General features: G+C 37.5%; 9 protein-coding genes across 22 annotated transcripts; 6 read left to right on the forward strand and 3 right to left on the reverse strand.

The window, feature by feature from the left end:
- The first annotated feature begins 5792 nt into the window (after positions 1–5792).
- On the forward strand, positions 5793–9487 carry LOC131430439 (protein arginine N-methyltransferase 9-like). Its single transcript, XM_058595439.1, has 2 exons — positions 5793–6372; positions 7346–9487. The coding sequence occupies exons 1-2, from the start codon at positions 6056–6058 to the stop codon at positions 9321–9323; spliced, it is 2295 nt and encodes a 764-aa protein (XP_058451422.1). The 5' UTR covers positions 5793–6055; the 3' UTR covers positions 9324–9487.
- Positions 9488–21736: 12249 nt separating this feature from the next.
- LOC131430442 (6-phosphofructo-2-kinase/fructose-2,6-bisphosphatase 1-like) lies at positions 21737–290572 on the forward strand. 4 transcript variants are annotated; one of them, XM_058595443.1, is made up of 11 exons: positions 21737–22263; positions 22352–23179; positions 101182–101202; positions 175466–175504; positions 269933–270100; positions 279610–279689; positions 279754–280137; positions 280206–280346; positions 280413–280740; positions 280811–280938; positions 289760–290572. In XM_058595443.1, exons 2-11 carry the CDS (start codon positions 23086–23088, stop codon positions 289856–289858), a joined length of 1482 nt encoding a protein of 493 aa, XP_058451426.1. In that variant the 5' UTR covers positions 21737–22263; positions 22352–23085; the 3' UTR covers positions 289859–290572. The 4 variants fall into 4 exon arrangements, with proteins under 4 accessions (XP_058451426.1, XP_058451425.1, XP_058451427.1 ...); XM_058595442.1 differs by having other exon boundaries at positions 21737–23179; XM_058595444.1 differs by lacking the exon at positions 175466–175504 and having other exon boundaries at positions 21739–23179.
- On the reverse strand, positions 43278–227346 carry LOC131430443 (alpha-N-acetylgalactosaminidase). Its single transcript, XM_058595446.1, has 7 exons — positions 226535–227346; positions 81172–81533; positions 55099–55543; positions 54872–55033; positions 54615–54812; positions 44523–44687; positions 43278–44464 (listed from the first exon to the last, which is right to left on the reverse strand). The coding sequence occupies exons 2-7, from the start codon at positions 81495–81497 to the stop codon at positions 44306–44308; spliced, it is 1455 nt and encodes a 484-aa protein (XP_058451429.1). The 5' UTR covers positions 81498–81533; positions 226535–227346; the 3' UTR covers positions 43278–44305.
- A 33674-nt stretch (positions 290573–324246) lies between the features above and the next one.
- LOC131430444 (glyceraldehyde-3-phosphate dehydrogenase 2) lies at positions 324247–334455 on the forward strand. Its single transcript, XM_058595447.1, has 2 exons — positions 324247–324400; positions 332829–334455. The coding sequence occupies exon 2, from the start codon at positions 332854–332856 to the stop codon at positions 333850–333852; it is 999 nt and encodes a 332-aa protein (XP_058451430.1). The 5' UTR covers positions 324247–324400; positions 332829–332853; the 3' UTR covers positions 333853–334455.
- Positions 334456–341252: 6797 nt separating this feature from the next.
- On the reverse strand, positions 341253–344817 carry LOC131430445 (CTP synthase). Of its 3 annotated transcripts, none has more exons than XM_058595450.1 (7): positions 344640–344817; positions 343748–344063; positions 343502–343672; positions 342683–343439; positions 342453–342609; positions 342244–342385; positions 341253–342173 (listed from the first exon to the last, which is right to left on the reverse strand). In XM_058595450.1, exons 2-7 carry the CDS (start codon positions 344019–344021, stop codon positions 341719–341721), a joined length of 1956 nt encoding a protein of 651 aa, XP_058451433.1. In that variant the 5' UTR covers positions 344022–344063; positions 344640–344817; the 3' UTR covers positions 341253–341718. The 3 variants fall into 3 exon arrangements, with proteins under 3 accessions (XP_058451433.1, XP_058451431.1, XP_058451432.1); XM_058595448.1 differs by having other exon boundaries at positions 343748–344068; XM_058595449.1 differs by lacking the exon at positions 344640–344817 and adding an exon at positions 344132–344281 and having other exon boundaries at positions 343748–344068.
- A 5730-nt stretch (positions 344818–350547) lies between these two features.
- On the forward strand, positions 350548–353032 carry LOC131430448 (outer mitochondrial transmembrane helix translocase-like). 2 transcript variants are annotated; one of them, XM_058595453.1, is made up of 3 exons: positions 350548–350907; positions 351447–351685; positions 351748–353032. In XM_058595453.1, the coding sequence occupies exons 1-3, from the start codon at positions 350741–350743 to the stop codon at positions 352479–352481; spliced, it is 1140 nt and encodes a 379-aa protein (XP_058451436.1). In that variant the 5' UTR covers positions 350548–350740; the 3' UTR covers positions 352482–353032. The 2 variants fall into 2 exon arrangements, with proteins under 2 accessions (XP_058451436.1, XP_058451437.1); XM_058595454.1 differs by lacking the exon at positions 350548–350907 and adding an exon at positions 351288–351310.
- Positions 353033–365088: 12056 nt separating this feature from the next.
- LOC131430449 (Kv channel-interacting protein 1-like) lies at positions 365089–616550 on the forward strand. Of its 6 annotated transcripts, XM_058595460.1 has the most exons (8): positions 365297–365450; positions 366204–366468; positions 426642–426771; positions 531059–531719; positions 577640–577831; positions 606324–606397; positions 606543–606755; positions 607099–616550. In XM_058595460.1, the coding sequence occupies exons 4-8, from the start codon at positions 531320–531322 to the stop codon at positions 607207–607209; spliced, it is 990 nt and encodes a 329-aa protein (XP_058451443.1). In that variant the 5' UTR covers positions 365297–365450; positions 366204–366468; positions 426642–426771; positions 531059–531319; the 3' UTR covers positions 607210–616550. The 6 variants fall into 6 exon arrangements, with proteins under 6 accessions (XP_058451439.1, XP_058451440.1, XP_058451441.1 ...); XM_058595456.1 differs by lacking the exons at positions 365297–365450; positions 426642–426771 and adding an exon at positions 365089–365206; XM_058595457.1 differs by lacking the exons at positions 365297–365450; positions 426642–426771 and adding an exon at positions 365099–365229.
- Positions 458476–463779, reverse strand: LOC131429254 (uncharacterized). Its single transcript, XM_058593305.1, has one exon. The coding sequence runs from the start codon at positions 463777–463779 to the stop codon at positions 458476–458478; it is 5304 nt and encodes a 1767-aa protein (XP_058449288.1).
- Positions 616551–623090: 6540 nt separating the features above from the next.
- Positions 623091–865388, forward strand: LOC131430452 (GATA zinc finger domain-containing protein 7). Of its 3 annotated transcripts, XM_058595464.1 has the most exons (9): positions 630071–630480; positions 690625–692572; positions 752751–752917; positions 783230–783374; positions 814089–814276; positions 814363–814606; positions 814671–814768; positions 834989–835571; positions 850121–865388. In XM_058595464.1, exons 2-9 carry the CDS (start codon positions 692467–692469, stop codon positions 851287–851289), a joined length of 2700 nt encoding a protein of 899 aa, XP_058451447.1. In that variant the 5' UTR covers positions 630071–630480; positions 690625–692466; the 3' UTR covers positions 851290–865388. The 3 variants fall into 3 exon arrangements, with proteins under 3 accessions (XP_058451446.1, XP_058451445.1, XP_058451447.1); XM_058595463.1 differs by lacking the exons at positions 630071–630480; positions 850121–865388 and adding an exon at positions 623091–623620 and having other exon boundaries at positions 834989–840074; XM_058595462.1 differs by lacking the exon at positions 850121–865388 and having other exon boundaries at positions 630069–630480; positions 834989–840074.
- Positions 865389–893114: the final 27726 nt, after the last annotated feature.

Here is an 893114-nt window from a genome sequence, read left to right on the forward strand (position 1 = left end):
GTTGAATGAAGGCCGGACGGTTATATTCGTTGGTTGTAAGCTTTTAAATCTATATCTTCAAACGACCACGACAATTCAAGTTGAACGTCGCCAGGGGACTCAGCTGACGATGGATGGCTTGCGTCGCCACGTACAGCTTTCAAGACTTCTAGTGATTTCGTTTTTACAATACCAGAATTTCTTTCTCTGCCTGTCAAAGCATATTTTTGTCTTCAAATTTTGTATTTTGTCTCATAATACCTTCAGACAAATTCTTGATTTTTGATTAAATTGAGAGCTTATGGCACAAACTTAAATCTATAGAAAAGTTTCGAAAACTTCCTGCAATGGTTTGTTTATTTATTATGAAGCTCCTTGGTAACTAGTTCATAGCAACTCAAACAGTGTTGCTGAAGAAATTTTTTTCTATATTTATCAAGGGGTCGCTATATTTTTGGTAACTGACGGTAAATCGCTCACGAATCATATTTATTCCTAGTTTTCTTCGGAGTGCCTGGTCGTGTCGTCGCTTATACATTCGAATACAAAGAACCGCAGAAAGTGCTGCGAGACTGTTCGATATCGGCCCAAATGGAATGATAAAAATTGCCATTGCCTAGAATTTATTTAGTTTGTTATTACCTCATCCCATGAAGCATTAAAGCAGACCCTGTCAGCTTGGAGCGATCTCAATCTTCAGTTCAGCAACGCCATCGCACGGCGTCTCATTCAACATGTCATGTCAATTGTATGGGTGCGCAGCCCTGCTATTTTGGCGCGTACGAATTTGACATTTCTCTCCCCTACTTCTATGTATGAGATTCGATGCGGATTCACCTGAGAGCGACATGCTCGCAAAAAAGGATGTTGCCAATTATTTGTTCGGGAAATGTGAGAGCTGGATATCTTGTTAATATGATGTCTTTGATTAAAGCAAAGACATCATATTAACAAGATATCCAGCTCCCACATTTCCTGAACAAATCATTGGCAACATCCTTTTTTGCGAACATGGTGCCCTCAGGCGAGTCCGCATCGAATCTCGTACAAAGAAGCAGGGGAGAGAAATGTCAAATTCGTGCGCGCCAAAATAGCAGAACTGCGTACCCATACAATTGACGTGATATGTTGAATGTGATGCCGTGCGATGGCGTTGTTGAACTGAAGATTGTTTTCGCTCCAAGCTGACAAGGTCTGATTAAAGTCAGTTGTGGCAAGTGGCAAATCAATATGTGCTGAATGTAAAGGTATGTTTGCTTCCTTTCTGACTTGCCTTGTTTCCATGGCATTTTGTCGGAACTAGTCGACGCTTGTTTACGAAGAGCCAATAAAATTAAATTATTACTGAGCCAACTGGTTCACGATTTTTCAATGAATCGTATGGGGCATTGTAATTTTGAGTTTATCTTTGGTATCTCAGCGCAGACTAATCAGAATTCAACAAATCAGAGTAGCATAGATAGAATAGTTTTTGTTTAATTTTTTTAATTTTGTCGTGAATACGACTTACTTTATGCCCCGTTTACACTTCTGCTGGCTGCCAGCATGCTGGTGTCAGTGTACTGCCCTCTTAGGAAAAAACGTTCAACTGTGGTCCAATGATCCAAAGTATTAGACCAACGAAGGACCACCGTTGAACGTTTTTTTCCTAAGAGGGCAGTACACTGACACCAGCATGCTGGCAACCAGCAGAAGTGTAAACGGGGCATTACTATGGGGCGCCTTTTCAAAATTTACCCTCTGAGAGAGTGATAAGTTTTTGATCGTGAATATCTCATGTTATATCTAATGAATCAACATAATTCTTGCTACATGCCATCGGAAATATGATCACAATTTTATGATAAAACTTTCAGTTGTGTGACATATTCTTAAATAGTGCACAATTAAACTTTTCTGAAATGTTTGGTATAAACGAGTATCAAAGAGGATAATTCATATGGCGCGTTTGCCTTTCTCGTATTTTGAAAGCTCATAGCTCAGTGATCTGTAGAAGGATTTATATAATCTAACTACCAATAGAATCGAAAATATTCAACTTGAACGTGTATTACAACAATATTGAAGTTTTTCAATAGTACACTATTGAAAAACCTGTTTGATTTAACCCATGACAGCACCAGCCAATCAGAACGCGAGATGTCTGTATCTATACAAGAGCATCCATATAAAAGTTGAATGGTTCACTTTTCCTACCATTTGCTGAGCAACTGTTCCCGAAACAAGACACACGAGAGCAACATCGAGGACCTGTCGTCTCACTGTTTCCCGATCTGAATGCACGAGACACCGTCAGCACAATGCCACCGAAAAAGGCAGCCAAAAAGTCCAGCAAGGCCCATTACCGAAACAAGACACACACGAGAACCATCTCAGATCTCAATATTTCCTACCAAAAGATTCATCAAGATGGGAGTTAAAATAATTTGCACCGTCACTAACACATTCAATTACGAACGGCAATGCGAAAGCGAAAGTGATGATTTTGAACACATCTTTATACTAGTTTACAAATATGCCGTGCGAAACAGAGTTGCCACAGATCAATATGTATTTTTGTCGCGAGTACTTTAGTATGCGGCCGAAAACAAAAATTGTTAGAACAAATGTTTCCACTTGATTTGCGCATTCTACTTTCCAGGCGTATCAGAACTGGCTAAACTTAAAGCAATTCTAAATATTTCTTTATCACAGTGATGTGGTCATCCTGAAAAGGACGGGGTTTTCAACGGATGGCCAGCTGCAGATGGCGAGGGATGATTTTCGTTTTCGTTGTCATGGGCAGCGTTACCGGTCAACTCCAACACTTCGGCAACCAAGTACTCCATCACTGCCGCCAGATAGACCGGTGCACCGGCACCGACACGCTCGGCGTAGTTCCCCTTCCGAGGCAAACGATGGATTCTGCCGCCAACTGGGCACTTCAGACCAGCACGGTTTGAGCGGGACTTTGCCTTGCCCTTAATTGTTCCTCCACAGCTCGACGACCCATTCAGTATTACTGGCTGCCGCTCTGCTAACTCTCTCTTTTATATCGTTTCACTGTTTCCCGTTCTGCGTATAGGAAAGGAATTCTAACAAATGGGACGTCTTACCGTGCTACCACTAGCACGTATAAAAGGAAATGTGATGTGAGAAATAGCGTCATTTAAGTTAAAGCAGCTACTCTGTACGTACGAGACACCGTCAGAACGATGGCTCCGAAGACAGGTAGAAAAGCAGATTTGTACCGTCACTAACACATTCAATTACGAACGGCAATGCGAAAGCGAAAATGATGATGTTGAACACATCTTTATACTAGTATGGGGTCGTGTGAAAATATGCCTTGCGAAACAGGGTTGCCATATATACAGATCAATCTGTATTATCATTATTATTATTATTATTATTATCATTATTATTATTATTATTATTATTATTAGAATCACTCTTGCATACCGAAGATCGTAGATACATTTCAGACCAGGCCATTGCAATTGTCTCGTACTGAAATTTCGAGAAGAATCAGATATCTTCGAACTTCATAGCTTCAATAAAAATAAACTACAAATTTGTCGTACCTAGCTTCCTATATTAGCAAATTAAAAAGGAATTGTTTCAAGTTTGGAATATATAGTTGTAGAATAGTAGCTGTTTAATGTAACTAAACTGTACTTTAATGTAGGTGTATCGCTTCAAATTCTATTAGTGAAAAAGAGGAAAGCTTGCACAATTCATACAATCAATCAACTAACTGATATTCGGAAAAGTGATGGGAGCGTGTCAGTTTTTTCGTATTCACGACATCCAGTTATGTCTCTGACATTACTCACCCGCCTTTGTTTTCGAAGTTTCAGTGGTTGTTTAAAGTCAAAGCTACGATTTTTTGCGAACAAATTCGCCATTTTATAGCTGTAAAACCTCCCTAAAGAGACAAACGAAAAGAAAAGGGTCTAGTATTTTACATGTAGAAAGCGTGTGAGAAATTTGAATTAATTGGGACAGTAGTTTTTGAACTTCCAAAACCTGCTTCAGAGAAAAATGCGTTTAAAAATTTGATGTGGAACACATCTTTATTTCTATATAAGGGTGCAATCAGAAACTCAAGGAAAAATACCCGTAGAAATGTAGTCAGGTTTTAAACACTTACAGCTTAGTCTATTTTGTATCAATTATTAATATTATTTCATCATTTGATTGGAAATATTTCTAAGATTCAATTTGAATGTATCAAGCCACGTATTTTCAATTACACATGGCTGAAATTTTGATTAGTAGCGAGCAGTGTCCTATTTTATCAGTTAAAATTCTCCGGCATACCGGATTTTCCTGCCATAGATGACGGTTTCGATAATTAGGAGGACGAGTAAGCGATATATCAAAGCGAAAGCATCGCTCTGATTTGTCAATCAATGCAAAAGCGAAGCTTTTGGAAGCACGCTATTCGATAAATAGAAGCGAAATTGAAGCTAACGTTTCAGTCCTACGCGTAGCATGCTACAGGTAGGTTGTTGCTAGACAGCAAAGATGGCATTTCACCAGAGTGATACACGCTGGAGTGAGATTCTTGTCCACACCGAGGATGCAAAAAACGAAGCACCGCACAAAGAGGAAAGCGCACTTCTTCTCAGTGTCGAATAGACAGCATTTGAGTGTGTGCTTGTGGTTAAAGCAGCTGGCGCGAGTGAAACACATTCTCTTCGCATGAATCGCTCACACGCGCTCTCGTCTAAATACACCCAAGTGACCACTGGCGCGTGATGGTGAGCGAACACTTCTGTGAACTTCAATTAATAGAGAGTAGATCTGGCCTTGCTATGAAAAAATTGCAAGGAAAACCGAAAATTTTACGATGAATTGTTTTATTTTGCTGATTTTGCGTGTCCACGCTTCTTCTACGCAAACCATACAGCAGAGTGCTCACCGGCGTGTACACCTTTGGGAAAGTATCTGCATCTACCTCAGAGAATTTATTAGCTAATGCTCTAGCACTTTGGTGCGATTCAGTGGAAGAGGTAAAAGGAAATAAACAAACGCACTCATGATGCGTGCACACATTATACAACAGTGGTGTATAAATGTGAAAGAGAAGAGCTCTCGTTGAAGTTGTCAGTGCGAGGGGAGAAATTTTGCTTGCTCTTCGTCACACAGAGGAGACAGACATCTCTGCTAGACAGCAAGACAAAAAGTGCCATAAAACGATTTGAAGCTCAGAATATTCTTGAAATGTATTAATTTTAGAAAATACACAGAACAAAATAAATGATTTTTCAAAAGTGTTAAGCGGCCCTTACACGTGACAATATTATTGTCAATCCAAAGTATTGTCAATACCGTCAATCCAATTGGTTTGGTAAATTCAGTCCGCGTTTTTCGAAAAAAATCAAGCGTTTGGAATTCTAAATATTGCAACTGAATATCGAAACATTGAGAGAAAAGGTCATTGTACATATTTAACTGTTTCCTCTCTGGAGAGAAAGTATTGTAGGATTGATGAGCAGTTTTGATTTTTTGACAATATTTTCGTCAATCCAATGAAGTTTCCACTACACGATCAAAAGTATTGTCAATACTCCTTGTATTGACAATAATATTGTCTCGTGTAAGGGCAGCTTTAGACCCTACACGCCCCTGCAAGAATCGTTAACGGCCAATACAAAATCAACTCGCTATAGCTTTAGACCCCTCGACAATTTCGCCCCAGCTTTGCATTTTCGATTGAATAGGTCAAATCCTTTGTTCTTTATTGTGCGTGTTTGTTGATTTTCGAAACCGCGATCGCGACCTTGAAAAATGTGACAGCGGTCTGGGATTCTGGAGCGAGAGAGAGATACAGAGAGGAAAAGAGTAAGCTGAGATCGGTCGAGGTCTAGAACAGCGAGATTAGGAAAATCGATTTTTCCTGCTTTCCGCAGCGAATGGGAAGAGTTTGTGGTGTCTACTGGAAAGTGTTTACAAAATAATTGATGGATCGTTAGAATTTGCACAAAACTGGCCCGGTCACGGCCCTCTGGAGCATTGGTTGCCAATAATAAGATAAATAGCTTACCAGTTTTTTCGTAAGGCGAGTAAAGTGGATCGTTATTTTCGGAAAATGAGCAGCGATGAGGAAATATTGGTTGGCGAACTGAAAGCGGTGTACGACTTTGTGACGCGTGCCAAGTTCCGTAAGGCTTTCGGTGCCCTGCAAAAGCTGCTCCAGCAGAAAACCCCCGAACTCACGGAACCTTCCAGAACCGTGGACGACAAGGATTCACTGGAGGAACTGTTTCTGTTTGTGACCAGTAAATACGCCGACCAGCTCGAGCAGGAGGAAAAATTCCAGCAGGTGTTCGAACTCATCGAAGAGGGACTGGAACTGTTTCCGGAGCATCCGGAGCTGTTGAACGAAACCGGTGTCCGACTGCAACGGTAAGTAGCTGGATGTGTTATCGATTCGTTTCACTTCATTAGTTGAAACCATGTTTTTTTAGTTTTGTACCATGCAATCGATACGGTATTTTCTAAAGAGCACTCTCACCGGAAGGGCCTGGAATGGGCACAAGATCGAGCAGCTGGCACGCCAGCTGGTTCTGGTTGCGAAGGGGATCAAAACGGGGTTCATTTGGGATATTGGCTTGTTCGGTGCCGTAGAATTGCTGAATTTAATCGATAGTTTGAAATTACAAAATTTTATCGAAGACCCGTTGGTGGTTTTTCAAATTGGAGATGATTTTGGGTTTTTCAATACCAAATACATGAGCTGTTTAGAACCGGAACAGTTTTGCTTTGTGAATGTCTCAAAACACTTGAGTCACCCGGAAGTGGTGGAAAAACTTTCCCCCGAGTACGTTTGCATTAAGGGTTTGATAGATGTGCTTCGAAAAAAGCTCGATTTCGCACCGGTTGGTCAAATTATTGATTTGGACTTCGATTCAAATGAAATTTGTCTGCCCACTGTTTTCGGAATATTGATCGGTTATCCTCTTGTTTATTGGTTCGATGCAAGCAAGTCGGATGAGAACTGTTTACCGGATGTTCCTCTACTGGTTTACCAGGCTGGGTTCAGTTCTGAAATGACAATTTCGTTTAGTTTTCCTTATATGATTTCTACTCACAAGGTTGTTCAACAAAAGATGGATGCATGGAAACAGAAAATAGTTGCTTGCGGTTTGAATTTTACTAGCTTTAGCAATAGTTTAGACACCGTTATACTTTGATTATGTTAAAAAAATATATTTCTTCTACCATTTTGACATATTGTATTTTATATCACAATCAATCATTGTTTTTTTCTCATTCATTTTGACAAATTACATAATCAACCAGCAAATAAAGTAATAGACATACTTTGATCGTTTCGTTTTTTTTTGTCTTCCCCTCTCCTCTCTAAACACCGGTTCAGTTACGGCCGTTCGCAGGAGGCGTCCATTTGCTTCGAACGGGTGCTGCTGCAGGATCCCAAGTATCTGAAGGCTTACCAGAACCTGCAGAATACCAAGTGTGAACTGGTCGAGCGATGGCATTTTCGCATGTTGAACGACACGGTCCGGAACGCTGCCTACCGGGGTGCGATCCAGAACCAGATCAAAGCCGGCCATGCGGAAGTGTTGGACATTGGCACCGGCACCGGATTGCTGTCGCTGTATGCGCTTAACTGCGAAGGCATCCGGAAGGTAGCGGCCTGTGACGGTTCGGAAATTATGGTGCAGATTGCGCGGGACGTTTTCGGTGCCAACGGGTTGAGCGATAGGATTTGTCTGTTTCAGAGTTTTTCGCAGGATTTGAAGATCGGTGATAAGTTTTCGTTGATTGTAACCGAAACGTTGGATTCGGGAGCATTCGGCGAGCGGATCTTGGAGACCTTAATTCATGCCAAGCGGAATCTGCTGCTGCCAGAGGGGAGAATCATTCCGAGCGAAGTCATTTTACACGTGACCGGATACAAGTCACGTGCTCTAACTGCAAGCAATATTCTTATCAACGAAAAATTTAGCCAGGAATTTAATCTACCGAGTAATTGTTTAATTTCGAAGGAAGGGATCAAATGTTATGACGCGGAAGACGTCAGTAGAATTAAGGAGATCGATGATTTCGTACTGGTGACGGATACGGTTTGTGCGATGACCGTCGATTTTAATGATCTGGACTGTTTGGAACGGTGCCAGGAAGGGTTGGAGGAAAGCCAGTGCGAGTTGACCTGTCGGGAAGATGATATTTTGGATGGGTTTGTAGTTTGGTTCGATCTTATACTGGACGAAGAGAACAGAATCTGCACGGATCCGTGGAGTAACAGCTGCTGGAATCAGGCAATATTTAAATTGAATCAAAGACTCCCGGTGACCAAGGACCAGAGCCTACCGTTGACTATATCGTGCAAAGACGGTGCCCTGGCAGTCTCACACAATCTTAACTCTATGGATAATCAAACTTGCATTGATGAGCACGTGCTGGAATTTTTAAATGATTCAGATTATTACAGTAAGTTGACTGCGGATATCGAAGAGTTGGATGATTTGGAAAAGGTGCTGGATTTGTCTCTTTTCCCGTATGCCGGGTTGAAGCTTCTGAAGGAGGGCAAAACGTCGGTACTGTTCTGTTCGGATCATGCGGAGGATCTGATCGAATTCATCGCCAATCAAAACGACATTCCAATGTCCGCAATCATGTTGATAAGTGCGCTTCCGGAAGCATTCCTGTTGAGTGATTACACGTTGGATCTGATCATTCTGCAACCGGTGGATGTTTTCGGTCAAATCAACAGTGAACAGTACTGTCAGTATCAATCGCTCTACCCGAAGCTGAAGCCTACCGGGTCAATTGTCCCCTCGCTGGTGGAACTGCACGGTAGCATCATTCAGTCCGATTGGATCGTGAAATGTTGTCGTGTCGAAAATCCGGAACTACGCCAGTTCCACATTGACCGATATCTGTCGACGTTGGAAACCGAAAATCATCTTGATCTCGGTCCGTTTACCTACGAAAATCTGTCGGAACCGAGTAAATTGGCAGACGTTCACTTCGATGGGAACCTTCACGAAGTGGAGAAGGAATTGCTCCTGAAAGAACCAATCGACCCCACCCGCATCCATGCCATATTGTATTATTATCAGATCGAATTTATGCCACAGCAGGGCTATCTGAGCACGCAAAGGGTGCAGAGTTTTGCCAAACGATCAGCTTTTATCATTCCGAAAGATACATTCCAGAGTGTTGCCGCCGGAGGTGGTGGCGGCAGCGGCGGCGGCGAAGGCGTTGGAGAAGAAACAGAAATGAACGAAAATGACGAGGAAGGTGGTCAGCAGAGCCACCGGATTACGGTGGACAAAGTCAATATCAACGTAGTGCAGAATCATGGTGTTATCAAGTGCAATCTACATTAATATGTATTCTCTATAGCACACATTGTAGGACGTTTACAGAACCGTACATTACGCTTGCACTACTATCAGAAACATGAGAAGAAAAAAAAAACAATGAAAAGAAAAGATTGAATACACTCACACTTTCCGAGAACCCTACCTAGAGTACCTGTAGTATTGCAAAATAGATGTTTTTTTTATTGCTGGTATAGTGAACGTATCACAAATCCCTTGATGTGCCAGTGGCTGGTGGTTTCTTGCTAATTTTAGGTAGGAATTGATATTTTTGCTTGTATGCGTCTTACAAGTAGCAAATGTTACTTATTAAAATTTCAAAATGTTCTACTACCTTACCTAACAGCTAAAGTCCTGGGGTATCCTCTGCTGTATTACGAATACGTCTCCACATAACTCGGTCCAATGCTGCTCGTCGCCAGCCACTCAAGGCACGTATGCTTCTGATATCACCCTCCACTTGATCGATCCACCTTGCTCGCTGCGCTCCTCTTCTTTTTGTATCAGTCGGATTAGATTCAAGAACCATTTTCACTGGGCTGTCGTCCGACATCCTTCTGGCATGCCCAGCCCATCGTAGACGTCCGATTTTAACTGTCCGTACGATAGGTGGTTCTCCTAGCAGCTGTTGCAATTCGTGATTCATACGCCGTCTCCACGTTCCGTTTTCCATCTGCACTCCGCCATAGATGGTTCTCAGCACCTTTCTTTCAAAAACACTGAAGGCGCGTTGGTCCTCTGCCAACATAGTCCAGGTCTCGTGGCCATAGAGAATAACCGGTCTAATGAGCGTTTTGTAGATGGTCAATTTCGTGCGGTGGCGTACTTTTCTCGATCGAAGGGTTTTTCTGAGTACGCACGATTCCCTGCCAAAATACGCCTCTAAATTTCTCTGCTGGTGTCGTTATCGGCGGTCACCAGTGAGCCCAAATACACGAACTCGTCAACCACCTCGATATCGTCATCGTCTATCAATATACCTTGCCGTAGCCCTCTCCGAGATTTGAAGGGACTCGAGAGCGGCCCTGATACTCGGACGTAGCACATCACTCTATCCATCGTTGCTGTGACCAATCGCGTCAGTTTATCTGGGAAACCGTATTCGTGCATTATCTGCCATAGCTGTTCTCGTTCGATTGTGTCGTATACCGCTTTGAAGTCACTTCTGGAGTACTTGCCTTATCGCGAATGTGTGATCCGTAGTGGCGCGGGCTCCAGTAAATCCCGCTTGGTACGGCCCTACGAAGTCCTTAGCTATTGGTGATAGACGACGGCAAAGGACTTGGGAGAGTACAATCTAGCTTATCACCCTTTTTTGTAGACGGGACATACCACTCCATCCATCCATTCCTGCGGTAGAATCTCCTTCTCCCAAATCTTAGAAATCATCCACTGCAGCGCTCTAGCCAGTGCTTCTTCTCCATGTTTGAGCAGCTCGCCTGGTAACTGGTCATTGCCCGCGGCTTTGTTGTTCCTCAGCTTGCCGATCTCCTCACTTATCTCCGTCAGATCAGGGGCTGGGAATCTGTCGTCGGCTGAGCGTGCACCCAGATTGATTCCTGTGCCGTTCTCTGTATCTTGTGCTTCGCCATTCAGATGCTCGTCATAGTACTGCTTCCACCTGTCGATCACCTCACGTTCGTTCGTGAGAAGGTTAACAATGGTATCTCTGCACATTTCGGCCTGTGGCGTGTAGCCTCTATGTGAGCGGTTCAACTTCTCATAGAACTTCCGTGTGGCATTTGCGCAGTATAGCTGTTCCATCGCTTCGCGACTTGGTCTGCCAGGTGGCGCTTTTTCTTCCGGAAAACCGTGTTCTGTCTGTTCCGCGCCTGTCTGTATCGTTCCTCGTTCGCTCTGCGGTGTTGCAGCATCCTCGCCCTTGCTGCATTCTTCTCTTTGACTAACTGCTGGCATTCGCCGTCAAACCAATCATTTCCTCGATTCGATAACCTCGTCCCTAGTACGGTTGCAGCAGTGCTACTCACGGCGGACCTTATATTCCTCCATCCGTCTTCAAGAATCGCCGCGCCAATCTGCTCTTCCGTTGGTAGCACCAGCTCCAGTTGTTACGCGTATTCCTCTGCAGTACGAACACTACGTAGCTGTACGAGATAGAGTCCCGGCGTTCCTGTGCAACGTCGATAGTTTTGAGCGCATACAAACCGCGACAAGGTAGTGGTCAGAATCAATGTTGGCACTGCGGTAAGTGCGGACATTGATGAATCGCCCGTCGATGAGAATGTGGTCGATTTGATTTTCCGTATGTTGATCAGGTGATCTCATGTCGCCGATGACGAGTTTTACATCCCGCCGTAGACAGCTGTCGTAGGTTCGTTCCAGCTGTGCGTAAAATGCTTCCTTCTCGTCATCGGGTCTCGTCTCATGTGGACAGTGCACGTTAATGATGCTGTAATTGAAGAAACGGCCCTTGATCTTCAATACGCACATCCTATCACTGATCGGCTGCCACTCAATCACGCGCTGACGCATCTTGCCCAACACTATAAATCCCGTTCCTAGGACGCTGGTTGTGCCACAGCTCTGGTACAAGGTAGCCGCTCGATGCCCACCTTTCTACACCTTCTGTCCCGTCCAACAAAGTTCCTGCAGTGCTACGATATTGAAGCCGCGGATTTGAAGCTCATCATGCAGCATTCGGTCGTATCCTGGGAAGCCAAGCGATTTGCAGTTCCATGTGCCAAGCTTCCAATTGTAGTCCTTTGTTCGTTGCGTACATCTTTGCCGATTATTCCGAGTCGTATTTCTTCCTTGATTATTCGTAACTTCCTGTCTCGCCGGAAGGCCATCGTGTCAGCACTGTTTAGAGTCCCACACTGACACAAGGACGGTAATCAGCCGCTCCTAATATGGATAACAGACGCTCGGGTAGCCTCGCTCTCTGTAAAGAGAAAGCAAGCCCTTCCCTGTCAGCATACTACCAAGGTTCCACCGGGATTGGTTACCCGTTCTTTCCTATGGTTACTCGTACCCCAGCCGGCACCGCGGGGAGGTAGGGATAGGAGTGGTAAGTGAAATGTGCGATTTTGGCAAACAAATTTTGCACTAATCAAATTATATATTTTTTGCGATTTTTTCACAACTATTGTTCAACAAAATAAACTCAAACACTTGGCATAATACAAAGCATCTTTCGAACAACATTTAGTAATTTTTTCGTGGGAAAATATTGAGAAATAAGTAGGTGAAGAGGAATTTTTGAGAGCGCTTCTTGAACATCATGATTTGCGCTGTCCACTGTATCTCAGCGCAGACTAATCAGAAGTCAACAAATCAAAGCAGTGGAGTTAGAGTAGATGTTTTTTTTAGACCCCAAGGTTTCTGTTTGATTTTTGAAAATAATTTTTGGATTTTTTGTGGTTGTTCAAAGTGAAAACTACGATTTTTCACTAAAAATCCACCATTTTGTAGCTATAAAACCTCCCCAAAGTAACAAACAACAAAAAAGAAAACGTTGGGGTCTGGTTTTTTATATGTAGAAAGTGTGTGCAAAATTAAAAAAAAATGGTGCAGTAGTTTTTGAATGACGATGGACACGGACTTTCAAAACCTGCTTACGAGAAAAACGCGCTTAAAGTTTTTTGTTTGTAGAATCAATGGAAACAACTCTAACTCAAGGGTATAACATTTTCAAAAAATCATATTTTTCTTTCATAATTTGTTATAATGAAACATTTCAAGAATGTTTTGTCAAGTTTTTAGGTCAGTCGAAGCAGAAATCTGGGACCTGTGCGCCGAGCTCTTACTTCTTCACAGTATGAGATAAGCAAAGTTAAAGGCCCATAACTTGCTGAGTTTTGTTCCAAAAGGCTTGAAAATTTTACGTAATATTCTTGAAATGTTTTTCTATAAGAAAAAATAAATGATTTTTACAAATGTGTTGGACCCTACCCGCCCCTTAATCTAAACACTGTTTTGCCTTTCTCTATAGAAAGGTATTAGAATTGCTGGAAAAACCGACTTTCGAACGGAGCCTCGGAGACCCATAGTGTTATATACCATTCGACTCAGTTCGACGAGATCGGAAAATGTCTGTGTGTATGTGTGTGTGTGTGTATGTGTGTGTGCACTTTTCGAAGATATTTTTACCGCTCAATTTTCTCAGAGATGGCTGAACCGATTTCAACAAACTTAGGCTCGTTTGAAAGCTACTGTCGGACCATTGATCAAGTTCGAAGATCAAATGGCTGTGACTTTTGGTTCCGGAGATATGATGGTATAAGTGACGTAATCGACAAACCACGTTGATTTTTACCGCTTTTATATATAAGGGTGACAAAATTTTGGAATCACCTCTATTTTCGTAAAGCTTTAGTGCTCCAAAGTTGAGGCACCTCGAAAAAAGCCTTCATGCAAAATTTGAGCTAAATCGGACATGCGTAAGGGGTGCTGCTCGGTGGTAAAGGTTTGACAATTTTCGATCTTGAAAGAGCACCATAGGGGGGAGTACATGAAATTTCCAAAATCGAAATTTTTTTTGATGCTAAACTCTTAAAACTGCATGAAACATCGAAATTTAGTGTCATCTAAAAAAAATTTTTTTTCAAAAAATCAACTTTCTGGGAATTTTGATATTCTTTCTAAGTCCCAAAAAGTCGATTTTTTCAAAAATTTTGTTTTTCGATTTCCAAAATCTCATGTACTTCCCCCTATGGTGATTTTCCAATATATATGAAAATTCCACTAAGTGGACTAAGAAGGCTTTTTTAAGATTAGCATCGCTGTTCTCATACATAGGCAACGCAAATGTCAAGCACTAGTTTGGTAAAATGATGCTGACTGTGTGACATAAACACTGAAGCATGCTTTTGTGAACTACTCGAATCAATCTGAATCAATTGGTGTCAAAATTAGTATCCAAATTTATTTAATAAAAGTATGAAACATATTTTCATGAGACTGTTATGAAAGAAGAGAAAGGCATTATCACACCACTAGGTGGATTAAGAAGGGTTTTTTATCAGGCAATTTGCTTACAATACATTAAATAAAAAACATTTATTTTGTACATGATCTTAAAACTATTTCAGGTTTGTCTGTATTAGTTCATCACTTTTTTTCACTTAACCTAGTTGTGGTCGTTCGCCGGGTCTAATGTAAGATAGCTGTCTATTTGTTGAACTCATGGAAGAGGAAGGAGTCCAACATAAATTAAACACTAAATTGAAACTCCAATGGACTTAATGTTCTTTGTTCATACAATTTTTGTACATGACTTGAAGATAACATGATGCTCATACACATTCATGCATTTCACGATGGAGAATCAAGTTGATTTTAAGACCAAAATTCAAACGAATACAATTCACTGGGTTCTAGTTTTGGTTAAACACGTTTTGTTAATTGCAATATCTCTAACGGGTATCAGTTCTGTGCATAGCACTACTTTATATCAATCGTTTCTGCTTGTAACACCAGAGCAGTAAAGATGTAGATAATTTATCATCACATTAATATTCTGACAACTAGTGTTATGATAAACAATAATTTACTATCATTCAAAAGTTACTCTTCACGAGTTTTACAAACGTATAATAAGCGAATTACGTTTGCATGAAAATGTTTCTTCTTCTTCTTCACTTCTGGTGGCGTCACCTCACTTGAGATGACGCCGATTGATGGCACAGCGATTTAGCTATATTGCCAGTTAGTTTTCGTTTATAGTCCAATGGACTTTCTTTTCACTGGACTACAAGTGAAACCCTCGCTATGTGACAACGTGGAGTCACCGAAGTACGGATGAAAATCCTTTCTTTCTCGCGAAATACTCGAATTTGCACCGCACTAACACGATACGACGTGTTCACTCGTTGAGGGTTTCACCGGAAGTCATGAAAATGTTTAAGAAACGCGTTAAGTTTTTATTGCGATTTTTGTTATGCTTTGTGCTGTTTTTGACATTACACGGAGAACCCTTCGATCATAAAATTGCGATATCGCAGTTTTTGATTTTTGCGATAGTTGATTTAACTAATTTATTTTTGATTCAACCAATATGGTTTTTGATTTGCATAAATTCAAGTAGTTCAAAAATATGTTGTTTTGAATGCTGTCAAATGCCGGAGACAGTTGAAAGTAAAACAATAATCGCAATGCAAAATCAACAACTTTTTTAGTTGAAATCTGTTCGCGTCGTTTCAAAATGTCAATGAAAACAACATCGATGGTTAAAGCGTTTGGTGAAATTGTGTTCATTCGATTTGAGATATTTATGATAACAAGTGTTTTTCTAACAGCGGTGTTGTAATTAAGTTAACCTTGTTTCAGATGAAAAAGATTTGGTGATGTTAATGAATGATCATCTCGTAATCTTTCAGGTATGAGCAAAAATTTTATGCTTCAAATTCGATCATTGATTTACTTCCAGCAGACTGTTTTACTTCCAGCTGTTTGATACCGATGATGATGTTCATGCATTAGCAATAAAACGCTTTTTGACATGAATTTAATTAATAAAAGTAACAGGAGCGAAGGGTTTCAAACACACAGAACGCGCTGCGATTGAATAGCGCGTATGAATTGCCGTCGCGAAATTCCAATTCCCAGCGGTTGATGCACCCAAGCTCATATAAATTGACTAAAATTTTCGCAAATCAATAACATTGTTCGAATTGACTCAACTATTTGCAGTATCTAAAACAAATAAAACCGATTTATTTTTCAACTAACCGAATTTTGTTTTAATAACAACACCAGTTATTTCAACTAAAATATTTGTTGAAATCGAAAGGTATGTGTCCTCACTAATTGACAGCATTTTTTCAAACAATTAAATTAGTTGTTTCAACCATCGTTTCTGCTAATCGAAAAACAAAAATGACAGTTCAGTTAAAACAACAATCGATTAGTTGTACGAAATTTTAACCAATCGAATTCAGAAAATCAACTAATATTCTGGTTGAAATGGGATCGCGGGTGGTTCCGTGTAGACAGCATTGAAAACAACATATTTTTCAACAACTTCAATATGTGAAAATCAAATAGCAAATTGTTTGAATCAACTAATTATTGGTAAAAACAACAACTACAAAAACCAAAAATTGCGAGACTGTAATTTTTTGATTGGAGGGTTTTCCGTGCACGAATGAAATCCCTACTCACATCCAGCCCCCTGAACCACGCCTTTGTCGATATTTTAGGAATAATTGAGTGCATCCAGATACTTGAACCTGTTAATATATAAATTTAGCAATGAAAAAACTGAATGCGCTTGTGATATGCGGTAGAATGCCCAATTTAATATTATCGGTCCAAGGTGAATAATGCCAAATTTATCAATATTTTTTCCAAGAAATAATCTACAATACTTATATTTGTTCAGAAAGACGAAAATGGTTAAAAGCGGGGTAAAATAAATGATATAAAAAAAAGCACGTAATACAAAAATTTCTAACACCAGGAAACTTGTTTTACACTTGATCCTTAATATTCGTTGCTTCAATTTGCAAGCCCTGCTAAATAATATTTCCAATGCTACTCTGAATTTCGTTTTCAACTTGATATAATTTTATACTTATTTTTTCTAATCATGCACGTAGAAAAAATTGAAGTCCTGTTGGATATATTGGCACAGAGAATAGACATTCAAGTTCATACGAACTTTTGTTAAAAACTTGTGGGAAAGTATGCAAGTAAAAATTAGTTTCTCACCCCTATTATATATTTCGATCGATTCGCAAAATTTAGATCGACTATGAATATTTGCATTCTGTAATTCAATCGAGCGATGCTTTTGTATGAAAAACTCGAACTCGATCGAAATGCAGAATGATTTTCCCTTGTATGCAAAGTCGAATGCAAGAGCCCATAAGCGATTGCTGGGCTGTTCAAAGCGCCTCTATAGGCGAATTGCTACTTTGTGATCGCTTTGTCAAACAATCGTTAAATTTCTTACACACATTGAGATCTCTTCTTGGATGTGTATGTTCTCAACATAAGGTTTTACAATTGTAGAACAGAGCTTACATTATAATTCACGAAAAACACTACATATTATATTATGAATACAATATTGATTGAGGTACATAAACCCACATTGCCTCGTGCCCACTATGTTTGTCGTTTGCTGCTTACAAGCAGGTATTCCAAGCTTGAAGCACGTTTTCGGACGTGATCTACTGCTGGATTCATTCGGCAGACAACAAAATTCTGTTTCTACCGTTTCAAATTTTCTTATCAAAATGCAACTAATTCAATTTTGATGGATCTATTTTTATTATTAGCCTTAATTCGGTTCAGTGGATAGAGCAATTTACGAGACAGAGAAAATTGATTTGAATGTTCACAAAATTGTGTTCAGCAGTGTCGTCAGGGTTACTTTTGGAAGGGGGTACACTTTTTTAGGCGTCGAAAATTTGGTCCTACTAGGATTTATACACCAACTGTCAGTAAATTTGTACTTCAAAGCTGATCCGGAATGATCTTTCAATTTTTTTTCAATGATTTGTAACCATCAATTTTTTCCAGTTCTCGAAGCATGCTAAATAGTCCTCTTCCGATGTGGCCTTTTTCAATTCGGCTTCCCCGAAGCGGCCTTTTGAGTTTAGAAAACAGTCAGTATTCACACGAAGCCAAATCAGGCGCATACGGTGGTTGTGGAACGATATTTGTTAGTTTTTTGTCGAAAAATTCACGTAGAACCAATGCACTGTGAGACGGTGTGGTACAAAAATCAGTCGTTATTGGTCTAAAATTCTGGCTTCTTGGCCGGGTTGCACCACTCCACGATAATCGTAGGAAACAGTTAACATAACCTTGAAAACAGTCAACATAAACTTGTAACAACAGGTATGACTTTTTTGATTTGTAATTTAACATAGATTTCTGAAAATAAAAAAAAAACACTTTTAGCCTTTCTCTTATAGAAAGGTTATGCAAACGCTGTGAAAACCGACTTTATAACCGAGACCCGGAAGGCCGAGTGTCATATACAATTCGACTCAGTTCGTCGAGATCACAAAATGTCTGGCTGTGTGTATGTGTGTGTATGTATGTATGTGTGCATGTGACAAATAATGTCACTCAATTTTCTCAGAGATAACAACCGAATTTCACAAACTCAGATTCAAATGATAGAACTTATGGTCCCATAGACTGCTATAAAATTGTCTTCCGATCCGACTTTCGGTTCCGGAATTACAAAGAAATATGTGCGAATTAAAAAAAAAATGAGCACTCAATTTTATCGGAAATTTCTTAAACGATTTTCACAAACTAAGAAGCAATTAAAAAACGTTTTGGAATTCTTTAAAAAGTCCCCGAAAAGTTTATCCAGATCCGACTTCCGGTTGTGGTATTACAGTGCAAATAATTTTCAATTTGATGAGTGTTTTTTCACAAGCGATAGCGAAACTAGGTGCAGATTTCCATCTAGTTGGCAGATCTTGTTAGCTAGTGAATATATAACACTACTTTGGGACTACCATTCCCCGGGTTCCGCTCCCGTAAGCACCGAAAATAGTGAAGAAAAGCTCCAAAAACGGAACTCACTTCGATTTCTCAGCAACGGTTGAACCGATTTTCACGATTAATGATTCAAATTAAAGCTCTCATTGTCTCTAAATATACTGTGCAATTTCATCCAGATCCGACTTCCGGTTTCGAAATTATAGGGCGATGAGTGTCAAAACATTCAAATCGTTATTCAAAATTACGATGCAAAACCGGTACACGTCGGAACGTGCTGGAACTAAAGAAGAAGAAAACACCACCGGCTTTGATCCGTTCGCAGCGTGCTTTGTTCATTGCGTGGTTGCCACATTTAAAACTATATTTTTCATTTGAAAAAATGTAAATCTTTTATTCAATTTGTACCTACCTTTTTTTTTTTATTCAAAAGATATTTTATTCAGGCCTATTTGCGTACAAGCTTTACGTGGCCGATTGAGCTGAGTTTTTAGCTAAATTTTTTTTTTGTATTGGATCTCGTTGTCACCCTTTTTCTAGGGGGGAGAGGAGCTTCCATTAACCTCTTGCGAGGATTGAGGGGCAGTTTGTTCGTGGTTCGTCTCGTCATTCATTACCGTGGTATTGTTGTTGATTTCGTTGCGAGTTGCTGTAGATGCGCCTTGTTGTACATTGTTTGCAGTTGCTGGTTGTTTGGATGGTGAACTGTTAACTGCAGCTGGTGTACTTTGTTCTATAGGGGTTACGTTGGATGGTTTCGTTGAAGGGGATATTTCACTGTTGTTGGTGACTGTCACAGGAGTACTGGGGTTGCTTGGGGTTGGTGTGAAGGAAGCACCGTTGTCCTTTGGTGTGGTTGTCTCCTTGTCCGGTTTATCACATGGCTTACTGTAATGAACAGCTTTTTGGCAATATTGACATGTGGCCATCTGTTGTCATAGGTAACAAGTGATTTGCACGGGATTCTTGTATCCTGAACGAAAGTTACATAAGAAGGTATAGGCCTTTTCAAGCGTATGCGTAACAAACGTACGCCATTTAGAATACCGGGGAAAAATTTCTTCCACTTTTTTTTTCTCGATAGAGAGAATCTCTCCGTATTGGGACATAGTTTTGCGAATATATGAATCGGTGACGCTTGAGGGAAGATCATGCACACGCACTTCTATAGCACTATCTTCCATATATACTGGAATGTTGTTCTTAATGTTCTCGTGCTCCACATAATACACATTATTATTGTCTTTTGCGAATTGAATTGCATCCAACTCTTTATAAAACTGGATGTAAACAACATTATTTGTCTTATTGCATTGAAGTAAATGCACACGTTTAACGTCAAGATGCATTTTCTCCTTAAGCAAACCTTCAAGTTATCGTATCGATGGTCGAATTTTGCACTGCCTGAAGTCAACAATAATTGTATTCTTTCGTACCGGCGGTAGCTTTTGTTCGTTTGGTTAACTCATTTTCGTGATCGTTCTATTGTTCACTACACAATACTGTACTTGGTTTCTTTCGTCCGGAACGTAAGCGGTTTTGTATTATCGACTGACTTGGATGAGATGTGAAAGCGTACTGTAATACTCTTTTGCAGAGGTTTTGCAGTATTCGGTATCGAATGCGAGCCTTCCGACAAATTTTTTTAACATTTTTTTATGCTACTTGCTTCCAGGTAGAGGTTTTAAGCACTACCAGCAACAAATTCGTAAGCCTTCTTCAAGTATAAATAAAATGAATGTTTGATCTTTAATGGCGTGTTTATAATGTTGAGAAATCATGAACTAAATTGATCGGCTAACTGATGATTCGGTTATTTATTTTTTCATTTGATTGCAGTACTGAATATTGTGGGAAAGTTTCACAGAGCAAACAGTAATTCATTGAGTATTTGACGTTTGTCAAATTTGAGGGTGCCGAGACGCTCAGTAATTTTTATTTTTGCCGAGATGATTACTGATTACGCGAATCTCGGAAATTTTTTCCCGAGGCTCAGCTAAAAAATTTAAGTGTGTAGGATTTGTTTTTCACAAAAAATTAAGAAAATTGATGTATCTTTATTGGAATCGATAGAGCGATCAATATAATTTAATGTTCTTAAAATGATTTCAAGAAAATGTTGGCCGCGTCTCCGCTTTAGATGGACCGTGCGCAAGGTCCTATTTTGGCCACTCTCTACAACATATCGACCGGTTCCCACGAGTAATGCCACCGACCCATAATCCACACCAAACAGTGACTTTTTTGGGATGCATTGATAGCTCTTGCAATGCTTCTGGCTGGTCTTCACTCCAGATGTGGCAATCCGTTCAACCAGAAATAAGCTTTGTCGCTGAGCACAATTACAACTTTACCAGCGCTTATTCATTATTGAATTATATACCAAACTGGACAAGCTTGACAATGACACAAAACACGATTCACGCGTGATCCGTCAAAAACAGTGTTGCCAAAAAAAAAACAGCAAGAAAAATCATCCTTTATAATGCGAATCGGATCATAAACTGTTTGAATCTTTTGTCGATTAATAGACCGTCGTTAAACGAATTGTGATTAAATCGAATACAATATCTTTGCGTTGGTTCTAAGAAGCAATACTCGAAGGAAATCCAATCTCAATCCAACAAAGACAGTAGAGCTCACTCTAACTCATGGTGTTCGTAAATGAGTTGACTACTGGAGCTGAAATGAATGGGGATAACGTTACCCTAATTGTAGATGAGAAATTCTGCTTAACTGGTCTTGTAATCCAAGTTTGGTCCCATTCCACTATCGAGCGTTTCGGTCTTTCCGGTTCTACTTCAGAATCCAAACTCCAAATGATTTAACAGGGCAAATTTGTACCCTCCCCACCGGCTACGACACTGACAGTGCCAACGTTCACACTATCGTTACTATTTCACTTCTTGACCGTGCGACTACCGAATGCCAGATGTGCGACGAGTCAAACCGTGATCTAGTCCACCATCACTACTCACTCACTCACATCGCTGCTGCCTGGCGGTAAGGAATTATTTTTAGTTGCCGCATCACTGTAACGTTGTGTGTCCTCACAAGACAACGGCTCCTTTTTTTACCATTTGTAGCTAGCGGTTTGTCCACACAAGGTGGCGTACGGTGATCTTATTGCTTACATGAGAAGTACCGATCGAGAAAGTTGAAGGACTCAACGGTTTCGAACTATTTGGATTCGTGTGTTATCAACAGTTGCTAAACTGGCTCAGCAGAATATTGTGCAAACTGACCAATCTGGAATACGGAATGGTAGGAGTCGTGCAATAGCTCATGGAATGACGGATGTGAAGAAGTTGATCGAGCACACCTCATCCAATCATTTCAGTGAAAACGTGACGACGAGCAGTGAGTCGAGATTTCCGTGGCATAACGTTAGTTTTATGTAAGGAGTGCTATTTTTTTTGTTAATCAGAGCAGGCCACGACCTACAGATCCAACGTTCGGCCATCATTTTTAGTACCTAGTATTATTACTACTACTACTACTCCTGCATCTCCAGATAACGGTACGTGTTGTATTGGTTTGTGACAATCTCAGTTGGCGCTTGCTGTGTTCGGCTTGTTACAATTTTTTTTTGTTTTGTTTTGATTTAGTTGTTTGAAGGACTAGCATCCGTTTGTGGCGTAGTGGAAATTTCCTGTGACAAATTACCCCTGATAGTAGGTACATCATATTCACTAATCCGCATAGTGTCTAGGATTCGATCAGGAGTGGTTCTAATACACACGATAATCAGTCGAGTCCGATTCCGGCAAACTGTCGTAGAAAGGAGAGTGCGAGTTGAACAACCCGCGTCACGGTCATCAAGTATAGGTTGGTTTGGTCAACGTCAGTGTCGCGGAGTGTTATTGTTTTGCTACGACAGCTACGCGCTCAAAGTGCAAGTGCAGTCCGAGAAGTGCACCACGCGTGCCGTTCTGGAGAATTACAAGTTCGCTATTTTTCTATCAGTTGAAGTACTACCGCTACAAGTGTTTCGATTTTCCTATTGATACAGTGAATGTAGTCGAAAAAGTGTTGGGAAATCTTTTATTCAAATCGTCTCTCTCTGGATGGTGAACGGAGTTACAAAAATCGCTTCATAACAACCGACTGTGCCTAGCATTTGTTGTCAGGATTCGGAAATCCAATAAGAATCATCAATCGAAGAAACTACGTTTTGTTCCGTGCACTTTCCATTAATTCAGTGCATTTTCCTTGGAAACTGGTTCACGGCAAAAAATCGATAAATCCCCACCAGTGGCATCAGTTTAGGTGGAGAGCAATTGTGTAACAAGTGCAGTAACAAACAGCTGACAAACGCAGTTCTGTGGAGAGGCGGTTGGTGATGGCTCCCATCGCGACTACTAACGATCCCAAGACGGCCCAGGTTGCGGCCGATCTCCTGAATCGATGCCCGGATGCTAGTTACTACAGCAGTCGTAAGTTTCGGATTTATTTTTTTGTTGTTGGTTTGCTAATTAACCTCGAAGGAAGTGGCAGGAAAAATCTAGTAGCAGCACCGAGTGCAACGAAACCCCGTAACGCGTCATCACGTGTGGCAAAATGGGATTCGCTGTAAACTTGACCTACTTTATGATTGAATGTTAGTGTGTAAATTGCTTACTGACATAGAATCGGACATGAAAGGCCAGAATGCTAAGCAGTGTAATATGGGGGAATTATAACGACGTAAACTAGCTTGGAAATTCTATGGCGAATTATAGTTTATAGTGAAGGCGTAAACTGAGTTTACAAGCTAAATCGGTTGCGGTTTTTACGTGAACTATTGTTTTCTAATGTTACGTGAGATCAAAGTAGTCCTTCGATACTCTGATACTAAGTGTTGTCAAACAACGTTGTAGGGTTGCCGCCTCAAATGCTTTTCGCTTCCGGCAGTAATTTTGTTTGGGGAAAAATCAACAATTGAAAAGAGTTGAGTTTATGATTTATTTTTCCGGAATTGTATACATATATATGTAACTCTGGAAACGTACTCGTGTACGGATGTTATTCGTACTTTGTTCGGAGTGTATGTAACTTAATATATAGGTTAACGGTACCCCGATTAATCTCAGCTCCGTTAAAGACTGTACCAGAAAGTATGGACGCAACCAAAAACCGCTGCCATTTCGCAATAGTTCAGAATCTGTCAATTTTTATGGCTGCGTCCTGTTGTTTACACTCTTCTCTAACCACTTGTGCAGTTGTTTATTCGTTTTCATTAGTTTGTTTCGAAATGCGTGTACTTTTAGCAGAACAACGTCGAAAAATTGTGTACAAATGGTGCACAGAACGCGGACTGTCACTGAGAAAGGTAGCAAAAAGGGAAGGAGGAAGTGAAAAAGCCGTGCGAAATGCAATCAGGAAGTTAAGTGAGGATAACACCTTTGAGGATAAACCGAAAACGAGTCGAGAAAAAGGTCCTGCTAACCCTCAGTTGGATAAACGTATACTGAAGGCGTTCGAGCAAAAGAAGGAGGTTTCAGTTCGGGGTGTGGCCAAAAAAGTGGGCATTTCGAAGTCAAATGTTCTTCGTGCTAAAGAACTTTTGAATAATCGAACCTATAAGAAGCAGAAACAACCAAAATGTAGTCCGAAACAAGAAGCATTGATCAGGCCGAGGGTTCGAAAGCTGTACGATTCTTGCTGATAATTTGAACTGCATAATCATGGACGATGAAACCTACGTGGAACTCGATTACAAATCCTTGCCGGGACCACAATATTATACGGTGCGAGAAGGGCAAGTGTTAAACCAGTCCGAGACATCGATTGAAGTCGAAAAATTTGGTAAGAAAGCTATGGTCTGGCAAGCAATTTGTAGCTGTGGTAAGATTTCGAAACCCTTCATCACCACTGCTTCAATGAACAGCGAAATATACATCAAATGTTTACAAAAACGACTTCTACCCATGATTTGAAACCACAAGGATCCTGTTGGCTTCTGGCGAGATCTTGCTTCTTGCCACCACTCGAAATCAACGGTAGAATGGTATACTACCAAAAATGTCACTTTCGTCCCAAAAGACATGAATCCACCAAATTGCCCACAACTTCGACCAATTGAGGAATGTTGGGCATTAACGAAGGCACATCTTAGGAAACATGTCTCGGCAGCCAAAACCATTCAACAGTTCGAAAAGGATTGGAAAAAAGTGTCAAAACTTGTCGCCAAGAAGTCTGTACGGAATTTAATGAGGAACGTTCGCAAGAAGGTGCGCCAGCTAGTCTACAATGGCTAAGCAGCAAATGTTGAGAATAATATTCTGCTGTTGTAGTCTAATATTATCAGTATAACGAATAGAATTTGAATATCTAACACTTGTGAATTATTTACAGCGAAATCAAAGTGTGTCCATACTTTCTGGGACATTCTTTAGTCATTTCATATACAGAAACCTTTTTCAATCCAGCTAGTGGTGTAATGATGCCTTCCTCATATTACTTATATTTCCAAAAATATCACTAGAAGATTCTGCCCAGAAATTTTTTTTCAATCTTGAATAAAATGAGAAACATTCTTTGGGTATGAATTAACATAACCTTTTCATTTGTAAGTTAATGAGAATTTTTCCTCATTTTGCATCGTCTCACTAAATGATTAAACACACTTTACCCTATAGATTTGGAACCGGAAGTAGAATTCTGATGAAACTATACAGCAACATATGAGACTTTTATTTGAGCCCAAGTTTGTGGAAATCGATCAAATCATCTCTGAGAAAATTGAGTGAATGTTGTTTTAGTATAGTCGAAGTCGGTTCGTTTAGTAAGTAACTAATATAACCTACAAATTGCATCAGTTTTCAGTCAACTCTAGAAGAATTTTACCCTTTTTTTGCATCGTCGCTCGTAATAATTGAAACTCTTTACCCTATAGTTCTGGAACCGGAAGTCGGACCCGGATAAAATTAAACAGCAACCTATCCCGATCAGATGCACATAACAAAATCATAACACAAGCACATCAACAGTTTATATGTATAACAATTTGTGTTATTTTGAGATATTTAACAAATGAAAACAGTTGAAAGTTAAAGCTTATGATAACAATATAATAACAAAATCAGTTATTATGTTTTATTTTCATTTGCAAGACTCATGATAAAGTTCGTTAATTGAAAAAAATAGTTTTTCCGTTGCTTTATATCGAAATACAATGATCAGAATTTCAAAAAACTAAAAGAAAAAATGAGATCACTAAATAAATTATTCATTTAATTAAAAAATCATTCAACAATTTTGAATTGAAACGATGCTGAAAGTTAGCTGTGATATAGTTTTTCTGTGTTAAATTCGCTATCTAGTTTATTACAACTATTGTTATAAATTTCTGCTTTCAGACCTCTGTAGTTATATCAAATTCAATAATAACTGTGATACAAACGTTTCAAAATCTGTAACGATTTTGTTCCCGTTAGAGTCTATTTTGTTATGAGTTTTGTTATTTTAACAGCTCACCAGCCAAAAATATTTCAAAACTATTTCTGAAATAAATTACTTCAGTTGTTATAATTCTGTTATTACCATCTGGTCGGGATGAGACTATAGGAATTTTTATTTGAACCTAAGTTTGTGGAGAAATTTGAGTGAGTCTCGTTTTAGAGATTTTGACCACTATTTCCGGTACTTCTGGAACCGGAAGCTTGGAACCAGTATAGCCGAAATCGGTTCGTTTAGTAAGTAACTAATATAGCCTACAAATTGAATCAGTTTTGAGCTAAATCTAGAAGAATTTTACCCTTTTTCGTATCGTCTAAATGACGGTGTGCAATTTTAAACACACTTTACCCTATGAAAGTATGACGAAATGCAATAGCAACATATGGGACTACGAGATTTTTTATTTTATAAGTAACATTATTTTAAACGTACTCACACACATATTTCTCAGGTCGATGAACTGTGTCGAATGATATAGGCAATGATCGGGCAAATTTTCACAAGTCAATTTTTCAAGTGATTGCATAGACTTTCTATATGAGAAAGACAATAAGTATACTTTCATAGACAAGCATTGTTATCATGATTTTGTAATAACACGAACTAGTAGGTACAAATTGAATAAAAGATTTACAAATTTACTTATTTTTCACCAGAAAAATATAGATTCAAATTCGGCAACCCTGCACGCTATAAGAAATTGAACAAAGCACGATGCGAATGGAGCAAAGCCGCACGTATCACCGCGTACCAGTTTTGCTTCGTCATTTTGAATGACGATTTTTACATTCATCGCCCTATAATTTCGGATCCGGAAGTCGGATCTGGATGAAATTGCACAGTATCTTTTAAGACAATAAGAGTTTTAATTTAAATTATGATTCGTGAAAATCGGTTCAACCTTTCGAAGTGAGTTCCGTTTTCGGAGGTTTTGTACATTATTATCGGTGCTTTCGGAAGCGGAAACCGGGGACTAGTAGTCCCCTCTATTGAGAAGTATTCCTCAATTCCTTAATACGACATACTATAGTTTTTGAACGGTTTCATATATTATTCCGAGTCACAAAAAATTTTAATATTAAGGGGGGGTGGGGGGAGGGTGTTAGGGTCTAAACGATGAAAAAAATCATGATTTTTGTGAATTTTTTTTCCAGAAAGTTAAACAAAATAAATTGCATGATAAAAAGCATCATTCAAACAACTTTTTGTAATTTTTTCATGGAAAAAAAGACTAATCAGAAGTGAACAATCGATCGCAGCATAGTTAGAGTAGAAGTTTTTCTAGACCCCAACGTTTCTGTTTGATTTTTTTTAATTTTTAAAATTTTTGGTGGTTGTTCAAAGTGAAAACTACGATTTTTCACGAAAAATCCGCCATTTTATAGCTGTTAAACCTCCCCAAAGTAATAAACAACGAAAAGGAAAACGTTGGGGTCTGGTTTTTTATATGTAGAAAGTGTTTGCAAAATTTGAAGAAAATTGGTGCAGTAGTTTTTGAATGACGATGGACACGGACTTTCAAAACCTGATTTCGAGGAAAACGCGTTTAAAGGTTCTTGTCTATAAAATCAATGGAAACAAATAATTACTCCAGGGAGCCCGTAGGGTCTAACATTTTCAAAAAATCATATTTTTTCTTTTATAATTGATCAAAACGAAACATTTCAAGTTTTGAAGTTAATCGAAGTAGAAATCTTGGGCCTGTGCACCGAGCTCTTGCTTCTTCTAAGAATGGAATAGCCATAGATAAAAGTCCATAACTTCCAGAGTTTCGTTCCAAAAGGCTTGAAAAATTCAGTAACACACATTTTTTTTTTGTCAAAATTCTTTTTTATTATTCAACATAATTGCCATCAGAGGCGATACAGCGATTATAGCGATCTTCCAACTTTTCGATACCATTTTTGTAGTACGATTTGTCCTACTACAGGAAAAAGTCACTGGGGGCCAAATCTGGAGAATACGGTGGATGAGGGAGCAATTCGAAGCCCAATTCGTTCAATTTCAGCATGGTTTTCATCGACTTGTGACACGGTGCATTGTCTTGATGAAACAAAACTTTTTTCTTCTTCAAATGAGGCCGTTTTTTTTAAATTTCGTCCTTCAAACGCTCTAATAACGCTATATAATAGTCACTGTTGATGGTTTATCCCTTTTCAACGTAGTCGATGAAAATTATACCATGCGAATCCCAAAACTCAGCGGACTGTCGATTGGACTCCGGAGTGAAGTGATGGAGCCATGTTTCGTCCATTGTTATATATATATCGACGAAAAAAATCGGAATTATTTCGATATAACAGCTCCAAACACTGCTCAGAATCATCAATTCGTTGTTGTTTTTGATCGATTGAGAGCTCACGCGGCACCCATTTTGCACAAAGGTTTCTCATATCCAAATATTCGTGAATAATATGTCCAACACGTTCGTTTGATATCTTTAGGGTGTCAGCTATCTCGATCAACTTCACTTTACGGTCATTGAAAATCATTTTGTGGATTTTTTTCACGTTTTCATCGGTAACAGCCTCTTTTGGACGTCCACTGCGTTCATCGTCTTCGGTGCTCATATGACCAGTACGGAATTTTGCAAACCATTTACGAATTGTTGCTTCGCCCGGTGCAGAGTCTGGATAACACTCATCAAGCCATTTTTTGGTATCGGCGGCACTTTTTTTCATCAAAAAGTAGTGTTTCATCAACACACGAAATTTCTTTTTTTCCATTTTTTTCACAATAACAAAAGTAGCTTCACTCAAAATGCAATATCTCACAAACTAATAATCAGACAGCTGTCAAATTTATACACGTATCTTTTGAAGGTTGGTACTAACTGAAAATGGTATGAATTTAATTCTAGTGGCGCCCTCTCATAGAAACGATACGAACTTTTCAGCCGATCTGTTAAGAAAATAGAAAGAAAATGATAAATGATTTTTCAAAAGCGTTAGACCCTAAACTCCCCAACCACCCCCCCCATGGCTTCATATGGCTTCATATAATTCTCCATGGCATCATATAATTCTCCTGATGGAAAAGGTGGATTGAAAAGAACATGGAAAAGAATTCTGTAATGGTAGAGATGGGAAGGCAAACAAAAAGAAACAAATCGTTCCGCCGTCCCCGAAAGGATGCTGAACAATCTGTATGTGTTAAAATACATATTTAATAAAATTTCCAATGATTCGCAATACTTATGAGCAGTAGCAAACTCGGTATCCCATGAGGAATGCCAAGCAGTCGGCTAAAACCTTTCAAGGTAGAAACGGAAAGGACCATTCACTCCAGGAAGAACGATGAAACCTTCTGACTATAGCTCCTTACCACATTGAGTGAGAAACGATAGAATATCTTTCAATTTTAGTTCCCCATGCAGAGCTATGACTGCACTGATGCTTGAAAAAATGCAGTAGACTTTTCGACATTTTCAGGTTTAAATCTGGTAAAAATGCTTTTGTCAGATTTGCACGCAAGTATGTTTTGGATGCAGCCCAAGAACGAATTTTGTTCTTTATCCAACTAGACAGTGGTAAAGCAACTCATCAGACCATTCATTTCCAGTAATACCACAATGGCTAGGTACTTAAAGAAGTAAACAGCATTTGAGATGCTAAGGTCTTCAATTTGAGTTCGACATGCGATCACTAGATTCGACCGTGAATCATTTCAACTGAGTGCTTTTAAAGCTGCCTGACTGTCGGAACAAAAATAAATTCGCTTACCACAGATTCTCTGCTGAGGTGCCGATTGTATTCCACACAGAATCGCGTAGATTTCTGCTTGGAACACAGTACAGTATCTACCAAGTGAATGAGACTGCTCTTGCCTCATTTCACGACAGTAGACATCAGCACGACCATCCAACAGAGAATCGTCCGTTTAACAAACTATGAGTTCATCTAGTTGTCGTTCCAAATAATCAGACTACCATTACTGACGACAAAGATGTCTCACACTGTATGTTTTGAAAGTAAAACTGCATTTGAGCGTTAGGTCTCTAAGAGCAATTAAATACTCATCCCGAATAACCATTTGAGACCACAAGCGAGTGTGGCTAGTAGCATAGTCTATACGCAGTGATTCCCAAACTGGTCCCTACAGCCCACTAGTGGGCATTAACTCATTTTCAGTGGGTAGTAAACTGAAACTTTTAACAGGGGGGCAATGAGTCGCAAATAGTGGGCTTCGATACTTAAAAAAAATTTCTGACCAAGGCCCTGAGTAAAATGTATTCATGACAAGTTTATATAGACTTGTGGGTTTATATCATTGCGAAAAACAATTCCATTCCAATCAATCAGTTGCATGTGATTAGTGCATCACTCAATCCTTGTGAGATTTGTGAGAAAGAAAACGAAAGTAAGAAGATGAAAATTTAAGTGATGTTATTTTACAAATTCAATTCATACAAAATACAGAAAAAAAATCAGGTTCTGGTTCAAAATCAAGATGTTCAGAATGATTTTCAGAATTCGAATCCAAAATCTTGTTTAGAATCCGGAGGTTAGATCCAGATTTCAGATTCATATTCGAAATTTTGGTCCAAAAATCTGCTTCTGGCTCAGAATTTAGGTTCCGATCCAAAATTTTTGTCAGGAATTTAGACGCAGAATCTAGACCTGGGATCAGAACTCATCTCCAAAACACACGGAGTTTAGGTCTATTACGCAGGTCCAAAATGCAGGCCTGGAATTCGGATCCCGATTTTCGCTCAAGAATCCAGGTCCATGTTCTGAAACTAGGTTCAAAACTCAAGTACAGAATTCAGGTGAAGAGTCAAGGTTCAGGATCTAGTTTCAGGTTCAAAAAGTCTGTCAGGAGCTGATCCGGGGTCAGAGTTCCGGCCCAGAACCAAAGTCCAAGTCCAGGTTGAAAATTAAATTCCAGGATCCAGATGCAGAATTCAGGTTCAGGTAAAAAATCTCTGTCAATAATTTTGGTTCAGAATCTGAGTTCAATTTCAGAATTCATTTCCATAGACCCAGAATTGAGGTCTAGCATCCCGTCCCAGAATTCAGATCCAGACTAAGAAATCCGGCCAGGAATCGAAGTTCCGATTTTAGATTCAGAATTCAGATTCTGCACTCAGATCGCAAATTCATGCTCAGAGGTTAGGTCAAGTTAGCCAATTCAGGTCCAGGTTCTGAGTTCCAATTATAGTACCGAATCCTGGTTTGGAATTCAGATCTTGGCTTAGAATCCATGTACAGAATCCAGGTTCAGATTCAGAATCAAACTATCAATCAATTCTGTATCAGTTTCAGAATACAGAATCAGGATCCAAGGTCAGAATGCAGGTCCAGAACTCAGATCCAGAAACCAGGTCCATAATCAAGCCTCAAAATTTTGGGACATAGTCCAAGTCCAGAGAAATGTTTCTGAATCCAGCTTCAGGTTCAGTATCCAATCTGGATCAAGTTCCAGGTTCACGATTCTGGTGCATTCCCAGTATCTCTGTCAAATTTGAGTAGAAATCAATTTTGAGTAGAAATCTTGTTCGGAGTCCTGAATCCAGCTCCAGATTTAGACCCAAAACCTCCATCGGGAGTTCAAGCCAAAAAAATCAGGTTCAGGTCTAGAATCCAAATCCATGCTCAGTATCCAAGTGTAGATTTCTGCCTCAGGTTCAGAATCTCTGTCGGAATTCTGGTTCAAAACCATGTCCAGATTCATTGTTCAGATCCAGAAACCTTGTCGGATATCCAAATCCAGGGTCATTGTTCAGAATTCTGGTCTAGGTTTCAAATCTCTGTCAACAATTTAGTTTCAAGTTTAGAATTGAGGAATCCTAGAGAACTCAGGTCCAGAATCCAATCGAGGCTCACAGTCCAAGTGCAAAATAGGTTCAAAGATTAGTTTCGGAAACTCTGTCAGAAGTTCGGCAAACAGAATACAGGCGCAGAATCCTGGTTCAGAATGTAGGTTAAGGTCTCTGTCAGTTAGGAGTTCAGATTCATAATCTAACTCCATGTCTAGAATCCAGATCCATGTTCCGAATATAAGCACTGAATTCTGCTACAAGTTCAGACTCCATATTCGGATAAAGAATCTCTTTCAAGAATCCAGTTCGATAGTTCAGTATTCGAATCCAGTGTTCAGGACCAGAATCTTGATCTAGATATCACTTAGTTATTAGTTATTAGATTTTTGGAAACGAAATAACCCAGCATAGCACGGAAATGTTTCATGGAAATGACTCAAACATGCCACATTACTTCTAACTTAGAAATTGCAAGTAAACCATGCGAAAGTAACAACTTGCTACTTGAAATTGAACAAGCATGAAATAAAATTCGACATTTATTATCATAATTTTAGTAAGTGGTTATAGAACTTTCGGTTCGTTAAAAAAAGCCCGTATCTTTCGGAAAGTATAAAAATGAGTTTATTCCAATAGTAAGAGTAAGATTTATGAAAAGATGTCAGCCAGCAAGCAGTGATACAATATGAACTTAAACCGACATATACAAAGTATCATGCACGTGTTCAGCACTATTTAATCGGGTTGCTTTCTGAAATGTGTTCTCACGTATACCATAGCCTGCTTGGTTATAGGTTCGAATCCTTTTTCTGGACGATACTTTTTCGCCAATTTTGTCACACAACCCAAAAAATAAATTATTTTATGAAGTAAAACTCAAATAACTAGTAGGTTAAGAGCTACTTCGGCCGAAAATAGGGCTTCTAATTTCATGTCATGTATTCTTTTACGTACAGAAGCAACATTTCTTTCCTAATACTTCCAACTATCATTGTCATTTTGATTTTATTAGCTTTGTGCACTTTTTGCAGTGCGAAATTTGCATCAAACGAGTGCAAAAAAATTCAGCATTTAACTGCTTCGGGTTCGATAAAAATGTTCCGAATAGTGTTTAATATAGTTGAGAATTCCACAATACGGCCTTTTTCAATGCCAGAAATAAATACCGTACAACATATTGATAGTTTCTTTAACTGAAATTTGCAATTTGGAAATGAAGTAATCGATATCAAAATTCTGTACGTCGCAAATTAATTTTTTGCTCTCATTTGTTCCGCGTTATTTATTTGTGTGGTAGAAAACGTTTGTCGCAAATAGGTCAATCTTTAGTATAAATGCACCGTTAAAATTCTGGAAGCGAGACAGTAAACCGCCTTTTTATTGGTCCAAGACCTAGTATGTTATTCGTATTACATTGTGTTGTAATACTTATTTAAAAGGTAAACATTCTGACCTATCCGGAACTCATGGGTTCTTGTTGAAAACAGTCACTTATGAACTATGGAATCACCCCCACAATCGTGAACCTAGTTTGCAAGGCAGTAACTGCCTTTGTTATTGCTTGCAAGTAACAACCAAGCCGTGAAATAAACATTTTAATTATGGGCTAGCTTCAACCTTCAATCTGTGACTGCTCTCATTGTTTATCAATTGATCAAGGTTTCGAATCAGGAGCTGTAATATTCCGGGAAAAAATTATGAGTGGATGATTCTCTTTCTCTGCAATTTTCTATTCGCCATTATTGTTCTCATTATCTGATTAGACATCTGTCTCTACATTCGAAAATTAATTAGTTCATTTGAGTAATGAATATGGCACGGGCTGAAGCTAATGACCAAAAGCTTATGGTCGAAGTAAATTTATTTTGCGTAAACATTGATAATGCTTTTGAATAAAATGATTGTCAATTGATTATCAGTACTGATTATCATCCGGAGATGGTGCCATGAAAAAAAATCTCTCGTTTGGAATATTACCAGATGTGTTGATTTCAATCTGTACGATCATCAATCGTTTGAATGTATGTTTAGTCTGTGAGTTTCTCGATTCCTAATTAATGTAAAAAGCGTGTAAAATGACACATATAGGCTGTCCCAGAAAGTATGGACGCAACCAAAAACTGCTGCCATTTCGCAATGGTTCAGAATCTGTCAATTTTTATGGCTGCGTCCTGTTGTTTACACTCTTCTCTAACCACTTGTGCAGCTGTTTATTAGTTTTCATTAGTTTGTTTCGAAATGCGTGGACTTTCAGCAGGACAACGTCGAAAAATTGTGTACAAATGGTGCACAGAACGCGGACTGTCACTGAGAAAGATAGCAAAAAGGGAAGGAGGAAGTGAAAAAGCCGTGCGAAATGCAATCAGGAAGTTCGGTGAGGATAACACCTTTGAGGATAAACCGAAAAAGGGGTGAAAAAAAGGTCCTGCTAACCCTCAGTTGGATAAACGTATACTGAAGGCGTTCGAGCGAAAGAATGAGGTTTCAGTTCGAGATGTGGCCAAAAAAGTGGGCACTTTTTAGTCAAACGTTCTTCGTGCTAAAGAACGTTTGAATCTTCGAACCTATAAGAAGCAGAAACAACCAAAACGTATTCCGAAACAAGAAGCATCGATCAAGCCGAGGGTTCGAAAGCTGTACAATACGATTCTTGTTGGAAATTTGATAATCATGAACGACGAAACCTACGTGAAACTCGATTACAAATCCTAGCCGGGACCACAATATTATACGGTGCGAGAAGGGCAAGTGTTAAACCAGTCCGAGACATCGATTGAAGTCGAAAAATTTGGTACGAAAGCTATGGTCTGGCAAGCAATTTGTAGCTGCGGTAAGATTTCGAAACCCTTCATCACCACTGCGTCAATGAACAGCGAAATATACATCAAGGAATGTTTACAAAAACGACTTCTACCCATGATTCGAAGCCACAAGGATCCTGTTGTCCTCTGGCGAGATCTTGCTTCTTGCCACTACTCGAAATCAACGGTAGAATGGTATACTACCAAAAATGTCACTTTCGTCCCAAAAGACATGAATCCACCAAATTGCCCACAACTTCGACCAATTGAGGAATTTTGGGCATTAACGAAGGCACATCTTAGGAAACATGTCTCGGCAGCCAAAACCATTCAACAGTTAGAAAGAGATTGGAAAAAAGTGTTAAAACTTGTCGCCAAGAAGTCTGTACGGAATTTAATGAGGAATGTTCGCAACAAGGTGCGCCAGCTAGTCTACAATGGCTAAGTAGCAAATGTTGAGAATAATATTCTGTTGTTGTAGTCTAATATTATCAGTATATCGAATAAAATTTGAATATCTAACACTTGTGAATTATTTACAGCGAAATCAATGTGCATCCATACTTTCTAGGACAGTCTTTATGTTGAAATGTCTATCAGAAATTTATGATAATATTTCGGATAGCATGGAGAAAGAATTATGTTGTTTCGTTCTTTTACTGGGCGAATTTTAAAAAGGCGCCCCATAGTAAAGTTAGACGTATTCACTAAAAAGAATCAGTTGAACTTTTTTGTTACTTGAAAGTACATGAAGAACTGTTCGATGAACATGATTTTAACTAAGCACGTTTCTCCAGTAATAACGCAAATATTTGAACAATTTGTCGCTAGTTAGTTACAGTGGATTTGAATTTGCTGCTCACTTTTTTTTGAGTTCTTCGATGTTAGGAAAGCATCACTTCTAAATAAGCTTGAGAAAAAGAAGGAGCTTCTCCGACTGGTTAATCAAATGGATTTTTTTATACCTTTCAAATCATAGTGCATCTGTAAGGCACTCGGGTCCTAGTTTTCAGTAAGTTTCATCATTACATCTTGCGTTCCCCAAGGAAGTCATCTCGGACCTTTTCTGTTTGTACTTTTCATCAACGACATCGTTGGTAGACAGACTTACATTTTATAAAGTCGTATATCTGGGTGATTTGAAGGTTTATCACAACACAACTCTGTTGTGCTCTACAAATGGATATCGAAAGAAGTATAACGGTATGGGCGATTGAACATTGAAAAATCTCTAATTGTCGCTGTACATCGCTGTGGTTCGTGGCATTCTCGAATAAGGAGTTACTGTTTGGGCACTGTGCTACTCTATTCACACTTAGATCGTATCAAACGAGAGCAAAAGATTTTCATCAGGTATGCTCTTCGACAACTTCCTTGGCAAAATCGTTTATAACTATCACTCTATGAACAACGCTGTCCTCTCATCAATCTACCCACGCTTCGAAATAGCCGAATATTCTTGCAGCGATTTTTAATATTTGATTTACTGTCACACCCTTTGCTGTTGACAAAATTGGCTATCAACGGTACTTTATCGAATGCAGCATGGACAAAACAATCCATCAGATATTTGTAGTCGACATTTCGATGTGTATAATCACTAGTACTGTAAATCTTCATTCTACTTGCAGTACACTTCACATTCTAATACACAACCTTCGCTGTCGCACCGAATGGGCATCATTCCGTCTTTCATCCGTTACTCTTTCTACCGAAACTCGGTTTAACCACCGTCAGTTTGTCTCCCCTTGAAGTAACACAATAACTTTTACAATTGAATGAGAGAGCGGACTTCAAGTGAGGTTCATGTAAATATTCGAATTGGTTCAAGATAATGGATGACAGGTAAACCAGTCATGATAACTGAAATATCAATTTCAAAATAAACATAATCTAGTTGTACCCTCTTTCAGTTTTCATTTTTTAAATTTCAAAACATATCTCAATACATTTCAAACAGTCGAAATTATCGATTTTAACTTGCTGGTGATTCTGAGTCTGAGAGAGTTTTATGTTATCGAGCTGATGTTTATGCCTATTCATTCGCAGTTGCTCACTACCCACAGTGAAGACAATGAAACAGGTAGGCAACTTGGCACTACAAACGGAGCAAGCATAACTTCATGTGACTAGGTATGGTTATTCAATTGACGATGAATTCTGGGAGCTTCGGCAACAAGAGTAAAATGAATGAGAAGGGATATGCTGACAGTCAACGGTCATAAATTTCATTTTCATCTAATAATGTACGATTGAAATGAAGTTTTATTGTACTGATAACCACACCGATTCTAACATTAAAGACTGTCCCTGAAAGTATGGACGCACTTTGATTTCGCTGTAAATAATTCACAAATGTTAGATATTCAAATTTTATTCGATATACTGATAATATTAGACTACAACAACAGAATATTATTCTCAACAATGGCTACTTAGCCATTGTAGACAGCTGGCGCATCTTCTTGCAAACGTTTCTCATTAAATTCCGTACAGACTTCTTGGCGACAAGTTTTGATACTTTTTTCCAATCTTTTGTCGTGAATACAGGGTCCGGCACTCGAAGTGTAACCAATTAAAAAGGCCATAAATTCAGTTTGGAAAATTACTTTTACCTAATTCAAAGAATAAAAAATATTTTGTTCAACCACTTTGATTAATTTGTTTCGTTTTTCAAAAACAGAATATTTTCATTTTAAGAGAAATTCGTCGTGCTTTTCACTGAATTTATATTGCAAAAATGACCATCGTTGCAAAAATCACACATAACGCCTGAATTTATGTTGCAAAAATTACCATCGTACCAGAAACATGCCTGAAGTTATACCAAACAACTTCAAGTGCGATATGTTAAAATTTCATAGAAATCAGTCCGAATGGATCATGATCCGAGAAATTTTAATCATGGTGAATTATCATAACATGAAAATATATTATTTTCCCCAACTCATGACTCGTTTGGCTCATTTCAAGAATCGGAATTTTGCCCGTTTAGAGATTTCCGCAATTTGGTCCTTCTAAAAGCATCTTGATAGTATCTTTCAATGAAATATGAAAATCTGAAATGAGATAATCGACGTCAAAATCGTTTAAAATTTTAGTAGCGAAAAGGGTGAAAGTTTCACAATTCACACAATCGATCAACTATCAAATCGAATTTGAAAGTGTAAAGAAATCGTGTCAGTTTTATTCGTATTCACGACATCCAGTTATGTCTCTGACATTACACACCCGTACTTTTTCGAACTGTTGAATGGTTTCGGCTGCCGAGACATGTTTCCTAAGATGTGCCTTCGTTAATGCCCAAAATTCCTCAATTGGTCGAAGTTGTGAACAATTTGGTGGATTCATGTCTTTTGGGACGAAAGTGACATTTTTGGTAGTATACCATTCTACCGTTGATTTCGAGTAGTGGCAAGAAGCAAGATCTCGCCAGAAGACAACAGGATCCTTGTGGCTTCGAATCATGGGTAGAAGTTGTTTTTGTAAACATTCCTTGATGTATATTTCGTTGTTCATTGAAGCAGTGGTGATGAAGGGTTTCGAAATCTTACCGCAGCTACAAATTGCTTGCCAGACCGTAGCTATCTTACCAAATTTTTCGACTTCAATCGATGTCTCGGACTGGTTTAATACTTGCTCTTCTCGCACCGTATAATATTGTGGCCCCGGCAAGGAGTTGTAATCGAGTTTCACGTAGGTTTCGTCGTCCATGATTATGCAGTTCAAATTTCCAGCAAGAATCGTATTGTACAGCTTTCGAACCCTCGGCCTGATCGATGCTTCTTGTTTCGGACTACGTTTTGGTTGTTTCTGCTTCTTATGGGTTCGAAGATTCAAACGTTCTTTAGCACGAAGAACATTTGACTTCGAATTGCCCACTTTTTTGGCCACATCCCGAACTGAAACCTCCTTCTTTTGCTCGAACGCCTTCAGTATACGTTTATCCAACTGAGGGTTAGCAGGACCTTTTTTCGCCCCTTTTTGGGTTTATCCTCAAAGGTGTTGTCCTCACCGAACTTCCTGATTGCATTTCACACGGCTTTTTCACTTACTCCTTCCATTTCTGCTATCTTTTTCAGTGACAGTCCACGTTCTGTGCACCATTTGTACACAATTTTTCGACGTTGTTCTGCTGAAAGTCCACGCATTTCGAAACAAACTAATGAAAACGAATAAACAACTGCACAAGTGGTTAGAGAAGAGTATAAACAACAGGACGCAGCCATAAAAATTGACATATTCTGAACCATATCGAAATGGCAGCGGTTTTTGGTTGCGTCTATACTTTCTGGAATAGCCTTTAGTAGGGAATATGTGCGATAACAATTAATAATAAACAAATCGAAACCCTGTGAGTAATTTGTTGCTAATTAGTTACGGAGGTTTTGAATTTGTAGCTAAAGTCCCGCCCGGGTTGGCAGTGTTTTTGATTTTTTTCCACTACTGCTTTGCATAATTCACATGAACTTTGCGTATCACCTTTTCTAAACAAGTTTCAAGCGATTTGAGACGCAATGAATTATTAGTTTTTAATTAGTTGCTGAGGTTCCATATTTGTTGCGTAGAAAAAACTTTCATAGTTATTGTGGCATTACTCACTAAAAAACCTAAAACGAATCGGGAGGCATTGAACAATTTGTTGCTGATAAGTAATGGTATTTTCGAAATTGTTGTTTAATTGTTTTTTTCTAAGCTAACGAAGCGTCTTTTTTAAATCAAGATTTTACCAAATCATTACGTAATAGATAATTTTTAATGCTAGTTAGTTGCTCAGTAACAACTTATTGAACTTTTTCAGTCAAATTTCGTAATTTTAGTATAATGTTTTATCGGCGTCCCTATGTTTTCTTAATATTTTTGTTGACCGTGGAAGCTTGATATTATAAAGGGTGCAATTTGTTTTCAAGGTTCAGGGTCATTTCGCCGAAAGGGTCATTTCACCGAATGACATTTCGTCAAATGGTCCACTGCCGAATACCATTTCGTCGGATCCTGCAATTGTCTAAATATCGTAATTGTAATTGATTTAAAATGAAGACAAATGAAAGATGATAGCGTTAACGTTCGCTTTGTTGCCCTACAATTGTACGTCTTGAATCAAGATTTTTTTTATATAATTTATTTTACCCCGGCTTTAACCATTTTGGTTGTTCACCGGGAGCGTTGAATAAAGATTGATTCTTGTACTCTTAAATAAATATTGATCCATACACCTCAGAACGGAGTTCCCAAAAAAACTTATTGACTTTATTAGCTACTAATCATCAAAGCATTTTCATAAGTGTATCTACCAGGCAAATGTTTGTGGTATTTTCCGTTTACTGAATGAACGGGTCGGCGGCCAACTCAGATGGTGTCGCCTCGGCGGTTTTGAGCCACCAAGCCATCGTGGCTTTGGTTATGTGGGTGCGCCACATCAATTATCCAAGAGAAACGACTTTCGGCGAAATGGCTTTCGGCGAAATGACTTCAAGCTTATTTAGGAGGGTGTCAAAACACATATTATCTAAGTGGATCCAATCTTTTGCATAATAAAGTACTATTTTTTTCAAAAGACAAACATCAAAAGAGAAATTTCGGACTCACAAATATATTATTTCGGTAAACTTTTGAATTCTCGAGAAAGTGTTTGTTTTTGTCGTCGACTTTTCATACTTTCGACTGGGGCGCCTTTTCAATATTTACCCTGTACAAGAATGGGTAGAACTTAATCGCGGATATTTCTTGTTGTTTTCAACGCAGCAACATAGTTTTTTCTACATATCATCGGAAATACGGTCAACAATTTATGATAAAATTTTCAGTAGTATGAAATAACTACAACTAACTTCAAATTAGAGTTTTCTAAAATATTTTGTATGAATTTTAAGGTGAAACTCACTACCCAAACAAGGCATGCTAAGTATCAACTGCATGGATTGAACGAATCATCGCACAAAGCGTACCGTGCAAAACCGACACAAAGAAACACGAAAAATTTTCAGTGGAGGAGTGCAGTATGCTAACTGTTTGTTTTGTTCGCTAGTAAAACAGACACTAGCTAAGTTTGGTTATAAACCATGAATATGTTAAATTGACGAATATGAGGGAGACACATTTGTGCATGTTGTTTAAGACGGTCAATTTAGCCATTTAATTTATAACCAAAATTCTCTTCTCACCCATTGCAAAATTATTAATTCTTTGTTACTGATCAAAACCTTTGACATGATGACAATACTTCAATCGGCTTATTCCAACTATGTATCATTTTATAAAAGAGCTGAATAATATTTAAAAAAAAACTTTTTATATGGAATTACAACTGGATTGCAAGATATTCACTAAAAATAACTGGCTGACACAGGTGTGCTGGGGTTGTTCGGGGTTGGTGTGAAGGAAGCACCGTTGTCCTTTGGTGTGGTTGTCTCCTTGTTCAGTATATCACATGGCTTACCGTATTACCGTAGTGAACAGCCTTTTGGCATTATTGACATGTGGCCATCTGATTGTCATAGGTAACAAGTGATTTGCACGGAATTCTTGTATCTTGACCGAAAATCGCATAAGAAGGTATAGGTCTCTTCAAGTGTATGCGTAACAAACGTACGCCATTTAGAATACCGGGGAAAAAGTTCTTCCACTTTTCTTTTTCGATAGAGAGAATCTCTCCGTATTGGGACATAGTTTTACGAATATAAGAATCGGTGACGGTTGAGGGAAGATCATGCACACGCACTTCTATAGCACTATCTTCCATATATACTGGAATGTTGTATTTAATGTTCTCGCGCTCCACATAATGCACATTATTATTGTCTTTTGCGAATTGAATTGCATCCAACTCTTTATAAAACTGGATGTAAATAACATTATTTGTCTTATTGCATTGAAGTAAATGCACACGTTTAATGTCAAGATGCATTTGCTCCTTAAGCAAACCTTTAAGTTCTCGTATCGACGGTCGAATTTTGCACTGTCTGAAGTCAACAACAATTGTATTCTTTCGTGTCGGTTTTTGTTCGTTTGGTTCACTCATTTCGAGGTCGTTCTATTGTTCACTACACAATACTGTACTTTGATTCTTCCGTCCCGAACGTAAACGGTTTTGTTATATCGACTGACTTGGATGAGATGTGAAAGCGAAATGAAGTAAGTTTTTTAAAATAATGTCATACTAATTCCCAACTTAGATTTAGATGGCTAAAAACGATTTGTTGTGGATTTTTCAATTTATGAATGAATTTGAACATTGCATTTTTTATTTAGTCGGTCCTGTCCCCTACACAACCCCGTAAATGTTTGCTCTCGTGTGTTTCTTCCTTGTAATTGTACCGTTACAAATATGCAAGTGACGTATTGAAAGTTTGCAAAACTCACCCAATCAATCAATTAGTATGTTACGTACGACCTGCGATACTTGGATGTGTAGAAAAATCTTGCCAGTTTTATTCGTATTCACGTCATCAAGTTAGGTCTCTGACATTACCCTTGGAGTGCCGAATTCATTTCCAACACACATTTTTTTGCACAATAAACAGCTTTTATTTTCGTGTGTTTTCTTCGACACATACTTTGAAAATTTTGTTTTTAAATTCTATCTTTGAATATTTCGGTAGCGGCTTTTTGTAGAAAGGTCATTCTGATTTTACCATCTTTCCTGCCGTTAATTTCTCTTCTATAGCTGTAGCAAATTCGTTGATTTTTACTATCGACTCTCGTATGCTAAATTTTTTCTTTTAACATAAAATCCTAGGCTTTCGGAGAACCAAACATCTGTCTTCAGTTTTTGTAAAGTAGATTTTTAAGTGTACGAAAGTAAGGAATATTACACAAGATTTTGCTTTTAATACTCATAGTACCATGTCTCGGTGGTCAGATTTTACCTAACCTTCCTGACCACGGCAACGTGCCACTTGAGCCAATAAGTTCTAATTTTGAGCTTCGGTAATTGTGAGAACTATTGCACCGTTGATTCCTAGACCCACCTGCGACAAAGCGACTAGGAAAATGGATTGGTTTGTCGCCATGCTATTTTGAGGATTACTCGATGTCCAATCAACGAATTGTGATAAAATCGAATACAATGTCTTCACTTGGGCTCTAAGATTCCATACCGCAGAAAAAAGATTGAGAATTGTTCGATACTGCTGTTGTAGTCACGCAACAGCAGTATCGAACAATTCTCAAACGCTTCTTCTAATGGATCGAGTTTGAGTATTTGAAATGACTACTGGAGCTAAGATGAATAGGCGTACCGTCACCCAACACCGTACAGTTTTATATGTTAAATTTGAGTCCACAGTTCCAATAACAAATTTCAAATTCAAGTTTATTTTAATTTAAGCATAGTTCGAAAAAAAATATGATCTGGCCGAAGATTTGTAGCTGCGGGCAGAAATACTGAACATTTCATTTCGAATACGTTTTTTCAGTGAGGCCGGATTTCACTCGATTCGGGATTATATGACAAGTAATCAAATGCTGCTGAGTTTGAAATTATTGAAAATATTCATCAATTTTTTTTTTGTAAATAATGATAACGAACCGTTTTTTGGAATATTTTTCTTCTCAGTTTTCTTTATTTAATTTCATATCGCTTATGTTCTAGGATAAAAATAAATTACATTATCAGGCATGAGTGCATGTGTTGCCTGTGCCGTTTGTTTATTATGTGTGGCAAACATTCTTTTTTTTCGGTAGCTATTCCGTAGTTTGTCACCAACAGTCAAACCCTGCTAGCTAAGGTGGTTTTTTGTTTTGTTTTTTTGCTGTTTAGGTTTCATCGTCAATGAACATCGAACGAGGAAAGGTTGTGCATGGTTCTGAATATTGGTTTCATTCCCAGATTCGGAATGTATGTCTTGAATTGCATTAAATTGGATTCATGGTATAAGCAATGGTTGCTTTCAAGTTTATTGTATTTGATCATTCTCATTGCGAGCACATGTTTCATGTGAAACGAATCTTCGTGCATTGTATAATAAATATCACCATCCTAATGAATTCCTTACGAGTCACTTGCCTTAGGCAATGGAAAGATTCAATCCATTCTAACTCTACTATATGTTATACGACGATTAAATACAAAATCGCTACTTTTTCTTAATATTCTTTTTTTCTGGAATCACCTACAGTGCGTGATTTTTTGGTCCATTTTGCTGAGTTGAAGGTTCATAGGGAATTCATTGCGTACTGGCGGAGCTGGCACATCTCAATTTTATTCGGTACGGGATTTCTAAGATATTCCATTTCCTGGGTAAAGTTGTAGCTGGCCCTCTAAACGAGGCCACAATCGTTTGTACAATTGCTTCAATTTAGATACAATTTGTAATTGTTTTACGACTATGTGTTATCTAACGCTGACTATCTACACAATCCTATCTGTTATGTATGTCCAATCAGTTGGTACCGTCAGTTTTGGGGGTGTTTTGCAAGTTTCTGCAAAATGCAGAATGGAATCACACGCACTTTAATCAGACTTAGATACTAGTTGTTGTTTTTTTTTGTTTGCTGGAAGAAAAAGTGGTTCACATACGTCGGGCATCGGTTGATGATGGATGGGTCGGTTCGGAGGATTAGTTGGGATAACGGTAGAAGATCGGATTATAAGGTCTCTTGGAATACCGCTCCGGTTGAACGTCGGCACGCAGAATCACCACCCCTGATGGGTTCACTTTGACCTTGATTTTGGTTTGCGGGCTCAGTATTCCGTAGTCGACTTCCTCGTACAGATCCTGAAAAATGAAAACGGTTTGTCAGTTTGCTAGAAATGTCATTTGGTTGTTGTAGTACCTCAACTCTGTAACCGGTGGGCGAGATAAGACCCAGCTCACGTAGGGTGACAGCCACATCCGATGGAGTTCCGTCCGTTCGTCGGTTCACGAATGCAACGGCATACGAGTAGAATGTCTGGTAGATGGGTGTGATTGGACGGGACCAGATTTCGATTCCCTTGTGCTGGAAGGTGAAAATTGCGATTAGCGTAGTCATATTCTTGGGACACCCGGAAACCGACTGCCGGGTCTAAATAAACGATATAAAAAAATATTCTTGGTAATAGATAAATGTAGATCGTTAAATTCCACGGAAACTCGATATAGTTGGATGATTGGTGCATTCTGAACTTTTTTAACATGCCTTAAAGCGAACACAACAATAGACTAAGGAGTGTATCGATAAGTAGTTAGCAACATTCAAACAGTTATTACTCTGAAATGGCTTAATTTTTTGCAGCGTATTTTGCGGTGTCATGTTTGTTTACATGTCAATGACAGCTGCGCAATCGATTGATTTCGGTACGGTTTATCGTTTCAATGACGAGGCGAATTGATCCGGAAACGCGAAAGAAAATTCTGCACACTTGATCCTCAGAAAGTGGTGTCACGTACAACGAAATTGCAAAACGGGTGAAAGTGCACCACACCAGTGTCAAAAATATTATCGAGAAGTTCGGTAAGACCCTTTCCATGAAGGATTTGCCCCGATCCGGTAGGAAAACGGGTCCCAGCCAGCCCGACCGGGACTTAAAAGTGGTGTAGGAAAAACCCATCGGTGTCGACGCGGGATTTGGCCCAGCAGTTCAATACCAGCATCGGGATGATTCAACGGATCAAAGTTCGGAACTCCCTGAAAACGTACAAGAAACAAAAGGTGCCGAAAAAGTTCCTGGTACAGTAAGTTCAGGCCAAAACAAGAGCGCGAAAACTGTATAACCGGATTCTACAGAATAAAGACGGATGCATCCTAATAGACGACGAAACCTACGCCAAGGGAGACTCTTGAGCGCTGCCCGGACCGCAATATTATACGAAATCGGTGTACCAGGACCTGGACGACGCTGACACCACGGTGGAGATGGAAAAGTTTGGGCAGAAGGTGTTGTTCTGGCAAGCAATTTGTACCTGTGGTTTGCGGTTTATCGATTTTCTTCACGAAGGGCACAATTGACGCCAAGGTGTACGAGGCAGAATGTTTGAAGAAGAGAATGCTGCCACTGTACAGAAAGCATAAGGCTCCTCCTCTCCTCTGGCCGGATTTGGCTTCAGCCCACTACGCCAACTCCGTTCTACAGTGGTTGTCAAAAAATAATGTACAATTCGTGGAAAATGACATCAACCCACCGAACTGCCCCGATCTTCGGCCATTTGAAAGGTATTGGCCAATTGTCAAGCGGCACTTTCGGAAGGAAGGTACAGTGTCCCAAAACATGCAGGAGTTAAAAAAAAACTGGACAAGTGCCACCAGGAAAGTCACAAAAATAACTGTGCAGAATTTAATGAAGAATGTCAAGTCCAAAGTGCGAGCGTTTCACAGAAACTAGGATTTTCTTCAATATAATCAGTGAAATGCATAAAAATGTAATTTTTCTACAATATATCGAAAACTGATGTCAAAATATGTTTTTTTCGCTTTTAATCAATAATCAATGTTGCTAACTACTTTTCGATACACTCCTTATTTGTGTTGGAAATTTTTGCAAAACGTTAATTTTGATGAAAAAAAAAACTATTTTCTATTTTGAATTGAGAAAAATATTCTTTAATTTATCCATTGAAGCGATTCAGATGGTGAGACCTGACTGATTCCTCGGTCAAGTGTTATGGTAAAGTCAACTAAAAGTTACATGGATTTAAAGTAAAGAATTCAAAATTTTGAAAGCTTGTATTGAGGAAGATGACATTGTTCCGCATTATTGAATCTTAAGTGAATTACAAATTACCACGAATTCGTTGCCAGTTAGGAGTGCAGTTTTGTTGCAAATTTTTGCATCAATGTCTTTCGTTAGGGAAAAATTAAGCTGATGACGGCTTCACGTCAGTCGATAGACTTTTCGCAGAACTTCGAAGTTAAATTACTTCAGAAATTTTAAATGATGATGAACTCAATTCGTCCACGTCCCTTGTCACAAAATTTCTTAACCCGTAAAGTATTACTGTTTTTTGGTAAATTGTATTAGAGATCTGGGAAAGGAAGGAGCAATTTAGTTTTCAAAATATATTTCCATCCGATTAATTAATTTATTTGCGTGTGATGAATGAATTGAATTACATTTGCTCTCCAGAAATAATTTATTCAAATAAAATGATCAAATATCTTTCGGTAGAATATGGGATCACCCATCATATTTTTAGAGTGCTGAAATAAAAAGTTGTAAAAGGTTTTTCGAGTATATTCACTAAATGAAAAGTTACCGCTAGGAATCAGTATTATGTATTTTTGGCAAGCAATCAATTCGCATCACTATTTTTTCTCTGCAAATCTAGAAATTATCAAATTTTTACGTCCGAAAAATATTTTATTTGACAGATCTGTATTTCTGCTGAATGTATAGTGATGGTTACTGAAATTCTTCATTATTTTCTATTAATTTTCCGAATATTGGTAGAACTTTCACTTAGTTCGTCTAAAGAAATGACATTTCAGAATTCACAGACCGTGTCAGTAAATAATAAATAACCGTAACCTTTACATAGGAGTTGAATAAATTTTACGTATCTTTCAGTAAAAATAATATTTTACAGATGGTTGCTCCAATAATTATATCCGAACACAAAAATAGAAATTTTTTGTGTATAAGAAACTGCTTCAAAGTTTGTTCTGTCGGGTGAACATTCACGTATGAGTAATTCCATAAAACGGACTGTTCAGAATAGAAATCTGTGCATTTGTTCAATTTTTGCTTAACAGAAGTATTTCATATTTTCACATTAATCTTTGGTGATGTTTCTTCTTTTGGAGCTGAAGCGAATGTGTGTCGAATTCTGTTGATTGTAGGTTAAGTAATCAGAAAAATAATGGAGAGAAACGTTGACCACTTAGTTTTTTGACAATTCTTCTGACGAGACGAAGTTAGACGGGTCAGCTAGTTTCTTATATTTTCAATAACATCTCTAGAAGATTCTTTCAAGATTTTCTCTTTCAAACTTGAATAATATCAAAAACTTTCTTTGGGTATAAACTACCAGCTGGTAAACAGTTATGTCAAGTTAATATAGATTCAAATGTGGTAATCCTGCACGCCATACAAAATTGAACAAAGCACGCTGTGTGCTAAGCGGTGGTGTTCTCTGTGTCCGTACCAGCACGTGTTTTGCATTACGTTGTATGACAGTTTGAAAGTTTTGACACACGCCCTATAAATTCGGAACCGAATCTAAATGAAATTTCACAATATCTATTAAGACACTGAGAACTTTAATTTGAATCATGATTTGTGGAAATCGGTGTAACCGTTGCTGAGGCATTGAAGTGAGTTCCGTTGTTTGAGCTTTTCTTCACTATTACCGGTGTGTTCGGAAGTGGAAACCGGGGACTAGTAGTCCCACTACCCAACAAAGTCTACCAAATAGATGAATTTACCAGCAGTGTTGGTGATTGCCGAAAATTTGACAGAAGCTGCTATATTGCTATCTCTATTGTATACAACATTTTCAATCCGGTAGATATGCTACAAGAACTCGAGTCTCTCAATGCATGAACCGCGAGAGAATTTTTCTACATTTCTTCGCTCCACTTCATACTCTGAGTATTTCACGGCCCTTAAAAAATGTACAGTCTGATAATGATCGTTGCTGTGTGGAATTTCCCAAGAGAGAATCGCAAGTTGACAATTATCGCAGAAAATCGAATCGATGATTCGACTTGATGATTCTCATACTAGGTTGCAATACTTCAAAACCCTTGTGTGGAGCATTCACAGACATTTTCATAGAACAACTTATACAAAGGTTATATGCACATAGTTAGAATAAGCGGCAATAGTAAAATGATTCTATCGCAATTATCAACTGCCTGTATGGAATCGAATCGCGAAATGTGAATAAGCGACCGTTTGTTGCTTCAGAGAGGATCCCTACGGCAGCGTGCTAACCTTTGATTCTCAGACAGGTCATCGAGAGAAATTCGCACTGGTGTCTATTCTATGTTAAATGAGCCATGGCGGTTTTTTGTTGTTGCAATGATATCCGTCTCTCTTTGGTGGCACTGATTCAATCGTGTGAAGATACGATAAAAGCCATCCTTGTTTACCAGTAAGTTTTATAAAACTTTGCACCTCGTTTCGCCATCAGTTTAAAAAAAATACTCATGAAATTGAAAAGAATAATCTTATCGTACCGAAACCGAACGTCAAATCTGGATGAACTTTTCAGGGACTTTTTGAAGGATATCAAGACTTTTTATTTGCATCTTTGTTTACAAACATCGGTTAAGAAATTTTCAAAAAAATTGAGAGCGCAATTTTCCGAAAAAAATTGAGAGCGCATAGATTTGAACATATTGTCTTGTAATTCCGTTATAATTGTACTTAGTATAAATGAGAATTATCGTTTTATTTTATTGTATCAATCATTCGGTATGGACATCAAAAGAAATATATTTTCCGAAACAGTTAATCGTGTTCCCTTAAAGATGATTCAAATACATTCTAAGTGTAGTCAGAATACAGAATAAAGTATTCTACATTTCAATGTTGCTGTGCTATTGTTTTGGTATAGGAAATATCTCAATTACTCCGCTCATGCGGGTGATAATTTTAAGTATTCTGTGTTTTTATTATTTTTACGTTTTACGTCTTTGTCCCAGGTTGGCGGTTCAATGCATAGGACGCTGGTCTTACAAGCCAGTTGTCGTATGTTCGAGCCCCGACCTGGAAGGATTCTTAGTGTCAGTAGGATCCTTAGTACTAGCCATGCAATGATTCTGTACACTAAGAATCGGCTGCGAAGTCTGTTGAAACAAAAAGGCCAAATTCCACAAAAGGAATGTAATGCCAAGACTTTGCTTTTACGTTTCGTCTTTGACTCATCAGTGTAATTTCAATTTGAACCGCTAAGCAGACGTAAAGTTTCTGCTATTTACAGAACACTTTTTGTTTTGCAGCGGAGTGCAATGTCTTTTCTGACGTGCTGAACGAAAATGTTTTCGACTATTTCCTGCCGATGCAGGTTTTGTCATAACATAACCGAAGCCAAGATGGCTCGGCGGCACAAAGCCGCCGATACGACGCCAGCTGAGTTGGCCCCCGACCCGTCGTGGAAAGCGGCGGCCTCTTGCATACAAACCTGTAATCACCTCGTTTGCCCGGTCTACTCAAAGCTGGGTTTCTTCGCTTTATTTAGGTCCTAACGAGTGAGGTCGGATACCATACGAACAAAACGATGTGGCGAAGCCGCATTATATATTTTTTCATCTGCACTCAGTTATCGGAAAATTCCGCAAACAATTGCCTGATAGCTACACTAATAAAGTCAACAAGATATTTTGGGAATTCCGTTCTGAGGATCATGAATAAACATACAAAAATTATTCAAGTCTCTGGATCATATCAGAAGTACGATTGTAGGCCAACAAAACAGGAGTAATCATAATCATTTTTTATTTGTCTTTTTTTATTAATTAGATATTAAGACTAACGAAGAATGCGGCGAAATTACCCTTTCAGCGAAATGGTTTTCGGCGAAATGACTCTTTCGACGAAATGGCATTCGGCGAAACGGCTTTCGGCGAAATGATCCTGATCCCTTTCTTCTAATCAATTTATGTGTATACATATTATTGTTCATTTGTGATACCGTGTGAACTTCAACCGGCTCGTGTACAGTATCATGCACGTGTCTCGCGCCACATAGTTGGGTTGCCTTCTTGGAATGTGTTCTCATATACACCAGAGTATCATAGTTGCTAGAGCATCGCCCAGATAAGAAGAAGTGTGTTTGTCGTTAGCAGATTCTTTGTAAATTCTCGTTTCAGGGAATAATTTGTGAAGTCCTCGTTTACGGAAAAGATCTATGAGCTACAGTTTCATTAGACCATTTTGAATTCTATACTGGTAAAAGTGTGGAAATTGAAACTTGGATATCAAAATGCTTAGGTCGATATTTCCATTACCGTATTTTGCCTTTTCCCAGGATTTCGTATATTACAATTGAGTTTTTGACCTTCTTGTAATATGTTACATTTTTGTACACTCACTTTTCGCAAAGATTGCACGGTCGATTTCAACGAATTTGTATTCAAGTGAAAGCTCTTGTGTTCTCATACAAAAATCCACAATTTTATTCGGATGTGACTTCCGCTTCCAGATTTACAGTGTATTTTGAGCAAAAAAAAAGGAGTACAGAGTGATAAGTGCCAGAAATTCAATTTTCCATAAATGAACATGCAAACAGAGGTAGAATTTTCAAAATAGCAAAATATTCCAATTCGCAGTTCTTGCACGGAGAACCCGCCGATCATAAAATTGCGATATCGCAGTTTTTGATTTTTGCGATAGTTGATTCAACTAATTTCTTTTTGATTCAACCAATATGGTTTTTGATTTGCATATATTCAAGTAGTTGAAAAATATGTTGTTTTGAATGCTGTCAAATGCCGGAGACAGCTGAAAGCAAAACAATAATCGCAATGCAAAATCAACATTTTTTTAGTTGAAATTTGTTCGCGTCGTTTCAAAATGTCAATGAAAACAACATCGATGGTTAAAGCGTTTGGGAAAATTGTGTTCATTTGATTTGAAGAAATTTATGATTCCATGACAAGTGTTTATCGAACAGCAGTGTTGCGATAAAGTTAACCTTGTTTCAGTTGAAAAAGGTTTGGTGACAAATTAGAAAACGTTTACTGATTTGGGGTTACAAAAATCGTACAAAAATCAAAATCACTTATAGATCAGATCAGTTGTGATTTCGTAACGATGATTTATTCCTTGGTTAAGATTACTTGTGATGAAATCAGTAGTGATTTTTATGTACGAGATCTTAAGATCAGCAGTGATTGGTAGTTTTTCTAGTCCTGTTAATAACTAATGATATTACTTGTCAATATAAAATACTGTTTATATTGGAACAACGATACTTATTTCAAATATCAGGTGTACAACTTTGCTTCCGCCGTTTTTTTTCTCCAAAGTTTAAAGCGTCGTTGCGAAAAAGTGCCTACAGATGTATTATTCAAAGTATTGTCCGTTGCTAGCGACAGCTTTCTCCCATCTTTCCGGCAATTTTCGGATCCCGGCTCGAAAAAAGGGGTCCTCTTTTGACGCTATCCATGAAGCAATCCATTTTTCCAACTCTTCGAAGGATTGAAAATGTTGATCTGCCAGGCCGTGTGCCATCGAACGGAATAGGTGGAAGTCAGAAGGGGCGACATCTGGGGAATACGGCGGGTGGGGCAAGACTTCCCATTTCAGCGTTTGCAGGTACTTTTTGACCACTTTTGCGACGTGAGGCCGAGCATTGTCGTGTTGAAGGATGACTTTGTCATGTCGCTCTTGATATTGTGGCCGCTTTTCTTTTAGCGCGCGACTAAGGCGCATCAGTTGCGTTCGGTAGCGATCTCCTGTGATGGTTTTATCCGGTTTTAAGAGCTCGTAGTAAATCACACCGAGCTGATCCCATCAAAATACAAATCAACACCTTAGTTTCAATTGTTAGTTGATGATCGAACGAATCGGCTTTGGTTATACCGAAATAGTATGATGTGAAGTTAAAACTCCAGAAAGAAACTTTCTTCGTTTTCTCAGAGATGGCTAAACAAACTTTCACAAACTGATGCTCAAATGAACGGGTGAATGCAAAAATCTGACCTAATGCAACCTAATTTGGAAACCCCGTTCAAACACTTTTGAAAGCAACAGCCAGTTAAAAGTCACTTAGGGGTTAGCCAAATTTTGTAACCGTTTTTATTATTTTTTACTTTTCGTCTTTGACTCATCAGTGCAGAGCAGCTCAAATTGAACTGCTTAGTGCTAAACTCGGCAGTTCAATTTGAACCGCTAAGCAGACGTAAAATTTCTGCTACTTACAGAACACTGCACTGATGAGTCAAAGACGAAACGTAAAAAATATTAAAAACGGTTATGTGCCCTAGCACAAAATTTGACTAACCCCTAAATGACAAAACCGGCATCGGCCAGAAATAGTCGAAAACACGTTTTCGTTCGGCACGTCAGAAAATAGCAGAAACTTTACGTCTGCTTAGCGGTTCAAATTGAACTGCCGAGTTCAGCACTAAGCAGTTAAATTTGAACTGCTCTTCACTGATAAATCAAAGACGAAACGTAAAAATAATAAAAACAGTCAAAAGTATTGAGGGCAAAAACCGGACACACATTATTCAATGCAAGAATCATATAAAAATATCATTTGTACAAAACCCGGACAAAACTTTGAAAGCAAAAACCGGATAAAAACTTATTCGGCTCTTCTAAAACAAGTGTTTTATCCGGTTTTGGCATTGAACGTATTTTAGCCGATTGCCGCTACCGACAAGACATGTTTGGCTTGTTTGTTACGGGCGGCCTGATTCAACTTTCAATGCACGAAACTGCTAAGATATTTGTTTCGGAAGAACCGGCCATAATTTTACCCAGTATTCACATTTTCCTTACAAAAAAAAGTTTTTAACATTGCAATATCCGGGTCCGGCTCACTCTATGTTTTTGTGCCGTTTTTGCATTCAAAAGTATTCCTATAGGTTCTCCATACTAAATAGCATTTATTCGATTTTTGCATTCAACCGTTCATAAAGACTGTCACAGAAAGTATGGACGCAACCAAAAACCGTTGCCTTTTCGCAATGGTTCAGAATCTGTCAATTTTTATGGCTGCGTCCTGTTGTTTACACTCTTCTCTAACCACTTGTACAGTTGTTTATTCGTTTCCATTAGTTTGTTTCGAAATGCGTGGACTTTCAGCAGAACAACGTCGAAAAATTGTGTACAAATGGTACACAGAACGCGGACTGTCACTGAGAAAATAGCAAAAATGGAAGAAGTAAGTGAAAAAGCCGTGCGAAATGCAATCAGGAAGTTCGGTGAGGATAACACCTTTGAGGATAAACTGAAAACGGGTCGAAAAAAAGATCCTGCTAACCCTCAGTTGGATAAACGTATACTGAAGGCGTTCGAGCAAAAGAAGGAGGTTTCAGTTTGAGATGTGGCCAAAAAAGTGGGTACTTCGAAGTCGAATGTTCTTCGTGCTAAAGAACGTTTGAATCTTCGAACCTATAAGAAGCAGAAACAACCAAAACGTAGTCCGAAACAAGAAGCATCGATCAGGTCGACGGTTCGAAAGCTGTACAATACGACTCTTGCTGGAAATTTGAACTGCATAATCATGGACGACGAAACCTACGTGAAACTCGATTACAAATCCTTGCCGGGACCACAATATTATACGACGCGAGAAGGGCAAGTGTTGAACCAGTCCGAGACAGCGATTGAAGTCGAAAAATTTGGTAAGAAAGCTATGGTCTGGCAAGCAATTTGTAGCTGCGGTAAGATTTCGATACCCTTCATCACCACTGTTTCAATGAACAGCGAAATATACATCAAGGAATGTTTACAAAAACGACTCCTACCCATGATTTGAAGCCACAAGGATCCTGTTGTCTTCTGGCCAGATCTTGCTTCTTGCCACTACTCGAAATCAACGGTAGAATGGTATACTACCAAAAATGTCACTTTCGTCCTAAAAGACATGAATCCACCAAATTGCCCACAACTTCGACCAATTAAGGAATTTTGGGCATTAACGAAGGCACATCTTAGGAAACATGTCTCGGTAGCCGAAACCATTCAACAGTTCGAAAAAGATTGGAAAAAAGTGTCAAAACTTGTTGCCTAGAAGTCTGTACGGAATTTATTGAGGAAAGTTCGCAAGAAGGTGCGCCAGCTAGTCTACAATGGCTAAGTAGCAAATGTTGAGAATAATATTCTGTTGTTGTAGTCTAATATTATCAGTATATCGAATAAAATTTGAATATCTAGCACTTGTGAATTATTTCCACAAATTTATATTACGTGATCAAGGAGTGGAGAAGGACCTTGACAGAAATCTGTCGATTGATTATGAAAGTTAAGAAGCTAAGCAATAATGAACTCACCTTATATATCCTCCTTCCCTGAATGCCGAGAGGATCCTGATCGACGGCTATGATTTTCTTGTTCTGAAGAATCGCTTTGAACTCCGGTCGAATCGTTCGTAGATCCACTGACATCATCAGTGGGGCAGCCATGATTGCCCACAAAGCCATTTGAGTTTTGGACTGTTCGTAACTGAGACCGAAGTTTCCAATGATCAACTAGAAAAACAACGACAATAGGTTAGACTATTGAAGCTGATTTTACTCGTCAAACCCACCATATCCGGGTCATTCCAGTGACCGGGACCAGCATTTGGAATGATCGCATCCTGATTGTTTCCGTAGTAGTCAATGATACTTTCCAGAGACGCCCATGAGTCCTGAATGTCGTCGTAGTTCCTCCACAGATTGCAATGTTGAATGATAGACGAGTAGTTTGGCTGCAAAGAAACAAATTTCATGGCGAGTTGAATAGTGCATCTTCGGACTTGAACCGATCACTCACATTCATTCCGGCGTAGATCTGATACACGGGCCAACTGCAGGAATACACCATCGGTCGACCGGTGGCATTGAGATTTCTTCCGAACTCGGGATAACCGTGATCCATGTCGATCGGCAACGAATAGCAACCGTCCAGCTTCACGTAGTCCACATCCCAGGCCGCGAATTGGGCCGCATCATTCTGCGAGAATCCCAGAATTCCCGGATATCCAGCGCAGGTGTAGTTACCGTAATCTTCGTAGATACCGAACTTGAGACCTTTACTGTGTACGTAATCGGACAGGGCTTTCATGCCACTCGCGAAGCGGCGCCGATCAGCAACCAGCTCACCGCGAGGTCCTCGTGACTTTTCCAGCCAACAGTCATCCACGTTGATGTACTCGTAACCGAGTGCGGCATAACCCTCCGTCACCACCAAATCGGCCATCGTGCGGAACAGATTTTCGCTGTAGGAAAACAATGAAACCAAATAGGATAGATAAGTACCTAGCAATGAATCATCACAGATTGGAATCGAATATAATGGAATCCATTGAGGAATCGAGTTGCGGGTTGTAGAAACAAAACTATCCTCCGGTCAAAGGTATTAATTTTCGCGCGCGGGAATTCACCGAATGATCGTAATTTGAACGTGCTAATCTTATGATTTAATGAAGAAAAATAAACATACACCCGTAGATGCCCCGAGCGGTTTTCGTTTTCATGTACAGGGTCGTGATTTCCTGGATGTTCGGAGAATGGGTTGCGCATTTAAGACATGATTGGTATCCGACTAATTGTAGAGTTGAGTTTCTCATTGCCAGGGACCGAATGTATTGCCAGAATGTTGAAACTGAACCAGCTCATTGCGTCAAGGTCGTGCCACCAAAACGGAGTTGACGTCTTGAAAATAAACAAAAAAAAATCAACTTTCGGCAAGACGTGCTTTGCGTCTCGGATTCAATGTCACGCGCGACGGTCCTGTTGATCTTGCAATCCTCGACGATCAAACAGCAACCGTGATGAAGCGCGAAAACCATTAATGGAAGCGCCTCGTGCTGTGCCGCACCAGGACAATCGGGCTGTTGATCTAGCGTTTCAAGCAGCGCACGCATTTTCGACACTCGCGACGTACGATCACGTTAAGTGACGTACTGTTTGTCCAGCGTTTGCAGCAAACACAATCATATCGGTGGTGTGCAGGTCTGTCAGTTTGATGACCGAGATTATGATCATCGTTAAAATGACTTATGGCGCTTCTTATTGAAAGCCTAATCTCGCGCTTGGCTGAAACGCTGTGTGTTTAAGTTCACAAAAAAGGGGTTTACTGTTTGCCGGCTGAGAAGTACCAGTTCATGATTCGGTTCCGATTATTTGCATCAATCTTTGCAGGATCTTGGGGTCCGATTCGTGATGATTCGAATCGGCAGAAAACTAGTTGGCATTCGAGTGGAGTCGAGGTGTGGCAGCGATGGTGTCGGACATAGAAATAATCTCCACCGGCGGCGTCGAAGGTTTCATCAGTTCATCACGCAGGGCGCGAGGAGTTGTTCGCCGTTTGTTTAGGCCTTGTCATTCAAATGGTATTTGGAATGATCGGTACCGGTCGGGAGGGTGGATTCGTGGATTGATCAGAACAGAATGTTTTGCCGTTGTTTTGGGTGTAATCGACAGTTGTTCATTTCCTAATTCGTTATGCTTTTATGGCGATGGCTCGGCTGTATAGCATTCCAGTTACAAACAAACCACCATAAATTGTGTAACAACTTACAGCACAGTCAGCTGGGATTTTGACGTGACTAATTTGAGTATAGGGGCACAGTTTCAAAATCTGACAGGCGACGAGCGAAAAGATTTTGATTGTTTGCTATTCTCGTTGAATTGAACAGAAAATGTATTTTTTATAAACCGGTTTGATACATCTAGTGTTCATAACAAAGAGAGTCTGAGTCGTGATTGACGTTTGTGGCGAGAAATTTTGATTCTGTTCAAACAAAAAAAAACACGTCGCACAGTGGTCCAAAACTGGAACAAGACGGTCAAAAGTCTGTACTGACTTTCTTTGATTTTTAAGAGCTAACGTGTCTTCGAAGAAGTTTTACAAGATTATATTACGCTTCTTTTGAAAGTGACACCTTAATTTTTGTTAAGGGGGTAGTACCAATTTCGAATAAAAAATATTTTTTTTTCACAAACAAATTTTTGTTTTCTATCTCATTTTGAAGAGAAAAAACATTTGAAGTATTTTTGCTGAAGATATAAATAATGTAAAAAAATTATTTTTAGAGATATATTTTAAAAACAGTTTTTTTTTTATTTTTATCAACGTAGAATCTCCCTCTATTACCTAAGTATCTACTACAAAGTGCGCGTAAACACTCAAAAACAAGCAAGCTCATGCTTCCACGCGCAACTTAAGCAACATGTAGTAATTTTTGTTTTGTTTACTTTTTGACAATTAACAATATTAGAAAAAGTCTAAGTGGAACTCGATGCAATTTTTTAGGCCTTTTCAAAGTTAGTTTTAAATATTGAAAATCCTAAAAATTATCAAAAGTTCAACACATATAAAAAAATGGAAAAATGTTTTCCAATCAAAATATAAAAACCCTACTTAATCCACCTAGTGGTGTGATAATGCCTTTCTCTTCTTTCATAACAGTCTCATGAAAATATGTTTCATACTTTTATTAAATAATTTTGGATACTAATTTTGACACCAATTGATTCAGATTGATTCGAGTAGTTCACAAAAGCATGCTTCAGTGTTTATGTCACACAGTCAGCATCATTTTTCCAAACCAGTGCTTGACATTTGCGTTGCCTATTTGTAATCAGTGATGCTAATCTAAAAAAAGCCTTCTTAGTCCACTTAGTGGAATTTTCATATATCTTGAAAAATCACCATAGGGGGAAGTACATGAAATTTTCGAAATCGAAAAAAAATTTTTGATGCCAAAAGGCTTAGAATCGCATGAAACGTCGAGATTTAGTGTCATCTCGAAAAAAAATTTTTTTGAAAAAGTCCATTTTTTGGGACTTAGAAAAAATATGAAAATTTTTCTAAGTCCCAGAAAGTTGATTTTTTCAAAAAAAAATTTTTTTGAGATGACACTAAATTTCGATGTTTCGGCATCAAAAAAAATTTCGATTTTGGAAATTTCATGTACTCCCCTCTATGGTGCTTTTTCAAGGTCGAAAATTGTCAAACCTTTACCAACGGGCAGCACCTCTTACGCATGTCCGATTTAGGTCAAATTTTGCACGAAGGCTTTTTTCGAGGTGCCTAAACTTTTGAGCACTAGAACTTAACGAAAATAGAGGTGATCCTAAAATTTTGGCACCCATATATATATATATAAAGGGTGATTTTTTAAGAGCTTGAGAACTTTTTTAAACAATAAAACGCATAAAATTTGCAAAATCTCATCGGTTCTTTATTTTAAACGTTAGATTGGTACATGACATTTACTTTTTGAAGATAATTTCATTTAAATGTTGACCGCGGCTGCGTCTTAGGTGGTCCATTCGGAAAGTCCAATTTTGGGCAACTTTTTCGAGCATTTCGGCCGGAATAGCCCGAATTTCTTCGGAAATGTTGTCTTCCAAAGCTGGAATAGTTACTGGCTTATTTCTGTAGACTTTAGACTTGACGTAGCCCCACAAAAAATAGTCTAAAGGCGTCAAATCGCATGATCTTGGTGGCCAACTTACCGGTCCATTTCTTGAGATGAATTGTTCTCCGAAGTTTTCCCTCAAAATGGCCATAGAATCGCGAGCTGTGTGGCATGTAGCGCCATCTTGTTGAAACCACATGTCTACCAAGTTCAGTTCTTCCATTTTTGGCAACAAAAAGTTTGTTAGCATCGAACGATAGCGATCGCCATTCACTGTAACGTTGCGTCCAACAGCATCTTTGATAAAATACGGTCCAATACGGTGGAATACGGTGAAAAAATACGGTCCAATGATTCCACCAGCGTACAAACCACACCAAACAGTGCATTTTTCGGGATGCATGGGCAGTTCTTGAACGGCTTCTGGTTGCTCTTCACTCCAAATGCGGCAATTTTGCTTATTTACGTAGCCATTCAACCAGAAATGAGCCTCATCGCTGAACAAAATTTGTCGATAAAAAAGCGGATTTTCCGAATGGACCACCTAAGACGCAGCCGCGGTCAACATTTAAATGAAATTATCTTCAAAAAGTAAATGTCATGTACCAATCTAACGTTTAAAATAAAGAACCGATGAGATTTTGCAAATTTTATGCGTTTTATTGTTTAAAAAAGTTCTCAAGCTCTTAAAAAATCACCCTTTATATATATATATATATATATATATATATATATATATATATATATATATATATATATATATATATATATATATATATATATATATATATATATATATATATATATAAGAGCGGTAAAAATCAATGTGTTTTGTCGGTTACGTCACTTATACCATCATATATCTGGAACCAAAAGTCACAACCATTTGATCTTCGAACTTGATCAATGGCCCGACAGTAGCTTTCAAACGAGCCCAAGTTTGTTAAAATCGGTTCAGCCATCTCTGAGAAAATTGAGCGCGTTCAAATACAACGCTTTTTGTCGGTTACGTCACTTATACAATCATATCTCCGGAACTAAAAGTCACAGCCATTTGATCTTCGAACTTGATCAATGGCCCGACAATAGCTTTCAAACGAGCCCAAGTTTGTTAAAATCGGTTCAGCCATCTCTGAGAAAATTGAGCGCGTTCAAATACAACGCTTTTTGTCGGTTACGTCACTTATACAATCATATCTCCGGAACCAAAAGTCACAGCCATTTGATCTTCGAACTTGATCAATGGCCCGACAGTAGCTTTCAAACGAGCCCAAGTTTGTTAAAATCGGTTCAGCCATCTCTGAGAAAATTGAGCGCGTTCAAATATCTTCTAAAAGTGCACACACACACATACACACAGACATTTTCCGATCTCGTCGAACTGAGTCGAATGGTATATAACACTATGGGTCTCCGAGGCTCCGTTCGAAAGTCGGTTTTTCCAGCAATTCTAATACCTTTCTATAGAGAAAGGCAAAAAGTATTGTAAAAGTACAAACCTTTTCGAAGAGATTTCATTTTTAAACGTGTAAATAAATTGAGTTATTGCAAAGCAACACGTTTTTTTTAAACGATATGTTGATTGTGCGACGCTCACTTAGAGATGTGCGAAACAGCTCATACCGGTGAACAGCTCCGAACCGATCAGCTCACTAAAGGGAATCGGTTTAATGTATCAGCTCATCAGCTCATTAAGATTGAACTGAAGGTTTATTTTGAGCGCCGTTTTTCTTTCATATGCATGATCGAAATCATTGATGCACAAAGGACAAATCTATGCGAACGAACTTGTCTGCGAATTATTATTATGTCACATTTGAGAATATCTGCAAAAGTGGCATCCCTGAATGTACCTTAGCCTACTGAGTGAGAGGTAAGATTTCTTATTGACAATGGCTCATTCAATCTGTTCAAGAAGGATAGATGCACATTTGGAAAAACGAACAAAAGCTCATGCACACATTTCTTCTCATTTATAACTCGCTCTTCAAGAGCCGAAGATCCGTTCAGCTCGTAGCTTGTTTCCAGCTTACCAGCAGGGATGCCAGGTCATTTATTCAAAAATCTGTGATCAAGCCAAAGACCTGTCTGTGTAAAATCTGTCTGTGCACGTTTCCCCGTTTCCATAATAGCTGATCGGAATCAGTTTACGGTGAACTGGTGAGCTGCGGTTCTTTTAAAAAGAGCTGTGAGCTCTTTTTAAAGATTCGATTCACTGGAATAGCTCAGGAACGAATTGTCCATCTCCACGCTCACTGCAAAAGTGAGCAGCAGAAATAGCAGACTCGTGACAAACTCCGTTTCTTAATCATGCATGGTTTCAGCACGGCCATAGTGAAAATGAGTCACACGAATAGTACTAAGGATATTCTTATTATAAAATAAATTGGATTAGGAATATAATTTCCTAAAAGTATTGTAAAAGTTTGCTGTATTAAGTTGCATATTTCGCTTCAGTACAAGGTTTCCTAGGTAAAAATAGGTAAAATGATGTATAACTTTTGCAGAAAAGAATAAAAATAAAAATATGTAAAAAAATAACTTGAAACAAGTGTTGATTAGAAAACTAGTTTTAAGGGGGTTGTCATAATTCAATAACTAAAACTAACTTTGGAATGGCCTAAAAAAATGTTCCATCGAGTTCCACTTAGAATTTTTTTTATAGTATTGGGCATATCTTTTCCTATAAATTTTGTAAAAATCAGCTGCATAAAGTTGCATATTTCGCTTCGGCGTAAGGTTTTATCATAAGTAAAAAAAGGTAAAATGTTGTATAACTTTACCAGGAAACAACAAACCTATGCACTATCTTCAGCACAAATATGAGATTTTTTTTCTTCTATTATTCCAAACAAAGTATGCATAAAAAAATAACTTGAGACAAGTTATGAATAAAAAATTGATTTTAAGGGGGTTGCCACAAAAACGCTTTGTATATCCGAAACGGTGCGACCTACACTTTTGGTATATTTGACAGAGTAAATTATTTTCAATAGTTCTAAAACTTTGTAGAAGAAAAAAAATTGCTATCTCTTCAGAAAAAAAAAGTTATGGTTATATTTTTTGTCAAAGTAGGCCATGAACAATTATGGATAGAATCAAATTACGCGGTATATAGTTATGGACAAACCCGAATAGCACTTGGCCCGTACGCACAGACCTCAGCAAAGTACGCGCCAGCAGTAAGCCGCCAGTGTATCCAACGCGTAGAGATGTCAACCACCCTGTTACCAATTATTGAACCGCTGACATCGCAGCAGACATCCGGCCACCGTGGTTGCATTAGCCAGGAACCATTAGTAATTGCATCAGCCGAAACCACCACGCCGCATCGACGATTCGACATGTTCGGACAGGATAACCGCTGAATCAATAGTTTAGGGCTAGGTAGTCAGGTCTTACGAACTATCAGGCAGGACAAGATAGTTAGTTCGATTTAAGAAGTGAACCAGTTCGGTGTTAGTCTTAACAAAGAAATCAGTGTAAAACATTTTTTAAAAACCTTCCTATGAAATAAAGAACATAAGTATATATTTGTAAATAATTTCTTTAAAGCAACTATATGCATTAAAAGAACGGTTTGGCAGCTACTGATTTATGTCCACGTTTTTATTGATTCGAACCACTGTGCGTCGGTCGAAAAGTCCCGGGCCTGACAGATGATATCACTAATCAAAAATCCCTAGAGTCGTCCTTCAGATATCATTTATTAAAATTACATGCAGCGCATTATTGTGTTAGTTATTGTGCTTTCAGTTACTTTACTTTTGGAAAATTAGAAATAATGGAGAAAACCTCTTCTTAATCCACCTAGTGGTGTAATAATGACTTTCTCTTGTCATTTAGAAAGCCTCATTAAAACGTTTGTAAGATTTTATCATTGGCCTTTAGTATTGTGAGCTTATCAAATAACCTTCCGAAACCGATTCTTTCATCTCCGAGAAATTTTGTTGCACTGAAAAACACTGGAATTTGTCGGTTACGTCACATATGACAGTACATCTCTCAAACCGGAAATGTTCGCCATAACCCTTCCAAATTTGATTAACATTGTAAACTTTCCAAAAAGGTAATCAAAATTCGTACAGTCAGCTTCGAGAAAATTCAGCCGATGAAAAATTAGTGAGGTTAGCCGGTTACGTCACATATACCATTATTCAGCAATTCCATGAAAAACTGATATACGATTTCTCAGAATTTAGTAATATTTGGAAGAATCGTTCTTCATCGAAAAATATTAGACCCGTATTTTTTTTTAATTTTGTCATTAGGGTGACCATTTCCTTGTTAGTGTGGATAAAAAAATCGATTTTTTTAGATTCTTCAAAAAATACAATTTTTTAAAACCATTACTTTTGAACCACTCCGCGATTCTGCTAATTTCTGAACATGTTGTCAATAAATGCCTATAGTTTTTAGGAAAAAAATATACGAATATTGCAAAGTTGAAGTTTTGTGTTTGAATAACTATGGGCACTATGTCATTTTATATTTATTTCGGAAATTTGAAACATTTTTATATAACATGTCCAAAAATTCGCAATTCATGTTTTTTTTTTAATTTTTGAGTTATAATTTTTTTAAAAATTCAAGCTTTCGTAGTTTTCGTGTTTTTTCGATATTCTTTAAACAAGAAGTTATTGATAAATCGATTCCGGTCATTTTTAGATATGTCATGCACAATTTGAAAAAATCCTGTGATTTCGCATTTTAGAAGATGCACATAGATGGAGCGTCGCAGTTTACTCAAATTTACGCGCAAGAACATTTAATATTGTGTGTGATTGGAAAATTCCATGACATGAAATTAATAGGAATAAAAAAACTGATAGCGAGAGCGGCGACTTGAACCGAGAATCATTAGATCACAAAGTACGTGCGTTAATCGACTGTGCCACAGAGGCACATACCTGCTTAGCTGGTAAGTGGTGCATATAAATTAATGCACTCGCACTTGCTAGCCGAATGGAAATTACATTTGGAACTAGTAAAATCTCATCCAACATGGAAATTAAATTCGAAACTAGTAAAATTCAATCTCATCTAATATTAAGTCATTACCAATGGAATTTTTCGTTATTTGACAAATTAGGTTTTAATAAATTACATCATATGTGGGATTAGGTCACCTGCAAAATTCAAATTTTTTTGGTGTGTGTAAAAATGTGTAAGCTTTGAAACAAAAATATAAAATTACATAGTGCCCATTGGTCTACCTACTATGTAAGCCATTAAAAGAGTATACAAATGACGATCTAAACAACAAAATTCCAACTTTGTAATATTCACATGTTCTTCCCAAAAACTGCAGACATTTTTTTCACAAAGTATCCACAAAATATCAGAATCGGACGAGTAGTTCAAAAGTTGTAAATTAATCAACAACATCTTTTTTAAAGAACATCGAAAAAACACGGAAACTATGAAACTTGAAATTTTCGAAAAATTGTAACTCAAAAACAAAACATAGTGCATCGCCGATTTTTGGATATGTTATGTTAAAATTTTTCAGCTTTCAGAAAAATTATAAAATGACCTAGGGCCCATTGGTCGCAAACCATGAAAACCGTTAAAAAATTATACAACTGACTTTTTCAAACTCAAAACTATAACTCTGCAATATTCGCCTAAAAACTTTGGGCATTTATTGACAACATATCCAAAAATTAGCAGAATCGGCCGAGTTGTTCAAATGAATTTGAACATTTGCTATGATATTTAAAATATGTATTTTTTGAAGAAAATCGAAAACAATCGATGAAATGGTCACCCTAATGACAAAATATATAAAAAAACGGGTTTAATATTTTTGGATGGAGAACGATGCTTCCAAATGTTACGAAAATCTGAGAGATAGTATATCAGTATATTATGGAATTGCTGTACTATTATATTTCCGGAACCGAAAGTGCCAGCCGTTTGATCCTCGAAATTGATCCATAATTCAATAGTAGCTTTCAAACGTGCCTAAGCATGTTGGAATCGGTTCAGCCATCTTCGAGACAATTAAGCGGTAAACAACAATGTGTTTTGTCGCTTACGTTACTTATACCATTAAAAATCCAGAACTGGAAGTGCCAGCTATTCGATATTCGATCTTGGTCCACAAACAATAATAGCTTTCAAACGTGCCTCGATTTATTAAAATCGGTTCATCCACCTCTGAAAAAGTTGAACGGTAAAAACAACGCGTTTGGTCGGTTACGTCACTTATACCATTATATCTCTGGAACCGAAAGTGACACGATCTTCGAACTTGATCCATAATTCAATAGTAGCTTTCAAACGTGCCTAAGCATGTTGAAATCGGTTCAGCCTTCTCTGACAAGATTGAGCAGTGAAAAACAACGCGTTTTGTCGCTTACGTTACTTATACCATTATAAATCCAGAATTGGAAGTGTCAGCTATTCGATATTCGATCTTGATCCACAAACAATAATAGCTTTCAAACGTGCCTCGATTTATTAAAATCGGTTCATCCACCTCTGAAAAAATTAAGCGGTAAAAACAACGCGTTTTGTCGGTTACGTCACTTATACCATTATATCTCCGGAACCGAAAGTGACAGCCGTTTGATTTTCGAACTTGATCCATAATTCAATAGTAGCTTTCAAACGTGCCTAAGCACGTTGGAATCGGTTCAGCCATCTTCGAGACAATTAAGCGGTAAACAACAATGTGTTTTGTCGCTTACGTTACTTATACCATTATAAATCCAGAACTGGAAGTGCCAGCTATTCGATATTCGATCTTGATTCACAAACAATAATAGCTTTCAAACGTGCCTCGATTTATTAAAATCGGCTCATCCAGCTCTGAAAAAATTAAGCGGTAAAAACAACGCGTTCTGTCGGTTACGTCACTTATACCATTATATCTCTGGAACCGAAAGTGACACGATCTTCGAACTTGATCCATAATTCAATAGTAGCTTTCAAACGTGCCTAAGCATGTTGAAATCGGTTCAGCCTTCTCTGACAAGATTGAGCAGTGAAAAACAACGCGTTTTGTCGCTTACGTTACTTATACCATTATAAATCCAGAATTGGAAGTGTCAGCTATTCGATATTCGATCTTGATCCACAAACAATAATAGCTTTCAAACGTGCCTCGATTTATTAAAATCGGCTCATCCAGCTCTGAAAAAATTAAGCGGTAAAAACAACGCGTTTTGTCGGTTTTGTCGGTTATATCTCCGGAACCGAAAGTGACACCCGTTTGATCTTCGAACTTGATCCATAATTCAATAGTAGCTTTCAAACGTGCCTAAGCTTGTTGGAATCGATATTCGATCTTGATCCACAAACAATAATAGCTTTCAAACGTGCCTCGATTTATTAAAATCGGTTCATCCAGCTCTGAAAAAATAAGGCGTAAAAACAACGCGTTCTGTCGGTTACGTCACTTATACCATTATATCTCTGGAACCGAAAGTGACAGCCGTTTGATTTTCGAACTTGATCCATAATTCAATAGTAGCTTTCAAACGTGCCTAAGCATGTTGGAATCGGTTCAGCCTTCTCTGACAAGATTGAGCAGTGAAAAACAACGCGTTTTGTCGCTTAAGTCACTTATGCCCTTCTGTTTCCGGAAGAAGTGACAGATAACATTCACACACATACACATAGACATTTTCCGATCTCGTCGAGCTGAGTTGAATGGTAGAAAACACTATGTGTCTCTGAGGCTCCATTCGAAAGTCGGTTTCTCCAGGAATTCTATTACCTTTCTATAGAGAAAAACGAAAAGAATTTCGCATGTTGAAAACACACTTCAAAAAATCGTTTTTAATCCACCTAGTGGTGTAATGATGCTTTTCTCATATTACTTATATTTTCAAAACCATAACTAGAAGATTCGGTCAAGAATTTTTTTAAAAATTTGAATAAAATTGAAATGAATTACCATAACCTTTTCAATTTGTTAACAGTTATGTCAAGTTAATATGGATTTAAATGTGGCAACCCTGCACGCTATACAAAATTGAACAAAGCACGCTGTATGCTAGGTAGGCTGAGGTGTTTTCTTCTTCCGTACCAGCACGTACCGATGCGTACCGGTTTTGCATCATTTTGTATGACAGTTTGAAAGTGTTGATACTCATTGCCCTACAATTTCGGAACCGAAAGTCGGATCTGGATGACAATTGCACAATATCTTTTGAGACACTGAGAGCTTTAATTTGAATCATGATTTGTGAAAATCGGTTTAACCGTTGCTGAGAAATTGAAGTGAGTTCCGTTTTTGCCTTTCTCTATAGAAAGGTATTAGAATTGCTGGTAAACCCGACTTTCGAACGGAGCATCGGAGACCCATAGTGTTATATACCATTCGACTCAGTTCGACGAGATCGGAAAATGTGTGTGTGTGTGTGTGCTTAGGCTTAGGCAAGTTCAAAGATCAAATGGCTGTGACTTTTCGTTCCAGAGATATGATTGTATAAGTGACGTAACCGACAAAACACGTTGATTTTTACCGCTCTTATACATATAAGGGTGTCAATATTTTGGGATCACCTCTAATTTCGTAAAGCGCTAGTGCTTAAAAGTTTAAGCCCCTCGAAAAATGTCCTCATGCAAAATTTGAGCTAAATCGGACATGCGTAAGGGGTGCTGCCCGGCGATTAGGGTTTGAAAATTTTCGATCTTGAAAAAGCACCATTGGGGGGAGTACATGAAATTTCCAAAATCGAAATTTTTTTTTGATGCCGAAACTCTTAAAACTGCATGAAACGTCGAGATTTAGTGTCATTTAAAAAAAAAAATTTTCTGAAAAACTCAACTTTGTGGGACTTAGAAAAATTTTGATATTTTTCTTAGCCCCAAAAGTCGATTTTTTCAAAAAAAAATTTTTTCTAGATGACACTTAATCTCGACGTTTCACACAATTCTAAGCCTTTGGCATCAAAATTATTTTTTCGATTTCGAAAATTTCATTTAAAGAATTTCGAGGCGTTTTTATTTGCATCTTAGTTTGTAAAAATCGATTGAGAAATTTCCGAGAAAATTGAGTGCGCATTTTCTCGTAGATTTGAACATATTACCCTGTAATTCCGGAACCGATAGTCGAATAAAGATAAAATTGAAAAGCTATGGGACCATAAGACATAAGTTTGTAAAAATCGGGTTTTCCATCTCTGAGAAAAGTGAGTGACATTTTTTTTCATTTTTTTTGTGCATATCACCCTGTAACTCCGGAACCGGAAGTCGGATCGGGATAAAATTTAATAGCAGTCTATGGGACCAATTTCATTTTTTGTCACATACACACATATACATTTTGTAATCTCGACGAGCTTTATAACACTCGACCCTCCGTTCCAAAGTCAGTTTTCACAATGATTGCATAGCCTTTCTATATGAGAAAGGCAAAATAAAAAACTGTGCAATCACACAAAATTACTTAAGCATTTTCCGGGCTCTGCTTCGAGTAAATCAACGATTATTGACTGGTATAATGAATTCAAACTTGATCGTGGCTGTTGTTCTGGAAATCGTCTTAAAAATTCAGTTCATCGTTACGGAAAATCGAAAAATAAGTTGTAGGAGAACTGCAATTTTAAAGATATCAAGAACGTGTAATCGCAATTTCATGTGTACTGGAACCAACATATTCGTCCGATTTGGCCCCCAGTGACTATTTTCTTTTCCCAGATTCAAAACAGAAGCTTGTTTGAAATTTTTTCCATCGAATCGCTGAGACTGAAGCGTTTTTCGAGACTAGAAAGAAAAGTGGTGTAGAAATGTTGGACTCCGATTGCAACGATCGCATTGCTCTTAATTGAGAAAATATTAAGGAAAAAACTGTTTTTCACCTTCGTGGTAAACTGTTCAACTTAATCAATACGATCGAGCAATGAATGAACTAAGAATAGGCATTAACACGCAGAGCTAAAGGTCTGGTAAACTTTAAAGTTCCATCGAATCATTCGTAGAACTACTCGGCAGCGTATCCGAATTTATTGATTCTAAATTATACCCTATTTTAGCATGCCGCCAAATAATAGCTGATAGTTGGGACACAACGCTATTTGATTACTCCTAAGTCTTTTTTATGTTTTATTCCCAAAGATTGTCTACTCCGGTGCTGCAACGGAAATCCGTACTAGGTTCGATTTTTTCTTCGAATTTCCTCACCGGAAAATAGTCAATTTTGCATCAACCGATGAACCGCCAATGTATCTCTAATAAATTGGCGATGGTGTTCATTAGCCGTGAATGCACCAACAGCCACAGTAAATCAGACAGACTGGCTTTTGCTCATAATGGGTTTTGTATTGAATATGTATATTTATGACATTTGATTCCCACGCGTTTCTCGCGGTGGTACGTCCATCAATCTGTCTTTGGTATTGGACTAACACAGGTTACCATCGGGTATTTTTACTACCGCCATCGCCGAACGGCTGAACGAATCTCAAATTAGATACCTGCCACTAGCTACTACCATGCAATTACCATGCACTGTTCGACTGAATCACAGGCGAAAATGTATATTTTAATCGTAGCTAATTCACGAGACACCTTTAAATGCGCGCGCTGTTAGTCAATTGATGGTGACTTTTCATTTTCGATTGTGAACAGATCATATCGATACATCAGGTCAGCGGCAGCTGCAGTCTGACCCCAACCGGAGATCCCGTTCGAATGAGTCAGCACACTTCACTTCACTGTTTTCTGTTTTCGATAAATTATGCTCCACCGAAGGTCGAGGAATCTTTCGGCGGTTTCCCTAACGAAGTCGTTCTGAGTGGGAACTTGAAGTATGAACCTCCGTTGTTGGTTTGAATATAGGATTGTGATTGTGGAAAAGGGTTCTCCGCTTTGCATGAAGGCGGCTCCGAGCGATGCGTGCGGTATTGTAGCACGTATTTATGATTCGGGTAGCGATTTTGTGACTTAGGTTCGCATAATATATTATATATATATTGCATAATCTGTACCGTGAGAATAGACGAACAAACATTGTTCCAATAGGTGTGCTACTATTTCTACAGCTAACGGCATTGAAACGTTCGAAGAAATCACAAGTTTAAATAATTTCATTAACACATTAGAGTAAACACTCCTACTGAGTGTTGAGTGTAAACAATTTTTTTGTTTGAATACCTCCCTTAACTGATTATGTTCGATTGCTATAAGGTATTTAATCTTTTGGTTCGGATCCGATATTTTCTCACGCCGGCCCATTGGGGCGATAATTATACTAATTAAAGCCCTTGTACAGTGAGATAAAATGCTGTAACTATATCAGTCTCTATATCTCAAATGGACCTCGTATAGTTAGCAGATAATAGTAACATAAGTATAATGCTCTGGGATGCTCGAATTTACTGTGTGACGTAAGTAATATTGAAACAGGTAATGATGATAATAATCAATTCAACCTGTCTCAAAATGCTCTACAATTCCGTTATATTTTGTCAACTTGAAACAAGAAGCAGATTATAGTAGATAAACGAATGAAGCGGAGAAATTAAAAGGACGGGTATAGTGTGATGGGTAAGTCGATGCATTACACGCAGCCCACCTGGGTTCGATTCCCAATTCTGCACAGTTTTTCTGGCCCAAAAAGGCGAATTACCTCAACGTTAAAACCTCTATAATCCTCAAAGTTTAGCAAAGAAAATTTCTTTCCCTGTAGAATCCTTTTCAGGGGTGGAAATAGATAATAGTCGCTGGGGGCCAGGTCTGGAGAATATGGGAGATGGTGGACCGATTCGTATCGCAAATCATTCAATTTCACCGTTGCTTTTATGCATGATTGTGCTGGTGCGTCTTTTTCCTTAGCTTCGTGAAAACTAGAACACGTATGACTGTTATTCAAACACTAGTAGATAGATTGTCATGAAATTTGGTATGCCCAATACCAAATTTCATGACAATCTATCTACTAGTGTTTGTTTGTCTAGATGGCCCACATCTAGAGGCTTGTTCTCTACAACTTTTCATTCCATGTAAACGGATCAGGGTCATGTCGCCGAAAGCCATTTCGCCGAAAGCAGTTTCGCCGAAAGTCATTTCGCCGAAAGGATCATTTCGCCAAATGTCATTTCGCCGAATGGGCCATTTCGCCGAATGTCATTTCGCCGAAAGGGTCATTTCGCCGATTCCTGCAATTGTCTTAAAATCGTAATGGGAATCGATTTAAAATAAAGACAAATTAAAGATGATAACGTTAACGCCCGTTTTGTTGACCTACAATTGTACTTCTTGAATAAAGATTGATTCATGAACCTCAGAACGGAGTTCCCAAAGAAATTTTTGACTACTAATCATCAAAGCAATTCCATAGGTATCTACCAAGCAAATGTATGTGGTATTTTCCATTAATAAAAAAATATCTAATGCGGCTTGGCCACATCGATTTGATTCGTGTGCTGTCCGACCTCGCTTCCGCTCGTTCGGACCTAACTAAAGCAAAGAAACCTAGCTTTGAGTAGACCGGGCAAACGAGGCGGTTACAGGTTCGTATGCAAGAGGCCGCCGCTTCCGACGGCGGGTCGGCGAAACGACTTTCGGCGAAATGACTTTCGGCGAAATGGCATTCGGCGAAATGGCTTTCAGCGCAATGACCCGCTCCCCATGTAAACTACCTGAAAATTTTGTTTTTCTTATTTTCTTTTATTATGGCGGCCCTGCAAACAAACTCGTCCGATTTTTTTGTGGACGTCACATTTCTCTTAGGAAACGAATCATCAGTTCCATAATCTGCATCGAATTGGTTACGGTTGGTACTAGAATGAATCATTTCCACCGAAAAACAAAATCGGTCTTTCATGATTTCCGATCCTGTTTTGCACTTTTATTTGTATATAATATTTTTAAATAACAATGGATATTCTTGATTGTAGTACCAACCATAAAGAGACATCTAACGAGTGCCATTGTGCATTTTCTAGCAATTTGTGAAAAATGTTTTTTTCGATTTTTTTAAAAATTGTTTGGATGAACCTGGACAAACCAAGTAGAAACACAGAAAAAAAATTAAGAATTTTACAGATGACATAATTCTACAAACGATACATTTCATAACTACTTAACTTTTCAAATGACGCAATATTCCACTCGTACAGAAATTTACAGGCTCCGGATGTAATTTGCACTCGGCCACCAAGTGCCGTTGTATGGATTCATATGTATCAATTACTCATTAACACTCCTAATACCAAGCCTAAAAAAGTTGGAACGGTAATTTGAGCTATCATAGCTCAGTTGTTACTTGACCAATTTCAATAAATTTTACACCCTCGAATTTTGTGAAGTTTGTAGATTATTTTAAGTATGTCATTATTGACGATCGCTCAGGAAAAACGAATGAAAATCTGATTTTTCCTGCTCCAAGTTTTTTTTCAAGCTCGAAATATGCCCTATCTGCATTCATGCGGCACCTGCATCGCGAATAGAATATTGAGAACTTCAACTTTACCGAGTCATAACTTTGTTGTTAGTCAACCGATTTTCGAAATTTGTTCACCAGTGGAAAGGTACTACTTCCAGAAATAAAATGCACAGAAAAATAGGGTTGTCTACCCAAAGTTATAATGAAAACTTTAGACATATGACCTCAGAAAAGGAGAGACTTTTTAAAATAATCGTAAATATCTCGAAATTCAAAGCAATGACCTATATATTTTTACACATCATTCGATTGCTAGTGATATCAGCTACAATTTTTGCCCTACTACCATTCTTGCACTATCAAAAGAAAACCTTAAAAAATCGATGAATTTATAAATATATGAATTTTTCATTTTTTTTTCTCATGTTTGTATATAACTCAAAAATTAAAACGATGACATGTACATTTTTCTACTCCAAAATATTGCAATCATTACCAGAAACAATTTATTGATGAACAAAATTATATATCCGTTTAAAGAATCTCAAGAAATTTGGTACAAATACAGAGAATTTTTATTATTGGGAAAATTTTGCCAAACAAAATCAAAACAAAACTTTTAAATTATATGACATATATTTTTTCATTATTTTAGTTGGAAATTTATTATGAACAAAATTTATAAAAAACTGAAACATGGATTTCACTCACAGTCTTAAAAATTCTGGTTTATATACCTAAACTCTAAAAATAATTATATTTTTGTATTACACAAAAGATCTAAACAATTTTTATGCACAACCCAAACGCAACTGATAACCACTAAAATTCTGATTTTGTTTTAGGTTTGCCGTAGAATCTCAAAAAATCGTTAGAATAATTAATTTTAATATTTCCGAGTTATATTGCATTGCACAGTGGTTCGTATCCACAATGTAGGGGGACGAAAACATTTGTGGCTTAACCTTATACTTTAGAGCTATTAGGGTGGCTCTTATTATAAAGGTGATCCAAAAATTATTTTTCGGTTGTGTTGAGATAGAGGACTGCATCCTTCGGCAAAATTGTAGATAAACTTATATCGAGCAGCTTTGCTGAAGACACCATTGTGGTATCTTCAACGGTTTTAGTGTTACTACTTAGGGTGTTCCTAAAAAAACAAACATTTTACTGTAGCATTTTTATTTTTCACTTTTCACGTATTAGGTATTTTTGAACATTGTTAAAACCATTTTTTTTATGACTGTCGCATTCAGGTAGCGTTTTCTGAACCGAAGTTGTGAGCAAAACTAGTTCAAAAATGGGTTATTTTTAAACTGCTGTATCTAATATTGAGGCAAACGAAATAAATTCCGTTTCTTGCATTTGGCAGAAAATACTTTTGAGCATGTTTCTAAAAAAGGCGGAGGAGATATTTTTTTAAAAATTTTTAAACTGTGTTCAAACATTGGGTTTTTCCACTGAAAAATGTTCTAGTAACTGTACTGTAAGGCATTTATTAGCTACATATTAAAATAAGGTATTTTTGTCTTCTAGAGTGTTAAAACTAATTCAGGTTCATATTTGGGAAGATAAAGTTCACTATTGTTTGTTGTTACTCTATTTGATAATGTTATTACAGAAATTATCTGACTTTAAAAGCAATCGTTTGAATACATCCTCCAGATTCACTAAACGATTGAATTTTCCTATACTTGTGTATTGATTAATTTCGACTTTCTTTCGCTTCCTCGCCGAACGTCGAGATCATGAGTCACCTCGAATTTTTTTTTTGAAAAAATCGACTCTTTGGGACTTTTAATTTTAAGATTTCCGAAATCGAGCGTCGAGTTCTGGTGTTATCTCGACGTTTCAGGCAATTCTAAGATATTTGACAAAAAAAATAAATTTCCGATTTCGGTGAATTCAAAAAAAATCTTATCGTTTCATCAAATTTTAAGATATTTGAAAAAAAATTGTCGATTTCGGAAATTTAATGTAAACCGGTGATTTTTTAAAATGGAAAATTATCAAACTTTCATCATTTTCTTTACGTTTCGTCTTAGACTCGTCAGTGCATAGCAGTTTATGTTGAACTGTTATGCCACCTGCAGTTCAACATAAACAGCCGAGGCTAAACCGAAACGTAAACATAATGAAATTGGTTATGTACCCTAGCACAAACAAGGTTAATTCCTAAATAACTTCCAATGCCGGCCGGCACCATTCACCCACCTACCGCTTTACGAAATTAAAGATGATTCCAAAATATTGGCACCCTACTGTTTAATTATACTACCATTGTAATTAAACAGTAGGGTGCCAATATTTTGGAATCCAATGATAAAAAGCCAATCACAAAAATTATTTTATGTTTTTGGTTAAACAGTATTACCCTATATAGTATGAATTTCATATACAAAAGTAACACAAGTGAGGGTTTCATTCTGTAAAAAGCATTCAAACGGAGAGGTTGTTTTTCGAGACGAAGACAACTGTATGCTGCAGGTAGATTGGTTGGTTGGTGCTAATCGCAAAGGCTGCTGCAAAGCCAATATTCGAGGCGATTCCAGTTTCATAAATACCTGGAATAGTGGGACTCACTTAACTGAGAAAGTTGGCCTAACCGATTTGAGAACTGTTTCATTCTGTAGGTCGGTCACGTATCCAGAGGGTGGGCCCAAGGGGCCATGGCCCCTCCCGAAATCAAAAACATAAATGAAATGTAATACAATATCAGTTCCAGTGGAAAAGTTTAAAGTGTATGTTAAAAACAGCCGTAAAAGCCGAGTAATTCTACATACATAACCCAAATAGCAATTAAAACTTGTTATAATTGGCATGTTTCACAATTGCTTCATATCGGTAATTTTTCTAGATATGTTAGACAATTAATTCAACACGTTTTTGTAAGGGATGTAAAATTCATTTATATTACTGCTTGTGAAACCAACTCAAAAACCTGAATGGATTGAGTTCCACATCCGGTTTTTCAACAAACTGAACGACAAGATCAATTGAGCAGTTTTGATTCCGGTTTCCACTAAGTGAATATTACTGTTGTGAAGCATATGAAACAAGAAACTTGTTGCACATCATTCAAGAAAAGCGCGCTTTTTTAATTCAGTACTAGAACAATGTTTGCTACTTGGGAAGCAATCTTCAGCAATATTATTTTTTAATCGTGGGGCCCGAAATGAAATCCTGGGTACGGGCCTGCTGTAGGTTACACCTGTTCATGCACTAGCTGTCATGGTTTTCAGAAATCATACAATTTTTTTAAATTGTAATTTTAAATTGTAGTTGTTTTTTTTTGTCGTGAGTTTGGTATTTAAAATTCTTATATTTTTACGTTCTATTCCTTATTGTATAAAGCCATCGAAAGTATTTAAAAATTTTGTATTATCACAAAACTTATTTTATTACATCTCTATGGAATAGATGCAAACAACACGGATGGCAATTTTAAAATTTTGAAATTTCCGATCTTCTACCGTTTTTTTTAGATTCTACGGAAAACCTAAAACAATATCAGAATTTTAGTAGTTATCAATTGCATTTGGGTTGTGCATGAAAATTGTTTAAATCTTTCGTGCAATACAAAAATATAGTTTAAGTATATTTACCAACAATTTTAAGATTGTCAGTGAAATCCAAGTTTCAGTTTTTTATAAATTTTGTTCATAATAAATTTCCAACTAAAATAATGAAAAAATATATGTCATATAATCTAAAAAAAAAAAAGATAGGGAATATTGGGCGCGTGAAAACGGGAAAAATCAGATTTTCATTGGTTTTTCTTTACCAATCGTCTGCTACAAAGTTTTTGAATCAATCTACGAACTTCACAAAATTCGAGGGTGTAAAATTTATTGAGGTTCGTTCAAAAACAGCTGAGCTATGACAGCTCGAAGTTACCGTTCCAACTTTTTTTGAGGCTTGGTATTTGGAGTGTTAAGCAGATATGTACTTCTGTGGTTCAGTCGATTAACTCACGTGCTTTGTTATTTAATGTTTCTCGGTTCAAGTCGCGCTGTAGCTATCGATATTTTGTATTTTATTCCATTTGATTTCAAACTACGTGATTTTTCAAATCACAAAGTTTTACATGTTCTTGAATATAAATTTGTGTGAAATACGACACTCCATTTATGTGCATCTTCTAAGATGTAAAATCACAAATTTTTTTCGAACTGTCAATGAATCTCGTGTGAAACAGCTGTATCATTGAGCTACCTCAAACAGCCTACTGCTGGAAGATCAGCAGCTATTGAGTTTTTTTTTCTATGGATTGAAACTAATAGTTTTGTTTTAACAACTAATTATAATTGATGTTTTGAGCCGTCTTGAACGTAGTCTTAACTACTATCTGTGTCTAATAAAAACATACTGAAAAAAAGCTGATGAGCATTGAATCTTTGTGAAAGTTGAATATTTTTTAATTGTTCATTGGAATCCATGTAATGTCCAACCCATACGATAGATTATTGTGATAAAACTTCTTATCAAAATAATAAAAGGTATGCTGGCAACCCGGTACAGTTTGCTCATATACGAGAGAATACAAGAGAAATACGATGCGCAAAGGGAATTGAGCGAGCCACGTGGTCGATTTAAAACTCAACACGCGACCCTCTGTCCTCAGACCTTAAAGTCCACTATGAAGAATTTTAACTATTTCGTTATAATACTAACGTAATAGTGACAGACAGATACTAGTATATTGAACGCTATTTGCACTCATCCTTAGTGTATCAGTTTAGAAGTCTGTTTGAAGAAAATTTACTGTGCTGTTTCTTCTATAGTAATGTAAGTAGATTAATTCACTAATTACTTTTAAATTCATTCATTACTTTTTGAGTTATACGAAGTTTAATGACAACATTTTCAGTTTTTTGACAATATTTGTCACAATTGACCTAGAAAACCAAATATGTTTTCAGACTTAGAATCCGCACGGTAACATCTATCGAATAAGACATAGATTGTTAAAATCCGATATTTTTGTGTAAGCGACTTTTCGCCTTATTCCAGCAGTAGGAGTTTTGAGCTCTGTATGACAAAGCAATGTTTGGTAGCAACGTGAAACACGATTTTTTATACTGTTACATACAATTGCTTCTAAATACTAAAACGACTGTGTAAAGCATCCTTTTTCATGACATTTTGCCTCGGACCGATTTCAGCACGGTTCGTTTTTGGCAACATAATCGTTCGAATATGACATATGTAAATCAGATGATGGCGGCATTTTCGAGTTTAAATCAGTTCCATAATTATATTGATTTAAACTACTTATAGAAATAAATACTGGAAAAACACAACAAGGTTCCTGAATTACGTTTGGATCCGATTTCTGGTTCCGGAACTACAGGATGATATGTGACACGAAATTAAAATAGTGTAACTCATTTTTCTCGTAGATGGCTGAACCGATCTAAGATTTAAATGAAGTCTGTTACAAAGTTAAATACAATTACAGGATGATTAGGTTTTAAAATTCAAACCGGTGCAGAAGATGACAATTCCAAAAAGCTTCAAAGTTGGACTCAAAACTATTGCAATTTATTCATCATATTAATTTATGACCATACGAATCGTTTTGGGTTATGCTGGTTCCTGAATACCGGCTCTGTAAGTACCGTGAATAACCATAAACTATAAAGTGGAACTTACTACGACATCTCATGGAATGTTCAATCGTTTAGATTCAAATTCGATCCGATTTGCAGTTCCGGCATTACAGGGTAATGAGTGATTAAAATCTCAAAATGCCGCTTTAAACAACGATCATCAAAATAACGTCATGAGAACTAAACACCGAAGAAGAATATGCATGCAAAAAACCCATGATTCGAAGCCACAAGGACCCTGTTGTTTTCTGGCTAGATCTTGCTTCTTGCCACTACTCGAAATAAACGGTAGAATCTTATACTACCAAAAATGTCACTTTCGTCCCAAATGACATGAATCCACCAAATTCCCCACAACTTCGACCAATTAAGGAATTTTGGGTATTAACGAAGGCACATCTTAGGAAACATGTCTCGACAGCCGAAACCATTCAACAGTTTGAAAAAGGTTGGAAAAAGTGTCAAAACTTGTCGCCAAGAAGTTTGTACAGAATTTAATGAGGAACGTTCGCAAGAAGGTGCGCCAGCTAGTCTACAATGGCTAAGTAACAAATGTTGAGAATAATATTTTGTTGTTGTAGTCTTTACCTTGACAGAATCTCGATCAACATATCGTATCTCAACTATTTCTCTTTTTGATACTTGTTAAAAAATGACTAAGTTCAGTTTTTGCAATGACTGAGCGGAAATACATATTGGAGAAGCCAAGTGAAAAAAAAACTAACAGAAAAGATGAATTTTTAGAAAAAGATACGCTCAGAGACAGGACTCGAACCTGCTTTCTTATGCATTCCGTGCATACGCGCTGCATAGGAAAGGGCAGACAATCAATACAACCTTAATAGGGGTCTGTCGCTGACGATGTCCAGCCAGCGACTGGCACCATTAAATAAGGTGACAAGCGATTATAAATACACTCTCCTACTCAATGCTTGATCGAAGAAATAGGTATGAAGCGAGAGGACTAGTGTTTGATGGACAGAGAAGATGTTTGGATGTAAGGTATCGGTCGGGTGACGGCCAGGATGTAGACCATGTTCGATGTACGTTGCTACTATGTCTGTTTCGCGTTTTAGAGTGACTAAAACAAGATCAGAGTGGCGAAATGGTAGCGCGTATGCACGGAATGCATAAGAACGCAGGTTCGAGTCCTGTCTCTGAGCGTATCTTTTTCCAAAAATTCATCTTTTCTGTTAGTTTTTCTTTCACTTGGCTTCTCCAATATATATTTCCGCTCAGTCATTGCAAAAACTGAAGTTTTTGTTATAAACTTGTTAGGGCTTGATGGTCGGGATGAGTTAGTATGGATTTTCCATATGAGTCTGATATGCTCGAGTGTCCAGAATGACACCATAAATCAACTGAAAATCTAACACATGATTCACGAATTCTGATATATTGTTAAGTGTTGGAACATGTAATTTTGTTCATATGAGTGTGTATGTTTCCCATATACTTAGGTCATTCTTGTGAAATCCAATCTTTTGATGAATTACGTTTTTATGAACTGCATCAATTGTGAATTTGCAACATCTGCAAATTAATAAAATTCTCTCAGTTTGCTTATCTATACTTCATAACAGACCAAAATTAAATTCGGATGAAAATTAATCAAAACTTTTGAAGTCATCATCTCTCATTTCAACCTTGGTTTGTGATAATCGGCTCAGTAGTTTTAATAATCTTTGAAAGGGAGACGGGTATAGCGTGATGGATAAGTCGATGCATTTCACGCAGTACGTCTGGGTTTCGATCCCCAACCCCGCACATAGAGTCAGAAAGTTATTCTGGTCCAAAGAAGTGAATGACCTTAAAAGTTAAAACCTCTATAATTATAAAACAGAGCTTATTTTTAAAAGATAGCTTGTACTTTCTATTCCTTACTTCGTCTTAGACATTTCTGTTCATAGCTGTTCAAATTGAATTGCTAGAGCAACAAAATTATTAATTACTTCATTTGAGTATCTACAAGTTTAACAATAGTACTGAAAAATAATGCTGTTTTCTCAAATTGGATACAGTTGGTCGTCAACAGACAGTTATCGTTTCATTTTACTAAATGCACATAGCTAATCGTTTTTTTGTTGCGTTTTCAACTGTGCAAATCATTTAAAGTTGAATAAAATGACTATTCGCATTTCGCACAAACCGACTAGATGTAACCAAAAACTTCTAATTGTCTAGCATATAGCCATTAGGCAAATAATTGCTCTTTCATTGTGCACGAGACCCATTCACCATTCCTGCTGCGGGTGTGCCGGTCGGACCAGAGGTAGGCTTATCTTGCCAGGTTGTCTACGGTAAACTTTTCATTCGGTAGGCAAATTGATCTTTCCTAGCCCCGAGATGACTGGCAACCTTTAGGCAAACATCGAATTAGCACAGATAATCTTCACCGTGGCTGATTCTAGAACCGTTTCTACCGCGCAACTTCTTGCGGCGTCCGATTCAATTCAAATTTCAACACCGATTCGAACCTGAATTGACCCCGTCTTCTGCTGCTTCGTCTTCGTTTCCAACAGCAGCCAAAAACCATCAGATGTGCAACAACGGAATGCTGCTTTGCCTGGGCAGGCCTCGTTGAGTTGTGCGCAATCGAATCCAACGCGTGATTTTCAGATGTGAACAAACCACTGCGAAATAAGCCTGGCATTGCGGTGTTAATTGACGACGATGTTGACTTCGTACACATGGGTAGAGTACCGGTAGCTTCGGTTCACTCGGACGCTTGTTTGGTCCGGAGGTAATGATCATTGCGAAATCGTCATAATTGTGGCATATGAAATTGCCCACAGATGCAACGCTAACCGAAACAAAAGACCCATCACGAACGAAAGAAAGACCTTTTGGATACGATGAGATTCGGGGCAATCATGACGAAAGGATTTGGAAGAAATTGGTTCGACATTTGTTTTTTTCTTTGCTCACTGAAACCATCATATTGAACCGAAATATTGTGCAGTTAGTCGTTCGGGACGTCAGAAAGAACATTTCGCTTTAACTTAACAGAAAACAATCTTCGTATCAAGTAGAACTGCTATGGTGTACTGTTAGTTTAATTTGAACTGCTAAGCACTGACGAGTCGAGATCGAAACTAAAAGATAATTCTATGTAACCATCTGGAATAGTACACGGATCAATGAATCACGAAAATAGCTTCGTTCCACCGGCAACTGATGGTCATTCTAGTGAATCAATCCTCTCCCGAACTCAATTGCAAGTTACGGACGCTTGGTTTTCCGCTCAAACTTTTTCTGTTTATCCACATTCCAGTTCGCGAGGAAGGTGTTAACGCTACACTTAACAAATTGCATACTTGAATTTAATCAAATTGCTCGGAAGGAGCGTCCAAGTTACGAGAAAACCTCAATTAAATAACCACTTACGGTCACGGCAGGCAGTCAGGCATTGCAATGAACCCGGGAACCTTCTCCTTTACCTAGAACCCTTCTTTTACCTAGAACCCTCCTTTACCTTTAGAACATTTACCTTCTCCTCCGCGTTTTCATTTTTCATTTCTTACCTGATGCAGTTTTCCGGATCGCCTTCGCAGTCCGTGTTGCAGCGGAACCGTTCCCAGGAGAGCCAACCCATCGGGGGCGTTCGGGCGAGTCCATTCTCCAGGCTGGTGACTTCGGTGGGCAGCAGGAAAATGGCAAGCACTAACGATACTATCACAGTTTGGCAAATGCAAATGGTTTGCAGGGACAACAATTGGTGGGATGATGCGTTACTGTTACTGCTGTCACTGGAACTGGCGATGGTAGCTTTGGTGTCGCTTCTTCTGTCACTTCCGCGGTTCGTCGTCGTCCGGGACTTTGTCCCACCTTTGGCTACTCGCGGCGTCATGCTGTCGGTGGGTATTTTACGCTTAATTAGTGGTATCTGAAAACAGGAGAAGGTAATATGATTAGAACATTTTCTTTGCTGACAAATGAACTGACTTTCGGCGAAATGACCCGGTTTAGTTTTGACGAAGTTAGTAATTTGTCAGGAATTTGCGGATAAGTTTACTTAGTGAAGGGAACTAAGAACCAATCTGCACAGTTCTTGAATAGATCTTGAGCTCCTCGAGACAGTAGGTTCGGGCCCTGAATTGATTTTTTTCATAATGTAATTTTTTTGACACACTGCTTAAGATTTAAGATGCCGAGCACATTTTCTAATTGTAATCTACTATTTACTCAAAGCTAGGATAATATCTTTAAATGTTCAACTGGTTAAATGTTAATCGGAAAATATCACACATATAATATTTGAATGGAAAAAATAAAGTGTGGTTATGAGTACGCAGCTTGTAATTCCTTGCCAGATTATCAATTTACAAACAATCGCACAAATATGTCAATTTTGGCCCAAATTTGGCTTTATTTGCAAAATCGATTCATGACAATTATGAGGGGCTGGGGTCCACTAGGAGATTGATAGTACCTATTAGCTCTCTCCGGACTGTACCAGCCTAGATGCCGTGTGGAATCCGGCGGAAAAAAATGAACCAAGAATAGATCCACTGGGTTCCTGCTTCCATGTCGTAAAAGGCGACAATTGCAGGAGTTTCTTTTTCCTTTCAGTTATCAGATATTTTCAATGTTTTACTTCTGATTACTCTATTTTACTAAATCATCTCTTTATTCAACCTATCAATTTCCGTCTAGCTTCGTAGAAAAGTTTTATTAGGAATGATTTCTTCTTCCATGTTATTGATTGTCTTTCAGGATTATAAAATGAATGATAAAATTCAACCATTGCGCAAATCCGTTTATATTACAAAGTTAATAACAGAGATGACATGTATCGGTATATTGAATACATAGTAAAAAACACTTGATATTAATATTTCTAACAGTAAATTAATATTTTTCTCGGTAGCCGGCTGCCCAGATCAACTAATATAACCAATTAATAATTTTAATAAATAATTAAAATAATAAAGCGGAAATAATAAAGAATCAAGACGCGTGTGAAAACTGTTGACCTTTGTTTGGTGATTTAAAATGATTTTATAATAACTGTTTAGAATATTTCAATGCAATGAATCAACTTTTTTGTCTAAATCCTATTCGCTCGTTTATTTTGTATCACGTAGTTTCATTTATAAAAACGTGCTTAATCCTCCTAGTAGTGAGATGATACCTTTTTTATCAATCCGAATGTGTTTTTTTTGCATGACTAAAAAAACGCGAAAGGTAGATGCATAAACGAGCGACTGCATACTCGACAGCCGGCTGTCCGGAGTTTTGTCAATTTCGGAGATTGACTGTATCGTGCATTATATTGCCAGCACAAAGTAACACATAAAACCATAACACTTTAAAACATTCTTGGTAGCCGGCTACCCAGAGCAATAAACACATGATAACATTATTAAAACATTTACTAACAAAGTATCCTCTCCTGTGATGCATGTGGGAATGCAGAGGATTCCTCGGTTCTTAGTAGCAACATGCATCGAACTAACAATCCTTTCCCTCCCAAGTAGATCTGCATTCGGACGTGGTCGGCGTCGGTATTGATCAGCATGCATGGTTCAATACAGTTTGCACAGTGTGAAACAATGTGTTATTCCCAAACATGTTACTTCAAAAAATCATTTTGCAATCTCAATTGGTCCAGATCAATAACGGAGTAGCAACACACGGGCGGTCTCTAATGCTAATGCTAATGCTAATGCTAGAATCGATTCATGACAATTATGTTTGAGGGCATAAAGGCCACCTTGGCTTTTCTATACGAACGCCAAAATATGAAATTTATGGCTCTATTCTCATTAAAACAAAACAAAGACCGATGATGGCACCAGTGTAAATTCCACACCAAACAGTGCTTTTTTCTGAGTGTAATGGTGTCTTGAGATCTTCGTTTGGATTCTTCTTGCTCCAAAAATGGCAATTTTGTTTGTTCGCAAACCCATTGAGCCAAAAATGTTACGTTCAGTGAACGTGAAAAACTCGCCAAAAACATCTCGCAATTTTATGTGCGTTTGACGAAATGAACTATTGTTCTCGATCTTTTTTTCACTATTTGAAGGCGTTATTATGGTGTAAACCCAACCATGCTGAATTGTCAAAGATTACTGAACAAATCAGCAGAAGTGACTTTCACAGTTGGATGACGAGAACGACAGTTATCCCTATCGGAAGATGTGACACTCTAAAAAAACACCCTTTATAAGTGGCAGTCTACTGATACTTTTGCCGTAGTCTGTCACCGAAGTTTTTGCAAAACCACAATCCAAAAGTTTGTTGTGTGTTAAAAGAAGAAATAACCTAACCGTCAGTTGATCTCTTTATGTAACAAAATATCTATTTCAATAGTGTGAGAGTGGCCTTCAAATGAGGTTCATGTTCAAACTAGATAGCTGAAATACCAATTACAGAATACACATAAATTAATAGTTTCCTCCTTCAGTTTAATTTTCAATACAGTACTTAATTTATAATTCTATTCATTCGAACTTGTTCCCTACCAACAGCGAAGACAATGAAGCAACTAGACTACTTGGCACTTGAAACTGAGCAAATAAAACTTCAAATGACTAGGTTCGATTGTTCAACAGACGATGAATTCTGGGAGCTTCACTTGAAATCGGCAGCAAAAGTCAAATGAATTTGTATCGATATACTGACGGTCAGTCAGCCATAAATTTCATTTTCATTTCTTATCATTCGATTGAAAGTGAAATTTTACGCACTGAACTGGAGTATTACTAAAATCGGAAAATGTCAAATGTTTATACAAAACTGAAGAACATAAACTAAATACGCGTCACGTGTTTGTCATTTGCAAGGTTTCGAAACTCCTTCTGTGATGTTTGAATCCATTTGATGCTAACATTGCGTTAAGGCGGGGCTTGTCTATTTGCTTTGTATACGAAATAAGTCATCGTAATTCGATTGAGTTCGCACCTCCCTGAGTTCTGGACTACAGTTACTTGCATGTGTATACAAAACATGGAAACATCTTTTTTCTGTGAACCGCTGCCAGACGGGCTTAAGATAGATTAAACATACATACACAAACCCCAACCCACATGTTTTTAGCCCTTGTGCTAAATGACCCTTAGGCTAAATACACAAACACCAATTCACGTTTATTTTGGCCCTTGGGCTGGATGGCCCTTGAGCTAGATGGCCCTTGAACTAGATGCTAGATGACCCTTGGGCAAAATGACCCTTGAGCTAGATAAGTTTTGAGCTAGATGGCCCTTGGGCTAGATGGCTCTTGACATAGATGAGTTTTGAGCTAGATGACCCATGGGCAAGATGACCCTTGATGCTAGATGACCCTTGGACTGGATGACCATAGCGCTAGATGACCCTTGGGTTAGATGGCCGTTGGGCAAAATGACCCTTGGGCTAGATGACCCTTGGGGTAGATAAGTTTTGAGCTAAATGGCCCTTGGGCTAGATGGCCTTTGGGCTAGATGGCCTTTGGGCTAGATGGCCTTCGGGTTAGATGGCCCTTGGGTTAGATGGCCTTTGGGCTAGATGGCCCTTGGGTTAGATGACCCTTGGGCAAGATGACCCTTGGGCTAGATGACCATGGGTTAGATGACCTTTGGGCTAGATGGCCCTTGGGCTAGATGGCCCTTGGGATAGATGGCCCTTGGGTTAGATGGCTTTTGGGCTAGATGGCCCTTGGGTTAGATGACCCTTGGGCAAGATGACCCTTGGGCTAGATGACCATGGGTTAGATGACCTTTGGACTAGATGGCCCTTGGGATAGATGGCCTTTGGGCTAGATGGCCCTTGGGTTAGATGACCCTTGGGCTAGATGACCATGGGTTAGATGACCTTTGGGCTAGTTGGCCCTTGGGCTAGATGGCCTTTGGGCTAGATGGCCCTTGGGCAAAATGGCCTTTTGGCTAGATGGTCCTTGGGCTAGATGGCCCTTGACTTAGATGAGTTTTGAGATAGATGGCCCATAGGGCTAAAAAGCCTTTAGGGCTAAAAAGCCCTTAGGGCTAAAAAGCCCTTAAGCTACCCTTGGGCTAAAAAGCCCTTAAGCTACATAGCCCTTAAGCTACACAGCCCTTGAGCTACATAGCACTCAAGCTACATAGCCCTTAAACTACATAGCTCTTAAGCTACATAGCCCTTAAGCTGTTGTTTTAAGAAGCTTTGTAGTGTTTTATTTTCGTGCAGAAAGAAGTATTGTCATTCACTTCGTTTTATTGTTTTGAAGGCGACAAATTATTAATAATCCTGGGCTGGGAACAGTGTTTTAGTCCGGAAAGCCTTAACTTGGGCCATAGTAGCTCAAAGAGTATAAAAATTAATTACGAAAAAGACAGTAAAAAGCTAATGATAAGTCAACTTACAGGAGTTATAAATTGAATAAACAAAGTTCTGGTACGCATCAATTTAGTCTGTAATTGTTATAATATTTTACTATCAGCAATGCTGTTGATCTGATTCGGTTTTAACTCTTATGTTTTGTTTTGTGGTCCTGCATTCTCGATTGTTTTTTTGAGCTGGTAATAAAACATTCTCTGTAGAGAATAAAATTCGTATTCGCAAAAATCCAACATTGCCTTCGGCATCTTAGGGCTAAGGCCTTTTTAAATACATGGTTAAATAGAATAAATCCAAGATAGTTTCAATCATTTGCTTATCCGTGCGTACAGTAAACAATGTATGCGATAACAGTTCGAGAAGCTCGCGCTGTAAGAAAATTTGCAAAATAATCTTCAGCTGCTAAAATTGCTCGAGAGTTGTGCCAAATTTGTGAGCCTACTGTAATGAATTATGAAAAAGTTCGACAATAGTGTTGTATTATTAGTCAAGTAGTAGGCCAATGCAAACCAATGAAATTGTTTAGATGGTGGTCCAAAAATTGTTGGTCTTATTATCGTTTCACGCAAAGTGCTCTGGCTGAAGAATTCTTCGACCTTGGACGCTCTACTGTTCACACAACTGTCACGGAAAACTTGAATACCACAGTCGCAGACTGCAAACTTCTACGCAAAGGACTTAAGGAAGTTGATGTAATGATCCGAAAAGTGCTTAGAAACGGTGATTATGTGGAAAAGTAGAGTAGATTTGTAGGGAACTATAACTATACATAAATTGTATATGACAAAACGGTTTTTACTCCCCGAATATGTCTCGTACTTGTAGGCTTCTTCAATATTTGAATCGGAATGCTTTTCACCCTGATTCAAAAAAAAAATAAAGTAATAAAAGAAATACGAAAAATTTCCCAAACATAAAAACAGTAAACCAATCTATCAGTCCACTAATAAACCCATTCCTGTGTCAAATCAACTAAAATTAAGCCATCGAAATCAAAATAAACATGTGCCGCTAAAAGTTATGCATCTTTGTTGTTTTGTTTTTTGACGGGGAACATGGTTGGATGGCGCCTAGCTAATTGAAATGCCTTGTAGGTAACAGATTTTGTATCACACACACACACATCAGGCGTTCGGACCGCGGCATCATGAATGGGAAAAAGCTACCTAAAACTGCCTACCACTTCAGTTTGCATTGTATTAAAATTATCGCCACCATCGGATCAGTTTCTTTGTCCAATGAATAACGCGGTGTTCGGTTCAGCGGAGGCTTGAGGGACCACGCGTTTTGAACCGACGTTTTATGGCAACATCATCCCGCAAGGTGTCCGTGAAATTACCTGCAACAAACTGTATATCATCCGAGAGTGGAACAAAACCCATTAATATAATTTCAGCTTAGGCTTGGAGGCGAAGAAAAACGAGTCGTTTGAATAAAAATTTGAAATCTAAGACACATTGCATAAGGAAGCGGTCAAAGTGCTGAAAATATTGTTTCAAGCACGGATCAAGTTAGCCAGGTTCGTAGTGTGTCGTTAAATTGCCCTGCACAGCCAACTTCGGTTGAATTTCAAGCGCAACAAAAGATTCATGTCGTCCGATGAATGCACTGACCTGTGCTTAAGGGGGTCCAATTGTGTTAATTAAAAAAACGCAGTTGGCCTGATTGATTTTATATGGTATTTTTAAAGTATCCAGCAAATGATTGAACAAATTTTAAAAAATACAAGGAAGAATATCCCAAATGGAAGAATCTGTTTTCCGATAGACCCCCTTAAAACCCTCCATAAGGATCGTTTGTTAGTATAACAATGCTAATTAATCTTCTAATCGTAATCATTTTGACGTGACAAGCCGACACAAGGCGGTAGATGATTTTATCTGATGAATCGGTAGCTGCTGCACAGGTGAAATGGGAGTGACAGTTGATAATAAAGCGCTATATTTATGGTTTCTTTGTTTGGTACAGCTTAAAAAAAAATCGATATAGCGCGAAAACAAGCTTTCTTAACTGTATTTGATTTATGTTTTTGCTATCCTAATTTTATTTTTCTAATACCAATAAACACGGTTTCACAAATGAGGCATTTCTTCGAGAGGTAATAACATGTTGAAATGTCAATTAATTTAATTAGGATTTATGGAAAATGTGGAAAAAACAATGGTATTCTTCAGAATAACTTTCTTCAATGCTTGGAGGAATAACCACAATCGCTTTGTTTGGCCGTCTACTGATAATAACTACCGATTGGAGCAGTTTTTATGTGGATTTAGAATTTTGTTTCAAGTTTTTTGTTTTGCCCCTTTAAGTGATGGTATAAAATTTTTAACACATTTTACCCTATAATTCCGAAACCGGAAGTTGGATCCAGATGAAGTTCAGACGTTTTGTATAGAATCATAAAAATAGTCAAAATCGGTCTCGCCATCTTTGAGAAAAATTAGTACGCTTATTTCCATTTTTTGCACATTTTACCCCATAACTCCGGAACCGGAAGTTCTATCCAAACAAAATTTTGTATGGGATCGCAAGACCTTTCATTTGAATCTAAGCTTATGAAAATCGGTTCAGCCATCTCTGAGAAAATAAAGGTGCATTTATTTTACCCTTTTTATAGCACATTTTACCCCATATCTCCGGAACCGAATGTCGGATCCATAGAATATTCAGGAATTTGGTATGGAACTACACGATCTTTCATTTGAATCTGAGTTTGTGAAAATCGGTTCATCCGCTTCTAAGAAATTGGAGTGATTTCCGGTTTTTTTTTATACTTCCGGAATCTGAAACAAAGATCCGGTATGTATAAAAACACGCCCCTGAAAATGAAATTTTTATACCTATCAGTTTGTAATTCCGGAACCGGAAGTCGTGTACGGATGAAATCTGCTAGGATTATATGGCGTTGTGAGACCTTCCATTTGAACCTACGCTTGTGAAAATTGAATGAGTGGTCTCTGAAAAAATCGATGCCACGTTTTCAGTTCATTTTGCACTTTTTACCCCGTAACTCCCGAATCGGAAGTTGGATCCAGATAAAATTTAAAAGCAACCTATGAGACCATAAGACCTTTAATTTGAATCTTTGTTCAAGAGTATCGGTTGAGAGGTATCTGAGAAAATCGAGTGCACTTTTTCTTCATTTTTTTTGAATATTTTACCCTGTTACTCCCGAACTGGAAGTCCGATCCGAGTAAAACTCAATAGCAACCTATGGGACCAAGAGACCTTTCATTTGAATCTAAGTTTGTAAAAATAGGTCCAGCCATCTCCGAGAAAATCGAATGCATCGAGTGATTTATTTAATCCTCCAGTATTCGCTAGGAGTCTTCTGCTGTACTGATACAACAAAATTATAACATTATTAATTTTAAAATTGATATAAGGAAAATCTGTGAGACTTTTTCATTGTAATTTCTTCTCCCAAGTTCTCTAAAAATGTATCCGGTTTATGCTAAGTGCACATGACTTTTTTCACTAATTGTTACATTTTGTCCTGGACTCATTAGTGCATTTGCAGTTCATGTTGAATTACTAGTGCCATCTCGCGGTTTAACATAATCCGCTAGGCATACATACATTCATTACTATTTCCAATTTGTACAAAGTGGTGCACATGACTTTTTTCACTAATTGTTACATTTTGTCTTCGAGTTATCAGTACATTAGGAGTTTGTTCTCATTCAACACATCAGTAAGAACATTGCACTTCGGTGCAAAATTCAAAAATGTGTTGCAAATAGCATTAACCCAACGTCTGCTTAGTGGTTTATGGTGAACCGCGAAGTGGCATTAGCAGATCAACACAAACTGCTCATGCACTGATAAGTCGAAAACTAACCAAAAAAAAAGTCTTGCGTGTCTTTTCCTGTATTTTCTAATATTCTCACTAATGAGAAATCTTTTTCTGTTTTTGAAACTCTGTAATTTTAGAATTCTAATAAAAATCTGCTTTGATTTGGTTAGTTTTAGTTTAGTTCTTCCGCTGGCGGATCACCAGGAAACTTTTTTATTTTGAATGATCGTTTGTTGCACTATGCAATATTTACTTCGTGCTTCTGGTCGACGCTTTGAAAGAATACTTTTCATCTTCAGAACAACTAAAAAAATGTACATACCTGAATTGGTCACTGCTTTTACATAAAACAATATTGACAAACATTTTACTGAAAATTTGTACTTTATATAACAACTCACCGAAAAATAAATCGAATAGGTGCGAAAAAATCATAATTGAAAAAATAGTAGCATCGATCAAAACAGCATAGAAACTAGATGTTTTAGGTGTTGCAGAAAAATTAGAAGTGCCATCTGGATTAATCTTCCTGAAAGTGGGATGAAAATAATATCACTATTCCCAACTTTTTAATTAGAGAGTAAAATTGGGTTTTTCAACCACTGTTCCGTACTAGGAATCTAATCACAAATCTTATTCAATTTGTGAATCGAATAATTTAGTGGCATTTTCAAACGAAATCTTTGTCTCATTTTCATTTACTCGAAACAAATGAAAACTACTGAGAGTAAATTTTGCTCTCAGCACCATGACAGAAGTTTCAAAATCTTGTTCTTTCATTTGCCTCCTCACATATTCAATTTCATTTACAGCGAAGAACGTATACTGAGCCGTATCGATATTCAACCCAAGCGTAAACAATCGAGAATGACAATAATCGATGCAGAAGGATTTTTACCTTTGAAAGATTTATCTGAAAAGTTTACCCTATGGATTCGTTTTGAGCTTGTTGTAAGTTTTCATCAGTATCTAACGAGAAAAACCGATTTCTGAAAAGACTGACGAATTCAGCTATCTCTTAATCTGTTTAAAAACTTATCGCCGAACCCGGACTCGAAGCCTGTCTGGGTATATGAGGACTAATTTTACCGCTTTACTATACTAAAAACTTTTTCTTTGTCAAGTAACAAATTAGAAACTTAATCTAGTTTTCGAATCAATTAAATTGTGGTAAGTTTAAGGGGCAAACGGATTTTACCCCCTAATTTATGCTAGGTGCACATAACCATTTTTACTCAAATTTACGTTTCGTCTTGGACGTTTGATTTGCAAAACACACCTAAGTGTAATATCAAAACTGATGTCTCAGACGAAAACTAGATTCGGCTTGCCGTACAGATTATGGTAAGGTTAAGGTCGGAGGTAGCAGTTCACAATAAACTGCTACGCACTGATGAGTGTAAGAGGAAACGTAAATTTGAACAATCAAATTGGCCTGCTAGTTATCGAAGAATTAACATCTATAGCTAATTGGCATTTAATATTCACAAGCAAACACGATATACGGTAGACGAAAAATTAAATCCACATACCGCATATAGTTCAAAACAAGTGAATGAATGTAATTTTTAGTCATGTCGACCCCTTCACTAGACGCTAGACTGTTTTTTTTCGCAGGCACGCAAAGACTGAGCTAGAAAATGTGATAGAAATATTTAAAGATTCCGTTTGTACGCAAATTCACACCAGGGTTAACTTATTATCAGTTTTTTTCTATCAAATCACAGATTTTTTCATCTATTTTGTTATTTTGTTAAACAGATTCTGCGACATAGATCACAGATTTTTTTTCAATTGAAAAATATATCAAAAAACTGACAGGTTTTCAGAACGTTTCTTACAGACTTAAACCGAAAATATGCGCAACAGATGAGAGACAGATTTTCCAAGTTGAATCAAAGATTCTAAAATGCCAGCTTTGGTTCACACTTTGCAGAATGGTGCAGTATTTTTGTCATGCCTGACGTGAAATCTCCCTACACCGGCCGAAGCACCGAACGGTCAAAATCGTTCGCTGTGTTAGAGCTTGAGCTAGAGTTTGAGCGACCACCCCTGGTTGCTACTCCGTTACTGATCGAGATTAGCTGAAATTGTACAGGGAATTTCTAGATGATCCAACCTGGAATCGGCAAATCATTCTTCAATGTACATCTACTGGTAACCCCAGAATTCATTGATCAGTACCGGCGCCGGCCAGGCCCGAACGTAGATCGTCTAAGGAATGGGAAGGAATGTTAGTCCAACACTTGTTGTTACTAGAGGCCGTATATACTAGTGGGCACTTTACAAGTGTCACGGGAGAAGGATATTTGTTAGTAAAAATTCCAGTATTGGTATTATTCGCGCGCGACTCAGTAAAGACTGTCCCAGAAAGTATGGACGCAACCAAAAATCGCCGCTATTTCGCAATGGTTCAGAATCTGTCAATTTTTATGGCTGCGTCCTGTTGTTTACACTCTTCTCTAACCACTTGTGCAGCTGTTTATTCGTTTTCATTAGTTGGTTTCGAAATGCGTGGACTTTCAGTAGAACAACGTCGAAAAATTGTGCACAAATGGTGCACAGAACGCGGACTGTCATTGAGAAAGATAGCAAAAACGGAAGGAGTAAGTGAAAAAGCCGTGCGAAATGCAATCAGGAAGTTCGGTGAGGATAACACCTTTGAGGATAAACCGAAAACGGGTCGAAATCGGCGATCGAGCAAAAGAAGGAGGTTTCAGTTCGGGATGTGGCCAAAAAAGTGGGCACTTCGAAGTCAAATGTTCTTCGTGCTAAAGAACGTTTGAATCTTCGAACCTATAAGAAGCAGAAAAACGTAGTCTTGCTGGAAATTTGATCTGCATAATCATGAACGACGAAACCTACGTGAAACTCGATTACAAATCCTTGCCGAGACCACAATATTATATGGTGCGAGAAGGGCAAGTGTTAATCCAGTCCGAGACATCGATTGAAGTCGAAAAATTTGATAAGAAAGCTATGGTCTGGCAAGCAATTTGTTGCTGCGGTAAAATTTCGAAACCCTTCATCAGCACTGCTTCAATGAACAGCGAAATATACATCAAGGAATGTTAACAAAGACGACTTCTACCCATGATTCGATGCCACAAGGATCCTGTTGTCTTCTGGCCAGATCTTGCTTCTTGCCACTACTCGAAATCAACGGTAGAATGGTATACTACCAAAAATGTCACTTTCGTCCCAAAAGACATGAATCCACCAAATTGCCCACAACTTCGACCAATTGAGGAATTTTGGGTATTAACGAAGGCACATCTTAGGAAACATGTCTCGGCAGTCGAAACCATTCAACAGTTCGAGAAAGATTGGAAAAAAGTGTCAAAACTTGTCGCCAAAAAGTCTGCTGGTCTACAATGGCTAAGTAGCAAATGCTGAGAATAATATTCTGTTTTTTTTTTTTTCAAATAAAATTTTTATTAGGCTCATTTGCTTTAGCTTAACGTGGCCGATTGTCTTGTTGTTAGGGAGAGAGAAAGGGATGCCGTATTACGGGGCGGCATACTCCCCAGTTAGTAAGGGGACATAGGGAGGGTGGGACCTACACAGTATTGAATTGAAATTTGAATACATCATTGGTTTGTGGCATACATCTTTTAGACACATTTTGCGTTCGATGAATCTTCATGTTTTTCAGCTTGTAGCAATGAAGAGATTATTCTGGATTGGGATGCTTCGTTGGTGTGTTCTGACGTTGATGTGACGTTTTTGGGTAGCTTCCAGCAACTCAGTCAGTTCAAGGCAGGTGCATGCTCCGAAGCATCGTTTACACAGGCCATACTTCCAGCAACGTAAAGAAGAGTGCGGTAGAGCTGTAGACGAGAAAGAGATAGGGAGAGCACTAAATTTGAGCATTGATAGTTTTCAAGAAGTTATAGATGAGAGTCATATAAGGAAGATTTCGAGTTGCCAAGACGTCGCGGACTGGTACGAAGGGTGGTATACCTCGGGCCCGAAGGGAACCTATGAGTTGGGACCTGGCATCACAATACTCGACACATGTCCAAACAACATGTTCGATGTCATGATAACCCTCACCGCAAACGCAGACACCACTCTCAGCGAGCCCCACACGACGGAGATGCGCGCTGAACATATAATGATTAGACATGAGCCTTGACATTACACGAATAAAGTCTCGGCTCACGTCTAACCCCCGGAACCAAGCTTTCGTCGATACCTGTGGGACTATTGAGTGTAACCATCGTCCCAGAGTTCCACTATTCCATGTATTCTGCCAGCTGGCTAGAGTTTTCTGACGACAGCAACTGAAAAATTCATTGAAGCAGATTGGTCTTTCATAGATATCACCTTCTAGTGCGCCCACCTTGGCTAACGAGTCCGCCCTCTCATTGCCCCGTATGGAACAATGTGAGGGGACCCAAACCAAGGTAATCTGGTATGATTTTGCAGATAAAGCACTCAATTGTTCCCGTATTTTCCCCAGGAAATACGGTGAGTGCTTTCCAGGCTTCACTGAACGGAGAGCCTCAATGGAACTGAGACTGTCCGATACAATGAAGTAGTGATCTGTGGGCAGAGTGTCAATGATCTCAAGGGTATACTGAATTGCAGCTAGTTCTGCGACGTAAACTGAAGCTGGATCACTGAGTTTATAGGAAGCGGTGAAATTTACATTGAATATACCGAAGCCAGTGGACCCGTCTAGATATGATCCGTCAGTGTAAAACATTTTATTACAGTCGACTTCTTTAAATTTATTATTAAAAATTTTTGGGATCTCTTGAGGGCGTACAGGATCCGGGATTCCACAAATTTCTTCTTTCATGGATGTGTCGAAAAGCACAGTAGAATTAGAAGTATCCACAAAATGAACACGATTGGGAACAAACGAAGAAGGATTTATATTCTGAGCCATGTAGTCAAAATACAAGGACATAAAACGGGTTTGTGAATTAAGCTCGACGAGCTTTTCAAAGTTTTCTATCACCATCGGATTCAAAATGTCGCATCGGATTTGCAGTCGATATGAGAGATCCCAGAACCTGTTTTTCAACGGTAAGACGCCCGCCAGCACTTCAAGACTCATCGTATGGGTTGATTGCATGCAACCCAAGGCAATACGTAAACAACGATACTGAATTCTTTCCAGTTTAATGAAATGAATATTCGTAGCGGAGCGGAAACAGAAACATCCATATTCCATTACTGACAATATCGTCGTTTTGTACAACCTGATCAGGTCTCCTGGGTGAGAGCCCCACCAAGTTCCGGTTATTGTACGAAGGAAATTGATTCTCTGTAGGCATTTTCGTTTCAAATACCTAATGTGACATCCCCAGGTACCTTTGGAATCGAACCAGACCCCGAGATATTTAAATGTGAAAACCTGAGCTATGGTTTCACCCCCTAGTTGAAGCTGTAATTGCGCAGGTTCTCGCTTCCTTGAAAATACAACCAGCTCAGTTTTCTCCGTAGAGAACTCGATACCCATTTGAAAAGCCCATGTCGACAAGTTGTCGAGGGTATCTTGCAATGGTCCTTGGAGATCGGCAGCTTTGGGTCCTATAATAGACACAACACTGTCGTCGGCAAGTTGTCTTAGCGTGCAAGATGTGTTGATACATTCATCAATGTTATTTACGTAAAAGTTGTATAAAAGGGGGCTTAAGCATGAGCCCTGAGGAAGACCCATGTAACTGAATCGCTTTGTCGTCAAATCACCATGCTCAAAATGCATGTGTTTCTCGGACAATAGATTATATAAAAAGTTGTTCAAAACTGGTGAAAGACCATGCTGATGCAACTTCTCAGATAGAACGTTAATGGAAACTGAATCGAATGCCCCCTTGATGTCGAGGAAAACTGATGCCATTTGTTCTTTACGAGCAAATGCCATTTGAATTTCTGTTGAGAGCAACGCTAGACAATCGTTCGTTCCTTTGCCCCTGCGGAACCCAAATTGTGTACCTGAAAGCAATCCATTTGTTTCGACCCAATTGTCTAGACGGAAGAGAATCATTTTCTCCAACAATTTCCGGATACAGGAAAGCATAGCAATCGGCCGATACGAATTGTGATCGGAGGCTGGTTTTCCAGGTTTTTGAATAGTAATAACTCTCACTTCTCTCCATTCGTGTGGGACAATATTACCCTCGAGGAACTTGTTGAATAAATTCAGCAAGCGCCTTTTGGCAGAGTCGGGCAGATTTTTCAACAAGTTGAATTTAATTCTGTCTAACCCCGGGGCTCTATTGTTACACGACAAGAGCGCAAGTGAGAACTCTACCATCGAAAACGGTGTTTCGTTTGTATTCAATGTCGCGACGCGGGATATCTTCTGTTCCGGAACAGAATCAGGACATACTTTCTTAGCGAAATCAAATATTCAGCGGTTAGAATATTCCTCGCTTTCGTTCGCGTGATTTCGATTGCGCATGCGACGGGCCGTATTCCAAAGAGTGCTCATTGCTGTTTCTCTCGTTAATCCGTCAACAAACCTTCGCCAGTAACCGCGTTTCTTAGCTTTAATCAGACTTTTCATTTGAAATTCTAACGCCGCGTATTTCCGATAATTATCTGGAGTTCCGTTCCTTCTAAACGAGATGAAGGCTGAAGCTTTTTTCGTTTTCAGCTCTGAGCACTCTTTGTCCCACCATGGGTTGGGAGAACGCATACTAGTTTGCGCGCTAGGTACTCGTTTCGTCTGAGCTTGAATTGCGGTGTCAAGAATCAAGCCAGCCAAAAATGTATACTCTTCCTCCGGAGGAAGCTCCTGTGATGTTTCTAGTTTCTCAGACATAGAGCTCGCGTAACGTTTCCAATCAATGTTTCGTGTGAAATCGTACGAAACATTGATTGTTTCCGATGGTCTTCCACGGTTGGTGATAGAAACTATGATCGGCAAGTGATCGCTACCGTGAGGATCACAGATTACCTTCCACTTGCAATCTAACTGTAGCGAAGTCGAGCAAAGGGATAAATCCAGCGCACTTGGTTGTGCTGGCGGTCTAGGGTTCCGTGTCATTTCTCCCGTGTTTAGAATTGTCAAATTGAAGTTGTCACACAGATCTTGGATTAACGAAGAACGATTATCATCATATAAGCAGCCCCATCCTGTACCATGCGAGTTAAAGTCCCCTAAAACCAGCCGCGGTGAAGGAAGAAGTTCTATGATGTCTGCAAGCCGACGATGCCCTATCGAGACTCTGGGAGGAATGTAGATAGAAGCTATACATAGATCTTTGCCTTTAATATTAATTTGGCAAGCAACAACTTCAATTCCCGGTGTCGAGGGGAGGTTAATACGATAAAATGAATAGCACTTTTTAATCCCTAAAAGTACCCCTCCATAAGAGTCTTCTCGGTCCAGGCGGATTATGTTAAAATTATGGAAGTCGAGGTTGATGTTAGAAGTAAGCCAAGTTTCACTCAAGGAGAATACATCGCAATTATGAGTATGTATTAAGTGTTTGAAAGAATCAAGTTTTGGGATGATACTTCTGCAATTCCACTGAAGCACAATGATCATATCTTCGATTCTCAGTGGTAAATTATCCATCAAAAGATACGATCGCTGCAAGGAGGGGCCATTGTTCAGTCAACTGTTTTAAAAATGTCCTTACTGTTGGCAGTAGAGCAGTTAGGAAGCTTTTCAGAGGATCAGTAATATTGAAGGCTGTTAATATCCAGTCCACGATATCAGAAAATTTCAATAATCCAGCGTTTGTTGGATTTTCTGGTTGTGCTTTGGGGTCATTCGGGTTTTTTGATGCCCCAGGAAGTGCTGGGTACTCCTTATCATCCCTAAGTTTTTTGAACCCAGGAGGTGTTTGCTTCGGTTTTGAGTCAGCACTTTTTGTTTCCGTTTGGTTCTTTTGTGACGAAGAGGACAGTCTGAGGCCTTTACGAGGAAGCTTGGGAGAAGCCAGATTTTGTCTTTTCCTGCTTCCTTCAACCTGTGTGTAGGAAGGTCCTTCGCCTGGGTCGTCAGAGGTATCCTCTTCAACTGGCAAGATTGCAAACGGGTTCTCAGGGGTCGATGGAGTGGTTCTTTTTAAGATTTCCGCATAAGAACGTTTGGAACGTTCTTTCACGGATCGCTTCAATTTCTCCGCACGCTGTATGTACGTAGGGCACACCGAAAGATCATGAGGATTCTCCCCGCAGTAGCAACACTTTTCCACTGCTCTTCTGCAGAGATCGTCCTCATGGGCCTCTCCGCATTTGCCGCATCGCAGTTTGTTGCAACAATAGGTTGCCGTATGACCTAGCTGTTTGCAGCTTGTACAATGCATTACCCGCGGTACATACAGCCGAACAGGTAGACGAACTCCACTCACTACCAAATAATTTGGAAGTGCAGATCCGGCAAAAGTCACGCGAAATGAGTCCGATTGGTAAAATTTACCATCTATCGATTTGGAGTGCAATTGCTTGCACTCCAAAATTTTCACTGGTTGAAGGTCGGGGTTTTTGAAACGGCCTACCCCGTCCTTCATCAGATCTTCGATTGTCAGACTTTCGTCACGGACCACACCGTCGATCTCCACCACATGAGACGGGACGTACACGCGGTACTCCTTCGTGAACAACTCGCTGGTAGCAATCTCGTTTGCTTGCTTCAGGTCGGACACAACAACGCGTAACTTGTTTGGCGAAACCTTATCTATTGTTTTTATTGCCGAGAAATGTTTTTCCAGGTCCCGAGCAATATTTAAAACTCTGAGAGACTTTAATTTAGGCCGGAAGTATACCACCCACGGACCCCCCGAGCCATCGTCTTGGTAAACTTTTTGGCGAGCAGGCAATATCTTAGAGGGAGATGGAGGCATCGGAGAGGGAGATGGCATTGGAGAGGGAGATGGTATCGGAGGGGGAGATGGTATAGGAGGGGTAGATGGCATCTCGGAAGCAAACTCAGCCTCTAAATGTTCTTCGTTCATTCGTTCAGCTTCGCCCTCCTCCGAGACACCCCCACTGTCATCAATATTCATATTTAAAGTGCGGGAGTAAAGAAGTCTCCCGCACTTGAAATGAGAAAGAAAGAAATAAAATGAAAAGAAAATATATGAATAGTAAAAGTTGAAAGAAAAAGTTTGAGAAAATACTTAACAGTATGTCACGGTAAGCTGTTAGGTGAGTTGCTCCTTCACTCCTTCGTTGTGCTTCAGCGTGACCTTGACTCAGGATTTGGCTGCTGCGATGCGGGTAGCAAACAATAGAAATAACTGCTGCCCGAGGATAGCACAATAGCGTCTACTGTCGATACCGATACAAAACCGGTGCACAGACAGAACTCACTTGCGGGGATGCTACTTTTTATCACTTTTATTTAATGCCTATACTACAGCCTCTGCTGTGATAGGCACCTTCGTCTTACCGATGTCGATTGTTAAAAAAACGCGTGTGCTTACTTCGAACATTCGGTTACGAATGATAATATTCTGTTGTTGTAGTCTAATATTATCAGTATATCGAATAAAATTTGAATATCTAACACTTGTGAATTATTTACAGCGAAATCAAAGTGCGTCCATACTGGGACAGTCTTTATGTTCCGGTTTCAAGATGCTCGGATACACCACTAAACTGTCTTTCCGAGTGAACGTTTCAACAATATCCTATATTGAAGTCCCGAGAAGTCTTGATTCACAGCTCTTATTCGAGGAAATCTGAAGAAAAATTTGCAATATTATCGCGTAAAGAATAAAAAATTCCTTATTTTTTATAATTGAAATTACGTGATATAAAATGAACGAGTGAATAAGATTTAGAAAAATAGTTGATTTATTGCATTGACATATTCTAAATAGTTGTTATAAAATCATTTTAAATCACCAAATACAGGTCAACAGATTTCACGCGCGTCTTGATTCTGTACTATTTCCGCTTTATTATTTTGATTATTATTCAATTTATAATCCTGAAAGACAATCAATAACATAGAAGAAGAAAACATTCCAAATAAAACTTTTCTCCGAAGCTAGACGGAAATTGATAGGTTGAATGAAGAGATAATTTAGTAAAATAGAGTGAAACATTGAAAATATCTGATAACTGAAAGGAAAAAGAAATTCCTGCAATTGTCGCCTTTTACGACATGGAATCAGGAACCCAGTGGATCTATTCTTGGCTCATTTTTTTTCCGCCGGATTCCACACGGCATCTGTCCGGAGAAAGATAATAGGTACTATCAGTCTCCTAGTGGACCCCAACCCCTAAAATCATTCGCTTTGTTAGAGGACAAAAAAAGGATGTCATTATTATGACATGCTGTGATTGGCTCGGGGAAACATAGGTCAAATAAAACCGATTTTTCAACGGTATACTATTGAAATACTGAAACGACGATGGAATGGTTGGTAATTGATAAAAGCTATGTTCAAAATTATGTTGGAAAAAGGTTACGCGACTAGTTTTTAATTGACACCCGGGCCCGTATAGTGAAGAGTAAGGTATTTTTAATGCCTAAAATTGCAAAGGAATTTTTCAACGTCTGGGAAGACTCTGCGCTTCACTGCCAATTAATATAATAAGTGTTTCGAAAGTAGTGTTAACATCTGCTTAAATGGAACTGTTATGTTTGTATTAAGCGGTTTAGTTTGAACTTCACTGCACTGTCGAGTCGACGATGAGTTTTAAGGATACAAATGTAAAAGTTCATTTTCCTGTCATTTTTCTTGTTAAAAAAACGCCGATTTGAAACCAGCTCGTGGATTTCTTTTTTCTGTTTTCTTTTCATTTTTAAGATGTTTCGCGGCTCTCGGAAAGCAACTCACAATATTTTAAAATAAGATATTCAGTTTTTCGGAAAGTCAGTACGTAACAAACACTTGAACGGATATTGAACATTTTTAGAATATTGAACAATAACTAGTCTAATGAGCTACAAAATTCCCCATTAGGGTGATCATAGCTAATCTCCATGTTGCTACAATGCCCAACATCATTTTCGCACAGACCACAAACACCTGATTCACCAATTGATCGCCGCATTGGTGGTTGGCAATGGTTTAAAACTTTGTTTATGATCTCCCACCGCGATTGATTGCCAATTGAAGTCCGGTTCAATGGCGATTGCTCTGACATTGAGTTTGGATGTTGATCATTGTTTCGGAGGAAGCCACTGTTTTGTTGTGAGGTTGCGGTTTCACGATCACCAGCAGTGCCGTGGACAAACTTGACCCAAATTAGGCCGGTCCGCTCAGTGTGACACATACAAGTTTGTACTTTCTTTACGATTGTTGGCCTTGCCTGGGTTGTTGCACGGGTAGTTCTAATGAAGTGGTTAACCTTGTCGCTGTCCGTAAAATTTCTAATAGGAGCCTCAGTTGCATTTTTTTCTCGGTCGATCGTCACTCATCAGCAATCAATGCAATATAATAATAGCACATTGTTTTTTTTTGTGACTCGCCCATCATTATTAAAAAATTAAAAACGGCGTTCTTTTCTCTAATTTCAGATAAAACTGGCCTTAATGATGGTAAGCATCTAACGAGCATGGCTTGAAGCGCATTCACATTCGCACCGGTCCTTGAAGGTTGTGTGCAGGGTTCGAGCAAAACGCGTCCGAAAACTCAAACAAAGTCATCAATTATCCTCCGTTGAGGTGCTGGCCGGGTGGATGAAAATTAGTGTGATATTTAGAGTAGTGTTTAGAGGCGCCGCCGGGGCATTTAAACGGGTATTTTGCTCTGCCCTTTTAGCGAAATGGGGAGCGATTTGTGTTTGCTGTAGGTCATATTGGTACCCCACACACAATAGATCGTTGGTTGGTTGGTTGGTTGGCAAACGATGTGCTGTTGAGATCGCTATCCGTACGGGAAGGAGGCTATTTGCCGAGTAGCTAATTCTCCGTTTAATGTGAGAAATATATATTTTTTTGCAGCTGTCGGCTATACAATGTCTTCTTTATTGGGCCACGTTGCTCGTCGGAACGGATACAAAAGAAGTAGGTCAAATAATGGTAATTTGATTCAGGTCTTTAAATGTTTTACATTTGAATACGTGTTATAGTTCACATTCCATCAATATTATTCGCTACTAGTATCCTTGTGAGATGATCAAAAAGATAAAGATATTTTTGAAGAATATCCTAACGAGCCCACTTAAGCTGAGCTTCTCATGTAAACGGGAATTTTCGTTTTCTCATTATGAGAGTCGAATTAAAAAACTATGGGTTGTCTAATCATCGTATGGAGCTATTATTCTTTATTAGAGACTGCTACAACGGCAATTTCATATAAAAACGACAAGTTGCTACTGAGATATGGCTGCTAAAAATGGGACATGTTATTCTCGCAGAGGAAAACGGTGTGCATTGTAGAGCCTCAGCAATTGATTCTGGAACAAGCATTTACATTTTTTTAAGTTCTTTATACGTTTTTACAAAAGATACAACATAATTTGCAAAAATTTCATTTGTTTTCGTCAGATTTATTTTAAAAAAGTGGAAATCATTTCTCGGGAACAACTCGATATTTTTACGTAAAATTTATAGTATAATAGTTTCCAATAAATTATATTAATGACATACAAATTTGAAGAATAGGCAACCCATAGCTTTTTTTAATCAACGTTTGAAATGAAGGAACGAAAAACCCCGTTTACTGGATTTGTTCCCCTTAGGTACGGTTCAAAATATTCGTCTGCTTTCGTCTAAAGTATTTGTCTGTCAATGAATAGTGTTACGATCAACAATTGGTCAACTTCAACTCGACAATTTTTTCATCGCGCGTTAAGGTTTTAAAATAAAGCTCATTTAAAAAGTTTTTAAACTGATATCAAAGCAACAGATGTCAAAATTTGGCTCACGTATCGCTAAAATACAAGCTACTCGCACGTTAAGTTGATGAAATTATCCAATGTGGCCAAATACAGTGTCACCTGCAAAATGAAAGTGCTCGTACATGGAAATACTAACGATTACAAAAAAACTAAAATATTGATTGTTTTGCTGAACTTGATCATTTTAAATTTGGTACAACTAATCGGGTGTTGTTTTAACTAAACTGTCTTTTTTTATTTATCGTGCTGGCAGTTTAGCAATGACACCCAACAAAGACACGTACACCCTAAACGGAAAATGAAACGTTTCAATGAGGTGTCACTCGTGCAAATTAGCAGTGACACAATCCCAGCAAAGTTACCTATATGCATGAAAACAAAAAAAAATGTCTCCGTTGTTTTAACCAATTATTCAGTTATTTGAACTTAAGACGCTTATTGCAATACATATTTTTATTGCTAGTCTTTTCGGAGGAGAAGCTAATCGTTCACCGCTTGAACATCGAAATTAGAATGTGTGCGAGCCGAAGTCAAAGTTTGTTGTGGGTTCAATTTTACACTGAGGTAAAATATTTTTGATTCATAATAATACACTGCGAAAAATGCATATAGAATTTCGTAAGCTATGAACTAATGAACCAAGTAGAAGACAGTTCCATCAAAGATAAATAATAAAGACATGTACGTGCTTATAAATATTTTTAAAAAATGTGGTTCGTTCCCGGTACCTTCTGAAATGACCGCACTCACTACTTGGTGGCGCGCGAGATTAATTGCATTGTTATCATTTCAATCAAAGTGTGCCATAAAATCTCAATATGTACAAATGAGCTACCGAACCGAAAGGGTTCTCACGGTTTGACATTTGCATTATGAATGTATGATGGGAACTCAGCAGTGCAACCAATTTATCACCATTAGTGCCAGTTTCACGGAGGACCGTAGATATGCGCCAAAAAAAGATCGTGACTGTCATGTCTGGAAATTCGTTTGTGGTTCCATCACAAACGAATTTCCAGACATGACAGTCACGATCTTTTTTCGGCGCACATCTACGGTCCTCCGTGAAACTGGCACCAATGGTGATAAATTGGTTGCATTGCTGAGTTCCCATCATACATTCATAATGCAAATGTCAAACCGTGAGAACCCTTTCGATTCGGTAGCTCATTTGTATATATTGAGATTTTATGGCACACTTTGGTTGAAATGATAACAATGCAATTAATCTTGCGCTCCACCAAGCGGTGAGTGCTGTCATTTCAGAAGGTACCGGGAACGAACCACATTTTTTTAAAATATTTATAAGCACGTATATGTCTTTATTATTTATCTGTGGTTCCATTACGTGATATAGAGTTTCATGAACGATTTTATGTCTTTCTCAACTGTTCTCTTGGCATTGCAGTGTTATTTATTTCATATATGTATTCAATAATTGGCACGATGCGGCTTGACAAAATTCACTGGATTATTTCGACATACTCACACTAGCATTAACTTTTCAACTGATTGGACTATACAGATATATTATTTCGTTAGCTAACGAATAATATTTCCTTAGTGTAGCATACAGGGCTGAAAAAATAATGTTCAAAACCTCATCAAATCGAGATCACTGCCGAAGAAGATCGCTTGTGATCTTTCCCAATGAAGATCACTTCTGATCAGTGATCAGTGATCTTTAAATCACATTGATCAAAATGTTCGATTTCGCAACCGTTGTTTCATTCGCAATAAAATAAAACGATTTTAGCATGAATTTAATTTATGGAAGTAACAGGAGCACATGGTTTGAGCACACAGCAGGCGATGCGTTTGAAAGGCGTGTTTGAATTGCCCTAGCAAAACTTGCACATTTCCCGGGTAGATGTGAATAGTTAACGAAAATCAAAATAATAACAAAAATTATCATCATATCTTGTCTTGAGGTTCCTGTACTGTCATAGCAATACTTCATATTTTCTTGATATTTAATCGAAGGAATCTTCTTGATAGATTAGACAAAATCTATTTAGCATCAAGATTTGTTATTATATCTTATTTCGTTATTAATGAGGCATACCAATTTCATTAAGTACAATTGATCCAGTGGTTCCTTTTTCAAATGGAATACAATTGAATATACTGCATCAGAATAAGATAAGAGAAATTCTTATGATATACTATTCTCAAAGCTTTAAATTTAAATCACTGAAAAATTCATCTTCTATAAATGTTTTGCTCTTGCTTTGAAGTTACAGTGGTAGAATTTTGTATTGTTGCTATTTTCTCATGCAGACTTTGCAATGATTATTGATATTTTAACTCTTATTTCAAACTAAATAATGTCACAACAGAAATGATTTCCTGCATCATTCATTTCCGAATTTACAAGAGAAGCTTTTACATCAACAAATACACGTTTCCCTATAGAATGTAAACGTTTATTGTGGAGATTTTTTCAGGAAATGGGGCAAAGCAGTAATATAATTAGGTATTTAAAAAATGCTCTCATTGAAAATATTGGACGTCACATTTTAACAACCCTCCCCCCGTCCCCCTGTCACCAAACTCGTTTTGTGAAACACCCCCCTCCCCCTTGCGGCGTGACATCTTTTATGGACAGCCCCTTACACCTTTATCACTAAACTCACAGATGATATAGAAATGAAACAAAAGATTATAATTTCCTGGAGGGAATTCATCAGCAAAATTTCCACATGGCATTGAAAAAGTTCTCCTCTACTTGCAGAATGGCTCACTGGAAGAGCATTTTTGATTCTGTTTTTTAAGAATATTGCTGATAATTCTAATGCTACAGATGCACTTTCTAGAAAATACAAATACTATCACTTTACTTTAGTAGTAATATTTAAGCGTTAAGCGTTTTTAATTACATTGACATGAACAGTCCGAAAATACACTCGCAGGTGAAATTAAAACATTTATACTGTAGGAATATCTATTCAATACATGGAAAACTTGCTTTAAAATTCTTCTGTATACTTTCATTTACATGAAACGGCCACTACATAACTGACATAAATGACGTTCATTTGTCATTGAAAATTTACAATATGGAACGTTTCAGGTGAAATGAAGAGGTTTTTTGTTCTGCGTTTTGCTGTCTTCGTTCTCCGCCAAGTGACAGCATTTGAATACAGTAATTTCGTTCAACTGAATGGTTATGACAAAATGTTAGTTAAGTCAACAAAATTTTAGTTGAAACAACCAGGGCGTGGAGCAACGATTGCAACATTGTTATTTTGTGATCTGCGTGGTTCTCCGTGTAGAACGTTTATCGACAGCACTGGATCGAACTGTTTGACCAGCTGTTTCAAACGAACCACCAATCTCTACGGCCGAGATGTCGCTAGCGAACTGTGTTGTCGTCTACTGTCGTGACGAAAAGTCGACCAGATTACGATCACGGAAGCTGTTCTGACGGTGTTTGATTGCGTGGTACCGCGAGATGACATCCACGTAAAGACAGACTTTCAACTATTTTCTGGAGGTTGGAATGTGGTAAAAATTGTCTCATGTATTAAGCAGTCGAAAAGTTCACTAAGAAACGAAATAATTAAATGAATTAAAATTAAGTTTGATCTGAAAATGTATGTGTTGGAAATTCATCAGTGTTCTTTTCTCAATCAACACTATTGTTCCATTCTGTTTTGGTGGGATTTAGCATCTTGCCATGGAGGAAAAAAACACCATGGAGCGGGGTGTGGTGGCCAAGGGCCAGAGATCTGCCTAATAAAGGGTTTTTTTTAGATGCGTCACATCACGTGACAATTAGAATGGCACGGTTACGGGGTCCATTCACCGGTACGCTGGCTCCATCTTTATTTTCAAAGAAATAAGGATCTATGATGCCACCAACGTGAATTCCGCACCGAATAGTGCACTTTTCTGGGTGTAATGGTGTTTCGAGAATTTCGTGAGGATAGAAAAATGGCAATTTTTTTCGCAGACAAATTCATTGAGGCGAACATGCGCTTCGTGAGTGAGCACAATCTTTCGGTAAAAAGTGGATATTCTTATAATTTATCCAATGCCCACCGAGCGAGTGTTCGACGCTATGGTCAAGCGGCTTCAATTCTCGAACCAACTAGATCTTGTCCAAGTTCAAGACCAAGTTTTTTTTACGCAAAATTTTCCGTATGATCGACGAGCAGAGGTTTAATTGTGATACGCTTCGGCGAATCGAAAAATTCGGATTTTCCGAAACTTTCTAATTGACGGTAGCTTCATTACGCACAGTTTATCATCCAAAAATCAGAAGTGAATTTGGCAGTTAGATGACCAGAATATCAGTTATCTCTATTTGAAGATGTGGCACATAAAAAACACTTTTTAGAAAAAAAATTGGACCATCGTCTAGCAGCAACTCAAGAAGGTACGAAGGACAACTGTCCACCAAAGGCAGTTTAAGCCAAACTGGCGTTCTGTGGGGAGAAAAGTGGCCAAGGAAGTTGTGCCAAACTTGGTAGAAGGAGAAGGAATGTCCAGAGAGTGAATATTGCTTCGTTTTTGGTATGAATTAAACTTGAAAAAGAAACAATATTTATCATTTATTCTAAGTTTGTGTGAAGATATCACTGTCAACTAAAAACAGGCCATGAAAAAAGAAAAAAAATGGCATAAAAATTTGTCAAAAAATATTACCTAAGGGGAGGACTCGAACCTTCTCCCTACAAAATTTTGAAACAATATCAGCCAACAGGCAGTGATATAGTATGAACTTCATCCGGTGCGTCATGCACATGTTCATCACTATTTAATTGGGTTGCTTTCTAGAACGAGTTCACTAGATATGGGAAATGAACCGTTCAGAACTTGATGGCTCTACGGAAAGAACTAGTTCTCCTGGACCGTTCATTCATTCTTCAGAAATTTTGATGGTTCTGCAAGAATTGAATTTGAATTTGAATTTTTGGGGGGAGTGGTACGTAGGGTCTGAATGATAAAAAAAATCATCATTTTTGAGAATTTTTTTCAGAATTATCGGGTAACAAAATAAATTCAAATGTTTTGCATGGTTAAAAGCATCTTTCGAACAGCATTTTGTAATTTTTTCGTGGAAAAATATTGAGAAATAAGTAGATGAAGAGGAATTTTTGAGAACGCTTCTTGAAAATCATGATTTGCGGTGTCCAGTGTATCTCAGCGCAGGCTAATCAGAAGTGAACAAATCAAAGTAGCATAGTTAAAGTAGAAGTTTTTCTGTACCCCAACGTTTCTGCTTGATTTAAAAAAATTTTTTTTTGAATTTTTGGTGGTTGTTCAAAGTGAAAACTATGATTTTTCAGGAAAAAATCCGCCAAGATTTCTGTAAAACCTCCCCGAAGTAACAAACAACGAAAAGGAAAACGTTGGGGTCTGGTTTTTTATATATAGAAAGTGTGTGCAAAATTTGAACAAATTGGTTCAGTAGTTTTTGAATGACGTTGGACACGGACTTTCAAAACCTGCGTACGCGAAAAATACGTTTAAAGTTTTTTGTCTAAAAAGTCTAACGAAACAATTTATTACTCTAGGGAGCCCGTAGGGTCTAACATTTTCAAAAAATCATATTTTTTTCCTTTTATATTCTTTTATAATGAAACATTTCAAGAATGTTTTGGTAAGTTTTTAAGTCAATCGAAGCAGAAATCTTGGGCCTGTGTGCCGAGCTCTTACTTCTTCGCAGTATGAGATCGGCAAAGATAAAGGCCCATAACTTGCTGAGTTTTGTTCCGATTGGCTTGAAAATTTCACAGAATATTCTTGAAATGTTTTACTATAAGAAAATACAAAGAAAATAATAAATGATTTTTCAAAAGTTTTAGACCCTACCCGCCCCTTAAGGCACACTGCGTTAGCTCTAAGATCCCGAGGACATATATAGTTATACACTTTGTTATAGAATTCAACCACTTTGATTCCTTTTTTAAAAGATTAGACAACTATCGTTCTTCAAGAAAGAACTGTTGTTCCAGAAGAACTAGTTCTTTTGAATCGTTCGCGAACGAATTGCCCATCCCTAGTGTTCACACATAAATCTGAATAGCTTAGTTGGTAGAACATCTCTACGGCAAGAAGAAGGCTGTCGGTTCAAGTTCTTCTTCTGGGTGCTATTTTTCCCAATTTTTCGTTGTTTTACAGGAAGTCGAATCTAACAGAAAATTAGGAATTTGTTTTGAGATCTTAAGACCTTTGCCAGATAGATACACCAAAGCAAATACGTTGATGTTTAGTAAATTATAAAGTCAACATGTTTTCTTGGAAATTCCGTTCGGAGGATCTAGAATAATTCAGGAAAATTGAATCAATAGAGTATACTTGAGCGCGCGGGAAATAAATTTATCCGTTATATTTCAGAAGAACGATTGTAAACAAACTTACGGAAGTCACTTTTAACCGTTCATATTTTTACTCTATCTCAACGATCTGAATTGTTCATATCATCAAATCCACAGCTGATACTAAATTCTTACAAGAGCAATTGAATAATTTGACTAATTGGTGTAATATCAACAGAATAGTTGTGAACGCCTCCGAATGCTCCGTCGCAAACAGTCCGATGTCAAGTTCAACTGCAATATTTCGCTAATTGTTCTCAAACGCATGGCGTCTACGAAGGACCTTGGTGTCTTTCTTGATTCTAAGTTAAGTTTTACTGAGGTTATTCTGGTTACTGTCTAACTAGTTTTAGTTACTGTAGAATCATTAGTGTTAAGGAAAAATTAAGAAAAATCTGTCGATGAAAACAAGAGCAGGTTTTATGTCTGTTGGAGCGCAAGCTTGACAGAAACAATGTCCAGTGGACTTTCCCTGCTGAGTGGCCAAATTTTCTAAACACCATTAAATCGAACTTAACTAAATCATTTCAATCTGGCTTTGAAGGTCAGAATATCCTGGGTTGGAGGTTCAATGCATAGGTCTTACAAGCCAGTTGTCGTAAGTTCAAGCCCCGACCTGGAAAAATTCTTAGCTTCAGTAAGATCGTAGCATCAGCCATGCAATGATTCCGTACACTATGAATCGGTTTCGAAGTTTGTTGGGAAATAAGATCAAATTTCACAAAAGGAATCAAATACCAAGGCTTTGCTTCAGGTCAGAATATGAGACTAAACACAGGTCCGTAATTTTTCATCTCGACAACGCTCGGTCACATGCTATGGCTCTGGACAAAACTTTTCCCGCTTTATCGGAAGTAGACTTGGTGGAATACGTTCTTAACGAAAAATGCTTCTCTTTAGTAAAGGAAATCTAAAATCGAATTGGTTCCTTCTTGTGCACAGCACAAGACGAAAATAGTTTTTGGTCTGAAATTCTAGTAGTTAAAGAATTCCAGATTTAGAAGTTGAATGCAAAAAAGATACCATTCGAATTTGTTCGTCGCTATTGGCTCCATTGCTCTGTTTGTTTGCAAGAATTGAATTGACAACAATGTTTTAAAGAGGATGTTTGAAACCAAATTTTGAGAGTGTATGCATTGTTTTATTCTAGCACTAGTTCCAAAGATAAACTTAAGATAGAGTGGTCTGCGATATATCATGTATTATTCCACTGTCAGTTTTAGTGTTTTGAAGCAAAACAACAAGCATCTGTTCGCTTCATGCGTCGTAACTATGACAATACTAGTTTATGTTAAAAAAAATCAAGTTACAGTATGATCGATATTGAACAATTTTGATCCTTAAAATAAGAAAGTAAAAATTACACTGCTTATAATTTATTTAGTTTGCTATTGTCTCATTCCATGAAGCATTAAAGTCAATTGAAGCAAGAAATCACCATGTGCTGAATGTAAACATATGTTTGTTTTTAACGGTTTTTTTAATTTTTAGTTGGTTTGACGGAAAGCCGCCATAATTAAGTTCAGTTTTGCAATGACTGAGCGGAAACATATATTGGAGAAGCCAAATGAATGATAAACTAACAGAAAAAATGATTATTTGGAAAAAGATACGCTCAGACACAGGACTCGAATCTGCGTTCTTATGCATTCCGTGCATACGCGCTACCAATTGGCCACTCTGAATCTTGTTTTAGTCACTCTAAAACGCCAGTCAGACACAGTAGAACGTACATCGAACATGGTCTACATCCTGGCCGTCTCATCCGACCGATACCTTACATCCAAACATCTTCTCTGTCCATCAAACACTAGTCTTCTCACTTTATACCTATTTCTCTGATCAAGAATTGAGTAGGAGAGTGTATTTATAATCGCTTGTCTCGCTTGTATGTTTGTCTCTTTTCCAGTTTTCATTGTTTCCATGGTATTTTGCCGGAGTTAGTCAACGTTTGTTAACTAGGGTCGATAGTAGTCTACTGTTCACGATTACTGACCCAATGGATCGTATGGGACATTGTAATCTTGAGTTTAGCTTTGTTAGCTGTTTTTTTTTGGTGAGTTGCGATGCAATTAAAAAAAACCAATGGTATGATCAAGTTGTCAGTGCGTGGTTTTATAAAAACTTGAAGAACAATTTATTATAATACTTGTCAAAAACATGCAGTAATTGCTGAATCAACTACAAAACCCTTATAAGTTGTATTTGAAACCAGAAAACTTTCGAATTATTATCTTTGAGCTGGTTATAATTTTAACCGGATCAGATTATATTTTCCTTGTAACTTCGAAAAGTGATGAGTGTGACCTAATGTAGCATTATTTGATAGTTTTGATTTGAAGTTCATGAGTATGTAGAGATTATTTTTATTAAAACAAATTTGTTTGTCGACTTGGCGTAGATAAACAATTGTGGGCATTAGTTAATCCATGGCCGAAACTTTCAATTAACTCTTAGTCTAAATCCATACATGAAATAATTAATCAAAGTATAAACAGACCCCTAGCAACCCACACTAATAAACATAAACAACATTCGTTATTTTACATGCTTCCAATGCAGAGCTTCAACCTGCTCGACTGAGAAACCAAATCCTGTCGATTCACTGAACTTATCATCGACTGATAAAAAGGCTGTACGAAAGATGAAAGGGAAAGCTTGCAATTTACTTATTTTATCTAGTCTGTTTTTCTGCGAGGCAGTAGAAAGTGAATTGGTCCGGTTTTGTTTTTTTTTCATTCATGCCAGCGCTCACTATTCGGCATTCCCGTGATGGTCGTGATGGTCGGTGTGTTGTTGGTTGGTGGTCGGTGTAATGAACCAAAACACGCTGCTACTCTTCTCCGTCTCGGCCTCGGTAATGTTACAGGAAATGGGATGCATTAAAACGCGTAAGAATTCATAACGATCGGTTCCGGCGGTACAATGTTATTGATTGTACTTTTGTAGAAATCAAAACTCTAATGACAGTGTCGAACGGCTATCATTATCCAGCACGAATTAAGGTAGATTATAGCGATCTCTTAATGGTCACTGCTTGATTTGTCTATCTGCGGAATTGAGCTCGATCGAATGCGCGGTAGCGTCGTACGGTTTGGTGTGCGAAAGGTAACGAAAAATAGATAAGTAAAGATTGAACTGGAACTGAACTGGTGGCATAGACAAACTGATATAAAATATTTTTCGGGTTCAACGGATTTGTGGAAAAATTTCCGTAATTCACTAAAATTACTTTCTTTATGTGAAAATACTCTCGAATTTTAATGCTGTGCAAAGTTTCATTTACCTAATATCTGGAGAAACAACTGATCGCCAAGATAGAGAAAAAGGTGAAAACCATACCGTTTAAAATCTAAGATGGCTAGGATTCCGGCCAACTACCACAAGGTCGTCCGGTAGAGCGTCGAAGCATATTTGTGTTAATTTGATTGTTAGAAGCAGGCGAAAACATGTTCGAGCTGCAATCATCAAATTCTAAGACATTCGTGGCCGTTTCGTTCGTTCGTGTTGTATTTACTTCTTCCACGTTGCACGTACCGGTGTTGTACATATTGTCATTCTATATGGCGGTTTGAAAACTTTGACACTCATCGCCCTGTAACTGCGGATCGGATCCGGATGAAATTTCACAGTAGCCTTTGAGACAATGTGTGCTTTCATTTAAACCAAAATTGTCGAAAATCGGTTCAATCATCGCTGAGAAATCAGAGTGAGTTCCGTTTTTGTTGTTTTTCTCCATTACTTTCGGTGCTTCCGGAACAGGAAAAGGGGGGACCAGTAGTGCTGAATTACGTTTGTGTGCCCACAAACTAACAAGTTCTGCAAACTAGAGGAATTTATTGGACAGTTCTATGGGATTTGAACCTGTTTTTGACCATTGTTCGTGAAAAAATATTCATGACATTGGTAATTTTACACTTTTCACGTTTTAGTTCCGGAACCGGAAGTCGGATCCGGGAAAAATGTTAGAGAAATTTTTAGAAAACTATTAGGTACTACTTCTAGACCTTTCATATGAATCTTAGTTTGTGAAAATCGGTTAAGCCGTTACCCTGTAACTTCGGAACTGGAAGTCGGATCTAAATGAAATTCAATACCAGGCTATGGGACCATGATACCTTTTATTTGAATCTAAGTTTGCGAAACTCGGTTCCGCTATTTCCGGTACTTCTGGAACCGGGAGCTACGAACCGTTATAGCCAAATTCGTTTGACCAGCAACTAAAACTTACTTCAATTTGAAACAGTTTTGGGACAAATTTACAATAATTTTTCCGTATTTTGAATGACAGTATGAGATTTTAAACACACTTCATCCTGTAATTCCGGAACCTGAAGTCAAATCTGAAAGAAATTAAACAGGCATTTATGAGACCGTAAGACCTTTCATTTGAGCCGAAGTTTGTGAAATTCGGTTCAGTCGTCTCTAGGAAAGTGAAATGAGTTCCACAGTACAGTCTCTGGCATTACCCTCCCGCCTTTTTTCGCTCGGCACGTCAGCAAGGACTTGGCACCTCGGTGCTAATTATAAGTGTTCTGCAAGTAGCAAAAACTATACGTCTGCCTAGCGGTTTATGTTGAACTGCAGGTGACATAACAGTTCAACATAAACTGTTGTGCACTGACGTTTAAGACGAAACGTGAAGTCATCCAAGGACTTCGGTGAATCGCGAGTATGGAGCGTAAGGATTAAGTTTTTTAATGCACTTAAGTTTTTCAATGCACATCCAAAAACTTTGTTTATTTGTTTATTTGGAGCAGGGAAAAGCCCGGTGGAGTTAGTTTCTGTCAAACTTGCTCTCCAACAGGCAACTAAAACTAATTGGATAGTAACCCTAGGAACAATTACTTGATAACGTTTCGTGATAGATTAAAGTCGAATGAATTGGAACAGTGGTTGAATATTCGGCACATGCTGGCAAAAGGCTCGTTATACCCATAATTAGTTCTAGCATAGGGGGTCCTAAGAAAAGAATAGTTTCTAAGATTACGGCGATGGATATCTATTTGTAAAAGCTGTAAGAGCTCGAAGCAGTCTATTCTTGATTGGAGGATATCAGCCACAAAAGTAGCCTTGCTGACGTCGCGATGGACAGATAACAAATCGAGGTCAATCAGTTTGCATCTAGCATGGTAACTTGGGAGGTTCCAAGGGTTCAATCGAACAAATTTCCGTTGAATTTCTTCAATGCGTTGGATATCGTTTTGGAAGTACGGTGACCAGACAACCGAGGCGTATTCGAGCGTAGAGCGAACTAAGGCACAATATAAGCATTACGCAAGTACCGCGAAAAATGAAGCATTACGCAAGTACCGCGAAAAATGAATCCTAGCAGCTTGGAGGATTTGGAGATAGTAAACTCAATGTGTTCCTTGAAATTTAACTTAGAGTCCAGGACGACACCAAGGTCCTTCACAGACGATATACGTTCCAGAATAATTTGTGAAATATTATAGTCGAAACTGGCTATAGACTGTTTGCGACTAAAAGAAATGACGGAGCATTTGGAGGCGTTCAAAACCATTCTGTTGATATTACACCAGTTAGTCAAATTATTCAACTGCTCTTGTAGGAACTCTGCGTCAGCTGTGGATTTGATGACATGAAATAATTTGAAGTCATCGGCGAACGATAGTTTCATGCACTTGATCGAAAAATTCAGATCGTTGAGATAAAGTAAAAATATAAACGGTCCAAGGTGACTTCCTTAAGGAACTCTAGAGGTAACGGCGAATGGTAAGGTTGTACAGTCTCCTATTTTCACTATCATTTCGCGACCAGTAAGATATGAGTGAAGCCAATTCAGAAATGACCCGTTAAATCCTAGTCTATTTAACTTTGAGATTGTTTTTTGATGATTAATCTTGTCGAACGCAGCGGAGAAATCGGTGTAGATAGAATCTACCTGTAGTCGTGATTGTAACGAACGTATGATAAAGGAAGTATAGGATACTAGATTTGTAGACGTCGAACGATTCGGCATGAAACCATGTTGAGTCTCAGATATGTAGTTAGAGCAATTATGTGTTATAAAATCCAGAGCTATAATTTCAAACAGCTTAGATACGGCGCACAAAGCTGATATTCCGCGGTAGTTGGATACTGTACACTTCTTTCCTTATTTATAAACAGGAAACACATAGGATTTCTTCCATATTTCAGGAAAAGTTCCTGAACGTAAGGAGCAGTTGAATATAATGGATAGTGGAACTAATAGGCTGCCTGAGCAGTTTATTATTACTTGAACTGCAGGCAGTTTTTGGATGTGATATCACAAGTATGAAGTGAGGACAAAAAGTTCATTAACGCAGTTCCTTGTGCTGGTAGATCTTAAGGCTTGAACTCCAGGTAGTTTTTCGATGACCTAGATTATTCACGATAACGCTAGTAGATCTCAAGGCATATACTCCAAGTAGTTTTTGGATGAACAAGCACTACCTCTAAACTCATCACAATGATCCAATTATTTGATTGTGATACCACGAGTATGGACCACAACAAGAATTCATTAATGTTATTGGTTTCGTTGGTAGACCTTAAGACCTATATTCCAAGGAGGTGCTAGATGGACAAGAACTTCCACAGATATTATCACAGTATGGCCATTTGTTGAATAAAGTACTACGAGAACATACCGCACTCAAAAGTTATGCAAAAGTCAGCAGTCACGCGTTCATATATTGATTCTTTTTTCCAGAGAATTTTTGGATGCCTCCGATCTTAACTAGATTCTATGAAACCAGCCAATTCCGTAATGTACGTTTCATAAAATTCAATTCCCTGAAGTATGTTGGATTGTTTTGTATACGTATGAATAACAATTTCCTTCATTATGCAAAAACTTTTTCTTAAATTCGCGTAAATTGAGGTTTTAGTGCAATCAATATTGTCATTCATCCACCTAGAAGCGAGTTGAAAAAGGCGGGAGGGTAATGTCAAAAACATAGCCGGATAACGTGAATACGATTAAAACTGACTTGCTTTTTCCACACATCCGAATATCGATAATCGCATGTAAAGACTGTCCCAGAAAGTATGGACGCAACCAAAAACCGCTGCCATTTCGCAATAGTTCAGAATCTGTCAATTTTTATGGCTGCGTCCTGTTGTTTACACTCTTCTCTAACCACTTGTGCAGTTGTTTATTCGTTTTCATTAGTTTGTTTCGAAATACGTGGACTTTAGCAGAACAACGTCGAAAAATTGTGTACAAATGGTGCACAGAACGCGGACTGTCACTGAGAAAGATAGCAAAAATGGAAGGAGTAAGTGAAAAAGTCGTGCGAAATGCAATCAGGAAGTTCGGTGAGGATAACACCTTTGAGGATAAACCGAAAACGGTCCGAAAAAAAAGTCCTGCTAACCCTCAGTTGCATAAACGTATACTGAAGGCGTTCGAGCAAAAGAAGAAGGTTTCAGTTCGGGATGTGGCCAAAAAAGTGGGCACTTCGAAGTCAAATGTTCTTCGTGCTAAAGAACGTTTGAATCTTCGAACCTATAAGAAGCAGAAACAACCAAAACGTAGTCCGAAACAAGAAGCATCGATCAGGCCGAGGGTTCGAAAGCTGTACAATACGACTCTTGCTGGAAATTTGAACTGCATAATCATCGACGACGAAACCTACGTGAAACTCGATTACAAATCCTTGCCGGGACCACAATATTATACGGTGCGAGAAGGGCAAGTGTTAATCCAGTCCGAGACATAGATTGAAGTCGAAAAATTCGGTAAGAAAACTATGGTCTAGCAAGCAATTTGTAGCTGCGGTAAGATTTCGAAACCCTTCATCACCACTGCTTCAATGAACAGCGAAATATACATCAAGGAATGTTTACAAAAACGACTTCTACCCATGATTCGAGGCCACAAGGATCCTGTTGTTTTCTGGCCAGATCTTGCTTCTTGCCACTACTCGAAATCAACGGTAGAATGGTATACTACCAAAAATGTCACTTTCGTCCCAAAAGACATAAATCCACCAAATTGCCCACAACTTCGACCAATTGAGGAATTTTGGGCATTAACGAAGGCACATCTTAGGAAACATGTCTCGGCAGCCGAAACCATTCAACAGTTCGAAAAAGATTGGAAAAAAGTGTCGAAACTAGTCGCCAAGAAGTCTGTACGGAATTTAATGAGGAACGTTCGCAAGAAGGTTCGCCAGCTAATCTACAATGGCTAAGTAGCAAATGTTGAGAATAATATTCTGTTGTTGTAGTCTAATATTATCAGTATATCGAACAAAATTTAAAAATCTAACTCTTGTGAATTATTTACAGCGAAATCAAAATGCGTCCATACCATCTGAAACAGTCTTTATGAATAACAATTTCCTTCATTATGCAAAAACTTTTTTTTTAAATTCGCATAAATTAAATTCGCGTAAATTGAGGTTTTAGTGCAATTGTTATTGTTATTCATCGAGTTTAAAAAAGCGGGAGGGTAATGTCAAAGACATAGCTGGATAACGTGAATACGATTAAAACTGATTTGCTTTTTCCACACATCCGAATATTGATAATCGCATGTACTGATTGATTGTGTGAATTTGGAAAACTTTCAATACTTTACTTGCATAATTGTAGCGGTACATTTATAAGGTGGAACGCACCACGAGAGCAGAAAATTACAGAATTTACAACACCGATTAAATCAAAAATGCAATGTTCAAATTAATTCATAAATTAAAAAATCCGCAACAAATTGTTTTTAGCCTTGGTTTTCTAAATCTAAATTACGAATAAATATGACATAAATTTCAATTCAAATTATATAGTGAACCACAAATATTGCAAATATCCAATCATCTTCGATTTTACGAATTCTCACGAAATATTGGTCGCCAAGCGTGAACAAAAAGTGATGACATTTGAACTGCTCTGCACTGACGAGTCTAAGACGAAACGTAAAGATAGTGAAATTGGTTATGTGTCCTAGCACAAAATAAGGTTAACCTCTAAATGTCCATCTGAATCGACCAGTATTAGTCGAAACTTGTTTTCGTTCGGCACGTCAGGAGAGACTTAGCACTTCGGTGCTTATTACAAGTGTGTTGCAAATAGCAATAACTTTACGTCTGCTTAGTGGCTCAAATTGGACTGTTTAAGTTCGCAGTAAGCAGCACTGATGAGTCTAAGACGAAACGTAAAGATGATCAATTATTAGTTTGGTCAAAAATGTACTGACTAAATTGTCCGTCTTTAAACAACTTGCATAAATGTGTCTCCCTCATATTAGTCAATTAAAATACTCATGGTTTATAACTTCACAAAGTTAGTGTTTATTTTACTATCGACCAAAACATGTCGTGAACTCACTGAACTCAAACACTGGAAATATTCTGTACTTCTATGGGTTGGTTTTGCACGATACGCTTTGTGCGATGATTCGTTCAATTCATGCGTTTGAAAAATTTACCCGTCCTATTTTGGCACTGAATTTCACCTCAACGCTCGTTCATATCAAACATTTTAGAAAACTTCAATTTTGAGTTATTTCATACTACTGAAATGTTTTTCATGAATTGCTGACCGTAATTTTGATGATATGGAGAAAAAATAGGGTTGCTGCGTTGAATACAACAAGAGCTATTCAGGAATCAATTCTACTCATTCTTGTACAGGTTGAAATTTGAAAAGGCGCCTCATATGTTAGTAAAGTAAGTTGTATTCACAACAAAAAAAATATTTAGCACACATTACTCTATCTCGGATTCATGTCTTCAGAAAAGTTGTAGAACATAATAAAACAAGAAAACATGCCGAAGATATGAACTCTTTAAATTGCATTGGTGTTGAGATATGAAAAACATAATTTATTGAAGACTCCTGAAATTTCATTTTTTTTAATGATTTTTTAGAATTTTAAGTATCAAAATACATATTTTTGTTAAAGGTAGCATATTTTTATGTTTACAAACTAAAACGGATTTTGGACATTTATTTAAATAGTACTGCATATTCATGCGATGCCTCAGCATTGTCCACTGAATCTTTCAATGTTCTTCCTCATTGAAACTCTATAGGAAGATGTGTTACGCCTATTTGTCTGTGCAACAGGTTTAAATTTTGATTAGAAGTAAATTGCCTACGATACTGCGAACGATTGCACGCGTGCCGGCTTCGACTGATTATACTTTTTTTTGTATAAACGGTGACCGGAGCGGCGAAGGGGTAGTTGCTACATTTTAAAGGTAGGCTGAAGAATTGTTTCGTACAGTGAATCACCGATTGCACCTATATACTTTCACTGGTGAAGTGATGGCGAGCGTACGCATCCAAGCCGTGGTAGACGGTTTGGGATCAGCGCACACGGCTTGCCACAGCAAGAAATGGTTACTTGATGGCTACGGTTGTGGAAAACGGTTGCCGGGGAAACTATTCGATCGTGTTCACTAGATCAATGCGATGGTACCGAATTGATACCGAACAATTGGTTGGTGTGGTATTGCATAAGGGTTGAACGATATTACCACACCAACATGCATAAGGGTTGAACGAACGTTTGCCAGGGAAGTCAGTTGTGACATTTTTTTTTTGGTCTCTCTTGGACCTTAGGTTTTGGTAAGGCATGCAGTCGAACTTTTCTAGTCCGAAATATGAGAGCTGGCGTTCAATTATTCTTACTATGGACTTACTATGGACAATTGATTTATGAGAGCAATAACTTATCCTAAAAAAGCGCCGACCTAGTCGTGTCTTGAAACTACATGCCAACACATTTTTCCAATTGAAAAATTGATACCAGATGATCTTACAACATGGCCTGTTTGTGTGTGTCTAACTTCGAACATCTCAACCGGCCAATTATTCAGCCATGCATGCGTTTTTCATACGAAAATGAATCGAATCATGCATGGGTAATCGCAGAAAGCTCATTCACTCGTTGACGGCTGTAATTGGAAAATTATGCTTAATCACAAACGCATGTACACACACACAAACATTCGCACCCGCCCCCATCGACGGCCGGCGTAAAATTTGAATGACCGCGACCCTCGCTGTCTGTCTGAGCCAAGATAGCGTTATTATGGCTAACCGAGCAGGGTCATTAATCCCATTCCTCCGGTTAAATTATCATATTACGAAACGACGTGTGATTGTTGCTGTCTGGCGGTGGTTCTGAATGGATGATCAACAGCAAACAAAAGTAAAAGTGATTTTTGATGGTTGCTCGCGTTCGTTTTGACTTTTAACCTACTTTCAACGACCACCCCACGGTCCGTGAGTGCACTTCAAAACATTTTATACTTTCGGTCGAAAAAAGCATAACTTCACACCGAACGGGGTGTGGAGGGTTCTGTTTTCATAGTTTTCTATCCTTTGTCGTTCACGTGTTCCAACTGGAAAGCAACTCTGCGATAAGAAGCTATTATGGCAAGCGTGGAGTGTCAATTTTCTTTCGCACAATTTATTTTCGCAGGGCGCACCTCCGCACATAGGCGTAGGATCTTGATCGCCAATCCAGCTGGTTGGTTGATAATTGCTCGGTTTGAAGTTGTGAAATGATGACTGCTCGGTGTCGTTACACAGTACCAGTAACACTTCTCTATTTAAGCCGGCCTCGTTGGCAGTCAACTCCTTCGTGGAGTGGCCCTACTAGCATACAAACGGCTTGTGTGATGTTGTGTGTAGTATTGACATTGTGGAGCAAAGTTCCCACACTTGAGCGGAACAACAACGGAGCCGGCCGATTGCATCGTTCGGTTGACTTCATTACGAAAGCACCACTTCCTTTTGCACTAAAAGAGTGGTTTATTGCAACAACAACAAAAAAAATGTACCAGAACACACTTGCTACTTGATTCAATTATCGGAGTACGCCTTCCATTGAACAACAGAACAATAGCAATGTAAGCGTAATTATTTTTCGTAAAGTGGTCGGCCGCTGGTTCCGGAAACTTCTAGAATGGTGAAACTCTTAAGAACAATGAAAAACCTTTTCAACCCTGCTTCCAGTTTGATTTTCATTCCATTCGGTAAAGTTTTGGATCGGAGCCCAAAACTAAACCAAACGGAAAACAAATTTTCTGCTTATGGAAAAGGTCTGCACATTGATGAAGAGTTTACGTGTTCCATCACGAGGATTGTAACAAAAAAATAGGCTATTTGTTACACTTTGCCGAAGGTTGTACTGTAATATAGAACTTTTACTAAAATTTACTACAGAGGAGTTAACAAAAATTTTGTAGAATAACCCTGTATAAAAGCGGTAAAAATCAACGTGTTTTGTAGGTTAAGTCACTTATTCCATCATATCTCCAGAAACAGAAGTCGCAGTCATTTCATCTTCGAACTTGAGCAATGGCCTACAAATAGCTTTCAAACGAGCCTACTCTTGTTAAAATCGGTTTAGCCCTCTCCGAGAAACTTGCGCGGTAAAAAAACAACAAGTTTTGTCGTTTACGTCACTTATACCATTATATCTCCGGAACCAGAAGTCACAGCTATTTGATCTTCGAACTTGATAAATTGCCTAACAATAGCTTTTAAACGGGCCTAGACTTGTTAAAATAGGTTCGAACTGAGTCGAATGGTATATAATGGTGTACTCTCGCTGTTGGTTGGTTATACACTTTGTATTTTGACAACAATGGAAGGTTCGAATGAAAGAAAAGATTCAAAAGAACTTGAAATTAAGTAAAAAGAAGTCAAATAATAGGTAGTTTTTATTTTCCATGTAGCTGAAATTTGCAGTGCTCCTAGTAGATATTCAAGAAAATTGATGAAATCTTCATTGGAATTGATAGAACGATAATTATATTTTAATGTTTGAAGATTATTTCATGCAAATGTTAGACACGGCTTACACACACGGCTTCTTCTTAATGCTTTATATTCTGATAAGACGTTTATTTAAAGAAACTAGTCGATATATGCACAGTAATCATTTCAGCAGTAAATTTAGAGTAAATAGAGAAAAACTTCGAAATTTCAAATTATTTGCGATCAAATGTCTGTGAACAGTTTCGTACGATATATTTAAACCTTTTTCAATTTTCAAGCACTTTCACGAAAAGTTATTGTTGGATTCTTCAAAAACAGGTCACAAATCACTTTTTCGTAGCGTACGCGGTACTCATTTTGGAAAAAGGCTTAAATCGAATTGCAAACAATAGGTAGCTGATTTATTCTCGCATTGCACCAAGGACACTACTGCCCTCTGTGTTAAAAAAAATTTCACTCAATTCCACTTTACCGATCGCGAGTAATCGTGACCACGCTCTTATGTAACAGACTGTAAGAAATTTGCACATAAATTTGTATTGTTCATTTCACGTTTCGTTTTCGACTCAGTTGAACTACTACGCCACTCAGCATAATCCGTTTAGCATGAACTGCTGTGCGCAGATGAGTCTAAGACGAAAAGTTAAATAAACAATAAAAGCAGTCATGTGCGCTTCAGTACAAACTCTATATGTCCATGAATTTTAGTTCAAATACTAAACATAATCTTTCTGAACATTTTTATTATATATTACTATTTATATTATTTGTTAAACACTGGGTTCAATCAACTATAAAAAATCTATCGTTACAACATAGGAAGACACAAACCAATGTTCTAAACATTTGGATGTTATAAAATATAACTGATTATAAGGATTCATATAATGTCCTTATTTTGTTCACTTCTGTCATCTAATGCGTAGTGAGTGTAATCTGAAAGGCAAGAGGTTCATTGAAAATGGACGCCGTAGATTTCATCATACGAAGCCGCAAAGTTATTTTTGAACGGAAACTGGTAGGGGAGATCGGGGCCAAACCGTACAGCCTGCATATTTTATAAACCAACAATTATTTCGATTTATGAATTGACTTTGAAAACGTGTTTTCCTGTGACAGTGGCGCTGAGTCAATCCAATTTGGCGTCAATCGTGTTCATGTCAAAACGTACTCATTTTTTGCTATTTTCAAAATTTCTTTTTTTTTTTTGGTATATTCGATTTTTGTGCATCGTATCGACGGTCTGATTAATACTTTTAGAGGTTCATATCGTGCTGAATTCAGAGATTTCTGAATGTTTTCGATTACGTGGACAATAAAATTAATATTACGTCTCGAAAATGAATTGTCTGTGTGGGGCTAATCCGGACAAAAAAGTGAGGTAAAACCGGACACATAATTTTCTATTTAAATTCTTGAAACATAAATATATTTGATTTTTTGTGACTAAAAAAAGAAAAAAAAATAGGCCCAAGTTTGATTTTTCGCTTTTTTCATTAAATTAACTTTAAAGGTTGTTTTATGGAATTGCTTATTAGAAAGCTAAAGAAAAGACGCACATTTCATGTCTTGGACGAATTTTTGTATCTTTATTACATTTTACAGTATAGCATGTTCAAAAGGGGTTCTTTTTTGTAAAAGCGAAATTTTAAAACATATCTCGAAAATTCCACGTACCATATTGAAATAAAACAAAAGGCGGGTGGGTAATGTGAGAGACATAACTAGATGTTGTGAATACGAAAACAACTGACATGTTCCTTAACACTTCCGAATATCAATTAATTGATCAATTGTATGAATTATGCGAACATTCCCCCTTTCCACATTTTTCTCAAAAACAAAGAAGGCTTCACTTGATCTCGATTACTGTGAATTTCACACAGCGAAAAGTGCACAAAACTTATCAAACAGTTCTAGATTTGCACTAAACTGAGAATATTTACCTTCTATTTGCGAAGAAGAAATCCTAATCGTTCTTTAGAAAACTTTTAGAGCCATTAGAACGGCTGATTTTGTGTGATGCTCCCCACCGTTGTCCTCTTTTCGTTGTTTTTTCACCAATGCAAACGACTAGCAGCTGTAATCGTAATCGCTCTTGTCGGAAGCGAAACTAGCTTTGCAAACTACACACAATACATCTGCTCGCAGTGGCGGTAGAATCCAAACTGATCCAATTTTTGTTAAGAGGTTTCTTTTTACGTGATTTCGTTTGTAGCTTTTTCACTATTGGGCGGTCCTGACGGCTATCAAAATAGCAGCATATAGAATTTTAATGTCAATTATTTCTTTTCGGATTTGCATTTCATTGAAAGAAACTATCAGGATACTGTATGGAATTCATTCCTGGTGGTGTTGACATGGGTCAAATGAGACAGGTTTTTTCAATTGTGTACCATTGAAATACTTCAATTCTGTTGCTATACACGTTTAAGTTGAAAAATTTCGATTCTGTTGGTAGTTAGATTATATAAATCCTTTCACAGATCACTGAGCTATGGAGCTTTAAAAATACGAGAAAGGCAAACGCGCCTTATGAATTATCCTCTTCGATACTCGTTTATATCAAACATTTCAGAAAAGTTTAATTTTGTATTATTTGAGATTATGTCACACAACTGAAAATTTTATCATAAAATTGTGATCTTATTTCCGATGGCGTGTAGCAAAAATTATGTTGATTCGTTAAATACAATAAGAGATCTTCACGATCAAAAACTTATCACTCTCTCGGAGGGAACATTTTGAAAAGGTGCCCCATAGTAACGTAAGTCATATTCACGACAAAATACGAATATTTTCGAGTTCTTTATCGAAAAAAATAGTGAGATGAAAAAAAAATTTTGTGTGGCTGATTTTGCGTGCCCCATAAATATATTATAAACAGTCTCTCTTGCAGAGGGTGGCGCTGTATTTTGAAAACTATTTACATTGGAAAGTCTAATTTAATTTGGAATCAATTCATTACTGTAATTTATCGATCTTTGTAGAAAATGAAACTGGATTGGATACTATATTAATCGGAGCTCTGATTTCTGTGATGTAAATTATAACTGTACATGAACTGGATTTGTTAAGTGCTGAATAAGTCTTACAAAATAAGTCCTACAAGTCTCTTGTCGGCGAACAATAGAGAAGGTGTGTCCTCGGTATCTTAGAACTAAGATAGTGTGCCTTATTCAATATATTATTTTGGTAATACTGAGTGTTGTCAAAGTAGTCTTGATAGTCGTATCTGTTTTACACCTTCACTTGAATAGAGAACGTGTCACATGAGCCAATCTATTCGGCAACGTAGTTATCGAATCCCATACTGCATCAAAAGGCATGCGGTAAAGCTAATAAGTAAGTATAATCGTTTTGCATAGAAATCGTTTCTCAAAGAGAAGATTATTTTTCCTACTATAGGTCACATTTCCTCGCCGTAAATTCGAGAGTCTCGTAACATTCGTAACATCTGGTTAGGAGGCTCCGTACCGAACTCACACGGAGAGCAAAAACAAAACGAAGTTCGCTACACGCTCGAAAGAAAGTAATGAATTGAAGCAACAATAAAGCAATAACAATAATAATGTAATTCGGTTAATAGGGTATAATAGCCACATCGAGAGGGAAATTTAAATGTCGGCATTTACGATCTTGGGAAGCTTCTGCCGATGGCATACTGCAGGAGAATACCATTTGCGATGAAAGTGCAGAAAGTCGTGAGCATTTGATTACTAAATTTACAATAATTTTTTTTCATGTTTCGTCTCGGTACGTGAGAGAGCGAAGGCGTAATAAATAGTTTTTGAGTTGATAAAAACAGTTAATCGTACAAAAAAAATTATTCCTGACTGCTGTCGATTTCAACAATAAAAATGTCCTCTCAACAACAACGCGATGATGGCGCGTACACGACAATTTATTGCAGACAAGTGGTAAAAAACTATTTCAATTGAATCCGGTTGAATTATGACGTCTGTTGCCGGTAGATGATTTTAAATCGATGGTAATCCATGCTAGCATGATCATTTTCTCGATGTAGTATTGAAAACAAACATTAGTGATTCAACGTTGGGAATCCGGGTGCTCTTGAGCTTTTTGTTTTGTTACATAACGAATGTGTTGTTTCTGGCTTACCCGAGTCAACGGTTATGTAACATAAAATTATAACTCGATAGTATAAGTAGTGAGTAATGATTCGTGACCGACCTATTACTTTAATCGTAATGTCGCGCAATGGTTCAATGAAACGGGGTTAAATTAAATACTATCTGTATTTGCATGTCAGTTGGCTCAACATGAGAAAATCAGTCGAATTTTTTGATGTTTTTTTATCCATATCTTGAAAGGAAAAGTTAGGGGTTTGCTCAACCAAAGCATTTAAAACTGTCAAACAAGAGACTCCGAGTGATTTTGCAAATAAAAGAGATGTGGTGAATTTACAAAGACCAGATTTTGATGTGCGCATGCTTTAATAACTCATGGCATGCTGCCTGGATCTTTTCTATGACAATCAGGAATATTGACAACTTCGACATTAAAAATTCCTAGCAGCAGATATTGAAATGCAGTAAGGCAGAAGTAACTCTCGTTGCCTCGAAAGATCGTTCAATTTCAAGTATTGGTGTTGAGCCGTTTTCAAATTTCATTTCCTTCTCCATCGAATTGAACCAACTGCGCTGTCATATCCTACTGCAACCACCGGAGCAGCAAATGAAGCTATGCCACCGAAATCAGTCAGGCATCGTGTGACTTTTATGGGTCCATTTGTTGTTGGCTTTGGATAATGGTGAAATGGAAATGTGTAACGAATAGGTACCCACTCGTAAACGCCGTTGGTGGTAAACGGTAAACAGCGATCCATGCGGTAATCGTCGCCATTAAAAGGTGTGTGAATGTGTGTGTGGTTACATACAATGTGTCACACTTTCGCGGTTGTGTAATCCGATATACCTCCTCTGCCGTACGGTTGGGGGTGTAAGCGAATTATTAAATGCGTATCGCCAGTAGTGTTTTTTTAACGAATGTACCTGTTATTCAAGCACCACAGAATATGAGAACCGTGAGATTTTTAGATTATACTTTTTGACCAAAACATTCTTGCAAAAGGATTTCGAACAACATTTTGCTACGTTCATCAGGAAAATTCCACAACAGAAAGAAGGTTTCAAAATAAAAATACTGGAAAAGTATGAAGAGTAACTATTATGTCGTTTTCGCTTGATACCAAACCTAACCCAGTTTCCACCCTAACTGCTGTCAAACCGTTTGTTTGAAGCTAGTTTCGAACCTAGTTTTAACGTTGTTGAACTGAAAATCGAGTCAGTTTCGAACCTGGTTGTTATATCAGGTTTGCTCAAACCGCCGTTGCTAAGCGCGAAAACAACACAGTTTCGTGAAAAGTGTTTGTTTGATGAAACTACCCTGGGTCAGTTTCAGTGTTCTCAAGCGAAAACGACATTAGATTGAATGCTTCGTGTTTTGAATTCATAAGCATCAGAATTGGGAAAATCATGATCAGAAAAAGTTCATTTCAGTGTCACTCGTGATAAAATCAGTTCAAGAGATTTTCTTAAAAAAAACTCAGTAACTGAAAAAATCACTTGCGAGATTCTCATTTATGGAACAAGCCTCCACAAAACTCAAAACCTCGAAATTCACAAGTGATTTCTTGTGTCAGCGAAACCTAATGACGAATTTTCACCCACTGAAATATCGCTAAAGCGATAATTGAAAGGGAGAAGAGTCTCCGATGATATTTCGATTTTCAGCAATAATAAAATCTTTACTGAATAAATTCGCAACTGAATCGCAACTGAGAAATACTTATTGCTTCAGTTCGCTTTCACATCTCATCCAAGTCAATCGATATAACAAAACCGCTTACGTTCGGGACGGAAGAATCCAAGTACAGTATTGTGTAGTGAACAATAGAACGACCTCGAAATGAGTGAACCAAACGAACAAAAGCTACCGCCGACACGAAAGAATACAATTGTTGTTGCCTTCAGGCAGTGCAAAATTCGACCTTCGATAAGAGAACTTGAAGGTTTGCTTAAGGAGCAAATGCATCTTGACATTAAACGTGTGCATTTACTTAAATGCAATAAGACGAATAATGTTGTTTACATCCAGTTTTATAAAGAGTTGGATGCAATTCAATTCGCAAAAGACAATAACAATGTGCACTATGTAGAGCACGAAAACATTAAGTACAACATTCCAGTATATATGGAAGATAGTGCTATAGAAGTGCGTGTGCATGATCTTCCCTCAAGCGTCACCGATTCATATATTCGCATAACTATGTCCCAATACGGAGAGATTCTCTCTATCGAAAAAGAAAAGTGGAAGAACTTTTTCCCCAGTATTCTAAACGGCGTACGTTTGTTACGCATACACTTGAAGAGGCCTATACCTTCTTATGTGATTTTCAGTCAAGATACAAGAATTCCGTGCAAATCACTTGTTACCTATGGCAATCAAATAGCCACATGTCAATATCGCCAAAAAGCTGTTAACAACGGTAAGCCATGTGATAAACTGGATAAGGAGACAACTACACCAAAGGACAACGGTGCTTCCTTCACACCAACCCCAAGCAACCCCAGTACACCTGTGACAGCCACCAACAACAATGAAGCATCCCCTTCAACGAAACCATCAGTATCCCCTATACAGGGTCCGGCACTCGAAGTGTAACCAATTAAAAAGACCATAAATTCAGTTTGGAAAATTACTTTACTTAATTCAAAGCACAAAATGTGTAAAAATAATACAAAATTCAGAATCAATTCACTTTTGCTCGATATGACCACCTTTTGCCTTGACTATGGTCTTGAGACGGTCAAAAAACGAATCGCAAGTTGCCGAATGTGACTTGCAGGTATTTAGGCCCACTCGCGGACAATAACTTTTTTCAGCGCCTCGAGACTGGTGTATCTTTTAGTTCGGACTTTGCTCTCCAAAATGGCCCAAAGAGAATAATCCATTGGATTCGCATCTGGTGAATTCGAGAGCCATTGTGTGGACGTGATGAAGTTCGGAACGTTGTTTTTCAGCCATTCTTGGATCACTCGAGCTTTGTGAGACGGTGCCGAGTCCTGCTGAAACGTCCATGGTCTGCCACCGAAATGTTTGTCTGCCCACGGCTTCAAAGCAACCTCCAGAATACTTTCCCGATAATATGTCGCATTTACCTTGACGCCAGGCTCGATGAAAACGATTGGAGAGCGCCCATCTTCGGTTACAGCGGCCCAAACCATTATCTGTTGCGGGTGGTGCCTCCTGGTGGTCAATCGATGACTCAAATTCTCGTATGAACGGTCGGTCAAGTAAACCCTATCGTTTTGAGAGTTTACGAATTGCTCAAATGGAAAAATTTTCTCGTCAGAAAATACAATGTTCGGAAATTGACCGCTTTCGGCCAAACGAAGCAACTCCTTCGCTCTCTCAAGTCAAGATTTTTTTTCGCGTTCACTTTTGGCAAAATGCTTTCTTGCGCTTGTAAACAATACAACTCCGAACTGTCATTTAACAAATTTCTAGAGAGCTGATGCCCGTGCGTCAGCTGCGCGAGCGGTCTGAAGTTGGTTACACTTCGAGTGCCGGACCCTGTAGAACAAAGTACACCAGCTGCAGTTAACAACTTACCCTCCAACCAACCACCAACTGTAACCAATGTACAACAAGGCACATCTACAGCAACTCTCAACGAGCCTAACACTACGATCAACAAGGACAACGAAAAGAAAACTTAAATCACACACAACACCGACGATGAAGCAATGGATGATGAGATAAGCCGCGGACGAAGTGACCCCCGATCCTCGTTGGATGGAAATGGAAACTCATCTCCCCCTAGAAAAAGGGTGACAACGAGATCCAAAAGCAAAAAAAAAGTAACAAAAATGTAAGCCAATCGGCCACGTAAAGCTTTTACGCAAAAAGGCCAGAATAAAGATTTTATTACAAAAAAAAAACAAATTATAATTATTGCATAATTTTCAATGCACGTAGGATTATAAACACCAATATTTTCTTCCACATTCCAAACAGTGATTATAGCGACTGTATTAATTCCAGATGGCTGAAAACACTGCACCATTTTGATCAAACCCAATAAAACGCTATTTAGTATGATTCATAGAAATAACAGGAGCGCAGCATTGTCAGCATGTCTGAAACACTTAAACGTTGCGCCTGCACCTGGTGCGTTTGTTTATTGGCTAAGCGAGAACCTGCGCTCCTGTTACTTCTACGTTTGGTAATATTTTTAATCGCACTGAAAATTCTCAGAACGATTCAGTTTTTGTTAATCGGCGAATTTATTCATCATGTATTACGCAAAGGGTTGAGATTTAACGACTATGAAAATTCATTTTCCAAAAATTTTCTGCTCGAGAATCAAATCCGATATATTCAATGTGCGAACTTTTTTGTCAAATATCATCGAGCAGAATGTTCTCTGAACTTTCACAACTGATTTTTTGCCATGTGAAATCAATTTCAGTGTGAATCGTGTTTGCAAAAAATCAGTTCTGATTTTTCCTGAAGTTAATTTTCTGATCGATCTGAAAATCACTTCTGAATAAGCTTATATTTAAGACAACAGTTATTAGCAGTTTTATTATAACCTAATGATAATATTTATTCATCATCTAAAATTAATTTGTAATTCTACTGATGAACTTTCGCGATAATGCTTGAATTTGCAAGCGATTTGATACTGCGAGCACACTTTTTCGTGCTCCTTCTGACAGTACGGATATAGGGGAAGATGGGGTAGAACGTACCCCCGAGGCATAATGCACCTTTTGCTTTTCTCAAAAGTTACCAAGTTTTTTCACTGAAATTTTAATGAAACTGGAAGTTCGCCATAACAACAGATTACTATAAAATTTTTGTAGCGATGGTTCAATCATATCTGGAAAACTTAAAAAAAAACAACTATGTCTCTGTTATAAGTAATTTTTTATGTTCGTTTCATAGTAATTTTGTAGGGTGAGGAAGACGATTTTAATTGTGTAACCAGTGAACTTCTTTGCCAATCATTCGGGTTTCTAAAATTAGTTCTAATACAGACGATGTATTTGCAATTTTATAGAAAAATCGTCAAATTTATCGTCTCATATTTTTGGGGGCAAAACGACCCGAATTGTGTGAGGCAAAATGCTCAAGAATTCGTTTACAACAATTATCCATAAGTTATCAATTTAATGAATAATAGTGGACAATCTTCCACCTGGAAAATATTTCGTCAACGAAAAGTCTAAAACTTTCATTAAAGAAGAAGAAGAAGCTTTATGAAGGTGCATATTGCCCCGTGGTTGTCATGAGCTTTAATACGTTGTTTTGATAGATGTTTACCCGTTGTTTAAGAGATTGTTGCCTCTATGTTCAGATAATCGTCACTTCGCGTAATTTAGAATGTATACTTTTCATGTTTTCCAAGATCAGGCGTCATGCCCCGCACATATTTCAATACACATTTTTAAGGGTGTTAGAAAATAAGATATTTCATGTATTTTTCAATGTATTCAGCGAGTATTTGTACGTAATTTTGAGGAATAATGATTACGGAAGATAGTCATGCATGAAACTCTTCCGTGTTATTCTCTATAGTTAAGACAGAGCTACATTTCCTTAGGGGGTGCATTTTACCCCATCTACCCCTAAAGAGTTCGAATATAACAAAACCATGGCAATAACGTCGTTAATAATCATCAGACCTTGATTCCCGAATTCTTGAGACCCATATTTATATCTTTTTGAAAATCCGGTCAACGCGATCAATTTCACCAATTTTCATTACTTTATTACTTGTTTCATTTTACTAACATTTTTTTATAAACATCGCTCAGTTTGTAACCGAGGAAAACCGGCTACTTTGATGATTTACCAATTGGTCATTGAGATTTGGACAAATTGATACTGATTTCGATAAAATGAGTTTATCAAGTAAAAAAGAGTACTGTTTGAAATTTAAATTTAATACACGAAGTTGACACGAAATATGTTTGATATTTTTAGAAAAAAAAGGCGAATGAGAAGCGAAACGTCGCAAACGTACCGGAGCTCAAAATTATGAAAAACTGAAAACCCAGAACATTATCTAAAAGTAAAATTTAAAGTTTAGTAAAAAAAATGTGTTAAAATAGAGAAATTTGCATCGTTTAAGTGGGGCTACCACGTTTGGCATAAAGTCGTTTGGTATAATACCGTTTGGCATAGTGCCATTTGGCATAATGTTTATTTGGCATAATGGTTATTTGGCGTAATAGTCATTTGGCATAATAGATCAACATGCTGCACTAAGTGAGTTGCTTATATAAAATTATAGTTTGCTATTTACTACAGAATTTTAAAAATAAAAAATAAAAATACTATTTCACCTAATATTATCGGAACATTTGAACCGAACATAAAATGCACACATTTCGTTCGAGTTTTCCTTGCAAAACATCACTCGATCGAAACATAACCGAAATGTTACATTGGATTAAAATATTGTGAGTTCAATCATTATTATGACAGATGGCATTATGCCAAATGACCATTATGCCAAAAGACCATTATACCAAACGGCGTTATGCCAAACGATATTAGGCTAAATGACCTTGTGCCAAACGGACCGCCCCCCCCCCCCCCCCCCCCCCCCCCCATTTAAGTAATATTGCAGGGTAAAAAGAGCTATGTGTAAAGTTGGGTAAAATGTAAAGTAATGAGGAAAAAGTTCGTAAGTGGAAAGAGAAAGTGTGAAGTGAAAAGTTACGTTAAGTTAAACCGTGGAATAAAAAAAAAATGATGTAATGGAAATTGCTATATAGAGTAGAGTAAAAAGTAAAATAAACTTCATAAAAGTGAAATAGCATAAAGTGGAGTTAGCTAGCTTAAGCGCAAGTAAGACGCGAAAAAAGTGAAACAAAGTAAAATGTTGAATGGAAAGTTGGTACAAAGTGACGTAAAGCTCAGCAAAATATACAGTAAAATTAAATGTAAATGAGGGTAAAGTGTAACATAGCGTAAAGTGTAAAGACAAGTAAACTTGAATAACGTAAATAGAAAAATTAAGTTGATAATGTAGGTAATATCTAGTTTAAATAAAATAAAGAGCAACATGAATTGTAGAATATAGCAAAGTAAAGAAATGAACAATGTATAAAGTAAATAATATTGAATAAAAAGAAATAAAATATGGAAAAATGGAACGTAAGCAGCAAACAATTGTTATTCAAAGTGAGATAAAACATGAAGTTGAAGTAAACATAAAGTAAAGTGGCAAAGGTTGAAGTAAATTCAAGTAAAATGGAATAATGTGAAGGTAAAGTAAAGGTAAAGTAAAGGTAAAGTAAAGGTAAAGTAAAGGTAAAGTAAAGGTAAAGTAAAGGTAAAGTAAAGGTAAAGTAAAGGTAAAGTAAAGGTAAAGTAAAGGTAAAGTAAAGGTAAAGTAAAGGTAAAGTAAAGGTAAAGTAAAGGTAAAGTAAAGGTAAAGTAAAGGTAAAGTAAAGGTAAAGTAAAGGTAAAGTAAAGGTAAAGTAAAGGTAAAGTAAAGGTAAAGTAAAGGTAAAGTAAAGGTAAAGTAAAGGTAAAGTAAAGGTAAAGTAAAGGTAAAGTAAAGGTAAAGTAAAGGTAAAGTAAAGGTAAAGTAAAGGTAAAGTAAAGGTAAAGTAAAGGTAAAGTAAAGGTAAAGTAAAGGTAAAGTAAAGGTAAAGTAAAGGTAAAGTAAAGGTAAAGTAAAGGTAAAGTAAAGGTAAAGTAAAGGTAAAGTAAAGGTAAAGTAAAGGTAAAGTAAAGGTAAAGTAAAGGTAAAGTAAAGGTAAAGTAAAGGTAAAGTAAAGGTAAAGTAAAGGTAAAGTAAAGGTAAAGTAAAGGTAAAGTAAAGGTAAAGTAAAGGTAAAGTAAAGGTAAAGTAAAGGTAAAGTAAAGGTAAAGTAAAGGTAAAGTAAAGGTAAAGTAAAGGTAAAGTAAAGGTAAAGTAAAGGTAAAGTAAAGGTAAAGTAAAGGTAAAGTAAAGGTAAAGTAAAGGTAAAGTAAAGGTAAAGTAAAGGTAAAGTAAAGGTAAAGTAAAGGTAAAGTAAAGGTAAAGTAAAGGTAAAGTAAAGGTAAAGTAAAGGTAAAGTAAAGGTAAAGTAAAGGTAAAGTAAAGGTAAAGTAAAGGTAAAGTAAAGGTAAAGTAAAGGTAAAGTAAAGGTAAAGTAAAGGTAAAGTAAAGGTAAAGTAAAGGTAAAGTAAAGGTAAAGTAAAGGTAAAGTAAAGGTAAAGTAAAGGTAAAGTAAAGGTAAAGTAAAGGTAAAGTAAAGGTAAAGTAAAGGTAAAGTAAAGGTAAAGTAAAGGTAAAGTAAAGGTAAAGTAAAGTTAAAGTAATGGTGAAGTAACTGTAATATAAAGGTACTATAAAGGTAAAGTAACGGTATCTGAATGCTCAATAATGTGATAAAAGAAATGACTCGTAGTTCTACTGTGTTTGAGTGACATTTTGGAGCAATTATTTTTCTTTGAACTTATGTTTTGTTAGTTGTGACTTTGGATATAAATGGGTCACTTTTTAACAATTCATTGCATGAGTTAAATAATTCCCCCCCCCCCCCCATTTAAGTAATATTGCAGGGTAAAAAGAGCTATGTGTAAAGTTGGGTAAAATGTAAAGTAATGAGGAAAAAGTTCGTAAGTGGAAAGAGAAAGTGTGAAGTGAAAAGTTACGTTAAGTTAAACCGTGGAATAAAAAAAAAATGATGTAATGGAAATTGCTATATAGAGTAGAGTAAAAAGTAAAATAAACTTCATAAAAGTGAAATAGCATAAAGTGGAGTTAGCTAGCTTAAGCGCAAGTAAGACGCGAAAAAAGTGAAACAAAGTAAAATGTTGAATGGAAAGTTGGTACAAAGTGACGTAAAGCTCAGCAAAATATACAGTAAAATTAAATGTAAATGAGGGTAAAGTGTAACATAGCGTAAAGTGTAAAGACAAGTAAACTTGAATAACGTAAATAGAAAAATTAAGTTGATAATGTAGGTAATATCTAGTTTAAATAAAATAAAGAGCAACATGAATTGTAGAATATAGCAAAGTAAAGAAATGAACAATGTATAAAGTAAATAATATTGAATAAAAAGAAATAAAATATGGAAAAATGGAACGTAAGCAGCAAACAATTGTTATTCAAAGTGAGATAAAACATGAAGTTGAAGTAAACATAAAGTAAAGTGGCAAAGGTTGAAGTAAATTCAAGTAAAATGGAATAATGTGAAGGTAAAGTAAAGGTAAAGTAAAGGTAAAGTAAAGGTAAAGTAAAGGTAAAGTAAAGGTAAAGTAAAGGTAAAGTAAAGGTAAAGTAAAGGTAAAGTAAAGGTAAAGTAAAGGTAAAGTAAAGGTAAAGTAAAGGTAAAGTAAAGGTAAAGTAAAGGTAAAGTAAAGGTAAAGTAAAGGTAAAGTAAAGGTAAAGTAAAGGTAAAGTAAAGGTAAAGTAAAGGTAAAGTAAAGGTAAAGTAAAGGTAAAGTAAAGGTAAAGTAAAGGTAAAGTAAAGGTAAAGTAAAGGTAAAGTAAAGGTAAAGTAAAGGTAAAGTAAAGGTAAAGTAAAGGTAAAGTAAAGGTAAAGTAAAGGTAAAGTAAAGGTAAAGTAAAGGTAAAGTAAAGGTAAAGTAAAGGTAAAGTAAAGGTAAAGTAAAGGTAAAGTAAAGGTAAAGTAAAGGTAAAGTAAAGGTAAAGTAAAGGTAAAGTAAAGGTAAAGTAAAGGTAAAGTAAAGGTAAAGTAAAGGTAAAGTAAAGGTAAAGTAAAGGTAAAGTAAAGGTAAAGTAAAGGTAAAGTAAAGGTAAAGTAAAGGTAAAGTAAAGGTAAAGTAAAGGTAAAGTAAAGGTAAAGTAAAGGTAAAGTAAAGGTAAAGTAAAGGTAAAGTAAAGGTAAAGTAAAGGTAAAGTAAAGGTAAAGTAAAGGTAAAGTAAAGGTAAAGTAAAGGTAAAGTAAAGGTAAAGTAAAGGTAAAGTAAAGGTAAAGTAAAGGTAAAGTAAAGGTAAAGTAAAGGTAAAGTAAAGGTAAAGTAAAGGTAAAGTAAAGGTAAAGTAAAGGTAAAGTAAAGGTAAAGTAAAGGTAAAGTAAAGGTAAAGTAAAGGTAAAGTAAAGGTAAAGTAAAGGTAAAGTAAAGGTAAAGTAAAGGTAAAGTAAAGGTAAAGTAAAGGTAAAGTAAAGGTAAAGTAAAGGTAAAGTAAAGGTAAAGTAAAGGTAAAGTAAAGGTAAAGTAAAGGTAAAGTAAAGGTAAAGTAAAGTTAAAGTAATGGTGAAGTAACTGTAATATAAAGGTACTATAAAGGTAAAGTAACGGTATCTGAATGCTCAATAATGTGATAAAAGAAATGACTCGTAGTTCTACTGTGTTTGAGTGACATTTTGGAGCAATTATTTTTCTTTGAACTTATGTTTTGTTAGTTGTGACTTTGGATATAAATGGGTCACTTTTTAACAATTCATTGCATGAGTTAAATAATTCAAAAACTGAAAGTAAAATAATCTGCAAAGTTCAAGACCAGCAGATTCGTCTTACCACAAGTTATCTTATGACCAAATCTGAAGGTCACCCGCGGCGTGGTTTGTCTACGCAAAACCGGTGCCGCATGTTCATGTCGTTGTTGTTAATGTTTTCACCACTTATCATTGCTGGTTGATTGGCTGGTTGGCTGTTGATGATAAACGACGCCACCGAAGGAGTGCCACTCGGTCAGGAGACGGTAGGAGGACCGCCTTCTAGGTGCCGTTGTGCCACTTGTCGGACAAGTGTAGGAAAACACAATGGAAACCCAGTTTTATGTTTTTTGTTTATATTTTCCCGCACGTTTCTGCCCTCGCGTCGATGAATTGTGCTTTTATTTTCCGTGTGTTTGGTTACGCTAGTTTTATGTTGGATCGCACTTCTTGTTCACACGGTTTTTATGCAATCGTGTTTCCACCTGTGATGTGCCGAATGAATTGTCACTGGGTCGACTGAAGACTTGAATCTCTTTGGCGTACATGACACTATAGGCTTCAAGGTCCACAACATCTGTAAACTGTAAACACACACACACGTACACGAAAACCTGTCGCCGAATCGTGCCGAAACTCGATCAACTTCGTTTTGCAATCTGTGTCTGAAGTTATTTTCATATGAAAAGGCCAAAAGTATGTCCTTAATTGAAGACCAGTATAGTCATGCCAGCAGACCTTTAGCGAGCACATACTTTCAAAATTGCTCCAGATTGAGTAGCATCATGCCACGGAGATCACATTTCTGAAGTAACCTCTGTCCGCTGCTACCGAGAAAGGGGAGGGGGGGGGGTATAGTTCTTGACAATGTCGTTATACTTTTCACGATTTCTTTTTTCTCTCTGCTCTGTTATTTTAACTAGCATCCATTCTCAGCTGACTTTGCTGACTAGAATGTCAAAGGTGCCGTCGGTTAATGCCGGCGGCAAATGTTCGCATAGGATGCTTGGAACATCCTTTTACTTTTGCAACCCGTGATTTTCTGATGTGACGTACAAGGTTAAATCCGATTGAACTACGCTAGCGAATCGACATGACACTTGCCTCTCAAAGATGTTATGAGGAAATACATCCAATTTAAATGGTTTAATATGTGCATTGGCATCTCCGCAAGAAAGCTTGCTCTTGGTGCTACGAATCTTCTCAGCGTGGCCCATGGAAACCTTGCTGTGAAGATTACTTCCTGCACAAAGTTCGTATATTTTTCTCACGAGAAACGTGCCCCACATAATGTGTTTTGTTTACCCTTGACATTAGGAAAACTTTGCAAATAACGAAGAGTTGTGTTGTGATAGCGTGAACTATGTAAAAATTCGTTTCATCGTCGCATCATTTGTGTAAGCTGTTTTGCGACATCATGCTGAATTAAAGTTTCTTCTTCAAGTTTGTTGTCACTCATTTGTTTAACCGCCGGAAAGGTGAATTTAAAATTTCAACTTTGGACTTGATCTTTTGAGTTTATTGACTGTGAATTGGGTTTCTTTGCCATGTCACTTGAGAAATTTGTGTTTCAAATACCCTAAAGAATATTGCAATGATTTGTTTAACTTTTTCTCAGTCTGTGTAAAATGATGAGGATAGATTATTATATATCTAATCGAACTTTTTAGTAACTACAGTATCGCTCTGTTATTTCTAACACATCGATTTAAATAAACTCTCCAACACCGTTTTATTCCAAACAGTTTTTCTTTTGTTTAACTACTGATTAGAAATCCAACTTGATTTGTCATAAATCATTAGGGATTTTTTACTAGAATTTTAAGAATTACACTTACTTGTAAATTTACAGATAATGTACTCTTTCCGAACAGTTGAAATAATTTCTTACCTGAAAAATAAAATAATATAGCATAAATATAAAAATGCATTCAGTAATCAATTGTTAAAATAGAAAATTTCGTTTGCAGGGTGTACCATTTTTTCCATGAGAACTATTACTAATTATTGACAAAGTCATAACATTATTATGACGATTTATGTTGAGTTTTGCGTTAAGAAGCTTGCATATAATATAATTCGTATCACAATAAAAATACATTTAAAAAAAATCTTACTTTTCTACACACTTTTTTATGTTTCGGCTTCGATTCATCAGTGCACTAGCAGTTTATGTTGGACTGTTAATGCCACCTCTCGGTTGAACATATGTCGCTAAGCAAACGTTTTTTTGTAAAAAACTTTATTTCCAAAGTTATTTAAAAAAGTAACTTTGAAAATGGGTATGTGCACCTTGCATAAATTTGGGGGTTAAAAAATAAGCTTTTCTTCCCCATTCAAATTATCACTTTTTTGCTGAACGAGAACAAATATAAAGGTAGGAACAAACGAAAGGCCGGAGGATCATATCTCGTATACCATTCAAATCGGGTTCATCGAGATAGCAAAATGTTTTTCTGTGTACGTGTATGTATGAGACAAAAAATGCAGTTCATTTTCTCAGAGATGGCTGAACCAACTTACGTTCAAAGGAAAAGTCTTATAGTACCATAGGCCACTAATGATTTATTACCAAACCAAAAAGGACAATTCTCATCATCAGTTTACCACTTTTACTCTAGTGTAAACTTTGAGAAGGGCTTAAGCAAAAATTTTTTTTACGATTTCTTCGCGTTTCGCCTTCGGCTCATCAGTGCTTAAGCAGTTCAAATTGATTGATTGTTCAAAAATTCCTTGAAAGCTTTCAAAAATCTTTATCTCATAAAAGGCTTTCTAGATTGATTTGATGTTTTCGGCGAAACTTTAGGTAAACTTTTCGGACTATATAGAGAACTGCGAACACTACAGCGTAGAAACTCAACACGGGTTCATGCCGAAACTTTCCACTGCTACTAACCTACTAACTTTCACGACGCCTATAACGGATGCTATGGCTAGAGGTCATCAAACGGACGTTGTCTACTCGGATCTCCCCGCTGCTTTTGATAAAATTAATCATGCTATCGCAATTGTCAAATTGGGCTTCGGTTCCACAAGGCAGTCATCTCGGGCCACCGATATTTCTACTTTATTTCAACGACGTGAACTTAATAAAGTGACGCTGAATATCAGCAAATGCTCGATTATCACACGTAAAAAGAGCACGAAAATGTTTCAATTATTTTCTGCGAGAATCAGTGATTGATAGAGTCAATTGTGTCAATGATCTTGACTTTTTTTCTTGACGATCAACTGAATTACAAGCAGCATATTTCGTACATTGTGGCACGGAACGACCGAAATTAGCTCTGCGCCTAATTCGTATTACTGTTTTTGAATTAGTTGATTTTAACAACAAAATTTCCAAAATAACTATAAAATTAGTTAAAATTTAGAATTTACTGTGCTGAAAAAAACTCTTATTTTTAGGACACAAACCAGCAATATTTCAATCCAACACGAAATTCTCATTGACAACTAATTTCGTTATTAAAATCAGAAACTTTGATTCTATTTATCTATCACCGTCATTACTGAAGGACAGCAGTGTCAAAGCAAAACAATCCATTAAAAAGCTAAAAGGGACAGTCTTGTTGAAACTGCTCGCAAATTGTTTAGATGTTTTTCGCATGTGTTACGACATATCCCTATATAAATTTCTAAACCGATATGTAAAAATGACGTAAACTGTTAGTGGAAAGTGTATTTATTCAGAATTTGTGCGCAGTTGAAGCGATTGTGGGTAATAATGTTTTTACGCGAAACAGTGAAGTGAGTTTCGAATGTTGCACTTTAATTGTACACGTCAAATGATGTTTTTTGTATCTTCTCATTCCGGGCTACGCCGTCCGGTGTACTACTTGTATTCGGTTTTTGTTTTCCGAGTGCTCAAAGTTTTCAGTGAGAGAGTCGATTTCGCGAAGTCGAAAGAAGAAAACAGCGATTTAGAAGTAAAATTTTTCAAAAAGAAGTTTATGCTTCGCTTATGTCTTTTTCTCCAATACAACATCGTATTTATACCTGCAAATATAGAAAAGATAACCACGACTGAAATTTTTTTCGGTAGTAGTGTGCCATCTAGTGGCTAGTAGTCATTACGGTGTTAACGAGCGCCATATAGCTGCTAATTGCAGAAACCAATTCAACCATTTATGTTGGTTGAAAACAACGTTTCATTTCTCTAATTCAACTATAAAATTAGTTGAATGGATATAAAGCGTGCCTTAGCTAAGAAATGACAGCACGTTTAATTGGTGAATTCAACTAAAAAAAATAGCCATTTCAACAAATATTTTATTATTATTAAGAGAATTAGAATTAAAAAATCTAAATTAGCAAAAGTAAGATTTTTTTAGTTGTCTCAAAAAATAACTAACTAAAATCAGAAAATCAACTAATTTTTTCGCCAAAATGCTAATTTCGGTCTTTCCGTGAGGATTTGGAATGAGAACTGCTAAACACGAAAACCCTGGGATGCTTACCGGTCTCGATATTCTGCAAACGCGCTGAGACCTGTTACGTGTGGATCAGGGTCATTTCACCAAAAGCCATTTCTCCGAAAGCCGTTTTGCCGAAAGGGTCATTTCGCCGAATTCTTCAATAGTCTTATATCGTGATTGGAATTGATTTGAAATAAAGACAAATGGAAAATGATAATGTTTACCCCCGTTTTGTTGAACTACAATCGTAATTATTTATTTTCTTCTTTGCTTTATTTTATTTTCATAATCTTCAGAACTAAATATCCAAGAAAACTCGTTTACTTTATTAGACTATCTACCAGGTAATTGTTTGTGGTATTTCCTGATAGTTGAGTGCAAATGAAAAATATATCGAACGCGGCTCCGCCACATCGCTTTTCTCGTGTGCTATCCGACCTCGCTACCGCTTGTACTAATTGAAGTAAAGAAACCTAGCTTTGAATAGACCGGGCAAATGAGGGGGTTACAGGTTTGTATGCAAGAAGCCGCCGCTTCCGACGGCGGTTCGGCGGGTTGGTGGCCAACTCAGCTAGCGTTGCCTCGGCGGCTTTGTGGCAGCGCCACATTCAATTATCCAGGAGACATTAAAACAAATAAATAATTTTGATGAATAACCAGATTTTGCAGTTTTCTAATTCATTATGTGAAACGAAATAAATCTTTCGGCGAAATGACCCTTTCGGCGAAATGATCTCTTCGGCGAAATGACCCGCTCCCGTTCCGTGCATTGCAATCGCCTATGTTCTGCGGATCAATATTGATTGCCCAGCACTATTTAGTCAAATCAATGTTAATGTTCGTTTTGGGATTCTTTGCAACAATAACCTTCTAACTACGAAATCAACGGAGCTGTTATTGGATTGCAGTGAACCTTCATTCAGGTGTATTTATGGGATCCGATTTCCATTTTCCCATAACAGAATACAAGTGAAATTACAATTTCTGAAATTGCTTGCTATTAATTATTTTGTTTTTGTTATTTTGTGAGCTTATAACATTTTTCGTTTTTGGATTCACTAAGCAGAAAGGAAATACTATCCAGCTAACCAGTGCGTGTTAATGACGTATTATGACAGCAAATAATCGCCAATTGGCATTTCAATCTCTCGCATTAGAGCCGACTTTGGCAAAATATACGGCTATTCATCGATAATGCTCATTTATGATTAGTTTGGTATTCTGAAAGCTGAATTCGGAATGATTTACAACAGATGAGCTTTCAGATTGCAGATGTAGAACTAAAAGATTTTTTAGTGCTGATAAAAGGCTATTCTACAGCTTACCGATTACTTGGTTCAACTCCGTCATCAATAGGATATTCTCTGAGGAAACTTTTTTCGAAAAATTTAAAAAACTGATTAAATTTCTTTGCAATGTTTATTATTTTACACAACCTAAAGCGTATAAAATTACAATATTACCGAATTACCATAACCTTAAAAGTAAAAAAAATTATCTACTCTTTCAGACTCTACTCCCGAGACATTCACAAAAGAACCGAAAGTTATCAGGTTCTAGTAATTGTTAGTTGCAATTCGCAGAGAATTCGGAAGAGTAGCATTCAGTTAAATTTCGATTTTAAATGAAACAAAACCGTGTCGGAAAAAATATTTGAACCGTTTTCAGGTTTACAGGTTCGAATAGTTTTACAATCTGCTTCGAAAATTTTGTACTTTTTTGTGTCGTCAACTATAGGAAGGTTAGACATTTTTATCTTTAATTATCCTCAGCACTGTATTCAACAACAATCACGGTAACAGACATTCGTGCCTCTGCCGTGATTCGTTTTCTTCAAAACGGTTATAAACTGGGAATCTTGTGTGCTCGGTGCAGATGGACTCGCTTGTATTTTCAAAATCGAGCTTCGGTATTAGTTTTCGTTTTCTTTATCTCGTGTGCAAAATCGAACATCGATCAACAGTGTGCTTCGTTCGTAGAGGCGGTGTTGTTTTTTCTTCTTCCGTACCTGTGCATATACGTTCCGGTGCGCTTTAAAGGAAGGTTTGAAATTTTGAAAACACATCACCTTGCAATACCGGAACCGGAGGTCAGATCCGAATGAAATTCAAAAGTTATGTATGGAATCATAATACCATAAGCCATTGCAGCGAAAAGTGAGTTCGTTCCATTTTAGAGTTTGTAACGACTATTTTCAGTGTTTCTAGAAGCGGAAGCTGGGGACTGGTATAGTCGAAAAGGTTACGTTGGTCGTCAACAAAAAAATGTTTGAAATGTTCAACTCTCTTTATTCTGTAAATCCAGAACCGGAAGTCTTTTATTTCAATCTAAATTTGTGAAAATCGGGTTAGACATTTCCGAAAAAACTTAGTGCAAAAAAACGTTACATGCACACATAAATAGACACACATACATAGATAAACGTACACACACAGACATTTTGCGTACTCGACGAACTGAGTCGAATGGTGTATTGTAATGGTGTACGACCCTTCGAGCCTCGATTCGAAGGTCGGTTTTCACAGTGATTGCATAAACCTTTCCATGTGAGGAAGACAAAAACATCAAATAGATGGAAACATGTATTGTAGAAGCCAAATGGAAGAAAACCAACAGAAAAGATGAATTTTTGGAAAAAGATACGCTCAGAGACAGGACTCGAACCTGCGTTCTTATGCATTCCGTGCATACGCGCTACCATTTCGCTACTCTGAATCTTGTTTTAGTCATTTTAGTTATCTTTTTCCAAAAAATGATCTTTTCTGTTATTTTTTCATTCATTTGGCTTCTCCAATATATGTTTCCGCTCAGTCATTGCAAAAACTTAACTTAGTTATGGCGGCTTTACGTCATACAACTAAAATTAATAAATCATCAAATAGATGTTTAACAAGCTACACGGTTCTGGAATTACAAAACGACAAGTGACTTATTTGAAAGCTACTATTGGATTATGGATCAGTTCAAAAATCAAATGGCTGTCACTTGTGGTTCCAGAGGTAATGGTATAAGTGATGTAACCGACTAAATGCCTTGTTTTTTTTGCCGATAATTTGGCAGAGAGAGGCTCGATATTTCTCAACTTTGTATACACCATCTACAATCTGGTAGATGGTGCTACAAGAAATCGTTGTCTCTCAATGCATGAACCGTAAGTGAATTTTTCTACATTTCTTCGCTTCACCTCATACTCTGAGTATATTACGGCCCTTACCAAAATCGATACAGTTTTGCAATGATCCGTGATGTGTTGAATTTACCAAGAGAGAATCGCAAGTTGACAGTTATCGCAGAAAATCATATCGATGATGCGACTTAATGATTCTCATACTAGGTTACAATATTCCAAAACCCTTGTGTGGAGCATTCACAGACATTTTCATAGACACAACTTATACAAAGGTTATATGCGCAAAACGAGAATGAGCGACCGTTTGTTGCTTCGGAGTGAATCCCCACATCAGCGTGGTAACCATGATGCTCAGACGGGTCATCGAGAGAAATTCGCTCTCGCACGGGTGTCCATTCTATGTTAAATGAACCATGCCATGCCGGTTTTTTTTTGCAGTGGTGATATCCGTCTCTCTTTGATGGCACTGATTGAATCGTGTGAAGAGTTGGTAGAGAGCGTTCTTTGATATGATAAAAGCCATCTTTGGGTATAAATAACGTAACCGACAAAATGCCTTGTTTTATTTTATCGCTCAATTGCACCCTTCGGTTCGATCGATTTGAAAACCAAGCGAATTCCGCGATATCAAGGACATTCATTTTTTAAGAACAACCTAATGATATGGAAATTTCATTAGGTCGAAATGCATTGATAAATTTCTAAAAAAAAGTTAGTTGTTAAACTTATAGTTTCGTGTTCCTCCATCTCTAGGCAGCCGGTTACCGAGACAGAAGTATGCAGTTAACGGGTGGCAACTAAAATTTTGGAATTTTTTCGAGGCCTGTATGCTCAACAACAAACGAGCCCAGAAAGAACTAAGAGTGTGTATGTGTTGGCTCTCTTTCTCCTCTTTCTGCTAGTATTTTCTGTTTTGTTCATGCTTGCTCAGTTTTGCTCAAAATGCCGTCGAAACAAGAACAAGTGATGCTGTACATTGTCATTTCCGAGAAAGGCATTTCTAAGCCATGGTTCAAGTCATCTGGGTTGGCAATCAATCAAGATGTGTACCAGAACGAATGTTTGTAGAAAGTTTTGATCCCGTTTCTTCAAAAACATCATGCTGATGGACAATACGTGTTTTGGCCCGATGAAGCGTCATCGCATTGCGTCAAAAAAAAATCGTTCCTGAATACCCATTCGATCCCATTTGTACCCAAAAACCACAACCACTGCCACCCGTTATTTTAATTGACACAATTCTGGTAACTGAAAGTAGGAAAATAGATACTCTTGCAATTGTGGCCTTTTACCACATGAAAGTAGGAACCCAGTGGATCTACTCTTGGCCACATTTTTTTTGCCGCCGGATTCCACACGGCCTCTAGGCTGATCCTACCTGGAGAAAGATAATAGGTACTATCAACCTTGCATTGGACCCAGCCCCTCGTAATAATGCGTAACAATGCGGAGGTTCTTTTAGGTCTACTCATAACTGTAAGTTTAAACTTTTCCATTGTTTGAAAAACGTACGAAAATTTGATCCTAATCGCAATAGCGGTTTGTGGACCGAAATCGCAGCAAGAAAAACAAATAAAATGTAATTGCAATGTTGTTTTCATTAGTGCTCCATAAATATCGGTAAACCTTTCGCAGTTATTTTAATTATCACCCGTTTTGGGCGTCGCTTTTAAAACAAGTTAAGCCGAGGATGAACAAAAAGCCTTTTCAAAATCTTCGGGCACGCTCGACCGCTGACCAGGGCTAACTTACAGACGACGTGAACATAACTTCAACCAATTACTCGGATTGTAATTTCTGCAAAATTGGTGCATTGCGCGAACTTTTCCATGGGTAATGTACATCCCGCAGTGAACGGGTGTTGAAAACTGTTGGTAATTACACCCGGCATCGATTTTGACAGTCTTTAGTAACAAGAGCCTCTTTTATTGAAAAGCATCTTACCAAAAATGTAATTACCGACGCTTAGGCTGAGAGTATCTCAAAACTAGCAAATAAGGGCTAATGGGCCTAGCAAAAGATCACTCAGCACAGTTTGATGGATTCTCAAACATGCCTGGTTGCATGTAAAACTAGGTTTAATGATACTTAATAGCGTTTGTATCGTATCGCTCTCGAACTCTAAACGACAGAACAGTGGCCCTTGTTGCATTGATTGCAATCGACACGAGTGCTCATCACTCAGCGCTTGGTTCACATCCCCTCCTCCCCCTCTCACCACCGGGGTTCCCCTGCTCCGTGCGATACCGTCGAGGTGGCGTCGCGCGTCGTCAGATGCTAACCGTGGGCCAGATGGGTTTCATTATTTTTACAATTAACCGGCCACCAAGGGAGGCTTCACGTTCCGACAAGCAATTATAATCGAAGGCATTCTTCCAACCGCATAGTTCACATGTTGCCCGCATCAGTCGTGAGCTGTTGTACAATTAACGGGATGATCTACTGTTAGCGAAACGGTCAGTGGCTAGTTTTGACACAGTGTTATTATTGCGGCTAGCAGCCAATTATTTTGCAGGTTGATATATGAAACGTCAACTATTTTAATTTTTCTTAAGAAGAAACTTTCTCAAACAGTTGTTAAAATGTTATATTTCCTCATTTTTCTTCACGTTTCGTCTTCGTTCTTTTCAGTGTAAAGCGGCTAAAATTGAACCGCTATTACTACATAGTAGTTTTAATTGAACCGTTAGGAAGATGTTAAATTTTACGCTATTTGGGCAATATGCTTCGAACGATAAGCGTAACTTGGTGCAAAATAAGTACTGTATGTAGACTTGCTTCTTTTGGAGAGTGGTCCATTTTGTCTAAGCCCGTTTCGCTGGAGGCTGTTTTGATGAATGAATCTATTTCAATAAGCCAATTTACCTAAGTTTTATCGTTAGAATAGAATAGTTTTGATTGTTAATATCATCTTTTATGAGTAACTTGATATGTTTCTCAAAACATTATATAAATTCGACAGAAAAGGCCTTTTTCGACGATATTATCCTTTGAACGGAATTACCCTTCCGGTAAAATTATCCTTTCAACGAAATGCACCTTTCGACAAAACGACCATTTCGACGAAATGATCCTTTTGACGAAATGATCCTTTCGTCGAAATGATCTTTTCGACTAAATGATCCTTTCGATGAAATTACCCTTTTGACGGAATGACTCTTCCGTCGAAATTACCCTTCCGACTAAATGAATTTTTCGATGAAACGTCCTGTCGACGAAATGACCTTTTCGACGAAAATACTCTTTCGACAAAATGACCCTTTCGTCGAAATGACCCTTTCTTCGAAATGATCTTTTCGACGAAATGATCCTTTCGACGAAATGACCCTTTCGACGAAATTATCCTTTTTACGAAATGGCCCTTTCGACAAAATGACCCTTTCGACGAAATTACACTTTTGACGAAATTACCCTTCTGAAAAAATGATCCTTTCGACGAAATTACCCTTTTGACGAAACGGCTCTTTCGACGAAATTACACTTTTGACGAAATTACCCTTCTGACGAAATGATCCTTTCGACGAAATCACGCTTTTGACGAAATGGTCCTCTCGACGAAATTGCACTTTTGACGAAATGACTCTTTCGTCGAAATTACCCTTTCGACTAAATGATTTTTCGATGAAATGGTCCTGTCGACGAAATGGACTTTTCGACGGAAATACTACTTCGAAGAAATTACCCTTTCGATAAAATGACCCTTCCGACGGAATAATTTTTTCAACGAAATGACCCTTTCGACGAAATGATTTTTTCGACGAAATAACTTTTTAGACGGTATGACCCTTTCGACGAAATGACCCTATCGACGAAATGACCCTTTCGACGAAATTACCCTTTTTACGAAATGGCCCTTTCGACAAAATGGCTCTTTCGACGAAATGGCTCTTTCGACGAAATTATACTTTCAACGAAATTACACTTTCAACGAAATTAACCTTTCGACGAAATCACCCTTCTGACGAAATTACCCTTTCGACTAAATGATTTTTTCGACGAAATGACTTTTTCGAAGATATGACCCTTTCGGCAAAATTACCCTCTCGACGTAGTTACCCTCTCGACAAAATGCCTTTTTCAACGAAATGACCCTTTATACGATTTGAGCCTATCGACTAAATGACCTTTTCGGCGAAATTACTTGTTTTTGTTTTTGAATTTTTAAACGTCGGAATCTACCACATTTTCCCATTCTTCGAGAAAGTAACCAACCTTGAACCAATATAACTGTTTTTCTTTTGCTCACTCTAATAACAAGTGCATTTATGGTACCCTCCACTTAAGAAAAGCGTATTGTGGTGTGAGTGTTCTGCGTTGGTCTCAACATGTTGTAGTCGGATGGTGCTAAGTTTTCACCATAAGGTGGGTCAGGCAAAATTTACTGAAATCTAAAGAGTTTTTGACCTGAGTCGGCTTGTCGTGGTGAAAACTTTCGGACTTGTGCCTAGTTTTGTATTCTTACTATTCTTTTCATTGCTAACAATTGTATTAGAGGCTAGACATGAACGGATTTACGCGAATACGAATAAAAATGGCAGCAGCCTCTTAGATTTCAATCGAGTTATCTAAATATGTAAACTTTCTCACCAAAAGCCATTATGACAGTCGGAGAAAAAAAAACAACTTTGCGTACCCATATTTCTTACAAAAAGCCACTTTTCCAAAATTAGTCTAGATTTTTTTTTGAAAAAACACAAAATTTAAGGGGTACACAAAATTTTGTTCCTTCTCTTTCAAATTACTACAATCTGTACGGCTAACAAAGCCGAAAGTTGCTTCGTCCGGGACGTCAGTTTAGACACAAGTGTTTTGCAAGTAGCATTAATTTTATGTTTGCCTAAAGACTGTCCCAGAAAGTTTGGACGCAACCAAAGACCGCTGCCATTTCGCAATGGTTCAGAATCTGTCAATTTTTATGGCTGCGTCCTGTTGTTTACTCTCTTCTCTAACCACTTGTGCAGTTGTTTATTCGTTTTCATTAGTTTGTTTCGAAATACGTAGACTTTCAGCAGAACAACGTCGAAAGATTGTGGCACTTCGAAGTCAAATGTTCCTTGTGCTAAAGAATCTGCGTTTGAATCTTCGAACCTATAAGAAGCCGAAACAACCAAAACGTAGTCCGAAACAAAAAGCATCAATCAGGCCGAGGGTTCGAAAGTTGTACAATACGATTCTTGCTGGAAATTTGAACTGCATAATCATGGACGACGAAACCTACGTGAAACTCGATTACAAATCCTTGCCGGGACCACAATATTATACGGTGCGAGAAGGGCAAGTGTTAAACCAGTCCGAGATTGCAGTCGAAAAATTTGGTAAGAAAGCAATGGTCTGGCAAGCAATTTGTAGCTGCGGTAAGATTTCGAAACCCTTCATCGCCACTCCTTCAATGAACAGCGAAATATACATCAAGGAATGTTTACAAAAACGACTTCTACCTATGATTCGAAGCCACAAGGATCCTGATCTTGCTTCTTGCCACTACTCGAAATCAACGGTAGAATGGTAGACTACCAAAAATGTCACTTTCGTCCCAAAAGACATGAATCCACCAAATTGCTCACAACTTCGATCAATTGAGGAATTTTGGGACTTAACGAAGGCACATTTTAGGAAACACGTCTCGGCAGCCGAAACCGTTCAACAGTTCGAAAAAGATTGGAAAAAAGTGTCAAAACTTGTCGCCAAGAAGTCTGTACCGAATTTAATGAGGAACGTTCTAAGGAAGGTGCGCCAGCTAGTCTACAATGGCTAAGTAGCAAATGTTGAGAATAATATTCTGTTGTTGTAGTCTAATATTATCAGTATATCGAATAGAATTTGAATATTTAACACTTGTGAATTATTTGCAGCGAAATCAAAGTGCGTCCATACTTTCTGGGACAGTCTTTAGCGGTTTATGTTAGGCCGTCAGGTCGCACTAGCAGTTCAATATAAACTGCTACGCACTGATGAGTTAAAGATGAAACGTAAAATTAAAATTAAAGTCAAAATGGGTATGTGCACCTAGCATAAATTTAGGGGTAATAAAAAAAAAACATTTTTTCTTTCTACATCAAAATTCTAATTTCAACCAAATTTTTTCATGTGGTATATCCACATCGAAAAATTACAAATCCTACAAAAAAGTTTTGTTTCTAACATCCGCTCGACTCTCTCAATTCTTCTGCTGTCCAGCATCTTCTTCGAAACTAACTAGATCTTTATGATGGTACTTCCCCCCTTCTCCATCTTTTCACCATCTATTGAGACAATTAACCAAGGGGAGAGTCGCTCAACACAAACTATATTGTGTCTCTAAAAAAACACGTGATATACTGTGAGTCTAAGTATGCCACGCTGTGAACCAAGAAACAGTTACTTGTCAAAACTGAGCCCTTTGTGTGCCGCAACTGTGCAACTGTATGAAAACGAAAGTGCCAATATTGATAAATGCACCAACACATTGTGTTAATGTGTGATTGGCACATTGTTCTAAGCGTCCTCCCCTTGCAATTAACTTAATCTTTTGTCGTTTTCAACTTCTTTCGAAACAAAATTATTCGAAAATTCAATGAAAAAAATTTGAATAATGTTATGTTCATGTATTCAAATATACACATTTTATTATTTTAATACAATTTTGTCTTAAGATAGATCACTTCCAAGAGAAGAGTTTTTTTTAACGAAAACTCTTCCTTGGTCAAATATCTTGTTTATTTCTGAATCAAAATAATCAGTGAGTAAAAGAGTAAAATGTATTATCGCGAAAAGTAATACGTTTTATTCATTTACTTATTCATTTTCAATTCTCATGATGTACCTATATTTCAGAATTTGGTGCCAGCTCGAACAAATGTAGGCAACACCTTTTCAGATTCGTATGGAATTTTATTAGACATGCTGAAGCTGCTTTACATGTTTTGTTTTGTTTTCAAAATTTGACTGGACTGTCGTTTGAAAAAGAAGTTTGTTTTCAACGGTTTTATTTAAGTGGATAAAAGCAAACCCTACGATAAATCATCGTATCGGTTATTTTCACAAAATTGGTCATAATTTTGAAAGAAAATGCTACAGGAAATCCAAACTGCGTCGACATTCAGACACACTGTAGAAAATTGATGGAAAATACTTAATGTCGATTTACATAAAAATATAGGAAATGTTGTTCTCCATCAACCGTCCATACACTGTAAGATGGGTATTCTCAAGGAAAAAACAAATTTTGCTTGCAGATACTTTTTGGCATTATTGACAAGTGATCAGTTGATGGTCGAATGTGACAACCGGTTTACGTGGAAGCCTCCGAAAGCCACATAAGAAGGTATAGGCTTCTTCAAACGCATGAGTAAACAACGTAAACTGTTTAGCATATCTGGGAAAAAACTACTTCCAAAATCAAAAAAATGTTTTTTTCTTTTAGGAGACCGTATAAGTATTTTTAGTTCCAACAGATTCGTACTTGCTACACTGAGGTCTTTTTAACCGCCTAACTTCGAAAATTCGCGTAAAAAAACCGCAAATCTAAAAAAATTGTTTTTTTTATGTCAAATTATTAATGCATGGAACGTCCAGATCTGGTGGAATCTCAATAATTTTGTTTTTGAAAAAATCGGAATTTTTCCAAAAGTCTTAGAAATGCATGAATCGTCGAGATATGGTGTAATCTAAAAAAAAATTGTTTTCGATAAAAAACGACTTTGGGACTTATGGACTTTGGCACTGTTTTAGAAATGTATGAAACATCGACATTTGGTGTACTCTCCAAAAATATTTTTTTGAAAAAAATCAAGTGTCAGAGAGTTGACTTTAAAAATCAGGATAAAACCGGATAACTTCGAAAATTCGCGTAAAAAAACGCATAAAATATGTATATGTATGTATTGTCATAATTCGTCAGTAATTAGGTAGACATAGAAAAAAATTGTCAGATTGCAATCTGATTTTCGTAGGTGACTGTTGTTTCCTAATTAAATTGCGACAGTTTGTGTTCAACTTTTCAAATAGAATCATCGAATAAACGATCTTCTGTTTCCCGGATCCAGTCAAATTTACTGAAACAGATCTTCTCACATGACAGTCTCATCTTGCCTAAAGCTAAGCAATATTTGGTTTCAGTGAACCAATTTGAAAATTAATTCATTTCATTGCTGTGATTAAAATTTCCGGCGATTTCAAATATCGTTTGTTATTTAGATCAAGGAAGGATAATCTAAAACATTATATTGTGATACAAAAAGCAGGAACAATGCAAGGTCATTGGTCGTTTGGGTTCATTTCACGATTTGATTGGCACTCATAGATCCATTATTATCGATGCCTATATGTTAAATAATTAATTTAGTGTTGACCACTGTGTGACTCTCATTTATATCATTGCTGTCAGCGCTTCTGAACCGGTTCCATTAAGTTTTTTTTATGATTCATTAGCTGTGATCCATCTTTGAGGTCTAGATGATGCTTCGATTGCGCTTCCATCCATCCCGTGAATAAGGCAAGAAAAGGTTGGAAAGCAGTGCTGAAGATTCCAATCATCATTCATCGGCATTCATAAACATAAACAAACGCTCGGTTCGAATCGTTCAAAGTACCCTTCTTGGACTAGTGACCCATGAAAAATAAAAATAAACGGACTTATTTCAAGGCTGTCTGTTTGTCAGTTTATTTTTTTTTTCATTTCCCTCTTCCAACAACCGTCAGTTGTTTTTGCATTGAAAGAAGAAAAAATCGTTTCAATCTGATGGAAAAGACGAAAAACTTCCGCCGACTGGGACGATCAAAACGTACTCCACCGGTTTTTTTCTTCATTATCTCCAACCAACTTCAAACAAGCGGAGAAAAGCAAAACAAATGGTTTTTAGGCGGTGAACTTAGACATCGAGAGCCGGCTAAACCGATGCAAATGAAACGCGTTTTTTCTCCTTCGCGTGCATTTGATCGAGTCCGTGAAAAATCAAAGGCACAAAAGCACTTGAATGGTAGGTTGCTTTTATAATGTAGTTTGCTTCGAGGACTACCCCGTCGACTCTGTCTGTGTAGTGTTTGTGGGTCAACTTGAGATAAGCAATCTCTTCACAGCTGTTCGAGGGGTTTAACTAGTTTTCGTTGTTTGCGAATATTCGTACGATTATTTAAGCATTTATCTGATTAGGCAAGTTGTTGGTTTGAAAACACTCATCGCTAATGTTCAATTTACTATATTTATAGGTAACGAATGAGGTATCTTGTGATTACGCCCTGATCAGTTACCTGCATCGTTTTAAGTTTTATATATTTTCAGCAGATCATTTGTATCAACTAAGCACTTGAAACAGCATGTAGACACGCAAAGGTCATACAGAAATCACGAAGTTTGTCTTGTTCAACTAACCAACCCACAAATCTGTTTATCGGAACATCGTTACAACCAATTTCGAAGATAGCAAATTGGTTCCAGGCGGTGTCGAAATTCTAATTTCACGTCGAATCCGAAGGGTTTCACTCAGTGAAGCTTTCGTCGACTGTTTTTTTTCGTGAACACCGAATATTGTTTCTGAGTCGGTAACCAACAACAACGGTGATTCGATCGTATGTTGTTTTCGGCGGAGTCACCGTCTAGTTACCTTTGGAAACTGTGCACGAATTGTTGGGTAACAACCCACTAAGAAGGTACAAACTGAGTTCCCAGTTTGAACGACAGAGTTCGGAAAAAATGCTTATGCTCATGTTCGGATGATGATGCCGATAGGTGCCTATTTTTTTTAAATATCCCATTGAATTGTGTCTACTTTGTTTACGGGGATTTCTTGAATAACTGCGATGGTAAATAATTGTTGACTCCGGCTGGTGTACGATACACTTAGTTACTATTTTCTACATAAGAATTTGTTTCAAAATGATTTCATCTCTGATGATAATTACAGGTTAAATGTTAACCAGTTCAGGTTACACTTTTCAGTTGAAAGTATAAAGTATGAATGAAAGACATTTAGTATTCTTACCAATTGTATACTCGTGCAACGTGAATTGATGGTATCCAAGTATTGAAACACAAAGCCCCGATACTGCGGGATTTCACGGCTGTTAGACTTCGCACTCGATTGTTACTGTTCATGAGACTCTAAGAATCCTTGGTAGGGTTATCATTTATTTTCCTACTACTTCGTTAGATGCTTATGGATGCAAAACTCCTTATTAAACTGTTTCGCTCAGATTCTACTTTTTAGCGCCTTGATCTTCTGGGGATCTTTTGAATGGAATGGGATGCGTCCGTATACTGATTCATACCATATATGTGACTATGTATATGCATTGTATATTAGATGATAGTTTTGCAAGACTGAATCACTTGAAGCCATTGGTGTACCGAGGAAATTTGGCGCCCGGGGCCGAAAGTAACGAATAGACACGTCAGAATAGACATTGCACAATTAGTGTAAAATAAGTGCGTTGTAAGTAGCAACGACTTTTCGTCTGCTTAGCGGATTATGTTGATCCGCGAGGTGGCATTAGTAGATCAACATAATCTGCTAATGCACTGATGAGCTGAATGCGAAACGTAAATAACTCAATTCAGTCATGTGCACTTTAGCACAAACTGGAACCCAAGAGGTTCCAAACCCCCAAATGACTTATGACTGATAAATTTTCAGTTTTTTCTTCTATGTACCAAGAGGGCCGATTTTCAAATAACATTCGAATCAGTTCCCTCGTTCAGTTGCAGTAGTAAATTGTCTGTACGTGTGTCGATTGGCGGGTATATTTGTTTAAAATGTGCACTTAATTTTCTCGGAGATGGCTGAAACGATTTTCGTAGATTTAGATTAGAATAAAAATTCGTTTGAAAAACAGTGAAAAATGAATGTATATAACATCGATTCAAATGGCAAGTTTTTATGATTGATGATCAACCAGTTGCCTATAAGTCGCATTAGTTTGCGATATCTGCAGCCAGAAGCCCCGCAAGTAATGTTCAAAAATCATCTAAATTGAACTTTCATTCCAGTTTGATTGTTTGATATCTACTTAGATTGACTCACAGAAAAATGATTCAAATAGAAAGTTCCATAATACGGGTCGGTTGCATTAAATTCTACATTGCAAATTTCGAATTCCAGCTCATGGTTCCGGATTGGAAGTAATCAAAAAACTACGAAATGAGACTATCATATCATTTATCAGATATGGATAGATTGAACTTTTCAAATCGAATTATTATGATGCGATAAATCGTTTTTGTCTGATTCATGAATGTAAAAATTTTCATGCAATGATATAGATGACAACGGGCAAAATGCGATATCTGCAATTTGTAGATCTGATTAATTGATCACCTAACCAGCTCATTTCGATTTTATTGATTTTGGTTCCAATAATTGTGAAAGTAATTCGATATTACTTTAGTTTGCTGTAAGTCATGCTGATATCATCAGCGCCACCATCGAACGTTTTTTCAATGTAATATTAACAAAGTTTTTTATTTAGAACTACGTAAAAAAATCATCAGATCAGCATAGTATAAAGTACAGCAAGAACTAAAGATAAATCGATACGAATTTGTTTATAATTTTTTTTTTCTCTATTTCCAGTACATCCGGGGTCCGGTAAAACTAAAGTCGAAAAAATATTGAGCTGAGTTTAGATTTTGGTTTTGAGCCCAGTTTAGATTTTGTTTTTCGCTTATTGCAGCGTCACTTTTGAAATTTTTAACATTCATCGCTCTGTGTTTTCGAAAACAAAAATCGGTCACAAATAAAATTGAAGAATTCAAGCATTCATTTGACTCCAAGCTTGTGAAAATCATATCTGAGGAAACATTGCTGAATTCAATGAACTGAGTCGAATGCTATATCACTTTTTCCAACATTTATTATTCGAGTTTTAAAACTTTTGCCTAACCTTTCTTTGTCCCGGGTTGGTGGTTCAATGCATAGGACGCTGGTCTTACAAGCCAGTTGTCGTATGTTCGAGCCCCGACCTGGAAGGATTCTTAGTGTCAGTAGGATCCATAGTACTAGCCATGCTATGATTCAGTACACTAAGAATCGGCTTCGAAGTCTGTTGAAATAGAAAGGCCAAATTCCACAGAAGGAATGTAATGCCAGGACTTTGCTTTGCTTACCTTTCTTTGTTCGTAAGAGAAAAAGCGCAAAATCATCTTGAAAAATATTTATTTTCAATTTAAAATTAATATTTGAATAAAAACATTACACAATTTGAGTAGAAATTACTTAGGAACGTTTTCAAATTTAAAATTTAGGCCGTCATCTCTATATCAAATATCAAATTATTGTTTTCAAAAGCATCTTCAGGTATGTGAAATTGGAAAAAAATGTTTGTTACTGCTCTTAATTGAAGCATAGCATTTTTCGGGTTGAAAGTCAAAAAAATGATCGACAAAAGTTTTTTCTCAATTCTGTACTATAGTTTTACCTAGAATATAACTGCCCTTAATATAATATCTGGACTTGCTGTTATCTTAATAAAATCTGAATGTTTGTTTCTGATTTGGAATCATATTTATAACATAATGAGATATAAATATTAGGATCATATATAATTTTGATAGAATCCTGTTATGCTCTGTTGATCGGGGAATATCACGTAATAAACCTTCTAAGCATTGATAATAGTCTACATGCATAGTTTTACAAAAACCAGCCATGCTATTGTCGAGGTCATTTTAAATCAATCATGATTGGAAATTATGATCAAGAACCAATTTAACTTTCTTTGTCATCATTAAATTCCATTGTCCACTGTCAGGCCCGTACCCAGGATTTCATTTCGGGAGGGGTCAGTCGACTCCACCAATTTCTGAAGGATCGGAAAAAGCGGTGTTATTATCCCGTATGACATTTAATTTCATAGAGATACAACTTTCAGGCCCGAAAATACAGGGTGATGAGGGTTTAAAATTTAAAATCGTCATTAGAAGTAACGATTACTAAAACAGAAAAATCTTCTCCACTTGTTTCGAAACTGTTTCAATTTTCAACTGCTTTACCAGTTTACGGTTGTCGGTTCTGGAAGTAGCGGCCAAAAATTCCATTTCTTAACATTTACTGTCGTGCAATTTCTGTCACACATGTCTACGACCTTCTAAATGTACATTTATAGAGCACAACAATCCACAAGACTTGTGATAATAGATTTTGGTCCGCGATAGCTCCCTTACTCCGATTAGTGGAAAACGAAAAACAGTTTTGAAGCGGTCCTCCGAAAATGTACTATGACAATTTCAGAAAAACATCATGATTTTTTCTTTATTTTTACGTTTCGTCTTTGACTCATCAGTGCAGAGCAGTTCAAATTGAACTGCTTAGTGCTAAACTTTATTTAAAAGATATTTTATTCAGGCCTATTTGCGTACAAGCTTTACGTGGCCGATTTAGCTGAGTTTTTAGATAATTTTTTTTGTATTGGATCTCGTTGTCACCCTTTTTCTAGGTCTCCCCCTAGCTTCCATTTTCCTCCTGCGAGAATTGAGGGGCAGTTTGTTCGTGGTTCGTCTCGTCATCCATTGCCGTGGTATTGTTGTTGATTTCGTTGCTAGTTGCTGTAGATGCGTACATTGTACATTGTTTGCAGTTGCTGGTTGGTTGGATGGTAAGCTGTTAACTGCAGCTAGTGTACTTTGTTCTATAGGGGATGATGATGGTTTCGTTGAAGGGGATGCTTTATTGTTGTTGGTGACTGTCACAGGTGTACTAGGGTTGCTTGGGGTTGGTGTAAAGGAAGCACCGTTGTCCTTTGGTATAGTTGTCTCCTTGTCCGGTTTATCACATGGCTTACCGTAGTGAACAGCTTTTTGGCAATATTGACATGTGGCCATCTGATTGTCATAGGTAACAAGTGATTTGCACGGTATTCTTGTATCCAGACCGAATGTCACATAAGAAGGTATAGGCCTCCTCAAGCGCATGCGTAACAAACGTATGCCATTTAGAATACCGGGGAAAAAATTCTTCCACTTTTATTTTTCGATAGAGAGAATCTCTCCGTATTGGGACATAGTTGCGCGAATATAAGAATCGTTGACGCTTGAGGGAAGATCATGCACACGCACTTCTATAGCACTATCTTCCATATATACTGGAATGTTGTACTTGATATTTTCATGCACCACATAGTGCACATTATTATTGTCTTTAGCGAATTGAATTGCATCCAACTCTTTATAGAACTGAATATAAACAATATCATTGGTCTTATTGCATTGAAGTGAATGCACACGTTTAATGTCAAGATGCATTTGCTCCTTAAGCAAACCTTCAAGTTCTCGTATCGATGGTCGAATTTTGCACTGTCTGAAGTCAAGAATAATTGTATTCTTTCGTACCGGCGGTAGCTTTTGTTCGTTTGGTTCACTCATTTCGAGATCGTTCTATTGTTCACTACCCAATACTGTACTTGATTTCTTCTGTCCCGAACGTAAGCGGTTTTGGTTTATCGACTGACTTGGTTGAGATGTGAAACCGAACTGAAAAACATCATGATCTTTCCGACCCATTGAGGCTTTTTTGAGGCATTCGTGCCGCTTGAAAGAACTCGTGCTGACTTCAGTCCATTGTCCGGTAATCAATCTGCTCTGGCGTATAATAATGGATCCAGCCAAACATGCATTCGAAGTGCACTTGCGTTCGTCTTTTTAGTCCTAAATAAGTATGTGCGGAATGCAGCGGCAGGATATATTTATCATCTGCAGAATCTTGTCCAACTGTGCGCATCCTAGCACACTTTCTCTTTCCGGCCATTCAGTACAATTTTATGTATTATTATTATAGTCGTTTATTTTGTCCCGGTTTCAGTTCATTTGATGTAGTTTTGACACTGTAAGTGGGAGTGGAGTTTCTATCCACACTTCTTTATTATTTCTATTTCTGATTGCAGGAGGGACCAATTATATTGGGAGTACAAATTAGTTCGATCTCTGGCTATTATGAATATTGAACAGTACACTTTTCGTCTTTTTACGCTGGGGATACGTACTTTCTTTTATGCCAAATGTCTAACAAATGTATGAAACGTCCAGATCTGGTATAATTTATAAAAAAATATAAAACAATGAACTTAGGAACTTGAGACTTTCATAATCGAAATATTTTTTTGTTGTTGCCGAATGTCTTTGCATGCATGAAAAATCGAAATCTGGTGGAACCTAAAAAAAAAGATTTTTGAAAAAAAAAAAACGAAAATTTTCGAAGTGTTAGAAAGTTGACTTAAAATATATTTCGAGATAACACCAGATCTCGACGTTTCATGCATTTCTAAGACAAAACAAGAAAATCGCATAATTTAATTTCGGAAATTCGTGTAAAAAAGCTTATGTCGACAACTTCAAGAGGTTAGACATCATTAATGTTCAGTTCATATTGCTTCGAGTTTTAAAAAAAAACTTGTTTTACTGTATTAATTATAAACTTAGATTATGTGTTAACTAAGCAGCATTTGAGCGAAGTTTCCGTTTTCTGTTTTAATTGGAAGAAAAGTGCAGCTTCAGCCCTTCAATGGTTGTGGATGTTTATGGTGATAATGCTTCAACTGATAAATCATGTAGATATTGGTTTCGAGAAAGGGGATTTCAGCGTTAAAGAACAGGCCTCGCTCTCGACAACGCAGCAAATTCGAAGACAAACAGTTGGAGGTATTACTCAAGATGAAGATCCGAGTCAAATGCAAGAGGAGCTTGTAGAATCAATCTTTTCTAGTTATGATGAAGTCAACAAATGGATCGAGTCGTGGATTGCGGCCAAACCAGTCGATCTTTACATAAAGGAGATTCGCAAATTGCCAGAAAGATGGGAAAACGTAGTGGCAAAATTTGTACTCCTAATATTTAACATTTTAACCTTAACATACATTAACTTTAGCTACTTGACTGAAGCAGGGTTGCAGAAAAAAAAGTACTGTGCAATAAAGTTATGAATTAGTGGAATCATACCAATAGTCATCTCATTAATTGAGTCAGCATATGATTTTGTTTGGAATGGTGGCCTACAATCAACGGATTGTGATGATGAATGGTGGAGCTGAGATGATTAAGGGAGCAGTTGCCCTAAAAAATTAGAAAAAATCAAGTAAATTGAGACCGACATTTCCGAGCGTCAAAAATGACTCATTTTTATTACAGACGATCTAACAGATATTTGATGCACTATGTTCTTACGAACTGAGTCGTAAGTCTCATTTTTTGTGATTCAAATGCTTAAATTTGTGAATCGATCGACCAGATATATTTTCAATAAAAAACCTGCGGACCGAACTCGTGTAGCCACATGATAAACCAAGTGTTAAATGGTTCGTAAACCATAAACCATTTTAAATATATCCGGGTGTGAGCTATGTTACAATGAACAAACTAGTTCGCACCGGGTTGAAGTTGTAGGCAGAAAACCAAAAAAAAACCGTGTTGCCTCGTGACTCAGTAAAGTGTTCAAGTTCCGGATTTTCCGACCATACACCAACGAGGAAAACAATCTATCGGCCGGCTCGTGAGAACATCGGTCGACACATGTATCTTCAATCGAGGCTAAAATTAAACTTTCGCCACCACACAACTTTTGTGCGTCAAAAAATTTACTGCAACTCATTGTTTGATTTACATCGAGTTCAATGATGCTTGTGGATAAAAATACCACTTAATTGCTTTTGCGAGTGATTCCACTACTGTTGGCGGATGAAAATTTATTTGACGTTTGATAGCTTCAACCTACACTGGCTTCTGCTGTGCTGTGGGGAATTTCCTACCAAATTTGTTATGGAATGTTCAAAGCTTAAAAAACTTATGTCTGCATAGTTTCAAACGAGCGCTAATTATCCGCTAATATAGTCATCATCTTGAAAGTCACCATAAAAAATCAACTCTGGCTCGCTCTGGCGTGACAACATTTCCTTAAAGAAATTTCAACTCTTTCAGTGGCAACTCCCTAAACAACTCCGGCTGTGCAAGAGCCTCCGGCAGATCTACTGAATTACGCGTGACGTCGTACGCTTCGGATAGGCTCACGGTGCGAGAGAAAACCGAAGCATGACTGACTAATGTGATTACGTGCGCATCAATCGGAGCTGGGCTGAAACGAGCGCGGATCAATTTAGATAAAAAGGGAATAACGAAACGGCAACTAGAGAAAGAAAGAGAGGCTTGGCAGTGGTTGTTTATGTGACTCCAAAACTAAGGTGCGGATAACCTTTTTCAGCCTTCGTTGTATGGTCATTTGCGTGACGTCGATTTGAATAGTGCGTAATCCAATTATGAACTACCGTGCACTGGGGCGGCTTTGGCCGTTTGGAAAGATACTTCCAAAGTAAAGTTCGACGGGTTTTTGGAAGTGCCCCTAAATTCTGAAATTTGAATTCTTCCCACTTGATTAGGCACAAGTTTGCGAACCGTCACGGTTTGCGTCTGCTGGACCTACCGCAAGGGTTACTCTTTCGGAGCGATGAGATTCGTGCTCAATTACTCGTGAGAAATCGGCTAATGCAGTCGCGGCACTGTTCAGTAACCAGATTAAGTTCATCACGTTGCTTCAATTTCTATTCATTGCAGAATCGGACGCACTTTCATTCGATCACGATCGTTTAATAATTGGGCCGTGGGTGGGTCGGCAAAAATGCTTTCAATCGAAATGAAAATCGGCAGCGCGGGACACCCATTGAATCTCTACTCTTTCGTCATCGGCCGGATGTAATTTGGATGGTTTCGTACTGAACAAAATGCTCTCGAAATAGTATGCAAATTTGATACGATAGCCTTGAAAATCAAATTTACATACAACGACCTCCAAACTTTCTAGTCAATTCAAATGAAAATCAGAGCAATTTGTCCAATGGTATGCAAAGTTCGTTTCGCTTTGAAGTTTCGAAGATCGCTCCAGTTTCTCTGCCTGCTCAGGACTTGGGATACAACGCAGGTACAGACAGTTATTTGCATAACTGGCCGGCCACGCTGTCTTGCACTTCCAAAGCGGCAGTCAAGAGAAAAGCAAAATTCTCGAGGAAATTTTCAATAGGTCAAATCAACAAGTTATTTTCCCTTTGTTTTCTTTTGTACTGGTCGAGAAATGAGCATACTGTCATTCAGGAAATATGAAAACGCAAAATAAGGAAACAAACAAAACTTTGCTCACATACCGACGAATGTATACCGACAATGTTTGACATATGAAGTAAAACCAATAAGCAAACCTGGTGACAGCTAAAAGCTTTAAACTCTATCGCTGATTGTATTGGTTGGTCAGGCCATTGACTGGCGAAAATGTTTCTTTTTTTATTCCATCTGTTTTCAAAATATGTTCGGTAGTTTACCGGCTGATTTAAAAGTCGCAGAGGAATCCTACCATGTTCCACTGGCAGTTCGATTTGAATTGCAAATGAGTCGCTGTCTGCTGTCGTATTATGTCTGCATTAGCACTAAATTGTTTCCGAAATTTGATGGCTTTAAGGCTCACCTGAAAATGTGAAATAGAGACGCATAAAAAATTAGTTATCGAGAATTAATAGTAGTGAAATGATAAAAATTTGCATTATAACATTTTTAAAACTAAATATAATGGGACCCTACATAATGTACTACAAAAGTGGACTTTCGAACAAATATTCCATCGTTCGACCATCAACGACCATTGTTTTTCATCATTATCGCAATGTTCTAAAATGAATGTTCTCAGATAACCTCGATAGGCCACTAGTAGTAAATAAAGGGTGATTTTTTGCTGGTATCTTTTTTGGCAACACTGTTTGTTGACAGATCGCGCGTGAATTGTGTCTTGTGTCATTGTCAAACTTTTTCAGTTTGGTCTATAATTTAATCATGAATGGACACTGGCAAAGTTAGAGGAAGATCCACTTTTTTATCAAAAAATTGTGTTCAGCGGCGAAGCTTCTTTTTGGTTGAAAGGATACGTCAACAAGAAAAAATTGCCGCTGGAGTGAAGACCAGCCAGAAGCATTGCAAGAGCTACCCAATGCATCCCGAAAAAGTCACTGTTTGGTGTGGATTATGGGTCGGTGGCATTATTCGTGGAATACCGGCCGATATGTTGGAACGATTGTGCCAAAATTAGATCTTGCGTATGGGCCGTCTAAAGCGGAGCAGCGGCAAACATTTGCATGAAATCATCTTCAAACCAGGGGTGGAAATAAGCAAATTTTTTGATTCACAGTAAATAAAAATAGTCAGTATTATGTTTTCATATCACATATTTATTGTAAATGTTATAATGAATTTTAAAATGAATGATTTTTGATAAGAAAAATTTTGGTTTTACTTAGAATTTAAAAAGGTCTTCAATTTCACAATTTAAAACATAATAGCAATTTTTGTTTTGTTACCCAATTTTTTAATTCACGGTGTTCGGTTTTTTGATTCACAATCGGAAATCTTGATTCACATTTTCATGCGCAAAATGGGCTTATATCCACCTCTGCTTCAAACATTAAATTATATTGATCGTTCTATCTATTCTAATGAAGATTTCATCATTTTTCTCAACGTTTTTTAAAAATCAAATCTTACACCTCTTAAAAAATCACCCTTTAGTATAGTATATTTAGTATTAGTATAAGTTTTTTTGCCTTTCTCATATAGAAAGGTTATGCAATCACTTGAAAAACCGACTAGTGAAAATTGTGTCATATACCATTCGACTCAGTTCATCGAGCTGAGCAATGTCTGTGTGTGTGTGTGTGTGTGTGTGTGTGTGTGTGTGTGTGTGTGTGTGTGTGTGTGTGTGTGTGTGTGTGTGTGTGTGTGTGTGTGTGTGTGTGTGTGTGTGTGTGTGTGTGTGTGTGTGTGTGTGTGTGTGTGTGTGTATGTATGTGTGTGTGTGTGTGTGTGTGTGTGTGTGTATGTGTCAAATAATCTCACTAGGTTTTCTCGGAGATGGCTGAACCGATTTTGACAAACTAGGATTCAAATGAAAGGTGGTCCCATACGGAATTCCTGAATTTCATCCGGATCCGACTTCCGGTTCCGGAATTATAGGGTAAAGTGTGTTCAATATTGTACACCGTCACTTAAACCGGCGAAGCAAAAAACGTGAAAATTTTTCTAAACTGGTCTCAAAACTACACAAATCGATAGTCATTATCAGTAGGCAACTAAACAAACCGATTCCGGCTATCCTGGTTCCCGGTATCCGGTTCCGGAAGTACCGGAAATAGTGGTCATACATACCAAAATGGATCTCACTCACTTTTCTCAGCGATGGTTTGACCGATTTTCACAAACTTAGATTCAAATGAAAGGTCTCCCGGTCCCATACGGAATTCCTGAATTTCATCCGGATCCGACTTCCGGTTCCGGAATTATAGGGTAAAGTGTGTTCAATATTGTACACCGTCACTTAAACCGGCGAAGCAAAAAACATGAAAATTTTTCTAAACTGGTCTCAAAACTACACAAATCGATAGTCATTATCATTAGGCAACTAAACAAACCGATTCCGGCTATCGTGGTTCCCGGTATCCGGTTCCGGAAGTACCGGAAATAGTTGTCATGTATACCAAAATGGATCTCACTCACTTTTCTCAGCGATTTGACCGATTTCCACAAACTTAGATTCAAATGAAAGGTCTCGTGGTCCCATACGGAATTCCTGAATTTCATCTGGATCCGACTTCCGGTTCCGGAATTATAGGGTAAAGTGTGTTCAATATTGTACACCATCACTTAAACCGGCGAAACAAAAAACGTAAAAAATTTTCTAAACTGGTCTCAAAACTACACAAATCGATAGTCATTATCAGTAGGCAACTAATCAAACCGATTTCGGCTATCCTGGTTCCCGGTATCCGGTTCCGGAAGTACCAGAAATAGTGGTCATATACACCAAAATGGTTCTCACTCACTTTTCTCAGCGATGGTTTGACCGATTTCCACAAACTTAGATTCAAATGAAAGGTCTCGTGGTCCCATACGGAATTCCTGAATTTCATCTGGGTCCGACTTCCGGTTCCGGAATTATAGGGTAAAGTGTGTTCAATATTGTACACCATCACTTAAACCGGCGAAACAAAAAACGTAAAAAATTTTCTAAACTGGTCTCAAAACTACACAAATCGATAGTCATTATCAGTAGGCAACTAATCAAACCGATTTCGGCTATCCTGGTTCCCGGTATCCGGTTCCGGAAGTACCAGAAATAGTGGTCATATACACCAAAATGGTTCTCACTCACTTTTCTCAGCGATGGTTTGACCGATTTTCACAAACTTAGATTCAAATGAAAGGTCTCCCGGTCCCATACGGAATTCCTGAATTTCATCCGGATCCGACTTCCGGTTCCGGAATTATAGGGTAAAGTGTGTTCAATATTGTACACCGTCACTTAAACCGGCGAAGCAAAAAACGTGAAAATTTTTCTAAACTGGTCTCAAAACTACACAAATCGATAGTCATTATCAGTAGGCAACTAAACAAACCGATTCCGGCTATCCTGGTTCCCGGTATCCGGTTCCGGAAGTACCAGAAATAGTGGTCATATACACCAAAATGGTTCTCACTCACTTTTCTCAGCGATGGTTTGACCGATTTTCACAAACTTAGATTCAAATGAAAGGTCTCCCGGTCCCATACGGAATTCCTGAATTTCATCCGGATCCGACTTCCGGTTCCGGAATTATAGGGTAAAGTGTGTTCAATATTGTACACCGTCACTTAAACCGGCGAAACAAAAAACGTAAAAAATTTTCTAAACTGGTCTCAAAACTACACAAATCGATAGTCATTATCAGTAGGCAACTAATCAAACCGATTTCGGCTATCCTGGTTCCCGGTATCCGGTTCCGGAAGTACCAGAAATAGTGGTCATATACACCAAAATGGTTCTCACTCACTTTTCTCAGCGATGGTTTGACCGATTTTCACAAACTTAGATTCAAATGAAAGGTCTCCCGGTCCCATACGGAATTCCTGAATTTCATCCGGATCCGACTTCCGGTTCCGGAATTATAGGGTAAAGTGTGTTCAATATTGTACACCGTCACTTAAACCGGCGAAACAAAAAACGTAAAAAATTTTCTAAACTGGTCTCAAAACTACACAAATCGATAGTCATTATCAGTAGGCAACTAATCAAACCGATTTCGGCTATCCTGGTTCCCGGTATCCGGTTCCGGAAGTACCAGAAATAGTGGTCATATACACCAAAATGGTTCTCACTCACTTTTCTCAGCGATGGTTTGACCGATTTTCACAAACTTAGATTCAAATGAAAGGTCTCCCGGTCCCATACGGAATTCCTGAATTTCATCCGGATCCGACTTCCGGTTCCGGAATTATAGGGTAAAGTGTGTTCAATATTGTACACCGTCACTTAAACCGGCGAAGCAAAAAACGTGAAAATTTTTCTAAACTGGTCTCAAAACTACACAAATCGATAGTCATTATCAGTAGGCAACTAAACAAACCGATTCCGGCTATCCTGGTTCCCGGTATCCGGTTCCGGAAGTACCAGAAATAGTGGTCATATACACCAAAATGGTTCTCACTCACTTTTCTCAGCGATGGTTTGACCGATTTTCACAAACTTAGATTCAAATGAAAGGTCTGCCGGTCCCATACGGAATTCCTGAATTTCATCCGGATCCGACTTCCGGTTCCGGAATTATAGGGTAAAGTGTGTTCAATATTGTACACCGTCACTTAAACCGGCGAAGCAAAAAACGTGAAAATTTTTCTAAACTGGTCTCAAAACTACACAAATCGATAGTCATTATCAGTAGGCAACTAAACAAACCGATTCCGGCTATCCTGGTTCCCGGTATCCGGTTCCGGAAGTACCGGAAATAGTGGTCATATATACCAAAATGGTTCTCACTCACTTTTCTCAGCGATGGTTTGACCAATTTCCACAAACTAATATGCAAATGAAAGGTTTTCTGGTCCCATACGGAATTCCTGAATTTCATCCGGTTCCGACTTCCGAATCCGGAGTTATAGAGTGCGTACTAGAAGAGTTTGTGTGTCATGTTAGTTGGTGGCCGTACGAACCGACTTTGACTATACCGGTTCTCGGGTTCCGGTGCCGGAAGTGCATACAATAGTGAACCCATTTCGTTCTCTTAAGGATGGCTTACGCAATCAAAGCACTGTTTTATTCTGTATGTTATGCATAAACAATCACTTGGTTTCTTTCAAAAATCGAAGAGAAAATTTTTGAATAGAATACCACAATATTATATGTACATGAGAAAGGCATCATTACACCACTAGGTGGATTAAGACAGGTTTTTCTATTATCATTGTATAGTTGCTAACTTGAAGTTTGTGCCGTTTTCTAACAGTTGGTGTAATTTGATCTATATTCCAGTGATGTATGGGAATGTCAAATTCTATGAAGTGTTTTTGTTTTGCGGGGAGTTCTTCTTCATCTCTTCAATATTAAGAAAACAGCCACCTAAAGACATCTTATTTTGATGGAAGCGTATGGTGAGCAGGATCGTAGACCTAGCCATGCATTGATTCTGTACGCTAAGAATCGGCTGCGAAGTCTGTTGAAACGGAAAGGACAAATTCCACTAAAGGAATGTAATACCAAGACTTTGCTTTTTGTATGGTGAGCATGTTCTAACTTAACGAACGTGTCGGATCTAGTTTGCACGGTTTAAAAGAATCAATTTTAACTTGGAAGACGAAGAACGAAGCGGAACACCGCCAAAGTTTGATGAAGATGTCAGCCGTTTGCCAACGTTTAAAAGCGATGGGAATGATACGAAAGGTATGCAATCGGGTGCCGTATGAGTTGAAGCTAAGGGACTATAATCGAATGTCATTTCTTTATCTGCAAACAACTGCTCCAATGACACAAAAGAAGAGGTTTTTTGCATCAAATTATTTCTGGCGATGAAAGAGAAATCCATAACGATAATTGAACACGTCGTGCAACGTATGGATGCTAGAGATGGTCGAGTTTCTGGTATTTGTACCCAAAACCTGACTCGACCCGGACCCGACGGGTATGGGTCGGGTTTCGGTTAAAAAAAATTCGGTGACGATTTTTGAAGTTTAAACGGGTCTGGGCAGAGTTCGTTTGCAAAAGTTTGGTCGGGTTTCGGTTCGAGTAAGGTTAAAAACTTTTAATTTTAAACGGGAACGGGCTTGGGAAAAAAAATTATTCTTGGGTTCGTGTTGGACATCGATAAAAGTTTTTTTTTATTTTCGATCGGATATGGTCCATTTCTGACGGATACCCCGGCCATCGATGACCGGGAAAAATATTTATGGCCTGAAGGTTATGGTCAGCCCTGCTTGCTGTAGTGTTTTATGAGCTGAATGAATTGAATGAAAAGATCACTGGGAAGATCTACCGACGACAATTGATGCGTTTTAGTCGAGCATTGCAAGAAAAACGGAACTCATACACCGATGGACACGACAAACCAATTTTGCAAAATGACAATACGTGCACAGCTAATAAAACATACTTAGAATCACTGAAATGGGAAGTCCTATCTCAATGCCGTACAGTCACGACATTGCTCCTTCCGATTACTATTTGTTCCGGCCGATATAGTATGGCCTGGCTTACCAGCATAATTATGATGAAGTCAAAATTCAATTTTTCAAAATGTATATTCGTGAATTACAAGAAAGTTGTGTAAAAACAGCACAAAACATAAAGAAACAATTTTTCCTGCATCCCCGAAAGGATGCTGAACAAGTGTCAAAATGCACAGCCCCGAGAGAATTTAGATTTTATAAAGGCGACACCATTCGGCATTCCCGGAAGAATGCAGAACAATTCGTAGTATGTATGAGCAGAAGTAAATCTGGCACCCCATAAGGGATGCCAAACAATCTGCTAAAACCTATTAAGGTTAATACAGAAAGGATTCATTCACTCCAGGAAGAACGATGAACCCCTCCGACTACAGCTTCTTACCACATTGGGTGAGAAACGAGAGAATATCCTTTAATTTTAGCTCCGCATACACAGACTCAACCATGTTTGGAGAACCAAAAACCCGGATACATAGTTGCATCAATGTGGGACAGTTGCAAATCAGATGATATGAAGCACCGTAATCGCATTGACACAAATCACACGAATAATAGTAGCCATGTGATAATTGAGTTTGCAATGTCCAGTCAGAGCTCTGACCAGAATACTGCAATGATGCTTGGAAAAATGCAGTAGACATTTTGACATTTTCAGATTCAAATCTGCTACAAATGTTTTTGTCTCCGCTAGCAGAACGAATCTTGTGCAAAAACTTTTCCCTATCTTATATATCTATTGGAAAAAATTTCCACTAATAAAGCTAATAATTTGAAATTTTAAATGAATAAATTTTGTCTTTACTAATATCAGATATGTCAGCTTTGAGCGAAAACAATTTTCAGTTCAGCAACGCCATCGCACGGCATCACATTCAACTTTTCATGTCAATTGTATGGGTGTGCAGTGCTGCTATTTTGGCGCGCACGAATTTGACATTTCTCACCCCTACTTCTATGTACGATATTCGATGCAGACTCGCCTGAGCGCGCCATGCTCACAAAAAAGGATGTTGCTAATGATTTGTTCGGGAAATGTGAGAGCTGGATATCTTGTTAAGGCCATCGTCCAAGTACCATGCGCGCGGGTGGTTTTAGGAAATTTTCGATGGAAATTTCGAAAAATTTGACAAAACCAAAAACATACAGACCTTCGAAATACTTTTATTTATCTACAGGGTGAAAATGACTGGAAAATTCGGAGGATTTTACGAGTCTTATCAAAAATAGCGCTGAAAAAATGTGCTTTTTTTGTAATTTTTCACACACGGAACGACCGAAATTAGCTCTGCGCCTAATTCGTATTACTGTTTTTGAATTAGTTGATTTTAACAACAAAATTTCCAAAATAACTATAAAATTAGTTAAAATTTAGAATTTACTGTGCTGAAAAAAACTCTTATTTTTAGAGAATGTGTTTAGTTGGCGAATATTCTGGACACAAACCAGCAATATTTCAATCCAACACGAAATTCTCATTGACAACTAATTTCGTTATTAAAATCAGAAACTTTGATTCTATTTATCTATCACCGTCATTACTGAAGGACAGCAGTGTCAAAGCAAAACAATCCATTAAAAAGCTAAAAGGGACAGTCTTGTTGAAACTGCTCGCAAATTGTTTAGATGTTTTTCGCATGTGTTACGATATATCCCTATATAAATTTCTAAACCGATATGTAAGAATGACGTAAACTGTTAGTGGAAAGTGTATTTATTCAGAATTTGTGCGCAGTTGAAGCGATTGTGGGTAATAATGTTTTTACGCGAAACAGTGAAGTGAGTTTCGAATGTTGCACTCTAATTGTACACGTCAAATGATGTTTTTTTGTATCTTCTCATTCCGGGCTACGCCGTCCGGTGTACTACTTGTATTCGGTTTTTGTTTTCCGAGTGCTCATAGTTTGCAGTGAGAGAGTCGTTTTCTCGAAGTCGAATGAAGAAAACAGCGATTTAGAAGTAAAATTTTTCAAAAAGAAGTTTATGTTTCGCTTATGTCTTTTTCTCCAATACAACATCGTATTTATACATGCAAATATAGAAAAGATAACCGCGACTGAAATTTTTTTCGGTAGTAGTGTGCCATCTAGTGGCTAGTAGTCATTACGGTGTTAACGAGCGCCATATAGCTGCTAATTGCAGAAACCAATTCAACCATTTATGTTGGTTGCAAACAACGTTTTATTTCTCTAATTCAACTAAAAAATTAGTTGAATGGATATGAAGTGTGCCTTAGCTAAGAAATGACAATTGGTGAATTCAACTAAAAAAATAGCCTTTTCAACAAATATTTTATTATTATTAAGGGAATTAGAATTAAAAAATCTAAATTAGCAAAAGTAAGATTTTTTTAGTTGTCTCAAAAAATAACTAACTAAAATCAGAAAATCAACTAATTTTTTCGCCAAAATGCTAATTTCGGTCTTTCCGTGCAACTATTTGAAAAAATGGATGGAAAAATCGATGGAATGAAATTTTTTTTTCAAAAAAACCTCATGCTGGCAACAAGGATCACATTCGAAAACATTTTTGAAAAACCTTTTCACGCTTTTCATGGAAAATCAACGAATTTCATATAACCGATTTCGTGGAAATTTTTGAAATTCGTGGATTTTCTATGAAAAGTGTTAAAAGGTTTTCCAAAAATGTGTCCGAATGTAATCTGTGTATCCATAATAAAGTTTATTTGATAAAAAAAGTTTATGTCATCGCTTTATTTTTCCAGATAATTGTGAAAGATCACAAAAACACTCATTTTTCAGAGCTACTTTTGATAAGACTCGGAAAATCCTCCGAATTTTCCAGCCATTTTCACCCTGTAGATAGATAAATGTATTTCAAAGGTCTGTATGTTTTTGGTTTCGGCACATTTTTCAAAATTTCCATCGAAAATTTCCTAAAACCACCCGCGCGCATGGTACTTGGACGATGGCCTTAATATGATTTCTTTGCTAATATCCAAGCGACGATTAGTGTAATAATGCACAGTGGGAAAAAAACCCATGGAAAAAGGCAACAAACAAGAGTGTTTCTTATGTAAAAAAATCCAAGAAAATTCAATGGAATGCTCGATTTACCCCAAATGCCCAGCAGTTTTAGGGGTTTCTGTAGTATTTGTCCTGTAACTTGAAAAGAAAATCGTGTACGGTCTACTGAAATAGCTTAATGTTATGTAAAAATGTCTGGAGAATCGAATGCCAGAACTTTTACTGGTCACACGAAACGTTCTGGTGACTATTTTACCCCAATTCCTCCAATATGTGAAATTTTAATCTAAATCACCCTTAAGTCTTAAGCGAACCACGTTGAAAGCATACGAAAACTATCTTATATTTTGTATAAAAGTCTGGAGAATCGAATGGAAGAACCTACACTGGGCGCACGAAATGTTCTGGTGACTATTTTACCCCAATTCCTCTATTTCATGAAATCTTACTGTAAATCGTTCTTAAATCTCGATAAAACTTATTGTAAGTTTACTAAATCTTACTTATCTTATGTAAAAAAAGTCTGTAGAACCGAGTGGAAGAACCTACACTGACCGCACGAAACGTTTTGATGACTGTATTATATTCCACACACTCTTGGACCACAGTACAGTATCTACCAAGTGAATGAGACTGCTCTTGCCTCATTTCACGAAAGTATACACCAGCACCAGCACAACCATCCAACAGAGAACCGTTCGCCGTATAACAAACTATGTGTTCATCAAGTTGTCGTTCCAAATAACTAGACAACCATTCCTCACGAAGATGATATCTCACATTAAATGATTTGTAAGGAAAACTGCATGTGAAAGTTAGGTCAGTTGGAGCGGGTAAATACTCATCGCAGGAAACCAGTATAAAGACTGTCCCAGAAAGTATGGACGCACTTTGATTTCACTGTAAATAATTCACAAGTGTTAGATATTCAAATTTTATTTGATATACTGATAATATTAGACTACAACAACAGAATATTATTCTAATATTTTGCTACTTAGCCATTGTAAACTAGCTGGCGCACCTTCTTGCGAACGTTCCTCATTAAATTCCGTACAGATTTCCTGGCGACAAGTTTTGACACTTTTTTCCAATCTTTTTCGAACTGAATGGTTTCGACTGCCGAGACATGCCGAGTTTCCTAAGATGTGCCTTCGTTAATGCCCAGAATTCCTCAATTGGTCGAAGTTGTGAGCAATTTGGTGGGTTAGTGTCTTTTGGGACGAAAGTGACATTTTTGGTAGTATACCATTCTACCGTTGATTTCGAGTAGTGGCAAGAAGCAAGATCTGGCCAGAAGACAACAGGATCCTTGTGGCTTCGAATCATGGGTAGAAGTCGTTTTTGTAAACATTCCTTGATGTATATTTCGCTGTTCATTGAAGAAGTGGTGATGAAGGGTTTCGAAATCTTACCGCAGCTACAAATTGCTTGCCAGACCATAGCTTTCTTACCAAATTTTTCCAAAACTCGAAAACTTCAATCGATGTCTCGGACTTGCTTGACACTTGCCCTTCTCGCACCGTACAATATTGTGGTCCCGGCAGGGATTTGTAATCGAGTTTCACTTAGGTTTCGTCGGCCATGCTTATACAGTTCAAATTTCAAGCAAGAATCGTATTGTACAGCTTTCGAATCCTCGGCCTGATTGATGCTTCTTGTTTCGGACTACGTTTTGGTTGTTTCTGCTTCTTATAGGTTCGAAGATTCAAACGTTCTTTAGCACGAAGCACATTTGACTTCGAAGTGCCCACTTTTTTGGTCACATTCCGAACTGAAACCTCCTTCTTTTGCTCGAACGCCTTCAGTATACGTTTATCCAACTGAGGGTTAGCAGGACCTTTTTTTCGACCCGTTTTCGGTTTATCCTCAAAGGTGTTATCCTCACCGAACTTCCTGATTGCATTTCGCACGGCTTTTTCACTTACTCCTTCCATTTTTGCTAACTTTCTTAGTGACAATCCGCGTTTTGTGCACCATTTGTACACAATTTTTCGATGTTGTTCTGCTGAAAGTCCACGCATTTCGAGACAAACTAATGAAAACGAATAAACAACGGCACAAGTGATTAGAGAAGAGTGTAAACAGCAGGACGTAGCAATAAAAATTGACAGATTCTGAACCATTGCGAAATGGCAGCAGTTTTTGTAGCGTCCATACTTTCTAAGACAGTCTTTATAGTCTATAGGGTTACTGTTCCAAAGCCCTGTAACCTTAAGACTGTAATGCTTCTTGTTTTAGGAACACATGTAGTAGTTTAATGCACAGTAGCGCCTCTAGAGGAGGAGTTGTCGTGAATGCTCCTCATCGCCATTAGGACCATCTTTTGGAGATTTTTTTTTATTCAATATTAACTCCTTTGGATATGATTTAGCTTTGACTGAACTGTCACAACTTCTCCTTTCTGTCAGCATACAAGATATAAATATGATAAAATTGGTCTAGCAAAAGTTGTGTAGATCCAATGAATGTATCTGGGTTTGAGTCTCAATGATTTTCCCTAAGCTCGTCTGCATTGGCCGAGAGCTGCGGAGTAAATGCTATTACCCCTCAAATGAACTCATTTTGTTTTGGAAGAAGGAAAGTTTGTAATATAAAAAATAGTAAAAAAAAATCAAATAATTTTTTTTACCTCACAATATTTTTCAGGTTCTTTCATGGAATACTTGATTATATTATCGCGCAATTCGTGCACATGTCGGGAAAAGTTGTTGTCATTTGCCAGTATCTTATCTCCTAGAAATGTGTTCTTCTGCTAGTCGTTGGTTTAATTGATGGGATGATAACGTCGTTGTCTACATTGTGAGAGAGTGTTTTTCAAACAAACTCAAATTTAATGAGAGACTTTTGATCGGTTTAGTAGTTTGGCTATGACGGAATGCCCATCGAAAATGTTCGTCGCCGTGTAAATAATCACAACAGACTAAGTTCAACTAAAATTGACCACGCAAGGTTCCCGTCATGCAAAATATAGGGTGAAAATTGATCTAATTCGTTTAGGTTTGTTATCAATTCCAACTTTCAGTAAATTACTTTACAAAGCTGACAGAGTGGCCTCGAACCCGAACTGGTGTTGACAAAATAATCACAAGCATTGGATTTGGTTCTTCCTGGAAACCAAATGCATTGCTTCGAGTCAAATGGAGTCTAATCTACGTTTAGGCATAACACATAACAAACACTACTAAAAACAGTCAGGAAACAGACCCACGACAAATGGCCTTTTTTCGCGAGGTATACTCAAATGAGTAATGACGATTTGTGTACTGCCGTAATCTGTTTAGATTCATTCGCATTCCATTTTTTTTTTCGTTTCCCGCGAAACCATTTTTCTCGCTCTTTATGCTTCACATGGCCATTAGTTAGCCCCCAGCGTTTGGTTGGTAGCGAATGGGGAAAAAAATTATGGTTAATGGAAGCCTTCGGGTTGTGGTTGTGCCATTCCACAATTTGCTGCCCTATTTTGCGCCTTTACTTACTGATCCGGCCTGATGTTGTAGTTCTTGGAAAGTTTACGGTCTATTTTGGTTATTCTATTTCCACGATTGCATAGGTGAAATATATTCTCTTTCAAATGATTTATGTATATTTGTTTAAACGGAGATAGGAGAATTTGTTACCTGCCGCATTCAACACTCGTGCCAATTCACACTACACTCACGCTAACGACAACGATTAACAGTCTGACCGGAGGAGTCTGTCTCCCGTATGCGAAGCAGGCCATGCCATGTTCCCTAATGTCAAGGTTTTCCAGTCTAGCAGTTCCGCCGGAATGTCACTGTCACCGTTTCTAACTCGCACGATCGACCGATTTGCGATCACCGTGTATCGTAGGCGTTAACGATCAGATGATCGCCCGGATGTTAAGGCGAGAAGATGAACACGTTTTACGCTACCGATGCGCGCGCAAACCCCGTTGACTTGCGGGGGTCGAATCGGTTCCAGCTATTAATCTTCCTGCTAGCTTCGATAGGGTAGGGTGATAAACTGCCGATTTAATTTAAATTCAACTTCATGGTGCGCTGGTTGGCAATTAGCTTCGCACATTAGCGGGAGTGTGGAGACGAGGCAGATGCAATTGTGCTGTGAAGTTCGCGCAATCGTTAAGATCTATCTTATTTGTAATCATCTTCCATTGTGTTCGATTTCTAGATTCAACTTTCGTTCAGAATCAGGATTCTCAACCAATAAGAAGGCATTTGGCACGCTACGAAGCATCGCCCTGAACCGTTCGTTATTTGTTTATGATTGATTAAACATAGGGTACAGATTTATGATGTTTCGCGTTTGATCTGATACATTGTTTTGAATGATTTCCTTGCCAGATCGAATGAAAGAGATCGTATTAACTAATACTGTACAGTAATACTAATCATGCCTACCTTACTGAAGCAATTTACAGATAAGGTCAATGTTAGTTAGCCTCTAATTTATTATATTCTTTTCACAGAGTTTTTTTTCTCTTGTTTTGCAGGTACGTACACGGGTTTTCTAAAGGAATGTATGTGCTCTGGTGAGTAGCAGAAACATCAATTAATTTTCAGAAATAGATAATCGTTCAATGCATTCTTTTTTTGGATGCTTTCGGGAGATTTTTTTTTCAATGGACATTTGAACTTTAATACGAGACCTCATAACTCTTTAGCTGTTTCAAGTGACCATTACCTCTTAGATAATTTTCTGGTTAACCGTAGTTTGATTCCAAAGAGGTTCAGAATGAAAATCTCATTGGGGTGAAATGGGTGATTCATTTTACATGCGCAGAGATCCATAGACAGTTGTCGAAATAATTTAGCTTTGGTTAGAATCTTGAATATTAGTGAATACTTTTTATTTTTTTATACACGAGTAAAAATTTCTGAAGTAACTCTCTAATTTTTCACGAGGTAACCGATTTTTCAATAAGTGTTATTGTTTTGTAGCACTAGTATCTACGAATATGTTCATGAAATATTTCGTTATATAAATATTTGTATACCTGTGTTCAAATAGGGTTTCTTTTAAATATTTGATTTTTAAATTTGAATTCCAACTGCACATAATCTATTCAATCGAGCAAAAATTTCATTCAAAATTATAAACTTTGATTTTTGCATGATAAACGAACAAGACATTCAGAATAGACAACAGTAACATCGATTCGAAAACAAAATAACGATGAAACTAAACGCGCGTTTCATCGTTATAAATCGATTGACGGAAGATAAAATGAATGTAAGATTTTTTTCGACAGCAAGGATTTTGTTGTAAATGTTTTGTTCAAATCACCAGAAAAGATAAAATAATCCAGAGTCGAGCTTGTAAAATAATATGTGATTAATAAATTTCCTGATGTACGAACATAACTTATAGAAAAACTTGTTTTAATGCACCTAGTGGTGCCTTTCTCATATTATTAATTTTCTCCTAGATATTACAACCCCCTTCCATATAAATCCCTCACCTTATATTTCCCATTTATCTCCAAATCCCTACCCCAAACTGTTACAAACCCGGTGAACGGCCAGAATTAGGTTATAACCGGGGATAAATAAACGATATAATAATAATAATAATAGATATTACAGCAAAAAATCATCGAAATACTACAATTTAAAAAGGTTTAAGACAGAGTTTTGAGCTCCATTTTATCATATTTGATTACTATTGTCGGTACTTCCGGAACCGAAAGCTGGATATCAGCATAGTGACATTTGATTCATTGAACGGTACACTAATATGACCTACAAACTTTTTAACAATTCTCTATGACAATTTGAATTTTGGAAAAAATTTAGCGGTAGTTGGACTTGGATGAAATTTAGCAAATCATTTATGGGAATACCAATGGTTTATTTAGTTATAGACTCTTATGGTGTGCAAACTAGAGAAATTCCCTAGCCAATATTAGGAGGTAGCTTATGAAAAAACTATTCTTGAAATTGACATTTTCACACTAAACACCCCACCTCCGGAATCGAGGATTTGATCCGAATTAAAAGTTGCGATATTTTTATGGCATCTTAAGACCTACAGATGAATCTAAGTTTGTAAAAATCGGTTCAGTCACTTATATAAGACCATAAGAACTTTTATTTGAATCTAAGTTTGTGAAAATCGGCTTAGCCATCTCCGGGAAAAGTGAATGGCAATAATTTCACATTTTTGGAGCATATCGCCCTGTATTTCCGGAACTGGAAGTCGGATATATACACCATTCGACTCAGTTCGTTTAGATCACAAAATGTCTATGTGTGTATGTGTGTGTATGTATGTGCGTATGTGACAAATAATGTCACTCAACTTTCTCAAAGATGGCTGAACCGATTTTCACAAAATCAAATTTAAAAAAAAAATGCACCAAATAAGGAAAAAAATAGTCACTCACGTTTCGCAGAGATGGCTGAACCGATTTTCACAAACTTGGATTCAAATGAAAGGTACTATAGCCCCATATAAAGTTCGTGAATTTCATTTGGATCCAACGTCCGGTTCCGGAATTACGCGGAAATATGTGCAAATTTATGAAAAAATGCACACTCGATTTTCTCGGAAATTTATTAAACGTTTTTTACAAACTATGAAGCAAATACAAAGTATTGAACTTCTTTTTAAAAAACCTGAAAAGTTGATCCAGATCCGATTTTCGGATGACGATGACGAAACGAGGTGCACATTTTTATAAAACTTACTGCTAAATTCATCTAGTTGGCAGATTTTGTTAGTAGGTGATTCATCCAGATCCGACTTCCGGTTCCGGAGCTATAGGGCGAAGAGTATCAAATCATTCAAACCGTCATTCAAAATGACGATGCAAAACTGGTACGCATCGGTACGGAAGAAGAAAATACCACCGGCTTAGGACCGGTCACAGCTAGCTTTGTTTAATTATCATGGTTGCACATTTTAATGAAACAATTTTTTTTAAATATGTAAATCTGTAAATCTTTTGTTCAATTTGTACCTACTTATAAATATTATCACAAAATCATGATAGCGATGTTTTTCTATAAAAGTACACTTATTGCTTTTTTCATATAGAAAGTATATGTCAAATAATGTTACTTGAAATAAAAAATCTCCCATAGGTCCCATAGGTTGCTATTGAATTTCATCATACTTTCATAGAGTTAAAAGCGGGTTTAAATTTTAGAGCGACGATGCAAAAAGGGTAAAATTTTTCTAAATTTGCCTCAAAACTGATTTAATTTGTCGGCTATGCCGGCTACGGCTATACCGGTTCCCAGTTCCCGGTTCAGGAAATACCAGAAACACTGGTCAAAAACTCTGAAACGAGACTCACTCAATTTCCACAGAGATGATTTTATCGATTTCCACAAACTTAGGCTCAAATGAAAGTTTCTATAGTCTCATAGGTTGCTGTTTAACTCCGACATCCGGTTCCAGAGTAAAATGTGTTTAATCATTCAGTGGGACGATGCAAAATAAAGAAATAATCTTATTAAATTGGCATAACTGTTTACAAATTTATCTGCTTGACAATCATATGTAACGCTATTCATTTCCGAGAGCGCGAGTTGGTACATCGAGGCTGTTAGTTAAAAATCTTCATTTTCATTACAGTACTTTTCTTATGCATTGTAAGCGTTTCAGGTATTTCCCGCTATATGACTTTTGGTGACTAATCATTTTATTTACTCTGCATCTATTTGTAAAAATGTCTAATTGTGACTGCAGGGATAAACCATCATTACTTGTTTTGATAAGATGGGAGAGTTTGAAATCGTGTAATTTCCTACATTTTTGCAAAATATTAAAACCATTTAAGTAGAGTAAAAATATGAATGACCCTAGATGATTACCCTGTGGAGCTTTGGAGCTGACAGCAAATGGAGATGTAATGCAGTTACCGCTTTTCATTGACATTTTGCGGCCTGTTAGGTATGAGTTAAGCCAGCTCAGAAAAGAACTATTGATACCAAGTCTACTTAGTATGGAAATTGTAATCTGATGATTCATCTTGATAAACGAAGTGTATGCTATAAGATTTATAGACGTAGATCGTTTCGGAAAAAAACCGTGTTAGCTCTCGGATATATATTTCGAGCAATTATGCGTGATAAAGTCCAAGACAATTCATTCGAATAATTTAGATACTGCATATAACATCGCTATATCTCGGTAATTTGAAATTTCGGTTTTGCTTTAAAAAAACTGTTACATATGAGTTGGGAATCTCATTTCTTTACGCTGTTCATTAACGTAGTGCCAAAAGCTTTTTGGGGTTTGACCTAAGACTACTCTGTATCCGCTGTTAATACGCTTGATAGAGAGTCTTATTAAACCGGTTATAGCGATGATTTAAATACGAATAGTGCGATCTGAGATGAAGTAAAGGATTTTCGGTCAAGTTTTTCAAAGCGGATCGCTTAGCACATTTAAAGCCATTGAGGGTGGAATTCGACCAAGGCGGATGTAGTGCTTCGCTCTGTGTCTGGCTTACGACTTTCCGGCCGCCATCAGAGTGTAGCCATAAAGATAACATCAGTTACTAATTTCTTACGGGAAATTACTGACGTAAAATATCTGACGCGAAAATATTTTACGAAAAAATTTCTAACTTACCCATAAATTTCTGACGTACAATTTTCTGACGTAAAACTTTGTAACTAAAAGCTTCTGACAGGAAAATTTATGATGTAACAACTTGTGACGCTAAATTCGTGACGTTAAATTTCTAACGCAAAAATTTTCAACGTAAAATTTCAGACGTAAAATATCTGATGTGAAAATTTTTGGCGTAAAATATCGTAAAAAGTTCTTAGACAAACTTTCTGATGCAAAAAGTTTTGCCGTACAAGCAGACGAAACGTAAACATAAGGGAGAAGATATCGAACGATTTGACTGCTGATCGAAACCCTTTGGCTAGCTAGATTCCAGTCACGGGAATGGTTTTAGAAAATGGCGAAGTTCGAACTTATATCGACCCATAAAACCCAAGGTGGATAAACCGATTTTTATAAATTTAATTTTAAATAAAAAATGCTACCGAATGGGGTGAGAAGTAACACCTTTGACCGTTGAAACGGACTGCACTCTCCAAAAAGGTACCTTATGGTTTATTCACCCACATTGTTGTTTAAGGCCGTATGCGATTCGTCCGAAAGTATGTCAAATTCGTATTACAGTTTACGTTCGAATCAATCACACTTTCAAACATCGTACATCCATAAGAATGTCACTAATCCAATTTTAAACCATCAGTTCTGGTACAGACTTAAGTTGTATTGAAAAATGTTTGATATAATTTGTTATTTGACTTGTTTCTTCGCTCATTTTGTATCATAATACTTTTGTACGTCCCTATCGACTATTTGACGAACTTTCGAACTAATGCGAACAAGCCATTCTTGTTTCCACTCGAATATGTACGAACGCGATTCCTATGCATAAGAAAGATCGGTATCGCAGGTAGTTTTTTAGGAAGATTTCAAGCATCAAAGAATTGACGAATGCTACATAATTAAATATCGTACTCAAGATGACTGCTCTGCTTTCTAAATGTTTTATTCAAAATGTAATTCACCTTTACATTCGGAAAGGAAGTTGTTGGAAATCGGTCAAACTGTTTTCAATGTATTCGTACGGTTAATTCTTCTCTTACACCAAACAGAAACAGATGTGAAACATGTTTAGAAATACAAAATAACATGTAGTTTATCTAAGTGGTAATGGTAACTTGTTGAACTTTCTTCCATATTCCGAATGTAGGTTAATTGCGGTTGACGAAAATGGATTTATGTAATGTATAAAACGTGAGAAAAAAGACGTCAAATAGATTCAAGGGCCACACGAATAGTGATAGGCCGTGTTGGACCGGCATAATAGATCAAGATTCTTCTTTCAACCTATTTAAAGGATACTATAAAGTAAAACAGTATAACATGGATCGTGCGGTCATTGCAACTGTCGTAATAAAATTCGGCTTCGGTCAACTGCAATAAACCTTTGAGAATACGAGATGATTTAATTGAAAATGCGAATAATGAAAAAAAAAATGAGGTGAGACGGGTAAAATGGCATAGAGCTGTCATCCCAACTTACCATACTTAGGTTGCTTTCTTAATATGAACTTGTTTTTAGTTGATTTGCTTCAGTATTTTATGTAAAAAGTCCATCTATATATTATTACAACAGGAAAATTGGAGTAAAACAGCCTAACGAGTTTTGTACGGCCATTGAAACTATATGCAATCGATTCGACAATGTTTTTCATAACCAAAACACTCTGTTTCGTCTTCTGCAAGTACCTCGGTTTTATTTCATATAGTCAAACTAGAATACTATCCAATACAAAAAAGGGAACTTGTGGTAAACTGAGCATGATAGTGTTTTGTATGGTTTTTAAAATACGTGGAATCGATTTTTCAAAACATTTCACATAAAAAATGCTTTTTGGTCAAGTGTGTCAATACTCCAAAAAACACATCGCCTTTTTGATCCATTTTCCCCCTCTGTGTACTGTGAGTAGAGTAAACATATTTTGAGCAAAAGTTTTGTTATTGTCTGTTCTTTCTCAATCTAGTTCTCGTTGGAAAAAAAAACGTTAGCATCATTTTTGTTAACGTCACTATCGCATGAGTAAAGCTTGCTTCAGATAGAATTGGAACAAAGACAATTACCTGTATTTCAGTTATTTATTATTGAATTCAAGATCTTTTTCTTATGCAAATGTAGCGTTTTCTACATACTTTTAAGAAAAAATACGGATAAAATTATTCGTCACGATTTCGGAGGATTTCTCGAATTTTTCCTGTGACACGGCTCATTAGGCGGCGCACACCTTCTTCGTCCATCGTTTTAGCTATCTTATTCCACCAGGTCGTCATCTGATTGATGTCTTTGACAACCTTTGCCTTTGCCTTGAGTCTCCTCTTCATGATTGCCCAGTATTTCTCAATAGGGCGGAACTGGGGGCAGTTTGGTGGGTTATGGTTTTTCGGAACAAACTGGACCCCTTTCTCTGCATACCATTCTTGAACGACTTTGCTGTAATGACAGCTTGCCAAATCTGGCCAAAACATTACGGGATGGTCGTGGGATCGAATGAATGATAAAAATCGTTTTTGGAGACAATCTTTTTGGTATAGTTCCGATGTCATTGTCTTATTTGTAACGAAAACTTTCGTTTTTTGCCACAGTTGCAAATGCCCTGCCAAATCATAAATTTTCTTGCAAATTTGTCGTCAAAAAACAAATTTAAATTTGGCTGGAACATCCCCCCGAGCCGTTGCCAAGTAAAATTTCTGACCTGGGATTTGCCCGAAGTCAGCCTTGACATAGGTTTCATCGTCCATCAGAAGCCACCCGTTCAACTTGGTCAGCACCTGGTCATATAGTTTCCGAGCATGAATTTTGACCACACTATTCTGTTTTATGGTCCGATTTGGCTGTTTGCTAGTTCGATACGACTTTATTCCTTCCCGGAGTCGAAGTCTCCTCACGGTACTATGGGCAGCACCGAATTTTCTGGCCAAATCACGGTCCGACAGATTAGGATTCCTCTTAATCGTCTTCAAAATCTTACCACGTAGTTTCCGGTCAACAGTTCCACTCCGACGATTGGCCTGAGGGTTCCGAATCGTCGTCAATGTTTCCTTATACCGTTTGATAACGCGCCATACGGTATTTCTGGGCAATTTCATCTGTTTAGCTAGCATAGATGCAGGCCACAATGGATTTTCCAAAAAACTGTGCGCAATTTTTTCCCTTCTTTCGGCTTCCATGTTGATTGTTTACAAAGTACAGTCGATTTGCGGAATGTCAAAAATCATACGTGAAGCTGACAAAATTCCCGACACGTGGGCTTCCAAGTCCGTCCACCAGGAGCGCCACAATATGAGCAAAAGTTTGTTCCAATTCTAAATGAAGCAAGCTTTAGCACAATAAAATGGCAATAAAACCAAATACAAATAATAATACGCCGAAGTTCCATATAATCATATCGTTAATGTTTGGTTCTAGAAATGATCAATATAACCTTGCCCATCCTACTATTAAGCTCTGATAAGTCAAAGTTACCAAAAATGTTTCTTACTGGCAACTATATTTAATGTTACTATGGTTATATTTGTTGTTTTTGTAGATCCATAATAAACAAAACGTTATATTCAAAATTACCCCGAAACCAATTTAGAGAGTTATTTGATATGATAATAATTGTGTCCCTAAATAATGATTCAGTTTTTCCAGATTACGTTGAAATCGACTCTGCAGTGAATTTCAAAATATTTGTTGTTTGGCCTGAATAAAATATCTTTTAAATAAAAAAAAAGTCTATAAGAATGCGTGTATTTTTCCTTATAACTGATATTATCAGACGAGCAGTATTGCTAGGTGATGCCCGATCTGATTTTTTCTTATAGTATTTAACTCGTACAAGTCTGGGGTTTTGTGTTCTGGAGCAGCAGATGCGAAAAGCATTGAAAGTCATGCTTCACTGTCGAAGCTTTTCATTAACAAGCTCAAGAAATAAACTTCTCTTCTATTATACTGACTGGAATGCTTAAAAATACTATTCATAACTCTTTTTTCTGGAAATACAAATTATGTAAAATTCTTATGACACAGAACAGTAAAAATAACAGTTATATAGGAAATTCTATTTGAGATTTTTATTTTCGGATTCGATAAAACGTAAGACAAAATCGCTTTTTGTCTTTGTCAAAATTTGTGTGACGCCGACGGTTCACTGTCAAAACGATAATATTGACCATCTAGAGATTAGATCTGATCACTTAAAATGATGTCCGATACATAATTTTTGGTATCGTGGTTTAAATCTTACCATGGGTAAAGTTTAATCCTACATTGAAAGTTTTGTTTTGGAATGAACACCAGACGATGTCAATATCAATCTCACGAAAACTAATTGTACACTTCTAGTTGGAGAAAATTGCTTTACAAAGCACTCCGTCTTGTCTCTATTACGTTATGCCGTCCTAGATGAGGGCTATAGGTTTTCTTCAGGTTTGTTCTAGCGCAGTAAAGATACACGTACAATATTCCGTTAAAAATCCTTCTATGGCAATTTACATTGACCACGGAGGAGCTTTTTTACTTTATCATTTCAAACAGATTGTTTGTTTCGTCGTGTCCTAATAACCTGAAATCGTCCATTTTTGATTGAACATTGAATCCTGTATAAACATTTGAATGAAAATAGTAGACAAACATAAAAAAAGATTATTTATCGCCAGGCTTTATTCAGCATAGGACGCTGGTCTTACAAGTCAGTTGTCGTATGTTCGAGCCCCCACCTGGAAGGATTCGTAGCGTCAGTAGAATCGTTGCACCAGCCATGCAATGGTTCTGTACACTCTGAATCGGCTGCGAAGTCTGTTGAAACAGAAGGTCAAATTCCACTACAGGAATGTAATACCAAGGCTTTGTCTCATTCAGTTTTTCGTTATAATAAACAGTACCCATGGTGAGCTGATTTTCAGCCTTCAGTGTTATGTTAGTTATACATAAATTTCATTTAAGTACACTGTCACTCTGACAGTGCACAGTGACAGTGTACCGCAGAACACAAAACGTGTCCACGAAAAATCGTCAGAGCATTCCGTATTATAATTTGTATTTGATAAAACTACGATCATTCGCATATGCAGTTGCAAATAATTGCGATAAAGTTACTCTAATAAATCGCAAGATGATTTTACGGTAAGTCTCGGAAGGTTAATATATTATTCAGTCGTCAGCTAAAGTTTCATGAGCAACCTTGGTTATGACGAAAAGTGTTACTTGGGATCCAGTTTTTTTTAGCAAACATCATTTTCTCGCATTTATGCAGTTTAACCATTAAACTGCTCCCAATAAAACTTAAACGTAAAAATTATGCAATCCCACTGAGCTTCTCATCGGAACACGTTGGCCCGTACAACGAAACGTCAATTTTAGTTCGGTGATAAACTCCGTACGCTGGTATTGGTACAATTTTTTTTTGTTTCATCCACATTTCACTTTCGGATTACTACTGCTCGAACGAACCGATTTCTGCGGTTTGCTCAGCGTAAAAATGGCGCAAACAACAGAAAAAGAATCCTAACGAATTGATGAATGAATGTATGAATGAATCAATGAACGGAATGCTTCACTTTCGTTCGGTTTGCTACAGATATTCATCGAACCGGTCACTCCACCTGTCCGATCACGAGGTGCAATCGAACCGGTGCGGTGTCGAGCTGATAAAAAAAACGACATTAAAATGTTTGTGCTGTAACAACATTAACACCCGTCTGATCTCTTGACGGCAGTGTGTTGAATGACGGTAAAAAAAAACTTCAATCCTGCAATTTATGATGAAATCTTTAAACCGTTGCGTTGATCGAACAGTTTGGAAAATCACTCCCAACAGTTGAAATAGTGTCACAAATTTTTGAACGATCGTATCACGTTTAAGCAACCAGCATACTTTCGAATAAGCCTTCAGGAAATCCGGGTACGGTTTTTATTATCACTTTAAAACTTACGCTCCGGTCACTGGAACAATTTTGGCGTTAAAACTTAACTTACTTACCTTCTTTCTTTACTGGATCGCAACCCTTTTGTGGGAAATCAACCAAACTGGTTTTGGATACCCGATATGATAAATGGATGTCAAAATCGGAAACGGCATCAAAGCAAAGGGGCCAACCCACATCGGGTCCTCCGAGAGGAAGGCGTGTAGTTTATTCGTGATCAGGTTGGTTACTTTCCGTTACGAGATCACAGCGAACCTTGATACGGCTTGGCCTCAGCTTGAACATGCATCAACAGCAGTTTGGTCGTAAATTTTTTACAGCACGTTTCGATTTTTCGTTGTTGCTATTGTGGGTGCTCTCTTTTCCGTAACCATGAGAATGATCATTCAATTCCGATAGTGTTAAGATGATCGATATTTCGGGTTGAACTGTTCATACCTTGACTTTGTGTTGACGAAATATTGAATCAAATTGGTGGTGAACGCAATTTTTTTTATTGAATTGACAAAAGATTTATATTCACTTGATTCGAGTCGTATAACTTACGGCAATAAGTTTATTCATCTGTGCAATCGGGCTTATACTTTATTATTTCGTTACGAGAATATTCCATTCGTTATGCAAAGTCAATTTGATTTACTATCCTCTATGGTGAACTCTGCACATTCACCACTTATTTCTGCTGCTTCACGACGTCTAAATTTATTATCGTGTTGGAACACAACCACTTACATGAAACTTAATTCGATGAACCAATTACACTTTACAACAACGATTAGATTCGTCGCCAACATTCTTGAAGCCCGCAAATAAATCCTCTCAGTGGGAAGGCACTGCACACGAAACCCAGAACGCGAAGATGATTCAGAAACTGTTTTGCAGGCGGAACGATGCTCACCTTGTCGGCCATTTCGAATACACCCGGATCGTACACGTTCGTTCGTTCGTTCGTTCAGCTTTTCCAGTTTGAATGCCCCGAGTGAGAAGAATAAAATCCCCGCATCTGCAGCAAAATGTCAAAGTATTTGCAAATGCAGCAGATCGAAGCTTCGCTTAATGTGTTACCATCACCGGCACTACTGAATGGCAAAGGGGTTGGCCATTCGACGGATTTTACCCCGCCGCAGGCTGATTGTAGTTGAATAATTCAAATGTAAACACGCTTTGGAAAACCAATCAAATTCAATTCAGGTTTGACGGAATACGCCGGGTGACTTCCTTACACGAGAATCTGCCGACCGCAGTCAACTAGCAGTGATTCTAGGGTTGGATTTGAAAAAAAGAATGTTTTGAGGAAGATATCCGGGAAATATTTTTTTTCGGTGAAGTCTGCAAAGAATCTCATGATTTGGCAAGGCATTTGTAGTTGCGAACATAATTTTAACGTTATTTCAATTTAAAACAAACTAATTGTAGTCTTCACAAGTATGAACAAATGTCTGTCGAATTCTGTCTAAAGTTTTGTTTCGATGGCATTCTATTAAAAAAAATTCTTACTTTTTTGCTAAAGTTTATACCTTATGTTATTAACGCGATTTTTTCTAAATGAAAACATATGTTGAACTGTTGAATCTTTTGAAGCGATTCAATCGAGAAACCATTTTTTCACATCTTCATAACTAGTGAAATGTTACTCAGTAAGTGCGTGAGACATCTATAGAAATAGATGACAGTCGATAGGAGCCAAGTCTGAGAAATCTGGAAAGTGGGGCTAAAGTTCTCATCTCTTTACTATTCCACCACTAATGTCAGAAGTCTAAAATTCATCTCTTCATCTTTTAAAGTGATCCAGTCGTGAAGCCATTTTTTCAAAATTCTTAACTATTGAAATGTTGCTCAATAAGTGCATGAGATATCGATGAAAATAAATGACAGCCGGTAGTATAGCGAGTAGGGCAAAAGTTCTCATCTGAGCTTAGCAATCATGGTTTAGAGAGCTGCAAAACGATTTTCTTATGTCTTTTGAAGCATTCTGAATGTTTTTCAAGATTCAATTTCACTACTTGATGTCGGTAACGTTTATTAGTATTTACAGTTTTCCCTGGTTCGAGAAGCTTGTTGCTATATAAGACACCTTTTTTTTGGTTCCACCAATTGCCTTTTTCTTTCCGAAGCGATTTGGTTTAGCATTTGATGTCGATGGATGGGCAGGGTCAATCCATGATTTTCGTCGCTTGGGATTCTACAAATATATCCGTTTTTCATCTTCTGTCGGTGCATTCGCTTTGTTTCAAGTCGAGAAAGTAAAATTTTGCTCATTGTTTTTCGATTTTCCTGCTGTCTATCATTCAACTCATGAGGAACCCATTTTCCCACCTTAACATGACCTATAGACTAGAAGAAATGACTATAAGCGTTAGTCGCCTCTCCACCAAGAGTTTTTGAATTTGGGTATTGTGTTCGTACAACAACCATTGCAATTCAGCATTTCATTTTTTTAATGACCAGTATGTCCCCGCTTTAAATATATTTTACCTGAAACCGATAAAGCATGTTCCCCGTTAGCTCCAACATGAAATCGGTGACACTATTTTTTCAAAACCCAATTAAAAATCAACTCTTCCCACTGAATATTCTTCACTTGGCGAAAATTTCAACATGTTCACATAATAAAATGTATTTTACGTTTACTCACAATTCGCAAAACAGAATTTTTTTTTTGGAAAGCGATGCTACAGCGAAAAAAATGACACAAATGTTTCGACAGCGAACTAATCTTTGTTTACAGATTTATTGAAAAAATCTCGCATTATTTTCTGTTACCCCTTCTAAATACAGAATTTTTGTTCTTTGGCTGAAGTGCATTTAAATTCTCAATTCCATTGCAACTGTTCCTATTATCATCCCGTCGAAACAACAAACTTTCACATTGACTACTCGGCACACCAATGGCAAATTGGGTTGTATTCCATGCCAAGGATTCGAACACAGCTTGCCGTCATCATATCTGATCCGAAGCAGTTGACAAAATAAATCGTTTACAGCCAGGGCAACAGAAACAAAAAAAAACATATGAAGAATTAAACGAAGATAGTACATTTGGTGGATATTTTTACAAAGTGGGCGAAAATAAAATAAATCCTAAAGTGGGTCAAAATACCTCTGTTACCCTACTACCAGTGCATGTGAAGAATTGCTATTGAGAATTGCGTGTTTATGACCTATACTTAGCCGTTGACGATAATAATATTCTTCAAACCGTGTCATAGCATGGTGAAATTCTTTCCATCGAGACGGAATCGTGAAAAATTTTACCCGATATTCTGTTTAAAGAAGGCTATACCTTCTTATGTGATTTTCGGTCAGCACGTATAGATCAGATTCCATAGAAGCCGCTTGTTACCTACGACAATCAACTGACCACATGCCAGTTGCCATGCCATGCAAGTTGCTTTCACCTCTCATCTAACCCAGTCGATAAAACAAAACCGCCTACGTCCAGGACGGCAGAAACCAAGTACAGTATTGTGTGGTGAACACAAGAACGATTCCGAAATGAGTGAACCAAATCAACAAAAGCCATTAACAAAACAGTGAATAGCGAACCACTGTTCTCTTTTCATTCGCTGGATAGCAATGGAATGCATCTTATCCAAGGAAGAAGGTGACAACTAGGTCCAGAAAAAAGAAAAACTACAAGGATCAGCCCCATGGGATTGTTCGAGCCATTGATGTGGAAGAAGGCAACCAAAATTTCTAATGATCTACAATCAAAAAGTTCAATCATTCGTCACACTTTTGAATCCGCAATTGCACGATAGTCCGCTTAGATTGATCTTGATTAGGAACCAACACCGAACATCGTTTGGTTTGATTTGTATTTATTTTATAGCCGACGAAATTACACCAATATCCCAAATGTGTGCAATTATATATTTATACATACTTGCGATTTAGATATTTAAGCTTCTCTTCGCCAAGTTTGTGACAATAAAGGACACTGCTAGCTATTAATCAACATTTCAATGATATACAATTAAAAATACATGGCTATGAACATTCAAATCAATACGTAGAAATATTTCAAATCAAATGATGAAATAATATTAATAATTGATACAAAATAGACTGAGTTGTAAGTTTTTCAAACCTGACCACATTTCTGCGTGTATTATTCCTTTAGTTTCTGATTTGCACCCATATATAGAAAATAAAGATGTGTTCCACATCAAAATTCCGTTTTTATTTTTTATCTCGTTAGCCCGGCCTTGTTGTCTGCAAATGTACAATGACGCAAATATTTAACGATAGCCGTTTCTTTCATCAATACCGCCAGTATTGATGTAATTCGTACCGGGTTTACCGGGCTGTTTTCGGAAAATTTGAATGCCTTTCCAGCCGGGAAACCAGTTGCAAGATTTGATTTTGTGTGCCGTTCGCAAGTAGCTAGTAGTTTTCAAAATATCCAGCAACAGATGTTTTGCATTCAGTATTCAATAATGGTGTCAGTATCGCACCAACTGACAATGAGTCAGCCTAGAAATAGATGCCATAAGTCAGTGGTATCTATAGCAAACCGCAGTCAATTTGTCAGCCTCCGACGTCATCGTTTTGTTCGAAACTTCGAAGAGAGCAGTCTCTTAACGAAATAAGTTTCGCGTGCCAACGGACCGAAATTATGGGCAGCTAAAATTATTAAAGTGAGAAGTGGGCGAAAAGGTGCAAAGAGACAGACAATGTTTATAACTTCCCTGAATATGAATGAACGAGAGCTACATCCAGAATAATTATAAAGACTGTCCCAGAAAGTATGGACGCAACCAAAAACCGCTGCCATTTCGCAATGGTTCAGAATCTGTCAATTTTTATGGCTGCGTCCTGTTGTTTACACTCTTCTCTAACCACTTGTGCAGTTGCTTATTCGTTTTCATTAGTTTGTTTCGAAATGCGTGGACTTTCAGCAGAACAACGCCGGAAAATTATGTACAAATGGTGCACAGAACGCGGTCTGTCACTGAGAAAGATAGCAAAAATGGAAGGAGTAAATGAAAAAGCCGTGCGAAATGCAATCAGGAAGTTCGGTGAGGATAACACCTTTGAGGATAAACCGAAAACGGGTCGAAAAAAAGTCCTGCTAACCCTCAGTTGGATAAACGTATACTGAAGGCGTTCGAGCAAAAGAAGGAGGTTTCAGTTCGGGATGTGGCCAAAAAAGTGGTCAAATTTTCTTCGTGCCAAAGAACGTTTGAATCTTCAAACCTACAAGAAGCAGAAACAACCAAAACGTAGTCCGAAACAAGAAGCATCGATCAGGCCGAGGGTTCGAAAGCTGTACAATACGATTCTTGCTGGAAATTTGTACTGCATAATCATGGACGACGAAACCTCCGTGAAACTCGTTTACAAATCCTTGCCGGGACCACAATATTGTACGGTGCGACAAGGGCAAGTGTAAAATCAGTCCGAGACATCGATTGAAGTTTTGGAATTTTGGAAAAATTTGGTAAGAAAGCTATGGCAAGCAATTTGTAGCTGCGGTAAGATTTCGAAACCCTTCATCACCACTGCTTCAATGAACAGCGAAATATACATCAAGGAATGTTTACAAAAACGACTTCTACCCATGATTCGAAGCCACAAGGATCCTGTTGTCTTCTGGCCAGATCTTGCTTCTTGCCACTACTCGAAATCAACGGTAGAATGGTATACTGCCAAAAATGTCACTTTCGTCCCAAAAGACATGAATCCACCAAATTGCCCATAACTTCGACCAATTGAAGAATTTTGGCCGTCTGTACCGAATTTAATGAGGAACGTTCGCAAGAAGGTGCGCCAGCTAGTCTACAATGCCTAGGTAGCAAATGTTGAGAATAATATTCTGTTGTTGTAGACTAATATTATCAGTATATCGAATAAAATTTGAATATCTAACACTTGTGAATTATTTACAGCAAAATCAAAGTGCGTCCATACTTTCTGGGACAGTCTTTGCTCTGTGACTGCGTGATGCAAAAGATAAATATATCAGAAAATAAGTTTATATAAGCCTCACCTAGGTGACGTTTAAAAAAGGCCAGGTTGCTTCTAGAAGATCGAAATCGCTGATTAGTGCAACTTATATCGATATATGCTTGAGCTGATCAGAAAAGTTTAAGCAACATTTTGGCAGTTGCTTCGAGTGATGCGTGTCTGGTTGGGAAACTGTACCTGCTTTGCTCAGACCACTGCTTGCTGGGAATACTTACGGAACTGGGATCCTATTTTTTGTAGCTTATCACGCAACTTTAGAATGCCGCGAGATTACTCTAAATTATCGCACAAAGGCTCATAAAGTCGTCAGAGAAAAGGTTGGGAGATATAGACGACAAAGTCGCTTGCCAATGTAAATCCTTCAGTACCAAGCTTGGCAAGAATTTAAAGCGATGAAAAAGTTAGACAAAAAGCTTCGAATAAATTTCCTAAGAGTGTTTTAGACTAAAAAATATCAAAAACGCTAGCGCAAACATGTAGGATAGTTAAGTTTTCTTCAATCATTTTAATAAGTCATCGATCACATGCTCAATCCCGTACGTGCCCAAAAAGTTAAACAAGCAGAAGCCCCAACAATGCTCGGCAAAACTGCGGCACTTTTGCAGCGGGACCTAGCCGGCGGCAGATCAATATCAGTCACGATTTCTTTATGGTTCTATTAGTGCTTTGGGTGTCGAGTCGGGCGTCCTTTCGGGTGAGACGTGGAATCACGGTTCATAAGTTCAATCCACCGAGGGTACATGTGTGCCCTTTCGGATAGCGGGGTTTCGACATTTCATCGCGCTGAGCTCCAGACACAAAGGCTTCGAAGCCAGCTTCGCTGATGACGCAAGCGGGAATCTCTTCACTTCATCCGAGTAGGCTTTATGTACATAAATCTAGTTTTCGTTTTGTGCTCACGTGGTTTAATATGCACGATATGTCACCGAACTGGAGTAGGTCATTAGGCAAACTTCTGGTGCGAAATTTCTGTTCGCAGTCAATATCTGCCGTTTGGGTCGCTTGTTGCGGATTAGCGTACATGGCAAACAAAACAAATGAGAAAACCTGTTCCCACACTTCTAAACAGGTTGACCCATTGTACTACTGCTGTTGGTTTAGTGTTTTTCTTCAACGTTGATTTCGGTACCTAGTTTTAGACATTGAATACGGTTGATGATGAATTTAGAGCACATGGAACTGATTCAGGTCTCCACCGTCATTTGCAATGGCTGTCGACGAACTTTGCATCGAAAACGAGCTGGTTCCTACTGTTATGGGTTTTGGTATTCCAATGACGTTATCCCATAATAGGGGCTGTTCGAAAAATAACTTTTTTTTGTTGTCAGTTAGTCGATGTTTTCGCCTAATGAGAAAACAATTGCTCTATTGTATTACAAGCTATAATTATGAAGAACGCCTAATGTTATTTACCGTGATTACATTGAATATTGTCAATAATTTTGAGAAGTATATGCTCGAGTGTGTAACTATGATTACACAACAACTTGCGCCACATTGGCTAGTATATAGCTATTTACGGAAGATATTAATATTACTGATTCTTAATCTGAGAAACTTGTAACTGAAAGACTTCTCGTAACTAATTTTGATCATTCAGAACCGTTTCGTCCAAAACGTTAGTGGTAAACATGCAGAATGTTTTGCAAATAGCATTAACTTTACGTCTGCGTTGAACTACTAAGTCGTCCTGGCAGCTCGACATAAAATGTTTACACGTTGATGAGTTGAAGGCGAAACGTAAAAAGTTCATCTACCTACTATTTATAATAATTGTAATTGCTGGTGATATGAAGGGCTTTAACGATCTATCTATTGCTTGACGACAAAAAAAAAGAATTTCCAGTACCGGTATGGCTAGCTCAAAGTATTTTATATATAGAAAGGAATCGTGTGAAACCCGACTTCTAAACCGAGGACCGGAGAGCCAAGTGTCATATACCATTCGAATCAGTTCGACCAGATAAGCACATTTGTGTGTGAAAAATAATTTCATTATTTTTTTCGGAGATGGCTTACCTGATTTCTACAGAATTAGACTCATATGTTCAGTCCTATTTTCCCATATGAAGTTTCTGAATTTCATTTGGATCCGACTTCTGGTTCCGGAACTACAGGATGATATTAGTATTGGGATTAAAATAATGTCACTAATTTTACTCGTAGTTGGCTGAACCGATTTCGTTCATCTAATATTGAAATTTTAGGTGTACAACTTTGCTTCCGCCGTTTTTTATCCAAAATTTAAAGCTTTATTGCAAAAAAGTGCTTACAGATGTATTATTCAAAATATTGTCCGTCGCTAGCGACAACTTTCTCCTATCTTTCCGGAAATTTTCGGATCCCGGCTCGAAAAAAGGAGTCCTTTTTTGACGCTATCCATGAAGCAATCCATTTTTCCAACTCTTCGAAGGATTGAAAATGTTGATCTGCCAGGCCGTGTGCTATCGAACGGAATAGGTGGAAGTCAGAAGGGGCGACATCTGGGGAATACGGCGTGTGGGGCAAGACTTCCCATTTCAGCGTTTCCAGGTACTTTTTGACCACTTTTGCGACGTGAGGCCGAGCATTGTCGTGTTGGAGGATGACTTTGCCATGTCGCTCTTGATACTGTGGCCGCTTTTCTTTTAGCGCGCGACTAAAACGCATCAGTTGCGTTCGGTAGCAATCTCCTGTGATGGTTTCACCTGGTTTTAAGTGCTCGTAGTAAATTTTTATTCATCTTTGAAGGTTTTTTCTCTGCCACCATCATGTTTGTCTTCGACATCGAAATCACCATTTTTAAAACGTTGAAACCACTCCCGACACGTTCTTTTACTCAGAGCAGCATCACCGTAAGCTTCTGAAAGCATTCGATGCACTCCAGTTGCATTTTTTTCGAATTGTAACAGAAAAGTAAAACTTCCCGCAAATGGCGAGAATTGGGCACATAAACAGACATTTTCGAGCGTGAATAATACAAAAACAAGAACAACTGTCACTGAAACGGCAATGACAATTCGTTAGGCACTGTACACACTCACTTTAAAGGCATTATCATCTATGTATTTTGAACAGCCTCAGCCGGTACAGCCACCTATCGGAAAACGGCGGAAGCAAAGTTGTACACCTGATAGAAGGTCTTAAGATCTCATGAAAACTGCTTGTTTTTCAATAAGATTCGACTTCTTGTTCAGAAGATACAGGGTGATTAGAGTAAAAATTTTACATAAATTTATCGGGTGCACAGATTTTGATAGTCCAAATAAACTTATTTCAGTTTTACCGGTATTCGGTTTTCGATCCCGGAAGATACCCAAACATTTTTTTTTGCTACGCACTACGATTTCTCTAAGATGACTACAATGATTATCAGAAAATTCGAATCTAATGAAATGGTTTACAATCCATTACGCGAATTTAACTGAGTTTGGCTATACCGATTTTCGAATTCCGTTTCCGAAAGTATCAGGAATAGAGAAGCTTAACAGAAGGCCAACACGAATTTATTAAACAAAAATTAAAATTAATATAAACTTATGGTGCCATACCAAAATTGAAGAGTATTATCCGATTCCGACTTCCAATTTTGAAAGTACAGGGTGATAGGTTTTTTTTACCTTTTTTTATATATATAAAAAATAGGTATAGAATTCGCTCAAACTTTCGAAAAATTTTCCGAGGTCCGGAGGGCCGAATGTCATATACCAATCGATTCAGCTCGACGAACTGAGCAAATGTCTGTGTGTGTGTATGTGTGTGTGTCTGTATGTGTGTTGTCAACTAAGAGGTCGAGATCTCAGAGATGGCTGGACCGATTTTGATCAAACTAGTCGCAAACGAAAGGTCTCCCCGTCACCCAGAACGCTATTGAATGGTTTTGAGATCGGATGTTTACTTTTTGAGTTATACGAAGTTTAATGTCAAAATTTTCAGTTTTTTGACAGTATCTGTCACATTTGACCTTGAAAACAGAATATGTTTCCAGACTTAGATTTCGCTCGGTAATACCTATCCAACAAGCCATAGATTGTTAAAATCCGTCCATTTTTAACGGAGATATCGATATTTTTGTGTAAGCCTTATTCCAGTAGAAGGAATTTTGAGCGCTGTATGAAAAAGCAATGCTTGGGAGCAACATGAAACACGATTTTTTATACTGTTACATATAATTGTTTCTAAGTACCAAAAAGACTGTGTACAGCATCCTTTTTTATGACAATTTGCCTTGGACCGATTTTAGCACGGTTCGTTTTTGGCAACATAATCGTTCGAATATGGCATTTATAAACCAGATGATATCAGCATTTTCGAGTTGAAAGTAATTCCATAATTATATTGATTTAAACTACTTACAGCAATAAAAGCTGGAAGAACATAACTTCCATATACCATACGACTCAGTTCGTCGAGATCAGCAAATGCGTGTGTGACAAATAATTTCACTCAATTTTTTCGGAGATGGCTAAACCGTTTTCTACAAACTCAGATTCATATGAAAACTAGTATACTTCCAAATTTGGATCCGACTTCTGATTTCGGAACCACAGGATGACATGTGAAACGAAATTAAAATAATGCAATTAATTTTTCTCATAGATGGCTGAACCGATCTAGGATTCAAATGAATTCTAAGAATCATCTATGATTCAAATGAGAGGTCTTAAAATCCTATAAAACCTCTTACTTTTTAGTCAGACCCGACTTCTGGTTTAGAAAATGCAGGGTGATTAGTTTAAAGATGTCCATTTCACATAAATTAATCAGGTTTATCGGGTTTGCAGATTTGGTTAGTCGATTATCAAATAAATTTCTTTCAGTTTGAGCGGTATTCGTTTTTGGATTCGGAATGTACCCCCAAATTTTAATTCGCACTACAATTTCTCAAAGATGTCTACACACTGCTCAGGTGAATTTAACTGATTTCGGCTACACCGATTTTACAATTCCGGTTCCAGTATCGAATCGATTCTCAAAGCTCAATCATTTTCTCAAAAAAGACCAAATCGAACTTCAAAAACAAATATTACCGGACTTAAGGTCCCATACAAAATTGGTGAATTTTATCCGATTCTGGAATTACAGATGATGAGTTTATAAATTTCATGTAAATTGTTTGGCGTAATAATTTATGGCCATTCGAATCATTTTGGGTTATGCTAATTCCTGAATACCGGCTCTGGAAGTACCATAAATAATGACGAAAAACTCTAAAGTGGAACTTACTTCGACATCTCATGGAATGTTCAATTGATTGTCGCACGCTAAGATTGAAATTCGATATGTTTTGCAGTTTCGGCATTACAGGGTAATGAGTGATTAAAAGCTCAATTTGCCGTTTAAAACGACGATAATTAAAATAATGTCATGAGAATTAAAACACCTAAGAATATCCATGCAAAAACACATGCGTATTGATAAAAAAAGGTATCATCTCACTGCTAGGTGGATTAATCACGTTTTTTAAATTCAAACCGTCATAGAAGATAACGATACCAAAAACATGTTCAAAGCTGAGCGTAAAACTATTTCAATTTATTCGTTATTCTAATTTATGGATATACGAACTAGTTTGGGTTATGCTGAATACTGAATACCGTTTCTGGAAGTATCCTAAATAAAGACAAAATCTTTAAAGGGGAACTCACTTCTACATTTCATGGAACGCTTAATCGATTGTTACACGTTTACGAGAACGGGTATAGCGTGATGTGTAAGTCGATGCCTTTCACGCTGCCCTCCTGGGTTCGATTCCCAACTCCGCACATAGGGTCAGAAAACTTTTCTGGTCCGAAGAGGTGAATGACAACAATGTTAAAACCTCTATAATCGAAAAAAATGAATGAATGTTACACGTTTAGATTGAAAGGAATAATTTTAAGGTTTCATACAGTTTCTATCTTCGACTTGGAACTAACAGTTCGGCTGAAAAGTTCGTATCGTTTAATAGAAACACACATTTTTTGCCAAATACGTTTTTATTATTCCATATAATTGCCATCAGAGGCGATACAGCGATTATAGCGATCTTCCAACTTTTCGATACCATTTTTGTAGTACGATTTGTCCTTTGCCTCATAATAGGCCTCAGTTTCAGCGATTACCTCTTCATTGCTTCTAAATTTTTCACCAGCGAGCAGTCTCTTGAGGTCTGAGAACAGGAAAAAGTCACTGGGAGCCAAATCTGGAGAATACGGTGGATGAGGGAGCAATTCGAAGCCCAATTCGTTCAATTTCAGCATGGTTTTTATCGACTTGTGACACGGTGCATTATCTTGATGAAACAAAACTTTTTTCTTCTTCAAATGAGGCCGTTTTTTTGAAATTTCGTCCTTCAAACGCTCTAATAACGCTATATAATAGTCACTGTTGATGGTTTTTTCCTTTTCAAGGTAGTCGATGAAAATTATACCATGCGAATCCCAAAATACAGACGCCATAACCTTACCGGCCGATTGTTGAGTCTTTCCACGCTTTGGGTTCGGTTCATCGCGTGGAGTCCACTCAGCTGACTGTCGATTGGACTCCGGAGTGAAGTGATGGAGCCATGTTTCGTCCATTGTTATATATCGACGAAAAAAATCGGTTTTATTTCGATATAACAGCTCCAAACACTGCTCAGAATCATTAATTCGTTGTTGTTTTTGATCGATTGTGAGCTCACGCGGCACCCATTTTGCACAAAGCTTTCTCATATCCAAATATTCGTGAATAATATGTCCAACACGTTCCTTTGATATCTTTAGGGTGTCAGCTATCTCGATCAACTTCACTTTACGGTCATTGAAAATCATTTTGTGGATTTTTTTCACGTTTTCATCGGTAACAGCCTCTTTTGGACGTCCACTGCGTTCATCGTCTTCGGTGCTCATATGACCAGTACGGAATTTTGCAAACCATTTACGAATTGTTGCTTCGCCCGGTGCAGAGTCTGGATAACACTCATCAAGCCATTTTTTGGTATCGGCGGCACTTTTTTTTATCAAAAAGTAGTGTTTCATCAACACACGAAATTCCTTTTTTTTCATTTTTTTTCACAATAACAAAAGTAGCTTCACTCAAAATTCAATATCTCACAAACTAATAATCAGACAGCTGTCAAATTTATACACGTATCTTTTGAAGATTGGTACTAACTGAAAATGGTATGGATTTAATTCTAGTGGCGCCCTCTCATAGAAACGATACGAACTTTTCAGCCGATCTGTTACAATCCAAAATTTTATTATCAATTCATTTAAAACGGTGGTCTTTAAAATAATTTTATTCACGTTTCATGTATTTCTAAAACATTTAGCATTAAAAAAAATCGATATCGGAAATCTCAACAGTTGATATTTCTCATATTTTAAAAAAAAACCCAAATCTCAACGTTTTATGAATTGTTATAAGATCTAAAAATAAAACATTTTTGCCTTTCTCTATAGAAAGGTAATAGAATTGCTGAAAAACCGATTTTCGAATGGTGCCTCGGAGACCTATAGTATTATATACCATTCGTCTCAGCTCGACGAGATAGGAAAATGCCTGTTTGTGTATGTATGTATGTATGTATGTGTGTGTTTGCACTTTTCATCGAATTTTTCGCTGTGAGTTTTGTCGAAAATTGCTGAGCTGATTTAAAAAAACTTAGACTCGTTTGAAAGCTACTATTAGGTCTTTGATCAAAAGCTAATGAAAAGCTAATCACAAAAATATTATGAGAATTGATTAAATATTTAATATGACCTGCTTGAGAATGCTTTTATAATGTGCTTATTTTTAGAGTTGCGATCTAATAACCTAATTTCTGCCGATTTCCTTCGAAACTACGACATGTGATTCTTTAATTGATGGACAATAATCTTACCCAACGAATTTTCGGTGTAAAAATTCAAATTTCAGAAACGGAACGAAGATTTACCTGAAAAGAGAAAAATAAATATTGGTTAATTTACATAATCCCCAAATTACATAAAATTTAATGTCTACGAACAACGCTAGAAAATTGGTCCCATGTTTTAGTTATTATATATTGTCAATTTTAACGATATAACCTTGATTCTACCATATCTAACGATAGTCTCAACCTTCACCTACGACGTTTGAAATGGCTTGCTGATTCACTATGATATGGAAGAAATACATATTCAAAAATTTTGAAAAAAGTTGTAAACCTTCCCCATAATGCCTTAAACATACCTGATTTTTTTTTCAAATTTTTCGGAGAAGCAGTTTCTTCAAAAATCAAATAAAATGAAAATCAATAGAACCACCCTAGCTCCGTCAATATGACAGATGAAGGGTTGAAACTTTGAGGAAATTGTTTCCAGTCTATGGCCTGTCGAATGTGGTATAACAATATGAATTCTCTTTGGGGGCAGATTTCACATGCTTCTCCTGCTATAGCCTTTGTCAAATGACGGAAAATTTCGTTTGTTATAACTTAATGTTAGTTAGAATTTCACTGGTTTCGACTGTAACTTGCATTCTGCTAGCAAGTGCGACTGTATGCATTTATGTGCACCTGTTGCCAGCCAAGCAGATGTGTGCTTCTGTGGCTCAGTCGATTAACAGACGTACTCTGTGATGCGATAATTCTCGGTTCAAGTCGCGCGGCGTTCGCAACTAGTATTCATTTTTTTTTATTTCATGGAATTTAAGACACAATATTGAATGTTAATTTGTGTGAACTGAGACGCTTCATTTGTAAAATGATGTAAAATCGCAAGGTGTATGTATTCATGTCATTCCAATTATGTCAAAATTTCACTGCGTTTATTTACATAATTCAATGCTCTAGTAGGTATTATAAACTGTATCATTCAATTGAGTACTGTCTTATTTCTCGTTAATTTAATTTTAAATCCGTGGTTCCGTTTTCGATAGCTCTCAGATATTTATTAAATAGGCTATGCAGAAAGTTCGTCTGGCGAACATTGCCTGTATTGTTAGATTTACCCCTCATGTTCAGTTTATCTACGCACGCAAAACCCAGACAATGATCTACGAACAGATCTACGAAATCAACAATAAAGTGGTTGCTGGCAATTCATCAACCCTTGGCAACCGTCTGTTGTTCGCAACTGCAAACTCTTTCATACCTAGCAACGCAAAATTGCGGATGAAAACCGAACTGACAGTGAAAACAAAAATTTTAACCAGACGCTTTTAACACATACCTTATAGAAATTATCTATTCAATTTACCGCTAATATGTATGCCAACCGAAGGGAGTGAAAGGGGCTGGCTGGCTGGCTGGCAGCTACGTGGGAGTGTTTATGAGGTATGTGGGTGCCTGTGGAACTCACCGGTCGTTTTTTTTTATCGGCGAGAGGGAAGGCGTGCGGAAGCGTGACTTTGAGCTAGCGGGGTGGTAACTTCCAAGTGGTCAACTGGACAGCCTGTGGGCATGCCGCGCACGTTTCGTCAGAACGGAGGGACGGCGGGAGGGCCGTTTGTTGGCGCATTGTAAAAGTGAAAATTACGATAATCGTGCGTAATTGTTTCTTTTATTTGAGTTTACGTACGAGATTGAAAGTGTTACGAGATATGCTTTGGGTACACGGGGAAAAAATGTGCCATTTCATTTCAATGCTTGTTTGTTGCACCGAGCGAATACCATGCTGGGAAAATTGTTTATTTTTCACAGTGTGTCCACGAAGCCGGAATGAAGGGGAGGGTAAACGGAACGTGCCGGTTGAATCTAAGACCCCTTCTTGGTTGTTTATGGTACCTACAAATGTGACCGGAGTGCTTATCTATGCTGCTATTGTATTACAACCAAGTGTTGGCCTATGGCAATCGCTCAGTTTTGACACGCGTTGCTTTGTTCATGAATGAAGTAGTTATTGCATCGACTGTGTTTGAATATTTTTTTACGATGTTGTAACGTGTGACAATACTTACAATATTCCTAGTAAAAATTACTATATCTTCATAGGAAACAAATTGGGTGATTGCGGAAAGCTCCGTCTTCAAGGCAAAACAATCACCCAACAGGCCGAACAGTGGTCATTAAAACCCATCGCAGCGTTTGAAGTTATTCAATCCCTGCAATTTCTACCCCAGCGGAACGTCGCTGTTCGGGCTTATCCGGCATTCCACGGATCTCGTAAGCTCAAAGCACGTAATCACATGCCATTCTTCGTCACACAACGTCAGCTGACCGAGCTTGCTTTCGTTTGCACGATCCAGCGCACGATGCAATTCAAGCCAATGGAACTTCACCAGGGAACACTGGGAGTTGAGTCTCGGGGCTAACCTCACGGCTATATGGCACACGGACAAATCAAGGTTTTCCTGATGATTGTACCACCCATTCCACTTCCCTTCGCAGATAAACAAAGACTCTAAACCGCCACCATCATGCTCGATCACCGTCCTTTCACCGTCCGGTACTGATCCAGCGCGGATGTACTTGGTACTAACTCGTGTCGTCCATCGATTGAAAAACTAACAGGCTGATCAAGTAATTAACATGGCGCGGAAAAAGTGAACCAGGTCTGGGCAAATTTTCCCACAGCTAATCCAATTCGAGTCGATCAATGGATGGATACACCAAGCATCCCAGCGAACCCAAACAAAGACCTATTACCAGTGCAACTACCCGCCAGGTTGCACCACTTTGCTTCTTTTTTTTCTATTGCGAATCACCGTGCCGACGGTCCAATGGTGACTGAAATCACCATTATGCTGCCCGAGAATAATAACGATTCAACGATTCGATTTAACCATCAATGTTGCATTGTCCGGTGGCTGTGTTTAGATGCTTCTTATTTTTTTGCACTGTCATCCGTGATTGATCGCCAGGTAGCGAAATCCATAAAAGAGCTAGCTAGGTGTATTCACGAATTTCGTTGCCAAAATAAGAAGTGATTGGCTAATCGATAGCCTCGAGCGGTATTTCTGTGAGTAGGCCCGGTCCGAGGGGTCTTTTAATTTCAGATTTACGTCGGCCTTGGCGTCTGAGTTGGGTGTCGTTTGATTTTGGTTTTTTTTTCATGCACTCGGATTCATCAATTTTCTATTTGTAAATGTTTAAATTATGTCAATGAGATAAATTCCAAATAACGTAAACTTGTATATTTCTTCCATATAAAATGTATGGCTCATAGACGATGTTTCGTACCTAGAGTTTCTGCGCCTTAGATATTTCGCTTGATTGTTCCTGAGATTCAAACAGAAAACTATGACTCAGATTTATAGTCAAGTTAATGCAAATTATGCCAGTAGGGTCTAAACTTACATGATTGTGCTGGTTATTTTAAGAGGTTATATACCTTCCGGCTCAAGAAAAGAATCCCAATCTTTTGATTACTTTAGGAGATAAGAAATTTTTTTCATTTCAATTAATTAAAACAGCATCGAATAGTACATGTTTTGTTTATAAATTTTTTCTATCCTTGTATGTGGAAGATTGTAGATTGTACGCCTCACACTCCTTAGACACATTGAAAAATCGGGCTTCTTTTCTCGAGGTATATGCCCACCATCCCTCCCCCTGCTCTTGTCTTTCTTCAAACGACACAATCGTTACGTTCTGTTTTGGTGGGATTTAACATCTTGCCATTTCGAAAGAAATATTCCAAAAAATAAATTCTAAAAGTTATTGTAGAATAAAATTTGCTGTCTCATTTTCAACAAAACTATATCATTCTCTAACCAATGAATATATTTGAATGAAACTTTGTGTTGCGGAGTGGACATTTTCCACTAGAGAAGGGAGTTCTTCAATTCCACGAACTCCGATTAAATAGAGCAAACTTATCAATATTTCAATAACAATTTAAAATGGTCTTAAATTTGAACAGTATCTAACGGGGAAAACAGATTGGTAAAATGAGATTCGAACAGATTGGTAAAATGACATATGTAATGAAAACCGCGAAAATGTTACTGCAGAGATAGGGCTCGAACTCTTAGCTAGCTCCTAACCGGGGAAATTGTTTTACCAGTTAAACTACCCTGCATATCAAAACACAAGAAGAAGCCTAATTAACTAGAAGAACCAAGCATGCTTCGCTGTGGGTCTGCCGAGTTTTGCATTGAACTGCTCTGCACTAACAGAGTCTAATACAAAACGTAGAGAAATGTTGAACAGTCAGGTGATTAGTTTCAAGCTTTTTCAAAAAAATTGTTTGGTAATTTATCACCAACTCGTCAATTAAAAAATTCAAAAATAGCCGCGTAACCTTTTTCTGTCATAATTTTGAACGATAATAACTCGGTCATTAGTTGATGGGTTTATATAATTTAGCTACCAATCGAATCGGAAACATTTAACTTAAACATACATGTCAATGTCGTTTCAGTATTTCAATTCAATTCAAATACTATTGAAAAATTGGTTAGTATCGACCTAAATTTTCACAAACCAATCACAGCAGGCCTCAATGATGTCATCCTCTTGATTTTTCATGCACGGCCGACGGTTTCGATCGTTGGTCTACACCTCGAATTTAATTTAGTAGCAGCTCTGCTTCGATCGGTTTAGGAAGGATATACGTCATGCAAGAAACAGTATCGCTCCCTTCTGCATCGCATGAACGTTCGCAAAAAAGAGAATCTATGAATACATGCAATCTTACAATTTTAACTTCAATTGGTAGCCAGCTACCAATGAAGCTGGTAGCTTGTCAAGTGATAACGAAACTGAAAGTTACATCCATTCGTTCGCTAGATGCCTACTTTTTGTGGTGTGTGGATGCCATTTTCTTCCACCTGGTGCACACCGTATTCCCTTGAGTATAATGAATACTGATCATTTATTGATTCTACGGGTACTAGCAGGTCAATTCAGAGCTTTCGGCGATAGATTGTTTTGGACCTAATTTGAAGCGCTTGTATCTCGTTAATTTGTTGATGGATTTGCCACATTTAACATGTGTGCAGTGCGGCGCTGTTTGTCAAATATGTGTTCGTTTGTGTCGGTGTTCATTGCATTGCAATTCGCTATGAATTTTGATTCACCGGTGGGCGATGGGGTTGCAGAAAACAATGTACTTATAGAGTAGGCTCAGAATTACCGTAATTTAAAACGCTTTTCATTAGGTGATTTGAAGATGGAATTGAATTCTTTCTCGACGAACAATGTCGAACGCGCATAACGATGATTTATTGGTAACGTTACAATTATTTGCCTATTTTGTAATTAAAATATGCTGATGAGAAAGTTTCCAAATTGCATTTTTAGTGTCATCATGATCGGTCGTGTCTCGTACACAACCCAGTAATTTTATCACCACGACAGCGCTAGGCTTCGGTCAAAAACTGTTTGAATATTAGTAGATGTAAAATTTTCTTCGCCCGCCTTATAATTCAAATATGGTGCCATTCAACTATCGTGTGTTGCGATCGGCGCAGTACGCTTTAATCGAAATATGCTTCACTGCATTCTGAGGAACCAGAAATTGGTTCTATTTCTTCTTGATCCTGAAATTCTTGTTCAAGAAGCAATATCAACTTCAATCGTATTTTGCTGGGAGCCTAAAGTATTCCGAAGGGTATGAAATTTTGCACAATGTTTATTTAATTTCTTCTATGTTTATTTAACTTCGAAGTGGACCAATTTTCTATTCTACAAACCTTAAAAGTATATTACTTTTTGGTAGAAAATGCGTTTGTTCCAAAAAAAAAGTGAAATCATTTGGGATTAATGAATAAATTTCCATCAATCTCATTGAAAATTCTGTATTTGATTCGAAAGATGTTCTCATAATTTTTTACTGATTTTATTTCATGAAATGAGATTCATGTTAGGTTCATTGTAACTGTTAAACATTATGCATACCGTTAAGGAGCAACTTTGTTGTTTCAATTATTGAGGTTTTCATCTAAATATTAATTGCTTTTTCGGGCAAGAAAAACTGTATGACCCAATGTTCAGGATTGGGAATCGAACCCAGGTGAGCAGTATGAAATGCATGGACTAAAGACTGTTCCATAAAGTATGGACGCACTTTGACGCCAGAAGACAACAGGATCCTTGTGGTTTCGAATCATGGATAGAAGTCGTTTTTGTAAACATTCCTTGATGCATATTTCGCTGTTCATTGAAGCAGTGGTGATGAAATGTTTCAAAATCTTACCGCAGCTACGAATTGCTTGCCAGACCATAGCTTTCTTACCAAATTTTTCGACTTCAATCGATGTCTCGGACTGGTTTAACACTTGCCCTTCTCGCACCGTATAATATTGTGGTCCCGGCAAGGATTTGTAATCGAGTTTCACGTAGGTTTCGTCGTCCATGATTATGCAGTTCAAATTTCCAGCAAGAATCGTGTTGTACAGCTTTCGAACCCTCGGCCTAATCGATGCTTCTTTTTTCAGACTACGTTTTTGTTGTTTCTGCTTCTTATAGGTTCGAAGATTCAAACGTTTTTTAGCACGAAGAACATTTGACTTCGAAGTGCCCACTTTTTTGGCCAGATCCCGAACTGAAATCTCCTTCTTTTGCTCAAACGCCTTCAGTATACGTTTATCAAACTGAGGGTTAGCAGGACCTTTTTTTCGACCCATTTTCGGTTTATCCTCACCGAACTTCCTGATTGCATTTCGCACGGCCTTTTCACTTACTCCTTCCATTTTTGCTATCTTTCTCAGTGACAGTCCGCGTTCTGTGCACCATTTGTACACAATTTTTCGACGTTGCTCTGCTGAAAGCCCACGCATTTCGAAACAAACTAATGAAAACGAATAAACAACTGCACAAGTGGTTAGAGAAGAGTGTAAACAACAGGACGCAGCCATAAAAAATTGACAGATTCTGAACCATTGCGGAATAGCAGCGGTTTTTGGTTGCGTCCATACATTCTGGGACAGTCTTTAGGTCAGATGTTGTGGCTTCGGTTAAAAACTATTTAATTATTAGTAGATGTTAATTCAACTATCGTGTGCTTTGAACGATGCAAAGCGCGTTTTATCAAAATGCGCTTCACTGCTTTCGAAGGAACCAGAAATTTGCTCTATTTATTTTTGAGTCTGAAATTCTTCTTCAAGTGCAATCGTAGTTTGCCGGGAGTCTAAAGTTTTTCGAAGGGTTTGAAATTTTGTACAAGAGCTTACTTCTATGTTTATTTAACTTCGATGTGGCCCAATTTTCTATCCTATAAACCTTACAGGTATCATGCAAAATAAAAACAAAAGTTTTGCAAAATTTTTAGTTGAAAATGCCTTTGGTTCGAAAAAAAATTGTGTAATATTGTGGGATTTATGAATAAATTTCCATCAATTTCATTGGAAATTTGGCACTTGATTCAAAAGATGTTCTCCTATTTATTTTCCGATTTTATTTAAAGAAATGAGATTCATGCTAGGGTTCATAGTAACCGTTAAGAATTATACATATCGTCAAGGAGAAATTTTGTTTTGTTTCAATTATAGAGATATTAACCTTAATGTCATTTGCCTTTTCGGGCAAGAGGCAACATTTGCTATTCTCCTAAGCATGTAAGTTGAACATAAATCTTAAATGCTAATCTACTGCACTGAACGTAAGAATCGTGTTTCTAGCCTCGGGTCGGAAATGTGTGATCGATACTTGAAGAAAGATCCCTAATTCGTTCGAAATATGTGTAAGTGAATCTGCTTACGGGTGCACCCGATCGATATTAATTTTCTGAAACAGCAGCTATAGCAGGTAAGGCTAACAAAAAAGCGTTTCAGAATAAAAAATTTGTACACTTCTAAAAAGAAGGGCTCTGGAGGACATAACAAGGTTTAGTGAAATGAATAAAATCAAAACAATTACTCATTATTTCGAGCATTAGAAATTTATGTAAATATTTTTCTCTTGTGTTCGAATTCGACGATAATTGACAAGATTTATCTCTGTAATTAAAATTTACCATTCGTCGGCAAGCATATCAATTATGACTGCCGTTTGAGTCGTTAACATAATCGACACGTAAATTTTTAACGTATCTGATCTGAATAATTGAACCATGCAACCACCAACCATATCGCAAAAAAAAACATAACAAACCACGGTCAAAAATGTGCATGCCAAAAATATACAAAAAAAACAAGCACTATTTTGGTCATTATGTTATGTCAGAGAGAGAAAAAAAAAGACATAACATGCACATGCTCGATTGTGTACATCGAATTTGCCCACTAAGGAAACATGGTAGCAAGCATGCTATTGTGATAGCCATCAGTCAGTCAGTCAGAATTGGGAACTGGAGCCGCCTCTGCTGTCCGGTGGGTTGCTACTGCTGCCGCCTCGGAACAAAACGTTTCGGTTAGTGACGAAAATGTGGCACAAAATGTCCAGCGACTATGGGTCACTGGGTGAATGACTTCGGCTAGGAAACAAGCTCGCCAAAACAACAGCAAAAAAAGTTCAAAACAGTCATTAAATCTAATTATTTTTTCGTCATGATGATCACTTACATAACGACCGGGGCTCCCTCTCTCTTTCTCTCCCTCGCTTTTTCGTAGCAATCCGAACAATTGAAATTAGGCCGATGCATTGTCGGGTCTGACTTGAGGTCTGTGAGATAATTGTGGTTCGATATCTAGTTGTTGGACTGGCGCTGGCATCGCTGCAAAACCGATGATGGATGGTTTCGTTTTTTGGAGCCCGGGCCAACTGATTAGCATTCTAATTAATTGAATTAACACCGGTCGAATCGTGAATCGATGGAAATGGTGTGCTCCGGTGCGTGTCAAATAATGAGTCCGACAACAATTGGTTTAATTGGAGCGAATGTTGTTTGATGTTGTTAGATTCGTTGTTTTCATTTATAGAACCTGCAAATTTGGGTTATGCAAATATCACTTCTTCTTTCGACAAATAGACAAATTTGGTTGACTGAAATTGTTTTGTTTCAAGCGTATTTTTAGTCAAACGATCGAATAGCGGCCCTTACACGATCATTAAAAGTGTCATTACTAAGTAATGACACTTCTGCTCAAACGCTCGTCATTACTGCATTACTGTACATCATTACTTTTTAGCATTACACGTTCATTATTAATGATGAGAATTTGTAACTACTCCAGCAATAGCAACAGCAATATTTTTATTTTTGTTTAGCTGAAAATAAATTTGATTTGCCATTGAAACGTTAAGGTTAATGAAATATTAACAATTTAAATCTACACTTTGTCATTTTTTTCGCGTATAGTTCTAAAGATGTTCAGCACTTCCACAAAAAAATAAGAAGAAGAAATAATGTTGGTAATGATGAAAAATCCGGAATTCCATCATTACTGAACTCGTAGACCTTACACGATCATTAAAAGTGCCATTACTTTTTAGTAATGACACTTTTAATGATCGTGTAAGGGCCGCTAATGAACGAACTGGGTTACGTTTCTGTTAACACACACAAACGCACACTAGATCACGTGTAGGTGTAACCAAGCCGCCACAAGCACCTGTAAGATGAAAGCTAGAAAAAGTTGATAAATAATGTGCATTTTCATAAATAATCAATTTTATCCCTTCGTGTCCATTGCCGCTTTCTACGTGGATGACGGAGCGGTTTTGGAACTGGTTCGTAGTGATCGTAACGAACAAGACAAGACAGGGCACGAGCATGCAACATTCGTGCCAGTTTGCCCCCTGTCCAAAGATGTCGAGTGAATGATAGTTACAAGAGAAATGTTGAAAAAGGGCTCGTCGCCCGGTGCTGCAGCTACTGGAAATGGTCCGAAAACATCAGCAACAAAAAATGCACTGCTATCGTTATAGCTCAATACCCTCTTTGGTTCCATTTGTGGCACCGATCAGCTGGAGCGAAATAGCAAGTGCAACTGAGCATCATTAACTCATTTGATGGTTATGCAATTATTGGAACTCCCCTCATAGGATCCCGAACAGAATGTAGTAACAAATTCATAGCGGAAAAACAATTTTGTGTTAGATTTTCGGATGAATCATATCTCGATAGGGCTTGAAATTTGGCTAATTTATAACATGTGTTAAAGGAAGACGGAAGTGAAAACAAAGCTCCGAAGCAAAAAGTTCCTGGTCTTGGAAAGCTCAATTTCGAGAAAGAATTCCCATCACTTCCCGGGACACCAAAATCCCCAAATGTTCCTAAACATCCAACAGAGTACCAACTAGATACTGGACTTATAAAATTCTCTGTGGTTGTGGACTGGATTTTTACCAGCTTCAATATTTCTGATCCTCTAACTTTAATACCAACAGTTAACACATTTTTGAAGCAATTGACTGCAAAATGGCCCCTTCTTTCAGCGATCGTATCCTTCGATGCCTAAGGCATCCAACGGGGTCAATCACTGCACTATGGTTTGAATCGGAAAATTAGCGTGACAAAAATATTTTCACTATTAAATATTAGTTTTTTGTAGTTGTTGTCTTTCTAACTTGCACCAGCTTGTTTGAGCTTTGGTTGTCAAGATAATGAAAATTTCTGTTGATATATTTATCATGGCCTCTACTTCGGAATAACTATATTACAAAGTGTCTCTGTTGCTTAAGCTCAACTGAATCAGTTATTTTGGTAATAAATTTATTAAAATTGTTCAGCAAAAAATCTATTTTCGGCTGTAGTTTTTGTGTGTCCCATGGACAATGTATGGAACACTTGTAGGGCTAACTTGATACTATTATTTTGCTTAAGGAAGTATGTTAATACGTTAAGGCGTTCTAGAGTTATGCAATGTTTTTGAGTTTTTTCAAGGTATTTTTAAGACTAATTTAAATGAGTTAAAAGAAAAACAACCTCTCAATTTTCTCTTAAATGTTTACTTATATTATGAACTTTCAGTAGCCGCATAGGATACATTTTTATCGATCTGGCATCTAATGAATTTTGATATTTGAAGGTTGACTAGTTTTTGATAAAAAAACAATCATAACTTTTTACTGGTAACTCATATGAAAAAGCTTTACGCGGCAAAATTATGCGCAATATTTATTTCAAGAACTCTTCTGAAGACAACTTTTCCATAGAAAGTTTCACAAAAAAGTTGGAACAAAAAAATCGATTTTTCGAGAGCCACCCTACTCTTACCCGGGACAATTGATGTAACTCGGTCAAATGAAAAGCTAGAGAGGTGCTTTTTTTCAGTAAAGTTGCTCAAAATAAAATTTCCTACAACTTTATTATACAATAAAATCATTTTTGAGCTCAATTAAGAAAGTTAGATTTCAGATTTCAATCTAAATAAGGACCACCCTAGTAATATTTTATATCAAAAGGAGCGCCATTTGATAACAAACAACTTCTGTGAAGACACCAACTACAAAAAACAAATATTTAATAGTGAAAATATTTTTGTCACGCTAATTTCCCGATTCAAACCATAGTGCACTGTTTTACAGTAGGATTGTAGAAGTATCATCCTAAAAGTGGAACCTTTCCAATTTCTAGTAAACAATCTGAAATGTGACGCATTTACATTGCGCGAACCTTGGTTAACTTTTGATGTATCACTAAACTTTCACGATTTCAACATTATTCGCCTGGATCGATTAGTTTTAGGAGACTTTGACTCTCACAATACGGGATGGTCTTCATGATGGTAACAGATCAGCTATGATCTATGATATTTGCGATGATTTCAATATGACTACTCTGAATATATGGAAGAAATTACACCTATTCCTGCATCGCCAGCAAGATCAAATGCACTGGATTTATACATTTGCTTGACCTCGCTACGGTTGGATTGCACAGAAGATCTCCAAAGCGTCGCGACATCGAATACAAACGAAACACCGTTTTCGATGGTAGAGTTCTCACTTACGCTCTTGTCGTGTAACAATAAAGCCCCGGGGCTTGACAGAATTAAATTCAACTTGTTGAAAAATCTGCCTGACTCTGCCCAAAGGTGCTTGTTGAACTTATTCAACAACAATTACAACTTTAGCTCAGGTCTTCACATTTAAATATCTCGGGGTTTGGTTCGACTTCAAAGACACCTGGGGATATCCCATTAGGTATCTGAGGCTGGATTATGGTGGAGTGGTCCCAGGAGACCTGATGAGGTTGTACCAAGCTGCTTCTGCTTCCGATCCGCGGCGAACACCCATTTCATCAAGCTGGAAAGAATTCAGTATCGTTGTTTGCGTATTGCCCTAGGTTGCAAGCAGACGATGAGTCTCGAAGTGCTGGCAGGTGTTTTACCTAAGTCTACTGTGTTTTTCAACACATCCATGAAAGAAGAGATTCGTGGAATCCCGGATCACGTACGACCTCAAGGGACCCGGAATATTTTCATAATAAATTTAGAAGAGTCAGTTAAATAATTTAAAAAACCTGATGACTTTGAACAAATGTAAAGGAAATTTCGTTATTTTTGCTAAAAGAGAAAATGTAACATTATGTAATCGAAAATCAAATCAAATTATTTGCAGATTCGTACCTTGCCATTGTGTATCGTCATTTTCCTAATTGGAACATGGAAAAGACTTGTGCAATAAATGAAGTGAGAAAACAAGACAACAAAAAGTACGGGTGTGTAATGTCAGAGACATAACTGGATGTCGTGAATACGAATAAAACTGACACGATTTCTTTACACTTTGGAATTCGAATTGATAGTTTATCGATTGTGTGAATTGCGAAACTTTCCCCTTTTTCGTTAGTAAAATTTTCAACGATTTTTGACGTCGATTATTTCATTTCAGATTTGCATATTTCATTGAAAGAAACTATCAAGATGCTGTACAGGATTCATTTCTGCCTTTCAGAAGGACCAAATTGTGGAATTCTCTACGATATTTAGCACAGTTCGGAACATTTATCTCGAACGATTTTCGCACAGCGAAAAATGCACGAAGCAAATCAAATTATTTTGAATTTTCACTAAACTGATGATTTCTACCTTCGATTTGCAATCTTAATAGTTCTTCAAATAACATTTAGAGCCATTAGAATGGCTGATTTGATATAATGTTGTCCACTTATCGTTTCTTGTTTTCTTTCTCTTCAATGCAATCGACCAGCACCTCTGTTGTCTGATGCAATCGTTCTTGCTTGAATTGAACCTAGCTTTGCGAACAAACCGACACATTCGCTCGCAGTGCCAAATGATGCGAAACTGGTTTAATGCGTCTTCTCGCCTTGACGACCGGAAGGCAAATGAGAACTACGACCTGAGCGTTTGAGGTTTTTAACCACACAGAAGTTGCGCTCTCCGATGCCGCTGTTTGAATGCGTCTTCTCGCCCCGACGTCGGCTTTCATCCAACGCACAAGAAGAAATGTTCGATTTTCGACCACGGTTCCCCTTTTATAACGTTCAGTTGAAGATATGTGCCTGACTACCTCAAAATCGTCGTCCTTGCGCGAAAAACCCAAGCAAAAGTAAAGAGTTTGTGGTTTTCTCCCACTGTTCAAAATATTATCCTAAATTCCTGATCATATTTTTGATGAAATAGTGAAAGAATTATGTTGCTGCCATTAATACAAGTCGAGATACGAGGTCTGTTCAAAAAGTACCCGGAATTCTCATTTTTCTAAAAAAATATTTATTTATTCGTCTACATCTATATGGTCCCTTCAAAGTAATCCCCCCTAGATATAATACACTTATGCCAGCGTTTTTTCCAGTCTTCGAAACACCCCTGATAGTCACTTTTTGTAATGCTCTGTAGCACTCTCAGCGATTCTGCCTTTATCTCTTCAATCGATGAAAAACGCTGTCCTTTCATGGGTCTCTTCAACTTTGGGAACAGGAAAAAATCACACGGAGCGATATCTGGTGAATAAGGAGGTTGGGGCATGATTAAAGTCTTGTTTTTAGCCAAAAAATCACGAATAAGCAGAAGCAGTTTTGGAACGAATTTTGCTGCCACTCGTTTCATGCCCAAAACATTTGAAAAAATATGATGGCATGAGCCAACTGATATGCCAACTTCATCAGCAACTTCTCTAATAGTGATTCGGCGATCATCCATAATCATTTTTTCCACTTTTCCCACATTTTCATCGATTATTGACGTGCTGGGTCGACCGGAGCGTTCGTCGTCTTCAACGTCTTCGCGGTCATCTTGGAAACGCTTATACCACTCGTAAACACTTGTTTTTTTCATAGCAGACTCATCGTAGGCTCTCTGTAACATTTCGCACACTTGGTTACACTTTATTTCATTTTTCACGCAAAATTTAATACAAATTCTTTGACTCTTCAATTCTTCCATTGTTTAAACTAACAAAAATCGCCGAGCTCAAAAAAACACGTCTACAGCAGCCGCTACAAGACAGAATGTAAACAATGAATACAGCTGAAAGTTTCACCATACATTAGGGACATATGTACCAACACAATAAAAAAAAATTTTGACCACCGGACTCTCCAGACGCGTGCAATTAAAAAATTCCGGGAACTTTTTGAACAGACCTCGTATGTAGATTTGCGTCACCTGTAAATTTCATAATCTTTTGCTTTGAGGATAACATAAAAATAGGTACATTCGAGACGAGTTTTCGCGTTTCCGTAACAACAGTAATGTACAATTTTTGAACTGTTTTTTTTTCTGCGGTATTGCTTCTAAGAGCCGAAGCAAAGATATTGTATCCAATTTGATCAAAGTTTGTTGATTGAATTTGAGTAAGCTGCCAAATAACATGGCGATTCTACTAATGAGATGACTATTGGTACAATCGCTCTATATTTACTAGAAAAAACCGTGAGTCGTTCGCACTAATTGTTTGAAGAATTCTAACTCGCTCTATAAAAATAAATTCGTTATTTATAGATTATCTGCTGAAATGCCAAAGAATTCTTCTTGGAACGGCGTATGTGTGTTGTGTATGCGCTTGAAGAAGACGTCACGTTTTTAATCTTGTTTTTGGAGCTACAATTCAATTGGATCCTGAAATCACAAAAATAATGTTACTCAAGCAGAGTATCATTGTACTAATACCCTCGACAGGGCATCTTTCAAAGCACAATTTTTTTATGTAACAATTTGTAAACATTTCTTGTTTTTGAACCTACATGAAAGTGATGACTTGAAGGATTGAGAAATGCAGATCTTAGAACAATGATTCAATGACAGTTTTGAAAATACTTTATACTATCCATACTCGCATATCAGTCCTATATGAAAAATCGACATGGTGAGAAAAAGGCGATTAAAATATTATTTTTACAACTTTTGATATGATATGATAACGTTTTTGGCGTAGTGATAAAATGCCAAATCGTACCAGAATAGTGAGGGAGTGTCATGGCTGCGTAAGAACGGCAACAATCGCTTATTTGGGCATTCTTCACGGTATATTTCCTTGTTTACCGTTCTGGTAGTGATGAAACTTTAGTTTGCTCGACCACAACTGCACATTGCCTGCTAAACAAAAATTTTTTTTTTGGGAGACTTGACCTTTTTCTTTTTTCTTCATCTTGAAATGTTCCTCTACGCCATACCGTTCAGGGCAGTATTAAAAACCATTCCGGGAAGATGCTTAAAGTCTTCAAGTACATAAACAGGAAAACTTTGTCAAATATCCGCGAAACAACTTTTAGCCGTGACATTCTGTTTATCAGTACGGTTCGGTACAGTTTTCACCTTGAACGACTTCATACTTTGCCGGTACTTGAAAGTAGAAAGTGCACGAAAGTTGCAGGCATTTTTATTTTTTTAGCCACAGTAAGTACCGAAAGATCTGGTCTCTTTTGCTAACATTTGCTTCACCTTCGCGTCCTTCTGGTGGTTCCTGAGATCTGTTTTTGTTTCGGTCTCAGGCTTCCTGGCTGTTGTCAAATGTGTATCGGAAGATTGGGGAACGTTGCCAAACCAACTCAAAATATTCATGGTAAATATTCATATGGGACATATATGCGAATATAGTGTAGTAGTTTACTCGAATTTCAAAACACACATGTTTTGATCCAGACTTTGTGACTTTTGTTTGTTACGACTTGAGTCGCGAGGTACACAGAAACTTCTTCTCCTGTTACATGGTCAATAAAACCGTTTTATGTCGAATAACGATTGTATTAGTTAGGGGACGGTTGATTCAAAAATCGTGTCGTTATCCATCCTCATCTCCATAAAAAGTTTAATGTGATTTGATAGTTTTGCTATTTCATAATATTCAACAAAAGTATTCAAGTGAAAGTTGGGAAGTGAAAATAAGCAAACAAGGTGTACCTCAAATTTTTTGGAATCTTACTTCAATTCATCAATACGTTTGGCCAACAGAACTACTACGGATGTGATTGAACACATCTCAAAAAGTAATCCGAAGAAATATTTTTTTTTTTAAATACATGGAAGCTGTTACATCGAACTATACACACATCCTTTTGCACGGTCGATATTGTTCAATTTTTAGTCTTATTTATGGTTTCCCGATAAAAACATTTCAGATTGATTGCATCTTTTTCTTAGTTGGATAAACTTGCTGTGACATTGACCCAGAATAAATGGCAAACCGTTGGTCGTTTCCCGAGTAACGGCAAAGTGATATGATGCTCGACTAACAAAAATGGTTGTTGACCGAAAGAAAGGTTTGGAAACATTCAACGGTTTTGTCAACTTTGTGTAAGTAGTTCGGGATTTCGTGTTGGGTGAGCCAAATTTTCATTTGCTGTTCCTTTAGCTCAATGAGAAAATTTATCAAATTGAAATTGACCATTTTTTTTATCGTTAAATACTTTCGTGTACACTGTGGTCTCTTTTTACGCGGGGGATACCTACCGCGTAAAACAAAACCGCGTAATTCCGGAAATCCGCGTAGCTTCGGAAATCCGCGTAGAAAGCCGAAAAACAAAAGAATTTTTTTTATGCCAAATGTCTTAGGAAATGCATGAAACGTCATGTCAGAGAGTTGACTTAAAAAAAAATGTGTCTAATCCTACAAAACAAATCATTCAAATTATTTTTAAACAATAGTAGCAATTCGTATCTTTGGAATGCTAAGCTGCTATTCTTCGTTCAAATTGGTTCCGAAGGGCCTTTTGCATAAGGCTAGTAAAATAAGCCTTCTTTTCTATGGTACCACTCAATGATTTTTCCTTAAAACATGATCTTCAATAACATCACTACTAAGCTAATAAACTCATTGCATAATTCTCTTCTTAACTCAAACAATTATTTCTTGTCCCACCCAAGAAGGCCAGAAGCTACCTCAATCAGGCAATGATCTCGATTTGATCAAAAGTCCAAACTTCTACTCTGCATTGATCGCTTTCCGCCTGAACGCTAATAAATGCCATAACTTCTCCCAGGTGCAACTGGATCCGAACTCAATCGAATCACAGCCGTAGCCACAAAAGCAGCACAGTAGCTGGCAAAGACGGAATACCGCCACCGACAGTTATTACACAAATAGAAACAAATTGTATTATCACCCAGGGCCAGGGGCCAAAATCGTTCCATTTCTTTAAAGAGCAGCCAGGAAACCCATCGGCTATCGTCAATCCAAATCGCACCACACTCTGCTCCATCTCCGACGCCCGATTACTAATCGGCCGGCAGCAGCAGCAGTGAAGTGAGGTGTGTTATGTACCTTTTTTTTACTTTTTTGCCCCATCTCCATGTTTCCTCCATCAGCGTGTTCCACCCGTGAAGTGTTAAATAAATTAATAAATTTAAAGATCATCGCCTCTTGTGGTCGGCCAACCACGACAACACGCCGTCAGTATCCATGAAACTCTTTTTGCTTTGGAACAACCCAGCTGGAAGGTTTTGCGGCGCCCATCGTGGCGTAAATTGTGGTGCCACGAAACGTCGAAACTGCACCGGTTTGAGAGGATGTAGCATGGGCTGGGCGAGTTGGGAGAACCATCGATCTACAGTGGAACCGAACAAGAAGGAAATAGGGAATGGAGCTGGTGAGTAAACAAATGTGACTTGCCCGCAGCAAACAGGTTTCCTGTTGGTTCTGTGTGTTCACGCATTTTCTGGTCTATGATTTGGATTCTTATGGTTAGTAATGTTCGGTTAGCTGGAAAACCTACACGAGATTAAGTGGGACAACCCAGACGAAGCGATGATTTCCTTTGCCTTTTCTTCAGTCTCGATTAATATGATGTAATCCAGCAAACCTGATGAGGACGGCCGTATACTTTGCTTGAATCTAGTTAATTCATCTTGAGTATGAGTTTTGCTATCATTTCAGAAGATTGAGAAACTACGAATTTACGAAATTTCCATCGAATAATCGTATTCTTCAAAATATATTTCTGCGGTTCAACGGCACAAATATATTTCAGAGTCAATTTTAGCCAGTTTTTTTCATAACTTCCAAAAGTTCATTTAGGGGTTAGCCAAATTTTGTGCTAGGGCACATAACCGTTTTCATTATTTTTACGTTTCGTCTTTGACTCATCAGTGCAGAGCAGTTCAAATTGAACTGCTTAGTGCTAAACTCGGCAGTTCAATTTGAACCGCTAAGCAGACGTAAAGTTTCTGCTACTTACAGAACACTTTTTGTTTTGCAACGAAGTGCAATGTCTTTTCTGACGTGCCGAACGAAAACGTGTTTTCGACTATTTCTGGCCGATGCAGGTATGGTCATTTAGGGGTTAGCCAAATTTTGTGCTAGGGCACATAACCGTTTTCATTATTTTTACGTTTCGTCTTTGACTCATCAGTGCAGAGCAGAAAAGACATTGCACTTCGTTGCAAAACAAAAAGTGTTCTGTAAGTAGCAGAAACTTTACGTCTGCTTAGCGGTTCAAATTGAACTGCCGAGTTTAGCACTAAGCAGTTCAATTTGAACTGCTCTGCACTGATGAGTCAAAGACGAAACGTAAAAATAATGAAAACGGTTATGTGCCCTAGCACAAAATTTGGCTAACCCCTAAATGACCATACCTGCATCGGCCAGAAATAGTCGAAAACACGTTTTCGTTCGGCACGTCAGAAAAGACATTGCACTTCGTTGCAAAACAAAAAGTGTTCTGTAAGTAGCAGAAACTTTACGTCTGCTTAGCGGTTCAAATTGAACTGCCGAGTTTAGCACTAAGCAGTTCAATTTGAACTGCTCTGCACTGATGAGTCAAAGACGAAACGTAAAAATAATGAAAACGGTTATGTGCCCTAGCACAAAATTTGGCTAACCCCTAAATGACCATACCTGCATCGGCCAGAAATAGTCGAAAACACGTTTTCGTTCGGCACGTCAGAAAAGACATTGCACTTCGTTGCAAAACAAAAAGTGTTTTGTAAGTAGCAGAAACTTTACGTCTGCTTAGCGGTTCAAATTGAACTGCCGAGTTTAGCACTAAGCAGTTCAATTTGAACTGCTCTGCACTGATGAGTCAAAGACGAAACGTAAAAATAATGAAAACGGTTATGTGCCCTAGCACAAAATTTGGCTAACCCCTAAATGACCATACCTGCATCGGCCAGAAATAGTCGAAAACACGTTTTCGTTCGGCACGTCAGAAAAGACATTGCACTTCGTTGCAAAACAAAAAGTGTTCTGTAAGTAGCAGAAACTTTACGTCTGCTTAGCGGTTCAAATTGAACTGCCGAGTTTAGCACTAAGCAGTTCAATTTGAACTGCTCTGCACTGATGAGTCAAAGACGAAACGTAAAAATAAATTCCAAAAGTTGCTAATTGAAATAATCTGTGACATAGCGTTTCGGCTCTGTGCCTTTTAGTGGTCATTAGTATTTAATACTGGAATTATTGCAGCTGAACACGTTAACAAGGAACCGGAACCTGGATTGTGCTTTGAGCAATTGAAAACTGTCCCAAAAAGTATGGATGGATCTAGTTGGCGGAGAAAATGAAACGAAAGTGCTTTCGAGCGATTGTATTCGAGTGTATCCTTGGATACTCGAATGCCTCCAGTTAATCTTAAATCAATCCTACTTGATAAAGTATCAACTGATGCATACAAAAAAGTTCCATATATTTCAAATAGCATCGTAAAAAAAGTTCTGATATTTCAAGCAAAAATCAATTACTTGATTTGCGTTACTTTATTTGGTCTTTTTAATTGGATTACAACTTCTTTAACGAAATAATCACAGTAGAGGGATACTTTCATTTGACTTTTGTCTAACTCAACGATTGCTATGTAATCTAATAATGAGTGTTATATAATCCAAACTATTCTTTCGAAATCAATACAATCTTTTAAAGTATGCATTGAAAAAAATGTAAATTTTCGTCACGACAACACTCGGTCACTTGTTGAGACTGCTGTGAAATAGTGGACAGCGTTACATTGTAATGATTGTCTTGGCGGATTGCATACTGATATCATCATGTTTTCTGCTGATTGACCAATAATAATTGAAAAATAGTATTGTGAATTGATACCATTCCAACTCAAACAGAACATCTCAATAGTATAATAGCTACCTTCGTCGACCGCCCCTATCTCCATCATTCACAGGGATGAATAAAGGATAAGGACAAAAGGGAATTTTGGTCGGATTTAAAAACAGTCGATTTTTGTCGATTTAGGGAAAAGATTTAAAAACAGTCAAACGCAATGCCGGTACAGTTTGTTACATCAAAGCGTGGTCAATGTGAAACATGGTAGCGATGTATTTCTTTTCCTATGCAATCCCAGTCCACCATGCTTTATGGATGGACTCGAATTAAAACAAGCAGTTGTTGTGAATTACATGTGGAAGTTGAAGCAGCTCGTAAGCAAATGAGCAAATCGTTATAAAAAAAATCGATAATATTCAAACGGATCAGGGTCATTTCGCCGAAAGCCATTTCGCCGAAAGCCGTTTCGCCGAAATTCATTTCGCCGAAAGGGTTATTTCGCCGAATGACATTTCGCCGAATGCCATTTTGCCGAAAGCCATTTCGCCGAAAGGATCATTTCTCCGAATCCTGAAGTCGTCTTGAAATCGTAATTAGAATTGATTTAAATTAAAGACAAACGAAAGATGATAGCGTTAAGGCCCGTTTTGTTAACTTACCATTGTACTTCTTGAATAATGATTGATTGTTGTACTCTTGAATAAAAATTGATGCATGAACCTCAGAAAGTAGTTCCCAAGAAAACTTGTTGACTTGTGGTAATTTCCGTTTATTAAGTGAAAATGAAAAAATACTAATGCGGCTACGCCACATCGTTTTAGTTCATGTGCTGTCCGACCTCGCTACCGCTCGTTCGGACCTAACTAAAGCAAAGAAACCTAGCTTTGAGTAGACCGGGCAAACGAGGCGGTTACAGGTTTGTATGCAAGAGGCCGCCGCTTCCGACGGCGAGTCGGCGGCCAACTCAGCGGCCATCTTGGCTTCGGTTATGTGGCTTCGCCACATCAGTTATACAGGAGACATAACATGCAGGAGATATGACTCTTACGGCAAAATTACCCTTTCGGCAAAATGACCCTTTCGGCGAAATGACCTATTCGGCGAAACGACTTTCGGCGAAATGGCATTCGGCGAAATGGCTTTCGGCGATATGACCCGCTCCCTATTCAAACCGCGTGTCAATAGCTTCATAGAAAGCATATCCCGTCGGTGCCAGCTTATAATTGATGCTGGAGAGATTTGTACCTCGTACTAAGGTTTCCGCATTCAGTGTTGACGACCATTCAAAAAATGAATGAACTAATTTTCAAAAAATCTTTTATTGTTATTATCTTATGGAAGGGTGTATTTTTTAAACCAAAACGAGATCTCCCCTGATGCACTTTGAATGTAATAAACATTGCTTTGTGTTGCCTTCCAAAATTTATTCGTAACTATTGAGTATCAGAAATCACATTATGCTTGCAACAAGTTTTATTATGTTTTGGCATCAAAAATGCCTTACTCTGCACTAATATGTGTCAAATAAAAGTTTCAAAAGTAGCCGCGTTACCTTTTTCTGTCATAATTTTGAACGCTAATAAATCAGTGATCTGTGGATGGATTTACATAATTTAACTACCAATCGATTCAGAAACATTTAACTTAAACTTGTATGGCAACGTCGTTTCAGTTTTTCAATAGTATACTATGTGGAAAATGGTTAGAATCGACTTATGTTTTCACTAACCAATCACAGCAGAGCAAATGATGTCATCCTATCGGTTTTTCGTGCACGGTTGACGGTTTCGATCGTTGGTCTGCACCTAGAATTTCATATAGTAGAAAATCTGCTTCGTTCGGCATAGTATCGCTCATTTCTGCATCACATGAACATTCGCACGATTCCCTTATCTATGAATATATATATGCCATCTTACAACTTTAACATTAATCGGCAGCTAGCCACTAGTTACAAATAGATATCCATCGCCGTAATCTTACACGGAAAGAAATCCGTTACTGCTGTCATGATTATAAAATCATGAAACCAATCATTTTAACTACTCATGAAACCATAAGCAATAAGTCTTCTCCCATGAAAATTAATCATGGTCCGAAAATGCGTTACTTGAGGAATGTATTTCTTATAAAGCTCGTAAATCCAATTTCCTATCCGGATATCACTTTGAACCCTCTGCCTCAAGTGATGTGATGGGTTGTCTAATAGAGTAGTGGTAAAAAATTGAAAATTGACATTATAAGTTTCACATTTTGTATTAATATATCTGCATGTATTCTTACATATTCGATGTGACTGTTGTTGTTAAAATAATATTCCGAGAGATGACGTAAACCGAAAAATAATTTCGACTGTAAATTAGTAGCACCATCTAACGAAAATTAGATTTTTTTTTTGTTCAACCAGTTTGATTAATTTGTTTCATAGATATAAGAACACAAGCTGTATTGATTCACCTAAATATTTCAAATAAGACGATTTTTGAAGGATGTTTTGAAAACAAACAAGGAAAAATCCATCCGCGGTATTTGCAAGAATTCAACCTAGAGTATCTATTTAAGAGGTTTGATTCACATGTGTATTTTAATGCAGTTCGTTTATGTTTTCCAAATTCTGAAACAAAAAATCAAATCTGGAGCAATGAACGCAAGTTGACACTTAATTTTAGGTGTCGTGTGTGTTCAAAAAAATATATAAATTGTTGATGCTTCAGATTAAAAGAAATTCGTTGTGCTTTTTACTGTTTTGCTATTCAAATGTACATTATTTGAGACATTAGTTGAAATCGTATAATCAATACGCCACACACTTCCTCACCATTCCATTTAATTCATATTTAAAACATTCATATTTTGAAACATAACGCCTGAATTTATGTTGCAAAGATTACCATCGTAGCAGAAACACGCCTGAAGTTATACCCAACAACGTCAAATGCGTTACGTTAAATTTCAACGAAATCAGTCCAAATGGAACTTTTAATCTATTATCCCCAAATCATGACTCGTTTTGCTCATTTCTTAAATCGGAATTTTACCCGTGTAGAAACTAATTATGGGTCTTTTGCCAGCATGTGCCGAATATTCAACCACTGTTCCAACTCATTCGACTTTAATCTATCACGAAACGTTGTCAAGAAATTGTTCCTAGGGTTAATATCTAATTAGTTTTAGTTTTAGTTAGTTTAGAAATACTATGTTTAAGTGAGATGTATCATTTGGATGATTGTAATCTGTTGATGCAAAAGATGAGGAGGTTTTATGCCTGTTGGAGAGCAAGTTTGACAGAAACAAACTCCACCGGGCTTTTCCCTACTCCGAATAAAAAAATAAACTAATAAACAAATAAATTAAAGGTAGCAGGTAGCTTGTCGCTCACTGGATGCTTGCTTTTGTGATGTGTCATTTTCTTCCATCTGCAGCACACCGTGTTCGCTTGAGTATTTTGAATATAGCTGTTGAATTTACGGGAACTAGCAGGCCTAGTTCAGAACTTTCGGCGATAGATTTTTTGGACCTAATTTGAAGCGCTTGTATCTCGGTAATTTGTTGATGGATTTGCCACATTCTTCATGTTAGCAGTACGGCGCTGTATGCCAAATATGTGTTCGTTTGTGAAGGTGTTCACTGCATTTGATTCCCTGGTGAGCGACCACCAAATTAACTTTTCTCACCCTCACCCGATTGTTGGATGAGTTGAGAAAAATTGAAACTGAACACCAACGAAACTGTTGACGATTTAAAACGTTCTAATGCTCAACACGGAAATTTTGAATTGTGCTTGAATTACGTATTTTTTGGATTGTCACAAACTAATCTTTAAGAAATATACCTGTGAGCCGACAGAAATTCGCTCGGCCCGACAAGGAGCTCTAGGGCAGGTTCATGCAGAAAACCGAATTTTAAACACTTCTCACTAGGTCATTTGAAGATGGAGTTATATTATTTTTCGATGAACATTAGATTAGGTTCTAACTGTAAATGACCGAAAATAAATTTAACAAAATTTTCATAACGTTTTGTGAGAAGATAGTCTACAAATCTACGTGGAGGTGAAAGGAGGGGGGTGTATTTATAAAAGTCTACGAAAGTCTACGAGGGTGTTCCAAATTTTGGTCTACGTGGTTTATGAATGTCCTTTATCAAAAAGTATATAATGATGTCAATTAGATTGTAGCTTTATGATAAATGACTTTAATTGAATAGTTCTCAATTTCAATTATCTGTAGTTTTCTAAAAAAAATAATTCCATATACAAATTTTCTCATTAGGCTTGTCGGAAACACCAATCTGTTGTGGAATTCACGTAGGAATATTATTATAAATACTTCTTGAACCCAGTTAACGATGATATATTCGTAACTGAAGGTTCCGATTTCCTAAAATTAGTTTTGGAATCCTAGATAGTGTTTCACAATGATTGCCCTATTTTTCATACTTAAATCTGTTGATGAAAGAGTTTTAAAATTCCATTTTTAATGTCATTATGATCGGTCGTGTCTCGTACACAACTCTGTTATGTGATTTGATTTTGTAATTCATTTTCACAAAAATCAATTGGTCCTGGTCAATAACTGAGTAGCAACATATGGGTGATCTCTAATGCTAGAAAAAATAGGGGGGTCGGAATGGGACTATTGCGGGGTCGGTACTTTTTAAAACGATTGCTTATTTCCGTTACAGTCACTTTATCTTCTAAAATTATGACCCGAATGACATGTACAGTGGCTTAAACAGAAGATAACTGTTTCCTTCAATCCAGTCACATGTTCTCCAAACAAAATAATTTAAACCACTTTCCAAGCCGAAGTCGATTTCGGTTCACGTTACCTTAATCATATTGGAATAATGAAAGAATTAACTATCCAATGTCCCAGTTGGAGACATTCTTGCTTGTCGTGACCTTTCTTACATGAAACTTCTTCATCATTTCATAAAGACAATTGAAGTTTCAATTTAATAATTGACCCTTTTGAGGGTTAGTTCTGACTCCTACTGCGTCCATTGGTTCGTCCAATAGCAAAATTTTAATAAAAATGATGTGCTGATAAAAACAAACTCAAAATAGGTTACGAAATCAACAACAAAATGTATAAAAATTTCAGCTTATTTTATAATTTATAGCAGTTAATCGTTTGTTTCAAATAATATGATATTTAAAAAATAAGAGGAATATGTTTTATTAAAATTAAATCGTTATGACTATATTAGTATTATATTAGGATAAGAATTGTATGTAAAAGTGATGCTACGGAGAAGAAAAACTTATGTAAATTGCCTTAAGAAATAAACGTATTTATGGAAAAAAATGAAAGAATTAATTTTTTTCTCATGAAACGTGCGTAAAACTATCTCACAGAAGCAAAACTTGAATCGGTAAAACTTCACGGATCTGCAGAACCGCTTTGCCATTAAGCTACCCTGGAGACGTTAGTAAATCAATTCTCAAAGACAAACCAACGCTGAAGTAGCGAACCGCACATGTTCACCGTATACGGAAAATTTTTAAGATTACCTTTAACATGCTAGTGACAACATTAAAGTTATTGGTAATCGATTAATTTTGATATTCATACAGGTTGAAAACATTTTACGAAACTAATAAATCAACTAATCACAAACTCGCTAATCAAATTCGTAATTAATAAAAAATAGCTTAAAGAGCTTTATTTTTATAATACTTCAGTGATGGAAATTGCAATAATTTCGAAATCTCTGTGTAATGCATTTTAGCCTGAATGGCGAAAATAAAAGCAGCTCTTTTTTAATTTTATCTTATCTAATCGAAATGTTTTTTTTTTCCTAAGATGAGTCAGACTGAACATTACTATAGCGACCTAATATTTTTGTTCTCCTACATGCGCAACTTGTATTAGCAGAGATAAAGGTGCTCAAGTTAACAGTAAACTACCATTACTTGCACTAGCAGTTTCATTGATCTGCTTAGTAGCAATTAATTAAAGACGAGACGTAAAGAATAAATGGATTACTACGAGATTTCAAAATGGCTTAGCTGGCAGCTTTTGAATAGCGCATCAAAAAAAATCAGCGCATGTGTTATTTTCGTAGGAAATTTATTGAGGAAGTAAACCTTCGAAGACCACAAAACAATTCGAAATTTGTAGTTTTTTTAACCTGAGAGAAGAAGGATTATAAAGTAACAACCTAATGAGTAATATAAAGAAGAGTTTTTAGTTAACGGTTTATTTTGAACTGCTAGGTTGCGTAACAATTCAACATAAACTGCTATGCACTTACGAGTCGAAGGCGAAACGAAATCTTTTGAGATCTACTATTTGTACAGTTCGCATTTTACACAAATTTAGCAAATATTCGATTGAATGTTATATAAACGTAGTAGATAGCAGTGGATTTCTTTGATATAACTTATAACTGTTATCCCGTCAACTGATTCAACTTAAAACGAATTACACTTCGATCTAAATCCAAACCGGACTTAATGAATGATCGTCGCTTGATTTGCTTTACCAAAAAAAAATTTGGAGTTGAGATTTTTGTTCTTCCAGTTCCAACTAGAAAGCCATACTCGATCAAACCAAGTCGGCCATTCAGTGCAATTGTGGCCAGAGATAGCTGGTCACGATTATGAATATATAATTCCGGTGAGAAAATTCAGTGTAGCATATAAATTACAAGGAAATGGTAATTCACAAAATGATTGTGAATGAATTAGATTGACTTATTGCTACATTAAAATGCCATATTTCAAACAAATTCATCACTATGCTAACATAAATAAAGTTCATAATTTTTGTACAGAACTCACTCGTCAACCAATGGAGTGAACCCCCTCGAACCAGTGACAATCATTTTCGCTACCAGCACGCAATTAGGTTTGTTTATTTCCCGCTTTAGTAGACTGTTCTACGTCCGTCCGTCTGTCCTCCTTATCGGTCCGGTCGATATTCCCGAAATGTGATAACCACAGCAGAAACAAAGCAAACCGTATAATGTACTGACCTGCACTGTGCGCTCGAATTTGAATTGATTCCTGTCCGGACCAAGTCAATAACCTCAGTCAAACAATTTGATGATGAACAACGACGACGCAGTGGAAGTTGTGTTCCCTTGTAACGCAGACAGTCAGTTGTTGACTGGCACTTGACCCGAAACCAGGAGACTTAGTTTCAGTGTCGAGCGTTTGGTCGCTTCCGTTTCGGATCCGAACTTTTATTATATCTTTATCACTTATTCAAAACCTCAAGAAAACTGAACCTGCACTGACTGCGACTTTTCTTTCGTACTCAGCGATCGTAACTCGTGGGCACACTATAATAACTTTGAATCTTGAATGTAGTTGCTGTTGTTGTTGTTGCTAATAGTTGCGGTGAGATAACCGATATCAGAAAGAAAACCACTTTTGGCTCGGCGCAGATGTAAAGTGTAGTTGCACGATAACAATAAGCAAACGCGGTTTAGCTTTCCAGTCAAGCAAATCGACGCCCACGAGTTGTTTATATGCACTCCGATATATGAATTATCCGGTCAGAAACATTCTCCTTTCCACTGCACAATTTGCCCGAACTCACGCAGGTCGTCACTTCGATGTTCGTAATGAACGGATCGGAGCCTCGGTACAAGTTTTTTACAATCTCACCAGCGAACCGAACGGTAAGAATTCTAGCCGATCAAATAGCTTGAAAACAACTAGAAAAAAAACTTCTAAAACATACGGATTTAGTAGAACTGGAAGAGCACCACCGAAAACGCGTGCGTCTGGCTCGGGAGTCAGCGCAATACTTGCCGAGGGGTTCGAAACTTTGCCAGCTTGCGCTGCTCGAACTGACCGGACTAGTCAACATAAAATAGGCAAGCGTAAACAGTTCCATAAGCCTGGTACCATAAGCCTGAGCGAGAGCGTTTGGTTTCGGCTCTCGGGTTTCTCTGACGAGTTGGTGGATCTTGAGCCGGATAAGACACAGCTTAGCTCACTCGAATCTTATCGACTTTGGGGAACTGCAGCTGAGCTCTCAGCTGTAGCGGAAAAGTAAAAAGAAAAATCGACCAAGAGAGAAAAAGAGACACGTTGCTATGCTGTGCGATGTTTGACACGATCCAGTGAGAGCATAAGCTGACATGATGTGAGCATGATTTTCTGAGTTAGCATAACTATTCATGCTGCTTGTAGGCGATCAACGAAATGATGCGCTACATACAGCTTTAGTTGTTTGATGTTGCGCACTCGCATCGGACTTGATACATCTTGCGCTATGTTGCACGACATCTACGGGTTACTTGAACGTTTAACATTTTCGGTTGATGTATTGAGCAATTCTACAATTGTGTATTAGGTGGGCTTCACATGCTCCGATTTAAATGAAACTTAGCACACATTTTCAATATGACAAACTTTTTATTTTTCACAAATTGAGAGACCAATTCGACACTAGACTGACTTTTAAAAACATGGCGATCGAATTTTTATATACAGTGGGGTCGCCCGAGTCAAGTCTAACATCAAAATGTGAACAAATTGAAATCTGATTATGATAGCAACATCAGATTGAAATACTAATATAATATCGACTCATCAAATTTTCAATTAATATCACATCATGTTATCATTTTGCTGTTTAAAGGTAAAGTTTTGTGAAACTCAAAAAATGAAAATATTAAAATCAACAACTTAGTGAATCCATTGAAATTGAGCAAATTTCAAATGGCAACACAGTTCGGTTTCACATCTCATCCAAGTCAGTCGATAAACCAAAACCGCTTACGTTCGGGACAGAAGAAACCAAGTACAGTATTGGGTAGTGAACAATAGAACGATCTCGAAATGAGTGAACCAAACGAACAAAAGCTACCGCCGGTACGAATAAATACAATTTATTGTTGACTTCAGACAGTGCAAAATTCGACCTTCGATACGAGAACTTGAAGGTTTGCTTAAGAGGCAAATGCATCTAGACATTAAACGTGTGCAACGTTACTTCAATGCAATAAGACCAATAATGTTGTTTATATCCAGTTCTATAAAAAGTGGGATGCAATTCAATTCGCTAAAGACAATAATAATGTGCACTATGTGGAGCACGAAAATATCAAGTACAACATTCCAGTATATATGGAAGATAGTGCTATAGAAGTGCGTGTGCATGATCTTCCCTCAAGCGTCATCGATCCTTATATTCGCAAAACCATGTCCCAATACGGAGAGATTCTCTCTATCGAAAAAGAAAAGTGGAAGAATTTTTTCGCCGGTATTCTAAATGGCGTACGTTTGTTACGCATGCGCTTGAGGAGGCCTATACCTTCTTATGTGACATTCGGTCAGGATACAAGAATGCCGTGCAAATCACTTGTTACCTATGACAATCAGATGGCCACATGTCAATATTGCCAAAAAGCTGTTCACTACGGTAAGCCATGTGATAAACCGGACAAGGAGACAATTATACCAAAGGACAACGGAGCTTCCTTCACATCAACCCCAAGCAACCCCAGTACACCTGTGACAGTCACCAACAACAGGGAAGTATCCCCTTCAACGAAACCATCCAACGTAACCCCTATAGAACAAAGTACACCAGCTGCAGTTAACAGCTTACCATCCAACCAACCAGCAACTGCACACAATGTACAACAAGGCGCATCTACAGCAACTAGCAACGAAATCAACAACAATACCACGGCAATGGATGACGAGACGAACCACGAACAAACTGCCCCTCAATCATCGCAGCAGGAAAATGGAAGCTCCTCTCCCCCTAGAAAAAGGGTGACAACGAGATTCAATACAAAAAAAAATTATCTAAAAACTCAGCTAAATCGGCCACGTAAAGCTTGTACGCAAATAAAATATCTTTTAAATAAAAAAACATGGCAACACAAAAATACAAAGTTAAGTTTCAATGGAAGAATTATCCCTTCAATCCTATGTTGCTTTTTACACAAATGCTTTGACATCTTGCAGAGATCCTGCAGTTGACCGCAACCATAACCGCGAAGAAACGATTTTTTTCGACATTTTTTTCAACTTTTACGCAAATAATGCTCTTTCTTTTTAACCACGAGAATATTGGTGTCAAACCACACGTCTGTGAGGCATTAGATTAATTCGCGATCATCGGTACCACGTTTGTCTGAAGCAGGTCAATCTGAATAGTGTCTTTGCATTCCCATCTCGCTGATCGTCTGCCGTAGAAGGAGTTTATTTCAGAACTTGATATGAGAAATATATTTGACGTCATCGATTTCCTTCTAGATACGTTAAGTATCCGATCCTGTAACAATTTTTGCGTTTAGTTTTAAAAAAAAATGCTTCGATATTTGTAATCATACGACGTCGCGAAGTTCATTCCAAAGTTTTGAGACCATTATTTTCAGTGCATCCAGAAATCGGAGATTTGGATGGCGAAAATAATCTACTCGCCAAACCCGTTCTGAAAATACCCATAACTTTATATCCAACAGTATGGAAAAAATCATTGTTTACGAAGTTCGAACATCGAACATTGAAAGTCTCAGATTTCAGAACCTAGAGCTAATTCTTAATAATACTTTAGTGGCTTAGAGGAGCTACCAAGAAAATATATGTTTAATTTGTATATTCCTAAGTAATCCACAAACTGTGTCGAAGACACTCTTCAAAACAATTCTCATTCCTAGTTATAAATGCTTAGAACTTCATATTCTCATAGATACCATGAGAAGTATTTTATCAATCATCTAATAGATCTTGGAACTTTAATACACTCTTCAAAAGAAACCTTCTAACCAAATCTGCATAATTTTGCGCCACAGGACTAATTCTGCATCAAATGATCGTAAATTATAAGCCTACACAAGAACTAAAAATTTACTGAAGAGATTATGGTTCTATTTGTGGTCAGAAGTGCGATAATCGTTCATTGTCCCAAATAGTCGAAAAAACAAATGATCTGGGATATCTTTTTGCCGGATTCTTAATTCACGTTCCCTGTGTTTTAGAAGATTTCACTGTAAAACGTTCGGTCTTCAGAGCCTCTAAATTCGTATTTCAAAGTGATTACATGTGCAAATTATGTGAGATCAAGTAGATAACTCAATTTATTATAATGTTCGAATGCTACAGCTTTGAATATGAGAAGGACAAAGAGAACATTTTTATACTGTGCTCAAATAGCCACACTGCTGTTCATGGTAGATGCGAGATGGAAGCGACGCAACGAGTGTGCACTGACAGAAACTACCTGCATACAACTTTGTGAAACAACACTGCTTGTCATATAGCCGAACATTTTCCGTCCCCTTATAGCTAGCACTTACAGTCCATAGCAATCGCAAAAAGTTCACATTCCAAATCACCTAAGTTCGAAACCGGATTCTCTCCGCGGCGGTAGTGGAAATTTTGCATAAAATCTTTTTTTCTTGCTTGCGACTAATATGGACCGGACCTTTTATGGTTGTTCTATTTTTAGCTTATGCGCGTGACGTGTCATTTCGAGAAAATCTACATCATATTAAGTTCGCAACGTGCTTTCACTGAGAGCAAAACTAGTTTTCAGTTTGATGTCACACAGCATTTTTTTTGCTTTCGATTTTGATCTTTTAACCGTTAAAGCGACCAAAACGATAGCAAATTAAGTAATCTATATATACGAAAAGCACAACATCAAATTGAGTTTTCTGTTTGATCTCACACTCTACTCGGGTAGTTACCGATGAAGAACGGTTGTCCTTGTCTTTGGTTGAAGATGTCCTTTTCGCAGTTTCATTGCAGGGTTTACCTTAGTGTGCAGATTGTTCACAGAACTGACATGCAATCAGCTGATTATCATAGGTAACCAGTGATTACAAATTATATAAGATGGAATTGCCTTATGCGGTCGCACGCCATTCCGAATACAGAAGAAAAAATTGCGCCATACTTACCTTTCGATGGGAAGAAATTTTCCGTACTGCAACATGTTTTCACTGATCACTGACCTGTCATGTACACGCACTTCTATGGCACCATCTACCTCGTACACAGGGATTTTGTATTTAACATTGTCATACTCGACACTGTGCACCTCATTGTTAACCGAAGTGAATGTAATTGCATCTCTTTCACTTTTAGGGGCATCGTCCAAGTACCATGCGTGGTTTTATGACATTTTCGATGGAAATTTTAAGAAATTTACCAAAATAAAAACATAGAGACCTTCGAAAAACTTTTATCTATCTGCAGTCCGAAAATGGCTGAAAAATTCCGAGGATTTTCTGAGTGTTATAAAAATAGCTCTGGAAAATGAGTGTTTTTGTGATCTTTCACAATTATTTGGAAAAATAATGCGATGATTTAATTTTTTTTTCAAACAAACCTTTTTCTGGCTGCAAGGATTACACATTCAGACTTATTTTTGGAAAAGCTTTTCACGCTTTTCATGGAAGAATGTTAGTTTTGTGAAGTTTCCTAAGTTTTCCACAGAATAAGATCGGTTTTGCAATGAACTGAAGATCAATCGTTTCAGATGGAATGTTTGTAATAATTGTGAAACATCACAAAAACACTCATTTTTCAGAGCTATTTTTAATAACACTCGGAAAAACCTCCGAATTTTTCAGCCATTTTTGCCCTGCAGATTAATAAAAGTTATCCAAAGGTCTGTATGTTTTTGGTTTTGGCAATTTTTTTTTTGAAAATTTCCATAGAAAATTTCATAAAACCACCCGCGGGCATGGTACTTGGACGATGGCCTTAAACATAATGTACACAGAGTTGGAAGCTTTGTTGAATCTCACTTACATCATTAACGTCTATAGATGCATTCGTTCTTTAAGTAAGATTTCAATTTCGTTTGTTACTAATACAAATCTAATTTGTGTTGTAGGCCAAGTTTGAGACTTTTGTAAATCGTATTTACCCATTTTGTATACTCACACTGTATTGTCAGTAGAAGCAGCTCTCGACGAATTTTCTGTCAAATGACTCTAAATTGTGGGTCTAAGTGATTACAACAAGTTTACCGAAGACTGTATCGCGCTGTAACATCGAATCCGCGTTGTACGAGACCCGGGTAGAGTGTGAGATCAAACAGAAAACTCAATTTGATGTTGTGCTGTTCGTATATATCGATTACTTAATTTGCTATCGTTTTGGTCGTTTTAACGGTTAAAAGATCAAAATCGAAAGCAAAAAAATGCTGTGTGACATCAAACTGAAAACTAGTTTTGCTCTCAGTGAAAGCACATTGAAAACTTAATATGTTGTAGATTTTCTCGAAATGAGACGTCACGAGCAAGCTAAAAATAGAACAACCATAAAAGGTCCGGGATAGTATAAATAAATAGTCGCAAGCAAGAAAAAAGATTTTATGCAATCTCCATATCAGTCGCAAGCAAGAAAAAAAGATTTTATGCAATTTGCACTACCACCGCGGAGAGAATCCGGTTTCGAACTTAGGTGATTTGGAATGTGAACTTTTTGCGATTGCTATGGACTGTAAGTGCTAGCTATAAGGGGACGGAAAATGTTCGGCTATATGACAAGCAGTGTTGTTTCACAAAGTTGTATGCAGGTAGTATCTGTCAGTGCACACTCGTTGCGTCGCTTCCATCCCGCATCCACCATGAATAGCAGTGTGGCTATTTGAGCACAGTATAAAAATGTTCTCTTTGTCCTTCCCATATTCAAAGCTGTAGCATTCGAACATTATAATAAATTGAGTTATCTACTTGATCTCACATAACTCGCACATGTAATCACTTTGAAATACGAATTTAGAGGCTCTGAAGACCACTTATATTTTATATAATGATTAATTGAACTTCATGTAAAGAATGAAGCCCACCTTTCAACAAGTTTCTATAGCAATCAAACTATTTTGAATTAAAACTTCACAAGTCGAAAACCATAATCCAAGAGCAGGTCAAACCCACACCAACATTTCCGGCCGCCCTATTCTCCATCGTTCATAGGGAAGAATAAATGTTGAGAAGAAGAGAAAATGTTTATGCTTTACCTACCTTTCGGAAGGACGACGACTCATCGTTTTCTTCCATAGGTGCCGCGAAGCTGGAGATTTGGGTAGGTATGAGGTCTAGGATTCGCTCTAAGCTAGCGATACGATTATGGTAAAAGATGGAGCCAAGAATGAAAACTTGATTTTCACAGTGAAGAGAAAAAATAAATAAATGAAAACTAGAACGACTATACCAGTTCAGTAAAATCTCCATGATGACGAGACATCACGAGCTAGTCTACAGGGTCCGTCATGTAACTTTTTGCCTTTCTCATATAGAAAGGCTATGCAATCACTGTGAAAATCGACTTTTTAACCGAGGCCCGGAGGGCCGAATGTCATATACCATTCGACTCAGCTCGACGAACTGAGCAAATGTCTGTGTGTGTGTATGTGTCCGTGTGTGTGTGTGTGTATGTGTCCGTGTGTGTGTGTGTAACAAAAATATGCACTCACTTTTCTCAGAGATGGCTAAACTGATTTTCACAAACAAAGATTCAAATGAAAGGTCTCATAGTCCCATAGTCTGCTATTGAATTTCATTCTGATCCGACTTCCGGTTCCGGAGATATAGGATGATATGTACCAAAAAAGTGTAAAAATATGCACTCACTTTTTTCAGAGATGGCTTAACCGATTTTCACAAACTTAGATTCAAATAGAAGGTATTATGGTCCCAAAGCTTGCTATTGAATTTCATTTGAATGCGACTTCCGGTTCCGGAGTTATATGGTAATATGTGAAAATTTGAGAAAAAGTTTATACACATTTATCTCTGGAACAACTCAACCGATTTTTGCAAACTGAGAAAAAGGTCAAATGAAAGGTCTTACAATATCCTAAAAATTTGCGGAACATTTTATCAGGATCCGACTTCCGGTTTCGGAACTAAAGCGTGATAAGTGGAAAATTATCAATTTTATTAGTATTTTTCCATGAACGATGGTTAAAAACAGGTACAAATTCCATAAAACTGTCTGATAAATTCTTCTAGTTTTCAGAGCTTGTTAGTTTGTGGGCATGAAAACTTAATTCGGCACTACTGGTCCCCTCTTTTCCTGTTCCAAGAGCACCGAAAGTGGAGAAGAAAAATTCCTAAAACTAAATTCACTTCGATTTCTCTGCGATGCTTGAACCGATTTTCACAAATCTTGATTTGAATTAAAGTTCATACTGTCTTTAAACCTAAATGTGAAATTTCATCCGGATCCGACTTCCGGTTCCGCAGTTGCAGGGCGATGAATGTCAAAGTTATCAAATCGCCATATAGAGTGACAATATGTACAACACCGAAAGAAGAAGAAAACACAAAACGAACAAGGCGTGCTTTGTTCTATTTCGTACACGTTGTATAATAATAATAATAATAATAATAATAATAATAATAATAATAATAATAATAATAATAATAATAATAATAATAATAATAATAATAATAATAATAATAATAATAATAATAATAATAATAATAATAATAATAATAATAATAATAATAATAATAATAATAATAATAATAATAATAATAATAATAATAATAATAATAATAATAATAATAATAATAATAATAATAATAATAATAATAATAATAATAATAATCTTACTTCATGTTTTATGCTGCTGATTCACGCTGTTTAGCTTGACTTACATATGCAGAAGTAACAGAAACGCAGGTTCGTTTCGTTTGTTAGATTTCGTTTAATTGGTTTAATCGAAATAGAGCATGAGATAGTAAGTATAGGTTTAACTACGTTCAAAACTGTTCCAATTTGTAGGTCATATTTGTTGGTAGCAAACGAACCAACTTCGGCTATTCCGTTTATCTGAATCCGGTTTCGGAAGAATTGGAAATAGTGATCATAAACTGCAAAAGGGATCTAACTTACTTTTCTTGGAGATGGCCTAATCGATTTTCACAAACTTATAGGTTCAAAAGAAAATTCTTATAGTTTCATACGGAATTCCTTAATTTGTTGTGGATACTACTTTCGGTTCCGGAACTACAGGGTAAACAGGTTTTATAGAATTTGTGAGATTAGATCCGAACAAATTATCCTATTTCTATTCAATAAACAGTTGTTTTTGCGAATTTCACGATTATATTTATGATGTAATGAGTAATATGAGAAAGGCATCATTACACCACTAGGTGGATTAAAATAGGTTTTTTTAAACATGCAATAAAAAACAAACGGTTCATCTGATTTCAAAATTTATGTTTTCATATTAAAGTACAATCCTTCCGGTTAATTGTGGAATATAATTTCATTCAAATGGCTGCCTCGGCTGGCCTTGCAGTACGCCATACGGTCGGTCCAGTTTTTTAGTACATTTTCGATTGTATGCAGCTTTATTTCAGCTATGGCTGCACGAATGTTGTCCTTCAAGGTTTGAATTGTCTCTGGCTTGTCCACATAACACTTATCTTTGACAGCCCCCCAACGATAATAGTCTAACGGCGTCAAATCACAGCTCCGAGGCGGCCAAACGACATCCGAATTTCGACTGATAATTCGACCTTCGAAGACTGTGCGCAGAAGATCGATCGTAGCGTTGGCTGTGTGGCACGGAGCGCCGTCTTGTTGGAACCAAATGGTGTCCTAGTCTTCCTCTTCAAGTAACGGGAATAACCAATCGCTAATCATGGCGCGGTAGCGTTCGCCATTTACCGTAGCGGCGGCTCCTGCCTCATTTTCGAAGGAAAATGGCCCAATGATGCCACCAGACCAAAATCCGCACCAAACCGTCACTCTCTGAGGATGCATCGGCCCTTCTATGATAACGTGCGGGTTTTCCGTCCCCCAGAAGTGAGAATTTCGATTATTAACATACCCGCCGAGATGAAAATGTGCCTCATCCGAGAAGATGATTTTTTCGCACACATTCCGCAACATTACCATGGTTTTCAAAGTAAAACTGCACTATTTTCACGCGTTTCTCAAGCGTATACACAACCATTTTCGTTCAGCGGAAGAATGAAACTAAGTTTCTGTGAAATCAGAAGTGACATTAAGGTTACCAATGTCAAAATAACCGATAGGTAAAAAAAATGTTAGATGGCGGACCCTGTAGGTTTCGTATCTGTTCCTAAAAAAGCCTAACTTTTACTAATCGTTACACTTTTCTGGAGTCAAATACTTTTAGTATGGTTCCTCAGGATTTCTGGACAGTCTGAAACCGAGAAGCACTAATTCAAATCGTCTAGACAGTCATAGGAAACAAATTGTGTTCCATTTACCACTCCATCAATTGACGCAATTCGTTCGATCGTTCGTCGGACCTCATTCTCTTTCGATGGTCGTTAATACTAGTCTCGGGTTCAGTCTGGTAACCTAATTTCTACAGTGCATATCGATATGATCAACGCGGTGCACTCAGCATTCGCCAATTTATGTAGAGTAATAGGTCGCCGAGCACGGAAACATCAATCGTTTGCTAACTAGGTTTGCAGGAAAGAAACAACCAGCGACAATCAATGAGACAGTACATACGCAGCTACACGTCAGACGCCACGCACTCGCGACCATTGCGTAACACCCGACCGGGACAGTTCCCAGCCCGACACACGGCGCGGCTGTTCATTACATGGTTGATTAAGAGTCGATGCGTAACGAGTAAAACACTCGGATCGGTTCCAAACGATCAAACTCAAAAGGAAATGCAATCTACTTTTTTTTATATTTCTCTGTCCGACATCACCGGCAGCACGGTTCGATAGTACACCTAGTTCAAGTAAACGATAGTTATTCAAAGCAGCCTTAGTTTTTCTTCCCCTTTGCTAACTCGCAGCATGGCTTGCAACTCTATTAAAGGTCCTGCTGCTAAAATGTGTGAAAAAGAGAGATACAACCGGCCAAAAGAGTTCGAACTAAACTTCTCAGGAAAGTTTAGTTACCTAAGGCGCCCAGTGATGGAAAGTTTCTTGCCAGAACCCGTTTCAAGCGTCAATCTCGGAACGGATCAGCACTGGCTTAGTTTTTCCTTCGGATGCCGTGGATGGTTTCGGTCATCATCAGCCAGTTGCCTGTCGCTTGACGACACCGGATGCCAACTGTGCAAACCCCCTTGGCCCTCTTTTTCTTCCCAGCGACGACGACAACGACGACGACGGACTGCATTTTCTCAATTTTCGCTGAATGGTATAATCATTCAATTTTCCGTAAACTAGTAAAAGGGAAAACGGGTTTCAGTGCCGGTTTATGTTGCCGCGTTCAACAAGTTTCCTAAAACCGACTCCGCCCGAGCCCTTGCTGGCGGCCGGGTCAGCAGCTATGGAAACTTCAGGCCGGCACTTTTAACATCAGGCAAGCCGGTAGGGAAACAATATCCATTTGATTTCATGCTGTTTAGTTTACCGCACGGAATCGGTAATTTGGAAACCAATAGGGGGTATTATTTACCCTTAGGTATTGGTTTGTTGGTACTTCAACAATTGCTACTGAATTTGAGTTATCAGCTAAATCTGAAAAAAATAACCCCCATCGAACGTTATGGATTGGATTTGCAGGCTGGATCTGGATAATTTAGAGTAAAAAAAATTCGCTGTTACTTCAATTCAAGATGCATTTTTATTAATTCCTTTGCGCATTATTAGCCATCTTAAAACTAATTAAGGTACGATTACATTACCCAGTTTGACTGTAATATAGTGTAATCGGTTCGCAGTTGTCTGCAAGCAGTCAAAATCGGCTTGACTGCCCATCTGTATGCAGTCAAAGTGTGCAGATTATCTGTGAAAATGTAATCACAGTGTGATCATAGTCGACAGACAAACAGTTGATGACAGCACAGAAAAATTTGACTGTTTCTGAAACTGTTGTGCAGAAGTTGTCTGCCACAGATTCTATGACAACCAAAAACTTGTTTATTTCATCCAAACACAAAGCAAAACGTTCCAGCACCAGTGTGAGACGTGAGTACACGTGTTTTCCCCCAAGAGGGTTGGTTTCGTGATCAATTTTTTTCTAATGTGTAGAAACCAGATAGTTATAAAAAACCTGTTTTAATCCAACTAGTGGTGTATTGATGGGTATTACTCATATTCTCACATTCTCATATATGTGGTATTCTTCGAAATAATTTTTATTGCTTCTTGAAAGAAAACAAAAAAAAAATCAATTAGCACAACCAACAACCAACAAAATGAAACAGTTTTGCTATTGCAGGTACTTCAGCAACCGGTGTAAATGAAGTCGGTTCGTATGACCATCTGTTAACACTTACAAACTTACAAACTGTATTGATTTTAGTCAATTCTATAAGATTTTATATGATTCGGCCATCGTACTTTAAACGACGGTTTAAATTTTAAATACTTATAATATTTTAGAAATGGCAAAAATGAAATTTGAAACACTTGCATCCGCGCAAAGCTCAGAAGCTCAGGAGTTTTGGCCTTTTATTTGAACCTAAATTTGTGAATATCGGTCAAGCGACCTATACGAAAAGTGAGTGTGTTCCATTTTTGTGTATATGACCACTATTTCAGGAACAGGAAGCCGGGAATCAGGATAGCCCAATGCTCTTTGGATATGATGCTGCGGCTCTTTAGTTCTATACACAAATATTGTTTATTTCAAGGGTTTCCAACAAGCCGCAAAGGTGTCAAGTAATCCAGGATTACTCTATTTTTTTGCAAGTAATCCAGCAATCGGTTGATTACATTAGGAATCCAGAAGTAATCATTAGTAATTCAAAGTAATCCAGGTAATCGCTTATTTTTTCCAAATAATCCAAGTAATCAGGAAAAATCTTAAAATAATCCAGTAATCATATAGTAATCCGTTTTGTCTTTCTCTATAGAAAGGTAAAAAAATTGCTGGAAAATCTGAGCTCCAAAGGCCCCTAGCGTTATATACCATTAAACTCAACTCGAAATTGGTTTTTCAATTTGGTGCACGCCTTCTAATATATCTTCGAAGCCTATCAGCACTTACCCTCACGGGCTGCATACGGAATACTGACAATAAACGAGATATTTTAACGATAATAATTTCGCCATCAAGCCTCCTGATTTTAACAAAGTTTGTTTTACAGTTACTGTTTCTTTACCGTATTCTTGAGCCAGGCCCGTACCCAGGATTTCGTTTCGGGAGGGGCCCAACAATAAAAAAATAATGTTACTGAAGATTTCTTATTTTCGGTGTGCCTTTAACGGGTGTTTTTAACAGACACTTTAAACTTTTCCACTGGAACTGATATTGGATTACATTTCATTACGTTTACTGTCTTGTTATTTTTGTAACACATGTCTGAGACATTCTAAATAATTATATGTTTTTGATTTCGGGAGGGGCCAGGGCCCCTCGGGCCCCCCCTCTGAGTACGTGACTGTCTTGAGCGCAGTCTTCCAGATCAACATCAAAAGCAGCATAAGGGAGAAGATCTTTGATGTCAACAACCATTTCGTCAGCTATACTTTCTTTACAACCTGCCTGCATATACGAAGCGTCGTTGTCAGGTTCTAATGTAGTATGTTGGTTTGATTTTACATTTTGAATCTGATTGCAATGTACTCTAACATCATTTATATCTTTAATGGCTTCTAATTTGGCTGATTCGATGATGTATTACTGGACATTGATACAGGAACATACATATTGCTAGGTCTGGCATCTGTATTCTGCGTATCTTTCAGTATAGCCTCAGATTCAGATAGAACATCCACTTGTTTCACATGGTAAAGCGATTACACCACCGAAAAATCTTCTATCGTTGAGTACGTTGAACTTATTGATCTGAGTTTCCGAAAAAAGCTTTCGTTGCATTGATTGTTTTGAAACGGGGGTAAGAATATCTCGGGACAGTTACGACAATACATTTTAATTTTAATCATTCCACGCTCACTTGATTCGATGCATAAATATGAATTGTTTGTGACGAAAAAATCGGTAACGGTCAAACTCATATCTAACAGCCAATCATACCAAAACCTGAGGCTATATATAGCATACCACATACGAAATATTCTTTCGTCAGCTGTTAAATGAAAATCGTTGAACGAAGATAAAGTGTATCGTAGTACTTTCAGGAATAAAACAGTGCCCGCATTTTGATAAACAACGCCTCAAATACTTTTGGATGGATTTGCTTGTAAACTATTTTGAAATTCATGCGATCCATATCCGTAATTGGACAGATTAGAGTCAAAGAAGAATTTTTTTGATTATTTTTACAGCTTCTCTCTAAATGCCGGCATAAAGTTTCAAATACGCCTAACCCTGTAAATCCAGAACCGGAAGTCGGATCCGGACAAAACTCAATAACAGATTAAGAGACTATAAGACCTTTCATTTGAGTAAAAGTTTGTGAAAATTCAGTTGTTTCTTAGAATATGAAGTGAGTTTTTTACTAGACATTAGAAAGCTTACAGTGAGATCAGCGCATTGCGAAGTGTTGAGAATTATAAATGTTTGAATAATGTGTATTGTAAATGTTCTATAAAAAAAGTTTTTTTTGAAAAACTACGGAAGATGTGCATTGCGAAGCATGGAATTCCGATACATGCAATTTCAAATGAAGTTCAATCCATTGAAATCCTTTCATTTTTCATTCAAAATTACACATCGGTAGCAAAAATTCCTATCTGCACTGTGCACTTGGTTCTTCAACACGGTTGGAAACATGTGGGCTCTGATACCAATGAATTCGCTTGTAGTTTCGAATCCGAGCTTAAGTTTTCGTTTTCTTTACCGCGTGCACGGCCTTTTATGTACATGTTTTTTTTATTCAATAATATAATTTTGAGGCACACTGCTTAAGCTCTAAAATGCCAAGGGTATTTTCTAATCTTAATTACCCAATACCTTAAAACTAGAACAATATCATTAGGTAATAGCGTATGGGGATCGTGAATTCTCGAAAATTCAGCTGGCGGTCTGCAGTGGCCGGTTAATTGAATATAGCAAGTCAGTCATATGGCGTTTGAGAATATCTATGTTGTAAGCATCATTCAGTCCGTGTCCGTGAGTCTGCCTTTTCAATTCCTGGAATGCAACCATGCGAAGGGACCCAGACTAAGGATATTAAATAAGACCGTTCAGATAAAGTTCTCAAGTGTTTCCGTATTTTCCCAAGGAAGTATGGAGGATGACAATGAAGTAATGGTCTTTGGGCAAGGTTTCAATGATCTCGAGGGTGTACATTCAGCACACCCTCGAGAGCATCTAATTCTGCGACGTAAACTGACGACGGATCACATAGTTTGTAAGAAGCGGTGATGTTCTATGTGCATGTGTTGTGTTTTTTTTATCCGTACGAGCACATGTGCATATACTAGTTCAGTTTGAATATTTTGACACTCATCTCCTTTTAATTCTGCTGTCGGAAGTCTTATTCGGATGGAATAAAGGAATTTTGTATGAACTTCCATTTAAACCTAAATATGCGAAAGTAATTCAAGCTATGACTGCGAAAAGTGAGTCCAATTTCAAAAATTCGACCACTGTTTCTGATGCTTCCGGAATCGAAAGCTTGGGACTAAGTCGGTTTGTATGGACTTCAACTGACAAGGCCTGTCGATTAGAATTGATTTAAGCCATGTTTCATTTTTTCCGTGTTTTGCATCGCTGCTCCACATAACAATTCACCATTATTCGGGAAGTAGGATCCGCACAACACTTCAGAAGCTTTGTATGGGTTCAGAAGACATTTCATTTGAATCTAAGTTAGTAAAAAACCTTCCATATCCGAGAATAGTCAAACGCTACTTACACATATACACAGACAGACATTGTACGTACTCGAAGAACTTAGTCGACTCAAACGCAGGTTTTCACAGTGATTACTAAGTCATTCTCTATGAGAATCATTGGAATAATTTGTGAAATTCAATAAGTCGGTGAATTTTAAAACTGTTTCAAAATTCTGCCAGAGAAGAGCAGGAATCAGAATCAATTCGCTCAAGTGTCTCGTTTTCCTGTACAAAGTCCAACCAAAGGGGTTTCAAAATCGTTCAAGTTGGATGGTTGCAACGCTATATTGAATAAATGGTTCTACGTGGTACCTGCACTGAACCGATGTTCTGAAACAAGTTTCTTGTTGTTTCCACAGGGTTGTGGGAATTTTTCATACAACAAACAAAATTGGAAACAATCGGAAAATGTGAAAAAGTTATATTTCGTGTTTTGAGCTCTTTAGAAAAATTGTATATTAGAGGGACGAATATAGCGTGATGGGTTAGTAGATCACGAAGCCCTCATGGGTTCGGTTCCCAACCCCGCTTTTCTGGCCCGTAGAGATAAATGACCTTTAGGTTAAAACTTCTTTAATTGAAACAAAAAAAGTATATTGACGCATTCCTCTCTTGAAATATTGAATATTGAAAGTAATGCTGTTATTCCAGATGAAATATTACCATAAACAAGAAGTAATCAGATTTTAAAAGTAATCGAGTAATCCAGAATTGTGTGCAATGGATCTCCAGAAGCATAGTACTGGAACGTTTAGCTTTGTACTTGGATGAAATAATTCTAGGTTAATTTTTCAAAGGGGCGTATAAGCAAGTGACAGTTTCTCTTTGTTTTTCTTTCTCTTCTATTAATTACCAAGCGGTTTCCACGTGCTGGTTGACAGTTTCTGTTCAGAAATAGTTTAAACACCGGTCGAATTACGTCTTAACTTGAGACTGTTACCTTGGAAACAGATGACTAGACATCTTGTATGGTTATCATTCTGCTGCTAGCAGCAATGTTTGATGAACGATGATAATGCTCAAATTGGAACATAAACGTGAATGATGGTGTCTTCATGGACAGGAAGTCAGCTATGCTATCGTAGGTACTCTCCAGCGTGTCCATCAAATCCTAAATCGCTGTCAGGAATCGTGACCAACATTCGAAATCGTGTCCTCTCAAGAGCCAGTAATGGAATCTAATTCCATATAAACTAGATTGTGGAATCACAATTACTAACAGTTTCTTCACCCCACCTAGCAAAATGCCACTCATATGAGAAGTGCAAATCCGTTCTTTAAAATAACTATGTTTATGTAGGAATAAATTCTATCATTGAGTTTGTCCCTGTGTCAGCAATTCGGAAGACACAAAGCTTTAGCTTCTCATTTCTTATAATATTGCGATGAGTAATCATTTTTACATCTTTATTCGTTCGGATCAACCGACAACACGAACTGACCGAGTTCGGTTTGCTCCAAATCGTCTGCTGAAACAGATGTATTTACACATGCCCATACCATTCCGTCACATCCATAGCCAGGAGCGATTCCGTTCGCTTTGTTTCATTTTTTTTAACCGCAGGGCAGCACAGACGACCGAATTTGTAATGATTATTCTGGTGGCAGCGACATCACCCTAGAGGATGACAAGCTGCTACCGAGAAGTGCTTGATTGTGATTTATCACACGCTGTAATTATGTGAAGTATTCAAGAATAACAATCGTTTTTGAACAGCAATTATCAAGGGCTTATGGAACATGATTTTACAATGTCGCAAAATTGAATTTATACGTTCTATAATTGGTTATTTTTCTTATGCTTGAAAGTAAATTAATCATATTCAATGAAAATATAGCTAATGTTTAGTAAATTAATTCCTAGTGTTTGGTAAATTATCCCTCTACTAGTAGTTGTTAATATGTTGTAAAAGGGTCTCTAGATTTTATTGTTAATATGTTGTAAAAGGGTGGAACGGACCGATAAATTGCTATAACATGTCGTGAGCGTTATTCAGGCGGTTCACAAGCAATAGTTTCGATAAAAATCTGCTCGACAGTAGTAAATAGACAAACTCTGCGTCACCGGCCCCTATAGTCTAGATTTAGACAATTTCTACCAGAATACAATTCACTTCTGCGGGGATTTCTCTAGTTGACGTTACTGACCAATCGCTACCCGTAAACTGTGATAAGGGACGCGGACGAATTACGCTCACCAACACTTATGACGCCCAGTCGGTGTTGAACAGTCGTTCGCACCGCACGCGTATAGCTCTTGGCTCCTGGAAATTTTTTCTGGCTACCTTGAGTTTCATTGATTCGAGGCTTCAGTATTTTTCAAGGCTACCTGAATCACTAACAGTCTTTTTAAAGACTATCAATTAGTCAGCCTTTCTCAAGGCTATACAAAGAGTGATATTAGAGTGACTAAAAAATTAATCAGCCTTTTTTAAGGCTAGCTATTCAAAGAACTATTCTTCGAACTAATCAGTCTTTATTAGGACTACCACAAAATCAGTCTTTATCAAGACTTTTCCAAACTAGGAGTCTAATCGAAGACCAATTTAGCCTAGTTAATTTGATTTAAAATTTCATTCATTTCAAAAATGCCTGTGTCCAACCGGCTAAAAATAATTCAATACGGAATAAATCATAATCCGTTATTCAACATTTTTCTAATAACATTCACGATCTTATAGAATCTGAATGTAAAAATAAAAGACAACGGACGGATTTCCCTTCCGTTGATTCTATGCCGACTAACAATATTTACGAGATTCTTCCTGAATCCGATTGTAGCGACATAGAAGAAAATTCTTCTAAAATTCCCAAAATGGAAGCTTGTCGTTCTGGGAAGAAACATCAATCTATGCCACCAGTGACGGTGATGATTTCCGACTTCAAAGCATTCCGTACTGAGCTTTCTACTTTTCTCCCGGAAGTAAAAGTCTCATTTTAAATCGGACGAAGAGGAGAATGTCGAGTCTTGGTTGATGGATTGGAAGATTACGAACGTCTTATTATTTGTCTGAGAAACTTAATAAATTTTATTCATATGATATAAAATCAGACAGACCCTTCAAGGCTGTCTTGAAAGGCATATCAAATGATCAAAGTACTGATGAAATTAAAAATGAACTAAAAGAATTGCTTGGTTTTGCTCTTTCCCAAGTAATACTTATGAAAAAAGAGCGAATAGTACTTCTAAACCAGGCTCTGGAATTTCCCATGAACTTTACCTAATACACTTCAATCGAAGTGATGTAAACAATTTGAAAACTTTAGAAAAGTACGTTTCATTTCCCACATTAAAATTCATTGGAAATATTATAAACGGCATAATCGTATTTCAAACTTAACGCAATGTCGTCGTTGCCAAGGCTTCGGTCATGGAACCAAAAATTGTCATATGGATATACGGTGCTTGAATTGTGGTAAACCGCATTCGAAAGACGTTTGTCCAATGAATGAAACCACTGATAAATGTACATGTTCAAACTGCGATGGAAATCATAAATCCAATTATTTGAAATATCCTGTCAGGGAAAAAATTTTAAACGCTCGTTCGTTTAGACAACAAGTCAAATCAACGACCTTAAATTCACAGAACATACCTGAAAATCAAAAAACCGTAACGAATGCCACGCCTAATTCTTCTACGGCACTTATTTCTTCGAATTTAAAACAGCAAACAGGTACGCCTTCCAATTCGTCTAACGAAAACAATTTATTGACAGGTAGATCGACCTCGTCCTTCTTCTAATGTTAGTTATGCTAGTATAACAGGTAGAAATCTACCACTTAATTCTTCTAATGTAAATAATCAAAACACAGGACCGCCTTGCAGTTCATCTTCTAACGAAAACAATTTATTAATAGGTAGATCGGCCATATCATCTTCTTCTAATGGCAGTTCTAATGTCAGTCTACCTACAAATATTCCTTCAATACCATTCGCTTCTTTAAATGAAGTTGATTTAGGCGATATAACTGAAACTAAAATGATTCACCTACAAGATCAACTTTTTCAAATGATCATCCGAATGGATTCAACTTCATCACTTTTTGAAGCATTTCAAATCGGATGGCAATTTACAAATAAAATTATAATGAATTTAAAATTTAACAGTGATGTTAAATAATTATTTGAATATTTTAAATTGGAATGCTCGTTCTTTGAATTCGAGTGAAGATGAATTTTATAATTTTCTCAAAGTTCACAAAATTCATATTGCCATTGTGACAGACACTTTTCTTAAACCAAATGTCAAATTAAAAGGAAACCACATTATGTGGTTCATCGATTTGACAGGTTTACTGGAAAGAGTTGCCATTTTTGTTCAACGGCAAATTAAACATCGAATTTTACCTTCTTTCAATACTAAAGTTATTGAAAGCTTGGGAATCGAAGTTGAAACCATTCATGGAATTTATTTCATCGCTGGAGCATATTTGCCATTCCAATGCACCGGTGAACAATTAAATTTCTTTAAAGGTGATTTGCAAAAACTCACAAGATATCGACCGAAATTTTTCGTAATAGGGGACTTAAATGCTAAGCATGTCCAGTGGAATTGTAGGCAAAATAACAGTAATGGTAAAATACTTCATAATCAACTCTCAGCGGGTTACTTCACAGTTCTTCATCCCAGTAATCCGACTTGTTTCTCTTCTGTGAAAAACCCGTCTACAATTGATCTGGTTCTAACAGATTAAAATCACATTTGTAGTGAACCGATTACACATGCTGACTTAGACTCAGATCATCTTCCTGTAACATTCAGACTTTCCAACGAAGCTATAATTAATCCAATTAATTCTATATTCAACTATCATAGAGCTAATTGGTTGGATTACAGATCTCACATTGAAAATCATGTGGATCATGAAACTATTTTAGAAAATTCTGCGGACATCGACACAGCAATAGATAATTTGATTCATTATATTATCGAAGCTAGAAATCTTTCAGTTCCCAAAGCTCAAACTAAATTAAATTCTCCAATCATCGATGACAATCTTCAACTGCTCATTCGGTTGAAGAATGTTCGTCGACGACAATATCAACGTTCTCGTGATCCTGCTATGAAAAACATAGTTAAGGATTTACAAAAAGAAATTAAACATAGATTTACTCTTTTGCGAAATGAAAATTTCGCTAAAGAAGTTGAACAAATCAAACAATATTCTAAACCTTTCTAGAAACTTTCTAAGGTTCTTAAGAAACCTCAGAAACCAATTCCATCTCTCAAGGAAGGAAATCAAATACTTCTTACAAATGGCGAAAACGCTCAAAAACTTGCTCAGCAGTACGAGAGTTTCCACCATTTTAATTTGAACGTTGTGAGTCCTATTGAAAATGAAGTCTCGCTGAGATATGATCATATTTCAACTCAAGTGTTATTACAAAATGACATTATTGAGACGAATTTTGATGAAATTAAATCAATTATTAGGAAACTTAAAAACATGAAGGCTCCTGGTAATGATGGAATTTTTAATATTCTTATTAAAAATCTTCCCGATGTTGCCTTGAGACTCCTGGTTAAAATTTTCAACAAGTGTTTTTCATTAGCTTACTTCCCAAAAAGATGGAAAAACGCTAAAGTAATTCCTATCTTCAAACCTGATAAAAACCCAGCAGAAACATCAAGTTATCGACCAATTAGCTTACTTTCTTCTATCAGTAAACTTTTTGAAAAATTTATCTTGTTGAGAATGATGTCTCATATAAATGTGAATTCAATTTTTTTACCAGAGCAGTTTGGATTTCGTCATGAACATTCAACTACTCATCAACTTGTCAGAGTAACGAACATGATAAAAGCAAATAAATCTTCTGGGTTATCCACTGCAGTTGCTCTTCTAGACATAGAAAAAGCATTCGACAGTGTTTGGCACAAAAGTTCAATAGTAAAAATGTCTGATTTCCAGTTTCCTATTTATTTGATCAAAATGATTCAAAATTATTTAATTGATCGTACTCTTCAGGTTAGCTATCAGAATTGTAAATCTGAATTGCTACCCGTACGAGCAATTGTAAATCTGAATTGGAGCGTAGCTCCAATATTGTATAATATTTTCACTTCTGATCTTCCAAATCTACCCGTTGGTTGTCAGAAATCGCTATTCTGTGACGACACAAGTCTGTTAGCCACAGGTAGAAATCGAAGAGTGAACTGCAGTCACCTACAAAGAAGTTTAAATATTTTCAGTGATTATCTGTCAAAATGGAAAATTAAACCAAATGCAACAAAAACGCAATTAATTATCTTTCCTCATAAGCCAAGAGCTTCTTTTCTTAAACCAAACAATAATCACATTCTCAAATTGAATGGCTTGGAATTGACATGGTCTGACCAAGCAAAATACTTAGGTTTAACGTATGACAAAAAACTCACTTTCAAGGATCACATTAAAGGAATCCAGGCAAAGTGTAATAAATATATTAAATGTTTATATCCTCTTATAAACAGAAATTCTAAGCTCTGTCTAAAAAAAAATAAATTGTTAATTTATAAACAAATTTTCAGACCAGCCATGCTTTATGCAGTACCAATTTGGTCAAGTTGTTGTTCCACCAGGAAGAAATCGCTTCAAAGGATTCAGAATAAAATCCTGAAAATGATTTTAAAGCGTCCTTCCTGGTTCAGTACAAATGAGTTACACAGACTCACAAATATAGAACCTGTAGATGTAATATCACATAATATTATAAGCAAATTCCGACAAAAATCGATGCAAGTTTTGTGTAGAATTTTCCCTACACAAAAATCTCAGAATTGCGGAAGCAAATAATGTCCTCATGGTAATAACCAAATCATATATATAATAGGGCTGAAAAGTCACCACTTGTAGCTGAACACCCAATTTAAATCTTAATAATTTAATTTTAACTCATATTCTAATAAATAGTTGTTTATAAAAAACGTTTTTGATAAAGTGGGTGATATTGGGTGCGGAACGACTGTGACCGTAAACCGGCGCGTACAAAGTATCATGCGCGTGTTCAGCTCAATTTATTCGGGTTGCTTTCTGGAATGTTTTCATACATATTCTAGGGTATCTCAATTGGTAGAGCATCTCCGCTGGTTCTGGTGATACTTTTTCCCACATTTTTTTTATCGCGGATCCATCTATTTTCCCCTTTTTTTCTTGTTTGTTGGCAGTGATGTAATGTATGCTGCTCAAGGAAAAATAAACGTATTTATTCCCACGGCTTTCTACCAAAAGGTTAAAACTGGGGCGAAAAAAATGATTTCACAAAAATAATAATATTGATTCTCCAGATTATTTTTCTGGATTAGACATCCTATAGTTTTGAATTGGACTACCATTTTCCAATCACTATTTTTACCTGGAGCTGCTAGCGGAATATATTCAAAAATAAACTTATAAAACCGATACACTGAGGAAAGATGTAAATAACATTCCGAAATACGTATTGTAACGTTTGTTATGCTTTTTTAAAGTATAGTGACTTTGTGACAGTGTAATAACGTGACAGTGAAATAGTGGAATTAAATGGTACTAAATAGTGCAACTATTGACATTTTCCAATGTCTTTAAGGTATGGTAAACGTAAGTTAATTACGGAATAAATTCTCAACTCATGTTTTTTTTATTCAGGCCTATTTGCGAACAAGCTTTACGTGTCCGATTGAGCCGATTTTTTAAAGAATTTTGTTTTGGGTTGAATATCGTTGTCACCCTTTTTCTAGGGGGAGAGGAGCTTCCATTTCCCTCCTGCGAGGATTGAGGGGCACTTCGTTCGTGGTTCGTTTTATTACAATAAGCTAAACACCAGAGGCTCTAGAACCAAATAGTAAGTATTCCTATGCCGTTTTTCATTGAAAAACTCTGGTTTTGCACTTTCGAGCAGAAATGGCAAGGAAACACCGTCAGAATATTGCATTTCTGCTCGAAAGTGCAAAACCAGAGCAATCCACGCCACCAGTGTTTTTCAATGAAAAACGGTTTTTGAAACTGCTATTTAGCATGCTACGATTGCATCACGTTGATGACTTTCGATGGAAAATACTGTCCATTCGTAGGAACGGCGTTCCGTTAGCAACCTTACTGCCCGAGGAATGATATGTCGTAAAGCGATAAACCAAGTTAACACAAGCATTACTCGTACGGAATTGCTCAAATTCCCTAACCTTGTTCTGCTTATGGCCGGTATCAAGTTGAAAATCTTACAGATTCCCATCCGCCTTCCGCTACAAAAAGGTAATCCATCCAACCGGCGGCATAGTCAATGCTTTTTCCTACACCCCCGTTCACGCCAGTCGCAGGGAGGTGCTAACTTGTAAACATTGAATTTCCCAACTCCGGTACAAGGCCACCGGAGCAAGTGCCGTGGAAAAATCACCACATCGAAGTACGTGGCGGAGGAAAATTGCGTTCCGGACAACACTCAGTCTAAAGCCGGGTTTGGGCACTCGTTGTGCTACTGATACTGATGTTACAGCTAAGCTGCTGGAGTGGAGTTGTGCACCGTTGAAAGCGATAATTTAATTTCAGAAAACGGCAGGCGGAAAAAATAATTGAAAAGCGCTGTGCTCCTATAATTACGCCTGCAATTGTAAGAGTCTTATGACCACCCAGAAAGTGGAACTCTGTGTGACGTATGTAACGGCGAGCTTCGCCTACGAACGTGTGGGGACTGTTATGACACCACCCCCGCACTCCTCGATGTGGCATACCATTCTTTCCTTTGCGACCCCAAACATCTGCCGGGCAGCGCAAAACTTCGTAACCGAAATGTTCAGCAGGAAATGTTCGTATGCGATTCGAATTTCCCAAATGGCTGCCAGGCGTTCGAATAGAAATTTGTGACGAAACGGTAGTATTTGCAGTTACAAAGCAAAGCAAAGCATTCTTGGATCAACATTCTAATGCAGAGCTTGGCCTCTTATTTCAACAAAACTTATAAAACAGATGCATACCAACTTGTCATATCCTCTTCCTAGACCCAGTCAGTAACGTTAATTTCACCCGAACTATGAACGAATCACCGAATTTTCTGCCTTTGCCTACTGCGCAGTGACATCCTGCTTATGCTTATTTCGTGTAACTTTATTTTTACTTCAACTATTCCGGCAGCACTAGCCAGCTACTAAAAGGCACGAAAAGAAAGCACGCGAAGCTGTCGCCTTCGCCTTCGTGTACCGGTCGAAGGTGCGCATCTAGAATAATTACGGAACATGCGCAACACAACCAAAACTGAGGTGGCGATCGGATTTTCCTTGCCAAATATTTGCTGTGTTGTGTTCGAACACCTTGGACAGTCTGTCTGTCGCCATATACCATTACCTTCCGGCGGCGGCGGCGTCGTTTGTCATTCAACACCCGTCCCATATCCATCATCATCATCATCATCATCATTGCACGGAATTGTGTGGCACATAATCTCACATTTGCGTTGTGTTAAAAACTAAAATTGTGCACTAAAAGCAATCGCTCCTCGATGTGCTAAAAATTTTCCGATCGAAGGTGCTGGAGATGTGTATCAAGGTTACATCGGCGGTTGTGCATAAGTTTGCATTCCTACATTAAATTGGTTATTGAAGGCCATAGATATACCACAGACTAGCAGACCTAGCATTATGAGTAAATTTTTCTACATGCAGAAAAAATAATGAAGTAGAAATAAACAAATTCCGGATAATTCTTACAAATTTTTTGCTGATATAGTGACAATAACAAGTCGAATTTGCTTTTTTTTAAACAACCAACATTTGTTTGGAACACCAAATTCTAGTTTAAAGCAAGAATATTTTGATTGAATCTGCGATATCTCGGGTTTAAACAACATTTTTTTTGGTTTGATGTACTAATAATCGTTTTGTTGTTTTACCTTTTTTGCCTTTCTCATATAGAAAGGCTATGCAATCACTGTGAAAATCGACTTTTTAACCGAGGCCCGGAGGGCCGAATGTCATATACCATTCGACTCAGCTCGACGAACTGAGCAAATGTCTGTGTGTGTATGTAACAAAAATATGCACTCACTTTTCTCAGAGATGGCCAAACCGATTTTCATAAACAAAGATTCAAATGAAAGGTCTCATAGTCCCATAGCCTGCTATTGAATTTCATTCCGAACAGACTTCCGTTTCCGGAGATATAGGATGATATGTACCAAAAAAGTGAAAAAAATATGCACTCACTTTTTTCAGAGATGGCTGAACCGATTTTCACAAACTAAGATTCAAATAAAATGTATTATGGTCCCAAAGCTTGCTATTGAATTTCGTTTGAATGTGACTTCCGGTTCCGGAGTTATATGGTAATATTTGAAAATTTGAGAAAAAGTTTACACTCAATTATCTCTGGAACAACTCAACCGATTTTCGCAAACTTTGATTCAAATGAAAGGTCTTATAATACCCTAAAAATTTGTGGGACATTTTATCTCGATCCGACTTCCGGTTCCGGAACTAAAGCGTGATAAGTGGAAAATTACCAATTTTATTAGTATTTTTCCACGAACGGTGGTTAAAAACAGGTACAAATCCCATCCCCCCATTTCGTTAGATTTAGTTTAATTGGTTTAAACGAAATAGAGCATGAGATAGTAAGTATAAGTTTAACTACGTTCAAAACTGTTCCAATTTTTAGGTCATATTTGTTGGTAGCAAACGAACAAACTTCGGCTATTCCGTTCATCTGAATCCGGTTTCGGGAGAATTGGAAATAGTGATTAGAAACTGCAAAAATGATCTCACTCACTTTTCTTGGAGATGGCCGAATAGATTTTCACAAACTTATAGGTTCGAAAGAAAAGTCTTACAGTTTCATACGGAATTCCTTAATTAGTTGTGGATACTACTTTCGGTTCCGGAACTACAGGGTAAACAGGATTTATAGAGTTTGTGAGATTAGATCCGAACAAATTATCCTATTCCTATTCAATAAACAGTTGTTTTTGCGAATTTCACGATTATATTTATGATGTACTAAGTAATATGAGAAAGGCATCATTACACCACTAGGTGGATTAAAATAGGTTTTTATATATAAAAAAATGAGAATACACTCAAACTTTAGAACGACGAACTGAGCAAATGTCCGTTTGTGTGTGTGTGTGTGTGTGTGTGTGTGTCTGTGTCTGTGTCTCTGTCTGTGTCAGTGTCTGTATCTGTGTCTGTGTCTGTGTCTGTGTCTGTGTCTGTGTCTGTGTCTGTGTCTGTGTCTGTGTCTGTGTCTGTGTCTGTGTCTGTGTCTGTGTCTGTGTCTGTGTCTGTGTCTGTGTCTGTGTCTGTGTCTGTGTCTGTGTCTGTGTCTGTGTCTGTATTTGTGTCTGTGTCTATGTCTGTGTCTGTGTCTGTGTCTGTGTCTGTGTCTGTGTCTGTGTCTGTGTCTGTGTCTGTGTCTGTGTCTGTGTCTGTGTCTGTGTCTGTGTCTGTGTCTGTGTCTGTGTCTGTGTCTGTGTCTGTGTCTGTGTCTGTATTTGTGTCTAAGTCTGTGTCTGTGTCTGTGTCTGTGTCTGTGTCTGTGTCTGTGTCTGTGTCTGTGTCTGTGTCTGTGTCTGTGTCTGTGTCTGTGTCTGTGTCTGTGTCTGTGTCTGTGTCTGTGTCTGTGTCTGTGTCTGTGTCTGTGTCTGTGTCTGTGTCTGTGTCTGTGTCTGTGTCTGTGTCTGTGTCTGTGTCTGTGTCTGTGTCTGTGTCTGTGTCTGTGTCTGTGTCTGTGTCTGTGTCTGTGTCTGTGTCTGTGTCTGTGTCTGTGTCTGTGTCTGTGTCTGTGTCTGTGTCTGTGTCTGTGTCTGTGTCTGTGTCTGTGTCTGTGTCTGTGTCTGTGTCTGTGTCTGTGTCTGTGTCTGTGTCTGTGTCTGTGTCTGTGTCTGTGTCTGTGTCTGTATCTGTGTCTGTGTCTGTGTCTGTGTCTGTGTCTGTGTCTGTGTCTGTGTCTGTGTCTGTGTCTGTGTCTGTGTCTGTGCCTGTGCCTGTGTCTGTATCTGTGTCTGTGTCTGTGTGTTGTCAACAAAGAGGTCAATATCTCAGAGATGGCTGGACCGATTTTGATCAAACTAGTTGCAAATGAAAGGTCTTAACGTCATCCTGAACGCTATTGAATGGTTTTGAGATCGGATGTTCACTTTTTTAGTTATACGAAGTGTTATGCCAAATTTTTCAGTTTTTTGACAATATCTGTCACAATTGACCTTGAAAACAGAATATGTTGCTGTACTTAGATTTCGCACGAAAATATCTATCAAACAAGCCATAGATTGTTAAAATCATTTCATTTTTAACGGAGACATCGATATTTTCGTGTAAGCTTTTTCCCCCTTTTCCAACAGTATGAGTTTTGAGCGCTTGCAAATGTTTAGAAGTACCGAAAAGACTGTGTACAGCATCCTTTTTCATGACATTTTGTCTCGGACCGATTTTAGCACGATTCGTTTTTGGCAACATAATCGTTCAAATATGACATATGTAAACTAGATGATGGAAGCATTTTCGAGTTGAAAGCAATTCCATAGTTATATTAATTTAAACTACTTACAGCAATAAATGCTGGAAGAACATAACACCCATATACCATTCGAACTGAGTGCGTCAAGATCAGCAAATGCGAGTGTGAAAAAATAATTTCACTCAATTTTCTCGGAAATGACTCAACCGTTTTTAGAAACTCAGATTCCTATGAATAGTCGTATGCTCCCAAACAAGGTTCTTGAATTAAGTTTGGATCCGACTTCTGGTTCCGGAACTACAGGATGATATGTGAAACGAAATTGAAATAGTGTTACTCATTTTGCTCTTTGATGGCTGCACCGAACCAAGATTCAAACGAAATCTAGGAATCATAAAAGATTAAAATGAAAGATCTTAAGATCCTATGAAATATTTCGCTTTTTAGTCAGATCCAACTTCCGGTTTTGGTGATACAGGGTGATTAGTGTTAAAATGTCCATTTCACTTAAATTTATTAGGTTTATCGGGTTTGTAGATAAACTTATTTCAGTTTTTGGGGTATTCAGTTTTCGACTCGGAATATACCCAACAATTTAATTCGCACTACGATTTCTCAAAGATGTCTACACTGATTTTCAATCAGTTTGAATCAAATGTAACCTATACAGCTCCTGAGGAGGATTTAACTGACCTCGGCTACACCGATTTTAGAACTCCGGTTCCAGTATCGAGTGGTTTCTCAAAGCTCAATCTATTTCTCAAAAAAAGGCCAAATCAAATTTCAAAAACAAAAATTCAAATTAAAGGACTTAGGGTCCCATACAAAATTAATGAATTTTATCCGATTCTGCAACTACAGGGTGATGAGTTTTTAAAATTCATACCGATATGGAAGCTTTAAAGTTGGACTCAAAACTATTGCAATTTATACGTCATATCAATTTATGGCCATACGGTTCGTTTTCGGTTATGCTGGTTCCTGAATACCGGCTCTGGTAGTACCGTAAATAACCGTACGCTCTGAAGTGGAACTTATTTCGACATCTCATGGAATTTTCAATCGATTATTACACGTTTAGATTCAAATTCGATCCGATTTGCAGTTTCGACATTACAGGGTTATGAGTGCATAGGACTTTAAATTACCGCTTAAAACGACGGTCATGTAAATAATGTCATGAGAACTAAAACACCGAAGAATATTCATGCAAAAAACACACGCGGATGATAAAAAAAAAGGTATCATCTCACTGCTAGGTGAATTAATCACGATGAACAAAACGGCATTTTACTCGGATGTCAACCAAAAATATTCATTGTTGTTTAAAAAAGTTATTAACAATTTAAAGTGCACAAAATGGTTAGAAAATAGAAAGATTTGTTTTATTTTTCGATTGACATTTTCCATTCTAGTTCCGACCATAGCAAATGCAATACAGAATATGAAACTGTTTTGCTTTTTGCTTTCCGATGCGTGAGTTTAAGCAGCTGTTTTCACAGCCGCCATATCGAAAAAAAATTTATAAAGTTTGATAAATGCAATTTCTTTTGTTTTTTTAATTTTTAAATAACTCGTTTTTTGGAGTAACCTGGCCTTGAAAACCTCGTCCCGGGTTGGCGGTTCAATGCATAGGACGCTGGTTTTACAAGCCAGTTGTCGTATGTTCGGGCCCCGACCTGGAAGGATTCTTAGTGTCAGTAGGATCCATAGTACTAGCCATGCAATGATTCTGTACACTAAGAATCGGCTGCGAAGTCTTGTGAAACAGAAAGGCCAAATTCCACAAAAGGAATGTAATGCCAAGACTTTGCTTTGCTTTGGCCTTGTATAACCAGGATTTTTCTACGTGTATGGGTAAAATATACAAATAGAAAAGTCACTGTCGACATGAACCAAACGAATTGTCAAATAGTCAAACCCAACGAATAAAGTGAATTAACATTATTTGCTGCTGAGAAAATCAAGAGAAGTGTTGTTAGCAAAGCTTAAAAGATTTACCAACGAATTTCATTAAATTAAATCTAAAACAAATGATTTTGTGTAGTACACTCATCAAGTGTATTTTTAATGTTAAGCATAGGTATCGCACAGAAAAACGCATTTCATTGAAAATTTGCATAAAAAATCGAAAAACTTATCAAAAATTTGTTGTCTAACATTCTAAATTTTCAAAGTTTCAGAGAGTTGACTTTTTTTCTAGACGACGGTAGCAGATCTAGATCGATCTAGATAGATTTTCTAGATAGTAGCAGATCTCGATACCTCGTGCATTTCTACGACAAAATAAGAAAATCGCACGACCTTGAAAATTCGCATAGAATTCCGCATTATTTCGAAAATTCGCTTAAAATTGCATTTCTTGAAGAATTCGCATTCAAAAACCGCATATCTTTGAAATTTCGCAACAGCAACCGAAAAACTGAGGAAAAAATATCTTTTGTCATTTCAAAAGTTTATGAAATTTTGAGATCTAATGTTGACACTTTTTTTTAAATATTGGCTTTGGGACATCTCCAATTGAAAAATATTTTGTTGATCATTAATTTGTCACTTGAGCGTTTAGTAGAATAAATAAATATAATAAACTTTAATATCAGCTTTAAAGTTGTTGAAGAATGTCAACGACATTCGAAATACGTTTCTGTAATGTGGCATTTATTATGCATGTTTAAAGTGATGTGAGATACATCATGAATGTGTATAGTGACGTTGATACCAAATGGTTTCGGAATGCATGAAACGCCGAAATCTGGTGTTATTTCGTTTATTTTATGAAAAATATCCAGTTCCGTATAGACGACATTTTTTTTAGGTAACAGGTAACAGATAACGTTTCGTGCATTTGTAAGATAAAACGAGAAAACCGCATAAGTCTAATAATTCGCATTTAAAAACACAAATAACTTTGAGAATTCGCAAAAAAGTCACATAAAAAACCGCATTTAGTAGTACACTAAATGCGATCTACTAAAGCGGAAATGATATCTTCTGTGATATAAAAAAACACCTGCATTACAAGTAAACAAAATGTAATCTTCACTGTAGTTGGATTTTTTAATTCATCTTTTCAAAGTGGGTGCCGCATTTACTCACAGTCGATCAAAAACAACAACCACGTGTTGCTGGTCAAGAACAGTGTTTGGTTATGTTTACAACTAATAAATCCAAATTTTGCGTCGATATGGGACAATGGATGAAACATGGATCCATGGATGGAACATCCATCGATCAGCAATCTCTCTAATCGGTACAGAACGATTTTGCAGCACGATTTGCTTCGCCGATTCAATATTTTCTTTAGTAACAGATGTTGTTGGGCGGCCAGGGATCTCATCATGATCCAAGTTTGTACGATCACCTTTGAAGCGTTTATACCACCCGTATGCCTGTGTTTTTCCTAGACACGATTCACCAAAGGCCTTTTCTAACATTTTCATCGTTTCGGAACACTCGAATCCATTTGCAACACAAAATTTGATGCACGCACGTTGTTCTAAATTTTCATCTATTATAAAAATCGGCACACGAAAATTTTTCAACTTCTTTGTATAGACGCCAAACAAAAACTAATCGTACGATATGCGTTAAAATTTGACGGAATGTGTATAAAAGTGTTGCCAACGTTGCGACATTAAAAGTTTACCGATTGGACAAGCGCGGGAATTTTAAAATGAAAATTCCGGTTCTTTTTTTATCATAAAAGTAATAAATAGTAATAGATTATGTCAAAGGTTTTTCTGAATTGTTGTTTTTTTTTTTTTTGTAACAGATGGTTGAATTTTTGGTCATAAGTCAAGGAAGAATTTTCGTTTGGTTTCCTTCATGAGCTGTCATATTTTCGTCAAGCATAAAAATGAAAACGCAGAAGATAAGAACATTTTCTATTGCTGTTGTAGTGAAGTCCCGAAGGGGTTTGGAAACATGACAACCACTACAGGACCCACCATTTTAATTTTATCTGGCGAAAAAAGCGACAAAATGGTGATTACGCTTTGAGAGTAGCCTAATTAAAAACAAAATTTACATTTCACTACTTTTCTTTACGAGAAAGACGATAATTTTCTGAGATTTTGTGAGTTTTTTTTTGCATTGAGCATATATTTTTGGAACAATTACTAGAATAAAACTGAACTTGGTTCAGGGCATTTTGATTTTAAACAATAATTGAAATTAAGTTATTGTTTTCGAGTTGTTCTATCGAAATAAAGTGTCGCAAAGAGCTGATTATTCATCGTTTGATATATTGCTATTAATCAAAACATCAGCTCACTCAAACAAAACAATGCGCATATCCCATACATTGTTAAATTATTTCTGATTAGATATATAGTTAGTTATATACACCTCAAACAAAGTGAGATTGAAAAGTATGATTTGCGTCTCCAGTATCAAGTGTTACAACGAAACTTTTGCATGATTTGATAAGCCGGAAAATTAAATACATATCTGTCTTTAAGTTCAGGATCATTTTTTTTCCAAATAATATTTGCTGCTAGTTGGTTTCATCACAGTATTTTTAACACAAAATACTTGCGATGTTTTCAACAAAAGAATGTTTTTATTCTAAGTTGAATAGAACCAACGCACTTCATATGGCGAAAAGCTTGGGACAAAAATTAACAAATTTCAAAGCAAATATTTTTTACGTGGTTTCATGTTGGCGGTAGACTTTCACACTGTGTATTTATTGAATTGATCAGTATGTGTCCCGTACCGCTATGCGTATAAATTTAACGCGACTTCGTGGCTCGTCGAATTGATAAGTATGTAAACAGTAGTATTCTCGAGTATGAGTAACATTGCCCACATGTAGAAGTGCAAGTACTCGACTTGTAATCAAAGTAAACCGAAGAAACTGATCGACCATTTGATTATCAATCTAATAGCCCATTTCAAAGGGGAATCGTCCTAAGCTACCTATTATTTACGGTATCTTCATATTTTTATGGCGAATAATTGAAAATTTTATGATGTGGATCATTTTATTATATTTCATTCGATTCGTTGATTCTCCCGAACTCGATGGAATGCGCCGTTCAGAGGCGGCCACTGTCTCGAGTTAGTGCAAAACGAAAACAATGCTCTCGCGTCGGTGGTTGCTTTTTTCACTCTCTCTCTCTCTCTCTCTCTCTCTCTCTCTCTCTCTCTCTCTCTCTCCATTTGGGCTCTTTCAAAGCGTCCTTTCCTATGCCAGCAAGTAAGTTTTGTTATCTCACCGACGCACCAATATTAACGCAGCTCCGGCGTCTGGCTGGGCGTCCTGTACGAACCCATCCGATAAATGCCATATGCCATGAATGGTAGTAATATGTGCGTGCCCGTTTGAATTCGGGAACACCAGAGCAAGTCGCTGGTCACGCCGAAAATGAAACGACACGTTTGCTCCTGCAGCATTTTTAACTTTTGCTAATAGATTCTGATCAAGGTTTCATTTCGTTGGTATATATTCTTGATATGTGGATCACAGAAGAATGGGCTTAATTAAAACCATTATCAAATTTTGTTCCACAAAAATATCTCAGCGGACGTCGAATTTCTAGACTGAGATAAATAATTTTGAGTATTAGAATCAATCGTTTCCTAATACAAATTATATTTTGTTGTTGTATACCGAAAAACTTCGACCTCGACTATTGAGTTATTTAGCGACATTCCAGTCGACAGGGAATTAAAACGAATTCTCAATTTTTAACACCCAACGTTTCGACGCTATTATTTGCATCTTCTTCAGAGGTAAAAAAACGGAATAATCGCTAATCGCTCAATACTTATATAGTCTGTTTTTCCGATTGTGTACAAACATTCGCGTAAAAACATTTTGTGTTAAAAGTAAAGAATCCACTTGGAAGTTTTTCTAATTAATTTATGACCACTATATACATGCTCGACTCACTGAAATAAAAACCGGAAGCAACGCTTCTAGTGTTCGGTACTGGTAACGTTTTCACATCACATCGTTTGGGAAGCTCTCCTTTTGTAATTGTAATGTTTTGTTATGACTATTTCAGATTAAAAATAGTTGTGACAAATAGAAAGCAAAAAAAAGTAATAAATTGCGAATTAAAGCTACCGAACGTTTCCGTGAGTAAAACACATAATGAATCAGTAAATTTTGGAAAGATTTGGCTAGCTGCCACTACCGTACAAGATACTATTCGGTAGTACCGACACAACGGGGTGGATGTAATCGTAAAGGGTCTCAACCTACTTAATCGCCCTTCATTACGTCTGATTTAGGAACATTGAGTGGAAATCGAAAATGGTAAGGATAATGAGTGGGAATACATGAAACACGAAGAAATGGTGGTATAACATAGCCGCAAAAATTTACCAACAGAGTTTGTCTGCAACATTTCATAAGAAATCTGCAGATTTGCAGACAAATGTGCAGACATGGAATCCCTGGGTATATCCGGTGTACATATAAAATGTGAAAAATGACACGTTTCATTAATTCTAGCTTGCCTTGACTTTTAATATCAGTAATATTAAAGAACTTTTAGATATTTTTTTCCATTGAAATTATTGCAATTCGTACCGTGTGCGCATGCGAACATTCTTTCATTATATATTGCCCTGTCTTAATACAGTTTTCGCAATGACTGAGTGGAAACATATATTGGAGAAGCCAAATGAATGAGAAACTCACAGAAAAGATGTTGTTTTTTTTAGAAAAAGATGCACTCAGGGACAAGACTTGAATCTGTAAGGAGTGTATCGAAAAGTAGTTAGCAACATTGATTATTGAATAAAAAAGCGAAAAAAAAACATATTTTGACATCAGTTTTCGATATATTGTAGAAAAATTACATTTTTATGCATTTCACTGATTATATTGAACAAAATCCTAGTTTCTGTGAAACACTCGCACTTTGGACTTGACATTCTTCATTAAATTCTGCACAGTTACTTTTGTGAATTTCCTGGTGGCAGCTGTCCAGTTTTTTTTTGAACTCCTGCATGTTTTGGAACACTGTACCTTCCTTCCGAAAGTGCCGCTTGACAATTGCCCAATACCTTTCAAATGGCCGATGATCCGGGCAGTTCGGTGGGTTGATGTCCTTTTCCATGAATTGTACATTATTTTTTGACAACCACTGTAGAACGGAGTTGGCGTAGTGGGCTGAAGCCAAATCCGGCCAGAAGAGAGAAGGAGCCTTATGCTTTCTGTACAGTGGCAGCATTCTTTTCTTCATACATTCTTTCTCGTACACCTTGGCGTTAATTGTGCCCTTCGTGAAGAAAATCGACGACCGCAAACCACAGGTACAAATTGCTTGCCAGAGCAACACTTCCTGCCCAAACTTTTCCATCGCCACCGTGGTGTCAGCGTCGCCCAGGTCCTGGTACACCGATTTCGTATAATATTGCGGTTCGGGCAGCGCTCGAGAGTCTTCCTTGGCGTAGGTTTCGTCGTTGATCAGGATGCATCCGTCTTTATTCTGTAGAATCCAGTTATACAGTTTTCACGCTCTTGTTTTGGCCTGAACTTGCTGTACCAGGGACTTTTTCGGCACCTTCTGTTTCTTGTATGTTTTCAGGGAGCTCCGAACTTTGATCCGTTGAATCATCCCGATGCTGGTGTTGAACTGCTTGGCCAAATCCCGCGTCAACGCCGATGGGTTTTTCCTGATGTACTCAACCACTTTTAAGTCCCGGCCGGGCTGGCTGGGACCCGTTTTCCTACCGGATCGGGGCAAATTCTTCATGTAAAGGGTCTTACCGAACTTCTAGATAATATTCTTGACACTGGTGTGGTGCACTTTCACCCGTTTTGCAATTTCGTTTTACGTGACATCTTTCTGAGCACCAAGTGTGCAAAATTTTCTTCCGCGTTTCCGGATCAATTCGACTCATCATTGAAACGATAAACCGTACCGAAACCAATCGATTGCGCAGCTGTTATTGACATGTAAACAAACATGTCATTGCAAAACACGCTGCAAAAAATTAAGCCATTTCAGAGTAATAACTGTTTGAATGTTGCTAACTACTTATCGATACACTCCTTATTCTTATGCAATCCGTGCATACGCGTTACCATTTTCGTCACCCTGAGCTTACGTCAAACCAACTAAAACTAATGAATCGCTGTCCTAATAGTTTGTGTGTTAAAATAAGTGTGTCGTGAATTGGTCGTACTTTAGTATAGGTGCACCGTTACAATTCTGGAAGTAAATAATTGAAACCTTACACACTTCACACTATATATCAACTTATGAGAACGGTGTTGGCTATGTCTCTGACATTATCCACCCACTTTTTCGAACAAATATAGCGTAATAATGGAAAATGAAACCATTCTCTTGGTTTGGGTCACCCACCTGCTCTGGGTCAGACACTGTATTAAGCCGCCACTGATATGGGAATCCTAAGTTTGCTAAGCCCTTTCCTGTTAGCATATGATCACTGGGCTTTGAATAGTTACAACTGACTAGATGCAAATATCCGCACAAGGGCTTTCCAGATGATAACTGAATTTTTCAGAACGAAACGCACATGTGCGTAAAATACCAAGCTCGCAGGCAGGGTAAGGGTTAGTAAACTTATCGGATTTTCGCATTAGATAAAATCTTCTAATTAATATAATTCTGACACTAGCATTTTAATGGCAAAATATATTCGAATTGGTACTTGACGAAATTAAAAACAAATGCAATGTTTCGGTGGCTGAATATTGTGAAAAATAATTACCACTGGTTCGTTGTGAACGGTGCACAAAGTGATCTTCTCTATCGGGTATTTGTCGAAGGCAGGGCAAAATAAATGCATTGCCACTGAACTGCACACCGTTCGAATTCAACTAATACTGATGCTATCTAAATGGAAACCCTCTTTTTTTAAATACATGCGTCACTACACCTTTCAGTCAACAAGGCGGAACCAATGAGAACTGATAAAAATCCTGCCACAAATGGCAGACGATGCGTATTAAAATAATCTTGACGCCATTGAAATAAAACCGTTCTTTGGGATCTATTTTCAGTTCTTGTTGAATTTCTTCAATGTTAAAAAAACCGATTCCATTTTTCTTGAAATCGTGTACATTTGCGTCTTCTGACTCCGACGTTTTCAGAAATAACACATTCTGACTGCTTTGTGGAGCGTGTAAAAAATATTTCATGCTTCTTATTGCATGTTTAAAGGTTTAAACAGCATGTTTGAAAATATTCTTGTAAAATCCAGTGATTTGACAAAATATGTTCTTTTGAATTGAGTTTTATTTGAATTTGGGTAGGTTTTTGAAACTAAATAAGAAGGAATTAGCCTTACTAAACGTAGACGTTTTCAGTGTAGGGAAAAATTAAAAATTTCGAAAATAGCGAAATTTTCCACAAGTGATTTTTAGACAAAAAAATCATCGACCAGAAAACTCACTGCAGAAAAGTTTCTGAACATGGAAAATAAAACATTTGTGGAATGTTTACTAGCGAACATTCTGTTCGATGATATTTAAGAAAAAAGTTCGCACATTGAATATATCTGATATGATTCTCGAACAGAGGATTTTTGGGAAATGAACTTCCATAGCCGCGGTATCTCAACCTTTTTCAGAATACATGATAAATAAATTCACCGATGAACCAAAACTGAACCTTTCTGAAAATGTTCAGTGTGCGCAGGGTGGTTGATAAGTGAATCAATAGAGGTGATGTATTTGAAATTTGTTCGGCACTACCGTGGTGGGGGACTAATGTCATGATTAAAAGCAGCAAGTGCTGCTTATAATAGTTAGAATGATAATAAAAACAATCACAAATCATGTTATGCAGCTGATTAAAAAATATTAGCTAATTTAGCTTGAATAACGTACGCAGATGTAACAGGAGCGCAGACTTTCGCTATGCCAATTTAAACGCGCCATTCAAACACAGCGCCTACTGTCTGTTCGCAACTTGCTGACAATGCTGCGCTCCTGTTACTTCTATGAATTAAATTCATGTTGAATAGCGTTTTTGTTTAATCTAAATAGTGCAGTGTAATGAACCAGTTGGAATTAGCGCAACCTTTCGTCGCCATAATCACTGTTTGAATTGTGGAAAAAAATATTATTGTTCATATTGACCACCCTACGTGCTTCGAAAATATCGCAGTTATTATTTCTCAGTGACGGTTCAGCTGCGAATCTATTCAGTAGAAAATTTTTTATTGTTGAAAATATAATAATTAAGTCTTGCGTGAATCACTTCGGTGTCGAACTGAAGCGTAGTGGAAATTCAACATCGAAATATCATCGGAGACTTATCTCTCGTTCGATTATCTCTTTAGCGATATTTCGGATGGTGAAAATTCGTCATCAAGTTTCTCTGACACAAAAAATTCACTTGTGAACTTCGAGGTTCAGAGTTTTGAGGATGCTTGTTTCATGAATGAAAATATCGGAAGTGATTTTTGCAGTCACTGAGTTTTTCTAGAAAACCATTAGATTTTTTCACGAGTGTTAGTGAAATGAACTTTTTTTTTTATCATGATTTTCCCAAGACTGTACGTAATACACCAATACAATTTTGTACGTCAGACAGAAAGTTCTTCCACACTTCCCTCTCGATGAAGAGAACTTCGATCGATGTAAGGGACAAGTGAGTTAATGAAGGATGGCTTCTTGAAGAGAATTGGGTGTCAAACATGTCACCAAGATCCTTAGTTGCTGGTACTCTGTCAAGTTAAATGTAAGAAATAGAATAGCTCCACAAAATTTTTCGTTTATGTAAGTGAAGGAGATCGCAGAGCTTTTAAAAAAATCGTGGTGAAAAAATAGTCACCGATTTTCTTAGATTCAAACGAAATGTCTTATGGTCCCATATAATATTCCTGAATTTAATTTGGATCCGACTTCCGGTTCCGGAGTTACACGGAAATATGTGCAAATTAATGAAAAAAGGCGCATTTTATTTTCTCGGAAATTTCTTAACTGATATTCACAAACTAAGAAACAAATTAAGGTTCTTAAAATTCTTTAGAAAGTTCTCGAAAAGTTGATCCGGATCCGATTTCCGGTTCCGCTTTGACAGCGCTATAAGAGAATAATTTTCAATTTCATGAGTATTTTTTCATGAGTGATGACGAAACGGGGTGCATACCTTATGATAAAAAAGAACCGGAATTTTCATTTTAAAATTCCCGCGCTTGTCCAATCGGTAAACTTTTATTCTCTCAACACTGGCAACACTTTTATACACATTCTGGCAAATTTTGACGCATATCGTACGATTAGTTTTTGTGTGGCGTCTATACAAAGAAGTTGAAAAATTTTTTGTGTGGCGATTTTTATAATGGATGGTTTCGGCTCGCCTTCGAAGCGCCATTCGGTCGATTGTTGTGCGGTTTCGACGTCATATTCATAGATCCACATCTCATCACCAGTTATGATGTATTCGATGAATGTGGGGTCACTATCTGCGTTGGAAATCATCTCTTTGGCCACATCAACACGACGCTGTTTTTGAATGAAATTCAGCTTTTTTGGCACCAGCCGAGAAGCGACGCGTTTCAAACCCAAAACATCAGTTAAAATGTATTCGGCTGATCCATAAGAGATGCCCAACAACACAGCAATCTCTCTAATCGGTACAGAACGATTTTGGAACACGATTTGCTTCGCCGATTCAATGTTTTCTTCAGTAACAGATGTTGTTGGGCGGCCAGGGATCTCATCATGATCCAAGCTTGTACGATCACCTTTGAAGCGTTTATACCACTCGTATGCCTGTGTTTTTCCTAGACACGATTCTCCAAAGGCCTTTTCTAATATTTTCAACGTTTCGGAAAACTTAAATCCATTTTCAACACAAAATTTGATGCACGCACGTTGTTCTAAACTTTCATCCATTATAAAAATCGCCAAACGAAAATTTTTTCAACTTCTTTGTATAGACGCCAAACAAAAACTAATCGTACGATATGCATCAAAATTTGACAGAATGTGTATAAAAGTGTTGCCAACGTTGAGAGAATAAAAGTTTACCGATTGGACAAGCGCGGGAATTTTAAAATGAAAATTCCGGTTCTTTTTTTATCATAAGGTATTTTTTAAAACTTACTACTAAATTCATCTAGTTGGCAGATCTTGTTAGTTGGAGGATGTATAAACCTACTTTGGGATTACTAGTCCCCGGTTTCCGGTTCCGAAAGCACCGATAATAGTGAAGAAAGACTTTTCAGCATGATTTTCACGAGTCATGATTCAAATGAAAGCTCTCATGGTCTTCAAATATACTGTTCAATTTCATCCAGATCCGACTTCCGGTTCCGAAGTTATAGGGCGATGAGTGACAAAACATTTAAATTGTCAATCAAAATAACGATGCAAAACTTGTACGCATCGGTACGTGCTGGTACTAAAGAAGAACAAAACTCCACCGGCTTTGCTCCTTTCGCAGCGTGCTTTGTACAATTTCGTGCAGGGTTGCCACATTTTAATATATATATATATATATGTTTCAGAGGAAAAAAAGTAAATTTGTAAATGTTTTATTCAATTTCTAGCTACTTGTTAGTGTTATTTCAAAATCATAATAACGATGTTTTTCTATAAAAGTACACTTATTGCCTTTGTCATAGAGAAAGTTTATGCAATCACTTGAAAACTTGACTAGTGAAAATTGGCCCATGGGGCTAAGTGTTCTATATCATTCGACACAGCAATGTATGTGTCTCTCTCTCTGTGTGTGTGTGTGTGTGTGTGTGTGTGTGTGTGTGTATGTGTGAGAGTATAAGTCGAATAATGTCACTCATAAAATAAACAACTCATAGTCCCATAGGTTGCTATTGAATTTTAACATGCTTCCATAGGGTAACGTCTGTTTAAAATCCCCCCCCCCCCATTATTTAGAGCGACGATGCAAAAAAAGGGTACAATTCTTCTAGATTTGGCTCAAAACTTGTTCAATTTGTAGGCTATATTAGTTACTTACTAAACGAACCGACCTACTGGAGTACTGGAAATAGTAGTCAAAAATTCTAAAACGAGACTCACTCAATTTTCTCAGAGATGATTTGGTCGATTTCCACAAACAGGCTCACATAAAAGTACCTTTAGTCTCCTAAGTTGTTTTTTTTGGAAAAGGTTATGTTAGTTCATACCCAAAGAAAGTTTCTTATTTTATTCAATATTGAAAAACAAATTCCTTTGAAAAAGGCGTACTCAAAAGTCCGAAACGTCGGACAGTAAAGCTTGCTTCAGATACAATTGGAACAAAGACAATTGCCTGTATTTCAGTTATTTATTATTGAATTCAAGATCTTTTTTATACAAATGTAGCGTTTTCTTTATACTTTCAAGAAAAAATACGGATAAAATTATTCGTCACGGTTTCGAAGGAATTCTCGATTTTTTCCTGTAACAGGGCTTATTAGGCGGCGCCCACCTTCTTCGTCCATCGTTTTAGCTATCTTATTCCACCAGGTCGTCATCTGATTGATATCTTTGAAAACCTTTCCCTTTGCCTTGAGCCTCCTCTTCATGATTGCCCAGTATTTCTCAATAGGGCGGAGCTGGGGACAGTTGGGTGGGTTAAGGTTTTTCGGAACAAACTCCCCTTTCTCTGCATACCATTCTTGAACGACTTTGCTGTAATGACAGCTTGCCAAATCTAACCAAAACATTACGGGATGGTCGTGGAATCGAATGAACGGCAAAATTTTTGGTTTTTAAAGACACTCTTTTTGGTATAGTTCCGATGACATTGTCTTATTTGTAACGAAAACTTTCGTTTTTTTGCCACAGCTGCAAATGCCCTGCCAAATCATAAATTTCTTGCAAATTTGTCGGCAAAAACAAATTTAAATTTGGCTGGAACATCCCCCCGAGCCGTTGCGAAGTAAAATTGTTAACCTGGGATTTGCCCGAAGTCAGCCTTGACAAAGGTTTCATCGTCCATCAGAAGACACCCGTCGAACTTGGTCAGCACCTGGTCATATAGTTTCCGAGCACGAATTTTGACCACACTATTCTGTTTTATGGTCTGATTTGGCTGTTTGCTAGCTCGATACGACTTGATTCCTTCCTGGAGTCGTATTCTCCTCACGGTACTATTAATAGTCTTTAAAATCTTACCACGCAGCTTCGTCAATGTTTCCTTATACCGTTTGATAACGCGCCATACGGTATTTCTGGACCATTTCAGCTGTTTAGCTAGCCTAGATGCAGACCACAATGGGTTTTCCAAATAACTGTGCACAATTTTTTCCTTTCGGCTTCCATGTAGATTGTTTACAAAGTTAAGTCGATTTGCGGAATGTCAAAAATCATACGTGAAGCTGACAAAATTCCCGACACGTGGGCGCCAAGAACTTCCAAATCCGTCCACCAGGGGCGCCACAATATGAGCAAAAGTTTGTTCCAATTCTAAATGAAGCAAGCTTTAAACAATATTCGTTTCTGTTATAAAACGCTTTTCCTAAACAATTGTCTCAAATATATCAAATTATACAGCATTTAGCTACGTAAAATTTCTGGTAACGCACAATATTTTGTGTTGTTAAATTTTATCAATCAACGAACAGCACACCTCTTGGAAGTCTCACTTTTATCGTGAACAGCCACCTGAAAAACTTCGACCTGGCGGTTTTATGCTGCTTTGTGCTGGTAGTCTCTCGGCTGCCACGACTGTCGAGCCCGAGGTATCAGGGAACGACGCCGGTTACGACCACGACGATGACGACGACGACGACGAAGGCAACGACGCCGGATTATCGCTCACCAGAGGCAAATCAAACACGTACACACACACAGACTCTCTCAATGGCGTTGTCAGACGCAGACAGAGAAAACAGAAAAAATGAGCAAACTACGAAAAGTGGAGTGAAAATTTCACTTTTGTTTTCAGTTTGTGCATCGCTTTCGATGAACACATGAACGGATCAGATTCGGACGCCGTTTCCTCGTCTTCCGAGCACTGTGCTAATGGTAATGGTCAAAGAAAATGCTCTTCTCGATCTGTGTGTTTTTTTTTTTTTGGTGTGACTGCTCTTGTAATTACTCGATCATATTCGACAGTGAGCCGAAGTAGAAAAAAATAGATTGATTGCTTGTATGTACCTCGTAATCATTGAGTGACGTGTGGGCGCTGCTTGGGGGCCGCTATATGCATGATTCCGATTGGTTCACAGAAGGAGGTCATGCACAAGGAGTAGCAGTTTTCGTTTCACCGAAATCTGTGTGTGTACGAAGCAGTTCTGCGGGTGTTGTTTACATTTTTATGATGATGGCATATCGGGGTTTTAATTGTTACAAAAAAAAAATAAAACCTTATTTTTGGAAATAATTTTAAACCAGTGCAGTCGTAGTGAATGTCGGTGAGTCTAAAAATGTGCTTTCTTCATCTTCAACAGGATCACGGAATGCACCTACGGCGGCTACCATACCGGATCCCGGCTTGGACCCATGCCCTCTGCGGGCTCCTCTGGTGGTGACCATCGTGGGCCTGCCCTGCAGAGGAAAATCTCTGGCAGCACACAAAGTGTCTCGACATCTCAACTGGCGTGGCGAACGCGCCAAAGGTGAGTCTTTGCTCGTGACATTCTTCACTACATTTAGGCAGCACTATTGATTCGGTTCTCGTCGGATAGAAACTGATAAATTTACCGTCAACACGCAACCTTACCGCTTCGGCAAAGACACGGTTCGAATGAAGATTTTGCCACCCACTTTTCAGTGTTTATTTATTATTGCCGCACCGGGGTCGGCTCACACGGCCGAGAAATGAAAACAGTCTGGAATTTTTTTTGGTGAATGACACCCGTCAAGGTCAAGCGAAGGATTCAACTCGCTTCCATGTTGTTCGGTCTCGAATGAAAGACCGGGCAGCTCCTTTACCGAGCCCCGTCGATTTTCCCATCCGTAGCCTATAGGAAAGGCCCCGGTATGACGTAAGTTTGGGCGGTTGCGTGTTTGACATACGCTCAGTAAATTAATCGGAACGAGGCTTTCGGGTTTTGCGGGATGGCTTTCATGACCAAACCCATATTTTTAGCTTGACGTAAAAGAATTTAATAGCATAGGATAGAAATTCCTGAAGTTGATATGAACAAAACATTGTGATTGTGCAAGATTTCGTTTTCTCCTGAGCATGAAAAGGGTTCATTCTTTGGGAATCGGAAATCGACACGTCATTGAGCCTTGGTCAATTTTAATAGCCTTAAGATAGAAAAGAATTGACTTTACTCATGCAATATGAGAACTGAAAGTCATTACAGCCGACGGAAGAGTATTTGTTTAGGACCGGTCAATTTATAGATTGAGGTTTAATAACTTGTGTTTCATTTTTTGGCCCCTGGTAAGATTTCCAATTTTACGATAACATATACACATTTCGTTTTTTTTTTATTTAAAAGATATTTTATTCAGGCCTATTCCCGTACAAACTTTACGTGGCGGATTGAGCTGAGTTTTATATAAATTTTTTATTTTGTATTGGATCTCGTTGTCACCCTTTTTCTAGGGGGAAAGGAGCTTCCATTTCCCTTCTGCGAGGATTGAGGGGCACTTCGTTCGTGGTTCGTCTCGTCATCCATTGCCGCATCGATGGTATTGTTGTCGATTTCGTTGCTAGTTGCTGTAGATGCGTCTTGTTGTACTTTGTTTGCAGTTGCTGGTTGGTTGGATGGTAAGTTGTTAACTGCAGCTGGTGTACTTTGTTCTATAGGGGATACGTTGGATGGTTTCGTTGAAGGGGATGCTTCACTGTTGTTAGTGACTGTCACAGGATACAAGAATCCCGTGCAAATCACTTGTTACATATGACAATCAGATGGCCACATGTCAATATTGCCAAAAAGCTGTTCACTACGGTAACCCATGTGATAAACTGGACAAGGAAACAACCATACCAAAGGACAACGGTGCTTCCTTCACACCAACCCCAAGCAACCCATTTCGTTTTGACATAATATGTAATAAGTTTATTATCTTTACATGGTCTTTTCTTCTTTGTTTTCTATACAGCGGTGCAAATTAGAAACTCAAGGAAGTAAACGTACAGAAAAGTGGTCAGGTTTTGAACACTTACAGCTCAGTCAGTTTTATTTCGATTTGTAATACAACCAACTAATACACGGAAAGACCGAAATCAGCATTTTGGCGAAAAAATTAGTTAATTTTCGGATTTTGGTTAATTATTTTTTTATTGTCTCAAAAAACGAATCTCAACAAATCTTGCTTTTGCTAATTTAGATTTTTTAATTCCCATTCCCTTAATTATGATAAAATATTAGTTGAAATTCCCTTAGTATCTTTTTACCTTTTTTTATATATATAATTCGCTCAAACTTAAGAAAAATCTTCCGAGGCCCGGAGGGCCGAATGTCATATACAAATCGATTCAGCTCGACGAACTGAGTAAATGTCCTTGTGTGTGTGTTGTCAACTAAGAGGTCGATATCTCAGATATGGCTGAACCGATTTTGATCAAACTAGTCGCAAATGAAAGGCCTCTCTGTCACCCTGAACGCTTAGCGGCTCAAATTAAACTGCCGAGTTTAGCACTAAGCAGTTCAATTTGAACTGCTCTGCACTGATAAGTCAAAGACGAAACGTAAAAATAATAAAAACTATTGAATAGTTTTGAGACCGGATGTTTACTTTTTTAGTTATACGAAGTTTTATGTTAAATTTTTCAGTTTATTGACAATATCTGTCACAATTGACCTTGAAAACAGAATATGTTTTTGTACTTAGATTTCGCACGAAAATATCTATCAAACAAGCCATAGATTGTTAAAATCAGTTCATTTTTAACGGAGACATCGATATTTTTGTGTAAGCGATTTTTCTCCCTATTCTAGCAGTATGAGCTTTGAGCGCTTGCAATTGTTTAGAAGTACCAAAAAGACTGTGTACAGCATCCTTTTTCATGACATTTTGTCTCGGACCGATTTTAGCACGGTTCGTTTTTGGCAACATAATCGTTCGAATATGACATAAGTAAACCAGATGATGGCAGCATTTTCGAGTTGAAAGCAATTCCATAATTATATTGATTTAAATTACTTACAGCAATAACTGCTGAAAGAACATAACAGCCATATACCATTCGAATCAGTTCGTCGAGATCAGCAAATGCGTATGTGACATTTAATTTCACTAAATTTTCTCGGAGATGACTCAACCGTTTTCTATAAACTTACATTTATATGGAAAGTCGTATGCTTCCAAACAAGCTTTCTGAATTACATTTCAATCCGACTTCTGGTTCCGGAACTACAGGATGATATGTGAAACGAAATTAAAATAATGTAACTCAATTTTTTTGTAGATAGTTGAACCGATTCAAGAACCATCTAAGATTCAAATTAAAGGTCATAAGATCCTATAAAACATCTTGCTTTTTAGCCAGATCCAAGTTCCGGCTTAGAAGGATACATGGTGATTGGTTTGAAAAAATCCATTCCACATATATTAATCGGGTTTACCGCGTTTGCAGATTTGAATAGTCGATAACCAAATAAACTTATTTCAGCTTTAACGGTATTTAGTTTTCGATTCGGAAGGTACCCAAAAGTTTAATTCGCACTACGATTTCTCAAAGATGTCTACACTGATTTTCAAACATTTTGAATCAAATGGAATCAGATGTTGTTGGGCGGCCAGGGATCTCATCATGATCCAAGCTTGTACGACCACCTTTGAAGCGTTTATACCACTCGTATGCCTGTGTTTTGCCTAGACACGATTCACCAAAGGCCTTTTCTAACATTTTCAACGTTTCGGAACACTTAAATCCATTTTCAACACAAAATTTGATGCACGCACGTTGTTCTAAATTTTCATCCATTAACTTCTTTGTATAGACGCAAAACAAAAACTAATCGTACGATATGCGTCAAAATTTGACAGAATGTGTATAAAAGTGTTGCCAACGTTGAGAGAATAAAAGTTTACCGTTTGGACAAGGGCGGGAATTTTAAAATGAAAATTCCGGTTATTTTTTTATCATAAGGTATGTCCGCATAATGTGCACTTAGTCAGAAATTATAAGCTTAAAATAAAAGGGTGCCGGGAACCGAACACTCTCCTCTACTATAGAATTTTTCAAAAGCATTTTCTCAATTCAACTTAAAAGTCCGAAATGTTTTACTTCTGCTTAAGGTGACCATGGAAGCGAACTACAAATGGCAACCAAGAAACCGCTTACCCTCCCACTTCACCTTCCGCTATTTTCCCTGCTCTTGATGTAAACAAACTATGAAACACATTTTTTCTACGCGTAGGGGTAAATATGTTGCGTAGAATTGCTACTGCAATTTGGTGACATAATCACTCATCGTATTGATATATGTTTACGATAAACTATCAACTCTATAGAATGATTTGTGCAAAACTTTTTCGGACCTTCATTAGAAGGTTTCTTCTTAGAATGTTATTATTTTTCACTCACCTCAAGATTTCAACTGATGTTTATAGCTCTGTGACATAAGTAAGCTTTATGAAACACGTTTGAGTTGTTCTTCACCGGTAAACTTATCCTCTGATCTAAACATTTTATTATAAAACCTTTGAATAACTCACAGTTCTGGTTTTGAAAATTTTCCAAAAATCCACGATAATTAGTTTGCCGGCCTGCTTTAGTATTGGTAATACCACCCTTTTATATTGGCGGTAATGCCATACATAATTAGAGAAAAATATCTTGCAATGCACTAAAAATGGCATTATTTTCAATTAGTCGCACATTGATATAGTTAAAATTACGAATCAAAACTACTTTCGTACGTCACCATCTAAAATTTCAATATTCAAAAAAACAACTATAACTTTTCCTTTATTTCCATTGCAAACATTTCCTTCCCTCCAAGTTATCCGCAACTCTGTTGCCTTATTTACCGTCGCTATGGAATGCAAAAAATAAACAAACAGTTCAAGTATTACAATCTGTTCAAAATGCCTCGTCCATCTAAGAAGAGAAAATCAACGCTCATTCGCGGAAATCAATAGAAAAATAGATGGAATACGTTGAAAGAGTGTGTTTTGGGTAGTGAGTATGTGCGGGACTCACCAGTTCAAACAGTGGAAGAACTGCCAGAAGTGCCAGTTCAAAACAATACCACGAAATTTAGAAACTGTACTGGATCCAATAATTTGGTATCAATAGGTAAAGATCTAAAATATGTTCGTCAATATATGAAATTGTATCTTCAAATTCGCATGATAAATCTTTTCAGAGCAAATAGCCGATTTGTCATCAAGCCCTCTCGTCAAGCGCCACTTGACTGTTCTCTGGTGAGGTTGCTATCCTGTCCGAAAACGATGATGTTGTCGATAAACGGAAGATGTAGAATTTGTTGCTTTGTATTTTTTGAATATGGGAGCTTCGTATTAAAAAATTAAAATAATATAAAAAGCCATTGCAACAGAGTTTGTTCTGATTTCGTGTTACTATACTTAATCCATCAATGTAACAGCTTCCTTTTTACTTTGTAATGTAAGAAAAATGCCAAGAACCAAGCGAGGGCAAACAGTAAACTATCTTCTTTGGCACAATTCTTTTGGTCGCATGATTGCAATTTGTTAACTCCAGAATGATCATGACGATTAGATAAGTCCACTCTGTTCTGCTAGGTGATTTGACTAGTTTCAATGTTTACATTTTGTTCTTGCACCTGTATTCCTTTCAGCACACAAATATTATTATTTCATTCGTCTCTACTCACAAATACTATTACTATATGAACAAGTATTGTTTCACCAATACTTTTACATTTATCTTTCTTGGCTTCTGTCCACGGTCACCTTAAGGGTTGATGTTGAACGACTAGTTGGCATTTGTAGTACATAATTAACTGCTAATGCACTGATGAGTCGAAGAAGAAACTTAAAAAAAGTTTAATGGTCATGCGCCCTAAGCATAAACCGGTTGTCCATGGGGTACCAAAAACCCCTAAATGGGATAAAAAGCAACGAATTTTCTCATAGATACTTCCTTGAACTTAGATTTTCAATGAAGCACGCTATATTGTTGTATCTTAATTGGTTTAATTTTACAAAATTTTTTGATCATAGATTTCTATCACTGCTATTGACGAATCAAATTTTTTGAACAATTTAAATAGAATTGTCGATGGACTGGAAAAGTGAAGTTTTTGACGAGAAATTTCGGTAATCTACAAAAATGACCGATATTTCGGTACATGAGCAAATTAATTATGCATATTTTTACCGGACGTGTTTTGGAAGGCGCTCAGAATTCCGGTCAGCCGGAACATTTGACCCTTTATTTCGTGGAATAAATTCATAGCCACAACAGGTTGGAATTTTCTCGATTCATTTTGGTATAGATATTAAAATGAGATACAATTTTAATACACTGAAGTCTTTTTTTATGCGAGTTTACGTACCGCATGAAAAAACCGCATAACTCTGAAAATTCGCATAAAAAAACCGCATAACTCTGAAACTGTGCATGAAAAAAAAATCGCAGAAAGGAAACCGCACAATTCTGAAAATTCGCATAAAAAAACCGCATAACTCAAAATATCTCGGAAACGACTACTTCTAGGAGCAAATTTATCGCACTTGATTTGTAAAATGTTTTAATGACTTTACTACTTAGCCTCGTTAGTTTATTTCGACGGTCGTATCGAAATTCCTTGCTTCATGATGTATTTGAAATTTATTCAGCAATACCGTCGTGGTGGAGTAATATCATCATTGAAAACAGCTAATAATATTAACATACATGCTGCGATGAATAATAATTATATTGATAAGAAAAACGTACCCAATCACGAAGCATGCTATGCAGCTGAATAATATTACATTATTGAATATCATACACAGAAGTAATAGAAGTGCAGGATTTTGCTACGCCAATTGATACGCACCATTCGAACGCTGCGCTCCTGTTACTTGTATAAATCAAATTCTTGTAAAAATGGGGTTTTATTGGGTTTAAACTAAATAGTGCACGGACATTATCATCGTCCTCAACCAGCTGGAAATAAAACAAAGTCTTTTGTCGTATATTTTTTACTAATGTTGCATTGCGTATTGCTATTGCACAGTGAAAACAGTTAAATTAACATTATCAATGTGATTACGATCCAAACTGATTATTTCCAGCATTCATCGTCTAGCATTCATTTCCCTTCATCTATTGTTCATTTTATTGCGAACTCAACAACAGGTTGCGAAATAAAACACGGTTTGGAATTATCGAGAAAATGTGTTGGAACTTCGTAAACCGTGCCGTAAAGAAACCATTTTTTTCCCAACACTAGTGATAAGGACTGTTGAAGGAGCATTTATGAAAGTTACAAATTCACTAGTTTCCCCAATTTGAGAACCTTCATGCATACAAATTGACAAAAAATCATTAATGTACATGCTCCTTTAAAATTCCTTATAACCCATCACTAAACTTCCCGAAGTTACAAAATTGGCAATTTTCCACGATTTTAAAAGCCTCATTGACACGCGTTATCCTTAGTTAAAAAATCCTGTATGATTACTGTTGTCACTAGTTTTCGGGATCAACGATTTTAGACGTAAATCAGTCGGCACTCATGTCTGATCTTGCTCATATTTTCTTCCACAATGTTCAAAGCTGATCTAATCGAATCTTACAGGAATCACTGATATTAGTAGCTCAAAATCACTACCGATAATGTGTGACGGAATATCGCAATTGATTTTGATCAATGTGATTCAAAGATCACTTATCAACTGATCTTGAAAAGATTAGATCAGGAGTGATCTTTATTGGGAAAGGTCACAAGCGATCCTCTTCGATTACGTGATTACGATTTGATGATTTTTTGATCTTTTTTTTTCCAGCCCTGATTCAAGACTATCTTCGAAGTTAACAGTTTCACTGCCTGTAAAGTTCAAGTATTCTACGGCAGGATCTTTTACATATGGGTATCGTTTTCTAATAAGAAGCAAAAATTTGAAAAATGATTCCTAAACTATTCAGCAAAAAGATCCATCAAATAAGCAGAAAAATCAAACTCGACATATTTTTTGAATATATTCGTGATTCTGTTTATATATTCGACATAAAACGTAATTTGAAATGTATGTGTGAGACAAGTTTTGAAGATTTGTAACTTATTTGTGTTCATTTATATGCCAGTTTTAATTTTATTTGGTGAAGTTTCTCTGATCCAGAGAGGTAAATAACCATAAGGTTAAAAGTCTCATAATTCTGGAATTGCAGAATGGGAAGTTGGATCTAAATGAAATTCAATTCATAACAACTTCGGTTTGAATTGTAAGTAAGTTGTAAGTTCGTGAAAATTGATCGATACCAGTTCCATTTTGGATTTATTTAATTTTAAACTTTTACATCGTGATTAAAATGAGCGACAACAACAAAAAAGTTTTATTAACATGAAAAAAAACTTATTTTACAAAACTTTTTATCAAAAAATCTCTGTGTGTGATACTGTTTAAAACATAGCAGATTTCAAAAAGTGATTGAGCGTTATATGACCGGCTGATAAGTGCAACTTATCGTTGAAACCCTCTTCTAGTAGTTTTTAATACGACAACCGAAGTAATATTTTATGTGATAAAACCGGGACTTGAACTTTTCAGAGCAGAAAACATTTAAAATAATTTTTAGTGCAAGAACCGGGCCAAAAATTTTGAACAGCATGACCGGATAAAATCTTAGCCGGTACTGTCAGAGCAAATGTGTTGATTTTTGCATGGAAACTTTCTACATGTTTCCCTCGGCTGCGGTATTCATTACACATAATGAATGTTATGTATTTTATCTAACAGATTCAAAGTCGTTTGATGTATTAATTAAACGTATGCGCTTTCATCCCATTATTAAATCTACAACTTTTTTGAGATCTGAAAGATTTTTGAAAACAGGATATTGATGACGAACCTTCCACTTGAATCTAATTGTATAGAAATCTGATATTTTTTATCTTGACGAATTAAGTTCGATAATATATCTCTATTAAAACATTTTTTGGAATCAAAATTCATTATAGTGTCGAAAATTACTTGAATTATCGATATTATCAGGTTCGAAAAATATTTTATTATTATAATTACTAACAGGATTACTATATTTAATGCTAGATCGTATTTGAAAGGTTTTTATGTATGATCATGCAAACCATTTTAAATAAATTCAAGGTGGTGTTGAGCAAGGTCGCATCAGGATTTTCAAGAAGTAGATAAAAAAGTTTTAGAATAATTGAATAGTTACAGATACTTTTTCCAGCTTCTGAAAACTTGCGCTTGGTTGTCTACAGTTTCCACAATTTAGAAAATAATTCCAATTTTAGCTTTGTTGCCCAGTTTTTTGATTCACAATCGAAAATCTTGATTTACACTCTCGTGCGCAAAATGGGCTTATTTTCACCTCTGGTTCAAAGTATAATAATTTGAATTCTTAAGAAATTTTCTTTAAAATTTAAAAAGATTGTGAAAACCGGTCAGGACATCTCAGAGCAAAGTGAGTTTTGGGATATATGACCACAATTTCTGGTGCTTCAGGACTCAGAATCCGGGAACCAGGATAGCAGGAATCGGTCTACCAACAATGATTATCATTTGGAATAGTTTTGAGCCAGCTGGAAAAAAAATTAACATTTTTTACTCCGCCGCTTTAAACAACGATATACTTACATACACACAAAAATGGCTCAATTAGCCGAATGGTATATGATACTAGACAACATAGGCAGGAATCAGAACAAATTGGCTCAAATGTAATCCATGTATGTATTCTAAAGATCTGCTACACATTTCTGGAATTGTTCAGAACCATCTGAAATATCAACAGACACTGCAGATTAGGGTACGCTACAGACTGTAGATCAAACACACCTAAGCTACCGTTCCATGCATAATTGTCCCATATATGTAGGAAATCTCAGAGGATGTGGGACAATTATGCGGTTAGAGACAATGAATCAGTCATTTTTACGTTTCACATGGATCGGGACTTGGAATGTTACTCTTTATTAACAGGATTAATATCGATGTATAGTTCTACTTTGAGCAGTTTCCTTTTTCTAATGTATACTAACAACCTTTTTTTTATTTACAGTTTTCAATGTAGATATAAATGCCACCGCCGACACTCTCAAAGAAATATCCCTTTTCTTCAACGCCGGCAATAATGTAGCGGTAAGTGTTACTCGTCGTCTGGTTTCCTTTTTTTTCTAAAACCGCAACCAAAAATTACCCACAGATCATCGATGGCATGCATCTGACTCGACAATCTCGCCAGCTCTTGGCCACCTTCTGCTGTGAAAAAGTATTCCACCATCTGCTGATCGAGTTCAGCTGCAACGAGAAAAGTGTGCAGGAGAACATTGAGGATACTGTGCGGTTCTATCACAAGTTGGACCAGAACACCGACTGGGAGCGACGGATGCGGGAAAGAAATGAACAGTTCGCACCCCAGTTCGAGCCGTGTTCGGCACTGGAAGGTCCACTGATCACGGTAAACAATTCGGAGGATATCAAATGTCACTCGGTAACGGCACAAGGCGTACGCGGAGCGATTCCCACGGCAATTCTTGGTTCGCTGGCTAGTCCTGTCATACGGCATAGAACCTTCTATTTCAGTCGGGTGAGTTTGGATTGTAAACATTAAATCGATGAAGAATCGAAACTAATATCATTTTATTTCTTCCACAGCACGGTGAGTCCGAGTATAACGTGCTGGGCAAAATTGGTGGTGATGCCGATCTGTCACCTCGCGGTATGAAATATGCTGAGAGATTGGCCAAACAATTGGGAGGACCAGGTTCGGCTCCCGATTGCCCAAAACCTAAACTTGTAAGCTTTAACTTCGACGATTTGTAGCTTCAACTGTACTAATAGTTGTTTTCCCCCTTCCATCAGATTTGGACTTCCGAGCTGCGTCGCACTATCCGAACGGTGCAAAATATACCCGGTCCGCGAGCTGCCCTCAAAGATCTGAACGAAATCGATGCCGGTATATGCGAAGGGTTGACGTACGAGGAAATTCAGGAACGCTTCCCGCAGGAATTCGCTTGGCGCGATCAGGATAAATTCAAGTACCGCTATCCGCACGGTGAGTCCTACCTGGATCTGTTGCAACGTGTTGACAACGTGGTGCAGGCGCTGCTAGCCAACACGGATGTTCTGGTCGTGTCGCACCAGGCCGTACTGCGCTGTGTGATGGCATACTTCAAGGGAACGAAACCGGGTATGATCGATGCGAGTGGTTTGATTTTTACTAGCGGGAGATAATCGCGGTGTTTTTTTTTATATTTTAGATGACGTTCCATACATTAATGTACCACTGCATACACTGCTTATCGTGCGTTCCTACGGATATGACTTCGAGGTCGAAACGGTTCCGTTGAAAGTGGAATGTGTTGACACGTATCGCATACAGCCGAAGGTAAGCTTCCTCATCCGGAACATATTCTAGCAAAGATTTTTTTTATCATTACGCTTCATTTCCGTAAGACCACCGCTCGTTTGACAAAAGATTGAGGGACACAATATTTTCGCTTTGTAATTATGGAGGTGAAATACGAAAACGTGTTGGAGACTGTTGTTGTTTTGTGGTGATTTTTTAAGAGGTATAGGATTTGATTTTCCAAAAAAAAATTAAAAATTTGATGAAATTTGTATTGGAATCGATAGAACGATCAATTTAATGTCTGAAGAAGATTTCATGCAAATGTTGGTCGCGGCACCGCTTTAGATGGTCCATGCGCAAGGTCCAATTTTGGCACACTCTCTCCAACATATCGGCCGGAATTTCACGAATAATGCCAACGGCCCATAATCCACACCAAGCAGTGACAGTTTTTGGGATGCATTGGTAGTTCTTGCAATGCTTCTGGCTGGTCTTCCCCAAAGCTCTCGTACGCTGATGATTTTAAGTTACTCTTGAAAATTTTGTACCCAAATGATGCTGTATTCCTCCAACAATAACTGGATGTTTTCAGAAATTGTCAATATATTGGTTCCTAACGCCCAAAAATGCTTCATAATTTCTTTTAGTTGCAAATTAAACCAAATCTAGGTGTTTTACTAGACAGTAAAGTAACCTTTTGTGATCATAACGTTTGCTAAACTCGTCACTGAAAAATTGGATCTTCCTCTAATTTTGCGAGCGTCCATTCATGATTAAATTGCAGACCAAATGACGATTCATGATTAAATTATAGACCAAACTGAACAAGTTTGACAAAAGCACAAGACACGATTCACGCGTGATCTGTCAAAAACAGTGTTGCCAAAAAGATACCAACAAAAAATCACCATTCATTACCGGGTGAAGTTTTCTCAAAGTACATACGCCTTTTGAATAGATTGATTAATATGCTGATTATTACGAAGACCAAGGTCGTCCAATAAGTCCTTAGAAAGAATTAGAAACAAATCGGTCGAGTTAGGGATTGTATTTTCCAATGTACGCAAGTTTCTAAAGGTTTTGAAAAGTAGTATTCTGGAAGTTCCTTCAAATAGGCAATGTTTTCCAGAATACAAGTTTATTACTAATGTCGTTTTTCATTGAGAACACTCGTGGAGTATTTTGCTCGATTCGTGCACTTTTCGTGCAGTCGGGCAATCAAAACAGGTGCACTGTGTTTCATTGATTTGCATCACACGAAAAAAATGCACTTTCGGGGCAATTCGCGGGCAACTATTTTGCACCCGTTTTCTTTTCAGAGCAGCAAGCGTGCAAACCAAACTTTACAAAACCGTTTCATTGATCAACTGTCAGTACAAAACACTGGCACCGAGCGAGAGGAATCAATGAAAAACGACATAAGATTCAGAATACAGTTCCCGAATTCAGAAGTGTGCATTCGTGAAAAATGGTATCAACATTGGGAAACATCAAAGTGATGTAATGATTCAATTCTTTTCAGAACCAGTAAATTGATTCGAAAGATATTTTCTTCCGTTGAAATAGGCAAATTGGGCCTTTTTGCTTTCAATAGTTTTGTGTGTTCTGCGGCCGAGTATTTTATTATTCTCGTCTTCGAATCATCAGTGCATCAGCAGTTTATGTTTAGCTAAATCAATGAAACAAGATTTTCATAAACTGTTTCGTTATTCACAATTTACAACTCGACTCAGGATTCAGAATAACTACCATGGTTTCTCATCATTCTTCTGATTAGAAGGGAAGAATAAAAGAAACATGGAAAGGAGTAGTCGTGCCTTTTTCAGTAGTGTGTTCAGCAACTATAATATCGACAAAAACTCTATTAAAAATTCTGCGCCTACAATGACTCTTGCCTGCCCACTGTTTCGCTTGATGAATATTGTCAATGGTAGCGATTGTCTCAAGTACTCCTCGATCCCTGGTCCTGACGGCTTTCCCGATGTTGTACTAAAAAAACCGCTCAGCCAACATCGCATCCCCATTGGTTCATATCTCCAATCTTTCACTATAGTAAGAGGAATATTGGATTGAAGATATTTGAAAAAAGTCATTCTTAATCTCCATTAATATAATAGAATTTTCAAATGACAGATTTTCTTTGTTTACTTTCTCTTCACGAATATGACATTACATCTGAATCACAAGGAAATCATCTGAGACTTCTCATGTCCCTGATCTACATTAGTGACGTTAATATCTCTTTGAAATCCCCAAAGCTCTCGTACGCTGATGATTTTAAGTTGCTCTTGAAAATTTTGTACCCAAATGATGCTGTATTCCTCCAACAATAACTGGATGTTTTCAGAAATTGTCAATATATTGGTTCCTAACGCCCAAAAATGCTTCATAATTTCTTTTAGTTGCAAATTAAACCAAATCTAGGTGTTTTACTAGACAGTAAAGTAACCTTTTGTGATCATAACGTTTGCATTAAAAATGGACTTTTTTCGGATGGTGATCAAAAATGCCAAGATAAATAATTGCTTTTGATAAATTACCTATGGAAGGTAATTCAAGTTTACTGGCTAAAAGACGCAACTTCCGGTAGGCATTTTCCCGTTCACGGCCAGTCCGGAGCGAAAGAAGAGCGGCTTTAACATCCCCTTCTCGTCAGTCACAGCAGCGCCTTCTTGGGGAACTTGGTGTGTGAAATGAACTTCACCTCAGAGCTCACTTCCTGCATGGGGGAAGTAAAATTTGAAGTGCCCTACCAGTCGTTGCCATCCAGGGTGAGATAGGTCTCGTTGTCCATCACCACCATCGCGATTTGCCGGGAAAATGATTGAAAATTGGTTAGATTTGGAAACTTTTTTTTTTGTTTCAATTATAGAGGCTTTTTTAACATTAATGTCATTCGCCTCTTCGGGCCAGAAAAACTTTCTGACCCTATGTGCGGGGTTGGGAATCGAACCCAGGCGGGCTGCGTGAAAGGCATCGACTTACCCATCACGCTATACCCGTCCCCCAGATTTGGAAACTGAGTTTAGTTTCTTTATATATGCTTGAAATTTGAATGCAGGTTTCAGATTTTCTATTTCAACTTCAGAGTTCTGGAACTAAATGTTAGTTCTGAATTCCGAGCCTGAATTTTGAAACTGACTTCTGAACCAGAATTTAATTTCTAAATTCAGTTTCATAATTTGATTCACGCATTCAATTTCATAATTTAATTTATAAATTAAGTTTCAGAGTTTAATTCCTAAATTCAGTATTAGAATTTCTTTAACAGAATACCACATTCCGAACTTTGATTCTGGAACTAAATTTTTGAATTGAATTAACTTCCTTTGTTTAGGTTTGGAGTTTAAGCTCAGAGTTCTGTTCTAAAACTAAATTCGAAATCCGGATTGTAAAAATGAGTTAATTTCCATATTTCTAGAACTAAATTCATGAATTTTTGATCTGGATTCCGAACCTGAATCTTGCAACTGAATTCTAGATTTCGATTCCAGTTCTAGTTCCTGAATCCTGGAAAAATTCCGCAAATCGGTTCGTTTTAGAACAAATAAAATATTCCCAAAAGATTATACGAGGTTTTCCTCTCTGAGTATGTAAATCTATTAAAAAAAAACTATTGTAACATTGCTTGTTGTATTTTCTTATACTATGTTCACACTATGAGTTAAAATGAGTTTAAACTCTGATTTCATGTTTTAAACGAAATAATATGTTTTACTTTTGCGTTATTTCATATTGAGAAACGTCACATTAAAACATGTTTTCCCGAAATAACATGATATAATTGTCAGTGTAGCACAACCCTGCTAGCATTTTCCTTCACTTTTCGACTATGTCAATTGACAGGTTGTTCAACAACAGCAGTTTTCCATCAAAGTAGCCATGTAATCATAATACAACGAAACTGGAAACTGGTACCAACGTTGCTATGTATACCGATTTCTCGGAATTTATACAGATTTTTTACCTCTATACAGATAAGTACCGATTTTGGTTTTTAGCTTGAATAGACATGAGAACTGGTTGTCGTGGGACCTTTTTTTGCTCACCTCTTGGTGACATTTTCTACTACTAATGTAGAAGAGAATCTGATACTGATATGGTACAGATACATTTTTGCGCCGAATACAGATTTTTGGAAAAATGACCTGGCAACGCAAACTGGTACAACCACTTTTGTTTATGAATTAAATGATGACTTTTTTGGTCATTTACTGCCCAAAAATATTTATTTCTCTTAAATGGCCAACGTTTTGAAGCAATAAACCTTCGAAACGTTGACAATAAGCGTGAAACGATAATATCCTTCATAGCTAGAAGAAGTACCTGGTTTATTTCTTATTTTCCGGATGTTGTCAAAATACTTTTTTCTTTCCCACCTGCGACGTAGGCATTCTTGCAATTTGTTTCGCGGTTTTTACTTTATATTACTATCGTTAAAACATGTTATTTTCTGCCGGTGTGAACGTAGTATAAAGCATGCTTTTCATAAATAATAAATAACATGATATAGTTGTCAGTCAAGCACAACCCTGCTAGCATTTTCCATCATTTTTCGATTATGCCAATTGACAAACTGATGTTGAATCAGTTTTCCATCAAAGTAGCCATGTAATCATTATAGAACATATATGGAAACGGGTACCACCCAAGGGGAGGAAGCTTAGCACAATGTACCAATCACACATTAAGGTCAGAGGACAGAGGGTCGCGTGTTGAGTTTTAAATCAAGCACGTGGCTCGTTCAATTCCCTTTGCGCATCGTATTTCTCTTGTACTCTCTCGTATATGAGCAAACTGTACCGGGTTGCCAGCATACATGTTATTATTTTGATAAGAAATTTTATCACGTAAATCTATCTTATGGGTTGGACATTACATAGATTCCAATGAACAATGGAAAAATATTGCGAAACAAAAAATCTGTTTATATACAATGAAACGTCTGTGTGTTTGGCAGCCTTGTCGAGCCAATTTTATTTCTCTCTCTCCTTTTTCAGAATGCTATCAGGAAACTAAAGCGAAAAAAAAGGCGGATGCATTGAAACTGATTTGTGATTTGATTCACAGAAAAATACAAGACTTTATTTTTATCGCGATAACATATATGTATTTATGTACTAAACGCATCTAAACTAAATTATCTAGACTTTGTCACGGTAGATTTATGATACAAGCCTTCGAAGCCGAGATATTCGATGAACAAGTAGAGGTATGCATTTCCGAGCGTTCCAATTTTCAGTAGTTCTTCAGTCAGAAAAAAATACAACACGACCGCTAAACTCAATGAATCATTCTCTAAATGGCTGAGGACAGTACCGTAAAGTGGTAGGTTTTTTGCTATTTTCCCGTTACAAATTAAATTTTCTTGGAAACGGTACAGAATGTAGAAAAACCCAACTGACAATGTCTTCGAAATTTAGTTAAGAATATTCTGTGAAATTTTCAGAATGATTCATTGAATTTAGCGGTCGTGTCGAATGGATAATGTATGAAACACTTGTAGGGCTAAATTGATACTGTTATTTTGCTGAAGGAAGTATGTTGATACGTTAAGGCTTTTAAGAGTTATGCAATGTTTTTGAGTTTTTTCAAGATATTTTTAAGACTAATTTAAAAGAGTTAAAAGAAAAACACCCTCCCAATTTTCTCTTAAATGTTTACTTATATTATGAACTTTCAGTAGCCGCATAGGATACATTTTTATCGATCTGGCATCTAATGAATTTTGATATTTGAAGGTTGACTAGTTTTTGTTGAAAAAACAATCATAACTTTTACTGGTAGCTCATATAGAAAAGCTTTACTCAGCAAAATTATGCGCAATATTTATTTCAACAACTCTTCTGAAGACAACTTTTCCATAGAACATTTCACAAAAAAGTTAGCACAAAAAAATCGATTTTTCGGGAGCCACCCTACTCTTACCCGGGACAATTGATGTAACTCGGTCAAATGAAAAGCTAGAGAGGTGCTTTTTTCAGCAAAGTTGCTCAAAATAAAATTTCCTACAACTTTATTGTACAATAAAATCGTTTTTGAGTTCAATTAAGAAAGTTAGATTACAGATTTCAGTCTAAATGAGGACCACCCTAGTAATATTTTATATCAAAAGGAGCGCCACTGGATAACAAACAACTTTTGTGAAGACACCAACTACAAAAAACTAATATTCAATAGTGAAAATATTTTTGTCACGCTAATTTCCCGTTTCAAACCATAGTGCAGTGATGAAATAAATTCCATGAATGGTTTCAACTTCGATTCCCAAGCTTTCAATAACTTTACTATTGAAAGAAGGTAATATTTGATGTTTAATTTGCCGTTGGACAAAAATGGCAACTCCACCACCCATTAAAGTAAACCTGTCAAATCGATGAACCACATAATGCGGATTACTTTTTAATTTGACATTTGGCTTAAGAAAAGTTTCTGTCACAATGGCAATATGGATTTTGTGAACTTTGAGAAAATTATAAAATTCATCTTCACTCGATTTCAAAGATCGAGCATTCCAATTTAAAATATTCAAATAATTATTTAACATCACTGTTAAATTTTAAATTCATTATAATATTATTTGCAAATTGCCATCCGATTTGAAATGCTTCAAAAAGTGATGAAGTCGAATTCATTTGAAAAAGTTGATCTTGTAGGTTTATCATTTTATTTTCAGTTATATCGCCTAAATCGACTTCATTTAAAGAAGCGAGTGGCATTGAAGGAGTATTTGTAGGTAGACTGCCATTAGAAGAAGATGGTTTGGCCGGTCTACCTATTAATAAATTGTTTTCGTTAGAAGATGAACTGCAAGGCGGTCCTGTGTTTTGATTATTTACATTAGAAGATTTAAGTGGTAGATTTCTACCTGTTATACTAGCATAACTAACATTAGAAGAAGAGAATGACGAGATCGATCTACCTGTCAATAAATTGTTTTCGTTAGAAGACGAATTGGAAGGCGTACCTGTTTTTTGTTTTAAATTCGAAGAAATAAGTGCCTTAGAAGAATTAGGCGTGGCATTTGTAACGGTTTTTTTGATTTTCAGGTATGTTCTGTAAATTTAAGGTCGTCGATTTGTCTTGTTGTCTAAGCGAACGAGCGTTTAAAATTTTTCCCTGACAGGACATTTCAAATAATAGGATTTATGATTTCCATCGCAATTTGAACATGAAAATTTATCAGTGGTTTCATTCATTGGACAAACGTCTTTCGAATGCGATTTACCACAATTCAAACACCGTATATCCATATGACAATTTTTGGTTCCATGGCCGAAGCCTTAGCAACGACGACATTGCGTTAAGTTTGCAATACGATTATGCCGTTTATAATATTTCCAATGAATTTTAATGTGGGAAATGAAACGTACTTTTTCTAAAGTTTTCAAATTGTTTACATCACTTCGATTGAAGTGTATTAGGTAAAGTTCATGGGAAATTGCAGAGCGTGGTTTAGAAGTACCATTCGTTTTTTTTTTCATAAGTATTACTTGGGAAGGGGCAAAACCAAGCAATTCTTTTAGTTCATTTTTAATTTCATCAGTACTTTGATCATTTGATAAACCTTTCAAGACAGCCTTGAAGGGTCTGTCTGATTTTATATCATATGAACAAAATTTATGAAGTTTTTCGGACAAATATCGGATAAGACGTTCATAATCTTCCAATCCATCAACCAAGACTCGACATTCTCCTCTTCGTCCGATTTAAAATGAGACTTTTACTTCCGGGAGAAAAGTAGAAAGCTCAGTACGGAATGCTTTGAAGTCGGAAATCATCACCGTCACTGGTGGCATAGATTGTTATGTCTTCCCAGAACGACAAGCGTCCATTTTGGGAATTTTAGAAGAATTTTTTTGCTATGTCGCTCCAATCGGATTCAGGAAGAATCGCGTAAATATTGTTAGTCGGCATAGAATCAACGGAAGGGAAATCCGTCCGTTGTCTTTTATTTTTACATTCAGATTCTATAAGATCGTGAATGTTATTAGACAATTGTTGAATAACGGATTGTGATTTATTCCGTATTAAATTATTTCTAGCCTTAAGCTTGTTGCCTTTCCGGTTGGACACAGGCATTTTTTAAATGAATGAAATTTGAAATTAAATTAGCTAGGCTAAATTAGTCTTCGATTAGACTCCTAGTTTGGAAAAGTCTTGATAAAGACTGATTTTGTGGTAGTCCTAATAAAGACTGATTAGTTCGAATAATAGTTCTTTGAATAGCAAGTCTTAAAAAGGACGATTAACTTCTTAGTCACTCTAATATCACTCTTTGTATAACCTTGAGAAAGGCTGACTAATTGTTAGTCTTTAAAAAGACTGTTAGTGATTCAGGTAGCCTTGAAAAAGACTGAAGCCATGAATCAATGAAACTCTAGGTAGCCAGAAAAATTTTCCAGGAGCCAAGAGCTTCAAGCGAAACAGTATCAGATCTCTAAATGTATTTATTCTAAACTACAAAACCAATTTACTGAACTTGATCTGTTTAGTTTCGTGTCATGAATACTTTGTTCTCTGCCGTATCACGTTTAATCAGAACTTACTTTTCTAATAAACCTTTCTCAATTTTATATCAATAATTAACAAAACCACAATTTTCTCACCAGTTACAAAGCGTAGAACATAATGTCGAGCAAAGAAAAGAAGCGGTGGTCCCAATTCCTGTTTCATCATATCATTAAAACAAACAAACATTACCGTCGAATCGATGACCTGGTTCGATGGAAAATTCATAAGTCACTGTGTCGTTTCTCATACCCACCACCAATCGTAGAACCATTTTCGGTTCGGCCAGTCAACAACATTCAGTCGGCACTAAAACAGAAATTTATTCCGCCCTTTTTTCGCACAGAACTGCTCGACCACCCGAACAACGGCGGATGCTTTGACCACGGTTCCGGCACATTTCGATGCCCCACTGACACAGCAAGTGTCCACCACGATCAGCTAAAGGGAAAGCACAGTAATGAAGCGGGACAACAACAACAAAAAAAAACGGAAATGAGAGCAGCCGCTAAATAAATCTCCGGTTCTTCCAAAATATTCGTACAAATGATAAGTTGGTCCGAAAATGGTAATATTTAATGACAGCAGTTAACTTTCAACAAATATTTGCCATACATGTGAAAGATGATTTTCCTTTTTGGATCGAAGTTTAGAAAAGAGTCAATTTCAGATCACAGAACAGTTTTTTTTTCTCACTTTTTTATGCTTATTTTGGATTTATTGTCATCTGAAACGCAATGCAAACTAAGTAAGTACGTATGAGCCAAAACAAAAAAAAAATCAGAAAATTATAATTTAAGATGCGCACTAATGGTACAGTGATTGAGTTGAGCAATGAATAGGAAAAAAAAACAGAAGAAATGAGTCGTAATCAAGTGAAATGATGCATTTTAATATACATACACAAACAAACACCCAAACATATTAATCATAGTTAACCAGCTGATCTATTTAATTGTAGTTGACGATCATACTTTCTTACTTCAAACGCTGTAAGCTAGAATACACAGACACTAAAGAGAATCTGTAGAATAGCACACGTTAGGTTTGTATATTTTTAGTGATAATGTTGGTTTTCTATTGGCAGAATGATGAACGTAAAATTATGAAAAGTTTATCAAATAAAAGAAACAAAGTCATGTAATAGACTGTAGTTGAAGATGTCCGTTAGTCTGTTCCGTTTCCACTATCCACCTAAAATGTACCCGAAAGCCAGTGATCCTGAAACGATCGGTTGATCTTTTCCTAGGAACTATTTTGGGACTCACGTTCCCTCGGTTCAATAAATGCCTTTCACAGAATGTGGCCCTGAGTTTTACTGTTGTTTATTTTTTCTTTATTTATTACACTGTTCAATTTACTCCTATTCTCTGATGTGCAATCCGGAAGAATCTAATTTTGGATCGTTTGGTGATAGAAAAATATAAGTGTGTGCGCATGTTTGTCGCTAGCATATATTGGTGACTTTTTCGAACGATCACACTTTAATTCGATACGATCGGAAAAAAATATCAAAAGTAAATTTGAAATCCTTATCAAACTATCCTTATGTATTGCAAAGTAACGATCCGGATCGAAACACCAAAGCTACTCCCTGAATAACGGTGCTGCGTCATTGATGATGAAATCTACATCAAAGTGTGTTATAACCAGTTTTCGAAACAGGAATGTAAGGACGAGTAAGGAAAAAGCTGGTGTGTATGATCGTTAAAACTGAAGAAGCTGTCGAGACTCGCTACGAAGTACTTGATTTGGCAGGCCAAATGCACTTGTGGAAAAATGTAGTAAATCATTCTTGACTAAAGATATTATAACCAATGAGATTTACAAAACAAAACTAGTTTTTAAGTCAATCCGATAAAATGCCGTTTTACCTTTTTTTATATATATAAAAAATAGGTATAGAATTCGCTCGAACTTTCGAAAAATTTTCCGAGGCCCGGAGGGCCGAATGTCATATACCAATCGATTCAGCTCGACGAACTGAGCAAATGTCTGTGTGTGTGTGTATGTGTGTGTGTCTGTATGTGTGTTGTCAACTAAGAGGTCGAGATCTCAGAGATGGCTGGACCGATTTGGATCAAACTAGTCGCAAATGAAAGGTCTCCCCGTCACCCAGAACGCTATTGAATGGTTTTGAGATCGGATGTTTACTTTTTGAGTTATACGAAGTTTTATGTCAAAATTTTCAGTTTTTTGACAGTATCTGTCACATTTGACCTTGAAAACAGAATATGTTTCCAGACTTAGATTTCGCTCGGTAATACCTATCCAACAAGCCATAGATTGTTAAAATTCGTCCATTTTTAACGGAGATATCGATATTTTTGTGTAAGCCTTATTCCAGTAGAAGGAATTTTGAGCGCTGTATGAAAAAGCAATGCTTGGGAGCAACATGAAACACGATTTTTTATACTGTTACATATAATTGTTTCTAAGTACCAAAAAGACTGTGTACAGCATCTTTTTATATGACAATTTGCCTCGGACCAATTTTAGCACGGTTCATTTTTGGCAACATAATCTTTCGAATATGGCATATGTAAACCAGATGATACCAGCATTATCGAGTTGGAAGTAATTCCATAATTATATTGATTTAAACTATTTACAGCAATAAATGCTGGAAGAACATGATTTCCAAATACCATACGACTCAGTTCGTCGAGATCAGCAAATGCGTGTGTGACAAATAATTTCACTCAATTTTCTCGGAGATGGTTAAACCGTTTTCTACAAACTCAGATTCATATGAAAAGTCGTATATTCCCAAACAAGGTTCCTGAATTACGTTTGGATCCAACTTCTGATTGCGGAACCACAGGATGATATGTGAAACGAAATTAAAATAATGCAATTAATTTTTCTCGTAAATGGCTGAACCGATCTAAGATTCAAATGAAATCTAAGAATCATCTATGATTCAAATGAGAGGTCTTAAAATCCTATAAAACCTCTTACTTTTTAGTCAGATCCGACTTCTGGTTTAGAAAATGCAGGGTGATTAGTATAAAAATGTCCATTTCACATAAATTAATCAAGTTTATCGGGTTTGAAGATTTGGATAGTCGATTACCAAGTAAATTTATTTCAGTTTGAGCGGTATTCGTTTTTGGTATTGGTTTTTGGATTTTAGAATTCCGGTTCCAGTATCGAATCGATTCTCAAAGCTCAATCATTTTCTCAAAAAAGACCAAATCGAACTTCAAAAACAAATATTACAGGACTTAAGGTCCCATACAAAATTGGTGAATTTTATCCGATTCTGGAATTACAGATGATGAGTTTATAAATTTCATGTAAATTGTTTGGCGTAATAATTTATGGCCATTCGAATCATTTTGGGCTATGCTAATTCCTGAATACCGGCTCTGGAAGTACCATAAATAATGACGAAAAACTCTAAAGTGGAACTTACTTCGACATCTCATGGAATGTTCAATCGATTGTCACACGCTAAGATTGAAATTCGATATGTTTAGCAGTTTCGGCATTACAGGGTAATGAGTGATTAAAATCTCAATTTGCCGCTTAAAACGACGATAATTAAAATAATGTCATGAGAACTAAAACACCTAAGAATATCCATGCAAAAACACATGCGTATTGATAAAAAAAGGTATCATCTCACTGCTAGGTGGATTAATCACGTTTTTTCTAGTATCACTTGGAAAAATTTCGTACATTTAACAAAAAAAATCGAAAATTTGACCGCCTTGTGTAGGCTGAAATAAATGCAATATGTACTGATCTAATGTGAAAATTTGAATTTCGCTAGCAACAACCCATTATTATAAAGTCACCGAGAACAGACATCCAAACTAGAACAATTTATTTAAAAAAGCAGAGTTGGAATGGTAAATCAAAGGATTTTATTCACGGTGATCAGTTTTTAAAACGACAAACTTTCAAAACTTTACATTTTAGAAAACTAGGAGGCTTTAGAATGGAGGATTAGAAGAATAGAAAACAAAAAAAGTAGAAACCCAGAAGATTAGAACATTCTATAATTAAAATAGTAGAAAACTAAATACGAGAGAAAATAACTTCAAGACTAGAGAATTACAAAACTAGCTGACTAGGAGACTAAGAAACTAAAAAAAAAGACTAAAAGACTAAAAAACTAAAAGACTAAATGACTAGAAAGACTAGGAAGACTAAAAAGACTAAAAAGACTAAAAAGACTAAAAAGACTAAAAAGACTAAAAAGACTAAAAAGACTAAAAAGACTAAAAAGACTAAAAAGACTAAAAAGACTAAAAAGACTAAAAAGACTAAAAAAACTAAAAAGACTAAAAAGACTAAAACGACTAAAAAGACTAAAATGACTAAAATGACTTAAAAGACTAAAAACACGAAAAAGACTAAAAAGATAAAAAGACTAAAAAGATAAAAAGACTTAAAGACTAAAAGATTAAAAGACTAAAAAGACTAAAAAGACTAAAAAGACTAAAAAGACTAAAACGACTAAAAAGACTAAAAAGACTAAAAAGACTACAAAGACTACAAAGACTAGAAAGACTAGGAAGACTAGAAAGACTAGAAAGACTAAAAAGACTAAAAAGACTAAAAAGACTAAAAAGTTAAAAAGACTAAAAAACTGAAAAGACTAAAATGACTTAAAAGACTAAAAAGACTAAAAAGACTAAAAAGACTTAAAAGACTAAAAAAACTAAAAAGACTAAAAAGACTAAAACGACTGAAAAGACTAAAAAGACTAAAATGACTTAAAAGACTAAAAACACTAAAAAGACTAAAAAGATAAAAAGACTAAAAAGATAAAAAGACTAAAAGACTAAAAGATTAAAAGACTAAAAAGACTAAAAAGACTAAAAAGACTAAAAAGACTAAAAAGACTACAAAGACTACAAAAACTAGAAAGACTAGGAAGACTAGAAAGACTAGAAAGACTAGAAAGACTAAAAAGACTAAAAAGACTAAAAAGACTAAAAAGACTAAAAAATTAAAAAGACTAAAAAACTGAAAAGACTAAAATGACTTAAAAGACTAAAAAGACTACAAAGTCTACAAAGACTACAAAGACTAGAAAGACTAAAAAGACTAAAAAGACTAAATAGACTACAAAGACTACAAAGACTAAACAGACTAAAAAGACTAAAAAGACTAAAAAGACTAAAAAAACTAAAAAGACTACAAAGACTACAAAGACTAAAAAGACTAAAAAGACTAAAAAGACTAGAAAAGACTAAAAAGACTACAAAGACTACAAAGACTAAAAATACTAGAAAGACTAAATAAACTAAATAGACTAAAAAGAACAAAAAGACTAAAAAGACTAAAAAAACTAAAAAGACTAAAAAGACTAAAAAGACCAAAAAGACTAGAAAGACTAAAAATACTAAAAAGACTCAAAATACTTAAAAGACTAAAAAAACTAAAAAGACTAGAAAGACTAGAAAGACTAAAAAGACTAAAAAGGCTAAATAGGCTAAAAAGACTATAAAGACTAAAAAGACTAAAAAGACTAAATAGACTACAAAGACTAAACAGACTAAAAAGACTAAAAAGACTAAAAAAACAAAAAAGACTAGAAAGACTAAATAAACTAAATAGAACAAAAAGACTAAAAAGACTAAAAAAACTAAAAAGACTAAAAAGACTAAAAAGACCAAAAAGACTAGAAAGACTAAAAATACTAAAAAGACTCAAAATACTTAAAAGACTAAAAAAACTAAAAAGACTAGAAAGACTAGAAAGACTAGAAAGACTAAAAAGACTAAAAAGGCTAAATAGGCTAAAAAGACTATAAAGACTAAAAAGACTAAAAAGACTAAATAGACTACAAAGACTAAACAGACTAAAAAGACTAAAAAGACTAAAAAAACAAAATAGACTAAAAAGACTAAAAAAACTAAAAAGACTAAAAAGACTAGAAAGACTAAAAATACTAAAAAGACTTAAAATACTTAAAAGACTAAAAAAACTAAAAAGACTAGAAAGACTAAAAAGGCTAAAAAGGCTAAAAAGACTATAAAGACTAAAAAGACTAAAAAGACTAAAATGACTAAAAAGACTACAAAGACTACAAAGACTAAAAAGACTAAATAGACTAAAAAGACTAAAAATACTAAAAAGAATAAAAAGACTACAAAGACTACAAAGACTAAAAAGACTACAAAGACTAAAAAGACTAAAAAAACTAAAAAGACTAAAGAGATTAAAAAGACTTCATAGACTACAAAGACTAAAAAGATTAAAAAGACTAAAAATACTAAAAAGACTAAAACGAATAAAAAGACGAAAAAGACTAAAAAAGACTATAAAGATAAAAAGACTAAAAAGACTAAAATGACTAAAATGACTAAAAAGACTAAAAAGACTAAAAAGACTAAAAAGACTAAAAAGACTAAAAAGACTAAAAAGACTAAAAAGACTAAAAAGACTAAAAAGACTAAAAAGACTAAAAAGACTAAAAAGACTAAAAAGACTAAAAAGACTAAAAAGACTAAAAAGACTAAAAAGACTAAAGAGACTAAAAAGACTAACAAGACTAAAAAGACTGAAAAGACTAGAAAGACTAAAAAAAATAGAAAGACTAGGAAGACTAGGAAGACTAGAAAGACTAGGAAGACTAGAAAGACTAGAAAGACTAAATAGACAGAAAAAACTAAAAAAACTAAAAAGACTAAAAAGACTAGGAAGACTAAAAAAACTAAAAAAAACTAAAACGACTAAAAAGACTAAAAAGACTAAAAAGACTAGAAAGACTAGAAAGACTAAGAAGACTAGAAAGACTAAAAAGACTAAAAAAACTAAAAAAACTAAAAAGACTAAAAAGACTAAAAAGACTAAAAAGACTAAAAAGACTAAAAAGACTAAAAAGACTAGAAAGACAAAAAAGACTAGAAAAACTAAAACGGCTAAAAAAACTAAAAAGGCTGAAAAGGCTAAAAAGATAAAAAAGACTAAAACGACTAAAAAAACTAAAAAGACTAAAAAGACTAAAAAAACTGAAAAAACTAAAAAGACTAAAAAGACTAAAAAGACTAAAAAGACTAAAAAGACTAAAAAGACTAAGAAGACTAAATAGACTACAAAGACTAAAAAGACTAGAAAGACTAAAAAGAGTAAAAAGACTAAAAAGACTAAAAAGACTAAAAAGACTAAATAGACTACAAAGACTAAAAAGACTAAAAAAACTAAAAAGACTAAAAAGACTAGAAAGACTAAATAGACTAAAAAGACCAAAAAGACTAAAAAGACTAAAAAAACTAGAAAGACTAAAAAGACTAGAAAGACTAAAAATACTAAAAAGACTCAAAATACTTAAAAGACTAAAAAAACTAAAAAGACTATAAAGACTAAAAAGACTAAAATGACTAAAAAGACTACAAAGACTACAAAGACTACAAAGACTACAAAGACTAAAAAGACTTAATAGACTAAAAAGACTAAAGAGACTAAAAAGACTAAAAATACTAAAAAGAATAAAAAGACTACAAAGACTACAAAGACTACAAAGACTAAAAAGACTACAAAGACTAAAAAGACTAAAAAAATTAAAATGACTAAAAATACTAAAAAGACTAAAACGAATAAAAAGACGAAAAAGACTAAAAAGACTAAAAAGACTAAAAAGACTAAAAAGATTAAAAATACTAAAAAGAATAAAAAGACTACAAAGACTAAAATGACTTAAAAGACTAAAAAGACTACAAAGACTACAAAGACTAAAAAGACTAAAAAGACTAAAAAAACTAAAAAGACTAAAAAGACTAAAAAGACTAGAAAAACTAAATAAACTAAATAGACTAAAAAGACCAAAAAAACTAAAAAGACTAAAAAAACTAAAAAGACTAAAAAGACTAGAAAGACTAAAAATACTAAAAAGACTCAAAATACTTAAAAGACTAAAAAAACTAAAAAGACTAGAAAGACTAAAAAGGCTAAAAAGACTAAAAAGACTAAAAAGACTAAAAAGATTAAAAAGACTACAAAGACTAAAAAGACTTAAAAGACTAAAAAGACTAAAAAGACTAAAAAGACTAAAAAGACTAAAAAGACTAAAAAGACTAAAAAGACTAAAAAGACTAAAAAGACTAAAAAGACTAAAAAGACTAAAAAGACTAAAAAGACTAAAAAGACTAAAAAGACTAAAAAGACTACAAAGACTAAAAAGACTAGAAAGACTAAAAAGACTAAAAAGACTAAAAAAAATAAATAGACTACAAAGACTAAACAGACTAAAAAGACTAAAAAAACTAAAAAGACTAAAAAGACTAGAAAGACTAAATAGACTAAAAAGACCAAAAAGACTGAAAAGACTAAAAAAACTAAAAAAACTAAAAAGACTAGAAAGACTAAAAATACTAAAAAGACTCAAAATACTTAAAAGACTAAAAAAACTAAAAAGACTAAAAAGACTAAAATGACTAAAAAGACTACAAAGACTACAAAGACTACAAAGACTAAAAAGACTTAATAGACTAAAAAGACTAAAGAGACTAAAAAGACTAAAAATACTAAAAAGAATAAAAAGACTACAAAGACTACAAAGACTACAAAGACTAAAAAGACTACAAAGACTAAAAAGACGAAAAAGACTAAAAAAACTAAAAAGACTAAAAAGATTAAAAAGACTACATAGACTACAAAGACTAAAAAAATTAAAATGACTAAAAATACTAAAAAGACTAAAACGAATAAAAAGACGAAAAAGACTAAAAAGACTAAAAAAGACTATAAAGATAAAAAGACTAAAAAGACTAAAAAGACTAAAAAGACTAAAAAGACTACAAAGACTAAACAGACTAAAAAGACTAAAAAGACTAAAAAGACTAAAAAAACTAAAAAGACTAAAAAGACTAGAAAAACTAAATAAACTAAATAGACTAAAAAGACCAAAAAAACTAAAAAGACTAAAAAAACTAAAAAGACTAAAAAGACTAGAAAGACTAAAAATACAAAAAAGACTCAAAATACTTAAAAGACTAAAAAAACTAAAAAGACTAGAAAGACTAAAAAGGCTAAAAAGACTAAAAAGACTAAAAAGACTAAAAAGATTAAAAATACTAAAAAGAATAAAAAGACTACAAAGACTAAAATGACTTAAAAGACTAAAAAGACTACAAAGACTACAAAGACTAAAAAGACTAAAATGACTAAAAAAACTAAAAAGACTAAAAAGACTAGAAAAACTAAATAAACTAAATAGACTAAAAAGACCAAAAAAACTAAAAAGACTAAAAAAACTAAAAAGACTAAAAAGACTAGAAAGACTAAAAATACTAAAAAGACTCAAAATACTTAAAAGACTAAAAAAACTAAAAAGACTAGAAAGACTAAAAAGATTAAAAAGACTACAAAGACTAAAAAGACTAAAAAGATTAAAAAGACTACAAAGACTAAAAAGACTTAAAAGACTAAAAAGACTAAAAAGACTAAAAAGACTAGAAAGACTAAAAAGACTAAAAAGACTAAAAAGACTAAAAAGACTAAAAAGACTAAAAAGACTAAAAAGACTAAAAAGACTAAAAAGACTAAAAAGACTAAAAAGACTAAAAAGACTAAAAAGACTAAAAAGACTAAAAAGACTAAAAAGACTAAAAAGACTAAAAAGACTAAAAAGACTAAAAAGACTAAAAAGACTAAAAAGACTAAAAAGACTAAAAAGACTAAAAAGACTAAAAAGACTATAAAGACTAAAAAGACTAAAAAGACTAAAAAGACTAAAAAGAGGAAAAAGACTAAAAAGACTAAAAAGACTGAAATAGACTAAAAAGACAAAAAAGACCAAAAAGACTAAAAAGATCAAAAAGACTAAAAAGACTAAATATACTAAAAAGACTAAAAAGATTAAGACGACTAAAAGGCGACTAAAAGACGACTAAAAGACGATTAAAAGACGACTGAAAGACGACTGAGAGACGACTGAAAGACGACTAAAAGACGAATAAAAGATGACTAAAAGTTGACTAAAAGACGACTAAAAGAATAAAAGATCAAATGACTAGAAAACTAAAATGCTAAAAGATTAGAAGACTAAAAAACTAGATATTAAGAAAATTAGATGACCTAAAAGCTGGAAAACTAGACAACCAGAAGACTAAACAGTTGTTAAAATGACTGAAAAACTAGAAAACTTCAATACTGTAAAACTAGAAGACTAAAAAACTAATAGAACTAAAAGCTGGAAGACTTGATAACTAGAAGACTAGAAGTGAGAGAGACTTGAATCTCAAAAGACTAGAACACGAGAAGACTAGACGACTAACAGGCCAAAATACCAAAAAACTCGAAGAATAGACAGACAAAAGACCTTCATATTAGATGAATAAAAAACTAGAAGACTTTAGGACTAGAACGATAGAAAACTAGAAGAGTGAGAAAACCAGGAGACTGAAGTCTGGAAGACTAAAAATCTAGAAAACTAAAGAACCATAAGACTAAGTTATTTAAAAAAAACTGGAAGACTAAATAATAAAAAATTGAAATTCTAGAAAACTAGAAGACTGAAAACTTAAAATACTAGAAAACAATGAAGGCTATAAATTAGAATACTAGATGACACAATAACTAGAAGAACTAAAATACTAGAAGACTGAAAACGAGAAGACTAGAGAATTAGAAGATCAGAAAACTGGAATGCCAGAAAAATTAGAGGACTAAACGTTTTGAAGACTCGATAACTAGAAGCCAAGTAGTGAAGAAGATTTGAATTCTAGAAGACCAGAAGATTAAAAGACTACAAGATTAAATGACTGGAAGACTACAAAACGAGAACACTAAATGACTAAAAAGGCTAGAAAATTTGAATACTAGAAATTAGAGGACTAAACATTTAGAAGACTCAATAACTAGAACCCTAATAGAAAAGAAGTTTCGAATTATAGAAGGCTGGAAGATTTGAAAACGACTAAATGACTAAAAAGGCTGGAATATTAAAAAAAGACTAGAAAACTAGAGGACTGAGCGACTAGAAGACAAAAACAAGACCAGAAAACGAGAAAACTACATTACTTGTAGAGAAACAGAATACTAATATATTAGACGAATAGGAAACTAAAAGACTTTGGGGTTGAAAGAATAGAAAACTAGACTAGACTAGAAAATTAGTAGACTAGAAAACAAGAAGACTACATATAAAACTGAAAGAACTAGAACACTAGAAGAATCGATATTTAGAAAACCAGAAACCAAAAATTTAGAAGACTAGAAAACTAGAAAATCAGGAGAGTAGAGATCTAGAAGAGTAAAATACTAGAGAACAGAGGATAATATGTGGGAGGGAAAAAAACCTGCTTGATTCAATACAGGTCTATTTGGTTCACTTTACAATGATTTTCTAAATTTTTGATGAGCCATCTTTTCAAGTTTGGAAACATATCCGAGAATCTAAATTTAACGAATTAGGTGGACGTGAAAGCTACTTGAACCCTAAATCGTTGATTCAAGTCACTCTTTCTGCTCTCCGGCGGGTAATCAATAATCAACACCCGATTTCTAATCAGTATGGCCAAACACGTTCCCCTAGTGGGCTAACGCTCGTTTTTTCGGACCAGATTTGCATGACCGGCAACCAACGGGAGGATAAAACACCGGCGTTAAAAATAGAATAATGAGCAGTAAATATGAAGTGGGAACGTAACGCCTGATTGTGAATCTTGTTTGTATATACAGATTCAGATTTTCGACTAGAAATGCATCTACTCTTATTCTAAGTAACCGCTTATTGATTTTTCGATCCGTGGAATCCGATTTTTCTATACCGTGGAAGTAGTTTAACTCGACAAATCAGTTACCGTTCAACCTTCAATCTTAGTCAACCATAACTTAATCAATAACTAAAAGTAGTTACGATTTGCTTGGATTTAATGAATGTTTTGTACAGATTTTACTGTCGATTCTTATGTCGTTTTTCATTGAGAACACTCGTGGAGTGTTTTGCCCGATTCGTGCACTTTTCGTACAGTCGGGCAATCAAAACAGGTGCACTGTGTTTCATTGATTTGCACTCGTTTTCTTTTCGAGGAGCAAGCGTGCAAACCAAACTTTACAAAACCGTTTCATTGATCGGCTGTCAGGACAAAACACAGGTACCGAGTGAATGGAATCGATGAAAAATGACATTAGATTGATGTCAGAGTGCAAGCGTCACGCGAAGCGTCAAGACGCGCGTGCGAACACGATTCGATAAGAGTGCATCGCATCTTAACACTTCACAAACCTGTGTACAGGCCACCGAAGTTTTTTTTTCCAGATCGGAACTCGAACATTTGACAACTGATTTGTAAGACCAGCACCTTATGCTGTGAATTATCAACCCGATATGATAGTACTAATATTAAAATTTTGGTGAATGTAAAAAAAAACAGAATAAACTGAAGTAATTTCATGCGCAAACAACATATCAATGAATATTATATCACCGTCTTATGAGGTAATGTTTTAAACTAAAAATTGATAATACAGCAATCAAAACAAATTGAAAGACGTAAGTCGGATGCCCCAAGCATCTATATGATAGTACCTGGTGAGTTTCAATATACCGGATGTACTAAAGCAGCATGATTACTTTGAACACGTCTGGAATAGACCAGTAGATTCTTCAGATCTACGTTTCAAACATCGTACTAGTCGAAGTTCTAATCCAACATCGGCAGGCAAAACTGTAAACAGTGGAAACTTTGAAGGCCAAACTCAAAATCTGTAGGTTTGTAAATGTCATGCCCTCGGTGACCTACGTGAAAAAATTTTCCCTCATTGAACCGGTCTTTACCTTATCGCTAGAGTCTGCTAACATAGTTACAGTGAAATTGATAACAACACAGTTCTGACAGTTCTGTAAAGTTCCATCGCATCGCAGCAACCAACCATGCAGGAAGGCGTAAATAAAGAGAGCAGAACCATCGAAATTACTTTTTAGCAATGTTATAAATAGTCAGCCGAAAGAACAACACGCACGGGAATCCGAATCACATGATGAAGTCGTCCTACAGTAAAATTCCCTAAAATTTTCTCCTTGTGCAATGTCAAAATCGAAAGAAATTCATACGCCGGCCTCTGTTCGACCTTTGCCTGTGTCCAAGCATCGTGCCCCGACCTGGAAGGATTCTTAGTGTCAGTAGGATCCATAGTACTAGCCATGCAATGATTCTGTACACTAAAGAATCGGCTGCGAAGTCTGTTGAAACAGAAAGGCCAAATTCCACCACAGGAATGTAATGCCAAGACTTGAGGCTGTGTCCAAGCAGTCTCCCCAAAATGATTCCAATGACCGTACACTCAGAGTACATAGTTTACGTACATATTACTAGCAAGCAAAAAAAGACTAAAAAGACTAAAAAGACTAAAAAGACTAAATAGACTACAAAGACTAAACAGACTAAAAAGACTAAAAAGACTAAAAAGACTAAAAAAACTAAAAAGACTAAAAAGACTAGAAAAACTAAATAAACTAAATAGACTAAAAAGACCAAAAAAACTAAAAAGACTAAAAAAACTAAAAAGACTAAAAAGACTAGAAAGACTAAAAATACAAAAAAGACTCAAAATACTTAAAAGACTAAAAAAACTAAAAAGACTAGAAAGACTAAAAAGGCTAAAAAGACTAAAAAGACTAAAAAGACTAAAAAGATTAAAAATACTAAAAAGAATAAAAAGACTACAAAGACTAAAATGACTTAAAAGACTAAAAAGACTACAAAGACTACAAAGACTAAAAAGACTAAAAAGACTGAAAAAACTAAAAAGACTAAAAAGACTAGAAAAACTAAATAAACTAAATAGACTAAAAAGACCAAAAAAACTAAAAAGACTAAAAAAACTAAAAAGACTAAAAAGACTTGAAAGACTAAAAATACTAAAAAGACTCAAAATACTTAAAAGACTAAAAAAACTAAAAAGACTAGAAAGACTAAAAAGGCTAAAAAGACTAAAAAGACTAAAAAGACTAAAAAGATTAAAAAGACTACAAAGACTAAAAAGACTTAAAAGACTAAAAAGACTAAAAAGACTAAAAAGACTAAAAAGACTAAAAAGACTAAAAAGACTAAAAAGACTAAAAAGACTAAAAAGACTAAAAAGACTAAAAAGACTAAAAAGACTAAAAAGACTAAAAAGACTAAAAAGACTAAAAAGACTAAAAAGACTAAAAAGACTAAAAAGACTAAAAAGACTAAAAAGACTAAAAAGACTAAAAAGACTAAAAAGACTAAAAAGACTAAAAAGACTAAAAAGACTAAAAAGACTAAAAAGACTAAAAAGACTAAAAAGACTAAAAAGACTAAAAAGACTAAAAAGACTATAAAGACTAAAAAGACTAAAAAGACTAAAAAGACTAAAAAGAGGAAAAAGACTAAAAAGACTAAAAAGACTGAAATAGACTAAAAAGACAAAAAAGACCAAAAAGACTAAAAAGATCAAAAAGACTAAAAAGACTAAATATACTAAAAAGACTAAAAAGATTAAGACGACTAAAAGGCGACTAAAAGACGACTAAAAGACGATTAAAAGACGACTGAAAGACGACTGAGAGACGACTGAAAGACGACTAAAAGACGAATAAAAGATGACTAAAAGTTGACTAAAAGACGACTAAAAGAATAAAAGATCAAATGACTAGAAAACTAAAATGCTAAAAGATTAGAAGACTAAAAAACTAGATATTAAGAAAATTAGATGACCTAAAAGCTGGAAAACTAGACAACCAGAAGACTAAACAGTTGTTAAAATGACTGAAAAACTAGAAAACTTCAATACTGTAAAACTGGAAGACTAAAAAACTAATAGAACTAAAAGCTGGAAGACTTGATAACTAGAAGACTAGAAGTGAGAGAGACTTGAATCTCTAAAGACTAGAACACGAGAAGACTAGACGACTAACAGGCCAAAATACCAAAAAACTCGAAGAATAGACAGACAAAAGACCTTCATATTAGATGAATAAAAAACTAGAAGACTTTAGGACTAGAACGATAGAAAACTAGAAGAGTGAGAAAACCAGGAGACTGAAGTCTGGAAGACTAAAAATCTAGAAAACTAAAGAACCATAAGACTAAGTTATTTAAAAAAACTGGAAGACTAAATAATAAAAAATTGAAATTCTAGAAAACTAGAAGACTGAAAACTTAAAATACTAGAAAACAATGAAGGCTATAAATTAGAATACTAGATGACACAATAACTAGAAGAACTAAAATACTAGAAGACTGAAAACGAGAAGACTAGAGAATTAGAAGATCAGAAAACTGGAATGCCAGAAAAATTAGAGGACTAAACGTTTTGAAGACTCGATAACTAGAAGCCAAGTAGTGAAGAAGATTTGAATTCTAGAAGACCAGAAGATTAAAAGACTACAAGATTAAATGACTGGAAGACTACAAAACGAGAACACTAAATGACTAAAAAGGCTAGAAAATTTGAATACTAGAAATTAGAGGACTAAACATTTAGAAGACTCAATAACTAGAACCCTAATAGAAAAGAAGTTTCGAATTATAGAAGGCTGGAAGATTTGAAAACGACTAAATGACTAAAAAGGCTGGAATATTAAAAAAAGACTAGAAAACTAGAGGACTGAGCGACTAGAAGGCAAAAACAAGACCAGAAAACGAGAAAACTACATTACTTGTAGAGAAACAGAATACTAATATATTAGACGAATAGGAAACTAAAAGACTTTGGGGTTGAAAGAATAGAAAACTAGACTAGACTAGAAAATTAGTAGACTAGAAAACAAGAAGACTACATATAAAACTGAAAGAACTAGAACACTAGAAGAATCGATATTTAGAAAACCAGAAACCAAAAATTTAGAAGACTAGAAAACTAGAAAATCAGGAGAGTAGAGATCTAGAAAAGTAAAATACTAGAGAACAGAGGATAATATGTGGGAGGGAAAAAAACCTGCTTGATTCAATACAGGTCTATTTGGTTCACTTTACAATGATTTTCTAAATTTTTGATGAGCCATCTTTTCAAGTTTGGAAACATATCCGAGAATCTAAATTTAACGAATTAGGTGGACGTGAAAGCTACTTGAACCCTAAATCGTTGATTCAAGTCACTCTTTCTGCTCTCCGGCGGGTAATCAATAATCAACACCCGATTTCTAATCAGTATGGCCAAACACGTTCCCCTAGTGGGCTAACGCTCGTTTTTTCGGACCAGATTTGCATGACCGGCAACCAACGGGAGGATAAAACACCGGCGTTAAAAATAGAATAATGAGCAGTAAATATGAAGTGGGAACGTAACGCCTGATTGTGAATCTTGTTTGTATATACAGATTCAGATTTTCGACTAGAAATGCATCTACTCTTATTCTAAGTAACCGCTTATTGATTTTTCGATCCGTGGAATCCGATTTTTCTATACCGTGGAAGTAGTTTAACTCGACAAATCAGTTACCGTTCAACCTTCAATCTTAGTCAACCATAACTTAATCAATAACTAAAAGTAGTTACGATTTGCTTGGATTTAATGAATGTTTTGTACAGATTTTACTGTCGATTCTTATGTCGTTTTTCATTGAGAACACTCGTGGAGTGTTTTGCCCGATTCGTGCACTTTTCGTACAGTCGGGCAATCAAAACAGGTGCACTGTGTTTCATTGATTTGCACTCGTTTTCTTTTCGAGGAGCAAGCGTGCAAACCAAACTTTACAAAACCGTTTCATTGATCGGCTGTCAGGACAAAACACAGGTACCGAGTGAATGGAATCGATGAAAAATGACATTAGATTGATGTCAGAGTGCAAGCGTCACGCGAAGCGTCAAGACGCGCGTGCGAACACGATTCGATAAGAGTGCATCGCATCTTAACACTTCACAAACCTGTGTACAGGCCACCGAAGTTTTTTTTTCCAGATCGGAACTCGAACATTTGACAACTGATTTGTAAGACCAGCACCTTATGCTGTGAATTATCAACCCGATATGATAGTACTAATATTAAAATTTTGGTGAATGTAAAAAAAACAGAATAAACTGAAGTAATTTCATGCGCAAACAACATATCAATGAATATTATATCACCGTCTTATGAGGTAATGTTTTAAACTAAAAATTGATAATACAGCAATCAAAACAAATTGAAAGACGTAAGTCGGATGCCCCAAGCATCTATATGATAGTACCTGGTGAGTTTCAATATACCGGATGTACTAAAGCAGCATGATTACTTTGAACACGTCTGGAATAGACCAGTAGATTCTTCAGATCTACGTTTCAAACATCGTACTAGTCGAAGTTCTAATCCAACATCGGCAGGCAAAACTGTAAACAGTGGAAACTTTGAAGGCCAAACTCAAAATCTGTAGGTTTGTAAATGTCATGCCCTCGGTGACCTACGTGAAAAAATTTTCCCTCATTGAACCGGTCTTTACCTTATCGCTAGAGTCTGCTAACATAGTTACAGTGAAATTGATAACAACACAGTTCTGACAGTTCTGTAAAGTTCCATCGCATCGCAGCAACCAACCATGCAGGAAGGCGTAAATAAAGAGAGCAGAACCATCGAAATTACTTTTTAGCAATGTTATAAATAGTCAGCCGAAAGAACAACACGCACGGGAATCCGAATCACATGATGAAGTCGTCCTACAGTAAAATTCCCTAAAATTTTCTCCTTGTGCAATGTCAAAATCGAAAGAAATTCATACGCCGGCCTCTGTTCGACCTTTGCCTGTGTCCAAGCATCGTGCCCCGACCTGGAAGGATTCTTAGTGTCAGTAGGATCCATAGTACTAGCCATGCAATGATTCTGTACACTAAAGAATCGGCTGCGAAGTCTGTTGAAACAGAAAGGCCAAATTCCACCACAGGAATGTAATGCCAAGACTTGAGGCTGTGTCCAAGCAGTCTCCCCAAAATGATTCCAATGACCGTACACTCAGAGTACATAGTTTACTTACATATTACTAGCAAGCAAGCTCTGCTCAATGCAATCATTCATTCCAAATGCAATATTGGTGTGAAATTCTGAAATCATTGTCGTCATACCCAGCGGAGATCGTGTTGGTTATTGATTTCGTCACCAACAGTCCCCGTTTCGTGAGACGGAAACACACCTGGTGGTGCAGAGACAGGGGAGGAAACGTTCACTTTCGTTTATTACTGTTCCTGGTGTTGGTGACACGTCGCGGCGGACGCAATGTTACATCATCGTCACCATCAGCCGAAAGTAGCTCCTTCAATTGATCGGTTGTTTTGCGCATGGCATCAAGTATGCATTGGAAACTGGGTGAGAATCACCTGACTTTGATTTTGTATGTTCTATAAAGTAGCAATTCCTAACCAGTGCACAGTGGTTCAAAAGTGCAATTCCACGCTCTTAATTGATAACTGATAGGAACGTGGTTTTTGAAGTACAGTGTCTTTAGCAAAGTTGCTCAGAATGATAGACGCCATCTTTTGGCAAATTTTATTTATGTGATTAATCTCCCTAAAAGTAAGATAAAAATATTATTATAGTTCAGAGCCAACATAGGGGCTAAGTTACTTCTACAAAGTTGTTCAGAATGTTATTTTAAACAAATTCGCTGAAGGTACTATTCCCGTAACTTGAGTGTAATTCATGATATAATGTATTTTCTGAAAAGGGTGTCCTAAAACCAGTTTTTGTAAGAAAACACATATATTTCAATTTATATGAGTTTTTCATGTTATACAAAGTTTTTCATCATTGAAAACTAAACAACTTTCTCAAACATACTATGCTGCTATCATTTCAGTTTAATGAAATAGAGCCATTTTTCATATTTTTTACAAAATTTCAACTTGTCTATCATCAAAAGGCGCAGAAAGGTGCAGATAAGACTACTTACATATTAAACTACTTCCAAAGAGCTTTCATACCGTGGTTGAAATACTCGTCTGCAGGCGAGATATGTTCTTTTCAAATATCCTTGTCCTTGATATTTGCAATGATAAGGTTCATTGTATGTCAGGTCAGATTTCAGTATATATTCGTTACCATGGTAATGATTTTTATGGACATCGAAGTCTACAAATAGAAAAGTTTAGTAATCATTACAGACGTTTTTTGAAAGTAACTGTCAGACGTTTTTTGAAAGTGAGATAAGAAGCCACGACTTCAAAAAAAGATAATCATCATGTCGAATTACGCTATGTCATTTTTTGGTAAGTTTTACTATAGAAAAGCTCTGCGGATAAATATCCTCTATTCATCAATTGAAGTGGAGATCGATAAAAGCTTGCTATATTGTACTGTTCACAATGGTTAAGAAGTTTCTTTCAATTAGATTTCGAGAGTATTACACACGCGAGCAGTACAGATCACTTACGAATCGGGATCCCATGAATTGATTATTAGTTTCATCGGATCCTTTGGTTACAAATATTCGTGAATGGTCAAAACAGTCCAAAAAGGATCTGTCGGACGATCCTAATACTATGTTCACACCTGCAGAAAATAATATGTTTTAACGATAGTAATATAAAGTTAAAACAGCACTGTTCACACTAAGATTATGTTATACGCATGACATATTACTTGAGTATTGAGTTTGTTTATAAACAAACTGCAAAAATGCCTACGTCGCAGGTAGGAAAGAAAAAAAGTATTTTGACAACATCCGAAAAATAAGAAATAAGGTACTTCTCCTAGCTATGAAGGATATTATCGTTTCACGCTTATTGCCAAAGTTTCGAATATTTTTGAGCAGCAAATGATCAAAAAAGTCATCTTTCAATTCAAAAACAAAAGTGGTTACCAGTCTGCGTTGCCAGGTCGTTTTTCCAAAAATCTGTATTCGACGCAAAAATCTATCTGTACCATATCGGTATCAGAGTCTCTTCTACATAAGTAGTAGAAAATGTCACCAGGAGGTGAGCAAAAGAAAGGTCCCAGGACAACCTTTTTTCATGTCTATTCAAGCTAAAAACCAAAATCGTATTATAGTTATCGGTATTTCGGGAGTACATATCTGTATTGCGGTATAGACGGCAAAAATCTGTATCAATACCGAGAAATCGGTATACCTGGCAACGTTGGTACCAGTTTCCAATTTTGTTTTATTGTGATTACATGGCTACTTTGATGGAAAACTGCTGTTGTTGAACAGCTTGTCAATTGACATAGTCGTAAAGAGACGGAAAATGCTAGCAGGGTTGTGCTTTACTGACAATTATATCATGTTATTTCGGGAAAACATGTTTTAATGTGACATTTCTGAATATGAAATAATGCAAAAGTAAAACATGTTATTTCGCTTAAAACATGAAATCGATGTTATAACATGTTTTAACTCATAATGTGAACATAGTATAAGAGTCTTTTTTGTTAAGAACATTGTCAGCTATCATAAAATAAATACAAATAACTAAAAAATGAGTATTGATAATTCTTTTCTCTACCAGAAGATGACATAACTTAATTCGAATTGATGATTGCTTTTTTTAAAAATCGTGACAAAACAGTTACTAAACTATTCAATTTATAGACTTCGATGTGAAAAAAAAATCATATTTTGTGGTAAGTACCATATGTTAGTAATGAATATATACTGAAATCTGATCTGACATGAAGCGAACCTTATCATTGCAAATGCCAAGGACAAGGATATTTGAAATAAACATATCTCGCCTGCAGACGATCGCAGGCGAATAATTCAACCACGACATGAAAGTTCTTTTGAAGTAGTTTAATATGTAAGTAGTCTTATCTGCACCTTTCTGCGCCTTTTGATGATAGACAAGTTGAAGTTTTGTTAAAAAACATGAAAATGACTCTATTTCATTGAACTGAAATGTTAGCAGCATAGTATGATTGAGAAAGTTCCCAAGTAGCAAATGTAACTTATTGAAATTTCTAGAGGTTCTACAATTGTTTTAGGATTGTGTTTTATGTTAGCTATGTTCAAAAAGATTTTTAAATATATTAAAATCGGTTGTGCAACTTATATCTGTTAAGTTTCACGATAATACCGAAAAAAACACTATATAACAATTTTAAGTATATCTAAAACAATTGTGCAGCAAATCACTAACTTGCCCACGTTGCACTAGTAGTTATAGAAGCTCTGCCAACATTTTCACATCGTCATGTAAAAACGAAGTAACTAAAACAATTGTTCAACTTATCAGAAATTTTCCAAATGGCTGTCATAATTGTATCGGGCACAATATATGCCGAAATGGATGTATATCTCTTGTGATAGTGATATTATGCTTTCCGCAAGGCAAAAACTGATAACGTAAAACGTAAAAACTAGAAATAAGTCATGTGCACTTTGCACAAACTGGCTACCCACGAGGTACCAAACCCCCAAATGACGAAAAACTGATAAGCCGAATTGAAAACCTCGCAGTAAAAACTAGTCCACATTGTCTTGACTGCCTCATGAAATTTTAGGTCAGTGTGTGCAGTTTTCTTCATTTTTAGAAAAACAATTCGAAACTAGCAAAAATAGTTGTACCAGGTTTATCTGCTTGAAATGAACGTAAAACTTGCCGACATGAGAATATTATCATAAAAGTTTCAGAAATACATCATTACATACGCAATGAAAACAAAAATCGAATCAGATAATTTGTATTCGGTTTTCATCTCGCGAGAAAATGAACAGACCTGACATCACTTTTCAAAGATATTGAACGAAAAGTTAAGTTCATCATAGTTACTCTCATAGTTATATATTACCACTCGAGCAACTTGTTTTTGCAACTAAAGCACATGGGCTCACCTAAATAATACCTACAGTGCGTATCACAAATGTCGGGTTCACTAAGATGAATGACTAAACTGTATTGTTGTTTAAGTCAACTAATTTGATATAAACAAAAACACTTATTTTGATAAAAATAACAACAAACTTTTCTCTTTACAATATTTACATCTTTATATTTCCTTTTATTTCGGTAAAATAAATCATTACGTGGGGTGAACCATTTTCTTTTCAACACACTGTTACCCTCGATGCCTTATTGGAAAACATTGAAGAACAATTCATTTCAAGATTTTTCAGATTAATTGAACCATCAATATGATTAAAATCGTCTGAAAAGGTGCATAAATGTTTGAAAACTTTCTTGTACTTATTTTAAACACTCTCCCGATCATATTCATTGAAAAGAATAGACTGTTATTTTCATAGAAATTGATGTGCAATTATCAAAACACGTACATTCAAAGGCGCTTGAAAATTTCAGGCGTACCCATGTTTCACCATAAAAATGCAGTTCGTTGTCGATTTTCTATTTACTAAAACATAAAAGATCAATTCTACAATATGTAGTATTACCATTTATTTATGTGCAGAATATTTTTAAAGTTCCATGTTTGTGTTACGAGCAGTTGTTTTTAAAATCAAATGTGAAACTTATTCACTAGAAATTATGTTTGCTATGTTTTTGTAAACATTAATTCAATTCTTGTTTACATTACGTAGTAGTTTCACAATTGTTTTTTCGCTGATTTAATTGCTGCATTTGCAATTTGAGTTTTTGTATTAGTTGCACAATAATTGTGAGTAAATGTTCGTGACAACGGAAGAACTTGAAGATATGTTGCACAACACAAGAAAATTGCGCTTTTTCCATAACACAACAGTTACTACAATAGTAATATGAACTAATTTGATAAATTGCACAATCTGTAGAAAAATATAGGACAGCAACTTAACGTGCTACTTGGGTTGTTTAATTTTCAATGATGAAAAACTTTGTATAACATGAAAACTCATATAAATTGAAAATATATGTTTTCTTACAAAAACTGGTTTTAGGACACCCTTTTCAGAAAATACATTATATCACTCTTGGCGTCTATCATTCTGAGCAACTTTGCTGAAGATACTGAACCTCAGAAACTACGTTCCTATGAGTTAGGAACATGAAATTGCGGTTTTGAACCACTGCACAGTGGCAAAAATCCAGAAAATAAATTTATTTTTTTTCCTGCACTGTATTATTTTTTCTTTCAATTCTCAGATAAGTGAAGGATTACAGTTTAAAGTATAACATATTTTGAATAAGAAATCTCTCCATATCCTCTCAAAGATAGGGTATTGTAAACTTTCTTTTCATCCATTCATACAAAATATATGGCGCAATGACGATGTTTTGCGATTAGAGTTCTATATAGGTAGGAAAGGGCTGCCATTTTTCAATAGTATTTGATGTTATAGCATTTTTTCTCTACTTTTCAGAACACGCTATGCGATCCTGCACATTTCTGCACCTTAAAGGTTATTTCCAATAGTTTACGAGGTCGACAATAAAAATCACAGAAACTTTTGGCTTTTGTAACTGAAGTCGGTGTCAGTAAGATTTAAATAAACGGCTTTATAATAAATAAAATCAGAATATTTATAACATACATAACATAAAACACCTATATAAATGTCGTTATTTAAATCTATTTACAATATATCAGGCGTTGGAGTAAACTATTAAAGTTTCATGATTTTTAGTCAGAGTATCATTGCAGTACCGTTTTTGAAAGTATAGTCCATCGTTTTTCAAAGTATAGTTCATCGTTATATACCACCAGTAAGACTCGGATATCACGTTTGAAAAATTCCCTTTCCTCAGATTCGACAATTTTTGGTGGTGTCGTAGTTTTTGAAGCTGATCTGACAAGTTATGCGCCATGGATTGGAGCAAATGGCAACCGTATGAAACAATGTCAGGTAAAAAATGGCGGCTTGGGCAGAACTTTTCATTGCAGCGATTATAAAAATAAACTTTTACAACTTTCGAAGCATGGAGTCTTGCATTGTCATGAAGCAAAAATACTATGCCATGAAGATCTTCATATTGCGTCCGCTTTTCATGCAATGCTCTGTCCAAACGCATTTGAGTAGCTCATAATAAATAGCGCCCAGTTCATCCCGCCACATGCACTTTTTATGTTCTCCGGAACTTTCTTGTAGTCCATAGAAAAATTCCCAAATTCGAACCACGAAAACCACTTTATTCATGTTTGCTCAGCGTAATTTTTTTCGTCATTTTTAATTTTACATAGTTTAATAAGATACTTTAACATAATAAAAATCCACTATTTTAAGTAAAGCGGTAGTATTCAACCAAATATTATTTTTAATCAGGTTTACAACTTTGCTTCCGCCGTTTTTTCCAAAATTAAAAGCTTTATTGCGAAAAAGTGCTTACAGATGTATTATTCAAAGTATTGTCCATCGCTAGCGACAACTTCCTCCCATCTTTCCGGCAATTTTCGGATCCCGGCTCGAAAAAAAGGAGTCCTCTTTTGACGCTATCCATGAAGCAATCCATTTTTCCAACTCTTCGAAGGATTGAAAATGTTGATCTGCCAGGCCGTGTGCCATCGAACGGAATAGGTGGAAGTCAGAAGGGGTGACATCTGGGGAATACGGCGGGTGGGGCATGACTTCCCATTTCAGCGTTTCCAGATACTTTTTGACCACTTTTGTGATGTGAGGCGGAGCATTGTCGTGTTGAAGGATGACTTTGTAATATCGCTCTTGATATTGTGGCCGCTTTTCTTTTAGCGCGCGACTAAGGCGCATCAGTTGCGTTTGGTAGCGATCTCCTGTGATGGTTTCACCCGGTTTTAAGAGCTCTTCATCAAGCAATGCTTCTAGTTGTTCATCTTTGAAGGTTTCTTCTCTTCCACCACCATTTTTTGTGTCTATCACCCTGTAACTGCAGACCCGGAAGTCGGATCTAAATGAAATTCAGGATTCTCCTATTGTATCTTGAACCCTTTCATTTGATATTAAGTTTGTGAACATCGCTTCCGCCATCTCCAAGAAAGGTAAGTGCACATATTTTTACTTTTGAACACTAATAACCCTGTAATTCCGGACCGGGAGTCGGAGCAAGATAAAATTCTGGAATGTCATACCTGATCATAATCATTCAGTAAAAACCATTCAAGCGAAGAGGTTGTGTTTCGATTGTACTGGCTCGTGAGTTAACGGCTGCTACCGAGACAATTCTAAGCTTCAGGTAGTTAAACTGCCCATAGCAAACGCAATATTCGGGGCGTTTCCCGACTGGAAAGCTAGCCCGTTCATACGCACAGAGGTGTAGAGACACAGAGGTGCGAGAGCATAGAAGTGACGAGTCACAGAGGTGCCATCGCATAAAGGTGCGAAGACGAAGGGGTGCAAAGGCACAGAGGTGCTAAAGCAACCCAGTGCTGATCTACCAGGTACCAGAATTTGTACGCTGCGTAGGATCAAAAGAGACGGCATATATCGCGAGGTGCTACACTGCAAGCATCGCATTTGATCGTCACCAAGAGCAAAAGCACTGTACCTGGGGTCAGGTACAGCAAGTGCAGTGGTGTTCACAACGACGGCAGAGCAACTGAGATAGCAGTAAACGACAGAAGACTGCCAATTGGAAACAGCAAAAGACTGCCAATTGGAAATCGTTGGAAGAGCTTCACGTCGTTCTTCACGATAAAGGAACAGAGACATCAGCTACAAGGTAGATTTAATTTAATTTATTTTTTATTTCTTATATCTGAAATTTTACTAAACATAAGTTTTTATTTTGGTATTATTAATTTACAAAAAAAATTTAATGTAATGGATGATCTCATGGAAGATCACCCGAATCCGATTCCGGATACTAGTAAAAGTATAAATACTCCGAGGGCTAAACATTATCCACAGGGTACCACTGGGCCATGGATAGTCTATCTTCGAAAAAAAGAAAAGATTTTAAACTTGATGCAAATTACAAAGGATTTGACATCACATTTCTCTGAAGTTAAAGAAATCTGTAAGGTTAATAGAGATAAAATTCGAGTTGTAGTTAACGACTTGAAACAGGCAAACGATATTGTAACCTGTAAATTATTTGCTATTGAATATCGAGTTTACATTCCATCGAAGGAGGTAGAAATTGACGGTGTTGTGACTGAAGCAAGTCTGACAGCAGATGAATTACTTAAAAATGGAGTTGGCCGTTTTAAAAACTCCATGCTTGAGGGAGTTAAGATACTCGAGTGCAAACAATTGTACTCAGCATCTATTGTCGATGGAAAAAAGTCTTATCGTCCCTCAGATTCGTTTCGCGTAACATTTGCCGGATCTGCATTGCCTAGCCATGTCTATATCGATAAAATTCGTCTTCCTGTTCGGCTTTTCGTACCGCATGTTATGAATTGCACGAACTGTAAAAAATTCGGACATACAGCTACTTACTGTAGTAATAAGTCCAAATGTATCAAATGTCAAGGGCCTCATAAGGATAATCTTTGCGATAAAGATGTTGAAAAATGTGTTTATTGTGGGGAAAGCCCTCATGATGATCTTTCAGTGTGCGCTGCATTTAAGCTGCGTAAAGACAAAATGAAGCTTTCTTTAAAAGCACGGTCTAAGCGCACATATGCAGAAATGCTCAAAACGGTCATACATGTCTCCCCTTTGGAAACCGAAAACGGTTTTTCAAATCTTGCGGAGCCAGAGGAATCTGACTCTGACGGAAATAGTGAAGATACCTCGTTTGTCACTCCTCAAGGGTCTGTTAAGAGGAGATTAACAAACCACAAAATACAAAAAAAGACACCTAAAATTATACCTTCAAAAAAAGATCCCCGTGTTAAAGCTAAAAAGCCAAATTTAAAACCAAAAACTGTGCCTCCTGGTTTGTCAAATTCACAAACCAATCCAGGAACTAGCTCAAGAAAAGACAATAATCCAGTGGGCTCCATTTCACATTCACCAACAGGATTACTGAAATTTTCGGAAATTGTAGAATGGATTTTCGCTGCATTCAATATTTCTGAACCTCTAAAGACCATCATAACAGCATTCCTTCCAATAGCTAGAACTTTTTTGAAACAGTTATCAGCTCAATGGCCAGCTCTTTCAGGTTTTGTATCATTTGATGGATAATTTATCATCCGCCGCAAATGATTCAATCACTGTCCTGCAGTGGAATTGTCGAAGCATCATGCCAAAACTTGATTCATTTAAAGTTTTGTTGCATAGTCAAAAATGTGATGTATTTGCTTTGTGCGAAACATGGCTTACATCAAACATAGCCTTAAATTTTAATGACTTTAACATTATACGTCTCGACAGAGACTCCCCGTATGGTGGAGTGCTTTTAGGAATTAAGAAATGTTATTCCTTTTATAGATTAAACATTCCTTCGACTTCTAGTATAGAAGTTGTTGCTTGTCAAATAAACATTAAAGGAAAGGACATTTGCATTGCTTCGGTATATATTCCTCCAAGAGCTCAAGTTGGACAACGACAGCTTAATGAAATTGTCGAAGCCCTTCCTGCTCCACGTTTGATTTTAGGAGATTTCAATTCGCACGGAATGATGTGGGGTTCCGTTTACAATGATAGCAGATCATCTCTAATATATAATATTTGCGACAATTTTAGCATGACGGTACTAAATATGGGTAGCATGACACGGATCCCAAGACCTCCTGCACGTCCAAGTGCATTAGATTTATCTCTTTGTTCGACTTCAATTCGACTAGATTGCACCTGGAAAGTATTTCCTGATTTACATGGTAGCGATCATTTACCAATCATCATCTCAATTAGCAGTAACAAAGGCATTGCTAATTCAGTTAATATTCCATATGATTTGACAAAAAATATTGACTGGATTAAATACCAAAGTAATATTTCAAGTGTCTTAACTTCAATGGAAGAGCTTCCCCCACTTGAAGAATATGACTTCCTCGTTTGTTCGATTCTGGAGGCCGCAGAACAAGCCCAAACCAAACGATTTCTTGGTCCATCGTCTAACAGAAGACCTCCAAATCCTTGGTGGGACAAAGAGTGCTCAGATGCTAAACACGCGAAACAAAATGCTTTCAAGACGTTTTTAAAACGAGGAGGAGGAACTCCTCAGAATTTTGAAAAATTCTTGGTTTTAGAAACCAAGTACAAGAACATACTTCGGGTTAAGAAATGCAGCTATTGGAGACATTTTGTGGAAGGTTTGTCAAGAGAAACCTCAATGAGCACTCTTTGGAATACGGCCAGACGAATGAGGAATCGTAACGTAGGAAATGAGAGTGAGGAGTACTCGAATCGATGGATATTTGATTTTGCGAGGAAAGTTTGTCCAGATTCCGTTCCTACGCATAGCATTGTTAGGGAGTCTTCTTCAAATGATGATTCCATTGATAGCCCCTTTTCAATGATGGAATTTTCCATAGCACTCATGTCTTGTAACAATAACGCTCCTGGATTGGACAGAATTAAATTCAACTTGGTGAAGAATCTGCCCGACCTCGCAAAAAGACGTTTGTTGGAATTGTTCAACAAGTTTCTTGAGCAAAATATTGTTCCACCTGACTGGAGACAAGTGAAAGTTATCGCCATTCAAAAGCCGGGGAAACCAGCTTCCAATCACAACTCATATAGACCCATTGCGATGTTGTCCTGCATCAGAAAATTGTTCGAAAAAATTATTCTACGACGTCTCGACACTTGGGTCGAGACGAACGGTTTGTTGTCAGATACTCAGTTTGGCTTCCGTAGAAATAAAGGGACGAATGATTGCCTTGCATTACTTTCGTCTGACATCCAAATTGCCTTCGCTCAAAAGCAACAAATGGCATCTGTATTTTTAGACATTAAAGGAGCATTTGATTCAGTTTCCATTGATGTTCTTTCAGACAAGCTCCACCAACATGGACTCCCAGCGGTTATAAATAATTATTTGCACAACCTTTTGTCAGAGAAACGCATGCATTTTTCACATGGCGATTTGGCAACAATCAGAATTAGCTACATGGGTCTCCCGCAAGGCTCATGCCTCAGTCCGCTCCTCTATAATTTTTACGTGAATGACATTGACAGCTGTCTAGTAACCCCATGTATACTAAGACAATTGGCAGATGATGGCGTGGTTTCAGTTACTGGATCCAAAGCTATTGATCTGCAAAAACCATTGCAAGATACCTTAGATAAATTGTCCGTTTGGGCTGTTCATCTTGGTATCGAATTCTCTGCGGAGAAAACAGAGCTGGTCGTCTTTTCAAAAAAGCATGATCCCGCGCAACTTCAGCTTCATATGATGGGAAGAATAATCGAACAGGTTTTGACTTTCAAATACCTCGGGGTGTGGTTTGATTCCAAATGCACGTGGGGAGGACACATTAGGTATCTGATAACGAAATGCCAACAAAGAGTAAATTTTCTTCGAACAATAACAGGGTCTTGGTGGGGTGCTCATCCGCAAGATCTAATAAAATTGTATCAGACAACGATACTTTCAGTGATGGAATATGGATGCGTTTGTTTTCGTTCCGCTGCAAATTCTCATATTATCAAACTTGAGCGAATTCAGTACCGTTGTTTGCGAATTGCTTTAGGCTGCATGCATTCGACACATACAATGAGTCTTGAAGTTCTGGCGGGAGTTCTTCCATTAAAAGATCGATTTTGGGAGCTTTCATCACGCCTGCTAATAAGATGTGATGTGCTGAATCCCATGGTAATTAATAATTTCGAACGACTAGTCGAGCTTCGATCTCAAACAAAATTCATGACAGTATATTTTAACCATATGTCACAGGAAATCAACCCTTCAAGATATATTCCTATCCGTGTCAGCCTCCTAAATGTACCTGACTCAACTTTATTTTTCGACACATCCATGCAGCGCGAAGTGCGTGGAATCCCGGACCACCTACGCTCGACGGAAATCCCAAAAATATTTTCAAGTAAGTTCAGGCATATTGACTCTGAGAAAATGTTTTACACGGACGGATCGCGAATGGAAGAAGCGACAGGGTTTGGTATGTTCAACAATAATGTTTCGGCCTCATTCAAGCTTCAAGAACCTGCATCTGTTTATATAGCAGAGTTAGCAGCAGTTCATTATAGCTTGAATGTAATCGTCACATTATCTCCAAACCATTATTTCCTCTTCACAGATAGTCTGAGTGCAATTGAAGCCATTCGCTCAAACGCTGCTGGCAAAAATGAACCGTTTTTCTTGGGTAAAATAAAACAGTGTCTGAACGACATATTGAATAATAATTATCTAATCACAATAGTTTGGGTTCCGGCTCATTGCTCCATTCCAGGCAATGAAAGAGCCGATATTTTAGCCAAACGTGGTGCTATTGAGGGTGAAATTTATGAGAGACCGATTGCTTTCAACGAATTCTATAGCGCGTCTCGCCAAAGAACACTTGCCAGCTGGCAAGCTTCTTGGGATAAAGATGATCTGGGTCGGTGGATGCACTCAATTATTCCTAAAATATCGACAAAGGCATGGTTCAGGGGACTGGATGTGAGTAGAGATTTCATTCGTGTGATGTCCAGACTCATGTCCAATCACTACACGTTAGATGCACATCTCCTTCGAATTGGACTTTCCGAGACTAATCATTGTGCTTGCGGCGAAGGTTACCGCGATATTGACCATGTTGTTTGGACATGCGTGGAGTTTCGTGATGTCAGATCTCAACTAATAAATTCCTTGCGTACCCAAGGTAGACTATCCAATGTCCCAGTTCGCGACATTCTTGCTTGTCGTGACCTTCCATACATGAAACTTCTTTATCATTTCATTAAATCCATTGGAGTTCCAATTTAAATTTTATTTTATGTTAAACTGTTTTCTCTTCCATGAGTTCAACCAATAGCCAACTATAGGATATTGAATATAAGTGGTGAACTGATACAAACAATCCTGAAATAGTTATAAGATCATGTACAAAATAAATGTATTTTATTTAATGTAATTAAAATAGCAACTCGCTTGATAAAAACAGTGTTTAGATTAACTAATGAGTACCAACATACTAATATGATATTCGAAATGTATTAGGTTTAAACTACTATGTATTGTGGATGCCACGGCGAAGAAAAACTTATGTATATTGCCTATGAAATAAACGTATTTATGAAAAAAAAAAAAAATACCTGATCATAAGACCTTTCAACTAAATTTAAGTTTGGTTTATCTCGACGAACTTATTCGAATTGTATGTGGAATTTAGCCCTCCGGGCCTCGGCTCAAAAGTCGGTTTTCACAGTGATTATAAACCCTTTCTATATGACAAAGGCAAAAAGGTTTTCGATCTTAAAAACAACTTTTTTCAGTTGCACAAGTTGAATAAATATTGCGGAGCTAGTGCTCCTGCAGACTATATCGTGCAATAGTGGTTTCGTACTGATACTAGAATTCCAGCAGTGCCATAAGGATTGCTACTGAGCAACCATATCATAGTTTTAGCAAGATTTCGCGAATGAAAAAGATGTACTGGCGCTGGATACCGCACTTGCATACTCAGGATTAAAAAGAGAAACGCGAGCACACTTTGGAAGTATGTCCGCCTATGCTGATTATGCTGATTCAAATTGGTGTCGATTGGCTACTGTTGACGAAGCCTAGATCCATTATTATACGCCAGAGAACAGAATGATTAACCGACAATAGACTGAAACTCGGCGGAATGGTTATGAAGTCGGTTCTTTGGGTTTGTGATAGTATAATTTTCGTAGACTACCTTGAAAAAAGAAACACCATCGATAGCAAGTATAAGTGTGATTTAAAGACTGTCCCAGAAAATATGGACGCACTTTGATTTCGATTGTAAATAATTCACAAGTGTTATATATTCAAAATTTATTCGATATACTGACAATATTATACTACAACAACGGAATATTAATCTCAACATTTGCTACTTAGCCATTGTAGACTAGCATACTTCTTGGCGACAAGTTTTGACACTTTTTTCCAATCTTTTTCGAACTGTTGAATGGTTTTGGCTGCCGAGACATGTTTCCTAAGATGTGCCTTTGTTAATACTCAAAATTCCTCAATTGGTCGAAGTTGTGGGCAATTTGGTGGATTTATGTCTTTTGGGACGAAAGTGACATTTTTGGCAGTATACCATTCTACCGTTGATTTCGAGTAGTGGCGAGAAGACAAAAGGATCATTGTGGCTTCGAGTCATCGGTAGAAGTCATTTTTGTAAACATTCCTTGATGTATATTTCGCTGTTCATTGAAGCAGTGGTGATGAAGGGTTTCGAAATCTTACCGCAGCTACAAATTGCTTGCCAGACCATAGCTTTCTTACCAAATTTTCCGACTTCAATCGATGTCTCGGACTGGTTTAACACTTGCCCTTCTCGCTTTATATAATATTGTGGTCCCGGCAAGGATTTGTAATCGAGTTTCACGTAGGTTTCGTCTTCCATGATTATGCAGTTCAAATTTCGAGCAAGAATCGTATAGTACAGCTTTCGAACCCTCGACCTGATCGATGCTTCTTGTTTCGGACTACGTTTTGGTTGTTTCTGCTTCTTATATGTTCTAAGATTCAAACGTTCTTTAGCACGAAGAACATTTGACTTCGAAGTGCCCACTTTTTTAGCCACATCCCGAACTGAAACCTCCTTATTTAGCTCGAACGCCTTCGGTATACGTTTATCCAACTGAGGGTTAGCAGGATCTTTTTTCGACCCGTTTTCGGTTTATCCTCAAAGGTGTTATCCTCACCGAACTTCCTGATTGCATTTCGCATGGCTTTCTCACTCACTCCTCCCATTTTTTGCTATCTTTCTCAGTGACAGTCCGCGTTCTGTGCACCATTTGTACACAATTTTTCGACGTTGTTCTGCTGAAAGTCCACGCATTTCGAGACAAACTAACGAAAACGAATAAACAACTGCACAAGTGGTTAGAGAAGAGTGGAAACAACAGGACGCAGCCATAAAAATTGACAGATTCTGAACCATTGCGAAATGGCAGCGGTTTTTGGTTGCGTCCATACTTTCTTGGACAGTCTTTATTCATGCAATACACCGATCTTCGCGATAGTTGATTTTTATCATTCAACACATTAGGGCGTTTTAAAGAGCTATTTTCACGCTTCAAATCTGATTTTCTCAGAAACGGTGACGAATATAAAAAAAAAACCCAACTGACAATTTCTTAGAAATTTAGTTTAGATTATTCTGTGAAAATTTCAGAATGATTGTTTGGCTTTAGCGGTCGGGAAAGTCTTTTTTCTGAAGGGAAAGTTGCATAGCTGAAATCGCCGTCTTTCAACTTGTTCATTGAATATCTCGTCTTCAAAAGCCTGAATCAAAAATCTATCCTGACAATGTCTAGATAATATAGTTTGGATGCGATTAGTGCATAAAAACATATATGTTGTCGCGATAAAAATTAAGTGAATGTTATTTTTGTAATGGTAAGTACGTTTCTATGGCGGCACCATTTTTTTCTGCTCTTGTATCCTGGTAACGTAACGAAACATGAGAGAGAAATAAAATCGGTTCATCAAGGCTGCCAAACAAGCGGTAGCTTTATTGGATTTTATGTGATGTAGTCAAACTTGTAACCGAAAATATCAAAACTTTCTTGGCCACCCGGCCAAATCGTCATTTTACACATTTACGAGAGAGCATGAAGAGAAATGTAATACGCCCAGCGAGCGACACGGTTTTACGCTAACAACTGGCATCAGTTCTTAAAGTTTCAAATCGTTTTATGGCACGTTTTTGTCTTGCTGTCTAGCAACAACCTACCTCTAGCATGCTAGGAGTAGGACTAAAACGTTAGCTTTAATTTCGCTTCTATTTATAGATTCGCGTGCTTCCAACAGCTTCGTTTTTGCATCGATAGACCAATCAGAGCGATGCTCTCTCTTTGATACATCGCTTACTCCTCCAAAACCGTCGTCTATGGCAGAGAAATCCGGTATGCCAAAGATTTTTAGCAGCCAAATAGGACACTGCTCGCTACTAATCAAAATTTCAATCATATAAAATTGAAAATACGTGGCTTGATACATTAAAATCGAAACATAGAAATATGTCCTATCAAATGATGAAATAATATTAATAATTGAAACAAAATAGACTGAGCTGTAAGTGTTTCAAACCTGACCACATTTCTACGTGTAGTTTTTCTTGAGTTTCTGATTTGCACCCCTATATAGAAAATAAAAATGTGTTCCATATCAAAAATATACTTTATAAAACTTCTCTCCGAAGCTAGATGGAAATAGATAAGTAATTCATTTTATCGTAAAATTTTGAGAAAATATTTTTGAAAAAAAAAACTGTTTGTTGAATGAAGAGATGACTAAGTAAAATAGAGCAGCCGAACTGACAATTCTGTCAAAAGTTATCGGGTTGCCAAACGCTTCTACTTTAGATTACCCACCCGGTATTTGTCCTGATTCTAGAAGCGAAATAGACGATGTATATCGTGATCAATACTATAATTAGATAATAGATACCATAATAGAATAATCAATATGTGTAGGAGGCTTAACAAAAAAAAACTCGAAAGTGATAGACCAAATCTGTAATCGTGTTGACAGGTTGTGAAAATCAACTGAAAGAAAATATTCCCAAAATATCAAAACGACTAACTATAACAATACTCCCTACGATTATCCCATGCATCGAAGTTACATGAATTTCTCTTAGAACTCCCGATCGGAACTGAATGCTCACGTAGTTTTCTCAAGAGCATATCTCGTTTTCTCATTGACTTTGACTGTATTAGTAGTTACAAACTTTCCTCCCATGTGCCTTAACCCACCCAGACCCACCTCGTATCAGCGTAAGAAGCCGCACTAACGAACCCAGACCCACCCACCGAAGCCGCAAACTCTCCTCTTTATGCGTATGAAGAACTGTACAACAAAGCATGCGTTTGTCCCTGCGAAAGGTCAAACTACGTAGCCCGAAAGTGAAAATAATTTAAACCGGCATCCTCCAACACATATGTATGAGTACGTTTAGGCAATCTGTTTATTCAATGATCCCGATAACGGATTCAGTTGTGATAGGCTTTGGGGAACGGCTGAAACGTGCTCCCCATCATGAGTTGGATGCCGTGCTGGAGTACGATTGTGTTCGTGCCAGAAGAGAGTACCGATTTTCCCCTTCGCAATCGTTGCGGGTCCGCGTGAGAGGCGATCGCGAATCAACCGACATGACAAACACAGACAACGCGACGTCAGCCGCTAAGTGCATTTAACACAAAACCGTTTGCCCTTGATTCGACACTCAGCTCTTGGAAGCCGACGTGAAAACACGCTAGTTGCAAACGGTAAGTTCCTGTTCCTGATCCCTGTTAGATAATCCGGTGATTGATTTAATCAAGTGTAGTGATTTTGTTTGATTTTGCAACAATCTGCCCAGTTCAAGTTTATCAGTGACGATTGGCATCTGGTGGTAGAACGAAAGTGAGTGTGTTGTGTAATTAACCTTCTGGAATTTTCGCCGGGTAATTTTATTTTTTTTTGCGGAATCGAAGATGGCGGTAGATTTTTGCTAACGCCCCAGACTTCTGATGAAAGTGAACAATTTCGAGGTAGCCATGGATTGTGTTTTTTCAAAATATCACCGCCGTTTTCAACTTACGAAACCAAAAAGTTTGAGTGCAGTTTTGTCCGACGAAAATATCGCATCGAAAGTTGTCTTTCTAAAGTAATTGCAATTAATTCTATCAGTGAACTGAACTGATAAGATATCTTCGATTATTTCTATCGAACAGCGGTGAAAAAAAACCCATTTTGCTTCCCGTTACCGGACCCGACAATGTCAAGGAAATTTTTCTCCATTCGACCTCTAAATGACCTCGGTCGAAACGGTTACTCGTTCGATCGTTGAATGTGTCTCATCGTGGTGTGTTCGGCTCTTCTGCTGTTCATCCAATCGCACGAGGGGAAGGGCTTGCACCTCTGTAGCATGAGCGGTAAGCAGGCAACGTGGTCTGAACGTAGGATATTTGAAGAAATTTTTTTTCCTATACTTGAAAAATCGGATGAAATTTTCTATCCTTTTTCTAGAGTAACTGTACCCATATTCATGTCAAAATATTAAAACCATTGAATAGAGTGAAATCAACCTACTCTGGCCAAGGGATGGGTTGAAAAACCGTGCGTTCGATTCAAACTTACACTTTTTTAATAAAGATATTCTAATTTTTTTATACGTATTTGACTGCAATAACATTTCTTCGGGTCAAAGCAATGATATTGGTGCAGACTCCCGTTGAATCTTTTAAAACAACACAAAAAATGTAAATCAATGATAATAGGAACTAAACATGACTGCAATCGAAAGTTTCACTGAAAATCATCTTTAATATGAGATCATAGGTCGGTAAAGTCATTTGAAAAACTATTCCCAAATGTCTTTACCGGAAAACGATAAAAACGAAAATCAATCGATGGTTTGGTATGGAAGGAAGGATTCTTGCTGTCAGTAGTATCGTAGCACCAGCCATGCAATGGTTCTGTACACTATGAATCGGAATCTGTTGAAACCAGAAGGTCAAATTTCACAACAGAAATGTAACACCAAGACTTTTTTTCACATGGATTATAATACAATATAACCATTCAGACGAGTTGCACCGTGTACGTATAGGGCGCTCTACAATCAGCAGAACAGTTCCACGGATGGATTTTTGTAAGCCTTTTTTTTACAATAGTTATCCACGTGGGTTGTTTGAATTTTTTTTTAATTTTATATTGTTTATACTCCGCTTTAACCTTTCGATTTGTTTAAAAAGCACTGCTTTTAAAATATAGAATACGTATAAAATTTTGCAGGCTTTGAATGGTATCCAAGTACAAACGGCTTGCCGAACCAGATACTTCGAAACGGATTGTGGCAACTTTTCACTGTCCCTGAAAGCGTTTAAAATAAGATTTGATGTAGATCTCGTTTTTTTTTTTCAAATGTGTATTATATTTAATAGATTATGCTGAGATTTATGTTGTGTTTTCAGTCACAAGTGGGAACTTTTCATCGTTAAGCATCGGTACAGTGTACGAAACAAGTTTTGGCAACAGTCTGCCGCCGATCTTAACATGTTTTTGAACTCGAGAAAAAAGGAGAAAGTTTAATTGGGAATATCTATCTATCTGTATCATAACTTTTTCAACTTGTAATAGAATTTAGATTATATTTCCTTTTTCGCATTGTCGTTCTAAATCGTGGTTTGCAATTTTAAACACACTTCATCCTGTAGTTCCCGAACCGGAAGTCAAATCCGAATGAAATTCAAAACGCAACCTATGGAACCATGAAACATTTTACGTGAGACTAAGCTTGTGAAAATCGGTTCAGCTCTCAGAAAATCAAGTGAGTTCCATTTTGTAGTTTTGAATAACTATTTCCGGTACTTTTAAAACCGGAAGCTAGAATCCGATATGGCCAAAATAGGTTCATGTGGCCAGCAACTACAATAAGCAGCAGATTGAAACAGTTCACAGCCATATTTAGAAAATATTTTTCTTTATTTGCATCGTCGTTCTAAATAACGGTTTGCACTTCACTCAGTAGTTCCGAAACTGAAAGTCAAATCCGAAAAATTTAATTTTTTTTTGCAATGTGCGCGAAAATATCGATTTTCAAAAGTCCGCAACTCTGAACTCTGCAAATTTATAGACAAATGTATGATCCAGGCATCTCTGCTGATCGCCAATACACTCTTTAACCAATATAACCAATACACTCTGAAGATAAACTGTGCCAAATCAGACCTATTTCAGTGATGTATGAAAATAGTATTGCAAGTTTGAAAGTGTCGCAATAATTTTCGACTCTATCTCTCTGTAATCTAATCAACTGCCTGACCGCAGGAAAAATATAATTTGCGGGTAAATCCTACGAGTTTTTTTTGTTGATATAGTGAAGTGACAATAGTAATTCTAATTTGATTCAACTAATGTTCAAACAACCTACAGTTGTTTGAAACAATCAAGCTTTTGTTCGAATTAATTGCATACTGGTTTAAATCTACGATATAGTGATTTAAAGAAAACTACATTGCGGGTTGAAACTATTCAACACTGGTTTAAAATAATCTTTTTCAAATATGATACGAAGCGTTTTTTTTGTTTTAATCAATTGGGATGTTTCTGCGTACACAGAAAAAAATAAATTGTGATATCCCATCAAAATCGCTGCACATCATTGTTTAAGTAGATTGTTGTAATATAGCACACCTATACACCTTATTTAAACGACGTATGAGTATTGATGTGATTAAGAAGATGTACTGTACTTATTGTAATGTGACGACGTGATAAAAAATTGCGTGACGGCAATCGATGTGACCACAAACAATGTGATTTAAAACAACGTAATTGCAAACGATGTATTTCGTGAATATAGGTATTATTATGAACTTATTTTAAACATTTACAAAAACATAAAATGTGGGATTTTATATGAAAACAAAACATATAAGGTAGGATAAGGTAATTTTAATTCCCATTGGTTGAAAATCGTTTCGTTTGAAATCGAAAATAACTCAGTTTCGAACTTTACTGCTATCAACTGCAGTGGGTTGGGAGCTTAGCTACAAGCGTAACTTGCATTCTTTTAAATTCATTACTAATGCCGTTTTTCATTAAAAAGTACTGGTGGCGTAGATTGCTCTGGTTTTGCATTTTCGAGTATAAATGCAATATTCTGATGGTTTTTCATTGCCATTTGATTGATTAAAAGAAAAAACCATCGAGCTCTGATACCGGCAATGGAAATACAGGTTATATTAGGGAAAATTAGTATGAATAATTTTCTGAACATTAAATCCGTGGCAGTTATAGCGTTAATGATAATCTTCATTACAAATATTTCATATCACTTATCCAGAAAACGGAAAAATCTTGTAAGTTTTCCCTGAACTTACGAACTTAGCTCTTAGCTCACGAATAGCCAACAAAGTTTGACACAAACAGCATTGCACTGGGGAAAAAACACTTTAATTTATTAATGCGCGCAATAGTGTAATATCACACAATTTTTAGGGGAAGTATAGATGTGCATTAATTTCAACGTGTTAATAAATCTAAAAGTGTAATAACATGCATTTCGTTGGACAGAATTTTACACGAACAGAATTATATCGACGTTTTCATGCTTGATATTACATTATTTGATGAAAATTGTTTACTCTATAACTTCGATTGCGATATTATGCCGATTTGCACATAAGATTCAAACAATTTGATGTTTATAAATTCAGTACGTTGTTTTGTTGTAATAATAGAAGATTGAGGTATTATCACTTATGAAAAAATGCAATATTGTCTCCAATTAACGAGTACGTCTTTATTTCAAGCACATTAGTAAAAATTACATCGAGGATTATTACTACTTTTTTTGCTGTGTATGAGAAAAGTTTAAAAAACATTCACTCTCTAAACTGTGTTGATTGACGCACATGATTTCGAAATGATAACAATTTCTTAAGCTGAGCTATTACAGATATAGGTATTCTCTCACCCCGATTAAGATGAACCATTGCACAGGTTTTCTGTATGACAAACCACTTGCATTGCTAGGATGAAGAAACACATTCGACTTAGTTTTCACAAAGAGCGGACAAATTTTTGCACTTTTTTCAAATCTTTGTAACTCCGAAACTGTGCATTGCACAGAAATCAGTTTCTTCATTTATGAAAAGCCACCAATCGCATTAACCTTAAGTGTTGTTTTGATAGCAAGATTAAACTGAAAATATTGAAAGGTAAGATTTTTGAAAAAAAAAACATTCAACTTTTTAACATTTTTAACGTAAATACCTCTTACTTTAGTATGGGGCGCTTTTTCAAAATTCAATGGGCAAAATTTGATCGTGAATATCTCGAATTGTTCTGAACGCAACAACAAAATTCTTTCGCCATGCCATCAAAAATATGATCAGCAACTTATGATAAAATTTTCAACAGTACCGACAAAATTCATGAACTGAATTCTTCATCTGGATTTCGATTCTGAATTTTGCCATTGAATTCAGTTCAATTCTAGCTGCCGACTCCCGGTGCAGAGTATAGGTTCTGGTGTAGAAAAATAAATGATAGCAAAAATATCCTATCAGTTTTTTTAGAACCATTAAAATATTCCCAACGAACTATGGCAAGTTTATTTCCACTGAGTATGTAAATCTAAATGAAAAAAAGGCGGGAGGGTTATGTCAGAAACATAACTGGATGTCGTGAATACGGACAAAACTGACATGCTTTCTCCACACATACGAATATCGATAATGGCATGTACTGGTTGATCGATTGTGTGAATACTACAATCTTTCAACGCCTCACTTGAATAACTCTAGCTGTACAATTATAAGGGAACACACAACAGTAAAAAATTGAGGGGTTTTGTAGAGAACAAGACCGATTTAATTGAAAAACCCACAACAAATCGTTTTTAGCCATCGAGGATATTTAAATTTGGGAATTGATATGACATTTGTTTCAATGACTTACTTGTCAAACCCGTCTCAAAAATACAAATTGTACAGCGATATACTCAAACCGAATTTAACAAATCTAAACTATGTTATAAATTATTAATATCCAGTCGCCAAGCGTGGACACAAAGTATTTATAATTCATTTGAAAACTCGTGATAAATGGTAGAATATTATTCACTTATAACAGTTCGGCTGAAAAGTTCGTATCGTTTAATAGAAACACACATTTTTTTTGCCAAAATTCGTTTTTATTATTCAACATAATTGCCATCAGAGGCGATACAGCGATTATAGCGATCTTCCAACTTTTCGATACCATTTTTGTAGTACGATTTGTCCTTTGCCTCAAAATAGGCCTCAGTTTCAGCGATTACCTCTTCATTGCTTCTAAATTTTTTACCAGCGAGTATTCTCTTGAGGTCTGAGAACAGGAAAAAGTCAATGGGGGCCAAATCTGAAGAATACGTTGGATGAGGGAGCAATTCGAAGCCCAATTCGTTCAATTTCAGCATGGTTTTCATCGACTTGTGACACGGTGCATTGTCTTGATGAAACAAAACTTTTTTCTTCTTCAAATGAGGCCGTTTTTTTTTAAATTTCGTCCTTCAAACGCTCTTATAACGCTATATAATAGTCACTGTTGATGGTTTTTCCCTTTTCAAGGTAGTCGATGAAAATTATACCATGCGAATCCCAAAATACAGACGCCATAACCTTTCCGGCCGATTGTTGAGTCTTTCCACGCTTTGGGTTCGGTTCATCGCGTGCAGTCCACTCAGCTGACTGTCGATTGGACTCCGGAGTGAAGTGATGGAGCCATGTTTCGTCCATTGTTATATATCGACGAAAAAAAATCGGTTTTATTTCGATATAACAGCTCCAAACACTGCTCAGAATCATCAATTCGTTGTTGTTTTTGATCGATTGTGAGCTCACGCGGCACCCATTTTGCACAAAGCTTACTCATATCCAAATATTCGTGAATAATATGTCCAACACGTTCCTATGATATCTTTAGGGTGTCAGCTATCTCGATCCACTTCACTTTACGGTCATTGAAAATCATGTTGTGGATTTTTTTCACGTTTTCATCGTTAACAGCCTCTTTTGGACGTCCACTGCGTTCATCGTCTTCGGTGCTCATATGACCAGTACGAAATTTTGCAAACCACTTACGAATTGTTGCTTCGCCCGGTGCAGAGTCTGGATAACACTCATCAAGCCATTTTTTGGTATCGGCGGCACTTTTTTTTCATCAAAAAGTAGTGTTTCATCAGCACACGAAATTCCTTTTTTCCATTTTTTTCACAATAACAAAAGTAGCTTCACTCAAAATGCAATATCTCACAAATTAATAATCAGACAGCTGTCAAATTTATACAAGTATCTTTTGAAGGTTGGTACTAACTGAAAATGTTATGGATTTAATTCTAGTGGCGCCCTCTCATAGAAACGATACGAACATTTCAGCCGATCTGTTATACTGATATGAAATGCACTTCATAAACTAGATATTGTTAGTGAACATCTTACAACCCAATTGTAATTCCAAATAGAAAAGATCTTGTTTGAATATTACTTAGTTCATTTATAAAATGACACATAGTTTGAATCTGCTAGATAAAGTATTGTCATCATGCCAAAGGTTTTGATCTGTAACACAATGAAAAATTTCTCAATTGGCGAGAAACTTATTTATGAGAGCATTTTGGTTATAAATTGAACATAGTGTCTCTTTTACTAGTGAACACAACATGTCGTAATCCCATTACACTCAACCACTGAAAATATTCCGTATTTCTGTGTCGGTTTTGCACGATTCACTCCGTTCAATACCTGGTGATCCGTTCAATATATGCGGTTGGAATTTTGCGCACTCTTTTTAGGTACTGAATTTTACCTTAATGCTTGTTCATACCAAACAACTAAGAAAACTTAAAGTTTGGGTTATTTGTGGTTATCTCATATTATTGGAAATTTTATCACAAAATGCTGGCCATATTTCCGATGATATGGAGAAAAATTATGTTACTGCGATAAATACAGTAGAAGGTATTTGCGATTAACTTCTACCCATTCTTTGACAGGGTAAATTTTAAAAAGGCGCCTCATAGTAAAGTAAGTCGTATTCACGACAAAAACTGTGAAATTGTCTGTTATTTATTTTACTCTTATTTGATCAGCGTTATTTGTGTGGTAGAATATGTTTGTTGTCAATAAGTCATACTTTAGTATGGATACATCGTTACAATTCCGGAAGCGAAGCAGGAAAAGTTGCAGAATTCACACAATCAATCAACTAATACGAATGACGTTCGGAAGTGTTAAAGAAGCATGTCAGTTGAATCTTTGACATTACCCACCCGCCTGATTTCCTTCTTCTTGGACACAATCTTTTGTACAATTAATTGTTTCCGTGTTACAATGGTTTAAAGAAATCACATTTAAAAATATATTCGTCATTTTTTAAATTCAGTGTTGAGATGAATTGGTTTCCTCATCCGTGCAAAACAAGTGGTTTTCCATACTGAAAATTTGCGCAAAATTTCTATCAAATCGGAACAAGCCGGAATCCTACCTTTACCACCTTTTCCGTTGTTAAGTATTTCTTCCAGACGGACAGCCGTCGTTACTCTGTTTACATATGTCTCATATACGAAAACGATTCGTTGGAGTGATCGGCTGATAAAAATGGGTACATTAACTTCAAGTTTTCCTGTCGCTATAACAGCAGTATTGAACAATTTGCGAACCATTTTTTTCTGCGTTATTATTTCTTACATCCGATTTAATAAAAAAAAATCGTTGATTGAAAGTCGAGTAATCGGCAAAGTAACATGGCAACTCTACTAATGAGATGACATTCGCAGTACAATAGCCCCACTCTGGAATTTTCTGACCAAAGTAGGCTAGATTTTTCCGTTTCGTTTTCGTGTCGGATTTGAAAGCCATTACCGATGCTATTAGTGATGCTAATCTGAATAGTTCTTTAAATACATTTTACAACGCTCCTCGAAGCTGTGTTTGGGTTTACCTCAATTACTGACTTGGATCCACCTCCAACGATTGAATAACGCGAATATGTTACGCAGCTAAAAATACTTCTAGCCACGGCTGTCATGCCGACTTGAGCTTGAACTTGAACTGATTGCGTGATTGCTCAAATGAAAACAAAGGACAAACACTCACTTGTAGGTTATCTCGTTTACTTGCCAACAAGATTAACACATTTTGCTTTATCTATCTTGTTTCGTTGCAGTACCAAAAAGTCTTACCTCATCACTATGTCGAAAATCGGAATCAACGGATTTGGCCGTATCGGTCGTCTGGTGCTGCGTGCAGCCGTTGCCAAAGGTGCCCAGGTGGTGGCCATCAACGATCCCTTCATCGGTGTCGACTACATGGTTTACCTGTTCAAGTACGACTCGACCCACGGTCGTTTCAAGGGCGAAGTTTCCGCCCAGGACGGCGCTCTGGTTGTCAACGGACAGAAGATCCAGGTGTACCAGGAACGCGACCCGAAGGCCATCCCATGGGGTAAGGCTGGTGCCGAGTACATCGTTGAGTCGACTGGTGTGTTTACCACTATTGACAAGGCCTCCGCTCACTTGGAAGGTGGTGCCAAGAAGGTAATCATCTCGGCTCCCTCGGCTGATGCGCCGATGTTCGTTGTCGGTGTCAATCTGGAAGCTTACGATCCATCCTTCAAAGTTGTCTCGAATGCTTCCTGTACCACCAACTGTTTGGCCCCACTGGCTAAGGTCATCAACGATAACTTTGGCATCCTGGAGGGTTTGATGACCACTGTCCATGCTACCACTGCTACCCAGAAGACTGTGGATGGCCCATCTGGCAAACTGTGGCGTGACGGTCGTGGTGCCGCTCAGAACATTATTCCAGCAGCTACTGGTGCTGCCAAGGCCGTCGGAAAGGTCATTCCAGCTCTGAACGGAAAGCTGACCGGTATGGCTTTCCGTGTTCCAACCCCGAACGTGTCGGTTGTTGATCTGACGTGCCGTCTGTCCAAGCCAGCAAGCTACGACCAGATCAAACAGAAGGTCAAGGAAGCTGCGGCAGGACCATTGAAGGGAATCTTAGACTACACCGAAGAAGAAGTCGTTTCCACCGACTTTGTCGGAGACACCCACTCTTCGATCTTTGATGCTAAGGCCGGAATCCAGTTGAGCGACACTTTCGTCAAGCTTATCTCGTGGTACGACAACGAATTCGGCTACTCCAACCGCGTCGTCGACCTGATCAAGTACATGCAGAGCAAGGACTAAATTCCCCCAACCCCAATCCCATTTATACAACAACAACAACAAAAAATACAATTCTCTCAGGGCTTAATGCCACTGATCTGTTAAACATAGACGTTGCGTATCACACATACAAGTAAAACCTCCACCTACACCTCTACAGTGAAAATGTAATTCTCTTGTACGAACAGAACGAAAGAATAGAAAACAACGCTACTCTACAAACAGCAACCACAAAAAAAAAACAATTACACACAATTCTGTTTAGTTGGTAAGATTAATGATAATAATAATTATAACTTTTAATTGCTAAAAATGTGAACAAAAATGCTGAAAATTAATATACCTGTTGTGTATTGTCAAGAAATTGATATCCCCCAAGAAATCGCTTAAGGTTAGAGAGAGACAGACAAAGAAACTACAATTATGACGCGCATTAACGGAGTCCTTCCGTCCAGTCAGGCGTGAGCATCATCATCCAACGCCAGCACCGTCAGCGATCGGAAGCGGAAGCATGGAAGGGCTCGAACACAATATCGTAACAATAATCGTGTATTTCATTTTGAAAATGATGCATTATGGAAAGGAATAAACAACTATAGATTGTTACTAGTCGAGTAAAATACACACCAACATTGAATATTTTTTCCGAATGTATCACAGGCCAGGTTGAAAATAATTATTCTCGTGTTTTGTTCTTGATTTATTCGCCCTTATTCTGAATAACGTCGTATCGTTTTTTCGCTCGTATTTCATTTGTATTCCCCATAACGCTAGCAAAATCAAAGGTAGCTATGATTCGATCGAAAAATCAATACGTCGTTATCACAAACGAATTTCCAGACATGACAGTCACGATCTTTTTTGGCGCACATCTACGGTCCTCCGTGAAACTGGCACCAATGGTGATAAATTGGTTGCACTGCTGAGTTCCCATCATCGCATTCATAATGCAAATGTCAAACCGTGAGAACCCTTTCGATACGTTAGCTCATTTGTATATATTGAGATTTCATGGCACACTTTGGTCGAAATGATAACAATGCAATTAATCTCGCGCTCCACCAAGCGGTGAGTGCGGTCATTTCAGAAGGTACCGGGAACGGACCAGATTTTTTTAAATATTTGTAAGCACATACATGTCGTTATTATTTGTCTTTGGTTATTCAGAATAAGGGCGATTATAATTTTCTTTCCTTTCTACGATTTCCATGACTTAATGCAACGCACATATCAACGGGGAGTTTTACGATTCGGAATGGAACGATCCCCCTAACCAAAAATTCCGCAATCACTTAAAACATTCACTTTCTTGCTGCCTAGAAGTACACGTGGAACTTTTGTGAACTTGAAAGTACAGAACAAGTTCCGCGTGGATTCTCTCGTTGCTTGAAAGTACGAGCGGAACTTTTGGCAATTTTAAAATTCAGAGTTAATTCCGAGATAATTTTCTCGCTGCATATAGAAGCTCAATAATGTTTAATAATTTTTGCACAAACCAACAAAACCCCTAAATGTTCACATTCTGCGATGGCCAGTAATAAGCCGTCACTCGTTTACGCCTGAGACGTCAGAAATAATATAGCACTTGTGCAATATTATTTGAGGGTTGCATAAATAGTGCAAACTTTGCGTCTGCTTAGCGGTTTAAGTTGAACTGCTAGGCACGAGATGGCAGTTCAGTTTGAATTGCTTTAAGCACTGACGAGCCGAAGGCGAAACGCGAAGAAATAGAAACAAAATATGTGCTTTTTGCACAAACCAACAAAACCCCTAAATGTTCATGTCCTAGTTATGCAAGACTCTGCATATCAGAAAAAATATCCTGCCGCTGTATCCCGCACATACATAGGACCAAAAGGACGAACGCAAGCGCACTTCGAACACATGTTTGGCTGGATCCATTATTATACGCCAGAGAACAGAATGATTACCCGACAATGGACAATGAAAATCGCTGTAAACTCGAACTATTATCTTTTCCCAAACCTCAAATCATATCTTAGAAAACAGTTTGCTTTCACATCTCCTCCAAGTCAGTCGATAAAACAAAACCGCTTACGTTGGGGACAGAAGAAACCAAGTACAGTATTGTGTAGTGAACAATAGACCTCGAAAATGAGTGAACCAAACGAACAAAAGCTACCGCCGACACGAAAGAATACAATTGTTGTGACTTCAGGCAGTGCAAAATTCGACCTTCGATACGTGAACTTGAAGGTTTGCTTCGATACGTGAACTTGAAGGTTTGCTTAAGGAGCAAATGCATCTTGACATTAAACGTGTGCATTTACTTCAATGCAATTAGACCAATAATGTTGTTTATATCCAGTTCTATAAAGAGTTGGATGCAATTCAATTCGCTAAAGACAATAATAATGTGCACTATGTAGAGCATGAAAATATCAAGTAAAACATTCCAGTATATATGGAAGATAGTGCTATAGAAGTGCGTGTGCATGATCTTCCCTCAAGCGTCATCGATCCTTATATTCGCAAAACCATGTCCCAATTCGGAGAGATTCTCTCTATAGAAAAAGAAAAGTGGAAGAATTTTTTCCCCGGTGTTCTAAATGGCGTACGTTTGTTACGCATGCGCTTGAGGAGGCCTATGCCTTATCATGTGACATTCGGTCAGGATACAAGAATCCCGTGCAAATTACTTGTTACCTATGACAATCAGATGTCCACATGTCAATATTGCCAAAAAACTGTTCACTACGGTAAACCATGTGATAAACTGGACAAGGAGGCAACTACACCCAAGGACAACGGTGCTTCCTTCACACCAACCCCAAGCAACCCCAGTACACATGTGACAGTCACCAACAACAGTGAAGTATCCCCTTCAACGAAACCATCCAACGTATCCCCTTTAGAACAAAGTACACCAGCATTAACAGTTTACCATCTAACCAACCAGCAACTGCAAACAATGTACAACAAGGCGCATCTACAGCAACTAGCAACGAAATCAACAACAATACCACGGCAATGGATGACGAGACGAACCACGAACAAACTGCCCCTCAATCCTCGCAAGAGGTTAATGGAAGCTCAACTCCCACTAGAAAAAGGGTGACAACGAGATCCAATATAAAAATTTTTTTCTAAAAACTCATCTCAATCGGCCACGTAAAGCTTGTACGCAAATAGGCCTGAATAAAATATATTTTAAATTAAAAAAAAAATATCTTAGAAAACGATGTTAGCTTTGTTTTGGAATGTTAGACCACTACTTCCGGAACCTAAAACCGAAACTAATATGACCTACAAATTTAGAACATGTTGTCCGTTCTCCACGAATCGGAGTAAGGGTAATCTCGGACCGACGACACGACCTGCCACTCGCCTATCGAAACTGTATCGCAAATTTAACTACCCCTCAGTAACTGGTAATGTCAAAACGAAATCTCTAGAAAAAATGTTGAAACTGGCAGCACAAGTTGATAAATTATTGATTTTGAATAACAGTTACCATAACCTTGGTTACTGGTTTCAAACAGATTTTAAAATGTAAACAAAACAAATGTTGATGCCATTCCACAAGCCGAACATTCGATCGAGGACGATTTTGGCCGCTGCCAGAGGCTTGTTTCAATTGAAGTGGAAAATCTTGTGTCACTGTGTCTTGGAATTTTCCTACCAGCATAATTTTTATCAGCTGTCGTATAAACCGAGCTGAGATGGATGAATTCTGGTCTTAGTCAATTAAGTGTAAAGAAAATCAAGAAAAAAAACAATATGGCCCTTATTACAAGTGTCACTACACGGTGAAAACCATGTGAAGTGACTGTGACTCTTATTATGGATATCACTTCACGGTGGAAAACAAGTGAAGTGAATGTAGGTCCTTATTACGGAAGTCGCTTCAGAGACAAAGGAGTTACTTGGATGAACTTGATGTCGTTATAAACATCACGCCACCAACATTTTGTTGAAAAAATTAGTTTTTTCTATCACAGTGATCACTTCACTAGGCGTGATACTGGTAATAGGTAAAATCAAGTGAAGTGACATGTAAGTGAAGTGAATGTGAAAGTGGAAGTGAGAACGGTAATAAGGACCTATATGTCGATATATGAATCCGATCTATTTCACTATAGCTAGAGTGTTGAATTAACGCAACAACAGTTCATGACTAGCAAAGATCTATTTAGAGCAAGCCCGAACGATTCAAACATCTGGAATAAAGCTCTCCTATCCATGACGGAAGATTCCGAAAATTCTCTGAGAGAATAAAAAGAAAGCCTACTATCGAATGTTATTACCAGACAAATATTAGCACAGTAATATTAGTTCATTATATAAAAAAAAACAAAAACCAAACAAATCATATCCATTACACCGATTTCTTGCTTATATCGATTCAATTTGTATGTGGAGTGTTTTGAACAATACTTCCAATGCTTTCGGAAACGAAAACCGAGTTTGCCACTAACTAACAAGACTAATTTGAGTACAAAAATCTGAAATGAGTTATTCCTATGTATTAATAAAAATATATATAATATATATATATATATATATATATATATATATATATATATATATATATATATATATATATATATATATATATATATATATATATATATATATATATATATATATATATATATATATATATATATATATATATATATATATATATATATATATATATATATATATATATATATATATATATATATATATATATATATATATATATATATATATATATATATATATATATATATATATGAATTATCCTTAAGCTATAAATGTTCGAAGACAATCTATTTTTAACAATGGTCACTTGGTAACTAGATCGTAGCAACTAGAACAGTGTTGCTCAAAAGATCATTTTTTTACATTAGTAAGGGGTCACTCAATTTATGATAACTGGTGGTAAATCGTTTACGAACACTTTTGATGCCGACTTTTCTTCGGAGTGTCAGGTCGTGTCGTCGCTCGGACCATCTCTCAAAATCTATCATGCATCATCACAAGTCTTGTGGATTGTTGCACTAGTAAGCCGTATTCGTGAATACGGAGTTCCGGGCTCTCGATCTTGTCGGCCACGGTTGTCACGTTACGAGAATTGCTGTACCCCCATCAACTTACCGACTCTTAAAAAAAAGATGAGTACTTCTTCAACTCTAATAAAAGTAAATTAAGAAACAAAAATGTGTATAACTGTTTGATGTCTTGAGCACTCAAAATTCTGTACATCTGGAACCAGAAGACGGATTCGGATTTGATCCATTCTATCATTTGTGAAAATTGGCCTTGTCATCTCAAGTAAATCTTTGTGCGTTCTGTTTCGGAATTTTTGGCCGCTACTTCCGGTTCCAAAAAACTCTTAAGCCAAGTTTGTATAAAAACCAACTAACAGGGCCTTGAAATTGAAACAATTCTGAACCAAGTGGAGAGTATTTTCCTGTTCCAGTTGCACGTCACTTCTAATGACGATTTGAAACACTCATCGCCCTGTATTTCCGGTTCTAGAAGTACGATCTCGAAGAAGTTAAATAGCATACGGGATAATAACAACTTCCATTTTATTGTAAGGTTGTGAAATACGGCAAGGAATATCTGAGAAATCGATGTAAGTTCCATTCCGACGTTTTTGACCGCTTTATTCGGTGCTTCCGGAACTGATAAAGTCAACTGGCCCCTCCCGAAACGAAATCCTGGGTACGAGCCTGGTGCGCAGTGCTGCTATTATGGTACGCTCGAATTTGACATTTCCCTGATCTACTTTTATGTACTAGATTCTATGTGGACTCGCATGAGGCTGACATCGCAAAAAAAGTATATCGCCTATGATTAGTTCGCAAAATATCAGAGCTGGATATCTTGATAATATGATGTCTGTAAATAAATGTAAAAATTTGCATTCTGTAATTGGATCGAGTGATGCTTTTGTACGGAAAACTCGAACTCGATCGAGCTACAGAATGCAAAATTTCATATTCGATCGAAACAATACGATTCGAACGAAATACAGAATCGGGGTGGATGTTTTAGTAGGAAACGAAACTCGTCTTTTTCCCTAGCTTGATGAAAACTAGAACTCGTCTGACACGATCAGCTGTGATACAAACACTAGTCGATAGATTGTCAGGAAATTTGGTGTTGGGCCATCTAGAGGCTTGTTCTCAACAAAGGTGAGAGGCCTGCGACTTTTCATTTCATGTGGTAAAGGCTGTCCCAGAAAGTACGGACGCACTTTGATTTCGATTGTAAATAATTCACAAGTGTTGGATATTCAAATTTTATTCGATATACTGATAATATTAGACTACAACAACAGAATATTATTCTCAACATTTGCAACTTAGCCATTGTAGACTAGCTGGTGTACCTTCTTGCGAACGTTCCTCAATAAATTCCGTACAGACTTCTTGGCGACAAGTTTTGACACTTTTTTCCAATCTTTTTCGAACTGTTGAACGGTTTCGGCTGCCGAGACATGACATCCTAAGATGTGCTTTCGTTAATACCCAAAACTCCTCAATTGGTCGAAGTTGTTGGGAATTTGGTGGATTCATGTCTTTTGTGACGAAAGTGACATTTTTGGTAGTATACCATTCTACCGTTGATTTCGAGTAGTGGCAAGAAGCAAGATCTGCCCAGAAGACAACAGGATCCTTGTGGCTTCGAATCATGGGTAGAAGTCGTTTTTGTAAACATTCCTTGATGTATATTTCGCTGTTCATTGAAGCAGTGGTGATGAAGGGTTTCAAAATCTTACCGCAGCTACAAATTACTTGTCAGACCATAGCTTTCTTACCAAATTTTTCGACTTCAATCGATGTCTCGGACTGGTTTAACACTTGCCCTTCTCGCACCGTATAATATTGTGGTCCCAGCAAGGATTTGTAATCGAGTTTCACGTAGGTTTCGTCGTCCATGATTATGCAGTTCAAATTTCCAGCAAGAATCGTATTGTACAGCTTTCGAACCGTCGGCCTGATCGATGCTTCTTGTTTCGAACTACGTTTCGGTTGTTTCTGCTTCTTATAGGGTCGAAGATTCAAATTTCCTGATTGCATTTCGCACGGCTTTTTCACTTACTCCGTCCATTTTTGCTATCTTTCTCAGTGACAGTCCGCGTTCTGTGCACCATTTGTACATAATTTTCCGACGTTGTTCTGCTGAAAGTCCACGCATTTCGAAACAAACTAATGAAAACGAATAAGCAACTGCACAAGTGGTTAGAGAAGAGTGTAAACAACAGGACGCAGCCATAAAAATTGACAGATTCTGAACCATTGCGAAATGGCAGCGGTTTTTGGTTGCGTCCATACTTTCTGGTACAGTCTTTAGTAAAGTAAGTCGTATTCACGACAAAATTTCTATATACTTTTGATGGGTTCCTATCCATTCTGATATTGCTGTATACCATCGAATACCGGAAAAAAACATCGAAAAAATTCCTCCAAGTAGCACACCATTTATTAACGGTTTATCTTACAAGGCTAGTAAACAGGTTTTACAATCAGTAAAAAAAATTCAATTTGTGATCATTTATGAGCTCACTAGTGGCCCACATCGCGTGACATGAGCTTCAGTCATCGATTCATAGGACCGCATGGCCAGGGGAAGCACTCGTTCGAACGCCTTTTAAGTTTTGTTTTTATCTAATTTGATAAATCTTAAACATAGTGAATCAATCAAATTAACTAGAATTGTGGCAATTCTTTTATCACTCTTTACGCAATGCTGAAACTGCGATTGTAACCGGCATGTTTCGTTAATGACCATAGAAGTACGCCCCACCAAAGAGAAAATAATGTAGTAAATTCGATGTGGAACGTGCTTAATTGCTCCAGTGTAAGTCCCCGACATTCAAATGACAGCTATGCTTGTAATGTTATTTTCTAAGATTCGCTGTTTAGTTTAGGTGTCCGTTTTGGCCACGCCATTCCCATTCACCAACGGTTTAGCGATGCCGTTGGTCATTTTCGGAGGACTGCTGTTACCATTCCGAAGCGACTTGCTAACCTTCAACAGCAAGTCGTCATCGCTGGAGCTTTCACTCGTCACATGGGACGAATTTGTCATGTTGCTACTACCAAGCTTCAGGTAGGAATCCAGCTTGTCAACGGAAGCTAAAATTAGACCCAAAAACAGCGGAGACGGTTTCAGTGGCCTGGAAAGATATTCCGGATGGAACTGTGCTGCCACGTAGTAGGGATGATTTTCCAACTCCATGATTTCCATTCGGTTGCCCTCCGAATCGTGTCCGACGAAGTGAAGCCCGTGCTCCTCCAACTGCGTGACGTACTGCGGATTTACCTCGTACCGATGCCGATGCCGTTCCTCGATCTGTCTCACGTTACCGTACAGTTGTTCTGAAATTTTAAATCCCCAACATTAATTCCGTCAGCGTAGATAAGTTAATCTGGACCGAAAATAACTTACTAACTGTACTGTTATCTTTCTTGAAGATAGTCGTCCGCTTCCCCAAACGCATTGTGCCACCCATCATGCCAGGGTGGTGTTCTGGCATGTCGATTACCAATGGGTGCTTGGTATCGGCGTCAACCTCGGTGGAGTTGGCATTCTGCGAAATATTGAACAGATAATGTGGAGAAGTCATAAAATATCAACACATCAACACACGGAATTACCTCTAAATTTAGCACATTTCTTGCGAATTCGATAACGGCCACCTGCAGTCCGAGACAAATACCGAGAAAAGGTTTCTTATTTTCTCTACTCCACTGACAGGCTCTAATCTTGCCTTCAATACCCCGCGCACCGAATCCGCCTGGCACGATAACACCGCTGGGAAGGATGCAAATTGAAAATTTTTAATGACAGATTTTGATGCTACAAACCCTTGGACTCGTTCACTTACTGGCTGTTGGTGAGACCTTGCCAAGCTTCGTAATAGAGATGAGGTGATTCCTGTTTGGTCAAACGTTCCAGATGGCAAGCTTCGATAAATTTCAAATTCAGTTTATAGCCGACGGCAAGCGACGCGTGCAGAAGCGACTTCGACACCGACGCGTATGAGTCCTCAAGTTTGGTGTATTTGCCCACCAGAGCAATATTGACCTTCTTGTAAACATTATCCACTCCTTCCGCCAGATCTCGCCAACTCTGCATAAACCGGATAGGCCTTGGCGACGGTAAATCCAACTGTAGCCGCTCGTTCAGAAAATCAATTACTCCGGCCTCTTCCATCAGAAGCGGCACATGATAGATCGAGGACAGATCGTGAATGCAAACTACCTGCTCGGGAGCCACATGGCAAAAATTGCTGATCTTGTCCTTCACCTCGTTCCCAATGGGTTTCTCCGATCGGCATACAATCAAATCCGGACTGAGACCCAACCCGCGAAGCTCGCGTACACTGGCCTGGGTTGGTTTAGTTTTCGGTTCTCCGGTAGCCCTTGGCGAAGGAACCAACGAAACATGAGCGACGCAAAAATTTTCTCTTTTCACACGAAACTGAAACTGTCGAAAGGCTTCGACGAACGGCATCCCTTCGATATCGCCGATCGTACCACCGAGCTCCACTACGCAAACCTGCGGTGTAATGTTATCCTTGACGGGATTTTTCGCTACCCGTTCAACCCATTCCTGGATGGCGTCCGTGATATGAGGAACAACTGAAAACACACAGGGATTAGAACTCTTTCGGCCATCGAACACGGCCCCTCCCCTTCCTTACCTTGCACTGTTTTTCCAAGATAATCGCCAATCCGTTCTTTTTCAATAACCATTTTGTAGATTTTCCCCGTGGTAATATTGTTATCGCGATGTAATGTAATATCCAAAAAGCGCTCGTAGTTGCCCAAATCGAGATCCACCTCGCCACCATCGTCGAGAACGTAAACTTCCCCTGAAAACAAATAACAACAGTTTCATCATCATTCGACTTAAAAATAAACCCCCACACTTCGGGCAGCTCACTCACCATGTTCGTACGGGGAGAACGTGCCAGCGTCGATGTTAATGTACGGATCAATCTTAATCGACGTAACGCCGATCCCGCAGGAATGCAGCAAGGTACCGAACGAACTAGCGATCACACCCTTGCCGACGCCACTGATTACACCGCCGGTAACCAAAATGTACTTCATTGCTCCTGCTGTCGTTGTCGTCGTCGTCGGAAGTTGGATCCGTCTAGTGAACGAACTGAGCGAATCGCACCGTTGCAGCAACCTGTTCAGTGTGGCACGGCTACACATGCACGATGCTGTGCCAAGATCACGTGGCTCAACGCTCAACAGCTGTTCTGAAATGGTATTGGAAAGACCATTAGTACTCTACGTCACATCGATGGAATTCTATTTCGCACTTATTCAACACGATACAATTAAGAGTCAATTGACGAACAAGGCAGTGATAAGGAAACCTTGTCCTAGGCAGACTTTCAAAACAACTTGAAATTGCGCTTCTTCGCTAAGTGGAAGGATCTATACGCTCGTACAACAGTTTCAACAAAAACAGTTCTAGTTTGTTTTGATTGTACTGTTCTGAGTGTTCCTGTTCAGTGCGCATGCACAAGAATCAACTGAAAGACGTCTTACTTGAATCAGTTTTCAAGGCCAGATTTGAATGTCAGCGTCTAAGACTAGCTATTTGTTTAACCCAACGAAAGCACATTTTCTTTCAAGTTTGGTTAACTAAAGCTTTGGCACTAAAAGTATTTTCATTATTATTCATGAAACAAAGCATCCGGACGCTTGCTGGATATTAGCGAGGAACATGTAGGAAGTGCATAACCTAACCGCATGGTTAGAAGTCCTGTTCAGGGCACTCGATTTAAAACGCGTGGAACACGATTATCTTTCGCCAAAACTTACCGTTATTCGTTTGATCAATGCAAGCCAGATAAAATCATCACAACTGCAACAATGCTTTATGAAAAAAATGTTACGCTAAACACGCGAACTACCAACAATGTACACATGAACGTACGGACAATCCTCACTCAACATATCAAAATCACGCAGTTGCAGCAGGCGGTAAAGCAGCAATCGCAATGAGCTGTCAGTCTGGCATATTGGACACTGAAATAAAACTGTTTCTTTATTTTCACACGATTATGAGAAAAATATTGTGAAAGTAAATAACTAAAGGACTATTCACACACTTCAGTTTCGTGACGGTTCAGTAAAAGTGCCTTCGGTGCGCCGTCAGTGTTCTTTTTTGTCGGAACCTTTCCGTTCCGGCACAGCAAATGCAGTGACATACCGACTTGAGTGAAAATAAAAAATATCGGTGACGACGAATTTGAGTTTGCCGGACGGACGTCACACTGACGTCGAGCTGCACTGAAACGGCACGGTGCCGGATAGGTATGAATGCGCGCATAAAAAACGAATGAAATAATATCAGTATCAGTGCACGGTGTCGTGCCGGCACTGAACCGGACCGGATATGTGTGAATAGTCCTTAAATCTTGGTTTCGCGAAAGGATTTATATTTTTAAAATAGAGACAAAAGAAAACTTGGTTTTATACAACAAATATTCTTCTCAGAGGATTAGTTTGTTTCAATAAATATGTTGATATAAATAACAAATATTTTACTTAGAGCAAACTCAGCAGCTGCAAGATTCATATGGGTGGTCTATAATATAAATGAAACTGAAACAAACGTATCCCCAGCAATCCGTTTTATTCTATTTTATTTTTTTTTTTTTACGTTTCGCTTTCAGCTCATCAGTGCGTCAGCAGTTTATGTTGAACTGCTAACGCCACCTAACGGTTCAACATAAACCGCTGAGCAGACGTAAAGTTAATGCTACTTACATACACACTTATCATATCGAAGTGCTATGTCTTTACCGACGTGCCGAAAGAAACGAAACTAAGTGACGACGTTCTGGCCGTCAACAGATGAAAATAGTTATGTGTACTTAGCACAAATCCGGTACCCACCAAACCCCTAAATAACTAGTATCTGTTGACGGCCAGAACGTCGTCATTTAGTTTCGTTTCTTTCGGCACGTCGGTAAAGACATAGCACTTCGGTGTGATAAGTGTATATGTAAGTAGCATTAACTTTACGTCTGCTCAGCGGTTTATGTTGAACCGTTAGGTGGCGTTAGCAGTTCAACATAAACTGCTGACGCACTGATGAGCTGAAAGCGAAACGTAAAAAATGAAAATAGTTATGTGTACTTAGCACAAATCCGGTACCCACGTGGTACCAAACCCGTAAATAATCCGTTTTAGTTTTATTTATTCGAACAGTTCTACTGTCAAATTTAAAACTGGTATACGCTGCCGTTCTATTCATTAGGGCGTATAAGCAAGTGACAGTTTCTCCGACGACACGACCTGCCACTCGCTTTTAAAACTGTATCGCAAATTGAGCTACCCCTCAGTAACTGGTAATGTCAAAATGATATCTAATGAAAAATGTTTAAAATTGGGAACGCGGTCAGAGAAATTGTTGTTTTCAAAATAACAGTTACAGTAACCCTAGTTACCATTGTTTATCTTTTCAAGGTAATCGTTCTCGGTTTCATTATTGCATATGCCCAATCTAGAGCATCTCAGAAGTTCTCATCGTCGACTGCGGATCTAAATCGGAATTGAGAGTTTTTATGGCTTGCTAATTTTGTATTTAATTATATATTCTGTTCACTAATAATATGTATTCTTGTAGCCTCTTTTCAAAGTGCGTAAAGACCCGAAACTAACCCTTTTGCGTTTATCTACGGCGTGATGCTCAGAGGGTGAAGAAAATCTCACCGTGAGACCAGAATGATCTTCAACCAATTGCATTGTAGTACTCAGATGAACAGTATGACCGCGAATGTTGGTGTTATGCTGCAATTTTGATGATGTTGCTACTTGTTAGAATCATTTCGATCGTGATTGCAATTATTTATATACTTTCAAATGTACTAATCAGCATTCACAAATTTTATATGACTTTTTCATCAATATTTCAATTATATGTATAAAAGTCCTACACAAAATAAATGTTTAGTTACCGGTGAAATATGCTGCGATTACAATTTCAATCAACTGTGATCTGCGCTTCGCTGATATGAATTGCATTTAATGATATATGTACGTAACTACTCAACCGTAGGTCGAGTGGCCTACGCTAAAATGCGGAAACGGAGTGTCCCTTTTTAATTCTTCCCTTATATCGAATTCATATAATGAGGCCCTTATTACCAGTATCACTACACGGTGAAAACCCTTATTATAGGTATCACTTCACGGTGAAAATCAAGTGAAGTGAATGTAGGTATTTATCACGAAAGTCGCTTCAGAGGAAAAATTAATTACTTATATGAGCTTGTGGTTATTACGAACATCACATAATTTTTTTGGAAAAATGATTTTCTTCACTACAGTGACTACTTCAGTGTGCGTAACAGTTCAGTAACAGGGAAAATCAAGTGAAGTGATATAAGTGTGAAGTGAAAGTGGAAGTGAGAACGGTTATTAGGGCCTGAAACTCTTTTTAAACGCCAGTAGAAGACGAGACAATCAGTGGGAACGACTTGACAGGGTATTTTGATTATTAGAATGAAATGCAAAATCGCGGTTCTGCACGTTAAGGAAAAAACCAAAATCCCGAAACGACATTATCATTCCTGTTGTCATTCAAATATTTTTGATAGATACGTAGATAGCAAACGAAAAATTCAGTGGTAATATATATATATACGGATATGTTCCATTTTGCTAGATCACCATTACATCGCCATATTGTTAGCGCCATGAAAACTGGTTTATTCCTGCAATCAATATAATTAGCCTAACTTGAAATAAACTGTTTTACTTATAATGCATCTTTTAAAGTATTACCTGTTTGTTTATTATGCTGTGCATGGTGACTATTTCGTAGCAACCACAGCAGTGATGCTTGTAAAATATATTTTCATTATTACCTAGGGGTCTTTCAATACTTCGGTAACTGATAGTGATCGCGCATGAACACTTTTTATTGCGATTTTTCTTCGAAGTGCCTGGTCGTGTCGTCGGTTTCTCTTTAATCACTCTCTCTTTCGATTATTGTGATCTGATTAAAAAGATTTTCTTTGATATCACTATTAAGTCGAAAGTTTCGGGTATCATTTCATGCAAAGAGTTGAGTGATAAACGTGGAAACCGCTTGGTAATTAATAGAAGAGAAAGTAAACAAAGAGAAACTGTCACTTGCTTATACGCCCTTTTGAAAAATTAACCGAGATTTGAAACACAGACAAAACGCTACAGGAGCTGCCAGTTTATTTTGTTATAATTATTCAGATTTAAATTTCAAAACTGACATAAATTATGCATCTAGAACTAGAACACTCATGAACATGCCCTTATGCGTTCCTGCCAATTTATTTACAAACAATTTCATAATAAATTTAACTTGCAAAATCAGTTTCAAATGAACTAACTTTAGATAAAGCAGACTCTGTAAGGTTGGAACGAAATCAACTTTCAGTTCAGCAACGCCATCGCACGGCATCACATTCAACATATTATGTCAATTGTATGGGTGCGCAGTGCTGTTATTTTGGCGCGCACGAATTTGACATTTATCTCCCCTTCTTCTATGTACTAGATTCGATGCGATCTTGTCTGAGGGCGCCATGCTCGCAAAAAAGGATGTTGCCAAAGATTTGTTCGAGAAATGTAAGAGCTATCTTGTTAATATGGTGTCTTTGCCGCTAAGCAGACACAAAATTTGCACTATTTATGCAACCTTCAAATAATATTGTACAAGCACCCTCATTGAACATAACTCAAAACTGAGTGACACATCACTCAAATTCATAAAAAGTGCACGTACTATAACTTGAGTTACCACCCATCGACTCATTCTTGCGTTAAGGGACGAAATTGTCAAAACTTGAGTAATTTTTACTCAAAATAAGAAAAAAATATTTTGTTCGAAATTTGAGTAAGTTCAACTCAAAATTTAAGTTTCTTGCTCTCAAAATGAAGAAATTTTTATTCGTTAATTCTCATATACAAAGTTATTCTTCTTTCTTTTGAATGCCCAAAATAGTGATTCAAACCCGTTTCCTTTTGAACGGTTTGGAGTCAAAATGGAATTATTTTGATATCCTTATGTTGCGCTTTTCACTAAGCATAATTGAAACCACAAAACATCTATGATCGACGTTGATTCATGTTTTCAAAACCGGATCTAGAAACGGCAATGGAAAACGGCGTATTCTTGCATTCTTTATTTCGATAAGAATATTCCGAGAATGAAAACGCACTGAACTGCAAGTATGTTTTTCACTCAAATGTTTAAAAACTCAACTCTTACTCTAATGTATGAATAAATGCGAGAGAACTCATGGCAATGAGTTTATTTTACTCAAATCCATACTCAAATTTTGACATATTGTTCCAGTTTATGAATTTAAGTAGTCGCAGAGACGACAGAAATAATAGTGCACTTGTACAATATTATATGAGGGTTGCATAAATAGTTTAAACTTTGCGTCTGCTTAGCGGTTAAAATTGAACTGCTAGGCGCGAGATGGTAGTTCAGTTTGAACTGCTTTAATCACCGACGAGCCGAAGGCAAAACGCGAAGAAACAGAAATTGTTCAAATTATTTTTTATATATTTGATTTTCATATATTGCTTGAAATATTCACAACGAATCTGTCGTATGCGTTTCGAGCAGTTTCAATTATTCAGTCGCACTTATTCCAAATACAAATAATAATACCCTTAAGTCCAATACAAACGACCCGCCAATGTTTGGTTCACAGCCTGAACAAGTAAGCCTAGCAAATTACTCCCTTTCATTGCGATAGTTTTAAAATGTGGAAGGAGATCGTTTCTGGCAACGCTTTATGCTAGTTGCTACGGTGCAAAACAAACTTGTTTGTTTATGTTTATCGTTGCTGTATTAAATCGCAACAATCAGTCTAAATATCACCGGCACTAGCACAAAAGATGAAAAATGAACACAAACACCCACGAATCAACAAATATCAATACAGCTAGTAGTATATTCATGGTGGCTTAACCATTCTAGATTATTGTTTAACTTACATTTCGCTTGTGATCTTGATTATCAGATAAAAACGGTTTGTTTATTTATTTTTCACTATAATAAACAGTAACTATGGTGAACTTGTTCTTACCCTTCAGTGTTGCTAATTTTATAGAAAACTCGTTAAAGTGCATTGTCACTCTGACAGTGTATCATGACAGTGTACCGCACGATGCAAAATGTGTCCTTGAAAATTTGTCGAGTATTCCGTATTATAATTTGTATTTCTGCATAAAATGTTCAAAACGACGAATGTAACAATGAGAGATTCTCTTTGTTTACTTTCTCTTTCGGTTATTACGGTACTCTTGGCAATCCTTCTCTCCAATTATTTACCGATAATAATAACTAAGGCTATCATCTTTTAATCTGCACTGAAGAAATTACCGGAAAAAGCAAGAATATTTCGCAATAATCGTAAGAGAAAGTAAACAAAGAGAGTCTCTCATTGTTACATTCGTCGTTTTGAACATTTCATACAGATTTGTTGAAAGTATCATCTCTAAACAGGCAGCGCCTCTACATTTAATTTAGGCGTCATTGTTCCAATTGACATCCGGCCCCATAAAGTTCAATGCCAAAAGGCAAAAAGTGTTAATTTTTAGCAGTGTAAAAATATCGATTTGTTTTTGGCCAACAACCTACTTCAAATGCCATGCGCGCATCTTGTGCTCATTCTAGCAACACAACCGCTTCAATTACGTCTTTGTCATTACTGTCATATTGATCTGTCAACGAATAGAATAAAAAAAAAAGATTTTGCTGATTAGTGGTGCGTCTTGCTATTTCATCGTGTTTTTGATAAATTTTTCACTAGACTTTGGAGCAATAAGTGCATTACTGCGTCAACAGAACTGTTATCAAATCGGAGGTAGAGAAAATTTGCGTGAAACCATTCGTCCGGCCGTGCATATCGTAGGGGATGTCCGGGGCGAACATTACACGCAACGAGGTCGTGCAGTTTGTGCTACGAATTTCGCTGGTTTCGATCGTAACCTACTATTCGGCCAAATGGCTCATGAAGAACTTGGATCCGACCAACAAGAGCAAAAAGAAGGCCATGGAAAAGGCCGAGGATATCCTGCGGAAGTAAGTCGCCAGCGCCAGCAAGCGCCTCAATCCCCGGGACTACGGGAATCAAAGTCCATCACGTGTTTGTGGAATTGGCTTTTGGTTTCCTTTTTTTTTTTGCTATGGTTCTTCGTGCTTCTTAGAGCTTTCTGATTTGCAACTACGGTAGTTTGTTATGTAATGTGCATCGGTCGGTCAGTTCTTCGGCTATCTGCGGAATGCGATTGCCTGCATGCGTGTTGCCGTGGATAGAACGATTCACGTATTTCTTTGTTAATCAGAACTCAAGATACAGTGACGTTTTAGTGACAATCTCGAAACGTACTAATTAAAAAAAAGTATTATGATTTTCTGCGCAATTGTGATTTTGCGGTTTTGTTTTCGCGTTGTAGAATAATTTGTTTGATATTGACATGCAAATGTAAATTTTTTTTAATTTTGTTTTTTCGTGCTATTTCATTATTTCGTCATGATAATCGATAATCGGAATGCAAATAGAAAACTAATTAAATATTTTTGAACTAATTCTATCTGAATGTTTCGCCTCTCGATTTTAGACTTGGACCTAACATTAAAAAGTTTGCCGTGACAAATTTGAACGACTACGAGCTGGTGATTGCATCGCACCTGGTCGTTCCGGAGAACATCAGTGTCAGTTGGGACAGCATTGCGGGACTGGACCATGTTTGTCAAGAAATCAAAGAAAGCCTTGTGTTTCCCGTTTGCCACCGGGAGATGTTTCCTTCGTCATCACTTTACCAGGCACCGAAAGGGGTGCTCCTGTATGGACCACCTGGTAGGATCGGGGTTTGGGCACCGAAATAAAACAATAATACAGCATATTTTCGTCTGTTTTAGGTTGCGGCAAAACATTGATTGCAAAAGCTACCGCCAAAGAAGCCGGAATGCGTTTCATAAATCTTGACGTGGCCATGCTAACCGACAAATGGTACGGCGAATCGCAGAAGCTGGCATCGGCCGTTTTCTCGCTAGCTGTGAAAATTCAGCCATGCATCATTTTCATCGACGAAATTGACTCGTTCCTGCGGGCACGCAATTCTTCGGATCACGAAGCGACGGCGATGATGAAGACTCAGTTCATGATGCTGTGGGATGGCTTGAACACCGAGTCCGACTCGACGGTAATCGTTATGGGTGCCACCAATCGGCCACAGGATTTGGACAAAGCGATTTTGCGGCGGATGCCGGCACAGTTTCACATCGGGCTTCCGAACGAAGAGCAGCGATTGAAAATTTTGCAGCTCATCTTGCGCCAGGAAAGAATTTCCCGTGATGTTGATTTTATCCAGCTGGCTCGGATGACCGATCGTTACTCCGGGTCGGATCTGCGCGAGATGTGTCGAAATGCGTCCGTCTATCGGATTCGGAAAATCATGCGGGAAAAGAGCAAGGAAATGATGTCCAACGGAATGGCAAACGGAAACGGTACCCTTGGTTCCCCGGTTGGATCGCCGATGCTGGAAGAAGCGCCGGCCATCACCATGGAAGATCTGGCCGAATCGTTGCGGAACATGAGAAATTCGAAGTACAATTCCGGTCACATGAACGATGCTCGCATAGATTTAGACTAATGTGTGCTTATCAACTGTAGCTTCTAGCAAAAACCGTATCAGAACGCTTATTTAGGAATGTTAAAATTTTGCGAATGCTATGTTCCAAGAGCTGTGCGATTTTATTTGTACTCTATTCGGTACGTCGGCAAAATCGGGCAGCTGAAGTGTCCTGATTGTTCACCGAAACTTTGATTTTCCGGCACAACTTTTTAAGCTAGTTACTGTGAAAGTATGTTTAAATACCAGTTATAAATTATTACAAGTGAAATATAAAATATCAGAACGTAAGTGTATGATAAATAGCTTTGATTAGATAATAAGACTTTAAAATTGGTAGAAAATTGAAAAAAAAATTATTCAGTCAAGTAGTTCGTAGATTTTCAACTATTGTGGGGGAAATAATATGTATGTTCCACTGCGGAACAGAAATGATAGAGTTTGGCGAAGGTTCGGAAACTCGTCAGCGTGTGAGTGAAAATGGAATTTTGTTTGATCTAATTTCTAAGCTTGTAGGTAAGACCATACCCCTAGTTGTATAGGAACTGATTCAATAAAGATCGAATAACCCATTCCCGTAGCAGTTTTTTTTCTGTACTGTAGTATTCATATCCGTTGATGATTTCATCATAGTGGGTATAAGAATTTGATTGAATTGATCTTTGGTTTCGGAAAATCGAAATCGAACTACTCTTCCCGATCGGTAGACCGTCGAGGCAAACAGATCAGCATAATCAGGTGATTGATTCATCAACGCCGTGACGTGTTTTAACTGCACTCAACGCTTGATTGTTGATAAAACACTACTTTAAAAAAAACATCATAACAAAATACGTGCGCTTCATTTCGAAATCAGTTGCCTACGGAATGTACGCGAAGTTAGTTAATGCGCGAATAGTAGATCTTTTAGCTTGTTCACGCTAAATGGTATCTTATTTTTATTCCTTCATTCAGTTTATATAAACTGAACAGATGTAATAACTTTTTTTTAATCCACCTAGTGATGCCTTTTCCAGTAGTTTTCTACTATTTAACTAATAACAGTAGCTTAGAAAATAATTTTGGAGAATGAAATCATTTCAACTTAAACTAATCATCTCAACTAAACAAGATAATCACCATTTGGATTGAAGGACAAGGAGAAAACAAAATGTTTATGGTTTACCTACTTTCAGGAAGGACGACGACTCCTCATTCTCTTTCATTGGATAGGTATGATGTCTAGGATTTGCTTCAAGCTAGCAATTCAGCCGTGGGATAAATGAAATAAGAATTAGAATAATCTCACTAACTGTTAAATGGGGAATCTAATATCCATGATCATCAGTTCACTGTAACTTGCACACTTAAAAACGAATTAGATCAGCTACACAACATTTTACTGATCATTCAGTAATCCACGTGCTCTTTTCCGAATATCGTTAAAGTGATAACTCGGTAAAGTGCGTTCTTTTGCCGAAGTTTGGCATACTATTATACTGAATTTGTCAGTAAACAACAAATATACCGAGATCAGCAAAACCGTTTGCCGGGAACTCGAACAGTGAGTTAGCTTTTACTGAAACACTTATCTAATGCCTCTTTTCGACTCACGTCGCATCACCTCACCATTGCTCGTGGAACTGGACAGCATGCAAATTGGATGAAGGATGAAGATTTGTATATTTTATGAAAAGATAAAGGAGATAAAAACCTCAAATTTCCAGGTAGAGACGTTAAGGAGCGCTAGAAATAATTATCTTTAGCCGTGATGTTTTCTTTTGGTGTTTGCGCTTGTTTTGTTTGCTGAATTGAAAGGAATATAAATAAAACACCCCTTTCACCAACATTAGTTTTTGTGATATTAATTTCATACTCTTTTTTTTTCATTTAAAAGATATTTTTATTCAGGCCTATTTGCGTACAAGCTTTGCGTGGCCGATTGAGCCGATTTTTTAAATAATTTTTTTTTGAGTTGGATCTCGTTGTCACCCTTTTTCTAGGGGGAGAGGAGCTTCCATTTTCCTCATGCGAGGATTGAGGGGCAATTTGTTCGTGGTTCGTCTCGTCATTCATTGCCGTGGAATTGTTAATGATTTCGTTGCTAGTTGCTGTAGATGCGCCTTGTTGTACATTGGTTGCAATTGCTGGTTGGTTGGAGGGTAAGTTGTTAACTGCAGCTGGTATACTTTGTTCTATAGAGGATACTGATGGTTTCGTTGAAGGGGATGCTTCATTGTTGTTGGCGGCTGTCACAGGTGTACTGGGGTTGCTTGGGGTTTGTGTGAAGGAAGCACCGTTGTCCTTTGGTGTAGTTGTCTCATTGTCCAGTTTATCACATGGCTTACCGTAGTTAACAGCTTTTTGGCAAGATTGACATGTGGCCATCTGATTGTCATAGGTAACAAGTGATTTGCACGGAATTCTTGTATCTTGACCGAAAATCACATAAGAAAGTATAGCCTTCTTCAAGTGTATGCGTAAAAAAAGTACGCCATTTAGAATACCGGGGAAAAAATTCTTCCGCTTTTCTTTTTCGATAGAGAGAATCTCTCCGTATTGGGACATAGTTTTGCGAATATATGAATCGGTGAAGATTGAGGGAAGATCATGCACACGCACTTCTATAGCACTATCTTTCATATGTACTGGAATGTTGTACTTGATGTTCTCGTGCTCCACATAGTGCACATTGTTATTTTCTTTTGTGAATTGAATTGCATCCAACTCTTTATAAAACTGGATGTAAACAACATTATTCGTCTTATTGCATCGAAGTAAATGCACACGTTTAATGTCAAGATGCATTTCCTCCTTAGGCAAACCTTCAAGTTCTCGTATCGAAGGTCGAATTTTGCACTGCCTGAAGTCAACAACAATTGTATTCTTTCGTGTCGGCGGTAGCTTTTGTTCGTTTGGTTCATTCATTTCGAGGTCGTTCTATTGTTCACTACACAATACTGTACTTGGTTTCTTCTGTCCCGAACGTAAGCGGTTTTGTTTTATCGACTGACTTGGATGAGATGTGAAAGCGAACTGAATTTCATACAATAATAAAGAAAAATCTTTCCTTATTGCCTTTCTCTATAGAAAGGTATTAGAATTGCTGGAGAAACCGACTTTCGAACGGAGCCTCGGAGACCCATAGTGTTAGATACCATTCGACTCTGTTCGACGAGATCGGAAAATGTTTGTGTATGAGTGTGCACTTTTCGAAGATATTTGAACGCGCTCAATTTTCTCAGAGATAACTGAACCGATTTTAACAAACTTATGCTCGTTTAAAAGCTACTGTCGGGCCATTGATCAAGTTCAAAGATCAAAAGGCTGTGACTTTTGGTTCCAGAGATATGATGGTATAAGTGACGTAACCGACAAATTTTGTGATCACCTTTAATTTTTAGATTACCTCTAATTTCGTAAAGCTCTAGTGCTCAAAAGTTTAACCACTTCGAAAAATGTCCTCATGCAAAATTTGAGCTAAATCGGACATGCGTAAGGGGTAGGGATGGTACTCGGAAGGCAAAGTATCGATACCTACACTCAGAAAAATAAAATGGTAACTGTTACTATATAGAGGGCCAACTTGACCATGAACGTATAGTGGTTTTCAGCCGACTATGAAATCAGATGATTTCAACAATGGTCAAGTTCACGTTTACTATGAATGGTATCGGCTCTAGAATAGTAATATTGAACAGTGTATTGTATGAATAATTAATACGATTGAGATGGTTAGCCTAACCATGACCGAATATTTTTTTTACATTGTAGTTCTTGCTATAACCAGAGTCATGGTATTTTTGACATTTCACTTCTAATTATTTTGAACTAGAAGCAGTGGTTGATTCAACAATGCCGAAGATCAGCAAAACATGAGCTAATGTTGAAAAGTTTTATGAATTTAAATTCTAAAATAAGAACAACTCTATTTTATTTTCGCATCAAATCAAATGATAATATACCTGGTGAAATATTGCTTAGCATTGCTTGATAGCATCAGTTGATCCAAGGCTCTGTCCGGTGAAGTTTTTCCTGAAGCAGGAATTGGCAGCAGGAAAGAAATTATTAGCCAAGTCCAGATGCAAACCTCGATACAAACCTGCGATTTTCCGTCGGATTCGAGCGAATTGTATCCGGGAATCAAATGATAATCTTCCTTCAATCCATCAATTCCATCAATCGCTTGATGTTGTTTCTACAGCGACCGATAATGAATAATAAACCGTATACGAGATGTTGAATTCACTGGAAAACATAACCGTTGCCGGAAAGATTGTTGAAAAATTGAATTTCAACGACGGAAACTAGTAAGGCTACAAACTTTACCTACCTGCAAGATCTACCAAAGTACACAGTCACAATATAGAATATTTTGTTCAAATCCATCACTGGTGTGTTACCCAGGTACGAAATTTTCTGCTAAATTGTAACTTTATGTGACAAAAATAGTACACCCGTTCATTGACAATTTGTATAGTCAGCACAAATGTAATACATAGTAGGTTGAAAAACACTATACGATAATGTGCTTACTACATAAATTCTGTTGATATGGACTACATGAATATTGTTTTCAAACATCATAATCGTCTTTTAAACCATGTATCTAATTATGGTAACATTATTATATTGTGAACATATTTACTAGTAGCAATAACTATTTCACTTCTCATCTATATCTAGGCTCGAGAGCAATTTCACCTTACTAGAAATTGTGATTTTAACTATTTGTTCTTATATTTGAGATGACTACCATTGTCAGGATGACCATGCCAGAAAAGTCATAAATACAAATAGTTTAGTCAAGTCGTAGTCTTTGTTGTCTAGTAATTTATACAATACAAATGGTGAATAGTTGTTGACACTTTTTAAGCGTATAGTTGAAAAGACAATGAAAAACAGGTTACGGTTACTATGGTTCTTTTCTTAGTGTAGGGTATCGGGATACCAGAATTTTGTGTATCGATACAAGGCACGGATACTACACTAGAAATCAATTCCTATTGAATATTTAGGGATTTTGTTGGTATGTGCAAAAGCAAATTTTTTTTATTTATTCGCGTTTTACCTTCGGATAATCAGCACTAAGCTAACGGTATAAATTGAACTGCTAGACGCGAGATGGGAGAAGAATTTAAAAACTGATGAGTCGAAGGCGAAACGCGAAGAAATAGAAAGCTATTACGACGGGACCGGGGACGAACGGACCGGAAACACCAGGCTCGTGCATGTATTGGTATGACGTAGACTAGTCGTCGTTGATATTCGTTCACGACAATCTCGCGTCGCCCCACAGAGTATGATGGCCTTTATGTGCGTGTTTTGTTGATGCTTTTCTCTCATTGAACTCTCATTCAGTGCACTCGTGGGACGAAGCGAGATTGTCGGGAACGAGTTTCAACGACGGCTAGTACACGTCATACCAATCCATGTACGAGCCTGGCGCTTCGTCGAATCCGAAGAAAAAAAAGTTCCTTTGGGGACGGGTACAATCTATTCTTTTCACGCAGCCCACCTGGGTTCGATTCCCAGCCCCGCACACAGGCTTATGATTTTTTTCTGGTTAATGTCCCTGTAATTGGAACAAACAAAAAATATTCCGTTGTAATGGGAATGGACTTTAATCTGTTGCGATACTGTAAGTATCGAGACCAAAAGTATCGATACTAACAGTATCGCTCTGATGTGATATCGATACCAAAAATATCCGATTCTTGAAAGAAAGTATCGATGCCTCAAAGTATCGACTCGGTATCGGACATTCCTAGTAAGGCTTGCTGCCCGGCGGTTAAGGTTTGAAAATTTTGAATTTTGAATTTGAATTTGAATTTTTTTGAAAAAATCTACTTTCTGGGACTTGGAAAAATTTTAATATCCCAAAAAGTCGATTTTTTCAAAATATTTTTTTTGAGATGACACTAAATCTCGACGTTTCATGCAATTCTAAGCCTTTTGGCATCAAAAATTTTTTTTCGATTTCGGAAATTTCAAGATCTATGAAAATTCCACTAAGTGGGCTAAGAAGGGTTTTTTTAGTTTAGTATTACTGTTCTCATACAAATAGGCAACGCAAATGTCAAGCACTAGTTTTTTAGAAATGACTGTGTGACATAAACACTGAAGCATACTTTTGTGAACTATTTGAATCAATCTGAATCAATTGGTGTCAAAATTAGTGTCCGAAATTATTTAATAAAAGTATGAAATATATTCTCATGAGACTGTTATGAAAGAAGAGAAAGGCATTATCCCACCACTAGGTGGATTAAGAAGGGTTTTTACTTTTCTTCTATAGAAAGGTTATGCAATCGCTGTGAAAATCGGCTTTACAACCAAGGCCCGGAGGTGTGTGTGTGTGTGTGTGTATGTGACAAATAATGTCACTCAATTTTCTCAGAGGTTACTGAACCGATTTTCACAAATTCAGACTTAAATGAAAGGTCCCAAAAACTGCTATTAAATTTTATCCGGATCCGACTTCCGGATCCGGAATTATAGGGTGATATGCACCAAGAAAAGGAAAAAAATAGTCACACACGTTTCTCTGATTTGGCTGAACCGATTTTCACAAACTTAGATTCAAATGAAAGGTTTTATAGCCTCATATAATTTTCCAGAATTTTATTTGGATCCGATTTCCGGTTCCGGAATTACATATGCACGAATTTATGAATGAAATTTTTTCAACCGATTTTCACAAACTAAGGAGCAATTGAAAGATCATCAAATTCTTCAAAAAGTCTCCGAAAAGTTGATCCAGATCCGACTGCCGGGTGTGGTATTACAGTGCGATTAATGAAAATTTTCAATCTCATGAGTATTTTTTCACAAGTGATGGCGAAACGAAAATTTCATCTAGTTTCGACTTTCGGTTCCGAAATTATTAGGTGATGAGTGTCAAAACATTCAAATCGTTATTCAAAATGATGATGCAAAACTGGTACACGTCGATACGTTCTGGTACTAAAGAAGATTCTAAAGTTGGCTTAACACTGATTCAATTTGTAGGCTTTATTAGTTACTTACTGAACGAACCGACTTTGGCTGTACTGGTTCCAAGTATCGGAAATAGTGGTCATAAACTCTAAAACGAGATTCACTCATTTCTCTCAGAGATGATTTGACCGATTCCCACAAACTTAGGCTCAAATAAAAGTTCATATAGTCTCATAGGTTGCTGTTTAATTTCATCCGAGTCCGACTTCCGGTTCCAGATCGATAGGGCGAAGTGTGTTCAATAATTTAGTGCGACGATCAGGCCCGTACCCAGGATTACGTTTCGGGAGAGGGGGGCTCAAGGATAAAAAATAATGTTACTAAAGATTGCTGATGTACCTAATTCTTGGTGTGCTTTTTACGGGTGTTTCAACAAACACTTTAAAAATTTTCTACTGGAACAGTTATTGTATTACATTTTTTTAGAGTAAATTCAGCAGCTGAAAGTTATATATGGGCGATCTTTAATATATCCCCAGCCAGCCGTTCTAGTTTTATTTATTCGAACAGTTCTACTGTCAAATTAAAAACTGGTATACGCTACCGTTCTATTTTTGGTATATTTGAAACACTAGTAAAACGCTACTGGGGCTGCTAGTTTTTCTTGTTATAATTTCCAGATTTAAATTTTAAAACTGACCTAAATTATGAATCTAGAACTGTAACACTCCTGAACATGTCCTTAACGTTTACTGTCTTGTTATTGTCTGAAGGCATATTCAGTTGTGTTCTAGTTCTAGATGCATAATTTATGTCAGTTACAAAATTTCATTCTGAATTTTATAACAAGAAAAACTGGCAGCCCCAGCAGTGCTTTACTCGTGTTTTAAATATTCCAAAAATAGAACGGCATCCTAGACCAGTTTTAAATTTGACAGGAGAACTGCTCGAATAAATAAAACTAGAACGGCTTGCTGGGAATACGTTTGTTCCAGTTTCTGCTCTATCATAGATCTTTCATATAGAACTTCTAGCTGCTGAATTTACACTGAGACCTTCGAAATAATTATAAAGACTGTCCCAGAAAGTATGGACGCAACCAAAAACCGCTGCCATTTCGCAATGGTTCAGAATCTGTCAATTTTTATGGCTGCGTCCTGTTGTTTACACTCTTCTCTAACTTGTTTTCATTAGTTTGTTTCGAAATGCGTGGACTTTCAGCAGAACAACGTCAAAAAATTGTGTACAAATGGTGCACAAAACGCGGACTGTCACTGAAAAAGATAGCAAAATGGAAGAAGTAAGTGAAAAAGCCGTGCGAAATGCAATCAGGAAGTTCGGTGAGGATAACACCTTTGAGGATAAACCGTTGGATAAACGTAGACTGAAGGCGTTCGAACAAAAGAATGAGGTTTCAGTTCGGGATGTGGCACTTCGAAGTCAAATGTTCTTCGTGTTAAAGAACGTTTGAATCTTCGAACCTATAAGAAACAGAAACAATCAAAACGACACAAGAAGCATCGATCAGGCCGAGGGTTCGAAAGCTGTACAATACGATTCTTGCTGGAAATTTGAACTGCATAATCATGGACGAAGAAACCTACGTGAAATTCGATTACAAATCCTTGCCGGGACCACAATATTATACGGTGCGAGAAGGGCAAGTGTTAAACCAGTCCGAGACATCGATTGAAGTCGAAAAATTTAGTAAGAAAGTTATGGTCTAGCAAGCAATTTGTAGCTGCGGTAAGATTTCGAAACCCTTCATCACCACTGCTTCAATGAACAGCGAAATATACATCAATGAATGTTTACAAAAACGACTTCTACCCATGATTCGAAGCCACAAGGATCCTGTTGTTTTCTGGCCAGATCTTGCTTCTTGCCACTACTCGAAATCAACGGTAGAATGGTATACTACCAAAAATGTCACTTTCGTCCCAAAAGACATGAATCCACAAATTTGCCCACAACTTCGACTATTTGAAGAATTTTAGGCATGAACGAAGGCACATCTTAGGAAACATGTCTGGGCAGGCGAAACTATTCAACAGTTCGAAAAAGATTGGAAACAAGTGTCAAAACTTGTCGCCAAGAAGTCTGTACGGAATTTATTGAGTGGCTAAGTAGCAAATGTTGAGAATAATATTCTGTTTTTGTAGTCTAATATCATCAGTATATCGAAACAAATTTCAATATCTAACACTTGTGAATTATTTACAGCGAAATCAAAGTGCGTCCATACTTTATGGAACAGTCTTTACACTTTGAATTTAAAATTTTTTTTTTTGAATCAGCGCTTATTTTCATATTCCTCTGATTCAACTACATTTGATCAGTTTGGTTTTACATCTCATCCAAGTCAGTCGATAAAACAAAACCGCTTGCGTTCGGGCCAGAAGAAATCATGTACAGTATTGTGTAGTGAACAATAGACCTCGAAATGAGTGAACCAAACGAACAAAAGCTACCGCCGACACGAAAGAATACAATTGTTGTTGACTTCAGACAGTGCAAAATTCGACCTTTGATACGAGAACTTGAAGGTTTGTTTAAGGAGCAAATGCATCTTGACATTAAACGTGTGCATTTACTTCAATGCAATAAGATGAATAATGTTGTTTACATCCGATTTTATGAAGAGTTGGATGCAATTCAATCCGCAAAAGACAATAACAATGTGCACTATGTGGAGCACGAAAACATTAAGTACAAAATTCCAGTATATATGGATGATAGTGCTATAGAAGTGCGTGTACATGATCTCTCCTCAAGCGTCACCGATTCTTATATTCGCAAAACTATGTCCCAATACGGAAAGATTCTCTCTATCGAAAAAGAAAAGTGGAAGAATTCCCCCCGGTATTCTAAATGGCGTACGTTTGTTACGCATGCGCTTGAGGAGGCCTATACTTTTTTATGTGATTTTCGGTCAAGATACAAGAATTCCGTGCAAATCACTTGTTACCTATGACAATCAGATGGCTACATGTCAATATTGCCTAGCAACCCCAGTACACCTGTGACAGCCGCCAACAACAATGAAGCATCCCCTTCAACGAAACCATCAGTATCCTCTATAGAGCAAAGTACACCGGCTTCAGTTAACAACTTACCCTCCAACCAACCAGCAATTGCAACCAATATACAACAAGGTGCATCTACAGCAACTAGCAACGAATAGAAGACGGAAATCGACAACAATACCATCGATGCGGCAATGGATGACGAGACGAACCACGAACGAAGTGCCCCTCAATCCTCGCAGGAGGGAAATGGAAAAAGGGTGACAACGAGATCCAACTCAAAAAAAAATTATTTAAAAAATCGGCTTGTACGCAAATAGGCCTGAATAAAAAAAATATTTTTTAAATACACAGAAAGAAATAATGAAATTTACACGAGATGTAAATCAATAGTAACATGGAATAGACATGAGTTGAATCGAAATTTTGATTGAAAACCTTCATCGGTGCAAAACTAAATTGGATTGCATTGAATTTTCAATTAATATAACTGCATCTTTCAATTAACGCTTATTTTGCGATTAAATTATATTGAAACGTACAGAATTTTAAAGTAATTTTATGTTTAATTACCTGCTCCAAATATGTGCATGAAAATAGATGTAAATTCACAAAATATTTTTATCTGTGTAACTACATTCGATATTTACTTCGAAGCAAATATTTTTTTAAATCTATACGCACAGAAATAAATAAAATAAGCATTAAATTAAAATATATTGTGCATTGAATTCAAATATACTTCATTTCCACCTGAATTTCATTTCACCTGGAATCGAATACAATTGTTATTTGGTTCAAAGCAAACTAGTTTTGTTTCTAAACGATTTTCTTTAAATTCTATCAATTGTTATTTAAAAAGAATTTTTCGCTAAATATTGTAAATTAAATTTTTACCCATGTACCATTCGAATCAGTCTACACTGATTTTCAAAAATTTTGAATCAAATGTAAACTATACAGCTCTTTAGGTCAATTTAACTGACTTTGGCTACACCGACTTTCGAATTCTCAAAGCTCAATTATTTTCTCGAAAAAGCCAAATCGGATTGACCAAACCATCTCATAAGTATTGCAATTTATTCGTCATATTAGATTAAGGCCATCCAAACCGTTTTGGGTTATGCTGATTTCTGAATACCGGCTCTGCACAGTGCTTCAAAAGCTCAATTTTACGCTCTTAATTGATAACTCATTAAAAACGTGGTTTTCGAGGTACAGTATCTTCAGCAAAGTTGCTCAGAATGATAGACGCCATCTTTTGGGAAAATTTTATTTTTGTGATTAATCCCCCTAAAAGTTAGATAAAAATATTATTTCAGCTCAGGGTCAACCTAGGGGCTAAGCTACTTCGACAAAGTTGTTTAGAAAGTTATTTCAAACTAATTCGCTGAAAATACTATTTTCGTAACTTGAGTGTAATTCGAAATATAATGTATTTTCTGAATAGGGTGTCCTAAAACCAGTTTTTGTACGAAAACACATATATTATCAATTTTTATGAGTTTTTCATGTTTTGCAAAGTTTTTTATCATTAAAAACTCATCAATTTTCTCAAACATACTATGCAGTTCTTTTCAAATATCCTTGTCCTTGACATTTGCAATGATAAGGTTCATTGTATTTCAGATCAGATTTCAGTATATATTCATTACCATGGTACTTGCCACAAAATATGTTTTTTTTGCATATTGAAGTCTATAAACTGAATAGTTTAGTAACTGTTTTGTCACGACTTTTAAAAAAGCAATCATCAAATCGAATTAAGTTATGTCATCTGCTGGTAGAGAAAAGTATAATCCCAACTCATTTTTTCAGTTATTTGAATTTATTTTTTGCTAGCTGACAATATTCTTAACTAGCAGAAAGACTCTTAGCATCGTCCGACAGATTCTTCTTGGACTGTTTTGGCCATTCACGAATATATGTCACCAAAGAGTCCGATGAAACTAATAACCGGCCAAACTAATGGGATCCCGATTCGTTAGTGATCTGAATTGCTCGCTTGTATAATACTCCCGACATCTGTATAAAAGAAACTTCCTAATCATTATGAACAGTACAATATAGCAAGCGTTTATCGATCTTCACTTTAATTTATGAATAGTGGATATTTATCCGCAGATCTTTTCTATAGAAAAACTTACCAAAAAATGACATAACGTAATTCGACATGATGGTTACCCTTTTTCAAAGTCGTGGCTTCTTATCTCACTTTTAAAAAACGTCTGTAATGATTACTAAACTACTATTTACTATAGATTTAGATGTCCATAAAAATCATTTATTGTGAGAGTTACCATGGTAGCGAATATGTACTGAAATCTGATCTGACATACAATGAACCTTATCATTACAAATGTCAAGGACAAGGATATTTGAAAAGAACATATCTCGAACATATCTATCCAGGTAGCCAAAACGCTATGCGGGTTATTCCGGATTCCATGACGAGAAAACACATTCATCCCAGCAACTACAAAATACTACCGTCTCCATCGAAAAAAGTCTCATTGAGCCTTGTTCGAAATCGTGCACCCGGTATTTCGAGGGTTGATTTCACTGCTCTTGGTTACGAAGGGCTAGTTGCTGGTACGGTTCGTGCTCGCTTCGTGCAATCGTGCACAGGAGCCCGATTCGGCTTTCGTGTAAGGATAAAAACCCACCAGCAGCTCGGTGAAACCCGACAGATTGCTTTAGAACGCGTAGCCGGACGGAAAGTTTGCACTCGCCGGAACAAAGTGGAGCTTTTGAGCTTTAATTTCCTGTATAGTCGCCGTGTCAGTTTCTAAACGTGCGAAGGTGATTGTGTGCGTTTGTGTATTGTTAGTAGCTTTCACAACACGTAGTGCTATTTGCGCCTTTTTTTGACATCGATTCTTCTTTTCGGAATTCGAAACTGCCACTGCTTTCGCAATCTAGGGAAATGCAGCGTTTACTGTGTGGTGTAAAGAATGATTTGGCATACACGGTGCCGTGATCCTTGTGATGGTCCTGTCGCGTTCACGACGCTGGTGTTTGTGGTGGGGATGGCAAATTTTGGCTGGTGTGTGTTTGCCTGTATTTACGCTTCCTCGTGTCAACTTATTCTGGCAGTCAGTCTCGTGTTTGCAATGAATTGCTAAAAGCTATATGATTTCGCAGACCACGCTTCACAACATTAGACTGGTGTGTGCGGACGGGATGGAAAACTTCCTGCTCGGCACTGTGCTCAATTTCCACGTTTCGTCCCTAAACAACAGAGGTGGTTCATCCATAAAGAAAGTGAGCAACGCTTGCACTTGAATTTAACCTTCTCGCGGTTATTTGGAAAAATGGAAATACGGCAATTCCACAGAACGCAGTTCGGGAAAAGTTTTCCTCGTTTTTGTATTTTCTGCTTTATTCTGCAGAACCTCCTACTGTGAGACTGTGATGTCGGAAGCGCTTTCATAAAAATTAATTAAAACTTCGTCAGGTTTCGTTCAGCTAGCTCGCCTGACATTTGTATATGTTTTTTTTTTGCAGAAACTCAACGCTTGCTCCTTTATTCTCTGTTTTGTCAATACACCTACCTTCGACTATTATTTCCATTGTACTGTCATAAAGGGCAAGCTTTTCAGTTGTGGTTTGAAAAATTTGGTTTTTATTTGCTCTGTTTGTTTCGTAGAAAACAATTGTCCTGGGCACTGACGACCTACCATCATCATCAAACCAACAAAAATCAGGATCCATCGTTCAAAGGCATATTTCATGATTTGTAGCGAATAAGTAACGGTTTAGCATACAAGTGCAATGTGCGGTTTTTCGTTTTTTCCAGAGCAAAAGTTGTGCTTTCTGCTTTGCTTCGCAGACGAATTTGATGCGGAAAAACCCACCACATAGCAAGTGGTTGACGGGACGATAATTTCCGTCCAGAAGAAATCGGCTGTCTGACTGCTTATAAATATTCAGTGAAACAACACACAGCCAAAGTGAACGACAGCAGCTACACAGTACAGCAAGTGAGAGTGAATTAACTTTATATAGCAACAAAGTGCGGTGGCGGAAAGTGAAATACTCCAGCGGAGCGGAGGGTGGAAAAGGTAGGACAAAAAAAAACCTTGCTAAAGCCTAGGGTAACATTTGTGATTGCGGAAGCGTAACTTCTACACAATTGATCCACTGATTGTGAGGCAGTAACAATTATAACAGCATGGAATTTTCAAATTTCATTTATATTGGGATCAGATAAATGGACTAATATTTCATATTGAAATATTTAACCTCGTGTTTCAAATTCAACAGATACAACCAGAAATTACTGAACATGCGATACAGTGTGAAACTTTCCTGAAATACATACCAATTTGTCGTTAGGTTCAAACAAACTGTCAAAATTTGCATTTAGTCACACCAAGTGTAAACTTCTAAATTCTACAGTCTCTTAATTTTTAAAGTATCCCAAGTTATTTTTACAGTCTGTTTCAGCATTCGCTAAACAAAGGTCTTATGTTGGGAATTCGGAATTGGGTAAGTTGATGTCCTTTTTGATTAAATCAATTAAGAAAGTTTCACTCGAACACGAACTCATCGACTCATATGAACGGCTGAATGTAAAAATCGGTTAAGTGCAACTTATTCTGGAAAACCCAGTTAAGTATTTTTGAATAAAAAAAAACGGATAAAAACATTGAGAGCGAAAACCGGACTCGGATTTCTCAATCCAACACGAAATTCTCATTGACAACTAATTTTGTTTTTAAAATCAGAAAATTTGTTTCTATTTATCTATCACCAGTTTATTAGCCACAAAATTCATAAGAAGTGTCAAAACAAAACAATCCAATAAAAAGCTAAAAGGGACAGTCTTGTTGAAACTGCTTGCAAATTGTTTAGATGTTTTACGCATGTGTTACGATATATCCATATATAAATTTCTAAACCGGTATGTAAAAATGACGCAAACTGTTAGTGGAAAGTGTATTTATTCAGAATTTGTGCGCATTTGAAGCGATTGTGCGTAATAATGTTTTTACGCGGAACAGTGAATTGAGTTTCGAATGTTGCACTCTAATTGTACATGTCAAATGATGTTTTTTGTATCTTCCAACCTTCCGGGCCACGCCGTTCGATGTACTACTTGTATTCGATTTTTATTTTCCGAGTGCTCAAAGTTTTCAGTGAGAGAGTCGATTTCGCGAAGTCGAATGAAGAAAACAGCGATTTAGAAGAAAAATGTTCAAAAAGAAGTTTATGTTTCGCTTATGTGTTTTTCTCCAATTCAACATCGTATTTAAACCTGCCAATATAGAAAAGACAACCGCGACTGAAATTTTTTTCGGTAGTAGTGTGCCATCTAGTGGCTAGTAGTCATTACGGTGCGTTATTTCGGCGACAGAGCCCATATAGCTGCAAATTGCAGAAACCAATTCAACCATTTATGTTGGTTGAAAACAACGTTTTATTTCTCTAATTCAACTAAAAAATTAGTTGAATGGAAATGAAGTGTGCCTTAGCTAAGAAATGACAGCACGTCTAATTGGTGAATTCAACTAAAAAAATAGCCATTTCAATAAATATTTTATTATTATCAAGGAAATTAGAATTAAAAAATCTAAATAAGCAAAAGTAAGATTTTTTTAGTTGTCTCAAAAAATAACTAACTAAAATCAGAAAATCAACTAATTTTTTCGCCAAAATGCTGATATCGGTCTTTCCGTGTGTCATTTGTCAAAATCAAGAGCCTCATAATATTTTTCAAACCTTCATTTCGTTCTTGTTTCTGATTTCCTTCAAAATTAGATACAAGTTTTCGTTTCGATAAGATATGTCATCGTGCTAATTTGTTCAGTATATTTTATGTCGTTGTATTGTTTCTAATTATTTCATAATTTTGACATTTGCAGTAGATTTTGCAAGTGCAAGTGACTCTCCAACATGTAAAAATTTGGATGCCGAAACTCTTGTGACGCTTTTTAACGCCTATAATTTAAAAAAGTAACACATAACGCTTCGTGACACATAAAACTTACAAGAGAGTAACGTCTCATAACGCTTGTACCTTGGTTGGTAAACGACTGGACAATGCGTAATTCAGGGCCCAATGTGGTTCTTAGCCTCTTGTCCAGTAACTCCTATCCCTACCTCCCCGCGGTGCCGACTGGGGTACGAGTAACCATAGGAAAGATCGGGTAACCAACCCCGGTGGGACCTTGGTCGTATGCTGACAGGGAAGGGGGGGCTTGCCTTCTCTTTACAGAGAACGAGCCTACCCGAGCGTCTGTTCCCCATGTTGGGGCGGCTCGAAACAGCGTCTGTTCTCCATGTTAGGAGCGGCTGATTACCGTCCTTGTGTCAGTGTGGGACTCTAAACAGTGCTGACACGATGGCCCTCCGGCGAGACAGAAGGTTGGTGCAGGCCTAACAAGCCGCCCGGAAAACACTTGTTACGAATAATCAGGATATAAATACCACTCGGAATAATCGGCAAAAACCTACGCGACGGAATAAGGACTACGATTGGAAGCTTGGCACATGGAACTGCACCAGGATACGACGCTTGGCTTCCCAGGATACGACCGAATGCTGCATGATAAGCTTCAAATCCGCGGCTTCGATGTCGTAGCACTGCAGGAACTTTGTTGGACGGAACAGAAGATGTGGAAAAGTGGGCATCGAGCGGCTACCTTCTACCAGAGCTGCGGCACAACCAACGTTCTAGGAACGGGATTTGTAGTGTTGGGCAAGATGCGCCAGCGCGTGATTGGGTGGCAGCCAATCAGTGATAGAATGTGCGTATTGAAGATCAAGGGCCGTTTCTTCAACTACAGCATCATCAACGTGCACTGCCCACATGAGACGAGACCCGATGACGAGAAGGAAGCATTCTACGCGCAGCTGGAACAAACCTACGACAGCTGCCCACGGCGGGATGTAAAACTCGTCATCGGCGACATGAATGCTCAGGTAGGCCGGGAGGCAATGTACAGGCCCGTGATCGGGCTGGAGAGCCTGCACGCGGTAACAAACGACAACGGTCAACGATGCGTGAACTTTGCAGCCTTCCGAGGAATGTTAGTTTGAAGCATTTCTTGCTCCGCAAAGATATCCACAAAGCCACCTGGAGATCACCTGATCAACATACGGAAAATCAAATCGACCACGTTCTCATCGACGGGAGATTCTTCTCCGACGTCATCAACGTCCGCACTTACCGCAGTGCCAATATTGATTCTGACCACTACCTTGTCGCGGTTTACATGCGCTCAAAACTATCGACGGTGTACAACCCTCGTCGCACACGAACACCGAGACTCAATCTCGAGCAGCTACGTAGCATTCGTATGGCAGAGGAATACGCGCAACAACTGGTGCTAGTGCTACCTACGGAAGAGCAGCTTGGCGCGGCGACTCTTGAAGACGGCTGGAGGAACATAAGGTCCGCCGTGAGTAGCACTGCTGCAACCGTTCTAGGTACGAGGTTATCGAATCGCGGAAATGACTGGTCCGACGGCGAATGTCAGCAGTTGGTCGAAGAGAAGAATGCAGCAAGGGCGAGGATGACAGAACACGGTTTCCGGAGGAAAAAGCGCCACCAAGAAGAAGAAGAACAGCTGTACCGCGCAAATGACACATGGAAGTTCTATGAGAAGGTGAACCGCTCACGTAGAGGCTTCACGCCACAGGCCGAAATGTGCAGAGATACCAGTGGTAACCTTCTCACGAACGAACGTGAGGTGATCGACAGGTGGAAGCAGTACTATGACGTGCATCTGAATGGCGAAGCACAAGATACAGAGAACGGTACAGGAATCAATCTGGGTGCACGCTCAGCCGACGACAGCTTCCCAGCCCCTGATCTGTCGAAGATAAGTGAGGAGATCGGCAAGCTGAGGAACACCAAAGCCGCGGGCAATGACCAGTTGCCAGGCGAGCTGCTTAAACATGGAGGAGCTAGAGCGCTGCACTGGATGATTTCTAGGATTTGGGAGGAGGAGATTCTACCGCAGGAATGGATGGGTGGAGTTGTATGTCCCGTCTACAAAAAGGGCGATAAGCTAGACTGTTGCAATTACCGCGCAATCACATTGCTGAACGCCGCCTACAAGGTACTCTCCCAAATCCTTTGCCGTCGTCTATCACCAGCTAAGGAATTCGTAGGGCCGTACCAAGCGGGATTTACTGGAGCCCGAGCCACTACGGATCACATATTCGCGATAAGACAAGTACTCCAGAAGTGTCGTGGATATTCATTGACTTCTAAGCGGCATACGACACAATCGATCGAGGACAGCTATGGCAGATAATGCACGAATACGGTTTCCTGGATAAACTGACGCAATTGGTCAAAGCAACGATGTGCTACGTCCGAGTATCTGGGACGCTCTCGAGTCCCTTCGAATCTCGGAGAGGGCTACGTCAAGGTGATGGACTTTCTTGTATCTTGTTCAATATTGCCCTGGAAGGTGTGATTCGAAGAGCGAGGATCGACACGAGTGGCACGATCTTCCGAAAGTCCGTACAACTTTCTGGCTTCGCTGACGATATTAATATTGTGACACGTAACCTTGAGAAGATGACGGAAACCTACATCGGACTGAAAGCTGAAGCTAGGCTTATCGGACTGGCCATAAATGCGTCGAAAACAAAATACATGTGAGGAAGAGGCTCTAGAGAAGAAACACTACGCTTCCCACCACGAATATTGATAGACGGTGACGATATCGAGGTGGTTGACGAGTTCGTGTATTTGGGCTCACTGGTGACCGCCGATAATGACACCAGCAGAGAAATACAGAGACGTATTTTGGCAGGGAATCGTGCGTACTTTGAACTCAGAAAAACCCTCCGATCGAGAAAAGTACGCCACCGCACGAAATTGACCATCTACAAAACGCTCATTAGACCGGTTGTTCTCTATGGCCACGAGACCTGGACTATGCTGGCAGAGGACCAACGCGCCCTCCGTGGTTTTGGAAAGAAAGGTACTGAGGACCATCTATGGCGGAGTGCAGATGGAAGACGGAACGTGGAGACGGCGTATGAATCACGAATTGCAACAGCTGCTAGGAGAACCACCCATCGTACGGACAGCTAAAATCGGTTGTCTACGATGGGCTGGGCATGCCAGAAGGATGTCGGACGACAGCTCAGTGAAAATGGTTCTTGAATCTAATCCGACTGGTACAAGAAAAAGAGGAGCGCAGCGAGCAAGGTGGATCGATCAAGTGGAGGGTGATCTCAGAAGCATCCGTGCCTTGAGTGGCTGGCGACAAGCAGCCATGGACCGAGTTATGTGTAGACGTATTCCATGATCGATGTATTATTATTATTATTATATCGATTATTTACCCCCGGTTTTAACCTAATAATGGTCGTTCACCGGGTATGTATCAGATTGGGGTAGGGGTTTGGGGGTGGCTGGGAGATATAAGGTGGGGCATTTCGGGGAAAGGGGGGGGGGAGTTTTTACATAGAGTCAATAATAATGGTTACAATTCATGGTATCGGTTCATATGTCTTAGATTGTGAGGGGATAGAGATAGAGATGATCGATGTAAAATTATATTGGATTGCATAGATTTTCCTATGGATATTTCTAGAAATGCTTAGAACTGTAAAGTAATTTTCTATTCAATTGTCTGGTCCAAATATGTGCATGAAAATTGATGGAAATTCACACACACTAAGATTTAATTCCTTTGTTCGGTAATAGTTTTGACGAGAATTGTGGTATGATTTCCCCTTCTTTACTACTACGCGATACGAGAAATTTCTTCTGATTTAATGCAAATTTAATGATCCTATTTTAGAGTGTACAAGTACTCTAAGCAAAACGTATTCGAACCAATACACACAAAATCTAATATTCTAATTAGAATCTGTTAGATTGTAAACCTTTACTAAATTTATTATATTCATTTCAGATTTGCATATTTCAACAGTTAAGTAATTCTAATAGTTCTTTATATAACATTTGGAGCCATTAGAAGAGCTGATTTTGCATAATATTCCCCATCGTTGTCCACTTTTCGTTTTATTTTGCTCCAATGCATACGACCAGCATCAGGATGATGCAATCGATCGTCTTTGAAGCGAAACTGACTCTTAAAAAGTCCCACAATTGATTCAATACTGAACTGAATTCTTAACACTAGAACTGAACCAACCGAAATGATGCACTTGCTTTACTTCCTGTCTAGTCAACTGCGCAGGCTAGAATGAACGAAGTATATCAAATGTTAATCTTTTATACCTACCCAGGTACGAGGAAGGCGTCATGAGTTTGATATTAGTTAACACCAAACATTTCAGAAAAGTTTAATTTTGAATTGTTCGAGATTATGTCATACAACTAAAACTTTTATCGAAAATTGATGATCATATTTCCAATGGCATGTAGCAAAAATTATGTTGATACGTTAAATACAACAAGAGATATTCATGATCAAAAACTTATCACTCTCTCAGAGGGTAAATTTTAAAAGGCGCCCCATAGTAAAGTAAATCGTATTCACGACAACATTTTTAGTTAGGAAGAATTGATTACGTTTTTGTCCGGTTTTTACATTCAAAGTTTTTTGTCCGGTTCTTCCAAAAATGATGTTTTCAAACGAGTCTTGTATTGTGAAATCCGATTCCGGGTTTTGCTCTCAATATTTTTGGCCGGTTTTTGCATTTTGAAATACTTATACAGGTTTACCAAACTATGTTGCAATTATCCGACTTCTGCATTCAGCCGTTCGCATGTAAGTCCCGGGTTGGCGGTTCAATGCATAGGACGCTGGTCTTACAAGCCAGTTGTCGTATTGCTTATGTACATAATTTTCGATGCGCCTTCTACCGGCGTTTTTAACAGACACTTTAAACTTGTCCACTAGAACTATCATTATTAGGTAATAAAATAAAAATTGTGACTGTGACCGAGAGAAGGTTATTGTATTACATTTCTTATCGTTTACTGTCATGCCATTTCAGTCGCACATGTCTAAGACCTTCAAAATGTCCATTTATAAAGCACAAAAATCCACAAGACTTGTGATAGATTTTGAGAAGTGGTCCGAGATAGCTCCCTTACTTTGAGTCGTGGAATAATCCGTGGAAGCGGTAAAAAATTCCATAACGAAACTCACATCGATTTCTCAGCGATGATTTGAGGTTTGGGAACAGTTAATACGACGACACGACATGCCACTCGCCTATAGAAACTGTATCGCAAATTTAACTACCCGTCAGTAACTGGTAATGTCAAAACGAAATCTCTAGAAAAAATGTTGAAACTGGCAGCACAAGTTGATAAATTATTGATTTTGAATAACAGTTACCATAACCTTGGTTACTGGTTTTAAACAGATTTTAAAATGTAAACAAAACAAATGTTGATGCCATTCCACAAGCCGAACATTCGATCGAGGACGATTTTAGCCGCTGCCAGAGGCTTGTTTCAATTGTAGTGGAAAATCTTGTGTCACTGTGTCTTGGAATTTTCCTACCAGCACAATTTTTATCAGCTGTCGTATAAACCGAGCTGAGATGGATGAATTCTGGTCTTAGTCAATTAAGTGTAAAGAAAATAAAAAAAAAACAATATTTGTCGATATACAAATCCGATCTATTTCACTATAGCTTGTGTTGAATTAACGCAACAACAGTTCATGACTAGCAAAGATCTATTTAAAGCAAGCCCGAACGATTGGAACATCTGGAATAAAGCTCTCCTATCCATGACGGAAGATTCCGAAAATTCTCTGAGAGAATAAAAACAGAAAGCCTACTATCGAATGTTATTACCAGACAAATATTAGCACAGTAATATGAGCTAATTATATAAAAAAACAAAAACCAAACAAATCATATACATTACACCGATTTCTTGCTTATATCGATTCAATTTGTATGTGGAGTGTTTTGAACAATACTTCCAATGCTTTAGGAACCGAAAACCGAGTTTGCCACTAACTAACAAGACTAATTTGAGTACAAAAATCTGAAATGAGTTATTCCTATGTATTAATAAAAATATATAATATATATATATATATATATATATATATATATATATATATATATATATATATATATATATATATATATATATATATATATATATATATATATATATATATATATATATATATATATATATATATATATATATTCCGATTTCACGCTAAGAGTCACTGTTTGTTTATTTTAACACTGGTCACTTGGTAACTAGATCGTAGCAACTAGAACAGTGTTGCTCAAAAGATCATTTTTTTACATTAGTAAGGGGTCACTCAATTTATGGTAACTGGTGGTAAATCGATTACGAACACTTTTAATGCCGACTTTTCTTCGGAGTGTCAGGTCGTGTCGTCGGTTAATAGTTCGAGGAGGTCAAATCAGGCGAACAAGGTGGATGGGCAAGTAATTGGAACCCTAATTCGTTAATTTTAACTATAGTAGTGATGTTCATGTGCTTCATGTAAGGCATTTTCACTGCGATTTCGGTCTTTAATCGCTCCATTAAAGCACGCTAATGCTTGTATTTTTTTCTATTTTGAGGTGGTCCTCTAGAAGCATATTATGACAATCCCAAAAAACCGGCATCACGATTTTGCCGACCCATTGAGCCTCCCTTCTAGGCACTAGTGCCGCTTCAAAGAACGACTTCAGTCCATTCTCGGGTAATCATTTTATTCTCTGCTGTATGATAATAGGTCCAGCCAAACATGTACTCGAAGTGCACTTGCGTTCGTTTTTTTAGTACTAAATAAGTATTTGCGAGATCCAATGGCAGGATGTCTTTCTCATCGGCAGAATCTTTCCCAACTATGGTAAGCTCGTGCACTTTCTCTTTCCAGTCATTTAGTACAATTTAGCGTATTATAATTATTGTTGTGTATTTTCCCCCGGATTTAACCTCCATTTTACTTAGTTTTGACACTGTTTGCTTTGTATCAAAATTTTGGTTTCTATTTCGCTAGGGTTGTCAGATTTCTCAAATTACTCGATTATAATTTTTCAAATTAGTCGTTTAAATTCTAAACGATTAATAAAGTTTCCAATCGATTACTCAAAAAATTTCTCGATTATTGGCATTGGGTTATTAATCGATTACTCGATTATTCAATCGACATTCCGACAGCCTTGAACAATTGTTGGCAGCACCTTCTCCGATAGCAATGAAACTTTCTGGACTTGTAGCAACTTTGCATACTTTTTTTCCAAAATTGAGCTAGACTTTTGAAAATGACAAAATTTTGATTACTAATCTTTTTTCTTGTCAAATCGTTATAGAAAGTTCGATCGTAGCAGGCGTGCGTGTCGGTTCCGAATACACTCCGGTCGCGACAAAGTTTGTCTAAACAAAATTAGCATTTGCCTAATTTTTCTGGTGCGAATTTATCCTGAAAAAATGTAAAGCTGTTCGAACAGACATTCGCCGGTTGTGTTGGTTAGTTGTGTATTCTTTTATCGCTTTGTATTGTGCTCGGACTTTACCATCTGGATCCATCATCTCGTGTTCGGTCTTCGCCTTCCGAATTCATAAAGTTTTCAGTATTGGAGTTGTTTTTTTTTCAAGTGAAAGGATAGGGAGGAGCCAGAGTCGGCGCGACACGCAACGCGAAGCGATGCAAACATTAAAGGATCTGAATTCACGGTTGATTTTTCAAAAGGCCGTAACTTTTTAATTTGAAGAGATGGGTTTTCAAGTGCTTCGACAATGTTTTAGATAAACTCAAATCCAATAACTTTGCCGAAGACGTAAACTCTCTATATCATATAGTTTGGACTTTACATGACTTTTTTTGTATTTTTACAGTGAGTTTTGGAACATTGCTTGTCACTTAAAATCAATCTTCTAAGTAACTAAGCTAAGTAACTTTTATGAAAACATCAAACAACTCAGATCAACCGTTATAGCATAATAGAAGAAAGTCAAATCATATTACGACTACTAGCAGGAAGCTAGCTAGATATATTAGGGAATGAGCCATTATTCAGACCTTGTTTCAGTTTTCTTTCAATATTTTTTTTTTACAAATTTGCAGTATCTAATTTTTTTTGAGCTAGCGGTTATTTCGACATTGGTAACCTTAATGTCACTTCTGATTTGACAGAAACTTAGTTTTATCCTTCCGCTGAACGAAAATGGTTGAGTATACGCTTGAGGAACGCGTGAAAATAGTGCAGTTTTACTTTGAAACTGGACTTGCAATCAGCTTGAAGAAGACGCCGATTTTTGCCAAAAAATCATCTTCTCGGATGAGGCACATTTTCATCTCGGCGGATATGTTAATAAGCAAAATTGTCGCATCTGGAGGACGGAAAACCCGCACGCTACCATGGAGAAGCCGATGCATTCTCAGAGAGTGACGGTTTGGTGCGGATTTTGGTCTGGCGGCATCATTGGGCCATTTTTCGGTCAATGGCGAGCGCTACCGCTACCGTGATTAGCGATTGGTTCTTCCCGTTACCTGAAGAGGAAGACTTGGACACCATTTGGTTCCAACAAGACGGCGCTCCGTGTCACACAGCCAACGCTACGATCGATCTTCTGCGCACAGTCTTCGAAGATCGAATTATCAGTCGAAATTCGGATGTCGTTTGGCCGCCTCGGAGCTGTGATTTGACGCCATTGGACTATTATCTTTGGGGGGCTGTCAAAGATAAGTGTTATGTTGACAAACCAGAGACAATTCAAGCCTTGAATGACAACATTCGTGCACCCATAGCTGAAATGAAGCTGCATACAATCGAAAATGTACTAAAAAACTGGACCGACCGTATGGCGTACTGCAAGGCCAGTCGAGGCAGCTATTTGAATGAAATTATATTCCACAATTAACCGGAAGAATTGTACTTTAATATGAAAAAAAATTGAAATCGGATGAACCGTTTGTGTTTTATTGCATGTTTAAAAATAAAAGTTACATGGCGGACCCTGTATTTGAAGATTTTCTTCCTCGTTAAATTTCCTACGGAAATAATACAGGCACTGATATTTAGAGTTTATAGGTTGCTCTCCAGCTGATTTTTTTTTGTAAAACGTCGATTCCCCCATACCAAATCCCATACAAAGTTTAAACATCGGGCGCGAAAATATAGTTTTACCGATCAAGTCAAAAATTTGCATAGTTCTTATGAAACCCAAAACAAGAACACGAAAAGTTAGAGATGGAACTGAAATCAAAATTTTGTCCCATCCAAAATTGTATAAGCGAAAAAGACGATTAAGCCGTTTGGGTCCAGAGTAAAAATTTTACGTGTCATTCCCCTCGTAAGAAGCCCATATGTTGTATATAGGAATCACGTATAGTAGCAAAAAACAAGTCAAACAATGCATTCACGTGAATAATCCCATGAAGCTGTAGTGATTTATTATTTGAGTGTGCGTTTTTACGACTGTTTAGCAATTGAAAGAATCTTTTTTTAAACTTTGAATTTAAATTGTCAATTACAGCACCATACGATAGACAATTGACTACTAACGTAAAAAAAAAACGTTCGGTTTGAAGCATAAGGTAATCTATCACTTTGACATATAAATATAGGCAAGGTACTAAATGTCAGCTTAATAGCCCTGGAATATTTAGATGCATGGCACACAATAAGACTAGCTGGTATTGGTGATGCTTTTGCGGCATCTAGTGGTCATTGATTCTGTGGTAGTCACGTTTTGTCACCGTGTGTTTTTGTTGGCAGAGTTATATGAATTCGAAAACAGGTTCAATTAACTATTTATTTTTATAAGAGATGAATTCAAGAGTTCAATTTCACATCCAATACTGACTAGAGTTATGAAACAAGAATATTCATATATGACATAAATGTTTCTCTTGGTGACATTTGAAATAGCTAATATTCAATAACAGATCACCAGAGTCAACATATGTCGTGGTGGAAGAAACCACATGATTGGCGGAAAACGGAAATTGCAAGGTGAAACGTAGTGAAAACAGCAGGAAATGCGCAGAGAACCGAATAGCAGACTGTGGATGAGCAAAAAAAAACATAAAACTACGGAAGGAATGTGAACAATTTCCCTCGAAGAAAATTTATTCGCCTTTGAAAGTTCCCGATGGTCGCTTGAATCGGGAACCGACGATGCCACTATGGGAGTACGTAGTGTAAAAGGATTGTTTAACAAGAGCGTATGTGCCATTTGTACCTTCATGGTTACTATTTACCCGGTACATTTACATTTTTGGTTTCTATTGAAGTGAAATCGAAATTGAGCTGATATAGGGGTTCAACTTGGTGTAAAAATAAACTCTACTAAGGCACAAAATAGACTAGACACAAGTTACTAATTTTAGCTACATTCAGATCTACTCTTTACTATTGTCGTTTTCGCTTGATACCAAACCTAACCCAGTTTCCACCCTAACTGCTGTCAAACCGTTTGTTTGAAGCTAGTTTCGAGCCTAGTTTTAACGTTGTTGAACTGAAAATCGAGTCAGTTTCGAACCTGATTTTTATATCAGGTTTGCTCAAACCCCCGTTGCTAAGTACGAAATCAACACAGTTTCGTGAAAAGTGTTTGTTTGATGAAACTACCCTGGGTCAGTTTCAGTTTTCTGAAGCGAAAACGACATATGATATTACTTTTGGTATTGAACAGTTTTTTTCTTGTTTATTTTTTTGTTTTTAAAAGCTTTGAACTATTGGGTCCACATTCAAACCTCAAATTACTCAAAATAGAACCTCACCAATGCTGCGCACAGTGTACATGTACCGTACGATGTATTGTTCAAAAAGGTGCCTCTGAATTGTATCCGTTTTGAACCTGTTACACTGACAAAATTTGGACGTTTGCAATTAGCATTTCAACTATCAGTACATGTTAAACATATGAAATTCATGAAAATTGTACTTAACTTATAAAACGAGTGTAAAACTGTGGGTTTTTAGTGAAAATCGTACTTCTTCTATTTGAAATGGTCATCAAAATGATGTCAAATTGTTTTTCATTTAGATTTAAATTGAATCACAATTGACCGAACCGAGATATTTTTCACATAGAGCAATTCCATGCGGAATCGGCTGACTGTTGGCACGACCTCCTGCGATTTGCATGAAACTTTGCATGTGTGTTCGTTATAGCAAATGAACTATTTTTCACTGGGCTAGAGATTTTTTTCACTCAGGACTAATTTTTGAAAAGGGCGTATGTGTTTTCAGCCACATTATTTTTAAACAATTATAACTAGAAATCTATAGCTTCTACAAAAAATATGTCTAAGAAGAAGCTGTAGGTAATCAATTGAACTTTCTGAAATAAAAATATACTGAAAATTTTTTTCGATTTTTCGTGAAATCGTGAATAAATGCGAGAATAAATGTCCCGGGTTGGCGGTTCAACGCGAAAGACGCTGGTTTTACAAGCCAGTTGTCGTATGTTCGAGCCCCGAACTGAAAGGATTCTTAGTGTCAGTAGGATCCATAGTACTAGCCATGCAATGATTCTGTACACTAAGAATCGGCTGCGAAGTCTGTTGAAACAAAAAGGCTAAATTCCACAAAAGGAATGTAATGCCAAGGCTTTGCTTTTAGCTGTTTTCGAGATATTTGGAAAACAAAATCGAAGAAAAATCACTGGTTTACAAAAATACACATTTATTATAAATTAGGTGCGGTTTTTCATAAGCAATACCAAGGCGGACTGTATACAAGTTGCAAAGTACAATAATAAATACAAATTGAGAAAAATAAAACTACAAGGATCAGCCCCATGTGGTTGTTCGAGCCATTGATGTGGAACAAGGCAACCAAAATTTCTAATGATCTACAATCAAACAGTTCAATCAATCGTCACACTTTTGATTTCGTTATTGCACGAGAGTCTGTCTAGATTTATCTTGATTAGGAACCAACACCGAACATTGTTTGTTTTATAGCCGAAGAAGTTACACCAATATCCCAAATGTATGCAATTATATCTTTGTACATACTTGCGATACGGATTTTGATATTAAAGCTTCTTTTCGTCAAGCTTGTGTTCAAGTTTTGTATGCAAGCAGTGATTTTTAAAGCGTTAAGTTTCTCTACCATTCTGCGATTTCGGTTTAAGCGATAAACTTCTTCTCATTATCAATCGAGTTCATCTTATATAAATTAGAAATTAATCTTACGCACGCGAAACGACATAACATGGAATTTCATCCGAGCTTGCATGACACAAGATCAGAGCATACCAATTAAAGCTTCAAATCATTTTATGGCACTTTTTGTCTTGCTGTCTAGCAACAATCTACCTCTAGCATTCTACGCGTAGGACTGAAACGTTTGCTATAATTTTGCTTCTATTTATAGATTCGCTTTTGCCTCGATTGACCAATCAGAGCGATGCTTTCCCTTTGATATATCGATTACCCCTTTAAAACCGTCGTCTATGGCAGGGAAATCCGATATGCCGGAGATTTTTAGCAGGACTCTGCTCGCTACTAATAAAAATTTCAATCATTTATAATTTAAAATACGTGGCTTGATACATTCAAATCGAGTCTTAGAAATATTTCCAATCCAATAATGAAAAAATATTAATAATTGATACAAAATATACTGAGCTGTAAGTGTTTAAAACCTGACCACATTTCTACGTGTATTTTTCCTTGAGTTTCTAATTTGCAATTTCGTATAGCATGCAGGGTTGCTTGCTATACGAAATTGCAAATTACTAAATCTTTTATCTAATTTGTACCTACTTGTTAGTGTTATTACAAAATCATGATAACGATGCTTTTCTATAAAAGTACACTTATTGCCTTTCTCATATAGAAAGTTTATGCAATCACTTGAAAAATTGAATAGAGGAAATTGGCCTAGAGAGCTAAGAGTTCTATATCATTCGACACAGTTCATCAAGCTGAGCAATGTATGTGTCTGTACGTGTATGTGTGTGAGTATATGTCATATCATGTACAAAACGAACCGACGTCGGATATACTGGTTCCATTTTCTCGGTTCCAGAAGTACCGGAAATAGTAGTCAAAAAGTTTAAAACGAGACTCACTCAATTTTCTCAGATAGTTCAGTTCTTATTTTCTATTTACAAATTAAAATGGTCATTTCACTTTATACTCAAAGAAAGTATCTTATTTTATTTAAGATTGAAAAAAAAAGTTTCTTCACAGAATCTTCGAAGAAATGCCACTCCGAATCAATGTTGTATTTTGTTTTAAACTTACAGAGGCTCGCGCACCGTCTGATACAAGAATTGCCTTCTTAATGTGGAACACATTTTTGTTTTATATATTAGGGTGCAAATTAGAAACTTAATAAAAATACACGTAGAAATGTGGTCAGGTTTTGAACAATAACACCTCAGTCAATTTTGTATCAATTATTAATATTATGTCATCATTTGATTGAAAATATTTCTACGTATTGATTTGAATGTTCATAGCCATGTATTTTTACTTGTATATCATTGAAATGTTGAATAATAGCTAGCAGTGTCCTATTTTGTCTGCAAAAAATCTCCGGCATCCCTGCCGTAGTCGACGGGTTTGAAGGAGTAAGCGATATATCAATGGGAAAGCATCGCTCTGATTGGTCAATCGATGCAAAAGCGAAGCTGTTGGAAGCAGTGATGCCACTTTTTGTTGAAGTCAAATCCGTAGATTTGGTTTGAAGTGTATTTATACTAATACATTCACATAAACTTAACAGCTTAAAGCTATAATCCACATCCAGGCTTCCAATAATGGCAGATCGATGGCTAATAGATGCATGATTACATTACCTAATTTTGGGTCAAAACCTACCCAAAATCAACTGAAGTGCTTCTCCCCAATCCCCAAAGTAACGAGTGATGACCTCAAAATTTAGGTAAATGTAAGTTTAGTACAAGTGTTATGCCATAACAAAGCACGCTACCCATTTTTACCGATCAACTTAAAGTTTGAGTACAGAACGACCTAATATTGGGTTGCTTATAGAAGAGCTCGACAATGAGTGATTTCTCCTCAAAAAATAGGTAGAAATGATTTTTAGTGTAGTAGTGGTAGAGAAACGCTATAAAAATAACTGCTTGCATACAAAACTTGAACACAAGCTTGGCGAAGAGAACCTTAAATATTGCAAGCATGTACAAACATATAATTGCATACATTTGGGTTATTGATGTAATGTCGTCGGCTACAAAACAAATACAAATCACAACAAATAGAGTCTATATTATGGGTTCGCGTGTTCGGTGTTGGTTCCTAATAAAGAGCAATCTAAGCAGACTCTCGTGCATTTGCGGATTCAAAAGTGTGACGATTAATTGAAAACGTCGATCATTAGAAATTTTGGTTGCCTTGTTCCACATCAATGGCTCGAACAATCCCATGGGGCTGATCCTTGTAGTTTTTTTTATATTCATTCGTTGTTTTAGAAACTTTATTAATTTGGAAATGAAAACTTGAACAGCAATTGTTTCATGTCTCAAGACTTCTGATATTATAACGAGACTCAAATTTTTAATCATGTCTGTTTCTTTATAATCAAATGGACGAATTATTGCTTGATCATTGTTCCAATGATGATTTTGAACAGCATCTTTATTAATCTTTATATCGAGATCCAATGGATGGCCACATTTTTTGTTAGGAACAGCCAGTAGTCCTTGCTCTTTAATCAATTCTTTTACCAGCGAGACCGTGTATTTATTCTTCCATTGTCATTGGAACAGATCACGAATTGGGTAAAATTGAGAGTATCCGTATTTTATCATCTATTGAGCAATCTGGTTCAGTAAATTTCGCCTTAAATTTATCAATTATTTCGTCTAATGCTGCAGCCTTAGCTTTCACTGTCTCATTTTGTGGTGGATGGTCGAATTGTTGTTCTCTGATGCCTTCAACGACTTTGGAATACTTTTCTTGACGACAGCTGTCACATCTGAGGTTTCTAACTGCTATAGGAGATACAATAAATCCAGAAATACCTTTATTAAATACCTCATTTTGATTCCTAAATCATCCGCCAGATCACTGTGTTGGGAGGATGCTGAGGCGAGTGAAGCTGCTGATGGTATTTCTTCTAAGTCATATCTCGATGTATGTAGCTAGCGGTATTTCTGCTGAATCATTTACCGATGTTGCTGGCGAAGCTGGCATCTCGTTGTCACTGGAAGCTAGTTACTGTGCACTTTCTACAGACACAGGTCGATATGAATATAATCGACATAAGGCGCAAATATGCATTGTAGTATTCACAGTAATTGCGAACTGCTTGAAAGCAAAGTGTTCAATCATACTATCTGTTACTTTACGACGCTTAGACGAACAATCATTATTAAACCATACTTACTAAATACTACAGTTTGTTTATGCTAGTTTTCACACTGACGCTTTGTATTTCAAAAATGGCTTGTATATTTGGGTGTCGGTAATCTTTTATATCATAGGTAAACTTTTATATCAAAAAGTAGGATTTTTTTCAATATAACAATTACTCCCTTGTTGAACCTGTGATATCTCGAAAATAGCTGCTGGCATCGTCTTGATGTCAAAGATTTATACTTTTGAGAGAATTACAAAAATAATAAATATGGCGATGGAGAACCCAGACTAATTTAAAAAAAAAAGCGCGTATTCTCAATTTCTCGATTTCGTTTCTTATATATCTCGAAAATGACTGCATTTTAGAAGCAGCTTTCTATGAGCCTTTTCATTGAACGTAGCTTGGAGAATAATATTCCATTGCTCAGATACATTCCTTTCTATAAGAACTTCGTTTTACGAAAATTGTTAAAATGTTTTTCCTCGGGAAACTTTTTTATTTATCGTCTCTCCAACTTTCTAAAACATTCATAAGTTTCCTTGTAACTTGATGTTTTTCGTGGTATAAAATATAAAATAAATCGTGCGGTAAAATAAATACGAATTTTGAAAAATAAATTTTAGAAAGTTCGATTGATTACCTACAATTTCTTCTTAGACTTATTTTTTGTAGAAGCTGTAGATTTCTAGTTAAAAATGTTTGAAAATAATGTGACTAAAAACACATAAGCCCTTTTCAAAAATTAGACCAAACGATTTGGCGTGGAATTGCTCATACATTCATGCTGTACTCATTTCTACTAGAAAATAAAGTGTTTAGAACATGTAGTACGATTCAACAGCAAAACAAATTACATCCAAAGAAGAAAAACATCCAGGCTGAGTAAATATAAACTAAACTTGCACCTTAGTGAATTTGTACTTGAAATCTCAAAACAATTCGTTTTGTTCTTGAATTGAAACGAAAAAGTTTATATTAAATTGAAGAATACTATTTACATATGAATCGATCGTACCTATTTTTATCAGTGTAGTGGGGTGAGAATAAGAGAAGTTGAAATGACTCATGGCGAGCTCTTCCAATTTCGAAGATATGATATGATCGTTCATTTCTTTCAGAGATTTATCTTTCGGCACAATTTTTTCAGAGATGGCTGAACCGATTTCTATAAACTATAAACGTTTGAAAGCTATGACATGGTCACACATCACGTTCAAGTGATTTGTTTCGGAGAAATAATCGCATAAGTGACGTAAACGATCAAGTGCCGATTCTGACAATCTAAAACTCGTTCGGGAGCTACAGTTTGATTACTTCGTACAGTTCGGATAAATGACGTATCTGACAAACCGTTGTCTTTTCTATTCTCAATTTAATTCGGTTACTGATATTTTCGTAAGTAACGTAAGCGTTAAAGCACACTTTAGGAAATTGATGGAATAAAATTTTGCTTCAAAAAATAACTTAGAAAAATAAATGAGAATTTTCGAATGATAAAACAAAGATTTTATCTCTCCGCTAGGAGGAGGAGAAGGAAGCGGTTTTTGAGCGTCGCAAACATGATCTCGTAGTATCGTAGTATCGAATTTTACCCAAACTAATGCTTCACACTGTGACCACATTTTCCATTTGCGTCGCTCAATGTGCGACTCAAATGACGAAAGGGGTGAGCTTAGACAGCTGTTATTGGTCACGTTTTAACCTTTGACCGTTGTTGTCGAGGTAGCAAACGCTTGAAATGCTGTACTCACAGGAATGCAAAACACTTACCGAGCGGCCTAGATGGTATTGCCATGAATGAGATGGTTTGTCTCTCGCACATATATATTTTTATTAAATGAACAATTTTGCTGTATATATCTCGGTTATTGCTGCCGGAAGTGTCATTTGGAGTGTTTTTCATCATTTCACTGCCCTTATTCTTGTCTGGAGTGTTGAAGACGTTTTTAGTTGCAGTACACGATCTTTATCCGCACAGGTTGATGGTTTGAGTGATGAAGTTGTTTTATGGTTAGTAGGGCGCTCTATTGGCGTCGTTTTTGGTCTCAGAAGTATTGAAATTGTTAGTAGTCAGCGTGGGCTTTCTTCTCTTTCGATTTCACAAGAGGCTTCCTGAATTGAGCAGGTTTTTGACAAGCGTTCTAGTTTTTATAAATGGTTAATTGGCCATTTGTATCCTAGTCAAAGACGACGTGAGAAGAAAAAAGTTTCTCTAGCCAAAACATGCAACACACGTTCAAAATTCTGGGTGCTAGAAAAATAATTTCGTCACGCTTACCTTTCAAAAAAAAAATGTCTCACCGTATTGTATCACGAAATTTTGAACCTACACACGCACTTGTAAAGGCACAATGCCCTTACTTTTGTATGTTCTCTACAAAGTTTTCTTACTTGACACAGTGTCCACTGTATTTTTCGGTATCGAATTTAATTGGATGTTGGACAAGGAATTGTATGTATAAAGCACAACTAGATTTGTTTAGCAGAATCTCTTGTACCTTTTTGACATCGAGGTGCATTTACTTTTTGAACTTCTCTTCGATTTCATTGACTGTAGGACGAACTCAGCTCTTGAATTTAATTCGGCAATACTCTTGCAATCAAACCGTATGTACCAGTTACATTTTAATGCAAAAATTTCAATAGGTCATAAAAAGCAAATAACAGTTTTTTTTATTAGTTTATACAATAACTGAGTGGAAACATATATTGGAGAAGCCAAATGAATGATAAACTCACAGAAAAAATGATTTTTTTGGAAAAAGATACGCTCAGAGACAGGACTCGTCCGCCATCCTGAGCTGCGGTAGACACAGTTCCACCGCAAAACTAGGTTGGTCAGCGTATATCGAACAACGGTTTGAATTCTAGCCGCCTCACGACCGGTACCATATATCCAAACATCTTCTCTGTTCATCAAACAACAAACACTAGTCTTCTTGCTCTATACCTATTTTTCGATCAAGCACTATTTATAAACGCTTGTACTGCGCCAGTCGCGTCTGGCTGTCGTTTTTTTATCTTCATTGTTCATCAATATTGCTCACGTCACTATCATGTTCTTTGTAACTTTTTTTTAATATCAATATTTATTAAGGCACATTGCTTTAGCTCTGAGATTTCAGAGACTACCTATGTTCATTGTTACTTTCAGCGGCTAATGATTGTATCGAATGAGTTACGAAAGCGAACTGGTTTCTACTTTGTTGTAATGCTGCAGTTAAACTGATTGATTAATCAATGACAATTATTACATGTGATAAAAAAAATGTTACGAAATCTGAAGCAGTTGTTTTCTGATATTGCTATCTAAATGACTAAATTGATTGCTTGGGAGCAGGATATCTGGACACGGATTTTTATACCTGCGTTCAAGAAATACGATGTTTTGATTCAATAACGAACGATCATTTTACTTCGATTCTGATTCTGACAGCCTTGTGGCTCAAATATTTCAGTAAAGAATTGATTAACAGGATGCTGAATGAAAATATAAAAAAATGAGAGGTTTGGACTATTGGACTATTGGACTCTTGGACTCTTGTACTCTTGTACTCTTGTACTCTTGTACTCTTGTACTCTTGTACTCTTGTACTCTTGAACACTTGAACACTTGAACTCTTGAACTCTTGAACTCTTGAACTCTTGAACTCTTGAACTCTTGAACTCTTGAACTCTTGAACTCTTGAACTCTTGAACTCTTGAACTCTTGAACTCTTGAACTCTTGAACTCTTGAACTCTTGAACTCTTGAACTCTTGAACTCTTGAACTCTTGAACTCTTGAACTCTTGAACTCTTGAACTCTTGAACTCTTGAACTCTTGAACTCTTGAACTCTTGAGCTCTTGGACTCTTGAACTCTTGAACTCTTGAGCTCTTGGACTCTTGGACTCTTGGACTCTTGGACTCTTGGACTCTTGGACTCTTGGACTCTTGGACTCTTGGACTCTTGGACTCTTGGACTCTTGGACTCTTGGACTCTTGGACTCTTGGACTCTTGGACTCTTGGACTCTTGGACTCTTGGACTCTTGGACTCTTGGACTCTTGGACTCTTGGACTCTTGGACTCTTGGACTCTTGGACTCTTGGACTCTTGGACTCTTGGACTCTTGGACTCTTGGACTCTTGGACTCTTGGACTCTTGGACTCTTGGACTCTTGGACTCTTGGACTCTTGGACTCTTGGACTCTTGGACTCTTGGACTCTTGGACTCTTGGACTCTTGGACTCTTGGACTCTTGGACTCTTGGACTCTTGGACTCTTGGACTCTTGGACTCTTGGACTCTTGGACTCTTGGACTCTTGGACTCTTGGACTCTTGGACTCTTGGACTCTTGGACTCTTGGACTCTTGGACTCTTGGACTCTTGGACTCTTGGACTCTTGGACTCTTGGACTCTTGGACTCTTGGACTCTTGGACTCTTGGACTCTTGGACTCTTGGACTCTTGGACTCTTGGACTTTTGGACTCTTGGACTCTTGGACTCTTGAACTCCTAAACTCTGGTACTCCTCTACTCTTGGACTCCTAAACTCTTGGACTCCTGAACTCTTGGACTTTTGAGCTTATTTTCTTTTGGACTCTTAAATTTTTTGATTCGTGGTATTTCAGACTCTTGGAATCTTAATCTGATGCTTACGTGAAGATAAACTTGCGTAAATTGTCTTGAAAGGAGCTGTATTCATTATCAACCAAACGTTCTCATGCTGGGACTAGAATCTAATTTCTCTTTTGCGAATTAATTGCTTGTTCATATTGGGAGAAAGAGACTGTTTCTTTTTACAAGACTGCTACAAATTCTAAGCCGAACAGCTTAATTCAATCACCGCTGATTTAAAATGGACATTATTCCTGGATTCCCATTCTACTGTGCTTAAATTCCGTTATCATCGCATTGTTTAAAAAAAAAAGCGCTTTTTCGTTCTTCCTCCAGCCGAATTGAATTTGCATCCGGGCTTAATACGACAGGCGTCAGTTAGGCTCCATTATTGCACAAAAGCCTATTTTATGTCGGGATGGGATTCGGAAACGATGGGATATCGAAAATGAAGAGGTTATGCAACGAAGTGGGGTGAATACTTTACCATGGTTTTTCGAAATCGGTACTATGAAAATGTTGAATTTTATCGCAATTTCACGTCTGAAATTAAAGCTGATTTTTAAATCAATTTTTTACAGAGTTTTTTTTAGTAATCATAACAAATCTAGACAAAGACGTTGTTTTAACACATTGCTTCTCATCTTCAATTTGAATTTAAATACTGATTTAATATAAATTTCAATATTCATAGCTGAACCCACATCCAATTTTCCGAAACAAAGACCATTTCTCACCGGACCTATCTGTCGAATTCAATCTTTCTTCGTATATAACCAAATCATCATGTGGGAGGATGTAATCGATGCAGACACCGAAGAAAAAAAAGGGGGAAATCTCATAATAATTGGTCGTTCTTTTCCCACAGTATGTCGATAGGAGAAGCTTATTCGTTTTCATTTGCTCACCTACCTGCTGTTCCGAATTCCACCTAACGAAATCAACCCAGTAAAGCTAATTTTTTCTTCTCTTCCTTCGAAGGATGATCCTAGCCCTGAGAGCAGTGTATGAAAATGAATTCCAAAGCCTGCCTAGACCTGCCCCCCTTCCATTCGCTGGGAGAGTTTATTCTGCACCCTTCATCGGACCGGCAGCACTCGGTTTAGGGTGGGGGGGGGGGGGGGTACTGTATAGTGGTAACCGGAGGTACATTAAACGCAATTATGGACCTCCTTCTGCGAAATGAGTGTACCGAACGGCAACAGAGTGGGAGAAGACTGTGTATACACATAGTAAATCATGTGTACTGCCAGCAGGGTTTTGCTGTACGTATATGTCAGCTGCCTATGCCGGATGGAAAATGCTCCCCGTTGTCCGTAGTCTTATCGACTTGGTCTGAAACTTTGTGGAATGAAGCGAGAAAAATGGCGACATTCTTTTCATATGTAACTAAGCACAAATGAAAGTTTTCTCCCAGCTGAAATCGTTGATTTAATTCCACGGCAATATCGATAATCGAAGTAGGCTTCAATGTATTCACTTCTTCTGGGAAAGTCGGTGGGGTGGTCCCTATGACGAGTGATCAGCTCTACTGCAGGACTACTGTGATCAGTACTTATTTTAAATTCAGTATAGGCTTTAGAGAAGAAAGCCGCTCATGAATGCAGCTACAAAACAAATTCTTCCACTTCTGAAAACAACTATCTCTGCCCGAAGAAGTCCAAGGTGCAGCCAGCCATCTAACCTCTGAAAGATATTTACCCATTCCAGTTAGGTTGAGTGTTTGTTTTTTTCCGTTCATAAAAACTGCCAGGACAGGAAAAGCAAGGAGAACTTTCAGCATGAAATGGTGCAAAAGTTTAATACTTGGTGAAGCGGAAACCTGATGTGGTTTCGATGAAAAGCCAGTGGAAACTGAGAACGAAGGCGCACTTTTCAAACCATCCGGGAAACCACATCACAATTGTTTAGGGAACTCTTATTGCTTAGGTTTCTGACAGCAAACAAGATGGATGAGTAGTTCTTCGGATAGCAACAGGTGTATTGTTGGCTCAGTCCATTCGGTAGAACACCACCCACGTTCAAAGTTGACAAAAGTCTTATTTAGATCGGAAAGTATTTTACTTTATTTGCGGATGGGATGGTCTTCTCCATCAAAATCGTTCGCTATGTGTGTTCAAACATCGTTTCGTGTAACAGTTCTGGTGAGTTATTTTCTCCGAAAGCAACTTCGAAGGTCACGAATGTGCTGTCAACAATTTCGAGAATAGGTGTTCTTCAGAATAGTACTTCTAATTAATTGGAAGACGGCAGACGTGGTATTAAAGTTGATATACTGAATGTGAGTTACCGAAAAAATAGGATGGTGTGTGCGTCAGTTTCATGAAATCATTTGATTGTATCTTAGGAAACATCTCGACTAGTCCACGAAACAACAATCAATTAACAATTAAAACTCAAAGCTAGTTAGTTACAGCTAGTAGCTCAAATAGTTACACAGCTCGAAAAAATCTTGTGATTTTACATCTTATAAGATGCACATAAATGGTGCGTCGTATTTCACGCAAATTTTTATTCAAGAACATGTAAAATTGTGTGATTTGAAAATTAGGATCAGGGTCATTTCCCCGAAAGCCGTTTCGCCGAAAGCCGTTTCGCCGAAAGTCATTTCGCCGAATGGGTCACTTCGCCGAATGCCATTTCGCCGAATGCCATTTTGCCGAAAGGGTCATTTCGCCGAATCCTGAAATCGTTTTGAAATCGTAATTAGGATTGATTTAAATTAAAGACAAACGAAAGATGATAGCGTTAACGCCCGTTTTGTTGACCTACCATTGTACTTCTTGAATAATGATTGATTGTTGTACTCAAGAATAAAGATTGATTCATGAACCTCAGAAAGTAGTTCCCACTTGTTGACTATTAGCTAGTAAGCATCAAAACAATTGCATCGGTGTATCTACCAGGCAAATGTATTCGGTATTTTCCGTTTATTAAGTGAAAATGAAAAAATATCTAATGCGGCTACGCCACATCGTTTTGGTTCATGTGCTGACCGACCTCGCTACCGCTCGTTCGGACCTAACTAAAACAAAGAAACATAGCTTTGAGTAGACCGGGCAAACGAGGCGGTTACAGGTTTGTATGCAAGAGGCCGCCGCTTCCGACGGCGGGTCGGCGGCCGACTCAGCTGGCTGCGCCACATTAGTTATACAGCAGACATAACATGCAGGAGATATGACCCTTACGGCGAAATTACCCGTTTGGCGAAATGACCCTTTCGGCGAAATGACCCTTTCGGCGAAATGACCCTTTTGGCGAAAAGACTTTCGGCGAAATTGCATTCGGCGATATGACCCGCTCCCGAAAATTACATGGCTTGAAATAGAAAATGAAATAAAAATCCAAAAGATCTATAACAATGGCCCGACTTGAACCGAGAAACATTAGATCACAGAGCACGCCAGCTAATTGACTGAGCCACAGAAGCACATATTTGTACTGCTCATTCGGGTACGGGTATTTTTTATTATTTTTTGTCTGGCTCGAGTTTAGAAATCTCTATACCCGACCATCCCTAGTTGAAACCTACTCGTCGAACCTATTCCAAAATACTCATGCAAAGAGATGTTAGGTATTGAAATATGCTAAAAGGTCAATTTTCGTAACCTACGCTTAGGTGAAATGTACACTCTTAGAAAAAATTAAAATTACGCTTGACGTAAATTCAAGAATGCCATAATTTCTTCGGTGATGACACAACATTACATCTTCAAACATGTGAAAATAAATTTTGCGTCTGTATCGATGTCAGCTTCAGCTAAATTAACTGTGAAGTTAATGATATGACTTATCTTTACCTGCTTTCAATTGTGAATGTAAGCGAATCACGACGCTCCTTTTATGTGCATCTTTAGAGATGTAAATTTTTCTAAGTGTGTAGTCTCAAAAATGCGCGCAAAATTTCAACTGCTCGAGTTCCCTTGAAATACCTAGATGACACCTAGAAACCAGGAATATTTTCAGGGATTGAGCACAGTGGGCTTACCACACGATTTGTTGACTTGTAAAAGAGACTCGTATTGATTTGTAATGGATTTGTGAATATTACACAATTAGAATGTAATTCAATGTTTATTTTTATTGATTACTATTACACTAACACTGTGAACCAATAGTATTTATAATTGACTAACATATATACAGGGGGGGAAAAAGATCCCCGTGTTAAAGCTAAAAAGCCAAATTTAAAACCAAAAACTGTGCTTCCTGGTTTGTCAAATTCACAAACCAATCCAGGAACTAGCTCAAGAAAAGACAATAATCCAGTGGGCTCCATTTCACAGTCACCAACAGGATTACTGAAATTTTCGGAAATTGTAGAATGGATTTTCGCTGCATTCAATATTTCTGAACCTCTAAAGACCATCATAACAGCATTCCTTCCAATAGCTAGAACTTTTTTGAAACAGTTATCAGCTCAATGGCCAGCTCTTTCAGGTTTTGTATCATTTGATGGATAATTTATCATCCGCCGCAAATGATTCAATCACTGTCCTGCAGTGGAATTGTCGAAGCATCATGCCAAAACTTGATTCATTTAAAGTTTTGTTGCATAGTCAACAATGTGATGTATTTGCTTTGTGCGAAACATGGCTTACATCAAACATAGCCTTAAATTTTAATGACTTTAACATTATACGTCTCGATAGAGACTCCCCGTATGGTGGAGTGCTTTTAGGAATTAAGAAATGTTATTCCTTATATAGATTAAACATTCCTTCGACTTCTAGTATAGAAGTTGTTGCTTGTCAAATAAACATTGAAGGAAAGGACATTTGCATTGCTTCGGTATATATTCCTCCAAGAGCTCAAGTTGGACAACGACAGCTTAATGAAATTGTCGAAGCCCTTCCTGCTCCACGTTTGATGTTAGGAGATTTCAATTCGCACGGAATGATGTGGGGTTCCGTTTACAACGATAGCAGATCATCTCTAATATATAATATTTGCGACAATTTTAGCATGACGGTACTAAATATGGGTAGCATGACACGGATCCCAAGACCTCCTGCACGTCCAAGTGCATTAGATTTATCTCTTTGTTCGGCTTCAATTCGACTAGATTGCACCTGGAAAGTATTTCCTGATTTACATGGTAGCGATCATTTACCAATCATCATCTCAATTAGCAGTAACAAAGGCATTGCTAATTCAGTTAATATTCCATATGATTTGACAAAAAATATTGACTGGATTAAATACCAAAGTAATATTTCAAGTGTCTTAACTTCAATGGAAGAGCTCCCCCCACTTGAAGAATGCGACTTCCTCGTTTGTTCGATTCTGGAGGCCGCAGAACAAGCCCAAACCAAACGATTTCTTGGTCCATCGTCTAACAGAAGGCCTCCAAACCCTTGGTGGGACAAAGAGTGCTCAGATGCTAAGCACGCGAAACAAAATGCAAATGACGTTTTTAAAACGAGGAGGAGGAACTCCTCAGAATTTTGAAAATTTCTTGACTTTACAAACCAAGTACAAGAGCATACTTCGGGCCAAGAAATGTAGCTATTGGAGACATTTTGTCGAAGGTTTGTCAAGAGAAACCTCAATGAGCACTCTTTGGAATACGGCCAGACGAATGAGGAATCGTAACGTAGGAAATGAGAGTGAGGAATACTCGAACCGATGGATATTTGATTTTGCGAGGAAAGTTTGTCCAGATTCTGTTCCTACGCATAGCATTATAAGGGAATCTTTTCCAAATAATGGTTCCATTGATAGACCCTTTTCAATGATGGATTTTTCCATAGCACTCATGTCTTGTAACAATAACGCTCCTGGGTTGGACAGAATTAAATTCAACTTGGTGAAGAATCTGCCCGACCTCGCAAAAAGACGTTTGTTGGAATTGTTTAACAAGTTTCTTGAGCAAAATATTGTTCCACCTGACTGGAGGCAAGTGAAAGTTATCGCCATTCAAAAGCCGGGGAAACCAGCTTCCAATCACAACTCATATAGACCCATTGCGATGTTGTCCTGCATCAGAAAATTGTTCGAAAAAATTATTCTACGACGTCTCGACACTTGGGTCGAGACGAACGGTTTGTTGTCAGATACTCAATTTGGCTTCCGTAGAAATAAAGGGACGAATGATTGCCTTGCATTACTTTCGTCTGACATCCAAATTGCCTTCGGTCAAAAGCAACAAATGGCATCTGTATTTTTAGACATTAAAGGAGCATTTGATTCAGTTTCCATTGATGTTCTTTCAGACAAGCTCCACCAACATGGACTTCCACCGGTTATAAATAATTATTTGCACAACCTTTTGTCAGAGAAACGCATGCATTTTTCACATGGCGATTTGGCAACATTCAGAATTAGCTACATGGGTCTACCGCAAGGCTCATGCCTCAGTCCGCTCCTTTATAATTTTTACGTGAATGACATTGACAGCTGTCTAGTAACCCCATGTACACTAAGACAATTGGCTGATGATGGCGATGTTTTAGTTACTGGACCCAAAGCTATTGATCTGCAAAAACCATTGCAAGATACCTTAGATAACTTGTCCGTTTGGGCTGTTCATCTGGGTATCAAATTCTCTTCGGAGAAAACAGAGCTGGTCGTCTTTTCAAGAAAGCATGATCCCGCGCAGCTTCAGCTTCATATGATGGGAAGGAGGATCCAACAGGTTTTGACTTTCAAATACCTGGCGGTGTGGTTTGATTCCAAATGCACGTGGAAAGGACACATTAGGTTTCTGATAACAAAATGCCAACAAAGAGTAAACAATAACAGGATCTTGGTGGGGTGCTCATCCGCAAGATCTAATAAAATTGTATCAGACAACGATACTTTCAGTGATGGAATATGGATGCGTTTGCTTTCGTTCCGCTGCAAACTCTCATATTATCAAATTAGAGCGAATTCAATATCGTTGTTTGTGAATTGCTTTAGGCTGCATGTACTCGACACATACAATGAGTCTTGAAGTTCTGGCGGGAGTTCTTCCATTGAAAGATCGTTTTTGGGAGCTTTCATCGCGACTGCTAATAAGATGTGAGGTACTGAATCCCCTGGTTATTAATAACTTCGAAAGGCTAGTTGAGCTTCAATCTCAAACAAGATTCATGACAGTATATTTTAACCATATGTCACAGGAAATCAACCCTTCAAGATATATTCCTATCCGTGTCAGCCTCCTAAATGTCCCTGACTCAACTTTATTTTTCGACACGTCCATGCAGCGCGAAGTGCGTGGAATCCCGGAACACCTACGCTCGACGGAAATCCCAAAAATATTTTCAAGTAAGTTCAGGCATATTGACTCTGAGAAAATGTTTTACACGGACGGATCGCGAATTGAAGAAGCGACAGGGTTTGGTATGTTCAACAATAATGTTTCGGTCTCATTTAGGCTTCAAGAACCTGCATCTGTTTATATAGCAGAGTTAGCAGCAGTTCATTATAGCTTGAGTGTAATCGTCACATTATCACCAAACCATTATTTTCTTTTCACAGATAGTCTGAGTGCAATTGAAGCTATTCGCTCAAACGCCGCTTGCAAAAATGAACCTTTTTTCTTGGGCAAAATAAAACAGTGCCTGAACGTCATATTGAATAATAATTATCAAATCACAATAGTTTGGGTTCCGGCTCATTACTCCATTCCAGGCAATGAAAGAGCCGATATTTTAGCCAAACGTGGTGCTATTGAGGGTGAAATTTATGAGAGACCGATTGCTTTCAACGAATTCTATAGCGCGTCTCGCCAAAGAATACTTGCCAGCTGGCAAGCTTCTTGGGATAAAGATGATCTGGGTCGGTGGATGCACTCAATTATTCCTAAAATATCGACAAAGGCATGGTTCAGGGGACTGGATGTGAGTAGAGATTTCATTCGTGTGATGTCCAGACTCATGTCCAATCACTACACGTTAGATGCACATCTTCTGCGAATTGGACTTTCCGAGACTAATCATTGTGCTTGCGGCGAAGGTTACCGCGATATTGACCATGTTGTTCGGACATGCGTGGAGTTTCGTGATGTCAGATCTCAACTAATAAATTCCTTGCGTACCCAAGGTAGACTATCCAATGTCCCAGTTCGCGACATTCTTGCTTGTCGTGACATTCCATACATGAAACTTCTTTATCATTTCATTAAATCCATTGGAGTTCCAATTTAAATTTTATTTTATGTTATACTGTTTTCTCTTCCATGAGTTCAACCAATAGCCAACTATAGGATATTGAATATAAGTGGTGAACTGATACAAACAATCCTGAAATAGTTATAAGATCATGTACATAATAAATGTATTTTATTTAATGTAATTTAAAATAGCAACTCGCTTGATAAAAACAGTGTTTAGATTAACTAATGAGTACCAACATACTAATATGATATTCGAAATGTATTAGGTTTAAACTACTATGTATTGTGGATGCCACGGCGAAGAAAAACTTATGTATATTGCCTATGAAATAAACGTATTTATGAAAAAAAAAATATACAGGGTCCGCCATGTAACTTTATTTTTTAAACATGCAATAAAACACAAACGGTTCATCCGATTTTAAAATTTATTTTTTCATATTAAAGTACAATCCTTCCGGTTAATTGTGGAATATAATTTCATTCAAATGGCTGCCTCGGCTGGCCTTGCAATACGCCATACGGTCGGTCCAGTTTTTTAGTACATTTTCGATTGTATGCAGCTTTATTTCAGCTATGGCTGTACGAATGTTGTCCTTCAAGGCTTGAATTGTCTCTGGTTTGTCCACATAACACAGTCTAACGGCGTCAAATCACAGCTCCGAGGCGGCCAAACGACATCCGGATTTCGACAGATAATTCGATCTTCGAAGACTGTGCACAGAAGATCAATCGTAGCGTTGGCTGTGTGGCACGGAGCGCCGTCTTGTTGGAACCAAATGGTGTCCAAGTCTTCCTCTTCAAGAAACGGGAAGAACCAATCACTATTCATGGCGCGGTAGCGCTCGCCATTGACCGTGGTGGCGGCTCCTGCCTCATTTTCGAAGAGAAATGGCCCAATGATGCCGCCAGACCAAAATCCACACCAAACCGTCACTCTCTGAGGATGCATCGGCTTCTCCATGATAACGTGCGGGTTTTCCGTCCCCCAGATGCGACAATTTTGCTTATTAACATACCCGCCGAGATGAAAATGTGCCTCATCCGAGAAGATGATTTTTTGACAAAAATCGGCGTCTTCTTCAAGCTGATCGCAAGCCCCCTCCAGCACTATTTTCACGCATTCCTCAAGCGTATACACCACCATTTTCGTTCAGCGGAAGGATAAAACGAAGTGTCTGTCAAATCAGAAGTGACAATGTCGAAATAACCGTTAGTTAAAAAAAAAAGTTAGATGGCGGACCCTGTACATGTATTGACTAATATGCTAACAATGTATATTATGCCTGAGTTTAGCATCAAGCATAGATTCTCCTTCTGAAAAAAAAATTGAAAACGAGAAAATATTCAGGTATTTTCCGTATCTTTACCAGTGCCAAGTTCTTTCTGGAATTCTGGACATTCACTGGACAACGAAAATGCACTTAATAAATACACTGTACAAAAACGTAGTATTTTTGAATTATGATTCTGCCACCAGGTTATATAAATGTTGTTTGTTTCAATGCTCTAAATGAATGATAATATTTAGTTTTTATTCATTTCACTCAGTATCCTCTCTGGGTTCAATTTTCAGTTTTACTACAATCGGAAGTAATATCTAACGTCAGTTATCTTAGAAAATAATCGATTTCTAATAATACCCATTTTATTTTTTTTTTCATAAATACGTTTATTTCTTAAGGCAGTTTACATAAGTTTTTCTTCGCCGTAGCATCACTTTTACATAATATTCTTATCCTAATTTAATTCTAACATAGTCACAACGTTTTGCATTTATTAAAACATATTCTCTTATTACTTAAATATCATCTTAGGTAACTCGTCATTAATTATGAAATCTACTCGGAAATATTATTTGAACCAAACGATTAACTTCTATAAATTATAAAATAAGCTGTTATTTTCAGACATTTTGTTAATAATTTCATAAACTGTTTCGAGTTTGTTTGTATCATTACATTATTTTTATTCTAATTTAGCTATTGGTTGAACTCATGGACGCAGCTGGGATCAGAACTAAGTCTTGAAAGGGGCCTTTATTAAATTGAAACTCCAGTTTTCTTTATGAAATGATAAATAAGTTTCATGTATGAAAGGTCACGACAAGCAAGAATGTCTCGAACTGGGATATTGGATAGTCTACCTTGGGTACGCAAAGAATTTATTAGTTGAGATCTGACATCACGATACTCCACGCATGTCCAAACGACATGATCAATATCTCGATAACCTTCGCCACAAGCACAATGATTAGTCTCGGAGAGCCCAATTCGAAGGAGATGTGCATCTAACGTGTAGTGATTGGACATGAGTCTGGACATCACACGAATGAAATCTCTACTCACATCCAGTCCCCTGAACCATGCCTTTGTCGATATTTTCGGAATAATTGAGTGCATCCACCGACCCAGATCATCTTTATCCCAAGAAGCTTGCCAGCTGGCAAGTGTTCTTTGGCGAGACGAGCTATAGAATTCGTTGAAAGCAATTGGTCTCTCATAAATTTCACCCTCAATAGCACCACGTTTGGCTAAAATATCGGCTCTTTCATTGCCAGGAATGGAGCAATGAGCCGGGACCCAGACTATAGTGATTAGATAATTATTGTTCAATATGTCGTTCAGGCACTGTTTTATTTTGCCCAGGAAAAACGGTTCAGTCTTGCCAGTCATGTTTGAGCGAATGGCTTCAATTGCACTCAGACTATCTGTGAAGAGGAAATAATGGTTTGGAATTAATGTGACGATTACACTCAAACTATAATGAACTGCTGCTAGCTCTGCTATATAAACAGATGCAGGTTCTTGAAGCCTAAATGAGACCGAAACATTATTGTTGAACATACCAAACCCTGTCGCTTCTTCAATTCGCGATCCGTCCGTGTAAAACATTTTCTCAGAGTCAATATGCCTGAACTTACTTGAAAATATTTTTGGGATTTCCGTCGAACGTAGATGATCCGGGATTCCACGCACTTCGCGCTGCATGGATGTATCGAAAAATAAAGTTGAGTCAGGGACATTTAGGAGGCTGACACGGATAGGAATATATCTTGAAGGGTTGATTTCCTGTGACATATGGTTAAAATATACTGTCATGAATTTTGTTTGAGATCGAAGCTCGACTAGTCGTTCGAAATTATTAATTACCATGGGATTCAGCACCTCACATCTTATTAGCAGGCGTGATGAAAGCTCCCAAAATCGATCTTTTAATGGAAGAACTCCCGCCAGAACTTCAAGACTCATTGTATGTGTCGAATGCATGCACCCTAAAGCAATTCGCAAACAACGATACTGAATTCGCTCCAGTTTGATAATATGAGAGTTTGCAGCGGAACGAAAGCAAACGCATCCATATTCCATCACTGAAAGTATCGTTGTCTGATACAATTTTATTAGATCTTCCGGATGAGCACCCCACCAAGATCCTGTTATTGTTCGAAGAAAATTTACTCTTTGTTGGCATTTTGTTATCAGAAACCTAATGTGTCCTCCCCACGTGCATTTGGAATCGAACCACACCCCGAGGTATTTAAAAGTTAAAACCTGTTGGATCATTCTTCCCATCATATGGAGCTGAAGCTGCGCGGGATCATGCTTTCTTGAAAAGACGACTAACTCTGTTTTCTCCGCAGAGAATTCGATACCAAGATGAACAGCCCAATCGGACAAGCTATCTAAGGTATCTTGCAATGGTTTATGCAGATCAATAGCTTTGGGTCCAGTAACTGAAACCACGCCATCATCTGCCAATTGTCTTAGTGTACATGGGGTTACTAGACAGCTGTCAATGTCATTTACGTAAAAATTATAGAGGAGCGGACTGAGGCATGAGCCTTGCGGGAGACCCATGTAACTTTTTCTGAGTGTTGCCAAATCGCCATGTGAAAAATGCATGTGTTTCTCTGACAAAAGGTTGTGCAAATAATTATTTATAACCGCTGGGAGTCCATTTTGGTGAAGCTTGTCTGAAAGAACATCAATGGAAACTGAATCAAATGCTCCTTTAATGTCTAAAAATACAGATTTTACAAAATACAGACAGCCATTTGTTGCTTTTGAGCGAAGGCAATTTGGATGTCAGACGAAAGTAATGCAAGGCAATCATTCGTCCCTTTATTTCTACGGAAGCCAAACTGAGTATCTGACAACAAACCGTTCGTCTCGACCCAAGTGTCGAGACGTCGTAGAATAATTTTTTCGAACAATTTTCTGATGCAGGACAACATCGCAATGGGTCTATATGAGTTGTGATTGGAAGCTGGTTTCCCCGGTTTTTGAATGGCGATAACTTTCACTTGTCTCCAGTCAGGTGGAACAATATTTTGCTCAAGAAACTTGTTGAACAATTCCAACAAACGTCTTTTTGCGAGGTTGGGCAGATTCTTCACCAAGTTGAATTTAATTCTGTCCAACCCTGGAGCGTTATTGTTACAAGACAAGAGTGCTATAGAAAATTCCATCATTGAAAATGGGTTATTAATAAAACCATTATTTGGAGGAGATTCCCGTATAATGCTCTGCGTAGGAACAGAATCTGGGCAAACTTTCCTAGCAAAGTCAAATATCCATCGGTTCGAGTATTCATCACTCTCATTGCCCACGTTACGATTCCTCATTCGTCTGGCCGTGTTCCAAAGAGTGCTCATTGAGGTATCTCTTGACAAACCTTCGACAAAATGTCTCCAATAGCTACATTTTTTGGCTCGAAGTATGCTCTTGTACTTGGTTTCTAAAACCATAAGTTTTTCAAAATTCTGAGGAGTTCCTCCTCCCCGTTTTAGAAACGTCTTGCAAGCATTTTGTTTTGCGAGTTTAGCCTCTGAGCACTATTTGTCCCACCAGGGGTTGGGAGGCCTTCTGTTAGTCGTTGGCCCAGGAAAGCGTTTAGTTTGGGATTGTTCTGCTGCCTCCAGAATCGAACAAATGAGGAAGTCATATTCTTCAAGTGGAGGGAGCTCTTCCATTGAATTCAAAATACTAGAGATACTACTTTGGTATTTAATCCAGTCGATATTTTTTGTCAAATCATATGGAATACTAGCGGAAGTAGCAATGCAATTGCTACTGCTAATTGAGATGATGATTGGTAAATGATCGCTACCGTGTAAATCAGGCAATATTTTCCAGGTGCAATCTAGTCGAATTGATGTTGAGCAAAGAGATAGATCTAATGCACTTGGGCGTGCCGGAGGTCTTGGGATCCGTGTCATGCTACCCATATTTAATACCGTCATGCTAAAATTGTCACAAATGTTTTGTATTGAAGATGATCTGCTATCATTGTAAACGGAACCCCACATAATACCGTGCGAATTTAAATCCCCCAGAATCAATCGTGGTGCAGGAAGGGCTTCAACCATTTCATTAAGCTGTTGCTGTCCAACTTGTGCTTTTGGAGGAATATAAACCGAAGCTATGCAAATATCTTTGCCTTTAATGTTTATTTGGCAAGCAACAACTTCTATACTAGAAGTTGAAGGGATGTTTAATCTATAAAAGGAATAGCATTTCTTAATTCCCAAAAGCACTCCACCATACGGAGAGTCTCTATCGAGACGTATAATGTTAAAATCATTAAAATTTAAAGCTATGTTTGAAGTAAGCCATGTTTCGCATAAAGCAAATACATCACATTTTTGACTATGCAATAATATTTTAAATGAATCAAGTTTTGGCATGATGCTTCGACAATTCCACTGCAGGACAGTGATTGTATCATAATACCCATTTTATTGTATTCATTCAATTGTTATTCCAACAATAAACCCAAAGCATAAATTCGTGTCATTATTTTACATGTAATTTTTTCTCACGATATAACGCCACCGAACCCACCGTGCATTTCTCACACCACCACCATACTAAACAGCAGCGCGCAAGCAATATAGAAAATGATGAAAAGATTATGAAATTCATTTGAAACTTTTTTCAAATTTCGGTTATTTCGGCTAAACTTTTATGATTTTGAGTTGCCCTTTCGGATTCTTTGTGAAATTCAGCTTAAAGAACCTTTTTTAATCCACCTAGTGGTGTAGCGATACCTTTCTCATATTACATATATTTTCAAAAACATCACTAGAATACTAGCAGTCCTAAAGTAGATTTATAAATCCACTAACTAACAAAGTCTGCCAACAATATTAATTTACCAGTAGATTTTATAATAATCTGCACCTCGTTTCGCCATCACTTTTGGAAAAATCTTAATTAAATTTAAAAAAATTAACTTATCGTGCTTTAATACCGTAACCAAAAGTCGGAACTGGATCATTTTTTCGGTTTTTTTTAAAGATTTTCAAGACCTTTCATTTGCATCTTAGTTTGTAAAAATCGGTTAAGAAATTTCCAAGCAAATTGCGCATTATCTCATAGATTTGCACATAAGGAGTGTATCGATAAGTAGTTAGCAACATTCAAACAGTTTTTACTCTGAAATGGCTTAATTTTTTTGCAGCGTGTTTTGCGGTGACATGTTTGTTCACATGTCAATAACAGCTGCGCAATCAATTGGTTTCGGTATGGTTTATCGTTTCAATGATGAGTCGAATTGATCCAGAAACGCAAAAGAAAATTCTGCACACTTGGTGCTCAGAAAGTGGTGTCACGTACAACGAAATTGCAAAACGAGTGAAAGTGCACCACACCAGTGTCAAAAATATAATCGAGAAGTTCGGTAAGACCCTTTCCATGAAGGATTTGCCCCGATCCGGTAGGAAAACGGGTCCCAGCCAGCCCGGCCGGGACTTAAAAGTGGTTGAATACATCAGGAAAAACCCATCGGCATCGACGCGGGATTTGGCCAAGCAGTTCGACACCAGCATCGGGATGATTCAACGGATCAAAGTTCGGAACTCCCTGAAAACGTACAAGAAACAGAAGGTGCCGAAAAAGTCCCTGGTACAGCAAGTTCAGGCCAAAACAAGAGCGCGAAAACTGTATAACCGGATTCTACAGAATAAAGACGGATGCATCCTGATCGACGACGAAACCTACGCCAAGGAAGACTCTCGAGCGCTGCCCGGACCGCAATATTATACGAAATCGGTGTACCAGGACCTGGACGACGCTGACACCACGGTGGCGATGGAAAAGTTTGGGCAAAAGGTGTTGGTCTGGCAAGCAATTTGTACCTGTGGTTTTCGTCGATTTTCTTCACGAAGGGCACAATTAACACCAAGGTGTACGAGGCAGAATGTTTGAAGAAGAGAATGCTGCCACTGTACAGAAAGCATAAGGCTCCTCCTCTCTTCTGACCGGATTTGGCTTCAGCCCACTACGCCAACTCCGTTCTACAGTGGTTGTCAAAATATAATGTACAATTCGTGGAAAAGGAAATCAACCTACCGAACTGCCCGGATCTTCGGCCAATTGAAAGGTATTGGGCAATTATCAAGCGGCACTTTCGGAAGGAAGATACATTGTCCCAAAACATGCAGGAGTTCAAAAAAACTGGACAGCTGCCACCAGGAAAGTCACAAAAGTAACTGTGCAGAATTTAATGAAGAATGTCAAGTCCAAAGTGCGAGCGTTTCACAGAAACTGGAATTTTCTTCAATATGTGAAATCAGTGAAATGCATAAAAATGTAATTTTTCTACAATATATCGAAAACTGATGTTAAAATATGTTTTTTTTCGATTTTTTATTCAATAATCAATGTTGCTAACTACTTTTCGATACACTCCTTGTTGCCCTGTAATCCCGTAACCGGAAGTCGGATCGGAATAAAATTTAACAGCGATCTATAGAACCATAAGACCTTTTATTTGAAGCGAGCTGAGCCGAATGGTATATGGCATTCGGCCCTCCGGGCATCGGTTCAAAAGTCGGTTTTCGCACAGTGATTGTAAAAGGTGATTTTTTTGAGGTTAGGATTTTCATGCATTAGTATTTGCTCAGATTTTTTGAGGTTATGATTTTCATGCATTATTATTTGCTCAGTATGCTCTGACATTTCATCATGAATAGACTTACTAACGAGCAACGCTTGCAAATCATTGAATTTTATTACCAAAATCAGTGTTCGGTTCGAAATGTGTTTCGCGCTTTACGCCCGATTTATGGTCTACATAATCGACCAAGTGAGCAAACAATTAATGCGATTGTGACCAAGTTTCGCACTCAGTTTACTTTATTGGACATTAAACCAACCACACGAATGCGTACAGTGCGTACAGAAGAGAATATTGGTGTGGTTTGTACGCTGGTGGAATCATTGGACCGTATTTTTTCAAAGATGCTGTTGGACGCAACGTTACAGTGAATGGCGATCGCTATCGTTCGATGCTAACAAACTTTTTGTTGCCAAAAATGGAAGAACTGAACTTGGTTGACATGTGGTTTCAACAAGATGGCGCTACATGCCACACAGCTCGCGATTCTATGGCCATTTTGAGGGAAAACTTCGGAGAACAATTCATCTCAAGAAATGGACCGGTAAGTTGGCCACCAAGATCATGCGATTTGACGCCTTTAGACTATTTTTTGTGGGGCTACGTCAAGTCTAAAGTCTACAGAAATAAGCCAGTAACTATTCCAGCTTTGGAAGACAACATTTCCGAAGAAATTCGGGCTATTCCGGCCGAAATGCTCGAAAAAGTTGCCCAAAATTGGACTTTCCGAATGGACCACCTAAGACGCAGCCGCGGTTAACATTTAAATGAAATTATCTTCAAAAAGTAAATGTCATGTACCAATCTAACGTTTAAAATAAAGAACCGATGAGATTTTGCAAATTTTATGCGTTTTATTGTTTAAAAAAGTTCTCAAGCTCTTAAAAAATCACCCGTTATAACTGTTATTTCTGTATGAGAAAGGCAAAACTATTTTTCGGTTCTAGAATCATCCACATAGAACGGAACAGTTACCGTTTACAAATTTCGAAAACCATTTACGGCCCGACAAAGAAAAATTTTAAAATACTAATACTAATAGTTGTGAAAAAATTAATTGTGAAAACTTAAGTGTTTTTCGTTTTTCGAAATTTCGTCTAGTTTTTGAATAATTGATCAAAAACGCGACGCGCGCACTCTGCTACATTTCACCTTCAAATCTATGTTCATGGTAATGTTTAGTTACCATATGGTAAACTTTTTAATGAATTTCGACAAATCGATGTTGATTGAATGTGAAGAAGACTTTAAACAATAATCACTGACATCCAGTCATCGAGTAAGTGGACGTGCTCTGATTGACACGTTTAAACATCAATCAATTTATTCTAATTTCTTCCAAATACTTGTTATAAACAACAAATACTTTTGCTGTGCTTGTTTGAGTTAAATGTTTTCGAACCTACTGCTTGTAAAATAGTATAAATCTATTCAAAATCACCTAGTTTTAAGCTTTTAAGATTGCGGTAATTCTGAACCTACTCTGTTAGTACAGCTTTGTGTGCAACCCAACCTTTCTCCATTTACGTGTCACATTTCATTGCATTTGATTGACAAATAACAAGGATGTGACAGTTCTTCCCCAACAGTTTTTCATCTGATGTTGAAATAACAAAATAGAATTTAATGACCATTCTATTAAATTCAACTCCAAACTTGGTTTAATCTTTTTATATAATTTTCACATTGGTTGAAAACCAATTTGGGCCTAACAAAAATTCCTTTTCCGGAATAAAATAGAACAAAAAAGTTCCGATAGGAAACCGCTGCTATGAGGATGATATCAAATCAGTACAAATCATAGCAAATATAACCAAACCAAAACGATGCCTTCCGGGCGCTACAAATCAACAGGGTCTAACAATCGCTGGATTTATTATTCGCTGCTATTTATCGCTTTTTGGGCGGATTTTCGAGGGCTTTGAGGCTTGATCGTCCAGTTAAGGTGAATTTATAGTCCAATATATATACACACACACCCATACTCATACATAGTTTGAGTCGCATCCTGATGGTGGCTTCCGATTTTGCCATGACCGCTCCTCCGTGTGATAAAAACGTGAACCATTCACCATCGAATAATCTTCCATTAATCAGGCCGAGTCCTGACTGGTTTATGACGAGTGGTGTGCTAAGCGGCAAGTATACCAGCTGTGGATAGTTACATACCGATCACTATTGTTGTGGACCGGACGGAACTTGTACGTCCTCGTATGCAACATTCTCTGGCTTCTCGACTGTGGAACCGCTAGGCTGAGAAGCATCGTCGATGGGTGTGAAAATTGAAACGTTGATGTGGGTCGGATTTTTTCAAGTGAATTTCAGATTATTTATTGTCAAAATATTGTATAATGCCATTAGAATCAACTCTAGAGTAGGTCAGGAAACGTTTTGTTCGTAGCTTCACTGTTGGATGAGGGTTCGAATGCCATACTTGAGAATCGATCCCAAACAGTAAATAAAAGATGCCTTCGTTGGAAAATCATCATCATCATCATCATCAAAACACGAAGGTGTTTCCACAGCCTACGTCGTGCCGAATGGCCATTTGCCAAAGATTTTCAAAGCTGAAATAAGATTCGACTTTCGTGTTGTATCCTTTGCTTTCCGTTCGTTGCCAAGACGATTTATGATTCCATCGCACGTCCATTGTTATGCGTTATGCTGTTACGTGAGTGTGCTGTTGTTAAGAAAATTACGTGGAAATAATATCCAGATGGAAAAATTCTTGTGAGAATTTACGTCTCCCGGTGCCTGTCACATACGAACGTCAAAAGTGACAAATTATTACAATTTACCATTGCTCTGACGGTAGATTATGGAAACTGACGGCTTTTTGTTTGTTGATAAATTTTATTGCATGACACTGTAAGTTAGGTATTTTACTGATTATTTAGTTTATTGAACATTTGTTTGACACTGACGCAATAAAGTTATTCGTAAAACAACGAATGAATGAAAATTCCCAGAAAAAATGTTTAGGAAAATATCGCACAGGCTTGTTCGACTACTGTTTACCTACTTTGCTTTTCTCATATAGAAAGGCTATGCAATCGCTGTGAAAACCGATTTTTTAACCGAGGCCCGGAGGGCCGAATGTCATATACCATTCGACTCAGCTCGACGAACTGAGCAAATGTGTGTGTGTGTGTGTGTGTGTGTGTGTGTGTGTGTGTGTGTGTGTGTGTGAAAATTAGAGAAAAAGTGTGCATTCAATTTTCTCTGAAGCAGCCCAACCGATTTTCACAAACTAAGATTCAAATGAAAGGTCTTATAGGTTCCTAAAAATTTTTAGAACATTTTATCCAGATCCGACTTCCGGTTCCGGAACTAAAGCGTGATAAGTGGAAAATTACTAATTTCAGTAGTATTTGTTCACGAACGATGATCAAAAACAGGTACAAATCCCATAAAACTTCTGGTTTGCGGAGATTGTTAGTTTGTGGCATAAAAGAATAATTCGGCACTACTGGTCCCCCCTTTTCCTGTTCCGGAAGCACCGAAAGTAGTGCAGAAAAACTTAAAGAGTAGAACTCACTTCGATTTCACTGCGATGCTTGAACCGATTTTCACATATCTTGATTTGAATTAAAGCTCATAATATCTTTAAAGCTACTGTGAAATTTCATCCGGATCCGACTTCTGGTTCCGCCGTAACAGGGCGATGAGTGTCAAAGTTTTCAAATCGCCATATACAATGACATAATGTACCACACCGAAAGAAGAAGAAAACACAAAACAAACGATGCGTCCTTTGTTCTAAAGACAATTGTTTATTCGTTTTCATTAGTTTGTTTCGAAATGCGTAGACTTTCAGCAGAACAACGTCGAAAAATTGTGTACAAATGGTGCACAGAACACGGACTGTCACTGAGAAAGATAACAAAATGGAAGTAAGTAAAAAAGCCGTGCGAAATGCAATCAGGAAGTTCGGTGAGGATAACACCTTTGAGGATAAATCGAAAACGGGTCGAAAAAAAGGTCCTACTAACCCTCAGTTGGATAAACGAACACTGAAGGAGTTCGAGCAAAAGAAGGAGTTCTGGATGTGGCCAAAAAAGTGGGCACTTCGAAGTCAAATGTTCTTCGTGCTAAAGAACATTTGAATCTTCGAACCTATAAGAAGCAGAAACAACCAAAAGCTGTACAATAAGATTCTTACTGGAAATTCGAGCTGCATAATCATGGACGACGAAACCTACGTGAAACTCGATTACAAATCTTTGCCGGGACCACAATATTATACGGTGCGAGAAGAGCAAGTGTTAAACCAGTCCGAGACATCGATTGAAGTCGAAAAATTTTGTAAGAAAGCTATGGTCTGGCAAGCAATTTGTAGCTGCGGTAAGATTTCGAAACCCTTCATCACCACTGCATCAATGAACAGCGAAATATACATCAAGGAATGTTTACAAAAACGACTTCTACCCATGATTCGAAGCCACAAGAATCCTGTTGTTTTCTGGCCAGATCTTGCTTCTTGCCACTACTCGAAATCAACGGTAGAATGGTATACTACCAAAAATGTCACTTTCGTCCCAAAAGACATGAATCCACAAAATTGCCCACAACTTCGAACAATTGAGGAATTTTAGGTATTAACGAAGGCACATCTTAGAAAACATATCTCGGGAGCCGAAACCATTCAACAGTTCGAAAAAGATTGGAAAAAAGTGTCAAAACTTGTCGCTAAGAAGTCTGTACGGAATTTAAAAAGGAATGTTCGCAAGAAGGTGCGCCAGCTAGTCTACAATGGCTAAGTAGCAAATGTTGAGAAGAAATATTCTGTTCTTGTAGTCTAATATTATCAGTATATCGAATAAAATTTGAATATCTAACATTTGTGAATTATTTAGAGCGAAATCAAAGTGCGTCCATACTTTATGGGACAGTCTTTAGATTCATATGAAAAGAAACTACTGAATGATATGCGTAATGAAATTAACATAATGACACTCATTATTTACGTGGATGGCAGAACCGATTTTTCTCCATCTAAAGATGGCTACACTGATTTTCAAAAATTTCGATTCAAATGAAATGGTTTACAATTATTTAGGTGCCGAAAATATCGAGAATAGAGGAGCTGAATCGTTTTCCCGAAGAAGGCCAAATCGAATTTCATGAACAAAAATTCAAATTAGAAGACTTATGAAATTGGTGAATTTTATCCGACTCCGACTTCCGATTAAAGAATTGTAGGGTTATGAATTTTTGAAATTTACACCGTCATAGAAGATGTAGATATCCAAAAAATAGTTCTCTATTTGTTATCGTTCGAAAATTTTTTGCTTTCTGTTTTGATTGTTTAACTGTTGAAACGACCAAAACATTCGACCAAATCGAACATTACTACATGAGTCTTCTATTTGATTTCACACACTACTCGGGATGCGAGTGATATGGGAAAGGCATCATTTCCTTCTGCGTGGTAGATTGATATAGGTTTTTCGTTTATGCACCGGAAAACCCCTTAGCTGCGATTTCATGGCAAAATACCAAAAGTATACCATTCATTGTGTATGAATGTATGAAATTTTTGTTCAATTAAACACAAATGTCACTTTAAAATGGCTATGATTTGAAGCTTCCATTCGCTAAAAAAGGAAAATCGATTTGTTGAATTTGTTAGTCTCACACAGTCTGGAAGACTTCTTGACACTAAGGTTCGCAGCACTAAAGCTTGCTTCAGATGGAATTGGAACAAAGACAATTGACTGTATTTCAGTTATTTATTATTGAATTCAAGATCTTTTTACCTTTTTTTATAAATATAAAAAATAGGTATACACACTTAAATTTTTTAGCTGAGTCTCGGCAAAAAAATGCCGAGATTCGCACAGCCGAGTAATCAGCAATCATCTCGGCAAAAATAAAATAACTGAGCGTCTCGGCACCCTCAAATTTGACAAACGTCAAATATTGCCGAAATCGCCAGCATAAGATTTACTGTTTGCTCAGTGAAACGTTCGCTGAATATTCGGCAATAAAATAAAACGAAAAAATGAAAAAAAAAAAAACAAATTACCGAATCATCAGTAGTTAAAAATCTAGTCAATTAATTTTGTTTGTAATTTCTAAACATTATAAACACACCATTCAGGATCAAAAATTCATTTTATTAACACTTAAAGGAGGCTTACAAATTTGTTGCCAGTAACGCTTAAAGCCTCTACCTTAAAACATGTAGCATAAAAAGCGGCGTTTCCGGATGCGGCCACCTTGAGTCGAGCTGGAAATATGAAAACAAAAATAAATATACAAAAAATTTCAATATTTAATGATGTATATACGGTATTGTTCAAAAAATAAACTTACTTTGATCTATTGAATTTGTCCATGCATTGGGTTATTTTTTTGCATATCCCCCAAAGTTTTGTCTCGAGGACTCTTTGAGCCCCGTGTTGGGTGTTTTTCCCTTATAAGGTGATCTGATAAAGTCGCTTTTTATAAAGCGAAACATGTCACTATATTTATATTATATTTTTACTTGCAAGTGGTTCCACGTTTCTTCGAAGATTATCCATTTTTTCACTCGAGAATTTCAGCAGAAAATAATCGCGCAATGCGAAGCGAAAATGTAACGCGGCAATAAATGACAGCTGTCGTGCTGAATCTCGGCAACAGCTAGCGCATATTCCGAAATCTCGGCAAACGTCTCTGCTGATGTCGGCATATCTGTTGTTTACTGATAAATTCAGCAAGCAATTATGCATAATTTCGGCAAAGTGAAGCATTTTACCGAAATATCAGTGAATGCATTTAACGAAGTTCAGAAACATGCGTATTGATTACTGAGCAATCAGCAAATTTACGTGTTGCTGATCAGTTTCGGCATTTTATTATGCCGAGCTCAAGAAATGGTTTTAAGTGTGTAGAATTCGCTCAAACTTTAGAAAAATTTTCCGAGGCTCGGAGGGCCGAATGTCATATACCAATCGATTCAGCTCGACGAACCGAGCAAATGTCCGTGTGTGTGTGTGTGTGTGTGTGTGTGTGTGTGTGTGTGTGTGTGTGTGTGTGTGTGTGTGTGTGTGTGTGTGTGTGTGTGTGTGTGTGTGTGTGTGTGTGTGTGTGTGTGTGTGTGTGTGTGTGTGTGTGTGTGTGTGTGTGTGTGTCTGTATGTGTCTGTATGTGTGTTGTCAACTAAGAGGTCGAGATCTCAGAGATGGCTGGACCGATTTTTATAAAACTAGTCGCAAATGAAAGGTCTCCCCGTCACCCAGAACGCTATTGAATGGTTTTGAGATCGGATGTTTACTTTTTGAGTTATACGAAGTTTTATGTCAAAATTTTCAGTTTTTTGACAGTATCTGTCACAATTGACCTTGAAAACAGAATATATTTTCAGACTTAGATTCCGCACGGTAATACCTATCCAACAAGCCATAGATTGTTAAAATCCGTCCATTTTTAACGGAGATATCGAAAATTTTGGGTAACCGACTTTTTCCCCTATTCAAGCAGTAGAAGTTTTAAGCGCTTTTTTATACCGTTACATACATTTGTTTCTAAGTACGCAAAAGACTGTGTACATAATTATATTTTACCTCGGACCGATTTTAGCACGGTTCGTTTTTGGCAACATAATCGTTCGAATATGCCATATGTAAAGAATTTTCGAGTTGAAAGCAATTCTATAATTATATTAATTTAAACTACTTACAGCAATAAATGCTGGAAAACATAACAACCATATACCATTCGATTCAGTTCGTCGAGATCAGAAAATGCGCGTGTGACAAATAATTTCACTCAATTTTTTTCGGGGATTGATGTTTTCTCAAAGAAAAGCCAAATCAAATTTCAGAAACAAAAGTTCAATTGAAATAAATCCAATTTTATCCAATTTTGACTTCCGATTCTGGAATTGTAGGATGATGAATTTTTAAAATTCAAAGCTATATAGAAGATGACAATCCCGAAAAGCTTTAAAGTTGGACTCAAAAATATTGCAATTTATTCGTCATATGGCCATACGAATCGGTTTGAGTTATGCTGGTTCCTGAATACCGGATCTGGAAGTACCTTGAATTACCCTAAACTCTAAAGTGGAAATTACTTCGACATATCATGGAATGTTTAGTCGATTGTTATACTTTTAGATTCAAATTCGATCCGATTTGCAGTTTCGACATTACAGAGTAATGAGTGATTGAAATCTCAAATTGCCACTTAAAACGACGGACATTAGAATAATGTCATGAAAACTGAAACAACAAAGAATATTCATGCAAAAAACACATGCGGATTGATAAAAAAAAGGTATCATCTCACTGCTAGGTGGATTAAGCACGTTTTTTATACAAATGTAGCGTTTTCTTCATACTTTTAAGAAAAAATACGGATAAAATTATTCGTCACGGTTTTGAAGGAATTCTCGAATTTTTCCTGTAACACGGCTCAGTAGGCGGCGCACACCTTCTTCGTCCATCGTTTTAGCTATCTTATTCCACCAGGTCGTCATCTGATTGATGTCGTTGACAACCTTTTCCTTTGCCTTGAGTCTCCTCTTCATGATTGCCCAGTATTTCTCAATAGGGCGGAACTGGGGGCAGTTGGGTGGGTTGAGGTTTTTCGGAACAAACTGGATCCCTTTCCCCTCTGCCAAATCTGGCCAAAACATCACGGGATGGTCGTGGGATCGAATGAACGGCAAAAATCGATTTTGAAGATACTCTTTTTGGTATAGTTTCGATGTCATTGTCTTATTTGTAACGAAAATTTTCGTTTTTTTTTGCCACAGCTGCAAATGCCCTGCCAAATCATAAATTTTCTTGCAAATTTGTCGGCAAAAACAAAGTTAAAATTGGCTGGAACATCCCCCGATCCGTTGCCAAGTAAAAATTTTGAGCTGGGATTTGCCCGAAGTCAGCCTTGACATAGGTTTCATCGTCGATCAGAAGACACCCGTCGAACTTGGTCAGCACCTGGTCCTATAGTTTCCTAGCACAAATTTTGACCACACTATTCTGTTTGATGGTCCGATTCGGATGTTTGCTAGCTCGATACGACTTGATTCCTTCCCGGAGTCGAGTTCTCCTCACGATACTATGGGCAGCACCGAATTTTCTGGCCAAATCACGGTCCGACAAATTAGGATTCCTCTTAATCGTCTTCAAAATCTTACCACGCAGTGTCCGGTCGACAGTTCCACTCCGACGATTGGCTTGAGGCTTCCGAATCGTCGTCAATGTTTTTTTATACTATTTGTAACGCGCCATACGGTATTTCTGGGCAATTTCAGCTGTTTAGCTAGCCTAGAGGCAGACCACAATGGATTTTCCAAATAACTGTGCACAATTTTTCCCCTTCTTTCGGCTTCCATGTTGATTGTTTACAAAGTACAGTCGATTTGCGGAATGTCAAAAATCATACGTGAAGCTGACAAATTCCCGACACGTGGGCGCCAAGAACTTCCAAATCCGTCCACCAGGAGCGCCACAATATGAGCCAAAGTTTGTTCCAATTCTAAATGAAGCAAGCTTTAGTCATACAATGGTTCTGCATACTGAGAATCGACTGCAAAATCTGTTTAAACAAAAGGTCAAATTCCACAAAAGAAATCAATGCTTTACTTTTTTACCTTTCTTTAAACAAAAAAGATTTATTTTCAAACCGGTTTGTTGAATGCTTCATCCAGGATTCCGGTGCGAAATACCAACCAATTTTGCTGCAGTGCAAAATTCCTCGAACACGGTTCGTGATTATCCCGGTTAAATTGTGCAATCAGACCGACGATCTTATCGTTCACCTTTTCTTTGTTCGAACAAACTTTTGAACAGTTCTGTAGAACTTTTCCAATTTATTACTTCGCCCCTAACCTGCTAGGCGCACAACCCATTCTCTATTCAGCTGAATTGTTGAATACAATTAACGGGTTTCCGGAAAATTCCCACTTTCTTTCTTCTCACTTCAACGGGAGCAAAGTACGATCTCTTCCGTCCCATCAGTTCCTTCCCGATCCATCTTGACCTCGGTCCAAAGGGAAGGGTCATGTTGTGGCCGTTGTTGAAATTATGCAGCATTGCATTGCACCAGCGACTTCTGTTCCTGGAAGAGCCGCTTCGTAGAAACATCATAATGATTTATACAAATTTCCATGCAATCCTGCACTTTGGAGAAAGTTTAGTTTTTACTTCCCGGACCGGGCGAAACCCGGTGCTCTTTCTGCCACTTGGCCATGTAGATGTTGGCCAGCCGGTATGTGGTCGTGATGCTGCCACATTTAATTATTGTTATGAAAATTTAATGCTCATGATGCCAACTTCAGTAGCTTAAGATAAAACGGACCACAATCATCTGCATTCAGCAAATTCTTATTCATAGCGCACCAACCGGGAATGGACGACGAGAGGTGGAAAAAAACCCGGAAGTTCTGAACTTTATTATTTGGCTGGTTTGCTACAAGTGTAAAGTGCTTGGTCCGCAGTGCTCTAACAAATGTCGGCTTTACCAAGATGACCCAGTTCAACGATTTAAAACATACCATACGGCACGATTCGTTATCCGGAAATGGAGAAAAGAAGCGTGGTCTCAGTGTTTCTTCTTTTTGTGTTTGGGAACGCCTTTATGCACCACATCACGTTGCAACAATCGAACAGAGACCACCAAGGATACGAAGGAGCATCTTGAAAAAGTCTTGTTCTCTCGTTACAGTAATATTGCTATGCCACCAGAAAAACCGGATCCGAACACGTTTTATTGCACACGTACCGCCCAACCGGAATTGTTTGAGCAGCTCTGGTATTGAAGTTTTTGCGGCTCCCGTTCGAACGGACTTGACAACTGTTCAATTCAATTAGAGATAGCCTAACACGATTTGTGGGTGCAATGTTTCATCGGGACTCTCTCTCTCTATGCTGTTCGATTGAAAATTTCTGCTAAGACGGGGTCGGTTACTCAGAGTTTCATGAGTTAATTAGATTCTCGGTTACAGTTATTTGAAATTATTCATTAGGAAGTTTTGTTCAGTACCACTATCAACAATATATTTATAATTTATTCTACTTTTCGTTCACACTAAAAACTGATCCTTCAATCATACTTTCGAAAATTATGAATTATTTAATTTAAACTATTTGTAATTATTTATTGAGTTAGAGCCACTTAGCTGAAATTGTAGAATACAATCTTCCAGCCACTACCTAATTTTGGGTCGAAACCTACCCAAAATCTACTAAACTACATCTCCGCAAGTTTTAAGTAACTACCGTATTACAGTCTGTAACATAAGAGCGTGGTTACGATTACTCGCGATCGGTAAAGTTAAATGGTGTGATATTTTTTGTAACACAGAGGGCAGTAGTGTCCTTGATGCAATACGAGAATAAATCAGCTGACTACTGTTTACGGTTCGATTTCAGCATTTTCCCAAAATGAGTACCGTTTGGAGGTTTTTATGCTCGCACCCGAAAGGTCCCGAAATGACCTAAGCTGCAGCGTTGAAATTAATGAAAAAGTCGAAACAGTTTGTGAGTAAGTGGGTGAATTGTTTTAAAGAGGTGAAAAATGTCGACGACTTTCCAAATCACGGCTCTGTCGATGTATTGTCGGAAAAAGACGAAAAAGTGATTTGTGACCTTTTTCCGAAGAATCCGACATTAACTTTACGCGAAGGTGCTTCAAAGTTGACCAACAAAGGTTTAAATATATCATACGAAACTGTTCGCAGACATTCGATCGCAAATAATTTGAAACTTAGAAGTACTTTGCCAAAATCGATGTTGAGTGAAAAACATGTCCAAAAACGTCTTGAATGGACAAAGGAGCAAAATGATGTCGTGACCTTGGATTGGCCCTCTCAGTCGCCCGATGCCAATCCAATTGAGAACGTTTGGGCTCAAATGAAGATGAAGTTTGGGAAAAACCAACCACACAATTGGAAACAGCTTGTTCGCCCAATTCACAAATTTGGAGGTCGTGCAAAGTCTCGCTCAGTTCGCTTTCACATCTCATCCAAGACAGTCGATAAAACAAAACCGCTTACGTTCGGGACAGAAGAAACCAAGTACAGTATTGTGTAGTGAACAATAGAACGACCTCGAAATGAGTGAACCAAACGAAGAAAAGCTACCGCCGACACGAAAGAATACAACTGTTGTTGACTTCAGACAGTGCAAAATTCGACCTTCGATACGAGAACTTGAGGGTTTGCTTAAGAAGGAAATGCATCTTGACATTTACTTCAATGCAATAAAACGAATTATGTTGTTTACATCCAGTTTTATAAAGAGTTGGATGCAGTTCAATTCGCTAAAGACAATAATAATGTATGTGGAGCACGAAAACATTAAGTACAACATTCCAGTATATATGAAAGATAGTGCTATAGAAGTGCGTGTACATGATCTTCCCTCAAGCGTCATCGATCCTTATATTCGTAAAACTATGTCCCAATACGGAGAGATTCTCTCTATCGATAAAGAAAAGTGGAAGAAATTTTTCCCCGGTATTCTAAATGGCGTACGTTAATCACGCATACACTTGAAGAAGCCTATACCTTCTTATGTGATTATCGGTCAAGATACAAGAATTCCGTGCAAACCCAGTACACCTGTGACAGCCGCCAACAACAATGAAGCATCCCCTTCAACGAAACCATCAGTATCCTCTATAGAACAAAGTACACCGGCTGCAGTTAACAACTTACCCTTCAACCAACCAGCAATTGCAACGAATATACAACAAGGTGCATCTACAGCAACTAGCAACGAAAAGAAGACGGAAATCAACAACAATACCACCGATGCGGCAATGAATGACGAGACGAACCACGAACGAAGTGCCTCTCAATCCTCGCAGGAAGGAAATGGAAGCTCCTCTCCCCCTAAAAAAAGGGTGACTGAGATCCAACTCAAAAAAAAATTATTTAAAAAATCGGCTCAATCGGCCAAGCTTTACGTACGCAAATAGGCCTGAATAAAAAATATCTTTTATTAAAAAAAACTTCAACGAGAGCTCTTCTCTTTTACATATATACACCACTATTGTATAAAGTGTGCACGCATCATGAGTGCGCGTGTTTATTTTCTTTTACCTCTAGTACTGAATCGCACCAAAGTGCTAGAGCAGAGCTATCAAATTCTCCGAGGCGGATGCAGATATTTTCATGGAGTTGTACACGCCGGTGAACACTCTGGTGTATGGTTTGCGTAGAAGAAGCGTGGGACACGTAAAATCGGAAAAAAAAATTATTTTTGAATTTACGTTTTGCTGCAAGTTTTCATAGCAAGGCCACATCTACTCTCTATTAATTGAAGTTCACAGAAGTGTTCGCTCACCATCACTTGGGTGTTTTTAGGCAAGAGCACGGGAGAGCGATTCATGCGAAGAGAATGTGGTTCTCTCGCACCAGCTTCTTTCAACGCAAGCACACACTCAAAGTCTGTCTAATGGACACTGAGTGCGCTTTACTTTTTGTATGGAGCCCACCGAACGCATCCGTAGTGTAGAAATGAAACTTACACACTGGTGTATCACTCTAGTGAAATGCCATCACTGCTTGGGAGCAACGTGAAACACGATTTTTTTAATTTTTTATACTGTTACATACAATTGTTTCTAAGTGCCAAAAAGACTGTGTAGAGCATCCTTTTATCGTGAAATTTTACCTCGGACCGATTTTAACCCGGTTCGTTTTTGGAAACACAATTGACATATTGACAAATATGACATATGTAAACCAAATGATGGCAGCATTTTCGAGTTGAAAACAATTCCATAATTATATTGATTCAAACTAATTACAGCAATAAATGCTGGAAGAACATAACACCCACATTCCATTCGAATCATTTCATCGAGATCAGCAAATGCGTGTGTGACAAATAATTTCACTCAATTTTCTCGGCGACGACTCAACCGTTTTCTACAAACTCAGATCATATGAAAAGTCGTATGCTCCCAAACAAGGTTCCTGAATTACTTTTAAATCCGACTTCTGGTTCCGAAACTACACGATGATATGTGAAACGAATTAAAATAGTGTAACTCATTTCTCTCGTAGATGCTGGAACCGATACATTCAAATGAAAGGTCTTAAGATCCCATAAACATCTTGCTTTTTAGTCAGATCCAACTTCCGGTTTCGGGGATACTCAGGTTTATCGGTGTTTGCAGATTTGGATAGTCGTTAACCAAATAAACTTATTTCAGTTTTAGCGGTATTCAATTTGCGACTCGGAAAGTACCTAAAAATTTAATTCGCACTACGATTTCTCAAAGATGTATACTCTGATATTCAAACATATTGGATCAAATATAAACTACAGGTCCTCAGGTGAAATTAACTGACTTCGACTAAACCGCTTTTCGAATTCCGGTTCTAGTATCGAATCGTTTCTCAAAGCTCAATCGTTTTCTAAAAAAAAAGTCAAATAGAATTTCAAAAACAAAAAGTTTTTAAAATTAAAACCGATATAGAAAATTTGCACTCAAAGCTGCTGATTCCTGAATACCGGTTCTGAAAGTACCGTAAACTCTAAAGTGGAACTTACTTCGACATCTCATAGAATGTTTAATTGATTGTCACACTTTTGGATTCAAATTCGATTCGATTTGCAGTTTCGACAAAAAAATCGATTTTCAGTGTACTTCCCAAGGCTTTCTATCAAGATTGTTCGGCGTGGCCTACTCGGACGGAGTTTTGAACAGTATATAAAGTTTGACCAAAGACAAATAATAAGACATGAGGGTGTCGAAGAAAAACTGAAATAATTGCGATTCATTTTAGATTTCTCCCGGTACCTTATAAAAGGACTGCACCTCAACAGTTGGTGGTGCGCAAGAATAAGTGTGTCGTGAGTGAAAATAAACAAATGTCAACGTTGTCGCTAATGGTAACAAATTGCTTATTATTGAAGACGGAGATCTCCCACTGTTTCTTTGAACCAATTCCCAAAGGACACCGAACGGAAATATATTTTATTTTCGTTATATTTCTGTGCTGTGATTCAATGGTTGTAAAATGCGCTTATGTTTCCTAGTCTTAAAGAATGGATTCGGTTTTGTGATTTCGACGAACTTCAAATGACGTTTTGTGAAGCGACGACTTCAAACATAAAGCATCGAAGAATATGTTCGAGGAATTTCATGCCTTCATGTTTCAATGATTAATCGCATACAGCAAAAGAGTAAAAATATTATTATCTGAATTGATGATTAAGGGGCGGGTAGGGTCTAACACTTTTGAAAAATCATTTATTTTTTTTATATTTTCTTATAGTTTCTCATTTATATTTTCTTATAGTAAAACATTTGAAGAATATTTGTTAAATTTTCAAGCCAATTGGAACGAAACTCTGGAAGTTATGGACCTTTATATATGGCTATCTCATTCTACGAAGAAGCAAAAGCTCGGCGCACAGGCCCAAGATTTCTACTTCGATTGACTTCAAAACTTGACAAAACATTCTCGAAATGTTTCGTTATAATAAATTATAAAAGAAAAAAATTGATTTTTTGAAAATGTCAGACCCTACGGGCTCCCTGGAGTAATAAATTGTTTCCATTGATTTTATAGACAAAAACCTTTAAACGCGTTTTCCTCGAAAGCAGGTTTTGAAAGTCCGTGTCCATCGTCATTCAAAAACTACTGCGCGAATTTTTTTCAAATTTTCACACACTTTCTACATATGAAAAACCAGTCCCCAACGTTTTCCTTTTCGTTGTATGTTACATTGAGGAGGTTTAACAGCTACAAAATGGTGGATTTTTTCGTGAAAAATCGTAGTTTTCACTTTGAACAACCACCAAAAATTAAAAAAATTAAAAAAAAAATCAAACAGAAACATCGGTGTCTAGAAAAACTTCTACTCTAACTATGCTGCATTCATTTGTTCACTTCTGACTAGTCTGCGTTGAGATACAGTGGACACCGCAAATCATGATTTTTAATAAGTGTTTTCGAAAATACCTCTTTACCGACTTATTTCTCAATATTTTTCCATGAAAAAATTACAAAATGTTGTTCGAATGATGCTTTATATCATGCAAAACATTTGAATTTATTTTGTTGAACGATAATTCTGGAAAAAAAAATCGCAAGAATGATGATTTTTTTCATCGTTTAGACCTGAATCAAAAAAATAAAATAAAAATGAAGTGAATGTTGTTTTTGTGAAGGTAAGTCGATTTCTATGGAGGCGCCATTTTTTCTGCTCCAGTTCCCTGGTAACGTAACGAAACATGAGAGAGCAATAAAATCGGCTCAAAAAGGCTGCCAAACAAGCGGTAGCTTCATTTAACTTTCTTGACCACCCGGCCACATCGAGAGTCATTTTGCACTTTTGCGAGAGAGCATGGAGAGAAATGTAATACGCACAGCGAGCCACGTGGTTTTACGCGACCTACTGTCCTTAGCCCTTAATGTCCTTATAGTATTCAATCCAATGTAGCTTGAAGTCAGATCCCTACCGAGTTTTGATCTAATGAGATGACTGCTTTGTAACGGTTCAGTTCAAATTTCAAAAATTATAAATGGTACTTTCATAACAGATCGGCTGAAAAGTTCGTATCGTTTCTATGAGAGGGCGCCACTAGAATTAAATCCATACCATTTTCAATTAGTACCAACCTTCAAAAGATACGTGTATAAATTTGACAGCTGTCTGATTATTAGTTTGTGAGATATTGCATTCTGAGTGAAGCTACTTTTGTTATTGTGAAAAAAATGGAAAGAAAGGAATTTCGTGTGTTGATGAAACACTACTTTTTGATGAAAAAAAGTGCCGCCGATACAAAAAAATGGCTTGATGAGTGTTATCCAGACTCTGCACCGGGCGAAGCAACAATTCGTAAGTGGTTTGCAAAATTTCGTACTGGTCATATGAGAACCGAAGACGATGAACGCAGTGGACGTCCAAAAGAGGCTGTTACCGATGAAAACGTGAAAAAATCCACAAAATGATTTTCAATGACCGTAAAGTGAAGTTGATCGAGATAGCTGACACCCTAAAGATATCAAAGGAACGTGTTGGACATATTATTCACGAATATTTGGATATGAGAAAGCTTTGTGCAAAATGGGTGCCGCGTGAGCTCACAATCGATCAAAAACAACAACGAATTGATGATTCTGAGCAGTGTTTGGAGCTGTTATATCGAAATAAAACCGATTTTTTCGTCGATATATAACAATGGACGAAACATGGCTCCATCACTTCACTCCGGAGTCCAATCGACAGTCAGCTGAGTGGACTGCACGCGATGAAGCGAACCCAAAGCGTGGAAAGACTCAACAATCGGCCGGTAAGGTTATGGCGTCTGTATTTTGGGATTCGCATGGTATAATTTTCATCGACTACCTTGAAAAGGGAAAAACCATCAACAGTGACTATTATATAGCGTTATTAGAGCGTTTGAAAGACGAAATTTCAAAAAAACGGCCTCATTTGAAAAAGAAAAAAATTTTGTTTCATCATGACAATGCACCGTGTCACAAGTCGATGAAAATCATGCTGAAATTGAACGAATTGGGCTTCGAATTGCTCCCTCATCCACCGTATTCTCCAGATTTGGCCCCCAGTGACTTTTTCCTGTTCTCAGTCCTCAAGAGAATGCTCGCTGGTGAAAAATTTAGAAGCAATGAAGAGGTAATCGCTGAAACTGAGGCCTATTTTGAGGCAAAGGACAAATCGTACTACAAAAACGGTATCGAAAAGTTGGAAGATCGCTATAATCGCTGTATCGCCTCAGATGGCAATTATGTTGAATAATAAAAACGAATTTTGGAAAAAAATTGTGTGTTTCTATTAAACGATACGAACTTTTCAGCCGAACTGTTATATCAAACTTTATTATGAAAATCCTACTAAAACTAGTTCTATCGATTCCCTCAAAACAATTCAGATAATGGATTTTAAGAAATATGGACAATTTCGATTAGGAAATATGGTCATTCAGTTAGTATTTTATTTGTATAATGATTGGTTTATTAGGTATAGTATTCGATTTACTGCTGCCGCTTTACTAAGGATATGAAAAAGGTCGGTTTTTCTAAATGCCTCACATGCAAAAACTAACGTCATCGCCATCGAAGACAATATCCAAACTGAAAAAACAAATTGCGGAGAGCTTAATCGTTAGTCGCCAAACCATTTATTAATATTATCTAGAACAGATTCAGCAGGTGAGAAAATGGGTCCCTCGTGAGTGAAATGATAGACAGCAAGAGCGAAATTTTGTTTTCTCCGCATGAAACAAATGTCTTTCTGCAGCGGATCGGGGCGAGAAATTAGAAATGGATATATTTTGAGAATTCCTAGCATGGATAATCCTCGGCCGAATCTAGTCAGTAACAAACAGCAGCAATATCTAGTCGCTTCGGAAAGAAAACGATGCGATGTATTTGGTGGGATCAAACAGGTGTCTTAGACTACGGGCTTATAAAACCAGGAGAAACTGTAACTACTAATAGCTGCCGAAAGCAAATGATAAAATTGGCGTCAGTAAATGATGAAATACATTTATTTGAAAGGTTGGTTCATGAAATTTTTATGAAAAATAATTTCGTTCAATTGACCCTCACGACTGGCTTGGCAGTAGCCAATCCGATCCACCAATTTTTGAGAACATTTTCAATTGTTTCTGGCCTTATGTCATCAAAAGCAACTTGAGTTTCATGCTTGAGGTCTTCAATTATTTCTGGATGGTTGGCGTAATATTTATATTTACCCGCTCCCAAAATAATTCAGTGGCGACCAATTCACATCATAATTTCTGCTGATTATTCGATTTTCAAAGATTGTTCGCAGAACATCGATTGTTTCGCCCTTCTGTTGAAACCAAATATTTTACTTAAATAAGTTTCATGAATCAATCTTTCAAATTAATGTATAATTGAAATCTATCCAAACGTTATTTAATTATTGTATTTTTAAATTCGAAATTTTTAGCATTGCTCGAAAAACAACCAGAATGCTCCACCAGACACGAGAAACTCATTTCACAACGAACATCATTTTATAAAAAGAATCATACGCTATACTCTCCGGATTTGACCCCCTCCGACTCTCCTATATGGTTCTTGAATGTTTCACGCACTTGGTGATGATGTGGAAAATAGCTTCACCACTGTAGCGCTTTGAAAGATGAACAGTTCGTGAGTTGGTGGAACGATGACAAATTAACTGATACAATTGGTACGTTTTAGTTATGTGCGAAAATTATAAGCCGTCGCTTCCAAATATTGAATACAAACTAAATTCAATTCGAACCTACAAGCTCGAATGGTTTACAATCTGCTTCGAAAATTTCATACTTTTTTGTGTCGTCAAATATATGAAGGTTAGATATTTTTTTCTATCCTTATCCAGGAAGTCGGATCTGGATAAAGTTTAATCTCATGCAATAGGATAATAAGACAATTATTTGAATCAAAGTACGACCGATTCAACGAAGGTTAGTTTGTTTGGTCATAAGCTATGCAGGTCAGACCTACATGCTAGAATAATTAACTGGCTAGTTTTAAAGAATTTGTTCCATTTTCAATACCCTCCAACAATTCCATTCTCATGTGCTATTTCGATTGAACTAATTATTCGAAAATAAATGAACCAAGCGAAACTTTGCACTTATGTTACGTTTGTATATGCAATTCAAGCTAAACAGGATACTATTTTTAAACCAGTTGCATGAAATTTACTTTGTGATTGGATTTTCGGCCAATTTTGGTCACAGCATGTGTGTAAATATTATCATATGAAATCGAACATCACACATAACGTGCTTCGTGGCGGTGTTGTGTTTTCCTATTCCGTAGAGTCGCATGTACGTAACGGTTCGCTTTATAAAACGGTTTGAAATTTCGGACTCTCATCACCTTGCAATTCCGGAACCGGAAATGAGATCCGGGTGAAATTCGCGAGTTATGTATGGAATCATAAATCCTTTCATTTGAACCTAAGTTTGTGAGCATCGGCCACGCCATCACTGAAAAAAGTGAGTACGTTCCATTTTAGAGTTTGTGGCCACCATTACCGGTACTTCCGGAACCGGAAGCCGGGAACTGGTTTAGCCGGAATGGATACGTTTGGCCGTCAACTTATAAAGCCTATCGATTGGAACTGATTTGATCCCCTCGCAAACCCACTTGTCTATGTTTTGCATCACTGCTCTGTATAACTGCTTGAAATGTTCAACACTCTTTATCTTGCAATTCCGGAAACGGGAAATCGGATCCAGATAGAATGTAGAAGTTTTGTATAAGACCGTAAGATCATTTATTTGAATCTAAGTTTGTAAAAATCGGTAACGTTATCTATGAGAAAAGTGAGTGAGTAATATGAAATTGTAATTTTCACATTAACCACCCTGTAATTCCGGAACCGGAAGTAGGATCCAAATGAAATTCAGGAATTTTCTATAGTACCATAAGACTTTTCATTTGAAACTAATTTTGTGAAAACCGGAGACGGTATCACCTCCGAGAAAAGTTAATGAAAAAAATGTACACATTTTACCGCATAACTCCGGAACCGGAAGTTAGATGCAAGCAAATTTCAGAAATTTTTTATGGAACCGCAAGACCTTTTATTGAATTTAAGTTTGTGTAAATCGGTACACATACACACTCAGACATTTTGCGTACTCGACGAACTGAGCCGAATGGTATATGATACTCGGCCCTCCATGTTTCGGTTTCAACGTCGGTTTTCACAGTGATTGCATGATAGGGTGGGATCAAATTTTGTTTTCAGCTCCACCAAACCTTTCGTGTTCTCCTATATAGATTCTCCTATCCTATGTTGGTCTTATAAGAACTATGTAGAATTTTAGCTTTTAGAATCTCATTCCTCGATATATCTTCGTATCTAACGCTTGTTTCATATAAGTTACTGTCATTGAAGAGTGCTACTTGTAAAAGAACATATATCCGAAATCGTTTGCTCGATACGTTACAAACTATCGATCAACTAAAAAAAATAATTGCTTCCTTTTTCCGCAACCTGGTATTTCGAACGAAATTGATTCATTATTCAACAGGGAGGCTGCTCTGATTGAGTTTCGTGTATGAATTGTCATAATACCAAATCCTCAGCGCCACCAACTATGTTTTCCAGCTCAATTGATTCCCATCTATTTTGAACGTCTTCGTCTGGGCAAAGCTCCGTCAAGCAGTGATAAAATCCCTCCATCAATCCGATACTCTGCGTCACTCAGAACGAGGCTCAGCGAGCCTCGTGTCGCATAATCCATTATCGATCCACCCGAATAGCGTCCCAAATTCAACCGGAAGTGCGGTTGTCTGTTGGATGTTGCGAGTGCGACCGAATGGGAATGCGTGAGAAATGATGACAAAAACCATTTCCGCTTTCGCACCAACTCCCGTTGGGCTCAATCTCCAAAGCCGTGCTTTATTCGGATCATCAATCGTAGTGTTTCGTTTGGCTTTCAGAAGCTTATGAAAACTGCGACAGAAACGTCAACCGTGTGTGCGTGTGTGTGTGTGTGTGTAAACCTGTCATGTTCGTTTATTTCAGCATCAAGAACATAATTTCGTTTTTTTTTTTTGCAGGCTTGACTTCGAACGAGTCGCTTGTTGTCTGTGTCGGGAGATTTTGGGAAGATGGGAAAGTCTTTAATATATATATTCAGGATTCTGCTTTGCTTGCTGTGGCCAGTGCCCGCCATTTGGCAGCGGATGAACTGAGCTTGGAAGCGGATCAAAGCGAAACCAAAGCACAGTGCCTTAGTGCCCTCATTTGAATTCCTAATAAGTGAAGTTTGGATTGAATTACTTAACGAACGATTTCGTTACGTAATGTCTTTTTTTCCCTTTCGAACTGACCACGGTCGAGTGCTGGATGAAGGGTTCTCAACTATCGATTGGGTTATTGCCATTGTGTTCGGGTCAATTTGCCGGCGAATACGGCCGATTGATGTAGGATTAGTGCTCATTTTTCGTTTTCAGCCAAAACAAGAAAAATATTCACCGTCTGCTGGTGGACTTGACTGGAGGAAAAAAAAACACGGTAGAAAGTGTGGCTCTTACATTAATATTTATTTATGAATCTTTCGGGTTTACGTTGATCGTTCAGTCGGTGGTTGTTTGTCTGAAATGGGACTAAAAATGTGTCGAGTATGAACAGAAGTCAGGAGTTGAATGTACCCGGGCACATTGGAATTCCCTTTACGATTGAGTTGAATGGGTTAATTGATTATCTTGAGCAGACATTTGATGAAGCCAGTCTGACTTTCCTTGGTCCTTGACTTGGTCCAACTGAAGGGAAGAGATATGTTTTTAATGTGTTTTGACTGTTACGAAAAGGATTCCATTATTTTGTTGCTGTTTACTCTAAAAGCCCATTTTTCAGTCACGTTTTGACTATGCTTTTGATGGTTCATGGCAAATATTTGTTTACGGAGATGTTCGTAGAATGTTTTTAGTAATTGTTTCTTTTTAATCTTTCCTTTCCAGGTACAATTACCAACCATATTATCTTCATTATCGATTTATAGTTCTAGTCTGGAAAACTATGCAGTTGCAGTTCGGATTTAATTTTGTTTCCAGTGTATTTATGTGCAGTCTGTTTCACAAGGAAGGAGGCGTGAGTATTTCAAAAGTGAATTTTTATTTTACGGATAACACATCACTCAATAAGTCATGTGACTATCTAAGAAAAGCATTTTTTTTAACAAAAATCGATTTTATTTATCAATGTTCAACAGCAATACAATCATTCCAATGCCTGCCGTGCTTGTAGACTAATGTACGATTCAGAGGATCCGGCTTCTTCCGTCACCGTCACCGGAACGTCAGCCTCCGTCAAAATTAGTCAAACGAGTTTTCCCTTTGCGCATTCACACGATCCAGCAGAGATCCGGAACGTCAACGTCCGTCAACGGCAAGCTCCGTCAACATTTCTCCGAAAGAATATTTGACGGACTGTGATTATCGCACACATGCACGATTAATATGATTACGGTATTGAGCTGACGTTTGTTATGTATGTATTCGGTGTCAAGATCCGTCCCACTCTTAAACAAAATATACCACATATAGGTGATTAAATTTATCAGTAGATTTGCTAAGTACGTTACGTTGGTGAGTGGAACTCATTGTTTTGTTTTTTCTTCTTTCTAGCTAATTTTGAAAGTTATTTATTCGATTAAAAGGTAGGAAAACAACAGATTGATTGGCTTCAAAAGCTCCCAGATTTTGTATTAGTGGAATAAAATTGTGCGAAACTAAGTTCTTAAAATTCTGCGTGTAAGAAAATGACATGACGGACACGGATAGGAAACCGGATCGTGTGAATTAGAATGACGGTGACGGACGTTGACGTTCCGGTGACGGTGACGGAAGAAGCCGGACGGTCTGAATCGTACTTAATTCGGAAGTTGAAAAGTTGTCTTCAAAAGGGATATTGAACTAATTGTTGCGCTACTAATATGGTTATTCCGAACTAGTTGGCCATGATAAATCTATGAACAGAAGTTTTCATTATCTCGACAACCATTCGCGACCACGAAGTTGAGTTTGACAGCTTATGTGTGTGAAGTGGAAGTAAACAAGCAAAAGCAAAAAGTGATAAATTTTCAAACGTACCGTTTTCTTATGTCGTTTTTCATTGAGAACACTCGTGAAGTGTTTTGCTCGATTCGTGCACTTTTCGTGCAGTCGGGCAATCAAAACAGGTGCACTGTGTTTCATTGATTTGCATCACACGAAAAAATGCACTTTCGGGGCAATTCGCGGGCAACTATTTTGCACCCGTTTTCTTTTCAGAGCAGCAAGCGTGCAAACCAAACTTTACAAAACCGTTTCATTGATCAACTGTCAGGGCAAAACACTGGCACCGAGCGAGTGGAATCAATGAAAAACGACATTAGATTTTAATTTTGCTGTTTGAAACGGTAAATACTAGTGTTTCTTAAAATCTTTGAAAATACTAAATCATTAATGAATATAAAATAATCGCTTTGAGCGATGTCTATTTTCTCGAGTAAAATACAAGTGATCGGTAGGAGGAAAAACGTGATCAATCCACCTAGCAGTGAGATGATACCTTTTTTTTATCAAACCGCATGTGTTTTTTTGCATGGATATTCTTAGGTGTTTTAGTTCTCATGACATTATTTTAATTATCGTCAATTTAAACGGCAAATTGAGATTTTAATCACTCATTACCCTGTAATTTCGAAACTGCAAATCGTATCGAATTTCAATCCGAAAGTGTGGCAAACGATTGAACATTCCATGAGATGTCGAAGTAAGTTCCACTTTAGAGTTTTTCGTCATTATTTATGGTACTTCCAGAGCCGGTATTCAGGAACTAGCATAACCCAAAATGATTCGAATGGCCATAAATTAATACGCCAAACAATTTACATCTTCTATATCGGTATGAATTTTAAAAACGTGCTTAATCCACCTATCAGTGAGATGATACCTTTTTTTATCAATCCGCATATGTTTAACCTTTTTTTCATGAATATTCTTCGGTTTTCATGACATTATTTTAATGACCGTCGTTTTAAGCTGCAATTTGACATTTTAATCACTCATTACTCTATCTAAAAAGGTTACAATCGATTAAACTTTTCATGATATGTCGAAGTGAGTTCCACTTTAGAATTTACGGTAATTTAAGGTACTTCCAGAGCCGGTATTCAGGAACCAGCATAAACCAAACCGATTCGTATGGCCATATGACGAATAAATTGCAATAGTTTTGAGTCCAACTTTCAAGCTTTTCGGGATTATCATCTTCTATATCGGTTTGAATTTTAAAAATTCATCCTCCTGTAATTCCAGAATCGGAAGTCAGCATTGAATAAAATTAATTAATCTTGTGTGGGACTATAAGTTTATTTTAATTTTAATTTTTTTTCTGAAATTCGATTTGGCTTTATTTGAGAAAACGATTGAGCTTTGAGAAACGATTTGATACTGGAGCCGGAATTCGAAAATCGGTGTAGCCGAAGTCAGACAAATTCACCTGATTAGTTTACATTTGTTTCAATATGTTTAAAAATCAGTATAAACATCTTTGAGAAATCGTAGTACGAGTTAAATTGTTGAGTGCCTTCCGAATCGAAAACTGAATACCACTAAAACTGAAATAAGTTTATTTGGTTGTCGGCTATTCAAATCAGCAAATCTTAGATGATTCTTAGATATCATTTGAATCTTAGATCGGTTCAGCCATCCACGAGGAAAATAAGTTACACAATTTTAATTTCGTTTCACATATCATCCTGTAGTTCCGGAACCAGAAGTCGAATCTGAGTTTGTAGAAAACGGTTGAGTCATCTTCGAAAATAAGGTAAAAAATTGAGTGAAATTATTTGTCACATACGCATTTGCTGATCTCGACGAACTGATTCAAATGGTATATGGGTGTTTTGTTCTTCCAGCATTTATTACTGTAAGCAGTTTAAATCAATATAATTATGAAATTGTTCAGAATTCGGAAGTACTGCCAACTTTCCAATATGTCATATTCGAACGATTATGTTGCCAAAAACGAACCGTGCTAAAATTGGTCCGAGGCAAAATGTTATGAAAAATAATGCTGTTCACAGTCTTTTTGGTACTTAGAAACTATTGTATGTAACAGTATAAAAAATCGTGTTTTACGTTGCTCCCAAGCCTTTCTTTGCCATACAGCGCTCAGAACTTCTACTGCTGGAATATGGGGGAAAAGTTACACGCTTACACAAAAAACTCGATATCTCCGTTAAAAATGGACGGATTTTAACAATCTATGGCTTGTTGGATAGCTATTACCGAGCGGAATCTAAGTCTGAAAACATATTCTGTTTTCAAGGTCAATTGTGACAGATACTGTCAAAAAACTGAAAATTTTGACATAAAACTTCGTATAACTCAAAAAGTAATCATCCGATCTCAAAACCATTCAATAGCGTTCTGGGTGACGGGGAGACCTTTCATTTGCGACTAGTTCGATCAAAATCGGTTCAGCCATCTCTGAGATCTCGACCTCTTAGTTGACAACACACATACAGACACACACATACACACACACACACACAGACATTTGCTCAGTTCGTCGAGCTGAATCGATTGGTATATGACATTCGGCCCTCCGGACCTCGGAAAATTTTTCGAAAGTTTGAGCGAATTCTATACCTATTTTTTATATATATAAAAAAAGATAAAAAGTAAACATAATTTCAGACCAATATTTATGAATGATAATCTACTGCTATTTTTGAAAATTCTTTCAATTCTATTAAAACTGCATGTTTTCTATTTGTGGTGTAATTTTTCCGTAGAAGTGTTCTCTTTAAATGTGAAAATAATGCATTTTTCGATTCATCTTTAGGAGCCTTCAAAAGGTGATACGTGCACTGTGTTGATGAACTTTTCGGATGTTTTTCAACTACGCTGCCGGAGGAAACCGTTCGAATAGTTGGAGTAGATGAGATCTACAATGATGGATTTGGCTTATTTTCGACTTGTCTACAGTAATCCTCTTCAACTGTTGAGCCGCACGCAATAAAAGTTTGCACTAGAAGTGACCCTTCTGTATGGTTATTTTCATGTACTTGAAAAGCCAGTAAATGAAAATGCAAACATGAAATGGCTGTTTTGAATCTTTTATATGGGGTTGTTTTTTTTTAACATCCGTAATTGAGATTACAAAATTATTAACGTTTGATTTTTTACAGTAAATCGACTTTATAGAACGATTAACATCCAACGAGATTACACGAACGGCGTTTGGATATTCCGAACCTATAACATTTTAAGGACATTTGGCATTTGTTCATTAAGTATATTGTATTGTCAAATGAATGAACTAAATAAATATATAAGTAAACAAATTGGCGGGACGCATTGAACGACAATCGATGAAGACAACGGGTGCAGAAGAAGTCCTCAGAATTACACGTTCAGTTGTACGGTTCATATATGGGAAAAGAAAAAGAACTACAGTTGTCTGAATTTGAACTAGAATAATATTTGGAACTTACTTGGGGAAACGAAATTTATTTTCGTTGGCTCGATTCTGAGTCATTGAATCTATGTTATGCATCGTTTATTTCACATGTTTAGAAATGATTGAATCGATATACCCGGTCGATACCATATTTTAGCAATCTGGAACATAACATACAATTTGGCTCAACAATTTGCATTTGTTGTTGTTCTCATCAGCATAACAAACACTGTCAGGGAATGTTTCTGCAAGCCCATTCGAGCAACTTTTCAGATGCATGATCTACAATATTCAGAGAAAATTTTTCTTAAATAATTATCAATTACCTCCATCTGTATTGTAATGCACTGGTTTGCCGCATTAAAATAACTAACAATAGTTGTTTTATCACCAAATTTCAAATATTGTATTACCTATGCAAATTACTAGTGCCGGAAGAGGAATTTTTTCCGCTATTTACTGACGAAATATCAGCTACGATACACCGCACAATATGTTCTAATAACTAAATAGGAATCATTTAAGCTTTTTCATATTTCAACGAACAAAATATCAAATGAGAAAACCGAGAATTAACTAGTTTTACTTGAGTAAAAAAGTACCCTGCTTTGTTTACATTCACTTCACACACAGATTAAACTTTCATAGATACCAGCACTGCTCCTTCTAGGTCGCAAATTCAAACAAGCTGGTGCAAGTTAGAAAAACACAAAAAAAAATTATCCAAATCGTACCGAGAAGCCTATAACACTGGCCCTTCTATCTCATCGACTTGTGTGCCGAATAACCTGTAACAACCGGAAAACGACGCACAATGAGTTCTGATTAGAATAAATACATTCTACTTTAATGATTGCTGCTAAGAGTAATAATGACATTTTACAGTAGGTATATCATTACAGAATTTCCAAATGCTGAAGAAAGCTCAGTACTTAAGCAGATCATTTTGATGAAGTCAATTGATCAATAGCCGGAATAAGATAAACGTCGACGAATTTCTAAGTAACACTGAGAAAATACGAGCGTTGTATGTCTCGTTGTATGGCTGGTATCGACTATAACCAGCTGCTTATAAATTGTTGGTACACGGAGCCACGATAATTACACACTTCGAAAAAAACCTTGTAATTTTACATATTATAAGATGCACATGAATGGCGCGTCGCATTTCACATAAATTTACGTTCAAGAAAATGTATATGAAATTCATGAAAATAAATACTGATGCCGAGAGCGGTGACTTGAACCGAGAATCATTGGATCACAAAATACGTCCGTTATTCGACTGAGCCACAGAACGCACACATCTGCTTGGCTGGTTAGTAGTGAATTCAGCTTCATCAAATATTAAGCCATTACAAATGGAATATTCCGTCATTTAATAAATTAAGTCCGAATGAATTGCATCATATGCGGGATTTGATCACCTGTGAAATTCAAAAATGTTTTGTGTTTGAGCACGCGTTTTTATCCTATTGGTATGGTTAGTGAAGAAGCTCAGGAGACTCGAAATGAAAGTATCCGGAACTTCGGAGAGCACCATGCTAGAAAGTTCAGCATAATCGTGAATATCGAAAATGTTTCTAAAAGGCTGCTGTTAACTTCAGACCCTATTTTGGCATTGTCGAACAAACAAAATAGGAGAAGTTCAGAAGGCTTACCCTAATAAGCAAAATATTTAGTTTTAGATAATAAAATAATTCATTGTTTCATTTATTCAATACATACCATACCGCCATCAACTGTAGTCCTATGTTTTGTTTTGAATGTTAACGATACAATTATGGCGATAACGGAATCGAAATTATTTGAATCAGTTATTTTGGAGGTAAATTTGATAAAATTGTTCAGCAAAAAATCTATTTTCGGCTGTAGTTTTTGTGTATCTTATTTCTCGAATGGACAATGTATGGAACAAGTGAAGAACTAATTTGATGCTATTATTTTACTAAAGAAAGTATGTTGATATCAGGTGTACAACTTTGTTTCCACCGTTTTTTCAAAATTAAAAGCTTTATTGCGAAAAAGTGCTTACAGATGTATTATTCAAAGTATTGTTCGTCGCTAGCGACAACTTTCTCCCATCTTTCCGGCAATTTTCGGATCCCGGCTCGAAAAAAGGAGTCCTCTTTTGACGCTATCCATGAAGCAATCCATTTTTCCAACTCTTCGAAGGATTGAAAATGTTGATCTGCCAGGCCGTGTGCCATCGAACGGAATAGGTGGAAGTCAGAAGGGGCGACATCTGGGGAGTACGGCGTGTGGGGCGAGACTTACCATTTCAGTGTTTCCAGGTACTTTTTGACCACTTTTGCGACGTGAGGCCGAGCATTGTTGTGTTGGAGGATGACTTTGTCATGTCGCTCTTGATATTGTGGCCGCTTTTCTTTCAGCGAGACGTTTTGAAATGGCTTGCTGACCCACTCCCAACGATTCGGCAAGCTCTTCTTGGGTTTGGCACGAATCTTCATCAAGCAATGCTTCTAGTTGTTCATCTTTGAAGGTTTTTTCTTTTCCACCACCATGTTTGTCTTCGACATCAAAATCATCATTTTTAAAACGTTGAAACCACTCACGACACTTTGTTTTACTCAGAGCAGCATCACCGTAAGTTTCTGAGAGCATTCGATGCGCTTCAGCTGCATTTTTTTCGAATTGTAAGAGAAAAGTAAAACTTCCCGCAAATGGCGAGAATTGGGCTCATAAACATCTATGTATTTTGAGCAGCCTCAGCCGGTACAGCCATCTATCGGAAAACGGCGGAAGCAAAGTTGTGGTATATAATGTGCATCCCAAAATACCTAAGCCATAACCTTCCCAGTTGACTGTTTTACTATTGGAGGCTTTGGACGTAGTTCACAGGCAGCAGTCCACTCAGATGAAGATCGTTTTGATTCCGGAGTGAAGTGGTGGATCCATGTGTTATCCATTGTCACATATCGATGAAAAGTAAACGATTATTATTTGTTAACATGGTCAAACATTGCTCTTAATCATCAACCCGTTGTTGTTTTTGATCGACTATGAGTAAACGAGGCACCCACTTTGAAAAGAACTTTCTCATGGTTGAATGTTCATGCCCAATTGTAAACACACTACTTTCTGAAATTTTTACGGCCTCGGCTATCTCACGTAATTTATATTCACGATTAGATACAACCAAATTAGGAACTTGTTTTGAATCTTTCTGGAACAACCACCAATCCAATTCTACGACCAGAACGTTCACCATCAACAGTGTCTGTACGACCAAGCTTATATTCAGCGAACCAATGACAAATGGTTCTTTTAGATGGAGGAGAATTCGAATAATACTTTAGAAGCCGTTGCTAAGCATGGACATTTTTTTCATCAAGAAGCAATGATAAATTAACACACGAAATTGTTTTGAAGCCATTATAAGTAGCTTCACTTGAATGACTGTTACTTTTTCTGTCTAATCAAAGTGTCACACAATTTCACACATAGTCTTTTGAAAGTTGGTACTTCGTCGAAAGTCGAAAATCGCGATTGAAAATTTTCACAAGTTATTTATAGACAAAAGAAAATCATCGATCAGAAAACTCACCGCAGAAAAGTACTGTGCTGATTTTTTGACAACGCGATTCTCACTGAAATTGATTTCGCATTGCAAAAAAAAATCGGTTGTGAAAAGTTCACTAGCGAACATTCGATGTTAATTAAGAAAAAAGTTCGCACATTGAATATCTCTGATATGATTTTCGAACAGAAAAGTTGGGAAATGAATTTTCATAGCCATTTTATCTGAACCCTTTGCAGAATACATGAGGAAAAAATTCGCCGATGAACAAAAACTGAACCTTTCTGAAAATATTCAGTGTGTGTGTCTTTTTCATTGGGAATTTAGCGTTCTTTCATAAAATTTCGTTGAACAATATAAAAAAAATATATGTTTGTCATTATTTTGAAAATATTTAACTTTTTCAAATATTATTTCTCCATTCTAGAATTTTGACAGTATTTTACTTTGGATTTCAGCTACAACATATGGTTGTGAGAACTCGCGCATATAATCAAAAATTCCAAGAATAATGGGATCGCACAAACAAAAATACGTTGATCATACCATCCTCATTTGAAATCTTTACATATTTTGAGATAACGTCTGGTTTTATGCTGCAAATAAACAAAAATACGCCTGAAGTTATACCCATGAGTGTAAGATTCGTTACGCTTAAATTTCAGTGAAATTGGTTCAAATAGCACATGACCCGAGAACATTTAATCATGCTGTATTATCACAACATGAAAATACACTCTTTACCCGCAATCATGACTTATTTTGCTCATTTGTGGAATCGAAATACCGCCCGTGTGCCTTTGCACGGTCTCCATTACTCTCCAAGGTAACTCCCCCCGGATGGAACGGAAGCATTCATTTTACGGGTGAAAGTTTGAACGGTTTTCCGGTTCAGGTTTTGGTTCAGAGGTGTCCCGGTTTACCTTCCGATTCGTTTCTGTCTTGAAAGTAAAACTCCTCACCATACTTCCGAATCACGTTACGAACTGCTCCGATGCTCACGACTTCCATCTCACGCTCACCAACTGGCACAGTGAAACGTTGGTAAATGGTGCACCTTATTGTTTACAATCCGTTTACGTTAGCTTTCCCAGGAAATGGCTTCATTTTTTACGTGAAAACTAATGTCAACGGCATCTGAGATTGTAAACTATGATACATCCATCTAGTCATCTAGCAACGACAGAGGCGCAACAAAACAGTGCTTGGATTTTCTGTGTTCACAAAAGGGGGTTTATAGTCAACGTGATTGACTCTTGCCAATGAGTTGTAACAGCTCGACTATAAGAAGAAGCAGAACTTTCTGGGACACTTTATAAGAAGATTAGTAAGTATAGACATTATTGTTGTTTGACATAAAAGCCGTTGAGCGCAGAGAGAACTGAATTTTATTAGTAAGTTTTCATTGAAGATTTTATGAATTGAATATTAGCTTTAACAAAACGCTTACGAGATTCCGGTTCTTTTAATTTTTCAGGCATTTTGGATGTCATGCTACACAAATAGTTAGGAAGTAAACGTGGAAATTGATGAGTTCTTAACAGAAGAGAAAGTGAACAAAGAGAATCAGTCACTTGGCTGGAGTAACATAACAAAGCGAGAGAGACACAAAACTCTGAACCTCGAAGTTCACAGGTAATTTTTTGTGTCAGCGAAATTTCATGACGAATTTTCACTCAAAAAAAATATCGCTAAAGAGATAATCGAAAGAGAGAAAAGTCTCCGATGACTTACTTCGATGCTATATTTCCACTATGCTTCAGTTCGACAGGGAAGTGATTCGTTCAAGATTTAATTATTATATTTTCATCAATAAAAAAATCTCTACTGAATAAATTCTGAGAAATTATGACTGCAATATTTTCGATGCACTCAAGGTGGATAATATGAGCAACAATATTTTTTCCACATTCCAAATAGTGTCGAAAGATTGTTTTAATTCCAGCTAGATGATTATTCTGCACTATTTAGATCCAAACACAAGAAAACGCTATTTAGCATGAATTTGATTCATAGAAGTAACAGGAGTGCAGCATCGTCAGCTAGTATCGAACACACAGTAGGCGCAGTGTTTGAATAACGCGTTTGAATTGGCATAGCGGTTTTCTGCGCTCCTGTTACTTCTGCGTACGATTCAAGCTAAATGGCATGGCATGGCTAATATTTTTTAATTGGCTGCATAACATGCTTTGTGATTATTTTTATTATCATTACAACTATTATTACTCACAACACCTGCTGCATTTATTAATGATGTATGAACTTATCAGCCACCCTACGCACACTGAATATTTTCAGAAAGGCTCAGTTTTTGTTCATCGACGAATTTATTCATCATGTATTCTGCAAAGGGTTGAGATATAACGGCTATGAAAATTCATTTCCGAACTTTTTTTCTTAAATATCATCGAGCGGAATGTTCGCTAGTGAACTTTTTTTTGTTTGAAAGTCACTTGTAAAAAATTTCAGTTGCGATTTTCGAAATTTTGTTTTTTTTCAAACACTGCTGGTTGATGAAACCCAAACAGTAGATATATTCTAAATCTATTACACTTATTAATCAATTGGCTTGACACTTACAATTTTATAGTCAGCAAAATGCATTTAAACTAACGAAAATGTTTAGATTTCAACAGGTTTTAGACTTAAATATCATGTAAACTACTGATATTGAACACATGATAATTTGTTATTGAATTGATATAAATATACGCTGAGGTCTTTTTTTATGCGGTTTTTGACTCGACTTTTTATGCGAATTTTCAGAGTTATGCGGTTTTTTTATGCGAAGTTTCAGAGTTATGCGCTTTTTTATGCGAATTTTCAGAATTATGCGGTTTTTTTATGCGAATTTTCAGAGTTATGCGGTTTTTTTATGCGGTATGTAAATTCGCATAAAAAAGACATCAGTGTACTTACTGTTCACAATCTCTAAAATATGTAACTTTGACCAGATTAAATCAGTAGCAATCAGTTGCACGAAGATTCATGCAGCCATTTTATTCAGAAACTTTTCATTTTATTTTCAATATTTAACATTGCCGCAATTTTCAGAGAGTATGAAAATTATTGAGAAAACATACTAAGTTACACACTCCAGTCTTATGTTCAAAGTATTCGATATCAATATAAACGAGCAAAGTCTTGGCATTGCATTCCTTTTGTGGAATTTGGCCTTTCTGTCTCAACAGACTTCGTAGCCGATTCATAGCGTACAGAATCAGTGCAGGGCTAGTACTATGGATTCTACTGACACTATAAATCCTTCTAGGTCGGGGCTCGAACATATGACAACTGGCTTGTAAGACTAGCCCCGTATGCATTGAACCACCAACCCGGGTTGATCTCAATATGCCAACACTTAGAATCAACCCAAGTAGCAAACGTAACTTATTGAAATTTCAAAATGTTCTACAATTGTTTTAGAATTGTTATTTATGGTAGATATGTCTAGAAAGATTTTCAAATACATTAAAATTGGTTGTGCAACTTATCACTGTTACGTTACATAATTCTACCGAAGAAATCGCTGTAGAACAACTTTAAGTACATCTAAAACAATTGTGCAGCAAATCACCAACTTGTTCATGTTTCACTAGCAGTTATAGAAGCTCTGTAAAAATTTTCACATCGTCATGTAAAACGGGAGTAATTATAACAATTGTGCAACTTATCAAAAATATTTCAAACGGCTGTCATAATTGTATCGGACACAATATATATATTGAAATTGCGATAAACCTCTTGTGGAAGGAAAATTAGTGAAATGATGCTCTCCGCAAGGCATGATAAGCCGAATTGAGAACCTTGCTGTAAAAAATATTTTTCTGCTGAGGCCGCATAGTTTTGGCAGCCTCATGAATTTTTCCGTCAGTGTGTGCCGTTTTCTTTAGTTTTAGAAAAAAAACAATGATATAAAATTCAAAACTTGTAAAAAACTTGTGCAAGATTTATATGTTTGAAATGAACGCAAAACTTGCAGACACGAGAATATTATATTGGCACATGGGCTTACCAAAATAATACCTACAGTGCGTATCACGAAAGTCGGGTCCGCTAAAATGAATATTGTTTTATTGTATTGTTGGTTAATTCAACTAGAAAACACAAACTGATAAAAAAACAAATCGTAGAGCATTTCTTTCTTGTTTGCTGTTTTTTAAATAACATAAGTCATTACGTTGCGTGAACCATTTTCTATTCATCTCACTGTTACCATCGATGTCATATTGGAAAATATTCGAGAAAAATTCATTTCGAGATTTTTCAGTTTCAATAAAACATTAGATTGATCCAAATCGTCTGAAAATATTAAGAATGTGAGAATACACATGTTTAAACACCATTCCGATGCTTCCCACTAAAAATAATAGACTGTTATTTTCACAGAAATTGGTGTACAATCATCAAAACACGTTAATTCAAAGACGCTTGAAAATTTTGGGCATACGAATACATGTTTCACCATAAAAACACATTTCGTTGTCGAATATTTATTTACAAAAACACAAAAGATCAACTCTACAATATGTAGCATTATCATTTTTCATGTGCAGATTATTTTACAAGACTCATGTTTATGTTAAGAGCAGTTGTATTGAAAATCATGTATGTAAAATGTAAAATTTATTTAATTTAAGTTCGCATATTTTTTTTTCTAACGTCATTCCATTTTTTGTGTTCATTACTTAGTATTTTTTACGAGTTTCACAATTGTTTTTTTCGCTGATTTTATTACTGCCCTTGTGAATGGGATCGACGAATGAGTTTTTGTTGCAGTAGCGCAATCGTTGTCAACAAATATTCGTAATAACGGAAGAACTTTAAGATATGTTGCACAACACAGAAAAAATGCGCTTTTTCCATAACACAACAGTTACTAGAATAGTAATATAAACTAATTTGATAAATTGCACATTCAGTAGAAACATACAGGACAGCAACTTAACATGCTACTTGGGAATATGCCCACACTTAAGATTAAAGTAAATTATTGCGACTAGAAATATGAAATTCACGTAGAGAAAATCCTTTTTAAAAAAAGTGTTGATTTTTAGCAGTGTACATTGTAGAATATTCTGTCAACGAAATTAATGTTTTCAACTCTGCTTGCTGAGAAACTGAATTTCCGTGGAACGAATTCTGAGTAGGCCTAGATTTGAAGATTTCCGTTCAATTATTTGAATGGGTCATAGAAAAGCGAATAATTAAGTTGGAATGGTGAGCGTTTGTAATGTCAAAAGCTCTTCTTTCGATTGGTCCCAGTGTAAATCCAAAGAATTCGAATTCAATTAAATTAACAATTACGTTACTGTAAAACTCGTCAAAATGTAAGGAAAATAATCAATTTAAAGGTAAATATTCTTCATCACTTTCCAGTAACTTCAACTGAGCACCGATGGTCCTAAAGGCTCTAAACATTGAAAAGCACTAAACTATTACGCATTAATACTAATCACATTTCATTACCTCGTAGCCAGTATAGTCTCGCATGGGTCTTTTTGAATGCGTGAAGAGCAGCACTAATTTTTTCCTGCCACTTGTTGGACGGTCACGTCACGCAGCAGGAGCCTCGTGCTGGCCAGCAGAGTGCGGTTGCGGTGCGGTTGGTCTTGATGGGTAGTGTGAGAGCCGTTCAAATTTAATATATGTGGAAGTGTTTGCCCAACTAATGCGGCCGGGAGTTCATCTACTGTGATGTAGGTATTGGCGTAAAAGTACCGTCGCTGCAGGGGAACCGTGGGCCAAACAATTCTGGAAAGTTTTCACGTTTGACTCTTATGCTATGTATCAGGAATTAATGCTCGGGTTTGTATGGTATGAAATTTTCGAAGCCCCTTAGAATCCTTCTAGATTCAACACACTGAAGCTGGAACGAGATGAGAAAAGATCGACGACTATGTGCAAAAGTAGTACAAATGCAATCTGTTACATGGAATCCCGTGATGATGGTTAGTATCCTGTTGCTGAAGGGCTACATGGAATGATTCCTGTAGAGTTGTTGGTAAAGTCCTGACTGTTAGAGCGATACACTTTTCCATTCCATGCACCATCGCTGAAACCATACCAGTTTCTGTAAAATCCTGCCCTGAAAGTTTTTTTTGTTCCCTTAAAACCGCATTGCGACGATGCAACCCTGCTTCCCTATCGTACGGATTTTCTTCCCGGGACTGTAGTTAAGGTTCCATGGGACCATAATATCTTCTAAAGTTTCATCGCCCTATTGGGTACCACCTAAAAAGGAAACCCTAAGTTTAACACACCGAACATGAGTCGTCCTTTCATGTTTGACCGAGCGTTGGGTCGAGAGTGTACAGTTTCCTCGAGACTTAAGCATTTAATCACATCAGTAGACCCTTCTGGTTCCACTTCCGGTGCCTATGGTGTTCACGGGGTAGGCTCACTCGTGTGCTACACGGCAATTTCAGCTGGCAAACCGAATTCCATGTGAGCCGATGTTGTTTCTGGAGTACGGATTACCTGCATAATTTTGAAATTGGGTGGAAAATTACTTGCTACAAATTAAGCTGTGCTGTTAAGTCGTTAATTGCGCTTCTGGAGTAGATGATTACTGCATTAACAAAGTTTGTAGTTCTCGGTACGAATATGCAAATGGAGAGAGCTTACAGTTTTAGTTGTCTTTCTGCTGGAGTACTAGTGAAGTATGGGCATATTGTGGACCCATACAAAGATCCTAAATTTCATTTGGACTCGACCTCCGGTTTTATTTAATTCTTGAATAAGAACAAAAAAGTTTTCTTAACAGTTTTGATCCAAGATGTTAGGAACTCTTCATTTTTTGCATTCTCGCTCTACGTGACGGTGCAAATTTTAAACACACTTCATCCTGTTGCTCCAGAACCGGAAGACGAATCCGAACAAAAGTCAATAGCAGTCTATGAGACCAAAAAACCATTTATTTGAGTCTAAATTAAGTCTAAGTATTTGGTTCGATTTCTCAGTGTCATGTATAAACACTTGGGTGCCAATATTTTAGGGTCATCTATAATTTTGTTGGGCGGTAGTGCTCAAAATTTTAGGCCCCTCAAGTAAACGCCCTTATTCTGAATAACGACGTATTGATTTTTCGATCGAATGTGGTTCGATCGAATCATAGCTACCTTTGATTTTGCTAGCGTTATGGGGAATACAAATGAAATACGAGCGAAAAAACGATACGACGTTATTCAGAATAAGGGCGAAAGTCTCTAAGAAAAATTTGAGCTAAATCGGATATGGGTAAGCGGTGCCACCCGGCGGTCAAAGTTTGAAAATTTTAGATCTTGAAAAATCACCATCACATGAAAATTCCACAATCGAATTTTGATGTTGATGCCAAAAGTCATAGAATTGCATGAAACGTCGAGATTTAGTGTCACTTTGCAAAAAACCTTTTTTAATCCACCTAGTGGTGTAAGAATGTCTTTCTCATATTACTTATACTTTCAAAAATATCACTAAAAGACTCTGTCAAGATTTTTTTTTCAAACTTGAATAAAATCAAAAATTTTCTTTGGTATAAACTACCATCAGCATTGCTATTTGTAAACAGTTATGTCAAGTCAGTATAAATTTAAATGTGGCAACCCTGCACGCTATACAAAATTGAACAAAGCACGCTGTGTGTTTGACGGTGGCTTATTCTTCTTCCGTACCAACACATACCAATGAGTCATTTTGTATGACAGTTTTAAAGTTATGACACTCATTGCCCTATAATTTCGGAAACGGAAGTCGGATCTGGATGAAATTGCTCAGTATCTTTTAAGACAATAAGAGCTTTAACTTGAATCACCATTTTCGAAAATCGGTTCAACCGTTGCTGAGAAATCGAAGTGAGTTCCGTTTTTGGAGCTTTTCTTAACTATAACCGGTGCGTTCGGAAGCGGAAACTGTGACCTACTAGTCCCAAAGTAGATCTATATATCCACCAACTAACAAGGTCTGCCAACTAGATGAATTTACTAGTAAATTTTATAGAAATTAGTACCTCGTTTCGCCATAACTTTTGAAGAAATCCTCATGGTATTGAAAATTTTTTACTTATCGCGTTGTAATACCGGAACCAAAAGTCGGATTTGGATCAACTATTCGGGGACTTTTTATAGAATTTCAAGACCTTTTTTTGCATCGTAGTTTGTGATCTGTTAAGAAATTTCCGAGAAAATTGAGTGCGCATTTTCTCATAGATTTGCACATATTGCCTTGTAATTCCGGAACCGGGACTCGGACAAAGATAAAATTGAATAGCGATCTATGGGTCTATAAGGCCTTCGACTCAGCTCGGCAAACTGAGTAAATTCCTCGCGCTCTCTCTCTCTCTCTCTCTCTCTCTCTCTCTCTCTCTCTCTCTCTCTCTCTCTACGTGTGGGTGTGTATGTGTATGTGTGTGTCAAATAATCTCACTAGGTTTTCTCGGAGAAGCGGCTGAACCGATTTTGACCAACTTAGATTCCAATGAATCTAGTTCCTAATTTTCATCCTGATCCGACTTCCGGTTCCGGAGTTAAAGGGTTAAGTGTGATCAATATTGTACACCGTCACTTAACCCGGCGAAACAAAAACAGTAAAAAATGTTGTAAGCTGGACTCTACCGTTATTTCCAATCTTAGGGTAAAATGAAAGTTCCTATGGTCCTACCAAAAATTACTGCTTATTTTCGGATATAACAAACATTTAAATCGTCATTTCGGGTGCGATGGCGAAATTGTATAAAATCTTCAAAGTTTGAATAAAAACTAGTAGAGTTTGTACGTCATGTTAGTTGGTGGTTAATGCACAAACAATCCCTTGGTTTCTTTCAAAAATCGAAGAGAAAATTTTTGAATAGAATACCCCAAATATTATACATGAGAAAGGCATAATTACATCACTAGGGGGTGGTTTTTTTTCTAAATTCGACTCTGAGACTTCGAAAAATTTTGAGATTTCCGAAATCAAAAACTTATTCAACTTATCAAAAACTTAAAATTGTTTGAAGCGAATTTCCACCAAATGCTTCACCGCTAGTCTGGTGATATTACTTAGTCGTGTTTGATGAATGTTCGTAGCATGACAATTACAGGATTAATTTTCAATTAACAATTTACCGATAAAATTAAACATTCTTCTGTCTATTCTTGTGTCCATTAACTTTTACATGAACACTGAATTCGTTTAATGATTGTATCAATAGTTGTCTCATTAGTCGAGTCACCACATCATTTTGCTTAGTACTCGATCTACAATTAACGTATGGTTGAGTTCGGTCCTGTGGAACAATATCAGAAAAAATTATATGAAAAAATGTGCAATATTTCTGTTCTAGCGGAGTGAACATGAGGAGTGATTATACCAGTATTCTTCTTATCGTTCAGGCCAATGAATAAAACGTTTCTCCTCCTCATTTACATTTGGTAATTGGTCAAGTGATGCAATGTTCTGAAAATGGAATGATTTGGCTTAAGCAGCTTACAAATGTAATGAATAGCATCCTAAGCAGTCCGCTTTTAAGTAATCCATCCTTGAAAATGTACCCGAAGCGACTGAACGAACTGTAGCATGCTAAATGCAAAGAAATCTCTTTATTTTACCTCATTATTGCAACAGCAGAATCCTATCATTGATTCGTATAATAAATCGTTCTATAATGTGATTTGTTCAACTCACGTCTACGATGGCCAACATTATTCACTGATTACATTGCACACAATGAATCTACTGGGTAAACGATATCAGAGCTTTTTATCCTTCTTACGGTATAGCAAGAACAGTCATATGCGTTCCACGATTAAGTCATTTGGCAAACAATAATTTTGGTATCCAATTAAGCACGTGGCTCGAAATGACGAATCGCATGGATCAAACTGCTCGTTGCGCGCCAAACGATTTCCCAACGATCTAGTATTCTTTTCTTCAACAGCGAAATACTGAGCATTTTGTTGCGCACCAAACATCAATCAATCTAGCAAGCTAGACGACTTTTTCATCGGAAAATTCCATTGTCCATACAAAACAATTTTATGGATTTTTCACACTTCTCCGGCAAGTTTTCCTAATTTTTTTGATGTACGAACCCGGTGGTGGTAATAACTGTTCAAACAAAAAAAGAATCATGTAAATCCGTCCATCCGTTCTTACGTGATGCGATTACAAAGAATGAACTCTGCATTTTTATATATATACTAGCTGACCCGTCGAACTTCGTCTCGCCCGTTTTTTTTAAATTTATGTTTTCGGACAGTAGAATTGTCAAACGTTATGCTGTTAATGTATCTTTCCATTATTTTACTGATTACTTGGCTGCGATGAATTCATAAAAAAATTGTGAATATGTTAAAAGCTTTTGTTACGCAAAAATAAAGCGAATGCACCGCGAATCATCTTTTTGAGTCAGTGCATCGAATAGCGATTGTTGATCTCTCTCAGACTATGGTTTCGACATATGGAATAAAAAGTGAAGCAAAAATAACTGAGATGACTACTTTAAATTGATTAGAACAAATTTACAAAAGCTGCCCTCGCGACTTGTAGTTCGTCACTTCTCGCTAGTCTGGTGATATTATTTAATCGTGTTTGATGAATGTTCGTAGCGTGACAATCACAGGAAAAAATTTCCATCAACAATTTAGCGATAAAACTTTATTTTTACTTTTAATGTATGACTTCTGGTCAGTCAGTAACTATTTAGTAAATTTTTTGGTGTGGGGGAGTGTGGTGGGCAAAAAAAATTAACATATCAGAGACTCGGATGTTTCGCATCGCTAAGTTCGACTCCTCTGGTAGACGGTAAAAGTTTAGATGCGAGAAATATTCTTCTTACTTAAATCATAAATCAAATAAACATAGATTTCTCACTGTACGGTGACACTAACAGCACCTCTAGTGACAAACGGGTGTACTTTTTTCCATTAGCTACTGTGGTTGTGTTAAATGCGCAGGCAACTTTTTGAATGCATTTTAGGACCAGACCGACGACACGACCTGCCACTCGCTTTAAAAACTGTATCGCAAATTTAACTACCCCTCAGTAACTGGTACTGTCAAAACGTAATCGCTTGGAAAAAGTTGAAACTGGCAACACAAGTTGATAAATTATTGATTTTGAATAGCATAACCATGGTTACTGCATATTGCAGAAATGTAATAAGTAAACAAAACAAACTTCATATCGGGTATTTTTAAAACGATAAATTCAAATGGATTTGCGGAGTGGAGAATCCTCTTCTTGTGGTAAATTGCAAATGCTCCAGCATCATACCAGTGGATCGATTTGTCATTCGAAATAACTGACAAAATTCTTTTGTTGGGAAACTTGAAATGGGCCCACTTGCGATTAAACGATAACTGTTGTTTTGGGAATTTACTATACTATACAAGAGTGAGTTATAGAAGTCTTTTTGTGATTTGTATCAATATATTTATATTTATAATCAGCCTCGCACGAAGTTTTCATGTGCCACACAGTAGATTGAGATAAGAATAATGCGGGTTATGAGTGTATTTCCCATTTACAAGCGATAATCAATGATTGTAAGATGACGCAAGGATATCAAATGATATAAAGAGAACAACTCCAGAGAGCTTGAAAATCTAACAATTTCTGAGAATCGAATCAATTTTGGTTGGAATGTACATAACAATCAGTTGTTCGGAGAAAACAGTAGGAAATTGATGAATAAGTGAATGTCGAAATTATACTTTGAATACGAATAATACATTATGAAAATATATTGATAAATAACTCGTTTAATGCTATTTTCAGAATAAACCAAGTGAGGGAGATATTTTTCTTAAAGAAAAAAGCTATGCAATGAATGTATTTGAATAATAAAAATAAAATATTTGTTTTGTGTATACAAATGCTTTCAATTTACATACTTTCCAAATTTTATTTATATACTATATTGCTTATGTAGCAGTTCAGCTTCATTTGTTGTACTGAACACCACCTGAACAGGTCGACCGGGTTTCACGAACCCAAGCAACGAACGAATCAAACTTTTCATCCAATTTTCATTGCCGTCAATTTTAAAATGTTTCACATCTAGACTAATATCTTCAGAAGAAGCATCTTTCCGTTTATTATCGACACCACATTCTGTTTCATTTTCATTGCAATCTATTTCGAAAATTCGAGCGTCATCTTTATCACCAGTTTTTTTTCTTCCGCCAGAAATAATATTCTTTTAGTTACGTTTCCAGAGCTTTGATTTTGTATTTGTAGTTCATGTTCAACTTTAGGAGCACTACGAGGAATAGAAATCTCTGTTAGGAACGTAAGGATGGTTAGTTTACATACAAAAAGTTAATGTTTCTCTACTCAGAAAACACAGACACAAAATTTCGGGACTCACCTTCTTTGTGATAATGACTGTTGCATCTCTACATCCATGAGTCGCTATCAGGAATTCCACAAATTTTCCAAAATGTTTGTTTATTTATTCTATGGATCCTAGGTAACTAGTTCGTAGCAACGAAAACAGTGTTACTCGAGAAGATTATTTTTATCATTTACAAGGGGTCGCTATTTTTGTGGTAACTGGCGGTAAATCGTTAACGGACAATTTTATTGCTGATTTTTCTTCGAAGTGTCTGGTCGTGTCGTCGACCAGACGGTGCTTTTGGTGTCACGGGTTGCTCAACTACATTACTATTACACTGGGAAATCTATGTTTATTTGATTTATGCTTAAATGAACCTTGTTACGTCGAATTTTCCGCACTTTATCTTCAAATCCTTACTCCTCCTTGAGTACTATGGTTAGTTTGATATTGTTAAAAAATCGAATGATAAAATGAGTAATTCTTGGACATTCGAAAGTTCAAGTTACCATTCTTTTAAATATTGTATCCTTTAACTTTCACATGAACACTGCATTCGTTTAATAGTTTTATCAATAGTCATCTCATTAGTCAACACCACATAATTTTGTTTAGTACCCCACCTACAATTAATGAATGGTGGAGTTCGGCACTGAGAATCTATATCAGAAAGTTTTATATGAAAATAATGTGCAGTTCTTCTGTTATAGAGGAGTGAAGATGAGGAGTGATTGTATGCAGCTTATCGTTCGAGTCAATGCATAAAATCTCACAACTAATGGTTTTCAATCCACCAGAATTTACCCGACTCAAACGTATTTCAGCATGCTAAATGCAAGGCAACGCTCTTTGTTTGATCTCATTATTTAAACAGCAGCATCTTATCATTGATTCGTACAAAAATCGTTCTATTTATAAGGTGATTTGTTCAACTCACGCCTACGATGGCCAACAATAAACAACTAACTGATTACATTGCACACAATGCATCTTCTGGTAAACAGTGTCAGAACTTTTGATCATGTTAACGGTATAGCTAGAACACTCATATGCGTTCCATCATTGAATCATTTGGCAATCAATAATGTTGATACCCAATTAAGCACGTGGCTCGAAATGACGAACCACATGAATTCACACAAAACAACTCGTTGCGCGCCAAATGATTCTTTCAACGATCTAGTGTTCCTTTCTTCGACGGCCAAACACTTATGCAACTCGTTATGCGCCAAACACCTATCGATGATCTAGCAATCATTGGCGACTTTTTCAGTGGAAAATTCCATTGTCCATACAAAATAACTTTATTGGTTTTTCCCACTTTTCCGGTAAGTTTTCCTAATTTTTTTGATGTACGAACCCGGTGGGGGTAAAAACTGATCAAACAAAAAAAAAGCATCTCAATCCGTCCATCCGTTCTTACGTGATGCGATTACAAAGAACGATCTCTGCATTTTTATATATATAGATAGATGTCTTAGAATTTCATGAAACATGAAGATCTGGTATTATCTCGAAAAGATTTCATTCTAAGACATTCGACAACAACAAAAAAGTTCCAGAGACGAATTTAAAAAGTTCGGGATGACACTAGATTTCAACGTTTCAGACAATTCTAAGGCATTTGACATCTAAAAACTTTATTCGATTTTGGAAATCTCAAAATTTTCCCAAATCCCAGAAAGTTGATTCCATCAACAAAATTTTTTCTCGGGATGACACTAAATCTCGACGTTTCATACAATTCTAAGACATGTTTCGGGATTTGACGACTGTGATTGATGATTAAATAGCGAATTTCGGTTTGTCAGTCTAATGGAACAGCAAAAGCGACTTATTGATTTAATGTCCGATAGTACCAGTATCACGCATAGTGTAGTGATTACTGTAGTGTAAACAACTCATTTTTTCAACAAAATGTTGATGACGCTATGTTCATAATGACATCAAGTTCATCCAAGTAATTAATTTTGTCTCTGAAGTAACTTCCGTAATAAGGACCTACATTCACTTCACTTGATTTCCACCGTGAAGTGATACTGGTAATCAAGGATGGCTTTTATCGTATCATAGAACGCTCGCTCGCAACTCTTCCACGATTGAATCAGTGCCATCAAAGAGAAACGGAAATCATCGCAACAACAAAAACCTGACATGGCTCATTTAACATAGAATCGACACCAGTGCGAGAGCGAATTTCTCTCGATGACAATTCTGAGAATCAAAGGTTAGCACGCTGCTGTGGGGATCCTTTCTGACGCAACAAATAGTCGCTTATTCTCGTTTCGCGATCCGATTCTATACAAGCAGTTGATAATTGCGGTAGAATCATTTTACTATTGCCGCTTATTCTAACTATGTGCATATAACCTTTGTGCAAGTTGTTTCTATGAAAATGTATGTGAATGCTCCACACAAGGGTTTTGAAATATTGCAACCTAGTATGAGAATCATGAAGTTGAATCAACGACTCGATTTTCTGCGATAATTGTCAACTTGCGATTCTCTCTTGGGAAATTCCACACAGCAACGATCATTATCAGACTGTAATTTTTTTTAAGGGCCGTGAAATACTCAGAGTATGAAGTGGAGCGAAGGAATGTAGAAAAATTCTCTCGCGGTTCATGCATTGAGAGACTCGAGTTCTTGTAGCATCTTCTATCGGATTGAAAATGTTGTATACAATATAGATAGCAATATAGCAGCTTCTGTGAAATTTTCGGCAATCACCAACACTGCTGGTAATAAGGGCCTCTATTAAAAGAACAGGGTATTTAAATTTTGTAATAAACGCAGAGTTTCTGTAAGTAGACCTATGTGACAGCATTGATGTTTATAACTAAAACTAAATACTCTGTTCTTTTAACAGATTCCTTTAAAAAGGTACAATAAATCACCGAAAATATCGGATATTGAAGTAACAAATCGTTTTTGCTGTTCTACTAAGACTTTTGGCATAAAAAAATCGATTTGGAAAATTTCATGAGATGGCGATTTTTCAAGATCTTAAATTTTCAAAACCGTCAGGCAGCACCCTGTACCCGTATCCGATTTAGCTCAAATTTCGCATTTCACTTTTTTGATGTTCTTAAGGGGTGGGTTGGGTCTAACACATTTGCAACATCATTTTTTCTTTATATTTTCTTATAGTAAAACATTTCAGGAATATTCTGTGAAATTTTTAAGCCTTTCGGAACAAAATTCAACATGCTATGAACCTTTATTTTTTACTTATCTCATACTGCGAAGAAGTAAGAGCTCGGTACACAGACCCAAGAATTTTGCTTCGATTGACTTCAAAACTTGACAAAACTTTCTTGAAATGTTTCATTATAACAAATTATAAAAGGAAAAATATGATTTTTTGAAAATGTTCGACCCTACGAGCTCCCTTGAGTAACAAATTGTTTCCATTTATTTTATAGACAAAAAACTTTAAGCGCGTTTTTCTTGTAAGCAGGTTTTGAAAGTCCGTGTCCATCGTCATTCAAAAACTACTGCAGCAATTTTTGTCAATTTTTGCACACACTTTCTACATATAAAAACCAGGCCCCAACGTTTTCCCTTTTCTTGTTTGTTACTTTTGGGAGGTTTTATAGCTACAAAATGGTGGATTATTTTATGAAAAATCGTAGTTTTCACTTTGAACAACGATAAAAAATTAAAAAAAATTAAAAAAAAATCAAACAGAAACGTTGGGGTCTAGAAATGCTTCTACTCTAACTATGCTGCTTTGATTTGTTAACTTCTGATTAGTCTGCGCTGAGATACAGTGGACACCGCAAATCATGATTTTCAAGAAGCGATCTCAAAAATACTTCTTCACCGACTTATTTCTCAATATTTTTCCACGAAAAAAATTACAAAATGTTGTTCGAATGATGCTTTGTATTATGCTAAATATTTGAGATTATTTGGTTGGACGAGAGTTCTGAGGCCATCGTCCAAGTACCATGCGCGCGGGTGGTTTAAGAAAATTTTTGATGAAAATCTTTAAAAATTTGCCAAAACCAAAAACTTATAGACTTTTGAAAAGCTTTTATTTATATGCAATGCAAAAAAAAGGCTTAAAAATTCCGAGGATTTTCCGAGTGTTATCAAAATCAGCTCTGAAAAATGAGTGTTTTTGTGATCATTCACAATTAATTGGAAAAATAATGCGATGACATGATATTTTTTTCTCGAATAAACCATTTTCTGGTTGCAAGGATCACATTCAGACATATTTTTGGAAAAGCTTTTCATGCTTGTCATGGAAAATCAACGAAGTTCATAACCGATTTCGTTGCGTTTTGACGAAATGGAAATACTAAATGGAATACAAATTATTTCGCAACAATACTAATTCAATTTATAAACGGAATAATGTTAGTTTTGTAAAGTTTTCTAAATTCGAAGTTTGAAAGTTTGAATGTGTGTAATAATTGTGAAAGACTCATTTTTCAGAACTATTTTTGATAAAACCCTCCGAATTTTTCAGTCAGTTTTGCCATACAGTTAGATAAAAGTTTTTCAAAAATCTGTATGTTTTTGGTTTTGACGAATTTTTCTAATTTTCCATCGAAAATTTCCCAAAACCACCCGCGCGCATGATACTTGGACGATGGTCTCAAACATTTGAGCACTACAGTTCAACGAAATTAGAGATGACTCTAAAATATTGGCACCCTAATAAACACGCTATTGAAAATGAAATTTTTATATTTATTAAAGACTGTCCCAGAAAGTATGGACGCAACCAAAAACCACTGCCATTTCGCAATGGTTCAAAATCTGTCAATTTTTATGGCTGCGTCCTGTTGTTTACACTCTTCTCTAACCACTTGTGCAGTTGTTTATTCGTTTTCAACAGTTTGTTTCGAAATGCGTGGACTTTTAGCAGAACAACGTTGAAAAATTGTGTACAAATGGTGCACAGAACGCGGACTGTCACTGAGAAAGATAGTAAAAATGGAAGGAGTAAGTGAAAAAGCTGTGCGAATTGCAATCAGGAAGTTCGGTGAGGATAACACCTTTGAGGATAAACCGAAAACGGTTAGAAAAAAAGGTTCTTCTAACCCTCAGTTGAATAAACGTATACTGAAGGCATTCGAGCAAAAGAAGGAAGTTTCAGTTCGGGATGTGGCCAAAAAGGTGGGCACTTCGAAGTCAAATGTTCTTCGTGCTAAAGAACGTTTGAATCTTCGAACCTATAAGAAGCAGAAACAACCAAAACGTAGTCCGAAACAAGAAGCATCGATCAGGCCGAGGGTTCGAAAGCTGTACAATACGATTCTTGCTGGAAATTTGAACTGCATAATCATGGACGACGAAACCTACGTGAAACTCGATTACAAATCTTTGCCGGGACCACAATATTATACGGTGCGAGAAGGGCAAGTGTTAAACCAGTCCGAGACATCGATTGAAGTCGAAAAATTTGGTAAGAAAGCTATGGTCTGGCAATCAGTTTGTAGCTGCGGTAAGATTTCGAAACCCTTCATCACCACTGCTTCAATGAACAGCAAAATATACATCAACGAATGTTTACAAAAACGACTTCTACCCATGATTCGAAGCCTCAAGAATCCTGTTGTCTTCTGGCCAGATCTGGCTTCTTGCCACTACTCGAAATCAACGGTAGAATGGTATACTACCAATAATGTCACTTTCGTCCCAAAAGACATGAATCCACCAAATTGCCCACAACTTCGACCAATTGAGGAATTTTGGGCATTAACGAAGGCACACCTTAGGAAACATGTCTCGGCAGCCGAAACCATTCAACAGTTCGAAAAAGATTGGAAAAAAGTGTCAAAACTTGTCGCCAAGAAGTCTGTACGGAATTTAATGAGGAACGTTCGCAAGAAGGTGCGCCAGTAGTCTACAATGGCTAAGTAGCAAATGTTGAGAATAATATTCTGTTGTTGTAGTCTAGTATTATCAGTATTTCGAATAAAGTTTGAATATCTAACACTTGTGCATTATTTACAGCGAAATCAAAGTGCGTCCATACTTTCTGGGATAGTCTTCAGCCGGTAATTCCGGAACAGGGGATAAAATTCAATAGGGTTCTATGGGATTCAACCTAAGCTTGTGAAGATTGGTTGATCGGTCTTTGAGAAATTTATATTTATATTGCACATTTTACCCCGTTACTCAGCTACCGGAAGTCGGATTAGGATGAAATTCAATAGCAGGCCATGGGACTAGAGGATCTTTAATTCGAATCTGAATTCACCTACAAATTCACTGTTTGAGCTGTCTTGTATCTTTCAGGATTGAAACCCGAATACCGGTAAAACTGAAATAAGATTATTTGGTCGTCCACTCTCCAAATCTGTGAGCCCGATAAACCCGATTAATTTATGTAAAATTTTTACGCTAATCACCCTGTATCTCCTGAACCGGAAGTCGGACCTGATTAAAAAACAAGCAGTTTATATGGGACCTTTAGATCTTTTATTTGATGGTTAGATGAACGAAATCAGTTCAGCCAACTACTAGTGAAATAATGAGTGACATTATTTTATATTCATCACATATATCATCCAGTAGTTCCGGAACCAGAAGTCGGATCCGGATGAAATTTAGAAACCTGTTGGCTGTTGAAATAAGTCTAAGTTCGAAGAAATCAGTTAAGCCATCTCCGAGAAAATAATAAAATATACGAATTTGCTTTTCTCGACGAACTTCTTCAAAAAAAATAAGGATGTCAGAAATTGTGTTTTTCCAGCAATTAGTGTTGCTAGCAGTATAAACCAATATAAATATGAAATTGTTTTGAATTTTATAATACTGCCCTCTTTCTAATACATATGTCATGTTCGAACGATTATGTTGCCAAAAACGAACCGTGCTAAAATCGAAACGTCATGAAAAAGAGTGCTATGTATTGTCGTTTAAGTGCTAAGAAACAATTGCTTAAAACAGTATTGAAAATCGTGTTTCACTTTGCTCCGAAATATCGCTTTATCATCAAGCGAGTAAAATTCCTACTACTGGAATAAGGCGAAAAGTCACTTACTTGGAATAAGGCGAAAAGTCACTTATTTATCGATATCTCCGTTATAAATGGACGGATTTTAACAATCTTCGACTTGATGCCGAAAAAATTGTCGAAAAACTGTAAATTTTGACTTAAAACTTCGTATAATTCAAAAAGAGCCAACATTTTATCTCATAATCATTCAATAGCGTTTAGGATGACGGAGAGACCTTTCATTGCGACTAGTTTGATCAAAAGTAGTCTAGTTATCTCTGAGACCACGATCTGACCTTGTGGACAACACACATAACGACACACACACGGACATTTGCACAGTTCGTCGAGCAGAATCGATTGATATATGACAATCGGGCCTCCAGACCTCGGAAATTTTTTCTAAAGTTTTAGCGAATTCTATACCTATTTTGTATATTTATAAAAAAAGGTTAAAAACGAAAACATACTATGGAATCTAATACAATGTGTACTTCCGGTACACCACCTGATTCTGATTCCTGAAACCGAAGATTGCAGCATATTCAACTACTTACAAACTAAATTATTCGAATATAATTGTACAACAAATAGAAACTAATCTGTTGAATTATCTTCGGGACTCAGAAATCTTCAAGACTCTTCATGTCAACTTTAAATCCCAAAGTTTTAATGCATGAAAAAAGACAGTTCTACATCCTTAAGTGGAGGTTTCCCACTGATTTCCAGAAGATGTGCTCAGTCAATTGTTTCCGAACGACAGGACAAAACCGGTAAGCTCGCGTCATCGTTTTCAGTGATTTATGATGATTTACATCTCCCACACAAATGTTTGAAAGCAAACAATGCTTCGAGCGTCCCATTCCACAGTGCAGTGTAAGAGAGTCACAAATGGCAATCCATTGAATCCTGAGTAGGAAAAAAGACGTCTTCGCCAGCGGCACTTTGCCGTGAAAGACCAGCACGCTTTCCGCTATTTCTTTTCATCGCATCATCTCATAGAGAGAGTAGTGTCATGTTGAAGTAGTCCCGTGTATGACCAAAACCCGGAATCCATGGCAGTGCACCCTGCATGCATGGTTCTTTCTAGGTTCGAGGAAGAGAGTGCATCCGACAAAAACGTAGTTCCACTAGCAGAACCACTTGCCCTTTTTTTGAATCCGGCAGACTGAACAACCTTCGAAACTAATCTTTCATGGGCAAAGGAGCGTGATTTTCACGTTCATGGGATGGGAAATTTCTTTATGGGAAGTACTCATATCCCGGTGATATATGACTAGCTTTTTTTTTGACTCGATCCTCGAAAAAAGGGACGAGAAATGTTTCCTGGTTTTTTGATGAAGTTTTCGTGGTTGGGTGATTGTTAGATCGGAACCTATGATTTAGATACAGTAATAAACTTTTTAGCAGCGACGACAGATTGTTGGTACACAGGAAATTCTGGAACGTTGTTGATATAAAAAATATTTATTCCTAAAATCCAAAAATGGCTTCAATAAAAAATAAGTCGCTATTTCATTTTTTTATCAAATATTGTCAATCTGATTCTGTTTGATAAATGAATATATTAGCCAGAAGAAATATTCATATATTCACATATTCACATATTCACATATTCGAAAACAATTCTCAAAACAAGAGTATCAGCAATAATACATAGGTAACTTTCTGAAATAATTATGCGGATAGAAAAAAATTATTTGCCGATTACGTCACTTGTACGATTAAATCTCCGAAACTTGAAATGTCAGCCATATGATCTTCGAAATTGAGATTTTGAATCATCAAATTTAGTCTGTGATGTGACAATAAAAAGTGCAAAAACTTCTACTTCCTTGACTGCCCACATTTACATATCAGCTCTATATTGAAAATCGACAAGTGGAGAAAAAGTTGAATAGATATTTCGGTAATAATTCGCTTTTTTCACTACTGTGATGCTTGATCCGTGATACTATTGAATCTCATAGATATTTGGAATGGAATATTGCATTTTTGTCATTCGTTTATATAAAATCTGTTACGCCACAAGATGAGACCCATATGCGAGTACTGTTGTTAAGGAACGAAAAAATACTCGCATACCGGTCCCATCTTAGCATGCTATGCTTCTCTCGCACGTCACCAAATTTCATGTTTGAATTTGCATTCGTGTGAAATTTTTAATCGTTCGATTTAATTAATTTTGTGGTATCATGTCAGGTCTTGTTGCAATTGAATTGTATGGTGGAGACTCTTCCACGGAGCTCAAACAGTGAATTTGTAGGTGAACTGAGATTCGAATTAAAGGTCCTCTAGTCCCATGGCCTGCTATTGAATTTCATCCTAATCCGACTTCCGGTAGCTGAGTAACGGGGTAAAATGTGCAATATAAATATAAATTTCTCAAAGACCGATCAACCAATCTTCACAAGCTTAGGTTGAATCCCATAGAACCCTATTAAATTTTATCCCCTGTTCCGGAGTTACCGGCTAAAGACTGTCCCAGAAAGTATGGACGCACTTTGATTTCGCTGTAAATAATTCACAAGTGTTAGATATTCAAACTTTATTCGAAATACTGATAATACTAGACTACAACAACAGAATATTATTCTCAACATTTGCTACTTAGCCATTGTAGACTAGCTGGCGCACCTTCTTGCGAACGTTCCTCATTAAATTCCGTACAGAATTCTTAGCGACAAGTTTTGACACTTTTTTCCAATCTTTTTCGAACTGTTAAATGATTTCGGCTGCCGAGACATGTTTCCTAAGATGTGCCTTCGTTAATGCCCAAAATTCCCCAATTGTTCGAAGCTGTGGGCAATTTGGTGGATTCATGTCTTTTGGGACGGAAGTGACATTTTTGGTAGTATACCATTCTACCGTTGATTTCGAGTAGTGCCAAGAAGCAAGATCTGGCCAGAAGACAACAGGATCCTTGTGGGTTCGAATCATGGGTAGAAGTCGTTTTTGTAAACATTCCTTGATGTATATTTCGCTGTTCATTGAAGGGTTTCGAAATCTTACCGCAGCTACAAATTGCTTGCCAGACCATAGCTTTCTTACCAAATTTTTCGACTTCAATCGATGTCTCGGACTGGTTTAACACTTGCCCTTCTCGCACCGTATAATATTGTGGTTCCGGCAAGAATTTGTAATCGAGTTTCACGTAGGTTCCGTCGTCCATGATTATGCAGTTCATATTTCCAGCAAGAATCGTATTGTACAGCTTTCGAATCCTCGGCCTGATCGATGCTTCTTGTTTCGGACTACGTTTTGGTTGTTTCTGCTTCTTATAGGTTCGAAGATTCAAACGTTCTTTAGCAGGAAGAACATTTGACTTTGAAGTGCCCACTTTTTTGCCACATCCCGAACTGAAACCTCCTTCTTTTGCTCGAACGCCTTCGGTATACGTTTATCCAACTGAGGGTTAGAAGGACCTTTTTTCGACCCGTTTTCGGTTTATCATCAAAGGTGTTATCCTCACCGAACTTCCTGATTGCATTTCGCACGGCTTTTTCACTTACTCCTTCCATTTTTGCTATCTTTCTCAGTGACAGTCCGCGTTCTGTGCACCATTTGAACACAATTTTTCGACGTTGTTCTGTTGAAAGTCCACGCATTTCGAAACAAACTAATGAAAACGAATAAACAACTGCACAAGTGGTAGAGAAGAGTGTAAAAAAACAGAACGCAGTCATAAAAATTGACAGATTCTGTACTATTGCGAAATGGCAGCGGTTTTTGGTTGCATCCATATTTTCCGGGACAGTCTTTATTGACATATTGCACTTATGTCATTATTCTATCGTTCCAGTTGTTTACCACATGTGCTGAAACGTCCCGAGCTTAACACATAGATGGCGCTAGTTTAATTACAGGCACCTTTTTTCAGTTGATACAAACCTTTTCAAAGACAACTGTTAAAATTTCATGTTATTCTATTCATTAGTTTGTGAACTATTGTGCCAAGAGTAACGCTACTTTTGTTATTTTCAGAACAATGGATCAAAAACAATTTCTTGTTTTAATTTTCACTGCTTCTCTATGAGAAAATATTCCGTTCAAACGAAGCAATGGCTTGAAAACTGTTATGGAGACTCCGCTCTATCAGAAACAACAATAAAACGTTGGTTTGCTGACTTCAAACATGGTCGTAGATATCAAAAAAACATGTTGGCTTTATATTGCATGGGCATTTGACTATGAGAAAATTATGTTCAAAGTAATTGCCGAGTTTGTTTACTGTTGACCAACAACATAAACGTGGCAATGTTTGGTCATGTTTAAACGTAACAAACCGGAATTTTTGCGTCGATATGTGACAATGGATGAAACATGTGGAGGAACAAACGACCAAATTTACCGACCACGTTGAAACCGCGTGGATACAATTGTACAGACCGAAGAGCTCAAGAAAAGAACGTGCTGTCTCGCAGGTAGAATTCAATAGACTGCTTTTATTATAAGTTCATGAGTACAATGATATGATCGGTTTGATTGGTTTGAATGTGTGTGTCAGGCGAAGCATCGTATTCACAGGTGACGTGAGTTTAGATGCTAGGTAGTAGCGAGGGTTGTTCATCGATTACGTTCGAACATAAGCCGCCCACCAAATTCCGGTCCGGAATTTCATTACTTAATCGTCTTGAAACGTATTCATCGCTGTCCATGGGTATCAAACGAATTCGCCGGATGTCTCGTTGTGTGATTCCGTTGCCAGTTTTCAGAGATGCTACTCGGACCAATCCATCAGGTCCTGGATGAACTTCCACTATCCGTCCAAGCGGCCACTGCTTCGGCTTATCGTTTTCGCCAACCAAAAGTACGAAGTCACCAACCTTCACGTTAGATGCAGATTTTTGCCACTTCGTGAATACCTGCAACGATCGTACATATTCCTTCTGCCATCTTGCTCGAAACTCCTGAGATACACGCTGAACAAATTGCCAACGCGACATAGAGCTGACACGGCGTTCGAGTTGGTTGATTTCCGGTGCTGTTGTCAACGGCCTCCCAATCAGAAAATGCGCGGGGGTCAATGGCTGCGGGTCCGTTGGATCATTGGAAATCGGTGTGATGGGACGAGAGTTCATGCATGCCGAAACCTGTGCCAAAAGAGTCGACAATTCCTCGAACGTGTATGTGAAATTACCTGAAATTTTACACAGCAGCTGCTTGGCGACCTTGATACCAGCTTCCCAGAGCCCTCCATGGTGAGGAGAGCGTGGCGGAATAAAGTTCCACTCGACACCCTTGTCGGCAAGAAAATCTGCCACGATCGATTGGTGTGCATTGGAATTGAAAAGATTTGCGACGTCCTTCAATTGCTTTGCTGCTCCACGAAAATTTGTAGCGTTGTCGCTATATACCTTTGCTGGCATACCGTAGCGACTGGTGAACCTGGTAAACGCCGCCAGAAACGATGGTGTACTGAGATCCGATACTGCTTCCAGCCATACCGCCTTTGTAACGAAACAAACGAACAAGGCTATGTATCCCTTGCTCGATGCAGCTCCACGTACCTTACGGCTTATGATATTCACCGGACCCGCATAATCTATTCCTACTACAGAGAACGGAGGCTGTGGATTCAAACGAGATGATGGCAACTGACCCATTTGCTGACGTAAAGGTAGAGGTTTCATTCGAGCGCATGTTACGCATTGCCGAGTGATTTTACGAGCCGCACTTGTCCCATACGGTATCCAAAAACGTTGACGAGAAATTGCTAGCAAAGTTTGCGGTCCGCAATGAAAGTTGTTGATATGGGCGTCATATAATATTAGAGAAGTGAATATAGAACGCCGAGGTAGCAGTAGCTGGTGTTTTGTATCATAATTTAGCTTCGATTGACGGATACGGCCGCCCACCCTGAGAAGCCCGTCTGCATCCAAGTAAGGATCGAGTAAACGAATAGAACTTCCGCTAGACACAAATTTTCCTTCTTTCAAGCGGTTGATATCATTCGAGAAGTGAGATTTCTGTGTGTGCGATACATATATTAAAAGAGCCTTATCCAACTCTGCAGATGTTAGACGTTCAGGTCCACGGGAGCCGAATCTCAAAAGACGAGCAGTGACACGTAGCAACATTTGTTTGTTTGGGTAGTAACGATTTAACATCTCATCTAAAAAATGATTTTGATATGCGACCATGAGACCGACTGCCATAGATTTTCGTTCACGGTCTACTTGTTGCCTTTGTGCATCGTTAAGATCTCGATGTGGTGATGAATGCTGCCAATTTGGACCATGCCACCAAAGATTATTCGTTTTCAAATTAACAGGAAGAGCACCTCGCGATATTATATCTGCAGGGTTGTCGTGGGTACCAACGTGATACCAGTTGATCGACGGCAAGAGAGTTGCGATTTCGGCTACGCGATTTCCAACATATGTTTTCCATCTAGACGCTCCGCCAGATATCCATGCCAATGCTACCTGGGAATCACTGTAGGCTCGAATTTCGTGAAACTGTTTTGCCAAAGCTGCAGTAACATTGCTGATTAGACGTGCCAAGATCACCGCCGCATTTAACTCCAAGCGAGGTATGGTCGACCGACCCTTCCCGATCGGTGCTGTTTTCGATTTTGCACAAAGAAGATGCGATGAGTGGTTGCCATCTTCGTCGACGGATCGAATGTATATGCAGGCGCCCATTGCCTTCTCGGAAGCGTCACTGTAGCCGTGCAGGTAGAGTCGTGTAAGGCTTCGAGCGTAGACGACTCTTCGTGGTATCTGAAATGAATTGAGAGCGAACAGATTCTGTGCTAAAACTATCCAATCATCAATCAACTCACCAGGGGGAGTTTCATCCCAGTCCACCTTCAGCTCCCACAAACGTTGCATCACCAACTTCGCCTTGACGATGATTGGAGCGAGCAAACCCAGAGGGTCGAACAGGCTGGCGATTTGCGACAAAATGATACGTTTAGTGGGCTGAAGGATCTTAACTGGTTGATAGGAAAACAAGAGCTCATCACTGCACGGCTGCCAGTGAATTCCAAGGGCCTTGATGGTTTCGTTTCCATTTAATTCGATCGGGATCCTAATTTCGAGGTCTGCTTCGGATACACCTTCAAGGGCCCTGTTACAATTAGACGCCCATTTACGCAGGTGGAAACCTCCAGATGCAAATATTTCCGAAAGCTGTTGTCGTAACTGTTGAGCTTCTTCAGGAGAATCTGCACCGATCAAAACGTCATCAACGTATGTCCCCTTCAATGCCTTCTGGACCGCATCCGGGTAGTTTACAGCAAAGAGATTGAGCAACTGTTGAACGCATTTTGTCGCGAGGTACGACGCCGGTTTTGTTCCGTAGGTGACGGTGTTTAGAGTGTACTCATCGATGTCATCTTCAGGTTTCCATCGCCATAAGATTCGTTGATAATCACGATCCTCCGTTGCAACTTGCACCATACGGTACATCTGCTGTATATCACCAGTAAGTGCAATAACTGGGAAACGAAACCGTAGCAGAATGTCGATGAGGGAATCTTGTAGGACAGGACCACTCATTAGCACGTCATTAAGTGATTTTGAACTAGTCGTTTTGGCCGAAGCATCGAAAACGACACGGCATTTGGTTGTAGTGCTGGACTCCTTCAAGACGCAATGGTGTGGGAGGTATACTGATCCAACCGGTGCTGGTGTTTTGGCGAGAGACATATGGCCTGCCTCGAGATACTCACGCAGAAAGGAGTGATATTGTCCCTTAAGCTGATGATTTTTGGCCAACTTTCGCTCAATTTGCTCAAGCCGTTCAGTAGCGATTTCACGAGATTTTCCTAGTGATTTTGGATCTTCTCGGAAGGGGAGACGAACTTGGAATCGACCATTGTTGTCGCGAACGGTGTTCTGTTCGAAATGTGCCTCACACATCCTTTCTTCTTCACTGAAGTGGGGACCTGGATGCGTGTATTCCTCCATCTCAAAAAATCTTTGCAATTGTTGAGAAAGTGTATCATCAACGAAGGTGATTAAACAAGTAGAACTGATAGGGGCCGCTTGCGGTGGTGTTTCATAACGACCTGATACCACCCATCCTAGCTTCGTATTTTGAAGAATAGGCAGACGACCTGCTGGATCGAGAACAATTTGTCCAGGTTCCAATAGCTCTAAAAACGGTTGAAGGCCCAAAAGAATGCTGATTCTTCCAGGATTATGAAATTGCGGATCAGCCAAATGTACGGAATGTGGAATTGGCCAATCTTCGATATTCACAGGACGCAATGGAAGGTCGGCAGAGATTTGATCCAATATGGCACACGGAAGGCTAAACTGGTAATTTGAGCACCTGGAGGCAATTGTTACGGTAGCGCCTAAACTGGAGTGTGTGCTTGTAGACGATATTCCTTGAAAATCCAGGTTTATAGGCGATTTTTCAACACCGAGCTGATCGCACAAATCTTTTCTGATGAAGCTAAGATGTGATGCACAATCGAACACAGCGCGAACTGAATGTGGTCGACCGTATTTGTCGAAAACGTCAATAGTAGCCGTCAAAAGAAGCACGTTCGTACCATCGAGATGATCAGATAGGTTAATAGCTGATATAAGCGCTTGCGGTGATGCAGAGGTATTTTCTTCGAGTGGTGTCACTTGGGCTGCTGGTTGAAAAGCGTTGTGAAGCAACGTATGATGCATCTGTCCACATTTTCGGCAGAAACCCGCCTTGCATTCTTCTCCACCATGGTTCCTTAAACAATTCTGGCATAGCTTCTGTCTAGAAACCATAAAGAATCGATCAGCTGAGCTAGCGTGTGTGAACTTACCGCATTGGTACGGTTGATGACCAGGTCTCGAACAAATGCCACAGATGACTTGTGTTTGTTTAGTAGCAACTAATGCAGAAAGTTGCTTAGATTGGGGCCTTAATGCTGGAACCTTATTAGCTGGGATGGTGCTAGAGATCCGGGACCGTTGTGATGATTGCAGGGCTGAGCTTCGATTATCAATAAATTTCAACAGTGCGTCAAAACTTATATCATCCTCTTCAAGGTCCACAATCCTTTGACACCACAGTTCTTTAGTGTTCGAGTCCAACTTTTCATACAGAACGTGTAGTAACCAAATGTCTCTTTCTTCGCGTCCGAGAGCTGCTAAAGCGCGAATCACTTCATCCGAAACATCGTGGAGGGAGCGCAAACCAGATGGGGACGACGCTGTCAATGATGGTTGGCTCAAAAAACGAGTGATGTGCAGATTAGCGATTGCACGCGGTTTATTGTATCGCTCTTTTAACTTTTGAAGAGCTGGTTGATAGTTAGCATCCTCAACATTTAGATGCGAAATCAGTGTAGCTGCTTCTCCCGCCAAATGCGTTTTGAGAAAATAGAGTTTCTGACTGGGACGAAGTGATGGATTTTGATGCACTGATCCACTGAACAGATCGTAAAACGATTGCCATTCCAGAAAATTTCCGTTGAAGATCGGAAGACTCATGCGCGGCAGCCTTAAGTCCGGCAGTGCGGTATTATCGGCTGACGTTCCGTTGCTTGATGGCGGAACTAAAGTCGTTGACGCTCCTACGTTGGATGTGATTGCTTGAAGAAGCTGTGTTTGTTGCTGAACTAGTGCTTCGATGACGCTAGTGTTGCCACCATTTTGTTGGTTGAAAGTGACCTCGTGTTCGACTGGCTCCAAACGTTTCTGAAGCCTACCCAAACCCTTTTTCAGTGACAAATACTCCTCTTCGAATGCGATCTGATGCGTCATTGCTTCCTCGTAAACAGCTTCGTCGTCTGCCAAATCAAGAATTTTATGATGAACAGATAGATACGATGACCAAATGCTGTTGAGGTTATCTATCTCCGTGAGAACATCTTCGGCTTCAACATTTTCGGAGTCTTCCATTTTTTCAAGACAACGACCTACTCGTTCCAGCCGCGGGGCATACGATTTTCTTGTGCGGATTAATTTATCCATGACGATATTTAGCGGCAGTATAACTCCAATACACACGCGGAGTGCTTGCACACGTTATCTTCGCTATCAACTCGTAAATGTCCACTAGTCGTACGAGAGCAACGTAAAATCGACAAATAAACTCGCGTTGCTGGTCAAATTATGGTTATCCGGTTCGAAGGACCAGCTTTTTGGAGGAACAAACGACCAAATTTACCGACCACGTTGAAACCGCGTGGATACAATTGTACAGACCGAAGAGCTCAAGAAAAGAACGTGCTGTCTCGCAGGTAGAATTCAATAGACTGCTTTTATTATAAGTTCATGAGTACAATGATATGATCGGTTTGATTGGTTTGAATGTGTGTGTCAGGCGAAGCATCGTATTCACAGGTGACGTGAGTTTAGATGCTAGGTAGTAGCGAGGGTTGTTCATCGATTACGTTCGAACAACATGGATTAATCATTTTCCTCCGGAATCAAAATGATCGTCATCTGAGCGGACAGCAATTGGCGAACCTCGTCTAAAGCGCCCGAAAGCACAACAATCGTCTGGAAAGGTTATTGCCTCGGAATTTTGGGATGTGCGTGGAGTGATATTTATCGAGTATCTTTAGGAAACACCTTTAACAGTGAACATTGTATAACTTTGAATATGAATATGAAAAGAAAAAAAAATTGTATCATCAATACAACGCACGTCAATCAAAACAATGACAAAACTACTTTTTTTTCGCCTACCACACTCCCCCACACCAAAAAGCTTCAATTTGGAGCCCCCTGGTAGTGCACGCAACTAGTCTCAGCGGAAAACAAGAAACAAATAAACACTGGCAATAATAATACTAGAAATACAAATTTAATTTTGATAAAAAGTCCGCTGAGATTCTATTTTTTTTTTTTTTAAAGTTATATTTATTAAGGCATAATCCATTAAGGTTTACGATGCCAAGGGCTTGTCTATGTCTGTGTCTTGAGAATACAAAAAAACACAGAGAAGTAAATGTTGTGGAAAACGGAGTGAAAAAAGGGGGTATGGAAACGAAAAGACTAAGAACGACAGAGTTCTAATTAGTTGACATCGAGATGGTGAAGAGACATGGGAAGGGGAAGCAAAAAATTAGTGACAGCAGAAAGATCTTGTTAGTTTCGATGAAGATGGTGGACAGTCGGGGGATGGGGAAAACCGGGCGGATGTTAGTAACGAACCTGTAGGTGAAATTTATTCTTAGCCTCAGTTGAAGTAGCGTCAAGGAAAAGGAGCAAATTAATGAGTAATATAACAGATTACACTTGTACGTTAATGTGTTTAAGGTACTTATAAATGAGGAGCATATAAAGACTATCCCGACTCGCCAATACATCTCGGATCGGAACCTCAGGTGGTCTACCTCGGGCCCTAAGGGATTTCTTAAGCTCAGACCTGGCTTCACGATACTCTACGCACGACCACACGACATGCTCGATGTCCTGATAATCCTCGCCACAGGTGCAGAGACCGTTCTCCGTGAGCCCAATACGCCGGAGATGTGCGTTGAACGTGTAGTGGTTTGATATTAGCCGAGACATCACACGAATGAAATCGCGACTCACGTTCATCCCCTTGAACCAAGGTTTCGTCGATACCCTAGGGATAATGGAATGTAGCCATCGTCCCAGTTCGCCATTGCTCCATGAAGCTTGCCAACTTTCAAGAGTTTTCTGATGAGAGATACTGAAAAATTCATTGAAGCAAATTGGCCTTTCATAAATATCACCTTCTAATGCGCCCATCTTAGCCAATGAGTCTGCCTTTTCATTGCCTGGAATGGAACAATGTGAAGGGACCCAGACTAACGATATTAAATAAGACCGTCCAGATAAAGCTCTCAAGTGTTCCCGTATTTTCCCCAGGAAATATGGGGGATACTTTCCTGGCTGCATTGCCCGGAGAGCTTCTATTGAACTTAGACTGTCCGTGACAATGAAGTAATGGTCTTTGGGCAAGGTTTCAATGATCTCGAGGGTGTACTGAATAGCAGCTAATTCTGCGACGTAGACTGAAGCCGGATCATTGAGTTTGTACGAAGCGGTGATGTTTTGATTGAAGATACCAAAGCCTGTGGAACTGTTGATGTTTGAACCGTCAGTGTAAAACATCTTTTCACAGTTGACTGCTCTGAATTTATTATAAAAAATATTAGGGGCCATTTGAGGGCGTACATGATCCGGAATTCCACGAATCTCTTTTCTCATGGATGTGTCGAAAAACACAGTAGAATCAGAAGTATCCAGGAAATGAGCACGGTTGGGAATAAACGAAGAAGGGTTAAAATCCTGGGCCATGTAATCAAAATACAAGGACATAAAACGGGTTTGAGAATTGAGCTCGACAAGCCTTTCGAAGTTTTCAATCACCATCGGATTCAAGATTTCGCATCGGATTAGCAAACGATATGAGAGTTCCCAGAATCGGTTTTTCAACGGTAAGATGCCCGCGAGCACTTCGAGACTCATCGTATGAGTCGATTGCATGCAACCTAGGGCAATACGCAAACAACGATACTGAATTCTTTCCAGTTTAATGAAATGGGTGTTCGCGGCGGATCGAAAGCAGAAGCATCCATATTCCATTACGGACAATATCGTTGTTTGGTACAGTCTGATCAGGTCTCCTGGGTGGGCACCCCACCAAGTTCCGGTTATTGTGCGAAGAAAATTAATTCTCTGCTGGCATTTTTGTTTCAGATACCTAATTTGACATCCCCACGTGCCTTTGGAGTCGAACCAGACCCCGAGATATTTAAATGTGAAGACCTGAGCTATGGTTTCACCCCCTAGTTGAAGCTGTAATTGTGCTGGTTCTCGCTTCCTTGAAAATACGACCAGCTCAGTTTTCTCCGTAGAGAACTCGATACCCATTTGAAGAGCCCATGTCGACAAGTTGTCGAGGGTATCTTGTAATGGTCCTTGGAGATCGGCAGCTTTGGGTCCTATAATGGACACAACGCTGTCGTCGGCAAGTTGTCTTAGCGTGCAAGATGTGTTGATACATTCATCAATGTTGTTTACGTAAAAGTTGTATAAAAGGGGGCTTAAGCATGAGCCCTGAGGAAGACCCATGTAACTGAATCGTATTGTCGACAAATCACCATGCGTGAAATACATGTGTTTCTCAGACAATAGATTATACAAAAAGTTATTCAAAATTGGTGAAAGACCATGCTGATGCAACTTCTCAGATAGGATGTTTATGGAAACTGAGTCAAAAGCCCCCTTGATGTCTAGAAAAACTGACGCCATTTGTTCTTTACGAGCAAATGCCATTTGAATTTCGGTTGAGAGCAACGCAAGACAATCGTTCGTTCCTTTACCCCTGCGGAAGCCGAATTGTGTATCTGAAAGTAAACCATTAGTCTCGACCCAATTGTCTAGACGAAACAGAATCATTTTTTCGAACAATTTTCGGATACAGGAAAGCATAGCAATCGGCCGATACGAATTATGATCGGAGGCTGGTTTCCCTTGTTTTTGAATGGCGATAACTCTCACTTGTCTCCAGTCATGTGGGACAATATTATCCTCAAGAAGCTTATTGAATAATTTCAACAAGCGCCTTTTGGCAGTGTCAGGCAGATTTTTTAACAAGTTGAATTTGATTCTGTCTAACCCTGGGGCTTTATTGTTACATGACAAGAGTGCAAGTGAAAACTCCACCATCAAAAACGGTGTTTCGTTCCTGTTTGATGACGCGACGCGGGTGATCTTCTGTTCCGGAACAGAGTCGGGACATACCTTTTTAGCAAAATCGAATATCCAGCGGTTAGAATATTCCTCGCTTTCGTTTGTGTTGTTTTGGTTACGCATTCGTCGGGCCGTATTCCAAAGAGTAGTCATTGATGTTTCTCTCGATAAATCATTTACAAATCGACGCCAATAACCGTGTTTCTTAGCTTTAATAAGGCTTTTCATTTTAAAGTCTAATGACGCGTATTTTCGATAGTTATCTGGTGTTCCATTTTTTCGAAATATTATGAAGGCTGAAGTTTTTTCAGCTTTTAGTTCTGAGCACTCTTTGTCCCACCACGGATTGGGAGGACGGATGGTATTTTTCACGCCGGGTACTCGCTTCGTCTGAGCTTGAATCGCAGTATCGAGAATCAAGCCAGCCAGAAATGTATACTCTTCCTCCAGAGGAAGCTCTCGCGTTGTTTCTAGTTTCTCAGATATCGAGTTTGCGTAACTTTTCCAATCAATATTTCGTGTGAGGTCATACGAAACATTGACTGTCTCCAATGGTCTCGAACTGCTGCTGATTGAAATTACGATCGGCAAATGATCGCTACCGTGAGGATCAGGGATTACCTTCCACGTGCAATCCAATCGTAACGATGTCGAACAAATAGAAAGATCCAATGCACTTGGTCTCGCTGGTGGTGCCGGAACCCGTGTCATTTCTCCCGTATTTAAAATTGCCATATTGAAGTTATCGCATAGGTCGTAGATTATAGTTGATCTGTTATCATCATGAAGACAGCCCCATCCCGTACCATGCGAGTTGAAGTCTCCTAAAACCAACGTTGGTGCTGGAAGGAGTGCCATTAGATCGCAAAGCCGTCGGTGCCCAATCGAGGCCCTTGGAGTAATGTAGACGGAAGCAATGCAAAGGTCCTTGCCTTTCATTGTGACTTGACATGCGACAACTTCAATACCTGGTATCGAGGGGAGGTAAGCAAATGTGTCACATTTCAAATTGTTTATTAGAATTTTGAAAGAATCTATTTTGGGAATGATACTTCTGCAATTCCACTGTAGAACAGTGATCAAATCCATGACCTCGTTCTGTAAATTAGCTATCGAAGGATACAATCGCTGAGAGGAGGGGCCATTTTGCAGTCAACTGCTTTAAAAATGTTTTAACTGTTGGTATAAAAGTCATCAAAAGATTTTTCAAGGCGTCGGAAAAATTGAATGTTTTGCAAATCCAGTCCACAATATCAGAGAATTTTATAAAACCAGCATTTGGTAGATTCTCTGGTTGGTATTTGGGGACGTTTGGGGGTTTTAATGTCCCAGGAAGTGCTGGAAATTCCTTTTTAGATCTAAGTTTATCCAGATCAGGAGCTGTTTGCTTTGGTTTTTTCATTTTACCAGCACTTCCCATTGATGTTACTTTTGGAGGGCCCTCAGAAGATATCTTCGTACCCTTACTAGGGAGCTTGTGAGAGGAAATATTTCTCCTCTTTCTAAAGCTCTGAGGGACAGCCGAAGATGGACCTTCGAGGGGATCGTCAGATTCATACTCGTCAGTTGACAGGCAAGTGTAGATGTTTTCTGTTAGTTTAGGTGGCTTAGCATTCTTGAGCATCTCGGCGAAAGAACGCTTGGAGCGTGCTTGGAGAGATTGTTTCAATTTATCCCCTTGCAATTTGTACGCGGGGCATATCGAGAGGTCATGCGGGTCCTCTTTACAGTAAAAACATTTTTCAATGTTCTTTCCGCAAGAGCCATTCGCATGTGCTTCTCCACAGTTAGCACAACGAGGTTTATTGCCACAACGAGAGGCTGTATGTCCCAATTGTTTACAATTGGTACAGTTCATGACCCGCGGTACAAACAGACGAACAGGCAGACGTACCCGGTCCAAGAGAACGAAATTGGGTAAAGCCGAACCGGAGAAGGTCACTCGATAAGAGTCTGATTGGGGATAAGATTTTGTTCCGTCCCCAGCGACAAACACTGAATGTAAACGTTTACAATCCAGTATTTTTACCTTCTTGAGTAGGGGGTCTTTGAATTCGCCAACCCCGTGCTCAAGAATATCTTCACATGTCAGACTCGCATCTGTGACCACGCCGTCAATCTCCACTTCGCGTGCTGGCACGTAGACACAATACTCCCGCGCAAAAAGATCACTTTGAACGATCTCGTTAGCCTGCTTTGAGCTGGTTAACAAGACCCTAAGCTTCCCTGGGCGTACTTTATCAATACGTGTAATAGTAGAGTATCGTGAAGTCAATTCGTGAGATATTTTTATAAGGTTAAATTTGTTGTTGTTCTTGGTCCGGAAATAGACCACATAGGAACCGGTCGAAAGCAAAGGATCATCGGGATACTTCTTTACCCTTGAGATCTTCTTGTTGTTATCAAGAGGTGGTTTTGGATCTGTATCCATTACATTATCAGGATTAGGGGGATTCATTATAACGATGCTTATTAAAGCACGGAGTTATCCCCGCGCAGGTTATGTAATTATATGAGGTGGAATGCAACGATAAGCAATGGTATCAGAGGAGAAAAAGGAAACAATACTTAGCTTGTCTGGCAATAAGGAATGGCCGCCAAGACCTGGTCTTGATCGATTGCCTCTTTAATATGTGCCAAAAACCTCCTTGAGGAAAAAGCACAATCTCAACTGTTTATCTGTTGCACCGGCCATCGGCTGTGTGACAGTGTGAAAAACCTCCGCGAGGAAAAAGCACAAGTCACAACACTTATACAATCCGCGCGAAATTAACGTCAGACGTCACGGCACGGGTTTTCTGCTGCTGTAACACGTTCTAATCGATGCTGTGTCGGTATCCGAACAAAGACACGGTTGTAGGATTTTCTATCGTTGAAAATTTCCACTGAAAAAACTTGACAGAATTTTTATCGCGTGAGATTCTATTTATTCATGGTTTGTTGTGCAATTTATAATTAACATAAAGTGGAGTCCCAGTGGAAAAGATTTCCTTTCGAGGGATCCATATCAGGCGGAAGTGCATTATATTTAGTTGGACCAACAAAAAGGATCCGTCTTTGACCAAGGCTTGTAATTGCTCGAACTCGAAAAAAAATGTTACTACGGTGTGTTGTTCTAGAATGGGATATAGTTGGGAACTGTAGGTTATGGTGAACTGTGGAGTTATGCAAATTATCATGGATGAATAGCAACGTTTGGACATCTCATAAGTATGTTATTGGTAAAACATTATGGTTTCTGTAATAGTATAATAATAGGCTCGAGAATAGTAAGGGTTTATTGAACATGATTGTTAGGCATCTGTTTTGTAGAGTTTGGAGTTTATTCAGATAAGAACTAGCGGCTCGCCCCAACACCGATACCAAGTAGTTGAGCTGTGAATGGATGTAAGCAAAATAAAAGTTTAACAGAACACGCTGGGGAACAAAGGACTTGACTCTCCATAAAATACCGCAGTACGACGCCACGTACTTGGCAACAAACTTTATGTGGTGAGCCCAGGTTAATGTTAATGTTAATACTTGAAATAGTCAACTTCTTCAATAATATTGTGTCCGAGCTGGGGATGATTATGCGTTGGTATAATTTTCCTTATGGAACGGAAAATCATATACGCAGTCTTTGTGGCATTTAATGATAATAAGTTCGCATTGAAATATTGATCATGAGTTCTTAAATCATTTTCCATTGAGTTAATAATAGCATTGATGTCACTGTCAGGATAGAACAGAGCTGTGTCGTCGGCGAATAGTCGTGGAGTTCCTTTAAGATGTAAATTACCTATATCATTAATATATAAAAGAAACAATAGTGGTCCAATATTACTTCCTTGTGGAACACCAATGTTTATTGGAGCAAGGTTGCTGCTGTCACTTTCGATGGATACAAATTGTTTTCTATTAGTCAAGTAACTACGGATAATTGAATTAGCAATGCCCCTGATCCCATAGCAATCGAGTTTGTCCAAAAGTATACTATGATCTAATGTGTCAAAAGCTTTTTTAAGGTCTAAAAATAATGCACCAACTATATTTTTACTATCGATCTCGCTTACAATTTCGTCAACTAACTCAATTATAGCGGTAAGTGTGCTAGAACCTTGTCTGAAGTCATATTGGAATGTAAAGAGGATATTATGCTTACTTAGGAATTCGATAAGTCTAGTGACTAGAAGTTTTTCAATTATTTTGTTGAATATGGACAATGTAGATATTATTACAATCGCAACGGTCACCCGATTTGAACACAGGAATGACTTTAGCCACCTTGAGGCAATCAGGGTAGTAGCCGGTCTGAACAATTACGTTAAAGCACTGAGAGAGTATTTTAGCGAATGCAAATGAATTATGTTTTAGTACACTGACAGAGACGTTATCAGGGCCGTTACTCTTCTTATTATCCAAACCTTGTATAAACAGTATCACTTCATTCACAGATGAAGGACGTAGAAAAATAGAATCACAAACACGACGAACGTTACTTATTGGACAAAAAGATGAGTTTACAGGAATAGCTTTAGCTAATTCGTTACCGATATTTGAAAAGAATTTGTTGAAAATTTTACAAACTTCCTTGTTGTCATTAATGTTGTTGCCCCTATCGATCAAGCGTATCTTATCCTTTTCTTTTGTTAGTCCAAAGATTTAAGATTTGTCCAAAATTTCGAATAAGGTAGGGTAGTGAGAAGGTTTTCCTAATAATTTTTTTTATTTTCATAAAATCGACCTTTTTAGAGATATGTGATAGCATTTGTTTGAGATGCTGATCGTGGGGGCTTGCCTTAATACGTTTGAGGTAATTGCTTTTTATTTTCACTAGTGTCCATAAATCAAAGGTCATCCATGGGCAATGATTACCTTTCACTGTGACTGTTTTAGTTATTGTTCTTGTATGTTGTTCGAGTAGAGAGTTATAAACGAAAACTATAGATTGAAGAACTGTTTCAGCGTTCTCAATGACATCAATACTACTAATAAAATTGGAAAAATCAAGATTTACCTGACGATAGTTTATGATTTTTTTTCGTTAACGTCAGATTTTTTTCGGTTCTTTATCAGCCAGTATTTTGAAAGTTGTTAAGATTTGAGAGTGGTCACTTAGTTCATTAAATATTGTGTCGTTTCGAATCCGATTAACGTCGTCAAGTTTACAAATAATATGGTCAAGTATATGGTCGCTAATTGGTCTTGTAGTAAAACAATTTGTACACGAAAAGTCATATGATTCTAGCAGAGCCTTATATCTTGTCACAATGTTGTTATGAATGAGATTTATAGGAACATTTATATCACCTACAATAGAACACGTATGCTTCGGTTGGATTGAACACATCAAGCTTTCTAGGTAAACGGAAAATTCGTTAAAATCAAAGCTAGGGGGACGATACACACAATGAATATTATAAAAGTGTCCTTTGATACAAAGCTCGATGTTTATATGGTGAAATCCATCGGACGTGTAGTTCTTAATCAGTCTATGTTCAATATCTTGGATAGAACTTCGAATTGCTCCCACATTCACCGTATTCGCCAGATTTGGCTCCCAGCGACAACTGTCTGTTCGCAGACCTGATAAAAATGCTCGCCGATATAAAAATTTCACACGAATGAAGAGTTATTTGCTGAAACTGAGGCCTATTTTGAGGCAAAAGAGAAATCGTTCTACAAAAGTGGTATTGAAATGTTAGAGCGGCGCTGGAATGAACACCGGCTTGCTTTTGATAGGGAGAAGGAGGAAAGGGCAGGCTATCAAAATAGCCTTCATAGGGTCTGTCGCTGACGATAGCCAGGCTGCGGCTGGCACAGTAGAGAAGGCGTAGAAAATGTTGGAATTTTGGTGAATCCTGAATAGAAAGTTCTTTAATTAGCTGCCCGAAATTGGATCTTTCGAAAAAACAACGAGTCGAAGCATCGATGCTCTGTCGGAGGAAAATTACATCGCTACTTTTGACTGGTATGTCCAATCTTCTGACGCAATTTTTATTAAAAATGTTACAGAGGAAATTTTCCGGAAGTCTGGTTCACATTTTGATATCATTATTTGATATAACCACAAAAATGAACCACAAAAAATAAACCGGAAATTGAAAAAAGATGTTGAAAAATACCACCACCAGCTTTTCTTGGTATATTTGTGCCAATTGTGTACGTGCCAATCGGTTGAAATGAAATTGAACAACACATATTTCAATTTTGCATATTTTGTAGGTCACTTTGCGTCAACTGGCCCCCAGGTTATATTGCATTACGTGAGGGTAATTGAAAATTGAACACATGCTCACAAGTGATTCGAGCGAACCGGAATGTGGACAGGAGAACACCACATCGGTGACAGGCATGTATTGCCCGGAAAATTTACCACCCTTCACATCGACTGCAGCAGAGTGCGGATGATTCTAGCAGTCGAGTAATAATGCAGCATTATATTAACTTCCGGTCACTGCAGGCACAGCAGGCCGCGGCGCACTTCAATTTCGTTGTTTTGGTGAAAATAGCCAATAGCCGAATCCTTTGAAGTTTATGACAGTGTTTCTCATTTCTGTCGCTGAGTTACAGACCGACTCTGTTGTGTTTCCCAGCTAGCGCGGAAATATTTTATAACCAAAGCTCAACAGCACCGAGAGACATGACGTTAGCTCGAAGGCATCGACGCACTGTCGGCACCTAACAAGGTAATGACGTGGGGGAGGGTACTTCTATACAGTAGAGATTGTTGTTTATGTACCGTGCGTGGTCTCTACCGGGACGAGCTTATTTTATGACATCCAAACTGCCAGAAGTGTTTCGGTATTCATCGAACATCAGGGAGGCCGCCCGATTTCCGCAAAGTATGAGTTGGTGTTCCCGGGGACCAAAAGGGAAATTTTATCAACTGAAATTTATTGGTTGTATATTGTCGGGTGGTTCAATAATAGTATAGATAGGATTATTTATTGCAAGTATTTTTTAATGGAAATATTGCAGCATGAATAGTTTAAATTTATTGTAAAAGTGTAACCGGTAATGAATCGAGTATAACTCAAAAATGATACTAACAAAGGCAAAAGCAATTCATTCAAATTTATTCTTTTTATACTCACCAGAATGCAGCAGAGCAAAACTTTTCTATTTGAAACAACATAATTCATAGACCAAATGAAACGGAAGAAGGAAACAAAGCTAGTCGGAAGCCATTAAGCCGAAGCCTACTGGGAGCGAAAAAAAAAGAAGACTAGTTTTGCGAAAAATTACCACTCTTTTAAACTCGTTTGTAATAATTAGCAAACACATTCCTGCTACGTGGAAACCATAGCAACCGAGCTGGGAAGTCTTTTCATTAGGCAAGCACAATAAAAACTTTTATCCTGCAGCCATCCAGTGATGATATTGTCGTTGACGGAACTGCACTGACGGAACCGTCCGTGTCCGACTCATGCGGAGGTGGTTCATTGGTTAAATTCCATCGCATTGTTCCTCTGAAGTGGTCTTGAAGCAAAAGGAAACCATTTTCAAGCCAACTGAAGTGGACGTTAAATTGCTACAACGGAAAAACTGTTTGAAATAATTAGATTTCCTGGTTCTCCTATTGTTGTGAACACTTATAATTTCATTTACGGTCTTACCGGAGTGTTTCCTGTTGAATGTGAGACACAGACTGCGGAAGGAACGTGAACGAAATTGGCCTTCTGCCATTTCTTACTCAAATAGACAATGAGAATCGCTGTGAAAATTGAGTTACACTAGGCGGACGTTCTTTTCCATATCAGCATTATATTGAACCAAGTTGTCCCGGAGAACTTCGTCCCTGCCAAAATTTATATCTGGGTTCAAATTATTTCTTGCACCATACTCAGACTGCCGAATTATTAAAGAACCTAAGTTATTTTCACTGTCAGCAAAGGCTCAGCTTTGTTTTTTGAACGGTGCAATTTTGTCTACCGGATATCATGTAAAAATCTTTCTAAGCATTGATAGCAGTTTCAATGCATAATTTTCTACAAATCCATCATACTACTGCTACAAACCTGCCCCCGGTTGAATCCTTTCTAATATATATTAAATTTTTTTTCCATAACTTGACTTGACGACGTTAAACACAATTTATATGACCGGAAAATGACTTAGGAAATATGTATGCTGTTCATGTGAGTATCACACTTATGTCGTTTTCGCTTGAGAAAACCGAAACTGACCCAGGGTAGTTTCATCAAACAAACACTTCTCACGAAACTGTGTTGATTTCGCACTTAGCAACGGGGGTTTGAGCAAACCTGATATAACAACCAGGTTCAAAATTGACTCGATTTTCAGTTCAACAACGTTAAAACTAGGTTCGAAACTAGCTTCAAATCAAGCATGGGGATCGAAATAGTGGAGCACTTGGATCAAGTAGGCTTAGCAAAATAGCCACACAACACAGCTCGTTGCGCGCCAAACGATTTTTCATATACATAATCTAGTATCTAGCTCTTCAGTTGGCAAGCATTGCAAAACTCCATGCGCTTTAAGTTGTAATCGAAAATCTAGCATTCATTGAGCGGAAAATTTCCAGTTTTCTAGATTTTCTTCACTTTCTTGATGGATTTTGCTTATTATTTAAATGCTATATTAAAGTCGAGGCGGCTTTGGTTTGGTTTGTCAATAGTGGTATTTATTTATATATAAAACTAAACAAAAAATGTTGCATTTTAAACATTATGGTTAAATTATAATTATTTTTCTCTTACTCTGTTTACGATACTCAATTTTAAACCATTTAAAACACAACAAAGTACGCTGTGTACTAGGTGGATGCATTTTCTCCTTCTCCCGTACCAGCACGTACCGATGCGTACCGATTTTACATAATTTTATATGACAGATTGAAAGTTTTGATAATCATTGCCCTATAATTTCGGAACCGAATCTGGATGAAATTGCATAGTACCTTGTAAAACACTGAGAGCTTTAATTTGAACCATGATTAGTGAAAATCGGTTTAACCGTTGCTGAAAAATCGAAGTAAGCTCCGTTTTTTGGAGCTTTTCTTCACTATTATCGGTGCGTTCGGAAGCGAAACACCGAGGACTAGTAGTCCCAAAGTGGTGTTATATATCCACCAATCGTTTTCTATATAGGGGTGCAAATTAGAAACACTAGAAAAATACACGAAGAAATGTGGTTAGGTTTTGAACAATTACAGCTCTGCCAATTTTGTATCAATTATTAATATTATGTCACCATTTGATTGGAAATATTTCTACGTATTGATTTGAATATTCATAGCCATGTATTTTTAATTGTATATCATTGAAATGTTGATTAATAGCTAGCAGTGTCCTATTTTGTATGCAAAAAATATCCGGCATACCGGAGTGCATAAGGTGAATTTCCAATTTATATAAGATGAACTCAATTGATAATGAGAAAAAGTTTATCGCTTCAACTGCAATCGCTGAATGGCAGTAATTGTCGAGAAACGCTATAAAAATAACTGCTTGCATACAAAACTTGAACACAAGCTTTGCGAAGAGAAGCTTAAATATCGATATCCGTATCGCCAGCGTGTACAAACATATAATTGCATACATTTGGGCTATTGATGTAATTTCTTCGGCTACGAAACGAATAAAAATCACGACAAATAGAGTCTACATTCTCGTGCATTTGCGAATTCAAAAGTGTGACGATTGATTGATTGAACTATTTGATTATAGATCATTAGAAATTTTGGTTGCCTTGTTCCACATCAATGGCTCGAACAACCCCATGGGGCTGATCCTTGTAGTTTTTAAAAAATTTCTAGACCTTTCAGTTCCATTTCAGTTTGTAAAAATCGGTCAAGAAATTTCCGAGAAAATTGAGTGCGCGACTCATGAATTTTCACATATTGTCTTGTAATTCCGGAACCGGACGTCGGATCGAGATAAAATTCAATAGCGATCTATGCGACCATGAAATCTTTCATTTGAATCTGAGTGTGTGAATATCGGTTCAGCCATCTCTTAGAAAATCGAGTGACATTATTTGTCACATATACACATACATGCACACATACACACACAGACATTTGCTCAGTTCGTCGATCTGAGTCGAATGGTATATGACATTCGGCCCTCCGAGCCTCGGTTCAAAAGTTAGTTTTCACAGTGATTGTATAGCAAAAAGGTAAATAAAAATAATAGAAATAAATTTGTGTCGAATCTTACCAAAAATTTGGAATAATTGCATTTTTTATGATACAGTAAGTAAAATAATGGCGACCACCGAGGTATAACTTGAAAAATAATTAAATAAAAATAAAGTATAAGTATAAGTATAAGTATAAGTATAAGTATAAGTATAAATATAAGTATAAGTATAAGTATAAGTATAAGTATAAGTATAAGTATAAGTATAAGTATAAGTATAAGTATAAGTATAAGTATAAGTATAAGTATAAGTATAAGTATAAGTATAAGTATAAGTATAAGTATAAGTATAAGTATAAGTATAAGTATAAGTATAAGTATAAGTATAAGTATAAGTATAAGTATAAGTATAAGTATAAGTATAAGTATAAGTATAAGTATAAGTATAAGTATAAGTATAAGTATAAGTATAAGTATAAGTATAAGTATAAGTATAAGTATAAGTATAAGTATAAGTATAAGTATAAGTATAAGTATAAGTATAAGTATAAGTATAAGTATAAGTATAAGTATAAGTATAAGTATAAGTATAAGTATAAGTATAAGTATAAGTATAAGTATAAGTATAAGTATAAGTATAAGTATAAGTATAAGTATAAGTATAAGTATAAGTATAAGTATAAGTATAAGTATAAGTATAAGTATAAGTATAAGTATAAGTATAAGTATAAGTATAAGTATAAGTATAAGTATAAGTATAAGTATAAGTATAAGTATAAGTATAAGTATAAGTATAAGTATAAGTATAAGTATAAGTATAAGTATAAGTATAAGTATAAGTATAAGTATAAGTATAAGTATAAGTATAAGTATAAGTATAAGTATAAGTATAAGTATAAGTATAAGTATAAGTATAAGTATAAGTATAAGTATAAGTATAAGTATAAGTATAAGTATAAGTATAAGTATAAGTATAAGTATAAGTATAAGTATAAGTATAAGTATAAGTATAAGTATAAGTATAAGTATAAGTATAAGTATAAGTATAAGTATAAGTATAAGTATAAGTATAAGTATAAGTATAAGTATAAGTATGAGTATAAGTATAAGTATAAGTATAAGTATAAGTATAAGTATAAGTATAAGTATAAGTATAAGTATAAGTATAAGTATAAGTATAAGTATAAGTATAAGTATAAGTATAAGTATAAGTATAAGTATAAGTATAAGTACAGGGTGATTTTTTAAGAGCTTGAGAACTTTTTTAAACAATAAAACGCATAAAATTTGCAAAATCTCATCGGTTCTTTATTTTAAACGTTAGATTGGTACATGACATTTACTTTTTGAAGATAATTTCATTTAAATGTTGACCGCGGCTGCGTCTTAGGTGGTCCATTCGGAAAGTCCAATTTTGGGCAACTTTTTCGAGCATTTCGGCCGGAATAGCCCGAATTTCTTCGGAAATGTTGTCTTCCAAAGCTGGAATAGTTACTGGCTTATTTCTGTAGACTTTAGACTTGACGTAGCCCCACAAAAAATAGTCTAAAGGCGTCAAATCGCATGATCTTGGTGGCCAGCTTACCGGTCCATTTCTTGAGATGAATTGTTCTCCGAAGTTTTCCCTCAAAATGGCCATAGAATCGCGAGCTGTGTGGCATGTAGCGCCATCTTGTTGAAACCACATGTCAACCAAGTTCAGTTCTTCCATTTTTGGCAACAAAAAGTTTGTTAGCATCGAACGATAGCGATCGCCATTCACTGTAACGTTGCGTCCAACAGCATCTTTGAAAAAATACGGTCCAATGATTCCACCAGCGTACAAACCACACCAAACAGTGCATTTTTCGGGATGCATGGGCAGTTCTTGAACGGCTTCTGGTTGCTCTTCACTCCAAATGCGGCAATTTTGCTTATTTACGTAGCCATTCAACCAGAAATGAGCCTCATCGCTGAACAAAATTTGTCGATAAAAAAGCGGATTTTCTGCCAACTTTTCTAGGGCCCATTCACTGATTTGCAAGCGTTGCTCGTTAGTAAGTCTATTCATGATGAAATGTCAGAGCATACTGAGCAAATAATAATGCATGAAAATCATAACCTCAAAAAATCTGAGCAAATACTAATGCATGAAAATCCTAACCTCAAAAAAATCACCTTTTATAAGTATAAGTATAAGTATAAGTATAAGTATAAGTATAAGTATAAGTATAAGTATAAGTATAAGTATAAGTATAAGTATAAGTATAAGTATAAGTATAAGTATAAGTATAAGTATAAGTATAAGTATAAGTATAAGTATAAGTATAAGTATAAGTATAAGTATGAGTATAAGTATAAGTATAAGTATAAGTATAAGTATAAGTATAAGTATAAGTATAAGTATAAGTATAAGTATAAGTATAAGTATAAGTATAAGTATAAGTATAAGTATAAGTATAAGTATAAGTATAAGTATAAGTACAGGGTGATTTTTTAAGAGCTTGAGAACTTTTTTAAACAATAAAACGCATAAAATTTGCAAAATCTCATCGGTTCTTTATTTTAAACGTTAGATTGGTACATGACATTTACTTTTTGAAGATAATTTCATTTAAATGTTGACCGCGGCTGCGTCTTAGGTGGTCCATTCGGAAAGTCCAATTTTGGGCAACTTTTTCGAGCATTTCGGCCGGAATAGCCCGAATTTCTTCGGAAATGTTGTCTTCCAAAGCTGGAATAGTTACTGGCTTATTTCTGTAGACTTTAGACTTGACGTAGCCCCACAAAAAATAGTCTAAAGGCGTCAAATCGCATGATCTTGGTGGCCAGCTTACCGGTCCATTTCTTGAGATGAATTGTTCTCCGAAGTTTTCCCTCAAAATGGCCATAGAATCGCGAGCTGTGTGGCATGTAGCGCCATCTTGTTGAAACCACATGTCAACCAAGTTCAGTTCTTCCATTTTTGGCAACAAAAAGTTTGTTAGCATCGAACGATAGCGATCGCCATTCACTGTAACGTTGCGTCCAACAGCATCTTTGAAAAAATACGGTCCAATGATTCCACCAGCGTACAAACCACACCAAACAGTGCATTTTTCGGGATGCATGGGCAGTTCTTGAACGGCTTCTGGTTGCTCTTCACTCCAAATGCGGCAATTTTGCTTATTTACGTAGCCATTCAACCAGAAATGAGCCTCATCGCTGAACAAAATTTGTCGATAAAAAAGCGGATTTTCTGCCAACTTTTCTAGGGCCCATTCACTGATTTGCAAGCGTTGCTCGTTAGTAAGTCTATTCATGATGAAATGTCAGAGCATACTGAGCAAATAATAATGCATGAAAATCATAACCTCAAAAAATCTGAGCAAATACTAATGCATGAAAATCCTAACCTCAAAAAAATCACCTTTTATAAGTATAAGTATAAGTATAAGTATAAGTATAAGTATAAGTATAAGTATAAGTATAAGTATAAGTATAAGTATAAGTATAAGTATAAGTATAAGTATAAGTATAAGTATAAGTATAAGTGTAAGTATAAGTATAAGTATAAGTATAAGTATAAGTATAAGTATAAGTATAAGTATAAATATGACTTATACATAAGTAAAAATAGGAGAATACAATATAACAAAATTTCATAGAATCTATTAGGTTTTGTCTATTTGAATTTGGAAACTCGAGATTCAAAAGAATGTTAAAAAAGCATTTTCTAAGATTCATAATAATTGATCGAACTCGTCAACTCAGAAAGTTGCAGTGTATTGTTATGAATAGCCAAAGTTTTACTGCTCGTATTGTCTATGGGATCTATCATGTATCTGTGTGTTACAGGGTTTTTTTTTACGGAATTTCATAGATGTATAGGTAATCAGTCGACTACAATAAGTATCATACTCAGCATTTACATCTCTCGATTATGAACCGAATGAGCAGAACACAGTTCATGCCAAAGATTTTGATTTGTAACACAGAATGAACAATTTCGAAAAAATTAATTATAAGGACATGTTAATTATGCATTGAATGACTAAAGTTACCGTCTTAAACAACATGCACAAATACGTCTCCCTCATACCAGTCGTTTCAAAATACTTATGGTTTATTACCATCCGTAAATCAACTCAATTCAATCACTGAAAATATGAGAAATGTGTCGGTTTTGCACGATACGGTTTGTGCGTATGTGTTTGGAATATTGCGCGTCTTATTTTGGTACTGAATTTCACCTTCATTGTCGTTTATACCAATTTTTTTTAAATTTTGTGTTATTTTTTGATATCACATACAAAAGAAAATTGTATCATAAATTGCTGAGCACATTTCCTATGGTATGGAGAAGAAATGATGTTGCTGCCTTAAATACAGCAAGAGATATTCCCGATTAAGTTGTACCCATTCTTGTACACGGAAAGACCGTAATCAGCATTTTGGCGAAAAAATTAGTTGATTTTCTGATTTTAGTTAGTTATTTATATTTGTTGAAATGGCTATTTTTTTAGTTGAATTCACCAATTAAACGTGCTGTCATTTCTTAGCTAAGGCGTACTTCATTTCCATTCAACTAATTTTTTAGTTGAATTAGAGAAATAAAACGTTGCTTTCAACCAACATAAAAGGTTGAATTGGCTTCTGCAATTTGCAGCTATGTGGTCAACTTTTGACGCATATCGTACGATTAGTTTTTGTTTGGCGTCTATACAAAGAAGTTGAAAAATTTTCGTGTGACGATTTTTATAATGGATGAAAATTTAGAACAACGGCTCGCCTTCGAAGCGCCATTCGGTCGATTGTTGTACGGTTTCGACGTCATATTCATAGATCCACACCTCATTACCAGTTATGATGCATTCGATGAATGTGGGGTCACTATCTGCGTTGGAAATCATCTCTTTGGCCACATCAACACGACGCTGTTTTTTGAATGAAATTCAGCTTTTTTGGCACCAGCCGAGAAGCGACGCGTTTCAAACCCAAAACATCAGTTAAAATGTGTTCGGCTGATCCATAAGAGATGCCCAACAACACAGCAATCTCTCTAATCGGTACAGAACGATTTTGCAACACGATTTGCTTCGCCGATTCAATGTTTTCTTCAGTAACAGATGTTGTTGGGTGGCCAGGGATTTCATCATGATCCAAGCTTGTACGACCACCTTTGAAGCGTTTATACCACTCGCATGCCTGTGTTTTTCCTAGACACGATTCACCAAAGGCCTTTTCTAATATTTTCAACGTTTCGGAACACAAAATTTGATGCACGCACGTTGTTCTAAATTTTCATCCATTATAAAAATCGCCACACGAAAATTTTTCTACTTCTTTGTATAGACGCCAAACAAAAATTAACCGTGCGATATGCGTCAAAATTTGACAGAATGTGTATAAAAGTGTTGCCAACGTTGAGGAAATAAAAGTATACCGATTGGACAAGCGCGAGAATTTTAAAATGAAAATTCCGGTGACTGTCATTATAAGCTTTTCAATGGATTGTTTTGCTCTGACACTTGTAATGAGTTTTTGGCTAAAAAACTTGTTAATAAAACCAATTTCATTTCTGTTTTCTTTATGCTGTCCTTCAGCAATGCTGGTGATAGATAAATAGAAACAAATTTTCTTATTTTAATAACAAAATTAGTAGTCAATTAGAATTTCGTGTTGGATTGAAATATTGCTGGTTTGTGTCCAGAATATTCGCAAACTAAACACATTTTATGAAAATAAGAGTTTTTTCCAACAAAATAAATTATCAGTTTTAACTAATTTCATTGTTATTTTGGAAATTTTGTTGTTAAAATCAACTAATTCAAAAACACTAATACGAATTAGGCGCAGAGCTAATTTCGGTCGTTCCGTGTACAGGATAAATTTTGAAAAGGCGTCCCAAAGTAAATAAATAACTGTTTGTTTGAAGGAGCTCCCCTCGGACAGTTCCAGTTTTCTAAAGCGAAAAGAATATAACACGTTTTACCTTTTTTTATATATATAAAAAATAGGTATAGAATTCGCTCAAACTTTAGAAAAATTTTCCGAGACATGGAGGGCCGAATGTCATATACCAATCGATTCAGATCGACAAACTGAACAAATGTCCGTGTGTGTGTGCGCGTGTGTGTGTGTCTGTATGTGTGTTGTCAACTAAGAGGTCGAGATCTCAGAGATGGCTGAACCGATTTTGATCAAACTAGTCGCAAATGAAAGGTCTCCTCGTCACCCAGAATGCTATTGAATGGTTTTGAGATCGGATGCTTACTTTTTGAGTTATACTAAGTTTTATCTCAAATTTTTTTTTTGACAATGACTGTCACAATTGACCTTTAAAACAGGATATGATTTTAGACTTTTATTTCCCTTGAAAATAGCTATCCAACAAGCCATAGATTGTTAAAATCGGTCCATTTTTAACGGAGATATCGAAATTTTTGTGTAAGCGACTTTTCCCCCTATTCCAGCAGTAGGCGTTTTGAGCGCTGTATGACAAAGCAATGCTTGGGAGCTACGTGAAACATGATTTTTATACTGTTACATCCAATTGTTTCCAAGTACCAGAAAGATTGTGTACAGCATCCTTTTTCATGACACTCGGACCGATTTTAGCACGGTTCGTTTTTGGCAACATAATCGTTCGAATATGCCATATGTAAATCAGATGATGGCAGAATTTTCGAGTTGAAAGCAATTCCATAATTATATTGCTTTAAATTACTTACAGCAAAAAATGCTGGAAGAACATAACACCCATATACCATTCGAATCAGTTCGTCGAGATCAGCAAATGCATGTGGGACAAATAATTTCACTCAATTTTCTCGGAGATGGCTCAACTGTTTTCTACAAACTCAGAATAGTATGAAAAGTCGTATGCTCCCAAACAGGGTTCTTGAATTATGTTTGAATCCGACTTCTGGTTCCGAAACTACAGGATTATATGGGAATCTAAGAATCATCAAAGATTCAAAGGAAAAGTTTTATGATCTTATCACATCTCAGATCTTCCGATTTAGGGGAATCGTCCGTTTTGAACTTCGTCGCCTTTCGTGGACCATCCAAGCTACGAAGATCGTTGCAAGCTGATTGACCTAGATTTGCTCTCTGTTCGACGTGACGTCTGTAAGGTAATTTTTGTCACTGATTTACTACAAGTTCGTATAGACTGTTCAGATCTTCTACAATTGTTGCACTTAGACAGTCATCGCCATACTCTTCGTTTCCAACCATTTCTCATCTCATCTAGAACTAACTACGGTTATTACGAACCTTTGACTAGTATGTGTCGCCTATTTAATAATTGCTCCAATGTATTTGACTTCATCATTCTCGTAATGTTCTAAAAAAGCTGTTTCTCAGTTATCTGTCTCGATAGGTTCTACTAACTAAAATACTATATTTAGTATTAGTTTTCTCTCATCATTGTATAATTTCTAAGTTTTAGTTTTAAGTTATTATGTATTACGTATTATTTGGATCATTCTAATCTGTTGATGCAAAAGATGAGGAGGTTTAATGCCTGTTGGAGAGAAAGTTTTAACTAAACTGGCTCCACTGGGCTTTTCCCTGCTCCACAATTACAGAATGATTAATTTTTTAAATTCAAACGGATATAGAAGATGATAATCCCGAAAAGCTTTAAAGTTGGACTCAAAACTATTGCAATTTATTCGTCATATGGCCATACGAATCGGTTTGGGTTATACTGGTTGCTGAATACTCATGCAAAAACACATGCAGATTGATAAAAAAAAGGTATCATCTCAATGCTAGGTGGATTAAGCACGTTTTTTAAGTACATTTTATATCGTTATCTGTTCTTAGATTTGGACGGTCTTTTGTTAGAAATGGATTTACGAACTGCACAAAGTTTTTTTTTCTATTCCGATAGGCAAACTTCCAAAAGCTAAAACTTCTACAATCAAAACAGAATAAAATAATATTCAGAACATTCATTCGCCTAGCACTAGAAGTTAAAACTGAAACCCCAGTTTGCAATTGATGGAATCCGCACCGGAAAGTTTTCCCTAACTGGCATCTAGTTCAAATTCGGTAATTCCCAGGCCGAAAATCGATTCGAATGAGACCGTATAAATAATAGGTTTAGAGAATCGTTGGAATTAATTACCATAATTTATTTAACCGATAAATTGCTGGTTTGGCCTGAAAACATTCCAATTATGCTGACCATGGAAAATCGACAAATCACTCATTTATTACATTAGCATTGATGAATAATTTTAGGGTTTTGATTTGAGCTAGAATAGCATCATCTCAACGATAATACTGTACCATTATTAACTTACTAGTCACTAGATGATAACGATAACGTCTAAGTAAAGACAAGGCAGGGAATTGAAAGACGCAAACTGAATACCAAAAAGGTCAATTTTCCCGATAAGCTATGCATGCACCTCAAAATCGCACCATGTGCCGTCCCTTTATAGCCGTTGAGTGTTACTTTAGCTGAATTGATTTTCGTCCTGCCATCGTCGCGTCGTTCCGTTGTCCTTGGCATGCGACAGCACATTACGGACATCCAAAGGCACCTTCCAACTACTTGGCGAGTTCAAATCCTCCGTCCCAAAAAAAAAACGAATAACACTCGTATGTCTTTCGAGCTCAATATCAGTGTTGTTTATTCTCGGTCGGGATGTGAGAGAAACAGAGATGAAAAGTGATGCATCATAATGAAACGATGTAATCTCCCGCTAATCAAACATCCAGCTGATGGCTATCAGTTGGACTTGGCATCCATCATTCGCCCGACCGAACTTTCCTGTGCTGTGTTTCCTGTGCTGTGTTGGTGCAAAGGATCACATATGGTGTACCCGCAGTGGACTGGTTTATTCGTTGAGTGCAGTACGTGCCATTCCATGCGCCTACTGCGGTTGAGGTTCGATGGAGAAATGTGATTGTTTGTGTTGCTGATTGGAATACAACAGCAGCAGTGTGTTCGGTTTTGCATACTTTGTTTTTTTTTTCCCGCAGCAAGGCTTTTCGATTGAAACACACTTTCGAATTTTCTGCATCGTACTCGGAAAAAAATGAAAAGAATAATCCAATTGCCAGACAATGCAGTTTAACTCCCCTTAGGGCAATTGGCTCAAGAAACACTGCATACCGGTACAGGTTATTTATTTTGCCACAATTGAAAAGAGCATCATCCGAGTGAACAGCTAGAAAAGTCACCTCTAGCCCCCAATCGACACAAAACTTTCGAAAGTCATTTCCATCATCAGTCGACAGTCGACAGCCGGCGGGGGAGAGAATATTCATCGGGTACCAATTTGTTCGTTCACCGTCTCGATTATTGTCCCTTGAGGGGAGCGGAAGAGAAAGAATGCAGTACGGTGTCGCATCGCATTCAGGTAGCAGAACTCGTTCCGCAGCTACCGGATCCATTCATTTCTACTGAAGAGCGCTCTATCAGGTATTCCACAAAGCTCTCTCTATTATTTTCCAGCTGACATTTTCTACCATCTCTGTTAGGTACGTGATTGTCCCGATCAGAGAAGTCGTCGGAAAGAGTGAGCAGTGAGCGACCGCATAGGCCACTTATGCGACCACCTTTGTTCCTGATTCCCACGATGCGATATTTGAGAACTTTGAAAGAAGCCGAACGATGCCATCGAGAAAAATTTATTTGCATGGTTTTCGGAAAGTTGCATGACATTGGAGACAGCATAGGACACGGCATATATATCTAACTTTTACTAGGTATCAGATTAGCTTTTTGCTGGTAAAAGTTGTAAAACTGGCTTCACATAACCGGCACAATTGCGGATATCACATTGGATGGGGACCGGTACATTACCAAACCCCTCCGGTCGACGATGTTTTCGGAATGGGGATACAACGAAAAAAGATTTTCATGTTACCTGTCCTCGTGTATGCACCTGAAATTACGTAATAATTTAGCATCATCAGCTAATGGGAAAGTGGTGTATACACAAGAATGGAAGGGCTGGTAACAATTGGAGTGTATTCGTGCAATGATTCTTTTTTCGCCTTCTTTTTGTATCTAACTAACACAAAATTTTAATAGAAATTAGAGTTTTTCCCAATGGAATCTAATTTACGTTGAAGAGCGAAGGAAAATTAAATTCATGTATGCTCTATGCTAATTTAAAAACAATTTTCTGCACTGTATAATTCAAACTGCCGTACTGGGAAATCGCAAATACATCAGTTTTTTCCCGTTGCAGTGAGACTGTTGAAAAGAAAATAAAATTAATGGGTGGATAATGTCAGAGACATAAGAAACGAATAAAACTTACATACTTTTCCACACTTCGGGTCATTTTTCATTAGTTTGAGACCGACGTATAACATGTAAAAATCATAATTCATAAAAGCGAGTGATTGACCAGAAATATCCACAGTAGGTTTGCGAAAAAGGTGTCATGTTAGCACATGGGCTGAAAAGTTTCGGGTATAACAAAAAGAACACGATTTTAATGGTTCAAAATTAACTTTATTCATCAACGTAATCTCCATCAGTGATGGCATTTCACCAGAGTGATACACGCTGGCGTCACATTCCTGTCTACACAGGGGATGCAAAAAGCGAAACATCGCACAAAAGGGAAAGCGCACTTCTTCCCAGTGTCGAATAGACAGCATTTGAGTGTGTGCTTGTGGTTAAAGCAGCTGGCGCTAATGAAACACATTCTCTTCACGTGAATCGCTCTCGCCTAAATACACCCAAGTGACCACTAGTGCGTGCTAGTGAGCGGACACTTCTGTGATTTAATTTTCAAATTAATAGAAGGTAACGATGGCCTTACTATGACAATCTTTTTCGCAGCAAGGAAAAAGTAAACTTCAACGATAAATTGCACTTTTGCTGAATATGCGTGCCCCGCGTTTCTTTTATGCGAACCGTACACCAGAGTCCTCACCGGCGTGCGCACTTCGGAGAAAATATCTTCATCCACCTCAAAAAATTTCAGAGCTCTGCTCTAACAATTTAGTGTGATCGAATGCTACAGTTGAAAAAAATAAACACTCTCTCTCATGTTGCGTGCACACTTTGTATAACAGTGGTGTATATGTGTGAAAGGGAATAGCTCTCGTTGATGTTGTCAGTGCGAGGGGAGAAATTGTACTTGCTCTTTGTAACACAGAGGAGATGGACATCTCTGATCTCCATCAACAGTAAAGCTATCATTCCAGCGCCGCTCTGACATTTCAATACCACTGTTGTAGAACGAATTATATTTTACCTCAAAATAGACCTCAGTTTCAGCGATAACCTCTTCATTCTGGCGAAATTTCTTACCGGCGAGCATTTTTTCAGGTCTTCGAACAGCCAGTGCTGGGAGCCAAATTTGGCGAATACGGTGTATGTTGGAGCAATTCGGAGTTCAATTCATGTAGTTTTACCATTGTTTTGATTGACGTGCGTTGTCTTGATGAAACAAAATTTTTTTCTTTGCATATTCATATTCAAAGCTATGTAATATTCACTGTTAAAGGTATTTCCTTTCTCAAGATACTCGATAAATATTACTCCACGCACATCCCAAAATTCCGAGACCATAACCTTTCCAACCGATTGCTGTGCATTCGGGCGCTTTGTACGAGGTTCATCAGTTGCTGTCCGCTCAGATGACGATCGTTTTGATTCCGAAATGAAGTGATGAATCCATGTTTCATCCATTGTCATATATCAACGCAAAACTTCCGGTTTGTTACGGTTGATCATGGCTAAACACTGCTCAGAATTATCAACACGTTCTCGTTTTTGATCAACATTGAGCAAACGCGGCACCCACTTTGAACAGAATTTTCTCATAGTTAAATATGCACGTTTCTATAATAACATTTGAATTGATGAAGCGAACATAGAACAAATGATATAAATCCTAGCCGCCTCACGATCTTTATCCCTATATCCAAACATCTCCAAACATCTTTGTTCATCGGACAACAAACACTAGTTTTCTCGCTAGATACTGAGTAGGAGAGTATATTTTTAGTTTATAACTCATCATTGTGCTTGAAAATCGTCGTGTTAGCATTAAAGACTGTCCCAGAAAGTATGGATGCACTTTTATTTCGCTGTAAATAATTCACAAGTGTTAGATATTCAAATTTTATTCGATATACTGATAATATTAGACTACAACGACAGAATATTATTCTCAACATTTTCTACTTAGCCATTGTAGACTAGCTGGCGCACCTTCTTGCGAACGTTCCTCATTAAATTCTGTACAGACTTCTTGGCGACAAGTTTTGACACTTTTTTCCAATCTTTTTCGAACTGTTGAATGGTTTCGGCTGCCGAGACATGTTTCCTAAGATGTGCCTTTCTTTAATGCCCAAAATTCCTCAATTGGTCGAAGTTGTGGGCAATTCATGTCTTTTGGGACGAAAGTGACATTTTTTGTATTATACCATTCTACCGTTGATTTCGAGTAGTGGCAAGAAGTAAGATCTAGCCATTCTGAATTCTAGCAAGAAATTGAAATTCTGAACCATTGCGAAATGGCAGCGGGTTTTGGTTGCGTCCATACTTTCTGGTACAGTCTTTAGGAGCTTCATTTTAAATCAAGATTTGTGAAAATCGGTTTAAGCATCACTTAGAAATCGAAGTGAGTTCTGCTTTTGAAGTTTTTCTTCGCTTCCTTCGGTGCTTCCGGAACAGGAAATGATAAGTTCTGCAAACTAGACATGAGTACACCAAATTGCCCACAGCTTCGACCAATTGAGGAATTTTGGGCATTAACGAAGGCACATCTTAGGAAACAGGTCTCGCCAGCTGAAACCATTCAACAGTTCGAAAAAGATTGGAAAAAAGTTCAAAACTTGTAGCCAAGAAGTCTGTACAGAATTTAATAAGGAACGTTTGCAAGAAGGTGCGCCAGCTAGTCTACAATGGCTAAGTAGAAAATGTTGAGAATAATATTCTGTTGTTGTAGTCTAGTATTACCAGTATATCGAATAAAATTTGAATATCCAACACTTGTGAATTATTTACAACGAAATCAAAGTGCGTCCATACTTTCTGGGACAGTCTTTACTGTCTCATAAGTTACTGTGAAATTTCATCAGGGTCTGACTACCGATTCCGCAATTACAGGGCGATGAGTGACAAATCTTTCAAACCGCCATAGAAAATGACGATACAAATCAGTACGCACCGCACCGTCAGCTGGTACTGAAGAAGAAAACACAACTCATCATGATATGCGGTGTCCACTGTATCTCAGCGCAGACTAATCAGAAGTGAACAAATGAACGCAGCATAGTTAGAGAAGAAGTTTTTCTAGACCCCAACGTTTCTGTTTGATTTTTTAAATTTGTTTTTATTTTTGGTGGTTGTTTAAAGTGAAAACTAGCTGTTAAACCTCCCCAAAGTAAAAAAACAACTAAAAGGAAAAAGTTTATATGTAGAAAATGTATGCAAAATTTGAAAAAAATTGGTGCAGTAGTTTTCGAATGACGATGGACACGGACTTTCAAAACCTGCTTTCGAGAAAAATGCATTTAAAGTTTTTTGTCTATAAAATTAATGGTAACAATTTATTACTCCAGTGAGCCCATAGGGTCCAAAAATTTTCAAAGAATCATATTTTTTCTTTTATAATTTATTACAATGAAACATTTCAAGAATGTTTTATCAAGTTTTGAAGTCAATCGAAGTAGAAATCTTGGGCCTGTGCGACGAGCTCTTGCTTCTTCGCAGAATGAGATAGCCATAGATAACTTTCAGAGTTTCGTTCCAATAGGCTTGAAAATTTAACAGAATATTCTTGAAATGTTTTACTATAAGAAAATAATAAATGATTTTTCAAAAGTGTTAGATCCTACCCGCCCCTTAAAGGTCTATGATCCCATACAAAGCTTTAAAATTTTCTATCGAATATAACTTTCGGTTCCGGAATTACGGGGTAAAGTGTATTAAAAAAGTAATAGCGTCGCGAAACCAAAAACCTGAAAAAAAATAATTCTAAACTGGACTCAAAACTATACCAACCGTTAGGCATTGTTAGTAGACGGCCTATCAAACTAATTCCGGCTGTCCAGGTTCCTGATTTCCGATTCCGGAAACATCGAGAATAGTGTTTAAATACTCTAAAATTAAACTTAGACTATTTTCATCTGGATCCGACTCCTGATTCCAGAACTACTGGGTAAAGTGTTAAAAAAATTATACCACTACCTAAAGCGACGAAGCAAAAGAGGGACATTTTCTTTTCAATTATGTTCAAAACTGTTCCAATTTGTAGGTCATATTTGTTGCTGGTGATACGAACCAACTTCGCCTATGCCGGTCCATGAAATTAAGTTTCGGAAGTCTTGGAAATAGTGGTCAAAAACTGCAAAAAGGATCTATCTTACTTTTTTCCAGATGGCCAAATCGATTATCACAAACTTATATATTTAAAGGAAAGGCTTACGGTTACATACAGAATCCCTGAATTCGTTGTGGATAAAACTTCCAGTTCCGGAACTATAGGGGTGTTATGATTCGTTGATTTTTCTTGATAACGTTCGAACAAACTTTCCTGTTTCTATTTGATGAACGATTATTTTTAGAACTCTACAGTAATATTTATGACGGTATGAGTAATATGAGAAAGGCATCATTGCACCACTAGGTTAATGAAAACAGATTTTTTTTTAAATCAGTCGGGGTCAATTTTTTGATCAGAATGTATATACAATTCTATAATAATAATGATTAACTTGCGTTTTCGTTAACATTCTGTATACCATTCCTCGTGAGACCTCTTCTTTCTTTTTGTTTCCGGCATTTATTCAACAAATCCGTATTGAAAATACGCATATTGTATGGGATTTTGAAAATCATTGAAACGGAAGACGCCATCTTGGATTTTTGAAACATCATTTTCATATAATTGGGGTTTACCCCACGAACAAACTCGTTTTCGGACCTCCGCTTTAGTTCGCGAATGGAGGTTTAGGTGCACTGCGACAAAATACAGTAGCTCTTTTTCTTATTCGATTCCGAAATGGTGTGCGTAACTCATGGCAAACTAGTTCGGCTGGTGAAATGCTTTGTATTTGTGTAGTAACTATAAACAAAACCACTCACTCAAAACAACAGGAAAGAGCAAGCATGCGAAGTTTGTGTGTGTGTTATGACCGAGTTACACAATAGCAGTGCCGTTACAGTCAATATCATATTGTTCAATTGGTTGAAAATGAACTAATCATTCGCCATTTTCATTCTTCAAATTCTTGCCAGTCGCAAGCCACATTTATTTTTGTTTAAGCATCCGATCGGGGAATAAGTGAAGTACTTGGTTTCAAACGTAACTAATAATCGTGGTGCTTTACCTGAAATGTACATCGAGGACGAGTTCACGGTGTTCGCCCACGGTAGGTTTCTTCTAGCCATCGAAGCACGTGCTCAGCAGCTGCTAGACGAGATTGAAGGCACACAACTGGAGAACTACAAACCGCGGTACCACTGCGAACACTATCTGAATCTCATCGATGAGCAGCGAGAACTCTACATGGTCTGTTTGGCGGACATTTTGGAACTCACCATCAAAGAGGATGCAAAGGAACATCGGGAAACGGTCCAGCGAATAGAAGCGCTATTCGACAAATGTAGAATGGAGCTGCTTCGGCTCAATCGTCGTAACAAACAGATGAGGATCCCGGACAAGCAAGAGAATGAAAGTACTGAGAATGGAAGCACCCTGAATGCAGTACCAGTTTTTGATGGACACGCATCGGGTTGGACATTATTTCGGGTGAAGTTTGAGGAAACTGTTTTGAAAAATCCTTTGTTGGATGATCGTAAAAAGCTGGATATTTTGCACAACACCGTTAGCATCCAAATAAAGGATGCATTTACTTACTTTGACTCTCTGGCAGATACCTGGAAGGCACTTTGCATTAAATATGACAAATTAGCTGCCAACTATCACGTGGATAGGCTTTTTCAACAAAAAAATTTAACTATAAAAATGGACGAGAAAATTACGGTCGAATTCGTCCGTGATTGCCAGAGTCACATTGATGCACTCGGGATTCTTGGTTTCCCGCTGAACCCACTGTCGGAAGTAATTCTTTGTCGGATAATAAAACACAAAATTCCCGTACGATTCCGGTCCGGTCTGAACGCGGGCCAATGGGAAACGGTCAAGGCTAGTTTGCTAGCGATCCGCTTCGACACGGCCGGCGGTTCCTCCCAGCGAAGCTCAGTAAATCAGGAAATGATGTGCTTCCATTGTCTGAAAGCTCACTGTATGCGAGTTTGTGACAAGTTCCTGAAGCTACCGTTCAAAGTGCGCTATGAAATAGTGAAGCTGCGCAAACTCTGTCCAGTCTGCTTCAACGGCGATCACCGCGGGCGCCGTTGCACGATCGCTATCAGGTGTCGCTTCTGTCTGGGAAATCATAACACCGCACTACATCCGACCGATGGAGACCCGACGACGCTGGAACTGTTGGAAGAGATGGTCAATTCGAGTTATTGATTTTTTTATATTCAATTATGTATGATGTTATTTAAATAAAGATTTCACTGATTAATAATGTGGTTAGGTCATTTAACATTACATTAACGTAATATTGCTTCTACAGCAGTTGACGTATGTTCAAGTCCCGTCCTGGATATATTCTTAGCGTCAATAGAATTATTGCACTAGCCATGCAATGCTAACATTCAATTGCGAAATCTACATAAAAAAGAACGACAATTCTCAATTGATACCTTTTCACCAATTTTGCGATAGTCCGCCAGCTCACAGAGTCATCACTTCCAAATTTCAGAAATTGCGTGATGGAACTAAATTTGGAACAATAATAATGGAGCTAGATTTTGGAACCAAATTCAGTTCAGAATTCTATGATCTGATTTCTTGATCTGGATTCTGAACCTGAATCTTGCAACTGAATTCTGAGCCTGTTCCAGATTTTGCATTTAGTTCTTGATTTCAGTTCCAGAATTCAGTCCTGGCCCAGAATCTTGACCCTGGTGTAAATGATGGCAAAAAAGATTCAAAAGTTGTAAACATTGGATTAATTCCGCAAATCGGTTTTTTTAGAACCAATCAAATCTTCCCAAAGGGTTATGCGTAGTTTGAAACTACTGACAATAGAAATCTGCAAAATAATCTATAGTTTTTTCGTGTTATTTGTTTAAGTCGCAAGTTAATATAAATTGCACCGTTACAATTCTGAAGGCTTCGAAAGCGATTATCTATATTCGGAAGTGTGAAAGAAGCATGTCCATTTTATTCATATTCACGTTCTCCAGTTGTGTCTGTGGATAATGTCCGCCTTTTAAAATTTTGATTGTTGCCTTTCTCATAAAAAGGATATGCAACGAGAATGTGAAATTTAAAAGGAGGTTCTCGTAGTCTCATAGCCTGCCATACAATTTCATCCGGATCCAACTGCCAGTTTCGAAGTAACGGAGTAAAATGTGCAAAAAAACAGAGAAATGTACATTCAATTATCTCACAGATTGCTCAACAGATTTAAATAAACATAGCTGTAAATGATAGTTCTTGTAGTTCAATATCCTGTCCAGTGGTGTACCAAGCAAAAAAAAAGGTCCCAAGGATTGGTTTGCATCGAGGAAAATTTCCTGGCAGTTATTTTGATGATCTACCGTAACAATTATTGACATCGAATATAAAAAGGAGGGAATATATATGGCTATCATGTTTAATTTCCATAATTCCTGCGCAATTTTCGACGCAGCCAAACTGATTTATACTAAAATGACGATGAATCACAAAAGAAAATATTTTTTTAAATTGTACTGACCGAAACCGGATCATTTTCAAGGCGATTTGCTATAATTCTTTTTTTGTCTATACATTCACGATAAAAATAAATGTGTACTCTTTTTTTACATTCAGAGAAAATCTCAAACGTAAATATAATCTAAGATATTTTTACCATGGAATTATCTTACCAAAATAACATGACACATACATATTCAAGCAAAAGGTTATAATTAGAGAATTTATTTCATCCGAATCTGGGTTTTAAGCTTTAAATCATTCTGAAATAGATCTAACGGAAATTCACACTGATTCTTCATTTTACTATATAAACCTTATGAAGCATGGTCCACTTAGCAGGAATATGATCTTATAGTGGTTCTCAGTAGTCTTTTGTAGAGTTTAAAGTTAGAATGCTAGGTTCATAATGTAACACTGAAGGCGGCTACAAGTATGTATTTAAAATTAAAAATGTTACTCGGGTAAATCAATACAATTACATCGGGATCTGACTTTCAATTTCGGAGTAACGAAGTAAAATGTGTAAGCAAAATGGATAAAAAAGCACTCGACGTTCTCGGAAACCGCTGGATATATTTTCGTATACTAAGATTCATATGATCCCATAGTATGCTATTGATTATTTTCCAGATGTGACTTTCTGTTCCGAATTAACGGGATAAAATACACAAAAGAATGAAAATAAAGTACACCGAATCGATTTTTGCAAACTTTGATTGAAATTTAAGGCTTTATGGCCACAAAACCTGCTGTGAAATTTGAGTCAGATCTGACTTCTGATACCAGAAAAATAAGGTAGAGCGTGGTAAATATTTCAAACCGTAATTAAAGGTAAAAACTTTGAGAAAATGCTAAAAATTGTAGATTTGTAAAGCTTGACAGTTAATAACCCAGATCTACTGGAAATCGTAGTCACAAGGAACGCATGTCGTGTTCTCGAAGGGGGTTAAATTATTTTGATCACAAACATAGCCTAAAACGAAAGGTTAAGACCTTTAGCTTCACACGTTGTTATGAATTTTTATCCAAGATTGTTGAAAATTTCGAAACTTCATTTAAGGAGACGATGCAGAGAACGTAAAAACTTAGCGAAGTTTTGCTAAAAATTGTAACATTGTTTGTCCAAAACTACCGCCGAAAACGGAGATAGCTTCGATTTTCACCAACGTTGGTTCAGAAGATTATAAATTGATATTAAATTTGTTGACGGATTCAACTTCCTGTTCTGGTATTATATAGGGGAGAGTGTAAAAAATTTCATGTCCAAATTTAAAATGACGATGTAAGGAACTCAAAAAATCGTTTAAATCTAATATATTCGAAGTGTTAGCAGATTTACAAAAAAATGAAATGAAACTTGCATCAATTTCTCACAATAACGATTATAAGAAAGGAATCATTACACCACTAGGCGGATTAAAGTAAGTTTTATCAATAATTTCGCTTCTTTCTGTGAAACGCATTTATGTATTCAATTTCGTTCTTGCAGAATATTTTTATGTATGATTTTGACCCTAACGGAAGTTGACTGTGACGGTCTCTGAATCGTACACGGAAAATAAAAAAAACTACCTATTATTTGACTTCTTTTTACTTAATTCTGAGTTCTTTTGAATCTTTTCTTTCATTCTCTCCTTCTATTGTTGTCAAAATACAAAAAGCAAAACTACCCAACAGCGAGAGTTTCGTTTAATAAGCTAAAATTAAGTAAACCGTATAAACCTGAAATTGAGTCGATACTCAACTGTAGAGTAAATAAAACTCATCTTTGAAGCTTACAGAAACTACCTAGAGCCACTTTACCTAAAATTAGATTATTGAACGGAACCCCCAAATTGGGTTGAATGTACTCAAAATTAGGTTGTTTTGCGGTTCCGTGTACGTAGAACTAATTTTAACGGACGCACGCTTTTCGCTGGACTGTCTGAATCGTAGAGATTTTTATTCATCCTTCTCACGTTGATCCTATATTCATGCTATTAATTAGCAGCTGCGATAGCAATCAAAACAAAATGTCGCACTATTACACTCTCAGGTTTAAAATTTCAGAATTAAACGTAAACATTTCAAAAAAACCTAAAAGCAATTGACAGTTTCTCTTTCGACTATATTTGCGTTATTATACACATGTTCTTTACATATCTAGTACTTTTAGAAAAATGGAAATACAAGGTGAGATGAAAAAACTGCAACAAAGTAAAACGCCATAATTTTTTCATTTTTTTTTTAAATTTTATTGAATGAAAGCAAAAAATGTCGGAAATAACATCAAATTTGAGAATCGGTTTAGATTTGTTCGAATTGGCCACCTTTGGCACGAACTATGGCCTTCAAACGGCCAATGAAACCATCACACGCTGCCCGAAAGTGGCTCTGCGGTATTTTGTCCCATTCTCGGCGAAGCGCTTGCTTGAGATGATCGACACTTTGGTATTTTTTAGTGCCAACCTTGCTTTTCAAAATACCCCAGGCACAATAGTCAAACGGATTGGCATCCGGAGATTTTGGTGGCCATTGTGCGGTGGAAATGAAGCGAGGAACCTCATTTCTTAACCATTCTTGGGTGGCGCGTGCTGAGTGCGATGGTGCTGAGTCCTGTTGGAATGTCCAAGGTCTGCGGCCGAAATGTTTGCGTGCCCAGGGCTTCAGAACTCCCTCCAAAATATTTTCGCGATAGATTTGCGCATTTATTTTGACCCCACGGTCGATGAATACGAGCGGCGAGCGACCATCGGCTGTTATGGCGGCCCACACCATCACCATGGCCGGCTTTTGAGTTCTGGTGGCCAGCCGAAGTTGCAAATTTTCAGCTGACCTCTCTGGCAAGTAAACACGATCATTTTGTTTGTTTACAAACTGCTGGATAACGAATGGTTTCTCATCGGAGAAAACCAAATTCGGCAGTTCACCACTTTCGGCCAAGCGAAGCAACTCTTTAGCTTTTTCGAGTCTAACTTTTTTTTGCGCATCAGTAAAATCTTGCACTTTTTGGAACTTCAATGGCTTTAGTCCAAGCTCATTTTTCAATATTTGCCGAATGGCATATTGCGATATGTTCAGCTCACGAGCCATTTTTCGGCCACTGCGACGCGGATTTCGTTCAATTCGCTTCTTCACTTTTCGAACCATTTCTGCCGATGTTGCTGTTTTTTTTTCGTCCACTTCCTTGACGTCGGGCTACGCTACCAGTATCACGGTAACGAGCGATGGTACGAGACACAAAAGATTTATTCACTTTTAAATGCTGGAGGGCTCTAACGATAGCCACTTGTGGTTTTCCAGCCAAATGCAAAGCAATCACACTATCACACTTGAATTCCATCACAAATAACTTTTTTTCTGAAAAATTCCCACCAAAATGCTTTTGTGCGCTTGTAAATAATATAATGAGCTGTCACTAGAATAAATCTGACAGCTGTGGGACGAGCGGTTTAGAAATGACAGCAGTCTGAAGTTGGTTGCAGTTTTTTCATCTCACCTTGTAATGTCTCAGTTTACACGAATATTTTGTGAGTAAACGTGAAAATTAATGGGTTATCAATAGAAGAGAAACTCTCCTTGGTTCATGTGACCTCATGAAATGTTCACGTCAAATTCTTCTTCTAGAAGGCCTAATGACAAATGTGAGACTACACAGGATATTCTTAGAACTAGTTTAGAACCAATCCACTTCCGGCGAATTTCTCAACGGGTGAGCACGTTGAATCGTGTTACTGCGGTGAAAATTTGAGTATTTCGCGAGAAAGAAAGAATTTTTATCTGTACTGTCGCGACTCGCTGTGTGAGATTTTCGCTTGCAGTGAAAAGAAAGTCCATTGGACTATAAACGAAAATTAACTGGCAATATAGCCTAAGTTTCTGTGCCATCAATCGGCGATTTTACTGTAAGGTTAATCTGGATTGGCCCTTTCAAAAATATGAAAATATCAGATGCACAGCCGATGAAACTCACACACTTAACAGCGTTATGTTGACATATATCGGAATGAAATCAGTGCTACTAGATTTGCCATAATGGTTTTTCCTTAGTATTTAACACGCACTTTCTTGTATTATTCGAAGTCGAAACAGTTTCATTGAAATATAAATATAAACATGAAATATAATAATAATAATAATATAACTAAACTAATGTCACGGATACCAAAAAATACTCGTTGAAGTTAATTTAGAAAAGATACATTTTTTTCATAAAATTATGAGAAAACTTGGCAAGCTTGCGATACGAAATGTCATGAAAGCAAAATGCAATCAAGTGAACAAATTTTAATCTCATATTTTAAAGATCTTTAGATTGCTTAGTGGGTAATTTTAGAAGTTTTCCATCGTTTATTAAACATGTGAAAAGTCAACATTACCAATTATTAAGTCATCCTACATTGAATAGTGGTGTAATTATGTGAAATAGTGATCATGTTTCAAGACAAATCAGTTAGTGAATATTCAGAAACATTTCACATTTTGGTTTAGGTACGTTGAAAGATAAATTCATGTTCAAAGATATTAACTTTAACTATTAACTTAATAATTTATTTACCGGAACGTGTTGCCCGTCAAGACGTTCCGTGACGGTGACGTTGTGTGTGAATGTCTTCATAAGAATGTTAAGCAACCCATACAAGCTCAGCTTTCCGGACATTCCCAATGAACCTTAGACGGAATAAAAAACTGAACGATTAACTAAACTGAGCGTGTGTGGTGACCTTTCAGTTTTGGGTTTTGTCTTCAAGTTAGTTTCATCAGTTTTTTCCATGGAGGTACATTATTCTAATCATAAGAAAACTGACGGACTGAACGATTAACTGAAGAATCGATCAGTTTACCGGATGAAACTGAGCTCGAGAGCTTCAGTCCAAAAACCGGACGTTTGGCCGGATGAACTCTTCAGTCACTTCAGTTAATCGTTCAGTTTACGAGAAACTGTCCGGCAAACTAAGCGTGTATGGGCTGCTTTAGAGTGCTAATGACTGGAGTGACGACAGCTGTTCCTTTGGAATGACAGCTTTGTTCCATACTAGCAAACGACCTGTCAAACACAATGTGAAACGAACGAAACTGCCAAATTTTCGGATTAAATGTTTCGACTTGTTGCCAACATTACGGATGAGATGTCGTTATGGGCACTCTAAACAATTTTTTCAACTAATTCTGACGGTGACGTTGACGGAAGTTGACTGTGACGGAATGTGACGGACCGTCTGAAAATTTCGTATTATTTGATAAATTAGCTGATTGTGTTAGATTTTTATCCTTCGTCAGAATCATTCGTTGTACATTTGCACAGAAAAAAAAGAGGAAATAAAAAAAATTTCGGTTTGATTCCTTCAATTGTTTGTCGAAACTACCATCTTTCAGTTTAAAACAACAAAATTGAAATATTAAATTTGGTTTGACACTGCTTAAAAAAAGTGCGGGTGTGTAATGTCAGAGACATAACTGGATGTCGTGAATACGAATAAAACTGACACTCTTTCTTTATACTTTCGAATATCAATTAGTTGTTCGATTGTGTGCATTGTGCAAGCTTTCCTCTTTTTCACTACTAGAATTTGAAACGATACTCCTAAACTAAAGTACAGATTAGTTATATTAAACATTCTGACACACAATTAAATATGACGAAGTAACCAGTATAGTTCTTTATGATAAAATAATGGTGGTTCTGAAAGGAACCTTTCATTAATGGCTTCTATGTCGGTGCTATGCATTTTATATGGCAAATCAGCAGAAAGTTCTACTACAAACTACAAGTGGTTGAAAAATGGGCCGTATACAGTATAGTGAAGAAAATTTCACATAATTCTTTGGGTATACAATTATTGTTCTAAGTAGAACTATACAGAATTTTGATGTCAATCATTTCGTTTCGGATTTAAATATTTCAGTGAAAAAAGTTATCAAAATGTCATAAGAGATGAATTTCTGGCATTCAGAAGGGCCAAATTGTGTAATTCTATAAGATATTAAACACTGTTGCGAATTTAGCACTGCGAAAATTGCACAAAGCTTATCAAATTACCCTGAAAACTGGCTCTGTGACCACGCAAAAGGTCTACTTTCATTGCCGACTGCTCCTCCTGACGACCGAAGTCCAAATGAGACTTTCACGCTTTATACTTGGTTTGTTCTTACTGTTGTTGGTGGGAGAACCTCACCTCGACATCCAGTTTCATCTGTAGCAATAAAAGAAATGAACAGTTTTTATTCAAAGATTTCCTTTTCTATTTGTTCAGTAGATTTTGATATGTGCCTGACTACCTCGAAACCGTCGTCCGGATGCGAAAAAGGCAAACAAGCGTGATGAATTTTTTTCAAGAGTTTTAGAAAACTTTGTTTTTCAATTATTTTTAGGGTTTTTTTACCGATAGCTTGTAGAAAAAAATATGTTGTTGGGTTAAGTACATCAAAAGATATTCGTGGTAAAGTTCTGCCCATTATTTTTTTTTTATAAAAGATATTTTATTCAGGCCTATTTGCGTACAAGCTTTACGTGGCCGATTTAGCTGAGTTTTTAGATAATTTTTTTTTTGTATTGGATCTCGTTGTCACCCTTTTTCTAGGGGGAGAGGAGTTTCCATTTTCCTCCTGCGAGGATTGAGTGGCAGTTTGTTCGTGGTTCGTCTCGTCATCCATTGCCGTGGTATTGTTGTTGATTTCGTTGCTAGTTGCTGTAGATGCGCCTTGTTGTACATTGTTTGCAGTTGCTGGTTGGTTAGATGGTAAGCTGTTAATTGCAGCTGGTGTACTTTGTTCTATAGGGGATACGTTGGATGGTTTCGTTGAAGGGGATGCTTCACTGTTGTTGGTGACTGTCACAGGTGTACTACAACCAATTCTTTAGTAAATGCACACGTTTAATGTCAAGATGCATTTGCTCCTTAAGCAAACCTTCAAGTTCTCGTATCGAAGGTCGAATTTGGCACTGCCTGAAGTCAACAATAATTGTATTCTTTCGTACCGGTGGTAGCTTTTGTTCGTTTGGTTCACTCATTTTCGAGGTCTATTGTTCACTACACAATACTGTACTTGGTTTCTTCTGTCCCGAACGTAAGCGGTTTTGTTTTATCGACTGACTTGGATGAGATGAGAAAGCGAACTGATTAGTAGATGTTATTTTGCTGATTATTCGACTTTCAATCAACGGATTTAGATGAAATCGTATACAATGGCCCTTATTCTGCGAGTCGAGTGAGGTGAGATAAGTCGAGTCACCCGAGTCACGCGATTCTGACAGTCGAATGAAGTGATAAAAGTCACCAGGATGAGCTCTCACCGTATTCTTGCAGTCGAATCTGTATGACAAAAGTCACCGGGGTGAGTTTTAGAGGCGATACCTGTGAGTTAAGTCACAGCAGAAATATAAAACGAAAAATTTCTGCTATAACAAGGTGATTGATGTACGGAAAAGGATTTAATTGTTTTTGTTAGGCAGAAAAACCGAAATTGTTAATCTTTTTAGATATTCTCAATATATGCGCTCGATCGGAATCGCTTGCCTTGCTTGCTAAATCAAGTCAAAAAACATTCTGGATATTCTGAGATGAGGAGTATTAACTATTTCCATTTCTTATGAATAAAAAATGGCTATCAATTTAATTTTGTTTTATTTGCAATGTCCTAACAAAATAGAATGTATTATGTATTGCCATTGAATTGTATTGATATGCTTTGCAGTTATACCTGACTATCCTTGTTCGCCTATTTGTGGTAGTCAAGTTTGGTATATTTTTGCCTTTCTTATACAGAGTGGCCATGTAATTACTTTGAAAATTGACTCAGAAATCTTGAAGTTTCAAAGTCGATATCAGTAGGTCTAGTACGAAAAGAAATTTTGGAGAAAGCGTTTTAAAGATTTATGCTATAACGTATTTGATTCGAATTTAACGGATTTGATTCGAAAAAAAAATTTTGAGTTCTATTTCGGAAATAAAAAATTGATTACCTTTTTATATTCAAAAATAGAATAAAATTAAAAAAAAATTGTTTGAACCTATCAACTAAAATGTGTATTAAATTCACATTTCTACTTTATATCACATGCACATGCTTGAAAGGAAAATTGAGAACAAAATTGCAGAGAATTTACAATTTATACCATGATAATTGTTAATTTTAGTGGGAAGTAAATTCAATGAATCTTATTTTGAATTTTTAAATACACTGCATAATTATTGTCAATTGTAATTTGTGTTTTAATGATAAAACACCTAAAGTTCTAATTGGTCATTGAAAAACAACTCATGTAACTCATCGCCAACTGTTTTATGTTAACTTTATATGGCGTAATAACGTACGGAATAACTTAGTAACTGGTGAAAATGATGCGGTTACAGGTTTATAATTTTTGCCTTTCTCACAATACAATCAATGTGAAAATGGGCCTTTCAACCGAATTCCATATACAATTCGATTCAGCTCGAAGATCTGAGCAAATGTCTGTGTGTGACAAATATTTTCACTCAATTTTCTCAAAGTCACAATAGTGAGATTTGGACACACACATCAAAACGACGCAGAGAAGCCAAACTAGGCGCACTTTGATATTGATATAATAAGATTAAAAAGTACTTTTTTTACATTGTCTTTCAGAACAGAGCTTAGATCCGGATGCGATTCAATAGCAGGCTATATCGAACCATGAGACTTTTCATTATATCCAACTTTTGTGGAAATCAATTCAAAAGTATTCATGCAAATTGAGTTCTAATGCGATTTTATTACACATTTAACCTTGTGAATCAAAAACCATTTTGATCTAGATTTAATTTAACAGTACACTATGTTACTATAAGATCTTATCATTTTATTCATAAATAATTTTGGAATGCTTTTCTACACGGAACGACCGAAATCAGCATTTTCGCGAAAAATTTAGTTGATTTGCTGATTTTAGTTAGTTATTTTTTGAGACAACTAAAAAAATCTTACTTTTGCTGATTTAGATTTTTTATTCTCATTCCCTTAATAATAATAAAATATTTGTTGAAATGACTATTTTTTTTAGTTGAATTCACAAAATAAACGTACTGTCATTTCTTAGCTAAGGCACACTTCATATCCAGTCAACTAATTTTTTAGTTGAATTAAAGAAATATAATGTTGTTTTCAACCAATATGAATGGTTGAATTGGCTTCTGCAATCTGCAGCTATATGGCGCCCTGTCACCGAAACGGTAACACCTTAATGACTACTAGCCACTAGATGGCACACTACTGCCGAAAAATATTCAGACGCGGTTGTCTTTTCTATATTGGCAGGTATAAATACGATGTTGTGTTGGAGAAAAAGACATAAACGAAACGTAAACATCTTTTTGAATTTTTTTTCTTCTAAATCACTGTTTCTTCATTCGCACAGAAAACTTTGAGCACTCGGAAAACAAAAACCGAATACAAATAGTACACCGGACGGCGCAGCTCGGAAGGTTTGAAGATACAAAAAAACTTCATCACAATTAGAGTGAAACATTCGAAATTCACTTCACTGTTCCGCGTAAAAACATTATTACGCACAATCGCTTCAAGTGCGCACAAATTCTGAATAAATACGATTTCCACTAACAGTTTACGACATTTTTACATATCGGTTTAGAAATTTAAATAAAGATATATCGAACACATGCGAAAAACATCAAAACAATGTTCAAGCAGTTTCAATAAGACTGTCCTTTTTAGCTTTTTAATGGATTGTTTTGCTTTGACACTTCTCATGAGTTTTTGGCTAATAAACTTGTTAATAATACCCATTTCAGTTTTGGTTTTTTGTGCTGTCCTTCAGTAATGATGGTGATAGATAAATAGAAACAAATTTTCTGATTTTAATAACAAAATTAGTTGTCAATGAGAATTTCGTGTTGGATTGAAATATTGCTGGTTTGAGTCCAGGATATTCACCAACTAAACACATTCTCTAAAACTAAGAGTTTTTTCAGCAAAGTAAATTCTCAATTTTAACTAATTTTATAGTTATTTTGGAAATTTTGTTGTTAAAATCAACTAATTCAAAAACAGTAATACGAATTAGGCGCAGAGCTAATTTCGGTCGTTCCGTGTATGGTTATTAATATCAAGACCATTAGTATTATTTCGTCTAACCGAATGATGTTCGGCTGTGCCCTATATCATTCAAAAGTTCGTTCACCTTTCCGAATCTAGAAGTAGATTTTTTTGTTTGTGTAAAAAAATACATGAAGCAATCTTTTTTCTGTAAACCGCTTTCAGACAGTTGGGCTGAAGTTTTTCATGTCAACTTAAATAATACCTGCATTTAACTTATCGAATTTGCTACTTTCGGTGGTTACAAATCCCGCTTGATCTGTCAGAACCAATATTCAATTGCAAGCAAAATCATATCGTACAGCGTACACACCTCCTGGCCATCGTCGGAAGCTAACTTCACCAACATACGACAATCAACTTGATACGCTAATGAGTGCGGTTGTGTTTTGCAACAATTTGCTCTTTTAATTTTTCACAGCGTCACCGGCTACAGCGGCTATCAGTTTATCGAAACACGTAGTAAAATCGAGTGTACCGGCCATCGTAACCAAGTTCATGAAGGAAACTAATCAAATATATTTTGGCAGGAACTATCAGCGGCTTCCACGACCCATTAGGCAAATTTCAACTGTGTTCCAAATCATTTTCGATGCTGGGATATTTATCGCGAGCATGCACTAACGTATTTGTTATATTAGTGCACTCAGATTATTTGTTATGTTAGAAAAACGCATGCAAATAACAAACCCTGCAAAAATATAAAGATTTTCATTGAATAAGTTTCAATCGAAATAAATAATTTATTCACCTCACAACAGCCAATTCTTACCAAGGCGTCATTTCAATTGTTTTGACGTTTGGGAAATGAATCGTCGCCCGAGTCGACTCGTGGAACTCCCGAGTCGACTCTCACGTCACCCGAGTCGACTCGTAGAATAGAGTGACTACAGTCACGTGACAGCGAGGTGAAGGTCGAGTCACCTTCGACTCGCAGAATAAGGGCCAATATCTTTGTTTAAGTTTTAAGAAGCAACATCGCAGAAAAAAGTACTGTTATAACGACACCAATACTCGAACCAAATGCACCTAATTTCATCTTACATTTAAAGTCAATCTATTGAACAGAGACAGCAGATCTCGCTCGGTTTCCGTATACAGGGTCCGCCATGTAACTTTTTTTTAACATGCAATAAAACACAAACGGTTCATCCGATTTCGAAATTTATTTTTTCATATTAAAGTACACTGCCCATACTTGCATATCAGTCCCATATGGAAAATTGGCATGTCGAGAAAAAGACGATTAAAATTTTATTTTCGAATTTTTTGATTTATTGTGCTACCTAATGCTAAATCGTGGTATTGTTACATGTAATATCGGTACTACACCTTTGCTATTCCAATATTGCAACAAATGAAATGATTGATATTTGCACTGAATGGGACTGATATGCGGGTACTTTGCATATGGGACATACATAAGTTGATATTTTTTACACATTTTCCTGAACAAACCATAAACTTTTATTGCAATTTTTGAGAGTATATTAAGGATAGATTGCATTCCTGAAGCTAACTCAATATTGGCGAAAATCGATATGGGACTGATATGCGAGTATGGGCAGTACAATCCTACCATAATTCGACATTCGAAGACTGTGCGCCGAAGATCGATCGTAGCGTTGGCTGTGTGGCACGGAGCGCCGTCTTGTTGGAACCAAATGGTGTCCAAGTCTTCCTCTTCAAGTAACGGGAAGAACCAATCACTCGCCATTGACCGTGACGGCGGCTCCTGCCTCATTTTCAAAGAAAAATGGCCCAATGATGCCGCCAGACCAAAATCCGCACCAAACCGTCACTCTCTGAGGATGCATCGGCTTCTCCATGATAACGTGGGGGTTTTCCGTCCTCCAGATGCGACAATTTTGCTTATTAACATACACGCCGAGATGAAAATGTGCCTCATCCGAGAAGATGATTTTTTGGCAAAAATCGGCGTCTAAGTTTCTGTGAAATCAGAAGTGACATTAAGGTTACCAATGTCGAAATAAACGCTAGTTCAAAAAAAAGTTAGATGGCGGATCCTGTATGAGATAACTACTGAAGCAAAGATAAATGAGAGTACCGTGGTTTGACACATCTTCATCAAAGAATATCTTACTCCTTTTGAACAAGTTGGATTTTTCTACGAAAACAGAAATCTTTCCGAACGATGCGAAAACCGATGAAGCTGTGCAAATTTACTGAACATAGTTTGCTTATATTGTAGAGTCAATAGCTAGAGTTCGCTGTAAAAAGACCGAAGAGTCAGCAGCACATTAGCATAGATGAGAATGAAGCCATTGTTTGATGTTTGATTCTCTTTGACAGGCGGTAAATTCAAAGAATTCGTTCGTTGGCACTTTGCTTCTACCGTTCCTCTTGTGTCCGTGTGAAACTGAGATTTTCACGATAAACCATGTTCCATAAAATGGAAATTTCCGAGCAATTAATGACATCACTTCTGCAACTTCCGGGTACGATAAAATATCCTCCCGTCATCTCACACACATACGGCTCGCTTAAAAATGTCCCCACCGAGGAACTACGCCTCCCCCGACACCATCTCGATGTAGGCTTGGTGAACTCCTCCACTGCACATAACCCAACTACAGTGTTGACAACGATCAAGGCCACAAAGTGAAGAAGGATAGTGTCCGAAGGCGGTTTCCGCCACCATCCGTGCCGAGTGTTACTGCCACAGCTGTCATGTGGGCCAGACAGAGCAACAAGATACACTTTCATGCCACGTCACCTCGCACCCATTCGGAATTGCTACAAGTCCTACACTCTATCATATCAGAACTCTCGAGACCAACTCAAGGGGTATGCCTCTTCATAAATCGTCGCTGCCAACCGGCCTTTATCCGGTTTTGTTGAATGTTTTTCTGTGATGGATTTGTGCTCAGAGCTAGTTATCAGTTCTCGTGGGATGTCTGTCCTTCAAATCATATGATATTGATGCTGAACTTCATATCAGCGACTATTCATCCTTTAGTGTGGACGGATCCACAGGAAGTCACATCACGTCAAAGAAGTTGGTCAAAAGTTTTTCTTTTATTTCTTTACAGAACAAAAATCCACATTCCAATCCATTCCACCCGGTTGCAGAAGAAAGCTTTCAAGTGGAAGTGATCCCCTCCCCCGGGGTAAAAGTATTCGGTTTACGGTTTCGATTTGAGCTTGACAAGCTTGGTTTTATTCCGGTCGATGGTTTTTGCTTTCTTTCACTGTTGGCCGTCACCGCCGCCATATTCACCGTATTCAATGATTGGCCCAGTAAAATTGGAAAACGGTAGCATGATGTTTATGCTCTCCGACGACCGTAACCTCGGAACCGAATGGGACCATGGTATCGGTGCTAACCAGAAACGTTTTACATACATCAGGAGCTTTGTGATGCAACCAATCTTGGGAATGTATAGTTTTTCTTTTGTGTGTGTATGTGGAAAGGCAAATGTTTTCAATTTAGATTCTGTCGATAGCATTGATTTTACCCATCCAAATTGAAATTGAAAACGGAATTTTCGGCAATGTCGTTTGTTGCATGATGCCTGCTTATGTTGTTGGTAAACCTATGAAGTTTATTTACAAACAACAGGATGGTTTTTCTCTCTAGTTCAATTGCCTGTGGTCAAATATGTCATATAATCAATCTCAAATCGTTGCTAGGAAAATTGAAAAATTAGGTATATTAGCTCAAGGAACGCCAAATCGTTTACCTACGGAAGTTCGCGAGTTCGTTTATATTCAGAGTCTATGCAACATTAGTTAACTTTCATATTCAAACTCATTTTCATACAACCATGTTTCACTCTAGCACACATTCAGAATATAAAGAACAGGATTTCAACTGTTATAGTAGCCGGTCGTTTCAAGACGCCAGCCAGCGACTGGCACCATTAAAGAAGGTGACAAGCGATTATAAATACACTCTCCTACTCAATGCTTGATCGGAGAAATAGGTACAAAGCGAGAGGACTAGTGTTTGATGGACAGAGAAGATGTTTGGATATAAGGTGTCGGTCGGGTGACGGCCAGGATGTAGACCATGTTCGATGTACGTTGCTACCATGTCTGTGAGTTTTATTGTGGCTAAAGCAAGATCAGAGTGGCGAAATGGTAGCGCATAAGCGCGAATAGCGGAATGCATAAGAACGCAGGTTCGAGTCCTGTCTCTGAGCGTATCTTTTTCCAAAAATTCATCTTTTCTGTTAGTTTTTCTTCCACTTGGCTTCTCCAATGTATATTTCCGCTCAGTCATTGCAAAAACTGAACTATACTCGTTGCTATCCCGATCAGAAGAGAAAATCAAACGAAGACCATATTATGTCATTCTTTTCGGAATAGCTAAATAGCTTAATTTGGTATTGGTTAGGTTGAATTAAAAGCTAAAATATCAGAACTGAATATCAAAAACTTACACCATCCATACCAAATTCATAACATGTGGAGCTATTTAAGATACCACAACAATACCACAAGAATATTAGTTTATACCCAATTTCTTTCTTGATGTCTATTTGAACCCAATTTTGATTACTACGAGTTAGTCGTGCTGATCTAAAAATAGAATCACAAGCTTAATGTATTTATAGCCAACATTTAGGCGTATGAAATCTGCCATAAAAATAATTGAGGGGGAGAGCTTAATTGCATACTTGAAGGCTAAAATGAGTTAAGAATTATATTTAACATGTTTGTTAAAGATGAAACAGTTTCGAACCTGCGCTTTTGAAGTGGAAGGCGGTAGCTTCAACGCAAGGCCATGGCATCCGATTGTTAGTGAGTGAAAATACGGATCAGGGTCATTTCGCCGAAAGCCATTTCGCCGAAAGCCGTTTCGCCGAAAGTCATTTCGCCGAAAGGGTTATTTTGCCGAATGACATTTCGCCGAATGGGTCACTTCGCCGAATACCATTTCGCCGAAAGGGTCATTTTGCCGAATCCTGAAATCGTCTTGAAATCGTAATTAGAATTGATTGTTGTACTCTTGAATAAAGATTGATTCATGAACCTCAGAAAGTAGTTCCCAAGAAAACTTGTTGACTATTAGCTAGTAAGTATCTACCAGTTTGTATCTACCAGGCAAATGTAGGTGGTATTTTCCGTTTATTAAGTGAAAATGAAAAAATACTAATGCGGCTACGCCACATCGTTTTGGTTCATGTGCTGTCCGACCTCGCTACCGCTCGTTCGGACCTAACTAAAGCAAAGAAACCTAGCTTTGAGTAGACCGGGTAAACGAGGCGATTACAGGTTTGTATGCAAGAGGCCGCCGCTTCCGACGGCGGATCGGCGGCCGACTCAGCTGGCGTCGGCTCGGCGGCTTTGTGCCGCCGAGCCATCTTGGCTTCGGTTATGTGGCTGCGCCACATCAGTTATACAGGAGACATAGCATGCAGGAGATATGACCCTTACGGCGAAATTACCCTTCCCGATCAGAAGAGAATAGCAAACGAAGACCATGTTATGTCATTCTTTTCAGAATAGCAAAATAGTTCTGTTTGGTATTGGTTAGGTTGAATTAAGAGCTAAAATATCAAAACTGAATACCAAAAATTTACACCATGCATACCAGATTCATAACAAGTTGACCTATTTAAGATACCAAAACTATACCACAAGAATATTAGTTTATACCCAATTTCTTTCTTGATGTCTATTTGAACCCAATTTTGATTACTACGATTTAATCGTGCTGATCTAAAAATAGAATCACAAGCTTAATGTATTTATAGCCAACATTTAGGCGTATGAAATTTACCATAAAAATTATTGAGAGGGTGAGCTTAATTGCATACTTGAAGGCTAAATTAGTTATGAATTATATTGAACATGTTTTGGTAAAGATGAAATAGTTTCGAACCTACGCTTATGAAGTGGAAGTCGGTAGCTTCAACTCAAGGCCATGGCATCCGATTGATAGTGAGTGGAAATACAGCCATTATATTATAAGCCCTTCGACTTCGTCACACAGATATGAGAACGCTTTCATCGCTGCATCGAACTGTTTAATTTTTTGTCTCTTTCCTTCCGTGGTAATGAATAATCGAATTGCAAAATCAGGTCTGCGTTTACTATTATCAATCTAAAAACAAAATCAATAATTTCTGGAGCATAAAAAAATACTTTGCCAATTTTAAATGTGAATGAGGTGATACAGATATTGAATTTACTTCAACAAGCAACCTTCTAATCCTTCTTGGAATATGAACGGGATGGTTTTGGTTACTATCACTTATTATTTGTTTGAGTTGCCCTTGGGTATTAAGAAACGTTTATCGCCGTCAAAGGTTCTCATTTTCTTTCATCAATAAATGTGATGCAAAAATATACAAAGATTAAATAAGATTAATGAACTTTTGTGTATGTATTCCAAGTACATCCATGTGATTCTCAAATATGTAGTAAAAACATAACTACTATATTAAATTTTTCAGAGGATTTAGTATATAGCCACGCAATGAGTTTTCGTTCATCGCACCTCTGCGAAATTATAATGCTATTCGCCGTCGCCCATTTTGCGGTACACTGCTGTAGTTTCTAATTTTTTAACAGAGTTCTGGATACACATATAATTTTATGACAAGTGGGTATTGCAGACCGTAATTCGACAATACAAAGAAAGAAAATATCTTAAATGTCCATAGAACTAGTATGGAGTAAGACCTATCCCCCAAAAAACACATTTTGTAAAGAATAAATATAATATATGTTAACCGGAATCCATTTCGTCTATTCCCTTTTTGTAAACGTTTGTAAGGGACACACTAAGAGAAAATCATGTAAGTTTACGTTTCAATTCACTTAAATTTACAACCAAAAGCATGTACAAATTTATCATGTTTCTAAATTAACTTACAACTTTTAATATGTATATAATTTATGGATGAATACAATTAAATTTAGAAAAGCAGTTTAAGTATGTATATTTGAATGCAGAAACCGAACACGGACTTAAGATTACTAAAATTTTTAGAAAACATGTATTTTGAGAGAACCGAACAAACATTTCTATCGAAAGAACAAGTTTAGTTTTGACCGAATTTTACTGCGAATGAAGAACAATTTGTTTATTTGTTACGTGATCTGATCCACGCTACGTTCCTAAACGACAGTCGGCCCAAAAGTAATCGGATATAGGCATTTGTTTCGGAAGAACCAGCTAACCAGAAGCTATAAACCTGTTCTTGTGTACAATTTTTTTGCACGGTTCTAGAAATGAAGATGTTTTAGAACAATTTTTGTCTGTTTTTTTTTACACCCAATGTTCAAAAGTACTTCTCCGATTTTTGCATTGATTTACAAATTTACATTCGCTGATTATTGTGTTTTGCCTTTCCCATATAGAAAAGTTGTGCAATCACTGTGAAAATCGACTATTAAACCAAGACTCAGAGGGTCGAGTGTCAAATCCGAATCCGTGTCAATCTCGTCAAATCTCGAATCCGTTCGTCGAGATCGGCAAAATCTGTATGTGTGTGCACTTTCTCTCAGAGTTGGCTGAACTGATTTTCATAAACTTAGATTCATATGAAAGATCTTGTGATCCTATACAATGCTCAAAAATTTTATATGAATCCGAATTCTGGTTACGGAGTTACAGGGAGATAAGTTCAAAAAATTTGATTACCCTCATAATTGACTTTTTTAGCTTTTCATAAGTGACCATGTAGAGAGCTGCGATTTGCTTGAAAATTGATCATAATTTTTTCTAGTAACTAGATCTTGCTGATAGATCACCAAATAGTCTCACTACAGTTATACCGGTCCCCAGTTTCCGGTTCCCTAAGTACCGAAAAATAGTGAATTTTCTCCGTGAAGATTTTTCAGAGATTAACTGGTGGATTTTCATAAACTTAGGTGTAAATGAAAGGCATTATAATTTTGTACGATACTCGTAAACGTTGTGCAGATGCGACTTTCGGTTTCGGAATTACAAGGTGATGTAGGCTTAAACTTTAAAACAGTCGTCAAAGAGCGACGATGTGGGAAATGGACAAAACCGGATCCCTCGAAAAAAAATTCTCGAATTCATAACTTAGACGGCAACCCGATTAAACGATTAAACAATACGTACATGTTCAGATTGTTCACGGTCAGTGTCCCATCTCAGATCTCACAATAATGTTAATTTTCATGGTATCCTCGTCAAATTTGGTCAGTTTTATGTTGTTATGTTTTCTGTAAAATTCAATCAATTCCACCTTACACTTCTCATGTTTGGGGCACTTGCTACAAAAATAACCTTATAATCTCCATTGAAATAAAAGTAGTATCTGTATTTGTCAAGAAACATCGTTTCTCGTTGAATAAATTTTATATTGAACTTCCTATTTTTAGTGAACTTGCTACAGCTCTTCTCCACGATAATCCTTAACTCCACCTCTGAATAGTGTACAAAGTATCCGTGCTCTTCAAAAAGTATCGATTTCCACCTTTGGTACATGCGCCAAGCTTGGCGACGACTTGTTTGGTTGTTTCGTAGTTATGCTGAAACTTGCATACACTCGCTTTTATAGGCAGATTAAGATTATTGTCTCTTAGTTTTTTAATTTTCTCTTCGAAATAGAACCAAATCTTTTATTTTTTTTTAAACTTGCGTTCCATTCAAATTAACAATATTAATACTATCTAGCAAGACCTAGAAATTCTTGCCTCTCTCTTATTTTACAAAAAATGAGAGATAGAAATTGATTTTCAAGGCCCCTTCCTCATAGTCTGAATCCTTCCCCCTCTCTTGTTTGTCGACAAATAAGAAAAGAGAGAGGCAATTGCTACGAATTACACCCCCTTTGCAATGAATATTAAAGCTCGTCGAGAAAAATCAAAATATACTCTAATGACACCCTCTGAATTGTAAGAAATACCTGTGCCAAGTTTGGTGATAATTTACTGAGTTGTTATGGAGCTTTGCTGAAATATATCGGTTCTTTTTAAATTAGATAAATTCCGTCGTTGCTCCATTTTAGGGACACCATATTAAGGACAGTTGCTATACACTCTCTCCTATGAAAATGTCCTAACGATCATATCTGAAGAAAGAAGTATCTGTGCCAATTTTTATTGTAATCCGTTGAGTAGTTCCGGAATTATTCCGTTACAATCATTACACCTCTTTTTAGAGGCCCTTACTACAACAACCCCCCTTATAATCCTATCTAATTCGTACAAAAAAGTATCCATGATCTTTGAAAAGTATAGATTCTCGTCAAATTAGATAAATGTTGTCATGACTCCCCATGTTAAAGACACACTCTCCCCCCTAGGAATATCTTTATGACCATCTCTGAAGAGCAAGAAGTATCTGTGCCAAGTTTGGTGGCAATCCGTAAAGTCGTCGGAGTTATGGCGTTACAAACATACAAACATACAAACTTACATCCTTTTTTTTATATAAAGGTAGATGCAAGGCGAAAGGTAGATGCATAAACGAGTGACTGCATACTCGACAGCCGGCTGTCCGGAGTTTTGTCAATTTCGGAGATTGACTGTTTCGTGCATTATATTGCCAGCACAAAGTAACACATAAAACCATAATACTTTAAAACATTCTTGGTAGCCGGCTACTCAGAGCAATAAACACATGATAACATTATTAAAACATTTACTAACAAAGTATCCTCTCCTGTGATGCATGTGGGAATGCAGAGGATTCCTCGGTTCCTAGTAGCAACATGCATCGAACTAACAATCCTTTCCCTCCCAAGTAGATCTGCATTCGGACGTGGCCGGCGTCGGTATTGATCAGCATGCATGGTTCAATACAGTTTGCACAGTGTGAAACAATGTGTTATTCCCAAACATGTTACTTCAAAAAATCATTTTGCAATCTCAATTGGTCCAGATCAATAACGGAATAGCAACACACGGGCGGTCTCTAATGCTAATGCTAATGCTAATACAATCTGTTTTAGCCATAATTTATTCTCCAACGAATGTTAAGCCTGAATTTTTGGATGAAATATCAGTTTTGATCAATTTTCCACCAATGTTTGATGGAAAATTGCTTACATTTTATGACGGTAGATTTTACTTTTTTTTTTTTAGATTCCCTAATAGTTAGTTAGTTAGTTGTTTATTTTAGCTAACTATCAGGGAATCTAAAAAATAAATAAAAGGGAAATCTACATTCATAAAATGTAAGCAATTTGCCTTCAAACATAATTGAAAAATTGATTAGAACTGATAATAGATTCCCTAATTAAAAAGTTTGCTACACTGCTCCAATGCATTTATATTAGATTGCGCCACATAAAAAACAAAACTAAATGTTTTCTGTTAAAAAGCAGTTTCCCGGAAAAATAAACAGTTTTACGAAAACCTTCCATGTCCATTGCTTTATGCGTGTTAAATTAATGGTTCCTATTTTGCGGGATAGCTTAAAGAAGGTACGTAAATCTTTATTTCGCAATAATTTCTGCAAGAGAAAATTTATATAGGAATGTGCTAATCAAATGTGTTAGTAGAAGCAAATACAAATAGGGTAAAGTGTTAGAATATGCCTCCCTTAAGAAAACATTGAGATATTTCCAAGTGTTTTGATATATTTTCCTCGAGAATGTAAGTATTTCACTGCACGGATGAGGAACATAATTTTCAATGACTCCAATAGAAAAGATGAGAATTGATTGATATAAACACATTTTCCAAAACGGCTACATTCTTAGTTTTTTTCGCTCGCCTCAGACATAATGCCCCAGCAGCCGTAAAATATGTCTCACAACAAATCAGTGGCATGACACACAACAAAAGACATTTTATCCCACAACAATGATGCATTATGCTTCTTGAAATGTCCATAAAGTTACTGTTTTGAGTTAATCAGTATGTCAAATAAATGGCGGATAAAACATCTATTTAGTCGAAGCAAAACTTTACATCGAAAAGCTGCCAAATGAAATTTTTAGTTTTTTCATATTTTTCTTCAAACGACAACCACCAAACTTGCATAGCAGAAAGATCCTATGCAAAGATAGTGTTAGTGATAAAACTTTGGTTAAGAAAAGCCTTCAATGCTTAAGAAAGGAAAGGGGGCATTTTGGCTAGCAGGGGCGCTTTATAAGACTTTCCCCTAATAATACCCCTAAGTCCCATACAAACGAACCGCCAATGTTTGGTTCATAGCATGAACAAGTAAGCCTAGCAAATATCTCCCTTTCATGGCGATAGTTTGAAAATGTGGAAGGAGATCGTTTCTGGCAACGCTTTATGCTTGTTGCTACGGTGAAAAACAAACTTGTTTGTTTATGTTTTTCGTTGCTGTGTTAAACTGCAACAATCAGTCTAAATATCACCGGCACTAGCACAAAAGATGAAAAATGAACACAAACACCCACGAATCTACAAATATCAATACAATCAAAAATACGATCCGCTAGTAAAAGGTGATTTTTTTGAGGTTAGGATTTTAATGCATTAGTATTTGCTCAGATTTTTTGAGGTTATGATTTTCATGCATTATTATTTGCTCAGTATGCTTTGACATTTCATCATGAATAGACTTACTAACGAGCAACGCTTGCAAATCATTGAATTTTATTACCAAAATCAGTGTTCGGTTCGAAATGTGTCAAATTCGACAAATTTTGTTCAGCGATGAGGCTCATTTCTGGTTGAATGGCTACGTAAATAAGCAAAATTGCCGCATTTGGAGTGAAGAGCAACCAGAAGCCGTTCAAGAACTGCCCATGCATCCCGAAAAATGCACTGTTTGGTGTGGTTTGTACGCTGGTGGAATCATTGGACCGTATTTTTTCAAAGATGCTGTTGGACGCAACGTTACAGTGAATGGCGATCGCTATCGTTCGATGCTAACAAACTTTTTGTTGCCAAAAATGGAAGAACTGAACTTGGTTGACATGTGGTTTCAACAAGATGGCGCTACATGCCACACAGCTCGCGATTCTATGGCCATTTTGAGGGAAAACTTCGGAGAACAATTCATCTCAAGAAATGGACCGGTAAGTTGGCCACCAAGATCATGCGATTTGACGCCTTTAGACTATTTTTTGTGGGGCTACGTCAAGTCTAAAGTCTACAGAAATAAGCCAGTAACTATTCCAGCTTTGGAAGACAACATTTCCGAAGAAATTCGGGCTATTCCGGCCGAAATGCTCGAAAAAGTTGCCCAAAATTGGACTTTCCGAATGGACCACCTAAGACGCAGCCGCGGTCAACATTTAAATGAAATTATCTTCAAAAAGTAAATGTCATGTACCAATCTAACGTTTAAAATAAAGAACCGATGAGATTTTGCAAATTTTATGCGTTTTATTGTTTAAAAAAGTTCTCAAGCTCTTAAAAAATCACCCTGTAGTATATTCATGGTGGCTTAACCATTCTAGGTTATTTTTAACTTACATTTTGCTTGTAATCTTGATTATCAGATAATGTTTGATTATTTATTTTTCACTATAATAAACAGTAACTATGGTGAATTTGTTTTTACCCTTCAGTGTTGCTAGTTTTATAGAAAACTCGTTAAAGTACATTGTCACTCTGACAGTGTATCATGACGGTGCACCGCACGATGCAAAATGTGTCCTTGAAAAATTTGTCGAAGCATTCCGTATTATAATTAGTATTTGGTAGAAGTAAGCTGAAACTGAAAAAATTTTCTTGAGCAGTTTCCAGGAAAACGGAAGAGTTTTAGACTAAGATTTACGCTTTTCTTGTGGAATTCTAGGCTGAATGAACTGATTTGTTTATGTTTTAACTATATAGAAGATTTATTGATTAAATTCAGGAAAAGCAGCTCAGGAATTTGTATTTACGCACACATTGTTGACATTACTCATACGCTTGCAAGGTGTCTTGCTTCTTAATTCTTAATGATGATCTGTGGAACTAAAAAGTACCTTGAATTGTCACGACCAACAAGATCTGCATTTAGACAGAATCAGGGTTGCGAACGGTACTGGAGAATGACACGACAAAGCAGACAGTTAAACCCAGCCCGGTGGCAACAATAAGGCGCTCCTGCCAGTGCTATCGTAACCAACATCTCAGTCCTTCGAGGCCATCGAAGCTAGCAAGTCAGTGAGAGCAAAGTAAACAAAATGAAGTAATACAACACTTCATTGATTGTGAAAGTCAGTATTACAATTTGGCAGCGCACGTTTCATAACGATATCACATTTATAATTAACATAAAAAAATCAACTTTCACAGCTAAATATCACAGATATTTAGCAACAACGAACTTATATACTTCTTCGTTGTTTTCGTCTTTGCGGGAAAGATGATGGTCACGAAAACATGGCGGCCTAGCAGGGACTTGATTAAACCGCACAAATGACAGCAGTCGCCGATTGTACTTCGCCGTGACTGTAGCAGATGAAAAATGTCATAGGTCTCATGACATTTTCTCTCGTGAATGTCGCCGTTTGCTCCCATCGATAGCTGTTCTACTTTTTTCAATCTGAGAATAGCTAGCCATAATAAACAGTAGTTCTTTCTAAATTCAACAACTTTCGAGAGACAGACGCCAACAAGGCTCAACTTTGAAATTCGTTTTATGACGATTCTCATAAGGTGTAAGGGGACATGCACAAGAACGTCTTGCTTCCCAATGCAGACATTTTTTTGTGTCTCCCTACGTGTTTTGTTTCTCTGCACTCCCGTTGGAAGGAAGCGGTTCAGTAAGAAAAGCAAAGTAAATGCTTTGACTTCCAGAATTTGGATGGTGGGTTCGTTTTGGCAGTTCGGGTGATTTTGTTTTATTTCCAGTTGGTTGATTCACTCCAATGCACTTTTTCGATAAAACAATTAATCAGCATGATTCAGAATTGTAGAAATAATAGGAGCGCAAATTTTATTGTCTCTGCTGTAAGATCTCTTGCCTTTGCGTCGTACTATAAAGGCAAAAGCTGCGCTCCTGATACTTCGTGTATGAAATTTTAGTAAATAGTTGTAATATTTTCGTAACATGCTTGTTCATGCAGCAAGCTTTGTGATTGAATTTTTTTAAAGCTGAAATTGAACCGATCATGAAAACATCACCGTTCGCATTTAATTTATAGCCACAGATCGGTCATAGCGGATATGACAGTTCCGTTATGTAAATGTTATGACATTTTGAGCTCGTGACATTCTCGAAACCGGTGACCGAAAATGAACAAAGCAGCTATTTATCCAGTATGTACGTACACTGCCACAAAGCGAACGCTGTGGCTTTGACTGCTGTGAGAGAGTGCGACAAAATTAACTGCTCTCAATATTGCTGTCGTGTGTCGTGGCTCTCATGATTGCGCCAAGCTCTCGTGTCATTGCGTGTTGGCTTCTGTTGAACGTAGCAGCTGCGCGTATCGCTGGCAGTGACTGTCCTATGCTTGGCGACAGTTTAAAAAGATGTCAAATTTTCGCACCCTTAGACAGAACTGAGATGACTCTTGGCTTGTACACTCGGTAAATTCGTCCGAAATTTAACTAGGAATACATTGCGATTTCCAATTAGGTTCCGAAGTAGATGAAACAATCCATTTCTGGTGCATTTTGAACTCACAATGAAATCCGGCTCTAATTCCGGACAAATAAACTGACAAGCACTCCCATGACGACTGACGACTTCCACTGGCAGGCTTTTGGTGTGTGCCCGACCGCGGCACAATTCTTCTGTACGATGCTCGCTTCATTCCAAAAGCGTGAGGTCTTCGATGTTGCTCCCCGGTGGGTCTCGCTTCGACAAGGGTTGCTCAGAAAATGATGCAAAAAGGTAGAATATTCATCTTTAATATCGATGCAGTTGTATGGCAGCCGATATTTTGTTCTCGTACTCAGGACACGTTCTGATTGACTGGTACTAACATGGATCAAATCAGACTGGTTTTGTCGTGAATACGACTTACTTTACTATGGGGTGCCTTTTCAAAATTAGCCATATGGAAGAATGGGCAGAACTTAATCGTGAATATCTCGACTTGTATTAATGGTAGCAACATAATTCTTTCACCATTTCATCAAAAATATGATCAGGAATTTGGGATAATATTTTGAACAGTGTGAGATAACCACAAACAACTCAAAAATTAAGTTTTCTCAAAATTTCAAAATAATGCGGAAAACTCTTTACTTTCGCTTGGGTTTTTCGCGCAAGGACGACGATTTTGAAGTAGTCAGACTCATATCTTCAACTGAATGCGTATAAAAGGGGAACCGTGGTGAAAATCAATCATTTCTTTTCGTGCGTTCGATGGGAGCAGACGTCGTGGGAGTTGAACCTTCAACCAGCAGCGACGGAGAGAGCGCCTTCTGCGTGGTTAAAACCTCAAACGCTCAGGTAGCAGCTTGCATTCGCTTGCTGGCCTTCAAGGCGAGCAGACTGCCATCGCGAGAGTTAAACCATCAACCAGCAGCGAAGGAAAGAGCGCCTTCTGCGTGGTTAAAAACTCAAACGCTCAGGTAGCAGCTTTCATTCGCTTGCTGAGCTTCAAGGCAAGCAGACTGCCATCGCGGGAGTTAAACCAGCAGCGACGGAGAGAGCACCTGCCATCATTTGGTTTTCGGTAGTCGTAACAAGAAGTTCAATTTTCAGATCTTAGTTCCGCAATATAGGTTTAGAATTCAGAGCCTGCGTGCTGCAACTGGATCTGGAACTGTATTCCGGAACTAATTTGAGTTTCGAAATTGCAATTCTAGGATTGAAACTGGATTCTGAGTCTGTTATTGGTTCTAAATTTAGTTCTTGAACTCAGGATCCAGTTCTTTATTCCAGACTTCTTCTATTCGGTTCTTTTTAGAACCATAATAATACTCCTAAAGAATTATGCGGAAATTTACTTTACTGTACTCTATAAAACCCATTCTGGTTGTCATGGCGAAAAATCGTCTTCATGTTTTAGAGCTTAGTTCTGGAATATGGGTTTAGAATTCAGAGTCTGCGTGCTGAACTAACTCAAATCGTCACCATTTTTTTATTATAAAGAACTATACTGCTTATTTCATAGTATTTAAGTGCGTTTCAGAATGTTTAATGTAACTAATCTGTAATTTAGTCTAGGCGCATCGTTTAAATTTCTAGTAATGAAAGAGGGGAAAGTTGCACAATTCAAACAATCGATGAACTACCAATTCGAATTCGGAAGCATAAATAAAGTGTGTCATATTCGTATTCACGACATCCAGTTATGTCTCTGACATTACACACCCGTACTTTTTTAATAGTGTACTATTGAAACACTTCAATGTTGTTGCAATACACGTTCAAGTTTAAAAATTTCGAATCTGTTGGTAGTTAGAATCTGTAAATCCTTCTACAGAGCTATGAGCTTTCAAAATACGAGAAAATACCAAATAATTTTGAATTATTTGAGATTATGTCAAACAACTGAAATTTTTTTCAAAAAATTACGATCATATTTCCAATGGCATGTAGCAAAAATTATTTTGATACTTTTCACTCTCTCAGAGGGTTAATTTTGAAAAGGCGCCCCATAATGAAGCAAGTCGTATTTGCGACAAAAACTTTGAATGCAAAACCGGATAAAAACTAAGCCGGTTCTTCCAAAAACAAATGATGATTAACGGAGTACCTGAAAAAAATTTTGTTCACTTTCCTGAAGCAACACAATCGTTCGTGCTTCTAGGCTACTATGATGATGTCTATAATTGTGGCGTTAAGTCTCAAAGCCTACTTATTAGTTTTCATTGTATGATATTATTCGCAGAGTCTTCACCATTTCCCCCGGTAAAGATCGAGATAGGACGCTGCAAGGAGTCTAGTTTAAAATTGTTTATCGCACGCCATTTCCGACTCTGCTCGTAGCATCCGTGCATCCGTTCGAAGAATGTTTTCCGGAAAACGTGCGAACTTTTCCGGAACAATAAAACCGGCAGCTCGTATGCATGAGAGGAACCTGCCATCGTTTATGCAAAACACACATGGATTCCCTATCGGTTCCGCTTGGTCCGCAGATAGGGTGCAAAAGGAAATTCCAAATTGAAAATAAATTAGATTTCCTACCCACACACACACGCACACGCCCACGTAGCGCAACCACTATCCTTTGCGGTCATCCCTCCGCAGAAGTGCACTTCGGTTCGTGACGTGAGGGTGCATAACGGACAGATGGGCGAGCGGCAATTGCTTACAAATGATAGTAAATATGCACACATATTTACGAGGCGACACATTATGATTTTTTTATGACCCACCACAACCGATTTGTGTCGTTATCGCGCATTTTCATCACTGTCGTATCTGCAGAACAACGGCAACAGCCACAACTGCGTTGCAAATATCAGCACCAACTGTTGTAGTAACCTCGGATAATGGATACTCAAACATATTGCTTCCTTCTGGATGTGGATGGGGTCACCAATGCACAAAAATGTAGCGCCTTAAGGGCGATCTCGTTAGAACAAGTGCGACTTAATGCGGACGATGAGCGTATCGCCGCGCGCGTATGTAATTTATCAAAAAAGAAACGTCGCCCCAATTACTGTAATCCGTGCAGGATACTGTAGTAATTTCTCGTTAGTGGTCGCCTTCAACCTTCTTACGACTGTTCTGTCGACAGCTGTTGGACTTGGTTCGGATAGAACCCGTCAGGCAGGCGGGTAGGTGGGCCGACAAGATGGGAAATTACCACCCCGTCAGTGTTCTAGCAGTGATGAATTGTGCATACAAGTGAAAGGATAACGATAGCGTTGCCAACAGAACTGTATTCCAGACTCGAATGATTGTGATTTTTACTAACCAATTAAAAATGTATCATCATGGCTTGAAGTCGTAAAAAGTCACATATTCACTAATAAATAATATCAAAGTGGGAGCCGCACTCTATAATAAACATGGCAACACTGATGACCGTGTTTCTCTTCCAGCTCACATATAGAAAATGATGTACTGCGATTTGACTTGCTTGATTGAAGAAGATAGAATGAAAAGACTTATCGCGTACCCGTTGAGAGTTGATAAAGCTCTTGTGAGATGAGTAATGTGTAATACGTTTATAATTAATCACACTCTTTTTGAACAGTTTTTGATTTTTGTTCAGGGAGTTATTATACATTATAACTCTTTGAAATTGGATGTGATTAGATATCCGCAGATACTCTCGACTAATAATTCTAACAGTAAGGGAATTTCGACAAGTAGGCTTGTCGTCGTATGCGTTAAAGCAAAGAGATCTTTTGACGAATATCACATGAACAAGTAATGCACAGTGAGGAAAAATTGACCAAAAACGCGTAATCCTATTTTCAGATTTTTCTTTGTAACATCAATCGATTTTCATCAACCGCAATAAGTCTGATTTCGGTATGCAAGAGAAAGTTTAACCAGAAATTCGACTATTGATATAAATTGGGGTAAAACGGGTTAAACAGGCTAGTACTGTCATTCCCATTGTGTTTAATTGGATCACAGATGTTTTGCACGTAATATGAACCAATATTGGTAGGTCATATTGGATCTGCTTCGGGATTGTAAATCTGAATTCAACATAAAATTATATTTGTGGGAAAATTGGGGTAAAACGATGTAGCACGAAGCATGCGATCATGAACACTATCTGTAAATTATTATTTGAGGTTATATGCGAAACATAGAACTGTCTTGTTTAACCAAAATTGGTCCAAACACCGATCAGTAGAACATTTTTTGTTCTGTAAATTCATGGAAGAAGATGACTGGGGGGTAAAACAGAATACAGTTGTTTGCGGTTAATCTTATTAAAAACAATCCATTTATCTAACTTATGAGCATGTCAGGAATACCTTCCGATTGGTTGAATTGAGTTTTTTCCTGAGTTTCACAGTTAGTTTTTAAAGTAAAGTCAGAAGAAAGAGGAATCGGAGCAAAACGGGCATGATAGTGAATTTTGCGGATCTTGTAACTATCATAAATCGATTCTACAGAAAAATTTGCATAAGAAATACTAATTTTGAAAATATTCTCTTATGTTTTTATAAAATTATTGAGCAAAGTCGCGTTTTTGATCGTTTTTTCCCCACTGTGTAATGTTTGAAAAGTTTGTATCTAGTGAATCAATGTTCGAATACTTCACAGACGATCTGCACTCGATAATATTTTGTGAGATAATACAGTCGAACTTGATTATAGACTGCTTGCTACTAAATAGATGACGGCACCTCTGGAGGCATTAAAAACCTTTCAATTGATATCACATCAATTTATTTGTTGCACTATCCAATTGTTCCTGTAAGTACTCTGTATCAGTTGCGGATTTAATGACCTAAAATAGTTTGAAGTCATCAGCGAAAAATAGTTTCATAAAGGTAATCGAAAAATTTCTATCATTGAAATGGCGTCAAAATACAAACGGTTCAAGGTGACTTTCTCGAGGAACCTCGGAGGTAACAGCGAACAGGAGCTCGTCCATTACAGTTCTTTGGTTCCGAGGTTGCTGTAGTTGATTAAGTTCAATACGTCTGGCTTGTTCTCGATTCATAACTGAATTGGTCTGCTGACATTGACTTGAGGATTAAGAGAGCTTGCATGGCTTTGTGCAGACAAGTGAAAGGAAAACCATATACATGTATTGTTAGACCAAATTTAGCATATATACGGTGATAGGAGGGAGAAGTTGCGACAGTTCAGCCAAAACTCAATCTTCTCCAAAGAATGGTCCTAACAAACGATGACAGGAGTATTCACAACAACTCCTACTGCTGCACTAGAGGCGCTATCGTGCATTAAATCACTACATGTGTTCCTAAAACAAGAGACATTTCATTACAGAAGAATACTGAACTAGCCACACTCGCTAGTGGTCTCAAATCGTTACTTGGGAATAGTATTCACTCCGTCGTAAGGAATGTATCGAAAATAAGCTATCCACATACATTTGTGTTGTACGCATGTATTTGTGATGGTTTTTTATGCTCAGATCACAGCATGCTGTGTGTGAGCTTTCGTTTGTTTACTTGTTTGTGCGGTTGAAATTCTGCGTTTTCAAAATATCGCGTATTGAAAAGGAAGTGAAAATTAAGGTTCTGCACACATGGCTAAGTGAAAAGGGTATTACTATGCGAAAATTGACGAAGAGTGTTAAAACAATCATTAATCAGTTTTAGAAACACTATTCTTTGGATGAGCTACCAGGAAGAGGCAGAAAACCCGGTTCTTCCAACCCGAAACTGGACCAGAAAGTGGTATCTCTAATCATGAAGAACAAATCAATGTTAATACGTGATTTGACCACAAAAGCAGTAACGAGTGTCGGAATGATCCAGCGTATCAAGAGGCGAAATCACCTGCAGACCTACAAGAAGCAGAAAATTTCGAAACAAAGTGTAGAACAGAAAAAGTGAGCAGCAACAAGGGCCCGGAAATTGTACTCGCGTCTTTTGCAAAGTCCGGATGCATGCGTTTTGATGGACGATGAGACTTATGTAAAGGAGGACTCAAAAACCCTTCCAGGTCCACAATACGTTACTGTCGTCGTTGGGGAGGATGTGAGCGATGCGGACAGGTCGGTTCAAGTGGAGAAATTTGGTCAAAATGGTACTGGTATGGCAAGCAATATGTTCCTGTGGTTTGAAGTCGACCATTTTTTACACTACCGGAACTATAAATGCAGAAATCTATCGATCTGAGTGTTTCCAGAAGAGATTGTTGCCTTCATATAAGAAGCACTGTTTTGGCCGGATTTAGCGTCGGCTATTTATGCCAAAACCACTCTCAATTGGCTTGCGGAAAAGGGTATAAATTTCCTTGAGAAAAATATCAAACTACCAAATTGCCCTCAGCTTCGACCCATCGAACGTTACTGGGCAATCGTGAAGAGGGAGAACTGGTAAGGCAGTTGGGAATATGCAGGAGTTCAAAAAAGTATATGAAAAAATCCCATACAAACTCATATCAAATTCAGTATTAGTTCCATGTGAACATTCCAACTACTATCAATCTGAAAGTGCAGTAGATATTCCAAGTGAAACACAATTCTCACAAGCAACTTTTAGTAACTTTAAGTTTTCTGAAGCACACCAGCAATTTGGAAGAAGAGCAAATGTTTCACCTGGTATTTTTAGTAAAGTGAAAGAACAGAACAAGTTCGATTATGAACATTTTAGAAGCTACACGTTCCAGGAGACACTAAAAACTTGAAGGTACAGAGCAACCTGAAGCTCTTCGTGACATTTTTGGTAACTTGACAATACAGAACACGTTTCACGGAAACGTGAAAGTACGATAGAAGTTTCAAATGACACTCTTCGCTGCTTGAACAATATAAAACCAAATGTTTGTCATGATTTTGAAAAATTTAAATTATTTTGAAAATATTTAACTTTTTCAAATATTATTTCTCCATTCTAGCAATTTGACAATATTTTACTTTGGACTTCAGCTAAAACATATAAAAAATTAAAAAGATCAAAAGTACAATAGAAATTTGAATATAATATTTGATATTTGAACTTTTGAGTGTTCTTTTTAAAATGAAAATCAAACAAAAATTTTTTTGCATAGTCCTTATAATTACCAAAAACATTGCAGAAGACACTAAATCGATCGGACCCACCGTTTCTGAAACTTATATTATTGAAAATTTTCAAGGGATTTTTGCTTAATCCCTTCTCAGAAGTAAGGCTACAGTAAAAATGACAAACTTCTGATGCAAATTATCTCTTTTGATCATAAAGAATGCATATGGAAAATTTGAGCCAAATAAAGAAATACAAGAAAAACTCGACCTTCGATATCGTATGGAGTTGCTCTATTTCTTTCACCACAACGAACATCAGGTTTGACTTCAGTGGCCAAACGAAACTGGGCCCATAACCTTTAGATAAAAACGTGTGTGCTCGGGAACAAGGTTGGTTTAAAAATGAAATTTTTTTTATTAAATCTACTTAAGAACATTATTTGCACCAAACGATAAACTGCTATATATTATAAAATAAGCTGAAATTTTTATACATTTTGATGTTAATTTCGTAACCTATTTTGAGTTTGTTTTTATCAGCACATCATTTTTATTAAAATTTTGCTTTTGGATGAACTAATGGACGCAGTAGGAGTCAGAACTAACCCTCAAAAGAGTCAATTATTAAATTGAAACTTCAATTGTCTTTATGAAATGATAAAGAAGTTTCATGTAATAAAGGTCACAACAAGCAAGAATGTCGCGAACTGGGACATTGGATAGTCTACCTTGGGTACGCAAGGAATTTATTAGTTGAGATCTGACATCACGATACTCCACGCATGTTCAAACGACATGATCAATATCGCGATAACCTTCGCCACAAGCACAATCATCGGTTAGTCCAATTCGAAGGAGATGTGCATCTAACGTGTAGTGATTGGACATGAGTCTAGACATCACACGAATGAAATCCCTACTCACATAAAGTCCCTTGAATTATGTCTTTGTCGATATTTTAGGAATAATAGAGTGCATCCACCGTCCCAGATCGTTTCATTTCCAACGAGCGTAGGTGTTCCGGGATTCCACGCACTTCGCGCTGCATGGATGTGTCGAAAAATAAAGTTGAGTCAGGGACATTTAGGAGGCTGACACGGATAGGAATATATCTTGAAGGGTTGATTTCCTGTGACATATGGTTAAAATATACAGTCATGAATCTTGTTTGAGATTGAAGCTCAACTAGCCTTTCGAAGTTATTAATAACTAGGGGATTCAGTACCTCGCATCTTATAAGCAGTCGCGACGAAAGCTCCCAAAAACGATCCTTCAATGGAAGAACTCCCGCCAGAACTTCAAGACTCATTGTATGTGTCGAGTGCATGCAGCCTAAAGCAATTCACAAACAACGATACTGAATTCGCTCCAGTTTGATAATATGAGAGTTTGCAGCGGAACGAAAGCAAACGCATCCATATTCCATCACTGAAAGTATCGTTGTCTGATACAATTTAATTAGATCTTCCGGATGAGCACCCCACCAAGATCCTGTTATTGTTCGAAAAAAATTTACTCTTTGTTGGTATTTTGTTATCAGATACCTAATGTGTCCTCCCCACGTGCATTTGGAATCAAACCACACCCGAGATATTTGAAAGTCAAAACCTGTTGGATCATTCTTTCATCATATGAAGCTGAAGTTGCGCGGGATCATGCTTTCTTGAAAAGACGACTAACTCTGTTTTCTCCACAGAGAATTCGATACCCAGATGAACAGCCCAAACGGACAAGTTACCTAAGGTATCTTGCAATGGATTTTGCAGATCAATAGCTTTGGGTCCAGTAACTGAAACTACGCCATCATCTGCCAATTGTCTTAGTGTACATGGGGTTACGAGACAGCTGTCAATGTCGTTTTCATAGAAATTATACAGAAGCGGACTGAAGCATGAGCCTTGCCGGAGACCCATGTAGCTAATTCTGATTGTTGCCAAATCGCCATGTGAAAAATACATGCACTTCTCTGACAAAAGGTTGTGCAAATAATTATTTATAACCGATGGAAGTCCATGTTGGTGGAGCTTTTCTGAAAGCACATCAATGGAAACTGAATCAAATGCTCCTGTAATGTCTAAAAATACAGAGGCCATTAGAGACATCGAAGAATAATTTTTTCGAACAATTTTCTGATGCAGGGCAACATCGCAATGGGTCTATATGAGTTGTGATTGGAAGCTGGTTTCCCCGGTTTTTGAATAGCGATAACTTTCACTTGCCTCCAGTCAGTTGGGACAATATTTTGCTCAAAAAACTTGTTGAACAATTCCAACAAACGTCTTTTTGCGAGGTCGGGAAGATTCTTCACCAAGTTGAATTTAATTCTGTCCAACCCAGGAGCGTTATTGTTCTTCACTCTCATTGCCCACGTTACGATTCCTCATTCGTCTGGCCGTATTCCAAAGAGTACTCATTGAGGTTTCTCTTGACAAATCTTCGACAAAATGTCTCCAATAGCTACATTTCTTGGCCCGAAGTATGCTCTTATACTTGGTTTCTAAAGTCAAGAATTTTCAAAATTCTCGCGTTTTAGAAACGTCTTGAAAGCATTTTGTTTCGTGTGTTTAGCATCTGAGCACTCTTTGTCTCACCAAGGGTTTGGAGGCCTTTTGTTAGACGATGTACCAAGAAATCGTTTGGTTTGTGCTTGTTCAGCGGCCTCCAGAATCGAACAAACGAGGAAGTCATATTCTTCAAGTGGACCCCCAGCTCTTCCATTGAAGTTAAGACACTTGAAATATTACTTTCGAATTGGTAAATGATCGCTACCGTGTAAATCAGGCAATACTTTCCAGGTGCAATCTAGTCGAATTGAAGTCGAGCAAAGAGATAAATCTAATGCACTTGGATGTGCAGGGGGTCTTGGGATCCGTGTCATGCTACCCATATTTAGTACCGTCATGCTAAAATTGTCGCAAATATTATATATTAGAGATGATCTGCTATCATTGTAAACGGAACCCCACATCATTCCGTGCGAATTGAAATCTCCCAGAATAAATCGTGGAGCAGGGAGGGCTTCGACAGTTTCATTAAGCTGTCGTTGTCCAACTTGAGCTCTTGGAGGAATATATACCGAAGCAATGCAAATGTCCTTTCCTTTAATGTTTACTTGACAAGCAACAACTTCTATACTAGAAGTCGAAGAAATGTTTAATCTATAAAAGGAATAGCATTTCTTAATTCCCAAAAGCACTCCACCATACGGAGAGTCTCTATCGAGACGTATAATGTTAGTCATTAAAATTTAAGGCTATGTTTGATGTAAGCCATGTTTCGCACAAAGCAAATACATCACATTTTTGACTATGCAACAAAACTTTAAATGAATCAAGTTTTGGCATGATGCTTCGACAATTCCATTGCAGGACAGTGATTGAATCATTTGCGGCGGATGATAAATTATTCATCAAATGATACAAACCCTGCGAGAACTGGCCATTGAGCTGATAACTGTTTCAAAAAAGTTCTAGCTATTGGATGGAATGCCGTTATGATGGTCTTTAGAGGTTCAGAAATATTGAATGCTGCGAAAATCCATTCTACAATTTCCGAAATCTACAGTAATCCTGATGGTGTCTGTGAAACGGAGCCCACTGGATTATTGTCTTTTCTTGTGCTAGTTCCCGAATTGGTTTGTGAATTTGACAAACCAGGAGGCACAATTTTTGGTTTCAAATTTGGCTTTTCAGATTTAACACGGGGATCTTTATTTTGAACGTGTAATTTTAGGTGTCTTTTTTGGTATTTTGTGGTTTGTTAATCTCCTCTTAACAGACCCTTGAGGGGGGACAAACGAGGTATCGTCACTATTTCCGTCAGAGTCCGATTCCGCTGGTTCCGCAAAATTTGAAAAACCGTTTTCGGATTCCAAAGGTGGGACATGAATGATTGAGCATTTCTGCATATGTGCACTTAGACCGTGCTTCTAAGCTTCATTTTGTCCTTACGGAACTAAAATGCAGCGCATACTGAAAGATCATCATGAGGACTCTCTCCACATAGACAATCATAGTTGAAAAGTTTCAGTTTGTTGATGGAATACACTTTTTTGTCTTACGGTACTAATGTTGAATTTATTTCAATTGAATGCCAGCAAACGATAGATTGGATTCCTTTTATTCTTTGAGTAAACAAAACCAAGAATTTGAAGTAAAACTTGGCAAGATGCCGTGATATCGCTGCGGTTCTAGGCCGCACCATTGACAGGCAAAATCCATTCAATGTTTAATGAAGTGTGTTCTTTTCCGGTTTTTCTTTCTTCTTCCAGACCATCTGCCCGGGTTGATTCGAGCGTTACCGTCCCGGATATAACAACCCTTCTGCCCGTCTTGTCCGTCGTCTGGCTGCTGGTAGGAACCTGAGGAATTGCATGCATATTCATCGTCGTTATCGCCCCGGTGGAATAAATTTTTAATAGCAGCAATCACTGCTCGTTTCGTGGAAACGCTCGTCATCCACCTGGAGCTGTCTGTGAGAAAATAAAAAAGAAGGGGTTGAAAATCTCCTGGAGTCGAGAGTAGATACGACGATGGCAAGCCTGGTGCAACCGTCGACGGCAACCCACTCGCAACAGGTGGTCCAAAGCCAGCAAATCGCAATCGAGATTTCTTCCGAACCGATGCCGGCGCCTCAGCAGCTACAAATTCACCATCAGGAATTGCAGGCCCATGCCCTGCTCGCCCAGTGTCAGCAGCCGCCTCCGTCCCTGACGCCGACGCCGAGCGTTGATATTGTGCTGCGGGAATCAACCCGTGCAAACTTGATCAGCCGGAAGAAGACATCCGTCGGTGGCGATAGGCGCGGCCCCGGCGGCACTGGCAGTAGATCCAGCCGGCGGGATGATAAAGACGAAGGAAAATCCGTCTACCGAAAGTTCTTCAAGCGCATCAAGACGATACTGGATGGCAACGATCCGACGACGAAAAGCAGTGAGTATTTATTTTTCCGCTAGTGAATGTTTCCTCGCTCAACTGGTTAGCTGAAAAGTATGTTTGTATGTGTGTTTGGTCATGTATGTGTGTAGTACCGAATGAGTGGAAGATAATTGAAACGAGTTGAACCATTGAATCTGCGAAACCCGGTGGAGTGGGTTCATTACTGAATGTGCCAGCTATGCTGGTTTTGTGCACACTTTCAGCTGATGATAATTACTTTTGTCGAAGAAATGACATTTCGGTCGTGTTTTTCGAGACATTGCGAGGCGAATACGAGTCCTCAATTAAGTCTTCCGTATTTTTTTTGTTAGTTAACTTTTCAGTCAGCGGGTGAGCACTTCGCTCTGTCTTACAGGACCGTCATTATTTTACAAATTGGCTGCACAGTGGCGTAGTTCCGAACAACTTCCGGTTTTCGCTATGTTCGGTAACTAAAGTGAATTGCTTTTAGAAGGCGTTACTTCTCAAAATAGTGGCATGAATCTGGCAAATAAAATAGTTTTTTATTGTACTGAACAAAAGACGACTAAAAAAGTTTTTTGCAGCCATTCTGTTTTGTTTGGCACGAAGTTGACCTCATTGACCTTGTACCACTTCAAAACATTGTTGGAGTTATGGCACGAGACTAAATCCTACCAGAAAAGTACAGGACGATTGTGTTCCTTTGTGTAAACCTTTCAGATCGTTCCGATGATCACAAACGGAGAGCCCCGTTTCTACATGAACCAATTGAATCCTCATCAGCATAATCAATTATCATCAGTTTGTGAAAATCGGTTCTGCCATCGCTGAGAAAAATGAGTGACATTGTATGAAAGTATACACAGTCGACGAATGGTATATGACACAACTTTTACTTAATAGATTTGGAAGTGATTTCATAACCTTTCTATACGATTAATGCAAACCGGTAATAAGTGAAATGATGTACTTTAAATTTTTTTTTTAATTTGAAATTTCCGGATCCTTGATATATGACAAATACAATTTCTTATAATTGAACTGACTCTTCTTAAAATAATTTTTCTGGACTTTTCAATGTATATCTTAAAAGCTGCATTCCATACAAAAAATGTGGGTGGGTAATGTCAGAGACATAACTGAAGGACTTAAGTACGAATAAAACTGACATGTTTCTTTCACACTTTCATATATCAATAATCTCCCTTATTCTTCCAAATCTATTTCGTCTTCCTCGAAAAGACCCCCCTCCTCCCGACCCCAATACACTTGTGTAAAAGTTTCTTGTTTCAATCCTCGAAACAGTTGTTAAAGTCAATTTCCGGAATAGCTTTCGTTTGATGTCTTCAAATAACTCAAAACGGAGCGATATTTTGAGTTTGTTGAATAGCCAGAAGCCACACGGAGCTGAATCAGGCGAATACGGTGTTTGCGAAACGTTACTGGTTGAATTTTTGACGAAAAAATCACGAAATACAAGAGTTTTGGTGCAAAAACCAAGAGTTGTCGGACCTCTTTTCACAACAAGCTTCACGCAAATGACGCATAACACTCAAGTAGTATTCCTTGTTGACAGTTTGGCCGGTCGGAAGGAATTCGGAGTGCACCACAACCAGAGCTAATAAGTCATTTTCATTGACTGAAAAATAGACGAAAATGACAAGAAATTACTGTCACTCTCAGCTTCGCTTACAAACTATGAGAACGAAATCCATGTCCAGTCAATGACATAAGCGGGACAGTAGTTTCAAAATTGTGTTTTTTCTTTCATTTGTCCTTTCAGTCATTTGCAGTTTTCAGTGGAAATCCCATAGTATGCAGTGTCGATAATCAACGAAAGCTGTGAGAATTGAAAACGACAGAAAAAGGTTTCACAATAAGTTTTAACTGTTGGTGCTCGAATGTGTAGTAGTTTTGGTTTCCAAAGAAGTTCTGGGATGTAATTACTTCGATTTGCCATATTTTAGTCACTTTTTATAGCCAAGCGTCACAGATTTTCAATACATCGATGAAAGAATGAAAATTGAAATTCTGCTGTTACTACCTGAAGACGTTAGTTTGGTTTCGTCTTGTCACAGAGGAAAGAGTGACGTTTGCAATTATGCTCTCTCATTTTTTCGATTAGAAACGAAAATGCTTCGTCTCTTTTCGTTTGTTCTGGTGTCGGTCATTTACGAATGAGACAGTAAAACATTGAAAATGAGACTGCTGGAATGGTTTCTTTCATTGAGAATGCGTGACAATTTTAAGCTCTGACCACAACTCAATAATCAAAGATAACTGTCAAAACTGGACGTGGTTCGACGTCAACGCGTTCTCGGCCCTCTTTTAACAACTTGTACCAATGAAAAACACTTACTCGTGACATACAATTATCACCGAAGGCCTTTGGTAACATTCTGAACGTTTCTGCACCAGAAATTTGATTCCGTACACAAAATTTAATGGAACTTCTTTGTTGAATAATTTCACTCATTGTAAAAATCACCGATTGCACTTTTAATACTTCAGAAAGACAGACGTATACTGAACACTAATGCATGACGTTACACTTGGCACCAGTGATGCCACTTTTCCCTGAGGTGAAATCCGTAGATTTGGTTTTAAGTGTACTCATAGTCATATATTTGCATAAAGTTATTATTACGTCGTTTAATTAACCCCGTACGCAATATGGGGCTCTGAGCCATAAAAACAGGCTTCCTAAAATGAGTGATCGGTGGCGAATATATGTAAGATTACTTATATAACTTGACAGTTTAACAATAATTCTGAAGATGAAGTAACAATATTTTTTAGTGTTTGTCCGAATAATGGTCAGTAAGTCTTTTGTGGAAACCTACTTTGAAGAGTTATTTCTGAAGTATTGAATTCAACCAGACGAAAGATAAAACATTTCGTTTTCGATTACTGTTTCAACGGACTTCCAGTGAGCGCCAATAAAAAAACACTTAAAACACCTATTGTCATCCGGAATTTTTCTTTAAAGTGAATTTTGACAGATGGATCATTGGCCGTTTTCGGGGAAAAAACCAGATTTAATTATTTCCCACCGATATCTGGAGAAATTATGCAAAATCCGTAGAAAATTCAAGAGGCTCATCAGTAGATCCGTAGAAAAGGCAGAAAATCGTAGATCTACGGATACATTCATAGGGTTATTTCGATAATTTTGACGAATAAGGTTTCCGCTCGAAATATAATTCAAAAGTCTTACTAGTTTTTGCCCTCAATAGTAGTTGTTTATTTGTAGATTTATGCTGTTTTTCATTGAAAAACACTGATCGCGTGGATTGCTCTGGTTTTGCACTTTCGAGTAGAAATGCAACATTCTGACGGTGTTTTATTTGCCATCTGTTCGAAATTGCAAAACCAGAGCAATCCACGCCACCAGTGTTTTTCAATGAAAAACACCATTAAATACTCAGTGGAGGAAAAGTTCGAAGATTTTAAAAAGAATCGATTTGTGAAATTTATCCGATGTTTGCAACTGTTGACTGTTGAACACTATTTGCGAGCATGTATTTACCTACACAAAAAACTGAATTCTGGGCATTCAGGATCTGGAACTGGATCAAAGTACTAAACTCGGAGCCTGGGACTGGCCCGAATCAGTTGCCAAATTCAGGTTCGGAATCCAGTTCTCAACAATTAAATTCATGAATTTAGTTCTAAAATTCTGGAACTGAACTCATTTCTTAGAATTCAGCTTCCGAATTTAATGTTAAAACTGAACTCGGAAATAGAATTCAGTTCCAAAATCTTATTTCAGAATTCAAGCTTCGAGTTTAATTCCAGCATACAGGCTCCGAATTCTGAACCTGATTTCTGGAAATGAATTCTGAAACTGAATTGGGGAATTAAATTATTAAACTGAATTCAGGAATTATGTTATGAAACTCAATTCAGAAATTAAATTATGGGTTAGAAGTCAGTTACGAAATTCTGGTTCGGAGTTCAGATCCAGAATCAAGAATTCATATCTTGAATTTTGTCACAGAATTCTGAAGTTGAATTTCTGCATCTGAATTCTGAATATCAATTCTGAATTTTAGGTCAGAGGCCAGTGTGTTTTAGGGTGTTTTAGAGGGCTATTTTTTACGCTTCAAATCTGATTTTCTCAGAAACGGTGACGAATATCAAAAAACCCAACTGATAATCTTTTAGAAAATTAGTTTAAATTATTCTGTGAAAATTTCAGAATGATTCATTGAGTTTAGTGGGCGGGAAAGTCTTTTTTCTGAAGAAAGAATTGCATAGTTGAAAACGGCAACTTTCAACTTGTTCATTTAATATCTCACCTTCAAAGGTATGCATCAATGACGATGTCTAGATAATTTAATTTAGATGCGATTAATGCATAAAAACATAAGAGTTGTCGCGATAAAAATGAAGTGAATGTTGTTTTTGTGACGGCAAATCGATTTCTATGCACGCGTCATTGTTTCTGCTCCAGTTTCCTGGTAACGTAACGAAATACGAGAGAGAAAGAAAATCGGCTCAGCAAGGCTGCCAAACAAGCGGTAGCTTTATTGGATGGAGACACATCAAAGTCTTGGCATTACATTCCTTTTGTAGAATATGGCCTTTCTGTTTCAACAGACTTCGCAACCGATTCTTAGTGTACAGAATCATTGCATGGCTAGTACTATGGATTCTACTGACACTAAGAATCCTTCCAGGTCGGGGCTCGAACATACGACAACTGACAATTGGGATGGAGACACATATTATGCTTATATATGTCAATCCCATTCGACCGATTGATGTAGTCAAACTTGTAACCGAAAATATCTAAACTTTTTTGGCCACCTGGCCCATCGAGAGTCATTTTGCACATATGCAAGAGAGCATGGAGAGAAACAAAATCGATTGTCGATTCAAAACTTATACACGAATACTGGCCTCAGCCCTTAAGGCACTAAATTCAGTTTCAAAAGTTCCAAAAATCTAGTTCCAGAATCTAGAATAAGGAGGCAGTTCATGTTAAATGCATGTAGACCAGAACTCAGGTTTCGAATTCAGTTCCAGAATCCAATCTAAATGAGGCTTTACATTTCGCAGAAAGTCTGTTTTGGGTGCTGGTTCTCACCGCGATTTCCAGTCCCGTCTAACGCACAAAAAGAAATAATCGATTTTCGATCATAATTAATCAGTTATACTCGTCCCGTTGAACAATGGAACTGAGACTATCTTTAAAGCAGTCGTCTAAGTGCGAAAAAGGCAAGCAAACTTGATGAGTTTTCCTCATTGTATCCAAAAATTAGAGAATACTAAATTTTTGAGATATTTGTGGTTATCTCACAATATTGAAAACTTAATCATCAATTACTGATCATATTTCTGAAGGAATAAAGAAAGAATTATGTTATTGCGTTAAGCACAACTCGACATAAAGACTGTCCCAGAAAGTATGGACGCACTTTGATTTCGCTGTAAATAATTCACAAGTGTTAAATATTCAAATTTTATTCGATATACTGATAATATTAGACTACAACAACAGAATATTATTCTCAACATTTGCTACTTAGCCATTGTAGACTAGCTGGCGCACCTTCCTGCGAACGTTCCTCATTAAATTCCGTACAGACTTCTTGGCGACAAGTTTTGACACTTTTTCCAATCTTTTTCAAACTGTTGAATGGTTTCGGCTGCCGAGACATGTTTCCTAAGATGTGCCTTCGTTAATGCCCAACACTTGTGAGTTATTTGGTCGAAGTTGTGGACAATTTTGTGGATTCATGTATTTTGGGACGAAAGTGACATTTTTGGTAGTATTCTATCGTTGATTTCGAGTAATAGCAAGAAGCAAGATCTCGCCAGAAAACAACAGGATCCTTGTGGCTTCGAATCATGGGAAGAAGTCGTTTTTGTAAACATTCCTTGATGTATATTTCGCTGTTCATTGAAGCAGTGGTGATGAAGGGTTTCGAAATTTTACCGCAGCTACAAATTGCTTGCCAGACCATAGCTTTCTTTCCAAATTTTTCGACTTCAATCGATGCCTCGGACTGATTCAACACTTGCCCTTCTCGCACCGTATAACATTGTGGTCCCGGCAAGGATTTGTAATCGAGTTTCACGTAGGTTTCGTCGTCCATGATTATGCAGTTCAAATTTCCAACATTTGACTTCGAAGTGTCCACTTTTTTGGCCAAACCTTCTTCTTTTGTTCGAACGCCTTCAGTATACGTTTATCCAACTGAGGGTTCGCAGGACCTAACCAAAATTGACAGATTCTGAACCATTGCGAAATGGTAGCGGTTTTGGTTGCGTCCATACTTTCTGGGACAGTCTTTATTAACGATTGAGTTCTACTCATTATTTCACAAGGTGAATTTTGAGAAGGCGCCCCATAGTAAAGTGAGACGTTTTCACGTCAAAATCAAATCTCAACAATTCCAATTGTCTTCTCGGTTGGCAACCGTGATATCGAAACGACTGTGAACAGGGTTGCCACATATACAGATGAATCTATATTTTAAATAATTTTCAGACAAGCTTTTGACCAAGATTCTGTATATGCAGAATACAGATTTTCAGGTTTTACTGATGTTCGATAGCGTGAATTAAAAATTGAATTAGGCAGGGTACTATTTCTTCTCGAAGTAAAACCACCAAAATTTTCTTCTGATTAGATAGAAAGATGATGGCCTCGGTCATAATGTAAGGTGGTAAAAAAGAAAGATTGTTAACATTATATCCAATTAACGAAAGTGAAATTAGACAGAATAAGTTTTCATTTTTAGATGGGATTTAAACTGTTTTTCATCAAATCATTAGTTCGGGACGCTCAAACGCAAAGATCACTTCCAATGTTTTTTTTTAATCTACACCATCAAAAAATTTGGATGAAGAAATGTTTTGGTGTCTTTAAATTTGGGTTCTAAGACTATTTCATTACGTTGTGCTACAATTTTTCATAATTTTCATACACAGATTTTTGATCCCCCGAAACAGATTTTACAGATTTTTCTACTGAAAAATACAGATTCAAATGTGGCAACCCTGGCTGTGAACCGCGCGTTCCAAGGTGATTATTAGTTGTTGCTATAGTAACTTCGCGCCACATGCCCGCTTCATTGCAACGTTTATTTCATGGTCACGTAACCGCCGTGAATAGGACCGAAAATGAAAAGCTCGGTCGGAAATTGTTTGCTTCAACGACTGAGCACAATGTGCTGGAACAAAAGATTTTCCTGGAAAACAACTGCGAACGTGGCAAAGAATGAAAAGCAAACAGTCCACGCGTTTTCTTTCTCTCCCTACACAAAATAAAACCTGTTCTCTATTTACAAGTGACAGTTGTAAACAAGAAAATGTAAACTTCGTGCCGCGGTACCGCCAACGGATAGCGATAGCGTGTGGGGAATGTGTCAGTTTTTAGCCGTTATTTCTGTTAAGTAAGGAAAAATAATATGAAATAGAATAGTGTAACTGCAATAAATGGCACAGTTCGGTTTAAGCTACCGGAAACGATTATACCAACTGAAACATGTAAAAAAAACTTTAATCCTGCGATTACCTGATCCCATTCTGGAGTTCAATTAGCGACTGTCGATCTTAGCAATCAGCAGAATACTGATAAAACTGAACGTTCGATTATTCAAATACTGCAGCCGAACGATGTTTGAATTGTTCATTCAGTAGAAATGCCGTTTCCATAATTTGTTCAAAATTGATCACCAAAGCAAACAAACCCTGTGATTACTGATGCTGATTGCAGGAATACCGATGTCCAAGCGATGTCCGATACGATGCTTGTGACAATCATGTGCATTGGCATGTCTGGTTGGGTAATTTGTTTCGAACGCGAATTAATTAAATATGCCAATTGAAGCGGCCATTTGTTACATCACCTGAAACCACAATCGTACAACTGTCAATGTGGATTGTGAATCGTCAACCACCCGGTGAAAGGAATTACACGCCAGAGTGATGTGTGTGTAGCAGAGTTGCCAGGTCATTTTTTACAAAAATCTATATCCGACGCGAAAATCTATTTGTACCACATCTGAACTGTTCTGACTCGAGAAGTTGTGAGCGGGGTTCATTTTAGTGAGCAAAACTAGGTCCCAGCATCACCTTTTGTCATACCAACCAAAGGCAAAACCAAAAATCGATATTTATCTGTATGAACGTTGGTGTGTAGCAAATTCAGTACTGTCAGATTGTTGCAGTGACAATTTCGTAGGTTTGTAAAACACGAAATTTAGAAAAATGGAGGTTCATGTGATTATATTCGTTGTGACGTAATCAAAAAGAAAATGTTTCTAAACTTTCAAACGTTGCTCTTCAATCACTGAAGCTGTTCCACCACTTTCACTATCCTGGAGTGCGTTTGAACACATCTCAGAAAACATTGAATAGAGTGCTGTACGTTTAAATTTATGATGGTCGATGGTCGGAAATGTTTCGTGAAGGCCCCGAAAAAATTCTAGAAATTGTCCTGCCCATTGATACTCTGATTGCAATGAAACACAACTTAGACGACAACCCAATTGAACAATACTCCGTTCATGTTCAGATTGCGAATGATCAGTGTCCCATCTCAGATCTCACAATAATCATAATTTTCATGGTATTCTCGACAAATTGGGTTAGTTTTATATTTCAACCCTTTTCATAGGAACATTTAAAACACCTTTCTTTCTATGAATACTTTCTTAGTAATCTCCTAGTTTCATATGTATATGTTCTTGTAACGTACTTCCATACTTCCACGTCACATTCGATCTACAATACCTTTGGCTTCCATGGCTATTAACACTTGCTACTTCCTCCTCTTTATACAAATTTTTATAACATCATTATTTTCACGTAATCGCTCAAAATTTTCATCTGATAATGATTATTTTATAACGAAAGGCTTTTTACCATCATAACTACATTCGTACTATAGAATAACTTTTTTATAAAATTTATTTTACCCCGGCTTTAAGCATTTTGGTCGTTTACCGTAAAACCCGATCAATTTTCTCTTACACTTGCCATATTCGGGGCACTTGTTACACTTCCTCACCTTCAAAATAATCATATAATCGATTTTGATTTGGAAGTAGTATCTGCATTACTCAAGAAGCATCGTTTCTCATCGAATAAATTTTACATTGAACTTCCTTTTTGTTAGTGAACTTACTACAGATCTCCTCCATGATTACCCTGAGTAGTGTAGAAAGTATCTGTGCTTTTCAAAAAAATATCGATTCCCACCTTTGGTACATGTGTCAAACTTGGTTTCGATTCGTTTAGTTGTTTCGTAGTTATGCTAAATGCAATGACTTAAATGCAATCGCGTTCATAGGAAGATGTAGATGATTTTACCTTAGTTCTTGGAATTTCCCGGCGAAATGGAACCAGATCCTTTGAAATTATTTAATGAAAATTACGTTGCATTCAAATTAACAACAGCAGTATTATTTTCAAATACGCCTCCTTCTAGTCTAAATGTCGACTTACTTCAAATTTCATAAATTTTGTCATAAACCCCCTCCCCCCCTGTTAAGGACACTTGCTACACACTCTCCCCCCTGAAAATATCCTAATTATCATCTCTGAAGAGCAAGAAGTATCTGTGCCAAATTTTATAGCAATCCGTTGTGTAGTTCCGGAGTTATGCCGTTACAAACATACATACTTACATCGAATACCAAATTTCCTTGTGCCGGAGCTTTTCTTACAGTCTTTCTATTAATTTGAAAACCAGCATTTTTTTCGGGATGACATAAAACTATCTTCATTTGATACCGCTCTTGTAGCCCGAAGTGAAAATGTGATAACCACAGTGGGTTTTTTTTTGTCAGGTGACCACAATTTGTTATTTGCAAAATTTGCAGTAACTCGCTTCAATAAAAATGAGCATGTACAGCAAAGTTTTACAATTACGTAAATATTCGGAAAAAGTTTTTGTGTGTATGATTTCAACTTAATTTAAAATTCGAGAGCTAAGTTTACTAAGCGCATTAGGCTATTACCAAATATATTATATATCGATATGGATTACTCTTAAAGACTGTCCCAGAAAGAATGGACGCAACCAAAAACCGCTGCCATTTCGCAATGGTTCAGAATCTGTCAATTTTTATGGTTGCGTCCTGTTGTTTGCACTCTTCTCTAACCACTTGTGCAGTTGTTTATTCGTTTTCATTAGTTTGTTTCGAAATGCGTGGACTTTCAGCAGAACAACGTCGAAAAATTGTGTACAAATGGTGCACAGAACGCGGACTGTCACTGTGAAAGATAGCAAAAATGGAAGGAGTAAGTGAAAAAGCTGTGCGAAATGCAATCAGGAAGTTCGGTGAGGATAACACCTTTGAGGATAAACCGAAAACGGGTCGAAGAAAAGGTTCTGCTAACCCTCAGTTGGATAAACGTATACTGAAGGCGTTCGAGCAAAAGAAGGTGGTTTCAGTTCGGGATGTGGCCAAAAAAGTGGGAACTTTGAACCTATAAGAAGCAGAAACAACCAAAACGTAGTCCGAAACAAGAAGCATCGATCAGGCCGAGGGTTCGAAAGCTGTACAATACGACTCTTGCTGGAAATTTGAACTGCATAATCATGGACGACAAAACCTACGTGAAACTCGATTACAAATCCTTGCCGGGATCACAATATTATACGGTGCGAGAAGGGCAAGTGTTAAACCAGTCCGAGACATCGATTGAAGTCGAAAAAAGTTATGGTCTGGCAAGCAATTTGTAGCTGCGGTAAGATTTCGAAACCCTTCATCACCACTGCTTCAATGAACAGCGAAATATACATCAAGGAATGTTTACAAAAACGACTTCTACCCATTATTCGAAGCCACAACGATCCTGTTGTCTTCTGGCTAGATCTTGCTTCTTGCCACTACTCGAAATCAACGATAGAATGGTATACTACCGAAAATGTCACCTTCGTCCCAAAAGACATGAATCCACCAAATTGCCCTCGAGTTCGACCAATTGAGGAATTTTGGGCACATCTTAGGAAACATGTCTCGGCAGCCGAAACCATTCAACAGTTCGAAAAAGATTGGAAAAAAGTGTCAAAACTTGTCGCCAAGAAGTCTGTACGGAATTTAATGAGGAACGTTCGCAAGAAGGTGCGTCAGCTAGTCTACAATGGCGAAGTAGAAAATGTTGAGAATAGTATTCTGTTGTTGTAGTCTAATATTATCAGTATATTGAATAAAATTTGAATATCTAACACTTGTGAGTTATTTACAGCGAAATCAAAGTGCATCCATACTTTCTGGGACAGTCTTTAGACAAAACTGCTTAGACGTTTGCTTTGAATTCCTTGTAGGCTGTCAAACTTTTAATATTCAACAAACTCTGTGCTGATAGATATTTGTTTTATTTTTTAGTAAATTAGCTTGTATCAAAATCATTCGATAAGAATTCAAAAGTACTCAGCTGTTTGCATAACTATCCTGAAAAGTTGCCGAGTATTTCTAATATTCTAAAATTTCTGTGAAAATATTTAACTTTTTTTCATCTAGAGGTTTTTCATGCGGTTTTTTTACGCGGATCTCCGGATTTACGCCGTTTTCCACGAGGATTCCCGAAGTGATAAATCGAAGATGAAACGTAAGATAAAAAACGATATTCTCAGTTAGAATATCAATACAGAAAAGTAACGACTTCGGTGAAATTACCCATTCCCGTACTATAAAACCCTTGCTTTGAACGCTGTTCTACACAGTGTCTTTTGATGTTCACCATTCTCTACTTCTTTACGAAACCGCTACTCCATGATTTACATTAATTCACTCACAAGTATCTGAATAAATGATTTTACCAATCAAATATCGATGTCGAATATTACTCAATATAACAACTATGAGCTAATGAAAGTCATTTTCATTGACTGAAAAATAGACGAAAATGACAAGAAATCACTGTCACTCTCAGCTTCGCTTGCAAACTATGAGAACGAAATCCATGTCCAGTCAATGACATAAGCGGGACAGTAGTTTCAAAATTGTGTTTTTTCTTTCATTTGCCTTTTCAGTCATTTGCAGTTTTCAGTGAAAATCCCATAGTATGCAGTGTCGATAATCAACGAAAGCTGTGAGAATTGAAAACGACAGAAAAAGGTTTCACAATAAGTTTTAACTGTTGGTGCTCGAAGTTTGAATTTACGAATAAGACAGTAAAACATTGAAAATGAGACTGCTGGAATGGTTTCTTTCATTGAGAATGCGTGACAATTTTAAGCTCTGATTAACAACAGTGATTTACGTTAGACTGCGATGTGGCAACGGCAATTCAATTAGAACTGCTAATGCACCGATAAGTCGACGATAGCATTTTTTACAGGGCACGTTTCGAACTCGAAGTGCGACAAATATCTTATCGTTAATATTACGTTTCCTATAGCGAAAATTTTTGCTAACTATTCGAAAAATTACCAGAATTATTTGAACGGTGTCATGGAATTTTCTTAAGCTTTTTTCGATTGCAAAATTTCTTTAGAAATAAGTGGTGACTAGGCAGTGATTTTAGAAATAAAACATTAAGTAACACTGAAATGGATTAATGAATTCATTGATTCAGATTGGAGATTTATCTGATATTGTGCCTTGAAACGTTTCTCCTTTCGCATGACTGGATGCTAGCGCTATAATCAGTATGAATCATGAGCATTTTTCACGTTAACTTTCGGCACCCAATTTCAAAATAATGAGTTTCTCAACCCATTTTCTATTTTTGGCCGGAATCGGTTCTGGCCATTAAACGAAGATTTACATGCGTATATTTAGCGGCAAACATAAACACCTTCAGGACGCGTAACCGACCGACCGAATTGTACGGGCGAGACGTAGGTAGGGTTGTTCTTGGCATTGGAACAATGAACGGCTTGCGATACAGCTTCGACAGCGTAATTCCAATATTGAACAAATCTTTCTTCTCGACACCAATAACACGAACAACCAGTAGATATCGCTTACGGGGCGAACCAGTCGGGTTTAATTACAGCGTGTTGGCACTAAAAATTTGAAAGGAAAAGTTTGCTCATTCCATTCTCGGGTATGAATTCCGTTGTTCCAGTGGCTCCCCCGGCATCCCGGCGAGATACATTAGCATAACGTTTTATTGTTGTTTTGTAGCTAATTGAAAGTAACGATGGACCGTTTAAAGCTACGTGCAAACGGTATCACCCGTTCTGTACCAATTAAACCGGAAATGGGTTCGTAGTGTTGCCTAATGAAAGGGGAAGTCGTGATGAGTATCATTTGACAGCACCGAATGAATTATGCTTTGACGCGTGTGATGATTATCTACTCGAGCTAAATGTTGGAAGTCTAACTATGATACGTGAACCGGAATATGAATATCCGGTATCGTAGTTCTAAAATCAGCCGATTTATTTCTTCTGAAGTCATGACTGTTATCAAGTTGTGATTAAAATGATCTATATCATGATATATGAAACTTCTCCTATGAAAATTATTTATGGTTAGAAAAAAGGTTCATTCGGAATGAGTTTCATTCTACTTGAGTGTATCACTTCGAATCTTCTGAATCAAGTGACAATAAGCCAGGTGAAATAATTTCAGGTTGAATAGAAGAATTTTTTGCAATTATTTTTCATTTGGATTTGAGTGAATTCAATTGTTAATAAAACATCATTATTCATTTCTATACAACGAATAATAGGGCATAGCATGGATCACTATTCACTTCCACGTGACTATTTCATTGTTGTAGATGATTTTTTCAGAAATACTGGGGTTGTTTGGGGCCGATGTTGAGGAAGTACCGGTGCCGTTGGGTGTAGATGACTCTTTGTCCAGTTTATCGCAGGGCATACCGTAATGAGCAGCTATCTGAAAAAAATGACATGCAGTAAGATGACGATCGTGGGTTACAAGTGATTTACATGGGATTCGTGTGTCTTGACTGAAAGTCACTAAGGAAGGTACAACGCATGCTTAATAAACGTACGTCATTAAGGATACCAGAGAAAAACTATTCCACTTTTCTTTATCGATGGAAATAATCTTTCCGTCCTGCGGCATGGTTTCGCGAATGAATTTGTCGGTGATGGCTGAAGGAAGATTATGCACGCGTACATTTTTGGCTTGACTGCCATGTTGTACTTGATGGTGTTCTCTACGTAATGCTTGTTGTTATGATCTTTAGCAAATACAATTGCTTTGCACTACTTATAGAACTGAATTTAAATTAAGTAGTTCGTGTTATAGAGCTACAGTAACTGCGCCTGTTTCGATTCGAGGTGCATTTATTACCAACGCACTCATTATCCCGAAGGACGAAAATAAATTCGATGAAAACGAAGATCCCATTTGTTCATTTGGGGCACTCATTTCTTATTGCTCACTCACTCTCGTGTTATTTTTTTCTTGTCCGTAAGCTTCCTACTGGGTCAGTCTATAGTTAGTAATATAAAGAAAATCATCTACACAATTTGTTCATAACAAAGTTATGTAGGTCCAATTGGTGCCATTAAGAGAATACGAACTATTTTTCAAATATCTTAAAACGTGCATGAATATAATGTTAGATGGTAAATGAAACGAAATCAGAAAAAAGTACACACATTAGCTTACCGAAACACTTTCAATGGAAACATTGTTTACAAAACGTCATATAAGATATAGGATGCGGACGATGTCAGTTCACCACCATCTGATCTGCTACAGGGCAAGTTGTAGTTGATAAAGTCAGCTACTAGCTTTGTTTAAGTGAATTTTATACTATTCACGTCGTGATTCAGACTATCGTCTAGTTCATTACAGCGTAAATGGTTCAAATTCTGATGGCATCAGAAGCGTATTGGATAATTAGAGACCCTGTTATAATCACAGACCCGCGGAGAGGAAGCCATAAGGGACCAAACGAACCGTCAAATATTGAACCAGATGAGCAAAGTTAATAAACATGGTGCATTTTTAAATGGCATATTAGCAAGTGACAGCTTCTCTCTAGTTTCTCTTCCAATTGTGGAGGTGCGAGTACCAACTGATAGGTATTTGAGAGGTAAATATAAACAAAGAGAAACTGTCATTTTCGGAAGCTACGGTGCTTTGAAAGCTATCCGACAATTTAATGAATATGAATTCGCTGTAAATAATTAGAGTGTTAGATATTCAAATTTTATTAGATATACTGATAATATTAGACTACAGCAACATAATATTATTTCCAACATTTGCTACTTAGCCATTGTAGACTAGCTGGCGCACCTTCTCTCGAAAGTTCCTCATTAAATTCCGTACTTCTTGGCGACAAGTTTTGACACTTTTTTTCAATCTTTTCGAACTGTTCAATGGTTTCGGCTGCCGAGACATGTTTCCTAAGATGTGCCCAAAATTCCTCAATTGGTCGAAGTTGTGGGCAATTTGGTGGATTCATGTCTTTTGGGACGAAAGTGATATTTTTAGTAGTTTACTATTCTACCGTTGATTTCGAGTAGTGGCAAGAAGCAAGATCTGGTCAGAAGACAACATGGTCCTTGTGGCTTCGAATCATGGGTAGAAGTCGTTTTTGTAAACATTCCTTAATGTATATTTCGCTGTTCGTTGAAGCAGTGATGATGATGTGATGAGCAGTGATGATGAAATCTTACCGCAGCTACAAATTGCTTACCAGACCATACCAAATTTTTCGACTTCAATCGATGTCTCGGACTGGTTTAACACTTGCCCTTCTCGCACCGTAGAATATTACGGTCCCGGCAAGGATTTGTAATCAAGTTTCATGTAGGTTTCGTCGTCCATGATTATGCAGTTCAGATTTCCAGCAAGAATCGTATTGTACAGCTTTCGAATCCTCGGCCTGATCGATGCTTCTTGTTTCGGACTACGTTTTGGTTGTTTCTACTTCTTATGGATTCGAAGTTTCAAACGTTCTTTAGCACGAAGAACATTTGACTTCGAAGTGCCCACTTTTTTGGCCGCATCCCGAACTAAAACCTCCTTCTTTTGCTCGAACGCCTTCAGTATACGTTTATCCAACTGAGGGTTAGCAGGACCTTTTTATTTCGAGCCGTTTTCGGTTTATCCTCAAATGTGTTATCCTCATCGAACTTCCTGATTGCATTTCGCACGGCTTACTCCTTCCATTTTTGCTATCATTCTCAGTGACAGTCCGCGTTCTGTGCACCATTTGTACACAATTTCGACGTTGTTCTGCTGAAAATCCACGCTTTTCGAAACAAACTAATGAAAACGAATAAACAACTGCCCAAGTGGTTAGAGAAGAGTGTAAACAACAGGACGCAGTCATAAAAATGGATAGATTCTGAACCATTGCAAAATGGTTTTTTTTACGTCCATACTTTATGTTGGTTGTACTTGAGAATAGCACCAAATCTTTGGATACTTCTGTTTGTTAGTATTTTTCTGAAATTGAATATTTTGGACTTGTTCTTTAAAATAAGCATTTGATCAAAATTCAGAGCTATGTTTTTGACTAATATAACATTTGTCTATGTGTTTTCAAATGATAAATAATCGCATGCTTTAAGGGGAGAAGCTTTTTAAAATGAATAATTGTCTCTGCTGGCAACAGAGGAATGTATTATTTATAACAGGGAGCAATCGGAATTAGAAGAGAAATATTTTTCTGGAAAAAGAAGCCAGTTGTCTGGTCCTGTCCTAGGTTCTAAGACAAGACCTGACAATCATTTGTAAAAGTTTATCTTGTAGGTAGATCATTTTATCACAGTTTCATCGCCTAAATCGACTTCATTTAAAGAGGCGAGTGGCATTGAAGGAATATTGGTAGGTAGACTGCCATTAGAACTGCTATTAGAAGAAGATGATTTGGCTGATCTACTTATCAATAAATTGTTTTCGTTAGAACATGAACTGCAAGCCGTTCCTGTGTTTTGATTATTTACATTAGAACAATTAAGTGGTAGATTTCTACCTGTTACACTAGCATAACTGTCATTAGAAGAAGATGATGACGAGGTCGATCTACCTGTCAACAAATTGTTTTCGTTAGAAGACGAATTGGAAGGCGTGTTTGTTTTTGTTTTAAATTCGAAGAAATAAGTGCCTTAGAAGAATTAGGCGTGGCATTTGTAACGGTTTTTTGATTTTCAGGTATGTGCTGTAATTTCAAGGTCGTTGATTTGACTTGTTGTCTAAGCGAACGAGCGTTTAAAATTTTTTCCCTGACAGGACATTTCAAATAATTGAATTTATGATTTCCATCGCAATTTGAACATGAAAATTTATCAGTGGTTTCATTCATTGGACAAACGTCTTTCGAATGCGATTTACCACAATTCAAACACCGTATATCCATATGAAAATTTTTGGTTCCATGACCGAAGCCTTGGCAACGACAACGACATTGCGTTAAGTTTGCAATACGATTATGACGTTTATAATGTTCCCAATGAATTTTAATGTGGGAAATGAAACGTACTTTTTCTAAAGTTTTCAAATTATTTACATCACTTCGATTGAAGTGTATTAGGTAAAGTTCATGGGAAATTCCAGAGCGTGGTTTAGAAGCACCATTCGCTCTTTTTTCATAAGTATTACTTGGGAAGGGGCAAAACCAAGCACATCTTTTAGTTCATTTTTAATTTCATCAGTACTTTGATCATTTGATAAGCTTTTTAAGACAGCCTTGAAGGGGTCTGTCTGATTTTATATCATATGAATAAAATTTATGAAGTTTCTCGGACAAATATCGGATAAGACGTTCGTAATCTTCCAATCCATCAACCAAGACTCGACATTCTGCTCGTCGTCCGATTTGAAATGAGACTTTTACTTCCGGTAGAAAAATAGAAAGCTCAGTACGGAATGCTTTGAAGTCGGAAATCATCACCGTCACTGGTGGCATAGATTGTTGTTTCTTCCCAGAACGACAAGCGTCCACTTTTTTGATTTTTTGAAGAATTTTCTTCTATATCGCTACAATCGGTTTCAGGAAGAATCTCGTAAGTATTGTTAGACGGCATAGAATCAACGAAAGGGAAATCCGTCCGTTGTCTTTTATTTTTTCATTCAGAATCTATAAGATCGTGAATGTTATTAGAAAAATGTTGAACAACGGAATGTGATTTATTCCGTATCGAATTATTTTTAGCCTTAGGCTTGTTGCCTTTCCGGTTGGACGCAGGCATTTTTGAAATGAATGAAATTTGAAATTAAATTAACTAGGCTAAATTAGTCTTCGATTAGACTCCTAGTTTGGAAAAGTCTTGATAAAGACTGATTTTGTGGTAGTCCTAATAAAGACTGATTAGTTCGAAGAATAGTTCTTTGAATAGCTAGCCTTAAAAAAGGCTGACTAATTGTTAGTCTTTAAAAAGACAGCTAGTGATTCAGGTAGCCTTGAAAAAGACTGAAGCCTTGAATCAATGAAACTCTAGGTAGCCAGAAAAAAAAATCCAGGAGCCAAGATGCGCGTGCGGTGCGAACGACTGTTCAACACCGACTGCTCTATTTTGTGTTATTTTTCTCTTCCCCAAAAGGAGGGGCTGTGATTGCCGTCACTGAATTGAATTACCGCGCGGTGTTGTCGTGATTCAACCGGGAAGAGTCATTCCTTTGGAATGATTCAATTTATAAGTTTGGAAAGTATCATTGATTCCAGTGCATTTGGTTATGTAAATTCTGAGCAATCAAAGTAAAAAAGTTCAATAGCTGGTGCAAAATTCATTCATAATTGGTTCCCATCCCTAGCAAACCTGATGATCAGATACAGTACAAGAATTTCGTTCAATTTCGGTTGCACCATTATGGAAACATTTCATAACTTATAATCTCCCTGTCGAAATAATGTTCCCGTGAAAACACTTTCGTTTTTTTTTTGTTGCCGAGAAAACTCATTCAGAAGCAGTTCTGCTGCGAGAGACATAATAAGCATTGCACTGTCTCAACGCGCATTACTTTTAATCCTAATATATGCAAATCACGCTAGGGAGAGCTCGAAATGTTTTGCTACCACCCTTGCTTCAGCAGGTTCCCAGCTATTCTGTTCATAGTTTAAATTTTCCTCCCAAGTTAGTCATTCAATTGAAAAAAACGTAAATATTTTTCGTTTTGTACTCTCATCATTTCCTCCTGAACTGAAGAAGCCCGGGACCCGGTTCCAAACCGCAGCACAAACATAAACAGAGCATCGAAGCAGAGTCGAGTTAATTGAACAATTTTTCCGGCAATTTCCTTTCGTTCATCGCCAGAGGAAAAAAAAATGCGAATACGATGGAACAGTGTTGTGCTTATGGCAGTGCGTTTCGGTCCGTCTATACTTTGGACTTACTTATCTTATCTTATCCTCGGATCGGTTTCGGTCGGTGCAGCACTGTTGAAGATCGCCAGCTTGAAACAGTTTCCTCCGCTACACAAACTGATCATCATCAGATCATCGCAAGATTGGCTCCTCTTTTCAATACGGTGGTATTAAATTTCCCATTAGCAGCAGTCAGACCGAGTTCGTGTTCGTAAATCGCGGATCTTCACGGCTCAGTTGTTTATAATACGGATTTTATCTAGCGTTGTGAGGATCAAGTTTTGATGTACAACAAAACACCTCCGGGGAGGGGGCGAAACGAACATTTCACAGTGCAGCAGTCCTCTCAGTTGAATCCGGTCGGAGTCAAGTGGCCAGTTTGGTTGGTTGGTTGGTTCGTAGTTGGTGTGTGAAACGTCATTTCGCATTCGGTTGGTTGGTTTGTTGATTGGTTCGGTCGGTCGGCACCCAGCAGCAGCATCATCGGCCAGCATCAGTCTGTCCGCTTCCGAGGCCTAAATGAGAGGTGAGCGATTTGGTGTGCTTTAAGCATCGAACACACATTGATCGAATTATTAGCATAGGGAAATCGAACGGCACCGGTTGGTGGGATCAAATTTCCTGAAATCAAAAAAAAATAGAACCTTGACACGGACACGTTGGCGCCAGTACTCTCGAACGGCGACGGTGGAGTGATTGATTTGTGTACTGTTATCTCAGTCAGTCTGTTAATATTAGCCGGAGGCATACAACGTTCGGTTATTGCTTCTTCCGGACAAATTAATCAAAAGAGTGCGAAAGTTTGTTTGCTTCTGGCGTTTGCGGACGAAGCGTTGAATGGTCAATCAGTCGGCTCATCGGGAAAAATTCAAACTGAAGAAAAAAATGGGAATACGAATGAATATACGGCATATCATTTATGGTAAGTGGTTCTGAATAATGTGTGCTGGGACCGAGACAGCATTGGTTGAATGCATTTTGTTTAGGGATATGAAAACGTATGACTGAATCTAGACAATACATTGTTATTTATATCCGTTTTCATAAATCTTCATAACCACATACCAGCTCATATTTATCATTCAACAGTTCATCGTGTGAGAGATAATTTATTTTCCAGCATAGAATTCTGCACATCGAACAGCATCAATTAGCACATCGTTGGCTTTCAAAGTCTAAACGATTCACAGTTCTGGAATTAGTTGTTTTAAAGTGATAATATAGTTGATTTCCATATAAAAAAAAACTCAAGTGAATAGTGTTAATGCAGCATATAGATATCAAATTTTATCTAGAAACGAATTCTGGTTTCAGAGTTACGGATTCATGTGCGAGACTACTTTCAAACTTTGAATATGAAACATGGCAACAAAATCTTAATTTATTTTACCCCGCAGATTAGTATACTGCGGGAGTTTGGAAATTGAACTCTGGATAGGCTGCGTGATAACAAGCATTCTACCATTCAACACATGGGTAATCTCCATCAAGAGCAACTCAATAATTCCAGCACCGCTCTAACATTTCAATACCACTTTTGTAGAACGATCTATCTTTTGCCTCAAAATAAGGAGTGTATCGAAAATTTTTCGTTCAAATTATGATAAAAACGATATTTTATTCAAACTAAAAAGTGATCATTTATTGTACGAGGTTAAACTTGAACATAGTGAATACCGGATGAAATTTAAGTTATTCCTTCACGTATTTTTGAATTTTTGATTGAACGCTCTTCATCGAGTTCCGGACAAGTGTTGCATCGCATTTTTTGGACGCTAGAGCCGAAATTTTTTTGAACTCCTGCATGTTCCCAGCTGCCTTACCAGTCTTCTTGAAGACCCTCTTCACAATTGCCCAGTAACGTTCGATGGGTCGAAGCTGAGAGTAATTTGGTCAGGGTGGCAATTGAAATAGTGATTTCAATTTCCCGGTTTTCCCGGTGCGCGAGACTAAAAATTCCCGATTTTTTTTAACATATACAAAAAACATCGAGAGTTGAGAAACAAATATTTTTCGGGTATTTCCTTAGAACTACGATTAAAACTCTCATCCACAGTTTGTCCAAACGTTCATCTTCTGAACTAACAGTACCATCCAGTCCAATGTATTCCATCTTTATTTTGTCGTTTACTTCGCCAGTAACTTCGATGTAACAAAGGGATTAAAACAAGAAACATATCTGGCCAACGGTGATGAAAGCGATCAGTCTTGCATTTCACGAAGGAATGAAGCTTCCAAATTTTTGCAATTTTCTTGAAAAATCAAAACAATTTATTAAAACTTCTTGCTTTTTCCAATAATGCTCTTAAGAGCAGCTTTGACATCATATGGTGTTTTGTAGTTTTCCAGAAATATCATCAGTTATTTGCAAGCCTAATGATGAAAAATTCAATTTAAAGTCTTACAATTAAAATAAAGTTATTATTTCAATCTTTTTCAATACTACCACTGAATCAGTCTTTTAAAGGCTATCTGGAAAATCAGTCCTTCTTAAAACTTATGCAAGTTAGGAGTGTATTCTAGAAATGGCCAAACCGTTCATTTCAAAGAACTGTTGAAAATTTGATAGTTGTACCGAAAGAATTAGGTCTATTAAACCGTTCTTTTGTTTTTCTGAAACTTTGTGGCCCTTATTACCGTTCCCACTTCCACTTACACATTTAATTCACTTGATTTTACCTATTACCAGTATCACCCATAAGTGATCTCTGTAGTGGAAAAAACTAATTTTTTCAACAAAATGTTGGTGGCGTGATACGCGAACTGACCATCTCTAGTGTATTCCAGTTATAAGGTTGAAAATTAAAAATGAATGAACTAAAGCACAACACTCCTCCCGCAAACTCGATTCTTTCTGACAACTAGTGGCGTCTCGTGACAAAATTTACGGGTTGTGCACTGCTTATATGGTATGATATCAGAACCGTTTCGACGTTGCAACTGAGACAGCAATTTATTTTCAACTGCCATAAGCATAAGCCACTGAAGCATCTCCTGAATGTGTGCATACAAGTTCTCACAGAGCCTATTTGACCAGTTGTGCAGTGCACGAGGTACACATGAGGACAAGAGGTAATTGCTAACAACATATACGACATCGACACCTGTCATCGTTCATCGTCCTATCATCGACACTGAGCAAGCTCTTACGAACTCTGAAAAATCAATTTCAGCTGTCAAAGAAAGAAATCAAATACTCCTTGCAAACGGTGGATAATATGAAAGTCGACTGCTTTGTCGATTTCGTGAACCCTATTGAAATCAATACCAAGATTACTAAACAAGTATTGTCACAATTTGACATTACTGAGACAAATTTTGGTGAAATTAGGGAAATCATTGGCTGGCAACTAAAACCCGGCCCTTAAGAATTCTTATAAAATTTATGAAACATTGTACCTGATGTTACTTTTACCATTATGCATACTCATTCTGAAATTTGAAGAAACACTAGAAAAGGTTATAAGTGTAAATGACAGTTCCTCTTTCTAGAAATCCAGCAGAAGCATCTAAATTATCCTTAGTTTTCATTATGAGCGTTCATTGTGCTGTTACTGATGACAACTAAGAAAGCTCTTATTGATTTAAAATTGCTGAGGTGTTGACCCCATTTTCAATGGATTGTGCACCATTGAACCTGTGAGGGACAATAAGAAGTTTCAAAACTTGTACTGAACTTCTAATTCAAACACAAAATGGCCTTTATCTTTTCATTTGTTGCATCAGGAAAATTATGATGCTGAAAATCTTTACTGAGATTAGGACTAGTAATTTTTTTCCCGGATTTGCTGTAAAATTCCCGACTTTTTCCCGGTTATTCCCGGTAAAACTAAATTCCCGATTTTTTCCCGGTTTTCCCGATTTTCCCTGTTTGGTGGATGGATATTTTTCTCAACGAAATTTGTATCCTTTTCCGCAAGCCAATTGAGAGTGGTTTTGGCGTTAAATCCGGCCAAAACAGTGAAGGTACGATGCTTCTTTTATATAGATCCGGTAGTGTAAAAAAATGGTTGACTTCAAACCACAGGAACATATTGCTTGCTATACCAGTACATTTCGACCGATTTTCTCCACTTGAATTGACACCTGCCCGCATCGCTCACATCCTCTCCATCGAGAATAGTAAAATATTGTGGACCTGGAAGGGTTTTAGAGTCCTCTTTTACATAAGTCCCATCGTCCATCAAACCGCATGCATCCGGACGCTGCAAAAGATGCGAATACAATTTTCGGGCCCTTTTTTCTGCTCGCTTCTTCTATTCTACACTTTGTTTAGATATTTTCTGCTGCTTGTAGGTCTTCAGGTGATTTCGCCTCTTGATACGCTGGCTCATTCCTACACTCGTTCCTGTGTTTTTGGCCAAATCACGTATTGACATTGATTTGTTCTTCATGATTAGAGATGCCACTTTCTGATCCTGATTCTTTTCCTGGTAGCTCATCCAAAGAATAGTGTTCCCCTAACTTATTAATGATGGTTTTAACACTGGTGTGATGAATTCCGAACCGCTTCGCCAATTTTCGCATAGTAATATCCTTCTCACTTAGCCATGTGTCCAGAACCTTAATTTTCACTTCCTTTTCAATACGCGACATTTTGAAAACGCAGAATTTCAACCGCACAAACAAGTAAATAAACGAAAGCTGACAGTCAAACGCACAGCATGCTGTGATCTGAACATAAAAAACCATCCCAAATACATGCGTACAACACAAATGTATGTGGAGAGCTTTTGTTCGATACACTCCTTAGGCCTCAGTTTCAGCGATAACCTCTTCATTCGTGAGAAATTTCTTACTGGTGAGCATTTTTTTCAGGTCTGCGAACAGCCAGTAGTCGTTGGGAGCCAAATCTATCGAATATGGTGGATGTCGAAGCAATTCGAAGTTCAATTCATGTAGTTTTGCCGTTGATTTGATTGACTTGTGACACGGTGCGTTGTCTTGATGAAACAAAATTGTTTTCTTTACCACATGCGGTCGTTTCTTTGCAATTTTAAGCGCCCCTGTAACGCTATATAATATTCACTGCTAGTGGTTTTTTCTTTCTCAAGATAGTCGATAAATATTAAATCACGCATATCCCAAAATACCAAGGCCATAACCTTTCCAGCTTTCGGAGCTTTCGCTTTGGACGAGGTTCACCAATTGCTCTCCACTCAGATGACGATCATTTTGATTCCGAAGTAAAGTGATGAATTCAAGTATCATCCATTGTCACATATCGACGCGAAAATTCCGGTTTGTTACGGTCAAACATGACCAAACACTGCTCTGAACCATCACCATGTTCTCGGTTTTGGTCAACAGTGAGTAAACGCGGCACCCACGTTGAACATAGTTTTCTCATAGTCAAATGTTCATGGAATATAAAGCCAAGACGTTCTTTTGATATCTCTAGGATGTCAGCTAACTCACGCAACTTCACTTTTCGATCATTCAAAACACGAAATTGTTTTGGATCCATTGTTCTGAAAATAACAAAAGTAGCGTTACTCTTAGCACAACAATTCACAAAGTAATGAATAGAATATCATGACATTTTACAAGCTGTCTTTTAAAGGTTAGTATTAACTGAAAAAAAGGTGCCTGCAATAAAACAAGCGTTAGGCCCGGGACTTTCCAGTCCATGTGTTACTCTTCACGTTAAGCCTACTCGCACTGAGAATTTGAAATTGTTTATACGAAACGACCCCAATTTCTTGAAAAGGACGCCCAACGTTTCTGAATGAAACTTTTGACTTCAGAGTTGACTAGAAAGATTTTCGTACGATGCACGAAGTGGCATCGATTTACCACGACTTTTTGATCTTCCACCGAGATAATAAATATTTCAACAACCAAATTGATTTGATTTTGCTTCTCTTTACAAATTATTTCGTTTAATTGAAGATATCATCTGACATGAAAGAATTTTTACCGTGGCGACAAAAGTGCAGACGGACAGCAAATGAAAAACCAAAAAAAAAACAAGAAAAAGCTCGAAGAAAAAAACAAAATAAAACTGAAACAGTAGTAACACAGAAATAGTGAAAAACGGGAAAAGCATAACAACCATAAGAACAGGCAAAAAAGCAACAACAAAAAATCCCGAAAAAATGGAAAAAAGCAAATCAGAAAAACCACTGGAACAGGATAGGCATAAATTTGAAAAAGAAAAATGGAAAAATCAAACATTAACTAGACCAGAATAACTGATAAAGAAAAAGATCCAAGAAAAAACGTATAAATAATATAGATAAAATCAGAATGCAAATAAATAGAAAAACAGAAAAGAAAAAAACAACTTGCTAAACAAATAAGAGATTGGATAGAAAAACTACAAAAATAAAGGAAGAAAAAACAAAATAATAAATGTGGTCAGTGTCTAACAGGGAAAAACAGATTGGAAAATTAACAAACCGCGAAAATGTTACCGCAGAGATGGGACTCCTAACCGGGGAAATTGTTTTGCTAAGTTTAATCTTCTCTTCACATGAAAACACATAAAGAGAAAATCCAATTGTCTAGAAGAACCAAGCAGAACTTGGCCACCACAGCATTCATTTCCCCGGTTCGGGTTCGAGTCCCGTCTCTTCGGGAACATTTTCGCAGTTTTCCTTACATAATTGTATTCGTATGTCAATTTTCCAATTTGTTTTTCCCCTGTTAGATACTAATCATATTTGACACTAGCTCAAGACGTCTTAACCTAGACAAAAACACAAATCGTTGAATAAAATACTAGAAAAAAAAAACAGAAAAAAACACAAAACAATGAAATACAAAAAATTTATATATAGGTAAAAACGAAAATCATAACTGCAGATAAATGATAATGAAACAGAGGAATCGAAACTGGAAAAAACACAGAAAAACAGAAGAGCACATAAATAGAACAGCAGGTAAAAATAAAAAAAAGCAACGATACAAAAAAAACAGAAATAGAAGTAGAGAAAAACGAAATCAAACCCTTTACTACATTTTGTTTTCGACTCTTCATTGCATTAGCAGTTTATGTTGAACTGCAAACGTAAGGTGCTACTGGTAAAACCGGGCTTAGGTTTGTTGAAATCGGTTCAGCCATCTTCCAGAAAATTGAGCGCGAGAAAAACAACGCGTTTTGTTGGTTATGTTACATATGCCATTATACATCCGGAACCAAAAGTCACAGCCATTTTATCTTCCAACTTAATCAATGGTCTACTAGTACCTTTCAAACGAGCTCAAGTTTGTTGATATCGGTTTAGCCATCTTCGATAAAATTAAACACGAAAGAATCAACGCGTTTTGTCGGTTTCGTAACTTATAGCATTATATCTCCGGAACCAGAAATCACAGCCACTTGATCTTTAAACCTTGTCAATAACTCTATAGTAGCTTTCAAATTAGCCTAAATTTATTTAAAAACGGTTGAACCATCTTCGAGAAAACTGGGCCCAAAAAAAAGAGCCCGTTTTGTCGGTTACATCACTTATGCGATTATGCATCTCGGACCAGAAATCACAGCCATTAGATCTGCGAACTTGATCAATAACCTAATAACAATAGTAGCTTTCAAAAGAGCCTAAGTTTGGTAAAATTGATTCAGTCATCTCTGAAGTAATTGACCACGAAGAAAACAGAGCGTTCTGACGGTTACGTCACTTATACCATTATATACCCAGAACCGAAAGTGACAGCAACTTAATCTTCGAACTTGATCAATGACAATGCTACTGGTAAAAATTAAAAACAGGAAATCGGAGTAACGGAAATCCAAAAGAAGGGAAACAGCAAAATTGTAAATCGAAACCGAAAAAAGGGAAACAAAAAAAATGGTAAAATACGATAGAAACAGAACAACTGAGAAACAAAAAAAAACGGGAAAACAGAAAAATGAAAAACCTAAAAATCTGAAAATTAATAAAATAGAAAACAAAAACCAAAGACAGGGCACTACATTCCGATGCAGAGATTGACCTTATCTCCGAAACTGGAAGTCACGTCCATTCAATCTTTAAACTTTATCAATAAAAATGCTACTGATAAAACTTAAATACAGGAAATCGGAGTAAAAAATGGAAACAACAAAATTCTAAAATCCGATAGAAACAGAAAAACTGAGAAACCAAAAAAAACAGGGAAACAGAAGAAAAAAAGGAAAACCCTAAAAATCTGAAAGTTTGTAAAATGAAAAACAAGAGCAACAGAAAAGTCAGGACTCTACATTTCGATGCAGAGTTTGACTTTATGTTGCAACAGACTTCGCAGCCGACTCGAAAGTGTACAAAGCTATTAGGAAACTAGGAATGTTCTAGGTCAGAACTCGAACATATGACAAATGGTTTGTGAAATCAGTGTCATATACTTCGAATCGGCGACGAAAAAAAAATGAAAACAGTACAGAAATCCAAAACATCCGAATAATTAACTAGGAAAAGAGTGGAGTTAAAAAACTGGGAACAAAAACGGGAATAAGTAGAAAAGGAGAACACAGGCTAAAATAAAAACATAAAAATAAAATAAAACTCCAAACAGAAAAACGAAAAAATAAAAAATCAAATTATCGTACTATCAGAAGATCCGTGAAGCAAAAAAATACGAGAAACAGAAAGACATAGATTTAGAAAACCAAAACCATGAAACGCAAAAAACGCGTGCAAAACAGAGAAACAAGACAAAAACCGAAAAAAAACATATACACAGAGAATACAGAGGAACAGAAAAAGGACAAAAACTGGACACGATAATATAGAATAAAAATATAACAAATGAAAACAAAACGACTTGAAAACATGAAGCCAGAAAATCAAGAGAACAGATAAACAAACAAAAAACAACGAAACAAATGAACACAAAACAATGAAATTAGAAATTCGATACTAAAACAATATAGAGAAACTAGAAGGAACACAACAGCAGAAAACTAGAAAAAAGAAACAGAGAAAACTTGAAAAAAAAGAAAATCATTGAAAAAAAATTAAAAAAGGAATCTAGAAATTAGAAAATCAGAAGATGCAAATTAAATACGAACAAACGACGAATAATGGTACAGAAGATCGGAACCTGGAAAAAGAGAATAATCTCAAAACAAAAACACATTCTAGCAGAAATCATAAAATCACTTGTTAAAGTTAATATAGTTCTATATACAGTCTTAGTTATACGAGCTTATTTTGCAAGCAACTTCACCTAACTATTCTATTTTCTTACTTCTAACTCTATTTCGTTTTCTATCGATAACATACATCTCTCTGGAAAAAAACACCAACTTTCAACGCCGGTTCAGTGCAGAAATTGAAATGGAAGGATTCATAGTGTCAGTAGGAACATAGTACTGGCCACGCAATGATTCTGTACGCTAAAAATCGGCTGCGAAGGCCAAATTCCACCAAAGGAATGTAATGCCAGGACTTTGCTTTGCTTGCAATTGAAAAAATACGGCTTTTAGTAGATCTTCTTTGCATTCAGTTTCCTTTCTTTTCCCTACTTCTAGCACAAAAAAAATTGAGTTGAAGAATTCGGTTTTGTGGAACCGAAGGAATTTAATACACAAGAATAGTCTGTTCTAGCCCTGGGTTGAAAAATTGAACATGCTCAAGATGACGAACAACATTGCATGATTCCATCGTTCAATGGATCGAATTTAATCACCAACTCCGTGACCGCTGCTACGGAGGAGTCAGATGAGTCATCGTCTTTTCGTTAAATATGTAAAGCACAAACATTTCTTTGGTTTCTTTTTTTTTCAATCTCTCTGAAAACTTGTAAAACTTAATTCCGAAATTCCGTTTCCTAAACAAATCTTATAAATCAATCAGATAGTAATATAATGAATCATAATGAATGTTGGAGCTGAAGGTTAGGTTACATATCGAAAAGTACCGCAAAGCGAATCCCTACCACTACTAATCGAATCAATCGAGGAGTATACCATTTTAATGACAAAAAAAAGTTTCTCAGTTCAGTCAGGTCTGACGTTATTGAGACAATATGTACAAAAAATGAACATACAAATATCGAAAATATTTCAACTCGTGTGGGATCCGCAATAAAAATGTCTAATTTCTGTAAACAGGTTCGTTTGACTATAAAATCAAATCTCACAAAGCATAACATTTGTTAAAAACATAAATGAACCGTGTGAGCATTAAACCATTCGATCTGTGTGTCTGATGTTTCACGTATAACAAACTCCGAAACTAACTAACCGATTGGTTAGCAAACTTGCTGAAAGCAGAACAAACTCGTCGAAGTGCTTGCGGTGCACGTAAAAACCGTAGTTATTTTGGTGCAGTGAAACGCATGGAATTTCATTCGATGCACATAAGTGTAAGTTTCGAACAAAGTCTATCCGAAAGTTTAGGTGTTATAACGAGTGTTTGGAGAACTTCAAGCAGGTTTTCTGTTTTTGCAGCTTCAGCAGTTTTAGCTCAGCAGTTTTGTTTATAAATTTCCGGAGGCAAATTATTCGTGCTGTTTTATTTTTATAGCAACCAGTGGTTTTCGCGGAAGCATTGGGAGTAATTTTTTTTCCTTCTCAAAATAGACCGTTGAAAAACTGTGATTCATTTGTATGGTGATTATTTTCTTTTTTAAGTTTACTGTGGCCTCTACGTCGCTTCCGGAATGGTGTCGTGTAGTTGGACGTGTTCTCAATCAGATCAAGCGATCAGATTCGCTATCGTGAATTCCTTGACTGACTGTTGTTTGTTTGGTTTTCGAGAATCACAATCAGCTTGTATAGGCCTGTCACAGAAATTGTGACACGCTCACGTTATGCGATGAACAGCGCTAACACACGCCACTATAACTGACGTCTTCAAATGCTTGGAGGTGTTAAGGGAAACATTACGTCATGGCATACTACGCTAGAGGTAACGTTGCAAATGATTGCTATCATTGCACAGTGGTCCGGATCCACAATTTAGGGGGACAAAAACATTTGTGGCTTAGCCTTATACTTTCGAGCTATGATGTCTTCAGAACAAATGATCAGTAAAAGATAAGCCATATTTTGAAGCATATGGTATTAGGGTGGTTCTTATTATTAGGGTGATTCAAAACTTATTTTCTGTATGTGTTGAGATAGAGGACTGCACCCTTCGCCAAATTGTATTGTAGTATCTCTAACGGTTTTAGTGTTACAGCTATTTTAATAGAGCAACTTAGGGTGTTCCTAAAAAGATCAGATTTTTTGCTCTAGCTTACTTATTTTTCACTTCTCGTTTTTGGTGTCTTTGAATATCTTTTAGAGTTTGTTAAAACCATTTTTTTTATGACTAGCGCATTCAGGTAGCGTTTTCTGAACCGAAGCTATGAGCAAAACTAGTTCAAAAACAGATCATTTTTAAACTGCTATATCTAACATTGGAGCAAATGAAAAGAAAAAATCTGTTTCTTTCAATTGATAGAAAATACTGTCGAGCTATAAACATGGCGGAGGAGATATTTTTATAAACTTTTGAAATTGTTTTCAAACATTGGTTTTTTTCATTGAAAAATGCTCTTTCATGTTAGACATTTATTAGCTATATATATTAAAATAAGGTATTGTTGTTTTCTAGCGTGTTAAAACTAATTCAGCTGCATAATCGGGAAGATGGAGTACACTCACGTTGGTTGTTACTCTATTCGATAATGCTATTACAGGATCAGACGTTAAAAGAAATTGTTTGAATAAATCTTCTAGATTCGCTAAACGATTGAACTTCTGCGGATGGAACTGCCTATACTTGCGAATTGATTTATTTCGACTCTCTTGCGCTTCCTTACTGTGCATTATTTGCTATCTGTTTAGTTTCCTTGCGATTGATTGTTGAGCAAGAAAGCTGGATAATCTGGAACAACAATTATCCTTCATCTGTTTCCTTTTGCCGCCAAAAATAATCATCTTTCAAAAGGAAAACACGGAACTAACAAACTAACACGCTAGAAGACAACAATACCTTATTTTAATATAGATATATAGCTAATAAATGTCTTACATGAAAGAGCAATTTTCAATGAAAACCCCAATTTAAAAAACGTGCTTAATCCACCTAGCAGATGATATCTTTTTTTTATCAATCCGCATGTGTTTTTTGCATGAATATTCTTCGGTGTTTCAGTTCTCATGACATTATTTTAATGACCGTCGAATTAAGCGGCAGTTTAAGATTTTATTCACTCATTACTCTGTAATATCGAAACTGCTAATCGGATCGAATTTGAATCTGAAAGTGTGACAATCGATTGAACATTCCATGATATGTCGGAGTAAGTTCCACTTAGGGTTTACGGTAATTTAAGAAGGTACTTCCAGGGCCGGTATTCAGGAACCAGCATAACCCAAACCGATTCGTATGGCCACATGACGAATAAATTGCAATAGTTTTGAGTCCAACTTTTAAGCTTTTCGGGATTGTCATTTTCTATACCGGTTTGAATTTAAAAAAATCCTCATCCTACCATTCCAGAATCTGAAGTCAGAATTGGATAATATTAATTAATTTTGTCTTTGTAGATCTGGCTTTTTTTAGAAAACGATTCAGCTTTGAGAAACGATTCGATACTGGAACCGGTATTCGGAACATGACCGAAGACCGGAGAAACGATTCGATACTCGAAAGCGAACGACCAGCAGCTGGATGATGACGCAATCGCTCATATATTCCAATATTTCATTTATCTCAATATTTCAGTGAAAGAAACTTTCAAAATGCTGCCGAGTTTAATTCAGAAGAACCAAACTATAGAATTCTTCATTTCTCAAACGCGGTGCGGCAAAATGATAACTAACGTTCGTTTGGTGTAAATTTCACATAGCGAAAAATGCACAAAGCTAATCAAATTATTCAAGATTTGCCCTAAAATGATGATTTTTACCTTCGATTTGCAAAGAAGCATCTTAATAGTGCTTTGGATAACATTTATAGCCATTAGAACGGCTGATTTTGTATAATGTTCCCTACCGTTGTCCACTTTTCGTTTTCTCCAATGGAAACGACCAGCAGTTGGATCACGCAATCGCTCTTGTTTGAAACGAAACTCACACTGCGAACTTGCAACAGCAGATATGCTCGCAGAAGAACTAGTTGTTGTTTTTTCTGCGTTTAGGCTTGAGGAACGAAACCTCATATTCGCCATTGACAGAAGCACCAGTTGAATAATGCCGGATGTAGTTCCATCAAATACAAATTATAATACGGAATACTCCGACAAATTTTCGAGAACACATTTTGAGCTATGTGGTACACTGTCAGGACACACTGTCATAGTGACTCTAGAGTGTTTTCTGTACAACTGGCAATGCTGAAGGATACAATTCAACTCACCATAGTTACTGTTTATTATTCTGATCCTTGCAGTTGCATCAGAAAAAAATTGCTGTTACGAACAATGCGTATTATTGTAAAGTAAGTTGAAAAGCGTTTTGTATTCTAACATTAAAATATATTTTGCTGATAAAATATAACTTTATGTATTTTCAGCGCTGTCAAATTTTTCGCTTGTTACTAATATGTAGAGGATTCGGAATAATAAAAAATAGTTGAATCAACAAGACTGTCGGATGAACTGTAGTGATCCGTTTATATCCGAGAAATTATGAACTTTTATCTAAATAGTGACATTCGACACCTATTTCTTTGACATTGCCGTTTCAACCTTCCGAGTGAACGGACGTGCTTTGTGTTTACTGCGAAAGCGTTGAAAACCAGTGCCGTGTGTGATAAAGTGACCGGACGATCAAAACTAGATTGCTATTGTGTAATAGACAATAGTGCTTTTTCCTGTGAGAGGTTTTATGCACATTATATACTGAAGCAGTGTATTGTTGTGAGCGGACGATCGAAACAGTACCGTTAGCCGGTGATTGTTCGATCGATCAAAACAGGCCCAGCGGTGTACGTGATATCACTGTGCGGATTAAAAAAGAGTGTGCTTTTTCCTCTCGGAGGTTTTTTGCACACCATCGCAGCGGCGATACGCCGATCGACGAGGGCTAGGCCTTGGTGGCCCCCGTTGGATTTAAGTTAAGTATCATTATTTAGTTTTTTTTTCCTTCCTGCATTCGACTGTTCTATTTCTCCCCGATTCACTTATTTCTGTGCGGAGGTAGCTCCGCAACATGTCTAGTGTAAATTCTGACCCCCCCGTTCCCGATGATCAAATGGAGACTTCCCTTGACTATAAAAAGTCTCGCATAAAGAGCTATCCGGATGGGCTCGCACTACCGGCCGGTCCTTATGCGGTCTATTTCCGGACCAAATCGAAAGAAAAAAAATTAAATATTTTAAAAATATCGCGGGACCTGTCCTCGCGATACAATACTATAAAAAGTTTTGATAAGATACGTCCAGATAAGCTCAGGGTCCTGTTTACCAGTTCAAAACAGGCTAATGAGCTCGTTCAAAATGATCCTTTTACGCGGGAGTACCGCGTCTACGTGCCAGCTCGTGAAGTCGAAATCGACGGTGTGGTCACCGATTCGAGTTTGACTTGCGAGGACGTTCTTAAGTACGGGGCGGGTTGTTTTAAAGACCCCTCACTTAAGAATGTCAAGATACTGGATTGCAAGCGATTGCATTCAGTATCGATCGCCGGGGATGGAACAAAGTCCTATCCCCAATCAGACTCTTATCGTGTGACCTTCGCCGGTTCTGCTTTGCCCAACTACATCCTCTTGGACCGGGTTCGTTTGCCTGTTCGCCTATTCGTACCCCGAGTAATGAACTGTACTAATTGCAAACAACTGGGGCATACAGCTACCCATTGCAGCAATAAGCCACGTTGTGCTAACTGTGGGGAAGCTCATGCGGACGGCTCTTGCGGTAAGGATGCTGAAAAGTGTCTCTACTGTAAGGAGGGTCCGCATGACCTCTCTGATTGTCCCGCTTACAAACTGCGAGGTGATCGAATGAAGCGTTCCCTAAAGGAGCACTCCAAGCGTTCTTTCGCAGAGATGCTTAAAAGTGCCACCCCTCCTAAACAGACAACGAACCCATATGCCTGCTTGTCAACTGACGAGAGCGATTCTGACGACCCTTTGGAAGGTCCATCTTCGGCGGTCCCTCATAGCTGTAGGAAAAGAATAAATAAATCCTCTCATAAGCTACCTAGTAAGGGTTCGAAGGTGTCTTCCGAAGGGCTTCGAAAAGTTACAGCTAACGGGAATCGGGACACAACACCGAAGCAAAAAGCTCCTGGTCTCGGAAAACTCAATTCCGAGATGGAATTCCCACGACTTCCCGGGACTACAAAATCCCCAAGCGTCCCAGAAAATCTACCAGAGAACCAACTAGGTGCTGGACTTATCAAGTTCTCTGATGTTGTGGACTGGATTTTTACAACTTTCAATATTTCAGACCCTCTTAGAAGCATTTTAATTGCTTTCATGCCAACAGTAAAAACATATTTGAAGCAGTTGACTGCAAATTGGCCCCTTCTCTCAGCGATTGTATCCTTCGATGGCTAAATCATCCACCGAGGTCACGGATCTAATCACTGTTTTACAGTGGAATTGCAGAAGTATCATCCCAAAAATAGATTCTTTTAAGTTTCTAGTAAATGATCTGAAATGTGACGCATTTGCATTGTGCGAAACTTGGCTAACTTCTGAAATATCCTTAAACTTCCACGATTTTAACATTATTCGCCTGGATCGAGATGTTCCCTATGGAGGAGTACTTTTAGGGATCAAAAAGTGCTATTCTTTTTATCGAATTAACCTCCCCTCGATACCAGGTATTGAAGTTGTCGCATGTCATGTTACAATCAAAGGTAAGGACCTTTGTGTTGCTTCCATCTACATTCCCCCTAGAGCCTTGGTTGGGCATCGGCGGCTCAGTAATATCATAGAGCTCCTTCCCGCACCGACGTTGGTTTTAGGAGACTTTAACTCACACGGTACGGGATGGGGCTGTCTTCACGACGATAACAGATCAGCTATGATCCATGATATTTGCGACAACTTCAATATGACAATCTTGAATACGGGAGAAATGACACGGATTCCTGCACCACCAGCAAGACCAAGTGCGCTGGATTTATCCCTTTGCTCGACATCGCTACGGTTGGATTGCACGTGGGAGGTAATTCCAGATCCCCACGGTAGTGATCATCTACCGATCGTAATATCAATCACCAGCGGCTTAAAACCATCGAAAATAATCAATGTTTCGTATGACCTCACACGAAATATTGATTGGAATAGCTATGCGACCTCGATATCTGAGAAACTTGAAAGAACTCTACAACTTCCTCCGGAGGAAGAGTACACGTTTTTGGCTGGCTTGATTCTCGATACTGCGATTCAAGCTCAGACGAAACGTGTACCCGGCGCAAAAACTAACATCCGTCCTCCCAACCCGTGGTGGGGCAAAGAGTGCACAAATTTAAACGCGGAGAGAGCCTCCGCGTATAAAAAATTCAGAAAAAATGGAACACCTGATAATTACCGGAATTACGCGGCGTTAGACGTTAAAACTAAGAACTTGATTAGAGCCAAGAAACGCGGTTACTGGCGTCGGTTTATAGACGGCTTAACGAAAGAAACATCTATGAGCACTCTTTGGAACACAGCCCGACGAATGCGCAACCATAACACCACGAATGAAAGCGAGGAATACTCCAACCGCTGGATATTCGATTTCGCTAAAAAAGTATGCCCAGACTCTGTTCCGGAACAGAAGATCACCCGCGCCGCGACACCAAATACAAACGAATCACCGTTTTCGATGGTAGAGCTCTCACTTGCACTTTTGTCATGTAACAATAAAGCCCCGGGATTAGACAGAATAAAATTCAACTTGTTGAAAAATCTGCCTGACCCCGCCAAAAGGCGCTTGCTGAATTTATTCAACAAGTTCCTCACGGGTAATATTGTCCCACACGACTGGAGACAAGTCAGAGTTATCGCCATCCAAAAACCAGGGAAACCAGCCTCCGATCACAATTCGTATCGGCCGATTGCTATGCTTTCCTGTATCCGGAAATTGTTCGAAAAAATGATTCTGTTTCGTCTAGACAATTGGGTCGAAACTAATGGTTTACTTTCAGATACACAATTTGGTTTCCGCAGGGGCAAAGGAACGAACGATTGTCTTGCGTTGCTCTCAACAGAAATTCAAATGGCATTTGCTCGTAAAGAACAAATGGCGTCAGTTTTCCTAGACATTAAGGGGGCTTTTGACTCAGTTTCTATAAATATCCTATCTGAGAAGTTGCATCAGCATGGTCTTTCGCCAGTTTTGAACAACTTTTTACATAATCTATTGTCTGAGAAACACATGTACTTTGCGCATGGTGATTTGTCGACAATACGATTCAGCTACATGGGTCTTCCTCAGGGCTCATGCTTAAGCCCCCTTTTATACAATTTTTACGTAAGTAATATCGATGAATGTATCAACACATCTTGCACGCTAAGACAACTTGCCGACGACAGCGTTGTGTCTATTATAGGACCCAAAGCTGCCGATCTCCAAGGACCATTACAAGATACTCTCGACAACTTATCATCATGGGCTCTTCAAATGGGTATCGAGTTCTCTACGGAGAAAACTGAGCTGGTTGTATTTTCGAGGAAGCGAGAACCAGCACAATTACAGCTTCAACTAGGGGGTGAAACCATAGCTCAGGCCTTCACATTTAAATATCTCGGGGTCTGGTTCGACTCCAAAGGCACCTGGGGATGTCACATTAGGTATCTGAAACAAAAATGCCAGCAGAGAATCAACTTTCTTCGTACAATAACCGGATCATGGTGGGGTGCCCACCCAGGAGACCTGATCAGGTTGTATCAAACAACGATATTGTCCGTGATGGAATACGGATGCTTCTGCTTCCGATCAGTGGCGAACACTCATTTCATCAAGCTGGAAAGAATTCAGTATCGTTGTTTGCGTATTGCCTTGGGTTGCATGCAATCGACTCATACGATGAGCCTCGAAGTGCTGGCAGGCGTTCTTCCACTGAAAAACCGGTTCTGGGATCTCTCATATCGTTTGCTCATTCGATGCGACATTTTGAATCCTCTGGTGATTGAAAACTTCGAAAGGTTAGTTGAGCTTAACTCTCAAACCCGTTTTATGTCCTTGTATTTTGATTACATGGCTCAGAATATTAATCCTTCTTCGTTTGTTTCCAACCGTGCTCATTTCTTGGATACTTCTGATTCTACTGTGTTTTTCGACACATCCATGAGAGAAGAAATTCGTGGAATTCCGGATCACGTGCGCCCTCAAGTGGCCCCAAATATTTTTTATAATAAATTTAGAACAGTCAACTGTGAAAAGGTGTTTTACACTGACGGATCAAACATCAACGAGTCCACAGGCTTCGGCATCTTCAATCAAAACATCACCGCTTCTTACAAACTCAGTGATCCGGCTTCAGTTTACGTCGCAGAATTAGCTGCTATTCAGTACACCCTCGAGATCATTGAAACCATGCCCAAAGACCATTACTTCATTGTCACGGACAGTCTAAGTTCAATAGAAGCTCTCCGGGCAATGAAGCCAGGAAAGTATCCCCCATATTTCCTGGGGAAAATACGGGAACATTTGAGAACTTTATCTGAACGGTCTTATTTAATATCGTTAGTCTGGGTCCCTTCGCATTGTTCCATTCCGGGCAATGAAAAGGCAGACTTATTGGCTAAAGTGGGCGCATTGGAAGGTGATATTTATGAAAGACCAATCTGCTTCAATGAATTTTTCAGTATTTCTCGTCAGAAAACTCTCGAAAGTTGGCAAACTTCATGGACGAATGACGAACTGGGACGATGGCTACACTCCATTATTCCTAAGGTATCAACGAAACCGTGGTTCAAGGGGATGAACGTGAGTCGTGATTTCATTCGCGTTATGTCACGGCTCATGTCAAATCACTATACATTCAACGCACATCTCCGGCGTATCGGGATCGTGGAGAACGGGCTCTGCACCTGTGGCGACGGTTATCAGGACATCGAGCATGTCGTGTGGTCGTGCGTAGAGTATCGTGACGCCAGGTCGAAGCTACTGGAATCCCTCAGGGCCCGAGGTAGACCGCCTGAGGTGCCGGTTCGGGATGTGTTGGCGAGTCGGGATAGTTCATATATGCTTCTCATATACCAGTACCTCAAACACATTGATATACAAGTGTAATGTGTTATTCCTCGCTCAGAAAATATAATCTCCACCTACAGGTTCGACACTAACATCCGCCCGATTCTCTCGATCCCCGTCCCTGTTCACCATCTTCATTGGAATTAACAAGATCTTTTTTTTTGTCACTAACTTTTTCGTTCCCCTTTCCCTGTTTTTTCACCATCTCGATGGCAACTAATTAGATCTCTGTCGTTTTCAAACATTTTGTTCCCACACCCCTTTTTTACCCCGTTTCCCACAATATTTACTTCTTTTTTTCATTCTCTTCAGTAACATCACCATCACCGGAAGACCGCTCCAGTCAATGACCAGCATGCGGGCCACCCGCCGGGCCTTCGTAGCCTGGGGGTGTTTCCCGCGGACCCTCACGGACCGAAGAATGCGGCCAACATAGAAAATTACCATCGCCATCTGGAATCATCTCATCCTAAATTCAATTCACCGGCCACTACCGATCGCCAGATACTATATTACATAATGATACTACTCTAGTTTTAAGTTAGACGATAATTAAGATTAGTAAATACCCTTGGCATCTTAGAGCTTAAGCAGTGTGCCTTAATATTATATTATATTATTACCTATTTCTTTGAAAACGTGGTAGATGTTTATTTAGCTCATCGACTCATGGTTCGTTCAAGATATCGGATTCCATGCGAAAAAGAACACTGGATATTTTTGAAATGATATATTTTGAAAATTCCATAAAGCTCATCCTAATTCCGAAAACTTGTGGCGTTTACAACTAATGTATTAGAATCACATCTAAATCGACATTTTTGTTTTCAAATTCGAATTTTTAATGTAAATTTAAAGCGATAGATTTGAACCTAAACTGGCTGCCATTATGTGCCGATGCCGTATTCCTCAATGACTTGTATTCTCCAAGACGGCTCTATATTTATTGCTGGGCATGACAACGCCTGCATGCCCATCCATTCCGATTCAATGTTTCCTGTAGATGAACAATCCAGAATATCTCGCTTTTTCTGTGGTATTCTCCGTATGATACCGGTATCGTGAACCGAGCTGGCACCGCTAATTTAACTATCTCTTCATCTGGGACAGAACATTATTCTTCTATCCGAAACATTCCGTTCGGCTTTCAGCCTTAGTCAGCGTCTGTAAGATGAAATTATTCCGTTTACATACATATATTTACATAAAGAAAAGAACTACTGGTTTATAAGTACCTCAGTTTTAAATTTTTTTGAATATTTTCATTTTCACAACAATCACATTTTAATATTCAAAACCGAATGGGCGGAGAAAAAACGCATAGATGCGAATGTCAGAGAGCTGGAAACGTAAGGTGTTTTAGTGAGTATTTGATAGGTACCTTGCATTGGTTGAACTACGGATAACTAGTCAAATACTTTCAATGATTGGCGTGAAGTGAACTTCCGCTTTTTGTGAATGTTTTGAAAACTGACGGGCTCTCACAAACTGTACAGGAATGTGTATACAATCAATTGTTTGAATACTATTGACCAGTAAAAAACACGAAAATAACAGAACTAATAAAACCATAGCAACTTCAAGTAAAGTTGCCAGTTAAAACATTTTTTTTCTTTTTCTCCTTCGTCAAAGCAAAACGGAAGAATAGGCTAGGCTAACTTGTTCTTTCGTAAAACCAAACATTGGTGATCCGTTTGTATGGGACCTAGGGGTATTATTATTTGTATTTGGTTCCATTACCTTAACGTAGATGGCGGTCTGCGCGCTCGATGTGTCTCCATTCATGGAATATCATAGTCTAAAGCTAACAAACTTGTACCAGGTTTTATTTATAGATTCGGTTGATTTTGATGTTTCGTGTTTGGACCTATTTTTTCACTCTTGAAACAATGTTTTCGTAATAAACGTTATATTAGCAACAATCTTACATCCTTTTCCATTCGTTTAGTGAAATAGTTAGATAAAATATCAATCTGGAGTAATTTCGTTACACTTTCGCGTCGTGAAATTTTGGAAAGGCACCCAAGTGAGCGTAGTAACGAAAGACGTAGTCCTTCGTCAAAACAACAACAAACCGTTCCTGCAAACTGAACGATTATTTCGTGCAATATGCCGTTCAACAAACGCTCAACGACCAACAAAATATAATCGCTTGCTGAGTGGATATTATCTTTCACCTCTAGCACCGGATCGCAGAGTTGCCACATTTAAATCTGTATTTTTCAGGGGAAAAATCTGTGATCCTGTATCGGGAGATCGAGAATTCGTATTGAAAATCAGTATTTGAAAATGATAATAAATTGAAGCAGAACGCAATGAAAAAGTTATTTGAATCAGAATTCAAAGAGACCAACACTTCGTTTGAATTTTATCAGGTTGTAATTGAAAAAACCTGTTTTAATCCACCTAGTGGTGTTATGATGCCTTTCTCATATCAATCATACTATTATATATAATATTGTTGTATTCTTCAAAATAATTTTCTTCGATTCTTGAAAAAATAACCGAAATCGGTTTGATTTTCTGTGTTCTGAAAAAAACTATCAATTGGAGAAGATTTGAGGTCGATTTAGAAAACTATTTACGGTTTTTCACCCTTTTCAGTGATGGTATAAAATTTTTAACACACTTTAACCTATATTTCCTGATCCTAAAGTCGGATCCGGATGAAATTCATGAATTACGTATGATATCACAGAACCTTTCATTTGAACCTAAGTTTGTGAAATTCGGTCACGCCATCTAGGAGAAAAGATAGAACACATATTTTTATTTTTTTGCGCATTTTACCACATAACTCCGGAACCAAAAGCTGGATCCAAATATTATTCAGGAATTTTGTATGAGACCACAAGACTTTTCATTTGAATCTAAGTTTGTGAAAATTGGTCCAGCCATCTCCGAGAAAAGTTAGTGCAAAAAACGTTACATACACACATACGCACCTACACACACACACACACACGCATACACACACACACATATATATATATATATATATATATATATATATATATATATATATATATATATATATATATATATATATATATATATATATATATATATATATATATATATATATATATATATATGGTATGTGATATACGGCCCTCCAGGCCCTTGTCGGTTTTCACAGTGATTGCATAACCTTTCTATATGAGAAAGGCAAAACTGTGGAAGTGATTTGAATTTGAGCGAAAAACAATAAAAATCTAAGCTTACTTTGACAGCTTTTTTCTGTTTATCTTCATTTCCGTTAGGTATTATGTAATATGGAATATTTATGCCAACATAAAGAATTACGCTATAATAATTGCAAAAAAGTGAACGAAGAAAAACCGCCATTAGCAGATGGGACATTTTTATTGTTTACCGTCCTTAAACTTTCTTTTATGTAATTTTTATCTTTTATTTATTATCACAAAATCAGAACAACGGTTTTACACATTACCATTATTTAATATTTTTTAACTCAATAATTATTTAGTTTTTGCTCCACGCTATCAAATATCTGCAAAATCTGAATATCGGACCAATAATCTGTAATCTGTATATATGGCCAGAACCTTGGCCACAAATTTATGTTAAAAATCTGCAAAATACTGATTAATCTGTATATGTGACAACCCTGCCAGATCGCACCGAAGTGTTAGAGAAATGCTCTCAATTTTTTGTGAGGTGAACGCAGCTGCTTATTGATTAACATTAGAATCCAAGTACAAATGACAGATTCCCGAAAGTCGATGGGTTCAGTCGTTATTCTATGTGAAGAGTTAGAGTGAGGGATCACCGATAGGACCGTAATAATCAAAAGAGAAAGTAAACAAAGAGAAACTCTCATTTGCACTTAGGACCTTTTCTCGTGTTTGTCTTCGTTTGCACCGAAGTGTACACGCTGGTGTGCACTCCGGTGTACGGTTCCCATAAAAGAAGCGTTCTCGTTGAATTTTCGTTTCCTGCAATAAACATTATCATAGCGCGATCAGCTCTACTTTCAATAAATTAATAAAAATCACAGAAGTTTTCGCTCACAAGTGCACGCGCTAGTGCACACTTGGGTGTATTTAGGTGAGAACGTTTCATGAGAGGAGGATGAGGTTCAAGTTGAACTGTTTAAGTTTGCACTAAGCAGTTCATTTTGAATTGCTCTGCGCTGATGTCTAAGATGAAACGTAAAGAAAAGACTCGTAATCTGTTTATTCGACACTGAGGACAAGTGCGCTTTCCTTTTTTGTTCGATGTTCGCAAGCTGCATCCTCAGTGTAGGCATGAAACTAATACGTTACTTGTTTCAAGCAAAGCAAAATAAAGTCATTCTTTTCTATTCATAACGGACGAAAACGACGAAGAATAAATATTATCCAACGCCCCGACCTGGAAGGATTCCTACCCACTCAGCAAGCGATTATGTTTTGTTGGCCGTTGAGCAGGGTTTGGAATATTCATTCACCGGTGAATGAACACATAGTTTCCATTGCATTGTGAGCGAATAATTACTTTTACTTGTTTTTTAATGGTGCACATCCCATCTTCGGAACATGACCGAACGAATTGTAGCTTTCCAGGATACTCGATCTTGAGCTGCCGTTCTCTAGTCGCTCTATACTCCCGCTGCGCGTGCATCCTCTTCGATGCCTTGCCAGCCTAAAAAGAGCCACACAAACAAAAAGCTTGTGGAAGCAATTATATGCCACATTTACACAATACATGGTACAGTGTTAGAGTCTTCACGAAACACAGAAACCGTGAATATAATTTTCTCTTTCGCTGTCTGAACGTCGCTTCTCTCACAAAATAATTCATAGCAAGCAACTATCTCCACGAGACTGGATAGTGCTGAAGATTAAATATTCAGTTTTCGCTAACAGACTAATGACTGGCGCTCAACTGTCGAATGTTTCTGCTCAGTTCGGTTTTACATCTCCTCCAAGTCAGTCGATAAAACAAAACCGCTTACGTTGGAAACAGAAGAAACCAAGTACAGTATTGTGTAGTGAACAATAGACCTTGAAAATGAGTGAACCAAACGAACAAAAGCTACCGCCGACACGAAAGAATACAATTGTTGTTGACTTTAGGCAGTGCAAAATTCGACCTTCGATACGTGAACTTGAAGGTTTGCTTAAGGAGCAAATGCAGCTGGACATTAAACGTGTGCATTTACTTCAATGCAATAAGACGAATAATGTTGTTTACATCCAGTTTTATAAAGAGTTGGATGCAATTCAATTCGCAAAAGACAATAACAATGTGCACTATGTGGAGCACGAGAATATTAAGTACAACATTCCGGTATATATGGAAGATAGTGCTATAGAAGTGCGTGTGCATGATCTTCCCTCAAGCGTCACAGATTATTATATTCGCAGAACTATGTCCCAATACGGAGAGATACTCTCTATCGAAGAAGAAAAGTGGAAGAATTTTTTCCCCGGTATTCTAAATGGCGTACGTGTATTACGCATACACTTGAAGAAGCCTATACCTTCTTATGTGATTTTCGGTCAAGATACAAGAATTCCGTCCAAGCACTTGTTACCTATGACAATCAGATGGCCACATGTCAGTATTGTCAAAAGGCTGTTCACTACGGTAAGCCATGTGATAAACTGGACAAGGAGACAACTACACCAAAGGACAACGGTGCTTCCTTCACACAAACCCCAAGCAACCCCAGTGACAGCCGCCAACCACAATGAAGCATCCCCTTCAACGAAACCATCACTATCCTCTATAGAACAAAGTACACCGTCTGCAGTTATCAACTTACCCTCCAACCAACCAGAAATTGCAACCAATGTACAAAAAAGTGCATCTACAGCAACTAGCAACGGAAAGAAGACGGAAATCGACAACAATACCATCGATGCGGCAATGGATGACGAGACGAACCACGAACGAAGTGCCCCTCAATCCTCGCAGGAGGGAAATGGAAGCTCCTCTCCCCCTAGAAAAAGGGTGACAACGAGATCCAACTCAAAAAAAAAATTATTTAAAAAATCGGCTCAATCGGCCACGTAAAGCTTGTACGCATATAGGCCTGAATAAAACTATCTTTTAAATAAAAAAATAAAAAATGTTTCTGCGAACTACAATCGCTACCTGCTGTTAATGATGACTTTATGCCACGAAAACTGTTGCATATCACTTATTTCATTCGTGTCAAGCTTCTAGAGGGTGAGAATTCTTAGTTATAATTGAATATTATAAACAGAAGTAACAGGAGCGCAGGATTAGCGATGGCGATCGCAGCAAATACTGCGAACAAACAAGCGCTTCGTTTACTAGTTGCAAATTCCTGCATTTAATTGGGTTTAATCGAAATAGTGCATGATAGTAAATCAACCAGCAGTATAAAAAAATAAGTCTGTTGGTCAGTTCCGCATTGAATATATTTTCATTGGATTTTCATTGCGTATTGCTATGAGCTGTGAGTGCTGTGAGAAACACATGTCTCCATTACAGCAAAACCTCTATTATAATAAACGCTCTAGCGGTGACAGTGCACACAAAATGAATTCTGTATGAACAAATGTGAAGCGCGTTCGGACCTCGAAGAAACATTCGACAGTTAAGAGCCAGGGGTGAAAACTGAATATTTAATCGTCAGCACTATCCAGTCTCGTGAAGATAGTTGTTTGCTATGAATTATGGGGTTAGGCATTCTCTCTTACCGAGATAAGAAGAAACAGTAGAAGAGGTGAATATTGTTCGCTCTCTTCCATTTTCGTGCATGGTCAGCCATTTTAATAAAACCCACTCTGCAAGCGATTATATTTGGTTGGACGTTGAGCGTTTGTTGAACGACATACTGCACGAAATAATCGTTCAGTTTGCAGGAACGGTTTGCTGTTGTTCTTACTCCTATAAAAATAGTATGGAAATTTGGTATTATCTTCATACAGAAAGAAAATTTGTTGTAATTCTACATGAAGTAGAAGTATTCTACAGGTATATTCTGTTCATTTATAAAAAAAATAAGTGGATAAAACTTCCAAAATTCTCCAGTAAAACTAGTCCAACGGGGCTCCAATTCCTCACATTGAAAAAGGGCTCAACAATGGACCTCTATCTGCCAGATTTAAATATGTAGATTTATATATTTTGCATTTTGAAAGTTAGAACGAGCTATTTATTTCGTTCAAGTACAATTTAATTTAAGATAAAGATGAGTGACTTGCCGAGCCTTAATGTGCTTCTCGATTACCTAAGATTGATGGCATATCCAAAAAACACATAAAGCAACGATGATAACTAGAATTTACATCAAATTTCCCTATTCCTTGACGTTGTCCAATCAGCACGACTTTTGCTTTCCCGCGTCAAACTCCATCATCACTAGCAGAAACGCTCAGACGGAAGAAAATGACACTTTAATAAATTGCTCATCGCTAAAATAATGAAAACTTTACGACCATCACGGGGCTCCAGTCACTTAGGGCGTAGTTTGCGATTCCCCCCGGTCGGATTTGGCATGATTCAGCTGGCCTGCTTCCACTTAGCATTTGACGGAAAGCGAAAAATCACCCAGCTGTGGCCAACTCGCGCCAACTCGACCCACATCAGGACACAGCCCGTCAGCACTCCGTCGAGTGTCGAGCGGAGATGAATGCAAAAGTTCCGTCCGTCTTGCACTGAGCATGATAAAATATTTACCATCTTTCTTTTCTTCGCTCTCTTTTACAGAACCGGAAGCCGAGGATCTGCCCGTTCCACAGCGCTACTATCCGGACTCGTTGGGCGAACTGACCCGGACTGCCCGGTTTACGGAGGACGAGATCAAGCGGATATACCGGGGCTTCAAGGCGGAGTGTCCCACCGGCATCGTGAAGGAGGAAACCTTCAAAGGCATCTACTCCCAGTTCTTCCCGCTCGGTGGTGAGTTCGGCCTAGTGTGACAAAATGCTTTCTTCCGAATCGGTCACGAACCTGTGTGCCATTAGAGCGATGTGGCAGAGGTCATAACGGTTTCTGGGACACAGCCATTCCGACACGAAAGACGCTGATTGTCATTAGCATTTTTATTCGTCCGCCCGGCTGTATTTATTTACCAGTTTCTGAGCTACAGCAATTACTCATCCACGCTGATTTAGCTAACCATCAATCATGGAGAAATGATGAAAAGCCTCGAATTTGACCTTCAAAAGTGACCATTGAACCAAATTCACCCACAAGTATATTTATGTGGTCTGAAATAGTCTAACCAACCCGAGAGACTGTTTACTTCACGGCCGGTCTATTTATTTCAGACCTGTATCTGTTTATTTATTCAACAACAGAACTGGTTAAGCAAATCGATGACGATGAAATTGTTTTTGGAAAATGTTTGCACAGAGATGTCAGCTGGCGCTCGCACTGTAAATTATGTATTGTCCAGTTGAGAGTTCAGTTTCTGTTTTATTTATTTGTTGTTACAAATATCTCTCTATTTACCGTTTCAGATTCCTAGACAGTTTTTATGCCAGCTTGGGATAAAATAAAATGCATTCATTTCACTGCATTAATACTGAGCAAAACCAAAACCGAAACGTATTCAACGTCTTGCTTTACTATGGGGCGCCTTTTTTAAAATTTACTCAGTATTAGAATGGGAAGAACGTAATCGTGAATATCATGTGTGTTCAGCAATTTATGATAAAAAAAATGAATGGATTGGAATAACCACAAATAACTCAAAATTTAAGTATTCTAAAATGTTTGGTATGAACGAGCATTAAGGTGAAATTCAGTGCCAAACTAAAGCGCGCAATTTCAAGTGATCGAAACTTCGCACAAATTGTATCATGCAAAATCGACACATAGAAATACGGAATATATTGACAGGGCCGGTGAAAGAGGTGGGTACGGTGGGTAGTACTACCCACCCGAAAATTGCAAAGGTGGGTAATTACCCACCTGAAATTTCTAACGAAAAATAATAGTAATATTAGTATCATTTATAACAATAAAAGTAGTTTTATTGTAACTGAGAATAATAAATAAAATCAGAATTATAAAATGCTAGTAGTCAAGATAGAGCAAGGATGTGAAGATATACAACAAAAAGGTGAGGCGTGACAATGGTCATTTGAGCAATCAGAAATCTTTTAGTGACTTAACTTTTACCTTCAACCAAAGGGGTCGAGTTTTAGCATCTCATTCATGCAAATCACTCGAGTCTCTGGTATACCGGAAAGCACCGAAGAAGGTCTTTTACCATTTACTATACGAACCGGTAAAAGAAAAGTTACCAGAAGTTGTCAGTTTCTACTTGCGACCAGGGCCGGTGAAAGAGGTGGGTACGGTGGGTAGCACTACCCACCCGAAAATTCCAAAGGTGGATAATTACCCACCTGAAATTTCGAACAAAAAACAATGAAAATATTAGCATTATTCATAATAATAAGAACATTTTTATTGTTATTCGGAATAATAAATAAAATCAAAATTATAGAATGCTAGTTCTCAAGGTAGAGCAAGGATGTGAAGATATACCGCAGAAATGTGAGACGTGACAAGGGTCATTTGACAGGCAGGCAGATACCTTTTAGTAACTAAATTTTGCCCTTCCAGCAAATGAGCCGAGCTTAAGCATCTCATCAATGCGAATCACTCGGGTCTCTGAGATACCGGAAAATACCGATAAAGGTCTTTGACTCTTTACATTCCGAACCGGCAAAAGAAGAATGCAGTAACAAGTAGAAAGTAACAACTTTTGGTAGCTTTGCCGGAATAGTAAATAGTAGAAGACCTTTATCGGAATTTTCTGGCAGATGTTTAAGGTCGACTCCTCTTGTAAAAAGTGAAAGTTAAGTTACTAAAAGATTTCTGCATGATGAAATGAACCTTGTATCATCTCACCTTCTATATCTTCACATGAAGAAAATCATTCAAAATCTTTTAACGTAGGACTACGTTTTTTTTATTCAATAATATAATATAATTTTAAGGCACACTGCTTAAGCTCTAAGATGCCAAGGGTATTTTCGAATCTTAATTAACGACTAACTTAAAACTAGAATATTATCATTAGGTAATGTCGTATCGGGGTCGCGGATTCTCGAAAATTTAACTTTCTGGTGGCGATCAGCAGTGGCCGGTGAATTGAATATAGCATGAGAGTCTTCCAGATGGCATTGGTAAATATCTATGTTGGCCGCATCATTCAGTCCTTGTGGGTCCGCGAGAAAAATCATCAGGCTACGAAGACTCGGCGGGTGGCCCGCAGCCTAGTCATCGACTGGAGCGGTTTTCCGTTGTCGGTGATGGTGATGTTACTGAAGAGAATGAAAGAGAAGTAAATATTGTGGAAAACGAGGTAAACAGGAGATGTGGAAACAGCATGTCTAAATACGACAGAGATCCAATTAGTTGCCATCGAGATGGCGAAGAGACGAGGAAAAGGAGAACGAAAAAGTTAGTAACAAAAAAAAGATCTTGTTAGTTCCAATAAAGATGGTAGACAGGGACGGGGATCGAGAGAATCGGGCGGTTGAATACGTTTTTGCTTTCTATACCGGTGTGCAAATTCAAAATACTGAGAACAGCACAAACAGTGCTCAGGTTTTGAACATCTATATCTCAATCATTTTTGAATAATTTTCCATATAATTACATAAACTCCATTAAAAATATTTCTACACTTCGATTGGAGTAGATGAATCTATATCTATAAAATCATATTTCAGATAATTTGTGATCGAAACTTCAGTTAGTAACGAAAATCTTGGTCATGGTTTCTTCTAACAAATTCATACAAGTTCACGGTTTCCATCAAATTTCTGCGTTTCAATGAGTGTGTTCGCTTCTAAGAAAATCACTCATACAAACCAAGATTCTGTATCGAATAAACTTCTATTCTGTGTGGTTCAGAAAAGAAGTAAAAGTTGCTAACACGTCGTTCAAACAGTCCAGGAAAACATAATTTCGTGTGCAGGCATATTTTTTATTCATCAACATTATCATCTTCGAATGACATACAATCGTTCTAGCACTTTGCATAATTTTTCAATACCATCCTCATAGAATGATTTGTCACTGGTCTAAACATCGGCTTCCTTTGCGGCGATGACTGTGTTATTCGAGCCAAATATTTTTCCCCGGCTTGTCTTTTTCTGATCCGCAAAGGACAAGCAATCGCTGGGGGCTAGGCGAATAAGGTGGATGAGGAAACAGATCGCAGCCCAATTCGTTTAATTTTTTCATTGTTTTCATTGACTTATGGCACGGTGAATTGTTTTGGTTAACGGTGAATCACTTTTGATGGTACTTGCCTGTTCAAAATAGTCGATGTTAATTATACCTCGAACATCTAAAAAACTTATGCCATGATTGTTCCAGCTACCTGTTACGTTTTCAGATGGCTTTCCCAGTCTGAATGCTGGTATGACTCCGGATAAAAATAGTGGATCCATGTTTCGTCCACTGTTCCATACAAACGCATTCCATTTTATTGCGGCAGACTTATGTTAATTATGGAGATCCGTTTGGTGACGATTTTTTTATGCTCAGATTTTCGTACATGATCGTATAAGAACTTCCACTTCATGTGCTAACAATCTCAGCACATCTAATCTCACGAACTTTGATTTTGCGTTCATACATCACGATTATCGAAACTTGCTTATTTTTTCCGGTTGGCTGCTTCATTTAGCCACGTTCAAAATCAGAATACCACAAACCTTTATTTTTAATGGATCCTAGTGGGGAAAACACTTCTCAAGCTATAGCTGGGCTTGCGCGTTTTTTCCCTTTAAAAAGCAATGTTTTAGCAACACACGGAACTCGTTATTTCCATTTTTCATAAATGAATTAGTAACGTCACTTATATGTCGATAGATTCAGTGTTCGTGGTGCTATTGATGTTAAATGTTCTTTGAAGGTTGGTACTTTGAATTGAAAACAAATATTGACAGTGATTTTGAAACCAGGTTAAACTTTAAATGCGAAATTTTGTTTTAAAACTTAGTACCGAAAACTCTTCAAACTTCTAATTTACACGTTTCATGAAAAGTTTTATAGAATCAATACTTTATTTAAAAAAAACGACTGCACTTTTTAGGGATAAATATCATTTCCATTAGAATAGAGAAATACTTCGAAATAGTGGGTCGTTTGCCGCAGTATGAAAAATTACCCACCTGGGTTTAACATGTTTCACCGGCCCTGCTTGCGACAGCATTCTTATACACATTGAGTTCTTCACTGTATGGATATTTTTCTCAATCTCTATACAGCTAGTTGAACTTCAGAATGAAAGGTTTGTTCAAACTATTGCTTATGCCCCCAGAGTCTCAGCGTGCTGACTGTTTAGCCTAGGTTGTAAGCGGTATTCAGTAGCGCTGCACTCACCGCTACCTGATGGAAACCCATCATGCTATTTTTACTTTTTCACTATTAGGGATAGTGAAGAATCAATTGTGTGAATTAAGTAGAAAGTAACAACTTCTGATAACAATTCTTCTGTCGGTTCGGATAGTAAGTGGTGGATAGTAAGACCTTTATCGGTACTTTCCGGCATACCAGAGACTCGAGTGATTTGCATTGATGAGATGCTTAAGTTCAACTTCTCTTGCGAAAGTTAAGTTAGTAAAAGATTTCTGCTTGCTAAAATCAACCTTGTCACGTCTCACCTTTCCATTCTTTATCTTCACATAAATGAAATCACTCAAAATCTTTTGACGTAGGATTGCGTCTTTGTTTTCTATACCGGGGTACAAATTCAAAATATAGAAGTATAGGTTAGGTTTTGAACATCTAAAACTCAACCACGAACAATGTCTAATTCTCCCTGTTTTTCAAACCATTGTCATTCGTCTAATTGATATGACGGTTTCGTATACATAAGTCCGCGGTTTCCGTATGATTTCTACTCTTAAATGAGTGCGTTCGCATTTGAGAAATATACTCACAGAAAACAAAATTCAGTGTCGAATAGACTTGCACTCTGTGCGGTTCGATACTGCCGTAGAGAAGATTGCTTCCACATCGTCCAAAAAGTCCAGGAACTAACTAGGAAAACAACATTTCTTGAGCAAAATTTCTTTATTTATTATCTGAATTTTATATACTTATAAAATGATTTGTCCATGACCTTAAAATAGGCTTCAGTTGCGACGATGACTCTCTCAGATCATCAAATGACAAGTAGTCGCTGGGGGCTAGGTTATTGAGAATATGGTGGGTGAAGAAACAGACCGGTGCCCAATACTGACCATTATTTCCATTGACTTTCATCCATTATAAAAATCACCGCACGAAAATTTTTCAACTTCTTTGTATAGACGCCAAACAAAAACTAATCGTACGATATGCGTCAAAATTTGACAAAATGTGTATAAAAGTGTTGCCAACGTTGAGAGAATAAAAGTTTACCGATTGGACAAGCGCGGGAATTTTAAAATGAAAATTCCGGTTCTTTTTTGATCATATGCGTGATAAAATCTAAAAAAGTACTGTTACTTTCATCACGACATATTTGTTATCGGATCTGATGAATCGATTTTCAGCATCTATTCATCAAATCCGTTTCGAAAATACCCATATTTAAAGAGTTTTTAAGGAATATCAATAAACCGGAATCTTGGTTTTTGAAACGACCCCAAACATCACTTTCCTGCACCCACTTTTCATATCCGTCACTACCTCCATTTACGAACCCTCGTTTAGTTCGTCGAGGTAACACCAGATCTCGATATTTTATGCAGTTCTAAGACATTCGGCAAAAAAAGTCGATTTCGGAATTCCAGAGTCGAATTTTTTCCAAAAAAGAAGTTTAAGATATTTCAAAGACATTGGCACAAAAAAAAAAGAAGTTCCGATTTCGGAAATCTCAATTTTTGTTCAAGTTCCAGAGAATCGATTTTAAAAATAATTTTATTTTGTATGACTAGACTGGACTCTTGACGTTTCATGCAATTCCAAGACATTTGTCATAAAAAAAATATTTCGATTTCTGAGATCTCAAAAATTCCATTGTCAATTTTTTCAAATTATTTTCGAGATGACACTAGATCTCGATGTTTCATGCAATTCTATTACATTTGGCATACACATTTCTTAAACTTAAAAATTTGCCTGAGTTTTTGAGTCGAATTTTTAGATATCGATTCAGGGAATTGTTTTTTTTTTAATTTTAATTTCCGAAGTTTTAAATTCTAACACATTTGGCATAAAAAATACCATACCGTTCTAAAATAAATTTGTAAAAATTTTGGTGAACAGTCTAGGAAACAACTAAATGTTTTAGACCTTTTAAACATCGCACGACTATACCATCGGATATATGTTTAGCTATTTTCGATCAAATTTTCAGTAGTATGAGAATCGTAAATAACGAAAAAAAACAATTTTCTAAAACTTTTGGTCCTGGTTCAGATTTCAGCTCTGGAACTCAGGTTCAGAATCCAGTTCCAGAATTTGGGTTTAGAATCTAGGTTCCAGGTTTCATTCCCAGAACCCAGATTCAGATTTTAGATGCAGAATTCAGGTTAACAATCCACGTCCAAAATTCATATCCAGAATCCTAGTACTGGTCAAAAATCCAGTTCTATTATTCAGGTCCAGAACCCAGGTCCCGAATACTGGTCCAGATTCCATGTTGAAAATCCAAGTCCAGAAATCAGATGCAGACTCCAGGTTCTGAATTAAAGTTCAGAAGTCAAGTCCAGAACTCCGGTTTCTAGAACCAGAATCCAAGTTCAAAATCCAGTTCCTAATTCAGAATTCAGGTCCAAAATTTATTTACAAAATCCAATTCCAGAACAGATTCAGATTTCATGTCCAGAGTTCAGATACAGAATCCAGTTGTAGAATTCTACTCCGAAGTTTAGTTAAGAATATAGGCCCAGAAGGCCGGTCCAAAGTGTACGTGTAGAATTCAGACCCAAAATTTAGATCCAGAGTTAATGTTCAGATTTGAGATCCAGAATTCATTTCCAGAATTCATGAGAGGAGTCCAATTTCATAATTCATGTCCGAAATCCCATTCCAGAATTCAGATTCAAAATACATTTCCAGAATCCAAGTACTGGTGCAGAATCCAAGATTTGTGTCCAAAATTCAACTCCTAAGTTCATGTCCAGAATCCAGTTCTACAATACCTTTCCAGAACTCAGGTCTCAATCACAGGTCCAGAAATCAGATGCAGAATACAGGTCCTGAATTAAAACTCTGAAACCCGGTCCAGAATTCATTCCCAGTCGTTAGAACCAGAATCCAGGTCTAAAATTCAGTTCCTAACCATGAGTTCATTCACAGAATCCTACTCTAGAATACAGAACTAAAATTCATGTCCAGAACCCAGACTCCCAAGTCCAGAAATCAGATGCAGAATCCAGGTCCTAATTAAAAGCCCAGAACTAAGGTCCAGAATTCATTCCCAGAACCAGACTACAAATTTATAATTCAGATACAGAATCAAATTCTATAATTATAGTGCAGAATCTAAAGTTCCTTTTACAGAATCAAGATTCAGAATTTAGGTACAGAATTCTGTTTCGAAGCTCAGTTAAGAATTCAGGTCCAGAATCCAAGCCCAAAATCCAAGTCCAGAATCCAGAAGTAAGTCGAAAGTTCAAAATTAGGGCTCAGGTTCATAATTCATTTCAAGAATCCCGCTTTTAAAGTTCATACCGACATTTCAATTCCAGAATTAATTTCCAGAATCCAGGCTCTGAATCCAAATTCAGAATTCGTGTCTGAAATCCTGTTCATGAATTCGGGTTCAGTCGTAAAAAAATCTTATATATTATTACCAAAGATAAATAATAAAGACATGTATGTGCCTACAATAATTTAAACAAATCTGGTTCGTACCCGGTACTTTCTAAAATGACCGCACTCACCGCTCAATCGAGAGATTATTTGCATTGTTATAATTTCGATTAAAGTGTGCCATGAGTAGGGCAGAATCAAATGACAACATTGTCACTCATTTCGATACCATAATATAAAAAGACAATTGTTAAAAACCAACAAGATAAGCAAAACGAATCGCAAAACTGAAAAGCACAAAAAATGGGCATCCAAAGCCTGGTCATCATGCTCATTTCTTCCATATACTCGTCAACCGTAGATTTTGATTTTTTGACATTTATGCAACCTACTCTGACTTTTTCGTAGTACATAATGGAACGTTGGAAATCTACTGTTTTAGCACTTGGAATTCCGAGCTTTCCGAGCTACCTTTACTTGCAACGCGAAAATTATACAATGTAACTCACATTTAACTGCTATAATTCATATCTGCTGTGAACTGTCCTCTCGCTATTAATTTAAATACACGTGAGATCATGGTGTTAGCTGATTACATCAAAACAAACAAAATATTAAGTGTACCATAAAATCTAAATATATACAAATGAGCTAACGAATCGAAAGGTTCTCACGGTTTGACATTTGTGTTATAAATGTGATGATGGGAACTCAACAGTGCAACCAGTTTATCACCATTGTTGTCAGTTTCATGGAGGACCGTAGATGTGCGCCAAAAATAGATCGAGACTGTCATGTTTGGAAATTCATTTGTGTTATTACTATGAAATTTTAATGTTGATCGTAAAACAGGGTTTGACACTTTCTTGAATTTCGAACCATTTCGAAATAAATTTAACGCAGGGGTATACTGGTTTTTTCTTTCGCTTTATATGGTAACCCAAGTCCACTTAATTTTATTCAACAGAATATTTTTATTGAAGCACACTGCCTTGGCTCTATGATCCCGAGAATATTCCTTAACTGTACTTAAGACTAGGAGAGTTTCATGAATTGAAACGTGGTTGTTTTTGGTTCACATTGTCGTATGCTGACAACCGAAACTCTGAGGGATCCAGTCTCCAGTTTTAGTCGGCAGTGACTGATGGGATGAATCTTACATAGGGATTGTTCAGATGACGTGGGTATTTGTCGATGGTAGTCGTACTCTTTTGTTCCTGTGGGAATGGTTTAACAGTTTCAATGCGGGATTTATGATGTACCATTAAAAAAAGTTACAATTATTTACTAAAATTGAAAATCTTACTTGAGATAACCTGGTTTGTAAAAAAATTGGAGGGGCGATTATTTTTGAGTTTGCCTCAGGCGCCAGAAATGTTCACTACGGCTCTGCTTTAAGGTGACCGTGGACAGAAACCAAGGAAAATAAATGTAAAAGTATTGGTGAAACAATACTTTTTCATATAGTAATAGTATTTGTGAGTAGAGAGGAATGGAATAATAATATTTGTGTGCTGAAAGGAATACAGTTGCAAGAACAAAATGTAAACATTGAAACTATTCAAATCACCTAGCAGAACAGAATGGACTTATCTCATCTTCATGTTCATTCTGGAGTTAACAAATTGCAATCATGAGAATATAATGATTGTGCCAAAGAAGATAGTGTACTAATTGCCTTCGTTTGGTTCTTGGCATTTTTCTTACATTACAAAGTAAAAAGGAAGCTGTTACATTGATGGATTAAGTATAGTAACACCACACATCAGAACAAACTCTGTTGCAATGGCTTTTTGTATAATTTTTATTTTTGAATATGAAGCTCACATATTCAAAAAATACAAACCAACAATACAAACAATTTTGTCGACAACATCATCGTTTTCGGATAGGGAAGCAACCTCACCCAGAGAACAGTCAAGTAACACTTGACGAGAGGGCTTGATGATAAATCGGCTATTTGCTCTGAAAAGATTTATCATGAAAATTTGAAGATATAATTTCATATATTGACGAAAATATTTTAGAACTTTACCTATTGATACCAAATTATTGGATTAAGTACAGTTTCTAAATTCTGTGGTATTGTTTTGAACCAGCACTTCTGGCAGTTCTTCCACTGTTTGAACTGATGAGTCCCGCACATACTCGCTACCCAAAACACACTCTATCAACGTATTCCATCTGTTTTTCTCTTGATTTTCGCGAATGAGCGCTGCTTCCTTCTTCTTATATGGACGAGGCATTTCGAAAAGAATGCAATTAGGTTTTGCACGATGACGACACAAATGAACTGCCGATGAATCAAGTTCATCTTTGACAGTTGCCGTGTACTTGTTTTGTTTTGCGACTGCAAGGTAAAAATTGAAAAAATGACGAAAAAGTGTCTTTTAAAAAACGTATTCCACAGTGAAAATAACTAAAAAGATTGCACTGTATGTGTTTCCAGCATCAAGGAGCGATATATGTATGAATCTGTTAAGTGTGAGGCGAGTTGCAATTTTTACATTCGGACGATGAACTTCTGATGAACTTTTAAACTGTAAACAAGTACACGTCGACTGTCAAAAAAAGTTCATTCTGTTTATTTTTGTGAGGTTATGTCATGTTCGTGCAAAACCTAATTAGGTTTTTTATCGTGACGACACAAATGAACAAGTATTCATCCTTGACAGTTCAGCGGTACTGTTTACAAACAAGCTTAAACAAAAATCGAAGAGCACATCTAAAACAATCATCTTTACACTTTGCAACTAGTCTCTTTTATTTATTAAATATCAAAAACAAACCGTATTCAATCGTCAAACAATGTTTTAAAACTTTATTTAGGCGGTACGAACCGTAAATGGTCTGATCCAATTTGTGAACAAACAAACAAAAGAAATTTCTGTTTACAAACAGTACTGCAGAACTGTCAAAATGTGTTCATTCGATTGAGGTTAACAGTGACGGTAAAAAACCTAATACTTGAACTGTTTGTTTATTTTTTGCATTCCATAGCGACTGTAAATAAGACAACAGGGTTGCGGATAACTAGGAGGGGAAGCAGTATTTGAAATGGAAATTAGGCAAATGTTATCGTTTTTTTTAAATATTGAAATTTTAGATGGTGGCGTACTAAACTAGTTTTGATCCGTAATTTTAATCATATCAATGTGCGACTAATTAAAAATATTGCCATTTTTAGTGCATTGCAAGGTTTTTTTTCTCTAATTATGTATGGCATCACTGCCGATATAAAAGGGTTGTTTTACCAATACTAAAGCAGGCCGGCAAACTTTTTATCGTGGATTTTCGGAAAATTTTCAATACCAGAACTGTGAGTTATTCAATGGTTTTATAATAAAATGTTTAAAGCAGATGATAAGTTCACCAGTGAAGAACAACTCAAAAGTGTTTCATAAAGCTTTCTTTATGTCACAGAGCTATAATCAGCAGTTGAAATCTTGAGGTGAGTGAAAAATAATAACATTCTAAGAAGAAACCTTCTAATAAAGGTCCGAAAAAGTTTTGCACAAATCATTCTTCAGAATTGATTGTTTATCATAAACATATATCAATACGATGAGTGATTATGTCATCAAACTGCAGTAGCAATTCTACGCAATATATTTACCCCTACGCGTAGAAAAAATGTGTTTCATGTTTTGTTTACATCAAGAGTAGGGCAAAATAGCGGAAGGTGGAGTGGGAGGGTAGGCGGTTTCTTGGTTGCCATTTGTGGCTCGCTTCCATGGTCACCTTAAGTCTCTACAAAACTTCGATGACTTTCCGATACCTTTTTCTTTTCAATAAAAAAGGAAGTCATCACTTACCGCAAATGCCTTTTTTGGGCTTTAGGTTCGAAATATAGTAAAAAAGTTTTTAAGCGCCATCTTTGAACTTGTGCACCTGGTCCATCAACTTTTGCCGTACAAATTCCCGCGAATCGTGCTCAGTACTCTTACAGCTCATCGCTATTTTTTGGAAGTATTGAAAAAAGAATCCTAAAAAGAACACCACAATCAACATGATTTTTTCTAATTGTCCGGCACTGAACCTTCAAGCTGCTGCAGTTGTTGTCTGGAAAGATAAGCTTTATGTCAGAATGGAACAAATATTGGCAACGTAAATAAATTAACACAAGCGTTTATGCCTTCCGTCCGAGTTAGTTCCATAATAGCTTCACTCGCCCAAATAATTGTGTCATTACCAGCACTTCTCTTAATTTAAGATGAGATAATATTATTATTAGCCTAAAAGAACCAAAGGGAAAACACAAAACACAAATAATGATGTTATCCTAAGTAATCACAACATACGAAATTATACCAACAAGATTCCGGAAACCATCCGGAATTTATTCACTGACCATCTCTCGGACTCGATTCACTCGTCTTCGGGGACCCATCGTCTGGATCCGTCATTAATAATTTTCGTCTTCCACTGACTGAACCCTAATAAAAATACAAGCCCGAGCTGAGAGCAGTGATGTCAATTCGATCCATTGTTCGAGCCAGTTGTCCCTACCAATTCTAACCTCAACATCTGAACGGTCTGACTATTAATCAGCACTCCAGGTTGATATCATGGTCGAGTTTTTTTTTCGGTCTCTTTCTCTCTCTAAATTGCGATCCGCTAGGACATCGTAAAGTCCCGAAGGTGAAATTAGCACACCATAAACCTTCAAGGCCACGTGCCACCGCCGAATTGCTGCAATCAAACAGACACGCCGGTTGGTTAATCCGCACAAAATAAACGTACACACACACATTCACACAAACGGACAATAAATCAAGAGGCGTCGTCCCGTTTGATAGAAATATGGTAATGGTCCGCGTCGAAATTCGTTCGATTCCTACGTTGAGTGGGGAGAGCATTCTTGCTGACAGGCTGACTGGAAGTTATTCGATTAATTACGTCATCGTCATCCATCGAATACAGTCCGTCAGTCGGTCTGTCTGTGCATGGATGACTGACTGACTGACTGGCTAGTCGACTGGCTGGATCGCTGAATAGCGTCAAGTTCTTTCTCCGTAATGTACAGACCGTCGATTTACGGACCGACGGAAGCGCGTCGGTGGAATGAGCTGCGATTTGTAGGTCCATAAATCTTTATTACCCTCGCGCCTTCGGAGTGCTGTGGCTGAGGCTGTGGCAAGATCCGAGGAATGGAGTGAAGCCCACCACCAGTACACCGAGCAATGCAACTAGAAACTGGTAATCGAATAATAATGGGTCTTTGTCGTGGGAAAATCATGATGCGATAAGTTCATGTTTGTGGAACACCGGGCGTCTCCATTTTGGCTTTGTTCGATGCGGGCACGTGGTTGCTTCTCATAATTGATGTGACAGTTGCAAACAACGGTATCATCTTTCGGGAACTACTTGAAAATACCTTTACACAACCATCCAAACGATCTGACTTATCATTACTTATACTTTGATTTAATTACACTTAGAATGATGAAGCTAGTTTTGGAAAATTACATTTTCTAAAAATACAATCGTTTCCAGAACAGTTTTGCTAACGTGATCATTTTCAATTCAACATTCAACGCCAACTAGGACGAAGCGAGCGTTCTTCCGCAAGGGTGATTGGCATATTTTAGAGTAGAACGTACGAGGAACATTATTAATGAAGGGATTCTGACGTTTGAGTGAGGAAAAGGTCAACATGCACGTAAACGTACCAAAACGTTAACACAGACACATTGCGGAACCGTTTTTTTTACAATCCGTCTCGAAATAAATGGGTGGTGTTCAGAACCGTCATGGCGAATGTTTTCCGTTGATGTTTGGAAGAAATCTTTCTCGTTTTGGCCGTTCCAGGTACAAATTGGTACATGGCTTCCCAAGACGATGTGATTGTCCCGAAGACACATTTTTGCTTTCAGGTTATGAGTAGAAGTAGAAGCAATAAGTGGATTACTTCTGATATATTTAACACATTAACCTTTGAGCTACGGTTTTCTTTTAGTTTCGTGTACCACTAAAAATTCATTTTTTTTCAGTGCGTGCATCGCATTGACATTAAATTAACTGCACATTTACTTTGTTTACTGCCCCTTGAGTAGGAGAGTAGATTTGATTTCGCTTTCGTCCTTTTCCCTTGATGCCAAACCTAATCCAGTTTCCACCCTAACTGTTGTTAAACCGTTTGTTTGAAGTTAGTTCCGAACCTAGTTTCAACGTAGTTGAACTGAAAATCGAGTTAGTTTCGAGCCTGAATTCGCTCGAAGAAACATTAAAAATTCGATCGTAGCAGGCGTGCGTGTCGGTCGCGAATTGGTGAGCAGCTCCGAACCGATCAGCTCATCAAAGTGAATCGATTCGATAAATTAGCTCATCAGATAATTTAAATTGAGCTGGAGTTTTTTTTGTTCAATGCACCGTTCTCTATAGAAAGGTATTAGAATTGTTGGAAAAACCATGTTATATACCATTCGACTCAGTTCGACGAGATCGGAAAATGTCTGTGTGTGTGTGTGTGTGTGTGTGTGTGTGTGTGTGTGTGTGTGTGTGTGTGTGTGTGTGTGTGTGTGTGTGTGTGTGTGTGTGTGTGTGTGTGTGTGTGTGTGTGTGTGTGTGTGAGAGTGTGTGTGTGTGTGTGTGAGTGTGTGTGTGTGTGTGTGTGTGTGTGTGTGTGTGTGTGTGTGTGTGTGTGTGTGTGTGTGTGTGTGTGTGTGTGTGTGTGTGTGTGTGTGTGCACTTTTCGAAGATATTTGAAGGCGCTCAATTTTCTCAGAGATGGCTGAACCGATTTTAACAAACTTGAGCTCGTTTGAAAGCTACTGTCGAGCCATTGATCAAGTTCGAAGATCAAATGTTTGTGACTTTTGGTTCCGGAGATATGATTGTATAAGTGATGTAACCGATAAAACACGTTGATTTTTACCGCTCTTATAAATAAGGGTGCCAAAATTTTGGGATTACCTCTATTTTTGTTAAGCTCTAGTGCTCAAAAGTTTAAGCACCTCGAAAAAAGCCCTCATGCAAAATTTGAGCTGAATCGGACATGCGTAAGGGGTGCTGCTCGGCGGTTAAGGTTTGAAAATTTTCGATCTTGAAAAAGTACCATAAAAAATTCCAAAATCGAAATTTTTTTTTGATGCCGAAACTCTTAAAACTGCATGAAACATCGAAATTTAGTGTCATCTCAAAAAAAATTTTTTTTTTAAAAAATCAACTTTCTGGGACTTTTTTGATATTTTTTCTAAGTCCCAAAAAGTCGATTTTTTCAAAAAAAAATTTTTTCGAGATGACACTAAATCTCGACGTTTCATGCAATTCTAAGCCTTTTGGCATCAAATTTTTTTTTTTTCAATTTCGAAAATTTCATGTACTCCCCCCTATGGTGATTTTTCAAGATATATGAAAATTCCACTGAGTGCACTGAGAAGGGTTTTTTTTAGATTAGCATCACTGTTCTCATACAAATAGGTAACGCAAATGTCAAGAACTAGTTTGGAAAAATGATGCTGACTGTGTGACATAAACACTGAAGCATGCTTTTGTGAACTACTCGAATCAATCTGAATCAATTGGTGTCAAAATTAGTATCCGAACATATTTAATAAAAGTAATAAAATATAGTAATATAGTAATAGTAATAAAATATAATAAAAATAGTAATAAAAATTAATAAAAGAGATATATTTCATGAGACTGTTATGAAAGAAGAGAAAGGCATTATCACACCACTAGGTGGATTAAGAAGGGTTTTTTCATATATATCCAATTATTTATCTCTCATTGATGTCATAAAGGTCGACTAAATTCTATTGTAATTTTTTTAGAATTACCTTATTTGAAAACATCAGCGAAACGAAATTATTGGCACATTGTCGTAAAGCGAAATTACCAGTAGCGACATCTGCCAATGAAAAATGGAACCAAGAAAAGGAGGATTCTTTCGAAAATTTTCATATCGGCCGTAGTGATTCACAACATTTTTATCGTTTATTCAACAGTACACATAGATATCAGCAATTAAAGTACACTCGGAGTAGAAGAAAATCGATTTCAAAGTGATTACTACTACTTTTTTCGCGTGAACTACGATTAAACATGGAAAATCTTCAGAATTGTGTGAAATTGGGTAAGGTTAGGTTTTTTTCGGATCAGCATTTTTTAGAAACAGAAACCAATATAATGTTGAGTAGAAGAATGTATAGCGATCGAGTACCATTTATTTTGGATACTTTATTGGTTATTTCCAGGCATTTGAAAAGGTATTAAACCAAGTTTAATGCTCCGTACCGAATAAACGGTAGATTTCGCACAATGAATTAAGATCAACATTACCACGTAATGCTTCGTAACTCCTATAACTTTCAAAACAGTAACGTTTGTAACGCTTCGTAACGTCTATGACTTACAAGAAAGTAACGCATGTAACGCTTCGTAACGACCCTAACTTTCAAAACAGTTACGTTTGTAACGCTTCGTATCGACTGTAACTCACAAAAAATACCGCACGTAATGCTTCGTAACGCATATAACTTACAAAAAAGTAACGCATTTACAACTTTGCAACATCTTTTACTGACAAAAAAGTAGCGCTCTGTAACGCTTCGTAACGTTTGTAACTTACAACAAACTAACGCATGTAACGCTTCGTAACGCCTATATAAAAAATAGTGACGTTTGTAACTTTTCGTAACGCCTATAACTCATAAAAAATACCGCACGTAACGCTTCGTAACGCCTATAACTACAAAAAACGTGCTTAATCCACCTAGCAGTGAGATGATACCTTTTTTTTATCAATCCGCATGTGTTTTTTGCACGAATATTCTTCGGTGTTTCAGTTCTCGTGATTATTTTAATGACCGTCGATTCAAGCGGTAATTTGAGATTTTAATCACTCATTACTTTACTACATTACTGAATCTAAAAGTGTGACAATCGATTGAACATTACATGTTATGTCGGAGTAAGTTCCATGCTAGAGTTTACGGTAATTTAAGGTACTTCCAGGGCCCGTTTGAATTTTAAAAATTCATCATTCTGTAATTCCAGAATCGGAAGTCAGAATTGGATAATATTAATTAATTTTGTCTTCGTATATCTGGCTTTTTTTAGAAAACGATTGAGCTTTGAGAAACGATTCGATACTGGAAACGGAATTCGAAAATCGGTTTAGCTGGAGTCAGATAAATTCACCTGAGTAGCTGTTTAGTTTACATTTGTTTCAAAATGTTTGAAAATCAGTGTAGACATCTTTGAGAAATCATTGTGCGAATTAAATTTTTGGGTGCCTTCCGAAACGAAAACTGAATACAACCAAAAATGAAATAAGTTTATTTGGTTATCGACTATCCAAATCTGAAAACCCGATAAACCTGATTAACTTATGTGAAATAGACATTTTTATTCTAATCATCCTGTATCCCCTAAACCGGAAGTTGGATCTGACTGAAAAGCAAGATGTTTTACAGGTTCTTAAAACTTTTCATTTGAATTTTAGATCGGTTCAGCCATCTGCGAGAAAAATGGGTCCACAATTTTCATTTCGTTTCACATATCATCTTGTAGTTCCGGAACCAGAAATCGGATCCAAACATAATTCAGGAACCTTGTTTAGGAGCATACGACTTTTCGTATGAATCTGAGTTTGTAGAAAACGGTTGAGTCATCTCCGAAAAAAATTGAGTGAAATTATTTGTCACACACGCATTTGCCGGTCTCGACGAACTGATTCGAATGGTACATGATTGTTATGTTATTCCAGCATTTATTGCTGTAAGTATTTTAAATCAATATAATTATGGAATTGCTTTCAACTGGAAAATACTGCCATCATTTGGTTTACATATGTCATATTCGAACAATTATGTTGCCAAAAACGAACCGTGCTAAAATCGGTCCGAGGCAAAATGTCATAAAAAAGAATACTGTACACAGTCTTTTTGGTACTTAGAAACAATTGTATGTAACAGTATAAAAATCGTGTTTTACGTTGCTCCCAAGCATTGCTTTGTCATACAGCGCTCAAAATTCCTACTGCTGGAATAAGGGGAAAGTCGCTTACACAAAAATATCGATATCTCCGTTAAAAATAGACGGATTTTAACAATCTATGGCTTGTTGGATAGGTATTACCGTGCGGAATCTAAATCTAGAAACATATTCCTATTTCAAGGTTAAATGTGACAGATACTGTCAAAAAACTGAAAATTTTGACATAAAACTTCGTTTAACTCAAAAAGTAAACATCCGATCTCAAAACCATTCAATAGTGTTCTGGGTGACGGGGAGACCTTTCATTTGCGACTAGTTTGATCAAAATCGGTGCAGCCATCTCTGAGATCTCGACAACACACATACAGACACACACACATACACACACGAACATTTGCTCAGTTCGTCGAGCTGAATCGATTGGTACATGACACTCGGCCCTCCGTTCCTCGGAAATTTTTTTTTAATTTTGAGCGAATTCTATACCTATTTTTTATATATATAAAAAAGGTAAAACGCATGTAACGCTTCGTAACGCCTTTGAATAACAAAAAAGTAACACTTCCTTACGCTCAATAGCGCCTTTAACTTACAAAATAGTCACGCTTCATGACGCTCTGTAACGCCTATAAGTTACCTAAAAAGTAACGCATGTAACGCCTCGTAACTCACAAAAAGTAACGCGTATAACGCTTCGTAACGCCTGATTCTCAATAAGTAACGTATGTAACGCTACGTAACTCCTATAACTTTCAAAACAGTAACGTTTGTAACGCTTCGTAACACCTATAACTCACAAAAATACCGCACGTAACGCTTCGTAACGTCTATAACTTGATTAAATAAAAAATTTACAAAACTTACAAAAAAGTAACCCGTGTAACGCCTAGTGATGCCTAGTTGCGCCTATGACTTACAAGAAAGTACCGCACGTAACGCTTCGAACCGTCTATAACTTACAAAAAAGTAACACATGTAACGCCTCGTAACGTCTATGACTCACAAAAAAGCAACGTATGTAACGCTTCGTAACGCCTATAACTTTTTAAACAGTAACATTTGTAACGCTTCGTAACGCTTATAATTCACAAAAAAACGCACGTAATGCTTCGTAACGCATAAAACTTACAAAAAAATAACGCATGTAACACTTCGCAACATCTATAACTGACAAAATAGAAGCGCTCTGTAACGCTTCGTAGCGTGTATAACTTACAAGAAAATAACGCATGTAACGCTTCGTAACGCCTATAACATACAAAAAAGTAACGCTTCCTTATGCTCAATAGCATAATAGCGCCTTTAACTTACAAATAGTCACACTTCGTAACGCTCTGTAACTTACCTAAAAAGTAACATCTGTAACGCCTCGTAACGTCATAATTCACAACAAAGTAACGCATATAACGCTTCGTAACACCTATGCTTCACAAAAAGTAACGTATGTAACGCTTCGTAATTCCTATAACTTTTAAAACAGTAACGTTTGTCACGCTTCGTAACGCATATAACTCTCAAAAATACCGCACGTAATGCTTTGTAACGCATATAACTTACAAAAAAGTAACGCATGTAACACTTCGCAACACCTTTAACTGACAAAAAAATTAGCGCTCTGTAACACTTCGTAACGCCTATGATTCACAAAAAGTAACGAATGTAACGCTTCGTAACTCCTATAACCTTTAAAACAGTAACGTTTATAACACTTCGTAACGCCTGTAACTTGCTTAAAGGTAACGCAAGTACCGCTTCGTAACGATTATGACTTACGAGAAGGTAACGCATGTAACGCTTCGTAACGACTATAACTTTCAAAACAGTAACGTTTGTAACGCTTCGTAACGTCCATAACTCACAAAAATACCGCACGTATTGCTTTCTAACGCATACAACTTTAACTGACAAAAAAATAAGCGCTCTGTAATGCTTCGTAACGTTTATAACTTATAAAAAAGTAACGCATGTAACGCTTTGTAACGCCTTTAACTGACAAAAAAGTAACGCATTTAACGCTTCGTAACATCATAACTACCAAAAATGTAACGTATATAGCGCTTCTTAAAATGTAACGTATATAGCGCTGCCGCTGCGTGCTTTATCGGCAGTAGAGTTTTGACCATCACGTAACTCTCTCGAAACCTCTATCTCACGATGTAATCTACAAGAACCACAGCTCCATAATATTTCTCAAAACTTTTTGTTCGTTTCTGTTCCTGATTTCGGGAAGGGCCAGGGCTATTATTGCTACAAACCCTGTGTTTTAATGCTACGCCCCCGACCTCAACATGAACACTGACGAATGCTCAAATGAGTAAAGATAACACATAAACCAATACATGCCTAGCTAAAAACCGATTATTTCAATTATGACCGCAGTTCTGTACTGTGAATGTTCAAATGGGCTACGTAGCCTAACTGCTCTGCTATTGTAGTGTTTGCAAGTTGAAAGCTCCCATCTCATAGTCTTAATTTGTAGAGTCATAATTTCCTGAAATGATTTCCTGTTCATGATCTACGTATTATACGTTTCTGTACTTAAACCGCATAAATCTTCTTCAACTAGGTTTCAACCGACTTTCCCATTTATCGAGTCAAAATTGCATCACAGCGCGCCACATGTTCTGCTAGCAGTTGAAATTCGTTTTCATTGACAATTTACGCTACGCCCCAAAGCGGATTAAAAGGTGTTATTTGCATCGTCCCGGTGTTCGAATCCCCTTAGCAGACACGCGAAGCTGAACTGTGCAGAGCCGCTAAACGATGATTCGATAAGGTGCTCGGATTTGATTTCTCTCTATTCCTGTTGCTTTCCTGGTCTAGAGAGCCGAAGCTCTTCCCGAACCAATTTAATTAGTGATTGTTTGTTTTTCATCGATAACACAGTTTATGCTGCAGTTCAAGAGTGGCACCGTCACCGGTGCCGAAGTCCCGCTGGGACGGGAGTCGGGTAAACTGTCACATTTAGCACATGACAGGTTTCGAACGACTCGTGCCGGAATGACCTTTCGTCTGCTGGTTTCGCCAGTGTGCATCGTATTCGTGTCGGAAGCGATGCAGTTTTCTGCACGCTTAATTGACTAGTCAATGGCGTGTATGATTTATGCCCGGTACGTCACAGGGCAAAGATTTTTCACCGTTAGTAGAAATGTTCCAATTCAAAACGTGGCATAAACCATTGAATCAAAACATTCATGCCATTTTCCGCAAGGAAATCGAAGAGACCGTTACTTTTTTTTTCCTTTCACCCACTACTTATGGACTCGGACGTCTGTCTGTCTGTGTCCGTTCATCAAATAGATTCCGTCCGAGAGGAAACCGCGCACCTGGAAAAATCCCCCTGCAGTTAATCCCACCGGGAATTGAACTGCTTATGCACGCAGGAAACGGGACTTCCGATCCCGCAGCAGCACCGTTCTAGCCGAAGGGTGTGTCAGGTTGATGTTTTATAATTGAGTCCTAGTTGCGGGAAGTTCTTTTTTTTTTACGACATTGTAAACAACTGCTGCCAGTGATAGGACCTGATTTTTAATAGGAACGCTTGATCGTTTACCATTTCTGCCAGAAGTCGCCATAAACTGAAACGGTCGGTTGGCGTTGGCGGAAATGAGCCTCCTGAAATATTGCTGGACTAGGATAAGTATGCGGTGTTCAAGGTATTGGACGATTAAACTCTCGGTGTTTTCGACAGGATATGAGAATGCTATTTTATGAATGTTATGCTGGCTTCATTTGTAGGATATATGGCGAAATGAGATTAATAGCATGCTGAATCAGTAGGGCATAAATTGGATACTTTAAATCGAACGACGGGTGGGCTATAAATTTTCTCATCGCCTGTTCGAGAGTCAAGGCTGAATATATCTAACTATAACCGACGAATGGGTTCGAAGCTCTACAAAATTACGGTCCATGTGGCGTGTTGTATTTACTATCCATCGGTCCACCGTTGCTAAGTCGCTGTGAAAAAAATTTGTTCTTTGTATCAAGAACAAAAAACTAAATTACTGTACATTAAATCGGTTTCTCGCTTAAGGTATGACCCTCCGTCAGGTAAGGGTTGTTTGAAATGTTGACGTAGGATTACACATCGAATCGAAAATGTGAGCACAATACTGTAACAAACTGGATAGAGAAAAAAAAACTTTATTTTGTTATATAAAACAGAATAAGAACTAATTTTGGTTCCAATAACTAAAATAGTCGAAGATAACCAAGCACAAGAATCCGCCAGATAATGTGGCAAGAGTGATTACAAACTACGCCAAAATTTAACATTTTAAAATTTGAATTGAAATATTCCTTTAATGAATGAATTCAAATAAAGGGTGATTTTAAAGAGATATAAGATTCTTTTTTCAAAAAATTGAACAAAAAATTTAAGAAAATTAGAGCAACACTAATTTAATGAGTTTTTGCAATGGCTGAGCGGAAACATATATTGGAGAAGCCAAATGAATGAAGAACTATCAGAAAAGATGATTTTTTGGGAAAAGATACGCTCAGAGACAGGACTCGAACCTGCGTTCTTATGCATTCCGTGCATACGCGCTACGGCGGCTTTACGTCAAACAACTAAATTAATAAATCGTTAAAAACAATTGCGGTTTGATTTTCCGTAACAATCTGCTTCTGGTAGGAAAGGGCAGACAATCAATACTACCTTAATAGGGGTCTGTCGCTGACGATGTCCAGCCAGCGACTGGCACCATTAAAGAAGGTGCGATTATAAATACACTCTCCTACTCAATGCTTGATCGGAGAAATAGGTATAAAGCAAGAAGACTAGTGTTTGATGGACAGAGAAGATGTTTGGATGTAAGGTATCGGTCGGGTGATGGCCAGGATGTAGACCATGTTCGATGTACGTTCTACTATGTCTGTCTGGCGTTTTAGAGTGACTAAAACAAGATTCAGAGTGGCAAAATGGTAGCGCGTATGCACGGAATGCATAAGAACGCAGGTTCGAGTCCTGTCTCTGAGCGTACCTTTTCCCAAAAAATCATCTTTTCTGTTAGTTTTTCATTCATTTGGCTTCTGCAATATATGTTTCCGCTCAGTCATTGCAAAAACTGAACTTAGTTATGGCGGCTTAACGTCAAACAACTAAAATTAATAAATCGTAAATTTAATGTTTGAAGCAGAGGTGGAAATAAGCCCATTTTGCGCACGAAATGTGAATCAAGAGCTCCTATTGTGAATCGAAAAACTGAACACCGTGAATTAAAAAATTGGGCAACAAAACTAAAATTGAAATGATTTTCTAAATTGTGGAAACTGTATATTACACAGAGCAGCAGCAGACCTTAAGCATATCGCACTCTTTTTATTGCGCTTAGACAAATTTATTCAACGATAAGTTGCGCTTATCAGCCGTTCATATAACGCTCAATCAATTTTTGAAATCTGCTATATTTCAAACAGTATCACACACAGAGATTTTTTGATAAAAAGCTTCGTAAATTAATGTTTCATTCATGTTAATAAATCTTTTTTTTTTGTTGTCGCTTATTTAAATCACGATGTAAAGTCTAAAATTAAATAAATATAAACTGGAACTGGTGTCGATAAATTTTCACGAACTTACAACTTACTTACGGTTCAAAACGAAGTTATTATGAATTGAATTTCATTTAGATCCAACTTTCCATTCTGCAATTCCAGAACTATGAGACTTTTAACCTTATGGTTATTTACCTCTCCGGATCAGAAAAACTTCACCAAATAAAATAAGAACTGGCGTATAAATGAACACAAAAAGGTTATAAATCTTCTCGTGTCTCAATATGTTCCGGTTTCAAGACTTCCTGAGTGAACGTTTCAACAATATCCGACACTGAAGTCCCGGGAAATCGTGACTCACAGTTCTCATTCGTGAAAACTAAAGGACAATTTAAAATACCATCGCTTAACGAATGAAAACTTCCCTATTTTTTCTAAATTGAATTATCTGCTACAATATAAACGAGTGAATAGTATTTAGACAAAACAGTTGATTCATTGTAGTGACATACCTTATGATAAAAAAAGAACCGGAATTTTCATTTTAAAATTCCCGCGCTTGTCCAATCGGTAAACTTTTATTCTCTCACCGTTGGCAACACTGTTATACACATTCTGTCAAATTTTGACGCATATCGTACGATTAGTTTTTGTTTGTCGTCTATACAAAGAAATTGAAAAATTTTCGTGTGGCGATTTTTATAATGGATGACAATTTAGAACAACGTGCGTGCATCAAATTTTGTGTTGCAAATGAATTTAAGTGTTCCGAAACATTGAAAATGTTAGTGTCTAGGAAAAACACAGGCATACGAGTGGTACAAACGCTACAGAGTGCTTTTTGGGATTAAGCTACAACGTTGATAACTTTGCGTCTGCTTAGCGGTTCAAACTGAACTGTTAGGCGGAACTGCTTTAAGCACTGATGAGCCGAAGGCGAAACCTGAAGAAAGCTGAAAAAAATTATGTGCTCTTCTGTACAAACCAAAAAAACCCTCTAAATACCAATGATTAGTTGATAATTGATTATAGTTCAAGTAGATTACTATAATGGATCGAGACTGTTATATTGATATTTCATATTATGTGAAGAATGTTCAAATTGGTAAGATCAATATCAAATTAAAATTCAAGCATCGTTTCTCCAAGCAAAAAAAAAGGCGGGTGGGTAATGTTAGAGACATAACTGGATGTCGTGAATACGAAAAAACTGGCACGCTCCCATCACTTTTCCGAATATCAGTTAGTTGATTGATTGTATGAATTGTGCAAGCTTTCTCCTTTTTCACTAATAGAGTTTGAAACGATGCACCTACATTAAAGTACAGATTAGTTGTATTAAACAGCTACTATTCTACAACTATATATTCCAAACTTGAAACAATTCCTTTTTTAATTTGCTGTAGTTTATTTTTATTGAAGCTATGAAGTTGAAGTTATCAGATTCTTCTCGAAATTTCAGTACGAGACAATTGCAATGGCCTGGTCTAAAATGTATCGACGATCTTCGGTATGCAAGAGTCATTTTAATACTAATAATGATAATAATAGTAATAATACAGATTAATCTATATATATATATATATATATATATATATATATATATATATATATATATATATATATATATATATATATATATATATATATATATATATATATATATATATATATATATATATATATATATATATATGTATAAAAAAAATACAGATTAACTGTATATATGGCAACCCTGTTTCGCATGGCATATTTTCACAAGACCCTATACTAGTATAAAGATGTGTTCAACATCATCACTTTCGTTTTTGCATTGCCGTTCGTAATTGAATGTGTGAGTGACGGTATAAATTATTTTACTTTCCATCTTGATGAATCTTTTGGTAGGAAATATTGAAATCTGAGATGGTTCTCGTGTGTGTCTTGTTTCGGTAACAGTTGCTCAGAAAATGGTAGGAAAGCGACAAAATTCAACTAGGGGGCTGTCCATAAAAGACGTCACGCCGCAAGGGGGAGGGGGGTGTTTCATAAAACGTGACCTTTTGTGACAGGGGGAAGGGGGAAAGGTTTTTGGAATGTGACGTCCAATATTTTCAATGAGCGCATTTTTGAAATACCTAATTATATTACTGCTTTGCCCTATTTCCTGAAAAAATCTCCACAATAAACGTTTTCATTCTATAGGAAAATGTGTATTTCTTGATGCAAAACTTCTTCTTGTAAATTCGGAAATGAATAATGCAGGAAATCAATCCTGTTGTAATCAGAAAAAATGCACGGAGGAGCGAGTAAATTAGCGAAATTAATAAATTTTACCTAATATGAGTAAAAAAGAAAAAGATACCTTCAAACGGTTTAACTTAAGTTATGCACTGACAATTTTTTCAGTAATTTGATTTTCTAGCATTGATAATAGTATATCATAAAAATTTCTCTTATCTGATTCTGCTGCAGTTTATTCAATTGGACTCCATTTGAAAAAGGGCGGGAGATCAACGATTTCAGACGTAGATCATGTCATGTCTTATCTTGATCATATGTGATTTTCCTCCACCAAGATCAAAGCTTATCGAATCATCCAATGATTGAACTTACATAAATCAAGAATCATTTTAGCTCAAAATAACGGAAGATCAGTACCGATATTGATCGATGTGATTTAAAATTCACTGATCAACTGATCATGAAAAGATTCTCCGGAGGTGATCTCGTTTTGATGAGGTTTTAGTCTTTATTTTCTCTTCCCTGTATGCTACACTAAGGAAATATTATTCTTTACCTAAAACAATAATATATCTGTATACCCCTAGGAGGAATTAAACAGATAATTTAAATGTTTCATCAATTCCAACCAAATACTTTTGTAAATTTATATAATTGATATTAATAAATTAATTCCGATGATTTTGTAGTTTTAGGTATTTTTGTTATCTAATGACAGCATGTAATAAATCGATTTATCCCTCATATTTGTATGGTTTGTCATACATATTGAGAATGTATTGAGATGAATTTTATTTATTTCGAATTCGTGACATGTGACATAGGGGGGGTGGGGGGTCTTTGCTTCTGTGACAATTTGTGACAAAGGGGGGATGGGGAGTCAAAAGTCGTCAAAAAAAGCGTGACGTCTTTTATGGACAGCCCCTAGTTCATTAGGATGATATTTAGCACTTAAAAGTGCTTTGAATGGACCTTGCTGGACTTTTTGGCTGCCTTTCTACCGGTTTTCGGTGTCATCGTGCTGACGGTGTCTCGTGCGTTCAGAGTAGCTGCTTTAACATAAATGACGCTATTTCTCACATCACATTTCATTTTATACCTGCTACTGGCAGCGGTGTATGGACAACTCCTTTGCTAGAATTCCTTTCCTGTACGCAGAACGGGAAACAGTGAGACGACAGGTCCTCGATGTTGCTCTCGTGTGTCTTGTTTCGGGAACAGTTGCTCAGCAAATGGTAGGAAAAATGAACCACTCAACTTTTATATGGATGCTCTTGTATAGATGCAGACATCTCGCGTTCTGATTGGCTGGTGCTGTCATGGGTTAAATCAAACAGGTTTTCCAATAGTGTTCTATTATTATTATTCTATTATTATTATTATATTCTTGAGATACTTTGAACGGATATATAATTTTGATCATCAATACATTGTTTCTGGTAATGATTCCAATATTTTGAATCAAAACAATGTGCATGTCATCGCTTTAATTTTTGAGTTATATACAAACATGTGAAAACAACTGAAAAATTCATATATATTTATAAATTCATCGATTGTTTAATGTTTTCTTTTGATTGTGCAGGAATGGTAGTTGAGCGAAAATTGTAGCCGTTATCACTAGCAATCGAATGATGTATAAAAATATATAGGTCATTGTGAAAATTGCTGATAGAATTGCAGGGAATCACTCCGCATATCAGGTCTATTGTGGTCACGTCTTACCTCCTCAGCAGCTTGTGATTGAAAGAGGTCGATGTCAGTTACCGGTTGCTCTCGTTCGTGGTCAAGGATTGCTGCGTCGAATGTTGGTGGGTTTTCGTTGTGACACTGATGTAGCTGTCAAATATGAAACATTTCGTATCCCACAGTCATCGCTTTGAATTTCAAGATAGTTACGATCATTGTAAAAAGTCTCATCTTATCTTAGGTCATCTATCTACAGTTTTCATTATAACTTTGGGTAGACAACCCTATTTTTAGTTTTTTTTTCAGTGCATTTTATTTGTTGAAGTAGTACCTTTCCAATGGTGAACAAATTTTGAAGATCGGATGACTGACAACAAAGTTATGACTCGGTAAAGTTGAAGTATTCAATATTTTCTATGCGACGTTTATGCCAAAGGAACGAAAATTGGAAAGCAGATAGGGCATATTGGGCGCGTGAAAAAACTTGGAACGGGAAAAATCAAATTTTCATTGGTTTTCCTTTACTAATCGTCTGCTACAAAGTTTGGGAATCAATCTACGAACTTAACAATTGTGCCTGAAAAACGTTTTTATCGAATGATTTCGTGCGAGTTGTAAAAATAAATGAGTTTTTCCTTATTCTTTCGCACACTCACCAAGTCAACACACAAGAAAACGAAATGTTTAATAAAACTCGCACGAAATCTCGCGGAAAAAATGCATTCTAACTTCGCCAAATGCATAGTAAAATCATTTATCTACAATCGTATGTTTTTGATTTTTCGTAAATCGGGTTAGTATTGGAGAAATTTGTAATATGGGGTGAAATTTCGGCGACAAAGCAAGAGGAAGCATTGAGTTGTCTCTCTTCGACCTGACCACGGCGAAGCGCTTCCGTAAAACATTCTACAGTTTAGTTCAGGTACGTTGTAAGATATTATTCATGTTCGAAGTAATGAGTTGAAGGGATCAGATGAAAATATAAGCTCAGATGAAATAGCTTGAGCCGTTACCCTATTTGCCTATTTTTCAAATTTAAATCTGTTGATGAGAGAGTTTCAAAATTGCATTTTTAATGTCATTATGATCGGTCGTGTCTCGACCCTGTAATTTTTTTATATATATGGTAAGTGTTGCACCGATTTCGGAAGAAGCTCAACAAACAGTTATGGAAATTATCTCATCTCACTAATTAATTCGTTTTTATCTAACAAAAAAATCTCTGATTCTGCCAGTACAGTCAACTTATTCCATTTTCAATTATCTGCCACTCTTTTTTCATACTTTCCCCCCGATCTGATGATAATCAACCAAGCAGCAGCCAGTGGCCAGTACGCACATTACGTATTCAATTCCATAGATCTGGACCGCAATGGTTCATTGAGTTTCGAGGTAAGTCGCTTACGGTTGGTTGCAAAAATGACCCCTTAATCGACCATAATTTCACCGTCTAAGCTAATGACCTACCAATTTATTCCACTTTTCTTTTTATTTTGTTTCACTGAACGGCTATCCCAATCCGCACCGAACACCACAGGAATTTGTGGCTAACCTATCGATTCTACTCCGCGGTACCGTGGACGAGAAGTTACAGTGGACATTTTCGCTGTACGACATCAACGGGGACGGCTGTATTACCAAGGAAGAGATGAAGGAAATCGTAACCGCCATCTACGAGCTGATGGGGAAAGTCCCCGAGGGCTGCGAGGAAGAACAAGCCATTAAGGAAAAAGTTGAACGACTGTTCGAGGTTGGTACCGCTTTCGGTTTCGAGTTGAGCTATTTATCTCAGAAACAACTGAACCGATGTAAATGGCAGACATTCTGCTTTTCCTTCGATGATCTGTTGTTATGACGTACGAATTTATTGTGCAACTGAAAAATTACGGTTGGGAGAGAGCTGGAATCCAATGTTTATCACCTGACTGAACACGAACTGTTGGTCACAGCCAACTTAGCATCGAGAACCGCATTCGCACAGAAAAGTCCAGTCGTTTAATTTTATGCCATTGGTTCCACGTGCTTAGTTTGCTTTCATTCCTTCATTGCTTCTTACCCAACCCGACACACAATTCATATTTACTTCTTTGCAGAAAATGGACCGCAATTGCGATGGAAAAATTACTCTGGACGAGTTCATCGAGTGCTGCACCACCGACGAGAGCATCCGTCGTTCGATAGCAGTTTTCGATACCATCTTCTAAGCATGCTGTGTGACAATGAAAGAGTGATAAAATTGTTGACAGCAGTAACCCCCTTCTTCCCCCCCACCATCTTCCCCTTCCCCATCCCACAGAAACCAGTGTGATAAAATGATGTGAAATTGTCGTTTCTTCCAGTACATTGTTCCTTATTATCAGCCCGCACTACTGCAGCAGGTTTTCCCGCTATCCTTAACTAAAGTGTTATCGTAGAATTGAATCCCCTTTACATTGTCCTTGTTCGAAAACGATAAATGATCAGCGCTTAACAGCCATCCTTCAGGCAAGGAATAGTATGTACTAGCATGGTGTGTAGGGTCAAGCCAACGATTTTCGATTGCAACGGAATAGGAAAATAGTAGTTCGATCAACAAGTGTAGATGTCACACTACTAGCGCAAGCAACAGCTCTTGTATAATCAACACACATACAAACACACAAACACATCGCTCCTAGAGCGAGTGAATGCCTCTACTTGACAACGAAATTATGTAGGCCATCGATAAGTACACATTGCCAATGGAGAGTATTCGCCAGGTTTTACCTACCTATACGATGCAGTGCTGATCTAATCGTGTAAACTTACGACCGGCATTGGGTTTAGCGTTAAGTCATTCCGTTGCAAAGTCTCGTACGGCACATGACTAGGCACACTCCCGGTATCGTATCGTATCGTATTGTCAAACAGAGCGGTGTTAGACACTTCGGATCGGGATATACGACGAGAAATGATGTATTACCTTGCCATTAGATGAAAAATTTTACTCCGAGCAATTTCGATCATAGCTTGGGATAACAACAGAGCTGATTAATGTTCCAACAAGCATTATTTGCTAGGGATATTGTTTCGTATATTGCATTATAGATAGTATGTAATAATAGCAATATTGTATGCAATTATCAGAAGGCAATTTTGACATGTGGTTAGGGTTTGTGTTGAGATGCTTCCCATACTGGAGGTAGAATTTTGTATTGCTTAGTCTCAACTATAAGGATACATGTTCTGTAATCACTTACTAACCCTTTTTCTTGTCTTTTGATAATTAGTTGATATAGGGTGCGTTCGACATTCGAGGACATTTATATATAAATACTACTGTGGGCAAAAAGTAGCATAACTTTTGAATTATATTTCACGTGGAAACCTTATTCGTCGAAATATTTACCTTTTTTCTGGGTTGGTATGACTGTTGGTGACATCTGCGTCAAGTGTCACGCAAAATATTCATTAGTGATTAGTATACGTCTGTCTTTTTGAAATATTAAAAGTGCAATCGGCAATTTTACAATGAGTGAAATTATTCAACAAAGAAGTTCCATTAAATTTTGTGTACGGAATTTCTGGTGCCGAAACGTTCAGAATAATTGTATGTTTTTGATTGGTACAAGTTGTTCAAAGAAGGTCAAGAACGCGACGACGAACCGCGTCCAAGACGGCCATCAACATCAACTGAGGATGGACACGTCAATAAAATTAAAAGAACCGTGCTCGAGAATAGACGATCAACAGTCATATCAGTTACTGAGATCGTTGGAATATCGGAAGGATCAGTAAAACCCATTTTGAAGGATCATTTGGGCCTAAGAAAAGTGAAAGCCCGATTGGTTAAAAAATCACTCAATTTTTTCCGAAGAAAGAACAGCGTCACGTTAACGTCTGTAAAACAAAGCCAAAAATTCAACCAATCGCGTTCCGCAACCACCGTATTCGCCTGATTTAGCACCCTGCAGCTTAGGGCTATTCAGCAAACATCAAACGACCGCTCCGGGGAAACCGTTTTGTGTCAATCGAAGACATCAAACGTGAATCGCTAAGCGCATTGAAGGCTATTCCGGAAATTGACTTTAACAACTGTTTCGAGGATTAGAAAAAAAACCTGTTTTAATCCACCTAGTGGTGTAATGATGCCTTTCTCATATCAATCATACCATCATGTATAATACTGTGGTATTCTTCAAAATAATTCTCTTCGATTCTTAAAAGAATAATCGAAATCGGTTTGTTCGACCGTCTACTGGTTTATGTTTTTTTTTTCTAATGGTTTTTCGTCCTTTTCAGTGATGGTATAAATTTTTTACATACTTTACCCTATATTTCCGGATCCGGATGAATTTCATGAATTAAGTATGGTACCACAGGACCTTTCATTTGAACCTAAGTTTGTGAAAATCGGTCGCGCCATCTATGAGAAAAGTTAGAAAACATATTTTAATTTTTTTTTGCGCATTTTACCCTGTACCTCCGGAACCGGAAGTCGGATCCAAATAATATTCAGGAATTTTGTATGGGACCACAAGACCTTTCATTTGAATCTAAGTTTGTGAAAATCGGTTGAGCCATCTCCGAGAAAAGTTAGTGCAAAAAAACGTTACACACACACACACACACACACACACACACACACACACACACACACACACACACACACACACACACACACACACACACACACACACACACACACACACACACACACACACACACACACACACACACACACACACACACACACACACACACACACACACACACACACACACACACACACACACACACACACACACACACACACACACACACACACACACACACACACACACACACACACACACACACACATGATTGCATAACCTTTCTATATGAGAAAGGCAAAAAACGTTGGTACAAGTGTATTGGGGCCGGAGGTGATTACTTTGAAAAATAGGCGAAATAGATTTGGAAGAATAAATAAAGAATTTTGATATAATGAAAGAAAGTCTTACTACTTTTTGCCCACAGTAGTACGTACACACTTTTTTTCGCTCAATCTCGGCAAAATAATTGCCTAGATTTGCTCCGCCGAGTATTCGGTAATCATCTCGACAAAAGATAAAACTGCTGAGTCTCGGTAATCTTAGATTCGACAAACGGTAGAGAAACTGACCAACACTATAAAAATAACTGCTTGCATACAAAATTTGAACACAACCTTGGCGAAGAAGAGCTTAAGAGCTGAGGCCAGTAGGTCGCGTATAACCACGTGGCTCGCTCTGCGTTTTACATATCCCTCAATGCTCTCTCGCAAATGTGCAAAACAACTCTCGATGTGGCCAAGTGGCCAAGAAAGTTTTGATATTTTCGGTTACAAGTTTGACTACATCACATAAAATCCAATAAAGCTACCGCTTGTTTGGCAGCCTTGCTGAGCCGATTTTATTTCTCTCTCATGTTTCGTTACGTTACCAGAATACAAGAGCAGAAAAAAATGGAGCCGCCATAGAAATGGACTTACCATTACAAAAATAACATTCACTTAATTTTTATCGCGACAACATATATGGTTTCATGCACTAATCGCATCTAAACTAAATTATCTAGACATTGTCAGGAAAGATTTTTGATCCATGCTTTTGATGGCGAGATATTCAATGAACAAGTTGAAAGTTGCCTTTTTCAGCTATGCAATTCTTCCTTCAGAAAAAAGACTTTCTCGACCGCTAAAGTCAAACAAGCATTCTGAAATTTTCACAGAATAATCTAAACTAATTTTCTAAGAGATTGTCAGTTGGGGTTTTTGATATTCGTCACCGTTTCTGAGAAAATCAGATTTGAAGCGTGCCCTTTAAAACGCCCTAAAACACACTGGCCTCAGCCCTTAATTGGTATGCTCTGATCTAGTGTCATGCAAGCTCGGAATTCCATGTTATGTCGTTTCCCCATCAGAAATTGACAACTTCCCCTGGATAAATTTTGAGTGCTTAAGATTAATTTCTAATTTATATTAGATGATCTCGATTGATAATGAGAAATAGTTTATCGCTTCAACCGAAATCGCAGAATGGTAGAGAAACTTAACGCTAAAAAAAACTGCTTGCATAAAAAACTTGAACATAAGCTTGGCGAAGAGAAGCTTAATTATCGAAATCGCAAGTATGTACAAAGATATAATTGCATATATTTGGGATAATGGTGTAATTTCGTCGGTTATAAAACAAATGCAAATCAAGACAAATGATGTTCGGTGTTGGTTCGGATTGATTGAACTTTTTGATTGTAGATCATTAGAAATTTTTGTTGCCTTGTTCCACATCAATGGTCGAACAACCCCATGGGGCTGATCCTTGTAGTTTTTTTTTCTACAATTTAAACATTCAATTGGAAATCAAGAGTTCGTTGTATTTTACTTATGTTTCAAGAACGTACCATTGTAAATATGCCATTCGGACTAAATGCCGATTGTCGGAAATGTTGGTTGGCATGTTGTTAAAGCTCTTCGATATATCTTATAAAGACTGGAAGTTGCTTTCTACAAATAATCTACAATAATTTGTAGTTATCATACTTACTGAATAGATGGGTCCTTTTGACTTATTCAGTTTCTCATAAATTTTAAAAAGCATGAGAAAACCATAAATAATTGAAAAACAATGTTTCATAAACCATGGAAATAATGAGGAGAATTAATCACGCTTGCTTGCCTTTGGACTTCGATCGTCTGGAGCAGCAGTCGCCAGTAATAAGAGCAGACTTTTAGCTTGGTACAAAACCTCAAACGCTCTGGTCGTGCGCTCATTTGGACTTCGGTCGTCGGGAGCAGCAGTCGCCAGTAATGCTTTTTAGACTTCGCTCATCAGGTGGAGCAGTCGGCTATGAAAGCAGACCTCAAACCTCAAAACTTTTTTTTTGGGATTTAAAGACTTTTACAAAGTAAGAAAAACTAAAATAAGAACCCAGTTTTCTCATTTTGTCTTAGCGAAAACACAGCTAAACTATATGTTCCTGTAATTTTCACGTTTCGGACCAACGTTAAATCTTTACAGTCCAAAATCCTACAATTATAGGGAGAAAAAAATTAATTCGGTCCGTTTTTGTTTTGGGGTCAAAAAGGCATTTGTTGCAAAATAAAAAGAATTTTACGATTAATCAAAGTATCAAAGTCCATCGCTAGTTACTGCTGTTTCCCATCTCTTAGGCAATTTTCGAATTCCATCTCGAAAACATGTCTCGTCTCTCGAGGCGATCCAAGTTTGAAGTCAATTTTCGATTTCTGCGAAAAAAGTAAACCGTTGACCTGCCACATCGTGCTGGACCCGTCGGAATCAGAAGGAGCAATGTCAGGAGAATGCGACGGGTGCGACACTTGAGCGTTTCCAAATATTTTTTCACGACTTTCGCGACATGAAGCCGAGCGTTGTCATACAGGAGAATAACTTTATCAAGTCTTTGCTTGTATTCCACGGCGGTTCTTCTCGTAATGTACGGCTCAAACGCATCAATTGTAGCCTAAACCGATAGCCTGGTTGTAGCAGCTCAAAGGACAAAATACCTTTTCGGTCTAACCAGATGGGCAACATGACCTTCGTATCATGAATATTCGGCTTTCGTGTTGATGTTGAGAATTGACCGGACATACCGTAGTATTTTTTTCTTGTGGCTATCATAGAATATCCATTTTCCACTTCCAGTAACAATTCGATGTGAAAACCCTTTTCTTTTGTTGCCTTCGAATCAGCTGCTCGCTGATTTAATCGTTTTAACTGCTCGTTGAATCATTTCCAATGCTTCAGCAAATTCCTCTTGCGTTTGACTCGGATTTTCATCGAGTAATGCCTCCAACTGTTTTCCTTAAAACGCGAGGCCTGCCAAAATCTTCATTCTTGAAACGTCAAAACCATTCCCTACATAATTTATCAGTTGGAGTATTGTTACCATAGACATCCACTAGCATTTGATGCGCTTCAGCTGGAAACAGTTAAAAGCAGCTTCCAGTTAAAACAGAAAACTAACATGAAATTGCAAATAATTAACACAGAGAAAAGGAAGGTTTTTTAAAGAAAAAAAAACTCGAAGCAATTTGAACTGAATATCAATGGCAGATGTCTAACTTTTTTTACTATCGTTATCAGCTGTTACAGGCAATCTTTTATCGTATCAAAGAACACTCACCAGCAACTCTTCACACGATTGAATCAGTGCCATCAAAGAGAGACGGATATCATCGCAGCAACAAAAAACCGGCATGGTTCATTTAACATACAGGGTCCGGCACTCGAAGTGTAACCAATTAAAAAGGCCATAAATTCAGTTTGGAAAATTACTTTTACTTAATTCAAAGTACAAAATGTGTAAAAATAATACAAAATTCAGAATCAATTCACTTTTGCTCGATATGACCACCTTTTGCCTTGACTATGGCCTTGAGACGGTCAAAAAACGAATCGCAAGCTGCCGAATGTGACTTGCAGGTATTTAGGCCCACTCGCGGACAATAACTTTTTTCAGCGCCTCGAGACTGGTGTATTTTTTAGTTCGGACTTTGCTCTCCAAAATGGCCCAAAGAGAATAATCCATTGGATTCGCATCTGGTGAATTCGAGAGCCATTGTGTGGACGTGATGAAGTTCGGAACGTTGTTTTTCAGCCATTCTTGGTTCACTCGAGCTTTGTGAGACGGTGCCGAGTCCTGCTGAAACATCCATGGTCTGCCACCGAAATGTTTGTCTGCCCACGGCTTCAAAGCAACCTCCAGAATACTTTCCCGATAATATGTCGCATTTACCTTGACGCCAGGCTCGATGAAAACGATTGGAGAGCGCCCATCTGCGGTTACAGCGGCCCAAACCATTATCTGTTGCGGGTGCTGCCTCCTGGTGGTCAATCGATTACTCAAATTCTCGTATGAACGGTCGGTCAAGTAAACCCTATCGTTTTGAGAGTTTACGAATTGCTCAATTGGAAAAATTTTCTCGTCAGAAAATACAATGTTCGGAAATTGACCGCTTACGGCCAAACGAAGCAACTCCTTCGCTCTCTCCAGTCATCAAGTCAAGGCAAAAGGTGGTCATATCGAGCAAAAGTGAATTGATTCTGAATTTTGTATTATTTTTACACATTTTGTACTTTAAATTAAGTAAAAGTAATTTTCCAAAGTGAATTTATGGCCTTTTTAATTGGTTACACTTCGAGTGCCGGACCCTGTAGAATAGATACCAGTGCGAGAGCGAATTTCTCTCGATGACCTGTCTGAGAATCAAAGGTTAGCTCGCTGGGGATTCTCTCTAAAGCAACAAACGGTCGCTTATTCTCGTTTCGCGATCCGATTCTGTATGGGCAGTCGATAATTGCGATAGAATCATTTTACTATTGCCGCTTATTTTAACTGTGTGCATATAATCTTTGTATAAGTTGCATCTATGAAAATAGCTGTAAATGCTCCACACAAGGGTTTTGAAATATTGCAACCTAGTATGAGAAACATCAAGTTGAATCATCGATTCGATTTTCTGCGATAATTGTCAACTTGCGATTCTCTCTTGGGAAATTCCACACATCAACGATCATTATCAGACTGTAATTTTTTTAGGGCCGTGAAATACTCAGAGTATGAGGTGGAGCGAAGAAGTGCAGAAAAATTCTCTCGCGGTTCATGCATTGAGAGACTCGATTTCTTGTAGCATCTTCTACCGGATTGAAACTGTTGTATACAATATAGATAGCAATATAGCAGCTTCTGTCAAATTTCCGGCAATCACCAACACTGGTTACAGTTCAATATTCATAACAGCCAGAGCTATCTTTTGAAAACGAACCGAACTTATTTGTAATAGTTTAGAACGGGTTCAGTATTGAACGATTTTGAAACACTTTTGTTGGACTTTAAGCTGGGCAGTTTCGACCTCAATAATTGTCAAATTGACATTAGTTAGGATTGGAACAAACTCCGGTTCAGCCTTAAGCAACAAGGCAACCAAATTTTACACACTAATGCAAGGTTAATACATCTCCTCGATTTCGATCACAAAAAAACTGTAATTGTTCCATTATCATTTCTTCCTATATATCGCGCTTGTATCTGCTTGAAGCAACTCTAGTCAATACAGAAATATCAAATAAAACAAGTGATATAAATGTTGTCAATGTCAGAGATAATAAATAAATGCATGGTTGCTTTGCTTCCATACGAATTGATAGAATGTAGCGCTAGTATAGCTGCGATTTTTCTGTGGCATGAATGTGTTCAATGGATATCTGTCAGAACTAAGTGTTTTAGCATTTTTTAAGTATATTGTTTAGCAATTCAGCATGTGCAATATCAAATCAGTGAAGTCGAAATAAAAGAAAAATACAAATGCTTAGCTGTAAATGTTCGTGTTGTTAGTAGTAGGCTAAAACAAAACAAGAAAATAAAAACTTATGTTTACACACTAAATGTATACCAACAGAACATATAACTAATACTTTATCAATTTAGGTTCTGTTAAACTGTTGAGCTCATTGTTGTCGCATTGAAGACACACACATTCAAGTTTTGTATGATGATCCCGTTTTAATATAAAGCATGAGAATCCAAAAATATATCAAAAACCCTTTCCAAATCTCACGCCAACTGTTAGATGTTCCAATTTTTTCCTTAAACTTATTATGAATCTTGCCACATAATCTACTTATCAACATAATCAATCCTATAACTTTGAAAACTTTTGCTACCGTTTCCTGTTGCTAATGTCTTAACCAAGCATGTCTATTGTTCCATTATGGTTAATCGTTCTAAATCTTTGCAATACTCAGAACTCCGTAGGAGCAAGTTGGTGCAAAATAAATGTCAGTGAATGTATAATATAGTGATGTATACTTTAGCGGGTGAACACAGATGCCAAGAGCTTCTCGACTGTACGGAACCAAGATGGTGAACCTGAAAAACAAAAACAAAATAAGCAGAATGATGCAAATCAAAAGTAGATAACAGAAAAATAAATATATCAACAACTCACTGGAAACCCCAGCCAGAACGGCCCCTTGCCGAGTAGTCTCCTTTCTGATGTTAAAAAAAACCTGAAAAACTCCAGTGATAGACTCGTTTACATACAATATTATACATGGTGATGAATGTTTTTCAAGTATATTTTTAGTACACCCGTTCGTAGCTGTTTGTGAATATGAGAGAAAAGAATTTATCAAATCGAACAAGCCGGAAGCAGTGCTCTCCGTCTTTTATGTCCCGAAGAATTTTTTAATTGGCGTTTTTATACTGTGAACTGAAACCAATTGTTGTTGTATGTTTGTTTGTCCCCCTGTGATTTTACGAAATTATGTGCAACGTAACGATGTACTTGTACGATGTTGTTAATTGACGTGTTCCAGTGCCGATTCAGATAATTGCACACTGATAAATCCTACTTCTGTAACAGTTGTCGTTAAGTATAATAAATAAGAAAGCAGATGTTTGAACGCAGAACAGAGCAGAGAACAAAAATGTAAAAAAAATAAAACAAAGGTAACACTTTTCAGTTGTTTCGATGTTCGCACAACTCAATGCATTCGTCAAATGATTAATAAAGTGAAATTCTATAATATGTAAATTGGAACTGCTTCGAAAGGTTGTTTCGATGTGTGGATACTAAACTGTATTGAAAGAAATTACCCAAACTTTGTTGTCTATACATTCAGTTTATTCATTCAATGCTGCCACTTGGTCCTTTTATCCTTTTCATACCATCAGGAAAATAATGTGAAGTCATAACAAATAAGAAGGGGAACGTGCTACTTGAACCAATTTATTCAGATTCCTGCAAATTTATTCCAATTTTCTAAAGTGATTAGGTTTCGAATGTTTTCAATTTCTTTCACCAGATATATTATATACAAATAGGACTCTTTTGTCAGTTCTCCCTAAGGGACTCACTAGTGCAAAATTTTTTGTACCCCCTCCACAAAAAAAATGGTAAAAATAGCGGGTGGGTAATGTGAATACGAAAACAACTGTCATGTTCCTTAACACCTCCGAATATCAATTAGTTGATCAATTGTATGAGTTATGCAAGCATTCCCCTTTTTCAATTTTTTCGCAAAAACAAAGAAGGCTTCACTTGATCTCGATTGCTGTGAATTTCACACAGCGAAAAGTGCACAAATCAAATCAAACAGTTCTAGATTTGCACTAAACTGAAGATATTTACCTTCGATTTGCGATCAACAAATTCTTATAGTTCTTTAGAAAACTTTTAGAGCCATTAGGCTGATTTTGTGTGATGCTCTCCACCGTTGTCCTCTTTTCGTTGTTTTTTCACCAATGCAAACAACTGGTAGCTGTGATGTAATCGCTCTTATCAGAAGCGAAACTAGCTTTGCAAACGAAACACAATACATCTACTCGCAGTGGCGATAGAATTCAAATTGATCCAATTTTTGTTAAGAGGTTTCTTTTTACGTGATTTCGTCTGTAGCTTTTTCACTAATTGGCGGTCCTAACGGCTATAAAAATAGCAGCATATAGAATTTTAATTTCGATTATTTCATTTCGGATTTGCATTTCATTGAAAGAAACTATCAGGATGCTGTACGGGATTCATTCCTGCCTTTCAGAAGGACCAAATTGTGGAACTACGATATTAAACACTGTTCGGCACATTTTTCTCGAACGGTTTGTTGTACAGCAGCAGTTTTTTTTAGTTCTCTTCCTCAGAACACGTTCTGATTGGCTGTTGTTGACATGGGTCAAATGAGACAGGTTTTTCAATAGTGTATTGTTGAAATACTTCAATGCTTTTGCTAAACACGTTTAAGTTGAAAAATTTCAATTCTATTGGTAGTTAGATTATATAAATCCTTTCACAGTTAACTGAGCTATGAGCTTTAAATATACGAGAAAGGCAAACGCGCCATATGAATTATCCTCTTTGATACTCGTTTATACCAACCATTTCAGAAAAGTTTAATTTTGAATTATTTGAGATTATGTCACACAACTGAAAATTTGATCATAAAATTGTAATCATATTTCCGATGGCATGTAGCAAAAATTATGTTGATTCGTTAGATACAACAAGAGATATTCACGATCAAAAACTTATCACTCTCTCAGAGGGTAAATTTTGAAAAGGCACCTCATAGTAAAGTAAGTCGTATTCACGACAAAACATAATATTTTAATCAAAAATAATAGCTGCCTATTATTTTTATTTCGGTTTTCTTGTTATAACGTAGTATCTTTTGTTTAAAATATACGCAATAAAATTTAGAGCGTGTTAAATTTAATACTCTATTTTTCATAGCTCGCCTGCAATTTCTTTCGAAAGTGGAAGTTGACAGGTGGCTTGTTGGCCGTTGTCAAAAAAAGAACGCGTGAAATATTGGCATATTGTCGCAAAACTGAAATGTAGAGGCGCTGCTTGTTTAGAGCACGCTTAGAAAAAGTTACTCAGAGTTTGAGTACTTGTTACTCATTTTCAAATGATACATGGAAACGTCACAAATTGAGTAGTTATCATCAATGATATTGAGTAACTCCTACTCTAAATTTGAGTTTAACAACTCGTTTTTTTTGTTACTATTCGCAAGATCAGTCTAAAAGTTGTAATAACCATTTGAAGCAACAGGTTGTATATTTTGTTAGTAAGATCGCGTATTTCGAGGGTGAGTCGCTCAACACAAACGGTGTTGTGTCTGCAAAAACCGGAATGATAAACTCCGTGTTGTGCTTTAGAATCGAAATAATATGCTCAAATGTCATTTATGAGCAATAAGTGTATGATTGGTGCCTGAGCATAACTGACATGTATGTTAATTTGCGATTGACACACTACTCCAAGCGATCACCACTTGATATAGTATTGAGTTCAATTACTTAATATTTTAATACAATACACTCAGAAAAGGAGCAATTTTTTTGCAAATTTGGTAAATGTGAAATAAAATTTCACTCAAAATTTGAGTGATAGTTACTCTATTTTTGGTACATGATCAAATAAAGTATTACTCAGTAAATGAGTAGATTTTACCCAAATATCGTTTCCAGTGGAAGAACTCATATTTGAGTAACTTCGGAGTTACTCTAAATTAGAGTTGTTCCACTTTTTCTGTAGATGAGTGAGATCTTACTCATTTTTGAGTAACTATTTTTAAGCGTGAGATGATTCTTTCAGCAAGAACTGTCATATCGGTAGGAAAATTTCTAATTACTTCACATTTTCAACGATTTCTTATGAAAACGGGCAAATTCATTTGAAAAATCATAGTAGAAGTTGAAGAAAAAATTTTTATTCTGAGATGGTAATGTTGATCTTAGTTCATTGTGCGAAATCTACCGGTTATTCAAAATAGAGCATTAAACTTGGTTTGATAGCATTTTTCAAATGCCTGGAAATAACATATAAAGTATCCAAAATAATTAGCACTCGATCGCTATACATTCTAGTACTTGAGAAATCAACAATACACTGGTTTCTGCTTTAAAAATGTTGATCCGAAACACCTAACCGTACCCAATTTCACACATTTCTGAAGATTTTTCATGTTTCATCGTAGTTCACACTAAAAAAAAGTAGTAGTAATCACTTTGAAATCGATTTTCTTCTACTCCGTGTGTACTTTTATTACTGATATCTATTTGTACTATTGAATAAACGATAAAAATGTTGCAAATCACTAAAATGGAACCAAGAAAAGGAGGATTCTTTCGGAAATTTTCATATCGGCAGTAGTGATTTGTAACATTTTTATCGTTTATTCAATAGTACAAATAGTAGTACAAATTGAGAGTATCATCTCTAAACAAGCAGCGCCTCTACATTTCAGTTTTGCGACAATATGCCAATAGAAAAAATAGAACGGCATCGTACACGGTAAATTGAAGCTACTTTGAAGTAGGTTAAAAATGTATCCAGATTTGAGTTCATATAGTTGAACTCCAAAAAGAGGTAAAATAAACTATAAAATGAGAGTAGATTGTACCATTTTTTTTGGTACACGAGTATTACTTATAAATAGGTAATAAATTATTTGTAATTTTTACCCAGAAGTGGATGAAAATGAAATTTACTCATTTATTGTTCTGGGTTCTGGGTATACAGTGAACTCATGAATGTATGTTGAATTTCTAATCTGAATTGAGGAACTAAATTCAGTTCCAAAATCTAGATAAGAAACCACTTACAGAAATCTACTATTAGGATTCAGTTCCAGAATTTTAGTTTTAACTTTTGAAACTGTATTCTGAAACTAAACTCTAAACCACGTTCCACGTCAACACTGAGGGCTATATGAAATGCGAGACAGAATTTTTTAAATGCGAGGCAGATTTTGTCAATATAAAAGATTGATCTAATTACACAAAAACAAAAAGTTCTAAAGATAGTTTTTTCTCAATACGAAATACGAGGTAGATTTTTCGAAACTCGTCTTCAAATTGAATAAAATAAACAAATCTTACAATTTGGCAAAAATCTGCTATAAGTCGTATCATGTGATGAAAGTTTTGACGCGGTGATTTCTCCACAAAATGATCAGGATAATCGCAATTATCTTCAACGGGTGCTGTAAGGGTTAATTGGAAGTTTCACGGTCTCACCCTAGCGGAAAACCGAAGAAACATTTGACTGCTGTTCGCATGAGTGAATCGAGTGAATAGTATGGCTCTCACCGTGCTCTGTAGATCTCTTTGGAAACACACAGCGGAACTCACTTGTTCAATGTGGTTGTGTACGTAAAAAAACGTGAACGATTCCGGATGAGATATGAGATTATAACTTTTAGGTAAAGTGGCTCTAGGTGGTTTCCGTAAGGGACGTGCAAAAAATACTCATAGATGAGTTTTATTTACTCTACAGTTGAGTCGTTTCAGGTTTATACGGTTTACTTAATTTTAGCTTATTGAACGAAACTCTCGCTGTTGGATAGTTTTGCTCTTTGTATTTTGACAACAATGGAAGGGCAGAATGAAAGAAAGGATTCAAAAGAACTTAAAATTAAGTAAAAAGAAGTCAAATAATAGGTAGTTTTTATTTTCCGTGTATAAATGGGTTTTATGAAGTATCACACCGGTGGACACAACTGTCGCATCATGCATTCGAAGAAGATTGTGTTTCAAAATCACGCGTTTTTTGTGATAACGGCCAATAAGCCACCTTTAAACATTCACTTTACAAAGCAATTATAGGCGAGCTATGATAAATTGAGTATTAGTTTTAACATAAGACAAAATTAATTATGTTTAAGTTTGGGCCCCTGAATGTTCAGAAAAAACTTTTAAATATATCGTTTACTATTATGATTTACACTCAATGAGTACCGAGTCTTTCGGAATTCCTCTTCCAAGTGAATGTTGATTGGTGACTTATTGGCCGTTATCACAAAAACGCCAGAAATGCAGAAACAAAGTTCTGTGCTGTCACAAAATGTGTAAGAAGATCTTTGAATTTTGTTTTGAGCGATTTAATTTGCTCTATTTTTTTCCACCTAGGCAAAGCAAAGAATTTGCCCTTTCTGTTTTAACAGACTTCGCACCCGACTCTTAGTGTACAGAATCTCATTGCATGGCTAGTACTATGGATCCTACTGATACTAAGAATCCTTCCAGGTCGGGGCTCGAACATACGACAACTGGCTTGTAAGACCAGCGTCCCATGCATTGAACCGCCAACCCGGGACGCATACACCTAGGCACTGCTAAAATTAAACGATCGAAAACTGCTATGAGCGACTGAAGCGGGGGCGAAAAATAAATGTGCTGAGAATAGCAATTATTTTAGTCTTTCTCATAATAAAAGGTTATGCAATCACTAAGAAAATAAACTTTTTAATTGGAATCCGGAAGGCCGACTTTCATATTCCATTCAAATCAGTTCGTAGAGATTCTCGAAGTGGTAGTAGGAACTGATTTTCCAAATCAAACAAAGATTCAAACGAAGGTTATTATGATCCCATACAAAGTACCTGAATTTTATCCGGTTTTATCTTACGGTTCCGGAAACAACGTGATATGTGTTGGAAAATGAAAGTAATGTCTCTAACTTTTCTCGAAGATCGTTTCATAAGCTCTCTCTGTCAATTTCTGCACTGACGAGTCTAAGACGAAACGTAAAGAACAGTAAAAACGGTTGCCCTAAGCACAAACATAGGCTAACCCCTAAATGAAGTTTAAATTAGTTATTTCAACTTACGCTAATTTCGAAGGATAGTTTTAAAATACTTTTATTTCTATTTATATCTATATTCAAATTGTCAAATGCTTTCAACAGTAGTTAGGCTCTTGTGTCGTGGGACGATCGAATTATTCACATACCACAATCAAGCCCTGGTATATTAATTTTTATTATTTCAAATAATGCGGTGCTCCAACTATTCGATCGAGATAGAGATCCTGCATCAAATATTATTCATACATACTTTTGAATTGTTTAAAATCCCCAAAGAAAACGAAACAAGCAGATAAATTTTTTTTTTTCAAAGCATTATTCACGACAGAAAAATTCTCTAGTTTATAAGAAATAAACTGATACGGTTCATTCAAACAATAAATTTAAGATCACAGATAAAATTAACCATTTTTTTCTTGATATAAAGCCTAATTGAGTCAACTGATACATTGCCAATAACATCAACTCAACTGTTGTTGACATGTAATAAAAAGTTAGTTGATTTCAGTAATAAATCAGCCGAAACCAATCGTTTTTCTCGATTTCTTTCTAGATCATTTTGGATTCATTTTAGATGAGAATTTTCTTTTCGAACTTGTTTGAAATATAATTATTGATTGAATATTTTATTTATTATGCCAGGCATTTCGAAAATGGCATTGAACCAAGTAAAATGCTTTCTTCTAAATAAACCACAGTTTTCGCACAATCAAATAAAATCGACATTACCATCTCAGTGTTAAAAGCTTGTTTTCCACTTTTGGTAAGGGGTTTTAAATAAATTTGCCTGTTTTATTTAGAAAAATCGTTAAGAACATCAAGAAATTTAAAATGTTTCCTACCGCTTTGAGAGCTTTTGATGATATCATCTCTAAACGAGCAGCGCCCCTGCATTTCATTGTTATGTCAATGTTCCAATTGGAATCATTGACGAAAGAGTTCCCCATTCATTTTTGCGGTGAGGAACTCAGTACAGCAGAGAGTGACCGATTAAAGCAGATCTTCGTCTTCTTCGGTCGGTACGTTGCGTAGTGCCAAGCAAAAAGTTGTTATCCGTGTGGTTGAATTCCTGTGGTTGTCAGAATCGGAAAAAAGTGCGAGAATTTCAGATGGATACTAGTGTGAAAACTGCCAGCTAATTGATTTTCAAGTGAAACCGCTAGTATTTACAGCCGGGGTTGCCCGTTGCTTCGGATGTGCGTATAAAATTTCCGTCAGATTACGTTTCTTCGTTCTTTCTTCCTTTTCCACTGTCCGGTGGATGTCGGTATTTCTGTAAGCTGTGAGCATTCTTCTTCCGTTCTGTGATTGTGTTGTGTTCTTTGCTCGCATGAGTTCTGCACCACCACCAGTTAATGTGAGTGTGATTATAATTCAGTGAGTTTCGTTGGTTTGTGTTCGATGAGCAACGTGATTGCCATACCAGAGATTCCATTCTGGTACGAAAGTACGTACAGTGCGGCCAGATTCTTTGGTGAATAAAAAACGCAAAATAGTTTTTAAGTTTGCGTTGAAACAGTAAGGTAAGTCGACTGAAGGTGTCTCGTAGTGATATAGGCTAATAAACCACAAATCAACACTCAATTTAAATAGTAATTCCGTAGAATTCGGTACTCTATTAGCTTCTATGACTAACAGAGATAAAAGAATTCTGCGACCCGGTGAACGACCGCAACTAGGTTAAAGCCGGATAAATAAACGATATAGAAAATAAGATAAACAATGGCTTACGTCTGGTGTTAACAGTTCTAACATTTTGCTGACCTTCTGGTCATAGTTTGCTTGTAATTACTTTTAAAAGTAGTTGTATACGGTTGGCTGATTGACCGTTATCGCAAAAAACTCACAAAGTTGAAAGCATCCGTCTTTAAATGTTTAATAATTAAATTTATTTTAAACTGTAAAATGTTTCGATAAATGACCTAATTTCCTATTTGAATATTATTATTTCGGTTCTATTTCATCATTGGCCGAAAGAAATTAAAAAAAAGTATGTTAAATGAGATATCTTTTTCAACAAAAATTTCAAATGAACATATTTAAATCAAATATTTGTATTTCACTGATAATACAACAAAATAAAACTTATCGAATAAAAGTTATGAGCATATTTTTATTTCCATAATATTGTTATATCACATATGAAATTGAATATTTGCTCTTTGGAAGTCCTAGGAAAAATCGAAAAATACAATAAACATCGAAATCCCTTGAAAAGTTTGCGGGCCAGCAATTATTTAAAAAAATTGATGAAAAGAATTACTCACGGAATGGTGCTTTCGCATGCACCGGTGTTGCGGAGAAGGCATTTTCCGGAGGGAGCTTTACCATTCTTCTCAACTAGCTAAATTTCATGTGGTACCAAATAAAACTAAAATAAGTAACTATAGAAATCCTGGTTTGATATAGCAAATATTGCTGCTTGAAACTACAAAACATAGTTAATTTTTCTCAATGGATAAGTTTTAATCAATATTTGGATCAACATGTTTTACTTGTGCGTCCTGCCAATTTCTTGGTGAACAATTTCACAATAAATTCAATTTGGAGAGTTAGTTCTAAATGAACGAACTCTAGTTTAGTTTAATAATTGTAGCGCTTTAAATTTACAAACTTAGTTAAAATAAATGAACTTAAATTAGTTATTTCAACTAACACTTTTATCAGTGAAATTCGTACATTGTTGTTTGCTTTTATGAATAAAAGGATTGCTTTTAAACTAAGTTGCAAGGTGAGTTTTGATTCCACTTTAATTCGATTTATATTTCTTTTCAAATCCTTAAAAACCAAGCTTTTGATTGATGTTGCAATCTTCAAGACATTCATCTTTTTTATCGTGAAACGATCGACATTATTCACGTACCACAATCATGCCCTGGTATTTTAATTAGTATCCAATGATTCGGTTCCTCATCTGTTCGGTCAAGATCTCTGCATCAAATATTTTTTGTAAAGAAAATGTGTTATGCAATTTGCATGTGTTCAATTATCAATACGTACGCTTACTATACATAATAAATGAAATAATGAAATTAACCGAAACAAATATTTTTTGTCATTTGACTGGACCAAAATTTTGATTCAAATCAAACAGAGAATAGTGTTAATGTTGAAGGGACATATTAGTTTAAAACAATCATATTGTAGCTACAAATCTTTATAAATAAATTCAAAATTCGATTAACTGTTTTGTTATTTAAACGTGCTCCATTTTTTTGCATGTTAGACCAAAATAGATATAGCTTCGAGTTTTTGCGTCACTATAACAGCAGTATCGCACAACTTTTTCTGCGCTATTGCTTCTTTGAGCCGAAGCGAAGACTTATATCAGCTGTTTTTCAAGGAAGGGCGATTCTAACATTGACAAGAAAAACATCGACTTTGGTTTCAAGTCCTATTTTGAAATTATCTTAAATCCTTAGATCAATTTTTGATTAGTCGATGAATTGTTGGTTTATATTCAAAAGTGGCCCTTACACGATCATTAAAAGTGTCATTACTAAGTAATGACACTTCTGCTCAAACGCTCGTCATTACTGCATTACTGTACATCATTACTTTTTAGCATTACACGTTCATTATTAATGATGAGTATTTGTAACTACTCCAGCAATAGCAATATTTTTATTTTCGTTTAGCTGAAAATAAATTTGATTTGCCATTGAAACGTTAAGGTTAATGAAATATTAACAATTTAAATCTACACTTTGTCATTTTTTCGCGTATAGTTCTAAAGATATTCATCACTTCCACACAAAAAATAAGAAGAAGAAATAATGTTGGTAATGATGGAAAATCCACAATTCCATCATTACTGAACTCGTAGACCTTACACGATCATTAAAAGTGCCATTCCTTTTTAGTAATGACACTTTTAATGATCGTGTAAGGGCCGCTAAAAGGTATGCAAATTTTACCACTCCTTCTATATCCACTGTATAAATCAACATAGAGTTTCGCCCTTTTTCGATTTGTTTACTTTTGTGCTTCCTGTGTTAATTATGAAGTTACGACCTTGTGCAATTGACTGGTTTCCGCGATTAAAACAAATCTGCGAGTAATTTTATAGTCTCACTTACTATTTCCAGTAGTAAAAGGTTCGGAAACGATCTAAAATATAGAAAATAAATTGTTTCGCCCTTCCTTACTAGCAATTGAAGTATTGCCCTGTTTGTTGGCATGGAACACGGAGGGCGAAACTTATATAAACACAGGTTGGCAAGTGACCGGGAAAATCGGGAAAAAGTCGGGAATTTTAGTGCAAATCCGGGAAAAAATTTACTAGCCCTAATCGAAGTAAATCATAATTTCCTGTCTAATAAAATGAAAAGTTGAAGGCAATACTCCATTTTGTGTTTAGGTGAGATGATGCTTTGCTGGATTTATGTTAAATTTCAGAATAAGACAACCATTTCGCGGTTAATTTTAACTTTTGGTTGAAATCTGACACTTGAGTGGTTATTTTGTGTCCAGTAGTTAAATTTCGCTAAAACTGCGGCCCATTTCAAAATTTGACGAACGGAAAGTTAGTTGGGTTTATTTTCCACTGGAAATAATTTCAACTAATGAATTAATGTTAGAATTGGCATTGTAAGATTTTTTTCAGTGTCGGAAAATAACCATTGTTCTGTCAAAAATAACCATGCTCTCGAGTAGCTCTATTTTTGACAACATCTAATTAACCACTCGAGTGTCAGATTTCAACCAAAAGTTAAAATTAACCACGAAATGGTTCACAGCCTAATTTTGCATAATATGATTGCAATAGAAATATCAGGTAACATGTTTACAATACTTGTGTTGTAATCTTGGTATTGATTTCAATAGGATTCACAAAATTTAAAAAGCTGTCGACTTTGACCTTGACCACCGTTTCCAATGAGTATTTGGTTTCCTTCTTTTTGAGAGCTGAAATTGGTTTCTGAGAGTTTGTGAGAAACCTTAGAAAGGTTTAGAAGATGGTTTGATTTGTTCAGTGAATGTTTAATGTTTAATTACAATCACAAGAATGCGGGTGTTGATGTCGACGAAGAATCAAACTTAGATCATCTCAGTCACTAGAGGCACAGATTGTTGTTGTTTTTCCAGAGCGAAAAGAGTCCATTTCAGGAATTTTAGTAGGATTTTGTTCTGTTTCGCCAAAATTCTAGAAATGGGCAATCCGTTCACGAACATTTCAACGAGTTATTTCTCCTCGAAGAGTGAGTAAATTTGAATTGATTATTCAATAATGAGAGTTCTCTATATAGAAATGAAAAAAGGACCGGTGTGTAATGTCAGAGACATAACTGGATGTCGTGAATACGAATAAAACTGACACGATTTCTTTATACTTTCGAATTCGAATTGATAGCTGATCGATTGTGTGAATTGTGAAACTTTTGACATCGATTATCTCATTTCGGATTTGCATATTTCATTAAAAGAATCTATCAAGATGCTGCATAGGATTTATTTCTGCCTTTTAGAAGGACCTCTCTACGATATTTAGCACAGTTCGGAACATTTTTCTCGAAGCGAAAAGTGCACGAAGCAAACCAATATTTTGAATTTCCACTAAACTGATGAACCTTCGATTGGCAAAGAAGTAATCTTAATAGTTCTTTAGATAACATTTAGAGCCATTAGAACGGCTGATTTTATATTGTCCACTTTTCGTTTTCTTTCTCTCCAATGCAAACGACCAGAAGCTATGTTGCGTGATGCAATCGCTTTTGTTTGAGTTGAAACTAGCTTTGTGTACAACCCGCAAGATATCCGCTCGAAGTGCCAAATGATGCGAAACTGGTTTAATGCGTCTTCTCACCTTGATGACCGGAACGCAAATGAGAACTACGACCTGAGCGTTTGAGGTTTTTAATCACGCAGAAGGTGCGCACTCCGAAGCCGCTGTTTGAATCCGTCTTCTCGCCCCGACGTCTGCTTTCATCCAACGCACTAGAAGAAATGATCGATTTTCGACCACGGTTTGCCTTTTATAACGTTCAGTTGAAGATATGTCCCTGACTACCTAAAAAGCGTCGTCCTTGCGCGAAAAACCCAAGCAAAAGTAAAGAGTTTTCCGTGTTATTTTAAAATTGTCAGAAAACCTTATTTTTGAGTTGTTTGTGGTTATCTCACACTGTTCAAAATATTATCCCATATTCCTGATCATATTTTTGATGAAATGGTGAAAGAATTATGTTGCTGCCATTAATACAAGTCGAGATATTCACGATTAAGTTCTGCCCATTCTACCATATGGCTAATTTTGAAAAGGCGCCCCATAGTAAAGTAAGTCGTATTCACGACAAAAAATCTTAAAGGATGTATACAAGTTAGTTACCTTTGATAACGTATAAAAAGAGAATGATTGTTGGTAGGAATACATGCAAAAAGAACTCACTATTATTGAATCTGTAATCTCTAGCTCTCATATTATTTTCGAAAAAAACAAACAAAGTTTTAGGAGAGCGAAACCAAAAAGCTTATAACCTGGATAAAATAAATGATATATCAAAAAAGAAGAACGAAGAACGGTTCAATAGAACTATGAGGTATTGAGCGATTCTTTGTAAAGAACGGTTTTGCCCATATCGATAATACACTCCTAGTTTGAATCCTAAGAGTCTTGAGAACTAATGATTTTCCAGATAGCCTTAATAAGACTTATTTAGTAGTAGTCTTACAAAAAATTAAATAGTTTGGAAAATAACAATTTTAATTATAAGGCTTTAAATTTTATTCTTAATTATTTGGCTTTCAAATGACTGATGGTATTTCTGGCAACCTATAAAACGCCTCATACTTAAACAAAAACCTTTTGAAAGTCTTGTGGCTCAGCGTTTCGTTGATAATGCTATATTGAATGCTGGGAGCGTAATTAACAAAACAGCTGTCGAACCGAAGAAACGGTTTCTAATCAAGATTAGAGCTTATATTTTCACTCTGCAGATCTCCATCTGTTCACCCTGTTCACAACCGGAAGTCGTATCCGGATGAAATTCGTATGGGATCACAAGAAAATCGGTTCGGCCATCTCTGAGAACATTGATCGCTCTAAAACGTTACATACATTCATACATACACAATTTCCGATCTTTACGAACTGATTCGAATGATATATGACACTCAGCCCTTCGGGCCTTGGTTCCAAAATCGGTTTTCGCAGTGATTGTATAACTTTTCTATATGAGAAAGCCAAGAATGACTTCTTTCCATTGTTATGTGCACTTGGCATAATGAATATTTTCTATTTCTAAATCGGGATACCCAAAAAATACTTTATTTTTTATCTCCCGATGTTCTTTTCGATATGGGATTTTTTTAGAAATATAAAAAAAATACTGAACATAGGCGATTTGAGCCTGTTCTAAAACCGGGAATTTTTCGTCTCGCACAGCGGGAAAACCGGGAAAAAACCGGTAAATTGAAATCGGCAATTCACTTGCCACCCTGATGACAGTTTCGCCCTTTATAGTTCTTTGTATTACTGAGATTGTTTACTTTTGTACGATTCGCCCTTTGAAAAACAGCTGATATGCGATTTTATCACGATTCGTTGATTGAAAATCGAGTAATCGGCAACACAACATGACGGCTCCAGTGATGAGATGACTATTGGTACAATCACCCGACGACAGATGTAATGCCACCTGTGTATTTTGTATAAAATCTGTATGCGCATAGAAAAATCTGTATAATGTAGGTAAATCTGTAGAAATGGCATCTCTGCTTTCACTTCACAAGAGAAATGTTCGTATAAACACGAACTAGTCGACATTCACATACCCATACACTTTGAAGGAAGTAAGTGAATAAACGATGAGACTCACTGCTCACCATTGCGACGTGTGAAACAGATTCACCACCCACTAGACACGGCTCGCGTTCATTGATGTTCGCTCACTTGACAGTTCTGCCAGTGTCAAATCGCGTTGTGCATGCACTGGTATGTGGTGTGTGTGTGTGTGTTTACCAATTCACACTGTCGCAAAACGTTGTATGAGCGAGATTTAGCAGAGCCAAGCAGAATTACTTTACTACGCCAGTAGCGAACATCAGAGCCAGTGTCGAGTTTTTCCTCTGCGGACGGGTCGCGATATACCTATACTTACCTAGGTAACAAAGTGGATGCAAAGATTTTCCGATCGGTCGACATTAAATTTTCTTTCTGTGGTCAGATTTTATACCACTAATGACGAGAGTAATGGTTGTGCAGTGCGGAACACATTTCGCGAAGTGAAACGGTGCCCGAACTTGGCAACAATTTAAGCTGGAAGTGCCCGAAAGCGGTGGAGTTGAAAATTTCAAGGCCTCCACCCGTTCGGGATCGAGTGATGAGATTGAAGATCTTGCGGCTGCAGAAACGACAACTACAGGAAATGTTCGGTTTCAAGCACAGGTAATTAAAATTTATTTCCTACTGCAACATCACTTCGGTTATCGTCCCGAAACAGAGAGTTCTTCCTTTCTACAGGAAGAAAAGTGAAAGCTCTTCCTTGAGGAAGAGTGATTGTCCTTTCTCTTTGTGTGGATGACCTGCACTTTCCTTTTTTTTGCCGGTGCGATCTATCGGCGGCTGCCGTAGATGAGAACATTTCGCTCACCGTTTGGTGTGCGGATTGTCCGAAGGCCTGGCATCGGTCCAGCTCGAAAAAATATCTTCGAAATCCCTATTCCGTCTACCTTGGGGTACCTTAGCAACCACCCGGAAGTGGTCCGCAGAAAAAAATTCGGGGCAATGGGAAGAAATTTTCCGGAGAGGTTCGATATTTTCCTGTTCCTGTGAAAACAAAGACATTCGCCGAGACATGCGTATTCCGGCGGATGGGTACACTGTACTCGTGCTAGCAGCCCAAAACGTGTGCACCAAAGCGAGAGGGAGAACCGCTATAGGTAGGTCGTGCTTTGCCATGCCTTGCCGTTTGCTGCCCGCACCCGTGTACGAGAGCGAGACGCGATGAACGGGTCCAAAGTTGCCATTCAGTTTTACACCACTCTAGAGCCAGAAAATTGGTATCCATCTGTGGGTGCCCGGGGTGACCGGCCGGGAGGAGTAGCGAAATGCTTACACACACTGGTCGGTCTCATGTTGGACGAATCGATTTGATGGTGGTTTCTGGGTTTTTGGAAGTTTCGGTAGATTTTCGGTGGAGGAACGGGTGGCCAATTGAATGTTGATCGTACAGACCGAATAATTCTGATCCGTTCTGTTGTTCCCCGGTGTGGAGTTGGATATGTGTATGGAAATTTTGGAAAACAAAGGACTTAGCATTTCAACTTGTTTCGGAAAGTTGAAGTCTGGAAACGAATATTAAAAATTAATTTAAATCCGGCATCTAACGTACTTGTGTTTTTGTTTGGAAATTGGGATTATTTTATTCCTTACATTCAAGATGAGATTCTTTCATTTGTTAAAAAAAAATTCTGGTATTCGTTGGGTCTTAACATGAAAATTAAACTCGGTTGATTTTGATATTTTTGGAAAATAGAGATAATAAATTTGGTAAGTTTATTCCATCCAAATACTGACACTTTGCACCGAAGTGATACAACCTGAATGTCTCCAACGAAAACTGATAAGACGTTTAATAGTTTGCTAGCAGTTAGTGGAAAGGTTTGAACTAAAACAACACGATAGAAATATAAAAAAATATATTTCAAAATCGAAGAAACAACTTCTATTCTTCTTGTGTCCAGCCAGAAACAATCTAAGGTACAATTTCGAATTCTTGTATCATGCTATCGATATTCTACGTAAATTTGTTATATCTATAATATCCGTGATGGAAATCACGAAAAAGTTCGAATTAGCGTAAAACTATCTTATTTGGCAGGCTTTCTGCGTCTGTGGAAAGTGACATAAAATTTTCGAAAAAATGCGCTCCCATCCTATGTGAAATTCACCAGACTGAATGCCCCCAGCAATGTAATTTACCTGATTTGCCTGATGCAGCACAATGAAGAAGTTCCAATTTTGGGTTGGATTTAGCTTCGTGCCATTTTCCTGAAAGTGAAGCTGACACGGTCAAAGGTAGTAAAAAGCCTTGGTATTACATTCCTGTGGTGGAATTTGACCTTCTGTTTCAACAGACTTCGCAGCCGATTCAGAGTGTACAGAACCATTGCATGGCTAGTGCTACGATTCTACTGACACTACGAATCCTTCCAGTTCGGGGCTCGAACATACGACAACTGGTTTGCAAGACCACCGCCAAAAACAAAGGTAGTAGGTAGGTCGAAAAACGTTTTTCTAAATCTCAAAGTAAATTTTTCTCAAATAAATCGACAGTCCAACGACAAAAGCACCTAACTGCAAATGACAGTATCTGTTTACTTACGTTTTCTTTCACGATTTACCGAACCAATTTTATATTTGATGCCTCACTCTTCGCCAAACTTTCAAAGTAAAACCACAAGCTTTCGAATCATATTGGAAACTGGAGAAATTTCAGTAATGGCTCCGTAATAATTAATAGAGAAAGTAAACAAAGAAGAGAGGCTCTCATTCTCCTGTTAGGCCCTTTTGTCGTGGGACTATCGAAATGTTTGTTGAGATAACACCAGATCTCGATGTTTCAGACATTTTTTAAGACATTTGGCAGCAACAAAAAAAATTTATAGTTTTGCGAGATTTACGCAGTTTTATTTATATTTTTTGCGCGGTTTTTTTTGTGGCACGTATCCTCGACGTAAAAAAAATCTCAGTGTAACATGAAGTATCGTAATCATAGTTTTTGGCATCGAAGTGTTGGTCCAAAAAAGAGCCGGCTATTTTCACTTCTGCGATGCAAAACATGGTTGAAGGCATTTTCAGGCGTAAAGTGAACTGCATACAGCAAATCGACAAAACTGTCCCCTCGGTGGGTTTATTGTTTATTTCAGTACCGGCTTGCTTATTTTTAGGGAGGAAAATGTCAGTACATTCTGATCGATTTATTGGTCCTTGATCAAATCTCTTCAATGTGCTAATTAAATCTTTTCGATGTTAAACAATGTTGAATGCGTAAAATCACTTCAGTTAGTTACAGTAGCCATTTCGAGAATTCAGATCCAGTACTCAGATCAAAATTCATGTCCAGATACTCCTTCGTCTCCTAGACAAAATGCGACTAAAATTTTGATTTATTGCCAAAATATCAACCGCATGAAAAATCCAGATTTTAAAAACCTGTAATCCTAGGAACTGAAAGTAACGGGAATGATAGTGTCACAAGCGAAGAAGTATTTTGAAATAAATCTCTTAGTCAGAAAAAATCTGGAGTTGATGTCCTCATAATCATTAACTTTTACTTCTGCAGAAATTATTACTCCTAAACATGAAGAATTTGAACGTGTATGAGCCAAAACCTCAATATCGGATAAAAGTCATATTTTCTGCTCTGTTTACTTTGCATGGAATAGAACAGCCTCTGGACTACAAGTAGTTTGCATCCTGGCGTACCTCAGGGCACTCACCTAGGGCCTCTTCTCGTTCATTTCACATATGAACGACATTTCCTTCATGCTCAAAAATATAAATGTGCTTATATATGCAGACGACATGAAACTCTTCATGGAAATTAGAAGAACCATCGACGCTGTAATATTTCAGAAATTCTATTCCAACATAATGTTAAAAAAATGTAACTCAATAACTTTCAGTAGGAAAAACAAAACCCAACATATGGACATGTATTTAGGAAATCAAATGGTAGAAAAATGTAAAATTGTTCGTGATTCAGGCGGAATCGTAGAGTCCAAGCTCACATTTGTGAAACATTAAAGACTGTCCCAGAAAGTATGGACGCAACCAAAAACCGCTGCCATTTTGCAATGGTTCAGAATCTGTCAATTCTTATGGGTGCGTCCTGTTTACACTCTTCTCTAACCACTTGTGCAGTTGTTTATTCGTTTTCATTAGTTTGTTTCGAAATGCGTGGACTTTCAGCAGAACAACGTCAAAAAATTGTGTTCAAATGATGCACAGAACGATGAGAAAGATAGCAAAAATGGAAGGAGTAAGTTAAAAAGCCGTGCGAAATGCAATCAGGAAGTTCGGTAAGCTTAACACCTTTGAGGATAAACCAAAAACGGGTCGAAAAAAAGGTCCTGCTAACCCTCAGTTGGATAAACGTATACTGAAGGCGTTCGAGCAAAAGAAGGAGGTTTCAGTTCGGGATGTGGAAAAAAAGTGGACACTTCGAAGTCAAATGTTCTTCGTGCTAAAGAACGTTTGAATCTTTGAACCTATAAGTAACAGAAACAACCAAAACGTAGTCCGAAACAAGAAGCATCGATCAGGCCGAGGGTTCGAAAGCTGTACAATACGATTCTTGCTGGAAATTTGAACTGCATAATCATGGACGACGAAACCTACGTGAAACTCGATTACAAATCCTTGCTGGGACCACAATATTATACGGTGCGAGAAGGGCAAGTGTTAAACCAGTCCGAGACATCGATTGAAGTCGAAAAATTTGGTAAGAAAGCTATGGTCAGGCAAGCAATTTGTAGCTGCGGTAAGATTTCGAAACCCTTCATCACCACTGCTTCAATGAACAGCGAAATATACATCAAGGAATGTTTACAAAAACGACTTCTACCCATGATTCGAAGCCACAGGAATCCTGTTGTCTTCTGGCCAGATCTTGCGTCTTGCCACTACTCGAAATCTACGGTAGAATGGTATACTGCCAAAAATGTCACTTTCGTCCCAAAAGACATCCACCAAATTGCCCACCACTTTAACCAATTGAGGAATTTTGGGCATTAACGAAGGCATATCTTAGGAAACATGTCTCGGCAGCCGAAACCATTCAACAGTTCGAAAAAGATTGGAAAAAAGTGTAAAAACTTGTCGCCAAGAAGTCTGTACGGAATTTAATGAGGAACGTTCGCAAGAAGGTGCGCCAGCTAGTAGCAAATGTTGAGAATAATATTCTGTTGTAGTCCAATATTATTAGTATATCGAATAAAATTTGAATATCTAACACTTGTGAATTATTTACAGCAAAATCAAAGTGTGTCCATACTTTCTGGGACAGTGTTTATGTGTGTGCACGTTTCAAAGATATTTTTACCGCTCAATTTTTTCAGAGATGACTGTACCGATTTAAACAAACTTAGGTTCGTTTGAAAGTTACTGTCGGGCCATTGATCAAGTTCAAAGATCAAGTGGCTGTAACTTCTGGTTCCGGAGATATGATGGTATAAATGACGTAAGCGACAAAACGCGTTGTTTTTATTTGTCACGTAGGTTTGTCGGAAAAGACTGAACCAATTTTTACAAGCTAAGGTTCGTTTGAAAGCTACTATTGGGCCATTGATCTAATTTTAAGACTTTTGGCATCACATTTTTTTAGATTTCGGAAATGTCATGTACTCCCCCAGCCCATTATCATTATCTTAATTCAAGCTACAATATGCAGTGTTGTTACGGTAGCGCGGATTTCGCGATTTTCGCGGATATTGTGCGGTCTTTGCTCAGATTCTGTTGCTATTCAAGAAACATCATTTCACATTTATGAATCATTTGTTCGAAAAAGAAGTTCTTGGCAAATTTTTGAAGCTTTCGTAGTCTTATGAAACCCCAACAAAAATTCACGAGAAGGCGGTTCTAGCAAATGCTTTCTTCAGTGGACATCATTTCGATTTGATGCTCTCCGGTTTCGAGTGGTACAAATTGCTATTTCAGCAGAGCTGTTACCAGTAATTACAGAAACTTTTCGATATACATGATTGAAAGAAGATTCTCGCACTCAAAGATATTGACGTCTGATGGAATGCAAAGAACGTAATAAATGGAATGCTATTCTTCGATAATATTGTCACAAATTTTGTTTGCGATAAAAATCTCATTCTTGAAGCAAAATTTTCACTACAGGCTTACGAAGCGAAGTTTGACAAGAAAAGAAACGAAGAAAAAAAAAGATAAAATGTTCATCTAGTGCTGGACCCGACGGGATTCCATCTGTGGTGATAACAAATTGTTCTAATATTTTTTTGGTTTAACTATTCAACTTTTTCAATTGTTCTTTGCGCTCTTGAATTTTTCCTGAAATATGGAAGAACAAGGATATAGTATCCAACTTCCGTAGAATTGCTGTTTTATGCAATGTATCGAAGTAGTTTGAAATTATAGTTCTGAATTTTATAACACATAGTTGCTCTGACTACATATCTGTGACTCAACATGGATTCATGCACAAGCGTTCAACTTCCACAAATTAAGTAACCTACACTTCCTTCATTATACCTTCTTTACAAGCATGACTACAAGTAGATTTTATGTACACCGATTTCGCTGCTGCGTTCGACAAAATCATTCATCACATAACGATCTCCAAGTTAAGTAGACTGGGATTTAACGGGTCATTTTTAAATTGGCTTCGATCTTATCTAACTGGTCTCGAGATGATAGTGAAAATAGGAGACTGTACAACCTCACAATTTACTGTTACCTCTGATATTCCTCAAGGTAGTCACCTTGGACCGTTTATATTTCTATTGTATCTCAACAATCTAAATCATTAGATCAACTGTATGTTACTATCGTACGCCGATGGCTTCAAAATATTTCATATAATCAAATCGGCAGCTGACTCAGAGTTCCTACAAGAACAGTTGGATAATTTAACAAATAGGTATAACATCAACAAAATGGTTTTAAATGCCTTTAAATGCATCACTTTTAGCAGCAAAAAATCCGTATTCAAGTTCGACTATAATATTCCATAAACTGTTCTCGCGCATCGTCTGTTAAGGACCTGGGTGTTCTTCTGGAATCCAAGTTGAATTTTAAACAGCACATAGATGTACATTCTCTGATGTACATTGGACTTTAGTTTGCTCAACTCTCGAATATGCTGCGGTTATCTGGTCACCTTATTACCAAAACGAAATCCAACGCATTGAAGCGATTCAACGCAAATTTGTCCGATTAGTTCTCCGACGTCTTCCATGGAGATATCATTTAAATGTACCGAGTTACCATGACCGCTGCAAATTGATTGGTCTCGATTTATTATTTGTCCGTTGTGATGTCGTAATCTTCGATCCTATTTTTTTTTTTCGGATTCCCTATGTTAAAACTAATTATGGATATAACGAGCTCATTGCTAGCATGTGCCGTATATTTAACAAAAGTTTCAATTCCTTCGACTTTCATTTATCACGTAATGTTATTGTAGATTTAGTTACTATAGAAGCACTAGATTTAAGGAAATGTATCATTTGGATGATTTTGATCTATTAATGCAAAAGATGAGGAGGTTTTATGCCTGCTGGAGAACAAGTTTGACAGATGCTGATTCCAGTGGGCTTTTCCCTGATCCAAATAAAAGAGCAAAAGATGAGGAGGAAAAGAAAGACATTCAGGAGAAAATCTGACAACAAAAGAAGGCGCTATTATAATTGAAACTGAAATTAAAAAGAGTTAATCAGATCATCCTGATGTGGTCTACCTTAAAATTCTTCTTACCGAGAAGGAAAAGTTTGCCGAGCAAGCAGATGTTGAAGCAAAAAAATTGCGTTCGCTGAAATCTGTTAAACTTCTTTCAAAATCACAATTGTAAGCAATTTTATTTTTACTTCAACATTTTCCGTACATTGGAGAATTTAAATTACCTAAGGACATCGAAAAAGATGGAGAACAAAAATGAAATCGTTTTTCATGGGGTTTCTCAAAGGGACGTGTTGTATGCGGACTTATGCATTGTGTTTATATGACAAATTTATGCAGATTTTTAAATTACATTTAAGTGAATTTTCAAGTTCTGCGGAAATGCTTCGCTCGAATGTCGCGCGTTTTAGTTTTCAACTTCGCGCGTTTTGGTTTTGAAATTTTTCGTAACAACCATGTATATGCTATCTATCAACAAGTTATACAGATTAACGACCCTAATAAAATTAGCGAGAAAAGTTTCGGAGTAAACGGAGAATTCTAGTGTCCCTCGCAAAAAGGACTTAACTGCAAATGACAGTTTCTCTTTGTCTGTTTCTAACGAATTACCGGATTGATTCAATATTAGACACCTACCTGCTTATATAGCTTTCAAGTCAAAACCACAGGCTTTCGAATAATGAAGGAAATTTTGGAGAAATTATAAAGGATGAATATTCGAAAGAGAAAGCAAACAAAGAAAGGCTCTCATTTGCAGTTAAGCCCTTTTGTCGTGGGACGCAGATAATCGCTAACATTGCATGATCTCATTCGAAGTGAATTCTTTTCAAATTCCGATATTTACTCAACATAATCTTATGTAATTTAAATACCACTCTCTATTGGTAAAAAATGTGTCGTGATTCTTCTCGAGTTTTGATCTGTTTTTGTGATCTATCTTAGTATTTCTACCGTTAAATTTCCGGTAATAAACAAAATCGACGGATGTTAAAATCAGTTCATCACTGTTTCAATCGCACTTAAGTTTTCCTTGCACCGCTTAGTAACAGAAGCGGTTGTTTAAGTTTGATAATTTTAGTTTCCATACCTCGAAGCCAAGCCGTCAAAATCCGTCCGATTCCGCGTGCATTCTTCGTTTATAGAACTCATTTGTTACTCAACTAATGTCACCTAAGAAACCACGGTCGAGGCAGAACCCCCGATGTCGGTCGGTTATTTTTCTATCATCAAATCATATTTCGTCTTTTTATAACCGTCATTAAAACAAAACACTTTCCTCCTTCCGTCGTGCTGACCCGTTTTACCCTCGTCGACCCTTTGGACATGAAAGCGACCAGCAGCAGTACACTCTGCCGAACAGAGGTTGAACGGATCGGGATCGGGAAGGGGGCGGGCGACGAGGCTTGACACCGGTGACGGAGAGGAATCGTAGAAGAAAACAACAGCAGAAAGAAGCTATTAAAAAACTGGAATCGTACGATACAGATTTGCCACATACACGAAGACACGATGGAGAAGAAGTCTTAAAGAACCATCATCAATATCATCATCGTCATCGCCGTCGTCGTCGTCGTCGTCGTCGTCGAAAGGTTCGCAGTGTTGCCATGCCACGCTCTCATGGATCGGTTTCTGTTTTGCTGTGTGTGGTCCATGCGATTCACGGCAGCAAATCCCTTCCGATCTTGGTGTGGTGTGTTTTTCGAAAATTGAATTCAGATTAGGACTTTTGACGAGGGAGCAGTTACGGGGATTACTCACAATTGAAAGAGGCAAAATTTTCCAAGGTCCCACCCCCACATCGGGGGCACGATTCGCACGGACGCAACTAGCGGCGATTGCTATAGCACTGGAAGTGCCAGTTCCCTTCTTCGTTTGTAAACAGCATTCGATGATTCATTGCTGGAAGTTTCGAGTGTGTGTGTGCTGTGGAATTCGGAAGCCGGTTCGAGAGATGAAATTGCGACAGTCCGTGATTCCGTTGCGAGATTGATTGGCCTCTGTTTGTTGTTGCCTTACTTTTAATATGCATTCATAGGTAGGATTTTCAGAATTTGAATGGAAGGTTTACGCATTTTCTCAACGAGTGGAAGCGCTCGGTAAAATGGAAAGGAAATGATCAAGTTCGGATTAACTACTGAATTACCTTTTAGTTCTGACGTATGTAAAAGATTTCCTTTTTCTTATATTCGCATTGCATTAATATTCCAGCGTTTGGTTGTTTCTATCTGGAGCTCATCTTTTACTTTTAATCTTAGGAAAATAGCTATTTCTTGCAAAACGTTGAGTGGACATAAGAGGACGTGAATACGAATAAATCTGATATCGTTTGTATTAGATTTTAATGAAACTTGCTGCACATGAAGACTTTGTCACGTCAATTTATGATAACATTTTCAGTTGTATGACATAATTACAAATAATTCTAAATTAAAGATTTCTGAAGTGTTTGGTATAAACGCGTATTAGAACAAGTGATTGCATAACCTTTCTATATGAGTAAGGCAAAACCTGTTTTAATCCACCTAGTGGTGTAATGATGCCTAATCCAACAAACCAACAAATATGACCTACAAATTGGAGTAGTTTTGAACCTAGTTAAACCTAGACTTACTATTTAATGCTCTATTTCGATTAAACCAATTAAACGAAATCTAACAAACGAAACGAACCAACGTTTTGGTTACTTCTACATATGTAAGTCAAGCTAAACAGCATGAATGAGCAGTATAAAACATGTAGTAGGATTATTTTTATTATTATTATTATTATTATTATTATTATTATTATTATTTTTTTTTTTTTCATAAATACGTTTATTTCATAGGCAATATACATAAGTTTTTCTTCGCCGTGGCATCCACAATACATAGTAGTTTAAACCTAATACATTTCGAATATCATATTAGTATGTTGGTACTCATTAGTTAATCTAAACACTGTTTTTATCAAGCGAGTTGCTATTTTAAATTACATTAAATAAAATACATTTATTTTGTACATGATCTTATAACTATTTCAGGATTGTTTGTATCAGTTCACCACTTATATTCAATATCCTATAGTTGGCTATTGGTTGAACTCATGGAAGAGAAAACAGTTTAACATAAAATAAAATTTAAATTGGAACTCCAATGGATTTAATGAAATGATAAAGAAGTTTCATGTATGGAAGGTCACGACAAGCAAGAATGTCGCGAACTGGGACATTGGATAGTCTACCTTGGGTACGCAAGGAATTTATTAGTTGAGATCTGACATCACGAAACTCCACGCATGTCCAAACAACATGGTCAATATCGCGGTAACCTTCGCCGCAAGCACAATGATTAGTCTCGGAAAGTCCAATTCGAAGGAGATGTGCATCTAACGTGTAGTGATTGGACATGAGTCTGGACATCACACGAATGAAATCTCTACTCACATCCAGTCCCCTGAACCATGCCTTTGTCGATATTTTAGGAATAATTGAGTGCATCCACCGACCCAGATCATCTTTATCCCAAGAAGCTTGCCAGCTGGCAAGTGTTCTTTGGCGAGACGCGCTATAGAATTCGTTGAAAGCAATCGGTCTCTCATAAATTTCACCCTCAATAGCACCACGTTTGGCTAAAATATCGGCTCTTTCATTGCCTGGAATGGAGCAATGAGCCGGAACCCAAACTATTGTGATTAGATAATTATTATTCAATATGTCGTTCAGACACTGTTTTATTTTACCCAAGAAAAACGGTTCATTTTTGCCAGCAGCGTTTGAGCGAATGGCTTCAATTGCACTCAGACTATCTGTGAAGAGGAAATAATGGTTTGGAGATAATGTGACGATTACATTCAAGCTATAATGAACTGCTGCTAACTCTGCTATATAAACAGATGCAGGTTCTTGAAGCTTGAATGAGGCCGAAACATTATTGTTGAACATACCAAACCCTGTCGCTTCTTCCATTCGCGATCCGTCCGTGTAAAACATTTTCTCAGAGTTAATATGCCTGAACTTACTTGAAAATATTTTTGGGATTTCCATAGAGCGTAGGTGGTCCGGGATTCCACGCACTTCGCGCTGCATGGATGTGTCGAAAAATAAAGTTGAGTCAGGTACATTTAGGAGGCTGACACGGATAGGAATATATCTTGAAGGGTTGATTTCCTGTGACATATGGTTAAAATATACTGTCATGAATTTTGTTTGAGATCGAAGCTCGACTAGTCGTTCGAAATTATTAATTACCATGGGATTCAGCACATCACATCTTATTAGCAGGCGTGATGAAAGCTCCCAAAATCGATCTTTTAATGGAAGAACTCCCGCCAGAACTTCAAGACTCATTGTATGTGTCGAATGCATGCAGCCTAAAGCAATTCGCAAACAACGGTACTGAATTCGCTCAAGTTTGATAATATGAGAATTTGCAGCGGAACGAAAACAAACGCATCCATATTCCATCACTGAAAGTATCGTTGTCTGATACAATTTTATTAGATCTTGCGGATGAGCACCCCACCAAGACCCTGTTATTGTTCGAAGAAAATTTACTCTTTGTTGGCATTTCGTTATCAGATACCTAATGTGTCCTCCCCACGTGCATTTGGAATCAAACCACACCCCGAGGTATTTGAAAGTCAAAACCTGTTCGATTATTCTTCCCATCATATGAAGCTGAAGTTGCGCGGGATCATGCTTTTTTGAAAAGACGACCAGCTCTGTTTTCTCCGCAGAGAATTCGATACCAAGATGAACAGCCCAAACGGACAATTTATCTAAGGTATCTTGCAATGGTTTTTGCAGATCAATAGCTTTGGATCCAGTAACTGAAACCACGCCATCATCTGCCAATTGTCTTAGTGTACATGGGGTTACTAGACAGCTGTCAATGTCATTCACGTAAAAATTATAGAGGAGCGGACTGAGGCATGAGCCTTGCGGGAGACCCATGTAGCTAATTCTGATTGTTGCCAAATCGCCATGTGAAAAATGCATGCGTTTCTCTGACAAAAGGTTGTGCAAATAATTATTTATAACCGCTGGGAGTCCATGTTGGTGGAGCTTGTCTGAAAGAACATCAATGGAAACTGAATCAAATGCTCCTTTAATGTCTAAAAATACAGATGCCATTTGTTGCTTTTGAGCGAAGGCAATTTGGATGTCAGACGAAAGTAATGCAAGGCAATCATTCGTCCCTTTATTTCTACGGAAGCCAAACTGAGTATCTGACAACAAACCGTTCGTCTCGACCCAAGTGTCGAGACGTCGTAGAATAATTTTTTCGAACAATTTTCTGATGCAGGACAACATCGCAATGGGTCTATATGAGTTGTGATTGGAAGCTGGTTTCCCCGGCTTTTGAATGGCGATAACTTTCACTTGTCTCCAGTCAGGTGGAACAATATTTTGCTCAAGAAACTTGTTGAACAATTCCAACAAACGTCTTTTTGCGAGGTCGGGCAGATTCTTCACCAAGTTGAATTTAATTCTGTCCAATCCAGGAGCGTTATTGTTACAAGACATGAGTGCTATGGAAAATTCCATCATTGAAAAGGGGCTATCAATGGAATCATCATTTGAAGAAGACTCCCTAACAATGCTATGCGTAGGAACGGAATCTGGACAAACTTTCCTCGCAAAATCAAATATCCATCGATTCGAGTACTCCTCACTCTCATTTCCTACGTTACGATTCCTCATTCGTCTGGCCGTATTCCAAAGAGTGCTCATTGAGGTTTCTCTTGACAAACCTTCCACAAAATGTCTCCAATAGCTGCATTTCTTAACCCGAAGTATGTTCTTGTACTTGGTTTCTAAAACCAAGAATTTTTCAAAATTCTGAGGAGTTCCTCCTCCTCGTTTTAAAAACGTCTTGAAAGCATTTTGTTTCGCGTGTTTAGCATCTGAGCACTCTTTGTCCCACCAAGGATTTGGAGGTCTTCTGTTAGACGATGGACCAAGAAATCGTTTGGTTTGGGCTTGTTCTGCGGCCTCCAGAATCGAACAAACGAGGAAGTCATATTCTTCAAGTGGGGGAAGCTCTTCCATTGAAGTTAAGACACTTGAAATATTACTTTGGTATTTAATCCAGTCAATATTTTTTGTCAAATCATATGGAATATTAACTGAATTAGCAATGCCTTTGTTACTGCTAATTGAGATGATGATTGGTAAATGATCGCTACCATGTAAATCAGGAAATACTTTCCAGGTGCAATCTAGTCGAATTGAAGTCGAACAAAGAGATAAATCTAATGCACTTGGACGTGCAGGAGGTCTTGGGATCCGTGTCATGCTACCCATATTTAGTACCGTCATGCTAAAATTGTCGCAAATATTATATATTAGAGATGATCTGCTATCATTGTAAACGGAACCCCACATCATTCCGTGCGAATTGAAATCTCCTAAAATCAAACGTGGAGCAGGAAGGGCTTCGACAATTTCATTAAGCTGTCGTTGTCCAACTTGAGCTCTTGGAGGAATATATACCGAAGCAATGCAAATGTCCTTTCCTTTAATGTTTATTTGACAAGCAACAACTTCTATACTAGAAGTCGAAGGAATGTTTAATCTATAAAAGGAATAACATTTCTTAATTCCTAAAAGCACTCCACCATACGGGGAGTCTCTGTCGAGACGTATAATGTTAAAGTCATTAAAATTTAAGGCTATGTTTGATGTAAGCCATGTTTCGCACAAAGCAAATACATCACATTTTTGACTATGCAACAAAACTTTAAATGAATCAAGTTTTGGCATGATGCTTCGACAATTCCACTGCAGGACAGTGATTGAATCATTTGCGGCGGATGATAAATTATCCATCAAATGATACAAAACCTGTAAGAGCTGGCCATTGAGCTGATAACTGTTTCAAAAAAGTTCTAGCTATTGGAAGGAATGCTGTTATGATGGTCTTTAGAGGTTCAGAAATATTGAATGCAGCGAAAATCCATTCTACAATTTCCGAAAATTTCAGTAATCCTGTTGGTGAATGTGAAATGGAGCCCACTGGATTATTGTCTTTTCTTGAGCTAGTTCCTGGATTGGTTTGTGAATTTGACAAACCAGGAGGCACAGTTTTTGGTTTTAAATTTGGCTTTTTAGCTTTAACACGGGGATCTTTTTTTGAAGGTATAATTTTAGGTGTCTTTTTTGGTATTTTGTGGTTTGTTAATCTCCTCTTAACAGACCCTTGAGGAGTGACAAACGAGGTATCTTCACTATTTCCGTCAGAGTCAGATTCCTCTGGCTCCGCAAGATTTGAAAAACCGTTTTCGGTTTCCAAAGGGGAGACATGTATGACCGTTTTGAGCATTTCTGCATATGTGCGCTTAGACCGTGCTTTTAAAGAAAGCTTCATTTTGTCTTTACGCAGCTTAAATGCAGCGCACACTGAAAGATCATCATGAGGGCTTTCCCCACAATAAACACATTTTTCAACATCTTTATCGCAAAGATTATCCTTATGAGGCCCTTGACATTTGATACATTTGGACTTATTACTACAGTAAGTAGCTGTATGTCCGAATTTTTTACAGTTCGTGCAATTCATAACATGCGGTACGAAAAGCCGAACAGGAAGACGAATTTTATCGATATAGACATGGCTAGGCAATGCAGATCCGGCAAATGTTACGCGAAACGAATCTGAGGGACGATAAGACTTTTTTCCATCGACAATAGATGCTGAGTACAATTGTTTGCACTCGAGTATCTTAACTCCCTCAAGCATGGAGTTTTTAAAACGGCCAACTCCATTTTTAAGTAAATCATCTGCTGTCAGACTTGCTTCAGTCACAACACCGTCAATTTCTACCTCCTTCGATGGAATGTAAACTCGATATTCAATAGCAAATAATTTACAGGTTACAATATCGTTTGCCTGTTTCAAGTCGTTAACTACAACTCGAATTTTATCTCTATTAACCTTACAGATTTCTTTAACTTCAGAGAAATGTGATGTCAAATCCTTTGTAATTTGCATCAAGTTTAAAATCTTTTCTTTTTTTCGAAGATAGACTATCCATGGCCCAGTGGTACCCTGTGGATAATGTTTAGCCCTCGGAGTATTTAAACTTTTACTAGTATCCGGAATCGGATTCGGATGATCTTCCATGAGATCATCCATTACATTAAATTTTTTTTGTAAATTAATAATACCAAAATAAAAACTTATGTTTAGTAAAATTTCAGATATAAGAAATAAAAAATAAATTAAATTAAATCTACCTTGTAGCTGATGTCTCTGTTCCTTTATCGTGAAGAACGACGTGAAGCTCTTCCAACGATTTCCAATTGGCAGTCTTTTGCTGTTTCCAATTGGCAGTCTTCTGTCGTTTACTGCTATCTCAGTTGCTCTGCCGTCGTTGTGAACACCACTGCACTTGCTGTACCTGACCCCAGGTACAGTGCTTTTGCTCTTGGTGGCGATCAAATGCGATGCTTGCAGTGTAGCACCTCGCGATATATGCCGTCTCTTTTGATCCTACGCAGCGTACAAATTCTGGTACCTGGTAGATCAGCACTGGGTTGCTTTAGCACCTCTGTGCCTTTGCACCCCTTCGTCTTCGCACCTTTATGCGATGGCACCTCTGTGACTCGTCACTTCTATGCTCTCGCACCTCTGTGTCTCTACACCTCTGTGCGTATGAACGGGATGGCCTTCGTTGCTAGCTTTCCAGTCGGGAAACGCCCCGAATATTGCGTTTGCTATGGGCAGTTTAACTACCTGAAGCTTAGAATTGTCTCGGTAGCAGCCGTTAACTCACGAGCCAGTACAATCGAAACACAACCTCTTCGCTTGAATGGTTTTTACTGAATGATTATTATTATTATTAATATTGAGTTTGCAGAGTTCTGTCTCTGCAACTGTCCAGAATTTTTAACTTTAGCGAGGTTCCGATGAATTTGGAGGGTTCATTTTTTTTTGCACAAAATTAACTCCGTTGGCAGAATACTCAATCCAAAGCAGAGTTGATCCTTTGTGCTTTGTTATGAATTTGCTTTTTAGGAACTCATCCGCGTAACCGCTGATTACTACGGAAGTGATAACGGGAGTGTTTATTTTACCACATTCGCAAATCGCTGGCCAGACCGGAAGATTTTCGGTGCACCATTTCCATTGAATTCCATACTCCAAACCACCGTCCCTGATCGGAATATAATTCTCTTAGAATCTCTGGAACATTTTCAAGTTTTTTTTTCGGAAAATCAGGGAATTTTATTTCAAATATCAGTCGACACCCTCTACCACTTTTGTTGAGCAATTCTCAGGACCTCAGGGAGGTATACGATAGGTACTTCTCTTGATGTTTTAACAGTTTACAAGCAGTTTTTATTGATATTTAACTGTCGAAAATTCTGAAAGTCAAACCCCAAAAAGTCAAAAACAATACCCTGATTACCAATAAGCACATACTTATGCCGCATTGTGACAATCAAATAATAATTTGCGTTTCAATTTCTTTTGAGATTTAGTTGGGGCTGACTTTGGCAAAATATACGGCTTATTATATTATAATGCTGATTTATGACTAGTGTGCATTCAGTAAGCTGAATTCTGATTGATTTACAACAGATGAGCTTTCAGTTTGTAGATATAGAGCTATAAGAATTTTCGATGCTCATAAAGGGCTATTTTAGTACCATTATTTGTGCTTACTGGTTACCTGGGTGTAAATAAATTTCCATTAGGGCGGGGGGCCGGTTATAGCGTGATGGGTAAGTCGATGCTTTTCACGTAGCCCGCATGGGTTCGATTCCCAACCCCGGACATAGGTTCAGAAAGCTTTTCTGGCTCGAAGAGGCGAATGACCTAAAGATGTTTATCACGAATAATTTTCTTTATTTTCAAAAAAAGTTAAATGAATATGCGGAGAAAGGATAAAAACTTTCTCAACAGATTTTGATCGCGAAACTTGCTCAAGGTAGTTGTGACTAGTATAATAGTGGCACCACTTCTTGATGACGTCAAATGTAATTGGTCCGCGATACAATTCACGTTTCCGATGGTTCCCGTACCGTGCCTGAATGAAAAACTAATAAAAAAATGAAAAACTGCACTTCTGATTCGTATATAATTTCAAATAAACAGATTCGAATCGTTCTCATTCTCTATAATCCAAAAGCTAATTTATCGATAAATATCGTGTTTTGGAAAGAAGAAAAACTGATTTGGCAAACAATTTGTAGATGTCTAATATGAACAGCCCACCAACTTTCCTTTTAGTATAATATTTTATAGAATGTGTCAATTCTTATCTGGTCCTGATTAAAAAACTGATTATCTCGGAGCAGGCGCGAATTTTTTCGGAGGAAGTTTCAGAAATTATTAATTTTCATACGCATGAAAATATGCATATAATTAATTGAAAAGATTTTGGATAACGTCGTTTGTTGAAAATTACTCATTTTATAATGGACTTAAATGTGACGAATTTTGGGCAAAATCATAATCGCAGTCGAATTTTCTCAGTTTAGAATTAAACTTTCTGAATATGTAGACTTTGTGCTAAAATTTCACATTGCATATTTTGTTTTTCCCAAATTAATCTAGACTGTCTTTTGAAAAAGGCTAAACCTGTTCAAGCTTTTTTTTAAATAGTTGATGAAAAATGACTAGGCCTACAGAAAAGTATTATACCAGTGATTTTCACAAAATCAGTCAATTTTCCAATAAAAATACTGAAAAACTTTCATATCAAATTATTATCGACCAAAAATTCAATAAATCTCAATTTGAGAAGAGATTCCACAGTATACTGTTTTTTTTTATTCAGGCCAATTTGCGTACAAGCCTTACGTGGCCGATTGAGCCATGTTTTTATTTGATAAAATAATTTTTTTTACCATTGTGTTTTCTTCTTCCTTCGGTGTTGTACATATTGTCACTCTATATGGCGATTTGAAAACTTTGACACTCATCGCCCTGTAACTGCGGAACCGGAAGTCGGATCCGGATGAAATTTCACAATAGCTTTAAAGACAGTATAAACTTTAATTCAAATCAAGATTTGTGATAATTGGTTCAAGCATCGCAAAGAAATCGAATTTAGTTTTAGGAATTTTTCTTCTTAACTTTCGGTGCTCTCGGACCGGAGAGGGGACCAGTAGTGCCGAATTAAGTTTTCATGCCCACAAACTAACAAGCTCTGCAAACTAGAAGAATTTATCACACAATTTTATGGGATTTGTACCTGTACCGCTTTAGTTCCGGAACCGGAAAGTAAACAACGACCGTTAAAATTCTACAAATCAGCCCTTTAAAGGGTTTTAAATATTCACAAAATTACTATTATAATTACTTATCCGTTGAAATATGCAAATTAGAAGTGAAAATAATAAGTTTGGTGAAGATATGATAGACTTCAATTAGAAAACTTATTTTAATTGGATTTTTGTGTTTTGGTTTGAATGCGTTTGTTGATTTCAGGGTCTGGAATGAAGTTTCAGAACCTAAGAGCAGATTTCCAGAATATAGATCTAAAATTCAGTTCCTCATCCAGAATCCGAGGTCAGATTCGAATTGCAGAATTCTGGAATTGAAACCCAATTCCAGAACTTGATTCTAAGCCTGGGTTTTGGAACCGAAATCTGGAATAGAAATCAGAATCTTGATCCTAGATCAGAACTTTGGAACTAAATTTCGGTAATAAGGTTCTAGACTAGAATCCGAATATTGAAACCGAATCCTGGAAATTGAGGTCAGCATTCAGTTCCAAAATTGCTATCGCGAAATTAAGTTTCAGTTCTGGAACTTAAGACCGAAATACAGGACCAGAATTTGGATCCAAAATTCAGTTGTATTTCCAGTGTTAGATTATAAAATACAATTCTGAATTAAGGATTTGATCCCAAAACTCATTTTCGCATTCTGGATTCTGAAACTGAATTCCAGAGTTGACTTTTGGATCCGAATTTAAAAACTGAATCCTGGACCATAATTCTGAAGCTGGAATTCAGTTGCATGCCAGAATCCATGTCTATAGTTCTGTACTGGAATTCAGGTTCAAAATTCCATGTCGAACAAAAATCGTATGCTGGGATTCCTTTCTAGAACACAGGTTCAGTGATCGGTTCAACAATCAGTTTCAGAATTCATCTCCCCAGTTTTGGTTTAGAGTTTAGCTACAGAATCTAACATTAAAATTAGGTTTCAGAATCCAGTTATAGCATTCGGCTCCAAAATTCGGTTGCTGAATTCCAGATCCATATTTTGGGTTGTTCAACATCAAAGAAACTGATTCATCCATTTTATTCGTAGTTCAGTTATATCTCTGACATTACCCACCCACCTTTTTTTTTCAAATGGCTGTAGTCGAAAATTGGAAAATCCTACAAAAAAGTGTTGTATGAGTGATTTTTACAAAATTAGTCCTGCTTTCGAATAAAAGCATGGACAAAATCTTAATCGACTCCTGCACTGGAAAAAGTATATTTTAAAAATTTAAAGTCGATTTGCAAAACAAAAAAAAAACATTTTTGATTTGGATGAAATTTTGTTACAAGATAGGATTATGTTCCTTATGAACAGTCAGAAATTCGAGGTGGGCACTTCTAGGGAAAAAAAGTTATTCGGAAAATACTTTTCCTTGACTTTGTTTCACAAATCGACTTCAAATATTCAAAATCGATTTTTTTCAGTGTAGGAGTCGATTAGAATTTTTTCAGTATTTTTATTCAAAAACTTGACTAATTTTGTAAAAACCACTCAAACAACACTTTTATGTAGGATTTTCGACTACATCCATTTGAAAAATAATGGTTTCAAAGTTTGGCCTTTTTCAAAAGACAGTTTAGATCATTTTTGGAAAAGCAAAGTATGCAAAGTATTTTTTTTATGACAAAGTATATGTACATGAAGTAAGTTTCAATAAAATCTGAGAGTGTGCTGCCCACTCTGAATACGATTTGGCCGAAATTCGTCTATTGTCTTATAGAAAATTTCGACGTGAACTTTACTATGGGGCGCCTTTATAAACTTGATCATGAATTTGTTATACTTAACGTAGCAACGTAACTTTTCCTCATACCACTGCAGCAATTTATGACAAAATTTTCGGTACTGCGAGGCAACGAGGCAACAAATAACTAAAAACGCAAGTTTTCTAAAATGTTTGGTATAATCGAGCATCAAAAGGAAAATTCATGACGACTATATTTGCCGTTTTCTGTCACAATTTTGAGCGCCTATACATCAGAGATTTATTGATAGATTTATATAATAAAGAGTGATTTTTGCTGGTATCTTTTTGGCTGCGCTGTTTTTGACAAATCACGCTTGAATCGTGTCTTGTGTCATCGTCAAACTTGTTCAGTTTGGTCTATAAACATGAATCGACTTATGAACGAACAACGCTTGCAAATTAATGAATTTCACTATCAAGATTTATCCTCGGTTGAGAGATTAAGGGGGGTAGGGTCTAAACGATGAAAAAAATCATCATTTTTTCGAATTTTTCCAGAATTTTCGTTCAACAAAATAAATTCAAATGTTTTGCACTATAAAAGCATCATTCAAACAACATTTTGGAATTTTTTCGTGGAAAAATATTGAGAAATAAGTCGGTAAAGAGGTATTTTTTAGGACGCTTCTTAAAAATCATGATTTGCGGTGTACACTGTATCTCAGCGCAAACAAATCAGAAGAAGTTTTTATAGGCCCCAACGTTTCAGTTTGATTTTTTTTTAAATTTTTGGTGGTTGTTCAAAGTGAAAACTACGATTTTTCACGAAAAAATCCTCCATTTTGTAGCTGTTAAACCTCCCCAAAGTAACAAACAACGAAAAGGAAAACGTTGGGGTCTGGTTTTTTATGTGTAGAAAAAGTGTGCAAAATTTGAAAAAAATTGGTGCGGTAGTTTTTGAATAACAATGGACACGGACTTTCAAAACCTACTTTCGAGAAAAACGCGTTTAAAGTTTTTTGTCCATAAAATCAATGGAAACAATTTATTCAGTTTTTGCAATGACTGAGCGGAAATATATATTGGAGAAGCCAAGTGAAAGAAAAACTAACAGAAAAGATGAATTTTTGGAAAAAGATACGCTCAGAGACAGGACTCGAACCTGCGTTCTTATGCATTCCGTGCATACGCGCTACCATTTCGCCACTCTGATCTTGTTTTAGCCACTGCAAAACTCGAAACAGACACAGTAGCAACGTACATCGAACATGGTCTACATCCTGGCCGTCTCACCCGACCGATATCTCACATCCAAACATCTTCTCTGTTCATCAAACACTAGTCCTCTCGCTTTATACCTATTTCTCCGATCAAGCATTGAGTAGGAGACTGTATTTATAATCGCTTGTCACCTTCTTAATGGTTAGTTTTTCTTTCACTTAGCTTCTCCAATATATATTTCCGCTCAGTCATTGCAAAAACTGAACATAGTCATGGCGGCTTTACGTCAAAACTAAAAATTAATAAATCGTTAAAAACAATTTATTACTCCAGGGAGCCTGTAGGGTCTAACATTTTCAAAAAATCATATTTTTTCTTGTATAATTTATTATAATGAAATATTTCAAGAATGTTTTGTCAAGTTTTGAAGTCAATTGAAGTAGAAATCTAGGACCTGTGAGACGAGCTCTTGCTTCTTCGCAGAATGAGATAGCCATAGATAAAGGTCCATAACTTCCAGTGTTTCGTTCCAATAGGCTTGAAAATTTCAGAGAATATTCTTGAAATGTTTTACTATAAGACAATATAAAGAAAATAAAAAATGATTTCTCAAAAGTGTTAGACCCTACTCGCCCCTTAAGAGATCCACTCTTTTATCGAAAAATTGTGTTCAGCGACGAAGCTCGTTTCTAGTTGAATGGATACGTCAACAAGCTAAATTTCCGGATCTGGAATGAAGACCAGCCAGAAGTATTGCAAGAGGTACCAATGCATTCCAAAAAAGTCACTGTTTGGTGTGGATAATGGGCCGGTGGCATCATCGGGGGCCGTACTTTTTCAAAGGTGCCGTTACTGTGAATGGCGAGCGCAACCGTGTATTGATAGATGATTTTGACAAAATGACGAAATAGAAGAATTGGGCATGCCTGACATATGGTTTCAACAAGACGGTGCCACATCCCACACGGCACGCGAAACAAAAACCGAATGGAGAGCCACCTTCGGTGAACAGTTTCATGTCTCATGTTTTGGGCCCGTCGATTGGCTGCCTAGATTGTGTGATTTAACGCCTTTAGACTATTTCTTGTGGGGCCATGTTAAGGCTAGTGCCTACAAGGATAAACCAGCAACGATTGACGGATTGGAAGCCAATATTTATTCGTGAAATACCGGCCGATATGTTGGAAAGAGTGTACCAAAATTGGATCTTGCCCATGGACCATGTAAAGCGGAGCTGCGGCCAACATTTGCATGAAATTATCTTGAAATACTAAATTATATTAGTCGTTCTATCGAATCCAATAAAAGTTTCATCAATTTTCTCAAATTTCTCGAATTGTGTGAAAATCAGATTTTATACGGTATAGGCTATACCTCTTTAAAAAAAACCACCCTTTATAATTACCATTCGATTCGGAAACATTATTTCGATAGCACACCATTGAAAAATCTATTTAAATGCCCCCATATTTTCGCTCGCGGAGCATCAGCAAACGCAGGCAAAATTTTGTTTATAACTGAATAGTATATAATCATTTCTCGTACATTTCTGAAAAAAAATAATGCGAAAGCAGTATATGTTGCAAAATTAGTGAATATACCAATCAACTAATACGAGTGATTATTGATATTCGGAAATGTAAACGAAACATGCTAGGTTTGTTCGCATTCACATTCTCCAGTTATGTCTCTGACATTATCCATCCACCTTTATTTTGAAATTTCATTTTGAATTTAATTTCAATTACAGGGTGACGAGTAAAAATAACTGCAAATTCAAAAGTTTGGCTTCATATAAGAAGATGTAAAAAGGTTCCCAAAATTAGTACATTAATTCATCTGTTTACAGGTCTTATAAGTTGAAGACCATAAAAAAAATTCACATCGGATATACCGATTCCTGGAAATAGTGGTCCAAACTCCAACATGGGACTAACACACTTTTCTCCGCAATGGCACAACCGATTTTTTCAAACTTAGATTCATTAGATTACTGAATTTGATCCGGATCTGAGTTCCGGTTCCGGAAATAAAGGGGGATGAGTGTTTGAGATTTCAAGCTGTTGTATAGTGAGCGATGCAAAAATAAAAAGGAAACGTGTTTCTATATTGGACTCAGAACTGTTGCAATACATGGGTCATGTAACTTGCTGACCACATGAACTGACTTCGGCTATACCGGTCCCCGGAAAGCGGATTCAGGAGTACCGGAAATCTGAATCAAAATCTCCAAAACGAAGCTCACTCACTTTTCTCCGTGATTGCTCAACCAATTTTCACAAACAAAAGGCCAAAATTGGAGGTAAACTGGAACTACACGATGAAATGTTTTTAAGCCGTTATTTTTTCAAGAATACCACAGAAGTCACATTAGGAAGGTATCATCACACCACTAAGTGGATTAAAACAGTATTTAATTAATTAATATTTAGGGGTCATCTCCAATAGTGCTCAAAAGTTAAGCACCTCAAAAAAAGTCCCTATGAAAAATTTGAGCAAAATCGGATATGGGTACCCAAATATAAAGCGATTTTGCTAATATTGCTTATTTAGGCATTATTTAATTATTGAAATGGTAAAACAATTCTTTAATTTGGTTTAAAGGGGAAGTAAGGGAAAACTTTAATCAAAAATCTATCCCCCTTCGTCGTTCTTCATTTATTATTTTAATTTTTTGACAGTTCGTAGCATTTTCAAGCAAAAAACGCGATCTTACGCTAAATTTTCCGCCAATTTTGAGGCGAAAAACTACCATAATATAAAATTGGAAAAATTAAGAAAAATTAAGGGGGAGGCATTTTATGCCAACAACGTATGTTTCAAGTTTGAAAATAGTCGGTTCAATTAATTTTGCAGGATCGATGTTTTTCGGACAAGATTTTTTTCAAACTTGAATAAAATCAAAAACTTTCTTTGGTAAAAACTACCATCACCTTCTCGATTTTTGAAAAGCTATGTCAAGTTAATATAGATTGATTTGTGGCAACCCTGCATGCTATACAAAATTGAACAAAGCACGCTGTGTGCTAGGCGGGTGCGTTTTCATTTTCTTCCGTGCCAGCACGTACCGATGCGCACCGACTTTGCATCATTTTGTATGACAGTTTGAAAGTTTTGATACTTATTGCCCTATAATTTCTGAACCGGAAGTCGGATCTGGATGAAATACACATGAAATTGAAAATTTTTACTAATCACACTGTAATTCCGGAACCGGAAATCGCGTCTGGATCATCTTCTTGGTGACTTTTTAAACAATTTTAAGACCTTTCGTTTGCATCTCATACCGTTTTCGTTTATTGATCAAAGCAGCCCGAGAGCTGACCCAGAGTCGCCCAAACAACTTTTGAGATGTTTGTTTTAGCAACCTGGAGTCGCTCTGGATAGGACTCCAATCACGTAGTTTCGCTCTGAAAATTTTCTCGGGTCCCACCACGACATCCATGCGTTTTTGTTTATTTTTTCTTTTTTTATGAGTTGTTTAGGGCGCGTACCACGTGTTCGTTCCACTCGGAGTCAGAGTCGCCTGCGTGTAGGTTCAAAAACGAAAACGGTATTAGTTTGTAAAGATCGGTTAAGAAATTTCCGAAAAAATTTAATGCGCATTTTCTCATAGATTTGCACATATTGCCTTGCAATTCCGGAACCAGAATTTGGATCGGGATAAAATTCAATAGCGATCTATGAGACCGTAAAACCTTTCATTTGAATCTAAGTTTGTAAAAATCGGTTCAGCCATCTCTGAGAAAATCGAGTGACATTATTAACCACATACACACATACATACATACATACATACATACACACACATACCCATACAGCCATTTACTCAGTTCGACGAACTGAGTCGAATGGTATGGGCCTCGGTTCAAAATTCGGTTTTCACAGTCATTGTATAGCCTTTCTATATGAGAAAGGCAAAAATGGATCGTTTCCCAAACCGTTCGAATTTTTCAAAAAGGGTATTCGTGAATTGCCAGACAGATGGGAAAAAAGTAGTGGCTAGCGATAGACAATACTTTGATTGTTGATTTTGTAATTTTAGCCTTTCTTTATAGAAAATTAATATAATGAAAAAATTACGGGTGTGTAATGTCAGAGACATAACTGGATGTCGTGAATACGAATAAAACTGACACGATTTCTTTATAGTTTCGAATTCGAGTTGATCGATTGTGTGAATTGTGAAACTTTCCCCCTTTTTACTACAAGAATTTTAAACGATTTTTGACGTCGATTATCTCATTTCGGATTTGCATATTTCATTGAAAGAAACTATCAAGATGCTGTACAGGATTTATTTCTACCTTTTAGAAGGACCAAATTGTGTAATTCTCTACGATATTTAGCACAGCTCGCAACATTTTCACTAAACTGACACAAGCGAAACTAAAGAGTTTTCCGCGTTGTTTTCAAATTTTGAGAAAACTTAATTTTTGAGTTGTTTGTGGTTATCTCACATTGTTCAAAATATTATCCAACATTCCTGATCATATTTTTGATGAAATAGTGAAAGTTGCTGCCATTAATACAAGTCGAGATATTCACGATTAAGTTCTGCCCATTCTTCCATATGGCTAATTTTGAAAAGGGACCACATAGTAAAGTAAGTCGTATTCACGACAAAACGACTTTCTAACAGAGCCTTGGAGACCCATAGTGTTAAATACCATCCGTCTCAGCTCGACGAGATCGGAAAAAGGCCGTGTGTGTATGGAAGTGTGAGCACTTTTCAACGATTTTTTACTGCTCAATTTTCTCAGAGATAGCTGAACCGATTCCTACAAACTTATGCTTGCTTGAAAGCTACTACTAGTTCGAAGATCAAAGGGCTGTGATTTCTTATTTCGAAAATATAATGGTATAAGTGACGTAACCCACAAAACGCATTGTTTTTTGCCGCTCATTTTTCTCAGAGATGGCTGAATCGATTTCATCAAAGGACAACAATTTTCAACGACTCGCTTGAAAGTTACAATTAAGCCATTGATCAATTCCGTCATTTTTGGTTTCTGATGTATAATGGTATAAGTGACGTAACCGTCAAAGCGCACTTTATTTATTACCGCTCAATTTCTCGAAGAAGGCTGAACCAATTCCTAGAAACTTGGGCTCGTTTAAAAACTTCGAAAACCAAATCGCTGTTATTTGACGTTTCGGAGATATAATGGCATAAGTGACGCAAACGTCAAAACTAATTACCGCCCAATTTTCTGCGGTATGGCTGAACCGATATCAGTAATTTCAGGCTCGATACTAAAATTGGGCTGTGGGTCGAAGATCATATGGCTTACTCTTCAAGTTTCCGAGATTTAATCCAGTACAAGTGAGGTAATGGACAAATTAATATTTTGTTCCGTCCGCATAATTATTTCAGATAGTGACCTATGATCAAATTCAAATGTATTTATTGGTTTGAGAAATTTTGCCAAATATATGACATAAACGCTTTTGTGAACTATTCGACTTAATCGGAATAAATTGGTGTCCAAAAAGAGCGCCAGAAATTATCTTAATAATAATAAAAAAGGCACAAATGTTTTAATGAAAGTGTCAAGGAAATAGAGAGGCATCACCACAAGGTGGTGCAAGAAATTTTTTTGTCAATATAGATTCAAATTTCGAAAAACAAAACAACACGAACTTATTTATACTTCTAATAAGTTAAAGTTTTGAATTACCCTTAAGGATTTGATTTCCGTATTACCTACTAGACTTTAGCTAGCAGTTATAGATTTGAAATCAAGATGGATCACGATGAATTAAATCATTTTTGAACGGTTCGTCTTCGACTTTTTAGTGCATAGCAGCTCTAGTTCAGCTGCCGGTGTAATTTAGCAGTTCAACTGAAATCGCTAATTAAACGTAATTATTTTGCTTTCAGTATAGACCCACAATGCTTTTTTCCTGATATCCTATACAAACCAAACTTACGACTTGAAGATTGGAAGACGAACCAGTCGAGATACAGTCAAAAGTTTCGAACTAGCACGAATATTACCCTGTTCCCATCCGTGGTGGTTAAAAATCGGCCTCCTCCGCCACCAAAAAACCTCATCGCAGAAATCGTTTCGTCGAAATCGAAAATTGCTGTACGGAAATTGCGCACGGAGGCAAACCAGAAAGCGTAAAACAGCAAAGTGGAAAAGCCTTTTGTACTTGGACTTGACGAGAGCGATGGCTAGACGAGGCAATGGGGATTTGCGCGGTACCACGGCTGTCGTGGTGACGGTGGTGGGTTCCTGTCTTTCTTCCCCAGATGGAAACAGCGGCGGTGAAGCTATGGATTTGCTCGGATGTAGATGGGGCTGCTCCAACCTACTCTAGTCAGCTGCGAAGAAGACGAAATGGTGCACCTCCCTGGGTGTGTGTGTGTGTGTGTGTGAGTGTGTCTACTATTATTATTGTTATTATTTTATTATAGTCTGTGGTGTAGTTTCTGGTATCGGCTGACTTGGCTGGGCCTCTTCAGACCTCCGTTACGACGCCGGCACAATCCAAGCCACAAAACCGGCGAAACAAGCAGCCAGCGTGTGTTGAGCGCTTCGCTCACGCTTCTCACTTTCTTACGGTCGACCTGCTTGAACCCGTCTTCGGTTTTTGCTTGCCAGCTCCCCCCACCCTCACTTCTGTCACCCTCATGCCGGTTACCGGTGCTGGAACCGAACGGGTTAGGATTGGCACATGGCCGACCCGATTCCTTCGACTGCGCTGTTCTTCGCCTAAACTGAACGTAGTAGAAAACGTGAATCCAAAGCGAAGAAACAGCTGATTGGAGGTTTTCTTATGTCGCTTCTTTTTTTTTGCCCCTCTCTTGGAGCGGTGCTTGGGGTGGTAGGTGCGCGAATAACATCGTAGTGCCGCTACAAAGCAGAAGAAAAAGATGGAAAAATAGTACATTTGCTTCCAAACATGCACACGAAAAAACTTGCGATCAATCCAATTAGTTTGTCTCAGCTGAGGGCGCGCGAGTCCGTTGGAAATTTTTTGGAACGGACTGCGATGAAGAACTGTCGTTTCTGGTTCCAGAAGATGTCCGAAACATCAACATATCTGTGAAATTAGTTTGGATTTGGTTTCGCTAGTCGTCAATCTGTCGGTTGCCAGCAACTTGCAAGCTGCGCAGTTTCAACCGATTCGCCATACATCAATTGGTTCCAGACATCGTACGAACCGAATCCGGAAATGATTGTTGAATGTTCCGAACAATTATTCAACCTTTCTTCGTTTTCATTCGAGAAATTGTGGAATTGTGACGTTTGTGTGTGTGGATGTTTGTATGTGATAAGCTCACGGCTAGTTACGCCAATTTAGGCGGCAAGCGAAACTCGAAACCGATGGCCATCGGGGTTGTTGTGTGCCACCATACGACGAACGCGAACGTGTTCAGGAAACATTGGAACCGGCCAGCAGGGTATGTGGATTCGGTAAATTGTTGAGCATAGGTCATAGGCATTATGCAACCATGGACATGAACGCTGGATGCGATTTCACTCATCGTCTATCGTTCGATTGTAAATTGTGGTCGGTCTCCGATGCATTTGAACTGTCCCAGTTTGTATGATTAGTAATAACAAACCACTGCTTTGGTTGTGACGTGAAGTCACCATTTAATCAGGTTGATCTTTTTTTTTCATTGAAACTTCGAGAGAAAGACATGCAAACGGCAAATAGTAATTTTGAACAAGGAGAATTCAAACTTGCAAATCTTTTGCAATCCGAGGAACCGCACTGCCGTGGAGCTACCCGGCAACGCAATACTTTACAGAATAGGCGAAAAAAGTGACGCTTGCATTGAAAGATCGTTGGAAATCCCAAAAATATTTACAAGTAAGTTCAGGCATATTGACAATGAGAAAATATTTTACACGGACGGATCACGAATTGAAGAGGCTACTGGGTTTGGTATATTCAACAATAATGTTTCGGTCTCATTTAGGATTCAAGAACCTGCATCTGTTTATATAGCAGAGTTAGCAGCAGTTCATTATAGTTTGAGTGTAATCGTCACATTATCTCCAAACCATTATTTTCTCTTCACAGATTGTCTGAGTGCAATTGAAGCCATTCGCTCAAACGCTGCTGGCAAAAACGAACCGTTTTCTTGGGCAAAATAAAACAGTGCCTGAACGACATATTGAATAATAATTATTAAATCACAATAGTTTGGGTCCCTGCTCATTGCTCCATTCCAGGCAATGAAAGAACCGATATTTTAGCCAAATGTGGTGCTATTGAGGGTGAAATTTATGAGAGACCGATTGCTTTCAACGAATTCTATAGCGCGTCTCGCCAAAGAACACTTGCCAGCTGGTAAGCTTCTTGGGATAAAGATGATCTGGGTCAGTGGATGCACTCAATTATTCCGAAAATATCGACAAAGGCATGGTTCAGGGGACTTGATGTGAGTAGAGATTTCATTCGTGTGATGTCCAGACTAATGTCCAATCACTACACGTTAGATGCACATCTCCTTCGAATTGGACTTTCCGAGACTAATCATTGTGCTTGTGGCGAAGGTTACCGCGATACTGACCATGATGTTTGGACATTCGTGGAGTATCGTGATGTCAGATCTTCTCAATTAATAAATTCCTTGCGTGCCCAAGGTAGACTATCCAATGTCCCAGTTCGCGACATTCTTGCTTGTCGTGACGTTCCTTACATGAAATTTCTTTATTATTTCATTAAGTCCATTGGAGTTCCAATTTAAATTTTATTTTATGTTAGACTGTTTTCTCTTCCATGAGTTCAACCAATAGCCAGCTATCTTATATCAAATAAAAGTGATGAACTGATACAAACAAACCTGAAATAGTTATAAGATCATGGACAAAATAAATGTATTTCATTTAATGTAATTTATAATAGCAACTCGCTTGATAAAAACAGTGTTTAGATTAACTAATGAAAACCAACATACTAAACGATATAATAATAATACCAACATACTAATATGATATTCGAAATGTATTAGGTTTAAAGTACTATGTATTGTGGATGTCACGGCGAAGAAAAACTTATGTATATTGCCTATGAAATAAACGTATTTAAGAAAAAAAAAAAGCGTACATTTTAAGAATTCTAGAAGGATTTTGTTCTCTCGCCAAAACCCAACTCTGAAAGGATATCGTATATGTTGTTAGGTCCTCATGTGCACCTCGTGCACTGCACAACTGGTCAAACTGTCAACTCTGTGACAACTTGTATGCACACATTCAGGAGAGGCTTCAGTGGCTTATGCTTATGGCAGTTGCAAACATATTGCTGTGTCAGTTGCAACGTCGAAACGGTTCTGATATCATACCATATAAGCAGTGCACAACCCGTAAATTTAGTCACGAGACGTCACTGGTTGATAGAAAGAATCGGGTTTGCGGAAGGAGTTTTGTGCTTTAGTTCATTCATTTTTAATTTTTTACCTTATACTATACCAGGCTAAAAAAGTATTGGAATACATAAGAGATGGTCAGTCCGCGACCGGTCCAATAGAATAGTCTTTCGAAACTTTTTCTGGTTTGAGGAATCTAGTAGAAGTTTGCGAACTTTGAAAATGTATACAAAAGAGAATGATTATTGGTGGAAGGGGCTGAGGTCCACTAGGAGATTGATAGTACCTATTAGCTCTCTCCGGACAGTACCAGCCTAGATGCCGTGTGGAATCCGGCGGAAAAAAATGAACCAAGAATAGATCCACTGGGTTCCTGCTTCCATGTCGTAAAAGGCGACAATTGCAGGAGTTTCTTTTTCTTTTCAGTTATTAGATATTTTCAATTTTTCACTTCTGATTACTCTATTTTACTAAATTATCTCTTCATTCTACCTATCAATTTACGTCTAGCTTCGGAAAAAGTTTTATTTGAAATGTTTTCTTCTTCCATGTTATTGATTGTCTTTCAGAATTATAAATTGAATTGATAACTATTGCGCAAATCCGTTGATATTACAAAGTTAATAACAAAGATAACATATATCGGTATATTGAATACATAGTAAAAATCACTTGAAAATAATATTTCAAACAATAAGTTAATATTTTTCTCGGTAGCCGGCTGCCCAGATCAACCAATATAACCAATTAATAGTTTTAATAAATAATTAAAACAATAAAGCGGAAATAATCAAGAATCAAGACGCGCGTGAAATCTGTTGACCTTTATTTGGTGATTTAAAATGATTTTATAACAACTGTTTAGAATATGTCAATGCAATGAATCAACTATTTTGTCTAAATCCTATTCACTCGTTTATTTTGTATCACATTTTTTTGTTTTTAATTTCATTTAAAAAATAGGGAAGTTTTTATTCTTTACGCGATAGTATTGCAAATTTTTCTTTAGTTTTCTCGGATAAGATCTGTGAATCAAGACTTGTTGAAACGTTCACTCGGGATGTCAGTGAGTTCAGTGGTACATCCGAGCATCTTGAAACCGAAACATACTGAGTCGCGCGCGAAACCAATACTGAAATTTTTACTAACAAATATCCTTCTCCCGTGACACTTGTGGAGTGCGCAGTAGTATATACGGCCTCTAGTAACAACAAGTGTCGGACTAACATCCCTTCCCATTCCTTAGACGATCTACGTTCGGGCCTGGCCGGCGCCGGTACTGATCAATGAATTCAGGGATAACCAGAAGATGTACATTGAAGTATGATTTACCAGTCCCAGGTCGGATCATCTAAAAACTCCCTGTACAATTTCAGCAAATCCCGATCAATAACGGAGTAGCAACCAGGGGTGGTCGCTCAAGCTCAAGCTCAAGCTCACAAAAGAGAATGATTATTGGTGGATTTTCCGCATGCTAAAAGACATCACTATTATTGAATCTGTTTACTACAAAATATAATTTATAGCTCTCATATTATTTTCGAAGAAACATACAAAGTTTTAGAAAAACGAAAGAACGGTTCAATAGAACTAATTCTTTCGGTACAACTATCAAGTTTTCAACAGTTTTTTTTTTAATGAACGGTTTTGCCGATTTCTAGAATACACTCCTAACTTGCATAAGTTTTAAGAAGGACTAATTTTCCAGATAGCCTTTAAAAGACTGATGTGAACGCTGCGCTTAAGAGCATCATTGAAAAAAGCAAGAAGTTTAAACAAATTGTGTTGATTTTTCGAGAAAATTGCAAGAATTTTGATGCATCATTCCTTCATGAAATGCAAGACTTATCACTTTCATCACCGTTGGATAGATATGTTTCTTGTTTTAATCCTATTGTTACATCGAAGTTACTGGCGAAGTAAACGACAAAATGAAGATGGAATACATTGGACTCGATGGATGGATGGATGAACGTTCGGGCAAACTGTGGATGAGAGTTTTAATCGTAGTTCCAAAGAGATACTCGAAAAATACTTGTTTCTCAACTTTCGATGTTTTTTGTACATGTTAAAAAAAAACCGGGAATTTTTAGTCTCGCGCGCCGGGAAAAACCGGGAAATTGAAATCGCTAATTCACTTGTCACCCTGCTCATGAGTTCACTGAATTTCACGGTGGCCGTTTTTTTTTGCAAACTATTCCCGTTTTCAATGAAGCTAACCTCATGACAGCCAACTTGCATTGAACATTGCCAATGGAGTACCTTCAACAGCCAGCAACCATCAAACTTCGTCAGGTTGATTAAACATGGCACATACACATGACTTCTCGTTTTACCGGGGACCACCTGTGCCGCTGTTCGTGTATGACATGGAACGGTTTGCGACTGCCACCTAGTTTTGCATGACTGGATTCGTTGATGTGTTTGTTGTGCGTGTGTGTTTTTACGCGAAACAGGACCTCGAGACATTCGGTTAGTCTTGTTCAATTTTATAATTATTTTCCACGCTATTGTCAAGCAGATGACTGTGTCAATTATCCTTTTGAAACAGGCAATTCTTGAGTCCTGTTTTTACAGGTGGAAATCAACGGATGAAACCTTTGAAGTGTATTCTGAATTTATCTAAACAATTCGATCATTCCGAAGCAGCAGGAAATCCGATCCACACTCACTTTCACCAAGCATCGTTAGGAAAGGAAACTGATTTGCAAAAACAGAAGAAAAAAAACATTCCGCATTGTTCAGATCAGGTAGCCCGGAGCCAATCGATTCCAATCGAAACAAGTACACCTTCGCATTTGCCATGGTTCCAGAAGTTGATTTGGAATAATGATCTAAAATAAAAATACAAACAAAAAAAAACAACGAAAAATTGTCATCGGCGTCCGGCGTCGTGTCAAATTAACCTACATCAACACCATCATCATCATCAGCTGCCCGAAAATAGCCGCACCCGTCGTCGTCGTCTTCGTCGCGGTATCGAGTGTTCCGGTCGTGCGTCTGTGTGTGTGTGTATGTTTGTATGTAGGTATTAAAGTTCCAACACCAGACCGGGCCAGGCCAAGTGTACAAGTTTCCACTCCATTCTCGATGTTACCGCGCGTCATCCTTCCTTCACCCTCCTCCGTCATTCGTCATCCTGCCCCTAGCTCCCGGGTACGACGACGCCGATGCTGTGTGCCGGGAGGAAGCAGCCAGTGTACGTACGTACACTAAAGAAAGGCACCCATTAAATGTCGAAAAAGAAACACCGGCACAACCAACCAAAAAAAATAAAATAAAAGAGGAAGAATGAAAATGAATTGACTTTCGTTCCAATGTCAAGGTCAGCTCTGCCGGCTTAAAACACCACCCATCAATCGGTTTCTAATGCATTATGGCCGTGTATGGAACCTTGGTGTGGCGGGTGGACCTAGGAGAAGCGTGTAGGGAAACGGTCGATCTTCATCCCGGCACTCCTTCACACTCTCATGAAGTTTCCTAATTACCCCCTGTTGTTGCTGGATGGATGTTCTTCGGAGCTTCTTTCGGTTTAGCGCAATTTGGTTGAGTGCTCTATACTCACCTAAATACTGTATGTATCTGTCTGTCTGTCTGTCGGTTCTCTCTCTCTCTCTCTCTCTCTCTCTCTCTCTGACAGCACACATATGGTATTGTTGTGTACTACATACACTTGAGACCAGCAAACTCAGCATCTCGACGGTGGTTTTGGTGCCAGAATTGTCTAACCGGCCGGCCGGTCCGTCGGTCCATTACATCAGCTACAGTAACGGAATGTGGAAAACGCCGGACCCCCTCGGTGTAAACGTTTCTGAGGGTTCAGATCGAATCGCCAAAAAGTTGAGATCATTACGAAAAACACTGTATTATTTGTTGTAAAAGGTTACAGTTATAGAGTTTTTGTCTTTTGTTTGTTTCTTTTTAGGAGGTCTGCTGAAACCCTTCCGGAGCCTATGAGCGGGGTTGGGAATCGAACCCAGGCAGGCTGCGTGATGGGCAATACTCTTACCCATCAGGCTATGTCCGTCCCCCAAACGATTAATTTTTGTATCTGTGATCATAGACACTTGCACTCATCACCTTTCCCACAGTCTATCTGGGTTCGATTCCCAACCCCGCACATAGATTTTGAGAATTAAAAAAAGTACGAGCGTGTAATGTCAGAGACATAACTGGATGTCGTGAATACGAATAAAACTGACACGATTTCTTTATATTTTCGTATTCGAATTGATAGTTGAACGATTCTGTGAATTGCGAAACTTTTCCCCTTTTCACTACTAAACGATTTTTGACGTCGATCACCTCATTTCGGATTTACATATTTCATTGCAAGAAACTATCATGATGTTGTACAAGGTTCATTCTGCCTTTTAGAAGGACCAAATTGTGGAATTCTCCACACAGGCAAAATTCCGATTCTTGAAATGAGCAAAACGTGTCATGATTTGGGGAAAATAATATATTTTATTTATTTATTTCGTCAAGCAAATGTAGACTACATATAAATTGTTTACAATGTTCACTTACATACTACGCATTATTTCTACGACAAAGCTGAGATTTGATTTGATTTCTTGACATAGTAAGGTCAAGATGTTCGCAGTATTGATTGTAATGGCGCATTATTCGATTGACTGGACTGTATTTTGCAGAATTTGTTCTAGCTGGTTTTTCTAAAAATAATTTCCTGGAACGTAATTGTCGGCTAGGTATATAAAAATTTAATATCGATAATAATGGAGCTTATTGAATGCGTTGAGAAATAATGTCGCTGATAAAATAAAGCATTGCAAAGACGCGGCGTTCTTTAAGTGTTTGTATATTGATGAGCATGCAGCGTGCTTCATATGATGGCAGAGGAAATGCTGTCCAGTTTAATTTACGAAGTGCATATAAAAGAAATTGTTTTTGAATAGATTCGATGCGTTCTTCGTGAATAATATTGTATGGATTCCATACTAGGCTGCAATATTCCAAAATAGGTCTGACATATGTAGTGTATAATAATTTAATTGTGTATGGGTCCTGAAAGTTATGACTGAAGCGTTTAATAAAGCCCAGCATGCTATTTGCTTTATTGATTATGGTATTGTAGTGTTCCACAAAAGTGAGCTTGGAGTCTAAGATCACGCCTAAATCTCGTACAATTTTACATTTTTCTATAAGTTGGTTTCCTAGATGTATGTTTGTAGATATAGTTTCATTTTTCCTACTGAAAGTTATTGAGTTACATTTTTTTACATTAAGTTGGAGTAGACTTTTGCAGCACCAAATGTGGAATAGATTGATTTCATTCTGGAATATTACAGCGTCGTTGATATTTTTAATTTCCATGAAGAGTTTCATGTCGTCTGCATATATAAGCACTTTCAGATTTTTGAGTATGAAGGAAATGTCGTTTATATGTAAAATGAAAAGGAGAGGCCCTAAGTGAGAACCCTGAGGTACGCCAGATGTTACATTAATTGGTTCAGACAGAATGTTTTGGAAGCGGACTACCTGTACACGATTCGTTAAGTATGATTTGAGCCATTCCAGAAGAGTATGTTTTATGCCATATTTTTGTAGTTTGTGTAGAAGTAATGGTATGTTATGTCAATACGGTCGAAGGTTTTGCTAAAGTCAGTGTAAAGAGTTTCTACGTAGTTTCCGGCGTCCATTGCATTCAGAGTGAATGTCATAAATTCTAAGAGATTTGTTGTTGTTGAGCGGTCTTTAAAAAAGCCATGTTGTTTGTTTGTTATTACATTTTTAAGTTGATGAAAAAGTTTTTCATTTACAATTTTTTCAAATAATTTTGGAATGCATGAGATAATGGCTATTCCACGGTAGTTCCGAATGGTAGATTTTGCACCAGATTTAAATATTGGTACAAGAAAGGAAGATTTCCATGCTTTAGGAAAAGTACATTTATTAAGTGATAGGTTAAAAAGTAGTTGTAGTGGTAGTGTAAGTTCTTCAGCAAGATTTTTTAAAAATATTGGTGGTATACTGTCAGGTCCAGGCCCTTTTGAGGCGTCTAAGTTTTTCAGTGCTGTCGAAATGTCATGTTCTGATAGATAGTTTACAGAGATGGAGTTGGAAAATGCAGGTATGAAAGAGAAGTATTCACGGTCACGGTCAGTTTCTGAATAAGATGTATATACTTCTTGGAAAAAAATTGCAAAGTGATTGCAGATTTCTGTACTATTTTCCCTACATGTTCGTCGAGGTGCATTTGATATGGAAAATTGTTGCTTTTTAGTTTAGTTTTTGTGTAGTTGAAAAAGTTCTTAGGGCAAGTCTTTATTTCGTTTTCAATTTTGCGGTTATATTCTTCATGTGCTGTGTTAATGGCTATTTTGAGTTGATTGCATAGATTTAAGTAATTTTGAAGATGAGCGTCACTTTTTTCTTGTTTGTAAGTTTTGTGTGCTTTTTGTTTCCTATTTTTCAAATGTTTTAGTTGTGAATTGAACCATACAGGTAATTTGCTGTTATGATTTTTTCTTCTTCTTTTCATAGGCAAAGTTTCGGCAGAAGGCAAAGTTTTTAATGTTATGATAATACACCATGATTAAAATTTCTCGTATCATGATCATGATTCGGACTGATTTCGATCAAATTTAAACGTAACGCACTTGAAGTTGTTGGGTATAACTTCAGGCGTGTTTCTGCTACGATGGTAATTTTTGCAACATAAATTCAGACGTTATGTGTGATTTTTGTAGCGATGGTCATTTTTGCAATATAAATTCAGTGAAAAGCACGACGAACTTCTTATAAAATGAAAATATTCTGTTTTTGAAAAACGACGACGCAAGAGATAACGTGTTCACTTGCGTTCATTACTTCAGTTTTGATTTTGTGTTTCAGAATATAAACACTCAAATGAACTGCATGAAAAAAACACGAGTGAATCAAGCCTCTTGAAAAGAAAATCTATGTCGAATTCTTGCAAAAAAAACATCTTACCCATAATATTTAGGTGCATCAATACAGCTTGTGTTGTTATATCTATGAAAAAATTAATCAAAGTGGTAGAACAAAATAACAATTTTCTGATTTTCGTTAGATGGTGTTCCAAATTCACAATCGAAATATTATTCTAGCAACAACGATCACATCAAATATGTAAGAATACATTCGAACAAAATGTAACATTGATGTTTGTCTAATGAAAAGTGTAGCCGTGCCTAGTCTCTTATGATGTCAATTTTCGGTTCATTATCTTTATTTTTATGTTATGTTGGTAAAACAACACGATTATTAAATAACATGCTTCAGGATCAAGTAAACAGTTTCAGTAGGTCTTGCTTTTCAATGTATGCTTTTTGCTTTACCATTAATCCATTAATCTATCACATCACTTGAGGCAGAAGGTTCAAAGTGATATACGGGTAGAAAATTAGAGTTACGAGCTTTGAAAGAAATACATTGTTCAAGTAACGCATTTTCGAACTATGAATAATTTTTGTGGGAGAAGAGTTATTTCTCATGATTTCATGATAAGTTAAAATGATTGGTTTCATGATCTTCTAATCATAACAGCAGTAACGGATTTCTTTCCGTGCGTACGATATTTAGCACAGTTCATTCACAGGATTCATTTCTGCCTTTTAGAAGGGCCAAATTGTGGAATTCTCTACGATATTTAGCACAGTTCGGAACATTTATCTCGAACGATTTTCGCACAGCGAAAAGTGCACGAAGCAAATCAAATTATTTTGGATTTTCACTAAACTGATGATTTCTACCTTCGATTTGCAAGAAGTAATCTTAATAGTTCTTTAGATAATATTTAGAGTCATTAGAAAGGCTGATTTTATATAATGTTGTCCACTTTTCGTTTTTCGTTTTCTTTTTCCAATGCAAACGACCAGAAGCTCTGTTGCATGATGCAATCGCTCTTGTTTTGAGTTGAAACTAGCTTTGCGTACAAACCGCACAACACATCCGCTCGCAGTGCCAAATGATGCGAAACTGGTTTAATGCGTCTTCTCGCCTTGACGACCGGAAGGCAAATGAGAAGTAAGGAGTGTATCGGAAATAAGCTATCCACATACATTTGTGTTGTATGCATGTATTTGTGTTGGTTTCTTATGCTTAGATCACGTTTGGCTGTCAGCTTTCGTTTGTTTACTTGTTTGTGCGGTTGAAATTCTGCATTTTCAAAATGTCGCGCATTGAAAAGGAAGTGAAATTAAAGTTCTGGACACATGGCTAAGTGAGAAGGGTATTACCATGCGGAAATTGGCGAAGCGGTTTGGAATTTATCATGTCAGTGTTAAAACCATCATTAATAAGTTTGGGGAACACTATTCTTTGGATGAGCTATTAGGAAGAGGCAGAAAACTCGGTTCTTCCTACCTGAAACTGGACCAGAAAGTGGTATCTCTAATCATGAAGAACAAATCAATGTCAATACGTGATTCGGCCAAAAAAGCAGAAACGAGTGTCGGAATGGTCCAGCGTATCGAGAGGCGAAATCATCTGAAGACCTACAAGAAGCAGAAAATCTCTAAATAAAGTGTAGAACAGAAGAAGCGAGCAGCAACAAGGGCCCGGAAATTTTATTTTATTTATTTGTCGTCAATCAAAAGTAGACCATAAGGATAATTACAATAATCGTCTTAAATTAGTAAACTATTCTAAATAGATCACTAAATAATGTATAATTTATTATGAGTTCAATAATTATAATTGGCTTACCGAATAGAACTGAAATATTGCTTTAGTTTGTTTTTTGACATAGTGAAATCGACTGCTTGTTGTATACAGCCATCAATTGATTTATTGGCCCATTTTTTGCATAGTTTGTTCGCTGGTGGTTTGTAATAAAAATATTTCGATTTCTTAAAGGCCGAGATGGTATGTAAAAATTTAGTTTGGACAGGAGTTGACTGGAATCTACGCGATTCGAGACAATGTCATTTACAAATGAGACCATTGAAAATTCTCTGCGTTCTTTTAATGTTTGAATACTGATCAGCATACAGCGAGCTTTATAGGATGGAAGAGGAAGTCTTGTCCAACCTAATTTACGAAGTGCAAATAACAAAAATTGTTTTTGAACTGATTCAATTCGATCTTCCCATGTGATTAAGCAAGGTGACCAAACTAAGCTACAGTATTCTAGTACTGACCGAACATAGGCAATGTATAATGTTTTAATTGTATACGGATCGTGAAAACAGTAACAAAATCGTTTTATGAATCCTAGCATGTTATTGGCTCTGTTTATGATTGTATTATAATGGTCAACAAAAGTCATTTTAGAATCTAGTATTATTCCTAAGTCCCTAATTCTTTCGCATTTTTGAACTGTTTGACTTCCAAGAGTAGGTATCAAGTCAGGTGTATTTCGTTTTTTACTGAATGTTATTCTACTGCATTTCCCGCCGCATTGTATTCGCGTTTTTTGCAGTGTCCGGACGCATGCGTTTTGATGGACGATAAGACTAAGTAAAGGAAGACTCAAAAACCCTTTCCAGGTCCACAATACTTTACTGTCGTCGTTGGGGAGGATGTGACCGATGCGGACAGGTCGATTCAAGTGGAGAAATTTGGTCGAAAGCTACTGGTATGGCAAGCAATATGTTCCTGTGTTTTAAAGTCAACCATTTTTTACACTATCGGAACTATAAATGCAGAAATCTATCGATCTGAGTGTCTCCAGAAGAGATTGCTGCCTTTATATAAGAAGCATAGAACACCTCCACTGTTTTGGCCGGATTTAGATTCGGCTCACTATGCCAAAACCACTCTCCATAGGCTTGCGGAAAATGGTAGAAATTTCGTTGAGAAAAATATCAATCCACCAAATTGCCGTCAGTTTCGACCCATCGAACGTTACTGGGCAATCGTGAAGAGGGTCTTCAAGAAGGCTGGTAAGGCAGCTGGAAACATGCAGGAGTTAAAAAAATTGGGCTCAAGCGTTCGAAAAATGCGATTCAAAACTAGTCTGGAACTTGATGAAGAGCGTTCGATCAAAAGTTCGAAAGTTCGTGAAGGAATAACTTAAATTCCATCCGGTTTTCATTATGCTAGCCCCGACGTTTGCTTCCATCCAACGCACAAGAAGAAATTATCGATTTTCGACCACGGTTCCCCTTTTATAACGTTCAGTTGAAGATATGTACCTGACTACCTCAAAATCGTCGTCCTTGCGCGAAAAACACAAGCGAAACTAAAGAGTTTTCCGCGTTGTTTTCAAATTTTCAGAAAACTTAATTTTTGAGTTGTTCGTGGTTATCTCACATTGTTCAACATATTATCCTAAATTCCTGATCATATTTTTGATGAGATAGTGAAAGAATTATGTTGCTACCATTAATACAAGTCGAGATATTCACGATTAAGTTCTGCCCATTCTTTCATATGGATAATTTTGAAAAGGTGCCCCATAGTAAAGTAAGTCGTATTCACGACAAAACAAACACTTATTAATCTAAGCCTTTTACTTGTCAATATGGGAAGAATTTCGATTCTGGAAATGAGCAAAATCAGTCGTGTTATGAAAATACACAATAAATTATAGTCCTGATTTCATTAACTATGTAGACAAATTCGGCAGAAATTTGAGCGTAATGCAGCTTACACAAATAGGTATAATTTCAGGCGTGTTTCGCTGATGATTTGCGAAGGTCTTCTGTGCAGCTCAAACAATCCCAATATTTTACAGATTGTCACTAACTAAGATGCAAATAAAAGTTTTGGAATTTTTAAAAATGTCCTCGAAAAGTTGATCCAGATTCGACTTCCGGTTCCGGTATTACAGCGCGACCAGTGAAAAATTTTCAATTTCATGAATATTTTTTCAAAAGTGATGGCGATACTAGGTGCAAATTTGTATAAAACTCAACGCTAAATTCATCTAGTTGGTAGATCTTGTTAACATTTAGGGGTTTTGTTGGTTTGTGCAAAAAGCACATATTTTGTTTCTATTTCTTTGCGTTTCGCCTTCGGCTCGTCAGTGCTTAAAGCAGTTCAATCTGAACTGCCATCTCGTGCCTAGCAGTTCAACTTAAACCGCTAAGCTTACTTACACTACTTACACTTACTGACGAGCCGAAGGCGAAACGCAAAGAAATAGATCTTGTTAGTTAGTGAATATATAAAACTACTTTGGGACTACCAGTCCCCGGTTTTCGCTTCCGAAAGCACCGATAATAGTGAAGAAGAAGAAGAAGCTGCAAAAACGGAACTGACTTCGATTTCCCAGCAACGGTTTAACCAGTTTGATCAAATAATGATTGAAATTAAAGTTTTCATTGTTTTAAAATACACTGTGCAATTTCATACAAATACTACCTCCGGTTCCGAAATTATACCTTATGATCAAAAAAGAACCGGAATTATATTAAAAAACGCAAAATTTCAATTTTTAATAAATTTCTTTATCCAATTTTCCATACAAATTTTATAGGCCGCCGAAGGTATGGCCTTTAGTTCACGCAGCGAATTCTCTTTTATGGTCTCTATGGTCTCAAAACGCGTTCCCCGCAATGGCAATTTGAATCTGGGGAAGAGGAAATAGTCACACGGGGCCATATCTGGAGAGTACGGTGCTTGGTTTATGCTATTGGTTGAGTTTTTGGCCAAAAACTGCGACACAACCAACGCTGTGTGAGCCGGCGCATTATCGTGGTGTAAAATCCATGAGTTTTCCTTCCATAAGTCTGGCCTTTTTTGCGAATGGCCTCACGCAAACGACGCATAACGGCCAAATAATATTCCTTAGTAACCGTTTGACCGTCCGGAAGGAATTCATAGTGCACCACACCACGAATATCGAAAAAAAAACAGTCAGCATAACTTTGATTTTGGACCGACTTTGGCGTTCTTTTTTCGGTTTCGGTTCGCCTTCGAAGCGCCATTCGGTCGATTGTTGTGCGGTTTCGATGTCATATTCATAGATCCACACCTCATCACCAGTTATGATGCATTCGATGAATGTGGGGTCACTATCTGCGTTGGAAATCATCTCTTTGGCCACATCAACACGACGCTGTTTTTGAATGAAATTCAGCTTTTTTGGCACCAGCCGAGAAGCGACGCGTTTCAAACCCAAAACATCAGTTAAAATGTGTTCGGCTGATCCATAAGAGATGCCCAACAACACAGCAATCTCTCTAATCGGTACAGAACGATTTTTCAACACGATTTGCTTCGCCGATTCAATGTTTTCTTCAGTAACAGATGTTGTTGGGCGGCCAGGGATCTCATCATGATCCAAGCTTGTACGACACCCTTTGAAGCGTTTATACCACTCGCATGCCTGTGTTTTTCCTAGACACAATTCACCAAAGGCCTTTTTTAACATTTTCAACGTTTCGGAACACTTAAATCCATTTGCAACACAAAATTTGATGCACACACGTTGTTCTAAATTTTCATCCATTATAAAAATCGCCACACGAAAATTTTCCAACTTCTTTGTATAGATGCCAAACAAAAACTAGTCGTACGATATGCGTCAAAATTTGACAGAATGTGTATAAAAGTGTTGCCAACGTTGAGAGAATAAAAGTTTACCGATTGGACAAGGGCGGGAATTTTAAAATGAAAATTCCGGTTCTTTTTTTTTATCATAAGGTATGCTTGATACAGCAAAGGACACCCCACGCCTATAGCTGTTAGGTAAGGTAAGTAGGTAAAACGGGAATAGTTTATTATTTACTTAGCAAATTGGACGAAAAAAATTTCTGGAACTAAAACGAAATTGATGCCAATGAAAGGTAATTTGTATATCATATATTTTAGTAGTGGCAAATTACCAAATTTTGTCAAGAGATAATCCACTTTTTTGTCCAGAATGAGCTCTATGACAATTGTTACATAAATGTTACATTAATATGTCGCAGTTGTAGCGAAAAATTGTTCCCATTGATATCAATACTACTCATTTAACAGTTCGCTTTCACATCTCATCCAAGTCAGTCGATAAAACAAAACCACCTACATTCGTGACGGAAGAAACCAAGTACAGTATTGTGTAGTAAACAATAGAACGATCTTGAAATGAGTAAACCAAACGAACAAAAGCTACCGCCACTACGAAAGAATATAATTATTGTTGACTTCAGTCAGTGCAAAATTCGACTCTCGATACGAGAACTTGAAGGTTTGCTTAAGGAGCAAATGCATCTTGACATTAAACGTGTACATTTACTTCAATGCAATAAGACGAATAATGTTGTTCACATCCAGTTTTATAAAGAGTTGCAATTCAATTCGCAAAAGACAATAACAATGTGCACTATGTGGAGCACGAGAACATTAAGTACAACATTCCAGTATATATGGAAGATAGTGCTATAGAAGTGCGTGTGCATGATCTTCCCTCAAGCGTCACCGATTCTTATATTTGCAAAACTATGTCCCAATACGAAGAGATTCTCTCTATCGAAAAAGAAAAGTGGAAGAACTTTTTCCCCGGTATTCTAAATGGCGTACGTTTGTTACGCGTGCGCTTGAAAAGGCCTATACCTTCTTATGTGACTTTCGGCCAGGATACAAGAATCCCGTGCAAATCACTTGTTACGTATGACAATCAGATGGCCACATAAAAAATGAACGTAGTACACAAATTACTAACACCAGTAAACTTGGTTTAAATTCGATCCTTGAGACTTCAAAAAAGAAAAAAAAAACGATCACTTCTCAAATATAAACGAAGATTACCCCAGTATAGTAAACTATACCTCTACTTAGCGGTTCATGTAAACTATTAGGTTGCGCTAGCAGGTCGATTTGTAACAGATCGGCTGAAAAGTTCGTATCGTTTCTATGAGAGGGCGCCACTAGAATTAAATCCATACCATTTTCAGTTAGTACCAACCTTCAAAAGATACGTGTATAAATTTGACAGCTGTCTGATTATTAGTTTGTGAAATATTGCATTTTGAGTGAAGCTACTTTTGTTATTGTGAAAAAAATGGAAAAAAAGGAATTTCGTGTGTTGATGAAACACTACTTTTTGATGAAAAAAAGTGCCGCCGATACCAAAAAATGGCTTGATTAGTGTTATCCAGACTCTGCACCGGGCGAAGCAACAATTCGTAAGTGGTTTGCAAAATTTCGTACTGGTCATATGAGCACCGAAGACGATGAACGCAGTGGACGTCCAAAAGAGGCTGTTACCGATGAAAACGTGAAAAAAATCCACAAAATGATTTTCAATGACCGTAAAGTGAAGTTGATCGAGATAGCTGACACGCCAAAGATATCAAAGGAACGTGTTGGACATATTATTCACGAATATTTGGATATGAGAAAGCTTTGTGCAAAATGGGTGCCGCGTGAGCTCACAATCGATCAAAAACAACAACGAATTGATGATTCTGAGCAGTGTTTGGAGCTGTTATATCGAAATAAAACCGATTTTTTTCGTCGATATATAACAATGGACGAAACATGGCTCCATCACTTCACTCCGGAGTCCAATCGACAGTCAGCTGAGTGGACTGCACGCGATGAACCGAACCCAAAGCGTGGAAAGACTCAACAATCGGCCGGTAAGGTTATGGCGTCTGTATTTTGGGATTCGCATGGTATAATTTTCATCGACTACCTTGAAAAGGGAAAAACCATCAACAGTTACTATTATATAGCGTTATTAGAGCGTTTGAAGGACGAAATTTTTAAAAAAACGGCCTCATTTGAAGAAGAAATATGTTGAATAATAAAAACGAATTTTGGCAAAAAAATGTGTGTTTCTATTAAACGATGCGAACTTTTCAGCCGAACTGTTACTGACAAGCACTGATAAATCGAAGACGAAACGTAGAAACGAGAGAAATGATTACGTGGGCAATAAACAAAAAGCAAATAATAATTATATAATATTGAAACCGGAACCCAAGATGCAATTTGGGTCCATGACTTGATATAAGCTTGTTATATATTCATACGCAAAACATACGACCAAAATAAACGACTTCCGAAATCGATCCACGAATCCGGTCGGTTCCTTCTATTTTAATAATTATAATAATAATAAGAAAACAAAACTCCGGAAATCGAATGTCAATGTTAGGTGAAGCTGTACCCGTAGTCAAGCTGTTGTCTCCTCACGTATGCTGGCTGACACACAGGCCTACCGATGCATAAATAAAACATTTCGCTAATCTTTCCACATTGATTGATTTCTGCAGATACACACACACGCACACATTTGCGTAGACCAGAAATCGATCACGAATTCGCAATGTGTCTGCTTCCCGAGATCTCGTTCGAACTGCTTTCGGTCGGATTTTGGGTTCTGTTTCGGAGCCTTGCCCGAGTTTATGTGGGAATTTCCAATGAAGAGTAGAATTTTGCATTCTTCGCCGCTAGGTTAATTTGCACAAATGGCACCAACTCTGCCACGAGTCTGAAACAAAGCAACCGGGCCAGGAAGTTGTTGAAGTTGTTGGTTAAAAACGAAATCCTGGACCCAAACAGCTGTCGTCGTCGTCGGAACGAAATCGAAATCGAAAACCGTGGAGTGGAAACTCTTCAGTGACCTCGGAATGAGATCAAACGTAAAACCGTGCTCCGGTGAGAGCTGGTAAGACTCCGGCGGAATGTCTGACCGGCTGATTGATTGATCGACAGTCCGCGGCTGGCTGACTGGCTAGCTGGATGGAAACTCTTTGCCCATAGCATGTAGCGTGTGCACAGACACAAGCACACAGCACGTAGTGGCGTGGTTTGTACTTTGCCAGCAGATCTCTTTTTTTTTTTTTTTGATTCACTAGGGTGGCTGTGACTGAACAGTTGCTACCTTGGTAACTGTGAGAGCTCAATTCATTTGGCAACGCTCGATCGCGGCTGGTGTGTTTGACGTTTCTCTTTGAGGTGGCCACCCTTATGGGGTTGAGTTTTGAATAAATATCTTGTGTGTGAGTGTGTGTGTGTGTGATTTACTGACCGACTGACGGATGGACGCTTCAGCGGATGGTTCTCGAGTCGATATATGTAGGTTTTTGTTCTTCTTCGTAGTTCTTCTTCCATAATTTTTTTCGCCAAAGATATGAGCTCCTCTTACCGCCAGCCGCCAGCCAGGCCCCCTCTCAACCCGTTATGTATCTGGTTCGGCACTCCAAGCGTGTATGAATGTATGTAGTTGGTCGTAGCTAAGCTAAGCGATAGACGCGGAATGTTATTCCGATCACACTTGAGGCGAATGAGATTATTGCCGATATACATACATATATATTCGACCCGGGAGTGATTTGTTCACGAAATTGCTTGCCATTAAAATTCAAATGGACTGTGAAATCATCATCGACTTCAGGACATTGTGAATTGTGTGTAGAGCACGTGAATCGATCGAACGGTCTCGCTGCGTACGCCGCTGTTTTTTTTTAAATTTTTCTAGGTGTACAGCCAACCAGCACCGGGGCAGACCCGGCCAACGAAAAGATCTTCGCTTACGCACCATCATCGATGCGAACAACTGGGCCGCTTCCCTTGCCGTGACCGGACGGAGCAGGTCAAGTTTTGCCTTTTTTTTCTCTCGCGTTCTCTGGCTGTTTATGCTGATGATGTTTAATTAGAAGTTGCGTGAAACAAAATTCATCTGTTTTAAGTATTTCTTTTTTTTTTCATTCGTTTGCTCGTCTCCAGCACTCAAAGGTTATGGGATTGAGAAAGGGTAAAATTTGGTAGGGTTGATGTTTTTTTTCCCGGTAAAAAAGGGCTAGCACTGCATGCTTCTAATTTGTGTTTCTATGCTTCTATAGACCTTCGGATTCGGGCGTTTTTTTTTTCAGAATATAGCGATCGATTGGTACGAGAAATGTTCGATAAGTTTTATTATAAAACGAGAACAATACAGTTTTGCATGCGATCGCACCAATTTATGAAGCACTTTTCCCACTCCTAAGAAGGTATGACCAAAACATGCCTTTTCATTATCAGCTTCTTTAGGTGTCCAGAAACAATCTTCAAGTGAAATAGACATAGGTGGGCTCAATCAGAGCTAAACTCAAATGAGAACCGCCGCCCTATATTTATCGTTATGGTCGGAGAGAGTTTTGGTTAGTAGAGTTGATGGCATATTCGTACTTGCTCACTACCCTCTGTAAAGACAATGAAACAGGTAGACTACATAGCACTTGGCACTAAGTAAGCAAAACTTCAAGTGACTAGGTGCGGGTTATTCAATTGCCGATGAATTTTGGGAGCTTCGGCAAAAAAGTAAAATGAATGAGAAGGGATATTCTGACAGTCAACGGCCATAAATTTCATTTTCATCTAATAATATTCGATTGAAATGAAGTTTTTGCCACACTGGTTGTGATAGAGAATGAATCTTTTTGCGTTGTTCTTATTGCACAGTTTTGCAAACATGTGTTTATGTACAGGCACGTATACAAGGGAGGGCCCCTCTCGAAACTTGAAAAATAATTACAGGGTTGTTACGGTCGCGCGAATTTAGCGATTTTCGCGGATTTAGCGCGGTTTCTGCTAAGATTTTGATGCTATGGCGCGGATTTAGAGCGAATTTCAAAACACATCATTCCACATTTGTGAATCATTTGTTCGAATAAACAAAGTTCTTTGCAAATTTTTGAAGCTAGTGAGTTTTATGAAACCCTAAAAAATTAAAGATGGACGAACGTTTCAGCAATTGGTCGAGCTGGCCGAATTGGTCAATTTTCACCTTGATAAAACCAAAATTTACTAGAAGGCGGTTCTAGAAAATGTTTAGTGGACAAAATTTAGATTTTATGCTCTTCGATCTCGAGTGATACAATTGCTATCAGGTGTACAACTTTGCTTCCACCGTTTTACCTATTTTTATATATATAAAAAATAGGTATAGAATTCGCTCAAACTTTCGAAAATTTTTCCGAGGCCCGGAGGGCCGAATGACATATACCAATCGATTCAGCTCGACGAACTGAGCAAATGTCTGTGTGTGTGTGTGTGTGTGTGTATGTGTGTGTGTCCGTATGTGTGTTGTCAACTAAGAGGTCGAGATCTCAGAGATGGCTGGACCGATTTTCATCAAACTAGTCGCAAATGAAAGGTCTCCCCGTCACCCAAAACGCTATTGAATGGTTTTGAGATCGGATGTTTACTTTTTGAGTTATACAAAGTTTTATGTCAAAATTTTCAGTTTTTTGACAGTATCTGTCACAATTGACCTTGAAAACAGAATATGTTTTCAGACTTAGATTCCGCACGGTAATACCTATTCAACAAGCCATAGATTGTTAAAATCCGTCCATTTTTAACGGAGATATCGAAATTTTTCTGTAAGCGACTTTTCCCCCTATTCCAGCAGTAGGAGTTTTGAGCGCTGTATGACAAAGAAATGCTTGGGAGCAACGGAAAACACGATTTTTTATACTGTTACATACAATTGTTTCTAAGAACCAAAAGGATTGTGTACAGCATTCTTTTTCATGACATTTAGCCTCGGACCGATTTTGGCACGGCTCGTTTTTGGCAACATAATCGTTCGAATATGACATATATAAACCAGATGATGGCAGAATTTTTTTTAATTATTTTGTTTTAAACTACTTACAGCAATAAATGCTGGAACAACATAACATCCATATACCATTCGAATCAGTTCGTCGAGATCAGCAAATGCGTGTGTGACAAATAACTTCAATTAATTTTCTCGGAAAATTTCTTTTCTACATATTCAGATTCATACGAAAAGTCGTATGCTCCCAAACAAAGTTCCTGCATCATGTTTGGTTCCGACCTCTGGTTTCGGAACTACAGGATGATATGTGAAACGAAATCAAAATTGTGTAACTCATTTTTCTTGAAGATGGCTGAACCGATCTAAGATGCAAATGAAATCTAAGAATCATCTAAGATTCAAATGAAAAGTTTCAAAGTTCTATAAAACATCTTGCTTTTCAGTCAGATCCAACTTCCGGTTTCGGGGATTGTATAAAAATGTCTATTCCACATAATTTAATCAGGTTTATCGGGTTAGCAGATTTGGATAGTCGATAAAAAAATTAACTTTTTTCAGTTTTAGTGGTATTCAGTTGTCGATCAGAAGGCACCTAAAAATTTAATTCGTGCTATGATCTCTCAAAGATGTCTTAACTGATTTTCAAATGTTTTGAAACAAATGTAAAGTGTACAGCAACTCAGGTGAATTTATCTGACTTCGGCCATACCGCTTTTAGAATTCCGGTTCCAGTATAAAATCGTTTCTCAAAGCTCAATCGTTTTCTCAAAAAAAGCCTAATCAAATTTCAGAAACAAAAATTTTAATTAAAACAAACTTATATACAAAAATTAATTATTTTATCCAATTATGACTTCCGGTTCTCGAATTACATGATGATGAATTTTTAAAATTCAAACCGATATAGAAGATGACAATCCCGAAAAGCTTCAAAGTTGAACTCAAAACTGTTGTAATTTATTCGTCATATGGCCATACGAATCGGTTTGGGTTATGCTGGTTCCTGAATACCGGCTCTGGAAGTACCTTAAATTACCGTAAACTCTAGAGTGGAACTTACATATCATGGCATGTTTAATCGATTATCACACTTCTAGATTCAAATTCGATCCGATTTGCAGTTTCGACATTACAGAGTAATGAGTGATTAAAATCTCAAATTGTCGCTTAAAACGAGGGTCATTAAAATAATGTCATGAAAACTTAAACACCGAAGAATATTCATGCAAAAAACACATGCGGATTGATAAAAATAGGTATCATCTCACTGCTAGGTGGATTAAACACGTTTTTTTTTCAAAGTTAAAAGCTTCATTGCGAAAAAGTGCTTACAGATGTATTATTCAAAGTATTGTCCGTCGCTAGCGACAACTTTCTCCCATCTTTTCGGCAATTTTCGGATCCCGGTTCGAAAAAAGGAGTCCTCTTTTGACGCTATCCATGAAGCAATCCATTTTTCCAACTCTTCGAAGGATTGAAAATGTTGATCTGCCAGGACGTGTGCCATCGAACGGAATAGGTGGAAGTCAGAAGGGGCGACATCTGGGGAATACGACGGGTGGGGCGACACTTCCCATTTCAGCGTTTCCAGGTACTTTTTGACCACTTTTGCGACGTGAGGCCGAGCATTGTCGTGTTGGAGGATGACTTTGTCATGTCGCTCTTGATATTGTGGCCGCTTTTCTTTTAGCGCGCGACTAAGGCGCATCAGTTGCGTTCGGTAGCGATCTCCCGTGATGCTTTCATCCGGTTTTAAGAGCTCGTAGTAAATCACACCGAGCTGATCCCACCAAAATACAAATCAACATCTTAGCGCCGTGAATTTTCGGTTTTGCCTTCGACGAAGTAGCATGCCCGGGCTTTCCCCATGATTTTCTGCGTTTAGGATTATCGTATCGAAAAGTAAAACTTCCCGCAAATGGCGAGAATTGGGCACATAAACAGACATTTTCGAGCGTGAATAATGCGAAAACAAGAAGAACTGTCACTGAAACGGCGATGACAATTCGTTAGGCACTGTACACACTCACTTTAAAGGCATTATTATCTATCACTTTGACCAGCCTCAGCCGGTACAGCCACCTATCGGAAAACGGCGGAAGCAAAGTTGTACACCTGATAGAAAAACTATTTTCCCTTTAAAACGCCCATCTTACAGGTAGGCAGGGAACAAAACTATCGATGTTGGGACAAAATTTCATTCAAATAAAGAATGGCGTATATTTTGTAATTTGACTTCAAATTTTTAACTTCGATGTTTTGTTCAGTGTAAAATTCGATTAGTATTTTTTCCAGTATTTTCATTCGAAAATTAGACGGCTTCCTGACCAAAAATTCTACATAGCGACGGCACGAGGAGATGTTCCTGCGAAGCTTAAGTTTGCTTATATGGACAAATTTGCAAAAAAAAAAACTGATGATTTGGCAAGCGATATGCAGCTGCGGAGCAACAAGCAAAGTGTTCGTGACGAATTAGACGATGAACTCGAAGCTGTACAAGGAAGAATGCATCGAAAACCGCGTACTACCTTCATTAAAGCCCATAAAGGTCCCGTGAAGTTTTGGCAAGATTTGGCTAGTTGCCACTACAGCCGGGAAGTCATTCAGTGGTACCGCGATAAAAACGTAGATTTCAAATCCACCCCGCAGTTCCGGCCCATCGAGAAACTGGAAAAACGGCTTGGGACGCGAATCAGATGACCAAAATGTGCCAAGGAAGTTGATTCCAGACGGGTGCAGCGTTTAAAGGGAGGAATTAAGAAGAAACCAAATGGAAATGATTTGTATTGGTATTTTTTTCCTTAAAGTACAGTGAATTACCTTTGTTTTGATGTATTAACCTTATTTGTTCGTCAATTCGTTACAGAGATAGAGATGATTTTATTATTCCGGATTCTAAATGGATTCTATAGGGCACTTTGTGTAACTTTGCGTCTGTTTAGTGGTTTAAATTGAACTGCTAGGTGGAAGCGACAATTCAATTGGAACTGCTTCAAGCACTGTTGAGTGGAAGGCGAAACGCGAAGAAGTCGAAACGAGATATGTACTTATTGTACCAACCAAAAACCCCTAAATGTTTAGACGATCATTTGCTTCCGTTGAACCGATCGACACGAACATTTTTACGGTTTGTGTTCGCATCTCACGCGACACAATCGAAAATCGCTTACGGTCAAGACGACAACACAGTGTACAAAACATTAATGTATTCTAACTGAGCAAATATCCCTTCTACAAAAGCCTGAAACTAGGCATCCGCGACCAAATTCAATCGGCATTGATTTCAAGGTTTCAAAATTATAAATCTTGCTAAGACAACGAATGCAACTAGACGTAAACCTATTCAGACGAGGATGGGATGCAATTGTATTCGCTGCGGTCAAGCACTGGAAATAATAGTCAGAACCTCTAAAATTTCTCAGAGATGGCTAAACTTATTTTCAAAAACTTGACCTCAAATGAAAGTTTCTATGGTCACATACATTGCAATTGAATTTCATTCAATAACTAAAACATCTCAAACATCTAAAATCATTCTAGATAAAATTGAAATAACAGGAAACGCTGCCTCCTATCTGAATGTCTGGCTGACATCAAACACTCCCGCCCTCACCGTGTTGCGTTAATCCTGCCCAAGGTCTCCATTTCAGTCGCAATACGACGCCGTATCGTTTCGACAGGTATAAATGATGTTATCCTTGCGTTAGCGAACATCATCATCCCTCTGGTGAGAGTGTCGTTCAAGATGTTGCTTGTCCCTTTCTCTTTTTTTTTTCATCCTTTTATCCTCCCATCCGCTGCGCCTAGACCTTCCAGCTTTCAGTTGTTTGCTTTCGTCCTTTTCGTCCGTCGTTCCGTCAGTGCACCCGCCCGTCATTTAAATGCCAATACTCTGGTGAGGGATGTGTGAAAACAAGTGTTTGTGACGTTCAGCCCGTGAGCCGAGACTTTATTGCACACACAGCGGCTTTACCGGGCTTTACGGGTTCTGTTTGTCGATGGCCTTTAAAAACCAGTGTACTGCGCGATAGCCACCCGTGGCGTAGGAAAAATCGTTCCTACAACTCGTACCACCAGCAAATTGCGTCGTAGCATTGCGAAACGGGGCGAACCAGTCCGAGCGCGAGAACCCGCCGTTGGTTCGAAAAGCGACGACGACGACGACGGGACGCAAGAAACCGTGAAACGACAATTATTCCTGTGGCTAAACGGCTCACACCGTTACAATGTGCAGCCGCAATGCTAAACTCGATGAGACATATCCCGTATAATTTATAGCCGCGAGTTCCTTTCCCTTGCTACTGCCCCATCTGCCCCTGATCCCGGGTGTGCCCGTCAGGTTGTCAGGTAGAGTGCGCCATCATCGATTGTCCTTGAATGACTACGAGCGCTATAAACGCGCGCGATCTGGCGTTGTCACGCAAAGAGGCCTGCCGCTGGCAGCTCTCGAGTAGTGGATTATGAAACGCAGGCACGCGGCGGAATATAAACATATTAACGCTTCACTACTCACCATCTTAATAACCGATGCTGCAGACAGTTGCGACTGTTACTGGGAATCGGGGGAGTTGGCAATGACGTTGGGATCCCTGGGGCAAAGCTTCACGAATCTGATTTACTGCGGGGTACTGCTTGAAACTCCTACAACGGATACAAAATATGGATTTTTTTACTGAATGAGTTTCAGATTTTATGATCATTCCATGATCAAGAATGTCATAATCAAGAATCACAAGCTAAAAACTAGGGTAAGCGTACTGTTAATCATCTTTTTTTAATATCTATTTATTGGAATATGAGTTAAAATTAAATTATGGTGTTCAGCCACAAGTGGTGACTTTTCAGCCCTATTATTTGGTTATTATCATCAAAACATCATTTGTTTCCGCAATTCTGAGATTTTTGTGTAGGGAAAATTGTAAACCTGCTTGTATTGCGTAATGGGGAAAAGGAACTTATATACTAACTTACTAACTAATACAGAGAGCGAATCGATTCAATTGAAGATTGCATCGATTTTTGTCGGAATTTGCTTATAATATTATGTGACATTACATCTAATGGTTCTGTATTTGTGAGTCTGTGTAACTCATTTGTACTAAACCAGGGAGGACGCTTCAAAATCATTTTTAGAATTTTATTCTGAATCCTTTGAAACGTTTTCTTCCTGGTGGAACAACAGCTTGACCAAATTGGTACCGCATAAAGCATGGCTGGTCTGAAAATTTGTTTATAAATTAACAATTTGTTTTTTAGACAGAGCTTGGAATTTCTGGTTATAAGAGGATATAAACATTTAATATATTTATTGCACTTTACCTGGATTCCTTTAATGTGATCCTTGAAAATGAGTTCTTTGTCATACGTTAAACCTAAATATTTTGCTTGATCACACCATGTCAATTCCAAGCCATTCAATTTGATAATGTGATTATTGTTTGGTTTAAGAAAACAAGCTCTTGGCTTATGAGGAAAGATAATTAATTGCGTTTTTGCTGCATTCGGTTTAATTTTCCATTTTGACAGAAAATCACTGAAAATATTTAAACTTCTTTGTAGGCGACTGCAGATCACTCTTAAATTTCTACCTATGACTAACAGATTTGTGTCGTCACAGAATAGCGATTTCGGACAACCAACGGGTAGATTTGGAAGATCAGAAGTGAAAATATTATACAAGATTGGAACTACGCTCGAATCCTGAGGAACACCTGCTCGTACTGATAGCAATTTAGATTTACAATTCTGATAGCTAACCTGAAGAGTACGATCAATTAAATAATTTTGAATCATTTTGACCAAATTCCCTATATGTCACCCTTGTACCAGTTCATAAAAGACATCAACTTACAAGTCTGATCTGTGTTCTGCTATCCTCCGATGATATTTCAATTCAACTTCGATTCAAACATCCGCTCGCAACTCCTCATCCAACATCTGTTCACCATCTTCTTCGGAACTAACAAGATCTTGTGCTGACACTATTTTTTTTTTGCTCCCCCTTCTTTCGTCTCTTCACTATCTCGACGTGAACTAATTAGATCTTTTCGCTGACCTAGGTTTATTTCGCTTTCTAACCCCTTTTTTCAACGACATTTAATCCTCTAAATTCACCACCCCGGAGGGCCGCCCCAGTCGACGATCAACATGCGGGCCACCCGCCGGGTTCTCGTTGCCTGGGGGTGTTTCCCGCGAACCCACACGGAGAATGTAACCACCTTCGATGCATACCAACGTCACCAGGCACCAACGTCACCAACTGACCAGCCTCTACCGATGACTAGTTGGAAAATATGATCATGAAATTGAAGATACTAATTTACTCTAATTTTAAGTAGTATAAAAATTCCGTCGGCATCTTATAGCTTAACGCAGTGTGCCTTAATACATGTTATTGAATAAAAACAAATTTGATCAAATAAATAGGAAACTGGAAATCAGACATTTTTGCTATTAAACCTTTGTGCCAAACACTGTCGAATGCTTTTTCTATGTCTAGAAGAGCAACACCAGTGGATAACCCAGAAGATTTATTTGCTTTTATCATGTTCGTTACTCTGACAAGTTGATGAGTAGTTGAATGTTCATGACGAAATCCAAACTGTTCTGGTAAAAAAAAAATTGAATTCTCATTTATATGAGACATCATTCTCAACAAGATAAGTTTTTCAAAAAGTTTACTGATAGAAGAAAGTAAGCTAATTGGTCGATAACTTGATGTTTCTGCTGGGTTTTTATTAGGTTTGAGGATAGGAATTACTTTAGCGTTTTTCCATCTTTTTGGGAAGTAAGCTGATGAAAAACACTTGTTGAAAACTTTAACCAAGAGTCTCAAGGCAACATTGGGAAGATTTTTAATAAGAATATTAAAAATTCCATCATTACCAGCAGCCTTCATGTTTTTAAGTTTCCTAATGATTGACTTAATTTCATCAAAATTCGTCTCAATAATGTCATTTGCTAATAACACTTGAGTTCAAATATGATCATATTTCAGTTATACTTCATTGTCAATAGGACTCACAACGTTCAAACGTTGAAATTGTGGACACTCTCGAACTGCTGAGCAAGTTTTTGAGCTTTCTCGCCATTTGTAAGAAGTATTTGATTTCCTTCCTTGAGAGCAGGAATTGGTTTCTGAGGTTTCCTAAGAACCTTAGAAAGTTTCCAGAAAGGTTTAGAATAAGGTTTAATTTGTTCATCTTCTTTAGCGAAATTTTCATTTCGCAAAGTAGTAAATCTATGTTTAATTTCTTTTTGTAAATCCTTAACTATGTTTTTCATAGCAGGATCACGAGAACGTTGATATTGTCGTCGACGAACATTCTTCAACCGAATGAGCAGTTGAAGATTGTCATCGATGATAGGAGAATTTAATTCAGTTTGAGCTTTGGGAACTGAAAGATTTCTAGCTTCGATAATGTAATGATTCAAATTATCAATTGCTGTGTCGATGTCCGCAAAATTTTCTAAAATAGTTTCATGATCCACATGATTTTCAATGTGAGATCTGTGTTCAATCCAATTGGCTCTATGATAGTTGAATATGTAACTAATTGGATTAATTATAGCATCGTTGGAAAGTCTGAATGTTACAGGAAGATGATCTGAGTCAAAGTCAGCATGTGTAATCGGTTCACTACAAATGCAACTTTGATCTGTTAGAACCAGATCAATTGTAGACAGGTTTTTCACGGAAGAGAAACAAGTCGGATTACTAGGATAAAGAACTAAAAAGTAACCAACTGAGAGTTGATCATGAAGTATTTTACCATTACTGTTATTTTGCCTACAATTCCACTGGACATGCTTTGTGCATGATTCAGGCGGAATCGTAGACTCCAAGCTCACATTTGTGAAACATTAAAGACTGTCCCAGAAAGTATGGACGCAACCAAAAACCGCTGCCATTTCGCAATGGTTCAGAATCTGTCAATTTTTATTGCTGCGTCTTGTTGTTTACAATCTTCTCTAACCACTTGTGCAGTTGTTAATTCGTTTTCATTAGTTTGTTTCAAAATGCGTAGACTTTCAGCAGAACAACGTCGAAAAATTGTGTACAAATGGTGCACAGAACGCGGACTGTCACTGAGAAAGATAGCAAAAATGGAAGGAGTAAGTGAAAAAGCCGTGCGAAATGCAATCAGGAAGTTCGGTGACGATAACACCTTTTAGGATAAACCGAAATACAAAAATACAGGTCCTTCTAACCCTCAGTTGGATAAACGTATACCAAAGGCGTTCGAGCAAAAGAAGGAGGTTTCAGTTCGGGATGTGGCCAAAAAAGTGGGCACTTCGAAGTCAAATGTTCTTCGTGCTTAAGAAGAAACAGAAGAAGCAGAAACAACCAAACCGTCGTCCGAAACAAGAAGCATTGAACAGGCCGAGGGTTCGAAAGCTATACAATACGATTCTTGCTGGAGATTTGAACTGCATAATCATGGACGACGAAACCTACGTGAAACTCGATTACAACTCCTTGCCTGGACCACAATATTATACGGCGCAAGAAGGGCAAGTGTTAAACCAGTCCGAGACATCGATCGAAGTCGAAAAATTTGGTAAGAAAGCTATGGTCTGGCAAGCAATTTGTAGCTGCGGTAAGATTTCGAAACCCTTCATAACCACTGCTTCAACGAACAGCGAAATATACTTTAAGGAATGGTCACATAAACGACTTCTACCCATGGTTCGAAGCCACAAGGATCCTGTTGTCTTCTGGCCAGATCTTGCTTCTCGCCACTACTCGAAATCAAAGGTAGAATGGTATACTACCAAAAATGTCACTTTCGTCCAAAAAAGACATGAATCCACCAAATTGCCCACAACTGCGACCAATTGAGGAATTTTGGGCATTACCGAAGGCACATCTTAGGAAACATGTCTCGGCAGTCGAAACCATTCAACAGTTCGAAAAAGATTGGAAAAAAGTGTCAAAATTTGTGGCCAAGAAGTCTGTACGGAATTTAATGAGGAACGTTCGCAAGCAAATGTTGAGAATAATATTCTGTTGTTGTAGTCTAATATCATCAGTATATCGAAAAAAATTTCAATATCTAACACTTGTGAATTATTTACAGCGAAATCAAAGTGCGTCCATACTTTCTGGGACAGTCTTTATTTACACTCATCTGATATACATCCAACCAAAAATTTCAAGTATTTCTTGTCGCTGTGTTAGTGTGTTTTCCGTGCACATGAGTTACTGGAATTGCTCACCTCCGCTCTGAGATTTGTTGGCTTATGCTTATGGCAGTTGAAAATAAATTGCTGTTTTAGTTGCAACGTCGAGACGGTTTCAATGATGAAGTTAATGAATGATGAAGTTCCAATGTACTTATGATAGGAAATAGGTTTAATAAAACAATTCCAATCCAATAGCATATCGTTATGTTATTGTTTTCACTTACAACGAACTGTTACATCTGATATCATACCACATAATCAGTGCACAACCCGTAAATTTTGTCACGAAACGCCACTGCATCTATGTAAGGTGTGTTTCGCTTTAATTTCTGCGATATTAGTTCAGTTGGTTCGCAATCCGACAACTTTTAGTCATGGTGTATTATCATGGCATAAAAGTGCCCCTTTTTCCTGAAATCATGATTCAATTTGCTCATTTGCAGATTCGGAATTTTGCTCATGTATCTATCAGATAAATTTTTTTAGGCTCTGTGCGTTATTTTCAGTTGGAAAATCCTTACGGGGAAATTTGCTCCTTCGGTGTGAACTAACTTTCAGCGAAACGGTCCATTCAATCATGACATCACTAAAGACTGTCGCAGAAAGTATGGACGCACTTTGATTTCGCTGTAAATAATTCACAAGTGTTAGATATTCAAATTTTATTCGATATACTGATAATATTAGACTACAACAACAGAACATTATTCTCAACATTTGCTACTTAGCCATTGTAGACTAGCTGGCGCACCTTCTTGCGAACGTTCCTCAATAAATTCCGTACAGACTTCTTGGCGACAAGTTTTGACACTTTTTTCCAATCTTTTTCGAACTGTTGAATGGTTTCGGCTACCGAGACATGTTTCCTAAGATGTGCCTTCGTTAATGCAAAAAATTCCTCAATTGGTCGAAGTTGTGGGCAATTTGGTGGATTCATGTCTTTTGGGACGAAAGTGATATTTTTGGTAGTATACCATTCTACCGTTGATTTCGAGTAGTGGAAAGAAGCAAGATCTGGCCAGAAGACAACAGGATCCTTGTGGCTTCGAATCATGGGCAGAAGTCGTTTTTGTAAACATTCCTTGAAGTATATTTCGCTGTTCATCGAAGCAGTGGTGATGAAGGGTTTCGAAATCTTACCGCAGCTACAAATTGCTTGCCAGACCACAGCTTTCTTACCCAATTTTTCGACTTCCATCGATGTCTCGGACTGGTTTAACACTTGCCCTTCTCGCACCGTATGCAGTTCAAATTTCCAACAAGAATCGTATTGTACAGCTTTCGAACCCTCGGTCTGATCGATGCTTCTTGTTTCGGACTACATTTTGGTTGTTTCTGCTTCTTATAGGTTCAAAGATTCAAGCAAGACCTTTTTTCGACCCGTTTTCGGTTTATCATCAAAGTTGTTATCCTCACGGAACTTCCTGATTGCATTTCGCACGGCTTTTTCACTTACTCCTTCCATTTTTGCTATCTTTCTCAGTGACAGTCCGCGTTCTGTGCTCCATTTGTACACAATTTTTCGATGTTGTTCTGCTGAAAGTCCACGCATTTCGAAACAAACTAATGAAAACGAATAAACAACTGCACAAGTGGTTAGAGAAGAGTGTAAACAACAGGACGCAGCCATAAAAATTGACACATTCTGAACCATTGCGAAATTGCAGCGGTTTTTGGTTGCGTCCATACTTTCTGGGACAGTCTTTAGGGGATTCAAACAGTTTTTAATTGAAATAAACGCCAATTCGGGACAAAGGTGTCCATATTCATCAAAGTTCCTCTGATAATCTCATCATTTCTGCCAGTTAGCTATGATGAGATATACTCTCTGCTTGGATGCCATTCAATTTTGACATTTCGTCTTCCATATGGCAGTGTAGAGCAGATCAAATTGAATAGCTAGATTTTTCTAGTGTTTATGAGTACTTACTGTAACAAAAAACATTTTTCATTTATTTTTTGGCGTTAAAATTCAATAATCGTTAGTCGACAGAAAAGATAAATATAGGTACAATTACTCTACACCCATACAAACCAAATGTAAATCATCCATCAGCTGATTTCGTAATTATTATTTCATTTTTCACATTTCTCTCTCTCTCTCTCTGTTTCATTGCAGAACGCCGAGTGTGTCATTATTGAAATGTCAATACCCAGTTGACATGAGGAGTTACGATCATTAGCGAGATCAGCACCAGTAGCAGCAGCAACAGCAGCAGCAGGTTCATCTCTTTCTAATTTCAGTATGCAATAGAAACCGACTTAAGCATCTCATAGGAACTGAGAAACTAGTTTTTCGAACAAACAAACACTAGTACTTGGATAGTAGTACTCATACTACTAGAGGTAGTAGTAGTAGTAGGAATAATAGTGATTGGTTGCAGCAGTAATGGTACTCGCAACGACAGTGTTGGTAAAAAAAGGTGCTTAAGGAATAGTCATACTGACTGCTCTACCGTAATCCAAGTAAAGCCACCACCCAAAGCTCCCCCAGGATCTACCTGGAGGATAGAGGCAGATTACGAAGTTATCGACGAAATAATGCTTCAATATACTGACATCCGCCAGTGACTCCCATCGAACCATCTCTATCCAGCTATCTTTACATCGAGTGGATTGGGTCCGGGAAAGGCTTTAAGTGGACTGCAAAACCGAATAGAGAAAGAAGGAAAGAAAAAAAAACCTTATGGAAAAAAGGTGAGAAGAAGTGGCATGGCATCGCTGCGATGGAAGTGTGTTGATGCGGAGCCTGTGCTGTACGATTTGAGCCGGTATAAGTAAGCGCGTTGGTTGCACTTTCCGGCTGTCGATTGGTTTCGCTCTCTTCCTCTCCGTCTCTCTCGGGCACCGCAGAAGAAGCAGCAGCAGCAGCAATGGGTGTGTGTATGTGTTTGCGTCAGTGCAGTAGCAAAAAGTAGTTAACCGGGCCCGAACGGTTCAGGACTGAGTGAAGTAGTGCATCATGAACGATCGGCGGTAGAAGGTAGCTCTTGGAAAACCGGTAGTTCAGTTCAGCGAAGTTCTCGGTTGTGAGAGGAAGTAATGTAATGAATGCAATTATTAATTCCGTATCAGCAGTAGTGTTGGTTAGTAGTGGAATTGATAGAGAGAGAGAGACCCCGTTGCCATTGATGGAAGAAAACAGCAGTGAGCTCTGATCCTGGCAGCGAAAAAAGTGTTCTATTGTCACCGCAGCAACCAATCGAGTCGAGTGTGTCGAGTGCCTCAGTGTTCCTCTCGGAACGAAAGTTACTGATAGCACCGTCTGAAATATATTGTGTGTGCTCTCCGAATGTCTCTAGATTCCCTGCTGGATGAGCGAAGAGGAAAAAAAAGGGAAGGAATAAACTGTCTGCGCCCAGTGTTGAGTTTGCTTCGTGCAAATGTGCCCGGTAGTGCATTGGAAAGTGGTTACTGATGGGAGCTATTGAGAGTATTAGTGTTACAAGGATCAAGTGTGGCACATCGTTGAACCCATCGGCAGTTCTGTGCTCAACAGTTGCCGTCGCCGCCGCCGCTACCATCACTGCCAACAGTCGACTCTGTCGGTACATCGCACCGCCGTACTTTCTCCGTGCGGGTCCAAACCGAGGTGTCAAGTGTCGTTATTGTGACACCGTCGTCAGTGCCGGTGATTGCCCTGAGAAGTGTGCAGGTCAGTGGGGCCGATAAAACGCACGAGATAGATAGGATAGAGAGATAGATAGCCTAGCTAGCTGGAGGCGCGCGTAGAAGCAGAAGAAAAAGCAGTAGTCTATGCAGTTAGATAGTGCCATTCAGTGGTCCAAACGCGGTCCGTACACCTCCACCTGGAAGCAGTGATCAGTGCGCTCGTGTGCCGTGTGGGTGATTTTACGGCTTTGCTCGTGTTTTGCTGTGAGAATTTCCCGGTGCGGAGATCCCAAACATTGGGAGGTCACGGCCGTACTTCGTCGTCAAGTTGCGGAAACTCCGAGCATACATGGCTAACAACCTCTCGACGACCAAAATGACCAATCCGATACGCGGGCTCGTCAGCAAGCACAGGAGACGCTACACCCAGGATGGGTTCGATCTGGATCTCACATGTAAGTTTTGTGGCATCTCCTGAACAAGCCTTCGTCCGGGGTGACACTTCGGATGGTTATTGTTGTTAATTAGAAGTATAATTTTGCAATTGTGTGTTGTGTAGAGAGAATGAAGATAAAATTACATGTGGAGCTCAGTTTAGTAATTGAATTTCGTGACAGACAGGCAAGCAGTTCAGTATATAACATATTTAAATATAGCTTGTCATGTTTTTACTGTCTACTCAGCAATTTCATCCTTACATGATCCGGGTACTGAGTTTATATTGAACCAGCAGAAGAGTGTGAAGATTTGCCGGGATCCAGCCTTATCATTTTACGAAAAGAAGCAGCTACGTTACGTCTCAAGCTGAAAAATAAACTTTAATCGATTTGCAAAATTTTTTCCGATGTTGTGAGGTAAAAATGGGAGATTATTTCAAGAGATGTGTCTACAAAAAAGAGGGTTTAGTCAACCGTTGAAATTATTGCGTCATTTATTGATGTTTTCCACGTTAAAAAAAACTGCTTTTTTCCAATTGCAAGTTAGTGTCATTCACACTTAGTTAGAGGGGGCTTCTCCTGTTGACTAATCTTAAATTTTTAGCTAGTTAGTATTCTTTATTAGAGACTGCTTAAATGTACATTATGACGAATTTCGTGCTAACTCGAACAAATGTTGGCAGCACCATCTTAGATTTTAGTAGACCTCGTTGTACATGAAGACTTCGTCACAAAAAAAAAAACAATTTGCGTACTTTGTTTTTCCAAAAATGATCTAGACTGTCTTTTGAAAAGGACTAAATTTTTACCATATTTTTTCAACCTAATCCACCTAGTGATGTGGTAATGCCTTTCTCTTCTTTCATAACAGTCTCATGAAAATATATTTCATACTTTTATTAAATAATTTCGTATACTAATTTTGACATCAGATTGATTAGAATAGTTCACAAAAGCATGCTTCAGTGTTTATGTCACACAGTCAGCATCATTTTTCCAAACTAGTGCTTGACATTTGCGTTGCCTATTTGTAATCAGTGATGCTAATCTAAAAAAGCCTTCTTAGTCCACTTAATGGAATTTTCATATATCTTGAAAAATCACCATAGGGAAGAGTACATGAAATTTTCGAAATCGAAATAAAATTTTTGATGCCAAAAGGCTTAGAATTGCATGAAACGTCGAGATTTAGTGTCATCTCGAAAAAAAATTTTTTGAAAAAGTCGACTTTTTGGGACTTAGAAAAAATATGAAAATTTTTCTAAGTCCCAGAAAGTTGATTTTTTCAAAAAAAATTTTTTTTGAGGGGACACTAAATTTCGATGTTTCATGCAGTTTTAAAAGTTTCGGCATCAAAAAAAATTTTCGATTTTGGAAATTTCATGTACTCCCCCCTATGGTGCTTTTTCAAGATCGAAAATTGTCAAACCTTTACCACCGGGCAGCACCCCTTAAGCATGTCCGATTTAGGTCAAATTTTGCACGAAGGCTTTTTTCGAGGTGCTTAAACTTTTGAGCACTAGAACTTAACGAAAATAGAGGTGATCCTAAAATTTTGGCACCCATATACATATAAGAGCGGTAAAAATCAATGTGTTTTGTCGGTTACGTCACTTATACCATCATATATCTGGAACCAAAAGTCACAACCATTTGATCTTCGAACTTGATCAATGGCCCGACAGTAGCTTTCAAACGAGCCCAAGTTTGTTAAAATCGGTTCAGCCATCTCTGAGAAAATTGAGCGCGTTCAAATACAACGCTTTTTGTCGGTTACGTCACTTATACAATCATATCTCCGGAACTAAAAGTCACAGTCATTTGATCTTCGAACTTGATCAATGGCCCGACAGTAGCTTTCAAACGAGCCCAAGTTTGTTAAAATCGGTTCAGTCATCTCTGAGAAAATTGAGCGCGTTCAAATACAACGCTTTTTGTCGGTTACGTCACTTATACAATCATATCTCCGGAACCAAAAGTCACAGCCATTTGATCTTTGAACTTGATCAATGACTCGACAGTGGCTTTCAAACGAGCCCAAGTTTGTTAAAGTCGGTTCAGCCATCTCTGAGAAAATTGATCGCATTCAAATATCTTCGAAAAGTGCACACACATACACACACATACATACATACACACACACACACACACACACACACAGACATTTTCCGATCTCATCGAACTGAGTCGAATGGTATATAACACTATGGCTCTCCGAGGCTCCGTTCGAAAGTCGGTTTTTCCAACAATTCTAATACCTTTCTATCGAGAAAGGCAATAGTGTTGTATGGGTGGTTTTTACAAAATAAAGTTTTTAAATAAAAATATTGGAAAAATCCTAATTGACTTCTACACTGAAAAAAAAATCGATTTTAATAATTTAAAGTCGATTTAGCAATGACATTTTTACAATATCCCACGTAAAAGGTCCCTCTGATTAAATATGAAACTAAATATCTGCTACATATCTACCGAACTGTACAACAAAATGTCCGAAGAACTCGAAAAACTGTATAATAACGCCAGAAGAATATCTGGCACTTAGGAATTTCACAGTTTTGTGCCTATTCCTGGTGGCAAAGTTGAAGCGGCAAGGTATTCTAATTCAGAAGATGAAACAAAAATATTTTCCTTGTATAGAAACTATAATAAATATTTACTTATGAAGATAGTTTTAAGACAAAAGTTATAAATAAAATAAAAAATATTTTGTGAAATTCTCTATTTCCTTAAAACTACATGAGAAAATAAAAAAGTAATAATGCAATATTTGCTCAATGAAATAAACTCTTTTCAATGGAATTTTCGATTAATAAAAATATACTTAGTTGCTATATTCGACAATATCTTCGCACAAACTGAGTTTTATTGAATTTTACGATAATTATGGCTTCTCCGTTGGTTTGGTTTCTGATAAAATTATATTGAAAAAAAAAACAATTTGAATTAGTTTGGACAAGGAAAAGTTTTTGTCAAATAACTTTTTTCCTTAAAAGTGTCTTGTAACAAAATTTCATCCAAATAAAAAATGTTTTATTATTTGCAAATCGATTTTAAAACTTTAAAGTTGATTTTTTCAGTGTAGAAGTCGATTAGGATTTTTTTTTCGATATTTTTATTCCAAAACTTGACTAATTTTGTAAAAGCCACACATACAACATTTTTATTGAAGGATTTGTCATATTTTGACTACACTCATTTGAAAAAAAAAAGAAAGGAAAAGTTTCGACCGTTTCAAAAAACAGTCTATTTTTGGAAAAAACAAAGTATGCAAAGTTCAGTTTTTGCAATGACTGAGCGGAAATATATATTGGATAAGCCAAGTGAAAGAAAAACTAACAGAAAAGATGAATTTTTTGGAAAAAGTTACGCTCAGAGACAGGACTCGAACCTGCGTTCTTATGCATTCCGTGCAAAGTGTTTTTTGTGACAAAGTCTTCATTTACAGCAAGTTTCATTGAAATCTAAGAGGGTGCTGCCAACTCTGAATACGATTTAGCGCGAAATTCGTCTTATGTAAAAATATCGAATTATTCCTGAGATATGGTTACTCAATGTGGGGATTGTTTTTTTTTTTTGCAGAGGTAAACAGTATGCGTTGTAGAGGCTGCGCATACAACGAATTTTACAAAAAAATGCAACAAAATTTGCCCAATTTTCATCTCTTCGTCAAATTTGTGGGATAGAAAATTTATTTTAAAATTTTCTCAGCAGTGTTTCATTCAAAATTTACTACGCTTTAATCGAATATGAATTTATTTCAAATTTAAATCAAGCTGTTCTTTAGTTGTCATGAACAACACTCTGAGCAACCATATCTCAGAAACAACTCGATATTTTTACATAAAGTTTACACTGTAGCAGTCTCTAATAAAGATAAATAACTATATGATAATTGACGGTTAGGCAACCAATTATTTTTTTGTCATCCACGCTCGAAATGAAGAAACGGAAAACCCTATGTACGGGAGAGGTCTTAAGTGTTCATGACGAAATTTTGCAGTGTTGATTCAATACTAAAAAAAAACGCGGGTGGGTAATGTCGCAGACATAACTGGATGACGTGGATACGAATAAAGCTGACTAGAACTAGTTGATTGATTGTGTGAATTATGAAACTCTCACTGTTTCGCTTCCAGAATTGTGTAAGTATGACCTATTGACGGTAAATATGTTTTTGAAAAGAATCGATTTGTGAAATTTAGTCGATGTTTACAAGCTTTTTTCCCCTTGAAATGATCAAAATCTAATCTGTACGGCTAGCCAACATCTATTTCGTCCGAGACATTAACAAAAATTAGATCAGTTTGGATTCGATCGCCACTGCGAGCAGATGTATTGTGTGTCGTTTGCAAAGCTAGTTTCGGTTCCGACAAGAGCGATTACGTCACAGCTGCTAGTCGTTTGAATTGGTGAAAAAACAACGAAAAGAGGACAACGGTGGGGAGCATCACACGAAATCAGCGGTTCTAATGGCTCTAAAAGTTTTCTAAAGAACTATTAGGATTTCTTCTTCGCAAATCGAAGGTAAAGATCATCAGTTTAGTGCAAATCTAAAACTGTTTGATTAGATTTGAGCACTTTTCGCTGTGTGAAATTCACAGTAATCGAGATCAAGTGAAACCTTCTTTGTTTTTGCGAAAAATGTGAAAAACACGAATGCTTGTATAATTCATACAATTGATCAACTTATTGATATTCGGAACTGTTAAGGAACATGTCAGTTGTTTTCGTCTTCACGACATCCGGTTATATCTCTGGCATTACCCGCCCGCATTTTTTTCAAATAAATTTAAATTCATTGCCATTATTTTATTCTTTGGGTCGCACTTACCATAAAAAAGTTAAAATTTCTCTAACCCGCAGCACCGTCTTTTACCAATATCGCACACCAGCAGCGGACATCCGTAGCCGTTTCGTTTGCTCTATAGAGTGTACGAAATAGAACAAAGCGCGCATCGTTCGTGTTGTGTTTTCTTCTTCCACGTTGCACGTACAAGTGTTGCATTATCATTCTATATGGCGGTTTGATAGTTTTGACTAGAGATGGGAAACTTATCGATATTTATCGATAATATCGATATTGCCACGATATCGACGACATCGATAATTCAGAGCATAGACGAAAAATATCGATATTCGATATTGCAACCATGGAGTTTAGTAAAATTATAATTTCATATTATAACTTCGCTCGTGTAGTTTTTATTTAATATTAGATATTTAGGCTATGTTCAAAAATACGTTAATAAAATCTTACCTAAAATCAAAGACATCATATTAACTAGATATCCAGCTCTCACATTTCACGAACAAATCATTGGCAACATCGTTCTTAGCGAGCATGGCACCCTCAGGCGAGTTCGCATTGAATCTCATACATAGAAGTAGGGGAGAGAAATGTCAACTTCGTTTGGCGCGCACGAATAATACGCGCCCATACAAATGACATGATATGTTGAATGTGATGCCGTGCGATGGCGTTACTGGACTGAAGACTAATTTCGCTCCAAGCTGACAGGGTCTGTTAAAATTGACTTCCTGCACGCAACTCTTGTAAAGGGCGAACAGTACTTAATGTTAAGTATTTTGTTGGCTAAGTATTGAGCAAGCACCAGAGAAAACAGATATTTTCTCTTATTGGGAAAATTACACAGAAATTTATTGCACAGCGTCTTTTGATAATTCTAGCAAAAAAAAAAGACGCTGAAAGAGTCAATTCCACAGCGGGAAACACGGCTTGTTTGAGCCCAGGGATATTTCAATTTTTGAAAATGTAATTTGTTCGGCTGTGAACCTAAAATTATTTTTTCAATCAAATATACTTTCTTGTTTTAATAAATTTTCATTGAACTGGTGACAAATATCGATATTTATCGATAATATCGATATTGAATAGAGATATATCGATATTATCGATAACAGATTTTATTCGATATTTCCCATCTCTAGTTTTGACTCTCATCGTCCTGTAACTGCGGAACTGGAATTTTAATCCGGATGAAGTTACACAGTAGCTTTTGAGACAATGTGAGGGGGTTCCAGTAGTGCCGAATTTAGTTTTATGCCCACAAACTAACAAGTTCTGTAAACTAGAATATTTATCAGACAGTTTTATGGGATTTGCACATGTTTTTGACAATCGTTCGTTATTTTCTCTATTACCCTGTAACTCCGGAACAGTAAGTCGGATCCAAATGAAAATTCAATAGCGTCACCCTGAACGCTATTGAGTGGTTTTGAGACCGACTGTTTACTTTTTCAGTTAAACGAAGTTTTATGTAAAATTTGTCACAAACAAACAACTTGAAAACAGAATGTGTTTTTAGACTAAGATGTCTCGGTAATAGCAATCCAACAAGTCATAGATTGTCAAAATCCGTCCATTTTTAACGGAAATATCGATATTTTTGTGTATGCTACTTTTCGCCTAATTCCAGTAGTAGGAATTTCATTATGATAAAGCAATGTTTCGGAGCAAAGTAAAACACAATTTTCGATACGGTTTTATGCACTATGTACAGCACCCTTTTTCTTGATTGCAGTATTTTCACATTCAAAACAATTTCATATTTAATTTTTTTTTACTACTTGCAACAAAAATTGCTGGAAGAACACAATTTCTACCATTCGAAAAAGTTCGTCGAGATAAGCAAATTTGTGTGTGCAAAATAATTTCTGACTCTTATGAACAATACTATTCTCCCATATAAGGTTTCTGAATTTCATTTGGATCCTACTTCTGGTTCCGGAACTACTGGATGATATAGGTAATGAAATTAAAATAATGTCACTCAATTTGCTCGTAGATGGCTGAACCGATTTCGTCCATCTAACATTCAAATAAAAGGTCTTAAGGTATCATGAAAACTGCTTGTTTTTTAATCAGATCCGACTACCGGTTCAGGAGATACAGGGTATTTAGTGTAAAAATTTCACATAAATTTATCGGGTTTATTGGGTTTACAGATTCTGAGAGTCGACGACCAAATAAACTCGGTACTCGGTTTTCGATCTCGGAAAGTACCCAAAAATTTTATGTGTAACGCACTACGATTTCTCTAAGATGGCTACACTGATTTTCAAAATCTTCGAATCTGATGAAATGGGTTCCAATCCATTTGGCAAATTTCGGTTGACTTCGGCTATACCGAGTTCCGAATTTCGTTTCCAAAAGTATCGGGAATAGAGAAGAACCAAAACGAATTTAATAAACCAAAATTCAAATTAAAATAAACTTATGGTGGTCCCGTACAAAATTGATGAGTTTTATCCGACTCCGACTTCCAATTTTGAAATTACTGGGTGCTAAGTTTTCAAAATTCAAACCGTCATAGAAGATATCGCGTAGATGGATATAGACCAAAAAATCTTAAAAGTTGAACTCAAAACTATTTCAATTTATTCGTCACTGCTGGTCACTGAATACAGTTTCTGGAAGTACCATAAAATAATGACAAAAACTTTAAAGGGGAACCAACTTCTACATCTCATGGAATGCTTAACCGATTGTCACACGTTTAGATCGAAAGGAATCATTTTAAGATTCCATACAATTTCTATCTTCGTTTCGATTTTATTTACAATTCATTTAAAACGACGATCATTAAAATATTTTTATGAAAACTAAACACAACGAAGAATATTCACGCGAAAAACACACGCCGATTGATAAAAAAAAAAAGATATCATCTTTCTGCTTCTTTGAAGTCAACTCTCTGACACTACACTTTTTCTACGCGGATTTCCGACGTTACGCGGTCTCAAATTCCCAAAGTCGGTTTTTAAAAAAATCGATTTAGGAAATCTCAAAAAAAATTTAAGTCCCAAAGTTCAAAACATCGCTTTATCGTACCTCACTTATGTTACTACTACTACTGCTGCTGGAATAGGGAAGTCGTTTACACAAAAATATCGAGGTCTCCGTTAAAAATGAACGGATTTCAACTATCTATGGCTTGTTGGATAGCTATTCCCGAGTCAAATCTGAGTTTCAAAACATTTTATTTACAAAGTCGGTTGTCAAAAAACCTAAAGTTTCTAAATAAAACTTCTTATAACTCGAAAAGTAAACATCTGATCTCAAAAGCATTCATTAGCGCTCAGGCCGACGAAGAGACCTTTCGTTTGCGGGTTTTTATCAGGTTTGAGGATAGGAATTACTTTAGCGTTTTTCCATCTTTTTGGGAAGTAAGCTAAAGAAAAACACAGTGTAAATCTATGTTTAATTTCTTTTTGTAAATCCTTAACTATGTTTATCATAGCAGGATCACGAGAACGTTGATATTGTCGTCGACGAACATTCTTCAACCGAATGAGCAGTTGAAGATTGTCATCGATGATAGGAGAATTTAATTCAGTTTGAGCTTTGGGAACTGAAAGATTTCTAGCTTCGATAATGTAATGATTCAAATTATCAATTGCTGTGTCGATGTCCGCAGAACTTTCTAAAATAGTTTCATGATCCACATGATTTTCAATGTGAGTTCTGTAATCCCACCAATTAGCTCTATGATAGTTGAATATGTAACTAATTGGATTAATTATAGCTTCGTTGGAAAGTCTGAATGTTACAGGAAGATGATCTGAGTCAAAGTCAGCATGTGTAATCGGTTCACTACAAATGTGACTTTGATCCGTTAGAACCAGATCAATTGTAGACGGGTTTTTCACAGAAGAGAAACAAGTCGGATTACTGGGATGAAGAACTGTGAAGTAACCAGCTGAGAGTTGATTATGAAGTATTTTACCATTACTGTTATTTTGCCTACAATTCCACTGGACAGACTTAGTATTTAAGTCCCCTATTTTGAAAAATTTCGGTCGATATCGTGTGAGTTTTTGCAAATCGCCTTTAAAGAAATTTAATTGCTCGCCGGTGCATTGGAATGGTAAATATGCTCCAGCGATGAAATAAATTCCATGAATGGTTTCAACTTCGATTCCCAAGCTTTCAATAACTTTAGTATTGAAAGAAGGTAATATTCGATGTTTAATTTGCCGTTGGACAAAAATGGCAACTCCACCACCCATTCTAGTAAACCTGTCAAATGGATGAACCACATAATGTGGATTACTTTTCAATTTGACATTTGGCTTAAGAAAAGTTTCTGTCACAATGGCAATATGAATTTTTTGAACTTTGAGAAAATTATAAAATTCATCTTCACTCGATTTCAAAGATCGAGCATTCCAATTTAAAATATTCAAATAATTATTTAACATCACTGTTAAATTTTAAATTCATTATAATATTATTTGCGAATTGCCATCCGATTTGAAATGCTTCAAAAAGTTATGAAGTCGAATTCATTCGGATGATCATTTGAAAAAGTTGATCTTCTGATCATTTATTTTTCATTTATATCGCCTAAATCAACTTCATTCAAAGAAGCGAATTGCATTGAAGGAATATTTGTAGGTAGACTGCCATTAGAAGAAGATGATATGGCCGATCTACTTATTAATAAATTGTTTTCGTTAGAAGATGAACTGCAAGGCGGTCCTGTGTTTTGATTATTTACATGAGAAGAATCAAGTGGTGGATTTCTACTTGTTACACTAGCATAACTGACATTAGAAGAAGATGATGACGACGTCGATTTACCTGTCAATAAATTGTTTTCGTTAAAAGACGAATTGGCAGGCGTACCTGTTTTTTGTTTTAAATTAGAAGAAATAAGTGCCTTAGAAGAATTAGGCGTGGCATTTGTAACGGTTTTTTGATTTTCAGGTATGTTCTGTAAATTTAAGGTCGTTGATTTGACTTGTTGTCTAAGCGAACGAGCGTTTAAAATCTTTTCCCTGACAGGACATTTCAAATAATTGGATTTATGATTTCCATTGCAATTTGAACATGAAAATTTATCAGTGGTTTCATTCATTGAACAAACGTCTTTCGAATGCGATTTACCACAATTCAAACACCGTATATCCATATGACAATTTTTGGTTCCATGACCGAAGCCTTGGCAACGACGACATTGCGTTAAGTTTGCAATACGATTATGCCGTTTATAATGTTCCCAATGAATTTTAATGTGGGAAATGAAACGTACTTTTTCTAAAGTTTTCAAATTGTTTACATCACTTCGATTGAAGTGTATTAGGTAAAGTTCATGGGAAAATCGAGAGCGTGGTTTAGAAGTACCATTCGCTCTTTTTTTTCATAAGTATTATTTGGGAAGGGGCAAAACCAAGCAATTCTTTTAGTTCATTTTTAATTTCATCAGTAATTCGATCGTTTGATAAACCTTCCAAGACAGCCTTGAAGGGTCTGTCTGATTTTATATCATATGAATAAAATTTATGAAGTTTCTCGGACAAATATCGAATAAGACGTTCGTAATCTTCCAATCCATCAACCAAGACTCGAAATTCTCCTTTTCGTCCGATTTGAAATAAGACTTTTACTTCCGGGAAAAAAGTAGAAAGCTCAGTACAGAATGCTTTGAAGTCGATAACTAGATAACTAGATAATTATTCGTAATCCGTAGTGCAACCGGGTGAAGCACAGGCTGAACGAAAACGAATGCGAAAATTCTCAAATCTTATTCTCGCTTCTGCTTTAGTTTAAAATATGTGTAAAATGTATGCCTGCACTAGTCGTACAAACACTCGATCAGCTCCGCCCCACCCGACGGGATTAACTTTGATCGATGGGTGGATGGATGGATGGATGGACTTTGCATCGCTCACCCGTCCCGGGGCATAACAGGACGGCGATAGTACAGCGGAAAACGCATCTACAATGATCGATGCAGTGATATTCTAAACGAGCAATTTCGCAAGGATCGGATTACCGGTTATATCGGAAATTGGCCCAGTTCGGGGAATTCAATTTACACTTGACGGATGATTTGATAATGCAATTAGAGCTTGCGGATTGAATGGCGAAAGAGCTTAGTATTTCACCGATATAAAAGGTTCGGAATTTGTTAGTTGGGCTTACTAACGAGCACAACATTTGTAATTACATGTAGAAAATTTTGATTTTCCAAAATAAAATTCACCTATCCGGGAATGTTAGAGGAATGAAAAAAAAACGCGCGTTTCGGCACGTATCAACTACAAACGAAGCGAGCGTGACAGCAGTTGACCGATGTGACGTAAAAGCGATAAGTGATAGAAATTTGCTCAGCCGCTTCCAGTAGCTTTTTCTTCTTCTTACTTTCTGCGGATCGTCGCATCTTCAAGAAACTGGTAGTTTTGATTCCCACACACACACAGATCTTCGGTTAATGAGTGTCATCAACAATTCTCAAACAATTTTACCGATGATTGGCTTATCTTTGGCGCGAGCTAGCTCAAGTACCCAAGCTGTCTCAGTCGCTCCCGTAGATTTGCAAATATAGATTTCAAATTTTGATTGAGTGTTGCTGTTATGAAATTCTAAACCCTCGGGACTGAGTGAAATAATTATTTCAACTATCTGAACGAACATGCCCATCAATTCGAGCTTTCGAGTGAAATTTTCGCTCTATCAAAAAATGTCATCGGATGATGCAACATTGGCCCAAATGGAAGTCACCCATGTGTGGCACCGCGCGCTACCTACTAAGTAGCAATCGATGACGCCGGCCACGCCGGTGAATGTGTTCAGTTTCAGTCTCAGACGTGCAAAATCAGGAACCGTATCAGCAATTGTGACGGTGAATCATTTCAGATTACTGTCCGTTGGTTGGTCACTCTATTCGGTCGGTAGTGCGATGCCTTAGTCAATATTCTAACGTTACAAGCATCCTGGACATTGGATGAGCGATCAAATGACGTACTTGTGGTATGATGTCAGAATGTATTGCTTTTTTTTCTAAGTTTCAAACCGTGTTGCTAAGTCAGCTTTCTTATCTAGTAAAATTATAGTTCGCCCTTATTATGCATGTATGGTGCAAAATTTCCGATCCGTTGATGGCTTTAGAAAAGGAGTTTCTGGATCCCTCAAAGGCTCTCTAATCTGCAATCGTTGCTATATTAGAAAAGCTGAGTATTACACCGAATCAAGTTATTCGTAAAAAAATCTAGTCATTTTATGATTTTTTTTATGAATTGCATCTCATTTTGAAACATTATCAGCAAAATTTATTTTTTTATATGAAAAGCTTGTTACTACTTCACCACACCTTGTCCATTGAGTCATCCTTTTCTAACAAGTGCAAAAGCAATACCTGTGCGAACCGTTATTTCTACACTCATCCAACCGATTATTTATATTTATTTATTTATATTTATAATTATGAAATTCATCTGACAATAAAATGGTCTTAATGAATATGTATCAGTCAAGTCATAAAATTGTAGAACGTAGTATTTTCTGCGAAAATTTGTGAGTTGGTTCACAAAAATCGAAGAGATGTTCAACAGTGCCAAACGTCCTCAAACAAGATGTTATCGGTTCGTAATACCCGAACGTCGTTCGATGAAATCTCGGCTGCAGTAAACTGGTGGAGCGCAGCGATCTTTGTGAAGCACGGAAATCAAGTAGAGACAGAATCTTCGAAGAGTCGATATCACCGTTAATCAGTTTTGCCACGAAAACAGCTTGCTGAATTTTTCTGCGTCTTTCTAATGAGTCGAGTCCGATCAGTCGACAACGGTCGGGATACGGTGGGAGCTCAAACGGATTCCTCCAAGGAAGGTTTCTTAGAGCAAGACGAACAAATCTTTTCTGTACGCGTTCAATCCGTAAGTTCCAAACCAGCTGATACGGATTCCAAATTAGGCTAGCATTTTCCAGTATAGGACGAACCAAGGAGCAATATAACGCTTTCAAGCAATGCGGATCTTTGAAGTCCCGCCCGATCTTCGCAATGAAACCTAATTGCCGTGTTGCCTTTGAAATTATAGATGAACGATGTAGATTGAAGGTAAGCTTAGCATCTAACAAAACACCAAGATCATTAACATGATCAACTCTCTGGAGTTTTTGTCCATCAATTTCATAGTCGAATCGAATTGGATTCAGTATTCGGTGGAACGTTATGACCTGGCATTTTGCAATGCTGACAATAAGCCAGTTTCTATGACACCAGGCGACGAATGTATCAAGAAGATTTTGAAGCCGGATGCAGTCGCCGATAGAACGAACTTCAAGATACAATTTCAAATCATCGGCATATACTAATCTGCAACCAACACCGAGCAGCGAAACAGCATCATTGAAGAACAGCAAAAACAAAAGTGGACCCATATTACTGCCTTGAGGAACTCCAGATAGATTTGAAAACGGAGATGATACACAGGAGCCTAGTTTTATTCGCAAAACTCTACCACGTAAGTAAGAGCAAAGCCATTCAATAAACTTTTGTGTTGCACCCAGCCGCGAAATGTTGCACAAAAGTATTCGGTGGTCAATTCGATCGAAAGCTGCTTTAAGGTCAGTGTATACTGCATCAACTTGTACTCTCTTTTCCAAACTCGAGATACAAGTGGAAGTGAAATCTAAGAGATTCGTGCTGACCGAACGACCTAGCATAAATCCATGCTGATCAGAAGAGATGTAATTTTTTGTACGAAAAAGTACCTCAGTGCTCACAATTATTTCAAATAGCTTAGATGCAGCAGATAAATTCGTTATGCCTCTGTAATTCCTTACGTCAATACGATCACCGCTCTTGTATACAGGAAACATAAAAGACTGCTTCCAAGTCACTGGAAAAATTCCTTGCTCAAATGATTTGTTAAATATAGTGCACAAAGGATCAGCTAAAACAGAAGCACAATGACTATACACCACAGAAGGAATACCATCTGGTCCGGGCGAAAACGATCGTTTTAACTTTTTCGCTGCGGCAACAATCATGACGGATTAGTGGTCATGCAAAGGACCGTTTGATGTATAATCATCGACACACAATGAACTATAGAGTGATGGCTTAAGATGAATGTCTGAGTCGTTCAACCGAATCGGACATTTCATCGAAAGGGTTCCGGTAAATTCTGCCTATCAAAGCTCTCTGGTTAGTCATATAAACTGGCTTTGGGTAAACTGGCTACAATGAATAAACTTAGACAGATGTGATTTCTGTCGGGAAAATTTAGATTCAGAGATTCAAATTGCGAACTTTCGATGAAATGGCCTTTCCGGTGAAATCGCAGTCGATTTTTTTACGTACAGAATCATTGCATGGCTAGTACTATCGATTCTACTGACACTAAGAATCCTTCCGTCGGGGTCGGAGCTCGAACATACGACAACTGGCTTGTAAGACCAGCGCCCTGTGCATTGAACCGTCAACCCAGACGACTTTTTTTATGCGAAGTTGCAGCGATATGCGGTTTTCTGCAGATTTTTTATGTTTGATGTGGTTTTTCATGTGAACGTTCGAAGTTTTACGACTTTTTCTATAGAAGTTTTCGAAGTTATGCGTCTTGTCTTGACTTAAAGGTACACAAAACGTCGAGAGCTGTTGTCATCATTTTGATGTGGAACACATCTTTATTTTCTATATAGGGGAGCGAATTAGAAACTCAAGGAAAAATACACGTAGAAATGTGGTCAGGTTTTAAACACTCACAGCTCAGTATATTTTGTTTCAATTATTAATATTATTTCATTGTTTGATTGGAAATATTTCTAAGATTCGATTTGAATGTATCAAGCCACATATTTTCAATTATAAATGATTGAAATTTTGATTAGTAGCGAGCAGGGCCCTCTTTTGTCTGCTAAAAATCTCCGGCATATCGGATTTCCCTGCCATAGACGACGGTTTTGAAGAAGTAAGCGATATATCAAAGGGAAAGCATCGCTCTGATTGTTCAATCGATACAAAAGCGAAACTGTTGGAAGCACGTGAATCTATAAATAGAGGCGAAATTATAGCTAATGTTTCAGTCCTACGCGTAGCATGCTAGAGGTAGGTTGTTGCTAGACAGCACGACAAAAAGTGCCATAAAACGCTTTGAAGCTTTAATTGGTATGCTCTGATCTTGTGTCATGCAAGCTCGGATGAAATTCCATGTTATGTCGTTTTCCCTGAGAAATTGACAACTACCCCTGGGTAAATTTTGAGTGCTTAAAATTGTTTCTAATTTATATAAGATGAACTCGATTGATAATGAGAAAAAGTTTATCGCTTCAACCGAAATCGCAGAATGGTAGAGGAACTTTACGCTATAAAAATAACTTCTTGCATACAAAACTTGAACACAAGCTTGGCGAAGAAAAACTTTAACATCAAAATCGTATCGCAGGTATGTACAAAGATATAATTGCATACATTTGGGATATTGGTGTAATTTCGTCGGCAATAAAACAAACAATGTTCGGTGTTGGTTCCTAATTAAGATAAATCAAGGCAGACTCTCGTGCAACCGCGGATTCAAAAGTGTGACGATTAATTGAACTGCTTGATTGTAGATCATTAGAAATTTTGGTTGCCTTGTTCCACATCAATGGCTCAAACAACCCCATGGGATGATCCTTGTAGTTTGTCGAAAATCACTAAATAAATTTCCAAATACCAAATGGATATTCAATGCAGTCTGAACGAGATTTATTTCCGAACCGATTATAGATAAAACTTCATTCTACTGTTGTTACCAGATGACGTAGCTAAGTTCTGCTAAGTGAATTTCGAATTTCAAATGGGATTATCTCTGTCATTTTTTCATTTTTGTTTTATAATAAAATTTTTATTCTGGCCTTTTTGTGTAAAAGCTTCACGTGGCCGATTTGATTATATTTTTGTTACTTAAAAATTTTTTTTTGCTATTAGATCTCGTTGTCACCCTTTTCTTAGGGGGAGATGAGTTTCCATTTCCATCCAACGAGGGTCGGGGGTCACTTTGTCCGCGGCTTATCTCATCATCCATTGCTTCATCGTCGGTGTTTCCGTTTTCCGTGTTGATCGTAGTCTTGGGCTCGTTGCGAGTTGCTGTAGATGCGCCTTGTTGTACATTGGTTGCAGTTGCTGGTTGGTTGGAGGATAAGTTGTTAACTGCAGTTGGTGTACTTTGTTCTATAGGGGATACTGATGGTTTCGTTGAAGGGGATGCCTCATTGTTGTTGGTGGTTGTCACAGATGTACTGGGGTTGCTTGGGGTTGGCGTGAAGGAAGCACCGTTGTCCTTTGGTGTAGTTGTCTTCTTGTCCAGTTCATCACATGGTTTACCGTAGTGAACAGCTTTTTGGCAATATTGACATGTGGCCATCTGATTGTCATAGGTAACAAGTGATTTGCACGGAATTCTTGTATACTGACCGAAACTCACATAAGAATGTATAGGTCTCTCCAAGCGCATGCGTAACAAACGTACGCCATTCAGTATACCGGGGAAAAAGTTCTTCCACTTTTCTTTTTCGATAGAGAGAATCTCTCCGTATTGGGACATAGTTTTGCGAATATAAGAACCGATGGCGCTTGAGGGAAGATCATGCACACGCACTCCTATAGCACTATCTTCCATATATACTGGAATGGTGTACTTAATGTTCTCGTGCTCCACATAGTGCACATTGTTATTGTCTTTTGCGAATTGAATTGCATCCAACTCTTTATAAAACTGGATGTAAACAACATTATTTGTCTTATTGCATTGAAGTAAATGCACACGTTTAATGTCAAGATGCATTTGCTCCTTAAGCAAACCTTCAAGTTCTCGTATCGAAGGTCGAATTTTGCACTGCCTGAAGTCAACAACAATTGTATTCTTTCGTGTCGGCGGTAGCTTTTGTTCGTTTAGTTCACTCAATTTGAGGTCGTTCTATTGTTCACTACACAATACTGTACTTGGTTTCTTCCGTCCCGAACGTAAGCGGTTTTGTTTTATCGACTGACTTGGATGAGATGTGAAAGCGAACTGACAGTCAACTGAAATGCTCGAACAAATTAGTTGCATATTAGATTATAAGCTAAACTGCTGTCATTCTGAAGTCGCCTAAAGACCACTTCTGGCCTAATGTAGCATATGTGACTTCGAATCATGTTATAACCAAGGATGGATTTTATCGTATCAAAGAACGCTCACCAGCAACTCTTCACACGATTGAATCAGTGCCATCAAAGAGAGACGGATATCATCGCAGCAACAAAAACCGGCATGGCTCATTTAACATAGAATAGACACCAGTGCGAAAACGAATTTCTTTCGATGACATTTCTGAGAATCAAAGGTTAGCACGCTGCTGTGGGGATCCTCTCTGAAGCAAGAAACGGTCGCTTATTCTCGTTTCCCGATCCGATTCTATACAGGCAGTTGATAATTGCGATAGAATCATTTTACTATTGCCGCTTATTCTAACTATGTGCATATAACCTTTGTATACGTTGTGTTATGAAAATGTCTGTGAATGCTCCACACAAGGGTTTTGAAATATTGCAACCTAGTATGAGAATCATCAAGTTGAATGATCGATTCGATTTTCTGCGAAAATTGTCACCATGCGATTCTTTCTTGGGAAATTCCACACAGCAACGATCATTATCAGACTGTATTTTTTTTAGGGCCGTGAAATACTCAGAGTATGAAGTGGAGCGAAGAAATGTAGAAAAATTCTCTCACGGTTCATGCATTGAGAGACTCGAGTTCTTGCAGCATCTTCTACCGGATTGAAAATGTTGTATACAATATAGATAGCAATATAGCAGCTTCTGTCAAATTTTCGGCAATCACCAACACTGGTTATAACACTTATTTACGGCTAGTATGCATTCCTAATTCTTATTACTGATCGATTTACAGCAGATGAGCTTTTAGCTTGCTTGCTTTCTCCGTAGATGTTTAATAAACTGATTACATAAATTCTTATTAGCTACTGTGAATTTAATTTGGTTTGGAATCTTCAACCCATCCACCTTAGTGACGTAGTCCTTTCGACAAGAGTTCGAGTTCAGTCCGATTGATGATGCGATCTCCAGGTGGTATCTATCTGACTGTCAGCTAGTCAATTGAGAAAACCAATATGCAAGTGAAATTTTTTTTCTCGCATTTTGACCGGCTTACCACATATTGCGAATGATAAGCGATGATACACAAACACACACACACACAGAGACGTACAATTCTTCTGCATCTCAAGTGCGAGTAAACCGAAACGGCAAACGCGTCTCCGAACCGAACCAATTGGAATCGCGGTCTTATCTTGCTAAATTGTGCAACAAGCCGGCCCCGGATTGACGCTTTTTAATGATTGTGTTTCTTTCTCACTCATCGCTATTTCGTTCCGCAACGCAAATCGGGAAACCTCTTCACGTTTCCGCGAACGATTTGAAACTAGAAGAATAAGAAGGACACGCCTTTGTCGCTGTATAATTTTTTTTGCACCCATTAATTTTTTTGCGCATTGACCTAATTTGTGAATGATACTCTTCCGTATACTTCGCTTGTCGTCGTCGACGACGACGACGTCGCTGTCGTGGTCGCCGTCGTCGCCACTACCATCGTCATCGTCATCGTTGACGGGCGACATATGAATGGCTCAATTATGCAAAAACTGATGGCCAAACCCCGGGTCGGTTTGAATTGGATTCACCGATTCGGTTGTTTTTGGGAAGATGATGCCCGATGATGATGACGGTGGTGGTGGTGGTGGTTGTGAAAAGTGATGATGTTGGTGGTGTCAGTGCTAACCAGTCGAAAGGGTTCTCGATTTAGCGATGTAACAGCAGAAGATCGGTTGATGCTAGATTTTTTTTATTGGAACTGATTAAAAATGCGTATTGAGCGCTTGGATTGCGCTTGTATTTCCAAAACTGGCTGATTTTTCGCTAGAACAGTAGCACAATTCCGGTATGAGATTTGAAGATTTGAAATCAGCATATATTTTTAGCACTACAGTAATGATAAGACAATCTTCGGCCGAATCGCATCTCAGCATGTGGTTCCAATAATTGAACAAGATTGGAAATGTTTCTATCATTTGCAAGCAATATTTGATCACATTTGAGTTTAAAAGATCAGTTTTGATATGTACTGATGTCAGATGTCAGAATTGTAGGCAGTATCATGAGTTGATCAGAAGTACTTAAGCTTTACGTTTGCTCGAGTGAGTGTATATCACGTTCTGATGATTGCATGATTATCTACAGAAAGCAACAATTTGAATTAGATTCTTTATTAAATACAGATGTTAGTTACTTTGCAGATAATGGATCTCGTTTGGACTAAAATTGGTAATACTCAGAATTCTTTTTACATACATAGTTGTGTTGTTCATTTTACTTGTGCTCAGGCACTGATTGCTTGCCAAATCAAAATTTTTTTTTTGAAAATATATTTGAAAACGAATCAAGTTGCTTTACATTTTGAGAACATTCTGATAATGACCATTGGAAACGACATATTACATTGGGCAGCGTCGGGTAAATAGGTCTAATTATTCATTAGTATTACCATGAAATGCAGGGTAATACTAATCATAGGGATTTTCGAACCATTGGTTTTATGTGACATCTGTTTTTGCCCATCTCTATAGAAAAGTATTAGAATTTCTGGGAAAACCGACTATCGAACGGAGCCTCGGAGACCCACAGTTTCATATACCATTCGACTCAGTTCGACAAGATCGGAAAATGTCTGTGTGTGTGCATATTTTTCCCGCTCAGTTTTCTCAGAGAAGGTTAACCGATTTTAACAAGCCTAGGTTCGTTTGTAAGTTATTATTAGGCCAATGATCGAGTTCTAAGATCAAATGGCTGTGACTTTGGGTCCCGGAGATATGATGGTATAAGTGACGTAACCGACAAAACACGTTGTTTTTTTACCGCTCTAATATATATATATATATATATATATATATATATATATATATATATATATATATATATATATATATATATATATATATATATATATATATATATATATATATATATATATATATATATAAGGGTGAAAATATTTTGGGATCACCTCTAATTTCGTAAAGCGCTAGTGCTCAAAAGTTTAAGCATATCGGGAAAAGTCCCCATGCGAAATTTGAGCAAACCTTAACCCGGCTGTTAAGGTTTGAAAATTTTCGATTTTGAAAAACCACCGGAGTGTATGAAATTTCAGAAATCGAAAAAAAAAATTGATGCCAAATGTCTTAGAATTGCATGAACCGTCGAGATTTAGTCTCAAATCAAAAAAATATTTTCTGAAAGAATCAACACTCTGGGATTTCCTAGAAAGTCGATTCTTTCGAGAGGACACTAAATCTCGATGTTTCATGCAGTTCTAAGACTTTTGGCATCAAAAATATTTTTTTTCCGCTTTTATGCTCCAAAATGATTTAATAGTTGCGAAATAATAAATTATTCAGCAAAAATCTTTATCGTAATTTATCGTCAATTTTTGTAACCATACGTTGTTAAACATGACTACAATCAACATCGCTTTTTAATCAATCTTTTTTATAGAAACCTCTTGTTTTTCTCTGTACAATATCACACATGAACGTTCTATATCAATATTTGTTCAAAATGTCTTACTTTACAAAAAAAAATTAAAAGAGAAAACTAATTCACATTTTCGAATTCTGCATCTCCTAAATCGTGGAATTTTTCTTCTAGTTTAATCTCCGTTTCTACAATTTTCAAATATTACGATTTTCGGGAGTGTTATCAGTCAGAATGAATTTTGGTTCGAATTACATTTTCATGTAGGTGCTAATTGCTTGCCGAATCAAGAATTTATTTCAATGTATTCCAATTCGATAGAAGACCACATTTTTAGAAAGTCATCAAATGTGGTTTGCCTAACCATGGAAAAATGATTTCACGATTACCTTACAATTGAAAACTACCTCTGAAACTATGTATTGCATTGGGTAGGATCAGATAAATTTTATGAAAATTGAGCTCAAAAAAACACGTCTACACCAGCCGCTACAAGACGGAATGTAAACAATGAATACAGCTGAAAATTTTACCATACATTAGGGACATATGTACCAAAACAATAAAAAAAAATTTTGACCACCGGACTCTCCAGACGCGCGCAATTAAAAAATTCCGGGAACTTTTTGAACAGACCTCGTATGTATATAAATTTATTGCACCTCGGTTTTAACCACTAGGTCTTTCGCCGAGGGCCGAATTAAGACTACTAGATTAGCCATATGTAAAAACAATTGATATAAAGCTTACTGGTTCCCAGTTCTCGGTTTCAGAAGTACCCGAAATAGTGACAATAAAGTCGGGTGGGTAATGTCATAGACATAACTAGAGAACAATTGAAAATAATTTTTAATTTTAAAGATATTGAAACCAATTTCGGAATCTGGGATCGGCTCAGTATTGAGTTGCGAATTTCTAGGTTCGGAATCCAGATCAAGAACTCTGGTTAATCATTGATGCTAGAACTATGGAACTAAACTAATTTTCGGAATCAAGGTTCCGCATTAAGTTCTAGAGATGGATTTTGAACTTGAATTCCGAACCTTAATAAAAGAACTGAACTCAGGTATAAAATCCATGTTCCAGCTTGCCGGATCTGAATTCTGGAAATAATTTCTGAAACTGAATTTCGGAAATCAATTTTGAAATTAAGTCAGTTCTTAAACTCACCTTCAGGAGTTCAGATTTAACCTTTAGTTCCAGAATTCAGATCTAAAAAACCCGAATTTGGTTCATGAATTCTGTAAACGAAATCCCAAATCAAAATTATGGAGTCGAATCCCCAATGTAAATTAAGGAGCTGAATTCAATTCCAAAATCTAATCGAGAAACCATTTCCAGAATTCAGAATTAGTATTCAGTTCCAGAGTCCTAGTTTCAAATTTTGACATCTGTTATACCGGTTCTTTATTCCGATAGTACTGGAAATAGTGGTATTTCTTTTCGCAAGGATGACTGAACTGATTTTCAAAAATTCAAAGATCAAACGAAAGATCTTGTGGTCTTCAAGGGCGTATCCGATACAACTGACATCTTCAATGATCGTACCTTGTTTTTTACTCCATCCATCATCATAATTCACCATAATTGGCACAAAATTATCTTCGTTGCCTTGGTACCGGTCGAACAGATTTCGAACGTAGTGGCAGGATGCTAATTCAGGTCAAACCAGAATTGATCCTTTGTGCCTGCTTATGAATGGCAAAAGAAGCTGCTTGAGACACTCTTCCCATCATTTAGAGCGACGACACAAAAACAATGAAAGTTCTTTTAAATTGGGTTTAAAAACGGGCTATTTCAGTTCATGGGTTATGCTCATTTAATGCCCAAACAAGCTTTTTTATTTTTATTCCGGAGCCAAAGAAAACAATTGCAAACATTCCCTCAGCAATATATACGTAATGACCCTTGAGCTAACCCTAAGCCACTTCGGAGCACTCAGTCCGGCTTCAGACCATTGCCATTGCCGAGTACCCGAGTCTATCCTCTGGTGTGTAATACGAAATGATTCAGGTTCCATCCACAGTCACCAGTTGACGCCGAAATTCCACCCGATTACACATCAGTATGGCCAAACACGCGTCTGATGGGCGCTTGCGTTGATCATTTTTTGGTCAGCATGCACCTAGGCCGTCAATGGAAATTCGACTATCACGAAACTCTCACGAATTTCATGTTGCAATCACTCACGAGTGCCCGTAATACTTTTGAAACACTTCATTGGTTTCGTTCACCGTTTTACTTTTCGAAAAGTAATCGTTTCTTTCTTACTAAACTTGAATTTGACTGTCAAAATAGAAAAAAATGACTGAATCGCACTGAAATTTAAAACCTGTCCACGTTAAATTTCGGGTACATAAAAATATAAGCAAAAAATACACATTGTTTAACAAAACCGGTTGTTTATTTCAGAATAATTAGGGTTTTATTTTAATTTGAAACAGTAAATTGAAGTTTTGATCCTTCTTCCTGTAAAATTCTCGAATAGGGATTGTTTCGGTATCCGCAGATACGCCCGCGGTGAAGATTCTCCATCTTCTCTTGAAATCCAAAATATGCACTCACTTTTCTCGGTGATGAATAAACCGATATTTTCTCGAAATTTGATTCAAATGCAAAGTCTTATGGTCCAACAGAATGCTGTTGAATTTTATCCGGATGTGGAACGTGTGACTGAAACTGTATACAATTTCAAGAGGTTGTGCATTGAAACATAAAGTCGAAAGAATGTTTTTTGAGGATTCTCTTTGTGATGTAACGTGAGTAATAAGAGAAAGACATCATCACATCACTAGGTGGATTAAAACATGTTTTTGGAAAGCATTTGACCTCTTCTATCTTATACTATTCCAGGACGGATTTCGCATAGTGACAAGAGGCCAAATCAGACCGAAACAGAGCTGTGGAGTCGTGGTTTCTGATAAACGTCAGCAGCGCTTTCGCAGACATTCGAGACCTCGGTTCTATCAATAAGGATGTGATTGATAGAGTCGCCTGGGTTGGTGGCGGTTCAATGCATAGGGCGCTGGTCTTACAAGCCAGTGGTTCGTATGTTCGAGCTCCAACCTGGAAGGATTCTTAGTGTCTGTAGGATCGTACTATTAACCATGTAATGATCCTGTACGCTTTGAATCGGCTGCGAAGTCTCTGAAACAGAAGGGTCGAATTTCAGAAAAGGAATGCAATGCCAAGACTTTGCTTTTGAAGGAGTCAGTTAAAACGAAACGCCTAGATTTTTGACCACAATTACATATGGCCAGCCAAACCAAATATTTTTTCGGGAATTTGGTCATCTATTTTCGTCAGGAAATGCTCTGCAACGGTGTTCTTTCGTAATGTAGATTACGTACTGATAAATACGGATTTTTCTGTCGTTCAAATCATTTTACTGAATGTAACAAGATTGTAAACATGTTGTGCCAGGAAATGAAATTGTGAGTCATATACCTATGTGTAACGTTTTAGCGATCCCTGAAACAATTCAAATGCTACACTGAAAGAAAAATGTCTGAATTTAAAGTTGAACAGTCTTTACCATGCCTGCCTAAATATGAAAGAACCATTTCTGCGATCAAAAAAAGCCTTGCACTGTAGCAGAAAATCGTTTTGAAATATTTCCCAATTAAAATTTTTATAATGTTGCAAATCATCAGTCATGATACATTGAAGCGATACGGCTACTCAACACCAGCAACCCTTGACGGTACCAGCTCGGAAACATTCCACTAGAAAGCAAAGTCCACAATTCGGGATTATTTTGCCAATAAATTTGCTGTCACTTGGGTAAAAAAGAACCTCACAAACCGACGGGGCCTGCTGTTTGTACACAATGTTGCAGTTGGAAGCACATTTCCGTACGGGCAAAGGCCGTTCATACGGCGTTTGCACAGGTGCAACAAATTGCATTTCACAGCTATACTAGCCGCCGGTTTTGTACCGCTGCGTCTCGCCGCTAGACAACGCCGCGGCAATTCAATCCAGCTTCTAGGAAGGGGCCCTCCTCCTTTGTCTACTGCCATATAGGCCATATGTTCTTTCGTTTTCGATACCGATGATTGCCAGACGGGGTGCTGCTGGTATGGGTATTAAATGTTATGCTATTCGCTATATTCGAAACAGCAAAAACAGTTAGTGCATTCTCGGAGTGCAGATGCGATGCATTTTTGTATGTAGGATTTAAACTGTCTTTTTTTTTTTCATTGGTCTGTCGAGCATTTGTGACAAATTATTTTCAATTCAATGTTCTAAAATAAATGATCGGTTCTAGATCTGACATCGAAATTGGTTGTGCAGAAACAGATTGCTTTAGGTGAACGCCTCAAATCAATCAATTTCACCGATAATTCCTAATCTCATTTGATACAGACATTTTACAAAATGATGTCACTCATTTATATCAACATTTATTGTTAACTCCAGCAGGGCCAAACGTAACATCGTAACTTGTTTTATGCCATTTGAAATACGTTCTGTATTTTCTGATAAAATTTTCGGTTGTATAACCATAAATTATCATAAAATCCGCAAAAGAAACTGCGCAACTTCGGAAATCAACTTAAAATAATCCGTGTATCCTCAGAAATCCGTGTGAAAAAAATCACGTAACTTCGGATAGGCACATAAAAAAAATCGCGTAACTTCGAAAATCAGCGTGAAAAGACCTCAGTGTAGTCCGTTTGAGTGTTACACTGAGGTCTTTTTTACGCGGTTTCTTTTCGGGTGGATTTCCGAAGTTACGCGGATTTCTTGTGCTGTATTAGAAATACCAAGATTCTGTTATCCCGATTATTTTTTTTAAATCAACTCTCTGACACTTCAAACATTTTCGATTTAAAAAAAAATATATTACACCAGATCTCGACGTTTCACCCATTTTTATAACAATTGGCATAAATTTTTTTTCGGAAATATCAAAAAAATTTTTTTATACTACAAAAAAAAATTTGGGATTACACCAGATATAGACATTTCAAGCATTCCTAAGATATTCAGCTCCAGAAAACATTTCCGTTTTGTGTTTTTTTTCTACGCGGATTTCCGAAGTTACGCGTTCTCAAATTCTCAAAGTCCCAGAGTCGATTAAAAAAAATTGAGATTACACCAGATCTGGACGGTTCATGCATTTCTAAGATATTTGGCTTGAAAACATTTTTTTACGCGGATTTTCGAAGTTTTTTCGGTTTATTTTTACACGGTAAAAAGAGCCTTAGTGTATCATATTTTCACTCGCGTATTCTCCGCCTTTTCGGATGTTGATATGTAGTAATGCTAATATTTAAAAAGAACCCTTTCACGCAAACAGCAATAGTAGTGAAATTATTTTCACTGCGTGTGATTCGTAAGCGCGAATTTGATATCTTGACCCAATTATTTTTTTCGATATTATTCTGATATTTCGCACTCCAGAAATAATCATAACACTGCAAAACATCAAAGAAATTAAATTACCATTTCCTTTGAGAACTAGCAAATGAAACTCTAAGAATTTTTTACGATATTTCCTTTGATCGATATACTTTAGAAGAAAAATTAGTTTAATCTAGACAAAAATCCTTCCAATGAGATATTTTGAGTAATTTTGAATGGTTATCGATTTTAGAGAATTTGAAATTTATCCATGAATTTAAGCAGGCAATGGCGAAGAGTCAGAGATGATTCCGGCACCAGATCGACGATCCGAACAGTCAGGTCAATCAGAGATTTGATGACAAAGATCGGAAAGTTTCTATAAAAAACTGGTATTGATAGAAGACATCAGCATTGTCAATTACCACCTGGAAATCGAGACTTTCGATTATAGACTTCTAGAGTCTCGACGTCTCGCCTCACCAGAATTAGATAAAGAAGTAATTCACACACCCAAACACTCACACCCGAGCACAATTGATCATTCAATTATCACCTTGAATAAATTAGCATCGCCTTGCTAATAATTCCTAACGAAATAAGACCCCACTGCTGCTGAGCATGCAAAAACACAAATCTCTTCTACGGTTTTCTGAACTTCACACCTTCAACTGGAACGATGTCGCACCTAGGCGCAAATTTGATTACATCATTGCGCCAGCTAGCGGACACAAAGAGAAATTACTCATGCATCAAGGACGCTCGACACGTCCGTTTAGCTTCCGATGCATCCTGCGATGGGTGAACGCATTCCTCGATTGTCGTCGTTCTTCAGGTTCGTTAGATAACTGCTGTGCGATTCGGAATTCGTACTATCTTGAGAGTCGAACATCCTGTGGCGAAATTCGTTCAACACCACGAAATTTATTCCCATCCTCTCATTTGGCCATTTCCACAGAAGGCGACAAGACACTTCAGTAAAACGCATGACATCTCGATACAAAAAAAAATAGCTATAAAGTATTTTAAAATAGCTTTAACATTACATCTGATTAGCGTTTCATATGTTAAGCTGCTAATGAGTTTGAGTCGAAGGCGAAACGTAATCTTTTTTCTTTCGATTATTACCTGCAGATGAATCGTAATTCTTCGAGACCCGTTTTTGACACTTAATACTGTAAGATATGAACATTAATATAAATGTTCTGAATAGTATGTTTTACGAAGTTGTTGCCCGAAACACTGTCCCTGATCGGAATATTATTTTTTATTTGAATCGCTGGTATGTGTTATAATTTTTCCGGAAAATCAGCGAATTTTATTTCAAATATCGGTCGACACCCCGTACCAGTTTTGTTGATCAATTCTCAGGGAGACATACGATAGAAACTTGTGAACACTTTTTTCTTCTCTTTTAGTTATACGTCGTTCACAAGCAGTCGTTCCCTTTTATTTTTGGCAATCGAGAATTCTGAAAATCAAATCACAAAAAGTCAAAAACAATGTACACAAATTTCCCTAATTTCCGTGTTTTGCAACTAAAGATGTTTATCGCGAACAAATTTCAATATGCCTGAATGAGAAACTAAAAAAAATTGGAAAACTGCACTTCTGATTCGTATATGATTACAAATAAACAGATTCAATCGGGAATCGTTCTCATTCTGTCTTTCCAAAAATTCATTTATCGAAAAATATCGTGTTTTGGAAAGAAGAAAAACTGATTTGGCAAGCAATTTGTACATGTCTAATATGAACAGCCCACAAACTTTCCTTTTAGTATAATAATTTATAGAATGTATCAATTCTTATCTGGTCCTGATTAAAAAACTGATTATCTCGGAGGAAGTTTCAGAAATTATTAATTTTCATACGCATGAAAATATGCATGTAATTAATTGAAAAGATTTTGGATAACGTCGTTTGTTGAAAATTACTCATTTTATAATGGACTTAAATGTGACGAATTTTGGGCTAAATCATAATCGCAGTCGAATTTTCTCAGTTTAGAATTAAACTTTCTGAACATGTAGACTTTGTGCTAAAATGTCACATTGCATATTTTGTTTTTTCCAAATTGATCTAGACTGTCTTTTGAAAAGGGCTAAACTTGTTCAAACATTTTTTTTTTCAAATAGTTGACTGACTAGGCCTACAAAAAAAGTACCAGTGATTTTCACAAAATCAGTAAATTTATCAATAAAAATACTGAAAAACTTCCATATCAAATCATTATCGACCAAAATTTCAATGAATCTCAATTTGAGAAGAGATTCCACAGAATACTGTTTTGTTTTATAAAAAATTTTATTCAGGCCAATTTGCGTACAAGCCTTACGTGGCCGATTGAGCCATGTTTTTATTAGATAAAATAATTTTTTTACCATTGGATCTCGTTGTCACCGTTTTTCTAAAGGGAGAGAAGCTTCCATTTTTGTCTTGCGATGATTGAGGGGCACTTTGTTCGTGGCTCGTCTCGTCATCCATTGCCGCATCGGTGGTATCGTTGTTGGTTTCCGTTTTTTCTTCGTTTTCCTTGTAATTCGTAATCTTGGACTCGTTGTTAGTTGCTGTGCCTTGTACATTAATTGCAGATGCTGGCTGGTTTGATGGTGAAACAGAAGCACTGCGCTCACTAGGTAGAATACTGGTTGTTTGATATTTGCAAAAAACATCAGTAATGGACAAGAAAAAGTTTTACTTAGAAACACTTTTCCTAAAACTGTCCGCCTGGACGGTTGAAAGGGAACATAATAATCTCGAAAGTGATTTTTTTTTGTGAAACGACTTTTAATTTTAAAAACCGATTGTTTTTCAGTGTAGGATTCGAATGGACGACTTTCACGCAAAATCATATTCGGAGTTGACAGCGTATAGACTTTGTCACAAAAAGCAACTTTGTTCACTTTATTTTTCCAAAAGTGATCTAGACTGTCTTTTGAATACGACTAGAATTTTTTTTACCAATTTTTGCAAATAATTAGAGTAGGAAAATGGCAAATCCTACAATAAATTGTTGTGCTGTTGATGTTCTCAAAATAGGTCTGATTTTTGAATGAAAATACTGAAATTACTAATCGAATTTTACACTGAAAAAATATCCATGTTAAAAATTTGAAGTTAAATTACAAAAAAAAAACGCCTTTCCCTATTTGAATAATTTTTTTCCCATCATCGATAATTATGTTCCCTGCCAACCTTCGAAATATTATAAGATGGGCATTTCGAAGCGAAAAGAAACTTTTTCTCTTTTAGAACTGAAGTTTTCTGCAAGTATCGGGTAACTAGCAATAGGGTATACGGTGAAATTTTCTCACAACTTGAGATTCATTAGAATCTTGGATGGTTATGACTTTCTGTTTAGTTAGCTTTCAATGAAAAGACACTGGATAAAAAAACAGTTTAGGCAAGAAACAGTTCCTGTTTGAAAACTAGTTTTAATGTGGAACTCATTTTTGTTTTCTATATAGCGGTGTAAACTAGAAACTCAATAAAAATACACGTAGAAATGTGGTCAGGTTTTAAACAATTACAGCTCAGTCAATTTTGTATCAATTATTAATGTTATGTCACCATTTGATTGGACATATTTCTACGTATTGATTTGAATGTTCATAGCCATGTATTTTTAATTTTATATCATTGAAATGTTGATTAATAGCTAGCAGTGTCCTGTGCCATAAACGATTTGAAGCTTTTATTGGTATGCTCTGATCTTGTGTCATCCAAGATTGGATGAAATCCCATGTTATGGCGTTTCGCCTGAGAAATTGACAACTACCCCAGGGTAAATTTTGAGTGCATAAGACTAGTTTCTAATCTGTATAAGATGAACTCGATTGATAATGAGAAATATTTTATCGCTTCAAACGAAATCGCAAAATAGTAGTGATGGTAGAGAAACGCTATAAAAATAACTGCTTGCATACAAAACTTGAACACAAGATTGGTGAAGAGAAGCTTAAATATCGATATCCGTATCGCAAGCATGAACAAACATATAATTGCATACATTTGGGCTATTGATGTAATTTCGTCGGCTACGAAACAAATACAAATCACGATAAATAGAGTCTATATTCTGGGTTCGCGTGTTCGGTGTTGATTCCTAATAAGGATCAATCTAAGCAGTCTCTTGTGCATTTGCGGATTCAAAAGTGTGACGATTAATTGAAAATGTCAATCATTGGAAATTTTGGTTGTCTTGTTCCACAGCAACGGCTCGAACAACCCCATGGGGCAGATCCTTGTAGTTTTTTCCTTGAATGTGCCCATCCTGCAATGCATAATTGGTTGGTAAGGAACTTAATCACCTGCCTTGGGACTAGGTTGTATGAAAATCAATAATGGTTTTGTTTTGTTAATCGATTTTAAATTTTTTAAGCCAATTTTTTCAGTATAGCACTCGTGTAAGGATTTTTTTCAGTATTTTTATAGGAAAGCAAAGTCTTGGCATTACATTCCTTTTATGGAATTTAACCTTTCTTTTTCAACAAACTTCGCAGTCGATTCTTAGTGTACAGAATCATTGCATCAGTTCTACGATCCTACTGACACTTAGAATCCTTTCAGTTCGGGGTTCGAACATACAAATTTCTATTGAAAAATTTGACTGATTTTGTTAAAAACACTAGCATAACACTTTTGTGTAGGCATTATCATTTTCAACAATAACTCGTTGAAAAAAATGATAAAAAATGTTTAGTCCTTTTCAAAACACAGTCTGGATCAATTTTGGATAAACAATGTGTGCAAAGTGGCTTTTTGGAACTACAAATCGAGTTGGCGCGAAATTCATCATATTTATAGAAATGAGTTTGCATAACAGAATTATTTTTTCAAGTTTCGGGGGCAGTTTAAGCCCCTAGCCCTTCGTAAATCTGCGTAAAAAAACCGCATAACTTCGGAAATCCTCGTAAAAAAAGTCGCGTAAATAGAAATTTCGCATGAAAAAAATCGCGTAAAAAGGGGTGTATCGTGTTGCAATTAATTTTGAATGAAGCAAAAATGAATGATAATGTTGTTCATGTCTCTCAGTGGCGTCTTGTTACAAAATTTACTGGTTGTGCACTGTTTATGCGATATGATATCAAATGTGAGTTCTTTGCAAGTGAAAACTAAAGATTGAAGAATGAATATTCGCTAGCAGAGCTTAAAATTGTCACGCATTCTCAATGAAAGAATCCAATCCAACAGCATCATTTTCAATATTTTACTGCCTCAGTCGTAAATGACCGACACCAGAACAAACGAATAGAGACGAAATTTTCTTTTCTCATTTTAAAAAATGAGAGAGAATAATTGCCAACGTCACTCTTTCCTCTATGACAAGACGAAACCAAACTAACGTCTTCAGGGAGCATCAGGGAGAATTTCAATTCTCATTCTTTCATCGATGTATTGAAAATCTGTGACGCTTGGCTATAAAAAGTGACGAAAATATGACAAATCTAAGTAATTACATCCCAGACCCTCTTTGGAAACCAAATTCGAGCACCAACAGGTAAAAGTTATTGTGAAACCTTTTCCTGTCATTTTCGATTCTTACAGCTTCGGTTGAATATCGACACTGCGTACTATGGGATTTTCACTGAAAACTGCAAATGACTGAAAGGGCAAATGAAAGAAAAAACACAATTTTGAAACTACTCTCCCGCTTATGTCATTGACTGGACATGGATTTCGTTCTCATAGTTTGCAAGCGAAGCTGAGAGTGACAGTAATTTCTCGTCATTTTCGTCTATTTTGAGTCAATGAAATAATGGTACACTTTTAGATGGGAATTTTCTATTAAACTTATTTAAATTTAACTTACTTATCGATACAATAGATGAATTTGGCACTCTGTACGTCGATCAAATCTGTCAATGACTTCTTCAATGCAGCTTCGATGTTGCAACTGAGACAGCAATTTATTTTCAACTGCCATAAGCCATAAGCCACTGAAGCTTCTCCTAGAGCTGTGCATACGTGATAGAACAGAGAACAACAAATCCAACTGACATTCAGTAATAGCCGTTCAACCGAGAAGGTTGTGTATAGAAGCGTACAGTTTAATAACGCTGGTTGGTTTACACGCGTTAAATACGACAACGGTTGAACTACAGGTAGAGACCTGTTGGCAGCAGCCGTTAAAACGTATAGTCGTGCTGCATAAGAGAGCCCTAGTGCTGGGCCAAGCTGGTGAAGGAAACAACAAAGGGCGTTTCCCAAACTCTACCCAGGCCGCAATATACAGCCACAAGTGCTGAGCAGGAGAGTGCAAAGGCACATCGAAGAGGAAGAGTGCAAAGGCACATAGAAGCAGGAGAGTGCAAAGGCACACCGGTGCGAAGGCACTTCGGTGCAGAAGCATATCGGTGCGGAGCACTAGGAAGAGGGAGACAAGACAACTCGGTCTTTCCACTGCCATACAACACGCAGGTATACACCGGTGACCTGCGCTGGTTACAGCTGGCGAAGACGAAAGCAAATCGGAATTCGAGTGGTGCTGGATGTCAGGTAGCAGTAGCATCACATCATATTCTATCGCTACAGTGAGCTTCAGCATTGTATCAACGTCCAGATACATCCAATAAGAACATCTAGAGCAACGAGGATCTACACGGCAGTGCAACGGAGATAGACAACAATTTCAAGGTAGAAGTTTTTTCTTTTCCTTTTGATTGAGTACTGTGTAGTGTTGGTTTCAAATTTTATTTTAAAGTTTAGTTAAAAATTTTAATGTAATGGATGAATCCATGGACGTAAATCCTAGCATGAATCCGATACCCCCACGAACGAAAAAATATCAGGAGAGCTCTTCTGGGCCTTGGATAGTCTTTTTTAGACGTATATCAAAGCCATTAAACATTTTTCAAATTAATAAAGGTTTGACATCACGATACTCTTCAATCAAAGAGATCATAAAAGTAAATAACGATAAAATTCGTGTTGTGGTAAATAATTTGAAACACGCGAATGATATTGTCTCTTCGGAACATTTCAATAAAGAGTATAAAGTTTACATACCCTCCAAAGATGTCGAAATTGACGGTGTTGTTACCGAAGCGAGTCTTTCGGTAGATGATTTACTCAAGCATGGTGTTGGTCGTTTCAAGAACTCTATGCTTGAGGGTGTGAAAATACTGGAGTGCAAACAACTGTACTCAGTAGTTCATGAAGAGGAAAAAAAAGTTTATCGCCCATCAGACTCGTTTCGAGTGACATTTGCCGGGTCTGCGTTGCCGTCCCATGTCTATGTCGATAAAATTCGCCTCCCTGTTCGGCTTTTTGTTCCAAATGTAATGAATTGTACGAACTGCAAAAAATTCGGCCACACAGCTACTTACTGTAGTAATAAACCAAAATGTATTAAGTGTGAAGGGCCTCATAAAGATAATGATTGCAACAAGGAAATTGAAAAATGTATTTATTGTGGGAATAGTCCTCATGATGATATTTCAGTATGCACTGCATTTAAAGTGCACAAAGACAAAATTAAGCTTTCTTTAAAAGCACGGTCTAAGCGCACATATGCAGAAATGCTTAAAACGGTCATTGATGTCCCCCCTTTGGAAACCGAAAACGGGTTTTCAAATCTAGAGGAACCAGAGGACTCTGACTCTGACGAAAATAGTGAAGGTAATTCGTTTATCACTACCCTAGGGTCAGTTAAGAGAAAGAAGTCTTCCTCCAAATTACCAAAAAAGACACCAAAAATTTCATCTTCAAAAAAAGATCCCCGTGTTAAACAAAAAAAGTCAAAACCAAAGACTGTGCCTCCTGGTTTGTCAAATTCACAAACCAATCCAGGATCTAGTACAGAAAAAGATAATAATCCAGTGGGCTCCATTTCACAGCCACCAACAGGATTACTGAAGTTTTCGGAAATTGTTGAATGGATTTTCTCAGCATTCAATATATCTGAACCCTTAAAGACCCTCATAATGGCATTCCTTCCAATAGCTAGAACCTTTTTGAAGCAGTTATCAGCTCAATGGCCAATTGTCTCAGGTTTTGTATCTTTTGATGGATAATTTATCACCCGTCGCAAATGATACAATCACTGTCCTGCAGTGGAATTGTCGAAGCATCATGCCAAAACTTGATTCATTTAAAATATTATTGCATAGTCAAAAATGTGATGTATTTGCTTTATGCGAAACATGGCTTACTTCAAACATAGCTTTAAATTTTAATGATTTTAACATTATACGTCTCGATAGAGACTCTCCGTATGGTGGAGTGCTTTTGGGAATTAGGAAATGCTATTCCTTTTATAGATTAAACATCCCTTCAACTTCTAGTATAGAAGTTGTTGCTTGCCAAATAAACATTAAAGGCAAAGATATTTGCATAGCTTCGGTTTATATTCCTCCAAAAGCACAAGTTGGACAGCAACAGATTAATGAAATGGTTGAAGCCCTTCCTGCACCACGATTGATTCTGTGGGATTTAAATTCGCACGGTATTATGTGGGGTTCCGTTTACAATGATAGCAGATCATCTTTAATACAAAACATTTGTGACAATTTTAGCATGACGGTATTAAATATGGGTAGCATGACACGGATCCCAAGACCTCCGGCACGCCCAAGTGCATTAGATCTATCTCTTTGCTCAACATCAATTCGACTAGATTGCACCTGGAAAATACTGCCTGATTTACACGGTAGCGATCATTTACCAATCATCATCTCAATTAGCAGTAGCAATTGCATTGCTACTTCCGCTAGTATTCCATATGATTTGACAAAAAATATCGACTGGATTAAATACCAAAGTAGTATCTCTAGTATTTTGAATTCAATGGAAGAGCTCCCTCCACTTGAAGAATATGACTTCCTCATTTGTTCGATTCTGGAGGCAGCAGAACAATCCCAAACTAAACGCTTTCCTGGGCCAACGACTAACAGAAGGCCTCCCAACCCCTGGTGGGACAAAGAGTGCTCAGAGGCTAAACTCGCAAAACAAAATGCTTGCAAGACGTTTCTAAAACGGGGAGGAGGAACTCCTCAGAATTTTGAAAAACTTATGGTTTTAGAAACCAAGTACAAGAGCATACTTCGAGCCAAAAAATGTAGCTATTGGAGACATTTTGTCGAAGGTTTGTCAAGAGATACCTCAATGAGCACTCTTTGGAACACGGCCAGACGAATGAGGAATCGTAACGTGGGCAATGAGAATGATGAATACTCGAACCGATGGATATTTGACTTTGCTAGGAAAGTATGCCCAGATTCTGTTCCTACGCAGAGCATTATACGGGAATCTCCTCCAAATAATGGTTTTATTAATAACCCATTTTCAATGATGGAATTTTCTATAGCACTCTTGTCTTGTAACAATAACGCTCCAGGGTTGGACAGAATTAAATTCAACTTGGTGAAGAATCTGCCCAACCTCGCAAAAAGACGTTTGTTGGAATTGTTCAACAAGTTTCTTGAGCAAAATATTGTTCCACCTGACTGGAGACAAGTGAAAGTTATCGCCATTCAAAAACCGGGGAAACCAGCTTCCAATCACAACTCATATAGACCCATTGCGATGTTGTCCTGCATCAGAAAATTGTTCGAAAAAATTATTCTACGACGTCTCGACACTTGGGTCGAGACGAACGGTTTGTTGTCAGATACTCAGTTTGGCTTCCGTAGAAATAAAGGGACGAATGATTGCCTTGCATTACTTTCGTCTGACATCCAAATTGCCTTCGCTCAAAAGCAACAAATGGCATCTGTATTTTTAGACATTAAAGGAGCATTTGATTCAGTTTCCATTGATGTTCTTTCAGACAAGCTTCACCAAAATGGACTCCCAGCGGTTATAAATAATTATTTGCACAACCTTTTGTCAGAGAAACACATGCATTTTTCACATGGCGATTTGGCAACACTCAGAAATAGTTACATGGGTCTCCCGCAAGGCTCATGCCTCAGTCCGCTCCTCTATAATTTTTACGTAAATGACATTGACAGCTGTCTAGTAACCCCATGTACACTAAGACAATTGGCAGATGATGGCGTGGTTTCAGTTACTGGACCCAAAGCTATTGATCTGCATAAACCATTGCAAGATACCTTAGATAACTTGTCCGATTGGGCTGTTCATCTTGGTATCGAATTCTCTGCGGAGAAAACAGAGTTAGTCGTCTTTTCAAGAAAGCATGATCCCGCGCAGCTTCAGCTCCATATGATGGGAAGAATGATCCAACAGGTTTTAACTTTTAAATACCTCGGGGTGTGGTTCGATTCCAAATGCACGTGGGGAGGACACATTAGGTTTCTGATAACAAAATGCCAACAAAAAGTAAATTTTCTTCGAACAATAACAGGATCTTGGTGGGGTGCTCATCCGGAAGATCTAATAAAATTGTATCAGACAACGATACTTTCAGTGATGGAATATGGATGCGTTTGCTTTCGTTCCGCTGCAAACTCTCATATTATCAAACTGGAGCGAATTCAGTATCGTTGTTTGCGAATTGCTTTAGGGTGCATGCATTCGACACATACAATGAGTCTTGAAGTTCTGGCGGGAGTTCTTCCATTAAAAGATCGATTTTGGGAGCTTTCATCACGCCTGCTAATAAGATGTGAGGTGCTGAATCCCATGGTAATTAATAATTTCGAACGACTAGTCGAGCTTCGATCTCAAACAAAATTCATGACAGTATATTTTAAACATATGTCACAGGAAATCAACCCTTCAAGATATATTCCTATCCGTGTCAGCCTCCTAAATGTCCCTGACTCAACTTTATTTTTCGATACATCCATGCAGCGCGAAGTGCGTGGAATCCCGGATCATCTACGTTCGACGGAAATCCCAAAAATATTTTCAAGTAAGTTCAGGCATATTGACTCTGAGAAAATGTTTTACACGGACGGATCGCGAATTGAAGAAGCGACAGGGTTTGGTATGTTCAACAATAATGTTTCGGCCTCATTTAGGCTTCAAGAACCTGCATCTGTTTATATAGCAGAGCTAGCAGCAGTTCATTATAGTTTGAGTGTAATCGTCACATTATCTCCAAACCATTATTTCCTCTTCACAGATAGTCTGAGTGCAATTGAAGCCATTCGCTCAATCGCTGCTGGCAAAAATGAACCGTTTTTCTTGGGTAAAATAAAACAGTGTCTGAACGACATATTGAATAATAATTATCTAATCACTATAGTCTGGGTCCCGGCTCATTGCTCCATTCCAGGCAATGAAAGAGCCGATAATTTAGCCAAACGTGGTGCTATTGAGGGTGAAATTTATGAGCGACCGATTGCTTTCAACGAATTCTATAGTTCGTCTCGCCAAAGAACACTTGCCAGCTGGCAAGCATCTTGGGATAGAGATGATCTGGGTCGGTGGATGCACTCAATTATTCCGAAAATATCGACAAAGGCATGGTTCAGGGGACTGGATGTGAGTAGAGATTTCATTCGTGTGATGTCCAGACTCATGTCCAATCACTACACGTTAGATGCACATCTCCTTCGAATTGGGCTCTCCGAGACTAATCATTGTGCTTGTGGCGAAGGTTATCGAGATATTGATCATGTCGTTTGGACATGCGTGGAGTATCGTGATGTCAGATCTCAACTAATAAATTCTTTGCGTACCCAAGGTAGACTATCCAATATCCCAGTTCGAGACATTCTTGCTTGTCGTGACCTTTCATACATGAAACTTATTTATCATTTCATAAAGAAAACTGGAGTTTCAATTTAATAAAGGCCCCTTTCAAGACTTAGTTCTGATCCCAGCTGCGTCCATGAGTTCAACCAATAGCTAAATTAGAATAAAAATAATGTAATGATACAAACAAACTCGAAACAGTTTATGAAATTATTAACAAAATGTCTGAAAATAACAGCTTATTTTATAATTTATAGAAGTTAATCGTTTGGTTCAAATAATATTTCCGAGTAGATTTCATAATTAATGACGAGTTACCTAAGATGATATTTAAGTAATAAGAGAATATGTTTTAATAAATGCAAAACGTTGTGACTATGTTAGAATTAAATTAGGATAAGAATATTATGTAAAAGTGATGCTACGGCGAAGAAAAACTTATGTAAACTGCCCTAAGAAATAAACGTATTTATGAAAAAAAAAAATCCAACTGATTCCTTCTCTTCCAGAATCTGTGCAGTAACTCATGTGCACGGAAAAGACACACAGCGACAAGAGATACTTTAAGATCTAAGTTGAATGTATATAAGATGTGTTTAATGTTGAATTTTGGTGCACAAGGCAAATGGGCTCGAGTTCAAAGTGCCACGTATTGGCTACGGTAATGCGATAATTTGTGCATATTTTGCAGTGGACAACATTGCATATTATTTTATATTCGGTACCATCCGACCTGCTTTGATCGATGCAATAGAAAACTTAAAAATATAATTGAATGTGGATGATCGGTTGTGCAGTGCACGAGGTGCACATAAGGACGAGACGACACTGATGTCTCTTATATTTACCTAAAATCAAACGACTGAAACGCCTCTTAATAAAATGACCAGTGGCGTCTCGTTACAAACTTTACGGGTTGTGCAGTGATCATGTTTGTGTTTTTCAAGACAATAAAATAACTTTTGGATGGGATTTTTTAAATAAAACTTCCTTCGTATTATCGATACAATAGAAGATTTCGGCGCTCTGCACGTCGATAAAATCTGTTAATAACTTCATCAATAAAACCGCTTCGACGTTGCAACTGAGACAGCAATTAGTTTTGCAACTGCCATAGGCATAAGCCACTGAAGCTTCACATGAAGGTGTGCATATAAGTTCTTACCAATAAATCAAACATCGTGACAGAGAGAGCAACAAATCCCAAAACTGAGCTGAGTGATTCCTTTTTTTCTTGAATATGTGCAGTAACTCATGTGCACGAGAAGACACTAACACAGCGATAAGTGATACTTGAAATTTTAAGTTGAATGTTTATGAGATGTGTATAAAAACACGCAATTTCGCTGCACAAGGCAAAGTGCTCGAGTTCAGAGCGTCACGCAAATGCGATATGAAAACATCTTTTGGCTGTTATTGACCAGCAAGCGCAGCCGTTTAGGGAGAATTTGGGCCTATTGTGCTGTGGATAAAATTGTCCATTATTTTATATTCGGTGCCATCCGACACGCATTCGTCGAATAAATAGAGAATATAAACAATAATTGAATGAGTCTGGGGACGCAGTTGATTCCTTCAAATTGACCGATTATGCAGTGCACGAGGTGCACATTAGGACGAGATGCCACTGAAAATGACAAATTCATTCCTCCATGTTTAACTCAGAAAAAAATACTCTCTTGATTGTATTTTTTAGATTTTTTCTATGATCTTCGGAACGGAATGTCCAGGAAAACGTAGATTTTATTAATCACTAAGCATCACCGCAATTGCTGCTGCATCTACCAGGCGCGGTACTTTTCCGTTAACTGAGCGCAAATGAACAAATGTAACACATGAACAGAAAAGTCCCGGGCCTGACTCCTAGATGGCGCTAGTTTTATTGCAGTCACCTTTTTTCCAGTTAATACTAACCTTTAAAAGACAGCTGTTGAAATTTTATAATATTTAATTCATTAGTTTGTGAGTTATTGTGTTAAGAATGACGCTGCTTTTGTTATTTTCAGAACAATGGATCAGAAACAATTTCGTGTTTTAATTTTACACTGCTTCTTGATGGGAAAAAATACCGTTCAAGCGAAGCAATGGATTGAAAAGTTTTATGGAGACTCCGCTTCATCAGGAACAACAATAAAACGTTGGTGTTCTGACTTCAAACCTGGTCGTAGAGACACCGATGATGCAGAACGCAGTGGACGTTCAAATGAGGCGATAACACTAGAAAACATAAAAAAATCCACAAAATCGTTTTGAATAATCGAAAAGTGAAGTTGCGTGAGTTAGCTGATATCGTAAAGATATCGAAATAACGTGTTGGCTTTATATTGCATGAGTATTTTGACTGTGAACGTGTTGATGATTCTGAGCAGTGTTTGGTCATGTCTAAACATAACAAACTGGAATTTTTGCGTCGATATGTGACAATGGATGAAACAAAGATTCCTCACTTCACTCTCGAATCAAAACGATTGTCATCTGAGTGGACAGCAACTGATGAACCTCGTCCAAAGCCCCCGAAAGCACATCAATCGGCTGGAAAGGTTGTGGCCTCGGTATTTAGGGATGTGCGTGGTGTAATATTTATTGACTATCTTGAGAAAGAAAACGCCATTAACAATGAATATTATATAGCGTTATTGGATCGTTTGAAGGTTGCAATTGCAAAGAAACGACCGCATCAAGACAACTCTCTTTGTCACAGGTCATTCAAAACAATGGCAAAACTACATGAATTGAACTTCGATTTGCTGCCACATTAACTGTATTCGCCAGATTTGGCTCCCAGCGACTACTGACTGTTCGCAGATCTGAAAAAATGCTCGCCGTTAAGAAATGCTGAAACTAAGGCCTATTTTGAGGCAAAAGATAAATCGTTCTGCAAAAGTAGCATTGAAATGTTAGAGCGGCGCTGGAATGATTGCGTTGCTCTTGATGGAAATTACGTTGATAAATAAAGCTAATTTGAACCAAAAAAATCTTGTTCTCCTTGTTACGCCAGGGACTTTTCAGCCCATGTGTTATAATCCATCTTCGTGTACGTTTCGTCGTCAATATGAAGATGCATCCTTCGCATTACGTATAAAGCTGCTTTCGTCGTCATCTGGAATAAAACTCGGATTCGTGATTCCGGTCAATCGTAAACTTTCAGTGCGATTATGATGGCAATTCCATTTATCATACATCGCCATTTTCAAACAAATCTTCAGCTGACTGAATGTCATCGTGCAACAGCACGAAGAAACCTGTTTTATTACTTTCTGGGGTTTTAGGAAGCGACGATCACCTGGCCGCCTGACGCCTACTTTGGGCACGTCCGAATCCGGTCCGATCGGTGCAGCTTCCAGTTATACGTCGGCGCCGACTATGGTTTCGAGATCCTGAGCCTCTCAGTTCCGCTGAAAGTCCGATCTGTTTGTTGCATTATTAATGAATTGAGTTCAGCCCCTGCAGCGGCATTTGCAGACTATATATCTTTCACTTTCTCCGAACCTGGAGGACTTGCAGCCGCATATAACACGATAATCGCCGCGGTGGTGGCGGTGGCGTGGCGGTTTCGGTGGCGTCGGCTGCGGTCAATGTGGCGCCATCAACCCAAACAAGCCGCGTGATTGGGTTCTCCGGTTTCACGACTTACTACGATCAGCTGAATCAATCTAATTGAACACGACGTGTTCAATTAGCACTAATTAGGGGGCAAATGGTTCGAAAACAGCCCGTTTGTGTTCAGTCGATCGCGCAAAGGTTAGCAGCGGGCGTGCATAGTTTTGCGGGAGAAAGACCAGTTTTGATCTAAAGCAGGGTTGATTTTCTCTATCTATCTATCTATCTTGCCGGTCGTTCGTCTAAGCCTACTGACGGTGGGAAGCCAGTCTTCGTTCTCTTGAGTTTGCTACCCCGGTTCACGATCAGCTGCCGTAACATAAATGGCAACGACGGCCAACAGCTGTCAAACTGGCTGGTGATTATGTGTTTTTGAGACGAATATGGGAACCCCTGGAAGAAGGTTTCTGTCGAGGTTGAAATCATGTGGGAGATTTGTATGGTATGTTTGTGGCGCCAGATTATAGAATTTATAACTTCGTTTATAGACAAAGTTTTTTTCAATAACTCATTTGTTTAATGGTATGCTGCGTTTGAACATGCTCGTACTTACACTGAAGATGCTTAACGCCAAGTGAGTGGCTAGAAACGACAACGTGTTGTTGATTTTAACTATTGTTAAGGCCGAAATTAATCGGTTTTTATGAATATGTGACAATGGACGAAACCTGGATCCATTAGTATATTGCGGTGTCAAAGCGGTCGTCAGAGAAGTGAACTGCAGTCGATGAGATCCATCCAAAATTACTGACTATGATTATCCTGAATTAAATAAGACTGTTCAACGTTACATTGTCCGATTGAAGCGTTCGAATATTTTGTATTTTTTTCGTGGAAAAATATTGTGAAATAAGTCGGTGAAGAGGTATTTTAGAGAACGCTTCTTAAAAATCATGATTTGCGGTGTCCACTGTATCTCAGCGCAGACTAATCAGAAGTGAACAAATGAACGCGGCATGGTTACGGTAGAAGTTTTTCTAGACCCCAACGTTTCTGTTTGACTTTTTTTAATTTTTGGTGGTTGTTCAAAGTGAAAACTACGATTTTTCACAAAAAAATTCGCCATTGTGTATGTATGTGCAAAATTTGAAAAAAATTGGTGCAGTAGTTTTCGAATGACGATGAACACGGACTTTCAAAACCTGCTCTCGAGGAAAACGCGTTTAAAGGTTTTTGTCTATAGAATCAATGGAAACAATTAATTACTCCCGGGAGCTCGTAGGGTCTAAGATTTTCAAAAAATCATATTTTTTCTTTTATAATTTATTACAACGAAACATTTCAAGAATGTTTTGTCAAGTTTTGAAGTCAATCGAAGTAGAAATCTTGGGCCTGTGCACCGAGCTCTTGCTTCTTCGTATAATGAGATAGCCATAGATAAAGGTCCATAACTTCCAGTGTTTCGTTCCAATAGGCTTGTAAATTTCACAGAAAATTCTTCAAATGTTTTACTATAAGACAATATAAAGAAAATAATAAATGATTTTTCAAAAGTGTTAGACCCTACCCGCCCCTTAAGAAGAATAAAGTGCTCTTTCAATGCACCGTGTCCCAAGTCGCTCGCTACCATGGCGAAATTGCATCAATTGGGAGTCGAATTGCTGCCGCACCCATCATTTTCTCCGATTAAGCCGCCTTGTTCTTGTTCTTGTTCTTGTTCTTGTTCTTGTTCTTGTTCTTGTTCTTGTTCTTGTTCTTGTTCTTGTTCTTGTTCTTGTTCTTGTTCTTGTTCTTGTTCTTGTTCTTGTTCTTGTTCTTGTTCTTGTTCTTGTTCTTGTTCTTGTTCTTGTTCTTGTTCTTGTTCTTGTTCTTGTTCTTGTTCTTGTTCTTGTTCTTGTTCTTGTTCTTGTTCTTGTTCTAGTTCTTGTTTTTATTCTTGTTCTTGTTCTTGTTCTTGTTCTTGTTCTTGTTCTTGTTCTTGTTCTTGTTCTTGTTCTTGTTCTTGTTCTTGTTCTTGTTCTTGTTCTTGTTCTTGTTCTTGTTCTTGTTCTTGTTCTTGTTCTTGTTCTTGTTCTCGTTCTTGTTCTTGTTCTTGTTCTTGTTCTTGTTCTTGTTCTTGTTCTTGTTCTTGTTCTTGTTCTTGTTCTTGTTCTTGTTCTTGTTCTTGTTCTTGTTCTTGTTCTTGTTCTTGTTCTTGTTCTTGTTCTTGTTCTTGTTCATGTTGGTCTTGGTCTTGGTCTTGTTGTTGTTTTTATGCCTATTTCGTTTTCTGATTTTATTTTTTCTGCTTCGATATGTTTTTATCGACCAGTTCCAGACCAATTTTTGAACATTTTTAGCTCAGTTTTCAGACAAACATTTCAATCAGCGTTAGAGTCGATTTTGGACCAATTTTGAATCAATGCTTAAACAGTTTTTTTTAATTAAGTTCCCTAAAATTCTACTAACCACTTAAACCCCAAATATACGAATCAACTTTTTGATAAGTTAAATATTAGTTTTGTGTTTATTTTTTTTAACAGGTTGACTCTGGAACTTTTATGTTTCTGTTTATGCTTCTATTTCTGATAATGTTTTTTTTCTGTTTCGATAAGTTTTAATCAACCAGTTGTAGACCAGTTTTTGAAACAGATCTAGATCAGTTTTAAGACAAACATTTAGATCGATTTAGATCAATGTAAGGGCCAATTTTTGACTATTTGTGTACTTGTTCTTGCTTTTGCTCTTGTTCTTGTTTTGTTTTTGTTTTTGTTCTTGTTCTTGTTCTTGTTCTTGTTCTTGTTCTTGTTCTTGTTCTTGTTCTTGTTCTTGTTCTTGTTCTTGTTCTTGTTCTTGTTCTTGTTCTTGTTCTTGTTCTTGTTCTTGTTCTTGTTCTTGTTCTTGTTCTTGTTCTTGTTCTTGTTCTTGTTCTTGTTCTTGTTCTTGTTCTTGTTCTTGTTCTTGTTCTTGTTCTTGTTCTTGTTCTTGTTCTTGTTCTTGTTCTTGTTCTTGTTCTTGTTCTTGTTCTTGTTCTTGTTCTTGTTCTTGTCCTTGTTCTTGTTCTTGTTCTTGTTCTTGTTCTTGTTCTTGTTCTTGTTCTTGTTCTTGTTCTTGTTCTTGTTCTTGTTCTTGTTCTTGTTCTTGTTCATGTTGGTCTTGGTCTTGGTCTTGTTGTTGTTTTTATGCCTATTTCGTTTTCTGATTTTATTTTTTCTGCTTCGATATGTTTTTATCGACCAGTTCCAGACCAGTTTTTGAACATTTTTAGCTCAGTTTTCAGACAAACATTTCAATCAGCGTTAGAGTCGATTTTGGACCAATTTTGAATCAATGCTTAAACAGTTTTTTTTTTAATTAAGTTCCCTAAAATTCTACTAACCACTTAAACCCCAAATATACGAATCAACTTTTTGATAAGTTAAATATTAGTTTTGTGTTTATTTTTTTTAACAGGTTGACTCTGGAACTTTTATGTTTCTGTTTATGCTTCTATTTCTGATAATGTTTTTTTTCTGTTTCGATAAGTTTTAATCAACCAGTTGTAGACTAGTTTTTGAAACAGTTCTAGATCAGTTTTAAGACAAACATTTAGATCGATTTAGATCAATGTAAGGGCCAATTTTTGACTATTTGTGTACTTGTTCTTGCTTTTGCTCTTGTTCTTGTTTTGTTTTTGTTCTTGTTTTTGTTCTTGTTCTTGTTCTTGTTCTTGTTCTTGTTCTTGTTCTTGTTCTTGTTCTTGTTCTTGTTCTTGTTCTTGTTCTTGTTCTTGTTCTTGTTCTTGTTCTTGTTCTTGTTCTTGTTCTTGTTCTTGTTCTTGTTCTTGTTCTTGTTCTTGTTCTTGTTCTTGTTCTTGTTCTTGTTCTTGTTCTTGTTCTTGTTCTTGTTCTTGTTCTTGTTCTTGTTCTTGTTCTTGTTCTTGTTCTTGTTCTTGTTCTTGTTCTTGTTCTTGTTCTTGTTCTTGTTCTTGTTCTTGTTCTTGTTCTTGTTCTTGTTCTTGTTCTTGTTCTTGTTCTTGTTCTTGTTCTTGTCCTTGTTCTTGTTCTTGTTCTTGTTCTTGTTCTTGTTCTTGTTCTTGTTCTTGTTCTTGTTCTTGTTCATGTTGGTCTTGGTCTTGGTCTTGTTGTTGTTTTTATGCCTATTTCGTTTTCTGATTTTATTTTTTCTGCTTCGATATGTTTTTATCGACCAGTTCCAGACCAGTTTTTGAACATTTTTAGCTCAGTTTTCAGACAAACATTTCAATCAGCGTTAGAGTCGATTTTGGACCAATTTTGAATCAATGCTTAAACAGTTTTTTTTAATTAAGTTCCCTAAAATTCTACTAACCACTTAAACCCCAAATATACGAATCAACTTTTTGATAAGTTAAATATTAGTTTTGTGTTTATTTTTTTTAACAGGTTGACTCTGGAACTTTTATGTTTCTGTTTATGCTTCTATTTCTGATAATGTTTTTTTTCTGTTTCGATAAGTTTTAATCAACCAGTTGTAGACCAGTTTTTGAAACAGATCTAGATCAGTTCTAAGACACACATTTAGATCGATTTAGATCAGTGTAAGGACCAAGTTTTGATTGTTTGTGTACTTGTTCTTGCTCTTGCTCTTGCTCTTGCTCTTGCTCTTGCCCTTGCTCTTGCTCTTGCTCTTGCTCTTGCTCTTGCTCTTGCTCTTGCTCTTGCTCTTGCTCTTGCTCTTGCTCTTGCTCTTGCTCTTGCTCTTGCTCTTGCTCTTGCTCTTGCTCTTGCTCTTGCTCTTGCTCTTGCTCTTGCTCTTGCTCTTGCTCATGCTCTTGCTCTTGCTCTTGCTCTTGCTCTTGCTCTTGCTCTTGCTCTTGCTCTTGCTCTTGCTCTTGCTCTTGCTCTTGCTCTTGCTCTTGCTCTTGCTCTTGCTCTTGCTCTTGCTCTTGCTCTTGCTCTTGCTCTTGCTCTTGCTCTTGCTCTTGCTCTTGCTCTTGCTCTTGCTCTTGCTCTTGCTCTTGCTCTTGCTCTTGCTCTTGCTCTTGCTCTTGCTCTTGCTCTTGCTCTTGCTCTTGCTCTTGCTCTTGCTCTTGCTCTTGCTCTTGCTCTTGCTCTTGCTCTTGCTCTTGCTCTTGCTCTTGCTCTTGCTCTTGCTCTTGCTCTTGCTCTTACTCTTACTCTTAGTCTTGTTCATACTCTTAGTCTTGTTCTCGTTCTTTTATTTATTTCTGATTTTGTTTTTTTGCGGTTTCGATAAGTTTTTGTCGACCAGTTCCATAACAGTTTTTGAAACAGATCAAGATCAGTTTTCAGACTAACATTTAGACCGTTTATATGAGTGTTAGGACCGATTTTGGACTAATTTTGAATCAGCTTTTTGGGAAGTTATTGAGTTAATAGTAATGATTATTCATTTCGAATTAAAGACTGTCCCAGAAAGTATGGACGCACTTTGATTTCGCTGTAAATAATTCACAAGTGTTAGATATTCATATTTTATTCGATATACTGATAATATTAGACTACAACAACAGAATATTATTCTCAACATTTGCTACTTAGCCATTGTAGACTAGCTGGCGCACCTTCTTGCGAACGTTTCTCAATAAATTCCGTACAGACTTCTTGGCGACAAGTTTCGACACTTTTTTCCAATCTTTTTCGAACTGTTGAATGGTTTCGGCTGCCGAGTCATGTTTCCTAAGATGTGCCTTTGTTAATGCTCAAAATTCCTCAATTGATCGAAGTTATGGGCAATTTGGTGGATTCATGTCTTTTGGGACGAAAGTGACATTTTTGGTAGTATACCATTCTACCGTTGATTTCGAATAGTGGCAAGAAGCAAGATCTGGCCAGAAGACAACAGGATCCTTGTGGCTTCGAATCATGGGTAGAAGTCGTTTTTGTAGACAATTCTTGGTGTTTATTTCGCTGTTCATTGAAGCAGTGGTGATGAAGGGTTTCGAAATCTTACCGCATCTACAAATTGCTTGCCAGACCATAGCTTTCTTACCAAATTTTTCGACTTCAATCGATGTCTCGGACTGGTTTAACACTTGCCTTTCTCGCACCGTATAATATTGTGGTCCCGGCAAGGATTTGTAATTGAGTTTCACGTAGGTTTCGTCGTCCATGATTATGCAGTTCAAATTTCCAGCATGAATCGTATTGTACAGCTTTCGAACCCTCGGCCTGATCGATGCTTCTTGTTTCGGACTACGTTTTGGTTGTTTCTGCTTCTTATAGGTTCGAAGATTCAAACGTTCTTTAGCACGAAGAATATTTGACTTCGAAGTGCCCACTTTTTTGGCCACATTCCGAACTGAAACTTCCTTCTTTTGCTCTAACGCCTTCGGTATTCGTTTATCCAACTGAGGGTTAGCAGGACCTTTTTTTCGTTACACAATTTTTCGACGTTGTTCTGCTGAAACACGCATCTCGGAACAAACTAATGAAAACGAATAAACAACTGCACAAGTGGTTAGAGTAGAATGTAAACAACAGGACGCAGCCATAAAAATTGACAGATTCTGAACCATTGCGAAATGGCAGCGGTTTTTGGTTGCATCCATACTTTTTGGGGCAGTCTTTAGTTGACTCTGGGACTTTTATGTTGATGAGATTGGTGTTTGAAATTGATATCGAAATCGGTTTACTTTTCTATGCCAGGTGTCTTAGAAATGCAAAAAGTGAAGATTAGATGTGGTATTAGCTTTAAACCAAAAAATTTGGAAAAAAAACTACTCTCCCAGACTCGGGTGATTTTTGATCTCCGAGTTGAAATTTTCCGGTTAATTTTCAAAGATAACTAAATATCTCGACGGTTCTAAGCCGACTGATATCGGAAAATTTGCAATAAAATTTTCACCTAATGAAAAATTGATAGTTGATAAAGCAAGCGATTTGCAACTGCGGACAAAGAACTTAAGTTTTCGTTACGCAGAATCCGAATAGGTGAATCGAAGTTTCACTTATAAGATTGTCTATGAAATCACATTCAACCAGTTAGTAGCCTTCGATTTTGCCAGACCGAGAAAAATGAAGCGATGTAGTTGTAGAATATTGGAGAAAATGAACGTTGTGTATGGAATTCAGGTTGCAAATAGTTTGTACTATAAGCAATTTCTAGTTGCCTACATCTTCGAGCTTTAGTAGTTCATTTAGCGTTATCATCATAAATTTGGCAACAGCTTAATCGTAACTAAAAAAAGATCAAACTTATTAGTTTTAAACGCTGCGTCAATGGAATCCGCATTGTTTTTTCCGAGCGTTTGGTTATGATATAAAACCGATTCCCGCGTCTCAACCAACCTACTGATAAAAACACCACATTGTATGCTTAAAATTAGCTCACGTAATAATATTCGGTTTGTTACTCTCTCGCAGGCCAGTCACTCGTGCATCGGACCGGACGGTGGTCGGTGGTCGGTGCGCGGTGGGTGGGTGGCGCTAATGAATCGAGCAGTGGTGTCTAGCTAGCAAGTAGATACGGTACCACACAACAAACATACACACGATAATCATTCGAAAATTTCACTCGCCAAAGTCCATTGACCCGGACGCACCCAATGCTGCCCCCGGCCACTCGACTGCCACCGCCTTCACCAAACCGCACGACGCAGATGTAGGCCAAGCCTGTCTGTCAGCCCGTGCAACGCAACAGCGGCTCAGTCAGCGGTGGTAGATCCGCGCCGTGTCCGTGGCTTCCCCGGGTATGGTTTGTGTTGGGTTGTGTGCGGCAGGAGACGAACCGAAGAAAAATTCGCACATATGACGCAAAATGTGCAAAAAATACCAAACACTTAACGAGTCACCGGAGGAGACTTAGGCTGTCACTTCGGCGTGCGTGTGTGGTTCGAATTCGGTTGAGAATCGCATCAATGCAATAGACCGACAGGCAGTAAGTGAGATTCGAACCCGACTAGTGGATCGTTGGCCGGCCGGTGATCGATTTGCCGAGCTAACCCCAGAGCCAATACTTGCGAGTCCAAGGTTAATCATTATTATTGCACTCATAAATTACCCTCTAGACACATTGATAGGTCAATGTTCGGCTAGAAAATCGCTGTCGCAACTAACAACTAGTAGAACAAATTCGACCGACTGACTGGCACTGACTGCCTGGTTGGCAGGCTGGCAAGCTGGAAATTAATCTCATAAAAAGCGCGACTACACGGAGACTGTTGGCTCTGCTTTCTGACACTGTCAATAGAGTCAGGTCGATTACGACAGACCGAACTAATATCTAGTCGCTTGTTCGGTCGGTTTCACCGAGGCTGACTGACCCACTGCGTCTTCCATTCGTGGGGCCTCTAATTTGCATTAGAAAACCATTAACCAGGGGCGTGCGTGATGACGACGGTACAGCACACACATTTGGCGACGATGACAGCACATTCGATGTCTTCGCACAAAAATTGAACCTGAAAGCTAGCAGCATCAGAGAGGCTGGAGTGTCGTAAGGCAGCCTGTCTACATGTGTTTTTTATTTATTTATTTTGTTTTTGAATCTATGGCATAATTTATAAGATTAGTTCATTTACAGTCACTGGACACTCGACCCCAAACTAGTTTTCGGTCTTGTGTCCTAGTGCTTCGTAGAACCTTATGCCGCTAATTGGTATCTAAGACAGTTCATAACAACTTGACTTTCATAGCAAATTTATAGGTTCACGGTCAGTGCTTCGGCGAATGAGACGTTGGACTCCTATAAACTGTTTTAACTCCAATCTGTTTCAATGCAGCCTACAGTGCGTACGATTGTAGTACAAACCATGCAATAGATCTGTGTACAGTCAAGTTTGGGTCAGTGATATTTCGTCAGACGTTTTACCGTGACCATAAATTTAGCGAGGCACCTCTCGCCGATGATAACGCAAATAGTTGAATAATTTGTTGCTAATTAGTTACGGTAACTTTGAATTTGTTGCTCAATTTTTTTTTCTAAGTACTTCATTAAATTCATATGAACTTAACGAAGCACCCCTCCTAAATGAGCTTAAAAACAAATCCAAACCAAGTGAATAATTAGTTGCTAATTAGTTACGGTAGTTTTGAATTTGTTACTGATTTTTTTTGAGTACTTCACTATGTTCATATGAAGATAATGAAGCACCTCTCCCAAATGAACTTGAAAACAAATCGGAGCTCAGAGAATAATTTGTTTCAACTAAGTTGCTAATTGGTTACAGTAGTTTTGAATTTGTTGTTCATTTATTTTTATTCTCTCGAGTACTTCGCTAAGTTCATATGAAGATAACGAATCACCCCTGCTTAGTAAGCTTGAAAACCGAAACCCAGTAGATGGTTTGTTGCTAACTAGTTACGGAAATTTTGAATTTGTTTCTATTTTGTTTTAATTTTTCGAGTACTTCGCAAAACTATCCACTTGGTTTCGATTCGTTTTATTGCTTATTTAGGAGGGGTGCTTCGTTAGCTTGATACCTTATGATAAAAAACCGGAATTTTAATAATAAAAACGTGATTAATCCACCTAGCAGTGAGATGATACCTTTTTTTTTATCAATACGCATGTGTTTTTTGGATGAATATTCTTCGGTTTTTCAGTTTTCATGACATTATTTTAATGACCCTCGTTTTAGGAGACAATTTGAGATTTTAATCACTCTTCACTCTGTAATGTCGAAACTGCAAATCGGATCGAATTTAAATCTAAAAGTGGGACAATCGATTAAACATTCCATGATTTGTCGAAGTAAGTTCCACTTTAGAGTTTACGGTAATTTAAGGTACTTCCAGAGCCGGTATTCAGGAACCAGCATAACCCAAACCGATTCGTATGGCCATGAATTGACTTGACGAATAAATGATGAGCTGAAGGCGTAACGTGAAGAAAGCTGAAATTGCAATAGTTTTGAGTCCAACTTTGAAGCTTTTCAGGATTGTCATCTTCCTTATCGGTTTGAATTTTAAAAATTCATCATTCTGTAATTCCAGAATCGGAAGTCAGAATTGAATAAAATTAATTAATTTTGTATGGGACTATAAGTTTATTTAATATTTAATTTTTGTTTCTGAAATTCGATTTGACTTTTTTGAGAAAACGATTTAACTTTGAGAAACGATTCGATACTGAAACCGGAATTCAAAAATCTGTGTAGCCGAAGTCAGATAAATTCACATGAGTAGCTGTATAGTTTACATTTGTTTCAAAATGTTTGAAAATCTTTGAGAAATCGTAGTACGAATTAAATTTTTGAGTGCCTTCCAAATCGAAAACTGAATATCACTAGAATTGAAATAAGTTTATTTGGTTATCGACTATCCGAATCTGCTATCCCGATAAACCTGATTATTTTTGTGTGATAGACATTTTTATACTAATCACCCTGTATCTCCAAAACCGGAAGTTGGATTTGACTGAAAACAAGATGTTTTATAGAATCTTAAAACTTTTCTTTTGAATCTTGGATGATTCTTAGATTTCATTTGAATCTTAGTTCGGTTCAGCCATCTACGAGAAAAATGAGTTACAGTTTTAATTTCGTTTCACATATCATCCTGTATTTCCGCAACCAGAAGTCGGAACAAAACATAATTCAGGAACCTTGTTTGGGAGCATACAACTTTTCATATGAATCTGAGTTTGTAGAAAACGGTTGAGTCATCTTCGAAAAAAATTGAGTGAAATTATTTATTTTGAAATTATTATCACACACGCATTAGCTGATATCGACGAACTGATTCGAATGGTATATGGGTGTTATGTTCTTCCAGCATTTATTGCTCTAAGTAATTTAAAAGAATATAATTATGGAATTGCTTTTAACTCGAAAATAATGCCATCATCTGATTTATATATGTCATATACGAACGATTATGTTGCCAAAAACGAACCGTGCTAAAATCGGTCCGAGGTAAAATGTCATGAAAAAGGATGCTGTACACAGTCTTTTTAGTACTCAGAAACAATTGTATGTAACAGTATAAAAATCGTGTTTTACGCATTTCTTTGCCATATAGCGCTCAAAACTTCTACTGCTGGAATAGGGGGAAAAGTCGCTTACACAAAAATTTCGATATCTCCGTTAAAAATGGACGGATTTTAACAATCTATGGCTTGTTGGATATCTATTACCGTTCGGAATCTAAGTCTGGAAACATAATCTGTTTTCAAGGTCAAATGTGAAAGATACTGTCGAAAAACTGAAAATTTTGACATAAAACTTTGTATAACTCAAAAGTAAACATCCGATCTCAAAACCATTTAATAGCGTTCTGGGTGACGGGAAGACCTTTCATTTGCAACTAGTTTGATCGAAATCGGTCCAGCCATCTCTGAGATTTCGACCTCTTTGTTGACAACACACATACAGACACACACACATACACACACACACACACACACACACACACACACACACGGACATTTGCTCAGTTCGTCGAGCTGAATCGATTGGTATATGACATTCGGCTCTCAGGGCCTCGGAAAATTTTTCGAAAGTTTGAGCGAATTCTATACCTATTATATATATATATATATATATATATATATATATATATATATATATATATATATATATATATATATATATATATATATATATATATATATATATATATATATATATATATATATATATATATATATATATATATATATATATATATATATATATATATATATATATATATATATATATATATATATATATATATATATATATATATATATATATATATATATATATATATATATATATATATATATATATATATATATATATATATATATATATATATATATATATATATATATATATAAAGGTAAAAATGTCACTCACTTTTCTCGGAGATGGCTTAACCGATTTTCACAAACTTAGATTCAAATGAAAGATCTCATGGTCCCATACAAAGTTCCTGAATTTCATTAGCATCCGACTTCCAATTCCGGAATTACAGGGTGATATGCACCAAAAAGGGGGAAATAATGCATTAAAAATGTGAAAAAAATGTCACTCACTTTTCTCGGAGATGGCTAAACCGATTTTCTCAAACTCAGATTTAAATGAAAGGTTTCACGGTCCTATACGAAGTTCCTGAATATTATTTAGATCCAAATTCTGATTCCGGTAATACAGAGTCATATGCATAAAAAATGTGAAAGTAATACATAAAAAATGTGATAATAATGTCACTCACATTACTCTGGGATGGTTAAACCGATTTTACCAAACTTAGATTCAAATGGAAGGTCTTACATCCCATACAAACTTCATTAGGTCCCATACAAAGTTCCGAAATATCATGCGGATCCGACTTTCGGTTCAGTAATTACAGGGTGATATATACCAGAAATGTGAAAATAATGTCACTCGTTTTTCTCGGAGATGGCTCAACCGATTTTCACAATTTTAGATTCATATGAAAGGTCTTATAGTTCATACTATGTTCCGGTATTTCATTTGTATCCAACTTTTGGTTCCGGAACTATGCATAAAATATGTGAAAATAAAACACCAAAAATGTGAAAATAATGTCATTCGCATTACTCTGAGATGGTTGAACCGATTTTACAAGGTTAGATTCAAATGAAAGGTCTCTTGGTCCCATAGCAAGTTCCAGAATTTCATTTTGATCCTACTTCTGGTTCCGGAATTACAGGATGTGCCAAAACTATGAAAATAATTTCATTCAATTTTCTTGGAGATAGCTTATCCGATTTTCACAAACTGAGGTTGAAGGGCCCTAAGGTCCTATACAAAATTCTGGAATTTTCTATCCTTTTCATATAGAAAAGCTATATGCAGTTACCATGAAAATCGACCTATGATCCTAGGCCTGTAGGGACAAATAGCATATACCAATCGAATCAATTTGTTGTATGTGTGGGCTAACATATATTGTCATTTTTGTTGCTTTAAGATTGCCATCCTAATTTTCACAAACTCAAAGTTCCTGAATTCGTATGGATTCATATGATTTGCTTATGATGCTGATCAAGACGAATAGTTGACAATGTCTTATCAATCATAAACAATTTCTCTTTGTCTTATGAACTTATTCCCGATCAAGCTTTCAATTCCGGAATTATAGTGGATATGTGTAGAAATGATAGTATAAAAAGCGTGTTTCTATACAAGACGATGTAAAAATCAACGGAATCTCTTGAATGAACCATGTATTTCTTCTTTTGTTCAGGCATTGTATTTTGATAGCCGAAATATTTTTTTGATGTGGAACACATCTTTATTAGGGGTGCAAATCAAAAACTACACCTAGAAATGTGGTCAGGTTTTAAACACTTACAGCTCAGTCTGTTTTGTATCAATTATTAATATTATTTCATCATTTTATAGGAAATATTTCTACGTATTGATTTGAATGTTCATAGCCATGCATTTTGAATTGTATATCATTGAAATGATGATTAATAGTTAGCAGTGTCCTATTTTGCCTGAAAAAAATCTCCAGCATACCGGATTTCCCTGCCATAGTCGACGGTTTTGAAGGAGTAAGCGATGTATCAAAGAGAGAGCATCGCTCTGATTGGTCAATCGATGCAAAAGCGAATCTATAAATAGAATAGCATGCTAGAGGTAGGTTGTTGCTAGACAGCAAGACGAAAACGTGCCATAAAACGATTTGAAGCTTTAAGGGCTGATGCCAGTTGTTAGCGTAAAACCGTGTCGCTCGCTGTGCGTATAACATTTCTCTCCATGCTCTCTCGTAAATGTGTAAAATGACTCTCGATGTGGCCAAGAAAGTTTTGATATTTTCGGTTACAAGTTTGACTATATCACATAAAATCCAATAAAGCTACCGCTTGTTTGGCAGCTTTGCTGAGCCGATTTTATTTCTCTCTCATGTTTCGTTACGTTACCAGGATACAAGAGCAGAAATAAATGGTGCCGCCATAGAAACGTACTTACCATTACAAAAATAACATTCACTTAATTTTTATCGCGACAACATATATGTTTTTATGCACTAATCGCATCTAAACTAAATTATCTAGACATTGTCAGAATAGATTTTTGATCCATGCTTTTGAAGGCGAGATATTCAATGAACATGTTGAAAGACGGTGTTTTCAGCTATGCGTGTCTTCCATCAGGAAAAAGACTTTCCCGACCACTGAAGTCAATGAATCATTCTGAAATATTCACAGAATAATCTAAACTAAATTTCTAAGAGATTGTCTGTTGGGTTTTTTGATATTCGTCACCGTTTCTGAGAAAATCAGATTTGAAGCGTGCCCTTTAAAACGCCCTAAAACACACTGGCCTCAGCCCTTAATTGGTATGCTCTGATCTTGTGTCATGCAAGCTCGGAATTCCATGTTATGTCGTTTCCCCATGAGAAATTGACAACTACCTCTGGATAAATTTTGAGTGCTTAAGATTAATTTCTATATTAGATGAACTCGTTTGATAATGAGAAATAGTTTATCGCTTCAACCGAAATCGCAGAATGGTAGAGAAACTTAACGCTAAAAAACTGCTTGCATAAAAAACTTGAACACAAGCTTGGCGAAGAGAAGCTTAATTATCGAAATCGCAAGTATGTACAAAGATATAATTGCATATATTTGGGATAATGGTGTAATTTCGTCGGTCATAAAACAAATGCAATCAAGACAAATGATGTTCGGTGTTGGTTCGGATTGATTGAACTTTTTGATTGTAGATCATTAGAAATTTTGGTCGCCTTGTTCCACATCAACAGCTCGAACAACCCCATGGGGCTGATCCTTGTAGTTTTTTGGGAATACGAATAATATGAGAAAGGCTCCGTCGAGAACGGTGTCTCTGTTTCATTCAACAAGCAAACTTACTATGAAATGAACGAACGAACGAACGGCTCTCGAGAACTAGTTTTTTTTAAAGAAAACTCTGCACCACTGAACGGTTCTTTGAAATGAACTGTTTTGCCCATCTCTAGTCTGCATTAGTCGGTCCAAGTCGCGATGAAGTGGCCAATCCACGTCCAATATATTAGACACCACGGGGTTAAACCGAACTATAATGTTTTTCACAAAAATGAAGAACGAATACAGTAGGGTACCTTTACAAAGACATTCCAAGGATCAAAATTATTGTTGGTTTAGAAGATATTCAAGCTGTGAGGTTTGGCCCCGGTCTCCCCTACATACTCACATACATTTTGGGATTTCGATTACACTAAGGTTTTTTTTTATACTGACAAACTTTGGACATCCACTAAGAACGCATAAATCCACAATAAAAGCCGAAATTCCAGGAATGAGTAGACGAAAAAGTGACAAAATAAGAATCGACCTTCTCCGATTTGAATGAAACTTTGCACATGGCTTCAGTGTGGCAAACCATAAGTTTTGAACCGATTGACCTCTCAATCCGACTCACGACTGATTTTTAAAAAGAGCGTATGTATTTTTGCATTTCACCAAAATTGCCTTTTGTCGTGAATACGACTTACTTTACTATGGGGCGCCTTTTCAAAATTTACTCTCTGAGAAAGTGATAAGTTTTTGATCTCGAATATCTCTTGTCGTATCTAACGTATCAACATTATTTTCGCTACATGCCATCTGAAATATGATCATCAATTTTTGATAACACTTTCAATTGTATGACATAATCACAAATTATTCAAAACTGAAGTTTTCTGAAATGTTTGGTATCAACGAGTATGAAAGAAGCGAACTTACGACGCGTGTTTGCCTTTCTCGTACCCGAGCCGACGGTTTTGATGTAGTAAGCAACATTTCATTTATGCGTTACCTACTGGATAGGTAAAGGAGGTTAACACTTGAAATATTTCGTTCATTCTTGTATGCGCAATTGACTGAATAGGAAGTGAAGCAAATGAATCATTTCGGTTGGTGGAGGTCCACAGCTCAGATTCAGTTCCAGTATCGAGAATTCAGTTCTAGATGCAGAATCAAGCATTCAGTTCTGCTGCATGACGGTTTTTTTTGTGCATTGTTTGCGTCATCCAGCTGCTGGTCGTTTGCATTGGAGAAAAATACAACGAAAAGTGAACAAAGATGGGGAATAGTCAACAAAATCAGCCCTTCAAAGGGCTCTAAATGTTATCTAAAGAACTTTTAGAATTACGTTTCCATTGAAATATGCAAATCGGAAGTGAAAATAATTAGTTTAGTGAAGGTTTACAGTCTTATAGATTCTAATTAGAAAGTTTTCGCATACTTTTCTCGTATTTTTACGTAAATACGTCTCAGTTTACTGTGGAGCGCCTTTCAAGAGTGGCAAGTGGTAAGTTTTTGATCGTGAATATCTTTTATTCCATTTAACATAATTTTCTCTCCACGTATTAAAGATGTGATCAGCAATGTGTGATAGAATTTTCAGTAGCATGAGGTAACCACAGTTCTAAACCTCAGTTCTGAATTCCAGTTCTAGAGCTCACTTCAGGATTTCAGATTAAGAATACAAGATCAGATTTTCTTTTTCTGGATTCCACAATCCAGATCTTAACTTTAATTCCTCGTCCAGAATCCAAGGCCAGAATCGAGTTCCAAAATTCTGAATCTGTACCTGAAACCGAATTTTAGAACTTGATTCTGCGCCTAGATTCTGGAATTGAGATCATTGTCTCGATTCTAGATCTGGGCTCTAGAACTAAATTTCAGAAATGAACACTGGACTTAGATCTGAATTTTGAAACTGAATTCTAAAACTTCAGTCCGAAATCTAGGATTTCAGTGCCGAGCCTGAATCCTGGTCTCGAACCGCAACACAGATTCAGTAATCAGTTCAGCAATCCAGAATTAAGTTCTAGAATTCAGATCCGAAATCTAGCATCAAAATTGAGAATACAGATTCTTTTTTTTTTTTTTTTTTTATTCAAGAATATAATGTTTAAGGCACACTGCTTAAGCTCTAAGATGCCAAGGGCTTTTACTAATTTAAAATTTACGACTAACTTAAAACTAGGGTTGTATCATTAAGTAATGTCATATTTGGGTCGCAGTGGTTGACTTTGGCAGATCCAGCCTTCATGTGGTGATCGGCCGGTGAATTGAATATTTCATGAGAGTCTTCCATATGGCGTTGGTGAATATTCATGTTGGCCGCATTCTTCGGTCCGTGTGGGTCCGCGGAATACAGATTCTAAATTCAATTCTAGCAGTCGGCTTCAAAATTTTGTTCCAGAAACCAAGGTCCAAAATTCAGATTCCTTAATATCAAAGAAACTGAACCATTCATTTTATTCGTATTCACGTCATCCGGTAATGTCTCTGACATTACCTACCCGTCTTTTTTCAAATCGTTGTAACTCGAAAATCGTTACAAATGGCGTTCAGGAAGAAGTTGTAGGGAATCGATTGGGCACTCTTAAAAAATATACACTGAAAATAAAACCTTAAATATAATTAAAAATTATTCATGTACATGTAATAATTGTAGATATAGCAAGCAAATAAACAATTCATGAAAATATATAAAAAAGGGTGTTATAATTAAATATCCAAGTATCTCAAGAAAGGCTACTTTTAGAAGAAAGGATATCATGAACAAATTTATTGCCTTTAACCTGTAGAATAATATTCTACTGTTTAAATGATTATCTTTCAACGAGAACTTGAAATTTCGAATATATCTGTAAATTGTTTTAGCTGTAACTTCTTCATTTTTCAAAAGGCACGGATGGGATAGCCATCAATCTGTAGGTTTTAACAAGAGCTTTAAAATAAAATTATCGAAAAAAAAATCGAAACCCTGATTTTTTTAATTTAATTTTTTTGGTTCATTTTGAAATTATTGAGAAAAAAAATCAAAAAAAATTTTCAGTGTATATTTTTTTAGAGTGCCCAATAGATTCCCTAGAACTTCTTCCTGGACGCCATTTTTGTACGATGAACGGTTTCCGAATTACAACGAGACCCGTAAACTGTTTTAGCTGTAACTTCTTAATTTTTCAAAAGGCACGGATGAGATAGCCATCAATCTGTAGGTTTTAATAACAGCTTTAAAATAAAAATTATAAAAAAAAATATTAAAACCATGCTTTTTTTATTTGACTCTTTCGGATTATTTTGTAATTATTGAGAAAAAAAATCAAGCAATTTTTTCAGTGTATATTTTTTTTAGTGTCCAATCGATTCCCTACAACTTCTTCCTGAACGCCATTTTCGTACAATTAACGGTTTCCGAGTTACAGGCAATTTTAAAAATGGCGTTCCATCCAAATCGGAGAAGGTCGATTCTGATTTTGTCACTTTTTCGACTACTCATACTTGGAATTGCTCTAGTGTAAAAACGCTCTGCACTGACGAGTCGAAACTGACGAGACGAGACGTAAAGAACAGTGAAATTGGTTATATGTGCTTAAAGCACAAAAATGGCATTTAGCCAAACATCTAAATAACCAAATTATGTGGTTGGCCAGTTCAGTCGCCTATTCGTCTCCTTCAGGACGTCATAAAAAGACGTTGCGCTTCGGTGCAATATAAAAAAAATGTTCCGCTAATAGCGCTTACTTTACGTCTGCTCAGCGGTTCGAATTGAATTGTCCAAGTCAATTGGAACTGCTCTGCACTGACGAATCGAAGACGAAACGTAAAGAATAGTGAAATCGGCTTTAAGCCAAACCCCTAAATAGCCGTAAATGTATTTCAAATACATGTTGGTCCCGTTTGCAAATAGAATAATGCTGATGCTGCTTCACCTACTTAACGGAAAGACGACAGCTCAGCAGACTCTTTCGTATATGTCACAAAATATTCGATTTGAACGGTTATAAAACTTGACATTTGCTCTAACATACTTAGTTGAAAGAAACGATTTTTTATAAAACCATATGAATTTTCTTCAAAATTGTGTATACGAAAAATCCAATTACATAACGTCAACCAGACAAACCTAAATTTGTTAATGTATCATTAAAATTCGTAGAATAACTTATCTTAAAATCACATTCTTTACGCATACCCAAAAACAGGCAAATGGAAATAAGTTCCGAAAAATGTGACTTTTAGAAGATCCACCACCATCGAACGTCTCGATACGCCCTTTCGGTAAAGTCACGCTAAAGTGTATGGTGTAAATTACCGGTTGAATTCGAGGTGCGCTCTCGCCACGTCCGCTCCTCGTTGAATCGTAGTTCATTATTCATACGGCGCTCATTTACATATAGAGCCCGGGTTCGGCTGGCCGATTGTGATTAGGTTGTTTCGTCGTTGGGCTAACCGGAGGAAGAGAAAGAGGACGCGGGGATAGGAGGACGCGCTAACTGTCGGCTGGCTGAAAGGCAAGGGGCGTAGCGAATCTAAATGCGCTCACCTGTTTTGGGCCACTGCCCTTCGGAGTGCGGCGCGCACGTTTGCTAATTGTCAGGTTTTTTTTCTTCAAGTTTAATTATTTAAATTTTATATCTTCGATTGAGATCCCGAGTTCACCCACCAGGAAAAAAATATGATAATCGAGAGAAAAACCTAACCTACAACTTTTTCCTTCCTTTCGGCATTCGTTTCAGACATTAACGATCGGATCATCGCCATGGGCTACCCGGCGGAGATGCTGGAAGGAATCTACCGCAACAAGATCGAGGACGTGCAGAGGATGCTAGATAAGAACCACGCGGGACACTACAAAGTCTACAACCTCTGCTCGGAGCGAAGCTACAACCACGAGCGCTTTCCGGTAAGTAAACCCGAAAAAAAAAATTGTACTCATTTTTCTCTTCCTCATTGCCTTCGACCGTCGTCGCCTTACGGACGTGGGTAATTTAGTACCGATAACCTTGGTCCACTTTGTGCTAATGTTTGTTGTGTTTTCCACCTCGGTCTGGAACGGACTTTTTTATTTGCATATTTGAACACCGCCGAAGTGCAAACTTTGATACGGCGAGGACGCACTTATGTTTACCCCTACAATAATTTGGTCGATCTAACACGAGCCTGTGTCTCGCTGTGCGTTTCGTTGGCATGCAGGGTCACTCTCGGAATATTGCAATAGAATGCGGCTGTTCGATCGGTGGTTCCGGATCACGTTGAGAAGTCATAGCTTTGCAAGAAATAAAGACTGCCCTAGAAAGTGTGGACGACGGTGCGTAGTTTGCTGTGGAACAAAAACAAACGTGTTGGATACTTGAATTTCATTGCATATGCTGTTAATAATAGACTATCACAACATATCGGAACATTCTTAACATTTGCTATCTAGTGATTCTAGTTGAACCTAACTGGAGCACCTTCTTGCGAACGTTCATGACTAGATTCAGTACAGACTTCTTGGCGGCATGTTTATTCGATTGTTTTAAACTGTTAAATAGTTTCAGCTGCCGATACATATTTCCTAAAATGTTGATTTGTCAATGTCCACATTTTTTCAAGTAGTCGAATTCTCATAAAAAAACAGCTGCATCATTGTGGATTCGAATCGTCGTTTTTTTGCAAATATTCATTGATGTATATTTCCCTTTTCATCAAAGCAGTGGTTCCGAAGGGTTTCGAAGTTGTACCGCAACTACAGACCGTAGCTTTCTTACCAATTGGTTTGATTTGAGTCGATGTCTCGAACTGGTTCAATACTTGCCCTCGTGGCCCTGACAAGGATTTGTAATCAAGTTTTACGTATGCTTTGTCGTCCATTATTATACAATTCGAATCCCGGGTAAGCATCACATCGTAGAACTTCCGAACTTTGGACCTGATCGATGCTTCTTGTTTCGGGCTGCATTTGAATGCTGGTGCTTCCTTTTGGTTCAAAAATTCAAATGTTCTATAGCACAAGGAACATTTGACTTTTAAGTGTCAACTTTTCTGGAAACATCTCGCAATGAAACCTCTTTCTCCTACTCGAATACCTACATCCATTTTTTGTTATTTTTCTCAGTGACAGTCCGGGCTCTTTATATCATTTGTGGACAATATTTTTATATTTTTGTCCTGAAAGTCCACGCATTTTGAAGCAAACATGATGGAAACAAATAAACGGCTACATATGTGGTGAGAGAAATGTGTAAATAATTGCACACCGTCATAATAATTGATCCTTGCGAAATGGAAGCGGTTTTCAACTGTGTCCATACATTCTGGGACAGTCTTTAACTGGAAATAATCTGTAATTTGCGACTCAATTTGATTCAGGTTTGCGAATTTTTGAAGCAGCATGCTTGGAATTAAAATACTATCTGGATTGTGAAATTTTCTGAATTCTTATCATTACTGGAAAACGATTTTAAATCGGACAATACCACGTACCACATGGATCACTACGTAAACGGAACCGCAAAACTACCTTATTTTGAGTAGTTTCCACCTAACTTTAAGGTTCCGTTCACTAACCAAATTGTAGGTAAAAAAACATATACTGAAAAGTGAGTCATATTTATTTACTAGTAAGTTGTATTTATACACACTTCGAAAAAACCTTGTGTTTCTACATCTTATTAGATGCACATGAATGCAGCGTTGTAGTTTACGCAAATTTACGTGGAACAACTTTTTAATATTGTGTCTAAAACTCCATGACATAAAATTCATTGAAATAGAAAAACATGAATACCGCCGCGCGACTTGAACCGAGAATCATTGAATCACAAAGTAAGTGTGTTAATCGATTGAGCCACAGAAGCACACATCTGCCTGGATGAGAAAAGGTGCCGTTAAATGGATACAATCGCACCTGCTAGCAGAACGCAAGTTACAGTCGAAACCAGTAAAATTAATGCTAATCTAACATTAAGTCATTACAAATGAAATTTTCCGTCATTTGACAAATTAGGTCTTTATGAATTAAATCATATGAGCGATTAAGTCACCTATGAAATTCAAAGTTTTTTGGTGTGTAGTCGAATTTACTCTATTTCAGGTTGAATACGGTTCACTTAGTTTTAGCTTATTGAACGAAACTCTCGCTCTTGGGTGATTTTGTTTTGCCAACAGTGGAAAGTGCAAATGGAAAACGAGATTCAAAACAACTCAAAATTAAGTGAATAGAATGTTTAATTTTCCGTGAACACAAATTTTTTGAATAACTGTCAACCCGACCATGAACAGTCAATGGCAGTATAAAACGAGCCACGAAATCGAACTGATCGAACGGAAAAATAAATGTGCAAAATTAAAATATGCGAAAAAATTACCCGAAGGAAAAACTCCACAATCCACAACGTTCTCAATATCGTGGACATACCCTACCATTCAAGCTACTCTGGTATATGGAAGAGCACATTCTCTAAAGCATTTCGATAAAGTAAAGGTTCGATTACTTCCTCGAGACGAATTATGCTCATTTTACTTTTTGTTGACAGTGGTAGGATGCATGAACTGTGCATTAAAAAACTCATTTGGAGGTTGGACACAACTATTTTATTTTATTTTACGTTTCGTCTTAGACCCATCACTGCATTAGCAGTTAACATAACCGCGAGGTGGTATTGGCAGTGTTTCATCATAAACTGCTAATGAATTAACGAGTGTAAGACGAAACGTAAAAGTAAATTAATAATTACATTTATGGTCAATTGTTGCTTTATTTCATTTAAATGGCCAACGTTTCGAAGATCTATTCCTTCATCTTCAGGGCATCTATGAATTGTCATTCAAAAATAAATCGTAAATGATTCACATGTTACAATATTATACAAAAGTTTTAAAACACGACAACTACAAATATTCTTCATCAAGTAAGCTGCAACGTACAAAATATCTAACTATTCTACACAAAAGAAGCATAAATAAGATATACAAACACAAATTTTACAATGTCATAATAAGGGTTATGCGAAATTGGGAGGAATTTCAAAACGGTTTTGGATTGTTGAAGATTAATTTTCATTTGAATTAGGTGTGCTCGGTCCGTAATATGAAAATTTCAATTTCCTGGGCTTAGGATGGTGAGACGTAGAGTACGTTTTACCGCTTGGTAGATGAGAGTAAGAGTCTATTTATACTTCTTATAATATTAGAAAGATGAACTAAATCATACCACACTAAGATCGATTGCTTGCGATACTTTGTGGTTTTGAATTGATCTTCAACTAGAAGCCAGTAACCGACCATAAATCGACTTTTTTTTACTTGGTCTTCGATAAGAAATTAATTGTGAATCTCGCGGAATCGTAGTTGTTTTCTAACTCAGGCATAGGTTTCATTTGCGGATCGTAGATCGTAGTCGCTAATTGAAGCTAGTGTCTTTAGAAAACAACAAATCACGTGGACTACATCATCTTAAAATCAAACACCTAGTAGTTTGAGTGCATGATAAGTGTTGTTCTCTTCTAGATTGCGTTGTAGAATACTTGATACATTCTCAGACATTCGTTCGTTACATTCATTCAGGTCAATTTAGAATTATTCTTCGACTCATATTGAGCATAGAAGGGATACGACAAGTAGTATAACATAGCAAAAATTAGTGGAAGACACCACTTATCAAGCAAAAAGGAATAGGTATACTGTCAGGAAAACAGGAAACTACCACATTTTCCACTCGACGGAAGTTCTCGCTGTAAAGACTGTACCAGAAAGTATGGATGCACTTTGATTTCGCTATAAATAATTCACAAGTGTTAGATATTCAAATTTTATTCGATATACTGATAATATTAGACTACAACAACAGAATATTATTCTCAACATTTGCTACTTAGCCATTGTAGACTAGCTGGCGCACCTTCTTGCGAACGTTTATCATTAAATTGCGTACAGACTTCTTGGCGACAAGTTTTGACACTTTTTTCCAATTTTTTTTGAACTATTGAATGGTTTCGGCTGCCGAGACATGTTTCCTAAGATGTGCCTTCGTTAATGCCCAAAATTTCTCAATTGGTCGAAGTTGTGGGCAATTTGGTGGATTCATGTCTTTTGGGACGAAAGTGACATTTTTGGTTGTATACCATTCTACCGTTGATTTCGAGTAGTGGCAAGAAGCAAGATCTGGCCAGAAGACAACAGGATCTTTGTGGCTTCGAATCATGGATAGAAGTCGTTTTTGTAAACATTCCTTGAAGTATATTTCGCTGATCATTGAAGCAGTGGTGATGAAGGGTTTCGAATTTTACCGCAGCTGCAAATTGCTTGCCAGACCATAGCTTTCTTACCAAATTTTTCTACTTCAATCGATGTCTCGGACTGGTATAACACTTGCCCTTCTCGCACCGTATAATATTGTGGTCCCGGCAAGGATTTGCAATCGAGTTTCACGTAGGTTTCGTCGTCCATGATTATGCAGTTCAAACTTCCAGCAAGAATCGTATTGTACAGCTTTCGAACCCTCGGCCTGAACGACGCTTCTTGTTTCGGATTACGTTTTGGTTGTTTCTGCTTCTTATAGGTTCAAAGATTCAAACATTCTTTAGCACGAAAAGCATTTGACTTCGAAGTGCCCACTTTTTTGGCCACATCCCGAACTGAAACCTCCTTCTTTTGCTCGAACGCCTTCAGTATACGTTTATCCAACTGAGGGTTAGCAGGACCTTTTTTTCGACCCGTTTTCGGTTTATCCTCAAAGGTGTTATCCTCACCGAACTTCCTGATTGCATTTCGCACGACTTTTTCACTTACTGCTCCCATTTTTGTTATCTTTCTCAATGACAGTCCGCGTTCAGTGCACCATTTGTTCACAATTTTTCGACGTTGTTCTGCTGAAAGTCCACGCATTTCGAAACAAACTAATGAAAACGAATAAACAACTGCACAAATGGTTAGAGAAGAGTGTAAACAACATGACGCAGCCCTAAAAATTGACAGATTCTGAACCATTGCGAAGTGGCAGCGGTTTTTGGTTGCGTTCATACTTTCTGGTGCCAAATGTCTTTGAATTACATGAAACGTAAAGATTGTGTGTTATCCGAAAAAAAAAATTTTCAATTTGTCTCTGAGATTTGAGAATTTTGAGATTTCTGAAAAAAAATATAAGTCGATTTACAAATAGAAATCGGAATGACACTAGATCTCGACGTTTTAGAAAATTCTAAGGCATTCGGCATCAAAAAATTTTTCCGATTTAGGAAATCCCACATGTTTCATCCGAGAAAGCCGATTGAAATAATTTTTTATATGACACTAAATCTCGACGTTTAATGCAATTCAAATAATAAAGAATTGGTTTCGGAAATTCATGCGAAAATCCATTCTACAATTTCCAAAAACTTCAGTAATCCTGATGGTGTCTGTGAAACGGAGCCCACTGGATTATTGCCTTTTCTTGTGTTCCCGAATTGGTTTGTGAATTTGACAAACCAGGAGGAAAAGTTGTTGGTTTTAAATTTGGCTTTTTAGATTTAACACGGGGATCTTTTTTTGAAGGTGTAATTTTAAGTTTCTATTTTGGTATTTTTTGGTTTGGTAATCTCCTCTTAACAGACCCTTGAGGAGTGACAAACGAGGTATCTTCACTATTTCCGTCAGAGTCAGACGATACCTCTGGCTCCGCAAGATTTGAAAAACCCTGAAAGCTCTGTTCCCAAATTAAATGATAATCATATTTGTTATTGTAAAAATGAAGTTTTGAATGTTAATTGTAGCTTTATTTTCAAAAAAAGAATAGACAGCACAACAGACAAGAACGGCGGGAGCTTCCGGATCGGAGTTCGATTTTTCTAAAAATGAAAACTAATCATTTCGCCACAGTTGTGAAACAAGAAAGCTGCATTCAAATTCCTGGGTAATGGCTTGAAATCCATCCATGTTAGCTAGCTGCCTTTTTTCCCTTCGTCACTAGGTCGGCTTTTGTGACAGGCAGATCCACACGATGACTTCCTTGTTCGAGTCCGGAGACACATCAGCAGCTGTCATCATCATCACAGTACAGTGCACTCAACCAGTGTCAGCCGTTGGTTGGTGTCATTTCATTAACCCCCACCCGGCTCGTAAGCGTAATTCCAGTGAATCTTTCCTCAAACAAAAACGTGCATCACATCACATCACATCACAGTAAGCCTCCTCTCGCTAAAATGGAATCACGGGGAGACCAAATTATGCAACGTTGTATCAGTATTTAACTTGCAAATTTTTTCCCCCTTCGCGTGATTACAAGCAATTTCAGCAAAATCTACACACGAGTTCAAAAGTAGCTCAGCTCGCCCGTAGCTGACAGCCGGGTTCCGCCGTTGCTAACCGGGGATGGCCGGCCGCCGCCGCCGCCGCCGTGTTGCGTTGCGTGCATGCTTCAGTTCTTCAATCACTACCACCAGCCGTTGTGACGTGTCCGTTATCATCAGCGGTGGTATCATCAGCATTGGTTCTCCCGTCGGTGACAGTTTGCTGTGTGTATGCAACATGGGATGGATATTCGAAAATGTCATTTTTATGCGATTTTAGACCGAGCCCATTATTCCTATAGTATATGCGTTTCAACACTAGCTAGTGGAAAAATTAGACGTGAATAAAATCGTCAATCTACGTTTCGGGCATCCCCATGTCGGCTGGCCGGCCGATGTCAAACGATGGAACACGCTTTTCCAATTTCTCATATGAAATCATGCTGCGGTTATAGTTGCTATGCGCTTTCCCCACCGCGCGCCGCGCCCTGCTTCTCTTTGTGTCCACAGTCGAAACGGCGGCCGGGGCACAGCTGTTTGATATGACGAGACGGCACAGGCGAACGCGATGAGATCCCCCCGTATCGGAGTAGACTACTACTATTCGTCACACATGTACACATACACACACACTGGGCAAACGTGCGAAACCGGGCTTTTGGTTCACATCTGGAACAGCTGACAGGCACTCGGAACACGAAGCAGATTATAACAATGGCCTTTTAAACAGTTTAGTAGATAATAGATTAAGATAAAAAAAAACGCCCCTCAGGTTGGCGAAGTACCGATTGCACCGATAGCCGCGGCACCGAGTCAGTCGGAGCACAACTCCGGAATCGTGATCGCCATGTTATCATTATATCGTTGTATGAGCGATTGCTATTATTAGCTGCTGCTGCAGTTGCTGCTGCCGTGGGTGGTGGACGAAGAAAAATCGACGGCGATGGCGGGGTGGACGAACGAACGTAGGAGCATCGTTAATAATTAAGATCTCGGTTGATGGAAATGATGAGTTCTTTGTTACCGATGCGACACGGCGGCGGTCTACGCGATATCACCGACGACCGAGGATCACCCGAACAACGAAGGGTACAACAAACGCTACTGGCTTGCCACAGGGCTAGTCCTTTGTGTCTGTACGCGTACAGACCAACCGACCAGACAATGCCATTATTTCCATTTGACTTGATAAGAACCGTGGTTTTGAGTTAATGGTTACTAATGCTTTGATGACAACTTCGTCACGTACGGACCGGACCCGACCGGATCGAGCGGACAAATGGAAGAGAACCGCAAACAGATATTCGCCCGCGATGCGTACATGTTCGAAATTAATTACGACTATTGCATCGAAACGATGACAAATGTCATCGCTGCTCGTTGTTTTAATGTGAAACATTGATCCTTAAATTAAGGTACGGATGCAGCATAAAGACTGTACTCAAATAAAGTACAACAGACAAAAATAATCACCAAAAATTCATTTCAAGTCGAATATATTTTTAAACTCTCAGAAGCGTAAAGAAATATTCTAGATACTCTATTTTATATTAGGTGATTTTTTCGGCATATTAATAACATTACTAACATCACTGGTTACGTGTAGTGGTACGATGCTAAATCCAACCAAAATGAAGTGTCATCTGTGTTGGAAGTAGCCCTGTGCGCCGATCAAAATTGTCAACATCGGCGGCTAAAGCGTGTTTTTGACCAATGGCGGCTGCTAATCGACGTGATGTCTTTTCCGGAAAGTATCGGCGGCGGAGGCGGCGTGATTCGGCGTAATCTATATATATAAAAATGGATGTAAGTTTGTATGTTTGTAACGCGATAACTTCGGAACTACTGAACGGATTGCCACCAAACTTGGCACAGGTACTTCTTGCATTTCAGAGATGGTTTAGGGAGTATATTTATATGGGAGGGAGCGTAGCAAGTGTCATAAACAAAGGGGGGGTCATGGAAAAATTCACATAACTTGACAAGAATCGATACGTTTTGAAGACCGTAGAACCATTTTGCATACCTTAGATATGACTATATGGGGGGGTGGATGTAGCAAGTGCCTTTAAATAGGGGGGTGTAATGTTTAAAACGGCATAATTCCGAAACTACTGAACGGATTGCAACCAAACTTGGCACAGATACTTCTTGCTCTTCTGAAATGGTCATAAGGATATTTTAATGGGGGAGAGAGCGTAGTAAGTGTTCTTAACAGGGGGAGGTCATGAAAAAATTTGTCTAATTTGACGAGAATCGATACTTTTTTAAGACCATAGAAACATTTTGCATATATTAGATAAGATTATATGGGGGGTGGATGTAGCAAGTGCCTTTAAAAAGGGGGGGGGGTGTAATGTTTGTAATGGCATAACTCCGGAATCACTGAACGGATTGCTATCAAACTTGGCACATGTACTTCTTGCTCTTCAGAGATGGTCATAAGCGTATTTTTATGGGGGGAGAGAGCGTAGCACGTATCATAACCAAGAAGGGGTCATAAAAAAATCCACATAACTTGATGAAAACCGATATTTGTTGAAGATCTTAGAAACATTTTGCATACCGTAGATATAATTTAATGGGAGATGGATGCAGCAAATGCCTTTAAAAAGGGGGGTGTAATGTTTGTAATGGCATAACTTCAAAACTACTTAACGGATTGCTATCAAACCTGGTACATGTACATCTTGCTCTTCAGAGATGGTTATATGAATATTTACATGGGGGGAGGGAGCGTAGCAAGTGTCCTTAACAAAGGTGATCATTAGACAAATTATCTAATTTGGCGAGAATCGGTACTTTTTGAAGACCACAAATACTTTTTGCACAACTTAGATATGATTATAAGGATATTCTGTGGGGAGAGGGTGTAGTAAGTGCCTCTTAAAAAGGAGTGTAATGTTTTTAACGGCATAACTCCGGAACTATTGCACGAATTGCTATAAAATTTGGAACAGTTATTTCTTGCTCTTCAGAAATTGTCATAAAGGTGTTTTTATAGGAGAGGAAGCGTAGCAAGTATCATTAACAGGAGGGGCATTTAAAAAGGGGGGTGTAACGGTATAGCTCTGACACTACTGAACGGATTGCTATCACACTTAGCATAGCTGCTTTTTGCTCTTCAGAGGTAGTTGTAAGGGTATTTTTATGGGGGAGAGAGCGTAGCAACTATCCTTAACAGGGGTCATGAAAAAAAAATTCAATTTGACGAGAATCGATACTTTTTGAAGACCATAGATACTTAAGGTATTCGTGTGGGGTGGATGTAGTACATCCCTCTAAAAAAGGAGATGTAAAATTTGTAACGGCGCAACTCCGGAACTACTGAACGAATTGCTATCAAATTTGACACAAAGAAGCTCTTCAGAAATGATCATTAGAACATTTTCAGAGGAGAAAGTGTGTAGGAAGTGTCATTAACATGGGGGGAGAGGGTCAATGACGAAATTTGAAGAGAATCGATATTTAGACTAGAAGGCTTTATTTTCAAATTTTTTTTTGAAATAAATTTTCAAGTCCCATTTTTTATAAAACAAGAGAGTGGCAAGAATTTAAAGGTCGAATTTTTCTTTAAATAATTTAAAAAGATCTGGTTCCATTTTGTCGGGGAATTCAAAGAACTAAGGGAAAATAATCTTTGTCTACCTATGAACGTGAGTGTATTCAAGTCTCAGCATGTACCAAAGGTGGGAGTCGATATTTTTTGAAAAGCACAGATACTTTCTATACTACTCAGGGTAATCATGAAGGAGTTCACTGACAAAAAGGAAGTTAAATAAAAATAGATTATATGGTTATTTAGAGTGTGAGAGAGTGGGGTAAGTGCCCCGACTTGGAAAGTGAAAGGGAAAATTGATCAGGTTTTACGAAAAATTGGTACTTCTTCACGAGTACAGTATATTTCTAGCAACTAAGTGAGCTTCACAAAAATATTCACAAGAGGAAGGAGAAATAAGTATTCTCAACATTGATCTGAATTGACGAAATCATACAACCAATGTACAATTTTATTATGTAAATTGAAAAAACTGTCGACTCAAGGTAATGAAAATAAGTTTACAACAATACAATCCCTGATGAACGACCAAAATGGTTAAAACCTTGGTAAAATAAATTATATAAAAACGTCATTCTATAGTACGAATGTAGTTATGATGTTAAACAACCTTACGTTATAAAATAATCATTATCAGATGGAAAATTTTGAACAATTCATGATGTCATAAAATTTTTATAAAGAGGAGGGAGTTGCACGTGATTATATCCATGGAAGATCGATTGTGACAAGGAAGTACGGAAGTACGTTAAAGCACATATAGATATGAAACTCGGAGGTTACTAAGAAGGTATTTATAGAGAGAACGGTGTTTTAAGTGTTCCTAACAAAAGGATTCAGATATAAAACTGACCCAATTTGTCGAGAATACCATGAAAATTATGATTATTGTGAGTTCTGAGATGGGACACTGATCATTCGCAATCTGAATATGAATATGAATATTTTTTTCGGCCTTCCCTTCATGAAACATTTCCGAGCAACGCCGGGTAATTCAGCTAGTCAATTATAAACATAGTCGGTGTTGAACAGTCGTTCGCACCGCACACGTATGGCTCTTGGCTCCTGGAAATTTTTTGTGGCTACCTAGAGTTTCATTGATTCAAGGCGTCAGTCTTTTTCAAGGCTACCTGAATCACTAACAGTCTTTTTAAAGACTAACAATTAGTCAGCATTTCTCAAGGCTATACAAAGAGTGATATTCTAATGTAATCAGTCTTTTTCAAGATTAAGAAAATAATCAGCCTGTTTTAAGGCTAGCTATTCAAAGAACTATTCTTCGAACTAATCAGTCTTTATTAGGACTACCACAAAATCAGTCTTTACCAAGACTTTTCCAAACTATGAGCCTAATCGAAGACTAATTTAGCCTAGTTAATTTAATTCAAATTTCATTCATTTCAAAAATGCCTGCGTCCAACCGGAAAGGCAACAAGCCTAGGGCTAAAAATAATTCAATACGGAATAAATCACAATCCATTATTCAACATTTTTCTAATAACATTCACGATCTTATAGAATCTGAATGTAAAAATAAAAGACAACGGACGGACTTCTCTTTCGTTGATCCTATGCCGTGCTATGAGCATGAACTTAACGAGGCACCCCTCACCGATGATAACGCAAATAGGTGAATAATTTGTTGCAAATTTGTTGCTAATTAGTTACGGTAATTCTGAATTTGTTGCTTAATTAGCAACAAATTATTTACTAGGCTTTGATTTGTTTTGAAGCATATTTGAAAGTAAGGCTTCGCTAACTTCATATGAACTTAGCGAGGTACTCAAAAAAAAATTTAGCAACACATTCAAAATTATCGTAATTAATTTGCAACAAATTATTTACTAGGCTTCGATTAGTTTTGAAGCATATTTGGAAGGAAGGCTTCGCTAACTTCATATGAACGTAGCGAAGTACTCGAAAAAATAAAAAAAAAATTGAGCAACAAATTCAAAATTACCGTAACTAATTAGCAACAAATTATTCACCTGTTTATGTTATCATCGGCGAGAGGTGCCTCGCTAAGTTCATACTCATCAATATTTACGAGATTCTTCCTGAATTTGATTGTAGCGACATAGAAGAAACAACAATCTATGCTTCCAGTGACGGCGATGATTTCCAACTTCAGAGCATTCCGTACTGTGCTTTCTACCTTTCTCCCGGAAGTAAAAGTCTCATTTCAAATCGAACGAAGAGGACATTTTTCGGATCGTTTGAAATTGGTTTGATCTTCGATACTCGTATTCTAATACAACGCATGCTAGGAAAATTTTAATTTTAATTTTAAGTGGATACCAAATAAATATTCAAAAACCATTTCAATTTTCGAAACTGTTTACTTCTAAAAGCAAAACAAAACTTTGGTTTTAAAATCTTTTTGTAGAACTTGACACTCTATTTCAATAAATGAAAAGTTCCGGGTCTCTCACAGAAAGTCTCACCAAATTTCATGAAAATATATCCACTATTGTTTGAATAACAGCTGATCGTGATAGACGAGTGGCAGTTTTCTTCAAGTTATGAAAAAAGACGCACCAGCGCATTCATGCATAAACGCAACGGTGGAAATTAAATAATTGGCGATACGGATTGGCTCGCCATCCCCCTTATTCACCAGACCTGCCCCTCAGCGATTATTTTTTATTTCCAAACCTGAAAAGGAATGCAATTTTTGTCGAATGCTGAGCTCATTGCAGAAACGGAAGCCTACTTTTATTTATTTATTTATTTGTTTATGGAGCAAGGGAAAAGCCCGATGGAGATGAAATTTGGTAATCTCTCTCTCCAGCAGGCATAAAACCTTCTCATTATTTGCATCAACAGATTACAATGATCCAACAGATACATTTGGACTTATTACTAACAATTGAAACTAACAATTAAAACTAAATCTATAATCCTATAACTAATTGATGACGCTAAGCCTTACATGGCAGTAATAGTACTCTTGCTTAAAAGTGAGTGAGAATAAAAGAATGGGAATGTATACAAGAGTTGGTGGAGAAGGTGGTAGACGAGCGTGGGCTAGCAACTGTGTTAGAATCGGCATGAAGATCTAATTAGTGACCAGAAAGATGGTGGAAGGCAGAGAAAGCGACGGGATTAGAATCGGCATGTAGATCTAATTAGTGATCGAAGAATGCATGGTGAAAGACAGAGAGAAAGAAGAAATGACGACCGGGTTAATTTCGGCTGGCGAATCTAGTTAGTTTCCAATGGAGAATGGTGGAGAGGAGTGGGGGTTGAACGAAAATACAACAATGTATGTATGCATGTATGTGGAGCAGGGTAAAGCCCACTGGAGTTGAGAATTTTTAAACCTCTGCCTCCAGTAGGCATAAAACCTCCTCATCTTTGTACCAATCTTTGATTCTAAAACTAACATGATAAGTGACTAAGAAACAATCGTTTGATTACATTTCGAGATACATGAAAATCGAAGACATTATATAAGTTAACGAATAAACGACACATAACAATAGTAAATGGTTCATTGAATCCATAGTTTGTTCTGGCGGAAGGTAATCTTAAAATGGGGTGATAACGCAGACTACGACGATGAATGTCGAAATTAATTAACTGTAAGAGTTCGGGACAATCGATACGTGATTGTAACAAATCGGCTATAAAAATTGCTTTTGAGACATTCCTACGAACAGATAATAGATCCAAGCCTATAAGTTTACAGCGATCTTCGTAACTAGGTAGATTTGCAGGGTCGTTCCATGGTAGATTGCGTAGAGCAAACCGAACAAATTTTCGCTGGATAGCTTCGACGCGCTCATCGTCGATTTGATAGTAAGGTGACCAAATAATAGCGCCATATTCAAGCGTCGAACGGACTAGTGCACAATATAATGCCTTAAGGCAGTGTATATCGACAAAGTTTTTGGTTACGCGAAAAATAAATCCTAGAAGCTTTGAAGCCTTGGAAATCATATAATCAATGTGGTTTTTTAAGTTTAACTTGGCATCAAGAATAATTCCTAAGTCCTTTACAAATGATTCGCGTTTCAGCATTTTTCCCGTAATGTTGTATTCGTATCTTATAAACGAGTGTTTGCGAGAAAAGGAAATAACAGAGCATTTAGAGGCGTTTAATGCCATTCTGTTTATTTGACACCAATTGGCGAATGAATCAAGCTGTGATTGTAGAAATATTGTGTCTTCTTGAGATTTAACTTGGTAATATAGCTTGAAATCGTCAGCAAAGGACAGCTTACAGCATTTAAGCAAAAAATTGATCTCATTAAGGTATAGTAAAAATATAAATGGTCCCAAATGACTGCTCTGGGGGTTGTCGGGTGTCGTCGAGCAGTTTCCAATTTTTACAGACATTTTGCGACCAGTTAAATATGAATGGAGCCAGTTCAATAAGGATCCATTGAAACCGAGCCTATCGAGCTTAGCTACTGTTATTTGATGATTTATCTGGTCGAAGGCTGCGGAGAAATCTGTATAGATTGCGTCAACTTGGAGACGTGCTTCAAGAGAACGGATGATAAAATATGTGTAGGAGAGTAAATTCGTTGAAGTTGAACGATTGGGCATAAAACCATGCTGAGTTTCAGAGATGTAGTTACTGCAATTGTGAGTGATCAAATCCAGGACAATAATTTCGAGTAACTTGGAGAATGCGCATAATGCCGCAATCCCACGATAATTGGAAGCGTCAGACTTATTTCCTTTCTTGAATACTGGAAAGCTATATGAACTCTTCCAAATATCAGGAAACGTTCCTGAGGTGAGTGATGAGTTGAATAGCAGTGAGAGTGGGACTAAAAGGCTTCTCGAACACTTTTTTAGCACTATTGAAGGAATACCACCTGGTCCAGCGTTCGAAGATGACTTCAGCTTGACGCACGCTAACTCAATCATAGAAGTCGATATGATAGGATGAGGGCCGATAGGAGAGCGGTGCGGAACATTGTTGATGGCTTCAGAGATTTGATGATTAGATAGAGTTTCGTCGGAGCAAACACTGCTGAAGTGTTTCCGGAAGAGATTGCATATATCATGTTGCGTTGATGATTGGACATCTCCTAGAAACATGTGAGTTGGTAGCCCTGACTCTTTTCTCTGTTCGTTTACGTGATTCCAGAAGCTTTTCGGGTTGTTTTTTAAATTGTTTTGAACGCGAAGCAAGTGATTATTATATAATATTTTGTTCAGTCGTTTGTAGCGGTTATTGAGGTGCAGATAATAAGATCGCAGCTGGTATGAGGGACGATTTGTAAACTTTTTCAAATGATCGCTTGGCTCGTTTATAGCGTTTTAAAGTTTTGTTTGACCATGGAGGGTGCACCATGCATGGGTACGAATTGTTCAATAGAATAGGATAATATATGAGACCATAACATGACTTTGAAGGCCTTAACAAATCTTTTTTTTTATTCAAATGGCAAAATTTTCACGGTCAAAATTCAACTTTCTCTTTGTTAGACCCGGGACTTCTCATTCTTTGTAGTGCACCATCCATAACATAGATGGTGCTACGATCTTACTGACACTCAGAGTCCTTCTTTGGGTAAAGTCAATTCAATTTCGAACCTAATTGATACCTAATAAATTTCGATTCATTCATTCTTCGAAAGTTAAAAGTTAGTGCCAAAAGTGTTCTAAATAAAGAGAGAAAGAGTAATAAATCCCGTTTTTTATTCTTCGAACCCATCAAAGTATTTACAACGACGATTTCTGATCATATGGTTATTTTTTTTCTCTACAATACGGACGTATTATCGTGAAGTATGACGCTTCTTTCGTGAGGGTGTCACACGTCAATGGCCATCGACAGCACCGGGTAAGAATCATATCATGATTGCGCCTACCTCTGGAACTAGTAAAAAAAAAGAAGGAAACTAAAACTGGGAAAGGTGCACAACACTCAACTGCAGCCGAGTTTGCATGCCAGTATGTGCCTTAATGTGGTTGTTTCATTGTTAATGGAATAAATTAAAATCGTGGCCCATAAAAAGTAATCTCAATTCATTCCTGGAATCGAACCGACAGCTTCTGCAGGCGGCCGATGCAAAACAGTAGCGGGACGGATCTGTGGCACTCAGCTGGAAATTTATTTCCAGCCAATGGGCTCCTCTGTTGGCATTGGCCGTAAATTTGAAAAACCGCGCGCAGTTAAAAGGTGTGCTTCGCCGGTCGATTACTGCCTCGAAAGTTGCTTCACGCAGTTTCACTTTCTGCCATTTGAATTTTATTACCTCATTGTCCAAACGCATCCAACGGCCGCGTTGATTGAACGAAGCGTTAAAATATATAAATTAGACATTGTGCTACTGTCTAATGCGTACAATCCGGTAGCGTTAGTGCACTGAAATGCACGCCACCCGATCGGCGTCAATTACAGCTGTCAGACTGCGGCGTAACGAGGTAGCACAAAACTATGCACCACCGTGTGTGTAACGATTCCACCGTTCAGTAAGCCCATATACTGGGGAACGAGTACACTTACGCGATTAATATCTCTTTTTTTTTCGCGAAAAAATGTGCATACCAGAGTGAGAATCGACCGCTCCTCCGGTTCCCTTCATCGCCATCATCGTCATCATTGTGCACATTTATCACCGTTCAGTTTGCTGAAGCTCGGTCGAACAATTATGACGAAGAAGATTGTTCGAAACGATCAATTATCGCAGTTACGATTATTTAACAATCAAATTATTTCACCGGGGCTGCCTCCCTCGGACCATTCTCCCGCTTTTCCAAGTCAGTCCCCCCGAGCGAGCGAGAAAAGGTTGCCTGATCGAATCGTGGAAAAGTAAATGGCCCCACTTTTCGTTGCACCTAATGGGATGAGGAGGAGGGTTTAGGAGTCTGTGTAGAATCAGTCTCATAATTGCCGCGATGGCAGATTGTAACAGTTAGTCAGTACCGTGAATTCGCGCTAAATGAAATCGATTTACGCTAAATGAACAAATTGAGAGCGTGCTTTTTAATTGATTAGTCCACTCCATTTTTTTATGATAATTCATTCACTGTTTTCGCAACACAATTGTTTAAACTGCGTTCCGACATTTCTACTTGTCTTTTATATCAAAATTTCTCCTTAGCTTCAAACACGATTCAGTCTCAGCGCTGACCTCTGCATTCGATGCAAATCTCTTTGCAGCAAGCTTTTTTCTTTTAAATCTGAAAACAGAAAATAGTCGCTGGGGGTTCAATTTGGTGAATAAGATGGATGCGATAGTAATTCGATTTAAATTAAGGGGTGGGTAGGGTGTAACACTTTTGAAAAATCATTTTTTATTTTCTTTGTATTTTCTCATAATAAAACATTTCAAGAATATTCTGTGAAATTTTCAAGCCTATCGGAGGAAAACTCGGCAAGTTATGGGCATTTATCTTTGCTTATCTCATACTGCGAAGAAGTAAGAGCTCGGCACACAGGTCCAAGATTTCTGCTTCGATCGACTTAAGAACTTGACAAAACATTCTTGAAATGTTTCTTTATAAAAGAATACAAAAGAAAAAATATGATTTTGTGAAAATGTTAGACCCTACGGGCCCCTTGAGTAATAAATTGTTTCCATTGATTTTATAGACAAAAAACGTTGAACGCGTTTTTCTCGAAAGCAGGATTTGAAAGTCCGTGTCCATCGTCATTCAAAAACTACTGAACCAATTTTTTTCAAAATTTGCACACATTTTCTACATAGAAAAAACCATACCCCAACGTTTTCCCTTTCTTTGTTTGTCACTTTGGGAAGGTTTTACAGCTACAAAATGGCGAAAAATCGTAGTTTTCACTTTGAACAACCACCAAAAATTAAAAAAAATTGAAAGAAAAAATCAAACTGAAACGTTAGGGTCTAGAAAAAACATCTACTCTATCTATGCTGCTTTGATATGCTGACTTCTTATCAGTCTGCGCTGAGATACAGTTGGTCACCGCAAATCATAATTTTCAAGAAGCCTTCTCGAAAATACCTCTTCACCGACTTATTTCTCAATATTTTTCCACGAAAAAATTTCAAAATATTTTCGAATGGAACCAGAATCTGTCAATTTTTATGACTGCGTCCTGTTGTTTACACTCTTCTCTAACCACATGTGCAGTTGTTTATTCGTTTTCATTAGTTTGTTTCGAAATATGTGGACTTTCAGCAGAACAACATCGAAAAATTGTGTACAAATGATGCACAGAACGCGGACTGTCACTGAGAAAGATAGCAAAAATGGGAGGAGTAAGTGAAAAAGCCGTGCGAAATGCAATCAGGAAGTTCGGTGAGGATAACACCTTTGAGGAAAAACCGAAAACGTGTCGAAAAAAAGGTCCTGCTATCCCTCAGTTGGATAAATGTATACTGAAGGCGTTCGAGCAAAAGAAGGAGGTTTCAGTTCGGGATGTGGCCAAAAAAGTGAGCACTTCGAAGTCAAATGTTCTTCGTGCTAAAGAACGTTTGAATCTTCGAACCAATAAGAAGCAGAAACAACCAAAACGTAGTCCGACACAAGAAGCATCGATCAGGCCGAGGGTTCGAAAGCTGTATAATACGATTCTTGCTGGAAATTTGAATTGCATAATCACGGACGACGAAACCTACGTGAAACTCGATTACAAATCCTTGCCGGGATCACAATATTATACGGTGAGAGAAGGGCAAGTGTTAATCCAGTCCGAGACATCGATTGAAGTCGAAAAATTTGGTAAGAAAGCTATGGTCTGGCAAGAAATTTGTAGCTGCGGTAAGATTTCGAAACCCTTCATACCACTGCTTCAATGAACAGCGAGCGAAATATACATCATGGAATGTTTACAAAAACGACTTCTACCCATGATTCAAAGCCACAAAGATCCTGTTGTCTTCTGGCAAGATCTTGCTTCTTGCCACTACTCGAAATCAACGGTAGAATGGTATGCTAAAAAAAATGTCACTTTCGTCCCAAAAGACATGAATCCACCAAATTGCCACAACTTCGACCAATTGAAGAATTTTTGGCATTAACGAAGGCACATCTTAGGAAACATGTCTCGGCAGCCGAAACCAATCAACAGTTCGAAAATGATTGGAAAAAAGTGTCAAAACTTGTCGCCAAGAAGTCTGTACGGAACTTAATGAGGAACGTTCGCAAGAAGGTGCGCCAGCTAGTCTACAATGTCATGTGCACGGAAAAGACACTAACAAAGCAACAATAGATACTTGAAATTTTATGTATGATGTATATGAGATGCGTGTAAAAACACGCAATTTTGGTTATGATTCCAAAAAAATAATTTAATTTGGATGGGGTTGGGGACGCAGTTCATTCCTTCAATTCGGCCGGTTTTGCAGTGCACGAGGTGCACATTAGGACGTGACGCCACTGGTATAGTCCGATTTTTAGTAAGGAGAAATATAATAAGGCATTGTAAATAATGAAAATATGAAATATCTCTAAAGAACGAACTCACCGCTATCCTGTTTCTCCTATTCGCATTGCTGTGAACAAGGCGAGATGACACACCACTACTGAAAAAATAATATAAAATAAACGCTCGCAGATGGGTTTGCTGCAAACCAATTTTAGATTTCCAGCTTAAATCATTCGATTGACTTGTAAATTTTCACACATTCCATATAAATCTGATAACACCGACACATAGATGGCGCTATTATTGTCAAATATATACGTGTAACGTTTTTGAAGTTCCAACTTTCAGAAAACTATATGTGAAATTTAATGACATTTCAATTAGTCAGAAAAAAGTGTCAGCCATTTGTTATTATATCTTGTTGAGAAAAAAAATACTGTGAAAGCCCAGCAATGGCTTCAAAATTTTTATATCGACTTAGACTTCATCATATGTTATTGGTTTGCTGAATTTGAACGTGCTCGTACAGACACCGATGATGGTGAACGCTCGCTCTTATCGTTAGTTTGTGGTTGTTACTCAGAAAAATATCAAAAAAAGTTGGTAGTATCCATTCGTAAATTGAAATGAGATAGCTGAGGCAGTGAAGATATTCGAAGGCAAAATTATTCAAAAATTACAATTACTCATGAACATTTAACCATAACAAAGCTCTTTTCAAAGTGAGGTGCCGCGTTTACTCTCAGACGATTTAAAACAACAACGTATTGGTGATTCAGAGCAGTATTTGATCTTGTTTACGAGTAACAAATCGATTTTGTTGCATCGATATGTGACAATGGTTGAATCATGGATCCATCACTTCACTCCGGAATCAAACGATTATCACCACAGTGGACTGCAGCCGGTGAACCACGTCCGAAGTATCCAATGACAGTACAGTTTACTGGGAAAGTTATGGCTTCAATATTTTGACCAATGACGAATACTACACAGCGTTGTTAGATCGTTCGATTTGGAAAAATCAAGGGAAAACTCTATCTCATCTGTCGAGGAAAAGCGAGCTTTTTTGGTTTGAATTTGAATCGTCTGGCCTGCTTTTAGCTACACTATTTCCGATACTTTCGGAAACGGAATTCAGAAACCGGTGTAGCCGAAGTCAGTTAAGTTCGTTTAATGGATTGTTAACCATTTCATTAGTTTCGAAATTTATGAAAATCAGTTTAGCCATCTTAGAGAAATCGTTGGGCGTTTGACATAAAATTTTCGGGTACTTTCCGGGATCGAAAACCGAATACCGGTAAAACTTTCATAAGTTTATTTGGTCGTCGACTCTCAAAATCTGTGAACACGATAAATTTATGTGCATTTTTTACTGCAATCACCCTGTATCTCCTGAACCGGAAACCGGATCTGATTAAAAAACAAGCAGATTTTATGGGATCTTAAGACCTTTCATTTGAATGTTAAATGGATGAAATCGTTTAGCCATCTACTAGCAAATTGAGTGACATTATTTTAATTGCATTACCTATATCATCCAGTAGTTCCGGAACCAGAAGTCAGATCCAAATGAAATTCAGAAACCATATATGGGAGCATGGGACTGTTTATATGAGTCTAAGTTTGTAGAAATCAGTTAAGTCATCTCTGAATAATTATGAAATTATTTTTCTCACACGAATTCTTATCTCGACGAACTTCTTCGAATGGTATGAGGGTGTCAGAAGTTGTGTTCTTCCAACAATTATTGTTGCAAGTAGTATAAATCGGATCTGGGTCATTTCGCCGAATGCCATTTCACCGAAAGCCGTTTCGCCGAAAACCATTTCGCCGAAAGGGTTATTTCGCCGAATGACATTTCGCCAAATGGGTCACTTCTCCGAATGCCATTTCGCCGAAAGGGTCATTTCGCCGAATCCTGAAATCGTCTTGAAATCGTAATTAGAATTGATTTAAATTAAAGACAAACGAAAGATGATAGCGTTAACGCCCGTTTTGTTGACCTACCATTGTACTTCTTGAATAAGGAATGATTGTTGTACTCTTGAATAAAGATTGATTCATGAACCTCAGAAAGTAGTTCCCAAGAAAACTTGTTGACTATTAGCTAGTAAGCATCAAAGCAATTGCATAGGTGTATCTACCAGGCAAATGTAGGTGATATTTTCCGTTTATTAAGTGAAATTGAAAAAATATCTAATGCGGCTACGCCACATCGTTTTGGTTCACGTGCTGTCCGACCTCGCTACCGCTCGTTCGGACCTAACTAAAGCAAAGAAACCTAGCTTTGAGTAGACCAGGCAAACGAGGCGGTTACAGGTTTGTATGCAAGAGGCCGCCGCTTACGACGGCGGGTCGGCGGCCGACTCAGCTGGCGTCGGCTCGGCGGCTTCGTGCCGCCGAGCCATCTTGGCTTCGGTTATGTGGCTGCGCCACATCAGTTATACAGGAGACATAACATGCAGGAGATATGACCCTTTCGGCGAAATTACCCTTTCGGCAAAATGACCCTTTCGACGAAATGACCCTTTCGGCGAAATGACCCATTCGGCGAAATGACCTATTCGGCGAAACGACTTTCGGCGAAATGGCATTCGGCGAAACGACTTGCGGCGAAATGGCTTTCGGTGATATGACCCGCTCCCGTATAAATCAATATAAATATGAAATATATTAATGATATCGTATATATTTATACTTCTAAGTTTCATAGGGATTACAACAAAGTTTAGCATATAACCTTTTCTGGCTAAGAGCACAAAACCGATATGATTTTTTTACGTCTCAAGGGAACCGTGTATAGTGTGATGGGTAAGTCGATGCCTTTCACGCTGCCTGCCTGGATTCGATTCCCAACCCCTCACATAGGATCAGCAAGTTTTACGGGCCCGAAGAGGTGAATGACCTCAAGGTTAAAACCTCTATAATCGAAACAAAAAAAATACGTCTCATTTTTCTATTATTTGCACAATGCAATATTGAGAATTTTCATTCATTTTTGTCTTCACATGTTTCTTTCTGGAATGTCTTCCATCTAGGCAATATTTGTGTCCAAACTTTTTTTTCTTCTATCCTTTCAATCCGTCAGTTTATCGTGGATACAGATAATCTGTAAACAAACTGTGTTCAAGACATCTTTAGTGTCTTAAAACGAACCCAAAACTCAACTCGCCAAGTTACTTCGGAGATGTGGTTTGCAAAATTGTTTACTTTTGTGGGGAGACCAAGTCCATTTCCTGCTATTTACCACTGGATTAAATCTATTTTTCGTATGGCGCAATTGCAAAAACAATTGCCACTTGGGAAGGCGTCTTTCGAGAAAATACCCACCAGAACCGCTATCGACCAATCTAAAGACCCAATCCGAAAATGGCAACGAACTCGGTTAACATTTTCCAACGGGCATGACCATAATTCCTGACGAGCTCTCCGGCATAAAATATGCTGCCTCCGTCCCGAAGCCGTTCAGTTCCCGGTAATGTTATTATGTATCTGACTGCCTGCCTGCCTGCCTGCCATTCTGTCTTTCTGCTTTCCTTTCTGCAGTCTGTGAGCTACCGCCCAGCAGCTCTCTAGTCTGGCAGCCGGTACGGAATGGACACAACGGTGGCAAAATGCTTCTATTTGCTGACAATTTCCGAATCGTTACCAAAAGTCCCCGTCACGCCGGTACCCACATCGTCCCCCCCGTCGTCCCCGTCCCGGATGACGCTACAACAAACGGCAGTTTTCCTATCGTTCGTCCTGACACTTCTCACAGCGCACCATACCCGTGTTGGCTTTGCCGATCAGCTTTGCCTGCCTGCCGCAGTCTACTATAGATAGGAAATTGAATCGACGGCGGACATAAATATCGCCGTTGGAAGAGCGTCCGCTTGGGAACAAAGCGGCGGGTTTGCTGTGGGTCGGAGGTGCGCATGTGCCCTCCCTGGTGGAAACTGACTGACTGTGTCTGGCACACATTCAACCCACTGCCTGCCATTTGGGGTTCGGTTGCCGGGTGGAAACACTGGGGAAGCACTGTCAGCTGATTTTGACATTTTGATAATTCGCTTGGGAACAGTCGCTGTGGATAGCTTGCAGTTGCTGTGTTGCGGTGTATGTGTGTTTGTGTATGTGTCAGAACGATCGATTTGGGAAGCCTTTCGAAAGGCTTAGAGAGAAAGAGAGAGAGAGAGAGAAAAACGGACGGCTGTTGTTCCATAATTTATTAGCATGAAATATTGAAGATACTGGCTGCAAAATGGTTCTTTCTGGCTCGGATTAGGCTGGACGGAAATTGGGTTGCGGTTTGAACGGAGCAATGAACTGGAAATGCGATTCGGTGCCCTGCTTGCTAACGATGGGCAGCGACTTTAGAAGTCTTTAGATTTTGTAATATGTAAACTATAGGTTTCCCAAAATCGTATTTTGGTGTAGGAATCCACGGTACGTTTAACACCCTTAATTATACCGATTTACGAAGTAATTGAGTGTTAGCTAATCCAAAATCATACTATGCTATAAGGGCTTCCTATGGAAAATATTCTACCTCATGGATGCAGAAATTACGGGAGCACCATATCAGACCGTAGTTGCAAATCGTTTGCCAAACTTTTTTCCAAGACCTCAAAGACAAAAAATTAAAAAAGAGAACTACACTCAAATGTGTTTAAACTTGTTATACGTATTGCATGAAAAAAATTTCATAAAATCCGCATAACTTCGAAAACTTGGCGAATTTTTTTTATCAAATTTCTTAGAAAATCATGATACATCGAGATCTTCGATATCCACTTTGAGACGAAATTTTTTTTACGCCAAATTGCTTACGAAACGTCGAGATCTGATGTTATCTCGAAAACAGATTTTAAAAGAAGTCTCAGAGAGTCGACATAGAATTATTTTTCCGAGATAACACAAGATCTCGACGTTTCGTTTATTTCTAAGACGAAACAAGAAATCAGCCCAAGTCTCGAACAAGCCTAAAATTATTGATATCAGTTAATATATATTCGAGTAAATTGAACGGTAATGAGTTTTGAGATTTACGTCACTTTTAACATTCTATCACCGGAAACGTAAGTGACAGCCATATGAACTTCAAAACTGTAGCACATAGTAACATAAAAAAGAGCCTAAGTTTGTTGAAATCGGTTCAGCCATCTTCGAGAAAATTGAGCTGTAAAAAATAAAGTTCGTTTTGTTGGTTACGTCACTTATACCATCATATCTCCAGAATTAGAAGTCAATGACCCAAAAATAACTGCTAAATGAGAATTAGTTTGCTATGATCGGTTCAGCCATCCCTGCCAAAATTGAGCGTAAAAAACCAATGAGTTTTGTCGGTTACGTCACTTATACCATTAGAATCTCCGGAACCAAAAGTCACAGTCATTTGAACTTCGAACTTGATAAATGACCCAAAAATAGCTGCAAAAGTTTGCTAAGATCGGTTCAGTCATCTTTGAGAAAAATGAGCGTTAAAAAACAATGCGTTTTGTCGGTTACGTCATTAATACCATTATATCTTTGGAACCAGAGGTCACAGCCATTTGATCTACGAACTGAATCAATGACCCAATAGAAGCTACGAGCCTAACCTTGTTGAAACCGGATCAGCTTTGAAAATGTAGTTATGTTATCTTTCATTATTTAAGAATTTGAAGAATTTTAAATAGTAATAAATTTATTGATATTATTGCTACTAACTAAAGTGAAAGAAGAGGAAATAAATTGAATTGAAATCTACTGTTGTAAATAGCCTATATGTTTTTGTATAAGACGATATTCTAAGTAATGCAGTTTTCTGAGCGATATTATGAAGATATACGAAATCTGGGAAAATTGCTCAGGTTTGTGGGTTTTTTAATGCAAATTTTATGTGTTTTATTAAAATGCACGAAGTTAAGCAGTTTTTAATGAGTTTTACTGATACAACTCTCATTTGAATCAGAAAGTTTATTTTACTAGCTTAAATTTTTCAGTAAATAATTTTGGGCCTAGTTTGGAAAAATTCTTCGTTTTTTTTGCACTGTCGCTCTAATAGAAGGTTTGAAATTTTATACACACTTTACACTATTGCTCCGGAACCGGAAGTCGGATCCGAACAAAGGTCAATAGCAGTCTAAGGGACCGTAAAACCTTTCATTTGAGTCTAAGTTCTACTGAAACAGAACTTAGATGATCAGATTATATATGGTTGGTTTGGTGAATATTTCAGAAAATGTATTTAAACATTTCTGTGATGATGATGGAATTTATTTGTTTCTTAATGAAATTTTAATGCTGTAGTCTTCCGCCGCCAGCAAGGGGCGTTTAAACCCTAGGTGCGAAGTTGAGAATTGACATCGCATATCGACGGTTCATGCATTTCTAAGAAATCGTATATTGAAAACAAATCGAAAAAATATCGCATAACAATTCCAAAAAAATCGCTTAAAAACCGTATAAAAATGAAAAATATTGGAAAGTTTCAAAAGAACTTGAACTTGAAGTGATTTCAGTGATTAGCAGAAACCACAATAAATGTGGTATTTTGAAGGGGGAAAAGTTTTCTTTTACCCCCAAATTTATGCTAGGTGCACATAACCATTTTTACTTAAGTTTACGTTTCGTCTTCGACTCATCAGTGCGTCAGCAGATTATGTTGAACTGCCACAATCTGTACGGCCAGTAAGCCGAAACTTGTTTCGTTCGAGACGTCAGTTTAGACGCTACACTTCTTGTGTAATAAAAAAGTGTCTTGCAAATAGCATTAACTTTACGTCTGCTCAGCGGATTATGTTGATCCGGGGGTTTGCGTCAGCAGTTCAACATAATCTGCTGACGCACTGATGAGTCGAAGACAAAACGTAAACTTAAGCACAATAAATGTGCCTAGCGAAAGAAGTGAGAAAAAATTATGCGTAAAAGTGGCGAATATAAATATAAAAGTAGCAATAATAAAATAAATGAGAACACCCCCAGAAACAAAAGAATAAAGTAAATCCAGCAAAAGCAAAAATTTTTATATGGCTTCTCATAAAAAATAAGTTCATACAATTGAACAAATAAAAATGGGTAATTAATCACAGAAACATCAAAAGAAGGTAATTCATACTAGCAAAACTCTGTTATTTTGTTGATAAGAATTTCAGTATTCAGTTGTGATCATAGAAAAAAAACCTTTTTTAATCCACCTGGTTGTTGTTGTTGTTGTCGTTTATTAGCGGCTTTAACCACGATTGTATATCCACCTGGTTGTGTAATGATGCCTTTCTCATATTACTTATATTTTCGGAAACCTCACTAGAAGATTCTTTCAAGATTTTTTCGTTCAAACTTGAATAAAATCAAAAACTTTCTTTGGGTATAAACTACCATAACCGTTTCAATTTGTAAATAGTTATGACAAGTGAATATAGATCTGTGGCAACCTTACACACCATACAAAATTGATCAAAGCACGCTGTGTGCTAGGTGGTGGTGTTTTCTTATTCAAAGAAAACACCACCACCGTACCAGTACGTACCGATGACAGTTTGTTTTGACACTCATCGTCCTATAATCTTGGAGCCGGAAGGCGGATCTGGATGAAATTACACAGTATCTTTTAAGACAATGAAAGCTTTAATTTGAATCATGATTTAAGAAAATCGGTTTAACCGTTACTGAGAAATCTAAGTGAGTTTTGATGTAGCTTTTTGTCACTATTAACGGTGATTTCGGAAACGGAAACCGGGGACTAGTAATCCCAAATAAAATTTTATACTGCTGATCAAATTACCAGTAAGTTTCATAAAAATTTTCATCTCGCTATTAGTTGTGAAAATATACTCATTAAAACAAAAATTTTTCACTAATCGCGCTTCAATACCGGAACCGAAAGTTGGATCTGACTCAACTTTTCGAGGACTTTTTAAAGAATTTCAAGATCTTTTATTTGCAATTATTTTATTCGAATTTCGGAACCGGAAGTCGGATCGGGAAAAAAATCAATAGCAGTGGACTACGGGACTATGAAACCTTTCGTTTGAATCTGAGTTTGTGAAAATCGGTTCAGCCATCTCTGAGAAAATCGTGTGACATTATTTGTCACATACACAAATACAGACGTAAGGAGTGTATCGAAAAAAAAGCTATCCATATACGTTTGTGTTTCACGCATGTATTTGTGATGGTTTTTTATGCTCAGATCAAATTTTTCAAATTGTCGCGCATTGAAAAGGAATTGAAAATTAAGTTTCTGGACACATGGCTAAGTGAGAAGGGTTCATCATCATCATGCCAGTGTTAAAACCATCATTAATAAGTTTGGGAAACACTATTACTATTACCAAGAAGAGGCAGAAAACCCGAAAATGGACCAGAAAGTGGTATCTCTAATCATGAAGAACAAATCAATGTCAATTCGTGATTTGGCCAAAAAAGCAGGAACGAGTGTCGCAATGATCCAGTGTATCAAGAGGCGAAATCACCTGAAGACCTACAAGACGAAGAACATCTCGAAACAAAGTGTAGAACAGAAGAAGCGAGCAGCAACAAGGGCCTGGAAATTGTATTCGCGTCTTTTGCAGTGTCCAGTTGCATGCGTTTTGATGGACGATGAGACTTATGTAAAGGAGGACTCAAAAGCTCTACCAGGTCCACAATACTTTACTGTCGTCGTTGGGGAGAATGTGAGCGATGCGGACAGGTCGGTTCAAGTGGAGAAATTCGGTCGAAAGGTACTGGTATGGCAAGCATTATGTTCCTGTGGTTTGAAGTCAACCATTTTTCGCACTACCGGAACTATAAATGCAGAAATCTATCGATCTGAGTGTCTCCAGAAGAGATGGTTGCCTTCATATAAAAAGCATAGTACACCTCCACTGTTTTGGCCGGATTTAGCATCGGCTCACTATGCCAAAACCACTCTCAATTGGCTTGCGGAAATGGGTACAAATTTCGTTGAAATTGCCCTCAGCTTCGACCCATCGAACGTTACTGGGCAATCGTGAAGAGGGTCTTCAAGAAGACTGGTAAGGCAGCTGGGAACATGAGGGAATTAAAAAAAATTGGGCTCTAGCGTCCAAAAAATGCTATGCAACACTTGTCCGGAACTTGATGAAGAGCGTTCGATCAAAAGTTCGTAAATTCGTGAAGGAATAACATAAATTTCATCCGGTTTTCATTATGCTTTCGAACGGAGCCTCGGAGATCCATAGTGTTATATATCATTCGACTCAGTTCGACGAGATCGGAAAGTGTGAGTGTGTGTGTGTGTGTGTGTGTGTGTGTGTGTGTTTGTGCACTTTTCGAAGATATTTTAACGCGCTCAATTTTCTCAGAGATGGCTGAACCGATTTTAACAAACTCATGCTCATTTGAAAGCCACTGTCGGGCCATTGATCAAGTTCAAAGATCAAACGGCTGTGACTTTTGGTTCCGGAGATATGATTGTATAAGTGACGTAACCGACAAAACGCGTTGTATTTCTACGCGCTCAATTTTCTCAGAGATGGCTGAACCGATTTAAACAAACTCATGCTCGTTTGAAAGCCACTGTCGGGCCATTGATCAAGTTCAAAGATCAAATGGCTGTGACTTTTGGTTCCGGAGATATGATTGCATAAGTGACGTAATCGACAAAATACGTTGATTTTTACCGCTATTATATATAAGGGTGCCAATATTTTGGGATCACCTCTAATTTCGTAAAACGCTTGTGCTCAAAAGTTTAAGCACCTCGAAAAATGTCCTCATGCTAAATTTGTGCTAAATCGGACATGCGTAGCACTCCTTACGCATGTCCGATTTAGCTCAAATTTTGCATGAGGGTTTTTTCCGAGGTGCTTAAACTTTTGAGCACTAGAGCTTTACGAAAATAGAGGTGATCCCAAAATTTTGGCACCCTTATATATAATAGCGGTAAAAATCAACGTATTTTGTCGGTTACGTCACTTATGCAATCATATCTCCGGAACCAAAAGTCACAGCCATTTGATCTTTGAACTAACTCCCGGCGGTAAAGGGTTGAAAATTTTCGATCTTGATAAATACCATAGGTACCATAGTACATGAAATTTCCAAAATCGAAAATTTTTGTTGATGCCAAAAGTCTCAAAACTGCATGAAACGTCGAGATTTAGTGTCATCTCAATCAAACTTTTTTTTGAAAAAATTAACTTTCTGGGGAAATTTGGATATATTTAAAAAAAAAAATTTTTTTCAAGATGACACTAAATTTGACGTCTCATGCAATTCTAAGCCTTTTGGCATCAATATGTTTTTTTCGAATTCGGAAATTTCATGTGGCCCCCTGATAAAAAAATCATGAGACTCCTGTGAAGAAAAAGAAAGGCATTATCACACCACTAGGTGGATTAAGAAGGGTTTTTTATTATAATTTGAAAGAAAAATTTTCGCGATTTTACGCAGCGATTGCTTAGCCTTTCTATAGGAGCAGAAATGCTAACAGTTACCAGAGTAGTAAAAATAACATTAGAGTAAATCCAGAAATTAACAGCAGAAATGCTTACTTTGATTTGGATGAAACTTTTAACCTGTTTCCAGTATGGCAAACCATTTCAATTGCAAAATTATTCGGCTTAGGATTGATTTTCAAAAAGGATAAATGCGTTTTCTTTAAATCGTTGCTACTCGGAAACTTTTTATTCCAGAAAAAATGGTGTTCAAGAGAACGTTACAAGAATATATACACTGAAAAAAAAAAGTTTGGAAATAATCCGAAAAATGAAATTGAAAACCTCATCGTTAAATTTTGTAAGCAACATTTTAATTTTAAACCTGTTTTCAAAACCAACATTAGACTTTTGGTAGATTGGCGAAACGATGTTTTGGGTTAGAGAGAATAATCGATTCAAAATACGGTGTCTGTGGTATTTTTTCGCAAAATTTCATTTCTGCTATTCTGTTCATCAGTATTTTATAGGTTGTTCTTGCAGTAAAGGCTGATTAGTACGTGTTACACCGTTTCTTCACGAAAGTAGTTGTTATTCGTTACATGATTCTGAATACTCTGTTCTCTAGAAAACAATAAAATTTTCTTATTAAAAAAACTTATAGATATATCCGTCCAATAGCGCTCCAATTGTGAATCTAAGATTTGTTTTTGATCTTTGTCTATTGCAGTACTACTCCGTGTACCCTTTCAAGGACCACAACCCACCGGATATCGAGTTGATCAACTCGTTCTGCAAAGACGTTGACGAATATCTGCAAGCGGACAGCAGAAATGTCGTAGCCGTGCACTGCAAAGCCGGCAAAGGACGAACAGGTTAGTGCCGGTGGTTGTATCGATAAAATCCTTGTCGGTTTTCAGTTTGTTTTTCAGTTTCTACGGTAAAAACCTACCAATCTAGTGACTAATTACATCATTAACCGAAATCCGATCCGAAATTCCGGTGGAGGTTTTATTGATGGTTCAGCAAATTGGTCGTCGTTAGTTTGAATCAAGTGTCACGCGAAAACAACAAAAAAAAACCGGTCTGTTGGACGGCCCCCAATTTGTGTTATCTAGCGCGTAAAAGCAAATCCGCTGTTATTAGAACTATAAATCAACATGAACACATTAATCGGTGGCGTTGAAGATTGGATTTTCCTTCGGTGCAAGGGTCCATGTTCTGCGCCGAAGTGTTCACTTCGAAGCACTGCCTTCTTAATCATTCCGCCACAACTCGCCTCGTAATCAAAAGTGCATGCACCTCAAATAACGGTCACGAGGTTCGATTCGTGAAACTCGGGCAGCAGAGCGACGCTAACCGGAATTTCTTGCCCAAAGCAGTAGCCGTAGTAGTCTCGAGAGTCGTAAAAAAACCTTGGAGCAAGTAGTACCAGTCGAACTAGTTCTGATCTGAACAAAGCCAAATTCTCGATGCATATGGCAGTCAGAATCACTTCCATCCATCCCCCATTGTGTCAGAACGATGCACTATCGCTTTGCTGGGTGCCACTTGCTAATAGGCGCAAGCTCGAGTGTTTGATATACGGAACCACTGACAAGCCGGTCACTGCTGCATATGGCGTTTGAAGCAATTAATTGTTTGTCGAACAGGGAAGTCCCTGCCAGTATCGGTGGCGAAGGGCGGAAAGTGCACTTCAGTAGGAAGTGATCACACACAGACACACACTCATCATACCATACCGGGCGATGATTAGTTGCCCGATATCAAGGACAATCATCATTCGTGGATGGCTTTGTTTCAGAAATAATGAATATCGATCGAATCGAGCATTCGACATTCGGCCGGATGGATGGCAGTGATGCTTTGTTCCAACAGTCCGAAAGATCGTGCAGTGTTGATTAACAGCAGCGCGCGCACCTTCAAAATCCATCCACCACCCCAGAACCGGTACCCGCGCACTTGATTAAAAATGTTCAGCTTTAGCTAGTCCAACCACATTCCTGCAGTCGCGTTGATTAGTGTTCTAATGGACATCATAAATTGTCTCGGTCCGTAAATACTTAGCTAGCGGTGATGTCCAGCCGAAACATGTCAGGAGGAAGCCGCTCCACAAACGTTGCCCTTACATGACAGCTTACAGCGTTAGTCAACTTTGAAGTCATTCATTCTAACAAGATTGACGGATCGCGCGATGTACCGGATACTCTCTCTTTCTCACACACACACACACTGGCACACCCACCAAAAGGAACTTTCCGCTTGGCGGACTAATTGGATAACGTCACTTTCATTAACCATATATATTCTGCTGTCGTTACGCAATCTTTTTTTTGCCACCTCCCATTCTAACGGTTCTCCTGCTCCTGCTACCGGTTTGACAAGCTCCGTGAAGTGAAAATTGACACTTCGAAACCTCGGAACCGAAATGCTGTCTGCTGCATATTGCGATGCAGTAGTAAGTAAAATGCTGGGTATGATCGTTGAGCGGGCGGGAGATGAATGCACAAACCGCGGCTGTGAAGATTTGGTCGTCGTATTAAGTGCAATCGTTGTATCACGTCTTCTGTGCGTTCAAATCGTGTGCAAAAAAATAATATTGGAATAGCAATTCAATTTCGCCAAATTCAACCATTCTTGATAAAGCTCGAGTCATTTGATATCAGGACACCCGGATTCTTCTACTGTAGCACTCCTAGTTGTCGGCTGTGGAATGTTTTGATAGCAATTGTTGCTGAAAATTTTGTCACGATTCATTTCGTTTCAAAGAAGCCTTACTTGATGGAAGTCGCGAACCGAAAATTAAACCCACTTGGAAAATACGAAACTTTAACGTTACAGGATTTTTAAATATTTCCGTGATTTTTATATCGATCGGCATGATCACAGCAAACGACTCGTCTGCAAGGAAACCTTTTTTTCTAAACTAAAAGACACGTCCGGATGTTGTATGATGAGATTCTTACACACTTGGAATTTTATCGAATTTTCAACACGTACCATGTATGGCTGCTCGGCCATCCATGGAAGTTGACCATCAATGTCAACTTCCCTCTCTGAGCAGCCTAGATAGCCGTGTAGTGTCGGTAGCGTTTTCCCAACTGGCTAAGAATAACGCTACGGTCCACCTGTACCGGTGGTATAAGTCCACCAAACAGGTAAGCCGTGTGGCATCCGGCGGAATTATTTTTTACCAAGAATTGATCCACTGGTTTCCTGTTCCATGTCGTAAAAGGCCACAAAAATAGGAACTCCTAAGTCAAGATGTATTTCCGTGCTGATGGCTGAATGGCTGCAGGAGGTTAAACAATGCAGTCGTGAACGGAATATCTTGGGATTTTCCCTTACTGTGTTAAGCGAAGCTCTGGCACAGTGGACGACTTCTTTCTTCGCAACTCGTGGGATTTAAATGATTAAAACATTTAAAAAAATCCTTACATGGTTCGCTATAGGCGATTATAAGCCAATATATTTGGTTTCTTGTAGTTGTTGTACGATAAGTGCTGGAGGTGGAATGTTCGTTACTCTAATTGATAATGGTTAGAGTGGCACAAATCAATCTTCAGCATAAACGTACAGCAACTATGAATCTATCCAGACTTCTGCAAGAAGGTAAAGCTTCCATAGCTTTGGTTAAAGAACCATATTTCCAAAAGGGAAACTTCTACGTTGGAAAATTGTTAAACCCAGTCTTTGTTGCCTTTAACAAGACCGGAATGACTAATCCACGTGAAATGCCTCGAGCATGCATACTTGCAAATAGTGCTCTCGATGTCTCTCTCATATCGGAGCTCACAACTCGGGATATTTGTGCTGTCACAGTTGGTATGACTGTTGATGGCATAGACAGGAAATATGTCTATTATTCGGTATATTTACCGCATAACCAACCTTCGCCAAGCGATGACTTCAAAAAGGTTGTATCAAACTGCTGCGAGAGTGATTTACCGCTTGTAATCGGCAGTGACATAAATGCTCACCATATCATTTGGGGCAGCACAGATATAAATTCGAGGGGCTCTGATATGATGGAATTTGTGAGCAGTACAAACCTGCACATAGTCAATGCAGGAAACCGTCCAACTTTTGCGAGATCTGGAAGAGAGGAGGTTTTGGACGTAACTCTCTGCTCTGATAGAATTGCGCATGAGTTGGTAAATTGGCTCGTCTCCGATGAGCTCGAACCTTCGTTGTCTGATCATAAGTACATATTCTTTGATCATTCAAACGTTAAATTTGATATTATCACATATCGTAATCCCAAATCTACAAACTGGGACCTCTATGAAGAGGGCTTGGCGACTAGATTTTACGGGTACCAACCAACAATTGAAACCCCAATTAATTTGGAAAATGTTGTCGACGAGACAAACTCACTCATAGTTGCAGCATATGAAGAGGCTTGTCCACTTCGGATTGTGCGAGCTACTAGAGGAACTCCTTGGTGGAATGCTGAACTTGCTAGACTAAGGAAACTATGCAGAAGAGCTTGGAACCACCGACGCAGAGATGGGTCGGGGGCATTCGTGTCGGCTCGAAGGCCTTACAAAAATGCTCTTCGATCGTCTGAGCGAAGTGGTTGGAAAAGCCTCTGCACAAATGTCTCTAGTCTCAACGAGGCTAGCAGATTAAATAAGTTACTTTCGAAGTCTAAGGACTTTAATGTCAGTTTCTTAAGAACTTCAGATGGTGAACACTTGTCTGATGAAGGTGATGTACTTCACTATCTTTTTAACACTCACTTTCCAGGATGTATGGATCCATCACCGACAGCTTTTCCCGAGACTTTTTCAGGTAGTTACGATTCTTGGGCCCTTGCTCGAAGCGTTGTGACGATTGAATCGGTCAAATGGGCAGTTGAGAGTTTTGCTCCGTACAAGTCTCCTGGAAAGGATGGAGTTTTCCCAGTGTTACTGCAGAAAGGGTATGAACATTTCAAACATGTTTTGAAGAAAATACTTACTTTTAGTCTTGCGACTGGATATATTCCAAAAGCCTGGCAGGAAATAATTGTCAAATTTATTCCCAAAGGCGGTCGCGACACTTATGAGGAAGTGAAGAGTTTCAGGCCTATCAGTCTTAGCTCATTTCTTCTTAAAACAGTGGAACGCATAGTCGATCACTATATCAGGAATGTTAGTTTGGGTGTGCAACCGCTACATGGAATGCAACATGCTTACCAGCGTGGAAAGTCCACTACAACCCTGTTACATGATGTTGTGTACAACATTGAAAAAGCTTTCTCACAAAAGCAATCTTGCTTGGGAGTTTTCCTAGATATTGAAGGTGCCTTTGATAACGTGTCTTTCAATTCAATTCTGGAAGCAGCCCGTGGTCATGGCATACCTTCAAGTATCACAAATTGGATACACGCAATGCTTAGCAATCGACTTCTTTGTTCATCGCTTCGGCAAGCAGAGATTAGAAAGCTGAGTGTCCGTGGGTGTCCTCAAGGTGGTGTACTATCCCCACTTTTATGGAACCTAGTCGCTGATGGTTTGTTGAGGAAACTTAGTAACCTTGGATTTCCGACTTATGGTTTTGCCGAAGATTATCATATATTGATGACCGGTATAAGCATTAACACTCTCTTTGATTTAATGCAGCAAGCCCTGCGATCTGTTGAACAATGATGTTGTCAGGTTGGATTATCTGTAAATCCGGGCAAAACATCAATGGTGCTTTTCACTCATCGTAGGATAATCACAGGAGCTCGTCCGTTGCAGTTCTTTGGTTCAGAGTTAAATACGGTTCAGTTAAATACGTCGGGGTTATTCTTGACTCAAAACTGAATTGGTCTGCTCACATTGACTTCAGGATTAAAAGAGCTTGCATGGCTTTCGGCCAATGCAGACGAGCTTTTGGAAAATCATGGGGACTCAAACCCAGTTATATTCATTGGATCTACACAACTATTGTTAGACCAATTTTAGCATATGGATGTCTTGTATGGTGGCAGAAAGGAGAAGTCGCGACAGTTCAGTCAAAGCTAAATCATCTCCAAAGGATGGTCCTAATGGCGATGACAGGAGCATTCACGACAACTCCTACTGCTGCTCTAGAGGCGCTACTTTGTATTAAACCACTACATGTGTTCCTAAAACAAGATTATCTTGTGCATATCGTCTTAGGGTTACAGGGCTTTGGAACAGTAACCCATTAGATTATGCTACCAGCCACACTCGCTTGTGATCTCAAATGGTTACGTGGGATGAGTATTTACTCGCTCCTAGTGACCTAACTCTCACATGCAGTTTTCCTTTCAAAACATTCAATGTGAGCTATCCTCTTCGTGAGGAATGGTTGTCTGGTTGCCTGGAACGACAACTTGATGAACAGATAGTTTGGTATACGGACGGTTCTCTGTTGAATGGTCGTGCTGGTGCTGGTGTCTACTGTCGTGAAATGAGGTTGGAGCAGTCTCATTCACTTGGTAGATACTGTACTGTGTTCCAAGCAGAAATCTACGCGATTCTGTGTGGAGTACAATCGGCACTTCAGCAAAAGATCTGTGGTAAACGAATTTATTTTTGTTCCGACAGTAAGGTAGCCTTAAAAGCACTCAGTTCGAATGACTCACGGTCTAATCTAGTGATCGCATGTCGAACTCAAATCGAGGACCTCAGCATTTCAAATGCTGTTTACTTCTTATGGGTACCCGGCCATTCTGGTATTACTGGAAATGAATGGGCTGATGAGTTGGCTAGAGCTGGTGCAACGAATGATTTCGTTGGTCCTGAACCAGCTTTACCACTTTCAACTAGTTGGATAAAGCACAAGATTCGTTCTTGGGCTGCAAACTTGCGCTCAGACAAAAGCATTTCTACCAGATTCAAATCTGAAAATGTCAAAGTGTCTACTGCATTTCTCCAAGCATCATTGCAGTATTCTGGTCAGAGCTCTGACTGGACATTGCAAACTCAATTATCACATGGCTACTATTCAACGTGCTGAGTATTATTCGTGTGATTTGTGTGAATGCGATTACGGTACTTCATATCATCTGATATGTAACTGCCCCGCATTGACGCAGCTTCGTATCCGGGTTTTTGGTTCTCCATATATGGTTGAGTCTGTGTATGTGTATGGAGCTAAAATTGAAGGATATTCTCTCGTTTCTCACCCAATGTGGTAAGGAGCTATAGTCAGAAGGGTTCATCGTTCTTCATGGAGTGAATGAATCCTTTCTGTATTCACCTTAAATAGGGTTTAGCAGATTGTTTGGCATCCTTTAGGGGGTGCCGAATTTACTTCTGCTCGTACATACTGCGAATCGTTCTGCATTCTTCCGGGAGTGCAGAATGGTGTCGCTTTTGTAAGATCTCTAAATCCTCTCGGGGGTTGGAGGTTTTATTAATAGCAGACTGTTCGGGACCTCTTAGAGGTTCAGAATTTACTTCTGCTTCCACCAGATGTGATCCCCAGCAGATTGTTCGGCATCCCTTAGGGGTGCAGAATTTACTTCTGCTTTTATGTGTTTTTGTGTCGTCATTTTTTCCCATCCTCCTAGTCCAACCCTTACCATTTCCTTTCAATCCTTCCCTCTTATATATCGGGAAAATGATGCTAAAAACAAATTGATGGCAAGGCACAAATCTCCAAATATCAAGGGGAACGTGCCATTTGAGCCAATTTGTTCTGATTCCTGATTCCTGAACAGCTGACAGCCGTTCTGTAATCAGTTCGGTAAATGAATTGATTATTGATCGTACGGTAAACAATTTTCTTGAACTGTCAAACAACTACCGAACATCTTGTTGTATCTAACGTATCAACATATTTTTTGCTGCCTGGCTTCGGAAATATGATCAGCATTCTATGATGAAATTTCCTGTTGTATGACATAACCACAAATATTTCAAAATCAAAGTTTTCTAAAATGTACGGCATCTGCGAGTATCATCTCACGACGCATGTTTGCCTTTCTCGTACCTGGGACGACGGATTTGAGGTTGACGCAGTTGACTGAGCACGAACTACAGCAAGTGCATCGTTTCGGTTGATTCAGATCCAGAGCTCAGTTCCAGTTACGGTATTAGGAATACAGTTTCTGAATATAATTTCAGGTTCAGAATTCAGTTCCAATTAATCACATCAGTATTCAGCTGCTGGTTCTTTGCATTGGAGCAAAACATACCGCAAAGTGAACAACGAACGTGGAAAATTCTACAAATCAGCCCTTTTGAGAGCTATAAATGCAGGGTTGTTACGGTCGCGCGGATTTCGGGATTTTCTCGGATTTGGCGCGGTTTCTGCTAAGATTTTGATGCTATGGCGCGGATTCCAAAAAACATCATTCCACAAAATTCTTTGCAAATTTTTGAAGCTTGTGAGTTTTATGAAACCCTAAAAAATTAAAGATGGGCGAACGTTTCAGCAATTGGTCGAGATGGCCGAAATTTCACCTTGATAAAACTAAAATTTACTAGCCAATGTTTTCTTCTGTGGACAAAATTTCGATTTTATACTTTTCGATCTCGAGTGATACAAGGTGCTATTTCAACATTTTGCACTCAAGGATATTGATGTCAGATGGAAGATATCGTCTCAGTGATAATACATTCAATAATGCAAAGAACGTAATAAATGGAATGCGATTCTTCAATAATATGGTAACAAATTTTGTGTATGATAAAAATCGCATTCTTAAAGCAAAATTTACACGACATGCTTACGAAGCGAAGTCTGACAATAGAAGAAACGAAGAAGTTCTGGGATTCCATCCGTGGTGATAAGAAAGTGTTCTAATAGTTTGTTGGTTTCACTATCCAACATTTTCAATTGTTCATTGCGTTCTGGATTTTTTCCTGAAATATGGAAGAAATCCTATGTGAACAAGGGTATAGTATCCAACTACCTTGGAATTGTTGCTTTGTGCGCTGTATCGAAGCTGTTTGAAGTTGTAGTTCTGGATTTTATAACACATAGTTGCTCTGACTACATATCAGAGACTCAGCTTGGATCCATGCCAAAGCTTTCAACTTCCCCTGTTGCATTCGACGAAATCAATCATCACATTAGAATCTCCAAGTTAAGTAGACTGGGATTAAACGGATCATTTTTAATTGGCTTCGATCATATCTAACTGGTAATGAAATAATAGTGAAAATAGGAGCCTGTACAACCTCACCATATGCTGTTACATCTAGGGTTCCTCAAGGAAGTCACCTTGGACCGTTCATAATTTTATTGTATCTCAACGATCTAAATTTTTCTATCAAGTGTATGAAACTATCGTTCGCCGATGACTTTCGTATTTCATATTTCAAAATGGTTTAAATGCCACTAAATGCTCCGTCGTCTCTTTTTGTAGCAAAAAGTCTGTATTCAAGTTCGACTATAATATGCCACAAAGTGTTCTCGAACGCGCATCGTCTGTTAAGGACCTGGGTGTTCTGGAAACCAAGTTAAACTTTAAAGAGCACATAGAGCTTTCAATTGTTACAATTTGACATTCGACGTCGTAGTTTTCCTATTTTTTTCTTCGGATTTCCTATGTTAGAACTAATTATGGATATAACGAGCTCATTGCTAGCATGTGCCGCATATTTAACAAATGTTTCAATTCTTTCGACTTTCATTTATCACGTAATGTTATCAAGAAATCGTTTCTTATGTTACTGTCTCATTAGATTTAGTTACTATAGAAGCACTAGATTTAAGGAAATATATCTTTTGGATGATTTTGATCTACTGATGCAAAAGATGAGGAGGTTTTATGCCTGCTGGAGAACAAGTTTGACAGATACTAATTCCAATGGGCTTTTCCCTGATCCAAATAAAAGAGCAAAAGATGAGGAGGAAAAGAAAGACATTCAGAGTAAAATCTTACAACAGGAGAAGGGTCTATTATAATTGAAACTGAAAGTAAAAAGATTAAATCAGTTCATCCTGATGTGGTCTACCTTAAAATTCTTCTTACCAAGAAGGAAATATTTGCCGATCAAAAAGATGTCGAAGCAAAAAAAATATCTTCTATGAAATCTTTTTCACTTCTTTCAAAATCACAATTCTAAGCATTTTTATTTTTACTGTAACATTTTCCGTACATCAGAGAGTATTTATTAAGGATCAAGAGTAAACCAAGTTAACTTGTGTTGGTAATTTGTGTATTACGTACATTTTATTCAGTACGTATTTCATAGATTGATATATGCAGTGCAACGAGTTTATTAAAATGACTTGAAGGATTGAGTTTCAAACAATCTTTTTTAACAATAACTTATTCTCAAATGAATGTTAAGCCTGACATTTTGGATGAAATATTAGTTTTGAACAATTTTTCACTAACGTTTGATGGAAAATTCCTACATTTTATGAATGTAGATTTTAATTCCCTAATAAAAAAAAACTTGGTAACACTGCTTCAAAGCATTTGTATTAGATTGCGCTAGACAAAATAAGCAAAACTAAATATTTTCTGTTACAAAAGTAGTTTTCCGGATAAATAAATAGTTTTACGACAACGTTCCATATCCATTGCCTTTCGCGTGTTAAATGAAAGGTTCCTATTTTACGGGTTTACTTATAGAAGCTACGAAAAAAATTTCTGCAAGAAGAAATCCATATAGGAATGTGTTTGTTGCTAATCAAATGTGTCAGTGGAAATAAGCTGAAACTGAGATAATTTTTCTCGAGCAGTTTTAAGGAAAACCGAAGAGTTCTAGACTAAGACACTTTTCTTGAATTGCAATTTTAAGCAGAATGAACTGATTGGTTTATTTTTCAACCATATGGAAGATTTATTGATTAAAATCAGGAAAAGAAGCGCCGAAATTTTTTTTACGCACATATTGTTGACATTACTCATACGCTTGCAAGAAGTCTTGCTCCTTAACTAAGGGCATCGAAAAAGATGGAGAATAAAAATGAAATCATTTTCTTGGGATTTCTCGAAGTGACGTGTTGTATGCGGACTTATTTATTGTGTTCATATGACAAACTTATGAAGATTTTTAAATTATATTTAAGTGAATTTTCAAGTACTGTGTAAAAGTATCACCTGCATAAAAATAGTTGTCTAACGTTTCACTCGAATTTCGCGCGTTTTAGTATTCGACTTCGCGCGGATTTCGCGCGTTTTGATTTTGAAATTTTTCGTAACAACTCTGTAAATGTTTACGAATCAGGTGTACAACTTTGCTTCCGCCGTTTTCCGATAGGTAGCTGTACCGGCTGAGGCTGGTCAAAATATATAGATGATAATGCCTTAAAAGTGAGTGTGTACAGTGCCGAACGAATTGTCATCGCCGTTTCAGTGACAGTTGTTCTTGTTTTCGTATTATTCACGCTCGAACATGTCTGTTTATGTGCCCAATTCTCGACATTTACGGGAAGTTTTACTTTTCTGTTACAATTCGAAAAAAAATCCAAAATCGTAAGGGTGATGAAAAGTGGGTTCGATACGATAATCCTAAACGCAGAAAAACATCTGGAAAGCCCGGGCATGCTACTTCGTCGAAGGCAAAATCGAATATTCACGGCGCCAAAGTTATGATTCGTATTTCGAGGGAATCAGCTCGGTATGATTTACTACGAGCTCTTAAAACCGGGTGAAACCATCACAGGAAATCGCTACCGAACGCAACCGATGCGCCTTAGTCGAGCGCTAAAAGAAAAGCGGCCACAATATCAAGAGCGTCATGACAAAGTCATCCTCCAACACGACAATGCTCGGCCTCACGTCGCAAAAGTGGTAAAAACAGTACCTGGAAACGCTGAAATGGGAAGTCTTTCCCCACCCGCCGTATTCCCCAGATGTCGCCCCTTCTGACTTCCACCTATTCCGTTCTGTGGCACACGGCCTAGCAGATCAACATTTCCAATCCTTCGAAGGATTGCTTCATGGATAGCGTCAAAAGAAGACTCCTTTTTTCGAGTCGGGATCCGAAAATTGCCGGAAAGATGGGAGAAAGTTTTCGCTAGCGACGGACAATACTTTGAATAATACATCTGTAAGCACTTTTTCGCAATAAAGCTTTTAATTTTGAAAAAAAAACGGCGGAAGCGAAGTTGTACACCTGATATTAGAATTAATAATCTTTTGAAATATGAAAATCGGTAGTGAAAATAATCAGTAGTGATGGTTTACAGATTGATTTAAATTAGAAAATTTTCGTATACTTTTCTCGTTTTTTTACGTGAACACGTCTTACTTTATTATAAGGTGCCATTTCAAAATTTATCACACAGATCAGTGAACAGTGAACAGTGAAGTTTTTGATCGTGAACATCTCTTGTTATATTTAACGTAACAATATTTTTGTTTCTTCACGTTATTCGAAGATTTCATCAGAAATCTGTGATAGAATTTTCACAAAGAACTTGAATTAAACATTTTCTTAAATGTTTGATAAGTAAAGATAAAAATTTAATGCTTAATTAATTCTAGCTCTCGTAGTAAAGACTGTCCCAGAAAGTATGGACGCACTTTGATTTCGCTGTAAATAATTCACAAGTGTTAGATATTCAACTTGTATTCGATATACTGATAATATTAGACTACAACAACAGAATATTATTCTCAACATTTGCTACTTAGCCTTTGTAGACTAGCTGGCGCACCTTCTTGCGAACGTTTCTTATTAAATTCGGTACAGACTTGTTGGCGACAAGATTTAACACTTTTTTCCAATCTTTTTCGAACTGTTGAATGGTTTCGGCTGCCGAGACATGTTTCCTAAGATGTGCCTTCGTTAATGTCCAAAATTCCTCAATTGATCGAAGTTGTGGGCAATTTGATGGATTCATGTCTTTTGAGACGAAAGTGACATTTTTGGTAGTATACATACTACCGTTGATTTCGAGTAGTGGTAAGAAGCAAGATCTCTCCAGAAGACAACAGGGTAGAAGTCGTTTTTGTAAACATTCCTTGATGTATATTTTGCTGTTCATTGAAGCATTGAAGGGTATCGGCATTTTACCGCAGCTACAAATTGCTTGCCAGATCATAGCTTTCTTACCAAATTTTTCGACTTCAATCGATGTCTCGGACTGGTTTAACACTTGCCCTTCTCGCACCGTATAATATTGTGGTCCCGGCAAGGATTTGTAATCGAATTTCCCGTAGGTTTCGTCGTCCATGATTATGCAGTTCAAATTTCCAGCAACAATCGTATTGGACGAACTTTCGACTACGTTTTGGTTGTTTCTGTTTCTTATAGGTTCGAAGATTCAAACGTTCTTTAGCACGAAGAACATTTGACTTCGAAGTGCCCACTTTGTTGGCCACATCCCGAACTGAAACCTCCTTCTTTTGCTCGAACGCCTTCAGTATACGTTTATCCAACTGAGGGTTAGCAGGACCTTTTTTTCGACCCGTTTTCGATTTATCGTCAAAGGTGATATCCTCACCGAACTTCCTGATTGCATTTCGCACGGCTTTTTCACTTACTCCTTCCATGTTTGCTATCTTTCTCAGTGACAGTCCGCGTTCTGTGCACCATTTGTACACAATTTTTCGACGTTGTTCTGCTGAAAGTCCACACATTTCGAAACAAACAAATGAAAACGAATAATCAACTGCACAAGTGCTAAGAGAAGACTGTAAACAACAGGACGCAGCCATAAAAATTGACAGATTCTCAACCATTGCGAAATGGCAGCGGTTTTTGGTTGCGTCCATACTTTCTGGGACAGTCTTTACGGCTTTTGTTTCACCGCTTCAAGTGACGGTGTACAATATTTAACACACTTTACTCTATAACTCTTGAACCGGAAGTCAGATCCGGATAAAATTCAGGAGTGGCGTATGGGACCACGAACCATTTCCGAGTAAACCTAGTGAGTTTATTTGATACACATGCATACATACACATACACATACACAAACAGACAACTCGACGAACTGAGTCGAATGATATACGTCACTTGGCTATTCGGCCCAATGATTGATTGAATGATTGATAACAACTGGGATTCTAACCAAGAATCATTAGATCACCAAGAGCGTCCGTGTGTTTATTGAGCCACAGAAACACATATTTGCTAGCCAAGTAAATAGTATATATATATATATATATATATATATATATATATATATATATATATATATATATATATATATATATATATATATATATATATATATATATATATATATATATATATATATATATATATATATATATATATATATATATATATATATATATATATATATATATATATATATATATATATATATTGCCTTGTCATACGTAACAAGTGATTTGCACGGAATTCTAGTATCCTGACCGAAAGTCACATAAGAAGGTACAGGCCTCTTCAAGCGCATGCGTAACAAACGTACGCCATTTAGAATACCGGGGAAAAAATTCTTCCACTTTTTTTTTTCGATAGAGAGAATCTCTCCGTATTGGGACATAGTTTTGCGAATATAAGAATCGGTGATGCTTGAGGGCAGATCATGCACACGCACTTCTATACCACTATCTTCCATATATACTGGAATGTTGTACTTAATGTTCTTGTGCTCCACATAGTGCACATTGTTATTGTCTTTTGCGAATTGAATTGCATCCAACTCTGTATAAAACTGGATGTAAACAACATTATTCGTCTTATTGCATTGAAGTAATTGCACACGTTTAATTTTTTTTTTTTTTTATAAATACGTTTATTTCATAGGCAATATACATAAGTTTTTCTTCGCCGTGGCATCCACAATACATAGTAGTTTAAACCTAATACATTTCGAATATCATATTAGTATGTTGGTACTCATTAGTTAATCTAAACACTGTTTTTATCAAGCGAGTTGCTATTTTAAATTACATTAAATAAAATACATTTATTTTGTACATGATCTTATAACTATTTCAGGATTGTTTGTATCAGTTCACCACTTATATTCAATATCCTATAGTTGGCTATTGGTTGAACTCATGGAAGAGAAAACAGTCTAACATAAAATAAAATTTAAATTGGAACTCCAATGGATTTAATGAAATGATAAAGAAGTTTCATGTATGGAAGGTCACGACAAGCAAGAATGTCGCGAACTGGGACATTGGATAGTCTACCTTGGGTACGCAAGGAATTTATTAGTTGAGATCTGACATCACGAAACTCCACGCATGTCCAAACAACATGGTCAATATCGCGGTAACCTTCGCCGCAAGCACAATGATTAGTCTCGGAAAGTCCAATTCGAAGGAGATGTGCATCTAACGTGTAGTGATTGGACATGAGTCTGGACATCACACGAATGAAATCTCTACTCACATCCAGTCCCCTGAACCATGCCTTTGTCGATATTTTAGGAATAATTGAGTGCATCCACCGACCCAGATCATCTTTATCCCAAGAAGCTTGCCAGCTGGCAAGTGTTCTTTGGCGAGACGCGCTATAGAATTCGTTGAAAGCAATCGGTCTCTCATAAATTTCACCCTCAATAGCACCACGTTTGGCTAAAATATCGGCTCTTTCATTGCCTGGAATGGAGCAATGAGCCGGAACCCAAACTATTGTGATTAGATAATTATTATTCAATATGTCGTTCAGACACTGTTTTATTTTACCCAAGAAAAACGGTTCATTTTTGCCAGCAGCGTTTGAGCGAATGGCTTCAATTGCACTCAGACTATCTGTGAAGAGGAAATAATGGTTTGGAGATAATGTGACGATTACATTCAAGCTATAATGAACTGCTGCTAACTCTGCTATATAAACAGATGCAGGTTCTTGAAGCTTGAATGAGGCCGAAACATTATTGTTGAACATACCAAACCCTGTCGCTTCTTCCATTCGCGATCCGTCCGTGTAAAACATTTTCTCAGAGTTAATATGCCTGAACTTACTTGAAAATATTTTTGGGATTTCCATAGAGCGTAGGTGGTCCGGGATTCCACGCACTTCGCGCTGCATGGATGTGTCGAAAAATAAAGTTGAGTCAGGTACATTTAGGAGGCTGACACGGATAGGAATATATCTTGAAGGGTTGATTTCCTGTGACATATGGTTAAAATATACTGTCATGAATTTTGTTTGAGATCGAAGCTCGACTAGTCGTTCGAAATTATTAATTACCATGGGATTCAGCACATCACATCTTATTAGCAGGCGTGATGAAAGCTCCCAAAATCGATCTTTTAATGGAAGAACTCCCGCCAGAACTTCAAGACTCATTGTATGTGTCGAATGCATGCAGCCTAAAGCAATTCGCAAACAACGGTACTGAATTCGCTCAAGTTTGATAATATGAGAATTTGCAGCGGAACGAAAACAAACGCATCCATATTCCATCACTGAAAGTATCGTTGTCTGATACAATTTTATTAGATCTTGCGGATGAGCACCCCACCAAGACCCTGTTATTGTTCGAAGAAAATTTACTCTTTGTTGGCATTTCGTTATCAGATACCTAATGTGTCCTCCCCACGTGCATTTGGAATCAAACCACACCCCGAGGTATTTGAAAGTCAAAACCTGTTCGATTATTCTTCCCATCATATGAAGCTGAAGTTGCGCGGGATCATGCTTTTTTGAAAAGACGACCAGCTCTGTTTTCTCCGCAGAGAATTCGATACCAAGATGAACAGCCCAAACGGACAATTTATCTAAGGTATCTTGCAATGGTTTTTGCAGATCAATAGCTTTGGATCCAGTAACTGAAACCACGCCATCATCTGCCAATTGTCTTAGTGTACATGGGGTTACTAGACAGCTGTCAATGTCATTCACGTAAAAATTATAGAGGAGCGGACTGAGGCATGAGCCTTGCGGGAGACCCATGTAGCTAATTCTGATTGTTGCCAAATCGCCATGTGAAAAATGCATGCGTTTCTCTGACAAAAGGTTGTGCAAATAATTATTTATAACCGCTGGGAGTCCATTTTGGTGAAGCTTGTCTGAAAGAACATCAATGGAAACTGAATCAAATGCTCCTTTAATGTCTAAAAATACAGATGCCATTTGTTGCTTTTGAGCGAAGGCAATTTGGATGTCAGACGAAAGTAATGCAAGGCAATCATTCGTCCCTTTATTTCTACGGAAGCCAAACTGAGTATCTGACAACAAACCGTTCGTCTCGACCCAAGTGTCGAGACGTCGTAGAATAATTTTTTCGAACAATTTTCTGATGCAGGACAACATCGCAATGGGTCTATATGAGTTGTGATTGGAAGCTGGTTTCCCCGGCTTTTGAATGGCGATAACTTTCACTTGTCTCCAGTCAGGTGGAACAATATTTTGCTCAAGAAACTTGTTGAACAATTCCAACAAACGTCTTTTTGCGAGGTCGGGCAGATTCTTCACCAAGTTGAATTTAATTCTGTCCAATCCAGGAGCGTTATTGTTACAAGACATGAGTGCTATGGAAAATTCCATCATTGAAAAGGGGCTATCAATGGAATCATCATTTGAAGAAGACTCCCTAACAATGCTATGCGTAGGAACGGAATCTGGACAAACTTTCCTCGCAAAATCAAATATCCATCGATTCGAGTACTCCTCACTCTCATTTCCTACGTTACGATTCCTCATTCGTCTGGCCGTATTCCAAAGAGTGCTCATTGAGGTTTCTCTTGACAAACCTTCCACAAAATGTCTCCAATAGCTGCATTTCTTAACCCGAAGTATGTTCTTGTACTTGGTTTCTAAAACCAAGAATTTTTCAAAATTCTGAGGAGTTCCTCCTCCTCGTTTTAAAAACGTCTTGAAAGCATTTTGTTTCGCGTGTTTAGCATCTGAGCACTCTTTGTCCCACCAAGGATTTGGAGGTCTTCTGTTAGACGATGGACCAAGAAATCGTTTGGTTTGGGCTTGTTCTGCGGCCTCCAGAATCGAACAAACGAGGAAGTCATATTCTTCAAGTGGGGGAAGCTCTTCCATTGAAGTTAAGACACTTGAAATATTACTTTGGTATTTAATCCAGTCAATATTTTTTGTCAAATCATATGGAATATTAACTGAATTAGCAATGCCTTTGTTACTCCTAATTGAGATGATGATTGGTAAATGATCGCTACCGTGTAAATCAGGAAATACTTTCCAGGTTCAATCTAGTCGAATTGAAGTCGAGCAAAGAGATAAATCTAATGCACTTGGACGTGCAGGAGGTCTTGGGATCCGTGTCATGCTACCCATATTTAGTACCGTCATGCTAAAATTGTCGCAAATATTATATATTAGAGATGATCTGCTATCATTGTAAACGGAACCCCACATCATTCCGTGCGAATTGAAATCTCCTAAAATCAAACGTGGAGCAGGAAGGGCTTCGATAATTTCATTAAGCTGTCGTTGTCCAACTTGAGCTCTTGGAGGAATATATACCGAAGCAATGCAAATGTCCTTTCCTTTAATGTTTATTTGACAAGCAACAACTTCTATACTAGAAGTCGAAGGAATGTTTAATCTATAAAAGGAATAACATTTCTTAATTCCTAAAAGCACTCCACCATACGGGGAGTCTCTGTCGAGACGTATAATGTTAAAGTCATTAAAATTTAAGGCTATGTTTGATGTAAGCCATGTTTCGCACAAAGCAAATACATCACATTTTTGACTATGCAACAAAACTTTAAATGAATCAAGTTTTGGCATGATGCTTCGACAATTCCACTGCAGGACAGTGATTGAATCATTTGCGGCGGATGATAAATTATCCATCAAATGATACAAAACCTGAAAGAGCTGGCCATTGAGCTGATAACTGTTTCAAAAAAGTTCTAGCTATTGGAAGGAATGCTGTTATGATGGTCTTTAGAGGTTCAGAAATATTGAATGCAGCGAAAATCCATTCTACAATTTCCGAAAATTTCAGTAATCCTGTTGGTGAATGTGAAATGGAGCCCACTGGATTATTGTCTTTTCTTGAGCTAGTTCCTGGATTGGTTTGTGAATTTGACAAACCAGGAGGCACAGTTTTTGGTTTTAAATTTGGCTTTTTAGCTTTAACACGGGGATCTTTTTTTGAAGGTATAATTTTAGGTGTCTTTTTTGGTATTTTGTGGTTTGTTAATCTCCTCTTAACAGACCCTTGAGGAGTGACAAACGAGGTATCTTCACTATTTCCGTCAGAGTCAGATTCCTCTGGCTCCGCAAGATTTGAAAAACCGTTTTCGGTTTCCAAAGGGGAGACATGTATGACCGTTTTGAGCATTTCTGCATATGTGCGCTTAGACCGTGCTTTTAAAGAAAGCTTCATTTTGTCTTTACGCAGCTTAAATGCAGCGCACACTGAAAGATCATCATGAGGGCTTTCCCCACAATAAACACATTTTTCAACATCTTTATCGCAAAGATTATCCTTATGAGGCCCTTGACATTTGATACATTTGGACTTATTACTACAGTAAGTAGCTGTATGTCCGAATTTTTTACAGTTCGTGCAATTCATAACATGCGGTACGAAAAGCCGAACAGGAAGACGAATTTTATCGATATAGACATGGCTAGGCAATGCAGATCCGGCAAATGTTACGCGAAACGAATCTGAGGGACGATAAGACTTTTTTCCATCGACAATAGATGCTGAGTACAATTGTTTGCACTCGAGTATCTTAACTCCCTCAAGCATGGAGTTTTTAAAACGGCCAACTCCATTTTTAAGTAAATCATCTGCTGTCAGACTTGCTTCAGTCACAACACCGTCAATTTCTACCTCCTTCGATGGAATGTAAACTCGATATTCAATAGCAAATAATTTACAGGTTACAATATCGTTTGCCTGTTTCAAGTCGTTAACTACAACTCGAATTTTATCTCTATTAACCTTACAGATTTCTTTAACTTCAGAGAAATGTGATGTCAAATCCTTTGTAATTTGCATCAAGTTTAAAATCTTTTCTTTTTTTCGAAGATAGACTATCCATGGCCCAGTGGTACCCTGTGGATAATGTTTAGCCCTCGGAGTATTTATACTTTTACTAGTATCCGGAATCGGATTCGGGTGATCTTCCATGAGATCATCCATTACATTAAATTTTTTTTGTAAATTAATAATACCAAAATAAAAACTTATGTTTAGTAAAATTTCAGATATAAGAAATAAAAAATAAATTAAATTAAATCTACCTTGTAGCTGATGTCTCTGTTCCTTTATCGTGAAGAACGACGTGAAGCTCTTCCAACGATTTCCAATTGGCAGTCTTTTGCTGTTTCCAATTGGCAGTCTTCTGTCGTTTACTGCTATCTCAGTTGCTCTGCCGTCGTTGTGAACACCACTGCACTTGCTGTACCTGACCCCAGGTACAGTGCTTTTGCTCTTGGTGGCGATCAAATGCGATGCTTGCAGTGTAGCACCTCGCGATATATGCCGTCTCTTTTGATCCTACGCAGCGTACAAATTCTGGTACCTGGTAGATCAGCACTGGGTTGCTTTAGCACCTCTGTGCCTTTGCACCCCTTCGTCTTCGCACCTTTATGCGATGGCACCTCTGTGACTCGTCACTTCTATGCTCTCGCACCTCTGTGTCTCTACACCTCTGTGCGTATGAACGGGATGGCCTTCGTTGCTAGCTTTCCAGTCGGGAAACGCCCCGAATATTGCGTTTGCTATGGGCAGTTTAACTACCTGAAGCTTAGAATTGTCTCGGTAGCAGCCGTTAACTCACGAGCCAGTACAATCGAAACACAACCTCTTCGCTTGAATGGTTTTTACTGAATCAACACACACGTTTAATGTCAAGATGCATTTGTTCCTTAGGCAAACCTTCAAGTTGTCGTATCGAAGGTCGAATTTTGCACTGCCTGAAGTCAACAACAATTGTATTCTTTCGTGTCGGCGGTAGCTTTTGTTCGTTTAGTTCACTCAATTCGAGGTCGTTCTATTGTTCACTACACAATACTGTACTTGGTTTCTTCCGTCCCGAACGTAAACGGTTTTGTTATATCGACTGACTTGGATGAGATGTGAAAGCGAACTGTATAGTATATTTATATGATTCCATACAATCGTCCTAAGCATTCTAATCTCAATCAGTCACGACGTAAAATGCAGATGATGGGCAGAAAATTGAGATTTATCTTTTTTAAAATTCACGCTGCATAGAAAATAATGGGAACCAAAGTTAACATTAGTATACGAATAGATATTTGGGCCATTGATCAAGTTCGGAGATCAAATTGCTGTGACTTCTGGTTCCGGAACAATGATAGTATAAGTGATGTAACCGACAAAACGCGTTGTTTTCACATCGCTCAATTTTCTCAGAGATGGCTCAACCGATTCCAACATGCTTAGGCTCGTTTGAAAGTTACTATTGGACCATTAATTAAGATTGAAAATCAAATGGCTGTCACTTTCGGTTCCGCAAATATAGTGGTATAAGTGACGTAACCGACAAAACATGTGTTTTTTTCTACCGCGCAATTTTCTCAGAGATTATTACACCCTTTTTGGTCATGAAGAATACTTATGCAAAATTTGAAGCAAATCAAGAAATACAATGCTAAGTCGACCTTCAATTTCATATGGAAGTACTCGAAAGATTGTCTTAAAAAGACATGAAACTTCAAAATCTGGTATTTACTTGACTCTGGATTTTTTTTAAGATTGACTTCGACTCTGGATTTTTTTAAGATTACCGGAATCGATTTTTTTTTTATATCAGATGTCTTAGAAATGCACGAATAGTCTAGATCTGGTTTTACCTCGAAAAAAATGTGCGCTTTATTCCCGGAACGTCGGTTTAAAGAATTTTTTCGATATAACACCAAATTTCGATGTTTCTTGCATTTCTAAGGCAAGGCAAGGCCGGTTAACTTTGGAAAATTGCATTAAAAACCTGTTTTAATCCACCTAGACCTGTCTTTCGCATTTTCATTTTCTCCTGTATATTACAGTAGAAGTTCCCCGAAATACTAAAATTTTATAAAGTTCAGAAAATAGTTTTGAAGAATTCGGTTGCATAATACTGCTACAGTGATACACTACATTTGAATTTAAGTTAGTGAAAATCTATTCAATCTGACATTCGGTTCATTCAACCGTGCACTTACTCATTTTTTACGATTCTCTATGACGATTCGAATTTTGGAACCATACGTAACTCCTGAATTTCATCCGGATCCGACTTCCGGTTCTGGAGTTATAGGGTAAAGTGTGTTAAATATTGTACACCGTCACCGTAAAAAATTTTCTACGCTGAACTAGAAATTACACAAATCGATAGCCATTATCAGTAGGCAGCTAAACGAACCGATTCCGGCTATCCTGATTCCCGATTTTCGATTAACGACGGGAGATAAAAGTCATAAACTCAAAAATGGATCTTAACCACTTTTTTCAGAGATTGCAGAACCGATATTCCCAATCCTAGGGTCAAATGATAGGTCTTATGATTCTACCAAAAATTACTGCATTGATTTTCTAGCCATGTAGTTTTGCAATCTCACGTATTTCTGTTATTTCTGATGGTTCCTTTTTGTTACAACTGATTCAATGGAATTTTAAAGGTTTGAAACTATCACAGATAGTACAAGAAACTTTAACTTATCGTATACATCCGGATGAAATTATGGGACCACGAGACTTCATGAAAAAAATGTACCGGTAGTCGGTAGATTCAGCAAATCATTTACGGGACTATCAATGGTTTATTTGGTTACAGAGTCTCATGGTCTGCAAACTAGAGAAAATCACTAGCCAATATAAAGAAGTAGCTTATGAACAAAGTATTCCTTAAATTGACGTTTTCATACTAAGCACCCTATCTCCGGAATAATCAGGGATTTGATCCGAATGAAAATTGGAATATTCTTGTGGCATCTTTAGAACTTCTATCTACGAGAAAAGTGAGTAACTTTTTTTTCACATTTTTAATGCATTATTTTCACATTTTTAATGCATATCATCCTGTAATTCCGGAACGGGATTTCGGATCCAAATGAAATTCAGGAACTTTGTATAGAACCATAGCACCTTTCATTTGAATTTAAGTTTGTGAAAATCGGTTTGGTCATTTCCAGTGAGTGAGTGACATTATTTTCACATTTTTTGGTGTATATCACCCTGCAATGGACTATGAGACCTTTCATTTGAATCTAAGTTTGTGAAAATCGGTTCAGCCATCTCAGAGAAAAGTGAGTGAACAATATTTGTCAAACACACACACATACACACACATACATACACACACATACATACATACACCCCCCCTCCCCTCTCCCTCTTCGTTTTCGATTCCTTTTTTCTACCAATAACATTTTCCATGTTTGACGACATTTTCGTGTAAATATTGATTCGCCCTTTTCGAAACTCAGCCTGGAGGCAAATTGGTCTTCCCATCCGCGCCATACAAATGGTTTACCATAATGAAGATGTATGAAAAGTTTCATCCAAATCGAAGCAAATCGATCCAGATTTTACCACCTTTTGTGCTTCCATAGAAATCCGTAGATTGTAGATAGAATAATTTATGAAACAATCCGGGAGTCCCATAATCACCCTTGAAGCAATTTTCTGAATTTAAATAAAAGAGAAACAGAGAAAAAAAATTATCAAATCGATCTAAGATTCAGATTAAACTACTGGCAATGGCTCATTTTTATCTCGATCCCCTGGAGCCGCACGAGATCGGAGACAGAAAAAAAAGGTGCATAAACATGAATTCCCCCGCAGATTTTGTTTTTGATACTACTTTACATTTAGATTGAATTGGTTCTTTCCGCAGACAGCGAACAAAAACCAATTGAAAATTCTTCCGAATGCAACTGCCTGCATATATCCCAGGACGTAGGACGGAGGACGAAGGAAACACATGCATCGCTTCTGGGGCCCGGAGCCTCTCCAGATGATAACATTAATGGAAACAAAACACTTCCCGTTCGCTCCAGGCAGGGCACACACAGACAAAATTGCGACACACGACTGTTATGCAGCTTAGGGGTTTTCCTTCTTCTACTTCTTCTTTTGGTCCTTTGTATTTTCCTGCGACGATGCCAGCAGACAGCAGACAAACGAAATAGGAAATAAAGCTCCTTCCTGATGAAAGGTTGTTTGTCGATGTTTGTGTGAGTATGTTTGTAGGATGCGACGAAGGACCAGACATAATCCTTAAAAAACAAAACCAACCGGAAAGTTTAATGACATGCAAACGAGTGTTTCCTTCTAGCTGCTTTTTAGCGTGAACTTGTCTGGTAACTTTGCACGAAAAAAAAAAACGGTGAAGCGCGGTATCCTTCATCGCGCAGGTGTTGTCTTCCATTTCGGGGAAGGAAAGGTTGAATGTTTATTTGCATGCCGCTGTACGGTAATCCCTGGGGAACATTGGAAAACTTTCTCAAGAATTTGTTTTGTGTTTTTTTTTTCATTTTCAATTGTGGAAGAAAATTGAAACATTTCTTTGTCAGTAATTCTCGTGAATACCCACGACGATTTAAAATGACGAGTAACGGACATTGGAAAAAGTCATGTTCACCTTAACGTTATTCGCGGCAAACCATTCTATAGTATTTCTCCATAATGGCAAGATGCTAAGTCCCGCCCAAACAACGAAAAAAATGTTTTTCTTTAGGAAAGGCAACAGACGTCTTTTTCTGGCATTCCAGCATTCCATTTATGATATTCTGGTCAATGGTCTCGGTCAAACTATAAGTTTTTCTCTTCAAACCACATATACAGATGGCCTGCCACACGAGATGTTTTTTGACGCACTTTTATAGTCTTAACAATTCGTTAACAATTTCGATTCCGGAAATTTCATGTAATTTTCAAGATCGTAAATTGCCTAACTTTTACCTGAATAGTTATACAGCAACTTTATTGTTTCTCCAGGAAGAGGTGATTGATTGAAATCTAACAGTTCAGTAGCTATTTTCTCTTATGTCAAAAATAATACTTCTCGATAGAACTTTTCACGAAAGTTATATTCAGATAATTCGACAGTAAGAGAGCAAAAAATTCTGTCCAATTTCGACTTTATTTTACTAACAAGATTTGAATGTGATAATTTGTGTTCGCATCTCATCCGACACAGTCGAAAATTACTTACGGTCGAGACGACAGAAACAAAGACATTTAAGTGCAGTGAACAATAGAGTATACGAAATGGGTAAATACGATTTACAATGGCCTGAAACGTTGCCAGTAAGACCAAACTCAATTTGTATTGATTTCAAACGCTGCAAAATTAGACCGAAATTGAAATCTTACTTAAAGAACGAATGCATCTAGACGGTAATGATGTAAATGAGATTCAGCTCAACAAGGCGTGTAACTCTGTGTACATTATTTTTAAACGTGAAATAGAAACCTTCCCCGCAGGCTAGTGATCATTTCGTTCGAGAAAATATGTCGCAGTACGGAAAAATTCTTTCCATCGAAAGGAAAATATGGCGGATTTTTTTTCCCGGTATCCGGAATGGCGTGCGAGTGTTACGTATTCGACTGCATAAGGCGATTCCATCTTATGTAATTTGTGGTCAAGGCGGAAGGCATCCTTGTAAATCGCTGGTTACCTATGAGAATCAGCTGATAACATGTCAGTTTTGTGAACAACCTGCTCACTACGGCAAGCCTTGCACTGAAACTACGAAAAAGACATCTTTAATCAAAGGCAACCGTTCAGCACAAGTATCTATTGGGTCAACAAACAAAAATATTGCAATAACCGAACAAGCTTCTTCAGCTAAAGCATCAACTGCAACAATCGTGAAATAACACAAACCCAACAAACAAACATCGATCCGAACAATACTACGGATGTTCCAGAGACACACCAAAACAACGACTACGAAAACACTAAAAACAACAGCAACGACGACGACGGTAAAATGGAAGAAGATGCGACTCGCGAGCCAACGGTCCCTTAACCTATGGTGGATAGAAACGAGAGCAACTCTGCCCCGAGAAAAAGGGTTACAGCAAAATCCAGTAAAAAAAATTATCTTGATTTCACTTAAAACCAATGTTAAACCGGCTCTGTTTAATTTTAGAATCTTGAGCCGCATAAAATAAATGTAAGAATAAGAAAAAAAACATTTTAATGTTAAAACAAACAGTTTTGAATTATTTAAACTGATTTAAAACAGATTACTGACACTATTTTCACTAAAAGTTTTTTTTAATGAATGTTTATGTTTATTTTAATAACTAGTACTAAGTGACCAGTGTGTCTTTTGCATCTCATCTAACATGTTGAATCAAACTGACACCATCCGTATTGTTGCCCTGAAATTTGCTCGAAAGTTGTTCCTAAAACTGGCAGGTTGAAAACCTTGTCCAAAAACTACTCTAAACACTGCTTTAAAATCTGCTTCCAAAACTGCTCTGAAAACTACATAAAAAACTGCTCGAAAACTGTCTAAAAACTGCTCTAAACACTGCTCGAGAAACTGCTCCAAAAACTGCTCTAAAAACTACCTAGAAACTGTACGAAAACTGCTTTAAGAACTATTCGAAAACTGTTCCAGAAACTGTTCTAAAAACTACTTAGAAACTTCTCGAAAACTGCTCTAACAACTGCTTTGAGCACTGCTCGTAAAACTCCTCTAAAAGCTGCTTGAATCACTGCTCTAAATATTGTGTTAGATATTATATTGTGCTCGAAAGTTGTTTAAAAAAACTCGAAAACGGCTTTAGGAACTATTCGAAAACAGTTCCTAAAACTGCTCAGAAAACGACTCGAAAACTGTTTAAAAATCTACTCCAAAACCTACATTAAAAACTGCAAAAAAACTGCTCTAACAACTACTTAGAGCAATGTTCATAAAACTCCTCTAAAAGCTACTTCAAACACTGCTCTAAAAGTTGTGTGAAAACTATTTAAAAACTGCTTCAATAACTATTCGAAAACCGTTCCAAATACTGTTCTAAAAACTGCTAAGAAAACGACTCGAAAACTGCTCCAAGAACTACTCTAACAACTGCTCGAAAGTTGCTAAAAAACTGCTCTAACAACTACTTAAAGCACTGCTCATGAAACTCATCTGAAAACTGCTTCAAACACTGCTCTAAAAACAGTTTTCGAATACTGTTCCAAAAGCTGTTCTAAAAACTACTTGGAAACTTCTCGAAAACTGCTACAAAACTGCTCTAACAACTGCTTAGAGCACTGCTCATAAAACTCCTCTAAAAACTGCTTCAAACACTGCTCTAAAAATTGTTTGAAAACTACTCGAAAACTGCTTCAATAACTATTCGAAAACCGTTCCAAATACTGTTCTAAAAACTGCTAAGAAAACGACTCGAAAACTGCTCCAAGAACTGCTCCAAAAACTGCTTAAAAACTGCACCAAAAACTGCTTGAAAAACTACTCCAAAACTACTCTAAAAACTGCTCGAAAGTTGCTAAAAAACTGCTCTAACAACTACTTAAAGCACTGCTTATGAAACTCCTGAAAACTGCTTCAAACACTGTTAAAAAAATTTCTTTTAATTTTGCTCGAGAACGGCTTTAGGAACTATTCGAAACCAGTTCCTAAAACTGCTCAGAAAACGACTCGAAAACTGTTTAAAAATCTACTCCAAAAACTGCAAGAAAAAAACTTCTCTAACAACTGCTTAGAGCACTGCTCGTAAAACTCCTCTAAAAGCTGCTTGAAACACTGCTCTAAAAATTGTGTAAAAACTACTCGAAAACTGCTTCAATAACTATTCGTAAACCGTTCCAAATATTGTTCTAAAAACTGCTAAGAAAACGACTCGAAAACTGCTCCAAGAACTGCTCTTAAAAATTGCTTCAAAACTGCTTAAAAACTGCACCAAAAACTGCTTGAAAAACTACTCCAAAAACTACTCTAAAAACTGCTCGAAAATTGCTAAAAACTCCTCTATAAACTGCTTCAAACACTGCTCTAAAAACAGTTTTCGAATACTGTTCCAAAAACTGTTCTCAAAACTACTTAGAAACTTCTCGAAAACTGCTAAAAAATTGCTCTAACAAGTGCTTAGAGCACTGCTCATAAAACTCCTCTAAAAGCCGCTTCAAACACTGCTCTAAAAATTGTTTAAAAACTACTCGAAAACTGCTTCAATAACTATTCGAAAACCGTTCCAAAAACTGTTCTTAAAACTGCTAAGAAAACGATTCGAAAACTGCTCCAAGAACTGCACTAAAAACTGCTTCAAAACTGCTTAAAAACTGCTAAAAAAAACTGCACCAAAAACTAATTAAGAAACTACTCCAAAAACTACTCTAAAAACTGCTCGAAAGTTTCTAAAAAAAACTGCTCTAACAACTACTTAGAGCACTGCTCATAAGACTCCTCTAAAAACTGCTTCAAAAACTGCTCTAAAAATTGTTTTCAAACTGCTCGAAAACTGCTTTAAGAATCATTCGAAAACAGTTCCTAAAACTGCTCAGAAAACGACTCGAAAACTGTTTAAAAATCTTCTCCAAAAACTACTTTAAAAACTGCAACAAAAAAACTGCTCTAACAACTATTCAGAGCACTGCTCATAAGACTCCTCTAAAAGCTGCTTCAAACACTGCTCTAAAAATTGTTTTAAAACTGCTTGAAAACTGCTTCAAGAACTATTCGAAAACTGTTCCAAAAACTATTCTAAAAATTGCTAAGAAAACGACTCGAAAACTGCTTCAAGAACTGCTCTAAAAGCTGCTTCAAAACTGCTAAAAAAACTGCACAAAAAACTGCTTAAAAAACTACTCCAAAAACTACTCTAAAAACTGCTCGAAAGTTGCTAAAGAACTGCTCTAACAACTACTTAAAGCACTGCTCATGAAACTCCTCTAAAAACTGCTTCAAACACTGCTCTAAAAATTGTTTAAAAAGTACTCGAAAACTGCTTCAATAACTATTCGAAAACCGTTCCAAAAACTGTTCTAAAAACTGCTAAGAAAACGACTCGAAAACTACTTCAAGAACTGCTCTAAAAACTGCTTTAAAACTGCTTAAAAACTGCTAAAAAACTGCACCAAAAACTGCTGAAAAAACTACTCCAAAAACTACTCTAAAAACTGCTCGAAATTTGCTAAAAAAACTGCTCTAACAACTACTTAAAGCACTGCTCATGAACTTCGTCTAAAAACTGCTTCAAACACTGCTCTAAAAATTGTTTTCAAACTGCTCGAAAACTGCTTTAAGAACTATTCGAAAACAGTTCCTAAAACTGCTCAGAAAACGACTCTAAAACTGTTAAAAAATCTACTCCAAAAACTACTTTAAAAACTGCAACAAAAAAACTGCTCTAACAACTATTTAGAGCACTGCTCACTCCTCTAAAAGCTGCTTCAAACACTGCTCTAAAAATTGTTTTAAAGCTGCTTCAAGAACTATTCGAAAACTGTTCCAAAAACTGTTCTAAAAATTGCTAAGAAAACGACTCGAAAACTGCTTCAAGAACTGCTCAAAAAGCTGCTTCAAAACTGCTAAAAAAACTGCACAAAAAACTGCTTAGAAAACTACTCTAAAACTGCTCGAAAATTGCTAAAAAAAACTGCTCTAACAACTACTTAAAGCACTGCTCATGAAACTCTTCTAAAAACTGCTTCAAACACTGCTCTAAAAATTGTTTAAAAAGTACTCGAAAACTGCTTCAATAACTATTCGAAAACCGTTCCAAAAACTGTTCTAAAAACTGCTAAGAAAACGACTCGAAAAGTACTTTAAGAACTGCTCTAAAAACTGCTTTAAAACTTAAAAACTGCTAAAAAAAACTGCACCAAAAACTGCTTAAAAAACTACTCTAAAAACTGCTCGAAAGTGCACTGCTCAGAGGACTCCTCTAAAAACTGCTTCAAACACTGCTCTAAAAATTGTTTTAAAATTGCTCGAAAACGATTCGAATACTGCTTAAAAATCTACTCCAAAAACTACTCTAAAAACTGCTAAAAAATACTGCTCTAACAACTACTTAAAGCACTGCTCATGAAACTCCTCTAAAAACTGCTTCAAACACTGTTTCAGAAACTGCTTAGAAAACGACTCGAAAACTGTTCCAAGAACTACTCTAAGAACTGCTTCAAAACGTAATGTAAGCTCTTAATGTGGAATGTATTCGGACATAACATGTCTTGAAATCTTAATTTTCATTCCTGAATCTGAGCGAAATGTTTACCGAGATTGACGGCGGAGATTCTCGGCAGTCCTAAATTTGGTAAATGTTAAATATGTTGAGGTCATTTTTCACGTGATTTTTTCTACGCGACTTTCCGAAGTTTTTTTTTACGCGGATTTTTGATTTCGGATATCTCAAAAGTCCCAAAGTCGCTTTAAAGTGTGAAAATTCTTAAACTGTGTCAGTGTCGCTGGTGTGATTAGGCATCGAATCGAATGTTTTGATACCCTTGTAAAACAATGAATGAATGAATGAAGAAAGGTGATCTTATTTCAACCACGTTTCTTCTATTTTTATCTACGCGATCAATTGTCTCATCATCCATCCATCACAACAGAAACATCTTCACTTATTCGGTTTCGCGCAAAACTATCATGAACTTAGTTTTACTTATTTTCAATTTCAACTGTTTCTATTTTAACCATCTACTTAGAGAACTCAAATCATCGTTCAAGTGTCAGACGGTAGTTTTTCTAGGTATTTTGCTGCAATGAATACCACGGTGTCATCATCAAATAGATTTTTTACCCAAAATCGTTAAACTCATCTCGTATCATTAACATACATAATGAATAAAATAGGTCTCATTACACTTCCCTGTGGTATGCCGAGTGTGTTTTCCATCGGACTTGATACAAAGTCATTAAAGACAGTCCGTTGAGTTCCGCCACTCAAACCATGTGTATGCAGAACCCAAAAATCCTACTACTTCCCAGGAATTTTTATTTGGTAAAAATCGAATAAACTGTACGCTTAAAACTTGAAGTCGGGTTATTTTTTTTATTTGTCAATAATTGTACTTTAAACTTGATTTCGTTCATCGCATGCCATGATAAAATAAGTTCTTATGGGGAATCAAACTTTTCAGCTTAGAACTCTTAGAACTGTTTCTATTTTAATCTGAATTATTTTGAAAATTTTATCTCACAAAACTGGGATCCAACCCTAGACCATGTTTTGGTCACAACGTTAAACATTTCGTTATCATCCATAAAACTTCGACAAACGCCTCGGCTCTTTCATTGTTTATCAACTTCTACAAATCACCGGATGCTGGGTTATTATGACACGCCGCACATTATGAGGTGCCGGGTATAGCACGAAAAAAAAAGTATCATCAATTACTTAGAGACTAGAGAGACTAATCGAATTGTCGGGATGACAATCTCTCACCCACGGCCCGATTGCGGAAGCCGATCGTAAAACTTCAACATGATAATTCTATTCATTAAAGCTGCAATCTTCATTTGCCATTATGATGTAACCTTCGCTCGAATCAACCAACCAACCGACCGACCAGTCGGACAAGCCAGGGGGACAATCCGTCCGACAGTCGTCTACCTTCTTATGATGATGATGTGTTTTGCCAGCCGGTTGTCATGTCTCGTCTCGGATGTTGTGAGACTTTTATGGCATGTGTTCCACCGACAAGCTGACATTCGCTCCAGCTTCGCCCGAGGGGCGCTCGGCTGCTCAGCTGTTCGCCGATGTCCGTCCGCCGATCCCTTCGCTCGCCGCAATTATCGTTTTACCATTTGCACGTTTGCGTTTTTTTTTCTTCTTTTTGCGCCATTACACTGTCATCCTAATATTAATTTTTATTTTTATTTCATCTCACTTCCAGGTACCATGATATGTTGCTACCTGCTGTACAGTCGGATGTTCGGCACGGCCGACGAGGCACTTCACTACTACGGACAGCGGCGCACCAGGGACAGCAAGGGTGTTACGATTCCGTCCCAGCGTCGATACGTGGAATATTACGCGACTTTGTTGCGAAGCAATGAATCGTATCGGCCGGTTACGTTATACGTAAGCTGATGTCAAACTCCTTCGATGGCAACAAACACTACTAACACTTCGCTGCCATTATTTTGTTTTTTTTTTGCTTCTATCAGATCTGTGAAATCCGGTTGAGCCCAGCGGTCAACGTCAAGGAGGGTACGATCAACGTTACGGGCAAAAGTCCGCAACCGTTGCCGGAGTTTAAGCGCATCGACGACCAAACGGTGGCAAAGCTTGACTACTGCATGCCCCTGGCCGGTGACGTCAAGATCGAATTCACCAAGAGTTTGGTTCTGCGGAAGGAGAAAAAATGTCACTTCTGGGTCAATACGTACTTCGTGGAGAAGTCAGCCAAGAGTGAGAAGTCTACCCCATTGCTGGACCATTTTTTTACTAATCACAACTTTGTTTCTGCTCGTAGGTGATGCCGAAGGAAATCTGTTTCTAACGCTCTGCAAAACGGAAATCGACGACGTCCACAAGGATAAGGATCACAAGGAGTATCCGAATAATTTTACGGTAAGTAGCGGCGTTGATCTTAGAAGCCAATTTTCTTTTTATGTTCGAGCCCCGACCTGGAGGGATTTATAGTGTCAGTAGCAGGCACGTACCCAGAGGGAGAGCCCGAGGGGCCCGGGCCCCACCCGAAATCAGAAACAGAAACAAAAAAAGTTTGATTTATATTATGGGACTGTTGATCCTACAGATTACACCGTAAGATAGAGGTTTAGAGAGTTTCGTGATGGTTGAAATTCCACTGTCGGTGAAGAACGCAGGGGCATGTCCTACGATGCGATTACATAGGACTTAAAATGCCATAGTCGAGCAAGATTCTGCAGATGAGAAAGATGTTCTGCCGCTGGATCGCGCATACTTACAGGGTTGTTACGGTCGCGCGGATTTAGCGATTTTCGCGGATTTCGCGCGGATTCTACTTAGATTTTGATACGATGGCGCGGATTTCGCGCGAATTTCAAGAAACATTGCTTCACATATGTGAATCATTTGTTCGAAAAAATAGTTCAGTTCTATGAAACCCCAAAAAATTAAAGATGGGCGAACGTTTCAGCAATTGTTCGAGTTGGCCGAATTGATGAATTTTCACCTTGATAAAACCCAAATTTACGAGGAGGCGGCTCTAGCAAATAGTTTCTTCAGAGGACAAAATTTCGTTTTTCTGCACTCCGATCTCGAGTCTAGCAAGAAAAGAAACGAAGAAGAAAACGTTGAAACATTTATCTAGTGCTGGACTCGACGGGATTCCTACAGTGGTGATAAGAAGTTGTTCTAATAGTTTGTTGGTTCCACTATCTAACATTTTGAACTGCTTTTTGCGTTCTGAAATTTGACGTTTCCAGTTTACAAAAGTACGTCATAATACGGTCCAGTCGGTGTTGAACAGTCGTTCGCACCGCACGCGTATAGCTCTTGGCTCCTGGAATTTTTTTTTCTGGCTACCTAGAGTTTCATTGATTCAAGGCTTCAGTCTTTTTCAAGGCTACCTGAATCACTAACTAAGTGACTAAGTGATACAAAGAGTGATATTAGAGTGACTAAGTGATACAAAGAGTGATATTAGAGTGACTAAGAAATTAATCAGCCTTTTTTAAGGCTAGCTAGGAGTCTAATCGAAGACTAATTTAGCCTAGTTAATTTAATTTAAAACTTCATTAATTTCAAAAATGCCTGCGTCCAACCGGAAAGGCAACAAGCCTAAGGCTAAAAATAATTCAATACGGAATAAATCACAATCCGTTATTCAACATTTTTCTAATAACATTCACGATCTTATAGAATCTGAATGTAAAAATAAAAGACAACGGACGGATTTCCCTACCGTTGATCCTATGCCGTCTAACAATATTTACGAGATTCTTCCTGAATCCGATTGTAGCGACATAGAAGAAAATTCTTCAAAAATTCCCAAAATGGACGCTTGTCGTTCTGGGAAGAAACATCAATCTATGCCTCCAGTGACGGTGATGATTTCCGACTTCAAAGCATTCCGTACTGAGCTTTCTACTTTTCTCCCGGAAGTAAAAGTCTCATTTCAAATCGGACGAAGAGGAGAATGTCGAGTCTTGGTGGATGGATTGGAAGATTACGAACGTCTTATTCGATATTTGTCCGAAAAACTTCATAAATTTTATTCATATGATATAAAATCAGACAGACCCTTCAAGGCTGTCTTGAAAGGATTATCAAATGATCAAAGTATTGATGAAATTAAAAATGAACTAAAAGAATTGCTTGGTTTTGCCCCTTCCCAAGTAATACTTATGAAAAAAAGAGCGAATGGTACTTCTAAACCACGCTCTGGAATTTCCCATGAACTTTACCTAATACACTTCAATCGAAGTGATGTAAACAATTTGAAAACTTTAGAAAAAGTACGTTTCATTTCCCACATTAAAATTCATTGGGAACATTATAAACGGCATAATCGTATTGCAAACTTAACGCAATGTCGTCGTTGCCAAGGCTTCGGTCATGGAACCAAAAATTGTCATATGGATATACGGTGTTTGAATTGTGGTAAATCGCATTCGAAAGACGCTTGTCCAATGAATGAAACCACTGATAAATTTTCATGTTCAAATTGCAATGGAAATCATAAATCCAATTATTTGAAATGTCCTGTCAGGGAAAAAATTTTAAACGCTCGTTCGCTTAGACAACAAGTCAAATCAACGACCTTAAATTTACAGAACATACCTGAAAATTCTTCTAAGGCACCTGCCAATTCGTCTTCTAACGAAAACAATTTATTGACAGGTAGATCGACCTCGTCATCATCTTCTTCTAATTTCACTTATGCTGGTATATTAGGTAGAAATCTATCTCCTATTTCTTCTAATGTAAATAATCAAAACACAGGACCGCCTTGCAGTTCTTCTTCTAACGAAAACAATTTATTAATAGGTAGACCGGCCAAATCATCTTCTTCTAATGGCAGTCTACCTACAAATATTCCTTCAATGCCATTCGCTTCTTTAAATGAAGTCGATTTAGGCGATATAACTGAAAATAAAATGATCTACCTACAAGATCAACTTTTTCAAATGATCATCCAAATGAATTCGACTTCATCACTTTTTGAAGCATTTCAAATCGGATGGAAATTTGCAAATAATATTATAATGAATTTAAAATTTAACAGTGATGTTAAATAATTATTTGAATATTTTAAATTGGAATGCTCGATCTTTGAAATCGAGTGAAGATGAATTTTATAATTTTCTCAAAGTTCACAAAATTCATATTGCCATTGTGACAGAAACTTTTCTTAAACCAAATGTAAAATTGAAAAGTAATCCACATTATGTGGTTCATCGATTTGACAGGTTTACTGGAATTGGTTGGGAGTTGCCATTTTTGTCCAACGGCAAATTAAACATCGAATTTTACCTTCTTTCAATACTAAAGTTATTGAAAGCTTGGGAATCGAAGTTGAAACCATTCATGGAATTTATTTCATCGCTGGAGCATATTTGCCATTCCAATGCACCGGCGAACAATTAAATTTCTTTAAAGGCGATTTGCAAAAACTTACAAGATATCGATCGAAATTTTTCGTAATAGGGGACTTAAATGCTAAGCATGTCCAGTGGAATTGTAGGCAAAATAACAGTAATGGTAAAATACTTCATAATCAACTCTCAGCTGGTTACTTTACAGTTCTTCATCCCAGTAATCCTACTTGTTTCTCTTCCGTGAAAAACCCGTCTACAATTGATTTGGTTCTAACAGATCAAAGTCACATTTGTAGTGAACCGATTACACATGCTGACTTTGACTCAGATCATCTTCCTGTAACTTTCAGACTTTCCAACGAAGCTATAATTAATCCAATTAGTTCTATTTTCAACTATCATAGAGCAAATTGGTTGGATTACAGATCTCACATTGAAAATCATGTGGATCATGAAACTATTTTAGAAAATTCTGCGGATATCGACACAGCAATTGATAATTTGAATCATTATATTATCGAAGCTAGAAATCTTTCAGTTCCCAAAGCTCAAACTAAATTAAATTCTCCTATCATCGATGACAATCTTCAACTGCTCATTCGGTTGAAGAATGTTCGTCGACGACAATATCAACGTTCTCGTGATCCTGCTATGAAAAACATAGTTAAGGATTTACAAAAAGAAATTAAACATAGATTTACTCTTTTGCGAAATGAAAATTTCGCTAAAGAAGTTGAACAAATTAAACCATATTCTAAACCTTTCTGGAAACTTTCTAAGGTTCTTAAGAAACCTCAGAAACCAATTCCTGCTCTCAAGGAAGGAAATCAAATACTTCTTACAAATGGTGAAAAAGCTCAAAAGCTAGCTCAGCAGTTCGAGAGTGTCCACAATTTTAATTTAAACGTTGTGAGTCCTATTGAAAATGAAGTCTCACTGAAATATGATCATATTTCAACTCAAGTGTTATCACACGATGACATTATTGAGACGAATTTTGATGAAATTAAATCAATTATTAGAAAACTTAAAAACATGAAGGCTCCTGGTAATGATGGAATTTTTAATATTCTTATTAAAAATCTTCCCGATGTTGCCTTGAGACTCCTGGTTAAAATTTTCAACAAGTGTTTTTCATTAGCTTACTTCCCAAAAAGATGGAAAAACGCTAAAGTAATTCCTATCCTAAAACCTGATAAAAACCCAGCAGAAACATCAAGTTATCGCCCAATTAGCTTACTTTCTTCTATCAGTAAACTTTTTGAAAAAATTATCTTGTTAAGAATGATGACTCATATAAATGAGAATTCAATTTTTTTACCAGAGCAGTTTGGATTTCGTCATGAACATTCAACTACTCATCAACTTGTAAGAGTTACGAACATGATAAAAACAAATAAATCTTCTGGGTTATCCACTGGAGTTGCTCTTCTAGACATAGAAAAAGCATTCGACAGTGTTTGGCACAAAGGTTTAATAGCAAAAATGTCTGATTTCCAGTTTCCTATTTATTTGATCAAAATGATTCAAAATTATTTAACTGATCGTACTCTTCAGGTTAGCTATCAGAATTGTAAATCTGAATTGCTACCCGTACGAGCCGGTGTTCCGCAGGGTTCGAGTGTAGCTCCAATCTTGTATAATATTTTCACTTCTGATCTTCCAAATCTACCCGTTGGTTGTCAGAAATCGCTATTCTGTGACGACACAAGTCTGTTAGCCACAGGTAGAAATCTAAGAGTGATCTGCAGTCGCCTACAAAGAAGTTTAAATATTTTCAGTGATTATCTGTCAAAATGGAAAATTAAACCAAATGCAGCAAAAACGCAATTAATTATCTTTCCTCACAAGCCAAGAGCTTCTTTTCTTAAACCAAACAATAATCACATTCTCAAATTGAATGGCTTGGAATTGACATGGTCTGATCAAGCTAAATACTTAGGTTTAACGTATGACAAAAAACTCACTTTCAAGGATCACATTGAAGGAATCCAGGCAAAGTGTAATAAATATATTAAATGTTTATATCCTCTTATAAACAGAAATTCTAAGCTCTGTCTAAAAAACAAATTGTTAATTTATAAACAAATTTTCAGACCAGCCATGCTTTATGCGGTACCAATTTGGTCAAGCTGTTGTTCCACCAGGAAGAAAACGCTTCAAAGGATTCAGAATAAAATTCTGAAAATGATTCTGAAGCGTCCTCCCTGGTTTAGTACAAATGAGCTACACAGACTCACAAATATAGAACCATTAGATGTAATGTCACATAATATTATAAGCAAATTCCGACAAAAATCGATGCAATCTTCAATTGAATCGATTCGCTCTCTGTATTAGTTAGTAAGTTAGTATATAAGTTCCTTTTCCCCATTACACAATACAAGTAGGTTTAGAATTTTCCCTACACAAAAATCTCAGAATTGCGGAAGCAAATGATGTCTTCATGGTAATAACCAAATCATATATATATATATATAACAGGGCTGAAAAGTCACCACTTGTGGCTGAACACCCAATTTAAATCTTAATAATTTAATTTTAACTCATATTCCAATAAATAGTTATTTAAAAAAAAAAAAAAAAACGTCATAATACGTTCTTTACAAGCACGACTACAAGTACATTCTATACCGGCGAATACCGCGTAACTTTGGAAATTCGCGTAAAAAAACTCAAAATGGAAGAATTTGTTTTTTAGTCAAATGTCTTAGAAATGTATGAAAAGTCGAGATCTGTAATCTAAAAAATAATTTTTATAAAATTTCAGAGAGTTGACTTAAAAAAAATTCTAGATAACACCAGATCCCGACGTTACATGCATTTCTAAGACAAAACAAGAAAACCGCGTAGCTTCGGAAATCCACGTAATAAATCCGCGTAAAAGAGACCTCAGTGTACAACGATTTCTCTGCTGCGTTCGACAAAATGAATCATCACATAACGATCACCAAGTTAAGTAGACTGAGATTTTGTAATTGGGAATTTTGTAATTGGATTCGATCATATCTAACTAGTCGTGAAATTATACTGAAAATAGGAGACTGTACAACTTCACCATTTGCTTTGACCTCTGGAGTTCAGCTTGGACCGTTTAAATTTTTATTGTATTTCAACGATCCAAATTTGTCGTTCAAGTGTATGAAGCTATCGTTCGCCGATGACTTCAAAATATTTCATAGAATCAAATCTGCAGCTGACGCAGAGTTTTTATAAAAACAATTGTATAATTCAGTTGATTGGTGTAACATCAACAAAATGGTTTTAAATGCCTCTAAATGCTCCGTTGTCTCTTTTAGTAGCAAAAAGTCTGTATTTAGGTTCGACTATAATATTCCACAAACTGTTCTTCCCTCCCTTTGGTTGGTGGGCTTGACGGTATTGCAAACATCATCACATACAATCAATTAGCGTTACAATTTGATAAAGATATGCGTTACAGTTTTAGTTTCATAATTGAATTAAATGAATAATATATTGAACGACTTGAATAAGATGTTGATTGCATTACGCTCCAACATCCGGGGTTGGAGAGGCCGGTAGGGCTTAACTGAGCTCTTTTTTATGTTTTATTTTCATACTACCGGCCCTTATTACCAGTGTGAAGTGAAAATTAAGTAGAGTAAACGTATCCCAATTGGGTTTCACACGATGACAATAAATGAACGGTAAATCGAATCCATCTTTGACGTTTATTGGTAGTTTGTGTACCATGAAATACTGTGGAATGAAATAGAATATTGTAGAATATAATAAAATAATAATGACCGAACCAATGAGCAAACCACTGATAGCTGTCAAACGATGTTCATCCAGTTTGTATTGTGAGGATGTATCGTTTGGGACCTGATGGGTGAGATGATGTGTGAATGAAATGTAAGAGTGAGTGCATGCAAGAACGGTAATAAAGGCCACCGTTTCAGCTCAGGACTAACGATCGACCAATAGAAGAGATAGAAATTGGGTAACGGTACCCCCATTCATCTCAAATCCATTAGTCATTTCATGTACGAAAACCATTAGTTAGAGTGAGATCTGTTATCTCTGTTTGATAGATTAATTTCAAGAATAACATGAAATTTGGAGCATTTTTTTTGTTCGTTAAAACAGCAGTATTGAATCATTTCTGAACTACTTTTATGTGCCATTGCTTCTTACAGACGAGGCAAAGATTTTGTATTCGATTTTGTCTCAATAAATTTATTGAAAGTCGAGTAATCGGTAAAATAACATGGTGACTCTACTAATGAGATGACTATTGGCACACAAATTTTAGTTAGAATCTATTAGAATAGAAATAGTAACTCAATGTTGTGATGCTTGCTTGTGGAATACATGTAGGTATGTATGCATGTGTGTATGCGTATGTGCCTGTGTGTATGTATGTGTTTTTGTGTGTACAACATACATTATACCGTTCCCTCGGGTGTGTTGTATCAAATTGGTTGTGACACATTTCGATTGCGAGTCAGTGTACCAGATGTTCAAAAGTGCCTGAGCGGTAATGCTGTCAAGGATCAACCGAAGATAACGAAATGTGAACATGCTGTAGCAATACTATTAAACCCAAGTGTTATTATCATTTAAATAAAAACGCATGTCCTCAGTTCTTATCCGTCAAACCATGATGAGCTGCTCTACAAAGATCAATGAAACACTAATTTTTTTATTTTTATTTTTTTTTTTTTTTTTGGAAACGGATGACTGGATGAGGAACAAGAAATACGAAAATGCTGAAAGAATTAGAAAGGAATATTGGTAAGAATATAAACACTATTGCATACAACTAACTTTTACATTTAAGGAAGCAACATAACATGCCAGCAAAAGTACGGAGTGAAAAATGACAACAAAAGACACAAATCACATCTGAATAGAACACTGGAATTAAGGTAAAACAGAATACAAACTATGATCAAAGGTAAGACAACCAACATGAATAAATAATTGAAACTGTTGGGTAATAATATAATTTCCTCATATTGAAAGAGGCGTTTATATGGCGCGCATGCGCTAATTCGGCCTGATACAAATTAACGGGGAGGGCAATACATTTTGGACAGGGCTGTAAAAAGCTGATTGGAACCCTTTCCCCACCAAAATGTAATATAAGGAAACTATAGGGTGATTTTTTAAGAGCTTGAGAACTTTTTTAAACAATAAAACGCATAAAATTTGCAAAATCTCATCGGTTCTTTATTTTAAACGTTAGATTGGTACATGACATTTACTTTTTGAAGATAATTTCATTTAAATGTTGACCGCGGCTGCGTCTTAGGTGGTCCATTCGGAAAATCCGCTTTTTTATCGACAAATTTTGTTCAGCGATGAGGCTCATTTCTGGTTGAATGGCTACGTAAATAAGCAAAATTGCCGCATTTGGAGTGAAGAGCAACCAGAAGCCGTTCAAGAACTGCCCATGCATCCCGAAAAATGCACTGTTTGGTGTGGTTTGTACGCTGGTGGAATCATTGGACCGTATTTTTTCAAAGATGCTGTTGGACGCAACGTTACAGTGAATGGCGATCGCTATCGTTCGATGCTAACAAACTTTTTGTTGCCAAAAATGGAAGAACTGAACTTGGTTGACATGTGGTTTCAACAAGATGGCGCTACATGCCACACAGCTCGCGATTCTATGGCCATTTTGAGGGAAAACTTCGGAGAACAATTCATCTCAAGAAATGGACCGGTAAGTTGGCCACCAAGATCATGCGATTTGACGCCTTTAGACTATTTTTTGTGGGGCTACGTCAAGTCTAAAGTCTACAGAAATAAGCCAGTAACTATTCCAGCTTTGGAAGACAACATTTCCGAAGAAATTCGGGCTATTCCGGCCGAAATGCTCGAAAAAGTTGCCCAAAATTGGACTTTCCGAATGGACCACCTAAGACGCAGCCGCGGTCAACATTTAAATGAAATTATCTTCAAAAAGTAAATGTCATGTACCAATCTAACGTTTAAAATAAAGAACCGATGAGATTTTGCAAATTTTATGCGTTTTATTGTTTAAAAAAGTTCTCAAGCTCTTAAAAAATCACCCTATATAAGGACTATAATATTCCACAAACTGTTCTTGAACACGCATTGTCTGTTAAGGACCTGGGTGTTCTTCTGGATTCCAAGTTAAATTTCAAGGACCACATAGAGTTTACTATCTCCAAAGCCTCTAAGCTATTAGGATTAGTGATGGGCAATACGGCTCATTTCAATGAGCGGCTCTGAACCGAACGCTCTTTCGTAAGAGCCGGTTCAATTGAACGGCTCATTGGATCTTTTTCAATAAACGTCAATGTGGAGAAACGGTTCGAGAGAGTGAGTGTGAGAGCCACGGAAATGCATGAGCGGTATGGGCGATCTAAAATTGTGTTTCACAACTAGAGGTGTCCTTGTGCGAGGAAGCGGGATATTAAAATAAATAAGTTGAAATTCCGTTTGGAAAAAAAACTATTTTTCTCCCCCTATTACGAAAGAGTTCTTGAAAATTCACTGCTGAATAAATGTTCCTATGTATTTTTGACTGCTTCATTAGAAAACATCATCGTTTAACCACAACGCAAACAAATTTGGGCGTACACAGGCACACAAATTTTCCAAGTTTAAACGCAGATTTTAAAATGGCAACTCTGCTTGAGAGCCGCGGTTCAATTTTGAAGAGCCGTGGTTCGTTCGCTCATTGCTACGAGTTAGTTCAAATGAACGGCTCGTGAGCGCTCGCCCATCACTAATTAGGATTTATTTTGTGCGTTACTAAAAAAAATCTCTGATGTACATTGCTTGTAAGCTCTGTATTGCGCTTTAGTTCGCTCAACTCTCGAATATGCTGCGGTTATCTGGTCACCTTATGACCAAAACGAAATCCAACGCATTGAAGCGATTCAACGCAAATTTGTCCGATTCGCTCTCCGACGTCTTCCATGGAGATATCCTTTAAACTTACCGAGTTGACCGCTGAAAACAGATTGGTCTCGATTTATTATCTGTCCGTCACGTTTGTAAGGCTAGTTTTGAGGCAGACCTACTTCAGTCGCGAATCGATTGCTCCGAGCTATTGCAATTGTTACAATTGTCTAATTGTTCGATGTCGTAATCTTCGATCTTATTTTTTTCGGATTCCCTATGCTAGAACTAATTATGGATATTACTAGCATGTGCCGCATATTTAACAAATGTTTCAATTCTTTCGGCTTTCATTTATCACGTAATGTTATCAAGAAATCGTTCCTCATGTTATTGTCACAGTAGGTTTCGTTACTATAGAAGCAATAGGTTTAAGGAAATGTATCATTTGGATGATTGTAATCTATTGATGCAAAAGATGAGGAGGTTTTATGCCTGCTGGAGAGCAAATTTGACAGAAACTAACTCCAGTGGGCTTTTCCCTGTTCCAATTAAAAGAATAAAAGATGAGGAAAAGAAAGACATTCAGATTAAAATCTGACAACACGAGAAGGCGCTGTCTCAGAAAACAAAAGCTAAACAGGAGGTGACAAATAATTGAAACTGAAATTATAAAGATTAAATCAGATCATCCTGATGTGGTTTACCTTAAAACAACAAATAAAATGTCTTCGCTGAAATCTGTTTAATTTCTTTCAAATCACAAAATTGTGTGCAATTTTCCTTTCGCTTTTACATTTCCAGTACATCAGAGAATATATATATTGACTAAGGACATCGAAAAAGATGGAGAATTAAAATGAAATCGTTTTGATGAGGTTTCTCAAATAGGCGTGTTGTATGCGGACTTATTTATTGTGTTTATATGACAAACTTATGCAAATTTTTAGATTATATTCAAGTGGATTTTCTAGTTCTGTAGAAAGTGACACCTTCGCTCGAATATCGCGCGTTTTAGTTTACAACTTCGCGTGGATTTCGCGCGTTTTAGTTTTCGACTTCGCGCGTTTTGATTCCGGAATTTCGTAACAACTCTGTACTTATTTAGGACTAAAAAGATTAACGCAAGCGCACTTCGCATGCTTGTTTGGCTGGATCCATTATTATACGCCAGAGAACATAACGATTATCCAAAAATGGACTGCAGTCAACACGAGTTCCTCGAAGGAATTTGGATCGGAATTGGCTCGGAAAGATCATGATGTCGTTTTTCCCGGGATTGTCATGCTTCACTTTTGTAGGACTAGATGAAAACAGAAAAAAAATGCATTAAGGGCTGAGGCCAGTAGGTCGCGTATAACCACGTGCCATGCTTTGCGTATTACATTTCTCTACATGCACTCTCGCATAAAATGCAAAATGACCGCTACCGCTTGTTTCGCAGCCTTTCTGAGCCGATTTTATTTCTCTCTCGTTTTTCGTTACGTTACCAGGAAACTGGAGCAGAAAAAATGGCGCGTGCATAGAAATTATCTTCACTTATCTTCACAAAAATAACATTCACTTCATTTTTATCGTGACAACACCTGTTTTTATGCATTAATCGCATCTAAATTAAATTATCTAGACATTGTCAGGATAGATTTTTGATGCATGCCTTTGAAGGCGATCAATGAACAAGTTGAAAGCTGCCGTTTTAGCTATGCAATTATTTCTTTAGAAAAAAGACTTTCCCGACCGCTAAAGTCAATGAATCATTCTGAAATTTTCACAGAATAATCTAAACTAATTTTCTAAGCGATTGTCAGTCGGGTTTTTTTTTAATATTCGTCACCGTTTCTGAGAAAATCAGATTATAATTATAACTATTATATTACATTCGGACACATTTTTGGAAAACCTTTTCACGCTTTTCATAGAAAATCCACGAATTTCGAAAATTTCCACGAAATCGGTTATATGAAATTCGTTGATTTTCCATGAAAAGCGTGAAAAGGTTTTCCAAAAATGTTTTCGAATGTGATCCTTGTTGCCAGCATGAGGTTATTTTTGAAAAAAAAATTTCATTCCATCGAATTATTTTTCCAAATAACTGTGAAAAATTACAAAAAAAGCTCATTTTTTCAGCGCTATTTTTGATAAGACTCGTAATATCCTCCGAATTTTCCAGTCATTTTTACCCTGTAGATAGATAAAAGTATTTCGAAGGTATGTTTTTGGTTTTGTCAAATTTTTCGAAATTTCCATCGAAAATTTCCTAAAACCACCCGCGCGCATGGTACTTGGACGATGGCCTTAATATTCGTCACCGTTTCTGAGAAAATCAGATTAGAAGTGTTTAAAAGGATCCCTCTAAAACACACTGGCCTCAGACCTTAAGGCGAAATGTAGTGGAATGGGCGCGTCGCGTGTTTGATCAATTATTCAAAAACTAGACCGATTTTCGAAAAACTAAAAACACTTAAGTTTTCGCAATTAAATTTATCACAACTAAGTATTCTTAGAATTTTGAAATTTTGTTTTGCCGAGCCGTAATTGTTTCAGAACTGAAAAGAAGTGTTTGTAGCAGTTTTTCACAAAGAATCTGAAAATGTAACTCGAAATTATAAAACTTCAGCCAAAAAAAAAAAAAAGTTTACATAAGTTTGAAAAAGTTTACATAAACTTTGCCGCATTTTTTTATTGCTTGCGCACTGCTGTTTCGTATTGAGATAGCGTGAGAAATGCACTGTGGGCCCGGTGGCATTTTCTCGTGAGCAAAAATTAAATGATGACACAAATTTATGCAGCATTGGGTTTTGTGTTGAAATAAAAACGAGTTGAATACAATAAAATGGGTATTGCAAAAAATCGTTTATTTTCTAAGTAACTGTAGTTTATAATGGTAGTAATGTCAAAGTATTTTGAGTTCAATGCATTGATGTTACTGAAGCAATAATGTATGGCTGTGTAATATCATATAATAGGTATTACTTTAGATTGAACTGTCAAAGATACCGAAAATACTTGAATGTTTACTTGTCTTCAATCGTTCTTTTGAAGGAGAATCCATGCTTGCTACTACACTCAGGCATATACATGGTAAGAAAGTTAGTCAATACATATACATATAATCTCATGTTAGTCAATCATAATTACTCGTGATTCATAGTTCTAGTGTAATAGTAATCAACGATAACAATAACGATTGAATTAAAATAGTGTGAAGGATTAAAAAATCCATTGCGAATCAATGAGCCTTTTTTACAAGCCAACAAATAGAGTGGTAAGCCCACTGCGCTCAATCACTGAAAACATTCCTGGTTTCTATGTGTCGGTTTTTCTTGTTATGCTTTGTGCGACGATTCGGTCGATTCAAGCGGTGAAAATTTTGCGCACCTCTTTTGAGACTACATTTCATCTTAATGGAGCGATTGAAGAACGAAATCGACGTGTAATGGCCTTACATGAAGCATCACTGCCATGGTTCAAATCAACGGTTTAGAGTACATCTGATTTGGATTCCTCGAACTCTTATCTGTTCCTAACCCTCAACATTGAGATATCGATGTAAGTTACGTTTTGGGATTTCAGACAGAAATCGAAACCAATACAGCCAAAGTAAGTTTGTATGGTCATCAACTAATATGAGCTACAAATTTAGAAGATATTTTCCGTTCTCCACGAATCGGAGTGAGGGAGTTCTCTCAGTCCACTTCTTTCCGTGCTACTCAATGCAGCAAATCGTCATCATTTAAAGTAGGAATGCAGGTGATCTTAGCCCGGGTTGGCGGTTCAAAGCATAGAGCGCTGGTCCTACAAGTCAGTTGTCGTATATTCGAACCCCGACCTGGAAGGATTCTTAGTGTCAGTAGGATCATAGTACTAGCCATGCAATGATTCTGTACGCTATGAATCGCCTGCGAAGTCTGTTGAAACAGAAAGGCCAAATTATGCCAAGACTTTGCTTTTAGGTGATCTCAAAATCTGTCGCATCATCACAAGTTTTGTGGATTGTTGTGCTCCATAAATGGACAATAAGAAGAACTCATGTTCATATCGGCGTTGCCACGTTACAAGAATCTGTAAAAAAGACGAGTACCTACTTTCTTGTGAGCTTGACAAAGAAAAAGTTTCGAGTCAAGTGGAGAAGATTTTTTTTTCTATTTTGTTGCAACGTTACTTCTAATGATGACCCTGTATTTCCGGAACTAGAATGTTCGTCTCGATGAAACTGAATGTCATATGGGATTGTAACACATTTCATTTGAATATAAGTTCGTGAAAAAAGGCCAAGCAATACCTTAGAAATCGGTGTGAGTTCCATTTCGACGTTTTTAATTGCTTTATCTGGTGAATCCGGAACAGGTAAAGTTAAAGTATAACTGTTCGGTAAATAACTCGGATTCTATTACATTCGACATACTACCATTCCAACTACAATTGTCCCATATATATTTAGGAAATCAGACAGAATATAGGACAATTATGCGAAGAACGACAGTATACTCCTAAGTCCATTTTTGTGAATTTTCATTCATTTGACTATATCAATCTGTTCTCCATTGCATTGTTCTGTCACTGCAGAACTGAACTTAGCTATGATGACTTTACGTCAATCCATCTAGAAATAGTGTTCAAACAAAGTTGTGTCTAGTGCTCTCGATAAATCACATTCGGTGTGCCACAGGGAAGTGCCTTAGGATCAATATTATTTAGCATGCATATTAATGACTTGATGTAGGCACATTTAATGTAATTTACATTCATCATTTTTAAATGATTTTCTTCAATCTACACGAACAGATGACTTGCCATAGTATAAAGGTCTTTTTCGAATTTCGACTGCTTAAAATCTATTATATTGCGACAAGGTCAATAATAGAACTTGACATACAGAATGCCTAGGCTCTAATTATATTAAGCGAACATATCTTGTCACATTCAATTTTCAAATAGTAGTGCCTGTTTCGCACGCTAGGCTCAAACTTTGGAAGATTATTCACTATTTTTAGCTCCCAAGCAAATTCATAAAAATTCATCATCGTAATTCTCAATCTCACAGATCACATTAGCTTAAAACGTCCTACTTTAATAAATAAAACCAAGAAAATACAATCTTCATAATCTGGTAAAGAATAATAACTAGAGGTCTACTAACGAAACAGATTTTATGTGTTACATAATACATAAGTTTTAAAACTCGTCCAATGTCGTAGCGCTTCTGTTCTGTCTTGCATCGAATCAAAAACTAACTTATTCCCTTAAACAATAACGTCTGTTGCGGTCTGTTTGACAATAATTTCCGTGTTCTAGCATTGGATACGTTTCTTGTATTGTTTCGGCACCCGATTTTCGATTTTCTCCCGGGTCCAATCTTCCAGACCATCAACAAACGATTCTCCTATCCTAATTTTTAAATTTCTCCATCTTGTCTTAGACGTAGTTCGGATTTCCGCGTTGCGCGAGCAAAATTTTTAAACGTTTGCTCCGTTTGTTTCAAAGCCATTTTTACCACTAAACAGCAAATTGGAATCGATTTTCCATTGTATGAACTTGAATAGACTAATCATAAAGCTTGCTTCGTTTAGAATTGGAACAAACTTTTGCTCATATTGTGGCGCTCCTGGTGGACGGATTTGGAAGTTCTTGGCGCCCACGTGTCGGGAATTTTGTCAGCCTTACGTATGATTTTTGACATTCCGCAAATCAACTGTACTTTGTAAACAATCAACATGGAAGCCTAAAGAAGGGAAAAAATTGTGCACAGCTTTTTGAAAAATCCATTGTGGTCTGCATCTAGGCTAGCTAAACAGCTGAAATTGCCCAGAAATACCGTTATGGCGCGTTATCAAACGGTATAAGGAAACGTTGACGTCGATTCGGAAGCCTCAAGCCAATCGTCGAAGTGTAACTGTCGACCGAAAACTGCGTGGTAAGATTTTGAAGACGATTAAGAGAAATCCTAATCTGTCGGACCATGATTTGGCCAGAAAATTCGGTGCTGCCCATAGTACCGTGAGCAGAACTTGACTCCGAGACGGAATCAAGTCGTATCGAGCTAGCAAACAACCGAATCGGACCATCAAACAGAATAGTGTGGTCAAAATTTGTGCTAGGAAACTATATGACCAGGTGCTGACCAAGTTCGACGCCTGTCTTCTGATGGACGATGAAACCGATGTCAAGGCTGACTTCGGGCAAATCCCAGGTCAATAATTTCACTTGGCAACAGCTCGGGGGTATGTTCCAGCCAAATTTAAATTTGTTTTTGCCGACAAATTTGCAAGAAAATTTATGATTTGGCAGGGCATTTGCAGCTGTGGCAAAATACGAAAGTTTCCGTTACAAATAAATCTGAAGCAAGCTTTACAATTACTACGTTGGTAAAACAAATTCATTCGGATCGTAATTCACTGCTGTTTTAAATATTTCCATTACTAGGTTTGAGCTTCGGTCAAACAAACAACTTTACAAAATAATAAGTGGGACTTCCGATAACGAATTGAGAGAGGAACGAATTGTTAGAAACACATCGGATGTTATTTTATTAAACAGACTACAGAATTTTATACTCTACAAGAAAATTGATTAACTTAGGCTGTCCTGGCTTGGTTCGAGAAATTAGGCATTTCACAGGTAAAATCGGTTCTGTGAACAGATTATAAGGGATCTGGACATTCGATTTGAAATGTATTGTTCACAGGTATAGTAGGAGTATCAGGGTTCAATCAATTTCGATTTTCGTCATTATTTCGAGCTCGGAAGTTATAAAGCGTTAGCTAGTCAGGATGCATATGAACTAAAATATATGTCAAGATATTGACATTTGGCAAAAGTATCGTGAGACAACGGTTCTCCAACAGACAAAAAATCGCCTTTGTTCATAAGTTTGTTAAAAAAATTACTATTTGGTAAGCGATTAATAATTTCAAAAAAAATAGTTACACAAAACTCGATCTATCCAGGGCTAGATTTGGCTAGCAGCCACTACAAGTACTTCAGTACACACCGATTTCTCTCCTACGTTCGACAAGATCAATCATCTCATAACAATCTCCTAGTTAAGTCAGCTGGGATTCAAAGGATCTTTTTTAAATTGGCTTCAATCATATCTAACTGGCCGTGAAATGATAGCGAAAATACTTCTGGAGTCCCTCAAGGAAGTCACCTTGGATGGTTCATATTTTTACTCTATGTCAACATCAACAGAATGCTTGCTGTTCTCGGACGTACATCTTCTGTGCAAAACTTGGGTTGTTTCTACATCAACTCATGGAAACATAATACTTTTCATTTAAATCTAAGTTTATGACGATCGGTCAGGCCGTTTCAAAGCAATTGGAGTGATTTCCGGTTTAGAGCACTTTTCCGATACTTCCGGAACCAGGAACCGTGATCCGGTATACCCTAAATAAACGTATTTGGTCATCAACTAATCATTCCTGCATAAGGAAGAATTAAGGTCTGAGGACAGAGGGTCGCGTGTTGACTTTAGATCGACCACGTGGCTCGCTCAATTCCCTCTGCGCATCGTATTTCTCTTGTACTCTCTCGTATATGCGCAAACTGTACCGGGTTGCCAGCATACATTTTATTATTTTGATGAGAAGTTTTATCACATTAATCTATCGTATGGGTTGGAAATCGCATGGATTCCAATGCACAATGAAAAAATATTCAACTTTCACAAAGATTGAATGTCTGTGTGTTTGGCAGCCTTGTCGAGCCAATTTTATTTCTCTCTCCTTTTGGAGAATGCTATCAGGAAACCAAAGCGAAAAAAAATGACGGATGCATTGAAACTGACTTTGTTTCACAGAAAAATACAAGACTTTATTTTTATCGCGATAACATATATGTTTTTATGTACTAATCGCATCTAAACTAAATTATCTAGACTTTGTCACGGTAGATTTATGATACAAGCCTTAAAAGCCGAGATATTCGATGAACAGGTAGAGATAGGCATTTTCGAGCGTTCCAATTTTCAGCAGTTCTTCAGTCAGAAAAAAATACAACACGACCGCTAAACTCAATGAATCATTCTGAAAATTTCACCTAATATTCTCAACTAAATTTCGAAGACATTGTCAGGTGGGTATTTCTACATTCTGCACCGTTTCCAAGAAAATTTAATTTGAAACGGGAAAATAGCAAAAAAAACTTACCACTTTACGGTACGGAAGTCGAATCCGAATGAAATTCGGTAGGGTTATATGGGATTGTAGGACCGTTCATTTGAACCTAAGCTCGTGAAAATTGGATGAGCGGTCTCCGATAAAATCGAGGGCACTTTTTTGGTTCATTTTGCACGTTTTACCCCGTAACTCCGGAACCGGAAGTCGGATTCAGATGAAATTCAACAGTAAACTATAATGCCTTTAATTTGAATCTATGTTGAAACAAATCGCGTTAAGCGGTCTCTGATAAAATCGAGTGCCCTTTTTCTTTATTTTTCTTGCACATTTTACACCATTACTCCCGAACCGAAAGTTAAATCCGGGTAATATTCAATAGGAACATATGGGACCAGGAGACTTATCATTTGAATCTAGGTTTGTGAAAATCGGTTCTACCATCTGCGAGAAAATCGAGTGCACAGTAGGGTTTCACAGTAATAGCATAACCATTCTATATGAGAAAAGCAAAACGCATGAATTTGAAAATTTGCTTTAAAAAAAACCGAAATTCAAACAAAAAATTGTGGTTAAATGTCTGAAAAATTTGGTATTACCTAAAAAAATTAAATATATCGACTTTGAGATTTCTGAAATCGAAAAAAAATTCTGGTTCCAAACGTTCTAGGAAAGCGAGTGTCGGTATCTGATATTATCTCGGGAAAAGGACAATAAAAAAAAACACTGTTTTTTTTATATACTTTTTGTAGTTTTGAGTCGCAAAAAAGCCGCATTACATTGAAAATTCTCATTAAAAATCGCTTTAAAAAAACCGTATAACAATTGCAGAAAAAGAGACGTGTGTGTACACGAAATTAAAGAAAACAGATTTTCTTACATTTTTGCATCAACAGTTTTTATATAAGTTCCTTAAACACAATCGATTCATTAGAATAATACTAGTTCTCCGTAATCGTCAACATTCCAGAGGTAAAAATAATGACACTTATAGATTGCCAATTGCACGTTAGAAGGATTTTTAATTAGTGGTGCCATCTGTCTGTCAGACCGGGGATTTCTTGATCAACGTGTTAAAGCAGAAGATGCTGTTCGATTGACCAAATGCCTTTTTTTTTATTTAAAAGATATTTTTATTCAGGCCTATTTGCGTACAAGCTTTACGTGGCCGATTGAGCTGATTTTTTAAATAATTTTTTTTTTTTGAGTTGGATCTCGTTGTCACCCTTTTTCTAGGGGGAGAGGAGCTTCCATTTCTCTCCTGGGAGGATTGAGAGGCACTTCATTCGTGGTTCGTCTCGTCATCCATTGCCGTATCGATGGAATTGTCGATTTCCGTCTTCTTTTCGTTGCTAGTTGCTGTAGATGCACCTCTTTGTACACTGATTGCAGTTGCTGGTTGGTTGGAGGGTGAGATGTTAACTGTAGCTGGTGTACTTTGTTCTATAGGGGATGACTATGACTTTGTCCTTTGGTGTAGTTGTCTCCTTGTCCAGTTTATCACATGGCTTACCGTAGTGAACAGCTTTTTGGCAATATTGACATGTGGCCATCTGATTATCATAGGTAACAAGTGATTTGCGCGGAATTCTCGTATCCTGACCGAGCGTCAGATAAGAAGATATAGGCCTCTTCAAGTGTATGCGCAATAAACGTACGCCATTTAGAATACCGGGGAAAAAATTCTTCCACTTCGATTGCTTTTTCGATAGAGAGAATCTCTCCGTATTGGGACATAGTTTTGCGAATATATGAATCGGTGACGCTTGAGGGAAGATCATGCGCACTATCTTCCATATATACTGGAATGTTGTACTTAATGTTCTTGTGCTCCACATTGTTATTGTCTTTTGTGAATTGAATTGCATCCAACTCTTTATAAAACTGGATGTAAACAACATTATTCGTCTTATTGCATTGAAGTAAATGCACACGTTTAATGTCAAGATGCATTTCCTCCGTAAGCAAACCTTCAAGTTCTCGTATCGAAGGTCGAATTTTACACTGCCCGAAGTCAACAACAATTGTATTCTTTCGTGTCGGCGGTAGCTTTTGTTCGTTTGGTTCACTCATTTCGAGGTCGTTCTATTGTTCACTACACAATACTGTACTTGGTTTCTTCTGTCCCGAACGTAAGCGGTTTTGTTTTATCGACTGACTTGGATGAGATTTGAAAGCGAACTGACCAAATGTCTTGATAGATTGTCGGTGAGGCAAGAGTTAGTAACTTGTGAGCATTCCGAAATTCACGGGCTATTCGACCTCCATCGGTTGCTATTCCATTCTAAACCATTTTTTCTTCATTGTAGGTCACACTGGTCCTGCGAAGGGTACCGACGGGCAAATATTCGGAAAGTGTCAGCCTGAAAAAATGCCATTCTCCGACGGGCGTTACAAACTCTCCGCTCATCAAGTGCGACATGGACAACAATCGGCAGCCGCATCCGCAACACCAGCTGCAGCAGCAGTTGCAGCAAATGTTGCAGCACGGTCAGCACCCACCTTCCGTGCACAAGCCGCTAAACAGTGATCCGAACTGGTCGGCGATATTCAAGAATCAAATCAGCTACAACGAAACCAATCATGACTCGTTGCCGTCGGTTGGTTTCCGGAATGACCAGCACAATGATCATCACCACAATCAACAGCACCAGCGGCCCGGTTTGATATCACCCCAGCAGAACAACCACCACTCGAAGCAACCAATTCTAATGCCACAACAACAGCAACAGCAGCAACCACAACAACAACAACAACAACCGCTCGCCTTCCAAATAATGCATGCCAGCAGTAATCAGCAACCGCAGTATCTGGACGAAAACCTACACTGTCTGGAGTTCTCGGAAACCTCCAGCTCGGAATCGTCGACCGAGGAGGAAGGCTGGGATTCCGGTGAGTGTCCTCCGCTACTACTAGCAATGCCCGATAATGCTAACTTGTACTATCGAAACGATAACTATTACTACGGTAGTTGCGCCGGCCTCAGCGCCTGTGCTAGTAGCGATCCTTCACCACATCCCGCTTCTTCTCCTCATCTTTCTACTTGTACTGCTATTGCTACTTTCACGAATACGCCTCTGTTCGTCAACGGTTGCGCCACAAACAACTACAACAACTACAACAACAACAACAACAGCAGCAGCGATTCGAGAGCTACGGAACTAAATCATAACGATAGCTCCAGTAGTAGTAGTATTAGTAGACATAGTAGTAATACAAACGACGGTAGTTCAAAATTAAACCATAAACCATTAGTTAGTACCTCTGTGGTAGTGCCTGATTGTGTATTTTCTCCGAGCGGAGTTCGTAGTGTGGCTTCTCTTCGAGCGCTGGCGAAACATCAGCATGATAGCAACCGTAAAATTAGTGTTGGTACTAGTAGTAATAGTAGTAGTAGTTGTAGTAAAAGTATTGGTAAAAACGGCAAGCTTCCTTCTACTGCTGCTGAGCCACTAACAACGAAACCAGCCGGTGTGGCTACAGTTGCTTCCTCCACTACTAACCGCATTGCTTGGTCGACGATCGGGTTTAAGCGAAAAAAGAGAAAATCCTTTAAATCCTCCCTAGCCAGTAAGGAGTTCGGTTCCGGTAGTACCGGTACGTTTACGGGATCCTCGGTTAGCAGTCAGGGCAAGGTCAAAAGTGGGAAAAGTCGATTCCACAAACTCCAATGGTTGAAGTCTAGGCGTAGTGATTCCAATTTAACGAAAGTTCTGGTTAAAAACGGGGACATTGTGACGTTGAGCTATTCGAACAACGTAGGTCCACGACCTACTGGTGAGGTTTCAACTTCTCAAATTCCAACGATTCCGATAGTGACAGGGCCATTCGAACCAAGTAGCAGCATCAATAATCTGTTGCCGCTGACGGCTTCGAAAGAAAACCTCCTGTCGATCGATTACTATTCGTCGATTTGTGATAAACAGCTCAGTTTCGAGTCCCCCTGTAAAAGTCCCGGTCAGTTGATGAAGCAGAATCTCGCCCCGAAACCACCGGCAAAGGAAGCCCTGCCGGACGGTGAATGTTCCATCGTGGTAGCGAAGCCCAGTGAACAACGCCCGAAGATCGGATTCGATGTTAGTCCCTGCCAAAGTCCAACGAGCAAAACCACCCGGGACAATCCCCTGACCGACCGGTCTCCTGCTTGTGATAGAAAACTGCTCCGGGACGAACCGGACGGCAAACATACGCCCCGGTCGTACAGTTTGCTTCCGAAATCCGAAAACGCAAGTTTCTGCGATCGAATTCTGCAATCGATTGTCGGTGGAATTGGCTCCCGGAAGTCATCGGATAACGAGCTGCAGGTTCCATCGGCCAGCACTAGTGGCGGAAATAGCCCGATCGCACCGCGTGTCAATCGCTGTTCACCGTTCTCCTTCCGGGAGCTGGGCCAGGAACTGAAGTCCGCCATGATGCCCGCTTCCCCGCATAGCAAACATCCAACGGAAGAATCGACGGCGACGAAACGAACCGATTGACGAGGCCCCCACTACGAGTGTTGTTTCCCTCCTCCCCCTGTATCCCCGTGTACCTTTGCGGCTGTGCATTGTTTGTGTATGCGTGCGTGCATGCGTACGTGTGTTTGTCTGTCTGTCTGTCTGTCTGTGTGTGTGTGCCTACGTCGGCATCGGAATCTGCCTGTATCCAGTGCGAACAAAAAAGTGTGACTTTGTGAGATTACATTTTGTCTAGTAGTTGTGTGGTAGTAGAATAATAGTCGGAAAAGAAATTCGGGTCTCGTTTTATTTTGCTTTCTGATAGGCAAGTCTAATTGGAGAACAAAAATCTGTCGAATGCTTGAGATAGAACTACTTAAGTGAGAAGGTTCGGTATAGCGTTAAGAGATTTTTAAAATATATATTATTTTATTTTGTTGTAGTAGTAATTACCTTTTATACACCGCTATTATACTGAAAAACTTGAATAAGAACGATTATTTTTGTCGAAATACTCTGTAGCTTTTCATTTTTGTTCCCTTGACTAAATTATTATAAGATATTTACCTTTGAGAGAAATTTACTGTGCCGTCGTTCGATGAAAGGTTCGGCGTTTGACGAGGCAATCATTTTTTGTTGGCTTACTCTTCGTTTGATTGATATGAAAAAAAAAAAACGTTAAAAAGTCTTCTCGTATCTAGACTAGAGCGAAATTTTATGGCACACTTTCTAATTACAAAAAGGTTAGCTCAGTTTGCGATAATCTAGATGGCATCATTACTGGAATCCCATCCAAATTAGATAGGACTACGTTTTTGTGTTTTTTTGTATACAAGGGTTCGAATTCTAAATACGGAAATGAAAGCCGTACAAACAGCAATCAGGTTTTGAACGTCTGCACTGCCGTTTCAAGTCTAACTTTCCCATACACATAGAAAATCCCATAGGATATGGGACAATTATGCGTAGAACGGCAGTACAGTTCGATTACATTCATTCATATCTGCGATATCTTTACACAATTCAACGCAAAGATTCGAGTAGATGAAACTGGATATTTTCGATAATTGGTGGACGAAGTGTCAATAAATAACGAGCAATGTCTAAATTTCCTCGCTTTTCAAGCCATTATCATGGTTTTCTCTAACAGAGAGCGGTAGTCTCACGGCTTTCGTAGGAAATACACTCTTCAATGTGTGTGTGTTCGCATTTAAAGATAAACCTCCCTTCATATCAGTATCGAACCGACTTGCACTCTGTGCGGTTCGTCAATGTGCACCTGCACACATGTGCAAGTGGAACATTTGTAGATTTTCATCGAAATTAGCCGTCGAGGAAATCGCCGAATGACCTCGACCATAGAGTGCTGCACGATCGTGATCAGCGCTTTCCATCATCAACACCAGCAAACGGAACGATTCTTCTCAGGGCATCCAAATGTTTCAGCAAAATATTTCGTTTAAATACAAAAAGTTTATATGGAGCAAAAAAAACGGCTGCCCAAATATAAAGGGTGATCTTTCAAAAGGTATAGAATTTGATTAAAAAAAAATAAAAAATGAAGAAAATTGATCAAAAATTTATTGGAATCGATAGAACGATCAATATAATTTAAGGTTTGAAGATTCCTTCTTGCAAATGTTGGCCGGGGCTTTGTTTTAGATTGTCCATGCGCAAGGTCCAATTTTGGCACACTCTCTCCAACATATCGGTCGGTATTTCACGATCAAATGCTTCAATATTGGCTTCCAATGCGTCACTCGTTGCTGGTGTATCCTTGTAGACATGAGACTCAACCCATGGCCCCACAAGACATAATCCAAAGGCGTTAAATCACACGATCTAGGCGGCCAATTGACGGGCCCAAAACGTGAGATAAACTGTTCACCGAAGGCGGCTCTCAATTTAGTCATTGTTTCGCGTGCCGTGTGGGATGTGGCACCGTCTTGTGGGAACCACCTGTCAAGCATGTCCAATTTTTCCATTTTGGGTAAAAAATCCTCGATCATCACATCTGCCACTTTTGAAGAAGTAGCTCTTGTTTCTGGCTGGTCTTCATTTCAGATGCGGTAATTTTGCTTGTTGATGTATCCATTCAACCAGAAATGAGCTTCGTCGCTGAACACAATTTTTCGTTAAAAAAGTGGACATTCCTCCAACTATGCCAGCACCCATTTACCAAATGTTAGACGTTGTAAGTCGATTCATGATTAAATTATCAACCAAACTGAACAGGTTTTGCCAATGACACAGGGCACAATTCACGCGTGATTTGTCGAAAACAGTGTTGCCAAAAAGATACCAGCAAAAAATCACCCTCTATGTAATAAAAATTGCAATGATTTTGACAATACAATTTTTCGTTAAAAAAGTGGACGTTCCTCTAACTATGCCAGCACCCATTCACCAAATGTTAGACGTTGTAAGTCGATTCATGATTAAATTACAGACCAAACTGAACAGGTTTGACAATGACACAGGACACAATTCACGCGTGATCTGTCGAAAACAGTGTTGCCAAAAAGATACCAGCCAAAAATCACCCTTTATATATATAAAAAATTTGCAATGATTTTGACAATATGTTAGTCCAGGGTCGAAAGAAAAAGGGGGAAAGTCGAGAATTTTAGTGCAAAACTGGGAAAAATATTAAAAGTACAAATATAAGTAACAACTTTCTGCTTTTTGAATGATTACTTTTATTCCAAAAGTGAAAAATATGAGGCAATATCAAATTTTTCGTTTGAGCGAGATGTTCAGTAAAAGGATTATTGTCTCAGACAGTCCCTTATGTTGAACAATCCATTGCAAATTGGGCTGAAATTCCATGTCTTGTCCAACGATTTTAAGGGTTCAACAGCAGTTTGAATTTAAAGCATCAGAACTTTCTTAATTGTTATCAATAATAGCACAATGAAAGTTCACAATGAAAAATAATGATAATTTTGATGCTTCTACAGGATTTTTATAAGGTTTGAAAATATGTATTCATAGCACTTGCAAAATTATTGGCAAAGTCTTATAGGAAATAAAAGTTTCTAATAAAATTATTAGGAATTCTTAGGAGCCTTCATGTTTTAAAGTTTGCTAATAATTGCCATTATTTCATCACAATTTGTCTCAGTAATGTCATCTTACGACAATACTTGTGTTATGCTCATATTTGTGTGAGATTTCAATAATAGCACACAAAATTGAAAAAAGTTATTAACTTTGACCTTCCCCAACGTTTGCGAAGAGTGTTTCATTTCCTTCTTGAAGAGCTGAAGATTTGTAAACAATCTTAGAAAAGTTTAGAATATGGTTCGATTATGTTCAATTTTCTTTTAATAATCCTAAACTATGGATTCCATAGTAGAATGTTGATATTGAAGTAGACAAAGAAGCAGTTGATTGGAGAATTGGAGAAGAAACTTGGCTTCAGCTTTTGGAACTGATAGACTTTAATCATATAATGGCCCTTATTCTGCGAGTCGAGTGACGTGACTCGATAAATCTCACCTCACTGTCACATGACTGTAGTCACCCTATTCTAGGAGCCGACTCGGGTGACGTGACAGGTTCATTCTATGGTGAGTGAGATGGTGAACCTCAAGTGACGAACGATTCATTTTCCCAAACGTCAAAACAAGTGGGAAATGTTGCCGGTTGTGAGGTTAATTTTGGAAATGATGCCGGTTGTGAGGTATAAATTTTCTCGGTATAAATCTTTAGTGTTGAATTTGTTTTCGGATTCCGGTTTGTTTTTTTTTCGAATTTTTTTCGAAAAGTTAGTATGAATTGCCGTTAGTTGGTATGAATAATTAATGTCGATAATCCTGAAAATCGCTACAAGTTACTGGCCTTAATATATTTCTGAATCGTTTGCAACGATCGATCTTATTTGCAAAGTACTCTTCTGAGAAGCGAAATCAGCGAAATTGGTTTATTTTCAATAAAATCACGTCAGTTTGCACTTCGACCGTTTGTTCTCAGTTCCGATCATTTCCGCTATCATCTCAAGTGATTTGTTCAATTATTCATGTAATCTCGTGCAGAATTCGAATAATTCAAACGAACATTTCATTAAGCAAGTCCATTTTATAAGATACACAATTTAAAAACATTATATGTCCTTGAACTTTACTCCTAGTTGCTAAATTACTAGCTTAGATACTTTTGTCAATTTTCCCCCCGTCTTCCAAGAGGTCTTGCCGGAATGTTGATACAATTCCGATAAAGAGTCTGGCAACAATGCGCCAACCGTTTCCGGCAGAGAATTTCGCCTAGCGGTTCTGTTTCTGTCGGATTTTTGCCATATAAGACTGGCAGAACCGATTTGAATCGGTTCTTCATGCAGGATTGACGAATATAAAAGGAAGTCGAACAGAAGAAAAGAAGGAAGTGCGATCTCGCAAGACGTCACGACGTGGCGAGAAAATTACGCAATTTAACCTGCAAAGTTTTGACAGTTGCCGGAATCTTCCGTGGCTTCTGCCGGTCGCCAGATTTTTTTTACAAGCGGGTAAGCTCAGTCCGGTGAGGTGACGATGTGAATATCACTTTTGAAAATTTTGACAAGCTGTTTTGACGGTTAGGCAAAATATGGACTACTTTTCTCTGCTCACGTTAACCCCATTCAAATCTTTATTCTGCGTATGGACATTCCCAATTTTTATTGACAAAGCGTTCCAGTGTTGGTTTCACGTGCATGGTTCTCTCTTTTTCTATTGCCATTTCGCATGTGTTTCTTTTTTGCTTTCAATGTCACAACACTTTCTGTTAGATCAGGTTCCTATTCTCAAAGTTGCCTCTACAGCGCACGTGATGTGACAGTCTGAAAATCGCTTTGGAGTCCCTTGAAATGTCATTTAGGGAGTTACGTGACGGGATTAAATATAAGCGACGATTTGTGTGTTCAGTAATATACAAACACTTCCACGAATGTCAATTCTTGTGATGCTATCATACATCGAAAAAAGAAGAAATGTCCGTTCTCACCTAAGTGTCATGTGTATGAAGCGAAATTTTCGCTTGTCCGTTTAAATATTTGTCTATTCCCCAAGGGTACCCTACCGCATGTTGTGCATATCTTAAGCATAACATTGTACGCCATCCTAAAATGCTAGTATCAAACAGAAGACATTCTCTAATTTGGAAAACCAAAATTAACTGTGAGTACGACATGAGTAGGTCAGTGTTAATGAGCACTTTCGGATTATAGAACAGTTCTACAAAAACAATTTTCTGTGATATCAGCGAGGTGTTGTTCGCATTAAGTACGATACAGACGGTCCATCACCTTCCGTCACAATCAACCTCCGTCACTGTGAAAATTAGTTGCATGTATTCTTATAGAGACATTCACACGTAACGTCACCGTCACGGAACGATTCAACGTCCCGGTAAAAAAGTATTAAAAGTAATTTTGACGGACGCTGACGTTCCGGTGACTGACGGTGACGGAAGGAGACGGACCGTCTGAATCATACATTAAGCTGCACGACTAGGACGCGAAAACCGCTTTTCTGTTACTTTTGTTTTCATTTTAACATAAATGTAAATACTGTTGTTGTTTGTAGTGCATTTTCGTAGTACAGTTTTTTTTTTCATTCAATTCACTGTACACGCTGTGGTGTATTATCATGAGGGTGGATTTCGAATTTCATTCTTCGAATAATGCAATTTACCAAGCATCACTAATCGGTCCATTGAATCATTCATGTTCAACCACTCGATTAAATTCACGTTAACAACCATTCTATTACGGCAAAACTAGTTCAACACAGAGCTTCGATGCAGTTTTCTGCATAAAATTAGGTATTCTTTTGGCTGAATGATTGAGATAAAACTTCAATTAGTTGACGTGGGGCTACGTATTAGTAGATATTTGAAGTATAGAGTACAAAAATGCCAATTGCTAAGTTTGAAAAACGTGTCTATATTTCAATTAGCGCTAACTGAATAAAACGATTATCTTTAAATATTTGCGTCATTGTACGTTTACAGTCAATAAGGCGGGATTTATGAGACCAAGAATGCAACAAGAATTTTTCGATCGATTAAACTGTTATAGATTCGTTTATTTCGGTAGGAGAATATATCAACTAGCTTCGTGGGATATGTCGAGTGCATTTTCGTGGAGTTGCGAACCTTCGGCTGCCGAATGTTGCTAAAAAGAATTGTCTCTTTTTCGTTGCCAACGGCTGCTCACTTATCAATCTCCCACACGGAAAATTTTGCAAATGCTCCTCATAATCAAATAAGATACATTCACGTCAAAATGCACTCTTTAAATCGGAGTACTTATCACATAGCAAATTTGTCATTTCGTAGCAGAAAGGTGAATCCAGATAAAATTCAACAATTATTTATGATATCTGTGGTAGGGATCCAATTATGTTGAAATCGGGTCCAACCATCTCTGAAAAAAATGAGTGGCATCATTTCCTTTTGTTCTAGTAGTTGTCACGCTTAACTTACGGAACAGGGAGTCGCCTGTAGTGATAGCTAACAAAATCGGGCCTTGGGTGAATGGTGGAATGAGGTTTTTGTGGCACTCAAAAAGTTAAGTTTATTTTAACGAAATTGCAAGTCGCTTGCCAAATCCCGGGTTGGCGGTTCAATGCATAGGATGCTGGTCCTACAAGTCAGTTGTCGTATGTTCGAGCCCCGACCTGGAAGGATTCTTAGTGTCAGTAGGATCCATAGTACTAGCCATGTAATGATTCTGTACACTAAGAATCGGCTGCGAAGTCTGTTGAAACAGAAAGGCCAAATTCCACTAAAGGAATGTAATGCCAAGATTTTGCTTTTTTTGCCAAATCCGAGACTTTCAACTGGCACTTGCTCTTGTCTTTACCCATTACAAAAATGTTTTTTGACATTTTTTCGCTTCGAGCTCTAATATCCAAACTCTAAAAGGTGTTCAATAGCTTTCAGTTTGAGCTACTATCCGTAGAAATTCGAGCGCCGTTAGCAAATATTTACACCGTATTTTTGACATATTCTACTATTACTTTTCTTCCAGAAGGGAAATAAAGCGGGTGGGTAATATCAGCGATATAATCAAATTATCATGAATAGGGACGTTTCCTTCACGTTTCTGCAAGTCGTTATACACTTTAGTCAGTTGATTGATTATGAAAATAACTGTGAACTTTTCTGTCAGAGCTCGTTTTTTTTTTAATTCTTTTCTATACACATGGCATGTTGGCAAAATGCTCAGATATTGACTTCCAAAAAGAATGTATAAATTACCAAATTATCGAATAATAGTAAACAATCTTCCATCTGGGAAGTATTCCTTTTACGAAAAGATTTGAACTTCAAGGTAAATTTTGTCCCGTTGTTTTGATGAAAGTTAGTCCATTATTGAAGATTATCCTGATTCTAGCACATTCCTCAATAAGCCGTGTGACTATGAAAAACACTTTTTTTTTGTCAAAAAACGATACTATTCTTCAATGTAATCTCCTTCAAGAGTAATACAATCATTTGAATGCTTCTCTAGCTTCTCGATGTCGTGTTTGTAGAAGAATTTGTCTTTTGCCTCAAAATAGGCTTCTCACATTCAGCAATTGCTTCTTCATTTGAATTGAATTTCCAACCGGCGAGCATTTTTGTTTTTGAGATCAGCGAGTAGTCCGTAGTCACTGGGGATCAGATCAGGACTATACGATGCATGAGGAAGTAATTAAAAGTGTGATTCGTTCGATTTAACCATCGTTTCCATCGACTTGTTAGCCAGTGCATTGTCTTGGTGAAACAGCGGATTTTTCTTTGGCATATGAGGTCTTCTTTCCTTAATTGTTTTCTTTATAACGATCTCACAACGCTATTGATTGTTTTTCCTTTCTCAAGATAGTCGTGGAATATTGGCCCTTATTACCGTTCTCACTTCCACTTTCACTTTAATTTTATTGTCATATCACTTCGCTTGATTTTCCTTACTACCAGTGTCCCGCATGGTGAATAATCACTGTAGTGAAAAAAATCATTTTTCCAACAAAATTTTAGTGATGTGATGTTCGGGATAACCATCAGTTTATCTAAGTAATTACTTTTTTCTCTGCAACGATTTTCGTGATAAAAGCCTACATTCACCTAACTTGATTTTCTCCGTGAAGTAGTACTGGTAATAAAAGTCATTATACCTTGTGCATCACAAAATGCTGAAGCCATAACTTTCCCTGCTGACTGTAGTGTCTTTGAATGCTTCGGATGTGGTTCATCGGCTACAATCCATTCAGAGCAAAGTGGATCCATGTTTCATCCATTGTCTCATACCGACACAAAAAACTGATTTATTACTCGTAAATATGGTCAAACACTGTTCTGAATCATCCAATCGTTGTTGTTTTTGATCGACTGTGAGTAAACGCGGTACTCCTCTTTGAAAAGAGCTTTCTCAGGTAATTAATTTCCATACACATCGAAATATGTATATAATTACTTGATTTTTTTCTATAAAGTTGTATATTGAAAATGATTCATTTTATAATTGACTTAAATACGACGAATTTCGCGCTGAATCATATTCGTAGTTGGCAGCATTTTTTCAGATTTGGCTGAAACTTTCTGGACATGTAGACTTTGTCCTTAAATGTTACATTGCATACTTTATTTTTTTTTCCAAAATTGATCTAGACTGTCTTTTAAAAATGACTAGACTTAAACTTTCTTTTTTCAAATAGTTGATGAAAAATAACCAAACCTAAAAAAATTTCCACTAAAAGTACTGAAAAACTTCGATATCGAATCGAATTGAATTTGAGAATCATTTTACAAAGAAAACATTTTTAATTTCAATGAAAAAAATTACGGTGTCTTTTGATCGAAAACTACACTAAACTGAAAGGCATTATCATCTAAGCAGAATACTGATTGCTCGATATTTCCAAAAAGTATCAGTAATGGACAAGAAAAAGTCTTAGTTAAAAACATTTTTTTCCTAAATCTGCCAGCCTTACTATACATAGACGATTGGAAGGGAACATAGTAATCTACCTGGGGACAAAGTTTCAATAAATTGAAATTAAAAACGGATTTTTTTTTCAGTGTAGGATTTGAATAGTCGAATTTTGCGCAAAATCGTATTCGGAGTTGGTGGCGTATAGACTTTATCGCGAAAAACCGCTTGGTTCACTTTCTTTTTCCTAAAATTGATCTAAACTATCTTTTGAAAAGGGTTTTTCTATCAAATTTTGCAAATAATTGGAGTATTAAAATGAGAAAACCTAAAAAAAATTTTGCGCTGTTAAAATCAATTTACGAAAAAAAACATTTTATTATTTTAATAAAAAAAACTTGACAGTGTCTTTTCATTTACAACTAAACTAAACTGAAAGTCATTATCATCGAAAAATACAATGAATCTCAATTTTTGAGATTTCACAGAATACTGGTTCCCCAATATTTGCGAAAAAATATCAGTAATGGACAAACAAAAGTTTTAGTTAAAAACACTTTTTTTCTAAAGCTTCCCGCTTTACAATACATGGACGATTGTAAGAGAACATAATAACCTACCTTGGGACAAAGTTTCGTTGAATTCGAAAAGTGACTTTTTTTTGTAAATTGATTTTAAAATTTTTTTTTGCACTACCGTTGGAAAAGGACTAGCAGTCTCTATCATTTTTTTTGCTAATAATTAGAGTGACAAATTCTACAAAAAATTGTTGTGCTGTTGATGTTCTCAAAATCAAATTTTACACTGAAAAAAAATCGATCGCTAAAATTTGAAGTCAAATAACATAAAAACGTCATTCTTAATTAGAATGAAATTTGTTTCCTACAACAATAATTATGTTCTCTGTCACCCTTCCTTATATTGTAAGATTGGCGTTTTGAAGGGAAAGAAGTCCTAAAAAATTTTTTTTCTTATCCACACAGTAAAAAATTATGAATTTTACAGGTGACATCATTCTACAAACGATACAATTCATAACTACCTAACTGTTCAAAAGACACAATATTCAACTCGTACAGAATTTTTCAGACTCCGAATGTAATACAAAGCCACTGGATCAAAAATTCACTATGGACAAGAAACAGTTTCATTTTTAAAATTTATTTTTTTAATGTGCCCATCTTGTAATGTAGGATCGGTTGGCAGAGAAATTAATCAAATATTTTGGGACAAAATTTTATCAGAATCAATAATTCAGAGTGGCCAAGTGACCAGGAAAATTAGGAAAACAGGGAAAAAGTCGGGAATTTGGTTTCATTGGGAAAACCCGGGAATTTTAGTGAAAAACCGGGTAGAATATTATTAGCCTAAACATCATGATAGTTTTATTCAAAATAGTGAAAAACAGAAAACAATACCAATTTTCGCGTTTGAGTAATCAATTGAAGAAGGGTTTCTTATAAAAGATAAATTAGTTGGGTTATTTGGAAATAAAACTGAAATTTTGTTGCATGGGAATATAAAATTTTTTGTCTGAAAAGACATTGTTAATAATTGGTTTTATGGTTTCCATCACAATCAGAAAATAACAATTCATCTGACTGTATCGTCCATTGAACAGACGTGAATTACTACCATTAAAAAAGCGTACCTTATGATCAAAAAAGAACCGGAATTTTTATTTTAAAATTCCCGCGCTTGTCCAATCTCAACGTTGGCAACACTTTTATACACATTCTGTAAAATTTTGACGCATATCGTACGATTAGTTTTTGTTTGGCGTCTATACAAAGAAGTTGAAAATTTTTCGTGTGGCGATTTTTATAATGGATGAAAATTTAGAACAACGTGCGTGCATCAAATTTTGTGTTGCAAATGGATTTAAGTGTTCCGAAACGTTGAAAATGTTAAAAAAGGCCTTTGGTGAATCGTGTCTAGGAAAAACACAGGCATACGAGTGGTATAAACGCTTCAAAGGTGGTCGTACAAGCTTGGATCATGACGAGATCCCTGGCCGCCCAACAACATCTGTTACTGAAGAAAACATTGAATCTGCGAAGCAAATCGTGTTGCAAAATCGTTCTGCACCGATTAAAGATATGGCTGTGTTGTTGGGCATCTCTTATGGATCAGCCGAATACATTTTAACTGATGTTTTGGGTTTGAAACGCGTCGCTTCTCGGCTGGTGCCAAAAAAGCTGAATTTCATTCAAAAACAGCGTCGTGTTGATGTGGCCAAAGAGATGATTTCCAACGCAGATAGTGACCCCACATTCATCGAATGCATCATAACTGGTGATGAGGTGTGGATCTACGAATATGACGTGGAAACCGCACAACAATCGACCGAATGGCGCTTCGAAGGCGAGCCGAAACCATCCATTATAAAAATCGCCACACGAAAATTTTTCAACTTCTTTGTATAGACGCCAAACAAAAATTAATCGTACGATATGCGTCAAAATTCGATTGGACAAGCACGGGAATTTTAAAATGAAAATTCCGGTTCTTTTTTGATCATAAGGTATAACAACACAAGCTGTATTGATGCACCTAAATATTATGAATAAGACGATTTTTTCGCAAGAATTCGACATAGAGTTTCTTTTTAAGAGGCTTGATTCACTCGTGTTTTCTCATGCAGTTCGTTTAAGTGTTTAAATTCTGAAACACAAAATCAAAACTGAAGTAATGAACGCAAGTAAACACGTTATCTCTTGCGTCGTCGTTTTTCAAAAACAGAATGTTTTCATTTTAAAAAAGGTTCGTCGTGTTTTTCACTGAATTTATATTGCAAAAATGACCATCGTTGCAAAAATCACACATAACACCTGAATTTATGTTGCAAAAATTACCATCATAGCAGTAACCCGCCTGAAGTTATACCCAACAACTTCAAGTGCGTTACGTTTAAATTTCATCGAAATCAGTCCGAATGAATCATGATCCGAGAAACTTTAATCATGGTGTATTATCATAACATGAAAATATATTATTTTCACCAAATCATGACTCGTTTTGCTCATTTCAAGAATAGGAATTTTGCCCGTTCCACAATTTGGTCATTTTGAAAGGCCGAAATGAATCCTGTACAGCATCTTGACAGTTTCTTTCAATGAAATATGCAAATCCGAAATGAGATAATGGACGTCAAAAATCGTTGAAAATTTTTAGTAATGAAAAGGGGGAAAGTTTCGCACTGCACACAATCGATCAACTATCAATTCGAATTCGAAAGTGTAAAGAAATCGTGTCAGTTTTATTAGTATTCACGACACCCAGTTATGTCTCGGACATTACACACCCGTACTTTTTCTTTCATTTGGCTTCTCCAAAAATGTTTAGCCCGTCTTAAAAGAGAATCTAGATCAATTTCGTAAAAAAAAAACAAAGTATGCAAAGTAACTTTTTGGGACAACAAATTGGATTGGTGTGAAATTCGTCATATTTATAGGGAAGAGTTTTTATAACATAATCATTTTTCTATGTTTCAGGAGGGGTTTGAACCTCTGTAACTCAACTCGAATTTTAGAATTAGAGTGAAATACTCCAACGTTGAATCAAAAATTTACATAAAACTGAAACGCTAAACGTGGTGCTGTTGTCAAGAGAATTAGTGGACATTTGTTGACACCGAAAGTTTGCTCAGGAATTTAGTCTGTATGGATTACTATTGTTTTTGCTTGTTGTTGTTTCTATGTTTCAACCAGATTCTGCCTTGCTGATGAAAAGGTTAGACCAGACGCTAATGTGATTGTAAAATACGCTTGTACCTTGCTGTGCTTGCTGTGTAATGGGTGGTTGGTTATTTTCACATTTTAGCCGTAACAATCATTCATCTTTCTGTCTGTGGTGTCATTAATCTTTGAATAATCAATTTCATAACTTCCATTAAACTCCTCGTATTCGCTCAATGGTACCATTTCGCTGTCCGTCAATCTCATGCTCTTCCGGGCAAAGCTTTTGCCAATAGATTCTAGTGGGCTCTCGCTCTCATATCTCCATTAATTAGCCATCCAGATCAAGAACACACAACAAACCTATTAAGCTATTCCTTCTCAGTACTGCCACAGACCAGACCCAGTACTAACGCCAAACTTACCACCCACCAACAGGGTCCACAACCGACGGCATCCGTCACCATCACCACAACTCCATTGCCACCACAACAACCCACGACAGCAACATCGGTGTCGACCGGAACAACGGTCACAATCAACCGGTTGTCATCCATCAACAGCTGGCCGGTAATCATCTTCATAACTCTCACGATGGCGGTGGCATGAGTCGGTCATCACTGCTGCTGCCGCCGCCACAACCGCCGTTGGTGGTGGCTGCCGAAGCGCTAAAAACGCCCGTCAACACAAAATCGCCCATTAAAAAATCGGCCTCGGCGGTGGAAGCGGTGGTCACCAGTGCCGCCCATAAAATCAACAGCAAACTGCGACGAATGTCGACCAACGCGATCTTTAGCTTTAGTGCTTATAACAGTAATAACACTAACTGTAAGTCTAACATTAAACCTAGTACTAGTAGCAGTGTTAGCGTTAGTAGCAATAAATGTGATATTTTCAATCCATTGTCGTCGCGGCCAAATGACCAGCAACAACAACAACAACAACAACAGCCAAACGGCGGTGGCAAAGGGTCAAACCCTTCGAGTCCGCTCGCAAGTCCAACCAAACTGGTTGGCCGTAGCATTAGCAATGATCCGACCGCTGCCGGCACGACCGACGGTGGACTTCTCGGTAGCAGCACTGCCGAAGAACCGAGACGAGATTCGCTACCCATTATCGGTGGTCTGCTGTCGTCGTTTTCGTCCTCCTCGGTGTCATCCTCGAACTCATCCTCGCTTTCGTCGTCCACTTTCGGAATGGGGGCAGGCAATGCCGGCCACGGTCCGATTCCGATTCCCAAAACCAACAAACTGAAGAGTTTGTTCTCCGTTAGCTCCTGCTATGGCAATGGGTTCTCCGGTAGGGATCCCGACGACGACGACGACGACCACGACAACACTGAAAATGGTGACGGTACAAAACGTGGCGGCGGCTCTGTGGTGGACAACGGTGGTAATGTTGACGATCACGACGACAACGACGACGACGGTGACACGGGGCACGTCGTCGATGTTGGCAGCGGCGGCGGCGGCGGCGGCGGAGGTGGTGTTGACCAGCTACGCAAGCTGGTCGGTGGCTGTGCCAGCAACAGCGACAGCGGTCGGAGTAGTACCGAGATTGCAACCGAGTACCCCGCCGACAATGGCTGCCTGAAAGATCTGGTTTAGGTTTGTTTCCGTTTTATTTTTTTGAGGTGGTGTTTCTTTCGTTGCCCGTGTTTGACTTGTTTCGTCACTCTGACTACTGCAGTGCCGTAGGATTATTGTTTGGCCATTAACGCGGTCCGTTCTAAAACACGGAAATCCATCACTTTGAAAAGCAATTCGAAAATAGTTGCACCAACGTTATTTTTCCAATATCGTGAATAAAGTTGGTACCCTCGTTGTGTGAAAAAATATTGCGTCTAGAAGCAAGCTTCCAGTGTTTTACTATCTTGATAAAAAAGTTCCCGGAATTAATTCAGAAAATTCAAAATACAAGATTATTCATCAAAATGATCCTGTCCCCTTCAAAGTACTCTCCATCGACTGCAGCACACTCATGCCAGGCGCTTGATCCAACCCCCGAAACATTTTTTTATATTCAGTTTTCGGTATGGCCATCAGCAGTGGTGGTAAATTGCGAACCGAACGCCGATGCTTCTGAAAATTTACTCAAAAATGTTCACCGAGCGTAAGCATGCGATAGGTTCGAAAACTATTCCCTCGGTTAATGCGAAGGTGTTCTGTGCTCGGTGTTCGGCGAAGCAATCTGATTCGAACCGTTCGGTTGGCGGACCATCGGCGAGGGCCGAGTAAACTGCGTTCGATACGATGGTTTGTTGATTTCAGTTCTCGCATCCTGGTTTTGAAATTATCAATGCACACGTGATCAGCTCAAAAAGAAATTCTTTTGCTCGATTGATAGAACGATCAAAAGCAATTGAAATGGCATTATTTTGGACATTATCAGTGTGTGTGTAGGGTGGCTCGATATGGAAAATAGTAAGTTTTGGATCTTTTGCAAATTTTATAGTTTTGGTTATAGAATCTATAACAATAAGAATTGAATATTTTGGAACATTTCAGCAATCGTAGAGTGGCTCAATATGAAAAGGGATTTTTTTTACTCTTGCAAATTCGATGTTTAATAAACTGGTGAGTCAATAGCAAAGAAAATTAAGTAATTTCAGGTATTTTCAACGAGCGTATTTAAATTTGATGTTCTATTGATTGTTGAATCAATAGCAGTTCAACTTGCATAATTTTAGACATTTTCAGAGAGCGTAGAGTGGCGAAATTTGATTTTTTTTATTTTTTTTACTAATTCGATGATTTATTAAATAGTAAAAAATCTTTGGAAATTATCTGCCACCGTAGGGTTTTTCTATTCGAAAAATTGTAAAATTTTTGACTAATATCAAATCGATGGTTTGTTGATTGTTGGATCAATAGCAGTTCGAATTGAATAATTTTGGGCATTTTCGGTGAGTGTAGGATGGCGCAATATGAAAACTTGTAAATATTTTGACTTCTGCTGATAAAATGTTTCATTTAATAGTGAATTAATAACAATTACAAATTGCTCATTTTTTAGATTTTCAGGGACCATAGGATGGTTCTATCTGTATAATGGTAATGTTTTTGACTAATGTCAATTCGATGCTCTATTGATTGATGAATTAATAGCAGTTCAAATAAGATGATTTTCATGATGATGATAGGAACATTTTCAGCGATCGTAGGGGGGTTTAATATAAAAATTTGAAAATATTTTGATTTTTGGTATTTTAATGTTCAATAGATGAGCGAATCAGTAGCAGGTAGAATTGGATGATTTTGGACGTTTCTAGCGAGCGGGCGACGTTTGTTAATTTTGGATATTCTCAGCGAGCGCTGGATGGCTTAATATAGACATTGCAATTTTTAAACTATTTACAATTTCATGCCAGCGGTAATGCGGGAACCGAGCACCAATGGTTTATACATATTTGTTTAGAAATGTTTTTCTAGCAAAAATATGCAAAAGCTGTTCATTCGGTTTATGGTAAAGTTCGCTTGTTGTTCGGCGGAGCAATATGTACCAAACCATTCTGTTGGCAGACCATCGGCGAAGGTAAATTGAGCTCTATTCGATGCGTAGTTTTATTATTTATGGTTCGATGAAACGCCTACCTACAGCATCAAAACTAAATTCTATTTCAGTTGATGAACAAAGCAATAGCGCGGTAAAAATTACAATCAAAATCACAGGCACTTCGACGATTTGCATGTTTAAATCCGATGGTTCACCACCACTACTATTTATATATTAATCAATACAGCATCCGATTTCGAAAAATAGTTCACAATTTCTCATATAAAGCTGCCTTACCACCGAACAAAATACTTAAAATTCTAATATTCCAATTGCTATCTATTAAACATTGAATTAGCAAAAGGTAAAGTATTCCCAAATTTTTGTATTAAGCCATTCCACGCCCACAAGATATGTATAAAATTATTCTATTCGAATTTAATTCATTCATCAATCAATAAAGCATCGGATCTGCAAATTCAAATACTAACATTTTTCAAATAGGACCTATTGATTCACCAATTAATAGGACATTGAATCGACATTACTCAAAAATTTTAAAATTTTCCGAATAGCACCACCATACGCTCGTCGAAAATGCAGAAAATTATCAAATTTACATTGCTCTTGATTCACTATTAAATGAAAAATGAAATCAGCAAAAGTCTACATATATGCAAATTTTCATATTGCACCAGCCTACGCTCGATAAAAATTTAAAAAATTATCAACAGACCATCGAATTAGTCTAAGATACAATTTCTGTCGATTTTTCAAATAGAACCACCCTACGGTCGCTGAAAATGTCCAAAATTGTTAAATTTTAATTGCTTTTGAATTAATATTTAATTAAACATCAAATTAGCAAAAATCAAAAAAATTACAAATTTTCATATTGCGCCACCCCCGTTTGCTGAAAATGTAAAACATTATCCAATTCGAACTGCTATTTATTCACTAACCAATAGAGCATCGAAATGACATTAGTCAAAAAAATTTCTATTTTCTATATACAGAGGCACCCTACGCTCATTGTAAATACCCAAAATTACTCAATTACCGTACGCTCGCTGAGAATGTATAAAATTACCATACACTGCTAAGCTACCCACACACTGAAACGTACAGCCGCAGCTGACAAAGTTCGGTTCATCCGAAGCAACAGCCTATAGTACTCAAATCGAATGTTCATGAACATACTAGTAACGATAGGTTCACAAAACAAAGGAATCGGTTCTTTCACCATCAGCATCGCTTCTTGGTTCGGCGATGCTTGCTCGAACGATGGTATCGGCAAATTCATACTCGCGATGGTGGTTCGCTTTTTGGTTCGGAACGAACACGTTTTGCGTGTTCGGAATCGATGCTTTACCACCACTGGCCATCAGAGCCATCTGCGATTTTTCCGTAATCTCATTTCGGGTGCTGAAACGCATTTCACGGAGCGGTTTCTTGAGTCGACCGAATAGGAAAAAGTCACACGGAGCCAAATCAGGTGAATCCGGTGGTTGCGCGATGTTGTTCGTTTCGTTTTTATCCAAATGTTCACGGATAACGATGACATTGTGTGACGGTGCGTTATTGTGGTGCAAAATCCATGAGTTTTTTCTTTTATTAAATTTTTTTATTCAGGTCAATTTGCGTACAAGCTTTTTACGTGGCCGAATGAGTCATGTTTTTATTAGATAAATAATTTTTTTTACCGTTAGATCTCGTTGTCACCCTTTTTCTAGGGGGGAGAGGAGCTTCCATTTTTATATTGCGATAATTGAGGGGCACTTTGTCCGTGGCTTGTCGCTGCACAGTGATGCCTCTTCATACAAAAGTTGGCAAAAACCATAAATACGTCGATAAACGTCAGCTGGATGATTTTTTATTAATAATTTGAGGTCTCTGAATATATTTTCATCTTGATAATGTATGAAAAAATATTCGATCCACCTAAAAGTGACATGATGCTCCTTTCGCTATGGACCGGAAAATGACGACTTTTTTAAAATAAATTAACTTGTGTATTTTTATTTATTTCGTGATTGATTGGGAGCTTTAACTAATGTTTCAAATAATGATTAAACCTGTGATGAAAATGTATACACAGAGAAAAAAAACTTTTCCTGATATCTTGAAAATATCAATTTTCTCCAGAAGGGCTTATCTTAATATTTTTTTTCTGATATGTTGTAACATACAACTGATGTAGTTTATTGCACTATGATTGAAGATGGGAGAGTAATAAACAAAAAAGTGCGTTTTTTTTGTTTATAACAAAAATGCTAATTTTTGGAAAACGCTCTGCATTTTGCATTTTTTAAGTTTTTCGACTTTATGAAAGAACACAAACACAAGTACAAACTAAAATTTGGTTGAATATTAACGCTTTACTAATAATAGTGGATTTTTATTATGTTACAGTTTTTTATTAAATTATGTAAAATGAAAAAATACGAAAAAAATGACGCTGAGCAAACATGCTTAGTTTGCTTAGTTTTAGTGGTTCGAATATGGGAATTTTTATATGGATTACAAGAAAGTTCCGGAGAACATAAAAAGTGCATGTGCATGTGGGATCAACGGGGCGCTATTTATTATGAGCTACTCAATTGCGTTTGGACAGAGCATTGCATGAAAAGTGGACGCAATATGAAGATCTTCATGGCATAGTATTTTTGCTTCATGACAATGCAAGACTCCATGCTTTGAAAGTTGTAGAAGTTTTTTTTTATAATCGCTGCAATGAAAAGTTCTGCCCAGCCGCCATTTTTACCTGACATTGTTCCATACGGTTACCATTTGCTCCAATCCATGACACATGACTTGTCAGGTCAGTTTCAAAAACTACGACACCACCAAAAATTGGATCGATTCATTTGTCGAATCTGAGGAAAAGGAATTTTTCAAACGTGGTATTCGAGTCTTAGTGGTGGTATATAACGATGGACTATACTTTGAAAAACGATGGACTATACATTGGAAAACGGTATGTTATAAATAATCTGATTTCATTTATCATAAAGCCGTTTATTTAAATTTTACTGACACCGACTTCAGTTACAAAAGTCTGGCCCATGTTTCTGTTCTGTGATTTTCATCGTCGACCCCGCAAACTATTGAAAATAACCTTCAAGGTGCAGAAATGTGCAAGATCGCATAGTGGTTTCTGAAAAGTAGAGAAAAAATGCTATAAAATCAAATACAATTGAACAGTGGCAGCCCTTTCCTACCTATATAGGACTCTAATCGCAAAACATCGTCATTGCGCCATATATTTTGTATGGAAGGATGAAAAGAAAGTTTACAATACCCTATCGTTGAGAGGATAGGGTGAGATTATTTCTTATTCAAAAATTTTTATACTTTGAACTGTAATCCTTCACTTATCTGAGAATTAAAAAAAAAATAATGCAGTGCAGGAAAAAAATAAATTTATTTCTTGGATTGCTGCCACCTTGGCATCACTGTGTGCGCTGTCGCATCGTTGTTGGTTTCCGTTTTTTCTTCGCTTTCCTTGCAATTCGCAGTCCTAGGTTCGTTGTTAGTTGCTGTAGGCGCGCCTTGTTGTGCATTAATTGCAGTTCCTGGATGGTTTGATGGTGCAACAGGAGTACTGCGCTCACTAGTTTCCGTTGTTGGGCGGTTGTCCTTGTTTTTGTTTGAAGATGTCCTTTTCGCAGTTTCAGTGCATGGTTTGCCGTAGTGTGCAGGTTGTTCACAAAACTGACATGTAACCAGTTGATTTTCATACGTAATCAGCGTTTTACACGGATGTACCCCGTCTTGATCACAAATGATGTAAGATGGAATTGTTTTACGTAGTTGCATACGTACCACTCGCACGCCATTCCGGATACCGGGGAAAAAATTTCGCCATACTTCCCTTTCGATGGAAAGAACTTCACCGTACTGCGACATACTTTCCCGAACAAACTGATCGCTGGTCTGCGGGGGAAGGTCATGCACGCGTACTTCTATGGCATTATCCACCAAGTACACAGGGATTTTATATTTAACATTATCATGTGCACCCCGTTATTAACCGAAGGAAATGCAATTGCATCTCTTTCACGTTTGAACATAATGTACACCAAGGATGGCTTTTATCGTATCAAAGAACGCTCACTGGCAACTCTTCAACGATTGAATCAGTGCCATCAAAGAGAGAAGGATATCATCGCAACAACAAAAACCCGGCATGGCTCATTTAACATAGAATCGACACCAGTGCGAGAGCGAATTTCTCTCGACGACATTTCTGAGAATCAAAGGCTAGCACGCTGCTGTGGGGATCCTCTCTGAAGCAACAATCGGTCGCTTATTCTCGTTTCGCGATCCGATTCCATACAGGCAGTTGATAATTGCGATAGAATCATTTCACTATTGCCGCTTATTCTAACTATGTGCATATAACCTTTGCATAAGTTGTGTCTATGAAAATGTCTGTGAATGCTCCACACAAGGGTTTTGAAATATTGCAACCTAGTATGAGAATCATCAAGTTGAATCATTGATTCGATTTTCTGCGATAATTGTCAACTAGTGATTCTCTCTTGGTAAATTCCTCACAGCACCAATGATTATCAGACTGTAATTTTTTTAAGTGCTGTGAAATACTCAGAGTATGAAGTGGAGCGAAGAAATGTAGAAAAATTCTCTCACGGTTCATGAATTTAGAGACTCGAGTTCTTGTAGCATCTTCTACCGGATTGGAAATGTTGTATACAATATAGATAGCAATATAGCAGCTTCTGTCAAATTTTCGGCAATCACCAACACTGAAGTACACACAGTTAGACGCCTTGTTGAATTGAATCTCACTTACATCATTAACGTTTAGATGCATTCGTTTCTTAAGCACGATTTTAATTTCGGTTGCTGCTGGTCTAACTTTGCAGCGCTTTAAATCAATACAAATGAATTTGGTCTTGTAGGCCAAGTTTCAGACTTTGTTAAATCGTATTTGCCCATTTCGTACACTCTATTGTTCACTACACTGTATTGTCTTTGTTTCTATCGTCTCGACCGTAAACGATTTGCGACTGTGTCGGATGAGATGCGAGTACGAACTGAAAATCTACGAGTTGTTTGCCAACAAATCTGGTCTTTTTCGGTGAATTGCTTCACGCAAACGTCTCACAACGCTCAAATAATACTCCTTGTTGACGGTCTGGCCTTGTTGAAGGAATTCATGGTACACAACACCCTTGTAATCGCCTAGCGCTTCACTCATCATCATTCACAGACTCACGGCCCATCTCTGAAACGTTCGTGCCACTGATAAACGACTGCTTTCTTCAGTGTATCGTTGCCGAAACACTTTCCTACCGTTTGAAACCGTTTTTAATGCAAACTCGTTGCAAATTCAATTCCATTTTGAAAATTATACAAAATCGGGGACACGCACAATCGCAGATGTCAAAATGTGTTCAAAATGAAAATCGAAGTACAACGAAAAAAATACAGACTGTACTCGAAAAACATGCAACAGACAAAACGGATCACCAGAAAATCTTTTTAAATCAGTTATTTTGGAACCTCTGAAAGAATAAATAAACACATATTAGCTATGTTTTTGCAACGTTGGTTTGTTCAACCTCCTCTCCTGAGATGAATTTCCGCACTACTGATCCGATCAGCGTCATCTTTCTTACACGCTTTCATCAACTCTTTCTTCAAATCCTTGTCGTTTTTGAAAACCATGCCTATTCTCCGAAACTGTCCCTTTACAATCGCTCAGACTGTTAAGCAACATTGACTTTGTATCACTTCATCGCTGATTTCGATGCCAAATCTCGCCAAAAGAGAATGTCACCTTCGTGGGTCCGAAGGAAGGGCAGCGGACGCTTCTGAAGGTATTCCTCTCAATATACTACATGGAATGAGACGTCCCGAGGCTTTTTATTCTTCAGTATAAACTTCTTCTTGAGTGATACAACTTCACCCATTGGTCCTCCAACATTTTGATGCGCTTTGAAATAAAAAAGATTTGACAAGGCCTTCAAAATAGACTTCCGTTTCTGCAATGAACTCAGCATTCGACGAAAATTTCTTTCTCTGGAGAAACCATTTCAGATATGGAAATAAAGACTGTTCCAGAAAGTATGGACGCACTTTGAATTCGCTGTAAAAAATTTACAAGTGTTAGATATTCAAATTTTATTCGATATACTGACTAGACTACAACAACAGATTATTCTCAACATTTGATATAGACTACAACAACAGATTATTCTCAACATTTGCTACTTAGCGATTGTAGACTAGCTGGCGCACCTTCTTGCGAACGTTCCTCATTAAATTCCGTACAAACTTCTTGGCGACAAGTTTTGACACTTTTTTCCAATCTTTTTCGAACTGTTGAATGGTTTCGGCTGCCGAGACATGTTTCCTAAGATGTGCCTTCGTTAAAGCCCAAAATTGCTCAATTGGTCGAAGTTGTGGGCAATTTGGTGGTTTCATGTCTTTTGGAACGAAAGTGACATTTTTGGTAGTATACCATTCTACCGTTGATTTCGAGTAGTGGCAAGAAGCAAGATCTGGCCAGAAGACAACAGGACCCTTGTGGCATCGAATCATGGGTAGAAGTCGTTTTTGTAAACATTCCCTGATGTATATTTAGCTGTTCATTGAAGCAGTGGTGATGAAGGGTTTCGAAATCTTACCGCAGCTACAAATTGCTTGCCAGACCATAACTTTCTTACCAAATTTTTCGACTTCGATCGATTTCTCGGACTGGTTTAACACTTTCCCTTCTCGCACCGTATAATATTGTGGTCCCGGCAAGGATTTGTAATCGAGTTTCACGTAGGTTTCGTCGTCCATGCTTTCGAACTCTCGGCCTGATCGATGCTTCTTGTTTCGGACTACGTTTTGGTTGTTTCTGCTTCTGATAGGTTCGAAGATTCAAACGTTCTTTAGCACGAAGAACATTTGACTTCGAAGTATTCGCTTTTTTGGCCACATCCCGAACTGAAACCTTCTTCTTTTGCTCGAACGCCTTCAGTATACGAGGTCTGTTCAAAAAGTTCCCGGAATTTTTTAATTGCGCGCGTCTGGAGAGTCCGGTGGTCAAAATTTTTTTTTATTGTGTTGGTACATATGTCCCTAATGTATGGTGAAATTTTCAGCTGTATTCATTGTTTACATTCTGCCTTGTAGCGGCTGGTGTAGACGTGTTTTTTTTGAGCTCGGCGATTTTTGTTAGTTTAAACAATGGAAGAATTGAAGAATTTGTATTAAATTTTGGTGAAAAATGAAATAAAGTGTAACCAAGTGTGCGAAATGTTACAGAGAGCCTACGGTGAGTCTGCTATGAAAAAAACAAGTGTTTACGAGTGGTATAAGCGTTTCCAAGATGGCCGCGAAGACGTTGAAGACGACGAAGGCTCCGGTCGACCCAGCACGTCAATAATCGATGAAAATGTGGGAAAAGTGGAAAAAATGATTATGGATGATCGCCGAATCACTATTAGAGAAGTTGCTGATGAAGTTGGCATATCAGTTGGCTCATGCCATCATATTTTTTCAAATGTTTTGGGCATGAAACGAGTGGCAGCAAAATTCGTTCCAAAACTGCTGAATTTTGATCAAAAAAACAAACGCATTACCATCGCTCAGGAGCTGTTAAACGACGTCAACGACGATCCAAATTTACTTGAAAGGGTCATAACTGATGATGAAACATGGGTGTACGGTTATGATGTCGAAACAAAAGCACAATCGTCCACGTGGAAGCACCCAACGTCACCAAGACAAAAATCGCCGAGCTCAACAAAACACGTCTACACCAGCCGCTACAAGACAGAATGTAAACAATGAATACAGCTGAAAATTTCACCATACATTAGGGACATATGTTCCAACACAATAAAAATAAAAATTGACCACCGGACTCTCCAGACGCGCGCAATTAAAAAATTCCGGGGACTTTTTGAACAGACTTCGTACGTTTATCCAGCTGAGGGTTAGTAGGACCTTTTTTTCGACCCGTTTTCGGTTTATCCTCAAAGGCGTTATCCTCACCGAACTTCCTGATTGCATTTCGCACGGCTTTTTCACTTACTCCTTCCATTTTTGCTATCCTTCTCAGTGACAGTCCGCATTCTCTACACCATTTGTGCACAATTTTTCGACGTTGTTCTGCTGAAAGTCCACGCATTTCGAAACAAACTAATGAAAACGAATAAACAACTGCAGAACTGGTAAGAGAAGAGTGCAAACAACAGGACGCAGCCATAAAAATAGACGGATTCTGAACCATTGCGAAATGGCAGCGGTTTTTGGTTGCGTCCATACTTTCTGGGACAGTCTTTAGGTAATAGTCGTTGGGGGTCAGGTCTGGAGAATACGAGGGATGGTGGGCCAATCCGTACCGCAAATCATTCAATTTTACCGTTGCTTTTATGCATGAATGCGCCGGTGCATCTTTTCCCATAGCTTGATTAAAACTAGAACTCGTCTGACACGATCAGCTGTTATTTAAACAAAAGTGGATAGATTGTCATGAAATTTGGTATTGGGTCAGTCTAGAGGCTTGTTCTCAACCAAAATATACACGGTTCGCAACTATTCACGTCTTTTCTGTGAAAGGCCCGGGACTTTTCATTTCATGTAGTATTTGAACGTGGATGGTGCCGGTCGTTATGTAGTATGGCTTGCTGAATTTACCGCACCCATAGATCGCTTGCCACATCAAGTACTTTTTTTAAAAACTGTGTCGACTATTTTTTTCCAAAACTCGAAAAACGGCTGTCTCAGTCTTATAATACAAACGAACGTTGTTTACTGTCCGACGTTTCGGCCTCTGGTGTAGGCCTTTTTCAAGGAAAACTGGAAAATTTTGTATGGTGTTACATTGACAAAAACAAAAACATTGACAAAAACAAATAATACAATGTAAAAACTTACTAAAGTCTATCGTTTATAGTCAAAATGTCGATTTCTGACGCTACGTTGTCTGGTCAATTTTAGAACATGCTTTAAGATCATTTAAGGTCATTTACATAAATTCTGCATCAAAAATTATGAATTTTGAATCGAAAATTATTTGAATTTTTCAAAACTTCTCCGGAACATCCTGGCGGTCCTATCCGGTGAAAAACTTCAGGCCGAGGATCATCAAACAGTACAAAAATAAGGTTAAAATCTTGACAGAATAAACTTGGATTTAAACAAATTTGCTGTTAGTTCAATCCAAGATGCATTTTTTATTCATTATTAGTCATCTTAAAACTAATTACAGTTACCTTATTAGGCTGCATGAAGAAAATACGAATTTTTAAGTTTACCCCAGCCATTGGGGTCTGTGTAGACTTCTTTGCAACCGATTTGGCTGCTTTTGTTCAAGGTTTTCGATTTTTTTTTCTATAGTTGTAGTTGTTGTTGTTTATATTGAATTCTCTCTTCATGAGAGCCCAATATCGCTCGATAGGAATAAATGGATATGCCTTTTTCGGTACAACTTTTGCTCCATTCGCTGTATAACATTCCGAAACATCTTTGGCACAAGATGCCAAATCACGCCAGAGTAGCGAGGGAGCGACATGGTTGCGTAGGAATGGTAACAATCGCTTCTTCATGGTATTCTTCCCGATATATTTTCTTTTTTTACCGTTCCGATAGTCAGGAAGCTTTGGCTTACCCAACCACAGTTGCATATTACCTGCCAAATCAAATATTTTCTTAGGAAACGGCTTTTTTTTATGGTTCGGTACAGATTTTACCTTGAACGACTACATATCTTGCCCGGTGCTTGAAAGTATGCACGAATGTTGGAGACATTTCTATTTTTCCACAGTCACAGTACGCACCGATAGATCTGGTCTCTTCTGCAATATTGGCTTCACCTTCGCGACCTTCTGGTGGTTCATGAGATCCGTTTTTGTTCCGCCCGGTTGTTGGCAAACGTGTATCGAAAGATTTCAGAACGTTATGGACAGTGCTTGCAGGCAAACACAGCTTTTCTGCAATTTTTCGCACCGACAGATCCGGATTTTCATTGCGACTGCACACAATTGCACACAAGCTTGTAGTATCATCAAAAATGGGTTTTATACAATGAACAGACATACGTTCGTCAGTCTGCAAAATATTTCACTCGTCGATGAAGCTCTTCCAGAGATTTTGTCTGGAACAATTCTTACCTTTTCGATGAGAAAATTGATTTTTCAAATGTCGCCGAAAACAATCTAGCAAACCGTTTAAGGGGTAAAGCTTTTCAATAATTTTCAAGGAACTTTTGCTTAGGTCTTTGTCAAAAGTTAGAAAGAGTTAGAGTTAAAATGGCAAACTGATGATGCAAATTATCCTGCTCAATGTTTTTTTGTCACCAGATTCTAATCACGAAAATGCTCTAACAAAGAAGAGATGTGGCGTTTTTTGTTCGACTGAAAACCGTTTTAGTCGCAGTAAAATAGGTGAAGGATGGATTTACTGTTCGAAAGCATAAGGTTGTTCATTGCAGCCCCAAACTTTGAACGGTTCTGTCGTTAGACACATTTCTGATTGAACCTTCAGTCGCATGTATGTCTTCGTCATCATCGCAAATGAAACGTGTTTGGGTATAACTTTCATCGTTTTGTACACTGCAATCGTATTTTCGATTGCCAATGAATCGATTGATGGAGAGTTGAACCTTTGGTTTAGAGCCTACGACACTGCAAAGAAACAAGTCATCATTTCAACGTCTGCTTAGTTGCCAATTCCTGCTGCTGTCGCCACTTGTTTGCAAAGCCAATCTAATTGGAAGACTTTTTCAATCGAAAGTATCATTTTTCACTGATAGTAGGCGTTGCTTTGCCGAGACTTGGAACCGGAATAGTGACCTCTCGCGACGGCCAACGGATCGAAAACTGAGCAAACAGTAATGCGATTTGTGATAAACCGACAAAGTACGAAATTGTAGCTGGTGGGAATCTCCCGCCAGTAAAAAATATTTTTAGGATAAGATAGGCTTTAAATCGGACCTTTTTTTATTTAGGAAAAAAAACTAGCAGGTCATAGGTTTCAGCGCGGAGCCAAAAACATTCGCAAAACGAATATCCCAGTGTACTTGTTTTGTTTTGTCCAATTCTGACTCCCAGCAAAATAACGATAGTTTGACACTAATAGTTAGAAGCTTTTACCGGTGCCCACGTTTAGGGTCAATAGCTGAATAGCTACTCGATGGTCGGTCATTTCATTTCACCCCAGTATACCTAACAATAGCAACCGTAGATTACTTCCACTGGAGGAGGATGCAGTTCCTTCCGTGCGAGTCGGCCTGGCAGCAGGCAAAAATACAAGATAAGCATACAAACATACAATAAATATAGGAACAATCAAATAGTTGGTATAAATTTAGCCATCGTCAAATATTTGGCACTTGATATCTGCTTCTGTTGTATCACTGCTGAGCGTGACGATTGTTGTAATCCAAAACAAAATTTAGAAATAAAATGCATAACAGATGTCTGCAAAAAGCAGATCGGAATAAAAACAATCAAAATTTGGTCACACATTCGATGTGCTCTAGGAATAGATTTGCATTGATAGAGGGAAGAATAAAATTTTTCCGTAAAATTACACGTATATACTCTAGGACTATAGGTTTTCTTTTATTCTTTTGGTTTTCGGCGAATCCTCCTTTCAAACGAGTAACGATCCAACGCGTTAGTAGTAGATAATCATTTACCAACCTACCGCAAAAATGGAATCCAGCAAACTAACAAAAACTCAAAATAGCTGTCAGTTTATTGGATGTTTAAACGTAGAAATTGACAACACGAATGGCATATAATTGTACTGAACTGGATTATTACACAAAATGATAGCAAAGCTAACTCATTTAATGGATTAAAAAAAGAACGAAACATTTATTGTCCGATCAAGAGACGAATTTCAGCGCGTACATTTGAGAATGGAAAATAAAAAGTACAAATAAATGTTAAGTAAACTCTTAAACAACAGGTTGTTTCACTTTCCCCGGGGCTGTTAATGGAGCAAGTTTTGAACTCAATTGTTTGATGACAGTTCTCACGTCTCTTTTTTTCCAATAAAATAACTGTTTTCCCTTCCCGCCAGCGTCCCGAAACGATCACAAATGCAAAGCTTATTTTCATTGAATCAATCGCACTAACATCTGAATTCTAACTTTTCTACTATTTCTTCCTTCGACATGCTTCCTTTACTAATCTACTAACACACACAAATCACACGCAAACTCGGAACCTGGATCAACAAAAACAACAGCGGTCAATTCACCGGAAAGTTTAGTTCGCTACCGACTACTATCGGAACCGGAAATAGTGACACTGCTGGCAGCGAACGGCACCGGCACCGGATTCGCTCAATCTTCGGTGACGACGACGGCGACGTCGTCCCCGCTGTCGGAACACTGCAACGTCGAGTCACCGGAACGGGAAGCATCCTCGCCAGCGGACGGTCCGACGGTCAACACTGCCACTGTCAACAGCAGCCTGGTGCAGGCGTAATAGTTTCATCTGTGTTCATCTAGCATTTTCGTATGCTTCGACGCCATTTAAAAAAAAAACAGTTCATCCTACGAAATGGTTGCCTTTCCTTTTTCAAAACAAAACCAAAAAGCTGACCGTAGACCGTAGGATTTGTCGTTATGTTTTCACTTTTTCTCATAAACTACTATTTAATCTCACACGCAAGCAAGGACAAAATGCAAACGTCACTGCGAAGGAAATCCGTTCATTGAAGCCAAAACTAACAACACGCTAACACAAACTAGTTATTAACTCATTGAAGTAGAAAGTAACAAACAAACGTAAAAGCTCTAACAAAAGATAAGAACACTGCATCCGGTACCATTTATAGACCTTTATAACTATATAAATATATATATTTATTATTAGTATTAGATTTATCTACTTACTGAGGGGAAACGAAGTTGGGCATTAGGATTCTTCTGTAAACTGCTAACAATTGGAAAAGTCGTGTTTTTTTTTGGTATCATAACAAAAACTAGACAGTGTGAATTAACACAAAACATTTATTGCAATCTGTGACAACAACAACAAAAAAAAACCAGCTGTAATCTAGTAGTAGTTGTACGTTTCGAACTGAGCGCGTTTAGAGTTGAAAGTGTACCAATAAAAAAAAAACAAACTGTGACTTTGATATCGGAATGAATCATTCGGAAACCGCGTGGTATTTGTTATTTCACTTCTGTTATTAATTTATTCTGTTCCTGTCCCTGTTTCACTGAGAGTGGCGCTAATTTTTCTACTGATTACTTTGGACTTTCACCAACGGATTGTGATTTTTTTTGTGCATATGGAACCTCGAGATGGTATTAGCAATTCAACATAAACTGCTATTGCACTAATTAGTTAACAACGAAAGGTAAAAGGCTCCTTAGAATTTGATTATTTTCTTCTTTCTAAAATTCTTACCATATATCGTACCTCGTGCTAATAGACTCATGGGTATTAAAAGCTACAGCTTCCTGTCCGCAGCTACAAATCGCTTGCCAAATCAGATAAAAAGAAATTCGAATTCATATCTGTTGGGGGTATATCTTCGAGCTGTGGTCACATAAAACTTTGGCTGTATCCACTCGTTCCTCAAGGCTCGAGGGGTGACTTGACCGAATCCGAATCTGGCTCCGAACCAAGAAATCATTTAGGGGTTTTGGTACCACATGGGAAGGCGGTTTGTGCTAGCAGTTCACCATGAACGGAACATAAAATGTTCCTTAGAATTGTTATTCATTTTTACCTTTTTAAATTCATCCAATCAATAGATCTTCGATTTCGTAGATCCATTTGTACTAAAAGCTCTAAGGTCATCGTCCAAGTACCATGCGCGCGGGTGGTTTTAGGAAATTTTCGATGGGAATTTTGAATAATTTGCCAAAACCATAAACATACAGACCTTTGAAAAACTTTTATCTATCTGCAGGACAAAAATAGCTGAAATTTTTGGGGATTTTCCGAGTGTTATCAAAAATAGCTCTAAAAAATGAATGTTTTTGTAACCTTCCATAATTATTACACACATTCAAACTGAAGCGGATTTTCTTCAGTTCATTGAAAAATTGATCTTATTCTGTGAAAAACTTAGAAAACTTTACAGAACTAACATTATTCCGTGTATAAATTTATTTATTTATTTATTATTGTAATATCCATCGGATACGAAATCTACATGGATATGGGTGGAGAAAAACCCATTTGATTTGAACATAAAATATGTCATTCTCAAACGGGCGAAAACCACCATCTTTTAAAAAACAACACATAATAATTATCACAATACATCTAAAACTAATAGTCACATAACATTATTAAAAACAAAATACACATAATTTAATTAAAAACAAAAACTAAAGACTAGAAAAAATATCAAAACACAGAAGATCGTTTGACTTTACTAGCGAAGCGGCTGAATGATTCACCAAACTCAAAAAGATCTTCTATAGCAGTGAATGATCGAATGGCAGCGGTTATCGGTTCATTACATCCAAAACTAGTTCTATGAAATCTTTGCTGAAGTAGAGTGCCATTCCGCAGGGTTCTGTTCGGTGCTCGAAAATTAATTTCAGATCGCAATTCCGGTGCATCGATTTGTCCTTTGATCAGTTTTGCAATAACTACTGCCTGTTGTATTTAAGGCGACGTAACAGCGATTCGTTTCCGATTAGTTGACAACTATCCGGATATGATGGAAGATTCGACGGATCTCTCCACGGTAAATTCCGTAATGCTAAACGAACAAACCTCGTTTGAACTCGTTCAATTCGCATGCACCACGAGAGTTGATACGGTAACCAAACTGATGAAGCGTTCTCAAGAATAGGTCTAACTAGTGAGCAATATAATGCCTTCAAGCAATGAGGATCTTTAAAATCCTTAGCGATTTTTGAAATAAATCCCAACTGACGTGAAGCTTTTGTAATGATCAGTGATCGATGTGAATCAAAGGTCAGTTTTTCATCCAACAATACTCCTAAATCGCTCACCTGGTTAACTCTAGTCAGAACAGAGCCACCAATACTGTAATTAAATTTCACAGAATTCAAAGTACGGTGGAACGTAATCACCTGACATTTTGCCACGTTCATGATTAGCTTGCTTCTGTGACACCAATCAACGAACAATTCTAGTAGATATTGTAACCGCTGGCAATCCTCTACGGTACGAAATAGGAGGTACAATTTTAAATCGTCTGCATAGATCAATTTACAGTCATTTTGCAAAGCAAATGAGACATCGTTGAAAAACAGTACGAAAAGTAATGGTCCCAAATTACTACCTTGAGGAACTCATGAATTGAGATGATGTGCAGTTATCCAACTTCACTCGTAATACTCTACCAGTCAGATACGTTCTTAACCAGGACACGAGCTGCGCAGAGAAGCCGAGACGATATAATTTACAAAGAAGTATTCCGTGGTCAATTTTGTCAAATGCTGCTTTTAGATCAGTGTAGACAACATCCATTTGAGTTTTTTCTTCGCATGCTAGCGATACACTTAGACGTGAATGTTAACAGATTCGTCGAAACTGATCTTCCTGGTATAAATCCATGCTGATCAAATGAAACGTAATTCCTCACTCGATCTAATATGGCATCACTTACAATCATTTCGAAAAGTTTAGATTGGGCAGAGAGACTGGTAATCCCACGGTAATTAGCAACATTTTGCCGATAGCCATCTTTATGTACGATTGCTTCCATATGCACGGGAATTTTGCCTGCTCAAAAGATCGACTAAAAATTGTACTCAATGGTTCAGCCAATGCACCAAAACATCGATTTAAAATAGCAGCGGGTAAACCGTCTGTCCCGGGAGAATATGAGCAGTTCAACTTTTTTGCAGCGCGTGAAACCATCTCAGAGGTACCGATGAAAGTATTCAAACTAATTAGGTCAGCAGGAACATCAGTAACAGCAATTTCCGTCTCTTCATTTGAAGTCAGATTACTATGAAACACACCAGCGAAATGCCTGGCAAACAATTCACAAGATTCAGAAACTGATTGGGCAGCCTCATCCTCTAGGAAAATATTCGCAGGTACAAATGAGTTTTTTCTTTTCGAATTAACGAATCGCCAAAAACTACGAGGGTTTCGTCTTAGACTAGTCTGCATGCGAAGTACATATGCTTTGTATAAACTAGCATTAAGAGCACGATAAGCATTGGCAGATCGATGAAAATTAGCCATGTTGGAAGCATTACGTCGTCGAAGCAATTTACGCTGATTTGCATTACGCTCTCGTTTTGATTTGCGTAATTCTAATGTGCTCTTCACGATTGCCCAGTAACGTTCGATGGGTCGAAGCTGAGGCCAATTTGGTGGATTGATATTTTTCTCAACGAAATGTATACCCTTTTCCGCAAGCCAATTGAGAGTAGTTTTGGCATGGTGAGCCGACGCCAAATCCAGCCAAAACAGTTGAGGTGTACTATGCTTCTTATATAAAGGCAGCAATCTCTTCTGGAAACACTCAGATCGATAAATTTCTGCATTTATAGTTCCGGTAGTGTAAAAAATGGTTGACTTCAAACCACAGGAACATATTGCTTGCCATACCAGTACCTTTCGACCGAGTTTCTCCACTTTAATCGACCTATCCGCATCGCTCACATCCTCACGACGACAGTAAAGTATTGTGGATCTGGAAGGGTTTTTGCTTTTTTGCTTCTTCTGTTTTACACTTTGTTCCGAGATTTTCTGCTTTATGTAGGTCTTTAGGTGATTTCGCCTCTTGATACGCTGGATCATTCCGACACTCGTTCCTGCTGTTTTGGCAAAATCACGTATTGACATTGATTTGTTCTTCATGATTAGAGACAACTTCCTGGTCCAGTTTCGGGTTGGAAGAACCGGGTTTTCTGCCTCTTCCTGGTAGCTCATCCTAAGAATAATGTTCCCCAAACTTATTAATTATGTTTTTAACACTGGCATGATGAATTCCAAACCTCTTCGCCAATTTTCGCATAGTAATACCCTTCTCACTTAGCTATGTGTCCAGAACTTTAATTTCCACTTCCTTTTCAATACGCGACATTTTGAAAACGCAGAATTTCAAGCGTACAAACAAGTAAAGAATCGAAAGCTGCGTACAACACAAATGTATGTGGATAGCTTATTTTCGATACACTCCTTACAAGCGAGACAGTGTCATAAGAATCTGATGCAATGTGTTGATGTACAAATACATCAAATCTCAGCTCACGAATCGCCTCTTAGTGGGTTCTTCAATTTGACGTGCGCTCAGTGCTCATCTGCTGATTGCCTGACACTACGATGTTGAAGCGATATTTTCTCTATCAACATGGTTGTCCAGTAACAAAAATCGCTCAGTGATGGTACTGAAATCGATTGGCAGATGAGCGGAACTCACTGTTGATGAAGTACAAAAATGACGATTGCCAGCCTTGCTCGGTATCTGCTTGCAGACAGTTTGTAAATCCATCAATTACATAGAATTAGGACTCTAAATTTTCGGGTAGTTTTTTGTTCCCATTTTGTTTTACTGAGAACATGTAAGCCATCTTCCTACGCATAGGCAGTGTTTTGGTATCAAGAGATTAGGTACGAGATAACTCGAGCCTCATAGTGATGCTCAGAATGACATTATCAATATTGTTTCGACGTTAGGTGTACCCAAAAAAAAATGAGCCAAACTTGTTGCAACACCGATCTGACTTCTGACTCTGTTTTTATTCGACGTTCGACACTTCGCATATGCTGAAAAATTACGCGTCTCAACTTATGGAAACACCGTAAGTTTATCCATTTCAACCCACAGGGGCAAATTACTTGCCAAACCAATTACTTTTGTGAGAATATAGACATCTTTTTCTGTTTATACTTAATGTGAACGGAGTAGCTGAGTTGGTAGAGAATGGCCACGGTAACGGGTTCGAGTCCTTTCTCTGGCGATTCGTCTTTGGAAATATTCTAACGAAATTCAAGGTATTCGATATATTTTGTTGGTACACTTTCTTATATTCTAACACACAAGTCCTAATTGTTTTTTGTTTGTATTCACCACTTCTCTTCTCTATTGTAACTGTTTTGTAATTCCAGGTGAATCAACGTATCTTTGACTAGATCTCGGTTAGAATGTTTTGTTCCTTTCTATTTACCACCTGTACAGTATTTAGTTTAGGCGCGTGTGCGTGTGTGCGTGGTTTAGAGTACACAGTTATATTTGTAAATTTGCCTGGTAAAGCACTAGTCGCAGAGCACTACAAAACAGCACCCGCTACTTCACATCCTGCACCACCACCACCACCATCACCACCTACACACTGTTAAATGTTCTACTCCTAATCATACTGACTAGTGTTTTAACCCCTCAACCTTCTATTGTTTGGAAAACGCTGTGCGTGTATGCGTGGATGCAATTGTACATACCGTCCGCGTCAACAACAGAGCACTTTGTACAGATCACACGGCTCTGATGTCTCGGGTGCCCCTCCCGCAACAAACGTACGTTAACAGCAACAACAACAACAGCAGCAACGTAGGATCTAATTGCAAGCAGACGACAAAAGTCATCGCCGGAAAGTCATCACTGCACGTAAAACATTCGTTTAGGTTTTGTAACTACCCAGGTAACCAATAAGCACACACTAACGTCGTATTATGACAACAAATAATCGCTAACTGGCATTTTAATCGCTTTTGAGACTAAATTAGGGCCGTTTTGGTGAAATATTCGTGGATAATGCTTATTAAGGGCTAGTGTGCAATCAGAAAACTGAATTCTGATTGAACTATACCGGATGAGTTTTCAGATTGCAGATATAGAGCTAGAAGAATTTCCGGTGCTCATAAAATGCTATTTTACTGCCATTATCAGTGCGTGCTTACTGGTTGCCTGCAGTGTTGCGAAAATATCAAATAATCAAATCTCACCGCTGCAGAAAATCATGCGCGATTTTCGACAGCGATTATCACTATCTACAATATCAATGATAATTGTGATCACTCGAAGTGAGTATGGAAAATATCACACCCCGTCCAATATCACCATAGTGATGTTTCGTAAACTCACACATGATTATAAATTATCATCATTGAAAATCATTCTCACAATTATCAGCCATGCAAAGATTTTCACTATCACATGGTGATATTCAATGAGGTGAGTGAAGTTTTGAAAATCAATTTCAACCAAATCTTATCATGCAGTATGATTATTTTTGGAATGGGTGGTGTCGAATCTCGATGTCTGAAGTAATTTGAAATTGTTGATAGTGAAATTCGGTTCGTAAAAATTCATCTAAACCCATGGCAATATGGATATTTTTGAAACGGGTATGATGAGTAGATGTTAAATATCGATGTCTGGAGTCATTTTGAAATCCAAGATGGCGGCTCTCGGATCATGAAAATTCATCTGAAACCATGCAATATGGGTATTTTTGGAACGGGTACGATGAGTAGATGTTGAATATTGGTGTCTGAAGTGATTTTGAAATCCAAGATGGCGGCTTTCGGTTCATGAAAATTCATCTGAAACCATACAATATGGGTATTTTTGGAACGGGTACGATGAGTAGATGTTGAATATTGGTGTCTGAAGTGATTTTGAAATCCAAGATGGCGGCTTTCGGTTCATGAAAATTCATCTAAACCCATGGCAATATGGATATTTTTGAAACGGGTATGATGAGTAGATGTTAAATATCGATGTCTGGAGTCATTTTGAAATCCAAGATGGCGGCTCTCGGATCATGAAAATTCATCTGAAACCATGCAATATGGGTATTTTTGGAACGGGTACGATGAGTAGATGTTGAATATTGGTGTCTGAAGTGATTTTGAAATCCAAGATGGCGGCTTTCGGTTCATGAAAATTCATCTGAAACCATGCAATATGGGTATTTTTGGAACGGGTACGATGAGTAGATGTTGAATATGGGTGTCTGGAGTCATTTTGAAATCCAACATGGTGGCTCTCGGTTCATGAAAATTCAACTAAACCCATGCAATATGGGTATTTTTGGAACGGGTATGATGAGTAGATGTTGAATATTGATGTCTGGAGTCATTTTGAAATCCAAGATGGCGGCTTTCGGTTCATGAAAATTCATCTAAACCCATGCAATATGGGTATTTTTGGAACGGGTATGATGAGTAGATGTTGAATATTGGTGTCTGAAGTGATTTTGAAATCCAAGATGGCGGCTTTCGGTTCATGAAAATTCATCTAAACCCATGCAATATGGGTATTTTTGGAACGGGTATGATGAGTAGATGTTGAATATTGATGTCTGGAGTCATTTTGAAATCCAAGATCAGCAATAAAAATATACTACGAAAGTAAGAAAATTGTTTGAAGTGATAGATTAAACATAGCAAATCTTCGAAAATATGTATAATTGGATTGTGTTAGTTTTCAATCGCCAATCATTTGGTTGACAGCAACCAATTTGATGTCAACAATTCGACTACCAGAATGCTCAACAAACGAGTTCCTTACTTTTCCCAAGCTTTAGAACAGTAGTATTGGTTCAAGTGCAATATTTGCAGAACTGTCGATGATAAATTTTTGATAGTGATTCTTAAATAAATGTCTGCTTTCGCACAATGAATTCAAATCTACAATACCGTCTCGAAGTGTTGCACTAATTTTTCAAAGAAAATTGTCCGTTTTTATCCGAAATTTGAAAAAAATTACCTCTATAAACAAACGGTAAGTAATGTCGGAAACATTACTGCAAAATCGACGTTAATGCGCAATAGCCTGCACAGTTGTCTTCTAGTAGACCTACAAGCTTATGAAATTAGAATTTAGAGATGCAGATTATAGCGACAAAATTACAAGGTTGTGTAGCAGATACTACCAATCACGGTGACGTTTAATATTTTCAATTCACACTTAATGCCATTTAATATATAGTAAATGGTTAATTGATGAGTGTTACTTGCCGCTAGATGACACTCAACTCCCGAAAAAGTTAAAACTCCGTGGTTTTCACTTCAGTTTTGGTGGGTAAAACACGGTGATAGATTGCATTCACGAGAATAAAATACCAACACCAAAAAAGAACTTCCATGCACTGTCCACCCTTCTGGCATCAGTTGTAGTTTCTTTCCTCTTTCAAATTCATCATTTCTCCGTTTTTAACAACAAAAATATTGAATGCAACACTGGAACCTGCAGAAAAATCCGACCGAAACACAGCGAAACAACGCAGAGCAACAAAGAAATACAATCGCACGCGACGAGCGTTCTACACAAACTAAGTTCAAATTTTTCGAAAAATTTTCATAAACTAGAAGTTCACATTTTGGATATCAAAATGACTCCAGACATCGATAATCGACACCTACTCATCATACCCGTTCCAAAAATACCCATATTGCATGGGTTTAGTTGAATTTTCATGAACCGAGAACCACCATGTTGGATTTCAAAATCACTTCAGACACCAATATTCAACATCTACTCATCATACCCGTTCCAAAAATACCCATATTGCATGGTTTCAGATGAATTTTCATGAACCAAGAGCCGCCATCTTCTATTTCAAAATGACTTCAGACACCAATATTCAACATCTACTCATCATATCCGTTCCAAAAATACCCATATTGCATGGGTTTAGTTGAATTTTCATGAACCGAGAACCACCATGTTGGATTTCAAAATCACTTCAGACACCAATATTCAACATCTACTCATCATACCCGTTCCAAAAATACCCATATTGCATGGTTTCAGATGAATTTTCATGAACCAAGAGCCGCCATCTTCTATTTCAAAATGACTTCAGATACCAATATTCAACATCTACTCATCATATCCGTTCCAAAAATACCCATATTGCATGGGTTTAGTTGAATTTTCATGGACCGAGAGCCACCATGTTGGATTTCAAAATGACTCCAGACATCAATATTCAACACCTACTCATCATACCCGTTCCAAAAATACCCATATTGCATGGGTTTAGTTGAATTTTCATGAACCGAGAGCCGCCATGTTGGATTTCAAAATGACTCCAGACATCAATATTCAACATCTACTCATCATACCCGTTCCAAAAATACCCATATTGCATGGGTTTAGTTGAATTTTCATGAACCGAGAGCCGCCATGTTGGATTTCAAAATGACTCCAGACATCAATATTCAACACCTACTCATCATACCCGTTCCAAAAATACCCATATTGCATGGGTTTAGATAAATTTTCATGAACCGAAAGCCGCCATCTTGGATTTCAAAATGACTCCAGACATCAATATTCAACATCTACTCATCATACCCGTTCCAAAAATACCCATATTGCATGGGTTTAGATGAATTTTCATGAACCGAAAGCCGCCATCTTGGATTTCAAAATGACTCCAGACATCAATATTCAACATCTACTCATCATACCCGTTCCAAAAATACCCATATTGCATGGGTTTAGTTGAATTTTCATGAACCGAGAGCCGCCATGTTGGATTTCAAAATGACTCCAGACATCAATATTCAACATCTACTCATCATACCCGTTCCAAAAATACCCATATTGCATGGATTTAGATGAATTTTCATGAACCGAAAGCCGCCATCTTGGATTTCAAAATGACTCCAGACATCAATATTCAACATCTACTCATCATACCCGTTCCAAAAATACCCATATTGCATGGGTTTAGTTGAATTTTCATGAACCGAGAGCCGCCATGTTGGATTTCAAAATGACTCCAGACATCAATATTCAACACCTACTCATCATACCCGTTCTAAAAACACCCATATTGCATGGGTTTAGTTGAATTTTCATGAACCGAGAGCCGCCATGTTGGATTTCAAAATGACTCCAGACATCAATATTCAACACCTACTCATCATACCCGTTCCAAAAATACCCATATTGCATGGGTTTAGTTGAATTTTCATGAACCGAGAGCCGCCATGTTGGATTTCAAAATGACTCCAGACATCAATATTCAACACCTACTCATCATACCCGTTCCAAAAATACCCATATTGCATGGGTTTAGATGAATTTTCATGAGCCGAAAGCCGCCATCTTGGATTTCAAAATGACTCCAGACATCAATATTCAACATCTACTCATCATACCCGTTCCAAAAATACCCATATTGCATGGGTTTAGATGAATTTTCATGAACCGAAAGCCGCCATCTTGGATTTCAAAATGACTCCAGACATCAATATTCAACATCTACTCATCATACCCGTTCCAAAAATACCCATATTGCATGGGATTTGATAAAATTTTACGAACCGAAATTCACTATCATCAATTTCAAATAACTTCAGACAATGATTTTCGACACCACCCGTTCCAAAAATAATCATACTGCATGTTAAGATTTGGTTGAAATTGATTTTCAATACCACACTCACCTCACGGAATATCACCATGTGGTAGTGAAAATCGCGCATGGGTGATAATCGTGATAATGCTTTTGAATGATAATCATGTGTGAGTTTACGAAACATCGCTAAAGTGAGATTGAACGGGTGATGATTTCCCCCATACTCAGCGGTGATATTTGATGTTTTGAAAATTTCGCACACCGATATTAAGTGATAATCGTTTTCTAATATCATTCTCAGAATATCAAATGATTTTCTTCATGATGTTCGGCGATGATTTTGTAAGTGATAATCACCAACAATTATTATCGGCGATAATAACTGATTTTTGATATTTTGAGAATGATAATGCCAACACTGGTTGCCTGAGTAACACAGTAAGCAAACAACAACAAAAAAACAAACGGCACTACAAGTTCAATTATTCTCTGCAGAATATTATTAAGTAGGACATCAATTTGCTAGAAACGGGGAGCTACGTGCACATTGTAGAAATAATGTGAATTTCTAAAAACAACAGCTCTGTTGAAGTCATGCACGCTCTTACATTGAACGAAGATTTAAAGTCTAAACCTAAATTTACCAGACTCACCAGATGGTTTTTTATTAAAATACCGCTGCTTGAAATGATGTAAGTGTTAGCAGAGTGAAAAAAAATAACAACTTGTTACTATGGGTCGCAACGGTAGAAAGAATAAAATTTTATTAATTTACTAGCTGATTTACCCGGCGTTGCTCGGAAATGTTTCGTGAAGGCAAGGCCGAAAAAAATTCTATAAATTGTTCTTTCCATTGATTGCAATGAAACACAACTTAGACGACAACCCGATTGAACAATACTCCGTTCATGTTCAGATTGCGAATGTCCCATCTCCGATCTCACAATAATCATAATTTGCATGATATTCTCGACAAATTGAGTCAGTTTTATATTTGAACCCTTTTGTTAGAAACATTTAAAACACCTTTCTTTCTATATATACCTTCTTAGTAATCTCCGAGATTCCTATGTATATGTGCTTGTAACGTACTTCCGTACTTTCTCGTCACATCTGGTATTTGCATGGCTATAAACACTTGCTCTCTTTGTCCCGGGTTGGCGGTTCAATGCATAGGACGCTGGTCTAACAAGCCAGTTGTCGTATGTTCGAGCCCCGACCTGGAAGGATTCTTAGTGTCAGTAGGATCGTAGTACTAGCCATGCAATGATTCTGTACGCTAAGAATCGGCTGCGAAATCTGTTGAAACAGAAAGGCCAAATTCCACAAAGGGAATGTAATGCCAAAAAAAAAAACACTTGCTTCTCCCTCCTATGAAAATTATTATGATATCATTATTTCCACGTAATTTCCAATTAATTAATGATGATATCATTATTTCCACAGTATTCCATCTGAAAATGATTGTTTTATAACGAAAAGCTGTTTAACATCATAACTACATTCGTACTATAGAATAGTTTTTTTTTGTATCATTTATTTTACCCCGGCTTTATCCATTTTGGTCATTCACCGGGGAGGAAAACCTACACGGAAAGACCTAAATCAGCATTTTGGCGAACAAATTAGTTGATTTTCTGATTTTAGTTAGTTATTTTTTGAGACAACTAAAAAAATCCTACTTTTCCTAATTTAGATTTTTTAATTCTCATTCCCTTAACAATAATAAAATATTTATTGAAATGGCTATTTTTCTAGTTGAATTCACCAATTCAACATGCTGTCATTTCTTAGCTAAGGCACACTTCATTTCCATTTAACTATTTTTTTAGTTGTATTAGAGAAATAAAACGTTGTTTTCAACCAACATAAATGGTTGAATTGGCTTCTGCAATTTGCAGCTATATGGCGTTCTGTCACCGAAAAAACGTTAACACCGTAATGACTACTAGCTGGCACACTACGATCGAAAAAAATTTCAGTCGCGGTTATTTTTTCTATATTAGCAGGTATAAATACGATGTTGTATTGACATAAGCGAAACATAAACTTCTTTTTGAAAATTCTTCTTCTAAATCGCTGTTTTCTTCATTCGACTTCGCGAGATCGACTCTCTCACAGAAAACTTTGAGCACTCGGAAAACAAAATCAAATACAAGTAGTACACCTGCCGGCGTAGCCCGGAATGTTGGAAGATACAAAAAAATTCATTTGACATATTTGACATATACAATTAGAGTGCAACATTCGAAACTCACTTCACTGTCCACGTAAAAACATTATTACGCACAATCGCTTCAAATGCGCACAAATTCTAAATAAATACACTTCCCACTAAGAGTTTACGTCATTTTTTACAAATCGGTTTAGAAATTTATACATGGATATATCGTAACTCATACAAAAACCATCTGAACAATTTGCAAGCAGTTTCAACAAGACTGTCCCTTTTAGCTTTTGCTTTGATACTTCTCATGAGTTTTTGGCTAATAAACTTGTTGATAAAACCAATTTCTTTTTGTTTTCTTTGTGCTGTTCTTCAGTAATGATGGTGATAGATAAATAGAAACAAATTTTCTGATTTTAATAACAAAATTAGATGTCAATGAAAATTTCGTGTTGGATTGAAATATTGCTGGTTGGTGTCCAGGATATTCGCCAACTAAACTCATTCTCTAAAAATAAGAGTTTTTTTTAGCAAAGTAAATTCTCAATTTTAACTAATTTTATAGTTATTTTGGAAATTTTGTTGTTGAAATCAACTAATTCAAAAACAGTAATACGAATTAGGCGCAGACCAAATTTCGGTCGTTCCGTGTATGGAATAACGATTCAGCTAATACAAATGTTGTTAAAAACTTTTCTTCCCATCACCTTGAGTCGACAGTTTTCCCAATTTACATTAAAAAAATGCACATGGATTGTATGATTTCGTCAATTCATATCAATGTTGTGATTGTTTTAGTGAACCTCACTTAAATGCTGGAAATATGCTGTACTCGTTAAGAAGTACCAATTTTCCGTAAAACCCGATAAACATTAGTTCTTTGAATTTCCCGACAAAATGAAATCAGATCTTTTGAAATTATTTAAAGAAAATTGTGTGGCATTCAAATTAACAACAGCAATACTATCTACTACGCCCTTGGAATTCCTGCCACTCTCTTGTTTCACAAAAAATGGGAGATGAAAATTTATTTTCAAAAACCACTCTTTCTAGCCTAAAGTCTAGTTAAGGACACTTCCTTTCCTAAAAAAAATACCTTTATGACTATTTCTAAAGACCAAGAAATAACTGAGTCAAAGTTTGTAGCAATTCGTGTAATAGTTCCGGAGTTATGCCGTTACAAATATTACACTCCCTTTTTAGAGGCACTTACTACACTCTCCCCACCGAATGTTCTTATAATCATATCTAAGTTGTGCAAAAAGTATCTATGGTCTTCAAAAAGTTCCGATTCTCGTCAAATTAAATAATTTTTTAACCTTTGTTAAGGACACTTGCTACGCTCCCTCGCCCCATGAAAATATTCTTATAACCATCTCTGAGGAGCCAGAGAGGGTTGGCGGTTCAATGCATAGGACGCTGGTCTCACAAGCCAGTTGTCGTGTGTTCGAGCCCCTACCTGGAAGGATTCTTAGTGTCAGTAGGATCCATAGTACTAGCCATGCAATGGTTCTGTACACTAAAATCGGCTGCGAAGTCTGTTGAAACAGAAAGGCCAAATTCCACAAAAGGAATGTAATGCCAGGACTTTGCTTTGAGGAGCCAGAAGTGCCAAGTTTATGTTAATAACAATCCGTTAAGTAGTTTCGGAGCTATGGCACTGCAAACATTACACTCCCCTTTTTAAAGGCACTAACTACATCCATCCCCCATCAAATCATATCTACGGTATGCAAAATGTTTCTAAGGTTTTCAAAAAATATCGATTTTCGTCAAGTTATATGAATTTTTTTCATGACCATTCCTTGTTAACGACACTTGCTATGCTCCCTCCCTCCATAAAAATAGGCTTATGACCATCTCTGAAGAGCAAGTTTGATAGCAATCCGTTAAGTAGTTTCCGAGTTATGCCGTTACAACCATTACACCCGCTATTTAGGGCCTTGCAATTAAAATTAAGTAATTTTGAGCATTTCCAACGAGCGTAGGGTGCCTGTATATGGAAAATAGAATTTTTTTTTGACTAATGTCATTTCGATGCTCTATTGATTGCAACAGCAGTTCGAATTGGATAATTTTTTACATTTTTATCGAGTAGGGTGGCGCAATATGAAAATTTGTAAATATTCTGACTTGCTGATTACATGTTCCATTTAATAGTAAATCAAGAGCAATTAAAATTTGATAATTTTGGAGATTTCAAACGACCGTAGGTTGGTGCAATTTGGAAAATTTCAAAATTTTTGACTAATGTCGTTTCAATATTCTATTAATTGGTGAATCAATAGCAGTTCCAATAGGGTCATGTTGGACATATCCAGAGAGCGTAGTGTGGTCTTATTTAAAACATATTATTATTTGAATTTGCAGATCCGATGCTTTATTGATAGGTGAATGAATTAAATTCGAATACGATATTTTTGGACGTTTTCAGTGGGCGTATTTTACCTTTTGCTAATTAAATGTTTAATTAATAGCAAATGGAATATTAGAGTTGTAAGCATTTTGTTCGGTGGTAATGCAGTTTTATATGAGAAATTGGGAATTGTTTTGGCAAATTGGATGCTGTATTGATTAATATATCAATAGTAGTGGTGGTGAACCATCGGATTTAAACATGTACATCGTCGAAGTGCCTGTGTTTTTGACTGTAGTTTTTAACGTGCTGTTGCTTTGGTTTGGAACATATTGCGAACAGCAAACGAATGTTACAGTAAACCGAATGAAAAGCTTTTGCATATATTTGCTAAAAGAATATTTCTGAACAAATATGTACAAAGCACAGGGTGGCAAGTGACCGGGAAAACCGGGAAAAAGTCGGGAATTTGATTTCACCGGGAAAAACCGGGAAAAAGTCGGGAATTTTAGTGAAAAACCGGGAAAAAATATTACTAGCTCACCTATGAGTAACAGTTGTTAGCATAATGATTTTTTTCAACAATTGAAAAGTAGGAGACAATACCCAAGTTTGCGTTTGAGCGAAACGTTCAGTACAAGTGTTGAAATAACTTATTGTCCATTGGAAATTGGGCCATGTCTTGTCCAACGATTTTTAGAGGCTTGCAAGCAGTTTTAAATCAAACAGGAAGCATCAAATTTTTTTTAATTGTTATCAGTATCAGCATAATGAAAGCTCATTTTGAAAATAAGGATAATTTGGATGCTTCTGTTTGATTTTTATTAAATTTTTGAATAAGTATTCAACACACTTGCAAATTTTTAATGGAAAAATCTCAGGGTAACATAGGGAAAATTTTTAATTCAATTGAACATTTTTAGGAGCCTTCATGTTTTTAAGTTTCATCATAATTTGTCTCAGTAATGTCATATTTAGGCAACACTTGTGTTATGCTTATATTTCTGTGAGATGTCAAAAGGACTCGCAAGATTGGAAGAGTTGTCGACTTTCATCTTATTCATCGTTTACAGGAAGTATTTGAGTTCCTTTTTGAGAGTTGAAACTGATTTCTGAGGACTATAGTATAGAATCTTAGAAAGATTTAGAAAATGGATTGATTTGTTTAGTGAATCTATGTTTAATTTTCTTTCAAAGGTCCTCAACTATTCCATAGTAGTATCACAAGAACGTTGATATTGATGTAGATAAAGGTGAATTGAATTTAGTTTGAGCTAAGGTAATGATTTAAATTATATACGGCCATATCTATTTTTCCCAAAACAATTTCAGGGTTTACATTCGATAGTATTCTAGTCGATTAGTTCTAAGCTGGTAGATTGCATAACTAATTGAGCTAATCATTGCTTAATTTGAGACCCTGAATGTTATTGATTGATCTGCTAGAATCAGATCAATTGTAGAAAAATTTCTCATATAGATAAATTAGTTGAGCTATTGGAAATAAAACTGGTTCAAAACCAGCGGAGAGTTTATCATGAAGAACTCGTTCTTTCTGATTACTCTACGAGCATTTAGAATCCTATTAGGAAAAAACAGATCGATATATTGTGCATTTAGCTGCTATCATTTGATTTATTTGCCCATCAACGCATTGAAATCGTAAACATTGTTTATTGACTAACAGATACATTAGAAAAAATTGGTGTTTTCAAAGAGCAAGTCGTGGCAGCCGAACGGTTTTGCGAAATCTTCTAATACACACATCTAATACATCTAATGATTTTAATTTCAATTCTATTACATGATAATTTTTTTTAATAATAATAATTTTTGGTCTGACAGGACTTTGTTAATCATTGGTTTTATGGTTTTCATCACAATCACAGCATGATAATTCATCTGAGGGTATCGTTCATTGAACAGATGTGCTTGCAAGCGACATACTTTAAACAGTATATGCCCATATAACAATTTATTGTACCATGGCCGAAGCCCTGGCAATGACGATATTCGCCCTTATTCTGAATAACGACGTATTGATTTTTCGATCGAATGTGGTTCGATCGAATCATAGCTACTTTTGATTTTGCTAGCGTTATGGGGAATACAAATGAAATACGAGGAAAAAAACGATACGACGTTATTCAGAATAAGGGCGATTATGTTAGATTCGCTGTGCCATCATCAGTGTTTGTTATTGCCGATAATTTGACAGAAAGTGGCTCGATATTGCTCTACATTGTATACACCATTTTCAATCTGGTAGAAGATGCTATAAGAACTCGATGTCTCTCAATGCATGAATCGTGAGAGAATTCACTCCACTTCATACTCTGAGTATTTCGCAGCCCTTAACAAAATATGTACAGTCCGGCAACGATCGCCGCGGTGAGGAATTTACCAAGAGAGAATCGCAAGTTGATAATTATCGCAGATAATTCGACTTGATGATTCTCATACTAAGTCACAATATATAATATTTCAAAACCCTGATCTGGAGCATTCACAGCTGTTTTTATAGAAACAACTAATACAAAGGTAATATGCACATAGTCAGAATAAGCGGCAATAGTAAAATGATTCTATTGCAATTATCAACTGCCCGTATAGAATCGGATCGCGAAACGAGAATAAGCGACCGTTTGTTGCTTCAGAGAGAATCCTCACAGCAGCGTGCTAACGTGCTAAATTCTCAGGCAGGTCATCGAGAGAAATTCGCTTACGCACTGGTTTCCATTCTATGTTATATAAACCATGACGGTGTTTTGTTGCCGAGATGTTATCCGTCTCTCTTTGATGGAACTGATTGAATCGTGTGAAGAGTTGCTAGCGAGCGTTCTTTGATACGATAAAATAGAAAGCCATCCTCGGCCATCATGCCGTTTATAATTTTCCCGCCAAACTGAGATTTCCACTTTCACTTCCGGAAGGAGCGAAGAAAAAAATGTACAAAATGATTTGAAGTTGCAAGCATAGATTGTTGTTGTTTTTTTTTCTGAGTGGCAAGCGTCCGTTTTTGGGATTGTTGTTCCTTATCGATTTATTTTCAGTCATATGTATACCAAAAAAATAATAAAAACAGTCATGTACACTCGGAAGAAATCGGTATCGTGTAACTAAAACCTCTGAATGACTTGAAAAAGGCTTCATGGTTTTCTTATATGCACATGTTATAATGAATATTTTCTATTTATACATCGAAATGCCTGGAAAGTGAGAGAGAGGCCTCAATTAGCGGGCCGATTACAATGATCCTTTTTGGACATGGGATATCTGTTTAAAGTTTTCATTAAAAAATATTTAAAAAAAACTAAACAGGAGCGATTTGAGTCTATTCCAAAAACCGGATATTTTTATCTCAAAAAAAAAACCGGGAAAAAACCGGGAATTTGAAATCGGCAATTCACTTGCCACCCTGAAAGCATCGGTGTTCGGTTCCCACTTTACCACCACTGGCATGGAATTGGAAATAGTATAAAAATGATCATTTTCTATATATAAAGTCATCCAGCGCTCGCTGAGAATATCCAAAATTAACAAACTCTTATTGCAATTAATGCACTAATGAATATAGCATCGAACATGCAAAAGTAAAAAAAGTTTCATCATTTTTCATATTAAACCACCCTAAACCGCTCTCTAAACACGTCCAAAATCATCCAAAATAGCAGTTCGAATTGAATAATTTTGGGCATTTTCGATGAGTGGCGGGTGGCGCAAGATGAGAATTTGTAAATATTTTGCCTTTTGCTGATTCCATGTTTCATTTAATAGTGAATTAATAACAAGTGCAAATTGCTTAAACAATCGCAGGGGGGTTTAATATGAAAATTTGAAAATATTTTGATTTTTGCTATTTAAATTTTTGATTACCTGTTACTGATTCGCCCATCAATCAAAAATTTAAATAGCAAAAATCAAAATATTTTCAAATTTTCATATGAAACCCCCCTGCGATTGTTTAAGCAATTTGCACTTGTTATTAATTCACTATTAAATGAAACATGGAATCAGCAAAAGGCAAAATATTTACAAATTCTCATCTTGCGCCACCCGCCACTCATCGAAAATGCCCAAAATTATTCAATTCGAACTGCTATTGATCCAACAATCAACAAACCAACGAATTGGTATTAGTCAAAATACAATTTTTCAAATTGAAACACCCTTCGGTGGCAGAGAATGTCTAAAGTTTTTTTTTACTATTTAATAAAACATCGAATTGGTAAAAATTCCAAACTTTCAAATTGCGCCACGCTGCGCTCTCTGAAAATGTCTAAAATTATCCAAGTCAGACCCGTACCTAGGATTTCATTTCGGGAGGGGCCTAAAGATAAAAAATTAATGCTACTGAAGATTTCTGATGCACCTAATTCTTTGTGTGCCTTTTACGGGTGTTTTAACAGATACTTTGAACTTTTCCACTGGAATTGTTATTGTATTACATTTATTTACGTTTACTGTCTTGTTATTTCTGTAACACATGTCTGAGACCTTCTAAAATTATGTATCTGTTTTTGATTTCGGGAGGGGCCAGGGCCCCTCGGGCCCCTCTCTGGGTACGTGACTGATCCAAGTCGAACTGCTATTGATTCACCAATCAATAGAACATCAAATTGACATTAGTCAAAATATTTTCCATATACAGGTAGCCTACGCTCGTTGAAAATGCTTGAAATTAGCAAATTTATTTGCTATTGACTCACCAAATTATTAAACATCGAATTTGCAAAAGTAAAAAAAAATTCCTTTTTCATATTGAGCCACTCTACGCTCGCTGAAAATGTCCAAATTATAGTCAAAAAGTTTACAAATTTTGCATATTTTGGCTGGCTGGAAATCTTCCAAATTATTCAATTTTTATTGTTATCGATTCTATAACCAAAAACCATAAAATTTGCAAAAGTTCAAAAACTTACTATTTTCCATATCGAACCACCCTACGCACACTGATAATGCCCAAAATAATACCATTTGAATTACTATTGATCGATTTATCAATCGAGCAAAACAATTTTTTTTGTGCTGATCACATGTGCATTGGTAATTTCAAAACGAGAACTGAAATCAACACAGCATCGTATCTAACGCAGTTTACTCGACCCTGGCCGATGGTACGCCAACCAAACGGTTCGAAACAGATTGCTTCGATGAACACCGAGTACAGAAAACCTTCGCATTAACCGAGGGAATAGTTTCCGAACCATCGCATGATTACGCTCGGTGAACATTTTTGAGTAAATTTGCAGAAGCATCGGCGTTCGGTCCGCAATTTACCACCACTGCCCATCACAAAGACAGTAATAAAATCAGCGGAAAAACAATTCTGAAACTCGTGAGAACTAATACGTAATCTAAACAAGAAATGGAATGACGTTTACAAAAACATGCAAACTTAATTTCGAATGAATAAGTTTCACATTTGATTTTCAATACAACGGCTCTTAACACAAACATGGATCTTGTAAAATAATCTGCACATGAAAAATGATAATGCACATATTGTAGAATTAATCTTTTGTGTTTTTGCAAATGGAAAATCGGCAACGAACTGCATTTTTATGGTGAAACATGTATTCGTACGCCCGAAATTTTCAAGCGCCTTTAAATTAACGTGTTTTAATGATTGTACACAAATTTCTGTGAAAATAACAGTCTATTATTTTTAATGAGAATCATCGGAATGGTGTTTAAAATACGAGAATTCAAACATTCTTTAAAATTCTCAGACAATTTTGATCAAACTAATGTGTAATTAATCCTGAAAAATCTCGAGATAAATTTTTGATAAATATTTTCATCGATGGTAACAGTGAGTTGAATAGAAAATGGTTCACCCAAAGTAATGACATATATGATCTAAATAACAGGAAATTTTAACATGTTAATATTTCGGAAATAAATTCTCTACTTTTTTGTTTTTTTATCAGTTTAAATCTTCTAGTTGAACTAAACAAGAATACAGTATAGTCATTCATCTTTGCGGACCCGACTTTTGTGATACGCACTGTAGGTATTATTTTGGTAAGTCCGTGTGCTGGAGTTGCGAAAACAAATTGCACAAGCGGTAATATATAACTATGGGAGTAACTATGATGAAATTAACCTGTCGTTCAATATCTTTAAAAAATGATGTCAGGTCTGCATTTTTTTCGCGAGATGGGAACCGAATACAAATTATCCGATTGATTTTTGTTTTCATTGCGTATATAACGCTGTAGTTATTCCTGCAACTTTTATGATCTCATGTCTGCAAGTTTTGCGTTCAATTCAAACAGATAAATCTTGCACAACTTTTTTGCATGTTTTTTCTAAAACTGAAGAAAACTGCACACATTGATCTAAAAATTTATGAGGCAGCAAAAACAATGCGGACTCTGCAGAAATATATTTTTCACAGCAATGTTATTCAATTTTTGCCTTGCGGAGAGCGTCAATCATTTCACTAGTTTTTCTTCCACAAGAGATTTATAGCAATTTCGACGTACATTGTGTCTGGTACAATTATGACAGCCGCTTGAAAAGTTTTTGATAAGTTGCACAATTGTTATAGTTACTCCCGTTTTACATGACGATGTGAAATTTTTCGTAGAGCTTCTAGTGAAACATTAACAAGTTGGTGATTTACTGCACAATTGTTTAGATGTACTTAAAGTTGTTCTACAGTGATTTTTTCGGTAGTATGGTGAAACTTAAAAGTGATAAGTTGCACAACCAGTAGTCTTCTTTTCTGACTTCTTAGGAAAAGAAGCTCGAGCTTGTTTTCCTTTTACACAGCATTCGCAGCCTTCACGTATTCCACAGTCGATCATTGTTAATCCACGAACCAGATTATTTTTCAACAACACATTCATTGCATCAGGATCACGATGTCCAAATCGCCGGTGCCACGTGTGTTGACAATCTTTTTTATGAGACGTTCTTGTTTTCCATGCAGTTATTTTTACAGGTGTATTCAGACGACAAAGCCCTCTACATTTGCTCACTATAAAGACGGTCCCAGAAAGTATGGACGCACTTTGATCGTATTGTAAGCTTTCGAACCTTCGGCCTGATCGATGCTTCTTGTTTCGGAGTACGTTTTGGTTGTTTCTGCTTTTTATAATTTCGAAGATTCAAACTCTCTTTAGCACGAAGAACATTTGACTTCGAAGTGCCCACTTTTTGTCAACATCCCGAACTGAAACCTCCTCCTTCTGCTCGAACGCCTTCAGTATACGTTTATCCAACTGAGGGTTAGCAGGACCTTTTTTTCGACCCATTTTCGGTTTATCCTCAAAGGTGTTATCCTCACCGAACTTGCTGATTGCATTTTGCACGGCCTTTTCACTTACTCCTTTCATTTTTGCTATCTTTCTCAGTGACAATCCGCGTTCTGTGCACCATTTGTACATAATTTTTCGACGTTGTTCTGCTGAAAGTCCACGCATTTCGAAACCAACTAATGAAAACGAATAAACAACTGCACAAGTGGTTAGAGAAGAGTGTAAACAACAGGACGCAGCCATAAAAATGGACAGGTTCTGATCCATTGCGAAATGGCAGCGGTTTTTGGTTGCGTCCATACTTTCTGGGACAGTCTTTAATCAGTAATTTGCTCTTCGCTTCGCCATCACTGTTGAAAAAATACTCATGAAATCGAAAAATTTCCACTTATCGCGGTGAAATACCGGAAGTCGAATCCGAATCTACTTTTCGGAAACTTTTCAAAGAATTTCAAGACCTTTTATTTGCAGCTCAATTTGTGATAATCGGTTAAGGAATTTTCGGAGAAAATCGAATGCGCATTTTCTCATAAATTTGCACTAAATTACCTTGTAATTTTGGAACCAAAAGTCAAGTCAGGATAAAATTCAATCCTCAGCCTATGGAACCAACGAATTCATACACTGTTTGGTGATGCCTTCGTCAGATTTAAAGCGCATAGTGCCATGAGATCTGCTTACGTCAAATCAAAGAAACCATGCTTGAGTAGAATCCAAACAGATTATTTGTAACCTGGCATGATAATTCCGATCCGATGCCTTCGCTGTGTCAAAGGTCCAAGAAAATCTTTAGAAGCGATGACGAGCTTTGCTATCATTTTATACACATTTTTTGCTATTTCATTTATCTGGCTGACTTATTTATATTCAGAAAGTATCATCCTTTGAGTCATATCGTTCTGAAATGTTAATACTTATTAGTACTAATGGAATAGGAGAGCATTCCAAAATCATGACTGTACCTCAAATTTTAACAGTTAGCACTTCAAATGCGATGAATTCAAAAACTAGTTTAACCAACAGTTGATATGGGAATCCAAGCTAATTCCTTACGGCGATCTCTACTTACGAGATTAACGCAGAGGGTACGAATGTCGGCTACACTTTTACTGATTCAGTTCCTCGTTGAAAGTTTAAAATGTGATTGTCTCAATAGAGACTATTCGTAAAGAATTTGCCTAACGGATGGTGACCAAAGTATTCAAAATGTTCTGAGAATAACCGAGCTATTATGGTTCAAAATCTCACCACTTTTTGTCTGCGTATTTTCATTACTGTTGACGTTCTTTCACGTCCTCAGCAGTTCAGCTCACTGATGACAGCAGCCGCATGACATTGGGAAGGTTACAAGTTGTTGTTTTCAAATTGACGTTCACTTAAAAAACCTAAACAGTGAAACTGGTGAATATTTTACTTTTGCAATCATTTCGTCAGGTCAGGATGTGAGTAAATCTAGAAAGCATGCAACTGTAGAAGTAAATATCATTATAATTATTTGGCTAGCTAAATTTCAAAATGTTTTACTATCATAAGAAAAATTTGTTTCACCCCCAGAAGCAAAACGAAAAGGCTGTGCAAGTTAAGGTAAGTTTTTGTTTTCATTTGGGAACAGATCGCTATATATTTCCTGTACAGATTAGTAGACATTAATGTCATTAGTTTAGAAACCGATCCTACCGATTCACGGAGGCTATGTGTTCAGTTTAGGTACACCGAATAGATTTAGGCTAGTCTAATGAGCCCAAGAAGGCTTTATTAACAACAACAACAAGAACAGCAACAGTAGTAACAGAGAATCTCACGAGTGTCAAAGTCGATTGATTTCTAGACCGTCAATTCAAAACGTCGTATCTAATAGGTTTGTTACCAAACTTTTCCTATACTAGCCGTCGTTTCTCATTGTGATTAGAAATATCAATGAAAAGTTGTTCAAAAAAGGCCATAATCAGTAGCAACGTGACGTTTTGAATGAAAAAGAATGTCCAGAATTAGGTCGGCAACATATACTAAGTTCTAGACAAATAAAAGCTGATCTCCTGTTGATGAGAAGAAAAATGTAAATGATTGTTTGAAAGGGCTCTTCGGATGATATTTCATACAACGGTTTACCAGTGTGTTGTCCCAATCAGGATACTATTGAATGTAGATGGTAGAACTGTTTGTAAATCTACAAACAATTATACGGGCCGCCCCCGAATGGCTTGGAAGAGAAACACAGATTTACAGTAATGATTAGAGCGTTTAACGTGTAATTTCATACTAATTAACCGATAAGTTTCTATCGGTTTCGTAACGATAGGTAAGTCATAGTGAAGCTAATTGAAAGACGCTTAATAAATGATCAAATGATTGAATATCGTGGTTTTCTTAGTTAATATCACAACGTCTCTGAAAAGTTATCTAACTGCGTTGGTTTACTTTCTTCCTGATTGATGATAACAGTGATCTTGAAAACATATTTATGTTGATTTAGATAATATTCGATGACACTATCAGTGCTGAAAAAATTCGTTATCACAATGGTGACTCGAGCTTACATTGAGACAACACATATATCATCGTCCACCCAACGACGATTGTCGCTAATTGAATCATAACAAGTATCATGACTGCCGAACCCTTTCAGTATCATTGGAAATTGATTTCATGAAAATGTAAACAAAAGTTATCCCCCTATCACCCGGCGATGAGCCAGTGATAGACGACAATATTTGTCTCATTCGACATTCAGTTGAGCATCAACGGTATCATATTCATTCCTGAGAATCATCGTCAACCGGGTCGATTGGGCCCTTCCAATCATACGCAGTTCCCAGCGCCCTGGAGAATAAGTCTTTGTTTAATTTAATAAGTAAAATGTTTTCCAACGTATCTTTCCCAAGGCCAGTGCGTTGATTAGAGAGAACCAAGGCAAGGGCACTGAAAGACCGTTCAACAGAGACTTGGTTCGATGGTGTGGATAGTACAACCATTGCTACTGCATATATCTCTGGGTGCGTAGTCTTACGGCGCAACCAATGGTCCCACACGTTGTAGTTATGTTTTTGGCGTGGCTCTAGGTCCAAAGACTTAACTTGTTGAAGAAACCCGGTCTCGCAACCAAGATTCACGGATTCACCAAACATTTGCGTAAGATACTGATCAAAATCATCGGTAGACTCTGACGATTCTCTACTTGTACTAGCCGGTGTTTTACCCAGTTGGCAGATACGTTCCCATGTATCGACTATGTATTGCTGAATTTTATCTTTTTCCTCAGCCGTGAATATTTTAGAACCTCGATAGTTGAACCTTGGATCCAGGTATAATGCCATCTGAACCGCCTTCAATTGGCGCAAAATGTTCAATCTATTGTTCAACGACCGAAGTAAATGGGGACTGAAAGAGTTTTCGCGAACTTTCTGTACCTCACTCGTTGCCATCAGCCATGCCATATAGAAGTCAGATAACGACACGTGCTTCTCTTGCATTTGCTTTGTGCAGATGTACAACGGCTTAAACGTATCATAGTAATGCTCAATGAACGACCATTGATTGGAAAGGTCTAGTTCGGGAAAATTATCGGCCAACTGGTTAAAAAACCTTTTTTGGTGTACGAACGATTCCATCATTTTGAATATACCACCCCATCGTGTCCTACTCCAGACGGGTGGGTATGAAGCATCGTAGCTTTCAAACTCTGACCGGTACTTCACCAGCTTACATTTTCTAGCAACAGCAGTGATGGCTCGGATAGACTCATCGGATTTATCAACAACATCCAGTATTGCAAGCTGTAAGGTATGCACGGCACATCTCACAAGAGTAATCCTTTCGGACAGTTCATTGGCCAGTTCAGCAGTAACGTTTCGTTCACACTGTTTATCATCCTCTATCACATCCGACTCATCCAGCTCATCTATGTTCGTACCATCAGCCTGCTGCTCTGTAGGCATTACGTACGTATCATTGTTTAATTTTCTAACCGTTGCCACCATATTAGCCCCATTGTCGCATGTCACGGAAAATATGTTCTCAAGAGATAGCCCATAGTCGGCCAAAGTATCCATAACTTTTGATTTCAAGAACACCGCTGTTTGACTTTCTTTGATTTCGATCATACCAAGGGTACGAATGACCACCTGCTCGTCTAGGGCATACTGTACATTGATGCCTAAGATATGGCGATTGTGTCGGGCAGCAGAATCTATTTTCAAGCAGACGAGCTTGCCTTTCATCTCATCTATCAACATTTCTTTTAGACGACAGGCAGTTTTCGAGAGATGACATTTCATTGTGACACGGTTCAAAGTGCACCCAAGAGTCATTGTAATCGGTTTCAGTAAGTCTTTGAAGCCTTCCCACTCGAAGCAGGAAATAGGAAGATGATGGAAGGTCGTCAGCTTAACTGCTGACGCAATTAGTAACTGCCGGTCAATAGCTATCAAACGCTTAGGAATTACTCTTTCCTTCTTCTCCATTGGATAGGCAATTGTAAGGAGATTGTTTGCACATGCACGTTCCGTATGTACGGTACGAAAGTGACGGATGAAGTTGCCAGGGGCAAATCTACTCTGGACGTATGGACATCCTGACGCGGGATCGATGTTGCAGATAGCTTTATCGCCCTGTCTTACTACCAATGACGACGCAATGTCCGTCAGTGACCGCTGCAGCTTATTGCGGTCTGCTCTTGTTGTAGGTGCCATCGTATAAACACCACACAAAATTTAGTCGTTAATGGTTTAACTCTAAATACGCTCCTCTATCTAAACACACACACTTGATAAATACTTCTTTGATCAATATTGAATTCGCACTATATCACTATAACCTTGTCTGAACCGGATTCGTTCGGAATACGATACGAAACCTGACAGACTCTCCCTCCTACGCCTCCGACAAGTGCCGGAAGCAAC

The sequence above is a fragment of the Malaya genurostris genome, chromosome 2, assembly GCF_030247185.1.
Source record: "Malaya genurostris strain Urasoe2022 chromosome 2, Malgen_1.1, whole genome shotgun sequence".
NCBI classification, from domain to species: Eukaryota; Metazoa; Arthropoda; class Insecta; order Diptera; family Culicidae; genus Malaya; species Malaya genurostris.

Coding starts and splice junctions, on each gene's coding strand:
- LOC131430442 (XM_058595442.1), top strand. CDS start 23,086: ATGGCTCCCATCGCGACTACTAACGATCCCAAGACGGCCCAGGTTGCG. Junction 280,347..280,412: donor ATTGCCCAAAACCTAAACTT/GTAAGCTTTAAC, acceptor CCCTTCCATCAG/ATTTGGACTTCCGAGCTGCG. Junction 280,741..280,810: donor CTTCAAGGGAACGAAACCGG/GTATGATCGATG, acceptor TTTATATTTTAG/ATGACGTTCCATACATTAAT.
- LOC131430444 (XM_058595447.1), top strand. CDS start 332,854: ATGTCGAAAATCGGAATCAACGGATTTGGCCGTATCGGTCGTCTGGTG.
- LOC131430449 (XM_058595456.1), top strand. CDS start 531,320: ATGGCAAGCCTGGTGCAACCGTCGACGGCAACCCACTCGCAACAGGTG. Junction 606,398..606,542: donor ATGGTTCATTGAGTTTCGAG/GTAAGTCGCTTA, acceptor CGAACACCACAG/GAATTTGTGGCTAACCTATC. Junction 606,756..607,098: donor AAGTTGAACGACTGTTCGAG/GTTGGTACCGCT, acceptor ACTTCTTTGCAG/AAAATGGACCGCAATTGCGA.
- LOC131430448 (XM_058595453.1), top strand. CDS start 350,741: ATGTCCGGGGCGAACATTACACGCAACGAGGTCGTGCAGTTTGTGCTA. Junction 350,908..351,446: donor GCCGAGGATATCCTGCGGAA/GTAAGTCGCCAG, acceptor TCTCGATTTTAG/ACTTGGACCTAACATTAAAA. Junction 351,686..351,747: donor GCTCCTGTATGGACCACCTG/GTAGGATCGGGG, acceptor CGTCTGTTTTAG/GTTGCGGCAAAACATTGATT.
- LOC131429254 (XM_058593305.1), bottom strand. CDS start 463,779: ATGGAAGACTCCGAAAATGTTGAAGCCGAAGATGTTCTCACGGAGATA.
- LOC131430443 (XM_058595446.1), bottom strand. CDS start 81,497: ATGACGCCGCGAGTAGCCAAAGGTGGGACAAAGTCCCGGACGACGACG. Junction 55,544..81,171: donor GATCCGGAAAACTGCATCAG/GTAAGAAATGAA, acceptor GTTTTCCTACAG/CGAAAATCTGTTCCGCACGA. Junction 55,034..55,098: donor AGATCTACGCCGGAATGAAT/GTGAGTGATCGG, acceptor GTTTCTTTGCAG/CCAAACTACTCGTCTATCAT.
- LOC131430452 (XM_058595463.1), top strand. CDS start 692,467: ATGGCTAACAACCTCTCGACGACCAAAATGACCAATCCGATACGCGGG. Junction 692,573..752,750: donor GTTCGATCTGGATCTCACAT/GTAAGTTTTGTG, acceptor CATTCGTTTCAG/ACATTAACGATCGGATCATC. Junction 814,769..834,988: donor AGTATCCGAATAATTTTACG/GTAAGTAGCGGC, acceptor TCTTCATTGTAG/GTCACACTGGTCCTGCGAAG.
- LOC131430439 (XM_058595439.1), top strand. CDS start 6,056: ATGAGCAGCGATGAGGAAATATTGGTTGGCGAACTGAAAGCGGTGTAC. Junction 6,373..7,345: donor ACCGGTGTCCGACTGCAACG/GTAAGTAGCTGG, acceptor ACACCGGTTCAG/TTACGGCCGTTCGCAGGAGG.
- LOC131430445 (XM_058595450.1), bottom strand. CDS start 344,021: ATGTGTAGCCGTGCCACACTGAACAGGTTGCTGCAACGGTGCGATTCG. Junction 342,610..342,682: donor CAAGGTCTCACCAACAGCCA/GTAAGTGAACGA, acceptor CATCCTTCCCAG/CGGTGTTATCGTGCCAGGCG. Junction 342,386..342,452: donor GAAATGTGCTAAATTTAGAG/GTAATTCCGTGT, acceptor AATATTTCGCAG/AATGCCAACTCCACCGAGGT.